The 1,153,433-nt window shown below is 40.4% G+C and overlaps 7 protein-coding genes, 1 long non-coding RNA gene, 1 other non-coding gene and 2 pseudogenes across 24 annotated transcripts in view; 7 read left to right on the top strand and 4 right to left on the bottom strand.

Moving 5' to 3' along the window:
* Positions 1–616, top strand: part of SLC25A28 (solute carrier family 25 member 28) — a 10,272-nt gene extending 9,656 nt beyond the window's left edge. For all 3 annotated transcript variants that reach the window (XM_015536682.2, XM_015536684.2, XM_015536683.2), the window contains one exon: positions 1–616. This exon is cut by the window's left edge and continues 244 nt beyond it. In XM_015536682.2, coding sequence (XP_015392168.2) covers positions 1–274 — 274 coding nt within the window. In that variant the 3' untranslated portion in view covers positions 275–616.
* Positions 617–64,215: 63,599 nt separating this feature from the next.
* On the bottom strand, positions 64,216–67,931 carry NKX2-3 (NK2 homeobox 3). The gene is made up of 2 exons (XM_015536640.2): positions 67,390–67,931; positions 64,216–65,912 (listed from the first exon to the last, which is right to left on the bottom strand). Exons 1-2 carry the CDS (start codon positions 67,748–67,750, stop codon positions 65,170–65,172), a joined length of 1,104 nt encoding a protein of 367 aa, XP_015392126.2. The 5' UTR covers positions 67,751–67,931; the 3' UTR covers positions 64,216–65,169.
* Positions 67,932–162,609: 94,678 nt separating this feature from the next.
* GOT1 (glutamic-oxaloacetic transaminase 1) lies at positions 162,610–187,433 on the top strand. Its single transcript, XM_007080160.3, is given in 10 exon segments — positions 162,610–162,846; positions 171,962–172,143; positions 178,740–178,755; positions 178,758–178,862; positions 179,562–179,674; positions 179,914–180,018; positions 181,791–181,941; positions 182,028–182,193; positions 182,945–183,087; positions 186,875–187,433. Coding segments are annotated over 10 exon segments (1,239 nt in total). The 5' UTR covers positions 162,610–162,728; the 3' UTR covers positions 187,015–187,433.
* A 3,599-nt stretch (positions 187,434–191,032) lies between these two features.
* CNNM1 (cyclin and CBS domain divalent metal cation transport mediator 1) lies at positions 191,033–249,576 on the bottom strand. 4 transcript variants are annotated; one of them, XM_042960183.1, is made up of 12 exons: positions 247,958–249,576; positions 224,543–224,686; positions 221,491–221,631; positions 218,968–219,137; positions 217,160–217,259; positions 216,706–216,753; positions 213,517–213,579; positions 205,168–205,331; positions 195,027–195,210; positions 194,726–194,875; positions 192,994–193,095; positions 191,033–192,009 (listed from the first exon to the last, which is right to left on the bottom strand). In XM_042960183.1, the coding sequence occupies exons 1-12, from the start codon at positions 249,519–249,521 to the stop codon at positions 191,930–191,932; spliced, it is 2,910 nt and encodes a 969-aa protein (XP_042816117.1). In that variant the 5' UTR covers positions 249,522–249,576; the 3' UTR covers positions 191,033–191,929. The 4 variants fall into 4 exon arrangements, with proteins under 4 accessions (XP_042816117.1, XP_042816118.1, XP_007099141.2 ...); XM_042960184.1 differs by lacking the exon at positions 194,726–194,875; XM_007099079.3 differs by lacking the exon at positions 213,517–213,579.
* A 71,214-nt stretch (positions 249,577–320,790) lies between these two features.
* HPSE2 (heparanase 2 (inactive)) lies at positions 320,791–987,581 on the top strand. 2 transcript variants are annotated; one of them, XM_042960186.1, is made up of 12 exons: positions 320,791–321,080; positions 323,992–324,149; positions 381,793–381,954; positions 744,464–744,637; positions 755,500–755,671; positions 774,982–775,029; positions 835,727–835,820; positions 854,798–854,904; positions 860,077–860,191; positions 959,368–959,513; positions 966,937–967,083; positions 986,739–987,581. In XM_042960186.1, the coding sequence occupies exons 1-12, from the start codon at positions 320,791–320,793 to the stop codon at positions 986,902–986,904; spliced, it is 1,779 nt and encodes a 592-aa protein (XP_042816120.1). In that variant the 3' UTR covers positions 986,905–987,581. The 2 variants fall into 2 exon arrangements, with proteins under 2 accessions (XP_042816120.1, XP_042816121.1); XM_042960187.1 differs by lacking the exon at positions 986,739–987,581 and adding an exon at positions 968,778–968,881.
* LOC102971685 lies at positions 412,888–434,607 on the top strand (annotated as a pseudogene).
* LOC122231772 lies at positions 499,201–528,141 on the bottom strand. Its single transcript, XR_006209008.1, has 3 exons — positions 527,999–528,141; positions 519,202–519,274; positions 499,201–499,521 (listed from the first exon to the last, which is right to left on the bottom strand). It is a non-coding gene; the product is annotated as an uncharacterized LOC122231772 (long non-coding RNA).
* On the top strand, positions 718,509–719,126 carry LOC102970317 (annotated as a pseudogene).
* LOC122232190 lies at positions 839,561–839,667 on the bottom strand. Its single transcript, XR_006209537.1, has one exon. It is a non-coding gene; the product is annotated as a U6 spliceosomal RNA (small nuclear RNA).
* Positions 987,582–998,446: 10,865 nt separating the features above from the next.
* On the top strand, positions 998,447–1,023,933 carry HPS1 (HPS1 biogenesis of lysosomal organelles complex 3 subunit 1). 9 transcript variants are annotated; one of them, XM_042959838.1, is made up of 20 exons: positions 998,447–998,498; positions 999,925–1,000,034; positions 1,001,750–1,001,924; positions 1,006,210–1,006,347; positions 1,006,564–1,006,706; positions 1,007,114–1,007,222; positions 1,009,429–1,009,589; positions 1,010,070–1,010,172; positions 1,010,741–1,010,839; positions 1,010,964–1,011,033; positions 1,012,982–1,013,037; positions 1,014,356–1,014,523; positions 1,014,619–1,014,798; positions 1,015,883–1,015,944; positions 1,016,483–1,016,617; positions 1,016,701–1,016,766; positions 1,017,860–1,018,004; positions 1,020,089–1,020,202; positions 1,021,700–1,021,782; positions 1,022,267–1,023,933. In XM_042959838.1, exons 3-20 carry the CDS (start codon positions 1,001,763–1,001,765, stop codon positions 1,022,427–1,022,429), a joined length of 2,157 nt encoding a protein of 718 aa, XP_042815772.1. In that variant the 5' UTR covers positions 998,447–998,498; positions 999,925–1,000,034; positions 1,001,750–1,001,762; the 3' UTR covers positions 1,022,430–1,023,933. The 9 variants fall into 9 exon arrangements, with proteins under 9 accessions (XP_042815772.1, XP_042815771.1, XP_042815774.1 ...); XM_042959837.1 differs by having other exon boundaries at positions 999,916–1,000,034; XM_042959839.1 differs by lacking the exon at positions 998,447–998,498 and adding an exon at positions 998,519–998,703 and having other exon boundaries at positions 999,916–1,000,034; positions 1,001,808–1,001,924.
* A 125-nt stretch (positions 1,023,934–1,024,058) lies between these two features.
* Positions 1,024,059–1,051,291, top strand: PYROXD2 (pyridine nucleotide-disulphide oxidoreductase domain 2). 2 transcript variants are annotated; one of them, XM_042959846.1, is made up of 17 exons: positions 1,024,059–1,024,381; positions 1,025,035–1,025,213; positions 1,029,524–1,029,543; positions 1,032,085–1,032,178; positions 1,032,263–1,032,336; positions 1,037,378–1,037,533; positions 1,039,689–1,039,842; positions 1,040,675–1,040,736; positions 1,040,833–1,040,930; positions 1,042,749–1,042,890; positions 1,043,295–1,043,429; positions 1,044,713–1,044,785; positions 1,045,048–1,045,204; positions 1,047,655–1,047,809; positions 1,048,523–1,048,629; positions 1,050,117–1,050,237; positions 1,051,009–1,051,291. In XM_042959846.1, the coding sequence occupies exons 2-17, from the start codon at positions 1,025,087–1,025,089 to the stop codon at positions 1,051,077–1,051,079; spliced, it is 1,746 nt and encodes a 581-aa protein (XP_042815780.1). In that variant the 5' UTR covers positions 1,024,059–1,024,381; positions 1,025,035–1,025,086; the 3' UTR covers positions 1,051,080–1,051,291. The 2 variants fall into 2 exon arrangements, with proteins under 2 accessions (XP_042815780.1, XP_042815779.1); XM_042959845.1 differs by lacking the exons at positions 1,024,059–1,024,381; positions 1,025,035–1,025,213; positions 1,029,524–1,029,543 and adding an exon at positions 1,028,939–1,029,460 and having other exon boundaries at positions 1,050,002–1,050,237.
* Positions 1,051,292–1,153,433: the final 102,142 nt, after the last annotated feature.

Raw genomic sequence — 1,153,433 nt, 5'->3', positions numbered from 1 at the left:
AGCTGCCGCTGCCACAACCCCACTGGACGTTTGCAAAACACTGCTCAACACCCAGGAATCCTTGGCTTTGAACTCAAACATCACAGGACATATCACAGGCATGGCTAGTGCCTTCAGGACGGTGTATCAAGTAGGTGGTGTGACCGCCTACTTCCGAGGGGTACAGGCCAGAGTAATTTACCAGATCCCCTCCACAGCCATCGCATGGTCTGTGTATGAGTTCTTCAAATACCTAATCACCAAACGGCAAGAAGAGTGGAGGGCAGGCAAGTGAAGTGAAGTAGCACACGATGCAGCCAGGGGTCCAGCACTGCTGCGTCCTGCCTGCTCCAGCCACGTTCTCGGTCTCCTGGCATGCTCCATCCGGCCTTGAGTGGAGGTGGAAGGAAGGTAGAGGGTTCTCCCCAGGCTACTGGTGTTTTGGCTAACACCAGTTCCTGCCAGCCTCCGTTGCCGCCACCTTTCCTTCCAGGCCCTAAGCAAGTGCAGCAAAGCACACCACAGTACCTTTGCTAATAACCTTTCTCCATCCTGGGCCTGATGACCTACTCTAGACTGTTACAGAGGGACAAGCAGCTCATTCCCCTGGTTCCTAATAAAAAGCCTTTAAATTAAATGGTTTCATTGGATTTGTTATGCCAAAGGGGAAGTGAAATGCTTTTAAGTATTCTGACTTGAAGCATCAGTCAAGGGGTCCAAGAGGAAGGTGTGTTGTATATGTCTGCAGTCTGGGTTCTTGCTCGTTTTCATAGTGACTCAAGACTTTGGAGCCCTACTCCCCCTCGTTTTAGTATTAAGCTCCAAGGAATCTCCCTGATGGCAGGAACAATGGCCTTTGACAGATCCTAGCTAAACAGGTGTTCTTGATCCCCACTCTTGCCTTTTCCAGGGGACAATGGCACAGCACAGAAGAGGCAGACCTCTCTGCTCTCTCAGCTCGGCCTGCCAGAGTAAAACTTGGCACACGGCACTTTGTTTTCTAATGTAGTTGCAGAACAAGAGTTATTTAGTGAAGCTTCAAGACCTAAGGATTATGTGGTAAATAATCAGACCTTTCATTGGGCCTTAAGGCTTTTACAAAGTACTTTATTTAACGTGTGTGACTATGCTTTGCTCTCACAAGGTCTGTGAAGTAGGCAGTGCAAGCATCACCTCTATTTCACAGGTAAAGACAGCTCAGAGAGGCTGCCTCTTGCCCCAGTTCTCACAGTAAATGCAGAGCTGATACCCCAACCCAGATCTTTGGCTCTCAGAAGTGAATCTAATTGGGTCTTCTGGCAGATGGGAAATGAGTGGAGCGCACGTACCCCAACCTGCCATCCCCTGAAGAAGCTCCCTCCCGAGGATCACATAGGCTGTGTCTGCAGACTTGCAGGGATAGGACTTTAACTGCTTTGTGGGTTGGTCTGTTCCCTTTTTTGGATATTACCAGTTATTAGCAAGTTCTTCAGTGCACAGAGTGGAAATCTACCTCCAAGAAGGTCCATCTGTCATCCTTGTTATGTCATCTGTCATTCATTCATTCATTCACTCATTCATTCATTCATTCATTCATTCAATAACTATTGAGTGTCTGTCAGACACTGGTGTTGGGGTTATGGTGATAAATAAAACCATCCCAGCCCTCAAGGAGCTTACTGTCTGGAGAGGAAGACAGATGTAAACAGGTACCTGTAAGATGGCAAGAAACATGCATAAGAATACCCAGCCTGGCCTTGGGTGACTGGGGGTAGCTTCTGGAGGAAGTGACATCTGAGGCGACGCCTGGAAGGCAAATAAACTAACAGGTGAAGAGAGGAGAAAGAGCTGGAGGTAAGGGAGAATAAGAAGTGTCCAGGGTCAGCACACAAGGGATTTGGTAGGACTGGCAGTCTGGGCAAGGCATGCACCTGGAGAGCTAAGCAGGAGCTGAGTCTTAAAAGCAATGCTAAGGAGTTTAGAGTTTATTCTGAAGGCAGCACAGAGGCATTACAGATTTTAAGCAGAGGTGTGGTGTGATCAGATTCACAATTTAAACAGATCACTTAGGCTCTCTGGGAAAGGATTAGAGGAGCAAGACCGGACGGGCAGGTAGACCTGATGGGAGACTGTCACAGTCATGCAGGCATGGCTGCACGGTGGTCTTGACCAGGACTGTGGCAAGGGAGACAGAGAAAGTGCCAGACTAGAGCAGTGTTAAGGCCGTAGAAGCAATAGAAATCCATTACAGAATAAATCTTGTCCTTCCTTCCACCTGACAGCCCTTCAGGTCTCTATGGAGAATCACGTCTGAATGCACTTGGAAAAAAAAAAAAAAAAAAAAAAAACCATCAAGAAAACAGCAGGGTCTCCTGTTCTAAGCCTTATTTAAGGAAGCCATGCTGCCCCTCTGGTTTAGTGATGGAAAAGAGAGATGTTAACAGTCCTAAATTGTGGTCACTGGAGTTTGAATCGCCTATGGAGTAAAAAGAGCATGCTGAAATCATTGCAAAGGTCATTTGAGAGGGTCTGCTAGTAAAAATGTAAGAGAGTAGCTGCCTCCCAGCACAGATGAGGCATAAGAACAAAGGGATGCCTCTCCAGACCTGTCCCTGCAGTCGGCTTTACAAAGCTCCTGTTCTAGCAGGGTATCCAGAGCACAGTGGGCACTGTGGCAATAAGGCCATTTCTCAAGAACAGGATACAGGTAATCTAAAAGAATGATAGTCACTAAAGATTCTCTCAGCTCTAATGTTGTTCACAAGCAACGAGAAAAGAATGCAAAAGTCACCTTCCAATCTCCACTTGTGCCCTGGCTGCTGGAGAACAACAGTTGGGTTAAAATTCGGACAGCCCCTCAGGTTCTTCAGGTCTCTCGATCCAATCACCAGAGGAGACAGAGGCGGAATAGTGTGATAGGGCTGAACATTCTTGGTTCCTGAATCCCGGGGTCAGGAACCAATCCCCATGAGAGCTATGGGAGTTGGGAGCATTCCCAAGTCTAGGTCCTCTCTGGAAAGCCAGTTAAGTCATGTGGTACCTTAAGGATCAAGGACCAAACCAGTTTAGCCAGAGAAACTTAATTGTAGAGACAAAACTAACATGAATGAAACAATCTTAGAATAACACAAAACAGATTACAACCATGTACCGGATTATACAAAACCAACAAAATATAGGGGCACCTGAGTGGCTCAATCGGTTAAGCGTCCGACTTCAGCTCAGGTCATGATCTCATGGTCCGTGAGTTCGAGCCCCATGTCGGGCTCTGTGCTGACAGCTCAGAACATGGAGCCTGCTTCAGATTCTGTCTCCCACTCCCTCTGCCCCTCCCCCACTCACACTCTGTGTCTCTCTCTCAAAAATAAACATAAAAAAAAAAAAAACCCAACAAGATTTAGAGTCAGAAAAGGTAAGTGTAGGTCAGAGTTACAGGGAAAGAGGTGGCTTTGATAAAAGGTAGAATTAAAAAATACTTTCATAAAAGCCGGTACCAGTCAAATCACGCTAATTTTATAAAATTTAGAAAAATAGCTCTAATCCCATTACCCAGAGAATATGACATTTTGATGTATACATCATCCAGTATTTTCTCTATGCATTTTTGGTTAATATTTAAAATTCAAGTCACACTGTAACCAGCTTCTTTCCCATAATAGTATATGGTGCCCATCTTTCCACGCTAAATCTTGCATCACCTGAATGGAAATAACTACACAACATTCCATTATATGAATGTACAAGAGCTTATTCTGTCAGTCGCTTGTTGCACATTTGTAATAATTTATTATCAAGAGCATTGCTGTGGGTATGAAGAATCCGAAGGACAAAAAGGAGAGCAGGGTAGGTGTGCCGAGAAGGTTCTGAGCGGGGAGACGGTTTGGCACCACCTCTCTGCAGACACTGCAGAGATCCAGGCTAGAGATCCGAGGCTGGGGCAGGGGAGGCTGGCCTGGGGACAATGTCAGAAGTTGGATTCTTAGAAGTCATCTTGCTCAGCATACCTCCTCGAGTCCAACTTCACTCTGCAGCATCCCTGACAGGGGGTTCCCCACCCCTACTCCTGTGTCTGGGAGCTCATCTCTGCTGGAGGCCATTCGTGACATTGCTGCCAAGTTCACTGCTGTTCGAAAGTTCATTCTTCATGGTCTCCTGCTTCCATTCTAGGATCATGTCACTGCCCTGCTTCAGTTGCCAAATTCCTCACCATGGCCGACAGGGCTTTACAGAATTTGGCTCCCACCTCTCTCTTTAACACAAACATTCCACACAAACATGAGGCATTCAAAACAAATACGTATTTTCTTGAGAATCTAAAATATTCCTCCTGTTGTCTCCATTCGTTGATTTAGGAGGCTTGGTAAACAATAGTCTGTTGAAACTATCAGAAATTTCACACGATTGATGTTGGGACTGGATGTGCAGTATTTTGTGACTTCCTGCCACCTGTGACCGGTACGTAGAGAACAAGTACTGTGGGTGCTGCACACAATAATATTCCCTACATCGTCAGAGGTCCAGAAACACAACCTTTACCCCACCACCCCCGCAACCCACATTCACACACTAAAAACAGAGGAGAAGAATTCTTTGTACTGAGGCACCAAGGTTTCCCTGTAGTTTCCACCTATGATCTCCGTCTGCCTGCTGGAGCAGCAAAGAATCAGACTAATCCTTCTTCTCTCTGACAGCCCTTCACCAATGTGAAGACAGCTGTCGTGTCACTCAGGGAGGGTCAGATTATGGGGAGCCCGAAAGCCAGGCAGAGGTGTCTAGACTTGACTTGGCTAATGAGGAGCTCTTGTGGTTCTTAAGCAGGGAGGGAGATGACTAAAGTCATGTCTGAGGACAACTCCACCAACAGCCCAGACATAGGACAACCTGGAGGGGAAGCAAGCTAGACAAAGGCACTCCAGCCAAGGGGCTGTCACAGCTAGAAAAGAGGAACCTGAGAAAGGTAGTTACAAGAAGATGAAAGGGACTTGGTGGTTTAGACATTCGAGTGGGAATGCACCTGTAAGTTGTCTTGCACTCATCTGGCTGTGTTTCGTCTCCCTTCACTAGGGGATCTGTAGAGCTGTGCCTTTTTGGAATCATTTCCTGCACTGTGCTTGATAACCACCTGCTGACAGTAGAATGGTTGTGATCAGACACTGAGGTTTGCCTGGGAAAATGGTGCTGGGGTTAGGAATGAGCCATTTCACTGCACAAACTTGTACTGAGCAGGTAGGGGCCCTGGGGTAGATGCTGGGATTATGGGATGGTCAGGTTTTTTGTGACAATGTGGCAAGGTTATAGTCTCCAGCTTTTCAGTCAAATACTAATCTAGACATTGCTGTGTAGGTATTTTGTGGATATGATTAAAGTCTATCATCAGTTTATCTTAAGTAAGGAAGATTATCCAAAATAGTCTGGGTGGGCCTCACTCAATTAGTTAAAAGGCCTTAGGAAAAGAACTGAAGTTTTCCTGAAGAAGAAATTCCAGCTGTGACCTGGAGCTTCAGCCTGTTCCCAAGAGTGTACGTGTATGAATATGTACGTACATATGTATGTAGATGTGTATATGTGTGTATGTAACATGGATTCAAAATTATTATCTGATTCACAGTTCATATGCAAATTTCGCCAACTGTTCCAATAATGTCCTATTTCATAGCTATTTTTTCCTCCCTGATCCAGTGTCCAACCCAAGATCACACGTTGCACTTACTATTTATTCACATCTCTTTAGTCTTCTTTAATCTAGATCAGGTCCTCAGCCTTTTAGGAATCTCATGAACTAGATTTTTTTTTCTTTAGATTACAAGTCAGTCATTCTGTAGAATGGGCTTCAATTTGATTTGCGTGATGGTTCCCCACAATTAGATTCAGGCTCTGCATTTTTGGCAGATGCACCACCAAAATGATACTGAGTCCTTCTCAGGGCACCACATCAGGGAGCACATGAAGTCAGTTTGTCTCCTTATTGGTATGGTTGTGTTCACCAGGTGAACCCACTGTAAAATTACTAATTTCCCTTTGTAACTAATAACTAATTTGGAGAGAGGTGCTTTCCATTTATGTAAATATCCTGTTCTTCATCAAACTTCCAAGTTTTAGCATCCACTGATGATTCTTGTCTCTGTCAATTATTACTATAATGGTTGCATAATGATTATATTCTAACTTCATCATTCTTCCTACATTTATCAGTTGATATTCTTCTGTAAGGGAGAGTTCTCCCTTCTTATTTATTTGTTTACATTAGTATGAGCTCATAGATTTTTTAAAGTTTTTGTTTTAATTCCAGTATATTAACATACAGCGTTATATCAGTTTCAAGAGTACAAAATAGTGGTTCGCCAATTCTGTACATTACTCAGTGCTCATCATGGTAAGTGTACTCTTAAGCCCCTTTACCTATTTCACCCATCACCCCACCATCTCCCCTCTGGTAACCAACAGTTTTTACTCTCTGGTTTAGAGTCTGTTTTTTGGTTTCTCTCTCTCTCTGTCTCTCTCTCTCTCACTTTTCCTTCGTTCATTTGTTTTGTTTCTTAAATTAGACATATGAGTGAAATCATATGGTATTTGTCTTTCTCTGACTGATTGGTTTTGCTTAGCATTATACTGTCTAGCTCCATCCACGTTGTTGCAAATGGCAAGATTTCATTCTTTTTATGGCTGAATAATATTCCATTGTATATATACGTTACATCTTCTTTATCCATTCATCTATCAGTGGATACTTGGGCTGCTTCCATAATTTGGCCATTGTAAATAATGCTGCTATAAACATATGGGTGCATGTATCCCCCTGAATTAGTGTTTTTACATTTTTTGGATAAATACCTAGTAGTGTGATTACTGGATTATAGAGTAGTTCTATCTTTAACTTTCTGAAGAACCTCCATACTGTCTTCCAGAACGGCTGCACCAGTTTGCATTCCCACCAACAGCGCACAAGGTTTCCTTTTTCTTCAAATCCTCACCAACACGTGTTATTTCTTGTGTTTTCTATTTTAGCCATTCAGACAGGTGTGCGGTGATATTTCATCGTGGTTTTGATTTGCATTTCCCTGATGATGAATGACATTGGGTGTCTTTTCATGTGTCTGTTGGCCTGTGGGTCTTCTTTGGAGAATGTCTGTTCATATATTCTGCCCATTTTAAAAATTAGATTGTGTTTTGGGTGTTGAGTTGTATAAGTTCTTTATATATTCTGGACACTATAAGTTCATAGGTTCTTATTTTATTCTATGAAAATTCTGTGGTAATATTACCATTGTTATTTATTTTAATGTTCAGATTGCCCCAGATTTGACCAGTGAAGCCCCTTCTGATTCCTCTGTCCTTTTGACATATTGCCACTATCTTTTTAGCACTCCCTTGATTTCTGGAACAACATGATATTCTAAGTTCATCTTGTACTTTGCCTCTCTGAGTCCTGAAACCAGCCATTTCTCCAAGGAGCCCTGTTTCCTTTTAGTGCATAATGGTATTTAGAAGGCAAGATCTGGATGCCAGGTGTGCTCAGTGCTACTGGGTGTCCACGTCTAAGCCTTTTAGCAGATGGAACTAAGAAATATAAATCAATATTTATATCTTAATTTATTTCTATATCTGTACACACACACGCAACCATGAACTCATACAGATACCTCCAGTTCTAATTCAACACCACAAGATTCATTTTAGTCTTCCTTCTCTTTACATCTGTAACTCTCTTCTCTAACAGCAAGAACTGGCTCCCATTACCCACAGTATATTTATTCATTTGCTCAATTCTCCAGCACACAAAAAGCATTTTAGGTTTGCTAACCCATGCTACCATAGGAAAAACTCCTTCAACTAGAATTTAATTAGTTTTTGTTTGTTTACTCTCCCTGCAGTGTGGTAATGTTATTTATTTGAAATAGAATTAGGTTCATTAGTTTCCATTTGTATTCTATTTTTAGGTTGTTTTGAGGTTTTTTTTTTCCCCCTTTCCTCATCTTTGTTAATTTTTTTTAAGAGGAAAAGTATTCTTTACCTAGGGCCTGTGGGTTTGTGGATGGGCTTCATGGGGTCTGTAAACCCTCTGGGTTTTATGCAAACTATTGGATATGCGTGCACCTTTCTGGGGACAGAATCCATACTTTTGAAATATTCTCAAAGTGGTCTTTAACCCAAAAAGTTTAGGGAAGTGAGAAAGGAGACCAGAAATCCAGAGGCCCTCTTTAGAAGCCTGTCACCACTGGGGAGAGGGGTGGGGGAAGTTCCACCAGATTGTAAGACTCTCCAGAGAAGACAAGTTCCTATTTATCTTATATCAGTGCCAAGTGCCAAGCACACACACAAATGCCAAGTGAACAGAAACCAAAGGAGAGAAGAGAAACTTGGGAGCTAATCTGCACATGGAGCTCAGGAGTGCTCTTTCCCGGGTAAGCCTAGAACCAAACCAGAGTACGGGGAGGTGGGTGGGAGAGGGGGAGACACAGCCTGGGCATCTGTCTATAGGTATACACAGAAAAATAAACTAGGAGGAAAATGTAAGCCTGCTGAAGAGACACTGACCCAGGGCTCTGACATACTCCTTGCATGGCTTTCTTTTGGCTTCAAGGTCCCTGCCAAATTAGAAAATAAGAGCAATTATACCTGAGTAAGATAGCTGTGAGTCATGCAGGGTTTACCCCTTGCAGGCATCAGGTGAAAGCTTTCCCTGGGTGTGGTGGGAGGTACGGACTCACCTCGGCATCAGACCTAAGATGTTTCATGGAAGGGTGGTGTCACTCCTCAAGGAATTTCTGCTGCTAAAAAGGGGCCTAGAATGTAGATGATGAATTGAAAGCCTCATGGTCAAGGACAGCCTCCTCGGATGTGTGCAGCACATCCTACTAAGTGCCAGCCAGGAATCCAAAAGAAACCAAAGACCTAGTCCCTGCCACGTGGCTCAAAGAACGTTTAGAAAGCTATGGGCAGGAAAAAGCAAAATTGTAGAATGAAAACTGAGCCCATATAAACTAAGTGGTCTGTGGGTTGGGTAAACCACAGGAAGCTTCCCAAAGGAATGAGCTGATGTGGACTGTGAAGGGTTGAGACTGAGGAAAGGTGAGAGAAAAGAAAAGGGTATTCTACACAGCGGTGAGAGCTCAAGGGATACGCAGAGGTATGGGGGAGAGATGGCTGATCCTGACAGCAGAAAAGGGGGGTTGCTTCAAAGACCAATATGGAGGATGCTGAGGTCATATGCCCATAAAGGACACTGTTTTTCAAGAGAAACAATGAGACGATTATGATGTTTGAGGAAGAGACTGGAGGTGAATTGGGGAGTGGCCAGATATAAGGAGGATGGCAGGGGGATTACTAAAGTCACCTGGAGGGGAGTTATCTGCCTGGGCTGGAACAGATGGCATGTCACCAGGATAATAAAAATGAAAATAAGAGGGGGGGGGCGCCTGGGTGGCTCAGTCAGTTAAGCGTCCGGCTTTGGCTCAGGTCATGATCTCGCAGTTCATGGGTTCGAGCCCTGTATCGCGCTCTGTGCTGACAGCTCAGAGCCTGGAGCCTGTTTCAGATAATGTGTCTCCCTCTCTCTCTGACCCTCCCCCATTCATGTGCTTTCTCTCTGTCTCAAAACTAAATAAATGTTTAAAAAAAAAATGAAAATAAGGGGCGCCTGGATGGCTAGGTCAGTTGAGCATCCAACTCTTGATTTCAGCTCAAGTCATGATCTCATGATTTGTGAGATGAAACCCCTTGTCAGGCTCTGACTGACAGCACGGCACCTACTTGGGATTCTCTCTCTCCCTCTCTCTGCCCTTCCCTGGCGTGCGCTCTCTCTCTCTCAAAATAAATAAATAAACATTTTTTAAAAATGAAAATAAAAAAATCACATTTTATATGGCTCTGTGGTGTAGGATCACATTTGCACATACAGAATCCTTATGAGCAACAATGAGAATTATTTATGATGCTTCATTGAACATCTATTATGTGCTAGTCATTGAGTTAACTGCGTGGGGGAGTCTCACAACCGCTGTGTGAGGGAAGCCATGTATTTCCTACCACTTGATACCATGTGTTGTAAATTTGCTTAAATGTGAATCTCATAAGTACCCCGTGTGTCGGGTGTGGCAGGAATTATCCCCATTTTATAGAAGAAAAAACAAATGCTAAAAAAGGTTAAGGCCCTTGCTTACGGCCACATAGCCAAGGGATGTCAGCCACTTCTTTGGACTTTTATTTTGGGGATCCTTATACCTTATTTTCTCCCTGGTTTCACATACGCGTTTTTGTTTGTTTGTTTTATTTATTTTTTGAGACAGAGAGAGACAGAGCATAAGCAGGGGAGGGGCAGAGAGAGAGGGAGACACAGAATCTGAAACAGGCTCCAGGCTCTGAGCTGTCAGCACAGAGCCCGACACCCGGCTCGAGCTCACGGACCGTGAGATCATGACCTGAGCTGAAGTCGGATGTTCAACCGACTAAGCCACCCTGGCGCCCCTCACATACCCGTTGTTAACAGAACCCTCCAGCGTAAAACACCACTTTGGCCGCGATCTGCAGCCCACTTCATTTAAACCACCAAATTCCTAGCACTGATATACCAAAGGTCAGTAATGCAGCTCATTCAAGGGTCACTCAGCTGAGTCCAGCCTGCCTGGAGAAAGAACCCAAGGAACAGAAGTAGAGGTGAGGGCAAGAGGCCCAGGCCTCCGGGTCACCTCCCCATCTTTCAGAAGACATAAACACTCTCCAGTTCCCCTACCCCTGACTCAGAGAAGTGGGGGGGAGACACATTCAATCTGCATTACATCAGGTTGCACAGGACAGAGTGAGGGCAAGTTCTCAAGGTCGCCATTATTTTTTCATGCTAGGGCTGGGTCTTAGGAAAGCAAACAAAATGCTGCCGGTTGCTTGGAATTAGAACAAGCAAGGTGGAAGTACCTGGGGAGACACTTTCCTAGGCTTGTACTGCACGTGCCCCTGCCAGCCACTCAGAATCTACTGCCACTCCCCAGTTGCCTCCTGCCATCATCCAATTATGGCCATGCAAGCACCGAGTTCTTCCACTTGAAGCGTTCTCCCCTTTTCCCTTCAAATCCCCTTTTCCAGCTACTTGTTTCAATGTTTCTAATCCACACGAATACATGGGCAATTATGAACCGAGACGGTTTTTGCTGGGCTCACCTTTGGAACATGTGAACTTAAGGTATATTTTACATCTGGCTAAATCCTGAGATTTCTGCTTTATCTTCTGTCTGTCTCTCCTGACTCTAAGGCTGCGTTGCACAAGTCACAGAGATGGTCACAACACAACACTGAGGGTGGGGGTGGGATGAGTCCAAGACCCACATGAGGCTCCAGAGAGGGCTGAGGGGAGACCCCACGTGCAGAAGCCGGAAGACAGCCAGTGCCTAGGTGGGAAGCAAGTAGGCTGTTTTTTAGCTTCAGGTGAATATCAGGCACTGTATCTGTTCTTATCAAGTTAATGGTTTGACATGTTTTCCATCTGATCACAAGACAGTAAAACAGGCCCCAGAGCAAGGGATTAGACTCGAGGGTTAACTCTGTTTGCCTGTCTCACAGGTGTTCCAAGATGATGGCTGTGTCCCTCCTGGGGACACTGCATATCCCATGGGTAATAGCAGCAGCTCTAAATACGAAATCCTTCATGCAGCATTTTCTTTGCTAAAGCTTTCATTCGACAAAATTTATTGAGCACTTCCTATATGCAGGCATCTGGAATGTGGGCATTGTCAATGAACAACTTATAATTCTGTACTTATTACATGCTAGGCCCTGTTCATTCTCACAGCAGTCCTGTGAGTTGGCTATAAAATGCCTCCACTTCACAGATAAGAAACCAAGGCTCAGGAAAGATAAGGAACATACCTGAACTCACACAGCAACTATGTGACAGAACCAGCATTGCAACCCAGGATTCCAAAGGCTGTGTAGCTCACCCCTAACCACCCCCACCCCCTGCCCACCACAGGACTCCTGACAGGTGAGAGGCAGTCCTGCCTCCAGAAACCACGTCCCAGCGGGGAGACTGAAATGTAGCCAAGCATGAAATTTAAGGTACTCCTGGCTCTGGCATGAAGAAAGTGTTTTCTTTTTCTTTCTGCCTATTCCTGAGGTGGTGCTCATGGGTAGGACCCCAGGGACCATTAGAAATGTCAAGTTTAATTCTTGTCTTTCTGTGACTGCTCACTTCTTTGTTACTCACGGGGTCAAGAGACCAGGGAGGAGGGTCCTTTTGTTCCCATTTGATAGGCCAGGACTGTTACATCCACTGCCATGCTTAAACCCACACTGCTGCACTTGGCCATTCCCTCTGCATTGAATGTGCTTCCCAGATGCCACCCGGCTCACTCTCTCCCTTCTTCCTGGCCTCTGCTCCAGGGTCACCTCCCTGGAGAGGTCCTCCTCTAACTCCTTATCTAAAATAGCTTCCTGGGGACACCTGGCTGGCTCAGAGCATGTGATTCTTGATCTTGGGGTTGTGAGTTTGAGTCCCACGTTGGGGGTAGTGATTACAATAAATAGCCTCCTCTACCCCTTTATGCCTTTTACTCAGCTGTATTTCTCTTATTGAACTCATCAGTCTGACGTTTTATTATACACTTACCTGCTTATTGTCTGTCTCCCCACATGAAGGCTGGACTGATTTCTGTTTTAGTCACTGCTCTACCCCCAGCACCTAGAACAGGATCTGGAACACAATAGATAATAAATAATTTGTTGAGCAAGTGAATCAACTTAAACCTTACACAATCCTGCAAGAAATGCATTGCCAATGTCATGAACCTCAACACCATTTTAACAATAAGGGAACAGGAGTATAAGTTACACGGCAAGTCAAGTCACACAGGACGTGCCTGTGAGTCTGGATGTATGCCCAGGCCCCACTCATTCCCACACCACCCTCCTGTCCCAACATTGGCTCTGTTCTCCTCCCTTGACTCAGTCCATTGTTCTGTGGTCCAGGGACTGTTACCTGATCACAGAAGGAAAGAAACCCAACACCACCCAGGAGAGCCATTTACAATCCCTGGGCAGGGAGAGTGGCAATCTCTGAGAAGCACAGCACAGCCTCACTGTCACCACCTCCCTTCTCTCTGCCACCTAGTGTCCATCCAGGGCAGTGTGGTGGCTCACGCTTGGGTCGGCCTCCAGACAGCAAGTGGCTCAACCTCCCTTATGCTGCAAGGGACACTCTCTCCCTCTTGGTCTTTCCCTGGGAGGCCTGCAGGAGGGCACCCACACTCCTGTCTCCACATGCCCCACGTTGAGTGAAAGACTCCATCTCACTGATGTGTGGACATGCACCCCTATCGTGGGCAGCAGGCTGCTCCCAGCACTGCAAAGGTGGAGACACAGGGAAAGACCCACCTTTGGGTTCCTTGTATTAAGGCAGAGGCCACCCGAGGGAGGGGAAGTGAGGGCAGGACCACAGGTTTGTGTGTGAGGCAGGGGTGCTGCTCCAGAACTTAAACGAACAAACCAACAAACAAACAAACGCAAGGTCTCAGAGAGGGAAGAAATGTAAAAAGCAGCTGGGAGGTCTGGGTTTGTGTCACCTCTCATAAGCTGTGTGATGTGACATTAGGGAAGTTACTTCCTTTTTCTAATGGGGATAATAAAAGAATACCAGCTCAGAGTACTTTTACGGAGTAAGAATAAATCCACTAATAAGTGAATGCATCTTAGAAACTCAAAGTATCTATAAACCCAGAGATGTGCTACATGTATATTTTCTTATTAAAAAGGGAAAATGACTCATTATAAAAAATATAACCAATACAATCAATATATAAAAAGTATCAAGAAGAAAATAAAATCATCTATAATTTCACTACTCATGATCGCTGTTAAAATTTCATATATCCCTTTCAATCTCTTATCCAAAGCCCATGTATGCAGATATATATTATATATGCCCATGCCCCCTCACCACAAGATAACACTGCAGAGACTACACCCCAGGGCTTCTTAGGATTTTCATCATTAATTTCATTAGAGTAGTAACCTCAGTCTACACAGGAACTTTATCATTGTTCCAACTAGGTAAGAAGATTTAGAAACCTATTGTTAGTAATTCCTCAGTCCTTTAGTTTAATAAACACACAGTTCTCTGCAACATGGTACACTGGGAAGACCATTACACCAGGAATCAGGAGATCTGAACTCTTGCCTGGGTGTGCCAGTAAAGAAGAGTGTCTACTCTGGCAATAAGCCTCTGTGTCTCAGTTTCCCCATCAGCGAAATGAAGGTGAAAATCTATGTCCTAAAGATCAGATGAGATCACAGAGGGGAAAGTGCTTAGAAAATGCATGGAGCACCCCCATATGGGAGGTCCTGTTTTTACCCATTTCCCCACATGTAAGTACAGCCAGGGAGCCAATATTCCTGCATTAATCCCAATCCCCTTTGACAAGTCCTGACAGCCAAAGGCAAAGGCTACCTTGAGAGAGTCTGCTAGTCTCTAAGATGCTAATGTACCATTCCCTTGGCCTCCAGCACCTATCAACAAGCCATTCCCATCTAGATCAGAGCTATGTGCCCCAAAGTGGTTGGCTGTTACCCCAAGAGGTGAGGAACACTGGTGTGCTTCCCAGTCCCAGAGTCTCATCCTTCAGGAGCCAGAGCATCCTATCTGAAGTCTTAGGGACTGGGCTCAGGAAGCTGCATTGTTAACAGTGCCCCTGCCCACCAAAGACTTGGACACCCCCACCACCGCGATTCAGATGCAATCATAAAGTCAGAACTGACTGCTCAACCTCGCAGTTGGGAAGACTGAGGATCAAGGTTACAAAGCCATGAGTTGCCAAGTTGGGGCCACAGGACCAGAACTCAAATTTCTTTCTCAATCTTTCTCTACTTCTTTCTCCTTCTTTCTGTCTTCCCTCCCTCCTTCCCATCCCCCTTTCTTCTTTTCTCTTTTTATTTTGAGAAAATAGACTTTTCTCACCACATACAGTTTGACACTGGGGTTCCCATTCACCGGGCAGTTCTGTTCCATATGGTTATAGAATTCAGATTTCTTGTTTACAAATAATGTTCTAGTTTTTTTTTTTTCTTTTAAAGTCATGACTCTTTTAAAAATCAGTAACAAGGAGGGGCACCTGGGTGGCTCAGTTGGCTGGGCGTCCAACTCTTGATTTCAGTTCAGATCATGATCCCAGGGTCATGAGATTGAGCCCCACACTGGGCTCTATGCTGAGTGTGGAGCTTGCTTAATATTCTCTCTCTCTTCCTCTCTCTCCTTCTCTGCCCCTCCCTCACTTGAGCATGCTCTCTCTCTAAAAAATATATATATTTATTTTATTAAAATTTTTTTTAACATTTATTTATTTTGAGAGAGAGAGACAAAGAGTGTGAGCAGGGGAGGGCAGAGAGAGAGGGGGACACAGAATCTGAAGCAGGCTCCAGGCTCTGAGCTGTCAGCACAGAGCCCGATGCGGGGCTCAAACCCATAAACCATGAGATCGTGACCTGAATCAAAGACGGACACTCAACTGAGATGTCCCAAAAAATATATATTTAAAAATCAATAACAAGGAAAGATGGTTTGACACATAGCAATGAATGACCATACTTTTCATCTGCCAGTGGGAACTAAGATATGGGAAGAGGAAAGCAGTGATGTGGGAATGAATGAAAAGAGTCATTCATTTATTCATGCATGCATGCATTCATTTATTCATCAACATCACTAAATGTCTAGTAGGTAACTGGTGCTGGGAATTCAACAGCTTTCATTCCAAGTCAGCTCATGTCACAGCACCACCGTCTAAAAAATGAAACAGACGACTCAGTGAGCAAGCCCTGGGGCAAAAGAGGCCAAAGCAGCTTCGAGGGAAAGAGAACATGTCCTAAGCCCAGCTTTGTTCTCTAATGTGACCAACCCTCTTGGCTTCCGTCTTCTTGGAGGAGCAGAATCTATGGTGCAAGAGTCACATACGGTGTTTTTATTCCCAGATGGGTCACATCCTTGGCTCAAGAACAGAATCCAGGGTGGGGAAGGAAGGGGACTTCCTCTCTCCCAGAGCATCAGTGCCTGGTATGCTGGGAACGCCAGGGAGTAGATACGTGGCATCCCCTGGACAGATCAGCAGGCTTAGCAGACCACGCAGAGCCAATAAACACCATCTCCCTGGATTTTAATAAGGTTTTGAATGGGTTCACACACTTAAGTAGTCCTTGAGAAACTTAGAAAAGATGACTGAGTCTAAAAGTTTTATTAAGCAGGATGTTGGGCAAACTAGGGGTTTAGTAACCCCCAAAATCATTTTTGCCATTAATTTGCTGTGCCCCACGTGGTCTCCTGGTCATTGTTGTCTTCTTCCTCCCCCGTCTCTCTCCTGATCTCAGTGACCCTTTAAAATTGTATGACGTCTTTCAAGAGGCATATGCAGCTTTGAGCAGGGCTTTGAACTGGGACTTACATAAAGCTGGGGTCAAGGGAGGTATTACTGAATGATCTCAGCGAACAGAGGCCACTTTATGTTCCACCCTTAATGTTGAAAACATAAAACCATTCTTAAATACATGATGCTGAGTGTATGGAGAATAGAACTTCCTTTTGAAAATAAACTTTGTTTTCTACATTATGCCCTGTCATGGAAGTGTGGTCCAGGCAGAGGGGAAAGCACTGCAAAGGGAGATGAGGGAGTCGAAATTGACCCCAGTGGGGTCAGAGTGGGGAAACGTCGGAGGCACCAGCCCACAGGCATGAGGGGACTGGGACTGAGGAAATTGCTCAGGGCTTGTCTCCCTCCTCAGTCAGCCCAGAAACTGACAACTATCCACCTGTAAGACACAGAAAACAATGGAGAACATGAGAGCTTTCAATCTTTACAGCCACCATTACTATGTGTCTCCTAAATGCAGAGCACTGTGCCAAGAGATTTCTCACTTTCTTCCTCTGTATTTTCTCTCCCTTGGTTTCCTCAATAATTAAGTGAGGAAGGCATGACTCCCTACTTTACAGATGATCCTTCAGCCATCGTTATGCAGCGAAGATGAGATTCAAACTCAGACACCAAGCCCCCCAACACTCAAAAGCCTATACCTTTTTTTAAAAACCATGTCATAGGGAAGATGAATGTAAGTATCTATGCCTGTGATGGCATGAGTATTTCTCATGGTTTCCCCACATGTATCTTTGTCTTTGAAAAATTACTTACTTTTTTAAAAAACCATACAAGTCGTACATAGTTAATACATTCTTATAAAGCCAAACAATTCAGAGTAGGATGAAAAGTAAGACTTCTCCTTGACATTCCCTATAATTAAAGAATAAATGTAACAAAAGCATATTGGGGAAAAAAAAAACTTTGAGAGAAGAAACAAAATCTAGAGTCCTACCACTTTAATGGAGTAACTGGGAGTAATCCAGAATATTACTTTTTTCTACATATGGGGTGTTTTGTTGTGTGAAATACACTCAATGTATTTTGCATCCTGCTTTCCTCCTGTTATGTCTTGGGCATTTCTATGTCATCTGTCTGGTCTTCTTATTCCTCAGAGTTAATGACTGAGTAACATGGAACTGAGAGCCAGAGTTTGCTTAACCATCCTCCTGCGGCTGAGCATTTATATTATTTCTAATTATTTGCTATCATCCAGTGTTCTGTGATTAAAATCTCCATGCATTTTTTTTTTCTTTCTCTAGTTTGGATTATTTCCCTAGCATTCCCAGAAAGTAGAATTACTGGGTCAAAGGGTGTGAACATTCTTAAGGCTCTTGATCCATAGCGCCAAATTGTTTTCCAAAAGGATTGAACCAATTTTCACTATTTGGAAGCTTGCTAGTTTCTCTGTGTGAGAAGTTCCGGGGAAAGACTTTGTTTAAGGCTTCTTATTCTGCTTAACTGAAATCACTACACTTTAATTTTGCTGTATCATACGGCCCCTTTCAAAGTCTGTTGACAGTGTTTGACCATCTGATTACTGGGTGGAAGATTTATACTGGTCTCCCTGTCTCCAGGCTCTTCCTGCCTTCAATCTGTTTTGCATACTTCAGCCAGATTCATTCTTTTGGAAACATCACTTGCCTTGTGCCGCTGCCCCCTCTCAGTAGCTCTTCAGGACTCTCTGTTTCCTGCGGGATCAAGTCCAAACTACTGGGCCTTGAAGACCCTCCATAATAGGGCCCCACCCCACCCCCTTCCCAGCTCAATCTGATCTCTTACCACCTTCAGCAGGAGCCTGCAGCCACTTCCCATCTAGTCCCCAGTTATGCTCCATCAGCTCTTCCCTCCCACCTGGAGTGCTTCCCCCCCTTTCTCCCGAGTCCAAATCCTCCTCTGCTTTCAGGGTACTTTAGTCCCACCCAGTCAGTTGAGAATTCTTCAAGAAGAGCCATGGAAAGTGGGGAAAGACCTAGAGTCAGGAATGCACAAAGAAGGGGAAGCAGAGGAGGGAGAGCAGTGGGGATACCATGCATGTGTGTCAACGGGGCCAGGATGACGCAGCAGCCCCCACATTAAAGGCATGAATGGATCTGGCAACAGAGATCAGAACCAAGGCAAAATTTGTCGTGCTATGGATAACTTTTAGACTGTTTCTAATGGCCTAAAAAACGAATCTGTGAGGGAGCAGGGTTGTGGGCTGGTGCTAATAAAATGGTGATGACAATAATAATTATAGTATATTAGTTAGGATTAGCTTCACTTAGAGAAACTAAGACCTAAAAAATAATGGTTTAAATATGAGAAAAATTAATTTCTACTTTATGAAAAGAAGTCCTCAGGAAGTCCAGAGCTGGAATGGCAGCTCCTTACTCATCAAGGACCCAAGCTCTTTAGCTCTCTGCAATCCCACCCTCAGAGTGCGACCCTCCTCTTCATGCTCCAAAATAGCAGTTGGGGCACAAGCCATCATGTCCAGAGTCTAGACCAGTAATAGGCAGAAGGATGATGAAGGGCATCTCCTCTATGTAGGGAGACTTCCTGGGAAGTCCCATGCAATGCTTCTGCTCAGAACTCATTGGTCTAGTCACATGGCTGCACCTACCTGCAAAGAAGTCTGTATGTTCAGATGAAAATCAAGGTTATGTTACTAAAAGAAAGAGAATAGGTATGGGGGCACACAGGTAGCAGTCTGTGCTACTATTTATTGAAGCGCTGTGGTAAAAAATTTATATCTATTATCTCTTTTAATTTTTACACCGATTCTATGAGCAAGTACATGGTGGAAAGGAGAATAAACCTGGACTGTGTCTGAGTCCACAACCTGGATGGGCTTTTTTTTTTTTTTTTTTTTCTTTTTGGGTTTCACGGAGACTTATTTTTCATGATATAAAATATAACAAAATAATTGGTAAATATCTTTTTTTTTTTTTTTTTGGCTTGGCCAAACACACACACACAGAGTTCACCTTTACAAAACTGAGTCTTATAACCTCCCCATATAGAACTCTGGAGTCCTTCCTCTAGTTATGTGTTAGTTATATTTTTTAGCATATTGTAGGTATTATTTGTGAAGGGTATATAAGATTTTCTCCATAGGCTGTAAAACACAGCAGTTCTCAATAAATAATATTGAAATGATGTACAAAAGGGAAACAATAGCAACATATTTCTGAGGACATTCAAGGTAAATAGTTCCCACGAATGAGAGGTTAACTACCAGTTGTGAATGTGAAGGAGGGTAAGAGAGATGAAATTCTTTCTCCTTCAGTTTGTATTGTTTTGGATTGTTACTCCAGTGTTCCTGTAAAACAAATGAATGGAAAGACTGCCAGATACAGAGGCTGGGCAGGTTTGCTAACGCTAATTTTGTGATTAATTGGTATCCATGACACTAGGAAGCATGAACCCTTGGAGTTGGACGAGTATCCTGGCTCTGGTTGGGAAGGCAAGGTGAGGGCAGGGCTGGATGGTGGGGGCGGGGAGCATATTTGATTACAAAAGGAAAGCTATTTGGCAAAAGAGTTTCATACTGATAGGGAATGCTGACAGAGAAGGAAGAGAGAGCCTAGGGCCGAGACTAGTTTAAAAAAATACAGTGGACATGGAAGCAGGGTGGGTGGAGGGGCCAGTTCAGGGTTTCAGTATTTGCAGGTAAGGCAGTTTCAGCCGTGTACCAGGGGCTACCCTTAGTTTCTCCCAAGGCCGAATTACACTCAACGAGCACAGCTGAAGAATGATCAGGCCCAGTAAGTGTCAACATCTTGTCTTTGTGCACTGCCTTCTGTGGCTTTGTGAGCCTGAGTTGTCTGCATGCTGCAGTAAAGGGGCTTTTGCATTCTGGACGAATGACTAAGCCTGGGTGTTGCCGAGGAGGAGAGCCAGAGAAAACCACAGGGAAAGGCTAGTTCCTAGAATTTAGGCAGCTGGAGGTCAAGGACAAGGTCAGTTTTGCTCTGTGCTATATCCCTGTACCAACCTCAGTGCCTGGTCCATGCTTCCCTCTACCTTTACCCAGGGAAGTTTTGGTGAATGAGTGAAAGAATGAATGAACGAATAAATGAATGACGGTGGCCCCAAAGTCACAAGCTAAGAAGGATCCATAAGCACCCTCCCTCTGGCCCTTTAAGATGACCAGTTGGGAATGTCAGGAAGCATTTTGTAGGAGGCCCTACTTCATTACACAGGCAGGCAACTGCCAGTCAACGCCAGGGGCTCGGTACAACAATGTGGTGGGTCTCCGGTGTAGGGTCTAGGGCCTCAAAAGGCAGAGACTGAGAAATCATTGAGATAGGATAAGGCAAAGACTTTGTACTTTGTGTCTCTTTTTGTCCTCTTCCTACCATATAGTAACCCCTTACTAAGCCTCAGGCATCATCCTAAATACTATACATGTATTATCTCATTTAATCTCTCTGTATTCCACAGAAGTCAACATTCACATCCTCATTTTCCAGATGAAAAAAGACTGGAACTTGAAGAGGGTTAAGTAACCTGTTCAAGGTATGACAGCTCTTAACATGGGAAAGCAACAAGCAACCCCCACTGTCCCTGACCCCAAAGCCCTCATCTTAACCACTTCACTTCCTGCCTCTATCTGCTCCACGCTGTTCCCCATGTTCTTGCTTACTTACCCAATCAGTTTGCAAAACATATTTTGTTTATCTATCTAAAAAACATTTTATTTTGAAATATTTTCAGATATCAACAGATATGTGGCAAAAACACTATGAAGAATCCCCATGTACTCCCCATCCACATGCCCCAAATGTTGGCCTTTTACTACTGGGAGTAAATATTAATTACATTTTCTGAGTGCCTTTTTATATTCCCTTGGGCTTAAATTTTCATTCCCTTTTTGAGGATGGCAGACACTTTCCAAGGGTGATGAGAAGGAGCAGAGTGGCAGCTGGCTGGTGGGCAGCAGGCTCCACCGACCATGTGTCAGCCCTGAGCCCCTGGAACAGATGTGCCGACTCCCAGCATTCCCCCAAAGGACAAGAGGGTCATCCAGTGACTTGCCTAATGGGGAGGCTTCTGAGGAATGTCCCAGACTGCAGGCTTGAAAGATTCCTCAGCTACAAAAGATGTCTAAACAAGGGAAACATTAGTGATGACAGCCCCACAGAATAATTCCGCCTCTTACTCCCTTGCACTGTCAATTCAGGGCAGAAAGACTTAATGTGAACCTACTACTCATCAGGACTGAATTTTAAGTACTGGGGCGAATGAGAAGACCGTCCATGATGCTGCCCTCTATCAACAGGCAAGCAAGACAGTTGACTAGAAAAGACAAGGGAGCCTTGGTAGGAATTTCCCTGCTAGTAGTCAACCAGGGACCCTCAGTTGGAGAAAAATCTCACAACTATTTTGGAAACAAAATTAGAGGCTGGGAGGTTGGGGGAGGGAGGCAGGAGAAGATGGGGCAAGTTCTTGCTTGAAAACAAGATGATCCAGCTCTGTTTCCTGCCTAATGCTGGTGGTCTTTGGAAGGGGAGGGGGGGGAGCTCAGGGGGAAGGGGGCCCTTTGGGTGTGGCCCCAGAAGCCAGGGGGCCAGAACACGGCAGTTCCAAAGGTGGAACTGACTAGCAATGCAGGTAGAGCCCCAGTTCAGCCCCCAAGCAAATCTACAAACTTTAAAAGGAAAAGGGGATTTGGCTAATGCTTCTGGGACAATATTCGCATGCAGAGTAGAGGCGAGAGCCAGTGGAGAGGGTGGAGGAGGCTCCACTAACCCCCCCACTCCCCAGTATCATTCATTGCCCCTCTAAGCCTTCTTGGCCTTTTTTTCTTGCATGTTTTCTGTGCCTCCCTCATGCCCAGTTTCATCCTGCTTTCACTGACCCCAAAAAACCCCAGTGGGGACCTGCTGAGGCTCTCAAAATCAGACAGATTTGAAGTCCCAGCTCTGCTACTACCCAGCAGAGTGGACACCCAACCTCTCCAAGCCTCAGTTCCTCAAGTGTAAATTTGATGTGACCATTGAAGGGGATTATGCATGCAAAGCCCAACACAGCCCCCTGAGAGCAATCTTCTTTCTGATTTCTCAAGCCACCTTTCCCTCACACCTCCCTGCCCCTGATCTCTGATAATACTGATGGCCAAGGTGCTACTTACTCTCTTATGGCCTGTTGTTTTTTTTTCCCCAGGTTATAGTGGAAACAGACCAAGGGGCCTGAATCTGGATTTTATTCTAGGTTCTCTCACTTAACAGCTGTATGATCCTGGACAAGTCACTTAACCTCTCTGAGCTCTAGCTTCCTCGCTGGCAAAATAGAAATTGTACCCGCCTCTAATGAGATCATGTAGAGAAGTGCTTTACAAGAGTTGAAGCACTATATGAGATGACTCCCCTTCCCATCTTCCCCTACACCACCCCCACATCAAGCCCAACTCGGGTGGAAGGAGCACTGGACAGAGACTTAGGATGCTATGAGCTTGGATCCCAGCCCCATCATCAATTTGGAGTCCTTCAGCAAATCATGATCCTCCCAGAGCCTCAGTTTCCTCACATGTAAACTAAAGCATTTGAATAGAATATCCTTTATGGTCTCTTTTCCTATGAGCTTCCACACATTTGTTGTTGAAGGGGTCAGGAGTTTATTTTCCAACAAGAGACAGTTGGGCTTTGAGGACGTCACTGCTTCTGTGCTCAAGTCTGCTCTCACTGAATTCTCCTATTCATGTGACTGGGACCAGGCACCTCTGGGTCATATGTGGCTCGAGAGTGTCTCCAATACACCGTTTAGGGTAATTAGTCTTTTTGACCCTTAGCAGGGGAAATGTCTCCAGTTAGGGGGAAATGAAGTTGTCAAACATGGTCCTTAAGGAGAGGGAGATTTATAGGGGGTCACATACAAAAGCACAGGAATTAAACAAACAAACAGGGAAAGAGCACTTAAAAGCTCAGACCAAACAATATATACTGCACGCTATGCTCAGGCAGGTCAACCAGTGGTCCGAAGTCTCCCCAAGCACCACCCAGGCGTAACAGCCTGGACAATTGTTCACCTTCCAAGAAGCCTTCCCAGAAACCATAGGGTTGCAGGAAGGTAAAGCCAATGACTTCATCGAGGGGAAGAAACAGTAGTGGTCAGTACAGTCCTTGGGTGACCATTGGTTTTTAAAACTCGCCTTTGTGGAGCCCAAGATTTGGGCCCTGCTATTTCTCCTACCCCCGCTCATGGCACCCTGCCCCCCCACCCCCCGACTGCCCCAGTCAGTTGTTCTTCCTTGTGTCCCTCCACCTCTGCTCCCAATTTGGTCCTCTGTCAGGTAAGGTCTCCATAAAACACAGGATGTTCAGTTATATTTGAATTTTAGGTAAACCACCTATACTTTCTTCAGTAGAAGTATGTACCATGCAGTATTTCAGACATAATTATACTAAAAATTATTCATGGTTTAGCAGAAGTTTAAGTGAGCATTTTGTATTTTCATTTGCTAAATCTGGCAACCCACTTTCAAGGCATTTGTACTTGCTGTTATCTCTGTCCAGAACACCCCACCCCCACATCTTCCCTTGGCCAGCTCTTTGCCACTCAGTCTCCACTCAAATGCCTCCTCCTTCCGAGGCGCTCTCTGACCCTCCCTCTCAATTGAAAGTAGCAGCCCCGCCCCCACAGTGCCTCTCTGGCACATTCTCCTGTATTACTTTTGTCACTCTGGAATGAGTGTGTCTATCGGTTTTCTTGTGCAATGACCATTTCCTCCAGCTGGAATGGCAGACATTGCTGTGTTTTTCCCTGATTGCTCTCCATCACCCGAAAGTACCTGGCACATGGCATGCATTTAATAAACATTGGTGGAGAGAATAAATTAGTGGAATGTATGGTTTAGAGCAGTGCTTCACAAACTTGAAGAAAACCCTAGAGATTTGGGGGCACCGGGGGGACTCAGTCCATTAAGTGTCCTACTTCAGCTCAGGTCATGATCTCACGGTTCATGAGTTCGAGCCCCATGTCAGGCTCTATGCTGACAGCTCAGAGCCTAGAGCCTGCTTCGGATTCTGTGTCTACCTCGCTCTCTGCCCCTCCCCCACTCACACTCTGTCTCTGTCTCTCTCTTAAACCAACCCTCAAGATTGTGTTCAATTCTGTTAAAATCCAGATTCTGATTCAGTAGGTTGGGCACTGGCCTGAGATTCTGCATTTCTAACAAGTTCCCAGAGACGCCGATGCTGCTAGTCCACAGGCTACACTTTCAGAGACAACAGAATTCTCTGTGATGACAGAAATATTCTATCTCTGCACCATCCAACATGGTAGCCAGCAGTACTGAGTACTTGAAATGTGGCTAGTGTGACTAAGGAATTGAATTTTAAATTTTACTTAATTCTAACTAATTTAAGTTTAAATAACCACATGTGGCCAGTGGCTACTCTATCAGATGACAGGGCTCTAGGGAAGTGGTTCTCAATCAATGGATACAGAGGCCCAGGGCCCACTCCAGACCAGTTAAGTCAGAATCTCTGGGTTTGGGTCTTTTTTTTTTTTTTTAAGTTTATTTTTGACAGAGACAGAGTGCGAGCATGAGCTGGGGAGGGGCAGAGAGAGAGAGAGGGAGACACAGAATCCGAAGAAGGCTCCAGGCTCCAAGCTATCAGCACAAAGTCTGACGCCGGGCTCAAACTCATGAACTGTGAGATCATGACCTGGGCCGAAGTCAGACACTTAACTGACTGAGCCACCCAGGCGCTCCTGGGTTTGGGTCTTACAGCATTGGTTTTGTTGTTGTTGTTTTAACCACCCTCCCCGCCCTCCGCCAGGTTATTCCAAAATGAATCCCGAGTTGAGAACCCTGCCTTAGAGCTTTCGGATCAGTCATGCTTTCCTTTGCTCATTTAATCCTTGCCACAGCCTGGATAGCAGATAAAACAAATGTGACTAAACATCATCAATCCTGTTCTACTGGAGTTACTGAGGTTCAGGAAGATGAGGGCATTTGCCCAAGGCTACACAGCTAGTAACTCATGGAGCTAGGACCCACACAGCCCTCAGGTTTTCACATCTACTCTATGCCTCCAATTCTCTGTGGAAAAGAGGCAAATGTTTATCCATCAATTACCTTTGATTATTTTATTTTATTTTATTTTTTTAACAGATGTTTTTATTTTTTTTTAATTTTTTTTAACGTTTTATTTATTTTTGAGACAGAGAGAGACGCATGAACGGGGGAGGGGCAGAGAGAGAGGGAGACACAGAATCGGAAGCAGGCTCCAGGCTCTGAGCCATCAAGCCCAGAGCCCGACTCGGGGCTCGAACTCACGGACCGCGAGATCGTGATCTGAGCCGAAGTCGGACGCTTAACCGACTGAGCCACCCAGGCACCCCTTAACAAATGTTTTTAATGTTTATTTTATTTTTGAGAGACAGAGAGACAGAGCATAAGTGGGGGAGGGGCAGAGAGAGAGGGAGACACAGAATCTGAAGCAGGCTCCAGGCTCTGAGCTGTCAGCACAGAGCCCAACGCGGGGCTCGAACTCATGAACTGAGAGATCATAACCTGAGCCGAAGTCGGCCATTTAACCAAGTGAGCCACCCAGGTGACCCCATCAATTACCTTTGTGAAAAGAGGCACATGTCTGTCCTTCAACTAGACAGTCAGGCAAGCCCATTCTCTTTCCATAGCTGCCACCAACTTCGATCTGCCTTTAATGCCCCCTTTTTTCAGACTTTGTCTGGTCATCATTCCTCAGGGTGGCAAACTGATTAAGAATCCTCACCCTGTTTTCATCAATGATCTATAAAAGAATGGGTCCTCTCTACCAGAGAGGAAGGAAATGCCACTTTGAGTGGAAGAGGGCACCTTGCCGTGGAACTCACCGCTCCCAGGGTGGGGCTTCAAGTGGAACAGACCTGCCTCTTCCTGCCACACCTGCCCACAGGTGCAGACTGAGTGGTTTTAGAGAAAGAAGCCTACAGTGACAACACGGATGACCCAGGAGTATCTCCTGAAGAGTTTACAGACTTGCCGGGGTTTCTTGTGACAGAGATTGGATACCACTGCGGGGGGGGGGGGGGGGGGTGGCATACGGGGAGAGTGGTTTTAGATGATCCATGGGAAAACTTTTAAAATGTTTAAAACTTGTGTATTTATTTTAATGTATATTGGGAAAAATGCAGCTCATTAAACCTGCAATTTCACAGATAGTTCCGACATAGTTCCTAACAAAATTAATTTAAGAGCAAGGGGAGCACATTGAAAGCAAAATATTAAGGAAATAATAGGACAAGCAGGACAACATGGTGACAACGGCCTGGGTATACCCCAAGGGTGCAGTGGGACCAGGTAGACAGTATCCTTTGTGTGGAAGGTCAGAGGTGGAAGGGAAGGCTTTCCTGAAACATTCTTGTCAACAGCATGTCTTTCCACACTAAAGAAATATTGTTGCTGACGAGAAGGTCATTGTCTCGGAATCATGGCCAGGAATGAAAACAGCACAGCCTCAAGCCCTCATGGGCCTATAGCAAGGTCCAGCTGAGAGAGGGAACTAGCAGCTTCTGCAGCCCTTTCAAGCCCCAACGAGCCTGCCAGAGACCGCACTCAGCCCAACACCTCAGTGCTGCTGCAGACTCTGCGCTCATTCAGGCCCAGTGTCTGAAGTCAGGTCCTAGTGCAGGCCAGAGAGCCTGATCCCAGCTGTCCAGGGACAAGATCTCCTCAGTGTCACCAGTCCCTGCCTGGAGCCTGGGTGGATTAAGCTCAGAGTGGTTACTGCCTAAAAGGCCACACCCATATCCACAGGGCCAAACTCAGGTTCAACTCAATTCACACCTTTGTCAGTGGGACTCAGTTCCCTGGGGTATGGAGGATCCTGGACCCTAGGATGGGGAAAGGATGTGTGTTCAGTTTAATGAACTGACAGTCACACTCTGACAATGAAAAGGAACTGGATCCAGTTTTTAGGAATGAGAGTTTCCATCTTTAAAATGTCCCAAGATGGGGGGAGGTGTGAATGGGTGAAGCACAGGTATTTTTAGGACAGTAAGAATAATCTGCCTGATACTATAATGGTAGCTATGTGTCATTATAGCTTGTCCCTAAACTATGGACCCTGGGTGAGTATGATGTGTCAATACGTATGCATCAACAGTAACAAGTGCCACTCTGGTGGGGGATGTCACTAAAAGGGCAGGCTATGCATGTGTAAGGGCACGAGGCATGTGGGAAATCTTTGCACTTTCCTCTTAATTTTGCTGTGAACCTAAAACAGCTCTAAAAACATAACTTCTTAAAAAACAAAAACGTCCCAGGAAAATCTGTGAACACCAAAATCCACTCAAAGTAACCTGGAAGCGAGGTGGGGAGGGCAACTTCCGGAAGACCCAACTTGATTGTGGGTATAACTGAGGCAAGCTTAAACTGTTTATATTTTCTGGGGCTTCCAGCCTCTAAGCTGAGGTCCAGGCCCAGGTGGCTCGGTGGGGGGTACTGCGGGCCTCACCAAGGCACCAGCCATCTGCTGTGAGAGCCACCTCTATAGGCTGCCACAGGACATACCTGGGATGCCCTGAAGCTGCTAATGTGCTTGTCCTTGAAGGATTTCCTTTCCTTTAAGAAAATTTGTGTTGACTAATATTAACATATAATCGCAAACTGTTAACACCAATGCTTGTTGGATGTGTGCCCTCCGAGGCATTTTCATATAGATATCTAAAAAAAAAAGTGGGATTCTGTTTTACGTACTACTTTTTCCCACTTAATATATGATAGAAATCTTGCCATGTCAGAATACATAGCTCTATATAATCTTTTAATTTTTTAAAGTTTATCTATTTACTTATTTTTGAGAGAGAAAGCGAGCGAGAATGACAGAGAGAGAAGTGAGAGAGAATCCCACGCAGGCTCCATACTGTCAGCACAGACCCTGATGCAGGGCTCAAATCCATGAACCGAACTGTGAGAACCGAACCTGAGCTGAAATCAAGAGTCAGATGCTTAACTGACTGAGCCATGCAGGTGCCCCATATCCTTTTTTTTAATGCTACATAGAATGCAACATGCTTTTTAAAAACTGGTTAAGGAAGATTGAACATTTTTTCTTTTTACTCATCTACATTTGATAATTTTTCAACCATGAAGATATATTACTTATGTAAAAAAGAAATCACACACTTTTTACAAATAGTATTGAAAGGATAATGTAACCATACTTTAAAAGTGAACACAGTGACTTTCATTTTTGGTAATTATTTTCTAGTTCTTGTCTGCTTACAAGAACCAGAGCAAGTATTTTTTCCTAGATATAGCCATGCTGAAATACTCCGTTAGCATGTTGTCTGAAACATTTGTCCATGTTTCTACAGAGCTTCCTTAAACACTTGTATCAAGGGGTGGAGGGCATGGGTGTGGTGGAAGGTGTTGGGCTATTCTACAGTGGACTATCTAGAACACAGCTCCAGGGACAGAGCCCTTAACAATCAGGTGAAGCCTCAGGACCCCTTCTCAGAATAATACTTTCCAATGTACAAAATAAAATATATAGGATTGCCAAAGAAACCAATTATACTGAAATACAATTAGCAAAATAAAAATGCATAATATATCAATAAAATACTTCTTTGTGTATTAAGGAAGTCTAATCGGTGAGTCTAATTTCTATCGTAATTTCAAAGTAACGATGGGCACAAACATTTCATGAGATCTACAACACAATAATGTGATTTGAAAACATCTGTGATTTCTATCAGTGACAAGTCTCGGCTTCACCAATATAGCTGGTCTGTTGTGTACATTCTGTAATTGAAGGAAATGCTGCATTTCATTTTATGTTGGCAAAAAATAAAGATGTCCTGAATTCTACAAGGAATAGTAGGTTCTACCTCAATGGATATCTGCTCCACAGAATTTCTACGTTTAGTAGCCTAGGAAAGGTGAAGGGAAGAAATTATTTCCAAATCTTTCCCTTTTCATTTTTTTTTTTTCTATCTGTTGTACCCATACCACCAGCTGCTCCTGCTCCCCTGACTATGCAATCATTCAGAATTAGTTTAGGGGTTTCTCTCATCTCTAGCCATCAGTCCAGCCCCCAGCCACTTCCCCTCCCTGGTCATCCTCTGCACATACACAGAAAGAAGCTCGTCTTCCAACTCAACACGCTTCATATTTGCACTAGATTTAACACGTACATCCCTCCCTCTTCCTTCCTGACAGTTAAGAAGTCGTCAAACAAGTCCAGTCACTTCTGAACGAAGGAAGCTGGATAATCTGCCTACTTATTGGAGGCTGCCTAATCCAAAGAGATGTTTTTCATCACCGAAGGTATGTTCCAGGACTCTGCAAATCCAGAGGATCAGTCTCCTTCCTTCACACAAGCATCAGCACTGGATTCATTTTTGAAATCACCGGCACCGGGTTTCAGAAATGATCTGCAATTGTACTTTCTTTTCCTTCCACTAATAATTATAACATATTGTAATTGTGCAGCAACTTATGGGTCTCAGAGTGATGTTCATGTACAGAGTACTGTTATCCCAGAGGCAGGATGTGGACCTAGAATTCCGGATTCCTAACCCAATGTTCATTCCATGATGCCACGATTCAGTGATTATTATTTCTGTTATGTAGCAATAAACTTGTGTTCTCCTTAGCTAAACATGAAAATCGTATGCTTTTCTTTAATATTATTTGAAGATTTAAAATACTTAAAATATTGTGGCTAAAACAAATCAAAGCAATGGGGATTTTTAAAATAAATACTCTATTTTATTTTTTTTAAATACCACTCTTATTTCTACTCATTATATTCTTATACTACTTGCTTTCATTGCCACACCTGTGCTGCTCCACAGAGATGTGGTCCCACCCCACCAGTGCTACACTAAATGGTCACATTTAGCCAGATAGAAAAATTTGATCAAATATTCATTTCTCTAAATGATTTTTATAATTAATTTAAATGCCAGAATGCTTGTCTTCATTGGTTGTAAGCATCAGAAACCAACTCTCTCCAACTTAAGTAAAAAGAAGAAGAAGAAGACAAAAAAATTTCTTTGAAAACTATGAAGTAGCTTATAGAATCCAAGAAAACCTGAAGAATAAGGGTTTGGAATGCACAGGAACCAGAATAGCCCATGGGATTTAGGTAGCAGGAATTAATGGGAAACAACTTTAGGGCAGAGATTAGCAAACGTTTTCTGCAAAGGTCTAAGTAGTGAATATTTTAGGCTTTGTGAGACAGTCTGTATCATAACTACTCAATCTTGTCACTGTAGCATGAAAGTCATAGACAACAAATAAATGATTTTGCCTGCGTCCCAATAAAACTTTATGAAACTTTCTAGAGAGCCAGTTTGGTCCATGGATATAGTTTGCCAACTCCTTCTTTAGGATATACCTTTGATGTGGATCTTCTCTATTTTCAATCTTTACATCACTTAGCTCAAGATTCAAATTCAAGGGAGAGAGCATCATCTGAGAGCAGAACTTGGGTCACTTGCTCATTCTTTGGCCAGGGGAGAGGGCGTGCCTTCACTGGCTAGACTTTGTTCAATTAGGAGGGGTGATTCCCCAATGCAAAATTAAGAACAGTCACCAGAAGAAGGGTGAATGGATGCAGGCAAAGCTGAAATAACAGATATCTATCTGTTAGTTTCTACCACTTTACTCTCTAGGGAGAGTCGAAGAAACCCAGAATACAGTGTTTTTTTCAATCAGCACTTACTGAATGAACTGTGTATGCCAGGATCCATTTTTTCCAGTGTGGTGCTTAGAAGCAAGTCACACCTGGGGAGCCTGTTCTGTGCTTCTTTATTCTAGAAGCAAAGTGTTCCCAGTCTCCAATGTCCTGGAGTCATCCTACCTTGTGTTTCTGTCTAGCTCTATTTTGACCACCACCCCCACTTCTCCTCTCCTTACACCTTCCCCTTCTTGGCAGTGGGAGGGGGGTTCTTTGATCTTGGATCAGGTGGAAACCAGAGGAAATCCTAGATTAGGCTCTGATGGACAAAGAATGTCTACAAGCCCTGGCAGGGGGGAAATCAACTGGAATGAGATAAGAGCATGGATTTTATGTATATGAAAAAAAATTGCATATTGTGATGTATCTATAAAAGTTGAGCTTATCAATGTAGGTACTGAGTAGTGTGGTTTTGATGGAGGAAAAAAAAAACACACACTGCACATGGCAATAGGTTAAGGGTGACCAAACATTGCAGTTTTCTCAGGACTAAGGGATCTTCCAAGACTTGGGACTTTCAGTGATAAAACCAGAGAAACAGTCACCCTATGGGTAAACAGTAACAACAATTTACTGTGTCAGGCACTGTTCTAAACATTTTACATTCATTTATGTCTCAACCAACTCAATGAGACAGCTACTATATTTATTTCTGTTTTACAAATGAGGAAATTGAGGATCAGCTAAGGCAAGTAACTCAGCTAAGGTCACACAGCTAAGTAAGTATGGAACTGGGATTGAAACCCTGGTCTATCTGACGCCCAGACCCATGCTCTTAACCATCATGATTGTGTTCCTTCAAATACGTATGAAAGTAAACATATATTAGCCTTTTAGGGATTATTATGTTGAATTAGGAGGCTCTGGACAAGCCACATCTCTCTATGACCATTCCTCAAACTAGGAAAAGGTTTATAAAAAAATTTTTTTAACACATTATACTGAACAATTCTTGTAAAAAGGGTGCCTGGGTGGCTCAGTCATTAAGCATCTGACTTTGGCTAAGGTCATGATCTCACAGTTGGTCCCACATCAAGTGAGCATGAGTCCCACTTCAGGTGAGCTCCAGCCCCCTTTGGAAGAGCACGAGTCCTGCTTCAGGTAAAAACACGAGCTCCAGGTGAGCCCCACTTTTCTCTCTCTCTCTCCCTCCCTCTCTCTCTCTAAAAAAAAACAAAAGACAAAAAACAAAAACAAAAAAAACCCCAATTCTTGTAAATGAAATAAAATGTTCAGAAATGGGACAATGAGGTAGCCATCTGGAAACAAAATAAAGCTGGATCCTTATTTCACACTTCATACTGAAGTAAATTTCAAATGGAGTAAACGTTTAAGTGAAGGAACGAAGAAATCAAAGGAATACTTGTAGGAAGTATGGGAGTAAAGGTGTTCTGAGTATGATACAAAATTCAGAAGCCATAACAGAAAAATTGACAAATTCAACTACATTTAAAAAATATTCTGCATGGCGGGGCGCCTGGGTGGCGCAGTCGGTTAAGCGTCCGACTTCAGCCAGGTCACGATCTCGCGGTCCATGTGTTCGAGCCCCGTGTCGGGCTCTGGGCTGATGGCTCGGAGCCTGGAGCCTGTTTCCGATTCTGTGTTTCCCTCTCTCTCTGCCCCTCCCCCGTTCATGCTCTGTCTCTCTCTGTCCCAAAAATAAATTAAAAACGTTAAAAAAAAAAAATATTCTGCATGGCAAAACAAAGTCAAAAAGATAAAACCAACCAAGGGAAATATTTTCAATGCATCACAAACCAAGAACGATTTTCTTGGACGGATAAAGCCATTTGAACAAATCATAAGAAAAAAAAATTAACGGGGGTACTTTGCGGGGTCAGTCAGTTAAGTGTCTGACTCTTGATTTCAGCTTAGCCATGATCTCACAGTTCATTGTCCGAGCTCCACGTTGGGCTCTGTGCTGACATTGCAGAGCCTGCTTGGGATTCTCTCTCCAACTCTCTCTGTCCCTCCCCCGCTTGCTCTCTCTTTCTCAAAATAAATAAATAAACTTTAAAAAAAAAGAAAAAAATTAATGAACAATAGAGAAATGAGAAGGACAAACAGTTCACAGAATAGATGGACTCCCAACCATTTGAAAATATATTCAGTTTCACTAATAGTAAGAGAAATGAAAATCAAGGCTACAATATACTGTGTCCCACCCATGGGACTGGCGAAGATCCAAAAATCTGGTAATTCTGTATTGCTGAGGGTATATCTTGGTACAATCTCTTTAAGGGGCAATTAGCAAGATCATCACAGTTGAAAATAAACCATACCATACCTTTGATTTGACAATTCCACAGAAACACTCACATTTGTAAAGAAATGACCTGCAAAGATTTTTGTTACAGCATTTTTGGTTACTGAGAGCAACTTCTACATCCACCGAAAGGAACTGGTTAAATAATTGTGTTACATATACAGGGTGGAACATTAGGCAACCATGGAAAAGAACTATGTGGTGATAAGGAATCATCTATAAGATGTATTATTAAGAAAACAAAAAATTCAGAAAATTGTGTAAAGAATGCTACTGTTTGTATGAATGTGTCTTGAAGGAGGGCAGATAATACATTGTGTATATGTATGTTTGCAAATGAATGAAATCACTGGAAAGACACACAAGAAATGACTAAGAGAGACTGGCCTTCCCTAAAGACTTACTTTTTTTATCTTTTAAATTTTATAATATTTATTTTTTTTAGTATTTATTTACTTATTCTGAGAGAGAGAGAGAGAGTGCACGCAAGTGGGGTGGGGGGGCGGCAGAGAGAGAGGGAGACAGAGAATCCCAAGCAGGCTCCCAGCTGTTAGCGCAGAGCCCAACGCGGGGCTCGATCTCATGAACCATAAGATCATGACTTGAGCCAAGATGGAGAGTTGGAGGCTTAACCGACTGAGCTACCCAGGTGCCCCTAAATCTTATATTTTAATGTCTTAGCTATAAATAAGTAAACACTTTTTAAATGTAAGACAGCTCCAGGCCTGTCTTCACAGAGGTACAACCTGTGCACTTGCAAAGGGCCCTGAACTTGGTTTAATGCTCTGATGTTGCCATCTTGAAATTTTTAATAATTTTTGAGCAAGGAGCTCTTCACTTTCATCTTAACTGGGCTGTGCAAATTATTTAGCCAGTCCTGGAGAGAGCCTTGGTTTACAAGTGCTATCTGAGGCAACTCAAAGACATTTTCATCTTTGTGCGGCCACTAATGCCCATCGTTAAGCAATCGGTGTCCAAATAAATCTTTGCAACTTCAGTGCCAACAACCAGAATCCTCAGTATTTTCCTGACCACTGAGAGCCACACGTTGTCAGCAGGAATACCTACTCTCAAAAGCTGAGGTTCGCTCTGCCCGAACCGAACCGGAAATGCTATCTGTAACTCTTCAAAGGCTACCTGACAATTCAGCATTTTGGGAAAGAAAGGTCTGCATGATAAAAACCTCATGTGGTTTCTGCCTGCCGAGCAGACCAAACAAGATGGTGGTTCTGTTAAAACACGGAGGAGCTAGGTATTTTGCTTCTAGGAATTCTGTTATGACAACCTCTGGGGCAAACACACACCACAGCCTTAGCTCCTACCTGGCCAGTGTTGCCATGTCTGCCCATCTCAAGTTGAAACAGTCTTTTCAATCTGGGCGATTGCAGTGAAGGATGTTATCCACAAGTGAATGGATTTCAAATATATTTTTGTGTAGGACTAGAATAAGTGCCAGAAGCACTAAAGCAAAGTGAAGCAAGGACAAAACTCAAAGGATAAGGAGGGAGGAAACTGGAGCTTGGGCAACTGAGAAGTGCATCTACCACGCATTTCGTGTCTCAGCTGTAAAATGGGTGCGATATTACCCACTTCACCAAACCATGCCACGGGTCCAATGAAAGAATGGATGTGAACATGCTTTGCAAATCGATAATTAGAAGGTATCATCATCCATATTATTATGTAAGCGTATTATGTTGAGTGGGTATTTGTGTTTTTACTGCCAGTCCTGTTTGGAATGGGCAAGGGCAGCCACACTTCACACCCACAACACTAACTAAAAATACCCTTTTTCTCGGGGCACCTGGGTGGCTCAGTCAGTTGAGCAACCCACTCTTGATTTTGGCTTAGGTCATGATCTCATGGTTCATGAGATTGAGCCCCATGTCGAGTTTCTCTCTCTCCCTCTCTTTCTGACCCTCCTCTGCTTGCTCTCTCTCTCTCTCTCTCAAAATAAATAAACATTTAAAAAAAAAACCCTTTTTCTCCCTAAGTACAAAAGTAATACAGGGCCCTACAGTATAAAATAAACACAACAACCCGGAAGGAAATTGGGTGACAAGTGAAAGTTCCCCTTCACCCTTCTGCCACAAATCTTACTCCTCTGTTAACACAGTATGAATGCTTCCAGGAGATTTTTTTAAGTTTATTTTATTACTTATTTTGAGAGAGAGAGAGAGCACAAGGCAGACAAGGGCAGAGAGAGAGAGAGAGAGAGAGAGAGAGAGAGAGAGAGAGAATCCCAAGCAGGCTCTGCACCATCACCACAATAGCCTGATGTGGGGCTTGAACCCACAAACTATGAGATCATGACCCGAGGTGAAGTTGGATTCTTAACCGACTGAACCACCCTGGTGTCCCCAGGAGATTTTTTTAATGCATGTGAATAATTTAAAATAAACCCACTAGCACTTTGTAAGATGTATCACAACCCCCTCCCTCACCTTACAGAATGTTCGTTGCTTCTCAGGGGATAAGATCCTTACCACTAAACCCTCCACAGAAGCATAGATGACTCTAACTCCTAACCCTGCTTCATTAATTAAACTCAATAATGAAGTTGCAACTGCTTCCTGGCCCTTGAGAATATTCACAGTCATGTAAAAAGTAGATCCTGCCATTAAGTGTTAGAACCATTTAAAAAATTACTTTGCATATATATCAACTCTTCCATTTTTTTTTTTTTACAAAGACCCTCTAAGGTAGGTAGGATTATTGGTCCCATTTTTAAGATGAAAAATCTGAAGCACAGAGAGATCCAGTGGCTTCTCACACACGAGTAAGTGGCAGTCTGTACTTTAAAGCCCAGTGGTGGATGATCCTCATGCTGGGCTTTGGGGAAGCATGAACACAGCCCGAGGTACAGAAGCCAATGTTTCTCCAAGGTCACCTGCATCAAAACCCCCAGGGACTTTAAAAAGGCAGATTCCTGGGCTTCAGTCCACACCCATGGAATCAGTAGTGTGAAATGCTGCGCTTTAAAACTTTTAAAAAAATTTTTAAATGTTTATTTTTGAGAGAGAGAGAGTCAGTGAGGAGGGGGTATGGCGCAGAGAGAGAGAGACAGAATCTGAAGCAGGCTCCGAACTCTGAGCTGTCAGCACAGAGCCCGACACAGGGCTCGAACTCACAGACTGCAAGATCATGACCTGAGCCAAAGTTGGACACTAAACCGACTGAGCTACCTAGGAGCTCCTAAAACTTTTTTAAAGACAGTTTTTCATTGTGCTAACATAAACATAACATAAAAACTTACCATTTTAGTCATTTCCAAGTGTACAGGTCAGTGGCATTAAGTACATTCACAATAATGCGAACTCACACTATTGTGAATGTACTTAACTATCACCACCATCCATCTCCAGAACCTTTTCGTCATCCCAAACTAAAACTCTGTACCCATTAAGCAGCTCCCCATTGCCCTCCCCCCCAGCCCCTTATAACCACCATTCTACTTTCTGTCTCTATGAATTTACCTATTCTAGATATCTCATGTGATTGGAATCAAACAATATTTGTCCTTTTGCATCTGCTTTATTATCATATGGCATAATGTCCTCAAGGTTCATCTATGTTGTAGCATGTGTCATAATTTCATTCCTTTTTAGGGTGGAATAATATTCCCCTGTATGGATATACCACAGTTTGCATATCCGTTCATCTAGTGATGGACACTTGGGCTGACTCCACCTTTTGGCTATTGTGAATGATGCTGTTATGAACATGGGTGTGCAAATATCTCTTCAAGATCCTGCTTTCAATTCTTTGGGATGTAAACCCAGAAGTGGACTTGCTGGACTAAATGGTAATTCTATGTTTAATTTTTTAAGGAATAATAACTCTTTTCATCAGCAGCTGCGCCATTTTACATTCCCAACAAGGCACAAGGGTTCTAATTTCTCCAAACCCTCCGTTTTTTAATTAAAAAAAATTTTTAATGTTTACTTATTTTTTTGAGAGACAGGGTGAAACAAATAGCATGAGCAGGGCAGGGGCAGAGAGAGAGAGGGAGACACAGAATCCAAATCAGGCTCTAGGCTCTGAGCTGCCAGCACAGAGCCCGAGGTGGGGCTCAAATTCATGAACTGTGAGATCGTGACCTGAGCTGAATTCAGACACTTAACTGACTGAGCCCCCCAGGTGCCCCAACACTTGCTATTTTCTGGTTTGTTCTGTTGTTATTGTTGGTTTTTTAATGTGATACTAGCCATCCTCAGGGGTGTGAAGTGGTGGAATCTGTACTTTTTAAAACATGATCGTCCACATGATCCCTAATCCTACCGAAATCTGAGAATTGCTAAACAGTCTTTAGAAATCTTAGCAGCAGAAAGGGAAGGGGCAGTGAGCCTTCTAAATCTGAGAAGCAAAGAAGGGATTTGGCTACAAATGTCATCATCAATAGTAGATTGATCAGGAAAGCTTGACCAATTCCCAAATGAAAAAAAAAAAATAACACCTTTTAAAGGAATGGTGTGAAACCACTGGCTAAGAAGTTGGAGGGTTGAAGAAAAACAGGGAGGTGGTTTCTGTGGTAGCCATGCTGAGCTGGCTGTTTTCAAAGCAAAGAAAAGAAGTCCTTCAAACCAAAGAGTGTTCCACAGCAGCCTCGAGCAGTGCTCGGAAATAACGTATTACATTCAGCCATCCAGTCCACGAAGGGGAAAAAAGTTCCTTTCTGGCAACACGTGGCTGAGTAAGTATAGTGAGACACCACAGACGAGGGAAACTGAGGCCATTTATGATAGGACGAAAGGAGGCAGGGGAGAAGAAATCCATAAAATGGTGGAACGATGAGCCTGTGACCTTGGCTTTTGCTCCACCTGAAAGCTTCCTTAATACTTAGGTTCATACTCAACCTAATTTTGGGATGAAAAATGCACAGGTTAACAAGTTGGACGAGGCTGTCCAGTGATTAAACTGTGCCCCCTAGTGGTTGTTCTCTAGGACACTCGAGTCATTCAGGGTTTGCAGGCGAAGGTGAGGAATGAAAGGTGGTGCAAGTAACAGTTTTAACTTAATTCATTATGGTTGGCTGGAATGGGGACGATTTTGAAAATACTCCCCTCAACCCTACTTCCAGTGGTAATCTGGATGCCGGCAGTGCTTTCTATGGTGGAGAGTGACTGACATCAGCTGCATTTTGAGTGCTTCCATATCCTACCGCGCTCCTCTGTACAGCAGCGAAAGGTAGGTCTTATGACTGTTTTTATTATTATTACTCTTCCCATGTAAAGGATAAGGGAACAGAGGCTCGGGGAGATTAAGTGACTCTTCCAAGGGCATGGGCTCCACTCTTGAGCCACAGCTCCTCTCAACATAGAAGCACACAAGAACATAATGGAAAAGAAACTGTAAGATCAGTAGAAGGAAAATCCATATCTCCTTATTTGAGTTCTCTACCATGGCAAAGGGGAAGCAGAGATACAGACTAGAAAACAATCTTATGTAATTTTTGTACCACACAAATAATAAAATAATTTGTAGAAAAATTCAAAGATACAAGTAAGAAAATAAAAGAAAAGGAAAATTATTCATAATCCCACCACGCAGAGCTATTCACTATTTGCATTTTGGTGATGACTACCTAAGACTTTTTACCATGCATATATATAGCAGTAGAGAAATAATAGTCTTTTGTTGTTGTTGTTGTTGTTGTTCATTAAGGCATTGTATTGGTATGGATGTATTACGTCCTTATAAAGGAATCCCAGGATTTTCTGTCCTGTGGGTTTTAGTGTTGCTTCCTCTTGGTCTATGATGCCATCTGAGGTCCTTAGCACAATGAAACCAAACTGATGGGATGAGAGCAGATTGTTCTGTCATTTTTCTACATCACTGAATTGCATACCAAATCTGGGGTTGATCACTCCACACTGGTTTAACCTAACTATAGATTCACGACAATCCCTCCAGCTCTGTGATCATTAATGGTTTCACACCGACCAATGTAAGCACACTTCAGCATCAGTTAGAAATGCCTTTGGAGTACAATCTAGTAAGAGCCTGGTGTTTGCCTCTCTTAGCAGCACTGATGTCTTTGAGAGCAGAGCATTGGCCAGGACGTTCATGCACATCATTATGGTAGCACGGAAAGACAGTAGAAAGAACATGACAGTTTTTTATACCCTACTATGCCCTTAACATATCACAACATTCTTTCTGAAGGCTGCCTTAAACTTTTTTGCAGTGGGTTTATTCATAATAGTCAAACACTGGAAAGAAGCCAAATACCCAAATGTCCACCAACCAGTTGAACGAATAATTTATGATATAAGATAAAATCTAGTGTTTACTAAGCCAGCCATTTTGAGTGTACAATTCAATGGCATGAAGTACATTCACACTGTTGTGCAACCATCACCATCTATACAACTTTTCATCATGCTAAACTTTAACTCTGTACCCATTAAACAATAAATGTCTATCTTCTCCTCCTCTCAGCTTTTGGTAACCATTATTTCTATTTTCTTTCTCTATGAACGTGACTATTCTTAGTATCACGTATAAGTTAGGTTATACAGCACTGCTCTTTCCGTGACTAACTTATTTCACTTAGCATAATGCCTTCAAGGTTCGCTTATGTTATAGTGTATATCAGCATTTCATTCCTTTTTAAGGTGGAATAATATTCCATCGTATGTATATACTACCCTTTTGTGTATCTATTCACCCACTGATGGACATTTGGGTTGTGCCTTTAACTTTTCAAGTTTCTTTTCTTGCCACTTATATAATTACAAAGCCATTAGAACATCAAGGAGTGATGTGCACCTCATTTGTAAACCTGCTATATGGTGGTGGAAAGACAACATTAAGTGAGTGCTTTGAGGAAGTTACCTCTTAAATCTTTACTGCAGGTTGAAAGAATCCTTCCTAACTTAGAAGGCGCCTGCTGGGCATTGTTGGAAAAACCATTAGAAGTAAACTGGAGAGTGTTCTGTTGATCTATAGCAGACTACGGTGCGTGTTGCATGAAGTTCTGACCTTGAGACCTCAGTGAAGCACAAATGAGTTGAAACAGTCCTGAGAAGGTGACTACTGGAAAAACCAAAGTTCCAGGAAGGCATGAGTATTAGGAGGAAGCCTGAAGGAACGTCTTTTCAAGTTAGAGCGATTATGACAAACAAAAGTATACAATGGGTAATAAAAATGTAGTGGTAGTTACCTTAAGAGGTAGCTGAGGTTAAACTTTAACTAGGTACTCGTTCATGTCTGTGGCACCAATAGATGAATGAGTTTAAATGTATCCAGGCCCATAATAAATCATCACCCACCACGTATTCTCCATTTTAAACAGTGTGTTCATCCTCAGTTCCTTATTTGGTTTGGTCCTGATAACAACCAAGTGAGTCAGGCAGGGAAGGGATCCCTCTCCTGACTGCACAGATCAGGAAACCAAGACCCAGGAAGGCGAAGTGATTTGTGGCATTGTGGAGGGAACAGAGTTGGACTCAGAGGCCAGAGTTCTCTGTCTGGGCTCTGCCACCTGCAGCCCTGTGACACCGTGGTATGGAGAATTGAGGGGCAGACCCTAACCGTTAGTGTCTGATGTAGTAGCACAGAGTAACTTCCTCCACTGGGTGTCCCTAGAGGCCATGTCAGAGAAGCTCAACAGATGGACCTCGGCCCAGTCCTGAAGGCCACTTCTGTGTCCACAACACTTCCCTCTGCAGCCTCAGCAGTAAGGGTTTGCCTCTGGCTGTTGTCAAAACTATGGAGCGACCCCTTCTTTTCCTCCTCTATAAAAATGCTAGGTTGGACTCTGCGGGTAACCTTTAAATTTAAGGCTATAATTCATCTCCCCAAGTCTGATAATCTCTCCTTAAAACAGTTTAATATTTTTAAATCAGGCGTTATCTTACAATCAATGTCAAAAGAAACTTCCCTGCCACCACTTCCCCTGCTGGTGGGATTCTGGCTGGGCTTTCCAGAACTTGGATCCCACCACCCGTCTTTGGTGAGATAGATTCCTGACTGCTCGCCTAAGTCCCAAGCCAGGCTGAAACCTTTGTATGTAAAAAGGGCTTGAAGAACTAGCTGTGCCACCACAATGCGGTACCACCTCACACCTGTCAGAATGGCTAAAATTAACAACTCAGGCAATAACAGATAGATGTTGGTGAGAATGTGGAGAAAGGGAACCCTCTTACACTGTTGGTGGGAATGCAAACTGGTGCAGCCATTCTGGAAAAACAGTATGGAGGTTTCTCAAAAAGTTAAAAATAGAACTACCCTACAGGGGGCACCTGGGTGGCTCAGTCGGTTAAGAGTCCGACTTCAGCTCAGGTCATGATCTCATAGCTCGTGAGTTCGAGCCCCATTGTCAGGCTCTGTGCTGATAGCTCAGAGCCTGGAGACTGCTTCAGATTCTGTGTCTCCCTCTCTCTGCCCCTCCCCATTCTCATACTCTATCTTTCTCTCAAAAATAAAATAAAAACATTAAAAAAAAAAAAAGAAAGAAAAGAACTACCCTACGACTCAGCAATTGTACTACTAGGTATTTATCCAAAGGATACAAAAATGCTGATTCGAAGGGGTACATGCAGCCCAATGTTCACAGCAGTGCTGTCAACAATGGCCAAATTACAGAAAGAGCCTAAATGTCCATTGATTCATGAGTGGATAAAGAAAATGTGGTATATGTACAATGGAATACCACCTGGTGATGAAAAAGAATGAAATCTTCCCATTCACAACAACATGGATGGAACTAGAGTCTATTATGCTAAGCAAAATAAATCAGTCAGAGAAAGACAAATATGATTTCACTCATATGTGGAATTTAAGATACAAAACAGATGCACATAGGGAAGCAAAAATAAAATAAAATAAAATAAAAATAAAAATAAAATAAAAACAGAGATGGGGCAACCAATAAGAAATTCTTAAATACAGACAACAAACTGAGGGTTGCTGGAGGGGGGTGGGGGGGTGGGCCAAATGGGTGATGGGAATTAAGGAGGGCACTTGTTGCGATGACCACTGGATATTATATGTAAGTGATGAATCACTAGGTTCTACTCCTGAAACCAACACTACACTGTATGCTAACCACCTTGAATTTATTTTTTTTATTTTTTTTAGTGTTTATTTACTTTTGAGAGAGAGAGAGAGAATGAGCGAGGGACAAGCAGAGAGAGAGGGAAGACACAGAATCCAAAGCAGGCTCCAGGCTCTGAGCTGTCAGCACAGAGCCTGACGCGGGGCTCGAACTCCTGAACCGTGAGATCACGACCTGAGCCAAAGTTGGACACTTAACGGACTGAGCCACTCAGGTGCCCCAAACCAACTTGAATTTAAATAAATTAATTTTAAAAAAGAGCTAGCTGTGCAAGGGCCATCCCACTCCCAGATACAGACATGAGAGACCTGAAAACATGTTCACACAAAAGTTTGTTCACAAATGTTCACAGCAACATTATTCATAACAGCCCCAAAGTGGAAACAGCCCAAATGTCTACCAACTGATGAATGGATAAACAAAATGTGGCATATCCATAGAATGGAATATCATTTGGCCATAAAAAAGGAAGTAAATTCTGATTCATGCTACAATATTAATGAACTTTGAAAACAATATACAAAGTAAAGGAAGTCAGTCACATAAGACGGCATATTGCATGATTCCGTAATAGGCAAATCCATAGAAACAGAAAGTAGATTAGTGTTTGCAGGAGCTGGGGGGACAGGGAATGGTAGTCACTGCAAATGGGTATGGGTTTCTTTTGGGGGGGTGTGATGAAAATGTTCTGGAATTAGACAGTAGCAACGGTTGCATACCTCTGGGAATACACTAAAAATTGTACATACTGAATTATGCATTTAAAATAGTGAATTTTATGGTAAATAAAACCTCAACAAAAATTTTTTAAAAGGCAAAAAAGAGTTCTGTAAATAACTGTATAGGTTATAGCTTAATTGAAAATAACAGTGGGGTGTCTGGGTGGCTCAGTTGGTTAAGCATCCAACTTTGGCTCAGGTCATGATCTCACGGTCTGTGAGTTTGAGCCCTGCACAGAGGCTGCTTGGGACTCTCTCTCTCCCTCTGTCTATGCCCCTTCCCCACTCTTAAAATAAATAAATAAACTTAAAAAAAATAATAGTAAAGGGGAGAGGGTCTTAGCAGCTTCCCCTTTTGACTCTGGAAAGTTGGTCAGGGAGTACCTCTTTGCCCAGAGGACAGAACAAATTCCAATAAAGCCAAAGTCTCTCAGGTTCCAAAGCTTCTAGTGGGGTGACCTGCAGTATCTGGAAAGATCCCACATTATATCTCAAGGTATCTGACATCCCTAGGTCCTTCCAAGAGAACACACTTAGTGACACATGAACGTACCCTAATGTAGCTTAAGGGTTCTCACGTGACACAGGGACTGGGCTTCTCAGTGACTCCAGTGGGCAGTCAGGACCAGTGGATGGAGTGACAAGAAGGCACAGTCTGGTCAACAAGAAGAAAGACTCCCGAGGGACTGGGGCCTTCTGAACGTGGCTCGACTGCCCGATGTCGGCTGCATTCAAGCAAGGCTGAACGAGCGCCGGGACCTGGTGTACTCATGCATTCTCCCAGCAGGGGACTCGACGATCCAATGCTGACATTGTAGGAGTGTATATGAAGGATGAGGGAGGAAAACCGGAAAAAAAGAAGCTGTGAAAGAGAGGGTCAGGAGGGGGCTGTTGCCAGAATTTATGACAGAGACATCACTGTGAGGCAGCTCCCTCTTAGTTGAAGGTGGCTGTTTCTTAGCAGGTGGGCACTGAGATGAGGAAAGCATAGCCGTTAGCAGAGCCAGACTACAGACTGACCCTGTTTGAGGAGAAAAGTGGTTCAAGCTCAAACCCTCAAATACTACTGGGAAGTCCCGTGCAGTGATTAAGTGCCAGGTGTCTGGGTTCAGCTGGTCCTAGATTCAAATCCTAATCCATTACTCATTAGTTATGTGACCTTGGGCAATACATTAAGATCCCTGGACTGGCTTTTTTTACTTTTTACCTCACGACTTTGCTCTGAGGCTTAAATAAGGTAAATAAAATCCTAAGCCCAAATATATATTAACAGGAACTGCTGCAAACTGACCTAAACACATTTAATTGTGAACAAATTATTAGGTTGTTTTTGGTAGACATTATGGGATCTTGACAGCTAGCTGCTCACCCCACAGCTTCACACAAGTTTTAGATCAAATTCCACCACATCTTGGGCATTTATTAGACACACTTTTATCAGCAAGTAGACACAAAATCTGTCCTGAGAGATAATCATAACTCTTTCCTTCCAGGAGCTCTAACCAGACCTCTCATGGTTTGTTCTAGGAAACCCCATGATCTAGAAGCAGAATTAAGTTAACGCTAAGGCTTCAGGCAAATTAAATTCTTTGACATCATAGCTGGACACAGGACCATGTCAGAATGTAGCCTCAGGTACCATCCAGAAAGCTGAAATGTACAGGGCTCAGAAAATTCTTTTTTCCTACCGTGCAAGGTGGGGAGTGACTGTAAACTATCTTTGTCAATGTGCATATGTTCCATACCACTGATTTTAATGATGAAAACTCATTTCTAACTGGGTTTATTAACAAGTCACATTTTCCTCCCTGTGGATACCTATCTAATACACTTATTGACCTAATTACAATGCTCTGGTACTAACTAATGGGAGATATTAATGGCTGATGTCCTTACAGTAGCAGTGAACATTTGATCAAAAACTAGCTAAGCACTCCTGTCCTGCATATTCTTGATTAAGGCACCAACCTTCCCTGGAGCACAGTTTAAATGAGCACATATATACTAATCACATTATAGACCACAGACATCCGGGAGCTGACTGCATTTCTCCAGTGCCCCGGTACCTCTAAAATAGAGACTTGTTTTAGTAGGAACTAACCACCTAGGTTATGGAATGCCTCCTATACGCTAGTCATCCCTTTCAATCCTTTAGCTCATTTAGATTCTCAAAACAACCCTTTGAGATGTTGGCCAGGACTCCCATTTCATCAAAGAGGAAACTGAGGTTCAAGTCAGGGGGCTATAGTATATTTGGCAGAAATAAAGTGAAGAAATAAGAAATAGGAATCTTTCTGCTATAAACATGGTCCTTACCTTAGATGAGGAGCAAGAAAGAGATTAAGTATGTCCACCAAGCCTGGCAGAGAGCCTTCCCATAGTAAAAAGAACCGCCCAACCTGTCACATAATCTAGCACATTTCCTTTATCTCCATTTGAGTGTTAATTTCATGCTTTCAATTGACTGCAGAAGATGCACTCTCTTCCTGCTGCCTGACTTGGGACCTCGATGGTCTGCTCTTGCTGCCCTGTCCACACCCAATCCCAGACCACCTCCATCTAAAATTACAGCAAGCCAACGGCTAGGGTTACTGCACTTAGCACTGAAAGGCTGCCTCATTCCAGCCTTTTAGAGCCAGGCAGCTAATCACTCATCACTTGCCAGTTGGCTGGTGTATTTTGGGCTTGCTTTGTTTCTATCAGGGCTGAAAACAAGCAAAGGGTGAGTGGCCATCAGGAATGGAACAGGCAGAGCAGGGCTGGAGGATCTGAGTGACATGGGAATTCAGAGATCCAACATCCCCAGGGTGTAAGGGCTTGTGGGCAGGTGTGAGTGTCTCCACAACTGACACTGTGCATGTGACTAAGGGCCTGTATGTATTGTGCCCAACTGGGATTACTGAGAGCCTACTATGTGCAAGGCATTTTTAAATGGGAACGTCGACACACTTTCGGTCTTTAAGGGAGCCCTACAATAAGGAGATTAAGTGTCCTCCTAATTTACTGCCCCCCCCCCACTCTCAATCAGCCTCTCCAGTCTTCATGAAACATACTCCCATTCACCTTCTCCCCTAGTCCATGAACCGGGAGTCACCCTGGAGTCTCCCCGCCTTCCTTCACCTCTTACATCCGATAAACTATCACATTGTACATGTGCAATCTCCTTTTCTGTCCCATTTCCATGATCCTAGCTCATCATTCCTCACTTGGACCACTGCAGTAGTCCCCTCCCCGCCTCCACTAGTTTCCCTGACTCCAGGGTCAGCCCCACAACCCACCCCCTCCTCACTGTAGCCAAAGTGATCTCTATAAAATGTGCATCTGACCATGTTGTTTCCCTGCTAGAAATCCTTTGGCAGCTTCCCATGCCTGCGGAATAAAGTCTAAGCTCCCCATGCATTCTGTCACTCTTTCAGTGGATGCTTGATGGGCACTCTCTGTGGCACTATGCTAGGAACGAGTATATAGGCATGAATAAAACAGAAATGGTCTTCGTCCTCAGGAAGCTTGCAAACGAGTAGCAGGGACAAACAAAAGAAACACACAAGAACACAATATAACATCAAATTGTGATAAAGAGCTACCCAGTGAAGGAACTGAGGGCTAGAAGACAGAATCACAGTGGGCACCTACTGGAGACCAGGCATGCAGGGAAGGCATCTCTGAAAACTGAAGGCTGAGTAGGAGGCAGTCAAGAGTGGGCAGAGTGTAAAAGAGCATACTGGGTTTTAGAAACTGAAGGAAGGTCGTGTGGCTGTACAGTGATGAGCTAGGGGCAGATGCACAGAGAATTTGGGGAGGTTGCAGGGGCAGATTGTGCCTTGTAGGCCATGGGGAAGGGTTTGGGTTTCACTCCAAGTACACTGGAAAGCCACTGAAGGCTTTTAAGCAGTACGTAACTCGGTCTGACTTACATTTTCGGAAGATGACTCTGGTGGCTGCTTGAAGAATGGCCAGAGGGACACAGGGATAGAAGTAGTGTTATGTGCTGATTTGCATCCCCCCCTCAAATTCATATGTTGAAGTGCTAATCTCCAATACCTCAGAATGTGACCTTATTTGGAGAGAGAGGTCTGAAAGAGCTTTATTTTTAAAAACATTTTTTTAACGTTTATTTATTTTTGAGACAGAGACAGAGCATGAACAGGGGAGGGTCAGAGAGAGAGGGAGACACAGAATCTGAAACAGGCTCCAGGCTCCGAGTGGTCAGCACAGAGCCCAACGAGGGGCTCGAACTCACGGACCATGACATCATGACCTGAGCCGAAGTCGGCCGCTCAACCAACTGAGCCACCCAGGCGCCCCTGAAAGAGCTTTATTAAGTTAAAGTCAGTTCCTCAGGGTGGGCTCTATGCCACTGTGACTGGTATCCTTATCAGAAGAGGCAATTAGGTCACAGATACACATGCATGGGAGGGAAGACCATGTGAAGACACGGGGAGAAGACGGTCTTCTACACAGGGAGGGAGGCCTCAGAAGAAGCCACTCCTGCCAATGCTATGATCTTAGACTTCCAGCCTCTGGAATTGTGAGAAAATACATTTTTATTGTTTAAGCCACAGATCTGTGGTACTTTCGTTAGGGCAGCTTGAGCAGACTGCAGGTGGGATGTGTCCTTAAGAGGCCACTGAAGAAGCCAGACTGGGAGAAAGAGGATGGTGGCTCGTTCCAGAGAAGAAGGACATGAGCAAGCGGGATGATTGCAGAGAGAGCTTACAGCACAATCTGAAGACCTTGGTGATGGCCTAGATGTGGGGTGAGGGAGACGGAGGGACAAAGGATGATCAAATCAGGTGGCCTGAGCAGGGGAGGGCGGTGCCCTTGGCAGAGGTGGGAAAGGACTAGGGAGAAACAGGGGTAGGAAAGAAGCAAGGCTCCTTGTCAGACCTCCATGGAACATGGAGTTCCATGTTTCTGGTGACGATGAAGGTAACACTGTCCAGCTGTCCTGGCCCTCCCAAACAAAGTAAGTAATCTAACATGGGGTTTGTAAAACATTAATAGACTTTAGGGGCACCTGGGTGGCTCAGTTGGTTAAGCGTCTGACGAGTGATTTCAGCTCAGGTCATGACCTCACGGCCTCATGGGATCGAACCCCATGTCGGGCTCCAGGTGGGGTGTGGAGCCTGCTTAGGATTTCTCTCTCACTCTCTCTGTCCCTCCCCTGTGCCCCCCCAAAAAAATTTAATAGACTTTAGTTTTTAGAACATTTTTAGATTTGCAGAAAAACTGAACAGACTGTACAGAGTTCCCCTGTACCCGTCTCCTCTGCAGTTTCCCTTACTATTCCAACGTAAGTTTTAAAGCTAAAGGAAAGTGTTCCTAGAGTCAAAACAAAACCTGTGCATGTCTACTTATGTCTCTGGAACACAGAGAGAGGGAAAACTTCATAGTGATACAAGTGAGCATCACTTGTCTCCAGCTCTCTTAACCCCCTCTCCTACCAACTTCCCACTTCTCCTTCCACAGAAATAGTTTTACTTCACTTACACTGACTAACTCCTATTCATGCCTCAAAACTTGGCTCATCTCCTCCTAGTCCTGATCCCTCCTGCTTGGGCTAACAGCATCCTGTGCAGCACACAGGTTATCACTTCCCACCTAGAGGGAGGGAAATGTCCTGTATGAATGCACTCCCCCCACCCTCCATGACACTATAACCCACTGGAGAGAAGGCACCTGCCTTATTATACCTGTATTCCTAGCGCCCAGCACAGCGCTTGGCTGCAGTAAATACTCCATAAAATTCGTTTTGACTGTACAGAAAGTGATTGGTGCCGTTGGAAAAAGAAAGAGAACTAAGTGCTCTGGAAATTCAGGACTTAATAAACTCAAAGCCAGTCAGCAATATAGCCTGCTAATTGCATGTCATAGCCTACCGGGGGGAGAGGAGGCACATGGCTTATTGCAGAAGGTACTTAGAGGAGGCAGAAGGGCGGACAGTAACAGGAGCTGTTGTCTAACATGTCAGCAAGGGAAGCGCTGGGTGTGTGCTGAGTGCTGAAAGGAAAACAGATCATTTTCTGTGTCCACAGCCCATATCTCTGATCCCTCCATTAGAGTGACATATTGTGTGTGAATGTGAATTTGACATGTAATCTATATAGACTTTGGGGTTGAATCTGATTTTGTCCACCTGGTAAGTGAGTGTTGGTTTAATGATCTCTCTTCTCCCTGGAGCTCATAATTCCCTTTAAGTGGTAACTGTGTCTTATTAAGCTCTTAGAATCCTTGGAGCTCCTATAGCATCCTCACATTATATTCCCTGTGTTATATACTTGTGTTCAACAAATAGGTTCTACTCAAGGTTTTCCCATGAACTGGCTAGTGTGACTTTGGAGAAATCGTGTAACTTCTCTGGCTCTCCATTTTCTGTCTGGGGGGCATTGACACGATCTATTCGCCTTCTCCAGAAAACTCGAGGTGGGGGAGGGAGAGCCTGGAAACAAAGCAAGGAGTGTGGAGTAGAGGATCCACCTTCAACACTCTACAATCCGAAACCTTCCCTGCTGCTGGTCTGAGGATTTCCCCTTGATGCTAATCAGATGAGTGCCTCCTTGCTGGCTTCCTTCCCACCCTCCCTCCCTGGTACTGTAGGAACTCTGTGTGTGTGTGTGTGTGTGTGTGTGTGTGTGTGTGTGTGTGTGTGTGTGTGTTAGGGGGAAGCTTTTCTTTTTTTTAATTTTTTTTAAATGTTTTTATTTATTTTTGAGACAGAGAGAGACAGAGCATGAGCAGGGGAAGAGCAGAGAGAGAGGGAGACACAGCATCTGAAGCAGGCTCCAGGCTCTGAGCTGTCAGCACAGAGCCCGATGCGGGACTTGAACTCACGGACTGTGAGATCATGACCTGAGTTGAAGTCAGACACTCAACCAACTGAGCCACCCAGGCACCCCGGGAAGGAGCTTTTCTTTACCAGAGATCACTGATGCACAGAAAAAGTACTATGGTTTATATACAATTTAACACAGTTGCTATTTCTATGAGAGAATTATGACTGGTTCAGGTTGTCTCATCTTTAAATACAAATAATAGAATACATAAGGCTATGGAGTACTCTTTAGTTCCATATTATAAGTCAGTTAGTGGATAAAAGGGGAAGTGAGGGAAGAAAGAGGAAGGGAAAGGGAGAGAGGGGAAGGCTGAACAACCTGCAGAGGTTTAGAGAGGAAGAGGCAGAGAGGGAGAGAGGCAGATGGGCAGAGGAAGAGGAGAGATGGGGAGAGGAGGGAAGAGGAAGGTGGAAGGAGAGAGAGAAGAATATATTCTAAAATGCCCATGATAGGCCTGCTGCTCACCAGGGCTGCCATGTCACCATGGGGTTACTTGTTCTTGCTTGCCCACAAGGGTAAGTCTCTAACTCATCACTGTCCGCAAGCCAAGTTTTCATCTAGTGATGAAGCTAGCTAGTTAAGCCTAGTTAGTTAAGCTAGCTAGTTAAGTCTAGCTTCTAGTAACTTAAGAATTAAATCCTTTATGGGAATTTCAGTCAGTTAAGGGACGAATTCTCCAGGCTATAGGGGCAGTGACAAGAACAACCTCTGTACCAGTGCCTGAGGATGTCAACAAACCCAGTAAGAGAGCTGGAGAGAGCTTGACAGAGGCCAAGTCACTTAGTTATTGCTTAATTTTTCCTGAAACAGTGTTGTCTGGATGTCCTGTAAAGGTGGCCAGCATGTCCATTCAGTGCCGTGTTACTCGGGGAGTACAGGGATTTGTAGATGTCTGTGGTACCTACAGGTTTGGTTGTGTGGGTTGTTCACTGAACAAGGGTGCTCAGTCTAAGAGACACCCACATCTACCAACCAGGCCAAGCACCTGGCAAAGCCATGTACACTTGGAGGAAGCAATGGCTTTTTCCAATTTGCCCAAAGGCTTCAATGGTCCCGTGTGACCCTGAATCCATTCAGAGAAAATCTGTTATTTATCTGAAAAAATTCTGAGAGACTGTGAGCCGCTCTGGAGGCTGGATATGCACATGGGCTCCAATACCACCAAGATGGCAGTGGGAGAGGAGGGTGGACTGCCTCAACCTTCACCCCCATTTTATGTTTGCTCTATGGCTTGATCCTCATCACATTCCTGTGGGGGAGATGAGGCAGATGTTTCCCACTGTCACATGGCCACTGTTGCTCAGAGAGACCGAGACCTACTCAACAGCACACAAGATAAGTACATCTGGGAACTTAGCACAATACCAGGCATAGGAGCATCAATGAACAAAGAACCGTGGACGCTAAGAACAGACATCAGTTTTATAGACTCTGAGTCAGATGCTCTTGCTGACTCTCTGAAAGGAATTTGGGGCTGATGCCAAGTCCCTCTCCTACTCTAATTTTGGTCACTGTCAAGCATGGGTGGGTCTTGCTTAAAGGACTAGAAGGGGTGGAGGACCCAGAGAATCCAGCTCTTTTCTCAGTCCAGGGAAGCCTGGGAGACTTATGCACCTCTGAAGCCTGATTCCACATGGCCTTGGGTCCCTAGCCAACACCAGATCCTGCAGACAGGTCCTTGGAGTGCCTGAAAGGGCTGTGCATTTCCCTGTGACCACTAGAGGGCGCAGGCAGTGCACTGCATCATGGGATCAAGCTGCTAAACAGACGGGAATCAGAGCGAGAGCCAGGGTAGGGAGGCAGTTCTTAGAGGAGAGACTTCACCAAGAGCAGTTGTGGAGGAGCCGGTGGGTATCCAAATGAAGCAGCCAACACTTACCCGGTGTGTCTCAAAGCCGGTGTTTCTGGAGAAGGCAAATAAATCCATTCAATCCCCTGCTCTGATACTAGCTGAGTAACCTTAAGCAAGTTAAACTGAACCTCAGTTTACTCATCTGTAAAATGGACCTACTAAGACTTGGGGTTGCAGAATTGCCATGAGCCTTCTAGACTGTCTAGTCTAGACACTGGCACTTGGGCAGCTGGACTATGGATCATTATAATAAAAATCCCACTATGTTTCTAGACTCCCAGGAATTCTGAAAAGATTTTTGAGCCCTAGAGAGAGCCCCTGAAGAGATTCCAAACTGTAACTTCCTGCAGGAGGTTGTGCTCCTCCCAAGCAGTCACACGTTATTAAAGTGTGTGTGCTCACAACCTCGGAGGTATTTTTTGTTTACATTCCCAAGAGACACTGTTGTACAGCATTAAACACAAATTGGGGGTATGCAGAGTGCAGAGCTGGGAGAGGGGATGTGGGGAAGGAAACCAGCCAGAGAGGAAAAAGGGCTGGGATGGCTGTGGGGACAGAACATTGAAAAAAGGGAGTCCGTGAAATACAGTGGGGGGAACGCTGGATTGGACACTGTCAGAAGGCCACAAAGAGGAGGGGTGACCTGGGACACTGTAAGACATTCTCCCCTCTGGGATCATTTTCTCATCCTTAAAATGGGGAGGTTGGGCTGATATCCTTCGAGCTCTGACATTTTCTCATTTCACATGGGAAGCAGGAAGAGAATCCCAAGGGAAGTGGAAATATGGGACAATGCCAGCATCTGCTCCTACTTATATCTCCAGTTCATTGTCAAATGTGTACCAAACATCCAGCATGTTCTGGGTGCTGCACTAAGGTGCTGAAAAAAAAAAAAAAACTGAACAGACAAGTGCTCCTTGTCCTTGAAGCCAATGATCTAATGAACAAAGTAGGTGTCTCTCCCTCTTTTTTTTTTTTTTTTTTAATTTAAACCCAGTTAGTTAACATACAGTGTAGTTTTGGTTTCAGGAGCAGAATTTAGTGATTCATCACTTATATGTAATACCCAGTGCTCATCCCAACAAGTGCCCTCCTTAATGCCCATCACCCTTTTAGCCCATCCCCCCACCAACCTCCCCTCCAGCAACCCTCAGTTTGCTCTCTGTATTTAAGTGTCTCTTATGCTTTGCCTCCCTCTCTGTTTTTATCTTATTTTTGCTTCCCTTCCCCTATGTTCATCTGTTTTGTTTCTTAAATTCCACGAATGAATGAAATCATAGGATATTTGTCTTTCTCTGACTGACTTGTTTCACTTAGCATGACACACTCTAGTCCATCCGTATTGTTGCAAATGGCAAATTTCATTCTTTTTGATGGCTGAGTAATACGCCATTGTATAGGTGCCTCTCCTCTTATACGTTCATGATGAGAGGGCAGGAAAGAGTTGTTAAAGATTAAGTAGGAGGAGGAAGAGAAGGTACTCTGGGTCTGGCTTTTATTTATTGAGTCCCTCAAGTTTATGCGGTTTGCTGAACATGCACCCAATATCAATCAGGTAATAAATTGTGCCAATGTCTGTGATGCTAGTATTGTAAAGAAGTATATACTTAACTTATATTACCCTTTAAAACTTTCTAAGCATTTTCTCCTAAATTTCATTTATATTTATTTATTTCATTTATATGTACTTCTGTAGGCAATACAAAAAAAAAAGCATAAGATATGATCCTTATCCTCAGGGAGCTTAGTTTATTTTTTTTTAAGTTTATTTATTTTGAGAGTGGGGTGGAAGGGTAGAGAAAAAGGGAGAGAGAGAATCCCAAGCAGGCTCCCTGCTGTCAGCACAGAGCCCCATGGAGGACTCCATCCCACAAACATGAGATCATGACCTGAGCTGAAACCAAGCATCTGACACTTAACCAACTGAGCCACCCAAGTGTCCTCAGAGAGCTTACTTTATCACTGAGGATGGAGATAATGAGACAATAAATAAAACTACTTGGATCATTAAAACTAAGTTTTGCAGCAGAAACCATTTAATCTATGTTAAGAGAATGTGATACGTAATTGCTATGAGACGTGGGAACTGGAAAAGACTTCATAGTCAGGAGACAGTGGACTTGGGATTAAGAAGGGTGAGAACTCAGAGGTTCCCCAAGAATGAGCACGGCAGATAAATGGGTTGGGAAGAGGGACAGTAAGAAGACTGTATACATCATCTAAAAATAATGAGACATTTGGTTGATTAGGCATGGTAATGAGGGTTCACCAGTCGTCTTGAGAGTACATTTGATCCTACATGCAATGAGGAGACACAGCATGATCGAGAAAACAAAGGGACCTTTAATTAAGAGGCATGTGAAGAAAAAGAATCTGATGCTAGTGTGAGGATGAGTTTTATCAGCAATCCGCCCACGCCATGTTGACAAATTAGGAGGCTGTTGTAGTATTTAGGCTTTAGAATCAGACTTTGATTTGAACCCTGGAGTCTGTCACTTAAGAACTGGGCAAGTCCTTGGGGCACCTGGGTGGCTCAGTTGTTAAGTGTCTGACTGGCTCAGGTCATGATATTATGATTCGTGAGTTGAAGCCCCATATTAGGCTGTCTGCTGTCAGCACACGGCCCACTTTGGATCTTCTGTCCCTCTCTCTCTCTGCTCCTCCCACCCCTCTCAAAAATAAATAAACTGTGTGTTGTTTTTTTTTTTTTTTTAAGAACTTGGAAAGTCCTTGAGCAAGGCATTTATACTCTCAACTTTTGATTTCTTAACCCATAAAATGGAGACCATGGTACTTACTTTGCATGCTGGTTACCATATTAAATGGGTCAGGATATGCAGAGCCCAGTGCCTGAAATGTATTAGGTTCTCCCGCTCCTTCTGCTCTACGTGAAGATGTTTAGGGAAATCACTCGTTGACTGATTCCAACCAAAGAGACGAGAAAAAGTAAAGGTGATGCCATTGGCAGAAGTTGAGATGTGAGTAGTCTGGGGACATGGTAATAAACTGGAGATGACAATGGCACAGGTACAAGTAGAATTATTCCCAAAGCATGTGAAAATAGAACATCAGAGGGAGACCAAGCTAAAGCTGTAAATTCGGGGCTCCTAAGTATAAAAGTGATCATTGACGCTGGATGTGCTGACAAGCTTTAGGACAGCAAGAGTGTAGAAGAGACTTGGAAGGTTCCATTAAGTGGAGCTAGAGAAGGAAGAAGAATGACTACTCAATGAGAAAAAAAAGCGATCAGGAAAGTACAGGGTGTCAAAACCACAATCAGACTTTCCAGAAAAAAAGTCACTATGCAAAACACTAAAGAGAGGTAATAAAGCACAAACCTGAGGAGAAGTCATTTGATCTCAAAGAATGAGTCTTAGATAGCTAAGGAGGAAATGACAGGACTTAACTCCTCGAGAGTACTAGAAAAGGTAATCAGGTATCAGGGAAAGAGTTGAACCAGTTGACCACAAAGGTAACTTCCAACTGAGCATCAGTACCCCCCACATGGGAGGTAAGCATCATGCAGGCTGAAGGAAAGGGAAGGAGATGGTGAAGACATGTATTCACAAATCTGACCCAAAATGGGGAGGAAAGATATTTGAGGAAGGGGTACCAGTGTCAAGAGAAGACAATATGGCAAGATTGCAACATGTTTCAGGGTGAAAGGAAAGAAGACGGAGAATACTGAATTGTAAGGTGGGGGAGGGGAGCCCTGAGAACGCAGAAGAAGAAGCATTGTTTCTAGAAGTAGGAAAGAAAATATATCAAAGCTTTAAGGGGTAATGTTACTTTATAAAGAATGGATGCTCATCAGGGAAATACAATTCAAAACCACCACGAGATACCCCCTTACACCTGTCAGAATGGCTCACATTAACAACTCAGGCAACAACAGATGTTGGCAAGGATGTGGAGAAAGAGGATCTCTTTTGCACTGTTGGTGGGAATGCAAGCTGGGGCAGCCACTCTGGAAAACAGGATGGAGGTTCCTCAAAGAACTAAAAATAGAACTACCCTATGACCCAGCAATTGCACTGCTAGGCATTTATCCAAGGGATACAGGTGTGCTGTTTCAAAGGGGCACACGCACCCCCATGTTTACGGCAGCACTATCAACAATAGCCAAAGTACGGAAAGAGCCCAAATGTCCACTGATGGGTGAATGGATAAAGAAGATGTGGTATACTGGGGCGCCTGGGTGGCACAGTCGGTTAAGCGTCCGACTTCAGCCAGGTCACGATCTCGCGGTCCGTGAGTTCGAGCCCTGCGTCGGGCTCTGGGCTGATGGCTCAGAGCCTGGAGCCTGCTTCCGATTCTGTGTCTCCCTCTCTCTCTGCCCCTCCCCCGTTCATGCTCTGTCTCTCTCTGTCTCAAAAATAAATAAACATAAAAAAAAAAAAAAGAAGATGTGGTATACACATACAATGGAGTATTAGTCGGCAATCAAAAAGAATGAAATCTTGCCATTTGCAACTACATGGATGGAACTGGACGGTATTTTGCTAAGAGAAAATAGTCAGAGAAAGACAAATATCATATGACTTCACTCATATGAGGACTTTAAGAGACAAACAGATGAACATAAGGGAAGGGAAACAAAAATAATACAAAAACAGGGAGGGGGACAAAGCATAAGACACTCATAAATATGGAGAACAAACTGAGGGTTACTGGAGGCGTTGTGGGAGGGGGGATGGGCTAAATGGGTAAGGGGCATTAAGGAATCTACTCCTGAAATCATTGTTGCACTATATGCTAAGTTGGATGTAAATTTAAAAAATAAAATAAAAAAAAAAGAACAGATGCTTATTCCTCTGAAGATGAATAAAAACATAAATTGAGGAGAGTGGCACCCATGCAGGACAGCCTCCCAGTGGGCCTCAGCCTTCTCAGAAGAGTAGGGGAAGGTGAAGATTTAAGTGTTCAAAGGCTTAGGAGGAGGGGACCACCTTGAGGAATACACCAGAATAGCCCAGCACAGAAGAAATGGGAGAGCTAGAGACCATCCACTGAAGAATGGCCAGGAGGCAGAGAATAGTCAAAGAAACTGAGGCTATTTCACCCGGAGAAAGAAGCAAAGTCAATGGCTGGCTTCACATATTTGAAGAACTGACACGCAGAAGGAGCGGACATCTGTGGGAATTGGAGGAACAGCTGAGGGAAGCTGCAGGAGGAGGATTTCACGGGAACAGAAGGCAGAACTCCCTCACACATAGGGAGTAGAGAGGCGAGTGGTTCCCCCATGGGTGCTGTCCAGGAGACATGGACAGTTACGTGCCCAGGATCACATCAGGATTCAGCATCAGAAAAGAGATGGACTCTGGCAATTTCTAAGGCCCTTCCTACCAGGACAGCAGAAATCTATGCTGGATCTATAGGTATGTAACAAATTTAAAGAATCTCATGGCTGAAAGAATCTCAAAGCTTAAAGGTCATCTAATCCAATAACCCATTTGACTCTTGAGCCCCTTTTTTAGAGGCTCACTGCATGATCAGGGACTGTAAATCCCACCCAAACTAAGCCTGAATCCACCAGTAGCCACTGGGGGTACTGGGTTTCTAGTTACTTCTCGCATCTGGATAGAGAACTAATCTGTAGACCTCTCAGAGAACTCGAGATGTCAAGATGGTCCAGGTGAAACTTTCATGAGAGCCCTTCTTAATAAGAAGTACATGCAAAATGTTGATGAATCTTACACATAATTTTGAGTGGCTCTTGCTTATTATGTGAAAACCCTGTGTTATTATTCATATTTCAAAAGGATCCTTCACTTTACAAAATAATTCATTTTGGGATACTTTTAGGCAACAAATTCCAGGAATAAACTTAAAAATGTATTCAATTTTTCTCCCTCCCCACAAGCAAAAGGCTCTTTGTACACAACTTTCCAAGAATTTGTGTGTCACACAAAGTGAATTCCACTGTTATTACAACATAACAAACACTTCCTCTGCTTAACTAGCAACAGACAAGTGGTTAATGATCAATTTGGTTCTGTCCAAAGGGAGTCTTCACAGAGAACATCTAATTTGATTCAGAATTTCAAGATCTGCACCAGCCAGGGCTCTGTTTACCCAGGGAAGGGAGATAAAAAAACATCAGAAATGGTCTCAGTGGCACAGGCAGAAAGTCCTATTGGGGTTACTGCTGCTTACCAGCCGAGTGGCCTAGAGAAGAGTGGTTCAATGTCTCTCAGCCTCAGTTTCTGCATGTGTAAACAAGGAATACCTAACTCACATGGTTATTCTGAGGATTAGAAAGTCATACACACACACACACACACTGACACATAGTAGGCAGTTTCTCGCTGGCTCCTCAGGACTTACTTTGCTTCTCAGCAAACCGGCGAGGTAGCACACCCAAAGGTTGTTAATGCCATTTTATACAAGGCAGAGCCAAGTTGCAAACTAAAACTGAGCCAGCATAAAACCTGGCTTCTCTGCCATGGCTGTAGCCTGCCTAACAATCTCATCATCTCTTCTGGTGGGATATTCCAATAAATAACAGTAAAGGAAGAGGGGCACTGATTTTAAGAAGGCATAACGTAACAAAGAATTATGGGAAATGGATCACCTCCAAACACATGGCCCCTTCGTAATGCCCTGCTAACCCTGGTCCAGTTTCTAGGGGAGAAGGCTGATTGTGTGGGAAGTCTGCTGGCAAGGGTGGGGTGGGGTAAAGGGTAAATTTAAGACCCTTATAACAACTCTCAGTCCACAAGAACCCCTCCAATCATCATCATCACCTTTACTATGGGGAAGTGGCAATTTTCATAATCTTACTTGAAAGTGAACAAAAGCCCCCTTTTAACTACATGCTCAGCACAATGGCTAAAATGAAAAAATTAAGAATTGAGGAGCATGTGGTGCTACTGCCCGTGGGAGAGAAAATTGATGCTGCCAACCTTAGAAAACTGCTTGGTACAATCTGAAAGCTGGTATTCTTTCCCTATGACAAAACGTTTGCACTCCTAGGTATATACTGAATAGAAACATTTACCACAGTCATCAAAAGACATACTAGAACCCCGTTGTCCAATACATATGGCTCTTTATATTTAAATTAATTACAATTTTAATGAAACTAAAAATCTAATTCCTCAGCCAACCACATTTGCTCAAGAGCCAAATGTGACTTGTGGCTATCCTACTGGACAGCACAGATTGAGAACATTTCCATGTTCACAAAGTTCTATTAGATGCTGTTGGAGAATGTCTGTGCAGACAGTTCTGCAGAAAGTTCTATTGGATCCTGTTCGAGAATGTCTGTAGTAGCGCTATTCACAACAAACACCAGAAACCACCCAAAGGCTTATCAGCAGCAGAAAGTATAAATTATTTCTGGTGTATTCATACAATGGGATACTCCAAGATCTACAAGTGCACTCAGCAAGATAGATACGTCTCACGAACGAAAGAAGCCAGGCACGTAAGACTACATGCTACAGGATTTCGTTTATAGAATGTTCCGTATCAGGCACAACTAATCTATACTGTTAGAAGCCACAACAGTGGTTGCCCTTGGCGGTGGGGATAGTGCCAAGAAAGGAGTCTGTGGGGACCCAGGCGGAAGGAGGAGGGGGTGGGGACCCGTAACGTTCTGTTGCTTCATCCCGGGAATGGTCTCTTGGCAATGTTCGCCTCGTGAAGAGTCAGGGAGCGGTAACACGTCTTTTCTGCATGCGTTTCATACTTGCATACATTTTTCTAAACGCCTTGTCAGAAAACTTTGCTGTTATTAATGTTACCGACAGTCTGGGTTAAAAAAAAAAAAAAAAAAAGCGCGTCCTGTCCGCAAAGCAAATGTGGCTTTGGGCTCAGTGCCCCCTCCCGCACAGACCTCCCCGGACTCCCTCCCGAGGCCTTCTGGATCCGCCGCACCCTCCCCGGGGTATCCTACCTGGGCGCCCAGGGCGCATGGTCGAGACGGCCGGCTGCGCAGGCTTGGGCGGTCACCGCGAGGGGCGGCCAGGCTCTCCCGGGTCTCGCGGGTGCGCTCCCGCGCCAGGCCGGTCCGGGAGGCGGCTCCCGGCCCCGCGGCACCTGCGCTGCCCGCCGCCGGTCGGAGGATCCTCCCCCTTCGCGCCCGGACCTGTCGCGGACGAGCGCTGAACTCCGGTGGCGGAGAATCCGCCGGCCTCCCAGCGCTCGGGCCCTCGAGTCGGGAGAAGGCGCCCGGGAAGTCCGCTGCGGGGCCCTGAGCCCTAAACGCCGGAGGCGGAGGCTGCGAGAGAGGCCCCGAACCAACCCGGGCCCCGCACGCGCCTTTCTCCCGGGAAGCGCCCGCCCACACTGCCCCACCCTTGCGGGGTGGCGCGGCCCCGCGTCCTGCTGGCGGCGCCCGGGAACAGCGGGGCGCGGGACCCCGGGGGATGCCCTGCCCTGCCGAGAGGAGCCGGGTTTCCCCTCCCGACTCTTCCTGCCACGCACTGAGGAGCTAGAGGGGGGTCGCCGCTCGGCCGCAACCTCCTTTCACCTTCCCCTTCAGCCAAATTCCCCAAACCCAGCCAAGGTCCAAGCCTCTTCGAAGCTCTCCGAGCCCTGCAGGCCCCGCCGGGCTCCGCCTGCCCGTGGTGACGCGCGCCTGCGGTGTTGGGGTGGCAAATCCTCCCGCCTGCCGCGCTCCCCCTGAGGACCTGCGAATGCCGCAAAGGCAGAACAGAGTCCTGGGCTTCTAAGCATGCATAACAGCTAGCGCCGGCCTGGCCTACGCCGTTGATGCATACCAGACACTGTGCTAAGTTGCTTTTACAAGGATCACTTCATTTAATTTTCAAAGCCAAGGTGATTGGCACATAAGCGTTTACATATATAAACATTCATTTGATTGCACACTTATTTGTGTGTTGTGCTTCGGTAAAAGAAAAACCTAGGAGAGAAGTGTTACAAGTGTACCCACTTTATGGGGGGGGGGGAATCTAAGGTTCAGAGTGCTCCTAACTTATTCAAGTCTCTACGACTGGTTGTGGTGGCACTGAGATTAGAATGGAGAAAACCTGGCTCCGGAGCCTAGCTCTTACACCCCTTCAAGATGAGGCTTTGCAGAAAAAAGTTGCTGGCCTTAACCTATTCCAACTCTCTCACCAATAGTACCTACCCGCTTCTTGAGCCCAGTGTGGTACCAGTCATGGGTAGGGAGGGATTATCGGTACATTCAGGGAAGTAAGGAGAGTTTGAGCCAGAAGCGACTTCTAAAATCATATGATTTATCCTTCTCTTCCTTAGAGCTCAGAAACCAGAACCCCAAGGGATGACTCACTTCACCTGCTCAGAGTCTCACAAAACAATTGAAAGAAGCAGCAATTTGGGCTGGGAGAGGATATGTCTTTTCCCTGCAGAGGGAGAGGGAGCTCAGAGGGAGCTAGCTGTGTTGGTCAAGGGTTGTCACCCTTTGACGGCCAGGGCCCTAGAACCCTAGCAACTAGCAGTAAGGAAATCCTTCAGCGAAGAGATGGGAGCTATTTATACGCGGGGACTTCAGGCTCTGGAGAAGAGTAGGGAGTAGGGAGGGAGGTGGTTCAGTCTGACTTAAGTATCTCGAGACACGCAATCTTTGTGGAAGCCAATCCATAGAACCAACTCTGTTTCCTCTACCACAGTCACACGCCTCTTTTCCAAACAGGGAGGATGCAGAGTGGAGGAAGATTAACTCGGGCCAGGAGGAAACCGGGCAAGGAAGGTGGGGATCTGGCGCTGGGAGCATCTAGAGGCCATGGCCTGCAGGATACAGACTAGGTGGGAGAAAAAGGAGCTGCTTACCTAGGAAACCCCCCGCGGAGTGAGGGCAACTGCTCCTGGAGCCTTGGGTTCCTAGAGCGCAGGCGACGAGATCCAGCCTCGGAAGTGAACACGCCTAGAGTGCAGGGCAGCATCTTGATCACCTACCATACCCTTTGCCTTGCAAATATTAGAGAAGCGGATTGGGTCCCAGATGCAGGTCCCAGATTCATCACACACATCTCGGCTTTCCACCCCTCTCTGCCTGAGTCCTCTCTCTCTTCCCTATCTCCATGTCCCTCCCATGCCCTAAACTTTGTGCCCTGGTGTGTCAGGTCATCACCAAGTTCTCAGCTTCCTTTCCTATGGTTTAAACTGTAGGGTGAGGGGTGAGAATCTCTTGCAGGAAGCTGGGTCCCCAGGCAGCATTGCAGGGTACAAAGGCAGGACATATCTCTGGGATCTGCATGGGTTGTGTGTCCTCTGCAGGCAATTTCAGGTGTCTTGGCCCTGCCCAGGTGGGTCAAGAGTCCAGCTCATCATTTCCCTTGCAGCCAGGACTCAAGGTCGCAGCTCCACATCACTGGGGCCACTGCATGTGCTGGGGAAGGTGGTGCTTAAGGACACTGGCCCCCTGATCCCCTACTTACTGTGTTATTTGTCCCGGAGGAAAAAGATGTCAACCTGGTCCCCCATGACCTCACTAGGACCTCATGAGGAAGGAGAGAAACAAATAACTCTTTGCAGGACACTATGTTGTGATATTGGAAAGTACCTAAGACTCTGGTGGCATATATGAGGGAGTGATTACCCCCACTTGGGTGGTTCAGGAAAGAAGCTTGGCCTTGAAGGAGGAGCAAGAGTTCACCAGAAAGACAGGGTGGAAGGTCATTCCATTCCTTACCACCAGGAGGGCGAGTGCAGAGAGGTGGAGGTTACAATGGCAAAGCACTACTAAGACTGGCTTCCCTTTTGTCATTCAGGTATTAACTTAAATGTAATCTCAACTTGGCTTGCTCTGATCATCTACTCCAAAAAAAACCCACTCCCTTCAGCATTTGGTTTTATTTCCTTTTTAAGAATTTATCTACTATTTTTCCATTTACTTGTTTGTTGTCTAACTCCATCCCCCCCATGCACACTCTTTAAAATAAACTCCACAAATATAAAATTAAATTAAATTAAATTAAATTAAATTAAATTAAAAACTCCACAGGCCTGCAGACATTGTATTTTTTTTTCACCATCCCCAGCATTCAGAACAGTGCAAGTGAACACATATTAACAGGTGCTCAGTAAATACTGTTGGATGGATGGATGGGTCAGTGGTTCCAGGCTACAGGTAGCGAGAAACGTGTTAGGAAGTGAGAATTCCCTCCCCAGCCTTTACCCTAAGCAACTCATGGGAATGTAACAGCTTCAGAAGAGAGGGCTCCCTAGGAAGGGGGTTGGGGGCGTCCCGGCGGCTACAGGGGTAGTGGGAGGAGTTGCCCTAGCTCCGGGGAGGCGTAGGAGAGGAGGGAACTGGCGGCAAGGAGGTGAGGGACCGCCAAACTGGTGCACTATAACTCACGCTCAACTCCAGGGTTTTTCTGCCTCGGAAGAGGTGAAGGGAGGGAGGGTCTTCGCCCCTAGGCGCCGCCTTTCCAGCCTCCCGCTAGGCCTCTTTGGACTTGTCCAAGCCTCATCCTGGGCGGTCAGCGAGTTTTGGAGGATTCCCTTGCCTGCCTCCCTCCTTTCCCTCCTTTCCTCCCCTCCTTTTTCTTCCTCCACCAGGTCTCTGCAGATTCCCCAACCCGGCGGCCCCGCAGCAGCCAAGCAGCCCCCGCCCCCTCCTGTAAGGGCGAAATTGCTAAACTTGTAGCAATAATGACCCTGCATTCAGGCCGCCGACTCCCGCTGAACGTCTCCGCGCCGCGGCCGGCCGGCCTAATCAGTGCGCCCCTCCCTGCTGCCCGCCCAGCCCCCGTCCCCCCTTGCCGCTCCCTCCCCCAGCGCACAAAAAGTGGGGAACAAAACCCCCGCGCATTTCTCCGTCCCTCTGTTGAGCAGACTGCTACACAAAGCCCCCGCTCTGAGAAGCAATGGGGAGCTCGGGGGGGACGTCAATCCCGACGCGCTGGGGTTTTTGTTCGCGCAGGGGACTTCGCCTTCCTACCACACCTTTTGTTCGGGACTCCAATAAAAAGCCATTCTTTCCGCACCTTCCCGGCCCGGAGCCGTCTTTCAGCGAGGCCCGGCCCCACAATGGCGCGGCGCTCTGAGGCCTCCCCATTCACCCGCCTTGGCACGCTCACAATCGGCCGTGTGGCAGCACAGACCTCGCACAGGCATTCTCCGCAAGTGACAAGGAGCCGCATAAAGCCGCGGCCGCCGGGGGAGAAGGGAGGGCGGCCGAGGGGGAGAACTCGGCCGCGGCGGGGCGCAGCGCCCCTGGGCGCGCTAGAGGCCCCGGCGGCGGCCGCTGAAGGAACCGCCTTCCCGCCGCCTACAGCTGGGCCAGGGGGCGAGGTTTCCTTTTCCCTGGCGACCTTCGAGGTGGGGCAGAGTCTAAGTCTTGGTCTAACGCAGGCCCAAACACTAGCCCAAGCATTTGGGTAAAACTTGTGGGGATTACAAAGCCGGGACCTCAAAAGGCCCTGAGTCTCCGACCTGTCCTCCCACAAGAGAAAAGAGAAATTAATGAATAAAACCAAGAGGACACAGACTTGCAGCCCAGGGGCTGGCCCAGGAGAGGCCAGGCCTGCGATCGCCCAGGAAAGATTGCTTTCCCTTATGCACCTTTTCATTGCCTATCCTTCTCCCCCCGTTTAAAGGATCCCTCTCCACTTTGGGGAGCGAAACAAAGTCTGCAACCAACGGTTTGGAAATATTGCACCTTGTTTATTGACTCCTGTAGTGTATGGCAGCGGGTGTGTACACGGCGTGTGGATATAGTTATAGATATATTATATGTGCTGAATACAGAATATGAAACAGAAAGGAAACCTGGTAACACCTCCGGTGGGGCACCAGCTCCCGGATTTGTTCAGACCCCCTAATGTTTGATCATGCCTCGCTTGTTTATCTCGCAGAGTTCTACCCCCTGACAATCCGGAGATCCAGGCCGAGGTATCTGCTGCGGAAGGCAGGCGGTTGGGAAAAGGAAAATTGACTGTGGTGTGGCGCTCCGGGCCGCAAAAGGGGCAGAGGGGTGGGTAAGGCTTGGGGATTTCTCAAGCCACGACACCCATTTTTCTCTCCTTCATGCCTTTTTTTTTTTTTTTTTTTTTTTGTCCTTGGGTTTTCTGCCGACATTTCGCGGAAGCCGCGGGAAGGCCAAGGGGAAAGAAGGCCTTATTGGTTTGGGAGAACCAAACGGAAGCCAGAGTCCCAGCCTCTCGCACTCACTTCGGGGCCAGAGTCGGGGCCATTGTCCTCCCCGGCACCCAGCCGGAGTTTCTGCCTCAGAGACAGTCTCCGCGACCGGTCTCGGGCATCCTCCTCGCCCCTCATCCCCCTTCCCCAGGCTTCGCTCGAGCTGTGCTCCGGGGCCCTGGAGATCGAGACGTGTCTTTTGTTGTTGTTGTTGTTTTGTGTGGCTTTTTTTTTTTTTTTTTTTTTAACGAGGGGACCTGGCCCTAAGGTCCAACCTTTCTCGCGCTTCAGTCCCGCGGTGCCAGGCTGCAGTGGGGCGACTGCCGCGTGACCAGTCGCGTGCCTACCAGGCCCGGATGCCCTGCAAGGTGCCCTGCGCGCAAGCAGCCCCGGTCGCCGCACCCTGGTGCAACGGCTGCGCGCCGCCACCGCCGCCAAAGCCGCCTAGGTTGCTCACGTTCACAAAGGGGCCGCCTCCGGCAGCGCTGCAGGCGGGCTGCATGGCCGCGGCCGCCGCGGAGGCCCCGCCGCCGCCGCCGCCGCCGCCGCCGCCTGCCGGGTACGCACAGCCGTAGCTGCCACTGTAGGCCGCCGCGGCGGCGGCGGCGGCAGCGGCGGCGGCGGCGGCGGCGGCCGAGTTCCCATAGCCATAGGCGGGGAAGCTGTTGTAGGAGTAGGCGCCCGCACCCACGCTGTAGGGCGCGCCGTAGGCTTGCGCGCCCGGCGTGACGCACGGCTTGCCGTCCCGCACCAGCACAGGCACTGCCACGCGGCGCGGTGGCGGCGGAGGTGCGTGCGCGCCCAGCTCCAGAGACTTGTCCTGCCGCTGTCTCTTGCACTTGTACCTGCGGTTCTGGAACCAGATCTTCACCTGCGTGGACGTGAGCTTCAAGCTGCTGGCGAGGTGCTCGCGCTCGGGCGCCGACAAGTACCTCTGCTGCTTGAACCTGCGTTCCAGCTCGAAGACCTGGGCTTGCGAGAAGAGGACCCGGGGCTTCCGGCGGCTGCGTGGCTTGGGTCTCTCGCTCTCCTCCGCCGCCTTACAATCCCCGGCCACCTCCAGAGGCTTCTTCAGCTGGCAGCTTTCTGCGGAAGAAGCAAAACAACAGCGTCCCTTAGCAGTTCCCAGCCTAACCGCGGTTCCTATCCCAGCGCACGGTGGCCCTTTGGGCGGCAGCGCGGTGCGTGCGGTAGTAAATGCCTGGACTTTCTGGAAAGTTTGTGGCTGCTGGCGCCATGGGACCCCGCGACATCCCAAGCACCCTCAGAACGCCCTTAGAGGGTGGAGGCACGTTCCATGGGGAGGGGTAGTTCGCCTTTATTTAGAACTTGAGCATCAGCGAGAAAGAGATTACTCTGTATTAAATGTGCGGCTCGGCGTGCTAATGACTGTTTTCAGGATGAAAGCTTGCAACTATATCATAACTATAGAGTATTTGCAAGCTTGTTAGCCTTCCACTATGTTAAGGATAGTCAAAGGTGTGAAGCATGTTGGTATTTGGGGGCTGGTGTGAGTTGCCTGAAAAATCTTTCTGTTAGAAAATGCTTGAGTGTAACGCTCTTATATTGCCTAGGAACTTTTCCTTTTAAAAGACAACATGCCTCCGACTAAATGTCTGCGTGACGATGAGTGTGTTACCTTTGAGAGAAAAAAAGAAATTTGATTAACTGATTTAGGCCGTATTATGTGGATTTTAGGCCCAGGGGAACTGTCAGGAGTATAGGCCTTGGCTGCTGCCACATCAGACCTCCTCTTGGGAAAGACGTTCTTTGATTCTCTCCCCTCAGAAGCAGACACTTCCTTGGAAGCTATATTCAGTTATCCTGTCTTCCCTACCCAATTCACCTCCCATCAGATGTGAGCAGCTGGGATCTAGGACTACGTTCGGCGCGTTTTTCACTCACCCTGCAGCCCCACAGCCTGGGACACAAAGCATAACCTTATGAATCTTCAAAAAACTCTCCCGTGTGAACATACTGCACACGGAAATGCACTGGGTTCCCACGCACTCGCCCGGACTGTCCCTTCCCTCTCTGCCCGGTGCCTTGGGGTCCAGGACACTGAACTCCAAGCAGAGAAGTGAGGAAATCACTTGGCTGGTCTCTACCAAAGTTCCTGCGCCCTGCCAACACAACCTGCTTGGATCATCTTTTTTGGAGAAGAGGGGACCTCTGTCCCGGCCTCAAAGAACTCGTCTCATGCTAGGGGGAAAAGAGGAAGAGGCTCAAGCTGTCTCTCTAGCTGCTGGATCCTGACTACTGAACCCGTGTTGCTTATCGGCCTCAGGGCAGCAATTACTTTCCCTTCCTTCCCTTGGGGGCTTGCCTCTCCTCTCCGGGAGGCGGGAGGCGTAGTTGTCGGGGTCACCTCGTCCTTCTCCCTCTGACCCGGCTCGCTCGCAGGCACCTGCGCTTTGCGGAGCTGTCGTTGACCAGGGCGAGGCATGACCCCAGCCAAAGGTTAAAGGGGCGGGAAGCACTGCTGACAAGGTTTGTGGGCTGTTTGCGGGCGCTCCGCCATTGCTCCAGATGTGCGGGGGCTTTTCTTTCCCCCTCTACTCACTTTGGCTCCGGTCCCTCACGACCTCGGGCTCCTCTTCATGTTCCTTAGGCCCGCTACACGAGTCTCGCAGGACTGTGTGGACGTAGCTCTGGGGACAGAGCCCCGAGCCCCCGTGGCCATCGGCTGTGGCTAGTGAGTTCAAATAGGACAGTTTGTCGCCCTCTTCTTCCTCGTCTTCTTCCCCTCCGTCAGAAAATTGAGTCCCCTCGGTGGCGGCCAGCATGCACGGTGCGGAGTGGAAGTGGTGCTCCAAGTCCGCCTGCAAGTGCGCGCCGTGGAAGTGCTGTTGCTGCTGCTGCTCCAGATTCAAAATGTCTTTGACTGAGAAAGGGGTGGAGGTGACCGGGCTTGGTAACATCATCAGGGCCACTTAATTGTCCAGTCCAAATACTCAATAAATCCCGGCGGGGGCGGGGAAGTAGTGCAGCGGCTCCAGCTCTCCTTCTGGACTCTGCCGCTGCTGCCGAGTCGGGTTTTTGACAGACGCGGTCCCGCTCCAGTCTAAATCGCCTCCATTGGCCCGGACCTGGGGGTCTGGGTTTTGTTACAGCCACTGCAGGGACTGGAGCCGGGGCTGCGAAGCCTGTGTCCGGGGGTCGTGCGTCACGTCGGGGGCGGGGCTCTCGCCTCGGCCTCCCTCCCCATTGGCTCCGGCTCACGTGGACCACGCCCCCCGCATCCACTGTGTGGGGTGCTGTGGCGCTACCAGAAATAAAGGACTAGTATAGAGTCGTGAAGTCCAAGTCGTTGTGGGTAAGGCTGCAATGCCCCGGGTGCCCGAACTACCGATTCCCGCCCCGCCTGGCTGTACCTTCCCGGCCGGGGCCAGTTCTGGGAGGCTTCCTGTCCATGAGCCAACTGCCAGGAAGAATGGCCCAGGAGCGTAGCTTTTCCCAGCTGCTATGGGGCAAGAAAACTTCCTGGCCCGTAAATGCCGGCCACAGGATTCCCAAGAAGACGGATTGTTTTGTATATCTATGGATGGGCAACGTGTCTGTTCCCGACTTGTTGACTTTGCTTAAGCTGTTCCCTCCACTTGGAACGTCTACCTTGCCCTTGTTTCCATGAATGGAAAGCTGTTCTCCAAGGCTCTGCTCAAATACTACCTCTCCGAGGAAGAGCTCCCTGATCGCCTAGCCGGAAGTCATCCCTCCCGCATCTGAACTCGCAGCGCGTGTTAGTAAAGGACGTTCGTGTCACTTATCACTTCTCACCCAGTAGTATATATTGCCTGCCTGGTGGCCCTGGGTAAACTATGAGCCCCCGAAGGAAAGGTCTCCGTTGTATTTGCCCTTGTAGCCCTTGCAGCTGCCGCGCGAAGCAGGTATGTGAGAGACAGGAGGATGGAGTTGTTAGTAAACTTGGTTGTCTGACCGCTCTTGGTTCCAATCCTGAAGTAGTCAGTGGCCTTGGGCGTTTCTAAGCCTCAGTGTCTTTGCCTACAAAGAGGAGGTAGTAATACTTATTCAGAGGTTGTTGCCAGGGATAAAAGACAAAACATGCCAGGAGTTTAGTGCAGGGCCCCACACATATTAAGTGCTCGGTACACCTCAACTACCACTATTCTGCATCAGAGATCAAGCAGTGTTTGTTGACTGCATTGGTGATGGCGTGGCTGGATTGCTGCACACACTGGGTGGCTTCTTACGATCTTGAGAGCAGTATCTGTGACCCAGCCATGGAGGCCTTCTTTTCTGCATATTCAAACCGGGAACTTGGATCTAGGCCCTTACCCTCGGAGGCGGCTTTCTAATTTCTCCAACCCATACGCCTTCTGGCGCCCTCGTGTGGCCCTGGTTGTTTTCTGGGCGAATCTGTGGGGTCCCCTGAAGGTCTGGAAACTCCGCGCCGGTGGGGATCATCTTCTGCACAATAGGCGCTCGCCAGCCACCACGCCTCGTCCAGTGAGGAGCAGCGGGAGCTACTGTGAGGCCCACAGAAAGACCTGGCTCAGCACTGGCCTTGGAAAAAACAGAGACCGGTTCCAGCCCAACCGAGGCGCCCCATATCCGGCCCTGGCCGCCCCAAGCATTTTTTTTTTTTCTCCGCCAAGATGGTGGGAGACCGGTCTTAGCTGGAAGGGGCGGGTGGAAGGTGCAGGGACTGTGGACAACGCCCCCGGGCGCGGCACACACGGCTAGAGTTGGGGCGAGCTGTGGAGAGCTGTCCTGCGGGTCCCGCTGCGTTGGGAGTTGTGGGTGCCCAAGGCCAAGAAGAGAAAGGCGGGAGGGGAGAGAGGCGGGGCTGTTCGGCAGCCAGCGGAAATGGTGCGGGGAGTCAGCCCCTGGGGCCGCCCGGAGAGCTGGGATGCGGCGCGGGCCACGTGCACCCGGGAGTACTTAGGGTGGCGGCGGCCCGCGGGTCGTGGGGGAGACCCTCTGTGGGAAGAGCCTTGCCGGTGCCTCTCTTCTCAGAATTGAGACTATTGACGTCCCAGGCGGGGCCGGCTTCTCCAAACCAGGCCAGGGGCTGCAGGGAGAAGAATGCACCTGGTATTGCTGCGGATCGCAACCGCTCGGGCGCAAAGATCAAGAGAGAGAGGTGGGGGTGAGTGCGCGGCACTGTGGGGTGGGGGTCCTTGAGGGTGTGCGTCGCGTTGGCAGTCAAGCCTAAAAGAAGGAAGCTGCGCTCCAGCCCCACTCCTCCACTCCCATTCCCCGGAGCTAGACCATCTCCGACAACATTTCTGGTTCCCAAATTTTTCCGCCTCTTTGAGCGTTGGTTTTGTTTTGTTTGAGTGATTTTGAGTCAGGAAAAGAAAGAAAGAAAAAAAGAGAGAAAGAAAGAAAGAAAAAGAAGAAAGCTACCCGTTGCATTTCTCCTTCCTACCTTCTCTTGCTTCTCTGCAGCACTTCGTTCTTAGGCCTTCCCTAAGTCCATTCCTAAGAACCCCCATCTTAGAACCCATGGCCGGGGGTGCTGGGAACAAGTCCATACGCCCGCTGCTGCTGCCCGGAGGCCACCCGGTTGCCCCCTCACTGAGCACGAAGAAGGCTGTCTCCTCCCCACTCGCAGGTCCACGCGGTCGGCTCTCCCCCAAAGCCACTGCCACCCCTCTCCGGCCAGGTGCCCTTGTGCTAGGCCTGAGTGGTTCTCTCCTGCAGCTTCTGACCGCTTTGTTCCTGTCCCGGCCGCCCAGGGACATAGTTCAGTTCTGCCCGGCTGGAGGCGGGTGAGGATCCAGAGCGTGGGCGGCCCAGGGGAAGGGGGCTAGCCAGTGGTTTCGGTGCCCTGTCCCCCCCTTTCTCTTCTCCTCTCTAATCGGCTCAGGGCTGATCTAGCTGGCGGGAGGAAGACTTCTACCCGCTACCTAGAGCTGGTTTTGGCCTTAAACCTCGGCTTGCGTTTAGGACGTTTCCAGCTCTGCTCTCCTGGTTGTTCAGGCTCCCTTTGGTCGGTCTGGTTCCCCTGCAGCAGAGCTACGTACCAGGGATCCCCACCAGGCCAATCCCGTCTAGGCAGCCTGCCTTTCCTGCGCCCGCAGCCTGGGCGACTGTGAGCGTGTGAGCCGCCCGCTTCGAGCTGGTGTCCTGGAAGAAAATGCCAGGCAGTAGTTACACTAAGTTACATTACCGCAGCGGTGGGTTCTTGGGAGTTACTTATCAGAATGTGGAATCTGGGTCCAACGCGGGTATTTAGTTACGATCGCATTCTGGGGCATTTGCGTTCTCTGGTCTGAAAAGAGGATCTTTGAAATCCTGGAGTTGTGCTCCAGTAATAATAGGTTTTCGTTCCAGTCAGTTTAGCTAATTACTGTCAGATAAAGTAAATATAGCTGCAACCAAGGACACATTTGATGTTGTTTTAATCGAGTGTGTCTGCCTACTTACCCTCGGCTTTTGTCACATTACACATTTTTTAATATCTCCCTCCTCCTCATAGTAAAATGATGGCAAAATCAATGAAGGGGAAGGGCTGTATAGACGCATAAGCGATGTATAATATTATTCGTTTTCTGGAGAAAAGCCATATGCTAGCCATCACAATAAATATATTATCAAATTAAAATGTGATGATTCTTTGAAACTGTAAAGTGTTCCCATAAGTTACTATTCTCTACACAAAAATTGCTTAATTAATATACATAGAAATAGAGGCAGATAACCAATCATTTTAATTATATATGCCACTGCTTATGTTATTTCCTTTCAGCTATTCAAATAACCATTTAATGTAACCACAGTCACAAAAAAGTTTAAAGTTATCACGGCTTCCTACTCTAAATGTAGCACCACAGTCAGAAGCTCTATTAAAGCATGAGAAACAATCCCATGATGTACACAGCTAGTCAAAACTATATAACATTTCAGGTAGGTTTTTTTAAATTTACTGTTTCATTTTTTACTGCTTTCCCAGAAATTTCATTTTCCTTGACTTATGAAAGAAAGAAGGAAAGAAAGAAAAAAAGAAAGAAAGAGAAAGAAGAAAGGCATTTCTTCTTTTCCTGTAGCACTAAATATATTCCTGTTATTTTGTTTTCGTTGTTGATGGTGGCATGTAAGTATGTGTTTTGGTTGAAGGATGTTAGAAAGCTATCCTTTTCGTTCTTTCTTTTTTTGAGCAATCTAGAGGCACTCGTGTTTTGTGAGAAGAGTAAATACTTTTTCCACTTTTAAAGAAATGCCACCTACATAGGTGAGTCCCAGAAAGCATTAAACTGATCTAATCCCTTGAGAGGAATTTTCCCCAAGTTTCTGTAATTTTGTAAGATTTTAAAATGGAGTTTTGAGCATTTTAGTTTTTTTTTTTTTTCTCATGTGTTTGTATAAATGCCAGATTTCCCCAGAATGTGTTTGGAATGGAGTTTTCTAAGCAACCCACCACTTCCCTTCCCTGGGAGAAAATCAGTCCAAGTTCAATAATCCAAGTAGTTCTTCGTAAATTGCAGGCCCTTACTGAGGATGTGAGTTTCGATTTCTCAGGGAGAGGACCTTCCACATCTATCTTATGTGTATCTGCCCCACTCCAAAAAGTTTTTAAATAATGTAAATACAATGTAAATACAGCTTTTGTCAACAAAAGCGGTTCTGTTCTGCTGATAAAACACAAGGAAAAAAGCCAACTTTGTTGAATGAAAATTCAATATTTTAAAAAACAAAATACCTACATAAAGGATGCCTATACAGACATTTATTTATGCTATTTGCATGTGCTATTTGGAAGTGCAGTGAGCAATTTAACTTGGGGATTAAATTGGAATTCTGGAGGCATTCCTTACGTTTTATTATTTGTGTGTGTGTGTGTGTGTGTGTGTGTGTGAGAGAGAGAGAGTGTGTGTGTGTGTGTGTGTGTGAGTTTAACTTCCTTTAGCGAAATTTCAATGTCTATAGACCTTTTAAAATATAATCTAACTTCAGAAGAGCGGCTGCAGTCTTTGGCAGATTAATTCTGTTAAACCAGAGCGCCTGCCTGCTCGTGCGGATCTCTGAGCACTGAGTGTGGAAGGGCGGGGGGGATGTGGTTATCACGTTCCAAGAAGCAGAGGTTCTTCCTAACCCTTTCTAGCGCGATCTTTCCAACCCTATCTGCTCTCAACCACAAGCCACGGGACTCCAGCTTCCTAGAACGTAGAAATCTTTTCCCAAGTCTCACTGGGGGTCACGTTGAAGCGAATAACTTCAAACCGTTTGAGAACGAAAAAGACGTTTTTCTTTTGGAAAGAAAAGTTTGCCACAGTCTTGTCGCTTCAGTAGCGTCTTATCCTGCCCTCGCTGCGTCCAGCCTGGCGTTCCTGGTCTTTGGTCCGCACCGGGAGAGCAATGGCCAAGATCCAGGGGGAACCTTTGCTCCGTCAGTGGGCATCCGGGTCTGCTGGCCTAGCCGCCCACCTGCCCTTGGTTTCCTGAAGCTCTGGGGGTACCCACCAATTCCCACTACTCTGGCGACAGTCTCAGCTTGTCTGACTCAGCAGGAATGTTGGGGGGTGGGCAGCTGGCCTTGCTCGGAACCGATCAAGGACCCGACCTGGAAAGGACCGAGGTGCGCGAGGGCGTACAGCCACATGGACGGAAGGCTTGACTCGCCTGAGGAGCCAGGCCCAGGTCCACATCTCTGGGTCTCTGGGTTTCGAAGTCTCGCCCTTAGAGACGCCGGTGTGTCAGGTCGGAGGTCAAGATTTGGGCGGCACCGAGGCTGCGGGGAATGTAAGGCTGCCAGGCCTGACTCCGCCCTGCCAGCGTGGGCGCCGCGTCGCCAAGTCGGCGCACTGTGTCCGCGCGGGACAGGGCCGGGAGTGCTGGGCTTTGTCCCTGGCGCGCTGCTCCCCAGCCGCCGGCCAAGAGCCCGGACCGAGCAGGTCCGCGGGAGACGTACGCTGGGCCTCCGTCCTTGAACTTGCCAAAGGTTCTGGAACTCCTCTCAAGGTCTCAGCACTCCCGCCAATGGGAGAGAATTACCTTCTTCCCTCTCTTGGCTCCCGGCATCCAGTCTTGGCAGAGCCTCCGAGTCTGGGACCCCAGAACTTCCCTGGCGGCCTCTTACCCCTTGCAGCCACCCCTTTCCCCCTTTCTGCTCCTTCCTCTTGCACTGGGACCATCTACATCTCCACCCCTTCCTTTCCTCACTCCCCCTTTCTTCCTCACCTCCTCCTGTCATGGGTCTCCTTTCTCACTGGGTCTCCACTCCTCCCTACCTGTTCCATTCTTCCTTATTTTTTCACTCTCTCTTCCTTTCCCCCTTATCTTATCTCACCACACCCTGGCCCCCCTCTCCACTCAGAAGCTCTCCTGCATTTTTGTCGTGGCCCCTGCAGGTGTTTGATGCTGCATAGGGCGGAGTTAAACCAGTGGATCACGGCCTCACTTCTGAGTCCCGGACCATCTCCCCCATTCTATCCTGTACTACTCTTATTTCAGGAGCTGCTCCTAATGATGCCCAAGCACTTTGGAGTTTGTGATAGGGACACTACTCTGCACCCTGCTTCAGCTTGTAGGACCTCTCCCACCCCCCAGCCCCCCAACCCCCAGCAATCTCTCCTGAGGGCCCTGGTGGGTGTGTGGGGCTCCAGGTGGCAGGCTTGGCCACCCTCCCTGTGGAAATCCCCGCTCCAGGCAGATCCTGCGGAGCCTCCGTTTCCTACTATTGTGGCAGTCTGGAGAGGATCACAGCAGAGCTGAAGGCGACCATAAGGCCTGGGCCCCAGGCATCCCTTGAGAGCACAGATGGGGGCTCCCAGATCAGGACTACCCCCTCCCCCACCCCACGTGAGCAAGATCCAGCTGAACTGATCTTTCTTTCTGTTTCTTTCCTGCCAGCCCCACTTTAGATTCGGGGCCTTGAGATCACCCCAGCTGGGAAGTGTTTCAGGGACTGCCTTAAAATGCAGGGGCCAAATCTGGGAGAAGAGAGTAGGATCCTGGCTCATCCTAGCCAGCAGTTGCAAGGACTGAGCATTCTGTAGCTGTTCTAGGCCCACCTATACTCTCTCACCCTCCCCCAGCTACTGGGTATGGGGCAAGCGGGGCCACTGAGTCACTGGCCTCCAGAGAGGAGACGGGGTCTGGGGCGCTCTCCCCTGTGAGTCAGGCTCCCATGCTGCATGGAAAGCAGCCAGCGACCTCTACCCTTTCCCATTCCATCTGCAACCACCATGTTTCTGAGGTTGATGACAGCTGTATCACTCTGATAAATATGGGTTTCCAACAGATGGACACAGGCCTGATATATACGTTTCTATGGACTTCTCTTTCTCCTTGAATGAAAAGGAAGGTGTTTTCCTGTGTGAACACATCAGTGCGTGCACATGTGCAAAGGCATGGGGAAGAAGGCTTTCAGGACTGTGCCCATAAGTGTAGACTCCACATTAGGGCTCTGCTCTTTCAGAGAGTGTGGTCAAAACGGGGGCTGGGCCAACACTCATTCTGAATCCCTCTCCCTCCTTTTTTCCTCACAATAATGTGATTGCTGGTAGTGACATGAGGTTTGGAGAGAAATGTTTATATGGTCCAAGAATAAAACCAGCTTCCATGACTATGAGATGCACTATTTCCATACAGGCAATTTATGGGATCATTACAATTAGTCTAGTACAAAGTGGTTCCACAGAGACCTATTTAAGCTGCAGTCAGAGAAGAGGGGATAGGTTTTATTACTAGGGTTGTAATCACTGTGTGTGTTCTTGAAAGTAATAAAACCACATTGAAATTATTCTGTAATTTAGACTTTTAAAAACTTTACATGCTCCTCCCCCATTAGGATAGTAGATGAGTGGTCTGGTGTATGTTTGTGCCCCCCACCCCTGCACTGAGTGAGCACAGATGTGGGCACAGATGAATGTTCACAGCACTCACAACCAGTAATCCAGTAAGTGTGAATGTGAATGGATGCACGCAAACGTCACAAGCATGCAAGTGTAAGAGGTAGCAGGTATGACACCTTCTTCCGCAGGGAGAGCCCACAGAGTGGAGGAGGCTGGGTTTGGGGCATGGGGGGAGATGTGGCTTTCTCTAAATCAGGATCACACCTCCTGTCTCTTGGGCCAAAGCAGTGACCCTAGAGTCCAGCAGAGGTTTGGAGCCCAGTTCGGCCACTTTTGTAGTCTTGTGTAACCTCGAGCTGTCCCTCAGCCTCGGTAGGTGGCAGCTTTCTCACCCACAAAAGTGGCTTGGACTTTATAAGCCTGCTGTAGGATTAAAGAAATGATGGAAGGAAAGTGCTTACAGACCTCTGAGCTTAGAGAGGGACGTAGTAAATGTTGTGAAGGTGGACTCAAGGGGTGATTGTTAAACTCAAGGAGGGAAGCTCTGAACCTCTCCTCCACTGAGCAGAGATCAGGGAGTTGGACTCCCAGGCACTCCTTTTCCTTACTTGGGGTGTGTGTGGGGGGGAGAGCATTATTAAACTATCAAAGTGTGTGTGTGTGTGTGTGTGTGTGTGTGCGTGTGTGTGTGTGTGTGTGTGTGTGTGTGGTTTTTTGTCCCCAAACAAGGAGACCAGTTCTCTCAATCATTGGAGTTTTAGGATATACTCTTGGAAGCACCAACAGCCTCTTCTTGGCTTCCCCCCTACCCACTCCCCACCCTCTGGAGCCACAGCAAACAAATCCCACACCCAGCCTGAGCTTCCCGCTCCCACAAATGCATCATTTTTTAGCAACAGTAAACAAATCCCCAAAGACTCATGTCATTGTTATCATGTTTAGATAAAGATCTGGCCAATTGGTGTCCACGCTGGAATGTAAATAAATCAGCTGCCCTGGACCTACCCCAGTGGGGGGTGGGTGTCCCTCTCCTACCCTGCCTCAGCCCACTGTCCTGCACGCCTCTCCTTTTCTCTTCTGGTGTGGGAGAACATCTGGTCTTCGAAATCGCATGGTTTCTAATCTCTTCGCTCTGTCGCAGATCTGCTGTGTGACTTCAGGCAAATCCCTTATCCTCTCTGAGCCTGTTTCCTTTTCTGTAAAGAGGAGTTAATGATTACTGCCTCTCAGGATTGGGAAGGAGCAGCGGTAATCATAGAAATAATACTGCTGATAACAGTCACAATAATCCTCCCATTGGGCATGTGGATAACACTGCCTACCATTCAGGGCTTTCCTACAAGCACACCATAAGGCTCAGTGACCAAGAGCCTCCCCACTCACCAACTCAAACAGAAACAGTCAGACTGTGGGCAAGCTGCCTTGGTGGGCTTGGGAGAGTCCTGGGTATGAAGATTGGAGAATGGTACCAGGCCTATTGTAAACTCTTCTAAGTGTCCACCGTTGTTATTGTTTCTGCTTCCTGCAACAGGTCTTATCTAGAGCCGTATTAGTGTAACCCCTATATAGAGGAGGTAACTGAGGCTTTGGAGAAGGTAAGGCGACTAACTCGCCCAAGGTTAAGTTCCTTGCCTTCCACACTGAGCTCTCTGTCTTTGTTCCTCTCCCTTCCCTGGCCAGCCCCAGTGTTACCAGGCTGAGCATTTTGTGAATTCCTGCTGGGTACTGGATAGCTCATCCCCACCACAAATTTTCCAAGGCCTAGGCAGTAGTCCACAGGCTCTGGGATTTCCTTGAAGCTGCCTTGAAGATAAACATGCTTTGGCGGTAGGGCTGAGCTTCGTGTAGCCCCCTCTCCTCTTCTCCCTATCAGCATGCCTTCATAGCTGCTTCCTTTCTCCCCATCTCTGTCCTTTTTCACTTTCTCTTCACAAAGAAGAGGGCCTGCCTGCCCTCTGTTCTGCCTTCTGGGCATATGCCATGAAGTTAATATTAATCTTGATAATAAACCTTCTGCCGGTGAACAACGCATTCCACATGCATCATCTCTTCCCTATTGTTACGAGATCCCCATGGTACAGACATTATTGCTTTCTCCCCCTCATTTTAGAGTCATGGATATCGAGGCCCACAAAAATAAAATGACTTGTCCAAGGTCACAGAGCAAGTAAGAGGTGGATGCGAGACTTCCAGGCCTGTGTGCTAGATGCCATGGCAAGACTCCAAGGCTTGGGTGGGCTGGAGAGAACGCCTTACTCCAGCCCAACTCCAGGAACCTGGACTCCATGGGCACCTGACCTCAAGGAGAACTTCCCTTGAGCAGATCTTCCCCCACAACGGGGGTCTGGGAGCAGCTCCTCCTGGCTTGGCCCCGGGCGTCCAGTGTCTGCAGCTCCGACGCCAGAGCAGGGCCGCTGAGGCCTCTGGGAGCGCTTTGAACCACCAGCTCCTGGGCTCCCAGAACAGGCCAAGGGCTTCTTTAGGCGTCTCCCCTCCTTCTTTGTCCCGACATCCCAGGCCACTCTGCCCACGCCCTCCACAGAAGTAGGAACTTCCCACTGGAAAATCACCACAGCCCGGCGGGGCCAGGGACTCGCTGGAGCCAGGCACGTCCTAATCTGAGCCAGTGCCTGCACTTCGGGTGTGCACCGTGCGCTTCCTGGCGGAGAGTGGTGGGTTCAAATCCTGTCTCCACTCTGTCCCTGGGTGAACTCATTAATGCTGAGCCCCGCTTTCCTGGTTTGTAGACCTGGGAGTACTAGAAGTACCTACCTCATAGAGGATTAGAGATCGCCTTTGTGAAGCACTTAGCGCGGTGCCCAGCTCACTAAATGTTAGTTTTTATTGACCCCGGGACTAGTGGAGGTTGATTTTTCCTGTTTCTAGGTGTGAGCTCTGCGCCCCTGAGCGCACCGAGGTCTCGATGGGGCAAGGTGGGGAGCCTGGTGGCACCCGGGGGCTGGACACTTAGGCGCGCGAAATTTTGGAGAAGAGCCGGGTTGACTCCCTTCGCGCTGTGTTTGGGGCCGGGCTCAGGCGGTGACGTTAACTCGAGCCCCTGGTGACATGGCGTTCTGGGCGTGAGCGTCTGTCCCGAGCCGTGTGCATGTCCAGGCCTGTGCGTGTCAGGAGCCGGGTGGCCCTTGACGCGCCTGCGGGGACCTCACCTGCGCTGGATTTAGATTTCAGCGGGGACAAGGACCTCCGGTTTACCTGACAGATGCGTGGTGTCCACGCTGTGTACACAAACCCGAGCGAGACTGGAGTCCCGGGTGTTCCGCCTCCTGCTCATCGAACAATTTTCGCTATTAATGGTTATTTTATTTATATCGTTAGAATTGTCCCCCCGGGTCTGTTTACACCAACGTCTGGCCGTCCCGGCCGCAGTGTTTGGACAGCGGATTACACTAATGGATGGCGAGCCGGGAGGGGGGTAAGAAGGCGAGGCTGGAAAGGCGCTCCGGGCCGCCGAGCGGGGTGGGCCTCGAGGGAAGAGGCACCAGGCCTCTCCGGGGCTCGACCTCTGACCTTAGGAGGGAAGGAAACGTGTCTGCTAGCGATAGGAAGCTTCGGCCTCCGGTGAGGTGGAGGCTGGAGGTGCCTGCTCCTGGGTTGTATGTGTGGGGGGAGGGGGGACCTCTCTTCTTTCAAGGCTACTCAAAACTCGAGGTCGTCCCGCTTGGGTGCGCACACGTCAACAAGTAAACAAGACTTGGAGCTACCAGGACGGCGGCCGCTTTGATTCCCTCCTGTCGGTGGCAGCCAGCTTAGTGCTCTGGCCTCCAAATCCGGATTATGGCTGAGCCCTGGGCGCCTGGCGGCCGGCAGGGTTAGAGCTGCCTTCAAAGGGGGCCGCCCAGCAAGCGCACAGCTCCCCAAACTGAGTCCTAGGTGCGCACCCCCATGTCTAATGAACACTCTGGGGGCAAACCGAGGCCTGCGCCCCCACCAAGCGCAGTGGAAAGGTCGCCATCGCAAAGCGGGCAAGGGGCATGCTTCGGGGCCAAGGGCCAGCGAAGGTTTGGGGGATCTGGCAACCTTCAGCTTGAAAAGACTAAGCCTGGAGTTCCTGGCTTTAGAGCCAAATGTCTTTGCTACAGGACTAGGGCTGACGTGTAAAAATATCTAGCATTTGGTTAGCATTTACTATGCGTCAGACACCATGCCAAAGATTTGTACCGTCCCCAACAATCCTGGGAATTATGATCTCATTTTACGAGGAGGAAACAGGCAGTTTAGGTAATTTGGGCAAGGCCTCACAGCTAGTGTGGGGGTTAGAACCCTAACATTCAATCCAGCCACAGAACTAGTGTGCCAGTTCTCAACATTTGGGGGTTGGAGCACCTGTTTGGGACCTGATGTAAGCCATGGACCCTCTCCTTGGGAGAATGCTCCTGGGCTCGTGCAGCCATTTCAGGGGCTTCTCAAAATCCCCCAGGCCCGCTCATGGCCATTTGATAATTTTGGCTTTACAGGTTTTACAAATTGCTTTTGATATAATTTCTTAACAGTGAACATAGACTACGAAGGTAGTACTTTTTATATACGTTTTATAACTGAGGATTCTTGGAGCTCAGGTCACACAGATCTGGGTAAATGACGAGTTGACCTCTCAGGTCTTTGGACTCCGTAGCGTCTTCCGGTGCGCTGCTTCTCCAGTTTCCCCAGACAGTCTCCCCAGACCCTGAGGTTCTCCTTTCCCTTCTCGCTTGGCTCTCACTTTTTCTCCTCCGCCCGGAGGATCTGGGTTTCTTGGGGGCCTCTGCAAGGTACTCCGCTGGTGGGGGCGCAGCGCCAGGACCCCGTTGCCCTGTGCTCTGTGGGCCGCGCTGCCAGGACGCGCGCTCCGGTAAACGGTTTATCTAAAGAGAACTTCTGTTTCTCGTTCGCTGTCGGGAGTTGCCCTGCAGCCAGCAATGAAAAATGCGCCTTTTCCCGAGACTCTGGCGCTGGTGATTTATGTGGGAACCGTCCTCACCCGCGAGGCCTGGGCTGCTCAGCCGGGCCTAGGGGTGGAGGGCGAGGGCCCGCCTGGAAAAGAAGCCGGTGCCTCTTCCCCTTCCAGCGCCCGCTTTTATGGCGCCCCCCTTCACCTTTACCTCCAGGACATTTTACAGCCGCTCCCCCAGGGAGCTGAGCGCTTTATCGCGGTAAAGTAAACACCATTATCCCAGGTCCATTAACACGGAGGTTTTGGCGTTGTAAATAGACTGTGAGAGGGAGAAGAGCAGCCCCCGCGAACTCCCTTGTAAAACGGTAAAGGTTCTCCAAGATTTATGGTCGCTGATTGGCACCCCAACCTCCTAAGAAATCCCAGTCTTGGACAAAGCCAGAAGGTAGGGCATTCCCCCAACCTAGGAATCCCTCCCTGGGTGTTAGGACTTCAAGGATAGGGAGTCCCCAGGTCGTGTCTAACCCAGTCATTAATTTCCTGTAAGTCACAAACCCAGGAATGCTGATTCCTTTCTGGCTGTGGATGCATGGATAAACTCCGCAGCTCCCCAGGAGCTCCTAGAGAGCAACCAGTGTGGATGGTGCCAGGGGCCAGGATGCTTGTGTTTCAGGCTCCTTTCTCATTTGTAAACCGGATAGTGCTTTCACCAGCTACTTAGGAGTCTATAAAGCACAGGAGAGTTATAACTGGTGGGCACTGCCCAAACACCCTGTCACCTGGCAGTCATTTTGCCAGTTTGTATGGTCTTGCTTTTGCTTCTCTTTCCAAAAGGGAATGCCCTCCTTATTCACTCTTGGGCCAGTCTGTATAGGAAATCAAGTAAGGATGATGGTGCTGGCACACAGCAGAGTAGACAGTCCTTGCTCTCTGCCTCAGTTTCTCTTTCTGATGACTGTCTAGTAACCTGTTCCAGGAAGTTTCTGTTCATCGAGCGTATGATTATGATTTTCTTACCCACTCAGGTCAATATTTATACTGACAAAACAGAGGACTTTGAACTAGGAGAGGTAGCTCTGGTTGATTGAGAAAACAAAGGGACAAATTCTCCAGGCCAAGGGAAGCTTCAGTAGAACCCAGACTCTCCTAATCTTTGCCAAGGTCATTTTCAGGACACAGTCCATGCCGGGAGGCAGCTCAGTAATTCTTGTGAGATCCTCCACCTGGCTAATGAGTTGGCTTTTGGGAAGAAAGGGCAATGAGGAAAAGCAGGGAGCAGAAGGTGCCAGAAATTGTTTTTGGTCTTTGGCATAACTAGCTCTATCTAAAGGAGCTTTTAACCATTTCTTTTTCTGTGCCAAGGACCTCTTTGACAACTTTGACAAAAGTTGGTCTGGTGAAGCCTATGAGACCCCCCCCCCGAATAATATTTTAAATGCATAAAATGAAATACACACAATAATATTAAAATACAGTTATCAGAATCTTTTTTTTTTTTTAAATGGTGGTACATTGGGCACCTGGATAGCTCAGTTGGTTAAGTGCCGGACTCTTGACTTCAGCTCAGGTCATGATCTCATGGTTTGTGACATTGAGCCCCATGTCGGGCTCTGCGCTGATAGTACAGAACCCACTTGGTATTCAATCTCTCCCTCTCTGTCTGCCCCTCCCCTGCTGGTGCTCTCTCTCTCTGTCTCTCTCAAAATAAATAAATTAATTAAAAAACTAGTGGTATAGTATTATATGTGCATTTTTTTTTTGAGAGAGAGAGAGAAAGAGAGCAAGCAGAGGAGGGGCAGAGAGAGAGAGAGAGAGAGAGGGAGAGAGAATTTCAGACAAGCTCCACTCCCAGTGCGGAACCTGATGTGGTGCTGGATCTCACAACCCTGAGATCATGACCTGAGCCAAAATCAATAGTCTGACGCTTAACTGCTTAACCAGTTAAGCCACCCAGTCACCCCTGTGCTTCTTTATTAATTGATTAAATAACAAAAGCTAGTGGCAGGTCTAAAACAACCATAATTTCAAAGTAGTGATAAATACAAATTGCCTTCAAGGTCTGCAGCAGCAGTAACGTGCGGACAATATTAAGGATTTCTATTGGTGACAAAGTCACAGGTGCTACTAATACTACTGAGTTTGTTGCCTACGTTCGAAAGTAAAGGAAATGCTAAATTACAGTTAGAGCTAATAAAACATAGGGGTGCCTGGGTGGCTCAGTCGGTTAAGTGTCTGACTTTGGCTCAGCTCATGATCTTGCAGTTTGTGAGTTCGAGCCCTGCATGGGACTCTGTGCTGACAGCTCAGAACCTGGAGCCTGCTTCAGATTCTGTGTCCCCCTCTCTCTCTGTCCCTCTCCTGCTCGCTCTCTGTCTCTATCTCTCTCTTTCAAAAATAAATTAACATTAAAAAAAGAACTAATAAAACATAAAGATGTATTTTTCCCCCTTCAAGTTCGTGGATCTCCTGAGTGCAATCCTCAGGTCCCTTGGGAATCAGTAAACTCCCAGGGTAAGAACCACTGGTCTAGGGTCAAAGTTTAGACCACTTAATCTCAAGAAGTGGTCTTTGGATCACCTGCAACAGAATCTTCTAGGGGTGTTAGAAAATTCTGGGGCCCCTCCTGAGATCTGGGTAGACCCAGAAAAGTGTGTTTTAAACTTAATAATCAGAGGACTGTTTTCATGCAAAGTATAAGAAGAGCTGCATCAGGGCCTCACTTTGGTTGGCTGCTCGGATGGTGAGAGGAAGGTCCCATGATGAGGGGTGGGACAGCAAAGTGGGGATTCTGGGTGGAAGCTCTTCCATGGAGACAACTTTGAGGTGGTGCTCATCAACTTAGGGGGTACAGCAAGCTGGGGCACAGGAGGACACCAGGGAAAGAAGCTGGAATAAGACATTTTGGTGAAGGGTTCCAACGTGATGGCAGAGGCTCTGGAAAAAATCCAGATATTAAACGGTCCCCCGTATTCCACATCAGAATAGAAACTTGCCAAAGGCCACATTGCTAGTAGCAGAAGTAGGTCTATTAGTCCACTCTACTGAAAGGCCAAGTTTAGTCCTCACAACTGCTGGTGTTGAGTTCAGGGCACAACACATGGTCAGCGGCAAACCACATCCCTGTGGCCCTATATAAACTTCTCCATCAGCTCTCTTCACTGGTTTCCTTTTTGCTTCCAGTGCTCCTGAGTTCTGAGCTCCTTTACAGTGTCTTACCACGTTAGCATATTTGGAGGTTTCATTCATTCACTCACTCAATGAATGCTACAGACCAGGCCTGGTCCCAGGTAACTATAAAAGATACATAAATGAGTAAATAGATGACTACTATCCTTAAGAGATTTTCACAGACACCTGCTTTTATCACCACCAATCTTAAGTAACCCTGATAAGCAGTAAACCTCTTTTGACCCAGGTCTGCAACCACCAGAGACAAAAGAGGTCTTACTGGAAGGGAGGAAAAGCTTGCAATATAGTGATTGGTTGGGGACCTGTCTTTTCTATTGTAAAAGGTGACTAGTTAGACCATGAGGTTTGATGAGCACCGGTATAATGTCAAAATGTTGAACCAAGTGGTTCTGAATGTAATAAATGTGCAAGATATACCCAAACATGACACTTGAGGATAGTTATGACATTGCTGGCCCCAGATCAAGCAAGTGATTATAACAGACAGTGCAAGAGTGAACACAACTCTACCTAACCAATTTTCACCTGGCGCGAGTTTCAACAGTAACAGTACTGTTTGCCTCGCTCTGTATTCTCACACATGTCTTCATCAGGGTCTCACATCACACTCTCAGAGATAGCAGGTGGGTCTGTGTGCAGAATTTAGAGTTTAATAAAAACAGGAAAGAGTGGAAAGGGAATAGGGTCTAGAGTCAGAAGATTTGGGTTCAGTTTTGTTCTGTCACTTAGAAAATTTCTGACTTGGGCAAATAAGTTGAATATGAGTTTTCTCTGCTAAAATGAGTAGAACAATGCCTATTTCAGAAACTTGTTGGAAGTAGTCAGATAATGTATGCTAAAGGTGCTTTGTAAACTGTAAGCCACTCTACAATGTGAATAGTTTATTATATGCTTTTGGAGCCAGACAGACCTGGATTCCAAGCCTGGCATGGACCACTTACTTGCCATTTGTAGAAGTTATCTAACTTTGCAGGCTGAGTTTCCTCATCCATTAAATGAGGCTCATAATACCCATTTCTCTGGATCATTCTTCTAAGAGTTAAATGAGATCATTGTGTGTGAAAGAGTATCCATCAGGGACGCCTGGCTGGCTCAGTTGGTGGAATGTGTGACCCTTGATTTCAGGGTTGTGAGTTTGAGCCCCATGTTGGGTGTAGAGATTACTTAAAAATAAAATCTAAAAAAAAAAAAAAAGAGTATCCATCATATTGTAAAGCAGTCAACAGCCATTCCCAGGTTGTTAGCACTGAGATGGCAGTGACTGTGTCCTATTTATCTTTGTGTCCTTAGAATGTAGCAGAGTACTGCAAACAGTAGACTCTTAACTTTGGTTGAATGAATGATTAAGGAAGCTTTGTATATCTGTCATCAGGCACAGCATCAGCTGTACTTACACAAAGTCCTCATTGACCAAGCAGAGCTACTTCTGGGTCAATTTCAACCTCAGTTTCACCCTAGTTGGCCCATTGCATTCACCCCTCTCCCTGGAGGAAGATGGGTCATGATGATACTCAGAGAGTCAGTAGTAGCAAATGGTTCCCGCACGTGGCTTGGGAAAAAGATACAAGTTTCTAAATTAAATTCATCAATCAAGCAGTCAAGCAAGAAATGTTTATTGAGTTACTCCTGTGTACTAATGCTGTTCTAAATGCTGGGCATTCAGCAATAAATAAGACAGACAAATTTTCTGTCATCAATCCTTTTATCCAGTACAAAGAGTAACACCTACAGTTGCTGTCTCTTTACTGACTTTCTTTTTGAGATGAGTGCACTTGAGAATCTGGAGGTTGAAGCGCAGGAAAGTTGCTGTAGTGACTGTGCCAGGAAGGGTGGTCTTTGAGGAATTCAAGGATATACAAAGGACTGGCGAATCAAGCATAATGCTGTCACACACACTAGTCAATTAGGACACAATTAACAGAGGGAAAAAGAGGAAGAGGGAGAGAGGGCAGAGGGAAAATTGAATTCATTTTCTATTGTTTCTGTAACAAATTACCACAAACTTAAGGATTTAAAACAACACAAATGTATTACCTTACAGTTCTATAGATTAGAAATTTGACATGGGTCTCCCCCAGGCTAACCTCAGTGTTAGCTCTTCTAGACGTTCTGGGGGAGAATCAATTTCCTTGTCTTTTCCAGATTCTAGAGGCTACCCCCATTTATTGGTTAATAGCCTCTTTCCTCCATCTTCAAAGCCAGCAATGACAGGTTATGTCCTCCTCAGCTGCCACCTCACCGGTTCTCTCCTGACCCTTCTTCCTTAGTCAAGTCTCACTCTGACCACACTTGGTAAGGTCTCACTCCTATTAAGGTTTCATGTGATTAGGCTGGGTTCACCTGGATAATCCAAGACAATCTCCCCATATCAAGGTATGTACCCTTAATCACAGTGCAAAGTTGCCATGTGAGGTACATATTCGCGGGCTCCAAGGATTAGGGTGTGGGCATCTTTAGAGACCATTAGTCTGCCTATCAGAGAGGGAGGGAGAGAGAGAGACAGAGAGAGCAGGTGCAGGGGGTGGGGGAGGGGAGAAAGAGGGGGGCAAGAAACATTTGCCTGGTGTCTTTTACAGAAAAATGGACTTTTTCTGTAACTGAAAGATGAAGAATTAAGAATGCATCAAAAAGACAAGACATAACAAGTGTTGGTGAGGCGAGGATGTGAAGAAAAAAAGAACCCTTGTGCACTTTTGGTCAAGAATGTAAACTGGTACAGCCATTGTGGAAAATAGTATGGAGGTTCCTCAAAAAATTAAAAATATAAATATTGTAGAATCCAATAATTCCACTACTGGGTATTTACTCCAAGAGAACAAAAACACTAATTCACACAGATATATGCACCCCTATGTTTATTACAGCATTATTTACAATAGCCAAGATATGGGAGCAACCTAAGTGTCTATCAGTAGACAAATGCACATAAAAAGATGTCACACACACACACACACACACACACACACACACACAGGAACATTATGCAGTCATATAAAAGGATGAGATCATTCCATTTGTGACAACATGAATGAATCTAGAGGGTATTATGCTAAGTGAAATAAGTCATACTAAGAAAGACAAATGCCATATGATTTCACTTATATGTGGAACATAAAAAAACAAAATAAACAAATAAACAAAAAGCAGAATCAAACCTATAAATACAGAGAACAAACTGATGATTGCTAGAGGGAAGGGGGGGTGAGGTATGGGCAAAACAAGTGAGGAGAGTGGGAGATACAGGCTTCCAGTTATGGAATGAATAAGTCATGGAAATAAAAGGTGTAGCAAAGGGAATATAGTCAATGCTATTGTAATAGTGTTGTATGGTGACGTGTGTCCTGAGCATAGCATAACATATACAGAAGTTGAATCACTGTGTTGTGATCTAATCACCTGAAATTAATATAACATTGTGTGTCAACCCTACTCAAAACAAATTTCTCAAAGAATTAAGAATGCATCTAACATTCAACATTTTCTAGTAGATCATAGTTTACTTTTGCTACACATTCAGCGGCTGTAGACATAACATATGATACTCAAAGCACAAGCCAGTGCTTCTACCCCTCTTCTCCTTCAGGAGTACTGTGCTACATGCGGGCTACCTTTGAGTGTGCAGGAAATCAACTCCTTGTTAATTACGCTTTATCTGTGTCATATTTCCAGGTTTCCATGTGATACAAGATGAACCCCAGGCAAAGCTGCAGGAGAGCTGATGTTTGTCTTTGGTGCCACTCTTGTCTTTACCATTAAACAGACTCCTCTGCTTAAAAGCCTATATGCAACTGTCTGAGGATTTCCCCCCCTTTTTAGAGGTACATATATGGAAAAAAGGCTGGAAAGAGTACTCCAAAATGATAGTATTTGTTAGGTGGTAAGATCGTGGATTTCCTTCTTATTTCTCTTTTAAACGTTGTCTACTGTTCTTTTTATCAATCAATATAAAGGTATGTTCACAAGTGTTAGCCATTTGATGGAGAGCTCACTTTGCAATATGGAATTGAGAGTTGGAGAGCAAGATTTAGATTTTATACTTTTATTTCTGAGGAGACAGCTGTGCCCAGAAGTGAGGAGTGTGAAGTCTGGGTTGGAGTCCTAATTCCTCCAATGTACAACCTAGTGGACCTTGTACAAGGGACTCAGTTTCTTCAGGTGTAAAATGAGGAAACTGAATAGCTTTTATCTCATGGTGTTGCTGTGAGAATTAAATTGCAAAACTGTATACAAACCACTTAGGCTGGTGTGCCTGGCACATACCAGGCTTTCAATAAACATGAATTGTTGCCTTTAGAGCTCGAACATTCCTTAATCCAGCCCTCAAAGCAAATAGCAAATTTAATATTAGAGACAGTGGGGCTGGTCATGTTCACAATTTCTGAATGTGGCAATTATGGGTAAACAGAATGTGTTTCCATTTGAGAACCTTCAATTTGGGTGAAAAGCCCATAAGTGACTTAATTATATAGACGAATCCTATTGGTAATGCAGGATATTAACGCAAAGAATAAAAAAATAGTATTTCAAATTTATTCACTTATTATTTATGGAGCCCTTAATATTTTACAGGCTCTCTGGAGGCATGCCTCTGTCCCAATAATTTATAGTGTACAAAGAGAGAGAAGAAATGAACACAGATAGCTACAGAAAGAGGTAGAATAGATAACAGGTAGCCTGGAAGGTTAAAGAAGGAGGTTTCCCTGGAGGGTGGAGAGATTTGAGCAGGGCCTTGAAGAAGGTGGGTTTTGACGAGGTGATTTGGTGGTAGGAGGACAGTCTGGGTTATCCTGCCAACCTTTTCAGGGTACAAGCTTTCAGGGTACAAGCTTTCACCAGCGCAAAGATTACGAGCATGTCATTCCCAAGAGCTATGGTTTTTGAAACAGGGCAGAGTTTCGATATACTATTATAATAGTTCCTAAAGTGATAAATACACAAAGAACTTAATAACATGAGATGCTTGTATTATACAGCCTCTCAAAAAAGGCGTGTATCAAAAATGTATTCACAAAATGATCTCAATGATGTAAAATGCACAGAAAAAAAGATGATGGGAAATACTTAAAAATGTTAATATTTATTGAATCTAGGTGTTGGAATTATGGATTTCCCCTCCCCTTCTATATAGTTATTAGTGTGTATGTGTACTAAGTACCCAGAAAGGAGTGTGCAAAACACACATGTATTAATAACAATAATATAAAAATTTATGAGCTCACCACCAAAAAAATTATAGGTGTCACAAAGTCTCCTGTGTGCTCATCCCCAAATGTATGCCTTCCTTTCCCCTTGGATAGTATTAACTATTTCCTTAGAGTTATTCAGCCTATGTGTGTATCCCGAAACACAATATTGCTTAATTTGGGGGAAAAACCAAGTGTCTAACAAATCTAGCTGTGTGAGAAAAGGACAACGTTGCCACTATTTATGAAGACTCCCAGGAGGGAAGGTGAACAGTCTCTGGGTCATAGTCCTCCTATGGCTTTCTTATTTTTGAGAGAGAGAGAGAGAGAGAGAGAGAGAGAGAATGAGCATGTAAACACAGTGCAGGACTCAATGTAGGGCTCAAACTCGTGAACCCTGAGATCATCACTTGAGCCAGAGTTGGATGCTTAACTGACTGAATCACCCATGTGCCCTCTCCTATAGCTCTCTTAAAAGTTTACCTGAACCACCTGGAAGAAGTCAGTGGGCAAGACCACAAAGGAGTCCTGAACTCTAAGGGCTCTGGAACCAGGGAATCTAAGGGCTGTAGTATGAGATAGGGAGAGGATGTCCAGTAGATAAACATGCTCTGTATGTTTTGCTTCTAAGCACCAACAGTTTCTTTCTAATGCTCTGGATCCCAGAAGACGTCCATGGGGTGAAACGAATGTCTTCTGTTGGCACGTTTGGCTAGCATGGAAGAGAGAACTAAGATTTGATCCACACATGACCAGTGCAGAATCTGGACCAGGCTTACCTGGGTGCTCTCTCCTCAGGTTAAAAAGATGATATAACGGCAGAGGAAATCCTGGCAATGCCTGTGCTAAGAATGTCTGGTCCTTGGATCTCATTGCTCAGCCTGAACTAGGATTCCTTCTTCATTGGGGGAAAACCGTTCTCTTGGGATCGCCAACAATTGGGGACCTCTTAGACATTCTATTCACCCCTGTCCTAGGTTGACTTACTGGTTTACTTTATCCCATGTTACTGCTTTATTTTGTAGGAGCCCTGTTTCAAAGAGCTTTTGAAAAAAGGGTACAAGGAAGGAAGTCAACAATTTAAGACATTGAATGTCTTAAAATGACTCTTACATTCATATTTGATTCATTGCTCAAACTGTTTCTATCTGCAACTAGTTTCTATCTGAAACTAGAATTCTTTTTGGAAAATATTTTTTCTTCAGAATTTGGAAAACAATGCTTCATTGTCTTCTAATTTCCTTGTTAGTGTTGAGAAGTTCTCATCTTAGTCACCTGTATTTTCTCTCTGGAACCTTGTAGAAACTTTTCTTTTCACCCAGTGTTGTGAAATTCCACAATAATGTGCCTAATGTGGGTCTGTCTTCATCTATTGTGTTAAGCAGTTGGTAGACCCTTTAAGTATATCAATTTGTGTCCTTTGGTTTGGGAAATTTTCTTGATTATTTTACTGATTATTATCTTCTCCATTTTTTCCTCGTATATTATTTGAATATTGAGACTTTCGGATTGATCCTCTATTTTATTTTTCTTTTCATTCCTCTTTTTAATCTCTGACTTTTTGCTCAACTTTCTGGGACTTTTTTTAATATATGTAATTTATTGTCAAGTTAGCTACCATAGAGTGTGCTCTTGGCTTCGGGAGTAGATTCCCATGATTCCTCACTTACATTCAACACCCAGTGCTCATCCCAACAAGTGCCATCCTCAATTCCCATCACCCATTTCCCCCCCACTCCCATCAATCCTCAGTTTTTTATCTGTATTTAAGAGTCTTTTATGGTTTGCCTCCCTCTCTGTAACTATTTTTTCCTTTCCTTTGCCCCATGGTCCTCTGTTAAGTTTCTCAAATTCCATATATGAGTGAAAACATATGATATCTGTCTTGCTATGACTGACTTATTTCACTTAGTATAAGACTCTCCAGTTCCATTCACATTGTTGCAAATGGCAAGATTTCATTCTTTTTCATTGCCAAGTAGTATTCCATCATATATATATATATATATATATATATATATATATATATATATATACCACATCTTTATCTTTTCATCAGTTGATGGACATTTGGGCTTTTTCCATGATTTGCCTATTGTTGATAGCACTGATATAGACATTGGGGTACGGGTGCCCCTATGATCAGCACTCCTGTACCCTTTGGATGAATTCCTAGTAGCACTATTGCTGGGTTGTAGGGTAATTCTATTTTTAATTTTTTGAGGAACTCCACACTGTTTTCCTGAGTGGCTGCACCAGTTTACATTTCTGTGAATTTTCTTGAAATAGCTTGGCTTTTCATCATTGCTTTTATTTATGCTTTTAATTCTCAAGAGTTCCTTTTAATTTTGTCCTCTGAATATTCTTTGTTGAAACACACATCCATTCTTATTTCATGATTGCAATCTATTTTCTTATTTCTCTGAAGGTAATATTGATAATCTTGTTTTGTTGTGTTTTCTTTTGTCTGCATAACTGCTGTTTCTACCAAGTTACATTTTTTTTTTCTGCTTTAGGTTTGTTTGTTTGGCTCTTTGGTTTATGTTTTGGTCTTTGCATTTCACAACAATGGCTTTCCTCAGGTGTCTGGTCATGCTTAAATGGTGGTGATTAGGAATGGGCACCTAAGATGCTGATCGGAGCTTCTGAGAGGAGTGGAGTTTTGGACAGTGAGCTTCACCATCGCAGTGATCTGGGTGAGCTGTCTGTTACAGAGGTCCCGTGTAAAAATCTTGAGGTATTTCCTCTTGGGCTGGTCAAATTCTCAGGGAAGAATCTTCCAGTGTCCTACCTAATGCTGCCCGTTCTGAGATTTTGAGGGATTCTGTGGTATAAACTGGATTGGTTCTCATCTTCCTCCACTGCTAGCTTGGGATTCAGTTTTCTTGATTCTGTTATCTGTCCCTACTCTTCCAATTGGGAGGTAAAAAAAAAACAAAAAACAAAAAACTAAAGCACAAACAAAGGTAGTACTATGGTGGGAGGTTAAATTCTGTATTTGACATCTAATTTTCATTTCAGAAAGGAGTCAGACATGAAAAAAGGATGCAAAAAATCAATTAAAATTAAAATTATCTACATCCTAAATGTTCAGCTAACTCTTTAATCACCTGGGTGTAATGAAGAGACTCCTAGATTACCATAACAGCAGAAGGTCAAAATTGGAAGTCACTTTAGAACTAATTCAAGCCTGACATGTGCTGAGCTAGTCACCCTGTATTTGATCCAGTAAACATTCTCTGAGCCATGTTTGCTTGACCTAATGCATGGATAGCTTGGATCCTTGAGCACACATCTCCCAGGGGAAGAGAGAACTCCCAGAAGTCTGGATCTTGAGGGATTTCAGAGGTGATCAGGGCATCAAAGCAAGCTGTACACAAGTTGCCTCATTAGGTTTTGCCTCTGCGGTAAAGTTCTGAACATTTGGGAAGGACTTGGTCCTGGAGGAGCAGATGATAGTGCGATTACAAGAAAAAATGGTGGAGGAACATCTTACCTCCTGTTGCCTCACCAGGGACAATTCAAAGCTAGAACCCCAATTTCCAAACCCATCATTAAAACCCATGCCATACAGTAAGTCAGTACAGAGTGTTGTTATTCCCAGTAGCCTCCATTGGTAAAATCATAGTAAAAAATAGGAATCAGAAGCTTCTAAAATTATTTTTGATGCTATTGTGGTTGTTCTTTCTTTAATAATTTCCCTTACCTGGTAATGTACTGACTTGGTGCCACATTCTCTCTCTCTCTCTCTCTCTCTCTCTCTCTCTCTCCCTCTCTCTCTGTTTCATTATATTATGAACGGGTATTAAATTCACATTTTTCAAATTTCAAGATGTATGAGTCTCTTCTTTTGCAGTGTGCCCCAGCTCCCAGTGTCCTTGTCTAGCAGCAACCAGTGCTACATGCTTTTAAAATGTACCTTTAAAAAAAAAAAAGTATCTTGGGGCGCCTGGGTGGCTTAGTCGGTTGGGCGGCCGACTTCGGCTCAGGTCATGATCTCGCGGTCTGTGAGTTCGAGCCCCGCGTCGGGCTCTGTACTGACAGCTCAGAGCCTGGAGCCTGTTTCAGATTCTGTGTCTCCCTCTCTCTGACCCTCCCCCGTTCATGCTCTGTCTCTCTCTGTCTGGAAAATAAATAAACATTTAAAAAAAAAAGTATCTTTCAGAAATATTTTGTGTACATACACATTCTTTTTTCTTCCTTTTTGCCTGTTGCACAGGTGGTAGCATTCTACAGTTTAACATAGTATTCCATTGTGTGAATAAACCATAGTGCTTTCTGTCAACTCATTATTTTTTTTTAAATTTTTTTTTTTAACGTTTATTTATTTTTGAGACAGAGAGAGACAGCATGAACAGGGGAGGGTCAGAGAGAGAGAGAGGGAGACACAGAATCTGAAACAGGCTCCAGGCTCTGAGCTGTCAGCACAGAGCCCGACGCGGGGCTTGAACTCACGGACCGTGAGATCATGACCTGAGCCGAAGTCAGACGCTTAACCGACTGAGCCACCCAGGCGCCCCTGTCAACTCATTATTGAGGCGGAATATTTCATCTCTACTTTTTCTTTTGAAGGTTTTATTTGCTGGTCTTTTCCTCACCTTCTTTTAAATTTCTGTTTTTTTTTTTATTTTTTAAAATAGGCTATAAACATTTAGAATTTTAATTGCCAAATTATACATTAAAAAGGTAAAAATAACTCTAACCAAATATATGAAAATGGCTACTTTGCTTTGTTCACAACAGCCAAAATATGGAAACATCCCAAATGTCTATCAGCAGTTACAAATGGATAAAGATAATATAGTATATACATACAATGGAATGTTATTCCACCTTAAAAAAAAAAAAAGAAGACCGGCTTTCTTTCTTTCTTTCTTTCTTTCTTTCTTTCTTTCTTTCTTTCTTTCTTTTTTTCTTTCATTATTTTTTTCTTTTTTAAAGTAAATGCTATGCCCAGCATGGGGCTCGAACTCACAATACTGAGATCAAGAGTCACATGCTCTACTATCTGAGCCAGCCAGGTTCCCCAATTATTTTTTATTTTTTAAAAATGTTTATTTATTTATTTTTGAGAGAGAGCACACTCGTGCGAGTGGGGGAAGGGCAGAGAGAGAGGGGGAGAGAGAATCTCAACCAGGGTCTGTGCTGTCAGTCCAGAGCTCCATGTGGGGCTTGATCCCATGAACTGGGAGATCATGACCTAAGCCTAAATCAAGAGGTGGACACAACTGACTGAGCCACCCAGGTGCCCCTTTATTTGTTTATTTTTAAATAATGTTTTCCACAGTATAATTATACAAAGAATAAATGATCGCTAAGTACAATTTGCAAAGTACGGAAAAACAAAATTAGACAATTAAAAGAAATAATCATAATCTCACCCAGCAACAACCAAGCTACAATCTTGGGGGAAATTTACTGCCAATGTTATAATTTATACTCCTTTATCTTCTTCTTTTTCTTTTTTTTTTGGAATAAATATGGTAACATACACTCTGTTTCTTAACTCACTTTTTATTTTTTTAAAAAAATTTTTTTTAACGTTTATTTATTTTTGAGACAGAGAGAGACAGAGCATGAACGGGGGAGGGTCACAGAGAGAGGGAGACACAGAATCTGAAACAGGCTCCAGGCTCTGAGCTGTCAGCACAGAGCCCGACGCGGGGCTCGAACCCACCGACCGCGAGATCGTGACCTGAGCCGAAGTCGGACGCTTAACCGACCAAGCCACCCAGGTGCCCCTTAACTCACTTTTTAAAGTTAGTATCATATGATGAACTCTTTCTGTATTATTACTTCCTTCTCTGTCTTTAATGCATTAACAATTAAAAAATTTTTAAATGTTTATTTTTGAGAGAGAGACAGAGACAGAGACAGAGTGTGAGTAGGGGAGGAGCAGAGAGACAGGGAGACACAGAATCTGAAGCAGGCTCCAGGCTCCATGCTGACAGCACAGAGCCCGATGTGGGGCTCGAACTCACTAACCATGAGATCATGACCTGAGCTGAAGTCGGACACTTAACCAACTGAGCCTCCTGGGTGCCCCAACACATTAACACTTTTTAATAAAAATTTGAAACATGTAAAAGTAGAATATCATAATGAACATACACATACACACTGCCTAGATTTACAAATTATTAACATTTTCCCATTTCACTCCATTTGTTTCTTTTTCTTTGCTAAGTATTTAAACATACTTCTTGGCCATTATGAAATTTTACCCTATATATGTTTTTCTGATTTTTAAAAAGTGTTTATTTACTTTGAGAGAGAGTGTGTGCGTGCAGGGGAGGGACAGATAGAGAGGGAAAGAGAGAATCCCAAACAGGCTCTGCGCTGTCAGTACAGAGCCTGACATGGGGCTTGATCCCATGAACCATGAGATCATGACCTGAGCCAAAATCAAGAGTCAATGGTTCAACCAACTGAGCCACCCAGGGACCCTCGTTTTTCTAGATTTTAGTAAAACCATTCTTCCTCAGTTCTCTCCTTAATCTGTTATTATTCTAGGTGGTTTTATATGTTTGTGTGTGTGTGTGTGTGTGTGTGTGTGTGTATACACACACACACACACACACACACACATACATACATATATATAAATAATTATGTGATGTTATATGTGTAATTACGTGATGTTACATTATTTATCTATAATCTACACAACAGAATTATAGGGCTTCCCTGAAGCAAAATGGTAGACACAAGCAAGCTCATTGTCCTGAGGTACACAGCACTTTTGTCCTTTTTCTAGGGATCCTACAAAACCATTCACACAAAGTGGCTGGGAACCTAAAAAGAAACAATAAATAATGAAAAGCATGTAAGATTTTTTCTCAAGGGAACATTCTCTGCAAAGTACTTAGGGAAAACCTTAATCTTCTTATTTCATAGACCATAAAACCAAGGTTCCATGAAGTTGAGAACTTGCTAGAGGCTACACACTAATGCACAGGAATTCAAACTCATCTTTTTACTTCAAAATCAAATGTTCTCCCCCCCAGGAGTTTTGTATCTTAAAAAAGGACCCTAAGAGGAGTGATGGCTTTACACACAGTGATGAGTCGGTAGTGTGGGATTCTGGGCTCTGGAGGAAGATATTTGGGGAAAGAACCACCTTTCCAAAGATCAGTTTCTCCCTGTTCCATCTGGAGTGGGTGGCAAACGCATGAGGTTCTTAGGGGAGGAAGCAGTTTGGGGAGATTATGCAAAGGGACAGCTAAATGGTTTTGGGGATTTACTGGATGCTGGGGAAGAGGAAGAGGCATCAGAGAAGATGCCAAGGCTTGAGCTTGATGAAAGGAAGAATTTGTGTTTGGAGTTGATTTTGGAGAAAGGATGACAGTACTGTTGACTTTGACATATTACCTTTGGAAAACATCTAGATAAAGGTGTCGAGTGGTCATTTGGAGATTCAGGGTTGCAGGTCAGGAAAGGAAACTATTAGCCTGTAAAGTTAGGAATCACTGAAGTAGAGATAATGGTAGGTAGAGGTCATGGCAGGAGATGGATAGAGACAGTGGAGAGTGAGAAGAGGAGAGTGCCAAGGATGAGGTCAAATATAGGGTCATCAGGAGAAGGAAGGAGAAAACCAACAACAAATGAAGGAGACAGAGAAGAAGCATCAAAGAAGAGGATGATAGCGAGATGGTGTAATGTCACCAAAGTCTGATGAAGAGTCCCACCAAGGAAGGCAGGGCTTATGAACAGATCAAAGGTTATAGGATGGTGGAGGAGGATGAGAACTGAGAAAGGTCATAGGATGTGTTGAGAGCTGAGCGTTCATTACTGAGTTGAGTAGTTTAGGGAAAGGAAGCATCAGGTTAAAGGGTTGTGAATGGGTTGAAGTATGGATAAAATAAACATGTATCACTCCATCACCTTATGCTCCTCTGGATACATAAGGGGTCACTGGCTCAAACCAGGACAAAGTAATGGGACACTCCTTTCTGTCTCCCTCCAGTGCCAAGTCTCAGCTTCTGTTCTCTTGCAAGTACATATTACATTCAAATCTGCTATCGTTGTTCATTTAAACTACCTTCCTCCTAAATAAAAGTACTGGCAAGAGGTTATAAAACAAAGTTCTTTGCCCCTCACCCCCTATGTCCTACATAGTTTGTATGCTTCAAAATATTTATACTACCATAGTCCTGGTAATAATGAAAGGGAGGGAATGAGAGAGGGAAATAGGGAGAGGGAGAAGAGAGGGAAAGAAGAGAAAGAGAAGAGATAGGAGAGAGAGGAGAGAAAGATAATGTGTGTGTGTGTGTGTGTTTAAATAAGGTATGACATTCACATAGGACAGTGCATACAAGTGTACAACTTAATGAATTTTTGTGCAGGATGTGCCTGGGTAGCCACTATCTACATCCTGATATAGAACATTTTCAGCACTCTAGGGGTGCCCTCAATGCCCTTGGCTGTGATTGCAGAGAGCTGGCCCAACTCCAGGGGTGAAATCATGGTAGGGAGAAGTCCTGACTTCAATGTTTAACTGCCCCTGAAGAGCAGGATGGCAAAATGTTGGAAAGTGTGGACACTGGGCTATACCAGCTTGAATCTCAGTTCCATGACTTACCAGCTCTGTGACCTTTGGCAACTTACTTAACATTTCTGAGCCCTGATTTCCCCTGTAAAATGAGGCAATAATGGTACCCACTTAAAGGGTGGTGGTGAAATGAAATGAGGCACTGAGAATACAGTCTGGCAGATAATAAGCACTTAATAAATGTAAGCACTTTTTAAGCCCTTGGTGGGAATTCCACACACACTGCCAGAGCCAATGGAGCATATATTTGGCAGGGGGGGTGGGCATGTTGACCCTTCAAATCCCACGCTTAGCCATTTCCACTTGACAAGGAGCCAGGGCTTTCCACTGTGTCTCCCCAGTCTCTCCATAAGGTTTCTGTTTTGTCCTATGCCTGGGCACTGCACACACAGCTGAGGGAGTAGAGACGCCAAGCCAGGCTCTGGTGGTGACCTTATCAAGAATTTTCCATCATACCCACTGTGTCATCGGAAAGGCTTGCTCACTGTGCCGGCTAGTCAGCTTCCAGGGAAGTCATCAACAGGCTGGAACTGGGGTGTGTGTGACCCTTAGCTGCTCCCAGGGCTTTCCCCTTCCTTCTCCCCACCCTGGGCTCACCTCTGGAATTAGACCAGTTCTCCACAATCGCGGCCAGGGTGACAGCAAAGTGTGATGGATGGACAAGGAGCTGTGGAGTGGCAGGGTGCTTGGTCAGGAACCCAAGGCTGTGTTTATGAGAAGGAAGAGGCTGTTTCCTGAAGCAAGCATAATGCAGCTCTAAAAAAGGCAGGGGAAATACATCATGCGAGGGAGCGTAACCCTGGGAGGGCCACTGGGAATCCGAGTACCACAGAAACCCTGGCAGGTCAAGGTGCCTCTGACAAGGCCTTTTTTATAGGCCATTTGCGTGAGGGTTTGCTGCTGTTCCCTGCAGAGCTGACAGCCACTCAAGGTCTCGGTGGGGAGGTTGGAAGCTAATCTTAGCTGTCATTTTCCAGACCTTCTCTACTGGCCCTGCTGATGCATTTAAAAAAGAAGTAACAAACTCTATTGTTTTTTTTTTTCTTAACTACAAAAATGATAATTTTGGCTGTTGACTCTCATACTGCTACAAATAGATTATTAGCTCCTTTCCCTCCTTCCAAACCCAGGGCAAAAGAAGGTTTAATGGGGGTACCCCCAGTGGTCAAGAGAGGTATGAGAATGAGTTTCCCTTAAAGAGTGCTAATATTTCTGTTTATCTCTATGGATTTGTATCCCTCTGACTTCCCTGAAGATCATGCTAGGCTATAGAAAAGACTCAGGATAAAATAAGCAGTCTGTATTAATTTCCTATAGCTACTTAACAAACTACAAAGTTAGTGGCTTTAAACAATAGAAATGTATTCTTTTAGATTTCTGGAAACCAGAAGTCTGAACTGAGTCTTATGGAGCTAAAACCAAAATTCCAGGAGGGCTGGTGCCTTCTGGAGGCCCCAGAGGATAACCCAGTCCTTGTGTCTTGCAGCTCTGGTGCTGGGTGGGAGGCCTTTCTTGGCTCGCAGCCCCTTTCTCCATCCTCAAAGCCAGCAGGTATGGCATCTTCTCTCTCTCTCCATCTGCTTGCCTTTGCCTTTGCTCCGTGGTCAAATCTCCCTCTGCCTCCTTCTTTTCCCTCATTTTTTTTATCGTGGTAAAATACACATAATATAGTTTGCCATCTTAATCATTTTAAGTGTAGAGTTCAGTGGGATTAAATACATTTATAATGCTGTGAAACCATCACCACCATCCATCTCTATATCTCTTTTCATCTCATAAAACTCCATACTCATTAAACACGAACTCTCCATTTCCTGCTTCTCCCAGCCCCTGGCAACCACCATTCTACTTTCTGTCTGTATGAATTCAACTACTCCAAGTAGCTTATGGAAGGAGAATCATACGGTATTTATCGTTCTGTGACTGGCTTATTTCACTCCGCGTAATGTCCTCAAGGTTCATCCGTGTTATAGTATGTGTCAAAATTTCCTTCCTTTAAAGGCTGAATAATATTCCATTGTATGTGTAAACCACATTTGGCTTATCCATTCATCTGTCAATGGACACTTGGGTTGCTTCCACGTTTTAGTTACTGTGAATGACGCTGCTGTGAACATGGGTGTGCAGGTATCTCTTTGACACTCTGCTTTCAGTTCTTTTGAGTATATATCTAGAAGTGGGCTTGGATCATATGGTGATGCTATTTTACTTTAATTAATTAATTAATTAATTTTTGAATGAGAGAGAGTACACACGCAAGCAGGGGACAGGCAGAGGGAGAGGGAGAGAATCGTAAGCAGGCTCCATGGCGAGCGCAGATCCCACGATTCCGAGATCATGACCTGAGCCGAAAGCAAGGGTCGATCACTTAACCAACTGAGCCACCCAGGCACCCCTCTGTTCTTATTTTTTTTTTTTTGAGGAACAATCAGACTGTTTTCCATAGCAGCTATACCATTTTACATTCTCACCAACAGTGTACAAGAGATTCCTTTTTCCCACATCCTTGCCAACACTTGTTTCTATTGTTTTGATGGGTGTGAGTGAGGTGGTATCTCACCGCCGCAGTTTTGATTTGCATTTCCATAAATGATCAATGCTATTGAGCAAGGTGCTTATGGGCCATTTAAATATCTTCTTTGGGAAAATGTCTATTCAAGTCCTTTCCTCATTTTTGAATTGGGTTCTTACAGGACACTTGTGATTACATTGAAGGCCCATCTGGGTAATCCAGAATAATCTCCCCATTTCAAGATCCTACAAAGTCTCTTTTGTCATATAAAGTAACATTCACAGGTTTCAGAGATTAGGCCCTGGATATTTTTGATGGCCATAATTCAGCCTATCACAACTTGTAACAACCATAGGAATTTATGGAGCATTTACTGTGTGCTAAGTATGATGTTACCTGTCTTAATGCAGGTTCCCTTCTAATTCTCCAAATCTATAAAGTATGTACTGCTCCCAATTTGCAGACAATAATAGCTAATGGTCATTGGATTCTTAATATGTACAAGCTTTCTTGGACTTTGGATGTATTAACTCTTTTAACTCTCACAGCAACCTATGAGGTAGGTGCTGTTATTATCGCCATCTTAGAGATGGGGAAACTGAGGCATAGATAGATTAAGTAATTTGCCCAAGATCTTCTAGTATTAGAAGCAAAACGGGAATGTGAACCTAAGCAAAGAGCTACTAAACCTTCTGCCAATTCAGCTTTGTTCTTCATACTTCCTCACAGAAGGTTTACTTGACTCTTCATGGTCTTTACTCCACTGTTGAGGTGAAAGTGGTAATGTGATCTGAGGGTCACCTGGAAGGTCAACTGGCCAAATATTAGGTTTTTTTTTTCTTTATTGCCTGGGAATATTCCTTTGCATTTGATATTGCCCCAATGCCCCCTTTGAAATTAAACATTCTTAGAGGAGTAAGATACTGAGTCATTAATATCTATGTGAATAGGTCTACTGGGTAGTTTTTCTAGTAGAAAGAGAAGCATGAACTTGGAATGTTACAGAAGAGAGAGATGGGATGCTGGGGTCAAGAATCATGGAAGCGATGAAGGAATGGAGAATAAAATGGCCCAGCTTCTGCCCTGCTGAGGAGGGAGGGAGGATGTGAGAGAGCATGGCAGATGAGAGCTGGAGGGGTTTGAACCCACTGAAGCCAGGTTTGCTTCAAGACAGCCAGGCTGAAAGTGTGGAAATGAATGAAGAGCCAACATTGGAACAGGCACTTTACTGGGAAGCAAGGTGGAGAGAAGAGATGATAAAAGGGACTCAGTCCATCATATTTTTCAGCCCAATAAAATCCTGGTCTATCACTACAGTTTAGTACTTCAAGAAGTGTTCATTCAACTCTATTATGAGTATAATCATGAGGTAACACCTGGACTGCAAATTGGCAACCCAGAGGCCTAATTGTGGAAGCAATATATTCTTTAAAGTCTTTTTTTAAATGTTTATTTATTTATTTTGAGGGGGACCTGGGTAGCTCAGTTGGTTGAGCATCTGACTCTTGGTTTCGGCTCAGGTCATGATCTCAGTTTCGTGGGTTCAAGCCCCACATCTGGCTCTGTGCTGGCAGCACAGATCCTGTTTGGGATTCTCTCTCTCCCTCTCTCTCTGTCCCTCCCTGCTGGCACTGTCTTTGTCTCTCTCAAAATAAATAAATACTTTTTAAAGTTTATTTATTTTGAGAGAGAGAGAGAGAGAGAGAGAGAGAGAGAGAGAGAGCTGGGGAGGAGCAGAGAGAGAGGAGAGAGAGAATCCCAAGCAGGCTCCTCACTATCACCATGGAGCTCAACATGGGGCTCGAACCCACAAACTGTGAAATCATGACCTGAACAGTGTCAAGAATCCAGTGCTTAACTGACTGAACCACCCAGGTGTCCACTGGAAGAAATATTTTTGCCAAACAACATATAAAAAATTGAATTGGAATTTTTTTTTTTTTTAAGTTTGAGCATGCCCTGTCCAGGTCACCACTCTTACTTCTCACATTCTGTATTGGCACAGTCCCAGGCCCCTTCAGCGAGTAATCATCCAGTCGCTGAAGGCACTTGAGTTTACAACCTTTGGGATAAGGCAGTTTGCCCTGTGACAGAGGCCACTGAACTTTTAGAATGAAAGCTGTTAAGCCAAAGAAAACTATGCTTACAATCATCTTAACTCTGGAAGGTCTCACACCTGACCTTTCAGCCTCATTTGTCCACTAAGTGTACTCCATTAGAAGACTCATAAGTCAAGAATTTTACTGCTAGAAATTATAGGGTCAGATCTTTCCTCATTTTGTCCTCTACCATTGGCTCTCCTGAGAGGCTGGAGGCCATTTTCCCCTTTGAGTAAATGGGAAGTGTTTGTCGCAATGGCTTTTAATGGATGGGCAGGATTAATCTTTAGGTTTTGCATGTACATGGGTTGTGTGGCAAAGAGGTAGTTTGGGCCAAGACTGGGACCCAGTTGCTATCAGGGGCTGGCAGGGGCTGAGGAACAAACACCGTATCAGGCGATTCTGCCCAAAGTGGCAGGATGTCAGAGCTAGAAAAGACCTGAGATTATTCATTCATTCAAAAAATATTTATCAAGTTCTAGTATTTTTCTAGGTGCTGGGGTCACCGCAGTAAAAGACAAAGTCCCTGCCTTCATGAAACTTACATCGAATAATGTAGCTACTCAGAAATCATGTCTGTAGTCTGATGCCTTTATTATACAGACAAGGACATCAGGATAATGGAGTGGGCACTTGGACTGCCTAAAGTCGTGTGGCTTCTTAGTGACAAAATCAGGACTGAAAATAAGGTCTGACACTGATTTCCAGGCATTTTCTACTTTACCTCCTTTCTTCCTCCACATCCTTCCAAATGTTTTTCATCTGCCTTCATCTTCCCCAAAGTCCATCCCAAACCATCCTTCTTCTGAAATTGGTCTTATTGAGGTCCCCTGAGTTTAATTATTAGATGATTCCATATCTTAAAGGATTCAGCCCATATTTATAGAGCAGATTCCCTCATTTATTTCCAGACTTTGTTCCTTTTCCCTTTAAGTTACATTCAAAGGCTTCACCACCTATAACAATTATTGTATTTCTTTTATTTTTTAATTTTAATCTAATGTGTTTATTTTTGAGAATGAGAGAGTGCGAGTGAGCAGGGGGGAGAGAGAGAGAGAGAGAGAGAGAGAGAGAGAGAATCCCCCAAAGTGCAGAGAGAGAGAAAGAGGATGAGAGAGAGGGAGAGAGAGTGTGGAGCCTAGAGCAGGGCCTGAGCTTACCTGATGCAGTGCCCAAGCTCACTTGATGTGTGAGATCATGATCTGAGCCAAAGTTGGATGCTCAACCAACTGAGCCACCCAGGAGTGCCCCAATTATTATATTTCTATGAAAGACTTAAACTCTTGTTTAAATGGGTCATTTTCAAGAAGAGTACATATTGTATGATTCCATTTATATGAAATTCTAGAAAATTGTAGAAAGGAGAAGTGTATCAATAGTTGCCTAGTGTCAGCGGTGGGGATTCACTACAAAGGGCATGACAGAGATTTCTGGGGTGATGGCAATGTTCTATCCTTTTAATATGGCAGTGGTCACATAAGTGTATACATTTGTCAAGTTCATCAAACTGTGTACTTAAGATGGATGTATTTTATTGTTTGTAGACTCTATGTCCATAATGTCAATTTGTTACAAAGGGATTTTTTGGAAACAGGCTTGCCTGTCTGCAAAGAGGCAGATAGGATCTGTCAGAGTAGAGGGCTGGGACTAAAAATGCAACAGCTAGCTGGTGTGGATGATTCTGCCCTGGAGGAAGTGAGGCCGGGGCGGTGAGTCTGCTCTTGGAGCCTGTGGTCTCATTTGCCAGGTGCCTGTCATAGGTGAGCACTGTGGTGCAGTGAGTGTGATCCTGGGGTTTAAAGATACCTCAACCGGTGAGGCCAACTATGTCTTTAGAGAAGCGTGTAAGTACGGGCACAGCTATTCTACCTGATGGCTGATTTAAGGACTTTTCAAGCATAGTTTTTTAATCATATGTGATTTTTTTTCACCATATGAGCTAAGTAGAAACCTTATCTGCTTTTTTTTTTTTTTTTTGGCCAGAACCACCATCTTCCAGTAATTTGCCACAATGACCAACACAAAGGGAAAGAGGATAGGAACCAATGATATGTTCTTAAGTCTTTTAAGGAAGCATGGAGTTGTTTCTTGGGTCACATACGTGGGAATCTACAAGAAAGGTGATATTGTCAACATCTAGGGAATGGGCACTCGTCCCACAAATGTTACCATGACAAAACTGGAAGAGCCTACAGTGTTACCCAGCTTGCTGTTGGCATCATCATAAACAAACAAATTAGGGGCATGATTCTTGCCAAGACAATTAATGTATGTGCTGAGCGTATTAAGCACTCCATGTGCTGAGATAGCTTCCTGAGGCATGTGAAGGAAAATGCTCAGAAAGAGAAGGAAGCCGAAGAGGAAGGTACCTGGATTCAGTGAAGTACCAATCTGCTCCACCGAGAGATGCTCACTTTTATGAGAACCAGCAGAAAGGACCTGAGTTGCTGGTATCCATTCCCTATGAATTTGTGGCATAAAGGTGTTAAACAAAACAAAATGAACAGACTGTAACTATCCCATGGAAAAATCAACTCCATTAATTTTTTCTCAGCATGCTTGGGAGTAAAGAACAGAAACTGAATTCTATGTCTATCGCAGTCTATTCCCCCAGCCCCTTGAGGTATTTGACAGAATATTTTCCTGAGGTCTTGAATCAGTTTTCAAACTGAAAATAAGCATGACCCTTTCTGTGTCTCTGACTATGGGTGTCTGTGTGCATGTGCGCTAATAACTGGTGGCCTTGTCTTTTATACCAACTTGGGATCACCTCCAAACTCCTGGAAGTGAGAGGTTATGTTCATTTTTATAATAATATGATTATTTACAATGGTGTCTGTGATTACTTGATAAATACTTGTGAACCATTTGATTCCCTCTGCTTTTTTAACTTCAAATTGTAACTGCAGGTTAATTTTACTTAAATTTTATTTAAAGGGATCTGTTAAACATCCTTGGTGTGCAAATCTCCCCCATGGAAGCACCACAGAGCTGATGAAATCATCCCAGAGTGTGTGTGCAATAATTAGTTCACCTAAGTAACTCAGTCTTCTCCAGCCTTACCTCAACCTCTGGGTGATGGACATAATATTTTAGGGAGTGATACAAATAGGGCTTAGTCCTAATACCTTAGATTTGCTGGGCACTTGATGCATTTCATGGTACTTTCACATGCACTATCCTCCTAACCAGCCTGGGGATATATTGGGCAGACATTATCCCCATTTTATTGCTCGGAGAGAACATGAGATTTGCCTAAGGTCATATGGTGAATCATCGGCAGAGTTGGAACAAGGACCAACAGTCATGGACAATTAACAAAGACAAAGACAGAAAAGAAAACCTGTAGAGCTATCATAAAAGCATTCATCAGACAAATATATGAGGAAGGCAGCCACAATTTGCTGAGTACCTACTATGTGCCAGGCATTGCGAGAGATGTTTTATGTATATTACCACATTCAAGGTCATAGAATATGGGAGGTTGTAGATTAGGTCGGGGGGAGGGGACAAAGTTTTTTTATCACAGGATGAGTGATATGCTCAATGCACTCAAGTACTAGAAGGAAATCCATTCACCATCCCTTTTATAAAAATATCCCAGAAGGTAGAGGTGACTACGCCCTAGTCATTCCTCAGTCTCAGCTTCTACTTCCTTCTTAGCCTCCACCCTCATTATTGATCTTCATTTTCACTTCAACTTCATTTCTTCTCAATTGCAAACTAATTTTCAGTCTTAACTTCTTCTTCCCAAGATCAGGGAGAATCAGTCTCAGTGATTAGTAGTTGATGATAAGGAATTTCATTTTCCTGAGTAGCCCCACCTAGTCTCCAACCTGCCAGCATAATTTCTGACATGCCATCTTTCTCACGCCAGTCTGTAGATAACTGTTTTCAAATATTTCTATTGAGTAAGCTCGTATATTGTTTTCTCCATTAATTTGTAAGCTCCCTCAGGACAGGAATTACGGCTATTCTTTGCTCTCTAGACTAAGAAGATAGCATAGTTATTTTTGCATGGTGGGAAGTTAATGTACACTTGCTCCTGATGATGATGTGATTATACTTACACTGGGTGCACAAGATTTCCTCACCGATCATTTTCATTTGCTTTTTGCATTGATTCCAAAAGTTCATCACTCTTTTTATTTTCATTAAACATTGTTACTATTACCATTAGATTTTATTAAATGTCCTCATTTATTCATTCAACAAACACTTATTTGCTAGGTAACAGGAATAAAAAAAAACAAAACACAGCAAGACGGTCTTAGACTTCAAGTCCCAAGGTATCCACTAATAAATAATATGGCTGAATTTACTCTTTCAAGCGGCATGCCCTGTATTTCTCTAGCATTCAATCAGGCTCCTCTATCTAATTATTTCCTCTATATGAGGAAAAAACTTAGGTTAAAGCTTAGGATAAAAGGGGATCCCCAAAAGTACTAAGCAGTAAGATTCCAAAGAAACATTAGGAACAACTGTACCAAGTGAGAGAGAGAGAGAATGAGAGAGAGATGTGGGGGGAGAGATCTCTTCATGATTCATGATATTTATTTACTACCTTAGGATACCTCCATCTATAAATAGTTGCAAGATGCCCCCACGGTCAGGGAATATGACAGACTGGAACTGTGGGATTCTAACCCCATAGAATCTTGGTGAAGGATGTGTAGTGACATGTGTTGCCTTTTCTTCTCAGTGTGCCAATTTAATACTGGAGTAGGTCAGTGTATGAAAGAAAAGAGAAGTACAGGTTTTCCTTTCCTAGAACTTTCTAATTAGGAAGCTGTATTGTTGCATCTTTTAGAAGACGTCCAACTAGATCAACGTCATTTTGATTTTGAGAGCTTAAAAAATAAATTTTGAAGTGTCTCTTCCCTACATATAGCATCCATCAATGTCACTGTTTGATTATATTATCATTATTGCCATAATTATCACTGTCCGACATAGTTCACTATGGAGGTTTTGCAGTATAGATCAGAGCAGTAAATATTTCAGAATACTGAAGTATTGGATATATTCTGTGGTACATGCAGGTAAGAAACTGGTGAGCATCCTTCACCTCATTTCTTTACCGTTTCTTATCTCTTTGTTTTTCTAGATTCTTCATAATCAGAGGCTCCCTTATCTCCTTTAACTTATTTTCCATATGGTTCCTCAATTAAAACCCCTCTCACAGGTTAAGTCAAGTTTCCTTACTTTCATCCCTCCCCCACAGGATACAAATCCCTCCCTCAGTTCCCCTAGGGAGGAATGCCTTTTCTGCTTCCCAATCCTTTCCTTCCTCCAAGGTCCACTTTAGACCAATGTCCTCCATCAAAGTCCTCCCTGACAGCTCCTGCCCAGTTCCCTCTTCCTTCTCTGACCTCCTAGTACACAATGGCATGGGATAATAATAGCCCTCACTGGCCCAGTGGTTGACAAAGCACTGCACTAACTTGTGATTTTCACCAGCCCCTGAGGTTGGTAAGGAGAACTTTCTTGACCCTTCAGAGAGAATGAAAAACCATCCCAAGACCATACTGCAAGTGGCAAAACTGGAATGTCAGCTCAGATCCTGGAAGTCCAAAGCTTTTCCACTACAATCTTTTGGCTCTCTCTCACACTTCTATACCCCAAAGTTACCTGGTTCAGAGTTGAGAAAAGTTAGACACTCTAGTAACTATTTGTAGATTATTCTATTGATCTTGTCAAATATAAATCTTTCTTCCTATAGTCCAATTGCTCCCAACCCAAAATGACTGCTTCCACTTTTCATGAGCCATGAGTCTACAAAGCACCAGAAGTGGAAGTTCTCTTTCCATATTTCATCTGTGATGGGATCTGTCTCTGGGGAGTGGGGCTGGGGTTTCTTCTTCAGAGATGCCATCTGTGAGGGGCGTGGTCTCCCTGAAGAGCTAGAGATGGGGGGATATCTCTAAAGCATAGCAGAATGAGGACATGATTTCACTTGTTTGTATAAGATTTTTTTTTTTGAACCAAAGAAAAGAGGTCTTTAAAAAACACTAGCAGAGAAAATCTCTCTCCTTTGGCTGAGTGACATTTCATGCCTGTTCATATCGTTATGTCAGTCTTTGAAAAATGAAGAGCTAAAGCAGTCTCTTTCCTCACTAGACAAAAGGAAGAACTGGGTGTTACCCTGGTAGGAGAGCCAAATGTGATGAGTGAGGCACTAGGATTGAGGCTGAGTCACTGGGAGGCATTGGGAGGGTGGGGGTGGTGGTCAGAGCCTTCTCCTGAGCTTTTAAAGCCAGCAAATGTACTTAGGGATGTAGTTACACACACCTGTTGGCTATAGCCAGTGCTAGTATTATCAGCATCTGGGACATGGCTCAGAGAAAACCTTCGGCTGTCTTTAGTTCTTTTGAAATTGACCTTTTCCAGATCATGTGGACTAGCGTTTTAGTTTTTAACGACTTAAAAAATAATACTTTAGGACTCAAAATTGCAAAATTGTGCAAAGAATTCCTGTGTACCCTTCACCCAGCTTCCCCCAATGATAATATCTCACTTAACCATAGTTGTTTTTGATGTAGCATCTAAGAACAAATAATTTATTATTATCAATGAGTTCCGTTGGTAGTTCTCATATGGATTCTTTTAGTTGCCATCAAATGGCAGCTGAGGCTAGAGCCATCTGAAGGTTTCTTCACTTATGTGAAGCTGGGTTTGTAAGGCATCTCTTTCTACACATGGTCACTCCAAGTGGGTAGCTCCAACTTTTTAGCACAAGGCAGTCTCAGGGTAATCAGATTTTTATATGATGTCTGGCTAGTTCCAGAGCAATTGTTCCAAGAGGTCTGGGTGGAAGTTGCAAGGCTTCTTTTAAAAAAAAATTTTTTTTATTTGAGAGAGAGAGAGATCTTGAGTAGGGGAGAGGGGCAGAGGGAGAGAGAATATCAGGAAGGCTTGATGCTCTGTGTGGAGTCCGATGCGGGGCTCAACCTCACCACCCTGGGATCATGCCTGAGCTGAAATCAAGAGTCAGATGCTTAACCGACTGAACCACCCAAATGCCCATGGGAGTTGCAAGGGTTCTTAAGATTTAATCTTGAAAGTCCCAGAATATCACTTCCATATCATTTTATTGGACAAGCAAGTCACTCAGGCCAGCCAGATTCGAGGAAATAGGAATCAGACTCTACATCACAACAGAAGTAACAAAAAAAAAAAAAAAAAAAAAAAAAAAAAAAAGGATAGCTATCTTTAATCTTTAACTGCAGGGCAGTTGTGGTGATCTCCAAGTGGACAATCATGCTAAGGAAGAGCTCATTAGAAATGTTATTTATGTCATTGGAAGGATAAGTCCTATGTATGAGAATTTTCATCCAGTCATAGTATCACAGCACCAGTAGGCAGTATATGCTCAATAAATGTTGTCTCACAGAGCAATTGAACCATCTTCTAAACCCATATATAGTAAGCAGAAATAAATTGAGAAGTAGTGAATATCTCTGTGGACTTTTGGGTAAATCCTGTGATTGGCCTTGTCCTGGTATAGCTTCCATTCTCCAAATAGACTGGAATTTATCAGACATTTTTTGCTATATCTGTGTCTGTTATAATCTGCCTGGATTAGTTAAGGCACTGTACTAGGTGCTATGTGGGACACCAACATGGCTTAGGCATGGCTCCTGATCTCAGGAATGTTGATAACAAGTCCTCCCTACCTTTCTATTGGGGTCTTACTTTCCAGCCTAGGTGTTAAGCATGACTGGAAAAATGGAGAGGACCTGGGTGGTGAGGGGAGATGGTTGGGGGTATAATTGCCACAATTGTTGTGATGGTTAAACAGGTTATCATGGTTATTCCATGAAGGAGTGAGCAGGTTGCATCTCAGCATCAGCCTTAGAGAGTAGGAATGGGGGCTGGCAAGTTGGATCTTGACTTTTTTCCTAAAAAATGTACCCTCTTTCATATCCGGATGTCAAATTACCCAGAGGACAATTCTTTGTGCACGCACTGGCTGGGTGGAAAGAAATCTTCACCAGGGGATGGGGAACACCCAACTCACGTAGGGGGAAGTCTTTTAGGTAGGAGCACAATGGACTTTAACGGAAGCTGGTGAAGCAAGGGGAGAGCTAAGAATGAACCCCTGAGTCGCCTGAATTAAGGGAAAGGCGCAAACTGAACAGCTCAACTTGGTTTGTGTATTGAGCACGCTTCCTGTGATCCTCTTCCTCAGATTAAAGATGATTACACTTCCAGTCCTGGGGTTGTGGGGAGGAAATTCAGTGAAGAGGAAATTAGTTGGGAATCTAAAATGGGTGTGTCTGACAATAGTAGAAGAATTGAATGTAAGGGCTCCACCTGGTGGTAGCAGAAAAGTGAAATCGGGTGTGTCTGGACAGTGGTCTTGGGTCTTGAAGAAGAGAGGAGGAGGGTTCTTCACCTGAAGAGCTCTTCCAACTCTCTGGTAAGGAGTGGCAGAATTGTGGAGTTCTGAGTTGACAGAACGGACTGGAAGAAAACTGTGCATGTCTTACTGAACAATGAAGAGTGTTATTAAGTGTAAGCGGGAAAGGCTGCCTTAAGCATGGAGGTGGAGGCCAGGGAGAAGCTGTTAGACAAATTCCATGGGTTGGGCTATGGGAAGCCCCTTGGCCTGGGATTGCCAGTTCTCTGAATGTGCCATGCTCCTTCATACCTCCATGCCTTTTCCCTGTGGCTTTTTCTGCCTTGAGTACTCTCCCTTCTTCTTGGGCCTGAATGATATAAGGTTTTTAAATGCAGTGGAAGCTTCAGGACCTTTGGGGGACCTTTTCTGATCATTCTCAATTTGGATTAGGGACCCCTTTTCTGTGTCCCTTGTGGTTTGGGGTTTTCATTGAACATGAATGTCATGAAGTTGGGATTGTGTCTGTCTTGCTTATTGTAACATTCCTGGTGCCTAAAACTTCTAAATTCTCAATAAATACCTATTTACTTAAAGGAATATCTCTGTTGTAGCAGTTATCCTATGTAATGAAAATGTATATAGGCTTCTCTGACTCTTCTGCTAGAATATGAGCTTCATGAGAACAGGGACCTGGCTTACTCATCTCTGTATCACCAGCACATTACCACAGAGTATGGGAAATAGAAGATGGCTTATCAATATTTGTTGAATGGATATTAGAGGGGGCAGGGGCCATCTGGGAGTACACATGAGGCTAGTCTGAGATTCTAAGCTCTGGTTCACAGAAAGATCACCAGAGAACTTTAAAAATACTGATACCTATACCCCACATCAGACTAATTAAAACAGAGTCTTTCAAGTGGGGCCCAAGCATCAGTATTTTTTTAAAGCTCCATAGAAGACTCTAATGTTGGAGACCCTGGGCTAGGCTCTAAAGGAGTGTAGGAATCTAGGCTACAAGAGAATAAGGGAACATTCCAGAAAAGAGTCTCTTTCTGCTGGAGAGGGAAGGGCTCTAGTTTCCTTGCAAAACTGTTTAAGTACTAGAGCAGAAGATTCCATCTTATCACTCGATGGATTTTCTCTGGGAGAACTGAGGTAACTAATTTGCTCTGCTTTTAAGAAGTTAGGATGTTTCTGGGGCACCTGAGTGGCTCAGTTGGTTGAGCATTTGACTTTGGCTTAGCATGATCTCACAGTTTGTCAGTTCGAGCCCCACATTGGGCTCACTGCTGTCAGGGTAGAGCCTGCTTTGGATCCTCTATCCCCATCTCTCTGCCCCTCCCCCACTCGTGCTCTCTCTTTCAAAAATGAATAAAAAATATAAGGATGTTTCCAAGAATGGTCTTCACCATAATTCCCAGAATCAGTACCACCCGGAAGCTTATTAGAAATGCACAATCTCAAGCCCCAACACTCCCAAACCTACTGAATGAGAATCTGTAGTTACGCAAGTTCCCCCAGTGAGCATACGCTCATTCAAGTTTGAGATTGTTTGGAAGTAGTTGTTCTCAAAGTGTGGTATACCAGCATCATCTGGGAAAGGGGTTGTGGTGGGACTTGTGTTTCTCACACTTTAGTTTGCATCAGAATTACCCAACTGCTTTCTAATCTCAGATTGTAGGGACAACTCACAGTCCAAAGGGAAACTGGTAAACCCATAAACCACTTCATTCGGTAGGTCTAGGGTAGGGTAGGAGAATTTTCATTTCTAACAAGTTCCTGGTGATGTTCATGCTGCTGGCTCAGAGACAACTTTTTGGCTGCTTACAAATAAGGTTGCTATGACCATTCATGTATAAATCTTTGTACAGATACATATTTTTTCTCTTCTTTTGGGTAAATACTTTGGAGTGGAATTGCTAGATCATGTGAATTATATGTGCAATTTTTAAGAAACTGCCAAACTATTTTCGGTAGTTGTTGGACCATTTTACACTTCTACCAACAGTGGATGAGAGTTCTCGTTCCTTCACATCTTCACCAGCCCTTGGTATGGTCTGTATTTTAACTTTAGCCATTCTGATAGGTGCATGGTGGTATTTTGTTGTGATTTTAATTTGCATTTCCTTAATGATTAATAAAGTTCACCATATTTCCATATACTTATTGCCATCCATATGTACTCTTTGGTGAAGTGTGTGTTCAAATCTTTTGCTCTTTCCTTATTGGGTGGGTTAATTGCTTATCAACGAGTACTTTTCTTATTAAGTTTTGAGAGTTCTTTATTCTGGATATAAGTCCTTTACCATATTTGTAATTTATAAGTATTTCCTTCCAGTCATCCATGGATTGTCTTTTCATTCTCTCAGCAATGTCTTTCAAAGAGTAGAAGTTTTCAATTTTGATGATGTCCAACTTATCAATGTATTTTTTAATGGAATGTGTTTTTGGGGTGTGTCTAAGACATCTTTACCTAACCCAGGGTCACAAAGATTTTCTCCTAGGTTTTCTTCTAGAAATGTTCTGGTTTTAGGTCTTACATTTAAATCTATAATTCATTTTTTATATGTAGATATTTTATTTTTTCATGATCCTATGTTGAAAAGACAATCTACTGAATTGCCTTCCCTTTGTTGAAAATCAGTTGTCTATAAATGTGTGGGTCTATGTCTGGACTGTATTCCGTTTCATTGATCTAATTGTTTTACTCTCATTGTCTTAATTACTGTAGCTTTACAATAAAATAATGTCAGTCCTCCCACTTCTTTTGTTCTTCTTCATTTCTTTGTATTTCCAAATGAATTTTAGAAGCAACTTTTTCAAACTAAGTTTTCATTTTCTTCCAGTTAAAAATATTTTTTAATACCCGTTTTGATTTCTCCTTTGATTCATGGGTTATTTACAAGTTGTCATTTAATTTCTAAATACTTGGGGATTTTCCAGAGATCTTTTGGTTTTTATTTATATCATAATTCATTGTGGTCAGAGAATATACTTTGTATAATTTGAGTTCTTTTGAATTTATTTAGACTGGTTTGTAACTAAGTGTATGATTTATTTTGGTGAATGCTCTATTTACACATGACAAGAATGTGGATTCTGCTGCTGTTGGGTGGAATGTTCTACAAATGTCAATTAGGTCAAGTTGATTGATAACATTGTTTAACTCTTCTCTATCCTGATTTTCTTTCTACTTTTGATAGAATTGATAAAATCAATGGTGAGAAAGGAGTACTTAAATGTCAAATTATAATTTAGGTTTGTCCATTTCTTCTTACAGTTCTATCAGTGTTTGCTTCGTATGTTTTGAAGCTCTGTTATTAGGTATATCAATATTTAGGCTTGTTATATTCTTTTGATGACTCAACACTTTTATCCAGTAATGTTCTTTGCTCTGAAATCTATCCTATCTTAAATTAACATAACCAGTCCAGATTTCTTTTGCCAAGTGTTAGTATGGTGTATCTTTTCCTATCTTTTTATTTTTAATCTATTTAGTTTAGTTTTGAACTGCATTTTTTATAGAACATATAATTGGGTCTTGCTTTAAAAATATCCAATCTAACAATCTGTGATTTTTAATTGAGCTATTTAGACTGTTGTTATTTACATGGTTAAGTTTAAGTCTACCATCTTGCTATGTGTTTTCCATTTGTTTCATCTGCTCTTTGTACCTCTTTCCTTTTTTTCCACCTTCTTTGGGATTAAGTAAATTTTTAAATGACTCTATTTTGTCTTTGTTGACTCATTACCTATAATTATGTTTTAGTTTAGCATTTGCTTTAGGGTTTACAATATACATCTCTAATACATCAAAGTGTACCTTAAAATGATATTATACCACTTCACAAATGGTATAAGATCCTTACAATAGTATACTTTCATTTCTCCCCACCTAACCTTTGTGCTATTGTTGCCATATATTTAATTTTATGTATGTTATAAACCTGTACTATATTATTATTTTTGTTTAGAAATTCAATTAATTAGCTTTCAAAAAGTCTTAAATAATAAAAAGAAAATTTATATAATTAGCCACGAGTTAACCATTTTCAGCTTTCTTTATTACATTGTATAGATCTGTACTTCCATCTGTTATCATTTTTCCTCTATCTGAAGGACTTTCTTTAATAATTCTCTTAGTATGGATCTGCTGGCGATTCTTTCAGCTTTTATTTTAGAAGGATATTTTCACCAGAGATGAAATTCTTGGTTGACAGTATTTTTTAATACTTTAATGATGTTGCTCCATTGTCTCTTTGTTTACATTATTTCCAAAGAGAAATCTACTGTTGACCTGTCTTTGTTCCTCTGTACAGCAGTGTCCTTTTTCTCTTTTTCTGGCTACTTATAATATATTCTCTTCATCATTGCTTTTCAGCAACTTGTTTATGATGTGCCTTGGTATAGTTTTTCATGTGTCTTGTGCTAAGAGTTCACTGAGCTTCTTGGATCCATAAGTTTTCCTAATGTTTGGAATTTTTTTTTGCCATTATTTATTAAACATATTTTCATCTCTCCCTCTCTCCTTTCCTTAGACAATTCTAATGACATGTATTTTAGACTCCTTGAAGTTGTTCCAGAGATCACTGCTACTTTTTAAAAAAAATGTTTTTTAATGTTTATTTGTTTTTGAGAGAGGCAGAGACAGAGTGCAAGTGGGGGAGGGGCAGAGAGCGAGAGAGAGAGAGAGAGGGAGACACAGAATCCGAAACAGGCTCCAGGCTCTGGGCTGTCAGCACAGAGCCCGATGCAGGGCTCCAACTCATGAACTGTGAGATCATGACCCGAAGGCAGATGCTTGACTGAGCCACCCAGGCACCCTGTTTTTTTTATATAAAAAAAATTTTTTAATGTTTATTTTTGAGAGAAAGAGAGAGAGAGAGAGAGTATGAGCAGGGGAGGGGCAGAGAGAGAGGGAGACACAGAATCTGAAGCAGGCTTCAGGCTCCGAGCTGTCAGCAGAGAGCTTGACCCAGGACTCAAACTCACGAACTGCAAAATCATGACCTGAACCAAAGTTGGACGCTTAACCGACTGAGCCACCCAGGTGCCCCTCTGTATTTTTTTTAATTACCATATTTCTTTCTGTTTTATTTTGTATAGTTCTATTGCTGTATCTTCAAGGTCCCTAATCTTTTTTCTCATGTCCAACATGCCATTAAGCTCATATAGTGTATTTTTTCATCTCACACATTGCTGTTTACATGTCTACAAATGTGATTTGGATCTTTTTCTTTTCAAAATATATGTTCCTCCTACAACTCAACAACAAAGAACTAAATAACCCAATCAAAGAGTAGTCAAAGGATTTAAATGAACATTTCTCCAGAGATGATATACAAATAGCCAATAAGCATATGAAAAATGCCCACCACCATTAATCATTGTGAATCAAAACCACAATGAAATATCACCTCATACCCATTGGGATACATATTATAAAAATGCAACAATAGAAAATAAGTGTTGGTAAAGATCTGGAGAAACTGAAACACTTAGGTGCTCTTGGTGGGAATGTAAAATGGTGCAACCACTATGGAAAATAGTAAGAAAGTTCTTCAAAAAATTAAAAATAGATTTAGCATGTGATATAGCAATTGCACTTTTGGGTATATATCCAAAAGAATTGAGAGCAGGACCTCAAAGAGATGTTTGCACACCCATGTTCATGGCAGCACTATTCATAATAGCCAAGAGGTGGAAGAAACCCACGTGTCTATCAATGGATGAATGGATAAACAAAATGTAGTAAGTACATAAGTGGAATATTATTCAACCTTAAAAAGGAAGGAAATTTTGACACATGCTACAACATGGATGAAACTTGTAGAACTTATGCTAAGTAAAATAAATCACAAAGAGACAAATACTATTTGGTTTCACTTATATGAGGTATCTTGAGTAGTCAGATTTAAAGAAACATAAAGTAGAATAGTGGTTGCCAGGAACAGGAGGGAGGGAGAAATGGGATTGTTGTTTAATCAGTATAGAGTTTTAGTTTTGCAAGATGAAAAAGTTCTGGATCTTGGTTCTAAAACAATGTGAATATATTTAACACTGCTGAACTGTACACTTAGAAATTGTTAACATGGTAAATTTTATGTTATGCATTTTTTACCACAATAAAAAATCCACAGCAAAACACAAAATAGATTATAAAGCAAAAAGATAATAAACAAGGAGTCTATTAACATAATGCCAAAATATTTTTGGAAAAAGTAAAATATTGTTCATCCCTGTAGTCTATTTTAAAAACATGTTCTGGGGCGCCTGGGTGGCTCAGTCAGTTAAGCATCTGACTTTGGCTCAGGTCATGATTTCACAGTTTGTGGGTTCGAGCTCCATGTCAGGCTCTGTGCTGACAGCTGGGAGCCTGGAGCTTGCTTCAGATTGTGTGTTTCCCCTCTCTCTCTGCCCTTCCCCCACCCACGCTCTGTATCTGTCTCTCAAAAATAAATAAACATCGAAAAAAATTAAAAACATGCTCTTTATAAGCATATAATTAAAAATACAACAAATGGTACTTGGTTTTTTTTAATAAATATATCTTTCATGTCTTTATTTAATTTTTGAAACATGGGTAACACAGTTATAACTGTTTTAATATCCTTCTCTGCTAAATCTAACATCTATATCTGTTTTGTATCGGTTTTAATTGATTGTTTCATCTTCTCACTGTGGATTGTACTTTCCTGCTTTTTTTGCATGGCTAGTAATTTTTATTGGATTCTAGGCATTTGAATTTTATTTTGTTGAGTGCTGAATATTTCTGTATTCCTATAAATATTCTGGATCTTTGTTCTAAGATTTGGTTAAATCACTTGGAAATAGTTTGATCCTTTGGGTCTTGTTTTAAAGATTTGTTAATCAGGACTGGAGCAGTGTTCAGTCTAGGACTAATTAATCCTTACTACTGAGGCAATACCCTTCTAGATACTCTATGCCTCTTCCACCCCTCCACCCCTACCCCCCCAGCCACCCCCACCCCCCAACCATACATGAATCTTGAGGTTTTCAAGTCCAACTGGTGAGGACAGATCCTATTCCCACACCTGTGTGAGTGCCAATCAGTTACCTGTAATCTTTTTGGATGGTTCTTTCTCTGGCCTCAGATATTTTCCTTACATGTATGTGCTGGTCAGTCCTCAGCTGAATCCTCAAGTGGGAACCCTCTGCAAACCTCCAGAACTTCCTCTCTGTCTGCCATTCTCTCCTTTCTTATACTCTGCTAGCAGCCCTGATCTCCTCAGACTCTTAGCTTTGTAATCTCAAGTGACTGAGTTTGCCTGGCTCTGCCTGGGTCCCCCTCTTTGCACTGGGACCTGGAAACTCCCTCAGTAAGCTGAGGCAACTGTGGTGCTTACTTCATTTGTTTCGCGTCTTTCAGGGATCACTATCCTCTCACTTAATATATGGTGCCTTTCAAACTGCATTTCAGTTATTCTGTCAACTTTTTTGGTTGTTTCAGATGGGGGAAACCAGTCCTCTATCTTGGGACTTCCGGAATGGGATGTCTGTATTTAAGTTTCAAAGAAAGCTTTTATTCTGAAAGTTCTTTATATGTTTAAAATAATTAAAAAGAATTGATATTTGTATTTCTCAACTAAAACTTTTGTTTTCTTCACCTGAAAATGATTCCTGACCAAGTGAATTGCCCTCCACTCTCATAGCAATCCCATTGCTCACTCCAAGATGTTAGAATAGAGCTGCCTCTGAATATAAACCAAGCTGCATTAAATCACTGTGTGTGTACTTCACAATGACTGGCAAAACACAACTGTAGTTCTAGGTACAGCCACTTGAAGTAGAGCAGCAGCATTAAATCTTTGCCTCACTCAAGTATGGCCATTCTGTGGTTTGCTTTACAGCTGACATGTCAAAGACATTATGAGGAAGAAGATGAAACTCAAAGGTAAGATTTATAAACATAGGCTCCCTGCTCTTAGATTAAGTGTCCCTTAAGACTTCAACCTAAAGTGGATCTCTGTAAGTCAAAGTCTTGATCATGCACATGCTGATGTCTTCTATTTGGATGCCAGTGGGAATTGCTAAGTAACTATGTAAATCTGACGATAGTGAAGCACAAGCACTCATCTGACAGTGTTGAATGGGGGGAGGTGCAAAACGCAAAGTAGTAACAAATGAAAACGTCTATGCCTGTAGACATAGAGGAATGACAAGGACATTTCAGGCATGTACTGAAGTGTTAAAGTGTCAGTGCTCTATAGCAATGATGCAGACTGTAGGGATTCAGATCCTATCTGAATCAATGATAGGTTTTTTAAGTGGGAAAAGTCACTTACCCATCCTGTCTCAGTTCCTACCGTACTATCTCATAGGGTTTTTGTAAGAATGAAATGAAATCATATGTGCAAAGCATTTACAATGGTGTCTGCACATAATAAGCTCAGTATAATGTTAGCTGTTGGTATCATCATCATTATTATTGTTGATTTCAGAATGATGTATGCAAGAGCAGGAAGGAATGTAGACTATGGAGCATTGAGAGGGAAGGTCTCCTTGAGAAGGTAGAATCTGAGCTGGGCTTTGAAGCATGGAAAGAACTTAAAACAATGGGAATGGGCAGTGATTCTGGGTGCAGGAAACAGAATGAGCTGAAGTCCAAAGGAAAAAATGTTTGAGATATGAGGAAGTCGAGCTGGCACGTATGGTGTTGCTGGGCAGTTGAAGAGTGGTAAGCCTAGAAGGGAAAAAATTTACAAGGTTTGGCAACCGTTTAGATATGACAAGTGGGGAGGAAGGGGGTGTCGTGTATAACCCAGGTACAAGCTGGACATCCACATGACCCAGTCTCAAAGCAACTATCATCTGAAAAAAGCCTACCAAACAAAATTTTTTTAAAACTAACCAAGAATTTTGCTTGCCATTCTCTGAGAACATTAAAAAGCATACCATTCATAAGCTTTAAGAACAATTCTTAAACATCACTTTTGTCTTCTCAGTAATTCTTACATTTCATTAGCTCTGGAGTGTCTCATTCTCTTAACCCTTCACTTTCCATTTCTCCTGTCCTGAAACACTCAACAGTGTCAGCTCATGAGACTCTGTCTTCTATTCTCCTCGTCCTTTCCTTCTGTCTTGTCTCTGTTTATCCACTCTCCCAATTTTGAGTCATGAGGCCTAGGGGCCATCCTGAGAAAGGCAGAACTCTCCTTACAGGGAAGGCTTAGCAAAGCCATCAAAGACAATATTCTCTTCATGAGTAGATGGCAGAGAGGTTTATGCGAGGGCAGAGAAGTTATGTATTAACATTCTTGTGTCAATACATTTAAAAAATCATCACACAAAGAGAACACTAAAGTTTCGAGCCTTGGTGGTAGGACAGTGAAAGGCATATCATCACAGAAATGGGGAAGCCAAGGGATGAAATAGCACTGGGGCAACATGTTGAGTTTAGAACTGGGCACGTACTGGAGCTTCAACATCGCTCCGGGTGGAGATAGAAAAAGAAAGAAAAGAAAGATCAGGGACTTAGATTTGGGCATCATCCCCCAAAATGTGATAGTTAAAGAAGTAAAAGTGAATGGGAAGGGATATATAGAGGAAATAAAGAGAAAGATGAGAACAAAAAACAGAACTTTAGGAAACACTTACATGTCAGTCAGGGTAGGAGTTGGCAAGAGGATTCAGAAAAGGAGAGAGAAACCCGGAGAAACCCTGGGCCTCACCCAGACCAATTCCATCAGACTCTCTGGAGGTGGGATTCATGCACTAACATTGTCGGCAGCTTCCCAAACAGTTCCTGGGCAGCCAACATGGAAAACCATTGTTCTAGAGGCTTATGTGATGCTTGATGCATTTTAAGGTTGGGCAGGAAAGCAGTTATACAGGAATAAAATCCTGTTTTATTGGATTTAAAAACCAGAAACTCTAATATTCCCATTTTTCTGAGGAACCTGAGGCTAAAAGAGATTAATTTTGTGACCTTAAACAAGAAACTTAATTTCCAACCTCGTGCTTTCCTCTTACTGTCATAGACACAAACTCATCTCCCTCATGTTCTCTCCTGTCTCCTCGTCACTTTCAGCTCCAGTTCTCTACTGCCCCTGTCCTGAGACTTTCTGTCCCTTGTTCCACAACTGTGCATTCCTTTGGAAGGCTCTCAGTTCAGACTGAGAACACCTATAGTTCTGTCAGGTAAAAGACTCACCTGAGGTACCTTCTGCAGACCAGACCACACAGGGCAGAGGAAAACCCTTTAAGGAGCTCTCTCATCGTTTTGTGAGCCTGGAGGGAAGATAAACCTCTAGAAGAAAATCTAAGTAGGGGACATGCTCTTTTCTGAGGTGCCGGAGGTGGAGCTGCCTGACTTCTAGTACAGCCCCCTCCTCAGAGCTCCCAGCAGCACCCTCTGTGCTGTTTATGAATTGGCGTCAAAGTCTGGGGCTGTGGTGGTGAGCCTGCCAGAGCTGATGAGGCCATAGCATTTGTGGGAATTCTGTGACTCCAGAAGGCAAAAGGTCAGTTTCTTTTCATTGACAGTGTTCTTGCTGCCCGAGGGTTTATCTCTGGGAATCTTGACTGGTTTCCAGGGTCAGGCTTCACCTCCATTGTTATCTGGAAACACAGGAACAGCCTTTTTGTCGGGCTAGACTGGGTTACACATTGGACCCTGTTCCTCACGGCTCTGTAATCACGCCCTTCCCCCACGAGTAAAGTTCTACCCTCTTCCAAAACAGCGGGAAGAGATTTTTAAAAAGACTCAAACCTGCTCATATTCCTCTCCTACACATATATTTGAGCTTGATTTATACTCCCCTCTCCTTTTCTCTCTGGGCGCTTCAGAAGTCCCCATGAATGTGATCCAACGTTGGAATGCACTCTGGAGTTTGAGGACACGCCAGAGATACCCTGCAAACACTTGTCTTTCACCCATCCTCATACACAGAAAGGATGTGCCCATATAACCCCTGAACTCACACATGACTCCACCAGTCCACAGCCACACTAAAAGTGGGTTCGAGTTACACATGTGCTTTCTTACACCTCAGCTCACACACTCCCACCTGGAGGCTTATGTACACAGGGCCTGTTCATTCCCAGTAGAGCCAACATCTGTGTTCACAGCCACATCAAAAACACATCTTTGGGTTTCTAGGAAACAAATGGCAATAGAGAAGGGAAACAGGGCATCTGAAAGAATGGCTCTGCTCCTTCCTCTTCTGTCCTAAAGCAAAGCAACCAGGATCTTTTGGGCTAATTTGGTGTGCTGGGCTGCAGTGTAGACTCTTACAATAGCTCTGATCTGACTCCAAGACTAAAAGCAGCAGTCTCCTTCCCTGCCATGTCTGCTGGGTGCCTCCAGCTGTCCTGGGCGATTCTCCCCAAACACAAACTATTAGCATTTCCTGTTAAAACATTTCTAATAAATAAATGAATACATCATCTTCCCAACCCGAAGCAGGTCTGAAAGCTACTAGGAGCTCCTCCGAGCTAAGAACGGACATGGACCACCCAGCACCAGCCCACTGGCTTAGGGCCAATGCTGCTTTTGTTTGAATTCCTGTATGAGTAACTGCTCAAGCTGACGCCAGCCAAACTCAGTGAAATATTATTTTTAATATTAAATAAATAGATGGTGGGATGTGTTGATCTTTTTTTTTCCCTGTAAGTTGCAGCATCACACAACATAGAAACCGGCTCTTGTATCCAGATTTCCTCAGAGAGCAGAAAGAAGGTTGACATTGTCTTTGACCTTCTTCATGGAGCCTTTCCCCCCACCCCAGGAGACAGAAAAGACCCAGTTGGTGTTGACAGGACCCTATTTGGAGTCAGCTGGGACTTTAAATTATAGCAAAGCTTGCATAGGATCACCAACTATTTTTGTTCATTTTTCTCACTTACTGTTTCCTTCCAATAAACAGAAAGCACATGTTCTTTATATAAAAATCAGAAGGCACAGATCAATAAGAGGCTGCTGAAATCCCACTATCCACGAAGAGATAATTACTGCTAAATTTTGGTGAATACTCATACATTTTTATATGTATATATCCCACTCATGAATGTTGATTTCACAAAAAATGGGCTCACATTGTGTGTATGTGTGTGTGTGTGTGTGTGTGTGTGTGTGTGTGTGTGTGTGTAATTTTTACACACAATTAATTTGGGGCTTCTATTTCATAGTCCCCTAAAACTCTACTTGTAAGGACTGCACAACGCCCCACCGTTTGCATATGCCACAGGATGCTCAACCAGACTCCCGCTGTTGTATATTAAGCTTGTTTCCAAGTTTTTGCAATACAAACAAACTCCAGTAAACAAATCCTTGCCTAAATCTTTGCTTACATCCTTAATTATTTTCTTAGGATAAAGTCCCCAAAGTAGCATTTTGAGACTTTGGGTACATACTGTCAAATTTCCCCTCTGGAATGATTATACCAACTTACAGTGCCAACTAGCAGGAACTCCAAACCTTCCCCTGCTTGTTGTCATGCTGCATATTCTTCTTCTTTTTTTTAATGTTTATTTATTTTTGAGAGACGGAGAGAGAGAGACAGAGTGCGAGCAGGGGAGAGGCAGAAAGAAAGGGAGACACAGAATCCAAAGCAGGTTCCATGCTCTGAGCTGTCAGCACAGAGCCCAACCTGGGGCTCGAGCTCACAAACCAAGAGATCATGACCTGAGCTGAAGTCAGATGCTTAACCGACTGGGCCACCCAGGTACCCCTGCATATTATTCTTTAAAAACAATCTTTGACAATTTGTTCGGCAAAGAAACCAAAAAACAAAAACTGATCAACCTTAAATATTTAACATGAGAGGTGAACTGTATGGAACTTTTTAAGTCTAGGAGGTGGGTCCTTGTGGGTGGCTGCAATGTTGGGCAGTGAAGGGGACAGACAGAAAAGGACTGGCTGTGATGGCCTTGAGGAAGGCTCAGACAGGTGAGAAGACTCTTTAACATCAAGCAGTACTGGATGAAGTCAGTTCTCTGAAGTTCCAGGGTGAGTCAAGACAAGAGGCTCTACCATGAGAGGATTCCCAAAATGCATTCTCAATGAATTTCATTTATTTGGAGGGAAAAGACACTGAGGTCAAGGAGGTTTGGGGAACGTTGGTATAAATCAGGCTAGACCTATTTTTTCATAACAGGATTTCGCCTGTAAAATGCTAATGAGGGATGCGGAAGCCCCAAGCGTGGAGGGGTGGTTGTATACAATGGTTCCTGGTTCCTGAGCTTATTTAAGCACAGATCCAGACCCACCTTGCATCTTTTTTATTTTCCACAGTACATCTCATGAATCTAGCACTTGGTGGAACATCCTTTAGGAACCACAGACTGATGCTGTAAGTGGAAAATAGTTTTCACACAAAGGGCAGAGAATGGGAGATGGGACAAGAAAGAGGGGATGGGGGAAGAGACAATGAAGAAAACGAGGAAGCAGGAGAATGGAAGGAAAATGAGAAAAAAGGGACAGAACAGAAACACAAAGGGGAAAGGAAAGGAGAACAGGATGTAGAGAGAGAAGGGGAAAATTTAAGAGAATGAGGAAAAGAAAGAGTGGAACAGGAAGTACCAGTAGAGAGGCCCCCTGGGACTAGAACCACATCCCCACTGCTTTTAGGAGAGACCCAGGTGCCTGTAATCTCCTCCATGCTCAGCTCCTGTTCAGGCCACCCCAGCCCCCAGCGTGTCACTCTCTATGGAGGGTTCTCTCTGGCATTGTTACCCATCTTGCAGCCCCTTGTTCAATGGTTGGTACTTAAAATGCAAGAATTCATTAGCAAGGGAAACTCAGAATATAGAAATAAATGGTGGCTCCTAAAAAAACCTAGAAAAAAAATAATACATAGAATAAGAAAATCCAAAAATTACTACTTCTCTTATTGATGTCGTGTAGCTTCTTGTAGCACAATAGGATGTGACCAAAACTAAACAAACATTCTCTACTCAGCCAGGAAGTCTAGTTGCCTAAAGAAACTGACAGCTTTTAAATGCCAGCTGAGCCTTTCACCCAAGAGAGCCTGCTTTCAAACAAACTGAAAGTACCAAAGTGGTAAAATAAATTCCTAAAAGCTTAAGTGCAGTGCATGTACACAGTGCTGAATCCTTTAGAATTCCCCAACAAAAAGATATTTACTTATTTAATGAAAGCTATTTGCTATTAAAAAAAAATCTCACGTAACACATGCTAAGATAGAAGTAGGCATTTTGAAATAAACTCATAGAGTCATCCAAATTGAAAGCCTCTAGAGTTCTCAGTAAATTTAACATCAGATTTCATTAGAACAGTGATTCCCAACCTCTTAATCACTGTGACTTTTTTTTTTTTTTTTAGGATTGTTCTTTGAAGCCAGTCATTTATCTTAGGTCTTTGCTCTATTCAATTCCACAGTTATTCATGAGTTCCATGCTGGACTGTCTGGTTGGCCAATGATATTCCAAAAATTTCTGTAATTTCAAAAATGTAAGTTACAGTGACTAGTGTGATACACCTAGGGTCAGTGAATACAGTTGATACTATTCTATCCAATAGAAAAGAAACTTGGCATTTAGTTAACCTAGTCAACCCCATCAGAGGCAAGGAGTTGGCCCTTCATACTATTAAAAATAAGACATAAGCCATTATTACTGATTTTATAAATACCCCACCAATCCAAGACCCCAAGGGTGAAAATCCTTGCATTTGAGATTTTTCTGGAAACCTTCCAGCTTTCAATATTTGGTGCATACTTAAGAGTTGACTCATCTTAGGCCTCTAAACCAGGGGTGGCCAGTGACAGCACATGTGTTCCTGTTCTCACTTTCTGTGCCTGTCGCAGGCGTCTCTAATCCATCTCTACAAACTTTCCCATTGAATGACTTTGTTGTTGTTGTTGTTGTTGTTGTTGTTGTTACTTCTTAATACAGTGTTTCAAGCAACCAGTGAATCAGAGCTGGTGCTGAAGATGAAACCAGCTTGTCTTTCCTGCTCTACCCCATGTCTTAGGTGATTTGTTCATAAGGCAAGTGCAGGGGATACAGGCTCAGAATTCCTCTGAACAGGGATACTTGAGATTCCATAATAAGGGTGGAAGATGTAGAAATGGGGGGAACTAAGGCATGCCAAGTCACAGAGAATAAGACGACTTTTATCTCCATTGGCAGCTGATTATAAATAGCCCTTTATCATTCTTTTTGCTTTCTGTACTCCTCTTCCTAACATAGGTGCAAGGATTGGATAAACAGGTATGGAAACAAACAGGAAAGGTTAGTTCAAGAATGGGTTAGTCTAGGCTGGGGAAACTTCCAAAATGGTCTTGGAATAATACTGGTACCACCCTGCAGGGCCATGGCAATCAGAGTTTCCTGGTCTCCCAAGTCCTTTCTCTCGCATTAATTCCTTGGAGCTTGCCAGCCCTGTGAGAAATGCAGAAAAGATGTCATGTTCTCTTTTTATCCATGAGGCAAGAGAAGATTAAAGAAGGTGAGTGGTTTTGCAAAGTCACATGGCTGGGAAAGGATGGAATTGGAAAAAGAACTCAGATTTGAACATTTCGAGGTCAACGCTCTTTCTGATGCATTTGTGTTACTCACATTGGGGTATAATGGGCCAGGATAGGCAGGGTAGGGCCAGGCGATTATTTCAAAGATTTGGGATGAAATGGCACTTCTCAAGATTTTCTCACATCTTGATATAAAAAGTGTAAAGGCACATTATGAAGTAGAACACAGAATCTGCAAACTTTTTATGATAAAAATACAAGATTTTGAAGCTATTGGCTCTATGTGGACCCATTGTGGCCCTTTCCCAGACTTCTGATGATGCTTTCACTGTTCCCTTCTGGTGGTAACAAGGGAAATGGATTATCCTTCACCACACTACCTCTCACCTCTTTTTCCCTCCTCCTCCTTGCTCTTCTTTGTCATTTTTATTTACGTAAGTGATGCTGCCATTCTCAGAGACCCCCAAAGGTAGCTTGCTTGTAATTCATCTCAGAGGCCTGGGGCTGCCATGGTCAGGCTCTGGTGAGGGTCTATCCCTGGATTACAGACAGCTGCCTTCCTGCTATGTCCTTACAGGGCAGAGAGAGAGAGAAAGGCTCTCTGCTGTATCTTCTTATAAGCACACTAATTTCATCGTGGAGGCTCTGCCCTCATGGCCTTGTCTGAACCTAATTTCCTTCCAAAGACCTCATCTTCAAATACCATCACATTGGGGTTAGGGATTCAATAAATGAATTTGGAGGGAACACAATTCAGTCTATAGTGATCAGTTAGGATGATTTCAATTGTAAATAATAGAAGATCCAACTCAAGAGGCTTAAACAATAAGAGGCATTTGTTGGCCCAGATAACTGGAGGGAAATTAGGGTGAGCCCCAGGATTAGGTGATACAGATCCAGAATTAGGTGAACCATATCATCAAGGACTTTGATGGCCATAGTGTTGCCTTCATACTAACACTGTTTATTCTCTCAATGTGGGATGTCTGAAACTTTGGGCTTCCTGGTTCACCTCTGTGAACATGTCTCATTAACCAGAATTATGGTATGGAGTGATTCCCAAACCAGTCACTGTGGCCAGTGTGATGGACTTTACTGATTCACTTAAACCAAAGTTCACTCCAAGAGCTGAAGGAAGATTCTGAATTCCACAGCTGCTTCATAATCTAGGAGAGAAAGGAGCCAATCTGGGAGGTGACTATGGTGTCCACTACAAGTTCCTCTTAACAACTCTCCACTTAAACTGTTGACTGTAGCTGGTACATGGCAAGTTCTAAGTAAGTATGATCTGTCTAACTGACTATCTGCCTGTTTATTATGAGCTAGAGTGAAGATCCTGGGAAGGGTAATAACGGGATGGACCCTACAGAAAACATGAAGGGAAAGGCTATGAATATTAAGGTCAACACCCCTCTGGACTCTTATCTTGTGGCAACACAAAAGAATTCAAGAAAGGGATGGAGATCTCTGGTCCTGAAGACTGCATTTGGGGTTTCACTGGGTTCACACTTCATTTGCATCCACTCCTTTCTCCAGGTCTGGGAAGAGCCATATTTATATTTCTTCCACACAGAAATTGGCATCATATCATGTCAGCTTTCTAGGATCTGAGTTTTTATTTAAATCACTTTGCAAATGATTTCAGAATATATATATGAAAATATAAATATGAATATAAATAGATATTTATATATCATTAATATAATAATAAAATAAATATATGTATGTTGGGAATTCATGATACTAAGTGTAATAAGCCAGTCACAAAAGGAAAAATACTGTGTGATTCCACCTATGAGGTATCTGGAGTGGTCACATTCATAGAGACAGAAAGTAGAACACTGGTTGTCAGAGGCTGGAGGAAGACAGATGGGGAGCTACTGTTTAGTGGGGACAGAGTTTCAGTTTTGCAAGATGGAAGAGGTTTGGAGATGTGTGGTGGTAACGGTTTCACAACAATAACTACTGCTGAACTGTATACTTAAAAATGGTTAAGGTGGCAAGTTTTATGTTATATGTATTTTGCCACAGTTAAAAAAAAAAGTCAGGAGTCATATGTGGGCTTCGCTTTCTTTTACCTTACTGTCACCATCATTCTTTTTTTTTTTTTAATGTTTATTTTTGAGAGAGACACACACATCGTATGAGCGGGGGAGGGGCAGAGAGAGGGAGACACAGAATCCAAAGCAGGTTGCAGGCTCTGAGCTGTCAACACAGAGCCCGACACAGGGCTTGAACCCATGAACCGTGAGATCATGACCTGAGGTGAAGTTGGGCGCTTAACTGACTGAGCCACCCAGGCGCCCGCCATCATTCTTTAATAGCCTCTTTTCTATTTCCATTATAAACATCTTACTTGAATGGCCAGCAAAATTTTTTCCCACCTCAGGCATCTGGACTTTTTTTTTTTTTTTTTTTAATGGTTAAATTTAGACTTTCTATTGAGGTACTCTATATTTCTTTCTAGATTTACAATGTGTTTTTTTTTTTTCTTCCCCTAAAATGTGCCTTTCCATTTTTACCCTCCGTGACAGTGGAGTTCTTTTGCAGCTTTTTTTCTTTTTTCTTTCCCAAATAAGCTAACTTTAGTTAATTTTAGCCTAACCACATTTTGGGTAGGATTTAGCAAAAGCCAAATTCTACCACTTATTGGGGCTGTAGCCTGAATGTTCCATGCCCCCCTCCCCGGGTGCTTTCTCAAGGATTACTTCCTCTGCCAGGCCCTTTATGAACATAATTTCATTGGGTCACCCAGCTTCCCTAAGAGGTCTGTATATCACCACCATTATACACGGGGACACTCAGAGGGAGTTAGGTAACTTATTCAAATCTCTCGGGTGGTGTCTTTGGCTCCAAAGCTTTGTAATGTCTTTCTTTCTGTACTACACTGCCTGCACCCTGTCTTTTCCTTCTACTCCAAAGCATTAGGATATCTCTATTTCCGACCCCTTGGAGCACCGAATCCCTTTGTGGGGATTGAAAAAGCCTGCTAGTGAGAGCTGGCAGTAGAGTCCTCTGCTGTAGAGATGGGTCATCAGAGCTTTCGGACTCACCCCTTCTGTCTCCCCTGTCCAGCTGCCCAGGTCTTGCTCTCACCCCAATTCTCCAGCAGCCATCACCACACCTAACCCAATGGACACTTCGATCCTCTCCTTGAGCCAGCCTGGGTGGAGACAAATTCCCATCTTCCCTGTTTTGAGCAGAAGCAAGGAGAGAACATATCAAAAGTAAAGGCACATTTACTGTGAATGTAAGATGAAACCAAATCAAATTGCAACCAGGAAAGACAAAAGGGGGATCTTTTTCATAATTGAACTGCAGTCCTTCCAGAGTGGCTGAGGATTGATCTGGCTGCAGCTCTATTCCCCATCTGCCCTCCAGATCTCCTCAAGGGGAAAGAAGCCAAATTTTGACTGCTTCATCCTTCCTGGGCCAACAGTGGGTCTGGGGGCCAAATGGACCATTGCTCCTAGAGCCAGAACCCTCACATCTCTCCAACATCAAAGTGACATGATACCTGGAACCTACTGCCCTCTCTTGGAGGGGAGCTGGTAAAGGAAACTAACATATTGAGCATTAGTGTGAGAAGAGCATGGGATGTGAAGACATGCCCACAAACAAGGCGTTGCAAGGAAGAGTTAAGAGTGTGTTCAGATTTCCAGCAGCATCCACCACTAGTGGTGAGATCTCAGGCTGGGCAAATCATCCCACCCCTCTGTGTCCCATTTCCCTCTTATGTTGGGTATCTGAGAGGATTGAAGAGGTAAATGCACACAGCACTCAACAACATCCCAAAGTGTTCACTTTTATCAATGACCCTATGCATTAGGTGTCAGTACTCCAACTGCACCAATGAGGCAGCCTTTGAACGCAGGTCTGCTGTGGTCAGGGCTCACATTCTTTCCATTTCCCTATTGCAGTGGCCCTAGTATGAGGACTTGTTCTCATACTGTCTTGCACCATTACCAAGCTGCGCATTTGTGGAGTCCTTAACAGCCCTAAGTAAATAGCTGTTTGAATTGAATGCATGAATGCCCATGTTAGTGAAAGGAGAGGAAATGATTTGAATTTGAGAGACAGAAAAAACATTTATATCAGAAGCAAATAGATTAATTCATTTAGACAGTCAGTTGGTTAATATTTACAGAGTATTCATAGGATACCTGGCCCTATTCATATAGGTTATACCATTGGGGATGCCTGGAGGAAGTGGGGCAGGTGGGGAGGGGGCAGAGGATTGGAGGCATGGGGAAAGTTGGTCTAAAAAAATAAAAGTCTGAATTATAATATTTAATATTAATATTACTTTATAGTCTTCAGGCAATTGTAATCCTCAAACTGAGCTAAAAAAAGTGTTAGAGAAAGTAAAAACTGATGATGTGACTTATAATAACTGTATTAATAGTTGTTATATAAAAATATTTATGTCCTCTTCTATCCCCAAATCCTGGTTACATGAATGCTTTGTATAATCTCTCAAAGCTAGTGATTTTAAATTCCAAATTAGCACAGACCCCAGGTGAAGGTTTTTATTGGATTGCTGCTATGGGCAGAAAGTACTTATAAAAAAGACACCATGCCTTGGATTGAAGGACAAGATTCTAGAGAGCAGGACTTTGTGTCTTTTAAATATTTTTCATTAACTTATTTTTAATTTTTTTAACTGTTTATTATTTTTGAGAGAGAAAGAGAGAGACAGAGTGTGAATGGAGAAGGGGCAGAGAGAGAGGGAGGCACAGAATCTGAAGCAGACTGCAGGCTCTGAGCTGTCAGCACAGATCCCAACATGGGGCTTGAACTCACAAACCATGAGATAATGACCTGAGCTGAAGTTGGCCACTTAACCAACTGAGCCACCCAGGTGCCCCAGAATCTCATGTCTTGAAGGAGGTTTATGTTCCTTGATTCAATCATTCATTAGATTTATGAAGAGGACAGGCAGCAAATAGGAACCTCAAAGGTCAGAGGCATGTGCAGTTAGTTGGGGGTAACACCACCATAGCTGGGAAGGCTTGATGTAGTTAGGGTTGTGGGTAGATTGGTGGAGAGGGGGGAAGAGAGAGAGGAACCTGGGCCACAGATCCCTCAGTGTGGGCATCTGCAGGTTCAGACAGGTGAGGGAACAGACAGGTTGAAGCAGGTTAGATCACAGGTGACACAGGAAGAAAGGGCTCTTGGGAGTGGCTCTCAAGCATGAATCCTTGAAATAAGTGTTGAAATAGAAGTGAGATGAATCTGGAGACCTCACTCCTCTTGCAGCCAATCTTGAGTCACTAAATGGATTCTGGTTGTTGCAGAAAGGGGACTCTCGGAGGAAGTCTAGTAAAGTGCCTCCAAGCATATTTGAATCCCAATCTGTCACAGGTTGAAGAATCTTGGTGAATCACTTAATCTTTAGGCTTCTACTTCCTCATCCATAAAGTGGGGATGACAACAGTATCTGCCTCACTGGGGTTACGAGGATTAAAGAACTTGATGAATGTCACAAGCTCAACATTGTCCCCAGCACCTTGGTGCTCCATACCAGGCAGTGATGATTATTATTGCACTGGAGAGACCTGGGGCTATCACTTTTGGTTTGTGAGCCCCGCAAGGGCAGGTTCTATGGTTTTATCTTTAAGTACTATTAAATTACTTAGTTGATCATTGTTATTGTTGCTAATAAAATAACATTTAGCTTTCCTGAAACATGGCTTCTGCCTCTAGTGGTGACTAATACCTGATAACAAGCAAGCTCTCTGGAATCAAGTCTTCCAGGGTTTTTTCAACCAGAAAAAATAGATGGCTGAGGAATAGCCATACAGTTAAGCTGTCATGTGAGTTTTCCCCACTCCCATTGCTTGTCTTCACTTTATTCCCTGAACCCCAGATCCCAATAAAGGAGATAGCATAGATAGAAAGAAGAAAGAAATATGAAAGCAAAAATAGTTTTTGACTCAGAGGGTTGGAAGGCATTGAAGGTTCTCCAGACCAACCACCTCACAGTCAACAAAGAGTGATAACAGTGATGTCAAGAAGGAAATGGAGAGAAGTGGAAGGAGGGAGGGAGCCCTCCAGAGAGAGGCAGGGGTAAAGGATATAAAGTGGCTGGACAGAAGCTTTGCTCCTAATTACAATGTTAACAACTGATTGGTGTCATGCTGGATAGGCTGAGATCCTCGGGGAGTAGACAGGAGGTCTCTTCTCCCTATCCTCTCCCACTTAAATTTCTTAGTACTTGATGCATCTTTCCATCTTTCTTTGCAATCTTTTTCCTTTTGAAATGTCTCTCTACATCTCTTTTATTCTGAGCATAAACTTTTTTTTTTTAGAAAAGTCCCTTCACTTCCCTATTTTCTCTCCCTCTGCCTCTCCAACTCTCTATCTCCTGCCCTTTTGCCCTTCTGTTCTGGTTGCTTATTTCCTTTTCTGTCTTACTTGCCATCCATCTTGCTCTAATGCCACATATGAGTTTTTATTCATCCTCAGCCCAAGATAACTCCATCCCTTCATGGAGAGGAAGATCTAGGAAAAATCCAGAGCTCTGGGTTCTGGCCCTTCTCTTATTGTGCAGCTCTGTTATTCCTTTAGTGTTTTTAATTCTCAGTCTCAGCATTGAAAAGAGAGAATGAGCTAGGATACTGCTCAGTACTGCTCTCCATGAATTACATTTCAACTAAAGGCTTAGAAGACACAGCTTCATTGTTTAAGATGCAAGATGTTCCAGCCAATGTTATGCCACTGATGTTATGCTTTTATGGGATGAGATATTCTGGTGGAAACCCAGCCTCAGCTACTCTGCAGCCTACAGGCATTGGGACACTTTGTAATATTTGGTACACTTTGCTTTGGAATTATGGAGACTTTGGCAGAAAGTTCTTTCAAAGTCAATGTAGTCTACCCTGTCCCCTGATGTCTGCATCCCTGAATCCAGGGAAGGGGACACTCACTATTTCCCAAGGCAGCCCAGTCCATTTCATGGCCAAGTAAGAAAGCTGAATTTTCAAAGAAAACATTCTCATGTTTGGTCATGGTGGTGGTTTGCTTAGCAAACTATCCGTCCATGAATGACAGTTATTCTCAATTCTCAGCAGCTACAGGTCATTCCCCTCCAATCAAGTTCTTTGCAAGAGAAAGGGCTCTAAAATTATCAGAATACTGGATTGTTTGTCTTCCTGAAATTTACAGATGTAGAGATAAAAATGTGTTTGTCGTGCAGGGATCCGTCCTCGTCAGCCTCATCATCAGGCATAATAATGTCTAACACTTCTGTAGACTTACTAGGCACAAGGCATTATTCTAGCCATTTGTATATGTTAAATCAAGAAAATATGATTTCTCTAAATAACTTTCCTATATCCTTCCCTAAAGGGGTTTGAATATAATGACACATCAACAAGAGAAGGAACCTAAATGTCATCTGGTCCAATCCCCAGCTTTGCTGATAAATCCCAGAGAGGTTATCTGCCTTACCTTAGGTCACCCAGCTATAGTGGTAGAATGGGACCTCAAGTGTTTTAATAACAAGCTCACTATTTAGAGCCAGGATCAAGGAAGGTATTTAGGGAACCTGAGATTCTTTTTCTGGAATACTCTGCCTCATTCTGCTTTACCTGTGGCTAGTACTCAGCCATAAAGGTGCCAAAATCACCCTTCTATTTTTCCTACCTTCTTATCTTTTAAAATAAGCCCTTCTTTGAATCTCCTTTCAGCACTTGTATCATCTGTCCTTTCATTTCCCAGTATACTTAAAAACTTTTCTAATGTAGCCAAGTGAGTTTCTCTCCAGGTTAAAGTGAGATTTCTGGTTTTGGAACAAAACAATCATTTCAACTTCATTGCCATTGACTCTTATCAGAACAATTGCCAAACACAGTTTGGTTGACTAATTCAAGATCTGTTGGATCTTTTTCCTTTGGTGGCCTGTAGTAAAGGATATAAGAAGCAGTAGGAGGGCAGGTGTCATGGAGAGGAGACCTTTGGGTAGAAAAGGAGATGGATAGTATCTTTTCTGGTTACATGTTGAACAGAACATCTCTCTGGAGGGAGAAAAGCAAGCTGCCTCCCTGTTTGCTTTGATGGAAATCCATCTAAATTTTGCTTCTGGTACAACCCAGGAGCACAGTATGAAACTCCTGCCCAACTCTGACTGTGAACATTTCTTCCCAAGAAGCTCTATCTGTTTCCAATCCACATTTGGAACTAGGTCTGGCAATATTCATAAAGAGGAAAGATTTTGTCCTCTCAGAACACAGGAATATTCTATGTCAGCAGCTGCCTTTTTCTCAATATGAGTTTGGTGCATCGGTTATTTTAAAATCATACTTGCCTTCAAATGTTGACAACTTTATAAACAGTATGGACATGGACAGATAAATCAAATTCAATTTATAACTAATGCTAAGGTAATTCCCAAACGATTTTATTGTACAGAATATTATTCAGAATGTTTGTTGGGTTTAAGTTTCTCTTGTTTTTTATTATTTACTTTTATTTATTATTATTATTATTATTATTATTATTATTATTATTATTTTTAGAGATAGAATGCAATTGGGGGAGAGGAACAGAGGAAAAGAGAATTTTAAGCAGGCTCCACATTCAGTGTGGAACCCGACCTGGGGTTTGATCCCACGACCCTGGGATCATGATCTGAGCTGAAGTCAAGAGTTGGACACTCAACCGAGTCATCTAGGCACCCCTTCTTTTATTTTTAATATAGATATAATTATAGTTGTATTTGTTGGGAAAAAGTACTTGAGAGATTGGTTGGTTTTTAGTTAGGTTTTGGGCAAAAGTGTGTTTTCCTCAGTTGTACGAACTTTTCTCCACTTCCTAGCTAGAAAGATGGGGTTTGTGTGCATTTTAGGGTCACACATACCTGGGGCTGAATCTTCATTCTACCACTTACAGTTGTGGAAGTGTGTGTGTGTGTGTGTGTGTGTGTGTGTGTGTGATTTAGTCCTTTGAACTTCGACTTCCTTCTGTGTAATAGCACTTCTCTCACAAGCCAACCTGAGTGTCAAACAAGATATTTGGAAAGCACATGGAATAAGTTTGCATAGTGCTAGGTATATAGACACTCAGTAAATGTTAGCTTCCCTGTTTGTGTGTGTGTGTGTTTGGAGTGAAGAGGGGAAACTAAGTTGACGAGTAAAAATTGGAGGACCATTCCAGAAATAAACAATCAAACTAACAAAAAAAAGTCAAACACAAAACAGAAAGGAACTGAGGGGTGAGAAATGGCAAAAACATTTAGAAAAATGCTATCAACAGGTATTTACTAAGCTATTTATATGTTTAGGTCCTTTACCAGGTGACCAACACGTGGGACTCAAGGATACACTCGTTTGAAGAGATAAGATTTATTCATTTGTAAAATAGATAATGAAAATGCAAAGAAGTTGTTCCTCCTGGAGTTGAGAGGAGAGAGCAATCTCTGTGCTTATGGCATCTTTGGAGACAAGAGAGAAGTTCAGTGGTGCTGAGGGTGGGAGGCAAGGGCAGATGAGAAAACCTTGACATGACCAGCCTTTTGAGTCTTATGACTAAGGCTTGGGAATGGCTGAACAAGGTGAGACAACTGAGTTGTTGTTGTTGTTTAAATAGCAGTGGTGAAAAATGATCTTGATATTTTTTTTGAACAACAGAAAATCCCAAACAAGCCTAAATGGGGCTGGATAGTCTCACTGCATTTATGCTAAGGGAGTGGTGGTGGGTGGACAAGCTGAAGCCATACAGTGCACACTCCTGGCTTCCTTATTGGGACTGAGAGATACCCATACCCTTTGTTGAGTTACTTATCCGGATCCTCCTTAAGCTCCCTTTCTTTTTTCCCAGCAGATCCCGGGAGAGATGTCCTTTCAACCCCGTGTCTCTGCTAAATGCCTTTTGGATCCAAGCAGTGGAGCCCATTGGATGACTGGACTAACTCAGAGACTATTACTGAGGCTTATTGGGCTGGCAAAAAGAATTCTAGTCAAATCTTCCAGGTTAGAAGAGAAATGACAGCTGCCCCCGAAGGGATTCCCAGGATGGAGCACAGCAACCATCCTACAAAGGGTTAATACTCCCCCTCCCCTGGCCCCCAACTTGCTGCCAGAGATCAGCTAATCTGATAATTACAGCAACAAACACAGTTTAGACAAACAAGACCTGACCCTGAGGGTTTGGAATGAAAACATTTACTCTCTCCCTCCCCAGAGAGACGGTGCCTGGAGCGTACACACAGAGACACTGGGAAAATACCCCTGTGCTGGAGCGAGGGGTGAAAACATCTGTGTTCCTGAGCTGCTTGGGAAGATAGCGTTAATGGGGAGGGGGTTCAGTGGGGGAGGCGGAGGAGTGGGCAGTGGTGCAGTGGGAGGGTGTGCAGGCTGGGAGCAGATGGAACATGTACCCATAACTGGAGCTATAAGCCAATTGTAATTGATTTTTACAGCAGAGGCAGAGTGCAGGGAGAGGTACATAGGAGACTCAGCGATTCAGAATTCTAGTGAAAAACCTGGAAAGTGGCTAAGTGGGGAGAAGCGTCCTACAACACCAAAATGGGGTCTATTTTTTTTTTATTAAAAAATGTTTTTAGTGTTTATTTATTTTTGAGAGAGAGAGAGGGAGAGAGAGCGCGCATGAGAGAGCGGGGGAGGCACAGAATCCAAAGCAGGGTCCAGGCTCTGAGCTGTCAGCACAGAGCCCGATTTGGGGTTCAAATCCATGAACCATGAGATCATGACCCCAGCTGAAATTGAGCCTTAACCCACTGAGCCACCCAGGCACCTGAGGATCTATTCCTGACAGCTAGAGGCGAGGAATATTCAAAACAGCCCGATTCTAAGTCAAGTTGACATCTGCCCACCAGGGAGTGAGGGGCTCATCCTTTTCTCACCCCCAAAATTTGGCTTCAAATTCTGCCGGCTTCAAAACATGTCAAACTATTTCCCCCCCTTTTACTTCTAAATGCTGGTTCCTAGAAGAAACCTTTCTGGGTTGCTTAAGCGGGAGGGGCTGGTGTGGCTTCAGTCTGGAATTCCAGCAGTTACTCCTTCCCAACTCCACCCTCATCATTTCTTTCTTACACTTGGCTGATGGTGTGTCAGCCGGTAAACGCTTCCTGGCCACTTTGAGCTCTCCAAATTGTGGTGAGGCATCCAAATGCTTGGGGGATTGCAGATCACTATATGGATTACACCCAGCTAAGAGGAATAACTGTGATTGATGATAGGATCAAGGTTTAAAGTGAATTCCATAAGGTGAAAGATGGTCTAAAATCAATAAGATAGGATGTGCCAAGAATGTGACGCACTGCATTAGGTCCAATAATCAACTGTACAAGTATGAGATGGAAAGACCTAGAAAACAATAGTTTATGTAAAAACAACAACAACAACAAAGCAAAACATGTTGTGGCCAATAACTGGTTCAATATGAGATGAACATATTTGCTTAAAAAGTAAGTACTAATAAAAGTATTGTGATCACATTAACATTTTACTGGGTTCTTAACAAAGACTGAATAAATCTTTTTTCTTTTTTCTTTTTATTTTTTTTTTCAACGTTTTTTAATTTATTTTTGGGACAGAGAGAGACAGAGCATGAACGGGGGAGGGGCAGAGAGAGAGGGAGACACAGAATCGGAAACAGGCTCCAGGCTCTGAGCCATCAGCCCAGAGCCTGACGCGGGGCTCGAACTCACGGACCGCGAGATCGTGACCTGGCTGAAGTCGGACGCTTAACCGACTGCGCCACCCAGGCGCCCCCTTTTTTCTTTTTTTAAAAAGGTTTATTTATTTATTTATTTTGAGAGAGAGAGAGCGAGCGAATGCATGTGTGAGTGGGAAGAGGGGCAGAGAGACAGGAGAGAGAATTCCAAGCATGCTCTGTGCTGTCAGCACAGAATCCAACATGGTGCTCAATCCCATGAAACGTGAGATCATGGCCAGAGCTGAAATCAAGAGTCGGATGCTTAACCAACTGAACCACCCAGGCGACCCTCCTTTTTCTTTTTTAAGTATAACTGTTGGCTGACCAAGCACAGTGGGGAACAATTTTATTTGTCTGTGCTTTAGTTTAATTTCAAATTCAAGTCCCCTATCGCAATCTCTACAGGGTCTACTTTGCAGTTGTCAGTGGCTTCCATACCTTGTTCAGCTAGGTTCACTCGCCACATGGTTTGAATCTCCTGCAGGCCCTTGTAGGTGCTCCTCTGCTCATCTGTTGGAGAGCCCCCCAGTCCTCAAGGAGACATCCTTCTTTCCAAATAGGCCAGTCTTCTTATGGCTCTGCACACACGCTATGGCCATTTGCTCTTTCATTCATTTTTTCCTGTACCCCTTGGCCAGCCACTATGTGCTAGGCACTGTTGCAGGAACTGGGTGTTCAGTAATGAACAAGGCACGGTCCCTGCCCTCATCAAGCTAATGTTCTCATGTGGGTAGGCAAATCCTAAACAAAAACTAAAAAAAAAAGATTAAAAAAAAAAGGTATGAAAAGTTACCAGGTACTTGAAAAGCCTTCCACTTGCCTAGACTTCTCTGAATGTCACCTCCTGCCTCCTTTCCCTTGAAAGCAGAAAACTGCCCCAGCTCTGTCTTCCCTGAACTTCTGGTGCCCAGGGGCTTGTAACACATAATTAACACTCAACTGGTCTCTAATTGTTTCCCCAGCTAATTTTGCCTCCCAATAGACTGTAGGAGACATAAGCTCTTTGAAGTTATAGGATATACCTTCAATTTAAATATATTCAGTTCATCTCTGTCTAGAGTGCTCTTTAAAGGGAAATGCAAAGCACAGTTAAAACACAAGGAGGTTTTAAAGCTGATTCCCAGATAACAAGAGAACTTCCAGTGTCTCTAAATTCCTCTAGAATAAGAATGTAAAGTTAGAACAATAGTTTGTTTATTTGCTGAACCTACCTCCTCCAAAGAGTCCTAGACTCTGTAAGGAGATCCTTAAGGCAACAAACATACCTTACATGGAGTAGTTGTCGGATTAGAGGGAACAGCAGGAGAGAAGCATCCACCAAGCTCAAAAAGGGAGGAAACATAAGGGCAAACAATGGCAAACTCAGAAAAATGCTCAATCCAAAGCTGAGGCCAAACAACATTCTTTGGGGCCCTCATGTTCTATAGAATAAAAGCGCCAAACTGCCCCCTACTGAAACAATACAAATGGCCATCAACGGAGGACCGCAAAGAAATAGTGGCACCTTCATATGGTGGGCCGGCATGTGGGAGGAGTAAAAGTAGGTGAAGCTACATACACTGACATGAAGAGATGGCCACTACCACTTGCTTTAAGAAGCAGATCTCAGAACAATGCAGATAATATGATCCTTTTCATTTAAGAACTATGTTTATATATGTGTAGAAAAATGCACATAGAAATATATACCAAACTGTTAACAACGGTATTTCTGGGGATGGGGTCATAGGCAATGGAGTGGAGGAGAGAGACAGGCAGGGGAATTTAAGAATTTTTATAACTTCTGGGGAGGGGCCAAGATGGCAGAACAGCATGGAAGTCTTTTTTGCATCTCATGTCCGTGAAATACAGCCAGATCAATACTAAACCATCCTGCACACCTAGAAAACTGATTTGAGGATTAACACAACAATCTGCACAACCTGAACCACAGAACTCAGCAGGTATGCGGCAAGGAGAGGTGAACTGACGAAGAGAGAAGCGGCGGAGGGCAGGAAGCTGTTTTTGCTTGCGGACAGAGGACGGAGACGGAGGGGAGAGTATGGGAAAAGCACCCCCCAAAAGCAGCTGGAGAGAAAGTGGAAAAGTGGAAACAGCCGCAGGGACTGAACAAAAAAGGGAGAAAAGAGAAAGCAGAGGGTTTAAGTTCCATGAAGACTCTATAAATAGGGGGAGTCCAGAGTCCAAAACACCACAGCTCAATACCTGGCAGTGCTCTGGTGAGAAGGGTGAATCCCCAGGAGCAGAGTGAAGTCCGGAGGTCTTTGGGCCACATGGGAGACAAGGTTCCCCTGCTGGAAGGACATTTGGTAGAAGCTGTGTGGCCACCCGGTCCCAGCAGACCCCAGAGAATGGCCGCATTCGCTGGTGCTGGAAGAAGGTCGTTAAGGGTGAAGACTGGTGCCAGATGTGTGTTGTGATTTTCCATAATCCCTGAAATGCTGCTGCTACACAATCGCATGAACTTTTTCTGGGGCGGGCTGGCACCCAGCCTTAGTCTCTGGGCGTCGGCAGCAGCATGGTCCCGTAAATGTTCCTGAGTGCAGCCTGCACCTGGCCTTTGCTCGGTGAGACCCTCCCCCAGAAGGTCTGAGTGTTTCAAAGCCGCGGTCCCTCAGAAGTAAGGGGTTGGGAAACACAGCCGCATCTGAGATAAAACTCAGGAGGGAGGTGCTGCCTGGCAACCTGATGGCTTGGTCGCGGAGAGTGTAAAAGTGGGGAGTGACTGGAAGCCGGAGACAAAAGACAGGTGTATGATCACCGATCGGGGAGGACAGAGGTACTAGAGACTGGGTAGCTGGGTGTCGCCATTTTCATCCCTCCGGCGCATGCGCATAGACACCTACAAGCGCGACAACAAAACCACCCCAGTAAGATAAGCAGCGCCATCTAGTGGAGAACGGAATCATCACACTAAGCCGCGCCCAGCTGGGTCAACCTCGCTCTTCATGAACACCACAACTCTCTCTGCCTGCTTAGTTTGTGGACTATAAAGTGCTTCACAGTTTGACTTCTCGGGGAAAACAATGTAATTTCAATCGTATTTCAGTCTGTGCGCTGGTCCATCTATTCAATTTTCTCTTTTTTTTCCATTTCATTTCTTTTTTTTTTGTAAGCACACAAAGAGAAAAAAATCATTTTTATTTTCAATTTTTATTAAAAATATTTTTCTTTTTTTTAATATATGAAATTTATTGTCAAATTGGTTTCCATACAACACCCAGTGCTTATCCCAAAAGATGCCCTCTTCAATACCCATCACCCACCCTCCCCTCCTTCCCACCCCCCATCAACCCTCGGTTTGTTCTCAGTTTTTAAGAGTCTCTTATGCTTTGGTTCTCTCCCAAAAATATTTTTCTTTAATTTTTTTCTACTATATTTTTTACTTTCTTGTAAATCTTTCAAACTCTATTTTACTTCCAACATTTCATATTATTCTATTTCATTGTATTCATTTTTTAAAATTTTCAAATGTTTTCCTTTTTTTTCTTTTTCTTTTTTCCTTTTTTCTCTAATCTATCAAGCTCCTTTCAACAACCAGACCAAAGCACACCTAGGATCTAACGTCATTTATTTGAATTTTGTGTGTGTGTGTGTTGTTTTTAATTTTTTAATTTAATTTTTTTTTACTTTATTCATTCCTTTTCTTCCTTCAAAATGGCAAAATGAAGGAATTCACCCCAAAAGAAAGAGCAGGAAGAAATGACAGCCACGGACTTAACCAACACAGATACGAGCAAGATGTCTGAACCAGAATTTAGAGTCACGATAATAGGAATACTAGTTGGGGTTGAAAATAGATTAGAATCCCTTTCTATGGAGATAAAAGAAGTAAAATCTAGTCAGGATGAAAAAAAAAATGCTATAACTGAGCTGCAATCTTGAAATGATGCCACGGCAGCAAGAATGGATGAGGCAGAGCAGTGATTCAGCAATATAGGGGAGAAACTTGTGGAGAATAATGAAGCAGAAAAGAAGAGGGAGACTAAGGCAAAAGATCACGATTTAAGAATTAGAGAAATCAGTGACTCATTAAAAAGGAACAATATCAGAATCATAGGGGTCCCAGAAGATGAAGACAGAGGGAAAGGGGTAGAAGTGTTATGTGAGCAAATCATAGGGGAAAACTTTCCTAACCTGGGGGAAGACACAGACATAAAAATACAGGAAGCACAGAGGACTCCCATTAGTTTCAACAAAAACCGACCATCAGTAAGGCATATCATTGTCAAATTCACAAAACACTCAGGCAAGGAAAGAATCATGAAAGCATCAAGGGAAAAAAGTCCTTAACCTACAAGGGAAGACAGGTCAGGTTTGCTGCAGACCTATCCACAGAAACTTGTCAGGCCAGAAAGGAGTGGCAGGATATATTCCATGTGCTGAATCAGAAAAAATATGCAGCCAGGAATTCTTTATCCAGCAAGGCTGTCACTCAAAATAGAAGGAGAGGTAAAAAGTTTCCTAGACAAACAAAAATTAAAGGCGTTCATGACTACTAAACCACCCTGCAAGAAATTTTAAGGGGGAGTCTCTGAGGGGAGAAAAGATGAAGAAAAAAAAAGCAACAAAGACAAGAAAGGACCAGAGAACACCACTAGAAACTCTAACTCTACAGGCAACATAGTAGTAATCAAAAATCTCCCCAAAAACAAGAGTCCAGGGCCAAATGGCTTTCCAGAGGAATTCTATCAAACATTTAAAGAAGAGTTAACACCTATTCTCTTGAAGCTGTTCCAAAAATAGAAATTGTCTTGAAGCTGTTCCAAACTCTTTCTATGAAGCCAGCATTACCTTGATTCCAAAACCTCACTAAAAAGGAGAACTATAGACCAATTTCCCTAATGAACATAGAAGCAAAAATCCTCAACAAGATATTAGCCAACTGGATCCAATAATGCATTAAAAAAATTATTCACCAGGACCAAGTGGGATTTATACCTGGGATGCAGGGCTGGTTCAGTATCTGCAAAATGTGATTCATCACATCAATAAAAGGACAAGAACCACATGATCCTCTCAATAGATGCAGAGAAAGCATCTATTGACAAAATACAGCACCCTTTCCTGATAAAAAACCCTCAAGAAAGCAGGGACAGAAGGATCATACCTCAAGATCATAAAAGCCATATATGAAAGACCCAACGCTAATATCATCCTCAATGGGGAAAAACTGAGAGCTTTCCCACTAAGGGGAAACAAGACAGGGATATTCACTCTCACCACTGTTATTCAACATAGTGTTGGAAATCTTAGCCTCAGCAATCAGACAACACAAATAAATAAAAGGCATCCAAATCAGCCAGGAGGAGGTCAAACTTTCACTCTTCACAGATGACGTGATAGTCTATATGGAAACCCCAAAAAATTCCACCAAAAAACTTCTAGAACTGGTCCATGAATTCAGCAAAGTCGCAGGATATAAAATCAATGCACAGAAATCGATTGCATTCCTATACACCAACAATGAAGTAACAGAAAGAGGAATCAAGGAATCGATCCCATTTACAATTGCACCAAAAACCATAAAATACCTAGGAATAAATCTAACCAAAGAGGTGAAAAATCTATACACTGAAAACTATAGAAAGCTTATGAAAGAAATTGAAGAAGACACACACACACACACAAAAAAAAAAAAAAAAATGGAAAAAGATTCCATGCTCCTGGATAGGAAAAATAAATATTGCTAAAATGTCAATACTACCCAAAGCAATTTACATATTCAATGCAATACCTATCAAAATAACACTAGCATTCTTCACAGAGAACAAACACTCCTAAAATTTGTATAGAACCAGAAAAGACCCCAAATACCCAAAACAATATTGAAAAAGAAAACCAAAGCTGGAGGCATCACAATCTCAGATTTTTTTTTTCTTTTTTTTTTTTTTAATTTATTTTTGAGACAGAGAGAGACAGAGCATGAACGGGGGAGGGGCAGAGAGAGAGAGACACACAGAATCAGAAGCAGGCTCCAGGCTCTGAGCCATCAGCCCAGAGCCTGACGCGGGGCTCGAACTCACGGACCGCAAGATCGTGACCTGAGCCGAAGTCGGACGCTTAACCGACTGAGCCACCCAGCCGCCCCACACAATCTCAGATTTTAAGCTGCATTACAAACTGTAATCATCATGACAGTATGGTACTAGCACAAAACCAGACACTCAGATCAATGGAACAGAATAGAGAACCCAGAAATGGACCCACAAACATATGGCCAACTAATCTTTGACAAAGCAGGAAAGAATATCCAATGGAATAAAGACAGTCTTTTCAGCAAGTGGTGCTGGGAGAACTGGACAGTGACATGCAGAAGAATGAACCTGGACCACTTTCTTACACCATACACAAAAAGAAACTCAAAATGGATGAAAGACCTAAATGTAAGACATGAAGCCATCAAAATGCTAGAGGAGAAAGCAGGCAAAAACCTCTTTTACCTCGGCCCCCGCAACTTCTTACTCAACACGTCTCCAGAGGCAATCGACACAAAAGCAAAAATGAACTATTGGGACCTCATCAAAATAAAAAGCTTTTGCACAGTGAAGGAAACAATCAGCAAAACTAAGAGGCAACCAATGGAATAGGAGAAGATATTTGCAAACGACATATCAGATAAAGGGTTAGTATCCAAAATCTATAAAGAACTTATTGAACTCAACAACCAAAACACAAAGAATCCAATGAAGAAATGGGCAAAAGACATGAATAGACACTTCTCCAAAGAAGAATCCAGATGGCCATGAAAAAATGCTCAACATCACTCATCATCAGGGAAACACAAATCAAAACCACAATAAGATACCACCTCACACCTGTCAGAATGGCTAACGTTAACAACTCAGGCAATGACAGATGTTGGTGAGGATGCAGAGAAAGAGGATCTCTTTTGCACTGCTTGTGGGACTGCAAACTGGTGCAGCCACTCTGGAAAACAGTATGGAGGTTCCTCCAAAAACTAAAAATAGAAAAACCCTATAACCCAGTAATTGCACTACTAGGTATTTATCCAAGGGATACAGGTATGCTGTTTTGAAGGGGCACATGTGTCCCAGTGTGTATAGCAGCACTATCAACAATAGCCAAAGTATGGAAAGAGCCCAAATGTCCATTGATGGATAAATGGATTAAGAAGATGTGGTATATATATACAACAGAGTATTAGTTGGCAATCAAAAAGAATGAAATCTTGCCATTTGCAACTATGTGGATGAAACTAGAGGGTAGGTATTATGCTAAGCGAAATTAGTCAGAGAAAGACAAATATCATATGACTCCACTCATATGAGGACTTTGAGACAAAACAGATGAACATAAGGGAAAGGAAGCAAAAATCATATAAAAACAGGGAGGGGGACAAAACATAAGAGACTCTTAAATATGGAGAACAAACAGAGGGTTACTGGAGGGGTTGTGGGAGGGGGGATGGGCTAAATGGGTAAGGGGCATTAAGGAATCTACTCCTGAATACTATATGATAACTAACTTTTATGTAAATTAAGAAAAAACAAATAAATAAAAAGAAAGGGGGAAAAATATTTCTGTAAAGGGCTTAATATCCAAAATTCATAAAAACCCCTGAAAATGCAACAGAACAGGACTGAACCAAAGACTTGAGCATGACCCCAGGACTGATCTAGGTGGAAGTGTGTGTGGGTGGGGGAAGGTACCAGCTCTCTTCTCTAGGATTGCTAATTATGAAGATGAAACAAACCTAGGGATGCCATGTGAGGAAAGACTGCCCCAGAGCAGAGCCAACAGAAAGAAAAGCAGTGTTAAGATGAAGAGAAAACTTAAGCCCTGAGACCATACTCCTTGAGCTGAAGCATGTCTAAAGCCAGCATTCCAATTAATTGTCCAGTTACATGAGCCAATAAAATTTTTTTGTTAAGCTAAAAATAAAAGATATTACACATGAATGACCCACAGATGAAGCTCTTCCTTCCACTGCCATATTGAATTGTGTTATTTAGCTTTCCTTGTGCCCCTGGCCTATCCCAGTGGTTAGTACCGTGTTTTGCATGTAATAGACACAGAAGAATGTTTGTTAAATTAAGTGACACCATTAAAATATCTTTCAAATTCTTTCCTTAAAAAAAGGATTTTTATAACTTCTGAGCTCTTGTACATTATATATATATATATATATATATATATATATATATATATATATAGTTTTCTTAGCATGAGCATCTATTGCTTTAGTAAAATAATAAACAGTTAAAAAAAGCAGCCAGAGTTTTCATTAATCTGTCTTTTGGAGAAGACACACATGTTGTAGAGAACTAGATTATTACTATGTTTGGTTTGCCCCCTGGAGAATTATAGATACTCAGAGTGGTTCCTGGATTTGTACCGGTGCCCTGATAGCACATGGAAGGACCTCTGAAGAGAAAACCTAAGCATTTGCCCACAGGCTGTACATGGCTATGCCCTAGAAGACATTCTTAAGCAGAACAAAAGCATATCCAAGCCAAAGATATGGCGGGGCACACAGCAGAGAGACGAGGGGGCAGCTAGAAGCCTGTTTCATGAGTTTGCTTCCTGAATGCAATTCAAGGATCCACTGAACTGATTCCTTGGCAAGTTTTTGTTTTGTTTTGTTTTGTTTTGTTTTGTTTTGTTTTGTTTTGTTTTTAAATGAATGAGCTACTGGAAAAATATGTACAAATAAAATTTTTTTAGGATTTTTTTTTTGAGAGAGAGAGAGCACGAGAGTGCAAGTGGGGGAGAGGCAGAGAGAGAGGGAGAGAGAGAATCGCAAGCAGGCTCTGCACCCAGAGGGGCTCCATCCCACTACTGTGAGATCATGACCTCAGCTGAAATCGAGTTGTACTCTCAACTGACTGAGCCACCCAGGTGCCCCTAAATAAAGTTTTTATATCAACCATAATTTTAGGTAGTAAGGGAAAACAATATTTAAGAGATGTAGGGGTCAAGAACATGGCTTTAGAAAGATAGAGATATTTTGAATTCTGAGTTTGCCACTTACTAGCTTTGTGATCTGGGGTAAATTGAGTCACTTCTCATTGTCTTCCTCTTACATCTCCTGAGTCTCTTCTGGGGGCTCTTCCTCCTCTTTCCAGCCCTGGAATGTTGGTGGTCCCAAAGCCCTGGTCTTCCCCCTTCCCTGGGTGATAGTATCTCCCTGTGACATGCACATCAACAAATCAGGCCACACCTCACCCTTCAGCTATGTGCTCTGACTGACACCTTTCAATGGATCTCCATTTCCCACACACTAACATCCTTTAACATGCAATACATGGCACCTCAAAATCTGGTTCTGGTTTCTCTCTCCAGTCTCACTGTTCACACATTGCCCTCTTCCCTCCCTGCTCCAATTGTACCAATCACTTTTCATTTCCTAGACTCACCATTGTATGTGTTCTCTTAACCCTGGGCCTTTATAACTACTGTCTCCTCAGCCCCAGCTCTCCTCTCTCCTCTTCTCTTGGCTAATTCATCATTCTTTAGATCTTCACTCATGCCTCACTTTTTTCGAGAAACCCTCCTTAATCCTCCTGGTCTAGGCTGTGTCTTATCACCCAACCCAGTGATTTCCTGGTACCGCACTCCTCATGCTTCACTGAATAACTTATTGACACATTCAGATTGTTCAACAGATCATGCACACAGTGAAAGCAAGGGCTGTGTTTGTCTTGTTTGTCACTGTATACTTAGAATATAATATATAACCCCCAATCCTGGCACTCAATAGCATTATGATAGATACTTGTTGAATAAAGCACTGTTACGATTGCTATGATAATATCAGCAAGGTGAAATAATGGTTGAGAATTGGTCTCTGGATTCAAACATAGCCCTACTGCTTAACAGTTGTGCAATGTTTGGCGAGTAAATTAGTTTGTATGTGTCTCAGTTTCCTCATCTGTCACTCCATCTAAAATGCTTAGGTGTGGGGCACCTGTGTGGCTTTGTCGGTTGAGCATCCAACTTTAGCTCAGGTCACTATCTCACAGTTCATGAGTTCGAGCCCCACATTGGGCTCTGTGCTAACAGCTCAGAGCCTGGACCTTGCTTCGGATTCTGTGTCTCCCTCTCTCTCTGCCCCTCCCCTGCTGATGCTCTGTCTCTGTCTCTCTCTCTCAAAAATAAACAAACATTAAAAAAATTTTTAAAAAACACTTAGGTGAAATGACAGACTAAATGAAATAATGTTTTTTGTTACAAAGCAAGTGTTCAATAAATACTGGTTATTTTAACACTTAGAAATACTTAGAGCAGTACGTGGCACATAATAAGAACTTAATAAAAGTTATTATTACTGTATTTTTTGTAATGATAAAAATAATCTCTAATTAGTTTTAAAAGTTTAGATTTTTGAGTATAGATTTTCTCAAACCGCAGCATATTGGCACTTAGCAAGTCAGAATGTCTAGCAGCTATTTTCCTCTAGGAAAGTATTTGACTTCTTGGATAGAAAATTATTAGGGACATTAAGAGAGTGAGGAAGGAAAACCAATTGTGTTCAGTGGTAATAACGTTTCGGATCTCAAGTTTTGCAGTACAATGGTTGGAGTTTTACGAGGCCTTTGTTCTAAATGATGGTTCTCAAACTCTGGTGAGTATCTGCATCTACTGGTAGCTCGTTAAACTACTGATCAATCAGCTCTATCCTGTAGGTGGTTCTGGGATGGGGCCTGGGTCCATGGACTTGAACCAAGCTGCCCTGGTAATTCTGATGCACGCTGAAGTTTAAGAACCTGTGATCTAATAAAAATCAACAGGTTAAAATCAACCCTTATGCCTTGTGGCATAAGAGCAGGGGGCTCTTTGTTTCAAGTCTTTGTTGGGAGTTGCCTTTTAGGGGCTCTGAATGGCTGGTCTCTGGGAGATGTCTCTCTGCAGGGAGTGGCCTCTGAGGACTACTGTTACCTGAAGAAGAATCCTGGAGCCAGCTGGCTCCACTTCCAATTGAAACGGCTGCTGAGAACCGGCTCTGGGCCTGTTGGCCAAGGGGGAGAGGAACTCCCCCCCAAAAGTGCTGGGAACACTGTTAGGAGCCCTTGCTGGAGGTGCTGGTGCAGGTAGCAACAGGGAGCAGCAGTGCTTCTCAAAGTGGGGCCCCAGGATCACCTGCATCCAGAATCACCTAGAGAGTTTGTTAAAATGCAGATTCCTTGGACCCACTCACTCCAGACCTACTGAATCAAGATCTGCATTTTAAATGAACGTCACAGATTTTTCCAAGGCATGTTAAAGTGGGAGAGCCACTGACAGATGGTTGAAGAGACCTTGAGATACCAGCGTGTTCAGTCTCTGAAGTCTGGAGCACAGTGGCGTTTCGTTTCCTTTTATCACACTCCCTTTCCCAGTAATTTGGCAAAGTTGGAGGCCCAGACGCTCTGCTCAGAATCTCAGACAGACTTCTCAGATCTTAACTGGTCACCAGCCCTCAAAGACCAAGAGGGTGTAACTCGGAAAAGGTTTTTGCTAATCAAAGCATAACTTCCTTGGAGTTATTAAGTGTTATGCACTTCTCTGAGGACTAGAGTGGGCATTCAGTTTCCAGGAGCTGTCTGGTTACAATGATTTTCTTTTGAGAGAAATCTCAGTTGTGGTCGGTGGGTCTTGTCTGGATCACTCTTGAGGGAGGGCCCTGCAAAGGGCGGCACGGCCGTCCTGGCTCACTTGGCTCAGGTGAGCAAAACATTTTGTAGATGACATCTACTCTCCTTATCTGTCAAACACAGATAGATGAGCAGGGACTTGGTTGCCACAGGGGATCTTACCGCCTTGCTTTTCCCATCAAAGTCTGTCAGGATTTGTAACTTGAAGAAATGAAAGGGGGTTCAGGAGAGAGACAGTTTCTAACGAGCTGTCAGCAGGGCCCCCCTGTGGGCTGGAAGCCTTGCTCTGTGTCAGTCTGCCTCTGCACTGACTTTATTCCAATGCTATTAGGGTAAGATCCTTGAGTCTTTCTCAGAGAAAGTGGCCTGGGGCTGAGAGGGACAGATTCATAAGTAATTTCTCTCATTATACACTTGCAGTGCTTACTCACCATTTCAAAGAGGAAGAGCTATCCCAGCCGACTCTTGAGAATTTTTCCCTAGACAGAATGCACATCCCTCCTACAAAGGCTTAATCGGCATGCTTTTTGCAATTACCTAAAGTGGAGGAGACCTGGCTCTCAGCAAGGCTCAGTTGTAGGGCCCTTCTGTCCTTAGTGACTTCTAGAGCTGGACAAGGGAGAATTTACATAGTGCTAATATAGAGACTCTTCTAGAAGTAGGATCTACTTACATGGGTGAGTTATCCAAGGAACTAGGGAGGTTGTTAGTGTCAATGCCAAGTATATCATTGGATTGGATGGTATCTAGAGAAGTCAGAACAACATAATTCCAGTAATCCCGGAGTCGAGAAGTGACAGGTTGAATAACAAAAATGCCAGGTGCCCTAGCAGTTTTTGTTTTGTGTAGGTATTATAGATATGTTTTATTTTTGTCAGCCACTATAATATTTATTATAAAATTATGCATTCAAGATTATAATATTAAAATAATAATTAGTTTAAATAGCCTATTATCCAGGATTACAAATGGTATGACAGCCAGCAGCCCTGGAATGTATTTTGAATACTTACACAAGTAGCGCATGGATACATTCTTGTAAAATATTTGGAAGCTTACACAGCGAAAAGCCCCTTACCCGCCCATTCTTCTTCCCAGAGGTAACCACTGTCAACAGTTTGGTAAGTATCCCTCAGTGATCTTTCTAAACATTTACATACCCATGGATGTATATATGCACACTTATCTTTTCAGATAAATGAGATCATACATCACATATTGTTAGGTAACTTTAAAGAATTTAACAATCCATACCTTGGAGATATTCTCATGGCAGTAGATATAAGTCTTCCTCATTTGCTTTATTCGTTGGCACAGTATTGCATTATATGGATGTGCCCTGCTTATGTGATCATTCACTAATTGGTGGACACTAAAATTGTTTCCAACATGTTTGCTCTTACAAATAATGCCGCAATGAGCCTTTGTGCACATACATCTTTGTATACATATTCTGGTAGAATGGATTCCTGAAAACAGAACTACAGCTATTTTTACATGTGTTTATTATACCCTATATCTAACTCTCCTCATCTCTTATTTATTTCCATCAATGATTCTTAACCCTACCAGTACATTAGATTTACCTAGGGAACTTTAAAAAGTTAGGGCACCTGGGTGGCTCATTTGGCTAAGCGTCTGACTTCGGCTCAGGTCATGATCTCACAGTTCGTGGGTTTGAGCCCCACATTGGGCTCTCTGCTGTCAGCTCAGAGCCTGCTTCGGGTCCTCCACCTCCCTCTCTCTCTGGCCCCCCCCCCCAAAATAAATAAACACTTAAAACAAATTACATAAGCCCAAGCGGCACTCTAGACCCACTGAATCAGAATCTTTGGGAGTAGGACTCGGGATTTGGATTTTCAGAAAAAAATCTGAAAATTCTCACGTGCAGTAAGGATGAAAGAATTGTTGACCTATACATTAAACAAAATAAAACAGAACTCTAGGGTATTTTAAGATAGAACAACCAATTATTACAGAAACAGAGTCAGTCAAATAGGAGTAATCTTTGTTTACCTCTGAAAACAGCTTTAGTAAATCAAGTTATCTAGGTGAAAATAAATAATATTAAATCTGATGTTTAATAGTTGTATTGCATTTTTATCTCCTGAAAATGTCTTTTGTTATTATTGTTTTAAATCTCAGAGCATCTTCAATTCAAAGCTGTGAGCAAGGTGGGCTGGGCAGGAATGACCTTGTCCATTTTACATTCCTGGAAGCTGATGGGGGTAAAATGATGCTCCTCAATTTTAATGTGCTCAGAAAAAAATCTGAGGATCTTCTCAATGTGCAAATGCTGACTTAGTAGGCCTGGGGGTGGGGAGCTGAGATTTTGCATTTCTAACAAAGCATCTAGCTAGGTGATGCTGATGCCATTGGTCCAGGACCACACTCTGATTAGTAAACACCTAGATAAAAGGTAATGAGCTGAATACAATGGGGAACCCAATCCAATAGCAGACATGGGGTGTCATCAAAACAATGAACACATGACACAACAAAGAAAAGAGTGTAAGGAGAAGGGATGCAGGGTGGGCAAGGATGGAGGGCAAAGGATCCCTTCTCCTACATCCTAGAATCCCAAGCCCTAAACAGGGGCACATTTGTAAATCATTTAATAAAACCAATTAGATCTTTAAATTAAAACATATATGTGTGTGTGTGTGTATGTGTACATATATATATATATATATATATATATATATATATATATTACTAATGGAAATTAGATTTTTCAATTGATGTTTTGGTGTTTTTGTCTTTTGGAAAAAAAGAACTAGAAGCAATAAGAAAATAATAAATTAAAGATATTATTTTTAATGGGCCATTTTTTCTTGAATACATTGGCTGCCTAAACGGATTCCAGAAATGTAAGCTTAATATGTGCAAGTTGTAGGATCTAAGAGGTGCTGCTGGGGCAGGAATTAGAAGATGGATTCTACCCATGCTGGAGGGAATGTTCTGAGAGGGGAAGAATCAGCCTCAACTACATTCATTCCCCCTATTATATACTTTCATGTCCCTTTTCCACTAAGCTACATAGCACTTACCAAGGCTGTGATGTTCATAATTTCATTTATGCAGTGTTATTATGTGTCTTCTCCATCAGATTAGAGAAGCCATGAGGACAAGGACTTAGCCTTTTTGTTCACCATGTTATCCTTAACACCTAGTGCAATGCCTGACGGATAGTAGATGGTCAATAATTATTAACTGAATGAATTAAATGCATGAATGAATAAATCATGAAAAAGAAAAGGTAGTATTATGTTATGATTTGAAGTTAAATTAGGGTTAAAACTAAAAAAAAACAAAACTCTCAAGAAGTCTATAGGTCCATTGCGTTAGCCACGTGGAAGATTAAAACTCACACAATCTTTCCCCTCTAAATAATTTTGATCTTGTTATGTAATTCTTCTCTGTAAGCCCTTATGCCTCTTCCATTTCTAGAGCAGATGTCTTTCTGTTTAGAACTTGGAACTGTTGTATGGAAAGTTTATGATGTCAGAAAACAAATATAGTGACTTCATTGAAGGAACAAGGACTGCCTGTGGTCTTTTAAAACACAATTCAAGAACTAATAATACATTTTTAAATTAAAGTAAATTAAATTAAATTTTATCTTAGTTTTATTTGTTTTGAGAGAGAGAGAGGGAGCACATGTGAGAGCTAGTGGGGGAGGGGCAGAGATAGAGAGGGAGAGAGAGAATCCCAAGTGGGTTCCATGCTGTCAGCGCAGAGCCCAATGCAGGGCTCAATCTCACCAACCATGAGATCATGACCTGAGTCAAAATCAAGAATCAGATGCCTAACCGAGTCACCCAGGTGCCCCACTAATACATTTTAAACATTTAAAAAATATGCTCTACCTCAAAGGGATACTGCAGGATTAATTTTCAGGTATGATTTAACATAACATATTCTCTAGAATAAAAGCACAATGTAATTTCTAATAAGCATAACATCTAATTAATTCTTTCATTGGATAAATTTTTATCACGTGACTGGCAACATGGCACAGTGGAGCAGGGGCCCTGAAGCTAGACTGTGTGTATTCACATCCCCACCATTGTCTAGCTGTGCTAGCTTGGGCAAATTGCTCAAATGCTTTTTGCTTCAATTGCCTCACCTGTTAAGTGGGATAATAAGACTAGCTACTTCAGCTGTTACTGCAATTTGTTAGTGTTTGTTAGTGTTAGTGTTTGTAAAGCACTTAGGACAGTACCTGGCATATAGTAAGCACTATATGCACGGTTTTAAATAAACAACCCCCTGTAATGTGCCAGGCAGGTATGAAGCTCAAACTGGCCTCCAGGAAAGTAGTGAACTAGTACCTACTAAATACTTGTTATGTATCAAGCACTGATCCTTAGGCAATCTTGCATCAAGTCTTATGACAACCCTCATGGAAGTATTGTTCTCATTCATTCATTCAGCCAATATTTATTGTCGGGAACTGTTTTATTTACATCCTGGGATATAGAGTCCGGGATTTACATTTTTAAAAATCACTATTTTATCAACAAGTGATTTTTAATAGTTCTCTTGATTTCCAGGTTAGCTCTAAACCACCACATTATTCTTTATTAAAAGTAGTTTCTCCTAACTTCTGAAGTTTTAACTGACTATATCTGTCGTGCTTTGGAGAACTATTTTTTTCCGGTTCTACTTATTTATTGTTAGAGACTATCTTTTTTAAAAAATAATTTATTTAGGGGCACCTGGGTGGCTCAGTTGGCTAAGCGTCCCACTTCAGCTCAGGTCATGGTCTCACAGCTCGTGAGCTTTATTTCTGAAGGAGAGAGAGAGACAGAGAGTGAGCTTTGGATTCTGTGTCCCTCTCTCGCTCTGCCCCTCCCCTGCTCATGCTCTGTCTGTTTCTCTCTCAAGAATAAATAAACATTAAAAAAATTCATTTATTTTTATACTTTAGCTAGATAACATACAGTGAAATGGTTTCAGAAGTAGAATTCAGTGTCTCATGACTTATATACAACACCCAGTGCTCGTCACAAGTACCCTCCTTAATACCCATCACCCATCTCCCACTTACCTCCCTCTGTCAACCCACAGTTTGTTCTCTTTGGTTAAGAGTCTCTTGTGATTTGTTTCTCGTTCTTCTCTTTTTCCTTCCTCTTCCCATATGTTCAGGTTTTGTTTCTCAAATTCCACATGACTGAAATCATATATTTGTCTCTGTGATTGACTTATTTCACTTAGCATAATACATTCTAACTCCATTAACGTCTCTGTATTCTTGTGAAATCTCTTTCAAATATGTTATTTTTTTCAATAAAAACTTGATTTTTTACATTATAAAATGATACATTTGTTGGAAAGTGTCACTGTTCACTATTTTTCTATTAAAGCAACACTGCAATGCACAGCTGTATACACCTCTGTACCTACCTATCTTGTCAAACTTGTATAAGTGTCTTTAGGATAGATCCCTAGAGAAGAAATTGCTTGGTAAAATGGTATGCCTATTTTAATTTTCACCAATATTGCCAAGAAAAACTTTCATGAATCAACATCCTTACCAATAGTGCATGAAAGTGCCTTCTCTCCTGTACTCTCAACAATGTCATTTATCAATATGTAAAAATTTTTGTCAGTCTGGTGGACAAAAATGGGTAAATTGGTATGGTTTCAATTTAATAATAAGGATGATTTGGGTTATGTTTGTTTGCCATTTGTATTTATTCTTTCTTGATTCATTTTTTATATCCTTAATTCATTTTTCTATTGGTACAATGAAGCTCTGAGCATATAATAGATATGACTGATAAGCATGCTCCAAATATTTTTTCCAAGTCATCATATTTCTGTTTATGGTGTCCATCACCATACAAAGTCAGTTTTGTTTTTCTTTATGGCTTCCGAGATTGTGTCATGATTGGGAAAGTCTCTTCTACTCTAATTCTGTTTTTAAAAATCTCCTTTATTTTCTGGGGCACTTGGGTGGCTCAATCAGTTAAGCGTCCAACTCTTGGTTTCATCTCAGGTCACGGTATCACAGTCGTGGGTTTGAGACCTGCGTTGGGCTCCTTGCTGTCAGCACAGAGCCTGCTTGGGATTCTCTCTCTCTCTGCTCCTACCCCACTCGCTCTGTCTCTCTCGCAAAAATAAACTTAAAAAAATAAAAATCTCCTTTAGTTTCCATATTTTGCTAGTAGTTTAAAATATTTAAATCTTTTTTAAAAAAATTTAATGTTTATTTTTAAGAGAGACAGAGACAGAGACAGAGTGTGAGCTCTGAATCTGAAACAGGCTCCAGGCTCTGAGCTGTCAGCACAGAGCATGATGCAGAACCCATGAACTGTGAGATCATGACCTGAGCCAAAGTTGGACGCTTAGCTGACTGATCCACCCAGGCATCCCTAAAATATTTAAATCTTAAATCCACCTAGAGTTTATTTTTGTTTTCACTTGGTACAAAAGAAAAAGCCAAATTTTTTTTTATCTTAAATGAATGTGACAAGATAATTAAGTTACTTTAGATGAAGCTCTGTGCTTGAAAAGATGCAGTTTCTAAAAGCACATGCTACCCTGAAAGAGTCCTAGAAGCACACATATCTATAGCCAAAGCAGGGTCTTTGGGGAGGACAGTTTCCCTCAATATGCCAGTCCTCACCCATACTAGCTAAATAAAAATGCTACTGTGGTACCATTAATGATTTAAAATAGTACTTTATTTTCAGTAATTAATAGAAGTCAAGATTCTGAAAATCAATTGGCAAGTGTTTATATTTTAATGTAACAGTTTCCTTCATATAAATGTTTAATTATATGTTAGATGCAAATGACTTGTGAATGTACTTTATAGAGGCACTGCCCTTTCTGGCATATGTTCCCAAGTTTATAGAAAATGACTCATCTGTGGGCTAGAGAGCCACTGGGACAGAACCTCTATGAGGGCAGGAAAGATTAAAAAGAGAGGACATCTTTTGCTTTCCTTGTTCCACACATCCCTAGCCACAGGGCCATAGTCCTATATCAGTTTCCTGTTTTTGTCCAGTCAATCGATAAAGAAGCACTTTGGACACCATGAGATGTGGAAGATCGTTTTGAAGAATTCTGGATGAAAAAGTTCGAGAAATCTGTTGCTCAACAATGTGCACACAGTTAACACCACTGTACTATACGTACATTTTAAAATGGTTGAGATAGTAAATGTTACGTGTTTTTTTTTTACCACAATTAAATAAAAAGTCAATTCTGCCTTTTAGTTTTTGTTTTTCATCAACCAACACTTATTTGAGTACCTATTATGTACTAAATATATTCTTATAGAGGATACCAGGAAGTATAGTTGATAGTTTCAGTTCTCAAGGAACTAACAAGCAATTGAGTTGGAGGAGAAAGTTAAGTACCCATGAAGATGAACCATCTCAGGTAATATAATGATACCACAGGAGGAGAAAAGACACACAGTCTTATTTTTAGAAAAGGCAGGAATCTCTTTGGGCTACAGTTATAGAAATATTCGTTAGGTACTTAAATGCCTTTCAAAGGGCTTTAATATGTAGTTTCTAAAGTGACCCTTTTACTGCTAGATCTAGAAGACATTATCTCTGTTTAACAGATGAGGAAACAAAGGCTCGGAGGTTGTAATTTTTCCAAGTTCACACAGGGAGCTGGGAACTAGACCCCGTCTTCCAGCTCTTACTCCTGGCAGAATTTATTTAAATAGGCACTGAAGATTTGCTGCCACAAACGTTTTGAGGGTTAGAGCAGAATCCAAGTGTGCTATGGACACTATGGTTATATATTTGCTGAAATTAAAGATTATTCTCTCCTCTGTCATCCTGCCAAGGAGCGTGAAGTAACTTTTAGTACAAAATAAGTTTTTTTTTTTTTTTCTTGCTACTTACAGGATAGAGAAACTCAAATCATAGTCCAATAGAATGAGGACCAGCATACAAGCTTTCAGTTTCCCCGCCAGATATACATAGTCCCTTAGACAGCTACAGTCTCATGAAAGACATTCCTTACCATCATGTCTGACATCATACTTTAAGGTCATAATACAAGTGGTATAACTGAGGTAGGTCTGATCTGATCCAAGTGTGACAGAGAGGAAAGCTAACTCAGACAGCAGAATAAAGTCAGTGAATTAGGATTCAAAAGCAGTTATCAGGGCTAAGCCCATATGAGTTACACACATTTTTAAAACCACATCCTGCTAGTTCAGTAGATTGATTTCTATCCAGAAAGTGCAGGAGAATTAGGTCTGTTCATACAATAACCCTATCTGATTGCACAGGGTCAAGCTACTGTTTATCTTTCCTAGGCAGAACCCATATCCTGAGCATACTCTATGTTTTTCACCAGTTACTTCAAGGCAATACAGGCTCTGACCTTCTTTCTACCTAACCACCTAAACAATAAGAAAAAGACTCTAATTTTTTTTTCCTCTAAAGTATTAGGTAAAAGTAAACACACAGACACTGTAGTCAAGAGTGTCTTTTATTTTCCTTCTTATGAGCACTCAGCCTTTTGCAAAAGAAGGGCAGTGCTGCCCTCTACTGCTGGATGTTGAAATGTCAGCAATACGCTTCTATATACCTCACTAGCTGCGTGGAATAGATTAGGACAGTACATTACACTGCTTTTGATCTCTTTAGGAATTGTTTAAAAAGAAATATGTTCTTGGAAAGCCCATTTAATGTTTCCTTCATTATCTCTTCATCTACCTTCATCTTGTATCAAGCATAGGACGTTTGAACATGACCCAACTTAAAAAAGAAAAGGAGGGGCTCCTGGGTGGCTCAGTTGGTTGGGCGTCCAACTTCAGCTCAGGTCATGATCTCTTGGTCTTGTGGGTTCAAGCCCTGCGTCGGGCTCTGTGCTGACAGCTCAGAGTCTGGAGCTTGCTTCGGATCCTGTGTCTCCCTCTCTCTTTGCCCCTCCCCTGCTCATGCTCTCTCTCTTTCAAAAATGAATAAATGCTAAAAAAACAAAAATTAAAAAAAAGGATATCCCAACCTGGGTGAAGGGTTAGGGAGAGGGAAGCTTAAGACCTTCTCTAGAAGTAAGAGGCTGTATTTGTCATGCATTTAGGGAGAAACAGGACAAGAAGAGGAAATTTTCTTATGACTTAAGGTCTACAGTCTTCCCACTCTTCTGTTATTTGAAGTGTCTTCATTTGCTTTTTGCTAAGTCTATCCATTTCCTTTTTGTTAAGTCTATCAATTTCCTTTGTGTTTTTTGACAGGAGACAATAGTCACCTTGAAATGTAGAGGGAATAGTGGAACAGTGTTTCTAAGACACTTTGTATTCTTCAGAAAGAGATAATATGGAAACACAAAGAGTTATTATTAACATTGTTATATTTTAATTAAATATTAAGTATGCTGTCTTGTTACCTTTAAGTTGCTTTGAGATTTTACAGATATCTACAGAGACTTTTTGGAGGACTCTAAATATTTAAAAACTTGTGTTCTCTGCTTTCTTTTCCATCTTTAAAAAATTTCAGAGTGTATGTCTGCAAGAGGCCAGGGCAGAGAAATTTCAGAATTAGCCTAACCATTACCCTAGAGCTACACAGGGACCAAAGTATAACTATATAACAACAACAACAACAACAACAACAACAACAACAACAACTTCTACAACTGTGTTAAAAGTGTGTGTGTGTCAGCACTAAGCAAAAATCTTTTTGTCCCAATTTACACTCAGCTATGTTAAGAGATTTACTCCCAAGTTTCAAAACTATTAAGAGGCAAAATTAGATTTTGATTGTGGGTGTGAAGCCTATGCATTGTTCTACTATGCAGCTCCTCATTCAAATCTCAAAGACAAGTGCTTGTAAACAACATCTGTGACGATGATGATGGTGAGAGCGAACATACTGAGTACTTACTGTCTTGCACGTCAGTGTTTTAAATTCATTTAATTACATTAAATCATCTAATCTTCACCTTGTGAGGTAGAACTATTATTATTTCCATGTTACAAATGAGGAAACTGAGGCATACAGAGGAAATCTAGTTCCAGAGGCCATGCTTTTAACCATACGCTATACTGCTTCTTAAGTACAAAAACTATATAGCACAACAATTTCTACATTGTGGCCTGGAACTTAATTATGTTCACCAAGTGGATAAAATCATCAATAGTTGTCACCCTATTGATGTCTCTGTTATACAAATCTCAGCAGCTTTAAAAAAAGTTCTGCTCATGGAGGTGCCTGGTTCAGATGCTAATATTAGACCCTCAGGCCTTACTGGACATACCCTTCTATGAATTAGGAAGCAACAACAGAACTTCACTTGGTCCAATCCTTGTATGCTGGTGGGGAGACGAGTCATACATATGGGAGGGAGGAGAGAAATGAGGGATGAGAAGCAAAAGTAGATGATAGTTCCACTAAGTCATGCCCAGGAAACAAGCCAGCTAATTTGAAGGAAGAGGTTGATAAGCAATCACTTTCCTTAACAACAGTGAACTCAATACAGTGAGAGAACAGCACAGCCTTAGGGTCTCTAAGCTTATCTTATTGCCCACTATTTAGCCACACAGTGGCTTTTTTTCAAGTTTATTTATTTTGAGAGAGAGAGAGACAGAGAGAGAGAGAGAGAGAGAGAGAGATAGAGAGAGAGAAAACGCAAGCGCACAAGATGGGGAGGGGCAAAGAGAGAAAGGGAAAGAGAATCCCAAGCAGACTCCACACTGCCAGTGCAGAGCCTGATGCTGCGATCGAACTCACAAACCGTGAGATCATGACCTGAGCCGAAGTTGGACGCTTAATGGAGAGCCACCCAGGTGTCCCTGCCACACAGCGATACTTGAACAGATCTCCTCTTGCAGCTTTGGTTCTTAAAGAAATGCTTGTTCAGCATACAAGTCAGCTTCTAAATAACATCCTACCCTTAGTAACAGCATACACCTAAATGTAACTATTCCAAAGCACTTTGCACTTGAAGTCCAAAGTGTGAAAAACTCCTCCCTTATCTGATTTGTTCCTAAGTTTAGACCTCCTGGGTATCAGGGGCAAGATTGAGTACAACAAGCAAGTGCGGACTTGCTTAGAGGTTCATGGAGTGGCCATGGCTGGCCCAGCCTGGCCTGTCTATTACGCTATGGGGCACGCTGCTCAGCCCTGAAGGCTTCAGATTTCCCAGAGAGTATATTCTAAAGAAATTTATTCCAGATGAATAATTGGAACCCAGATGTGTGGGTTCCAAGTTCCTCCCTCCCAATTCTTTTGAAGAAAAAAAGGAAGAGGAAAGCATCCAGGAGGAAGATGGTAGTGAGGATGCTTGAATAGACGTCATAGCAAACTCATAAGGCAGGAAGAATACTAGTCCTTCTTTCTTTTGACCCTATTGCCTTCTCCCTGGACACTCACTTTACCTGGCTGCCTGCTTGTCTGGGCAATGTTCGCCTCTAAAGAGTCTTTTGCTTGATCTATCCATTCAGCAGGGAGGCAGTGTTGCTCAATTCCAAGTCAAAGTGTTAAAATTAGCAATGGCCTGGAAAGCATTTTGTTTATTCCAAGATCGGCATTTTGTGTAGAGGGGTAGCCTGCAGGACTCAAGACAGAAGGATACTGAACATAATCTAAAAGAACCTAAGATTGCCAAGGAAAAAGTTTGAGACTTGGATCCCACATAATATGTAGTTCCCCTCCTTGCTACACCAGTTAACTGTTTGCTCCTTTCCAAAATTTGGAACAGATATTATGAAGACATGAAGAAAAACTGCATATGCCACTTTCTTTGCCCCTATAAGCGTTGACTTGGTTATGGAGCTGCTTAGATTGCCAATAAATATTTATTTGGACTTAGCTAAGTTGATGTTTAGGTGGCCATGGGTTGTTTTTTTCCTCCAGGGAATGACGTAAGAAATGACCATGATATTGTTGGCCAATGCTGTGAAACTCATGCTTTTCAAACTCTGCGGAGGTTGGGCTATAGGACACCAGTCTTGGCAGTTGCCCTTTGCCTCTGCTTTTGGCACCACTAAAAGTTCATTGTCATTTCACCTTTGGTGTTGAACTTGGAATCTTAGAGGGAAGCGTTGTTAATGAAACACTACGGGCAGTTTACCTTTAAAAGCAGAGGCAAAGCTTCTGGAAAAAAGCAGGCGATACAAAGGTTGGCTGGTGTTGCACAGAGATTTCTTGGCTTGTGTTCATTACTTTGAATGGAAAATTCATTTTGAGATTTGTCGTATTATCCAGTGAACAGAGGCTGAGGTATTGTTTTCTTCTGTAATACCAAGGGAATGGATTCTTCCTTCCACCATTTATTGAACACTTACTAAGTGCAAAAAACTGGGGGATACTATATAGAGTATGATCTCTAGCCCAAAGAAGCTTACCATCTACACGGGGTGTGGCAGATGTGCAATGACAACAATAGCTAACATTTAGGGAGTACTTCCTATATGCAGCCAAACACTTTATATGTATTAACTCATATAATTCCCACAACAACCCTGAGGACAATACTATTATCTCCACTTTACAGAGCAGGAACAGAGAGGTTAAGTAACTTGCCTAAACCTGCCCAAGTCAGTAAATGACAGTCAGAATCTAAACCTATGTGGTCTGGCTCTAGAGCTCGGTTCTTAACTAGGGCATTTTCTGAAATGGTGATATTGTCAACAAGGTACAGAAGCACAGGAAATGAGAGACGGATTTTGACCAGAATGAGGATTAAGGAAAGTCTTCATGAAGGAGGCATTTACTTTGGGTCTTGAAGATCACCAGGTGAAGACGGGAGGGGGGGAGGTACAGCCCGACTAAAAGAAGAGGCAGTTGGGGTATCAGCCAGCTGCTGACAGCGGGATCTGGTTGAGTGCGTGCGTGGGAGGAAAGCTGGAGAGGGACGCTGTGCCCAGATCCTGAAGGACCTTGAAGACCAGGCCTCCTCTGTAAGGAAAGGGGAGCAAAAACCTCAAAAAAGAGCTGCGAAGGGAATTCCTGGTCACTCCTCCACTTTTAGCAGGCTGTCCCTTGCTTGACACTCAGGCAGGAGGCCCACCCACATTTCCCTCAGGGGGAACAGCCGACCTGGAAGGTCAAGGTCGCCCGCGAGGGCTCCGGAGCTGCACGTCCTGGCCAAGGACTCTCGTTCCCGAGCGCAGACGCCGGGGATTTGGCTGCCAGCCGCGGTCAGGTACGTGAACGCTGTCGGGCCTGGCAGCGAGAACGCCTGCTTCATGGGGAAGGCCGGTCCTCCGGGACTCTCGCCGGCCTCCTAGCTCCTCTCTTGGCCCTCGAAGGTCATGGAGGCCACTTCCAGCGCACCCGAGGGGCTCGGCTCCTCCCCTCAGCACCTGAGACCCAAGGAATGTCGTCCTCAACCATAGGAGTCCGCTCTGCCAATCAATCCTAGCCCCCGCCCCCATCTTAGCTGGCGTGCAGTTCATTGGTTGCATCATCGCTGGCCTCAGATAAGATTCTTTTCTTGGATTGGCTAATAGCATACCCTCCCTCCCGTCCCTGCTGCGTAAGAAGCTCGCGATTGGTTCACCGCGTTGCCAAGTTCTGGACGCAGCTAGGCCATTGGAGGCCGCGGGCCCGCCCCTGCCGGCTGGGTGAAGGTGAAAGTCTCCAGTCGCCCGGGCTAGACCGGACCGGTGGCTCTGGACGTAGACTGGAAACTCTCTGTTGTCTCCAGTTCTTCTGCAATGGCGCCTCCTTCTGTGTTCGCCGAGGTTCCTCAGGCGCAGCCCGTCCTTGTCTTTAAGCTCACTGCCGATTTCCGGGAGGATCCGGACCCCCGCAAGGTCAACCTGGGAGTGGGAGGTAAAGATGCTGTGCTTAGGGAGTAGGAGCATCCTGGGGAGTGGAGCGGACCTAATCCGCGCCGCGGGGAGTGGGACAGGCTGAGGCCCAGCATGGCCTCAGAGGGGAGCCCCGGAGAGAAGGCAAGATCTGCGAAGCTTTTTCAACCTGCCCGTTTTACAGATGAGCATATGGAGTCTCTGGGAAAAGGAGATGTGCCCAAGGTCCACAGTACAGGTCTAGCAGCCAGGACACAAACCCAGTTTTTACGATTCCTCATTCTATGTTCTTTATACCGCATCCTTTCTCCTGTTAGTAAATGGGACGTCCAGAGATTGGAAGGAGAGGGAGGAAGCTAGGAAGCCTGATAGGCTCGAAGTTCTGGCTGCTGGGGAATGGATGAGGGAGAACTCTAAGCCTTAGGGAGCTCTGGTCTGGGTCAATAAATATTTGAGTGACTACCAGGTAACAATCAGTACTTTACCAAGCCTTGTGGGGGCGAGGAGAGGAGACTGAGGGTTGGTTTTGGCCTCAAGGATGTTAAAGTCAAGATGTGATATAATAGAAATTTAGAATACTTCTGAGACAGGTTAATGCTGCCTGGGAGGATCTGGGAAGAATATTCTGGCCTTCACAGATGTGGTAGGAATGGGTAGAGATGGTGGGAAGGAGTGGAAAGAGTGTGGAGGTAGGAGCTCGCTTTTCCCACATTCTTGTCCTCATTTCTTGTTTGTATTTCTTGGACCTTTGACAGCTCAGAACATGGGCCTCAGTTTTCCCTTCTGCAAGAAAAGGGTTTAGACCAGAGTGCCTTAGAATAACTCCAACCTTTGGTGAATTTGTTGTTTCTGTCACTGTCATTTGAACGTTTGAAGCCCCACAGACACTCGACCACATACAGAGGCCAGCCACGTTGAAGAAAATGAGTATGATGTTCTGTGCTAAGGAACACACTTAGAGGACTAGAAATTTTGGAAAGAGAAAATCAAGGGTGGCGAGAAGGAGGTTCAGAATCAGGCTTCCCACAGTGAGTGTACATAGGACCTGTTAAAAAAAAGTCTTTACCAAGGAGCATGGGAGAGGAGTGAGAAAAAAGCCATTAAAAAGTATGATTTGTTGAAGCTAGGTAATGGGTAAATGGAACATCCATCATATTATTCTTGCAACTTCTGTATATGTTTGAAATTTCCCGTAATAAAGCATTTTTTAAAAAGTAAATAGTATGTAGTTTAACTCATGGAGAGAAAGCGATGTTTTCAACAGGCAGCTGAGTGGAAGAAATATTGAAAGAATGCCTTGAATTGAATTGGAATCGGCCAGTATTCAAGCTCTTAATTTAAATCCAATTTAAAGCCTCCAAGTACTTATTTAGGGCCAGATATATACGTTGATGTTGATTTAAATACATCTTTTAAAATTTTTTGACTCAGTTACCTTTAAACTATCTTACAGAATTTTTGTGAGAGTTAAATACATTTAAAGTACTTAGAATAGTGGCTGGCAAATAAGTAGGAGTTATGTAAGTATTAGTCGTTTTGGCATTTCTGTTACTTTTGTTACTATTATTGTTTTGGCAGCTCTTAGGTTGCATAGAAGATGTTGAATAAATTTTTCAGCTTAAGAACTGCAAAATGAAATCATTTCTGACATCCCTTAAGAAATAAACTGCTCATGCAGAGAAAAAGTTCCCTGCCAGCCCAGGCCAGAAATGATTGGCTCAGAAGTATGGTTTGTAGTTCAGGTGGTCACTTCACCCGTGACAGTGCCTTTTTCGTGGTTTCCAGGAACCCAGGAACTTTACCTCCTTACCATGAACAAATGATTTATGCATTTAATCTTTTTTAAAAGTTTATTTATTTATTTTTGAGAGAGAGCGAGAGAGCGGGCTCAAGTTGGGGAGGGGCAGAGACACAGGGAGAGAGAGAGAATCCCAAGCAGGCTCTGCACTGTCAGAGCAGAGCCTGATGTGGGGCTCAAACTCTTGATCAAGAGTCGGAAGCTTAACCTACTGAGCCACCCAGGCGCCCCTGCATTTAATGCTTACAACGACTCTGAGGGTTGTTTCAGACATAAGGAAGTTGAAGCTGAGATGGATGAAGCAGTTTGCCCCAAGTCATATGGCCATTGGTAAGGGAACTGTCCTCTATTTTGGGTCCTTCAGATGGTCCAGAGGCTGCCAGTGCACTGTAGTGGCAGGTGCTTTGCATACAGGTCAGCCTTGCAGTTTAGTGACGTGACCTTGGGAGGGCTAGTTAAACATCCTAGGACTCAGTCTGTTAAATGAGGAGCAGGGATGGAATGACCTCTCTCTAAAATTGTACTCTAAGATTCACTAACATATTATATGTAAGATAATGATGTTACTGGCCTCATCAGTTGACTGAGGATGAAATGAATAATTATGTATGAAATGTGATATATAAGTGAAAAGTGTGGTATAAATATTATTTTTCTTTTTATGATCACCTTGACCAGTTTTTGTTGTTGTTGTTTTGTTTTTTTGTGTGGATGGCAGGGGCTCAGGTGAGGGTCTCCTTCATCTTTTGTATGTCCTGTCTGTAGTTATACACATCACCAAGTATATCTTTTGTGAAGGAAATGTAATTAATCACTGACTTTGGGGAAGCTGCTCCCCCCCCCCCCCCCGCCGCCATGTTAAGATAAAGCTCAGTGGGAATTAACCAGCTCAAGTTCTAGTGATGTTGGATGTGTTTAAAATAAACTACAACTATAATTTTACTACCTAGTTCCTACTTGCTGATAGTTTCTCCAGAGAGATTCTTCTTGCTGTTTCCATAATTTCCTTTTAGTTAAAGCAGAGCATCACATGTAAGTATGATATGCTCTGAGTTGATCATTTTAGTGCTTGTCAAAGTTTCAGACAAGTGGATTTAAGGGCACAAGAGACACAGGTCCATCCCGATGTAGCTGAAGCAAGACATTTCTTCATAGGCTTAATTCAGTCTGTTTATCACATAAACTTAGATTTCTTTTGTTCCAGATAAACTGCTCTTATTTTAAGGTCTGTTGCTGTTTTTAATGTGGATTTCTAGCATCTTCACATAAAACAGTTGGATAGATGTGCTGTATTAGGTGTTTCTGAGTACTCGCTGGCCCTCTTCCCAGGAGCCTAGATGGAGAAGGGCTTTAAGAGGTGTGCATATGTGCCCGGGCTCTTGGGTAGCGGTGGGTGAGGGAAGTGGGGATGTTCAGAGGAGAGGAGGGGGGCGGTCTGATCATTGCATTCTCCATGTTCTTCCTTTCTTCTGGAAAGCAGCACTGCTGCACTGCCCTGAAACTTGGGTGCCTCCTCTAAAAGAGGGGTGCCTGGGGCTGGGAAGCCTGCTGGCAGAGGCCCCTCACACAGTGCTCTGGGGCCTGCTTGCTTCGGGCTTTCCCTAGACATCTTTTGTCCTTAAAAAAAGTACATGGATCCATGAGCGTAATATAGTATGACAGCCTAGCTCTTACAATTCTTTGATCTTGGACAAATTATTCAACTTTTCTGGTCTCAGTTTCCAGATCATAATATCTATTTTGTGAGTTGTTTATAGGAATTAAACAGGGGTTAAAAAAAAAAAAAGGTGAAGCATTTAGGACAGTGCCTTGTGTGTACTAAGCATTCAGTAAGTCCTTGTTATTACTGTGGCTCAGGTACCGTCGATGTCTATTAATTGTGAAGTCTTTCTTTCTATCCAGAACCTCTTCCCTGAATGCCAGACCCATACTTAATACAGTTTGCCAGACACACCAAATTCAGCATGTTTGGAACACAACTGGTCATTTTTACCTTCCCTTCGATCTTTTCTTTTTTTTTTCTGCTTATGTTTTATATCTTGGTTGACCCTCCCTGCCCCCCATCACCACCAGTCTTTATCTGGACTAGAGAGACTTTTGAGTCATTTGCCATCCTTCCCTTGAACCCATGTCAGTTTATTTGGTCACTGGGTTCTGTATTATCTATCTATCTCATAAATCTTATGACTGTCTCCTCTTTTCTTTATCCTTGCCATCACTACCTTAATTCAAGATGTCATTTTTCCCTTTCTGGATTATTGCAGTAGCCTCCTGATTTAACTGCCTGTGTTCTCCTTTCCAGTTTATTTTCTACAGTGTCACTCAAAAGATCCTTGATGTACAGCTGTCAACATCACCCTGTTTAAATGCTTCCAGTGGTTTCCCCATTGAAACGACGTTCCTTAGGAGAGACTCAGAAGAGACTCCAAAGACTTTTTTAGCCCCTCCTTGCTATTCCTCCTTGGATCTTAATGTTCGAGCCATGAAAATGCATGTCCTCAGAAACCTCAGGTCTCCAGGCCTCTTGGACCCTGCACAGGTGTTCCCGCAGTCTGGTGAAGGGGAGCAAAATTTGCCACACTGAAGTATGGCTTAAGCTGGTTATTTTTAAGAAACTGCAGATAGAGGAGAAGCTCTGAAAACCATGTAGAAGTTGCCCTTTAGTAAGAGACATTTATAGGGGAAATATCCATTTGTAAGAGTGCCTCTCAGATGACTCTAAATATCTAGAAACTTACCAGTGGAGAGGGCTGGGCTTAAGTCTACGTAACAATCTTACTCTTGTTCACTGTGCTTTTACTGATCATCTCCCATAACTGACTCCCCACCCTTTTTGTCTCTAGCTGAAGGTGATATTTAATGTGATGGCTTTGGCCATTTTGGGGAGTTACTCAGTTGATATACAGGGAAAACTGAGTAACTCCCATGTATACAGGAGGTACAGGTTATTAAACTTTTTTCTCCTGTTAACCTGTCTTATGTCAATTTAATTATTAGACCAGCCAAAGAACCTAAAAGGGTAGAAGGGAAAACTTCTCTGCCTCTACACTGGAATGCCCTTTCCTTGTCTACCTTTTAAACTTGTATTCAACTTTCAGACTTCATTCTCTGTGAAATCTTTCCTGACTCCTTACAGGAGAATTAAGGGCTCCATGTTCTGTTTCCTCGAGGGCAAACAGTATCCTACCTATTTCTGTGTAGCTGCCTGTAGCCAGTGCCTTGTTCTTGGTAGATTCAGTAATGAGTAATGAATGAGTGAATGAAAGAATGAGTGAGAAACTCCTGGCTCCAACAAATAGGAATAAAAATCCCCTGGAAAACAGGAATCATAGTTGTTAATCATGTTTGACTTCATTGCTCTAATCACAAGAGCAGTCTGCTGTTCTGCTTCATTAGGACAGTTAGGCAAGGCATTGGAAATAAATCTGGAACTGAACCTGGGAGAAACTGGGTGGTGAAGAAGGGAGGGGAGGTATCAGTTGGCTAGTTTCTCTTTTGTCCCAATATAGATGCCTCCGTGCCTCCAGTCATGTACAGGATTTTTTAGAGTAGTACAGAATATGCAGTATGGGTAAGAACAGCAGTACCGCAACTTTTCATCTTCCTATTTTATTTATTTATTTATTTAACTGTTATTTTTTAAAGGATTTTATTTTTAAGTAATCTCTACACTCAACATGGGGCTTGAACTCACAACTCTGAGATCAAGAATCACATGCTCCACTGACTGAGCCAGCCAGGCAACGCCCCCCTATTTTATTTATAATATGTGGTTTATAAATAACATTATTATCATAAATGTAATATATATGGCCTAATTATGTAATAGATATATAGCATCCCAACACAGACGTGAAGCATAATAGAACTAGTTTTTCTATGAATACCCACACTCTTGTACATCTAAATAGCATCCCCTCTGTGTGCGTAGTCAAAGATGTGTTTGCTGTTGCTACAAGTATCATTTCCAGCAATCAGATTTGCTTTCAAAGGACAAAGATTTGGCACCAGTTGAGGATATTCAAAATAATGAGATTTCTCTAATTCCAAAAGAAGAATTCCAAGAATAAGATGGACAGTGATAGCATTGTGATTATAGATAGCGTGATTCCCTTCAGGGACAACTCTTAACTTAAAAGTGGTTATTTTGACATCTCTTTAAAAAACCAGGGGCACCTGGGTGGCTCAGTGGTTAAGCGTCTGACTTTGGTTCAGACCATAATCTCACTGTTCATGAGTTCGAGCCCCACATTGGGCTCTGTGCTGACAGCTCAGAGCCTGGAGCCTGCTTCGGATTCTGTGTCTCCCTCTCTCTCTGCCACTCCCCCATTCATGCTCTGTCTCTCTCTCTCTTCCAAAAATAAATAAACATTAAAAAAAAATTAAAAAACCAGACCACCTGGGTGCCTCAGTCAGTTAAGCATCAGACTCTTGATTTCGGCTCAGGTCATGATCTCACCATTTGTAAGATTGAGCCCATTGCTGGGCTTTGTGCTGACAGCATGGAGCTTGCTTGGGATTCTCTCTCCCTCTCTGTCTCTCTGCCCCTACCCCGCTCGTGCTCACTTGAACTCTTTCTCTCTCTCCCTCTCAAAATAAATAAACAAACATTTAAAAAAAGGAATTAAAAAAACCCCAGACCAAATCCCACCTGATAAAAAAATAGGCTTTTTAACTTTTTGGAGGGAATTTAGTGGGTCAGAGGATAGTATGTGAGCATTGTGACAGTGTTACAGCCTCCTATCCAGAGACTATTGGTTGGTTAGTGGCTGTGTCAGTCTGAGCTCTGTCTACGTTCTTATTGCCAGTTTGATGTGCTTATCAGATCTGCAAATGACACATTCCTAGAGGGTAGAGTTAGTTGATAGAAGACCAACCCCAAATCAAAATGATCTTATAAAGTCTTGACTGATTTGTTGTATAGCTTTTGACCTGTAATTTTACATCTAGAAACATTTTTCTAAGGGAACACTCATGAATATGTGTGAAGATACAAGAACATTTATCACAGTACTTATAATATCAAATAATCCAAAGCAACACAAATATTAAATAAATCAATCATGGAAAGGAATGTTGTCTAGCCATTGTGTTACAAATTGTGTTGTAAAGGGATCATAAATATGAAAAATGCCCAATTGCATTTATAATAAGAGAAATGCAAATTAAAGCTACTCTGAGGTACCATTTGCATCCTTACACTGGCAAAAATTTACTCTGGTGGAGGCTGTGTTAACTGATAAAAATCCCTGTGGAGGCTAGTTTGAGTATATCTGTCAAAACTACAGATACACATACTTCTTATCCACTTCTTCCATTTTCAACCTGCATCCTACAGATATATTTGCGTACATGTATGATGACATATGTATGAGGTTGTTCATTGAAGTACTGTTTTGTAATAGCCAAAGATTGGAAACAACTCAAATGTCCATCAGCAAGATGCTGGCAAAACAAATTATGGGACATTCATCAGTTATGCAGCTGTAAAAAAGAACAAAGACATTTTGTGTACAAACAGAAAAAGAAAAGATCTTTAAGTAGAAAAAGCAAGGAACAAAACAGTGTATAGTATGTTGTATGTTACCTTTTCTATAACAAGGGGGAACATAAGCTGTACTTGCTTGCAGTTGTATAGGGAAATTCTGGAAGGATACAAAGGAATGCAGCTGTTATTTATTGGGGGGTGAGGAGTTGGAACTAGGTAGATGGAGGATAAGGATGGGTTGGAGACATGTGAATATATTACCTATTATAAGAATAGTTAAGGACAGTGAAAATACTCATATTTGTTAAGTGGAAAAAAGCATGTTGAAAATTTTATATACAGTGTGATGCATGTTTTATAAAAGAATATACTAATGTAAAATAAAGCTTAAGAGGGTTGTACACCAAAATGTCCATACTCTATCTCTGAGTGCCAGGATTATATATTAATCATAATGTTTATCATTTGCTTTCTGGGTTTTTAGAAAATTTCTACAGTCAACATGTATTGTTCAGTAAATAATATCAATAACCTTTCTAAAAAGTGATTTAAAAAAAAAGTCAGGGATTAATGTTGGACAGAAATGAGCAAGATAAAACAATCAGAATTACTCTGAATATTTCAGTTTAAGGGTGCCTGGGTGGCTCCAGGCTAAACCAGCTGGTTTAGTGTCCAACTCTTGATTTTGGCTCAGGTCACGATCTCATGGTTGTGCGATCGAGCACCATGTAGGGGTCTGTGCTGAGCGTGGAGCCTGCTTGAGATTCTCTCTCTCTCTCTCTCTCTCTCTCTCTCTCTCTTTCTCTCTGTCTCTTTCTCTCTGCCCCTCCCCCCTCAAAATAAATAAAATAAACATTTAAAAAAATAAAATAAAATTTTCAGTTCCAAAATCACTTCCAAAGTGTGGGTCTGTTGGAGACATAAACATTCCAGCAAAGTCAAATGACCCCTGTCAGGAATCTGCGCAGATTGTTGGCTTGGGTGCAAGCCACAGCAGCTGCCCTCTAAAGCTATAATCCTAAGATAATCATACGTTAGTAGTGGGGAAAAAGTCAGCGATAGGATAACTGGACTAAAAATACTTTTAGTGTAGAGGTGCTTAGAAATTTGCTGTAGGCAAGACTGTAAATATTATGAAATAGATACATTTAGATCAATAAACGTGTGAAACATGAAGTAGGAGGGGCAGTGAAAATGGCCAGTGCTGGCGGAGAGAGGACAAAAACGTGTGCAAATATCAAATAGGTTGTTGAGTGATTGTGTAACCATTTGCTGGAATCTTCAGCCCCGGGGCATTTGCTTGCCACTTGTCCCGTTTCTGTTCTTACAGGACAAGAGGAGGAGGTGGGCCTTCTGCCATGCCCCTCTCCACATTTTATGTTAGAAGGTGCAGCATTCGTGTGAAGTGGCACCTTGCAGTTTCTGGAAATCTCTTGGGGAGATGCAGAAGGAGGGAGATTCGGGGCCCATGGCTATACAGACCTCAGCGCGCCAGTCGTATCGACACAGCATCTATAAGGTGTAGCTTAGTGTGCAGAGTGCTTTCACGTGCACTCTTTCTCTCAGTCAGGCTCTCTGGCGCCCCAGTTGTGTTTCAGCATTCTGTCTTTTAGAGGTCATGCGTTTAAGGGCTCTAACTTCCATAAGGGTAGGAACTATGTCTGTCCTGCCTGCCCAGCATATAGTCCAGTGGCTGGCCCAAAGCAGGCAGGCAGTCAGCGAATGACCTTTGATTTCCCTCACAGTTCTGTTTGGTTGAAAGATGGTGGAGTGCTCCCTGTTGGCAGGGCTAGCTCTTTCTTGGATGAAACCTGACTCCTCCTCTGTTACTAACTCTTCCCTGTCTTCCAGCTTATCGCACAGATGACTGCCAGCCCTGGGTTTTGCCAGTCGTGAGGAAGGTGGAGCAGAAGATTGCTAACGACAATAGCCTAAACCACGAGTACCTGCCGATCCTGGGCCTGGCGGAGTTCCGGACCTGTGCGTCCCGCCTTGCCCTTGGGGATAACAGCCCAGCTCTCCAGGAGAAGCGGGTGAGTTTTGGGTGAGGGTGTACAGTTGACCCTTGAACAGTGTCGGGGTTAAGAGTGCTGACTCCATGCCACACTGAGTCGACAATCCTTATATAACTTTTGACTCCCCAAAAATTAACAGTCTACTAGAAGCCTTATGGATAACATAAAGTCAATTCATGTATGTTGTGTGTATTCTATACTGTATTCTTACAACAAAGTAAGCTAGAGAAAAGAAAATGTTATTAAGAAAATCATAAGGGGGCACCTGGGTGGCTCAGTCAGTTAAGCCTCTGACTTCGGCTAAGATCACAATCTCACAGTTTGTGAGTTTGAGCCTGGAGTCTGGCTCTGTGCTGACAGTGCAGAGCCTGCTTGGGATTCTCTGTCTCTCTCTGCCCCTCCCCGACTTGCACATGCACTTGTGCTCTATCTTTCTCTCTCAAAATAAATAAGTAAACTTAAAAAAATCATAAGGAAGAGAAAATGCATTTACAACACGGTACTGTATTTATTTTAAAAAATCCAGGTATATGTGGACCCATGCATTTCAAACCTGTGTCATTAGGGGTAGACCGTATTTTCTTTAGATGCTACGCAGGGGAGAGGAGGTTGAAAACTCAGTTTGGTTAAAAGTGTCAGGTGTTATGTCTGTTGAACTGTCTCCTGACTGGTAGTGCAAACGGTGTGGCTGTATATCAAGCATGGCTTCTTTGATTGTTTTGTTTTATGCCATAGATGATCAGATTTTAGCTGCTGGGTTTGAAGCAGTCAGGGAATTTAATGAAATGATGAAGCGATCAGGGTCTGGACCCAGATCTGCCTCTTTGGCCATGGGCAAGTCATTTACCCCTCTGACCCCGGCATCTCATCTACATGTTATGAAAGACTAGTTTGTGGTTCATGATCCCATTAGGAGCACTTACATAGAGGGGATCATTTAAGAGGTCTCTGACCCCCTGAAATTTTATGCAGAATTCTGTGTGTACGTGTATTTCTGAGGAGAAGGTTTTAGCTTTTATTGGATTTTTTTTTAAGGTTTTTAAGGAATATCTATGCTATGCCCAATGTGGGGCTTGAACTCACAACCCCCAACATCAAGAGTGGCATGATGGTGGACCAGCTGGTGGACCAGCCGAGCCAGCCAGGCGCCCTTCTTTTATTGGACTTTCAAAAGGAGTCTGTGTCCCCAAAAGTTCAAGAGCCACTAGTCTAGATGCTTTCTGAAGTTCCTGCCAGTTCTAATGTTCTTTAATTCTTCTAGCCTTGACTTCATCTTCTCCCATTTAAGTGCTTCCTAGTAGGTATTCTGTGTATAGCTGGAGATATATGGAAGAACATATTTGGAAGCAGATATAGCGAAATAGGCTGTATGTGGCTGGAAGTGGTTTGGTAGAGATTCTCGGTGTTGTAGGGACTCAGAGGACAGGGATGGTGGTATGGATGGAATTGGGATGTGAGCTGAACTTTGGGGAATGAGGCCAGGACACTGGCTACACGTTAGCATCACCTAGGGAATTTTACATACATATAGGTGGGCGGACCCCAGTCCAGACCAGTTAAGTCAGAATCTTAGAGGGTACCACCCTTCCCTGCCCTTTCACTCCCTGCCCCACCCACCCCTAACTCCCTTCCCTGCTTGGGCATAGTTTTAAAAGCTCCCCAGCTGATTCCAAAGTACAACCAGGGTTGGGAACCTCAAAGTAGAGAGGAAGGAAAAAGGAAGGGTCCTTTTTTTTGGAGTAGAAGGAATGCAGGGACAGAGATAGGAGGTAAGTGGGTCTAGGTTGTAGAGACACCTACCTGATTGGAGCTGGGAACATGTCACATAGATCGGGCAGGCTGATTTCGCACGCTGGGCAGGGGAAATCATCTGAAGGTTTGAACAGAGAAGTTACCCAATCAGAGTGTTTGAAGAAGATAAACCTGGCTGCATGGGGAAGGGCTCAGGTTTTTGCAATAGTCCAGTTGGGTATTGTGCAGTTTAAACCAGCTGCCCTACTGCTCCCCTGGGCCGGTGTTGTAGTGCAGCCTTTGTGCACGGAATGGACCAATTCTTGGAATCATCTGATTTATTCTCCACCTGCAGTTACCCAGTTGCCTCCATATGCAGAATGGCAGGGTGAAAATTGAGGGCTGGACACAGGCACAGTCTTTTGTGTATCAGGTGGCGGGGAGGCTCTGAGTGAACGTCCTGGGACTCAGGTCAGTGATCAGGCAAGTCATGAGGGATTTTGGTGACTGACACTGGAACGTTGAGGAGAGTCCTGATGAAGTTTGAGAGTGGAGGACTTTGGCAGCTGGGGGTTATCTTGTGAGACGCTGTTGATAGATGGATGGAATTCTGTTTTTGACAAAGGGAAACCGAGTTTCTGTGTTGGGGACCTTCTTCCTCTGAGACTGTACATTTCTTGTACACTTAATAACTGTGTCGGGTGGATGCTTGTTTCTCTGCCCAGTGCTCCCGTTTTGATTTCATTCTGTAAGACGTGTGGAACATGGCCCTCCCTCTTTGTCTGGTTCATCCTGTGTTGTGTTTTGGATCAGAGAACAAATTTAGATGGCAGTCCATAAATATTTGAAGGCTTTTTTTTTTTTGAGTGGTGTGGAGGATGGTTTGGGATGCTCTCTTGGCATCTGCATCACCATAGGTACTGGCTGGTTCTGAGCTCTGAGTCTGTCCTTTCTCCCTGGACGTCTTCACCATCCCCAAGTTCAGCCCACTGTTCTCTCATTTGGATTCTTATAATAGCCTCTTGTCTCTAGTCCCTTCCCCATCCTATTACATTCTGCACAGTGCAGCTAGGATGATCTTCCTTAGCAAAAAAAGCTGATAATCATGTCACCTGCTCCCTGCCACACACACACACACACACACACACACACACACACACACACACCCTTCCGTTATCTACAGGGCAAATCCAGACTTTGAACTTGGCATGTGGCATATTTCATCCTGTTCTCCAGTGACTCACAGCCCCCCCACACCCCACCCCCCGCCCATTCCCCTTGGGGTCCCTGCCATTCCACAGACCTGTAAGTCCTGCAAGGCCTTGCCAAGGGTCACTTCCATGCTGAGTCCTTAGCTTTCTCGGGCAGAGCTGAGTTATCACAGGACTTTGTTCACAGCTCAGGAATAATTGTACTTATTATGCTTACTATAATGTATAATTTTATAAGTCTGTCTCCCACAAGACCATGACTTCCCTCAGGGCAGGGATGATGGCTTGCTAATTTATCTTGTAAATTTTCAGCATTTAGCTCCCAGTCTGACACATCAGTGATTCTCAGATGTTTGAATTCCCTCATTCATTCAGTCAACAGATGAGTGGTCACCATTAAGGGTAGGCACTGTTCTAGAAACTGGAGCACAGCGGTGACCAAAAGACCCAAAATATTCTGCCCTGGCTTACTGTTATGTGGGGAGAAGGAACTATAAACATAATAAATAAGAACATGATAGAGTATGTTAAAAGAAAATAAATGTTGTAAAAAGAAAGTAGGAGAGGCACATTAGGAGAGCTGAGGGTGGAGTAGGGGTAGAATTGGTTTTCACTGGGGTGGTCATGATAGAAATAGAAATGGCATTTCAGCCAGAACTTGAAGGAAATGAGCCGTGAATGAGTAAACCAGAAAACAAATAATAATCATGTCTTCCCCTAGATTTTTCTTCTCAAGATTCAATGTTACCAGGTCCATCAACCATTTTGAGGAGACCTATTTTCTACACTCGTCACTGCCTCTTACTGCTTTCTATTTTCAGACCTTGTACCATATGTCCAGTTTTCATCTCTAGCACTGTGATGTTTCAGCTTTGGGAATTCCCAAGCCACCATCGGTAGGAGGGCTCGTAGGCCATGTGATGCTATCCCAGTTTCTCGCTTTGACTGTCACCTCTAGGAGGCTTAGGCTTTCACTGTGGCTTATCTTGTCACCGTTGTCTTCTTCATCCAGTTTGCCCAGCCTTAGCACCCTGTGCCAGAGACCTGTGTGAACTGCTAGCAGTGCCCAGGTTCATGCATCATGGCTTTGGTTGCAAACAGCTTCTGCTCAGCTTTCCTGCTCCTCATTACATCAGCAAACTGTGATCTCAGGCAAATGTTGTCGAGTCTGGCAGGGATTTCTTCAGGCCATGTAGCTAAATCAAGATCACAGATTACCTACTGGCATCATTCACACCACATGTTACTGGATTTTTCTAGTTCTGGACACCCCAGTTTAGCCGCCAGGGTTGGTTGCCTGTTCGTTTTGAACTTCGCACTTGTTTCCTTCATCCCAAATGTAGGGTTTCCCTGGACTTTAGAACAGTTTGCCAAAATTCAGTTCACAGAATGACCAAATTGATACATTATTGATTTGCCCCCAATTTCTTTCTTTTAATTGCTGATACAGTTTGTGTTTCACTGAAGCCGTCCAGTATTCAGTGTGCTTTTAGGGAATGATAATTTCTTGAGAATTTGATGTCAAGTGTTACATAAAAGGATTAGGTCACGTTAGTGAAGTGGATGTATCTCTTCCGAACATGTTTTCAATCTAATCTACTGGCTTTTTGACTTCTTTTAGTTAATGAATTTGCATCTTGGAGTGGGAGAGAAAGGAAATAAAAAATTACACCTGAGAACATTTTCACTGATGTCCACGTACACCCGTCACATACCCATGATAACTTAAAACCAGGTTCAAGGGAAGCCTTGCTCATCTGTATAGAAAGTGTCAACATTCCAGAATTGCCTAGGTGTTTGAAATGTAAGGTAATGAATAAAGTTGACATTCAACTTAGCTCATGCCAAGTCCATGAAAAATAAATGCACATATGGCTTAACATCACTGACTAACTGTCTAACCGACTTAGCCACCCAGGCAGCCCGCAAAACCTTTATAAAGTAATGAGAGGGGTCTGGTGCTCAGTGGGGATCACTGTGGAGAACAGAGAAGTTGGTGTGCCCCATCTGACCGGCACTGACCGTTTTCACCCAGTCCACTGCCCTTGCTTTCCTACAGCGCACAACCATGCTCACTTCCTCGTTTGCTTGAACGTCCACTTGGCTTCTGTTTCACATTTCAGACCATATTCTTTCACAGATGCTCAGACCTCTGAATACAAATAGAACACTGGGGAATAATAACAAGTGGTGATAATTGGTATCACTGCCTCGTTCCTGGCTCAAAGAGGATTTCTGCTAATGACTCATTGTTCATCAAAAAGCTGACTTATTCATCATGGCTGAATGAATTTTTCCTGTTACTTTCGAGAAGTATCCATTATTTCCTGTTTTACTGAGCATCAAAATCAGGGATGTCTATGATTTTCTTATCTGTCATGAAGATCATTTGGGTTTTCTGTACCTTAGTGGCATGACACATTTTATATCTCTTAACAATCTTGCATTCATGGGATGACTGTCACTTGAGAAAGGGGGTATTTTTTAGTGTACTGTTGGGTTCATGCTGTTCATTAATGTTTATCTGGAAAGTGAGTATCAGTGTTCATGAATGAGTTTGGTCTCCCTTTTTTCTGTTTTTTTTTTCCTTTGTTATCTTTTAGCATCAAAGTTTTGTTATTGTTTTAAAAAAGATTTTAGGAGTTTTTCTGCTTTGTCTAGGGAGATTTTTTTAACCTTTCTATTGTGGAAAATTCCAAATATTTACATAAATAGATAATGCAGTGTGATGAAAAAACCCCATGTATCCATCACCGAGCTTCAACAATGGTCTGTATTTGGTCAATTTTGTATACCCTCCCACTGCCGTGCCAAAGGTAAGTTATTGTACAGCAAATCCCAGACATCTAAATATATTTTAAAAATTATTTTAAAATTTTGCAAATAATACATGAACATGTTTTCCTTTTTTTAGGAAATCACTTACAAATTAGGCCAAACAAAGTCCCCTTGATCACTATTCCCCCCGTCCCAGGCCCCTCCCCAGAGGTTGCCAGTGTTGTTAGATTGCTGTGCCCTTCCTTTTATTTAGATAGATTTTCTCAGGTGATCTTTTTCTTTCTCCTTAATCCTTTAGACACATTGAGCAATTTATGACATTTCTCTACTGAGTCATGCCAAAGCCTACTAAGAATTGTGAGAGGGCGGAACGGAAGGCATGTAGGCAGAACAGCAGAAGCAGGGCAGGTGACTAGATCTGAAGCAAGAAGGCCTGGAATCATTTCCAGCTCTGCCTCTCACAGCCGCACAGCCCTTTGGGAGACCCCTTCTCTGCATCGATTTCCTCATGTATGAGTTGGGGATCTATAGCTTACTTCATAGAGTTGTGCAAGGATTGAACAAGAATGTGTGTGAAGGTATTTTGTAAATGGGACAACATAGGACTCTATTATTGCCCATGTGGGGTCATTTTAAGATGCAAGGAAGTTAAGGAAAGTTGTCTTGAGAGGCTGGTAACCGAGCAAAGTGCTTCACTTCCCGTAGCCTCAGTTTCCTCATTTGTAAACATGGGCAAATGTAGTTGTGAGGTTTTGATAAGATAATACATTTAAAGGGCTTAGCACAGAGCAGGCACAAAGTAAGTGCTCCTTGGTACTAATAACAAGTGCTCGTTGTTTCCTAATAATCATCTGACTTCACTATTATCAACCAGTGACCTTGCTTCTCTTTCAGGTGGGAGGTGTCCAGTCTTTGGGGGGACAGGTGCACTTCGAATCGGAGCTGAGTTCCTAGCACGATGGTACAATGGAACAAACAACAAGGACACGCCCGTCTATGTGTCCTCACCAACCTGGGGTGAGTCCTTTAGCTGTAGCGAGAGGAGAAACAGAGGAGCCCGGGGGGATTACCCTCATGAATGTCACCACTTATGCAGAAGATGTAACCCAGCCTGGATCAACTGACATTTGTGGATGGCTCGAGCAGTGGATTATGGCAGTACATGAGTAACCTGATGCTCCAGTTCAGAATAGCAATACTCATTCTCAGGTTTCTTGGTAGACTTGTGTTTTGGCATATGTTGAAATTTCCCAGAGGAGGTATAAAATGTAGACATAGGAAGTCCCATTGTGGTGTAGGATATAAATTTAGCATGACTGACCAGTTGAACTTGTTCTTGGTTACAATCATTTTTCTAAGTCTTTTTTTTAATGTTTGTTTATTTTTGAGAGAGAGAGAAAAAGTACAAGCAGGTGAGGGGCAGAGAGAAAGGGAGACACAGAATCCAAAGCAGGCTCCAGGCTCTGAGCTGTCAGCACAGAGCCCGAGGCGGGGGGCTCGAACCCACGAACCGTGAGATGATGACCTGAGCTAAAGTGGGAGGCTTAAACTGACTGAGCCACCCAGGCGCCCCTCATTCTTCTAAGTCTTAACTCCTTACCTCGATGTTGCCCAGGGAATGTTGAACCTGTGAGGGCCCTGGAAGCTGACTTGTGTGCTTTCCAGTTAACCTTCTGTGTTTGTAAACCATTTAACTTTTTACCTCTTTGTTTACAGAGAATCATAATGGTGTATTTTCTGCCGCTGGATTTAAAGACATTCGGTCCTATCACTATTGGGATGCAGCGAAGAGAGGACTCGATCTCCAGGGTTTCCTGAATGATCTGGAGGTGGGCGATTAGATGAAAAGTAAACAGACCCCCATGGTGTCAGGAGGAGCAGGGAAAGGTCTTTGGATCAGTTGATAAGGGAGAGAGTCTGAAACATCCTACCCAAACCAGATGGTGGTTTCTGAGTTAGCACATAAGGAAGAAATATGCTGCCCCTTGCCCAGTGTGCCACTGACTCTGACAGCACCCCCACCATATTCCTGCTAGTGTGGCAGCTGACATAGCTTCCTTCCCCTCAGAATGCCCCCGAGTTCTCCATCTTTGTCCTCCATGCCTGTGCACACAACCCAACTGGGACTGACCCAACTCCGGAGCAGTGGAAGCAGATCGCCGCCGTTATGAAGGTAACTGCCTTTCCAGAGCATCTCTTGAAACATAGTATGTATAATTATTTTATGTATTCAAAAGCAATATCTGTTCACAGAAGAGTTTGGAAAATGGAGAAAAGCCCAAAGAAGAAGATAAATATTAACTGTAAATCCTATTGCCCAAAGAAAGCCATTGTTAATATGTTACACATGTAAATATATTTATTTCACAAAGATGGGGTCATTTTCTTTATGCTGTTTTGTAACATACTTTGTCTTTCATCTGGATTCCTTTATGTGCCATGGAATGTTTTATAGCGCCATTTTCCATGCATGGCTACGTGCCATTAGGGATTGATTAAATCAATTCATGGACATTTAGATCTCAGGTTTCTTGTTCTGAACAGTTGTGTATAAGACTCCTTGTTATTATTTCTTTGGGATGACTTTCTAGATTGGAATTTCTATCTCAAAGGGTATATATTCTTCATTAATGTGTTTAAAGAATACTCATTGAGAAACTGCTACGCAGCAGGCATCTGGAGGATATAATAGCACAGCAGAGACCATCTCTGCTCTCAAAGAGCATACAGCCTGTTTGGGCAGACAGCCAAATACTGTGGGACAGCAGTGTTGATGGGGTTATATAGAGGCACGTAGCCCAGACTTTGGGGTGTGTGTGTGTGTGTGTGTGGAGGGCAGTAGTGGCAGAAGAAGCCATGTTGAGACTTGAAGGATGAGGACAGGTGGGGGCTGGCAGGGAAGGAATGTTCCCTACAGAGGGAGGAGTGTGGTCAAAGCCCAAGGTAGAAGTCATGGCCCATTTAAGGAACTGAGAATAAGTCTCAGTACAGCAAGAGTTCTAAGGGGTTGCAAGTGAGTTAAAGGTAAATGGGGGCAAGATCCTGTGCTGAGCCATTGGACTTTATTTGGAGGGCAGTGGGGAGCCACTGGAGAACATTTATGTCATGCTGTGTTGTGAGCAGATTTGCGTTGTCTTCAGGCTACATAGCAGGGAGTGGATCCAAGGGAGGCAAGGTTAGTCAGGCTGAGAGAGCAGTTAGGAGGCTGTTGTCATGATCCAGATGGGAGCTGTTGGGGATCTGAATGAAGTCAGTGGCAGGGGCAGACCTGAAAGGATTCTCAAGCCCCCAGGAGATGGGGGTGATGGGAATCGGGATGTGATTGGATGTGAGGGATGAGCTGCTGGGGTAGGAGTGGAGGATGCACCCTGGCCTCTGGCGTGGACAGTTGGGGGCATAGAAGTGGTGTCCTCTCAGACAATAAGCGTAGTAGAAGGGGCAAATTCAGTTGTGGGGAGTTCTTTGAGGAGGTTGGAGGGGTGAGAGTAGGGACTACACGGTCTGCTTTGTCTTCAGTGCCCAGTAGATGAGGGCTGGGGTTGTCAGGGACCCCTGGGGAGACCAAGCTGACTAAGCTTATCACACCAGGAATTCTGAGGAAAGAATCCTCCACCAACATGGGACACTACGTCCACGCCTCACAAATAAGCCCTGTTTGGCAAAGCAGCATCATGATACTCTAGGAGAGTGTACTTTAAAAGAATAAGGTTTACTGAAATTGTTAGATTTATTGTTAGCTTGATAGTCTAGAATATCCAACTGCATACTGGTATTTAGCTGAACAGAGGAGCAGATGTAAGTGGCGGTTGAATGCAGAAAGGGGAGAGATAGGAGAAATGGGTAGTGTTAGAAATTTTGTGCAGGCACCAGCTGGGGAAGGAAGGCTGGTGTCTGAGGTTGTTTCCAGAAGGATCTCCTGGCCTGACTCACTTTCCTTCCTCACAGCGCCGGTTTCTGTTCCCCTTCTTTGACTCAGCCTATCAGGGCTTTGCATCTGGAGACCTTGAGAAAGACGCCTGGGCTGTTCGCTATTTTGTGTCTGAAGGATTTGAGCTCTTCTGTGCTCAGTCCTTTTCCAAGAACTTCGGGCTCTACAGTGAGTGCTCTCCTGAGTTACAGCCCTGTCCCGCCCCACCCCACCCCCATCACAGCTCCCAAGCTGACTCTCATCCCTCCCTTTAGATGAGCGAGTGGGCAATCTGACCGTGGTTGCAAAAGAACCTGACAGCATCCTGCGGGTCCTTTCCCAGATGGAGAAGATAGTGCGAATTACTTGGTCCAATCCCCCTGCTCAGGGAGCGCGAATCGTGGCCTGTACCCTCTCTAACCCTGAGCTCTTTAAAGAATGGTAAGGGGCGCAAAGCCTGATGGGTGAGTTGTGGGAACATAGGACAGTAATTGTCCCATCACATTTAACTGGCTCTTCCTTTTATTTTGGCAGAGGCAGGACAAAATTACTTTGAACTCTTTGAGTCGCAGATATTTCTGTAGAATAAGGCTGGCACCTGCTCACATGAGCGTAATACAACACACGTGAATAACACAGAACCAGGAACATAGGAGGAAGCACTCAGTGAATGGGGCGTTTTCTCCATTCTCCCACCACCCAGGCTTCCCCCCTAAAAGCTGGGAAACACAGGAAGGAATTCCTGATAGTCTAGAATATCCAACTGCAAGTTAGTGGGACAACTTGGGGACTCTTCATTCGTATCTAGTTTGCATATATTTTGCCTTATTTTGAAACAATTTTTATGTGGTAGCTATCTACAGTCTACTTAATTAGGCCTGATAAAATACATTAGCCTGTCTGGGTCAGTCCCTAGGTGAATTCTGGGTTAAAACATGAGTGGTATCACAGCCAGTATACCCACGACTAGTGCTAAACTCCCATCAGAAGCTCAGTTATTTCCTTCTGCCTGGTAAGTCTCTCTGTGGTCTTTATCTGTGGGTTTATCTACCCATCTAGGCCTCCACGTACTGTCATAGCCAGGTCGTGATCTCATCTGCAGTTTATAGATTAAATTATATTTTTTAAACTTATGTGTTTCTGTGTGCCATCTGTCTTGTCTGGACTGATATTTATACTGTTCTCCACTCAGGACAGGTAATGTGAAGACAATGGCTGACCGGATTCTGACCATGAGGTCTGAACTCAGGGCACGCTTAGAAGCCCTCAAGACTCCGGGAACCTGGAACCACATCACTGAGCAAATTGGAATGTTCAGCTTCACCGGCTTGAACCGTAAGTGTCCCCCCAGCTACCTGGAATGCTCCCTCCTCTCAGTGTTGGGTTTGGCCCCTTTACCTATTTGGTCAGCCATAAAACTGTGGGCCAGAACAAGTTAGGTTTTCTCAGTGTGTCCCACTCATCTGCAGAGCCATAACTAAGTTAGTTTCATTTTTGTGGACTGGGAAGTAACAGGATTTATAGCTTGGAGACTTGCTTTATGAAAGGTCTCTCATAAATGCTTGGGTACCTTCTGGTTTTTCTTTAATCCTAAGTATAAATATCATACATGATTATTCAGGGACCTGATTTCTTAACAAGGCTTTCCTAGTCTCCAAGCATTGCCCTCAAAAAAGAGGTTACAAAGTTCTCTCTCCATTTCACAAATAAGAACTTAGGTTGGTAGCTGGAGTTGAGAGCCGATTGGAAGTCTAGCGGGCAGCCGTGTGTGATCTTGGTCAGCGGTCAGTAGGGCCTATCAGCCATTGGCTGTCCCTTCTGATGATAGAGGATTCATTCATTTAATGTGTGATTACGGAACCCCTGCCAGCCAAGCCACGGGTCATATGGTACAGATGTGGCTGCCCACTGTGTGTGGAGCTTGTGTCTGAGTGGCTCTGGGGACAGTTGTATGCCTGACTTGGGTAGCGAGTGGAACATCAGAGGTGCTAGGAAGCACTGTAAACCAGGGCCTTCAGAGTGCCTGTGTGAAATGGGCTCAGAAAAAGCCAAAGGAAATATAAACAAGAAAGTTGGTACTGTATATGGTAGACCCCCGGAAATACTTTGGGGGAGAATGAGACTATGCAAAAAGTAAAAGGATGTCTTAGTTAGCCATAGGTGTCCTCCTGATTCTGGAATGGGGCATTAGTTCACTTAGTAAAATCATCCTTTGCAATTTTAAAAAATATTAGGTATAATGGAAGTGGTATTTAGTAGCAGTATTCTAAAGGCTCAGAAGGTGGGTGTGTCTCCCCATAAGATGTATATATTACCCCACTCTCCAGGGTAGGAAATTTGTTTTATTATGAATTAGAAAACAGTGAGAATAGACGGGTGCTCATAACACGTAAGTCATATTTTTAGCACTTGGCACTACTTACTGTGTTTAAAAACATTTTTTTTCCCTCCCAACATTTTATTAAGGAAAACTTTTAAAACAGAACAGTTGGAGGAATTGTGACAGTGAACCACATATACCACCACCTGGGTTCTATAGGGCTCATGCCACAGTGCCTCCTTTATGATATTCTGTCCATCAGAACAGGGGATTGCAGCCTGCCATTTGTGGTGTACTCTAGGAGATCTCTGAAGCCCCTGAAATGATATTTTAAACATTGTGTATGTGTGTATTGGCTTTTTTCTAGGGAAAGAGTTCATAACTTTACTTTCTCAGTTATGATGCTTCCTTTCCTGACAAAAGTGGAGAGGTTTCATCTTTATTTAAAAAAAAAAAACAAACAGGGTTGGGGTGCCTGGCTGGCTCAGTTGGTCGAGTGTACACCTCTTTTAAGTTTTGTTTTTTTTTTTTAATTTTTTTTTTTTAACGTTTATTTATTTTTGAGACAGAGAGAGACAGAACAGAGCATGAATGGGGGAGGGTCAGAGAGAGGGAGACACAGAATCCAAAACAGGCTCCAGGCTCTGAGCTGTCAGCACAGAGCCCGACGCGGGGTTTGAACTCACGGACCGTGAGATCATGACCTGGGCTGAAGTCAGCCGCTTAACCGACTGAGCCACCCAGGGGCCCCTAAGTTTTTTTTTTTTTTAATGTTTATTTATTTTTGAAGGAGAGAGAGAGACAGAGTGTGAGCAGGGGAGGGGCAGAGAGAGAGAGCGAGACACAGAATCTGAAGCAGGCTCCAGGCTCTGAGCTATCAGCAGAGAGCCTGATGTGGGGCTCGAACTCACGAACCGTGAGATCATGACTTGAACTGAAGTCAGATGCCCAACTGACTGAGCCACTCAGGTGCCCCAAGAGAGTGCAACTCTTGATCTTGGGGTTGTGAGTTTAAGCCCAACATTGAATGTAGAGATTACTCAAAAATAAAATCTTATAAATAGACAAACAAAAAACCCAAGGTTGGAGCCCTATAACTACATCTTTACAGGTGGTGGTGTGCCTGTGGCTCTGTGGGTGGTTGAGGTTAGTCTTTATCTCCTTGGGTGACTGTAATTCACACAGTTAAAGCTGGTCAAGGCTACTTCTTTTTTTTTTTAATGTTTATTCTTGAGAGAGACAGAGTGCGAGTGGGGAAGGGGCAGAGAACGGGAGACACTGAATCTGAACCAGTCTCCAGGCTCTGAGCTGTCAGCACAGAGCCCAACGCAGGGCTCGAACCCACAAACCGTGAGATCATGACCCGAGCTGAAATCAGACAGTTAACTGACCAGGCGCCCCTGGTCAAGGCTACTTCTGAAGGTCACTTTGTTTGCAGGGGTCCAGAGTAGCACTGACTACAGGGTCCAGATTTTCCATTTCCATACAGAGGCAACTCAGCGTCCTGGCTAAGAGCTCAGACTCGGGAGTTACATGGCTTGCCTTAACATCCCAGCTCTACCACTGACTAGCTATATGACCTTGGGAAAGTCTTTTAACTCTATACAATGGGAATGATAAGGTTATCAAGATTGACTGAGTTAATATAAGGTGCTTAGAATACTGCCTGGCACATAGTGTTTGCTCCTGTGATTATTATGATTTTATCACTATCTTCATTGGGGCTGCTATAACAGAATAGCATAGGCTATTTATTTATTTCTCACAGTGCTGGAGGCCAGGCAGCTTGAGATCGGGACACCAGCATGGTTAGTTATGGTGGGGGCTCTCTTCTAGTTTGCAGATGGCTGCCTTCTTGCTGTGTGGGGCTGAAGGGAAGAGAGAGAGTGTGCATGCATGCTTGCACCAGCTTGTCTCTTCTAAGGGCATACCTGCCAACACAGGGACTCTACCCTCATGGCATCATCCAAACCTCATTATCTGACAGAGGCCCCAGCTCCTAATTCTATCACATTAGGGGTTAGGGTTTCAACATATGAGTTTTGGAGGGACATGAATATTCAGTCCATAACAATTATCCCATTCCCTCAAATTAATGGTGCTAATTAAGGGTGCTATTTATTTAGGGAAAAATCAAATAAAATTGTCTCTTGGCTTTGCAATAAACCAGAAATCTCTAGAGATTGTGGCATAAGGGAAGAATAGGCCGTTCCTTCCTATTTCCTACACAAGCATTTCTACAAATACGGGAAAGCCCTCCTGTGTGTTTGAACAGGGGACCTGAGAAGTGCCAGATCACAAGCGTCTTACCAGTTTTTCAGCCTGTTGGTTCATGCACACAGCATTTGCCCAGTCCCTCTAGCACGGGGTCTGTACAATGTGCTGTGAAAAGGAAATGTTAAAGGGAGTTTGCTGCTGTGTGCTGGGGTACAGGTTAAGGAAGAAGAAGCACTTCATACCAGCGTTTCGTATCAATGGGATGTTCTTAAGTCTGAGGGTTGTTTTAATAGGTTGTTCTGGTGAATGTAACACGCAAGCTTTGGTCGGGAGGTAGTCCCAGGTGAAAATTCCTATCAGGAGGAGCTGTATTAAACTTCCTGGGGGTTAGAAAGTTAGCTAATAAGTGGTTTCCAGAATCAATTCAGCATACTTCCCTGTTTTAATTGGACAAAATAGCTCCTTTTATTTTGCTTCTCTGTGTTGGGGGAAAGAAGGAAACCTGAAACTGTTGTGGAATCTTTGACCCTCAATGGCTGAGAGGGTTCCTACTACTCTCATTATATCTCTTTTGGTTTTCAACAGCCAAGCAGGTTGAATATCTGGTTAACGAAAAGCACATCTATCTGCTGCCAAGTGGTCGGATCAACATGTGTGGCTTAACTACTAAAAATCTAGATTATGTGGCCACCTCCATTCATGAAGCAGTCACCAAAATCCAGTGAAGAAACACCTCCCCAACCAGCACCACCAAAGCAGTCCTGTCACGTGTGTTCCCTGCCTGTGCAAGCCTAGCTGTACGTGTCATGGATAGAGACTACGGAGGGCTGGAAGGCTGGTCTGGTGAGGCAGCCCCACGTGAAGAGAATGTCCCTTGTAAAGAAATGGGGGCCAGGGATTAGAGCCCCTTAGGAGGCCAGAGCATATTAAGGTTTTAATTTACGAAGAATAAAAAGGTACTTTGATCATGACACGTAGATATCTTGCCCCCTCACTAGAAGCCAGAATGTTGCCTCTGTTGCTCATGTGCTTCTGTGTATCACTTGACTCTGCACAAAGTCTTGTCCCAAAGATCAAGGTGTCTGAAGAGCCAGCTGTGATTGTGAGTGTTGGCTGTGTCATTAAAACTCGTCATCTCTACTCAGAGTGTCTGTCTCCTGCTCTTTCTGCATGGTTGTGTCCCTAGCCCTAAGCTCTAGTTCTCTAGGGTGATCAAGGTAAGAAATAGATTTACCTCTGTCTTACACACACACACACACACACACACACACACACACACACACACACAACTGACACAGAAGTTTAAGAAAACAGTATTTACCCTTGCTGGGAGCAGTGCGTTCTGATGTTTTCCATTCTATTGTGTTCTAACTAAAGAAATAAAAGTTGATTGAGACCCATGGAATTGATTTTGTGATCCACTAATGGGTTGTAACTCATAGTTTAAAATGAATGCTCTAGAGGGATTTGCTAGTTGCTAAAGAAAAAAACTAAACTGCATTCTTGAAGTATGCCTCCCCTTAGTGACCTCACCTACCACATCTCTGGTAGTTTGGTGGGCTTGTGGTGGGCCCCATTTTTCAGTGTTTCTGTACAGGATACGGTTTCCAGATCCTTCAGGATCCAGCTAGATCCCAGGCAGTCGTTCAGAGAACACTGTGTGATTGGGTCTGGTGGGTGTGGACAGATTTGAAGAGATGAACTCACACTCATTTCTTCATTACCTCCTGTCCTATTTTCCTTTCCATCAGTGTTTGTTCTTCCTATTTAAAGATGCTGGTCATTTGTAAGGGAAGACACAAAACCGGGATCAGTAATCCTACCTGCTGTCACTCTTCTGTCATCTTCTCTAAGCACAGCTTTAATCCAGGAATTCTCAACAGGGTACAGTACCTCAAGGGAGCAAAAGAAGTCTGAGAGTAAAATGGTGTGTGGCCCTCCAAAGCACAGTCCTACCCCACAAAGTCTTAGTTCTTAGTATTTCATTTCTCTTGTTAGGGAGAATTTAAATTCAATTTTTCTCTTGGGGGAAGACACTAGTGCAAAAACTGGTTAAAAACACTTCTTTAAACCAGAACGTCCCTACCAAAATGCTGAAATATTTTTTTGCATAAAAGAAAGCCCCAATCAATGGGAATTTGGCTCTCATTCTACCCTGGCATATAGGCTAGTGTTTCTCTCAGTGTGTTCCATTGTCCCCATGCTCACCCGAAAAAGGGTTTTGTGTTAAAGTTTGGCGAAAGCTGGGCTTAGTGAGTTCCATAGATTTTGCGGTAGGGCTTCTCAGGGCCTCTTCTGCAGGTGTGCCCTGCGAAGTTCAGAGGTAGGACTGTTTTTTTTTTTTTTTTTTCCGTTTCCTTTGCTCAGGAGGAGGACACTTACCTCCAGGGCCTGCCACTTCCTGGCTGCGTAACCTTGAGCAAGCCACTTGATGGCTCAGAGCCTGTTTCACAGACTAAAACCTTCACAGGGGGGTTTTGAGACAGAAATGAGTAAATGTATACCTAGCACAATACCTGGCACATAAAGACTTCACCAAAATAGCTGGTGTTTTCATTTATTATTGCTAGTAGGGTTAACAGACTGGAGAGTCTCAAATTGTCCATAGGCCACTAACTGACCTAAGTGTCAAATCCCAACCTTCCTTCCACAAAGATGTTAAATGCCCAAACACACCCTCTTACCTGTCTGGCTGCTCCCTCCTTGTGTTAGTTGGTTGAAAATTGATCAATATGCTTAGCTCTCCCCTGTTCCTTTTCTCAGCCTTTGGTTGGAAAACACTGGGTTTGTGCCACTTTGGTTCCTCTCCAGAGGGTCTGCAGAAGGGAGCCAGTGTGGACCAACACATTGTTTCAGGGGCTTTCCCAGGTCTGGCCCCCAAGACCTTGAAGTTGGAAGGTGCCCAGCCCAGTGCCTCACCCATCACGTGGGTTCAACAAATGCCAGCCCCTTCTCATTATCTGCTCTGTACGTCCTGTCCTCATTCACACTTGGGCTTCTCATTTGGGTTTTACTTTCCATTGCTGGCATTTGTTCCAGCAAAATCTTACCCATCTGGCCTCCAAAGTAGAGCACCCGCGCTTTCCTGTAACCTTAAGTACAGCTTTGCACCTTGCCTTGAGAGTCTTGCCTCTTGAGGCAGGTGGGCCTCAGGTGAGACCATTCCATGTGTGCTCCGACCCAACCAGCATCTCAAATGTGAAACCACTTGATAACTGAGCTATTTCAGGGGCAAGAAAAACATTCCAGGAAAAGCATTTTCATTTTATTTAAAAATTATTTACAATTAAGCCTTCATGAATGCTTTATTTTAAAATCCTTTTTTTTTTTTTTTTTAACTTTTTTAACCTGAAGGAAATCTTGGGGAATAGAGTGGGGAATAGGGAGGGGAGTGGTGACAGGCTCCTTTGGGAATTTGCAAAGGGATGGGTGTATGCAACAGCAGTGGCCTGAGCCCCATGGCCTAAGCAATAAATGACAGGAAGACTAGCCAGGCAGGCCCCCTTGGGCCAGTGGCCAGCTGGGCAGGAAAATTGCACAATGACAGTTCTTGTTGAAACTCAGTGTTCACCGGTTTGGGTTTGAGGTGCCCGGCACTGAGGGCTGACACTTTGCCAGTTCCTATTAGGCAAGAGTAGGTGTTGGGAGTAGGTGGCAGCTGTGGAATCACCTAGGAGTCATGCACTGCTGGGCCTCAGGCAGAACTGAGCAAGGGGTGAGAAGTCAGGCATACACTGCTGGAAAGAGCATCTCCAGTGGGAAAATCTTTACTTCCAAATGCTGTGGCCCTCTTGTCTGCAACATCTGCTCTAGTTTGGTGGGGAAGCGGGGACAAACGTGTGGGGGTGTGGTATAATACCCCAGGTTGTGCCAAGGATCTCTGAAGACTTCCACTTCTTGGCAGGTCCTAGCTTTCCCCATTGATTTGCTAGACACTAGAGAAGACCACTTGTATCTGTCTCGAACTGCCCACTGTTCACTTCACTCTGCATTGCAGAAACTTTGGGCTGAAAGTTCCACGGAGTTCAAATAGTGGTTTTTAACTCTGTGGGTCTGAGACATTTGAGAATCTCATGAAAGCTTTAGCCCTCTGGAAAACACACATAAGAACACATACACTAAATTCTGACAGTCTTACGGGCTTCATAGACCCTCTGAAGTCCAGTAATGGAACCCCTGGGGTGACTGACCCCTAAATTAAGAACCCCTGAGTTAAAGATTCCTATGGGTAAGCATTTTCTTTTGAGATGCAAATAACCCAGAGGAATGAATTATCAGTCTCCCTCCCTCTCCGTGTGATTACTGATTGAATGGGTATGGGGGTGTGGGAGTGACAGTTTGGGGGGAAAGAGGGGGTAAGCCTGGATAGTATACCCCAGGGGAAGGTTTGGAGATTGAGCAGGCACCACGGGATCACTGGATCCCTGGATCCCTGATTGAGGGAACTCAGGGAATGGGAGACAGAAAGGGAGACAGGTGTCCCAAAGACAACCTTCACTTATTTCTACATTTTCCCAAAGGTTGGTTGGCTGTGTGGTTAGTGATCTGTGTGATTAGTGATTTTATTCTTGAACTAGGTATGTGGAGTTATTTCGCCATCTAGTGGCCATACTTGGAATTGACTATGCCCCATCATCCGGGTGAAAAGAGATCTAGTAAATTCTTGGAGTGAAGTACACTTAGCTGACCTGCTGGGGAGGAGTAAGGGGTGGAGTGGGGGGAACAGATGAAAAAGGACAGCGATTCTTCAATGTTCCTGTTTAATGCACACTGAAGTCCCATGAGAGCTTGCATCCTTCTTGGCTGACCTGGGCACTCTTTGGTTTGTCATGGCTATACTTGCTTTAACAGCTTAGAATTTTTCTACATAAGTTTTTGTTTGTTTGCTTTGATTTGAACTTAAAACCTGAAATTCCATCTCTGGCTCCCAACTGGGTCTCTGTTCTCTGCTCCTTCTCTTCCAGAGCAGATTTATTGATGGATTGATAACTGCTGATAGGGAGCCAAAAAGATGTGTCCCTGGGCAAGACGGTGACTTGATGTTCCATCTCATTGTCTTTCCATTCCAGCTGAGACACACTTCCCAGGCTGCTAGAATCCTTATCTAACAGGAAACTGGTCACCGACAGTTTTCTGTTCTGTAACATCACATGCCACCGTTGCCGAGTCCCACAGCTCTAAAGTCCTGGAGAAACTCTTGGTGTATCTCCTGAACTGACCTTCATACCTGCTGCTCCAGCCGCCTATATGCCTGTCTGTCGGTGGCGCCTTCTGAGCTAAGCTAAGCATGAAATATGGCATGGGGGGATCCCAAAGAACAAAAAGGGAGTCGGGTCCCAGAGTGGCATTGTCAGCTTGGGGTCATTTCTTCTCCAGTCCCAGACTGTGCCGTGGAGAAGATCATTTCTAGCATGTTCCACCGGAGGCCCCTCCATCCATGATGGGCACAGCAAGGCTCTGAGTCAAACTGGAGGCAACAAGGGGAAATCTGCCAAACTGACTGTTAGGGGTGAAGAGGTGGTAAGGAAAGCAGAATGCTCTGTCACCTGTGGGAGGCCTCGGGAGACACAGAAGATGGGAGGGTGGGTTCTCCCTCAAAGCTCTTGAATCTCATACACCCAGCAAACACTGTCTGCCCTGTCATGTGATCAGAGGCATTAAATTGGAGTTCTCCTCAGAGGCTCTCTCTCCGTCAGGTGACCTCTTCCTTTTTCGACCACCTGAAAAACAATTTGTAAGGATCAATCTCTGGCTGGGAGGACATTCCTTGATATGGACTCTCTCCAAAACAGATGCGGAAATGGTGGCAAAGCCCTTGACAGTTTTGCAGAAAGTAATCTGCATTGCATCCTGGTGTCGATATCAGCATATTTACATCTACCTGGGATGACATCTCCAAAAAGCCAGGCTAGTGCCAGTGGAATGGAGATTTCCCGAGAGGATTGAGTAAAGCGCAGGTAATGCCTCAGAACCAGGTCTTTCCATCTCCTCAGAACCAGGCCCAACTGCCTGGCAGACACCTCCTGTGAGAAGGCTGGTCTCACAGCCTTTGGTGTTCCATGAGCCAGGGTTTTGGTGGGTGTAGCTGGGGGCCATTCCCACACACCTACGTTCTGTAGCTTGGAAACAACCTTCTTTCTGCATTGGGGCAGGTGGGGTAATCATACAATTGTCCTCAAGGATGGAAGGGCAATGTGTTCCCAGCTCTGTTGTTTTTAGGGAGGAGTATTTTTCTGCTATTGACTTCCTTCCATGAAAGATACTGCTTTCCTTTCTACTGAGTCTCCAGGACACAAATTCTTTCTTTAAAGGACCAGACAGTAAATCTTACAGGTTTTGCAGGCCATTTGGTCCCTGTTGCAACTGCCCAACTCTGCTATTGTGGCCATAGATAACAAATGGGTCTACGATCCAGTAAGTCTTTATTTACAAGTACAGGCAGGAGAGGGAGGCCAGGATTTGGCCATGGCCATGGCTTGCAGACTCCTGTCCTAGATGACAGCCAACTGAATGGGATGCATCCCCCCCCCTCCCCATTATCAAGGGCACAGTACTGGCCCAAGCCCTGTTACAGATTTCCATGATTATACCTCATTAGGTTCCCACAAGGAGTCAATGGTTCTTCCTCCAGGGGTAATATCCTAACATAATTTTTCTACTAACTAGCTGGTGGGAGGCTTTCATCTAGGTGAAGAGCTACTCACTCAAGGTTCTCAGCAGCTTCTTGCCCACGGTTTCCTCAAAGTCGCTACTGCAGGGGCTGGTCTCTGTGTCCAGGTTGATATTACAACATTCACTATCTGATGCTGAGAGAAAGGAAAGAAGAAAGAACTCAAGTCTTCCCAACCTACACACCCAGGGATGTAGGAAGGGTGATTGTGAGTGATGTTCCTCAGCAGGTGAAAGTTCAAAACCAGAGCCAAGGCAGCGGTGGCTGTAACAGGAGGGGATGTCCAGGAAGCTGTTGGCTCTCATTAGTTAGCAAAGGGCAGTTTAGTGCCACAAAAGGAACAAAGAGACCAGGAGCGAGAATCTAACAATATAAACGTTATTTGGCAGGAGAGAGATGAAGAGGACAAGATGTTCTCTGTTCAGTATCTTTGCCAGACAGAAAGCACATTTGAGGACCTTGAGGTGGGGATACTTACTCAGACCCTGGGAAATCACAGGACTCAGTAACAATTAAGCACACGTCTGTTATCTTTCCCACCGAACCCAGTGGGGATTTAGAGAGGCACAGAATCTCAAAGCCAGGAAGAGGCCCAGGCCCTTTATGCCAGTGAGGTAAGAACCTGACCTGGGAGGCAGAGTGGGGTGGTGGAAACAGCACTGCACGCAAAGCTATGAGGCTGATCCTGCTTTTAGTGCAGTATATAGACCAGACAAGTCTTTTCTCGGGGCCTCAGGGTCCGCATGCAAGGTCCCTGTGTCATACAAGGAGGATGGACTAGATGAACTCCAAAGACTATTTTCTCCATTCTTACTCCTTTGATACAATTTCTTGCTACATGATTTAGCTACTGAATTCAGTGTGTGAGGGAGAAAAAGAACACCAGTTCTAAATTCTGGTCCTTGCATGGTGTTTATGTATGTCCCAGATATTCTGAGTTAGCCACAAGTTCAAATATGTTATTGTACTGACTGCAAAAATTGATGAGCACTTGTTGGGTCATTGCTCTGGACTCAAGGGGTCTCAGACTATGGACTGGGGCAGGTCTGGGAGGGCAGGTGTGGGGGCACAGGCACTGCTGAAGGCCTGGGGAAGTAGATCTCAGTGGGGCAAGGACAGGAGGATCTCAGGACAGGTGGGACATTGGGAGCTCAGAGCAACACCACTGCCAAGACAGAAGCGTTGAGAGACTCAGTGATGATATGCTCTCAGAACTCAGGACAAGTTCTACAGATTACCTCCTCTGGCCCAAAAGAGGGGAAGAGTGCTGCCAGTAAGAGTGCTGGCTGACTTCAGGTTCCTCATCTGTAAGGCAGGTCTCTAAGAACTACCTAATACAGAGCATGGTACCACGCACTGCGATACACCCTCTGTATAAGCTATTTCATTTATGCCCCAAGCTACTTCATGACCTAGCCACCACGGTTTACGTCTATTAACACAAGGAAGAAACTTATCTGTTAAGATAAGGAAACAGCATCTTAGGTTAAAGTAACTTGCTGAAAATCCGCATAGCTCCTAAATGAAGGAGCCAAGATCTGAATCCAGATGGAAACCTAGCTCCTAACACCACCCTACACATGGTCTTCCTGGGGGAATGGATCGACAGGCCTGGTGAGGGGTTGGCACTTAGAAAAGTGTGTTTCCCTTCCTCGCTCACTGTGTGAGGAGGTGGTAATATTACATGGGGGCTGGGGTCCCTCCTTGATTTTCCCCCGGGGCCATCCCAGTGCCCGACGGTGATGACCCCAATTTCCCTGCCCGACCTGCTGTCGTAGGAATAGCTGCAGAAGACAGTGAGAGCTGCTGTGTGCTCTGTTCCTCGAGGTCCGTCATTTCTTCCTGGGTGAAGGCCATCTCCTCCATCCTCAGGTACACGACCTCGCCGGGGCTTCTCAGCCCATCTGAGCGGCTGCCTGGGGAGGATAGCAAGCGTGTGCCCATCTGCTCTGGAGAAGACCTGCGGCTCCAACTGCTACAGGATGGCAGCTCTGGGCAGGGTTGAAGGAGGAAGGTGGGGCTGCCCTCACCCCGCGGCAGCCCAGCCCATCCACCCAACGGACTTACACGGCAGGCTGTTTCTGTTGCTCAGGAGGGTGATGGCAGGGTCATCCTTGGGGGTCTGGGGTGTACCCTGGGTCGTAGGGGCTTTGGTGGAGTCTCCGTCAGCAAAGGCCTCCATGTCGGGGGACTGGGGTGAGCTGTCCATGTGGCAGGCAGTGAGTGCATTCTGGTACTGCTGCCGAGTGATCTAGAAAGAAGAGGCAGAGAGGGGAGGAAGCTCAAGAGGGGCTGGACAGAGCCCTCCTTGGATGTGGTCAGCCTCCCCGAGCTCAGAAGCAGCCCTACTAGGGTGCATTGGAACCCCTGACCTCTGTGGGCGAGGATCCATGAACCGGGTCCTTTCCCAAGCTGTACCAGCCTAGCAGTTGAGGGACAATGAGTCCCCACTGTCATTTTTATTGGCTCTGGACTTCCACGGTGCCCCTGGAGGAGGCAAGCCTTCTCCTGAGCCTCGGAGGAGGTTGGAGGGCACCTTCAGGTAGCAGAGTACTTGCCCACAGAGAAGTTTTAAATACGTGCTTCCACTATTGTCAAGGGACCTCTTCCTAAGGGTCCACAGGGAGTGTAGTGAGGGAAGCTTTGCTGCTCCACGTCCTGCTGTCAGGAAGCTGGATGCTGAGGCCTGAGAGCGCAAAGTCATTTCTCATTTGGACTTGGCCCGCCACCGGATGTGGGATCATGCTCCTATGTGGGAAAAGTCCACAGCAGAGTTCTCCAAGCTCCTTCATGAGATCATGGGAGTCTTCCTAGCGACTTTCCTGATGTGTCAAGCCTCACCCACAAGTAAAATCATCTGGAGAATCAGGCTTAGCCAGACCAGAAAGGAATTCCCATAATTCCAGGAAGGAAACAACATGGATCAAATGTCTTTTCTGGAATACAGAAAGGTTTATCTGTCATCTCTGTTCTCTGGGTGTATGTTGCAGACTCATGCCTCGCATCCTTGTGTCCAGTAAAAACTAGCTAGTTTTTGTGCCACCCAGGATAGAAATGTGCTACCATGAATCCATGAATGGCACGGGGTGAAAAGTGACAATGGCACATAGTGCCACACCATGTCTTCTCAAGCACTATGGTCACCTCAAATGTTTTCCTCCCTTCTTCACTGCATTTAGCTAGAGAACAGGCAAAACCACACACTGCTCATGTTCCTTCCCTTTCCTTTCGGGGCAGGATTGGTATTACATGTTGGAACAGTAAGGATGCGTGGCTGGTAATAGGAGAGGGAATGGTTAAGATTTCCACGTTGGAACGGAGGCGGCTTGAAGCTGGTTTGGTATCTGGCAAGGGCTCTTTTAACAGTGGCCCCTTGTCAACTGCCCACTCTCCAGCACCTGCCCTCTAGACCCTCCCTTCCCTGGTGGCTTGGATGCCTGGCCTCCCTGGGGGCTGTGGGTGATGCTCAAACTGAAGTCCTGGAGTCAATCCTAGACAGCTGAGTACTCACATTCTCAGGGGGGTGACTCTCCATCACTTCTGGCTCATCCCACTTCTGCTTTCCTCATACACCTACGTTTCTCCTTTCCTTTCTGTACAGGCTGTTGCTCTGGTCACTTTTATTGAGTATTTTATTCTGCTTTATTATCCTCTGATGTTCTTTCTACATTTTCTAGATCCTATGGTCCTCTACCCCAAAATGTTTAAAAATTTAGCACTCATCCTGAATGTTAGGTTATAATCTTCACCAAAATATCTAGCCTCGACAACCATTCAGGCAATGTTTTCTCATCATAAAGAGAAATCTTCTATTTCCCCTCAAGTTGGGAACTCATTACTTTGTTGGACATTATCAATCTTTTCTTCTCTAACAAACTTCAGGATGTCTCACATGAGGATCGAGCAAATTCCAAACACAACTAATCTAATCACAAAACACCAATTAAGAATGTATGTCTTTTTGCATTTTGTATGGGAGACCCACATGCAGAGATCCCAAGCTTCTAGCTATACTACTGCCCATTAGAGGGGACAAAGATAGTTCTCTTGATAGTTTAAAACCGTTATTCTCAAACTTCAGCATCGGAATTACCCAGAGGCCTCGTTAAAAACAAGATCGCTGGGCCCCATTCTCCGAGTTTCTAATTTGCTAGGTCTGGAGTAGGGCCTGAGAGTTTGCAGGTCTAACGAGTGCTCAGGTGATGCTGATGCAGCTGGTTTGGAGACTGCACTCTGAGCACCACTGACTTAAGACCTAGTTAAAATCAAACACAGTCCTCCTACTCAGGTTTTGAATCCTTTAAAGGATTCAGATGGATAAAGTGGCAAAGTGTTAACTGGCTTTGATATTTTTCAGGCCCAAATGGCATGTTCTCTGCTTTATGGCATGCAATGATGGGGGTCTCAACTTAGCATTTGCCTAAAGTCTTCAATAGATTCAATGTTACTGTAGACTTTTACAGCCCCCTTTGTTGGGAAGTGAGAAATCAGGTTCCAAAATTTCCCCAAGAGATGTCAACTCTGGAGCCTACCCTCAGACTAAAACCTTACCTTGAGTCAATCACAGAACATCAGGCGTGTATTAGAGATTTCACCATCAATTGACAGTGATGCTGCCCATACTGATGGTTCAGGGACTTGCAGTGTTTCAGAGAAAGGATCAAAGTGACACGCTAATTATTCATGCCTCCCGGGACAGTGGTTCTCAACCTTGGCAGCACACTTGAATCACTTGGGAAGCTTTAAGATATCCTGATACCCAGGCAACACCCTTAAGCAATTATATCCAAATCTCTGAGAGTGGGGCACAGACATCTGGATTATTTAAAGCTCCCCAGGTGATCCCAATTCACACCACGGGTGAGTCCAATGCTCTGGACTCTTGGAAATGCCCCTGTAACCAATTATTATCTACACTCCCCTTAATAGTTGCCTTCACTGATGTTTGATTTTCATAGTGGACCCCCAGCTTGCATACAGGGCTGAACTAAAAAAAAAAGCTCCATATGAAGAACATAAACTGGCAAAACTTGCAGATGAGGCCAATATGTACTATTTTTTTCTGATGTCTTCCATAGTCCTATAGTAATCCATTTGATAAATACTTCAAGAAATTACTGCCAGGAAAAAGTTCCTTTCTCTAGAAAAATGATATACTTGATGAGAACACAAATGTCCACTACGTTTGCCCTCTTTGCTTTTATGACCAGGAAGCTCACAGATAAATTTATTTACTTACAGTAACAAACTCATGCCTTATTGCTTTTTCACCGAATTGGTTTGCAATTTCTTTTTAATTTCTTATTTAAAATATTATATATCATTTTTGGAAATCATATATATTATTGGAAGTGCTATCAATTTCATAAAAGAGATGGAACTGATATTAGGTTTTAGAATGTGGGTGGGAGGTCTAGTGCTAGTGTTACTAACCCATAAGAGCTTGCTCTTGCAGGTAGAGGTTGGGATAGGAGGGTGGAACCTTCCATCCATAGGGTATATTATGGCTTACAGAGCACTTGGGTATGTGTTACCCCTTTGCTCTTCATAGTGACTGTGTTGGGCAGGCATGAGGGCTCTTTTGATCCCCATTTTACAAATAAGAAAATGAGGTCCAGAAATGTTGAGGGATTGCCTCAAGTTTGACAGTTAGCAAGCTTTCAGAGTCCTAGCCAGGGCACTGTCTCCACTGTATGGGTTTTTGCCTGGGAAAGTGCTATTCACTCATGGGAGCCAGGGAGGTGGCAGGGGAAATGAGACTATGAAGCTCCAAGTTTTCAGAGGGAGAAACTCCAGAGCCTAACAATGGTGCCCCTGTAGCCTGGATATTGTAGTTTAAAGGCCTTTAGTCTTGCTCTTCAGGGACAACGATCTCAGCCTGGGCTCTGCACTGTGAGTGGGTGTGCCTGGCTGCACTAGGCTGTCTTTCACAATCCTTTAGAGGAGGTGTCCCAATAACTGCTTTGTAGCTTGGGGTCTATAGGCATCTGATGACCGAAAACCAGCTGGCACACAACTGGAACCAGTGTCACCATCAAACCCAATTCTCTAATGTGTCCATGGGCTTCCCAAAGGTGGAGCTTTCTTTAGAGTCTTACAGGTTCTTCTGGCTTAAAGGACAGAAACATTTCCTAAACGACTCGATAAGCTCACCAGAGTACTTGATATTACTCTTTTTGGGTTAACTAGTTAGTTTAGATTTGGCTTCTAGTTTAGTCCCAGTGTTGCCACTTTCAAGCTGGCCTGTAACAGAGGCCCAGTGATAATGAGATAACGCCACTGAACCTGCCATCCAACTGTTAGAAATGACTGTTTAAAACACGTCCACATCGATCTCTCACAAGTTAACTCTATAATGGGCATACATTTCGAAGAAAGGCACCAAATCTATCATCATCTCATTTCATCTAAACTGTGCATGGCACATCATGAGGTGGGGAAGGGGCAGGAGCAATGGTCCCTCTGCCCCCAGAGTAGGAGTGAGTGGAGGTGTTGTCAAGGCAGGATGAGGTCTTAGGGAAGTAAATCCGTAACTAAGAAAATAAAGTGAAAGACAAAGTAGGGGAAGGAAGGAGATTCCAAGTAGGGACAATGACAAAAGGAAGATGGAGAGGCAGAGATGATGAGTGAAGGGAAGACGGGAGGAAGGGAGAAGGAAGGGGGTGTGTTCTTGTTTGACTGTGAGATGGATTTATGGGCTCAGTTGGGACATTAGCTGTTCTGCCCAAGCTAGAAGCCTCTCAGGAGTGTTGCAAAGTGCTGTATTTAGTTTATTTCTGGACAGGTTCTGTCCAGGCCACATGCACAGTGAGCTGTACCATTCTCTCTTTGTTCTTAAGAAAAAGTGATATGTCCCTTCAGGAACGTGGGAGCAAGGATCCGGGAACTCTAACCCTCTTTAAGCATTGTTCTGGAGCAAAAGAACGAGCTGGGAATAAAGCATTACATCTGGTAACAATCCTGAGTAAATGTACTCCTTCCTTATAAGGTACTGAGTTCCGTGTCGTGGAGGCATTCACACAGATGTTAAATAACCACTTGTCAATGATGTTAGAGGGAAGATTCAGACAGCTACGGCCAGGACCTAACATTAGAGGGAAGAAGCATGGTTCTGCGTAGGGGGAGCAGGGTGGTTGCCCAGTACAGGGGTAGGGGCAGAGGTTGGGGACGGGCCTATACTGTTCGTGGATGGTTGTATAGAAGGAAAGGCACTACCCACTAGTTACCTTCTCCCTAAGTCTCACAGCCTTGTTTTCACAATGCTTCCTCTTTTTAAATATATATATTAAAAAAACCCATAATCATAAACTACTGACATGTCAATCTGTCACCTTGAAAGAAATTGTTGATAAGGCACCACTCTAGAAAATGTGTTCAGGAAACAACCTCTCACCAGCTGCATTTTCTAGATTCAAGCATTACTATTTTTTTTTAATTCAGTTCTTTTATTGTTACTATTTTTTCACATTTTTGATTCAAGCATCACTTTTCATCACCTTGCTTCTCTTGTTCAACCATCTGAGAATTTCTTACTATCTAAAACAGTACTGTCCAATAGAAATATAATGAGTTGCATAAGTAATTGAAAACTCTCTTGTCACATTAAAAATAAGTAAAAACAAATAGAGGGAATTAATTTTAATAGTGTTTCGTTTAACCCAACATATCCAAAACAATTTCACTTCAACATGGAATCAATATAAAAGTATTAATGAGGAATTTTGCATTCTGTGTTTGTACTAAGTCCTTGGAATCCAACGTGTACTTTACATGCACGGCACATTAATTTGGACGAACCACATTCAGTGTGTTTGGCAGCCCCATGTGGCTACTGGCTACTGTGTTGGGCAGCAGAGGTCTACCAGATCAACCTGAATCTCTCTGCCCAGTTCTGATAATCCGGCCTTGTGCCCAATGGTGCTCCCACTGCTCGCGCACGCAGAACCACTGGGCCAGCCCAGCTTCTCTCTTCACACTCCCTTGAATGCACTGTGCTTACTCATCTTCCATACGCCTGTTTATTGGTATCCCTCCTCCTGTTCTTTCCTAATTCTTAAAGGTCTGGTCCATTTGCAGCAATACAGTGCTTAAAATAAGTGTCACACAAACTCTTAATCAATTAGATACTACCCTGCTTTGGTCACTATTGCTTAACCTACATTTCTTCTCTCTTACTAGATTTTAAACTCATTAGGCAGAGGATATGTTTTACATTTCTTAGTATAGCCACTGGTGTCTAGATCCCTCGTTAATGCTCAACCTACTGATTGGCTCATTGAGGAAGTCAAACCACTGCTCAAAAGCCAACATGTTTTTATTCTCTCTTTATTGCTGTAGATACAGGCATTTCTTAGTGCAGCTTGAGTTCAAATTGTCTTCTCTTACACGGTAGCCAGTTAGGAACTCAAGCATCGTCTAAATTACAAAGGAATGGAGACCTGTTTATCTTGAAACTAACCGAAGTAACTGTACACTTTTGGACATTTTGAGTTGGCAGCCAACGTGTCCAGAAGTTAACCTTCAACCAGTGTGATGACTCCTATCATTTAATGAAGTTCATCTCTCACAACACCATCTTGCAATTTAGGGATTCTGCCACCAGATGGTGATGGGGCATTTTGGTCACGGTTACACAATCTAGACTATAAGACATCTGCCAAATAGTCTTAGTTTAATGATGATATTTACCAAAAGCATTGTTAAAAAATTTATAAGGATTCTTTGGTACCTTCATTCATAATTTACTAACTATGACTAATAGTGGCTTTAATATCTCTCCCAGATAATTGTTAGATACAACTTTCTAATTTTGAAGCTTATCTTAAAGTCAAATTACTTCCGGACTTAATAACGTTCTGGAACTTTTTGTTGGACATGAAAACCCCTTGCAAGCTCTCCATGCAGCCAATCACAGGAGCCTGGGCCGTGAGGACACCTCTCTTCGACAGTCTTTAGCTTCCTCAAAAGCTCCCCCTCTGTTAAAAAGGTAGGGGGGCAGGTGGGTGAGGGGAATAAAAGGGCAGCCCTAACAAGTCTATTACATCAGCAGAAGGGAATTTTCAACTTTAAGGCATCAACTTAACTTATATATACATACATATATATATTTATATATATATTTTTTTAAAGAGAAAACCCATACCAAAATAAAACAAACAAGTGCACGTTCAAACAAGAGCTTGAACTCCCAAAGTTCCCTTCTATAGAACTGTTACAATTGAAGTTTTTAAGAGACTGCGGCAAGGATTTGAAGGAGGTTTCTGAATAATACTTTAATTGGTTTCTAACCTCCCCTCAACTTCTACTTTTGACATTTAGTCTTCTCAATGTCAACATGTCGAGGTGGGAAAAGGGACCATGTTCTGTGCCACTTAGCCGCCCTGGGTCACAGCAAAGTCCTCTGGCCTGACCAAAAGGATGACACCGGCACCTGAGAACTGACCTCGGGTTTGGGGTTCTCAACATCAGGAAAGACACTTCCCTTTTATGTTCCTCATTAGCTGTAGAATGTCCCCTTTCCTTATGTTCTAGGCATGGATATCCATGAGCTCGTCTGTAAGTTTCAAGAAAATCCTTACAAACTCCATTCCAGGTATTCATCTTAACACATTCCTCTTTGTGGAGCTGTCCAGTACATCCCCTGAAAGTGCTCCCCAATCCAGGCACACCTAGACATGTTCCAGAAAACTCTGGGCTCACCAGTTGTCATTAAATAGGATGCCTCAAATTCTCATTCATTCTCCTCCCCAAACCAGCAAGCAAAATCTTCATATTGATTTCCTAAACTTAGGATATATATAACATTAGGCACTGAAAGTCTATGTCGCTCCCCGCCCCAAATTCCTATGCTGAAATGTTAACCCCCAGCGAGATGACATGTGGAGGGGGCGCCTTTGGAAGAAGTTAGGTCCTGAGGGTGGAGCACACGCGAACGGAATTAGTGTCCTAATAGGAAGACAGCTTGCTTCCTGTCTCTGTCTCTTCCCCCATGTAAGGATACAAGGAGAAGATGGTTATCTGCAAACCAGAATATGGGCTCTCACCAGACACTGGATCTGCTGGTTCCTTGAACTTGGACTTCCAGCCTCCAGGACTGTGGGAAAGAAGTGTTTGTTGTTTAAGCCACCCAGTCTATGACTATTTGTTATGGCAGCCTGAACTAAGACAAATGGGAAGACCTAAGAAACAAACTTAATTGAAAATTCCCAGTGCACTTATAGAATGAAGTGCCTTCCTCTGGCTTAAAGATGCCAGACAACATTGCTGCTGACCGTCCACTGTCATTTCATGCCGGCCTCTGTCTTTGCACGCTGCGTACCAGCACTCAGATCCACGAACCACCGAGCTCTTTCCTGCCTCCGTGGTTTCTCTCTTGAACATTCTCCTCCCCTCCCCTTTCAGGTCCCAGAAAAAATGTTGTTTTGTCAGTCTGCTCTGATAACCATTCCTAAAGGAAACCCCTTGCCAGCTCTGCCCAATCACTGTTTATCCCGCTACCTTGTTTGTTACCTTCCTAGCCTTTATCACTACCTGAAATTAGGTTCTTCATGATGCGGTTACTTGTTTATTCTCTCTGTCCCCCTCCTAGCACAGAAACTCTAGGAAGGCAGGAGCTTATGGTCTTATTCACCATAGTATCTTGTCAATATCAAGCACAGAGTAGGTATTCAGTCAATATTTGTTGAACCGCTTACTCATATTGTGACTTTCAAGTTCTTTTTCCACAAACCATGTGAGCAGTACTACAAACCAGGAAGAGCTAGCCCAGAAGAGTTTCTCTGTTCTCATTTTTTTCCTACCTCCACTTCTGAGGAAGGCCTGCAATGAGAGGGCTTCAGGACAAGGAGGCAGGGAGGAGAATCATGGACTTCAGTTTTCTGAGGTTTAACTTTAGTGTCACATTAGATTTGTTAAGTGTCCCCAGTCACACACACCCATGAGTATTGCTGGGTTAGTTGCCACAAGTTATTTCTTCCTGGGGCTCCTTCAACTCTGATTTCCCACAACTCTTCCTAAAGACTGGGGTTTTGAGGGTTTGGACTCTGGAGACAGAGAGACTGAATTCCAAAGCTTGGCTCTGCCACTCACCAGCCATATGACCTTAGACTCCTCAAGCTCCAATGTCTTCATGTCTAAAATGGTTATGACAGTAGTACCTACCTGACAGGGTGGTGATCAGACCACCTGGATCATTCAGACAAAGGAGTCCGAGTCCCAAAGCGCATGCACAGAGCACCCCACAAACAGTTATTATCCCACCCCACCTTCCAGGCTCAGCCCCTCCCTTCGGTAACTTTCTATCTTTATGTTTCTATCTTCACCTCAGGGTATCTGCAGAGTTCTGGAACACAGAAAGCCAGGCAGTGCACACTGCTCTCAAATTATCAGAGCTTGTGTTCTGGACAGAAGGAGAGAACCTCCTCCCTCCTTTGTGATAAATATATCTCTCATAATCCAGCCTGCGACTGGACAAGATATACCAACTCAACTCATTGGGTGTTTTGTTGGACTTGGATAAATGGGGCTCACTCCAGGCATGTAACAGTTTGCAGAATGCTAGCAAATAAAACCTATCAAAGCACGAGAAGGAGGACATTTTAGAAGGGTTCTGTGCAATACCAATCTTACTGTGAGGTATGAAGCAATGGCCCCCCTACCCTTTAACTACAAGGCAATGAGCACTGTGGCCTCTCTCTCCTGCATGTGCAAAGTGATGGATGTTCCGAGCTCCACTGAGCTCAGTGATTGCTAAGGGTGTAATGGTTACACAAAGGGTTTTTGCTTAACATACCTGCCAAACTGCATTTTAGACTTCAAACAGAAAGACATAAAAATATACTATCTTATGGAAAATCACAGCATGGTTTCTTCCATATACTTGGTTTATTAATCACCTGCAAATTTATCTCGGAAAAACAAATCAACCTGGAGGCAATGGCAGGGGGTTCAAAAGAAACAGTTCACTGGCAACTTGTCTCAGGCAACCTAATTCCGCACTGGTTTATGCCTCAGTTTCCCCACACAAAAAATGGGGATCAGGAGATCTTAAAAGAGTGACAAATTAGTAATCAAGCTAACCGAAAACAGGGCCCTTGTAAAGCCAGGGAACAATTAGCACCCAGCGTTATCTTGGCGCATTGGATTGCACATCCTGTCCTGCTTCCCCAGCCGGCTGGCAAGCCGGGGATGGCCCTCCCGGGACAGTTACCTTCACAAATTGCACATCGCTGAGGATGTGCACTGAGTAGTCGGGAGTGTAGAGGTTGTTGCTGCTGCTGCACAGCTGGGTGTTGCTCCCCCCAAAGTCACTGCGCTCGCGGTTTGGAGACTCAGAGCGGTTCAACCCACTGCAGCGAGAAGGGGACCGGTTTACTGCAGACAGTAAGGGAGAGGTGAGGGAGAAAAGGCAAGGAGAGGCGGGTGGGGAGAAAAGACAGGAGAACAGAAAGAGCGATGGGGAGAGGGAGGGGGAGAGAGAGAGAGAGAAAGAGAGAGGGAGAGAGAGAGAGAGGTGTTGTTTACTAAGGGCCCACAGGACTTCTAGGCGGTGGTAGAACCAGGCCCTCACCCTTCCCGTCAGAGCCCAGATGCTCAGTTTGTTACAGGAACTCACGGCTCCACTCTGCGCAGGCTTCTCCTGCTCCCCACAACGTCCACCAGGGAGGGGCTGGGGCAGAGGGGTCCACAGCCTTTCTCAGTTCTGGTCTTTGGGTTAAGTGCTGGAGATGAGGACCGAGCTGTGAGCGTGGTTAGCTACTCCAAAGCATGAGATCCTCTATCAGGATATAATATCTGTTCACGAACCTTATTTTACAAAGGCAAAGGCCTTGGGTTTGACAGCACATAGAACCAACCCTTGCCACGGTGAGCCATTTTGGCAGGGATAACTCAGGTCTGCCCTAACACTGGCAGGACACTGGACAAACGGAGACCCACAGACCTATTCAATCACATGGGTACCTATTCAAATCACATGAATAAACTGTTAAAATCTGTTCTATCCTTGTCCTTGACAACTATACCTTCATAATATAACATAATGTAACGTAACGTAATGTAACGTAACATAACATAACATAACATAACATAACATAACATAACATAACATAACCTGGAAGGCCAACTCCAACTCCTTAGAGTTTTCTGCTAAAATATAAAACATAAAACAGGGTTGTATGGAGACAAATGGCCCCTACCCTAGGGGCTTCCCAGCCTCCTTATCCGCCCCCCCCCGCCCCCACCGGGAGGTTTAGGTGAGGAATTTCAGGATTCTGTATCTGAAATGTGGTCCCGAAGGAAGAACAAGGGCTCTCAGTGGGCACACCTCTTTGGTCCTATGAACTCCTCACCTACATGGAGGGCTGGGACTAAGAAGGACTAAACGGGGGTCCTCTAAAGTGTGTCTAGGGCAGGATTCCATCTAGGCCTAAGTGGGGGTGGGGGAACAGAATACTGGAATAACCCCCAGGACTTCTGTCAAAGGCATCTCAATGTTCAGAGTCAGTTTTGTTTTGTTTTGTTTTGCTTTTTTGTTTTTTTTAACCACTTTCAAGAAACATTCCTAGGGAAAGTTCAATTAAGACCACATCACTTGGTTTCAAAATGGATTGTGTGAACTATCTTCCCCAGATCAATGGAAGAGAGGGTCTTGTGGTGACCCTAGCAGAATCTCAACCGCAGAATAAACCTGAAGGAGAGACTGTCAAGCCCCCTCCACCCCTCTGCTTCCCAACAAATGCCACTCTGCATTTCTTCCCAGAAAGGGGAGGGTGTGCCGTCAGCCTCTCCTGACACAGATTTAGTTCAGGGGCTCAAATGCAGAGTCCACTTCCTCAGAGATTCCGCTCCTTGTTCTTCTAGGGCAGGACCTCGGGAATTTAATTCTGTCTCCTGAGATAATGGTGCCATCAATCAAGATAATTGATTAGCATGTATTTGGAGCTAAGTCCTTGAGGGTCGATGGTCTGTTTAGCTGCAAGCTGTTATTGTTGTCTGGCAAACTAGTGCAAAGGGTAAAATAACAATAGGCTGAATCATTTTTTCTCATTAGAGCTATAACAATCGCTGCCTTGATAGGATTATAGAATTGAGGATTTTATTTCCAGCCTCCCCTTCTCAGTAAGTGCCCTTTACATATATTCTGTCACTTATACCAGGAACCTGGGGGTGCCCTTGACTCCTGCCGCTCCCCAGTCCCACACCAGGCCCTCTCACCTCTACTACTTCTGACATAATAAGCCCTTGGGCATCTATGTCTGTCCCCACTCAAGTCCCATTTACCTGGACTGCAGTCCCATCTCTCCGCTTATAAGCTTATGATCACCTCAGCTGCCAGAAGCACATTAAATAAGCTTTCTTTTATTTAGTCTGAATAAAATCTGAATTCCTTGCTTCATCCCTAATGTCCCCCATGACCTGACTCCCGATTTCCTGTCTGGTCTCATCTTGGGAACTCTCTTCCCCTCCCCTGCTTGCTCTGCTCCTCTCAACCATGCAAGTGTTCCCCTTTCCTCACCACCTCAGAGGATGGCATTTCTACTGCCCACCCTGCCCCTTTCACCCCCACCCCCACTGCTTGGCTCTCAGTCATTAGGTCTCAGCTGAAAGCCAACTTCTCTGAAGACTTTGGCTGAACTGAGGTTTCCCGTTTTCTTCTATCACTGTCCCTTGTTCATTCCTTCAAAGTACTTTTCACACATTTTAATTCATTATGTGTTTGTACTTGTTACGTCTACTCAGTTCAGTGCTAAATTCCATAAAGGCAAAGACCTGGTCTTTTCTGGTCATTGTTGTACACCCAGTACCTAGCACTGTGCCTGGCCTAGAGTAGGTGCTCAATAAAAATGTACAGAATAAATGAATCAGCACCTAAGGGTCCACTGAAGAGGTTTTATTTAGAATCTAAATTTTGTTTAAAAAAAGATTTCAGAGCTCTCAAATCATCCTGGATTAGAAAGCCTTTCCTCTGCAACTTAAAGCCATTCTGGGGAAGTTGACTTCTCCAAGAAGCTAGGGGTGGATAGAAGGACACTCCAAAACTGTAGCTGGAGAGAGTCAGAGAGTGGGCAGTGAGAATCCAGGGTACCAAGAGGCCTCAGGCTTTGGCCCAGTAACTCGAGGAAGAGGTCACAGGGAAAATGAGGACTTGGTCTGTTTAATAAAAGCATGTAAAACCAGGAATCCTGGACTCAGGTCTCTAGGGCCCTACCTATCCACTGGCTGATGGCAGGCCAGACCCCCCTCCACAGTGACCAAGGACTGAGAAGGACAGTGGTGGTGCCACAAAGAACAGAGCAAAGCACCCAGGTGATTGGGCAGAAAAATATGCATTTCATTTCTCGTTCTGGCCTCTTGAAAACAAGCTGATGGGTTCTGGTGTGGCCAGACCCTCTGTGGCTTTTCTCGGGTGGTGGCTGCTAAGTAAGTCGATGGTGCTTCCTCAGGGGAGCTGCTGTGGAAAAGCAGGGCCAGCAGTCCTGCAGGAGGGGGGCTTCTTTGTCGTGTGCGTGGAGTGTGGAAAACCCTACCCTGACCTGGTGGTCAAGTACCCTACCCTACCTTACCTCAAGTCCATTTGGAACAAGGGGACAGAGTGTGAGCAGGGCTGTGCATGCAGCTTCCCTGAGAAATAACCATCTCTCCCCGATAACCATCCACTTTGCCTGGTGGGACACAGGCTTGACATACCCCACATTTGCTGTTCCACAGCCTCATCCCTTATATCACAATCCCAGGCACATTCCAGAGGATGGCAGAGAAACACAGGCCCATCTATGTACTAGACCACTTCCATCCATAGAAGGCTCTGCCTGAACCACATTCACACTGTTGGACCCAGGGGCCACCACTATATCCCCGTTCCCCCCAGGGCTCTTGTCCTCACTGCCACTCTGCTGTCACTCACAGGGACCACACGTCACATGCAAGCAAGATCGCAGTTGGGCTAGGAGGAGAAACATGTTTTGTTTTGTTTTTTAAAGTCAGAACAATGCTATTGAAGGTTTATTCAAAATCCCAAAGGATTCCCAACACCAAAAGATACAACTGTCTTACAAGGGTCAGGCCTATAAAAGCAATTTTTAAAAGGAAAAGAGCCCTCATTTCATGACAAAGAAAGTCCCAGCTCATCTGAGTGTTGTGCAAGATCAATGTTTTCGTGTCCCAGAGCCTGACATTCCTCAATAGGTAGGATGCTGATGACTCGGCATCTTGGTAATTGTGCACATACACTCAGAGGTTTCTGAGCAAGGGGAATGGAAATGCTTTTAATAAAAAAAAAGAGAAGAAATCAGTAACAGACGAGTGTCCCAGCAGCATGGCAAACTAGTTCAAGTTGTATAATTCCCCTTGGCATTTCCTAAGAGCAGGGGCCCAGTTGGGGGAGTAAAGAGGAAAATCCTAACTATAGTCAGAGAGGTCTAAGAGGGGACTGATCAAACAGTGATCATAAAACTGACCACAGAATCCCTCAACAGGAGGGAACAGCCAACATATCCCTTGTTCACTGTTGCTATTATATTACACCCTCGAGCTGGCCCTGGAGAGACTGGGCGGTGGGGAGCAGGGTTTTCTGCTCTAGACTCCTAAGTGCTGGGGAGAAGTGTGATAGACCTCATTCCTACAGCCCTTTCATGGTAAGTCTACAAGGGATATCTGTCCTAGATAGTAAGCTAGAGTTATTGAGGTTGGGTGGAGAAGGCCCTGGGGTAAAATTGGGTGTGGGGTTGGAGAGGGGGCAGAAGAGGACTTTACACTGTAACTGGGGCTGGATGGAATCTCCTCTGCACCGATAGATGGGGCCCCATGACTCTATACACAGCTCTGGGACACTTGCCTCACTCATGACACCTGTACCTGGAGCAGAACCCATGATACAGAAGAATACCCCACTTCCCTTTTCAGTCTGGGGATCCAAGGGGAAAGTAGGCTTCAGTGGCTTCCTGCTTCTATCTTTTGGAGCATCAGTGAGGGGCAAGGGGGAACAGCCCTCTTTGGTCATGGTCACTGTGCCATGGGCCATCTGTGTTCCCCAGACTGGATGGGGAGCTTAATTACATAGACCTAGAATAGTACAAACTAGGAATATTAAAATTCATCATTCTGGGGTAATATTCAACATCAGACAACCAAATGCCAAAAGCTCTCTGTCAGAGCTATAATGTGAACTCTGCAAATCAGCCCGAGTTAGGAGCCCAGATGAACTCGCTCACATTACATGGAGCTTTAATGGTTCCCAAATGTTTACTACACAAAAGCCAAACCAAAGGAATATTTCCACTTACCACATTTCACAAAGTAAAAGGATTATTTTTAGAGACTCCCTATATATTCTGGGAGGAAACTGTCCCCATCGATCTCAAAGCGCATTTCAGATGGTCAGTTGAACACTGAAAAAGACTCCTTGCTTCTGACCTCTCTCCTGCCTCTGTGCTTTTGTGGATTTGGAAGGATTGTCATGGGGAACTCAAAATCATCTCCCCTGGGGAAAGAAAAATTGGATGACTCTGGGGAGAGGGAATGGTAACTGCAATGGAGCCGTGTACTCTCAGTGGGTTGATCAGAAGTTTACTTTTTAAATGAAAGCACCTGCAAAGCTGGCTAACTACATCACGCACTAGAAGCAATGCACAAAACCACTCCGCTCTCCTTATTTCAAACCTAAAGTTCAAATAGAAAGAAACTGCTATGGACAATGGTGGCAATATTTGGCACAGGGACTGGTGGCCTCCATCCACTGTGAGCACCATAATTCATTAGCACAACTGCTTTCAAAATGCTAATAAGTCACAGCCCTCTAGGCGGCACAAAATGCCCATGTTCAGAGGGGCAGCCAGGTCCAGACAATAAGAGAGCGGGACCTAGAAGACTTGGATTCCATACATCACCGGGTGCTCATCAAGACAAGTGCATTCCTTGATCCCCATCACCTATTTCCCTCTTTCCTTCACCCCTTCCCCTCTGTTAACCATCAGCTGAACTGTTCTCTATAGTTAAGAGTCTGTTTCTTGATTTGTCTCTTTTCCCTTTGCTCATTTGTTGTTTCTTAAATGCCACGTGTCACCATATTGTACGCCTGAAACTAATATAGCACTGTGCATTAACTACACTGGGATTTAAAATAAGAAAGAATTTTGCAATACATACCCGTACATATCACATACATCTTAAACTTACACAATGTTGTATGTCAATTATGTCTCAATAAAACTGGAAACTTTTTTCTTTTTTTGAGTATAGCTGACACACGGTTATACTGGTTTCAGGTGTACAACTCAGTTTATATCTGATGACAAGTTTATATCCGATGCTGTGTTCACAAGGGTAGCCACCATCTGTCTCATTACATCACTATCACACTATCACTGACTGCATGCGAGTATGCTCTGCCTTTGATTCCTGTAACTTATTCTTTCCAATTGGAAACTTTGGTTAAGAATAAAAAACAATTGGAAAAATTTGAAAAAAAATAAACGTAAAATTAAAAAATAGAGAGAGATTTGGATTCCAGTCCTCACCCTTCCACCTCGTCACCACACCTGTGATACTGATCGATGGCTTAAAGTTTTCGGAGCCTGTTTCCTTATCTGTTGTTTTCCAACAATAATTCCTTCGCATCTCCTACGGTGGTTGTGGGGATCAAATAAAATGATAGAGTTCTTTTTAAACTTAAAGGCCCTATTGATTTCCACGATTTCTCAACTCCTCTGTGTAAGATGGGGGTAAGACGTAATATATGTAAATAACTGTATCTGGATCATAAATCAAGTATGGGGCCAGGCAAAAGGGGACTGGATGAAAGGAGGTGAGGAGGAAAGAATCAAAGGAGAAGCAAGGCACCCATGACTTTTCTTTCCTCTTCCTGCACTGTCACTGCTCCACTCTGCAGAGGTAAACCGAAGGTTGGAAGAAGCTGGCCATGCTGTGTGGCCTGCCAGTTTCCTTTGGGTTGAACAGCCAGTCATGGAAAATGAGGCGGGATGGTTAAAAGAGCTCTCAGGGGCAGATGGCGCGAACGAGGGTTGCATTAGAAGTAGCAACAGCTCCTGAGGGGGTGTGTGTCACACAGCAGGAACGAATCACCCTCATCTTGGTCTGACAACTGGGTTACCATCAAGTTTTTCATAATAAATATCAATGAACTAGAGTGAACCTTCCTTTAACCGGAAAGTTAAAATGAACTGGCTTGTCTGGTTAACTGAGGGTTATTTAAAAGGAGACTACAACGTTGCTTTGATCCTATTTGGTTGAAAAATGTGCATCTTCCATTTCAGCTGAAACTTCATAACACACTCTTCATTTGCTGAGACTCCCTGAGTGTGAAGGATCTTGAAGGTCCATGATGTGGTCATTTCTAATTGTGCCGGTGGCAGAAGCAGACCAGTTAGCTGGTGAAGGCACCAGCCCGGCATCCCACATCGACTGAGCTGGCCTACGGTCATCATGAAGGCATGAGCTCTCACAAAGTGAGAAAAATTTTATTTCTTGGTGGAAGATCACCATTAAGTGAGAAAGGAAACCTTGGTGAAATCTGAGAAGGTGACTGACTTGTCTTGTACAGATAAACATGGGAACCAGATGATTTTTGATGGGAAAAATGTGATTTGGGAGAAAGCAGGAGTCAACATAAATATTTCTGAAATTGCAAACTTGGGGGCTTGGGGTGTCAGGGCATAGCCTTTTTGAAAGTTGAGGGTATACTGTACAGATAGCAAAACATAACTGGATTCTTGATGACTGAGGTTATGATAAGGCCTCAGAATCATACTGTAGCATTGGGATAAGGGAGACAGATGTGGAGGATACAGGGAACTGGACTGTGTTTTCACATTCTAACTTTTAACAAGTAAATTCTTGGTTTCGTCATTACTTACTCCATGAGCCTAAGAGAGCAACCTCTCGAGATGAAAACAATACAAACACTTAATTGCTTATTTAGATGTATTACATTCTACTCAGTCCTTGAGTTACTATATAGTTCTGTGAGGAGCTGCTTGACCCAGTTAAAAAGAAACCCAGCATCTTTTATTTAATTAACAACAGAGGTTAAACCTAATGAAAAGTTGTTTTGAAAGTTTTACACATATTCTTTGTATGAGTAAGGCCAGAGAGAATATGGTCACTACTGGGTAACATTATGAGGAGGAGGAGGAGGATGGGTTAGCTAAAGGCAGAGACCACATAGAACAAAAGGTGGAGGAAAAACAGGTAGTAATAAAGAACAGTATTCCATTGTCTCTATTTCTCTCCTGCTGCACTCCTCATCTTCCATTTTGCAGTCAGACAAATGACAGGAAAGCTCACACCATCTCTCAGCCCATCATTTCTCCCTGTACACACACAAAGACATCCCGGGGAGCTGAACCCAAGTGTCACCATTGAACCAGCAATCCCTGGGCTGTATGTGCAAATGAGTGTTACCTGTGTGGCGTGCTATGCCTTAGTCATGGCCGTGCCTGCTGGGAGAGACTAGTTCTCTCACAGGATGGTGACAGAGACCAAAGGCCTCCTGCGAACCCTACAGGATCTACGGATACCCGAAACACCCATGCATGTTTACCTGGGGAGCCCGCCAGAGAGTCCCCTCTGCTGAAGGCGAAGGTACGAGACACAGAGACAGGCACTAAAGAGTCAAGGGCCAAGGATTTGTGAGATGCAAAAGGGAAGATAAACATAAAAGAAAGACAAAGAGCAAAGTGTGTAAGTCATGCTGTTCTTGAATCTTCACAACGTTACATTTCTCCGCTTCTGAAAACAGGGAAATTGCATCCTCTCACAAAGTCACTCTCCAGAAGGAGGAACATAAAACAGAGTTTGTTGAAAGTCTTCTGAAAAGATGTGCAGTAATCTTAGAGGGAATGAGACCTGTCAAGAACAGGCAGTGTCCTGGCAGGGACTGTGTGTATGCGGCATTCTCTCTGAGCCAGCAAATGCACTGGGAGTCCAGCACCGCATCAGCACCAGGCTCTCCCAACTGCCAGACCTGTGGGAAGGCTAAAAGCAAAGTGCACGTTCCTACAAGGGGCGGCCTTAAGGAAGCGGAATCCTCCTGCCTCAGGCTCCTAGGAGCTCCTCGGTGGTCACAGCACTGGGGAAGAATGGTGCATTGCTAGGTCGAGGGGTGTTTCTGTCTGGGAATCTGTCTTCCGTGTTCTTACACGATTATTCTGAGAGCCCCCTTCCTTGGGGACTAAATGAAATCAGTCTGCAGGTAACAGCACACCGAAACATGCAACTTCTGTAGCCTTATCTGCTGCACCAGATGATTTTACTGAAATTACCCATATACGCAGGGGAGTGGGAGAGCTTTATATCTACCTGATAATCATTTACTCTAACACCAGATGTCGAAGAATATTGGCTCCTAATGTAGTGAGACATACTGGAATAAAAAACTCCATAGTCTCAAGAAGCATCCTAGAGCTTCCTGGGCTGCAAATTAAATGTATACTCCACCAAACAGGTGGGAGACAGTCTATCCCTGCCTACCTCACCCTGTGGGCAGCCGTTCCCTCTACCCTGAGCTCAAGCCTGGTTTCTTCAGAGTTCTAGGCTCACTGTGGTCCTCCTGGGTTCTTGGCAATCAGACCCAAGATAGACGAGACAGTGCTGGCTGTGTTCCCTTTGCCCTACACAGGAAAACCAGGGGGACTTACTCATAACCTCAAGTTCAATTCCGAGGCATAGGTCCCAGGACCAGTGCTCTGGCAAATCTGTCATCCCATTTATCTCCTTCAAAGGCTAATAAAGCTACAGGCTGGCTTTGAGGACAGAGGTAGTTTTCTAGACCAAGACCCTATAAGAATTTACTGTCTTAAGTTCTCCTTTGATTTCAGGTTGACGTTCTTGGCCAGTGAAAGATGCCAGGTGGCTGGATCCCTGGGCTGAGGACGCATCTGGGACAACTGTGAGGTGTGGAGGCCCTGGCAGATATTTCACACTGGGGAGGGCTTGGAGGGGTGGACAACAGAAAATATTTCCATACCCATACTGCTAATTCGATTTCTTTTTCCTTCTGAAGATTTATAAAGATGCTCAGAAGTGAGGTGAGGGAAAGAGTTTAATGCTACTTTTTAGTTAACCAGTTTTGAAGGAGAGGTCAGTGTTGCAAGTTTACTCCTGTCTCACTTATAAAATGGAAGGATTTTGATAGAAAGAACTAGAGACAGGAAGAAAGGGAGGGAGGAAACCAGATAACATCTTTCTACTACTTCTAATATATACATGTGTGTGTGTGTATATATATATATATACACACACACACATATATTTTTTAAGAAAAGCCATTCAAATTAGGTGGGCTGGGAAGTCTCATGTAGCTCTTTGTTTCCACCTCTTTTGGTCTTCTGAAAGAGCCAGAACAAGGCCAACAGAGGTAAGTAACATTTAGAATCCTAGGAATTACTCCACTTTGAGCAATCCCTAATATGATGGATGGAAATCTTTAAAGAACCAAGATTTACCTGGTCCTCTAGCCCATCCCTCACCCATCCAGAGTTCTTGTTCTAAGATGATGAGCTTCCTTCATCAAACTTGAGATTTGTTGGCTTATATAAGTATATAATCTTACATTTTACAGATCTTCAGCTCATGTTGGGCTATGTCTTAGGTATGGGCAGGTACTTCAACTTCATTTCAGCCTCCTGCTGGGCTAGGTTGTGAATTACACTGTAAAGTGTTCCAATCTTTCCACACAGAAGTTGCATTCTGGAACATGATGGGTCTCAAATGTGTATTTCATTGTGCTATGTGAACTAGTTTGGACACTGGAATGTATCTGGGTGTCATCAACTCACTGGGTAATTTGGAGCAATTCTTCAGTATCTCTGTGTTAAAATGGTATCTACCTTTCATATCCCAGGGATTGTGATATCAAACTTTGGAACCCTCTGATAAATACTGATATAGTGCACTTTGTAAAGTATCTTTTGTAATAAGAGAAAACACCCCATTTGGCATTAAAATAGCCACATTTGTAAACACCAACAGCTGAAAGCAATGCAAAATTCAGACCAGTGAATTAATAGGCAATCTAGACAAATAATTCTTTCTGGATCACACTTACATTCCAATAAATGCCATGCCTTCTAAACGCAAGGGCAATAACTACACACATGAAACAGCAAGAAGGTAGAGCACAGAAGGGGCGGAACAGACCAGCCATCAGCCCTGGGCCAGCCCCCACCATTCACATGCACAGCCAGCTGGCAGCCAGCTCTCTACCAGCTAAGATGTGGTGACAAGGAAAGAGATGTAGATAAGCAACATATTGTACCAGCCTGGGACTTACATCCTAAGATCTTGCAGTCACTTCCTACTGACCCCACAGACACAGCAATGACTTACTAGGGTTTTCAAATAAAGGCCAGTGGGTGAATTATATCACAGCAGAGAAGGAAAGGCTGAACCTCCACCAGAGCACGCCAAACACCTGCCTTCATTCCCCAGCATGTGACAACACATGGTGTCCCGCCCCACCCCCTCCCCACCCCCATACTTTGCTCCCCGTCACTCATCACTTGCCCATGAGCAGAGAAGCAGCAGAAAACATTGCAAATGCAGAAACTAAGCACCTGTGGTCTGTGGGTACCTGGCAGGAGGCAGTGTTCTTGGCAGAGCATTACAAACAGGCTGCCAACATTTGTGTTAGCCCCAGCCCAGGCTCAAAGTGCTCAGTCCAGGTCCCCAGAGTGGGCTGAGGCAGGACTACGATGGGGGCAGATGAGGGAGGGGTTTGAGAGATACATACGAAAGACAGAGGATCCAGCCAGACTTCCAACCTTCCGCACATCGTTATCTAAGGACAGAAGGATGCAGTGTGTTTCAGAGGCAGTTCAGAAAACACACCTTCTTGTGGGAATGCCCCCTCTTCCACCCCACCCCCAGCACCAATTAACCCTGCAAAAACCAGGCGATCAGATGGAAGTGTAAAAAGCAAAAGAAACTTGTCTTTTCGGATGGAAAAATATCCACTATCCACTCCTAACACTTGATAATGTTACAGTCTACCATGTACTTCTACAAACAAACTCTCTTAATAAAAAATGACTCTTATACCCATTTTACAGAGGGGGCAACTAAAGCCTAGGAAGTTAAATGGCTTGTTCAGGGTCCCTAAGAGGAGTCCGGACTTGAACCCAGATGTTCTTTCCTATAATATTCCATTGCTTCCCCAATAACCTGAGACTTGGGAACAGGAATACCTGAGCAAGCAGTGGTCATGATGGCTGGGACACCATAGTAGGTGAAGGCTCCATTCTCGAAGCGAAGACCTTCCTTACCAACCTCCACTTCTACTTTACCCTGGAGAAAGAAGGAACTGTGCTAAGGGTGTACATGTACGAGCACCTCCACTCCTATTACTGACTATGACCCTAAGCACTTTTGTCTGGATAACAAGTGGACTTACGTTCTTATTCCAGGGAGATGTGAAGTCTGTCCAGACTCATTTCAAAAACAGTGCCTCCAACCTCAGTAGCCCTTTGCAGTAAATTAACTGCTTAGTCCATAAAGGAGCATCCAGTCCTGAATAACCAAGCTCTCTTTGCATGCTATGATGGCCCTTTCATGATGAATGGCCAGGCACCAGCTAGCCCTGGGCTCTGTAAACTGACCCATTGGTTTAGTGGGGTCTGAGTAGACCATGTCTAAGTCTGGTTGAGACAAAATCTGATTCTGTGTGGAGCTTGTTTGTTACCAGTGATAATGACAGCTAATGAGTAGCATGTAGTGTGTGTCTATGGGCCCAGTACAGTGTTATGCACACGCATAGATTCTTGTTCACTCAGTCCCACAACCTTATGAGGCCCATACTGCTTTTATCCCCAGTTTATGGAAGAATCAATTAGAGTCTCAGAGAGATTAAATGACTTGGTCAAGGTTAGTTAGGAAGTGGCAATACTGGAATCTTAAAGCCAGATCTTTCCAATTTCTGAAGCAATACTCTTGCCACTACATTTTACTCCCTCCAGCTTTTATTTGAAAATGGTTAAGTTTACATTAAGCATAAAATAGATTATATGAGTTCATTATGTTATATCAACAATTTAACAAGACCCTCCTTGATTTCCAGCAGTGAAAATCTCTACTTTTGGAGAAGGGAGGTCATGTTATTGAGGTTATTTGGAAGGATGCGTGTGAGGCCCATCACAGGGTCAGAGCAGACAGGCCGTAGGTGGACTGTAACAAAGAGAGGCCATGTCTAAGTCGATTGAGTTTAATTAAGATTTTAAGGCAATCACTATATTTAGGGTCCATAAGATTCTGTTGAGGAGAGATGGGAAACAGTGATAGCACTAAGGGTGGAGCCAGGCCAGAGAGCCAGCAGCGTCACAAGCTGGAACCACACATGACGTGTATTTATGCCAGGCCTATTCAGGCACTCAGGCAGAAGGCGATGATACCTATGTGAGCACCAGGAAGATGCCGCACCTCTTTCATCTGGTCTTCAGTTCCCTTCCTGGTCCTATTAAGGAGGAGAAGATCTGAGAGAGTGCAAAGACTGACATGTGGCAGAGAGAATGGATGTGTTCCACAATGCCTCCAGGGAGTGGAGCAAGGAGTGGGTGGGAGTCCGATATGGTGAGATTTCAGTGTGACAGAGGGAAGGGCTTTAAACAAGAATCATCTACAGTTTGGGGGGAGGGGGCAATGGACAGTTCCATTTCTGGGGATTTCTAAGCAGACAAGGAGGCATTTGGGATTCTGTAGGACAATGGTTTTGGAAGTTCAGCCACAGAACCCCTCTGCTGGAAAAGTACCCACCCCACCCTACCACCGACACTGCTGACTGGTTAGACTAAATGCCATCAAGATCCCACCACTCCCAGGACACCAGTCAATCATACTTGGCCCCTTCTGTGGGTCGTGAACAAACGTCCTCCCCAACTGGCCTTGCCCTGAAGCAGCAAGCTCAGTCTTCGAACCTGGCACTGGGGAGGCACAGCCATTCCTCTCCAGCCTGGAGATGCCCTTGTCCTGCCCTGAGAGGGTCTCCAAATTTCCCACTCACCTGGAGAAGCAGCACGAAGTAGTCCACGGGGCGGTTGCGCTGGTAGAGGTAGTGTTCTGGGGCCTTCTTGTTCTTCTCGTCAAACTTTAGCTCCTGGATCACATTGGGATGTTTCAGGAGCCGGAGCAGGATCTTCTCCGAAAGGTACAGAGATTTAAAGGGTTCCACCTCTAGGGGAGATAGGGAGGGAGGAAGAATCGCAGGTGGAGGAATCAGGATGGGCAAAACCAGGGCATGTATCTAGGGCCACCTCCATTCATGTTCCTGGGCACCAAGCTGGCAGGGCTCTTGTGATTCTCTCAGGTGGAAGGGGTGAGGGTGGTTCTTAAACCTGAGTGTGTGCCTCAGGTTTTCGCCATGCCCTCTGGGGAGTGTATCTCTGTGCTGGCACACTGGAGAACCAGGTCACCATTTTGGAAATGTCAGTTTTGCTACTTATTTTTTTCTTGATTTTATTTACAGTTGTATGTGGATTTAAAAAAGAAGGCAATTTCGCCATTTGCAACAACATGGTTGAACCTGGACGGCATTATGCTAAATGAAATAAGCCAGACACATAAGGGCAACTATGTATGATACCACTTACATGATGAATCTAAAATAGTCAAACTCATAGAAGCAGAGAGTAACAGCAGGGTTGCCCAGGCCTAGTGGGAGGGCGACTTGGGGGAAGTATTGGTCAAAGGGTGCAAAATTTTTTATGCAGGATGAATAAGTCCTAGAGATCTCCTGCATAGCTTAGTGCCTATAATTAGCAATACTATACTGTATACTTAAAATTGTGCTAAAAGCATAGGATCTGATGCTAACATATAAAAAATAATAATAAAGAGGGTGGGAGGAAACTTTTGGAGGTAGTGGATATGTTTATGGCATAGACTGTGGTAATAGTTTCACAGGTGTATACTTATCTCCAAACTCAAGTTGTTTGTGTTAAATATGAACCACTTTTTGTATGTCAATCATACCTCAATAAAGTGGTTTAAGAAGAAAGAGTAATGATAAAAAAGAGCACAGATAAGTAAGCCATGTGAACAACAAAGGCTTTAATGCTGTGATCAGGGGCGCCTGGGTGGCTCGGTCGGTTAAGCGTCCGACTTCGGCTCAGGTCATGATCTCACGGTCCGTGAGTTCGAGCCCCGCGTCGGGCTCTGTGCTGACAGCTCAGAGCCTGGAGCCTGTTTCGGATTCTGTTTCTCCCTCTCTCTCTGCCCCTCCCCTGTTTATGCTCTGTCTCTCTCTGTCTCAAAAATAAGTAAACGTTAAAAAAAATTAAAAAAATAAATAAATAAATAAAAAATTAAAAAAAATGCTGTGATCAAATGAAATATAGAAAATTCAATCTGGCTTATTTGTAGGACATGTATTTGTTGAGTGAAATGAAATTCCAGGGCGCCTGGGTGGCTCAGTCAGTTAAGTGTCCGACTTCTGCTCAGGTCACCATCTCACAGTTCCTGGGTTTGAGCCCCGTGTGGGGATCTGGGCTGACAGCTCAGAGCCTGGAGCCTGCTTTGGATTCTATGTCTCCCTCTCTCTCTCTCTCTCTTTCTCTCTCTGCCCCTCCCCAACCTGTGCTCTCTCTCTCTCTCTCTCTCTCTCTCTCTCTCAAAAATAAATAAATAAACAAAAAATTTAAAAACAAAGAAATGAAATTCCAAGTTAATAATACAGAGAGTTAATTACTGGATAAGTTATCAAAAATATGAAGCACTGTTGTACCCCAAATATTATATGGGATGTGATGTGATATGATGGAAAACAGGCAGGCAGTAGTGAAATCTGTATTCAGAACCAGAAAACATGTTGAAAACTACTTTAAAGAAGCTCCAATTTAAACTTTTCTACTTGTTGGCACCCGGAACAGTATTAGCACTCATTATATTCTCAATAAATCTATGTTGGATTAACTGACAACAGAACTTAGTCATGGGTGTGATCATTCTAAGTCAGCACCCTAATTAGGCCTGGATCAGAGACACATTTTAGCTGCTTTACAAGAAGGAGAAATTTGTATTTGGATCCTCTCGCTTTTTTTTTCTTTCTAGAGATTTCAAGATTCACAATTGACTTCTGTATTTTAAGAATTTGAAGGTCACAAGCCTATCTGGTCCTAGGAGGTTATGGGACCCCAGGCCTTGTGGCTAGGTGGCACAGGGCCTTTCCCTCTTCAACAGGAAGATCCTTGGGGGCACCCCAGCTTCAACAGGATGGAGCTCGGCTCCTGCCAGGAAGCAGGTGGAGGAAGGGAAAAGAGCAGCAGTCGTTCCTTTAGCTCTTTTCTAGAGTAAAGGAGAGAAAAGCAGAGTTGAGTTGTACTCACTTCCACCCAAGATCAGGCCTGGGGCTGAAAAAGAAAAGTATGTGGCATCCTGTGGCCCTACCTAAGGCACCCCATCCCCTGGGACAGTGGTTCTCAGTCTGTGCTGCACACTGGTTAGGTTAAGAATGATTGGTATGTGGGTTTCACCTTCTAGATTCTGCTTTACTTGCCTGGGGAGGAGACACAGGTGGGCAGAGTCATACCTGTGGCCATGAAGCGGTGCGTGGCCAGCAGAAGCTGTGGGGAGATCTTCACCCTCATCTCCGAGTCGGAAAGCTTAAACAAGGAGAAGTCATGCCGCTTCCTCTCCCGGTGTGGGACCCTCTGCTTTTTCCGATTGTCGGCTGTAGGATCACAGGAGACAGATGGCGACTATCTCAGAATCGCTGGTGATTTTTGGAAGTTTCCCCAGAGTCACATGGGACAAATAGATCCTTTGGGATCACATGAATTTCTGCAAAGTGTCAACTGTAGGTGACATCACAACTTCTTTCCCAGGAAGCAGAAGGATGTTGATTGAAGGTGGGAGACAGACGCTGCCATGTCTCAGTATTATTTACACTTAGGTGGTGTAGAGTGGAAAAGGGGACAGGCTGGCCTGGCACCCCCAAGGCTGGGGCTCTAGTGCCAGCTCCCTTCCTTACAAGCTGTGCAACATCTCTAAGCATCAGAGTGTGTGTGTTTTAATCAATACAATGAGGTTAATAATCAGCAATAACACTTCTATGCGTGCCATGCAGTTATTATGAGACTCCAATCAGAACCTACCTGTGAGATGATTACAAAATGGCATTCATACATGAGGGACTAGCATTCTCAGCATAAAGGGGATTGGCAGAGCCCAGGAGGTTTCTGCCTCTGCCCTTCTCTTGTCCCCAGAGCTGGGCTCACCAGGTCTCTTCCTGCTGATTTAAACCATGCCCTGAGCACCCGAGGCATGTCACCCAAAGGACATAGGTGGTCACCTCTTCCCACTGACAGTTCTCCTGCTCCAACCCTAGCCTCTCCCCTAGGAGAGACTTGAGAAAAAATCAAGGGAAGAAGAAAGGAGAAGGAATGGGGAGAGCCCTATAACTTACAAAGGGGGTTCTCTAGGCAGGGCTCTCAGATGACCTGGAGGGACCCTAAACAGTCTGTGATATTGATTGAGAATATCTGCTTTTTCCAATTTAATTTTTTCTCCCTTATTTTCTAAAACTTGTGTTAAAAGATATCTTTTTAGGGGTAGGGAGAATGTTTTCTTTGGTCATGTGTCTTTTGCTTTCCCTTAGGTTTTGGGTAAAATTTTGAACTGTCTCACCTATTTCATAGCGCTAAGGGGGGGCAGAGAAAGGGATTTTGGGTTTTCTCCAAACTTGGCCTGGAGACAAAAAGGGCTGCAGGGAACTTTCAGTGCAGGCTGAGTGGATGCAGTGTAAATTAAAGGGAATGAACCCCAAGGAAAAGAACCAGGGCCCCAGAATCTGGCTCCCTGGTATTGTCCTTCTCCTTTTGGAGCTCACTTCAGCCCCACTGTTTGGGTTTCCTTTTAGAAGTCAGAAAGTGCCCTCCTATCGTGCTGCTGTCTCGTGGGCCTATCTTGGACTCTGGGCTGCTGCTTGAATGCTCCTTTTGCTTGGGTAGCAACAGTGGCAAGAAGCAGACCCGGCTGTCCTGTGGGTCAGGGTCAAGTGAGTAGAAACACCGTATTCCCGGTTCCTTGGCCTTCTCACAGCTTTAAGGAATCATGCCAGAAGCTTATTTATAAGGGCAGGAAAACCCTCGCCTTCTCCTTTAGATAGAGGATTGCTTAGCAAGAGAGCAGCAAATACATGTATCGGATCAATTCTTTTGTTCTCACTGGTGAGCAACCTTCGGATTTATATGACATGCTTGCGTAACTATCCCCTCTCCCTTCTCCATCAGAATGCCACTTAACATTTCATCACTGGAGAATCATTCATCTGATCTTCCTCTTTGTTCCCATTATTTTAACAGTGAGTATTGGGAGCATTAAAGTTGTTAAATGCTGAGGTTGTTAAATGCTGGAGGAAGGAATGTACTCATTTAGACTACTATCATTACTATTAGCCACTAACACTTTAGTGTGAATGCCTTCTTCAATATATCTCCTGAGACACTTGGGAATTTTTAATCAAGAGTGGTGGGCAGAGGTGAAGGGAGAAGGGAATGGGGGTGGGGGGTGTAGAGGTTAATCCCTATTGGAAGAAGTTGGGCCTGGCCATGGTATCACAATAAAACCAGATACTGTGACACTCTTGCTATGTTTTGTCAAGGTCTGGTCCACCTTTTAACTTTGATCGCTTCTAAGTCTAAAGGGAAGGTAATGTTTCTGCACCACTCACTGCCTTACAGCATGAAAGCTTTTTCTACTGGGAGCTAGTTTCTGAATGGCTGCTTCTAGCAAATAAGGGCAGGGGTCTGGATGGAATGGGCTATCCAAGGCAAGGAAAAGGGACTGCTGTCCCATGAAGTGAAATTTGGAGGAGGAAATACTTCCTGGCCTAGGGATTCCCACAGATTTAGATAACACTCCCATCCCACAGACACACCAAGGCTTTGTAGTGTTTGCAACCAAAGCTTTGACAAGGCTCAGTAACCAAAAGCAGTGTCACTGTCTACATAGAGTCCATATTGTTCCTCAGGGCTCAGGGGGTGGGAGGGTGAGGAGAAAGGAGATAGGGTGGGTGCTGGGGATGGGAAGGGAGAATGAGAAACCAGGCTGTAGGGCTGAAAAAGCATGAGGGAGAAGAGCAGTATCGAAGAAGGGGTATTTAAGGTTTTGGCTTAGGTTGTGTGTGGGCAATCTCATGGCAGTCTCCACGCATGCTGACGCTGCGGTGTGAGCCGACTGTGGGAACAGTTCCAGGGAGTGCTAGGTTCTGCGTCTAGGTGGATGAAGAGACAAAACAAAACAACATCGGGGACAAAAACAAGGGCAGAGTGGCCACCTGAGGCACACTTGGTTTCCTCTAGTTCTTTTTCCATCCAAAGGCCAGGAGGTCCCCTTCTTAATCTTGGCTCGGTTCCTGAAGGTTCTCTCCTGATAAACATCTAGCTAGCATGTTCTCAGTGACTCAGGGTGATTCAAGCCAGGGTATCTTGCCATGCCAGCACCTGGCATTTGGGGGATGACACACAGCAATGATAGGCTTGTCCTGACACCCTCTCACAGCCTATATCAAACTAAGCCAGCTCTGACAGTCTCAGAAGAAATAGGATGACCTTAGACAACAGCCAAGGCCATGCACTTACTGTAGAGGTCAGTTTCATCCAGGATCTCCGACTTAATGATCTCCTCTATGATGTCCTCCAGAGTGACAATGCCCATCACCTCATAGAAGGGGTCCCCTTCTCCCTCATTATTCACCCGCTGGACAATGGCCAGGTGAGATTTTCCTAGAGAACAAATGAAGTCCCAGTTAAGCTCTGGTACATTTTTAGAAATCTTTCCTGATGAGAAATTACACAAAGTTGCTCTGTGACCAATCTTGGGACTGAACTCATCTTAGGACCTCCTTGAAATATGAAGTTTGTATACAAGCTCTTATAAATGCAAACCTTGTACTTTTGGATCTGTCTCTTTTTTAGGAAAGTTACCTAATACACATAAAGGCAGCTACCTTTTTTTTCTTTGAGCTTTCACAGATTAGTAAGTGTATCTAAGTTGAAGGAGGATGAATAATCTAATTGAAAGAATGAAAATTTGGAATCGAAAGAATTAGGTTTGAAGCCCTTCTCCTCCTCCAAACTTCCCCTATCCCTTCTCCCTAACTATTCTGGTTACTGTATGTGCAACTGACCCTAGGCAAATCATTTAACCTCTGCTGAGTCTCAATTTTCTCATCTAGAATTAGGGAATAATACCAGTACAGTGATTTTTAAAAAAATGTTTATTTATTTTTGACACAGAGAAAAAGCACAAACAGGGGAGGGGCAGAGAGAGAGAGGGAGACAGAAGATCCGAAGCAGGCTCCATACTGTCAGTGCAGAACGCAATGTGAGGCTCAATCCCACATGTGAGATCATGACCATGGCTGGAGTCAGACGCTTAACCAACTGGGCCACCCAGGCGCCCTACCAGTATGGTGATTTTAAAACATGATCCCAAATTCTTTGATACATCTCTTAACGAAAGGTGTGGTCTCTGTCTCCTTCCCTTGAATCTGGGTGGGCCTGTGACTGAGTCAACCAACAGAGGACAGGCACATGTCTGCAATGTGACCTCTGAGGCTAGGTCATAAAAGGCACATGGCTTCTGCTGCAGAAATGCTCTAAGAAGGCTGAGGCCACCATGGTGGAGAGGGCACATGTGGACGCTTAGGTGACTGTTCGAGCTGAGCCTGGTCTTCCAGCCATCCCACCAAAAGTGCCAGATAGGTGAGCGAAGCTGTGTCCAGTGGATCTGCCATCCCAGCTGATCCAGCCCCAGCTGCTGGGTTTCCCCACCCCCACCCCCACCCCCGCCAGCCATTTGAGAGTCTTCTCCAGCTGCAGGTACAGACACTGTGACGCCGAAGTGAGCAAGTCTTACTGTATCTTGTCCAAATTCCCAATTCAGAGAACCTGTGAGCTTAATAAAATGGTTGTCGTTTTACGTTTCTAAGTTTCAGGGTGGTTTGTTAGCAGTCATGGCAGCTAGGATAACCAGTAGCCATAAGGTGATCACTGAGCTCGGGTGACTTAGTGGGTGTGTGAAAGTGCTCTGGAAACTATAATGTGTCACAGGCAGTTAATTTTTATTGCCCAACAATGAATAATAAGAGTCAACACGTATGGAGCTCTAATTATGTGTCAGGCACTATTTGGAGCACTTTGTGTGTACTGATTCATCTGATCCTCCTAACAATCCCTGAGACAAGTACTATCACTATCTCCATTTTATAGATGAAAGAACTGAGGCACAGATTGGTTAAGTGACATGCCTAAAGTTACACAGCCTATAAGTGGCAGAGCTGGACTGCAAACCCAGGTAACTGGATTTAGTCCTAACCCAAGAACTGAGTCTTACCTAACAGTCCTGCAATACTGCCTCACCTTGGTTTGTTTTTATCTGCTGATAAACACATTTCCTGGTCCTGTTTTTAAAATGCAAACCTGGGTGGTTCTTTTCCTTGGCTAAGAGACATTTAAGGAGAAAATCTAGGGTACTGACTTAGAAGATATTCTTGCCAAAAAAAAAGGAAGTTCATGCTTTATCAGTGTTATCCTTTATAAGCTTGGCCAATGCTAAAAATATCAGATAAGAGGAGTAGTCAGTTCGCTGGAGGCATAATTAACCATTGAAATCTAAACACATGAACTTCTGTATCAGATACCTCAAATCACAAGATAGCTACCTTTTGGGGTTTTTAATTATGAGATGGGTTTTTTATCGCTCAAGAATGGTCTTTAATTTCTTCTCCACCTTCAACCTATCCTTCAACTATCCCCAAACTGGTCTGATCATGCCACTACCCTGCTCAAAAACCCTCCAAATCTCCTTAATATGCACAGAATCAAATCCAGACTCATTGGTTTGGTATTATCAAGACAGCAAAATGCCCTGCTACATTCCCTACTCATTCTATACTCCAGGTGCACCATGTTAACTTCACTCTCTCAACCCTGTCTATGTGTATTTTCAAAGTCTTCGTGCACATGGTCTCCTCCCATTCTGTCTCCACTGGCCCTTCAAGATCCAGCTCAGGGGCCAGCTCTTCAAGAAAGTCCTCAAGAAAGATCTGCCCCATTCTGAATCTGAACGCATCTCTCCTGGCCTGTTTTTGAAGCCCTTGATAACTCTGTTAGAGCATTTGTCAGTTTGCTGCTTCTCATAACTAGCAATGTATGTGTTCTCTACTGGACCATGTTTCTTCCTCAGGCCATAAGATCCTTCAGGATGTACACCAAGACAGGGTACCTTCCATATAACAGGCAGGCAAATAAATGCCTGATGAATGGAACTGAGACTGAATGAAAATCCATAGTTGATACAATAGATGATATTAAAACCAGACACTAAAACCTTTATTTTCTAAATAAAATACAATGTATTTAAATTAAAATTTAAACTCTACATCAGTGGTTCTAAAATTATCCTTCTTTGAAACAACTGCAACTGCATTTTATAGCTTAAATTAGCTTATGTTAATTGTTAGAATGTGATCAATTTAAAGGATTTTTTTCCTCAACACATTGTTCTTAAACTTATGGCACCTGTTCTCACTTTTCTGCTAACACGTGCTAACAGATGACAGAACAAATGGCTAGTATAATGAAGAACTCGGAAAAGTGATTTCTTAAAACTATTTTCTGTAAAACTGTATAATTTTTATACTGTGGAGCGCAGAATATATATAATGCAGCCATACAGCCATACTTCTGGCCGCTAAGAGATTAGTTCATATAATGGGATTAAATAAATTAACATTTTATGATGTTTCACAAAGAGTACCATAACTTCCATCTGAAAATCAGCCACTGGTCTACACTTTATAATGCTGATTTGAGGACACACCATGTGATTGCCAGGGAATAGAGATTTTAAGTCCTAATTATGTAATATTCAAGACAAAACTCTTATGTACTTGATTAGAAATACTTTGTAATTCACAATTGGCCTTTCTGATTCCCTCAAATACCTATAGAGATCTACACACAAATGAAGGAAGTCATTCTTTCTTGGGAAGAGACTGAAAAGGAATCAGAAATCACATAGCCTTGTTCACATAACCTCTATTCAAGACACCAGCTATGTCCATAACACACATACCTGAGGTCCACTCTCTCTCAAAAAGGTTGCCCTTTAAGAGACCTATCTCCCTGTACTCCTGTTTCCTGGGCCTCTGAAGGGTTGGGGGTGGCTACCAGTGAAGCCAATCTTGAAACATGGAAAATGTAGTCACTTCCTCCTGCCATAGTACTTTGTATAAATCTCTCTTTTGACATTTATACTAACAACAATAATAGCTATTATTATTATTATAGCAGCTACCATCTGCTATATCCACTCTAGGGGTGAGACATAATTTCACCATGCTGTTGTTCTCTACAAGTGATTCCCCCTACTATGATGATAAGCTTTCTGAAGGGCAACAGCTATGTTCTACTTAATCTCCATTTCCCCAGAATCGAAGAATAGCACCTGGCACAGCGTAAGAACTCCGTAACTAGCAGGTGACAAATGGATATCCATATGCAGAAGAATGAAGTTGGATGCCTACCTCACATTATGACTCAAAAGTTAACTCAAAATGGATCAAATGCCTAAATGTAACAGTGTAAACTACAAAACTCTCAGAAGAAAACATAGGAGTAAATCTTTGTGACCTTGGAATAGAACATGTTTTTTAGATAAGACACCATAAATACAAGAAAACAAGAAAAAAATAGATAAGCTGGACTTTAGAATACTTTTAGGATGTATTTAATGACTACCAGCAAATCATATATCTGATAGAGAGCTTGTATCCAGAATATATAAAGTGTACGACACATAAAAACACAACTCAATTAAAAAGGGGGCAAAGGATGTAATTAGATAGTTACCTGAGGAAGATATACAACTGGCCAATAAGCACATGAAAGGATGCTCAGCATCTTCATCATTAGGGAAATGCAAATCAAAACCCTAAAGAGACAAGACTTCACACCCACCAGAATGGTTAGAATAAAAAAGATAACAGCAAATGTGGATGCGGATAAACTGGAACCCTTAGACACTGCTGGTGGGATTGTAAAAGAATCACCTGCTTTGGAAAACAGCTTGGCAGTTTCTCAAAATATTAAACATAAATTATCATATGATTCAGCAATTCCAATCTTAAGCATACACCACCCAAGTAAACTGCAAACATATGTCCTCACAAAAATATGTACACAAAGGTTCCTATTATTCCTAATAGATAAGCGGTTGAAACAACCCAAACGTGCATCAACTGCTAAATGGATAAATAATGTGGTATATCCAGACAATAGAATATTATCTGGCCATAAAAAGGGAACGCAGTACTGATACATGCTACAACATGGACAAACTTTGAAAACATTATGCTGAATGAAAGAAGCTAGACCCCAGGGAGCCACACCTTGTATGATCCCATTTATATGAAATACCCTATGAATAGGTTAAATCTATAGAGAAAGGAAGTCGACTAGTAATGTCCAGGAGCTAGGGGAAGAAGGAGGTGGGGAGAAACTGTGGGGTTTCTTTTAGGGTGATGAAACGTTCTAGAAGTATACAGTGATGGTTGCACAACTGATGGTCCACTGAATTGTATACCTTAAAAGGGTGGATTTTATGGTATGTGAATTTTATCTCAATAAAGCTCTTAATTTTTTAATGTTTATTTATTTTGAGAGAGATAAGAGAGAGAGACCGAGTGGGGGAGGGGCAGAGAGAGAGTGGGACAGAGGATCCAAAGCGGGCTCTGTGCTGACAGCTCCAGAGAGCCCGATGCGTGGCTCAAACTCACGAACCGTGAGATCATGACTTGAGCCAAAGTCAGATGCTTAACCAACTGAGCCACCCAGGTGCCCCTCAATAAAGCTCTTATTAAAGCGAATTGGAAAAGAAAGAACCAGTGCTTGAATGAACAGGAAGTCAGTGGGTGAGTAAAAATAGGAACTGTTTCACAAAAAGAGAATAGGCTGAAATATAAGAGCAACACTGGTTTGGACACAGGTGGTGATGCTGCTGGTAAAATGCTAGTTTAGAGTACTTGCTGTCATTTTGTGCTCTAGGACATGGCAAAGACCAAAAGTGGGCACAGGCAAGGCCATCAGGGGAATAGGAATGGGGAAGAGGGCACCACCTTATAAATTTCGGTGGCTGTGGAAAAGCTGAGCAGGGATGAGGGCTTGTCACAGCTGAGAGGAAGGAAATCTAAGAACAAAGATATCATTAAGATATAATGAGGCAAAAGGTAAGGTAATGTTTTAAATGGAAAACTCATGAATGCTACTGCTTTATGAGGTATTATGAGGTCCGTGTCCCTGGACTGTATTATTGCAGCACTGAACACCAACAGATGGGAAATCTGTGAGCTGAGTTGAAAGATATAGACACAGTGGATTTTATGCAATGCACTTTTCTAAAACTTAAGGCTACATTTGCCTCTGTTGTAAAGAGTATATTTAAAAAGATAAATAATAAATATTTTTTAAAAAGAGTATATTTTATTCAGATTACTGGTGTTCTCCTGGACTGGTAACTATAGAGTCTCTGGCCTCTGGCTTGAATCCCTAACATGTTCCTAGTGTCCAGCCTCAGCAGAATCCCCAGCTCTGTCCTGATGGTTTGACTTGCCAACATACCTTTCCTAGCTTCTAGCAGCTGTGAGCTCCTTAAGCCTTGGTTTGTTTCCCTCCAGCCTGGCTACTTTCTCCCAGCTTTGGATTTACAGCCTCTAGTTTCAATGCTGTCCACATCCTGATGAAACACAAACTAGAGAATACATGTCTATGGCCTGAGCCTTGATTGGACCACAGCGTTAGGATGGTTTTGTTTGGAACTCTATCCTCAATGAAACATAAGGGGTCAGTCATAACTTTCTGGGATCTTAAACAGGGCTATCTGGAGAGACCCTCCAAGCCCAATGCTTTGGAGTACACGTCACTGGTTCAGTGCTTCCCAATGCTAGCTGTACATGAGAATCATCTGAGAAGAGACACCTGGGTGGCTCAGTTGGTTGAGTCTCTGACTCTTGACTTTGACTCAGGTATCGGGCTCCAGGCTTAGTGTGGAGGGGCTCCCTCTGCCTCTCTCCTCCACTTGCACTCTCTCTCCAAAATAAAAAAAAACCTAAATCATCTGAGAAGCTATAAATACATTCTAAAGACTGGATCTCACACTCTGAGATTCTGGTTTCAACAGTTTGGGGTGGGGCCATGCCATCAATAATTTAAAATGTTCCTTAGGTGATGTTAATGTTCAGTCAAGGCTGAGAACTAATAGTCGGTTCTCAAAGTGTGCTCCCTGGACCAGCAGGATCAGCATCACTTGAGAACCGAGTTAGAAATGCAAATTCTCGGGGCGCCTGGGTGGCTTGGTCGGTTAAGCGTCTGACTTCGGCTCAGGTCATGATCTCAGGGTCCGTGAGTTCGAGCCCCTCGTCAGGCTCCGTGCTGACAGCTCAGAGCCTGGAGCCTGTTTCAGATTCCGTGTCTCCCTCTCTCTCTGCCCCTCCCCTGTTCATGCTCTGTCTCTCTCTGTCTCAAAAATAAATAAACGTTAAAAAAAAAAAAAAGGAATGCAAATTCTCAACACCCACCCCACACCTAGTAAATCAGAGTCTCAGGGGTTGTGCCCAGTGATCTGTGATTTTAACAAACTTTACAGCTGATTCTGATGCAGGCTGAAGTTTGTAAACCACTGGTTTATGGTTAGGCTCCATGGCACTCTGGTTTTTTGCCTGATGACTTACTAATGAGGAAAAAAAATAAGCACTGAGATGTCTAGTAAAATCCTAGTCTCTTTGGTGTACCTGGTTTAAGTCACCAGATGCTAAGAACTTACTAAAAGACAGAAAAGAACTGCCTGGAACAAAGGGTAGTTGTAGTAGCCAGCTGATAAGTGCTCTCTCTCATACGATGTGGTGGTTATGGTATTTTGCTGACATTGGGCAGGGAGTATGTGTTGGCTGTTTAATGCTGAGTTTGAAAATGGGTTTCTCATAGTTTTTGTATCGATCACCTCTGAAACAAGCTTGAGGTGCTGCACTATCTATTAGGCTTCTGATGTATCCCGGGTCAATAAAATTTCCCACTACTGAAAATCAAATTAGTCATTTCTGTTGTCCCCCAAATCCAAAGGGTGAGTGCTAGTACAGGTTGCTGGTAGTAGTCTATCTCAACACCAACTGCATCAACATACCCAAACCACATGTCAGATTTCTTAGAAGGGCAACTAGGTTTTCAGGCATTGCTTTAAATTTTTTTTTAATGTTTATTTTTGAGAGAGAGAGAGAGAGAGAGACAGAGTGTGAGTGGGGGAGGGGCAGAGAGGGGCAGAGAGAGAGGGAGACACAGAATCTGAAGCAGGCTCCAGGCTCTAAGCTGTCAGCACAGAGCCCAATATGGGGCTCAAACCCACGAACTGTAAGATCATGTCCTGAATGGAAGCTGGATGCTTAACCGACTGAGCCACCCAGGTGCCTCTCAGGCATTGCTTTTAAAGTAGAGGGCAGGGATGCAGCTAAACATCCTGCAATGCCCAGGACAGCCCTACAATAAAGAATATCGATCGTGCTGAGGTTGGAAACCTTGCTTTAAAGAGACAGAAAGTTAGCAAGTGGCAGCAACATCACAACTATATTTCAGTATTTGAAGAAGCTGAAACATTCTCCAAGGGTCTTTAATAGATATAGTCTCTAGATGGTTTCGGCACATCACAGAGAAGAGCGCCTAAGGCCCCTGTTAGCATACGCCTTGAAAAAAAAAAGCGAAGAATTGATTTGCTTCCTCTCTCTTTTAAAAATAGCTACAACACTTTGGTAAGGTAACTGTTCCCAAGATAAAATATAGAAGCTAGGACAAAAGCATAATTGCTTCGAAATAGAGAACAAAGGAAAGCAGAAATCATTTTATGCTTTCATGGTTCCTGCCTCACTTATGACCTTCACCTTGTAAAACACACTGACATTTGCTACATTTTTATCCTCCCTGGTGTCACTGCAGCATCTTTCATTCATTTAGTAGACAGTACTGACTCTTTTTTCTTACCTTGGTCTTGGTATATCATTCTACCTTGGGGTTACATTGAACTTGAAGCGTGTTCCTTGAAGCAGCAGCACTGACCATCACCTGGGCACTTCTTCAAAATGCAGGTTCTCAGGTCCTACCACTGACTTACAGAATCAGGATTCAGGTGGTGAGGTGGCGTCCAGACAGCCATTTCAGTGATATCCCCGGTGAGGCTCATGCACACTGAAGGTTGAGAAGCTCTGCTTCTGACACTTGCCACTCAAAGTGTGGCCCTTGGACCAGCAGCACTGGCATTGCTGAGAAGCCCTTGGAGGCAGCCATTCAGCCTCCAGCTCAGCGGTCTGAGTCAGGGTCTGCATGTCCTCAGACCTCCAGATAATTCTTACGGGCTCTCATACATTGAAGTACGAGAAGAATTGGTTAAGACCCTGGTTGCTTCCCAACTTTATGGCTGACATTTTTCTGTTTCCACTGAGGATTCCTTTATCTTCATCTAAAGATAAATACATGTCAAAGTCTCTAGCTCAGTGAATCTCTACCCTGGCTGCATGTAGGAGCCACCTGAGGAGCTTTAAAACCTATTGATTACCTGGGTGCCACTCACAGAAGTCCTGATCTAACTGGCCTAGGGTACAGTGCAGGCATTGGGACGTTATGTTTCAAACTTCTTCAGGTGACTCTACTGGGCATTTGCAGTCAAGAGCCTTTGCTCTGGTCCTTGATCTTCTGTTCCTCTCTCTTCCTGATTACAGATCCCAGCAGAGCCCATCACCTTAAATATCACCACCACCTCTTTCCTGAGGACTAAATTTATATCTTAACATCAGTGTCTATTTTGAACTCCTATCCTGCTTTACACATTTGCCTGAGCTCTCTCCTTGTCTTGTCAAAATCGCTTATCTCAACAGGAACACGTGATCTTCAAGAGCCATTATCCCCGATCTTCCTGCCGCTTCACTATAGTAAATGGTACCATTAACCTTCTAGTTACCCAGGGTCATAACTGAGGAGTCATTTTTTACCTTCTTTTTCTTTGTTTCCTATTAGGAAAAAAAATCCCCACATTCTTGCAATTCACCTTTTCTTCCTTCATTTTACCAATAAGTATTGTTGATAAATGACTACTACTATGTACCAATCATTATTCTAGGCACTAGAAATGCAGCAATGAACACAACTAACAAAATCATTTTCCTTCTGTAGCTTACATTTTAGTAATTGGGGGTGAGAGATAATAAGCCAGATAAATAGTGTTACGTAAAGTCAGTATCACAGCACTAAGATGAAAAGCAAAGCAGGGAAGAGCAATGGGGAAGTGTATAGGTGTTACAATTTTAGGTAGCAGAGGGCAGGGATTAACTCCCCAAGAAGGTAGTACTTCAGTAAAGATCTGAAGGTGGTGAGGTGGGGAGCCCTGTGGATATCTGGGGGATACCTTTGCAGTAGAACAAAAAGCAAAGGCCTGTAGTAAATGGAAGTACAACTGATGTGCTTAAGGAATGGCAAAGATGTCAGTGGGGTGGCTGCTGAATGTGGGAAAGGACAGTAGTAGGAGCCAAGGTCAGGGAGGTAAGGGATAGGGTAGGTACACCTGTGATAAAGCCTGGACGGCCTTTGTAAGGACTTGGCTCTTCAAGTGACATAGTCATTGTAGAGTTCCGTGTTGGTGTGTTTTTGTTTTTTGACAAAAGAGTGATATGATCTGACTTATGTTGTTTTTTTTAGAGAGAGAGAGAGCGAGCATGCATCTATATGTGCATACATGCGCAGGAGAGGGGAGGGGGGCGGAGGTGGGAGGGGTAGAGACAGAATCTTAAACAGACTCCATGATCAGTGTGGAGCTTGACACAGGGCTCAATCCCATGACTCTGGGATCATGATCTGAGCCAAAATCAAGAGTCAGATGCACAACCGACTGAGCCACCCAGGAGCCCTGACTTATGTTTATAAGACTCTTTTTAGCTGTTGTGTTAAGAATGGACACAAAGTGGGTGGGGGTAGAAGCAGAGACACATCATAGGAAGTTCTGGCCGTCAACCAAGTGAGAGATGGGTGGTGGCTTGGCTGGGAGGCAGTAGGGGAGGTGGTGAGATGTAAGCAGATTCTCCAGATATGCTGAAAGCACAGCCTACATGAGGCACTGGATGTGGAGCAACAGTGAAAGAGAAGTTTGGGCCTGAATGACAAGAATGGAACTGCAATTTCCAGAGTTTGGGAATATTGTGCAAGGAGTCAGCTTGGAAGAGGCAGCAGGAGCTCAGTTTTGAACAGTTTAAGTTTGGGATGCCTTTCAGACCTCTAAGTGGAATGTCAAGTAGTAGCTGGAACCATAAATCTGGAACTTATGATATCTTTGGGAGAATGAATGAAATAGTCATGGAAGTGAGACTAGACAAAGATCCATTTCTGAGCTGAGGTGTTCTAACATTTAGAGGTCACAGATGCAACATTCATGCAACAAATATTTGAGTATCTGATATGAGAAGGCCCTGCTCAGTGAATGTGATGTAGGAGGAATCAGTAAAGGAGCCTGAGAAGGAGCATCCTGAAGGTAATGAAGTCTAAGAGATTTTCTCCATTACAATTGCAAGTGCACAGTCCTTAGTTTCCACCTCTGCATTGGATCCTGGACAACTGCATTAATTTCCTAACCGATCCTCCTTGTGGTTTCTCCAGTTCCAATCCATTCTATCCACCAAAACAAGATTGACTGCCCCCACAAAGCATTTATGAGCTTACTCCCCGCTTCAGTAACATGTACAAGTTACCAGGGAGGATTATTCCTGAAGTCTTCTTGCTGCCATTAATGGCCTCCATGTGTGAGGTTTTTTGTTTTTTTGGTTTTTTCGTTTTTGGTATATACCTTGCCTTCTTTCGCACTACTCTATCAAAATGGATTGTGTTTATTCCCCATTCAGAAAATAACTGGTCCAAGGATACTCAGCTAATAAGTGGTAGAGCCAATATTGAGCTCAGGGAAGTGAACAGGACTCACCTAGCTGGGGTTTGTGAAAAGCTTCAAGACAAGTAAATGAGACTGGATACTTGAACTTCAAGCCTCTCAGACCCAGAGCCTATCTTGGAGGCAGCCTATGGGGCCAGTTTGTCTCTCTCCAGGTTCAGGCTAAACATAACCAGAGTCCTTAGCTTAAAAATCACCATGATGACCCTAAGTGACCTGGCTAAGCTTTGACTAATGGTGACATTCTCAGGCCATGAACCAACCTCAGACATGAAGAAAGACACTGAAAGGCAAATAGGCCTGCCTAAGTTGCCTAGAGATCATACAGTGTTGGGCCAGCCCAGGGGCTATGACTCAACTAAGCTGGTCCTAGGGAGGAGAGAGATGTGGCTCTCAGGGGTTCTATTCGGAGTAAGCCAGACTCCAGAGGTAACCTTAAAACCCACCCTTTTGAAGGTTCTCATTCCAGGTAAAGACAGTCTACAGCTACTCCAACATTCTCCTCCACTGTTTCTGATCTAAATCAAGCTGACTCCCAAGAGCACACCCCATTTTCCAGTTTTTGCCCTAGTGGTAACTGCCATACCTATTAAACCCTAATCTTTACAGTATCTCTGCCAAATAGGGATTGTTACTACTACTATATGGATGAGAAAATGGAGACTTAGAGAAATAGTGACTTGTCTCTAAGCAGCTCTCACTTCTGTTCATTATGTACAGTCACATTTACATGGGTTGGATCAGAGAAAGCACTTGTTACACTAAATGACTAACTAGATACAATTCATGTAATTAGATCAGGGAGGTAGAAGGCAAATGGTGGAGTGTCTTGAATGTGGTACAGGCATTATCTTCAGCCTTTGCAGTAAACTTACAATATAGTATCATCATTCCCATTTTAAGAAGGGAGATAAGCCTCATTCAGAGTCGTAGAGTGACCTTCCCTAGTCACACAGCCAGGAAACATAGAAGCCAGGATCTAAGCCCAGGTGTTTAGGAATCTATGTCTGTGGCTCCGTGGTCTGAGGTAGTTAAGTCATAGATGTGGCTTCTGATTCTGCCTCAGTCACTAACACTGAGCAGGACACTCCTGTCTCCAGATCCCAGGTGCCTCATATACAAAAAGGGAAAAAATTCTATTGACTTCACCTGCATGGTGGGTACAAAATGAGTTACTGTTTTGGAAAGATCTTTGCAAATGTAAAGACTAACTATAAGGGATTATCATCACTATTTGTATTATTTGTCTTTTCTGGGCCTCAGTTTCCTCCACCTTAAAATTAAAGGATGAGAGCAGGTGACCTCCAAGGTGCCTTTTTTGGCTCTAAAATTCTCTACTTTTATTAGTCTAAACAGTCCTGGGGCTACAAAAACAGTTTGGTTTTACAGGATGCTTCTTTGTGATAATATATGATAACACGGGAATTCTAATAGTGCCAATAGTTACAGTGTCTTGTGTTTACAAAGCGTTGTGAACTCCTAATGTTTATCTAACGTTTATATCTTAATATTGAAGAATTCCATTGGAGTAAGATGAGAAAAAGATGCTTTGACACATGATAGATTTTTTAAAAAAATCTACAGAATCAAATCAAATCACTTTCTATCAAATCAGGAAGAGAAGCACAAAAATGTTACCTTACCTACCAGCCTTGTAGCAACCACCTTGATTTGGAAAAACAGAACAGTTCCTTTCCCTAGTTTATTAAAATAAAAAGGCTGTACTTTGTAGCAATTATCTTAGTCTACTTCATCTAAAATAGAATAATCAATACATTTATCACAAAAAATTTTCTCGAGCCACTAAAAGGCAATTATAAAAAAGCCAACAGTGTAGAACACCATGGTAACCAGCATCACCAGGGCATGAAAACATAGTCGTTAGTCACTAGGATCTAAGCTGGTTGGCAGTTTGGCTTGCTAAGCAACACTCAAAAATAGCAGTGTAACAACCCATTATCTGGAGATATGACTTTGCACAGCTTTGAACCTGCCCAGAAGGATCTACCCCAGGTCCATACACCAACCTCATGCACTACTAGGCTCCCAGTCAAGGCCTAATTAGTCATTTATTCAACAAATACTTATTGAAGCTTACTATATACCAGACACATAATTCACAACACGTGTATTTACTTGATTTCTCAGTTAAACAGAAGCTCTGAAATAGACACAGAAAGAGTGGTTTTGTGATGGGTGAGGTTGGGGGATGGATTTACTTGAGGCTGACTCAGAGAGAAATAGCAGCTGATAGCCAGAGCCAGAGGACAGAGAAAAAGAGAAAAAGTAGACAGTGGACTGCTTTATAATACAGCATAAAATAACTAGATTCTCATGACCATGATCCTGCGTCATCAAGAAAAGATTAAGTTATATTTAGGATCCTTTCCTAAGGAAGGCAGGAATGGGCATAAAACATTTTAGAAATATCACCACCAAAAATGGTTAAAATATACAGTTTTGGCCTTTGGAGAGAACAGAAATTATGTTTGATGAATATCCCATTCTGCCTAGTTCCCCACTTTGCTGGGAGAAAAGCAGCATTAAGATCATTGCTTTACCAGCATTCAAATACAGGGTTGGCTCCCTTTCTGCTTTTATTTTTCTAGTTCAAGCTCCTGCCTCAGCTGGAATGCCTTTTCCCTTCATAAATGCTTATCAGAATCCCTCTCCATTGACTTCCTCAGAGTTTTCCCAGATCCTCCCAGGGAATTTCTGCCTTCTCCCTTCCCCCACAGAGGTGTGGATGCCCTTGCCTGTCTGCCAGGCTGTTTGATATCATTTCCATCAAGGCTCTTCCTACTTTCACGCTCCTGGAGGCCAGGCTCTTTCCCATATTCATATCCATAGCCATCTCCCAGAGCCCTGGCAGCCAGGCACTCAGTGAATATTTGTGAACTCAACTGTCTACACAATCCCGAGGGGTAGAGGGAAGGTTGGCTGGGAAGGTAGCACTTTCCCTAATGGATATTAAATGGCTCAGGAACCCACATGGCACCCACACTGGCCCCCTTTCCTTGGATCCTTTGCACATCTGCTCCCTTCTCCTGGAAAGCTCTTCCTCTAGTGAACTTCTTCTTGCCACCCTTTTAGGATTCAGCTCAAATATCACTTGGGGACAGGGAGGAGTCTATCCTTAGCCACAAGACCAGGTCAGAGCCCCTATTATATGCTCTCATGGCTCTATTTGTTCTTCAAATTACTTGTTACCACTTGTAATCAGTTACTGGTTAGTGTATATTTTCCAACTGCATGGCAAGTGCCAGGAGGGCAGGAGGCCTGATATAGAATGATGTCATATGGAAGGAAGGAAGGAAGGAAGGAAAGAAGGAAAGAAGGAAAGAAGGAAGGGAGAAAGAGGGGGAGGAGGGAAGGGAGAAAGAGAGGAAAGAATGAATTGAGAAGAATCCCAATTTGGAAAGGAACAGACAGCAGAAAATAAAAAGGGAATTGAAGAGTTGTTATGGAAGGTCCAAGGGTCCCCAAATGTGGGCCTAGAGGCAAACCAGTTGAAGAAAGTACATTTACAGACCCCCCACCCCCCACCGTGATACCCAAATGCTTTAAGGGCTCCAGAAACACAACCAAATGTATTTGACTGTTAAAAAATGGAATTGAGGTGAGCTACTATACTCTTCAGATAAGAGAGGACTCAACAAGGATGATAAAACAAGGAAATGGAATTTAACTGCAGCCTGTGGGATTTAGATTAGATAAAAAGTCTGACAATGAAGGCTGTTATATTCTGGAAAAGATAATTAAATCTAAAAATGAATGCGTGAATTAGATTCTCTGTCAGGTTTTTCAGTGCCCCTTACAGCTAAATTCTACTGTTACCTGGTATTTCTTTTGCCAGGCTGAGAAAAAAAAAATTATTTCAGAACCATATTACAACAATCATAATAAAAATTTTTAAAGAAAGAAATATAAATCAACAATTTAACACTTTGTATATTTAATTATTCCTACTTTTTCTTGTTCCTTTTTGTTCTGCCTCCCTCTACATGATGGACTATGCTTTGTTTACTGCTTGCTCTAATTATTGTTTAGAAGGTAAACATTCTAAATTTCACTAATTACTATCTAGCAATGTCTAACACATTTTTAAACATATTACACTTAATTATATCAGCAAAATATAACTTTGAGTGAAAATAATTTTTTATTTTCTTTTATGAAAGACAAAAAATGTAGCGCTAATGTTTTAGCAGCTTTTTATAGAATAAAACAATGGGATAATTATTCTTTTTTAAAACTTTTTTAAAGTTTATTTATTTATTTTGAGAGAGAGAGACAGCACATGTATAACTGGGGGAGGGGCAGAGAGAGAGAAAGGGAGAGACAGAATCCCAAGCAAGCTCCACACTGTCAGCACAGAGCCCGATGCCGGCTTGATCCCAGGAACCATGAGATCATGACCTGAGCCAAAACCAAGAGTCAGGCCCTTAACCAACTGAACCACCGAGGTGCCCTGAAGGATTATTCTTTCTGCTAAAATATCACACCTGAATTGGGAGTGATAAAGCAAAACACTGACTTTCCAACCAGATTATTCCTCAGTGAAAATGTTACATGGCATATCTATGCCAGCAGCACTTACTAGCTGGCTGGATGTCTTTTGAACACCAGATCACATGCGGTAGAACCAAAGCTTGAAGAGGATACCTTTCAGCTCCACAGTGTCTGTCTTGTTCACCATTGTATTCCCAAGGCCTAGTACAGTGCCTGGTCCAAAGCAGTTCAATATTTACTGAATAAATGAAAGAATGAATCAACAAATGAACAAAGACTGAGTATGAAAACTGCAATAAGCCGCTTTACAGCCACATTAGTCCATAGATAGAATAACCCAACAGTATGCGTACTGTGCCATCTTTTGTTTAGGAAGATGGTGTTACTAACCCAGCAGAGCGAAATTGTCTAACTGTTAAATATTACAGCAATTGCACCTAGAGGCCTCTGACTTCAGAACAAAGCTTTATTCCTTCTCCCTGTTTTCTGCATAGGGTTGATTTTCTCCTAATAACAATCCAATAAGCAGAGTAGCGAACTTTAGAAATTAAGTTCAACAAATCTTTAAGGATCTATTTCATAAATTTGTCTTCCCAAATTATAGGACTTACTTCCAAGGAGGCTACAGTGAAAATAATATCATCATATAAAAAAATCACTTTTAGGATTAGAACAGGATATTTTATTAGTGGAAGAAGGCAAGATCATGGGTTTTCCTCTTCATTGTCTTTTTAAGAATTAAGGTTGTTAGTTTGGGTGCTACACTTAAAAAAAATTTTTTTTAATGTTATTCATTTTTGAAAGACAGAGAGAGACAGAGCACAAGCAGGGGTGGGGCAGAGAGGGGGACACAGAATCTGAAGCAGGCTCCAGGCTCTGAGCTGTCAGCACAGAGCCCGACGTGGGGCTCGAACTCAGGAACCACGAGGTCACGACCTGAGCTGAAGCTGGATGCTCAACAGACTGAGCCACCCAGGCGCCCGGGGTGCTACACTTTTAACATGACAAAATATTAGGAGTTATTATTTCAGGATAGTGGGATGATTACCTTCAGGTGATTTTCATGCTTTCTAAAATTTTCAGTTTTCTGTAACGAACATGCAGTATAGAAACTTATAAACTTAAGTAAAATTTTTATAAAAGTGAAATTTTATAAAAATTTTATAACTTAACCATAGTCATTCTCTTCTCCATGTTCTCATTGAATTTTTGTATTTCTATTCTATCACTTTTATTTTAATGATTTATACACAGGTCTGTCTTATCCATATAGGTCCATGACTTGTAAATTGTAATGTTGTTAAAGTTGGAGGAAAGGGGAGTCCAACCTGCCTCCTACCTTTCCACAGGAGAACACTATTCTTTCAGGCTGTCGGCTCTTTGGGAGCAGGGACTATATCTCATACATCCAACTCTGAGCATAGTGCTTTGAACATGAAAAAGGATAAATAATTATTACAATATAGATTTACCTAAAAATGTGGAGGAAACATACACGCAGCACATTTCTTCTAAGACTTAAAATTTGCCTTTGTCCTGCATCGTCCAAAATGATTGGCTGGAGATCATTAATGATTCATTTACTAGAGCTCTGCAGAGCCTTTCTATTATATTAAAGTTTAACTCCTTCAGTTATTCATTCATTCAACAAACATTTACTGAAAACTTAGCATGTTTCCTATCCATTGTTAGGTACTACAGCTACAAAGACAGATAAGATAGTCTTTGCTCATCTTGGGGGTGAGCAGCATTAATAAGCAAAAAACCAATAATACAACTTGTTAGTTCAATAAGAGAGATATGGGACAATTAACTTGGCTCAAACTGGGGTTTACAGGAGAAGCTTTCCAGAGGATGTGGACCCTGTGCTGAGTGTTAAAGGAGGAGCTGGAATAGGGATTAATCAGGCAATGCATATCGTGAGGAAAGAGACAAAGGCAAGCGACAGCAGTGGGGCCATGAAATTCAGTTGCTGGAGCACAAAGCTGTGGCAGGAGTGGTGAGGGATGGGCCTGGAGGGGAGGGCAGGAGGAGGTCAGGAGAGCACAGCTTAGACTTTATCCTGCAGGCAGTGGGGAATGCAGCAGGGTTTTAAGAAGGGGATGACGTCACCAGAGATTATTTTGGTGGCACTGCAGAGGACGGATTTGAGGGAGACAAAAATTGGAAGACACAAAATTTTTTAGGAGGCATTTGCACAGAGGAGTAACAGGTTTGTGTTTGTATTTAAGAATCTTAGCTAACATTTACAATGACAATTACTAAATATGCATTATAAAGCAATACTGTATTACTATTTCAAACAACTCTATGAGTAAATGCCATTATTATCCTCATTTGACAGCTAACAGAATAGGTAATTAAGTAACTGTCCCAAACCTCAGGCAGGCTGGCACCAAAACTTATGCTCTTCATCACTACCTCATGTGCTTAACTTCAGTCTCTCACTTTGGATGAAAGCTCTGTGCAGACAGGAACTGTATGTCCTCCACTGTGCCTAAACGGTACACAGTAACTATTTCTTGAATAAACTCAATGACTCACCTAAGCGAAAGAAATAGTGGACTATATTATATATAGACAAGAAATATTTTAGATGCAATCTTGGCCAATTTTTGGCAGACTTTGGTGATTGTTATGGACTGAATATGTCTCTCTCCCCACCACCCAAATTCATATGTTGAAGTACTAACACCCCCTACCCACTCGGATGGGGCCTCAGAGGAGATAATTAAGGTTAAATAAGATCATATGGGTGGGGCCCTAAACCAGCAGGATTGGTATCTTTATAAGAGGAAGAGAGACAAGAACTGGCTCTCTCTGTATATATGCACCAAGGAAAGGCAATGTAGAGATATAGAGAGAAGCTGGCCCTCTACAAGCCAGGAAATGAGCCCTCACCAGAAAAAAAAATCAGGTGGAACCTTGATCTTGGACTTCTGGTCTCCAAAACTCTGAGAAAATAAATTCCTGTTGTTTAAGCCAATTAGTCCATGGTATTTTGTTATGGCAGCTGAAGCAGAGTAAGACAGTGGTTAGTAGCATGAGGGTGAAGGGTAAAAGGGGGGTTTTTAGCCTGGGAGACTGGAGGAGCAGTGCCACTGACTGGGGTAGAGAATCTGGGAAGATGAAGAGGAAAGGTTGGTTGTGGTCAATGGAACAACACTAATTATTCTATACTTTGGGTTCACCTCACTCAAACATAAAAATATAGTAGAAATTAGCTACTTAAAACCATTCATTCAACAAATACCTACTCATCCCTTTGCCACGGTTGCCACTGTGTTTGTCCTGAGAATGTAAAGTAAGATTCATTCTCTGCCCTTAAGGAACTCACAGTCCAGTTGTGGAGAAATACTGTTACCTTTTGTAAAACTACCACGCTAGCTAGAAAGACCTTTCTCCTTTTCCCCACTTCTAAAGACCTGGAGCTCATAAGAAGTATAGAGGTGAAATCCCATATGGACAAGAGCTTTGAGTCACATGACCTGGATTTGAATCTGGGCCTTGGAATACTAGCTCAGTGAAGGTCCTAGGTAGGCCAAGTAACCTTTCTGGGTCTTATGGGCCTCACCTGTAACTGCAGAGTTATTTTAAGGATCAGTTAAGATGGGTAGAAATGTTTTGTAAAATGCAATATATATGTTAGCAAGTATTGTAATTATAAAAGCTCCATTTCTAACCTTTGAAAACTAGAGGTAAATCAGACATGGGCAGCAAGTCAGAGGTGAAAGGCCAGCTTTGAATCCTGCGGGTGGCAGGAGTTCTGGGATGGGGGATGGATTAAGACTGGTGTAGTGGGGAAAAGAACAGATTCTGGTGTCCACAGATCTAGTTCAAATCACAATTCAGTTATCAACTGTGGAAAGTTGAGTAAGTCATGTAAGGGGTCTGAGCTTTAGTTTCTTCACCTGTAAAATGGAGTTGATAATATCTACCCAGGAGGGTTGTTCTGAGTGTGTAAAGGGCTTGGCAGGGTGCCATGCAGAGCAAGTCGCTCAATTAATGGTAATTGTTGTTCCTATTTGTCATTTTCCTCCCCTACCTCCTAATGGGTTTGTTTAGGTAGTTAAGTTACTTGAGATGCAAAGAAGTGAGGGAAACAGAAGGGCTTTTATGACTTACTTTAAAAGTTGTTTTTAAAGGTAAGGAGAAGTCGTTCAACTCTTTTCCTTTACTAACCTATGGTGCAAACATAATGTTTTTGGAAAATGACCACTGTGTTACATGGCATGAAGCCAGAGAACACTCAGCTTGATGCTTATTTCTGGTATTTATTCTAAGTAAGTCTACCAATCACTGTTAATAAGGGTTCTCTGAAGGCAGTGCTTCTCAGACTTTAATGTACATGAGTCGCCTGGGGGATTGTTAAAATGCAGATTTTCATTCAGTGGATTTAGAATGATGTATGAAGTTCTGCATTTCTAACATGTTCCCAGGTAAGGCCCACGTTGCTAGTTTTTGGACCGCACTTTGAGGAAGGAGAAATGCTCTGAAGGGATGTGGAAATCTCTTTCTTGGCATGGTGTTTGATGTGGGAAACAAAGGCAAAAGAAAAAAATTAAATTTCCTTACTACCTACAACCCATTGACAAGTCCTTGAAACAGATAGAGTGACCTTCCTCTGGGAGTTCAGCTGCCTCGATGATGACACTTTGCTAAGGGCAAAAGGCAATCTTAGCTTAACATTATCCTGATCCCCCCAGGATGCTGTAAGTCTACTTTAACACATAAAAATTCCTTTGGAAACTTCCTTACTCTCTACCCACCAAGATATGTTAGCAAACATCCTCTAGGCAAATGGCCCACTGCTGTACACTGGAAGGGTCTCATGACTGAGGATTTACTAAACAGTAATAAATGACCTTTTCCTATTAACAGCTAGCCCCCCTCAGGGTCCTGGAAACCTTGTTTCCAAAAATACCTTGAGGCTTGTGTTATCCCAAACTCCCTCCCAACTTAAAAGTATATAATCGGCCATTTTTTATGACCCCAGTGCAGCTCTTTGGGCCCACAGTCCTGTCCCCGGCTTTAATAAAAGCACCTTTTTGCACCAAAGATGTCTCAAGAATTCTTTCCTGGCTGTCGGCTCTGAGCCCCAACATTTCCAAATCGTGTTCACCATAATTCCCTGCTTCTCTTTAGTGATCTGCCTAATTACAAACTAATGATACAACACTGACAAGCCTTTTTCAGACCAGATTTCAAAATTCTTCAGCAGGACTCATTTCAGATCAATATTGACTTTTTTGAGCAGCCTACCTTGTGCAAGGCACTGTGCAAGGTGCTAGGGATCCAAAGGTTAGTGAGACACAATTCCTGCTTCTGAAGACTGTCCTTACTCTGACACTACCCCTTTGTAGACTGTTAACTTTCTAAGGGCAGTGTTGTTGTCTCGCATTATTGCCTATAATGCAGAAGCTCAATAAATAGTGAATGAATGAATGAGTTTATAGTTTCCTGAAAAATGTCCTCCAATAGCACATGACAATGAGACACTATCTTAACTGCACTCTGTCCTAACTATCACATGTAAGGGATAGATAAGTTATAATCAGGCTGATAGGCTAGGCCTTAATCCAATCTGACTGGTGTCTTTATAAGAAGAAATTATTAGAACCATAGAGATTCTAAGAATGAGCTCACACACACTGAAGGAAGACCATGAAAGGACACCGAGAGAAGCCAGCCCTCTGCAAGCCAAAAAGAGAGTCCTCGGGAGAAACCAAACCTGCCAACACCTTGATCTTGGACTTCCAGCTTCCAAAACTATAAGGAAATAAATTTCCATAATTTAGGCCACTCAGTTTATGGTATTTTTTATGGCAGTCCTTACAAATTAATATACGGATTTTTACAGTTTTTATGCCCAGATCCAAGACTCCCTTCTGCAGGAGTCTTACAAAATGTAAGACTAATTCTAAGAGTGGATGGATGAACCTTAGGTTACAGTGGGAACAAGTCATACAGGGACTTAGGGGAGACAGAAGCGGGGAAAGAGTAGGCCAGATTGGGCTAAAACAGCTATAATGTATATACATTTTCCTTCCCTTCTCATGATACCAACACAAAGTTTACAGCTTGGATAGAAAGTCAGTTTTCAACTTTCCCCTGGTTTTCAGGCTACACTTGGATACTTAAGACAATTTTACTTCTCTAAAAAAATTGTGGCAGGAGGAAGATCCAAGATTTATCTCTGAATGAAAGTTCTAAAGAGTGCAAATGATAAAGTAATGAGATTGAATTTTTGATAAACAGAAAGATGTGTCAAGATGTGACAAATGGGATTCCTGCTAGCCATAAGGAAGCTACATTTGAAGCTTGATTCTAAAGTCAGGGGATTGATTTTTTTGTTTTGTTTTTAATAAACATGCTAATTCATATGTACAGATGAAAGCCTCCTTCAAAATGGTCATTCTAGAAGGTTCTACACTTATTCTAACCATGTCACTGTTCTCAACTCATTTCTGGAATTGTTTTCAGGGTCTGTGAGATAGTCTTCTGAACTCAATGGTGACTCTTGAAGGTAGATTTGATTTTCAAAAACAATCAAGTGTCTTTCTGGTTAACTAGGAGAACCAGTCAAACTGTGCAATTCCAAGAAAACCCTAAAGAATCCAAGCTGATTTTTCTTGAGTGAATCGTACTCAACTCCAGAAGACAGTTTCTAAAGACAAACCCCAGACATGCATGTTAAACACATGACACTGGCAGGGTGGTGACTGCTCTGAAGGAAACCCCATTCATTTACATATGCAAATTTTCTGGTGGTTCCCTTTACCAGAATATTTCCTTACACCTACATTTACCCTATCACATGGGACCCCAATTCCCAGAAGTACAAGGACCTCACCATCTTAGTCAACCTTTAATCTCCAACCTGGTTACCTGACATATATCAAATGAACAGCTGATGGAAAGTTAAATAAGACAAAAAAAAAAAAACAAAACTAAGCTGTCTGTGTGATTCAAAGGGCACAACTAGGACCCAGAGAGCGGTTCCTAAGACATAGCTTTCTGTTCCATGTAAGAAGGGCATTATCAGCAGCTGGAGCTGTCCAACAACAGAGTTAGTTTGCCCTGGAGATTGTGAGTTTCCAGCCCTGGGAAGAGTTTAAAAGGAAGGCTGCTAGCTATGGGAGGCTGTGAAGGTTCCTCCTGTATTGGGTGGGAGCTACCCAAAGACCTCCAAGGACTATCCCCAGAGTCCAATCTGCACAATAATACCTGCCAATTGTTAGATCCTGAAAAATACTGAGAGGGAATGAATGAGGAATATGGGGCATCTTAAGAGCCAAGTAAAATGTTAGAGGCTGGGGCTCAGTCAGCTGCAAGGAAGGTAGGGAGAAGTGAAACGAAAATAGCTGCCATGAGGTGGGTCAGGCCTTCCTTGGGTTTTTGCTACCATAGGAGAGTTGCTTTGCAACTCTACCTGAAACTTCACATGTTTATGAAAGGGTATTACTTTTGAAGGGGGAAGCAGTTGAGAGAGGAGATAGACCACTGCTCACCCTTCTTAAACTCCTCCAGCACGGTGTCCAGCCGAGTATCATTGAAGACGCAGTGAAGAGGCCGGTTGTAGAAGCGGGTGACGGTGAGGAGCGGCGTGCAGTCGTCGGGGTCCACGAAGGCCAAGTCCTTGACAAACAGAATGTCCACAATGTTGTGCCGCTGATCGCCCTCATACACGGGGATGCGAGTGTAGCCGCTGCGCAGGATCTCCGAGACCGTGGCAAAGTCTAGCACCGCGTCAGAGCGCAGCATGAAGCAGTCCCCGAGGGGGGTCAGCACCTCTTCTACCACCTTGGTGCGTAGCTCCAAGGCGCCCTGGATGATGTTGAGCTCCTCCTTCACCAGGTCGCTGTAGGGGTCCGCGGCCCGTAGCGTCTCCAGCAGCTTCTCCCGAGTGTAGAAGGTGCTGATCTCCTGACGCAGCGCCCAGTCCAGTAGACGGCCCAACGGGTAGCACACGGGGAAGGCGGCCGCCATCAGGAGCCGAGTCAGGCACACGCTGTGCGAGGCGATGGCCAGCCCGTGGCGCGAACACACCGAGTAGGGGCAGATCTCGGCGCCCAGAAACACGGCTCCGGTGCACACGAGCGCCGGCAGCCACGGGAAGTGGATCCCTGCCTCGCTGTAATCTTCCCCGGTGCCCCCGACGCCCGGCGGCAGCGAGGCGTACAGCCAGCCAGCCAGGGCAGCGTTGGCTCCGGCTTGGCCCAGGAGCAGGGTGCAGAGCAGATGGGTCCCCCTGCCGCGCACGGCCTGCACGCGGCGCGCCTGTTCCTGCTCTGCGGCGGAGCCGCTATTCCGCAGCACCCGTAACTCCACCGGGTCCAGCGAGAGCAGGCTCAGGCGAAGGCCGCTGAAGAGGGCAGACAGGGCGAGCAGCAGGAGCGCCCCGAGCGCTCGCAGCCACGCGGGGGGCAGCAGGTCCCCGCCGGGGCCGTACAGCCGAGGGCGGACGCGCAGCAGGAAGCCGCCGGCGGCGCCGTGGTGGTGCCAGGCGCGCCCATCCCAGGCGCACAGCGAGAAGAGCTTCCCGCCACCGCCTGCACCGCCCCGCTCTGCCTCGCCCTTACGCAGCTCCCGCACCCGCACCTGGACTAAAGCCGAGCCCGCCACGCCTCCGGGTCGCAGGGGCCCTAGGACCTCCACATCCGACGCCCAGTCGCTCTGCTCACGGCAGCGCTGCGGCCCCGGCGGGCGCGTGGGGACAGCGCTGGGCGCCACGCCGCTCGCTCCCGGGGGCTCCTCGATAAACACGAGCCGCGGAGCCCAGTCGCCGGTGCCGTTCTCTCCCGGGGAAAGGGTAGGTGCGGGCATCGGCGCCGCGGGCGCAGCGGGCCCGGGCTGGAAATAGACGCGCAGGAGGAAGCTGGTGCCTTCCGCCGCGCGCAGGGTGCCCCCCTCCAGGGACACGCGGCCTCCAGCGGTATCCTCGGGCCGCAGGCCCAGCAGCCAAGCGGCGGCAGCCGGGGGCTGAGGGGAGAGGGAGAAGAAGAGCAGGAGCACAGCGCCTCGGCTGCAGCAGTCCCGGAGCCTGACACCCACCGCTGTTGCCGCAGCCGCCATCCTGCACCCGGCGTGGTTGCACGTGATACTGCAGAGAACGGAGCGAGATCGGGAGGAGGAGCCGGAGCCGAAAACCCGGGCGCGGGCAGGTCACCACGTGTACGCCCCCTGCGTATGTGGGCTGGAGGTGGTCGGGGTTCAGACTATGCCCCCGCCCGGGGTCCCCGCGGGAGGCGAGAGATGGCCACGCATAACTGCACCATGCATAACTCCCGACGCACTTCGGTATATCTGAGCTACAGTCTAAGGAAAGCTCATCTTGGAGCACGGCCTCCTGCTCCAGCAGTAGGGCGCCCCTCCGCGAACTCCTACCCGGCAGTAATTCTCTGTCTGCCCCAGTGCTTCCCGATTGGCCAGGGATATTTCCTAGCGTTTCGCTTCTTCTCCTGCCTCTTGCGTTCCCCCTTCTGGTCAAAAGATATTAGGGAGATAAGTTTTGAATCTGTAAAAATTGTGCGTTTGGTTTCAACTCCGGCTGACCTTCTATGTTTAAAAAATTTCCAGATTACGTAAATTCAACTCCTTGTTAAGATCCAAATGTCCATCCATAAGAAGCTGTTGAAATAAATTGTGACACTACTATGTGATGGAATACTATGCAGCAGGAAAAAAGAATGACGTGGATCCATGTGTTTGTGATATGGAAGTATCCCCAAAGTAATCGTTGAAAAATAGCGAGATGCAAAACAATATGTATAACATGCTAGTTTGTATTACAAGTTAAATTTAGGGGCGCCTGGGTTGCTTAGTCGGTGGAGTGTCTCACACTTGATTTTGGCTCAGGTCATGATCCCGGGGTGGTGGGATTGATCCAGGTTTTGGGCTGAGTGCTGAACGTGGAGCCTGCTTGAGAGTCTCTCTCTCTCTCTCTCTCTCTCTCTCTCTCTCTCTCTCCGTCTCTCTTTCCCTCTCCCCAACTCATGCTCTCTCTCAAAAAATGTTAAATTTATATGTGCATATATACACATATAAAATATTATATGCAGAAAATACACAAGAAATTTCTAAGTGTTAACTTCTGGGGAGCAGGACTAAAGTGGAAGTTTGGTTGAGAGATAGTTCCAAACATATATAAACAGGAAGTTGCAAAGAAAATACAGAGATCCTAGTAATCTTCATCCTGTTTTCCCCAGTGGTTACACCTTAACTATAGTATAATACCAAAAGCGGGAAATTGCCATTGGTGTAATGTATATGTATAGTTCTATCTCATTTTATCACGTGTGTAGATTTACATAGCCATCACTGCAAATCAAAATGCAGAATTTTCTCTATCACCATAAAGCTCTGGGAGGGAGACTTCTTTTTTTAAACTGAATTCTTTGCATTGTTTGAATTTAGTAGGGCCTGTTACTTTATTTTTACTCTTATAAATTTATTTTTAAAATTTATATAGTAAAATTCACTTTTTGATGTGCTGTTCTGAGTTTTGACAAATACATATTCATGTATCATACTCAAGAATAGTGCCATCTTGGGGCCCCTGGGTGGCTCAGTCTGTTAAGCCTCTGACACTTGATTTTGGCTCAGGTCATGATCTCACAGTTGGTGAGTTGGAACCCTGTACTGGAATTTTCTGTCTCCCTCTCTCTCTGTCCCCTGCCTCTCAAAAATAAATAAGTAAACATTTAAGAAAGAATAGTGCCATCATCTTCCAGTATTCACTCTGAGCCTCTCTTTGTGGAACCCCTCCCTCAATCCCATCCTTTGGCAACCAATGATTTGTTCTCCCCCTGTAGTTTTCCTTTTCCAGAATGTCACATAAGTGGAATAATACAATTGAAGCCTTTTGGATCTGGCTTCCCTTATTTAGCATAGCACATTTGAGAATCATCCATGTTGTTGTGCTTATCAGTAGTTCATTTCTTTTTATGGTTGGGTAATACGCTATTACATGGATGCACCACAGTTTGTTTATCCATTTACCAGTTAAAGAACATTTGAGTTATTTATAGTTTTTGGCAATTATGAATAAAGCAACTATTAATGTTTGTGTACAGGGTTTTGTGTGAACATATGTTTTCATTTTTCTTGGGCAAATTTATCATAGATCTGTATTACTATTAATTAATTAATTTTAATTTGAGAGAGAGTACATGTGGGGGAGAGGGGCAGAAGGAGGGAGAGAGAAAGAGAGAGAGGGAGAGAGAATCTTAAGCAGGCTCCAAGCTCAGCACAGACCCTGACATGGGGCACAATCTCACGACTCTGGGATCATGAATTGAGCTGAAATCAAGTCACTCAAATGACTGAGCCACCCAGGTGCCCCTATATCACTTTTTAATATGTAAAAGTAACAGTAATTTGACATACTACTTTTGGTACCTTTGACTCATTTAAAAATCATTGCTGTATGTAAATTTTATTTTCCCTAGGATTTGTGAGACCCCAAAGATATTCAGAAAGATTTACAAAGGGTAAAGCTCAATACAAATGGTTCTGACTAAAAGTTACCTTGTTTTCATTACAAACTCTTATCCAGAGTGGACGTAGCCCCTTCCCAGTTTGGGACTGGACAGAGAATGTGAAATAGGATGTAGGGACTGGAAAACAAACCTGCCATTGCCTCAAAATGCACTAGATCCTGTATACCACAGGCTGCCTTTTGCATGGGCTGCTTAAGAGACAGAAGGAAGATTTAATCTGAAGAGAGAACATTGAAGCATGTATGGGAAGTATAAGGGAAAGGGAGAAGAGGGGTCAAGCATGTGATCGTTTCTCTTAAGTATTGGCAAGAACTGCTCTCATTTTTCTCCTGACACTTAGATCTCTCTCTTCTCCCAACCTAAGCTCCTCAGCACAGAGGTACCTGCTATCCTAAGGGTTCTCCTACCTCATTTAAGCCATAGGACTTTACCATCATTATAATACCACTTAACAGCTTTATCAAGTTTTAGTGCTACAAAGGAATTTCATATATATTATTTCATACACACACTCACACACACCAATAGTCCTGTGAAGTAGGTATAATTCCACCCATTTTACAGATCAGGTTAAATGACTGGGTAAAACTTCTTTGGACTCTAGATTGATGCTCCCTCACCTCTCAGTGTTTACCAGTACCAGAATAAAACCTTTCAAAAATTAGATCAGGAATCTAAAAACCTAAATTTCTGATTATAAAGTATGACATGCTCATTGAAAATAAAATTTTAATTCAGAAGAGCATTAATAAAAATAAACTATAACCTCACCATCCAAAGGTAGGCATTGTTAATATTTTGGCACATTTCCTTTTTTATTTTCTACATAGATAACAGAAATATACACGCACATACACACACACACGCCCTAGTATGTTTGTATATTTTATAATTGAATGCATATTATACATACAATTCTACTCTGCTTCTGTCACTTAATATAACAAGAGCATTTTCCTGAATACAATAAAAAATTCTTTCATAAACATAATTTTTAATGAATGATACTATTACTATATCTGTATCTATTATATTGGGAGAGAGAGAACTGTAAGAATGAAACTATTTCCAGTGGCATCAGCTCTATTACTCACAAGTGTTAGGTGTAGGAAGGTGAATCCACTCTTCTGGGCCCATTTCCTCATCTGTGAAATGAAAGACAGTTTTAAGGCCCCTACCCTTTCATGAGTCAGTGAGTAAGGGCTAATGCACACTGGGTGAAGATAATCTAGAAAGACTGAGTACTTTTCCTTTACTGAACAGGAGAGTCTGGAAAAGTACTGGGTTTCCAGAGCTCTACTATAACTAAAAGGACACCTGGAGACAGGTTTAGGCAGTATGATTCTGGTAAGGAAGATCTGTCAAAAATAGCTCCATGGAATCTGAATGTTGACTATCTTCCTAGCTTATAAAATGGGCACTTCATAGTTTATAAGAAATTCCTCACTTTCCAGAGAGATGGAGGAAATGATACTTGTTTTTAATCTCATGACTATGCTATTTCAGAATGTTCATGTTAAAATGCTTTTTGTTATTTCATTACTTGTTCATTCATTCAGTAAATTTTTGTTAGTCAACAAAGTACCAAGCCCTGTGTTAGATACTGTGCATAGACAGATATCATGATTGCCATCATGGAGCTAAGATTCTACTGAAGGTGACAGACATGAACCAGAAATTGCTTACCTCCCTAATTAATTAATTAATTACTCCTATGAAGGGGATGGTCAAAGTGCCATGTAAGTATATAATCTGGGAATTCATTTAAAGAGGAAGTTTTGTAAAGATTAAACCCCAAAATAGAATTTAATGAAAATGGAAGAATTTATACATGAGGAAGAAAAATATATTTTGTACCTTCTATCCCTTTTTGTACTACTTTAAAAATATTACAATGTATTAATACCATTCCTAATGATATTAACATTTATTGAGAGCCTAATATATGCTAAGTACATTATCCTTTTTAATCCTCAGAATAGATAAAAAAAAAAAAAAACTGAGGCTCTGAATGGGTAACTGTGAAAGTCATGTCATTAATGGGTAGTGGGGTCCAATTGGATACACAGTCTGAGTCTGGAGTCTACAGGTTAAAAAACCAGGAAAACAGTAATACCAGGGAACCCTTACATAAGGTTTATATATCAGGCATGAATAAACTCCTTTAATTCTCAAAAGAACCTTTGGAAGTAGGTATTATTATCATTTCCACTTTATGTGAGGAAATTAAGCTACAGACAGATTAAGTATTTTAGTAGCCAAGATTATACAACCAGTGGCATAAGCCCTATACTACACTATTTTACTCTGCACATAGTATTTCTACGTGTCACATTTTTGCCTGTTTACGTACATTGTTTTATACACCTTGCACTTATAGTGTTCCTATAATTATAATAGTCCTTTTCTTTTCATTTATTATTATAGCATATTTCCTTCAATAAAAGTATTTATAAGCATGTTTTTTCCTTTTTACTACCCTCTCCTCAACCTCTATTGTTATTGTGGTTGTTGTTGATTTGTTGGTTTTACCATAGGCCCAGAGGATTGAGTTAATCACTTGCCTCAGTTCATGGGCTGTAAAGAGTCCTTCTTTACTTCATCCTAATCCCCAATCCCAATACCTCCCCCTTTAGGTAGCTACTCCAATATTTTGATATGTCCTTAAACATATGTATCCTTGTGAAATATATTGTATTGGGGTTTTTTGGTGTTTTTTATTGAGATATGATTAACATATCATAAAATTCACCCTTTTAAACCAAACAAGTCAGTGTTTTTTAGCATGTTCATGAAGCTCTGCAACTACCATCACTATCTAATTCCAGAATGTTTTCATCACCCCCAAAAGATATCCTGTACCTGTTAGCAATCACTCTCCTTCTCTTGCCCCAGGGTCTAGCATCTGCTGATATACATTTGTCTGTGTATGTGCTTTTCATTTTCATTAAATGTGCTATGGAACTTGTGTTTCCTACATTTTCACTCAACACTATATTTGTAAAATCTGTCCATGTTGCTGAATGTATGCCTGGTTTAATGTTCCTAAATGCTGGGTGTCTTCCACAGTGGATAGCCATTCCCTTGGTGGTGGACACTTAGATTACTATCAACTTCCCACTACCATGCACAAAACCACATTGAAAACCATGGCCATTCACTACTGGACATATAGGAGATTCCTCTGGGATGTCACTGCTGTGGCACTGTTAGGTCACAGTGTATATATACACTTAATTTCACTCAGTATAGCTAGATTATCCTCCACCGATAGTGTCTGTAGTTTCCTGTTTTCCTACATCCTAGCTAAAACTTAGTATTATTCACTCTTCAAATGTGGCCAAGATGATGGGTGTGGAGTGCTACCTCATTTTAAAAATATGAATGTCTTTGCTTCCTAACAATTTTGAGCATCTCTTCATATATTTGTTAGCTTTTGGGTGTGAAATTGGGTGGAATGGGGCTAAAGTTTTGGGTTTGCATTTAAAGTATATCCGCTCTTTTGTAGGACATACATTCAACCTTGGTTTGTATCTGAAAACACTAACCCAGCTTTACTCTGCTTAAAGCTGTGGACCCTACTCAGACAGAAGCATAATATGTAGCTTCCCAGTATAGCAGGGGTAAGGCAGTCTGGATTTGTTAATGTCCAGACTTGTGTGCACAGCATTTCTGAGATACAGGCATTTCTATTGTTAATAAGAAAAGCTTTTGCCTAGGGAACGGAGGGCTCCCCCCCCCCAAAAAGGTCAAGGGTTTTTTTTTGGAAATGATTAATCTCCAGTATCTGGGCAGTCAGAAGGTCAACCCCACATGATCATCAGCTAATCAATTTATTTAACACTGAAATCAGGTAATTCAGTGTGGGGTACTAGAGTGGGTCACAAAGATCTGGAAACAGAGGGAAACTCTAGGTAAGCAGAAAAGAAGATTGAAGATGTTTTCTTTACTGAGAAGAAATGGGGAAGATGGAATGTTTCTCAGATGTGATCAGCCTGAGTATTGTTTTTCAGGATAATATGTTCTCAGATGGGTAGGGAAAAAATCAATCTCATTGAGACAGTCTTTAATGCGGGAACACATTTTTTTATTTTTTATTTAAAAATTTTTTTAACATTTATTCATTTTTGAGAGAGAGACATAGACAGAGCATGAGTGGGGAAGGGGCAGAGAGAGAGAGGGAGACATAGAATCAGAAGCAGGCTCCAGGCCCTGAGCTGTCAGCACAGAACCTGACGTGGAGCTCGAACTCACGGACTGCGAGATCATGACCTGAGCCCAAGTGGGATGCTTAACCGACTGAACCACCCAGGTGCCCCTGAAAACATAATTTTTTATAGAGCAATGTTTCTCTAATTTTATTTGGCATAATAATCGTAAAAATCACCTGGGAGGTTTGTTTTTGTTTAAACAGATTCTAGAAGAATACATAGGAAACTGGTAACAGTGGTTGCCTCTCTCAAGAGAAACTGGTTAGCTGGGAAATGGACAGGAGAGAGACTTTTTCCTTTTGATCTTTTAAATTTAGTACTATTAACATCCATTTTTGATTCAAAATTATTTATATTTAATAAAAATGCACATTCCTATTTCCATTTTGAATTTTTTATTTTTTTTACATTTATTTATTTTTGAGAGAGAGAGACAGAGCACGAGTGGGGGAGGGACAGAGAGAGAAAGAGGGAGATACAGAATCCGAAGCAGGCTCCAGGCTCTAAGCTGTCAGCACAGAGCCTGATGCGGGGCCTGAACCCACAAACTCGGAGATCATGACCTGAGCCAAAGTCAGATGCCCAACCAACTGAACCACCCACCCAGGCACCCCTCCTATTTCCATTTTGATTCTGTGGATCAAGAATCTGCATTTTAACAAGCATCTCATGTGATTCCAACACAGCTGATCTGTTGGCTCACTTCTGGAGAAAAAGTGATACAAAGAAGTGGTTCTTAATCTTTTTTGGATTTACGCATTCCTGTGAATTTTTAATTAACGCTATGGGCCTTTTCCCTAGAAAACTGCACATGTACTCAAAGACACAATAATGTGAATATGTTGTGATTACAGTTATAGAGGGTTCATGGGAACCTCAGCAGCATCATGTCCATGATCCTCATGTTAGGGACCCCAATACAGAGGTATTGTTCTATACCTTGGCAAAAAGTTATTTTTATAAGAAGTTTAGAGACTTGAGAACAATTTTAAGTGTGTGTATGTGCGTGTGTGTATGTCTGTGTGTACGCAGGTGACCTGTGTGTGTGTATAAGACAAGAACAGAAGTGATTTCTACTTTTGATGAAGGGGGTCCTTCTCCATTTCTAGAAGTAGTTCCTGACTAATAAAGGAACAGAAGATGGATCCCTCAACAATTCCTTCTAGCTACATCCTGTCCACAAACATGTTAATGAAATTTGCAGATGACCCTAAAAGAGGATATGCTGCAAACACCAGGAAAGCCAAAGAAATTATGTAAAACATTAGCAATATGGCAAAGAGAATGACACTCAACTTGGAAAAATTTCAGGTAGAGGCATCTGGGGAGAAGTAATTGGAAAGAAAATTTTTCATGGGGAGGGCAACACCTGGAAAGTAGTAATGGCTGTAATAGGCCCAAGGGTGATGCTAAATGGCAAATTAGATATATGTCTGTTGTATAATATTGCGAGAAAAATATGACACTGGCCTCTTGTTACAAAGCAGGGAGATAATGCTTCTTTCTGTTTGGCCCTGGTGAGATAGCACCTGGGATGCTGTTTTTAGTTTTGGACACTTCATTAGTGGAAAATTGTTGGTTAGCATTTGGGAATTTGGAGGCAAGAGACAGGAACAATTAAAAGCATTTATTTGACATGACACAACGTCACAGAGGGAAAGAGGAATAATGAAACTCTATACTTAAATTGTGTTGCTGAGAAATCAGAAGTTCTTTTCACTGTAATTTCAGCATAGAACCGTTGATCATTGGAGCAGGGAGGAAATTTGGAGATGACTTTCGGTGACATTTAAGTTCCTGGGCTGTGCTAAAATTTTGTTGGCTGGGCAGGTTGCTCTTGGGTTATGCATTTCACAGAGGTCTAGAAAGGGTCCTCTCAAAACATAGATCTGATTATTATTCTCTTGATGAAAACCCTCCAGTGGATTCCCATGGCATTTAGAATAAACCTAACTTTTTAACAGGGCCCACATTGTTCTGCTGAATATGACGTTTGCCTAAATCTTGGCTTCTACCACTCTCCCCTGAGCTTACCAATCTTCAGCCACACTGGCGTCCTTGCTGTTTCTAGAACTTTCCAAGATCATGTTCTTTGCATTTGCTGTTCATTCCTCCAGCTTCTTGCATTATTGATTCCTTCTCATCTTTCTTCCTTTCATAAACATGTTATCTAAAGTCCCCGTCCCCACACCACCATCCAGTTTATAGCACTATCTCAATCTGTAATTATATTTCTTTACTTACTCGTTTATCATCTTTCCCCCCTATTAGGACAACCTAGTAAACACTAAGAAGAGCAATTGTTGGGTCATATGATAAGGGGTAAGCTTTGTAAGAAACTACCAAAACTGTCTTCTGAGGTGGCAGTACCACTTTACCTCCCCACCCAGCAATGGATGAGATTTCCTGTTGCTACACATCCTTTCTAGCATTTGGTGCTGTCAGTGTTTTGGATTTTGGTCATTCTGATAGGTATGTGGTAGTGTCTCTTTGTAGCTTTAATCTGCATTTCCCTAAACATATATGATGTGGAGCATCTTTTCATATGCTTGTTTGTCAACTGTGTATTTTCTGTGGTGAGGGACCTATTTAAGTCTTTTTAAAATCTCGTTTTCTTACTGTTAAGATAAGACTGACAGATAAAATTGTATACATTTAAATGTACAATGTGATGGTTTGATATACATATACATTGTGGAATGATGACCAGGAACAGGTTAATTAGCATATCTGTCATCTCACACAGTTAACTCTTTTTGTGTGTGTGCAATGAGAACACTGAAAATTTATTCTCAGCAAATTTCAAGTATAACATACTGTATTATTAACTATAGAGACCATGTTGTACGTTAGATACTCAGAACTCATTCATTTTATAACTGAAAGTTTGATCTACGTCTCCCCATTCCTCCCTTTTCCCAATCCCTGGAAGCCACAATTCTATTCTGTTTCTATGAGATTGACTTTTTTTTTTTTTAATTTCACATATAAGTGAGATCATACAGTATTTGTCTTTCTCCATCTGGCTTATTTCACTTAGCATAATGTATTCCAGGTTCATCCATGCTGTTGCAAATGGAAGGGTTTCCTTCCTTGTTTTTTAAAGGTGGAATAATAAAAAAGGTGGAATCCATTGTGTGTGTGTATATCACATTTTCTTTATCCGTTTACCTGGACACTCAGGTTGTTTCCATAAATTGGCTATTATGAATAATGCTGCAATGAGCATAGCGGTGCATATATCTTTTCAAATAAATTTTTTTGTTCTCTTCAGATAAATATCTGAAAGTAGGATTGCTGGATCATACAGTCATTCTCTCTCTTGCTCTTTTTTTTTTTTTTATTTTGAGGAGTCTTCATACCATTTACTTTTTAAAAAAATTTTTATTTATTTATTTATTTATTTATTTATTTATTTATTTAATGTTTGTTTATTTTTGAGAGAGAGAGAACATGAGCAGTAGAAGGGCAGAGAGAGAGGGAGACACAGAATGTGAAGCAGGCTCCAGACTCTGAGCTGTCAGCACAGAGCTCAACACAGGGCTTAAACTCAGGAACCATGAGATCCTGTCATGAGCTGAAGTTGGAGGCTTAACTGACTGGTCCACCCAGGCGCCACCATACCACTTTCCATAATGACTATTCCACCAACAGTGCATAAGGGTTCCCTTTCTCTACATCTTCACTGACACTTGTTATCTCTTCTCTTTTTGATAATTGCCATCCTAACAGGTATGAGGTGATGTCTTGTGGTTTTGATTTTCATTTTCCTAATGATTAGTGATGCTGAGCAACTTCTCATGTATCTATTGTCCATTTGTACATCTTCTTTGGAAAAACGTTCATTCAGATTCTTTGCCCATTTAAAAATTGGATAGTTTTTCTGCTATTGAGTTGTATGAGTTCCTTATATATTTTGAATATTAACCCTTTATCAGATATATAGTTTATAAATATTTTCTCTCATTATGTAGGTTGCCTTTTAATTTTGTAATTTCCTTTGCTGTACAGAAACTTTTCAGTTTGAAATTGTTTCACTTGTTTATTTTAGCTTTTGTTGCATATGCTTTTGGTATCACATCCCAAAAAAATCATTGCTAATACCAGTATCAAGAAGCTGTCCCAATACATTTTCTTCTAGGAAATTTAAGGTTTCAGGTCTTACATTTAAGCCTTTAATCCACTTTGAGGTTTTTTTGTTTTGTTTTTTGTTTGCTTGTGTTTTGCTAAGTGGTGTAAGATAGGGGGTAAGTTTCATTCTTTTGCATGTGGCTGTGCAGTTTTCCCAACACCATTTATTGAAGACACTATCCTTTCCCCATTGTGTGTTCTTGTCAAAGAATAGTTGACTGTCGATGTGTAGGTTTATTTCTGGACTCTCCATCCTGTTCCATTTGTGCATGTGCCTTTGTTTATGCTAGTACCTTACTGTTTTAATTACTGTATCTTTGTAATATTCTTTGAAATCAGGGAGTGTGATGACTTCAGCTTTGTTTTTTTTCAAGATAGTTTGGTTATATGGGTATTTTGTGGTTCCATATGAATTTGTTGATTGTTTTTATATTTCCATGAAAAATATATTTGAAATATTATTAAATAAATAAATTCTATCTCAGATATAATTGACATACATCACTGTAAGTGTAGGGTATAACAGAATAATGGTTTGATTTACATATATTGTGAAATGATGACTGCAGTAAGCTTAGTTCACATCCATCATCTCATATAGACACAATAAAAAGAGAAATTTAAAAAAGTAGGGAGGAAGAGAAAAAAAAGAATTTTTTTCCTTGTGATGAGATCTCTTAGGATGTGCTCTCTTAATAACTTTTATATATGTCATATAACAGTATTGACTGTAGTCATCATGCTGTACATTACATCCCTAGTATTTATCTTGTAACTGGAAATTTATACCTTTTTATCACCTTACTTCAATTCCTCCATCCCCTCTCCAGCTTTTGTATAGCCGCCCCTTTTCTCTTTTAGTTTCTGTTTGCATGGCATATCTTTTTCTTTTTCTTTTTTTGATTTTTAAAAAATTATTTTCATTAGTTAATATACAGTGCAATATTCGTATCAGAAGTAGAATTCAGTGATTCATCAGTGACATACAACCCCAGAGCTCATCACAACAAGTGCCCTTCTAAATACCATGCCCCATCTAGCCCATCTCCCACCAACCTCCCTCCATCAACCCTCAGTTTGTTCTCTATCATTAAGAGTCTCTTGTAGTTTGTGTCTCTCTCTTCTATTACCCCCTTTCCCATATGTTCTTCTGTTTTCTTTCTTAAATTCCATGGCATATCTTTTTCCACTACTTCACCTTCAGCCTATGTTTGTCCTTAAAGTTAAAGTGAGTCTTTTGTAGGCAGCATATAGTTTGGTCTGTTTGTTTAATCCATTCAGCCTCTTTCTGTGTCTTTTGATTGGAGAATTTAATCCATTTACATTTGGAAAAATTACTGCTAGATAAAGATTTATTATTGCCATTTTGTCAGTTGCTTCCTGTTTGTTTTGTAGTCCACCTGTTCCTTTCTTCCTCCTTTGCTGTTTTCCTTTGTGATTGGTAATTTTTTTTTTTTGTAGTAGTATGCTTTGATTCTTTTCTCTTTATATCTAGTGCAGTTACTGTAGGTTTTGCTTTGTGCTTACTATGAGACTTTCATAATACATCTTATAATGGTCTATTTTAATCCATCATCTTAAGATAAATTGCATAAAAAAGCTCTACATATTTACTTGTCCTCCCACACACATATTGTATATTGTAAATGTCACAATACAACTTTTTATGTTGGATATCCACTACAAGAATATTCAGCTATAGTTATTTTTAACACTTTAGTCTTTTCGTCTTTACACTAGAATACAAAGCAATTTTTACACCATCATTCCAGCATTAGAGTATTGTAAATTTGACTATATATTTACCTTTACCATGAATTTCAAGCTTTCATATGTTTTCTGGTTACTAATTAGTATATTTTTGCTTCAGCTTGAAGAACTCCTTTCTTTTTATGGAGTTCTCCCCCCAGTTCTTGTAAGGAAAGTCTAGTAGTGATAAATTCTTTCAGCTTTTGTTTGGGAAGAGATGTATGTATGTATGTATAAAACAGAAATATGATTACATCAACCCCTGCCTCCAATGGTTCTCTATTGGTTTTAGGATAAAATACAGAACCTTTAACATGGCTTATCAAAGTCCTCTGTGGACAGCTTTCTCTTTGTTTCATCATTCTACTTCTCAGTAGTGCTAAGTGACAGAAGTGGAATTTGAACCCAGATAACTGACTTCCCAGGACCAATATTCTTAATTGTTTCCTTGCATTGTCCCAACAGTCAACCATAATGAACCTCTTTTATCATCTCCCATGAACTAATTTTCTTATCTTTATATTTTTCTACATTCTGTTGCCTCTGCTTGGAATTTTCTCTACTTTTCTTGACTTGGAAAACTCCTCCTTTATTTACCCTTCAGATCTCAGCTTAGAAGTTTCCCTATCTTACATACAGCTTTACATAATTCCCGAAGTCTGGGTCAGAAGTCCCTGCCTTACATTCCTTTAAATCCCCTTTCTTCCCTTGACATACAATTTGTTCATTATATTATAATGGCTAGTGTATTTACTTCCTTGACAAGAATTTAGTTTCTGTGATTTCAAGGACTGTGATTATCTTATGGGTCATTACATCCCCAAGGCCTACCACATAGTAGGCACTGGGAACATACTTGTATAATGAACAGAAGGTTTACAATTCCTGTAAAGGGTATTCTCTTATTGTGGACATTTTTATATGCTTAACACTGGGGGTCGGTAAGGTAATACTAGAGTTATTTTCCTGTTAGGCTCTCTTGTGGGGGTGAATCAAAGCACAACCTGGAAAGAACTCAAAGGCAGCAGAGATGCTCAGGTGAGACAGAGACAAACGGAGGCCTGGGGTGGGTGGAAGCGGCACCGCTTTGCTCCTAGTGCTTCCCCTCAACGGCCTTTTTTGCCGCTGTAAAGGTATTTTGGCTAGGTGCGGCCACACCTTCCCTAGGGGGCGTCTGTGAGCCCCGGGAGGACGGCTACTTCTCAGCCAGGACCCACCTCACGGCCCGGCCCGTAACATCGCGATACCTTGTCACCAACGAAGAAGCGCCCGCAATACCTCCTCCGCAGCCCAGAATGATCCTGTTGGCAGCTTCCCCGGGGTCATAGAAAGTTCGGGAACTTTTCTTAGGTCTTCGAATGTGCAGTGACCTCCCAACACGTGTTCACCTCTGCGCTTGTCTTTCGTGGGGCCGAGGACACCGGACTGGACCCGACAGAGCCTGCGGAAGAATGGTGGCCGCCTGACTGGAGTCCCTGACAGGAAAAATCCCTTCCAGGGAAGAAGAGCGGGTCTGCCCTCGGTGGAGGTCGTCGTGTGCCCCGCGAGGGCGGAGGGGCGGGCATTAAGCTGGAAATCAGGATTGGCAAGCGCGGGAAAGCTCTGCTTTCCAAACAAGAGGGACCCAGGAGGCCAACAGTGGAGAAGAGCCCCGGGGCCGGTGGACGCAAGAGGCTGACGGACCTGACCCCCGGACGCGGCCGAGGGACCCGAGGTCAGGGAGCGGCACGTGGTGACCAGTGGACAGGTGAGCACCGCCCGCTTTAGAGGACTCTAGAGGGACTAGGAGAGAAGCGTGTATCCCGACAACATATGGAGTCCCTGTTAATAAGGCGGGTGGGGACTGAAAGCACAAGATTTGGGGTGTGGCCTTAACCGGATCAGATTTATAGTCACCTTAAAGGAAGACCGCAGAAAATACTGGTTGTATTTGGACTTAAAGTTGCTGCATTTGGGTGACTGTGGAACTGAGGAAGAGGTGAGTAGGTAGGACTCCACTGAACAACCTAATTCTGTCTTACGATGTTGATATGAAATCACCAGAGAAATAACTATAGCACTGGGAGTGAATATCCAAGCTTATTTGCTTAGCCTGAGTCCAGAGATTTAGGTATATATTTTTCTTGCTTGCCCTCCTTCTCTTCCCCTCCTCACTTGTCACTCCTTCCCTTGCTTGGTTGCCTCATCGCTCCCACTTCCATCACTTAACATTTTCCCAGGCATTAGCCCTAGAATTTTGGTGATTCGTGAACTAGGATGAAAAGAAAATCACATCTTTATTTTGTTTAACATCTATCTAAATCAACTTTTGCATTTTCATCAATTATGAAATTGTAAACCACAGAAGTATTAGCAGTGCCTGTGACTATGTCATTAGTAGAAATCCCATGGTAGTAACGGTACTTGTACATTTGACCATAGAAATCACAGATGTTGTCCTTCACATTGTGGGTACTGAGAAATATTTTTGCTTATTACAGTGAAGTTATATGAGTTATTTGGCAACCTGACCTTTTATTCATTGCATTAACATTGAAACATTTAATACTATGCCACTAATTTAAAAAATGTTTTGATAAATATAATTCAACATAATTGGTTTCCTTTGCATATTTCTCATCCATTCCTAATCTTACTATAGTGCATAGAAGGAAAATTGGTGCTGATCTTTAGGAAATGAATGACCCAAACCATTGTACTTTTACAATTTAGGTGGTTTCCAGTTCTTTCTTTTTTTTTTTTTAATATATGAAATTTATTGTCAAAATGGTTTCCATACAACACCCAGTGCTCATCCCAAAAGGTGCCCTCCTCAATACCCATCACCCACCCTTCCCTCCCTCCCAACCCCATCAACCTTCAGTTTGTTCTCAGTTTTTAAGAGTCTCTTATGCTTTGGCTCTCTCCCACTCTAACCTCTTTTTTTTTTTTTTTTCCTTCCCCTCCCCCATGGGTTTCTGTTAAGTTTCTCAGGATCCACATAAAAGTGAAAACATAGGGTATCTGTCTTTCTCTGTATGGCTTATTTCACTTAGCATCACACTCTCCAGTTCCATCCACGTTGCTACAAAGGGCCATATTTCGTTCTTTCTCATTGCCCTGTAGTACTCCATTGTGTATATAAACCACAATTTCTTTATCCATTCATCAATTGATGGACATTTAGGTTCTTTCCATAATTTGGCTATTGTTGAGAGTGCTGCTATAAACATTGGGGTACAAGTGCCTCTATGCATCAATACTCCTGTATCCCTTGGGTAAATTCCTATCAGCGCTATTGCTGGGTCATAGGGTAGGTCTATTTTTAATTTTCTGAGGAACCTGCACACTGTTTTCCAGAGTGGCTGCACCAATTTGCATTCCCACCAACAGTGCAAGAGGGTTCCCGTTTCTCCACATCCTCTCCAGCATCTATAGTCTCCTGATTTGTTCATTTTGGCCACTCTGACTGGCGTGAGGTGATATCTGAGTGTGGTTTTGATTTGTATTTCCCTGATGAGGAGCGACGTTGAGCATCTTTTCATGTGCCTGTTGGCCATCCGGATGTCTTCTTTAGAGAAGTGTCTATTCATGTTTTCTGCCCATTTCTTCACTGGGTTATTTGTTTTTCAGGTGTGGAGTTTGGTGAGCTCTTTATAGATTTTGGATACTAGCCTTTTGTCTGATATGTCATTTGCAAATATCTTTTCCCATTCCGTTGGTTGCCTTTTAGTTTTGTTGGTTGTTTCCTTTGCTGTGCAGAAGCTTTTTATCTTCATAAGGTCCCAGTAATTCATTTTTGCTTTTAATTCCCTTGACTTTGGGGATGTGTGGAGTAAGAGATTGCTACGGCTGAGGTCAGAGAGGTCTTTTCCTGCTTTCTCCTCTAGGGTTTTGATGGTTTCCTGTCTCACATTCAGGTCCTTTATCCATTTTGAGTTTATTTTTGTGAATGGTGTGAGAAAGTGGTCTAGTTTCATTCTTCTGCATGTTGCTGCCCAGTTCTCCCAGCACCATTTGTTAAAGAGACTGTCTTTTTTCCATTGGATGTTCTTTCCTGCTTTGTCAAAGATTAGTTGGCCATACGTTTGTGGGTCTAGTTCTGGAGTTTCTATTCTATTCCATTGGTCTATGTATCTGTTTTTGTGCCATTCCAGTTCTTTCTTAAAACACAATTGAAGGAGCACCTTCTATACTTGTTAATTGATAGATAATTAAAAGTAATTTTTAATAAGAGATCACTGGGATTTGGCATATAACTCTAGAGGAGATCAAAGAGTTATGTGATGTTGTCATAAGAAAATGATTACTATTCCTATTATTTATGTGAACAAGCTTTCTCAGAGCTCATATTTAAAAATAAATTTAAAAAAGGAAGGTAATTGATTTTGTACATTGACTATCAGTAAGTGCTTAGATTTATAAAGCAAAAGCCACATTTCATCTAAGATATATCATGCCAGTAAAAATTTTCTTAAGCTTAATAGCTGTATAAATTTTGTTTATGCTGTTTTGCTCAATTGGGTACCACTAGTAATTGTAATGACAGTGTCATTAAAAATAAATTTTTTAATACTTTGAGTCTTAGGGTCACAGTAGGTGATACCTTGATTTTGGACTTCTGGCCTCCAGAACTGTGAGAGAATTAATTTCTGTTTTAAACAATCAAGGGTATGATAATTTGTAACAGCAGCAACAGAAAACGAATACATAGGGTATATAATATATGCAAATGTTTAATTTTAGTAGATAATGCCAAACAGTTTTCCAGAGTGATTGCACTGATTTACACTCCCAGTAGAAATGTAAGAGTGTTCTGGTTGCTCTGCATCAAGGTTTGGGGCCAGGTATGAAAGAGTCAGCTAGTAAATATTTTAGGGTTTATAGGCCATATGGACTTGTGACAAATACTCAGCTCTGTCATTGTAGCATGAAAAAAGCTGCAGGCAATAGATAAAAGAATAAGCATGGCTGCTTTCCAAAAAAACTTTATTTACAAAAATAGGTTACAAAATACTGATCCTTACTCTGTATCCTTACCAACACTGGGTATTTTCTGTTCTTTTCATTTTAGCCATTCCAGTCAATGTGTAGTAATATTTCATTGTGGTTTTAAATCACATATCCTTGATGGCTGAAGTTGAGCATCTTTTCAGGTGTTGCCCATTTAAATGTACTCTTTGGTGAAATGCCTTTTAAAGTACTTTGCTCATTTTAAAAATAACAATTTGAGATATAATCCATATACCATAAAATTCATCCTTTTAAAATAAGAATTCAGGGGCACCTGGGTGGCTCAGTTGGTTTGCTGACTTTGATTTTGGCTCAGGTTATGATCCCAGGGTTGTGAGATTTAGCCCATTGTCGGGCTTCACACTGGGCATGGAGTCTTTTTAAGATTCTCTTTCTGTCCCTCTCCCCTGCTTGCACTTTCTCTCTTGAAAATAAAATTTAAAAAAATTAAAGTAACAGTTCTGTGTCATTAGTGTATTCACAGAGTTGTGTAACCGTCACCACTACCTAATTTCATAACATTTTATCACCCCCCCCAACACCAAAAAAACAAACCATACCCATTAACAATTACTCTCCATTCCTTCTGCTCCTAGCCTCTGGCAACCACTAATCTACTTTCTGTCTCTACAGATCTGCCTTTTCTTAACATTTCATATAGGTGGAATCATAGAATATGCGTTCTTTTGTGTCTGGCTTCTTTCACTTAAGATAATGTTCTCAAAGTTCATCCATGTTGTAACATGTCACTTCTTCATTCCTTTTTATGGCCAGCTAATATTCCATTTTGTTTACCCATTTGTCAATGGATTGGGCATTTGGATTGATTCCAGTTTGGCTATTATGAATAATGCTGCTATTAACATTCATGTATAAGTTTTTGTGTGGATGTATGCTTTTAATTCTCTTGGGTATATATACCTAGGAGTAGAATTGCTGGATCATATGGTAGCTTTATGTTTAACATTTTGAGGGGACTGCCAGACTGTTTCCCAAAGCAGGTGAATCATTCCACAATCCTACCAGGAATATATAAGGGTTCCAATTTCTTCATATCCTCACTATCGTTTGTTATTGTCTGTCTTTTTTCATTATGGCCACCCTAGTGGGTGGGAAATGGTGTTTCACTGAGATTTTGATTTATGTTTCCTTAGTGACTAATGATGTTGGGCATTTTTTCTTTTTGGCTTATTAGCCAATTGTATATATTCCTTGGAGAAATGTCTGTTTAAATTCTCTGGCCACTTTTTATTTGAATTGTCCATCTTTAAAACAATTTTTTAAATGTTTATGTATTTTTGAGAGAGAGAGAGAGAGAGAGACAGACAGACAGAGTGTGTGAGCAGGGAAGGGGCAGAGAGAGAGGGAGACACAGAATCCCACCTGGATCTGAGCTGTCAGCACAGAGCCCGACACAGGACTCAAACTCACGAACAGTGAGATCATGACCTGAGCTGAAGTCGGCTGCTTAACTGACTGAGCCACCCGGGCACCCTTGTCCATCTTTTTATTGTCAGATTTCTTTATACATTCTAGATACAAGTCCTTATCTGATATGTGATTTGCAATATTTTCTCCCATACTCTTTTTTTTAATTTTTTTTTTTTTTTTAGTTTATTTTTGGGAGACAGAGTACAGCGGGGGAGGGGCAGACACACACACACACACACACACACACACACACACACACACACACACAGAATCCAATGCAGGCTCCAGGCTCTGAGCTGGAAGCACAGAGCCCGATGCAGAGCTGGAGCTTGTGAACTGTGGGATCATGATCTGAGCTGAAGTTGGACGCTTAACGGACTGAGCCACCCAGGAGCCCCTGTCTTGTCACTTTCTTGGTGGTGTTCTTTGAAGCACAGGTATTTTATTTTGATGAAAACTGATTTATCTAATTTTTCTTTTGTCACTTGGGCTTTTAGTGTCATGTCTAAGAAACCATTGCCTAATTCAAAGTTATGAAGGTTTCTACCAATGTTTTCTCCTATGACTTTTATAGTTTCAATTCTTACATTTAGGTATTTGATCCTTTTTGAGATAATTTTTGTATAGGGCATCAGGTAAGGGCCCAACTTCACTCTTTTGCATGTGGATATCCAGTTGTCCCAACATTTGTTTAAGAGACTTTTCCCCATTGAATGGTCTTGGCGCCATTGTTGAAAATCAGCTGACTATCTATGTAAGGGTTTATTTTTGGATTCTCAGTCTGTTTTGTTGGTCTGTATCTGTCCTTACACCAGTATTACACTTTATTATTGTAGCTTTGCATTAAATTTTGATGTCTGGAAGCATTAGTCTTCCAACTTTGTTCTTTTTCAAGGTTGTTTTGGTCAGTCTGGGTACTGAAAACAAGTTTTGAGAAAAAGACAGCTGGGATTTTGGTATAGGTTGTGTTGAATCTGTAGATCAATTTGGAGAGTATTGCCAGCTTAACAATATGAAGTTTTTCAATCCACAGATGGTGGAACAGGTGATGTTCTTCCATTTATTTAGGACTTCTACAGTTTCCTTCAATAATGTTTTATAGTTTTCGGTGTACAAATTTTGTACTTCTTTTGTTAATTTATTCCTAGGCATATTATTCTTGTTAATGCTACTGTAGATGGAATTGTTTTCTTAATTTCATTTTTAGGGGCTCATTGTAAGTGTATAGAAACACAATTTATTTTTATGTGTCGATCTTGTATCCTGCAACATTACTGAAATTGTTTATTAGTTCTAATTGTTTTTGGTGGATTTCTTAGGATTTCCTCTGTGTGTGTGTGTGTGTGTGTGTGTGTGTGTGTGTGTGTGTGTATGTGTGTGTGATAATGTCATCATGAATGGAGATCATTTTATTTCTTTTCCAATCTGGATGCTTTTAAATTCTTTTTCTTTTGTAATTGCTCTGTGTAGGTTAAAACCTCCAGTAAAATGTTGAATAGAAGTGATGAGAAGAGATATTTTTGTCTTGTTTCTGGTTTAGGGAGAAAACTTTCAGACTGTCTCCATTAAATATTATGTTAGCGGTGGGTTTTATGTAGATGCCCTTTATCATGTTGAGGAAATCCCCTTTTATTTCTAGTTTGTTGAGTGCTTTAATTATGCAAGAGTGTTGGAATTTGTTATATGTTTTCTCTGTATTTACTGAGATTGTCATGTGGTTACTCTCCTTTATTATGTGTATATGATTTATTACATTGATTTCCATGTGTTGATAGCCTTTTTTTATATGTTGCTTTTTGTTTATTTTAAAGTTGAGTTTTTGTTTTTTATTTGTAAGAGTTTGTTATATCTTCTTTTTGTGTCATTGCACTCTTTTTTTTATTTTTTATTTTTTAATATATGAAATTTACTGTCAAATTGGTTTCCATACAACACCCAGTGCTCATCCCAAAAGGTGCCCTCCTCAATACCCATCACCCACCCTGCCCTCCCTCCCACCCCCCATCAACCCTCAGTTTGTTCTCTGTTTTTAACAGTCTCTTATGCTTTGGCTCTCTCCCACTCTAACCTCTTTTTTTTTTTTTTTTTTTTTCCCCTCCCCCATGGGTTTCTGTTATGTTTCTCAGGATCCACATAAGAGTGAAACCATATGGTATCTGTCTTTCTCTGTACGGCTTATTTCACTTAGCATCACACTCTCCAGTTCCATCCATGTTGCTACAAAAGGCCATATTTCATTTTTTCTCATTGCCACGTAGCATTCCATTGTGTATATAAACCACAATTTCTTTATCCATTCATCAGTTGATGGACATTTAGGCTCTTTCCATAATTTGGCTATTGTTGAGAGTGCCGCTATAAACATTGGGGTACAGGTGCCCCTATGCATCAGTACTCCTGTATCCCTTGGATAAATTCCTAGCAGTGCTATTGCTGGGTCATAGGGTAGGTCTATTTTTAATTTTCTGAGGAACCTCCACACTGCTTTCCAGAGCGGCTGCACCAATTTGCATTCCCACCAACAGTGCAAGAGGGTTCCTGTTTCTCCACATCCTCTCCAGCATCTATAGTCTCCTGATTTCTTCATTTTGGCCACTCTGACTGGCGTGAGGTGGTATCTGAGTGTGGTTTTGATTTGTATTTCCCTGATAAGGAGCGACGTTGAACATCTTTTCATGTGCCTGTTGGCCATCCGGATGTCTTCTTTAGAGAAGTGTCTATTCATGTTTTCTGCCCATTTCTTCACTGGGTTATTTGTTTTTCGGGTGTGGAGTTTGATGAGCTCTTTATAGATTTTGGATACTAGCCCTTTGTCCGATATGTCATTTGCAAATATCTTTTCCCATTCCGTTGGTTGCCTTTTAGTTTTGTTGGTTGTTTCCTTTGCTGTGCAGAAGCTTTTTATCTTCATAAGGTCCCAGTAATTCACTTTTGCTTTTAATTCCCTTGCCTTTGGGGATGTGCCGAGTAAGAGATTGCTACGGCTGAGGTCAGAGAGGTCTTTTCCTGCTTTCTCCTCTAAGGTTTTGATGGTTTCCTGTCTCACATTCAGGTCCTTTATCCATTTTGAGTTTATTTTTGTGAATGGTGTGAGAAAGTGGTCTAGTTTCAACCTTCTGCATGTTGCTGTCCAGTTCTCCCAGCACCATTTGTTAAAGAGACTGTCTTTTTTCCATTGGATGTTCTTTCCTGCTTTGTCAAAGATGAGTTGGCCATACGTTTGTGGGTCTAGTTCTGGGGTTTCTATTCTATTCCATTGGTCTATGTGTCTGTTTTTATGCCAATACCATGCTGTCTTGATGATGACAGCTTTGTAGTAGAGGCTAAAGTCTGGGATTGTGATGCCTCCTGCTTTGGTCTTCTTCTTCAAAATTACTTTGGCTATTCGGGGCCTTTTGTGGTTCCATATGAATTTTAGGATTGCTTGTTCTAGTTTCGAGAAGAATGCTGGTGCAATTTTGATTGGGATTGCATTGAATGTGTAGATAGCTTTGGGTAGTATTGACATTTTGACAATATTTATTCTTCCAATCCATGAGCAGGGAATGTCTTTCCATTTCTTTATATCTTCTTCAATTACCTGCATAAGCTTTCTATAGTTTTCAGCATACAGATCTTTTACATCTTTGGTTAGATTTATTCCTAGGTATTTTATGCTTCTTGGTGCAATTGTGAATGGGATCAGTTTCTTCATTTGTCTTTCTGTTGCTTCATTGTTAGTGTATAAGAATGCAACTGATTTCTGCACATTGATTTTGTATCCTGCAACTTTGCTGAATTCATGTATCAGTTCTAGCAGACTTTTGGTGGAGTCTATCGGATTTTCCATGTATAATATCATGTCATCTGCAAAAAGCGAAAGCTTGATTTCATGTTTGCCAATTTTGATGCCTTTGATTTCCTTTTGTTGTCTGATTGCTGATGCTAGAACTTCCAACACTATGTTAAACAACAGCGGTGAGAGTGGGCATCCCTGTCGTGTTCCTGATCTCAGGGAAAAAGCTCTCAGTTTTTCCCCGTTGAGGATGATGTTAGCTGTGGGCTTTTCATAAATGGCCTTTATGATCTTTAAGTATGTTCCTTCTATCCCGACTTTCTCAAGGGTTTTTATTAAGAAAGGGTGCTGGATTTTGTCAAAGGCCTTTTCTGCATCGATTGACAGGATCATATGGTTCTTCTCTTTTTTTTTGTTAATGTGATGTATCACGTTGATCGATTTGCGAATGTTGAACCAGCCCTGCATCCCAGGAATGAATCCCACTTGATCATGGTGAATAATTCTTTTTATATGCTGTTGAATTCGATTTGCTGGTATCTTATTAAGAATTTTTGCATCCATATTCATCAGGGATATTGGCCTGTAGTTCTCTTTTTTTACTGAGTCTCTGTCTGGTTTAGGAATCAAAGTAATACTGGCTTCATAGAATGAGTCTGGAAGTTTTCCTTCCCTTTCTATTTCTTGGAATAGCTTGAGAAGGATAGGTATTATCTCTGCTTTAAATGTCTGGTAGAACTCCCCTGGGAAGCCATCTGGTCCTGGACTCTTATTTGTTGGGAGATTTTTGATAACCGATTCAATTTCTTCGCTGGTTATGGGTCTGTTCAAGCTTTCTATTTCCTCCTGATTGAGTTTTGGAAGAGTGTGGGTGTTTAGAAATTTGTCCATTTCTTCCAGGTTGTCCAATTTGCTGGCATATAATTTTTCATAGTATTCCCTGATAATTGTTTGTATCTCTGAGGGATTGGTTGTAATCATTCCATTTTCATTCATGATTTTATCTATTTGGGTCATCTCCCTTTTCTTTTTGAGAAGCCTGGCTAGAGGTTTGTCAATTTTGTTTATTTTTTCAAAAAACCAACTCTTGGTTTCGTTGATCTGCTCTACAGTTTTTTTAGATTCTATATTGTTTATTTCTGCTCTGATCTTTATTATTTCTCTTCTTCTGCTGGGTTTAGGCTGCCTTTGCTGTTCTGCTTCTATTTCCTTTAGGTGTGCTGTTAGATTTTGTATTTGGGATTTTTCTTGTTTCTTGAGATAGGCCTGGATTGCAGTGTATTTTCCTCTCAGGACTGCCTTCGCTGCATCCCAAAGCGTTTGGATTGTTGTATTTTCATTTTCGTTTGTTTCCATATATTTTTTAATTTCTTCTCTAATTGCCTGGTTGACCCACTCATTCGTTAGTAGGGTGTTCTTTAACCTCCATGCTTTTGGAGGTTTTCCAGACTTTTTCCTGTGGTTGATTTCAAGCTTCATAGCATTGTGGTCTGAAAGTATGCATGGTATAATTTCAATTCTTGTAAACTTATGAAGGGCTGTTTTGTGACCCAGTATATGATCTATCTTGGAGAATGTTCCATGTGCACTCGAGAAGAAAGTATATTCTGTTGCTTTGGGGTGCAGAGTTCTAAATATATCTGTCAAGTCCATCTGATCCAATGTATCATTCAGGGCCCTTGTTTCTTTATTGACTGTGTGTCTAGATGATCTATCCATTTCTGTAAGTGGGGTGTTAAAGTCCCCTGCAATGACCACATTCTTATCAATAAGGTTGCTTATGTTTATGAGTAATTGTTTTATATATCTGGGGGCTCGGGTATTTGGCGCATAGACATTTATAATAGTTAGCTCTTCCTGGTGGATAGACCCTGTGATTATTATATAATGCCCTTCTTCATCTCTTGTTACAGCCTTTAATTTAAAGTCTAGTTTGTCTGATATAAGTATGGCTACTCCAGCTTTCTTTTGGCTTCCAGGAGCATGATAAATAGTTCTCCATCCCCTCACTCTCAATCTAAAGGTGTCCTCAGATCTAAAATGAGTCTCTTGTAGGCAGCAAATAGATGGGTCTTGTTTTTTTATCCATTCTGATACCCTATGTCTTTTAGTTGGCGCATTTAATCCATTTACATTCAGTGTTATTATAGAAAGATATGGGTTTAGAGTCATTGTGATGTCTGTATGTTTTATGCTTGTAGTGATGTCTCTGGTACTTTGTCTCACAGGATCCCCCTTAGGATCTCTTGTAGGGCTGGTTTCGTGGTGACAAATTCCTTCAGTTTTTGTTTGTTTGGGAAGACCTTTATCTCTCCTTCTATTCTAAATGACAGACTTGCTGGATAAAGGATTCTCGGCTGCATATTTTTTCTGTTTAGCACACTGTAGATATCGTGCCAAGCCTTTCTGGCCTGCCAAGTTTCAAAGGAGAGATCAGTCACGAGTCTTATAGGTCTCCCTTTATATGTGAGGGCACGTTTATCCCTTGCTGCTTTCAGAATTCTCTCTTTATCCTTGTATTTTGCCAGTTTCACTATGATATGTTGTGCAGAAGATCGATTCAAGTTACGTCTGAAGGGAGTTCTCTGTGCCTCTTGGATTTCAATGCCTTTTTCCTTCCCCAGTTCAGGGAAGTTCTCAGCTATAATTTGTTCAAGTACCCCTTCAGCACCTTTCCCTCTCTCTTCCTCCTCTGGGATACCAATTATGCGTATATTATTTTTTTTTAGTGTATCACTTAGTTCTCTAATTTTCCCCTCATACTCCTGGATTTTTTTATCTCTCTTTCTTTCAGCTTCCTCTTTCTCCATAACTTTATCTTCTAGTTCACCTATTCTCTCCTCTGCCTCTTCAAGCCGAGCCATCGTGGTTTCCATTTTGTTTTGCATTTCGTTTAAAGCGTTTTTCAACTCCTCGTGACTGTTCCTTAGTCCCTCGATCTTTGTGGCAAGAGATTCTCTGCTGTCCTGTATACTGTTTTCAAGCCCAGCGATTAATTTTATGACTATTATTCTAAATTCACTTTCTGTTATATTATTTAAATCCTTTTTGATCAGTTCATTAGCTGTTGTTATTTCCTGGAGATTCTTCTGAGGGGAATTCTTCCGTTTGGTCATTTTGGAGAGTCCCTTGCGTGGTGAGGACCTGCAGTGCACTTCCCCTGTGCTGTGGTGTATAACTGGAGTTAGTGGGCGGGGCCGCAGTCCGACCCGATGTCTGCCCCCAGCCCACTGCTGGCGCCACAGTCAGACTGGTGTGTGCCTTCTCTTCCCCTCTCCTAGGGGCGGGATTCACTGTGGGGTGGCGTGTCCCGTCTGGGCTACTTGCACACTGCCAGGCTTGTGTTGCTGGGGATCTGGTGTATTAGCTGGGGTGGGTAGGCAAGGTGCACGGGGGGTGGAGGGGCAGGCTTAGCTCGCTTCTCCTTAGGTGATCGACTTCAGGAGGAGCCCTGTGGCAGCGGGAGGGAGTCAGATCCGCTGCCGGAGGTTTGGCTCTGCAGAAGCACAGAGTTGGGTGTTTGCGCGGAGCGAACAAGTTCCCTGGCAGGAACTGGCTCCCTTTGGGATTTTGGCTGGGGGATGGGCGGGGGAGATGGTGCTGGCGCCTTTGTTCCCCGCCAAGCTGAGCTCTGCCGTCCGGGGGCTCAGCAGCTCTCCCTCCCTTTGTCCTCCAGCCTTCCCGCTTTCCGCGCAGAGCTGTTAACTTATGACCTCCCAGACGCTAAGTCGCGCTTGCTGTCGGAACACAGTGTGTCCGGCCCCTCCGCTTTTGCCAGCCCGACTCGGGGGCTCTGCTTGGCCGGCGAGCTGCCCCTCCGCTCCGGCTCCCTCCCGCCAGTCCGTGGAGCGCGCACCGCCTCGCCGCCCTTCCTACCCTCTTCCGTGGGCCTCTAGTCTGCGCTTGACTCCGGAGACTCCCTTCTGCTAATCCTCTGGCAGTTTTCTGGGTTCTTTAGGCAGGTGTAGGTGGAATCTAAGTGATCGGCAGGACGCGCTGTGAGCCCCGCGTCCTCCTACGCCGCCATCTTCGTGTCATTGCACTCTTAATGATGTCTGTTAATAAGCACAAGTTCTTATTCCTAAAATAATCCAGTTTACCATTTTTTTCTTTATGGTTAACACTTTTGTGTCTTATTTAAGAAATCTTGGTCTACATGAAGATTATGAAGATGTTTTCCTGTGTTCTTTTTCTTGAAAGCTTTATTGTTTGACTTTTCACAATTAGGTCTATAATCCATCTGGAATTGATTTTTAGGTGTTAGAGGTCAAGGTTATTTTTATTTCTATATGGATATCCAATTCACTTTTCCTTTTTTTAAAATAAAGTTTAATTATTTATTTTGAGAGAGAAAAAGAGATAGAGAGAGAGAGAGATAGAGAGAATATCCCAAGCATGGGGCTCAATCCCATGAACCATGAGATCATGATCTGAGCTGAAATCAAGAGCTACCCAGGCGCCCCTAAATTGAATTATAGACTTACTTTTTGTGATTGGGTTCTTTCACTTAGCAAATGTTTTCTGCTTTTATCCACATTGTAGCATGTATTGTTATATTAGTTTTTGTTTATCCTTGCACCAATGTCTTAATTCTTAGAGTTTTTAAAAAAAAATTAAAAAAAAATTTTTTTTTTTTGAGAGAGAGAGAGAGAGAGAGAGAGAATGAACACAAGTGGGGGCAGGGCAGAGAGAGTGGGCGACACAGAATCTGAAGCAGACTCCAGGCTCTGAGCTGTCAGCACAGAGCCCAATGTGGGGCTCAGACTCACAAACCATGAGACCTGAGCTGAAGTTGGCCGCTTAACTGACTGAGCCACCCAGGAGCTTTTATAATGGGCCTTGTTTTCTGGTAATTCAATCATTTTATTTTATTTTTTTCAAGATTGCCTTGGCTGTTGTTGGTCCTTTGCATTTTCTTATACATTTTAGAATCAGTTTGTTTATTATATATTAAAAAAAAACTGGCTAGGATTTTAATTGGGATCTAGGAGGCTTTTTAGGGAAAGCAGGGCTAGGCTCCCAATAGGTCCAAAAATGACTTGTAAGAACCAGGAGAGGTGACTGGCTTTGGCTTTTATTGTGGTTAGGGGTTGAGCTAGAGTAAGGTTTTTTAATATGTGGGCCCGGGCTTGTGTATTTTAAATTTCCATCTGTACCAAAGGAAGGAGTTCATCTACATTGTTATCAGCTTTCTCAGATATGGGGTTTGAAAGCCATTAGTAGTCAAATGTCAAAAATTGGAGTCAGACTCTTTATTATAATTCAACTCTGATATTTGACAACTGAGATGTTCCATGTTTCATTTGATTGAATTTGAACTTGTTTAAGTTGTGTGGCATTTTTTTGAGCCCTGCAGCCTGTGGCTGGTAAGGGAGTTACAGTTCTTGAGTTCAAGAGCCCAGTATTGTGTATTTTGAGAATTGAATTGTGTGTCCTAGTCACTGTAAATAATGTTTGGAACACCAAAGGGAATAAAAAGTGTCTTAGTGAGACCTTGTATTGTGTCTTGCAGTGTGGCATTAGGATGTGAAGAGATATGAGCGATTTTGATACATATTTTGGGTATCAGTAAGGCATGAGATTCTGAGAGTTCTTTACCTCAAATGGGGCACTCTTGGATAAGAAATTGTTTTCTTGTACCATTTGCAGTGACCAAGAGTCTGTAAAAATGGGTAAAAGGGGCAAATTGTGACTAGGACATCCAGTGATAACATTGCCTGAAGTTTGGCCAAGTTTGCTGACCTTTGGGTTGTATCCTTTTTATTAGTGATGTGCTATTAAGGGATGAAAAGCAGTAGTTGTCCATTAAACTCCATCATGTGTGATGGTGGTCTGCTGTCTGTAAAGTATATGAACTCTCTTCGCTGTTCACTCGTTTGATCCCAAGGGGCTCCCCAGGCATCTGGGAGATAAGTGACCTTTTCCAGCAATGTGGCATTGTCAAAGGACTTAGAACAGGAGAGGCTACCAACTCCAGCAAATGGGGTATGCCACAGGGCTCAGATTTGTTTCTAACTTGTAGGTACTATTTCCATTTTAGCAAGGGGGCCTCACTGGTCATGCTGAATTTGTGGGTGCTACTTCCATGACCAATGGCATAATGAGCAGCTGGGTATGGGGAGTAACTAGGTTAGGGTCTGTGAGAGTCTCTGTTTCCAGAAGAGCCCAGCAATGAGCCAATAATTGCCTAATAGTGTGTAGTGTGGGGTTGAGGAGAGCAGTTTCTTGCATTGAAAACTCACGGACAGTTTATGGCTATCATGATTGGTCCTGGGCTCTAGGATCTATGAGAGGAGGTTGCTAAAGCATTTTTGTGGTAGGCAGAATAATGGCTCCAAAGATGTCCATGTTCTAATCTCTGGAATACTTTACATGGCAAAAGGGACTTTGCAGGTATAATTAAGTTAGAGACTTAATTGATATAGGGAGATTATCTTGGGTTATCTGGCAAGGTTCAGTCTAATCACAAGACTCCTTAAAAGTAGAGGACCTTTTTGACTGTCCTCTGTCTCAGGGGAGACTTGATTGTGGAAGAATGGTCAAAGAGGTGCAATATTGCTGATTTTGAATACAGAGAAAGGTTCCATGGGCTAAGGAATGTAGGCAGCTTCCAGAAGCTGCAAAAGAGAAGTAAATGAATACTTCTCAGTGCCTCCAGAAAGAAATGTAGCTATACTTACCACTTGTTTTAGCCTAGTGAGAGCTGTGTTGAGTTTCTGACTTACAGAATTCTAAGATAATAGATTTGTGTTATTTTAAGCCACCAAGTTTGTGGTAATTTATTACAGCAGCAGTAGAAAACTAATACACCACTACAGTACAGGCTCTGTTATACTGGAATTTGGACAGATTCTAGAGCCTTTTGTTGGAGGGAGCTCTATTTAAGTGAGCCAGTGTGTGATCAATAGCGTAAGTAGGCTTAAGTAAAATTTGTTAGTGAGAAATATGTTGCTTCTAGAACCTCCAAAGGCCTAAAAAATGTTAAGCTTTTTTAACACTGTAGGTGCTGAGAGGATTAATAGTTTTTGGCAGTATCAGGAAGGAAGGCATACTTGTTTGTCCTTTTGTCTTCTATTTTATTTTTCATAAGTCCCCTAGGAGTATCCCATTTAAATTTAGTGGGATTGGCAGGTTTAAGTGTAATTTGAGCCTCAGTGTCAATTATACCACACAGATTTGCCAATTGGTATATTTCAGCAAATGTTAATGTTAATTCAGAACCTGTGTTATAGAGGCACAAAAGCCAATTGGCACTCCTTTTTTTAAATGTTTATTTTTTTGAGAGAGAGAGAGAGACAGAGACAGAGAGACAGAGAGACAGAGCGTGAGTGGGGGAAGGGCAGAGAGAGAGAGAGAGAGAGAGAGAGAGAGAGAGGGAGGGAGACACAGAACTTGAAGCAGGTCTAGGCTTTGTGCTGTCAGCACAGAGCCTGACGCAGGGCTGGATTCATGAACTGTGAGATCATGACCTGAGCTGAAGTTGGAGGCTTAACTGACTGAGCCACCCAGACACTCCATCAATTGGCACTCTGTTTTTCTTTTTGTTGTTTTTAGCAAATTTTGAATTTTCACTTGGATTAAAGTGTGAACTTCTGTTCCAGAATTTTGTTTCTGCCCTCTGTAACCATGTATGTGTGGTTTGCCAGATATATTGCTGGTGTGGGAGTTATCTTTACTAAGCTTGTCTTTGTAACTTTATTTTTCAGGAGATTCTCAAATCCGTAACCATCAGGATTAGGGGCCTACCCCATGGCAATGGTAGTTTGGTTGGTTGAAGGATACTGGGCTTAACTCAAGTTAGAATTAACTCCTTGGCTGTGCCATGGGGGTCCTATGAGTGTTTTCTCCATAAACCTGAGGGTCAGGATTTTTTGGGGGGGTGGGAAACAGAGGCGCAGCTGGCACCAGCAGACTCAGAGATATTTAAGGCATAGGGTGCTGGTGCTCTTAGGAGAGTCGACCTTAGCATGCTACATGGTAATTATGACTTTTTCACACAAGTGATGATGTCAGCTATGTATTGCACAGTATATCGTTTTTTTTTTTTTTTCCTCTGAGTGTTCTATAGAGTAGTGACTAACAGTTGTTTGAGATACACAACCATTGGCAATAGGGTAAGAGTCATTTTCCTGAGTCTAGTATTCATGATGGCTTATGCTAGAATTGAGATACAATTCAGTGTGAGACACGGTGATAGGTCCTGGTCAAGACATATGATCCTGGGGTACTTTAAGGAGGGACCCACTCCCATATTCCTGTTTCTAGATGTCAATTATTGAAACTCTCAACTTAAGTCAGTTAAATATCAAATAGAAGCTTAGTAGGCATCAGAAAATGCAGTATAAAACAGCACAACGGAACTCTAAGTGCAAGTTCTCTAGCAGGCAGCAGCTTGAAGTTCATGTTCACTAGCAAACAGCAGAGCTAAAGCAAGAGAAGAAAGCTGCCCCAATCCCCCCCCCGCCCGGCCACCTCCAGCGTCAGTGGTCATCATCTTAACATCCTGCTCACAACACCAATTTTGTTATGAGTACCCTTTAGGGGTCAGGGTCAACCCTCTCCACCAAAAATTTCATTCAGAGGTTGAGACTGGTTTTATGTGCATGAATATGAGGATAGAAAACGATTTATTATTTTCATAATGAGGCTTTCTGGAAGAGAGCAGAGCAGGCAGGTCCCAGAATGGCGTGAGAGAATGAAGAGACACTGGCTTTAGCTTTTATTGTTGAAATAAGGCAGGGATGGGGTGAGAGTAGTTACACATGGGCCAGGGCTTGTGTGATTTGAACTTCCTGCCAGTGCCAAAGGAGAACTCTTACTGACTCGCCCATAAGACTTGTCACTCTTACTGACTAGCAAGAAGGTAAAAGGGAGGGGTAGCGCCTGAAAACAGCCCCAGAGTCAGACGTTTTATTCCAGTGGATCTTTGATCAATTTTAGAAAATCCTCCATCATTATCTCTTCAGATATTGCTTTTTCTCTCCTTCTTTTGGAACTCTACATGTATGTTAGATCTTTTGGCTGCGCCCCACATGTCCCTGCGCTCTGTTTGTTCTCTTTCTCTTCACATTCTCTCTCTCCTCTACCATCACCAGCAGTCTGTTTGTTTGTTTGTGCTCCAGTTTGGATATTTTCTATTGATTTCCCTTTGAGTTCATTTCCTGTCTTCTGATAGCTCAATCTATTTTTAAACACATCTGTTGAGTTCTTAATTTCATGTATCTTATTTTCAGATTTTTATTTTCCATTTTAGAATGTCCATTTGATTTTTATATAAATTCTACTTCTTTGTTGAAATTTTTTATCTCTTTCATCTCTTTTGTCCACAATTAACCTAATTTTCTTTAATATATCAATCATTTAAAGTCCTTGTGTGCTCTCATATCTGCTTTTATTGGTTATCAGTCAAGTGGTTCTGTTTTCATATTCTTAGTAATTTTTGTTTAAATGTCAGATGTTTTAATTAAAAAATACACCTACAGCTCACACACACACACACACACACACACACACACACACACACACACCAACACACCAACAACTTTAGAGGTTTCAGAGTAACAGTATCGTTCATTAGAGAGGTCAGATTCTAAGAAGATAGAATGGGTGTCTTATCAACTTAATCCAGTTGTGAACTTATTTAGGTCAAGACTGGTTTGCAGCCTTGGTCAGATCTAGCCTACATTTGTTTTCTTTGTTCCTAAGACATAGTCCTTCATAGCTTTTCATTGAGAGCATGGGTGGTCTAGGAAATTACACTGTGCTTTTTGAATGTTTTGGCTGAATTCAGAATTCAGAAAATACCTCGAAGAAGAAACTGGCCTTGTATTTGCATTTCTCAAATCTTCATTTTTATCACCTCAGCCCAAGAAGCTGTCAATAATTTTGCTCATTTCTTTGCCCTATATTCCTGTATTTGGCCCAATTTCAGATCTCAGCCATTAGTCTGTGCCCCAAAATGGGAAATGCCTCCCCAAACTTCATAGACCTTTAGATCACCTCTGAATGGTTCTTTGCTCTCTGGAATTTTGATCTTGATATTCCTTGTTGCCTTATCAGCTTTTTACTTTTAAATACTTTTAAATATGATACTTTTAAATATGTCATTTTAAAAAATTTATCCAAGTTTTAGTTGTTAAGTAGTAACATTTACATGCTTCAGACTACTCCATTCTACATGAAAACATAAGTGTTGAGACATCCATATTTTTATAAAGTCTTTTGGAGGGCTATGTGAGTAACCTTTGAAGTCCTGTAAACTAGAAAGTGATTAAACAGGCAGTGTGATAAGTGTTGTGACATGTTTAGGGGAGTAAGGGCTACCTGAGCCAGGGTTAAAGAAATTAGATTTGGGGAGTCAGAGAACACTTTCTAAGTAGTGTTGTCTAAGATGATAACCTAAAGATTAAGTAGCAGTTAATCAGGCAGGGTTGAGGGTAAATATTTTGGATATTTTCTTGTAATTTCCCACTTTAGCTAGCAGATGGTACCTGGCCTATACCTCAGACTTTCCAGGTAGTCATGAGCCCTTGGAAACTGTATACCATGCTTTGTGATGTCCTGCAGTTTGCATGTGCTCATACCACACTTCCTATCTGCTGTTCTCAATTGACCCACCTTTTTGAAAATCCTTATTACCCCATATAAATTTAGGTGTTAGCTTCTTGGAAGCAGAGTATTTTAAATCGGATCTGGATTAAGCTTTGGGTTTTAATTCCATCAGCCTAGGATAGCATTATTTTAAACAAACTTCTCAGTGGAGAAATGAACTTTGGTGGGACACCAGGATAAAGGAGAGCAAAGATTTGCTAAGGTTCTTTACTGTGCTCTGTCAGAGAGGATGTTGAGAAAGTGAAAAATGTTTTCACAGTCCTTGAAGTTATGAAGTAGAATGTGGTACCTGTGAAAGTTGAATTCTAAACTGGACTTTTCTGTGTCTTCAGACACCCATGTTTATCTTCTAATCCTTAAATATTATCCGGGATGGCCATAGGTAAAGCTATGAAATTATTAGGAACTTTGATGTTATAAACCTCCCCTCTATACTCCTTTTTTTTTCAGTTTTACTCTTTCACCTTGGAGATCAAAGAAAGGAACAATAGCAGTCTTTATAGTCAGATCACCAACACTTATAAAGCATTTTCATGTCATGTGCACTTTCTTTATACTCATCTTGTGAGGTCAGTCTGGCATTTTACCAGTGAAAAACAGCTCAGAGAAAGTAAGGGACTGTGTAAGGGACGATGATGGGCTTTTCTTTGTGTCTTTAGTGGGCTCAAATGGTCTGGTGGAGTCTGGAATATATTAGACCCTATTGTGAACAGATTTAATTTCATTACAGTTTTTCTTATTCTGCCATTCTGTGGTCCAGTGTTTTTAATGCATTTCTCACTACTTAATTTTTTTTTTAAGTAGGCTTCATGCCCAGTGCAGAGCCCAACATAGACTTGAACTCATGCCCCTGAGATCAAGATTTGAACTGAGATCAAGAGTCAGACACTTAAACGACTGAACCACCCAGGCACCCCTTGCACTCTTTTAGATCATGGTTTGATCTGCTGTCAGTTATTTATGAGTTTTATCTGCTGTCAGTCATTTATGAGTTTGAATAGACTGACTCAAGCAGGATTATTAGAGTTCTGTTCCCAGAAACTACTTGTTGAGAAGATCTTCCATAGATTTAAACTGTCTTATTTTATTATGTTTTCCCTTAAACATATGGTTTTTATTTTTTATTTTTTTCCCCAAGATTTCATTTAAATTCAAGTTAGTTAACATATGGCGTAGTATTGGTTTCAGGAATAGAATTTAGTGATTCATCACTTACGTATAACACCCAGCGCTCAACCCAACAAGTGCCTTAATGCCTATCACCCATTTAGCCCATCTCCACACTTATCTCCCTTCCAGCAACCCTCAGTTTGTTCTTTGTATTTAAGAGTCTCCATGGTTTGCCTCCCTCTCTGTTTTTATCTTATTTTTCCTTTGCTTCCCCTATGTTCATCTGTTGAGTTTCTCAAATTCCACATGTGAGTGAAATCATATGATACCTGTCTTTCTCTGACTGATTTATTTCACTTAGCATAATACCCTCCAGTTCCATCCATATTGTTGCAAATGGCAAAACGTCATTCTTTTTCATTGCCTAGTAGTATTCCATTGTATAAATATACCAAATCTTTATCCATTCATCAGTCAATGGAAATTTGGAGTCTTTCCATAGTTTGGCTATAGTTGATAGCACTGCTATAAACACTGGAGTGTATGTGCCCCTTCAAATCAGCATTTTTGGATCCTTTGGATAAATACCTAGTAGTATAATTGCTGGGTTGTAGGGTAGTTCTATTTTTAACTTTTTAAGGAACCTCCATACCATTTTCTAGAGTGGCTGCACCAGTTTGCATTCCCACAAACAGTGCATAAAGATTCCCCTTTCTCTGCATTCTTGCCAACATCTTTTGTTTCCTGGATTGTTAATTTTAGCCATTTTGACAGGTGTGAGGTGATATCTCATTGTGGTTTTGATTTGTATTTCCCTGATGGTGAGTGATGTTGAGCATCTTTTCATGTGTTTGTTAGCCATCTGGATGTCTTCTTTGGAGAAATGTCTCTTCGTGTCTTCTGCCCATTTCTTCACTGGATTATTTATTTTTTGGGTGTTGAGTTTGGTAAGTTCTTTATAAGATTTTGGATACTAGTCCTTTATCTGGTATGTCATTTGCAGATATCTTCTCCCATTTTGTTGGTTGCCTTTCAGTTTTGTTGATTGTCTCCTTTGCTGTTCAGAAGCTTTTTATCTTGATGAAGTCCCAATAGTTCATTTTTGCTTTTGTTTTCTTTACCTCTGGAGATGTGTCTAGTAAGAAGTTGCTATGGCTGAGGTCAAAGAGGTTGCTGCCTGTATTCTCCTCTAGGATTTAGATGGTTTCCTGTCTCACATTTAGGTCTTTCATCCATTTTTAATTTTTTTGTGTCTGGTGTAAGAAAGTGGCCCAGTTTCATTCTTCTGCATGTCTCTGTCCAGTTTTCCTAACACCGTTTGCTGAAGAGACTGTCCTTTTCCCATTAGATAACTCTTTCTTGCTTTGTTGAAGATTAGTTGGCCACATATTTTGGGTTGGATACATTTCTGGGTTCTCTATCTGTTCCATTGATCTGTGTGTCTGTTTTTGTGCCAGTACTATACTGTCTTGATAATTTCAGCTTTGTAATACAGTTTAAAGTCCGGAATTATGATGCCTCCAGCTTTGGTTTTCTTTTTCAACACTACTTTGGCTATTTTGGGTCTTTTCTCATTCCATACTAATTTTAGGATTGTTTGTTCTACCTCTGTGAAGGATGCTGATGCTGGTGTGAAGGATGATATTTTGATAGCGATTTCAAAAAATGTGTAGATTGCTTTGGGTAGTATAAACATTGTAACGATTTATTCTTCCAACACATGAGCATGGAATATTTTCCCATTTCTTTGCGTCTTCAATTTCTTGCATAAATGTTCTATAGTTTTCAGCATATAGGTCTTTTACCTCTTTGGTTAGGTTTATTCCTAGGTATCTTATGGTTCAGGTGCAATTGTAAATGGGATCAATTCCTTGATATCTCTTTCTGCTGCTTCATTGTTGGTGTATAGAAATGCAACCAATTTCTGTACATTGATTTTGTATCCTATGACTTTGCTGAATTCACGTTTGCTTTTTTTCCTATTTGCTTCGTATAATGACACTATTTTACATCTTTGTGCCCTTTAGATTTAATGGTGATTCTCAAATAGGCATGGTATGTGTGTGTGGTGGTGGGGTAGGGAGACCGGTAGCTGCATTTCAGGTAGCTGCTTATTATACTTTACAGATAGTGGGTCACATGTACCTTGGAAAAGCATGGAACTTCTGGCCCCCTGTGCTAGCTGGCAAAGCAGAGATTACCAAGTGAGTGGGGATAGAAAAGGAGAGGTGAAAATGGAGAAGGAATTTCTCCTTGAACAAGGGGTTAGAGTGAGGTGGGAGCAGACGGATATATATCAGAAACTTAAGAGGTGTGTGAGATATTTAGGTTTATCAAAGAAGTTTGAGAAGTATTGCTCTAGAGCCCTACTCTCCGATAAGGTAGCTACTAGCCACATGTTGCTTTTGAGCACTTGAAATATGCCTAGATTGAATCAAGATGTGCTGTAAGTGTAAAATAAACATTGGATTTCAGACTTAGTATAAAAATTATGAAACATAAAATATCTCATTAATTTTGTATTAATTATATGTTTAAGTGATATTTTAGATATATTGAGCTCTATGAAATATAGTAAAATTAATTTTACCTTTTTCTTTTTACCTTTTTTAGTAGGACTACTAGAGAATTTAAAATTACATATGTGACTCATATTTGTGGCCCTCGTTATACTTCTGTTGGGCAAAACTACTTTAGAATGCAAATTCTGAGTGTGGAAATGCCTCTTTCATCTCTGTAATGCCTAGCATCTAGCACTGCGCCAAGCGCATGATAACACTCCTTGAATGCTTGTTTAATCATGTCTTCCCTTCCAACTAGATTAAAACCTTCTGACGATTCACCACTGCATTTTAATGTTTTGAGTACCTCCCCATAGGCTTAGTAGAGTGTTACACGCATAGTAGGCATTTGGAACATGTTTATTAGATGAATGAACACAATAATGCTTTCTGATGGAAACGTCCCAGATGTTTACTTCCTCTGTTATTAGCCAGTTCCCAGCTGGTTTTCAAACATTTCCAGTGTGATGTGTCTGGCTATTCCCTTTCCTTTTCTCTCCTTTCTTCTCTCTTTCCTCTCTCCCTGTCTGTCTAAATTCTTGGGCATCTTTAAACCAACATGGTATGTGGTTCTGACAAGCTTTTATTTATTCCCTCAAAAGCCATTTAGTTGGTTCCCTCTTGTTTCTTGCTAGTTTTTCATCTTTGCAAATTTCAATTAAAGTTTACTGGAGGGGAATGGAGCCTGCCAATGGCTGGGAGGAAGATCTAGCTTTCCTCTCTCTCTGCCCAGACACCTGCACAGGCCTTTCTCAGTGGGGCTCACTACAGTGTGTTTTACTTGGCAGATTGGAACTCTCTACAGGCCATTATCTATTACAACAAAATAAGTGAATGGGAGTGAGAACAAGAGAGAAAAGAGAGAGAATGTGAGCACAAAGCCACGGAGAGTCTGAAGATCTGGATGATGGTGCCATTCCTAGTTCTTACTAAGAATGTAATTGGGGGGAAATCTCTTCTCAGAATCTCAGGTCTTCATTTGAAAAAACCAAGGAGATAGGATAATTTCTAGAGTTCCTTTTGGCACTAACATTTAGTAATTCTCTAACCATTAACAAGAGAGGGAAGAAATGAGAAACAAATGAAGATCACACCATTGTGAATTCAGGATGGGACCTTTATTTGTTCACTCACCCTTTGTGACTTTGTGTCTATTAGTCTAACATCAACATTGTAAAGTCTCTTACTCTTTAATCCTACTTGTTATTCTTTCTTCCTCTGGAAGCAGAATACTGATAAGAAAGGAGTTCCTCAGGGATTCGCTTTAGCTCTAATTATTTTTGGTTGTTCACCAATTGCTTTTCCTTTATTTTTTTATTGTGTTAAAATATACATAACATAAAATTTACCATCTTAACTATTTTTAAGTGTACAGTTCAGTGGTATTAAATACATTCACCCTATTGTATAGCCATCACCACCATCGTGCCCATAACTTTTTAATCTTGTAAATCTGAAACTCTATACCTATTAGACAATAACTCCCCATTATCCCCTCTCCCTGCACCTGGAAACCACCATTCAACTTTCTGTCTTGATGATTTTGACTTCTTTTAGTACTTTATACAATATTTGTCCTTTTGTGACTGACTTATTTCACTTAGCATAATGTCCTCAATATTCATCCATGTTGAAAGATATTATAGAATTTCCTCCTTTTTAAGGTTCAATAATATTCCATTGTGTATATAGACCACATTTTACTTAGCCATTCACCAATGGACACTAGGATTGCTCCCATATTTTAGCTATTGTGAATGATGCTGCTATGAACATGGGTGTACAAATATCTCTTTGAGATCCTGCTTTTGATTATTTTGTATGTATACCCAGAAGTGGAATTGTTGGGTCATATGACCATTCTATTTTTAAGTTTTTGACAAAACTCCATAACTGTTTTCCATAACTGTACCATTTTAAATTCCCTGTGCCATTTAAAATTCCCTCCAATAGTGCAAAAGAGTTCCAATTTCTCTACCTCTTCACCAACACTTGTTTCCTGGTTTTTGATATTAGTTCTTCTAATGGTTATGAGGCAATATCTATCTTACTATACTTTTGATTTGTATTTCTCTAATGACTAGTGATGCTGAGCATATTTTCATGTGCTTATTGGCCATATGTATATCTTCTTTGGAGAAATGTTTGTTCAACTCCTTTGCCCATTTTTGAATTGGGTTGTTTTTTTTGTTGTTGAGTTTTAGATATTGTCTATATATTCTAGATATTAATCCCTTATTAGATACAGATGATCCCCTACTTATGATTGTTTGACTTATGACTTTTGGACTTTATTATAGTGTGAAAATTGTACACTTTCAGGAGAACCCATATTTTAAATTTCGAATTTGGATCTTTTCCCAGGCTAGTGATATGTCGTGTGACACTCTGTCATGATGCTGGGCATTGACAGTGAGCTATAGCTCCCAGTCAGCCATGCAGTCATAAGGGTAAACAACTGATACACTTAAAACCATTCTGTACCCATATAACCATTCTGTTTTTCACTTTCAGTATATAGTATTCAATAAATTACATGAAATGGTTAACACTTCATTATAAAATAGATTTTGTATTAGATTATTTTTACCAGTTGTAGGCTAATGCAAGTGTTCTGAGCATGTTTAAGGAAGGGTGGCTAAGGTATGATGTGTGGCAGGTTGAGGTGTATTAAATGCATTTTTGAGTTATGACATTTTCAATTTATGATTGGTTTATCAGGACATAACCGCATTGTAAGTCAAGGAAGATCTGCATGTGATTTGTAAATATTTTCTCCCACTGTGTGAGTTGCCTTTTTACTCTGTGGATAATGTCTCTTGATGTACAAATTTTTAAAATTTTCATGAAGTTCAATTTGTCTGTTTTTCTTTGGTTGGCTATGCCTTGTCATAGACAAGAAATTATTGCCAAATCTAGTGTTGGGAAGCTTTCATCCTATATTTTCTTTTAAGAGTTTTGTTTTAGGTCTTGCATTTAGGTCCTTGATCCATTTTAAGTTAATTTTTGTATATGGTGTTAGGTAAATGTCCAACTTCATTCTTTTACATGTGGATGTTCAGCTTTCCCAGCACCATTAGACGAAAAGACCCTTTCACTATTAGACCCTTTCACTATTGAATGGTCTTGGCACCATTGTCAAAAATCATTTGACCTTACATGTGAGGGTTTATTTCTGGGCTGTCTATTCTATTCCCTTGGTTTATATATCTGTCTATGCCAGTACAACACTGTTATGATTACTGTAGTTTTATAGTAGGTTTTGGAATCGGGAAATGTGAATCCTCCAGATTTGTTCTTTTTCAATATTGTTTGGCTGTTTGGGGTCCTTTGAGATTCCAAAAAAATTTATGAATGAGGTTGTCTAGTTTTGCAAAAAACATCATTGGTATTTTTGATAGAGATTTCATTGAATCTGTTGATTGCTTTGGGGAACATTCACATTTTAACAATATTAAGTATTCCAATTCATGGGAAAATGGGATGTGTTTCTATCATGTCTTCCTTAATATCTCTTAGCAGTGTTTTGTAATTTTTGTTGTACAAGACTTTCACCTCCTTGGTTAAGTTAATTCCTAAGTATTTTATTCTTTTTGATGCTCTTGTAAATGTAATTGTTTTTGTAATTTCCTTTCCAGATCGTTCATTGTTTGTGTTTGGAGATGCAATTAATTTTTGTGTGTTGACTTTGTATCCTGCTAGTTTGCTGGATTAATTTACTAGTTCTAACATTTTTTTTGTGGAGTTTTTAGGATTTTCTACATATAAGATCATGTTATCTGTAAGCAGCGATAATTTTACTTCTTCTTTTCCAATTTGGATGCCTTTTATTTCTTTTTCTTGCCTAATAACTTTGGCCAGAACTTGTATTATTATGTTGAATAGAAGTGGTGAAGGTGAGCCTCCTTGACTTTTTCCTAATTTTAGAGGAAAAGCTTTCAGTCTTTCACTATTGAGTATTACGCTTGCTGTGGGTTTTTCATCTATGGCTTTTTATTATGTGAAGGTAGCTTCCTTCTATTTTTATTTTGTTGACTTTTTTTTTTATCATGAAAAGGTATTGAATTTTTCAAATGCTTTTTCTGCTTCAATTGGGATAATTCTTTGTTTTTTCGCCATCATTTCATTGATCATATTACATTGATTTTCATATGTTGAGCTATCCTTGCATTCCAGGAAAAAAAATACCACTTGGTAATGGTGTATAATCTTTTTGATATGCTGTTGAATTCTGTTTGCTAGTATTTTGTTGAGGATTTTGACATAACTATTCATATGGGATATTAGTCTGTAGTTTTCTTGTAATATCTTTGTCTGGCTTTGGTATCAGATCATGATAACTTCAAGTGAGTTAGAATGTGTTCCCTCTTTTTTAATTTTTTGGGAAAGCTTGAGAATGATTTTTATTAGTTCTTTTTTTAAATGTTTGGTGGAATCCAGTGAAACTATCAGTTCCAGGGCTTTTTATTTTTTTGAAGATTTTTTTTTCCTATTAGTTCAGTTAGTTATAGGTCTATTTAGATTGTCTTTTTCTTTGTAATTTAGTCTTGGTAGGTTTTGTGTTTCTAGGAATTTGGCCATTTCATCTAAGTTATTCAATTTTTTGGCACACAGTTGCTCATAGTACTCTTTTATAATCTTTATTATTTCTGTAGAATAATGTCCCCACTTTCATTCTTATCTCTTTTTTCTAATTAACTTTTTGTTGCATTCATATTTTCTATTGTTTTTCTGTTCTCTGTTTCATTTATATCTGCTCTAACCTTTATAATGTCTTTCTTTCTGGTAGCTTTGAGTTTAGTTTCTTCTTTTTCTATTTCCTTAAGTTGTAAAGTTAGGTTGTTGATTTGAGATCTTTCTTGTTTTTTGTATTTGTGTTTTAATTTTTTTAATTCTAGCATAATTAACATACAGTGTTATATTAGTTTCAGGTGTACAATATAGTGACTCAACAATTGAATAAATTACTCAGTGCTAATTGTGGTAACTTTACTCTAAATCCCCTTCACCTATTTCAGCCATTGCCCCACCCACCTCCCCTTTGATAACCATCAGTTTTTTCTCTGTAATAGTTGAGTCTCTTCCTTTCTTTCTTTCTTTCTTTCTTTCTTTCTTTCTTTCTTTCTTGTCTCTTTTCTTTGTTCATTTGCTTTGTTTTTTATATTCCATATGTAAAGCACATTCATTCATATGAATGAAATCATATGCTATTTGTATTTCTCTGATTGACTTATTTAACTTAGTATTATACTCCTAGATTCATTCACGTTGTTGCAAATGGCAAGATTTCATTCTTTTTTATGGCTGAATAATATTCCATTGCATGTGGGTGCGTGTGTGTGTGTGTGTGTGTGCGTGCCACATCTTCTTTATCCATTCATCTATTGATGGACTTGGGCTACTTCCATAATTTGAATATTATAAATGCTGCAATAAACATAGGTGTGCATATATCTTTTTGAATTAGTGTTTTCCTGTTCTTTGGGTAAATACCCTATAGTGGAATTACTGGATAATATGGCGGTTTCTATTTTTAATTTTTTGAGGAATCTCTATACTGTTTTCCACAGTGGCCACACCAGTTTACATTCCCACCAACAATGCACAGGAGTTCCTTTTTTGTCTGCCACAAGGGTTCCTTTTTCTCCATGTCCTTGCTAACATTTGTTGTTTCTTGTGTTTTTGATTCTAGTCATTCTGGAAGATGTGAGGTGATACGTCATTGTGGATCTGATTTGCATTCTCCTGATCAGTACTGATGTTGAGCGTGTTTTCATGTCTGTTGGCCATTTGTATGTCTTCTTTGGAGAACTATCTGTTCATGTCTTCTGCCCATTTTTAATTGGATTATTTGTTTTTTTGGTGTTGAGTTGTATAAATTCTTCATATATTTTGGATATTAATCATTTATCAGATATGTCATTTGCCAATATCTTCTCCCATTCAGTAGGTGGTCTTTTAGTTGTGCTGATGGATTCCTTTGCTATGCAGAAACTTTTTATTTTGATGTAGTCCTAATAGTTTATTTTTACTTTTGTTTCCCTTACCTTAGGAGACATATCTAAAAAAATGTTGCCATGGCCAATGTCAGACAAATTACTGCCTGTGCTTTCTTCTAAGATTTTATGGTTTCAGGCCTCACATTTAGGTCTCACATTAAGGTCTCACTTTAATGCATTTTGAGTTTATTTTTGTGTCTGGTGTAAGAAAGTGGTCCAGTTTCATTCTTTTGCATATAGCTGTCCAGTTTTCCCAACACCATTTGTTGAACAGACTGTCTTTTTCTCATTGCATATTCTTGCCTCCTTTGTCGAAGTTTAATTGACCATATAAGTGTGAGTTTATTTCTGGGATCTCTGTTCTGTATTTTTTATCTATGTGTCTATTTTTGTTCCAGTGCCACCTTTCTTGTTTTTAATGTTAACATTTGTAGCTATAAATTTCCATCCTTGCACTGCTTTTGCTGTATTCCCTAAGTTTTGGTAAAATGTGTTTTCATTTTCATTCATTTCTAAATATTTTCTATTTTCCCTTGCGATTTCTTCTTTGTTCCATCAGTTGTTTAATAGTTTGTTAATTTCCAACAATAAGTGATTTTTGCAGTTTTCTTTATGTTATTGATTTCTGATGTCATCCTTTTGTGGTTAGAGAAGAAACTTTGTATTACATTTATATTTTTTAATCTATTGAAATGTGGGCTAACAGATAGTTTATCCTAGAAATGTTCTATATGTACTTAGAAGAATGTGTATGCTGTTGTTTGGTGGAGTGTCATGTGTGTGTCTGTTGTTGTTGGTTTTGTATTATTTAAGTCCCCTGTTTCTTTACTTTTGTATGATTGTTCTATCCATTATTGTGAGTGGAGTATTAAAGTTTGCAACTGTTATTATAAAACTGTTTATTTCTCCCTTCAGTTCTATAGTTTTCACTTGATATATTTTGATGGTCTGTCATTAGGTGCATGTAAGTTTATAATTGTTATATCTTCTTGCTGTATTGAACCTTTTATTAATATACAGTGTATTTTTTTGTCTTTTGTAATATATTTTGGTTTAAAGTATATTTTTGTCTAATAGTGGTAGAGCTACTTCTGTTTCCTTTTGGTTACTATTTGCATGGAATATAGTTTTCCATCCTTTATTTCAATCATTTATATCTTTGTATCTAAAATGAGTCTGTTGGGGTGCCTGAGTGGCTCAGTCACTTGAGTGTCTGACTCTTCACTTGACCTTAGCCAAAAGGCCGAGAAGCGATTTGAGTGTCTGACTCTTGATTTCGGCTCAGGTCATGATCCTAGGGTGGGATCAAGCCCCATGTTGGGCTCCATGCTCAGTGTGCTTAAGATTCTCTGTCTCTGTCTCTGTCTCTGTCTGTCTGTCTGTCTCTCTCTCTGCTCCTCTTCCCCAACTCATGCACGCTCTCTTTCTCTAAATTAATAAAAAGGAAAAAAATAAAATAAAATTAGTCTGTAATGGACAATATTGAAATGGGTCATTTAAAAAAATCCATTCTGCCAGTTTCTGCCTCTTAATGGAAAAGTTTAGTCCATTCACATTTAAAGAAGGGCCTACTTCTGCCATTTAGCTATTTGTTTGCTGTGTATCATACATGCTTTTGATTCCTTAGTTCCTCCACAGGCTTCAAATTTTGGAGGAAATGAAATCATGGTTTTAATACTTAATAGTTAAATGTACTTTTTGAATGCATGCACATTATATGATTCGGTACCAAGATGAGAGAGCTAGGTTATCACATATTAAATAGTCTTCAAGGAAAGTAGATCATTCTTGAAAAAGGTGAAGTCATTTAAGTGTTCATTTAAAAAAAATTTTTTTTTAATATTTATTTATTTTGAGAGAGAGAGAGAGTGAGAGAGCAGGGGAGGGGCAGAGAGAGAGAGAGAGGGAGACACAGAATCCAAAGCAGGCTTTAGGCTCCAAGCTGTGAGCATAGAGCCTGACATGGGGCTCGAACCTGTGAACTGTGAGATCATGACCTGAGCTGAAGTCGGAAGCTTAACCAACTGAGCCACCCAGGCGCCCCATGTGTTCATTTTTTAAGCAACAATTTATTAGATACTTAATATTTACAAATTACAATGCTTGGCTCTGTAGAGATATAAAATAAAATAATAATAATGGCAGCCACTGTTTGTTGAGCAAAGATAAGCACAATGTTAAGCCATTTAAAATATTAATCCTTATAACAACCTTATGAGGTTAAGTAGTGTTATTCTCTTGTTTCCTCACTCCATCAACCAGTATTCTTGGCTCTACTTTCAAAATAGATCTCATTTCAGTTCACTTCTTGGCATCTTTACTGCTACTACTTTAGTCCAGGCCCAGTAATTTATCATGTGTCCCACTCATCTCCTTGCTTGCATTCTTATCTCACTACGATCCTCTCTCCACACCACAGCCATCATAAACTTATTAAAAATGTGTATAGGATTTTGTAATTCTGTTAAAAATCCTTCAATGACTTTCTGGTACATGGAGAATAAAGTCCATACTCTTTACCATGACCTACAGGGTCTTACACAATCTGTTTCTTGCTTATCAAGGAATTAAAAGGGACTTTGAAGAACTTCTGATCTAGAAAGCTGAAGAGACTTGTCAGGGTCATTCAACAATTAATGGCAAAACTAGTCAAGAATCCAATTCTCCTGGACTTGTAGTCACAGGCTCTGTGCATAACCCTAGTCTGCCTCATTTTTAGGTTGCTGGAAGCAGTCTCTAAAGGATATGCTGCTTAGAGGACCTCTGGGTCTCCTCTGACATCAATTTAAAAATATGTGGCAATGTGAATTTTCATATGTAGAGTATGGGATTTTTCAAGAAAGTCACGTATGTTGTATTTACTCAGTGGAGTTCCTGACAGCGATATGCAAATACAGAATTTATATAGTCTGCCTCCCCTGGTGACTTGCCAGTCTCTGAGGTGAGAGGAAGACATTTTATGTCTCCCATGGGTTTTGTTTGTCATAGCTTGATTTTCCATAATGAAAGGAGTCCTGGGAAGGCCCATATGGGACAAAGATGGAAGTTATTAAATGCTTCTGTCTTGTGTACATTGGGCATTCGTATTTACTTATGAAGTTCCTTCATGCATTGAATTTAGAACTTGCCAAAATCTATCACTCAAAAATTGGTTTATTGAGTATTCTGATGAACTATAGTATTTGACAAAGGAAAGTTAGTCTTTTAGTTACAGTATAGGACATTGGAACCTGGGTTTTATTTACAATTTAGGAATCTCTTTTACCTAAGTGGACTCCTCCTTCAGTAAAGAATAAAAGCCTCAATTTTTATTGAAAACTGTAATTCTTTCACCTCTGTTTTTCCAGTGCCAACATGTTCTTTATCAGAGAGGATGTTCTTGGTCTAAAAATCCAGCTTCATCCTGACTTTCTGTATGTAATTTGCTTGTAGCATTTCTCTGAGATAGCTCATTTACATGCCATCACTTTCTGTGGTATCAGTAAAGAACAATACAAACTTTTAATGAAAAAAGCCATTTTTTCCTTCTTCCTAATTGCTTCTGTCATCTATCGAAAAAGAACAACAGGGTTTTGGAAATGAGACTTCTTTTTTTCTGAAGATAAATGAAGATCCAGGGAGTTTGTGAGTTCAGTGACTAGGAGGGAAATAATGTTTTTTACAAATTGTGATTTTGATGATGTAATCAGTTACCTTTGGCATTTTGAAGTCTAGAATCAAAACAGGAATTTAAAAGAATATTTATTTTGAGAGAGAAATAGTGCATGAGAGAGTGCAAGTTGGGGATAGGCAGAGAGAAAGGGAGAGAGAGAATCTCAAGCAGGCTCTATGCCCAGCGCAGAGCTGGATGCTTGGCTTGATCTAATGATGGTAAGATCATGACCTGAGCTGAAATCAAGAGTTGGATGCTTAACTGTCTGAACCCCCCAGGTGTCCCAAAACAGGCATTTTTAAAAAGGGAAATATGTGTCTAGAATATAACTCCTTTTAAACATTTCACTACTACTCGTGTCCTCCACTGCAGAATATACACTTGGTACTTTCAGTAAAGAAATAATTTGAATCTTTCATTTATTTAACACTTCTGTGTAACAGCTACTTTTACTTACATACTTTAACTCATTTATTATTATTTTTATTTTTATTTTAGAGAGCGAGAGAGAACATGAACAGGGGAGAGGGGCGGGGGGGGGGAGAGAGAGAGAGAGAGAGAGAGAGAGAGAGAGAGAGAGAGAGAGAGAGAGAGAGAGAGAAGAAAAAAGAATCTTAAGCAGGCTCCATGCTCAGTGTGGAGCCTGATGTGGGGCTTGATCCCACTACCCTGGGATCATGACCTCAGCTGAAATCAAGAGTTGGACTCTCAACTGACTGAGCTACCCAGGCACCCCCATACTTTAACTCATTTAATCTCCTTACCAACTTTATGAAGTAGTTATTTTTATACTAATTTTTACTGATGAAGATATAGAAGGTCAGAAAGTGCAAGTAATTTGCCTAAGATCGCAGACTTAGTGTGGTAGATCTGGGATTTAAACCTGGATTTGTTGAATTCTCTGGTGGTGAATGCCAATTTGCCCACTCAATATTCATCCTCTCCTCTTTCATATAAACAGAATCCCAATTTTATTTGAGGCAGCAAAAGACTATTTATCAATCTTCTTTTCAGCTAGGAGTGGCCATGAGAAATAAATGGGAAATGGTTGGATGAGCCTTCCAGGAATGACTCAGCTGGGCTCCTCTTCTCATCTTCCTTGTTCCTGTCTAGAAATTAGATGTTATCACATGGATTCCAGCACCTATTCTGTGAACATGAAGGAGCCTTGAGAATGGAAGCTACATGCCAATGCTAAGGATAGTGGAGTAGAAAAGTAGGAGTCTGAGACCCTAATGATAATGTGGTGCTACTGTAACAGTCCTGGACTGCCTACCTTCAGACCTTATGTTTAATGAAAGAGAGAGAGAACACCCACATGTCAGAAGTAGCTGAATGCAGTTCCTAGTTAAAACAGACTTCAAGAACCATTCTACGTTTACTATACTAGATCAGTACTGCTGATCCGCCTGCTAACTTTTTAATAACTGGGGGAATAGCTTTGTAAGTTTAATATAATCCATTGTCTTACTATTTAAATTATAGTGGGTGGACCAGCACCATCAGCATCACTTGGTAATTTGTAAGAACTGCATCATCTTAGGCACTTATAGACCTATTGAATCAGAATCTGTAGTTTAACAAGATCCCCAGGTGATTTGTATGCCTATTAAAGTTTGAAAACCACTAGTTGTCTTATAGTCAGTTACAAGAGGTTCTCAACTGAAAATTAATTCTACAAAGTATCCTTAAAGTATACTTACAGGTATGTAACAGATGGATAATTGGAGCAATTGTTTTTTAACACTTTTTTGTGGCTGGGGTACCTGGGTGGTTCAGTTGGTTAAGCATCTGCCTTCAGCTCAGGTCATGATCTCACAGTTCATGAGTTCGACTCCTGCATCGGGCCCTCTGCTGTCAGTGTGAAGCCTGCTTTGGATCCTGTCTCTTTTTCTCTCTCTCTCAACAACAACAAAAAAATTGATATTTTTGTGGCTAACATCTACTATGTGCCAGTAATTTTGTTAAGCATTTTACTTGGATAGTTTCTTAAAACAGTCCCATGAAGATAGTTGTAACCCTCCTTCACTTTCTCGTCCTCCTTACCATTGTCATTTATAAGTGAAGTGAAGCCATTTATAAGTGAAGAAACTAGAGATCAGAGAGTTTAAGTAACGAGCACACTCTCAAACAGCTAGTTTATGGCAAAACTGGGATTTGAATTTAAATCTGTCAGATTCCAAAACCTTTAAATGCATTCTGAAGCATTTAAAATAATCTCATGGTGTAATCTTTGGTAATGTCTCTCTCTCTCTTTTTAAATAAAATGACCTCTAATCTTTTTTCCTCACAGATTTTGATATACTGAAAGTAGTAAGTATAAGAAATAATACAAAGTTATTTATTTATTTATTTATTTAATTTTATTTTAGAGGTGGATGAAAAGGAATGCATCAATTTTATTTTGTAATTGCCTTTTATTTTCTGTTGAGGGCTTTACCTCCCAAAGGGGTATAAGTGAGGGTTACTGACTTTCATAATTTTTACTAATGTAGTGGCGTTTTCAACTAACTTATACATTTGGAAACAACCATAATACTAAGTTACTTATTAAACATCAGTTGTTATTGGCATTGACAGCACTATTTCTGCTAGACTTTTTATTTGAACTTATATAAAGTAATAATGATAATGTTAATAAAATTTGCATTTTGGAAGTTCCTAATTACCCTTCTTTAACCTTGTAGTTTAAATTTTATTTCTTCAAGTAATGTTTTTTTCTGATTACATAAGTAACATGTGTTTATTATAGAATGTTTTGGAAATTTAGTAAAGTAAACCCAGAGGGGCGCCTGAGTGGCTCAGTTGGTAACTGTCCAACTTCTGGCTCAGGTCATGATCTCATGGTTCATGAGTTTGAGCCCCATTTCGGGCTCTGTGCTGACAGCTCAGAGCCTGGAGCCTGCTTCGGATCCTGTGTCTTCCTCTCTCTGCCCCTTCACCACTTGTACTCTCTCTCTTTCTCAAAAATAAAACATTGAAAAAAATAAAAGAAAAGTAAACCCAGAAGTAACCAAGTATACCTTTCAAACTTTTTTTTCTGAGATACATATTGCTTTACATATATTCATTGTCAAGGTGTTATGGTTTTACTGTCCCTAATAAGTTTTGAGTTTTACATATTAGTTTTTCATAAAGTGAGGTGTACACATATTAAATTGCATTATGTAATAGACATCTTGAAGTTTTCATCCCCTTATTAGGAATTCAAGAATTTATATTATCTTGTGCATATGGCATTTCTACTATTAAGAGTCAGCTAACTATTCCAAAAACTACCAGGGTGCACAAATGCTAAGGATTTCTATTAAATGCCTTCTTACAAACATGGAGGGCAGGGTGGTGTCTAGAGTACCCTCAGTGGTGGAAGGGCTTATAGAGATCTCACTTGATGAATAATCAACCCCCTTCCATTATTCTGTCTTTTCATGGTTTCATCCAGTGAGGCTTAACTTATTACCACATATGGCATCCATTCCATTTTTGTTGAACAGCTGTCCTTGGTAGATTTTTCTTAGATTGAGCCCAAATTGTATTTTCCTATGCTTTTTACCTTTTGGTCTTTGCTCTCTATAGCAAAACACAACAAAGTACTTCAGCTTCTTTTTGATTTTTCTCAAAGTGGGATGCAAGTGTCTCAAGGGAATGAATGAGATGATCTATGTTTTTGATTTATATTTGTGTGTATTTTTAGTGTGTCATAGTAAATATATATAATATATATAATTAATAAGTTAATAATATATGTTTGATCTATTAAAAGTCAAAAGTCAAAAAGTTTGGAGACCACTTTTCTATCCTTTCAATATCTGAAGCCTGTCTTTTGTAGTCCTTTTCCAGCAAAGAAGTCCCTTAGGGCCTTTCTTTGACTGACTTTTAAAGGTGTTGTATTTAGGTGTCTACCACCTGAATTCTCTCCTCAGAAGCTCTCTAACTTATCCTTGTCCCTCCAGATATGGCCTGCCTGGGCAGAACACTTTGTGAGGATAGACTCTAATATTACATTGCACCATGAGTTATTTAACTATACTTTTATTGTTAAACATTTATTTATTGTTTGCTTCTCATATTTAGGGTGAATGTTTATGGCCAAGGTTAGGGTTAGGATTTGGGCCAGGATGAGGGTATGTGCCTAGTAAGTTTAGAGAACTCTCCAGAGGCTTCAATTTAAGGTTAGGGGATAAGGTTAGGGCTTGGACTAGGGTTTATGATTAGGATGAGAGGTTAGAGATTAAGATTGGAGTTAAGGGTTAGTGTTAGGGGGCTAGGGTGTTAGCAGTTTTATATTAATGAGAGAAAATGTTACTTGAACAACAGTTTATACACAGTGTTAGACATTTAGGTTCTTACCAACTTTAATGCTCTGCACTAATATTTGTACACAGCTTCTTGTGTATCATTCTAATTATTTCCTTAGCATGACTTCCTAACTGGAAATATTACCTTAATAAATAACAATATTTTTAAGGCATTTGATATATATTGCCAAATTGTTCCCTAGAAAGGTTATATCATTTTATTATTCCACTAGAAATAGATGAAAGTATTCACTTGTCATAGATTTGGCAAAAATTAGTTATATCCTGGGTATTAATATTTTATTTTACTCTATTAGATGGACAAAATGAAATGGTTTGATTTTTAGTATCTTTGATTCTTAGTGTTCTAATTATTTTCTGTAATTAATTTATATGGTACTGAATGCTGTCTAGTATGCACATTATTTGTTCTGAATGTTTATTGTGCTATTTGCTAAGTACCCTTTTCCTTGATTTAGTTTTTTGGGTCAACAATCGGTAAATGGAAACATATTTATTAAGACATCCCATAGAGGTAGGTTTTGTCTCTGTAGGAATAAGAAAAACGAATCCTAATATTTGCAGGTTTGGATTAGTGCACCCATGATTTTAAAAGTAGACCAGCAGATTATCTGAAGAGAAGTATAGAAACATTTCACTGGTGTAAAGTTGGGTTTGCTTTCTTGCAGGATCCTAGTAAAATTGTTTTTCTCTTGGTCACAACATATTCTTCTTATTTTTTAATTCAAGTTACTTTCTAAGCCCTGAGTGTCTGTAATGTGTGTGTACTTTATAATTCCATAACATGGAATTATATACTATTTCTCTTTCCACTCCCTGGGGAATATCTTGGTTTGAATGGAGAATAAATTTAGTCCCAGCAGTTTTCTACCATGTTTGCTTTAAATATTTTCTGTGTAATTAGATAAAAATCCTACCAGATGACAGTCACTATCCATTTTCTACTCTTTGTCTCATGCTTTCAGAATTTGACTGGTAACTTAAAGGTTGTGACTTTGGGTAACTTAAAGGTTATTACTTGGGTGTTTTAGTATTTCTGTTCCTAACATGTAATCTGAAAATAATGCAGGTGGTTGCAGTCATTATTGTTTTGCTTTATTTTAAAGTTATAAATAACTTCCCACTGTTATAGTAGGACAATATTTTTATATTACAGTATTCTTTTTGGTACCCATGTCATTTGCTGGCATTTGATTTGTTGTACTAGGGCACTTCCCTTGAACTAAATGGTACCCCTGTGGGTTGAAAAGAATGAAGTTGCCTCTCTGTGTACATGTGTCACTGTCACTGATTTAATAACCCCTGCAGAGAATAGAACTCAATATTGTTTCTTGTCTGCTGTTACTAATAGTTATATTCCTTGCCGGTTATGGGATTTTCAAGACTCTAAGCACAGATTAAAAAGAAACACAGATTTTTAAAAAAAAACTCTAGAATACATAAAAGAGCATTAGATATAATTTGGATGAGACTATGAATGCCCAGGTGAGAGCACAGGAGAAGGGGCTAATACGCTCTTTGAGACTGATACATATTAAAGGGATTAATATGTAGTGAAAAACCCTGGGCTGGAAGCAAAATTCCTTTAAAAAGTATGACTGGATAATCATACTAAGCAAGTACCCAACTATGAAATTTTAATACTTTTCTGTAGGGTTTTATATGCTAATGAAATAAAGACATTTATTGATACATAGAACAGTTCTTGGGTTGTGGAGAAAGTAGGCATTAGTAGAGAAAATGTATATGAAGCACAGCATAGTGTCTGGCTCATTATAGGTATTAGTCAATGAAGCTACTATAATTATTATTATAAGTAGTAATATTCTTATATATATGTGATAAAATAGCACAAACTTAGTTTTATTCATTTTGCAACTAACATTTATTGGGCACTTATTGTAGGCAAAGTACTAAGTGTGATAATAAGATGAATTAGATGCTATTGTTTTGGAGATAAAAACTATCATCACAAAAGATTATAATAAAATCAAATTTTTAGTATCTCAGTTTGCTGTTTTTTTTCATATATATATATATATGTTCATGATACCATGCACTTTTAAAAAAATTTTCTTTTTACTGTTTATTTATTTTTGACAGAGAGAGAGAGAGAGAGAGAGAGAGAGAGCGAGCTGGTGGGGGGCAGAGAGAGAGGAAGAAACAGAGTCCGAAGCAGGCTCCAAGCTGTCAGCACAGAGCCTGATGCGGGGCTCGAACTCACAAACCGTGAGATCATGACCTGAACCAAAGTCAGATGCTTAACTGACTGAGCCACCCAGGCGCCCCAATGATACCATGCACTTTTAATCATTATTATCATTACCAGGATTTCACATCACACACATACACGTAAATACTCTCCTATAACAGACTCTTCCCTTCACTCCCATTAGAAGGGTTCTCTTATAGTCCCATGTCCTCGATATTCTGGCCTGAGGAACCTGGTTGGGCTAGTGCCTGGGATGATGTTGGCTGTCCAAGGGGCTATACTATAGTCATCTTTTTGGGGGGAAGAGGGGATGAAGAAGAGGATACTATAGCTGGAAAAAGGGATGATTCAAAGTGAATGGGCTTTATATATCCCCAGGATGGGGACTCCTAGGACTCCTAGGAATGGAGGTGGGGAAATGAAGGTGGGGAGGAAGGAGTATTCAGTAAGATGAGTCAGGATTAAATAAGGAAGGAAGGTAGAGGGCTGACTCTGGATCCTTTATGGCCTAGACAAGCAAAGCAGGTAACACTTCAGTAGGGTGACCATATGTTCCAGTTGTCCTGGGGAGTCCAGTTTATATCTTGGTCATTGTGTACTTATTAGTAATAACTCTGTAGGTCTCAGAAGTATCCCAGGTTGGATGATAAATTATATGGTCACCTACCCTTAGGGTACTAAGGCATAGGTATCCAGAAAGTTCCCCTTGGCTCATGGCATCTACATGACCATTTATAGAGAGAACAGGATACACTGAGGGGAAATGATAACAAAAAGAGTTCACTGCAAACAGTAAGATAAACTTTAAAGATTTCACCTTAGCTTGTCTTTATCCTGATAGGAAAAATTAGAAGTTGAACTCAAAAGTAGTCCAGTTCTCCAAGAGCCATAATACTGGGTTTTAGAAGAACTGGATTCTAGATCTAACTCAGTCACCGACTTGCTATATGACTTTTCCCCTCTGGCCCTGCAAGAGCCTAAGTTTCCACATCTGTGAAAATGAAGGACTGAATTAAATTATTTCTAAGGTCCCTGCAGTTCTAATGATTAAATGATTTATTTTTTGAATGAGAAGTAGACCAGAAGTGAGTACTCTTGCAGAATTTTGTTCTAGTTTAAAAAGTTATATCCATGTAAGTGAGATTCTATGAAGTCTGTTTCCCAGCTGAGGGTTGTGTGGTTTGACTTTATATTCCATAAGGACTTTCTCCAGTTTTCTCTCTGGAAATTGAGAAAAAAAAATGTTTTTCAAACAGCTGTCGTACCATCCCTGTTAGAGAATGTCATTAAACTGCATTTAGCCTCCTGAGAAGTGATCTCAGACAGAATGGGAAGCTCTGAAAACATTGAGCTGCCCCAGAGATGTTATCTCTTGCTAAGGCAATTCTGATGCAGGAGCTAAAAGGCCCCTTTTTGTCTCTGTGTCCATTGATTGATAGATTATAGTTTGGGAGCTCCAGGTTCTTAGTTTCTGTTCTGTCTCCTTGGACTTCTTGCCTCACACTGTTAACAGACATTTAGCTATTCCTTATTTATATGAATGGTATCAGAGAAGTTGTATACAAGACCCCAAATTGGTTAGTGATTTATTTGCCTTTCTTTTCTTTCTTTTCTTTCTTTCTTTCTTTCTTTCTTTCTTTCTTTCTTTCTTTCTTTTCTTTCTTTTAAATAATAGAAATTTATTCTCTCATGGTTCTGGAGGCCATAAATCCAAAATCAAGTGTCATGAGGTCTGTGCTTCTTCTTCTTCTTCTTCTTTTTTTTTTTTTTTTTTAATATTTATTTGTTATTGAGAGACAGAGAGACAGAATGTGAGCAGGAGAGGGGCAGAGAGAGAGGGAGACGCAGAATCTGAAGCAGGCTCCAGGCTCTGAGCTGTCAGCACAGAGCCCAAGGTGGGGCTCAAACTCACAAACTACGAGATCATGACCTGAGCCAAAGTCTGTCGCCCAACCGACTGAGCCACTCAGGCACCCCAGGTCTGTGCTTCTTCTGAAGTCTCTAGGGGAGAATCTTTCCTTTCTGAAGGTGGATCCAGGTATTTCTTGGTGTGTGGCTGCAGAACTCCAATCTCTGCCTGTGTTTTTGTATGGTCTTTTCCTCTGTGTCTCTGTCTTCTGTTTCTTATAAGGATACTTGTCCTTGGATTTAGGGTCCATCCAGATAATCCTGAATCACATCCTCATCTCAGGCCCTGTAATTTAAGTAACTTAATTATATCTGCAAAGATCTTTTTTTCAAATAAGGCAGCATTCAGTCTTTTACCATATAAGGTAATAGTTATAAATTCTGGGGATTAGGATGTGGATATATCTTTTTTTTGAGGTGTGAAAATGATATTTTAATCTAAATTTTCTTTTTTTTTTTAAATTTACATCCAACTTAGCATATAGTGCAACAATGATTTCAGGAGTGGATTCCTTAATGCCCCTTACCCATTTAGCCCATCCCCCCTCCCACAACCCTTCCAGTAACCCTCTGTTTGTTCTCCATATTTAAGAGCCTTTATTTTCTATATGGGCTTGCTTCAGATTGGATTTTAGAAATCATGTTCCTGGTATCAGAGATCGTGCACATATCCTCACTAGCCAGGGTGTCATGGCTTCCTTTTTTGTCACCATTGCTAATGACCACTCCCTTTCTCTGTACCATTCATTTTTTTAAGAGGGTCCATCAGTTACTGGATCCTTTATTTATCTATGAGTCCCCCTGTTTGTCCATCCATCCATCCATCCATCCATCCATCCATCCATCCATCCATTCATCCATCCATCCATCCCCCTATCTGTCCTATTGCCCATTTTATATGTGCCCTGCTAAAGATCTATATCATGTGACTTCAGGAGAGAAGACTTACATCCTTTGTTTCTCTTGGAAATCAGTCCTTTTCTTAGAGGTGGCTTTATGTCTTGCATCTGATTCTTCCAGATTTTAGTGCCTAGATTTAGAGCACTATTTTCTTAGGTTCTGTTTTCCTTGTCTATAATTTGTTAAACATATATCTTTAACTTGCTTTACAGTCATTACATTTGGGCTAAAGACAGAGGGAGAAGGAGCATTCTCAGGCCATATATATATATTTTTTAACTTAAAAAAAACCCCTTTATCGTGGAGAGTTCCCAAAAGACTATATATAAATAGGATTATATAATGAACCCCATGTATTATCATCTAGATACAATAATTACAACATTTTGAGAACTTTTTTTCAGCTATCTTCCCTCTCTCTGCTTTTTTATAGAGTATTTTAAAGCAAATCCCAACATGTAATTCCACTTATAAATACTTTAGGATGCATCATTAACTGAGGACTTTTTCTTGCTTTTTAAACATTACCATGACAACCTGAGTTCTGTTTCATCTTTGATGTTCTAGTTTTTGCTTAAAGGGAACTTTCATAATGGGAAGAGTTTAAGGAAAGAATGAAGGGCAAGTTGGGGTATGAATATGGGGGTATGGGAGCCTAGCAGTGAAGGTTAGAATTGATGTTAAAGGGAATTTTAATTATTCTTTTAAAACCAGATACAGGTGATCAGATGATTCAAACCCTAACTGATTACCCCTGATATCACCTTGTTATAGTTATTATTTAATCTTACTTGTAAGCATTTACTCTTCTAGGGCTTCTCCACCCAGGCTCAGGGCTTGAGGACATTTTCATAAATATTTCACCACGTATCTCTAAAAGAGAAGGTCATTTTTAAAAAACATAACTATTGGGGCACCTGGGTGGCTCAGTCGGTTGTGTCTGATTTTGGCTCAGGTCATGATCTCACGGCTCATGAGTTTGAGCCCTGCATGTGGGGGCTCTGTGCTGATAGCCCAGAGCCTGGAACCTGCTTTGGATTCTGTGTCTCCCTCTTTCTGCCCCTCCCCTGCTCATACTCTGTCTCTGTCTCTCTCTCTCAAAAATAAACTAAAAAAATTTTTTTAAAAAAACATAACTATAACTATGTAGTTATATCACTTATAGAATCATATCACATAAAAGAATTAACATCGAGTCCTTAATATCATTATATAACCAAATTTCCAATTGTCTGATAAATACTCTGAATTTTTTTCATTTTATTTGAATCATGTTGTCATTAGGTGCTATATTTTTTAAGTCTCTCTTAATCTAAAGAGGTCCTCTTACCCCTTGCAGTTTTTTTTTTTTTTTTGTTTTTTTTTTTTTTTTTGTGGAAGAAAATAGATCATTTGTCCTGAGAACTTCTCCATGTTTGGATTTTCCTGTTTGCATTTCCTTGATGTTTAATGTATTCCTTTGCTCTTTGTAATTTCCTGTAAACTGGTAGTTGCATTTGAGATCCAGGTTCTTTTTTCTCCCTTCAAGACTTCTTCATGGATGATGCTATGTTCTTCCATCAGGAGGCACATCACATATGATCGTTTCTCTTTTTGCAGTGTTCTTTTCCCAAGGGTCTGTGATTCTGCATATGGTAGAGAAATTTGTGCATTAAGGGTGCTCATTGCTGCTAGGTTGGTCATTGTTTCTAGGCTATGTTTCTACCCACTTCTAGTGGGTGGAACCAGGAAATATGATTTTTTTAAGGATAAAATACATTTTGAATTCTTAGTATACTTCCAATTCAAATTTGCTACTATAGGATTTTAACTTAAACTCATCTTATTTACCTGTTATTCCAGTTTTCTTTCCTTCAATGCTGAGAGCTCTGGTTGGTTCTCAAGAATGCTAGATATGATAGTATAAAATAGAATATTACATAAAAGTTAATTTGCTTTATTTCACATTACACACATAACCATCTAAGAATAATAATACCAACACTACCACCAAAAATTATTACTATTAGAGATGTATAAATTACCAGGCTTTGAAGTCACTTAAAATGGTTCCTCTGTGTATAATTATTCCCCCACATGGGTATACATTCAGGTTGATTTGTTTCCTTTTATATTCAATTTTTAAGGGCTGCTTTAGAAATGTTTTCGTTTATAATTAATTAACATATCTATATGGTTCCAAGTCAGATCAGTAAAACAAGCTAATTATAAGTTTAATATCTCCACATAATATCTTAGTCCACTTGTACTTTGATTTTTGTCTGTCAGCTTTCTGTGTGAATCAGTATTAAAATTAGCCAGATAACTTCTTCCCTTCCCCATTTCTTCTCCCCCAGCATCTGATTAGAAGTAATAACTTTTACTTCCAGTTAATCAGCAAAGTTATTCTACTTTTTTCATCATTTCCCATGTTTTGGATGGTTTTACTGAATCTACATTGTTAGACCGTATAGCCATTGCCTGCTATATTCTCTCCCTTATAGCTATCATTTAGTCTTAGTTCTATACATAAATATATTGTTAATATAGTTCTTAACGTAGATTTCTCTCCAGTTGTTTGAGTTATCTAAATAGATTTAGATAACTAAAATCTAAATCTTTAATAGATTTCTCTGGAAGGCCTCAGGAGAACAATATTCCTTGAGTTCTTATGTGTCCCTAACAGTTTTTCTGTGCATCACTTAAAAGTCAGTTTGGCTTGATATAGAATCTTTGGCTACTATTTTCTATCCTTGAAGATCTTACCTATACCGTTATTGTCTCCCAGCATAAAGAGTTGCTGTTGAAAATTGACAATAAAATTGATTTCCTTTCCCTTATTAGTAATTTGATCTTTTTACCTATGACCAAAGAGTATTATCTTTTTTTCTCCTAGCTTTATTGAGCCAAGATATTTTCTTTACTTTTTTATCAAGTATTTTACTAGAGTATGTCTAGGTATTGATCATTCTTGATGCACAGTGTCCTTTCAATATGTAGTTTTTTTTTTCCAGGCAAGTTTTATTGAATAATGGTTTTTCATGTTTATTTTGTTCTGCTTTGGTTTTCTTCTTCAGGATCTCCTATTATACATTTGTTAGATCTTTTCTCCCCGTATCTATTTCTGTGTTTGTCACTTTCTCTGAAATTCTTTTAAAAATTTTTTATCTTTTTCTCTTTTTTTATCTCATTATCTTTTAAAATTGAATGTTTCCTTGAACATTTTTTTACTGAAGTATAATTAACATAGAGTTGTATTAGTTTCAGGTGTACAGTGTAATCATTCAACAATTCTATACATTTCTCAGTGTTCATAAAGATAAGTGTACTTAAAATTTTTTTTAATGTTTATTTTGAGAGAGAAAGTGAGAGAGAAGGAGAGAGACGAACTGAGTGTGAGCAGAAGAGGAACAGAGAGAGGGAGACACAGAATTTGAAGCAGGCTCCAGGCTCTGAGCTGTCAGCAGAGAGCCCAATGTGGGGCTTGAACTCATGAAACATGAGATCGTGACCTGAGCCAGTCAGACACTTAACTGACTGAGCCACCCAGGCACCTCTATGATAAGTGTACTTTTAATCCCCTTTATCTGTTTCACCCATCTCCCAATCCACCTCCCTCCTTAAGGCAGTATCTTTTATATTTATATTTATTTATCCTTTCATTTCTCTTGTTCTTTATTTATAAAATGATGTTTTTCTTTTATTTTTGATTCTTTCCTGAGTTCTGTCATTCCATTTTATAGAGTTTTTCTATTTGTGATATATGCTTTTCTTCTATATCTTCTACCATTTTCTTAATTCTCTTTACTGTGATTTGAAATATTAGGTTGTAGTTTTTATGGGCATGTCTTTTCTGGAATAATTTTATTATTTCTAAAGAGGTTATTCAACCTTTGTTCTCTTTTTTCTTACAATATTTTTGCATGATGTTGATTGTGATTCTTTTTTTTTTTTTTCCTCATTTTTATGCATAATTAGTTTGCCTGAACTTTTAGAAAGGAGAGGTGGATTAGGAGAGCTTTTCTAGCTTCATAGCCATAGAGCTCCTGTGTGTGTGTGTGTGTGTGTGTGTAGGGTTAAAAAGTATGGCCTATTGCTTTTGGAGATATCCTGGTTTTGTTCCCCTTCCTCTAATTTTATCTGAGTTTTCTTTTTCCTTTACCTCAATTATCTATATACTGTACCACGTAGATTCTTTTCCCAAACGTTTCTCCTTATTATGGGGTTTGTTTATGGAAGGGAGTTTTGGGTAGTCGGTTTTTTGAGTTCACAGGGCCCAGAGTGCTTCAGGCCCTTCAGACTTCCCATGGATCCTTGAACCTACCCACAAGTTGGATTATACAAAATCTTCCTGGTTGTCTGTACTGTTTTTAAATATGCCTGCTACTCTTTGCCGTGTGTGTATGTGTGCTCATGTGTGTGTGTGTGTGTGTGTCCGCGCGTGCATGTGTGAGAGAGAAAGAGGGAGAATGAATGAACATAAATCAGAACGTGTGCATATGAATTAAGGGATTTCTGTGGCTTTGGGAGCCATATTCTGTATGCCTTACTCTCTATTCAGAATATGCTCAGTAAACATACACATAATTACGGGCATAGATTTAGTTTTTATACATTACTATACATTGTATAGCAAATTCAAACTCTGTAGAGAAAATCAAATGATCAATATTGCTGAAAAATAAAATATGTTTTCTTCAGACTGTATCCTCCGTGATACAGAAGGGGGGGTGCCATTTAGATTGAGGAGAGAAAGTTAAAAGATAAACTATATTGATTTAAGTGTTTATTAACTCTAAATATATGGTCCTACCGTACTTATATGTGACATAGACTGGTTTAGAATATCTGAGTAATTAACCAGGGTTGTGGGATCAAGCTCCACATTGGGCTCCATGCTGGGTGTGGAGCCTGCTTGAGATTCTCTCTCTCTCTCTCTCTCTCTCTCTCTCTCTCTCTCTCTGCCCCTCTTCCCCACTTGCTTGTGTGCTCTTTCTCTCTCTCTAGGAAAAAAAAAAGTTTAGCTTCTGGAATGACAGACCTAGATTTGAATCCCCCAGCTACGTCTTACTAGTTACTTCCAGCAGTTTACTCTCTCTAAACTTCAGTTTTTTCCCCTCTTAAAATAAGGCTAGGAGAACCTACCTATTAGTTTTATTGTAAAGATGAAATGAGATAATGCATTAAAACACTTTGCACAGTTCCTGGTACTTAATAAGTGCTCAAGAAAGTTACTTATTTTATATATTATTATTTATCTACATGGGTGGGTAGATGGATTTCAGACTTGAAATGATGAAGGGATTACATTGACATCAGCTTTATTTTCATATTGAGTCTTTCATATTAAATCTTCATCTGGCAAAAACAGTTTTTGCCTGTTTACCTCTGTGCATGCTACTGTGTGCCTATTCTTTCCCTTTGATAGTGTGACTTTGTTTTGATTCCATCATGCCTTGCACAGAGTGGATACTAAATAAATATTTGATAACTGCTTTGTCTTCACAGGACAGAGTAACACAGTACTTGTTTTTAAGAGAATCTGATTAAAAGCTCAGGTGGGCCATGCCCAATTTTGTATTCATGAAGTTAATGCTTTTCCATCACCTGAACTTCCAGACTTCCCAGCAACTGGGAGTTGTTTCCCTAGCTGGTGCTGGCTGTTGCTAGATTTGACATTGCTGCTTCATCTATCATTACTCTCACAAAGATGCATAGACACATCTGTGGACATTAATTTGCATGATGTTTCGGACTGATCTGTTCCATATTTTACAATTGCTTTTTCATCATCAGTAACAGAAACCCTGCAACTTCATTCCTTGTAGTATTTACCCTGTCAATTTCTATCTTCTTTGGCTTTGGAACATCATTTTAATGACACAGTAATATTGCATTTTCCTTTCTCCCTTCTTTCCATGGGTTGTGATGTTAAGTGCTATGTGTTATGCAAAGAGTAGTTTTAAGGAACTGAAAACATTTCAGTACTTAATTACTAAGACATAGATAAATTTAGCCAAGAGGAGCAGAGCAGCTAGTTCTGGAAACCTCTTCTGAAATAATGGAGCTCAGGTTCTATCTGCTGTCCCCTAAAGTAATGCTTCTCAGACTTTAAATCAGAATTGTAATCACTTGAAGAATTGTTAAAATGTAGATTGGGAGGGAGCCTGAGATTCTGCATTTGTTATGTTGACGCTGCTGGATCTGTGGACCACACTTTGAATAGAAAGGCCTTAGAGCAGAAGTATGATCTGACCAGATGTACAATGAACTATTAAAACACATTTTGCCTTCCGTTTACATTTTTATGGGAATTAATTGTATGGAATTTCTTAGAGCTGGCAAATTATTTATATTAAATATAAATATCAAATATAAATCAGAGGAAGAGCTAACATCATTGAGGATGGATTAAGAAAGCGTGTTTAAATTAGTATTAGAGGCTTATTTAGCCATTAAATATTTCTGTGACTTTGCTAGGCATTTTATTTTTACATGTACTCCCACAAATTATTATGGTAACTCTGTAAATTAGATCACTATTCCTATTTTACATATAAAGAGATTGAGATTCAGGGAAGTTAACGAACTTTCTTACAGCTTCTTAATAAATAGTAAAGCTAAGATCGCTTGTTTAGCACTGCAGTAAGCTGCCTTCTGAAGATTGTTCTCCTGGGAAATGAGCTCGTATGAATATCTAAACATGTCTATGGACCCCTCTTTTATATGTTTATCTGGGAAATTTTAGATAGTTTAGCTTCGTGAGTCTTTACTATAGAGTTCTGTGAAGCTGTTGCAGTGGTGACAGAAGAGGTTGTGTGAGAGTTTGTACATATGTATGCATTTCCCTTAAATTAGATGCGATCTTGTAAGGAGATATTTGCCCCTCTCTAAAGCCAGGCACCTGAGATAGATGATCTGTAAGTTTCCTTCAAGCCCAGATATCCTATGATATATGTGATAGTTTTGTTTTTTGAAAATGGATTGGGAGATAGATGGGGAATTTAAAACATTTCCACCAGCAGATGGCACTCCAACATTTCTACTACTGGCAACCCTTCGCCATTACCAAAGCAGAAATATAGGAGAAAACCTAGAAGACAGGTTAAAAATAAGAAAAAAAAAAAAAAAAAAAAAAGACCAACTCATTAAAGTATGATATATTTATCATCATTGTGACGAAAATTACGTATGTATCAAGTAACAGACATATATATATATATATATATATATATATATATATATATATATGGCAGTTTTCACCACAGCAGTTTTCACCAAATTCTACCGTAGCACTTATCAAATGGATTTTTGTTAACCTGTTGATTTTCCCAGCTAGACTGTGAGATTTCCAAGGGCAAGGATATTCTTTGGACCCCAAAGGTGGGGGAAAGACACACTACCTAGCCTATAGTCAGCACTCAATATTTCTCCCTTTCATTCCCCAGAAAATTGGTTAAGTATTACCTTGAATGCAGGAAAGTGTTTAACGTTGGTCCATGCAAAGCCTTTTGTTTTATTTTGTTCCTTTGAATGATTACCTTATAGGCATCAAATGTGTTTGATGTATGTCCTTTGATATTTTTGTATCCTTGTAACATATATTTGTGTGTGTGTTTAATTTGTACTAATGTTATTATGCTATTATATCCTGGGTGTTTTGTTCTTATCATTCTTTTTAAAGCCCATCCATGTTCTTGTGTGTACATTCAGTTCATTGTTTATAACTGCTGCCCTCATCATTTCACCTGTCCGTTTCCCTTGTGATGGACATCTAGGTGCCTCTAATTCCTCTGTATTAAAATCAGTGCTTTACTGACCACCCTCGTTCAAGTCCTTTGTGAGTCTTTTGTGAGGTGGTTGGGTAATTTATGCCCATCGTGGGATTGCTGGGTCTTAGGGAATATACATATGTAATTTCATTAAATATTGCCAGATCACTCTTTAGAATGGCCCAACCCATTTGAACTCTCATTGGGGTGCAGGAAGGTTGCATTCTCTTTGCAAAATCTCCCCACATCCACAATTAGTGTTATCCAGTATTTACATTTTGCCAATCTGATGGTGTAAAGGGAAAACATTTTTTTAAGGGAAAACATTTCTCGAATAAAGGAACAATTATTTGAGAATCTATTAAAGCTAATAGGATAAATGGTGTTTACTTGCATAATTTTCCTCCTTTGAGGATGGTCTCTCACTATCTGACTTTCATTGTCTGAACTTGGAACAGAGTAGGTTCTGATAATTTTTTTGAGATAACTCTTGCTCCTTATTACCTGAAACCTAAGAATCAAATAGATTGAAATAACATGATATCCCTTGCCATCTAAATTTGTTCTCTCGGGGCACCTGGGTGACTCAGTAGGTTAGGCGTCCAACTCTAGATTTCAGCTTAGGTCATGATCTCAGGGTCATGAGATTGAGACCCATATGCTTGTGGTGGGCATGGAGCCTGCTTGGGATCCTCTCTCTCCCTCTCCCTCTGCCCCTCTCTCCCTAAGATTAATTAATTAATTTGCTTGCTGAAACTAGAAACCAAATAGAGTTGTATAGCAATGGATCCAGGATATGCTGAGGCCCCACACCAAATCAGTTATCAGAATATCTGTGAGTGCACCCAGGCATGATTATTTTTAAAAAGCTCCTAGGTGATTTTAGTGTGCAGCCACAGATGAATGTCATTGACCCTAGACTATCAAATTATTTTTATTTCTTCCTCAAAAGGAAAAACATAAAAGTATTTAAACACAGTACTGTGTTGGTTAGGCTTCAGAAAATCAAGACAGAAATGTAACATTTAAATGTCTGATGGAAATGAAGCATACTTTCTAAAAGTTACAGCACATCATTGTCTCTAGGTGACCAAAAGAACTAGAAGAATCAGAAAATTTGGTGAGAGTTAATGTTGGTAAGGTTTAGCATAATTGATTTTGAACCAAGGAAGAACTTGGATTGCTTATATGGCAACAAAACTACTTCAAAGAGTTAGGGATCTAGATGTTAATATGGGCAGAGGTAAAATACTCAGTTGTATATATAAATAGTCTATCAACTGATTTTGATAATTGATGAGTAGACTGAACCTGTGGTAGGCTTTCTATTGCCAATATTTGTTTAACTCTCGTTATGAACTAAACACATTAGGGTATTTAAAAAGGTCAAAGTGTGCCATTAGCCTAGGGAACAGAAGAAAATGCAATCGCGGTTAGTTGCTCTTTGGGGGGTCAACAAGCACACCTGTGTTCCATGCAAATGTCTTATTACAGTTTCCACTTCTCAATGTAGATACTAAAATAGGAGATATATTGAGATAAATAAATAAGATTTATATATTTCAGCTTCTTAGAAATTATCTTTCGCATTAATTCTTAGAATTGTCTGACTAGGAAAGTGGTATAGTGGAAACTGCAGGCAAATTATAGTTGTTTGAAGGTATGTATAAACAACTTATAGTTAGTGAAGTCACAGAATATGTGAAAGGCAATCCGAATTTTTGTCCTGGGACATTATATGTAAAGTTCTCGGGTATTTTCAGTAACAAACATGCCAAAAGCATAGTCTAATTATCAGTCAGTAGAACTGGCTTTCACCTCAGATTCTTCAAGAAACAGCATTTTAAACCTTTTGACTCTGTATTTCCTTACCTGAGTTATGAGGATAAAGCTTGTCCTATTTGTGCTATAAGCATAAAATAGAAGGTATACCTATAAGTTATTAATTATTTCAAAACCTTTGGTTTCAGTATATAAATTTCTTCCCACCTTATATATGCAGATTATATTTATCTCTACCATGAAACCCAACCAGTGAAAATGACAGTTGAATAGTAACTATATGCCAACAACTAAAGACATTTACCTCATTTAATTCTCAGAGCACACGTGGAGGGAAGTATATTTTGTAGATGGGGAAATTGGGGCTCAGCAAGAGTAAATGACTTGTTCAACTTGTTTACAATAAATTGTGAAACCCAGTTCACAATTTACTCTCATGTGAGAGCAGAGAGTAAATTGTAAACTGGGTTTAATCAAAGTCTATTGAACTCCAAAGCCCATGCAATTTCCAGTAAAACATGATGCTTTTCAGGACTAATCTGAATGTACAAAAGGCAAAATGGCCTAGGATGGTTGTTTTACCATCATGTGAATGTGACTAAGGACATGAATAAACTTAATCTATTTTTCTGTTACTTGGTTTTCCACCTATAGCAGTTCCTCAAATAACTGTCATCCCTACCCCCAAACATGCTAAGGGATTTTGAACTGAACTCTTTAGAGTCATTTACATTTATGGTTATGAGTTTATGTATATAATGAGGTAGAGCAATCATAGTGTTGAAATTCCTTTTCAACTTTCCATGTGGAGAAAGTATTGTTATCCCTTGTTCCTCTAAGCATGACAGAGACAGCTTTTGTTATTCCCTAGCACTGTCCTTTGTCCACTCCTTTGCTTTCTTCTGTCCTGGTGAAAAAACGAAGAAGGCATGTAAAACTTCTTTTTTTTCCTTTTTCAGATGCTAGTCACAGGCAGAAGTGTCTGCGTGGTTAAACTGTGTGGTATGTACTTGTTTTATTTCTGCATTTATTGACATCATTATTAGAGTTGACCTTTTGTTTCAACTTTATCACTAAGTTCTTTATATATATCTTAATTCTTGCCTCAGTCATCAATTAAGGGGATGTATTTGTGGCAAGTATGGGGGAAAGGGAGTAAGAGATAACAAGAAACCGATATCACAATTGTATAATATTTTGGAATTCATAAAACATTTTCTCCATATATAACCTTATTTGCTTCTTACTCTAGGGTATTATATTAGTTTTACAGGGTAGGCAGCTGACACAACAGTTAAAAATTTTACTCAAGGTCACAAAGCTAGGGTCTGGCAAAGTCAGGACTTAAACTCAGGTCTTCCAACTCCTAGTCCAAGGTTTTTTCCACCGTACATTAACAAGTTGTTAAAGGGTATGCAACATTTTAGCCACTTACAGTAGAATGTGTTGGTTAGGAACACAGACATAGGCTTTGAAGTCAGGTAGCCCTAGGTTTCAATTCTTGCTGCCACTTACTGGCAGCGTCATGAGAAGTTGCTTAATATCTCTGAGTCAATTTTCTCATATGTAAACTATGTATAATAATGAATTATATCTGCCTCTCAGAGTTTTTTGAGAAGATTAAGATAGCATGTGTATAATTCTGGGTACCCTGGTGTGACCACAAGAGCTGAATAAATAAGTCATCATGAACAAGTCTACAGGCAATGATGAGACAGCAGATTGGCTGCTATAACTTCAGAGTGCTTCTCAGTCGCAGTTACTGTGGCAAGAATTTTTTCGTTATTTGAAATCTAGGTATAGTTCTTCCAGAAGGGGAAAATGAGTATAGACATAACTATAGCTCTGAATATTTAATAGAAAGGGAGGTGGCATTTAGAATCAGTGAGTTTGTGAGAGGCTGAAAAAAGCATAGGAAAAATGGGTGGAAATTACTGTAGTAAAGATGACCATCATTAAAAAGCATGCACATCTTGCAGCAATACTGTATACTATAAAGTAGAATTTGGCCATAAACACAGGGTATAGCATTAGTCCCAGTCATTAGTCCTGGTACCATATTGGTCACTGGCATATCTCTATTGGTCTGAGATGAAATGACAAAAATACTGTAGTGATTTTTCATGAAGCTAAATTTATTCAGTTTAAACACTTGCTTTTTATTTTTGAAATACCATTTCAACTTTTTTTTTGGCTGTTAAATGTTTTTTTTTTTTCTTTTGGGAAGTAATAATGATAAATAGTTGATAGATTTTTTAAGGTCCTTGCTAGACAAAATAAAAAGTTGGCAAATATATGTCTGTTCTTCTCCACTAATATTTATTTTGAAACAGTCTAGAAATCACTGAACAAATTAATCTTCAAGATTTTTTTAAAGGTTTGGGAACCTAGACTCCTAGATATCAAAGGAATTTATCTATGAGGACCATTCAGTAACATCAGGAAGAGCATTTCCAAGGAGATGCATCTAGTTCACAATAATTCATATTTTATACTGAGGCCCAATTCTTGTCCCCTAGGAAATTACAATTTAAGACAGAACAGAGGTACAGGTGGTTGCCACTCAGCACCTAGAAACTAAGGTAGAAACCAATCTAATATACAGATTAATGATGAGCTACTTACAGCATATAATTTAGGATTAGATGGGAAGTAAGACAAAAACCATGATATGGGGAAGGGAGGCTTTTTGGAAAGTGTAGCCCTGTGAAGATCTTTATCCACACTAGACCAAAGGACCAAACAATCAGGTCATCTTGGAGTCAACCAGGGCTATCTGGAACTCCTTAAATGTTATTGAATTGCTTTCTTTGCCTTGATGTCCTGAGGCTGTATATGACTAGAATTTCAATGGCTAAAGAAGACGGTTTTCATCAGGAATTTTTTTTTAAAAATCACGGTTTTGTTGGTTTTGATTTTTGTACTACATACAGGTTCTGATGAGAACGTTAAATAGTGGTTAAAGTAACTAGGACACCAAACAATTATAGAATAGTTGGGTAAGTAAGCAAAAATCATGGATAAAGTTAATAATTAAGCAGTTTCTCATTGATCCCAAGTTCATCCTGAGCCCCAAGAGTACATGTTTTTGAAAGGTACGTTAATTATACACATCTAGTAGGTGAGTGATCTGTTTCATTTATGTGGTTGTCCTCTGGTCCCAATGAATGTGGTTTCTAAAAGTACATTCACTTGTAAGCCAGGGTGTGTTTTGGCCCTTGGAAAATCTGACTCCTTGTTAAACATAAAGAATTGGTTTTAATTCTGAGTATAGCAAATAAACTAATGGCTTCTGAATTTGTGAGATAAGTATTTCCTAAAGGAGTTGACCAGAAAATACTAATAACTGGGAAAACAAATTACTGAACAGAAACCTAAAACAAAGGTACTGTGACAAGTAAAAGTCATATTATTTTCTTATTTATTTCTTCCTGAAAGCAGTACATGATTTTAGTGTGTTGAGCATGATTTGATTTACCATTAATTTATTTCATAGACATTTATTGAGTGCCTGCTAAATGTCTGGGTCTTGAGATACAAAGATAAATAAAAATCTGCTCCAGGCCGTCACCATCTTAAGGAGGTACTCAGTACACATCTTAAAATTACAATAATTTTTACTGGAACTTACACCATACCATACACCCACACACAAGAAACACATACATATCTTTAAAAAAATTTTTTTAATGTTTATTTTATTTTTGAGACAGAGAGAGACAGAGCACGATCAGGGGAGGGGCAGAGATAGAGAGACACAGAATCTGAAGCAGGCTCCAGGCTCTGAGCTGTCAGCATAGAGCCAGACATGGGACTTGAAGCCATCAACTGTGAGATCACGACCTGAGCCAAAGTCAGACACTCAACTGACTGAGCCACCAAGGCGCCCCAAAACCATACATATTTTAAAGGATTTAGTTGTGTTAGAAATTTTCAGGAACCAAAAGAAGCAGGCAGGCCTTAAGGGCCGAAGCCTACTTGTAATAGTTCGGTGTAACATCTTGGTTTTTAAAATCATCTTTAAATAATATGCCTTGGATTTTCTTTCTCCTTTGGCCTTATTTTATGCCGGTCTACTTCTATGAGGTCTTCATGGCACTTCCCAGTTTAACCCAACCTAACCTCTGTATTTCTTTGTTGCTTGGTTTGAAAGAATCTCCTCAGGGAACCTCAGCTGAAGGTCATATATTCCAGCCCTTTTCAGATTCCTGAATCCTGTCTGGGGGGAAAGAAGGGGAGACAGGTTGCCATTTCAGTTTTTGTGGTCTCTGAGACTGCCATTTGCACATCCACATTTGGGGAATCTGCATTTTAGAATTTTGCCTGTTTGATGTCTGGAGGCCCTGGGATGCTAATGAATACCCATTGTGGGTAGAATAGTGATCTTCATCTACCAAGTAGAAGGCCCATTTTGTTCCAGAAAGAAGTTGAAAGTGGGGCCCAACCATGTCACTACAGCCAACTGGGCCTTTTCACCCTGTGCTTGGGTATGGGACCCGTGGCTCTGCCTGAGAGGTGTGGGTCAGGGTCTGTGAGCTAGGGCCGGTGGTGTACCATGAGGCTCCTGGCTGTTCTGGAGCATCCAGGGACTATGTCTGGTCGGACACTGACTGTGACTCCTGGCCGAGTTTGAAAACCCTGCTGTGTTACTCTGTTCCTTTCCCGCACCGTAAAGGCGCACTTCCATGCAGGAGGGATGCCCATGGTCCAGGGACTGGAGGGACTGGAAGGGCAAGTCTAAATAGGCTTGTGCAGCGGAGTGGCCAAGCCTTGGCTCAGATAGGCGAAGCCCCGCCCATAATATCCAAGCACCGACCAAGTGGCTTTGACTTGAACTAAGTCAGCGTATATTGAAGTCCCCAAGACACTTTCTCCTTGGCTGCAGTCAGAACGGAGCCATGCGCAGCCTGGGCCCTTTGCCCCTACCGGCGGATAAGCCCTTTGACCTGGTCATTCTTTGTATTCCTTCTGGCCTCTGTTTTTCCTAACGAGGTCAGAGGATGCTTCTGTGTGGCTGCCCAGCACGTCGCAGAGGTCCATACTTGTGTCCATGAAGTGCACTCTATGCTCTGGCAGGAATCACCATCGCTACCGCAGGACCCCCTTTGCAACTTAACCACTCTAGCTGTGGCTGCCTCAACCAAAAGGAAAGGGCCCAGCGCGGATGAAATGCTGTCCGGAGAAACAGGCGCACGGCGAGTGCGCAATCTTTACTCCAGCGCGCCCAGGGCTGGCGCTGGGGCTTTCCTGTCGGGATGGAAGCTAGAACCGCCCTCCCCAGAGCCTCCCTGGGAGGGAAGTAAAACCAAGACGTCCCGCCCCGTACCCAAAACGTTACAACCACACAGTTTCGATCCATCTCTCCGCTTCCTGACCCTAGAGGGTTAAATCAGGAGGGTACAACGCCACCCCTTCCTCCTACTTCCCGCCTCCCCCCTCCACCCCCTTACCTTTAAAAAGTTAAAAAATGTCTGCAGTTGAAATCTCTTAAAGGGGCGGTGCTGGTGAACGAGTACTCTTGGCACGAGTCGCTGAGAAGGCTGGCTAGGGGCGTGAGTTCGCTCCACCAGCACCAAAACACTGAAAAAAAAAAAAGAGAGAGAGAGAGAGAAAGAGAGCAAGAGAGGGGGGAAAAAAGGAAAGGAAAAAAAACGGGGGGGGGGGAGGCAGACAGACACACACTTTAGATAAGGACAATTAGTCACCAGTGAGACCCTGTAGGAAGAGAGGTTTAAATCAGAGGGATTTAATGAGGGTGCTCTGTGCCTTCCCTGAAGCCATGCCCTCTAGCAACTCCCGCCCCCCCTCGTGCCTAGCCCCGGTGGCTCTCTTCTTGGCTCTGTTGCTCCATCTCTCCCTTTCCTCCCAAGCTGGAGACAGGAGACCCTTGCCTGTAGACAGAGCTCCAGGTTTGAAGGAAAAGACCCTGATTCTACTTGATGTGAGCACCAAGAACCCAGTCAGGACAGTCAATGAGAACTTCCTCTCTCTGCAGCTGGATCCGTCCATCATTCATGATGGCTGGCTCGATTTCTTAAGGTAAGGCAGGGGCTTCCATGGATCATTTTTTTTTTTTTTTAAGTAACACCCCCCATCCCCCATTCCAAAGGGGGAAGAAGAAGAAGAAAATAAGCCAAGCGCATCTCACAAAGAGAAGAAAAGAGGTTTTCCTTCTCCTGGAATATTTGCTGTGAGGCTTTAACTGGTGATTGAGAAAAGCAATGTTTTCTATTAAGATGCACATGTTTGCAATGCAGAAGGCATTTCAGAAACTTATCAGTTATGACTGAAAAAATGTTGTGCTTACATATACCCACAATTAGCCTCCCTGTCTCCTTCTGAAAAAGAAACAAGAGGTTCAGGGCAGTTACAAAAGTGAAGAAAAGGTCTCGAGCAACAAAGACCCGAGAGGAATGGGTGCGTGTGTGAGAGAGGGTGTGTGCCTGTGTCTGTGAGTGTTCAAGCGGGGGATAGCACGAAAGTGGAATTTTCCACGAAAAGATCGATTTGTCCGTTCTCTCCCACTCCCAGACAGAAAACGAATTTAGGCAGAGGCTTGAGCGGTGGGCAAGTTAGATCGGATATTTTAAGTTTTCTTTTATATACTCCGCTGTCCTCTCCAGACTTCAGGACTTTGTAAGAGGCTTTTTTATAGACCGAATGGCCCCCCAGTCCCTCCTCCTTAAATCTCCTGCGGTAACTGCATAGTTTGGTTTTTCTTTAAAGAAAAAAAAAATTCTCGCTCCAGTGATAGGGTATATAAGCAGAGCGGAAAGGGTCCTAGAAATACTCCGGGGATGTTTCAGAGGTCTGAACCTGGCACCAGCGGATAACCGAACCGCGTGGTTTGTACCATGGACTCCCCTCTTATTCAAGGGCTTGGAATCTAATTGGGCTCACTCTCTCCCTGGGTTGTTACTGTGTAGCAGTTAGGCAACTAATCAGGGACAGTTGCAGTGCAAAAAATAAATAAATCGTCTGCAATGTCGAATCCAAGTGTTGAGTTATTAAAAATTCCCTCCGAATGGGAGCCTCAGCTGTGGGCTCCCCCGAAGAGCCCTGAGCGCTCTCCCAGTCCCACTCTTCTGCCGGGAGGCCGCGTCCGCCGCGCGTCTTTCGTGAGTATCTTTCACTCCTTTCGAAATCCGCTTTGGTGCTGGCGCGCTCTCGCCCTTCGGTTGTGCGGGACCGCCGGGGCCTCGGCCGGGTCAGCGGACGCGGCAGGTAGCGGGAGGCGCCACGTGGAGCACTCCTTCCACGTGGAGCACTCCTTCCACGTGGAGCGAGCGTTGCAGGAGGACCAACGGCTGGTGTTGCTGCCGCTGCGGTCGTTTGTTTATGCCCGTGCCTCCGCTGGGAAGGCGGGAAGAGCTCCGCGCCGCCCGGCGTCCTCCTCGGGCCCTTGCAACGGAGCGCGTCTCTAAGCTCGTGTGTTGGTGGGGGGCGACGGGGTTTTCCGAAATACACGCCCCACCTGCACTGCACTACTCCAGCTGCGCGGACGCCCCCAGGCTTCTTTTTCCTACCTTCCTTTCTTTTTAAACCATCTTGTTAAATGCTTGCTGCAGAAAGGATTCTGGTAGGAAGCTTTTCGGGGAAGAAGCCGTGGCGGGGCGCATTTGCATTAGCTGTACAGGCTTCCGGACGGACGGTGGTTGGAAATGCCTTTTCCGCGGGGCCGCACTCGTGCCGAGGCCTCTGCCCGCCGCGGGCCCGCGCGACGCCCAGACGGCGCCTGCCCCAGAACGCAGTCTTGGAGTCCTCCGCCAGACGTTCCCGGCCACCGGGCTTCTCGGTGCGGCAGTGCGCGGCTTTCAGGAACTCTCCGAAATTGGAGTCCCCAGCTTTTTTCTCTCATACCCACCTCCGTTATGATTCTCTGTAATTTCTCCATTTGGATTTGGATTTTCAGGACCTGAGCCAGCAAAGCGTTAAAAATAACTTACAGATCCAGATTCAAATTCTTTGGTGCTAAGAGCACTTGCACCGCTCCTTCGTCACCCCTTCCTGAAGTAGCGGTTGGCTTTTAAAACTGCTTACTTATGGAAATCCTGAACCTAAATAAACGTAAATGCTGGTGTTCTGATGCTCCTCGAGTGCCCTCAGACGGGCAGGTCCACATTTCGGCAAACTTCACTTTTCCAAGAGTTGGCTTCCAAAGGGCGCCACGAAAAAGGTGGAGTTGAAGTAGAGTGGAGAGGAGGATGTTACCCCTCCTGAGAGCCGGCTGAATTATTTTAGGGCCCAAAGAGACTTTGCTTTTACCGTGCAAAGCCCGGATGGGGAAAGTTCTCAGAAAAGCAGGGATTTACCCCGGCAATCTCTCGCCCAGTGTTAGGGAGATGGATGCAGTTGTTACACGACAGTAGTATTAAAGGAAGATCAACTTTAGCATTAAAAAAAGAACCAACCTGACCTCAGGTACCTGCTCTGAAAGAAAGGAGGCCTGTTTCACCTTCTCCACTGAGGTTGCAGTGCCCCTGGGGCAGGGGATGCAGATTCCGGCTTCCAGCCTGTAAGTTTGGCAAAAGTCGGAGCTCTGCAGTCCACGCGCTGCGCGTCTCCGCCAGGAGCGCTTTCCCGGCAGTGGCAGAAGCTGGGCGACTGCGCCTAAGCCCCGTGTTCTCAGCAGCAGTGCCCCCCCCTCGGCCCCCCACACGCACTGCATTAACAAACAGACTAACCGACTGGGAAGAAGTACCTTTGGCGAGCGGCGTCGGGTTGTCTGAGGGAGGGGGCCGCGGCCGGCTGGGCGCAGGAGGCGTAGCCCGGGGAGCCAGGCGCACGCGAGACGCCGGGGCCCGCGCGGGTGGCGGGCTGGGGCTGACACGGCCCGTAGCCTCGGCCGGGTCGCTCTCGGAGAGTGGGGAGAGAGCCGTGGTCGGCGCTCCGCTCCGGGTCGCCTCTCCTCATCCCGGATCCTTTTCTCTCTCTTTCTGTACCCCTGCAGCTCCAAGCGCCTGGTGACCCTGGCTCGGGGACTTTCGCCCGCCTTTCTGCGCTTCGGGGGCAAAAGGACCGACTTCCTGCAGTTCCAGAACCTGAGGAACCCGGCGAAAAGCCGCGGGGGCCCCGGCCCGGATTACTATCTCAAAAACTATGAGGATGGTGAGAAACAACTTACTTCCAGTCTAGCGGGATGGGGGACGTTTGTGGAATAGGAGCGAACTCTTGCTGTGTGTGTGGGGGGGGGGGGGGGGGGGAAGGTGGGTGGGTAGCCGGCTTGGAGGAGAGCCTGGTAGCAGCTCCTCGGAAAAGCTGGTAGCTGCGGGCTAGGGGACACTGGAGTGTGGCGCTTCTGACGCGATTACGCAGAGGGGGTCACCAAGTTGTCCTGGTCCAGGCTGCCGGCCTTTCGCTGGGCGGCTGCGCTCCAGGGCCGAGACGTGGTGGCCAGAACAATTAGCAGGCTGGTCCTGTGGGGAGATTAGCGGGTTTTTTGAGAAAATTCAGACAAGTTCATAGGCTACTAAAGGATCAGGGTCACGTTTGATTCCTAAAACTCTAGAAAAAAGTGCCTTTCTGTTTTTTTCTTATTTCTTGCTTTCCTGAGATGAGGATATGGGTGATTCAGCCTCTTTTGAAACCCACTCTAAAGTTTTGTGGATAATACCTTTTAGATTGGACCTTTGTTAGGGGATGTTTGAAAATCTCCACAGTGGGTTCTCCTTTAGACTGCCTGATGTCAGAGTCGCATTTTTTTTTTTTTTCTGTTTTAAAATGAGATTGTGTAAATGCCAGCCTTCTTTCTTGCCAGGATCGAGTAGTTAAGTGTTGGAAGGGCTTTGAAAACTCCAAATCATATTACAGTGTGAGAGACCAATCTTTTTAGGTTTGAACAGTCTCATTTTTACCAGGAAGAAATGAAAATGGCATTTTAAAGTTTTGTTTAGAGGGTATAGTATTAATATATATGAACTTTCTTTGCGGAGAGGGGGACATAAGTCTTTCAAATAGTCAAGATGGGAACTGGTGGGTCCTCAGCTATGAGGCTGTTTAGATTGTATAAAAGAGGTATTGGTGTCCATTCTTGGAGGGTTATCTCTTCTCTGCTGTCCTTTCTCATAAGTGAGCCTCAGTTTTATTTTTAAAGGGCTCAAGGACAGGTTCTTAGAGCTCCCTGGATTTTGTTACATCTTGTCCTTGTAAATCAGCAAAACAAGGAAATGTCGTTGTATATTCTGGGGTTTCACTGAATGGGAATTCTGGAGAGATATATTTCAAGAGTGGCTGAGAAACTTTTTTTTTTTTTTTAAGTGTCAGAATGGAGAAGGAGCAAAGCTGAGACTTCTTGAGTTTAAAGCAAGAATAGGACTTACTCATAACATTTGCCAAAGTGTATAGGAGTTTAAGGTGACATCTTTTCAAAGGTAAATGTCATTACCATAAAAATGTGGATTGCAATAGATTTTGCTGTCACTTAGCATAAAATGCTGAAAGGTAAAAGCTAATCCTGAACAGCAGCTCTGATGGTAACTTGACCCAGGGCCTTATAGCTTCCAGGGTCACTGTCAACTCTGTGCTCAGACATGAGAAGGGAGAGTATTACTGGTTTTCCTGATGAAACAGCTCTGGTTTGAATCCGTGTGAACTACTTCTTTGGTTTGTGGAAAAATGTAGAAGAGCCCCAAGAACCACTGACCATTATAAATTATAGGAATTGGCCTTTTTCTCCCAAACATGTACCTAGGATTATATTACCAATTCATTGAGAACATGAGATCTGCTTAAAATGAAGGATACAATTTGTTTCCCTTTGTGAAAGGAGAAAGTGGGCATCATGGGGAGAAAGGAAATTGGCAGAAAGCCGTGCCCCATAAAACTTCATAGCATTTAGAAAAAATCAGAAATCGAAAAGATCTAAGAGGTCATCTTCAATCTTCCCACCATTTCAGGGGCCAGTACAGGATCATTCCATATGGAATCCTTTTCTTGTTTTGTCCAACCTGGTATTAAATATCTCTAGGAATGTAGTTTTTATCACACTTATGGGAAAGAGTTCTTCTGTCCTGTAGGTTTTTGCCAGCATATTTATCCTGAATTTTTTTTTTAAATACAGTATTCTCTAAATATTTATGACTATTTCTTTTTCTTTCTTTCTTCTTTTTTTTTCTTTTTTTTGCATTTTTAAGACCTGTGTCTTCAAACTAATTTGTCTTTGGTGTGAGTGTCAGCTTCAAAAAAAAAAAAAAAAAAAGGTTTCCTGATAGCTGTTTTTTATCTAGACTACCTGGATTTAATTCCTTTAAAACTTTCTTTAAAGTCAGTACTTCCAGACGCTAATCTGTTTTATTGCTCCTAGCTGAACTCATTTTGATTTATGTCTCTCCAGTAATAAGATGCTCTGAACTATGTCAGTATTTGAGACCTTAGCAGAGTTAAAGAGAGTAGGAGTGCCCTATTTCTGCCCTTTGATGCTCAGATATCCTTAAATCACCCATATCGTCTTTGTTGTTGCATGTTGCATTACAGAATTTAAGGCAAAAATGTTTTCGGTATAGCCTTAGTAATTTTGCAAACATTATACTTTAGTTGTCACTCTTTATCCAGTGATAATTATCTCATCATGAACATCTTAAAAATAATTAGGTCTTCTTAGCAAATGGCCCTGTAATAGGCACTTGGGCATAAGCACCTTATTAAAAAAAAGATGTATTGACTTAAACATGATACAGAGTAATGACATACATTTTGAGTAATAAGATACCCTACTGGCAAATTATGAAATTGAATGCTATAGTTAAGAGAATATGGAATTTGGATTTAGAAAGCCTATATTGCAGGCCTCACTCTATCACTTTTGATGGTGTGGCCCTGGGCTTGCTGCTTCTCTGTAGCATATGGATGATGATAATACCTGCTGTGCATTGCTTCTGTGAGGCTTTTAAGAAGTAATGTGTGTAAAATACTGTGTCAGTTACAAAGCACTATATAAAGACTAAGGATCTTACTTTTATTAAGGGCAATTTCAGAATATTTATAACATTTAATATTTTAAGGTGGGATTAAGGAGTGAATAAGATTTGATGAGACAGAAATTTATACAGAAGAAAGGAGATAGAATTGGGGAATTGGTAAAAAGGATTAAGTGAATATAGGGAGAATTGTTTTTAAGGGACCCAGGTAGAGAACAGGGTGGCTTACTTTTTTTATGGTAATGAGACAAGAGACTAATCTTTAGTTTTGTTATATGCTAAGAGTAAAATGAACCAATAGTACTTGGGTAAAATACACTTTTATAGTTAATGTATTCATATAACCACCTTGCTGTGATTTGTTGTTGTTTCCCTCTGAATTAATAGGGCAGTTAAGTCAAGTGGCTTCTATTTTCCAAATACTTTTAAGCACTTTAATGCCACTGCATTTTCTCTAACTTTCTAAAACTATTGTTTACGTATCACTTTGGGATGGTCTCTGGTTACTCTTTTAATACAGTTATCTACTCTATGCTTAGGCAGCTTGAATTTCATACAAACATGGTGATGATGGAAGAAATAAAAATAGGATTGTTTTTTTATACCTTGGAATCTTACCTTTTTCCTTACCTTTTGTACACACCATTTTTTTTTTTCAACGTTTTTTATTTATTTTTGGCACAGAGAGAGACAGAGCATGAACGGGGGAGGGGCACAGAGAGAGGGAGACACAGAATCGGAAACAGGCTCCAGGCTCTGAGCCATCAGCCCAGAGCCTGACGCGGGGCTCGAACTCACGAACCGCGAGATCGTGACCTGGCTGAAGTCGGACGCTTAGCCGACTGCGCCACCCAGGCGCCCCTGTACACACCATTTTTTATGCACATCAAAAGCCAGCTTAATATCTAAAATATCATACATATTATATCACTCTTCTCAGAATTTCTGATTATTTTTGGATTGCTTTCAGAAAATGTTCAAACTCCTCAACTTTACATTCAGAGCCTTTCACATTTCAACTTCAGCTTACATTTTGGATCCTGTGTTTTCATATACTTTTCATTACAGTCCTTGATTTTCATTGTCTCCTTAAAGCACCCTCATTATTTCAACCCTATACCTTTGTTCAGCCAGATATCTCTGCTTCGAATGCCTTTCTCTTGGCTCTGTTCAAGTCTCACCCCCTACCCAATTCCTGAAGGCCCATTGCAAATGCCCCTTATTTTCCCAAGGCCTTTCCTGAGCATGTCATTGTGTAGTGATCTCTTCTTTCTGTGGACCATTGTAGCTTTTACTCTTTATGTTGTTCTTTTTGGCTCCTTCTGCCTTGTTTTGCTCTTTAACTTTTCACATGTATATGAAAAGTTTTCCTTTCCATTAAATGCTTTACCTTTTCAATTAGAGTTCACATCTTTATAGGAAGGGACCATATCTAATTATTGTCTATTCTGAAATGTCTAGCATTATATAGAGCTTCGGCAAATATTTTTGGATATATATTGGGTTAAGAGCACTGTTAAAGCCCTAGGAAAATGGAGGTGATTAATGAAGAAATGAGTGAATCAGTATATGAAGATTCTATTCCTTTTTTTACTTTCAATGCACAATCTTATAAGTCCATTCTTAATACTTATTTTAATGACATTCTTCATTATTTTAACCATGTACTCTTAAGTAGTCTAAGTCATCTTGGTTTCATGCTATGCATTAAATCAACCTTACCACCTGGTTTAAAGCCTTGCACTGGACCTATACTGTTTTTATATTGTATCTGCTTCTTCTTTGCCTTGACTTTTGCTTTTCCTTGTTAGCGTCTTATATAGTTTTATGCCTGATTTTCCAATTCCTGATTTAATAGTTCTTTTTCACAAACTTTGAAAGTTGTTTTTTTTAATCTCCCTCATCTTGAAGATTTTCTCTTCAGAGACCTTCTCAAATTCTAAATGATGAATGTGAGTGCACTTTATACACTCTAAGGCACTATATGACTATTATTATTGTTCGTCTTTCTCCTGAAAGTTTTCCCAGTTTTATAGGTGAGGTCGTTAATTCTTTTTCTTTCTATTTCCTTTCCATCAATCAAGACATAAGACCTAAGAATAGCACAACTGCCAAAATACATATTTGCTTTGAACTTCCCTACCTTTTACCATCTCATTTTATTTCACAGAAAGGTTTCTTGAAATTCAATTACATTTAACAGGTATTTATTGATTATCTACTCTGTTAGTTTCATGCTGGGCAAAGAATGGCAGAATATTGAGATAGTGTCCCAAATCACCATTAGAACACGACAGTAATAATTGCTATAGGCAAGATCTACTAATCAGTGTTAAAATAAGTAGGTGAGACCTTAACATAAAACTGGATATTTGCATAACTTCAAAGCATGTCTCCCATAATATATATTAATGAGTTGTTGTGGTGGTTTTAGTTTGTGTCCACAAAATCTTCTTTGTCTAGGAGGTAGAACGTAACTTTTGTCCCTGTAAGTGTATGCTGGATTTGATGATTTGCTTCTGAAGAAGAGGGTCTGTAAAAAGGAAAAAACTAACTTGACAGTAGAGAAGTGGACAGACATCATTTCAACAAAGTGATCAAGCTTAATATAAACAGATAAGTCATGTTGATAATCATGTATTCCCTGATAAGATATGATGAGAAGGCACATCACCTTTATGATATTCTTTGCAAGAATTTCTAATAATCTGTAATTATGAAAAACACTAGTAAAACAAACTGAAAGACATTCTACAAAATAACTGACCTATACCCTTCAAAAGACACTGTCCCCACTGTCAATGAACTAATAACTTAATTAGTGAGATAATGTTTATACTGATAAAGCTTAAGAGTAACTCAGAGACAATATGGAAAGAAGTACTAAGTGAGACATAATAGTTTGCCAAGTGTAACAGGAAAAGTAGAGATGAATATGGGCCAGATTTCAATAGGAGTTAGGTTGGGCCTTGTGAAAGATAGGTTTAGGCAGGTAGAGACAAGAAGAGAGGACATTTAACTGAAGGGAAAGAGCATGAGGCAAAGTCTAAATATGTGTTTGCGTAGTAAGGAGACCATCCTGGCTGCACAGAAGGTACATGTTAGGAATTATCTTAGTTCATGTTGCTACAACTATGTCATTTTTCTTAAAAAATTTTTTTTTTTAATGTTTATTTCTTTTTGAGAGAGAGAGAGAGAGAGAGAGAGAGAGAGGGACAGAGCATGAGCAGGGAAGGGGCAGAGAGAAAGGGAGACACAGAATCTGAAGCAGGCTCCAGGCTCTGAGCTGTTAGCACAGAGCCCGACACAGGGCTCAAACTCACGAACCGTGAGATCATGACCTGAGCCGAAGTCGGACACTCAACTGACTGAGCCACCCGGGTGCCCCATATGTCATTTTTCTATAGAAGCCTATTTGCACATTTTTTTGTTAATTCAGAAATGTTTGTATTTAAAAAATATAAAAAATAAAGTACATCTTAGAAATGATTCTAAGAAAAGCTCATATTATTAGAATTATGTCTAAATTAAGTTTTAAGAAGTTCTAATGTATTTTTGTTAGCTCCAAAATATGTAATTGAAGAAGAAGAACAAGGAAGTACATGTTTGAGGGAAAAAGTTGGTTGGGTCAGTCTAGATTAGATTACAAGAATCTTGAGTTTTAGGCATAGCAAAATAGTATTGTTCCTATAGAAAAATAGAGGCTGTTATAAGTTCTCTTATTCCATTGAAGAGGAGAAGGACATGTTTTCAACATGGGCAGTGACCCTTGCCCTCTTTTTAAAATTACTACACATGTTCACATACTCTAGCTGAAGTGTTTTATAATTGTACTTGGTGAAGTTTGAGTTATGAATCATGATTGAATTTAAAATTGCACAACTTAAAATTTAAATTTAGGGTATATAAAAGGCTTTGGAACTTGCTTGATAAGTTTTACATTATCCTTCTTATAGAATAATAACAGGCTAATATTTTATAATATTCATTCATTCATGAATTTACTCATTGAGCAGGCATCTAGTTCCTCTTTGACACAGAGGCTGAGAAGATGAATGGGGCCGAGGCATTAATGTCAAATTACACACTACTGATCTCTTGTCACTTTAGCAGTCGCAGCCAAAAGCAGTTGCTGGAGATTTTTAGGCTGAAGAAAAACTTCCAACTTCTTCATTTGGTATTTCATGATTTGTCTGCCAGCAACTTTAGAAGGATTTGATTCAATTTAATATTTTATTAAAGGGTGTCAGAAATCACCTGAAGTTTTATATATGTTTTATTCTGCCTTTTAGAAACAAAATGGATGCATTTTCTGTAATGTTTAAAAATTTGGTACCCAAGTCCCGAGTGCTAGCTGAAGCTCACTGTGAATTTGAATATGGCATCTCACAAAGATGTAGTCATCCTCTCATTTAGGCACAACTTAATCATTGTGGCCATCTGTAGAGTGCTGAAAGTGGTAGAGATTAGGAAACTCTGGGATCTGTTACAAGTAAAGGTAGCTTGGTTAATTTCAGGGAATCAGTCCAGTAAATAAACCTTACAGTCACAACCACATTTGTATAATTTATCACCTGGTCATTGGGATCAAAGGTAATGCAGACAGTTATGTGTTCCTGAACAACACAATTGTGCTACTCTTGCCAATACGAAATATCATTTCTCTTGCCAAATGAGTTTAAATTGTCTCTCCTGTTTTCCCAAGCCCTCCTGATGGGATGAGTACTTCATAGAAGAAGAGACATTTCTTTCATGATTCCCTGGGTCTGATCAGGCTGCCAGTCACATGGTCTGGGTTCCTAGAATCAGGAGCCTCTTCTGTGAATCCTTCATCAAAATGGATTAACTTCGGTGCTTTGTAGTGCCCTAATCAAGTTTTCAGCTATCTCAGTCTATGAGGCAGTGGATTGGGAACACCGAAAGGTGTGTGTGTGTGTGTGTGTGTGAGAGAGAGAGAGAGAGAGGGAGGGGGGATACTAGCATGAGAGAATTTGATGTGTTTTATTTCTTGCACTCATCTGTGGATAGTGATGTAGTCAGGGTAAATACATATTTCTAGATTAGTGGCTGGTGTAAGAAGGTATAGGTACCTTGTTGAACTCCGCTGTCCTTTGGTTTCATGATTTGGTTGAGTGAGGTTCAGTTCTGTCAGTTTTCTTCAATTTAGTATAGTGAAAAACTGTAATTTTGCTTAATTTAATAACGTTTTAATATAATCAACTCTCTGCCAAGCTTAGTGCTAGATATTGGGGCTACCAAGAGGAATAAAGCATGAACTGCAGTCTCAGGTGGGCTTGCCTGGAAGGTGCTTACTGAATCGGTGGGCTGGGGTGGCCAATCGTCCCTCCCCCCGAACCTGGATGCTTCAAAGCCACATGCAGGGTTTGCACTCAGCCCCCTGCCAGGTCTGGAGGCTGGGCACGTTGCAGCCGGGCCGGGGAAGATTGGTCCGAGCCAGACTTTGCACAGCAGACCACGTCCTCGGCTCCTCCTCTCCCCCACCTCGGGCCAGCCCCTGACGGTTTCTACGAAGAAATACTCCCCCCAGTATTTTTACTATGTCTGTAATTTTCCTGTTTTATATTAGGAAAGAAAACTATGGTCTTGTATATTTGTAGAATTTCAGAGTGGTCTCAGTATTATCTCTCTACTTCAGTCAGATTAATCTTGGCTTAGTCCCTCCACTTTGCTTATATATCCTCCACCTTGAACATTCCTCTTCCCTCTTGAATTGAAAATTTTACTTGTCCTTCAAAGCTCTGCCTGTCTTTTCTCTTATTAAGCCTTCTGTTAAGCCAATCCCCATTCATCCCTCCTCATTTTCTGAATTTTTCTGAAATTCTTCTCTGAATCTCATTTAGTCCAAGTGCCCCAGAATTGACGTTTGATTAACTTAAGCAGACATCATTTTTGTCTCTAAGAATTTACAATCAAAACACACTGGTATTGACACACATAAAAATCCATATAGAGAGAACTATCAACCCACTGCATGGAACAGACACTTTAAGTCAAACAAAGTGTTTATATTATTTACAAACCTTAATACATGTGTTTTGCTTTTTATGGCAAAGAATAAAGAGTAAAAAATGTAAGCTGCATATAGGAAAGATGGAGTACATAGCTATATGTATATATTTGTATTGAGGATGTTTGTATTGTTGGGGATTAAACCAGTGTCTTATTCTCACTTGCCCTGGAAAGGCAAAAATGCCTTGAAGTATCGAAGGTGAGATTGGAAAGCTGAAAAAAGGTAAATTGCCCAGAGTTGTGGCATACTCTGAAATAAGAGTGGATATTTTTCTGTAGCTTAATGATAGTAATGATATATTAATAATATTACTTAATGTTATTGAGTGCATATTATGTGCCAAATATTATTTTAAGGAATTTACATGCATTAACAAATTTAATTCTCTTATCAATCCCATGAGGAAAGCACTGTTTTTTCCCACTTGACAGATGGGGAAACGAGGCACAGAGTGGGTAACTTGCCAAAGACCACCCAGTGAATGAGTTGGGTGACATCAGTTATTAAACCTGCAGGCTTAAATATCTTTTCAGACACATAAGACATACAAGAAATAATAACAACGAGAACTAGATAGGATACAGTCAAATGTTAAATGATGTAGGACAAGCTGTAAGGACTACAAGAGTTGAGAGGAGGTTAAGTGAGAGCTAGAGTAGTCAGGACAGGTGCCTTAGGAGGAGTGCTCTTGACCTGGCCTTGAGGATATATAATAATAATGCGAATAATAGCTACTGTTTGTTGCACTCTTAACTGTGCTTTACATATGTTACTTCGTTTAGTTCTTAAATCAATCTGATGAGAAGCCTTGTGTGTGGGTACGAAGAACCTGAGACTCAGAAAAGATGTGATTTGCTCAAGGTCATAAAGATGAGTAGTTGGTAGAGCCGTAATTAGAACCTAGTCCTGTCTTCTCTTTACCCTGCTTAGGTAGGAGAGGGGTCCCGTCTTTGACTCATTCATTGTGCTATTCATTCATCCATTCATCTGTCTGGCACTCAAAAGCCCTATGTTAAACATTGTCAGTCATTAAAAATATGTGTGCCATAGGCCTTCCCATGAGGATAATTGAAAGTCTTGTGGGTTAGAACACAAAATAGTTGTTAGGTAAAACAACAAAAGAATGTAATCATAGACATATGAACAATTGAAAGAGATGGTTGTCACACTTTATGACGTATTGAAGTAATAGAACAACAACTGAGCTAATGTGGAATAGAACTTACTAATTTCTCTGGGCAGGAGGTATTTTTTGAAATGGATGCATTGAAGAGAATAATAGAAATGGATAAATAGTGTTATTGACATAAGGGAAATGGCAGGATAAAAAGCAGAAAAATAAGTATATTTGAAAAAGTTGTTGGAAGGTTACAATCAAACTGTTGGGCAGTTTTAGAATTATTATTATTTATTTTTTTATTTATAAATGGAACTATACTCTGCTTTAAGTTCTAGGCCCAATGAAACCCTGTGAAGAGTAAGGGAATGGAGAAGGGTAAAGTTTCAAGAAAACCCTTTATACCTCCCTCTGTGTCTTTCTCTTTGAATTGAGATTGTGTTAAATTCAAGTGGAGAACACTTTTATAGTCACTTAAAATGAAGAAACCAAGGAACAAAGAGGTTTATAATTCTACAAAAAGTCTCAGGTGTGATTTAAGTAACTCTGCTGTTAAGTGGCAGAGCTGTTGTTGGACCCAGGACATTCTCAGTCTGAAGTTGGTCATTGTCACTCTCCTTATTATAGCCTAACAGCACCATGTTCCTTGTTCTTCTACCAAGAAAGCTTCCAAGGCCTTTCCTCGGGATTTATATTAGCTTGAGTCTGATTTGAAAGTTTGAGAATGGGGCTATATGAAAAGTATATTTCCTTTGTGGCAGTTTCCATCTGGTTTGGTCACTTGTCACCTCATTCTGTCACTTCTCTTTCAGTTCCCTGTCTCTGTCCTCTCTCTGTCCTGCTGCCTGATTAATCTTTCTGAAGCTCCACTGTCCCCCTTTAATTGCCCAGCTAGAAAACTTTAGAGACATCTCTTGTCTGCTCACTCAAGTTCTCACTCTCCTCTAGTTTTCCAAGGCCCTTGAGAGTCAGCCTCTCTCTCTGCCTTCATTTCTAACCCTTGGATTCCCCACTCTATCATCTGTTTGCCCACTTTCTACCACTTTCTGAATTCTTCCTACCTTGCAAATCTCTGCTCAAATTTGTCCTCCTCCTCTATGAATTCTTCAGTACTCAGCTCAAAGTGATTTGATTAATTTATTCCCTCATGAAACATTCATCAAGCCTGACTTTCTGAGGCTTTTATTATCTAAAAATCACTCCTTTGCCATGCTCTACCCTTAGATTTTTAGATCACTGCGAGAGTGGTCATTGTATCATTTCTTTTGTTTCTATAACATCTAGTGGAGTGCCTTTTACATAGTAGCTCTTCAGCAAATACTTGTTGACTTATTATCTGCCATTTATTTGGTAGCTTAATATACTAAAGGGAATAAGCTCTCTTATGTTCATTGTTTTTGTTTTATAAAAATATTATAGGATATTTCTGGTTAATGCTTAACTTCTTTATTCATATTTTTACTTTTAAAAGTTTATGCTTTTATTTATTTTATTACCAATCTAATATATACTCACTAATATCAATTTGATGGTACACATACTAAATGACCCCCAGTCCCACTCTAGAGATATAGTCACTTAAAAAATTTTTTTTAATGTTTATTTATTTTTGAAGGAGAGAGAGAGACAGAGCATGAGTGGGAGAAAAGCAGAGAAAGAGGGGGACACAGAATCCAAAGCAGGCTCCAGGCTCTGAGCTGTCAGCACAGAGCCTGACGTGGGGCTCAAACTCACAAACTGAGATCATGATCTGAGCTGAAGTTGGACACTTAACCAAATGAGCCACCCAGGCACCCTAGATATAATCACTTTTAATGGTCTGGCATGTATCTTTTCAGACCTTTTTCTATGTATACAGATGTATATAAACTTTTATATATATAATTGCGATCATATTGTATAACTTGCTTATATAGATAACCTTTTAGTCAGTAACCATGGTTTCTTTTTTAGTGAGTACATAATCCACGTGTGCATGAGCTGTAATTTAACCATTCTCTTTAATTCTTTCATTGGTACATTTTTGCAAGAGCTTCTGTTTGCTATTTGACTATAGTTTGTAACAGAGCAGTGCTGCAGTATCATATTTCTTTCTTCATATTTGAATTTGATTTAAATTATTTATTTTCCTCTAACATCTTTTTAAACACCCTTATCCATTTTAATCCTTTTAGCTATAATACATTCTTTGAGTAAATGTCAAGAAAACAGCCACAGCAAAACTAATTCTGTGCATCAAAGTATGGTTTCCTTTAGTGAAATAAGTGCTTTGTAAAGTTTTGGATACAGATGGAAAGTGACATGCAAAATATTTTGAGTTTTTGTTCAAATGTTATATCACTGTGTGATTTGAAAGAAATCCTAGGTGAGGATTTCTTGATTCTCTTTGAATGTCACTCATGTCATTAAAGCTGCTCTGTGGATTTGAATATCAGTCAGCCAAAGAAGTGAGACTTATGAAGACCTGGCATGATGTTTTGTTGGAAACAAACTAAAAAAGGCAGAAGGTAGCCATTTTTGAATAGCTCCCTACTCAGTTGTTTGCAGGAGAAAAATGATTACACTTTACATTTGTAATGTTCTTTAAGGATTATAAAAACATTCCTGATCCTTACAGGGACTGTGTATGGTAAGTTTATTTTAGATTTTGTCATTTTCATTTTATAAATGAGAAACAGACTCAAGGAAGTTGTTCAAAGTAACATGGTTTTTAAGTGGCAGGGCTGGGATTAGAATGCAGCACCTCTGCCTTCCAGCCGGATGCTGTTAAATGAGGCACCGTAGCTAATGACGGTCCCTTTACTCCACTACAGTGAACCAGGTGGGTGCTTGTATTCTGCAGTGGTTGGGACACTCTGAAACAAGTTGTATGGGAGGCTGGAATGGGTCTGTGGCTGTTGTGAGAGGGTGTGTTTGCTTGAAGGTGTGCTGGAGTCCAGTTTAGATTCTTGCAGTTTGGATTCTTGCATCTTTTTGAACTGGTTTTCATTAACCCCTGAACAGGCCACAGAATGCCATTCTCTGAGATGCCACCTGAATCTTAGACTCCCTTGAGACCGAGGTCCAAACCCAGGGTGAGGTTAGAACTAGCCCAGAGAATAGGACCAGGGGACTTTTGAGAGCACTCTGTGGGATGCCAGTATCTCTGAGGAGACTTCCAACAAAGAATTTAAAAGCCGACATTCATTAGCTATCACAGTGCACCCAGTGAAAGGGAGGAGGAGTCTGTTTCATTTACTATGAGCAGGCCCCCTGTGAGTAGGCAGAGAGCTGGAAATAGAGCATGAGCTTTTTGGTGATAATAGTCACTAAACCATGCACAGTTTAAAAAAATCTTTGTAATCGCCTTTGAGATAAATCTTTACGTGTCTCTCAGTGCCTTGATAGGTATTCTGTTTTCATCTGGGTGTTTATTTCCTTGCAATTGTTGAAAAACCAGATTGTGGAATTATTTGCCAGGCCATTATGAATCCCTTTGGAAGAGTAGACTCAGGTTAATTCCAGTGAGATATAAATTCAAAAGGAACTACAGGCCAGGCTTAGCCAAGTTAAAATCCATAGGTGAAACTAAACATGTAACCTAAAACTATTACAAAAATAAATGGTATTGTTTCATAGACCATTTGTAGAAGCAAATGAATGGCACCCCAGTCCAAAGGTCAGGAGTTTCAACAACTTGCAGCAGAAAACTTACACTTATTAAATGTCTTCACTAGGGGTTTTTGTGTTAGTAGATGACTGAGGTCTTTTGTTTCTTCTGTTTCCTCATGGCAGTAAAGTTGAAATTTAGCAAGCTTTCAAAATGAAATTTCTCGTAGAAGGTATAACCACAGGTTTTAAGTTTTCATCACCTAAATGTGGAACAGAATGATTGAAAACTTGGGGGGGGGAGGGGAAAGGAGTTGAGGACACATGTGGTGTGTATCAAGAATCAGTGTAAATCAGGAAGGTGTGGTAAGGGGGATTTCCTGTGTTACAGAACTGCTGAAATAGTCCTTCCCCCCCGCCCCATCGGTACATTCCAAGTAAGGGTGCTGGCCTTTTCTGACACCTTGCAGAGAAGGTTTATCCCTTACCTGACACACTGTAGTTTCCTTGAAGCTTCAATCAACAGTTTGCTGCTAAGGAAAAACTCATCCTGGGGATAATGCATTCTTTGATTGTGTCCTTTCTTTGGTGCCTCATGAGTTTGGCAGGTACCTGCCCATAGGGTGGGGCCAGACTAGTACATTTGAGCCTGTTTTTTTTTTTTTTTTTTTTGTTTTGTTTTAATTCATTCTCCAGGACAGCTATTTTTTCCAGTTTTCATGTATGATGATAATAACTACCAATTATTGAGTACTTACACATTCCAAGTACTGGGCCAAAAGCTTTTCAAAGGTGATCAGTATTTTTTCTTCACAACCCCATAAAGCAGGTACTCTTAACTGTCCCATTTGATAGAAGCCTAGAGATATTAGTCAGTGGTTCTCAATTCTGGCTGCACATTAGAATTTGCCAAGAAAGCTTCAAAAAAATATTGGGCCCTTGGGGTTGGGCTGAGGCATTGTGATTTTTAAAAATCTCTGCAGGTGCTTCTAAAGTGCACGCTGTAGTAAGAACCTTTGGGTGAAGTGATTTGCCTAAGGTACCCAAGCTGGTCTGTTGTGGAGTTCAAATCTGCACAGTCTGACTCTAAAGCCCAGGCATAACCAGCTCTATCGTAGTGATGCCTAAATTCTTATATGCATGTAAATCACCTGGATCTAGTTAAAAATGAGATTCTGCATTTCTAAGAAGCTCCTAGGTCTTTCCTATGCTGCTAGTTTGGGGACCATACTTGGAGTAGCAAAGCTTTGCTACTAGTTACTAATATTGGTACCTATGGTCGCCAGAAGGGGAAACTGTTCATTGAAAGGCAGCAGCCTAATGAGGAACTGGGAGGGGCTTCTCATCCATTTTACTTTAGTGATGGTGACAGAGATCATGGGCTGATTATATAAACTTTTCAATGTTTTCCCAGGGCTAAATAGCCTGTTTCAGATTATTTTCCTGTCCTTGAGGACTTTCCTATCCTTGGAACTTCATGTCTGTGGCAAAACTAGCTGTTGAGGCATTTTCATCTGTGAGGTAGGAATATGGGGTGTAATTGCTAAGTTGCTTAGCTTTTAAAACCCTTTCCTCTTTTTTAAGGAGGCTGAAACAGAGGTTTAGATAGATGAGAAATTACAAGAAATCCTTGAATTTTTGTTAAATGCTCATTCAAGGATATAGTCCTTGCTCTAATAGAACTTACACTTAGTAGGAAAAAGTGACATATACAATAGATAGTGATGTGTAGAAACATGAATAGACAAATTACAGAGGAATAGGCAGTAAGCTTTACCTGAAGTACTTGGGGACAGCTTCACAGGTGTCACCAGACAGATTTTCTGTTATTTCTGATTGTTGTAAATGTTTATAAGAGTGTAGGTTGTTAAGACCATTGCCAAGATTTCTTAAGTTTTTTTTCTGTATTACAGAGTGGTTTTATAATTTTGATGTTAAGGGTCCAGGTGATTCTCATCAATAGCCTACATGAAAAAAATGGAGGTTGAATGTATTTTCTTCTGGAAATAGTGTCAGTACATCAGCAATCTACATTTATTGAGCTCTTCCAAGGCGCTGTAAGCATTATCTCATTTAATCTTTTAAAAAAAGTTTCCTTGAGATATAATTTACATTCAGTATGGCTCACATTTAAAGTATATACTTTAATGGCTTGTAGTATATTCACAGGGTTGTGCAACCATCACTACAGTCAATTTTAGAACATTTTCATCACTCCAGAAGGAAACCTTGCACTGCTTAGTTATCTCCCCCTAGATTCTCCCCTCCCCTAATCAAGGCAACCCCTAATATACCTTCTGTCTCTATGGGTTTTGCCTATTCATGAACGGAATTGTACAATATGTGGTTCTTTGGGACTGATTTCTTTAACTTAGCATAATGTTTTCAAGGTTTATGCTTATTGTAGCTATATTGGTACCTCATTTGTTTTTATTGTCAAATACTATCCCACTGTATGGATATGTCACATTTTGTTTATTGCTAAAAGAATGTTTCTTTTAGTTCATGAGTATAACGAAGGCTTTTTGATGCAATGCTTTTGCCTTTGGTATTTCTCACTTTCCATTTGGTCTTACTGTTGGTCTTACTGTTCTAGGCCTTCTATGAAAATGGTAACCTCTTAATGAGGGTTAGTGCCCCAATTTCTTTGAAAGGAAGAGAATAAACAGTTCCTGAGCACCTACCCTCTGCAAGGCACTTTATTTTACATCTCATTGAATCATCACAGCAACCTGACTAGGCAGATTTTCCAGATACCACCGTTTAAATAGGAGGAAACTGAGTTCAGGGAGATTTAGTAACTTGTCCAAGTCTACAACTAGAATTTGACAGAGTCAGAAAATCTATGTTTTTCCGATACATGGTTGCTCCCAATCCATTTTAGAATCTCATAATATCCAGTTCAGTGATGAGTAAAGAGTGGATGGTCACAACACTTATTTATGTGTATTGAATTCTTGTTTTAACACACTTTTACAACATTTAAAAGATAGAGACTAATGATCCTCTGACTATAAAGTAATGATGCCTAAGGACTCACTCCACACTTCATCTTAGAGTAGATCTCTGTCTTTTGCATGTCTATTATTGAATGTATGGTGGTATTTTAAAAATCAGTGTATTTTAGTGAACCTGAACATAGTGTATGCTCAATAATATTTGTTGAAAAAATAATGAATGGGTTAGGTTGTGGTGGTCTGGAATCCATTAAAATGGAGAACAAGTCTTTAATTCATGTAACTTGAAGGTGTTGTCTTTCTAGGAGTTGTTTCTGGATCTGCATTTGCAATCCCCATTGACCAGAAGAGTCCTGGAGTCTAAAGAGAATCTACAAGTCTAATGTATTAAGATACTCACATGTAGAAAATAGAGGTCTTGTGAAACTGCAGCTTGCATGTGAAGAAGGAGCTCTTACATCTTGAGAGTCTTGCTGTCTTAGAGCTAGCTTGTTTACTCAAAAGGAAAAAAAATTACAAGGAACAACTAAAAATTTTACAGACAAAAGCTAAATGGACAACTTTTAGTAATTGGATATGAAGAGGACTAGAATTCCTGGATTCAGTTCCCAGCCTAGCAACTGACTTTCTACACTGCTTGCAGTTCCTGGCTTGCTCCCCCAGTGATCTCATTTGCTGTACTAGTACAGGAGGGGGCTGTGGTAAGGGCATGGAAGTGAGCATTGTGAAACCGTAATCACTTTGGTAGGCTGATGAGTTACCACCATGGAGAACAGTGTCATGCTCATCTTCTGACAGTCTTGGTTTATTGGAAGTTGGAAGGACTCTGGAAATAACTGTGAGCAGTTTTACTGAGAAGTAAAATTTTCTTGGGAATGAAAAAATATAGGGTAGGTTTTGTTTTATGAGTATTAACCCTTGATCCCTTTACTAGTGTTTTTAGTCATAGTATTTAGAAATGAAGGGATGCTCTTTATCTTTTGTTTATTTGTTCCAAAAATAATTAATGTTTGGGACACGATGAACTAAAGGTTAACGATCATGTGCCATTGGGCCAGTCCCATTTCCAAGGCCATTTAGGAACCAATTGTAAAAGGCTTTCCTTGAGAAGTGAAGTTGGATTGGAGTTTGGGATTAGATTGTGGAAGACAATTTTATAGTAAACTTGAGAGTTCAGGAGTTGGATTTTATCCTTTAGACAACAGAGAATCAAGGAAGGATTTCAACTAGGAAAATTATGTGTAATCTTTTAGGGAGATTTATCTCATAGTTCCTCACAGCACAGAATAAAAACAGTGATAGGTTGTTAGCTGCAGAGGGACCAATGAGAGGCTGGTAAAGATAACCAAGAGTGAGATGAGAACAGATTACATTAATGAAGCAGCAGTGGGAAAGAAACAAACAGGGAGTCATTACAAAGGAAAAATCGACAGGACAGGGAAATTGATTTGATACGGATAGTATCCTTTGCAATTAATTTGTGCCCCAGTTCTAACATGAAAGGGATAGTTTTTTGCTTTTTATTTTTGAGATTCACTGGGATCAAACTATGCTATACACTGCGGGATTAATAGCATTAGGATGAGTCAAACTTAATTTTTAAAAATTTAGTGAGTGCAGAGCAGGTTTTTGGCTCTGTGAGTTCAACTGGAAATAATCCCCTTTCCTACTATTTATTGATTGATTTACTTACTTACTTATTTATGTATTTACTTAGCCTGATTCTTATACCCAAAGGCAAATAAAGCCAAATTGGATAGTTGGGGAGAGGTTAAAAAATGTTTTCCACATATTAGTACATGGGCAGAAAACACTTTTGTATTTTAGCCTTTTTCAGTATTTGTGACATATTTATATGATAGATAAGTATGGATCTAGTTAACATATAGGGGAGAATTTTTTTTCCTGTAGGTAATCTGCACTGTTAAACCTGCCCTGTTTTGCTACAGTTATATGCTCTTGCTTGTAAATAGAGACTAGGTGAGTGAGTGAATGGGACATTTCTTCTACTTCATCATCATCATGATCATCACTGTTGTCATTGTTACCATCTGTGCTATTTATTACTAATGACTTTTGTTAAATACTTAGTATGAGTCAGATGTCGTACCCACGTGATGCCTCCTATTTTACTTAATTTTCATAACCATGTTATGAGGTGGAGGTAACATTTTTATTATTGCACAGATGAGGAAATTCAGGCTCAGAGATATTAAATAACTTGTTAAAGATTATACAGCTAGTAAGTGGCAGAACTAGGACAGGAATTCAGATCACTTTGACCTCAAAGCTCTATTATGTCTAGTAAAATATTTCCAAGTACCTCCAGCAGTTATGTAGGGAGCATCAGTATTAGAGTAAAAGTAAGCAGTGTAATACTTTTGTAACTCCTAAAGAAAATCTGATTCTAGAGGCAAGGAATTATTTACAGAATGTTGGATACAGTGTTCTAGGTGCCTATTACTTTGCTACACACTGAACACATTTTAATAAGTCAGTGACTAATAGTAATGAGTCATTATCTGCTCCGGTAGGATTGTTTTTTAATTGTGGTAAAAAACACATAACATAAAATTTACTATCTTACAACTAATATATGACTATATGAATGTAAAGTTTCAAGATACAAAATCAACATACAAAAACCAGTTGTGTTCCTGTACACTAACAATGAACAAGAAAACAATCCCATTTACAATAGCATCAAAGAGAATAAAATACTTAGGAACAAAGTTAACTAAAAAGGTGAAACACTGAAAGCTACTCAGCATTGATGAAATAAATTAAAGAAGACACAGGTAAATGGGAAGACATCCTGTGTTCATGGATTGAACGAGTTAATTTTATTAAAATTTCCATATTACCCCAAGTGATTTGAAGATTGAATGTAATCCCTATTAAATCCCAATGGTACTTTGACATCTATTTCTATACTGAAATAGATAAAACAGTCCTAAAGTTCATTTGGAACCACAAGGGACCCTGAATAGACAGAAAGAAAAACAAAACTGGAAGTATCACACTTCCTGACTTCAAAATATTACATTTCTCCTAGATTGTCTCATTTGTTGCGTATAGTTTTTCATGATAGCTCTTACAATTTGTATTTCTCTGGTGTTGGTTGTTATTTTTTCCTACAAAATCATTTGTGGTTTTGGGCACTCTATCTTTCTTTTTTTTAATGTGTCTGGCTACAGGCTTATCACCTTTGTTGATCTTTCAAAGAGCCAGCTTCTCGTTTCATTGATCTGTTCATTTTTTAGTTTCTGTATCATTTATTTCTGCTCTAATTTTTATTATTTCCTTCTTTCTTCTGGTTTCAGGTTTTACTTGTTCTTTTTCTAGCTCTTTTAGGTGTAAGGTTAGGTTGTTTGAGATTTTTCTTGCTTCTTGAGGTAGGCCCGTATTGCTATACAATTTCCTTTTAGAACTACTTGTGCTGTATGTCAAAGGTTTTGTACTGTTGTGTTTTCATTTTTGTTTGTTTCCATGTACTTTTTGAGTTTTTTGATTTCTTGGTTGACCCATTCATTGTTTAGTAGCATGTTATTTAACCTTCTTGTACTTGTGGTCTTTCCAGATTTTTTCTTGTGGTTGATTTCTAGTTTCATAGCATTGTGGTCAGAAATGATGGCTGGTAGGACTTCAGAGGAGGTAGGTGGGAGGACAGGTGAAACAGGGATGGGGATTAAGGAGGGCACTTGTGATGAGCACTGAGTAATAATATGGAAATGTTGAATCCCTGTATTGCACACACCTGAAACTAATGTCACACTGCATGTTAACTATACTGGAATTAAAATAAAAATATATTAAAAAGCTACAGTAATGAAAACAATGTGGTACTGCCATAAAGACAGACACATAGACCAGGGGAGCAGTATAGAGGATCTGGAAATAAATCCAAGCATATATAGTAAAGTGATCTTCAACAAGCATGCCAAGAATACAAGATGAGGTAAGGCCAGTCTCTTCAATAAATGGTGTTGGGAAAACTGGATATCCACTATCTAGATGCAAAAGGACAAAATTGGATCCTTATCTTACACCAAACACAAAAATCAACTCAAAGTGGGTTTGAGACTTAAATATAAGACCTGAGGGGCGCCTGGGTGGCTTGGTCGGTTAAGCGTCCGACTTCGGCTCAGGTCATGATCTCACGGTCCGTGAGTTCGAGCCCCGCGTCGGGCTCTGTGCTGACAGCTCAGAGCCTGGAGCCTGTTTCAGATTCTGTGTCTCCCTCTCTCTCTGACCCTCCCCTGTTCATGCTCTGTCTCTCTCTGTCTCAAAAATAAATAAATGTTAAAAAAATTAAAAAAAAAAAAAAAGACCTGAAACTGTAAAAACTCCTAGAAGAAAACATAGGGGGGATGCATCATAACATCGGTCTTGACAGTGATTTCTTGGCTGTGACACCAAAACATAGGCAACGAAAGAAAAAAAAAAAAAAGACAAGTGGGACCACATCAAACTTAAAGTTTCTGCATAGCAAAGGAAACAACAAAGTAAAGATGCATCTTACAGAATGGGAGAAAATATTTGCAAAATGTGTATCTGATGAGGGGTTACTATCCAAAATATATAAGGAACTACTTCAACTCAATAGTAAAAGCAAACACAAAACCAGAAATGGATACCTGGGTGGCTCAGTCGGTTAAGTGTCAACTCTTGATTTCAGCTCGGTCATGATCTCATAGTTTGTGGGGTTTAGCCCTGTATTAGGCTCTGTGCTGGCAGTGCAGAGCCTGCTTGGGATTCTCTCTCTCTCTGTCTCTGTGTGCCTCTCCCCTGCTCTCTCTCTCTCTCAAAATGAATAAATAAACTGGAAAAAAAACCTGATTAAAAACTGGGCAGATGACTTGAATAGATATTTTTCCACAGAAGACATACAAATGGCCAGAAGATATACAAATGACTAATCAAGTATATGAAAAGATGCTCGACGTTACTAATAATCAGGGAAATGCAAATCAAAACCACAATGAGGTATCACCTTATACCCTTTAAAATGGCTATTATCAGAGAAACAAAAGATAACAAATATTCGTAAGGATGTTGAGAAATTAGAACCCTTGTACACCGTTGGTGGGATGTAAAATGGTGTAGCTACTATGGAAAAACATATAGAAGTTCCTCAAAAAATTAAAAACAAATACCATATGATCCAGCAATATCATTTCTGGGTATTTATCCAAACAAATTGAAATCAAGTCTCAAAGATACTTCATTCCTATATGTTCATTGTAGCATTATTCACAATAACCAAGATATGAAAACAACCTAAATGTCCATTGATGGATGAATGGATAAAGAAAATGTGGTATGTACATAGAATGAAATACTATTCACCCTTAAAAAAAGAGAGAAATCCTGCTATATGTGATAACATGTTTGAATCTTGAGGACATTGTACTAAGTGAAATAAGCCAGTGACAGAGTAAGAGACACTGTATGATTCCACTTATATAAGGTATCTAAAATAGTCAAACACATAGAAGCAGAGAAGAATGTGGTTGCCAAGGACTAAGGGGAAGGAGGCTTAGGGAGTTGCCGTTCAGTGGGTCTAAAGTTATGCAAGATGACTAAGTTCTAGAGTTCTACTGTACAACATTGTGTAGCATCTATAACAATATTATATTGTACACTTAAAATTTTAAGAGGGTTGGTCTCATGTTCTTACCACAATAAAAAAAGATTTCTACATAACAATAGTATAAAATCCCAAAGTTTATTATATAAATATAGAGGGTTTTAAAGTGTACTCTGTGACTATTTTTGGCATCTTAACTTAATTGTAAGCTCTGGAGTCCATGTCTTTAATTTCTTTAATACCTTGTGCTTTTAAAATGGTGAAGAACCACATGATTAATGGATAGATTTACTCATTATGAGGAGACTAAGGAATTTAAACTGATGGAAACTGATTTTTAAAATAACATTATCATTTTTCTTTTAAGTTTTATTTAAGTAATCTCTATATCCAACGTGGGGCTCAAATTCACGACCTTGAGATCAAGAGTTGCATGCTCTTCTGACTGAGCTAGCCATGTGCCCTGGAGACTAATTTTTTTTTTTTAACTTTTACTCTGTGCCAGACACTATGCTAAATGTTTATTACAGTTTGTTTTATTTAAATAGTTACAGAACCCTGAAGGGAAGTTATTACTACTTACCTTTTAATGAGGAGGCATCTGAGATTCAGAAACAGAATTGTGAGATGATATGGTTAGTAAGATTTGAAACCAGGTCTTTGTTATAGTTTTGATTGTTTTTTCTTATTCCAGAAACATATCTCTATAGCTAGCAAAAGTTATTGTGACCTTGGGAGAAAATTACCATCTTAACCACTTTTTAAAACAATTTTTTTTGAGAGAGAGAGAGAGAGAGAGAGAGAGAGAGAGAGAGTAAGTGAAGGTGGGGAGGGGTGGAGGGAGAGGGAAGGAGAGAATCTTAAGCAGTCTCCATGCTCAGCATTGAGCCTAACGTGGGGGCTTGATCTCATGACCTTGAGATCATGACCTTAGCTGAAATCAAGAGTCAGACACTTAACCCACTGAGCCACCTGGGTGTCCCTCGATCTTAACCACTTTTAAGTGTACAGTTCAGTAGTGTTATGCCCAGGTAGTTTTGAGTTTATGAAAAGGATACATCCTCTTTATCTACTTCACCTTAGGCAGATTCATGTTTTACAGTAGTGATTCTATATTATATTTATCTGGTATATTATTGTTTACTAAGGACGTGGCATATAGATGTCATTTAATCCTCAGACAACCATGTTGAGGGGGCACTCTTACTGTTTTCCATAAAAAAGAAAAAATAGACTTATAAATTACATAACTTGTTCAAGTTCACACAGCTACTAAATGGGTCAGAGCTGGAACTTGAACTTAGTACTTTGAACTCTATATTTGGTACTTTTTCTATTGTAACCTATTAAAGTTAGTAGAGTGTTTTTCCAAGAGTTAGAGGAAAGGAAGTTTGCTAATGCCGATGATTCAGAGATGAATAACACTATGCTTGCTTTTAAGGAACTCTTCTTGTATGAAAGACGGATAGGCACCTAATGCATGTGAAATAGAATGTTAATGTTTACCTGGAGAGATGGACAAATTCTGGTGTTAACAAGGAACCATAAAAAACAAAGTCATCCTTAGCCAGACTATAATTTTCATCTCTCCTTATATGTGTATAGGACAGGATTTCTCTTAACTGGAATCTGAGGACTCTTGGAGAATTGTGTGTGCCTGTCAGTGTCCTCTCAGGTGTCCAGGAATTCTTTACTAGAATTTAAAATTTTTATGTCTCATCTTAATGGTAACTTAATAGATACATTGATCTGGCTACATTCTAATTCATCTGGATGAACACTTCTGCCATAGGATTTTACTATCTGTATTTATTGGTTTTTAGGATTGTGTTGGTGCCAAGACATACTACCTTAATTGTCTCAGATTTATTGGGAAAGAGCAGAGGCAAACTTAATACATAAGTGATGTGATTAGCTCAAAATCATGTCAGAGAGGGCTCTAGGAGCAAACATTTAAAATTAGATCCCATAGAAAAAAGTCATAGGGGAATTGAATGATCCATAGGGCCTACACCAGGTTTGAGATAATGATGATGATGATGATAATGACATGGATGATGATACTGATTATGATAACAGTTAATGTTTTGGGGTGCTTATTATGTCCCAGATAATGTGCACTTTACAGGTTTTAGCTCATTAACTTATCATAACTCTATAAGCTAAGCATTTTTATTCCCATATTTTCTATAAGAGGCATAACTTGTGCCATAAATCTTAGCTGTAATCAGGTCATGAATCTTGATTTGGCATCTCAATAAAGTGACACCATCCATCATGTTAAATTGCTGTGGCAATTTAAATTTTATGGATTTTTTTGGTGGTTTCTATTTGGTTTGTAAATTTGTTTTTTGTAGTTGCTTAAGAACTATAGGTAAAGGGTGATTTTTTAAATTACATATTTACATAACATGATGAAAATAATTTAATTTTGGGGGTAGTCCATGAGAATTTCTTTTTCCTCTCTTTGTCTTTAAAAGGAGAGTTATATCTGAAAGACACTGCCAGGGAATGTTGTCGATATTCTACTCTGTCTTCTCTCGTTCTGTCATAGCAGCATGTCATTTTTTGGGTGTAGAGATCGAAATAGTGGACTGCCAACTTTTTGACAGTGCATTTCTGTTAGTAAAAAGTTTTCAGCACACCCACAAATTTTGTTGGTGAATGTATTTATTTATAACTTATATGTTTATATTATTGTATTAGTTATAATACTAATATTGCATATCCCCAAAATGGAAATTATAACATATTAATAAGTTACACAGCTGTTACCTTATTTTCTCCTCATAGATCACTAGTATAGAAGACAGGGTGTTAGACTAAGATTCAGAAGACTGGGTTCTATTTCTGGCTCTGTTGTGTTGGACAAATAATTTATTATTTCTGGGCCTCTGTTCTTTTTTTTTTTTTTTTCTAAATACTGGTAATATTTGTTTAATCCCACTTTTTTTATTCTTCTTTTAAAAAAATCTTAGTTACCTTTATATATGTTAAGAATATAAAATATAGCCTGTAAAATTTAAATTCCAATAGAGTTAAAAAAAGATAAAATAAGTTGCTGAATTTATTTTAACAAAAGAAACATACTAATGACTATTATATTTTCTCCCCCATATTATTTGATTAGTCCTACTTTTAATTTTTACTGATTGCCACTGTTAATTGTTCCTATTGTTTCATTTAAATAGCACTCATGTTACATAAAAGTAGATAATACAGAATAATTTGTTCTTTCAAATAGGTACTGTATTGGTTTACTCAGGCTGCTATAACAGTACCACAGACTGAGTGGTTATCCAAGAGAAATTTATTTCTCATAGTTCTGGAGGCGAGAAGTCCAAGAGCAAGATGTCAGCAGCTTTAATTTCTTCTGAGTCCTCTCTCCTGTTGCTACCTCTTCGCATAATTGTAATTCTGTGCATACTCTAGGCCTCTGTTCTTAAAACTTGAACTTTATAGGTTGCTTTTTCTGTAAACAAGTTACACTTTTGCTCTTTCTTACAATACAGTTAGTCTACACTTGGTACATGCTAATTGTAGAAGTCAGGACATTTAAAATAATTCTTGCCAACATTACCCATATTTTATTTGTGATGGGTTAACTCCTTAAGTTTTTAGCAAAGGTTGTCCTGATGATCCTGAATGTCTATGAAATAAAATTTATCAAATATGTTTATGAAGCATTAGGTTAAAGCAAATTAATTTTTTAGGAGCTTTTAATATACTAACATGCTGTGTAAATCTCCAAAAGAGGGATAAAGTTTGTATTTCATGAGATCAGTGCTCCACAAAGCATGCTTTGAGAAACCCTGGGTCTGAGGTTTTTTTGGTTCTTGTTTTTGTTTTTTGGCATCAGTGTGATATAGCAGTTAAAGACATTGGCTTTAGAGTCAAGCAGACCTATATTTGAACTCTAGCTGTATGATCTTGGACAAGTCATTTAATTAAATTAATTAATTTAATTTTTAATTTTATTATTTTACTTTAAATATACACAATTTTATTTGTCAATTATACATCAATAAAGCTGAGAAAAAACATTTTCCAGGTGTACTACAGACACCACATCAAAAATAGGTCTTAGTTTTTATATCTGTCAAACAGAAATAATGAATGGCTAACATTTATTGAGGGCTTCACTTAATCTTCACAGAAATTATGTGAAATAGGCTCGTTCTCTCATTCTCTCTACAGATGTGGCAACTAAGGAACAAAAATGTTACGTAACTTCTCCAAGGTTATTTAGCTTATAGGTGGTGAAATTAAAAAAAAATCTAACTCAGGTGGTCTGATTCTAAAACCTGTACTTTTAGTTATCCCTCCATACTGCCACATTGTATTTCATGGAATGACGTAACAGTATATACATGTCATGATATGACATGTTAAATGACGTGATGCATAAAGTATTACAGTGCCCAGTGCATAGTAGATACTTAACAAATTGTACCTATTCTCTTCATTTAGATGAGTCATTAAATGATTGCCCCATAAAGTTGATATGAGGCAGGAAAGACTCTATACTGAATTGAGTTAGAAAAACTCCATAGGGAGGCAAGCAGTGAGGGAGATTCATGTAAGGTAACAGAAGCATCTGTCTAGGCTAGTTCTCAGAAGGTTGAAGGGACTCTGCTTCCTAAGCTGGCCAGATTCTCTCTTCGGTCCCCTGTGACTAACAGGACAGTAAGAACTCCCCATCAGGTGGTGTGGTCGATTAATTCAGAATAAGGCAAGACATTCTAGGATATTTCAGGGGTCTCCTTCTATCTCAAAAAGGACCCACATGAGATGCACTATTCCCTTCAGAGCCACAGTTAGAGCTCATTCAGAAGATTATGTGCTACATAAGCAAATATAAACAAACAGACAAAAGCAATAAAAAAAGCCATGCTTGACATGGAATTGTACGATGCAGTTAAGTTCTTTCAGTATACTAACTTTGATACTTCCCAATTTAGGGTTAAGCTGCAGTCTTCATGGGGGTCTGATGTCGTTTTGTATATAGTCCCCACTATGCAATCATCAAACTTTTGCAGCAGAGAGCACTTTATTAGAATTTCCACACAGTGACAAAACCACTTGAGTGAGTTCATGCTTTTTAATGAGGGCTTCTCCTCTCCTCCCAATCATGGGGTCCTTTTCTCCTCAGTTGTCTACTCTGACATGTAGAAAAGGTGCGAAAGGTAGGTGTCTCTGCCTTTTGGGAAAATGTGGGATCTTCCATTTCAACTTGCTCTCATGCGTGTTTTGCTTTCTTGACAAAGAAACAAAGAAACATTATATATGTTTATATAAATATAAGAAGCCAGAAGCCAGTGAAAATAAAACTCATGAAACTATCCATGAGACGTGGCAGAAATGGCCGTGTTGGATGATAAACAAGCTCAGCTTCAGGAAGATCTGTGGTCTGATACTCATTACTGAAAAACTCCCATTGGATGGACAGTTTGTCCAGATGAGTTAATTAATTTTAAGAGTTCTTTGTCCTCTTAGAAATATACCATTCCAGATTGGCTGAAAACATGTTTACTTTGAACATTCATCAGTAATTCTGGGTCAGCCACCCCACAGCTTGGTTTGCTTTGGTGCCAGCTGCATGTGGCAGCAAAGTTAATTAAATGTCTCTTGTTGTGTTACAAGGGGGGAAAGTCATGTGGGCGAATAGGACTCTTGCAGAGAGAAAGAAGTGTGGAATTTCCAGTTCTCAGGACTGGGAGACAGTGAGCACAGACTAGTCCATATGAATCCATAAGGAATTCAGGGGCTTTTTCCAAGGATAGCTTCTCATCTCTACAAATGAATTTCTATTTTGATGTTCTAAAAATATTTAAGCAAATTATTTCATTTGTCCAAGGACTCTTTTTCTTATCCTGGATTTACCCTGCCTTTCAAGTTCTGTTTGTGTGCTGCATTCCTTCACTCCCAGTCTTTCTCTTATTGCAGTGACTATATTAATACCTTTTTCTTACCTGAAGTTCCAAAGCACTAGGGAGGTAATATTTGTGCTGTTTTCCAATGTATCGTACTATTTGCTGGTATTTTAAGTGTGTTAATAGTTCTCTCAATTAAATTTAGGTGAGGAATTATCTTGTGAGTGGGTAGAACACTGAAATCATGCAGTAGATAGCCTTATATCATTGGGCTTCTTTCACTTAGTACAACACTTTGGAGATTTGTCCGTGTTGTTGCATGTATTGGTAGTTTCTTTGTACTGGTAAATAGTTTCCATTGAATGAATATACTATAATTTGCTTAACCACTTACCACCTGACGGAAATTGAGTTCTTTCTAGTTGTTGGATATTATGAATAAAACTGCTTTGAAAATTCCTATCTTTGCATGGACATATGTTTTTATTTCTTTCAGCTACATGCCTGAGAGTGGAATGGCTGGATTGTGTGGTTAGTGTATGCTTAACCACTTAAGGAATTGATAGTAAGCAACATTTATTGAGTGCTTACTACATGATAGTGTGCTATGCATAAAAGAAAGTTTTGAATTTTGATGAAGTCCAACTCATCTTTAAAAAAACATTTTGGAGGTGCCTGGGTGGCTCAGTCGGTTAAGCGTCCAACTTTGGCCATGATCTCATGAACTCATGATCTCAATGGTTCATGAGTTCAAGCCCTGCGTTGAGCTCTGTGCTTAGAGTTCAGAGCCTGGAACCTGCTTTGGATTCTGTGTCTCCCTCTCTCTCTGCCCCTCCCCCACTCACTTTGTTTCTCTCTTAGAATAAATATTAAAAATTATAAATATTAATATAATTATATTTATATTATATTTTATTATTTATTTATATATTAATATAATTATATTATAATTATAATTATAAAATTAATAAAATATTAAAAAAATAAAAACATTTTGTGCTTTTGTATTCTAGGGTTTTCAAAATACATTTTAAAGGATCAGAATCTGCTTTTAATTAATATTATTGTTTCGTGTGGAGTGTATCGTACTTCTCCTTCCCATTCCTCATGCCATCAAATCATAATTTAATTTTAGCATATGCTAAACACAAAATTCATTACTCCTGTATTTGCTTGAATAATTCAGCTATCTCTTAAAGAAAGTAAAAATAAGAAAAAGATTTTGTTTTGCCTTCACTTATTCCATTTCTGACTCTGTTCAGTGTGTTTTTTACATCCAAGTTTCTGACTTGTCTCATATTCTTTTTGCCTGAAGACTTTCTTTAACCTTTCTTAAGGAGTATGTATGCCAACAATGAATTTGTTTGTCTGAGAAAGTATTTCTCCTTTAGTTTTGAAGGATATTTTTGCATACTGTAGAATTCTGGGTTGACCTTTTTTTTTTTTTCCATTTACCACTTTAAGATGCTACTCTATTTTCTTCTATGCTTTCTGATGAGAAGCTTGCTGTAATTCTTATTCTTGTTCCTTTGTAGGCAGTGTATCTTTTTTTCTCTGACTGCTTTCAAGATTTTATCTTTGGTTTTCAGCATTTTGACTTTGATATGCCTAGGGGTGTGTGTGTGTGTGTGTGTGTGTGTGTGTGTGCGTGTGCGCATGTTCACCCTTCGTTGTTGTTGGTGTTTACCATGTAATTTATTTGAGTTTATTGGATCTGGTCATGGTTTGTTGTCTGTCACTAATTTTGGAAAATTCTTAGCCATTATTAGTTTATCTCTGTTGTCCCTTCCTTTGCCTTCCAGGATTCCAGTTATGCATAAATCATTTGATATTTCTCCTCTGCTCTTGGGTCCTCTGTTCTATTTTTTTTTTTCCCACTCTTTTTTCTTTCTGCATTTTCTTTAGGTAATCTCTATTTGGCCAGTCCTCTCTTGCTTGCTTGCATTGTTTCTGACAAAAAATGTGCTTTCATTTGGAGACTATAAATATACATACACACACACACACACACACACATATATACACACACATACACGTACATATATACATACACACACATTATACATATCTGTATAATGTATATATGTACATATGTATGTGCATATATATATTTACTATTTTTTTCTCTTCATCTTTGGTTTTCAGCAGATTGAATATGATGTGCTTTGGTGTAGTGTTCTTCCTATTTCCTCTTCTTGAGTTTGTCTAAGTTGTAGTTTTCGTCTAATTCAGAAGTGTTGACCATTATATTTTCAAGTATTTTTTTCTGTTCTTCTGCTCCTTTTTGGCAACAATTATTCATGTCTTAGGCTGCTTAGTATTGTCTGATGGCTCAGTGATGCTCTGTTTCTTTTCAGTCTTTTTTTTCTCTCTATATCTGTCATTTCGAATAGTTCCTACTGCTATGTATTTAATTCCATTAAAATTTTCTTCTGCAGTGTCCAAGTGATGTTAATTTGATCAAGTATAATTCTGTTTTCATTTATTACATTTTTTGTTTTTAGAAATTCAGTTTCTAAATTTTTAATTGGATGTCAGACATTTTGAGTTTTATATTTTTGGATGCTGGATATTCTGCGTTCCTTTAACTATTTTTTGTCTTTTTGGGTGGTGAATTTAAGTTCTCTGGAATCAGTGTGATTTTTTCCAGGCTTTATTTTAAGCTCAGAAACAGTCTTCAGTCTGTGGCTAATTTAGCCTCTCTGTTGAGACAGTACCTTTCTAAGGCAATACCTTTCTATATCCACACCCTTTTTACTTGATGTCTTGTTTGTTTTGAGGTCTTTTTAGTCTGGCTGGCCAGACATGAACATGAACTGTTCCTGGTTCTGTGTTCCACTTACTTTTTCCCAGAAGTTCGATTCCTTGCCTTGGTAGTTTTCTCACATATGGCTCGTCATTACCTAACACTGTCAGGTGACTCCACTGTAGGTCTCTGGAGCTTTTCGTGTAGCTCTGTCCTCTCTGTATTCTGTTCTGTAAAATCTAGTTGCCTTGACCTCTCTTAACTCTGAACTCTGTCTCTTCAAGTCAGCAAGACTGCTGAGTTCTGTTTGGGTCCCCCCTCCTGTACTACAGTCTGAAAGCCCTCTCTAGGTTGTAAGATGGTATGGCATCACAGGGCTCACTTTGTTTTCCCTGTTTCAAGGATCAGTGTCCTGAACTTTCTGTTTTCCTGTGTCTGAAGCCATTATTTTGCGTATCTCGGTCCTTTTTAAAATTATTTAATGAAGGAAGGTTAACCTGATTCCTATTATTCCATCATGGCTGGATGCTGAGATTTGTGATATGATTTTAAATTTCCCTGAATCCTGTCCCCAAATATCTTCCTTAATTGCTTTTCAGGGTGCTTATAATTTTACCATTAAATAATCACTGATTTGGATCTTTTGGTATTTGAATATCCTATTAAGATGCAAAACTGCCCCATGGGAAAGGAAGCGTAATAGCACAAATAGCTCGCCAGATACTTCTGGGGTATCCGAAAGCATAGACATGTTACAGAACTGGAACTCTTGGTACCTGGGTTTAGTCTGAGATCTACCACAAAGTACATGTGAATCCCTGGCTCAAGTTATTTAATTTGTCTGGGCCCCATTTTATCATTTGTAAAATATAAGGGAGGTGAAATGAGTGATTAGTTGAAATGTGATTAGTTGGCCTCTGGTTGAAAGCAGAAGTAGGGCTATGCCTCACTCCTCAAGGGACTTACATAGAGTTGGAGAAGCACAACTAAATCTCCTTAAAAATATAGCAAATCATAAGGTACAATATAGTAGAATATTATCCGTGGAAGTCCAGATATATTAACCTAATTGATATGTGTTCTGAAAGAATAAGATAAGGCTTTATGGTAAAGATGGAGCTAAAAGTATTCCTTGGAGGATGGGTATTTTTGGATAAGCCAAGGGGACAAAAATAAGGGGAATGAGATGTTCACCTTTGTTAAAAATTTTTTGCTGTATAATGAGAGTTTTCCACAGTTGGAGCAATTTCAGGATATTATTTATGAAAATGGAAGTAATTGTTCTTTTTCATACACCACTAAGAGGTAACAACAATATTTTAATAATGGTTATAACTCTTGTGGTTATTCTGAGATGGTTATAATATAATTTGTTCAGAGTTATGAGTTTTGCAGGTATTTTCTAGTGTTTCTCAAATAAATCCCAGATCTAATTTGTTCTCCAAATAAAATTTACTGAAGTCCCCCTGTATTACTCATCCTCTTGATTTTTCCTGTGTTCCCTACCTTGATTAATGGCATCACTGTCAAATTTGTCTCTTGAAGAACACTTTGGGCTATTTTTTATTTCTTTTATAAGCCTAGTTTCCCATATTCATTTGGCTATTAGGTATAATAGTTGTCCTTAACTCTGGAATTCTCTTTCTTGCTGCCGCTGTGCTGCCATCCCTTCTTATCCCTCTCCTGAACTATTATGATAGATTAATGAGTCTCTCTTCTCCCCAGCTCTCCTAATATAAATCTCCTATTGCCATCAGAGTTATTTCTGAATAATATTTAGTAGTCATATCTCTTATTCAGATGCTCTGACATCTCTTCAGAGCCTGGAAGATAAAGCTCAAACCATAAAGGCACCGATAAGTTTGCTTTTAGCCAGTTTTTTCAAGTTTCTTCCCACTCTACTGTACTCTAGTCTTAGTATTCTAAGTATAATGTGTGGAAAAGGGAATATTTCAGACAGGAAGCCAAATTAGCAAAGACATGAAAATTATGTTACTTGGATTCTCTATCAGATAGTCATACTTATCCTTTAATAAAGACTTGGCTGAGAAGTCATCCTCCTTTAGTACACACGCTCGACTTCATCTGCCCTCCCTATATAGGCAGATTATAAGTGTTCACTTCATTGTTTCAGAGTTATTTCTGTTCTTACTTGTTTGCATAATAGGTTGTGAGCTCCATGAGGGTAGGAACCAACATTTATTCATCTTTGCATTCCTAGTGTCCAGTACAGTGTATTGAGAACATTGTAGGAGCTGATGAGTTTGTTTGAATTGATCGGCAGCATACTAGCTAACACTGTCTCTTGAATGCCTGGTCCTTTCCAGAACTCTTAGTTCTGTAGGTCCCCTGAGGCTACCACTAGGAGGCTCCAAAGCCGTCCATATGAGGAAATTTGGTTTGCTTCCAAGTTAGGCAAAGAACTGATGATGCTTGACAAATTCTTATCACAAGTTCAGATGTCAAAATCTTTGTTTTAATTTCTTTAGAATTCCGTTTTGTTTTCTGGTTGACTTTGACATTTATCAACTTTGTATTACACATTGACCTTTGGAGAACTTATATCTAAATGGCTATAAGCCAAAGATAGTCTGTGCCAGTCTACCCATATCATGGGGAGAAGTCAACTCTCCAAGAAGCTAAATTAGTTTTTTTCAGGCACAGAATAAAGGCAAGTGCTACTGACCTCTAATCCATGCCTAAATATTTCTTCTCTTCTTCATTAAAAAGCATGTGTTAACTATAATTGTTGGCTCTTCTCTTTGCCTGGTCATTTATCTAGCTTCAAAAGATTTGAATATATCAAATTCCATCAGAAACTGCCATTTAGGATTATTGCTTCTCAGTGATCAAATATCCTAGGCCATTGGTTCTAATTGGCATTCATGACTGCTGCTTTGATGCAGTAAATTCTAAACCATTTCTTAGAAGGTTGTCTCTTTTAGGGGCTTCTTGAGCTTCAGTTTAGATGTGAAGAGGAAGAGAGTAGCCCAGTGGTGCAGAGGTACACTGATCTCTTCATGCACTTCTGTCTTCTCTTTTCACATCTAAATTCTGTTTGTTCTTCATGGTTGAGGTCGTCTTCTATGAGAGTTTCACCAGGATGTAATATTCTGTCTTCTTTTTGGATGCAGGCTAACTGAATGTTAGAGTTGAAAGAATTTCAGTTCATGTAGTCCCAGTATCCTACCCAATGTGTGAATTACACCAAGTGTGGGTAAAAATACTCAGGTGTACTGAGTAAACCAGCAAAAATTTTGGTTTTGGCTAAAGCTGGTTATGTAGCTGTCATTGTCTGTGTCCATTCCTCTTCTAAAAACTAATGCCTTATTTACTTCAAGCTGTGTGTATCACTGCTAACAGCTATTTATGATTACATAGTCCTTCTATAAGACTATTTAGCCCTTTTGTAAAGAACCAGTGAGGTCAGAAACTAATATAACACAGTATATTAACTAACTGGAATTAAAATAAAAGCTTAAAAAAAGAATCAGACCAAATAAAATATCTCTGTGGATGGAATCTCAGCAATTGCAGATGACAGAAAAGGAGATGTGATACATTTTGATACTTTGTATACATTAGTATTGGATCTAGTTCTGTAGGGACTCTCACTTGAAAATAGACTTCGCATTGATTGGGTGTGAGTCCTGGTTTGCAGATGAAACATCAGGGCTGTGGTCAATACTGTGAGGATGGCCTTAGAAATATTTAGTAGATGAATGATTTATGGTGAGTTGTTTTGGAAAGTCTCTGCTTATGAGTTCAGTGTACAACCCAGTTGCGTTGCATGTTTTCATGAGCATACTTGAGATGGAACAATGGTGTCTTCATCTGAGAATGATGCAAGACTAGAGATATACTGCAGACCACAGAGGAGGGCGCTGGAGCAGAGACTTGAATATTCATGGACATCCGCCAAGTATTCATATATATATTTACGTACATTTAGTAGAAATGGATAAAAATACTTACTGAGGCAAATTATGCCAGCGTGTCATTGATTCTGCTGGGTGATGTAGTGGGAAGAGCACCAATGGTTAGGAGGTCTAGGTTCTAATCTTCGCTCTGTACAAAATGCTGTGCAATCAAGATGCTGGCCAAATCGCTTCATCCTTCATATCAGTTTCCTTATCTGTGAAATTTGAAAATGTTTTACTCTCTACCCATCCCTCTAGACCAGGAGTCAGAAAAGTACAGCCTGCAGGCCAGATCTTGCTACCATGTGTTTTTTATTGGAACAGGGCCTTGCCCATTTATTTATGTATTGTCTCTGGCTGCTTTTGCATTTGACAGCAAAGTTTAGTTGCAACAGGAGGCAGGATGGCCCACAAAACCTAAAATATTTACTGTTTGGCTTTTTATAGAAAAAATCTGTCAACCCCTGCTCTGGAAGACGTTTGAAGAAATTGGAAGGTTTTCAGCCCTTGAGACTAGGGACGCGACTGTTTTATCTGGTTGGTAGGGGCCAAGAATGTCAGATGTCCTGCAGAGCAGGACATAATAAGAAACTGTCTTACCTGAAATTCCAGTAGCTCCCTCCTAAAAATTCCTTTCCTATTTTTAAATTCTAAGGAGAGCCACTTTTTGAAAGCTGTATCGACTCTTTTAGGCCACTAAGGCAACAGTTTCCCAAATTAATGGGTTAGGAATTTTTCTAACCACTCCCCGTAACTTAAAAAGGAGTATCCACTAAGAATCTAAATCCATTTTTATGCTTAATGGTGAAATGTTAGAAGCATTCCCTCTAAAATAAGGAAGAAGCCAACAATGCCCACAAGTCACCTTTGCACTGCAGGTTCTCGCTGGTGCAGTTATGTCAAGAACTGTGAGGGTCTGTGGTTTTACCCTACTTGCAAGCTAACAAGGTAGCCTTGCAGCAATAGCAGTGGACAGAATGTCAGTAAATTTTTTTGTACTGTTTTCTTGAATCTCAGTTCCCAAAAGATAATAATAAGAATGCTAGGTGAGGGGTGCCTGGGTGGCTCAGTTGGTTGGGCGATCTGACTTCAGCTCAGGTCATGATCTCACGGTCCGTGAATTCGAGCCCTGCATCAGGCTCTGTGCTGTCAGTTCAGAGCCTGGAGCCTGTTTCGGATTCTGGGTCTCCCTTTCTCTCTGCCCCTCCCCCAGTCACACTCTGTCTCTCTCTATCAAAAAATGAATAAACGTTAAAAGATGCTCAATGTCGCCTCTCATCAGGGAAATACAAATCAAAACCACACTCAGATATCACCTCATGCCAGTCAGTGGCCAAAATGAACAAATCTGGAGACTATAGATGCTGGAGAGGATGTGGAGAAACAGGAACCCTCTTGCACTGTTGGTGGGAATGCAAACTGGTGCGGCCACTCTGGAAAACAGTGTGGAGGTTCCTCAAAAAATTATAAATAGACCTACCCTATGACCCAGCAGTAGCACTGCTAGGAATTTACCCAAGGGATACAGGAGTACTGATACATAGGGGCACTTGTACCCCAATGTTTATAGAAGCACTCTTAACAATAGCCAAATTGTGGAAAGAGCCTAAATGTCCATCAACTGATGAATGGATAAAGAAATTGTGGTTTATATACACAATGGAGTACTACGTGGCAATGAGAAAGAATGAAATATGGCCCTTTGTAGCAACGTGGACGGAACTGGAGAGTGTTATGCTAAGTGAAATAAGCCATACAGAGAAAGACAGATACCCTATGTTTTCACTCTTATGTGGATCCTGAGAAACTTAACAGGAACCCATGGGGGAGGGGAAGGAAAAAAAAAAAAGAGGTTAGAGTGGGAGAGAGCCAAAGCATAAGAGACTCTTAAAAAATGAGGACAAACTGAGGGGTTGATAGGGGGTGGGAGGGAGGGGAGGGTGGGTGATGGGTATTGAAGAGGGCATCTTTTGGGATGAGCACTGGGTGTTGTATGGAAACCAATTTGACAATAAATTTCATATATTTAAAAAAATATTTAAAAAAAGAATGCTAGGTGATACATGTACACACAGTGGGTTGTATAATAGGAGAAACCCTGAGATTAGGGAAACTGAATCTTTTATGATGAGAAGTAAACAGGCCTGCCATTTATTCTGGAAAGAGATGCTATCTTTATTATATTGGACACTAAGCATGCCTGCCCTTTGCTCTGGAAGGAGGCACTATCTTTGTCTTCTAAGACTGTTGAGTATACAAACATCTTTGAAAAGATAATCTGGAACAAAGGCAGCTAGTGTCTCTGATTGTAAGAGAAGCAGAAATGCAAGAAGCCAATGTCTTCTAATACATGAGAAAAGTAAATTAAAGATTTGGTTACTTTGTGTGGTGACAGATGATGACTAGACTTACTGTGCTGATCATGTTGGCAGTGTACACAAATATTGAATCGTTATGTTGTACACCTGAAACTAATACAATGTTGAATGTCAATTATACTTCAACAAAACAGTAAATAAATAATATATATAAGAATTAAGGAAGAAAAAAATTTGTTTTTATTGGCAGATGTATGATTCTTTACAGAGTGGATTCATGAACATCTATTCACAAATGGTTAGAAAAAAGTAAGAGAGTTTGCCAGTTTGCTGAGACTGCTGGATTCAAGCTCTGTATAGCAAAACAGGTTACATTTTTATAAACTAGGGACAAAAATTTAGAACATATTATAAAATAGATATTTATAAAATTAGTAAAACCATAATATCTTTGAGTAAATCTAAGAAATGTTGCACCACTTTTTATTTTTGTTTATTTATTTTGCTTCATTATATCTTGTTTATTTACTTATTTATATATTTTTCTTCCTTTTTTTAAATTTAAATCTTAGTTAACATACAGTGCAATATTGGTTTCAGGAGTAGAATTCAGTGATTCATGACTTACATACAATACCCAGTGCTTGTCACAACAAGTACCCTCCTTAGTACCCATTATCCATCTAGCCCATCTCCTACTCACCTCCCTCTGTCAACCCATAGTTTGTTCTCTATCATTAAGAGTATCTTGTGGTTTGTTTCTCTCTTTTTTCTCTCCCTCCCTTGCTATATATTCATCTGTTTGGTTTATTAAATACCACATATGAGTGATATCATATGGTATTCATCTTTCTCTGATTGACTTATTTCACTTAGCATTATACATTCTAGCTCCACCCATGTCATTCCAAATGATAAGATTTCGTTCTTTTTAATGGTTAAGTAATATTCCGTTACCACATTTTCTTTATCCATTCATCAGTCAGTGGACATTTGGGCTCTCTCTGTAGTTTGGCTATTGTTGATAATGTTGTAAACGTTGGAGTGCATGTACCCTTTCGAATCTGTATTTTTGTAACCTTTGGGTAAATACCTAATAGTGCAATTGCTGGATCATAGGGTAGTTCTATTTTTAGTTTCTTGAGAAACTAAAGCCACTCATTAGTTCTCCAGAGTGGCTGCACCAGTTTGCATTCTTACCAACAGTGCAAGAGCATTCCCCTTTCTCTGCATCTTCACCAACACCCGTTCTTTCTTGTGTTGTTAATTTTAGCCATTCTGACAGGTATGAGGTAATATCTCATCATGGTTTTGATTTGTATTTCCCTGATAATGAGTGATGTTGAGCATATTTTCATGTGTCTTTTAGCCATCTGGATGTGTTTTTTTTGGGAAAAGTGTCTATTCATGTCTTCTTTCTGTTTTTTAGCTGGGTTATTTTTTTTGGGGGGGGAGGTGTTGAGTTTGATAAGTTCTTTATAGATTTTGGATACTAACCCTTTATAAGATATATTGTTTGAAAATATCTTCTCACATTCTGTAGGCTGCCTTTTAGTTTTGTTGATTGTTTCCTTAGCTGTGCAGAAGCTTTTCATCTTGATGAAATCCCAATAGTTTATGTATGCTTTGGTGTTGTGTCTAGTAAGAAGTTGCTCTGGCCGAGGTCAAAGAGGTTGCTGCCTGTGTTTTCCTCTAAGACTTTGATTGTTTCCTGTCCCATATTTAGGTCTTTCATCCATCTGAATTTATTTTTGTGTATGGTGTAAGAAAGCGGTCCAGCTTCATTTTTCTGCATGTTGCCATTCAGTTTTGCCAACACCATTTGTTGAAGAGACTGTCTTTTTTCCATTGGATGTTGAAGATTAGTTGATGATAGAGTTGTGGGTTGCACCACATTTTAATACAGAACATTGTAAAATTTTATTGAAAAATGTAAAAGAAGACCCCCTGGAAATGCATAATGTCATGGATAAGAAGAGCAGGGACGCCTGGGTGGCTCAGTCGGTTAAGCGTCCGACTTCAGCTCGGGTCATGATCTCGTGGTCCGTGAGTTTGAGCCCTGCATCAGGCTCTGTGCTGACAGCTCAGAGCCTGGAACCTGCTTCGGATTCTGTGTCTCCCTCTCTCTCTCTGCTCCTCCCCCGTTCATGCTCTGTCTCTCTCTGTCTCAAAAATAAATAAATATTAAAAAAAAAAGAAGACTAAATATCTTGAAATTGTCTCCAAATTAATAAATCAGTGCACTTAAAACTCTTAAAGACTCTGTGTGTGTGTGTGTGTGTGTGTGTGTGTGTGTGTGTGTGTGTGTTGTGTGTAACTTCAGGGTGATCATCTCCAAAGATGCAGAGAAAACATTTGATAAAATTTAACATCTATTCATGATAAAAGCTTTTGCCAAACTAGTAAGAGTAAGGAACTTCCCTAACCAGATAAAAAGAATCTGTAAAAATACTACTGTAACATTATTCTAAATGATAAAAAAACTAATACTATCTATCTAAGATTGAGAAGAAGGCAGGATATTCATTGTCACCACTGTTATTCCTCATTATACTTGAAATCCTAGCCAGCACGATAAGGCAAGACAAAGAAATGAAGGGCATACCGACTAGGAAGGTAGGCATAAAATGGTCTCTATTTGCTGATAACATGGTAATATACATTAAAAAGTTCCAAAGAATGTAGAAAAATCCTTAGAACTAATATTGAATTTACCAAGCCTGCAGGATACCATGTTAATATACAAAAGTGAATCATGTTTCTATATATGCACTTATAATGATCATTGGAATTGGAAATTTACCAAAAGTACCATTTATAATAGCATCAAACATTATAAATATAACAAAATATATGCAGAATATTTATGCTGATAACTATAGAACAGTGGTGAAAGAAGTCCAATAAATGAAGAGAGAGAGATATGTTTATAGATTAGAGGACTCAATATTGTTAAGACATCACTTCTCCCTAATATGTGAGGTATAGATTCAATTCAGTCCTACCTAATCAGAATCACAGAAAAACTTTTCTATAGATGTATCTCTATTAAAATATATGAATATGGGGTGCCTGGGTGGCTTATTCGGTTGAGTGTCTGACTTTGACTCAGGTCATGATCTCACAGTTTGTGAATTTGAGCCCCACATTGGGCTTGCTGCTGTCACCATGGAGCCCGCTTCGGATCCTTTGTCTTTCCCTACCTCTCTGTCCCTCCCCCACTCACACATTCTCTCAAAAATAAACAAACATTAAAAAAATTAAAAAAAAATGTAAATAATTAAATACACACACCACATATATATACATACATGCATACACAGGAACTAGAGTAGGCAAAACAATCTTGAAAAAGAACAAAGTTGGAAGACTCACATTGCCTGATTTCAATAATTACTATAAGCTACAGCAATCAAGAGAGTATGGTATTGGTAAAGGAAAAATACATAGGTCAGTGGAATAGAATAGAGAGCTTAGAAAAAGATGCACAACAGTATTGTCAACTGATTTTTGACAAAGGTGCAAGGGCAATTCAATGCAGAATAGAAGTTTTCAAACAAATGGTCCTGGAATGATTAGAAGTTCCTATGTGAAAAGATGAACCTTAATACATACCTCATATTCTACAAAAATTAACTAAAAATTGATCATATATACCTAAATATAAGACATGAAACTTATAAAACTTCTAGAAGAAAAGGTAGGAGAAATCTGTATGGCCTTATAATTGGCAAAATGTTTTTAGATATATCAAAAGTATGATTCATAAAAAGTTGGTAAATTTAACTTACCAAAATTAATATCTTTTGCTTGGTGGGTGAAAGACCCTACAAAGAGAATGAAAAAGTGAAGCCACAGACTGGGAGCAAAATTTTAAAATTACAAATATGATAAAGGATTTGTATTCAGAACTTACAAAGAAATCTTATAATTAAAAAAAAAATTAGAAATCGAATTTAAAAATGGGCAAAAAAGGGGCGCCTGGGTGGCTCAGTCAGCTAAGCGTCCGACTCTTGGTTTTGGCTCAGGTCACAATCTTGCAGTTCATAGGTTTGAGTCCCACATCAGGCTCCACATTGACAGTCTGGAGCCTGCTTGGGATTCTCTCTCTCTTCCTCTCTCTTTCTGCCTCTCCTATGCTCATGTGCTCTCTCTCTCTCTCTCTCTCAAAATAAATAAATGAACTTTAAAAAAATTTTAAAAATGGACAAAATATATGAACATACACTTTACCAAAGAAGATATTTGGATGGAAAATAAGTATATGAAAATATGTTCAGTATCATTGTAATTGGGAAATGAAATTAAAACCACGCCAATACAAATCAATTAGAATATCTAACAGACAAACAAAAGTGACAATACCAAGTGCTGTTGAGCATGTGGAGCAACCAGAAATCTCATACATTGCTGGTGAGAATGCAAATTTGTATAATCACTCTGGGAAAGAGTTTGGCTGTCTCTTACTATGCCAAACATATACTTACCATACGACTCTGCAGTCTCGCTGCTGGAAATTTACCCAAGCCAACTGAAAATATATGTTCACAGAAAAACATGAATGTGAATGTTTATAGAAGATTTATTCATTGACCAAAACTGGGAACGACCCAGATTTCCTTCAGTGGATGAATGGGGAACCTAATTGTGGTACATTCATCCACTATAATAATATTCAGCAATAAAAAGGAATGGACTATTGGATGAATCTTAAATGCATTTTGTTAAGTGAATGAAGTCATATTCTGAAGACTACATGGTGTATGACTCCGTTGATATGACATTTTGAAAAAGACAAAGTTATAGGGACAAAAACGAACCAAAAAACATCAGTATTTGCCAGGGTGAGAATCGAGGAAGATATTGATAAGGGTTAGCATGAGGGGATTTCTTTGGTGATCAACCTTTTGTATGGTAATATGGTCCTAGTGCATACTCAATTCTATGCAGTTGTCAAAACTCACAGAACCTGTCACACCATAGAGTGAATTTTATAGTCTTCAAATTTAAAAAAAAGTCAACCAGGATGTTGGGGAAACCACTGATGGAATGTAGATTTAGAAATGAATGTAACTGTATTACAGTGACTGACAGCACCACATTGAAGGCTCAGAGAAGAAAGGATATGACCTAAGTAGCTTTATTTTGACTGGGTTCTGTAAGGCTAATGGAAAAAGAATGGAAAAACAAAAAAACATTGTACTTGGTACATTTATTTCTCATAGACGTATAGATTAGCAATTCTGAAACTGCATGTATACTACTGTTAAACAAGGAAATAAATATATTTTAATTGAGGACAAGCAAGTTTCTCACTGTTAGAAAAAAGAAATTACAAATGAGGAAATGGGAATGCTAGAATGAACCCTTTGGTCCTGAATTGGAATTGGAGACATCAATATGAACTAATGTGGTTTTTTTCCCTTTCAATAGGTAGATAGATACAGTAAATATAGATATATCTGTATACAGCAGTTAGTATGTACATACACACTTCCTAGCAGTGAGCACATGATCTGCATTTTAAAATATCATTCTCAATCAAATGGAACCTGGGCTCCTTGGAGAAGTCTATGATTCCAGGATTGGGGCAAGGAAAATACAAGATGTTCATGGAACATTTGTGGTGTTAGAAAGTAAGGAAGAATTTAAAAAATTATGGGGGTATATCAAAGGACTCAAAAACTGACCTGAAAGAACTCCAAATAGCTAAAGCTGGAACAATTTTTGCAACAAAATAGACAAATATGATGACTTCATAAAATACTTGTAAGTCCATACTAATATAAACAATCAATCAATAAATAAATGGAGAAGGGACAGCTCTTCCTTACAGAATTAATAAATGTAGAAGGAATGAGAAAAATAGAAAATCACCATTGGAATATCAGATGAATAATTGACGTAAACAAGATCCACTAATGAATGCTAAACTTAGTGGGCAGAAGTTTACAGAAATGTGCAGTATTGCGTGGCCTCAAAGTTTCTCCTATAAAATATTCATTAATTACAAAGACAAAATAGTAACTTAACGGTGAAGAAACCTGTCAGACCACCTTAACCAAGTGATCAAGGTTAACCTCATCATCAACAAGACCTAAGAATACCTCTCTGGTATCCTTGTCCCAAATCCATAATTTATTCCAACATAAAATCTTTAGCCAACCCAAACTGAAGGACAGTTTATTTGAACCTGATGAGTAACTGTTGAAAGCGATAAAATCATGAAAGACAAGGAAAGACAGAGACTGTCACTCAGTTCAGAGGATATTAAGGAGACATGGAAACTAATGCAACATGTTCTTGGATCTTGGATCAGGTTCTGGAATCCAAAAGGGTACTAATAAACTGGTGAAATATAATAAAGTCTGTAGTTTAGTTAATCGTATTTGTGCCAGTGTTAGTTTCTTACTTTTGATAATTGTCCCTTGGTTGTAAAAAATGTAAACTAATAACTTTTTTATGTATATAAGGAAACCATACACACAAACATATATACATAAATACACATACATATACAGCTGCGTAAGTATATTACTTCTAGGATTTAGGTTGGTAGTTATCTTTCTGAAGGTGGCAAGAGGAAGGAGAATATTATTGCAGACGGATAAGCAGAGGATTTCATGTATTTCTGAACTGTTTTCTTTAAACAAGTCTGAAGAAAATACGGTAAAATGTTATGCAAAGATAGAGCTGAGTGAGGGTACATAGGTGTGAGGGAACATTGTACATTCCTCTGTTTAAAACATTTTACAATTAAAACAAAGTAACAATGAAGGATTTTTATTTTTCTGGAAGTGATATGCTGAATGGCTTGGAGATCTGTGGATGGATTTGTGGATGCTGGCTTGCACTGTTTGAGTTACCTCATATGAGGTACATAGTGCTAATTAGAATTGAAAAGAAGGGGACAACTCTAAGAGACATTTTAAAACTGAAGTGGATTAATTTGGTGCCTTGAAGGGACAGGGAGAAAGAAAGAGAAATAAAGATGAGATCAGAGACTAGAAGATTAGGCTGACTAAATCAAGGAAATGAAAGGACTAGCCATTTGGAAGGAAAAGAGTGTAGGCAATGAGTACTTTGACTTGGGGTTTATAAAGGCTCTCAGCACAGAGGCTCTTCTAGCATCTGTCAACCTCTTTCAAGGGTTTGCAGAATAGTCAGGATCTTTCTTTTCCTGCTGCTATTGTAGTGGCTACGTGGAAGCCAGGAGGGAAGGGAGTGGCTCTAGTCTCATGTTTGATCCATTAGTGTGAGAATAGCCAAAGCATTCTCTCAGGACTCACCTTTTACTTCTGGATCTGGCAATTCAATAGCAGCATACAAAATTATATCAAAGTTGTGCTGTCTGATCTCATGTAATCTACAGAGAAAACTGAATGTAGACTGTAACAATGGCATTGCAGTACCAAAGTTCTAAGGTGATTCTTGTTTTGATTTTTCAAAAGCCCTATATTTCTGTTCATTTTTATTACTTTAGAAAATGTCTAATTGTATTAAAATGCACATAATAAAATTTACCCTCTTAACCATATTTAAGTGTGTGATTAAATGGTTTTAAGAACATTCACATTGTTGTGCAACCATCACTATCATCCATCTTCAGAACTTTTTTCATTGTGTAAAACAAACTTTGTAGCCATTAAACAACAACTCCTTTTGTTCTCCCAGCCCTTGGCTATGTCTACTTTCTTGTGTCTGTAAATTTGACCACCCTAGATACCTCATACAAATGGAATTATTCAGTATTTCTTTTTTTGTGACTGGCTTATTTCACTTAGCATAATATCCTTAAGGTTCATCCATGTTGTAGCATGTATCAGGATTTCCTTCCTTTTAAGGCTGAACAATATTCCATTATATGTGTATACCACATTTCATTTATCTTTTTATCTGTGGAAGGACTCTTGGGCTGCTTTTACCTTTTGGCTATTGTGAATAATGCTGTGGACATGGGTATATTATTTTTGTAACTTTTTAACAGCTTTTTTTGAGCTATAATTTGCATATGATAAGGTTCACTCATATAAGTATATCATTATTTCTCTGAAATGTATATAGAGTTGTGCAACCATCATCACAATCTAGTATTAGAACATTCACATGCCCGTTTGCAGTCAATCTTTGCTTTCATACAAGCCTCAGGGAACCACTGATAGCTTTCTGTCTCTATCTGATTAGCTTTTTCTAGAAATTTTACAGAAATGGAATCATACAATACATAGTCTTTTTGTGTCTGGCTTTTTTCACTTAGTTTATGTTGTTGAGGCTTTCCAGGCCTAGCATTTATCAATAGTTTGTGTCTTTTTATTGCTGAATAGTATTTGATTGTATGGATCTACCACATTTTGTTTATCAGTTTACTGGTATATGGACATTTGGGTTGTCTCTAGTTTTGACTGTTGTGCACAATGCCACTATAAATATTCATGTGCAAGTCTTTGTGTGAACATACTCCTTTATTTGTTTTGGGTAGGTTTCTCGGGGTAGATTTGTTGGGACGTAAGTACGTTTATGTTTATCTTTTTAAGAAACTGCTAAAGTGTTTGCAGAAATGGCTGTACCATTTTACATTCCCACTAGCAATGTATAAGGGCTCCTATTTCTTTACACAATTGCTAACACTTGTTATGGCCAATCTTTTGGATTATAGTTCTGCTAGGGATTAGCACCTCATTGCAATTTTATTTTGCATTTTCCAAATGACTAATGATTTGAGCATCTTTTCATGTGCTTATTAGCCATTTGTGTATCTTCTTTGGTGAAATATATTTTCAGATGTTTTGCCCATTTTTAACTTGGGTTGTTAGTCTTTTTATTAAGTTGGAAACATTTTCTTTATATATTTTATCATATATATGATTATCAAATATTTTCTTTCAGTCTATGTCTTAGCTTTTTATTTTCTTAATGATGTTTTAAAAAGCAGAATCTTTTACTTTTGGTAAAGTTCAGTTCATTATTTTTTTCCATTGTGAATTGTACTTTTGGTGTTACAACTGAGAAATATTTACCTAACTTAAGGAAACAAAGACATTTTCCTATATAGTCTATAAAATTTATAGGTTTAGTTCTTATATTTAGGTCTGTGATCCATTTTGAGTTAATTTTGTGTGTGTGTATGATGTAAAGGTCTAAGTTCTTTTTAAACTTTATTTTGGCCGGCGGGCCGCCCCTCCGCCCCGGCTCCCTCCTGCCAGTCCGTGGAGCGCGCACCGCCTCACCGCCCTTCCTACCCTCTTCCGTGGGCCTCTCGTCTGCGCTTGGCTCCAGAGACTCTGTTCTGCTAGTCTTCTGGTGGTTTTCTGGGTTAGTTAGGCAGGTGTAGGTGGAATCTAAGTGATCAACAGGATGCGCGGTGAGCCCAGCGTCCTCCTACTCCGCCATCTTCCAGAAGATCCCCCGGGAATCTAAACTTTATTTTGAAATAATTTTAGATGCATAAAAACTTGTGAAAATAGTACAGGAAGTTAACTAAACTGTAGGCCTTATTCGTATTTTGCCAGTTTTTACATGTATTCATTTCTTCTCTGTGTGTATAATTCTATGAAATTTTACTACATATATGAATTTGTGTAACCAATATAACAATCAGAATACAAAACTGTTGTACCACCCGAAAGCAACAACCTCATGCTACTTGTTTGTGATCTATCCCTAACACTATAATTTTGTCATTTTGAAAATGTTATGTAAGTGGAATCATACAGTATATAACAATTGGGATTGCCTTTCCTCCCCTATTTTTGGTAATTTGTGTTTTCTTATTTTGCCATTCCATCTTAAAAATTCTCAATTTTGTTCATCTGTTCAATGAAGCACTATTTTGTTTCATTGATTTTTGCTGTTGTTCCCATTTTTTATTTCATGATTTCTGTATTTCTTTCCTTATTTTTTATTTTAGAGGAAGAGAGAGAGAACATGTGAGCAGGAAGGGGACAGAGACGGGGAGAGAGAGAATCTTAAGCAGGTTCCATGCTTAGCATGACGTGGGGCTTGATCCCACAACCCTGGGATCATGACCTGAACTGAAATCAAGAGCCAGATGCTCAACCAACTGAGCCACCCAGGCACTCCTATTTCATCGATTTCTATCAGAATAGAAATCAATAGAAGTCTTTACTTTGATCTTTCTGCTTGCTTGTGTTTAATTTTTTCTTATTTTTCTAGTTTCTAGGTGGGAACTTAGATTATTGATTTGAGATCTTTTTTCTTTTAATATCTATCTATCTATCTATCTATCTATCTATCTATCTATCTATCTAGAGAGAAAGCGAGTGCCGGAGAGGGGCAGAGAGAGAGAGGGAGAGAGAGAATCCTAAGCAGGTTCCATACTATCAACGCAGAGCCCAATGCTGGAGCTTAAACTCACAAACTGTGAGATTATGACCTGAGCCAAAATCAAGAGTCAGACACTTAACTAACTGAGCCACCCTAGTGCTCTTTTCTTTTCTAATACATTGTATATAAAACTATAGTTTTCTTTTCTAAGTACTATTTAGACTCTGTTCCATAAATTTTGATATCATGTGTTCCCATTTTCATTCAGTTCAAAATATTTTCTAATTTCCCTGTGATTTCTTTGATCCATAGGTTATTTAGAAACATATTGTTTAGTTTCTTAATATTTGGGTATTTTCTAGAGGTCTTTCTGTTATGGATTTCTAATTTGATTCCAGTGTTGTCAGAAAACATACTTTATATGACATAAATCCTTTCAAATTTATAAGATTTATTTTATGACCTAGCATAAGGTTATTCTGATTATGTTTCATGTGTGCTTAGAAAATATGTGTATCCTGCTTTTATTTGGTATGTCCTATAAATGTCAGTAAGGTATATTGAGCCTTGCTGATTTTCTATCTAGTTCCAGCAAATATAGAGTGAGGTATTGAAGTCTTGAACTGTAATCATTGAATTTCCCATTCAATTTAGTCAGATTGTATTTTATGTATTTTGAAACTTACTGGTTCGGTGCATATACATTTATAGTTGTTGTATCTTCCTGATATATTGACCCTTTTATCACTATGATCTGTCTCTATTTTATCACTCTGTCTGTCTCTCTGGTAATATTTACTATCTTAAAAGTAAAAAAATTTAATGTTTTTATATATTTTTGAGAGCGAGCGAGAGAGAGACAGAGCAAGCAGGGGAGGGGCCGAGAGAGAGAGGGAGACACAGAATCTGAGGCAGGCTCCAGGCTCTGAGCTGTCAGCACAGAGCGTGATGTGGGACTTGAACTCACAAGCTGTGAGATCATGACCTGAGCCAAAGTCAGACACTTAACCAACTAGGCCACCCAGGCACCCCAATATTTATTACATTTACTATTTACAAATTTGTCTTGCGCAGCAAAGGAAATCACCAACAAAATGAAAAGGCAACCTACTGAATGAGAGAAAATACTTGCAAATGTATCTGATAAGGGTTAATATCCAAGATATAGAAAGAATGTTTACAACTCAATAGCCAACAACAATCTGATTAAAAAATGGGCAAAAGATCTAGATGGTTTTCCAAAGAAAACATGACCAATTGGCACATGAAAAGATTCTCAGCATCACTAATCATCAGGGAAATGCAGACCCAAACCACAATGCAATATCTTTTTGTCACACCTGTTTGAATGGCTGTTATCAAAAAGATAAAAAATAACAAATGTCAATGAGGATGTGGAGAAAAGGGAACTGTCATACACTGTTGGTGAGAATGTAAATTGGTGCAGCTACTACAGAAAGTAGTATAGAAGTTCCTCAAAAAAATTAAAAATAGAACTACATATGATCTAGCAGGTTCCCCTTCTGGGTATTTATGTGAAGAAAATGAAAACTGTAACTTGAAAGAAAAAATATATGCACCCCCATGTTCATTACAGCATTATTTATAATAGCCACAATATGGAAACAACCTAAGTGTCCATCAGTGGATGAATGGATAAAGAAATTGTGAAACACACACATACATACATACACACAATATGGAATAGAAAACAATGAAATTTTGCCATTTGTGATAATATGCCTGGACCTTGAGGCCATCATGCTAAGTGAAATATGTCAGATAAAGACAAATACCATACGATCTCACTTATATGTGGAATTGGAAACAAAACACAATACACAAGCTCATAGATACATAGAGCAGATTGGTGGTTGCCAGAGGCAGCAAGTGGGGGTGTGGTAAAATGGGTGAAGGAAATCAAAAGGTACAGGCTTCCAATTATAAAAAAAATAGGTCATGGCAATGTAATGTATAGCATGGTGACCATAGTTAATAATACTGTATTGCATATTTGAAAGTTGTTAAAAGAGTAAATCTTAGGGATGCCTCGGTGGCTCATTCAGTTAAGCAGCCAACTTTGGCTCAGGTCATGATCTCACAGTTTGTGAGGTCAGGCCCCACGTCAGGCTCTGTGCTGGCAGCTTGGAGCCTGGAGCCTGCTTCGGATTCTGTGTATCCCTCTCTCTCTGATCCAACCCCACTCACAGTCTGTGTGTTTCTCTCTCTCAAAAATAAATAAACATTAAAAAAAAGAGTAAATCTTAAAAGCTCTCATTACAAGAAAAAAATTGTGACTATATATGGTAATGGATATTAATCAGACTTATTGTGGTGCTCTTTGACAACATATACAAGTGTTGAATCATTCTGTTGTACACCTGAAACTGATATGTTATATGTTAATTATATGTCAATTATACTTAAAAAAAAAGCAGATTACCGAGAGCTTAAGGAAAAAAAAAGTTCAGGGGCACCTGGGTGGCTCAGTTAGTTAAGTATCTGACTCTTGATTTTAGTTCAGGTCATGATCTCATGGTTCATGAGATGGAGCCCTGCATGGGACTCTGTGCTGACAGCATGGAGTCCGCTTGGGATTCTCTTTCTCCCTCTCTCTACCCCTTCCCTGCTTATGCTCTCTCTCTCTCTCTCTCAAAATGAATAAATAAAAATTAAAAGAAAAGAAAAATAAAGTTAAGTGGGTTGTCTTTTTTTCCCCATTCTTAGGGAGTGTTGTCTAGAAGTACTTATCCATTGTGTTAAGTAGTGTGAAAGAATGGGAAAAGCAGATTAGGGCAACCTGCAGTCAAAATCTGCATCTTTGTGAATCTGAGCCACAGATTCTTTGACTACAGGGAATGAGAAAGGAACCAAGTTTTTACCCTCCCAGTCCAGAAGGAGAGCAGTTATTGAAGAAAAAGGAAAATATTTTTCTTTCTTTCTCTCCACAGCAAAAACAAAACAAAACAAAACAAAAAAACCCAAACAACAACAACAACAAACATGATTAAATAACAACACAATGGGTGCCACAACCTATATTTGTCTTTAAATCTAAAATGTGTCTCTTCGGGGCGCCTGGGTGGCTCAGTCGGTTGGGCGGCCGACTTCGGCTCAGGTCATGATCTCGCGGTCCGTGAGTTTGAGCCCCGCGTCGGGCTCTGTGCTGACAGCTCAGAGCCTGGAGCCTGTTTCGGATTCTGTGTCTCCCTCTCTCTGCCCCTCCCCTGTTCATGCTCTGTCTCTCCCTGTCTCAAAAATAAATAAAACGTTAAAAAAAAATTTTTAATAAAATGTGTCTCTTCAACAGCATATATTTGGATCTTGCTTCTTTCTTTCTTTCTTTCTTTCTTTCTTTCTTTCTTTCTTTCTTTCTTTTTAATTTAATTTTTTATTTTTTAAAATTTACATCCAAATTAGGTAGCATATAGTGAAACAATGATTTCAGGAGTAGATTCCTTAATGTCCCTTACCCATTTATCCCATCCCCCCTCCTACAACCCCTCCAGTAACCCTCTGTTTGTTCTCCATATTTAAGAGTCTCTTATGTTTTGTTTCCCTCCCTGTTTTTATATTATTTTTGCTTCCCTTCCCTTATGTTCATCTGTTTTGTCTCTTAAAGTCCTCATATGAGTGAAGTCATATGATATTTGTTTTTCTCTAATTTCACTTAGCATAATACCTCTAGTTCCATCCACGTAGTTGCAAATGGCAAGATTTCATTCTTTTTGATTGTCGAGTATTACTACATTGTATATATATATACCACATCTTCTTTATCCATTCATCCATCAGTGGACCTTTGGGCTCTTTCCATACTTTGGCTATTATTGATAGTGCTGCTGTAAACATTGAGGTGCATGTGTCCCTTCGAAACAGCATCCCTGTATCCCATGTGTGAATACCTAGTAGTACAATTGTGGGTCGTAGGGTAGTTCTATTTTTAATTTTTTGAGGAACTTCCATACTGTTTTCCGGAGTGGCTGCACCAGTTTGCATTCCCACCAGCCGTGGATCTTGCTTCTTTAAACTCAATCTGAACATCTGTAGCTTTTGATTAGAGTGTTTAGTCCATTTACATTTAATACAGTTATTGGTATAGTTGGATCTATGTCTGCTATTTTGATATTTTCTATATTTCTTACCTTTACTGCCTTTTTTCTGTTAAACCAATTTTCTAGATTTTTAAAAATATCATTTTTAGATTACTTATTTAATTTCTCTGTTGATTTTTACACTGCATAATTTTCTGTTATTTTCTTAGTGGCTGCCCAGGAATTACATCTTAGCTTATCACAGTCCAATTCAACTTAATACTAACCTAATTTTGGCAAATTATAGCAACTTGCATCAATATGCCATATTTTCCTATTCCCTCTATAATGTCAATTTTTATATATTATAACCATATGTTATAACTATAACATTGTTTTCTGTATATAATCTTATGTATTTTAAAGAAATTAAGAGTATAAAAGTTCTATTATATTTACCAACATATATACCATTTCTTTTTAAAAAATCATTTTTTATGTTTATTTTGAGAGAGAAGAGAGAGAGAGAGAGACAGAGCACGAGTGGGGGAGGGGCAAGAGAAAGAGGGAGACACAGAATTCGAAGCAGACTTCAGGCTCTGAGCTGTCAGAACAGAGCCTGATACAGGGCTTGAACTTATGAACTGCGAGATCATTACCTGAGCCAAAGTCAGACACTTAACCACTGAGCCACCCAAGCACCCCTGTACCATTTGTTTTTTTTTAATTTTAATGTTTATTTATTCTTGAGAGAGAGAGAGCGGGATAGAGAGAGAGAATGAACAGGGGAGGGGCAGAGTGAGAGAGAGACACAGAATCCAAAGCAGGCTCTAGGCTCTGAGCTGTCAGCACAGAGCCTGATACAGGCTTGAACCCACAAGCTGTGAGATCATGATGTGAGCCAAAGTCAGATGCCTAACCAACTGAGCCACACAGGCGCCCCTCTCCTATACCATTTCTAATGTATTTTATTTCTTTGTGTGTATTTGAGTTAGCTGGTATCATTTCCTTTCAGTCTGAAAGACTTCCTTTAATATATCTTATATTGCAGATTTGCTAGTAAAGACCCAGTGTTGTTTTTTTTTTTTTTAATATGGAAGTGTCTATTTTGCTTTCATTTTTTGAATGATGGTTTTGCTGGATTTAGAATTCTTTGTTATAAGAATTTTTTTTTCTTTCAGCACTTAGAATATGGTCTTCCACTGCTTTCTGGCTTCCATTGTTTCAGATTAGGAGTCAACCATTAATTGTATTGCTAGTTCTTTTTTTGAGATGAGTTTTTTCCCTTTTGTTTTTAAGATTTTCTTTTATCTTGCAGTTTCAAGAGTTATACTATGATGTGTCTAGGTGTAGATTTCTTTGTAATGATTCTTTTTGTTGTACTTCTTGGATCTGTGGATAAATGATTTTCATCAAATTTGGGAATTTTTTGATCATTATTTTTTGAAATAATTTTCTTCCTTTCTCCTTTCTGTTGGATTGCTTCATTTTATTCCATAATACTCTGAGGCTTTGTTTATTTTTCCTTGGTCATCTTCTCTCTGTTTTTCTTGTTATTTCTATTTATCTGTTTTCACATTCTGATTCTTTCTCTTGCCCTTTCAGATCTGCTGTTAAAGCCCATCCTAGTGCATTTTTCATTTCAGTTTTTGTACTTTTCAACTCTAGAATATCCATTTATTCCTTTTTTTTTTAAATAAAAGTATCTGTTTCATCCTCCTATTCATTGAGTCTTTGTTAGGTTTTTCTAATTTAAACATGGTTTCTTTGAATTTTTAAAATGTATTTATAATCTGTTTTTTGAAGTCTTCATCTGCTGGGGCAGTATAGAGTTAGCTCTAATTGACTGCTTTTGTTTTTATTTTTAAGTACGAGTCACACTTTCCTGTTTTTTTCCATGACTCATAATTTTTTATTGGAAACTGAACATTTTAGATATAGCCAATCTGTAATTTTATTTTTTCCTATGAGAATTGTTGTTTTGCCTTTTTAAAATAAATTATTTTCACTTACGCTTTTAATCTTGTGCTGCCACTGAGATTTCTTCTGTCTTCAAGTAGCTCCTTTCCTTGTATGATAGCTTCTGTTGTTACAGTTCTCTCATGTGAAGCTAAAGTTTGTTTTTTGGTTGCTCCCATTATGTTTGGCTTTCTGGATTTATATAGAATAATTCAGTTTTCTCTTCTATATGAAGCAAGTCTTCTTTAATGTTTTCTTTGCTGGGCTCAATACTGTTTTTTCAGCTATTTTAAAAAAATGTTCTTTTTATTTTTGAGAGAGAGAGAGAGAGACAGACAGAGAGTGAGGGAGACATAGAATCTGAAGTAGGCTCCAGGCTTTGAGCTGTCAGTACAGAGCCAGATGCAGGGCTCAAACCCACAAACTGTGAGATCATGACCTGAGCTGAAGTCAGACACTTAACCGACTGAACCACCTAGGTGCCCCTTTTTTCAGTTATTTTTAAAAAATAAAATAATTTCCAATTTTGGCATTTTTCTTTGGGTGGACTCTAGATGATTAGTATCCTATGAAACTATTACAGGTGAAAAAAACATATAATGCTACAAGTAGAGTATTATAATAATAAAAATAGTAATAGCTACCCTTTATATAGTTCTTATTATGTGGCATGCATAGTGCTAAATCTTTAATGACTCTTTACAATAACAGTATGAAGAAATAGAGGCTTACAGAGGCATTGTTTTCTGTCACTTCTGCAGCTAATAAGTGATCACCAACCCAGAATTTGAACCAAGGTCTGCTTTAACTCCAACTCTTTACTTTGCTGCCCTTGGCTGGCATGGAATTCAGGGTGGCTATGTTACTCCTTGTATTCTGGATATGCTGGTTCTATTAATTTGATCTAAGAATTGCCTTAATCTTTTGGGCAGCAGTATTGTATATGGCAGCATATCACTGACTTACATAAAGCTTGTATTCAACTAAAATGTACAAAACTTAATAAGATCTTAAATATTTGAGCTTGTGTCTGGCCTGGACTTTCCCTCTTATGTAATTACTTTTCACTATAAATGCAGGACTTTGTGTTCTTGTCTGTGTCTTGGAGATTTCAGCCTAAGTTCTAGGTTGCCAAGATATTTTTGAAGTTTGAATCTGTCATCTATGATATTAGCTCTTCCTCCAGATATATGTGGCCACGTACATCTTTGATAAGTATTCTTTTTTGTGTATTTATTTAGTCTTTGATACAATTTCAAATAAATCAGGAGTGAATAAAGAATGTATACAGCATATCTATATTTTCCCCAAACATTGTTGTTGTGTACACTTCTGAAGTCTCAGACATGTTTGGCCATGCCCATGGGTTTCTCTTCTTACTGTTGTTAAGACAGTGTGATCACTGTATTTTAAGGTTCTGGTTGGAATGATATTGAGGCTATTAGTTATAATTATTGCTTTCTCTGCCTTCTGAGCAATACATTTATTCCATAGGAAATAGAGAGTTTGGTAGGTATTCTACTTTTGTATTAGACTCCTATTAGAAGATATCTGAATAACTGAAACTTCTCTTCACTCTATATAGTATGTTTTGGTACAAGTTTTGTAATGTTTTCTGGGAAAGTATCATACATATTTCTTTTCTGGATAGACCGCCTATGGTATGCTGCTGTTACAGTATAATTAGGTTTTTCTCTTCAGTTCCTCACTTTTATTATTTACTGTAATTTACTATTAAATTTATGAGTTTCTATATAAGAGTAACTTTTGGAAAGGTCACTGGACTTGACTTTGAAAATTCCTGGATTTGGGGACTGACCACGCAATGTGAACTTGAGCAAGTCACTTAAGCTTTGTGGATCTCAGGAATCTACATATACACAGTAGGGATAATAATATTACTCTTTATCATTTAGGATTTCAAAAACAGGTAAGGATTTTAAAAATAAGAAACTAATATTTCATATAACAAGAAATCAAAAGATGTGCAGTCTGGGACAAGTATGGTAGCTGTCGTAGCTCATTAAAATCTTCTGATCTTTCAGTTCACCATCCTTAGTGTGTAGTCCTTTGCTCTCTTACTTCTTGACTCATTGCCACAAAATAGCTACTTTAACTCTGGGCTTCATATCTATGTTTTAGACACACAGAATGTGAAAGGCTAATAGGTTGAAGGACAAAAATCCTGGTTTTCTCTTAGTGAGGTTTTGTCACTAAAGTTAAGTCCCTCTAAGGATGTCTGCCTGCAGCTCATTGGCCAGAACTATGTTACATGTCACCCCTTGCTTCAAGGAAAGCTGGGAAATTGTTTATTTTTGTGTTTTAGTCTTTGCAGTAGAAGGAAGCAAAGAAGGGATTGGGTTTACGGTTTGGGTCAGCTGGTCAACAATATCTACCACATACTTTCATAGGATTATTGGAAGGATTCAATGGTACAGTGTAATTAATATGTTTCCTCTTGCTTTCTATTGGTGGTCTCAAAAACTAGAGTATGTCTTGAATTAATTTATTCTAATTTTGTAATCAAGCCTCAGAAAATCTATGAGAGTAGTTACTTGAATGTTAAATGAGTTCAGTTTTTACCTATAGTCTAGAAAGTGTCATAAATATGTTTAGGAATAGATTGCATTGTTCCCAACCAGCTCTCCTGTTTTCATCCAAGGTTAAGTGAGAGCCATTCCCACATCTGGCTAATCTTTGTGTACTACACATCCTGACTCTCCTCATCATGGGCTTGTATTTATATCTGGGCTTCTCTATTATAGGGCTCTGTTGATGGGTTTGAAGATTATTTGTCTACAATGATGTCTCACCTTTGATGCCACATACTCTTATTTTCTCTTTGAGCATTGTTTAAAATCTTTTCTATTGCTACCATTAACATGGGCGTTAGTTTGCTACCATTAACATGGGCATTAGTTTTTTCTTTCCAAAGCCATTGGTGTTAACAGTGGCAGAACATTTTTTTTCTTAGCATTTTCCCCTAAAATCTTTCAATTTGCTATGTAAAACTTGGAAGTTTCTAGAGCTGTTATCCAGATTGCTGCTGATAATTATTTGTTTATATGATAATAAGCTGAATTATATTTTAATTTACAAAAATAAACAAATAACTTTAGGGTATCAAAGCTCCCTGCTAATTGGGAAACGTTCTAGGTGACTGTTTTTGAGGGTGACTATTTTCTGGAGAATACTTGGGCTTTGAGTAAAAATCATATTGAAGTATAAAAAGCAGCCTGTCACCAATGGGAAAATAATTGGGAAAGAAGCAGATCTACAAAGTGACTCTAGTCCTACTCTTGTTTCCTTCACTGACTTACAAAATACTTCTAGATTTAAAGAGTTATTGGGGCGCCTGGGTGGCTCAGTCAGTTAAGCATCTGACTTTAGCTCAGGAGAGTCATGATCTCACAGTTCATGAGTTTGAGCCCTGCATTGGGCTCTATGCTTAGAGCTCAGAACCTGGAGCCTGCTTCAGATTCTGTGTCTTCCATTCTCTCTGCCCCTCCCCTGCTCGTGTGCCGTCTCTCTCTCTCTCCCTCTCTCTTTCTCTCAAAAATGAAATAAAAACATTGAAAATTAAAAAAAGAGTTATTAATGAGTCAGAATGCAGCTAGAGGCACATGAAAAATAGCAGCAGAAATCCTGAGCAGCTAAGGAGAGAATGGTAGCCCTAATGTGAGCTGAATAGGCTGGCTGGTAAATTTGAAAGCAGGTCACATATCCTGAATATATATACAGGAGCTATCACCTGGTCCTACAGCATGAAGTAGAGGAAATAATCATAGTCACTAGTTTTCAGACAAAGTTGTATTATTTTTTTCCATGGAGAATGGTAAAAGATGTTAAGAAAAGGCCCCAGGAAGTAAATAAGTCCTGGAGGTGAGCTTAGAGGAGAATGGAGGAGTGAGCATCTTTTTTTTTTTTTTTTTTAAATTTTTTTTTTTCAACGTTTTTTATTTATTTTTGGGACAGAGAGAGACAGAGCATGAACGGGGGAGGGGCAGAGAGAGAGGGAGACACAGAATCGGAAACAGGCTCCAGGCTCCGAGCCATCAGCCCAGAGCCTGACGCGGGGCTCGAACTCACGGACCACGAGATCGTGACCTGGCTGAAGTCGGACGCTTAACCGACTGCGCCATCCAGGCGCCCCAGGAGTGAGCATCTTAAATGAGGTCAGAGTGAGATAAGAAAATGGAAATTGCAGAGGATTTGGAAACGACTAGAGAAACCTACAGGATGTATCATGAAGTTGGAGACTCTTCAGGTTTATTACTTCCGAATCTCTTCATTCTGATGAAATATGGTAGTTTATAAATTCTGTCATTTTGGGTGAAACAAGACGGTGATGTGTATATGGTTATTTGTTTTGTTTTGTTTTGTTTTGTTTTTGCTGCCTGCCTTTATTTCTTTTTGTAGACATTGTTCGAAGTGATGTTGCCTTGGATAAACAGAAAGGCTGCAAGATTGCTCAGCACCCTGATGTTATGCTGGAGCTCCAGCGGGAGAAGGCAGCTCAAATGCATCTTGTTCTTCTAAAGGAGCAATTCTCTAATACTTACAGTAATCTCATATTAACAGGTAAGGCTATTGGAGTCGTTTGGAATCTTAAGCATTATAGATTGATGGCCTCCATTAGTTAACAACTTGATGTTTGGTAGACACTAAAGTGGGATCTAGATGAGCCTGTATCTGTCTGTCTCCATCCACTATATCCCTTTTTAAATTGTGATTACTTTTGTCTTCCTATAAAAAATATTTCTTGTAGTTTGCAGATGTATTTTGGCTTGAAGTTATAGGCAACTCAGCATGTGTGTTCTCAAAAGACAGAACCAATGAAAACCTAATGAAGCCTTATAAAAATATGACTTTTTAGATGTGTGCCAGTGGATTTGAGAGAATTACTAAATTTGGTGTCTAAGAAGCAGCTATTTTCCTCTTTCTGTGTATGCCCTTTCTGTGAACCCAGTGAACATAAAGATGAAATGTAAAAGAGATAATGATCCACAGGCTGAGCTGAGAATGTTCTATTCCTGGTGGAGTTTGAAAGTATCTGGAGAATTTGATTTTCATTTTAAGAGCAAAGAGGCTATGAGACAGCCATACTCCCTTACATCCTTGGTTCAAGGAGGGAAGTGAATTTGTGTGAGAGCTCAAAGGAGAAAAAGCTTTTTGCAAGGCTGCCTGCAAGCTTTGCTGGTACAGAGCATGTGAGTTGCATGCTTTCGTCAAGTTTTGGAGAAGATTCTAATAGCAGACTCTAATGTGAGAATAATGGAGTACTTGAGATGGAGTAAGAAGAGCGGTCTAAGTTACTTCCATTTTCTTGAGGGCATGCAAGGCATTCCTGCATTATATTGCTCCAAATAAAGTTTAACAAATCACAAGTGTGTGTGTTTCCCGTGTTTATCAATATTTAATATTCAAAAGATGGAATGTCTGACAGGCTATGAATATCTCACACTTATTTTTGTAAACTCCAAGTTAGGACAATTTTAATTTTTTTTTATAGGCTTCCTGGCATTTCACCAGGAATTGCTGAGTGGCAACCAAATTGTTTAACTTCTGAAAAAGCACAAGTCTCTTCCAACTTTTCTTCTTGTACCTGGTGGAAAACCCAACAGCATGAGGTGAAAGCCAGATTTAAATGTGCTTTGGTGAGCAGAGAAGAGGATTATAGATTTCATAATTATAGGCCTCGTTTTTTGCTCTTTGATAAGTTATTAAGGAGGGAAAACTTAAAAGTGATTTATAGCCAATGTATTATTTCCCTAAGTTGGTTTCCCTAAGATGGTTGGTTTAAGTTTAGATATTTGGAAAGAACATAGATTTTTATCCAAATTTCTTCATTCTGTCTCAGGCATACAGATGTACATATATTAATATTTTCCAATTCAGGTATTAGAAATATTTTTATTCCACCCTTATGTTAATTTTAGATCTATATTAAAGAGGTCAGATCTTGTGTTCTTTAATGTGGCATAGAAAGGGCTTAAGGTAATTCTAACCCTAAACTGTGGATTCAGAGTGTGGCTTGAAGGCATATTATCTTTGAAAACACAAGTGTTCTATTGAGTTCAATGGAATCTTTTCTAATTCTCAGTAACATAATCCCTTTGAATGTTTATTCGCAGTTCAAACTGTTGGAATCAACATTGTCAACTTTTACCCTGACAACTTGCTTACTTTCCACTAAACAAACTTACCCTAGAGAAGAGCCTCTTTCCTGCTCTTACTTCTCCCAAGCTGCTTCAAAGAGTCCTCAGGCATTTTCCACATTTTTCACCCAAATGCTTGTACAGAGGTGGTACCTTGCTACAGACAGAGCATTTGGTGTGCCCCAGTTTGTTTACATGAAAGTTCAAAAGGTTTTGGTTCCAGGTGTTGGGAAGAGCTGTAGCCATTTCAATTTAGCACCAGTGGTAAAACTATTTTAATGTCCTTTAACTAAGTCTTTGATTTTACACAGTGTGGTTTCCTAATTGTTATGAAGTTTAATCCTTGATTTCTTGTATAAATTTTGAGAACATGGTCTCCAGACAGCTAAACATAATATTTAAACATAACTAAACTAACTTTTGTAAATATTTCCCTTTTCAGTGATGAATGTATATTGGTAAGGAGGGTGAGGTTGAAGGGGCAGAGACCTCTCAAATGAAGTGACTCTCTTTATCAACATGTTCAGAACACCTACTCTAGGATTTCTGCTTGGTGATGTTCCACTTATTTTGTGTAACTCTGGCATAATATTTGAAATGTCTGCAATGAAAGTATTTATGTGGAACAAGATGAGGAAACTAGGCCTCCAAATCTTAGAAAGAGATCATTTTCTTCATGACTCTGCCATCCCCTCAACCCTTCTCAATTATTTACAGAATTTCATGTATATGAGTAGCAGTGTATCATAATAGTTTTCTGGTCAGTTAGTGGTATATTCTTTATTTTAAAATTGGTTGACTAAGATCATAGTATAGGAAAAAAATAATAAAGCGATTGAAACATCAGATGCTTAAAAGCATGGTTAAAAATGATAGTTGTTGCCCTCCACCTCACAAGCAAGCCCCCATTCTTAGATGTTCCATCTTTAGCTGATGTGACTGTCAGCGTTGAGGTGAGAGGCATGCCTTCATTTTCTGCATTCCAGCTCATCTTCTCTCTTAAACAGCCACCCCTCAGATGAGAGCAGATTATATTCTAGCTTTGAAGGTCTTCTGACTGTTCAGTAAAAGGAAACAACCCTCCAGGACTTAGTGACAGCTCAGTTAACAGAAACTAGTAACAATTCTTTAATATGTATATCTTATTGAAGTGTTCCTCCTTATATCACATTTTTAGAAAAGTGGAGTGTATTTTTGCATGATATTAAATATGTCTTTATGTTTTCATGTGAATGATTTACATAGCAATGGAAATAATGTTAGCCTTCCCTAATATAGTGGGTTTTTGCAGTGAACTCCAAGGTTTTAGGAAGGTGATGGAGTAATACCAGTAGAACATCAGTGATAGAACTGTTTTAAATGGTGATGAGTTGCATCCTGCACTTTTCACACTGACTCAACAACACGTGGATGTATCTTATCTTGTCCTGTAGCATCCAGTTTGTCCGGGAGCATTTAAGAAAGAAAAGGGATTATTCTTCCATTTCTTTGTGTTCTCATGACTCTTAATGTAATAATGTTCTATAAGTTCGTTGAAAATGTCTTGCTGTTTATATGATAAATGAATTGACTTGGGATAATTTTGACATCTAATTAATAACTTTAATAGGTTCAGATTCAGTATTCATTTCCCCTCACCTTGCTCCACCCCCATACTTTTTGAGGTATAAATTGAAATTTTGTGGTGGATTCCTATAATCAAATGAAAAAGTCAGCTTTAAGGGGCAATGTATTTTCTAGGATTTTGTTTAGAACATAAGCTTCTGAAGGATAAGGAATATCATATTTTTACAGCATTCTGCACAATATATAGAACATAGTGAGTGATCTTGAAATGGGGTCAAATTAAAACAAAATTTATTTATGCTGTGAAGTCATAGTCAACCCTCTGTAACTAGGCAGCCTGAACCAAAGCCCTTATAAAAGGATGGCATTACCTAAGATGCTTTCCAGGATTCTTTTATGAGGACTCTTGTCATGTTAATTGCGGCTACTTTTTGTTTTATACACCCTCTCAGTCATTAGATTCCAAAGTGGATTGGGATCCTATGGTCAGCTTTACTGTGTTACTGTGGTAGATGAATTGAGCAAAAGAGGCTTGTACTTCCCTGTTGTGGCCCATTCTTCTAAATTTAGTTGAGCAAATCAGGGCTCAAATCAGTGGAACGAGAACTGTTTTTCAGTTCCCACAAATCATAATATTAGCTCATATTATTTCCGGTTCTTTTAAAATTATTTGCATTGGGGGCATCTGGGTGGCTTGGTTGGTTAAGTGTCTGGCTTTGGATCAGGTGTGATCTTGCGGTTCCTGAGTTTGAGCCCCAAATCGGGCTCTGTGCTGTCAGATTCTGTGTCTCTTCCTCTCTCTGCCCCTCCCCTGCTCACGCCGTATCTCTCTCTCTCAGAAATGAATAAATATTAAAAAAATTTAAAATTATTTGCATTGTATTCTATAGCATTGAATACAACACACTTTATTTAACCATTTCTCTATCAATGTACATTAATTTATATACATGTTGACACATTTATTTCTGTAGAATAGATTCCTCAAAGTGGGGTGTCTGGGTCAAAAGGTATGTATTTTAAAATTTTATAGAATCAAGTTTTTTGTGGTATAATTTATATGAAGAAAAAGTAAATTTTGACAGATGTATATATCATAGAGTCATATAGCCACCACCATCTCATGATAAGATTTCCCTCACTCTAGGGGTTCTCTTGTCTCCCTTTGCAGTTTCCTCCCACCCCCTACCCCCAGTCCTTAGCTGTATGTGATCTGGTATTTGTTCCTAAATGTCATATAAATGGAATAATAAAATGGTTGTGTGTCTTATTTCTTTCACCGAGCATATTTTTTTTGAGATTCATTCACTTCTTGCATATATCAGCATTCCATTCCTTTTATTGCTGAGTGATAGATATTTCATGTTGTGAATATGCTACAACTCATTTATCCACTCCTCTGTTGTTGGACATTTGGTTTGTTTCTAGCTTTTGGTGATTATGAATAAAGCCACTATAAACATTTGTTCTTAGCTCTTTGTGTTGACATATTTTTTTCTTTTCTTTTAGGTAGGTACCTAAGAGTGGGAATGCTTGATTTCATGGTGTCTATGTAACGTAAAAGAAGCTGTCAGATTGTTTTCCAAAGTGGCTGAAACTGTCTTGCATTCTAGTAGTATGTGAGACTTCTCGTTCACCCATATTTTTGCCATCAATTAGTATTGTATGTCTTTTAAATTTTAGCTACTCTAATGAGTACGTAGTAGCATCTCATGGTTTTAATTGCAGTTTACCTTATGGCTAATGGTATTGAGCATCTCTTATGTGTTTATTTGCCATCTATATATCTCCTTTGGTAAAGTGTCTGTTTAAGCCTTTTGCCCATTGAAAAAAATAGTGAGTTATTTTCTTACTATTGGGTTTTGAAAGTTCTATATATATTTTGGGCTGTAAATCCTTTTTCAGATATACAATTTGAAAATATTTTTTTTTCCGTGACTGTCTCTTTATTAGTAGTTTCTTTTAGAGAGCAGAGTCTTAATTTTGATGAAGTCCAATGTATGAATTTTTTATGGTTTGCATTTAAAATTGTGATGAACCTTGCCAGATAATTTTCAGAAGAGATTATAGCAGTTTCCATTCCCACTAGCAGTAAGAGAGCAGTTATTTCCTAGCATTCTCATGAGCACTGGCTATCAGTGCTCTTTTCCAGCTTTCTCAGCCTAACAGGTGAGAAATATTATCTCATTTTTGCAGTTTTCTGGTGATAGCCAGAGAGAGTATTATTTTCACATATTTATTGTTGACTTGCATTTTGTTTTGTGAGTTACATATTCATGTTCTTTGACCTTTTTTTTATTTTTGGTGTTGATCAGTTTGTAAGTACTCTTTGTGAATTAGGAACGTTAATCCTTTGTCAAATGTATTGCAAACCATTTTCCTCCTTGAATATCATTTTTTTACTCTGTTTTTAATTTAGAGCTTTAATCTCTTACTATAACTGGAATTTATGTTTATATTAGTGTGATGTAAGTATATCACATTATTTTCTTACAAGCTATGAATGCACTGTTTTAAAAATATTCTTTTGCCACTGACTGAAACATCCCATATGTTATATGTTATACTCCTACATATATGTGTATTTATTTGTGAACTCTCTTTTCTGTCACTTCTTCTGTTTATTTCTGTGCCAGTGCTGTACTGTTTTGATATCTGGTAAGGTTTGTTAACCACTCTTCCATTTTTCCCTTCAAGGTTTTCATAGCTATTCTCGTATAATTTTTGAAGGGAGTTTTTCATTTCTTCTAGTTCAAGATACTCATCACTGTATTCTGATTGGAATTGAATTCAGTTTATAACCTGATTTGGAGGGGATTGATACTTTTCCGATATTAAGTTTTCCACTTAAGATTATGGGATATATCTCTTTGCTTGTTCAGTTCTTGTTTTATGTCATTTGAAACATTTCATAATTTTTTTCCTGTGCTTTTTTTGTTTAACTTGTTCTTTAATACTTTATACTTTTGCTGATGTTGAGAGTGAACTTCTTTCTCTTTATAACTTATTTCCAGGGTAGAAATAAGCTGTTTATCAGAAACAAAGGTAGATTTTTGTCTCTTTTCTAGATTTTTTACTAAGTATTTTCCTTTAAATTTCTAAAAACCTCACAAGCAATATTAAAAAAATAGTGGTGATGGTTGCTTTTCACATGATTTCAATGAAATGACTTCATTATTTCATATATGTAAATATCTGAATATTTATCTACGAAATACTTTAAAGTCAAAGTATATTTTTCCAAATGAGAACTTTGTTCATATTTATTATTATAATATAGATAAAAATAATTTTTATCAATATTATTCCAGACATCCCTCTATCCACACACACATGTATACCTAAGTTATAAACGTTAGTAAACACACACATATCTTTTTATACAAATGAAGTAATATAATTATAATACATGCCTGTTATTTTGCTTTTTTTTTTTTTTTTTTAACGTTTATTTATTTTTGAGACAGAGACAGAGCATGAACAGGGGAGGGGCAGAGAGAGAGGGAGACACAGAATCTGAAACAGGCTCCAGGCTCTGAGCTGTCAGCACAGAGCCCGACGCGGGGCTCGAACTCACGGACCGTGAGATCATGACCTGAGCCGAAGTCGGACGCTTAACCGACCAAGCCACCCAGGCGCCCCTACATGCCTGTTATTTTGTAGCATTCTTTCTCTTAATGTTTTGTGAACATCTTTCTATATCAAAGAACATCTTTCTATATCAAAGAATATAGGCTCATATTCTTTTTAATGGCTACGTTAGAATTGCATTTTATGAGTATATTGTAATTATTTAACTGATCTTCTGTTGGTAGACATCATGGTTGTCTTTAATTTTTCATGATTTTAAACAATGTTGTGATGAACATCATTACATAGATTTCTTTTTATTTTTTTTAATGTTTATTTATTTTTGAGAGACAGAGAGAGAGAGACAGCATGAGCGGAGGAGGGGCAGAGAGAGGGAGGGAGACCCAGAATATGAAGCAGGCTCCAGGCTCTGAGCTGTCAGCACAGACCCCGATGCGGGGCTCAAACTCACAAGCCGTGAGATCATGACCTGAGCCGAAGTTGTACTCTCAACTGACTGAGCCCCTACATATATTTCTTTGTACAATTCCTACAAGTGTGAGTGCTATGTCAAAGGAATGCACATTTAAAATTTTGGTACTTTTAGTAAATGGACTTTTTAAGAATAGTAAATGGACTTTTAGGAAGGTCATGTCACTTTATACTTATACTAACAATGAATGAGAGAAAACTCATTCATACTGTCTTTTGCTAAGGATGATTATTTTCCATCTTTTTATATGTGTTAGTATAATAGATAATAATTGAGATGGTGTGGTTGTTTCTAATTATAGTTCACAATTACTAATGATGTTAACAGTTTTTTAATATTCTTTGTCATTTTTATTTCTTCTATGAATTTTTCATTTCTTTACCCTACATTTTTATTGGGTTATTGGTCAATTTCTTATTAAATCCTTTTTAAAGGATCCTTATTAGATCCTTTTTATATATTAGTGTTAGTAATCCTTTGTCATGTATATTGCAAAAAATGCATTAAAATTTATTTTTGTTGTGCATAGTCTTTAAATTTTGTTTTTCTTTTCTGTATTTCACTTCCTTTGTGCTCACCTCTGGCAGGCTAGCAGTTTGGATCTTGTCTCTATTGCCCTTGGTTTTCCTAGCTCAGAACCAGCTTTTATGGTAGTGTTTGGTTCTGCTTTTGGTGATATTTAGGGTGTTGTATATCCAGCCTCTGGGCCACATGGCCTGCCCGAATTCTAGGTGCCCTGTAGCCCCTCTTACCACCTCTCATCAATTCATGTCTCTGGGTGTCAGGTTAGCAGAGTTGTTTTTAATTTGTTTTTTTTTTCCACTTAACGAGTCTAGCTCTGGTCTTCCATATCTCCCAGGGCAATTTTTATCTGCATTATCTCTTAGCAGTCAAACTACTGGCTGCCACTGTGACAGTGATGAGGTTGGCAGGTTTGGAGCATAGACTACTTTAGATATGACAGTCAGGGAAGGCCTCTCTTAGCTGAGATTTTTCCAGCTGTGTTATCAACCATTAGTATGTTCTTTTTTTTTTAATTTTTAAAAAGTGTTTATTTATTTTTGAGAGAGAGAGAGACAGCAAGCATGAGGCGGGGAGGGGCGGAGAAAGAGAGACACACACAGAATCCAAAGCAGGCTCCAGGCTCTGAGCTGTCAGCACAGAGCCCAGTGCGGTGCTCACACTCATGAATTGTGAAATCATGACCTGAGCTGAAGTCAAACGTTCAACTGACTGAGCCACCCAGGCGTCCCTCTCTTTCTTTTTTTCTAAGTTTATTTATTTATTTTGAGAGGGGGAAGGGTAGGGAGGGGAGAAGAGAGAGAGAGGATCCCAAGCAGGTTCCATCCATCCTTCCAGTGTGGAGCTGCATATGGGGCTCCATACTTAGGAACCATGAGAGCATGACCTTAGCCAAAATCAAGAGTCAGATGCTTAATAGATTAGGCCTCCCAGGTGCCCTGACCATTAGTATGTTCTAAGCATAAATGTTCCCATCATTAATAGGTTGGTAGTAATATGTGCATTGCTTTTTTGCTTTTTTTTTTTTTTTTGAGTTACTTTTGGAAATCATTGTCTCAGAGTGTGTGAAAACTAGAGGAATAGTGTCCTTATCTTGTGTTTGAATAGTAATATGAGTGTGAAAATATTTCATAAATGAATCTGCTTCATCTTTTTATTAATGAAGGAGCTGTAGTGTCTCTTGGTGCAGAAATGTGCAAGTAATTGGGTAGCTTTTAAGTCCACTAGTCTGTTGGCTCAGCACGCAAACTTTGGAATCAGACAGTCTGAGTTTGACTCTAGAACAGCAGCTTACCAGCTTTCTTATCTTGGACAAGTTTTTATTCTGTCTTTAGCTTTGGTTTCCTCAAGCATAAAATGGTGTTTATATTTTACCTACCTCAGAGAATTATTTGAGGATTAAATGAGATTGTGTACATAATGCTTTAGTACAGTGCCTGGTGTATAATAAGTATCCAATATTTGTCAGATTTATTGTTATGATTAATTTACTATGCTTTCAAATGCATATATATCTCTTGGGTAGCTGAGTTTCTTTTCTGGTACTGAAATTTGTCTGTTTTTAAAATGTCCATTGACACAGTATGGTAAGATAAAACCAATCAGAAACAATTTTGAGCTCTGCTAACTTGTGGTAACTTCATGATAAATCTCCCTACTACTCTGAACCTTGAATTTTTCAGTTATCTAGGGTGTGTATAAGCATCAGTAAAATAAAGCACAAAGAGTCACTCAGTCTCCTAGAAAAGAAAGGCCTGAAAATTGTGGGAAGCGTTCATAATTTTTTGGTCAAGCATTTTGAGTTCCTTGAAGTATGACACTAACTAGATGAACATTACTTGGTATTAGAATTTCCTGATTACCCCAAAATGAAGCTCTGATGCTGAGCAGAACATAAATTAGAATGAGCCTAATGCTGTTATCAGCATAATGAAATGTCTGCATGAAAGTCAATGACCATACACAAGTGCATAGTCATGAGGTTAAATAAATAGCACATAACTAGAAGTTCCCCTTTTCTGCAGCTGCTTTATGGTTTTAAATACAAAGATATATTAAGTTGCTTGCAAGTCCTCTGTTGAACCATCACGTAAGTGAAAAAAAATTTTTTTATGAACTCAATTTCTTATTATTACATTTGACAGACATAAAATTACACTTCAATAAATATCAGAAAATATGTAACATAAGAAAAAAGGATATAATTATAAAAACTACATTTTACACATTAAAATCATTGTATTGACAATATAAATGCTAAAGGATATCTTTTATTTTTATTTATTTTTATTTAAAAAAAATTTTTAATGTTTATTTTTGAGAGAGACAGAGACAAAATGCAAGTGGGTTGGGGCAGAGAGAGAGGGAGGCACAGAATCTGAAGCAGGCTCCAGGCTCCAAGCTGTCAGCACAGAGCCCGACACAGGGCTTGAACTCACAAGCTGTGAGATCATGACCTGAGCGAAGTCGGACACTCAACCAGTCGACTGAGCCACCCAGGTACCCCTGGATATCTTTTAAAAAGTGCTCATGTTCTGCTTCTCTCAAAATTAGATTTGGGAGCATTGATTGTTTTCTCTCCCAAGTTGATGGAAGCTTTGTATGAATCACAGAATTAACCTCCTTGTTTTCAGGAGTATTTGTGTTAGGAGATTATTTCTGTCTTTTCATCCATAGTCTGTAAAAGATGATATGGGAAGGAATCCTTTGAATTCATTTTTTAAAAGAATTTTTTTTAGTTTATTTTTTGAGAGAGACAGAGACAGCGCTCATGGAGGGTAGAGAGAGAATCCCAAGCAGGATCCATGCTGTCAGCACAGAGCCTGATGTGGGGCATGAACCCTTGAAACTGTGAGATCATGACCTGAGCTGAAACCAAGAGTCACTCAACTGACTGAGCCACCCAGGTGCCCCATCCTTTGAATTCATTTTAACTTTAATTTTCTTGTTCTCTCACTATGAAAGCAGTTTCTCATAGGTTCCTTTATTTAGATTGATGGCATCACATCAAACATTTTATATCAATTTGATGTCATCACATCAAACAATTGAATAATAACAATTTTTTGGATTAGTGAATTAAATGCTGATAGCTCTGTGTAGGTCTGGTTGGACCCAATGGTGGATTTTAGAATGTTTAGGTCCATGATCTCCAAGGGTTTGGGAGAGGGTGTATAGGCACATGTGCACATAAAACCCCATTGAGAGGGGGAGTTTTGCTAATAATTAATTACACAGCCATCTTGTCAGACAATTATTAGTTTTGTACATATTTATTCTGAGAATGGAGTGAGAATTTTCATAATTGGGAAGAATTGATAATATACATCATCTGTTAGTTTATTTTCAGTGTATTTCAACATATTGCGGCTCACATGTGCCCAGTTAAGTGGATTTAAAGAGATTTTTGAGGGGCGCCTGGGTGGCTTGGTCGGTTAAGCGTCCGACTTCGGCTCAGGTCATGATCTCACGGTCCGTGAGTTCGAGCCTCGTGTCGGGCTCTGTGCTGACAGCTCAGAGCCTGGAGTCTGTTTCGGATTCTGTGTCTCCCTCTCTCTCTGCTCCTCCCCTGTTCATGCTCTGTCTCTTTCTGTCTCAAAAAAATAAATAAACGTTAAAAAAATTAAAAAAAAATAAAGAGATTTTGGAAAAGAAATTGGATTAAATATGGTTCTAGTAATGCCAGCACAAAGTAACAAAAAGAAAATTGCAAAGCTGATGATTTTTTTTAAAGTTTTTATTTATATTCCACTTAGTTAACATACTGTGTGATGTTAGTTTCAGGTGTACAATTTAGTGATTCAATGCTTACATACAATCTTTGTCAGCTAGATAATGTGGTAAAAATAATATGGCAAGAAATTGTCCAAAAATTTCTGAATTATCAAGAAGACTATTTGAAAATTAAATTTACATATTTTTTTCTTTTCTTTTTAAAAACTTATTTATTGTTTAATTTACATCTAAGTTAGTTAGCATATGGTACAATAACAATTTCAGGAGTAGATTCCTTAATGCCCCTTACCCATTTAGACCATCCCTCCTCCCACAAACCCTCCAGGAACTCTCTGTTTGTTCTCTGAATTTAAGAGTCCTTTATGTTTTGTTCCCCTCCCTGTATTTATATTATTTTTGCTTCCCTTCCCTTATGTTCATCTGTTTTGTATCTTAAATTGCTAATATGAGTGAAGTCATATGATATTTGTCTTTCTCTGACTAATTTTGCTTAGCATAGTACCCTCCAGTTCCATCTACGTAGTTGCAAATGGCAAGATTTCATTCTTTTTGATTGCTGAGTAATACTCCATTGTGTGTGTGTGTGTGTGTGTGTGTGTGTGTGTGTGTGTGTGTGTATCTTCTTTATCCGTTCATCTTTCAATGGACATTTGGGCTCTTTCCATACTTTGGCTATTGTTGATAGCGCTGCTATAAATATTGTGAATTTACACATTATTTTTAATAATGTGTCTTATTGAAAGTTTGATAGTATTCAGATATTATTATTAATACTATTTTAAAAATAGGAGTGAAAAGGTTTTTGAACCACCATGAAAATAAAGCAGAACTGTAAAATATTGCTTCTTTAATTTTTAGCTAATGATTAATGAAAAGTTTCTATTGTGACCTATGTTTTATACTGTAACTAAAATATAATTGTAGTAGGTGCATGTGTAATATATATATGTATTACATATATGTAATTATATAGTATATATTAGTATTTGTAATATATATGGATGATTATGTTAAAAATGTTTTACTGATGTGCAGTCAAATTTGAGACCACCAACCCATGAAGTTCTTTGTCCCTCAAAGCATCATAAGAGGGTAGATGTGAGCAGGAACTTTGGGGTTAAACAGACCCATGTTTTGATCCTGTGCCGACAATGTACTAGTTGTGTGGACCTTGTCCAAACTACTTAATGTCATTACCATTTTAATATCTTTTTTGAAAAACATTTATTTATTTATTTATTTATTTATTTATTTATTTATTTAGAGAGCCCCCGTGAGCAGGGGAGGGGCAGAGAGAGAGGAGGAGAGAATCCCAAACAGGGTACATGCTGTCACACGACACGGGGCTCAAACCCACGAACCGTGAGATCATGACTTGAGCTGAAATCAAGAGTTGGTTGCTTAACAGACTGAGCCACCCAGGTGCTCCAAGAGAAAATAGTACCTTAACATGGTCTGTGAGGTTTAGATTAACCAATATTATAAAGTGCTTAATACAAAGCCATATACTCGATGAATATTAGCTAAGTTGTTATTATAATTATTATGTTATTATCAACAGAGAGATTGTCCCTAGAGAGGGAATCTTTTATAAGTAAGCTCATGTCTCAGATACTATCACAATGGAAAGTGAAAAAGAGCTAAATAGATTTCAAAAGAAGCAAGTCCTTAAGTGTCATGATTGTTGTCAGGACTAAAGTTTTTCATGTATCTGGGGTGTGTGTGTGTGTGTGTGTGTGTGTGTGTGTGTGTGTGTGAGAGTGTGTGTGTGTAAGGGCCTAGGCTTTGGAGGAAGTAGAATTTATTTATAGAGATTATGAGGGCATGGCACATGAACACCTTGACACACTTTTTCCCTAGAGCAACTCTAGTCTCTGTTGGGGTTCTAAAGAGAAGTTCAACCATCCTACAATTTCTTTAGTCTTTGGCTTATATCCTTTGAATGTAATGACTTCAGCTGTTATAGATTACCTGTTTCTTTCCTTAGTATGAAGAAAATTTACAGATCTGCAGATAAAGCTTCACACATAATCTGGGTGAGTGAAGGTATGGTGAGAATATGAAGTGATAAATTGTACTATGCAGCAGGGAAAAATTACATTTTGTTCATTTGAAATAGCCAGGTGGTTTGTGATTCTCAGGTGGTTTATGTTGTAGAATATATTATTGTTACAGTGATTGATGGTTAATATATTAGGGAGGTTTTTATTTATTTAAATTAAAAAAAATTTTTTTAATGTTTACTTTTTGAGAGAGAGAGAGAGAGAAAGACAGGGCCCAATTGGGGGAGGGGCAGAGAGAGAGGGAGACACTGAATCTGAAGCAGGCTCCAGGCTCTGAGCTGTCATGACAGCACAGAGTCTGTTGCGGGGCTTGAACTCACAGACTACAAGATCTGAGCTGAAGTTGGTTGCTTAACCGACTGAGCCACTCAGGTGCCCCTTAAATTTTTTTTAATGTTTATTTATTTTTGAGAGACAGAGAGACAGAACAAGTCGGGGAGGGGCAGAGACAGAGGGAGACACAGAGTCCAAAGCAAGCTCCAGGTTCTGAGCTATCAGCACAGAGTCTGAAGCGGTGCCCAAAGTCACAAACTGTGAGATCATGACCTCAACCGAAATTGGACGCTCAACTGACTGACGCTCAACACCCAGTTGCCAATATATTAGGGAGGTTCTTAGAGTTAAGAGACCTGGATTTCAACTTTGCCATTTGCTTCACATGTATCCTGGGGCAAGCCTCAGCTTCCTCATTTATAAATTTGGAATCATAGTACCTGCCTTTTGTCAGTATTCATTCAACCCATATCTGAACATCTATCATATGCTAGTACTGTGGTGTCTGCTGGGATATGTAGATAAGACTTGATTTGATTCCTGCCCTCCCTGAAAGTACAGCCCAATAAGGAGACAAACATGAAAACAATTGTAGCTCAGTGTTATTAGGGCTGTATTAGAGGAATAGTCTGAGTTGGCCTAGGGGAATCAGAGAGGTCTTCATGAAGGAAGTGGTGGTAATGATCTCTAAGTTTTTACTCTTAACATAAAAATTCTCGTTAGCATTTGTTTCAGAAATTAAGGACTGTTTGACAAACTAAAAGGGAAAAGCACAGGAACGGTTTTCTTCAGATTTGTTGGCACACTTTGGTGCCTTCAAATAAAAAAATTAGTTTAAAGGTAAGTAACATAACCTTTTTGTACACTAGAATTAGAGATATTTTATGCATGTGCCTGTAGATGTGGTTTGGAATTAGAATTGTTGAGCAACTTGGAAGATCTCAGTCTTTCCTTCTTCTTGTTTTTTTCCCCTTACCTCTCTTTTGCTTCTCTGAGGATATACATCAGAGCCTCACTCTGCTTTCTTCTCCAGGTTTTAATTCACACTTGTGGCTTGAACTGTCACATGAAGGCGGGTTCTGGTTTTTTGGGATTTGTATCATACAGAATTTCATTTTCTGTCTTTAAGACAAAGGATACAAAATTATGAACTCAAAATTACACATAGAAGTTTATATGGAAAGACAAAGATTGAGAATAGCCAACACAATGCTGAGGAGGAACAAAGTCAGAGGACTGATACTACACAACTTCAAGACTTGCTGTAAAGCTACCATAATCAAGATAATGTGGTACTGGTGAAAGAATAGACAAATAGATTGTGGGATGGAATAGAGAGCTCAGAAATAGACCCATACGAATATCTGATTCGGTCTTTGACAGAAGAGGAAAGATAATTCAATGGAGAAAGGTTAGTTTTTTCAACACATGCTGCTGGAACAGCTAGACATCCACATTAAAAAAAAGAATCTAGAAACAGACCCTTTACCTTTCACAGAAATTAACTCAGAATGAATCATAGATACAAGTGTAAAACATTATAACACTTCTAGAAGATAACATAGAAGAAAATCTAGGTGACCTTAGCTTTGGTCAACAGCATGATTTATGAAATAAAAAGTGGAAAAGTTGCAATTCCTTAAAATTAAGAACTTTTATTCTTCAAAAGACAGAGAATGACTAAGTAGGTCTAGAAATCCTATGAATCTCAATTTTTAATTTGGAATAATATAATTTATGTTTGATTCATTGAAAAATTATCTTCTCTCTCTCTCTCCATATATGTTGTGGTATGCATTTCACAAGTGAACTTACTCGTATTTTAAAAACTTTTCAGAAATTTCTGGTTTATGAAAGGAAAAATGCCTAATAATGAAGATTTGAACGATGCTTTTATGAATCTTTTGGGTAATTTCAATAGAATTTTTGCGTTTCCTAATCCATTAATAAAAGATGGAATAAAAAGATCATTTTTCTTCTATCACAAGAACTTAAATAAAAATGTTCATTTGATCCATTAAAGCTTTATTTTTAATTGCCAATTTCTGTATATTCTGAAAATATTTGTGAAAATAGGATTCTATACATCTTCATATAGATGAGTCTTCCTCATAAATCTTACATTTCCAGTGTGTTGAAATCATACCTGTTAGAAGGGAGGAGGATACTCATTATCCTATGTTCCTAAGGCAAGGAGGACATGGTATACCTAAGGGTGGAGCTCTGCACACACAGTGAGGAGTGGTTTCCATATCTGTTCTGTGGCAGCTGCCCCTTTCTCTTCAGAGAGAGCTCTGGGCTGAAGAGCCAACAGGGAGCTCAAAATGCAATCTCCTTTTGAAGTGGGCCTGTTCAGAAGAAGACTATGTGCTAAAGCAGAAAACAGTACAGGAAACTAATGCTAAGGAGTATGCCTTTTTCTTCTAAAATAGCTTCATGATGATATTCTCTTAGGAGGAGAAACCCCCAAATTAACATTCTTGTGTCTATGAGTTAGATAATTCTACATACGATGTTTAAGAGATAAGAGATGTTTGCCTATGACTTATTTGCTAGCAAATGATTTTTTGGAGAATAAATTGGTCTTTTCCTTAAAGATTGTTTATTTATGTTCCTGTCTCCATCACATCACTCTCTCTAGGCCTTTATTTCTTGAATCTCCATATGAGTAGATTTACAGAATGTGATTTTTGTGAACCTCACACAGCCAGTCTTCTATTCAACAGTGAGGTTTAGTACTTTTATTTCTTCCAACTTAATTGTTGTATCTGTGATGAGTCCTTCTTCTTCTTTTTTTTTTTTCCACGTACTGGCAATATCCAGTCTAATGTATGGAAAATTTTTCTGCATGTCTTTTTCAATCTCTTTGTAGAAGAGGCTAATGGAAGAACAGTGTCCACATTTGTTATGCAGCCAAAACACATTCTGGAGTGTCTGGGGGGTATTGAATGCTGCCATTTTGTTCCATTTTTTTTTCTCATAAGAAGAGGTAGTAAAGAGCTATCCCCATATAACACAAGAGCTTCCTGTTTAGCATTATCATTCCATTCTTGGAGTCACCCCATTTTTGGCTGGGAAATAATCCATTCTACCCTGTACCAGTTGGGAATAACTCATTTGCCTGGCTGAAGTTGCCATTTCAGCATTTAGTACTCTAGGCAAGAATTCCCAGAAACTCATAAAAAGTTAACCAGATAAAAAATGTTCCAAATTAAAAATAAATTTATAGCAGGAGTGTCATTAGGAATCAAGTTCAACGCTGCCACATTACAGGTAAATAAACTGAGGCTGCTTGTTCAAGGACACACAGCTGCCTAGATGAGACTGAAATCTCAGCTTTGGATTCATGAGTTTATTGCCACGCCTTCTACCCTGCAAAATGCTTTCTCTCATGGAAATGTAATATCTTCTGTCCAACTGAAAAAGAATTCTATAGTTAATTAATTTATATATGTAGTCCAGAAATTTTATTGAGGGGCCACTTTGTCTTAATGCAGGGGTAGGCACTCACATTGTGGAGGTGAATGCATCAGTGTTTCAGCTCCCAGAACAACCTGCTGTCTGTGGGTGCGACTGACAGGCAGATCTATGATAATACAAGGAGAGAATAAGTGCTCTACTCTCAGATGTGGGGACCTGGAGTAACTTGGTCTGAGGAATAGGGAAGTAGAAAGAAGAATATGAATTGTAAAATGAATAAGATGCAGCTTAATTTTATTGAAAATGTGATATATCATTTAACTCTTTGAGGACTACTGAGACTTCCAAATTCCTTTAGTAAAACTGTCAGTTACAGGAGTATCCAGTTTAAGAAACCTTTCATGCTAAGAGCATTAAGGATACAGGATAAATCCCAATATTCATTTTTAGTGGCTTGGTGGTAGTTGCTAATATGGTCTCTTTTTAGGGTAACGATTAGATTTTAGGCATGGACAACAGAGAGAAACAATATTCCTCTGTTATATGCTTATATTTTTAATATAATTGTTTACCTAAGTGATAATATAAATTAGCCATGAAATGCTATGTAGAGAGAAATGAAAAGAAACAGATTTCTAAATAGGATGGGTATGCTGTGTGTTACTGTATTACTAAAATAAACTGATATTTTTTTCTGTAAACAATGTCTTCTCTTTTTCTTACTTGTGGGTTGCTGCAGATCATTTTCAGTGTTCCCTCTTTTCAGTTTATTCCATTAGTGTAAAGTTATGAAATACCTGCTTAGTACTTTCTTGGTAATCTCTCTGAACACAATAAACCTTTTAACAGACTCTTAAGATTCTCTCAGCACAAGTGTGTTCTCCAACTGCCTAGTTTTGTGTCTCTGTATTTCTTTGTTCTCAGCTGTTAAGATGACAGTATCTTCTTTTAACTCTTCAGTAGCTCTGAACTGTCTCTTAAAGAAGAAATAGGCAGTATCATTGTCTACTTCAGTTATTTATAATTTCTTCATTTAGAGAGGAATGTTATTTTACAGGAGTTGGATAAATTTTTTTTATGTCCTCTTTGAAAAAGCAAAACATTTAAGCTTCTAAAAGAAGGTCTCCTTACAGTCTAGTCTTATCTTGCTTCTCTGTGGAATATTAATATTTGCAAAAAGCTAGTGGGCACCCTCTTAGAAAGATGAGTCCAGGAGATACTTAGTGTTCACTTTGTTCCCCTTCTTCATTCCAAGAAAACCTAATATGTTCAGTGTGCAAGTCCCTGAGAGATACATGTTGAATGTTCATACACAAGTTTCATGAAAATTCCAATAATATACTCTTGGGATATTGAGTCGTCTTTTGTCAATCAATCCTTTATTAACTGAAAATCAAATGTATATAAGGCACAATGCTAGGTGCCATGAAGAAAAAGAAGTTGAATGGATGTTCTTGATTTCCAGTGTTAAAGTGTTAAATATCGATCTAAGAATAAATGCCAGTATAAAAATATTTAAAGCTGCAAAGTTAACAGCAAATGTGAAATTAAATTGTTAGTGTTGGTTAAGGTACAGGAGACATAGTTTTTTTGGGATAGGAGTCTGTGGAGAGAAAACTAACTCATTTTCTGAATTAGCTGAGAAGCGATAAAAGGCTGGAAAACCAATGACAGAAGTTAAAAAAAAATTACATCGTCATAGTAGATACTGATTAATTTATAATGGTATAGTTAGCCTTTCAGAACTAATGGATCTGTTTAAGGGAAAATTCAAAAGTGTGTTTCAAAAGATGCCTAGGGGCTGCTGGGTGGCTCAGTTAGTTGAGCGTCCGACTTCCGCCCAGGTCATGATCTCGCAGTTTGTGAGTTCCAGCCCCGCGTCGGGCTCTGTGCTGACAGCTCAGAGCCTGGAGCCTGCTTCAGGTTCTGTGTCTCCCTCTCTCTTTGCCCCTCCCCCCGCTTGTACTCTGTCTCTCTCTGAACAATAAGTAAACGTTAAAAAAAAAAAAAACACAAAAGATGCCTAGACTATTAGATTAATGTCAGAGGAAAGTATATGAAGCATGTTCAAAAAATTAGTGGAGAGTAGTAATTTCTTAAATTTAGGAGTCAGGCCAGCAAGACTAGAATTCGGACTTTAACGTCAATAGTAGGACTTTGGAAAATAACTTCTTTAAGCCTCAGCTATAAAGTGGGTATGATAATAGTATCTATTTCATAGGATTGTTGTGAGGATTGAGTAATATGTATGTTTAGAGTTTAGCACAGTGCCCAGTTTATTGTAAGTCCTCAAGTAAGTGGCAGCTATTGTAAGTATGATATAGCTAAAACTTGGAAAAAATAATAGGGGTTTAAACAATATAATAATAATTAATATTATAAATATTATTTATTTTATAATAACTATAATATATAATAACATATATTACAGTATATGAATATTATACATAATATTTTTATAATAATTATAATATAATGTACAATATATTTTGTAATAATATATAATATAATGAATATAATTATAATATAAGTATTATAAATAATATAAAATTAATATTTTAATTTTGATTTTAAAACATGTTTATTTACTTTTGAGAGAGAGAAAGAGAGAGCGACCACAAGTGGGGGAGGGGCAGAGAGAGACTGAGACACAGGATCGGAAGCAGGCTCCAGGCTCTGAGCTGTCAGCACAGAGCCCGCCCAACATGGGGCCTGAACTCACAAGCTGTGAGATCATGACCTGAGCTGAATTCAGACACTCAACCAACTGAGCTACCCAAGCGCTCCTATTTTTTAATTTTTTAATTTTTAAATTCACACTGTTTTCTCTTACATTAAAATCAGAATTGTTCTTAAAGCAGCAGTTCATGAGAACCCTAGCACCTTAGTCAGCTGATGCAGGTTTTAAAAAATGGTTTGTGAAATATTATTGATAAGATGTCATTAACCTGTATGTAAATTGCCCCTAAACCCTTTAAAAATCTGTATCAGTAAAGTGATAATCATAATTGAAGTGGATTCTAAGATTTTTTTAACAGAGATTTCAGAATAGGTTTCTAAATGTGGTAAGTGGAGTTGTTGGCTATTTTAAACTTTTTAAAACCTAAGGTTTTCTACAAACTTCAATAGCAGTGTGAGAGGTATGTTTTGCATTCTTTAATGATTCAGGCAATAAGGTGGAATTAAGAATAAAAGGGGCATGTAAGAAGCACTCATCTAGTATATATTTTGTTATGTTGTGTTAAGGAAATCATAAGAGATTCAAGCTCTGTGAAAGGAAAGATAAAAAGCACTGGAATTGAAATCCAGCATATTTGCTAAGTATAAAAGCTCTTTAAAAATATGAAGTGCGTATTTTTCACTCACTTGTATCTTGCATCAGTATTTAATGATGAAGGGATAAGATTGAATCAGATTCTGGGTGCCTGGGTGCCTCACTCGGTTAAGTGTCCGACTCTTGATATTGGCTCAGGTCATGATCTCATGGTTCATGAGATAGAGCCCCACATCTGGCTCTGTGCTGACAGTGCGGAGCCTGCTTGGGATTCTCTCTCCCTCTCCCTTGACCCCTCCCTGGCATGCCTGTGTGCTTTTTCTCTCAAAATAAATAAACGTTAAAAAAAAAAAAAGATTGGATAAGATTTGAAAATGGAAAAGATGGGAAAGAAAGACAGGCTCAGTGGGAGGAATAAAGTCACCAACAATAAGTTATAGCTGTAGAAGTCTCCCACCCCTACTTCAGAATCTTGACAACTCCATAAGGAGACAGTGACTTTTCCTATCTGCTGCATTTTTGGAAGACAGAAGACCTGGCACTAATTTCTAGTTCCTCTACTTATTCATGTTTTGATTTAGGACATGCCCCTTAATTCCTGTGAACCCATTTTGTTTTAAATCTGTAAAATGGGAATAATGATTTCTGTCTAGCTAGCTCATAGGGTTGTTTTTAGATTAAGTGAAATAATGTACATAGAAGTACTTTGCAAATTGCAAAATCCTATTGTGAGGGAGTACTATAATAAAGGGATATCCCTATGTGTTAGCTATATTGTGTTTAAGGAAATAGTTTATAAAGATTACTGATTCATAGAGGCACATGTACCCCAATGTTTATAGCAGTGCTTTAACAATAGCCAAATTATGGAAAGAGCCCAAATGTCCATCAACTGATGAATGGGTAAAGATGTGGTTTATATATACAGTGGAGTACTACTTGGCAGTGAGAAAGAGTGGAATCCTGCCATTTGCAACAACATGGATGGAACTGGAGGGTATTATGCTAAGTGAAATAAGTGAGTCAGAGAAACACAGCTATCATATGTTTTCACTCATATGTGGAACTTGAGAAACTTAACAGAAGACCATGGGGGAAGGAAAGGGGAAAAATAGTTTCAAACAGAGAGGGAGGCAAACCATAAGAGACTCTTAAATACAGAGAACAAACTGAGGATTGATGGGGGGAGGCAGGGAAGAGGAGAAAATCGGTGATGGGCATTGAGGAGGGCAGTTGTTGGAATGAGCACTGGGTATTGTATGTAAGTGATGAATCACGGGAATCAACCCCCAAAACCAAGAGCACAATATATACACTGTATGTTAGCTAACTTGACAATAAATTATTTAAGAAAATATTATTATTGCAACGGTACTTAACAACTATGTACTATGCAACTGTAAAAAGAAGTTTGTAACCTTGTAGCAAAATAAAAATGTTTGACCTTGTTTTGATTTTGTTAATGGAGATAATTAGATTGTGAGAAGAGAATGCAAGAGTGTATTGTGAAAAGAAAACTATAGAACTAATTGGGATGAGTCAGTTATTTCCAGATCTCTTAGAGAAGCCTAAAAACATATTAAAGATATGGAATTTTCTGGGGTGCCTGGGTGGCTCAGTCAGTTGAGCGTCCAACTCTTGGTTTCAGCTCAGGTCATGATCTCACGGTTTGTGAATTTGAGTCCTGTGTGGGCTCTCTGCTGACAGCGCGGAGCCTGCTTGGGATTCTCTCCCTCTCTGGCTGCTCCTCCCCTGCTCTCTCTCAAACTTAAAAAAGACATAGAATTTTCTAATATTACTGAAATAACCAGATGCCCCTTACAATGTAAAAGAGGCTTTGCTTATTATTAGCTTTATAGGGATTCAGGAGATGTAGATGTTCTTTAATCAAAAGGATGCTTTTTTTCCCTCTGTGGAGAAGAAAAAACATTTATTCCAATTTTTAGTTTTTATTTTTAAAAAATGTTTATTTATTTTTGAGAGATAAAAAGAGCATGTGTGCAAGTTGGGAGAGGGGCAGAGAGAGTGGGAAGGAGAGAGAGAATCCTCAGCAGGCTCCATGTTGTCAGCACAGAGCCACACATGGGGTTCAGTCCCATGAACTGTGAGATCATGACCTGAGCCGAAATCAAGAGTCAAACGTTTAACTGACTGAGCCACCCAGGAAACCCTATTCCAATTTTTACAGTTGTTCAGAGAGAACACAATTCCTGGAATATATTTCAGTGTCCCAAAGTATGGATTGTTCCCAGTTGTCCCAGTTGTAAATATTTCATCAGTCAACTCAGAAGAGATATACTAAGATGTGTGTAAAACCTATACCATATAGAAGGATGAATTAATACAGCAGAAGGAGACCACATATTAAGAACACTCGGCTCCGTAAATTGTAGCTCTAGTATTATTTTCATTGTTGACAAAATATAGTAGAATGCTGGACAAAAGAACACATTTTTAAATTATGTACTACTGTATGTTCAGTGGAATGTTATGCAGCTATTAAATTGGCTTTTTAATATTGAAATTAAGAAAAAACCTCACCATATTACAAAACCAACTGCTGGATGATTTCAATTTTGTTTCAAAAAGGGACATATACATAATTTTGTGAAGATCTGAAGAAAATCTATAAAAAATACTGTTTATATTTGAGTGACACACTATGGATGATTTTAATTTTCTTTATGTTTTTTGTATGGACTTTACTCACCCAGTTTAAAAAAAATCTTTAGGTTAATGCAAAACCATACTATGTGGTATACAAGAAAAGTACTTAAAAAATTTTTTTTAGTGTTTATTTCCTTTTGAGAGAGAAAGAGACAGAGGCATGAGTGGGATAGGGGCAGAGAGAGAGAGAGAGGGAGGGAGACACAGAATCAGAAGCAGGCTCCAGGATCTGAGCTGTTAGCACAGAGCCCGATGCAGGGCTCAAACTCACCAGGAGATCATGACCTGAGCCGAAGTCGGATGTTTAACTGACTGAACCACTCAAACCCCCCAAGAAAAGTACTTTAAAATGTGATTCCGAAAGATTGAAAATAAAAGCATGCAAAACATGTATTAGGGTGTCCACACAAAAACTAGTACACAAATATTCATAGCAGCATTAGTCATAATAGCCAAAAAGCAAAAAACAACTCAAATTTTCAAAAAGGACAAGTGAATAAAACAATTAGGTCAATGCTACAACATGGATCAATCTTGAAAACATTATGCTAACCTAGTCACAAATGCCACATTATTGTATGGTTCCATTTATATAAAAAGTTCCCATATAGTCAAATCAGTAGAGACAGAAAGAAATAGATTAATGGTCATTTAGGGCTGGAAGCTTGGGAAGCAATGGGGAATTACTGCTAATGAGTACAGAGTTTCTGTTTGAGGTGATGACAATGTCCTAAAATTGAACGTGGTGATGTTTGCATAATTCTGTGAATATTCTAAAGACATTGAATTATACAATTTAAATGGGTGAATTGTATGTGAATTAAAGCTGCTTAAAAAAGTATACTAGGAAAATATAAAAAAAAAGTAGGAGTCACAGTAGAAGAAATATCAGGCAAAGTGAATGTTAGGCTAAAAAGCATTAAGTAAGACAAAGCAAACTTTACCATGCTAATAGATACAAAATGCAATAACAGCTGTGAATATCTATGTACCAAATAACCCCAAACAGTTTTCCTAAAGGGGAAATTTTAGAGATAAAAGAACAAGAGATTTAAGAGATAAAAGGAAAATAATTAGAAACATTAGTATTCACTGCTTCACCTCAGTTCAACATAGATCAAGTAGACACCAAAAATATGTGTAAATATAGAAATGTATATGTATATAAATATGCAGATATACTTTTGCTTTGAAATAGGGAATATACCATCATTTTAAATGCCATATGGAACATTCTCTGAACTTGATTGTAAAAAAGTTCACAAAGAAAATCTCAATTCAGTCCCTGAAAAATAAATAGTATATAACCCAATAAAACTAGAAATTAGTAAAAGAATAACAATGAAACTCTGACCCAACCTGGAAATAAAAAATAAAACAACAAAAAAAACCCCAAAAACTCAAGAAATCTTTCTTAAACAATTCCTGAATCAAGTAGAAAATACAAACTATCTAAAGTAAAAAACTTGTTAAAAACAATGGTAATGAAAATACTAGATACCAGAAACTATGGGAAAGGCTAAAGAAAGTTTGGAGACTTAACTAATTATCTCAGTCAAGAAAGAATGAAAAAATGATAATGCACTGAACACTTAACTCAAAAAATTCAAAAAAGTAAAAAAAATATATCTATACACATTGATAATAGCATGTATTTGCATAAAGAAATTCAAGAGGAAAACAAACAAAAGCAATGATCTAGGGATAGACTCAGGCAGGGGCGTGGGATGAAAAGAGGTTGAGAGGGAAACTTTATATGCCTTTTTATGATGTTTTACTTCTTAAATTATGAGAATGTATAATTTATTAAAAAAGTAAAGAAATTTTAAAAGTTGTTACTAGTTTTTTTCAGGAAAATATGCAAAAGCTTTAACAATTATGATAGCTAGCTAGTTAACACAGCTGTGAGAGGAATTCTTGAAATGTGGAGTGGGCTACGCTTTTTAAGAAGTGTTTATTTTGGAGAATGAAGTGAGTTTGCTTGGCCAAACCTGTATTACATAATTTAAGCTTCTCAGAAGTCAACATGTCTAATTGGAACTACAAAAGCAGTGAATCTTTCTTCTTAGTGCCTGCTATGTCCTAGGTATGCTATTTCTAATTCTTACAACAACTTAGCAAAAATTGTTGGTGATATCCTCAGTTTACATCTTAAGAAACTATGCCACAAGCTAAAGGTCCAGGCTGGTTTTAAATGTTTGACTCCAAACTCAGTTGGACTCCTTCTCTCACACTACACTCTCCCCAAACTATTACTAATTATGTTTTCAGGTATCCTGAAGTTGTAGCATTTCAGAACTATTGTTGCTCAGGTTCCTGAGAATTTTCTGAATATTTTTCCTCTGAATTTTTTATTGAAAATAGTAAACTGATGTTATTTCCAAGGGTCAGTGGAGGTACTTTGGGCTGAACAAATTAGGACCACAGTCCTATCTTAAGAGTGATGGATTAGCTGAGTCATGACATTTATTGACCTGCTTATTAATGATTACAACAATAATAGCTACCACTTAAGGAGAACTTCTTATACAGTAGGCATTACATATTTATTGGGTCTTCTAATGTTTACCATATAGTAAATTCTGTGGGATGTGTAGTCGGGGGAAAAAGTTGCATGGTTAAGCCGGTTTGGGACATACTGAGTAAAACCATTTTTTCACTGAAAGCTTTTAATATCAGAGCTTTTAATATGCTGATATACATATGAATTTCAATGAGGTAGATATAGAACGTGGTTTTATTTGACCAGTAACCCTTCCTCTCCCACCTCCCACTTTCTATACATGTCTTGAGACTGGGATAATCTGAAGAATATACTTTCAAAAACTGTTTAAATGGGTTTGTTTGGAAACCTCAGGATTCTTAGCATTTGAGCTCATGCATGTAACAAGAACGAAAGCAGCTTTTGAATTAGATTGAAGAACATTTAAAAGGAAAGCTCAGAGAATTAAAAACCCACAGTGAATTTTGTTTTAAGTTAATGGACAAAGTAACATGTCCTTTATTGAAAGAGAATATGGTAAAGAGACCAGAAAAAAAAATGATATGGCAGAACTGCAGCATCAAGAACATTTGAATTAGGGACATAATAGTGACATTCGTGCCCCCATAAAAGGGTAAATTAAAAGCAGCTGGGGCAGATGAATGTGCTGGCAGAGCTGTCAAGAAACCCCACAGTAGGGAATGGAGCACAGAATACCAAAAGGAACGTGTGTAGGAAACTTCGTGTCCTTCATTTTTTTTTTTTTCTTAATCAGAACAACTCTACTTTTTAAGGAAACAGAGAATTAGGCCAAAATCACAGGAAGTAGTGGCTGTGACTTTAAAGAACTCATTTATAGATTGATGAAGCTGTGAATATTCTAGAAATAATCATGGACTTAGAGTCTGGAGTCATGGGTTCAGTTTTTGTTCTGCAAGTACCAGCTAAGTGGCTCTGGACAAATAACTATGTTATCTGCCCTCATTTCACAAGTTTCAGGTTAAATGAGGTGTAGTGAATGTGATTTTCTGTGCTACACAGTAGGTGCTTAATAAGTTTAGTTGTAGCTCTGTGCCTCTTGGAGTATATAAAAGAAGGTTAGGATACTTTAGAATTTCTATTTCATTTTCTGATTTTATGGGATATTATTATAAGAGGCTGCCAAGGTCTAATAATTTAAAGGTAATATTTTTATCACTGTTAATGATGTTCGTCTGTAAATAACATCTCTGAAGGCTTATTACCATCAAAAGAAGAAAAGTTTTTCTTGAATCCTTAGTTAAGGTAACATCCATGTGTTTAAATTGAAAGATTATCTGGACTCAGGGAGAGTCCTGTGGGAGGGAGGCTAAGACAGAGAGGGCTGCAGTGGGTTTTGCAGACTGAGGGCCTAAAGCATTAGTTCTCAAACATAAGTAAGAATAAAGATCCCCTGGGAACTTGTTAGAAAAATGCAGATTTATAGGCCACAGCCCCAGAGCTCTTAAGTGGAGGCAGGAAATTCCATTTTTACCAATAGGCACCTCAGATGTTTTTGATGCAGATAGATCTTTGATCACACTTTGAAAATATTGAACTACAACCTATATAAAACTATCATAATAATAATGGAATAAGATACAGTAATGATGTACAGATGAAAGAATGGTTTTTAGAAAATTTATTAATATTTTTACATATTAGATCACCACATTAAGTTCTTTGAAATATTTTTTCTCATCCTAGTCACATATTTATTGGTTTATGTATTTCTCATTTAAGCATATATACTGAAATTTTATTTAACATTTATAGATATTTAAATTTATGTGAAAGGAGACTATTCTGATAATGATTTACTGCTTTGGGGAAGTCTTGTTGCAGTAGAACTTCCCAAATGCTCCAGGTACTTCTTGAACAAGTTCTGTCATTCATTCAGAATATATTTACTCGGAATTTAGTAGGTATCAGGCACTGTTTTAATTGCTACATAATATAACAATGATCACTTCAGAAGGAAGAAAAAAATAAATGAATAAAATATGTACTTTGTTAAATGGTGATAAGTGCTGTGGAGAAAAAGAAAAGAAATGGGAGCTAGGAGTGTTAGGATAGGTATTCCGTTTTAAGTAGGCTTGTGAGGGAAGAACTCACTGGGAAAGTGACATTTGGGAAAGATTTAAAGTAGTTGGGGAACAAGTCATACAAGTAATAGAGGAGGAGTGTTTCAGGCTGATGGAGTATCATGGGCAATGACCCTGAGCCATGAGCTTGACTGCTGTGTTCAGGGACACCAGGAGCCCAGTGTGGCCGGAGAAGTATGAGCAAGGGGAGTGTAGTGTAGGTATGTTCAGAGAATTATTGAGAAGGGAGGTTTGGGAAGCAAGGGGTAGGAGGGGACAGATGATTTATGGTCTTGGGAATTTTTCAAGTTAGAATAATGATTCTAAAATAATCAGAAGGCATCACAGCATTCTGAGTTGGATTTTAATAATCTGGTTAAGAATTGCCATACAAGACCATTACTGTGATAAAATAATTTTGGAGGGCAGGGAAAATGTCATATCCCTCTTTGAAAATCCAGTGCCTGCGAAGTAAGTATTTAATAAATATTCTGTTGAGCTGCAGTTTTGAAACCAGTTGCCAGAAATGGGGTTTGGGATTTAGGGGCGAAGTGTCTGACTTTGGCTCTGGTCATGATCTCACAGCTTGTGAGTTTGAGACCCGTGTTGGCTCTGTGCTGACAGCTTGGAGCCTGGAGCCTGCTTCAGATTCTATGTCCCCCTTTCTCTCTGCCACTCCCCCACTCATGCTCTGTCTCTCTCTTTCTCTCTCCCTCAAAAATAAATAAAACATTAAAAAAAAAAAGAATGGGATTTGGGATTGAGGTGTCCACCTGAAGAATTTTTAGAAGAAATTATTTGCAAGTTGATTTTGATAATAAATGCCAAAGTTCAGTTAAACTTTGATAATCAGTTCTTGATGTGAACTCCTAGTTCTTAGATATAAGTTAATTCAAGGCCTATGCAATCACAAAAACATTCCTTTGGGATAAAAGATATGTTTTTCCTCAGTGATTTTTAAAAAAATGTTTATTTACTTTTGAGAGAGAGAGAGTGTGTACCTGCAGGCAGGGGAGAGGCACAGAGAGGAGGAGAGAGAGAATCCCATGTAGGCTCCATCTGTCAGCACAGAGCCTGACACGGGGCTCAAACCCACGAGCCTTGAGATCATGACCTGAGCTGAAATCAAGAGTTGGACACTTAACCGACTGAGCGACCCAGATGCTCCTCCCTTCATAATTTTTAAAACTGAAATCTGTTGTGTATATTTTCAGTTTTTTAATTATGCGTGGCACCCAATTCTACAAAATAGCATGTTTATTATCACTGAGGGTCTTAAAAAATTGTGAAGAATTCAGAGCTTAATTCTGAGTTTCTAAATCTTATTGAACTTGATGGATGGGTTGGTAGAAAGATCTAGATTGCTGAATTTGCAGTTTGTTGAGAGTTCAGATAATGGACTGTTAGGTATTGCCTGAACCTAATGGAAAGCCACGGGATTTTATTAATGAGAGTATCATTCTTATATTAGGCATTTGGAGGAATTATTCTACCACCCGTGTGGAAAATGGATAGTGTTCAAGATTAGGGGAACAGGAGACCAGAACAATGAGACTATTACAGTTGTCTGGGGAAAAAAATGATCAGGGCTAAGGATAGTGGAGCTGAAGAAGGGAGAGGCTCGAGTTATTAAGGAGATAGAATTGAAAGGTGTTGGTGACTAAGTGTGTAAGCGTGATTTTGTGTATGTGGACAAGATGGAGTGGAGATCAGATAAGAGTGATGAGTATGGGATGAGTCTCAGGTTTCCAGGTGGTTCCAGATTGCTACTTTACTAGTTTGTCTTTATTTGGATACAAGTTCAAAGATGTCCTGGAATTATTAGGTTTACAGTTTAATTCAGTGAAAAACAACAAGTAAAAGATACCATAATTTAGTGGCTAAAGACAGATTACTTTGGAATTGAGTGCAGCTTTCATTCTAATACTCTTAACAACTGTTTTAAAAATTATTAGCATTAATTAGAATCTAAGCCTTATTTTCTCTTTAACCAGGAGATGGATCTGGAAATGAAAAATCTTGCTCTGGGCTGATCATCAGGGCAATAACAGACCGTGAAACAAAGAGGACTTAAAATCTAGTTCTTTCCTTAGGTCAGAAGGCCACACAGGATCCAACCCGGCTCTGAAGTTCTTCATTTGTTCACAGCCTTCATGCATCACTTCTGGTATTGTGTGCACATTTAAGAGAAAGGGAGCCAAAAATCAGACCAATCTTAGCAAAGAGAATTTCAGCAGTCACGTTAGGAATATGCAGAGGACCATGGTCTGCCCTCAGATGCACACCCAGAATTTCCATTGACGTCAATACTTACAACTCACATGTATCCAAGGGCAGGATCTGGCCCTTAGAAATTAAATTAAATAATTCCCTGTGTGGGACGCCAGAAAGTATCATAGATCTGCTGAGAGGGACAGACTACTAACCATGAAAGGGAAGTTTTTCTGCGGTAATGTCAACACTGATGGATTAAGATGGCACAGGGATGCATATATGGCCCCTGTCCATTATTGTTTAAGTTTACAAACATTTATGATTTGCAAATGTGTTTTTAAGAGTACACACGATTTTTCAAATACCAGTGCATGGCTCTAGTTTTCATCCTTTGCCTGTTATATGCTTTTAAATGCAGTGAAAATAAAATTCTAGACCCTAACCTTCCAAAATCATTCTCATTCTGCAATTTTAGACTTGGAATAATACAGAGAAAACCAAACATTCTCCAAACTAGTGATACATACATTTCATCCATAGGTGGCTGTGTTTTTCTCAATGAAGATGTCTAGAGTTTGGGAATTGCTGGGAGTCTTTTGGATTCAACAAATGGGAAAATGATTCTTTGCATGATCTTATTTGGGAGTTGGATGGAGTTTGAACTCTTGTCAATCCTCAGAAGGAGAGAAATGGTTCTCTTTTTTTTGTGTAGTAGTAAACAGAAAGGAGTCTTCATTTTGTGACAAAGTCTCAAGATGTGGAAAACATTTGTTCTTTGAGTGAAAGATGAGATAAGGACAATTAATTTGCTGTAAGAAATCCAATTCAAATATATACAGAAGTCATCATTTAAACTCTTTCGATTAAAGTACTCTTGTGTATTACCATATGTAGATTATTTCATGCTGATTAATAATAATTCCTTCTTTCTAAATCTGCAGTTCAATGAAAGAAACATTGTGTGGCTTCTTTGGGCTAGTCTGAGGGCTGGCACTCTGGGCTGGAAACTGATTCCCAGCTATTCAGGTACTCAGCCTCTGCTGATAGAAGCAGACGTACTACACCGTGCACGGAAGACGGAGTGTGTAAGTTCTGAAATAGACAACATTCTGGGAAGGAATAAACTGGGAGAGAAAAAGTTCACATTTGTCTGCTGTTTTGGAAAGGCCTCAAGTAGCCCTGATCCTTTGTGGTGCACTTTGAGTGTGGTTTTGCCTGGTGACAGAGGTGTGGGTGGGACAATGACAGTATTCGAGACAGAGCAATAAGCCTAAAAAAGGAATTAGATGAGTGCTTGCTATGGATACTGAGGAGTGATGAGATGTCTGGTATGGTTAGAACATAGAATGCTGTGAGTAGTAGTAGCGGAGATAAAAAAAAAAGTTGGGAGCAACCTTTGGCCCTTGAATGCCAAACTGAGAAATTGGGATTTTGCTCTGAAAGCACTTCTCATTTCTTAGTGTTCTTGTCTAATCTCAGTCCGTATCAGGATAAAATTCCAGTCATTTCTCTTCATAAAAATAGCTTCACAGATATTATCTCTAAGCCTCTTATACTCATATCCAGTTTTTATTTTTCATTTCCTATCAATGTTTTTAATAAATATCGCTTCTTGCTCATTTAGGAAAGTTTTAATATTGAGTAAATAGATTTGTGTACCAGTATTACCGATATCTTAGAAGGAATTCAAGGTGGAAAAGGATAATGTGAAAATCGTTAGGTGAGAAAAAGAGACACATGAAGAAAAAACCAGTGTTCAGATCCTATCTTTTTATTGTAGTTTCCTGTTGCTTAGAAATGAGGTAGACAACTAGTCCTGGCCTGGCCAGCTGAGGTGCTGGGAAGTAATCTTGGGTCTCTGCATTAGCCCCAGCACACGGACTTGGACAAATTACTCCATATCACTGGACCTCACATTCCTTATTTTGAAAATAGGAGTTGATCTGTATAAACTCCAGGTTTCCTTCCTCTTTCATGATTTAATATTGAGCATTCATGGCTGAACTTAGCAAGAGAAACCTCCTCTTGGATTTTTCTTTGCTGCTGCTGGGCAGTGAGGCACACTAGCATACATTCTGGATATACTTACAGATTCTTGCATTTGGCTTGCTTTGCAGGCCAAGTGAGGGGGTGGTAGAGGAGAGGAGAATAAGCAGTGCTAGAGGTAGAATAGTTGGTGGTCAAGATATACTTTGAGCTGGAGGTGTGAAGGATATAGACCAGGAGAGGGAGAACTACAAAATAAGCAATGCTGATCTTTTTCACTGCTCAGTTTGTTACTTTTTATGTACCTTCTGTGTGTTGGGCAGCACTGACTAAGGGACCAATTGGTTCATTGACTTGTTTTTCAGCTCCTACTCTGTTAACTTCTTCAGATATAATCACACTGATTTTGCTAGCATAAATTTATAAGAGGTGCAATCTCTGGTCTTACCAGGTTTTCTTATTTTTGCTTTTGTTTCTGCTTTTTAGAATATTGTCCCTTAAGGAATACAATTCAAATCATTTGCCTCCTTCAAATCAATTTCTAACCAGTGGAGCCAACCTGCCCAGCAAAAATGGTTCCCCAGGGAGACTCAGAGTTGGCTTGTTTGCAGAAATATCTAACTTTAAAAATAACTCTCTGAGTATAAGGGGAAACCCATGCCCTGAGAAAATTTGGATCCTTCTGTGAGGGCTTTTGACCTACCTGGGAGCTAATGTGCACCAAGTGGTTTCTTAGTGAAAGGGGTCAATACATATTTGCTAGAAAAGAAACCATTTTACATCTTAATTTTCTCAAGCATTTTCTTTAGGAGGAAAAAAGCCTGAAATCATTGTCATTGCCCTTAGTTCTCTGGAATTGAAAATATGGACGTCAGTGCCCTTAAATGCACTGGTTACCAAGAAAAGCAAATGTTTCTCTGTGGCATTCTGTTGACATTCTGGGAACATTATTCTGACTAGCATTTATTTCAGGATGGGGAGGAATGGAGTTTTATGGTCCTCTCTGCAAAGGGCACAAGCCAAACAAACCTCGGACTTTCTGACCTGGCTGTGAACAGCAGACTTTTTCCAATAGCTGTACCTTCTGTTTCAGATTGAAAATGGGGTGACTAGGCCTGAAATGACTCTTGGGAGAAAATCTTGAGCAGTTACTTAAAAAAAAAAGCCTTTTGCACATTCCCATACAATTTTGCAGGCCTTTAATTTATTTAGACTTGCAAAAGAATGATGCCTTCTAGCTCACAGGCATTTTCAGCTTTTTGCAAAATTCTCATGTCTTTGCCATTTGTTCTTTTTCCTTAAAGACATTTTCTTATCCATTATTGACACCAAAAACGTATTTGTTGGAGGAAAAGGGTCCCTCCCAACAAACACCTCTTTCCACGCAGAAATGAATGCCCAGATGGTTGGAAAGGATGGAGAACTCTCCACTGCCCTCTGGAGTACCTACAGTGCACCCTAAATAGTGTTGTCTGGCCTGAGGAAGAAAAGACCTTGACTGCTGGTTAGTAGTCTCTGTGCCCTGGATCTGTCTTCGCAGTCTTGTCCTTCTGTTTGTCTTTTACTCTGTGAACCTACACTGTCCATCATATATGAGGCCTTTGTGAGTTTCTGTTCTAAGTTTATTTAAATCTAAGACTTCTGATCTGTTCTCATCCCCTTTAACCTTCAAGCTTAGGCAGGCGATCTGGGGTATCATGTCATAATAAAACTAGAGGTGAAAAACATGAAAGTCCACTGTAAATTGTGAAATACTATTTAAATGTAAGATATCTTAGAAAAAGTGAAATGGAGGATTAAAAAAGTTTTTTCCTAGACATGTTATTTACCTTAGGTACTTGGAAATGTCCTATTTTTCACAGTTGCTTCTGCTTCAAAAGTTTTTGGAAATAATGATCTTGAGGTTATCTCAAGGAAAGTTCACACTTTCCTTTTGAGCAGAAATCCACTTAAATAATCTTAGAAAGATGGATACTTTTTTTCATCAAAGTCTGTAGACTTGAAGAATTCATATCTCTTTTTGGCAGTCTTTGCCAGTGTTTCTTATCCCTTGAGATATGAATTTGGATTTTCAGTATAAAGATCTCCTATAACTGAAGGTGGTTCCTTTTGTTCTGTTACAATGGAAACAGAACAGCCATTCACCATTATTAATGTAGTATTCCTTTAAATTCTTGAAGGCTCAGCTTCTCTGGATGAAATGTACCTGGTTTCTTTTGATTTTCGATATAGTGACTATTTCCAAAACTTTATTTTTCTACACGTCTTCTCACTTTTCTAACTCTTGTTTTAGTTGTAGAGCTGTAAATTAGAGATCTCTAATTAAAGGCATGCTCAGTGCTGGAACATAAAATTGTCTCTCTGTTATTCTCTTCGTTTTATGTGTTTTTATAGATAGCAATTACATATTAGAGTTTTTTGTTTGTTTGTTTTGTTTGCTTTTTGCTACCAAATGACATAATGTAATTTTTGACATTCAGATATTTTTGTATCTTGCATGTTAAGGCCTTAGTTTAGGACCTGGGCAAATATGAACTTTGAGGTTCCTACAAAATAGGGTGGAAGTAATGACATACCTAATGGTGCTTATGCTCCCTGTGAATTTGTTTTTTCATTCATTCAACAAATAATGTGTATCTAGTTTGAACCCAGAAATTTAGCAGTAAACAAAGGTGACAAAATCTCTGCCCTCCTGGAACCAAAAGTCTGGTCAAGAATTTCTCACCCCCCAAAGCTTTCAGTTGAAGTTCATATGGCCTGAGAATGTGGCTGAGACTGGCTATGTAAGGTGGGTGATATCAAGTTACCTGCTTAGGTATAACACAGAGTATAATACAGAATACCTGTGAATTTCTGAGGGAGCAATATCAGCCAACTGTGCAATATTCAGGGGTTTAACTGGAGAGTTCAGCCTTAGCAAAGACATTGAATAGGCTGTGCAGCAACTCTTTAGTTCTCAAAATGACAGACCCTGTCATTGTCTTTCATCTAAAGAGCTGTGGAGGAAGGATTAACCATGGCCTGTAGAGCCTAGGACCTCATGGAATAGGACTGGTATAATTTGAAAAGAGACATGTTTTAGTTCACACAGTGAACTAAAGCTGTCTAAAAATGTCTAAAAATGAATTAGTTTTAGAAAAGTGTGTCATCGTCATCATTATTTTTCACAGTAGAATAGTACTCTAGTACTACTTACTGAATAACTAATATGTCCAGATAGTGTACTAAGTAAGGGCTTTAAAGACATTATTTTTAATCTTCCAACCATCCTGTGAAGTCTCAATATTCCTATTTTACAGATAAGGAACCTAAGACTTAGAGAGTTTGTGAGTTCCCCATTTTGGATCTAGGCTAAGTGATAGATGATGTTGTAAAGAGATTGAAGCAGTAGTGGGAGGAGGTGGACCATTATTCATCTTTACATTGTACAATGTGAATTTTAAATGCGAATGTAAGAGTATTTGACTTGTATGCAGAACCACAGAAATTTCATGATTTGTATTTTGTGGCTCACACATGCGTATGTATTTTGATCTTACCATGACAGTAGAAATGATGTGCAGTCCACTTCAACAGTTTTTACTTCACTCTTTGATAATGCACACATTCTATCAACATTCTCTACCTTTGGCTTACTGATGAATAAGGAAGAATCAAAAGGAAAAAGAACTATGGGTTGTTCTGTCTTTCCCTTTCTTTTCACGTCCTCATTTACATTGTAAGTAGTTGGATAATATGGGGAAGGAACGTGAGTAAGAGGGTATGATAGGTTTCCTTGGCTGTTCCAGTTTCTTAGGATGCCACTGCATTTTTCCTGCATTCAAAACAAGTTCTAGTTTGAATGAAAAGTGTGTCTTCTGAAGGCTGTTAGTGCCTCTGCTTACTCAATCATAGACGTAAAACATGCTTATTCTGGACTCACTTTGGTCTCCCTAAACTTACACATATTGTGGATCCGTCAGAATTCTGTGCTTGTAGAGATCACAAAGGCTGTCCATGAAAGAGGTGTCAGGGTGGGGTAGGGCAGGGATATGCATTTTGTGCATATTGCCTCTGTTCATGTGTGTATGCTGCATTGTCCCATGGACTTGACTTAATGAATACAAGTTAAAAGATACAATCATTTAGAATTTAAGATAGTGACATTTAAACTAAGCACAGAGGTCTTAGGAGCACAGGGCTTTGAATGTAAGGTAAGCGTGTTATAGAAGCTGTGTAGTGAGCATCATGAAAGCTATATGCTAATGGAACAACAAGGAACTGTGGCAGATACGCATATTGTGTGCATCTCCTCTGCTCACACTCCTGTTCCATTAGACTTCACTTATAGAACACAAGTTCAAAGATAAAATTATTAAGAATTGTAAGATGGCAACAATAGAGATTAAACCAAGGATAAGGCTCCTCTTCTGAGTGTGGGCCCTTTGTGATTGTATACATTGTGTGCCTACAAAGCTGGTCCTGGCTTCTTCACTTACATTTCTGATGCCTGGGATAGGATAACTTAAAAGTTGAACTCAACTGGGCCTGTTGAATAGAGCGCCTACATATGGCCTCTTGTGGTGGTTGGGTACCAAGCAGTAGAGTACTTAGAGGGACCTTTCAGAGTACAAATATTCCAAAAGAACCAGATGGAAGCTGTTTGGCCTTTAATGACCTAATCTTGGGTATCACATAGTATCACTTCTGCCATACTGTACTGGTAGAAGCAGCCAAAAGACTACTGTGATTTAAGGGGAGAGGACATAGAGCCAACTTATTGATGGGAAGAGTGTCAAAAATCTTTTTAAAACTGCTTTAGTGATAAAGGTACTCAGGTATTTCCATACTCTTCTTTTTCTTTCTTCTTCATTCTTATTTCTTCCCATCTAGTACTTTCTCATCTCCCTTTCTCCTCTTCCTTCTCCTCCTCCTCTTCCTTCTTTCTCTCTTTTTTAAACTCTCATTGCACCACACTTGTTCTTATTGTTGAATAGAACAAAACATTTAGAGAGTTGTAGAATCATGAAAGTGGGTGAGAAACTAAGAGAGAGGAAGAGAGAAAGTGGGATTAGCACCAGTCTCTCTATTTAGCTATGTGAATATATGGCAATATTTAAAAATTCCAGACACCTAGATTATCTCCATTCACTCCATCTCAGCACCACCTTCATTTTGAAGAAAGATCTGTGCTTATACACATTGTTATTTCTTTCTACTTAATTCTCATCTATTTGCCTTTGAATGTGAGCACTTCTACTAGCCCTGGTCTCATGTTCTCTGTACGTCATTTCCCTATCAGCTCTGCTACATTTCTTGACTCTTCTAGAATTCAAGCAACATGACTTCAAATATCCCATAATCAGCATTATATAAAAGAGATAGAAACTTATTCCAAATAAACTGAAGCAAGATGTGGCTGAAAGAGGAATTTTGGCCTATAAATGTGAAAAAAAAATCTCATTGCATATTCTAAGAGAATGCATTTGGCAAGAGCATAAACTTCAGTGGAAACTGATAGAGCTGGTTTGTATAAAGCATCTTTAACCCATCTGCCACTTGAATGATGGCTTCTGACTCAGTCTCCTTATTTCAAAGGATACCAGTTGGGTATTGCCTTAAATCTCAAACAGCATTCATAAAGCAGCACTTTGATTTGCTAAGTGGAACTAAATCAGAAACATGTAGACTTGGCATCACTCGGATTTACAAAATGATTGAGCAGTGTCAAGATAACGCCAAGCAAAACAATTTGATGAACTCTAAACATTACTTTCTCATATAACTAAGAGCACTTGGTTCCAGGCTGTCCATAGTCAATGCCAAAGATACCCTGACCCTGACAGAATCTGTGGCTTTAAGAAGGAAATGCATCATAGTATTTGTCCTCAAAGCCATTATTTCCCAAATGCTATAGACCTGGTTTATATTGTTTGCTAGAAAAGTAAGAAACAATGAAAGCATTTTATAAGTATTATTATTACTGTTTTTTGCCAATATAGTTCAAACTGGTGCATATTAAAGTAGTTTTCCACAAGGAACATTAGACTAAAAACTTAAAACCCAAATAAAATAATTTTATAATATGAAATTATCTTTTTCTTTTTAAAAGATAATTACAATGTCATGTCCATACCATAGATTAGAACAGTGTAAAGAACCACTTTTCCCGTAGATTAGAACAGTGTAAAGAATATGGGCTTTGAAGACAGACAGATCTGGGTTCAAATCTAGGTGAAATCATCACCACAATCAAAATAATGAATGCATCTGTATACCCCAAAAGTTTCCTCATGTCCCTTTGTAATACGTTCTTTCTGCTTCACTCTGGCTCGCCTGTCATTAGGCTACCACTGACCTATTTTCTGTCATTATACATCAGATTGCATTAAAAATTTTTTTATACAAATGGAATCATACAATATGTATTGTTTTTTGTTGGCTTCTTTTAATCAGCATAATTATTTTGACATTCATCCATGTTGTTGCACATGTCAATAATTTATTCCTTTTTATTGCTGAATAATTGTTGTATCACTATACCACAATTTGGTTATCCATTGACCTGTTGATGGACATCTTTTGTTTTTGTTTTTGTTTTTTTCAGTTTTTAACTATCACAAATACAACCACAATTTATATTCTTGTGCAAATCTTTGTATGGATATATCATTTAATTCTCTAGCAAGTGAATGTTTAACTTTTTAAGAAACTACCAAACTGGTTTTTTTATAGTGGTTGTAATCATTTTACTTTCCATTAGTATTGTATGGAAGTTTTAGTAGCTTTACATCTTTGTCAATACTTGGTATGATCAGTCTTTGTAATTTTAGCCATTTTAATAGAAAGACAGTGGTATCTAATTATGGTTTTAATTTTCATTTCCCTGATGAAAAATGATGTTAGCATCACTTCATGTGCTTATTTGTCAATAGTAAATGATCTTTGGAGAAGTAATATTTTGCCCATTTAAAAAATTGCTTTGTTCATTTGTAATTGAGCTTTGAGAGTTTTTCATATATTCTAGATAAAAGTGTTATCAGATATGTGATTTACAAATAGTTTCTCCTGGTCTGTGGCTTGTCTTTTCATTCTCCCAACAGTGTCTTTCAAAGAGCAGAAATTCTTAATTTTGATGAAATACAGTTTATCATTTTTTTTCTTTTATGGGTCATGCTTTTGGTGTTGTTACATTATTCACACACAGAAAAACTTAAAAAAAAAAGTCTTTAGGGGTGCCTGGGTGGCTCAGTTGGTTAAGCGTCCAACTCTTTTTTTTTTTTTAATGTTTTTATTTACTTTTGAGAGAGAGAGAGAGAGAGAGAGAGAGAGAGAGAGAGAGCGCATGAACGGGGAAGGGGCCTACAGAGGGAGACACAGAATCTGAAGCAAGTTCCAGGCTCTGTGCTGAGCTGTCAGCACACAGTCTGATGCAGGGCTTGAACTCACAAGCGGTGAGATCATTACCTGAGCCAAAGGTGGATGCTTAATCAACTGAGCCACCCAGTTGCCCCAAGCATTTGACTCTTGATTTCGGCTCAAGTCATGATCTCATGGCTCATGAGTTTGAGCCCTCTGCTGGGCTGTGTGCTGACAGCTTGCAATTCTCTCTCTCCCTCTCTCTCTCCGTTTCTCCCCAACTTGTGCCCTCTCTCAAAACAAATAAATAAACTTAAAAAAAGTCTTTAAACATCTCTCTCTAAATTGCTCTGGGCAACAGTCCTGAAAAACCTTGCTCTGTTCTTTCCCCCAAATCTCAATACCTAGATATGTAGACTCTGTTTCTCTACCTCTATCCCAGTTTTATTAATATCCCAATCTGATTTGTCTAAGTAGGCATAGTTTTTTTTCAGTTTATCAGATAAGAGGCTGTTACAGTTATAGTAGTTGCAGTAGCTATATAACCCTCTTTAGATGAGAATAAACATGGACAATGTAAACATTAGGTGAGATGATACATGACAGCACTGAGTACTAAGTAAAAATTCTATATGGCTATCATATACATCATTGCCATTTCATGCTGATTTAGCTAATCACTTTTCAGTGTCACTTGTAACTGTGAAGTTGAGTATTGGTACTATATGGATATAACTATGGTATGCATGTAATTAAGTACATAAGAAGGAAGAAGAGAGGGAATAAAAAGTGTTTTTTTGTTTTTGTTTTTGTTTTTTTGCAATATAGTCTTAAATATAAGTTTTTTTTAAACTGGAAAATCACTTGTTTTCCATAGATGTAGTAACTTCAAATATGAGATATCACCTAAACCAATAAGGATGTCCAAAAACTACAAAGTTATTTGAGAACTGAGACACCTAGCTCCCATGACTTGGTCCTAGTATTTCCCTGCAAGCCAGAATATTTGTTACTAACTTCTTTGGGCAGAAATAGGGGAAAAGGTCCTTTATGGCTTAAAAAAATGTTATCTATCTATCTATCTATCTATCTATCTATTTTTGAGAGAGAGAGGGAGAGTGAAAGAGAGAGAGAGAGAGAGAGAGAGCATGCAAGCTGGGGCTGGGCAGAGAGAGAGAGAGAGAGAGAGAGACAGAGAGACAGAGAGACAGAGAATCCCAAGCAGACTCTGCAATTTCAGCATAGAGCCCAATGTGGGGCTTGAACTCAGGAACCGTGAGATCATCACCTGAGCTGAAATCAAGAGTCAGACTCTTAACTAACTGAGCCACCAAGGTGCCCCGTTTATGGCTTTTTAAGGGAGCTATTCTCAATTTTTCCATGAGATAGTCTTAAATTTTTAAAGGACTTTTGAAGTCCAGGTTGGTTCTAGAGCTTTCTTAACATGTATTTGGACATTTCCAGCTTCCTATCTGGCCTTATGAATCCATATGGAACCTGAAGATATCAGCATTAACTGAGTTCTGTGATCCTAGGTTTTGTTCAGAGCAAGTTTAGAAAGCACTCTTGGAGGAACACTGACGTCCTATGAGTTGGGAAGTATTCCCTCCTCCATTTTCTGGAAGAGTTCATGAAGGATTGGTGTTATTTCTTCTTACATGCTTAACAGAATTCACCAGTAGAGTCATCTGGATCTGGTTTTGTCTTTGAGCAAAGATTTTAAATTACTAATTTAGTGTCTTTACTCATTATAGGTTCATTCAAATTTTCTATTTCTTTCTAAGGCAATTTTTGTCATTTGTGTCTTTCTAGGAATTTGTTCATTTCAACTACATTATTTAATTTATTGACATAAAATTGTTCATAATACTCCTTTATAATCTTTTAATTTCTGTAGATTCAGTGGTTATGTGCCCTTTTACATTCCTGATTTTGGTGCTCTGTCTTCTCATCTTTTTCCTTAGTGGGACTTGCTAAAAGTTTGGAAAAAAATTTTTTTAACCTTTTCTGAGAAGCATTTTTTGGTTTTATTTATTTTTTTCTACTGCGTTTTTATCTTCTACTTAATTGATTTACAGTGTAATATTTATTATTTCCTTTCCTCTCTTTGCTGTGAATTGAGTTTACTCTTCGCTTCCTAGGTTCTAAAGGTGGGAGCTCGGGTTATTGATTTGAGATTTTTTTTCTAGCAGAGACATTTGAGGTTATAAATTCCCTCTAAATATTGCTTAGCTGAAAATGGATAAATTTATTACTGGCTATTTTTTATTTCAGAAGTTTTTTTTAAAATTTTTTTAATGTTTATTTTTGAGAGAGAGAAAGAGAGAGAGAGAGAGAGAGAGAGAGAGAGAGAGAATGAACAGAGGAGGGTCAGAGTGAAAGGGAAACACAGAATCTGAAGCAGGCTCCAGGCTCTGAGCTGTCAGCACAGAGCCTGACATGGGGCTCGAACTCGTGTACCACGAGATCATGACCTGAGCTGAAGTCAGATGCTTACCCAACTGAGCCACCCGGGTGCCCCTTTATTTCAGAAGTTTTTAATCTTGGTTTGGCAGAGACTATCCAGATATTTGTTCTGTTTGGACATTGGGTTGAATATTTACTGCCCTGTCAAAACTACAGTCTTTAGGGGCATATACACCGTTGCTGGGAATTTTGTTTTGTCCTAAACATTTGTCCTTCAGAGAAAGTCTTACAAAACCATTTCCCCAGCTGCCTGCCTATACCTATTCTCTTTGTGCTCTGCATTTGTGATCTTCTGTGACTTCTCTTTTTACCAGTTCAGTTGTTTTCCATGACCACTTGAAGCTGAAGAGAGGAGAGGATGCGAGGGATAGAGTATTCCAAATGATGAAAGGAACTGGAAGTTAGAAGGTTTGAATTTTGTTCCCACTTTACTGCTCATCAGAGTCAGACATATATTTTGGATGAATTGGGGTGATGTGATTTCAGAAATGTCAGGAAGGCATTCTTCATGCCTTCATTCTTCTTCCCATGTACCTTTGTCTAGTTGATGTTCACTCTTTACTCCTTGGCTTAGATATTTCTTCTAGAATTCTCTGACCCTTTGCACTTGGTTAGACCTTCCCTCTTATAACACTGTGTCTTAACTCTATCATAGCAAACCACACTTTAGTCTAACTACTTGTTTATTTATCTGTTCTTCCGTGTTTTCTGAGGGTAGGGCCCATCAATTTGGTTCACATCATATATAGAACCTCGCAATATTGGGTACTCATGTGTAATTTTAAAAATCAATTTCTGAAATTTAACAGTTATAGCTTTATTTATTTGTATGTTTTTTACTCATGAATTTACTTTTCAGATCCTTTCCAGAAAGCAGGCTTTGTTGGGAGGGTGCTTGGGATAATTTGGGAGGCAGTACTAAAGGAGAACCAGGAACAGAAAAGGGCAAAAAAAAAAAAAAAAAAAAAAAGCTCTATTTGCCTCTGAACTTAACATGGTTTATTGGAATTCTTGTTTTTTGATGAACTTGTAACATTTTTATGTTACCTTGAATGATGAAATGGAAAGCAATTGTGTCTAATTTGCTTATCTCACAAAATTGAGCTGGTGATCTTGTTGTACCTGAGAGAAATATGTTCAAATTTAGAATGATTTAATAAACTGAGAAAAGGGGAAGATATAAAAAGAAGGAATTTTTAGTTTGGGGTAATTACTTCAGAGGACAAGTAGGTAGAGATGGTGTCATGTCTTAAGAATAGTATTAATGTCTATAATATGCTTTAAGCATGAGAATAACAGTTAAAAAGGGTCACTAGACTTGATAAAGTTTACAAGGAAATTTTCTAGAGCTATGATTTTATACCTTAAACCTAGAATTACTGTATTTTTATGTATATGGAAGACTTGACACAATTGTTTTTTTTTCTTGACTTAAAAATAATTTTAAGTAAGAAATTCTGGTAATAAAGAATAACACTTCACATCTGTATGTCATCCTAAATTTCTTTTGGTTGATAAGGTATATTTAAGAAAAATAATACCCTGGGACACCTGGGTGGCTCAGTTGGTTAAGTGTTTGACTTCAGCTCAAGTCATGATCTCATGGCTCGTGGGTTCGAGCCCCACGTTGGTCTCTGTGCTGAATGCTTGCTCAGAGCCTGGAGCCTGCTTTGGATTCTGTGGTCTCCTTCTCTCTCTGCCCCTCCCCTGCTTGCACTCTGTCTCACTCTGTCTCTCAAAAATAAATAAATGTAATTAAAAAAAATAAAAAAAAAAGAAAAATAACAACTGTGCTTTGCTTTATAATCTGCAAAACATTTTCTTTTTTTTCTTTAAAGATTATGAAAGAATTTCATTCTATTGGAGAAAATTCTATGCTATGTACATATTTAATACATTATAAATGTATATAAAATATAAGGCCCCTCCTCCCCATGTTCTCCAACCCCACTTCCCTGGAATTGATACCATTAACAGCTGTATAAGCTTCCAGACCTTTTCTCTTCACATATAAACATATTTATGTGTGTATATGTAACATTTATAGCAACATTATGTTAAAAAACAAAATTCAGGTGAGTAAATTTGAAGATCTAATTGGTTTTATTAAATGATTCAAGAATTGGCAGCATCCCATCTAGCAAGTAGAGGGGAGCTCCAAGAGTTGCACAAAATGAAAAATTTTTATAGAAATGAGGGTGGGGTAAGAAAGTTATTAGCAAATGAAAAGGATTGTTCCAGGCAAGGTCACTTTCCCTTAGAGGGGAAAGTAGGTGGTCAAATAACCTCATTGGCACTGATCAGAAAAATTCTGACTGACCTGTTAAGACTTACATTTCGGTTGGGGGTGGGGTGCCTGGGTGGCTCAGTCGGTTAAGTGTCTGACTTTGGCTCAGGTCATGATCTTAGAGTTCGTGGGTTCGAGCCCCACATTGGGCTCTGTACTGACAGCTCAGAGCCTGGAGCTTGCTTCGGATTCTGTGTCTCCCTCTCTCTCTGCCCTTCCCCTGCTCGTGCTCTGTTTCTGTCTCTCAAAAATAAATATTTTTAAAAAATTAAAAAAAGACAAATTTCTGGAGGATGTTGAAACTGCAACTAGATTAGGTATTAAGCTGTGGTTTTATGACAGCCTAACTGATGCCATTTTGGACCTGTGGTTTTCTTTTTGGCCAGTATAAATATAAAATATCTATATATAGGCACACATATATATATGCAACTTAGTTATTTTAATGCATATCCCGTACATATATTTTTATGAATTTATGATAGTATTTCTGATTGATAGTTTACTAGCAGTAGAATTGATGGAATAAAAAGTCACGTTTTAAATGTTACAGGCAAATTGCCTACCTAAAAGCTTTCTTTTTCCTCCAACTGTGTTATAGGAGTATCCTTTTGCCCATATCCTTGCCAACATGGGTATTATTAGTCCCTTTAATTCTTGCCAAGCTGAAAAGTGGTACCTCCCTCTTTAGTTTGCAGTGCCCTGATCCCCAGTGTGGTTGAGCAAATTGTATATTTTCTGTGAATTACCTTTTAATTCCTTGCCATTTTTTCTGTGTGTGTTATTTATATTTTTCATCCTGATTTGTAGAAGTTTTTGAATTACTAGGGATATTAACATTTATCTTTTTGTTTATAGTGTGTCTTACAAAAGCTTCACTTGTATTTTGTCAAATCTTCAAGATTTTCACATGTATTCTCATGCAATCTTTAAACCAAATCTATGAAGATAAAACTTACTATTATCGTTGTACAGATGAGCTAGCTGAGGTTCACAGAGCTTAAATTACTGGCCCAAGAAGGAAGAGATTCACATCTAAGCCTACATTGCTAGAAATAGCACACCATGATAAGGGAAACTAGAAAATAGGAGAATTGACAAAGGAGCCACAGAACTAAGATGTTCCCTTCCAAACTGACTGTTCCTTATGGCTCAGCCATTGGTCAGTGGTCTTTAAGGAGACTGTGCCTAAAGCAGCAGTAACAGTTTGCAATGGACTCTAGGTGGTTCTGGTAATATGAGGTGTTTGTAACTCCTTTGGCTTAGCTTTGACACCCATTTCCCTTCCTCGCCTCTCCCTGCCAACTTTGTTTTATGGGTCTTGGCTTAGGTCTTGGATATTAATTTTGCTTACTTCATGACTGCTGGCTCTGACCATTGGCTATGCCTATGGACAGATTACTGGCTGTAATCTCAGTGGATCTCCCAGTTCCAGATTTAGGATTTTGGCTTTAGTCGAAGGCCATCGTGCTGATACTGGGCTCCTAGGCCTTTGTACCTGTGGATAACAGAGACATGGAGAGTTGGGGAAAATGCAGCAGAAAAAACTTTATTTAAAAATTCCCTCAAGGGGCACCTGAGTGGCTCAGTTGGTTAAGTATCTGACGTCAGCTCAGGTCATGATCTCACGGTTCATGAATTTGAGCCCCGCATCAGACTCTTTGCTGACAGCTCAGAGCCTGAGCCTGCTTTGGATTCTGTGTGTGTGTGTCTCTCTCTCTTTGCCCTTCTCCCACTCACATTCTGTCTGTCTGTCTGTCTCTCTCTCTCTCTCTCAAAAATAAATAAACATAAAAAAGTAAAAATAAAAATGCCCTCAAAATGTTTAATGAGAAAATTCAGCTACTACATACCAAATATCTGTGAGAAAGTAGGGGTAGGTTGGAAGGGTGGTACATTTCATTCTTCTCTTTGACTGGAAAGAACAAGTTACAGGCAGTTTAATTATGCACAGAAAACATCCTGATAGGGATTTCGGTGGCCCATTCTCCTCTCCCCCTCCAAAACCACCACAAGCTTATTATAAGCATATATTGTCACTATCTCATACCTAACCATGGGGAAAAGCCAAAATTTTCTCTTGTACTTCTCAGCAGATGCAAGTTTCTATAGGTTAAAATTTTCAATTAACAAATGCTCCTATTAAAGCATTTCTATTTTTTAAGATATTGTTTGCATACAATATCCCACTTAATCCTTACAACAACCCTATTTAAAGATAGGGAATGTGAGACACAGAGAGTTTAAGTAATTTGCCCAAGCTCACACAGTTAGGAAGTGGTATAGCAGGGGCATCCAGAGTCTATGCTCTTTACTGTCCTAACCACTAGGCTGTGGTGCTTCTCATGGGCATAAATAAGAGAGAGAGAGAATATTTTCTTTAGCAGTAGCAAACATTTGTTTATTATATTGTGGGACATATACTACATGCTTTATATGTAAAATATTACTTAATCTTTACCATAGTCCTTTGTGTGAGGCACTATTATCTTCTAGATGTAAAACCTGAAGTTTAGAGGGTAAAGTAACTTGCTCAAGGCTATATAATCAGTAATGGAAAGGCTATAATGATAAAAAACAAACAACAATAAAACCCAGTTACTTTTATTCTCCTAAGCATTGAATTTACAGGCCTACAGTTGTAAGTTCAAATACTGAAAGCAACTTGCAAGAAAGTCCTGAGAGAGTAACAGAATGGACACCTCACTTGAGGACTTGGTATGGAGGCAGTGTAGTGCAATGGACAGCATATTGGACTATCTGGGAGTCCAGACTAAGTCTATACCTGTCACCAACTCATTATGTGACCTTGTGTAAGATAGTTCCCTTCTGGGTTGAAGATTTATCTATAAAACTAATGCATAGGATTAGATAATCTCAAAATAAATTTATGATTCAAATGCTCATTGATTATTGTCACAGGTAGATTATATAGAAGAGATGTTAGATTATCTTGAGGTTTGGTTTTCCCCTGCTGTCTGGGTCTGGCGTTATTTTGTTTGTTTGTTTTGCATTATTTTCCAATGGATTGACTCCTTTTGCTGTGGGGCAGGCAGCTTTCTTTCCTGCCCAAGTTCACTTCCATCATCACCGTCTGTGGTGTGCCACCCCTTCCTCTCAACATCTGGGTTTCTTTTCTGAAGGGCTCTCTGTGTAACTGTATTCTGTAAATCACTGCTCCAGTCCTCAGCCTTCTCTGAGTTCCTGGATTATTTGTCATGTGTACCTGTCACCAGATACTTAGTTTCCTTGAGTTCTTCGCTGTTGCCCATGTTGGCATTTTCTTTCTTTCTTTTTTTTCCCCCACTTTCAGAAACATCTTTATTTGCTTCTTTAAACAGTTCTCTACATATATTTCAACATGGTTTGTACATCCATTCATTTTATTTTATTTTATTTTATTTTATTTTATTTTATTTTATTTTATTTTATTTTATTTTATTCTATTTTATTTTTTTCATGATAAGGGTACTCTTTAATCCCCATCACCTATTTCACCCATCTCTCTCTCACTTCCTGTCTGGTAACCATCAGTTTGTTCTCTATAGTTAAGAGTCTTTTTCACACACAACCACCACAAGGAGGATTACAAATTTATAACCAAAGGATCTCACAAAATAAGTAGGTGTTTCAACGTCTATTAAATTAAGTGAGATCCACTATAAATACTTCTAACAAAATAAACAGTGAATATTGAAAAAAAAGAGTCTGTTTCTTGGTTTGTCTGTCCCTCTTTTTTCCCCTTTGCTCATTTGTTTTCTTTCTTAAATTCCATGTATGAGTGAAATCATATGGTATTTGTCTTTCTCTGACTGACTTATTTAGCTTAGCATGAAACTCTTTAATTTGTCCATGTTGTTGCAAATGGCAAGATTTCATTTTTTTAATAGCTGAGCAATATTCCACTATATATAATACCACATCTTCTTTATCCATTTATGTATCAGTGAACACTTGGGCTGTTTCCATAATTTGGCTATTGTAAATAATACTACTGTAAAAGTAGAAATGCATGTATCCCTTTGAATTAGTGTTTTTGTATTTTGGGGGTAAATACTCAATAGTGCAAGTACTGGATCGTCCGGTAGTTCTATTTTTAACTTTTTGAGAAACCTCCATACTGTTTTCCACAGCGGCTATACCAGTTTGCATTTCTACCACATGTTTGCATTTTCTGTAGAATTTTAACACTACTAGCTCAAACTTCTAAATTCACTGTTGACTTTAAACATAAGAATATATCTCCTAATATATGCCACAAGGACATTTATTTATGTCCATATTATCATTTTAGTATATCTTTTGTGCTCTATTTCTTATGCTTTACTGTAGTTGTAGTAAGTGTCTTCTTCTTCTCTTAAGATGATCCTTATTTATTATCCATAGGTTTTTTTGGGGGGGGAGTAGGTAAGGGACATACACTTTATTATTTTGGGGTATTTTTCTAATTTTGTTTTTGCTAGGCAGGAAAAATTTTTCCAACATGTTTTTGAGTTGGAATTTTTCTCATACAATTTCTCTAAGCTTTCATTTTTAGTATATCTGTGTGGGATTCTATATTGCTGTACATTTTAATATATATTAAACTATTTAAAGTGTTTGTGGTTATTATATTACTCTTCTTTGGGCCTCTTATGTCTCTACAACTAGACTGTAAGTTTTTTGAGGGCAGGACCATATCTGTAGCACCAGCTCCTGGCTTGGTACCTTTGTGTAGGAATGGTCCCTTTAGTGAAAACTCTTGTGAAAAGTTCCATGCCCAAACTTACAAGTTATAAGCTGGTCTTGCTTTTTTCACCCAGTTCTTTTTCATCTTTGAAAATGACATATGAGTTTGTTGTTCCCAGCAAATAGTCTGCTAACATAGAGATGCTGATTTGTTTGGTGGACATATTAGTGTTTTCATTTTAAAAAAAGGCAGGGGTAGAAAGAGAAAAGAAATGTACTGCTGTCTATATTAATTTATATCATCACCAAAGTAAAGTACTAGTAGATACTTGAAAATGTTTATGGTCATCAAGAGTCTACCCTTTCTTGCCAACAAGAGTGAAGAAGATCCATAAAAAGAATAGATAAAGTAGGACAATTTTGTAAGTTTAAAAGTGGGAAGGAATTTATTTTAACACACATGTATTTAGACCTCTAGACGTCTGTGATCCTGAGAATGAAAAGTTTGCCACAGTTCCTCATGGTATAATGGAATACTTCAAGTTTGAAAAACTCTACTCTGAGTTTTTCCTGAGTAAGGAATTATGTGAGACTCCTGCTGTGGTTATTGTATAGTTCTGGAACTGAACCTTTATTAGAGGTGTTGTTCATTGGTATTATACAGGGATTGGCAAACTGTGGCCCATGGGCCAAATATGGCCTGCTGTTTTTGAGCATGATTTTTGAGCAAAGAATGGTTTTTACATTTTAAATGGTTCTTAAAAACCACAATAATAATATTTCATGACATAGATGTATTTGAAATCTAAATTTCATTATCCAATAATTGGAACAAAGCCATGTTCGTTCATTTATATATTGTCTATGGTTGTTTTTTTTTTTTTGCTAGAATGACAGAGTTGAGTATTTGTGACCCAACCCGCATGGCCCATAAAGCCTAAAATAAAATAGTTGCCAAGTTGATATCTGGCCATTTGTAGAAAAAGTTTGCTTTATACTTTTGGTACAAGATAAGAGACCAAAAAAAAAAAAAAAAAAAAAGTCAACTGGAGACAGAAATGAGGATAGAGGATAGAGGCAGAATTCCTTTCCTGCTACTTTTTTATTCCTTCCCTGACCCCTCCTATTCCCCAGTAAGCTCTATCACTTTTTCTCTTGCATATACTCCCCCACTGTTCCCCACCTCCACATTCACAGGGACATATATATTGTGAGAAAAAGAAAATGAAGGTCTTTCATTTTTATGACAGTTTAGTTTGTGGTTGCTCTTAATTTTTAAAATTGCATTTTCCTTTATTTTAATTCTGAAGTTTAGACCATCTGGGGAAGAAAACTGGGGACCTCAGTATGTATGCTCTCCATTTGGCAACAGCTAAAAGTAGTGCTAAGACCAGTCAAGAGGAGTGAGACTGAAAATGAAGCTTTGTTGGCCTGTATTGAGAAATTTGGGCCAGATCTGACAGTTGGAGCACCATTTTTGCCCATTGTGCTGGGAATCCTGTTTTGTTCCACTGTACAGAAAACCTTTAGGGGTTAAACTCCTACCATTCAATTTTTTTTTTTTTTTTGAGGAAACAACAACACAAAACTAGAGGCTCAATTTGGAGGAGAAGCTGAAACTGATTCAAACAAGATTTCATTAACTAATTTGGGGAGCATTTGGAGCTGTTCTGAGCTATACAATTACTTCTTTTCTCATCTCCACTGGCACTCTGAGAATCAGATCACCTGGGGAAAGCAGATTTAAAAAATTCCAGATGGTGTGTGCGATGCTCCAGCTGTGGAGAATCTCTCCCAGTCAGGCAATCTGCCTTTCTGCCGGAACCCTCTAAAACTGTGCTGCCCATTTGTCATGCTTCTCCAATTGCAGCCTTCTGGATAGCTTCTCTTTGCCTTGTCTGACTCTTCCTTTCCAGTTTTTATCATCCCCCTCCATGAGCTAATGTAGTAACATCTCTTCATTGGCTATAAATCCATAGAAGAACCCGATATAAAATATGGTTTTGTGAAGGATAATTGGAAAACATCTGTTTTTTTACCCATAAGATTCAGTGTTCACTTGTCTCATATGACGACGTGACTGTTTGTGCATGTGTGAAAAAGAAAAGAAACAGGAAGAGGAGAGGGAAAGGCTAGCATGAGGGTGAGCAAGAAAGATTTCATGCATGTGTTTTTGTAGCCAGCTGGACAAAATAAGTTCATCTCCATGTCAGCTTGATTAGAATCCTGGGTTAATGTTGAGAAAGGTTAGTCTCACTGACTTGAATGACCTTGATAGGGCTACCAAAGAACTGATTGCTTTTGGGTTGGCCCTGGCTATTGTTTTGATGATAAGTTTTGTCTGGAGTTATTTCTAGCTTATGGTGGCAAGGCCTGAAAGCTTATAGGCATCTTTTGGTCTCCAGAGGGTTCAGGTGGATTTTCCTTAGAAGTTGAACACTATGGGGAGGTGAAGAAGCAGGTAACAGATGACACTCCATGCTGTTGCTACCTGCTGTTCTTGTTGTGTCTTTTTGTAGTGAGTATGCCTTTTCTAATCTGTAGAATATTAGGTGAGTAAACTTTGAAACCTTTCATTTTAGCTGTGTTAAGAGTCTATAATTGGATTCATGTAAGGTGTATGGGTCATTTGAGTTATATTTTACTTGGTACTTGGTGCCTTTTGAAATCTAGGTGCCTTTTGGTAGGAACTAAAATTCCTCCCCCCATATTGTTACTTTAAAATGTGAATAAAATTTATATGTCATAAAATTGCAAATATCTGAAGTGTACAGTTTGCTTTTGATAAAAGTATGCATCTATGTAACCATCACCTTAAACATGATCTAGAACATTTCCATCATCCAGAAAGTCCCTTACAATAGGTCCCTTTCTGGTCCATCACATCTTGCAGGGCAACTACTGTTCAGATTTCTATCACCATAGATTATTTTGCCTGTTCTTAAACTTCATATATATTGTTTTGTGTCTAGCTTTTTAAGTTTAGCATAATGATTCCAGTGCTCATCTTAGTTATGTGTTATCAGTAGTTCATTAAAAATTTTTTTTTATTCTTTCCCATCTTGCAAGATGGTGGATGAAAAAGCCAAGAAGCCTGATAGTAAGGAGAAGAAACTTGAAGCCAAGAAAGCTGATCCTGGTGCAAGGTTAAGAAGAGTAATCTCAGGGCTAAAATGCCCAAGAAGGGGAGGCCCCATTCTAGCTGAAACTCTGACGTAGTCAGAGGAATTGGTGAATACTCCCCATCAGCTATATATTCCAAAAAGGCCATGTACAAGAGGAAGTATTCAGCAGCTAAATCCAGGGTTGAAAAGAAACAGAAGGAGAAGGTTCTTGCTATAGTCAAAAAACTAGCTGGTGGTGACAAGAATGGTGATACTTGAGTGGTTAAACTTTGCAGAATGTCTAGGTATTTTCCTACTGAAGATGTGCCTCAAAAGCTGTTGAGCCAAGCAAAAGACCTTTCAGCATGTGAGAAAACTGAGATAGCATCATTTCTGGGACCATTTTGATCATCCTCACTGGGTGCCACAGAGGCAAGAGGGTGATTTTCCTGAAGCAACTGAACAGTGGCTTGCTATTTGTGACCAGATCTCTATGTCCCTTAGTTGAGTTCCTCTGCATAGAACACACCAATTTGTCATTGCCACCTACATGAAAATTGATATCAGTAGTGCAAAAATCCCAAAACATCTCACTGATGCTTACTTCAAGAATAAGAAGCTATGCAAACCCAGACACCAGGAAGGTGAGATCTTTGACACAGAGAAGGAGAAATATGAGATTACAGAGCAGTGCAAGGTTGACCAGAAAGCTGTGGATTCACAAATTCTGCCAAAAATCAAAGCTGTTTCTCAGCCTCAGAGCCACTTCCGCTCTGTGTTTTCTCTCACAAATGGAATTTATCCTCACAAATTGGTGTTCTGAATTTCTTACCAAGAACTTAATGAAATAACTGATCCATTTCAAAAAATAAATAATGAATAAAATTAAAAAATTCTGAGTTGTTTTTCATTGTATGACTATCCCACAACTGTTTACATTTTCTCCTGTTAGTGAACTTCTAACTTTTAGTCAGTTATACAGAGCAGAAAGTTTTAAATATGGTAAGTCCAGTTTATCAAAAAAAATTTTTATGGTCAGTGTTCTTGGTGTTCTATCTAAGAAATCTTTGTTAACTCTCAAGGACACAAAAATTTTCTTTCATGTTTTCTTCTAGACATTTTATGGTTTTGCTTTTACATTGAGGTCTGTGGTCCATTTCACATTAATTAATTGTGTCAAGGAAAAAAAATAATTGTGTCAAGGAATATTAATATTCATTTTTTTCATATGTTTATTCATTTATTCTGGCAACATTTGTTGAAAACACTGTCTTTTCCCCTTAATTAATACAGTTGAGTCTTTGGCATATTGGTCTGTAGGTTTCTTTTTTTGTAATGTCCTTGTCAGATTTTGGTGTCAGGGTTAAGCTGGGTTATAAAAATAAAGTGGAAACATTCTTTTCCCTTTTATTTTCCGAGTTTGTGTAACATTGATATTAAGTCTTCCTTAAAGGTTGATAGAAATTTCTAGTGAACCCAGGTGGACATGGAGTTTTATTTTTAAAATTTTTTTTAACGTTTATTTATTTTAACGTTTATTTATTTATTTATTTATTATTTATTTATTTTTATTATTTATTTATTTATTTATTTATTTATTTATAACGTTGATAGAAATTTCTAGTGAACCCAGGTGGACATGGAGTTTTATTTAAAAAAAATTTTTTTAACGTTTATTTATTTATAAAATTTTTGTTAATTTTCTCTATTTGCTGATATATACTCTGATCTTTATTATTCCTTTCTTATGACTTACTTTGGATTTAATTTGCTCCTCTTTTTCTAGATTCTTAAGGTAGGAACTTAGATAATTGATATTAAATCTTTCTATTTTTTCTAATGTGTGAATTTAAAACTACATTCCTCCTTTAAGCATTATTTGGTTTGTGTTCCACAAATTTTGCTAAGTAATTTTTTAATTTGAAGTATTTTTAATTTCTCTAGTGATTTTTCCTTGACCATTGGCTGTTTAGAAAAGATTTGATTTCCCAATAATAGGAGATTTTCTAGATATCTCACTTTTTATTTCTAATTTTAGTTTTCCCTTCAGAGAATTCACTATGTAAGTTTTCAACCTCCTGGTTTTTAGATTTACAGTTAATACTTTTCATCAAAATTGTCAAGTTTTGGGCTATTCTCTTCAAATATTTTATCTGCCCCAATCTCTAGGACTCAGTTATATGTTAGATCATTTCATACTGTCCTAAAGATCCTGAAGGCTCTATTAATTTTTTTCAGTAATTTCTTTCTTCTCTTCTTTAAACTGGATTTAAAAAACATGCCTTTAAGTTTATTTCTCTTTCTTTTCCAGTTTTCCCTTAAGCCCTTGTAGTGAATTTTTTATTTCCATTCTAAAATTTCTTCTTGGTATCTCTCTCTCTGTCTCTCTGTCTCTTCCTCTCTCCATTTCTCCACTAAGGTGCCTTATGTGTTATTAGTCATTAAAACTATATTGTCTTTTAATTCTCTATGTGTTTATAATAGGTGCTTTAAAGTCTTTGCTAATAGGTGCTAATAGGTGCATTAGAGTCTTTTGCTAAATCCAACATCTGGGCCATTTCTGATCTAGTTTCTATTAACTTATTTTAATTTTTGGTTGTTTATTTATTTTTGACTATGGTGATTTTTTAAATGAATATTGATATTGTGATTAAAAATAGTGTAGAGTGTCTGTATTTTGTTCTCTTTCTCTGAATGGTATTGATTTTTATTTTAATAGGCAGTTATTGGCTGGTCACCTTAAGCTTTTGTAGACTTTGTTTTCTGCTTTCTTCAGATCTGTGGAAAGTCCAGGATGTTTCTCAAGCTCCTCTAGCTTGTCAGGACTTAACTTTCAAACTCCATCTCCCTTGTGGATATTATTAAAACTCGATTTCATACTTTGTTAGGGTGGATATAGAGTAGGTCTTACACTAAAGCTCGGTCCTTACTCTTATGGTATGACCTTCTACTGTCTCAGCTGAATGCCTAGGATTTATCAAAGTATTAACAGGATCTCTCCACTCTGAAAGGGCCTAGAACTATGCTCTTTCCTCTAGCAGTGCTTATTCTCTAATATCTCTGTTTTCCTTTCAACTCTATCATAACTGCTACCTGGTAAACTTTCATGGTCTTAACTCTGAACATATATAGCCATATATAGTCCTCAGGTACTTATACAGGACCTCCCACAAGGACTCCTGTAGCCTTCTCTGTACAGCCACCTTTTCTCTGTTGTCTTGCCTCATAGATTACAGCTACTTCAGCCAAGCTGAACTCTGATTTCTGCCTTCTCAGATCAGTGGGATCACCTCAACCAACTCAGGCTCTAGCTCTCTTCTTTGTAGTTGGGAAATTGTATCATTAGGGAGCTGGGTGATCATGGGATTCACCTCATGAGTTTCCTTTTTCTCAAGGATTACAGTCATGTGCCTGAAAAAGTTGCCTCACATGGTTTGTTCAGATTTGTAGTTATTTATTTCAGGAGGGCTGATTTAGTACCAGTTACTTCAACATAGTTGGAAGTGGAAATCCAAGTCTACCATTTTGCTATTTGCTTTCTATTTGTCCTGCCTTTTTCCCTCTCCTTTTTTTCTCCTTTCATGTTTTCTTTTGGGTTAATAAAATTTTTTAATGTTTTGTCTTAATTATTTTAATGACTTTCTGGATATAACTTACATATTATTTTTAAGAAGTTGTACTAAAGATCACTAAAGATTGCAGTAAATATTGATCTTTAACTTGCCACATTCTACTTAGAGTTAAAATAGTACTATTTCCAATAAAAATTTTTATAACACTATAATTCTACTTAGACCCCCCATCCTTTGTGATATTGTTTTATATATTTTATATCTATGAATATTATAATCCACATGATACAATATCATATGTTTTTCATTAAATAGTGAGTCATTTTTTATTGTGGTAAAAACATACAAAATTTATCATCTTAGTTATTTTTAAGTTTATAGTTTAGTAGTGTTAACTATATACAATCAGGTTTTTTTCAAGAAATTAATATAATATGCAAAATATCATCTGTTAAGATTATCTACGTATTTACCATGTCCACTTCCCTTTATTTCTCTTTGTATGTATGAAGTTTCATCTAATGTCATTTCTCTTCAGCCAAAGAACTTTCCAAACTTGTGATTTTCTCAGGGAGAGAGGGAATGGCTTTAATCTTTTGCTAAGCCTATCTATTGAATTTTTTATTTCAGGTATTGCAGTGTTCATTTCTAGAGTTTTTGTTTGGTTCTTTTTCATAGTTTCTATTTTTCTGCTTAGATGTTCCATCTTATCATCCATTATGACCATCTTTTCCTCTAGACTTGATTATATTTATAATAGCAACTTTAAAGTATTTATTTGTAGGGTGCCTGGACGACTCAGTCAGTTGCGTGTCCAACTCTTAGTTTCAGCTCAAGTCATGATCCCACGGTCATGGGATTGAGCTCCATCCATATCAGGCTCCACGGTGAGTGAGCATAGAGCCTGTATGAGATTCTCTCTCTCTCTTTCTCTCTCTTTCTCTCTCTCTCTCTCTCTCTCCATCTACTCCTCTCCCCCACTTGCATGCATGCTTTCTCTCTAAAATAATTAAAATAAAAAAAAATAAAGTACTTGTCTGCAAACAGTATAGAGGTTCCTCAAAAAGTTAAAAATAGAATTATCATATGATCCAGTAATTCCACTACTGGGTCTTTACCCAAAGAGTATGAGAACACTAATGTAAAAACATACATGCACCTGTATGTTTATTGTAGCATTATTTGCTATAGCCAAGATATGGAAGCTACCCAAGTGTCCATTGATAGATGAATGGATAAAGATGATGTGGTGTGTGTGTGTGTGTATACATATATATGGAATATTTACATATATATGTGTGTGTATATATATATATATATATATGGAATATATATATATATATATATATATATATATGAACATTACACAGCCATAAAAAATGAAATCTTGTCATTTGCAATAGCAAGGATAGATCTAGAGGGTATAATGGTAAGTGGTATGTCAGCCAGAGAAAGACAAATACCATATAATTTCATTCATATGTGGAATTTAAGAAACAAAACAAGAAAAAGAGAGACAAATAAAATATAGGCTCTTAAACAGAGAGAACAAACAGGTGGTTGCCAGAGGGTAGGTGGGTGGGGAATGCATGAAATAGGTGAAGGGGATTAAGAGTACAATGAGTATTGTATAGAATTGTTAAATCACTATATTATACACCTGAAACAAATATAATACTGTATGTTGACTATACTGTAAATAAATAAATAAATAAATAAATAAATAAGTAAAGTAAGTAAGTAAAATTTTGAAAGTCTGCTAATTCCAACATCTGCATTATTTTGGAGTTTTTGTTGACTACTTTTTCTTTTAATTACGGGTCACATTTTTCTGTTTCCGTGTCTAGTAAGTTTCAATTGTGTCTGGACATTATGTTTGATACTGTAGAGAATCTGGACGTTGTTCTCTTTCTTTGAAAATGCTTTTTTAAAAAAAGTTCAGGGGCGCCTGGGTGGCACAGTCAGTTAAGCGTCCGACTTCAGCTCATGATCTCGTGGTTTGTGAGTTTGAGCCCCGCGTCGGGCTCTGTACTGACAGCTCAGAGCCTGGAGCCTGCTTTGGATTCTGTGTCTCCCTCTTTCTCTGCTCCTCTCCTGCTCATGCTTTGTCCCTCTCTCACCTTCAAAAATAAATAAAAACATTAAAAAAAATTCAAACAGTTCAGTTATTTTTTGGTCACCTGGAACTAATGTAGGCTTCATTTTACACTTTGATAGAGCAGGTTTGTTTTAGTTTTTCTTTTAGTCTTAGGGTGAGACATAGTCTTTACTCTTTGGCATTACTCTTTCCTGCAGTTTTACTGGAGAGTCCAGATGTTTATCAAGCTTCTCTAACTTAGCAGAATTCAAACTCAAAACACTTTCTCCCTGAACTGGGCAGAGGCTGATACCTTTGCTCAGCCTTTTCAGCTTTCCAGCTATTGCTTTTCCACAGACTTTTTGGAGTCTCACAGTTCAATGGTCAGTTTATACTTAGGTTTTACACCTAAATTATAATTTTAGTCTCAGAATTTATTCATAGTTTTGAGAGTTCCCTCTTCTGTGGCTTTTTACTCTCTTGGATTTCCTTTCTCAATTTCAAGACTCTTTGCCAGCCCTAACCTTGTGCCCTGAGGGTTTCTGCACCATTCTGCACAGACTAGGGAGTGCCCTGAATACATTATTGGGTAAATTATTCTATATGGCTCTTTCATTTTCTGTCTCTGGACTGAATCAATGTTGCATGAGTAATAAGAACAATGTTTCATTAAAAAAAACAGTTGTGCTAATAGACACTTTGTCATGGTGGCAAGCCTACATGGCTCTTCTGTGACTGGCCTGGGAAGTGATTGGCACACTGTATCTCACTAGTAGCCAAATGAGGATCTGTTAGTACAGATCACTGAGCAACCTGTATCACCAGGTGGTGGTGGTTGTTGTTTTAACAAGATTCCCGTGAAGAGTATGTTTGTTTACCCTTTGTTTGGTTGTAGTAAATGGGGAATGATAATTTTCCTGATGAGTTTCCCAGTTAAGTGGCTTTGTGAAACCTCACATAGAATTCGTATGTCTTTTTTTCTGATTTGTACAATTCATGTGAAAGGGTTTCTGGTATATTACCCAACATATTCTATTTTATTCTTTCTGATTATAGTATTTCTTTTACCATCCTACTTTTCCTTTGGGAAACTGTAAGGTCATTTACGTGGAACACTCAGTCTTCATACTTGTGTTCTTTGTCTGTCATTCTGATCCACACCTCATCTTTCTCACCTCAAGGGTGGAAATGTGGTAACAAGTTACCGCAGTGATTGGTTCAAGTGTAGGCCAAGATATAAATGAGACCATATATAAAATTTTCCTCAGGATATTGCTCTTTAGCTTAGACCATGAGCTTCTAAGGCAAGAACCATGTTTACCATTGCATCCTCTGTACCAAGCCCAGACCTGGAGAAATGTGAATGAATGTTGAATAGAATGAGTGGCCCTTAGCAGAGTCATGCAATGATTGTGACTTTGGCTTTCCAAGACTGGATTCTTCTTTTTTAACCTGGTAGCATCTCTCTACCAGGTATAAGTCAGATTTGTTTGTTGAAATTATAGAAAGAGCTCAAATGTCCATTGACTGATGAGTGGGTTACAAAGATGTGGTATACACACACACAGACACACACAGGAATGTTACATGGCAATAAAAAAGAACGAAATCTTGCCATTTGCAACAACATGGATGTAGCTAGAGTGTATTATGCTAAGTGAAATAAGTCAGTCAGAGAAAGACAAATTCATATGATTTCACTCCTATGTGGAATTTAAGAAACAAAACAGATGAACATAGGGGAAGTTAAGGAAAAATAAGATAAAAACAGAGAGGGAGGCAAACCATAAGAGACTCTTAAATACAGAGAACAAACAGGGTTGCTGGAGGGGATGGAGGTGGATGGGCTAAATGGGTGATGAACATTAAGGAGAGCACTTGGTGGGAAGAGCACTAGGTGTTATATTGTTAAGTGATGAATCACTGGATCACTGGATTCTACTCCTGAAACCATACTCCACTGTATGTAACTAACTTGAATTTAAATCATCATCATCATCATCATCATCATCATCATCATAATGATAAAGATATAAGTCAGAAGTTGGCAAATCTATTCATGAAATGGACCCCACCAATATATAGTTGAGGGCATGACTGAGAGAGAATGAATTCTCAGAGAAAGTACATTTTGAGATTAGACCCTCATTTCCCCTAGAGCAATGTAATTCTGATCGTTGAAACAGGTGTGTGCACGTGTTTCCTTCATGTCTTTGTACCCCACTCTGCTCCCAGGACATCAAAAGACTCAGGAAGCTCTTTCACTAGAAATACCTATTTCAAGTATATCAGTTCTCTATCTTGAACTTTGGAGAAGTACCATTAGTGTTATTGAAATAACATTTGCGAATTAGGAGACGTGGAGGATGTCACAAGCTTGTCAGGGGGAGAATGATTTAGGAAGTGGGAATGATGGCACATGGTTGAGATGTGTTGTTACTTTTACAACCATTTTCCTCCATTTTCTTCCTCCATTTTCTTGTTCTTCCTTCTGCTGTTCTCAGGTCCTCAGTGATCTCAGAATTATAACTCTCTTTGTAGGGGTTTTTGGTGAAATACTGTTACTATACTATGGGTTAAGTAAGAATAGACTTTTTGGAAAAAAAGTTCTAAACATTATTAAGTTCTAAACATTCAGCCTATATATGGATATTTATAAAACAACCTCCTTGTAATTTGGAGTGGTTCTCTGTCAACAAATTAAGACTCAACAAATGGTTAAGTCCCTGAAGTAGCCACCATGCTAGGGGCTTTCACATATGTTATCTGGCATAATTATAAAAACCTGTGTGCATGTAGGGAGTTATTATTCATCCCTATTTTATAGAGAGGAATTTTGCCAACAATTAGAATTAAAAATAAACATCATGACTTCTGATTTCTGGTCTGGCATGTAAGTAGCTTTAGACATCTCCACTGTAACAAGAAATAAAAAACTGAAGAAATGGAAAAATCAACTCTTTTTAGATTCGTCAGAGAAGTGAGGTCACAGGGCAAACCAAGATATACCTTGTGCTTTATTCCGTATGGATCATCTAATTTGGAACATACCCAAGTCTAACCCAAAGAAATCTGATATCCAAAAAATAGTAATAATGTGAAAGCTGCTGTCAGATGACACCTAAAACAAACCTTTTTTTTTTATTTATTTTTTTTTTTTAAATTTTTTTTTTTCAACGTTTTTTATTTATTTTTGGGACAGAGAGAGACAGAGCATGAACGGGGGAGGGGCAGAGAGAGAGGGAGACACAGAATCGGAAACAGGCTCCAGGCTCCGAGCCATCAGCCCAGAGCCTGACGCGGGGCTTGAACTCACGGACCGCGAGATCGTGACCTGGCTGAAGTCGGACGCTTAACCGACTGCGCCACCCAGGCGCCCCCTAAAACAAACCTTTTAACAAATATCAGAAAAATAAATAAATGAGCCTATTCACCATTAAAATTTCAATGATTCTAGGGGTGCCTGAGTCGCTCAGTCAGTTGGGTGTCCGACATCGCTTCAGGCAATGATCTCATGGTTCATGGGTTTGAGCACTGCATTGGGCTCTGTGCTGACAGCTCAGAGCCTGGAGCCTGCTTCAGATTCTGTGTCTCCCTCTCTCTGCTCACACCCTCTCTCTCTTTCAAAAATAAGTAAACATTAAAAAAATAAAAATAGAATCTCAATGATTCTAGGAAAATATAACTCAAAATCCATTAATGTTCTTGTCCCTGAGTAAGACTTGGAGCCCTCTCTCTTAGAAATGGTTTGCCAGCCTCCCAGTGGAATAAAAAGCTCTCATCTCCTGTTTTCCATCTTACTTTAAATCCTACTTCACAGATTTTGTTAAGGGTCAATTTGACATCCATTTCTCAAATCAGACTTCTCTAGTGCTCTCTATGTATCTTCAAAACACAATTCTGGAAGAAAGGCTACTAATTCAAGTTTGAAAAATGTACTCTTTGGATGATCTCAGAAGTGTTTGACAACAACTACATTATTAGAGAAAACTGAAATAATCATGAAGCTGAAAAAGCTTATTTTATATATTGGGTAGAAAGTTAAATAAAATAGTTCTACATATTCTAACATTGGTTGGTGTCCTGACCTTTCTAAATATTCAACCAGTAAAGACATTTGAGAAGCCTAAGACTTGCTCTCTTGCTGTCTTCAAAAATGATAGATTTCACTTGAATTTTACAATGGAGTCGCAACTACAACAAAGGAGCAGCTGTCTTACCAGGTACAGAACAGGAGAAGATGGTTTATCAAGAGCTCTGGAAATTTTTAAGGCTTCAAAGTTTGTGGAGAAATTGAAATTTCATTTGTTTTTGTTTTTATTTTTTATTTATTTTTTATTTTTTCTGTTTTTTAACTTTATTATTTTTTTTAATATATGAAATTTACTGTCAAATTGGTTTCCATACAACACCCAGTGCTCATCCCTAAAGGTGCCCTCCTCAATACCCATCACCCACCCTGCCCTCCCTCCCACCCCCCATCAACCCTCAGTTTGTTCTCTGTTTTTAACAGTCTCTTATGCTTTGGCTCTCTCCCACTCTAACCTCTTTTTTTTTTTTTTTTCCTTCTCCTCCCCCATGGGTTTCTGTTACGTTTCTCAGGATCCACATAAGAGTGAAACCATATGGTATCTGTCTTTCTCTGTATGGCTTATTTCACTTAGCATCACACTCTCCAGTTCCATCCACGTTGCTACAAAAGGCCATATTTCATTTTTTCTCATTGCCACGTAGTATTCCATTGTGTATATAAACCACAATTTCTTTATCCATTCATCAGTTGATGGACATTTAGGCTCTTTCCATAATTTGGCTATTGTTGAGAGTGCTGCTATAAACATTGGGGTACAAGTGCCCCTATGCATCAGTACTCCTGTATCCCTTGGATAAATTCCTAGCAGTGCTATTGCTGGGTCATAGGGTAGGTCTATTTTTAATTTTCTGAGGAACCTCCACACTGCTTTCCAGAGCGGCTGCACCAATTTGCATTCCCATCAACAGTGCAAGAGGGTTCCTGTTTCTCCACATCCTCTCCAGCGTCTATAGTCTCCTGATTTCTTCATTTTGGCCACTCTGACTGGCGTGAGGTGATATCTGAGTGTGGTTTTGATTTGTATTTCCCTGATAAGGAGCGACGTTGAACATCTTTTCATGTGCCTGTTGGCCATCCGGATGTCTTCTTTAGAGAAGTGTCTATTCATGTTTTCTGCCCATTTCTTCACTGGGTTATTTGTTTTTCGGGTGTGGAGTTTGATGAGCTCTTTATAGATTTTGGATACTAGCCCTTTGTCCGATATGTCATTTGCAAATATCTTTTCCCATTCCGTTGGTTGCCTTTTAGTTTTGTTGGTTGTTTCCTTTGCTGTGCAGAAGCTTTTTATCTTCATAAGGTCCCCGTAATTCACTTTTGCTTTTAATTCCCTTGCCTTTGGGGATGTGCCGAGTAAGAGATTGCTATGGCTGAGGTCAGAGAGGTCTTTTCCTGCTTTCTCCTCTAAGGTTTTGATGGTTTCCTGTCTCACATTCAGGTCCTTTATCCATTTTGAGTTTATTTTTGTGAATGGCGTGAGAAAGTGGTCTAGTTTCAACCTTCTGCATGTTGCTGTCCAGTTCTCCCAGCACCATTTGTTAAAGAGACTGTCTTTTTTCCATTGGATGTTCTTTCCTGCTTTGTCAAAGATGAGTTGGCCATACGTTTGTGGGTTTAGTTCTGGGGTTTCTATTCTATTCCATTGGTCTATGTGTCTGTTTTTATGCCAATACCATGCTGTCTTGATGATTACAGCTTTGTAGTAGAGGCTAAAGTCTGGGATTGTGATGCCTACTGCTTTGGTCTTCTTCTTCAAAATTACTTCGGCTATTCGGGGCCTTTTGTGGTTCCATATGAATTTTAGGATTGCTTGTTCTAGTTTCGAGAAGAATGCTGGTGCAATTTTGATTGGGATTGCATTGAATGTGTAGATAGCTTTGGGTAGTATTGACATTTTGACAATATTTATTCTTCCAATCCATGAGCAGGGAATGTCTTTCCATTTCTTTATATCTTCTTCAATTACCTGCATAAGCTTTCTATAGTTTTCAGCATACAGATCTTTTACATCTTTGGTTAGATTTATTCCTAGATATTTTATGCTTCTTGGTGCAATTGTGAATGGGATCAGTTTCTTTATTTGTCTTTCTGTTGCTTCATTGTTAGTGTATAAGAATGCAACTGATTTCTGTACATTGATTTTGTATCCTGCAACTTTGCTGAATTCATGTATCAGTTCTAGCAGACTTTTGGTGGAGTCTATCGGATTTTCCATGTATAATATCATGTCATCTGCAAAAAGCGAAAGCTTGACTTCATCTTTGCCAATTTTGATGCCTTTGATTTCCTTTTGTTGTCTGATTGCTGATGCTAGAACTTCCAGCACTATGTTAAACAACAGCGGTGAGAGTGGGCATCCCTGTCGTGTTCCTGATCTCAGGGAAAAAGCTCTCAGTTTTTCCCTGTTGAGGATGATGTTAGCTGTGGGCTTTTCATAAATGGCTTTTATGATCTTTAAGTATGTTCCTTCTATCCCGACTTTCTCAAGGGTTTTTATTAAGAAAGGGTGCTGGATTTTGTCAAAGGCCTTTTCTGCATCGATTGACAGGATCATATGGTTCTTCTCTTTTTTTTTGTTAATGTGATGTATCACGTTGATCGATTTGCGAATGTTGAACCAGCCCTGCAGCCCAGGAATGAATCCCACTTGATCATGGTGAATAATTCTTTTTATATGCTGTTGAATTCGATTTGCTAGTATCTTATTGAGAATTTTTGCATCCATATTCATCAGAGATATTGGCCTGTAGTTCTCTTTTTTTACTGGGTCTCTGTCTGGTTTAGGAATCAAAGTAATACTGGCTTCATAGAATGAGTCTGGAAGTTTTCCTTCCCTTTCTATTTCTTGGAATAGCTTGAGAAGGATAGGTATTATCTCTGCTTTAAATGCCTGGTAGAACTCCCCTGGGAAGCCATCTGGTCCTGGACTCTTATTTGTTGGGAGATTTTTGATAACCGATTCAATTTCTTCGCTGGTTATGGGTCTGTTCAAGCTTTCTATTTCCTCCTGATTGAGTTTTGGAAGAGTGTGGGTGTTTAGGAATTTGTCCATTTCTTCCAGGTTGTCCAATTTGTTGGCATATAATTTTTCATAGTATTCCCTGATAATTGTTTGTATCTCTGAGGGATTGGTTGTAATAATTCCATTTTCATTCATGATTTTATCTATTTGGGTCATCTCCCTTTTCTTTTTGAGAAGCCTGGCTAGAGATTTGTCAATTTTGTTTATTTTTTCAAAAAACCAGCTCTTGGTTTCGTTGATCTGCTCTACCGTTTTTTTAGATTCTATATTGTTTATTTCTGCTCTGATCTTTATTATTTCTCTTCTGCTGGGTTTAGGCTGCCTTTGCTGTTCTGCTTCTATTTCCTTTAGGTGTGCTGTTAGATTTTGTATTTGGGATTTTTCTTGTTTCTTGAGATAGGCCTGGATTGCAATGTATTTTCCTCTCAGGACTGCCTTCGCTGTGTCCCAAAGCGTTTGGATTGTTGTATTTTCATTTTCGTTTGTTTCCATATATTTTTTAATTTCTTCTCTAATTGCCTGGTTGACCCACTCATTCGTTAGTAGGGTGTTCTTTAACCTCCATGCTTTTGGAGGTTTTCCAGACTTTTTCCTGTGGTTGATTTCAAGCTTCATAGCATTGTGGTCTGAAAGTACGCATGGTATAATTTCAATTCTTGTAAACTTATGAAGGGCTGTTTTGTGACCCAGTATATGATCTATCTTGGAGAATGTTCCATGTGCACTCGAGAAGAAAGTATATTCTGTTGCTTTGGGATGCAGAGTTCTAAATATATCTGTCAAGTCCATCTGATCCAATGTATCATTCAGGGCCCTTGTTTCTTTATTGACTGTGTGTCTAGATGATCTATCCATTTCTGTAAGTGGGGTGTTAAAGTCCCCTGCAATGACCACATTCTTATCAATAAGGTTGCTTATGTTTGTGAGTAATTGTTTTATATATCTGGGGGCTCCGGTATTCGGCGCATAGACATTTATAATTGTTAGCTCTTCCTGATGGATAGACCCTGTAATTATTATATAATGCCCTTCTTCATCTCTTGTTACAGCCTTTAATTTAAAGTCTAGTTTGTCTGATATAAGTATGGCTACTCCAGCTTTCTTTTGGCTTCCAGGAGCATGATAAATAGTTCTCCATCCCCTCACTCTCAATCTAAAGGTGTACTCAGATCTAAAATGAGTCTCCTGTAGACAGCAAATAGATGGGTCTTGTTTTTTTATCCATTCTGATACCCTATGTCTTTTAGTTGGCGCATTTAATCCATTTACATTCAGTGTTATTATAGAAAGATACGGGTTTAGAGTCATTGTGATGTCTGTATGTTTTATGCTTGTAGCGATGTCTCTGGTAATTTGTCTCACAGGATCCCCCTTAGGATCTCTTGTAGGGCTGGTTTAGTGGTGACAAATTCCTTCAGTTTTTGTTTGTTTGGGAAGACCTTTATCTCTCCTTCTATTCTAAATGACAGACTTGCTGGATAAAGGATTCTCGGCTGCATATTTTTTCTGTTTAGCACACTGAAGATATCGTGCCAAGCCTTTCTGGCCTGCCAAGTTTCAAAGGAGAGATCAGTCACGAGTCTTATAGGTCTCCCTTTATATGTGAGGGCACGTTTATCCTTTGCTGCTTTCAGAATTTTCTCTTTATCCTTGTATTTTGCCAGTTTCACTATGATATGTTGTGCAGAAGATCGATTCAAGTTACGTCTGAAGGGAGTTCTCTGTGCCTCTTGGATTTCAATGCCTTTTTCCTTCCCCAGTTCAGGGAAGTTCTCAGCTATAATTTGTTCAAGTACCCCTTCAGCACCTTTCCCTCTCTCTTCCTCCTCTGGGATACCAATTATGCGTATATTATTTCTTTTTAGTGTATCACTTAGTTCTCTAATTTTTCCCTCATACTCCTGGATTTTTTTTATCTCTCTTTCTCTCAGCTTCCTCTTTTTCCATAACTTTATCTTCTAATTCACCTATTCTCTCCTCTGCCTCTTCAATCCGAGCTGTCGTCGTTTCCATTTTGTTTTGCCTTTCGTTTAAAGTGCTTTTCAGCTCCTCGTGACTGTTCCTTAGTCCCTTGATCTCTGTGGCAAGAGATTCTCTGCTGTCCTGTATACTGTTTTCAAGCCCAGCGATTAATTTTATGACTATTATTTTAAATTCACTTTCTGTTATATTATTTAAATCCTTTTTGATCAGTTCATTAGCTGTTGTTATTTCCTGGAGATTCTTCTGAGGGGAATTCTTCCGTTTGGTCATTTTGGATAGTCCCTGGAGTGGTGAGGACCTGCAGGGCACTTCCCCTGTGCTGTGGTGTATAACTGGAGTTGGTGGGCGGGGCCGCAGTCCGACCTGATGTCTGCCCCCAGCCCACCGCTGGGGCCACAATCAGACTGGTGTGTGCCTTCTCTTCCCCTCTCCTAGGGGTGGGATTCACTGTGGGGTGGCGTGTCCCGTCTGGGCTACTTGCACACTGCCAGGCTTGTGTTGCTGGGGATCTGGTGTATTAGCTGGGGTGGGTAGGCAAGGTGCACGGGGGCAGGAGGGGCAGGCTTAGCTCGCTTCTCCTTAGGTGATCCACTTCAGGAGGGGCCCTGTGGCAGCGGGAGGGAGTCAGATCCGCTGCCGGAGGTTTTGCTCCGCAGGAGCACAGAGTTGGGTGTTTGCGTGGAGCGAGCAAGTTCCCTGGCAGGAACTGGTTCTCTTTGGGATTTTGGCTGGGGGATGGGTGAGGGAGATGGCTCTGGCGAGCGCCTTTGTCCCCCGCCAAGCTGAGCTCTGCCGTCCGGGGGCTCAGCAGCTCTCCCTCCCTTTGTCCTCCAGCCTTCCCGCTTTCTGAGCAGAGCTGTTAACTTATGACCTCCCAGACGCTAAGTCGCGCTTTCTGTCAGAACACAGTCTGTCTGGCCCCTCTGCTTTTGCCAGCCAGACTCGGGGGCTCCGCTTGGCCGGCGAGCCGCCCCTCCGCCCCGGCTCCCTCCCGCCAGTCCGTGGAGCGCGCACTGCCTCGCCGCCCTTCCTACCCTCTTCCGTGGGCCTCTCGTTTGCACTTGGCTCTGGAGACTCCGCTCTGCTAATCCTCTGGCGGTTTTCTGGGTTCTTTAGGCAGGTGTAGGTGGAATCTAAGTGATCAGCATGACGCGCGGCGAGCATGCCACCATCTTCCCTCCAAATTTCATTTGTTTTTAAATGAAGAGTCTACATCATGATAATGGGTTGCTCTGTTTGGAAGCAGTCCTTCCCAATTTTCTCTCAGCATGCTGCTGCATGTATTTGCTTAATTCATCACAGAAATGTGTCATCAAATAAATTATAAAATTACCATTTAAAAATAAATAAGCAGTTGGAATTTTCAGGAGAATCATTTCCATGAGATTCCAAATTTTATGAACTAATGCCAAGCATTTTCAAACCAATTGTTTCAAGGATTTGAAGAAAATTTATTACTATTAAATCTTTGCCAGATGACCAGTGATAGAAAGTTAAATAGTTTCAAAATTTTTGTTTTGAATCATCAGAGATTAAGTACAATGGAATATGTTCTGGGAAATGAGAAGTAGGAATAGAACAAAGAGTTCTCAAAGAGCTTGGTGTTCTGGAAGGTTCTCATCAGAAATGGTAAGGACGGGTGCCTGGATGGCTCAGTCAGTTGAGTGTCTAACTCTCGATTTTGCCTCAGGTCATGATCCCAGGGGGTGGAATCGAGCCCTGCATCAGATTCCATGCTGAGTGTGGACCTTGCTTAAGATTCTCTCCCTCTCTCCCTCTCCCCCCCCACACCCCCCCGCCGCCGCTCTTGCACTCTCTGTCTCAAAAAAAAAAAAAAAAAAAGCAAGAAATGGTAAGGAGAATACAGAATGCTACCAACAAAGACTCAGGGCACATAACTTCCAAATGTCGACTGTAGGATTCTGCCTCATTTCTGACTAATTACCAAGTTATCTCTGGTCAGCTAGCATTTTGGAAATGAGTGAATATATTTAAAGAAAGAGACAAATATCCTGGGAACTAGAGTTCTCAGCCTCTTTCTTATAGTTGCTTCATAATCTGATTGTTGAGTAGAGGCCCTGGCCTGTGGACTCTTGGAATTATATGGAGATTGGGCTACACATTTTACATTTCAGAGTATGGAATTATAGCAACACATTAAATTAGAAGTTTCTACTAAGGCATCAATATACAATAGATGTTGCATACCAAAGCAAAGTATCAGTCCAAGGTGCAGAAGGATAAACCTGGAAACTGCTCACATAATCTTAAAGACTCCTCATCTATAAGGAGGGTATTAAATTATGTATTGTTAGATATTTGAGGAGGATTTTTTTTAATGTTTATTTTTGAGAGAGAGACAGACAGACAGTGAGCGGGAGAGGGGCAGAGAGAGAGGAAGGCACAGAATCTGAAGCTAGCTCCAGGCTCCAAGCTGTCAGCACAGAGCCCGATGCAGGGCTGGAACCCACAAACTGCGAGATCATGACCTGAGCTCAAGTGGGATGCTTAACTGACTGAACCACCCAGGCGCCTCTAAGGAGGATTTTTAAAGGAAGCTTTATTGGAGAAAGTGGTACTCTGAATCTTTTTCTTCCCACCTATCTCCCAAGAGTAGGGTGAAGAATGCTTCCCTCTTCCCCTAAGGTTAAGAGAGAGGGCTACCTGAAGCACTTGATATGGATTTCCTGTCACTGGTATGGAAGAATGAAGTGAGCTGACTTCTTTCCAGGAGATCTAGAGGATGAAAGAGAGATGGCTTTGTTGCTTTCATGGTGGGACAAAGGAGAATTGCTACTGTTTTGGAATGGGCTTGTACTTCTCAGAGTACTTGGGGGAAAGAATTCATGGATGTTTCTAGTGAGTCAGATGTGGGGTCATATATACAAAGACCAGTATAGGAGATGTCTTAGATCCAGTTCAATAGAAGTTGCTAGAAGGGCAAACAGACCTCAGCAAGGTGGACCCTATTGTATACTTGGACCCCAAGGAAGAAATAAATGACTGCCAAAATAAAATGCAGTCCTTCAAGTTGAGGGAAATGAATGTGATAGACTGCCAGCATTTGGGGGTGTGTGCGATGCTTTGAAATATCTGTAAAAGCACTCTCACCTTCAGAGAGCATGGGTAACTTACTTAACTTCTTTAGAATCAGTTTCCTTATCTGTAAAATGAGGATAATAGTAGTAACTACTACAAAAGGTTGTTAAGATTAGATGAGATTAATTTAAGTAGAATGGGCACTTTGGTGTCTAGCTCAAAATGTTAGCTTTATAACAAGTTTAGACTTAGAAGATGTTAAATGGCAGGAACTTCTTACAAGATATGCCTCCTGAGGAAAGGGAAATGAGCAAAATTAAACTATTGGGACTCCATCAAAATAAAAATCTTCTGCACAACAAAGGAAACCATCAACAAAACTAAGGCAACCTATGGAAAAAAGAAGACATTTACAAGTGATATGTCTATAAAATTCAACACCCCCAAAATAAATAGTCCAATTAAAAATGGGCAGAAGCGGGGTGCCTGGGTGGCTCAGTTGGTTAAGTGTCTGACTTTGGCTCAAGTCATGATCTCACGGTTTGTGAGTTCGAGCCCCCATCAGGTTCTGTGCTGACAACTCAGAGCCCGGAGCCTGCTTTGGATTCTGTGTCTCCCTCTCTCTCTCAGCCCCTACCCCACTTGCACTCTGTCTGTTTCTCTCTCTGAAAAATAAACATTAAGAAAATTCTTTTTAAATGGGCGGAAGACATTAATAGACATTTTTCCGAAGAAGACATACAGATGGCTAAAAGATATATGAAAAGATGCTCAATCAACATCATTCATCATCAGGGAAATGCAAATCAAAACTAGGGGATTATCACCTCATACCGGTCAGAATGGCTAAAATTAACAACACAAGAGACAACAGGTGTTGGCAAGGATGTGGGGAAAGGGGAATCCTCTTAACACTCTTGGTGGGAATGCAAACTGGTACAAACACTCTGGAAAACAGTATGAAGGTTCCTCAAAAAGTTAAAAAAAAGAACTACCTTACTATTTGAAAATTGCACACTAGGTATTTACCCAAAGAATACAAAAATACTTATTCGAAGGGATACATGCATCGCAATGTTTATAGCAGCATTATCTATAATAGCCGAATTATGGAAAGAGCATACATGTCCATTGACTGATAAGTGGATAAAGAAGATGTGGTGTAGGGGCACCTGGGTGGCTCAGCCAACTGAGTGTCCAACTCTTGATTTCAACTCAGGCTCAGGTCATGATCCCAGGGCTGTGGGATTGAGCCCCATGTCCAGGTTCATGCTGAGCATGGAGCATGCTTAAGATTCTCTCTCTCTCTCTCTCTCTCTCTCTCTCTCTCTCTCTACCTCCCTCCCTCCCTCCCTTTCTCTTTATCCCTCTTCCCCACCCTCTCTAAAATAAAAAAAAAGATTTGATGTATATATACAATGGAATATTACTCAGCCATAAAAAGAATGAAATATTGCCATTTACAGTGACGTGGATGGAGCTAGAGAGTATTATGCTAAGTGACATAAGTCAGAGAAAGACAGATACCATATAATTTTACTCATGTCGAATATAAGAAACAAACTCTCATAGGGGAAAAAGAGAGGCAAACCACGAAACAAACTGGTTTATAGAGAACAAACTGATGGTTATGAGAGGGGAGATGCATGGGGGGGATAGGTTAAATAGGTGATGAGGACTAAGGAGTGCCCTTGTGATGAGCATTGGATGTTGTATGTAAATGTTGAATCACTGAATTGTACACCTGAAACCAATATTACACTGTATATTAATTAACTGGAATTTAAGTAAAACTTTAAAAAATAGAATAGCAAAAATGTATATTTTTTTACAGTAAGGAAATTTAGTCATATAGATTTTAAAGTAATAGCTAATTGTGAGCTGGATTGGTTTTTAATGTTTGCTGTTGAAAATATTGTCTATATATATATATTTATGTTAATTTACTTTTGAGAGAAAGAGAGAGAGAGAGATAGAGAGAGACACAGAGTGGACACGGGGGAGGGGCAGAGAGAGAGAGAGAGAGAGAGAGACAGAATCCGAAGCAGGCTCCAGGCTCTGAGCTGTCAGCACAGAGCCCGACGTGGGGCCTGAACCCATGAACCGGAAGATCATGGCCTGAGCCAAAGTTGGATGCTTAACAGACTGAGCCACCCAGGCGACCCTGTCAAAATATTTGTAATAGAAATCATCAATAATTATTATTTGTATTATTTTAAAAAAATTCGACACTATAAACCATGCTAAAGACATGTGAATAGACTCATTTCTTAGAGTAGATTTATTTCTGTAGAGTAGACTTCTCATAGTGGGATGTCTAGGTCAAAGGTATATGTATTTTAAAATTTCATAAAGTCAAGTTTTTTAAGATATAACTTACATGCAGTAAAAAATGATTTTAACAAATGACTGTAGAATATAGTCATGGAACCACAACCACCATCAGGATAGAGATTTCTATCATTCTGAAAAGCTCTCTTATGCCCCTTTGCAGTCAGTCTCCCTACCCCAGTCTTTAGTTGCCTTTCATTTGATATCTGTTCCTTAAGTTTTCCCTTTTCTAGAATGTCATATGAATGCAGTAATAAAATGACTTCTTTCACTTAGCATAATGCTTTTTGAGATTCCTCTATCTTGTTGGATGTATCTGCATTTCGTTACTTTTTATTGCTGGGTTGTATTCTGTTACATGAATATTCTACAATTTGCTTATCCATTCATCTGTTGATGCACATTTGATTGGTTTCTAGTTTTTTGCAGTTATGAGTAAAATCACTATAAATGTTTGTTCTCAGACCTTTGTATGGGCATATGCTTTAATTTCTGTTGTGTGGATACCTGGGAGTAGAATTGCATAAGCATTTAATTGTATGTTTAACTTTTTAAGAAATTACCAAATTTTGCCAAAGTAACTACCATTTCACATTTTCATCAGCAATGTGTGAGACTTCTAGTTTCCCCACATCATTGCAAACACTTGGTATTGTCAGTCTCTAATTATTGACATTCTAATGGGTATAAAGTGGTATCTCATTGTGGTAGTTTACATTTCCCTAATGACTGATGATGCTGCACATTTTTTCATGTGCTTATTAACCATTTGTATATGGTGAAGTGTCTATGCAGATCCTCTACCTGTTTTTTAATTGAGTTTTTATCTTATTATTAAGTTGTGCAAATTTTTAAAAATATATTCTGAGTATAAGTCCTTTATCAGATAAGTGATTTGTAAAAACTGCTTCTTCTAAGCTGTAGCTAGGTAAAAACATTTTTTTAAAGACATCTTTTGAAGAGCCTAAGTTTTTATTTGATGAAACCCTTTTAATCCATTTTTTTTCTTTTGTGCTGGTTTATCAGAGTTTATCTTTATTTCACCTTCACATTTATAGTATAGTTTTGATGGATATAGAATCTTTGGTTGATAGTCTTTCTCTACAGCATTTTGAATATGTCATTCTACTGTGTTCTGTCTTCCACTGTTTCTAATTAGAAGTCAACTTTTAATGGTATTCTTATTCTTCTGTTTATGATGGATATTTTTTCCCTTGATAGTTTCAAAAATTTATTTTTGCTTTTGCCTTTTGAAGTTGGATTATGATGTGTCTGTGTTTGGATTTCTTTATGTTTATCCTACTTGGGGATTCTTGACCCTTTTTGACATTTATATTAATGTATTTCATCATCCTGAGGCCATTTTCAGCTCTTGTTTCTTCAAATACCTTTTCTGTCTTACAGGTATATGAAGTTTTCAAAAAATATTTACTTATTTATTTATTTATTTATTTATTTACTTATTTAGAGAAAGAGAGAGCAAGTGAGCACAAGCACACGAGCAGGGGAGGGGTAGAGAGAATGGGAGAGAGAACCCCAAGCAGGCTCCACTCTATTAACACAGAGCCCGACACAAGGCTCCATCTCACAAACCATGAGATTAGGCCTGAGCCAAAATCAAGAGTGAACACTTAACTGACTTAGATACTCAGGCAACCCCATGTCTCTGAAATTTTGCTCACTTTCCTTTGTTTTTGTCTGCCTTTCTCCTTCATATTGTATTGTTTCTAGTGATCTGTCTTCTAGTTCACTGATTCTTTTGCCATCTTCAGTTTCATATTGAGCCCACTTAATGAATTTTTCATTCTAGTTAAACTTTTCAACTTTAGTATTTCCATTTAATTTTTTAAAATTTCTGTTTCTTTCTCATGGTTATCTTCATATTTCTCTTGAACTTCCTGAAAGGCTATTTTTTAAAGTTTTTGAACATATTTACAAAAATGTTTTGATGTTTATTTTTGAGAGAAAGAGTACACACAAGTGGGGAGAGGCAGAGAGAGGGAGACATAGAATTCTAAGCAAGCTCCCCGACATGGGGCTCAAACTCATGGATTGCGAGATCATGACCTGAGCCTAAGTTGGATGCTTAACTGACTGAGCCACCCAGGCACCCATGAATATATTTGTAACAGTTGCTTTGAAGTCTTTGACTGCTAAGCCTCACGTCTAAACTCACCCAGTTAGTCTCTTTTATCTCCTTTCTTTTCCCTGGGTGTTTCTTTGCATACTCTATAGTTTATTGTTGTTGCCTTTGAAATCTGGGCTCTTTCTTTATTTATTGGTTTGAAAGTGAGACTTTTTTTTAATGCAATATAATTAACGTACAATGTTATATTAGTTTTAGGTGTACAATATAGTGATTCAACAATTATATTTATGACTCAGTGCTCATTCAGGTAAGTATATTCTTAATCTTCTTTATTCATTTCACCCATCACATCACCCACATCTCTGGCAACCACTGGTTTGTCCTCTGTGTTTAAGAGTTATTTTTTGTTTGTCTCTTTTTTCCTTTGTTCATTTTTTTTTATTTCTTATATACCATATATGAATGAAATCATATGGTATTTGTCTTTCTCTGAATGACTTATTTCACATAGCATTATACCCCCTAGGTCCATCCATATTGTTGCAAATGTGAAATTTCATTTTTTTATGGCTGAGTCATATTCCATTGTGTGTGTGTGTATGTATGTATATATATATATATATATATACACATCTATATACCACCTCTTCTTTATCCATTTATCTAGCAATGGATACTTGGGTTGCCTGTATCTTGGATATTGTAAATAATGCTACAGTAAACAAACACAGGGCTACGTATGTTTTTTGAATGAGTGTTTTTGTTTTCTTGGGGTAAATAGCTAGTAGTGAAATTACTGGATCATATGATATTTCTATTTTAATATTTTTTGAGGAAACTCCATAATGTTTTTCACAGTGGCTGCACTAATTTGCTTTCCTACCAGCAGTGCATGAGGGTTTCTTTTTCTCCATATCCTTACCAACAGTTGTTTTTTGTGTTTTTGATTTTAGCCATTCTGACAAGTATGAGGTGATATCTCATTGTTGTTTTGATTTGCATTTCCCTGATGATTACAGATGTTGAGCCTCTTTTCATGTGTCAGTAGGTCATCTGTATGTCTTCTTTGAAAACAGGTCTATTCATGTCCTTTGCCCGTTTTTAATTGGATTATTTGGGCTTTTTGGTGTTGAGTTTTATAAGTTCTTTATTTATTTTGGATATTAACCCCCTACTGTATATATCATTTGCAAATATATTCTCCCATTTGGTAGGTTGCCTGTTTGTTTTGTTGATGGCTTCCTTAGCTGTGCAAAAGCTTTTTATTTTGGTGTAGTTCCAATAATTTAATTTTGCTTTTGTTTTCCTTACCTAAGGAGACATGCCTAGAAAAATGTTGTGAAGGCTGATGTCAAAGAAATTACTGCCTGTGTTTCCTCTAGGAGTTTTATGGTTTAAGGACTAACATTTAGGTGTCTAATCAATTTGGAGTTCGGGTTTGTATATAAAACTGTAAGAAAGTGGTTTCATTTCATTCTTTGCGTGTAGCTGTCCAGTTTTCCCAATACCATTTGGTGAAGAGATGGTCTTTTCCCCATTGTTTTTCTTGCCTCCTTTGTCATAGATGAATTGATCATATAAGTGTGGGATTATTTTTGGGCTCTCTATTTTGCTCTGTTGATCCATGTATCTGTTTTTGTGCCAGCACCATACTGTTTTGATGTCTATAAAAGCTGAACATTTTAGATAATATATTGTAGCAGCTCTGGACTCTGAATGTTTCCCCCAATGAACAGGTTCTGTTTTTTCTTTTTTGCTTTTTTTTATTGTTTGTTTTTAGCAACTTGCTTGTACTTACACAGAAGAATGTGTCTTCTCTGTGGTGTTCAGCTATAGATATCCCGGCTTAGTTTTTTGTTCTTATTTTTATTATTTATTTATTTATAATTTTTTTTAAGTTTATATTTATTTATTTTGAGAGAGAGAGACAGCATGAGCTGGGGAGGGACAGAGAGAGAGGGAGAGAGAGAGAGAGAGAGGGAGAGAATCCCAAACAGGTTCTCCACTGTCAGCACAGAGCCCGATGTGGGGCTCGAGCTCATGAAACTGTGAGATCATGACCTGAGCTGAAACTGAGAGTTGGATGCTTTACCAACTGAGACACCCAGGTGCCCCTTATTTTTATTTTTAAAATTTTGGCTTCCAAGGGGTTGCCTTGTGCCTGAGTAAGTTAGTGGTCACTTGTAGATTCAGAAGATACTGTGCCCAAGTTCCGTCAAGCTCATAAGGTTTTTACCTTCTGTTGATGAATTAGTATGTGGAAGAGTATATTCAAAGTTTATCCAGTTCACAAGTCTGCCTTCACTCTCTGGTATCCTCTGTGCATGCCTGTTGCCAAGGTTGTATGATGAGCTTATGTCTTTCATTTCCAGACTTGTTCTGTTCAGTTTCTACCTAGTCAGTTACCTGCACCTGCTAAAACTGCTCTTTGGGGAGAGTATTTGCTGATGTTTTAACCCACTATTTGGGAAACTGCACTTGTCTTGATATTTTAAGATTCTTGACCCATATTACAAATTTGTTTCATTCTTCTGTCAGTCTGTAGGTATATGTCTACAACATATTTCTTAAAATTTTTTTAATGTTTTATTTATTCTTGATCGAGAGAGAGAGAGAGAGAGCATGAGCGATGGAGGGGCACAGTGAGAGAGAGACACAGAATCCGAAGCAGACTCCAGGCTCTGAGCTGTCAGCACAGAGCCCGACATAGGGCTCTAATTCACGAGCTGTGAGATCATGACCTGAGCTGAAGTTGGACGCTCAACTGACTTAGCCACCCAGGTGCCCCTCCATAAGATATTTCTAAAGGTGGACAATTGAGTCAATTATGGTGTGAGCCCATAAATATCTGAGAAAATCTTTTTGTTTTCTTTACATCTGAATGATAACTTGGCTTGGTATAAAAAGTTGTGGTCGCAATCATTTCCCCTTAATTAATTCTATAATACATGGTTGTTTTGCATTTGGTATAGAAGTGAAATAGAACTTTTGTTCCTTTACATACAATTTTTTTCTTGCTTGAATGATTTAAAGGATTTATCTTTATTGTTTCAATTTCAAACTGGAATATATCTAGGTATAAGCATTTAAAAATTAATTTGGTCTAAAATTGAAATAAATTTAATCAGAAAGACAAAATCTAAATTTGAAAAACAGTAAAGCTTTACTGAAGTTCATAAACTTGATCTGAATAAATAGCAAGGCATGCCATATTCCTGGAGAGGAGAACTGAATGTTATTTCTTCCCAAATGTTGTGTTGTTTTATCTTTCATAATAGTAAGAGACACATAATAAATATATGTTTGTCCCACATGAGTAATACAATTATAATCTGAATCTAAAAGGGTTGTGGGAGGATGAAATTTGACAACTTGAGGTTTTAAGTTCATTTATAATAGTAAATATGTGAGTATACAAGAAATTTTGGGAAATAAAAATATTGCTAATGTTTTTTGTTTTTTGGGTTTTTTTGCTAATGTTTTTATAAAATTGAGATAGATGAAAAGATCAATGCCAAAAAAGAATGAGTCTAGAAGAAAAAGTAAAATAGGGGCGCCTGGGTGGCTCAGTCAGTTAAATATCTAACTCTTGCTTTCAGCTCAGGTCGTGATCTCCTGGTTTGTGGGATTGAACCCCACATTGGGCTCTGTGCTGATGGTGTGGAACCTGCTTGGGATTCTCTCTGCCCCTCTCTTTCTTCCCCTCCCCTGTCAAAATAAATAAATAAACTTAAAAAAAGAAAAAAAAAGTAAATATATATATATGGAAATTTAGTATATAAAAAAGTGGCATTTCATTTTATTTTTAAAATTATGTTTATTTTTGAGAGGGAGGGACAGAACATGACTGGGGAAGGGACAGAGAGAGAGATAAGCAGAATCCAAAGCAGGCTCCAGGCTCCGCACTGTCAGCACAGAGCCTGACACAGAACTCAAACTCATAAACTGTGACATCATGGCATGAGTTGAAGTTGGACACTTAACCCACTGAGCCACCCAGGCGCCCCAAGGTTGTGACATTTCAGATCAATGAGGAAAAATAGATTTAATAAATTGTGCTGAATAGTTGGCTATGCAACTTTAAGAAAATATATTTAGATTTTTTCTATTCTATACCACATACAAAAATTAATTCCTGATGAATTAAAAGTCTAAATATAACTTTTTCCAACTATAGAAATGTTAAGGAAATGTGGAATAATATTGTTACAATTTTGGGTGTAAACACATTATTTAAAACTTCATGATAAAAGAAATGAGTGGTAGATTTGATTACATCAGGATACTCTTGTGTTTTACAAAATACTATATACATAGTTAAAAGATTAACAGCAGGGGTGCCTGGGTGGCTCAGTCAGTTGAGTGTACAGCTTCGGCTCAGGTCATGATCTCTCAGTTTGTGGGTTTGAGCCTCACGTTGGGCTCTTTGCTGACAGCTCAGAGCCTGGAGCCTGCTTCGGATTCTGTGTCTCCCTCTCTTTCTGCCCCTGTCCTGCTCATACTCCGTCTCTCTCTGTCTCTCAAAAACAAAACAAAACAAAACAAAACAAAACAAAAAGATTAACAACAGATGGAATAAAACGGACATAAAATAGAGAAGATAAAATGTTGGGGAAATATGTGAAATATCGATACTGCTGGTGGGAATATATATTGGTTTAAAAATTAAGAGGCCCATTCTAGCAACCTTAAATCTGGGACCATATCTTATGGAAATAATTCCATGAATATGTTAACGTATATTTTCTTTGTAGTGTATTAAAAAAGCAAAATCCTGAGTGTAACTATATATGCATTAGCAGGAGAATGATTAAATAGATTTGGTACATCTATTCAGTTAAAATACATACAGCTATTAAACGAAATGCAATAGAACTATGTGTACTGGTACAGAAAGATGCCTGTAACATATTTTTTAGTGAAAACATAAATTTGAAGAACATCTGTATAGCATGATTCAGTTTTTACAAAAAAATATGCATGGTAAGGTATATATGTGCATATGTGCCTGCATATAATCTATAATTTTCCTGTATAATCAGAAAATATCATGGAAAGATATGTATTTTATAGTTAACAGCAGTTATATCTAGTATGTGGGTTTTAACAGATGGAGGTATACACTTACACTTAAAAATCATTTTTGGAGAGTAATTAAGGATATGTAAATATATTCAAGATATAATTAAAAGCATAAAAAGTACAACCTTGACTCTCATTATTTTAGTTTAGCTAGGTCAGAAATAAGACTATTGGATCAAAGAGCCAACTTCCTTCCTTTCCTTTTCTTCCTTCCACTCTTAGCATTAACTCTTCTTTTCTGTTGTTTAATTCTAAGACTCCCAGAACTCACTTCCACTAACTTGTTCTTTTTCTCTCTGCTAATGTCCCTAGTTTGGATCTTTCATAACCCATTGTATTGCAATGTGATGATCTTGCTGAAGCTATACTTGGAAAGGCCAAACACAGTATCAAAGTGCAGAGTACCTACCTCCTGCTTCAGAGGGGAAATTACAAATATATATATTTAATGTCCTTCATTTGTGTAGATTTTACATGCATTATCATCTTGATTATTCCAATAATCCTGTGAATTGGAAAAGGCAAGTATTCCCATTACAACAGAGGTTCGATGTGATTGGTGTCTTATTAGAGACAGGCAAGAAAGGAAGTAAAACATAGATCTAGATATTTACTCTGTTAGAACAAGAGCATGATCAAATAGGAGTGAAATAACTCTAAAGAAGAGGTAAAGTGCTAGTGGGAATCAGAAGCCTGTGCTTTGAATATTTGATTTGCTACGTCAGACCCCTGCTTCAAGCTATTTTAAAAGATTAGTCAGAGTGGCAAACTCAAATGCCTTTAAGGATTAGACAGGAATTTAAATGAATGGAGCACAGAGTATAGGGTTATAAAGGAGTGGAAACTGCTGAACTAAAGCTCATAATATTCCTCCAAAGACTTTGAAATTAAAAAAAAAAATTAATGCTGTTAATACCAATTAAAGCAAGTCTGTTGGCCATATCCACTTTGTAACTTCTAGATTAGTTGATTTCTTTTCAAGTCTAACATCCTCTTATCCTTTTTGTAACATAGAAAAGTAATTGAATGAATGAGGGAAGCAGTTGGTAGAGGGTATTGAATTTATAATATGATTGGATTTTTAAAAACTTTTTATTTGAGAACATTTTAGTGATTAATGGTATGCAGGTAGTAACAAAGATAGTACAGAGAGGTCTGGGTATCCTTCATCTAGTTTCCCATATTAGCTACATCTTGCATGGTTATTTAACCATAGTACAACATCAAAACCAGGAAATCAACGTTGGTGTGAAGTGTGTGTAAAGTTCAATGTCATTTTATCACATGGGTAGATTTGTGTAACTGTCACCACAATCAAGTTATATAACTAATCACTCCCAAATCTCCTTGTGTTACCTCTTTATAGTCACACTTACTCCTTTGCCCTCCACCCCCAATGTGTATTATGTACCACAGTTTGGTTCATTATTCATCTATTAGAGCACACTTGGGTCATTTCCAGGTTGGGGCTGTTGCAACTAATGTATGAACGATTGTGTGCAGATTTTTCTGTGGATAGTTTTCTTTCTGGGACAAATACCCAGGAGTGTGATTACTGGGTGGTATGGTGAGTGTATATGTAATTTTTTAAGAAACTGCCAAACTACTTTTCAGAGTAATTGTACCATTTTATATTCTTACCAGTAATTTTTCATTGCATTCTTGCCAGCATATAGCATTGTCACTACTTTCATTTTAGTTGTTCTAACTGGTATGCAGTGATATCACCATGGTCTTCATTTGCATTTCTCTAATGACAAGTGATGTTGAACATCTTTTCCTGTGCTTATTTGCCATCCATATATCCTTTATGTCTTGTGTTCATTTTCTAATTGGATTGCTTATTTTATTGTTGAGTTACTTTGAACTGTGCATATATCACCTTATATGGCAAAGGGGAATTTAGGTTGTAGATGGAATTAAAGTTGCTAATCAGATAATTATTCTGAATTACCTGGGTGGACTCGATGTAATTACAGGGATCCATAAAAATGGAAGACCAAAGCAGAAGAGTAAGTCAGAGAGATTAGATGTGATATGAGAAGCAGTCAACCTGTTGTTTGATATAATGGTAGAGGAAAGGGGTAATGAGCCAAGGAATGTGAATAGTCTCCAGATATTGGAAAAGGCAAGGAAATAGATTCTTTTCTAGAGCCTTCTAGAAAGGATTGCAGCCCTGCCAACACCTTCATTTTAGCTCACTGAGACCTATTGCATACTTCTTAGTTCCAGTAATAAATTTGTATTGTTTAAGCCATTTAATTTGTGGTAATTTGTGACAGTAGCACTAGAAAAATTAAATTATATAATATTCTTCTACATCAAAAAATGTTTATCTATTATAAGAATTTTTAAAATTTTTAAAAAGCAGAGGCATAAATAAATATTAAAACAGATAAACATGAATTTAGAAGAGATGGGGAAGAGAGTATGTATGGATCCTGAGGTACTTAAATGGAATCCTTGGGGTTCCATGATATTCACTTTGAATATTATTTACTTTTTATTGAAGTATAGTTTACAAAGAGTATTATATTAGTTTCAGGTGTACAGCATAGTGATTCAACATTTGTATGTATGAAATAATCAGAATAAATCTAGCTACCACCTGTCATCATACAAAGTTGCTATTCATTATTAACTATATTCTCAATGCTGTATCTTGTATCCCCATGTCTTATTTATTTTATAACTGGAAGGTTTACACTTTTTATTCCCTTTCAACTAGAAGATTATTGATTTTAATGCTTGATTTTAAGCATTTAGTGGTGTGTTTTTCTGATTTTGTAGATCTTCAGTTTCTTATGTGCTGATGTTTTTTTTCTCTCCACCTCTTTTCTCAAGCAGTGGGTGAACAGAAGGGGGACCTCATGATCTCAAGAAGAGAACAGGTTGAAGACATTTTCTAAACATTGCCCTATGTGCAAATATGTGTCTGTTGAATCTAGATACAACAGCTGTTTCTCACTTTCTTATGATGTGCTCCAAACATTCAGCAGTATCTATAAAAAACACCTTTAAAATGTCTTATTTATGAAGTGACAAGTGGAGATTAAGATTATTGTGCTTATATTTGAGCCAGATATATGTGGTGTGACTGATGCAGACATTCAAACTAAGGCTAAAAGCCTAGGTTGATTCGTGCATATTTTGTGAATGTTGTGATTGCTCTCATACTTAATAAGGTAGTGGAAATCCCGGGAACAAAAATTACAGACTAATAGCTTGCCATATTTGAACTTCTGGCATTCTCCATAAGTCTAAAAAGTGCTGAGTCTATTCCCTTTTCATTGCTGATAGTCGCCTTTACCTTAGAGATGGACCTACTAACTTAACTGCAAACTCTTTATCCTTGTATTTGAGGGCTTGCACAGCCTTCCCTGTTTTACCTCCTATATATTAACCTATAAAAAACAAAGTATTATAAAAATTTGTTGTCTTCTGATTCCTCAACTAGCTGTATCTTTTCCATTCCATACCTCACTCTACTTAGAACTTTCTCCCATCCTTCCTCCATCCTAGCCTACAGAAAATTCACGCATTTTACAAACCCCAGCTCAAGTTCTGTCTCCTTCCATGAAGTCTCCTTTTATTTCCTCTGAATTGGAAGGAATTTGTCTGTCAGAGAGAGGTTAATTCACTTTGCTGTGTAGTATGAAATATATACTCCTTGAGATAAGGACTTTATGAATTATTTTTTTCATTTCTTTAGGACCTAGTATAGAAATTTAGATTCTCAGGAGATATTGCATGAAGTTATATGAAATAACTGTTAGAGTAGAAAAACTAGGACCATTGACATAGATCCACCCACACAGAAAATTCTTCACATTTTAAAACCAGCTTATGGCAACTTGGTATCAATGTTTATATGTGTGTCTTTTATTTTGTATTAATGTGTTTTTATTCCTAACACACAGGTTTCATGTATTTGATAATGGAAATTTCAAAGAAATAGACTACTTAAGAGTAAATAGTATATTAGTCTCCTTGGTAATCTGACTTTAGAACAAAGAAGGGGAAAATTTGACTATACTATTTCTGAGCTCATCTCTTAATTGAAGAACACTCAAGAAATTATTATTCTCTCTTAAGCCTTGGGAGGCCAAGAGGGGGAAGGATGAAGATTCTTCCAAGGTTTCTTGTTCTATTGTAGGCAAATTCTTTCTTGTTGAACACGTTCTTATTTCTCCCTTCAGCTGCTCAAATTAAGCAAAAACTAGCTTTCAAGTGAAACCAGATAGGTCTTCTGTACATAACTCTCATTCCCCCATTTTCATTTATTCAAGAGGAGAGAACAAAAGGTCAGCTTTGACTGTATTAATTCAGCAAATACTCATTCAACATAAATGTATATCATTTATAGATACCTAGAAGGGTGTCTGGCCCAGACATCAGTGACTAAGACAGAGTCCCTGCCCTCATAGTGCAATCATTGTAGTGGGGACATTTTCCAGGTCATTAATCTATATTTTATCATTGAAAGTCCATGCTTTCTTATCTTTCCATTTTTCCCAAATCTTTGCTGACCTCAGCTGCCATAATGGACTTACCTCTACCTTCCTTTGTGACTTCACCTTATTTTTGCTGTTATATAGCACTTAAGAACCCGTATTGTCCAGATTCTCAATTCACTGTCATTCTTGATCTTCATATACAAATCATTGCTCTGCATGGTCAGAACTTGGAGCTTGCCATCAAAAGAGACTGAGGACCCCTGCTTCTGACCAAGAAGGAGTAATAGGGACTAGATTTAACTTCCTACCTGAAAACATCTCCAATACTAGGCAAAATAAAAGTTTTGAAAACATAGCACAGGCAACTCAGGACAGTGATCTCTAAGAAAAGGAAACAAATGTGTTAAGTTCTACAGTTATGCCATTATACTGTTTTCAGAGAGTTTTGGACTTCACTGGAAGCAGCAGGAAACCAAGGCTAAGTCCACTGGTTTTCCTGAGATGAGATTGAGCGGGGAGTCCAGGAAAGCCAAGGTGGCCAGAGTTCACATCTGTGCATAGAGAGAGAGCCTCAGAGATATTCAGAGGGTCCCCAGTGAGTTTTTAGCTGACTACTGACCAGCATATGTGTGAATTGAAACTGTCAAAGGCCAGGGAATGTCTGCCTAAAAGAAGAAGGGGGAATAATCTATGGGGTTACCGAGGTCTGGTAATAGCTCATATTCTTACCAGCCATAGTGAAAAATCTCACATTTAATGGGGCATTGGATAAATTACTCCGGTATTGAGCAGTATTACCTCATTGGTGGGGTAAAATAAGTGTTAGGTCAAAGGTTTCTCTGGTCTTGCTTAACAAAACTAAAAAGCAGGCATCAAAAGAATAAAAATGATTCAAAGAGAGAGGAATTCAGGGGAGTGACTGAGTTTTTTATGTGTGTATCAAGGCTCATCCCTGAGATGGGCATGCATGAATCTGATCCTACATACCATATTAAAAACTTTGAGAACTGAACTAAGAGCTAGACCACTGATCCAGTTTTATACTGGCTACTGGGGAAAGCACAAATGTAGAATATATTGAAATAGCACTGTAAAGTCTTTAAGAACAGAATTTTCGTTGAAATCCTTACCCAAGGAAGACTGGTTTGGACTTGTGGCCTTAAACTCATTTGGGTTGATTGATTACTAAAACAAAAATATCGACATTTTCCATAGGACTGAACAAGACCCAGAGACTTTTTTTTTTTTAATATATGAAATTTATTGTCAACTTGGTTTCCATACAACACCCAGTGCTCATCCCAAAAGGTGCCCTCCTCAATACCCATCACCCACCCTCCCCTCCCTCCCACCCGCCATCAACCCTCAGTTTGTTCTCAGTTTTTAACAAGAGACCCAGAGACTTAACGTCATATAATTCAAAATGCCTAGGACATATCCAAAATTACATGGTGTAGAAATAACCAGGAAAATCTCAACTTGCACTGGAAAAAGTAATAGATGCAGATGACAAGACAACACGGAAGTTGGCATTATTTATCAAAGACACTAAAGTAATATTATGATAATGCTACAACAAGTAAAGGTGGACACACAACAAATGGAAGCAAAGGGAAACATAGACTGTCACAGTAAAGAAATAGAAAATATAAAGCAGAAACAAATGGAAATTTTAGAACTGACAAATATAATCAGTGAAATAAACTCATTTTAGTGGCTTAGTAGCAGAGTGAGATGGCAGATGAAAGTGTCGGTGAATATGTAGATAGATCAAGAGAAATTATCTAATCTGAACAAAAGAGAGACCAAAATTTGAAAAAAATGATTTAACAGATCCTCAGGGATCCGACAGTCAATACCAAAATATCTAACATTTGTTTCATCTGAATCTCAGAGGGAAAGGAAGAGAAGTACAGTTCCAAAAAATATTTAAAGAAATAATGTCTGAGATGTATCAGAATTTTTGAAAGACATAATCCTGCAGATTCAAGAAGCTTAGAGAATTTTAAATAGTATAAATTCAAGGAAGCTACATTGGATGCGTTATCTGCTGAAAACGAAAAGCAAAGAAAAAAACCTCAAAGCAGTCAGAGAAAAATTATGTATTCTTTACAGGAGATCTACAATTTAAATAATTGAAGATTTCTTATCAGAAACCATGGTGGCCAGAAAGAAGTGGGACAGCATTATAAAACAACTGCTAACTGCAAATTTTTTATCAGGTGAAAATATCCTTCAGAACTAAGGTGAAAGAATGGTGTTCTCAGAAAAAAACTAGAAGAATTCATTTCTAGGAAACCTCTTCTAAAGGAATTTCTAAAATAAGTTCTTCAGGCAGAAGAAAATTGGAAAGACCAGAAATGAAAGAAGAGCAGCAGAAATGGTAAATTTATGTTCTGTGTATTTTACCACAATAAAAAAATATAAAAGGATGAAGGTAGTTATATTGTAAAAACACTAATAAAAAGAAAGTTGGAGAAGTTACATTAGTATTAGACAAAATGGAGTTCAGAGAAGATTACCAAGGACAGAGAAAGATATTACTTAATGGTAAAAGGATCAGTTCATCAAGAGAACATAACAGTCCTAGATTTGTAGGCACCTAACAATAGAACTTCAAAATACATGGAGCAAAAAGTCAATAGGTACATTATTTAGGAAAGTTACATTTAAAATTATTGTATTTATGTAAAATTGTACAAAAGGTAGACCAATTTACAGCAATCAGATGAATGGTTGCCTGGGTACAAGAAAGTAGGTTTACCAAGGGACATAAGAAAACTTTCAGGGGTGATAGATATGCTCATTATCTTGATTGTAGTGGTCATTTCCTATGTATGTACATATTATAAAATTTATCAAATTGTGTATTTTAAATATATATATATATTGTTTATTATATATTAGGCTTCAATAAAGCTATATAGAAACTTAAAAGAGATAGACTCTAATGAGATTTAATCTTACACACTCATCTTAGTTTATAGACTCCAAATTTCTCCCTATTCCTACCATTCTTCCCTACCAAATCTTCTGTTTACCTTTTTTGGATCTCTGGAATCTTGATGCCTTGAAGCTCCTTCTTTGTTTTTGGATAGCCCCTTTCTGGCCATACATCAAGGAAAGTCAGAGTACTGAGGGAAGTTCTCAAATGTCTGACCTTACCATTACAGCTGAGAAACTACAATCTAATCTCAAGGGAGAGAGTGTGAGAGGGACAGATATTTAAAAAATTTGTTTAAGATCTTGAATCTTGAAATCACAAAACTACCAGTTATTTATAAACTTGGTCTACTGCAAGTAAGCCAATCCCCCCAACTCCCCCCCCCAAAAAAAACCCAAACATATGAAAAGATGCTCAATATCATTAGTCATTAGGAAAATTCAAATAAAACCCCAAAGAGATTCTACTTCATGCTCACTAGGATGGCCATAATAATAATTTTCAAAATGGAAAATAACAAGTGTTTGCAAGGATGTGGAGATTCTGGAATCCTTATATAATTCTAGGAAATTGTATGCTTATGGTCTGAATGTGTGATGTGATATCTTTGGGATGTGCTCTGTGGTTTGTTTTAGTTGATGTCATGTGTGCTTGTATTTGTGTTCATAAAATGATCATAGAAAGGCTTTGTAAGTAAGTGCTGCCTCTAGGACATTGTAAATTTGTGAGTAATGTAAAAGAGAGAGCCCAGGCAAGTGTTAGGACTCTAGAAGAATCCTAGAAAGAAAAAAGTATTCAGAAGATTGTAAGTTGATCCTTGTACAACATGGATTTGAGCTGTGTGAGTCCACTTATACATGGATTTTTCTGGATAAATACAATACAGGACTGTAAATATATTTTCCTTATGATTTTAATAACATTTTCTTTTCTCTAGCTTACTTTATTGTAAGAATGTAGTACATAATAAATAAAATATAAAATATGTGTTAATTGACTTTATATTATTGGTAAGGCTTCTGGATCAATAGTAAGTGATTAGTAGTTAAGTTTTTAAGAAGTCAGAAGTTATACACATAATTTTGACAGTGCAATGGTGGGAGGAAGGGTCAGTGCACTTAACCTGCATTGCTCATGGGTCAACTTTAATTAATTGGAAGAGTAAAGTTGTGTATTCATAGAATCTTACTAACTAATGAACACTTCTATGAATATTCTGAACCTTGAAAAAGATTTTACCATATGCAGTCTCATTGATTCTTATAACACCTCAGTGATGTAAGTGGCATTATCCTTTTTTTTTTTTTAAGTTGCAATATCCTTATTTCATGAGGGAAAAAAACTACTTACATTTCATTGCACGTAATGCTAACCTTCTGAATTTTTTGCTTGGCTAAAGATCACTTAATGCTACCAAAATCAGCAAGAGATGATCCTTTTCCAACTGAGTTTTCTCTACTTTTCCTTGAAGGCTAAGGTCATTCCTAAGTCTTCTAGAACTTTTGAAGTTCAAGGTAAACACTTGACCCTATCCCTAAAATGCTTCTGGGATTACAAAGCAATTGGAAAATAAATGTTGATTTGAAGACTACTACTGTTGCTGAGAGAAAACAATACAGAGCCAGACACCTTGGGGCTCATGGAGTGAGACCTTCAGGATAGGATGTGTAGAGGTAATGGGCAGGCCATTGTGTGTCCACTATGATATGTACTATGTCGGGTATAGATAGAGAGAAAAAGGCTGCTGTGGAATGTGAACTTATAGATATGGATGATTTGATAGTGATTTTCACTCTATGTAATCCTTGGCTGTGTTATTTTCAGTTGATGTTTTCTCATCTATAAAATAGAGATAATGATAGTGTCTTTCTCAAAAAACTTGTCTTGAGGATGAAAAAAGATCATGCATTACAAATCAGTTAATGTCAGACCTGATGTAGACTAAACAATTGGTACATATTAGCTATTAATATGAATAAATCATCATGATGAAGGCAAAGATTACATACTCTAGTAGTTTAAAATCTGTTAGAGAACACTTGAAAGTGGTGGGAAGACAGGCACAGAACGCTTTTAGGTAGACAGGAAAGATTTGGGGGAAAGAAAGACTCATATGGGAAAATTTCCATGAATGGACATTAGGAAGACCAGCTGTGTAGTCTGATCCGAATTAAAGGACAGGTCTTAGAAGAATAAGAGAGGAAATATCTCTACATCTAAGTAATCATGAAACAATGAGATAAAGTATTCTCTGGACTTAGGGGTGGGAGTGGAAGGAAAGAAGAGTGGCCCTAGGAAAGGAAGTAGGCACTCTTGGGTGGCTCAGCTGGTTAAGCATCCAACTCTTGATCTCAGCTCAGGTCGATCTCAGGGTTGTGAGTTCAACCTCCACCTTGGGCTCCATGCTGGGCATAAAGTCTACTTAAAAAAAGGAAAGAAAGTGATAGCCTATAGAAGTCTTATCTGTGCATTCATCTTATCAGGCTGCGTTAGGTAAGGAAATTTTGTTTTTGCAAAAAATTTATTCTAGATCATCAGACATTGTAATTAAATAGAATCAGAATTATTTAAAAATTTTTTAACATTTATTTGTTATTGAGAGACAGAGCATGAGCAGGGGAGGGGTAGAGAGAGGGGAAGACACAGAATGTGAAGCAGGCTTCAGGCTCTGAGCTGTCAGCACAGAGCCCAACACGGGGCTTGAACTCACAAACTGTGAGATCATGACCTGAGCTGAAGTCAGTCGCCTAACCAACTGAGCCACCCAGGCGCCCCATAAAAATAATCAGAATTTAATAAATAGATGTTTATTTAGCACCTCTTACATGTAAAACAATGTCTTATGTAATTTGTTAATCTTGATATATTCATGTAAGACAAAGCCCATATTCTTCAGGAGCTTGCTTGAATAAGCAAATGGATATGCAATGCAGATGACCAGTTTTGGATAAGAGGTACAAAAGGAATTGATGAGGAAGGAATACATTCTTTCAGAGTCATGATCTAAAGAAGAAAAATACCAGAAATCATTCCTGTTTCCTGAGTGTTGTTGGTAATAGAAAATGATTAGGATAAAATGTTAGGGGATCTTATTTTGGGAGACTTTCCAATTTGTTTATTCACATGCTCTCTCTGCTGGAGATGGTTACACTTTGAGCACTGTATTGGTTTGTTATTGTTATGTTACAAATGACTCCAAAATTCAGTGGCTTTAAATAGCAAATATTTATTATAGTTTTTAAGTCTGAGAGTCAGCTTCCTGTAGGTTAGCTGGTCTAGGTTGGGCTTGTCCTAGGCATCTCTGCTCTTTGGACTAGTGAGCTAAGCTGAACATGTTTTTAATGTGATAGCAAAATAGAAGATAGCAGGTGGAAACATGCAAGAGCTCTTAAGGCCTATGTTCAAGTCACTGTCATTTCAGTCTCATTCAGTTGGCCACAGAAAATCACATGGCCAACCAAACCTAGGGCCAAGAGGTAGGGAAGTACACTTGACCCATGGAGGTGAAGGAGAGTGAGTGAAAATTTCTGAACACTTATCTAATCTATTAGCCACAAGCTCTGAGAACACTGAAAAAGGTTTGTCACAAATCCAAATAGTTTGGGGCCCATTACACTGATTTCTACCATGTAAGTCATGCCCCTAGGGTAGAATCAGAATTTTGAGCAAACCTTTCTATTTACATAGCAAGTTCAAATTCATGAAAACATGTATGTTATTTCAGAACCACTTATTATTTTAAGAAGAGTTTATCATTCCTAAATGAAAGGCCGAATACATGATATGGCAATCCCAGGTTAACATTTTCTAGGAATGAATAGATGGGAATGATTTCCATTTGATTTAATACAGAAGAAATTCTGAAATATAGTTAATCCTCAGGAGCCATCTTGGGCCCTTGATGCATGACGTATTTCTTTGTCTTCTGTTAAAGGATGGGGATATCGGAAGAATGGCTTCTACATCCTTTTCTTTTTCTAAAATCTAGATTCTAAAAACTAAGAAGGAAACTAGTTTTTTTTTTTTTTTTGACATCAGATGGATGGAAAACTGATTATTTTGGTTGCTTCTATAATTTTCTCTCATTCCAAAAGCCTAGAAGATTGGAATTGATTACTACTTTGCCTTTAACATAACTAGATTTGAAAGCATTTGCCAGCTAGTGTTTGGCAGTGGTTAGAAAATGCCTCAGTTGATACAGCTTCTAGTTTCACTTATGATTTGGTTTGGGTATGTGACAGTTGCTATCAGTTTCCCACCTAAAAGCCATTCCTGCCCTTCTTCCTTTCTAAAAGGGCCTCACTTTTGTTCAGGGATAGGCAGCTATATGCCTCAGGGGAAACTGATTCCTTCCCAACCTTCTGTAGGTAGATCTGAATTACTTTTAATAAATCATGGTAATTCTAATCTCTTGACCAGCGATTGACTTGGTAATGGCCAATGCAATATAAATGGAAGGCTACTGGGGGGCTCTGGGAAAGGTTTCTGAGAAAAACAGTCCGTTTTCTGCCTTTAGACACAACTGTGTGAGGAAGCAATGCCTGCGGCTGCTGCAGTCATTTTGCCACCATTAAAGAACAGGCAGGTGTGAGGACAAAAGCCTATACTCTAAGGTCAGCAGAGCCGAAATTGGAAAGGATTTGCATCATTAAAGATAATCATTGAGCCACTGAATTAATAAAACCTAAAAACACCCCACTTCAAGACTTCTTATGTAAGATATTGTTTTTCTTTTGTTTGCTTCTGAAAATGCCCTGATTGATTGAAAGTAGGACTCTGTAGTGAGATGCCCTACATCTTGCCCTGCCTTGACCTTCAAGGAGGCAATAAATATGGTGATCAGGAACATGGGTTTTGAAATGCGCCAGACCTATGTTTAAATCCTGGCTCTTGCCCTTTGTTAGCTGAGTAACTTTAAGCTCTCTTTTTTTATCATCTGTGAAATGGGAATAATAATATTAGCTATCTTATAGGTTTATTCGGATTAAGTAAGATAATGCATTTGCAGCCTTAACACAGTATCTATCACAAACTAAGTACTCGCTAAATTCTTATTATTTATTAATGTTCGAAAATCCACTGTCTACACCATTTGTGCATTGAGCAAATATTGATTAGACACATAGTTTGTAAATTGAGTGTTGGGGACAGCTTGCTTTTCTCTTCTGGAGACAGAAATCTAAGCTGTGAGAGGAGTTATATTTATGGGAGAAAGTTTTATAGTTTACAAGAAATTGTAAAGCTCTTAATGGAGGGATCGGATAGCTAAGAGTTCTTTATTCTGTGTCCTTTTTTCCTTCTCTAGGGGAGGAGGAGTTGGACTACCCAGTCCTGCTACTCTGACTTTTGAGATAATGCTTCAGAGGACTTTGGCTGCGCTCTCCTAGCCAAGTAGCACACTCCTATGCCGTAGTTGGTTGTTCTAGTTTGCCATGTCATGTCCAGGCTATGTTCACTATTCCTTAAGCTGAACTGAGTCACCCTTTTCAGCCAGTATTTAAGACAGAAGTTGGTGGTTATTCTAGAAAATCACTTAGAATGTCACCTTTCACCTACCTCCTTTTCTTTGAGGGTAGATTATCCCTAAAGCTAAGCTATGTGGACACTGCCATCTTCTACTTTTACTGGTGTAGTCTTATGTGTTCTTTACAAAAGCTTAGGATACCTCCATCATGATGTCACCTGTAGGCACCCATCCTCACCTATGCCCCTTAAAGCATAAACATACACCTATCCTGCCCTTCCAGGTATGCCTCAGCAAAAAGCAAAACATTGTATGGTTGTGGTAGGAGGTAAAAGGCTTGGAATATCCTTCTCTAGAGAAGCTGGTATAAGACTGCCTTGGAAACAGAATGTCAGGTCATCTTTCAGTCCAGGGGAAGCACCCTGAAATGCACTGGGGTACAGAGTGAAAGAGAACTGTACTGGAAGCTAGGACACTGGCATTTTACAAAAGACTCCCTTCAGGACCTTAGGAAGTCACCTGTCCTTTCCATGTCTGTTTATTCTGCCCCAGTTAATAACTATACATTAACTTCATAATAACTTATTTAACAATAATGAATATTTAATTTATGAGTTATACATTTATTTGGATAATTATTTAATGTTTTATTATATAATTAAGTGCTTCCAAAAGATCAGGGACCATGTCTAGTTCTATTAGTTATTGTAACAATAGCACAATTCCTAAGTTACAGTAAGTGCTCAAAAATGATTATGTATTTAAAAATTTTTTTAATGTTTATTTTTGAGAGAGAGAGAGGCAGATTGCAAGCAGGGGAGGGGGGCTGGAGCAGAGAGAGACGAAGACACAGAGTCAGAAGCAGGCTCCAGGCTCTGAGTTGTCAGCACAGAACCCGACACAGGGCTCAAACCCACAAATGGTGAGATCATTACCTGAGCTGAAGTCAGTTGCTTAACCGACTGAGCCACCCAGGTGCCCCAAAAATGATTATTACTGAAGAAATGATTTTATAATATGAATACGCTCTGAGAGAGGATCCATAAAGGTCCCTTCCTGTCCTATAAATAAAGGGAAAATTCTATTTCCTCATGCCCTCCTTAATGTGAAACTGAATAATGGTTTCTTGAGGAGTACAGATGCCATTATATTTCAGTTCCTGAAGCATCAAGATACTGGAGGCACTGGAAAGAACTTTTGAGGAAAATATGGCTATTTAAACTTGAGAAGAGTGAATTTGGCAAAGCTTGAGACTGTATGTATGTCTGTTCTTAAAGACCAATGTAGGGACATATAAAGATAAGATTATTACCTTGGACTATTTGGTCTGAATCAGGAATAAGAGAAAGTCCACAATTTTTCATGTGTTGAAATAAATTTGGGAACTTCCATAAAGTAATTGGGAAACTGAAGAATTCTGTAGGAAAAATTGACTCCTATATGTGAGATGCCTCTGATACAGGGACATCTTGAAGTAATATGCAACTCTTGATGACACCTCTTCAACACTTAGTAAATCTGACCTTTCCTTTCATCTGTCATTATGCTGAATCACATGGCCCAGCAAGCAGCTAACACATTGCAACCAAACTTCCCAATTGCCGGCTGGGAACATGTGCTCTCTCAACTTGATTAGTGATATTACCAGTGTTTAAACCCATTTCCTGTCACCTTGGAGGGTGGAGGTTACTTGACAGGAAGTCATTCTGCTGTCATCCAGCAGGACTGCCAGTGCAATTCTTTAAACTTACCGGTGAGTAGAAAGAGGCAGCCAGCTTTACTCTGGTCTAAAGCTTTTGCACATGTTGAGTAAAGAAGGCATTTAGCATGTCATGGAAGTACCTAGTTTTGATACTAATGGAATCTGCATTTCCTTGAGATTTTTAAGTTCTCAAAGGTTTTGGCAAATGCTGACATGGAAACTGTTTCAGTTAAAAATGAGCTTATTTTGTGCTTAAAGGGTCATTTTGCATTAGCTGTGTCTTCAAGTAGATTTTGAAAAATCACCTCTTTGGGGAGTGGGCAAAAAAGAAGTCCCAAGAGGCAGCACATTTCCTCTAATAAATTTAAGCAACTTTTTCTTTGTATTGAAGATATTATTTGTCATACATTTTCCTTGTCATACTGAGCATTCCCAGACCATCATTTAAAACAGATTGGTAATTTGGCCCTTAATTTTGGCACCTGTACATCTTTTAAAGCTCTGGTCTGTGTTTGGAGACTTAACTACTCTGTAAGTTAATACCCTTTTAGGGCCTAAACACTACCATTAACAGCAAATTGGCCTCTCAGGATGCTGGATAGAACCATTTTTTATATTTATTTGTTTAATCTTTATTAGCCAAAGGTTGTCCAACAGCTCTAAGGGAGTGAATTGCCCATGAGGCTTGGAGGCATGTTAAATCTTTCCCTATAACTTCAGGGTTAGGACCATTGTAAGTACTTTGGGCTGCTTGTGATTGCAACCTCCGTTTCTAGGCAGCCTTGAAAACCCAGCCATAGGTTGCTCACATTCTCTCATCTGTTGGTCTAGTAGGTCTTAAATTTTCAGAGCCAGAGGAGACCTCAGAGATCATCTGGTCAAACCACTTATTTCACACATAGGGAAACTGAAGTTCAAAGAAGGGAAGTGATTATGTAGGCGCCTATTCCATCTACTTTTCCTCCTCACTAGAACTAACTCATCCTCTGCTAGGGAGGAAGACTGTACAGTTAAAGAGGCTTCATTCCACATAAAATCTGGGTATGCTTGTTTTAGGACAAGACCTAAGCACAGTACCTGGCATGAAGTAGGTACTTAAAAATGTGTACTAAAAGCATATATCAAAATGGCTTTAAAGATTCCAGTCTAATGAAAAGTAACATTCTATTGAAGGAAGAGCATTTTACATTAAGAGTCCAGATTTTAAACCCTAGTGGTAGCTCATCCAAACACAAGTGATGATTGTTGAGTTGTCAGTATTCTGAAATTGTGCAGTTAGCCATTCATCCTCATGGAAGTTTTCTGTTTATTTTGAAATATTGGACTAATTTTTTGCTGATTCTTGGCTGGTAGGGGTTGGGATGAGAAAAGAATCCTAGATTCCTAGAGTTGGATCGCTTCTTAGAGGTCTAGGCCTCATCTAGGCCAATCTATCAAAGCCTTGCTTAATTTCCCTTTGTAAAAGGGAACTTGCCAAATTGTTAACCAGGTTTTGCTTAAAGCACTTCCAGGATAGGGCAGCTCCTCATACCATGAGGTGGTCCAGCCATCTTTGAACAGACTTAGAAAGCTATGCCTTTGAAGAAAAGTTCCTATCTTTAGCAATATCTTGCATCCTTTAAAATTTCTGCCCATTGGTGGTAGGCCTGATCTATGGAATCAGAAAAGTCAAATCTAATTCTTTCACAAGTTGGCAATTCATAAGTTGGCTTTATTCCCCAAGCTTGGAGGGTATATTGTTAACATTATTCCTGCTTCTAAGGGAAGGTGAAGATTCCTAAACAGACTGATTCTGTAGTTACTTTTCTTCAAAAGTATGTTTTATATTTACTTTTTTTAATGTTTTGTGCTTACCGATTTTCAAAGTGGTAGTTAATGAACACATTTACTTTCCTTCCTAGTCTTTTGGCCTTCCAAAATGATGGTTGCTTTATGTTTTTGTTTGTTACTTTCAGTATTGACAAGTATCATTTGATGTCCTCTGTAAGCAGAGTAAAGAATTTCATTCCCTCCCAAATCTCACTCCGTTTTGAATTCTTTCTTTTAAAAAAAAAATTTTTTTTTTACATTTATTCATTTTTGAGAGACAGAGACAGAGCACAAGCAGGGGAGGGGCAGAGAGAGAGGGAGACATAGAATGAGAAGCAGGCTCCAGGCTCTGAGCTGTTAGCACAGAGCCCGATGTGGGGCTTGAACTCATGAGCTGTGAGGTCATGACCTGAGCCGAAGTTGGATGCCTAACCGACTGAGCCACTCAGGCGCTCTGAATTATTTCTTTATGGGAGATCAGCTGTGGTCACAAAAGAGAGGATTCTATTTTTTTTATTTGTATATTTTCTTTATTCCTTCAATGTTTTCTTCTAGACTTTTATATTTTTTTCTAAAATCACTATGAGCATGGATTAGTCTTTTGGAGATACAAACATTATTAATGTATATTTAGTACCTATTATTTTTTTAAATTAATTTGTTGTCAAATTGGCTAACATACATCTATGTGTGTAAAGTGTGCTCTTGGTTTTTGGAGTAGATTCCCGTGGTTCATTGCTTACATACAACACCCAGTGCTCATTCCAACAAGTGCCCTACTCAATCCCCATCACCCATTTTCCTCTCTCTCCCACCCCCCATCAGCCCTCAGTTTGTTTTCTGTATTTAAGAGTCTCTTATGGTTTGCCTCCCTTCTTCTCTGTTTGTAACTTTTTTTTCTCCCCTTCCCTTCTCCCATGGTCTTCTGTTAAGTTTCTCAAGATCCACATATGAGCGGAAACATATGATATCTGTCTTTCTCAACTGACTTATTTCACTTAGCATAATGCCTTCCAGTTCTATCCACATTGCTGCAAATGGCATGATTTCATTCTTTCTCATTGCCAAATAGTATTCCATTATATATATAAACTATATCTTTATCCATTCATCAGTTGATGGACATTTAGGCTCTTTCCATAATTTGGCTATTGTTGAAAGCACTGCTATAAACATTGGGCACATGTGTCCCTATATGTCCCTATGTGTCCCTATATGATTCAGCACTCAACAGAGAGGATCTAAAGGTCTGTCATTAAGAATTAATCTTTGGGTAATTTTTTTTTCTGTCCAAAATAAGTGAATGAATAGACAATAAGAGTGTATCACTCCACTGCTCAAAAAATTTCAATCGACCATGACTGTCTTCCACTTATGTCTAAATGTCACAGTGCTACTCACAGTGTGATCCACAGATAGGCAGCATCAACATTACCTAGGAGATTATTGGAAATGAATTCCTGGGCCCCACCCAGACCTTTGTGATCAGAATCTCTGGTCCCAAAACTATCTGTTCTAGTAACTTCTCAGGGGATTCCTATGCACACTAAAGTTGGAGATATAGTGGTATAAACTTCTTAGACTGACATTCAGTATCTACTGAAATGTCCAAACAATCTTTCTTTCTCTTGCCTATCTACTCTTAAGCTTTGTTCAAAATCAAATATTCAATATTCCATCACAGAACCTTAAGTTACTTTTCTACCAAGTTTTACTTACACCATTCACTTGACTATGAATATCTTTACTGCCTTTTAAAATTAAGGTCCAACTCAAATGTGTCCTTTTCTATAAAGATATCAGAAAGTCCTGAACTATAAGTGGCTGTTCCTATTTTTTTGAACTGTCATAGCAACTTGCATCTCCCTGCACATTGCATTCTTTTCTAAATTAGAGGTATTATTTATCATTTCTCCAAGCTTCTATCTACCTCCCTATTTCACACTGACTTAAGGAGAGGTCTCTTTTTTAACTTTCCATAAGCCTGTATCCAGAGATTAGAAAATGTTGAGTAAATGCAGTGATCTTCTATGAATGGAAAGGCAACATACTCAGAATTTAGACATCTGGGTCCATGTCTAAGTTTTGCCATCAGTCATTTTGATTTCTTTGAGCAAGTCTCTTTGTTTCTCAGAAAGTCACTGTTCTCATCAATAAAGTAAAAGGGCTGGTCTAAATGGTTGTTTCCCAAACAATGGTCTATAGATGAATGTCAGTCTTTGATGAAGTTTTTAGCAACTTAGGATGAAATGACAAAATAAGAAAAATGTGAGTTTTAATGAGGCTGCATCTATTTAATTTTTGAGTTCCAGCTTATGTCTTTCCCACATTTCTGTTATTTAAATGTCTATAACATTATGAAACAGTACTCATAATTGATGGTAGTTGCCATGTTAAATGTCTTCATTTTGCTAAAGCAAATGACTATGAGAAAATGAACAACACTGTTTTGGTGCCCTCATTAATTATTTTTTTGAAATGTTACTGGTCCATGAAATCCATACATATGTGAATCACTGGCTTAGATGCTCTCCAGATCTCCTCACAGGGTTAGCATTCTGTAGTCTGTGAATTGTAGTTGGATCAGGCTTGGACATGAAACCCCAGTGGAGTACCCAGGTGCTACAGAACTGAAGTTTGGAATCCTACAAGAGACTGACTGCATTGTCCCTGTGTTTCACTGTATAATCAGTACTTCAGGATGGTAGCAAGGATATGTGGCTGCTAGTAACCATGCTCTGGAGGGAGGCTGAAAGCTGGCCCTGGTGCTTGGAACTCTTTTAAGATCCTTCAGAACATCTCTAAAAGCATTTACACTGAAAAACTGCATAATTGAACCAAAGTGGAAATTTTCACAATTCCCCCAACCCTTGAAAAAAGTTTTTGATTCATATTTGACAGGGCTAGAGCTTCCAGGTATAAGTTAAGGAAGTGGTATCAGTAGCAATTCTTCTAAAATGATGCATGTTTTCAGATATAGGACTGAATTTTATTGCAATAATAAAGGGACCATTTAAGAAAAGCTTATCAAACTGCCTTCAAGATTGCTTCATTCTGTTTCCATTTCAGTTGCCATATCTGTTACAGTCCCCCAAGCACTGAGTCTTGCTGCTTTAGTATTCAAGCAGACTGACTCAAGAGGCTTTCTGTATCTAATTTTACAGTAGCATATCTCTCGATTATTAACACATTAAAGGCAATATACTTCTAGCATAGAAATCTGATACTAATTGGCTTTGGGATATTTTATTTAAAAAACATTTTCCAAATGGGGCTGTGAATTGTTAAGTTTCTTTATTCAGGACTAAAGAAAACATTAATTCTGCCAGGAAAAGTTTGTCTAGCAGGGCAGAAATATTAGAGTCTTGGAGTTTACCTGTCAATCTTATATTTTCATGTCCTTTGCCTAGAAACAAGCCTACAAGCTAATTGACTTCTGTTCCTTTCCTCTTGGCCTCTCATTTTTCTGAACATGGAGACTCAAATTAAAACAAAGATAAAATTCCAGGGGAAGCTGGCATTGATCAAGGTTTGGATTAAATTAAATTAAGTGCTTTTTATTGAACTCAGCAGTATTAGTTATTAAAACCAGAAGGCTTTCCCCTGGCTAGTGTAAAAAAAGAAAACAATGACTCATGCTGCGGCACAGATTTTACTGGGAAATTCAAGCGCTCGTTTTCTCTTATTCCATTAAAACTTTTGCAGACAAACACATGTAAACAAGATCAGGAGATGGAAAGCGGTGAGGAGTCAGTCTTTCTGGGTCCTGGTGCTTCATAAGCTCTAGCTTTCAGTTGCAGGAATTTAGGGGAAACATCTGGGAAGAAAACAGGAAGCATAGTAGGATTTTCTTCTTTGGAGGGCCTAAGTCAGATGAATTGCCAAAGTGCTTCTTTGTTTCTGTAGTGACCTGGAGTTGTGTATATAGGGAAAGGGAGAGGGGTAGGAGTTAGTGTAGCATAAAGAGCATCAGCCAGAAAATTAGACCCCCAAATCCCAGCTTTAGTTCTACCACACACTGGCTGGTTGGCCTTGTGTAAAATGCTTAACCTCTCTGCTCCTGTTTTCTCTGCTGTAAAATAAGGGGCTAGTCTGTGTAGTATCTAAAGACCCTGCTCTTATTTTGTCATCTATTTCTACGTTTTCTTTTGTGCTATGGGAGACCACCATGACCTATAGTGAACACAGCAATTAACCTAGGCTAGTCCTGGCCAAATCTGGCCTGCTATCTATTATTATTATAATTATAATAACTATAATGATTATTGTAAATTAACTAAAAAATTCCATACTCTATTTAAATTTCTTTAGTTTTTACATATGTTCTTTTTCTGTTCAAGATACCATCCAAGATACCATATTACTTTTAGTTGTCATGCCGTTTTTAGATTCCTCTTGGTTATGGCAGTTTCTCAGAGTTCCCTTTGTTTTTTATGACCTTGACAAGTTTTGAGGAGTGCTAATCAGGTACTTTATAGAATGTCTTTCTATTGGGAGTTGCCTGATGTTTTTCTCATCATTAGACCGGTGTTATAGGTTTTGGGAATAAAACCACAGAGGTAGAGGGCCATTCTCACTATATCATATCAACAGTATGTATTATTAACATGACCTATCACTGTTGATGTCAGCTTTGATCACCTGGCTGAGGTAGTGTTTGTCAGATTTCTCCACAATAAAGTTACTCTTTATTTCCCCCCTTTTCAAACTGTACTTTTGGAAGGAAGTCCTTAGGCACAGCCCATACTTAGATGATCCATCTTTTTGAGAATGGAGTATTCTTCTGCATGAGGGATTTGCCTCTTCTCTTCCATTTATTTATTTAGTCATTCAGTTATTCAGTCATTAATAACAGTATGGACTTAATATTTATTTTATTCTTTTGTTTCTAATCCAGTATTACTTTATCTGTTTCACTGCTCAAATTGTTCTTTCTAGCTTTGACCATTGGGAGTTCTTTCAGTTGGCTCCTATATGCCTCTGAATACTCCATCACTGAATTTTGTTGTTGTTGTTTTTGAGCACTTCCTTTTCCTACCTGTTGTTGTAAATAAAGTTTTATTGGAACATGGCCACACTCATTCTTTAACATATTCCCTATGGCTACTTTTACACTACAAAGGCAGAATTAAATCACTGCTGCAAAGACCACATGACCTGCAAAGCCTAAAATATTTATTGACTAGAAAAATGTTTGCTAACTCTTGATTTGGACCATTCTCTATGTTTTCCAGTAATGAATTATAGCTGAAACTTAATGGAATATAATTTCCAGGATTTTCAGATTTAACTTTATGTCATTTTTTTCATGATCTAGACCCTAGATTGTGACCTAGAATATGATCTTCATTCGGAAGTATAAATCACCAATTGTATCATCAACAAGCCTTTGCTAAATATTCAGAGATTTGGGTGGTTATGTTCCTTCAGCTATGACTGCTTCCTTGCCCAGGTACTTGACCAGCTGCAGAGTGCCTTTTCTGGTAGCAGTTTTTCCATTGAAAGGGAAGATGTAAAGATCTGGTCTATTGTGTCTTTATTACTTTTACTAACTTGGAATTCATATAACCAAGGTCTGAGTTGTTTAAATGTCTGTGTATTGATAAAATCCTTATTGATAGCACTAGATCTTCCCATGGAAGTAGAAAGGTGGAGACCTTGATGTGAAGAATGTCGACTAGAGTTTTGTATAAGGCCATCAAACGTACTTCATTGGTAAATTTACTCAAATTCGAACCAAAGGTTCCAGTAGTGAAATATGAGTGCATTAGCCCACTTCTCTTAAGTGTTCTCTAAGCCATATGCTCCGACCTATAGTGAGAGAAAATAAATCCTCCGTCTCCACAGTGGTTTAATATGTCTAAACATCTGGACTTAAACATAAATCTTATTTCAATATGGTTTTCACAGTCCAACATCATCATCTCACCAAATTAGTAAAGTTGTCAATAGAGGGTGATTAGAGAAATAGGGTGATTTATTTCAAATAATAAGAGTATTAAAGTCCCAATGAAGCAACATTAATGTTATAAATTCAAATTATAGTTCAACCTTGTAATAACACAGATAAGAGTAGAGTGGACAAGGATAATGCTCATATTCTTTCTCTGGTGTATTGAGACTGATATCCTATATAACACCATGCACACAGGGGACAGGATTTGACCTGTAGTATGGCCTGATTCATATTCTAGCATAGTGGTACTTCATAATATAATTTTATTATAAAAATAAAAATTAAAATAATGGACTGAGAAAGTTAAAGTTCTCTCAGGTACCTTAAGATTAGCACATAATATAAAGTCCTATTTCTTTCTTTGTTCACTGCCAATTTTTTCAAATGTGTTGTCTGTCTCATAGCCTCTACTTTTAGTCCATACTCTCATTAGTTGTCTGAAATCTATCCTTTTCTCTGATTTCTTGCCTGAACCAGAACTCTTGAAGATCACCATGACCTCCTAATTGCCAAATCCAGTTGTTTTTTTTCCAAGCCTTAGTTTCCTTGATCTGTGTGCAACATTTGATACTGTTTTGCACCTCTGAATGTGTGTATGTACACGTGTGTGTGTGTGTGTGTGTGTGTGTGTGTGTTTAAGTCTAGTTCTTAGTCTTTAGCTTTTGTCATTCTATGAAATTTTCCTTGGTGATTTTGTTTCCTACTTTGGTTCCACCTCAATGCAGAAGATGGTCAAATCTAAATCTGAAGCCTTTTCTCTCTCCACCAGACATTTTCCTGTGGTGTCTTGAAATCTCAAATTCAGTGTATTTTAACCTGTCATTTTTCTTTCTTAAATTTGGTTCCTATCTCCTAAATTTCTTATTTATACTAATAATACTACCATTGTTAGGGTTGTCTGGGCCTTATCTTAGAGTGACATTTAATACACCTTTTCTCTTGTTTTCCATAGCAGTGAGTTAACAAGTGTTCATGACTTTCTCCTTGCACTGCTTTTTTTTCCTGCTCTGTCTTTCTGTAAATATTTACCTATTCCTGTCCACCATGTGCTAAAAATTGTTTTCATATTTCTCTTCCTGTCCCTTCTATCTTAGTTTACCACTCCACATTTACACTGTTACAATGACTATCTCTGCTTTATTCTTTCTCTGCTAATCTATCTATTATACCCCATGCCAGATGACATTTCTTAAAAAAAAAAAGTGAATCCCATAATGTCATTCAATAAACTATAGTGGCTCCCCACTATAAAGAGGATAAGGCAAAACTCTTAAGATTAATGGTACAATCCTTCCATGATTTGGCCCAGGCTTGTCTTTGGAGTGTCAGTTCCCTCTTCTTTTCTATATAATCCTCTTTTTCCAAAGCAAGCTTCTTTTAACCCTCTAAAGTACCTTTTATTTGGGCTTTGCCTCTTGCAAATCATGGCAGTCAGAGTCTACTTACCTGAAATGCCCTCCCCATTCCATTCCTCGGTGAAATGTGCACATCTTTCAAATCCTAGCTCACATTTCATTTCCAATGATATTATATCAGTACAGAGTGGCAGCATGAAAAGGCAGCATGATATATAGATGGAGAACCAAGAGATTTGAACACAGAGGATTTACCTCTGCTAGTCATCATCTGGGTGACTTTGAACAAGTCACTTTGTCTGCCCAACCTTCTTTTCCTTATGTATAAAAGATAGAGTATACTGTTCTGTTTACAAGGATGTTAAGAAGATTAAAGAAAGATATGCAGACTCTCCAGGCATAGATGTGGCACCTAATCATTGTCTACAAATGTTTGTTGCATCTGAGTCTCCAAACCAAATTGCTATACCATTGTTTGCACAAGTCATTTTTCCCTCTGTGTATTTACTGCCCACTATGGTGAGCTGTATCTTTGTAATCTATCTCTTCTCTTTCTGTCTCTCTCCCTCTCCCTCTGTCCACTACTTGCAGAGTACTTTGGGCATAGCATGGGAACAGTGAATATTGACTTGTATATTGTTTCCACTGATGGTACAGAATTTAACTGTAACTATCTCTCTCCTTTTCCCCCAACCTCAGTCATCCCCCCCCACTATCCCACATATCCTCCACACTGTCCCTACCCCCACCTCCCACATACACCTGTGATACTCAGATTCAAGCAATAATAGATCTAATTCTAGCCTCAGTTACTTCTATCTCAGTTAATTCTATCTTTGACCTGCCTTGCTGTTTGGGTAGAATGGAAGCAGGAAAGTTCAAGGACAAGTTCTTTCCTTGTTCTTTGATAATGATGAATTAATTTACAAGTTGGAATCCCTTTTGTATCCTCTGGTATCCAGGAGTTGTTGCTATAGCCTTATATTGATTGTAAAAGGAAAGAATGTACTTTTTGCATGAGTGGACCTCTTATTGTAGGATGGAACTCTGGGCACTGGGTTATCTTCAACTGGACTTTCAAATAGTGAGTGCATGATTATCAAGCAGGAAGCATTGAAATTAAAAGCACAAATCCTTATACGTAATCCTGAGAAGTGATGGGGAGTTGCTGGAAGGCTGAGTGATTTGGTTCAGTTGTGTATGGAAAAAATGATTTGAGTCTAGAATCCAGAACTATTTGGAGTTAAATGAAGGAGGATCTGTGTTTCCAAGGAACTGAGGCCAAGGTGTGATGATTATTTACAGGCGTGTTCATACCCTTCTTACAAGAAGCATTCATAGGATAGTACTGGCCAAAAGCACGTGAAGAGATCTGTGGTCTTTCCTCTCTTCTGCATCTAGAATTCTCCTCTAGGCTAAACAAAAACTAACCGAGCTTTCCACTGGGTAGATACTTGAAGGCTATCACAGGGGGAAGAAAAACACTCAAAAATTTCTCCTTTGATTTGGCAAAACAAAAGTTTTCAAAAAGTTCCTAAAAGAAGAGAAGAGAGATGGCAATGTGTTTGTCTGTACTCCCATAACACACATCACAGCTTTCTCTGTTCTATTTGCTTGTGATGAAATACATCAAACTAAATGTTGGCCTTACCTTAGATACAAGATAAAGACTTTGTAAAATTTCTGCACAGCTAAGCTCATGTGCAACATTGTACCTGGAAAGGAGACCTCAGAATGGAATGGTTTGGGCATAGCTAGTGGAAACGTTTTTCCTGTTGTATTAGAAATAAACCAGTGCTCCTGATGGAAGGAAAAGAAAGGTACTGTGCTGTGGAACGTGCCCTCTGTGAGATGAGGCTCTGACCACTAATGACACTTGTGCTTTTCATTATGACAGAGGTGTTAACCACATCGTGCTGGCTGTGCTCCAGCCCAAGCCATTGCAGCCTCCTGCTTCTGCAGCCTTCTTCGTCTTCGCCTCAGTTGGCTGTAGAATTCTTTGCTTCCTGTCCTAAACTTTTGTGAGGTGTCATGGCTGTTAAACAGCTGCCATGTTGCAGGCCAGATGTCGCTGCACTTTAGTGTGCATGAAATGTTCCTCCTATAAAATATTAGATAGTTTAAAAATCTGTTTTGAAGGTTTGTAAAACACTTAGGATTCCTTCAGATAAGAAGGCTATTTGTATATTCTTAAATTGTGTGTGAAAAATGTGCCAAAGTATAAAATACAAAGGTTAGAAGTACTATACTTCCTCAGTCTTCTGATTGTGAAGGTAAGTTGCTGGCTATTTTGAGGGGAACTAGTAGATATGATCCAATTAGATTTTCAAAAATCTATAACAAGATTTCTAATCAAAAGCCTTGAAATGTAGTTGTTGCACTGATTTAGGAGTGGGAAGAGTCTGTTTTGAGTGAAGTGGGGACTTTATTTAAGAACAAGGAACAAAAAGAAGGAATAATGCATACTTAGGTTATTTTAAAAATTGTTTTATTGAGGTATAATTTACGTAGAATAAAGTACAGAGATCTTACAATAACAGTTTTATCAGTTTTCACAAATGCATACCCTTGTGTAACCCCATCTCTGTCAGTACCCAGTATATTTCCATCACCCCCAGAAAGCTTCCTTATGCCCCTCCAGGCTGTCCTTATCCTGCCTCACCCTCAAATAACCAGTGGTCTTATTTCTATCACTGCAGATTGAATCTGACTATTCTAGGATTTCATAGCAGTAGAATTATGCAGCATGTACTTTTTTGTGTCTGGCTTCTTTCACTTAGCGCAGCGTTTTTGAGATTTACTCGTGTTGTTTTTTATATCAGTAATTTGCCCTCTTTTTTGTTGCTGAGTACTATTCCATTATGTGAATATACCACAGCTTCTTTATCTATTATCCTGTTGATGGACATCTGGGTTGTTGCCAGTCTTTGGTTGTTATGAATAAAGTCAATATGAACGTTTGTGTGCAAGGCTTTTTTTAGACATACATTTTCCTTTTTCTCATATAAATATATAGGAGTGGAATTCCTGAGTCATAGGGTAGATAGATATATGTTTAATATTTTAACAAACTGCCACACTATTTTTCAAAGTGGTTCTATCTACCACCTTACACTCCCACCAATAATATATGAGAAATTGTCTCACATCTTCTCCAACTTTAATTCTTTTTCATTTTACCAATTCTAGTGGGTATGGAGAAACATCTAATTTTTCTCGACTTATTTTCAAATAATTTTGGATTTATAGAAGTTTTGAAATGTATGAAAGTTTGGATTTGAAGGTTCTTAGAAACCCTTCACCTAATTTCCTTAAATGTTAACATCTTATATACCCTGGTACATTGATCAAAATAAGAGATTGTCAATGTTACAATACTGTTAACTAATTCACAGTTTTTATAATTCACAGTTTTTACTTGGATTTCCTTAGTTTTCCACTAATGTCCCCCCCCCTTTTTTTTTTGGTTCCAGGATCCAGTCTGGGATACAGTATTGCAATTAATATTATTGTGGCTTTAATATGTACTTTCCTGGTGACCAGTGATAAGCATTTGTCATTGACCATTTGTAGGTTTTATTCTGTGCAGTGTCTGTCAAAGTGTTCTGCCTGGTTTTTCTTTGGGAGAGGGATTATTTGACTTTTTATCACTGATGTTTTTAGGAACTCCTTATTTGTTCTGGTTATGGGTCCATTGTTCAATACATGTGTTGCAAATATTTTTTTTTCAGTCTGTGGCTTGTCTGTTTTCTTTGTGGTGTCTTTTGATTAGTAGAAATGAATATTTATCTTAAAGGGAAGTATTAATATTAGAGTTTCCATGGATCCAAAAGAGGACTCAGATTTAATAATTTTAAAATTAATCTGAAAAGAAGAACATAATTTTATTTTATTTTTTAATTTCTTATTTCTGTTTAATGTTTATTTTTGAGAGAGAGAGAGAGAGAGAGAGAGAGAGAGAGAGAGAGAAAGAGAGAGAGCGCACAAGCAGGGGAGGGGCAGAGAGAGAGAGAGGGAGACACAGAATCTGAAGCAGGCTCCAGGCTCTGAGCTGTCAGTACGGAGCCTGATGTGGGGCTCGAACTCAAAAACTGCGAGATCATGACCTGAGCTGAAGTTGGATGCCCAACCAACTGAGCCAACCAGGTGCCCCAGAACATAATAATTTTAAAATTAATCTGAAAAGAAGAACATATAATGACTCTTCAAAGAGATAGGTTGAATTAAGTTTGTCCAGATATTGAAATATAAACCAGAAGGGGGATATATCAGAAATGAGCCTAACAATAATAATAGCAATAGTAATTGCTAATACTTGCTGGGTGCCAACTATGTAGTGGACTCTTTGTCTACTGCTTCGTAGGTGTTACCTTATTTTATTTTCACAACAATCTTACGAGGTAGGATTATTAATCTCCACATTTAACTGTGAGGAACCCAACGTTAAAGAAGTTAAAAATTTGTTCAAATTATGGCTAGAAACAGTGAATTCAGGGTTTTAATCCAAGTAGTCTGACCCCAGAGCTTGCAGGCTTAATTTCTGCAGCACTCTGACAGAAACAAAGAAAATCAGTAAATGTCAGTATATGTGGCTATAAGCATAGAAATTAAGAGCTATGAATACTGTTTCATGATGGGGTTGCTGTGGCAAAAGGTGCATATTGATAACTTTCTGGAAAACACTATTTTATTATTGAGCAAAACAGGTGCCCAGAGTGCCATGTGTAATTGTTTTGTTCACCAAACTTCGAAGTGATAGAATTAGAAAGGTCAACTAAAATAACAGAAGAGAGGGAGAGGTGGTGGTGATCAATATATTCAGGAATAAATATACAGGGTGTATCTTTGAAAAGTGAAGAAATCTTTCCCAGAATCCCCCCATTAGACTTCCATTTTTATTTCAATGGCTATTCCCAAACCAATCACTGGTGAAGAAATTGGAATTACTATGATTAAGTAGTCAAGATCTACTTACCTAACGTTGGGAAGGAATCACCTTCCCCTGATACATAGCTGTCAGGTCCCGAACAAAACTGAGACCCTTTTTATAAAGGAAGAACTGACATATGAAGCTGAGAGGGAGCATAACCAAAATGTCTAAGTACCCACAGTATAGGCAAAATGAGAATGGTTCTTAGTCACTGTATCCCAGGACTGTAGCATAAGGGGGCCATCATTAAAACTTCTTCCATTGATGGAAGCATGAATATAATAATAGGAAGAACTCTTTTATATAACTTATGGGACTTATTAACTGAAGAGGTAGTGAAGAATAAAAATAGAAATATATTCAGAAGAAAGGTTGCAAGGTTTAATGAATCGCAGTTATATGACTTTTTTAAGGGAGCTAGCCTGTGACAGACAGGGGACAGGGTCATTCCAAAGCTTTGATGTCCAAGAGGACAACTATGTTCAATTTTAACAAATCCCACTGTAAAATTATAGGACATTCTATATGTCTGAACAACTTGTCTTTTCCAGAATATGACTATTGTATTTTTATGTGATTGTATATGCAGCCCTCTCTGGCTCTCCTCATCCTTTAAGACTCATCTCAAAAGGTGGGTCTTTTGTGAAGCCTTACCCAGCATTTCCAAGCAGTTAGTCTCTGCTTTGTGTTCCTTGCAATTTCTTCTATTTTAGCACAAATTTCAGAGTTTAGGCAGTCTTATAGCCTAAATTTTTACTGCTGAATAACTGGATGGCAAATCTTGAGGCAAATCTTGAGGTCAGAGAGATCAAAGAGAGCACAAGAATGTCTAATCCTCCTGTATACCCAGAACTAGAAAACTGGATATTGGTTAACTATAGCAATTCCTAATTCAACTATTATCCCTGTTGTAAACTAAGGCTCCGAGAAGTTAAATAATTTGTCCAAAGTCAAACAGCTCTAAAGAAGGATAACCAGGATTTTAACCAAGATAGTATGAAGATTTTTTGACTCCTACATCACATTTTAATTTACTCCACACTTGGCTATCACCATTGAGAATACCTGTAAGGAAGAGGGATGTTATTCCTTCCCTTTAGCACTTTGGCTCTCCTTTACACATATTGTTCTACTCTTCCTTGTGAGTCCTTTCTTGTATAATAAGTTTTTCAACTGCAGGGCTTTTCTTATTCTTCATTATGTCCTCCACAGATCTAGCACAGTATTTTTCCATATTAGGTACTCAATGAAAATGAATTAATTGAATTATATCTTACTTTGCTTCAGTGATTCAACACAGAGCTGGGCTGCGGCTTGGAAATAAAACCATCATTGGGGCGCCTGGGTGGCTCGGTCGGTTAAGCGTCCGACTTCGGCTCAGGTCATGATCTCACGGTCCGTGAGTTCGAGCCCCGCGTCGGGCTCTGTGCTGACAGCTCAGAGCCTGGAGCCTGTTTCAGATTCTGTGTCTCCCTCTCTCTCTGCCCCTCCCCTGTTCATGCTCTGTCTCTCTCTGTCTCAAAAATAAATAAACGTTAAAAAAAAAAAATTAAAAAAAAAAAAAAAAAAAACCATCATTGCCTCAGCTTCCCCTTAGATCTCCTCAGTAAATGATTGGCAGCAACATAATCTCATGCCTGTGTTCTGGAATACATTAACATTTTATATTTTAAAATGTCTTATTTTGGCCCTTTTAGAGAGTTATTACTGAAGAAGTTGTATTTAAAAAAAAAGAAACCAGTTACTATGAAAAAACAACTATTTAAATTATAGAATAGTTCTAAGGAAGGTGGAAAGCTAAAGGGGAAAGGGACTATTCTAGTTCTCTAAAGCACAAGGGAACACTAAACAATTTTATGTAGTAAAATATATTTTTGTCATTTTTCACATTTATTTTTAAAAAGTAACCTTCCTTTACATATGAGTCTATCCTGTATTTAGGAATATGCACTAATATATTATCTCTGTCTTTAAGAAAGTTAAAATCTGGTTGGGGAGGCAAGATAAAGTTAAACGAAGCAATTGATAAAAGATGCAGTTGGTTTCTTTATACATGAGTGGAAAGAAGTCAGTGCTGTATGTCCTTAGAGAAATATTTGTAGAACCAATGAAATTAGAGGTTGAAACCTGAATGGTCAGGGAGAGTTTTGGAGAAAGTGGAGTTGTCTGGGTGCAGCTTTAGTTCTGAAGCAGTTCATGCCTGCTTCAGAACTGCTCTCAAGCAGTTTTATGTGGCTAGAGAAAAATATGCCACCTTCCTAACCAGGCTCACTTTAATTTCATGATTTCAGTCACTTGAAATAGGCCTTAGTCGTGGTCAGCAGTCTTACTGTTTTTCTTGTCTATTTATTCTCCTTTTCTCCCCACTTTCTCTTCTCTCAAAACGTACAATACTTCTGTCTCTCTCTTTTATCCTTTACTTTCATTGGCATAAAAACATGGATCCTTGTAAACCTAAGTCAGAGCCTGCAACTCCTCTGCTCAAAACTTGCCACTGGCTTCCTGTTTCTCAGAGCCACAGTTCTTATAGTGGCCTAGAAGGCCCTGTGGTCTGCCATCTGCCACCCAGCCCACCGTGGCTACTGCTTGCTCCCTCTCTCACCTTTCTCTTACCCTCCCATTTGTCACCCTCACTGACCTCCTTGCTCTTCCTCGAAAATGTAGAGTATGCTTTTATGTAAAGGTTTTTGCATTAGCTATTTTTCTGCTTATAAATTTCTTCCCTCAGATTACTGTGTGACTTGTCTCTCACTTCCTTCCAGTCTTTGTTCAAATGTCAGGGAGACATTTCCTGGCTATTTACGTAGAACACCAGTCCTCACTCTGACCTCAACACTCTCTAGCTCCCTTCTTCTGCCTTATTTCTCTCTATATTTTATATTTTTTTGTTTATCCCTTTAGTGTCTGCCATTTCCCATTTGAATATAAGGGACTGTGTTTTGCTCTGTGTTGTATTCTCAGAGCCTACGTGTTGTAGATGCTAAATTTTGAGTGAATGGGTGAATGAAATAGACATTTGAAAAATGGATATACATTTGATAGATAAAGGCTAGGAAAGTCATTCCGTGTTAGCAAATGGTATGAGAAAAAAGTAGAGGTGGGAATATGGATGATCAATTGTAGAGATAGTATGACTGGGGCATTGGATTTGAGTTGAGAAACGGTAGGAAAGAATTTAGAAAGTTATGTTGGGGTATATTGTGAAAAGTTCTGAAGAACAAGCTAAGGTGTTTTATATGTATGTGTAGATAATGTGAAGTGATTGCATGTTTTAGAAGAATAGAGTATCTTTCCCATCACCAGAACAGAATCTTTTAAGCATATCCATGGAAGCTTATAATCTCTTCAGTGTCCCTGTTGCTAGGGCCCCAGAACCTTGCTTTATTTTGGAATATAGATGAACAGATTTTAATTAAATTTTGAGCTGAAAGACACATTTGACATGTTTTCTAAACTACCATGTTCCTATAAGTGCTTTTATGACAAGAACCATTGTTTAACATATTATCTGGTACCCAGTAGGAGCCAGTAAATATTGGTTGTAGGAATACTATTTGTTGAGTGGAAACAAGTCTCAAAGAGTTTGAGTGACTTACCTCAAGGTTACCCAACAGAGTGGTTCCCAACTCAAGTTTTTTGGCAACTGTTCTTCATGGTTTCTTTACAGCAAGTAATTCAAGTAGTTAGCCACATAATCCAGACTCTAGACTTAGAGTTTTTTGCCCTTAAATAATTAACTATTAAAATATAACAGTATTGGTTGAATTAAAGGTAAAAAAAAGTGAAAGATATTTTGGATTAAAATGGAATGGAATAGAATTGTAACTACAAGTTACCTATTCCTAATTTATTTTTTATTAGGATTATAATATCACCTGGAATGCATAGTGAATTTCCTTTACCATGATTTTGTCTTGGCCTTTGACTGATTGGTTATTGGCAACTCTGACATTGGCCACATCTGTTTTTAGATGCTTAAACACTCTTTCTCCCTGATTCTTGACTTTCTTTTATTCCTTCTTTTTGGGAATTAATAAGATTTATTTCCTTTGCTTTTAAATATCAGGTGTTCAATGACTACCCTAAAAACCGAGCCAGGAATTTATTTGCCTGTATGTGTGTATTAAAAGTGCTGGGAATCTATTGAGTTCACTGAGAAAACTTTCTCCATAGGGCATCCCAGCTGCCCCACCCAGGTCTCAGCTCTTTCATCTGTTTTTATTGTTGTTTTCTGGTTAACTTAAATATCTTGTAACTTGGCAACTTTACATCCATCTCTCCTCACTGCCCCAGGTTCTTTACAAGAGAGCATTTTTGTGGGCGCATTCCATATCAGTTGAAAGAGAGCTTTAGATGACATTATTCAGATCAATGGGAATTTTCTTTTCTTTTTTTTTTTTTAATGACAGGTGACCTTTTATCTCATTACCTGAATTGCTAATGGGGGCCACACCTTTTTCTTGAAAAATATTTTGAAATGTATATTGATCAAGATGAAACAAAACCTAATTTTTGAGGGGAAAAACAGAAGAGGCATTTTCTCACAGTTATAATTTAGAAGCAGTGATTTCAGATAAGTACAAAATTAATGAGGCCAGTGAGGAAGATGTTATTTAATCTAGGACTCATGTATTAGTTAAGGAGACATTAGGGAAAATAGAAAAGAATGTATGAATGCAAGGATAGGATTGGCTTTTTAAAAAGAGCAGTAAGGAAGAAACAATAATAGTGGTAGACACACGATATTCAAGAAGACAAACTGGTTTTAGATATATTAGTTGGGAGGGGAGAAGGATATAGGGGTAGAAATAGCCACTATGCAGGTGACAGTAGTGGACAAGAAATTAAAAGAGATGTCAGGGGTGCTTGGGTGGCTCAGTCGGTTAAGTGTCCAACTTCAGCTCAGGTCATGATCTTGCAGTTTGTGAGTTTGAGCCCCATGATCTTGCCTCTCTGTCTCTTAAAATTTTTTTTAATGTTTATTTATTTTTGAGAGGGAGAGAGACAGAGCATGAGCAGGGGAGGGACAGAGAGAGGGGGAGATAGAGAATCTGGAGCAGGCTCCAGGCTCCAAGCTGTCAGCACAAAGCCCGACGCAGGGATCGAACTCACTAACCACGAGATCATGACCTGAGCTGAAGTAGGAAGCTCAACTGACTGAGCCACCCAGGCACCCTCAAAATAAATAAACATTAAAAAAAATTTTTTTTAAGGATGTCAGTATTGGAAATGGACTTTTAAACTTTCCGTAGTCGAGAGTTCTTTTACCTAAAGACTGTTTGTATCTCCTCATGGAACCAGAGGAATGAACATTTCTTGAACCCATCAGTAAATTGAATACTATGCTATCCTTCATATATGTTATTTCAATGACTCTCACACTAACCCTGTGAGGGTATAAGCCTCATTTTCTGGATGAGAATGTTAAGGGACTTGGTAGCATGTGGTAAAGCCAGAGTTAAACTCAGTATTTTGTTTCCCAAGTCCATGTTCTTCCCATTTACATCACACTGATTCAGACATCTAGGAAGAGGAACACTGGATAGGAACTTTGGGAATAGGGATTAAGAAATACACAAGGAGGGGCGCCTGGGTGGTGCAGTCGGTTAAGCGTCCGACTTCAGCCAGGTCACGATCTCGCGGTCCGTGAGTTCCAGCCCCGCTTCAGGCTCTGGGCTGATGGCTCGGAGCCTGGAGCCTGTTTCCGATTCTGTGTCTCCCTCTCTCTCTGCCCCTCCCCCGTTCATGCTCTGTCTCTCTCTGTCCCAAAAATAAATAAAAAAAAAAAACGTTGAAAAAAAAAAAAAAGAAATACACAAGGATAGTAATTTGGGGATGAGAGGGCAGATGGTGAGCATGAAAGAGTTAAGTTGTTGAGGAAAACAGGGAGTAGCTTAGGCAGTGTGAGAATCTGATTATTTGACAAGTAATATGTTATGCAAAACCAGGTTGTATAAATGTGGATTTGATTGCACACAAGATCTTTCAATTGTCTGATGGTTGGACAATTTCTCAATATTTCATATACTTAGTACATTGGAAAGTTGCCACCTAAAATAAACATATTACTATCTTGGCTAATGATTTCATGAGAGATAGCTACTGAAATTGTCAGAATTTGGAGAGGTTCTAATTATAATATCCTACTCCAAATTCGTAGTCAAACCACAGCAGAGATTAAACCATAGGGGAAAAACATTTTGACTTGTCAGCCAAAATATATAGTTACTAGACAAAAATATTGTCTTCACTGTTTATTTAATACTAGACATTGGGCTGTACAATAATGTTGGGTTCAGCTGTATGGAATTTCCAATATCCATCATTTTAACAGAGGAATAAAAAATAATAACAATGATCTACTGACATTACTAAATCTTTATGATGTGTTGACTGCTTACCATTGATTATCTCATTTAATTTTTCAAGCAAGCTATGTGATACTATTTCCTCTTTTTAGAGGTGAGGCTAAGAAGTGTTGAGTTGTCCATAGGCATATAGGTCAGAATATAACAGATATTTGAACCAAGATCTCTGATGGTAAATGCCCGACCTTTCAGTAGGCTGAGTTGGTTTTCGTATGGAGAACTATCAAAATGAAGACACTTGTAGTAATAATTACCTGTCTGTGGTATTCATCTGATATGGAATGTGTTACATTTTAATTAAGCCATGCAAAAATGAGTATCTTGCCTCTTTCTTCAAGTTTAGAATAACTTTCTTTATTCTGAGGGCAATCCAGTGTGGCTTTCCCTTTTTTTCTTTGCCTTGTAAATTCCTTCTGTAGACATTTCTCCTTTTGTTGCTTCAATATTCTTTTGGAAAATAGAGATGATGTTTGAAAAGTGTATCAATAAAAAAGGATTTCTTTCTTTATATTTGTTTCTCTTTTTAATAAACTACTGTAGTAGTTATGTTACTAGCTGAGAAGGATGTAACATCTTCCTGACCCTGGGTAATGTGACTGCAAATTTCTTTGGCTTTCAGCCTCACAATGATGCTGTCTTCTATGCTTTCTTTCCTTTCCTTTCCTTTCCTTTCCTTTCCTTTCCTTTCCTTTCCTTTCCTTTCCTTTCCTTTCCTTTTTTCTTTTCTTTTCTTTTCTTTTCTTTTCTTTTCTTTTCTTTTCTTTTTAACTGATCATATCATGAATCCACAAATTTAGCTGCTTTTCCATTTTTTCCATAGCTTTGCCACATACAATAGATATTATTTTAGCTCTATTTGGAGTGGGTCCCTTTTCTGGAGGTACTCTGTTATTGATTCACTATCACTGAACTCAAGGCCAGCAGCACCAGAACTCATGCCTGAAGGAAGCTCATCTACTACACCTATTTCCTCTGAAAGGCACATCACAGAGTTCTTGCACTTCGGAACACTAAAGAGCACTTAAGCACTATGCTTGGGAGCCATCTTAAATGGTAAAATCATCAATAAAAGGCACAATAATGTGAAAATGTAGCATCAAATAGGCTAGGAAAAGTACACTTGCTTACAGTTTAAAAGCTGAAACAAGAAGACATCATCTTGTTTGGCCTCCATTGGGAACATGGGAGTCGGACATCCATTTTTTTGTGGTTTTGCACTTGTTTGCCAATGACCACAAGAGCAACATGAGTATCGACTTTAGGGATACAAATACATTTTTTAGCAAGTGGACAAATTTGTACATACAGAATTGGCAAAAATAAGAGTCAGTTGTAATTGGATTTATTAAAAGTCACAGACATCTCTACATTCAATTTTTAGGACTTTTAAAATGTTTGAATGAATTAAGAAGAGCAGGTAACATCATAAAAGTTACCACATACTCTATTACTGTCTATTTCTCAGAGTAGACTTATAAAGGAAAACTTTGAATTTATTATCAGGTTACTATTAGAAGCCAAAGTAAATAAAATGATTATTTTCAAATCACAGAACAAGTCAGTGGTTAGTCAAAGTGCAACTTTGGTAAAATAGCACCGGATGCCAGGTTATTTTTGCCACTTTTGTTGGTACCACCCTACACCTCTTTTTTGTTTGTCTTTTGAGGGCCTGCTGATGGAAGATGACTTCTTTGAGACTGTATAGCGTCTCCTTTATCTTTTACACCTGCTCAGAGGTACATGTTTATGTAACAAATACTTACCGAATGCTTTATCTAGCAGTATTTTCAATTTTTAACATTCATGTAATAGGTATGATGTAGTGGTTACAACCTGAGGCTTTTAAGCCTGGTTCAAAGTCTGGCTCTACCTTTTACTAGCTGTGTAGATTGGAGCAGGATATTTATTGTCCCTAAATCTATTTCTCTTTTTTTAAATTTTTTTTAATGTTTATTTATTTTTGAAGGAGAGACAGAGTGTGGGGGCGGGGGGGGGGGTGGCAGAGAGGGAGGGAGACACAGAATCCTAAGCAGGCTCCAGGCTCTGAGCTGTCAGCACAGAGCCCGACGTGGGGCCTGAGCCCATGAACCAGAAGATCATGGCCTGAGCCGAAGTCGGTCGCTCAACCGACTGAGCCACCCAGGCGCCCCGTGTTTCTCTTTTTATAAAATTGGTGAAATAATAATATATTATTTCATATATGCTGTAAATATTTGAAATATATATTCACAAATATGAAAATTTAAGAAACCTGCATTTCACATATATTATAAATAATTAATACATCATTTATATAGATAAAATAATTATTGTGTTGTGAGAATTAAATGAGATAATTTGTATAAAATCATAGCACAACAGCATGAGGAATATGGTCAGTGATACTGTAATAGTGATGTATGGGGACAGATGGTAGCTTCACTTGTGAAAATAACATAATGTATAAACTTGTTGAATTACTTACATTGTACACCTGAAACTACTGTAACATTGTGTGTCAACTGTACTCAAAAATTTTTTTTAAATACCTACCACAATGCTAGGTACATATAAGCATTTTATGAAACATGCATTATTACAAAGAGACTATTTTAAATGAGAACACAACAGTTCTCTAAGGCATAAGGTATTTATCTCACCTCTGCTATTTATTTTATGTTTTATAATGAAGTCTCAGAGAGGTTAAGTGACTTCCTTACAGACTCTACCACCTTTAAGTTGGGTTAGCTTTCCCTCCTGTGAATTTACAATGAATCTTCTTCTTACACTGTTAATGTATTAATTATAAGATAATGTAATATGTCATTCAGAATGACATATGGGCAGAGATCATGTTTGTTAGCTTAATTTCATAGAAGACTTCTGGTTACCCAGCTCACTGCCTGGCACAATAGTAAGTCTCCAGTGTATGATTATTGAGTGAATAGATTAATTACCAAGGTCACAATTTTTATGTAGTAAATCAGCCCTCCTGTTTCCTATTTCCATTCTTATTTACAAATATTATTGGCGTTATAACCATGCTTCTTAGGCACTACACTAGATTGAAAGAGTGAAGACTGTAGAGATACATAAAACACACTTTCTGTTCCGGGAATGTGTGTCTATTACAGGTAGGAGATGGATAGTATAGTAGCTTCTTTTGGCTCCAATAACAAACTACTATAAATGTGGTGGCATAAACAATAGCAGTTTATTTCCTCATGGTTCTGGAGGCTAAAAGTTCAAAATCAAGTTGTTGTCAAGGGCCTGCTTCTTTGAAGGCTCTTGAGGAGTCTCTGTTCCTTGCCTCTTCGAGCTTCTGGTAGTTCCAGACATTGCTTGGCTTCTGGCTCCATGACTTCAATCTCTGCCTCTGGTCACATTGCCTCCTTCTTTTCTATCTGTTCTCTGTGTATCTCTTATAAGGACACTTGACATTGGTGTTAGGGCCCTCACAGATACTCCAAGAGGATCTCATCTTTGTTCTTTAATTCAATCTGCAAAGACCCTTTTAAAAAAATAAAGTGACATACATAAGTTCCATGGATTTGACATGATGGATATTTTGAGGGACCATTTTTTAGCCTACTACAGATAGTAATCACTGTCAACTCCATTTTTATGAAAGTACAAACAGTTGCTTACTTCAAGTGTGAGGAATGATTGTGTTGCCAACCATAAACGGAGGGATGGCAGTATCTACAAAACACAGCTTAGCCATGCTTAAGGATTGTCTTTTTAAAGTATATTAAGTTCTGAGTATCTTTCTAGCCACCCATGCTAAGTTCTTACTGAGAAATTTAATATGCATTCATCCCTCCCTGCCCCCCAACCCCCATCATAGAAAATAATGGAATACAGAGTCTATATTTTAAATTACTTGGCTACAACTCCCTCACCCTATCTCCATCATTTCCAGTCATGTGGCTTTGGGTAAGTCTTGCCTGTAAAATAAGAATTAAAATAGTACTACCACATTGGGTTATTTTAAGGATTAAATGAATTAATACACAAAAGGCATTTAGAACAGTGCCTTACACATAGTAAGTCTTTAATTAGTTGATGTATATTAACTACTCTTAACTATTGTTATACTTGGCTTTATTGGGGATACAGGAGAAATATAAGACATGGTTCCTTTCCTTGAGGGGAATATAGAAATTTCATTTAGGGAAAATCTGGAAAATATAGGACTAACATAGTTGAGTTCTGGGTGAGGGATGAGAGACCAAAATCGTGAAGTCTGTTTCAGAGGTTGTTATGGTAAATCATATGTGAAATAAGGGCGCCTGAAATGGAGCTGTAGAACAGAGTAGAAAGGTTGGGTAAGTAAAGAATTTTAAAGAACAGTGGACCAAGTCTTGGAAACTACTCTACTATGTTATGGGAGAAAAACAGTCTTTTTCTTAGTTCCACTGTCTTTCTAAAACCAGTATTGATTAGCCTTAATAAGATTCCTTCCAGAGCTCAAGTTTTCTGAATCTGAACTCTTCTGAATTTTGAGGAAATCCCATAGGTCCAATAATTTGTTCAGGTGAACTGAGTGCTAGAAGCCTAACCTAGTTCCAGCCTGTATGTTGTCTGAATTATTCTCTGCTGAATAATCTTTCCTTATCCTCACTCACTTCTGCTCTTATAGCTCTTGAAACACATGGACTTGGTCGCTCTATATGAGAGAAGACTTCCCAAATAAATTACATCTGCTTACATTTTTCTTTGAATACTTACTCTCCTTCTAGTTCATTCCTCTGATAGAAATACAGAGAAATAGCCAGGAAAAATAAGGGCAAAGGTCTTGAAAAAAGAGATGGCTGTTGTTTCTTTTCTTTGAATGATTAGTGTGATCTCACAGTAGATTTTTAGATTGTAAGTATGCAGCTGAGTATAACTGATTCAGCCAGATATAGCAACATTATAATCTCAGCAACTCTTGCAGTTTCTCTATTAAATTTAATAAAATTGCATGAAAGGCAGTCACCCAAACACAAGTGAAAATTTTAAATAATTATTTAATTATTTTAGAATTACTATAATTCAGCTTTAATGTAGCTGTTATTCATTCAAAGAAGATAAATCTAGCATGTCATCTGCTCTATTGAATACCAGAATAACAAAACTGATAATGTTAAGCTTTCCCACTACTAAAGGTTTGATGTTATCTTTATTTAGCATCAGTTCCCTGCTTCCAAAATAGTACATCTCTAGTCATCTTCAGTTAGTGCTTTTAGCTGGAGAGAGTAAAAGTTACCAAAGCAGTAAGGTTTTCAGTTACTTTATAATGAATATATTGGGCCCAGAGTTGAATTATCATGCCTAACATGTAACTCAGAATTTTCCATGATCTCTTTCTTTGATCACCAGGTAATTATTTTCTCTATAAAGTTGCAGTCTTTATTTTTTCTTTTCTTTTCTTTTAGAGAGAGAGTGGGGGAGAAGGGCAGAGAGAGAGAGAGAGAGAGAGAGAGAGAGAATGCCAAGCAGGCTCCATGCTCAGCTCAGAGCCTGATGCTGGGCTCCATCCCAAGACCCTGAGACTATGACCTGAGCAGAAACCAAGAGTCAGATGCTCAGCAGACTGAGCCACCCAGGCACCACCCCGCCCTCCCCACCCAATCCAATGCAGGCTTTTAAAATCCCACATTAAGATACAGGTTTCCCCTGCTGTCTGAAAATGTCTTTTAAGCCACTGTGCTTTTATGAAAGACCTACATTAATACCTGCTTTTGCAAACCTAAAAAAGGGGATTTTCCCTTTTGCAAAATGGTAATCATTTCTTCACTTTATGCCATTCTGACTTACAAAAGGTTTCACAGGAATGCCAGACTTTCAGCTAGCAGGAGAAACCTGTATTTTATTTAGCATTACAGATTATTCTCTTTACTCACTCAAGCTCCCCTATATTTTGAACTTCTCTTTTGTTACTGTGTATGTGTGTGGTGGGGTTGGTAGTGGGGATATCGTGCATGATAAGGATGAGTATAGTTTTTTTTTTTATTAAATGAATTATTTTGCTTTTGCCCATTTTGCTCATTATAGGCAATTTGCAGAATACAGACAGGTAGAAAAAAGGCAATTTGCAAAATACAGACAAATTTAAAACATTACCCAAATATACTTTTGGAAAATTCCAACGACAAAAATGAGCATATTAGCCAAGTGAAAAAATGCTATATTCTTGTTCTTATAAGTTGTTCATGTTTACTAAAGCAAATTTGGGATTTACCTTTTGATACCACTAAGATGTGATCATCAAAACCATCTAGTTCAGAAGTAATATATTTACATCGCAGGTGCTGTTTTATGTTTTGTGGACTTGGGTATTTTACTTCGGAGACAGCACTTTATTAGATGTGAGAAGTTACCTTCGGAGACAAAGATGTTTGTGGGCAGGAAATTCTTTGAGTATTCTTAGATAGCAATATATTGGAGGGATATTTTGAAATTAGTGTATCAGCTTAACACTTTTACTTGGGTAACAGCTTTTTATGAAAGATTTTTCTTTCTTTGTGGCAAAGTTGTGACTTGTAGTTCACCTAGACAGAAGATGGCTTATTTATTCAGGTAATTTTGACATACTGGCAATCATGCTTATACAGCTCAAACAGAAAATTACAAACACTGTCATTTTTTGTGTTACTACTTTGTTAAGAGTTTTCTTGGTAAGGGTTACCACAACCGCTGATTGATGGAAGATACAATTAACCCTAAATTTATAGTTCATTAGTGTAGTTTATTATTCCCACTTGATTTGTACATATCATTGCAAAATTATATTCTACAGTGGAAGCCTCTGCAGTTCTTGTAAGAAAAAAACATTCACAGAAGATTTTGGGTTGCTTAGTAAAATCTAGAAGAATACACACACAGTTCAACATGATGATGTTACTATTACATGACTCAGGAATCCAAATATATAATTTATCATCTTAACAAAAGATCATGTAGGGGTGCCTGGGTGGCTTAGTTGGCTAACTGTCTGACTTTGGCACAGGTCATGATCTCCCAGTTCATGAGTTCAAACTCCATGTTGGGCTCTGTGCTGACAGCTCAGAGCCTGGAGCGTGCTTCAGATTCTGTGTCTCCCTCTATCTCTGCTCCTGCCCCACTCACACTCTGTCTCTGTCTCTGTCTCTGTCTCCCTCTCTCTTTCTCTTCCTCTCTCAAAAAATAAGCATTAAAAAAATATATAAAAATCTTGGGTGCCTGGGTGGCTCAGTTGGCTGAGTGTCCAACTTCGGCTCAGGTCATGATCTTGTGGTTCACGAGTTTGAGCCTCGGGCTCTGTGCTGACAACTCAGAATCTGGAGCCTGCTAAGGACTCTATGTCTCCCTCTCTCTCTCTCTCTCGCTCTCTGCCGCCCCCCCCCCCATACTCTCTCTCTCTCAAAAATAAATAAATGTTAAAAAGTAAAAAAAAATCATCTTTATCAAAAGTGTTTTTGATCTGTAAATAAGGAACATGCCCACATGGAGTTGTCCCCCAAAATATATATCTTATAAATACATTGAGAGATAACTGCATCAAATGAAACTACATTTCTAGGAACTAAAATGCTTTCTGCTATGTTGATAGGGGTAGGACTTGATATAAAAATAACACTAGGATTATTGTCTTCCTTCTGGTGGCAATCTTAAGCTTTTTAGGATGGGAGTTGATAGGGAGTTGAGCTAAGTGAGAGGGGAGAGGAAGAAGGAAAGACAGTAGCAAAGTTGCTTTATTTATTGCATAAATGATGATGCAATGCCAAATAAACAGCCCAATGGGGCAGAATAGAGATCTCAAAGAACAATCCATTTGTGTGTGTTACTTATGTATGATAAGGTGGCACCATAAATCAGTGGACCTATATGTGAACGGTAAGTCCATGAAGTTAATAGAAGAAAATAGAAGTGAATATATGTGTGATCCAAGGGCTCAATAAGTGACTTCTTGACAAAATTTTAAGGCACAAACCATAAGGCAAACAGTGGTAAATTAAAATTAAGGGTTTTTAATGCAATGAAACCTCCAGGGCCAAAGTTAAAGGCAGATGACAGAATAAGAGAATATATAGGCAATGTGTATAACCAATAAGAGATTAATATCTTGGTTATATATGGAGCTCCTGGAATCAACAAGAAAAGACAAATAGGTGAAGGATAGGAACAGAAAATTTATTTTGGGGAAAACCCTAAAATCTAGGGAAACTGTGCTCAAAATCATTAATAATTTTGAAGACACACGTTGTAAAAGCAATGGGATACTACCTTCTACCTGTTAGACCAGCAAAGTTAGAAAGTTTGATAAAGCCAAGTGTTGACAACCACAAGGGATATGGGGACCTTCATGTACTACTGGTGAGATTATAGGCTAGTACAGACATTCTGCAGAACAAATAAAGAGTATCCTTACTCTCTGACTTTGAAATTCCACTCATGTTTTTTTACTCCAAGGAAATTCTCATGTGGGTTTATAAAGGGACATGTACAGGGTATTTGTTGAGTTTTACTTGTGGTGAGGGAGTTAGGGTAGTCTGGGTGTTCATTACTGGGAGAATGCATAGATAAAATGTGGTGATTACACAACAGGTATTATGCAACAATTAACAACCAGTTTGTTGTTATACATAGCAATATGGATGGATCATAAAAGCATTGCAAAAGAAAACAGCAATAAATAGTACAATACCATTTATATGAATTAAAAATACAAATGTTCACAAAATAATGTACATTTATAAAAGCACATGCAAAGAAAAATATGTTACACACATTTAAGTCATTGTCTGTCTTAAGGATAGGAAGACTTGAATGTGGTATGAGTATAAAGAGAAATAAAAAAATAAATGCAACAAGAGAAGGGCTTTGCAAAAATTGACAATGATGATATGTCAAGAACTGAGTATAATTATTTCTACTCTCTGCACCTGAGATCGCAAGCAAAACAACACAAAACAGTGTTAGGACAATAACAGAAATTAAATAATAACAGATATTAAAAATAAAAATTATCTATAATTCCTCTACAGATTCACATTGTTTGAAAGAATGAAATTTGTTGTTGATGTTATTGTTGTTGTTAGTCTTTGTAACTGGTGCCTGACATGGAGTGGTAAGTGCCAAGTACATTTATATTATATAATGACTGAAATAAATAGAAAAAATACAACTAATTATTTCTCAGTAACCCTGTGTTCCTTAGTTGTTATCTCCAAGGTTTAAACTGCTTTGAATCAGGGAAGTAAATATAGCTTCCGTTTTGGTGGCTCTGTGCACCATATCACAAATGATTGTAATTTAATTAGAGACATCTATATAAAATACAAATTTGATTACTCCCATGGTCAAATTCTTTATTGGCTTCATTTAAGCTTTTATGGGAGGGGAAAATGACTTTTAAAAATGTAACATACACATACTTTGGTTCCTGACTACATCTTTTTGCTTCATCTCTCTCTTCAAGCACCCTGAGCTCCATGCTATAAGAAGCTTCTTTTCTTTCACAAATGTGACATGTTGTTTGATCACCATTTGCCTTTATACCTTCTGATCCTGAAATAATCCTCTTTCACTCAAGAAATTTGCAAGGTGGTTTCAGATACTTGGGGCAATTAAAAAGTCTGTTTTAGGCCAGTTTTTTGTGTTAAGCACTGCCCTGGTTCAAGGGATGCAAAGATAAGAGAAAAGGATGCATTACTTAAGTTAATGTGCTTTTTAGTATCAACGCACTTGATTGAACAGAGTTGCCAAATCATTAATTTTCCACTAATTTAACTTTATCCTTGCCTTCATTGAGCTAGAGAAGTGTCTGTAATTATAAAATGTTAGAGTTGCAAGGGGCCTCTAAGGTCAGACTAGTGCAAATTCTTGGATCAATGGTTAGGAACTAAAGACAGTATGGAGATGTGAATGGCTTAATGCCATAATACATTTTGTCTTCAATCAAGGATAACTTCTAGAACCCTCATCATGCTGCTTTTTAGTTAACCTCAAGGAAGGACCAACATGAACACTTACCTACCTAGAAAGACAAAACCAGACACATAAAGAAGAGAAGGTTAAAGTACAGACTTGTTCATTTGCCACCTTGAGACTTCTTGTGGCATTTTTCTTTTCCTGTAGAATAAGGGGAGTCTGGGCAAAAATAGTTGTTATTGGGCCTCAGACAAGTGCAACTACTAACTATCTGAAGTAGGAATGAGCAGTGGGCATTTTCTTTCTAATGCTGAAGAGCAAATGGAAAAAGGAAAGGTTCATATAAAAAGCCTTGGTTTGTTAAGACTTGGCTTATGTAAACTTGGCTTTATGTAGTTTTCTGTCAGCCAAGATAAATTTTTCCTGGTGAATAAACATATACATTATGTTCAGCCTTGAGTAGTTAGTTTGTTATGTGACAAATGAGAAGACCCAATAGGAATCTCATTGGGAAGTCATATTACCCCCACCCCCTTTTTATTGTAGATAGCCACTTAATTATCTGGTAATATAAAGTGACTTTGATTTATGTAAACATGTACTTTCATAAGAGTCTCTATAATAGATGGTCCCTGACTTAAGATGGCTTGACTTATAATTTTTCAACTTTACCATGGTGTGAGAGTGATATACATTCAGTTGAAACTGTACTTTGTTTTTTAAATTTTGATGTCTTCCTGGGCTAGCAGTATATAGTATGATACTGTCTGCTGATGCTTGGCAGCAGCAGCAATGAGCCACAGCTCCTGGTCAGGCATGGGATCTGGGTGGGGTGGGGGGCAGGTGCAGGGGGTGGAGGCTAACAATCCATATACTTATAACCATTCTGCACCTATACAACCATGCTGTTTTTCACTTTGAGTATTCAATAAATTACATCAAGTATTCAATACTTTATTATAAAATAGGTTTCAGGTTAGATGATTTTGCCCAACTATAAAGTATTGTAAGTGTTCTGAACACATTTAAGGTCAGCTAGGCTAAGCTTGGGTATTTGGCAGGTTAGGTGTAAATGATTTTTTGACTTAGGATATTTTTGACTTACGATGGGTTTATTGGGACATAACACCATTGTAAGTCAAGGAAGATGTGTAGTAACTTTATAGAAGTCAGGGAATATTGATGATCAGAAACCCAAACAACATAGCTATGGGGATCCAGACAGTGCTGATTACCCAAAAGGAAAACTATGCATATGCTTAGGGTGCTAACAAAAAAAGGTTCACCAGAAAAATATCTTTTTAAAAAAGGCATAAAAGTGGCCACAAAGGAGAAAATTAGAAATTCGTTGGGCTTCCTTATACTTTTTTTCCTTTACAGGTTAATAATTGTTTTTATTTTTAATTACATGGTGAGAGATGTGTAGGACTAAGTTTTCAGTCCTATAAAGATTTTAGTGCTTGATCTAAAAAATTCATTATTTAATCCAGGAGTAAATGAGTCATGTGTATGATAGACTTGTTTCCAGTATTCTCTAAGGCCTAAGCATTTCAATCTTGAGTGGATCAGATACTCCCTCTCCTCTTGCTTCTAGCCCCTGGTCAGTTTGGAAAGACACCCACCATAATTGGGTCATTTCTGAACTCTCCCAAGTTAAAATCTTACAAGGCATCTATCCGTAACAAGTGGCAGTTTGGGGTCACTAGTGGTTACTCAACTGAATCATCATCCAAATATTTTACTTTACTTGCTTTACCAGTTCATTATTGAAATTATTTTTTTTCCAAACTTAGCTTAGAGTCTGTCTGAAGCTTGACCACATGTGAAGTTTGACATTTTAAAGGTCAGCTGGTTTGAGTTATTTGTATGTAAGTCAACAGATTTGTTTTTTCTTTTAAACAGGGAAATGTCTATTGTTTTTCCACTTGAAAAACTAAATAAAACACACAAATATCTCATGAGCTCTCCTCAGACTTTCCCAGAAAGAGCCTGTATTTGTGTTGAGACAAAACATAGGGAAGTTTCAAATTTAGATGGTTTGGAGACAGTTCACATTTCAGTAGCTCAAGGCTTAGATAAGGGAAAACCTGTAGAAGGAAGACTTCCACTAGCTTTAAGTGGAGAGAAGAAAATATGACCTCCTCATGTGTGTGTTGTATTCATATCATCTTTTGAGCTTATTGGAAACTGAAGCTTAAAACGCAGAAGAAAACATTTTGGAGTCTTTTACCTTCTCCTGACTGCTCTCTCCTCTAAAGCATGGCTCATATGGCAGAGATAATCTTAGAATGTAAACCAGATCATACACTCCCTTTCATAAAACCCTAACTTTTTTTTCATAGCCCAGAAGATGCATGATCTGCATGATCTGAACTCCAGCCTCGAAGGAGGTCTACACGTAACCCCAATAGAAAATTTAAGGTAGAAGATGATTTCAATTTGTAAAACGTTTATGGGTAACAGAGTAATGTCAAGATTAGGTTTAATGACTGTTCATAAAATAGGCACTATCAGAAAGTAAAATATACCAAGACCAGTGAGATAGAGAGAGGCAGTATAAAAATCTGTTGTTTGTCCACATGCAAACAAAGCCTCCTCTCTGCTCTTCTAAAGATTAGTCCCTTGTCATTAGTGACTGAGATCAAAACATTGCTCTACTTTAAGTGATTGAAATCAAACCTGTATCAGCAAGTTAGAAAGAAAAAAAAAGTCAACTGAGTTGGAGTGGGGAGGGTTAGGGAGGAAGTAGATTGAGGGAGCCTTACCATTGGTTGGTAGAATAACTGTAATTTAAAAAAGCACCACCATTTAACAGCCTCCTTTTTTTGTCACCTTGGTAGCTTTCATATTGCTACCTCTGAAGTCTTCATTGTAATATTAACAGCTATAATTCAGTGTATTACTGGCATCTTTAAAAAATGTGGCACTTTGGTAGAATATGCTCAGGGGAAGGAACTACTTCTTCTTCCACCTTACTTTAGTCTGATTCCTTTCTGTTTCTCTACCTCATTTCTTTTTTTCAGTTACATAAATTGCCAAGCTGTTTGTTACTGGCCCCAGGACCTCCACTCTAGCTATTCCTTCCATCTGGAAGCCCCTCTTCCCTCTATTTGCCTGGCCAACTTTTGCTAATCCTTTAGAACTCAGTGTAACTCAGTGCTCATCAACAAGGACTTTCCATGAATGATTGAATGAATGAGAGATATAAAGAGGAACAGTGCAGAAGAGTAGCCCTCAAGGACATGTAATACTGCTAGGATGATACATTCTGAATACATGAAAAGTTCATGATACAAGGCAAGGATAAGTTAAGAGAGTTGAGTGCTTAGAAGGAACAGTGTCTATTTTTAACTAAGGCTTTGTTATAGACTTTACACAGTAGGGTAGGTTTTGAAGAGAACTTGAAGGATGGTGATATCTGTGTAGATGTAGAGGAGGGGCACTAGAAAATGGAAGAATTTTCTTGTTTTTTTTTTTATTTTTTAGTGTTTATTTATTTTTGAGAGAGACAGAGACAGAGTGTGAGCGGCGGAGGGGCAGAGAGAAAGGGAGACAGAATCCAGAACAGGCTCCAGGCTCTGAGCAAGCTGTCAGCCCAGCAGAATTTCTTGTTTGGGAGAAGTAAATATGGGAGTTGGATTGGAGTGGAGAGACCGATTGGGGAAGGGAAACCTTGAATTTTATAGGTAGAAGAAACCTGATACTCATATTCAGCTGACTTCAACTGAATACCTACCATGTGTCAAGCATGTTAATTTTGCTGTTACTTAATTTTTATTTACCCCAACTATATGAAAAAAAAATATTACTTATCTTTATATTATAGGTAAGGAAACAGATTCATGGAGGTTAAATAACTTGCCCTGGATCACCTGATTAGCAAGCAGCCAAAACTGGTATTTTAGCCCCTTATCTCCTGACTCGGAGTCTAGTACTCGTTTCTACTTTCCTGTGCAATTTCTTACAAACAGTCCCAAAATAAGAATGTTTGGTGGAAATAGGTTTCAGAGGACCTGAATGTGAAATCTGAACTTCGTTTTTTAGCCAACAGTGCCTATTAAAGATAGCGTGATAAGGGGAATTACATGATGAAAATAGTATTTATGAATTATTTTTTTATATTTATATATAAATTTATGTATAATTATTTATATAAAATTTATATATAAATTTATAAAGATTATTCTGGTGGTCATGCGGAGGATAGGTGAGAAGTAGGAGAGTCTGTTGACAGAGAGACTAATCCACATCATTACCAAAACAATAATTGAGGGCTGTGTCCTTGGTTGGGCACTGGGGTGAGGAAAAACTTTTTGCGTGGATTGAGCTATGCAGGTGCTCCTCATTTGACAATAGATATGCTCTTCTTAGGTTGTGTGAACATTCACCTGTGTTTCCCATTGACTTACATTATAATGTAAAATATTTTATCTCCATCTGGCATTGAGGCTAGATAATAGAGCCTGCTGTTCCTAATGAGTGTTCTTTACTAGGTCATTAACTTTATTTTGACCTTTGGTTCCTAGTCTATAAAGGCATTTCTTAAGCCTTTTTCCAGCCTGCACAGTCCACGGTTCTGTGACTAATCCTTAATTGGAAACTGCCATCATTGCTGTTCTCCATCTAAAGAAACATTTTAACACATCTTTTTTGAAACTCCTTATGTTTCCTGTTAAGTTATGGAATGCCTCTACTCGGCAAAAGTCTAGAAGGGTCATTTATACCCATACTTCAGTATTTCTTGATGTTTCTACATATTTAGTCATTCGTGTTGCTGGTACATAGAAAACAAGTAAAACACAAACTGGCCCAAGAGTGAATATGCAGGTGAATAAGATGAAAGGCGGAGACACAATTTAATACACAAATGCATTCTCAGTGCTGAAAACAAACCAGCAAAGAGGCTGGAAGAAAACATTCTAAAATGTTAATAGTAGATATGTGCAGATGTGGGAATTGTGGTTTATTTATGTGTATTTATATACCTCTTTGTCTTTGCTTTTTGCATCATCTAAATTATCTACAGTTAGCATATGTAACTTTTATAATCATCAAAAAATTATAAAAGTATCTTGTTATTTATGCATATCCAAAAGGGCTTTAACATGATGGAAGTTTAGTAAGTCTGTCTTGATTGTTTATTGACTGATCTTTAATGCAAGTAGTGAAGATTGTGTGCTGTAGAGAAATCTTATGTTTTGTTGCTCCTGAGGATCCTTAAAGTGACTCCCAATACTCTACAGCTGGGACCAAGGTGAATTAGGTTCCCAACTCAACAAACATTCACAGAGAATGTACTCTGTGTAACAGAGAGGGGATCTATAAAAAATGGACAAGATTTCCAGGAGCTAACTCCATTAGGGATAATGAGAAATGTACATAGCTAACTATAATTCATAGAAGATGAATTCATGCTGTATTACAGGTACAAACAGAGCTGTGGGACCACAGATGAGGGAGAGATTAGTTTTCCCCTAGGGTAGTAGAGGGATACATTTTTAAATCTGTTTTCCAATTATATAGTAACTAGTATCTTCCACAGTTAATCATTTTCAACCCACCTACATAATTTTCCCCTTATCTGCATACCAGTTTTATAGTTGATTCATCTTTTAAATAATTCAAATAAATGAATTAAGAAAGTAAACTTTATCTTACTACTATAAATGGAAAACTAGTTCTCTTGCCATAAAAAGACAGTAACTAAAAATAAAGACAGTATAAACAAAATAGGGTTATTAAATTCTATGTAGGTAGTGTTGCCTGTTCCTTGGCACTGAAACCAAGTCCTTAAAAAAAAAAAAAAACTTAACAAGTGTTGGAGACATGCTAATGACACTATAGCATGGCACTGGGACTTCTTAATAAATCAGAAAATCAGAAAAAGAATTGAAAATGGAATGGCTTTCTCACCCTGTGATTCAATGCTATTTAATGACTTCTCTTAACCACTCATGATACCAGTCTCACTTCTTTGGAAATACTTTGCTGACTCAGCAGTCCAGATTTTAGGTCTGATAGATATGGTCTTAGTAGAAAAGAAGCAGATTTCATGGAAGAATTGGTGTCTGGGACTTTTGGCTGGTAGAATCTGAGGCAAGGATAGTCTCGTGGAAAAACTGTGCACAGAAACATACTGGTTTCTATGGTGACAGTAGTAAGAGAAGGAGGAAGACTGGCTTCTATTTTACAGTTCTGTTTTTCTGCCCCAGAACTCATTTAGGCTCTAGAGGTAAGGATGAGCTGGATGGTAGTTTTCCTGTGTTTCTAAGGACTTCTTAGTTGTCTCCATCTACAGGAGGGCCTCCACCCCCATCCTCTGTGAGTGGGCTTTAGGCTATGAATGCTTCTGCAGGATGTGAATAATGGGTGTTTTTTGAATGCAGATGGCATTTATATACTGAAAATGGTCTTCACTAGTAGGGTTTGGGGGAGTTTATCAGCTTCAGAAATACAGCCTTTCAAATGTAGATCATTGAACACATTAGTATCATTTAACAAAACATCTTGGGCACCAACAGTGCTTTGATACTTGAAATCCAAGATAAATGCTGTCAGTCAAGACAAAGTGATATTTCTTTATGGGCTAGACCTTTGAAGAGATATGGGCGTTGGACTTGGCAACATATCAGCAGCCACTGGGACTCCTTTCCCACTGACTGTTTTTTCAGAGATAATTTTGACAAGAGACTGGAGAGAGTCCCTCTTAGTTCTCTGGGGAGTGTGAAATTACTAGATTTAAAAGATTTATCTTGTTTGCCTCAGAAGAGCTCAACCTTAAACTTGGTATGAATTGTAATTTGTAGCAGAATGCAAAGCAGTTATGAAACCACTCCCTTAGAAAGTGTGAGTTCACATCTCATACTAATGTTCAGAAAGCATGATCAATACCCTAGTCGTCATCCTCTCAGAATAATAGTCATAAATATATTGGCTGCCATATTTTTAGTGCCTTTTCTGTTTGCTGTATGCCAGACACTGTATTTTTCCCTTCATACACATTATCTTCAGTCTTCACATCAACTCTGTAAAGTAGATATTTTTCTCACTTTGCCATGGAGAACTTGAGGTTCTCATAGGTCACATAGCTAGAAGTAGTGGGAGCCAGTACCTCCTAACTCTTCAAGTCTGTGTCTTTAAGTTTTGGTCCTAAATTTGACATGATACTTCAGGTGAGCTGTGATAGGAATATAATCCAGTAGAAATATTATAAAATTTTAATATTAATGTAGCTAAATTTTACATTTTCCTCCCTTCTTCCTAACCCCTATGGCATATGAGTATCACATAAGCATGAGAAGCCTAAGACTCAGACAGATCTGGTTTGAGTCCAGCCACATCACTTACTAGTTCTCAGACTTGGCAAAATATTTAATGTCTCTGCACTCAGTTTCCTTAACTATAAATATGTGTAATAACAGTACCTGTCTCTTGACATTATTATTTTAAATGAGATAAGGTAATTTAAGTGTTTAGCACATTGCCTAGACTATAGTAAATGTTCAATAGTAGAGCGTATGAATAATAATCATGTAATTTCATTCATTTAATTGAAGTTTGACTGTTCCTATTGCATCACCTTCTTTTTTGTTTCATGGTTCTCTGTGTGACCTCATTTTCCTTGTATGTTTTTTTTAAATTCTATTTGTTTGTTTGACTAATCCTTGACTTTAACTTCTTCTCTAGAATGCCCAGCTAGGTTCTACAAATGCATTAAAAATATGTCATATGCAAATTAATTGGCCTGGTTTAGTTATTGTATATGTATTTAAATGTATACAAGTATGTGTGTATGTGTGTGTGTATGTGTATTTGAGTGTGTGAGTGAGTGACATTTGTGGAGACAATGAAAGACCTCTAAGATACTCGCCTTATAGGGCATTATTTTGTTAACAACTCTACTGATCTTTTGGGAATCTAGATCCATCTTTAAACAGCTAAACTTTCTTAAAGTTCTGTGACTCCAATTGTCAAAGCTTATAGAGAACAAATGCTGGAAGATGAGACAGCCTCTCCAGCTGCTCCCTTTCTTCTCTCTGCAGATGTGAACACTTCCTACAAACCCCAATATGAAATGTGGGAGAAACAGAAGGGAAACTGTTGAGCTGTTTATTTTATTGCAAACAAAGGTTAAGAGAGTCTTTTCTGAGTATTTTTCTTGGATGCTGAGAGTGAAATCTTATCTTACTTGGCCGATTGTTTATTTTGAGGGAATTCAGGATTTAACTACCTTGAATTGTATTTCTGTTCATGACATGCTTCCTCAGTCTTCTTAAAGCCCAAGCCTTCCAATGCAACAACTGAGAAAAGTTGCTAAGGAAGTCGGGGGAGGAGAGTGGGACTCAAGAACCAGAAGCCACTTTACTGATGGAGTATGTAAAATGAGAACACTGCTCAGCAGGCCTGTAGGCACCACAATGGAGCGTAGATAAATCACATGTCTTGGGCTAATCACGTTTGATGGTCTCATTTTCATCCTTATCACAATGAGGATGACCCTTTTAAGGGGACTGAAAATACCCCAATTTGAATTCATCACTGTGACCATCATAAGGTCTAACATGCTAATCTCCTGACTTCATGTTGTAGCATCCTTTCCCTCAGTTTTTTCAGTGCCCTAGCTTTCTTTGATTCCAGAGATATGCAGAGTTCATTCTCACTTTGGGGATTTTGCTCTTGTCCTTTTCTCTGATTGAAATGTTCTACCTCCACATCTTTTCATGGCTGTCTCCTTCTCATCATTGAGGCTTCAGGCCACGTTAGCTCCTCAGAGAGGCCTTTCCAGACCACCTTCAGTAAGAAAGATCTTTGCTTTCCAATATCTTCTCTCCCTTTCTCCCCTTGTTAGGCACATTGCCACACAGCCAAAGGGCTCTATTACCCAGCCTCTCTTACAGCTCGATGCTGTCCTTTAAGTTCTGGCCAATGAAATGTAAGACAAAGTGCTATGTGGTGCTTTGAAAACGGTACCTAAAAGGAAAAAGATATGTCCTTCTTTCTCCCCCTTTCCATCTTGTTCCCTGGAATATCAAATACAGTGACTGGGCTCTAGCAGTCATTTTGGGTCCTGGGGAAAAAGGGCATTTACTAAGGATGGTACAGCAGAGATCTGGAAAGCCTGAGTCTCTGATGAATTTCTCAAATAACCCAGGGTTGTGTACTTACAGGCCTCTTTTAAGTGGGAGAAAAAGAAACTTCATCTCATTTAAGCCACTACTATCTTTTGTATATTCATCCAAACCTATACCAAACCAATTTAAATATCCCTCCCCTGCCTACACACACTATGCTTTATCATAACATTATTCTCTGGTTTGTCTTCTTAATGGAACTTTTTAACAATTGGAATTTCTCCTTTCTTTCTTTATTGTTTGTCCCTTCCATCTAGAATGTAAGGTCTGGGAGATGGGCTTTAGCTTCCCTGTTCACTATGGTGTCTTCAGATCCAAAATGATGTCTAGTAGGTACTCAAAAAAATTATTGAAAATTATTGAAATTGTTGAAATTGTTCTGTAGGCTAAAATTCCCCCTACTTATATCACTATTTCCTTCTGTGATTCTGCTCCTATAGCTAATCAATCTTCTTCTGATGACAACTTCTTTCTTTGGATATGGTTATGTATTTAAATAGGTCTTTCTAGTCTTAGAGTTTTATATATCATTGATATTTTGATCCATTGAGTTTTAATATTCAATTTAACCATCATTTCTAATTTTGTTTTGAGGGGGACATCTATTATCCTCTCTAAGTACCTAAAACAATCAAATTTGAATTATTTTTAGTTTACTACAATATAACCTAAAGTATACATACATTAGAAAGAAATAGGTAGGGGCACCTGGATGGCTCAGTTGGTTAAGCGTTGGACTCTGGATTTCAGCTCAGATCGTGATATCACAGTTCATGAGATTGAGCCCCACATCTCATGGGGGCAGAGCCCACATCTCATGGGGGCAGAGCCCCTCTAATAGTGCAGAGCCTCCTTGGGATTTTCTTTCTCCCTTCCTCTCTATGCCCCTCCCTCCCTCTCTCTTTCTCAAAATAAATAAATAAACTTTAAAAAAGAAAGAAAGAAGGGGCACCTGGGTAGCTCAGTTGGTTAAATCTCTGACTTCAGCTCAGGTCATTATCTCACAGTCCATGAGTTCAAGCCCCGGGTCGGGCTCTGTGCTGAGCTCAGAGCCTGGAGCCTGCTTCAGATTCTGTGTCTCCCTTTCTCTCTGCCCCTCCCATGCTCATGCTCTGTCTCTCTCTGTCTCAAAAATAAATAAAAACATTAAAAAAATAAAAAAGAAAGAAAGAAGGTAGACAATGCTTGGGTTTATGTAATACTTCAAACTTATACTGCTGCTTTAAATAGAATAAAATATTTTAATTTCATTTATTTCTCACTAATGTGCTAAATGGGACAAAGTTGATGCTTTGTAGAGCTGTGTTCCCAGTATTCCAGTGACTGAACATTGATAACTGGTGTTCAGCTTGTCATCTCTTTTGACTCCATTCAGAAAAGCACATGAGATTTCCCTAAAAGTGATTCAAAGACAACCACTCTTATTATGAGAAAATACTTAGCCTACTTTGCAAGTAGTGGAGAACCAAGGAATATTTGTTAACTCCAAAATATTTCTAATGTTTTAAGGGAGGAAAATGAGGAACAATCCAGAACCAAATGGTATTAATGTGTTTAGGGAATCTGTGAGAAGAAATGATAAAATATATTGTGCTCACAGACATGAGAATGAAATCTCCACACTTGAAAGGGTGAGGGTAGATTGTGAAGGGTAAGAGGTTTCAGGGTTTTGTTGGAGCAAATATTGGAGGAGGATTATGAGAGTAGAAGGAAATGTGGAGAGAATGCAAGAAGATATTATGTCAAGGACAGAGTTGGAGAGCACAGTTATCCCCTTAGGACTCCTTTAACTCAGTCTCCTCAGCATTCACACAAGGCTCACACTTAGAGATGCTTAGCAAATGGTATATTTAGTAGAAGTATAGTCTGTCACTTCTGTGTGGGCACCAACAATGCCGTACTTTATCTCACATTTCAAAATGAAAGAAGCAGTCTCTTTCATTACATTTCTTCAGAGACATCAGTAGGCTTTCTACACCAAAGTTATAAAGACCATAGGAAAATATCTACACTGAAATCAATCTGAAGATTTCCTTTCTTTTGTAGAAAAATAAAAGCATAGGAAATAAAGAACCTTCAGAAATGTCAGAAAGTAATTTCAACCAATTGGTGACTTTTAAAACTTAAAGCTCACTGTGTTCTACCTAATGCTATTAGTGTTGTCATTTTTGAAGAAGCTTTGGTATCTTACTAAAATGAATGTTTAATCAAGAAGAGTTTTAGTGATATATTTGGTGACACTAGGGCTCTCAGTGGAGATTCTTAGGCCTTCGCATTTTCCTGCACTTCTGCAAGCTCTTAGGGCTCTTTTCCTCTATCTTCATGATTCTTTTTAATAATAATGACTACTACTTAGTGAGTGCTTATTATACATTTGATGTTATAGTCACCACTTGGCTAATATTACATTTTTAATCCTGGCAAAAACCATGTGAATAAGTATCATGCAGATAAGTCTTATCTATCTCCCCCAATTTCTTAAATTACAAAATAGTCTATCCTTTCCACTACCTCACTGTGGACTGGTGTTCTTTTGCTCTAACCAAGTGGGCCCAGAAGTCTTAAGCAGAGCTGAGTGGTTAATATAGAATATCACAGTGCATTGACCTGGGTTGGGGGTGGGGAGAAGGGACCAGGCTCAGGCAGTGTGAACACTGAAATGGCTGTCTTCCCAGGTCCCTGCTGTGTTGGACAGAAGCATGGTAAGGTATAAGCCGGCACTTACAAGGCCAAAGGGTTGCTAGTCATGGTGGCAGAACTGGATTAGACATATCCATGTGGCTATGAGGCCAAGTCAGCAAGGTTCCAGTCACATAGAAAGACAACTATCCCATGGCCCCTCTCCCCCAAGGAGAGCATCAGATGAATTCTAATTCCTGCTGATATCTTACAAATGAAGACTTTTATTGGATATCTCAGAACTACCAGGTCAATCCTGCTACCAGAAGGAAGATTAGCTCTCTTGCATAAGAAGCAACCCCAATGCCCACCAGGCATCTTTTTGACCAGTACGTAAGTATACCTTTTGGGAGCATCTTTTTTCAACTATATAACAGTCCCTTGGACTTATTTGGAGCTCTGGCAGAAGAGGGAGAAGAGAAAGTGTGGGTTGGGTGTTATTAGTGAATCTTCTTTCTCAGAACTTATTACCACTACTGCTGTGGACAGAATTGTCTCCGCCAAATTTGTATGTGAAGTTCAACCACCAGTATGATTGTATTTGGTGATAGGGCTTTTAGGAGGTAATTAAGGTTAAATGAGATCATAAGGATGGGGTCCTAATCCTATAGAATAGGTAGCCTTATGAAAATGAAGAGCTAAGAGAGCTCGTTTACACACAAGCACTGAGGAAAGGCCATGTGAGGAACAGCAAGAAGGAGGCTGTATGCAAGCCAGGAAGAGAGCTCTCACCAGAACCTGACCATGCTGGCTTCCTCGTCTTGGAATTCCAGCCTCCAGCACTGTGAGAAAATAAATTTTTGTTGTGTAAGGTACCTACTCTATGGTATTTTGTTATAGCAGTCTGAGTTGGTAAATACAACTACTTTATCATCAGAGCCTTTGTCCTCAGTTACTAGTCATTTTCTTTGGCCAGAGCAGCAGGAATTCTTTTAGTTCTAAAACAAACTGATCAAAGTAATTCAAAGTTGTGAATAACTAATAACTTTAAGTTGGAGGAGGAAGGATTTATCATTTATTTTACTTTTTTAATGTTTATTTATTTATTTTGAGAGAGAGAGCACGTGAGTGAGCATGCGAGTAGGGGAGGAGCAGAGAGAGAGGGAAAGAGAGAATTCCAAGCAGGCTCAACATGTAGAGCCTGACACAGGGCTCACTCTCACAACCCTGAGGTCATGACCTGAGCTGGTAGCAAGAGTCAGGTGCTTAACCAACGGAGCCACCCACGTGCCTCAGGATTTACCATTTAAAGTAAGGTTTGTTGCAGCCAGTCTATCTCTCCTTCCCCACTCCCCCCATCCCCAGTCTTGTCACATTTTGCCAAACACACGCGCACACACACACACACACACACACACACACACACACACTGAGCCTTTTAAGCAAGGAATCTTTCCTCAGTGGCCCTCTGCTTTCTTGATCACCTTCTTTGTACACATATGGTATATGGTGGGAATGGGAACGAGAGGTGATCTGCTTAGTACCTCATTTGTGAAAGGCAGGCCACCTCTGACAGTAAGTTGTTCTTTATGTCCGTGACACATGAGAAACAAAATCCTGTAAAACAGAATCCAGAAGAGGTCACTCATCATCCCCCTCTATAATTAAGAACAATGATTCAGGTTAGCAACCATTAAATATAGAATTAAGAGTGGTTAAGGCTTTGGAATCAGCTCTCTGGGCTTGAGTCTTGGCTCCACAGATTATAGCTACATCAACTTGGGCAAGTCACTTTATTTCTCCAAGTCTTCATTGCCTCATCTGTAAGATGGGGTTATGATAATAGCTATTTAAAGTGTTGTGGAGATTTAGTTGGGTAAACTATATTAAACTTGGTTATCTGAGAGAATTTGGTTATCTAAGTCATCAATAAATGTTAACTTTGTTATTATTTATTTACTAATCACCTCCGGTATAGGACACTATACTTGGAAACACACAGAGGAATAATGCTCTGTTCTTGCCCGCGGGGAGCTTATAAGGATGAAAAACAGCATACAGGATTCCTATGAAATTAAGAGACCCTCATAGATAGCAAGTCTTTTAAAACATCTTCAAAATTCCTATTTTCTTAATAAAGCTACTGTCATGTTTTGCTGCACACTCAGTTTATCTGTCTTCTTAAGCCTTTTGAAGTCAGCTACACTACGCTTTTTTGCATCTTTCCTTCTAGCCCTGTGCACAATATGGCCAAATATTATACCTCATGTATTATTTTTTTTTGTCACTTCCCTGGTGCTTCTCCAAAGCAGACCCTTTGCTTGCATGCAAAGGAAAGAGACTTTCTTGGAAGAACATCTTGTCCAGAGGCTCCACGTATTACATATGGTGACTTTGTCATTTCTTTACAAAGACAGTATATTTTCTCAGAAAAAAAAAAAAAACCCAGCTCTGTAAGAATGATCAGCATATCTTCGTGGTACTGGGTAGGATAAAAACTCTGCTTCTCTGCTCTGTTAGAGCCAGCACTGCAGTGTTTCTGTAGTTATGCCGTTGTCCAGATAGAGTTATTGCAGCAATCAGTGTGTGTGTGAACAGCGATGCCAATAGTTAGATCAAGTAAAGGGGAAAAAGTCTTGCCACTTCTTAATGTGCTAAAAATTGCCATGCTGCTATGTGGTTTTAGCATATTGTTAGCTCATCATGTATCTCTTTTTTTTATTGAATTTCTCTTTTTTTAATATGAAATTTACTGTCAAATTTGTTTCCATACAACACCCAGTGCTCATCCCAACAGGTGCCGTCGTCAATGCCCATCTCCCACCCTCCCCTCCTTCCCACCCCCCATCAACCCTCAGTTTATTCTTAGTTTTTAAGAGTCTCTTATGGTTTGGCTTTCTCCCTATTTTTTTCCTTCACCTCCCCCACCACGTATCTTTTGAATTGCTCATCTTCTTGAATGAGTTGAGATGGAAATGTTGATTTGTTTATTGAGTGAGCACATCAGTGTTGCACTGACAAAACAAGAATGTCAATTTTAGGGAAGTTGGTACAACCACAGAGATGGTCAGAAGCATTTAGAAATGTTGATAACGTAGGAGGAAAATTATAATTGATTCTGTGAAAAAGGACAGTAACATTTTATCTTTTTCATTCATTTTAATTGTTCAACAAATATTTACTGTACTTCCTACTGTATTTTTTTTTAAATTTTTTAACATTTATTTATTTTTGAGAGACAGAGAGAGACAGAGCATGATCAAGGAGGTAGCAGAGAGAGAGGGAGGCACAGAATAGTAGGCTCCAGGCTCTGAGCTGTCAACACAGAGCCTGACACGGGGCTCGAACTCATGGACCACGAGATCATGACCTGAGCGGAAGTCGGATGCTTAACCGACTGAGCCACCCAGGCTCTCCCTTCCTACTGTTTTTCAATGAACCTAAGACTTTATCCATTATAAGAAACATCACCATTTGAGGTAGCAAGAATGGCCAGTTTTGAAATGTCTTACCATCTCCTAGTATTCATGCCCTTGGCTAATCACTCTGTGTGGGCAGGACCAAGTGACTTGTAAAGAATAGAATATGGGAAAACATGGTATGTCACTTCAGAGCTAGGTTGCAAAAGACCATGACTTTAATCTTGCTAAGACTTTCTTTTTGGCATTCTCATTTGCCTTCTTTCTTGCTTGTTTAGAAGCAAGCTGCCATGTTTTATATCTTCTATGGAAAGGCCCATATGAGAGACCTTGAGGCAGCAAGAGCCTTAAGCTTCTGGATACACTGTACATAAAAAAGAATAAAGGAAGCAAGCTCTAGGATGGAATCAGCTGTTCTCAAAAGTTTTGCGTCCTAACTTAGTATAGAAACACTTTATCTTTTCTTAGTTTCAACTAGACATAAATGATGTTACTATATATGTGTGTGTGTGTGTGTGTGTGTGTGTGTGTGTGTGTGTGTATGTATATGTATGTGTATATATATATATATGCACAGATATATTTAAATGTATATATATATATTTTTTTACTGGTATTTTTACACATTTTTTCCCATTTGCTATGCTTCTGCCTGTTTTGTGTTTTCCCTTTTTTATGCCTTTTTCATTTAGCTGCTTTTTTCTTTCCAGGGATGCAATTTGTTTTTATGGAAAAGATTTGTGGTTACTCATTTTGTGATACTATTTAATTTTTCTGAAACTTCGGTTTCCTATGTATAAATTGGGAATAATAACATCTGCTATATTAGAAATGACTTTTTTATTTCAAGTGACATAAACCCAACTCAGACAAATTTAGGCAGCCAAAGAAAGTAGAAATTCATCAATTCAGTTAACTTCAGAAAGGAGCACAGTTGAGGCAGAGATTGCAATGTTAGGAGAACTGTCTCTTTCCATGTATAAACTCTGTTAGTCTCTGGTCAGCTTCATTTTCTTAGACCAGCTTCTTTCACTTGGCTGGAAGCTTGCTCACCACCAGGTCCTATTTCTTACATCTCGAGACACCTTTGCCACCAGAAAGGAACTGGATTTCTTTCCCAAGTTCCATTTTAATAAATGCCAAGGAAAGACTGATTGATCCATCTTGGTTTATGTTGGTTGTGGGAAAAGGCAGAGGCCAAATTTGGCAATCCTCAAGAAAACTACCTGGTTACAATGTGTGTGTGGAGTGTTATACCAGGTTTTGGAGGATGATCTGAGAGTTAGAAACAAAAATCCTTCTAAAGTACCTGGTTTATGCTTTTGTTCTTGTTTTTCCCTATGAATGTAAAAGGCATAGTCTCATCTGTATATTTGTAAAATAGAGACTCTTGTCTCTACTCTAGCTTCATCGCCAGCCAGTTTGGAGAATTGGGCAAAATGAAATATTACAGTGTAGACTATAAATGCAAAACAAGAGACTAGTATTATCTAATTCTCTCCCTTTAGATATAATTAAGTTTCCTCTAAAAAAGGTTTGACATTAAAAAAATCAATATGAGATTAAAGAGAAACTTTGAGGAGGGAAAATAATTACCCACAATCCTATTTACTTCATGGATTTTTGTATATTCTCTTCCAGGCCTCTTCCACATCACCCAAACATCTACAGACTTACAGTTGTATTTACCTATGCTTTCTATCTTGCTTTTAATATTATGTAATAAATATTCCACATCTTTCGAGGTAGCAATCAGAATGATGACATAATGGCTACATACTATTCCATTATGTTGATGGATCATAGTTTATGCTGTACTTCCTATTTATTGGTTGGATTTCACAGTTGAATATAATTTATTTTTGACTCACGGATTTTGACATTGTAGATTCTTAGGAGTGTACTGGATTAAAGATAAGTTGTACTAACATAAAGTTGTTCACAAATAGGCAATAGTAATACTGTTTGGTAAGTGTTCAACAAATACTTGTTGCATGAGTGAATGTGTCAAAGAATGGGTTTTGTGAAATAAGCACACTTGAATATGGGAAGAGCATTTGGCTGAGGATAAAAGGAGAAGTGAAGTTATGTGCACTTGAAATTGTGTGTGTGTGAGAAAGAGAGATATTGTGTTGCAATATAAGATACCTTTGGTGTCAAGAACTTTGACTTTTTATCTGCCCAGTTCTGTGACCTTAAACAAACCCTTTACTTTCCTTAGCCTCAGTTTCTAGAGGATTCCTAAAGTTCTTTTCAAATAAAAATTATTTGATTATCCGATGACTGTGTACAGATTGTCTGACTGGAGAGAGGATATGGATAATACTTTCCTAATACAGATTACAGAGCTTAATAGAGCAAATTATAGTAATTGTGAGAACTTAACTATCTTGATGGCTGCTGGAAGCTAGTGTCTGCCAAAGACAGTAAGGAACTTGCTTGATTGATAGTTTTAGAGGATAAAGAGGGTAAAGAAAGAGGGAGACTAAAGAAAGCATAAAGAAAGAAAGAAAGCAATGAGAGAATCTTTCTGTGTCATCTACAAATGTGATAAGTAGGGAAAGCAATCAGAAGATCAAATGTGAGCCAAAGGTCATTTTTTAAAGAGAGTGATTTATATGTTCCCATATCTGTGAAAACAACGTAGTGAATTATTAAGCTTGTGCTTTGTAAACATTTAGAAGAAATAGTGATTAGTAAGAGCCACTAAGAAGAAGGCCTGCCAAAATAAATTTGTTTCCTTTTTGGGAGGAGTTAGTGGATTGATATATGAGAGAATTCCATATACAAAGAGTATATTGATTTCAGCTAATCAATTTACAAAGGCTTCCATGTCATACATCTTGTAACTAAAATGATGAATTTGCACCTAAGTGAATTTGCAGTTGATTGAGCAACCATTGTGGTGTGACAGCAAAACAATCTAAGCAATCTTAGGCTCCATTAATAGATGTGTAATGCCCATAAAAAGGAAAATAATGGTCTCCTGGTTATTAAAATTAATAGTGCACAGGAAGGTCCTTGGTTCTCCAGGTGCCCTTTCCTTTCCAAAGTCAGTACTGTGGAGAAGACAAAAGAATAGATGTACAAGCTTAAAAAGGTCAGGGATGAAGAAACTTGAAGCTAACTAGAGATTTTAGGGATAGATGAAGGAAAGAGGAAACTTTCTACTTAAGCCCAAAGGCAGGTATTGTGATAGTGTCAGGCCAGGCAAAATGAGTGTATTATGGGTTTCCTGAGGAATGGTATTATGTCTCACTGACCTTTTAAATCCATTCTTACCCTTAAAGCTGAGTGCACTATGCCTGGAACAGAGGAAATACTCAGTAAACAATTACTGAATAAGTGGTAAATGCAAATGCATGAATGGGTTGCCTTACAAGCAGAGAAGATGCCCTGCTCGTACTTCTGTCCCTCCAGACCACTGAAACAGAATAGATTGTACTTCACCCAGGGCAGTGCTATTGCCTGCAACATTGTGCAAAGAAGATACTCCAATGATAGAGTTTATAAACATCCTATCCAAATCTTTTTTTCAGATAAGGAAATGGGATCCCCAGAGACACCAAGAGACTTGTCGAAGATTCCATAGTTAATTAGGAACACAATTGGTTTAGGAAATGCTGGTCTCTTGGATCCTAGTCCAGCCAATCTTTTCCCCTGTCTCCTTTCTACTCTCTTGCTCCCTGCTTCACCTGTTTTATAGACAAATCCCTTAATACATTTTCCACCTGAGCACTTGTTATAAATGGACTTCTGTCATTCATTTCTGAGCATATTCCCTGCCTTCACTTTTTGCCTTCCAAACGGATCTGTATACTTGTTTTTGTACTGGTTTGGCCTCTTTGCATCTTCCCTGCACCCCTTACTTCTCCCAATCTGAGATTTTGGCCCTTAATGCTATCCCAGTTATTTCTTTTTCTCTTAAAAAGCCAAGGATAATGGTTTTATAAGTTATCTATTTCTGTGTAACAGACTATCCCAAAGCTAAGTGCCTTAAGCTACAAACAGTTATCATCTCAGTTTCTATGGGTAAGGAATGTGGGAGCTTTTTAGCTGGGTGGTTTTGATTTAAGGTCTCTCATGAAGTTTAAGTCAAGGTATTGTCTGAGACTGTAGTCTCATCTCAAGGCTCAACATGGTGAGAATCCATTCACAAACTCATTCACATGGTTTTGGGTCGGCCTCAGTTCCTCACTGGCTGTTAGTCAGAGGCTGGACCTTTCCACAGGTTGCCTGAGTGTCCTTATGATATAGCAGCTGATTTCACCCAGAGCTAGTGAGCTAAGAGACAGGGAGGAGAGAAAGAAAAAGAGGGAGAGGGAGAGAAAAGCCATTGCCTTTTATAACCCAATCTTGGAAATGACGTACCATCTGCCACATGTTATTTGTCACACAGATCTTCCTGGTACAGTAAAGGAAGGGACTATACAAGAGTGTGCATACCAAGAGGTGGGGACCACTAGGGTCTATCTTGGAGGCTGGCTGTACAAGAATACAAAGTACTTTTTGGCAAGGAGATCCAGAAACAATTAAATTTATTTAAAAGTTATCTTAAAGGGGGAACACATTTATGTAGTCCAAAAATAAAGTATAAAAATATATTGCCCTTATCTTTTCCCCTTCTCATAGGTAACCATTTTAAAAATTTCTTGTATATTAATTTAGAGCAGAAGTTGGAAAATTATCTTACAAAGGGTCACATAGTAAATATTTTAGGCTTTATAGACCATATAGTCTTAGTTGCAACTGCTTAATTCTGTTGTGGCATGAAGTGCTCATAGACAATAGTTAACAAGAGAGGATGGCTTGGTGTCAATAAAACTTTTAGAGGTTGAAATTTGAATTAAAAAATTTTGTGTTATGAATATTGTTATTCTTTTGATTATTTCAGCCATTAAAAAATGTCAAAATCATTCTTACTTGTGGGTTGTATTAAAGTAGGCTGATTTTGCCCACTGGCAGTAGCTTGCCAACCCGTTCTAGACTTTCTTTATGCAAATAAAAGCAAATATGAATATACAGTCTTATTTTTTCCCACTAAGAACATTAAACAATTCTGGGTCACTTCAGAGCAAGCCTCTTATCTGTAGTCTGTCAACTTTCAGTTCTTAGAAATTCTGCTGACAACTACCTGCGTCTTCAGGAACCATTCAACATGCATACTTCTTCACAAAGCTGGGCTTTTCCTCCCTTTTTCCGGAATGAGGAAACTTTTAGTATGTAGTATTTGGATCAGTAGGGCCAGAGGAGATCTTGGATATAATTTTGTTCACTTCCTCACTCCTTTTTCTATTTTATAGGCAAGGAATCTGAAAGTCTAGAATTTTTAAATTTTATTTTAGCCAAGATAGAGCTAGTACTACAACCCTGGTCAAAAGAAAGCCTTTCTTTGCTGTAGGTCATAAACAGCAGGAAAATGGAAGATTATAGGATCTGAGGTAGTCACTGTTATTGAAGCTTCCAATTTCTCTGTTCCTTTGCCTGGCATGATGACAATGGTGTATGTGTCTGGAACTTTGTGTCTGTTGTGTTTGTTTATGAGGGCACATTCAGTGTACCAGGGGTATTAATAGGAATGTGGCGGGATGTTGATGGCTGCATCAGGGTCCAGGGAGGACTAAAAGAAGGGGTGGGTTTGTGGAGGAAATGTGGGATTTGATGTTAGTAGATAAATAAAAGCTTTGTGCAGTTGGCTTTTTGTTTGGTTTGGTGGGTTTTTTGTTCTTGTTGTTGTTTGTTTATTTTTTGTTTTTGTTTTTAGAGTTTGGGGGCAGGGTTTCATTGTCCTGTAAAGAATAAAGATGCTTAAGGGAGGAGTTGTATTATAACTTTCATTTAATGTGTCCTAATAACTGCCTTTTTCATCCTTCACCTTGGTGAGCTTGGTGGAAGAAGCATATGTCAGATTTAAAGGTGCCTTAAAGACATGTGAATGTTTTGTTGTCAGTGCTGGGAAGTGGATGGTTAGGAGGGAAGGCATTAAGATTAGAAGGTATTTAGGGAAATAGGTTGATGACAATTAAACAGATCAAACTTTTCCCACTACCTAAAAAGCTAATGTGAAGTATGCCTCCTTTTTCTCATACTTCAGGCAGTGTTTGCTAATCATGAGGTTCACTAAATCAGAATCTGTTTCCATGAGTGGGTAATCTTACCTCTATTATACCATATTTTTTCTCTCAGTTCAGCCGTATGTGCTCTATATGTTTCAGTACTCTCTAGTCATATTATAATTTTGTTTTCTACATTTAATTCTTTTTTTCCTACCTTTAATTCTTATTTAGTCTTTTCTTCATTCCTCCTATTCACCTTTAAACCTCCTCCCACTGGCAGAAAACTAGTTTTAAAAATCACAGTTCTTCTATTATTTCTTTTCTGAGAGCACTCATTTTTTATAAATTTTATAAATTTTTATAAATTCATTCAACAAGCTACTACTTCCAGGAAAAAACCCTGATGTTTTGAGGTTTGCTTTCTAGCAGGGGAAGACAGATAATAAATAATAAACATTATCCCTGAATAAGTATAGTATTTTAAAACGGTAATGTAGCCTAATCCCACTTTCAGGAAGATGGAGTAGATGTATTTTCCTTTAGTATTCTTGTTAAATACAATTAAAACCCTTAATATATATAATAAATATAAAAAGAAAGGTAGGAGAAGAAGGCAGATCAGGACCCAAGCAATGACATAGTGATGAATTTCTGGGGTTTTCATTTGCTTCATATGTCCCAGACTTGACATTGAAGAAGCCAGCAACCTAAAAATGCTGATGCATGCACACAAAAAAGCCCCAACAAAACCAATTCTCTCTAGCCAAAAGATCAGTAAAGGAGCAACCTAGTAAGACAGAAAACTTTTAGACAATAACTACTCTACTCCAGCTAAACAGGACACAAAAAATTGTGTCCCTCCTTACCATGTTAACAAAGGCTGAGTGGAGATTCTCTACTCTTGTAAAGCTCTAATGCTGTTCTCCAGCACTCTTATCAAAGCAATGTCAGATAAGTTCAAGTAGTGAACCTGGGCTGTCATTCCTCGTGACTGTTAATGAGGTGCCCCTTTCCCTTTCCACTGTGATGTCAATAGAGACTAGAGAGCTGGAACTCACACCCCCACCCAGCGGTGACAAAGAGCTCCCCTTGGGTGTCAGTGGAGGCTGATTGGGTAACCTGTACTTTTACTTCCACCTGGTAGTAATAACGCAGTGCCCTCACTTCTATCAAAGTGGTGTCCAAAAAAACAAAAAAACTAGTTAAATAAAGGTTTAAAGAAGACTCAGAGTCTCATAACATAATATAAAACTGCCTAGGTTTCATTTGGAGATTATTTGTCATAGCAAGAACCATTTCTTAAATTGAATGAAAAAAGATAATACAGTGCTATCTTAGTCAATTTTTTTATGAAGACACTAATCCCATTCATGAGGTCTCTGCCCTCATAACCTAATTACCTTCTAAAAACCTCACCTCCTCATATCATCACATTGGGAGTTAACATTTCATGATACGAATTTTGAGGGACACAGACAATTCAGTCCTTTATAGATGCCAATACTGAGATAAAAAGAGATGTTAGAATTATCTGACAAAGATTTTAAAGTAACTATGAGAGAAATGCTTCAATGAGCAATTAAGAATATAGTTGAAATAAATGGAAAATAGAAAATCTCTGCAAAGAAATAGAAGGTATAAAGAAGAATCAATGGGAATTTTAGAACTTGAAAATACAGTAACCAGAATAAAAGAGCTCATTGGATAGAGCAGAGTGGAGAAAACAGAGGAAAGAATCAGTGAGCTGGAAAATAGAACAATAGGAAATATTCAATTTGAGCAAAAGGAAAGAAAAAACACTTAAAAAAAGAGCAGAGCCCCAGGGACTTGTGGTATTGTAACAAATGAGCTAATAATTTTGTCATTAGAGTCCTGGAAGGAGAGGAAAAGGGGGCTGATAAAGCACTTGAAGATATAATGGCTGAAAACTTGGCAAGAGATGTAAACCTACAAATTCAAGAAGATAAGTGAACCCCACATAAGACTAGCCCAAAGAAATACACATCAAGGCACATCATAATTAAACTTCTGAAAACTAAAAACAAAATTTGAAAGCCTCTAAAGAGACACCTATAGGGAAAAGCATTTCAAATGATAGCATATTTCTTACCTATAGGAAAAGCATTACAAATGATAGCATATTTCTCATCAGAAAACAAGGAGACCAGAAGGAAGTGGCACAGTATTTTTCAAGTTCTGAAAGAAAAGAAATGTCAATCCAGAAATCTATATCCAGTGAAAATATACTTCAGGATTAAGGGAGAAAACAAGACACACGCAGATCAAGAAAAATAAATAGAATTTGTCACCAGCAGACCTATCCTAAAAGAATGGCTTAAAAAAAGTTCTCTAAAGACAGATACCATATGTTTTCACTCTTATGTGGATCCTGAGAAACTTAACAGAAACCCATGGGGGAGGGGAAGGAAAAAAAAAAAAGAGGTTAGAGTGGGAGAGAGCCAAAGCATAAGAGACTCTTAAAAACTGAGAACAAACTGAGGGGTGATGGGGGGTGGGAGGGAGGGGAGGGTGGGTGATGGGTATTGAGGAGGGCACCTTTTGGGATGAGCATTGGGTGTTGTATGGAAACCAATTTGACAATAAATTTCATATATTGAAAAAAAAAGTTCTCTAATTAGAAAGGAAACAACAAAAGAAGGAACTTGGAATATTAGGAAATGAGAATATCATAAACAAAAATACATGTAAATACAATAGACTTTTCTTCTCTTGAGTTTCTAGATTGTTTGACAGTTGAAACAAAATTTATAGCACTTTCTGATGTGGTTCTAATGTTAGGTAGATGAAATATTTTTTAAAATTATAAATGGGGGGTGAGTACCTGGGTGGCTCAGTTGGTTAAGTGCCTGACTTCAGCTCAGGTCGTGATCTCACAGCTCACAAGTTCAAGCCCCGCATCAGGCTCTGTGCTGACAGTTCAGAGCCTGGAGCCTGCTTCAGATTCTGTGTCTCCCTCTATCTTTGCCCTTCCCCTACTCGTGCTCTGTCTCTCTCTTTCCCAAAAATAAATAAACATAAAATTATAAATGGGGGATGGTAAAGGAATGTAAAGTGAGGTAAGGTTTTTATTTTTCTCTTGACCTGGTAAAATGACAACACTAATACTTATGTATATATAAGGTAATACCTAGAGCAACCACTAAAAGAGCTATACAAAAAGTGCTATACAAAGAGACAAAGTCAAGGGGCACCTGGATGGCTCAGTCAGTTAAGCATCCAACTTCGCTCAGGTCATGATCTCATGGTTCGTGGGTTTGAGCCCTGCATTGGGTTCTGTGTTGACAGCTCCGACCCTTCAGATCCTGTCTTCCTCTCTCTCTGCCCCTCCCCCACTTGCACTCTGTCTCCCTCTCTCTCGAAAATAAATAAACATTTTAAAAAAGAGAGAGAGGGGTGCCTGGGTGGCTCAGTCGGTTGGGCGTCTGACTTCAGCTCAGGTCACGATCTCACGGTCCGTGAGTTCGAGCCCCGCGTCGGGCTCTGGGCTGATGGCTCAGAGCCTGGAGCCTGCTTCCGATTCTGTGTCTCCCTCTCTCTCTGCCCCTCCCACATTCATGCTCTGTCTCTCTCTGTCTCAAGAATAAATAAACGTTAAAAAAAAATAAAAAAACATATAAATAAATAAAAAAGAGAGAGAGTCAAAAACACTTAAGATCAAATGGAATTCTAAAAAAATCCTTAAGTAACTCCTAACAGGGTCAGAAGAAAATAGAGAAAGAAAAACAGAAAAATGGAAAACAAAAAATAAAATGGAAGACTTAAGCCCTAACATATCAATAAACATACTTATTAAAAGACAGAGATTGGATAAGTGGATTCAAAATTGTGACTTTTGGATGCTTGGGTGGCCCAGTAGATTAAGTGTCTGACTCTTGATTTCTGCTCAGGTCATGGTCTCACGGGTTTGTGAGATTGAGCCTTGCATCAGGCTTTGCGCTAATAGCACCATTGGGCCTGCTTAGGATTCATTCTCTCCCTGTCTCTCTGCCCAACCCCAACTCCCCCAGATAAAAATAAACTTAAAAAAATAAGTAAGAATTTTAAAACATTGTGACTTTTCTACGCTGTCCTCAGAAAACTTATTTCAAATATAATGACATAGGTAGATTGAAAGTAAAAGGATGGGGAAAAGTCTACTACGCAATCATTAATCAAAGGAAAGCAGGAGTAGCTAGACTAATATCAGATAATATGTCAGCTGATGGATGTGTTAATTAACTTAATGGGTGATCCCTTCACTGTTTATATATATATATCAGATCATCATATTGTGTACTTTAAATACTTACAATTTTGTCAATTCTACCTCAGTAAAGCTGAGAAAAATCAGATAAAATAGACTTCAAAGAAAGAAAATTACCAGAAGCACAGAGAGAGAGACATTGCATAGCGATAAAAGGGTCAAAACACCAAGAAAACAACAATCCTCAGTGTGTATGCACGAAATAATATATAATTGCAAATATATTAAGCACAAAAACCTGATAGAACTGAAAAGAGAAATAGATAACTCCACAGTTATAGTTGGAGACTTCAAAACCTTTCTCTCAACAATTGATGTATTGACTGTACAGAAAATTAGCAGGATGTAGAAAGAACTCAACAATGCCATTAATCAAGAGGATCTAATCCTTTATAGAACATTCCACCCAACAACAGCAGAATACACATTCTTTTCAAGTGCCCACAGAACATATGCTAAGATAGACTATATCCTGGGTCACAAGACAAACTCAACAAATTAAAAATAATTGAAACCTTATACAGTGTGTTATCCAACCACAAGAGAAACAAGATGAAGATCAATAACAAAAAGATAGCAGGAAATTCTCTAAACACTTGGAAACTAAACAATACACAAAACACTAACCAATTCATAGGCCAGAGAGGAAGTCTCAAGAGAAATTTGAAAAATCCATTGAACTGAATGAAAATACAACATTTCAAAATATATGGGACACAGTTAAAGCAGTGCTGAGAGGGAAACCTGTAGCACTAAATGCACACATTAGAAAAGAAGGAAAGTCTTCAGTCAATAATCTAAGCTCCCAATTAAGAACATAAAAGAAAAGCAAAATAAACCAAAAGTTGGGAGAAGTAAGTAAATAATAAAGAGCAGAAATCAATGAAATTGAAAACGGAAAAGGAATAGAAAAAAAATCAATGAAACAAAATGCTGATTCTTTGAAAAGAGCAATAAAATTGATAGGCTAGTAAAACAGAAAAAGAGAGAAACACAAATCACCAATATCAGGAATGAAATAGGCTATTACTGAGCCCATGCAGACATCAAAAGTATAATAAGGGAATACTACAAACAACTCTACATGCATTAATTTGGCAACTTAAAGTAATGGACTGTTTCCTCAAAAAACACAAGCTACCACAATTTACCCAATGTGAAATAGCATCTGCATAGTTGTGTACTATGAAAATTGAATTCATAATTTTAAAACTTTCAGGAAAGAAATTTCCAGACTCAGATGGTTTCACTGTAGAATTCTATTGAAGTAACAGCAATTTTTTGCAATTTCTTCAGAAAATAAAAGGGACCATTTCCCAATTCATTTTATTCATTTCAGTTCATTCAGTATTGCCTTGATATTGAAACTAGAAAAACAGTACATATAAAGAAGACTAAAGAATAACATTCTTCCTTAATGTAGATGCAAAAATCCTTAACAAACTAGCAAATTTAGCAATGAGAATTCAGCAATATGTAAGAAGAATTATACACCATGACCAAGTGGGTTTTATTCCAAGAATGTGAAAGCTGGGTCAATATTCAAAAAGCAATCAATGTAATCCACCATATTAACACACTAAAGAAGAAATATGATACATATCAACTGATGCATAAAAAGTATTTGACAAAATTCAACATCCATTTGTGTTAAAAACTCAAACTAATAGGAATAGAGGGGGACTTCCTGAAATTGGGAAAACATATATAAATCCTACAACGAACATTCTGCTTAATGGTGAAAAACTAAATACTTTCCCCTGAAGACTGGGAAGAAGACAAGGGTGTCTGTTCTCAAAACTCTTGTTGAAGATAATGCTGAAAGTTCTAGCTGCTGCAATAAAATAAGAGAATGAAATAAAGGCATACAGAACAGAAAGAACAAAACTGTCTCTGTTTGCAGATAATATGCTTGCCTATGTAGAATCTTCAGGAATTCACAAAAAATGAAAACCTATATTTCACATCTTATACAAATAGTAACTCAAAATGGATTCTAGACTTAAAAATAATGTAAAACTCTGAACTTTATTTATTTGTTTGTTATTTTTTAACTAGGCTTCACGCTCAGTGTGGAGCTCAACATGAGGCTTGAACTCATGACTTTGAGATCAAGACCTGAGCTGAGATCAAGAGTCAGATGTTTGACTGACCACCCAGGCACCCCAAAACTACAATCTTTTAAAAAATTTTTTTTGTCTTTTATTTTTTTAATTTTATATTTTTAAATTTAATTTAAATTTTAATTTAAAATTAATTAACTAATTAATTAATTAAAATTAATTTTAAATTTTTAAATTTACATCCAAATTAGTTAGCATATAGTGCAACAATGATTTCAGGAGTAGATTCCTTAATACTCCTTACCCATTTAGCCCATCCCCCCTCCCACAACCCCTCCAGTAGCCCTCTGTTTGTTCTCCATATTTATGAGTCTCTTATGTTTTATCCCCCTCTCTGTTTTTATATTATTTTTATTTCCCTGCCCTTATGTTCATCTGTTTGTCTCTTAAAGTCCTCATATGAGTGATGTCATATGATTTTTGTCTTTGACTAATTTCACTTAGCATAATACCCTCCAGTTCCATCCACATAGTTGCAAATGGCAAGATTTCATTCTTTTTGATTGCTGAGTAATACTCCATTGTACATATATACCACATCTTCTTTATCCATTCATCCACCGATGGACATTTGGGCTCTTTCCATACTTTGGCTATTGTTGATAGTGCTGCTATAAACATGGGGGTGCATGTGTCCCTTTGAAACAGCACACCTGTATCCCTTGGATAAATGGCTAGTAGTGCAATTGCTGTGTCCTAGGGTAGTTATATTTTTAGCTTTTTGAGGAACCTCCCTACTGTTTTCCAGAGTGGCTACACCAGCTTACATTCCCACCAACAATGCAAAAGAGATCCTCTTTCTCCGCATCCTTGCCAACATCTGTCGTTGTCCGAGTTGTTAATGTTAGCCATTCTGATAGGTGTGAGGTGGTATCTCACTCTGGTTTCGATTTGTATTTCCCTGATGATGAGTGATGGGGAGCATTTTTTCATGTGTCGGATGGCTATCTGGATGTCTTCTTTGGAGAAGTGTCTATTCATGTCTTTTGCCCATTTCTTCACTGGATTATTTGTTTTTGGGTGTTGAGTTTGGTAAGTTCTTTATAGATTTTGGATACTAACCCTTGATCTGATATGTCTTTGCACATATCTTCTCCCATTCTGTCGGTTGCCTTTTAGTTTGGCTGATTGTTTCCTTCGCTGTGCAGAAGCTTTTTATTTTGATGAAGTCACAGTAGTTCATTTTTGCTTTTATTTCCCTTGCCTCTGGAGACGTGTTGAGTAACAGGTTGCTGCGGCCAAGATCAAAGAGGTTTTTGTCTGCTTTCCCCTCGAGGATTTTGATGGCTTTCGGTCTTACATTTAGGTCTTTCATCCATTTTGAGTTTATTTTTGTGTATGGTGTAAGAAGGTGGTCCAGGTTCATTCTTCTGCGTGTTGCTGTTTAGTTTTCCCAGCACCACTTGCTGAAGAGACTGTCTTTATTCCATTGGATATTCTTTCCTGCTTTGTCAAAGATTGGTTGGCTATATGTTTGTGGATCCATTTCTGCATTCTCTCTTCTGTTCCATTGATCTGAGTGTCTGTTCTTGTGCCAGTACCATACTATCTTGATGGTTATAGCTTTGTAGTATAGCTTGAAGTCTGGGATTGTGATACCTCCTGCTTTGGTTTTCTTTTTCAAGATTGCTTTGGCTATTCGGGGTCTTTTGTGGTTCCATACAAATGTTAGGATTATTTGTTCTAGCCCTGTGAAGAATGCTGGTGTTATTTTGATAGGGATTGCATTGAATATGTAGATTCCTTTGGGTATTATTGACATTTTAACAATATTTTTTTCTTCCTATCCAGGAGCATGGAATCTTTTTCCATTTTTTGTGTCTTCTTCAATTTCTTTCATAAGCTTTCTATAGTTTTCATTGTATAGATTTTTCACCTCTTTGGTTAGATTTATTCCTAGGTATTTTATGGTTTTGGTGCAACTGTAAATGGGATCGATTACTTGATATTTCTTTCTGTCGCTTCCTTGTTGGTGTATAGGAATGCAACTGATTTCTGTGCATTGATTTTATATCCTGCAACTTTGCTGAATTCATGCATCAATTCTAGCAGTTTTTTGGTGGAATCTTTTGGGTTTTCCACATGGAGTATCATGTCATCTGCAAAGAGTGAAAGTTTGACCTCCTCCTGGCTGATTTGGATGCCTTTTATTTCTTTGTGTTGTCTGATTGCAGAGGCTAAGACTTCCAATACTGTGCTGAATAACAGTGGTGAGAGCGGACATCCCTGTCTTGTTCCTGACCTTAGGGGGAAAGCTGTCAGTTTTTCCCCATTGAAGATGATATTAGCGTTGGGTCGTTCATATATGGCTTTTATGATCTCAAGGTATAATCCTTCTGTCCCTACTTTCCTGAGGGTTTTTATCAAGAAAGGATGCTGTATTTTGTCAAATGCTTTCTCTGCGTCTATTGAGAGGATCATATGGTTCATCATGACATGATCATATGTTCATATGACAACATCAAAGGTTCCTTGTCCTTTCTTTTATTGATGTGATGAATCACGTTAATTGTTTTGCGGATATTGAACCAGCCCAGCACCCCAGGTATAAATCCCATTTGGTCATGGTGAATAATTTTTTTAATATATTGTTGGATCCAGTTGGCTAATATCTTGTTGAGGATTTTTGCATCCATGTTAATCAGGGAAATTCGTCTATAGTTCTTCTTTTTAGTGGGGTCTCTGTCTGGTTTTGATTCCAAAACCAGAGTTTGGAAGTTTTCCTTCCATTTCTATTTTTTGGAACAGCTTCAAGAGAATAGGTGTTAACTCTTCCTTAAATGTTTGGTAGAATTCCCATGGAAAGCCATCTGGCCCTGGACTCTTGTTTTTTGGCAGATTTTTGATTACTAATTCAATTTCCTTACTGGTTATAGGTCTGTTCAAATTTTCTGTTTCTTCCTGTTTCAGTTTTGGTAGTGTATATGTTTCTAGGTATTTGTCCATTTCTTCCAGATTGCCCATTTCTATTGGCATATAATTGCTCGTAATAGTCTCTTATTATTGTTTTTATTTCTGCTGTGTTGGTTGTGATCTCTCCTGTTTCATTCTTGATTTTATTTATTTGGGCCTTTCCTTTTTCTTTTTGATCAAACTGGCTAGTGGTTTATCAATTTTGTTAATTCTTTCAAAGAACCAGCTTCTGGTTTCATTGATCTGTTCTACTGGTTTTTTTTTTGGGGGGGGGGGTCTCGATAGCATTAATTTCTGTTCTAATCTTTATTATTTCCTGCCTTCTGCTGGTTTTGGGTTTTATTTGGTGTTCTTTTTCCAGCTCTTCAATGTGTAAGGTTAGGTTGTGTATCTGAGATCTTTCTTCCTTCTTTAGAAAGGCCTGGATTGCTATATACTTTCCTCTTATGACTGCCTTTGCTGCATCCCAGAGGTTTGGGGTTGTGGTATTATCATTTCATTGGCTTCCATATACCTTTTAATTTCCTCTTTAACTTCTTGTTTAGCCCATTCTTTCTTTAGTAGGATGTTCTTCAGTCTCCAAGTATTTGTTACCTTTCCAAATTTTTTCTTGTGGTTGATTTTGAGTTTCATAGCATTGTAGTCTGAAAATATGCACGGTATGATCTTGATCTTTTTGTACTTGCTGAGGGCTGATTTGTGTCCCAGTATATAGTCTATTCTGGAGAACGTTCCATGTGCACTGGAGAAGAATGTATATTCTGCTGCTTTAGGATGAAATGTTCTGAATATATCTGTTAAGTCCATCTGGCCCAATGTGTCATTCAAAGCCATTGTTTCCTTGTTGATTTTTCTTGATTAGATGATCTGTGCATTGCTGTGAGTGGGGTGTTGAAGTCTCCTACTATTATGGTATTACTATTGACGAGTTTCTTTATGTTTGTGATTAATTGATTTATATATTTGGGTGCTTTCACATTTGGTGCATAAATGTTTACAATTGTTAGGTCTTTGTGGATAGATCCCTTGATTATGATATAATGCCCTTCTGCATCTCTTGATACAGTCTTTATTTTAAAGTCTAGATTGTCTGACATAAGTATGGCTACTCTGGCTTTCTTTTGTTGACCATTAGCATGATAGATGGTTCTCCATCCCCTTGCTTTCAATCTGAAGGTGTCTTTAGGTCTAAAGTGGGTCTCTTGTAAACAGCATATAGATGGATCTTGTTTTCTTATCATTCTGTTACACTATGTCTTTTAATTGGAGCATTGAGTCCATTGACGTTTAGAGTACTGAAAGATATGAATTTATTGCCATTATGTTGCTTGTAGAGTTGGAGTTTCTGGTGGTGTTCTCTGGTCCTTTCTAATCTTTGTTGCTTTTGGTATGTATGTATGTATGTATGTACGTACGTATGTATGTATGTATTCATCTTTTTTCCCCTCAGAGAGTCCCCCTTAATATTTCTTGCAGGGCTGGTTTAGTGGTCACAAACTCCTTTAATTTTTGTTTGTCTGGGAAACTTTTTATCTCTACTTCTATTTTGAATGACAGCCTTGCTGGATAAAGAATTCTTGGCTGGATATTTTTTCTGATTCATCACATTGAATATATCCTGCCACTCCTTTCTGGCCTGCCAAATTTTTGTGGGTAGGTCTGCTGCAAACCTGATCTGTCTTCCCTTGTAGGTTAAGGACTTTTTTTTCCCTTCCTGCTTTCATGATTCTCTCCTTGCCTGAGTATTTTTGTGAAATTGACTATGATATGCCTTTTTGTTGAATCTAATGGGAGTCCTCTGTGCTTCCTGGATTTTGATGTCTGTGTCTTTCCCCAGGTTAGGAAAGTTTTCTGCTATGATTTGCTCACATAACACTTCTACCCCTATTTCTCTCTCTTCCTCTTTTGGGACCCCTATGATTCTGATGTTGTTCTTTTTTAATGAGTCACTGATTTCTCTAATTCTTAAATCATGCTCTTTTGCCTTAATCTCCCTCATTTTTCTGCTTTGTTATTCTCCATAAGTTTGTCCTCTATATTGCTGATTCTGTGCTCTGCCTCATCCATCCTTGCTACCGTGGCAGCCATTTGTGATTGCAGCTCAGTTACAGCATTTTTTATTTCATCCTGACTAGTTTTTACTTCTTTTATCTCCGCAGAAAGGGATTCTATTCTGTTTTCGACTCCAGCTAGTGTTCTTATTATCGTGATTCTAAATTCTGGTTCAGACATCTTGCTTGTATCTGTGTTGGTTCAGTCCCTGGCTGTCGTTTCTTCCTGCTTTTTTCTTTTGGGGGAATTCCTTCGTTTTGTCATTTTGAAGGGAGAAAAGGAATTAATGAGGTAGAAAAATTAAAGTTAAAAATATAAATTATAAAAAATTAAAATTAAAATTATAAAAAATTAAAAAAATTAAAAAAATTAAAATTATTAAAAAATATTAAAATTAAAAAATTAAAAACAAAACCACAAAAAATCGAATAAATGATGCTAGATCCTAGGTATGTTTTGGTCTGGGTGTTGAAAGTGGCTTGATAGATTATAGAAAAAAGGGGAAAGAAAAAAAATCATTTGAAAATTTGAAAAAATGAATACACTGAAGTAGACTAAAATGAAATGATGGATGTAAACTAGAATTTGAAAACAATTTACACAAAAGTAAAAAATATAGTAAAAAATTAAAGAAAAATATTTTTAATAAAAATTAAAAATAAAAATGAATTTTTCTCTTTCTGTATTCAAGAAAAAGAAAAGAAACAAAAAAGACAAAAGAGAAAAAAAGGAAACCATTTGAGAATTTGAAAAAATGAATATGCTTAAGTAGACTAAAATAAAATGATGGATGTAAAACAATTTGAAAAAAAATTACACACAAGTAAAAAATATAGTAAAGAAAATTAAAGAAAAAAATATTTTTTTTATTTAAAGATTTTTTTTAAAGTTTATTTATTTTTGACACAGAGAGACAGCAAGCGTGAGCTAGAGAAGGGCAGAGAGAGAGAGGGAGACACAGAATCCGAAGCAGGCTCCTGGTTCCGAGCTGTCAGCACAGAGCCTGATGCGGGGTTTGAACTCACAAACCGTGAGACCATGACCTGGGCTGAAGTCGAACACTTAACTGACTGAGCCACCCAGGCGCTCCAAGAAAAATATTTTTAATAAAAATTGAAAATAAAAATGAATTTTTTCTCTTTCTGTATTCAAGAAAAAGAAATGAAAAAGAGAAAAAAAAAAGAAAAAAAGAAAGAAAATTGAATATAGATGGACCTGCTAACAGACTGAAATACGTCTGAAATTACTTCATTTTCCCCTGGAAATCAGACTATGAAGCTCTTTATAGCCCATAAACCAAGTAGGAGGTGAGACTTCTGTTCTTCAAGAGCGAGTTTGGCCCAGTTGGGCAGAGCTTAGTGTAACAGCTCCGTTCTCCACTAGATGGCGCTGCTAGCCTACTGGGGTGGGCTGTTGTGTCGCTTGTAGGTGCTTATCCGCACACACAGAAGCGGTGAAAGTGGAGTCACTCAGCTACCCAGTCTCATAACGGAACTCTGTTCTCGCCTATCAGCAATCGCTCACCTGTCCTTTGTCTTCAGCTTTTGTCCAATCCCCGCTTTTACTGTCCGTGACCAACTCCCAGGTAGTACCTCTCTCCAAAGTTTTGTCTCAGATGTGGCTATTTTCCCTGGCCCCTTACTTCTGAGGGACTGCGGCTTTGACCCATTCCGCCCCTCTGCAGAGGGTTTCACAGAGCAATGGCTGGGTGCCGGCCGCATCCAGGAAAGTTCATGGGACCATGCTGCTGCTGATGCCCAGAGACTGGGGCCAGGTGCCAGCCCACTCCAGAAAAAGTTCACAAGATAGTGTAGCAGCAGCGTTTCAGGGATTATGGAAAATCACAACACACATCTGGCACCAGTCTTCACCCTTAATGACCTTGTTCCAGCACCAGCGAATATGGCCATTCTCTGGGGTCTGCTGGGCCCAGGTTGCCTCACAGCCTCTGCCAAATGTCCTTCCAACAGTGGAACCACTTCTCCCCATGTGGCCCGAGAACCTCCTGGACTAGACTCTGCTCCTGGGGATTCGCCCTTCCCACCAGAGCACCACCAGGTATTGAGCTGCAGAATTGCAGACTCTGCGCTCCCCCTATTTACAGTCTTCATGGAATTTAAACCCTCTCCTTTCTCCTTTCTCCCTCCTCCCTCTTTAGTTCAGTCACTGCGGCTGTTTCCAATTTCCACTTTCTCTCCAGCTGATTTTGGGGAGGGGTGCTTTTCCTGTGTTCTCCCCACCTTCTCCGTCCTCTCTCCGCCTGCAAAAGCACTACTTTGCCCTCCGCGGCTTCTCTGTCCTCAAGTTCACCTCTCCACGCCATGTACCTGCTGAATTCTGTGGTTCAGTTTGTGCAGATTGTTGTGTTAATCCTCAGATCAGTTTTCTAGGTGTGCAGGATGGTTTACTGTTGGTCTGGCTGTATTTCATGGATGCGAGACACACAAAAAACTTCCAAGCTGTTCTGTCATCTTGGCTCCCTCCCCCCAAAACTACAATCTTAAAAAAATAGGAGAAAATCTTCAGGATATGAGACTAGGCCAAGAATTCTTAGACTTGGCACCAAAAGCATGATCCATAAAAATAAAAAGTCATAAATTGGAGTTTGTAGAAATTACAATTTTGCTCTGTGAGAGCCCTAATAGAAGACAAAAAGACAAGCTATGGACTAGGGAAAATATTTAAAAATCACATATCTGACAAAGGACTAGTATCTAGAATATATAAAGAACTGTCAAAACTCAACAGTAAAAAACCGAATAGTCCAGTTAGAAAACTAACAAAAGATAGGAATGGATACTTCACTAAAGAAGGTACATAGGTGCAAATAACCACATGAAAAGCTGTTCAATACCATTAGCCAGTAGGGAAATGCAAATTAAAACCAGGAGATGTCACTACAGACCTATCAGACTGGCTAAAATTAAAAATAGTGATAGCACTGGTGGCAATTCTGGTGAGGATGCAAAGAAACTAATGTTACTGATGAGAATATAAAGTGGCACAGCCACTCTGGAAAACACTCTGGCAGTTTCTTAAAAAAAAAAACAAAACTAAACTAAACTAAACTAAACTAAACTAAATATGCTACCAACACTTGCCCTAGCAATTGTACTAGAAAAATGAAACATTATTCTAGAAAAATGAAAACATGTTCACACAAAAGCCTGTATATGATAATTCATGGAGGCTTATTTGTAATTACCCCAAACTTGAAGCAACCTAAATATCCTTCAGTGGGTTAATGGTTGAACAAACTGGTGCCTCCAAACCATAGAATGCTTCTCAGCAATGGAAATGAATGGACTATTAATACACACAAGTTGGATGAATATCCAGGGAATTATTCTGAATGAAAAAAACCTAATAACAAAGATTATTTATTATATATTTTATTTATGTAACATTTTTGAGGTTATAAAATTATAGCAATGGAGAACAGATTAGTGGTTGCCAGGGGTTAAGTTGCAAGATGAGGGGTTGGTGGAGAAGGGAGGTGGATATGGCTAAATAAAGGAGTAAATAAAGAATCCTTGTGATGATGGAAATGGTCTGTATCTTGACTCTATCAATGGCAATATTCTAGTTATGATAATGTACTATAATTTTGAAAGATATTGCTTTTGGAGGAAACTGGGTACAGGTACATGAGATGACTCTGTATTATTTCTTATAGCTGTATGCAAGTCAACAATTATCCTAATAAAGAGTTTAATTAAAATTAATTAATGCAATGGGAAAAAAAAGTAGGACAGGATAAGGGGAAATGGGAATTCTAGATTTGCATGGAGGGGGCATGATTTTAGAGTGGTCAGAGTATGCTTCATTGAGACAGTGAGAGTGACATGTGAACAGGTTGAGAAGTTAACTACATGCCTGTCTAGGAGAAAAACCATTCAGCTAGAAGGAGCAGCCAGTGTAATCAGTAGTGTGATTGAAGGACTTATAATTAACTGCTGGTATGTTGTCTGTGTCTAGGATATGAGACTCTTAAAGACTAAGTCTATGTCTTATTTGCATCTGCATATCTGGTACTTAACACATAAACATGGAATAAATTCCTTAATTCTGTTCTTAAAAACCTTGTTTTTTATTGTATAGATGGAACTCTCTCACTTTTCTTCCTAGAATTTTATTTGAAATATCACAAGTAGGACTACCCATATAACTTTGTGGTTGTGCAGGCATATTCATCACAGAAACATATTCTTGCTCTTTGTCAGTCATAGATACATGTACTGAGAGCCCTGAGGAGGGGGCAAATCACTTTTGTTCCCTTTATTTTTCTTTTCATTTCACAGAATATGATTTAGATAGGAACTTAGAATTCTTTTATTTGTACTTTCTCTTTCCATTTTTTTCTTTGCCACCTTCTCATAGTGTGTCAATTTCATGTTGCTGTCATGTTTGTACCCAATGATTGTGAGAATCTTCTCCCTTTGTTGCCATTTATCCCATATTTCAGATTGGAACACCTCCAAAGCAAAGGCAGACATACCTATTTTACTTAGACTGATGGCCTTTTGTAGCCTAACTTCAATATGCTAGGCTTTTAGACACCCTACCCTTCACTAAGGAGTGAAGACGGATTACAAAGAAGTAAACAGAATACCCTGTCTTGTCATTGTTGATAATCATAATAGTTGAGCACTTTATATCAGTATGTACTATGTACCAAGTGCAGTGAAAAGAACGTGACACACATTATCTCTATTAATTCTCAACTACCCTTACAAGGAAGATACTATTATTGTTCCTACATATACAGATGAGGAAATGGGGATTCAGAGAGACTGGGTGGCTTGTTCAGAGTAACAAGGCCAGTAAATAAATGGTAGAACTGGGACTTGAACCCTTGTCTGCATAATCTAAAAATCTGAATAGGACATCACTTTAATTTTTTCATCAGTTTGGATTCCTACTTGAAACTACAGAACTCACTATAGCTAGTTTAAGCATAAAAAGAATTTATTAAAAGATATTAGGTAGCTCACAGACTCTCTGGGCATGCCAGAGAGGTTGTAGGTTTAGCTCTTTCCTTACAGCTGATCACCTGAATCCACTACACAAGTCATTCCCCACAAGTTGTCACCTACTAATTAATAGTTACCAACCCTTTAAAAGAAGAGCATTAAGGTATATGGAGCATAAGGTATAAGGAGAATAATGGAAAATATTCCCTTAATAAGGTTCTCCTGCACAGATAGGAGGAGGTTTGTGTCTACCCTCATTTCAGGACACTGGCTCCAACTGCTGGGGAATGGGCTTTGAAAAGCAAAGGTCTGTGCTGATAAGTGATGTCACAGTTGGGCCAAGGAGTATGTGCTAATGAACCATGCAAAGCCCCAGTCACTAAAGTTGGGGTTTTACAGATGTGTTTTTATGGATCCTTATTTACCATGAATGTTTAGATGGTAATTGGAGCACAAATTGTCTGTTAAAATAGTTATTTCAGCTTTTCCTTGACCATCGTAATCTTCTGGTAATCCCTCTTTTGGCCCTCTCCAGCTGTCTGCCCCTTGTTCAGAGAGAGGCCAGCTTCCCCTTAGCTGCTGTGAGTGAAGGCTGAGACTCAATGTGTGGCCACATACATAGCCTCTCAGCTTTCTACTCAAAAAAGAGGCCAGATCACTTTATATGGTCACTGACTTCTCCAACATAGAGAGCAACTCTGTCCACAACCAGAGCAGATGTTCCCACTAACAGCAATGGCATAAATAATAGTGATTTCCAGATACTGAGGACTTGGTATGTGCCAGGAATTGTGGTAAACACTCTCTCTGCCTTGGCCCATTTATTCCTCACAAGAAATGTACAAGTCATACGTACTCTTATCATAATCAGTTTACAAATGATCCTAATCTTCTGGAGCTGAGGATTAGAGAGGGTAAAAAAAAACTTGCCTAAGGTCACCTGGTTTGAGCACCCATTGTAGCCAGGATTTTAGACCCAAGTGTGTAGGAGTACAGAGCCTGTGCACTTAACTATAATGCCAGACTGTGTGCCTTAACTAGAATTCTTGCGTGTTGACTTTGAGGAAATGTCATCCAAATATTCTCCTGGCAGCTGGCTGAAGCTGCTTGCAGCAGGAAAGGCAAATTCTCCTGAGAAGTGGATGAACATTGTACTCCAGAGAAGACTGTTGTCTGCCTGCATGGCTGGTGCCCCTGGGGCTCAAAGAGAAGATTATGATTATTTAGGTTGAGAATTCACTTGGTTCAAAACAAAATTCTTATGGATAGAGGTTTTACTATTTTTAGTTCAATGCAGTTTTTATGGGAAGTTTAATCTAATTTAACTCAATTATATGAAATGTTAGTAAAAGATGTTCTGGAAGTTAGAATGGAACATATGACCCAAGGGAGATGTGTATGTCATTAGGAATAAAACGTCTGACTATGAGGGCTGTTAAACACTGGGCCGTTGTATAATTTCTGAAAAATCCTGAGGACCAGCTACATCTCTGTCTCCCAGAGGTGGCTGAGGTGTGAGCTTCTCTGAGGAGGGCTTCACATTGCCTGGTAACTCTTACTCTTCATAAACTTACTTATAGTTCTGTGTCGGAAGGCCCCTGAGAAGTAGAGACCAAGAAAAGAATTAGGCATGCACGAATTTTATTTAGACAAACCCCATGAAGAATAAAAGGGAAAGGAGCAGGAGTAGACAGGAAGTGCCTTCAGATGGAGATGCAGGTCTGACACTTGTGAAGGCAGCAGGAGAGGGGAAGAGAATTGGGTAGGAAGAGCTTCAGACCACAATGCAGTTCTGAGAAAGTCTTGGCCAGGCTGATGGGGAGGAGTGTCCAGGCAAAAGTTGCCCATTAGAGAAATCCTGTGTTGGGGGAATAGCCCAGCTCCCCTGCACTTTCTGTGCTCAGTTACTGCCTGGGAGCAGCACAAGGCTCAGAGGGTGGGGGTGGGGAGGGTAGCATGGGCTCAGAGTGAATGTTGCAGTGGATCTAAAGGTACAGCAGCTGGAGGCTGTCAGACATCTATGCTTCTAACAGTGGGTTCTCTTGAAGGGAGAGCTGACTGGGGTATCTCCATGTCTGCCACAGTTACATATTCCCTTGCCAAACTGGAGTACTTTCCTAAAACTTAATGTGTCAAGTGAACCAAGAAGAAAACTTTACACATCAGTGGTATTTTCTCCTAAAAGTAAATCCCCTGGCATCAAAGTGCATTGTTTATAAAAATCTCTTTGTCCCTTCCCTCCTAGACACCATATACAGCTGTCTGGGCTTTTTTTTTTTCCTGGAATCTCTTAAAGATTTGCCATTTTGGTATCTAATAATTTTTCTAAATGTGTTAAATGTCTATTTTGATGTGAGTAGAAATAACACTCTGGTGTATATTCGCCACTTTCATTTTCCATAAATATTGATTAATCTGAAATGATTATTAATTTTTTCTCTTGAATGTATTTAAAATTTGTTCTTTGTCTCTATTCCCTGTTATTATTATAGTTCAATTCTTTCATCCTCACTTCCTTGAGTTATTTTAGTAGCTTTCTATCTATTCTCTCTGCCTCTGTCTTGTCACTGTTTAGGTCACCTTCTGTATAGGTACAAAACACAAATCTGACCTGTTTAGAAAGCTTCAATAGCTTCCAAGCATTACTAGAGAAAAAAAAGAGTCCAAGCTGCCTAGCAGGGCAAGTGAGGCAATTCAAAACTTATCCCTGCCCACCTTGCTAGCCCATCTCCTTCTGTTCTCCCCCATGTGCTTTCTATTCCAGTACTATGGAACCAATTATATGCCTGCCTTCTTTGTCTGCTGTACTCTTTTGGTCCACTTGACACACTGCTGCTACTCAAAATCTGGTCAGGTGTCACATTCTTTTTGATGTGTTTCCTGATTTCTGTTCAGAATTGATCACTTCATCTTTTGTATTTCTTTTGAGTCTCCTACCAGTCTGTAATTGCAAGCTGCATGTTTTGTGTTATAATTATTTGCACCTTTTCCTCAAGGGTCCAGGTTGTGTCTTATTTTTCTTTATATCACTTGCACCTAGCACAGTGGTTGGCCCATGAGAGGCGCTCAATAAATGTTGGTGAACTGAACCAAAATTGAGTTTCTTTATTAGTCAGAAAGACTAACAAAAAAGGAAATGAAAGTTCTTTGCTAGATGCCTACCAGAGACCCTCCTTTACAAGTATTGCTAGATGTTTATTTTCCTTCCTTTCTTCATTTCTTTATTCACTCATTCATTTATCTTTAAGTTTACAGTGGTAAGTAAAAACAATCCATGAGGAAAATGTTGCATATGCTTATGTCTGATGCTCATTCAGGTATCAAACTAGGGGACTTAATCCTCAAAACAGCTCTCTGAGGAAGCAAATATTATTTTCATTCTATTTATTTATTTGTTCATTCATTCATTCATTTAAATATTATTTTCATTTTAAAGATGAAGAATTGGATGCTCTGAGAAGTGGTGGAGGTAGGATTTGAAAGCAGGAAACTGTGCTTTACAATAGCCGAATTCCAGGATTGATTTCAGAATCATCTATTCCATTCCCATTCCCACCTACTCACCCGAAGATTGCCTATGTAATTTATATTGCTGAGTTTTTTACACTCAATCTAGGAATATGATGATATCAACTTCTAAATTAGATGATGACACACAAAATAAAATTCTGAATTATCATCATATTTATTGAACAGCTAATGTACATAGATCGAACATTTGTAGTTTAGTCCTTATTTTGCCTACAAGAATTGTTTCTATTAAAAATGCTAGTGAGGGGCTCCTGGGTGGCTCAGTTGGTTAAGCGACTGACTCTTGATTTCGGCTCAGGTCATGATCTCTCCCAGTTCATGAGATCAAGCCCTGCATCAGGCTTTCCACTGACAGCACAGAACCTGCTTGGGATTGTCTCTCTCCCTTTCTCTCTCCCCCTCCACTGCTATGCTCTCTCTCTCAAAATAAATAAATAAACATTTATACATACACACATACTAGTGATTCTTCTTCAAATTCCTCCAGTTTTCCAGCAACTAGTGGTGGTGGGGAGGGTGTCTGCATTTAAACTGACAATGATAAAATAGTCTTGGGTGGATCTGTACTTATGTGACATTTATAAATGGCTTCCTCCTTCCCTACTTCCCCCACCAAAAAAACAAGAATTGAAAAACCTGGCACAATCTGGAATAGTTGCCAAGTCCCTATGTAAGGCTTTTATTTTGCTTTTAATAAAGACAGACCACAATATAGCCCAAGGGGAACTCCAGTCAGGCCTATAGCAGCCTCATTTCCTCCCAGTAGGAGGCATGGCAAGGAACCTTTCTGAGGACAGACGCTCTAGAGCTCCTCCCAGCAGTGCTAATGTGGAAAGGGCTAACTAAGGAGAAGACCAGGGCTGAGCTCTGCGTAGACACAGAGGCCAGCCCTATTTATGTGTTAAGGCTGATCAGAATAGATGATCTGATTATCTCCCAGAATATAAATACCCCAAAACTTAATGGTTCTATTTATGTTGAAAGAAATCAAGAAACAAACTTTGTTATGTTATTTGGAATAAATCTGTGCAGATGGTAAGCAGAACCAGAAACTGTTTGAAGTTTTGTGACAAGCCAGGGGCATACATGAATATGATAACTTTTCCTTTTTTCGAAAGCATTTGATTTTATCAGCTTGTTTACCTATCTGTCACAACAGAGCATTAAACCAAGAAATGCTTGCATAGACTGATATCTGAGAAATATGTTCCTGGTAGCTGAGAAGCAACAAGAGAGTCATATATCAGTTTCCTGCTCTTTGTTAAATGCAGTAATAAACTAGTTCTTCAAAAATCACCTAACTGGATGTCAAATAGAGTGTGACAGTGGACAGATTTATAGCAAGGAGTAGACATTGTCTGTGTAACAAATTGCTCTCTTGCACCAGTATTTCATGCCCTGTGCAGATAAATCAAAAGCAATTTGTCACATTCTTAAAAATTCCCTCCCATTAAGTTGTTAAACAAAGCAAATAATTGTGGTACAGAGTTTTCTATTCTTTAATCCTCAACCAAAGGACACCATTTAGGCCTCTGACAAACCTGGGTGGTTATCACAGCCAGAGCAGAACTGGTTAAATCTTATTCTGCCTTCCAACAGGGAGCTAGAAGTAATTGCAAAGTATTTCGTCCCCCTTGGCTCTGCGTGTAGATTTAAAATTAAATTGGTTCTGGTTAGCAAGCTAGAACAGGGCAACTAAATTGAATTTTCTGAGGAATGTTGTGAATCCTATGTGGAAAAAAAAAAGCCCCACACATACAAAGTTAGTATATTTCCCGCCGTCGTTTCTTTTGTGCTCTGCTCTCTCCTGTCCATTGTCATCCTTCCATACTCTTCTCCCTGTTGGTCAGGGCAGCCTCAGTCGCATCTCATTTAGGGTTTTAAATGCATTTGGACCCGTGTATATTTATCTGAAAGTTTCAGTCACTCTTTCAAACACTTCTCCCAAGTGCAAATTGCTCTCTTTCTTTCTCTTCTCACACACTTTTCATGGAATAAGATTATTGTCAGCATTTTGTCGAGTTTGCACAGAGGAAAAAGCAAACACAGAAACAGTAAAGACAGGTGTGTGAAGTCTTAAGCTGTTGATTATGTTTTCGAAGCACAATCACAGACTTTTGATTATGCTAACTTCCAGAGTAGATGATGACATTCTAAAGAAGAATCTAGAATTATCTTCTAAGAACTTAAGTTTCTCTCTCTCATTTTTCTTCATCTTTTTTTTAAGTTTATGTATTTATTTTGAGAGAGACAGAGACAGCATGGACAAAGGAGGGGCAGAGAGAGGGAGAAAGAGAGAATCCCAAACAGGCTCCATACTGTCAGCACAGAGCCTGATGCAGGGCTCAAACCCACAAACCGTGAGATCATGACCTGAGCCGAAACCAAGAGTAGGGCGCTCAACTGACTGAGCCATCCAGGTGCCCCTCATTTTTCTGTTATTATTTTAACATCTATTTTCTTACTGTAAAACTAGTACTTCCTCATTGTAAAAAAATATGGAAAATTCAGAAAAATAAATAGAAAATGTAAAAATTATATCAGAGTTTATAAAGATAAATAGAAGTACATAGAAGAAAAATAATCTTACCATTAAAGACAAAAGCAATGAATAATTTAACATTAGCTTCAAATTTTTTAAGTGCATATTACTTTTTATATTGATGAGATTACACTGTGTATATGCTTTTGAACATTGCTTTAACCTTGGGAAATTGTGTTTTTTCCTTACACTGATCTTTGGTGTAGGGGCCAGGCCTTGGGGCAATGTCTACCTCATACTGCCTTCCAATGTTTAGCTAGCAGGATATCTGGAATGTGATTAAATTGGCTTCAGGTGGATGTCATGGCGACAGATGGATGTCCATTTTCTAAGCTCTTCTCCCTTCATTCTTGAGTGTAGAGGGCAGATATCTTAGTGCTGCCACATTTCAGATTTTTTAGTTTCTACCAGGGTGCTTTTCCATAGGACCTGAGCAGCTTTTCTTATTGAACATTATTTTGTATGTAAGAAGATACTGTGTCAGAAATACATCTGATGTTATACCAAGTTACTAAGTATGGCTGTCCTGGGTTTAAAATGTTTGCTATTTGGCCTTTAGTCAACATATTGGAGCTATCTTGATTTTTATTTTATAGCTCCTTGCAGGAAAATAAATGCCCCAACTGATACTAAATTGTATGGATTTGAGAAATTCATAGTGTTTTTTGTTCTGTTTGCCCTCTTATTTTTGTTGAAGAAATAGCAGCAGGTCTCACAATGCTGAAATCCTCCAAGTTCAGCTACTAAAATTTCATTTACCTCATTGATCTTATGAGAAAGGGGAAAATAATCTGTTTGCTTTATTCCTCCCCTCAATTGTTTGTTGATTGGATGCTCTGTATGTCATTTAATATGGTACTTGCTTGCTTTTATTAAGGAACCGTCCTATCCTTTTTACATTGTTAAATACTTCTCTTACAAGAAATCTATTAAAATTTTTTGAAGATCCATCTCAGATGCTTTCATTGAGAGCTTTAATTTCATTTAATTTGCTGTGAGTCAGGTATTTCCAAGCCATGGTGAGTACTCAGTGAGCCACATCCCTGGGCTCTATCAATGGTATTTGGGCTTTTTGTTTGGGAAACTATTTTAGACCATTTTTTCTCACAAATGAAGTGTCTTTAGGCTGGTGTTTTCTGATATTTCAGAAGGAAACCAAAAGCCAGGAATATTTCAGTCTTGTCTGTGGCAAGTTCTTTTTCCAAGTATTTTTTGGTCTGTACTTCACCTCTACTGTGCACAAACTGAAGATGCCAGAAGGGGTTGTAGAGATTTATACACAGTTTACTTTGCTACATGAAGATAGATTACAAATGATTTTGTCCTGCAGTTCATCTCAACAGTTTTCCCATTAGAGCGGATACATAATTTAAGTTGGTGATTGACTTCCAATGTGTATAGTACTGCAGTTTCAGGGACAGTGATGTTATGCCCAGAATTCGTGATCCCCAAAGACCGCCAGGGATCCGAGTACGATGTAAAAGCAAAAGAGCCTTTATTCGAGCTAGCTCGAGCTCAATCCCCTACCTGCACCGGCACAGCGGTGAGATACCAGGGAGAGAGAGCAAGTGTCAAAAGGACAAAGGTTTTATTGGGGCCTAGGGGCAGTTGGTGAGGTAATGGCTGTGGCCTCAGCGGGTTGGCTGGGGAAGGGTCCGAGTCCTGTTAGGCAGGTGAGCGGGAGGTTGCTCAAGGGGAGGAGGCGTGGTCAGGGTGAAGGACACAGAACAAGATGGAGTCGGCCGGCGTAGGCCTGCCCTTTCAGTGACTTTGGTAATTTCAGTTTGGTTGCAGGACTTCTCAAGGTTTCACTATACACAGAAGGGATGCTTTTAGCATTTCATAGCTGATATTGTTGCTAATTAGATTATAACTCTACCATGGATATAAGTTACTTAATATAATTCTCTAATATATTTCTTTGAAATGTCTGAAATCTTTGAATAATCTTAATGTTAGCCAATGAAGTAGAAAGCAATATAAGAAAAAAGAAATACCTAAACTCACACTAATGGCATTGCTGATGATTCTGTTCTACTAGACATGGTGTCTAGCTGATGTAGATGTTAGCAGTTCAGTGGGTTGGTATTAGACATGTTTATTACTGAGAACAAAGTAGCTGCTAAATACAGGACTTTTCTCTCTCCTTGCATCTTCCACAGATTTCGTGTCCAGTCAGTCCCCTAATCCTGTTGATGGTGATCTGTCTTCTTATCCTCAATACCACTGCACTATCACTGTATTTGTCACTATCATTTATTACATAATATGTAACCATATGCTATAGTAGACAGATTTTTGTATTTAATTCTTACAATAACAATTCTGCAAATGTAGGTATTGTTATCTGTATTTTACAGAACAGGAAACAGAAGTTTGGAGAGATTATGTAATTTCTCAAGGTCAAACAATCTGAACATGATAAAACCAGGTTTGAAGCCCAGATCCATCTGGCTCCAAAACTACTTCATCCACTGCCTTCTTTATTTGCAACAGCCTCCTAGTTTTCCTGCCTCTACCTCCCTCTCATGTCTATGTCCCACCCAAACTCTGGAGTTGGGATTGCCTTTCACAGCTGAGGCAAGAGAGTTAGAACTTTCAGACTCCCACATCAACTAGTCATTGAATGCAGGCTGCGTGACCTTGGAAGATGTGGCTCTTTATAGCCAAGGGCAATTCCTTTTTTGCAATACTACTATATTAATATTAAAGTATAGAAACATCAATGTGCCCTCAATTACCTAAACAATGAAATATAAACCTTTTAGTTTGTCTTAACCTGATCCCTGGGTCCCTACTTCATCTCTGACTATTCTTCCACTCACTCCCTGTCTCCCTCCCAGTTCCTTATGTTTCAGCTGCTTGTGCTTCAAACTAGTTGGCATTATCTGAATGTTGCTACTCTTTAACATTTCTGTGCTATTTCAATTGCCTAGAACACACTCTCTGCCTGTCACTTCTTAGTCTGTGAACTCCTATTCATCTTCCAAGGCCCTTCCCCAGTGTTATGTCCTTTGTGAGGTCTCTCCTAGCTTTTCCAGGCAGAATTAGTCATTCTGACCTCTGTACTTATATTGCACATGTAAAAATCCTTGTTTGTGCTCCTTTTTTTCCCTCCCAAGCCTGTGAACTCCTTAAGAGCAGAAGCCAAGTCTTTCTTTGTACTGTTTCCTGTAGCTCTTAGCAAACAGTCTGGCAAGGAGCACTAATTAACATGCTGCTCCTAGAAAGCTAGGAACCTTATCATGTCTTAAAGAAATACAATCCAGAGACTAGAGCAACATTTGTTATACACCTCTTTCCCCTCTAAACCAGTTCTTCTACTATTATCAATAGAATTTGGTCTACTGGAAAGATCATTGGGTATGATCAGCTGACCTGGGTTCAAGGTCTCTGTTGTGGGTCATTCTGATTCTTAAATGTGGTATGCTTTGTAGAAGCGCTTTGCGAGCTCCAAAGCAGTACACTGACATTGAGTGATAAATTGTTCTTTGGGCCTACATTGAACATTGTCCCTTCCTGCTTCTAAAGTCTTCCGTCTCGTCTAGGAAGATAATGCTGCTGGATTTTTAAAAATATACATATTTTGTTATTAAATATAGCATACAAACTAAAAAGTGCCTAAAACGTATATGTACAGTCTAACAAATAGTTTTGCATGAAACTTATAACTAGCAAAGGAGCAGAGAACATTATGGGCACTCCCTGAGTCCCTCCCCAATCAGCCCCCATAGGTTATTTTGCTGATTTTTCAAACTTTTAGCACTGGTCTCTTTATCCCTTTTAGTTGAAACTTTTTTTTTCTGGCCACTCAGAATCCTCCTTGGATATAATGCTATACTGAACACTATGTATCTATCTGTCCAGGGAAAGCTTAACCTAACAAAACAGCCCCATCTCACGGCCCCAGCTCCTATTTGGTCACCATGACTGCTATTTCCCTCCCACAACTGTCATCTTCTTTCCTTAATCCCTGGAAAGGTAAGCAGATGGTCTCCCTTGTAGTCCCATTGTATCAATATAGATGTTTGCTCATGTTATTAAAATTCTTCATTAAAATCATCTTAATGGTTGCCTAATATTCTGTCACATGGATATAATTTACTAAACTATTCCTTTATGAATGGCATTTAAATTGTTATTTTGTTGCTTTTAAAAAAATTTTATAAGTAACCTTTCAGTAAACACATTTGTGTGTAAATTTTTACATTTGCATTTTATATTTCAGTTCATTGACTTAGGCTAAATTCCCCAAAGTGAAATTATTGAGTTAAAAAGCATGCATTTCAAAATACAACTTTTCTTTTTTTTTTTTTTTTTTCTGATTGTGGCAGTATTCTATGCTCCTTACTGGAATATTGGAAAATATAGGCAAAGAATAAAAAGTATCACAAAAGTTACCTTTATCAGTTACTGATGTAACAAATTAACCCTGAAATGTCAATTGTTTAACACATTAGTAGTTAATTTCTGTCTCAGAGAAAATGAATTAGGCCTCTTCTACATGACTCTCCTCAAAGGATCAAGGACCCAGGAAGGTTCTTTGTGGCTACATCATTTTGTGGCTTCAAAGTCACCTTGGTGTCACAGATGATTGACAGGAGGGAAAAGAAAGTGTGTAAGATCACATATAGATTTAGGGCTGGAATTGACATTTATCCCTCCCACCCAGGTTTCATTGCCTGAACTCAGTTACATGGTTAAGGGAACCACATAGCTACAAGGGAGAGGGTGTTTAGGGCAGAAAATTTGTCTTTTTTGTGCCAGGAGGAAAATAAAATGGCTCAGAGGATAATAGCATTGTTTATGGCATATTACCCACAATCTTATCTCTTAGAAGTAATCCATGGTAATGTTTGCTGTGGTATGAATATGTCCTCCCCAAGATTCCTATGATGAAAACCGAATGCCAAATGTGATAGAATTAGGAGGTGGGGCCTTTGGGAAGTGATTGGATCATGAAGGCTCTGCCTCCATTAATGGGATTATTGCCCTTTTAAAAGAGACCCTGGAGGGATCTATTGCTCCTTCCACCATGTGAGGACACTAAAAGAAGCTGGTAGTCTGCAACACAGAAGAGGGCCTTCACAGAACTTGACCATGTTGGCATCCTGATCTTGGACTTCCAGCTTCCAAAACTGTGAGAACTAAATTGCTGTTGTATATAAGCCATCAAGTTCATAGGATTTTTGTTATAGTAGCCTAAATGGACTAAGATAGCATGCTTAGATACATTTCCTTTTAATCTCTTTATATAAATACACTGAATATTAAATAAAAAAGCAATTATTTTGCATATATGTCTTACATCTAGTATTTATTTCCTAGCATCTTAGGAACTTTTCAATGTCATTAAATATTGTAACTTTCAGTATTTGGGGAGCTCTTGATGTATAACAACATATTGTTTTTACAAAATGTGGCACTGGCACAGTATGAGAGTGACCTGCATGGTTCTTTATTGATTCATGTCTTGCCCAATCTCTTTGGGCTTTGGTTTCCTCATTTACCCACTTTATGTGATTGTTGTGAATGTTTAACAACTTAGTGCAAGCAAAGATCTTAAAAATAGTGCCTAGCACAGAATAACTTCTCAGTAAATATCATCTATTTTTATTATTATTGTGTGAAGAGACTTGAACTATCAGTCAACTATAAGTCTTAACGCTTTAACTTTGGTATCTTGAATACATTTTGCTTTCCTTTGTGTTTGGTATTGAGTTTCCTAAGCACTTTTTAAGTAATTAAAAAAAAAAAATGTTTATTTATTTATTTATTTTGGAAGAGAGAGTGAGGGAGGGACAGAGAGAGGGAGAGACAGAATCCCAAGCAGGCTTGGAGCTGTCAGGGAGATTGTGTGGGGCCTGATCTCATGAACCACGAAATCCTGACCTGAGCCGAAATCAAGAGTTGGATGCTTAACCAAGTAAGCCACCCAGGTGCCCCTTAAGTAATTTTTTTATTCACAAAACAGGGTGATCTCTGTCAAATTCACTACAGTGGTGAGATTTTCAATAAACACTGAATGGTCGTTAGGGATACAGGGAAGGAAAGGAAGTTATTATTTGTTGAACACCTACCATATGTCAGACACTATTTTTTTACTTCCAACTTTTTAAAATAATTTTTTAATGTTTATTTATTTTTGACAGAGAGAGAGACAGAGCATGAGTGGGGAGGGGCAGAGAGAGAGGGAGACACAGAATCCGAAGCAGGCTCCAGGCTCTGAGCTGTCTGCACAGAGCCCTACATGGGGCTCGAACTCACAGGCCGCGAGATCATGACCTGAGCCGAAGTCAGATGCTTAACCGACTAAGCCACCCAGGCACCCCAGACACTGTTTTTTACTCTCGTACTGAAGCTCATGTAATTCTCCCAGCAACTCTTTAAAGCAGGTATTATTATCTAGATTGATTAGATAAGGAAAGTGACTTTCATGTAACTATTCCAAGATCATAAGTGTTAGTAAATAGTAGGATCAGAATTTAAACTGAAGTCTGTCTCCCATCAAAGTCTCTCTACTATCCCATGGTGCCTCCTGTTTATACTGTTTTCCCTGTTGCACTTGTGGTATGTTAATATGGAATAATGTGCAGTTCTAGGCCAGGCAGTGTCAGAGCAATTACAGTGACTGTTGTGAAGCACCCAAAAAAGAAATCTGAAGCACCTTTGAAAATCCTTTAAGGTTGAGAGCTTGCTTCTTTACTTTTACATCTTTTTTTTCTTTTAATTTTTTCAGTTAAGAATCAGAAAGAATTCTTCATTTTAGTTTACAAACATTCAAACAATGTACCAGCATTAAAAACAAGGGAGAATGTTGTACCTTCTTTTTCTGAATGTATTGGCTACATTGCCCTGAGACCTCAGCCATGAATGTATATCAAAACACAAATCCAATTCTCCCTCAAAATTTTACATATTAATTATTTGCCTTGCTTGCCATTTAAAACTCAGGCTGGACTGGTGGAGAAACTTGGGAACGTTTGAACACAATTGCCATTTAACTTCTTTCCCATATCCAGTCTCATCAGCTCTGCTCTCAGTTTTACTCCTGCCACCCTGATTGGGGTCTCTATAAGCTGACTCCCGACTGTAGTAATAGCCTTCGAATAGGTCTCCTTACCTTTGGTCTTTTTTCCTTCTACTTTATCTAGATCAGTCTGTGGACCAAATCTGGCCTCTTGACCAGTTTCATTGTCCTGAGAGCTACAAACAGTTTTTACATTAAAAAATTGTTTTTTATTTATTTTGAGAGAGAAAGCACAAGCGGGGAAGGGGCAGAGAGGGAGGGAGGCACAGAATCCGAAGCAGGCTCCAGGCTCTGAGCTGTCAGCACAGAGCCCAACGTGGGACTCGAACTCATGAACCACGAGATCACCACCTGAGCCAAAGTTGGATGCTCAACTGACTGAGCCGCCCAGGTGCCCCAGTTTTTATATTTTTAAAGGGATGGGAAAAAGAAGAAGAATATGTGACAGATACAGATGGTCAAAAATATTTACTATCTGGCTTTTTACAGAAAAAAGTTTGCTGACCCTTGATCTAGATTATCTCTGGCAGATGAGTCTGTGGAAAAACCCCTCAAAGAGGCAATGAGGTATATGGCATAATGGGATGAATACTAGCTCTTGGCGGTAGAATCTTGGGTTCTAGTCCCAGACTAACCTTCCTCTATGTGTATCCTTACTTAGAAAGGGAAGTGAAATCATATGATCTTTAAGATCTTGTCTTGACATTCTAACATTTGGTTTAAATTTTTTTTTTAATTATATAAGTAGTTCATGTGTATGAGAAATGTTTAATGCACTATGGAATATATGTATGCATGTGTGTGTATCTTAAAAACTGCTAGATGAAACCAAACTTTTTATATACACACACATATACATACACATATAAATATGTATCTATAGTTTTCTCCAACTTAACAATACATTGTGGATATCCTAATTTGTCAGTGCATAAGATATTTCATTGTAAAAAATAGCAATACAGTGGCCTGTTAATCTTCCTGGTGTGTACCCTGGCAAATGGAAGATTTGCACTGGTGCCTTGAAAACGTTTGCAAAGAGCACTGATCTGTGCTATTCCCCAGCCATCATAAAAAGATGGTATCAAGTTATTACATATGGATGAAAGTTATTCTCTCATAACTCATAAGTCTCTTCAAAGACTTACCTTCCTCAGATAGGCCATACTTATTTTTGATCCCGATCATGTTATTCTGTCTTGCTTGAATGACCTGCCAGCTGTATTACCTCACATCTATCCTGATTCTACCAACCTTTCAATGTTCACCTTTATCTCAAGGTATCTTCCTTCCTGGGAACTTTCACATTCCGTTGCCCAAGCCTAATTTACTCTGTTTACAGAATTCCTACTCTCTTGATCTTTATTCTCCGGAAGCTTAAGACTTGTCTTTTACTGGGCTTGCTAACACCATTTCTGTCCTCAATTTTTTCTAAATCACTCACTTAGAGCAGTTCCTGTAAGTGAATAATACTGTTTAGTTTCTCAAAAGCTTGTAACATTCTGAAAATTTTTATTCTATTCAACCAAAAGTATAGAATCCTAGATTTTCTCGGTAAGAGGGGCGTCAGGCCATCATTTGTTTTTCTGAATGCCTTTAGGCAAAAAAGGCATCATTATGTCTGCTTAACACAGATAGCCACAGAGGCCCCCAAATATTCTATGATTGGTCAAAATCTACATCAAATAGTCATTCTTCCCTCTAGATTGATGAAAATTAAGCATCTTCTCAGATTCTAATACAGTACACAATATTTATAAACAAAGAGGCAGTAATTCAGAGCATGAATTTTAGAGTCAGAAAGACCTGGGTTTGACTCCTTCATTATTCTTAGCTGCGTAATTCTAGACAGGTTACTTTATTTTTGTAAGCCTTACTTTCTTTATCTTAAAATGGGAATAATAATAGTACTTCCTCATAGCATTGTTATGAGAATTAAAAACTTAAATATACTGTATAACATACTTGGCATAGCTCCTAATGTAGAATAAACTCAAATTATTAATGGTACTAAGTGAATAAATTACCTGCATTAGCAAGTTGTTCTAATATTCCAGCACTTTTAATTATTGGCAAAATGTCTTTATGTCTAACCTATATCCTTTATTCTAAAAATTTACTTTCTCTTCTTATACTGTTGGTTTTCTCTCTTTCACTTGTCTCTGAAAGAAATAATTCCAATTCCTTGCACTTTCCTCCAATGTTCCTTTCACATCTCTGACTCCTCTCCACATTTTATGTAGCCTGTTCAGTTGTTGAATATTGAACTGAACACCATAACTAAGAAAGAACCTGATCAACTGCTTAGTGTCCTGGGTTGCCTAGAGACAAATGGTACTGCTATTATCATAGTTTCTTGACAGTGAAACTTCACAGCAGTGGTTCAGTATCTCCTTGGCTTGCTGGTTGGCTTTCCCAGAGGCATATTCTGAGACAGAGATTAGCATGGAGGAATGCTTTCTGGGGAGTGGTCTCAGGATCTATACTTTCTGGGGTAAGGGAGGAGGCAGAATTGGAGGGAGTAGTTGGTCTGCGATGCATGCTAAAGAAGGGCTCAGCAAACCCCACCAAACTCTGGAGTTGGGATTGCCTTTCACAGTTGAGGCAAGAGGGTTAGAACTTTCAGACTCCCACATCAACTAGTCATTGAATGCAGGCTGCGTGACCTTGGAAGATGTGGCTCTTTATAGCCAAGGACAATTCCTGGAGAGGGCATTTGGCTGAGAGTTGTCAGCCAGCAGCAAGCACTGTCAGCAGCTGAGGAAGTAAGTCCTTCAGTCCTGAAGGAGCATTTGGTAGGTGCTACACAACATCCACAATAGCTTGTTTAATGGAGTTGTTTCCCATGAACCTGAAGGTCATTGTCTTGCATTGTCTCTGTTGAATATCGTTCTTTTAATTTCCAATTCTGTCCTTAGTTTGTGTCCTTCTGGTCTAGCCTATACAGTTATAGAGTGCATCTGATCATAGCAAAGGGCTGTTAAACCCAGGGCCAGTAACTCTCAACCTAGTCAACCAGTCTTTGTTGAATAGTGCATGTTAGTGCTATTTATAGCCAACTCTAAGAAACTCTTTATAACCAATTGTTCTTAATGCTGATCTTGGACGAAAGGCTACCAAAATGCCCTGGGTGATAGTTGCTGCTTCCATACGTATAGCCTGACCTGAACATTTAAGTGTTTCTCTAGGTTATTTAAATAAAATGTCTCCCTTTTCCTAAGTTTAGCTTAGTTTTGTTTGTTTGGTTGTTTGTTTGTTTGTTTGTTTTTCCCTTTTCTTTTCATTCTTACCTATCAGTTCTAGGCTCCCATCAGAAGTACTTGGAGGGGCACCTGGGTGGCTCAGTTGGTTGAGCATCTGATGTCAGCTCAGGTCATGATCTCACGGCTGGTGAGTTCAAGCCCCACATTGGGCTGTCTGCTGTCTGCTGTCAGCACATAGACCGCTTCTGATCCTCTGTTGCCTTCTCTCTCTGCCTCTCCCCCGCTTGTGCGCACGTGCTCTCTCTCTCTCTCTCTTTCTCTCTCTCTCTCTCAAATAAACATTAAAAAAAATAAGTACTTGGAGTAATGATAGTAGTATATTTTATGTTATTTGTGGTCTCTATTTCCCTCCTATCTCTTATCATGTCCAGATAAGTGAGAACTGCCAATAATGTATTAATGTTAAAAATTTTTTGAAAATATCTTACATTTATATGTCATTAAGATTGAAATATAGGTCTGTGAGAGTTGGGACATTGAAATATTAAATGTCAAGTAGTACTATTAACTCCATTTTATTACAGTATTATTTGAGATTATAATTTAAGTCATTTACCTAATATAATCTGGAGAGACAGTTTACTTTTACCATTTTTAAAAATTTCTTCACTTTATGTAGATTTATTGATTAACTTGTTTGTTATCTTATATTTTCCTTGGTGTTTTTTTAAAGATAAGGGAGGGGTAGAACATATGCAGAGAATCCACAGTTTTTACCAGAAGCCACCATTGTAAAGATAAACAAATATTAAATCAACCAGAAAACACATTGTTCTTATGTCTGTGTATGTAGCTGCTTTGGCCCTCATTTGTGAGAGATTTGAATTGCAGTAGAACTTTGTGTTTAAGTTATCCTAGGAGAGGATATCGTACTCACTGAGATAACTTCATTTTCACCTTTTTAAAAGAAAATGCATGTTATTAATATGGGTAATGCAAGCTCATAGTTCTCACTAAAATTCCTCTTTACTTTCAAAGCCCTGCCTTTAAAGCTGTGTTTTCTATCACACCTATGTTCTGTTCAAGCTTACTATCCAGTTGGCCTTTGTCTTTTCCAACCATGCTATAACCCTTCTTCCACATTACTCTCCATCTCCCCAGTCAGTCTTGAAATCATTATGTTTTAAGCTATTTCCTTTCTTCCAGAAACTATTAAAATTCCATCTGTTACTCTCAGTTATAGGGAAAATATTGTATTTATTATTTTTCTCAGATCCCAGAGTACATTATGTACTTTATCTCCAGTAATTTACAAAGAAAGTTAGATGATACAATGATTTCTAAAATATTGACATGTCACAGTGTAACATAATATATAGTTTACAAAACACATAATAGTTACAAAACACAATTCAATACAAAACATATACATATCATGTTTGTATTGAGTTATTATAGTAACCTTGTGAAGTGGGTGGCATTTTCTTCATTGCACAATTAAAAAATGGGACTCAGGGTAATTAAATGTCTTGTTAAAATCACAAACTTGTTAAACCTACTTCATTTAATTGAGGGTTTCTGACTCTAAGTCTAATGGCAAAAGTGTGTTCTTAGCACTTTTACATGGTTCACTTGTGGTATGTATTGATTTATATCTTAATTATGTATTTATGTATTTTTTTCCTTTACTAGAGTGTAAACTTTTTGAGGGCAGGCACCTGGTCCCTTTTTACTTTTTATCTTAGGTGCTTAACAGAATGTCTGACACAAAAGAATTACTCTATATATTTGTCAAGTGAATTTGTCAAGAAAAGCCTCACAAATTATTGTAGCCCAAGAACAAAGGTGAAATAAAACCCCAAAGGAAAATCTGAGGAGTTTTCCAGGAACATATAAGAAAATTTTAAGTGCCTTTAAAGCAAAAAACAAGAGAAAGAGTCAGTGAGGCCACTTCTCGATCATAATGTTAAAGAGGTATAGGGTAGAGGCAGACTAGATAAATTCTTTGACTTGATTTTTTATTTTTTAAACAGTTTATTGAAACAGTTTTATGCCATATAATTCACCCGTTTAAACTATACTGTTCAGTGACTTCGGGTATATTGATAAATGGTGCGTTTGCATCTATCCCCATAATCAATTTTAGAACATTTTCACTACTCCAAAAAGAAAATCTGCATTCATTAGCCATCATTCTCTAAACCCTCATTTCTTCTAGCCCTAGGGTACCGCTAACCTTTTCTGTCTCTATAGATTTATTTATTCTGGACATTTCATGTAAATGGAATCATACAATATATGGTTTTTTGCAACTGTTTTTGTTCACCAAGCATAAGGTATTCAAATTTTATCCATCCTGTAGCATGTATCAAAACATTCTTGGGGCACCTGGGTGACTCAGTTGGTTGGGCATCTGACCCTTGATTTTGGCTCAGGTCATGATCTCGCAGTTGTGAGATTGAGCCTCATGTCAGGCTCTGTGCTGGGCATGGAGCCTGCTTGGGGATTTTCTCGCTTCCTCTCTCTGTGCCTTTTCTCCCTCAAAATAAATAAATAAATGTTAAAAAAACTTCCTTATGATGGATGAATAATATTCTATTATATGAATTTATCACATTTGTTTATCCATTCATCAGTTGATGAATATTTATAGGTTGTTTTCACCTTTTGGCTATTATGAATAATGCTATTATGCACATTGTGTTCAAGTTTTTATAAGACATATTTGCATGTCTCCTAGGTAGATATGTAGGAGTAGAACTGTCAGATCAGTGGTTACTCTGTGTTTAACCATTTGAGGAACTACAAGACTGTTTTCCAAACATGCTTCACCATTTTACATTGCCACCAGCAGTGTGTGAGAGTTTCAGCTTCTTCATATCCTTGCTAACACATGTTATTATCATCTTTTATTAGCCTTGTTTTCTTATATAAGGGACTAAGAAACTAAGCAGAAAAGATTAGGAAAGAGAACCTTGCCATGTGCGAGGGGTTTATAGAGTATAAATATGTAAGAGGAATCAAGACTATAGAGTATTTTTCCTGATATTTAAAAAGTTACTTAACTGCTGTTTACTTTCAACATTTATTAGAAAATTTCATACATCACCATGTAGATTCTGTCATTAACATTGTTGTACATTTTATCATCTCTCTCTCTTCATCCCTCTCTTCTTCCCTTTCTCTATTCATCTTTGTAGTGCATTTTAACGTAAGTTGCAGAAATCTGTATACTTCAACCCTAAATGTTTTAGCATGAATATCATTAATGAAAGTTTATTATTTGTATATGGGATTTTTTCATTTCACACAAAATTTACATATAATTAAATGCAGAAATAATAAGTATATATTCAATGAGTTTTAACAAATGCATACACATGTATAACCGAGGTTACAGGTTTTAAGTTAGAAGGGACCTTTGGAAGTCATTAGACTAATCTTTCTGAGCTTACAAATAGAAAAATGGATGTCCAGAGAGGGGAAATAAGTTGTTCAAAATCAAAGAAAGAGTAGAATATCAACTTAGCATACTCTGACTCACATTGTCATCCCAACCTTAGGTATTGAGGTTGTTATGATCCACTGGCAGGCCCCTAACATGGCAATGATGTTAGGCTGCAATCTCATGCTTATTGTACTTAGGTTTAAAGGAGGCAGGACTTTATGTGTGAAGTAATAAAGTTCCTTTTCAGAGCACTTCATGGGACAAAATAAACACTGGAAAGTCTAGCAAAATCACAAGTTAATTTCTCACTTCAGTCAAATGCACCTTTATTCATATACTTTTTAGTTTGCAAAATCATATTCAAGTACTGCTTCCACTAAAACTTTATTCCAAATCTCTGTCTTTTCTAATCCTCTCACCCTATGGTATGTCTCACATAAGTAATACCTCTTAAGTCAGCATTTTGTGATTGTGGATTCAGATCCTGAGGCATCTTGAGTGCTGAAAGAAATAATTGTTGACTGTGTGGGTTGTGATTACATTAACAAATTATAGCATTTTTAAGCAACTTCGATGTTAAGTGCTGTGGAATTAAAGTCTTAGAGATTGAGGTACCTGGTGTTGATTAGCCTGGGTAAGAAAGATAAGGAAAGCTTGTAATAACTGAGGATATACCATACACCAGGTATTTTATGAAGTGCTTTACATGCATTATCTCCTTAATCCTCATAATCCTCATAGTGCTGTTATTACGAATATTTAACAGGAGGAAACAGCCTAGAGAGGTTAGTAACTTGCTCAAGATCACTCATAAATGATATATATGGCCAGAATTAAATTCCAGACCTGTCAGATCTCAGAGCCCATGTTACAATAATTCTGCTGTACAGTCTCCAAGATAGGTATTTTTGAATATTCAAGGGCTGTCAAGAAAGATTATATTAAGGCAACTGCAGAGGGCAAAACTTGGGCCAAATATGGTCATTAGAGGGAAATATATTTAGACTCAGCATGGGAAGTTTTTCTGACAAAACTGTCAAGAAGTGGACAAGGCAGACTTATGTAACTATAAACTCCAGACATGAGAAATATTCAGGCAAGAATAGGTGACTGTCGTAGAGAAGATATTTGCATACAGTTGGACATTAGATTTGTGCAGAGATTTCCCCAATACTGGAATCACTTGGAGGAAATCCACCCCCCCCCCAAGTAACTGTATTGAGGTAAAATTAACATACAATAAAATGTTCCTGTTATAATTGTAAATTTTTGACAAATTTATACAACCATGTAACCACCACGAAAATCAAGATATAAAACATTTCAATAAGCCTCCAAAGTACCCTTGTGCTCCTCCCTAGTTAATGCCCTCTATATCCCCATCTTCAAGCAGACACTAATCTAACGATCTCATCATAGACCAATGTGGTCTTTTTTAGAGTTTCATATAAATAAGATCATACTGTATGTTGGGTTTGACTTTTTTCACTCTGCATAGTGTTTCTGAGATTCATTCATGTTGTTACCTGTATCAGTAGCTCATTCCTTTTATTGCTAAAGTAGTGTTCTATTGTATGAATATACCACAATTTAATTATACACTTGTTGATGGACATTAGGGTTGTTTCTCATTTTTGGCTATAATGAGTAAAACTGCTGTGAATATTTATGTATACATTTTTGCATGGACTTTTTAATTTATTTTTTTATTGAGGTATAATTGACATATAACATTTTTTTGGACATGTGCTTTTATTTCTCTTCAGTGCATACCTAAGGGTGTATGGTAAATGTATGAAACTGCCACACTGTTTTCACCATTTTACATTCCCATAAGCAATGCATGAGAGTTCCAGATGTTCTGCATCTTCACTAGCATTTAGTATTATAAATTTTAAAATTTTATCCATTTTGATGAATATTTAGTAGTATCTCATTTTGTGTGTTTTTTATAATAGCTTTGTTGGGATAAATTGACATACAATAACTGTACCTAATTAAAGTATTCAAGTTGGTAAGTTTTGATATCCTTTGATACCTGTGAAACCGTCACCACAAACAAAATAAAGAACATATTGGGATATATCTAATATCCCCAAAATTTTCTTGTGCCTTTTTGAAGTTCTTCCCTCTTTCCTTCTTGACCTTCACTCTGTCCCTGGGCAAAATTGATCTGCTTTTAATTACTATAGATTAGTTTGAATTTTCTAGAATTGCATATAAATGGAATATTATAGTTTGTACTCTGTTTTTGTTTGGCATCTGTCACTCAGCGTAATTATTTTGATATGCATCCATGTGGTAATATACCTTTTTATTGCTAGTGGTATTTCATTGTATGGCTATACCACATCTTGTTTATCCACTAATCTATTGATGGACATTTTGATCATTTCTAATTTTTGACTATTATAAATAAAAGTGCTATGAATATTTTTAGACAAGTCTTTATTTGTTCATATGCTTTTATTTCTTTTGGGTGATACCTAGGAGTGGAATGGATGAATCACGTGGTTAGTATATGCTTAACTTCTTAAGAAACTACTAAAATGTTTGTAAATGATTATACCACTTTACATTCCCACCAGCTGTGTATGAGAGTTCCCCATTCCTTCACGTATTCTCCAAAATTTGGTATAAGCAGTCTTTTATTTTTAGCCATTCTAATAAGAGTACTTCATTATGGTTTTAATTTTATCTTCCTAATGACTAGTGATGTTGAGCATTTTTTCATGTGCTTATTTTCCATCCGTATATCTTCTTTGGTGGAGTGTTTATCCAATTTTTTAAAGCTTGAAGTTTAAAGTTTGGTTGTTTGTTTTCTTATTACTGAAATTTGAGAATTCTTTATGTAGTCTAGATAGAAGTCCTATATCAGTTAAATGGTTTGCAAATATTTTTCTCCCTTTGTGTCTCGTCATTTCATTATCTTGATGGTGTCTTTTAACAAGCAAAATTTAAAAATTTTGATGAAGTCTAATTTATCTTTTTTTTTTTTTTTTTTTTTTTTTTTTTATAGACTGTGCTTCTGGTCTCTCTAGGGCCCATGGGCCAAATCTGGCCTGTTGTCTGGTCCTACCAATGAAGTTTTTTTTCAAACACAGCTATGACTACTTGTTTACGTATTATCTATGACTGATTTCAGCTACAACAGCAGGGTTGAATAGTCAGAACAAAAACCACATGGTCCACAAAGTTTGCTTAACCCAAGACACGGTTTTTGTCCTGTGCTTTCTTGTACAAGTTTTATAGTTTTAGATTTTACATTTAGATGTATGATCCATGTTAAACTGATGTTTTTTTTATGGGTAGAGAATATGGATAGAAGTTTATTGGTTTGCACATGGACCTATGTTTAAGCAAAATTTGTTGAGACAATTTTCTTTTCTCCACTGAATTGCCTTTACACTTTTGTTGAAATCAGTTTTCCATATGTGTCTTATTTTATTTCTGGGCTCTGTATTATGTTCCATTTATCCATTTTTTTATTTTTACATCAATGCCATACCTTCTTGATTACATTTAGCTTTATAATAAGTCTTGAAATCAGGAGGTATTAGTCTTCTACTTTATTCTTTTGTTTTCTTTTTTTAATTTAATTTAATTTAGTTTTAATTTTAGTATAGTTAACATACAGTGTTATATATTAGTTTCAGGTGTACAACATAGTGATTCAATAATTTCATATATCATCTAGTACTCATCACAAGTGCACTCTTTATTTAATCCCCTTCGCCTATTTAACCCCCCCCCCCGCCCACCATCTCCCCTATGTTTTTTCAAAAAATTGTTTAGGAACACCTGAGTGGCTCAGTTGGTTAAGCCTCTGACTCTTGGTTTCAGCCTCAGGTCACCATTTCATGGTTGGTGAATTTGAGCCCCAAATTGGGCTCTGTGCTGACAGCACAGAGCCTACTTGGAATTCTCTCCCCCTCTCTCTCTGCCCCTTCCCAGCTTGCTCTTTCTGTGTTTCTCTCTCTCAAAATAAATAAATAAATAAATGTAAAAATATTGTTTAAGTATTCTAGGTCCTTTGTATTTCCTCATTTCTATTAAAAAAAAAAAAAACAACAACAGAAGCCTGTTGGTATTTTGATTGGAATTGCATTGAATTTATTGATAATTTTTTGGAGAATTTGTATCATAATAATATAATATTAAGTCTTCCAACCTATAAACATGGTATATTCTCTAGTTATTTAGGTCTTTAATAATTCTCAGTAAAGTTTTACAGTTTTCAGTGTACAAATCTTTCACTTCTTTTGTTAGTGTTTATTCTTAAATGGTTCAATATTTTGATAGTATTGTAAGTGGTATTTAAAAAAATTTAATTTCTGATTTTACATTGCTAGTATCTAGAAATGTATTTATTATTTTGTATTTACCTCATATCTTACAACCTAGTAGCTTTTGTGTAGATTTAATTGGTTTTTCTATGTAAACAATTTTGTCATCTGAGAAAAAAGTTTTGTTCCATCTTTTCCGATTTGAATGCCTTCTATTTCTTTTCTTTCTTGGTTTATTGCACTGGCTAGGATCTCCTGTCTAAGTTGAATAAAGTTGTGAGAATGGGCAGCCTTTTCTTGTTCTGAATCCTATAAGGAAAGCATTCACACTTTTACCATTAAGTATGATAATAGCTCTAGATTGCTTATCAACAACTTTTATCCAACTAAGAATTATCTTCTATTCCTATTTTGTTGAGAGTGTTTATCAGAAATGGGTGTTAAATTTTGTCATGTTTTTTCATATATTAAGTTTATTTTATAGTTTTTCTTTAAGGTCTGTTCATATGGTTAATTACATTAATTTTTCAAATGTTGTAATAACCTTGTACTCCTGGAACAAACCTCATTTGGTCATCATGTATTATTATTTTATATATTACTGGAATTTTCCTTTTGGAAAGTTTGAAGTTATAAATCAGTCTTTAATGGATATCAAGCTATGCAGGTTTTCAGTTTCTTCATTAGTCATTTTTGACAACTTGTTTTTCAAGGAATCTTTCATTTAACCTAAATTATCAAATTGATTGGCATATAATTGTTCATAATGTTCCCTTATTACCTTTTTTCATATTTCTAAGATCTTTAGGGATGATGCCTTTTTTGGTGCCTGATATTGATAACATGTTTTCTTTCTTTTTCAAGATAAGTCTAATTTGTTTTATTTATTCATATTTTCAATGAACCAGATTTTGGTTTACTTACTTTTTTCTATTTTTATAATTTTAAGGTTATTTATTTACTTTTAGAGTGACAGAGAGCACTTGTGCATGCGAGCACAAACCATGAGATCATGACCTGAGCCCAAATCGAGTTGGATGCATAATTGACTGAGACATCCAGACACCCTAGTTTTCTTTTTCTTTTTTTCCAATATATGAAATTTATTGTCAAATTGGTTTCCATACAACACCCAGTGCTCATCCCAAAAGGTGCCCTCCTCAATACCCATCACCCACCCTCCCCTCCCTCCCACCCCCCATCAACCCTCAGTTTGTTCTCAGTTTTTAAGAGTCTCTTATGCTTTGTCTCTCTCCCACTCTAACCTCTTTTTTTTTTTCCTTCTCCTCCCCCATGCGTTTCTGTTAAGTTTCTCAGGATCCACATAAGAGTGAAAACATATGGTATCTGTCTTTCTCTGTATGGCTTATTTCACTTAGCATCACACTCTCCAGTTCCATCCACGTTGCTACAAAGGGCCATATTTCATTCTTTCTCATTGCCACGTAGTACTCCATTGTGTATATAAAGCACAATTTCTTTATCCATTCATCAGTTGATGGACATTTAGGCTCTTTCCATAATTTGGCTATTGTTGAGAGTGCTGCTATAAACATTGGGGTACAAGTGCCCCTATGCATCAGTACTCCTGTATCCCTTGGGTAAATTCCTAGCAGTGCTATTGCTGGGTCATAGGGTAGGTCTATTTTTAATTTTCTGAGGAACCTCCACACTGTTTTCCAGAATGGCTGCACCAGTTTGCATTCCCACCAACAGTGCAAGAAGGTTCCCGTTTCTCCACATCCTCTCCAGCATCTATAGTCTCCTGATTTGTTCATTTTGTTTCTTGTTCTTTTTTTTTTTTTTTTTTAACATTTTATTTATTTTTGAGACAGAGAGAGACAGAGCATGAATGGGGGAGGGTCAGAGAGAGAGTGAGACACAGAATCTGAAACCGGCTCCAGGCTCTGAGCTGTCAGCATGGAGCCCGATGCGGGGCTCGAACTCACGGACCGTGAGATCATGACCTGAGCCGAAGTCGGCCGCTTAACCGACTGAGCCACCCAGGCGCCCCTGATTTGTTCATTTTGGCCACTCTGACTGGCGTGAGGTGATATCTGAGTGTGGTTTTGATTTGTATTTCCCTGATAAGGAGCGACGTTGAGCATCTTTTCATGTGCCTGTTGGCCATCCGGATGTCTTCTTTAGAGAAGTGTCTATTCATGTTTTCTGCCCATTTCTTCACTGGGTTATTTGTTTTTTGGGTGTGGAGTTTGGTGAGCTCTTTATAGATTTTGGATACTAGCCCTTTGTCCGATATGTCATTTGCAAATATCTTTTCCGATTCCGTTGGTTGCCTTTTAGTTTTGTTGGTTGTTTCCTTTGCTGTGCAGAAGCTTTTTATCTTCATAAGGTCCCAGTAATTCACTTTTGCTTTTAATTCCCTTGCCTTTGGGGATGTGTCGAGTAAGAGATTGCTACGGCTGAGGTCAGAGAGGTCTTTTCCTGCTTTCTCCTCTAGGGTTTTGATGGTTTCCTGTCTCACATTCAGGTCCTTTATCCATTTTGAGTTTATTTTTGTGAATGGTGTGAGAAAGTGGTCTAGTTTCAACCTTCTGCATGTTGCTGCCCAGTTCTCCCAGCACCATTTGTTAAAGAGACTGTCTTTTTTCCATTGGATGTTCTTTCCTGCTTTGTCAAAGATTAGTTGGCCATACGTTTGTGGGTCTAGTTCTGGGGTTTCTATTCTATTCCATTGGTCTATGTGTCTGTTTTTGTGCCAATACCATGCTGTCTTGATGATGACAGCTTTGTAGTAGAGGCTAAAGTCTGGGATTGTGATGCCTCCTGCTTTGGTCTTCTTCTTCAAAATTACTTTGGCTATTCGGGGCCTTTTGTGTTTCCATATGAATTTTAGAATTGCTTGTTTTAGTTTCGAGAAGAATGCTGGTGCAATTTTGATTGGGATTGCATTGAATGTCTAGATAGCTTTGGGTAGTATTGACATTTTGACAATATTTATTCTTCCAATCCATGAGCAGAGAATGTCTTTCCATTTCTTTATATCTTCTTCAATTTCCTTCATAAGCTTTCTGTAGTTTTCAGCATACAGATCTTTTACATCTTTGGTTAGATTTATTCCTAGGTATTTTATGCTTCTTGGTGCAATTGTGAATGGGATCAGTTTCTTTATTTGTCTTTCTGTTGCTTCATTGTTAGTATATAAGAATGCAACTGATTTCTGTACATGGATTTTGTATCCTGCAACTTTGCTGAATTCATGTGTCAGTTCTAGCAGACTTTTGGTGGATTCTATCGGATTTTCCATGTATAATATCATGTCATCTGTAAAAAGCGAAAGCTTGACTTCATCTTTGCCAATTTTGATGCCTTTGATTTCCTTTTGTTGTCTGATTGCTGATGCTAGCACTTCCAACACTATGTTAAACAACAGCGGTGAGAGTGGGCATCCCTGTCGTGTTCCTGATCTCAGGGAAAAAGCTCTCAGTTTTTCCCCGTTGAGGATGATGTTAGCTGTGGGCTTTTCATAAATGGCTTTTATGATGTTTAAGTATGTTCCTTCTATCCCGACTTTCTCAAGGGTTTTTATTAAGAAAGGGTGCTGGATTTTGTCAAAGGCCTTTTCTGCATCGATTGACAGGATCGTATGGTTCTTATCTTTTCTTTTATTAATGTGATGTATCACGTTGATTGATTTGCGAATGTTGAACCAGCCCTGCATCCCAGGAATGAATCCCACTTGATCATGGTGAATAATTCTTTTTATATGCTGTTGAATTCGATTTGCTAGTATCTTATTGAGAATTTTTGCATCCATATTCATCAGGGATATTGGCCTGTAGTTCTCTTTTTTTACTGGGTCTCTGTCTGGTTTAGGAATCAAAGTAATACTGGCTTCATAGAATGAGTCTGGAAGTTTTCCTTCCCTTTCTATTTCTTGGAATAGCTTGAGAAGGATAGGTATTATCTCTGCTTTAAATGCCTGGTAGAACTCCCCTGGGAAGCCATCTGGTCCTGGACTCTTATTTGTTGGGAGATTTTTGATAACCGATTCAATTTCTTCGCTGGTTATGGGTCTGTTCAAGCTTTCTATTTCCTCCTGATTGAGTTTTGGAAGAGTGTGGGTGTTTAGAAATTTGTCCATTTCTTCCAGGTTGTCCAATTTGTTGGCATATAATTTTTCATAGTATTCCCTGATAATTGTTTGTATCTCTGAGGGATTGGTTGTAATAATTCCATTTTCATTCATGATTTTATCTATTTGGGTCATCTCCCTTTTCTTTTTGAGAAGCCTGGCTAGAGGTTTGTCAATTTTGTTTATTTTTTCAAAAAACCAAGTCTTGGTTTCATTGATCTGCTCTACAGTTTTTTTTTAGATTCTATATTGTTTATTTCTGCTCTGATCTTTATTATTTCTCTTCTTCTGCTGGGTTTAGGCTGCCTTTGCTGTTCTGCTTCTATTTCCTTTAGGTGTGCTGTTAGATTTTGTATTTGGGATTTTTCTTGTTTCTTGAGATAGGCCTGGATTGCAATGTATTTTCCTCTCAGGACTGCCTTCGCTGCATCCCAAAGCGTTTGGATTGTTGTATTTTCATTTTCGTTTGTTTCCATATATTTTTTAATTTTTTCTCTAATTGCCTGGTTGACCCACTCATTCTTTAGTAGGGTGTTCTTTAACCTCCACGCTTTTGGAGGTTTTCCAGACTTTTTCCTGTGGTTGATTTCAAGCTTCATAGCATTGTGGTCTGAAAGTATGCATGATATAATTTCAATTCTTGTATACTTATGAAGGGCTGTTTTGTGACCCAGTATATGATCTATCTTGGAGAATGTTCCATGTGCACTCGAGAAGAAAGTATATTCTATTGCTTTGGGATGCAGAGTTCTAAATATATCTGTCAAGTCCATCTGATCCAATGTGTCATTCAGCGCCCTTGTTTCTTTATTGACCGTGTGTCTAGATGATCTATGCATTTCTGTAAGTGGAGTGTTAAAGTCCCCTGCAATGACCACATTCTTATCAATAAGGTTGCTTATGTTTGTAAGTAATTGTTTTATCTATTTGGGGGCTCCGGTATTCGGCGCATAGACATTTATAATTGTTAGCTCTTCCTGATGGATAGACCCTGTAATTATTATATAATGCCCTTCTTCATCTCTTGTTACAGCCTTTAATTTAAAGTCTAGTTTGTCTGATATAAGTATGGCTACTCCAGCTTTCTTTTGGCTTCCAGGAGCATGATAAATAGTTCTCCATCCCCTCACTCTCAATCTAAAGGTGTCCTCAGATCTAAAATGAGTCTCTTGTAGACAGCAAATAGATGGGTCTTGTTTTTTTATCCATTCTGATGCCCTATGTCTTTTGGTTGGCGCATTTAATCCATTTACATTCAGTGTTATTATAGAAAGATATGCGTTTAGAGTCATTGTGATGTCTGTATGTTTTATGCTTGTAGTGATGTCTCTGGTAATTTGTCTCACAGGATCCCCCTTAAGATCTCTTGTAGGGCTGGTTTAGTGTTGACAAATTCCTTCAGTTTTTGTTTGTTTGGGAAGACCTTTATCTCTCCTTCTATTCTAAATGACAGAGTTGTTGGATAAAGGATTCTCGGCTGCATATTTTTTTCTGTTCAATACATTGAAGATCTCGTGCCAATCCTTTCTGGCCTGCCAAGTTTCAAAAGAGAGATCGGTCACGAGTCTTATAGGTCTCCCTTTATAAGTTAGGGCACGTTTATCCCTTGCTGCTTTCAGAATTTTCTCTTTATCCTTGTATTTTGCCAGTTTCACTATGATATGTCGTGCAGAAGATCGATTCAAGTTACGTCTGAAGGGAGTTCTCTGTGCCTCTTGGATTTCAATGCCTTTTTCCTTCCCCAGTTCAGGGAAGTTCTCAGCTATTATTTCTTCAAGTACACCTTAGCACCTTTCCCTCTCTCTTCCTCCTCTAGGATACCAATTATGAGTATATTATTTCTTTTTAGTGTATCACTTAGTTCTCTAATTTTCCCCTCATACTCCTGGATTTTTTTTATCTCTCTTTCTCTCAGCTTCCTCTTTTTCCATAACTTTATCTTCTAGTTCACCTATTCTCTCCTCTGCCTCTTCAATCCGAGCCGTCGTTTCCATTTTATTTTGCATTTTGTTTAAAGCGTTTTTCAGCTCCTCCTGACTGTTCCTTAGTCCCTTGATCTCTGTAGCAAGAGATTCTCTGCTGTCCTCTATACTGTTTTCAAGCCCAGCGATTAATTTTATGACTATTATTCTAAATTCACTTTCTGTTATATTATTTAAATCCTTTTTGATCAGTTCATTGGCTGTTGTTATTTCCTGGAGATTCTTCTGAGGGGAATTCTTCCGTTTGGTCATTTTGGATAGTCCCTGGAGTGGTGAGGACCTGCAGGGCACTTCCCCTGTGCTGTGGTGTATAACTGGAGTTGGTGGGCGGGGCCGCAGTCAGACCTGATGTCTGCCCCCAGCCCACCGCTGGGGCCACAGTCAGACTGGTGTGTGCCTTCTCTTCCCCTCTCCTAGGGGTGGGATTCACTGTGGGGTGTTGTGGCCCATCTGGGCTACTTGCACACTGCCAGGTTTGTGGTGCTGGGGATCTGGCGTATTAGCTGGGGTGGGTAGGCAAGGTGCACAGGGGCAGCAGGGGCAGGCTTAGCTCGCTTCTCCTTAGGTGATCCACTTCAGGAGGGGCCCTGTGGCAGCGGGAGGGAGTCAGATCCGCTGCCGGAGGTTTGGCTCCGCAGCAGCACAGAGTTGGGTGTTTGCGCGGAGCGAGCAAGTTCCCTGGCAGGAACTGGTTCCCTTTGGGATTTTGGCTGGGGGATGGGTGAGGGAGATGGCTCTGGCGAGCGCCTTTGTTCCCCACCAAACTGAGCTCTGTCGTCCGGGGGCTCAGCAGCTCTCCCTCCCTTTGTCCTCCAGCCTTCCCGCTTTCCGAGCAGAGCTGTTAACTTATGACCTCCCAGATAATAAGTCGTGCTTGCTGTCGGAACACACTCCGTCTGGCCCCTCCGCTTTTGCCAGCCAGACTCCAGGGCTCTGCTTGGCCGGAGGGCCGCCCCTCCGCCCTGGCTCCCTCCCGCCAGTCCGTGGAGCGCGCACTGCCTCTCCACCCTTCCTACCCTCTTCCTTGGGCCTCTCGTCTGCGCTTGGCTCTAGAGACTCTGTTCTGCTAGTCTTCTGGTGGTTTTCTGGGTTAGTTAGGCAGGTGTAGGTGGAATCTAAGTGATCAGCAGGATGCGCGGTGAGCCCAGCGTCCTCCTACGCCGCCATCTTCCCCACTCCAGACACCCTAGTTTTCTATTTTTAAAATCTGTTTAAAAATTTCATTTATTTCTGCTCCTATTTTGATTTCTGCCTTTCTATCTACTTATAGTTTAATTTACTTTTTTCTTTTTGGCATTTTAAGATAGAACCTTATATCATTGAAACATTTCTTCTTTTTCTGATGAAAGCATTTAAAGCTATCAATTTCTCTTAAGAACTGCTTTACCTGTGTTCCACAGATTTTGGTATGTTCTGTTTTCTTTTTCATTCAGTAAAAAAAAAAGTTTTCTAATTTTTCTTGTCTTTTCTTCTTTTATCCATGAATTATTTAGAAATGTGTTGTTTAATTTTCATAATATTTTGGCAGTTTCCCAGATATTATGTTATTGTTCACACAAAGATTTAATACAATTGCTATAAAAATCTCAGCAAGATTTTTTTGTAGATATAGACAAGGTTATTTTCTAAAAGTTCTATGGAAAGGTAAAGGATCTAGAATGGCCAAAACAATTCTGAAAAGAAGAATAAAATGAGGGGAATAGCCTACACAAATTCAAGGTTTATTATATCACTATTAGTACTCAAGAATGTGTGTTATTGACAGAATGATAGACACATAAATAAATGGGACATAATAGATAACCCAGAAATAGACTCACATAAATATGCCCAACTGATTTTCCTTTTCCTTTTATTTTGATCAAATTTTAGACTTACAAATAATGCTGCAAAAATAATACAGAGAATTTTGAATAGCCCTCATCCAACAACTTACCCTAATGTTAGCATCTTGCATAACCATGGTACAATGATAACAACCAGGAAATGAACATTTGTAGAATTTAAATGTCACCAATATTTCCAGTAACTTTAGTTTTCTGTTCAAGGATCTTATCCAGGATCTAATATTATATGTAATTATTAATTTATCTTCATTTCCTCTACTATGTAAAATCTCAACCTTTCTTTGTCTTTCATGATCTGAACACTTAAAAATATTTTTTTAAATTTTAGTGCAGATTTAGAATTATAGAAAAATTGCAAAGTAGTATTGACAGTTCCCATTTGCACCTACTTTGTCTTATTAATAGTACAATTGTCATCATCATCATCATCATCATCATCCACAAGGATCATTCTAGCCTTCTCTCCATGTTTATTCCTTTCATTGCAGTATGGTACACCTGTTACAATTAATAAACCAATATTGATAAATCATTATTATATAAAGTTCATACTTTATTCAGATTTTCTTATTCTTACTTAATGTCCTGTTTCTGTTCCAGAATCTTGTCCAGGATAACATATTAACATTTAGTTGTCATGTTTGCTTTGGCTCTTGGCTATAAGTTTCTCAGATTTATCTTGTTTTGATGGACTTAACAGTGATCAGGTATTTTATAGAATGTCCCTCATTTGGATATGTTTGATATTTTTCTCATGATTAGACTGGGGTTATTTGTATTTGGCAAGAAGACCACAGAGGTAAAATGTCATTTTCATCAATAATATCAAAGGTATATATTATCAACATGACCTCCCACTGTGTTTGATCTTGATCACCTGGCTGAGGTGGTATTTGTCCAGCTTCTCCACTATAGAATTACTACATCTGCCCCCCTGACACCAAATTGTACTCTATGGAAGGAAGTTATTATTCACAACCTACATTTAAGGAATAACAAGTCAGTAATATAGATATTCCTGGAGGATAGACTATCTATGTAAATTATTTGGAATTCTGAATGGAAGATCTGTCTCTTCTCCCCATTCATTTATTTATCCAGTCATTTATTTATATCAGCATGGGATGGAATGTTGGATACTTATTTTATGCTTTGACTTATAATCCAATATTACTTTATTTCATTGCTCAAATTTTTCAGCTTTGGCTAATGGGAGCTCTTTTGGTTGGCTTTTGTATCCTTTGACCATCACTATCAGTGTGTGTGTGTGTGTGTGTGTGTGTGTGTGTGTGTGTGTGTGTATGTGTGTGCACGCGCGCGAGCTTGTGTGTATGTGTGCAGCACTTCCTTGTATTCTGGCACTACAAAATACTCCAGGCTCATCTTGCATATTTCCTTCTCCAGCCTGGAATCATTTATTTCTCTAAGAAGCTGTTATTCCTTTTATTGGAGAATGATTGTAGACACCAAGATCTGGGTGCCAGGTGCCATTTGTTCCTACTGGAGTGTGTTGCTTCTAGGACTTCTCACCAAGATATCAGGGAATATACGTATATGTATGCATATACACATGTCTATAAATATGTTTATATGATACACCTTTATTTACATTACGATAAACATAAGTTCATACCGATGTCTCTAACTCTGTTACCACATGGATTGTTCTAGTCTTTTCTCCTTGTTTATCTGTAAATTTCCATGCTGACAGTGAGAAGTCTGTGTCACACCATCCTCCATCCATTTACTTATAATGTTCAATCCCAGTATATGCGTATAGTGGTATTAGAATTGCTAGGCCATATCCCCATGGGAACAGCTTGATCAACTATGCTATAGTGTGTATGTATAGTCTCTTCTACCTTCAATCTTATAGACTCCACTCAGTTTTGAAGTTACTTAGATGAACATCTTTTCTCCTACTCCCTTCGGTGAAGTTATTTCAGACATTTGTAATACAGTTAGATTATATTCTCACATTCTGCATTCCATTCCTGGATCTTCTGACCTCATAAATAATTTTCTAAAATATGCATGAAATTTTCTAACATTTGTGCTAGGTTCTATGGGTTTTGTTAAATAGACAGTGTCATGCATCCACCATTTTAGTATCATACAGAGCAGTTTCATCACCCTAAAAAAACTACCTGTGCTGCACCTATTCAACTCTCCTTCCATTTTCCTGAGCCCTTAGCAACCACTGATCTTTTTACAATCTTGATAGGTTTTCCTTTTCCTAAATGTCATATATTTGGAATCGTATAGTACACAGCCTTTCAGACTGGCATCTTTCAGTTAGCAATATGCATTTTAGATGCATCTATGTTTGTTTTTTTGTGGCTTGATAACCTATTTCTTTTTTTCACTGAATAACATTCCATTGTATGAATGCACCACATTTGTTTATACTTTCACTTGTTGAAGGACATCTTGGTTGCTTCCAGTTTTTGGCAATTATGACAATTAATTATTAATTAACTAAGCTGCTATAAACATTCATATGCAGGGATTTTTGTGGACAGAAATGCTCAAATCAGTTGGGTAAATATCTATGAGTCTGATTGATGGATTGTATGGTAAGATTATGTTTAGCATTATAAGACAGCTGCCAAACTATCTTTCAAAGTGATACTGTCATTGTATATTCCATTTGCAATAACCTAATAACAAATGGATGTTGAGCATATTTTCATAAGCTTATTTACATTTGTATATTTTTTGATAAGGTATCTGTTTATTGATTGATTTATGAGGTGTCTGCTTATATATTTTGTTCATTTTTAAATCAGGTTGGTTTTTTTTTCTTATTGTTGAGTTTTAAGGGTTCTTTGTATATTTGGATGGAAGTCATTTATCAGGTACTTTATCAAGTATGTGTTTTGCAAATCTTCCACTCTGTGGCTTATCTTTTCATTCTCTTAATGATCTCTTGCTGAGCAGAAGTTTTAATTTTAATAAAGTCTGCTATCAATTTTTTCTTTCATGGATCATGCTTTTGGTGTTATATCTAAAACTCATTGCCAAACCCAAGGCCTCATACATTTTCTCTTATATTTTTCCTGAAGTTGTATATATGATCCACTTCTTTGTGAAAGGTGTAAGGTCTGTATCTAGGTTCACTTTTTTATGGCACATGGATGTGCAGTTGTTTCAGCATTATTTGTTGAAAAGACTATCCTTTCTTATTAAATTGCCCTTTTGCAACTTACTATACATCAGTTGACTATATTTGTGTGCGTCTTAGATCCATGCTGTCTAGTCTGTTTCATTGGTGTATTTGCCTATTCTTCTGCCACTCACATGCTGTCTTGATTATAGTAGCTTTATTGGTCTGGATTACTGTAGCTTTATGTAACTTTACTGTAGTATTTAAATCAGATAGTGTGAGACTTCCAGTATTCTTCTTCTTAAGTATTATGTTGGCTATTTTAGGTCTTTTGCCTTTCCAGATAAGCTTTGGAATCAGTTTGTTGACACCTACAAAATAGCTGGTGGAAATTTTATTGGGAATCTGTAGATGAAATTGGGAAGAATTTACATCTTAACAATGTAGAGTCTTCCAATTCATGAACACAGAATATCCCTGTATTTTTATCTGCTTTGATTTCTTTCTTCAGAGTTTCGTCTTTTTCATCATGAAGATACTGTACCTATGTTGTTAGATTTATACCTAAGCATTTAATTTGGGGGGCCTTATTATATATGAAATTTTAGGGGTGCGTTGGTGGCTCAGTCGGTTAAGCGTCAACTTCAGCTCAGGTCATGATCTCATGGTTCATGAGTTGGAGCCCCACACTGGGGACTTTGGATCCTTTGTCTTCCTCTCTCTCTGCCCCTCCCCTCTCATGCACTCTCTCTCTCTCTCTCTCTCTCTCTTTCAAAAATAAATAAACAAAATAAATAAATACATGAAAATGTTTAAAATTTAATTTTCAATTGTTCTTTGTTGGCATATTGGAAAACAATTGAGTTTGTATATTAACATTATATTTTGTCACCTTGCTATTTTCACCTGTTATTTCCAGGATTTTGTTGTTGATTGTTGATTCTTTGGGATTTTTTAAATACAGATAATTATCTCAACTACAAAGACAGTTTTAGTTTTTCATTTCCAATCTGAGTCACTTCTATTGCCTTTTCTTGTTCTGATACACTTGTTTAGACCTCCAGTATAAAGTTGAATGTGTGGTAAGAAAGGATATACTCGCCTTATTCTTGATCTTAGGAGGAAAGTATCCAGTTTCACACTATTAACTATAATACAAGCTCTAGGGTTTTTTTTAATGATCTTCTTTATCAAGTTGAGAAAGTTTCCCTCTTTTCCTACTTTGCTAAGAGATATTTTTATTGTGAATGAATGCTAGATTTTTTCCATATGATTTTGCTGCATAAATTAATATGATCAGGTTACTTTCTTTTTCTTTTTTAGCCTGTTGACTTGGTGGATTACATTGATTTTCAAATGTTGAACTAGCCCTGCTTACTTGGGATAAATATCACTTGGTCATGGTGTGTATTTCTTTTTATGCAATGTTGCATCCATTGGCTAATATTTTGTTGAGGAGTATTACATCTATATTTATGAGAGATATTGATCGGTAGTTTTTCTTTTTGGTAATGTCTTTATCTAGTTTTGATATTAAAGTACTGTGGCTACACAGAATGAGCTAAGAAGTCTTTTCTACTGTTTTCTGGGAGAGATTGGAGGATTGGTATCATTTCTTTCTAAATGTTTGGTAAATTTAGCAGTGAAACCATGTGATTCTGATGCTTTGTTTTTTAAAAAGTCATTGATCAATTCAAGTTCTTTAACATATATTGGCCTATTCAGATTGTCTATCTTTCTTTGTGTGAGTTTTGATAGTTTGTGTCTTTCAAGTAATTGGCCTATTTCATTTACATTATCAAATTTGTGGGTGTAGAGTTTTACCTGGTATTATTTTTCTGTTACTCTTTTAGTGTACATTGGATTACTAGTGATCCCTCCTTCTTGGATTTCTGCTATTGGTATTTTATATCTTCTCTTTTTTTCCCTAGTTAACATGGCTAAAGGTTTATTAATTTATTGGTCTTTTCAAAGAACCAGCTTTTAGTTTCACTGTTTTTCCCTTTTATTTTCCTAATTTCAATTTCATTGATTTTTGCTCTATTATTTTCTTTAACTTTTTTTAATGTTTATTTATTTTTGAGAGAGAGAGAGAGAGAGTGAGAGTGAGAGAGAGAGAGAGTAAGTGTTAGTGGGGGAGTGGCAGAGAGAAAGGGAGACACAGATTCCAAAGCAGGCTCCAGGCTCTGGGCTGTCAGCACAGAGCCTGATACGGGGCTTGAACTCATGAACCACGAGATCATGACCTGAGCTGAAGTTGGACACTTAACTGACTGAGCCACCCAGGTGCCCCAACTTTTTATCATTTTTTTATGTTGCTTAAGGTTTGAATTATTCTTCTTCCTATAATTTCTTAAGGTAGAAGCTTAGGTTATTGATTTTAGACCTTTTTCTCTTTCTAATACATGTAATTTAATGCTAGTCTCTTTGAGCCACTTAAAGCATCCAAACAGTGCTTTTCTTCCATCATCATTTTTCCTGAATTTAGACAACCAAACTTATGGTTAGAACTAGTCTAAGCTGCACAGCCTGTTACATTGAATACAGAATCTCTGATAAATTCACCTATAGCCACAAATTAGCTAATCTGAAAGTATCTTTCTTTCTTCCTGATCTATCACCGTCACAGTATTTTCCCCTATATAATTTTCACAAATATACAGTTAGCGATCATTTTTGGTGTTCAAGCCTTCGCTTGGGTTTGATGTTGCAGTTTGCCACCAGGAAATATGCTGGGATCTACTCCACAGAATAGCAAGCAACAAGAAATATTTAGATGGAGTCTGAGAAAAACTGTTATCCCCTTATAAGGGAACTACTTTAGAAGAGACACAACATGTGAGTCTTTAAGCATGTCAGGACTAACCATCTCAAACACGGAGGTGGAGATTCTGTTGACAATGTAGGCAGAGTGGGGTTTAGAATATCTGGATACTTAGAATTTTCTGAATTTTCCTAAACTTTTTCAATGTGTTAAATTTTACACAGAGGTCTGGTGAGGTAAGTTAATTTAAAAACACAGGATTGGATTCTGCATCCAGTTTTCAACTATGCGAACTCTGTGGTTACAAGAGTTTCTTACAGGGTGATCATAGAAACTGGTGAGATCATGACCTGAGCCAAAGTTGGACGCTTAACCCACTGAGCCACCCAGGTGCCCCCTTCACTTGTTATTTTTGAGAAGTCAAACATCAATTTCATTGTTGTTCCTATGTATACCATCTTTCTTTTCTCTCTGGCTAATTTTTAAAGATCATCTCTTTGTCTTTGATGTTTTGCTATGATGTGTCTTAGTGTAGATTTTGTTTATCTTGTTTGGTACTGTTGTTATTCTTCAATCTGAAAATTCAAGTTTTCATCATCCTGAAAATTTTACAGTCTTTTAAATATTGCTTGTCATCCTTGCTGTCCATTATTTCCTCTGGAGTCACTTTATACTCATGTTAGCCTTCTCATTTAAAGCTCGTTGTCTTTTAACTTCTTTTTTAGATTTTCTATACCTTTGACTTTCTATTCATCTTTCTAGGTAAATTTCTTTAGCTTTGTCTTTATATATTTCATTATTTTTTGCCTTATTCTTTTGCCTTATTATTGTTTTTTTTCCATTAATTTCTATTTAAATGGTAACATTTTTAATTTCTAGAAGTTCTACTTGATTCTTTTTCAAATTTGCCTCATTATTTCAGTTTTAAAAATATCCTGTATTATATCTTTAAAGATAGAAAACATAATTTTGTCATATTCCGTACCTGATAATTTTAATATCTGAAATCTTTTTGAGTCTGATTCCAGTGTCTTTTGTTCTTGCTTCTTATTGCCCATGCCTGGTTTTCCATTGTTATTATTAGGGGAGATTCTTTCAGTCCTGACCTGAAGACCTTTTCCTTCAAAGATTATTTAGATGTGGTTTTACCAGGTACCTTTGGGCACCAGCAATTCATGACCACTTTAAAATAAATTGTAAGACTGAGGTTTTTTTCAACCATACCACTAATGTGAGTTTACGTTATTACATATTTATGTGAAAGTTAATTTGTGGCATGTGTTTTCAGAAAATATTTTTTTCCTCTATCCATCTTGTCAAGATTAAGAAATGCAGTTTTCTCTGCTGTCACCTTTTATAAAATGTTTTTTTTTTGTTTTTGCTGTTTTATGTTTTAACTTTTTTTCTAGTTTATCTTTTTTTTTTTTTTTTCTGTGGTAGAGCCCTTGGAGACCCCAGTTTTATGGAGGGATCTTCTATCTGACTCCATGCATTGAGAAACTCTGGACTTTTTCTTTAAAAAAAAAATTTATTTATTTATTTATTTTGAGAGAGAGAGAGAGAAAGGGGGCAGTAAGGCAGAGAGAGAATCCCAAGCAGGCTCCACACTGTCAGTGCAGAACCTGACGCAGGGCTTGAACTCACAAACCACAAAATCATGTCCTGAGCTGAAACTAAGAGTCAAATGCTTAACCGACTGAGCCACCCAGATGCCCCTGGACTTTTTCTTTTGTCCTTGTACTCAATATTATCATAAAACTAGTACTCAAAGTCTCTAGGCATTGGTGGATGTTACCAGGGCTTCTGCCTTCAGTGCTTGTTTTTCTCTCTGGATTCTCTAATTTCCTCCTTTGATTTCTTTTATTTTCTTACCACATCAGTAAAGCATTTTTGAGATATTTTTATATTTTATTCAGAATTTAATTTTTTATGCATGTCAAGTAATGTTCAGGGTATCTGATTTGCTGTCTGACTAGAAATAGAGTTCAGGCATTTTCTTTTATTATTTGGTGTCCTAGCTTATGGCTTTCTTTTAGTTTGATTCTATAAATGCAGATGTTTGCCTGGAATGCATACTCTTTCATCTTTAGGAGAAAGGGCTATCTTTATTAGCTTTATGAATGTGTACCGGTTACTTATCCTTTTAAACCTCATTCTAAAAATGATAGTGATAATTATAGCTACTTCATAGTATTGTTTATATAAAGCACTTAGACTAGTGTATGGCATCTGTAAGTACACAAGTTAGCTATCCCCTTCCTCCCTGTTTCAGGAACGAGGACAGCTCTACAAAGGTTTAACACCAAAAATAAAACAGAGTTAATGGCTTTTTCAACAATGTACTTCTCACTTCTGTCACAGAAGTTAGTCACAATTCTTGGCTACAGGGATAATTAAAATCATTCAGGGGAAACAAGAGACTTGTCATAAGGCAATTTATTTTAGTTGTCAGGCAGAGTTAACTGGTTGATGAATTAGTTTGTGGTTTTGGAAGTTGGGGCTGAAACTCAATTCAGCAGAAAAGGCACTGGCCCAGTTGTGAATATCTTATTTGTTCCAAAAGAGATCTGTAAAGGACTGCTCAAGAAATGTCTGAGAGTTCACAAATTGGGAGCTCAGGAGAGAAAGGTTCGTATTTGCTCATTTCTGGTTGATTTCCTATACCTAGTTTCATGCTTTGTACATTATAAGCACTTAATAAATATTTGCTGAATTAGGAAGATGGACTTGGTGGTGTCAGTGTAATATTAAAGAATTTTTAGTCCAAATTTATTCCAAAGCCCATTTAGAATCTTTGGAATCATGATGGGGCCTTGTTTGTTATAACTAGGTCTTGACCTTTGGCAGTTGAAGATTTGGATAATGCCACAGATACCAGGCACCTAATCCCAAGGGCCCTTTTATTTTTGATAACATTTATTTTACTTAAGTTTTACTTTTTTGTTTTCCTTTCACTTAATTTTGACAAGAATATTTTTTCAACCGTTAGCTCATTTTTTTTTATGTTCCCCACACCTAGTTTTGTGTTTGAAAGATTCATGACCACATGCTAGAAGCATAAATAATTCCCCCACATTCTTGATTTAAGAATACAACTGTTAATTCCATTACTTAAATTTCATCAATCAGTTAGAAATAAATGTTCCACATGTATGGGCTTTCAGCTGCACTGATTCTATATGGTTTTAATAATTTATTTAGTTTATTTTTTTGTTTTTCCAAAAAGGTTTTTTTAATGTTTATTAGGAGCAGAGGGAGAAAGGGAGAGAGAGAATCCCAAGCAAGCTCTGCACTGTCAGTTTAGAGCCCAACGTGGGGCTCTATTTCATGAACTATGAGATCATGATCTGAGAACTGACTGAGTCACCCAGGTTCTGCTATTTAGTTTAAGTTTATTCTTTTTTTTTTTTTTTTTTTTGGAGATACCAAGTTTTATTTTTTTTTAATTTACATCCAAGTTTAGTTAGCATATAGTGCAACAATGATTTCAGGGGTAGATTCCTTAATGCCCCTTACCCATTTAGCCCATCCCCACTCCCACAACCCCTCCAGTAACCCTCTGTTTATTCTCCATATTTAAGAATCTCATATGTTTTGTCCTCCTCCCTGTTTTTATATGATTTTTGCTTCCCTTCCCTTGTGTTCATCTGTTCTGTGTCTTAAAGTCCTCATATGAGTGAAGTGATATGATATTTGTCTTTCTTTGACTGACTAATTTCACTTAGCATAATACCCTCTAGTTCCATCCACATAGTTGCAAATGGCAAGATTTCATTCTTTTTGATTGCCAAGTAATACTCCATTGTATATGTATATGTATATGTGTATGTGCATGTGTATGTGTATTTGTATCTTCTTTATCCATTCATCCATTGATGGACATTTGGGCTCTTTCCATACTTTGGCTGTTGCTGATAGTGCTGCTATAAACATTGGGGTGCATATGCCCCTTCGAAACAGCACATCTGTATCCTAACCCTTCCATGCTTATGGGATCATTTTGAAGTTTTGATGACCTATTGTTCAAATGGTATTTTGTTGACTCTTGCTGCTGATTTGGATATGGTTCTTTGTTGTTGTTATTTTCTGAGTTCAACTGATATTTGTAGTAAGTACTTTGATGTCAGAGTGACCAGAAGAGTTTAAAATTTAGTCCTGTCAGTAAAACAGCCATGTCAAAAGCATACCCTCTAATCACCCTATGCACACAGCTTAGAGATGTGTAAAGTTCTCCCTAGCTATTAGGATGCCCTGAGCTTGATATCCCTTTTACAACCCCAGTGAGCCAGAAGTGTCATTTGTTAATGTTATTCTTTACCTAGAAGGTTTTTCTTTTGTTTCATTTGTTTGTTTTTATCTACTGAGTTAATTTTTGAAATGCATTTTGTAACCATACCACACTAATATTGAAAGAAGTTTTTAAAAAGAAAAGTAACATAGTAACTCAACTTATCCAGATACATCAACTCATTTCATCTTTGTGTATTCTTTTCCAGCTTTTATATACACATATACATACATATTTTTATAGAGTTAAAATAATAAGGTATAAGAAATTTGAATCATGCTTTCTTCACTTAACATCATGCCATACATATTTTCTCATAATATTATCTACCCCTGATAATAATAATTTCAACAGCTTCTTAATTTTTTCTCGTTTTCTTACCACTTTTCAATTGTTGAACGTTCAGATTGTTTGCAATTTTTTTCCTACTATTGTCAGTGATACCACAAATACCTTGTTTCTTCTTTACGATTATTTCTTAAGGATAAATCCCCAGGAATTAAATTACTGGGTCAAAACATAATAAAAAAATAATAGCTTATATGTCTTTGGTACTTGCCGTGTGCCAGGTTGTGAGTGGAACCAGCCTTTACCTGAATTTAATTTAATCTTCAAAATAACTCCTTCAATAGCTACATTAGTATCTTTATTGTACAGACAAGATAACTGTGGTAAACAACTTAACTAAATGGGCACTGGAACCCTGCCACTCTAAAAATTAGAGGCTGCAACTTGGAACCACTGTGTGAATCTCACTTTGTGGAGTCTCAAGTTCTGGATGTATTTTACTAAATTGATTTTCTAAAGAGTTATGTTCATTTGTAGTAGTTCTCCACCTTGCCCTGTCCATCCAAGCTGTTAATGAGAGGACAGAATCTTAGAGGGTTATGCCTTCCTGTCTCCCCTGCACCACTCTCCACTCAGTTTTGTTAATTTAATAAAAGCAAAAGATTACCCCATAGTTATGGTTACAGAATTTTGGAGCTGGGAGGAAAGAAACTCCTGGAATATAATTTTACTGACTAATAAATTGAAGTTCAGAGGAGTGAAGTAATTGTCCAAGACCAACCTGGGATCACCGATTTCCTGGACCCGTGCCCTTTGTAGTATACTTTGCTGCCATCCAGCTGTTTGTGTCTTTTCTTCTCTGTTCTCTTTCTTGTTCTCACTTGGTCCTTGCCCCCAGATACCAAATACAAATTTTGCAGTGTAAGCCCCAAAATAAAAGTTTAAAACTAAAATAAATCCAGTCTGTAAGACTGAATCAACTTTATTTCCACTTAATTTGTATTGGGGAAGAGACAAGAGAAACAAAATCTAAAACAAAAATCCATGTTGTTTTGGAAGGGAAAGTGATTGATCTGACACTGGTATCACTGGTGAGAGTACTAATTCTGAGGGTATGGCTCCAAATTACTAGTTTTTACATATCTTTTAAGCAATTCCACATTGAGAGAAGTGTCAAATTTAATTGGCTTCCCACAATCCCTTGTTTTTGTTGGAGAAATGCCTTGTTGATAGTTAACAAAAGATTTACTAAGGCCTGCAGACTGTAGAGAATTTTTTTTTCTGTATATAAGTGAATTTTATGTGTCTTCATGTTTATGCCATCAAGTTTGAGGAGGAGGAGAAAAGGAGAGGGTAATTGAACACTTAATATGTGCCAGATTTGTGTTTAACATACCTTCACTTATGTAATCACCAAACCAAGGATATTATCATTCCCATTTTACAGATGAGAAAACTGAAGCTCAGAGAAGCTAACTGACTTTCTCAAGTTCACAACAGATAATTAAGAGGTGAGATAGTATCTATGTGATTCCACTATGGTTTTTTTTTTTTTTTCTCATTGAAGCTCATTGATATTTTTCCTTAATTTCCTAGTACCAAAATTGGAATAGTCAATTATAAGTATCATTTTTTAATACATAGAAAAAAAAATTATCCTTTTCTGACTTTAGCAAAGGTGATTTCTGAATAATGACCAAGGGTATTATGAGACAATTTCCATAAGTATGAGGATGTAAGTGATTAGACTCTACCAACATATTTCAAAGGAAAATAAAAGTAGAGATAACAGAAAGAAGACTATTTACTAAATTTCCTTCAGGGCCAATTACAGTGTCCTGCTGGGTTTTCATTAGAACTTATCCTGGTGTGTGGGTGTGTATTTAAAGGTTTATCTCTATTAATTTTTGCATCTTGTCTTTTCGTGTGTTCATATTTTCATCTCAGAATCGCTTTAATTATATTTTCCTATGTCATATTGCTTTCACCAAGACTCAAATTTCTGTTTTCTGAAGGGTGCATCTGCACCAGATTTGACAAATACTTATTTTTTGTTTCTCCTCCATGCAGCTTCTCTTACTTTCTTCTTGGTAGGTTCTCTCTTTATTTCTTCAAGATTGCATAATTTCTGCCCCTCCTCCATTTATACTTTTTCTGTTAGTTTCTTGTCTGCCAAATTGTTTTTCTTCAAAGCTCGTCCCCATGAATATTTCTTGGATTAATCCTGTTTTACTTTTAAACTCCTGCCACACCTTGGATGCTTTCTTTGCTGACCCCGTGACTTTCATAATGCCTCTCTGTCTGTTCTTGCATCTCATTAACTAGACTTGCTGATCCTGTGTTGTCCACATGGTTCACATTTTTCAAACCAGAAACATCTGCATGGGGAGGAGACACTAATAATAAATAATTAAACTTAGCACTTTCCATGTCTTAGACCTCTTTACAAATGTTATTTAGTTATTTCACACAACAACAGAGCTAGTAGATAGTATCAATTTTTTCCCCCACTGAAGAAATAAAGGGGGCTAATGACAAAGAAATTGAGGTAAACTGAGATTCATCCCTGGAATTTATGCAGTCATTAAGCTGATATTATGATTCCCAGATTTGACCTGAAAAAAAATAACTTATACTGTATATTTATATTCTAGAGGACATTAATTAGAGGTGATTTTGTAGATTTTGTGATACAGGAAAACTCATTGTTTGAATCTTAATCATTTCAAATTTGTGGCTGTTTTGACTGTCAGCACTGAAGCATTTCTTTGTGGTATCTGTATAAATTTATAGAGGAACCAAAACCATAAGACTCTGCTTTGCCTTCTTCAGAAAGCAGAAGATTGAAAAGGATCTGACCATATTGTCTTTATATGGATATGACTACTTGCAAATGAGGCCCATAATTTGGAAACTGTTTTTAAACAGTTAGTTATATTATTGTATCTTCCAAATTCATGATTAATCCTATCACTCCCCTGCTTAAACAAAACAAAACAAAACAAAACAAAACAAAAAAAAACATTCTGGGGTGCCTGGGTGGCCCAACTCTTGATTTTGGCTCAGGTTGAAATGGTTTATGATCTCATGGTTTGTGAGTTTGAGCCCCATTTTGGGCTCTGCACTGATAGTGTGGAGCCTGCTTGGTATTCTACCTCTCCCTCTCTGCCCCTCCCCTGCTTGTGCTCTCTCTCTCTCCCTCTCAAAATAAATAAATAAACATTAAAAAAAAAAACTTTCTGGTTTATTCTCATTCCCTGCTGAATTAAGAAAGTACTTCAGGAGCCATACCTGGCTGGCTCTACATAAATACATTCATCTTTTCTTATGCTTTTCTGATCCTTTCAACCCTTTTCTCTTTCCTAATCTCCATTTCTTACCCACTGATAAGTTTACTCATCAGGCCATTCCAGTATCTGGCACTAAGCCTCAACAGGTTAGGAACTCAAGTTCTTTAACTCTGTTGAACGGGTGAACCTCACTATCCCTTCTAAGGAATTCTTTTATCTTCCTTCGAATCTTCCTAATTCTGTAGGAGCTTTCCCTATAGTACTCTTAGTAAACTTTGTATTCAAGTGATTAGCATGCATCTCTTCTGTGCCCTGGTGGACCTTTAACTCCCTCTGCCAAAAATTGTGTTGCCATGGTGTTAAGGCATTATGTATAGTAAATCCTCTGTAAACTTATGTGGGGTTTGGCATATGTGAAATCAATAAATCTTTATCAAATAAATTCTACTATATTAGATTGGCATGACTTTAATCCAAGTAACTGTGGGTTTACCTTATGTGTTTTGAATGTATCTATGTATATAGTTCAAATATAGGATATACACAGAATATATGAATATTTACAATATTTATTCTCTAGTCTTATTTTTAAAAAACCATGTGCCAGGAGATTTATGAATGAGTAATATAAGAACTCATGGCAAAAATAGTCTTAGGAGGACTAAGAACTCTTCTATAAACATCTTTATAAAATTCTTTATTTTGTTTATCTTATATTGATGCCTGCCTCACAAGAAACTTCAGAATCTTTTCATCCTAAAGTTTTAGCAAGAAGCTCATAAACTGGTTATGCTTTTTTTTTTTTTTTTTTCAGATACTATGGGTATGAAGAGGATGTTTAGTTTTCTATAGCTATTCTTTCGTTTAAACTTTCAACACCTTTCAGGTTGTATGCTCTGTCTCCAGGTGTCACCATAGTCCCAGAGGTTAAAATAATTTGGATATTTTGAATGGAAACACAAAAACAAAAGCTACAGATAGCCTTAATTTAACATGCGCTGCAGAAATGATTTGACATTTCCCAATTCTCCTAGGCCTTAGCTCTGTCCATGCCAAAGTATGTTTTTTGAGCCCTGGTTCTACATATATAGCTTATTTTTTCCTAACAAATTAAGCGTACGGTTCTAAGCGCTGGATTTACTTTCTATAGGTTCCTTTATGTACTTCAAGACAGCCTGGCAACATTTCTCCTCCTGCTCTGCAAACATTTTTACTTTTTAAAATTCCCAACACCATCCCTTTTTTTTCCTGGAGTATCCCCAAATTAGCTATTCATCATTTGCTCTCTTTGAAGTTGTGGATGTAGATTTTAGCATCTATTAGAATCTCCTCACCACCTCCCCTTAATTTAGTTGCTCTAAAGTACCAGTAAACAATGTAGATTCTTATGAAGATTTTCTGAAGGAGCAGAGGAAAGAGTTTCTATCACTTATTTCATAACCAATTATCTTCAGAATCCCTATTAGATATCACTATTCTTTAAAACTTCTCCTTAGGTTTGCTACCATCAAGGGTTTTCTTCTCTTATTTTTTTTTCCATGAATACCTCAGCTTCCTTGGCTCCTTTCTTTACCAGAGTATCCTTGAGAATTCTTAGTTCCTTATCACTTTATTATGTAAAGTTTTTGAAGTCAATTCTATCTCCTAACTGCAAATTTATGTATCTAAATCCATCACAGGGCTCAAAAAAAGCAAAGGCCCTTAACAGGATCTTGGTTGCTTAGGAGGCGTGGTCTTCTTTTATTACTTGTGCAGTCTTACTCCAAACCCTAAATGTAAAATATTTATTTCAATTAAGTTCTGTGCTTTCCCCAAAAGAAGCTTTCTTATCATTTTCAACAGATAAAAGAATGAACATCTATATTGTTTATACATCTATATTGTTGTTACATCTAATTTTTTCATAGGAGTGGCTTAAAATTAACATATTTTGGAAAAAATTCACTGGAAAAAGAAAGATACACAGAAATAGGCTACAACAGAATTCTGTCCAAAGTACTAGGTGCTGTGGAGGAATTCCTGTTGGAAGTATTAAATGAGACAACATGTAGTAAGTGCAATGTCTGGTTATTCTTATTATTTATTATTCTTGTTCATTGCTTTATTATAAATTTTGTTAGATAACAAACTAAAATGATACATGCAAGACGTTTAAAAACAAACATACTAGAACACTAATGTCCAAATGAGTTTTAATCCCTTTAAAGTACTTCTTAGAGATCAGACACACACTACAATGATGCTGTTATCAAGCTAAACAGTTTTGTCCACGGAAATTAGCTTTCAGACAGTTATTTTAAGGTCTCATCAGAAGAAAATCAATTTCACTGTAATGTAATTAAGATTGGTTTTTCTACACCAAATGTAATTGGTAGTTTAGTCACACTTTTTTTTACTAACTTCACTCCAAATTGCTTTAGATTTACAACAGCAAGTGTTTGTTTAAAATAATGTGCCACAGGCTCAGAAGGCAGTGCCCAAGGAGAACCAGTGGTAGCAGATTTGGAATAAATATGCCATTTACTCAATACTTGTGTGATCTTGGGCAAATCATATCCTCTGGGCCTCAGTTTTCTTTAGTGTATTGAGGGGGTACTGTCTAACTCAGTCATTCAGTGATCACAGTAGAAAATCAATAGCATATAAAAGCAACAACCTGAGGCAACTTGAGTTGGCACTTCAAGACAGGGAGAAGAGAGAATGGATGTTTATCAGGAGTATGTTTTCATTTTTGTTTTTGTTTTTTGATGCTATAATTTAAATTTTAACTCGATTTGGAAAAAATAATTCTTGCAACTGACATTTTTTTAAAAGTTTATTTACTTTGAGAGAGAGAGAGAGTGAGCGAGAGAGCTGGGGAGGAGCAGAGAAAGAGAGCAAGAATCTCAAGTAGGCTCCATGCTGTGAGCATGGAGTCTGATGTGGGGCTCTATCTCATGAACTGTGAGATTATGACTTGCACCAAAATCTAGAGTCGGACGCTTAACTGACTGAGCCACCCAGGCATCTCGTCTTATAACTGACATTTTATTAGGAGGGGCATGTCTGAAGTGTAGAGCTAAGAATAGGTATTATATTATCTACAAGGCTATCAGAAATGAGTTATCTGGTGAATAAATGGTTAATTGTGAATTTTTTTATTTTTTAAAGTTTGTATTTTTATTTATTTTGAGAGAGAGATAAAGAGCAGGTGGGGAGGGGCAGAGAGAGAGGGAGACAGAATCCCAGGCAGGCTCCATGCGTCAGCACAGAGCCTGACTCAGGGCTCGAATTCATGAACGGTGAGATCATGACCTGAGCCCAAATCAGGAGTTGGATGCTTAACTGACTGAACCACCCACGTGCCCTTGGATATATAACTTAAATGGCAGCCAAAGTAGATAAGATACCCTCATTGTCAGAAGAATGCACAGCCATGAAAATTAGGAGCTGGCTTTCAGAATACCAGTTAAGCAGCAGCCAGGGCTAATGCTACAGTGTCCCAGAGAAACCCTCTTAGAAGGGTAGAGCAGTGGAAAACATACAGGCTTTAGAGTCCGATATGATCTAAGTATACATCCTGGCCCTGCCACTTGAGTTCGTGGCCTTAAGAAAGTGATCTCATTGCTTCCAACCTCAGTTTCCATATTCGTATGATGGGAGTAATTCCACCTACTCAGCAGTATTGTCATGAGAAAGTGTATGCAAAACATAAATGCTCAATTAATGAGATTTTGAGTATATACTTGGTATATTCTTTGTGACTCATGAAAATGTAATTCTAATCTGTATGTTCCCACTAGTGGTCAAGGGCAGGTGAGACAATTTTTTTGGCTACATCCCAGCATAGTTACATGGTAAGCAGTTAGGAACTACACCCAAATGAGGTTTTTACCCTCCCATATCAGGGCTATATAGAACCAGATACTTTTTCTCTTTGTGTTCACAGAAGTATTGGTATTACTAGGTCTTGGTCTTAAAATAAAAAGCCTATGTTCTTTTTAGTTAAAATAACTTCGATTCTTAGGCATGTTGGAATAATTTAATAATATATCATGTTATTCATAATTTAATGACATTTAATAGCAAATGTTTCAAAGTTATGATAATTCTGTTATATAATAGTCTTTAAATTTTTTCTAATTTTAACCATTTTTATTTTCTTTTTTAATTATAGTTGGCATGTTATATTATGTCATATATATTATATACATATATACACATATTATATCAGTTTCTGGTGTACTGAACATGGTGACTGAACAATTATATACATTACAAACTGCTTACCATGTAAGTGTAGTTAGCATCTGTCACTATACAGAGGTATTATAATATTATTGATTCTATTCCCTATGCTGTACTTTTCATCCCTGTGACTTATTTTAGAAAGGGACGTTGTGTCTTTTAATCCCCTTCACCTATTTCACCTGTCAACCCACCTCTTTCCCCTCTGGCAGCCACCACTTTGTTTTCTGTATTTATGAATCTGTTTCTGTTTTTTGTTTGTTTGTTCATTTGTTTTGTTTTTAGATTCCACATATAAGTGAAATCACATGCTATTTATCTTTCTCTGTTTGACTTATTTTTCTTAGCATAATACCCACTAGGTCCATCCATGCTGTTGCAAATGGCAAGATTTCATTATTTTTTATGGCTGAGTAATATTTTATTGTGTATGTATGCCACATCCTTTTATACATTTATCTATCAATGGAAATTTGTCTTGGCTATTGTAAATAATGTGTCAATAAATACAAGGGTGCATATATCTTTTCAGATTAGTGTTTTTGTTTTGTTTGGGTACATACCCAGAAGTGGAATTACTAGATCATATGGTATTTCCAGTTTTAATATTTTTTCATTTTAATTATAAAGAGGTGGTGTATTTTTGTATGTATGTATGTATTTATGTTTAGTTTCAAATTTTATTTAAATTCCATTTAGTTAACATACAGCGTAATATTAGTTTCAGGTGTAGAATTTAGTGATTCATCACTTACATACAACACCCAGTGCTCATCACAACCAGTGCCCTTCTTAATATCCATCACCCATTTAACCCATCCTCCTTCCCACCTCCTCTCTGGTAACCAGTTCATTCTCTATAGTTAAGAGTCTGTTTAGTTTGTCTCTCTAGCTCTTTTTCCTTGCCTGTTTGTTTTGTTTCATAAGTTTCACATAGGAGTTAAATCATATGGTATTTTTCTTTCTCTGACTGACTTATTTCACTTAGCCCTGTACTCTAGCTCTATTCATGTCCTTGCAAATGGCAAGATTTCATCCTTTTTAATGGTTGAATAATATTCAATTCTATATATACACCACATCTTCTTTATCCATCCGTCAATCAGTGGACACTTGGGCTGCTTCCATATCTTGGTTATTGTAAATAATGCTTCTATAAATACAGGGGTGCATCTATCCTAATTGTATTCTTTAGGTAAATACCCAGTAGTGAGATTGATGGATCATAGGGTAGTTCTGTTTTTAACTTTTTGAGGAACCTCCATATGGTTTTCCACAGTAGCTGCACCAGTGGCTACATTGTCACCAAAACTGCAACAAGGTTCCCTTTTCTCCACATCCTCGCCAACACTTGTTCTTGTGTTGTTAATTTTTGCCATTCTGATAGGTGTGAGGTGATATTTCTTTGTAGTTTTGATTTACGTTTCCCTGATAATAAGTGATATAAAGCATCTTTGCAGGTGTCTGTTGGTCATCTGTATGTCTTCTTTGGAGAAATGTCTGTTCATGTCTTCTTCCCATTATTTAATTGGATTATTTGTTTTTTTTGAGGTTTAAGCTGTATAAGTTCTTTATATATTTTGTATACTAACACTTTACCAGATACGTCACTTGCAAATGTCTTCTCTCATTCTGTAGGTTGCCTTTTAGTTTTGTTGATTGTTTCCTTTGCTGTGCAGAAACTTTTTATTTTGATGTACTCCCAATAGTTTATTTTTGCTTTTGTTTCCTTTACCTTAGGGGACATATATAGAAAAAAGTTGCTACAGCTGATGTCAGAGAAGTGACAACCTGTGTTCTCTTCTAGGATTTTTATGGTTTCAGGTCTCACATTTAGGTCTTTAATCCGTTTTCAATTTAGATTTGTGAATAGTATAACACAGTGGTCCAGTTTCATTCTTTAGCATGTTGTGTTCAGTTTTCCCAACACCATTTGTTGAACAAGCTGTCTTTTCCCGATTGGATATTCTTTCCTACTTTGTCAAAGGTCAGCCATATAATCGTGAGTTCATTTCTGAATTTCCTATTCAGTTCCGTTGATCTATGTGTCTATTTTTTTTTTTGCCAGTACCATACTGTTTCAATTACTGTAGCTTTGTAATATAACTTGAAGTCCAGAATTTGATACCTACAACTTTCCATTTCTTTTTCAAGATTTCTTTGCCTATTCAGTGTCTTTTGTGGTTTCATATAAATTTTAGGATTGTTTGTTGTAGTTCTGTGAAAAATGGTGTTGGTATTTTGATGAGATTGCATTAAATATGTAGATTGCTTTGTGTAGCACAGACATTTTAACAATATTTGTTCTTCCAATCTGTGAGCATGGAATGTCTTTCCACTTCTTTGTTTCACTTTCAAATTCTTTAATCAGTGTTTTATAGTTTTTAGAGTAAGATCTTTCACCTCTTTGGTTAGGTTTATTCCTAGGTATCTTGTTTTTGGAGCAGTTGTAAATGGAATTGATTCTTAATCTCTCTTTCTACTGCTTCATTATTGGTGTATAGAAATGCAACACATTTCTGTAGATTGATTTTGTATACTGTGACTTTAATGAATTTGTGTATCACTTCTAGAAGTTTTTGGTGGGGTCTTTAGAGTTTTCTCTATACAGTATCATGTCATCTGCAAATAGTGAAAGTTTCACTTCTTCCTTACTGATTTGGATGCCTCTTATTTTTGTTCTCTGATTACTTTGGCTATTGATTCCAGTATTATGTTGGATAAAAGTTGTGAGAGTAGATATCCCTGTCTTGTTCCTGACCTTAAGAAAAAGGCTCTCAGTTTTTCCTTATTTAGGATGATGTTAGCTGTGGGTTTTTTTATATATGCCCTTTATTATGTTGAGCCATGTTTCCTCTAAACCTACTTTGTTGAGGGTTTTTATCACAAATTGATGTTGTCCTTTGTCAACAAGTGCTTCCTCTACACCTGTTGAAATGATCATATGGTTCTTATCCTTTCTTTTAGTAATGAGATGTATCAAGTTGATTGATTTGTGAATATTGAACTACCTCTGCATCCCAGGAATAAATCCTACTTGATTGTGGTGAATGATTTTTGTAATGTATTGGATTTGGTTTGCTAGTATTTTGTTGAGGATTCTTGCATTTATGTTCATTAGAGATATTGGCCTTTAGTTCTCTTTTTTTGTGGTGTATTTATCTGGTTTTAGTATCTGGCTAATGCTGGCCTCATAGAATGAATTTGGAAGTTTTCCTTCCTTTTCTATATTTGGGAATAGTTTGAGAAGAATGGCTATTAATTCTTTAAACGTTTGGTAGAATTCACCTGTGAAGCCATCTGATCCTGGACTTTTGTTTGTTGGGAGTTTTTTGATTACTGATTCAGTTTCCTTGCTGGTAATCACTGTTCAAATTTTCTATTTCTTCATGCTTAAAATTTTTTTTAACATGACTTACCACCTTTAATGTTAACTTTAATTATACAGCTGAGATAGTCTGTCGAGTTTCTCTATTCTAGAGTTACTCTTTTTCCCCCTCTTCATATTGTTTTGAAAAGAAGTCACTATGTCCAGCTCACACTTAAAGGAGTGGGGAGTTATGCTTTGTTGTCCAAATCATCCTAAAATATCACAAATTTCCTAGGAAGCTGTAGCAGCATAATAGTAGCACCTCAGCACTAGCCATCACCTTTGACACAGAGGTAATCACACGTTAGCCAATGCTGTCATATTTGGGTACCGTCCCAGCTCCCAACCACGTGGCTTTTTTCTTTCTTTCTAGTTTTCTTTTTTAATATGAAATTTATTGTCAAATTGGTTTCCATACAACATCCAGTGCTTATCCCAACAGGTGCCCTTCTCAATACCCATCACCCACCCTCCCCTCCCTTCCACCTCCACCATCAACCCTCAGTTTGTTCTCAGTTTTTAAGAGTCTCTTAGGTTTTGGCTCCCTCCCTCTCTAACCTCTTTTTTTTTTTTCTTCCCCTCCCCCATGGTCTTCTGTTAAGTTTCTCAGGATCCACATAAGAGTGAAAACATGATATTTGTCTTTCTCTACATGACTTATTTCACTTAGCATAACACTCTCCAGCTCCATCCACGTTTCTACAAAAGGCCATATTTCATTCTTTCTCATTACCACATAGTACTCCATTGTGTATATAAACCACAATTTCTTTATCCATTCATCAGTTGATGGACATTTAGGTTCTTTCCATAATTTGGCTATTGTTGAGAGTGCTGCTATAAACATTGGGGTACAAGTGCCCCTATGCATCAGCACTCCTGTATCCCTTGGGTAAATCCTAGCAGTGCTATTGCTGAGTCATAGGGTAGATCTATTTTTAATTTTTTGAGGAACCTCCACACTGTTTTCCAGAGCAGCTACACCAGTTTGCATTTCCACCAATAGTGCAAAAGGGTTCCCATTTCTCCACATCCTCTCCAGCAAGTCTCATGATTTGTTCATTTTAGCCACTCTGGCTGGCGTGATGTGTTATCTGAGTGTGGTTTTGATTTGTATTTCCCTGATGAGGAGGGACGTTGAGCATCTTTTCATGTGCCTGTTGGCCATCTGGATGTCTTCTTTAGAGAAGTGTCTATTCATGTTTTCTGCCCATTTCTTCAGTGGATTATTTGTTTTTCGAGTGTGGAGTTTGGTGAGTTCTTTATAGATTTTGGATACTAGCCTTTTGTCTGATATGTCATTTGCAAATATCTTTTTCCTATTCCATTGGTTGCCTTTTAGTTTTGTTGACTGATTCCTTTGCAGTGCAGAAGCTTTTTATCTTCATGAGGTCCCAATATCTCATTTTTGCTTTTAATTCTCTTGCCTTTGGGGATGTGTTGAGTAAGAAATTGCTATGGCTGAGGTCAGAGAGTTTTTTTCCTGATTTCTGCTCTAGGGTTTTGATGGTTCACATACTGGGTCACAAAACAGCCCTTCATAAGTATAAAAGAATTGAGATCATACCATGCATACTTTCAGACCACAATGCTATGAAGCTTGAAATCAACCACAGGAAAAGTCTGGAAAACCTCCAAAAGCATGGAAGTTAAAGAACACCCTACTAAAGAATGAATGGGTCGACCAGGCAATTAGAGAAGAAATTTAAAAATATATGGAAACAAATGAAAATGAAAAAACAACAATCCAAACGCTTTGGGATGCAGCGAAGGCAGTCCTCAGAGGAAAATACATTGCAATCCAGTCCTATCTTAAGAAACAAGAAAAATCCCAAATACAAAATCTAACAGCACACCTAAAGGAAATAGAAGCAGAACAGCAAAGACACCCCAAACCCAGCAGAAGAAGAGAAATAATAAAGATCAGAGCAGAAATAAACAATATAGAATCTAAAAAAACAGTAGAGCAGATCAATGAAACCAAGAGTTGGTTTCTTGAAAAATAAACAAAATTGATAAACCTCTAGCCAGGCTTCTCAAAAAGAAAAGGGGAGATGACCCAAATAGATAAAGTCATGAATGAAAATGGAATTATTACAACCAATCCCTCAGAAATACAAACAATTATCAGGGAATACTATGAAAAATTATATGCCAACAAACTGGACAACCTGGAAGAAATGGACAAATTCCTAAGCACCCACACACTTCCAAAACTCAAACAGGAAGAAATAGAAAACTTGAACAGACTGATAACCAGTGAATAAATTGAATCAGTTATCAAAAATCTCGCAACAAATAAGAGTCCAGGACCAAATGGCATCCCTGGGGAATTCTACCAGGCATTTAAAGCAGAGATAATACCTATCCTTCTCAAGCTGTTCCAAAAATAGAAAGGGAGGGAAAACTTCCAGACCCATTCTATGAAGCCAGCATTACTTTGATTCCTAAACCAGACAGAGACCCAGCAAAAAAAGAGAACTACAGGCCAATATCCCTGATGAATATGGATGCAAAAATTCTCAATAAGATGCTAGCAAATCAAATTCAACAGCATATAAAAAGAATTATACACCATGGTCAAGTGGGATTCATTCCTGGGCTGCAGGGCTGGTTCAACATTTGCAAATCAATCAATGTGATACATCACATGAATAAAAGAAAAGATAACAACCATATGATCCTGTCAATCGATGCAGAAAAAGCATTTGACAAAATTCAGCATTCTTTCTTAATAAAAACCCTCGAGAAAGTTGGGATAGAAGGAACATACTTAAACATCGTAACAGCCATTTATGAAAAGCTCACAGCTAATATCATCCTCAATGGGGAAAAACTGAGAGCTTTCTCCCTGAGATCAGGAACACGACAGGGATGTCCACTCTCACTGCTGTTGTTTAACATAGTGTTGGAAGTGCTAGCATCAGCAATCAAACAATAAAAGGAAATCAAAGGCATCAAAATTGGCAATGATGAAGTCAAGCTTTCGCTTTTTGCAGATGACATGATACTATACATGGAAAACCCAATAGATTCCACCAAAAGTCTGCTAGAACTGATACATGAATTCAGCCAAGTCGCAGGATACAAAATCAATGCACAGAAATCAGTTGCATTCTTATACACAAATAATTGAAGCAACAGAAAGACAAATAAAGAAACTGATCCCATTCACAATTGCACCAAGAAGTATAAAATACCTAGGAATAAACCTAACCAAAGATGTAAAAGATCTGTATGCTGAGAACTATAGAAAACTTATGAAGGAAATTGAAGAAGATATAAAGAAATGGAAAAACATTCCCTGCTCATGGATTGGAAGAATAAATATTGTTAAAATGTCAATACTACCCAAAACTATCTAGACATTCAATGCAATCCCAATCAAAATTGCACCAGCATTCTTCTCGAAGCTAGAACAAGCAATCCTAAAATTTGTATGGAACCACAAAAGGCCCCGAATAGCCAAAGTAATTTTGAAGAAGAAGACCAAAGCAGGAGGCATCACAATCCCAGACTTCAGCCTCTACTACAAAGCTGTTATCATCAAGACAGCATGGTATTGGCACAAAAACAGACACATAGACCAATGGAATAGAATAGAAACCCAAGAATTAGACCCACAAAAGTATGGCCAACTAATCTTTGACAAAGCAGGAAAGAATATCCAATGGAGAAAAAGACAGTCTCTTTAACAAATGGTGCTGGGAGAACTGGACAGAAACATGCAGAAGGATGAAACTAGACCACTTTCCTACACCATTCACAAAAATAAACTCAAAATGGATAAAGGACCTGAATGTGAGACAGGAAACCTTCGTGCTTCAATTTTGGGAGGTTATATGTTTCTAGAAATTTATCTATTTCTTCTAGGTTGTCCAATTTGTTGGCATAATTTTTCATAATATTCTCGTGATTGTTTCTATTTCTGAGGTGTTTGTTGTTATTTCTCCTCTCTCATTTGTGATTTATTTGCTTGAATCCTTTCTCTTTTTTTCTTGGTAAGTCTGGCTAGAGGTATATCAGTTTTGTTGATCTTTACAAAGGACCAGCTCCAGGTTTCATTGATCTGTTCCACTGTTTTTGTTTGTTTGTTTGTTTTGTTTTGTTTTTCAGTCACTTCTGCTCTAATCTTTATTGTGTCCTTCCTTCTGCTGCCTTTAGGCTTTGTTGTTCTTTTTCTAGGTCCTTTTGAAGTGTGAGTTTACTTTGTTTATTTGAGATTTTTCTTCCTTCTGGAGTTAGGCCTGTATTGATACAAACTTCCCTCTTAGAGCTGCTTTTGCTGCATCCCAAAACTTTTGGACCATTTTTTTTTTTTTAATTTTCATTTGTTTGCATGTATTCTTTCATTTGTTTATTTCCTGGTTAACCCATTTATTGTGTACTAGCATGTTATTTAACCTCCATGTATTTGTGATTTTTCCAGATTTTTCCTTGTGGTTTACTTCTAGTTTCATAGCATTGTGGTCAGAAAAGATGCCTCATATGACTTCAATCTTCTTGAATTTGTTGAGTCTTCCTTTGTGGACTAATATGTGATCTGTTCTGGAGAATGTCCCATGTGCACTTGAAAAGAATGTGTATTCTGCTGTTTTAGGATGAAATGTTCTGAACATATCTGTTAAATCCATCTGATCCAATATGTCATTTAAAGCCACTGTTTCTTTGTTGATTTTGTTTGTATGATCTATCCATTGATATAAATGGGGTATTAAAGTCCTCTACTATTATTGTATTACTATTGATTACTTCCTTTATGTTTATTATTAACCATTTTAAGTATTTGGGTGCTTCATATTGGATTAATAAATATTTATAATTGTTATATCTTCTTGTTGGATTGTTTCCTTTATTATTATATAGGGTCCTTCTTTATCTTGTTACAGTCTATCTTTTTTTTTTTTTAATTTTTTTTTTTAACATTTATTTATCTTTGAGACAGAGAGAGACAGAGCATGAACGGGGGAGGGGCAGAGAGAGAGGGAGACACAGAATCGGAAGCAGGCTCCAGGCTCTGGGCCATCCCAGAGCCTGACGCGGGGCTCCAACTCACGGACCGCAAGATCGTGACCTGAGCTGAAGTCAGACGCTCAACCGACTGAGCCACCCAGGCGCCCCCGTTACAGTCTATCTTAAAGTCTAGTTTATCCAACATAAGTGTTGCTAGTCCAGTTTTCTTTCAACATCCGTTCATATGATAAATGTTTCTCTATCCCCTCACTCTCAATATGCATGTGTCTTTAAACTATTCTTTCATAGTCAGCATATAAGGTCTTGTTTTTTTATCCATTCTGATACCCTGTATCTTTTTATTGGAGCATTTAGATCATTTATATGCCAAGAAATTATTGATAGATGTGTACTCATTGGTATTTTATTACTTGTTTTGTGGTTATTTCTGGACATTTTCTCTGATTTTTTATTGTCTCTTTCATGGTTTGCTGGTTTTCCTTAGTTATATATTTGGATTTCTTTCTCTTCCTTCTTTGCATGTTTATTAGTGGTTTTTTTAAAAAGTTTATTCATTTATTTGTGGCGGGAGGAGGGGCAGAAAGAAAGGGAGAGAGAGAATCCCAAGCAGGCTCCATGCTCAGCATAGAGCCTGACATGGGGCTTGATCTCATGACCATGAAATCATGACCTGAGCCAAAATCAAGAGTTGGTTGCTTAACCACCTGAGCCACCCAGGTCCCCCTATTAGTGGTTTTTGATTTGTGGTTACCATTAAGTTTTTATAAAACTTCTTCTCCATATAGCAATCTATATTAAGTTGATGGTCAGTTAAATTTGAAACCATTCTTTTCTCCTCTCCTCCCCATGTTTTAGGTATATGTTTTTGTATTTTATATCCTGTTTCTGTGAGCTCCTTGACTGATTTTTTTACAGAATTATTCATTTTTACTTCTTTTGTGTTTCATACCTTCATACTATCACTTTCAGTCTCACCTTTCCATTCAAAGCGTTCCTTTCAATATTTCTTGCAGAGCTGGTTCAGGGGTCATGAACTCCTTTAGTTTTTGTTTGCATGGGAAACTCTTTATCTCTCTTCTATTCTGAATGATAGCCTTGCTGGATAGAGTATTCTTGGCTGCACATTTTTCCCATTCAGCATTTTGAATGTATAATGCCACTCCTTTCTGACTTGCAAAATTTCTGTTGAAGAAGTATGGGTTTTCTTTTGTAAGTGGCTAACTTCTTTTGTATTACTACTTTTAAGATTGTTTTATCACTATATTTTGCAAATTAATTATACTGTGTCTTGGTGTGGGGCTACTTTTGTTGATTTGATGGGATTTTGTTGATTTGATGTACCTCCTAGATCTGGATATCTGTTTCCTTCCCCAGATTATGGAAGTTTTCAGCTATTATTTCTTCAAATAAATTTTTTGCCTACTTTTGTCTCTCCTGGGACTCGTATAATATGATCTTTATTACATTTGGTGGAGTCACCAAATGAGTCTCTTCTCATTTTGCATAATTCTTCTTTCTCTCTTTTGTTAAGCTTCATTGCTTTCCATTACTTTGTTTTCTAGGTCATTAATTCATTCCTCTGCTTCTTCCAGCCAGCTGTTCATTGTATCAAGTTTGTTTCTAATCTCATTTATTGCACTCTTCATCTCTTTTTGATTCTTTTTCAACTCTTTTGTCTTTGCAGTAAAGGTATCACTGATATTTTCCATGCTTTTCTCAAGTCCAGTGAGTATCCTTATGATTGTTGTTTTAAATTGTCCATCAGACATGTTACTTCTATCTATTTGGCTTAGACTCTGATTGTGGCCTTATCTTCTTCTTTCATTTGTGAGAAATTCCTCTGTCTTCTCATTTTGTCTAAGCCTCTGCATGCTTCTCTGTGTTAGAAAATACAGTTATGTCTGCTGCTCCTGAAAGTAATGGCCATATGAAGAAGGGTCATGTAGTGCCCAGAGCCTTGTGGTTTAGGAAGTGTCTTTGGTGTGTGCAGTGTACACTCTGCTGGTGTGTTCTGGCTGGTCTACCCTTCAAGTCCGTCATCTGCAGAAGCTCTCCTTGCCTGCTGTGGGCAGTGTTTGGTCCCTGGCCTGAATATGGTGAGTTTTAACTAGGTGTGCTGTTGTCTTCTTGTGAAAGAAAACCTGTCACCACCTCCACCAAAACTGAGGCTCTGCAAAATCCTATGTTTGGGAGATATGGTATGAGCAGGGGTTTGTGCTTGTCTTCTGGTAGTGGGGCCCATCATGCTGGGACTGAGGTAGGCATGACTGAGAAGGGCGGTTCCACCAGAGTGCAGGGGGAGGGGCTTAATGTAAGCAAGTTAAGCAGCCAGTGTCTGTGCTGTGCTGCTTCCTACAGTTGTCTCTGTGTTTGTGCTGAGGAGCTTGGGAGCAAATGGTGCCAGCCAGCTTCTTTGTTCCTGGAGAGGTCTCTCTCTGAATGCTGTCTCTCAGGGGCATGCTCTGAGAAGAGCAAATGATCTCCCCACTGTGTACCCTAGGGACTCTTCAGATTATTCTTCCCTTGCTGGATGCCCCCATGCTGTTTTCTTGCCTTGTCTTCAAGAGCAGCGCAATGCCTTCCAGGCTCTGTCCCAGCCATGCCTGCTGACCTTTAAAACTCTAGACTATAAGCCCTGCTGGTTTTAAGAACTCATGATATTCAGCTCTTCTCATTTTCCATATGAGAAAACATATTTGTTGTGTGTCCCTCTTTGTTCCTCTCTCTCTCACACTTCTCCATGACCATGGCTCCCTTCCATCCTCAGCAGCCAGGATCTGTTTCTCCCAACCACATCTCCATACTTCCTACCTTCTTCAGTGTTGTCTCTTCTGTCCCTTTAGGTGTGGAGTTTGTTCTGTAAGTCTTCAGGTCAATTTCTGGGGTATTTAGGATGACTTGATAGTTACCTAGTTGTATTCATGGTATGAGGTGAGCCTAGGGTCCCCCTACTCCACTGCTATCTTCCTGTCTCTTTGCTATTATTTCTTCAAATAGAATTTCTGCCTCATTTTCTCTCTCTTCTCCTTGTGGGATCCCTATAATGTGAATGTTTGATTGGGTTGCTGAGATACCTGTGTCTCTTCTCAGTTTGCATATTTTTTTTTTTCTCTCACCCACTCAGCTTGATTACTTTCCATTACTCTTTCCCCAGGTTGCTGATTTATTCTTCTGCTTCCTCTGGTTTGCTATTTATTCCATCTAGTGTAGTTTTAATTTTGTTTATTGTGTTCTTCCTCTCTCATTAGTTTTTTTTATCTCTTTGTTAAGGGTCTCACTGATATCCTCATTTCTTTTCTCAAGTTCACTGAGTATCTTTATGAACGATTACTTTTATTGTCTACCAGCCATATTACTTATTTCTGTTTCGCTTAGATCTCTTCCTGTGATTTTCTCCTGTTCTTTAATTTGTGTCATATCCTTCTGTCTCCTCATTTTGTCTAACTCTCTGTCTATTTCTCTGTGTTAGGAAGTCAGCTGTGTCTCCTGCTCTTGAAAGTAGTGACCTTATGTAGAAGGGGTCCTATAGTGCCCTACAGTGCAATGTCTCCTGTTTACCAGAACCTGGTGCTTCAGTGGTGCCTCCTATGTGTGTTGTGTGCAGTCTGCTGTTGTGGCTAAGCCACTTTTGCCTTCAGCCTAGTCATCTGCTGTGGCTCTCTTGCTGTTGTTGGCAGTGTTTGGTCCCTGTGTGGTTAATGGACAGTCTGGGACTGCCTTGGGCTTGAGTTGAGTCATTGGAGGTGTTGTCCAGAGATGCTGTAGCACCAAATTGCAGGGTGCTTTCTGTGTTGTCCCCTGAGTAGCCTTTGTTGGTAGGTTGGGCCTGCAATCAGACCAACTGCCTGCAACCGCCTGCCTCCAACCTACTCCTGGGTTGCAGTCTGACTGGTGTATGTGGTTATCTTTCCCTCTTCTCAGAGCAGGACTCACTTTGGAGAAAAGTTAGCCCTTGTTTGGGCTGTTTGCATACTGTCAGCTTGTGGCCCAGGTTTGAATGGGCTCTGGCCAAGAGAGTATTTGGAGGGAGCAGATCTGCAGCGTGCATGGGGTAGGTAAGGCAGTGGTGTTAGCAGGGTTTGTGTGTATCAGGTCCTCTGGTAGGGACCCTGCAGTGCCAGGACTGAGGCAGGCCTGTCTGGAAGGGACAAATCCACAGAAGCCAGTGTGTGTGTGTGTGGGGGGGGGGGGGGGGGGGGTAGCAGTTGAGAATGCAGTGGGAGTGTTGGGGCACAGTGTAAGTTAGGTAGTAAATGTTGGCACTACACTGTTTCCTGCAGGTGGCCCTGTGTTTATACTGGGAGATGAGGAAGGAAAATTGTACCCACTATCTCCTGGTGATGGTGAAGGTGACCTCTGTTCCTCTGGGACACACTCTGAAATTAGTAGATAACTCTCCTTTCCATATGCCCCAGGCGTTTTTCAAACTGCTTTTTTTATGCTGTATCTCTGCAGGCTGTTTTTTGTGCTGTCTCTTTAAGGGTGGAGACTTAGTTTCCTCTCACCCTCCCATCTCTCCCAGAGCCAAATCTGCTTGAGTTTTAAAATTCTAGGCTTTAAGTCCCACTGGTTGCAAGAACTCTTGAAATTTTGCCCCTCTGGTTTTCAAAGCCAAATGTTATGAGAATTATTCTTTCCTATGTGGGCTTCCCAGTGTGACAGTGTGTTTCTCTCTCTTCTCAACACTTGCAGGTCCCTCCCACCCAGGGATAGTTGCACATTCTGTTTAGCTCCTCACTGCATTCCTGCCCTTCCTACACTTCCCTGTGGCCTCTTTTCTACATTTAGTTGTGGTGTTTGTTCTGCCAGGCTTTGGTCATTTTCTGGGTTATTTACATGGATGTGAGTGTTACCTAGTTGTATCCATGGGACAAGGTGAGCATAGGGTCCTCCTACTCTACCATTTTCCTAGCAATCACATAATTATATTTGAACAGCATTGTTTTGTTTTCTGTTTGTATCTGTGTTTCTAGAGCATTTTATTATACTAGTTAGTTATTATTGTAGTTACTTGGCCTGGTTTAAAAATACCAGGTCTGCTACCTACTGGCTGTGAGGTCTTGGGTGTGCTACTTAACTTCTCTGTGTCTGTTTGCTCTCAAATATATATATATATATATATATATATATATATATATATATGTATGTATATATAGTGAAGGTGCTTACTTCATGGGGTTCATGTGAAGATCAGAAGAGTGAATACATGTAAAGCACTTAAAATAATACCAAGCTCTAGCTAGAAAATACTCAATGAATGTTAGCTATTGTATTTAGTTTTTGCAAGTGATAATAGTTTTCCATTATAGTAGGAAATTAATTTTATGTTAAAACAAAATTTGAGAAGTAAAAAATTGATGAATATAGAGAAAATATTAAGTAAATACTAGAGTAAGTAGTAAGAGACTATAGCTAAAATCATGAAGGTGGATGAATAAACTTTGGAAAGTAGTATGCTAGGGTATTAGTTATAAGTGAGTTAACCAGTCTAGTAGAGCCACCAAGAGGCAGTTCCTCCCAAATAAAATGTTACATGGAACTACTTTGTGACCAGTGGATGTAACATACAGCCTGACACTTAACAAGAACTCCATAGGTATTTGTTGAGTATTGAATGATTATAGATAACTGGTACATAGACTAATAGAATTTCCTTGGCTAAAATTCATTTTTTCTTTTTTACTTTTTGAGGGAAATGTTGAGCCTGTTTTCAGCCACCTTGTAGCCCATCTCTAAACAGACTAGGGGTTGATTTTTCTGGTTGTTTTTATAGTAAGATGGCAACTTTACCAGCTGTACATTAATATTCAAAACATATGGAATTTTTTTGCAAGCAACAGCCATAGAATATCTTTACTGCAGGCTCTTAATAGAGAGCTTTGTCCTGAAACTGTTGCCACAATCTTAGCTGAGATCATTAAAATTTGAAGAAAATGGGCCAAAGAACATGCTCTTGCTCTCTCTCTCTCTGTCTCTCGGTCTCCCTGTCTCTCTCTCTCTCTCTCTCTCTCTCTTTCTATGAATTCCAAGTCTGTTCTCAGATCAGATAAAACCAACAGATGAATATTTATCTGAATCTCAATACTTATTATTCTGAATATATGCTTTCATTGAGGTTTTGTTGTTGTAGTTATACCTCTGGAGTTAATTGGACATGGCTTTATTATAGGGAATGCAATTGAATATTTTATAAAACCATTCCCCCAAACATTATTTCATTGTGAAATATCTATTACATAAGAATATACTATATAAAATCCCTTAGAAGATGAATTAGCATCCTTCCTTTTATTATAAAATAAAATTTATTTTGCATACTCATTGAGTTTCCTTTTTCTTTTTAGTGATGGGAGACTTGGAACTAAAATTGATGTTCTTTTACAGAAACATAGATTAGTCTAGATTTTAAGGAACTACATGCTTCCTATCACTATGACTTTTATTTAAAATTTTTATTTTAATAAAATATTTTGTAGTATCTTTTATTATAAACCATCTATAATTCTGCTTAGAAGTAGAAAGTACTAGGAGGCAGTTTAAGTAGTGATAAAATGTTCAAATTGTCTGTGTTCAGATTCTGGCTTCATTGTGTTCCAGCTGTGTTATCTTGACACTTCACTTAATCTTTTTGTGCCTCATTTTCTCATTGGTTAAATGGGAATAATAATAGACACCATCTCATAACTTTGATGACATGATTAAATCAATTGGTGTAGTGCCTGGCAAACCATAACTGAAAACAAATGCTAGTTGTTTTTCATAAGTAAGAAATGTGATAAATAAGTAGCATTTATCATTATGAAAAGTAAACTTGAGAAAGAATTGAAATAGTTAAAAATTAAATGCGCATTTTTTTCACTTTCAAAACCAATATACCAGTTATTGGTAGGATTGTGATTTGCCAAGGTGGATATGCAAAGAGTGAGGGTGTTTGGGGGAGTAATTTTCATTCAACTTTTAATTTATTCAGTGTTCCCCAATGTTCATGTTCCACATGTTGCTCTGGGCCCTGGTGGTTCAGAAGTAAAGTCCTAATCTAATGGAAATTAACATCTAGACTTAAGAAGGTATCAAGGGAAGAAAGCTAGTTTCAGAGGTGAAATAGAATCTAAACCACAGAGAATGATAATAATAATAATTGCAAAGCAAAGTGTTTGAGTTCTAAACTTTAAAATTGACCCAGAATCTCCACTTCTAGCCCAGATGAAATAATCAGGCACCAGAATTATGCTCTTGATTTAAACAACTAGAAGTCTGGACAAAATATAGATAGGTTTCAGATCTTAGACAATAGGCAGCACAGGAAAGAGTGATCACTGAGAAAAAGGAAGCAAATGTCTCCAACTTATTGCCTGGAAGTACTTTCTAGGTGACAGTCCATCATGCTACAGGATTGTTTAGTAAGGGGATCTTTTTTTTTTTTTTTTCCTCTGGGAAGAATAAAAGGTCTTCTTGAGGAAGTAATATTTATTCCAAGACCTAAAAAATTAATTTATTCATTCAACAAATATTTATTGAGCATCTACCATGTGTATGCATTGTTCTAGCTGTTAAGGTGGCAAGCTGAACAAGGTAGGTAACTTGCTCTCATGGACTTTATTTCCTGGTGGATGAATAAGAGATAAGCAAGTCAAGGTGGTTAGGGGTGATGAAATATTCCAGACTGAAAAGAGAGAAAGTTCAATGATTGAGAAGTGAGAGAGGTGCTAGTATGCCTAAGAGTTTAAACATTTAGTTTGATTATAATGGAAATAGAGGGAATTGACAGGTAAGAAGCTAGGATGATGCTGGAGAATGATGCAGGGATCAGAGAATGCAGAGGACTATGGACCATTTTAAGAATGATGCTTTATCCCAGCAATAGGGGGAAACCGCTGATGTTTTTTTAAGCAAAAAAGAAATGGGATCAGTTTTATATTATTAAAAGATTATCCTGCTTTAAGTCAAGAATGAATTAGAATAGGCCAGTGGCAGGAAGATCAATTAAGAGGCTAAAGCAGATGCCCCAGTGAATGGTTAAGGAGACTGATTACAGTATGACAGTGGGAAGGAAAGAAGTAGACAAGTGAGACAGCTGTCTGGGAGAGAGGAAAGGAGAGAGAGAAGTGAGGGATGACTTCCCCTGTTTCTGTCTTAGCAATTGGGAGAATGATGTCCTTTACTAAAGAGACAATTCTGAAGGGAAAGATAAGTTTATCTTTGGACATACTGCATCCGAGATGCCTATGGAATATCCATGTGGAATTGTCAAGGCAGTGAATACACAGATCTAGAGTTCAGGTGCTAGCAAGATTTGGGAAGCTTCTGCATGTAGATAGTAACAGAAGTCATGGATGTTGGTAAAAGTAGCCCATCCCCCATGATGTACCTGAGCACCTTCTGTTTGTTTTTGTTTTTGTTTTTGTTTACTTCTCTGTATGCTTAGTAGTTGCTTTAAGGTGTTCCACACATACCTGTGTTCTTTGTCTTTAATTTCCTTTGGAGTACTTCTACTTCTTCCTAGCTTCTGGTATGCACTTTTATACTTAGTACATGCACCCTGAACATTTTAAATAGAGAAATCATGAAGAATTTTTTCTGTTCCAACCTGTGACTGGTAAGGACCCACTTTTATCTCTGACAGGTATATCTTTCTACATTTGAGGCAATAGATTTCTTAGGAATTACAGGAATTTTGAAGGTTTTTTTTTTCTTCTACCATGATGTGTATCCTGGCAAAATAAATATGCATTCCCTTATTGATTCAGGCAGCCAGGAATGTAGAGCTCTGGGAAATCCCTGAAGTAATGAGCTCTGCAGTGTAAAGACCCATGTGAATCATTTTCAGGCACAAGTTGATTGAGCTTGTCCCCAAATTGGCAGTGGCTTTATGAAGCAAACATCTGTGGCCTTGGTAGACCTCAAGAAAATAGACTTACAGCTGACAATTTTTGAGTTAATAGTGGGGAACAATTGTAGCGCTGTGTGTGTGTGTGTGTGTGTGTGTGTGTGTGTGTGTAAGATGCATTTCTGCAGAATTCTATTATTCCATTCCAACAGGGAACATGAGTTTTACATTACGGTTGTTTGCCTTTCTGTGCATGATTTTGCCTTCAGTCTTTCTCTTGCTGAAGCTGCAGTGCTGGTCTACTCTGATGTTTCTTCAGTGCAGCTGGAGGCATGTCTTTTGGCAAAGGTTCTGTGTTTATTATAATCTCTGTGATGTGCAAAAGTAAATTTCTTCTTTAACTTTCTCTTTAAATACTTAGAATTATGAATGTGGTTTTAATTAAGGATTTCAAATAGAAACATTTCCTTTTTCTTAGGACAGTTTTCAGTTAGAATATTTTAGGGTTTTGAGAAATACCAGATCCCCAACTCACAAAGTGCAAAATATAAATAAATAAATAAATAAATAACCTCAATCTTCAGTTGCTTTGAGCTGTTATGGTGTGGCTAAGGTTGTAGGGCATGGATTTGGGTCACAGTCACAACTAAGTAACTCTTTTTCGCCCCTACACATGTCTACAGCCTACTGTCAGATTTGGAAAGTCTTCCCTATATAATGTGGTGAGTATTTTTCCTTTGTACAAACTCAATACCTTTTAGGCTCAGGTCTTATTCCAGGCCTGGCTTTTCAGATCTTACAGTCTTATGATCTTGGCAAGTCAGTTAACCTTTGTGAACCTCAGGAGCTTCATATGTATAACTCACATGTTCTGCTTTTACCAAATACAAAGTGAATATTCAAAATTAAATGACTCTATATGCTGTGCTTCCTGTTGATTATTAAATCAATCTATCTATCTATCTATCTATTTGTCTATTATCAATATACTTGTAATTCCATGGAAATAAGTCTGCAGAGCTTTTATAGAACTTGAGTAACATTTGGTGACTAAGAGTTGGCTGGAGGTAACAGGTAGACTTATTTTTTCACCATATATCCTTTTGTACCATTGAAATTTTTTTCACGTTCAAGTATCACTTTTTAAAAATAGCAAAGTAAAATCAATATGAATAAAAGCCCCTATCTTGTGAATTGTGAGAAGTATTTTCTATTCTTAGAGTTTGCCACTTCAGATATTCCTAAGATTGCCTTGCCAGTCCTAAGTGGTCAATCTTCTTTACTGTCATTAGAAAGTCTACAATGCCAGGAAAGGATTTGTACCCTGCTGTTGTTGCTACTCTATTCCATAGTGTTTCTCCTTTATTCGAGGACAGCTTGTAGGATCCATTAGTTCCTGCCCAGAAACATAGTTTTGTTTGCTTCCAGATTTGGGCCTCCACCCTTCTCTCCCCACAGTCTCATGGCCTCAGCACAGGCTGTGAGCAGCTGCTCAGGAAGAACACAGAAAGAATGATGAAGTCATAGAATTGCTAGTGTTTTCAGGAGGTCTACTCTCGCAAGAAGCTGTCAGCTCTGTTTTTATGGGTAGGGATTCCACAGCTTCCCTGGGTAGATACAATCCAGTTGAGTCAGTCTGTCTTGTGTTGTCAGTATAACATTTCTCTCGATGACTTGGATGAAAATAGAGAGTATATGTATGCCATGAAGGTGATAAAATGAGGAACCAAATATATCTGAATAGGCTTCAACTAAATTAGATATAGCAAGATGGACTTAAATATACATATAGCCAAATGATTTATCACTTAATGCGAAAAGATATTTGAGCATCAGTCTGAATAAAAGAGAAACAGGATTTAAGGTGAAAGTGATGGGCTACCAAAATGTTAATGATTAGGCTGGCATAAAATAAGAAAAGTACCTAGGATGAGAACTATGATAATCTCTTCTATAAGACCATATATAAGCTGTTGCTTTCTGCATCAACATCTTATTTTTGAGGGGGACAATAACAAATTGCATTTGTAGGATAGTAGCAAAAATGGAATCTGAATCATTGTGATAATGTTTAATTGTGATAACTAACATCTGTTTACCAGTTTCTATATATCCGACATTCTGTTAAGAGCTTATATTAGTTTTTGCTACATAACTGTGGTAGGTTAGATTATTGTTTCATAAATATTCATTCCTCCCTCTCCCCAAATCCATTAGAAGAATAAATTTGCTTCCCCTCCTCTTGACTTTGAACATGGGCACTTGATTTTCTATGACCAATGATTAGCTAGTAGATGTGACAGGCAAAAGCCCAGCTTTTTTGCATGTGTTCTCTTTGTTGGGTTTGCCTTCTTTACATTCCTGCTTCTTATCATGAGATGAACATGTCTTGGGTAGGTGCTGGTCTGAGGAAGATAGGATATATTTGGAAAAGACTCAGACTCAATCTGCAGATTTTGGAGTCACAGCCACGACCAGCATGAACTCCAGTCAACCTACAGACAACTGAGCTAAAATAAATGCTTATTATTGTACTCTATTGAGTTTTTATGTGACTTGTTATGCAGCATTATTGTGGCAATACTTGATCCATATTGTAACAGACAACCTCAAAGTCTCAATGGCTTACACTAAAAACTTTTTTCTCCCTTAAAAGTCTATGAACCAGCTGTGGCTCTACTGGACTTGGCTGAGATAGATGAGACTTAGGTTCAGATTGCAGGTTGGGTTCAAGTCTGTTGTGTATATTTTATTTTCTTAGGACCAGGGACTCCCTGGGCATATATTCTTCATATGGAAGATCATCACAGCACAAGAAACCAAGCAAAACATGCAATCATGTTTAAGGTTCTGATGGTATCACTTATGTTACATTGGCTAAAGCAAATCATTTGGCTAAACCCATTATCACTGGGACAAGGAAGTATGTTCCACCCAGAGTGGTAGTCTCTGCATACATGGAAAAGAGCATGAATGTATACTTCTAACACAGGGAGAAAGGGTATAAAATTTAGGAACAATGATTATCCAGTCTACCCTAGTTCTTGACACAGAATTTATTTTAATCTTTATGGCAGTACCATTCCTATTTATCTTTCACAGTTGAAGGAAACTGAGATACAGCAATGGTATTAAGTATCCAAATATCACATAGTCAACAGGTTGTGGCTGTGAGGTTTGAACATTTGGGGTATGACACCAAAGAATGTATTCCTTACCACTATGATTCACCTCCTCCTGAACATGTCATATAAGCAATGCCTAAAGAATTAGAGCTGCTTTGCCTGGAGAGGAGAAACCATGTATTCACCATCTTCCTAACTCTAAAGAGTTATTATATGGAATAGAGAGATAAGGTACATTTTATGTGTTTTCAAAATGTAGTACCCTTGGTAGGGATAGTGGGTAAAGAGATCAAAAGGATATAAGTTTTGGCACAATTAAAGAAATCCTTTTTAACAGTCAAAAGTTCTCAAAGACAGAATGTATCCAAGAAAATACCTAGGTTAAATTTTTATTAACTGAGAATGAGTATCTACTTTTAGAACAATTTACATTTTCATAGGATTATAGAATTTTTTGACTGAAAGGATCCTTAAAGTTTCAATCCTCTCTCAAGCTAACCTGATTCTCCATATGATACTGGAATCTTCTGTATAACTTCCATGCCTAGTGGCATTAATAAAGCAGAGATTTCTGATGTTTAAAGTGGCTAGACATTTTTTAGAGCTAGCTAGCTAATAAGAGCCATGCTCTGAATCAGCTATACTCCATTCCATAATATTCCAGATGTGGGCAACAGATAACTTAGACATGGGTTATTAATGACAGTGAGGTATAAATATAATTCATTGAATTTCAATTTGTTTAAGTCACTAACTTACCTCCTTCTCTCACTCTGGAGCTACGTTTCCTCCTACATTATGAGAAATGGGTAGTGTTAAGCTGGATAGTCTTTAAAGACTTTCAACTTGTCTCTGATAGTTTGTGATTCTGTATATGAAGTATGAAAAATTTAAGGATTATTATTTGCTTATTTTAAAAATAATAGTAATTTGGTGCATCCAGAATTTACACTGTTGTTCTTCTTTTTTTTTGTTTAACAGCCCTATCTATACCTGGGCATCTAAGAGAACAAGTATGCAAAACAAAGTATGATTATCTATCTTTCTAGGTGGTACACAAGAATCTATCTTTTCTGCTCATTTATCTTCTTCATTGGATTTTGTGACAGTTTTTATTTTAAAGTTGATAATTAAAATTAAAAACTCATAATAAAAATAGCATTTAAAGTTAAAAAAAATTTTTTAATGTTTATTTATTTTTGAGAGAGAGAGAGAGACAGACAGTGCGAGCGAGGGACAGAGAGAGAGAGGGAGACACAGAATCTGAAGCAGGCTCTAGGCTCCAAGCTGTTAGCACAGAGCCCAGCGCGGGGCTCAAACTCATGAACTGTGAGATTATGACCTGAGCTGAAGTTGAATCCTCAACCTACTGAGCCACCCAAGCACCCCCAAAATAGCTTTTAAAGTTTCTACTACCTGCTTCACTTTAAAAGAATACTTTGTTAACAATAAAATATGCTAAAATATGTCCATAGAAAGTTACAAATTCTCATGGAATTCTTGCCCAGCAAAATGTTCTTTGATGTGATGAACTGTAAAATTTGTTGACAGGGTCACATATTCATGTCCTCCTGGGTTGATTTCATATGACCTTAACACTATTGCAGTCTCTTATATATGTGTATAACAGAGGCTGTCAGCTGAAAGTCAGAGGATGTCAAAGACAAAAAAAAAATACTTGGTTGCAACAAAAGCGCCACCTTACACTTTATATTTCAGGAGAGAGGTCAAGGGACCAGCCAGTGTAATGATATTTAAACCTTTTGTTTCTGCTGAATACATTGGTTAGAGAAGAAATATCAATTTCTTTGAGAAGATGTGTCTTGCTATGCTTAAATGGCATGACCTATCACAAAAATGTACTTGTCATAACAAATTATGACAGGGATAGCTTCCTGAAGTTTTTGTATATTTAAAACTATATAATTAATGACATAGCTTCCCATAGAAATAAATATGAAGCCTTATAACCATTATAGAAAATTTTTGGCTTCAATGATGCTTTTCATTCTCCTAATCTTATCTCAATATAGTAGAAGTAACTCAGGAGAAACTGTATTTTCCTAAATTAGCAGTGTGACATACTGTGGTGGTTCTCAAGCATTCTGTATGCCGTTTTATAAGATCTAATTTTCTTAATTATACTGTTAAGCATGAGTTCCACTACTGAGTAAATTGACAGAATAGCATTGTTATAAATAAAAATTATTTTAAATTGCAGAGATTGTCACTATTAAAATAACTGCACAATAGTTACCAAAACATCTTGCCCAAAATTAATGTAAATGAACAGTATAGTTCTTACCTTACCTATATCAGTGACTGGTCTGTTTACCAGCTCACATGTCACCACTATGAGGCAAATTTTAAACTGTTTACAATTCATTTGCTCTGCTAATTTTGAAATTTCTTGACTTTTTTTTTTTCAAAATCTGCACATAAACTGAGGCTTTATTTCTATTTTTACATCAAACTTTTTTCAGATTTTAATAATTCAAAGTGCAATGGCACTGTACCTACATGCTGCTCATAAATGTATGTTTCCAGTAGTCATACTGGGATTCTTTGCTGGAATATCTTTTTGAGAGGTAAAAAAGGAATTTGAGGTTTCCCACCCTGTGTTTCACATGATGGGTTCTAGTCTCAGATAGAAGATCAGCACATATATACTTGCAGAGAGAATAACACAGGAATTACATTCTTATAACAAGCATGCGGATTCAGTTGATCAAACAGCCATATAAATGGGAGCCCATACAAATGTACATACTGGTTCCTTCTTGTTCAAATGCATTGAAACACTGATGAACCCCATCTTTCAAATAAAGGTGTGGAGGCAGTGATGTGGCACCTGTGTTGTAGAAAGCTAGAAGGAAAATCAATCCTATCCTAACAACAACAACAAGATAATATAAAATGTTGTAACTTTTATTGAACCTATCAGTGAGCTGAGGTTGCAAGGAAACCATCTAGCTTGAATCTGAGGAAAGGCAGGTGCCACTAAGAAAGCACGGCTTATATGTAGCAGAGCACAGGAAGAAGATGGGGCCATCATCAAATGGGTAAGGTGAATTCAGGTGAAATTTTTAACAAATAATTAAGTACTGAATATGGCTTAACATGAAAGTGAGAACCTGTGGGAACTTCAGACACATGGAGAGTTCAGACCCAATTGCCACCTCTTCTCCGTAGACCTCTTGAGTTCTCACAAGAAACACTGGCTGTAATGAAGAGACTGAAGGAGGGGAGTGGCTGCCACTGCAGGAAAGGTAAAAATTCCCATTTGGACCCTTTTCCCCTAAGGAACAGAAACCATAAGTCATTGAGAGAAGGGCAGCAACAGGCGTAGGATATTTATAGCTGGCAAAAGAGAAAAAGAAAAATAATTCTATTCCCTGGTGTAAAGAAAGAAAACTATGTTGGGCCCAAACCAACTGGGGAAGGAAGGATCACTAAGAAATCCCTGCTTTCAAGACCCAAGAACACAGGGCTTGCCTAAGAATGAGGACAACAGAGAATCCTACTCTCAGCCTCCTATCACCAGGGCTGCTGCTGCACTGAATAATAAGCAATATCAATATATTGTTGGAGGTGGGGATGGGGTAAGGGAAAGCTGACTTTAGAGAGTTAACAGAGACTCTCTGTAAGGCATAAGAGCACAAGGAAAAATTAAACTCATAGGTGGAGCAAGAACATTAAGAAAAATTCTCTAGCATATCAGCCCAACCCTAAGCACAAGGTAAAGCTGGAGTGATTTGAATCTGGTGTCACCTGGAGAGTAACCACCACCATCACAAAACCCTAACTCAACTGAGTTCCTTACTAGGTTGATTCACACACCCCTCCTCTCCCCCGCATTTCAATAACCTAGCAGAGAAAGATATGCACATTTTCAAGCATAAATACTGTATACTTTAGTCTCTAAAGTTCTATACATAGTGTCTGGAATTCAGTCACATACAAGACATACACACAAGCAAGGACCAAACAACTCTTTGTTAAGAGACAAATGAGTTAACAGAACCAGATTCAGAGATGACTCAGATGTTTGAACTATGAGACTGGGAATTTAAAGTAACTATAATAAAATGTTTAAGTCTTGATTGGAAATGGTGGGAAGTATGAAACAGATGGGGAATTTTAGAAGAGATAGAAATGAAAACAAAGAGTTAAATGGAAATACTAGAAATTTGAAAAAATAACATGGTAAGAGAGACAAAGAATGCCTTTGATGGGTTCCTCTCACAGGCAATAAATGAATTAGTGAACTTAAAGGTATATCATTAGAAACTACCCTAACTGAAAAGGATTTTTTTATTTTTATTTTTTAATTTTTTTTTTTACTATGAAATTTATTGTCAAATTGGTTTCCATACAATACCCAGTGCTCATCCCAACAGGTGCCCTCCTCAATATCCATCACCCACCCTCCCCTCCCTCCCACCCCCCATCAACCCTCAGTTTATTGAAAAGAGAATTTTTTAAAACTAAAAATAGAGCAGAGCAGGAAGATGGCAGAATAGGACACTAAGTCCATGTTATCCCATGGATGCACTAGAGAACAGCAACATCAGTGTCAATAACCCAGAAAATGACCTGAAGACTGGCAGAAAAAACTCTCCATAGCTAAATGTAGAGAAGGGCCCTACATGGAAGAGAGTAGGAAGGGTAGAGACATGGTCAAGAGCTAAATGGACCTGTGAAACTGTTGCAGGAGGAAAGGATGCTGTGAGGATCGAGAGGGAAGAGAAACAGACTTTCACACCAGGGAGCCCACATGGGGAAGATGAATCCCTATAACATTTGGTTTTGAAAACCAGAGGGGCCTATTTTGTGAGTTCTTAAAATCAGCAGGACTTAAGACCTGGAACTTTAAAAACCAGCAAGCTCATGAGAGAGCAGGGAGGCTGAGAGGAAACTGAGTCCCAACATCCCTACAGAGATACAGCATAGAAGCAGCAGTTTGAAAAACGCCATGGGTATACAGGAGGGAGATTTGTTTACTCATTTCAGAACTTACGGTAAAGAGGCAGGGATCATTGGGAAACTTCTCCAGAAACAAAGGAGCTGGTGGGCACCATTTCCCTCCCCCAACCCCAGCATAAACACACAGACACCTGAGGGAATCAACGCTGTGCCAACACTTGACACTGAACTTGCTAACAGTACCCCTCACCCATGTGTTCTCCTGTGGACAGTACCCCTCCAGCCAGGCCTCAGCTCCAGGTCCTTTCCCATAGTAGACCCATGAAAACCTTGCTACAGTAGCAACATGTTTCTGTGGATCCACCCACTTCAGTCTGGCGGCAGCAAGGTCTCTCCTGATGGCACTGCGCAGCCCACCCTTTGTTCTCCTACATATCAGTTCTGGTGCATCTCTGGCAAACACCAGATCTGACTCAACATAAGCTCAAGACAGCCCCAAACTAGCCCAATAACAACACATAGAACAAAACATTCCCACAACAGGCAGAGAGCCATAGCAGATGACTGAACTAAAGGCAAAACTGGCTCAGCCACAATAGCAGGGTGCATGTAGCACACATAGGAGACACCTCTGAAGAGCCAGGTTCCAGCAAACAGGGGACACTGCACTGCAAGGCACAACAGGACCTTTTCTTCATAAGGCCACTACTTTCAAGAGCAGGAGATGTAGCTTATTTTCCTGATGCATAGAAAGAGACACAGAGAATTAGACAAAATGAGGAGACAGAGGAATATATCCCACATAAAAGAAAAGGACAAAATCACAGCAAGAGCCTAAATGAAATTGCAGGTAATAATATGCCTGATAGAGAATTTAAAGTAAAGATCATTAAGATACTCAATGGCCTTTTCTCAAGAGTGGAGGACAACAGTGAGATCCTTAACAAAGAGATGGAAAACATAAAAAAGAACAAATCAGAGATGAAGAACTCAATAAATGAAATTAAAAATACACTAGATGGAATAAGTAGTAGATGAGAAGAAGCAGAAGAATGGTTAGGGGAACTGGAGGACAGAGTAATGGAAAACCATTAAGATGAACAGGAGAGAAAAATAAAAAATAAAATAAAAACTTAGGGAACTGAGTGACACCATCAAGGATAATAAGATTCAAATTCTAGGGTCCCAAAAGGAGGAGAAAAAGGGGGCAGAAAATTTATTTAAAGAAATAACAACTGAAAACTTCCCAAATCTGGAGAAATAAACAGAAATCCAGGTCCAGGATGTACAGAGAGCCCCCAACAAAATCAACCCAAGGAGGTCTGCACTAAGACACATGGTAATTAAAATGTCAAAAAGTAGTGATAAAGAGAAGTTTTAAAGCAGCAAGAGAAAAGAAAAAAGTTACACACAAGGGAAACCCCATAAGGCTATCACATGATTTTTCAGCAGAAACTTAACAGGCCAAAAGGGAGTGCCATAATACATTCAAAGTGTTGAAAGGAAAAACTGCTGCCAAGAATGCACTGTCAAGCAAGGCTAGCATTCAGAATAGAAGGAAAAATGAAAAGTTTATCGGGAAATAAAAGTTAAAGGAATTCATGGCCACTAAACCAGCCTTACAAGAAATGTTGAAGGGGAGTCTCTGAGTGGAAAGGAAAGACCATAAGTAGGAGTGAGGAAAGTAGGGAACACAAAAGCAGTAAAAATAATTATATTTATAAAAATCACTCAAGTGACTCAAAATTTAAAAATGTAAAGTATGATACCATATAACTAGAACATGGGAGGAGGGGAGTAAAAAATGGATTCAAACTTAAGCAACCATCAACTTGATATAGCCTGCTATACGTGTAAGATGTTATATTCAAACCCAATGGTAACCACAAATCAAAAACCAATAATAGATATACAAAACATAAAGGAATCCAAGTATATCACTAAAGAAAGCCAACTTATCATGAGAGAAGAGAGCAAGGGAAGAATAGAACAGAGCAGAACTACAAAAACAACCATAAAACAAGTAACAATGTGGCAATAAATACATACCTATCGATAATTAGTTACAATGTAAATGGACTAAATGCTCCAATTACAGGACATAGGATGATAGAGTGGATAAAAAAATAAGACTCATCTATATGCTGCCTACGAGAGACTCACTTAAGACCTAAAGACTTGTGCAGATTGAAAGTGAGGGGATGTTGTATGGAAGTGTTGAAACACTATATTGTACACCTGAAACTTCTATTGCACTGCATGTTAACTAACTGAAATGTAAATAAAAATGTAACAAAAAAAATAAAGGAAAGAAAGTGAGGAAATGGACAAACATTTATTATGTAACTGGAAGTGAAAGGAAAGCTAGGAGACCAATACTTATATCACACAAAATAGACTTTGAAATAATTGTAACAAGACAAAGAAGGACACTATATAATCATTAAGGGGACAATCCAAGAAGATATAATGATTGTAAATATTTATGCACCCAACATGATAGCACCCAAATATATAAAACAATTTATAACAAACATAAAGGAAGTAATTGATAGTAGCACAATAATAGTAGAGTACTCTAACACCCCACTTACACCAATGTATAGGTCATACAAACAGAAAATTAACAAGGAAATAGTAGCTTTGAATGACACATTAGATCAGATGGATTCAACAGATATATTCATTACATTTCACCCTAAAATAGCAGAATACACAATTTTCTCAAGTGCCTGTGGAACATTCTCTACAATAGGTCACATATTGGGCCACAAAAGAGGCCTCAACAAATTCCAGAAGATAGAAGTCATATCATGCATCTTTTTTTTTTTTTTTTTTTTTTTTTTTTTACCACAATGCTATGAAACTCGAAATTGACCACAAGAACAAATCTGGAAAACACACAAATACATTGCTAGTACATAATGGGTGGGTCAACCAAGAAATCAAAGAGGAAATTAAAAAAATACATGGAGACAAATGAAAATGAAAACACAAAGGTCCAAAACCTTTGGGATGCAGCAAAAGTGGTTCTAAGAGGGAGGTTTGTAACAATACAGGTCTACCTCAAGAAGGAAGATATATCTCAAGTAAACAATCTAAACTTTCATCTAAAGGAGCTAGGAAAAGAACAAAGAAGCGAAGTCTAAAGCCAGCAGAAGGAAGATAATACTAAAGATTAGAGCAGACATTAATATAGAAGCAAACATACAGAAAATAGAACTGATCAATAAAACTAGCATGTGGTTCCTTGAAAAGATAAAGAAAATTGAGAAACCTTTAGTCAGACTTATCAAAAAAAAGTAACAAAGTAACAAAAACAAAAGAGAGAGGCCTCACATAAACAAAATCAGAAATGAAAAAGGAGAAATAACTACAGACACCACAGAAATGCAAATGATTGTAAGAGGATATTATGAAAAGGTATAGTCAACAGATTGGACAACCTAGAAGAAATGGATAAATTCCAATAAACATATAACCTTCCAAAACTGAAGTAGGAAAATGGAAAATTTGAACAGACCAATCACCAGGAAGGAAATTGAATCAGTAAGCAAAAATCTCCCAAGAAACAAAAGTTCAGGACCAGATGGCTGGCTGACAGGTGAGTTCTACCAAACATTTAAAGAAGAGTTAACCTGTTATTCTCAAACTAACCCAAAAAATAGAATAGGGGAAAAAACGTTCCAAATTCATTCTATGAAGCTAGCATTACTCTGATACCAAAACCAGATAGACTACAAAAAGGAGAACTATAGGCCAATATCTCTGATGAACATAGAAACAAATCCTCAACAAAATATTAGCAAAACAAACACAGCAATATGTTACAAAAATCATTCACCACAATCAAGTGGGATTTATTCCTGGGATGCAGGGATGGTTTAATAATTGCAAATCAATCAATGTGATACATCTCATCAATAAGAGAAAGGATAAAAAGCATGCTATCATTTCAGTAGATGCTGAAATAGTATTTGACAAAGTATTACATCCATTCATGATAAAATTCCTCAACAAAGGAGGTTTAGAGGGAGCATACCTCAACATAATAAAGTCCATATATGAAAATCCCACAGCTAATATCATACTCCATGTGGAAAAACTGAGAGTTTTTCCCCCGATGTCAGGAACATGAGAAGGATGTTCACTCTTACCACTTTTCTTCAACATAGTACTGGAGTCCTAGCCACAGCAATCAGATAAGAAAAAGAAATAAACATCCAAATTAGTAAGGAAGTCAGACTTTCAATATTTGCAGATGACATGATAGTATATGGAGAAAATCCTAAAGACTCCACCAAAAAACTAGTAGAACTGATACATGAATTTAATAAGGTTGAAGAATACAAAATCAATTTATAGCTATCCCTTGCATTTTTATACACTAATAATGAAGTAGCAGAAAGAGAAATTAAAGAAACAATCCCATTTACAAATGCACCAAAAGAATAAAGTATCTAGTATAAATTTAATCAAGGAGGTGAAAGATCTATACTCTGACAACTATAAAACATTGATGAAATAAATTGAAGATGACACAAATAAATGGAATTATATTTTATGCTCAGGAATGGAAGAATAAATATTATGTAAATGGCAATGCTACCCCAAGCAACCTATAGATTTAATGCAATCCCTATCAAAATACCAATAATATTTTTCTCAGAACTAGAACAAATGATGCTAAAATTTGTGTGGAACCACAAAAGGCCCTGAATAGCCAAAGCAATCTTGAAAACAACAAAACTGAAGGTATCACAATCCCAGATTTCAAGATATACTACAACGTTGTAGTAATCAAAACAATGTGGTACTGGTACAAAAATAGACACATAGATCAGTGGAAGAGAATAGAGAGCCCAGAAATAAACTCAAGATTATATGGTCAATCATTCTTTGACAAAGGAGGCAAGAATATGCAACGGGAAAAAGTCTGTTAAATAAATGGTGTTGGGAAAAGTGGACAGGTATATGCAAAAAAGAAAAAAGAAACTAAACCACTTTCTTATACCATACACAAAAATAAACTAAAAATGGACAAAAGACCTAAATGTGAGACATGAAACCATAAAAATTCTAGAAGAGAGCAGACAGCAACTTCTCTGACATTGGCCATAGCAACATTTTTCTAGATGTGTCTCCTGAGGCAAAAGAAGCAAAATCCAAAATAAACTATTAGGACTACATCAAAATAAAAAGTATCTGCATAGCCAAGGAACCATCAACAAAACTAAAAGACAACTTATTGAATGGGAAAACATATTTGCCTTTGACATATCTGATAAAGGGTTTGAATCCAAATATATAAAGAACTTACACAACTCAACACCGAAAAACCAAATCAATTAAAGAATGGGCATAAGACACGAATAGACATTTCTCCAAAGAAGACCTACAGATTGTCAACAGACATCTGAAAAGATGCTCAACATCACTAATCATCAGGGAAATGCAAGTCAAAACCACAATGAGATATTAACTTACACCTGTCAGAACGGCTAACCTCAGAAATACAAGAAACAGCAGGTGTTGGCAAGGATGCAGAGAAAAAGTCACCCTTGTGCCCTGTTGGTGGGAATACAAGCTGGTACTGTCACTGTGAAAACAGTATGCAAGTTCCTCAAAAAATTAAAAATGGTCCAGTAATTTCACTACTGGGTATTTACCCAAAGAATACAAAACCACTAATTTGGAAAGATATATGCACCCCTAAGTTTATTGCAACATTATTTACAATAGCCAAGATATGGAAGCAGCCCAAGTGTCCATTGATTGATGAATGCATAAAGAAGAAGTGGTATATTATATATACACAATGAAATAGGACTGAGCCATTAAAAAGAATGAAATCTTAACATTTGCAGTAAAATTGACAGATCTATAGAGTATAATGTTAAGTGAAACAAGTCCATCAGAGAAAGATAGATTCCATATGATTTCACTCATATATGGAATTTAAGAAACAAAATAAATGAACAAAGTAAAGAAGAGAAAACCAAAAACTAGACTCTTAACTATAGAGAACAAAATGATGATTACCAAAGGGGAGGTTGGTGGGGGGATGAGTTTAATATGTGAAGAGGATTTAGAGTAACATTACCATGATGAGCACTGAAGAATGTATAGAATTGTTGAATCACTATATTGTACTCCTGAAACTAATATAACGTTGTATGTTAACTATATTGGGATTAAAGTTAAAACAAAGAAAAAAGGGAAAAAATATAGAGAAGAGCATTTGAGAGCTGTGAGATATGTTAAACAATCTAACATACCTATAATTAGAATTTGGACTGAGAAAAGGGGAAAACAGGGCAGAAGAAATATTTGTAGTGGCCAAGAATTTTCTGTACTTTTAAAGGAAACAAGTTCCATTACAAGGAGAACATTGCATTGAGAGATAAGGGCATCAATTGCTATAGCTATCTCACCCTTCTCTACTTTTTGTATATTTTATAGGGGATGTTTTTTAGGATGATTGCAGGTATGCAAGAGTGGTAAAGAGAGGAGAAATAGGTTGTGGGTAGGAGTTATTGCTTTGTCTAGGATGAATGCTATGGTTTAAGTTCCAAGCAGTTTTTTAGTTGTCCTGTTACATACTAATTTACCTCTTGGAGTTAGGGCACTTTTCTTTTAGATACTTTTTAAAAAATGGAATTGTTTCATTCAATAACTAAAGAAAATGGAACCCTTATTGTATACGTGGCACTATGCCATGACTGAAGGTGATTGAAAGATGAATGAACCCCGTCTGTTAGGAGGGATAACAAATACTTGTTTTTATCTCTTCTCTCTTTGAGTGTTAAAAGAGAAACAGTAATCTACTTCATTTTCTGAATGCACACTATATACCAGGCACTTGGTGAAGCATCTTATGTTATATTTTCTTTTTCAATCATTACAAAATTCCTTGGAGCAGATATACCCATCTTATAAAAGAGAAATTAATAAAAAGAGATGTTAAGTGCTTTGTCCAGGGTTACACAGCTGGTATAAAGCCAGAATTTGGATCTAGACAACTGAATTTCAGCTTCATCTTTTAGTTATTATGTGTACTGTCCCATCTTGAATAAAATGTCATGCAAGATTTGGAAAAGAGATACCAAATGATTAGTAGACATGTGAAAAACTCACATATGGGAGGTAATATTTGAGATGGAAACATTAAGAATGTGATATTTGAAGGAGGTGATATTTGGGATGATCTTTCACAAGTATGCCATTAGATTAGGACAGATGGGGGACTAGTTTCAAGGGAACACCATGAAAAAAGATGGCAGTGGTAAAGTACAGATCTTGTTCAGTGATCAAATGGTTGGCAAGGACTTGGGGCATCTTTTCCTAACAAGGACAATACCACTTAGAACATTATATATAGTTATTTGGTCCTATATTGTAGTTAATTTATCCTGCCATTTCCCAGATGAGGATGCTGAGATCCAAAAAGTATAAATTACGTGTTTGATATCTTCCACACATAACTCTCATTCATTCAAAAAAATATTTTCTTAATTAATTGTACTTAAGGTTTTAATTAAATTTTGGTAGTCCCGTCTTAGAGTACTTCATTAAGAGTAAGGTGTAACTGTACGTGAAGTTGATCACCCACCATAAGGCATGATTAACAACGCAACCTTGCCTTTTCCCCCCACAAGTGATTTTGTGAAAGCCCTTTTTCCCTTTAAGCTTGCTTAAATATTCCAAATTTATAAATCTTAAGGCAGCCTACAGAGAAAAAGAAAGAAAGAAAAAGGCCACAAAAGTTCCCTCTCTCTTTCAGTAAATAAAGTAACAGCAGCAAACAGAAATAATGAAATAAAATAAATGAGATAAATATTTTATTGTGAAGCATTTAAAAAAGCAAAATAAAGGGGCACCTGGATGGTTCAGTCCATACAACATGCAACTCTTGCTCTCAGGTTGTGAGTTTGAGCCCCACATTGGGTGTAGAGATCACTTAAAAAATAAAATCTTTAAAAATAAATAAATAAAAATTAAATGTGGGCAAAAAAGATTTTCTGAATACCTTTTATATACTGGGGAAATAGATGTCAACAAAATAGATAAAGTCTCCTCATGGAACTTAAACTCAGAGGTAGAGCTTAACTGACTTAATGTTTGTAAAGTACCCAGCAGAGTTCCTGACACATAGATATTAGTTTATTAGTTTATTTTGTGGCACTTGTGAATATTGTATATATGACCTTATTCTGTAATTTTCCTTCTTTCCCAGAAAGGCAATAATCACTTTTATTGATCTTACAAGATGTAGCAGGATTTTGAACTGATTCAATCCTACTTTCTCTTAATAAATAAATAAGTTCATTGTGATGGCCCTTTCCTTTTAATATCATTTACTAAGAACAATATAACATGGAGGCCTTTCTATCAGTTCTATGCTGTTTTTCCAAGTAAGTATGTCTGCGTTTATCTGCAAAGTATTTTTCATCTTATCTACAATTTGTTGATAGCCCTTTTACATTTTTAAGTATTTCTCTTTCCTTTTATGCACTACAGTAATTGTTTTTTTAAATATAATTTGTTGTCAACAAATGTTGTTAGCTAATGTTGTTAGCTAACGTATAGTGTATACAGAGTGCTCTTGGTTTCGGGGGTAGATTCCTGTGATTCATCACTTACATACAACACCCAGTGCTCATTCCAACAAGTGACTTCCTCAATGCCCATCACCCATTTTCTCCTATTCCCTGTCCACCCCATCAATCCCCAGTTTGTTCTCTGTATTTCAGAGTCTCTTATGGTTTGCCTCCCTCTCTGAAACGATTTTTTCCCCTTCCCTTCCCCCATGGTCTTCTGTTAAGTTTCTCAAGTTTCACATATGAGTGAAAAGATAATATCTGTCTTTCTCTGACTGACTTATTTCACTTAGCATAATAACCCTCCCCCACCCCCATTTCATCCATGTTGTTGCAAATGGCAGGATTTCATTCTTTCTCATTGCCAAGTAGTATTCCATTGTATGTATAAACCACACCTTCTTTATCCATCCATCAATTGATGGATATTTTGGGTCTTTCCATGATTTGGCTATTGTTAAAAGCACTGCTGTAAACATTTGGGTACATGTGTCCTTATGAATCAGCACTCCTATATCCTTTGGATAAATTCCTAGTAGTGCTATTGCTGGGTCATAGGGTAGTTCTATTTTTAATTTTTTGACGAACCTCCATACTGTTTTCCAGAGTGGTTGCACCAGTTTGCATTCCCACCAACAGTGTAAGAGGGTTCCAGTTTCTCCACATCCTTGTTAACATCTGTTGTTTCCTGAGTTGTTAATTTTAGCCACTCTGACTGGTGTGAGGTGGTATCTCAATGTGGTTTTGATTTGTATTTCCCTGATGATGAGTGATGTTGAACATTTTTTCATGTGTCTGTTGGCCATCTGGATGTCTTCTTTGGAAAAGTGTCTAATTCATGTCTTCTGCCCATTTCTTCACTGGATTATTCGTTTTTCGGGTGTTGAGTTTGGTAGGTTCTTTATAGATTTTGGATACTAACCCTTTATCTGATACGTCATTTGCAAATATCTTCTCCCATTCCATCAGTTGTCTTTTAGTTTTGTTGATTGTTTCTGTTGCAGTGTAGAAGCTTTTTATCTTGATGAGGTCCCAATAGTTCATTTTTGCTTCAGAGAAATGTCGAGCAAGAAATTGCCATGGCTGAGGTCAAAGAGGTTGTTCCCTGTTTTCTCCTCTAGTGTTTTGATGGTTTCCTGTCTCACATTTAGGCCATTCATCCATTTTGAGTTTATTTTTGTGTGTGGTGTAAGAAAGTGGTCCAGTTTCATTCTTCTGCATGTTGCTGTCCAGTTTTCCCAGCACCATTTGCTGAAGAGACTATCTCTTTTCCATTGGATACTCTTTTCTGCTTTGTCAAAGATTAGTTAGCCATACATTTTTGGGTCCAATTTTGGGTTCTCCATCCTATTCCATTGGTCTATGTGTTTGTTTTTGTGCCAATACCATACTGTCTTGATGATTACAGCTTTGTAGTAGAGGCTGAAGTCCGGCATTGTGATGCCTTCAGCTTTGATTTTCTTTTTCAATATTACTTTGGCTTTTTGGGGTCTTTTGTGGTTCCATACAAATTTTAGGATTGTTTGTTCTAGCTTTGAGAAGAATGCTGGTGCAATTTTGATTGCGATTGCATTGAATGTGTAGATTGCTTTGGGTAGTATTAATATTTTAACAATACTTGTTCTTCCAGTCCATGAGCATGGAACGTTTTTCCATTTCTTTGTGTCTTTTTCAATTTATTTCATAAGTTTTCTATAGTTTTCAGCATCCAGATCTTTTACATCTTTGGTTAGGTTTATTCCTAAGTATTTTATGGTCCTTGGTGCAATTCTAAATGGGATCAATTTCTTGATTTCTTTTTCTGTTGCTTCATTATTTGTGTATAAGAATGCAACTGATTTCTGCACATTGATTTTGTATTTCTCTTTCCCATGCTTCCATATTTCTCTTTCTTAGAATTCTATACAGAAGGACTAAGTGTTACAACAGTGACTCAATCCTGCCAGCCTAATATATTGTAATCATTGCTCATCAACCCTTAATATTCAACACCTCTTCCTAGATTTAATCCATTTCTTTTGTCAAGTGCATTCATTTGGTACCTGGTTTCTCTTATTCATTGTGGTTTTATTCATTTGCATCCTTAATCTTGTTTCCTAGGGACAGTGTATACTTTCACAGGGAATAAAGTATTTCATGTGTTATTAGTTGTGAGTTCCTACATTTGTATAGAGTTTTTCACTTTGCAAAGCTTCTCATACATTGCCTCACTGAAGTGTCTTGGAGCTCCTATGAAATGAATATCACAGATGTTATTTTTCCCAATATGCAGATGAGAAAACAGGGAGCCAACTGGGTTTATAGGACTGCAGCTAGTTAGTAATAGACTTGTGCCTCAAATTCAGTTTTTATTATTCCAAATCTAATGTTCTTTTAACTATATTTTCCTGCTATATTCTATGAAAAGAAATGAGCTTCCCTGAGTTTTGTTTTACCATACTGTAATGTCCTATTTCTGCTGATGCAAAAAATCACTATCTTTTATATTCATTTTAGTGACAAATTTCAACATACAAATTAATTCAGTAAACTTTCCCATCTCTGAATCTGGCCTTTAAGCACTAAGTTAGGACTGACTTTATTTTACAGGAGTTAGGGTTTTGGAGACAACACTTATACAAGACTATACCCTCTGAGAGAGGAGTGATGGAGACTTTTCAGTTTTCCAAATAAATGGTCAACTTCTAGTGACCCATGACTCAGGTTTACCAGAGGCAGTTGGGTGGATGGCAGGCTCCTTGCTTGGGATAATGGAATCAGAGGAAATTAGAACTCTAAGTGACTTTGCTAACTTGCCCTTTCATTTCATGGATGTGTAAACTTGGGTCCAAAGAGGTGACTTGCCCCAAAGTATGTACTGATTAGTAGTAGGATCAAGACTACCATACAAAGTGTACCTACTATTAAATCCTCCTCATTAGTAACTATGGACTCTTGGGGATTTAGGGTAATGTATTGAAGACAGGGACCAGTACGGTTTACATGATCTTAGAAACATTAGTAGAATTGACGTCTTAGGAGTAGTGAAGGTGACATCAGGGTATGTAGAGAATTTATATTGATTACTGATATATTTAGGTTTGAGTCTGCCATTTTATTTGTTTTCTATATCTCCCATTTTTGCTTTGCCATTTTTCACTAACTTCTTTTGCATTAATTGACTTTTTTATTATTCCATTTTGTTCTCTTTGTTGGCTTATTAGCTATAATTCTGTTTTTGTCATCTTAGTGATTACTTTTAAGGTTTAAAGCATACATCTTTAACTTCTCATAGAATACCTTCAAGTGATATTATACCACTTCTTGTGTAGTGTTAAGAAATACAATACTTTACATCCATTTGTCCCCTCTCAGCCTTTGTAACACTGTTGTCATGTATTTTACTTTTTTATGTCATAAACTCCACAATACAGTGCTATTATTTTTGCTTTAATAGCAAATTATCTTTCAAAGATATTTAAGTCATTAAAAATATGATATATGCTTCCAATATAGTACTCTATATTCTTTTGTATACATCCAGATTTTCATTTGATCTTTCATGTATCTGCAAAGGTCTTTATTTCAATTTTATCTTTTGAAATCTGTTTTTGCCAGCTATACAATTCTATATTGACAGAGTTTTGGGGTTTTCTAAATTATTTTTTTGAGCACTTTAAAGATGCTGCTCCTTTCTGTTCACTTGCATTGTTTCCAGTAAAAAACCTGAAGTCTTACTTATCTTTGCTCCTCTATGTGTAACATGTATTTTATTTCTTCTGGTTGCTTTTAACATTTTCTCTTTTTTTGATTTTTATTTTTTTAAGGGTTTTATTTAAATTACAGTTAGTTGGGGGCACCTGGGTAGCTCAGTCAGTTGAGCATCCAACTCTTGATATCAGCTCAGGTCATGATCCCTGACTCATGGGATCAAGCCCTGCATTGGGGCTGTACTGGGCATGGAGCCTGCTTAAGATTCTCTCTCTCTCCCCCTCCCTCTGCCCCTCTCCCCCACTCACACAGGGTCCCTCAAATACATACATACATACATTCATACATACATACATAAATTCTAGTTAGTTGGGGCACCTGGCTGACTCAGTTGGTGGAACGTGTGACTCTTGATCTCAGGGTTGTGAGTTCAAGCCTTACATTGGGTGTAGAGATTACTTAAAAATAAACTCTTAAAAAACCAAATTCCAGTTAAAATGCAGTGTAATATTAGTTTCAGGTGTGTAATATAGTGATTAAGCAAGCACCTCCACACAACACAAGTGCCCTCCTTAATCCCCATCACCTATATAACCCATCCCCTACCCACCTCCCCTTTGGTAACCATCAGTTTGTTCCCTATAGTTAAGAATCTGTTTCTTGGTTCATCCCTCCGCCCTGTCTTTTTTTCCCCTTTGCTCATTTGTTTTGTTTCTTAAATTTCACATGAGTGAAATCATATGGTATTTGTCTTATTATTAGTTTTGAGCAATTTGATTATGATGTGCTTTGATGTAGTTTTTTTTATGTTTCGTATGCTTGGGGTTCTTTGAGATTCTTGGATCTGTGCTTCTGTAGTTTTCATCAAATATGGAAAGTTTTCATCCACAGTGTTTTCACATGACTTTATACCTTCTCTCTGTTGCTTCTTTGATTGACATTATCTGTGTATTAGGCTTCTTAAAATTGTTCTGCATCTCACTGATTATCTTCCCACTTTTTTGGATCCTTTTTTTCTCTTTGTGTTTTATTTTGGATAGTTTTCAGTACTACTCCTTCAGTTCATTAATATTTTTTCCTGAATTGTCTAGTCAACTGTTAATACCATCCAGTGTACTTTTAATCTCACATGTTGTAGGTTTTATCTTTAGAAATTTGCTTTGGGTCTTTTTTGTATCTTCCATGTCCCTACTTAACTTTCTTTCTTTTTTTTTTTTAAATATATGAAATTTATTGTCAAATTGGTTTCCATACAACACCCAGTGCTCATCCCAACAGGTGCTCTCCTCCATACCCATCACCCACCCTCCCCTCCCTCCCACCCCCCATCAGCCCTCAGTTTGTTCTCTAAACATACAGACTACAATTAACAGTAATGGTTTTAAAGTTATTGCCAATTCTAATATACCTTTCAGTTTTGGTTTGATTTTGATTAACTGATTATTTTACTTGTTTTGGGTCATGTTTTCTTGCCTCTTTGCATACCAGGGTATCTTGAATTGAATACCAGATATTGTGAATCTTACCTTGTCAGGTTCTGTATATTTTTACATTCTCATACATTGTTTTGATCTTTGGTTCGGGATAGAGTTAAGTTACATGGAAATAGTTTGACCCTTTCATGGCTTGCTTTTATGATTTGGTTGGAGCAATGCTCAGTCTAGAGCTAATATTCTCCATAACTGAGGCACTTGACACTTATCTGCACACTCTATCCAATTTGCTATAAATTATGAATCTTTCCACTCTGGCTGGTAGAAATTAGCATTATTCTCAGTCTTAGTGAGCACCAGGCACTATTCCCTATAATTTTTGTGTGGTTTCTTCCATGGCCGCAGGTAGTTTTTTCATACCTATATGCTGCTCTGTACTTAGCTGAGTACTGGAGGAGGACTTTCTCCAGATGTCCGGGGTTAGGTCTTTCTGCATGTCTCTACTCTTTGATACTCTGAACTAGGTGCCTTGGCCTCCCCAAATTCTCATTTTCATCTCTTCAAATCAAGGAGTCTTCTTCCCTGTGGCATAGCCTATAAATCCTCTCAAGGCAGAAAAAGGGGAAATTATAGTGCCCACCTTATTTGTTTCTCATCTCTCAGGGTTCACTATCCTTTGTTGTCTGATATCCAGTGTCTTGAAAATCATCATTTCATGTATTAAGTCTGGTTCTTGTACTTCATCTTGGCTGGAACAGAAGTCTATCACATTTTTCTTAAAAATTAATGTAATTAATTTTAATTTATTTTAATTTCCAAATACATTTAGTGACTTACTAATCTAGAAATATCTTAGGAATTAGTCAACATACCATCTGTTTCTTAAATATTTAATTTTATTTTCTTTTTGTGGCCACCTAGATTAAATTAATTCTTCTAGTTGAGAAGAGAAAGCTCTCAGCTTTAATTCAAGTCTTAATTCCTCCCCAAATGATTGTTGGGATTCAGTTGAGATTTCCTTCTATGAACCTTTTTAACACCAGCATTTTATGCATCTCTTCTCATGTGACAATGGTCACAAACTGTTTTGGTAACAATTTATGAAATAATAATAATAAAAAAAATTAATTTGACCTAATTAAATATTGCTGCTTGTAAAATTACCTAGTGGTAAAGCCTGTTCTCACTTATCCTCTAAGTTGTTAAAGGAAGAAATGATCTGAGAACTGTATTTTTAAAAATTTATTGGATTATTAGGAAATGAAAATTTCAAAACACTTAAAGGTATTGTGAAATAATGTACACTTAATCAGTACTGCTCAAAAAATTACTCTAATACCAAGCCAACATTTTCCAGGCTTAGTCAAATAAGAATATCAGAGCAAGAAAACCTGGAAATTTATGTAGCAGCTTTTCTGGATGCAGAATACATGGCTTTGACACTGCTATTTTTTAAGAGGAACCTGTATTTGTGGGTATCCTATTGTCTGGCCTGGGAAATGTGCCATATATGGTGTTTTCACACAGTCCTCATGTAGGCTAAATGAGTCTGACAAATTGGATAAGTTTATTTAGCCTCTCATAAGCTCACTGTCTTTATCTGTAAAAATGGGAATAATAATAATACCCATCTCAGTATAAGGATTAAATAAGATAATTCCTTAGTCTGTACATTCTCAATATGGGGCAATTTAAACCTTAGTTTTTAGGGGAATGTGTACGAAAAAAACTTTAGACATTATAATGGTTTATGTCCCTCTAAAGGGCTACAGTAATAAAACATATACAGTATATGTGTGGTATTAAAATTTCATGGAGGAGGAGGGTGATTAAATAAACTAAATGTCTTAAAGGATTCCTGGGGGAGATGATAAGGAGAAAAAGTTGAGAATCACTGCTTCAGTCTAATATTTAACCATTATCATTAGTTTGGTTTGGTTGATTGATTACATCCCAGAATGCATTTTCTGTGTAAGGTTAATGTTATAAATCTAAAAACATGTGGAATACTGTTTTGGGAACCTCAGAATTAGAAGAGGTTTTTTAGTCCATTTACATACCAATTATTACCTGTAGGCCAAATAAATTTTATGTTTTTTATCATATATATAACTTCCCAATTATGTATATGTATTTATTAATTGTATATATCAAATATATATTTATTAAAAAAACAAATATATATTTATTATGATGAATAAAAACTGAAATTCATTTAAAAGCTTTGAGTTCATAGCATCTTTCTTCATTATGTATTTTCTCAACTAACTGATTCTTTTTTTTTAATGTTTATTTATTTTTGAGAGAGAGAGAGAGAGAGTGTGTGAGCAGGGGAGGGGCAGAGAGAGAGGGAGACACAGAATCAAAAGCAGGCTCCAGGCTCCAGCACAGAGCCTGACGTGGAGCTCTAACATTTGTGTGTGTGTGTGTGTGTGTGTGTGTGTGTGTGTCTGTGTGTGTCTGTGTGTGTCTGTGTGTGTTTAACCAGGTTTATTCCTGTTTCTTAGCCATTGCAATTACTGTCAAGATCTCTCAGAAATAATGTCAATGATTTGAGTATTGGAATTTCCTAGATCCTAACTACCATGTTATTTTTTTTCCCATATTTTTCCCCCAAGCTTGGGTCTCATTGCCTGTGTCTTTTTGTGGGAACCAGTAGTCAACAAAGATTCTTTCTTTTCCTTCTCTTTTCAATTGCTGTCACATGTTTCATTCCTGAGGGAATCAGGATTTTCCTTTCCACTTATAAACAATATTATTTCCACCTCTTGTCCCAAGAATTCTAATTAGGCTTCCTTGATAGTTGTCTATTGCTTGCTGTACCCTTTGGGGACTTCATGCACAATGTAAGTGTTTTGTTCAAAATTTTCTCTAGGGATTCTGCTCTATTTTGCAAACCCTAACATATCTTTCCATAATCATTATTCCAGAGGCATAGGCAAGAATAACTGTAAATTCTAAACTGATGATCTGATAATAGCATTAAATAGCAGTTAATAGCATTAAGTTGCATATTTTGAAATTTATCATCCACATTTTAATATGAGGTTAAGAAACACCATGAAATGGGACAAATATTATTAACCCAACCAGACAAATCTGAGGGGTAAATTAACAAGTCACACATCTAGTAAGTGGAAGTAACAGGACTTCAAAGCAGACTTTCTGAATCCCAAACTAGAGATTTTTTTAAATTTCCAAGAATTGAAATTTGGAATTATGAGACCTTCAGGTATTTAACAATTTGAAAATCATGGATAAAGCTCCTTGATTCCATTTCTCCCTATTTTTCTCTCTCTGGAGGTCAGCTTGCTGCCTCTTCTCATGGGCTTCTATGCTGTCAACCTGATCTCCAGTACCCTTGGGGCTCTGGTTCCAGAATGCTAAAGATCTCACCTAGCTCCACACAGTGTTATAGCTGTCTGAGCCTTGGTTCCAACCCAGCCATTACCCCTGTTATGGATTCATATGGAACACTTTCTTGATATGTCTACCAACCACTATTTAATTAGGAATACATAATTAATTTTTTTCATCGTAAGCATGGGTTTCTACCTTGATATCATATTGGACAACTCATTATTCTTTAGAACACTAGAAACTTATCTTTTAAATGTTCACCCCCTGCCCCATAGATGATATTTAAATCATGAGGCATCTTGGAGTCATAAGTAACAGTAGCCACATTCTTTACCAATGGTGGCTCTAGGGTCAACCTGCTGCAATCCTGAGATGTGGCCCTCTGAGTCCTTTTTTTCCGCATCCCTCTCTTAATAGTGCCAGGGTAATTATCTTTTGGTTGTCCAGTGATTCTCTGATATGGTTGACCTCTTATGCCTATCTTCTCCTGGATTCCTCATGACCTTTTCTTGACCTCATATCCATCAAAATTTATCTTCACATTATGTCAACAGGGCAGATATTGAATGATGATTGCTTTGAGGCCCTATTTTGTTCTAGGTATAATTGATGAGCTAGTAATATAAGTACAGTACCAATGTATGAAAATGCATGAATGAGTTAACATTTACTTCAATATGGTTTCTAAGCCAAATTGTGCTCTGTGTCCTGTATGCTCTGTGGTGGTACTCCAGGGGTCCCATTCCTTACCTCTCCAACTGCCACTGCTTCAATCACAAATTTTAGTTTTATCTGTTTTATAATTTGCATTTCTGTGTAGGATTTCAGTAAATAAAATATTGAGTGAATAAAAAAGATTGAAAAAGCACTGTCTTAGCCCCAAAGAAAGATGAATGTTGGGGCTTCTTTTTTTTCTGGTTAGATCTTACGATGAAAAGAACTTCTTCAAGCTCCCCCACACAATTCCCCCTATGCTGTATTTGGCTGTATTTAAGGCCTGCTTGAGATGGTTATGTGGGTCAGAGAAGAATTTCTTGATTATGACTCACTTTGAACAGCAAATTAAACCAAGCTTTCTATCTTTCGTAATGAAGATATTTTAATATATTTACCAACTGAGGAATTTTCTTCATCAGCATATTTTATTTAATATCAGAAGCCAACTGCTTCTACCTTAATCTACTCAATTAGAATGCATTTATAAAGTACATACTATGTATGATATAGAGAACTATAGTTCCCTGCCCTCAGTGAGCCTAAAATCTACATTTTGTTTTGTTTGTGCCTATGGGACGAAGGATGGGGACATATAAATTAGAAAACAGAGTAAGGAATACTTTTATAGATGTGCAGAGGGCTGATAAGATAATTAATGTAGTTATTTTGAACTTGTGGGCATAGGGAATCCGGGAGAAAGGCTTCATGAAGAAGCTGGCATTTGAATTAAGTCTTAAATGTTGAAAGTTGTAAAAGGGATATATCCCATGGTTTGTGGATAATAGCACAATATTCAAGATTGTAATAGATTGCCAGGGTTTATATCCTGGCTCTCACACTTGTTAGAACTATCACTTGGAGCCAGTATTTAACTTCTTGTGATCTCAATTTCCCCATTTGTAAATGGGCATATTAATAGTAATTATTTTATTGAGTTATTGTGAGGATTAAATAAAGCAGTGCATGTGCAGTACTTAAAACAACTAAAAAGTGCTCAATTTGCTAACTCATAAATGTTAGCTATTTTTATTTATTTATTTTTTTGTTGGGGGAAGGATATTACAAGTTGCCTGAATGGTATAAGCAAAGGTAGGAAAGTAGGACTTTGAAAAGTTTGCTCTGATATTCAGTGCCTACGTAGCTGGAATGTCACCAGACATAGACTTGGTTGTTAACACCATAGCACAATCATATTTTGAATAGTATCACTTTTTGTAAGACAGCTTGGGAATGTAATAATAATTTATCATGAGAACCAGCATATTTTTTCTGCAAAGGGACATATAGTGTGTGAATGCAGTGTTTTGGGTTTTGTGAGACAGAGGGTCTGTGTCGCAACTCTGCTGTTATATGTGAAAGCAGCCTTTGACAATGCATAAACATATGATTGAGTCATATTCTAATAAAACTTTATATATGGTCAGTGAAACTTGAATTACATGTAACATTTATGTGTCATGAAATACTACTCATCTTTTGATTTTTTTCAACCATTTAAGAATGCAAAAGCTTTTTTCAGCTTGTGGGCCCTACATAAATAGGTTGTGGTCTGTATTTGGCTTGCAGGCCATAATGCTGATTCGAGATTTGGAATATTGTTTCCTTGGTGAAAGGATTTCTGCATTCTTATACAATTAACTTTGAAACTAACTTTTGTAATACGGCCTATTGGTAAGGTCAGGGCTATGTAACTTCTATGTTCTTTTGGAGCCCCCGTGCTGGTTAATTTAATTCACAAACAACATTATGAACAAATTTCTCAGGAATTCATTCTTCTTACAAATAATTTGTAATACCACTTCACATATACTAGTAACATGGAGTTTGGCATCCTTCCACACAATTTCAAAGAGGCCTTTTCAACAACTCTCCATCTCCAGCTTTCAGTGTCTGGTATGGACCACTGTTCCTTCTCCATCTTACTTTTCTCTAACTTCCTAATAATGTATTAATGGAGGTTGTGGCTTTAAAACCATAGACGTCAACCTATCAAGTACAGAAATGAAATTCCTATGATAAAATTTGGTTTTCTATTAATTGACCTAAAAATGTCACAGATCTTTAAAGTTGGCAAGGAATCAAAACTTAATAATCACGCTTCAGGGTTTTGTTGTTGTTCTTCTTCTCATTGTCTGGTAATTGCCAGCACTTAGCTCTGTTCTAGACAGTTAAGGTCATGAGTGGAAGAATACAATTTTGGAGTCAATTCTTGACTTATATATGAAAAACCAAGTTTCAGTCTCCAGAGATAGTGATGCTAATGATTTAGACAGATTCATTCATGTAGACATTCAGCAACCACTGTTGTAGTGTTGGGCAAGCTACTTAAACTTTGTGAGCCTTAATTAGCTTGTCTGTAAAATAGGAATAATAGCTATTTTGAAGGATTATTAAAGATTAAATGAGAAAATATATGATACCTGATAACTATTGATATTTATGACTATTAATTTATAGTTATTATTATTTGCCTCTAACACCCATATTTTTCCTTTATAAAACTATTTAAAAATTCAGTCTCCACTTTTTTGCCTTCTCATAATGTTTTGTGAGGTCAAATTATATTTTCTCTTCATTTCTTTGATATATTAAAATCTCAAAAATTTTCTATACTCTGCAAGTGTAAGGTTTTCACTCTGCATTTCCTGTTTCCAGTAATGCTTAAAAATGGTAAATGATCCAAACTGTGTTAGATTAGATCTCATAGTAACTTCATTATTAATACTTCTTTATTAGGATGTGGAGAATGACATGATATAGATAAAATGTAGTAAGGAAGAGTAAAAATTTAGGGCTTTGAACCCATTCTAGGTTTCAAACTTAAGTGACCATCAACTTTAGACTGTTATATGCATATGATGTCATATATAAATCTAATGGTAACCACAAATCAAAAACCGATAATAGATATGCAGAAAATAAAGAGAAAGGAATCCAAGCATATCACTAAAGAAAGCCATCAAATCATAAGGAAATAGAGCAAGAGAATAAAAGGAACAGAGAAGAACTACAGAAATAACTATAAAGAAATGACAAAATGACAATAGTTACAAACCTATCAATAAATACTTTGAATATAAATGGACTAAATTCTCTAATAAAAATACAGAGGATGACTGAAAGGATAAAAAAGCAAGGTCCATCCCTATATGCTGTCTGTAAGAGACTCACTTCAGGCCTAAAGATACATGCAGATTGAAAGTGAAGGGATGGAAAAACATGTATCATGTAAATGGAAATAAAAAGAAAACTGAGGTAGCAATACTTAATCAGAAAAAAATGGCTTTAAAACAAAGACTATAACAAGAAACAAAGAAGGACATTACATAACAATAAAGGGAACAATCCACCAAGAAAATATAACAATTGTAAATATTTATGCACCCAGCATGGGAACGCCAAAATAATACATAAAGCAACTACTAACAGACATAAAGGAAGAAACTGATAATGCAGTAATAATAGGGTACTGTATTACCTTACAACATCAATGGATAGGTCATCTGGACAGAAAACCAGCAAGGAAACTCGCTTGGACCAGGTGGATCTAACAGATATACTCAGGGAACATTGCATCCTAAAACAGTGAAATGCACATTTTTTTCAAGTACACATTTAACATTCTCCATAATAGATCACATATTAGACCACAAAACAAGTCTCAACAAACTCAGACAGATTGAAATCATATCATGCATCTTTTTAGAGTACAACGGCATAAAGCTAGAAATCAATCACAAGAAAACATCTGGAAAGAACAGAAATACATGGAGGTTAAATAACATGCTACTAAACAGTGAATGGGTCAAGCAAGAAATCAAAGAGGAAATCAAAAAATACATGGAGACAAATAAAAATGGAAACAGAATGGTCCAAAATCTTGAGGATACAGCAAAAGCTGTTTTAAGAAGGAAGATTATAACAACACAGGTCTACCTAAAGAAGCAAGAAAAATCTGAAACAACCTAACCTTACACCTAAACAGCTCAAAAAAGAACAAATGAAGCCCAAAGCCAGTAGAAAGAAGGAAATAATAAAGATTAGAGAAGAAATAAATGAAATAGAGACTAAAAAACAAAACAAAACATAGAAAAGATCAATGAAACCAGAAACTGGTTTTTTGAAAAGATCATCAAAATTTAGCCAGATTCATAAGAAGAAAAAAGGACTCAAATAAATAAAAACAGAACTGAGAGAGGAGAAATAATTGACACCACAGAAATACAAAAGATTATAAGAGAATATTATGAAAAAGTATATGCCAACAAATTGGACAACCTAGAAGAAATGGATTAATTCCTAGAAACATATGACCTCCCAAAACTGAATCAGGAAGAAACAGAAAATTTGACGAGACCAATCATGAGCAATGAAATGGAATTAGTAATTTAAAAAATTCCCAACAAACAAAAGTCCAGGACCAAATATTTAAAGAAGGGTTATTAACTATTCTTCTCAAACTATCCAAAAAATAGAAGAAGGAAAGATTCCATATTCATTCTTTGAGACCAGCATTACCCTGAAACCAAAATCAGATAAAGATGCCACAATAAAAGAGAACTACAGGCCAATATCTCTGATGAACACAGATGTAAAAATCCTCAACAAAATATTAGCAAACCAAATCCAACAATACATTTAAAAAATCATTCACCACAATCAAGTGGGGTATATTCCATGGATGCAAGGTGGTTCAATATTTGCAAATCAATCAGCATGACACATTACATCAATAAAAGAAAGGATAAAAACCATGTGATCATATCAATAGATGCAGAAAAAGCTTTTGACAATAGACAACATCCATTCACAATATAAACTCTCAAGAAAGTAGGTTTAGAGAGAACATACCTCAACACAATAAAGGCCATATATGAAAAACCCACAGCTAACATCATACTCAATGGTGAAAAAATGAGAGCTTTCTTCCTAAGATCAGGAACAAGATAAGGATGTCCATTCTCACTACTTTTATCCAACATAGTGCCCGAAGTCCTAGCCATAGCAATGAGACAAAAAGAAGAAATAAACGGCATCCAAATTGGTAAGGAAGAAGTCAAACTTTCACATTTGCAGATGACATGATACTGTATGGAGAAAACCCAAAAGACTGCACCAAAAACACTACTAGAACTGATTTATCAATTCAGTAAGGACACAGGATACATAATCAATGTACAGAAATTCATTGCATTTCTATACACTACTCATGAACGAGCAGATCAAGAAATTTATTAAACTATCCCATTTGCAGCTGTAACAAAAAAGAATAAGATAACTAGAAATAAACAATTAAGGAAGCAAAAGACCTGTACTCTGAAAACTATAAAACACTGTTGAAAGAAATTGAAGACAACACAAACAAATGAAAAGATATTCCTTGCTTATGGATTGGAACAACAAATATTGTTAAATGGCCGTACTACTTAAGGCAACCTACAGACTTAATGCAATCCCTATCAAAATACCAACAGTATCTTTCATAGAACTAGGACAAATAATGCTAAAATTTCTATGGAACCACAAAAGACCCTGAATAGTCCAAGCAATCTTGAAAAAGAAGAACAAAAAGAGATATCACAATCCCAGATTTCAAGATACACTACAAAGCTTTAGGAATCAAAACGGTGTGGTGCGGGCACCAAAATAGACACATAGATCAATGGAAGAGAAGAGAGTCCAGAAATAAACCCATGGTTTTATGGCCAATTAATCTACAACAAAGGAGGCAAGAATATACAATGGGAAAAAGACAACTTTTTCAACAAATGGTGTTGGGAAAAGTGGAGAGCTACATGCAAAAGGATGAAAGTGAACCACTCTTTTACACCATACACAAATAAATTCAAAACAGATTAAAAACCTAAATGTGAGACTTGAGACCATAAAATTCCTATAAGAAAACATAGGCAGTAATCTCTTTGACATCAGCTGTAGAATAATTTTTGTAGATTGTCTCCTGAGGCAAGGGAAACAAATAAAAATGCAAAATGAAACTATTGGGACTACACCAAAATAAAAAGCTTTTGCACATTGAAGGAAATCATGAGCAAATAAGAAGACAACTACTGGATGGGAGAAGATATTTGCAATTGATATATCAAATAAGGGGTTAATATCCAAAATATATAAACCACTTATAAAACTCAACACAAAAAAATATGCAATTAAAAAACGGGCAGGTGACATGAATATAAATTTTTCCAAAAATGACCTACAGATGAGCAAGAGACAAAAAGATGCTCAACATCACTAATCATCAGGGAAATGCAAATCAAAACAATAGTGAGATATCAACATCTGTCATAATGGCTAAAATAAAAAGCATAAGAAATAACAAGTGTTGGCAAGGATGTGGAGATAAAGGAACACTTTTACACTGTTAATGGGAATGTAAGTTGTGCAGTGACTGGAAAACAGTTTGGAAGTAACTTAAAAAATTAAAAATAGAATTACCTACCATATGACCCAATAATTCTCCTACTAGGTATTTAGCCCCCCAAAATGAAAACACTAGTTCAAAAAGATACATGGGGGCACCTGGGTGGCTCAGCTGGTTGAGTATCCGATTTCAGCTCAGGTCATGATCTCACAGTTCAGGGATTTGAGCCCCACATCAGGCTCTGTGCTGACAGCTCAGAGCCTGGAACCTGCTTCGGATTCTGTGACTCCCTCTCTCTCAGGCCCTCCCCCACTTGTGCTCTGCCTCTCTCTCTCAAAAAATAAGTAAACATTAAAAAATTAAAAAAAAAATAGATGAACAAATAAAGAAGATGTGGTATATTTGTGTGTGTATACAAAATTAGCCATAAAATGAATGAAATCTAGCCATTCGCAACAACATGGATGGATCTAGATAGTATAATGCTAAGTGAAACAAGTCAGTCAGAGAAAAACAAATACCACTTAATTTCATTCATATGTGGAATTTAAGAGAGAAAACAAAGGAAAAAGGAAACAAAAACCAGACCCATGGGGTACCTAGGTGGCTCAGTCGGTTGAGTGTCCAATTCTTGATTTTGGCTCAGGTCATGATGCTGGGTTGTAGGATTGAGCCCCATGTTGGGCTCTGTGCTGAACATAGAGCCTACTTAAGATTCTCTCTCTCTGTCCCTTTGCCCCTCTCCCTAGCTCTCTCTCTCTATCTAAAAAAACAAACAAGACAAAACAAAAAACACACAAGAAAACCAGGCTCTTCAATATAGAGAACAAATTGGTGGTTGTCAGAGGAGAGGTGGGTAGGGGAATGAATGAAATATGCAAAGGGGATTAAGAGTATACTTATCATGATGAGCATTGAGTTATGTATAGAATTGTTGAATCATTATATTGTATACCTGAAACTAACATAACACTGTATGTTAATTATACTTGAATTAAAAAATACTTTTAAAATAAAATTTATATGCATTTAACTCTCATATTTGCTTCTGATCATTAATATAATTCTCTTTCTAGTGTAAGACCCAACTCCATTAAGGTTGATTGTTGTAAAATTTTTCGTGTCTTTGGAACTTGATTTAGGTGTGTGTGTGTGTGTGTGTGTGTGTGTGTGTGTGTGTGTTTAATATTCTGTATTTCAAAACCTCATCTTTATGGTTATAAATATTATACTTGTATTAATATACTTTGTGGAATGATTTAAAAATTTATGGTGTTCAGTGTTCTCAAACAATAAAGAGATATTTGTTGCTCCAAAAAGATAATACTGTTCCTACTCCAAGTAGCATTTGGAGGGCTGAATTGTCTCCACATTGTAGTGAGCTATTGTCTAGCTTATACAGAAATAAAAGTGTTTTATTTCTTTTATTACATATTTTTCTGGCTACAAACTACGGATGTGAACTCCTCTTTGTGCAAGTAAGGTACTCATAGGAGACTGTAAGTGAAATAGGCAATTGTGGGATAAATAAGAAGGGCTGACCAACATAGTTAGGTGGATGGAAGGTCCAAGAGTAAGAAGATGAATTAGTTCTAAGTCCCAGAAAGGGAGCTGACTGTACACATTTGGTCTGATATCTCCTGAGTGATGACATCTCTGAGTGACTCTACTAATTATATTTTGTAATCAAGACTTCACGGACATGGGCCTAAAGGTAAGAGTCAACTGAGGATAAGCTGAGTGTGAAGAAGTGATGGAAGGGAAGGGAACATTATCTGTATTATGGAAAAGCTAGACTACCCGCTGGGTTACTGCATCTCGGCCAGACTGCAGCTGATCACAGTCTTGCTTGAATAGCGAGTTGCCTTTGGGAATAACTAAAGTAGTACCTATTACAAATTTCTGATGCAGCTGGAGACAATGGATAGGTACATGTAGGATGACTATGTATTGCTGGCTTTTTGGGAAAGGCAAGGGGCAAGAGAATTATTCTATATTGTCCTGGTTTGGCCTTAGTCTTAGGCACTGTGTACCTGAGTCTTAGAAGTGGGGCTTTCTTATAAGTTATTCTCTCTGTCTGGGGCCCAGGACTGTTTCCTGCCTAGTGGTAGTGAGTTTTTTCCCTCTTCTGTTCCTCTCCCTCAATTGCAATGGGTTTTCAACTGTGCCCTGATAATGATAGGTTGTGCTTCCAGTCCCCTCGCAGCTTAGAGCTTTTGTACCTTAGAAGGAGAAAACCCAGGACAGGGCTCTGTGTCTTTCCTGGAATGACTGTTATTATCCTCTCCTACCCTCACCCCATCCCTTCCAGGCTTAAACCACGAAGGACAGCTCTCCTTGGTCTCCTGCCCTATCTTCTTCTCTACCATCCTGCCCAAGCAGTATAAATATACTCAATGAGATTCAGAAAGAAGAGGCTGAAAGTGGATACAAAAATCCTTGTGTATCTCAGACTCCCAGGGGTTCTATACTCTCATGCTAGTCTACACTCTGTGTTTTTCAATTTGTTGAACTTTTTTCTTTCTTTCTTTTTTTAATGTTATTTATTTTTGAAGGAGAGAGAGAATGAGAGAGAAAGAGAGAGAGAGGCAGAGTGTGAGCTGGAAAGGGATAGAGAGAGGGAGACACAGAATCCAAAGCAGGCTCCAGGCTCTGAGCTGTTAGCACAGAGCCAGATGTGGGGCTTGAACTCACGAGCCATGAGATCATGACCTGAGGTGAAGTCAATTGCCTAACAGACTGAGCAACCCAGGGGCCCCCAATTTGTTGAACTTTTTAATTGAGTTCTTACCAGCTTGTATGGTGCCTGGCATCTCCTACCCACGTTCTGCCCCAGGTAAGCAAGTGTAGGCATTCCATCTCTGTTAGGAAGTGCATGTCTTTGCTTAAAATTGAGATTAGTTGGTGGTCCTGATATTTCTGAAGTGTCTGTGATGAGTTCAAGAAATAATTTTATAGGTTATCTGCTTTTTTCTTGTCATTATGATGGGAGTGAAGCTTTCTGTATTCTAAGAAGACATCAAAAGTCCAGTGGGTTGACACCAGAACTTTTAAAGATGTTGAATAGATTATTTTCTCTTCTTTTGTTATTTTTTTTTAATTTTTTTTAACGTTTATTTATTTTTGAGACAGAGAGAGACAGAGCACGAACGGGGGAGGGTCAGAGAGAGAAGGAGACACAGAATCTGAAACAGGCTCCAGGCTCTGAGCAGTCAGCACAGAGCCCGACGCGGGGCTCGAACTCACATACCGCGAGATCGTGACCTGAGCCGAAGTCGGACGCTCAACCAACTGAGCCACCCAGGCGCCCCTTCTTTTGTTATTTTTATTGGTTATTATAGGTGAATATTATATATAAGGAGCTCAGTGGTTTAGAATAACTTCCTATAAAACAAATATAAAAAGTTTGTTTGTCTTATCCTTCACTAGTAGTGAATGGTCCCTCCTTCTTCAGTTCCCATCAGTCCTGGTTTTCATGTTTCTCAGTATACTCCATATATGTTATATGTCTTTCTCTTTTTCTCCTTACTAGAATTTTAGTTCCTTGAAAGCAGCAGTAATATCTATTACACATATTTGTTTTCCCCTATCATGCTGCCTATGCATAGCAGTAGGTTCATACATGTTTGCTAAATTCCAGTTAAAGGAATTTACCCTTAATTATAGATCACTAGACTATTGGGTCTTTAGAGTTATTTCATTCCCTGAATGGGAAGTTGAAATGTCATAAGTTGGCCTTGAAAAGCAAAGAAATCCTGACATTAATGACTAATAATACATTTTAAAAACAAAAAAACATATTTCAATCTTCTCTGTGTGAGTAGTACATTTAGGAATTCATAGTTGGATTTCTTGTAAGTGAACCTTGAGACAATTCTCTCTCTGCTTGATTACACAGTAAACCATTTCTCCTAAAAGAATCATCAACTCATAAAATAGTCATTATGATGTAAAGTGTGCATGAAATGTGCAATAGAAGGAAAGCAGTCTAGAGGAAATTAAGAGAAAGAGCAGAGGACACTCAGGAAAACATTACTTTCAAATTCTCATTTTTGCCTTTAATTTTTAATTCTCAAGGTAAAGGAAAGGGGGAAACTTTTTCTTATTATATTAGTCTGGATCGCTTTTCTTAATATATTTTTAAAAACTATTAAGATACACAAGTCATACTTATTGTCTGGATTCTTCTGATTAGCCAACCTAGAATTATAGAAAATACCAGAGGGAAAATGAAGAAGATAAAATTATTTCCTTTAACTTGTGTAGCACTTTACAGTTTACAAAATAATTGCATGTATCTCATGTGTGAGATAGGACCTTTGGTCCCATTTTACAGATAAAGTAACTGAAGCTCAGAGCAGATACTTGAGTGGCTCAGAGTCCTGCAGTTAGTAAGAAGTAGAGTTGGACCATGTCTTCTGGCTTAGCATCATAAACTGCCTCTTTCTAATTGCTCTGGATTCTGCTCTGGATTTTGTTTGGATTCTTTTATATATACATTCAAGTTCCAAATGTATGAAATAGTTTGTGTCGAGGAAGATTACTATGGGTAGGTGAGGTTCATGAGGGAGACCGCAGTTTTACTACTTCCTGGCCATTTTACTCTAAACCATGCCATCTCACCAAGCCAAAACATTTTTTCTAATGATATATGTGTAGAGGAGAGGAAGAAAGAAAAGTTAATAAGATGAGACAAAAGAGAGAGAGGGAGAGAGAGAGAGAGAGAGAGAGAGAGAGAGAGAGATCAGAAGTTCTGCTTTCTTTCTGTCTAATGTTAACACCAATGGCAGTAACATTGACTGGGAAAGCTTGAGTTAGAACTCAAACCTCAGGGAGTTTTGTTTGCTGAAGCACCTTGCTTCTCTGTAGAAGAATGGAACAACTTGCTCCAATGCATTACTTGGCTTTATGACAAATGAAAGAAGGAAAGCCCCTCTGCTTTGTCTATGTTTTCTTTAAAAGCCTTCCACAAATGCTCAGAACTTTTAGGGAAAGTTGCTATTCCTTCTCATTTAGCTATGAGAATAAAATGGCTCAGCCTTCCATAAATTGCCTATTGCATAAGAATTTTTTCAGAGAAGATTAATGACAAAGATATTTATGAAAATGTCTCTGTGACTTTCATTGTAATTATTCAGATACGTGGCTTTTGCCATTTGTATTTAATTTACATTTTAAAACTTCTTTTTTTGAGCTCAGCCAGACAACATATAACCCAGCAGAGGGTTTTGAAACTGTAAACAAGTAAATAAGTGATCCAGTGAATGTTATATGCATATAAGAAACTTCTCAGCTCTTGTTCAAGGAAGTCAGCAGCTCTCCAGTGGCAGGTGGGTAGAAAAGCTCATCTTACTTTCCCCAATTTCTTTTCTTTGGCTTCTTCTTTGAGTTTGTAGGTTGTTAGAAAAGATACAGGGTTATAAGGTTTGTGAAGTCTTCATCTAAAGAGGATTAGTTCTTTCAATGTAAATGAAAACGGGGGCTACTATAGCTGGACGCCAGTCTTGTTGACATGGTGGATTCAGGATAAACCCTAAATTTTTAGAGTCATTTTTAGTCTCCATTTCCTGGTTTACTTCCTAATCACAGCATCTATTTCTCACAGTTCTCTTAGAAGACAAGGAAAGAGAGAAGCCTCAACAAACTGGCTTTGACTAGGTCATTCTGATTACTTAGAACATTTGGTTGTAGAGAAGAAGACTCCAGAAATAATTGGTCTGATCCCATATAGAAACTCTCTTGGAAGTAGAAGTGAGCACAATTAAAATAAAAACTAGTTTAGGCTTTGTCTTAATGACCTCAAGAAGCCAATCTAGGGGCGCCTGGGTGGCTCAGTCGGTTGAGCGGCCGACTTCGGCTCAGGGCATGGTCTTGCGGTCCGTGAGTTCGAGCCCCGCGTCGGGCTCTGTGCTGACAGCTCAGAGCCTGGAGCCTGTTTCGGATTCTGTGTCTCCCTCTCTCTGACCCCCCCCCCATTCATGCTCTGTCTCTCTCTGTCTCAAAAATAGATAAACGTTAAAAAAAAATTAAAAAAAAAAAAAAGAAGCCAACATTCTAGCTAGGCTTTAAAGGAGACGAATGTAGGATTAGAGAACTTTTTAAAGAAAGAACCCTTCAAAATGTGAAGAAGAATCTGGGAAAGACCCAAGTGGTGAAAAGCCAAGGAGAAACTACAGAGAAAGTGTTGTTTCATATGAGAGATACTTGCTCTTTTCAGAAAGAAGAACAGAAGGATCTGGAAGGATGCTACAAGAGAGGCATGAGTTGGTTATGGGACATATTTTCTTGAGGAATACTTTTCTGGATTTGTGCTGACAAAAATGTAAAAACCTTTCCACTTTGTAAAAATCTCTGCAGCAGGAGTTTAAGGACAGGTGGAAGGAGGGGGTGGGCATTGAGACATTCCAGAGGAAAACAGTAGCAACTACAGCATCACTAAAATTCAAAGCTTGCTCTGTTCAGTAAGGCTCCCTAAGTCTTAGGTAATGCTCTGCCTCTGTCATCAAGACCTTTTGAGGTTTAGGGATGCCTGGGTGGTTCAGTTGGTTAACTGTCTGACAATTTTTTTTTTTTTTTTTTTTTTTTTGCTTTTCATATATTTACTTTTTTCCTCAAGCATGAACCTTTCAGTTGTCATTTTATTGTATTTTGCCCCTTTAAAAATTTTACTGAAGTATAGAATACAATGTTGTATTACTTTCAGTTGTACAACATACTGATTTGACAAGTCTATACATTACTCAGTGCTCACCATGGTAAGTGTAGTCACCATCTGTCACCATATGGTATTGCAATATTATTGACTGTATCCCCTACACTGTAATTTTTGCCTCCATAACTTATTTGTTTTATAATTGCACAAGTGTCTGACTCTTGATCTCAGCTCAGGTCTTGATCTGAGGGTAGTGAGTTCAAGCCCCGTGTTAGTCTCCGTGCTGGGTGTGGAGCCCACTTAAAAAAAAAAGACCTTTTAGGTTTCACTTCCAAAGATTATATAAGGTCCAGATCACATGGATATCTCTCCTGAGGTACCTTTTCCCTTCCAAATTTAGCTCTACTCATCATGCATAGTTGGCTGTTTAAGTCAGGTTACTAGTATGTAAAACAATCTCAAAATGTAGACTATACAACCTTCAGATATTTAGTTTTCATCACTTTGCCAACTCAGTTTGACATGGATTTATAACAAATCCTAAATTTTAGAGTCATTTCTAGTCTACCTTTCTGGTTCACCTGCTCTAAGTCAGTATCTACTTCTTTCAGCTCTCTTGGAAGACAAGATGAGGGAAAAGCAGTATCCACCTGGTTTTATTTCAGAAAGTTATTCAACCTTTCTGAGCTTTCTTACCTAAAAAAAAAAAAAAGACAATGATAATATCCATTTTTCAGGCTTACTAGAAGGATTAAGGTAATAATTCTAACTCATTTAACATAATACCTGGATTCCAGTAAATATTGGAGTCTACCAATTTATTTCAGGTAATTACTTCTTCTAAAGTTGCTAGGACTCTTTTTATTAATTCTGTCCTCATTACTTCTAAGCTGTATTTGTCATTTATGTAAGGGCTTGGGAAAACTATTGAACAATGTTGAATAGATGTAGAATGTGCACTCCATATGGGATGATTTGTGAAGTACAGAGAGGCCTTTTCTATCAGGAAACTTCTCTATCGTTAGATTCTATTAAACTAGCCCTTCTTACAAAAGGGATGTCATTGGTATATTTGAATTCACTTCTTCATATATCAAATAAGAACAAATATTTTTGAATTCAATTTTCTTATTACTTTTAAGCCAACTTATAGTGAATTATCATAGCTTTATATTTATCCGTATATTTAGAAAGAAGAATGAGTCTGCCCACTTTTCTAGTTCCCAATTTTTTTCTCCCTTTAGAAGATCCTATGGTTGTATTAAAGCCTTGACTTTCATTTCCAGAGCCTGTGGTAAATCTGTTCCTTAACTTCCTGGTGATGAATACAGTACTTTCCTACCTTGGAAGACCTAGTTCATTCATTCATTCATTCATTCACTCATTATTTTTTAGAACTGGTCAGCCCAGCTAGGTTTCCTGAACCTAGAAATGTATTGTATTTTGGAAACAGAAGAATGGTTGGCAGATATTTCAAATCTTAGCTTAATTTTTGCCTATTTACTCTGATTCTGTGTAATGATGGTGTCAATTTATACTTGCTTAGCCTTTTGCAAGATGCAGAATGCTTTCACATATATCTAGCATTATCCTTTACAAACATTTGTTTATATGTGTGTATGTATATGTATACACATATGTCAAAGTATATGCATATTAATTATGCAGCCTGTGGTGGAACTTAATTATCCGGAAGGGAAAGAGGATATCCTTCAATTTCTTTTCACTCATTCATTCCTTTTCTGCCTTTATCACCCATATTCTATACTAGAGGTTTGATATTGAACAATTCACTTAACCTGTTTGGACTTCACTTCTTCATTTGTAAAAGGGAGATAGTAATTCCTGCCATGTCTGAGAAAGTGCTTTGTAAAGTGCTGTGAAATTATAATGGGTTATTTTTCCTCTTCCCCATTGGACTTTGAGCCTTGGAATGGCAAAGAGTGAATTTGATCTGCTTGTATAAACCCAGGGTTCTTGGAATATAGCAGGACCTCAACAATGTCTTGTAAGAGGAAGGAGAAAGTAAAGAGGAGAGGGAAAGGCAGCAAAGGGAAGGACAGAAGGGAACATAGAGTTAAGAAGGGGAGACGATACAGGAAAAATTCTCAGTGCATTTGAACTTTCTCATCTAAGGTAAGACTGTGTTGCAGCTAAAGGAATCTAAAAGAATGTGTTGGAGGGAAAGGAATGCTAACAGCCTGACTTTCCTGCCATTGTCTCAGGACTTGAGCACTCTCACCCATTTCCATGGCCTGTGAAATGTACGTTCTATTCTTTGTGTCCACAAGACTAATTCTGACCCATCTGCTTTGGTACAATGATAAAAATTGCCAGAATATAAGCAGTGAGTAAGTAATCCTTTCTTTAGAGTAAGATATGGCTTTTATGAATTTCCAGCTTTGATCTGATTCTCTTTTTTTTTAACCTTACTACTCTTTTTTTCCCTTTCTTAGTTTTTAATCCCTCTGCTTACGTCTTGCTAAATCTATTTTCCTTTTTAGTTTCAAATCCTGAATTAACTCCTTTAGCTGTGGACAAGTCTGCTTCATCTTAGTCTTAATCTTTTTAGGACTATTTTTTTACCATAATTATTTTGTAAATGATATGCACAGAAAACATCTAGCTAGTGCATGAAGGTTTATTAACATTTAAAAAATTGATGTGCTGGTTCCTGTTGTTCTCATACCCTAGTTGAGCTGTCACATTTATATAGAGAAAGCAAGGCTGGTCCCTGTTTCCCTCAAATAATACAGTAATCATATAGCCTGGGTATTCTGATAAAATACTAATTAAGGAAATTCTGTTTAAGTTGACAAACCAAGTATTCTGATATTAGTGTGGCAAAATATGGTCACATAGACATGACATAAGCTGGTCTACAGAGTAGATCACATACCATATGTAGAGAGAGTAATACTTCATAGAGGAAGCATTACCTAGGCACCATTGGCACATACCTGATATGTATGTTACTGCTGCCACTTATCAGCCCCTACTCACAGCATATATCAATAAATGATCACAATTCTTTTTCTAGTTGAGGTCATACTTTGCCTAAGAATCCAAGAATGTATTCCCAGTCCAGGGAAATGGGCATATAAAGTGAAATCCAATAGCAGTAACTGGAGTATTAGTTAAAACCACAGGCTTTAGTGTGTAGGCAAATTTGGGTTTAATCTCAGCTCAACCATTTATTAGCTGTGTAGCCTCTCTTTGCTTTAATTCCCTTAGCTATAAAATGGGAATAATAAATGCATCCTAGGGTGTTGTAAGTATTTTATGAGATAGTATGAAGCACTCAGTGAGGACCTGACATATAACAAGTGTTCAATAAAAGGTAGCCGTTATTGTGATTTGAAGTAAAGGAGTTACCAGAGTGCCTGGGTGACTCAGTCAGTTAAGTGTCTGACTTTGGCTCAAGTCATGATCTCATGGTTCGGTTCCTGAGTTTGAGCCCTGCATAGGACTCACTGCTATCAGTGCAGAGCCTGCTTCAGATCCTCTGTCTCCCACTCTCTCTGACCCTCCCCTGCTCACTCTCTCTCCCTCTCAAAAGAAGAAGAAGAAGAAGAAGAAGAAGAAGAAGAAGAAGAAGAAGAAGAAGAAGAAGTTGTAGTAGTAGTAAAGGAGTTAACAAATGCATTTTGGGAGACAGTATGACCGATGTGTGACTGAAAGGCCAGGGAACATAGATTCCACTCTTAATTCCACATTCACATAGCTCTGGGAAACCGCTTAATAATTTAGAGTTTGTATTTCCTATCAAATGTTGTTATTGAATTTGAAGGGGGATGGTGAATTGAAGAGGTAACTGTGTCAAATTGTTAAGGATATGCCTGCACTACCTTCAGCCATCAGTATTCTTCCTTGTATTTTATACTTTCTTGAAACTTCTCTAGGTTGTTCTGTAGGTACACACTCTCTGACTTGCACAGGACATTATGGAATTCATCTCTTGCATTCATCACTGCAAACCCTGTCATTGAAAACAATGTGTCATTACAGCAGTTTGGAAGCTACCTTAGGGAAGTTCATTTTTATTTAAAAAAATTTTTTTAATGTTTATTTATTATTGAAAGTCAGAGAGAGTCAGAGCGAGAGCAAGGGAGGGGCAGAGGGAGAGGGGGACACAAAATCTGAAGCAGGCTCCAGGCTGTCAGCACAGAGCCCCACGCGGGGCTCGAACCCACAAACTGTGAGATCATGGCCTGAGCCGAAGTCGGACGCTTAACCGACTGAGCCACCCAGGCGCCCCGGAAGTTCATTTATAAAAAGCATTTGTTTATTTGCTTTTTAAAAATCTGTTTGTCAGCTTGGGTTTCAATAACTTATTGATTTTTTAGGTTTTGCCAGAAGTTTTTTCCTTCATGATGAAGATGTTTGAATTGTAGATCAGTTATTCCAGGGATATCTCTGACGGATGCTATCCCATTCCTGGGTGCCCTAGACAACAAGGAAAAAAATGTGTGTAAGCGATAAATAGCAAGAGAGGTCTCCATGCTCAGCATACTCACATACAGCCATGTGCTGACTTTCCAGGTTCCTTTTCATCTGAACTTCAAAACCCAGGTGATGATGAAAAAGAAATATATAACCAACTGTAGAAAGTAGCATAGCAGAGCTAAAAGATCCAGTAGACTTTGATCCTAGTCGTTTGACTTTTCTCGTTTAAATCATGTAACCACCCTGGGCTCTAATACCTTTGTCTCCTATATGAAAACATAGGTACACATTACTTATTCTTGGTGACTTGGGGGAGCCTATGGGACACTTTAGAACGTGAGTGTCATAAAAGTAGTCCAAAAAGGTATATTCAATATTGTAATGCTATATTTGAAAAACAAAAAAACCCCACATCATTCTCATAAATAAAATTACAGAAACTAAGACTCAAAGAACGCTTGGTTAGTAGGACATGTGTTTAAAAACGGAGAGGAAGTCAAACCATAAGAGACTCTTATATACAGAGAACACACTGGGGGTTGATGGGGGGGACTAGGGGAGAGGGGAAATGGGTGATGGTGGTTAAGGAGGGCACTTGTTAGGATGAGCACTGGGTATTGTATGTAAGTGATGAATCATGGGTATCTACTCCTGAAGCAAAGAACACATTGTATACACTGTATGTTAGCTAACGACAATAAATTATATTTTTAAAAAAATAATAAAAATAAATAAACAGTAAAAAAATTTAAATACATAAAATAAATAAATAGGTTAAGAACAAACTTTGCAGGTATTTCAGACCTCATCTACATTTATTTGCCATGTAAGAGATATAGGAGTTGGTTAGAATTGGCATGTTCAAATGTGAGTATAACACAATTTCTGGCCTGTAGGAGCTAGTTAACTGGACAGTAATACCCTTGCACCTTTATTTTCTAGTCTCTGTTCCTTGAATTCTTAAATTTTTAAAAATTATTTCCTATTAATTTTAAGCCATCATTTCTAGGTAATATAGCAACTGCCATATCAACTGCTTTATGTTTTCTATTTCAAAAATCCAAAACATGAAATCTGAAAATAAAATAGCAGTTATGCTTTTAAATTTCTAACTAATGCTAAAGAATGTTCTACTTGAAAGGGGTTGGAGGTTTTTGGTTTTTTTTTTTAATTTTTAAAAAATGTTTTTATTTATTTTTGAGAGAGAGAGACAGAGCATGAGCAGGGGAGGGGCAGAGAGAGAAGGAGACACAGAATCCAAAGCAGGTTTCAGCTCTGAGCTGTTAGCACAGAGCCTGACACAAGGCTTAAACCCGTGAACTGCAAGATCATGACCTGAGCTGAAGTTGGATGCTTAACCAACTGAGTCACCTAGGTGCCCCAAAAAGGGGTGGGAGTTTTAATTCAATATTTCTTAATATAACTATCCAAAGAGAACTTAAAAATAATTCATATGTGAACATGGTCAATAAAGTCATTAGGTTTAATTTTCTTCCTAGTCAAGAAATTATACGTTAGATCTAAACAGAACATTTTGTTTATAAAAGCATTTTTCAGATAAATATATCTGTATAGTGATCCTAGGAGGTAGGCAGGCAAGGCATTATATAGCTATCAAAAATTTCCACTGCTATTTGTCCCTTTTTAAAATTCTCAAAAGCTAGTATAAGCTTTTTACCCAGCTATTTTCTTCTTAAGCTGTATATAGACAAAATAAAATTTTTCTATCAGTGAATTTACGATAATATATTTCTCTGCAGAATCAGCCATGACAAAAACTCATCTGATGGTGAATAAATTCTAGCCTGATAGGAAACAAAAATCTCATACCACATGCCAGGCCCAAGGCCCCTTTTTCTACATCTGTTCAAAGGGGAAGTACTTGAAATGGAAAAGAATTCCACTTGATTGGGAAACCCAACTACTGGAAATTGCAAGCTGTGATTCCTTTGCTGAGCAATCCCAAGACAATCAGTAGGAGCTTGTACTCTAAAGACTCCAGCTGCCTTCAGCCTGCAAATGACCCAGTTCCCAGCCGTATGTTAGTCCATGACACACCTGTGCACTGGCCAGGACACTCTAGAGAGTAGACGGGAAGTCCCTTGTTCAGCCTGCTCACAGCCACATCAGAGACACACACCAGGTGTGACTGGAATATAATGAGGCTCACTCAGAAACAAAACAAGCAACTGGACCAAAAACAGGATTTATGCATCCAAGTGAGGATTGTTCCTCAAAGTGGTCACCATGGAAAACATAAAATGCTGCCATTGCTCATAACACTTTTAGAATGTCTCCTTCAGAGTGGCCTTTAGAGATTATGATCTTCTCAAGAAAATTTGTCCATTTCTTTATGCTCACATGTCAGTCCTTTAACCAAAAACTTTGTGATTTGGTAAATAAATGTGGTGGTACTCTGAAGAGAGACATTTACACAGGAGATAGACACTATCAGAGATGCCACCATTGCCACCAACCACCTGTTAGAAACAGTAAAAGGAGTTGAGAAACTGACACTGAAATTCATCTTAAGGTTACTCATCTAATCTCCAACACTGTAGCATTGGCTTGAGTGGACCAAGAGGAGTAAAGTAATAAGCTCTCCTCCCTTGATCCCATGCTCCTAACTTAGTTTGGCAGATTACCTTCTATTTCCCTTTCTCCAGTCTTCTTCATCCCCACCTAGCTCCAAAGCTGCTCCCTTATTCCTAGCCATCCCTTATCACCTCTTTCCTCCCAGGTACAACTTTAGGAGTTACCTCCATTTCGTTTGTGTCGCACTTGGCAATGTCTTCAGCCAGGAAATTAGAATCTTAATGACATTTAACAACTGCCTTACCTTCCATATAAAAGAAGTAAGTATTCTTTATTTGATATAATTTTCTCATGGAGAAATGCACTGGAAGAAAGTTGGGGTTTTCAGTCAGAAGGCCAGAATAAGAATTTTGGGGTTCTCAAGTAATGTCAACAATCTAAATTTCAGATTTCTCATCTGTACCACGGGAATAGCAATACCTACTTTTCAGGATTTGTTGTAAAGATTAAATATTAGAAATATATATGTAACATAAACCTATATAATGCCTCGTACATAGTATATATTTAATATGTGGTAGCTATTAATTAAAAGTAAATGCTGAAGTTCACAGAAGATAAGTGACGTTCCCAAGGTCACATGGCTGATTGATAATCCTGATATGAACTGGGTTCACGTGTGTTGAATCTATGATTACTGCTATTCCATAGTGCTTTTTCATTTCATTAATATATCTCTGTCTTTGTCTCTGAAGCTTTCTGTGCATAGGTCAAAACTTGCTAAAGATCTAAATTCTTCAATCTCCTATCTAGTTCTAAGGAAATTATTGTTGGATGTACTACTATCATTTAAATAACTATCAAAACCATATAAGAAAATGAAAGCTTCATATCATAAACTCAAGCATAGCCCCAAACCCCAAAACAAGGAGTTCTAAATGAAGATTCTTGCAGTCTATAGACTGACCACTCCATACACCCTCCATTGTTTTTAGTGGAGGTTTTAATCTTGCAAATGCCTTCTGAGGAAGCTCCTCTCCCCGTCTTTCATACTTATGAACCCAGAGAATATCAGAGCTGGAAGAAAACCTCAGAAATCCTATAGTCAACTTCCAGTTTACAGATGAGGAACCTTGGGCCCAGAGAGGTAAAGTGACTTGCCTAAGGTCACATAACTTAGAACCAGGTCAATTAATACCTAATTTAAATGAGCCCCTGCCTTGGTAATTCCTTTCAAGCACCAAGGAATTTCTGTCTTCCAATGAAACTACCATCCTAGGAATGAAAGAGAATTCATCTTTAACCGGAATTAGAACTGAGGTAATAATATTTTCTAAAAATAGAAGAAATATATGTATCTACAATTGAATCAGAAGACTCAGGATTTTTTTTTTTTTTTTTTACCTTTCCTCACCAGGCAGTAAAGTCATCATACAGAGGCTTTATAACCAAGACATTTGAATATCCTTTCTCCAACCTGGGGAAGGAATAGTATACGGATGGAGATGTTTGGAGAGAAAGGAAGTTTATTATTTGTAGGTTTCTTGTAGAACTCTAGTTTTTCATGAGAGATGATGTTATGTTTACTTTCAACAGAGTAGGGGTGGGAATATCTCTTAGCAGGAAGTTAAGTTAGTGAATTTGAAGAAATTTTCACTTCTTTTTCCATCAGTCTTTATGTTATGGTTTAATTTAATTATCAACATTTTATATGGTTTAAAAATGTCTCCATACTCAAACATAAGTGCCCAAATACTAAAGCCAGATACAAATAACTTTTGAATTGTTTCACTTCACTTCTGTCATACGGAGAATGTCTTGTGTTCTGTATTGTATTCTTCCCAGTATCAACCATTTCCTTTATATTCCAATATAAAATTTTATGTTAGAAAGGATATTAAATCTCAGTGACTCCAACTTCAAGTCATTTATATGACTATAAAATAATGAAGCAAATAGTTTGACAAATTCAACCAGAACCAGCTCATCCAACTGAATACTGTCCCTTATAAGAGTAAATTCATGGAGGCAGAGATGATAGCTATGGTGGACTTGGAGTGTGCACTGGGTTGTTGCTGCTGGGTAAGCACATAAAAAGAGAGAGTATCTTCTGATGACCTACTCTGTCCTATGCCACTGTTTCCATATACTACTTCCCATTACTTCAATGCACATGAGTACATTATTTACTCATTATTTATTTCTTAAGTGTCTATTATAAGCCAGGCAAGCAGATACAGCAGTGAATAAGGAAGACTAATCCCTGGCAAAGCTCATGAATTTTCGTTCTACTGGGGAAGAAATATACATTTTGCCATGTCCTTAACAACTCTCAGGTTAGCATATTACATGAGAATTATTTAAAAAGGAATCATTATGGAGAATATTCTCAGGAGGAGTGATTGCAGCACCCTTTTTACTCACAAATACAATTCTGGGGGCAAGACTGAATATGATTTCACAGATGCATTGTAGCTACACAAAAGTAAGGATTAACCTTAGCAACACTATGAGTGAAAAATGTAAGTTACAGGAGATTACTTAAAGCATGAGTGTAAAAAGTCATGATATCTTTTTTATGAAGCTAACTATAACTAAAAATAAGAAATATCCTTTTTAGGAATATATGTCTGATCAACTTATATTCTTAAAAAAAGCTAAGGGAATCATAAACAAAATCAAAAACAAACAAAAACATAAACAAAAGTAGTTACCTGAGAATAACTACTGTCAAAGAGGTGGAGGGAAGGGATAAAAAAGGAGCATATAGGCAAATAAATGTGTGTTACTATCAGTAAAATACTTCTTGTGTTGAGTGTTGAGTTATGTGTTCATTAGTTAACTAAATAATTTAAGTGTGCCATGAATTAATAATTATGATGAACCCAATGACGTGTACTGTAGATTATAAAAATCTTTTTTCTTAATGGTGACAGACCTTTAAGTAAACATGGATATCATGATTTCCTTTCATTTTCTTAGTTCTAGGCTAAACATGCTAATTTCTTTTACCATTCTTATTTACGGTCTCATCTCAGTATGACTAAAATATTAATTATTACCTTCTTTCCAAACATTTTTTTCTTCTTCATTTCATGTTTTAGTTGATGACACTATCTTCCTCTGAGTCACTCAGACCTGAAAATTTGGAATCATCTGTGAAGGTTACTTTTTCTTTTGTCTCTTTCCAAATCCAATGTTTTCAAGCCCTGTACTGTCTCTCTCTGTATCTCCTCTTCTCTGTTCCCAGTGTCATCACCCTAGCCCAACTCCTAATTATCTTTCTCCTACAATATTAAAATAGCTCCCAATTTCTCTCCCCTGCTTCTAGCCTGTCACCTCCCCCATCCATCTTCACTGTGCTGTCAGATTTATTCTCCCTCATACTTAATGGCTCACCTCTGCACATCTCAGGATACAGTGCAAGCTCAGTATCTCATTCTTCTAAATCTGCCATCTTTCTCTGCCTATTTTCAGTCATATTTCCTTCACTTCTCCTTTACCCATTGTATAATCCAGCCCAGCTGAGCATTTAATTCACTTTTCCTCAGAAATTACTTCCTACCCTATCCTAACAGTTAGGAGGTTTTCTTAATTAAAGGATAATTTGCTGACTGGAGTGAACAATGGACATGAAAATAAGACAACTTGAGTTTAAGTTCACCATCTGTACGATGTTGGACAAGTCACTGAATTTTTCCAAGCCCCAGTGTCTTTATTTGAAGAAAGAAAGAAAGAAAGAAAGAAAGAAAGAAAGAAAGAAAGAAAGAAAGAAAGAAAGAAAGAAAAAGAAATTGAACTGAAGATTGTTCTAAACTTTAAATACAAATATATATCGGGGTACCTGGGTGGCTCAGTTGGTTAAGTGACCAACTCTTGATGTCAGCTCAGGTCATGATCTCACAGTTCTTGAGATTAAGCCCTGTGTCAGGGCTCTGTGCTAACAGCATGTGGAGCCTGCTTGGCTCTCCCTTTCTCTCTGCCCCACTCCAACTTGTGAGTGCATACACATGCTCTCTCTTTCTCTCAAAACAAATAAAATTTTTTAAAAGTATGTATCTTGGAATGCCTAGGTGGCTCAGTTGGTTGAGCGCCCGACTCTTGATTTTGGCTCAGGTCGTGATCTCACGGTTCATGGGTTTAAGCCCAACTTTGGGCTCTGCACTGATAGTGCGGAGCGTGCGTCAGATTCTCTCTGTCTCTACACTTCCCCTGCTCTTGTTCTTGCTCTCTTTCTCTCTCAAAACAAATAAACTTAAGTAAATAAATAAAATTTTAAAAAAGAATATATATGTTTTTTCAAAATTTTTAATGTTTATTAATTTTTGAGAGAGAGGGAGAGAGAGAGCATGAGCTGGGGAGGGTAAGAGAGAGGGGGAGACACAGATCTGAAGCAGGCTCCAGGATCCATCCTGTCAGCACAAAGCCCAACACGGAGCTTGAACTCATGAACTGTAAGATCATGACCTGAGCCAAAGTCAGACACTTAACCGACTGAGCCAGTTGGGTGCCCCAATAATATATCTTTAAATGCAAGTGTATATTTTTAAAATGCTTTATAAAATATTTTTTCAGGGTGACTAATTTTTTATTGAAGTATAATTATATATAATGTTATATTAATTTCAGGTATACAACATATTGATTGAACAATTCTATACATTACTCAGTATTGACAGTGATAAGTGTGGTCACCATCTGTCACCATGCAATGCTATTACAATACTATTGACCATATTCTCTATGTTGTACTTCTCATCTCCATGGGTTATTTATTTTATAAGTGGAAGTTTATGCACTTTTTTTAATGTTTAATGTTCATTTACTTTTGAAAAAGGCAGATAGAGTGCAAGTGGGGGAGGAGCAGAGAGAGAGGGAGACACAATCTGAAGCAGGCTCCAGGTTCTGAGCTGTCAGCACAGAGCCTGATGCGGGGCTCAAACCCATGAACCGTGATATCATGACTTGAGCCAAAGTCGGACGCTTAATTGACTAAGCCATGTAGGTGCCACTTGTGCACTCTTATAGCAACATTACTTACAATAGCCAAGCTATGGAAACAACCCAAGTGTCCATTGATGGATGAATGGAATAAAGATGTAGCGTGTGTGTGTATGTGTATGTGTATTTGTGTGTATGTCGAAACGTTACTCAACCATAGAAAGGAATGAGATCTTGCCATTTGCAACAAGATGGATGGACCTAGAGGGTATGAAATAAGTCAGACAGAGAGAGACAAATGCCACATGATTTCACTTATATGTGGAATCTAAAAAGCAAAACAAATGAACAAACAGAGACAAACAAATCAAAAAACAGACTCTTAAATACAGAGAACAAATTGGTGGTTGCCAGAGGGTAGGTGAGTGGACGGATGGTGAAATAGATAAGAGGGGATTAAGAGGCTTTGTAAAATATTTTAAAATGTAATTCCTTTCATTTCTGCTTCTCAAAGATGATCTTAAATGTCACTCTTAGACATTTTTACTATCACCTCTTCCTACAACAGAAAGTGAATTCACCCTTTTTTGAACCCAAACTGTACTTTGATTAATACTTTGCTTGGGTCACTTAACTGTATACATTTTATCATTTTATTATAATCATTTATGTATATGTTAGCTCTCCTACTTAATTGTAAGGATCTGGAGGACTGAGTTCCAGATAACTTCATCTTTAAATCTACCTCCTAGAACTATGTATGGAGTATTAAACACTGTAGATGTTCTATTATACTTAATGGATGAGTGATGAATTTGAATTTGATTACAAAGTTATTATTTACCTTTTTATAATTCATTTGTTTTCTAATCTCCATCTTATCTTTCAAGAGCAGACTACTGGTGAGGTTTTGGAGGGATTTGAATCTGTAAGAGCCTTAAAGCTGATATCAAATGCAATAGCAGAACTATGTGAGTTGAGTCACCAGACATCAATAACATGAGAAAACTATCTCAACTTCTGCATTCAAATTATCTCTCTTAACTTCTGCATTTTCAGTCTTAATGTTGCGTGGTTTGGCCTTTAATTTATAAAGTTTCTGTCTTTTAATTATGCCTAGATGAATGCAGTGAGTGTTCTTTATATGGCTCATTACCTACATTAGTAAAGACATGCTATAGTAAAATATGAATCGCATATTTTTCACTGGCCTATTTCTAGAACTGATCTATTACAGTTTTATATTAACTCTCTGGATGGTTTATGAATTTTAAATTTAAAGTAGATCATAAATTTCTAAACTCCTCTACCCAGGTAGACTATATAGGGGATCCACAGATGTGCCTCTGTGTGTGTTGTCAGGAGAGCTCTGTGTCACAGGAGGTCAGCTGAGGGCTTAGGAAGCCAGTAGCATGGATAAACTAGGGGAATGGGCACTTCCCACATTCTTTTATATTCATTTGAATACCTTTCACTATGCTAGGTGCTGTGAGGACTATAAAAATGAATCAGGCCTGGATCCCTTTCTAAAAGAGATGATGAAAATGTAAAAAGATAATGATATTACAAGGTAGGCAGAAATAATACAATACATTAAGTTCTTATGTGTCAGGCTATATGTACGTTATTGTTATATTTTAATGTAGTTAATCTTTACAGTGAAAGGGTGTGAGATACAATTGTCTCTACTTTACAGATTAGAAGACTGAGGCTCAAGGAATAGTCATTTGTCTGTGGTCATCGAACTAGTAAGCTACAGAGCTGGGATTTAAAGCTAGGTGTGACGTGAAAGTCAATTACAGCAGGATTTGAACCAGAGGTTACAGGTACAAACTACTATGGGGCATGAGAGAGAAAAAATACTTCCAACTTACAGTTTTAGGGATAATTCAACTATTTTTGAGAGGAACTTGTCTGAAGTAGGTAATATATTTTCCTGATTCCTTTTTAAAAATTATGAAATAGTTCAAACATACAAAATAATGTAGAGAATTATACAATTAATATCCATGTATCTGCTACTCATATTTGTCATATATTAGTATTTTTTTCAAATTTTCTTCAGATCTTTTTTTTTTCTTTTTTAACAAAACCTTACCTACACTTTAAGCTTTCTTTGTACACCTCCTAGATCCAGTTTCTTCTCTCTCATGTCCTGATTTTGGTATTTGTTCTGAATTTTATCTTTTTTTATTCCTATGCATAGAAAAATAGGAAACAGTAGTGCCAAGGAAACAGTAGTAGTGTCCAGTAGGTAGGATTGAATAGCAGCCTTAGCATCTCCCATCATTTTCTGGTACCTGCCCCATTCACTGAAATAAATAGACAGTTGCATTTCTCTACCTTGTATAGGGTACAAATGCTCTCGAAGCTCCCATTCTAACCAGCTTACTGCCCCTAAGCCTCTCCCACACAAAAATTCTTGAGTCACCACTGATTGAAAATAAAGCATAAATTTCTTAATGTTGCTAAGTCTGAGTATTCATTAATACTATGATGACGTGTATTATGCCATGATTATGCACGAATATTATGCTGTGATGGTATTTTGATGTATTTGGCAAGGCTAATTAAGTCCCCAGCTATTCAATCAAATGCTAATGTAAGTATTGCTGTAAAGATACTTAGTAGATGTGATTAAGTTTATAGTCAGTTGACTTTATTTAAAGGAAATTATCCTAAGACTCTGGGTGGGCCTGATGCAATCAGTTAAAACGCCTTAAAAAGCAGGGTTGGGACTTCTGAGGGAAGAAGAAATTCTGCTTATGGACAGCAGCTTTAGTCTGTGCCCAGTGATTACTATGTCCTGTGGTATGCATTTCAGACATGCTGGCCAGACCCCACAGTTGCATAAACCTTGTAATAAACCTCTTTATCTTCTACTGGTTCTGCTTCTTCTGGTTGAACTCTGAATGATACATATACTATATTGAAAAAAAATTCTCATAGAGTGTCTGTTTTTTGTTTCTTTGCCACTTCCTCCCTTCCTTCCTTCCCTCCACCACCCCATCCCTTCCTCCTTTTCTTCTTCCCTCCCTCCCTTTTTAAATGTTAGGTATGTTTTTATTATCTAGTATTCAAAAATTATTATTTTGAGTTGTTTCTCTGTCTCCCCTCTTATTTACTTTTATCTTCCATTATTTAACAGAGTATTGCACATAATATACAATACACATTTGCCGAATTGACAGTTATAGTCATCCCTCTCCATTTCTATTTGTCAGTTCTAACATACTATAAGCTTATAAATCAGACAAGTATTTAAGAGAAGTGCATGAAGTAAGAATAGATAAGGTCTAAGTGAGTGTTGGAGGAACAGAATAAATGGCATGGATTTCTATGCATCTGGCTCATTAATCTGTGAGTTTTTATCAGAAACCTCTTTAAAATTTGTCAGATAATTATGTAACTGATTTCCTGAGAACCTCTTCTGTGCCAGCCTACTGCAAGATTAAAAGTGGATAAAGGTAGCAAAAAATTCCAGGTTCTGTGCTAGAGATTTGCATGGGATACTTGAAGGGTCTGAAGGAGGCAGAGATTGCTTTATAACTTAGGTTACTGACTAAACAGGTGAAATGTTACTTAATTTCCAAAAGTGGCTTTAGATTCCAAAGAAAGGGTGTGAGAACCCATGGTTAGAGTACAAGAACTGGAGAAGCAAATAGCTAGTATCCCATCTTCTTTCAAATATGGGCTTCAAGGTTGGTATTTTCAAGTTGTAACACATCTATTAGTAGCATAATGGTTAAGCAGACAGGCTCTGCACTCATTTCTGTCCGGGCAAGGATTGAGTAGCCCAGGAACTTGCCCTGTCTTATTGATTTTACGATGAACTCTTTAGGGCATGGGAACCCAGGGTGACTCAGTTGGTTAGGCATCTGACTTCATTTCAGGTCATAATCTCACAGGTTGTGAGTTGAAGCTGCATGTAGGTCTCTCTCCTGTCAACACAGAGCCCATTTCAGATCCTCCGTCTGTCTCTGTCTCTATCTTTCTCTCTCTGCCCCTCCCTGACTCTCTTGTTCTCTCTCTCTCTCTCTCTCTCTCTCTCTCTCCCTGTATGTGTGTGTGTCAAAAATAAATAAAAATTTAAAGAAAAAACTATGAACTCTTTAGGGCTTGATGAGTTATTATATGGTGGACACCTTTATAACAATGACCAAGGTCAAGAAGTAAAACATTTTTAGCCCCCTGAATCAGTGTGCCCCACCCCACTTGATTCCCTCCCTCCAAAGTAATTACTCTAAGAATCACTTCCTTATATTTCTTTATACTTTTATCACCCAAGTGTATATCCCTAAACACTATATAGTCTTGCCCATTTATAAAAATATTCATGTTTTGAAGTCTCTTTTAATAAGTTCTCCCTTTATCCTTTTCAGTTCCTTATATTTTGTCTGTGGAAGAATCCAGGGTATTTGACCTGTAGAGTTTCCCACAGCCTGAATTGTGCTGATGGCATAATTATGTTGCAGTGCAACATGTTTCTCTGTCCTCTGTATTTCCTGAAAATTTACAGCTGGATCCAGAGGCTTGATCAGACTCAGGTTCAATATCTTTGGCAAAATTAACAGTTCTCAACATTTTAATTTCAGGATCCTTTCATTAAAATTTTTTGGAGATCTCCACAAAAGATTTTTTTATGTAGATTCATATTTATCAATATTTTCCATATTCAAAATTAAAACTGAGATTTAAAATATTTATGTAACAATCCATTTAAAAAATAACAGTAATAAACCCATTTCATGTTAACATAAATAACATTTTTAAATCATAAATAACTATATTCTACAGAATGAAAATAATGTCTTGTGAGAAGAATGACATTGTTTTACATTTTTTTTGCAAATCCCTTTAATGTCTGGCTTAATAGAAGACAGCTGGATTATCAGATCTGCTTTTGCATGCAATCTGTTGCATTATGTTGTTTCATTTGAAGTGTATGAAGAAAACCTGGCCTCACAAAGATATGTAGTTGGAAGTGTAAGGACCTCACAAATCCCCTGAAAGGGTTCCAGGATCTTTAGACCACACTTCAAGTCTCTGGACAAGTCTATAGGTGGTTTTGAGTTTTTTCATTAAGAGGAACATGATGTATGGTTGCCCCTCCTTATGGTGACAGCAGCTATTGAGGTCAGGGACCAAATGGATTAAATCATTGGAGGTTGCAAAATGGTGATATTCTATCATTTATTTTTAATGTATCAGTTTGAATACTTTCATAAAAATTTGTTCCTCACATCTACTGGTTTCTCAGTGGAATAGTTAATGTAGGGAAAGTGGGATAAGTGATTCTTTTCCCTTATTTACCATTTTTCAAGATAACTATTGGTTCTCTGTCATCCTCCAAAGGTGACCGGTTGAATTTTAAAATATCACTATGGGTTAATGGACTTAAATATATTTTGTGTGGCGTGCCTGGGTGACTCAGTTGATTAAGCATCTGACTCTTGATTTTGACTCAGGTCATGATCTCACAGTTTGTGGGTTCGAGCCCCTCATCAGACTTCAAGCTGCCAGTGTGGAGCCTGCTTGGGATTCTCTCTCCCTGTCTCCCTCTGCCCCTCTTCCACTTGCTCTTTCTCTATCTCTCTCTCAAAATAAATAAATAACATTAAAATGTGTGTGTGTGTGTGTGTGTGTGTGTGTGTGTGTGTGTTCCAATCAATTGCAATTATTATCCTTTTTGAAGCTTATATTGCTCCCTCTTTAACTAGTTGGAACCTCTTGAAATTGCCACTTGAGTCCTGGTAGTGAGGAAGCTAAGTCTTGTCCTTTTCTCACAATCAACATCTGTGAAATAAGGGGGATATCTTATAATTTGGCAACATTATTTATTTGGCAACTTTTTTTTTTTTTACTTAGTGGTACTAAAATTATCAGTAAGATCTTAGATTTGTGGAAATACTTTCACACGATTAAATTTTATTTCTTGATTAAAGTTTGATTGAAGCATGTTAACAGCCCTCTTTCATCTTATTATATCATCCAGTATCATTGTATCATCACCTAAGCTTACTGTGGCAGGGTTATAAAAAATCTGAGGATTGTACCAGATGCTTTAAAACTCTAGGCCCAGGGGCTCCTGGGTGGTGCATTCGGTTAAGCTATGGACTCTTGATTTCTGCTCAAGTCATGATCTCATGTTGGGAGTTTGAGCCCTGTGTTGGGATCCGTGCTGACGGTGCGCAGCCTGTTTGGGATTCTCTCTATGCCCCTCTCTCTACCCTTCCCCTGCTCATGTGAGTGCTCTCTCAAATAAACAAATTAAAACACACACACACACACACACACACACACACACACACACACACAATTTAAAGTCTAGGCCCCAAAGTGGTATGTATCACTCTTACTCACATTTCTCATTGGCTGAATTTAATCATGTGATTGCAAATTAATTGCAAGGAATGCTGGGAAATGTAGTCTTAATGCCTCTGCAACATTAGGTAACTTGCTTAACATCTATGTCTTAGTTTCCTTATCTATAAAATGAGGATAATAACAAGACCTACTTTATAGGGTTATGTTAGGTATTAAGTAAGTTAGTGCATGTAAAATATTTCATACAGTACCTGATGTATAATAATTGCTCAAAAAATGTTACCTATTAATATTATTTCAATAGCAGTGTCTTAAAACAAATGCCTAATATGTTCCAGAATTCTGAAGCATGGTTATTCCTTAAAAGGTATTCTTTCAGAACATACTCAGATTCAAGAAGCACAGAAGGTTTTGGCAGATATATCCATGCTCAAAACCAGTTCCCTAATGAAGCCATCTTTTTAAAAATCACCTTGAATTGTCAAGTCAAGGAATAAAGATCCAGGAAGAAAACTAGTTGGTAGTCATGGCTTTATTTTTGCTTCTTCCCTAATGAATCATTTCCATTTTTGTCTCTAAGAGCCTCATGAGGTGTTTGGAGAGCTGTCTGCCCCTTGACTATTTGAGTATGCTTTTAAAAGTTTCCAGAAACTGCTGTTTGTTGATAAATCAGAATAATCAGAAAGAAGAGTATTAGTGAAACTGTAAAAGTAGGAACAAGATTTTATGCAGTGGTGCCAGCTGTCATCCCACTTAGAAACACACATCATAGATTTCAATCCTTTTCAGACATCTGCTCTCCTAGCCATATAAAACAGTCGTTCTGTCAGCAAAAGTCCTGGCAAAAGAGCTCCATTATTTCAAGAATCACATTCCCAGGCCTGGTGCCTGTATCTCCATAGTTATGGACATGGAGAAGTCCCATAATATTCTTTTGAAAAATTATCCCATGATCTGGTACTTGTATACACATTTTCTTACCCCATGGCTGGAATTCAAGCTTCTTGCTTCTTTAGCTAAATGTGTAGCCCTGGATCAATGGAATCTGGGCACCCTCTCTATCTCATAATTTGAAAAGAGTAGCCACTGTCTAAATCCTTTCCCACATGGATCATGACCACAAGTTGTCTTTAATCATCTGGTGCAGATTCTTAGCTACCTCACCTATACTTTAGAATCCTCCGAGCTGAACTCATTCCTCATGACAATTATCTAAACCCTTAACATTTCAAGATTGAACCCAGATCTTACAGTTTATTTCAAGCTGTTTGTCAGCTTTCACTTGAACCTAGAAACCATTGTTGTCATTTGAACTCTTTACCATCTGACGATTGAAACCAGACCCCAAGCTGGTCTTCCAAGCTTTTTAATGACAAGAGATTGAACCCAGACCTCATTCCTGACATCCAGAACTCTTAGCATTTGAGGATTAAATTCATTCCCAAATATTGTCCAAGATCCATGCCATTTGGGGACCAAACTTTAGGTCTTAGGACTTTTATCTAAGTACTTTACAGTTTCTGGATTTAACCCATGCTGCTCATATGTTATCAAAGCATTATATCAATTGGAGATTGACTACACACTACAAGGCTGACAGCCAAGCTCTTTAGCAGTTAGATATTGAACCCAGACCTCACTGAGGATTGTCTTCCAAGTTTTGTGCCAGCTGGATTTCCAGCTCAGTCTGTGGCCGCCATCCAATCCCCTTATTGGTGGGGGAGAAACAGAGGTCCCCAAACCACTTTAAGCATTCTATCCCGAGGGGTCAAACCTATCTCTGGTCATTATCCAACCTCTTTACCAGCTGTGGATTGGACTCGGTTGTCAGAAACCAAGTGGAAAGATTGGTTGAAAGCCTATTTATCTTTTTCAGCTGCTAAAGATCTTGAATGATGGTATTAGCAGCTCTGAGGAACAGTATTTCTCAAAATGTGGTTTCCCACCACCTGTATCAGAATCACCTGAGGCTGCTTATTAAAAAGGCAGATTTCTGGGCTATATCCCAGTTCTTCTGGCTCAGAATTCTTAGGCCTGTGACTATGGAATCTGCATTTTTAGCAAGCACTCTAGTGATTCCCATGCACACTAAAATTTGAGAACCACTGCCCTTGAGCAAGGTCTCCCTTATCTGTTGAAGAACAATCCCAGATCTCCAGCTGCCATCCAGCTGCTCACCAGCTGGGTCTAAAATGCAGGTTCTTATTAATATACTCTATCAGTACATTACTTTATTAGCTTAGATATATAAGCCAAGTTTTTCCTGTTATTCAGTTATGCTAGTTTATAGGAGGGGGACTCATTTCCCTGGTTCCCCTCCTTTAAGGGGAGGCGAGTAAGTTGAGTTGTGGTATAGCATAGCCAACTGCCACAGAGATGTTATTTCCCACTCAAAGAGGACCACCAATACAGTATTTGCCCTGGGGGAAGTACACCAGCAGTCCTGAATGTATGTTCCTTAGGATGACACCACCCTGCAATTATAGAAAGGCCAGTATGACTTCTGTGAGGGTAAAACTGGTCCTTCTGCAGCTTCTCACCAACAGACAAACTGGTCAAATTGGCATAGCAGGTGAGACCATAAACTTCCTACCCACCCTACTTCCTGCTTTCTTGCATTCACTCTCCCATATGAAAAATCAGAACATTTAAAAATGTACTGTTTTATAAGGAAATGCAGAGGGGTGGAGAATGAAAAACAAACAATCTAGATGTTAACATCTGGAGCAGACCAAATTAAGACATAAGAACTCATTACTGCCACAATTACTTACTAAGTCTGGGAAACTTAAACCTAAATCTGGGTTGAAATTTTTCAAGCATGCCTTAATATAAAAATAACTTGGGAAAAATCTGCATGGACTATTGTGAATCAAATTGAATTTCATGTCCACTATTGAAAATGCATGGCTCTGCTTTCCCATTGATTCTGAGGGGGAGAATCATGCTCTCTAGGGCTGAAATGTTTGTGATTGCTTTTAACCAAGGGATGTTAAGTTAAAGAATATTTTAAACCATCAAGTCTTTTTCCCACACACAAGCTGGATGTTCATTTTTTTTAACTTCTTGGTTAAAGTGAAGCAAAAATTCTCATTATGTTAGAAATTTTGTTAACAAAGGTTGCTTGTATCTACATGAGCATTTTTACTATAAGGTCAGATTCAGGACATGTCAAGTGTAATTCTTGTAAATTCTTTTTCTTCCCAGGAGGTGTAACGCCTGAGGCTTAGGGTTCTGCCGTGGAACCTACTGTTTTCAGACTGAAGCCTTTTGTTTCTGAATCATAGGTGTCTTTTGCCCATTAAGTAGAGGAAGGCATGAAGCTGAATGAAAGGGAGGGAAGGATGGAGGGAATTCCTACCGTTAAGGAGTATACAGACTACTAAGCAAGATAGAGATATCAGCAAACAAATTCAGTGCATACTTTAAGAGCTATAGGGTTAGATATTAAAAGGGTTTTAAGAGTAAAAATAGCAAAAGCTAATGCTGCCTCAAGGGTTTTCCTGAAAACAAAGCCCACTCATGAAGTGGTTTTGATATTCAAGGCAATTTCCATCGCTTAATTTGGTCTTCAAATATTTGAACTGAATAGCTTAAGGGAATAAAATAGTAGTATGAGAATGAGAATGTGACTAAATATTTCTCCCAGTTTATAGAATCATAAAAGATTAGAAAAGAGGTGGGCATCTGAAGTCATCTAAAGATTAACTCCTTCATTTTAAAGAAGGTAAATGAAATGACACTTTGTTAACCTAGTTGGCTGTCTGTGATGATAAGAGATGTTAGCACACATACAAAATCTTCAAGTACCACATGAAGGAAAAATGAAGGAAAAATGAGTATCCTGATTTATTTTAAATAAAATTTTTTTGCATAAAAACATACATGCAGAAAAGTGCACATGGCATTAGTGAATAGCAAGATGCATTTTTACAGTGAGCACAACTGTGTAATAGCCATCCAGATCAGGAAGCAGAGGCTTACTAGTATTCACAAGGTCTTGCCTTGACCACTCTGTCTTACTAACCTTAATCTTTTTGAAGATAACCACTGTTTTGACTTCAAACACTATAAATTAGTTTTGCATTGTTGGAACTTAATATATATGGAAATAGAGTATATATTTTTTTATGTTGGCTTCTTTCACTCAATAATATTTTTGTGAGATCTGTGTTCCATATAGCTATAGTTTGTTCATTATTATTGCTATATAGTATTCTAATATTTCAATATACCAAGTTTATTTAATGTCTATTGTTGATGAACATTTGGATTTTCCCAGTTTGGGGCTATTAATAATAGTACTTCTACACATTTTTAGATTTTAGTGAACATATGTTCACATTTCTATTGGATATATGCCTAGGAGTGAAATTGATAGGTCACAGAATATTAGGCTTTATACATTGTCCAACAGTTTCCCAAAATGGTTATCCAGTTTACAAACCCTTTAGCTGTTCCAGTGGTCTATATTCTCATCAACACTTAGTATCAACAGTCTTTTTCATTTTAGCCATTCTTGTGGGTACAGTGTTACCTCACTGCATTTTCCTCATGACTAATGAAATTAAGTACCTTTTGAAATGTTTATTAACTTTTGGTTATCTTCCTTTATGAAGTGTACTTGTTTCCTATTACCTGTCTTTTTCTTATTGAATAGGTATTTAGTCTTTATATATTCTGAATACAATCCTTTCTGTTCATTATATGTATTACAAACATCTTCACCTATTCTGTGTTCTGTTCACTGGCTTAGTGGTATCTTTTGATAAAAAGTTCTTAATTTTGTTGTAGTTCTATTTATCAATATTTTACCTTTCTGGTAGTGTTTTTCTATTCAGGAAATTATTGCCTACCCCATGTAAAGAATATATTCTTCTGTGTTACTGTGTTTGTTTTACCCTTTACATTTAGACCTGCAATTCCATTGAATTGATTATTTTGTATATGAGGTGAGAAAGGGGGGTAGGTTAATTTTTTTTCTATTTGCAAAACTGGCTGACGAACCACCATTTTTTTAAAAGATCATTCTTTCCCTGTTTGTCTGTAATGTAACCTTTATCAAAAAGCAAGTATCCAGATATATTTAGGTATGTTCCTGGGCTCTGTTCTGCCTATACTTATGCCACTATCACACACTCTTAATTATTATAGATTTATGAATCTTGATATCTACTAGAATAGATTCTACAACTTTTTTTTTATGGGTGCCTTGGCAATTCTTGGCCTTCACATAACCATATGAATTTTAGCAGTAGCTAATAAATTTCTACAAAAAGCCTGCTCCTGATTTGACTGAGAAAGCATTCAATCTATAAATCAGTTGGGGAGAATTAAGTTTTCCAGCAAATGAACATGATATATCCATTGATTAATTTATCTTTTATTTTTAGCAGTATTTTGTAGTTTTCTGTGTAGATGTCTTGTACATCTTTAAATTTATTCAAATTTATTCAAAGCAATCTGGTTTCATATGCTTATGCTATTTGAAATAGTCTCATGTTTTTCTAATTTTATTTTCTCATTATTTGTTGATGGAATGTAGAAATTTATTTTTATATGTTGACATATATATCTAGTGGCCCTGCTTAGTGCACTTATTCATTCTAAAACTTTATCTACAGATTTTTTGGATTTTTTTATGTCTATGCTAATAGAATCTATTAATAATGAAAGTTTTGTTACTTAAAGGGAGAAGGTTATCAACTATGTATTTAGTAAGTATTTAAAGAAAAAAAAAGAAAGGAGAGAAAATTTGAGGTGACTATCATAACCAAAGATGTTCAGAAACATTGCTTTAAATCTGTGCTGTTGCATACAGTAGCCACTAGCCATGTGTGGCTATTGAGTGCTTTAAATGTGGCCAATACCATATGTCAAAATGATATTTTGTACATATTAGACTAAAGAAAATGTATAATTAAAATGAACTTCATCTGTTCTTTCTTTTTTACTTTTTTTACTGGGTCTACCAAAAAATTTAAATTACATTTGTGCATTGTATGACATTTGTTTTTCTGGACAATCCTTCTTTAAAGAACACAGAATAGATTAGTATTTATCAATACAGTTCGTATGGAATACCTGCATCAAATTCACCTATGGGGTGACTTGTTAAAATAGCAGATTCCTCATTACTACCACCAGAATTTCTGAGGGTGAGCCTCAGAAATCTGTACTTCTTAAAAAAGATTTTTTTAATTCTTTAAAGTAATCTGTACACCAACACAGGACTTGAATCTCAACCCTGAGATCAAGAGTCACACGCTCTACCAACTGAGATAGCCAACCACCCCCAGAAGTCTCTATTTTTAACAGTTATTCATGGGTGATGCCTATGCATAGCAAAGTTTGATAATTCTGGAGAAGTCCTTTATTCCTGTCTTTCCCATTTTCCTATGAATAACTCTTGATCCATTCATAATCCTCCCTGAACAATATTCCTTGTGGACTGAAGATGGAGCAAGAGTTAACCATAAGAAGATTGTCCTGTGATTGAAACCTCTCTCATGTTAATTTAGCAATTTCCTTGGCTAGTGCTGGATGGATATATGAGAAAGAACCACACTAACAAAATGAAACCTGGAATATCTTTATTAAAATGAGACAAAGTTGGGGTGCCTGCAGTGGCTCAGTCAGTTAAGCACCTGACTATTGGTATGATCTCATGGTTTTGTGAATTTGAGCCCCTCATCAGGGTCCATGCTGACAGTGTGGAGCCTGTTTAGGGTTCTCTGTCTCCCTCTCTCTCTCCCCTCTCCCTCTTGTGCTGTCTCTGTCTCTCTCAAAATAAATAAATAAACTTAAAAAAAATGAGACATAGTAGATTTTGGATTAAGGAATATTGCCATAGGTAAAGAAAAATACTGTGTAATAATAAAGAGGTTGATTTATCAAAAAGACATAACAATCTAAATGTGTATGCAAAACAGAGATTCAAAATATGTGAAACAAAATGAGATATTGAAAGGAGAAATAGACAAATTGACATTTCTACTTAGTGACTTCAATACTCCTTTCACAATAATTGATACAGTAAATCATAACATAACAGAAAATCATAAGGGTATGGAAGACCTGAAAACACTGTCACCCAGCTTTATTTGATTAACACTTATAGAATATTCAATCCAACAAAATGCACTCTTTTCATGTGCACAGAAACATTCAGCGAGATAGACCATATTCTAGCCATAAATTCAGGCCAAATCTTAATAAATTTAAAAGGACTGAAATCAAACAAAATATGTCCTCTGACTAGAATGCTATAAACCTAGAAACTAATAACAAATATATCTGGAAAATTTCTCAAATATTTAGAATTTCCTCAAATATTTGCAAATTAAACCACACATATCTAAACAACCCACAGGTCAAAGAAGAAGTTCTAAAGGAAATTTTAAAATATTTTACATAGAATACATATGGTAATACATTATATTTAAATTTGTGGGATGCAGCTAAAGCAGTGCTTTGAGAGAAATTTCTGGCATTAAATGATCTAAGCTTCAACATTATGGGACTATAAAAAGAAGAAAAAATTAAAACCAAAGCAAGCAAAATGATAGAAGTAGTGAAGATAAGAACAGACATCAGTGAAATTGTACACAGAATAACTATAGAGAAAATTAATGAAACAAAACCAGGTTCTTTGAGATTAATAAAATTGACAAATCTCTAGCCAGAATGATCAAGGGGAAATAAAAAGAAATAAGTCACAAATTTTATGCCCCCAAATTCAAGAACTTAGATGAAATAGACCAAGTCTTTAAAAGACCTGAACTACCAATATTCAGTCAAGAAGAAATAATCTGAATAGCATTGCATTTATTAAGAAAGAAATTGAATTTTTAAAAAGCTTTCAACAAAGAAAAGTGTGGGCCCATATCGTTTCATTGGCAAATTTTACCAAACATATAAGTAAGAAATAATACCAATTATATACCAACTCTTCAGTAAAATAAAAGAGGAGGAACTATTTCTCAACTCATTTCATAAGGCTAGTGTTTCCCCAATACAAAAATCAAAGAACAGCCATTATAAGAAAATAAAAGTACAGACCAATATCCTTCGTAAACATAGAATCAGAAATCTTTAACAAAATATTGACAAATTGAAGCTAACAATATATAAAAAAGATCAAGTGGTATTTATCCTGATAATGCAAACTGGTTTTACATTCAAAAGTATTCCTCAGACTAAATAAGAAAGACCACTGGGGAAGACAACAGAATAGGAGGACCCTAAGTTCACCTTGTCCCGTACGTGTGACTAGATAATAACCACATCAGTGTGAATAACCCAGGTAACCACCTGGTACAAGACTGGTACAAGAAACTCTCCACAGCTAAATATAGACAACAAGACACATCAAATGGGGTAAGAAGGGCAGAGATGTGGTCAGGAGCTAAATGGACCTGTGGGATTATCCAAGGGAAGGAAGAAGCTATGGCCTTGAAGCAGGGAGAGAAAGAGACTTTCACACCAGGGAGCCCACATAGGGAAGACAAATCCCCATGACAAATGGCTTTGAAAACCAGGGGGGCTATTTTGTGAGGTTTTTTTTTAATGTTTATTTATTTAGTGTGTGTGTGTGTGTGTGTGTGTGTGAGAGAGAGAGAGAGAGAGAGAGAGAGAGAGAGAGAGAGAGAGAGAAGGTAGGGGAGTAGCATAGGGAGAGAGGGAAACACAGAATCTGAAGCAGGCTCTAGGCTCCAGAGCCTGACACGGGGTTCAAACCCACAAACTGCAAGATCATGACCTGAGCAAAAGATGGACGCTTAACTGACTGAGCCACCCAGGCACCCTTATTCTGTGAGTTCTTAAAAAAAGCAGGGTTTAAAGCCTGGAACTTTAAAAGTCAGCAGGATCATGAGAGAGCAGGGAGGCTGAGAGGAAACTGAGTCACTGCCCTTAAAGACATAGCACAACTAACAAGCCTACAAAGATACTTTAAAAATCAGCAGGATCATGAGAGAGCAGGGAGGCTGAGAGGAAACTGAGTCACTGCCCTTAAAGACATAGCACAACAAACAAGCCTACAAAGATACAGTATAGAAGCCACAGTTTGATAAATACCTGGGGTATACAGGAGGGAGATTTGTTTACTAATCCCAGAGCATGTGTTGGAGGAGCAGGGATCTTTGGGAGACTTCTCCAGGAACAAAGGAGCTGGTGGGCACCATTTCCCTCCCCCACCCCCTAACATAAACACACAGACACCTGAGGAAATTACACTGTGACAACACATGACACTGAACTTGCTAGCAGTGCATCCAACCCACATGTTCTCCTATGGACATTCCCACCCTCCAGTCAGGCTTCAGCTCCAGGTCCCTTCCCACAGCAGACCCATGCAAACTTTGCTAATACAGCAACATATTTCTGTAGATCCACCCCCTTCAACCCAGCAGCAGCAAGACCTCTCCTTATGGCACTGCACAGCCCACCGTTATGTTCTGCTGCAGGTCAGTTCTGCTGCATCTCTGGCAGACACCAGATCTGACTCAACATAAGCTCAAGACAGCCCCATATTGGCCCACTAACAACACATAGAACAAAACATTCCCACAACAGGCAGAGAGCCATAGAAGATTACTGAACTGAAGGCAAACGTGGCTCAACCACTATAGCAGGGTGCATGCAGCACACATAGGAGACATCCGTGAAGAGCCAGGTTCCAGTGAACAGGGGACACTGCACTGCAAGGCACTACAGGACCTTTTCTTCATAAGGCCACTACTTTCAAAAGCAGGAGATGTAGCTGATTTTCCTGATTCATAGAAAGAGACACAGAGAATTAGACAAAATGAGGAGGCAGAGGAATATATCCCACATAAAAGAAAAGGACAAAATCACAGCAAGAGACCCAAATGAAATTGGAGGTAATAATATGCCTGATAGAGAATTTAAAGTAAAGATCATTAAGATACTCAATGGCCTTTTCTCAACAGTGGAGGACATCAGTGAGATCCTTAACAAAGAGATGGAAAACGTAAAAAAGAACAAATCAGAGATGAAGATCTCAATAAATGAAATTAAAAATACACTAGATGGAATAAGTAGTAGACCAGAGGAAGCAGAAGAATGGGTTAGGGACCTGGAGGACAAAGTAATGGATAGTCATCAAGGTGAACAAGAGAGAAAAGTAAAAAATGAAAATAGACTTAGGGAACTGAGTGACACCATCAAGTGTAAGATTCACATTCTAGGGATCCCAGAAGGAGGAGAAAAGGGGGGCAGAAAATTTATTTGAAGAAATAACAGCTGAAGACTTCCCAAATCTAGAGAATGAAACAGAAATCCAGGTCCAGGATGTACAGAGAGCCCCCAACAAAATCAACCTAGGGAGGTCCACACTAAGACACATGGTAATTAAAATGGCAAATATTAGGAATAGAGGAAAAACGAAAAGTTTCCCAGACAAACAAAAGTTAAAGGAATTCATGACCACTACAACAGCCTACAAGGAATGTTAAAGGGAGTCTCTGAGAGGAAAGGGAAGACTATAAGTATTAGTAAGAAAAGTCAGAAACTCAAAAGCAGTAAAAATAAGTATAGGTATAAAAATCACTCACGAGCTTCACAAAATAAAAGGATGTAAAGTATGACACCATATACCTAGAACATAGGTGGAGAAGAGTGAAGAATGGGTTCAAAGTTAGGCAACTGTGAACTTAATATAGCCTGCTATATGCATAAGATGTTATATACAAACCTAATGGTAACCACAAATGAAAAACCAGCAATAGATACACAAAACATAAAGAGAAAGGGATCCAAATTTGTCACTAAAGAAAGCCAGTTTATCATGAGAGAAGAGAGCAAGGAAGAATAGAACAGAGCAGAGTTACAAAACATGGCCATAAAACAAGTAACAAAGTGGCAATATGTACATACCCATCAATAATTACTTTTAATGTAAATGGGCTAAATGCTCCAATTAAAAACATAGAGTGATGGAATAGATTAAAAAAACAAACAAACAAAAACCAATATGTATCTATATCCTGCTTAGAAGGTACTCACTTGAAACCTAAAGACACATGCAGTTGAAAGTCAGGGGAGGGAGAAACATTTATCATCGAAATGGAAGTGATAGGAAAGCAATACTTATATTGGACAAAACAGACTAAAACAATGACTTTAACAAGAGGCAAAGAAGGACACTATATAATCATTAAGGGGAAAATCCAACAAGAAAATATAACTATTGTAACTATTTATGCACTCAACATGGTAGCGCCCAAATACATAAAACAGTTAATAACCAACGTAAAGAAAGTATTCGATGATAATAAAATGATAGTAGTGAACTTCAACACTCCACTTATGATGGTTAGGTCATACAGACAGAAAATGAACAAGGAAGCAGTGGCTTTGAATGACATATTGGACCAAATGGATTTAACAGATATATTCAAAACATTCTGTCTCTGAACAGCACAATACGCATTCTTCTCAAGTACACACAGAACATTCTCCAGAACAGATCACATATAAGGCCACAAAACAAGTCTCAACAAATTCAAAAAGATCAAAGTCATACCATGCATCTTTTCTGACCACAATGCTAGGAAACTAGAAATTGATCACAAGAAAAAATCTAGAAAAAACACAAATACATGGAGGTTAAATAACATGCTAATACACAATGAGTGAGTCAACCAAGAAATCAAAGAGGAAATGAAGAAATACATGGAGACAAATGAAAATTAAAACACAGTGGCCCCAAATCTTTAGGATGCAGCAAAAGCAGTTCTAAAAGGGAAATTTACAGAAATACAGGCCTACCTCAAGAAGCAAGAAAAATTTCAAATAAAAAAAACCTTATACTTAAAGGAGCTAGAAAAAATACACACACACACACACACACACACACACACACACACACACACAAACCAGTAGAAGGAAGGAAATAATAAAGATTAGAGAAGAAATAAAGGAATTAGAAACATGTATATATACATATACATACACACACACATAAAACAGATCAGTGAAACCAGAATCTGGTTCATTGAAAAGATGAACAAAATTGATCAGCTTTTAGTCAGAGTCATAAAAAGAGAGAGAGAGGACTCATTAACAAATGAAATCAGAAATGAAAGAAGAGAAAAAACTACCAACACCAGAGAAATATAAAGGACTATAAGAGAATATTATGAAAAAATTATATGCTGCTAATTAGACAACCTAGAAAAAAATGGATAAATTCCTAGAAACATATAACTACCCAAAGTTTAATCAGGAAAGAATTGAAATTTTGAACAGACTGATTCAATGAAATTGAATGAAACCAATGAAATTGAATCAGTAATCAAAAAACTCCCAATAAATAAAAGCTCTAGAGCAGATGGCTTCACAGGTGAATACTGACAAACATTTAAAGAATTAATACTTATTATTCTCAAAGTATTTCAAAATATAAAAGAGGAAGAAAAGATTCCAAATGCATTCTATGAGACCAGCATTACCCTGTTACCAAAACCAGATAAAGACACTACAACAAAAGAGAACTACAGGCCAATATCTCTGATGAACATATGCCAAAATCCTCAACAAAATATTAACAAACTGGGGCACCTGAGTGGCTCCGTCAGTTAAGTGCCCAATTCTTGTTTTTGGCTCAGATCATCATTACATGGTTCTTGGGTTTGAGCCACATGTCTGGCTCTGCACTGTGTGGAGCCTGCTTGGGATTCTCTCTCTCCCTCTCCGTGCCCCTGCTTTTGCTTTCTCTCTCTATTTCTCTCAAAACAAACAAACAAACAAACAAATAAACAAATAAATAAACTTTATTTTAAAAATTAGCAAACCAAATCCAACAATACATTTAAAAAATCACTCACCACAATCAAGTGGGATTTATTCCTGGGATGGCAAGGGTGGTTCAATATTCACAAATCAATGTAATACATCACATCAATAAGAGAAAGGATGAATATCATATGATCATTTAAATAGATGCAGAAAAAGCATTTGGCAAAGTAAAACACCTATTCGTGATAAAAACCCTCAACAGAGTAGGTTTAGAGTGAACATGCCTCAGCATAATGAAGGCCATATATGAAAAACCCATACCTAACACCATACTCAATGGTAAAAAACTGAGAGCTTTTCTCCTAAGATCAGAAACAAGACAAGGATGTCCACTCTCACTATTTTTATTAAATAGGAATAAAAGATATCCAAATTGGTAAGGAAGAAGTCAAACTTTCACTATTTGCAGATGACTATATGGAGAAAACCCAAAAAACTCCACCAAAAAACTACTAGAACTGATATATGAATTTAGTAAGGTCACAGGATACATAGTCAATGTACAGAAATTCACTACGTTTCTATACACTACTCATGAAAAGGCAGATAGAGAAATTAATTAAATAATCCTATTTACAATTGTAACAAAAAGAATAAAATACCCAGAAATAAACTTAATTAAGGAAGTAAAAGGCCTCTACTCTGAAAACTATAAAACATTGATGAAAGAAACTGAAGACAACACATACAAATGGAAAGATATTTCCTTGCTCATGGATTGGACAACAAATATTGTTAAATGGCCACACTACTTAAAGCAACCTACAGATTTAATGCAATCCCTATCAAAATACCAATAGTATATTATACAGAACTAGGACAAATAATGCTAAAATTTATTTGGAACCACAGAAGACCCTGAATAGCCAAAGCAACCTTGAAAAAGAATGAAACTGGAGGTATCACAATTACAGATTTCAAGATATACTATAAAGTTGTAGTAATCAAAACAGTGTGGTCCTGGCACCAAAATAGACACACACATCATTGGAAGAGAAAAGAGAGTCCAGAAATAAACTCACAATTATATGCTCAGTTGTCTTTGACAAAGCAGGAAAGAATATCCAATGGGAAAAAGACAGTCTCTTCAACAAATGATGTTGGAAAAGGTGGACAGCTACTCGCAAAAGAATGAAACTAAACCACTCTCTTATACCATATACAAAAATATACTCAAAATGGATTAAGGACCTAAGTATGAAGCTTAATGGCATAAAAATCCTAGAAGGGAGCTTAGGCCATAACTTCTCTGACTTTAGCTGTAGCAACATTTTTGTAGATATGTCTCCTAAGGCAAAGAAAATAAAAACAAAAGTAAACTATTAAGACTACATCAAAATAAAAAGCTTCTTCACAGCAAGGGAAACAATCAACTAAACTATAATGCAACTTGTGGAATGCGATAAGATATTTGCAAATAACATATTTGATAAAGGGTTAATATCCAAAACATATAGAGAATTTATTCAACTCAACACCAAAAACAAAAACAAAAAACAAAAAATCCAATTAAAAAGTAGCACAAGACATGAACAGATATTTCTGCAGAGAAGACATACAGATGGTTAATAGAATATGAAAAGATGCTCAATGTCACTCATCATCAGGGAAATGCAAATCAAAACCACAATGACATATCACCTTACACCTGTCAGAATGGCTAAAATCAAAAACATGAGAAACAACAAGTGTTGGCAAGGATGCAGAGAAAAAGGCACATTTGTGCACTGTTGGTGGGAATGCAAGCTGGTGCAGCCACTGAGGAATACAGTGTGGAGGTTCCTTAAAAAATTATACATAGAATTACCACATGATTCAGTAATTTCCACTGCTGGGTATTTACCTCCCCCCAAAAGAAAACACTAATTCAGAAAGATATATGCACACGTATATTTATTACAGCATTCTTTACACTGTCCAAATTATGGAAGCAGCCCAAGTGTTCATCGACATAGGAATGGATAAAGAAGATATGGTGGATATACACAATGGAATATTATTCGTCCATAAAAAGAATGAAATCTTTTCATTTGCAAAAACTAGATGGAGCTAGAGAGTCTAGTGCTAATTGAAATACGTCATCTAGAGAAAGACAAATACCATATGATGTTACCCGTATGTGGAATTTAAGAAGCAAAACAAACGAACAAAGAACAAAAGAAGCAAACCAAGAAACAGACTCTTAACTAGAGAGAACAAACTGATGGTTACCAGAGGGGAGGTGGTTGGGGAGATGGGTGAAATAGGTGAAGGGGATTAAGAGTACATTCATTTATCATGATGAGCACTGAGTAATGTATAGAATTGTTGAATCACTATATTGTACCCCTGAAACTAACACAATACTGTTTGTTTACTAGAAATTCAAAATTAAAAAAAGAAAGGAAGACTATGAGATTATCTCAACAGATGCAGAAAAATCATTCAACAAAATTCAATATCATTAATGATGAAAACTTTGGCAAACTAGGGATACAAGAGAATTTCCATGGTTAGCCATGGAAGACTAAATGTTTTCCCCTTACATAAAGAACAAAGCAAATATGTTCATTTTAACTACTTCTATTCAATAGAACAGTAAATAAGGAACAGAAATAAAAGGCATCCAGATTGAAAAGGAATAAGTAAAATTGTCTGTGTTCACACAGAACATGATTGTACATAAAATTCCAAAGAATCCACAAAAATATCACTGGAAATGATAAGTGTGTTTAACAAGGTTACAGAATACAAGGTTAATTTAAAAAACTGTATTTCTATATCCCAACAATGAACAATTGGAAATTGAAATTTTAAAAAATAAAAATAGTATTATTTACAGCAGCGCCCCCAAACCATGTAACAATTAGGTATAACTCTAATATAATATATGTAAGATCTGCATGCTAAAAACTTCAAACCAGTGATAAAATAGATCAAAGAATACCTGAATAAATACCTGAATAAATTGAGATACTTGCTGTGTTCATGGTTTACAATATTCATTGTTGTTAAGATGTCAATCTGATGTCTAGAGTGATCTGTAGAATGAAGGGAATACCAATCAAAATCCAGCAGGATTTTGGTGGAAATTAATAAGCTGATTCTAGTATCTACTTGCTTGTAAGGTTGTTCTGACGATCAAATGAGACAACTACATTTAAAGAGTTTACTGCAAAACCTAGCATGCAGCAAACAATAATATTAGCTATTATTACAAAATGTTCCTTGTTCCCTTTGGCTAGTGGATATTTTTGAACTTAGACATTACATTTCCATATATATATATATGTATATATATTGGCCTTCAAAATATAGTTGTGACACATGAAAGCATATACATATATATGTATATATACATGTATATATATACATATACACACACACACACTAAGAATTGTATCCTCTTAGGCATTCATTCTCATTCTCATTCATTGCTTCATTAATTCTACAAATATTTTTTGAACACCTACTATGTACACAGCATTGTGGTAAACTGGGGGAAAAATGAATAAACAAACACTGTGACTTCTGTCTTCATAAAGTTTTCATTCCAGTAGCAAAATAGATATTAAAATGCTTTTTATACACCTATATAATTTTAAAAATGAAAAGTGTTTTATAAAAGTAGAGAATACCATGAATGAGATAACTGGGAGATTTAACCTAGGCTGGAAGTCTTCCTTAACAGAGTAGCGCTTGAACTGAGGTAGGAGATAAGATGAGTGGTTTAGACAGAGGGACCTAGCCATAGGCAGTGAGAGAAGGCTAATATAGCTGGGTTTATGAAGAAGAGAGGAGTGCAAGAGGCTATTGAAGAGGAAAGCAAGAGCTAGATTAGTAGTCTTTTTTAGGAGTAATGACAAGCCATTGAAGGGTTTGTATCAGGGATATGGTAAAAGGAGGATTAATCCATCCATCCCTGCTTTTCATGTGTCACAACTATATTTTGAAGGCCAGTATGTATAAGTCACTAGGCTGATTGCTGAGAATTCAGCAATGAGGAAGCCAGACATAGGTTTAAGGCAAAGCTAATGAAGTTTAGACTCTGAGATGCATCAGTTGCAAAGGCCCTTGTGAATACTTGTAATGGGACAGGAAATCAGGTTGCAACCAGATGTGTTTCTATGTAAGCTTTTCTAGCAAATTGTCTAAAGAAGTTTCATAAGAGAGAGAGATCTTAATCTCTAAAGTGTCAATAATTCAATAAATCTTAAATAATATTTTCATTCTAAATAAATATACATTTATGCATAATTTTGTATTTATAATTTATATTCTTGAAAGAAGCTCCCTGTGTTGTACTTGTTTCAGATCGTGCAAAATCTGGATCCACCCCTGATTGCAGCCTATAAGACTATCTTATAGGCTTACAGGGGAGGCAGATTAGTAACCAATTTCAGTATACTATGACAAGTGCTATGGTAGAGGAAGACACAGGACCCAGACATGTGCAGAGGTAGTGAAAGGCAGAGAAAATAGTACTTGAAGGTTATAAGAATTAGTGGGTATAAAATCAAGGAGAGGTACAGATCTCTTAGTAAAAATAAGGAAGTAGTAGGAGTATCTTTGGGCCAAGCTGAAAGTTAGTAGCTACTGGCTGCCATGGAAACACAAACTGACTTCGATCATGATTTTGAAGAAAATTATGAATTTGGACCCAACTAAAGGGAAAGAAAAATCTTTTATGGTTTTCCTCCATCTGTTCTGCCTATAACAAGGAAAGATCAAAGAATTAAGTAAAAGCTTGCCAGGAAGTAACAGAAGGCAGTCCCAGATAAGGCTGGTAGGAAAACCACTTAATTAAAGTCAATGCCTTGAGAGAGTAGGTCAGATAAATGGATTTTACCCTTAATATGTAGCATGCTTTGAAGTATAATCGTATACCTTTCTTAGTAGTCAATACCCCCAAGAATATAGGCTTCAAAGTCCCCTTAGCACTAAAGATTTTAGATATTAATATTATTAATATTATTATTTTCTTTATTTTTTACATTCACAGATGCTGGTAAAAATTCAAACCTTACTGCAATATATAGAGTAAGACATGATCGTCTACTTCTATCCCATCTAATTCCTAGGGTTAGCTGCCAGTATGATGGGTCTCTGGATATGTGAACATATATACTCATAAATGCACAGAGAGCTTTCAAAACCTCAAAATGGAGCCATATTGTACTTATTGTTTATTAACTTGCTCTTTTTCACTCAATATCAATATCACCATGATATTTTCCCAGATATCATATACATATTTCTGTGAGTACAAATCAATCAATGTTAATTGTTTCTAGTGTTGTATTATATTCATGGTAGATATGTAACTTAATTTTTAAAATTTATGGAAAAAATTTTAAACATATGCAAAAAAACCCATTGGTTTGTACCCAAGGATTGTACAATGAACCCATCATTCAGTTTTAGCAAGTAACAACTCATGGCAATTTTCTCTATACACTCACCCACTCTCCTATTCACTTATGAATAGACACTAAAGTTATGTCTAAGATTTTACTAAATAAGTGCAACCATAGTAGATACATTTGTAAATGTATCTGTGCATGCATATTATCAAAACTTGGAACCCTAGAGCAGCAGTGTGAGTGTCAATTGGGATATTCTCTGATAGAAGAGTCACCTGGGAAGGTAGATATCTGGATTATACTACATTGCAAAAGAAAAACTAAGCAGAAAACAAAAATCTGGAAGTTAGCTGTTTTGTAGAGCTGGAGGCTTGGAATGGAAATCAGTCATTAGAGATAAATGTTCTCAGTTAAGATAAACTCTATCTTTCAAGTTAAGCTGGTAAACTGGAACTTCAGAGCCATGTAGCTAGGACACTAATTGAAGGTTATCAAGACTGGAACTTTATGGCACCTTTGAAGGTCTCTCTAAATGTAATAATGGGAATATAGTTTTTTATCTAGGGACTGTAAAATTAGGGATATGTGAGCTGTATTTGAGAGGGCCCAGATTGCTCTCAGATTTTGTTGGTGTGATTTCTCTGAAGATTATCAGATGTTTGCATTATTCAGACCTAGTTATATATAACATGCTTTACTAATAAAGAGGACTTTGTGTTTTCTGGCTCAGAAAAAGGACTTATGTCTTTTTAAGCTTCCCCAAGTGTTAGTTGAAGGGTTTCTTGATTCTCACTTAATTTCTAGAACAGTTCAGAATTCTGATTTCTTGACTAAACATTATATGCTAGAAATTGTATTTGATTGACCACATGAGCTGTTGCATTAATTAGCTTGTGAAATTGCAATGTCCCCTATTAGTGGAGTTGGGAAGAGTGTGGAGCAAATAAAAGAGATACTTCTGAGGAAGAATCACTCTTCTTTGGAGTTGAATTGGGTATTGGGGATGAGGGATTTAAAAAATGAAGGATGAGGCTCTAGTTTTAGATAGGATGACCAAGAGGCTGATGGCCCCATCAATATAAACAGAGGATTTCTGTGAGGGGAAAAACAGTTTGGGGGTCTGATGTTGCGTTCATAAGATTCTTAGGGTCAGAGAACTGTTGACTAAAGATGTTGATTTTAGAACACCTCCTATAGAGATGTGGACTGAAGCCACACAAATGAATTATCTACTAGAGTTTGTAAAAGAAGTCAAAACTGAGGAATAGGTCTTAAAATATCTCTGCATTTGGTATACAGAAGGATAAAGTGAAGCTAAGAAGAATCTTCCAGAGTCCAAGGAGTCTAGTCAGAGCAGTAACCCTGGAGAGGAGAGTCAGCCCTTGTCTATGTCCTCCACACTAACTCATTCATTAAAGGGAAGTCAAGGGTGTTTTCGATTTGCCCATCAATATACTTGAATAAGTGGCTGTAATAAGTTGAGAAACTCCTCACTTAGGCTACTGGAGCTTGTTTTATTACTATTATAATTAAATACTATCACTAAGGTATAGAGAACTTCATTACTTTTCTACAAAGACCATTATCATATTAAAAACTTAACTAGGTTTATAGGTCCCACCTAAATAAGGTACAAGGAACAATGAAGAAATGTTAAGAAAATACAAATAAAATTGAGAGTCATCACAGCAGTGAAATGGAATCCATTGTGTTATCAGCACAGCTTCTTTGGGAACAGTCATATCATACGAATAGGTGGGTGAATGAACTAACAGTTACTAAGTGCCTCTTATGTGATGTTACAGTGCTTTCTTTAAACTTCACAGCAACTTTGACAGAGAGGTTATGACACTCATGATGAGGGCACTGAGGATTAGAGCAAAAAAGTCACATGTGAATTTGGATGGAAATTGACGTATTAGGTATCTGATTTAAAAAAATGAGATTCTCATAATCATGGAGTGGATAGGTGGGGAGTGGGTGGAGATTTAGCTAATATAAGAATGGCAGATACAAATGGGAATGTACTGAGTGCCACCGAACTGTACACCTAAAAATGGTTAAAATGGTAATTTTTATGCCGTATGTATTTTACTCCAATAAAGAAAAAAAATGGCAGGATTTTGAAAATATTAAAGCTAGGTTACAGGTACATGGGGATTCATTATATTCTATTTACCCTGTATACGTTTGAAATTTTTGATAAACAAAAGCTTTTTGAAATTAAGATTCTTTAAGGGCAAATCTAATTTGTTATGTTATGCAACATCTTTTCTGAGGCATGAGAGTTGGGGATACAAACTACATGTTACACCACAGTCACATGACAAGTCTACTTATTTGAAAAATCAGTGGTGTTGTATCCATAGTGATGTTTTAATGACTTCTTTACCAGCCTTCTGAGGCTCCCAACCTGAACTGTTTGCTCTGTAGTAGTGTCAATGTTGGGTAACTTTTGGAAAGTCAATGAACTTTAATCACTTAATTTTTTCCTCATTTGAAAACTAAGAGAACTGAACTGAATGACAGTCTTGTTTCTTCTTCATCTCTAAAATTCTACAGATTAGGTTCAATGGTAACTTTGGCACAAATAGAGGCATAAAAATAAAAAGGGAAGTAGCAGTCTTGTTGTATGTGCTAGGTCATATAGAGGGTTTGATTTCTGGATACCATATTTTAAGATATACATTGATGGAGAAAACTAAAACCGGAGAACGACCATACTCCGTGCCCTCATGATCCAGTGATCTCATTAAATTCATGTTATAGAACTTCTTGCTTAATCCCTACCCACTCTCATTCCTTCTGTTTTCTGTACAGGCTTTAGATTTGCTGGTCTTTTTCTTCTCCATCATTCCTAGTGACAAAATTTCAAGCCACACCTTTCTTGTTTGTCTGTTTTTAGCTAGTATTTATGGCAAAATAAATACACTACGCTACATGATGCTCGAAGGGAGGCTCCATTATAGTGGAGACCCTTGCAGTTGCCACTGAGTGTGCACTCATTTCAGTTTCATATGTGCTCAGCAACTCCTTTTCACATTGCTTATTATGTAAGAGCCACTTATTTATTTACCTAAATATTTAGTTTGTTTCATTTAAACTATATACATTTATATTTGTTGGAAGTTTTTATTTGTTGGAAGTTTGTTAATATATCTTTTTCCTTATTAATAATTCACATTCTGTTTCCCATCTTTCTTCTTTAATGTAGTGGCTTCTAAGGTTTTCCTAAAGCCCTATATTCAGGGTTTGAGCAAGGGGGAAAGCCTTCTTGCATTTGCATTTAAGTCAGAATTTGTCAACATTATACTTCTGTTTTTAGAATTGACATTGTATTTTTGCTTCCACCTAAAACATGAATATACATTGATCTTTCCCTAGCAAAAATACATTTTTTTCATCTTATCTCCATTGCATATTAGTAATGGAACAAACTGATGTTGTGTACCTCCTGATATACTACATTAAAAAGGATAAACTTCATCACCTGCATAACCTGAATCTAATCTCAAGGAAACATCAGACAAACCTAAATTTAAGGACATACTATGAAACAAGTGGCTGGTACTTTTTTAAAATATCAATGTCATGAAAGGCAAAGAAAGAATGAGGAACAGTTCCAGATTAAAGGAGACTAAAGAGGCATGAAAATTAAATGAAATATGTGATCCTGGGTTGGATGTATAAAGTTTCTATAAAGAACATTTTGGAGACCATTAGCAAAATTTAAGTAAAGTCTATAAATTAGATAATATTAAATCAATGTTATATTCTGATTTTGATAGTTATTGGATATGTTAGTGAAATTTTCTTCATTTTGATAATTGTACTTTCACAATTGTCATTGATCTTAGGAAAAACACACTAAAACATTTAGGAGTTTAAACAAAAAAAGCACTTCACAGTTTTTGAGGTCTTCCATGTATAACTTCATGATTTAGCAGTCCCAGTCTGCCTCTTGGATCTCTTATAACTCATGAGCTACCTCCCACTACCTTTCATTAGGGTTCAACGTCCTTGTCTCTCTTTTGTTCCTCAAAATTTTCAAGCTTGTTCTGCCTCAAAACTTTCATACTTGCCATTTTCTCTGCCTGTAACGTTCTTTTTCCAGATCTGTGTATGGTTGGCCCTGGCCCAAATGTGATACTGCCTGACCTCTCCTCAAGGCAGAGTCTCTGACTACTCACACAAAAGTCGTTATCCACCCAGTCTCAATTACATTAACCTGATTTATTGTCTTCATAGAACTTCCCACTATCTGAATTTATCTTGTTTACTACCTGTCATCTCCCTTACTCCCATTGTTCTTTTTCTACCTATTTAGAATATAAGTCCATGAAAGCAGGGAATTAGTCTATCTTAGCTTGCTATAAACCCATTGTCTATAATGATACCTGACACATAGCAGGTGCTCAGTAATATTTGTCAAATGGATGAATGCATTTTTATGTACAAAGACCAGAGATGAATAGCAGAAGAACCAGAAACCAATTGTAGGGAGTGATGTTTTGTATAACTACAAATTTATTTAACACCACTAGCCCAGTTGATTTTATACTAAAAAGTGTCCATGACTCCAAAAGAGTTAACACCTAAAGTGCTATCTGCTATAATGATAGTAGTGATTGGTTACTTTCTACCTATAGCAGAGGTCTGAGGAGCTAGGACATGATGTAAGGATTAGGGAGAATAGTTTCCAAACTTAATTGGTATGACAGGGGAGAATGTCTGAAATCCAGACTATCCTGGGGTATTCGTGAAGCCTGTTGATATGTCCCAGAGAGAGGAGGGGACTCCAGGCTGGTGGAAATAGGGCCTTCACATACTTTGAGAACACCCTGGGCCTGAGGGCCCATCCTAACGAAGGATTTTACATTCCAGTTATTTTTTTGTGTGAAGTGGGCATGTCATTATTACTTTGCCACATTTTGAGACGTGCTGGAGAAGAGCTAAGTCAAGCATTTGTTTAATAAAGGCACTAAGTAACAACATTCCTCATTTCATCTTCTTTTGACCTTTTCAAAGCCCTTCTTCAAAGCTCTTCTCTGTGAGGCTGTATTTACTCCATATTAAATGTCTCTCTGAGTAAATTCTTTGGGTAAGGGCCAGTCTTCATGGTGTTCTTGCTAATGTAAGACTTTCGAGTTATCTATAAATGACAGGTCTCCTTTGTACAGTTGGTTGGAACAGTAACCACCACTCTGACCCCCGGGTGGCAGGAACCATTTCCCATTCTTGATTTTTTGTCAGAATTTGAAAGGAGCTGGGCTTCATTAGACTCTTTTAAATACATAAAAATGCCAACCACACTTTGCAGACATGATATTTTCAGACACTTGTGAGTTCAAAAATACCCTTTATTCTTTGCAATTCAGTAAAAAGGCTGTTTCCCCCATGGAGGCCTAGCCATAAAACAAGTTTGAAGTTTTCTTTTGTTTGACTTATATGGAGTTATTGATGAATTAGCTATAGAAGCCCTTCTACGCTTTTCTCTGTTTGGGGTAGAGGAGGTAAATGGGAGAAACAAAGCTAAGACTGTCTTCATGTCATTCTTCTTTATGTTTAAAGGGATCAACACAGATTTTCACACAAATAGAGACACTGATCATGTTTTTTACCTTGATGATGAAAAAAAAGATAAAACAAATGGCTAATGATTGCACTTACTGGCTGAAAAGAAAACTGTTTTGATTTGTGTGGTTGAACTGTTTGTTCTTTTTTTTTTTAGCAGAAGTCCTTATACACCCAAAATAGGCACAGGGTTTTTATCTCTTCAATGGTACATTAATTTATAAGTTCTTCTCTTAGGTTCAGCTCAGTGTCATACTCAGCTTTGTAAAAAGCATAGATGATAATGAGCATATTTTTTCCCATACTATTCTGGAGGCAGGTAAGTTTTAACTATTACCTATCTAAGATGCATGGAAAATAGTCAAAACAGGGGAATTTCAAAGAGCCATTCTCATTTTATGCATTCCAGAAAAAATAAAATTAGATAAGTGGAAAACTTGAACTAGAAATCACATGAATGGGTATGGAATTAGGCATCAGAAAACTGGTCCATGGCTCTGTTTCTGTCTTTCTGTGACATGTGAGGCAAAGCTTGTGATCTGTCTAGGCCTCTATTCAAATATTCACTCTATGAGCAATATAAGATGAGAAATAGGTATGAAATTATTTTGAAAAGAAATAAGTGGTATAATATTGGGGGACTAATGGAATTGTTTAGTTAAGTAGAAGTATCTCTGCAACACAAATGCATTTGTGCTGTAGAGGTGTGGTATGAGGCCAACTGCCATTTAACAAGTGCTTTGGTAAAATAATTGAAACGTATGAATAAGGCAAACAAACCCATGTTTGAGAAGGAGTTTCTTATAAGGTAAAAAATCCCTGGTTTCCCTTCTGTCTTTCAAAGCAGATGTGCTCAACACATAGTCTGTCTACTCTCACAGCACACTGTCAGTCCTCAACACCAGGCAGTCTGGTTTCCATTTCTAAAAGTTTTAGTTTTCTTGAAGTTCAGTCGTTATCTGATTACCAAATCCAACAGCCTTCTGTTAAGGCTTTGTACTGAATATCTGTGATAGCATTACATTTGCTCCCTCCTCCAAGTTCTAATGCCTGCCCCCCCAACTCCCGCCAATGAATTCCGATACTCATTATGTCTTCATATTCTAAAGGGAAAACAATGACAAGCTGTGGGAAAATGGTAGAACATGAAACATAAGCTATATGTGAAGTTGTGAAGCATAAGATATTCTCTTTGTTCTATGACAATAAAAAATTTGCAGAATCTATGATAGAAACTCAGAAAAAAAGGAACTATGAGTGCCATCTTGTGGCAAGGCATGCCCTGCCACATACAATTTGACATACCTCACAGTCCACGGTACCACCCATCCCCCTGCCCCTCAGATATTTTAGCTGTGTTCTGCTTTTCTGTGTCATTTGACACTGCAGTGCATTCTTTTGTGAAGATTTATTATCCCTAGTCTCTAAGTCACTGAAGTAATTTTCAGTCTTTATCTTCCTTTATCTATATTCTCTACTTTTCAAGGTTCTCTATCATCATCCTATTATTTTAAAAATCACCCCCTTCCTTATATCTCATTACTATTACTTCATTTTGGCTCTTGAATCATTCTGTGACTTCCCCTTATCTCTTCATGACAATTCTACCTACTTCTCTCCTGACAATTTTGGCTTTACTCTAAGACTCAGTCTTTAGTATAGAGTTACCAGATAAAAACAGGACACCCTGTTAAAATTTGAATTTCAAATAGACAACAAATAATTTGTTAGCATAAGTATGCCCCAAATACTACACGGGACAGGTTTCTATTAATGAAATAGCATTATTTGTATTTGTATTTGATAAATCTGGCAATCCTATTAGCCTTCTCTTCTTTTCTCATTTGTGGTATTATATGGAGATATATTGCTCAGATTTCCCTTCAGAGAAGTACTTGTCACGTAGATTTGGGAAGTGATGCCAGCAGACAGCTTCTAGCTGTCAACTCCTTTAGGATTCTCCTTACTCAAGGTCAGCGCTTCTCAGGACAGCCTCACATTAGTGACTAAATGAAGTGGGGGTATAAGGCCCAACCATTTTGGTCTGATGCAGGACAACTCTGACAGCCAATATTTGCCTCAGAGCTCTCCATCAGGTTGGCTGAGGCATTTCCAGCTTGCACTGCAGTTTAACTTCTTCCTCTGTCCAATCCACTTACTTCCTTTTCTTTCAAAAGTATTGATCCTTAATAAACATCCAGACTTTGTCTCAGCTCCTGCTCTTGAAAAACCCCACCTGCAACATTTATCTCTGAAGGAACTCATTTCTGTGTCTTCTGCTATGAGCCCTCCAACTATGTTGATTTTTCCCAAGTATGTGTCTATGGATAGGTCTTTCATACTTGAATTCACAGCTGCATCTTATTACCTCTCTACTTGAAAGTCTGACTGTTTTCCAGACAGAACTAAACTTGACTTTCTATTCATCCATCCAACAAATATCTCTTGAGTGCCTACCATGTTCCAAGCACTGTATTGCTGGGGATACAACAATGAAGCAAACACACATATACATACCCAGCCCTCATGGAGGACGTTCTACTGGGGAAGAGAGATAATAAATAAGATAAATATATAAAATGCATTATAAATTATAGAGTGACAAGTTCTAAAAGAAAGAAAGAAGGATGGGAAGTGTGTATGTGTATGTTGGGTTTTTCTGTGGAGAGGGGGATAGGAAATTTTAGATATGGTAGCAAGGGGAGGTATACTAACCAAAATAGCCTATGCTGTACTGTAGTAATAAATCTAAATATCAGTGGGTTAGCCCAACAAAAGTTTAGTTTTTGTTCAGAGGAAGTCTGATAGGTGATTCATTACTCCATCCAACAATTCAGGATTCCAGGCTTCCTCCATATTTTGATGCTACCCCATTGACGTGTAGCTTATAGGGATAGAGACAGATAGAGGTAGATCAATAGACAATAGGTGCCTTGGCCTGAAAGTAACACATCACTCCTGCTCACATTGTCTTTTGCAAAACTAAGTCATGTGTTACTACCCTTAACTATAAGGGAAGTAGGAAATGCCTTCCTGTCTGCCTAGAAAAGGGAAATGATGTGGTGATCGTGCCATTTTTGTTTCCTGCTATAGAAGGCTTCATGAAAAAGTGACATTTGAATAGACTTGCAGGAATTTTTCCAGAATTTTTTCTCTATTTCAAGATCTGTTCCAAATGTATTTTTACTCACAATTCTTTTCCTGTTGAAAACATGCATTTATCTTGTGGTTTTTTCTTTCATTTTCTCTATCTAAACAATCAAAAGTCTAACTCTGCTCTGTAGTATTGCAACAATGTACTTACTATATTCTATTTTTATCCCTAGACCTAACCCACTCTCCAGTCCCCAATCCGTCTTCCATGTCACAGCTGGGTGAAAGTTCTAAAGCAAAAATTGTGTTGATGTATGCTTTATTTAAAAATATTTTTTATTTATATGAGAAACCCAATTGTAACCATATATCCATGATTTTCCCACCAGTTACTATTATTTGCACATCTCAAAAGTTATAACAAAATGCAAGATTGAAAAAAATTCAGTACAAATGAAATACTTTCCAATAAAAATTTAATCGTCAGCACTAATTGATAAACACCTATTTTTCTGTGAATTAGAGATTTTCTATGCTTTGTGCTTGACTATGGTTTCATTACCTATATTAGCATTTTGCAAGCTTCCTTCAGCTCTTAAATTATCTGCCTCTAATTTATAAGAAGGTATCACCTGTTTTCTGAGTACCTTGTAAATAGTTCTCAGAACCTCTTTTATAAATCTGCCTTTCGGCATTTACTATTTCTCTCTTTCCCTCTCCTTCTCTTCCTTATTTTTGTTCTTCTAAGGGAAACAATTTTAATTTTATGTAATTAAAAAAAATGCTCAGAGAGTTCCAACTTAAAGGAGGAAAAAAAATGCCTTATGGGAAGTCACCTATGCTTGCAGCTAATGTTTGGCTGTCTAGTAAGTCTCTTCCAAATCAAGCAACTCTTACCCTTTTATGTCAGCTTATTTTTTATTTTATTTTATTTTATTTTATTTTATTTTATTTTATTTAAATCCAAGTTAGTTAAAATATAGTGTAATAATGGTTTCAGGAGTAGAATTTAGTGATTCATCACTTACATATAACACCCAGTGCTCATCCCAACAAGTACCCTCCTTAATGGCCATCACCCATTTAGCCCATCCCCCCCACCCAGCACCCGTCCAGCAACTATCAGTTTGTTCTCTGTATTTAAGAGTCTCTTATGGTTTGCCTCCCCCTCTGTTTTTACCTTATTTTTCCTTCTCTTTCCCAGTGTTCATCTGTTTTGTTTCTTAAATTTCACATATGAATGAAATCATATGATATTTATCCTTCTCTGACTGACTTATTTCACTTGGCATAATACATTCTAGTTCCATCCACACTGTTGCAAATGGCAAGATTTCATTCTTTTTGATCGATGAGTAATATATTCCATTGTGTGTATATACATAAATATGTATATGTATATACACCACATCTTCTTTATCCATTCACCAGTTGATGGACATTTGGGCTCTTTCCATAATTTGGATATTGTTGATAGTGCTGCTATAAATATTGGGGTGCATGTTCCCCTTCAAATCAGCATTTAAATTTTTTTAATGTTTATTTATTTTTGAGAGAGAGACAGGCAGACAGACCATGAGCAGGGGAAGGGCAGAGAGAGAGGGAGACACAGAATCCAAAGCAGGCTTCAGGCTCTGAGCTGTCAGCACAGAGTCCAATGTGGGCCTCAAACCCATGAACCATGAGATCATGACCTGAGCCAAAGTCAGACGCTTAACCAACTGAGCCACCCAGGCACCTCCAAATCAGCATTTTTGTATCCTTTGGATAAATACCTAGTAGTGAAATTGCTAGGTTGAAGCGTAGCTCTATTTTTAATTTTTTGAACCTCCATACTGTTTTCCAGAGTGGCTGCACCAGTTTGCATTCCCACCAGCAGTGCAGAAGAGATCCTCTTTCTCCGCATCCTCACCAACATCTGTTGTTGCCTGAGTTGTTAATTTTAGCCATTCTGACAGGTGTGAGGTGGTATCTCATTGTGGTTTTGATTTGTATTTCCCTGATGATGAGTGATGTTGAGCATCTTTTCATGTGTCTGTTAGCAATCTGGATGTCTTCTTTGGAAAGGTGCCTGTTCATGTCTTTTGCCCAGTTCTTCACTGGATTATTTGTTTTTTGGGTGTTGAGTTTGATAGGCTCTTTATACATTTTGGATACTAACTAACCCTTTATCCAATATGTCGTTTGCAAATATCTTCTCCCACTCCATCAGTTGCTTTTTACTTTTATTGATTGTTTCCTTTGCTGTGCAGAAGACTTTTATCTTGATGAGGTCCCAATAGGGACTTTTGTTTTTGTTTTTGCTTTTGTTTCCCTTGTACGTCCAGTGACATGTCAAGTAAGAAGTTGATGAAGCCATGGTCAAAGAGGTTGTTGCCTCTTTTCTCCTCTAGTATTTTGATGGTTCCCTGTCTTACATTTAGGCCTTTCATCCAATTTGAATTTATTTTTATGTGTGGTGTAAGAAAGTGGTCCAGGTTCATTCTTCTGCATGTTGCTGTCTAGTTTTCCTGACATCATTTTCTGAAGAGACTATCTTTTTTCCATTGGATATTCTTTCCTGCTGGGTTAAAGATTAATTGACTATACATTTGTGGATCCATTTCTGGGTTTTCTGTTCTGTTCCATTGATCTATGTGTCTGTTTTTTTGCCAGTACCATACTATCTTGATGATTACAGCTTTGCAATACAACTTGAAGTCTAGAATTGTGATGCCTCCAGCTTTGGTTTTCTTTCTCAACATTACTCTGGCTGTTCGGGTCTTTTCTGTTTCTATACAAATTTTTAGAAAGAAATGCATTGATAATAATAACAAAATAGTAGGGGACTTTAACACTCTACTTACAATAATGGACAGATCATCTAAGCAGAAAATCAGGAAGGAAACAATGGCTTTGAATGACACACTGGGCGGGATGAATTTAACAGGTATGTTCAGAACATTTAATCCTAAAGCAACAGAATGCACATTCTTCTCGAGTGCACATGGAACATTCTCCAGAATAGATCACATACTGAGTCACAAATCAGCCCTCAACAAGTACAAAATTTCACATCATACCATGCATATTTTCAGACCACAACATTATGAAACTTGAAATCAATCACAAGAAAAAATTTGGAATACTTGGAGTTTAAAAAACATCCACTAAATAATGAATGGGTTAACCAATAAATTAAGGGGAACTTTTAAAGTACATGGAAGCCAATGAAAATGAAAACATGACAGTCCAAAACCTCTGGGATGCAGCAAAGGCAGCCATAAGAGGGAAGTATATAGCAATCCAGGCCTACCTAAAGAAGGAAGAAATGTCCCAAATATACAACCTAACCTTATACCTAAAGGATCTGGAAAAAGAACAGCAAAGAAAGCCCAAAACCAGCAGAAGAAGGGGAATAATAAAGATTAGAGTAGAAATTAATGATATCAAAACAAACAAACAAACAAACAGTAGAACAGATCAAGAAACCAGGAGCTGGTTCTTTGAAAGAATTAACAAAATTGATAAACCTCTAGTCAGATTTATCAAAAAGAAAAAAAGAAAGGACCCAAATAAATAAAATCACGAATGAAAGAGGAGAAATCAGGGGCGCCTGGGTGGCTCAGTCAGTTAAGCATCTGACTTTGGCTCAGGTCATGATCTCACAGCTTGTGAATTTGAGCCCTGCATCTGGCTCTGTGCTGACGGCTCAGAGCCTGGAGCCTGCTTTGGATTCTGTGTCTCCCTCTCTCTGCCCCTCCCCCACTCACATTCTGTCTCTCTTTCAAAAATAAATAATAAAACATTTAAAAAATTTTTTAAAAAGTGGAGAAATCACAACCAGCACTGCAGAAATGTAAACAATAATAAGAGAATATTATGAGCAATTATACGCGAATAAATGGGCAATCTGGAAGAAATGGACAAATTCCTAGAAATATAAACTACCAAAACTGAAACAGGAAGAAATAGAAAATTTAAACAGACCCATAACTAGTAAAGAAATTGAATTAGTAATCAAAAATCTCCCAACATGCAAGAGTCCAGGGCTGGATGACTTTCCAGGGAAGTCTACCAAACATTTAGAGAAGAGTTAACACCTTTTCTTTTTAAGATGTTCCAAAAAATGGAAATGGAAGGAAAACTTCTGAACTCATTCTGTGAGGCCAACATTACCTTGATTCCAAAAACCAGACAAAAAGACCCCACTAAAAAGAAGAACTACAGACCAATTTCCCTGATGAACATGGATGCAAAAATTCTCAACAAGATACTAACCAAATCCGACAATACATTAAAAGAATTATTCACATGACCAAATAGGATTTATTCCTGGGCTGTAGGGGTTGTTCAATATCTGCAAATCAATCAACGTGATACACCACATTAATAAAAGAAAGGATAAGAGCCACATGATCCTCTCAATAGATGCAGAGAAAGCATCTGACAAAATACAGCATCTTTTCTTGATAAAAAAAAACCCTCAAGAAAGTAGGAATAGAAGCATCATACGTCAAAATCGTAATGGCCATATACAAAAGACCCACAGCAAATATCATCCTTAATGGGGAAAAACTGAGAATTTTCCCACTAAGGTCAGGAACATGACAGGGATGTCTACTCTTACCACTGTTGTTCAACATAGTAAGTTCTAGCCTAGCAATCAGACAACAAAAAGAAACAAAAGTCATCCAAATTGGCAAGAAAGAAGTCAAACTTTCACTCTTCGCAGAGGACACGATACCCTATGTGGAAAACCAAAAAAACCCCACCAAAAAAACTTCTAGAACTGATACGTGAATTCAGCAAAAGTCGCAGGATATAAAATCAATGTACAAAATTTGGTGGCCTTTCTATACACCAAGAATGAAGCCGCAGAAAGAGAAATCAAGGAATAGATCCCTTTTACAACTGCACCCAAAACCATAAAATACCAAGGAATAAACCTAACCAAATAAGTGAAAGATCTGTACACTGGAAACTAGAGAAAGTTTATGAAAGAAATTGAAGAAGACACAAAGAAATGGAAAAAAATTCCATGCGTATAGATAGGAAGAACAAATACTGTTAAAATGTCGATACTAGCCAAAGCAGTCTACACATTCAATGCAATCTCTATCAAAATAACACCTGCATTCTTTACATAACAAACAATTCAGGTCTGCTTGTTAGTAAAACTTTCTAAGTTAACTCCAGTGGTTTGAACTTCAAGATAAATGTTTTTCTAGTATTACTACTAGAAGTACTACTAGTAGTGTTACTACTTTACTGAAGTTTTCCACTCAATAAAAGACTGGAACTGTGGAAAGCAGTACCCTTCCCGCATTTGTGTTCCCACTGCCCATATTGAATGAGCTGAATGATATGGGAGTGATCCTTCCTCTAGCTTTATTACAAATGATTCTAGCCCACCCAAGTGTCAGTTTCAATGTGTGGAAGGAACTCTGAGTCTTTTACAAGAGAGAAAGAGGGAGAGATTGAATAATTTTAAGATATTCCTGTGTTAGTGATTTCAGGCACTGATCTTCCTCAGAGCTTTTCATGATTTATCTCTGCATCTAATAGGTAAGGGAAAATGAGACACTAAGAAGTGAATTTTTCTCCCTCATGGGCTACATTCATATCTGTGCATTTAATCACTGCCCGCTGAATCCATTTTCTTCCCAGTAACCAAAATTGAGATACTGCAACTTAAAATTCATCTCTCACTTAACATCTGTTTCACCATATTATTTAGATTTTCATATGTAATTTGATATAAATCTCAAAGATGACACGTTTTGGATTTTTGTTATAACATCAGTGAAGTCCATTAAACTTGACTGTGACTTGGAACTTTATACTTTATTTGACTTTTAAAACTTCTTTGAGATGATTTCTCTTAAGAGAAAAACCTCTTCTATACCAGAATATATCACACAATTCTCTTGTGATTTCTGGAGGCAATTTCTTAGATTCATGGACAGGGAGGGCAGAGAGCAGATGGACATTGGACATCACCTGGTTTAACAAACTGCCTTTTATAGATGAGCAAACTGAGGATCAGTGAGGATAAGGGACTTTCCCTAGTAGTCATCCTGGAAACAGAATCCTGATGACCTGACTCCCTGTGTGTATAGATTTGGCCTTTGATGTTTTGTGTCTAATATTCTTGTATTAGGCATGCCTATGGCATAAAGGGCTACATCACATTTCTCTTGATTCAGACCACCTATCAAGAAATCCTGGTAGCACTGAGAGAACCTATGCCTCAAGAAGGTACAAGAAGTTAAATGTAGCTATAGCATAAGGAATAAAAAGGGGATATGACAAGGGAAGAGAAAGGATAGGGATCTTCATAAAGAATTTTCAGATTGTTTTCCTAATGCAGCAAGGATTTTATTGAGGCTTGACATAGAGTTTTTAAAAAATGTTTTATTTTATTGTGAGGCAGAGGAAAACTATAATATAGAGGACAAATAACAAATTAATGTTATTAGTACACAAAGCTTCAGCCATCCCATTTTTAAAAGGTTAGTAAGTTTACTCTTTGCAGACTTCCAGTATCACATAATAATGCACTTTATTGGTCTGACTGCTATAAAAACTCTGGGACATAATTCAGTTAGGTTTTCCCTTATTTTTTCTCATTGCTAAAATGAAGCCAAAGATGTCATTTGGTTATTATGAGGATTCAATGAAAATCTGCTTGTTATTGTTTTCATATTCTTTTGTGTGAAAGAAAATGGCTGGCTTAAATTTAATTTGTCTGTTGAACTACCTAGCCACTTCCATATATAGCTTTTAAGTCTTGTGTTAACTTGCAATATGGTGCTTAATTAGGAATTAAGCCTGCCAAGGTGCTTGGGATCAAAGTAATTGGCTTTGATAATTCAACCTTAATGACCTCTCTACCATTTTTTTTAATCTCTAAGAAATTCAAGTTGTTTTTGTAACATGGAATATATCTACTTGAAGAACTGTTTAGCAGTGGTGATTGGTTGCTTTCTGTCTCTTTTTTCCCCTTACAATTTTTATTTTGAAAATTTAAAACCAGAAGGAACGTTGAAATATTAGATCCATCAGTTGTTTACATTTACTACATTTGCTTTCTTTCTGTCACCTGTCCATCTACCTATGTAATTTTTGCTGAATCATTTTTGTAGTAAACTGCAGACATCATATTTCATCACTAAATACCTTAGCATGCATCTCCTAGGAATAAGAACTTTCTCCTGCATAAACACAATACCATTACAAAACCTATGAAACTCAACATTTATTGATTCAGTATCATCTAATACATAGCTAATATTCTAGTTTTCCCTAATTATCCTAATAATGTCCACAGTAATTATTCCCACCCTTCTCCATCAATCCTGGATGCAAAGAAGGATCATGTTTACATATAGTTTTCTTCTTTAGTCTTCCTTAATCTAGAACAGTTCCTTCAATTCTATTTTTGTCTTGTGACATTGACATTTTTGAAGAGTCTGAGCCAGTTTTCTTATAGAATGCACCTAAATCTGAATTTACCTGATTGTTTCCTTATGGTTAAATTCTGTTTAAATATGTTTGGCAAGACTGCTACACAGATGATGTGTAGATCTCCTTTGTAGAAAGCTTTCTGGGCGGTAGTATGGAGACAGGATTGAAGGGTGCTAAAGGGGAGTCTGTGTTCTCAGTTTTTTGGGTGAATGATATGGTGGCCTGAATTAGGGGAGAAGTGGGGACTAAGGAAGGGAAAATCTGAGAAAGGTTTAGAAGATGGACTTGATGACTAACTTTGGTTGTGGTAGGTGATAGAGAGGAAGGAACATGGGATAATTTTCACCATTACTAATAAATGACTATATCATTCATCAATTCAGAGAATATAAAAAAAATATTTATTGGGATGGGTGGTGAGTATATTTTTCACAAGTACCATTTGAAACACCTGTGGATCATTCAGATAGAGATAATTGATATGACCAGTCTGGCTGGAGTTCAGAAGATGAACCCTGCACCACAGATTTAAATTTGGGTCTAAAATATTAGCATATAGGTAGGGGTAAAGCCATAGGGATGGATCAGATTGCCTAGAGGGAGTATTAGGTGAATAGTCGGGGTGGGGGGGTGATGAAGCATTCTTAGTTAAGATTTGGCCAGAGCTCCTAGTCCAATGCTCTTTCCCTAGAGTTCTTGCTTAGTCTTCTCAGTATTTTTAAAATTTTTTTTTAAATGTGTATTTATTTTTGAGAGAGAGAGAAAGAGAGAGAGAGCCAGCATGAGTGGGGGAGGGATATAGAGAGTTAGGGAGACAGAATCCGAAACAGGTTCCAAGCTCTGAGCTGTCAGCACAGAGCCCGACATGGGTCTCGAATTCTGAACAGCAAGATCATGACCTGAGCCAAAGTTGGACGCCCAACCAACTGAGCCACCCAGGCGCCCCAGTATTTTAAGTTCTGAGGTTGTTTCATTGATTTGCTCTTTAGCCATCAAGTAAATTTAGAGTTGTTGGTCCTTATCACAGATTTCATTTGCCCCAACTGGAGTAGAGAATCACTGGCACTGACCCCATACTCCTAGCAATCCATATTTCATCAAGGTACCCTTGAGTAAGTGTGGGGCTATATCCCCTAGAGGAGCCACATTCTATTTAAGATGGCACTACCAGACCTTCCACACTGTTACTTGGTTCAATCCTAGAATGTACTGAGGTACATTATGCAAATCAACCAAACACAGTAAAGATGATCATACATCAGCTGTGCATGTGCACATGTGTGTTTATGCAATCTGGATTGTAATTCTGTGATGAAATGGTTCCAGGCTAACCTAGCAGAATTAAAAAGAAATGAAACCCAAAGAATATTCTCTTAGCTCCATTTAATGCTTTGACTTTATCAGACTTGTGTGCTGAGTTTCTGCCTGTAGTTCTCAGCACATGGAGAAAAGAGCCAGGACCCAATCATTCTTTCCCACTCTGCCAGGAAGTCTTTTATACTTCCTCCACAAGTAAGACTCTAGGTCACCAGCAACATTAGGGAGTGTTTTATTGACACTTGTGGTATTCTATCTTCAAAATCTTCTCAATCCCAACACACTTCAAATCATATCTGATGAAGATCTACAAAGTGGAAATTTTTATTTGATTATCTCTACAGAGGAGACCAAGGAGATCAAGACAATGTAAGAGGAAAAGGGAAAGCCTAAATACTTTTTGCAAGGAAAGGGAATGCTGAGCCTGGTGGGGAAGGCAGACTATCCAGCTGCCAATACCTGTTACTTAAGGACTGACACTTTCCAGATCTCACTTCAGGGAAGGCAACACCTGATTTCACTTAAAACTGTAGCATCTGCCCTGCTGTTTTCCCCTGACCAGACCCACACCTCACCAACCAGAGCCATGATGACTAAAGAAAGGAAGATGCAGTTAATGGGTGAGTGGAGGTTCTGATGAATGGGAACCTCTTGAGAGTTCTGATCTGATGGTACGGCTGACTGAGGAGGTTTCTCCCACACACTAACATGCATCAATAGTAAAGTCAAGTGCCAAGAAAGCAAGAGAGAGAGCTGACGCAATCATTTACAATTTTTTAAAATGTTTATTTATTTTTGAGAGACTGAAACAGAGCGGAGGAGGGGCAGAGAGAGAGGGAGACACAGAATCTGAAGCAGGCTCCAGGCTCTGAGCTGTTAGCACAGAGCTTTGACGCGGGTCTCGAACCCATGAACATGAGATCATGACCTGAGCCAAAGTTCAACGCTTAACAGACTGAGCCACCCAAACACCCCACACAATCATTTAGAACATGTAGCATTTTGTTTTGGTGGTTGTTGGTGTTGTTGGTTTAGTAGTTGTGACTCTCTAGCTTCTGCTTTCTTGAATCACTAACATTGCAGGGCAGATAGGAAAATATAGAGCAGATAGTAATTCCTCTCTTAAATATTACATTATCCTTGCCAAGGAGAACTGTACAAGTTGATCAGGACATTAATGTTCAATCATATTATTTTCTATTCTGGTTTTTAATGTCTTTATTAAAATACACTATAGTTTTATATGTGCACAAATACATATAGTGTGTACACACACACAGATGTAAAAAATATTAAAATATATGTGTGAGTGTGTGTGTGTGTGTGTATATATATATATATATGTTTACCCAAAAGATAATTAAAATTTCTTGATACTAATTTTAATCTAAAAGATCTCCATTAAAGCTAGAATAAGACAGAAAGTTCAGAATTACAGTAAAAGCAGAAAACTTCATTTTTTTTCTGTTCAAACACATTAATTTTTTAAAAAAGAAAATTCATTCAAACATCTTTTAAATTCAGTATGTTTGTTTATTAGGGTATTAGGGTAAATTACTAATATTGACTTTTTACTTATTTTTTTTTTAATTTACATCCAAGTTAGTTAGCATATAGTACAATAATGATTTCAGGAGTAGATTCCAGTGATTCATCCCCTATGTATAACACCCAATGCTCATCCCAACAACTATTTTCCTTACTGCCCCTGCCCATTAAGCCCATCCCCCACCCACAATGCCTCCAGCAACCCTCTGTTTGTTCTCTATATTTAAGAGTCTCTTATGTTTGTCCTCCTCCCTGTTTTTACATTATTTTTGCTTCCCTTCCCTTATGTCATCTGTTTTGTATCTTAAATTCCACATAAAAGTGAAATCATATGATATTTGCCTTTCTCTGACTGTCTCTAATTTCACTTAGCATAATACCCTCTAGGTCCATCCACCTTGTTGCAAATGGCAAGATTTCATTAATTTTGATTGCTGAGTAATACTCCATTGTATACATATATATCTTATTTATCCGTTCATCTATTAATGGACATTTGGGCTCTTTCCATACTTTGGCTATTGTCGATAGCGCTGCTATAAATATGGGGATGCATGTGCCCCTTTGAAACAGCACACCTGTATCCCTTGGATAAATGCCTACTAGTGCAATTGCTGAGTTGTAGGTAGTTCTATTTTTAATTTTTTGAGGAACACCCATACTGTTTTCTGGAGTGGCTGCAACAGTTTGCATTCCTACCAGCAGTGCAGAAGAGATCCTCTTTCTCCGCATCCTCACCAACATCTGTTGTTGCCTGAGTTGTTAATTTTAGCCATTCTGACAGGTGTGAAGTGGCATATCATTGTGGTTTGATTTGTATTTCCCTAATGATGAGTGATGTTAAGCATTTTTTTCATGTGTCTGTTAGCCATCCGGACGTCTTCTTTGGAAAAGTGTCTGTTCATGTCTTTTGTCCAGTTCTTCACTGGATTATTTGTTTTATGGGTGTTGAGTTTGATAAGTTCTTTAGATTTTGGATACTAACCCTTTATCTGATATGTCATTTGCAAATATTTTCTCCCATTCTGTCAGTTGCCTTTTAGTTTTGCTGCTTGTCTCGTTTGCTATGCAGAAGCTTTTTTATCTTGATGAAGTCCCAAATATTCAATTTTGCTTTTGTTTCCCTTGCCCCTGGAGACATGTTGAGTAAGAAGTTGCTGTGGCTGAGGTCAAAGCAGTTTTTGCCTGCTTACTCTTCTAGGATTTTGATGCCTTCTTGTCTTAAACTTAGGTCTTTCATCCATTTTGAGTTTCTTTTTGTGTATGGTGTAAGAACGTGGTCCAGGTTCATTTTTCTGCATGTTGCTGTCCAGGTTTCCCAACACCATTTGCTGAAGAGACTGTCTTTATTCCATTCCATTGGATATTCTTTCCTGCTTTGTCAAAGATTAGTTGGCCATACGTTTGTGGGTCCATTTCTGGGTTCTCTATTCTGTTCCATTGATCTATGTGTCTGTTTTTGTTCCAGTCCCATACTGTCTTGATGATTACAGCTTTGTAATACATCTTGAAGTCTGGGAGTGTGATGCCTGCAGCTTTGGTTTTCTTTTTCAGGATTGCTTTGGCTATTCAGGGTTTTTGTGGTTCCATACAAATTTTAGGATTGTGTGTTCTATCTGTGTGAAGAATGCTGGTGTTATTTTGATAGGGATTGCATTGAATATGTAGATTGCTCTAGGTAGTATTGACATTTTAACAATATTTGTTCTTCCAATCAGGAGCGTGGAATATTTTTCCAATTTTTTTGTGTCTTCTTCAATTTCTTTCATAAGCTTTCTATAGTGTCCAGTGTATAGATTTTTCACTTCTTTGGCTAGGTTTATTTCTCAAGATTTTAAGGTTTTGGGTGCAATTGTAAATGGAATCAATTACTTGATTTCTCTTTGTGTTGCTTCATTATTGGTGTATGGAAATGCAACCCATTTCTGTGCATTGATTTTTACATCCTGTGACTTTACTGAATTCATGTATCAGTTCTAGCAGTTTTTTGGTAGAATCTTTTGGGTTTTCCACATAGAGTATCATGTTGTCTGTGAAGAGTGAAAATTTGGCTTCCTCCTTGCTGATTTGGATGCCTTTTATTCCTTTGTGTTTTCTGATTGCCAAGGCTAGGACTTCCAGTACTATGTTGAACAACAGTGACATGAGTGGATAACCCTGTCGTGTTCCTGACCTTAGGGGAAAAGCTCTCAGTTTTTCCCCATTGAGGATGATATTAGCAGTGGGTTCTTCATATATGGCTTTTATGATCTTGAGGTATGATCCTTCTATCCTACCTTCTTGAGGGTTTTTATCAAGAAAGGATGCTGTATTTTGTCAAATGCTTTCTCTGCATCTATTGAGAGGGTCATGTGGTTCTTGTCCTTTCTTTTATTGATGTGATGTATCACATTGATTGTTTTGCAGATACTTAACTGGTCATGCATCCCAGATATAAATCCCATTTGATTGTGGTGAATAATTCTTTTAATGTATTGTCAGATTTGGTTTGCTAATATCTTGTTGAGAATTTTTGAATCCATGTTCATCAGGGAAATTGGTCTGTAGTTCTTCTTTTTAATGGGGTCTTTGGTTTTGGAATCAAGGTAATGCTGGCCTCATAGAATGAGTTCAGAAGTTTTCTTTCCATTTCTATTTTTTGGAACATCTTAAAAAGAAAAGGTGTTAACTCTTCTTTAAATGTTTGCTAGACTTCCCCTGGAAAGCCATCCAGCCCTGGACTCTTGTTTTTTGGGAGATTTTTGATTACTGATTCAATTTCTTTACTGGTTATGGATCTGTTCAAATTTTCTATTTCTTCTTATTTCAATTTTGGTAATTTATATGTTTCTAGGAATTTGTCCATTTCTTCCAGATTGCCCAATTTATTGGCATATAATTACTCATAATATTCTCTTACTATTTTTTGTATTTCTGCAGTGTTGTGATCTCTCCTTTTTCATTCTTGGTTTTATTTATTTGGGCCCTTTCACTTTTCTTTTTGATTAAACTGGCTAAGGGTTTATCGATTTTGTTAATTCTTTCAAAGAACCAACTCCTGGTTTCATTGATTTATTCTACCGTTTTGTTTATTTCAATAGCATTGATTTCTGCTCTAATATTTATTATTTTCCATCTTCCAGTGACTTTGGGTTTTATTTGCTATTCTTTTCCCAGCTCTTTAAGGTGTAAGGTTACCTGAGACCTTTTTTCCTTCTTTAGGAAGGCCTGGATTCCTTATGACCCTCTTGCTGTATGTCCCTCTTATGACCACCTTGCTGTATCCCAGAGATTTTGGGCTGTGGTGTTATCATTTTCATTGTCTTCCATGTACTTTTTAATTTCCTCTTTAACTTTGTGGTTAACTTAGTCATTCTTTAGTAGGCTGTTCTTTAATCTCCATGTATTTATTGTCCTTCCAAATTTTTCTTGTGGTTGATTTCAAGTTATAGATAGTGTTGTAGTCTGAAAATATGCATGGTATGATCTCAATCTTTTTGTACTTGTTGAGGGCTTACTTGTGTACCATTATGTGATCTATTCTGGAGAACATTCCATATGTACTGGAGAAGAATGTGTATTCTGCTGCTTCAGAATGCAATGTTTTGAATATATCTAAGTCCATCCTGTCCAGTGTGCCATTCAAAGCCAGTTTCCTTGATGATTTTCTGCCTTAGATGATCTGTCCATTGTTGTAAGTGGGGTGTTGAAGTCCCCTACTATTATGGTATTATTGTCAATGAGTTTCTTTATGTTTGTGATTAATCAATTTATATACCTGGGGCTCTCATGTAGGGGGCATAAATGTTGACAATTGTTAGGTCTTCTTAGTGGATAGACCCCTTAATTATGATATAATGCCCTACTTCATCTCTTGTTATAGTCTTTTTTTTTCAAATCTAGAGTGTCTCATAAGTATGGCTAGTCCAGCTTTCCTGTGGCAACTATTAGTAGGATAGATTTTTCTCCATCCCCTTACTTTCAATCTGAAGGTTTCTTTAGGTCTAAAATGGGTCTCTTGTAAACAGCATAGAGATGGATCCATATCCATTCTGTTTCCCTGTGTCTTTTGATTGGAGCATTTAGTCCACTGACATTTAGAGTGAGTACTGAAAGATATGAAATTACTGCTATTGTGTTGCCTGTAGAGTTGGAATTTCTGGTAGTGTTCTCTTGTCCTTACTTGTCTTTGTTGCTTTGGTGTTTTTTGTTTCATTTCATCTTTTCTCCCCTCAGAGAGTCCCTCTTAAAATTTCTTGCAGGGCTTGTTTAATGGTCACAAACTCCTTTAGTTTTTGTTTGTCTAGGAAACTCTTTGTCTTTCCTTCTATTTTGAATGTCAGTCTTGCGGGATAAAGAATTCTTGGCTGCGTATTTTTCTGACTCAGCACATTGAATATATCCTGCCACTCCTTTCTGTGCTGCCAAGTTTCTGAGAATAGGTCTGCTGCAAACCTGATCTTTCTTCACTTGTAGGTTAAGGACTTTTTTTCCCTTGCTGCTTTCATGACTCTTTCCTTATCTGTGTATTTTGTGAATTTAACTATGATATGCCTTGTTGATAATCAGTTTTTGTTGAATCTAATGGGTTCTATATGCTTCCTGGATTTTGATGTTTGTGTCTTTCCCCAGTTTATGAAAGTTTTCTGCTATGATTTGCTCCCATAAACCTTCTACCTCTTTTTCTCTTTCTTCATCTTCTGGGAGCCCTATGATTCAGATGTTGTTCCTTTTTAATGAGTCACTAAGTTCTCTAATCTTATGTCATGCTTTTTTGCCTTAGTTTCCCTCTTTTTTTCTGTTTCATTATTCTCCATAAAGTTGTCCTCTATATTGCTGATTCACTGCTCTGCTTCATCCATCTTTGCCGTTGTGGCATCCATTTGAGACTGCATCTCAATTATAGCATTTTTTAATTTTGTCCTGACTAGATTTTACTTCTTTTATCTCCACAGAAAGGGATTCTATGCTTTTTTCAATCCCAGCTAGTATTCTTATTATTGTGATTCTAAATTTTGTTTCAGTCATCTTGCTTGTGTCTGTGTTGATTACATCCCTGACTGTCATTTCTTCCTGTTCATTCCTTTGGGGTGAATTCCTTCATTTCATTACTTTGGAGGAAGAAAAAGAATTAATAAAATAAATTAAATTTAAAAAATTAAAAACAACACAAAGAAATCAAATAAAGGAAAATAAATCCTAGGTGTGTTTTGGTTTGGTTGTTGAAAGAAGCTTGGTAGAATAGAGAAAAAAGGGAAAGAAAAAAAAAAGGAAAAAAGTAGGAAAAACATTTGAAAATTAAAAAAATGAATACAGTAAAATAGAATAAAATGAAATGATGAAAATAAAATAGAATTTAAAAATTACAATAATAAAAAATATAGTAGAAAAAAATTTAAAATCTTTTTATAAAAATGGAAAATAAAAAATAAATTTTTTCTTTCTGTAGTCAAGAATAAGAAAAGAAACGAAAAAAAAAATTGAATAAATGGACCAGTGAGCACAATGAAATACAGTTGGAATTACATCCAGTTTCCCCTAGAAGTCAAACTGTGAAGCACTTTATAGTCTATAAACCAAGTAGGTGGAGAGGCTTGTGTTCCTCTAGAGCATGGTGGGTGTAGTTTTACGGGGCTTGGTGTAACACCTCCATTCTCCACTAGATGGTGCTGCTTAGTTTACTGGGGTGGATCATTGTGGCATATATACATGTATATGTGCATGTGCGGGAGAGGTGAAAATGGCGTCACTCAGCTACCCAGTCTCTAGTGTCAGAGCTCTGTGCTCTCCCCACCAGCAGTCAAGCACCCCTCCTTTGTCTTGGCTTCCATCCACTCCCTGTTTCTATGCTGTCCACAACCAAGCCATCAGCCTGCCAGGTGGCACCTCATTCTTGAATTTTATCTCAGATGGGGCTGTGTTTCCAAACCCCTTACTTCTGGGAGCCCTGTGGCTTTGACCCACTTCAACCCCCATCGGGGAGGGTCTCGTGGAGCAATGGCCAGTGCCTGCCTGCCCGCAGGAATATTCGAGGGACCATGCTGCTGCAGATGCCTAAAGACTGCAGCCAGGTGCCAGCCACCCCAGAAAAGGTTCCTATGATCCTGTAGCAGCAGCGTTTCAGGGATTATGGTAAATCACAACACACATCTGGCACCAGACTTCACTGCCCCCTAACGTCCTTGTTCCAACACCAGCAAATGTGGCTGTTCTCCAGGGTCTGCTGGGACCTTTGCCTGTGGGGAGGCTGCACAAAATCTACCAAATGTCCTCTTAGCAGTGGAATGCCTCTTCCCCTGTGATCTGAGGACCCCTCAGACATCACTGTCTGCTCCTGGGGATTTGTGCTTCCCACCAGAGCTCCATCAGGTGTCGAGCTGCAGAGTTTCTGACTCTGCACTCCCCTGTTTATAGAGTCCTAATGGCATTGAAATTCTCTCCTTTCTCCTTTCTCCCTTTCTCATTTAGTCTCTTATGGGTGTTTCCACTCTTTCTCTTTCTCTCCAGCTGCTTTTGGAGCTAGTGCTTTTCCTGTATTCTCCCCCATCTCTGTTCTCTCTCCACAAGCAAACACAGCTGTCTACCCTCTGTGGCTTCTCTCCCCCATCCCGATCACCTCTCCATGCTGTGTACCTGCTGAGTTCTGTGGGTCAAGTTATGTAGATTGTTGTGTTAGTCCTCAGATCAGTTTTCTAGGTGTGTAAGATGGTTTGATGTTGATCTAGCTGGATTTCAGGGATGAGAGAAACAGAAAACTTCCATGCTGTTCCACCATCTTGGCCCCTCCCACCCAAAGGCAGAAATCTTTAAAAGCACATAAATATTTATTTAGTGATTTTTTTAAACAAAGGTATTGTATTTATTCTTTTGCAACTTATTTTTTACTTAGAAATATGAATATTTTGCTATGTCAAAACACATTTTTCTATAGTGCATTTATTGAATTGGTGATAAGGATTTATTTACTCATTTCCCCTATTATGGAAATTTAGCCAATCTCACTCTCTCTTTCCCTCAGAGATTAAACAAAGCTGTGATGAACATTCTTATGCACTTGGAATTCAGTTCTGTAAATTCCTCAGAGAAAATATTTAGAAATAGAGTTTTTGAGTCAAAGGGTATATGCATTTTTAAAGCTTTCGATGCATGTTGCCAAAATAGCTTTTTCCAAAGGAGGTGTTTAAAGTCTTATGAGGATTATCTGATCTGAAATTTTCATAAACAGAGTAGAGTTTAGAGCAGGGAATTAGAAATTACAAAGGGAGGTCATTACTGTGTATCCTAAAAGTGTCAGGACCAGAATAATTGGGATAGTTGTTCTTAAACACTGTGCAAAAGTAAGTTCTCTCTACCCCTGTGGACTGGTTTAGAAAAAGAGCTAATCTAAAAATTGGGCCTCTTATTGTCTATTAATGGTGTACTCATTGATGCATTGGTAGTTTTGGTATCTCAATGAACCTACAGGTTCTGAGTTGCAAAGTATTAAAATTCTAGAGCCTCATTTTTTAAAAACCCAGAGAAAATATATGGAAATAATATTATAGTAGAAAAATAATTAAACTGTAAAGGAACAGATTCTTGCCGTGTCTACTGAATTTAATACTTCTTACATAAAGAATAGCCTTGACTTTGGGTGAAGGTTCTTATACTTCTGGCTAGGATCTCAAGAACAGGCCACCAAAAGTAAGCTTTTAAATAGAAAGCAGCAAAATGGAAGTTAAGGGCCTGAACAAGAAGCAGAAATAGATCTTCCTTAATCAGTCATAATTCTTTGCTGTTCTCATTAGCTTACTGCAGCCTAATGGAAGGGCTGTCCTTGCAATTTTCATTTTTCCTAGAAGCCTCTAGTGTCTAATAAATTTCTATTCAGAGTTCCAACCTCATACTCAGCACTTTTTGCTAATGATATTTTTGCTTCTAGAATTTACACATGGAAGATCACTTTCTGTAGCCATGTCCAAGGGCTAGAACCTTTCTCTTTATTTTCCATACTCCTTCCTGTAGTAAATCAAATCAATCAATCAATAATAGACATCTAATTTTAATTAGGCACAATTCTAGGACTCCATTTATTACCTGACCTTAATAATCTCCATTCTAATATGAGGGCCACGTTGACACCTTGAATCTCCAGGTATCACTGTCCACTCAGCCCTGTACTAAATATTCCTCAGAATGTGTGGGTGCTTTCTTTTCTTCAGTGTACAGTTATCTGAGTAAATGACTATAGGTACTTTTTTGTGGGGGGGCGGGAAGGAGAATCATTACCTGATGCTACAGTGTTACTCCTAAAGATCTGGCCATGTCTTCAGTCAGCAGATTCTGGATCTAAAAATTGGCTCAGAACCAACAACTAGCAAGAGGTTAGGAACTTTTCATTGGAGAAATCATCCTCAACTTCCTGCTTATCCATTTTTGTCTTTTTGTAGTTGTAGATATTTAAATAATACTCTTGTTGGCTGCCCATATTAGGGATGAGCATGTCATGCTTTATTAACCATCTTCACAATTCCCTGCTGGTTAGATCCTCTTGGCTGCCCCTCTAACCTTGCTGGCCATCATAATAATTGTAACTTTTTGGGTTTTTACAGTTGAAGTACCACCACTTGAGCTCTAATCCTTTGACCCCCATCATCCCAACTTCATGCCTATTGACAAACCCAAACCTGACCTGTGGCTAATAGTCACCACTGAACTTATTAGTGATGCTGTACCCCTCTCACCAGCACATTTCTTTCTTTCTTTTTTTCCACCACACATTTCAAATGGCCTTGGTGGAATGGTGTCATTTGGCTTCTTCTATGCACCCTACTCCTCTGGTGGGTGTTCCAGTCTTATTAATATATCCATTCTAGCATGACCTCTTCCCTCAGTCTCTTTTATTCTTCCTTCTACTATCTGCCAGGGCAACTCAGTCACTTCTACTCTGCTCAACATAGCCATTACTCTTTCTAGGCTTCTAAATGTTATCTCAGCAGTGAATTTGCACCATTCTCGAATCCTTGCTGGGGTGTTAAATTCCATGTTCCAAGCAAACATCCCTGAGTCAATGAATTCTTGATTATCCGGTCTTAAATTCTGGCCCTCTTGATCAGGCATCCTCAAAATTTAATCCCAGGAATATAGCCCTGGTTCCCGTTGATACATGCTAGCTAATTCTCTCAACTCCTGGACTGTGGAGTATCTTAATTTCCTTAACTGGGTAGTGCTGGGCTTCAGTCCAGGCATCAGCCTTTCAGCCAGGAGAGAAGATGGGGCATTTCTGAGGAGGAAAACTGCTGTCTTAAAGGGAAAGTCTTCTGCACTGTTCTGCAACACAGAGCAAGTGCAACCTCTTACTGGCGAAGAGGGGACCACCTTGTAAGCTCTGGGGCCTCAGGGGCATATTCAGCTCCAACATCTGGGCATCAATCCAGATATCCCTAACCCATATTTCAGGGTACTGTATTTTTCCATTCTGAGTCCTGATGTGATAACAGACCTATCTCAATTAAGCATTCAAATGTCTCTATGAAGCCCTGTGAGGATCTGACCTTCAGTTTTCTATTTAGCTTTGTCTGCTCTTCTACCACAGGATATAAGTGTGCCTTTATAAACAAAGGTGCCTCTTGTCTCATGTCATCACCAGTGAAATCTTTGACACCCACATACCACATTCAGGATGGTATTCTTCTTTCCTACAAGGTGGTGAGTGAGCCAGTCCCAATTCCCCATCTTACTTGGACCTTTCTCATTCTCATTTGCAGTAGTTTGAGTATGTCAAGAAGCAGACACAAAGATAGGATTATATATGCCAGGGATTGGAAGCATGGGTAGTTTTAAAAGGGGAAGAGAGCCTTGATGTCTGTGGAGAGAGGAAAGAAAGAATAGGGCATACAGAGTCTTAGACTATAGCACAGTTCCAAAAAAAATGATTCTGTCATGCTGATGGGAAATCCTCAAGCCAAATTTGTTTGTAGGACTGCTGCAACTTGCTGGAATGGGCACACTTTAGTACCTTTGATCACCATGTTTAGTCACTGTCTGGGAAAAACAGCTCATGGGAAATAGAGGCTCAGCATGAACACAGTTGTGAATGCAGAAGGGCAGCAGCTGGAGCAGATAATTGGTTATACTCCATGTAGAAGGATTTCTGAGTGGCATATTTCATGGCACACACATACACACTCACACAGAGTCATTGCTTAAGAAGAGTGAATCTTCATGTTCAATACTAGCAGATGAAATTGTCTGAGGGGCTGTATCCAGAGAAAGAGGATCCGGGCATCTCCAATTCAAATTCAAAATATACAAACACACACATATATTGTACACATAGGAATCAGACTCTACCATACCATTATTATTACAATTTTTTTAATTAAAATGGGTTCGTACAACCTTTCCTGGCCTGTCTAAAAAATGACCCCCATTTGTGGTTTTGTTTCTGTGTGAATATATATGCCAGATTTCCCACAGCTTACTGATAAATGAGTCTTTGGAACACAATAAAATTATAAACTGACAACTCCCTGTAGCAATGAGAGGCACATTTGGGCTTCCTCTAGGCACATGAGATATAGATCACCGAGTGTGCGCACTATCACTCTTTCAGTGGCCTTGGCAAAGCAATTTGTCTATCCATGCCATTTCTGGACAAAGATTCTTAGCAACAACGTTCCACCTTTACATCCAAGAGAAAACTAATGCAATATAAAAGTGTGGCTTTTGTATGTGACCAACATGACTAGTGCATATGTTTCTGTCTCATTATTCTATTCCATGTTGATAATCTGCTGGTTGTATCCAAGTCTATCCACAGCCTATAAATTCCTTGAAAGCAAGGACCATGTCTCATCATTGATTACACTCAATACCCAAGTGACTAAATCAGTGCCAACAAGTATTTAGTGACCTTTTCCATTAACCCTCTCCCTCCTTCTCTGGATCAGTTCTTTATTGTTCCCCATTAGAATCACAATATTTGGAGAGATGCCCCATATCTCTGTATAATCATTTCTTTTCCCTGAATTATTTAGCATCCCCACCCCTCCCTCATGGGAGAGCTGAGTCTGCCCTAGAGCCAAAATGGTTTTAAGTCAAGTAAGAAGTGTTGTACTTCTTACTGCCATATAGTAAGATTTACCACTGGCTCAATGGGACCTTTGCCCAAAAACTGGTTAGTGTGTCATCATGGCATCTTAAGAAATATCTTCCTAAGAAAATATTTTTTCATGACTAAAGAAGCCAATTTTCATAATGTCCCTAACCAGAATCATAACTGCCACCTCCACCTCCACCCCACCAGAACACGCCATATTTAGAGGCTTCAAGACACATATATGGAAGTAAGATTTTTTTTTTATGGTTACTGACATGTTATGGAAGTGGTTGGACTGTGGATATTAATGTGATGGTATGATTTCTTGGGAATTCTTCCCAGTCTTTCAGTGATATACATTTTTTTTCAATTCAAATATGCTTTATAATTTTCAAGAAAATGGATATCTGTTTTCTTGTTTAAAATTTAAAATAGGCTTGGGAAGTAGGCAAGACAGATATTATTATTTACACTTGAAAAATAAGGAATCTGAAGTACCACAGAGTTAAATGGTGTAACTAAGGAGTAAATTTGTTACCAGTGATTAGAAAACAGAGAGATAAAAATGGACTATAATCTTTAGGAAATAAAATACAGCAAACAATAAATATGTACTGACTACACTCTAGGTGCTGGGCACTGCAGCTAGACTCAAGAACACAAGGACAAGTAAGATCAAGGCCTCCAAGAGTTTAGAATCTATAAAGTGGTCTTAAACTCTTCCAGTAAAAGACCATCTTTCATTAAAACAAATAAAAATCTTTTTATTAGAGGCACCTGGGTGGCTCAGCCAGTTAAGCATCTGACTCTTGATTTTAGCTCAGGTCATGATCTCACGGCCATGGGATCAAGCTTCACTTTGGGTTCTGCAATGAAAATGGAGCCTGCTTGGACTTCTGTCTTCCCCTGTCTCTCTGCCCCTTTCTGGCTAGCATGTATTCTCTCTCTCCCTCTGTCTAAAATTAAAAAAAAATCTTTTTATTATAGTTGTAAATCAACAAGGTTACAAATCAAATAGTGCAGAGTTGCTTATGATGAAAAGCAATAGTCTCCTTCTCCTTACCTTTCTGCCGCCACTTATCTTAGCCCCTCTCCAGAGGCAACCTTTTTCATTAAAATAAGTATGTTAAACCTTTTTTTAGTAATTTTATTAGGAAAAAAACAAACTACACAAAAAGTGTATAGAGAATAATGAAATAAATACCACCTACTCACCAATAACTATCTTTGTTAAGATTGAGAAGTCTTTACATGTGGACATATTTGCTTCAGATCTTTATTTTTTCTAAGAGAAAACATCTCATATAGTTAAAGCCACCTGAGTGTTCCTTTCCAATCCCACTGTCCTACATCTCAACACATAGGTAACCACTAAGCACTGAATTTTTAACTTACATTTGTCCACATTTTTATTTTACTTATACTACATACATGATACACATAGATGTGTATATATATATATATATATATATATATATATACACACCTATATACATGTAGAGAGACATATGCACAGGTATATACATAGTATGTTATATAATGCTGCAATGTATTTCCATAGTGAATGTATGATGTTATTTTTATATTTTGACAATCTATATCATTCTGCAACTTGCCTTTTTTTATTCTGCTTATGTTTTTGAGATTTCTCTCTCCTAATACATGTATCTCTAGTTCGTTTTCTTTAAATTACTTATCAGTTCTTACTGATGGACATTTAAGTTGTTTCTTATTTATTGTTACTGCAAACAACATAGCATTCGGTCTTTCCCCATTAAATATGAAATTAGTAGGTGAATTTTATTAAGCCACTCTATTGAGGTTTTAATGACATATAAAAAGCTGTAGATATTTGATATATACAACTTTATGTGTTTAGAGATAAGTATATACCCATGAAACTATCATCACTATTAGCGCCATAATCTTATTTATTTCAAAAAGTTTTCTCCACCCCCTTGACTTTGGAAAGAGGTGTTGTTTGTTTGTCTTTTAGTGGTAAGAGCACTTAAAATAATATATCCCCTCTTAGCAAAATTTTAAGTATACAGTATTGTTAATCAGTGGATCAGTATTGTTAATCAGTCATACAGTGGATCTCCAGAACTTATTTATTTTGCATAACTGAAACTTTGTACTCTTTGATGAACACTTCCCCATTTATCTCCCCCAACCCCTCACAACCACCATTGTACTCTCTGTTTCTGTTTGACTATTTTATTTTTTATTTAAAAAATGTTTTTAATGTTTATCTATTTTTGAGAGAGAGAGAGAGAGACAGAGTGTGAGCAGGGGAGGGACAGAAAGAGGAAGACACAAAATCTGAAGCAGGCTCCAGGCTCTGAGCTGTTAGCACAGAGCCCAACACGAACCATGAGATCATGACTCGAGCCGAGGTCCAACGCTTAACTGACTGAGTCACCCAGGTGCCCTTGTTTGACTGTTTTAGATGGCACATATAAATGAGATCATATAGGCTTTTTCTTTCTATGTCTGGACTATTTCATTTAGCATAATGTCCACCAGATTAATCTATTCTAGCAACCTAAATATCCATTAACAGTTAAATGGGTAAAGAAAAGGTGGTACATGGATCTACAGCTGCCCAGAGAAAATGGCCACCCCAGCACTTTCTGGGCTCTCCCTGCAGGTGCCATACTTTAGTATAGTACATCTGTGGTCAGGCTATTTGCCAAACTTGTGAGGCAACCGTTTCAGATATATGGTATCGAAGGTCTGTATGCCACCGCTATTTATTCAGCATCTAAACAGAATAAAGTAGATAAGGAATTGTTGAGAGCACAATCTTGAAAGAACCCAAAATGACTGCTTCTGTTATGAATCCCTGCATAAAGTGTTCAGTGAAAGTGAAAAGCCTAAATGACATGAAAGCAAAAGAGAGGTTCTATCTCCTCACATCTAACCTGGTCAATTTGCTTGTTGAAAATGGTCACTTGAACACTATCCCTGGAGTCATTTCTGCCTTGTCAACCGTGATGAGCATCCACCCTGGAGAAGTCCCTTGCACAGTTACCACTGCACCTCCTTTAGATGAATCCACTCTATGAATTAAAAACAGTACTGAAGACCTTCCTAAGTAAAGGCCGAAATTGGAAGTTAAGGCTGAACTGTCAATCATGGGTGCACTGATTGTACTGGAGAGAAATATGCTGATACATCTGTGAAAACCAAGATTCAGAAGATAAGCAGGGCTTTATGGGAAATTTCCTGAAAGTGTTGATTCTCTGTCAGTGAAAATTCCTAACCTTGGAGCAACAATAAAATGCTTCCTGAATGACAGCAAAAAGAAAATGTGGTGCAAGCATACAATGGAGTATTTTTCAGCCTTACAATGGCAGAATTTCCTTCTTTTTAAAGGCTGAGTAATATTCCATTGTATCTATATGCCACATTTACTTTATCCATTTAACTATTGATGGATATTTAGGTTTGTTTCCATATCTTGGCTATTGTGCATAATGCTGTAATGAAGGTGAAAGTGCAGATGTCTCTTTGAGACCCAGATTTCAATTCCTTTGGATATGTATCCAAAAGTGAAATTTCTAGATCAAATGGTAATTCTATTTTTTAAAGTTTTTTTTTAAGTTTACTTGTTTATTTTTGAGTGAGAGAGAGCATGAACACACATGTGCGCACAAGTGGGGGAGAGACAGAGAGAGAGAATCCCAAGCAGGCTCTGCACTGTTAGTGTGGAGCCTGATGCAGGGCTTGAACCCATGAACTGTGAGTTTGTGACCTGAGCTGAAATCAAGACTTGAATGTTTAACCGACTGAGCCACCCAGGTGCCCTGGTAATTCTATTTTTAATTTTTAAGGGACCTCCATATTGTTTTCCATAGTGACTGCACTAATTTACATTCCCACCAAAAGTGTACAAGCATTCCCTTTTCTCCACATCCTCGCCAACACTTCTTCTCCTTTGTTTTTTTGACAATGGTATCCTAACAGGTGTGAGGTGACAGCTTATTGTCGTTTTGATTTGCATTTCCCTGATGACTAGTGATGTTGTACACATCTTCATATCCCTATTGGCCATTTGTATGTCTTCTTTGGAGAAATGTGTATTCAGGTCCTTCGCCCATTTTTAAATTGAGTTATTTGTGGTTTGTTTCTGTTGAGTTATAACATTGCCAAATATATTTTGGATATTAACTTCTTATATGATATATGGTCGGAAAATATTTTTCCCATTGTAGGTTGGTTTTTCATTTTGTTAATTGTGTTTTGTTTTTGTTTTTGTTTTTGTTTTTTTTTGCTGTGCAGAAGCTTTTTAGTTTGATCTACTCTAATTTGTCTAGTTTTGCTTTTGTTGCCTGTGCTTTTTTGATGCCATATCCAGGAAATCATTGCCCCATCCAATATCTAGAAACATTTTTCCTATGTTTTTTTTCTAAGAGTATTATGGTTTCAGGTTTTACATTTAAGTCTTCATTTTGAGTTTATTTTTATGTATAGTGTGAAACAAAGGTCCAGTTTTAGTCTCTTTTTTTAAATATGAAATTTATTGTCAAATTGGTTTCCATACAACACCCAGTGCTCATCCCAACAGGTGCCCTCCTCAATGCCCATCACCCACCTCCCCTCCCTCCCACCCCCCGTCAACCCTCAGTTTATTCTCAGTTTTTAAGAGTCTCTTATGGTTTTCCTCCTTCCCTCTCTGTAACTTTTTTCCCCTTCCCCTCCCCCATGGTCTTCTGTTAAGTTTCTCTGGATGCACATAAGAGTGAAAACATATGGTATCTGTCTTTCTCTGTATGGCTTATTTCACTTAGCATAACACTCTCCAGTTCCATCCACGTTGCTACAAAAGGCCATATTTCATTCTTTCTCATTGCCAAGTAGTATTCCATTGTATATATAAACCACAATTTCTTTACCCATTCATCAGTTGATGGACATTTAGGCTCTTTCCATAATTTGGCTATTGTTGAAGGTGCTGCTATAAACATTGGGGTAAAAGTGCCCCTATGCATCAGTACTCCTGTATCCCTTGGGTAAATTCCTAGCAGTGCTATTGCTGGGTCATAGGGTAGATCTATTTTTAATCTTTTGAGGAACCTCCACACTGTTTTCCCGAGCAGCTGTGCCATTTTGCATTCCCACCAACAGTGCAAGAGGGTTCCCATTTCTCCACATCCTTTCCAGCATCTATAGTTTCCTGATTTGTTCATTTTAGCCACTCTGACTGGCGTGAGGTGATATCTGAGTGTGGTTTTGATTTGTATTTCTCTGATGAGGAGTGATATTGAGCATCTTTTCATGTGCCTGTTGGCCATCTGGATATCTTCTTTAGAGAAGTGTCTATTCATGTCATCTGCCCATTTCTTCACTGGATTATTTGTTTTTTGGGTGTGGAGTTTGGTGAGATCTTTATAGATTTTGGATACTAGCTTTTTGTCCGATATGTCATTTGCAAATATCTTTTCCCATTCTGTCGGTTGCCTTTTAGTTTTGTTGATTGTTTCCTTTGCAGTGCAGAAGCTTTTTATCTTCATGAGGTCCCAATAGTTCACTTTTGCTTTTAATTCCCTTGCCTTTGGAGAGGTTTCAAGTAAGAAATTACTGCAGCTGAGGTCAAAGAAGTTTTTTCCTGCTTTCTCTTCTAGGATTTTCATGGTTTCCTGCCTCACATTCAGGTCCTTCATCCTTTTTGAGTTTATTTTTGTGAATGGTGTAAGAAAGTGGTCTAGTTTCATTCTTCTGCATGTTGCTGTCCAGTTCTCCCAGCACCATTTGTTAAAGAGACTGTCTTTTTTCCATTGGATATTCTTTCCTGCTTTGTCAAAGATGAGTTGGCCATACTTTTGTGGGTCCAGTTCTGGAGTCTGTATTCTATTCCATTGGTCTATGTGTCTGTTTTTGTGCCAATACCATGCTGTCTTGATGATTACAGCTTTGTAGTAGAGGCTAAAGTCTGGGATTGTGATGCCCCCCACTTTGGTCTTCTTCAGTATTACTTTGGCTCTTCGGGGTCTTTTGTGGTTCCATACAAATTTTAGGATTGCTTGTTCTAGCTTTGAGAAGAATGCTGATGCAATTTTGATTGGGATTGCATTGAATGTCTAGATTGTTTTGGGTAGTATTGAGATGTTACAATATTTGTTCTTCCAATCCATGAGCATGGAATGTTTTTCCATTTCTTTGTATCATCTTCAATTTCCTTCATAAGCTTTCTATAGTTTTCAGCATACAGATCTTGTACATCTTTGGTTAGATTTATTCCTAGGTATGTTATGCTTCTTGGTGCAATTGTGAATGGGATCAGTTTCTTTATCTGTCTTTCTGTTGCTTCATTATTTGTGTATAAGAATGCAACTGATTTCTGTGCATTGATTTTGTATCCTGCGACTTTGCTGAATTCATGTGTGAGTTCTAGCAGACTTTTGGTGGAGTCTATCGGGTTTTCCATGTATAGTATCATGTCATCTGAAAAAAGTAAAAGCTTGACTTCATCTTTGCCAATTTTGATGCCTTTGATTACCTTTTGTTGTCTGATTGCTGATGCTAGAACTTCCAACACTATGTTAAACAACAGTGGTGAGAGTGGACATCCCTGATCTCAGGGGGAAACTCAGTTTTTCCCCATTGAGAATGATATTAGCTGTGGGCTTTTCATAAATGGCTTTTATGATCTTTAAGTATGTTCCTTCTATCCTGGCTTTCTCGGGGGGTTTTATTAGAAAGAATGCTGAATTTTGTCAAATTCTTTTTCTGCATTGATTGACAGGATCACATGGTTGTTATCTTTTCTTTTATTCATGTGATGTATCATATTGATTGATTTGTGAATATTGAACCAACCCTGCAGCCCAGGAATGAATCCTGCTTGATCATGGTGAATAATTCTTTTTGTATGCTGTTGAATTTGACTTGCTAGTATCTTGTTGAGAATTTTGCGTCCATATTCATCAGGGACATTGGCCTGTAGTTCTCCTTTTTTGCTGGGTCTCTGTCTGGTTTGGGAATCAAAGTAATGCTGGCTTCACAGAATGAGTCTGGAAGTTTTCCTTCCCTTTCTATTTTTTGGAACAGCTTGAGAAGGATAGGTATTATCTCTGCTTTAAATGCCTGGTAGAATTCCCCAGGGATGCCATTTGGTCCTGGACTCTTATTTGTTGTGAGATTTTTGATAACTGATTAAATTTCTTCACTAGTTATGGGTCTGTTCAAATTTTCTATTTCTTCCTGTTTGAGTTTTGGAGTGTGTGGGTGCTTAGGAACTTTTCTATTTCTTCCAAGTTGTCCAGTTTGTTGGCATATAATTTTTCATAGTATTCCCTGATAGTTGCTTGTATTTCTGAGGGATTGGTTGTAATAATTCCATTTTCACTCATGATTTTATCTATTTGGGTCATCTCCCTTTTCTTTTTTTGAGAAGCCTGGCTAGAGGTTTATCAATTTTGTTTATTTTTTCAAAAAACCAACTCTTGGTTTCATTGATCTGCTCTACTATGTTTTTAGATTCTATATTGTTTATTTTTGCTCTGATCTTTATTATTTCTCTTCTTCTGCTGGGTTTGGGGTGTCTTTGCTGTTCTGCTTCTATTTCCTTTAGGTATGATGTTAGATTTTGTATTTGGGATTTTTCTTGTTTATTGAGATAGGCCTGGATTGCAATGTGTTTTCCTCTCAGGACTGCCTTTGCTGCATCCCAAAGCGTTTGGATTGTTGTATTTTCATTTTCATTTGTCTACATATATTTTTAAATTTCTTCTCTAATTGCCTGGTTGATCCATTCATTCTTTAGTAGGTGTTCTTTAACCTCCATGCTTTTGGAGGTTTTCCAGACTTTTTCCTGTGGTTGATCTCAAGTTTCATAGCATTGTGGTTTGAAAGTGTGCATGGTATGATCTCAGTTCTTTTATACTTATTAAGGGCTGTTTTGTGACCCAGTATGTGATCTGTCTTACAGGATGTTCCATGTGCACTTGAGAAGAAGGTATATTCTGTTGCTTTGGGATGCAGAGTTCTAAATATATCTGTCAAGTCCATCTGGTCAAATGTATTATTCAGGGCCTTTGTTTCTTTATTGATTCTGTGTCTGAATGATCTATCCATTGTTGTAAGTGGAGTATTAAAGTCCCCTGCAATTACCACATTCTTATCAATAAGGTTGTTTATGTCTGTGATTGTTTTATATATTTGGGGATCCCATATTCAGTGCATAGACATTTATAATTGTTAGCTCTTCCTGATGGATAGACCCTGTAATTATTATATAATGCCCTTCTTCATCTCTTGTTACAGGCTTTAATTTAAAGTCTAGTTTATCTGATATAAGTATGGCTACTCCAGCTTTCTTTTGACTTCCAGTAGCATGATAGATAGCTCTTCATCCCCTCACTTTCAATCTGAAGGTGTCCTCAGGTCTAAAATGAGTCTCTTGTAGACAGAAAATAGATGGGTCTTGGTTTTTTATCCATTCTGATACCCTCTGTCTTTTGGTTGGAGCATTTAGTCCATTTACATTCAGTGTTATTATTGAAAGATAAGGGTTTAGAGTCATTGTGATATCTGAAGGTTTCATGCTTGTAGTGATGTCTCTGGTACTTTGTGGTCCTTGTAACATTTCACCCACAGAGTCTTCCTTAGGATATCTGGTAGGGCTGGTTTAGTGGTGTAAATTCTTTCAGTTTTTGTTTGTTTGGGAAAACCTTTATCTCTCCTTCTATTCTGAATGACAGACTTGCTGGAAAAAGGATTCTTGGCCGCATATTTTTTCTGTTCATAAATTGAAGATTTCCTTCCATTCCTTTCTGGCCTGCCAAGTTTCAATAGATAGGTCTGCTACTACCCTTATGTGTCTTCCTTTGTATGTTAGGGCCTATTTATCCCTAGCTGCTTTCAGAATTCTCTCTTTATCCTTGTATTTTGCCAGTTTCACTATGTGACGTGCAGAAGATCAGTTCAAGTTACATCTGAAGGGAGTTCTCTGTACCTCTTGGATTTTAATGCCTGTTTCCTTCCCCAGATCAGGGAAGTTCTCAGCTATGATTTGTTCAAGTACACCTTCAGCCCCTTTCTCTCTCTCTTCTTCTTCTGGAATTCTTATGATACGGATATTGTTCCATTTGATTACATCACTTATTTCTCTAATTCTCCCCTCATACTCCTGGATTTTTTTATCTTTTTCTCAGCTTCCTCTTTTTCCATAATTTTATCTTCTAATTCACCTATTCTCTCCTCTGCCTCTTCAATCCATGCTATGGCCACCTCCATTTTATTTTGTACCTCATTTATAGCATTTTTAAATTCCTCATGACTATTTTTTAGTCCCTTGATCTCTGTAGCAATGGATTCTCTGCTGTCCTCTATGCTTTTTTCAAGCCCAGCGATTAATCTTATGACTATTACTCTAAATTCTTGTTCCCTTATATTGCTTAAATTGGTTTTGATCATTTGTTAGCCGTCACTACTTCCTGGAGTTTCTTTTGAGAAGAATTCTTCCGTTTTGTCATTTTAATTAGTCCCTGTGGTAGCTCCAACCTGCAGGGCACTTCCCCTGTGGTGTCTGGAGAAACTTGTGTTGGTGGGAGGGGCCGCAGTCAGACCAGATGTCTACCCTCAGCCCACCGCTGGGGCCACACCACAGTCAGACTGGTATGTACCTTATCTTCCCCTCTTCCGGGGGCAGGATTCACTGTGGAGTAGTGTGGACCCTGTCTGGGCTGCTTGAACACTGCCAGGCTTGTGGTGCTGCTTCGATGGGATCTGGCCAAGGGTCTATTAGACAGGGTGGATCCATAAGGTGCACAGGGGTGGGAGGGGTAGGCTTAGCTAGCTTTGCCAGTGGTGATCCCCTGCAGGAGGGGCCCTGCAGCATCGGGAGGGAGGCAGGCCCCTCCGAGGCATGGATCCACAGAAGCACAGCATTGGGCATTTGCCTTGTGCAAGCAAGTTCGGTGACAGGGACTGGTTCCCTTTGGGATTTTGGCTGGTGGATGGGAGAGGGAGATGGCGCTTGCCAGCGCCTTTGTTCCCTGCTGAGCTGAGCTCTGTCTTCCGGGGCTCAACACCTCTCCCTCCCGGTGTCCTCTCACCCTCCTGCTCTCTGAGCAGAGCTGTTGACTTATAACATTCCAGATGTTAAGTCCTGCTGGCTGTCAGAACTCATGGAGTCTGGCCCCTCCACTTTTGCAAGCCAGACTTCAGGGGATCTGCCTTGCCAGGCAGGCTGCCCCTCCACCGCCCGGCTCCCTCCCACCAGTCCGTGTAGCATGCACCGCCTCTCTGCCCTTCCTACCCTCTTCCATGGACCTCTTGTTTGCGCTTGGCTCCGGAGAGTCCATTCTGCTAGTCTTCCCGCAGTTTTCTGGGTTATTTAGGCTGATGTGGGTGGAGTCTAAGCGATCAGCAGGACAAGGTGAGCCCTGCGTCCTCCTACGCTGCCATCTTTGCCCTGTCCAGTTTTAATCTTTTGCATATGGACATCCAACTTTCCCCAATATAATTTATTGAATGGGCTGTCTTTTCCCCACTGCATATTCTTGGCACACTTGTTGAAGATCAGTTGAATATATGTTTATGGTCCTATTTCTGGGCAGTCTTTTCTGTTCTATTGGTCTCTATGTCTGCTTTTATGCCAGTATCATAGTGTTTTGATTACTGTCGCTTTGTAATATGTTTTGAAATATGGAATGTGGTACCTCCAGCTTTGTTCTTTCTCAAAATTGCTTTGGCTATTTGAAGTCTTTTGTGGTTTCAAATTAATTTTAGGATTGTTTTTGTATTTCTGTAAAAAGTTCCATTGGGATTGGAGTGGAGATTGCATTGTATCTATAGAACATTTGGTGAAGTATGGATATTTTAACAATATTAATCCTTCTGGTTCAAGAACATAGAATGTCCTTCCATTTATTTGTATCTTTTGACATTTATTTCATCATTGTTTTGTAGTTTTCAGTGCACAAGTCTTTCACCTGGTTAAATTTATTCCTAAGTATTTTATTGCTTTTTATGCTAGTCTAAATGGAATTGTTTTCTTAATTTATTTTTTTGGACAGATTGTTGTTATTGTATAGAGATGCAAATGAATTTTGTATGTTGATTTTGTATTCTGAGACTTTACTGAATTTGGTTATTAGTTATAAATTTTTTTTTGTAGAGCCCTTACTTAGGATTTCTATGTTTAAGGTCATGCCATTTGTAAACACAGAAAATTTTACTTCTTCCTTTCTAATTTAGATGGCTTTTTTTTTTCTTGCCTAATAAGGCCCACAGCTAATAATATACTAAGCAATGAAAAGCTGAATAATGAAAAGCTCCAACTTGCTCTAAGAGTTGGAAATTTTTTTGCAGATGCCCTTTATCAAGGAAGAACTCTTCTATTCATAGTTTTCTAAGAGTTTTTAATCATAAACGAAGGTTGAATTTGTTAAATGCTTTATCTTCATCTACTGAAATGAATGTAATTTTTCTTCTTTAGCCTGTTGATTTTGTGAATTACATTGATTGAATTTTGAACATTAAATCAGGCTTCCATTACTGGGATAAACTCCATTTGATCATGTTATTTTTTATATATATTTACATTTGGAATTTAATTTGTTAATATTTTCTTGGGGATTTTAAAAATGTTTTCATAAGAGATATTAGTACGTATTTTTTATTTCTTGTAATTTCTTTGGTTTTTTGGCATCAGGGTGATGCTGGTCTATTAAAATTAGTTGAAAACTGTTCTCTTCTGTTTTCTGGTAGACATTGTGTTGAGCTGGTATTTTTTCCTTAAGTGTTCACTGATGTAGAATTGGTTTCACCAGTGAAACCATCTGAGCCTGTGTTCTTTATTGGAAAGTCTTAAACTATGAATTCAGTTTCTTTAGAATGTAATGCTAGATGTATGACTATTCCTATAATATTCTTTTACTGAGTGAATTTTGGTAGTTTCTGTATTTCAAAGCATGGTTCCATTTTATGTAAATGCTTGAATTTACAAGTTGTTCATAATATCTTATTTTCCTTTTAATGTTTATATGGTTTATATTAAATTCTTGTCTTTAATTCTTGAAATTGGTAATTTGTGTCTTTCTCCATAGTGTTATTGGTCAGTTTTTGAGAGTTTTGTCAATTTTATTGATTTTTTCAAAGAACTAGTTTTTTATTTGATTTTATCTAGTTTTTTCAATTTATTCATTTCTATTCATTATTATCTTTCTCTTCCTATTAGCTTTGGATTCTATTTGCTTTTCTTTTTGTAGCTCATATTAATGATGTAAAACCTTTCTTCACTTTACATGAAGCAATTAAAGCTCACAGTTTTCTCTTTAAGCACTGTTTTGTTTGTATTCCACAAATTTTGATATATTCTAGTTCCATTTTTACTCTGTTCAGTGTATTCATTAATTTCCCTAAAAGTTTTTTATAGTGTGGTATAATTTCCAAGTATTTAGGAGAATTTTCCAGACATCTTTCTTTTATTAATTTTCTGGTTAATTCCCCTGTGTTTTCATGCAGTTCTGTGAGACTGGGGCCACCTTGCAGGCAAATTGGTGAGAAAGAAGAAGGTGAAAAAATACCAGGGAATTCCTCCACATTATTTGGGCAGTGGGAGCCCATTTTTACAATATTTCTATTCAGACAGATGAATCTTTTCTCAGGGTTTTAGGTGCCTGTGTCATCACCATCACAACCATAAAATTTTCCAACTAGTCAGACTACTGGTGGGACTTGGAGAGAAAAGGGAAATAAGGAAAAGGTTAAAGGAAGTGGGTATTTCTCTACAAATTGTCTTGCATGCAGGAACCTCTTTTCCTGGTTTCATGGCTAGAGGTAATGTTTTGTTTCTGATAATTTTTGCTTTCAACACCCATGGCACAGTTCTGCCACTTGGGACTTTTCTCAGTCAAAGCTTGAAGATAAAGAAGGAAAATAAGACCATGCAACTTGCCCTCATTACAGATCATTGTCCAGATTTTGAGTTCAGTTTACAGGCTTTTTGCTCATGTTTACTTTTCAGAGTACTTAGGTGGTTGTCTTTGTATTCTACTCAGAGATCGTAGTTATAATCAGTGTGAGAAATATGCTGTAGTTGGCATCTTGATTGACATGGATGGAAGCTTAGAAGTCTTGTTTTCATTTTTTGAGGATATTTTCTTCTGGGTAAATGACTCCATATTGAAAGTTTGCACTTTGTAAACTTTAAAGGTGCTGTTCATTGTCAATTGACTTACATAGTTTTGATTGAAAAGTGAGCTGTCAGTCTCATTGTTGATATCATGAAAGTAAGATGCCTTTCCTTCACTGTGATTGCTTTTAAGTTGTTCTCTTGGCTTTGAGTTTTAGCATTGTGGCCATGATATTTCTAGATATCTTTTGCATTTTTCCTATTCACAGTTTCCTGAGCTTCTTAAATCTTTGAATTGATTTCTTTTGTCAAGTTTGGAAAATTCATGGCTATTATTTCTTCAAATATTTATTGCCCCTTATTCTCTTTTTCCACTCATATAAGACTCAATTACTCATATGTTAGAACTTTTATTCTTCAGCTTAGTCCAGAATTGGCAAATGTCAGCAGAGAATAAAATGGATGCAATGATTAACTAACATCACCGGGCTCCCCATTCTATGAAATTCTTTGCTCTTTACTCTTAAATATTAACTTTAAGATTACTTTGTCAAATTATGTGATAATCTCTGGTGGAACTTTATTGTAATTACATTATACTCATATATTAATATAGGGAGAATTGGCATTTTAAAAAATACCAAGACTTCTTACCCCCAAATAAGGCATAATTTCTATTTATTCAAACCTTCTTTTACCAACAAGGTTTGTAATTTTCTCCATAAGGGTAATACACATTTTTGTTGGACATATGCCTTGTTATTTCATAGATACAGTAAAACCTTGGTTTGTAAGTTGTTCTGTGAGAATTCTGCAAGATGAACAAACATTTCTAATAAATTTTAGCTTGATAGATGAATGATGTCTTAAGATATGAGTAGTACATGATGCCAAGTATCACATGATTATAAATGAGCCAGTGCTTCTCTCTTTCTTTCTCTCTCTCACTGTGGGATTGTGGGTGATCATCTCCCATGCTGAGATAGTCAGGCCACCTTGTTTGGCAGAAATCAGTGATTTTCAGAACATTGGAAGGTAGCCACAATTGGCAGTAGTGTATTTTTTGTCACTTCAAAGCACCTATGAACAGTCCTTTGCTTTTCTATACAAGAATAAGCTTAGGAATGCTTTGCTTCATTCTAGGCCAGGCTGCCTGCAGATACAGACCCTTTCCTCTGCTGCCCTATTACCAGTTACCAGTTAAATACAGTATATGACAAGAGTTTATTAATACTGTACTTTAGTCAACATCTGTGTGAGCATATACAATGGTCCCCATGCAGAAAAAGGTGCAAAGAAAGGTGGTAAGGAAATAATTATGGTGGAAGTTAAGAAGGAAATCATCGAGAAGTTTGAATGGGGTATGAGAGTAGAAATTGCAAGATTTTATAAGAAGTCTATGTCTGCATCTTGTCTGCAGAGAAGGAGGAGAAAAGGGTGGAGGAATTCCTCACTTCATATGAGATTAAGGACATGTATAACATGTGGGAAGCAGTGCAAAATTTTGTAAAAAAGCACCACCCAAATAAGACTGTAGCAGTGCTAGCGATGAATCTGTTTAATGACAATGCAATGTCACATTTCCGTGAAATTATCAAAAGGAGGCAAAAGCAAATGTCATTGGATAGGTTTCTTGTTAAAGTTACACTAAAAGAAAAAAATTCCATTGAGCCAATATACAACAGTGGTTCTGTTAGTGATAGTGAAAGTTGTCCCATACAATAGCCCTCTTCTCTCTTATCTCCCTCACAGCAGTCGTGAAGGTTTTCAAAGGTAAAAGTTCAGGCTAATTTGTTTATTTTTATTTATATTTTGTATTTTCTTTATTATTTTGCATTATATTACAGTATTGTAATCAGTTTTATGTGAATATTTTTGGGTTGTGTAACAAATCATCTGAGTTTGCATTATTTCTTATAGGGAAATTTGCTTTGATATACAACTGCTTTGGATTACAAGCATGTTTCTGGAATGAATTATGCTTGCACATCAAGGTTTTACTGTATTTATATTTATATATTCTAATATATCCATAATATGTTATCATGAATGGTAATTTTTTTCTTTTGTATTTTTCAAATTGGTTATTGCTAACGTGTAAGATTACTGCATCTCAACTGCAGTCACATAATGCTATTTACATATATTACTATCATGTGAAAATACTTCAACAACAGTTATATTTCCTTTTTCTTTGCTAAAATTGTTGTTCTATGTCTTTTCTCCACTTTTTCTTTCTCTCTTTCTCATCAAACTTGATAGAGATTTTACTATTTTATTAGTCTTTCAAAGAATTAGCTTATGATATTATGGAATTTTCTACTGTTTTCCAATCTTTCCATATTTATCACTTTGTGATCAAATAAAATGCTCATACCTCCTTTTATTTATTTAATAACTTTGGCTCCATTGACTCTGCTGAGAAACATGAGGATTTGGCTAACTTAACAATGTTCTCTTCCCTCCTCTTTTCTTCCCAGCATTTGATAGCTTTGTGATAAAAATATATTTGATAAAGAATATATATTTTATTCATATTAATCAATTATATAAACCACTAAAATATTAATAAATATATTTAAATATATAAATATTTTAGAATATTTATTATCATTGTAACTTTATTTATTCATTTGTTTATTTATTTTTAAAAGTTTATTGTCAAGTTAGCTTACATAAAATGTAGTTTTGGTTTTAGGAGTAGATTCCCATGATTCATGACTTATATTACAACACCCAGTGCTTATCCCAGCAAGTGCCCTCCTCAATGCCCATCATCCATTTTCCCCTGCCCCCCCAACCCCCACCTCCATCAACTGTTAGTTTGTTCTCTGTACTTAAGAGTCTCTTATGGTTTGCCTTCTTCTCTGTTTATAACTTATTTTTCCTTCCCTTCCCCTATGGTCTTATGTTAAGTTTCTCAAGTTTCACATGTGAGTGAAAACATATAATATCTGTTTTTCTCTGGCTGACTTATTTCACTTAGCATAATACCCTTAAGTTCCATCCACATTGTTGCAAATGGAAAGATTTTATTCTTTTCCATCACTGAGTAGTATTCCATTGTGTGTGTGTATGTGTACATGTATGTGTATATACACACATACATACACACACAACTTTTTGTATATATGTATACACACATCTATATATGACATCTTCTTTATCCACTCATCAGTTGATGGACATTTGGGCTCTTTCCATAATTTGGCTATTGTTGTTAGTGCTGCTGTAAATATCAGGGAACATGTGCCTCTACAAATCAGCACTCCTGTATTCTTTGGATAAATTCCTAGTAGTGCTATTGCTGGGTCATAGGGTAATTCTATTTTTAATTTTTTGAGGAACATCCACACTGTTTTCCACAGTGGCTGCACTAGTTTGCATTCCCACCAACAGTGCAAGAGGGTTCCCCTTTCTCTGCATCCTCACCAACATCTGTTTCCTGAGTTGTTAATTTTGCCACTCTGACTGGTGTGAGGTGGTATCTCAATGTGATTTTGATTTGTATTGCCCTGATGATGAGCGATGTTGAGCATCTTTTCATGTGTCTCTTAGCCATCCGGATGTCTTCTTTTGAAAATTGTCTATTCATGTCTTCTTCCCATTTCTTCACTGGATTATTTGTTTTTCAGGTGTTGAGTTTGGTAAATTCTTTATAGATTTTGGGTACTAACCCTTTATCTGATACGTCATTTGCAAATATCTTCTCCCATTCCATTGGTTGCCTTTTAGTTTTGTTGATTGTTTCCTTTGCTGTGCAGAAACTTTTTATCTTGATGAGGTCCCAACGTTCATTTTTGCTTTTATTTCCCTTGCTTTCAGAGACATGTGAAGTAAGAAGTTGCTGTGGCTGAGATCAAAGAGGTTGTTGCCTTTTTTCTCCTCTAGGATTTTTGATGTTTTCCTGTCTCACATTTGGGTCTTTCATCCATTTTGAATTTATCTTTATGTGTGGTTTAAGAAAGTGGTCCAGTTTTATTCTTCTGCATGTTGCTGTCCAGTTCTGTAACTTTAAATGACATATTTTAACTTCTACTTTTTGTTCTGTCAACTTTTGTGTTTCTTGATACCCTGTTACGTAAGATAAACATATTAATACTGCAATTCTTTCATTTACTTCCCCTTAAAGGAATCTTCCATTTTCAGTAACACATTTACTTTTACTTTATCATTGGTGTTATTCCCATTTTGTTCTGCAATCCTTACCGATTCTCTACACTTTGCTATAGAAAGTATCCAAATATTGAAAAGCAATAAAGAGGAGCTACATAATTTTGACATAAAAGTCTTTTTTTGCTGGGACAAAACCTATGGTAGATTGGCATTTTCTATTTTATACTCTAATGTCACAACTCCTGGGCCACTCAAAGAATTTCCCTATCATCAAGGTCAAATAATCTTTTTTTTCCTTTATACTCCTTTAACTGCTTAAGACCATATCACATTTTAGATTATTTCATATTTGAACTTAAATTTCTTATTCAGATTTTTTTGTTCTCAGTTTTTAAATTGCCTTTTTTCCCTTACAAAATATATCTTTATCACATTTACACATTTTTTCTATTCTTTTCATTCACTGTAAAGTCGTTCCCCTCTAGGTATTCTGTATAAGTCTCATTCGTAGACTTTTCATTATTACTCCCTGAATTTGATCTACTCTTTCTGGATCTCATGGCTTCTTCTCTTGTTTGAATGAATTGCAGCCTTAAGTAATTCCCTTAAGGGAGTAGGTGGAAGTTACACTTTCTGAGTCTTTGTGTGAGAAGTCCTTTTTAATATTAAGACATTTAATGAACACTCCACATAAGACCAGTTACAATTTTGGTGTCCACTGATGATGAAAATTAATAGGGACAGGAGGTTTATATGAATTCAGTAATGCTTTTTAAAATAATTTGTTTTGTGTTAATCCTAAAAGTATCTATAGCTATTCAAGAAATACCATTAAATATACGTATGAACATATGTTATTTATCCAGTGTAGAGGTGGAATGCTGTCTGGAATTCTACAGTAAATTGTGCATGCCCCTCAGGTTCAGAACCCAGTATGAGCTAAGAATGACTTTTATATTTTTAAATTGCTATTTAGAAAAAAAAAGAATATGTGACAGAGATGATATGTGGCTCACAAATGTAAAATATTTACTATGTGGTCCTTCATAGAAAAAGTGATGTGATTCTTAGCTAAACTCTCATAAACCTAGATAAAAATAATCTACATGTTCTTTGTTTCACAACAACAAAATGCTAGGTTGTATTGTTTGCTAGCAGTGAGTGAGAAATCTTTTCATTCCAGAAAGCATGTGAACCAGACTCATGGAATACTGGGGATTATATGCAAAAGAATATAACTTATTTAGAAAATTTAAGCAATACCACTGAAGACTTAATTTTTTTCACAAAAGCAGATCCTTAAGTTATATGGTAAATAGTACAGATTAAATACTTTCAAATTTTCTTTTATTCCTTTATTTTAATATAGAGAGGTATAGAAAAGAAATTGAGAAAAGGGCCATAATTTCTTGCCTAGATAATCCTTGTTTGTATAGAAATGCAGACTTGTTGAAAACTGAAAAATAAAAGTCTCACTCCCCCTCTTACCTTCACTTCCTTTCCTCCCAAATTATGAGTTTTTAAGTTTTGTTTCCTTACAACAAAATGGTTATTTATATACCTAATTGTATATACATATAGGGTTGTGTATTTGTGTATATATGTACGTGAGTATATCACTTAGAAGAGATCATACTATACCATTCTGGTCATTGCCTTTTTTTCTTTTTCACTTTTTGTTTAAAAATTTTAACGTTTATTTACTTGTGTGTGAGAGAGAACAGGCAGGGGGCAGAGAGAGGGAGACACAGAATCTGAAGCAGACTCCAGGCTCTGTGCTGTCAACACAGAGCCTGACACAGGGCTCAAACTCACAAACCATGAGATCATGACCTGGGCCAGAGTCAGGTGCTTAACTGACTGAGCCACCCAGGCACCCCATCTTTTTAACTTTTTAAAACAAAAATACATTTTGATGTTTTTCATGTGAATGTATACAGATCTGCTTTGTTCTTTTTTAACATATATTGAATTATTTTTAGCCTTATGAAAAAGTTCATCAAATTTTATGAAATCACAATTCATATGTTTGTAGAATTTTAATATGCTCTTCATCCAGCTTCCCCTAACGTTAACATTTGACATAACTATAGTATTATTATAGAAATAAGGAAATTAACATTGATATAGTACTATTAATTAATCTATAGATCTTTTTCAAATTTGGCCAATTTTCCCACTATTATACTTTTTTCTGTTCTAGAATTCCATTTAGGACACTACATTGCATTTAGCTATCCTGTCTTTCAATTTGGGATGATTTTTCCTTAGTCTTTTTTTTTTCACTTTTGAAGAGTCGTGCCATATATTTTATAGAGTGTCCCTTAAATTGAGTTTGTCTGATGTTTTCTAATGATTAATCTCAGGTTTTACATTTTTTATCAAAATATCACTAAAGTGATACTCTACCCTTCCCAGGACTTCGTATCAGTGTACTTTGTGTCAATATATCTGCTAAGGTTAATTTTGATCACAAGGGTAAGATGGTGTCTGTCATGTTTCTCCTCTGTAAAGTTATTATTTTCATCTTTTATGTTAGGGAAGATACTTTGAGACAATCCAAGTCTTTTTTGTCATCATACTCTAACATACTAATTTTAGCATCCATCAATAGTCCTTGATTGCAATAGTTACTACTGAGGTGTTGCCTAATGGCAGTTTTCTATGTCCATTCTTTTACATTTATTAAGTGGTATTCTGTAAGGAAGAGCTGTTCCTTCTCTCCCTTTTATTTATTTAGTCATTTATTTATACAATATGACTTTGGGGTCTTGTTTTTATTCTGAAGGTTATAATCCAGTGCTATCATTATTCATTTTGTTGTTTAAATTTTCTCAACTTTGGCCACTGGGGACTCGTTCATATTGGCTCTTATGACCTTTTTACATGCCTCCATCACTTATTGAGCACTCCTTTAATTTCTGGTACCACAAAATACTCTAGGCTTATCTTTTTTAATGTTTATTTTTGAGAGAGAGAGAAAGGGAGCAAGCATGAGTGAGGGAGGGGCAGAGAGAGAGAGAGAGAGAGAAGGAAATAGAGGATCTGAAGGAGGCTCCACACTGACAGCAGAGAGCCTGATGTGGGGCTTGAACTCAAGAATTGTGAGATTATGACCAGAGCCGTAGCCAACTGAGCCACCCAGGCACCCCCCTAGGTTTATCTTATATCTTCTCTGATCTAGCTCTGGTATTAGCCATTTCTTTAAGGAACACTTGTTTCTTTTATGAGAGAATGGTATTTAGAAACCAAGATCTGGGTGCTAAGTGTGCTCATTGATACCAGAATGTTATTGCTTCCAGGCTTGCTCAGAGGACAGGAGAAGTGTGTGTGTGTGTGTGTGTGTGTGTGTGTGTGTGTGTGTGTGTGTGTATCTCACCCATATACACATTTATATATCTGTATCTATCCATATATACATATACTAAAAACTGTAAGTTATACTGATACCTATAGTCCAATTCAACACATGGTTTAGTCTAGCCCGCTCCTTTTCCTTATTTGGAATCTCTTTCTGTACAATAGATTCTTTATAAGTTATTGAACAGTCCCCATTTCATAGACATTTGGATTGTTTTCAGTTACTGGCTATTAAAAAGAAAATGCAGTGATAATCTCTGTATACCTTTGGGAAATTATTATATATGTTTATAATGCCTAGCAGTGGGATGGCTTGGTCTAAAGGAACGCACATTTAAATTTTGATAGATATTTCTAAATTGTCCTCTAGAGATATTATTTGCATCTTTTAAAATCATTTACTTAAGGGCATATTTCTTAAAAACAATCCTGGCCTCTTTACTAATGTCAGTGTCTCTTTTGTTCTTTTCCTGTCATACTTTAGATGGACTTCTGATGGGATCCAGAGATCCCATTATATTCGGTGGCATTTAGTTTTACTTTTAAATTTAGTTAAGTTGATTAATGCAATAATTAGTCTCTATCACAGTCTTTTGAGAGTGTTGTAATTTTTATTCACAGATATTTCCCAAATCTCATTGTTCTTCAACAGCTTCAGTCAAATTATAGATATATAGGCTGATTTCTTTATAACCTAGTTAAGGTTTCATTGCCCTGACTAAACTGGAGATATTTCTATTCATATTAAAATTAGCTCTTAGCTTAAAGATGTCTTCATTCTTTGTGAAATGGCTCTGTTTTTCTCCCAGGCAATTTTCAAACTGTTCTCTCTTAATAGCTACAATTAAAATGTTCCCCTTTTTATTGGTTGTACTCACTACTCAAATATTTCCCCATTAACTGATGGTTTCTCTCTGAATTACAAGAGACAGAGTTGGTAAAGAGTTCACCTCACTCTGATTTTTACTCTCATATTTCTTTCTGGCTTCCATTAGAAATTCCTCTGTTCTTCCAGCTTCTGGTGGATACTCTCCTATACCTCCCCCATATTATTCACTCCAAATTGAACTCTTAAAGCAATTGGTATATTATGTGAGTGCATTTAAACAGCATGGAGCAATAGACATAATCTAGAGGGAACTTGCTACAGTGAATAATGATAACTGAGATTGAGTATTTATGGTACAAGGCAGATCATAAGTGGCATTGAATGGGCCTAAATAACACCTGTATGAGTTAGATATTTATTAAGGCTTATCATATATCAGACATTTAAATGGATGCTAAAAGGGAAGACATGATACTTTCTCTTTGGAAAATGGTCCAGTATGCCTTAAGAGGGTGCGGGCAGAGTTGAACAGCGATGGCATAGTTGACTCTTGCTATAATAGGAGTTGATTGATTAACTTTTTCCTACCCCATCCTTCCTTCTCCCAATCTCCCACACTTTCTTTTTCAATGTCAAGTTTATCTATCTGTTTCTCAGGTCAAAAAGTTTGGAGTTTTCCTTAACTCCTTTTTTTCTTCATACCTTACATCTAACCCTTCAGCAAATGTTATCAGCTCTACCTTTAAAATATCCCAGGAACCCAGCCACTTTAACCACTCTGCTGCTACCACCCTGATCCAAGCCAGTGTTATCCCTTGCCTGAATTATTATTATAGATTTCTAACTACTTTCTTCGCTTTCACCTTTGCCCTCTCCTCCCCTCTAGTCTCTTTTTAGCTCAACAGCTATTTTGGTGCTTTTAAAATGTGATTTGGATCATATTCAAAACCATCAGGGGCACCTGGGTGTCTCAGTCAGTTAAGCCTCTGACATTTGAGTTCAGCTCAGGCCGTGATCTCAGGATGGTGAGATAGAGCCCCTTGTAAGGCTCTGTGCTGCGGTGGAGCCTGCTTAAGATTCTCTCTCTCTCTCTGCCCCTCCCCAGCTCTCTCTCTCTCTCTTCAAAAAAACCAAACCAAACCAAACCAAAACACCAAAAAAACCAAAAAACACAACCCATCATTGTTTTCTTGTCATTCAGGGTAAAAGGCAAAGTCTTTATTTACAATGGCCTTTAAGGCCCTGCATAATCTGGCCTTCTACTGCCATTCTTTCTGGGGAAACCACACTGGGCTCTTTGCTGTTCTTCACATTCATCAGTCTCATACCTGTCTTGGACCTTTTGCCTATATGTTCACTTGACTTACTCTCTTACTTCCATATGGCCTTTGCTTAAATGTTCCCTTATCAGTGAGGCTTATTTAAAATATACCACCTCCAAAAAATATATTATATATATATATATATATATATATATATATATATATATATGTGTGTGTATATATATATTTATATATGTATTTTATATTTATTATTTATATATTTTATATATATATTTTATTTATATGTATACACACACACACACACACACACACACACCCCACACCCCACCTCCATTGGTTCTACAATCCCCTACCCTGCTTTACCTACCCCATTGAACCCCATGGCAACCACACTAAACATAAACTCCATGGGGTTCAGACCCATGTTTTCTGTTTGGTTCATTACTATAACCTTCAAGTAGGTGCCTAAAGTAGGTGCTCAGTCAATATTTATTGAACAGATGAGTAAATCCTACTAGAAACTTCAGCCTCCAGCTTCTTAGATTGATGAAAATCTTATTTTTTTTGTCTGTTGGATTGTCTTCTGTCTACTTGGTTTTTAAAGTACCAAGTCCTGAGGAAACTAAGGAAAAGGACCATCATTCATATCTTAGTATAAATTCATTGAGCTTATCTGTTTATAATATAAAGCCGTGATTAGCCTTATTGAAGAAATGGCTTTTTGATAAAATGAGATCTTGAATCTTGGGTTTTTTTCCCTACATTTAACTTTGGTGCTTCTCTAGTAACTTTTTTGGTTTTCTTCCTCTCTATTATTGCCACAGAACCTCAAAAAATAAGTTGAATGTACCAGGATTGTTCCTTGTTCTTTACCACTCATTCTTTAAGTTTACACCCCAACCTAAATCTAGTTTCTAACCTCACTGTTTAACTGTAATGACTTTTTGTCTGAGTTTGTTTTCTTCTTAATTTCTCGTCATTATGTACTGTCACTAACTAACATCTCCTTGAAAATATCTTCTTTGGGGTTCCTTAAGATGACATTTCTGTGTTCTACTTCTCTGCCCTTTTTCCTGATCTTTATATGCAGACATTTCTTAAGGTTTCATCCTCAGCCTTTTTGTTCTTTAGAAGCCTCAAGAACTTTCACAGCATCAACTATCAGCACCATATAGATGACTCCCAAGCCTATTCTCCTTTTCAACCCAAGCCCCGGCTCCTTATTTTCAGTTGCCTGCCAGACAAGGCTGCTTAGAATTCTATTTATATAAGATGCCAGGGAGCCTGGCTAGAAGGCATAGAGGCATTGGCACCCTCTGGTGGAGAGAGTAGAAAGTCATACTTAAGTATCTGCTTGGATGGAACCTGACACCAGATATTCCAAGGAAGATTACATTGGCTGAGCATCTACTAAATGCTCTGTATTCAAATATATGTAATATTCTTTTTTAAAATATATGTAATCTTCTAATAAACTCTAGAGTACATATCCTGAGCTAACAATAATAATTATTAGATCTTTCTTTGGGCCCTTTCAATTTCTTTTTACTTTTTAAAAATTAATTAATTAACTTTTGAGAGAGAATGAACACGACTGGGGGAGTGGCGCAGAGAGAGAGAGAGAGAGAGAGAGAGAGAGAGAGGGAATCCCAAGCAGGCTCCACAGTGTTGGCACAGAGCTAGACGTGGGCCTTGAACTCACAAACCATAAGATCATGACCTGAGCCAATATCAAGAGTCAGATGCTTAACTGACTGAGCCAAACAGGTGCCCCTGGTCCTTTCAATTTCTTACTAGACCGCATATATGCACTTATATGCAACAGACAGATTTGGCTTGTAAGAATACTTCAGCATGATTTTAAGGCAGAAAATTGCTCTCAGATAGATGCTATGAAGGATACAATGAGATACAGAACTATACTTAAGGAATTTAATAGGTTATCTGGGAAAATAAGCCATTCACTCTGGAAAAGTGACTAAATCAAGTGGTAAATCCTAAGGTAAGATAATGCCATAGATGTCACAAGGCACTCAGATGCTAACAAATTGTGTAGCACCTGTTTAGAGAAGGTCAAGGTCAGTATAGGGAAATTGATGTGTTCAGGAATGGCTTCATGAGGAGGTGGGACTCAAACTTATCCTTAAGGAAATATTTCCCAAACTTCTGGCACTCTAATTCCCAATTTTTGCCATATTAACAAACCATCTATATTTTTATTTCTCCACACTTTTTCTATACTCACATCTTCTTTTGGGTAAATACCTTTGCCTTGTCTTAAACCATCAGATCAATGAAATCATAGGTTGGATGTGCTTTTGTGTTTGATATATATTTGTTTTTCTAATATACATGAAAACAACATAGGAAATCCTCATTATGTAAGATAATTAATTCCAGAAAAATGCCGCTTAAAGGGAATCAGTTTACCTAAAAAGAATATTAGCCATTTATATTCAATTTTGATGCAAAAGTTTGATTTATAAATGACACTAAAAATTATGAAAATAAATGTAATAAATTGTAAGGTGTTATTGTAACTATGAACAGTTTCAATGAACAGAACATTATTTAATTAAATATTGAGTATTTTTCTGAGAAAATAATTTCTTTCTGACATGAGAATAAATATTAAAGACTCCAAAATAGACCTCTCCATCTTTTAATATTCAAATTATTTTTGAGCAGTCTATTGTGTTATCCTTGTGAATTTTCTCTTGTTCAGTTCACTGACCTAATTCTTCTGAATCCTTATTTGTTGATGGATTTGCATGCGATTTGACCAGTAATCAGACATTATTTTCATTGATTTCATGAAATCCTGCCTCTTTTCTCAGACTTGTAACTTGGTTCTCCACTAGATTTATAATGGCTTTGCATTATATTGGAGAAATTAAAAACACTGATTTGATTAGATAGGATTTTGCCAAGTGGGAAGAATGTTTAAGTCAATTCTCAATTCAACAGTGAATATTTTGGTGTTCAGATGACTTGTTTTTCTATGCATTCTTTAATTCTAGAAGTGCTTTCTCAAACTTTTTATACCAGAGGAACACTTGAATAAATTCTCAAGTTTTAGGGTTCCTTTGGATAAAAATATCTAAATCTCATTGTATGTCAGTGAGATCATTTAGTTGTAGAAATTATTATCCAATAATAATTGCCAATGCTCATTTAAATAGATAGCGGTATTTTCCTGAGAATCTGTTTAGCCAACTTCTTAGCCTATTCTTTTGTAGGTTTCCCTTCCCCAAAAAGCATACCAACTCCAATGTAGGTCAGTGGTATAGATAGAAGATACTTCAGTTTTTCCTTTTTAAAATTTCTACTTGATTTTTTTTTTACCTTAGCCAAGTAGGGCTGGAAGTCTTACCACAAATTTCTATCCTACTATTGAGTATGCTATTCAATATGGGGGGGGGGGGGTATGGTATGTGGTACATGGTAAGTATAAGGATAGATTTGTACTAAAAATTACTTTTTAGAAAACCTTTCTTGAAGAGAAAAAGGAAAAACAAATAGTTAACTTTCTTTCCTGAAATTATCCTATCCCTTTCTTTCCTTGTCATGAATTTGCAAATTTATAAGGCAAACGTAATATGTTTTTGTTAAATAACTGGATTAAGCCAAAATGGGATAAAATTTTACTAAAGGTAGACTTGTTAGGCTTACTTAAATAAAGTTTATGAATTTAATTAATGTTCTTAATATGAAAATAAATTAGCAATGTTGAATAGTAAAGTTAATAAAACTATACGTCAAAGCAATATGAATAACATTATAGCCTAAGACACAATTTTATATAAGACTTTGAAAGAAGCCATTTTCTTAATGAGTGGCATAGTTACGGTCACATAAGATAATTGTAAAATTAGTAAACACATCTGTTGGTTTCATGATCACTCAAAATTTTTTTTAAATGTTTATTTTTGAGAGAGACAGAGCATAAGCGGGGGAAGAACAGAGAGGGAGACACAGAATCTGAAGCAGGCTCCAGGCTCTAAGCTGTCAGCATAGAGCGTGATATGGGGCTTGAACTCACGAAGTGGGAGACCATGACCTGAGCTGAAGTTGGATGCTTAACTGACTAAGCCACCCAGGCGCCCCTCATGATCACTTTAATAGGCTTATAAATGCATTTTAATTTTAATTGCTGTTTTGGAGCTAAAAAGAAATGATTTAGTTTATTAAGAAATAATTGTTTATTAAATTAAGTCTATTAAAGAAATAATTATTTCTTTAATGTGAACCTATACTTTTTGTTGTTGCAAACTACTAGACTCTGGGTTAAATGTGAGATAAATTCCCATGGATTTTATTTTTAACTAAAATGAGACAGTTTCTGTCCTTGTTCTTGGTGCTTCTTAAAAACTACTTTCCCATATATGTAAGAAAATAAAAATGACAACCCGCTCCCCCTTCCCCACTTCAAAAACTGATAATGGACTCAACCAAATGATCATGGTTCTGCTTTACAAGACTTAAGGTCTTATAACAATTGCTAATGGGCCGCTTTGGTCACTCTGCATCATCTTTTGTAGAAACCTCTAGTGTTCCACAGAACCCCATTTGAGAAACTCTGCTCTAGGGACTGGGATAGTGAATACTAGATAGAGTAAGGCGAATCCTTGTACATAATTATTAACCTAATTTTTTTTCAATCTGTTTATCACTTAAAGTCATATCATCCATACCTTGCAAAACACTGTCTAAAAGGACAAGTAAGATCTGGGTATGTTAGGAAGAGGAAAAAAGGTATGCTAAATGAGAATAATTAGAGCAAAGCCTAATGCAGCAGGGGATTCTGTGATAAACGGAACTGGCTGACACCAACAAAGAATCCATTGATGACAGTAGAGAGGCTTGAAGCGGGGAGAAAATTATGGTTGAGTCATAGAGTCCTTGAAGTAAAGAAGAAGAAAGTCTTAAAAATCAACTAAGGTTTTTGTTTTTTTTTTTAAAGTTTATTTATTTTGAGATAGAGAGCATGGGAAGGGTAGAGAGAGAGAGGATCCCAAGCAGACTCCACATTGTCAGCACAGAGCTCAGTGCAGGGCTTGATCCCATGAACCATGAGATCATGACCTGGACAAAATCAAGAGTTGGGTGTTTAACTGATTGAGCCACCCAGGAGCCCCTAAAAAAATCCACTAAGGTTTGAAGGGTGAGTGAAACTGATGAAAGAAATTGGAAGAAGGATGAATCTGGAAGTAGATAGGCAAATACAGATATTGTTGTGATAATTCATACAAGTGAAACTGAGAGCGAGAACCAAAATAGTGGCAATAGATATGAAGGAATGGGGTGGGTATGGGACATGTGAGTAGAACTGATGGTATCAGGGATCAAACCAACAATGAATATATTTACCCTAATGGTGTTTCCATTCTCAGAAATATTAGAAATGTGGAATTGAGTGGATTTTTTTGAAGTGCTGCTAGGCTGAGCAATTTTCCCAGACTTACCAGCCAGTCATCTTTCCTGGCCTTGCCTCCCAACACTATTCCTATCATTTCATAAAGGAATACAGACCCAGCAGTGTCAGATCCTCTGATTTTTCAAGAGAAGCTAGAAATCTAGCTACTTTGTAATACCATCCCATTTTTAAATGTTAGCAATCTATTTTTTGTTGTTGTTGTTAACAATAACATACTGTGGACTAGACTTGGTTGCTAATTTGCAACCTATGTCTAGAATTGTGTGTGCTGCTTTCTAAATCACTTCAAAATGTACTCTGAACCAAAAGGTAATATAATCCTTCTGAAGCCTCTCTGCATAATTCCTAGCAGGAATTAATTAGCAGGAAGCTCATAGAAAGCCTTTTTGTAGTAGCTAATAATTTCCTTTTGTTGGAATGTTGATTTTAAAGTTACAAGCCTTATTCTGCTTCTTCCCAGCCAGGTCTCTAGACAAACTTTATAACTTTGCTGATTGTTCTGGACTCCACCTGATATTTGCTCTAAATGCACTGCGTCGTAATCCAAATAACTCCTGGAACAGTTCTAGTGCCCTGAGTCTGTTGAAGTACAGTGCCAGCAAAAAGTACAACATATCTTGGGAACTGGGTAATGGTAAGTAAAGCTGTCATTTCCTCTGAATTGACAAGATAAAAAATAAGTTGGCCCGGGACATAGCCTCAGTTAGACCATCTCTAGCATACTGGCCCAGAAAACACTTGGGATGTTTCACTTCATATTAAGGACACCACAAGAATCTGGTAAAAGAATACTATTGGCCAAAGGATCTGAATAGACATCTCTCCAAAGAAAAAATATAAAAGTCTGAAAAACACATGAAAAGATACTCAAGCACATTAGCCATCAGGGAAAACCAAATCAAAACCACAATGATAGAGTACTTCACACCCACTAGGATGCCAATAATAATAATTAAAAAAAAGATTATAGTAACAACTATTGGCAAGAATGTGGTGAAATTGGAACCCTCATATACTGCTGCTGGGGATGTAAAATGGTATAGCCACTTTAGAAAACAGTCTGGCAATTCCTCAAAAAGTTAAACGTGGTGTTGCTATATGACTTAGCAGTTCTACTCCTGAGTATATATTTAAGAGAAATGAAAACATAAGCCCACAGAAAAACTTATACACAAGTATTTATAGTAGCATTATTCATAATAGCCAAAAAGTGGAAACAACCCAAATGTCTATCAACTGATGAATGGGTAAATAAAATCTGGTATAGCCATATGATGGAATATTATCTAGCCATTAAAAAGGAATGAAGTACTGACACCCACTACAACATAGATGAACTTTGAAAAGATTGTGCTAAATAAAAAAACCCAGTCACATATTTATATAAAATGCCCAAAATAGGTAAATGTAAAGAAACAGAAAGTAGATTAGTGGTTGCCAAGGGCTAGGGGAGTGAGATGATAAAAATGTTCTAGAATTTATTGTGATGATTACACAGCTGTGTAAACATACTTAAAACCATTGAGTTATGTACATTAATGTGATGATTGTATAGGTATAAATTATATCTCAACATTGCTGTTACCAAAAACAAGGGAAAAATACTGTTAGTCTTTTTTATTTTAAAGGGCATATGATGCATATTTTCTGCCACTGGTTAGTGACAAAAGCCTTAGAGTTACTTCCTTAGGGAGTTTACATTTGTAATTATCAACAATATTGTCATCTTATAGTTGATAGTATTTAGTTTACATAGCATATCCAAATACTCTTCTATTTGGACCTTAAAGTCCTAAATGAAGTGCCTAATAAAGGACATATCATGCAGGTGAGGAAATATGTTGAAAAAGGTAAAGAGAATTGCTAAAGATAGCAGGAAGTACTAAATCTATGTCAGGAACTTGGGACTTCTAACAGAAAGGGAGGTACTTTCTACTACCTTCTGGTTATTTTTCTTTAGTGGTATTAAAACTTCTTGGCTTTCTTCACTTCCTTCCACTTTCCTTCAACAAATAGTTATTGACTGCCTAGTATGTGCCAAAGGCATATTATACTACACTATACTAGTTTTGAGAGATATAATAGTAAATGCCAGATAAATATCCCTGCCTACATTCTAGTAGAGGAGATAGATAATAAAATGGATTTGAAAACAGTTCATCATTATCTTCTCTCACACAATATTTTTGTCCTATAGCAATTCAAACTGAAATGCTCAACTTGACCCTATTGTTTTTATAACAATTAATTAATGCACCCCTCTGTTCAGTCCCTCCTGTCTCCTCCTACCCTTTCTCCTTCCCCCACTCTCACTCTCCTTCTCCCCCTTCCTTCCTCTTCAATTTGCAATTCAATTAACAAATGTATATACTCCTACAACCACCTCTGAAACCAATTTTAGAACATTTCCATCACTCCAGAAAGATCCCTCATCCCCATTTGCCATCAATTCCTGTAACCATGCCCAGTCTCAGAAAACTCTAATCTGTTTCTCATCTATAGATTTGTCATTTATGGACATTTCATATAACTGGATCATATAATAGTCTTTTGCATCTGACTTCTTGCACATAGCATGTTTTTCAAATTTATCCATGCTGTAGCATGTAAAAGTAGTTCATTCCTTTTTATTGCTGAATAGTATTCCAGTGTGTGACTATATATCACATTTTGCTTTTCCATTTACCAGATGATGGACATCTGGATTGTTTCTACTTTGGGGCTTTGATAAATAATGCTGCCATAAACATTCACATACAAGCCTTTGTGTGGATATATGCTTTTACTTATCTTAGGAAGATACCTGGGAGGGGAATAGAGTTACTAATCATATGGTAAATTTGTTTATTTTTGTTTTTTAACAACTGCCAAATTATTTTTCTTCTCTAACAATGTATAAGGATTCTAGGTTTTCTACATCTTTGGAAACACTTGTTAATGTCTGTCTCTGATTATAACCTTTCTAGTGAGTTTGAAGTAGTATCTTAATATGGCCGTAATTAGCACTTCCTTAATGACAAATGATATTGAATGGCTTTTCATGTGCTTATCAGCTATTCTTACATCTTCTTTGGTGAAATGTCTACGCAAATCTTTTGCCCTTTTAACTGAGTTACCTTATTATTGAGTTGTAAAAGTTTTAAATATATTCTGGATATGAGTTCTTTGTCAAATATATGATTTGCAAATATTTTCCCCAGTCTATAGCTTATCTTTGCATTTTCTTTATGGCATCCTTTGAAGTGTAGAAGTTTTGAATTTTGATAAAGTTCAATTTATCAATTTTTAATTTTATGGGTCATACTTTTGGTGTCATTTCTTTGCTTAACCCAAAATCACAAAGTGTTTGTTTGTTTTCTTCTAAAAGTTCTATAGTTTTTGCTCTTACATTTGAGCTACAAGTTAATATAACAAATTAATTTTTGAGTATAGCATGAATTTAGAGTCTAAATTCATCTTTTTGCATGTGAATATCAAGTTGTCCAGCATTATTTAAAAGATTATCCTTTCCCTATTGAATTCTCATAACACTGTTGCCAAAAATCAACCAAAAATGGATTTATTTCTGGACTCCTAATTCTGTTCCACTGATAAGTATGTCTGTCCCTATACTAGGACTACATTGTCTTGATTACAATAGCATTGTAATGAGTTTTGAAATTGGGAAGTATAAATCATCCAACTTTGTTCTTTTTTAAAAATTGTTTTGGCCATCCTAGGTGTTTGCATTTCCACACGAATTTTAGGATCAGTTTTTTAATTTTCTCAATAAAGCCTGCTGGAATTTTAATAGAGATAACATTGAATCTATAGATCATTTGGGGGAGAATTGCCATCTTAGCAATACTGAGTCTTCCTGTCCATGAACATAAATTATCTCCCCATTTATTCAATTTTTAATTTCAGTAATGTTTTGTAGTTCTTAGTGTTCAAGTTTTGCACTCTTTTTGTTAAATTTAATCTTAGGTATTTTATTTTTTTCCCATGCAATTGTGAATGGAATTATATTCTTAATTTCATTTATGTATTGTACATGGCTAGTATTTAGAAATATGATTGATTTTATATATTGATCTTTTATCCTCCAGCTTTGCTGAATTTATTTCTTAGATCTTGTATTTTTTCCCCCACATGTGTGAGTCATTTAGGATTTTCTACGTGCAGCATATGTTGTCTCAGAATACAGACAGTTTTACTTCTTTCTACACAATTGCGATGCTTTTTATTTCTTTCCTTAGCTGACTGCACTGGCTAGAACCTCTAATACAAATGTTGAATATAAGTGGCAAGAGTACACATTCCTGCTTGTTCACAGTCTTAGGGGTAAAACGTTAAATATTTCAGCATTAAGCATGATGTTTTGCCATTAAGCTTTCAGTATTTCATCATACTATTTATAAGATTGCAGAATTCCCTTTCTACTCATAGTTGTTGATAATATATATCAGGAATGAGTGTTGGATTTTGTCAAATGCCTTTTTTTTTGCACCTATTGAGATGATAATGTGTTTTTGGTCTTCTATTAATATGATATTTTACATTAGTTGGTTTTTTTTAAGTTTTTTTTAATATATACATATATATATATTTTTTTTTTTTTTTTTTGAGGGCGAGAGAGAGAAAGAGAGAGGGAGAGAGAGCGCACACTAGTGGGATAGAGGCAGGGAGAGAGGGAGACACAGAATCCAAAGCAGGCTCCAGGCTTTGAGCTGTCAGCACAGAGCCTGATATGGGGCTTGAACCCACAAACTACTAGATCATGACCTGAGCTGGTTAGATGCTTAACTGACTGAGCCACCCAGGCACAACACAACAGGAATTTATTTTCTTACTGTTCTGGAAGCCCAAAGTCCAGAATCTAGGTATCAGCAGACCTGGTTTCTTTTGAGGCTTCTCTTCTTTGTTTGCAGATGGGCAACTTCTGTGTTCTCATATGGCCTTCTCTCTGTCTGTGCATCCCTAATATCTCATTGTGGCTCTCTCTTTTTTTTTAGAACACCTTTTTTTAGAGCAACTTTAGGTTCACAGCAAAATTGAAAAGAAAGTAGAGATTTCCCTTATATTCCCTGCTTCCACATATGCATAGCCTTCCCCACTATCCCCCACCAGAGTGGTTCACTTTTTACAATTGGTGAACCTACAGTGATACATCATAATCATCCTGAGTCTATAGTTTACATTATGATTTACTTTAGTATGAACATACTATGGATTTGGGCAAATGTTCAATGACATATCCAGCACTATTGTGTCATACAAAATATTTTTACTGCCCTAAAAATCCTCTATGGTCCATCTATATATCCCTTCCTCCTGTCCTCAACCTTTGTCAACCACTGATCTTTTTACTCTCTCCCTAATTTTGTTTCTCCTAGAATGTCATATAGTTGGAATTATACACTATGTAGCCTTTTCAGGTTGGCTTATTTCACTTAATGTTATGCATTTAAGGTTCTTCCATGGCTTGCTACCTCATTTCTAAATAATATTCCATTGTGTAGAGGTACCACATTTTATGTATCCATTCACCTATGGAAGAAAATCTTCAGTGCCTCCAAGTTGTGGCATGAATACAGCATGAATACAGCTGCCATAAATCCATGCATAGCCAAAAGTAAAAACATAAATTTTCAGCTCTTTTGGGCAAATAACAGGGAGCACAATTGCTGCATCATATAGTAAGAGTATGTTTTGTTTTATAAGAAACCACCAAACTCTTCCAAAATGACCATATCAATTATCATTTCTGCCAGCAATGACTGAGCATTCCTGTTGCTTCACATTCTACATAGTTTTTGGTGCTGTCAGTGTTAACAATTTTTGGTCATTCTAATAGTATAGAGTTGTATTTAATTGTTGTTTTAATTTGCATTTCACTGATGACATATGTGGAGCATCTTTTCATATTGTTTTTATCTTTTCACATTTTTTATTTGCCATTTGTATATCTCCTTTGGTGAGGTGTCTGTTGAAGTCTATGTCCCATTTTTAAATTGGGTCATTTGTTTCTTTTTTGCTAATTTTTAAGAGTTCTTTGTATATTTTAGATAACAGTCCTTTATCAGATGTGTCTTTTGCAAGTATTTTCTCCCAATTTGTGGCTTATCTTCTCATTCTCATAAAATTGTCTTTTGCAGAGCAAATACTTTTAATTTTAATCAAGTCTAATTAATCAATTATTTCTTTCATGGATTGTGCATTTGGTGTCATCCCATGTGCTTTTACATACTATATTTTTATTTTCATTTCATTAAAAATATTTTCTAATTCCACTTTCTTCTTTGACTCATGGATTATTTAACTTCCAAATATTTATAGATGTCTCAAATTTCTTTCTGTTGTTGAATTCTAGTTTAATTCTGTTGTGAGAAGGGCACATACATTAAATGATTTAATCCTTTTAAATATAAGACCTGTTTGATGGCTTACCATATGGTCTATCATGAAGGATGTTCTATATACACTAAAAAAAAGAATGGGTATCCTACTGTTGAGTGGAGTGTTCTAAGGATATCAATAAGGTCAAGTTGGCTGATAGTGTTATTTAAGTTTCCTATATCAATGCTAATTTTCTGCCGAGTTGTTCTACTGATAACTAAGAATACCATATTGAAGTCTCCTATTATTGTTGGATTTTCTATTTTTCTATTTAATTTTGTTTCATGTATTTTGGTGTTCTGTTTTTGGTATGTATATGTTTATAATTGTTATATATTCCTGACAAATTAACACTTTTATCATTATAAAATGCCCCACATTATGTCTAGTAACACTGTTGTCTTAAAGTCTATTTTGTCTGATATTAGTATTGTCATTCCAGCTCTCTTATGGTTACTGTTTGCATGGTATATCTTTTTTCATCCTTTTACTTTCAACCTATTTGTATCTTTTACTTTAAAGTATGTCTGTTTAGTTGGATCTTAGTTTTCTTATTCATCCTGACGGTTTCTGCTTTTAATTGGAGTGTTCAATTCATTTACATTTAATGTAATTGTTAATATTGTTGAATTTATATCTGCCATCTTGCTGTTTTCCATTTATTTCATTTTTTGTTCCTCTGTTTATCCTGTACTGCCTTTATTTTTTACCATTTTATTTAATTTATTATTTTTAATTTACATCCAATTTAGCATATAGTTCAACAATGATTTCAGGAGTAAGATTCCTTAATGCCCTTAACCATTTAGCATACCCCCCTCCCACAACCCCTCCAGTAGCCCTCTGTTTGTTCTCCATATTTAAGAGTCTGTTTTATCGCACTCCCTGGTTTTGCTTCCCTTCCTTCCCTTATTTTCATCTGTTTTGTATCTTAAAGTCCTCATATGAGTGAAGTCATATGATGTTTGTCTTTCTCTGACTAATTTTGCTCAGCATAATACCCTCTAGTTCCGTCCACATATTTGCAAATGGCAAGATTTCATTCTTTTTGATTGCCGAGTGATACTCCATTGTATATATATGCCACATATTCTTTATCCATTCATCCATTGATGGACATTTGGGCTCTTTCCATACTGTGGCTATTGTTGATAGTGTTGCTATCAACATTGAGGTGCATGTTTCCCTTCAAAAAAGCATACCTGTATCCCTTGAATAAATACCTAGTAGTGCAACTGATGGGTCATAGGGTAGTTCTACTTTTAACTTTTTGAGGAACCTCCATACTGTTTTCCAGAATGGCTGCACCAGTTTGCATTCCCACCAGCAGTGCAGAAGAGATCCTCTTTCTCCGCATCCTCGCCAACATCTGTTGTTGCCTGAGTTGTTAATGTTAGCCATTCTGACAGGTGTGAGGTGGTATTTCATTGTAGTTTTGATTTGTATTTCCCTGATGATGAGTGATGTTGAGCATTTTTTCATGTGTCAGTTGGCCATCTGGATGTCTTCTTTGGAGAAGCGTCTATTCATGTATTTTGCCCATTTCTTCCACTGGATTATTTGTTTTTTAGGTGTTGAGTTTGATAAGTTCTTTATTGATTTTGGATACTGACCCTTTATCTGATATGTCATTTGCAAATATCTTTTCCCATTCCGTCAGCTGCCTTTTAGTTTTCCTGATTGTTTCCTTCACTGTGCAGAAGCTTTTAATTTTGATGAGGTCCCAGTAGTTCATTTTTGCTTTTGTTTCCCTTACCTCAGGAGATGTGTTGAATAAAAAGTTGCTGCGGCCAGGGTCAAAGAGGTTTTTGCCTGCTTTCTCCTCGAGGATTTTGATGGTTTCCTTCTTACATTTAGGTCTTTCATCCATTTTGAGTTTATTTTTGTGTATGGTGTAAGAAAGTGATCCAGATTCATTTTTCTGCTTGTCACTGTTCAGTTTTCCCAGCACCATTTGCTGAAGAGACTGTCTTTATTCCATTCCACTGATTATTCCTTCCTGCTTTGTCAAAGATTAGTTGGCCATATGTTTGTGGATCCATTTCTGGGTTCTTTATTCTGTTCCATTGATCTGAGTGTCTGTTTTTGTGCCATCCTGTACTGCCTTTTTATGCAGAAGAGATATTGTATAATGTACCACTTTAATTTCTTTGTTTTTATTTTGTTTTACTTATTTTCCTAGTAATTTCTTATTGTAATATATCTGAATTCATTACAATCTATTTTAGAGTAATTCTAACTTAATTCCACTTAACTATAGAAAATTTACTCCAATAGAACTCCATTTCTCTGTTTTGTAGCCATTATTATTATAAACATTACATTTTCATATGTCATAAGCCCAACAACACAGTTTTATAATTTTTGTTTTTATGCAACTATTATTCAAATTCATTAAAAAAGAGTAATGGAGGGGTGCCTGGATGGCTCAGTTGGTTAAGTGTCTGACTTTGGCTCAGGTCATGATCTCCCAGTCCATGGATTTGAGCCCCATGGACTCTCTCTCTCTCTCTCTCTCTGTCAAAATTAAATAAACTTAAACAAAGGAGAGTAATGGATATTTTCAACTATCTTTTATATTTTCTATGTAATTGCCATTACTAATGTTCTATATTTCTTTGTGTGGTTTTGAGTCACCATCTGGTATCATTTCCTTTCAACCTAAAAGACTTCCTTTCTTATTTCTTGTAAGGCAGATTTTCTCACAAGTTCTGTTCTTTGTTTTTCTGGTTAAGGTCTAAATTTTGGGACACCTGATGGCTTAGTCGGTTAGGCATCTGACTCTTGATTTTTGCTCGGATCATGATCTCGTGGTTTGTGAGTTTAAGCACCCCATCAGGCTCTGCACTTCAAAATAAATAAACTTAAAAAAAAAATCTTTAAGATGTAAATTTTGTTTTCAGTTCTGAAGGATAGATTGCTACATATAGAATTCTTGGCCAATTTTTTTTCTTTCAGCATTTTGAATATGTCATTCTACAGTCTTCTGACCTCCATTATTTCTGGTAAAAATTCAGCTGATAATTTCATTGTGTTCCTCTGTATGTGAAGATTTATTTCAGGTCCCAGATTTTCATTTGATCATTTTTATAATGTCTCTCTTCATTTATATTTGATTAGTCGATACAATCATACTTTCCTTTAATTTTGTATTGTTCCTGTTAGTTCTATGAACATATTTATGATAGTAGTTTTGAAGTCCTTCTCCCTTAGGAGACAGTTTCCATTGACTACTTTTTTTTTCTTCTTTATGGATCCCTCTATCCTATCTCTTTGCATGCTGTAATTTTTGTTGTTGTTGAAAACTATACATTTTAAATAATATGTTGGAACAACTCTAGATTCCAAATCCTCCATCTCAGAGGTTGTTTCTGTTGTTTCTTTTTTATTTGTTTGTTTAGTAACTTACCTGGACTAATAGTGTAGCATCTGTCTCTTTTGCATTTTATAGCTGCTGATATATCTTGTTTTTCTATTTTTTAATCATTGTCTAGGCCAGCTTCCTAAAGATTGCCCCTGAGTCATCATAGCTTAATGGTGAGACAATGATTGATTAGAGGTTGTGCTTACCTTAAGCCAGTAAGACTTCTAACCTTTGCCAGTGGATCTGTGTGTGATTTGGGGAACACATTCCAAATTTAAACAGTTTACAATTCTCACTGACTTTTCCTTTTTGACATGCTTTGTTATGTCCCCTTTATGAATGTGCTATGTTTCACATTCATCTGTCAGTACATGGATAGTTAGTGCCCTCTCCAGTCTACTGAGCACACACAGCTTTCCAGACTACAAAGGGTATGTGTGGGCTTATCAAGGCCCACTGTGACTGTCCTATTCCCAAAATTTCCCTGTTAAATTTCTTGCAAGTCTGCTGGTCAATTTCTTGACCCTACCAGTATCAAAACTTGTAGGTAACCAAGGTGTTGGCCTTACCTGGGGCATGTGCTTCATTCCAAATCAAGTTAGCTCTTTCCAGCAGTGGAGCTGCTGGTTTTTAGGATTTTCCTTGCCCTTTTAGAACACCAAGTTAATAGAAACTGAGGGAGGATGTTGTACTCTAAATTGTTTAACCCAGTCACTTTGTTATTATTGAAAATTAAGATTTTTCTTTTGCTTTCTTTTTTTTTTTTTATTAACCATTTGTTTATTTTTGAGAGACAGAGAGAGACAGAGTGCAAGCAAGGGAGGGGCAGAGAGAGAAGGAGACACAGAATCTGAAGCAGACTCCAGGCTCTGAGCTGTCAGCACAGAGCCTGACATGGGGCTTAAATGCATGAACTGTGAGATCATGACCTGAGCCGAAGTCGGATGCTTAACTGACTGAGCCCCCCGGACACCCCAAGATTTTTCTTTTTGGTACAATGACCATCTTTATAAAGCCTTGCTTTCTTACCATTTATATCAGTTTCCTAAGCCTGTCATGACAAATTACCACAAACTCAGTGGTGTAAAACAGCAGAAATTTAGTCTCTCACAGTTCAAGGAACCAGAAGCCCAAAATCAGAGCATTGCCAGGGCTGATTCCTTCTGGAGGCTCTATGGGAGAATCTACTCTATGCCTTGCTCTTAGCTTCTGGTAGCTACCAGCGATCTTTGGCATAACATCATCCCTCCAGTCTTTGTCTCTGTCGACACATGGCCCTCTTCCCAGTATGTCTGTGTACCTGAACCTCCCTCTCCTTCCTTTTATAAAGACACCAGTCGCTTGATTTAGGGTACACCCTGATCCCATATGGCCTCATCTTAACTACATCTTCAAAGACCCTATTTCCAAATAAGGTCACGTTCTGAAGTTACAGGTGGACATGAACTTTGGGAGACAATATTCAACCCAGTATTATTCATTATAATTCATTATAAAGTATCACCCAAAATCAGTATGGTCTCTCTTTTGTGGAGTAGGAGATCTTTTGAAAGATTCATTTGAAAATGAGGAGAATGGTAAAATAGCACTTGACTTTTTGTTATGATGGTTCCTCGAGTTAAACTAGTTCACACCCTCTTTTTGGGTATTTTATTCACATTGTTAAGAAAAAAGCAGAGAGATATGTGGACAGGAAAGGGTTGGCAGAGCCTTACCCTTCTCAACTCTGACTTGCATGTCTGCTTTTAATCTAGAGCCAAATAACTATCGAACCATGCATGGCCGGGCAGTAAATGGCAGCCAGTTGGGAAAGGATTACATCCAGCTGAAGAGCCTGTTGCAGCCCATCCGGATTTACTCCAGAGCCAGCTTGTATGGCCCTAATATTGGGCGGCCCAGGAAGAACGTCATCGCCCTCCTAGATGGGTAGGTCATATTTTTTAGCAGTTCATATGACACTATTCATAAGTGTAATGGATTAATGTATTTGTATTTTTCCTGGTTACTTGTAGTCTTAAGAAAGATGGAGAGACTTTTTCCATAGTGACTTCCCCAACTCTAAATTAATGATTCTCCATCAAACAGCGGAAGAACTTGTCATCTCTCCAGGCCTTCCACAGTCAGCAGGAGGTGGTGGGACTGGGGAAGGGTATCACAATCTCTTGGGCAGGTTGGAAGGGATTACATTGTTTTAAAAAACACATTTAATATTAAAGCATTTGATTGCATTTTATATTTTTAAAAAGTCAAAATACTATTACTGTATTCTTGTGACCTCTTATAGAAAGTAAACCTTAACATAACCCTAGCCGTTGGAGCTGGATTAAAAATTTGAGAATCACTATTACTACTTGTAGATTCAAGCACTACTTAACTGATAGACTCATTAGTAGGTATTCTAGAGAATTGCTACCATGTGATTACTTTGACTGAATCTAATAATCATTTTAAGCATTGGTTATGGATGAGGCACTATGCCCAGTCTTGCTGGTGGGCCAGGCCCAATTGAACCCATGCAGGTTAGGTCCAGTTATATAGGGTCAAAGGGAATGTCTGAGAGAATGGTATGAGGAAGGCTGAAGAAGAGGAAGGCTGTATGTTGAATCCAAGACCCAAAGTGGAGATGTGACTTAAGCAGGAAGGGTGGGAACTATGAAGTGGGGAGAGTCAAAAGTTCCCCCAGAACACAGAGTATGCACCAAGACCCACCTGTTATGTGCCATCCTGTCATACTCTGGGATGAAGATGGTTACTCCTAAGAATTCAAAGATGAGTAAGACATTTTCCAGTGAAGTGCACGTTCTAAATGAGGTTAGATAAATGCCATATGAATACAAAGAGAGATTATCTGAGGAGAGAAACCTTTGGCTAACCTCCAGGATGGCCCTTGTGACTTAATGGCTCTTAGAACTCTCTCTCCTCCTTTTGTGGTGCCCTAGTCTTGATCTAAGGTAATTAACATAGCAGACATTATTGAAGGTTTGGGAAAGCATACAGATTTACAGTGTAACAACATTAATAACCTGAAATTTAATTTTAGGCACTTTCCTTCTTACAAAGAATCCCTAAGTCCTTACTTCAGCTCTCCTTTCCCCATCCTTCTCTTTTCTCCCCTTGTCTCTCAAGAGCAACTTCCCCTTTTTCTTACACAACAATTTCATGATTTTGGCTCCTACCCACAAATTCAGCTCTTGGTTTCCTTTTGCATACTTTCACTGAACTTTAAAATTACTCTGTGTGTGTGTGGGGGGGGGGGGGTTGTGATGGAAATAGGTTGATTTCATTTTATGTATTACAATTGAGGAATAAGAATCACATGTATAGAACTTTATTCATAGTTCATAATATATAATAAAGCAAGGTGTGTAACTATCATTTTAATCCATGTAGTTATTCTTTTGGATTGTCCTTTTTCCATAATGATTTCATCAATGTATTTCATGGTACTGAAATGCCTTTTCACTAACATGGCCTACAGGGTCAATTCACTCATCCTGCAAACGTTCCTTGAGTAACTGCTATGTTCTGGGTGTTATGTTCAGAATTAGGAATGTAATCATAAACAAAAACAGATAATTTCTCTGCCTTCATGGAGTATAGAGTATGGTAAGGGAGACATGGAGATTAATTAGCTGATCTTAAAATTAAGACAATAACAAGGAGAGGAACATGGTGCTATGAATGACTATAAAGGCTGGGATTTAACTGAGTTAGGAGGTCATGGAATATGGAGTCCACTTCCCCATACATCCAAAAACTAATAGGACTCCAGAGAATAGAGAAAGTCATTTAGGGAAAAGGAAAGGTACTGATAAGAACTTTTAAAAATTTTATATGCCAGAAAAAATGGAAATTTATCTTTATTAATGTGTATGTAATAAATATACAGTGAATTATAACTTGAAACACATAAACATTCCCAGCAACTCAACCAACAATAACAAAAATGTCAGCACTCTAAATTACCAGCTCTTTTCCAATCCTCCTGGTTATACCGATATAGTTTTACATAGTTATGATCATTCTACATGCATCATTTTGAGTTCTGCATTTTTTATTCATTGCTTTATGTTGCCCTTTTATTATTTCTACATAGTTTTCATATTTGTCATTCTTAATAGCAATGAAATATTCCATTGCATTAATGTACCAAAGTCTGCTTAAACATTCCCTCACTGCTGGGCATTTGGGTTGTTTCCAGTTTTTGTCTGTAATATATAGCACAGCTATAAACATCTTTATACAAATAGGTTTTTTATTTCTTTTGAATTATATCCTTGGGCTATATTCCAAAAAGTTGTGTTTCTGGGTCAAAGTATATGATAATTTTTATGGCTTTCATATTTGTTGCCAAATTTCTTTTCAGAATGACTTCACCAGGTTGTAGGGCAGCAGTGTATTAGTATATCTTTTCCCCCAATACCCCACAGCAATGACTATAGTCATTTTTATTCATTTACTCTAGTTTAATTAATGCAAGACTATGCCACATGGCTGTTTAAATTAGAATTCTGTTAACTATGAAAAGAACTGAACATTTTCCAAATCCTTAGGTTGTCTCCTTTCCCGCTATCCCATGTTTGGTTAATGACACCATAACCATTTGCCCGAGGTGCGGACCAGGAGGCCATTTTACATTCATTCCTCTATTTTGTTCACATACTCCATTAGTTAGTTATTAAGTTCTGTTATTTCTGACTTCTTAGTATCAGTCACATCCCAGCTTCTTCTCATTTTTATTTTAAACCTTATCATTCTTTCTCTTAAATAGTTTTTCTATATGTAGTCTCAGACTCTAATTATTTCTCCATGTATTTCTTCTGAGTAGTTTTCTCTTCTTTAATACAGCATGTGGTCAAATCACTCTTGCTTGAAATCCAAACACTTTCACATGCACCCCTGGCCTGTAGGGTCTAGTGCCTGCCTCACTTTGCAGCTAGGAATCAGCTATACCCCCTGTGCACAATCTGCCCTTAACTACATCAAAGTATACCTATGCCCCTTTTTAGTTTGTGTAATTTTCTTTGGAATATCACTCTCTACTCTCATGTTTCTTCTTTCCAATAGGTCTTCTCTGACATCCTCAGGCAGAATTTCTTACCACCGCCTCTGTCTTTATAATAGCATTTTTAATTTTTTTTCTCTAGCACTTATCAAATTGATGATAAATTATTTATTTATATATCTGCCTTCCCTAATAGACTGTGGACTAGGATCAGGACATGGTCTATATTTTACTCATTTAGCCTCAGAACCTATGAATACTGTAGGTGTCTTATAAATGCTTATTGAATGAATGTTGACTTATTCAACAGCTGGTTCTAAATTCATTGATCTAAAAGCAGTATGCATAAATGTGATTGTGAAGCATTGTAAATCATTGTATAGTAATTTAAATAAATTATGGTGATTTATATAAATCATAATCATTAGCTTTAGCTTTACAGAACCAGTTTTAAGCTTTTTTTCTTAGGTAGTTACAGGACTAAACAGGAATATCTTCTCAGGATATAACTTCACTAGGACAGCAATAGAAACATGAAGTCTCATGTTTCTTCAGGGACTAACATATTGCCTGGAATATGAGAAATAGTTCATAAAATGCTTGTTTTATTATTTCCATTTCCTCATTGGTGAACTGCCCTTTTTTTAGTCAGTGATTTGTATCTAAAGTGTAAGAATTGTTCTTTAGGGTTATATCAGTTTCCTGTTTCTCTTTTGTAAACTTGTATGCAACATCTATATAATGATAATTTTATCTGAATCTATTGCTTTTCTTGTTACTTTGAAACATGTTTTTGTTTTTTCAGAAGTTTATTTTTATTATAATTGTTCTTGTCTACTTTCTTGTTGATAGCCTTTGCTATTTATTCCCTTATTCATTTAGGATAAAGTTACTATCTAATTTTCATCTAGGCTTTCTAATGTTTTAATTTCCCAGCTCTTTTAACTTACAAAGTTTTAACAAAGTTGGAGTTTGTTGCCGTAACTGCTACAGAGTAAGGACCTAATCTATTTTTGTTTAATGTGGCAGTGTGAAGAAAAGCAGATATTCAGTGAAATAGTGTTTATTGAGGCTCTTTTTGAGGCTTTTAAATCCTAGTGAGATGACTACTAAATTTCCACCTCAACATATATTGAACACCTACTTTGTATTTGATCCTTGCTTAAGTGCTGAGTATATATTGAAGAAAAAAGTCAACGTGTTTCTTACCTTCTTGGAGCTTAGCAAGAGAGCCACAGTAAATAAGAAAATGAATTATTACAAAATATGTGTAATTCTGTGAAGGAAATAATCAAGATGACTGGGGTTGAGGGTCTATTTAGACAAGGTGATCAGAAAAGACTTATCTGAAGAATAATTTATTTAAACCAAGAACAAAAGAATGAATGGGAGCCAAATGTTCAGAGTAGAGGGAAGAAAGTTCTAAATAGAGTTTCTAGGTCATGTTTTTCAATGACCTGAATCAGAAATAAGGATAAGACATTTGAGGAATAGAAAGATGGACAGTATAGTGAGAAAAAGAATGGTAGATAGGCCAGGACCAGATCATTACTGGGCTGTGTATACCATGGAAAAGAAGTTGTATATTTTATTCTATGAGCAATGAAAAATCATTACAGAGGTTTTTAAAAAATTTTTTGACGTTTTTATTTATTTTTGAGAGACAGAGGGAGACAGAACATGAGCGGGGGAGGGGTAGAAAGAGAGGGAGACACAGAATCCAAAGCAGGCTCCAGGGTCTGAGCTGTCAGCACAGAGCCTGACATGGGGCACGAACCCACAAGCCACAAGATCATGACCTGTTCCAAAGTCAGATGCTTAACCAACTGAGCCATCCAGGTGCCCCATGACAGAGTTTTTGTAAGAGCAGTGACATCTACTGTATTCTTTGTGCCAAATAGATTTCAAGGTACAAAAGTAAGCGATCAGAAGAGCTCAGCATGAAGACTGTTTCACTACAAGACCATGGTAGATTGGGTTAAGGTAATGGCCGAAGAGATGGAGAGAAGTTAAGGTAGACATGATTTATTGATGGGTATCTCAGCAAGGTAGGGATGAGAGAATTGATAAAGGATGAATTCATCCTTTTGGAAGTTAACATCTCTTTCAAGGGCCATCACATGCAGAAAAGGGAGCCTTTCAAAAGGAAGTTATACCAAGAGGAGCACACATTCATATTCATGAAATACTATCTCTAGAGAAATAAAAGATAGCTTTAAAATTATTGGGTGTGCTTCACGTTCAGGATAGTGATCTGAGGACAAGCTGCATTTCCTTCTAGAACCACCATCCCAATTCCTATTAAAAATTGATTTAAAAAAAAAGTTCGTAATAACAAACACACAAAAAAGGGATCAGAAGCTGATGAGAGATTTTTGATAGATTTCTATAAGACAGTAAACAGATGGAAGCCTGTTGACAGATTAAGCAGAATGAGGAAGTGGCAACCCAGACAACATGGGCTCTGGGAAAAGATAGCCAATCCATCTTGCAGAAGGCTGAGAGTCAGGAGGGTTTGGAGTGAGAAAAGGGGACCAAGCCAAGGGGTTTATATTAAATTCTGTCTGCAGTGGAACTACACTTACAGTTCATCTCTCCCTTCCATTATTTTAAGTCCCCTAACCTGCCAATATAGAGCAAAGACAACTCAATCTATCATCTCCAAGCAAATCCCTTCACCAAAGAAATTGAAAGGATAACCTAGGGATGAGCTAGTATTGCTAAGATAGAGATATTCCTGCATAATAAAACACTAAGATAAAGCACTATGGGATACCCTAGCCCAAAAGCTGTCTATGCCCTACTGTACTCCCCCTCTAAAGTGAAATGTGTTGGTGAACAAGTTCTGCCCATAAAATAGAGATCCCAGTGAAAGGAGAGACTTACCTAAAAAGCCCAAATATTCAACAGCTGAGAAAAATCTGTTCATGCTACCAGAAGAATTTACTTAGTCCCCAACTTTTAAATATGAATAGATAGCCAAAGACCACAAGACATGAGAACAAAACCAGTAGAGGGGCGTCTGGGTGGCTCATTCAGTTAAGTGTCCAACTTTGGCTCAGGTCATGATCTCACAGCTTGTGAGTTCGAGCCCTGTGTCAGGCTCTGTGCTGACAGCCCAGAACCTGGAACCTGCTTCAGATTCTGTGTCACCCTCTCTCTCCTCTGCCCCTCCCCTGTTTGTGCTGTCTCTCTCTATGTCTCCCAAAACTAAATAAACATTAAAGAAATTTACAAGTGAAACCAGTAGCATGAAGGAGAAAACCCAATAAACAAACAAGCAAACAAACAAACCCAGGAAGAATCATAATTCAAGAGCAGAATTTAAAAAATAAAAACCTCTAATTAGTATCCTCATAAAGATATAGGAAGCTATTGTACTTAAAGAGTAAAAACACATTTCTGTGAAAAAAGTACCATCAGAACAAAAAGATATCTTTTGAAACTAAACATAATTGCTGAAATTAAGTCCAATAAAGGTTAGACAATGATTTCTTGGGTACAACACTAAAAAGATAAGTGATAAAAGAAAACATTGATTAACTGGACCTCATCAAAATTAAGTTTTGTGCATCAAATGACACTATCAAAAATGTAAACACACAGAATGGGAGAAAATATTTGCAACTCACATAACCGATAAGTGACCTGTATCCAAGATTTATATAAAGTACTCTTACAAATTAGCAATAAAAAGACAAATAGCCTATTTTAAAGATGAGCAAAAGGGACTTGGACAGACATTTCTCCAACGAAGATATACAGATGGCCAGTAAGCACATGAGTGGATGCTTAATATCATTAGTCATTTAGGGAAATACAAATCAAAATCACAATGAGATAACACTTCAAATCCCCTGGGATGGCCAAGATTAAAAAGACATACAAGAATAAATATTGGAGAAAAGAAAAAGAATACAAATTGGAGACGTGGAGAAACTGGAACCCTCATACACTGCTGGTAGGAATGTAATATGGTGTAACTGCTTCAGAAAACAGTCTGGCAATTACTCAAAAGTTTAAACACAGAGTTACCATTATGATTCAGCAATTCCACTCCTAGGTATATGCCCAAGAGAAACAAAATGTGTGTTCATAAAAACATGTAGACAAATATTCATAGTGGCATTATTCATAATAGCCAAAAGGCATAAAAAAACAAAATACCCATAGCTGATGAATGCATAAATGAAAAGTGGCATATCTCTACACTGGAATATTATTGGACAATAGAAAGAAATGAAATACCAATATATGTCACAACATGGATAAACCTTGAAGACATTGCTAACCGAAAGATGCCAGTCACAAAAGGCCCTACATTGTATGATTTCCTTTATATGGAATGACCAGAATAGGCAATCTATAGTTATAAAAATAGATTAGTGGTTGGGTAGGGCTGGTGGAGCTTGTGGGAAAATGGAGAGTGACCACTCATAAGTATGGAGTTTCTTTTTGGAATTAAATATTCTAGAATTAGATTATGTATAATTCTATAAATATAACTTATTGAGTTGTATACTTAAAGAGTACACTTAAATAAATTTCTATTGAATCATATCTTCAAAAAGCTTTTAAAAAGAATTCTTTTAAAGAAGTGGAGGATAAAATCAAGAAAATCTCCCATATGCAGAGCATTAGACAGAGATGGAAAATTTGAGATAAAATATTACTGTTTAGAGGATCATTTCAGGATACTCAAGCTGTCTTATAGAAGATCCAGATACAGAAACAAAGAAGAAAATTGTGGTTACAGAAAAGAAGGAAAATTTTATAACTTTTATAATGTAAAAGTAAAGGAACAAGTGACAGAAAATAGATGATGGAAGTGGAGAGAAGAAATAAATCATACAAGGGCTGATATCTCAGATAATATATGTGGAGTCAGAAAATATTGTGTAAACCACTGAAATAATAAACAAGGAGGTGGAGAAATGGGGTCTCAGTAAACCAAGAACAATGAGTTAACTCTTGGTTAGAAGGATTTAAGGTAGCATTTCCTTAAATATGTTCTGGTGAATATCACTTTTTGTAGGATATTAACATTATGTTGGGGGAGGGGGTAATAAAACATTCCATGCCCAAGTAAGTTTGAGAAATACTGGGATACACAAATATATTTTTGTGTATACACTTCCCAACACCTTTAATACATTAGTTTACATCCTGAATCTCCAAGAAGGGGATTTAGCATGCAAAATTTCTTTTTTTTTTTTTTTCTTTTCTTTTCTTTTTTTTTAGATTCAGGAAGAATTTTTGTCAATGGATGTAGAAATTTCAGAAATCTCCACTAACCACAATTGAATCTACAAATTCCATGAACTATCCAGAAGACATATACCCTAGGTTTTTTTTTTAATGATTTTTTTTTCAATATATGAAGTTTATTGTCAAATTGGTTTCCATACAACACCCAGTGCTCATCCCAAAAGGTGCCCTCCTCAATACCCATCACCCACCCTCCCCTTCCTCCCACCCCCCATCAACCCTCAGTTTGTTCTCAGTTTTTAAGAGTCTCTTATGCTTTGGCTCTCTTCCACTCTAACCTCTTTTTTTTTTCCTTCCCCTCCCCCATGGGTTTCTGTTAAGTTTCTCAGGATCCACATGAGAGTGAAACCATATGGTATCTGTCTTTGTATGGCTTATTTCACTTAGCATAACACTCTCCAGTTCCATCCATGTTGCTACAAAGGGCCATATTTCATTCTTTCTCATTGCCACATAGTACTCCATTGTGTATATAAACCACAATTTCTTTATCCATTCATCAGTTGATGGACATTTAGGCTCTTTCCATAATTTGGCTATTGTTGAGAGTGCTGCTATAAACATTGGGGTACAAGTGCCCCTATGCATCAGTACTCCTGTATCCCTTGGGTAAATTCCTAGCAGTAGTACACAAAATTTCTTAAACTTATTTGATCAGAGTCTTATTTTAAGAGACCATCTTGAGAGACTCGTGTACACTAACGTACTTGGACTACACTGACTGGGAAAGTGAACCCTGATTTAGGTGAGGGATGGCAGTAGAGCAGACAATAACAAAAGAATTACTATTTGGAGAATTCAGAACGTGGACCACTTTAATAGTCGAGTTATCAGTGTACTTGCTTCCATTTTTTTCCTCTCCAATCTATTCACCACTCAGTTGTCAGAAAATGTTTTACAAACATATAATTCACATAATGTAAGTCTCTTGCTAAAGACTCTTTAATGACTTGTCATTGCTCTTAGAATAAAATTTAACGTCCTTATCACATCTGACAAGGCTCTATAATGAACATTCTGGCTGCTTCCTAGCTCTTCATTCTTATTTTCTCCATTTTTCCCTTTTTCTTACTTCACTCAAGCCTCACTGGCTTTGTATGCACTAAGCTTCTCTTTATTTGAGGGCTTTCACAAGTGCTTTTCTTTCTAGGGTGTTCTCTCTGCTTGCCACATGGCTGGTTTCTCCTCATCTATCAAAGACCTTTCTTGTGTAATTTAGCTAAGTAATTCTCTATCAGCATACTCTGTTGGTTTTCTTTATGGCATTTATCATAGTTTAAAACTACATATTTATTTTATGTTTATTTGTTGGTAAAGATTACAAACTCCCATTATGAGGATGGGAAGTATGTCTGTTGTATTTACCAATGTGTATGTAGTGCTGGCAAAAAGCCTAATGCATAGCAGGTGCTCCAATTTGTTGAATAAATGAAAATGGCAGTTATCCTAACATCTACAGAGTAGCTAGTGGAATATTCTAACCTGAATCTATGCTAGAAAAGAAAGCTAGACAGGTCCTTTAGCTCCCATGGCAGCCCAAAGAGCTGTGGAAAGCATTCTAATGTGGGCAACAAGGATAAAAGCAGAAGAGAATTAGGCAGCAAATAATGGCCTTCTCCATCACAGCAGACCACATGATCTATGCTATATGCTCAGTGGTCTACAAACCAGAAACAGAAAAATTGCCTTTTTATGTCCAGAATTTCTATCTTGAGTTGTGTCAAATTCTTCTACTAAGTCTAATGCTGATTTATGGACTCCACTTAACACTTCAAGCATAGATAATAATGAAGGCTCTATAGGTAAAGATGAAAACCACTCTGTGTTCGTATTACTGGGGTCCCATTATGACTTTTGTGAGCTGTATGCATGTTTTTTACTTCATGGGTCCCTTTCTCCATAAAGACATTGAAACAACAGTCTGTTTTCTACTATGGTGAGTAGGATTAGGGAAAAAATAGCAGGATGGTGAAGAGCATGCACTTTGTAACTAGATGACACCCAGGTTAGTGACTCATTAGGTCATCTTGAGGAATTGTATAGAATTTTATAGAGGAGAAGATCTCAATCTTCTCCTCTATAAAATGGGACTAATTAAATTACCTACTCTTTATTTTGTTTTTGTTTTTGTTTTTGTTTTTAATTTATTTGAGAGAGAGAGAGAGAAAGTGGGGGAGAGGACAGAGGGAGAGAGAGAGGGGGGATCTTAAGCAGGCTCCATGCTCTGTGCAGAGCCCGATGTGGGACTTGATTCCATGACCCTGGAATCATGACCTGAGCCAAAACCAAGAGTCAGACGCTCAATCTACTGAGCCTATTTCTTAGGTTTATTGCAGAGTTAAATGAAATAATGAAGTTAAAGTTCTTGGCGCAATTGACACCAAAAGGAATATCAGCCATAATTGTTAAGAATAAGTATATTTCAAGGATGGAAAGGTGGGTTTTTTTCCTGTTTTATTTGCATATAACTTTATGTAGCTTTCCTAGAAGTTTAGAGAATTGAGTTGAGATGGAAACGAGAAAGATTAGTTACAAAAACATGTCAGGATAATGAGGGTGATCACAGCTCCACCTCCTGCATAGAAACCACCACATTCTCATATGGAGTGAGAAGATGCACAGCTGGGGACAATTTGGTGTACAGGGTAATTATTACAATGTTATTCCTAATAATTGTTCTGTTTTATTTCAACTGTGAAAGAGTTATATGACTTGACCAAACTACAAGAGGAGAGAACAATTTATTCCTCTTAGTTCCTAAGAAGAGAGTTTCCATCTCTGCCTCTAGAGAGGAAAGGCCCCCAGCAGCTGTTCAGTACTCATTAACAAGGAAGCATTGGCTACTGCAAGGGTCTGCTCCCTAGCTAAGCATTGTGTTAGCGACTACTACTACTAAACTTTCTTTCTTTTATTTTTTTTTCTGGAAAGGACTTCTTTCCTGATTAGAGAAACAACCCAATTCCTTCCCTAAGCCCAAGGCTATCAATTATTGCCATTATGATGGAGGATGTTTTTCTCTTCCTCCAGAGTCAGAGAAGTCAGATGGGGATTAGAAAAAACATTGAAGAAGGAGGCTAGAGTCCTGGGGCATAGACTTAGATTTGACACAGATGGTCTTGGAAAATATTCTTCTTCACTTCCTTTTTTTCCATTTCTTTTCTCATTTTTTTCTTCTTCTACTGTCCCTTAGAACTCTACTTTCTCTTCCAAGAATGGCCTACCCTAACAGGTGCTACTAAGATCAGAATTTGTCAAAGGTATGCACTATGGTCCTGCTGCATTAGAAGCACCTAGAGAGTTTCTTTAAAATGCTGCATGTTTCTTAAGGTCCAGTGCATACCTACCAAACCAGAATGTTGGGTGATGGGACCTAGATAGGATTTTGAACAGCAACTCCAAGGCATCCTTTGCACACCAAACCATGAGAATCACTACCTTTTAGTATAGGAGAATGAGTTTTAATATCTTTGTTTTACAGATAAAGGAATGGAGGTGCACAGATGTTAAATTATTTACCAAACTCACATTTATTGAGTGTCAACAGTATACCGGGCAGTACCCTTGTTCCTTCATATTATCTTGTTAATCTTCACAAGGCCTTTGAGAAATAGGTGCTGTTACCTTCCATTTGAAATGGTTTAGGGAGATTAAACAACATGCCCAAGGCCACATGGCTCATAAGCTATGCAGCCAAGTCTTAAATCAGATACCTGTCTGACTCCTTGGGCCTGTGGTCTTTCTACTCTATGGTACTTTTTTCTTGAATCTTCATTTTTTAATAGAGCCACATGATCTAGCATACTAGAAAAAATAGAATCCTTTCCCACCTTAGTTCAACACTGTTCACTCTTCTGGACTCAGCTTCATACCAAGGCTTGAGCTTTTGGAAAGTTTAGTTTTACATGTGAAATTTATCATGACATCTTGATGCATTTTTCCTTCTTCCCACCAGGCTCCACAGCCAGGGCAAATCATATCAGGCCTTCTTTGCTTGAATCCAAGCCTTTATGACTTCCTTAGCAACATTTTAGACAGTCAAGATGTGTCTGTAATAACACTCCCCTAACCAGCACCTTCCAGCTCCAACCATAGCCTTCCAGATCTGTTTCAGTATCTTCTCTCATCATCCCCCAGTCCACTGCCAGTTGCCTTCATTTTAATCAAGCAAACTTATTTTGCCCTTATATATTATTATCTCACATCTGCCTCCATTTTGTTCCAAACATGGTCCTATAGCCTCCCTCCTTTTAACTCCCCATTAGCAGCAAATAGGCTTCATCCTGGGGGCCAGTTCCAGGTAAGAGTGCCTGGCAACATGTCTTGAGAAGGATTCTTAGGTCAATTGTCAGATTAGTGAGACAGTATTGAGATCTATTACCAATATCTTCCATGGGCTCAGAAAAAGGGGGCAGCACTATACACATCACAAGTTTGCTATCTTTACATGGTTAAAACAAGGGCTTTAGACTCAGAACTAGGTTTGAATCTCAGCTCTGCAACTTATTACCTGGGTGATCTGGAGCACAGTTTCCTCATCTATAAAATGAAAGTGATAATACAGAACTTACAAGGCTGTACATTATGTAAACCACTTACCAAATGCCTGTTAATCAATAAATGATAGCCAACTTTTTTTTTTTCCTTTTTTTCATTCAAGTTTGCCCTTAAATTAAACCTCATGGATGTGACTTTTATTGGCAAGAAAGATTGGTTGAAGAATCTCATCCATCTCAAGTTCCTGTATATTAAAAGCTCTATAAATCTATCAAATTGAAGGAATTGTAAGCCAGAAGGGAAGCCTAAGTAGAGAGTTGCACTAGTTATTAAAGTCAATGAACATATAGCCATGCTATTTATCAGCTTACTGCCCATGTAATATTATATATAAATAGGAGTGGGGAGAAAAAGGGAAGTGAGGGAGAAAGAGGAAGAAGGAGGGAGGGAGGGAAAGAGAAAGAAACAGAAAGAGAAAGAGATGTATTAATATATCATTTGTTCTATGCAGTGTCTAGTATATATAGCTCAATATATAATTAGCCATGGAAAAGTAAGTGGCTTTGGACCAAATAGAAGATGCCTGGTTTGCTGTAACTCAAGATGAATAATTTTCTCACAGGTTTTTCCTAGGCTTTGTGCAGAATGGCTGTCATATCTTATTCATGCTAGTTACATAACCAAAGTTCTCTTTGTGGACAAGGGAAAAAAGATCATACTGCCACAGTCATATTGAAGTTTGTACCTATTTTAGACCTCCAGTTCCCTGTGAAGGATTTATCCTCCTTCCTGGGAGCAAAATTCAGAATCCAGTTTTTAGGGTTGCATTCTGTGGTCCAAAAGTAAAAATCAAACCCCAAAGACCATGAGTAAAGATGTGCCTTATTATAAGAGAGAGCTGTGATATGCCCTGGGAGAGAAGGCTCAACAATATTTCAGATACGTCATATGTGCAGGTGGATAACAAAGGAAAGAAATTCTCCCAGATTTGGGATCTCTTGGGGGAGGAAAGGAACTCTCACAATGAAAGGGGATATTTTGTTCTTTTCCATAGCAGCAGATTGGCTCCAATGGGAAAGATCCTCCCAATACTGAAAGGTCTGCCTGGCACTGGCCAATTTCCTTTGATATAAGTCTTTGCCCTTTCCCTCTCTTATCCTTTGCACAACTAGGTGTCAGCATGAGGGCAGACATCTCTTGTTCTCTGAGATAATCATCCAGGATTTCTGTCTTCATAATTCAGGTGTGGAGACATCCAACTTTGGAAAACCAAGATCTTCCCCTTTTGTTATTCACATCCTGGGTCATCTTTTACTTATACATTCATAGACCTAAATCTAGGGATTAGAATGGAAGTAGATGGCTGAAAATCCTTGGATAATACCAGACACTAAACGGAATTTCACTTTCCCAGTGGTATTTCACTCCTGACAGCACTAGTCTGTGTGCATGTTATTCCACCTCTAATATTACCATTGCTGAGCATTCTGCAGCTGTGTTGAAGTCACTCATTTATGTGGTTTGGGCTAGTTTCTGAGAAACACGCAGAACTAGAGAGCAGAAGAATCCATCAATGTTAAATTTGAACAAAGAAAATGATGATCTTTTTGGACTTGTTACCTTCCACAGTGCCAATATAGATATAAAAACAAAGTATAGAAATGATACAGATATAGGGTAGTTACAGAGAGCCCTAATTTTCAGGGAAGGAGCATGGGGGTGGGGGGAAGCCCCCAGACTCAGTAATATCTATTCCTTGGGGTTTTGTCTAATTAATTTCCTTTATGTGTTATTTCTGTGGTTGTTTTTTGTATTTTAGTTTTAAAAATATATATCAAAGACTTCTGAAAACAGAACATTTCCCTCATTTGAGATAAGTTTTTTATACTTCTCAAAAAATAAGGGTATGTTTGGTCATCTTAGTAGTATTGGGAAATGCATATTTTGTTTGACATTATTTGTGAATTAGATTTTTGCTCCTCAGAATAAGTGTAGAAATGCTTCCATATGTTTGAAGTTGGTTTCATCATTTGGCTAGGAGGGAAAAAGGAAGAACGTAGTTTATAGCAATTTTCATGTGAATACATATTTAATAATGGCATTTCCTCAAAGTTAGCTAAAACAGCTTTTCTATTGCTTCAATATACTACTAAAGATAATAATATCGTTTGTTTCTAAATATTACATTGTAATTGAAATATTCTTTAAATATAATGAAACTAAACCATATTTTACTATTTTGGTTTCTTATACAAAATATGATCTTAAGTGAGGATCTGACTTTAATTTTTTCCCCCAAATAGCCACAAATCACATAGCATCATTAAAAAAATGCTTCAGTTTTTCATATACTAAAATTCTTTTCCATGTAATAAATTCGTATGTATAACTTAAAAAAATTGTTCTGTGCCATAGGTCTCCTTACTAATTCCTAATCTCTTTATTAGTTCCTAAGATCTCCTTTCTAATTCCTAGGAATGTTTTAATAATTGTGGGGTTTATGGTATATTTTATTATATGGTAGATCAAATAAATGTCCCCTCATTATTCCATTTTTTAAGAATATTCTTGGCTTCCTCGAGATGAATGTTAGAATGATTTTTCAAAGTTTCAAAAATATCTGCTGGGTTTTTTTATTAGAATTTCATTAAACCCATAAATTAGTTTAGGAAGGATAATTGATTTTCCTATCCAGGATCATGGTAGGTCTTTTCCTTTATTCAATTTAAAAATATTTCTCTGTAAACTATAATATTCTATATAAGGGTCCAATATATTTTATATTTAATTATAGATTTTATAGATTTTCTTTGAGGAATATGGGGTAGGTTGTGGGGGGAGAATATTAGCCTTACTTTGAATGTTCCTAACTCTAGTTTTCCCACTCTTTTTATACTGCTACTTTTAATAATGGAAAGTTACTTAAGGACTTAATTATCAACCTATAGCAGAACAAACTATCCAATACATATGAGGATCCCCAGATTATAGTATCATGAAGAACAAGTTTCCAACTTTTAAGACACCAAATTAGATGAGTTCTTATTTTTTAATTTTTTAATTTTTTTTTTTTTTTTTTTTTTTTTTTTGAGAGAGAGAGAGAGAAACAGAGTGCAAGTGGGTGAGGGGCAGAGAGAGAGGGAGACACAGAATCTGAAGCAGGCTCCAGGCTCTGAGCTGTCAGCACAGAGCCCCATGTGGGCTGGAACTCCAGAGCCAGGAGATCAAGCCCTGAGGCAAAGTTGGACACTTAACCCACTGATCCACCCAGGCACCCCAGGTGTCTTCTTAATTGCCTACCCAGCCCAGACCCTTTTAGCCAAGCAGGGCATTGATGATTTTTTTTTTCCTCCTAATTTTCTTGTGAATGCATAGCTGTTATCATCAGTGACTATTTACTTCCAGTTCTTTGAGGCATTTTCAAGAGAATTGGAATATATTCACCAACATCAGCATCAAAAGTCTGTTCCTGGGTTGCCCATCAACTTCTTGAGTGCTCCATCAGTGTTACTCGGTGGGTCTTTTTTCATTCTTACATTCCAAGCCTCCCATCTCTCTGCAGTCATCTCCTTCCTGTTTGTCCACAGCAGTACCTTTCACATTTACCATAGCCAGAGTGATCTTCCTGAAACTCAAATCTGATCCTGATACTCCCTCATTTGTTTAGACACAGGATAAATCCAACAAATATATGTGAAGAAAGAGCCAGCTGTATTTTGCAATATTATGTTGGGTACTAGTCCTACAAAGATAAATGGGAGCTGAACTTGTACCTAGTTGTTAAGGGGGAGAGACCAGACTTGTTAGCATCATAGGCTAGCAGCTAGTGACCTGACCAGCCTGACTTCCTGTCATTCCCTTACCTGTCCTCTAACATCCAGTCATGTTGGACTTCTGAGAACACACCACCTTGCTTCTACCTTGCTTTGCTCAGGCTGTTCTTATGTCTGGCCTGCTCTTCATGGCAAAATCCTACCCTTCTTTCAATGCCATATTCAGTATCATGTGCAGTATAAAGCTTTTCTCAATGTTTATCTCTCTTATAACACCACAGAAGGTAGAGCTAACTGCTCCCTTGACTTGCTGTCCCACAGCAATTAGTTTGTACGAGTAGTACAGCAACAGAAACTCTGATAGCTGATGGTCTCTGGGTCTTTCTTCTTGGCTTTAGGGTGGTTGTAGTATGGCAGAGGCCCCTGGTCAGTCGCTTTTGATACCTGCTTCATCATATTCTCTTACAAATAGGCATGAAATGCTCAAGTCTGAGAGGAAGCCAACAAGCAAAGAAGGCAAATTGCTAGTATTTTCTCAAGGCAAGAATTCAACTTATTATTATTTATTTATTTATTTATTTTGCATCTTAGAGTTCTACTGTACTTCTTGGCCTCAGTGAAAACAGCTTGGAGGCAGCATAGAATCCTTGAAAGAGGGTAGGGCTTGGAGTCAGAGAACCTGGGTTTAGTCCACACTAGCTCTATGAATTTGAGCAAGTCACATAACCTCTACCAGATTCAGCCTTCTGCACCATAAATCAGAAATATTCACTACGTTCCAGGTGGTTTTGAGGCTATGTGAAATTATATCTACAAGAAGCTAAAAAACATCTTATAATGATAAATCACTATAAATGTTAGTGTTATTTTTATTATGGTTATTTTATATGTAAATTAAGACAATTTTACATAAAATATTTCTATTTTCAAAATTTTCCAGCTTGTATTTATTGCTTTGCTTCGTCATGCCCTGCTTCCCAAGAAGTGCTACTAAGAGGGGTGGCATAACTCCATAAAAATGGGCTGTTTGGGATGTCTGGAGACACTCTTTCTCCAGCCAGGAGAGAAGTTAGTAATTCGTATAATGGAATCAATAATAACCATCTTACCAAGCAAAAGAGTTTTGAGAATTATAAGAAATAACACATGTGAATGGCTGGTACTAAGTACGTACTCATTCCCTTCAATCTCCATTTACATTTTGGTCTTACCCATCAAACCAATTCCATTCCTTGATCACGCCTATGTTCCATTTCCCATATTCTTGCTCCTGGACTACTAAATGGTACTGGAGAAAACAGACAAAGCCGTACAGACAAGAACCAAGCTGCCACCTCCTCCCCTTCCCCTCCTCTCCCATACTCTTTCTCCTATCGACCCCATCTCCCTCTCCTTCTTTGTCATCTTTTATAAAGTTCACTGCAATGCTAAACAGCAGTACTGGCATCCTCTCTCTCTCTCTTTCAGTCCTGCAAAGATTAAGTACTCTTCCACCATCATGACAAAGCAGAGCCTCTGTTTGGGCAGCACATGGCAACCCCTTTGCCATGTGTCTCCCTGCCAGATTGTGCTGGGATAGGGTGGGATAGGACCTTCTTGACAAAACACTGTCTCCCTTCTTAGCGAAAGAGTTCTTTGGTTATGATGTATTGATGGAAGAGTGCTTCTGTCTGAAGAAGAGTTCCCCTCCAGGGTCTCAGGGTTGAAAGGAATATCTTGAAGAACTGAGAAACTCCTTTTGATTTCCTGTATCTGGGTGTAACTGTCTCAAATAGTAACAATGGCTTTGACAGCAGATGGCCTCAGAACATGTGGATGGAGATAACGGAGACAAGTAGGTAGTTGGGTCATTCACAGACTTGAAGTTTATGACACCTTGTGGCATCTGTGGGGCCTTGTATGCTTCTTCCCAGTTCTTTGGTTTTGGTAGAAGCATAGAAGGATGGGGGATTAATAAAGCAAGGCTTTGCTGTGTGTTTTGTGAGGAAACAGGTCTGGTTTCCCTTTTGAGCTGAGCAAATGTCAGATGACACTCAGTCCTCTACTTCACTGCTTCAGAAATAGTTAGATGTCTCTGTGTTATATGTAAGTGATGAATCACTAAATTCTACTCCTGAAACTAACATAACGCCGTATGTTAACTAACTAGAATTTAAATAAAAACTTGAAACACTAAAAAAAAAAAAAAGATTTCTCTGTGTGGTATTCAGTTTTCTACACTCAGATAGGCATGGCAGCCATCCCTGGGGTGTATTTGATAGTGCTTTATACTTACATAACTAAATTGGGTTTTGCCATGCTCTCTTCAGAAGGAGAGGACTAAGGTTTTTCAAAGGCATCTATCTATTGTGGTATCATTCTGGGAAATGTTACTGTTTATTTGTTTCCTAGCAGATTTCAGAGTCTTCAGAGAATAGAAAATGGGAGAGAGAAATTTTGTTCATCGGGAAAGTGATGTGGAAGCCATCAGGCAAGGGCTTGGGAAGACAGACATAGAGACCATGCTGTACTGGGGTCTTGATTTCTAGATGGTAAAGGACATGTGGAGAGCTGAAAGTACCCTTACCTTCACCTTCTGTATACTTTAACTTGTAGTAACTCCAGATAGGCCATAATTGTGGCTGTGGACTCTCAGCCCAAAGATTGGCCTGATCTATGTCTCAGCTTATTTTATTTGTTCTTTCTGTTCCTTATAGATTCATGAAGGTGGCAGGAAGCACAGTGGATGCAGTTACCTGGCAACAGTAGGTATTCACCATTTTTGCTCTTACTTATTATCAGCTACTGTGAAATGAGAGATAATAAGTTGTTACGAAGTTTATACCTGACATCTAATAAGCCACTCTCTATCCTCCAAGAGAAAAAGTTAAAACTAACTCCAAAGCTGTTCTTATGATGCATACTATCTCATGGGAATATAATTTTGTTTTGTTTTTGCAATTTTTTTTTTAAAAAACACTAAAAGCTCAGCTATTATGGACACTTTTAAATTAATATGTCATCAGTGAACAGGTAATGGGAATCTGAGCATGCCACCACTCATCTGAGCTTTTCCTTGAGAATAAATTTCCTTAAGAGAGGAAGTAGTGTTCAATAGTCAACATATCATGTGAAAAATAGCAACACTTCATTATGGTAATGGCAGTGGTGTTAAATAGTGCCTAGAGTGTTACTAACATGAAGCAATTTTAAAAAATGGAATATGAAGGGAATGAAATAGCCTCAAGAGAAGATAAACCCCAGTATTCCAGGAAGAAGCTTACAGTGGGAAAGACCTGTTACCTTAAGGGTATCTTGATTTGTAAAGATAATTATCAGATACATAAATTAATTTTAAGTTTCCTTATGGTATTTGTGCTGGCATGTCAGTATCTCACAATGTCTCACCAATTTTTTACTGGAATCTTGCCCTTCCTTTTTGTAAGAAATCTATCCCACAGCATCTTCCAGGTCATCTCTCATCTAATGTAGTCCCCACGGCTCAGACATGTGCTCCTATTCTGGGCCCTCATAGCTGTCAACTATGACCACCTTTCTCAGTGACTCTAAACCTACCTGCCTAACACATTTACTTCCTCTGTTTTAAGTGGTCACAGTATCCTTTGGGATGCATGACAGTTGTGAAAGCAAGAACAGTGGATGAAATCTTCATTAATTATCCCAAAAGGATTTTTGACTGTTAGCAATCAATAACTTCAATCATAATGGAAAATATTTTATTAGCATTTGTACTTAGTTTCTCTAAACATCAAGTTCTAAAGGTTTCCAGAAATTTTTATCCTCCTTCAGTTTGTTTTGTGAGTCATGGATTGAGTAGGTCTAAGGATCTTGTCTTCCCCATGTTTAAAACCCCTCAGTGGCTTCCCTTTGCACTTAGACAAAAGGCCAAACTCTCTACTCTGTCCTATAAGGAAGGTGCCTTGTGTTTGACCTCTGCTGCTTCTAGTAGTTTGACCTCTAGTACCACCCTAACCTTACTAATTCTGTCCCAACACCATAATGGTCTTTCATTTTTTAGAAGGTTCACATGCATGTCTTCCTCAGGATCTTTGTATGTGCTATTGTCTCTGCCTAGAATGCTGTTGTCCTATTTGTTTATGTGGCTAGCTCCTTCTCATCTCTAAATACTCAACTGACATGTTATCTTCTTTGAGAGGCCTTCCCTGATGATCCTATCTGAAACAGATTGTGTTTAATTTTCTTTCTTAGCTCTTTTTTTTCCATGGTACTTTATGCAACTTATATTTTTCTCTTAATTTATTATTGTAATTTGTGTGTTTTTCTGTTCCACCAGAATATCATTTAGTTCCAAAATGCTTATTTAGTCTATTGTTTATTGGGCCTTTACTGAGAGAAGATAACAATAGTGATGATCATAATGTGGCAGGAACTGTTGTAAACCTTTTATGCCTTACCATAACTGATCTTCACAGCAACCAAATGAGTTTGGGGATACTTTTATCTCTTACATAACTTAAAGGAAGTTGTAGAAAATCCAAACATTACACAGTAAATGGCAGATTGTGAACTTAAAGTTGAGTCTGTCTCACTCCAAGGGCTATTCTCTTAACTGTTACTACTTTGATTACACAACAATGCTTTTTTTACTGAAAACATTACATTCTACTGGGCAATTCAAATTCTCTTCACTGTCTTTAATCAAAGGCTATCTGGATAATGTAGTGTAAAGGCTGGAGCTTGAAGAATTTGCAGTGTTTATAAGGAGAAATTAAGAGATCAGTGTATGAAAACTATTGGGTAAGAATGTAAGGCTTACTCAGTTACTATGACTGACAAGGAGGATTGGAAAAAGTTTTTCTTCCATATTCAAACACTTTCCATAGCACAAATGGAATGAAGTGAGCACAGTATTTTGTTTATAGTGGAGAAATAAAATTTTTATAAATATATTTTGTTTATTAGCTATTTTTAAAATATTGGCCACTTCTCAAGATAAATGTCATGTGTTTGCAACTACTCTAAAAATACCCCCCAAAGCAGGCAAGGGGTTGTGTTTCTTTTGGCTCCAGGACTAGCACTCATCTGGGGACAACCAGTAGCACCTGGAATCCACCATTTATCCCTTCCAGCCATAGTTTTCAATCAAGACTTGGAGTAGTCATGGAACAATTCCAGGAAATCCTGGCCAGGAGAATTCAATGAAAATTAAAGCCAAATACCATGTTTCTCTAACCCTGAGAAATGTCGAGGTGAATTTCTTAATAATGTAAAGAAATCAAGAGTCATTATCAGAAAAAATTAAAAGAACATAGAATTTGCCAATATATATCGATATATAGGTAGCCAAAAGAATCAATTCAGTACTGGAATATTGAGCTTGGAGCTTGAACAAGAACCCTGATCCGAAGTAATAAATAAATAGGTCTATATAGTTAGCCTGTTTTGATTTGAAAGTTCATGCTTTTGGATTTTGAGTAGAAGATACATGACTTAATGATTGGTTCTGCCCAACCCAGCAAGAGTTACTGGGATGAAGCTCCAACTACAGAAGTAGTGCAGTAGTTTGTATCAGTTATCAGTGCTAAATCTGGACCAAATAAATAATAAATAAATAATACACACACACGCACGTGCACACACACACACACACACACACACACTGGAGAGCGACCAAAAGGCAGCAAAAACTGGAAAAAGTTATTCAATCCTTGAAAGAAGTGAATGATACTAGTGAGATCTGTGGTTACTTAAGAATCCATGCAGTATGTTGTGGCTAAAACTCAAACAAAATACATGATTATATTGGTTTGAGATCTCAGAAGGAATCAGAAGGTAGAAATCTCAGAAAGAAGGAGCTATGGGCAAAACACCAAATATGCACATAAACTTCCTTCAGATCTTTGCCTGATCCATGAAATGTGCATATTCAAGGGAGACTCCAAGGAGCCTGGTAGAAAATAACAACTGGAAACCTGAAAAAGTTGAAGAGTGATTTCAGCTGCAATCTGTCACATGAGGGACAGCTTGGAACTTGAATTTCACAGATTTAGAGAGACTTGATAAACACCTTGTGCTTTCCAGTGAAAATTAGGAGTTATGCCTCATGAGGAAAGTCTTGTCCTGGGACAAAGGATTTTCCCTAATTCTAATGTATAGCCAAAGCAGATTCACCCTAACAAAGCGTAAACTGAAGCTGCCACAAGTTGGATGATCAGCCGTTCATCCAACTTCCTGCTAGATCCAAAACAAACACTCTTCTGTTTCTATAAAATATCATCCACACTTCACAGTATACAATTAAACAATTACTAGATATGCAAAGAAACAGAAAAATGTGACCCATGGCCAAAGAATGAGCAATAAATAGAAACCCTGAGATAACTTAGGTAATGGAATTAGCCCCACACTGGGCCCTCTGCTGTCAGAGCAGAGCCCGCTTCAGATCCTCTATCTTCCTCTCTCTCTGCCCCCCCCCCACAGCTCTCCCTCTCTTTCTCTCTCTCTTTCTCTCACTCTCTCTCTCAAAATAAATAAATAAACATTAAAAAAATAAAGAATGTTCATAGCAGGCAAAAACTAGAAACAACCCAGGTGTCCATCAGCAACAGAATAGATTAAACAAGCTGTTGTGTATTCATACAAAGGAATGTGCCTCAGCAAGGTCAAAGAACAAACTAATGATATACTCCACAACATGGATGAATCTCAGAGTCATTATGCTAAGTGGAAAAAGCCTTATATTAAAAAGAACATTTCTATATTGCAATTATATGAAGTTTTAAAAATTAGAACATTGCTTTTATAGGTTGTAGAGGGTAGGGATATGGATTGAGAGGGAAGGGCACATGAGGAATTTTTTTGGGATGATTGTAATCTTGATAGGGGATTTGGGTACATAGGAATGTGCATTTGTTAAAATTCATCAAATGGCATTCTTAAGATTTGTGCATATCATTATATATGTAAAATTTACTTAAGAAAAAGAACTATAAACAGATGTTAACTCTAGTTAACAATATGCCTGATAAAGTGTTGTCTACAACTTACTTTGAAATGCTTAAAAACATAAAATGGATCAATGAATGGATAGAGTGATAGATTGATAAATGTGAGATAGAGAAAGTGTAGTAAAATGTTAATTGTAGAACCTAGGTGGTAGACCTACGGTTTTCACTATACATTTTATATATATATATATATATATATATATATATATATATATATACACACACACACACACACACTATATACACTATATATTTCTACCTGTCTCTGTTAGAAATTTTTTATAATAAAATATTGTGGAAAACCCTAAATTGTTAAACTAAATAATGGTATCTATTATATAATATAATAAATTGCTGTGAAAATATTTATGTGGAAAACATAAGAATTGGGAAAATGCTTTTGTTAAGTGAATAAAGTAAAATATAAAATATACAAATCATACTTCAATAATATATAAAAATTCACATAAACCCAAAAGGCACTAATAGGTTAATAGTGTTTATCTTGAGATGTAGGGAGTATTGAGACTCTTTTATTCCCATTTTTACTTTTCTATTTTTCTGTAATAAGCACATATTGCATTTTTGTTTATAATAGAAACCATCAGTACCCAGCTCCACCCTTCTCACCCCCATATTCACCTCTCCAGAAACAAATGTCACAATTTTAGCCACTTCTATTTGTTTCCATATTTCTAAACAACAGTCTGATGCTGCTATGTCTTGATTTTTTTTCCAGTTCAAATATTATCTATAAACTTCCTACTATGGAATATGAGAATTTAGCTCTCATACCTCTCTAGCTCTTCATACGCTGAAATACTTTACTTTCCCCATCTTCCAATATTTTATATCGAAGTATTGGTTAGATCAGAGTTCAGCATTCACATTTTTATTACTATGTAAATATGACTCACAGCAGAGAATGTAGTGTGCTATGGTTATTTTCTTTCTTTCTTTCACAACTTCCTGTTTTCCCTGGAGCTAATAACTGTCTCTTTTTCATTCACCTAGTTTCCTATTAATCTATCCCTAATTCATCCCTAAACTCTGTACCAGAGGGGTAAACCTCCTCTCTCTCTCTCTCTCTCTCTCTCTCTCTCTCTCTCTCTCTCTCTCTATCCAGACACCCCAGGTAGCCATCAGTTTCATCTTGTCCTTGTCCTGCTGTCCTGAAGCCATCCCTCCTCTGATCCCATCTGGACTGGGTTGATCTCAGTGCTTCCTGCACAGCTGTTGTCCTGGGATCTCCCTTCACCATCATCGTAGGGATTCCTTTTGACTCTCTTTATTTATTGGATCCATGCCTTTTTTTGAGGTTTACTCCCTCATTTTGGTGGAACATTTTTTTTTTCTAGGAACTTCCTGAGAAAAGATAAATGAGGGGTAAACATGTTGAGACCTTGTATTAGAGTTTGATTTATATTTTGGATGCATACAGATTTCCCTCAGATTTTGATGCTTTAATTCCATTTTATTCTAGTTTTTCCTGTAACTGTTGAGAAATCCAATGCCTTTTTAATCTCCAGTTCTTTTATTTGCCTTGTTTTGTTTTTTTTTTTTTCTCTCTCTTGGTGCATTTAAGATCTTTTCCTTGTCCCCAGTGATCCTTTTTGCAACTGTCTTTATATTCTGTTCACTAGATGTAGATCCTCTCAATCTGAAATTCATACCCTTCAGTTTGGGAAATTTTCTTGATCTTTTTTTCTTTGATAATTTTCTTCATTTTATTTTTTGTGTTTTCTCTTTCTGGAACTTCTGCTAGTCAGATATCAGGACTCCTCAAATAGTACTCTAATTGTTATATATTTTCTCTCCTTTCTTTTTCTTCTGTTTTCTGATAAATCTACTTAATCATCTAAATTTTCTGTTGACATTTTCATTTCTGTTATCATATATCTAATTTCCAAAAGCTCTTTTTGTTCCTCAAGCCTTCCTGTTAATGACCTCTCCTTTACTTATTTACTTATTTCTGGATGCAGTTATCTTCTGTTTTCTCTCTGAGGATATCAACTTTAGGTGTTTGTTTATTTTGCTCCTTTTCTTCTTTTCTATTCCTTCCCTCCCCACCTTCATCCCTCCCTCTTTTCCTTCCTTCTTTTGTTTCTTTCTTTCTCCAATATTTTTTTTTTATGATTTCTGTATTAAATTGTTTCCTCTATGTTCTTCTCTCCTTCTGCCATTTCTTTATTTTGGTTTTTGTCTTTCACATTAAAGATTTTCCTCAAATGTCAAATGATTCTTGGATCTCTACTCATATTTAAGAAAGAGGCATGTAAAGCTGATTGGACATTTTTGTTTATGGATATTTCTTCTTAATAATGGGGGTCTATGTAGGGTGATCTGGCTGGGTTGTTATATTAGGGTACTCTTAACTGTCTATATCTGTTGGTTTTTTCTCTTATGTAATTTAGTTTTTCCAGAGAAGAATTCTCCCTTCTCTCATCTCAGAAATATAAGTCAGCAGGTATTCTCACATTTGAGGAAGGGGACTAGATATCTTATTGTTTACTATGTAGGCTTTTTACTCCTCTTGTTTGCAGTATGGTTGACCCCACCTCAACTGTGCGTGGTGTCTCCGACTCTGGCTTAACGGCTGATGCGCTGCTTTATCGGAAATGCAACAGTTTCTTAACTGTGTAGGGGGCAGTGGTCCTCCAACATTTTTGTCTCAGAACCCTTTCACTCTTGAAAAATATTGAGTGCCCAAAATAATTTTTAGGAAAATCATATTTATAGATATTTACTATATTAGAATTGAAACAGAAATTTTTTAAATGTTTATTTTAAAATAATAAACCCATTACATTTTTACCATAAAAAATGTATTTTATAAAATAACTATATTTTCTCAAAAACAAAAAAAATTAAGTGAGGAGATTGGCATTATTTTATATTCATGCAGATCTCTTTAATACCTAGCTTAATTGAAGATGTGCAGACATGTCTTCTTATATGTTCTATGGCAATATGTTGTTTGAGTTTAAGAATATGAAGAAAATTTTAGTGTGCCTGGGTGGCTCAGTCAGTTAAGCATCGAACTTCAGCTCAGGTCATGATCTTGCAGTTAATGAGTTTGGGCCCCACATCAGGCTCTGTGCTGACAGCTCAGAGCCCGGAGTCTGCTTCAGATTGTGTGTTTCCTTCTGTCTCTGCCCCTCCCCACTCACTCTCTGTCTCTCTCTCAAAAATAAATAAACATTTCAAGAAAATTAAAAAAAAAAAGATTATGAAGAAAATTTTCCCTCCCAGAGATACGTATCTAGGAAAGGGAGGATTACTTGAATAACCTTTTTCAGATTATTATGGCTATTTTTCTAGATACTACACCAAAATTCAGTTAAGTGATAGTTTCCTAAAGGTTAGTTGTAGTGTGAAATATGAAGCCATATCAGTGAACTTTTCAGACTCCGATGTATAAAAGTATGTTGGTCTTATGTTTTGAATATATCTTTTACCCATGCATGATTCTGTAACATCATGCATTGATCATTTGGAAAAATATTGCTTTACTGAGTTATGTGTTATACAGATCTCCCAAATGCTAACACATTTCATTATGAAACCTAAAAAAAAAAAAAAAAAAAAAAAAAAAAAAAAAAGCACATTCATTAATATCACCACTAACCTAATCAGAAAAGCCTTGTTAAGGTTTGGGAAGCTGACAAGCTCATGATAGCAGGTACAAATATTCTAAAATTCTCATTTTCACCTAACAGCTCAAAATTTATAATCAGCAGCAAGTTCTGATTGTTTTCATTGAAGTGACATGCTTGTTTTGTTCATTTTTGAAAAAAAATATCTTCTAAATACCCAAGTCTGAACAACTAAAATTTGCCTGTCATTCTTTTAATAAAAAAATTGTCCTATGAAAAACATGACCAGTTCAGTTTGCAACTCAGTTGCTGTTGAGGTGAAGTCTTTTATGTTTATTTCTATTTATTCATATAGAATATTTTTTTAAATGTGTACTCAGGTTAAAATTTAATAAAGTTATTAGTTTTATTACTTGATCACAGAAATTATTAAGTGAAATTGCCATTTTTGTTTTATTGCAAGTATGTGACAGTAGTCCCCAGCAGTCTGCTGCTCCTGACTTGATTGTGTACTTTTGTCCACTGTTGCTTTTGTACCATCAGTTCAAATGTCAACATAGTTTTTCCAATACAAATGAGAACCAAATAAGTTATCTAACGCTTTCTATATTTCATCTATCTATATGTAGTGCCAATACACCAAGTATATTTTAGTGTCATTCCCATGAAAGAAGATCTTTATCAATGATTAGTTGGTGTTGACATTAGATGGATACAAGAAAAAAAGCTTCATCTTTAGGCTTATACAGACATTAATATTCTGAGATATTAACTTTGTCTTCACCTTTGCAGCTAGATCTTTAATTTAACAAATTCCTGAATTGTTGAGAAGTGGCACTAGGGTGATTTCTTTCACTAACTTACCGGCTTCATTCAGCAGGCATTCAGTAATGTCGATTGTACAGACTCTGTCAGTCCCTCAGCTATGTGGTGCACCACGTGCAGTATGATAACCTACTCTTTAAGATGCTTTTTATAAATTTAAAATTTAGAGAAGTCTTCAAAATAATTTTAAAATGTTATTGCAACACAAGACAACAAAGTGTTTTTATTTCCATAATCATAAGAAAAACATTAGAATTTATAAATAACTTATTGAATGATGATGGGGTTACACAGGTTACAGAAGGTATAATAGAAAATAGATTATAAAGAATACAGTAGAAGTGTTGAGACCAAACTGAGTTAACTTTTGAAAGCGTATGTACTTATACACCAAAAATATCCCTTAGAAAAGTCTAGAATAGAAAACAAGAAAATATGAGTTATATGTTTCATTAATCACCAAAGCGGTGACACTGTCACATCATATGAACTGTGGAAAACCCCACTATACACTTGTGGGAAAATGATAGTGAACATGGCAAATAATTGTGTAATTATGAAAATAGTTTTGATTTCATGGACCCCCCCCGAAAGGGCCCTGGGGCTTCCCAAGAGTCCCTGGACCACATTTGAACAACCACTGATGTAGCATAAGGGTAGGGATCTGACAATCTAGTTGTTTTTCAATTGCCTGTTTCAGTTCACCTATCCCTTCTATTCCTGATGACACCTTGTGCTTCCAGCTCTGGGGACTGATAGGGAATTCAGCCTCCTCTTCCTTCTGTTTTCTAATAACATCTTTACTGTGATCTTTTTCTGTCCTGTTCTTTGAGACCATGTAGGTGAATGTCCTTTTGGTTTTCTTTCTTCTTTTTTTTTTGGTCGCATTGCCATTGTCTTAGTGGGGTTTTGGGAGAGAATTCAGTAAATACCTGTTGTTGTTTTTAATTTTTTAACATTTATTCATTTATTCATTTTAGAGACACAGAATGTGAGCAAGTGAGGGGCAGAGAGAGAGGGAGACAGAGAATCTGAAGCAGGCTCCAGCCTCTGAGCTGCAGCACAGAGCCCGTCATGAGGCTTGAACTCACAAGCCACGAGATCATGGCCTGAGCTGAGTCAGACACTTAACTGACTGAGCCACCCAGGTGCCCCAGGAAATGCCTGTTTTTAAACCACCATATTTAACCTGAAATTCTGCTGTCTGCTCTATTGTTTCTCTCAGATTGTTTTTTAAGTGAACCTTTTATTGGCAGTCATGAAAAGTGTGCTGAACCATGAAGGGAAAACACTACTAAATAATGTTGTATGCCTGTAATGGTCCACACACTATTTTGGGATATTTTATATATTTTATCTTGTTTCATTCTCACAATCATCTTGGGAAAAAATAATATTCCCATTTTATAAGTAAGTAACCTTTCAGATTATTCTTAGATAAAATTTGAAAATTAATTTCTGAAAAGATATGAAATCCATTTTTAGTATTTGTCAAGTTAGGCAAGCCCAGGTGTTCTCATTGTGTGAGCGATAGCAGAGACCAACAGGATAAAATTCTATGGCTGCATTTCCCAGACATCAGTACTTTTAAGAAGCTCATCAGTTGGTTCTGACATTTAGTAAGGGTTAGGAACTACTGCCCTGGAGCTTTCTAATTGAGCATGAGTAGCCCCTGGGCACTTAAACTGCAGAGAGCACACAGTGTGTGCTTCTAGACCGGCAGCAGCAGCAGCACTTGGGAACTTGTTAGAAATGCAAATTCTCAAACGTTATCCCAGAGCCACTGGCCGGGACCCAGCATTGTGCCCTAATATGCCCTCCGGGTGATGCTGGTCACACTCTAAAGCTGGAAGCCACTGCCATCAAGATTGACTGCCTAGATCTGATCTCTAAGAATGCATTTATTACCAGGGTTTTTGGCATAAAACTTTCTTCAGAAGCTTCTTTTCTGACATGTGGATGGGAGAAAAGATGTAAGAAAAATTAACCTGGGAATTGGCCTTCAGAAAATCCCTGCCCCTTGTAGTCAGAGTTAAAACTTTAAGTCATCTAATTTTCAATAAGTTTTTCTCTTATAGAGAAGTCAGCACTTTTCTCTTGTTGGTCTTAGTCTGCACTTATATATATCATTCCTCACTTCTGCTATTGCAGAAAAACGAAATATGGTGAGTCTACTACAGCTGTAGGCTTAAAGAGATCAATTTTAAGAGATCAATTCTATAATTTAGATTTTTAGCTACATTTAAAAGCATAAAAATGAACATTAAAAAAAGTCATTGCAAGTGCAACTATAGATTTGCCTACAATATAAGTAAATGTGAGCAAAATGACTCTGAGAATAGCATCTATTGGAAATTCACGGGTAATGGGACATTAGAATGACTTAAGCAGAGATTCTGTTTAAAAGGAAAAATTGAAGGAATCCATCATATCAATACTCAATTTTAGAGAAAAGAGTGCTAATGAAATGTGGACCCTATTTAGAAAAAATATAGAAGCAAGATTTAACAATGTAAGTGAATCATAAGAGTGTTTTAAGAGTGTTAAAACTTATTTAAAACACTATTTTGGAAGCAAATAACCTATGGAGCTGTGCATTATGGTTTGTTAGAAAGAACAAGGGCTTTGAAGTCAAACAGTCCTGGACAAAATCCCTCTGACCCTTAGTAGATTTGTGGCCTTGAGGAAGAAGTAAATCCTTCAGAGGGATCCTTCAGTTTTCCCATCTATTAAGTGGAGCTAATGCCTACCTCACAGAACTATTGAGAAGGCTAGGTGAGGCATGCATGAAAAGCACTTTGCACAGTACACTCAATAGGTTGAGCTCTTACAAATGTGAGTTCCCTTCTTCCTTCCCCTTCTGTCTTTCTGTGATCCTTCTCCATCTCTCTGTGCTTTTGAAAGTGTCCACTATATACAGATGCTTAGCACATATTCTATTACTGAACATTTTTATAGCATTCTGCAGATGCTCCAAGGCTTTGGCTTATGGTCTTTTCAGCCAAAGGAGGAAACCGGGTGGTTCTGTGGAATAATCCTGTTGTGTTTTATTGATTAATCCATTCAAAACATATTTATTGAGCACCTACCAGGTTCAGGCACTGTGCTAGATACTATGGATACACTAGGGAGAAAGGAGAGACAAGATCCTGCCCCCTGGGGCGCTTAGTAGGAGTCTAGTTAGCAAAGAGTTTATCCTTCTAGTGATCACTTTGGAAACCATGCTTTTTCTCCTTCTTCCAGAAGAGGAGGGAGAATGGGAGAGGTGCTCCTGGTGGAGGAAGTAAGGATGACAATTGGAAGAAAATCCTTGTGGGCTCGAGAGAGCCGTGCTAGACAAATATCTGCTGTAGAGGATTTAAAAAGGAAAGGATAAGCAGGGAAGAAAGCCATAAATGACATATGGAACTGGGCTGCAAACAAAATTAGAGAAAAAGGAAGAGAGAGAAAGGGAACTTTCTAAAGTGAATTGAAAATTCAAAGAGCTCTTTGTGTTAGGAAGACTATATATACACAGCTGCATGTGTGTGGTGTGTTTGTGTGTGTGTGTGCGTGTGTGCATGTGTGTGTATTTAATTTTACTTGAGCATTTTCTGGGGGCAAACTTTATGTGAAGTTCTTTATGGAAGTGATCCGGAGCACAGATTTTGCTGCCTAGCAGACTGCATTCAAATCCTTAGTACCTACTGTTTGTGTGAACTTAAGCATGTTGGTCAGAACCTCATTAGCCTTAATGACTTCTTTTGTAAATTAGGCGTCATACCTATGACACAGGTAGTAGGTTCCTTATCATCAGCCAAAGGGATATTTGTAGCTTTTCTCTCAACCTAATTCTGGAAGGCTATGTAGCCACCATTAGTGGCTCTCTTTACCTCAGCCATTCCCGGGGTAACTGGCTTACATGGCTACTGTTGATTTGGACTACTCCTTTCTCATTTGGAGTGTACACACATATGCAAAACCCCAAAAAAGGCATGGCATTATCTCCAGGTTTCCACAGGTATCTCCTTTGCCTAAGGAGGAAAAGTTTGAAAAACACTGGTCCAGGGCCTTGTGCATAGCTAATAACATCTGTCATTCGTTAAAGCTGCCCAGGCACATTATGTGCATTACATCAAGGGCATCTGTTAAATGTATGGGCATTAAATGGGCTGCTTTTAGAGACTTACGAGGCTTGAAATCCCAGGATCACCCCTTCTATCTTTGTGCCAGGTCCCAATCGTCCTTGTCTCAATCACCCTGGAGCCCACCCTGGGGAAATGCTAGTTGGCAACTTCATGGGAAATGGAAAAGTGTGGATGCCAGCTTCCTCACGCTTACTTTCTTTATTCCTCTGTTAAACAAGTTTTTGGCTAGTCTGGAGTCAGACAGTCTGGTTTTAAATTCGGGCTCTAACACGTTTTTATCATGTCCAAGACCTTTAGCTGCACTGAGTCTTAAATAGGGTTTAAATGAATAAAGGAAGTGCTGGGGGGGGGGGCGGGTGGAGAGCAAACCACAGTATTAAATAGAGTGATCTTCAAGAATGTGACATTTGAGCAAAGATATGAAAGAAGTGAGGGAGTCAGCTAAGCAGACACCCTAAGGAAGTGTGTTCCAGGTGGAAGGGACAGCTAGATCAAGATCTCCAAGGTATGAGTGGGTCTTAGATGTTCTATAATTACCCACCATGGAAGATTGCTCTGAGGATAAATGCGATGACGCATGTAAAGCGTTTAGCATAATACTTACAATCAGGAGTGTTTAGTAACTTTTGATCATATGATTGCTCAATTTTTTTATGGAAGTCACATTTCTAAATGTTCAATATGTTGCAGAATCTTTCAAAATGATTCATCTACATAGCACATGAGTGGAATGGTACCTTTTTGAAACTGGTTTTCTTCCACACATACTCTTGACTTTTATACATACTACTTTGAGGTAAAAAAAATGTATATTTATTGTCTCTGAATAAGTTACTTCCTTGGCAACAGGCATGAAAAAGCTTTAAACTGTGTTATATGAAAATTTTTTGAAGCTAAATGGGAGATGTGACCACTGTTCCCATGTCTCCAGTTCTTTTATCTTTCCTTCATTGTTTATTATCAGAAAGGTTACTACAGTCAAAAGTACAGCCACCTTCTAAGGAGGACTTTCCAATATTTCCAGCCAGCCGAACCATTTTTCCTTTCCACGTCTCTTTTCATTTTAGAAAAAAAAGAATGAAAGATTTTATGTTATTAGAATCCCATTTTGGCTGTCTCAAACTGCAAATCCTTGGAGAAATTGAAGCTCTATATACATAGTGTTCTGTGTGATATATTGTGTGGGGTGAGCATGATGAAAATAAAAGGGAAGAGCACTAACTGAAAGCCTTCCATCTGCCAAACGTTGTTTTAGCTGTTTTATATAAAATTAAATCCCTGAAAGACCTGACTACCTTGCTACTCAAAGTGTGGTCCAGATCAGCAGCATTAGCATCTCCTGGGAGTTGTTAGAAATGCAGACTCTTGGGCCTCAACACAGGCCAGTTACTAAGTCAGAATCTGCATTCTAATAAGGTCCCCAGGTGTTTCATATGCACATTATGGTCTCAGAAGTATTGCCCTGACAAGGCAAAATGAGAGCAGGTATCTTTTCTAAGTACTCACAGCTAATAAGTGATGATCCAGGATTTAACTGAGGTCTGTTCACAGAGAAGAGTGCTTACTCTATCACTATACTATTTCCCTCACCAGTTCTTTTTAATAGGTGTATTTTGTAATCTACTTTATAGAGAAAAAAAGAAATAGATCAGCTTCCCCTTGAACGTACTTTGAAAGCATTTGCCCCGACAGGATGTGTATAAACACCTGGTCCAAAGCAGTGGGCCTAAAAGATGAGAACTGAGTTTGTGTGTGGCTGTGGGTGGATGAATCACATGTTCCTCTGCTCTTCTGAGGTAACCTGCCTTTCTGTTGAATTAGGGAACCCAAGTGTAATTGTTGGCAGGCTTCTCCCCAGATCCTACACTGATGAACAGAAGAATGGGGAAAGGCAGACCATGGCCTGAGGAGATGAACAATCTGGCGTAGAAGTCAGAGAATGTCTTTTTTTATGAGCAAGGAGGTATTTTTATGGTTTGCCTTGAGTGAATAGCCTCTGATGTTGGGAAAACAGACTGGGAACAGCTGGACCACACTTTGGATCAGTTGCCACAACAACTTGATACATTTGTCTCTGGTGTCATTTGATCCCTTTGAGAGCTGTATTACCTCAATGTGGATGTTTGACTTTCAGGCTTACTTTGTGCAGTAAGCACGTCTGTTTGATTGTATTCCTCAGATTACATGGAGTGTTGATTATACTCCTTTGGGAGTTTGGATTCTAGGATTACAGAACATGGTAACCTCACAAGTGACTGGATCCCAGAATCTCATAGAACCATTGTTATATTTACCACCATCAAAACTCTGATTCCCAAGGGCAAACCCTACCTGAATAGCATCTGGGAAAATTATAGAGATATTTGAAGACATCTCCAATTTTCAATTTCTGGTAATATATTCTACATTCTCATCTCAGATGATCTTTGTGAGCAATACTTTTGAAACTTGATATCCGTACAAAAGTTATTATGTTACTATCATTATTTAGTATTTAACCTTTTTCTTGGAAAAATTAAACAAGGAATACTCACCATTTGAAGGTTTGCAAAGTAGAATGGAATGCACGTATGTGATTCCAAGAGCATCTTAATCTTTTCTCTTAAGAGATTTAGAAATGACCAGTCCCTTGATGACAGATTGAGAGTGAGCCTAGCTACTGTCACACTGGAAAGGGCTGAGTGTTCTGTGTGAATCATTTACCCTGACAGACATTTGTTCTCCTTAAGAAAAGTGGCTGCTTTCTCCTCTCTTTGATAAGAAATGGTCAGGCACTTCTGTCCCAGCTCCCAATTAATGGCAGCTGAAACTAGAGGTCCTGATAAACTTCTATTACCATGTCTGTGTCCATCATCATCACCATCACCACCTTCTCTGAAAGCCATAGGCTCTTTTCTAAAACAAAATCTCCTCTGAGAGTTCAAGAAAGCAAAGAACAACAACAACAAAATTTATGTCATTAGAAGCTATGGAGGATGGTTTTGAGCATGTGCAGGATGTAATTTCATTATAGTCTAGAGTTACATGGCTGTTTCTGGGATCAGGGAGTTTCTTAAACAGAATATACTGTTAGATGGCAGCATAACTGTGGTTTTCTGCTGGTATTTTGGTGCGGAGGTGGATGGCTGTTTCCTGTCATTTTTCCTTTGTTCCCCTCTCTATTCCCACTTCATTTCATGTAAATAAAAGGAAACAAAGAATAACAAAAGCACCACCACCAACAAACACTTATGTTAAAGTTCCAAACTTGGCCTATAGAAGTCAAGGAATTCAAATTTTCTATAATTCTTAACAATTCACTTACATTGTAATTAGTATACTTTTTTCAATGCTTGTTCAACTTTTACATAAGATGCTTTAATGTGAATCACATGAAAAATATGGCCAAACGTTATGAACAGTTTAACATTTGCATTTCCTGTTCTGTGTGGGTAATTTTGTAAACCTTGGGGTTAGCCTAACAGACTAGGAGGGGGGTGAAGAGGAAGTTGGCCAGCTGGGTTTGGAAAATGCCCTTCTAGATATCTGGCATGCCCAGAGCGAAGAGATGGGTGATTTCCCAGTGGCACGGGGGACGTTTTTATTTCACGAAGAGCAGAGTTTTGCCATAAGGAGAGCATAAAGCCTCTACTCCAGACAGGGCAAAATCAGTGGTATCACCAGCAGCAGCAATCTTCCTTTGCTTAAGAAAACCAGCCTAGTGAGGGAGCAGTCTATGGGCTGGTGGAACTCAAAATCTCAGGAAGGACCTCTAAATCTAAAGAGATTTCCCAGATCCTTATCCACTTATCACAGGAGCCAAATCTCTAGTGCTGTTTCTTTGGGTATAGGGTACCTTTTAAGGTAATCAATCCTTTTATAATTCTGATGAAAACTATCGATTTTCTTAGAAAAATGCATGTGTATACGCCGAAATACACACACAGTTTTAGACAAGATTTCAAGGCTTTTATGGATTCCTTGAAGCCCATCCTTGGACCTCATAAGGAATCCAAAGACCCTATGTTAAGAACTAGGTTTGGACGTCTCTTCCTCCTGCCCTCACACCACACTACTAACTCATGCCCCCAAGTCCTCATTTAAAATGCTTTTGAAGTAGAACACATAAAGGCCCAAGGATCATAATGTAAATTAACTTATTCTTGTGTAACAAAAGACAGAAAAGGGTTGTGGTTCTTTCTTAGTCCCTCCTCCGTTACTTCACATAGTGTTTTGTATGCGATTAGTGTTCACTAAATCATGAGAGAGAAATGGAGAAGACACACGGAAGACACATATGACTATCTGAAGACATTTTATTTTATCTTATTTTATTTTTCCTGGACCAGAGTTTGGGTGTGAGAGAACAAAAGGCACCGAAATGTTTGTCAAAGATCACGATCCATACAGTTTTATGAATTTCTCCCTCAGATTCATGGGATATTTTTAGCTGGCACATTCTCCTTCCAACACTCCTGGGAATATCTGTAGGAACAAAGCATTTTTCCTGCAGTTGTACTAAGAATTTTAATTAACAGAAAACAATGCACAGCCCAAATATCAGATTTAGTGGACAGATTGCAAAAAGATGCTGATTAATCCGGCACAACCTCATTTTTCAGAATCTATTCAATTAACAGTTGCTTTTTGCTCACTTGCTTCTGTACTCAACTTCAGTTTTCCAAGAGCTACACTGTGAGTGAGTGTAGCAGACAGACAGGAAAATCCTCTTGACTCCCTCCCAGTCTCATCACTTCCTCTTCTCTCCCCTCAGTGCTGTCTCTACTTCCCTTTACTCAGGTTATAATCATTTACTGCCTCCTGGAACCCTCAAGTCATGTGGTAGCTGTTGCTTGTCTCCTGTGCTCTCTGCCCAAGGCACACACATTATTGAAGTTACAATTGCATTGTCTCCAGGAGAAAGGGAATTGATATATTTTTGTAGGAAATTGTTATTTTATTTCACTTCTTTACTTCTCAACTTCTTTGGAACTCTTAGAGCTTCTCAACCCACTCAGTCTTCCCAATGCCCTACCCAATTTTATTTCATTGTTGAATCACTGTCTTTTAAATTGTTGTATTGTTTTGTAGTACAGAAGAAATACCATCCTACTTGAAATCCAGAGATCTTAGGTTTCTACCTATAATCTGCTATTAACAAGTTGTAGAGCCTTAGGCAAATCAATTTAATTTTCTGAGCCTTCACTTCTTCATCTGTAAAATGAGGGTAACATCATATACCTTGTAGCATAATTGTAAGAGAAAAGGGAGATAACACGTTAAAGTATTAGGTTGAGCCATATAAAATTGCCAACGTTGACTGTTCTTGACCCACAAGAAGGGCAATTTCGTGTGGTTCAACCTAATATCAAATACAGACCATTGTAAATGGAGGACATTTGACAAATGTTGAATGTGAATCTGTCTCAACTGGGAGAAAAGTGTCACAATGATAATACAGGGTTGTTTTTCAGAGACCTTCCCCGATCACACTGTAAAACACATGCTTTACTCCTGAAGCACACCTTTAACAAAGTGGTATGGGGAGACAGTTCACGTCTGTTCTATATCACAATTCGCCCCTGAGGATAAAACACGAAATTTCAAGGCCACAGTGTTTTCAGGATCTCCAGAAAAGAATAACTTCAAATACAATACCTTTAAACTTTTCAACAGTCTTACCAAAGTTAGATTGTTATATAATTAATAAAAATTATGTATAGCACATGTATTAAGAGTATTGCTCCTGGAACTCTGCTTTTGGTCAAAACAATATTATTTTATTTTGTAGATGATGAAAAAGAGGTTGTAAAAGGTGAAAGCATTTAATCAGTTTATCTTTATCTATAATAAATGCTTTTATTATTTTCATATGTAATTATTTTATCTGTGTTATCTTTATTATAATTATAACTTTGCTTATAATTTATTATAATACATCTCTACTACTTTATAATTTATATTTATCATTAATTATATAACCATTTAGTATATTTAGTTACTAGCAGAGCATTTATTAGAACCTAGGTTTCTAGAATTTCATGTCTTCTTGTATTTCTTCACTCAGTTGGACACATACTTATTGAGTACCTGCTAGTTGACAGCTCTGTGCTCTTTCTGTTTAGTCCTGTGGTACAGTTTACTGGTTTGTATGCCAGTCGTGCTCTCCACCTGTGCCTGGGTTTACCCTGGAAAGGTCTATCTCTGAAGTTGTTTTTAGTCTGTGAAATTAGGTGCTTAAGCAGAGTCACCTCTAGGTTCCATTTTAGTTTTAGATACAATTCTAAGTAGAAGCAAGACAAGTAATTGCCAAATGTCACTATAATAATGATGCTGCTTTTTCATATTCCACCCAAAGAGGTGAAATAAGCATCTGTAAATGGATTGGAAACAAGATTGGTTCACTGTCTAATCAATTTTGTGGTGACACAATGAGGTACTTTGTAATCAGGTATTACATTTACATTGGATTGAAGTAAATAAGGAGGTGAAGTAGAAGATAAAAGAGCAGAAGAACAGGAACAGGAAAAAGATAGGAAAATGAAAACAGTGGGGAAATAACAATGCCCAAGTGTGCTTGCTGTCTTTATCTTTTGTCTCTGGTAGATTTAAACTGTTGAAACTATTTACGGTGCATTTTCTAAAAGGGCTTTTATTTTTGTTAGCATCCATTAGGAGGACAGTTAAAGGGAGATGAAAAGTGGGAATGCTAAAAACAAACTTACCCCTTAAAATGTGACCAGTTTTCCCATGGCTAAGCCTGCCTTTAGTATCTACATTAGGAGATGTTGGATTTGGGGAGAAATGCCACCTCCTTCATATTAGCTGGAAATGTACCCACCTCAGGTGGTCCAGAATGAAAGTTTTACGTGTCCTAGAATGGTTTTTTAAAGATTAAATCGCTGGCTTACTTTATGTCCTCAAGTGGTAACTTAATTAACTAAAATGTGAAAAATCAAGGAGGCAGGAAATGATTATATTTCATGCAGGTCCCAAAAGCAGTTAGTGCCAACTCTTCTAATGTCAGTTGGCCATCAACCAGCATTTCAGGGCCAGCTGGCACTGTGACTAGTGCCTCTATGCCATGTATCTCAAGACCCCAGAACCTTCACAGTTAATTGACACACTTCTTGAATATTCTCATTGCCAAGGGCCCCAGGCTTGTACTTTTAGAGCCTTAGACATAAACTTTACCACCTGACTACTTTTAGAGCCTTAGACATAAACTTTACCAGCATGGTTTATCCCTTGCAGGGCTGGCTTCATGGCTTTGTGACCTATGCAGTCACTGAGGGCTCTGTGCTCAGAACGGCCTTGCATTTGGTTTAATGCTCTGTGTCACCTTTGAAATTCTTAAACAAAGGATCTTGCATTTTCATTTTGCACTAGACTCCACAAGTTAGGTAGGCAGCCCTAATTTCTTATAACCATTTTTAGCCTTTTTTTGTTGTTGTTCTGTTTTAAAATTTTTATTAAAATGCTTGACTTTGTTGGGATTATTATCAAATATCTATCCAACCTGGTACAGCAAGGGGCATGAAGGAATAAGAAGTTAATAGCATGATTTAGTGTGATTCTGTTCTGCTTCCAAAATTTCAAGCACATTCCCCTTTCTGACTATTACTTCAGGTTAACCTTTCCTAAGTTGTTTTTACTTACAGAAACAGCCCTTTGCTTTCTTCCTGATGAAATTAATAGCAATATGTGTCACATACTTTATTATGTGCCTTGTACTTCGTGTTTATCATCTCACTTAATCCTCACAACCACCATAGAATGTTGGTACTGTTTTCCCCTTTTTAACAATGAGGAAGGCAAGGCTCAGGACTTAAAGCTACCTCGGTCTGATTGTTTGTTTGCATCCCCAGAATCCTGTTACTTGAATGTCCTTTTTTATGTAAGACCAATATTTAGTTCTACTTGAGTCCTCTCTGAATGTCTCTCAACCCTGACCTCTTTCACTTTCTTTGTCTTGTCTCCTATCTTTTCTCATATTCTTGTTAATTTTTATTCCTCAGCTCTTACTCTTCCTCAACCTGGACTCTCTTTCTTACTCGCTCTCTAGTCCCATTGAAAATTCTTTTTTATTTTAAGGATTTCCTCTACATTCTTAATATTTTCACAAATAATCCCTTTGCATTCTCACCTTTTGCAATTTTATGACTCTGATATCATGTCCTAAAGAATTTTGTAGGGGCACCTGGGTGGCTCAGTCGGTTAAGTATCCACTCTTGATTTTGGTTGGAGTTATGATCTCACAGTCCTGAGATCCATCGAGCCCCACCTCAAGCTCCAGGCTGGGCATGGAGCCTGCTTAGGATTCTCTCTCTCCTTCTCCCTCTGCCTCTCCCCTACTCACACTCTCTCTCTCAAAAAATAAAAAAAGAATTATGTAAACCAGGCATCACTGCAAGAAAGGATTAACTATTTTGCGTACATTGTAGAGAATATTATTCTCCAAAGTAAATGAATCAGTTACAGCAGTTTTAGTATCATAGTCATTGCATATTGATTGATCACTCAGTCAACAAAGCAGATTAGATGACGTAGAATTAATGGCTTTCCTACATTAAACTTATAAATATTTATCAAACACCCCTGCATACTAATATTTTTTAAGAAAATGTAGTTGTTATTAGCATTAAATTATTTAAATTCATTCAACAAAGTTCCTATTGATTATATTTAAGAACATTGTATACCTGGCCTACTGACTCTCACCTAGACTGTCAATAATCTACTAACTAGCTGCCTCTTTTCTCCCTGCCCCTTTTCTATCTCACTTCCCAGGCCCTTCCAATCAGTTGCCTGTTGTTTTGTTTGTTTGTTTGTTTGTTTTGAGAGAGAGAGAGAGAGAGAGAGAGGGCACAAGTGAGCAAAGGAACAGAGGTAGGGGTGGGGGTGGGGGTGGAGAGAATCCCATGAGGGGCAGAGAGAGAGAGAGAGAGAGAGAGAAAGAGGGAGAGAGAGAGAGATAGAGGCAAGGCTCACCAGAAGCAGGGCTTGAGCTCACCAGATGTGGGACTTGAACACCTGAACTGTGAGATCATGACCTGAGCCAATGTCAGATGCTTAACCGACGGTGCCTTCTGGGTGCCCACCAGTTATTTTTCTAAAATACTATCTGGTTATGTCATTCTTATGTTTAAAAACAGTGATTCACTTGGTGTCTATTTAATGAACACCTACTATGTGCCAGACATGTGATAGACACTAAGAATACAATAGAGAACAAAATAGGCAGAAGAACTTGCTGTCATGGTGATCACATTCTAAAGATAACTTCCCATTTTCTCCTTGGTAATGTTAACACTTTAGAACAACATACAGAGTTTATCATAATCTAAATGCCACTTAACTTTTCAGATCTGCCCCTCTCTGTTCTTCTACCTTACTTACCACCCTGGGGCATATTGTGCTCCATTTGGGGCAATGGTTCTTTTTCCACAGCATGCATGTTCATATAGTGCTATTTCTTCTCCCTGGGATGCCTTTCTTTCCCTTCTCTATCTTACAAATCTTAGCTCTCCTTTATTTATTTATTTTTATTGTTTTAATTTTATTTTTTATTTTTTTTAATTTACATCCAAATTAGTTAGCATATAGTGCAACAATGATTTCAGGAGTAGATTCCTTAGTTCCCCTTACCCATTTAGCCCATCCCACCTCCCACAACCCCTCCAGTAACCCTCAGTTTGTTCTCCATATTTATGAGTCTCTTCTGTTTTGTCCCCCTCCCTGTTTTTATATTATTTTTGTTTCCCTTCCCTTATGTTCATCTCTTTTGTCTCTTAAAGTCCTCATATGAGTGAAGTCTTATGATTTTTGTCTTTCTCTGACTGACTAATTTCACTTAGTATGGTAGCCTCCAGGTCCATTGCAACGTAGTTGCAAATGGCAAGATTTCATTCTTTTGGGTTGCCTAGTAATACTCCATTGTGTATATATATACCACATTTTCTTTATCCAGTCATCCATCGATAGATATTTGGGCTCTTTCTACACTTTGGCTATTGTTGATAGTGCTGCTATAAACATGGGGGTGCATGTGTCCCTTTGAAACAGCACACTTGTATCCCGTGGATAAATGCCTAGTAGTGCAATTGCTAAATCGTAGGGTAGTTCTATTTTTAGTTTTTTGAGGAACCTCCATACTGTTTTCCAGAGTGGCTGCACCAGCTTGCATTCCCATTAGCTCTCCTTTAAAGTTAAGTTCCCATGTCACACTTTCAACTTCTTTAGTAAGCCTTTCTTAACTAATCTACCTCCCTCAACGTAGTAACTATTGATTTGTAACTTCCTCTTTCCCTTTCCTTTCTTGCTTTTTGAAACTGGAGCTTGTTCTTAAGGACTAAATTTAAAGTTTCACAGAAAAATAAAAGAAGTAGTGGGCAGTACTATATTATTTGAAGATTGTTTATTCTCAATCAGTTGATTAACACTGGATGATATAGAGGGGTATTAGACAAGGTCCCATCTTCTAAGAAATTTACAATGTAGTAGGGAACATACAGTTCTTTACACGAAACTATAGCAAGAAATACAAAAGAGTAAATAATGGAGTGCTAATTTTGATGCCCCTAACTCCAGGCAAGAAATTAATGACCCCATTTTACAAGTGGGGTAAGTAAGGCCCAAAGAGGTTATGTGGGCTACTCAAAGTCATGGGACCAAATAGTAATAAGACAGACCAGAACCCAGGATTTTTCCCTCCTTATACAGAACACTTTGTCCTGCACTACCATCATTCAATCCATCACCAAATCCTCTTAGTTCTGCTTTCAAAATATATCTTGATTCCAAACCCTTCTAACCATTTCCACTACTACTACCAAAATTCAAAACAATTTTTATTTTTCCCCAGACTATTGCAAGATCTCCTTGTTCTTCCTATAGCTTATTTTCAATAAGCAGCTAGAGGTATCCTACCATTTCTCTGCTCAAAATCCTTCAGTGTCTCTTCATCTGACTTAGAACTAAAGCCCTTAAGTTGACCTATAGGCCCAAGTTAACTGGCTCTCCTACTACTACCCTCCTACCCCCTGTGCAGTCCTCCTCCCTTGCTTACTGTTCCTTGAATATGACAGTCACGTTCTCATCTTTGGTGTTTGCATTTGCTTTTCCCTTTGTGTACAATACTCTTCCCCCAGAAATCTGCACGACTCTCATTTCTTTCAAGACTCTGCTCCAATGTCTGCTGACCAAAGTGGCCTTCCCTGGCTACTTTGCAAAAGAGCAATTTTCCCCCAGGCCAATACTCCTTGTAACTCCTTTATCCTGCTTTATTTTTTTCTTCATAACATTTATCCCCACTCTGACACATTTATTTATTTTTCCCCCCTTCTAGAATGTAAGTTCCGTGAGAACAGAGGCATTAATTCGTCTTACTCACTGGTATATCCCCAGTACCTAGAATGGTCTCTGGTACATAGTAGATCCTCAATAACAAATTGAATGAGAGAATGAAAGGATTATTGGTGAAGACTGGTGGCCTAGTCAAACTGGTTTCCAATGTGCCCGGAACATGCCTTATGTTTTCTTGACTCTTAGAATGTCTAACATTCACACCTCTGCCATTGCATCTGCTCATCCTTTGTGACCAATATTAATTCTCACATCCTCTGTAAATTTCAAATGACCTTCATCTGTCTCTAACCTCCTGTAGTTAGCATGGGGCAATTTATTTGACAATTCATCATACCTTAGTCTCTTCAATCTTTTCTTTGGAGTTCTTTGAATCTTTTAAAATTTATTTTACAAGTTTATATTATCTTCCTAGAGAGATTAGTGTTTAAAACAAGCTGTTCAAGCATGTGCTAGATGCTGATGATGCAGATGAGGTCCAAAGCCATCTGCTGGACTTCCTCTTGTTCTCTCTTACTTGGGAAAACCTATCTTTTTTTCTACTCAGGCCTTCAACTGATGGGATGAGGCCCACCTACATTATAGAAGACACTCTATTCACTCAGAGTATACCAATTTAAACGTTAATCTCATCCAAAAATACTCAACAAGTTAACACATAAAATTAACCATCAATATCTGAAAAAAGTCACCCCATTATTAAACAAGTTTGTGAAAGCCTGGATTAATTACTTTTTGTTCATTATGGTCTTCTCAGAATCTAGTTTGGACTATCAAGTTGCAGGGTGTACACCCTTTGGGACTAGTGCTCCATGCATATACTTTGGGAAAATGCTAGACTGGGGTGCCTGAGTGGCTCAGTAGGTAACTGTCCTACTTCAGCTCATGTCATGATCTCCTGGTTCGTGAGTTCGAGCCCCGCATCAGGCTCTGTGCTGACAGCTCAGAGCCTGGAGCCTGCTTCAGATTCTGTGTCTCCCTCTCTCTCTGCTCCTCCCCTACTCACACTCTGTCTCTCTCTCAAAATAAATAAATAAATAAATAAATAAATAAATAAATAAATAAACATTAAAAAAAAGAAAATGCTAGACCAAATGGTCATTAAGATTTTTTCCATTTCTAAAAGGTCAAAATACTAACTGATTGCTCAAGGCCACATGGCTGCATAGTATTAGAGCTTAGAACAAAACTTAGTTCTCTTAGAAATCCATTGCACAAGGCTATTTATTGCAGCTTTGCTTGTAATAGCAAAAGATTGAAAAGAACTTAATGGTTTATTAGGAAGGAATTGGTTAAATGAAAATCATGGTATATGCATGGTATTATATACCATATAGCTTAAAAAAGAAAGAGGACGTTTTTTTGTATACTAATATGATACAATTCCCAAAATGTATTATTTAGGTGAGAAAAAGAAAGCTAACAACAATGTATCTAGAATACTATCTTTTGTGTAAAAATGTGTGCGTAGAGAAGAAGTAAATATATGTTTTACTTAACATTATTGATAACATTTTTTTTGCCTCCTAGGGAGAGATTTGGGTCACTAGGATATAGAGGTGGGAGGGAGGCTTTTCACCATACACCCTTTGTTCCTTTTGATTTCTGAACCCTGTGAATCTAGTACTTATTTAAACAAAACTTGAATAAATGAAAAACAACTTCAAGTGATTATAGTGAAGCAGGGATGTGAAAACCACTGGTCCATATGTTGTCCTCCTAGACCAGAACCCCTTGAGCCTTCCATTCAAGTTTTATCATGCTACCTCCAGTGACTTTCCTTATGCATCCTTTGAAAAAGCTAATTATGCTCCCCTCCCTTTCACACAGGCTTATGATTCCCAAGGCAGTACCAGTACTGGTTATTCTGTGTCTCCCAGACCCAATACAACCTGGGAGGAAGGCTGTATCAGGGCAAAGAGGACCCAGGGAATGGCTAGCAGCCAAAATTCAAGGTGGGCATGCCAACATGAGCCCTGGTCTCTGGTGCCAATTCAGTGCACTCCTTCCTTGCATTTCAACCTTCTCCTCTGGAAACTTGGGATGATAGGGCCTGACTTACTTGTATCATGAAAGTTTTGAGGTTCAAATGAGACTATAGATGAAATGTGCTTGGCAAACACAATGGGTTCCATATATATGGAAATGAGAGATTTGTTGTGGAGAGTAAACTACTACAGGTACATCTATTAACATGACAGTAAAGCACCACTGTTCCTGGTGACTGCATCACCATCCCTCATAAAGGAAGCAGAAAGTGGCCACGTCTTCTTCAAGCTCTGGAATCTGAGTGTATAAGAGATATTATGGGAAAGCTGAAGCCCAGAGACACTGCTGATGCCAGGAATTACCTCCCCTGTTCAAATGAGTTCACTTGCCACCCCATTGCCAAGGTCTTTCCTGTGGCCAAGAGAGGCTATGGTGTGTAAAGGGTGACTTTAAAAAGCTGCCTTTTTAATAGGGGTGGAATAATTTTAGAATTAGAACATGGAATTATTTTCAGAGGGGTTGGAAGGAAGCCCAGTAATGAGTTGTATGACCTTGGACCAATGAATTACCCTCTCTGGGTCTCAGTTTCCAAGTCTGTAAATGAGAAGGTTCTTAGGACCATGTAGTTCTTTCCAGTTCTAAAGTGAGAAAACTACCCAGCAAAACTGGAAAAAAGAAAACAGAAACCCTAGACATTTGTGCAGTTCTTCACTCAAATTGTCATCAAATTTAAAAAATAAATTTGCAGTGAGAAAATAGTGCTGAGAACCTCTGCAGGATCAGCTCTGTCTTGTTCATTAATACATGACCATTCTTTGCCCCTCATGTGTACTTCAATTCGATCTGCCCCACGAGCAGCACTTCCTCTTTTCATTGAGACAAACAAATAAATAACCAGTCTAGTAGCCAAGAATGAAATTAGTAACAGGCAGAAAAAATTAATTTTAAAGACTCTGTGACCAAATTTTAATTGAACTCATAACTTTCCTGTTCTTAGCCCATAATGCCTCACAAGTACTCAGTGGAGTTGGCCACATCTATCTCCCAGGGAGGAAAATGCTAACAGTTGGCATCTATTGTCAGCTCTCCATTCCACCCTTAGAAAAGAACCCATTTCCTTATAAAATTTCTATTTCACTTTGGCCTGGGTTTTGTTTGTTTGTTTTCTTTATCTTTAAAATTTTTGTGTAGAAGTTTGTTCCAAGGAGACTCTTTATTGACTCTTTTTCTAAGATGAGAGGGTGATTTATTATAAATTAAAGAGCCATTCATAGGGTCCTCTGACTGTCTTATTTTATAAGTCTGAAATAGCAGCAGAAATGATTATATGAAAAATTACTATATCCAGACTCATAATTAATAAGTATTAAAATGTTTTAAAGTTTCACTTATGATATTTTTATATAAAATGAAACATCACAGATATGAAATTGAAGTCAACCTGTTCTGCTAATTAGTCTCATGAATTCCCAGGGATAACCACTTATGTAACTTTAGATTGCATGCTGCCAGACTATATTTATTTTTATATTTTTACTAAAGCCAGGAGAATCTCTAAAGTATCTATTGTTTTGCTTTATGTGCTCTAAAGATGTACATAAATTATATCATTGAAAATTATATATAATTATATAAATATGAAGTAAAAAGCCTGCTTATTCTGCAAATTGCTTTCTTTGCTCAACATGTTTTTAAGAGTTATGTGTATTATTCCATATACATTTATTTCATTTATTTTCTCTTCTGTACAGTATAATGAAAACCATTTCCTATCATAAGATCATAACGATTTATTTTTTCCTTAGATTTTTAAAGTTTTTTTAATGCTTAGGTCTAATTCCATCTTGAATATATTTTTATTTATGAATATGAATTAAAAATCTGATTTCATAATTTTCTTCATCTAGTTTCTGTGCATTTGGATAGATTAATTACCAAAGATCTTACAGGTTTGCTAGTGTTGTGAATGTTATCTTTTTAATACATTTTCTAATTAGTTGTATTTAGTATTTGAGAACACTGTAGATTTCATATGTTCTTCTTTTAAGTAGCTACTGTGATAAATTTTATCACTAGTTACCAAAATTTTTCAATGATGTCTTTTAGATTTTCTATTGCAAATAATGATACATTTGTTTTTTTCTTTCCAATAGCCGTGTGCTTTTCTTTTTAATTTTTATTTTTTGAACTAGTTAATAGACCCTTCAATACAGTGTTAAATGGTAAGGACAGTAGAAGGCATCCTTGTCTGTTCTTCACTTGAATGGGAATGACTTAATTTTCATCGTAAAGTATGTTTTTTCTGGATTTTTGGTAGACGGTCTTTATCAGGCTCAGAAGATTTAACATCCGGGTCCATTATTAGAGTGGTTTTATTTATTTTTTTTTCAAGTAATGGAAATTGCAAATTTTCTTCCACTTTTTTTTTTGATCCCCAATTGAATTTTTAAGAAAATAGTTAATAGATTTTTTCAGTACATTTTTAGATTTACAGAGCAATTGCTCATAGTACATGGAATTCCCTATACCCTGCCCATTCCCACTTACTACTCCCCACACAGAGTTTCCTCTATTAACATCTTGCATTAGTGTGGCACTTTTTTTTTATGGTTAATGAATCAATATTGACACATTATTCTTAACTGCAGTCCATAATTTGAAATAAAACTCACTCTTTATAAAGTTCTATGGGTTTTGACAAATGCGTAAAGACACAGATCCACCATTACAGTTTCATATGGAACAGTTTTAATGCCGTAATAATCCTCCAGGTTCCACGTGTGCATTCCTCCACTCCCTCCCACTGAATCTCTGGCAGTTGTTGCTCTTTTAACTGCTTCTGTTTTTTGCCTTTTCCAGAAATGTCATGTACTTGGAGTCACACAGTATGTAGCCATTTCAGACTGGCTTCTTTCACTTGACAATATGCATTTAAGATTCTTCCATGCCTTTTCTTGGCTTGGTTGCTCATTTCTTTTTGTCACTGAATACTATTCCTATTCCACTATATGGATGTACCACAGTTTGGTTATCCATTCATTTATGGAAAGACATCTTGGTTGCTTCCAGTTTTTGGTGATTATGAATAGGCTGCTATAAACCTTTGTGTATAACTTTTGTTCTGTTTTGTTTTTATCTTTTATTTTCTTTTGTTTTAATTTTTCAAATGTTTGTTTATTTTTGAAGGAGAGAGAGACAGAATGTGAGCAGGGGAGGGGGCAGAGAGAGTGGGAGACACAGAATCCAAAGCAGTCTCCAGGCTCTGAGCTGTCAGCACAGAGCTCAACGCAGGGCTCGATCCCACCAGACTTGAGATCACAACCTGAGCTGAAGTCAGATTCTTAACTGACTAAGCCACCGAGATGCTCCTGTTTTAATTTTTTAATTATTATTTATTTTTATTTTTTAATTTACATCCAAGTTAGTTAGAATATAGTGCAATACTGATTTCAGGAGTACAGTCCAGCGATTCATCCCCAATGTATAACACCCAGTGCTCTTCCTAACATGTGTCTTCCTCAATGCCCCTTACCCACTTAGCCCATCCCATCACCCACAACCCCTCCAGCAACCCTGAGTTTGTTCTCTATATTTAAGAGTCTGTTATGTTTCATCCCCCTCCCTATTTTTATATTATTTTGTCTTCCCTTTCCCTACGTTCATCAGTTTTGTATCTTAAATTCCACATATGAGTGAAGTCATATATTGTCTTTCTCTGACAAATTTCGCTTAGCATAATACCCTCTACTTCTATCCACATCATTGCAAATGGCAATATTTCATTATTTTTGAATGCTGAGTAATACTCCATTGTACACACACACACACACACACACACACACACACACACATCCTCTTTATCCATTCATCTGTCAATGGACATTTGGGCTCTTTCCATACTTTGGCTATAGTTGATAGTGCTGCTATAAACATTGGGGTACATGTGTCCTTTTGAAACAGTACACCTATATACTTTGGCTAAATACATAGTAGTGTAGTTGTTGGGTTGTAGGGTAGCTCAATTTTAATCTTTTGAGGAACCTCCATATTGTTTTCCAGAGTGGCTGCACCAGTTTGCATTCCCACCAGTAGTGCAAAAGAGTTCCCCTTTCTTCACATCCTCACCAACATCTGTTGTTGCCTGAGTTATGAATGTTAGCCATTCTATTGTGAGGTGGTATCTCATTGTGGTTTTCATATCTATTTCCCTAATGATGAGTGGTGTTAAGCATTTTTTCATGTGTCTGTTAGCCATCTAGATGTCTTCTTTGGAGAAGTGTCTGTTCATGTCTTTTGCCCAATTCTTCACTGGATTATTTGTTTTATGGGTGTTGAGTTCGATAAGTTCTTTATATATCTAGGATACTAACCCTTTATCTGATTTGTCATCTGCAAATATCTTCTCCCATTCTGTTGGTTACCTTTCAGTTTTGTTGATTGTTTCCTTCCCTGTGCAGAAGGTTTTTATGTTTATGAGGTCCCAATAGTTCATTTTTGGTTTTGTTTCCCTTGCCTCTGGAGACATGTTGAGTAAGAAGTTGCTGCGGTCAAGGTCAAAGAGGTTTTTGCCTTCTTTCTTCTCTAGGATTTTGATGGCCTCCTGATTTACATTTAGGTCTTTTATCTATTTTGAGTTTATTTTTGTGTGTGGTGTAAGAAGGTGGTCCAGGTTCATTTTTCTGCATGTTGCTGTCCAGTTTTCCCAACACTATTTTCTGAAGAGACTGTCTTTATTCCACTGGATAGTCTTTCCTGCTTTCTCAAAGATTAGTTGGGCATATATTTGTGGGTCCATTTCTGGATTCTCTATTCTGTTCCATTGATCTGAGTGTCTGTTTTTGTGCCAGTACCATACTGTCTTGATGACTACAGCTTTGTAATACATCTTGAAGTCTGGGAGTGTGATGCCTCCAGCTTTGGTTTTCTTTTCATGATTGCTTTGGCTCTTTGGGGTCTTTTGTGGTTCCATACAAATTTTAGGGTTATGTGCTCTGTGTGAAGAATGATGGTGTTATTTTAATAGGGATTGCATTGAATATGTATATTGATTTGGGTATTAGACATTTTCACAATATTTGTTCTTCCAATCCATGAGCATGGAATATTTTTCCTTTTGTGTGTGTGTGTGTGTGTGTGTGTGTGTGTGTGTGTGTGTGTGTTTGTGTGTGTGTGTGTGCACGCGCGCTTTGATTTCTTTTATAAGCTTTCTATAGTTTCCACTGTATAGCTTTTTCACCTGGTTAGGTTTATTCCTAGGTATTTTATGGTTTTTGGTGCAATTGTAAGTGAGATCAATTCCTTGATTTCTCTTTCTGTTGCATCATTATTGGTGTATAGAAATGCAACCAGTTTCTATGCATTGATTTTAAATCCTGCAGTTGGATTTAAATGGATCAGTTCTAGCAGTTTTTTTGTGGAATCTTTTGGATTTTCCACATAGAGTATCATGTTGTCTGTGAAGAGTGAAAGTTTGACTTCCTCCTTGGAGACTTGGATGCCTTTTATTCCTTTGTGTTTTCTGATTGCCGAGGCTAGGACTTCCAGTACTATGTTGAACAACAGTGGCAAGAGTGGACATCCCTGTCGTGTTCCTGACCTTAGGGGGAAAGCTCTCAGTATTTCCCCATTGAGGATGATATTGGTGATGGGTCTCTCATATATGGCTTTTATGAACTTGAGGTATGATCCTTCTATCCCTACTTTCTTGAGGGTTTTTTATCAAGAAAGGATGCTGTATTTTGTCAAATGCTTTCTCTGCAACTATTGAGAGGATCATGTGGTTCTTGTCCTTTCTTTTATTAATGTAATGTATCACATTGATTGATTTGTGGATATTGAACCAGCCTGGATCCCAGGTATAAGTCCCATTTATAAATCTTTTTATTGTTGGATCCAGTTGGCTAATATCTTGTTGAGGATTTTTGCATCCATGTTCATCAGGGAAATTGGTCTATAGTTCTCCTTTTTATTGGGGCCTTTGGTTTTGGAATCAAGGTAATGTTGGCCTCATAGAATGAGTTCAGAAGTTTTTCTTCCATTTCTGTTTTTTGGAACAGCTTCAAAAGAATAGGTATTAACTATTCCTTAAATGTTTGATAGACTTCCCCTGGAAAGCCATCCAGCCCTGGACTCATGGTTTTTGGGAGATTTTTGATTACTAATTCAATTTCTTTACTGGTTATGGGTCTGTTCAAATTTTCTATTTGTTCCTGTTTAAGTTTTGGTAGTTTATATGTTTCTAGGAATTTGTCCATTTCTTGCAGATTGCCCAATTTATTGGCATATAATTGCTCATAATATTCTCTTATTATTGTTTGTATTTCTGCAGTGTTGGTTGTGATCTCTCCTCTTTCATTCTTGATTTTATTTATTTGGGTCTTTTTCTTTTTGGTCAAACTGGCTAGGGAGTTATCAATTTTGTTAATTATTTCAAAGAACAAGCTCCTGGTTTCATTGATTTGTTCTACTGCTTTTTTGTTCTGTTCTGTTTTGTTTTGTTTTGTTTCAATAGCATTGATTTCTGCCTTAATCTTTATTTTTTCCCATCTTCTGCTGGTTTGGGGTTTTTTGTTGTTCTTTTTCCAGCTCTTAAAGTGTAAGTTTAGGTTATCTGAGACCTTTCTTCCTTTTCTAGGAAGGCCTGGATTGCTATGTACTTCCCTCTTATGACCACCTTGCTGCATCCCAGAGGTTTCAGGCCATGGTGTTATCATTTTCATTGACTTCTATGTACTTTTTAATTTCCTCTTTAACTTCTTGGTTAACCCATTCATTCTTCAGTAGGATGTTCTTTAATCTCCAAGTATTTGTTGTCCTTCCAAAATTTTTTTGTGGTTGATTTCGAGTTACAGTGTTGTGGTCTGAAAATATGCACGGTATGATCTAGATCTTTTTGTATTTGTTGGGGGCTGATTTGTGTCCCTGTATGTGATATCTTCTGGAGAACATTCCATGTGCACTTGAGAAGAATGTGTATTCCTCTGCTTTAGGATAAAATGTTCTGAATATATCTGTTAAGTCCATCCCGTCCAGTGTGTCATTCAAAGCTGTTGTTTCCTTGTTCATTTTCTGCTTAGATGATCTGTCCATTGTTGTAAGCGGGGTGTTGAAGTCCCCTACTATTATGTTATTATTGTCAATGAGTTTCTTTGTTTGTGATTAATTGATTTATATATTTGGGTTCTTTTATGTTGGGGGCATAAATGTTGACAACTGTTATATCTTCTTGGTGGATAGACCCCTTAATTATGATATAAAGCCCTTTATCTCTTGTTACAGTCTTTATTTTAAAATCTGAATTGTCTCATATAAGTATGTCTACTCTGGCTTTCTTTTGTTGACCATCAGCATGATAGATTTTTCTCCATCCCTTTACTGTCAATCTGAAGGTATCTTTATGTCTAAAATGGGTCTCTTGTAAACAGCATATAGATAGATAAGATGTTTTATTATCCATTCTGTTTGCTTATGTCTTTTGATTGGAGCGTTTAGCCCACTGACATTTAGAGTGAGTACTGAAAGATATGAACTTACTACCATTGTGTTGACTGTAGAGTTGCAGTTTCTGGTGGTGTTCTCTGGTCCTTTCTAGTCTTTGTTGTTTTTGGTATTTTTTGCTTTGTTTCATCTTTTCTCCCTTCATAGAGTCCCCCTTACAATTTCTTGCAAGGCTGGTTTAGTGGTTACAAACTCCTTTAGTTTTTCTTTGTCTGAGAAACTCTATCTCTCCTTCTATTTTGAGTGACAGCCTTGCTGGATAAAGAATTCTTGGCTGCATATTTTTCCAATTCAGCATGTTGAATATATCCTGCCACTCCTTTCTGGCCTGCCAAGTCCTTGTGGATAGATCTGTTGTGAACCTGATCAGTCTTCCCTTATAGGTTAAGTACTTTTTTTCCCTTGCTGCTTTCATAATTTTTTCCTTGTCTATGTACTTTTTGAATTTGACTATCATATGTCCCATTGATGGTCGGTTTTTGTTGAATCTAATGGGAGTTATATGTGCTTCCTGGATTTTGGTGCCTGTGTCTTTCCCCAGGTTACAAAATTTCTACTATGATTTGCTCCCATAAACCTTCTACCCCCTTTTCTCTTTCTTCATATTCTGGGACCCCTTTGATTTGAATGTTGTTCCCTTTCAATGAGTTGAGTTCTCTAATTCTTATATCATGCTCTTTTGACTGAGTTTCTGTCTGTTTTTGTTTTTTTTTTTCTGTTTCATCATTCTCCGTAAGTTTGTCCTCTGTATCCCTAATTTGCTGCTCTGCTTCATCCATCCTTGCTGCCATGGTACCATTTGAGATTGCACCTCAGTTATAACATTTTTAATTTCATCCTGACCAGATTTTACTTTTTTTATCTACACAGAAAGAGATTCCATGCTTTTTTCAACCCCAGCTAGTATTCTTATTATTGTGATTCTAAATTCTGGTTCAAACATCTTGCTTATATCTGTGTTGATTAAGTCCCTAGCTGTCATTTCTTCCTGTTCTTTCTTTTGTGGTGAATTCCTTCATTTCATCACTTTGGGGGAAGTAAAAGAATTAATAAAGTAAAAAAATTATATTAAAAAAATTAAAAACAACACACAAAAAAACAAATGAAGCTAGATCCTAGGTGTGTTTTGGTCTGGTTGTTGAAAGAAGCTTGATAGAAGAGAGAAGAAAGGGAAAGAAAAGAAAAGAAAAAAGAAAAGAAAAGAAAAGAAAGGAAAAGATAAGATAAGGAAAACATTCGAATATTTTTAAATGTATACAATAAAATAGAATAAAATAAAATGAAGTATGTAAAATATACTAAAAACTTTACAAAAATATAGTAGACAAAAGTAAAAAAAATCTTTTTTATACAAACAGAAAATAAAAATAAATTTTTTAATCTTTCTGTATCCAAGAATAAGAAAAGAAAAAACATGAATAGATGAACCATCGAACAGAATGAAATCTGAACAAAATTACATCCAGTTTCCCCTAGAAGTCAAACTGTGAAGCACTTTATAGTCCATACACTAAGCAGTGGGAGAGACTTGTGGTGGTCCTCTAGGGCTTCGTTTGTGCCTTGGACAGGACTTGGTGTAATGACTCTGTTCTCCACTAGGTGGAGCTGCTTAGCTTACTGGGGTGGTTCAGCTACCATGTGGCATGCCTACCAGTGTAGGCACATCTGCAGGGGAGGTGAAAATGGCATCACATAGCTTCCTAGTCTCTAGCATCACAACACACCAGCAACCAAGCACCCCTCTTTATCTCCAGCTTCCATCCACTCCCAGCTTCTACACTGTCCACAACCAAGTCGTCAGTCTGCCATGTGGGCACCACCTTCCCAAATTTTATCTCAAATGGGGCTGTTTCCAAACCCCTCATTTCTGAGGGCCCTGTGGCTTAAACCCACTCTGACCCTCTGGGAGAGGGTCTCAGCAAGCAATGGCCAGGTGCCGGCCCGCCCCCCAGAACACTTATGCCACCATGCCACTGCAGAGACCAAAAGACTGCACTTGGGTGGTAGCCCACCTCTGAAAAATTTCCCATGATCATGTAGCAGCAGCATTTCAGGGATTATGGTAAGTCACAACACGCATCTGGAGCCAGGCTTCACCACCCCTGATGTCTTTGTTCCAACACCAGCAAAAGTGGCTGTAATTTGGGGTCCCCTGGGACCTTTGCCTATGGGTAGGCTGCATGGGCTCTAACACATGTCCTCCCGGTAGGGGAACCGCCTCTCCCCGTGTGGCCCAACGACCACTCAGACCTTCCTCTCTGCTCCTGGGGATTTGCCCTTCCCGCTTCCCATCAGAGCACCACAAGGTATTGAGCTGTGGAGTTTCTGACTCTGCACTCCTCTGTTTATAGAGTCCTAATGGTAATGAAACTTTCTCCTTTCTCCTTTCTCCCTTTCTTGTTCAGTTCCTTGCACATGTTTCTACTCTTTCTTTCTCTCCAGCTGCTTTCAGGGGGAGTGCTTTTCCTGTACACTCCCCACTGTCTCTGTCTTCTCTCTGCAAGCAAAAACAGCTCCCCACCCTCCATGGCTTCTCTCTCCCCCAGTTCACCTCTCTGATCTGCATACCTGCAGAGTTCTGTGGCTCAAGTGATGCATATTGTTGTGTTAGTCCTCAGATCAATTTTCTAGGTGTGCAAAATGGTTTGGTGCTGATCTAGCTGCATTTCAGGGATGAGAGAAGCAGAGAATTTCCATACTGCTCCACCATCTTGGCCCCTCCCTCATTTCTCTATATGTCCAATTTATTTTCTGTATCTATCAAGATGATCCTGTGGTTTTACTCCCTTAATATGTTAAGATAGTATATTGTATGGACAGTTTTTGATATTGAACTATGCTTTTATTTATAGGATGAACCCTATCTATACTGGAGTGTTTTTTTAATACATTGCTGTATTCTCTGTGTTTATATATTTTTTTAATGTTTATTAATTTATATTAAGAGAGAGAATGTGTGACCAGGGGAGGGACAGAGAGAGAGAGAGAGGGAGAGAGAATCCTAAGCAGGCTCCGATCTGTCAGCACAGAACCCGACATGGGGCTCTAACCCATGAACCATGAGATCATGACCTGAGCTGAAACCAAGAGTTGGACACTTAACCAACTGAGTTACCAAGGCATCCCCTCTGTGTGTTAATATTTTATTTAAAATTTTGTTTCCATATTCATAAGCTAAATGATCCTGTAATTTTGTTTTCTTTTACTGTTGTTTACTGCCTTCAGAATCAGGGTTCTAGCATTCTAAAATGGTTTGAGTAGTTTTCCTTTTTTGTCTATCCTTTGCAGAAATGTATTTAATATAGGGATTATTTTTTCTTTAAGTATTTTGTTAACTTGTTTATTGAGAGCTTCTAATCTGGCCATGATGAAGTAGTTTGTATTGGACTGACCCTCCTACTAAAAACAACTCTAAAAGTTGATCAAATAATAAAATAATCTTTTGAAGGCACTGGACTATAACCAACACAGGGAGACTTGATGGGCTGGTATCCTTAAAAGAAGGAAAATTCATGAAGTGAACCCCCTAGAATTTTTCCTAAAAATATTTCCATATTACAGCCTAGGGAAATAGAGTTTAAGCAGCAACAGCATTCTTATTAGGCTGGGAATTCAGAGTTAGAATTTGGGGCCATTGGAGTGGCTGGGTATTAAAGGGCAAAATTCCAGAGAAGAGCAAAACACAGAGAAGGAGCCAAAAAATGTGACAAAATTTCCACAAGTCATGGGCCACTTCTTCGGCTGCATGTACAAGTATACATGTACCCCTAGAAACCAAGCAAAAACCAACACCTGAGAGGCTAACATGCTGCACAAAGATTTCAGCAACCACAGGGTGATAAAGAAACCAATTGGAGCTCAAGTCCTGTCAATGTGTAGCGGCTTTAATAAAGTCCCCTCATTTTTAGCTGTGGCTCTACAAGGCTTATACCTTAGAAGTAATGACTATGCCGGGGTGCCTGGGTGGTTTAGTCGGTTAAGCGTCCAACTTCGGCTCAGGTCGTGATCTCATGCTCTGTGAGTTTGAGGCCTGCATCGGGCTCTGTGCTGACAGCTCAGAGCCTGGAGCCTGCTTCCAATTCTGTCTCTCTCTCTCTCTGCTCCTCCCCCACTCACACTCTGTCTCCCTTTCCTTCAAAAATAAATAAACATTTAAAAAATTTAAAAAAAAGAAGTAATGACTATGCCTTAGAAGTAAGGACAGTGTCATAGAGTAAGGCAAATGTGAAATAGACCAAACCTACTAAATAAAGCCTTAAACCAAGCTTCAACAGAATCAAGGTAATCTGCTGGTATTCTATATCCTTTCCAGAAGAAAACATAACTGTCTTTGGAGAATGGAAAATCATCCATACCCTTAAAATTTTTTCATTTGTAACATCCAAGATCCATTTGAAAATTATAGGCATGCTAAAAAATAGAACTAAATTGTATGTACACACTCAGGTGAGCTTGGAATTTAAGTTACCAGACAAGGAACTTTAAATAATTCTGATCAGTATGTTCAGGAAAATGTGAATGAAAGATGAAAAGTAGAGAATTTTAAAAGAGAACTGAAATCTGTTTTACAAAAATCAAATGCATGGTCTAGAAGTGCAAACATATCTGAAATTAAGAACCCTCTAGAGGTGTTTACCAGCAGACAGGTTATAGCAAAAACCAAAACCAAAACCAAAACCATACGATGAATGAACTTGTGGCCAGATTAATAGGAAATATAACCAAAATGAAGCACAGGGGGAAAAAAAGAATGGTGAAAAATGAGTGCATGGAACAGGAGGGATACAGTCAACTTTTACTATACCTAGAATTAGAGTATCAGAAAAAGAGGAGAGAATATAACAGAAGCAAGTTTTGAAGACAATGACCAAGAAAATATCACAAATTCAAGAAGCTCCCATCTTCAAAAAGTTAACCATAGAATTACCCTATGACTCAGCAGTTCCATTCCTAGTTATATACTGCAATGAATTTAAAACAGGTATTCTTCAAACTGTAGACAAGTGTTCTTAAAAACAAATACTTGTATGGAAATGTTTATAGCAACACTATTGACAATAGCCGTAAGGTGGAAGCAGTCCAAATGGGCATGAATGGATGAATTGTGTAAACAAAATGTGGTATACCTGTTTGATGGAATAAGTACCTGATACATGACACAACATGGATGAACTTTGAAAACATTATGCTGAGTAAAAGGAGCCAATCACAATGGATCACATATTGTATGGCTCCATTTATATGGAATGCCAAGAATAGGCAAACCCCTGGGGACAGAAAGATTAGTGGTTTCTAGGGGCTGGGGAGAGGGAGGAATGCGAAGTGACTGTTTAATGCATATGGGGTTTCCTATTGGGGTGAAAATGTTTTGGAACTAAATAGCAATGATGGTTGCACAACATTATGAATGTACTAAATGCCAACGAATTATAAACTGTAAAATGGCTAATTTTATGTTATGCAATTTTGCCTCAATTGAAAAACATTTAGAGAAGAAGCTTATTAAGTTACAATAAGGATTCATTCATACAAAGAAAATCACACCTGAATAAATAATAGTTATACTGCTAGAAAGTAAAATTAAGTTTTTACTTACATTTTTACATTACTTAACATAATGTTTTCAAAGTTCATCCATGTTGTGTCATGTATCAGAACTTATTCCATCAAACAGGTATACCACATTTTGTTTACACAATTCATCCATTCATGAATATTTGGACTGCTTCCAATTTATGTCTATTGTCAATAGTATTGTTATTGAAACAAAAGTCATTTTATTATCTTCTAGTTTCTATAGTTTTTATTGGTAAGTCAAATGTGGTAATATGATCACTTTTTTGGAGGTAAAGTCTATTTTTTATTTGGCTGCTTTTAATATTTTTGCTTGATCCATACCTCACACCATGAACAGAAAATATTAATTCAAGAGAGATCACAGGCCTACATGTGAAGGATAAAACAATAACACTTCAGAAGAAAATAGTATATGCTCATGACCTTGAAGTAGGCAAAGATGTCTTAAGTAGGACATAAAAATCATTAACCCAGGAAAAAAGATTGAATAACTGGACTTCGTATCAGTCAACAATGTTCATTAAATTAAAAAAAAGAAAGACACCATACAAGAGTGGAAAGACAAGTCACAAGCTGAGAGAAGTTATTGGCCATGTAAATATAACAAAAGGTTTGCATGGAGAATATATAAGACATTCCTCCTAGTCAATAAGAAAAGAGAGTGAATTTGATCTTTAAAAAAAGCAGAAGACATGAACAAGTGCTTCACAAAATTCCCTGTTTCAGGTATGGAGCAACCCTCTGAGATTTCTGGTATAAGATGTGGCCCCCAGTCCCTGCCCCTGTGGCCAATGCCTGATCCAGGTTCTCTTGATTCTATTCAATTACCATTCTGATTTTGAGTCCTTATTTACTGCTACTATTTGGGACTTTCCTTTCATTTCAAGTTTAGCTAATAGTCTTTGTTTTATTTGTACAGCATCTTTACATATTTAAGATCAGAGCAGGGATTCTTAGCATACACTCAGTCATGTGCAATTACTTAGAAGTCCAAATTACATTTTTATGAAGTCAGTTTAGATTACAGTGAGTGATATCGCCTTGAATTGTTTCTAGATTCAATACTTTATATTACTATAAATTATAGTGCACACAGTAGATTAGAAGAATTCACAGAAAAGAAAGCTATTTAGAGCAGGAAGAGTGAAATAAAGAAATATGGGGGGTTATACAGCTACTGGAAACGAGTGTCGGAAGGCCAAGTGTATTTTGAGCACCTTCTTTGCTGCTTGATCTTACTTTGAACACTTGCTGTTTGTCACTAGGGACCAGGTGGGCTTTTGTTTGTTTTATATAGGCAAAGTATCTAATAATTTATCATGCTCCACTGATTTGCAAAGTTTGGATCTACTCACAAATCATATTACCTGGGATGATGGTTAAAATGTAGATTCAGGGACTTTGCCCAAGGTCACAGAATCTACATTTAGCATACTTTGTGTGATGATGATTCATATACTTATGTATGAAAATCATTACAGATAGGTACCAGAGCTTGGTATGTTAACCCTACTAATGGTGATTGTAAATCAACTGTGGGAAACCTGGCTGATAATGTTTAGTCCAAGAGGATAACTGGTAGTTTTCTAGTGTTAGAGAATTTTAATTGTTTGGGGTGGCAGGGACTAGCAGCCTATGACCTGCAGGACAAATCCAGCCCATCATGGGTTTTTGTATAGCCAGTGAGCCTTACAAAGTGCTATTTGCATTTATAAATACTTTTAAAAAATCAGAAGAAGAAGAATACTTTGTGATGTGAACATTCTATGAAATTCAGATCCTAGTGTCCATCAGTAAAGTTTTATTGGAACACACTTATGCCTATCAAGTTATGAATTGTCTATAGCTGCTTTTGCATTACCAAATAAGAGTTGAGAAGTGGCAACAAAAATAGCCCCGAGGCCTAAAACACTTATTACCTACCTTTTTACAGAAAAAATTTGCAGGCCCCTTGGCAAAGCTATAGGCCTTCGTGTACTATGTAGGCCTGTCAATCTCCCCATAATCCTAAATCAGCCTCCACTTCTCTATCAACGTCTAACCCTCTCCCCTCCTGCAACACTCCACACACACCCTGACAGAATGTCCTGCAGTGAATCTCTGGACTGCCTTCTTCATTGTGAAAGGAGAAAACAAAACTGCCCTGTTCTCATTCAGAAAGATCCCTTAAGTTCACTTACCTGTGAAGTATTCTGTGATCTTTGGAGAAAAAATGTTCTGGAAGGATCTGATTATATTAATTCAATTCCTACCAACTCTTGGGACCACTTATGAGAGCCAGCTCTAGCCCCAGGAAAACATAAAAATGTCTAAAAATTCTTAGAAGGGGAAATCCATTTACAACAAACTAAAGGTTAATAGATTCATGATTCAACCTCAAACTATATTATATCAAATAAAACATTTGACCTGACAAAGAATAGAGTGCTTTTAAAGTTGCTAGGAGAATAGGACTTCCTGAATTATTTGATAAAATTAAAGATGGATTTTGGAGAAAAGAAATAAAGCAGAAAATAAGACTAAAGGGCTTTGCTTTGCTTTGTATATATAGAGGACTAAATACATAGTTTATAAATTATTGAGTGTCTTTTCTTTTCTCACAGCTTCCTTCAGTCTTCTGGTCACTTTTCTGTCTAAATAGAAAAATGAAAAAATAAATAATTGAGGAAATAAGAATAAATAGAAAATTTAGAAGAATAATAAATCAGTGGGAAAGATTAACATTCTAAAATATGTATCAGCTGGTTTTATTCTCTTGTTAGTGATAGGCTACAAATTTGGTTCTGTGCTTCTAAGTAGGTAACCAAAGCAAAGTAGAAAACAAAACATAGTAGTCATAAGTCAAAAACTAAACTAATTTTTCATGAGGAACATCATTTTCCTGTTACTAAGCCTTGAGATAAATTTTTCTGGTAGGTCCTTATAAAAAGTCTATCATGTGGTGATATGGATACTGTTTTACACACACACACTAGACACTTTTTGTCTATCCTATTCTTTCAAAGGCATGGATGCAAAACCCACATTAAGGAAAAACCATAGCATAGGGACTGAGGCAATGCAAAACAACAGTAATTTCTCAATCTCATCCATAAATGAGAGTGTGAAAAATCAAACCCAAATAGAAAACTTACATGAGACCTTTGGGCAAGTCATTTTCTTTTGATTTGCTCATATGTTGGATATATCCCTGTATACATTTTTTGGACAATATTGTATGAAAATACAATTGCATTAATATTAACTGAAATAGGATTCTCATATGTATTGAGGGGACCCCAGTGTTATTCCACTCTTTGTCAAAGAGGAGTCGTTGATCCTTGAATCTGGAAAGGGACTTAGAAATAATTTTGATCAAAATGGCAAATATGTGGCTTCATTCCCATGGCAGACATGACTAATTGATCACATTAATACACTGATTCACAATACAAGGTAGAGGGAAGGCTATTTCTCAACACCACCGTTAATGCTAGTACTGCCAAAAGATCAGTGCTGGCCTATAAAATAAGAATATTTTTAGTGGACTTCTGGTTTTAGCCCCAGCATGGAAAGAGCTTAGAAGTTTTTATTTTCATTCAACAAGAAAAAGCTGAACAATTCGAAAATGAATGACTTTTCTTGGACCCGTCAGAGAATTAAGATTGTAGGGCAAACCACCACCCTGAAAATCTGAAAAACTAGGTGAATCCAGGGAATCACCAAAATTTGCTTACCTGGAACAGAAAATGCTGAAGCCACAAACCTGTAGGAACACTTTAGTGGTAATTTTGATGAATTGTTAGAGACTTAGTGTAGACTAGCTTGAGAGTGGAGGCTATAGTCTCAGCACCTCCCCCCCTCCACACCCCCCCCCCCCCAACACACACACATACCTTTTGTGGAATCCAGAATTTTCTAGTAGTTCTGGTAGGGGGAGGGTAAGAGTAATCATTATGAAATAGGACCAGAACGTTCTCTCTATAACAAAAGCCAGCTCTCCAAGGGGAAAAACATAAACAGAACCTTATCCCAACTGGGGGAGGAATCCCTTTCACTGTAGCCCCTTTTAGCCTTTCTGTCTCCCCTAGAGGTAAAAAGCTATTCCACTGGAAAAAATTGTGAAGTTTATAGCCCAGAGATATAGACCCACTAAAAGACTAAGATTTACTTATAAAGTTAGAGAATACTTTCTTTCCTCTGTAGTCAACCACCTCACAAATAGGGTTCCAGTATAACAGTGAATTATAGCTGAAAAGGCTGCAAGATACAGACTCTCTGAGAAGTAATTAGGGAAGCCTGAAGTCAAGAGAGGACAATAAACAAGGACATTAGAGGAATTCAAAACCTCTGGTACCTACAGCTATAGCAAATATGAAACATAGTCCAACTTACAGTGCAAATCCTCACACTAAAGATCTGTTTATCTCAGTTCCTATTACCCATTTCAGCATGTTGACCTTTACCAGAAAATTACAAAGCATACCAAAGGGCAAGGAAAAAACATAGTCTTAACAAATAAAACAAGCATCATAACTAGACCCAGATATGAGCTGGAATTATTAGACAGGAATTTTAAAATAACTATGATTCATATGTTAAGGGTTCTAATACAAAAAAGTATGCAACATGCAAAATTGATGGATAATATAAGCAGAGAGATGGAAATTATACAAAAGAATCAAAAGTAAATATTGGAAATCAAAAGCACTGTAACAGAAATGAAGAATGTCTTTAAGGTGCTCATCAGTAGACTGGACATGGCTAAAGAATAAGTGAGTTTAAGGAAAGGCCAATAGAAATTTCCCAAACTGTAATGAAGAATGGAAAGAAAAAAAAAAAAACAGAACATATAAGAACTGTGGGACAGTATGACATACACATAATTGTAATACCTGAAGAAGGAGAAAAAGAAAGAGATAACAGAAGAATAATGAAATAATAACGGCTTGAGGTAATTGAAATACTGAAGTAATAATAGGTGAAAAATTTCCAAAATTAACAAAAGACAAAACCATAGATCCAGGAAGCTCAGAGAATATCAAATCCAATAAATACCAAGAAACCTACACCTAAGTATATCATATTCAAACTGCAGGAAGCCAAAGAAAAAGAGAAAACCTCAAAGAAAGCCAGGGGAAAACTACACTTTACCTATAGAGGACAAGGATATGAAGTACAGTGATATGAAGCAATATGAACAAAGATACGAAGTCTCAGTAGGAAACCATGCAAGCATGAAGAAAATTGTGTGAAATAATTAAAGTCAAAAGAAAAAAACTCACCCACATAGGGTTCTATATCCAGCAAAATCATCTTTGAAATGTGAAGGGGAAATAAAGGCTTTCTCAGACAAACAAAAACTGAGGGAATTAATCACCAGCAGATTTGCCCTACAAGAAAGAATGAAAGAAGTGTTTTAGGGAGAAGAAATATAGTATAGGTCAAGAATTCAAATCTACATAAAGAAAAATTGTCAAGGAAGGCATAAATGAAGGTAAAATAAATCTTGTATTTTTCTTAACTTTTAATTGATCTAAAAGATATCTGTTTAAAGTAATAATAGTAACAATGTATTAGATAATTTTAGTATATGGGTAAGTGAAATGAATGACAGTAGTACCAAAAGAGGCAAGAGGGAAAAATTGAGGATAATGTTTTAAGTTACTTACAGTACATGTAAAATGTTATATTTTTATTTTTAAGGTACATTTAGATTAAAACATATATTGGAAACTCTAGAGCAACTACTTAAATTTTTAGAAGTATATTGCATGCTAAGAGAGGAGATAAAATGTAATGATATACAATGTTACATTAAAACCAGGAAAAGAGGAGACCAAAAATAAAATAAAATAAAAAACAAAAAAAATATTCAAGGAATAGAAAATACTCATATAGTAAATCTTAATCCCAACTATAGCAATGATTACTTTAAGTATGAAGTAAAAGACACCAATTTAAAGACAGAGATGTCTGGAAAAGTGTTTTGGGGGCTAGTTGTTGAATGGTGAGGTTTGGTGGGCTGTGCAGAGATAAAGTACAGAGGCCAGGATGGCAATTTGAGTTTTGGGGAAACCAAAAGATCCCTGAAAGGGAGATGCCCCCCCCGTCCCATTTTCCTATTCTTCTCGTCTTTACATAGTTCCTTCTACTCTAATTGCCCAGCATGTAACCAGAATATTAAGTGAAGTTTTACTATTTTGCTCTTAATTTAGAAATCAAGCTATCATCTTCCCTCTCAAAGAAAAAAAGAAACAGAATTTCTTTGCTTTTTATTTCTGTCTTGATTAAATTTTGGTTAAGTCTTTAAAATAAAGAGAATTCATGGGGGAGGGGAAGGAAAAAAAAAAAAGAGGTTAGAGTGGGAGAGAGCCAAAGAGACTGTTAAAAACTGAGAACAAACTGAGGGTTGATGGGGGGTGGGAGGGAGGGTGGGGTGGGTGATGGGTATTGAGGAGGGCACCTTTTGGGATGAGCACTGGATGTTGTATGGAAACCAATTTGACAGTAAATTTCATATATTAAATAAATAAGTAAGTAAGTAAGTAAGTAAATAAATAAATAAAATAAAGAGAATTCTTTAAAGGGGGGCTGTTCTTCTACCTAAAAATCTTTGTAGTCAGTTTGTTTTTTCTTCATGTTCAAACAAAAGCTCCTTTAATCACAGAGATGACAACCTGCTAATGCTTTCCCTGATTCTCAGCCTGTTTTATGGTTTAATGATGACAGTGAATTTGTAAGATATTTGAAGGAAAAAAAAAACAGGACATTTTAGGGTATGATAAAAATTTCAATTTTTTGAAGGTTTTTGAAGGGAAGGATGGTAAGGAATCATTTCTTTGTTGAGAGGTATGTGACATTTTACCTTGAAATTATGACATTAAAATTCCTACTTGCTAAATAAATCTAATCAAATCATATGTCAGGTACAAATCATGTAATTATACATTCTGAGTACTAGCCCAAGGATTTGAATTTTATTTCATGGTACTGATGTGATTTATCATATTTATTCAGCTAGAAAGTAAGTATATGTTGTGATTAAACATGATACATATCTAACTTCAAATATTGGTCTGTGCCATTTACTAACAAGATATTCAACTTCTCTGAGACTCATTTTTCCATATGTAAAACATGAACACGAATAGATTCTACCTAGACTCCAGAATATAGCTAGCATATAGCATGAGTTCCACAAGTGTTTATTGAACAAATAATCTCATAATATTGTGTATTATAAATATATATGATGCATGACACATACTAAGCATTCGGTAACTATTAGTTTTATACTGTCATCAGCATCCTTATCATGAATTTCCCTATTTGATTGGAAGGGGACATTCAGCTAAAATGGAAGAGGGTGTATTATTGTTTCTAGGAGAGTAATGTCTAAGTATTTCTCCTAAACAATCAGAACTAGCTATCTTCTAGTTATAACCAATTGAAAATTTGATATTTAAGGTGTCTTATTTATTATGGAAGACTCATAACAGCCAATTATATACACCAAACTTACCTTTCATTATAGAGGCAGCAGAATGAAGTTTTCAAGCATATAGAAACTTAGGAAAAAGTTAGTTATGCACAAGACTTTGTTGAAAATCTTCTACTTGAAGATGAAGTAGCCAAACAAAAATGGAATCATGATGGGTAAATGGTGGTAAAAGGGATTGGTTGTAAATATAAAATAAATATAACTATTTTTATATTTAAGGATTAAGATTAAAAATTAAAATTTCTGGTATTATAGTTAAAAATAAATTATAGAAATTTTAGCTTCCAGAAAAGATGGAGTATACATACTTTTGCTTATTCCTCTATTTAGGTAATACTAAAGCTCTAGCTATTGTTTGTAGACATAAAAAATTCTGAAAGATGGAAAGAATAAGGTAGCCTAGGAATCAGGGAACAGCACAGTGGTGAACTCCTTGGTTTGGGGTTTTTTTGTGTGTGTGGTGTTTTTTTTTTTCCTGCATAGATCCCAGACGTGGTTCTAGAGGAGCTGGCAACCGAGAAGCACCAACAGATACAAACAAAACATGCTCCAACAAAGGCCAGCTCTCCCTATCCAGAGGTCCAGGAAAGGAACAGCCTAGCAAAATAGAAAAATTTTAGACAATAACCACTGTACTCTAGTCAAACCCCACAGAAAAACCATGGTACTGTCCCCACCCCAACCCCTGCCAGCAAAGGTCAAACAAAATGCTGAGACTTTCACCCTGACCAGACTATGAATAAGCATCTCAAAAACCCCACTGGGGTGCCATCAGTGAAGGCCTAATGAGGAGTGCTGGGATTTTCACTTCTGCTAGTTTATAATGAAGACCCTCTCTACCATCCCACTCAGTGTTAGTGGAAACAAAATGGGGAACCTGGACTCCTACCTCCACTTGTCAGGAATGACACATCTCTTCCCCTCCCCTCTGGGATTCTGTCAGAAGATACCTACTGGAGACTCAGGACTTTCACAACTATCCAGCAGTAGTGAGGTTACTCCACCATTTGTGTCAGTGGAGGCCATGTGAGGAGCAGTAATGAGGCACTCCTACCCCTTGAACTTAGGGTAGTATATCAGTAGTATATCAGATGTCTAGTGGGGAGTTGGAACTTCTACACCCAAGCACCAGTAATGAGTTCCCCTATCTCCTGAGTGTCAGTGAGGGTCAGGTAGGGAACCTGGACTTCCAACCATACATGACAGTGATGAGGCAGTGTTCCCTTCTTACCCTGCCAGAGTGGTGTCTGAGGAGGCCAACCAAAACAGAAGAGTTAAATAAGATGCAGAGTCTTATAACACAATTCCCAAAATGTCCAGATATCATGTAAAAAATCACTTGTCAGGGAACCTGGGTGTCTCACCCAGTTGAGCATCTGACTTCAACTCAGATCCTGATCTTGAGGTTTAAAAGTCCTGCATATATGATGTATACAAGTTAGCTCAGAGCCTGGAGCATGCTTTAGATTCTGTGTCTCCCTCTCTTTCTGTCCCTCCTCTGCTTGTGCTCTCTCTCTCTCTCTCTCTCTCAAAAATAAATAAACATTAAAAAAAATTTTTTTTAATCATTTCTCTACCAAAAACCAGAAAAATATCAACTTGAATGAGAAAAAATAATTAATAGATGCAAACATTGAGATAACAGAAATGTTCAAATTATCTAAGGATTTTAAATCAGCCATCATAGTGGTGCCTGGGTGGCTCAGTCAGTTAAGTGTATGACTTCAACTCAGATCATGATCTCAGGGTTTATGGGTTCTAGCCCTGTGTCAGGCTCTGTGCTAACAGCTCAGAGCCTGGAACCTACTTCAGATTCTGTGTCTCCCTCTCTCTCTGTCCCTCCCCCACTCATGCTCTGTCTCTCTCTCTCAAAAAAAACCTTAAAAAAATTTAATAATAAAAAAAATAAGCCATCATAAGACTATTTCAATGAACAATTATAAAGACTCTTGAAGCAAATGAAAAAATAGACTCAGAAAAGAAGTAGGAAGTCTCAACAAAGAAATAAAAAGTATGAAGAATAACCAAATGGATGTGAAAATACAGAAAATGAAATAAAAACTCAGTGGATGTGTTCAACAGCAGAAATAAAGAGATAGATTTTTAAAAACCAGTGAACTTGAAAAAAGAATAATAGAAATTACCCAATCTGAACAATAGAACAGAGACTAGAAAAAAATAAGATAAAATAATGAGCAGAGTCTCAAGGATCTGTAGGACCAAAACAAAAGATCTAACATTTGTGTCAAAACTTGTCTATCTAGCAATCTCTATCCAGCAAAAAGATCCTTCAGGAATAAAAGGGAAATCAAGACATTTTCAGATGAAGGAAAAAATAAGAGAGTTTGTTGACAGAAGACCTACCTAAAAGAATGGCTAAAGTAAATTTTCTAAAAAGAAAAGAATTAATAAAAGATGGAAACTTAGGGGTGCCTGGGTGGCTCAGTCAGTTAAGTGGCCGACTTCGGCTCAGGTCATGATCTCGTGGTCCGTGAGTTCGAGCCCCGCGTCGGGCTCTGTGCTGACAGCTCAGAGCCTGGAGCCTGTTTCAGATTCTGTGTCTCCCTCTCTCTGACCCTCCCCCATTCGTGCTGTGTCTCTCTCTGTCTCAAAAATAAATAAATGTTAAAAAAAATATATATAGAAACTTAGAGCATCAAGTAGGAAAATTGAAAACAGAAAGGTAAAAGTTGAATACATGCAGTAGACTTTATTTCTCCTCTTGAGTTTCCTAAATTATGTTTGATGTTAGAAGCAAAAATTTTAACACTGACTGATGTAGTTGTCAATAATTGTAACACTGGCTGATGTGGTTGTCAGTGTTGGAGAGACATAGGAGTAATACCCTTCTCTTTTTAAATTTTTCATAAAAACATTTGAAGGGACTAGTATCCAATATTCATTATTACTTATTATACTTTAACTTCTTTCTCTTCTATTACACTCAAATACCATTAAATTTTATCTATTTTGTTAAGAAAACAGAATATATAACATGATAACATTGCTCTAAAATTGTTGATATCAGTGTTTTATTATGAATATATATTATATATATATACATAATATATATATACACACACATACAAAGCTATCTGCAGTGATTTTCTCTGAATGTTGATAAAAGTGGTGCATTGGGGTATGGTATGATTATTAAACTTCTTTGTACTTTTTGTTATCATGTTAAAGTTTTAAAATGAGTATGTATTTTTATTACAGAATCATTGTTTTGTTTAAAAATTAGTAAACCATAAGAGACTCTTAACTACAGAGAACAAATTGAGCATTGCTGGAGGAGGGGAAGGTGGATGGGGGGATGGGCTAAATGGGTGATGGGCATTAAGGAGGAGGGCACTTGTTGGGATGAGCACTGGATGTTATATGTAAGTGATGAATCACTAAATCCTACTCCTGAAACCAATTTTACTGTATATATTAACTAACTAGAATTTATTTATGTATTTATTTATTTATTTATTTATTTATTTATTTAATTTTTTTAGAGAGAGAAAGCATAAGCAGGGGAGGGGGAGAGAGAGAGGGAGACACAAAATCTGAGACACAGAATCTGAATCTGAAGAGTCTAAGCTGTCGGCACAGAGCCTGATGTGAGGCTTGAACCCATGAACCTTGAGATCATGACCTGAACTGAAGTCGGATGCTGAACTGACTGAGCCACTCAGGCACCCCTTAACTAACTAGAATTTAAATAAAAACTTGAAATAAAGAAATTCAAAAAATAAATATTATGAATCAAAAGAATACAGCAATTGAAAATAAAGTATTTAAAGGAAAATTACAATTTTATTTTTAAATATTAGTGATACTGAAATTAAATCACACAATAATGCAATACTGAAATTTAAAATATCCTGCCAGAAATGGTTTCCTTGGGGGCTCAAGTAACATTTTCTATGCAACACAGAAACTGATTTTATGTTTACCACAGTCTTGAAATCTAAAAGATGAGTATGTCTCTCCATGTCAACCTCTTAGTCTCTCTTAACACATATATACACATATGCGTGTGTGTACACAGATGTATGTTCATGGTAAATAGTGTCTTCAAAGGTTTTATATGGTGAGAGCCAGCCTTTCTTTTTAAATGAATAAGTGGCAATTGTCATGAAAAGAGATATATTGATGTAAGATTTTCTCTAGGTGTAATATTCTACATGGTGAATATACTTCAAGGAGGTATAGCTCTATGACACTGAATTTGCTGGGAATAAAAGTTAAATGCAGGAACTAAAATATATAGGATGTTGGCAGGTGTAGTTAGAGAAGCAGTTTCTGTGTGTGTGTGTGTGTGTGTGTGTGTGTGTGTGTGTACATGTGTGGGTGCGTGTGTATGTGCATGTGCACATTTGTGAACATTGGGTGTCTGTACATAAGCAGCCTCATGAAAGGTAGAGGTGAACCTCTGGGTTTCTGCATATGTGATGTATGCAGATTAGAATATGTGATTTTCTTCAGAGTGAGAATGCCTAAATAAATCTACCTCAAACTATCATTGTCCCTCAGAGTGAAAACTCAGGTTTTCCACGGAAACCTACTAGAGAATACTGAATGTAGAGTTAAAAGACTGCCACCTACTGATATGTGACCTTTAGTAATTGGCCTGCCTTCCAAAGTGCAGATTCCATGTCCTCCTTGGTCAGCAGTAATTGCCTTGGTCACTGTTTTCATCCTGGACAGATATTCACCTTGCCTAGATGTAGAAGAAGAAAGATGATCTCTCCCCTCATCAACTACTAGTCGCATGGCATAAGAATTCAACCCCCTGTTGACAGTCACCCAGTTGATTCAAACTAAAATTAACTAGGATTCTCTAGGTTATTCTTTTTATTTTCATACCAGGGACCATTTCTTTCCAAAGGATGCCTCTTTATTATGAACTGCTGATCAAAAAGATTGGTGAAATGAAGTTTTGTTGTAACAAATACCTATGCACTAGTAAATAGAACACTAATTGCCTTAATAAATAAACCCCCAAATTTCAGTGGTCTAAACAGTTTGTTTTTCATTAATGTCATATCCAATCCTGATATACCTGATAGATGGCTTTATATGTGGTCATTCCAGGACCCATGCTTTTTCCATCTCATGACTTCTCCTTGGAGACTTTCCATTCCTCTGGCAGTGGGGAAAGAGGCTATATGGAAGACATGTTAATTTCTGCTCAGAAGTGATACACATTCTCCATCAAGTTCAGCCCAGAAGTGATATATTACTTCTGTTCACTTTGCTTTGGGCTGATTAGTCTTTTAAGCCCCTTTCCTTTGACAGTGGCAGAGAAATAATAGGTTCTGGCTGAGCAGCTGCTTCTTAGCAAACAGCTCTGCACTATAGAAGGAGAGCACCAAATTTTGGTGGTCAGTAAGCTTTCTCCACCCCATCCAGGGGCACAAGCTCTGGTGAATGTGGAGCTCACTTCATGTGCCTACCCCTCTGTCAAAGATCACAGCCTGAGTGGTTGCTCTCTAAGTCCTTCAAACGGTTGTTTTATATATTTTGTCTTGGATTTTGAGTTTCTGTGACAGAATGGTAATTCTTACACCAGTTATTCCATTATGGATTGAATAGGAAGTAGTTCTTGATTTTAACCCCAGGCTTTCTTTTTTTCTTTAATTTTTTAAAATGTTTATTTATTTTTGAGAGAGAGAGAGAGAGAGAGAGAGAGAGAGAGTGAGAGCAGGAGAGGGGCAGAGAGGGAGACACAGAATCTGAAGCAGGCTCCAGGCTCTGAGCTGTCAGCACAGACCTCACAAAGCTGTGAGATCATAATTTGAGTTGATGTTGGATGCTTAAACGACTGAGCCACCCAGGTGCCCCTAACCCAACATTTCTTAAACCTGTTTGACCATGGAACCACTTTTCTTCATATAACAGTTATTAAAAGACTTTGAAAAACATTTTTGCAGAGTAAGTCTATACCACCTCCATTCCTTTACTTATCTCCCCAGGTGTTTGCTTTTGTTGTTTTGGTTTTCTTTTTATTTTGTTGTAATGTTTTGTTTTCTAGAGAAATTTGAGTTTAGCTCAGTTTTGTTCATTTGGTCGGTATTGTTAAAGTAGGCAAGACTAAAGGCAGTTGGAAAGCAATTGTACTGGATTACAGGACAGATGAAGTAAACACAGTACTCTCTAGCTCCACATGGGCAGAACAGAGAAGGAGTGCTTGCTATCTTTTGCTTAGTACATACAAGATCTCGGGTTTCCTACTTTATCTCTGTGAGCCACAGTTTGTAACCTGCAAAACAAGGAGTGTTCATGACGTTAAATGAGACCCATTATGTAAAATATCTAGTAAATAAGAAGTAACTTAATACATATAAGGCTCCTTCCTTCCTCTTTCTTCTATGTTCTCCTAGTTAGTAAGGCACTAACTTAATTATAGTTAAGTTAGTTGTGCTATTCTGCTACAGATATTGACAATTATATGAAAAGGTGCCAGGGAAAGAATGAGGTAACCATATAGGCAGTTCCCAATAAATAAACACTGAGTTTCAAAAGTATTGCAAATAGATGGTTAGGTTCTAGTAACTTAGAACTTGACATTCTTACTATTGATGCCCCACAGTTAACTGGCCATGAAGCTAATGACTGAAGCTTTGAGCCCCTCACTTGTCTTGGCTCCCCAGAGTGCAGGAGATGCTGAAAGTTGTAGAATGTTCTAGGTGGAAAGGGGTAGAGCAGTTTGCTATCAGGAAGTAGTGCTATGTAAGCATTTCTGATAAATTGCTGAAAAAGCTCTCAGAAAAAAAAGAGTTTGATTCTCTAAGTTTCTGGGGGGTTGTTGTGATGTATTTTGTCACTCTAAATGAATATTTACTTTTGTACCTAATTTTGTACTTCTGATTTCTTTTTCTTAAAGATGGTCCCACAAATTGTTTAAGTTTCAGAACTCAAACACATGGATCTGCTCCTGCCCATACTTTTGGTACCATCATCTGCTACTATTCTGAAAAGTCCCAGAGGTACTCTCCTCAGAGCCCACTCTGATGGCTGGAGCTGCAGATAGCTTTCCTTCTCCTTCCTTGCCTCCCACACAGCTCACCTCAACATCGCTAGTATCAAAGGTCAGCTGTTTGAGCCTCTGCCAAGACATTGTGTCTCTCTACATACACCTGGTCCCCTGGGGAGAATGACCTGGGCTCAAGACTCAGGACCCAAAGTGTGCAAGGAATTAGGAGAAAGAAAAGGTCAAATAAATGGGGCCCTTGGCAGTAATTGTGCCTCAGGGCCACACTTTTGGCTCATTGTGGATTAGCTTATTCAGGCACTCATGCTTTTATTAAATATAGTTTTTGAGTACCCATTATGTGTCTGTGGGATTTTCTGCAACCTTGACCTTTACTTGTACCATTTTTCAATGATAACATTTTTCCAGAGTACAAAACTTTATAATTCCTGAAACTTTTCGTCAGCTTGGTGACTCCTGAATGGATTTATATGAACTAGTTTAAGAAAGCTAAAGAAACGAGGGGTTGTGGGAGGTGAGATGGGCTAAATGGGCAAGGGGCATTAAGGAATCTACTCCTGAAATCATTGTTGCACTATATGCTAACTAATTTGGATGTAAATTAAAAAATAAAATTTAAAAAAATAAAATAAAAATTAAAAAAAGAAAGCAAATTACAAATGGACACATGGAGAGTAATACAAAAACATATAAACTTTACAGAAAATTATTAGAATGCGGATTTATACTCTGCATAATGTTCGCTAAGGGTTTGGTTGTTTCATGAGTGGGACATTTGTATAACAAGTTTTATTTACTTATCTGTGTGTCTTAATAAACTTAATAAACTATTAAAGTTTGAAAAAAATTAATTAATTAAAAAAAAGAAAGCTAAAGAAATATCTATATTCTGTAGGCTCTTTTTTTCATTTGTAACAGTTTTCATTTCATCCAGGCTTTACCTGCCCAAAGTTGTTCAGAACACAAGATAAGAAGGTTGACCCAATTGCAAAGAAGATCAAGGATAAGGTAGCCTCAGAAAGAAAACCTAAAGGCAAGTGTGAAGAACAATGTGCTCAGCAGGAGCCCAGGATGAGGGCCTTTGGAGGAGGGGCAAATACAATTTATAAAGCCTTAGAGTGACTCAAGTCAGCCTCTCCAGTGTTTGGCTTCAAGGTGTCAGAATAGGTTTTATAGGTCAACAGCGTTGTTCTAATGATTATCCAGGTTTCTCCCCCTTCAGTGGGGAAGGCCCCAGTTTTATGGAATTACCTGCCCACTCAGCAGGCTGGGTGTTAGAATTCAGAGCAGACTGCCCCTCCTCCCTGAAAGCAGCAGGCAGCAAAATAGGTCCGGAAATTCCTGAGCATTGGGAAGCCAGCACTAATGCAATTACCTGAAATAAAAGAAGGGGTCAGATAATAAGGGGCAAAGGTTTTTCCTTTTAAAGTAAAGAGCCAGGTAAACAAAACCAGCTGCCCCTGGAGCCAACAAATTCTCCTCATTAAATGTTTTAAGAGGCTAATGGGCATAAGTAGCTAATTGCAGTACAATCCTAAAGACTAAATCTAGGGTCCTGGAGAAGGGGGAGAAGGGGGGATCAGGGTAAAAACCTGGCAGGCAGAGGTAGAAAGGAGATGAGACCTGCCCCTGGCAGAGGATCCCAGATGGCGAAAATGGAATTAAAATTAAAGTAAGAATAAGATGATTTGACCTGGAGTCACTAATGTTTCTGTCAGTATCCTTGTGGGATGGGCATGGCTGGGACAGTTTTAAATTTATACACTAGTAGAATAGGATCTGGAATAAGTTTTTTAAATAACTAATTATGGGAAATTTTATGTGCATTTACTATGAAAATCTCTGAAAGGCTATACAGCAAAATGTTAATGGGTTTCTCTAGGTGTTGGGCTTAATGGTGATTTTTCGTTTTCATATTTTAATTTTATTTATGTGCATCTTCTAATTTGCCGATAATGAACACTTATTTCTTTTATAATAAATAAAGGGCAAAGTTTTAAATAAGACGAAAGGTAGTAAACTAGACATAAACATTAAGGGGGGCATGAGAGTTGGTGAAGGAATTGGTAAGAGATTTTAGTTACTTTGTATATTCTGCCATGTTTCCCACCTCCCCAGATGTGTGCTTGATATGACCTGCCAATCTAGAGGCCAGCAGAGGGAGGAATAATGGTTGCTGGTATTGAGCCAGACAGGCTATTTGTCCACACACAAAGGTTTCAACCTCATTGCATTTGTAATAGTTCTCAGAAATGTTATTTCTACGCAGACTCTCTTGGCTTCAGCTTTTAGTTGAACAACTCAGCCACTTGTGGTTTGATCCTAAGAGATGCTGAAATTTCAAGAGCGCTTGGAGGAAGAATATGATTTACCTAAAAGTGTCCATCTAAGTGTTTGTAGAACCAACTATTCTGCCAGGGTTTATGTGGGAGATGCCAAAGCACCTCTAATTAATGAATTTGCTTTCTCTCAATCCTTACTTTCTTCTCTGATTTATTTGGTCTTCTGACACTTTTGTAACCATTACTAAATTAATTAACTCTTTGGAGAGACTGCTTAATAGCTAAGAATCATCTTTATCTTCCCAATGAGAAAGACAAAGGAAAGCAGAAAGAGTTGCCCTCAGGTCACTTGACAGTCAGGTGGAATCCAGTCCCATTTCCTTTTATCCAGTCTTGGTTAGAAATCACCATCTTCATCATTTTTAATGATTTAGTCTTACCAAATGGTTATGTCAGGCTACGCTACCTCCTTCATGTGATATAGCAGGCTCTTACCATAGGCAATCACTATCAGAGACAGAAGCTCTGTTAACAGGCAGGAATTTTTCAAATAACCACAGATTATTGACACTGAATGTTTTCTTAGAAGCATTGCATTTATGAAGGGTAAATGTAGCAAGCTAATTATCCAAGCATACCCAAGAAAAAGGCTTACGGTTTGTCAGACTCACATCAATGGTTAAATTGGCCCCTCTCTTAAAAGTGACACTAAATCATGGAGACCATAGTTCAAAGTACCATGGAAATAGTACAATATATATGTGTATTTAAGGCAGCACATGAATGTTGCTGGAACTCCAGTATTATATGGGGATTCCTTTGACATCCAAATGTAAATTTGACTCAGACTGAAGATATTAAAAAGACAATGTGGTGGTCAAAGTGGGAAAAGAAAGGACTCTTAGCTGAGTCAAATGTAGATAGAGGCAATGCCCAGGGCCATAAGCATTTTAGAGGGTCTCTGACCTCTCTGTTAACTTCTCTTATCTTCTTGGAGAACTCATCTGCAGCCATGACTTCCTCCATTACTCATAGTCAGAAGACCCAGGTCTTTTCCTATCTCAACTTTTATCTCTACCTCCTCCTCCTATCTCCACTGGCCTATTGTGTATTTCCTCTTTGATGTTCTCTGAATCCTTGATATCTCAAACAACATCATCCATCCCCTTGACAAACCTAAAACCTACATGTTTTTGGCATCAGTGTTCTCCAAAATATTCTCTCTCACAAGCTCCTGGTCATCACTGATTCCCTTCCTCTTTCTCTTACACTCTATAGAAGCCTTCTTTTATTAGTTTTTCCTTCACAGCCTCTCACTTTTACTTCTTTCTGTGACCCAGATTCTTGCCTGCAGTACTGAGATAAGATAACCTTGTCACACTGCTTTCCTGCCTGGAGCTCTCCCCTCTCCAGTCTAATTCATAGTCCACAGAAATAGCCTGAGACCAACTGAGAATGATTGAATCCAGCTTGTTAGGTTAAAAGTGGGGCCAAAATGGCTCTAAAAAGCTTAAGCCAAAGTTTTTACTGGAATTGCTTCCCCACATGTCACATGAAGGAGAAATTGGACTATTTCTTGGTCCAAGAAAACAGCCATTGAGTGGACAGTAAGAAGGAGCAAATTTTAAACTTATATTAGAAGAGCCTTTCATGGATTCAAGCTGTAGTACAGTGGAAAAGTAGTAGTAGTATATGAGAGTGGGTTCTCTGTCCTAGATAATCACTTCTCAGGGATACTGTAGCAAGTTTACATGCTTTAAGCCACATGGCCATTAAGGTCTTCTCAAACTCGAAATTGTTGCAATGGAAACACCGCTCTTACCATCCCTTCCTTTGCCTCCCACCTACCAGAAATCCAGAGTCTGTTTTTGCTGTTCGTACTTCCCTCATTCCAAATCATGCTCTCCTTCAGACAGATACTCCCCTGCTCACCTCATCTCATGGCTTTCCAGTCTAGGTTGCTGCCTCCAGTAACCTGGAGGGTACATTTGGTTATTGAATACCTTTTATGTGCCAGGATCTATGCCCAGCATTTTTCCTGATTCAATTGGTACAGTATACCCTGAAAACTGTGGGTTTGGGATTCTTTTTAACCAACTTCAAAGAAAGGGAAACCTGATATAGGTGGTAGGTGACAAAGCTGAAACTGAGCCAGAGTTTTCTAGGTTCCAAGTTCTGAGTACTTGAGAAAAGAGACAAAAAGAAGGAGTGGAGGAATGGGAGGCCCCTCAACTAATGACTAGGTTGGGTAAGGAGGGCATTCATGGGAATCCGACACATTGAAAAAGTGCATCTGATATTTTTATTTCATTAAGCATTAAACTATATGTGTTGCCAGCAAAACTTATAAATTATGATGTTTAAAATAGTTACTGAAGATTAACAGAGAGAAAAGAGGGGACAATAATATATTTGATTAAAACATAAAAGAACACTAATTACAGTGCATGTGTATCATGTGCCTAGTAATCATATAATATAGTAACAAGTATTCATGTCCTTCGGTGTGTATTAGATTAATATTGCATGAATTATTTTTAATTTTAATATTACTATGTTTTGGGGCACCTTGGTAGCTTAGTCAGTTAAGCATCTGAATCTTGATTTCTGCTCAGGTCACAATCTCACAGGTCAGGAGACGGAACCCTGTGTAGGGATCTGTGCTGACAGCGCAGAGCATGCTTGGGATTCTCTCCTTCTCTCTGCCCGTCCCCTGCTTATGCTACCTCTCAAAATAAATAAATAAATATTTAAAAAACATTACTATGTTTTAATATACCTAGTTTCCATGTGGCAAGCTATCTAATCACACTTTAAAAAAAAATCAGTAATGCTAATAGTTAAGTACTGATAGGAAGAGGTTGGGGTTATAGGTAATGAACATGGCCATACCCAGCACTGTGTGTTGTACACAATAAATATTTATTGGATCTGAGTCCAGTATCTATACCAAGAATGAAGTGAAAGGTCATATCATTGTTTTGTTTTATTCACTAATGAAAGTAACCACCAAGTTTTCAAAATCATGTACTTTGACATAGTAATTTTACTTTTAGGATTCTGTATTCATACATAATTTAACCATCAGTCCCCTGTTGTTTATGACACCATCTTTGCAGCTGGAAATGAAATTAAAAAAGAACTAAGAGTTGTTGAATGCCTACTATATGGCATACATTTTAGGTTTAACTGCTTAATCATTGATTAATACTGAGAAGTAAATATGTTACCTCTTTTTTTTTAATGTTTATTTATTTTGGAGAGTGAGAGAGAGAGACAGAGCATGGGCAGGGGAGGGGCAGAGAGAGAGGGAGAACAGAATCTGAAGCAAGCAGGCTCCAGGCTCTGAGCTGTCAGCACAAAGCCCAATGCAGGGCTCAAACCCACGAACCATGAGATCATGACCTGAGCCCAAGTCAGATGCCTAACCAACTGAGCCACTCAGGTGCCCTGATATGTTACCTCTTTTAAGAATAAGAAAACTGAGGCATGTAGAGGCCAATATCTTGCCCAAGTTCACACAGGTAGTAAATAGCTGATTTGGAATTTGAACTCAGATATTTCTGGGTCCAAAACCCATACTTTTTCCAACATACCAATGGTTTAAATGTTGGATTTCGTGGAAATGTCTGAGGTGGTAAAGGAGGCCAAGGGGAAGGCTGAGTAGGTGGAACTCACATCTCACCCTCACTTCAACTAAAGCACCTGCTTTACAATTAAACAAATTTTTTAAAACATTCTAATACATCATGCATTGGTATGGGAATTTAAAATTAAAAATAATTTTCACATAGTTCTATAATATATACTGATAGGTTGATGTCTTATTAAAAATGAGATGATCTATCATTAGCCATCAGCTGGGGAGACCTAAGTGGGATGGAAAAGGCACCCAGGAGTCATACGCATTTATTTTAATTCAGTTGATTTAATTTGGAATTTTGTAAAAATGGGGGTGGGGAAAGTTTAAGATAATAAAGGTCACCTAAACCTGGGCCAGTCTTAGCTTAGTCTTCAGAGTAAGGATTCACAAAGAGGGGCCTCACAAAGCTGGATCAATCTGTTTTGGTCAAATGTTCACAACATACTATCAGCACAACTAACACAACCTGATAAAACCCACAGTGAATGCCGAACTTGTTACTACTGTTTTAGGAGAGGGCTGGAAGACTAAGTCATCTGTCTGATTTATTTCTTCATTCATTCATCCATTCATTTATTCTGGAGCTGGTTGGTAGGAGAGGGTTGACTACAAAGTGAACTGAAGGTGAAACCTTTCAGACCCACTCACTACACTGTATCAGATTTTTGTGGTCAGTATTTGTTTTCTTACTTAAAGGTGTGGAAACCTATAAAAAATGTTTGAATATTCTTTCTAAACCTGTCACATACCTTTACTACTTTAAGGTGGGGACAGGGGGTGGTATGGGATGGATGTTAAATTACTCTTCCTGGGGGAAAAAAGAGTAAGCTTTTCCTCCATTACTTAATTTGTATTATGGATTCCTGTCCACTCCTACAGAGTAAGCAATGCAGGTTCATGTGACAGAGGTTGGAAAAAAATGACTCCACAAATGGAGGTAGAAATGAAGAAAATAAAAAGGAGATTACTTGTTTGAAAAACACCCAGGGTAAAAACTTTTCAGGATGTGAAAGCCCAAGTGAACTCTGGGCTGTTTCCTCAGGCAACAGAGACCTCTGGTTAGAGAAGTGTATTTGTAGTCTCCTGTTCAAGATTTTACCTGATTCTTATTTTATTTTTATTCCAGTTGCTACATTGATGGCCGGGTGGTCAAGGTGATGGACTTCCTGAAAACTCGCCTGTTAGACACACTCTCTGACCAGATTAGGAAAATTCAGAAAGTGAGTAAAAGTCTCCTGGGAAGAAGGAGTCAGTTTGGGAGTAAAGCAAGGAAAAGGTCCTGGGGTCCCAGCTAGATGTTAGCACTGTGGAAACCAGGGTAGAAAAACAGTATAGTCCAGATCTCCCTTTCACAGCTGATGATTGTTGTTTATTGTTTTTTAAATTGAGAACAGTTTGAATGTGCCATTTCAAGGTTTAAAAGCTTCTCTATTTTAATAACAACTATTTTGTAATAGCTTGCTTCTAAATTGTGAGTTTCTTAAGGGAAGGCTAGATTTGCTTTGTTATTTTCTTTTTGCAGGGGCCTATTTGGGCCTACTTTAAAGAGAGAATGATTATGTTCATTCAGTGAAATTCTTGTCTGGGGCATTGGCCATATTTATTGGTTCTAAATAGTGTTAAATATCTCAGCCATATATACATTATTCCTAGGTGTCTTAGAATAGCCAAGTAACACCTTACTTTTGTAGAAATGTGGGAGAAGCTGTATTATATTAAGTAATGGCATGTAGGTCCTAATAGTAAGGCACCTTTGGTCAACAGTTCTCACACTTGAGTGCAGTCAAAATCACCAGAGGTTGCTCAGAAGGTTTACAGTCTCACTCCTGATGTTCTGATTTAGTGTGTCTGGAGTGGATCTTAGATACTTCTTTCTTAGTAGTCATCTGTCAAGTAATTCTATGCAATGCAGATAACATTTTGAAATACACTGGATTAGTTAATTCTGAACTGTGAAGACGTTCTGTCTGCAATTTCCATCTGCCTCTACAAAATGATATCACATCTTTTGTTGCCTAGTCAGGTCATTTTTCCAGGTAATGAGGACCTTTTGAACATTCAACTACATCTTGAGTAAATTAAACAAATCTTTGCAGAAAAATAGCAGTGGGTAAACCCCCATTAATATGGGATGAATGAATAAATGAATGGACAAATGAATGAATGACTCATGTATAAAATTATCTGTGAAATAAAATTATACTTGGAGTAATCATAGAAAAGCACTTTTGATTGGTAGAGTGGTAGTCTATATGCTTTTTTTTTGGTATTCAAATCAATGTCCTGTTCAGATTACAAAAGCTTTTTCAGTCCTCTTGTTCTCAAAATGTTTTAGCAGCTAGGAAGCCTCAGGCCTTCTGGACTCCTATACCCCAGTCTATCCCTCTGGGGATCAGGTACACTAGCCAGTATATTTCTCTGTCACTGCCTCCTACCAAGCAAAGCCTAAGAGAACTAAATAATTTGAAATGTCTCTGCCAGTCTCTGTTTGACATTCGTTTAGGTTTTAATATTTAAATATTTAATATTTACTGAACACTTAGCTAGTACCAGGCAAAGTGCCAGGTGCTGGGGATACAAAATGGAATAAGACATGGTCTCTGCCTTCAAGGAACTCAGAGTTTTAAGGTTTAACAGCTGCTTTGAGCAGGTTGCAAAACATTACTTAAGGCAGTCAAATACCCTATTGAACACTGCAGTCTACTAAGCACTTTATGCTAATCTAATATTATATATTATTCTCTAAAAGGAGGGAGGAATGTCTTTCATTCATTCATTCATTCATTCATTCATTTGTTTATTCTTCCATCCAATAGATATTTATTGAGTGTGTACCATGTTCTAGGCATGATTCTAAATGTTTGTGTTACAATAGTATACATGATAGACAAGTCCCTAAATTTTTGGCTTTTCTGATATTAAATGTAATGACCTGATCAAGAGGCTGTCATTGGAAGTAAAATGATTCAGCGGTATCATGGCACTGAGAGTGAAGGTTCTAACTGTGCTCTTGTAATTATTTAAGTAGAACAGTTAACTCTAGGTCAGAACTAAGACAAAGGTGTTGGGAGTTAGGTTCTTCCCTTTCTCCCCACTACCCATTACTCTCCACCACTGCGTACTTCTTACCCACCAAAGAAGGTTCAAAGACTGAAATAAGTGGCTAAGCTCATCTTCTGATGTGTCCAGGCAGGGCCAAAGGAACTTAAAGAAAAGAGCTCAAACCCTGTGCACAACTGAGATTCAGACCTCTCATAGCATGTCTAATGGACTTGGCTGGGAGGGCCAGGTGCAGTTGCAAGGAGAAACAGTGGAGCCTCTAAGAGAAATGACCTGTATAAAGAAGGTGCCTGGCAGGGGTCAGCTAGAATTAGCAGTAGAACCTGATTTCACTTTTGGCTGTTGCAGATAGAACATGCCAGAGGTCCCCTCAGGACCTAGGTTAGGGTTCTGGTTATGATGTGCTGTGCAACAAATTACCCCAAAACTTAGTAGCATAAAACAACGATTTACTGTGACTATGGATTCTATGGGTCAAGAATCCCCACAGGGCACTATAAGGATGGCTTGTCTTTGGCTCATGATGTCTGAAGCTTCAGCTGAAAGACCTGAAGGCTAGGGTGACTCAAAGGCTGGTGACTGGAATAACAAGGCTTGTTCACTTGCATGTACTGCAGTTGATGCCAGCTGTTGGCTAGTACCTTTGTTGGGTTGATAACTGGAATACCTACATATGAACTGTTTATGTAGCCTGGGTTTCCTTCCAAGGTTCAAAAGTCAGATGCCCAAGAGAGAGAGCCAGGTGGAAGCTGTACTACCTTTTCTAACCTACCCCCAGAAGTCACAGGGCTTCACTTCAACCATAGTCTATTCATTGAGACAGTCATCAAGACCAATGGAGATTTGAGGAGAGAGGAAATAAACTCTTCTTGATGGGAGAATAGCAAGATTCTAGAAGAGCATTTAAAGCCAGAATTATTTTTCCAGTCATCTTTGGAAAATACTGTCTGCCACAGTTTCATCTGCCCTGTATCATTTAGTAACCCTTCCATCATTTCCCTGTCTAGTTTCTTTTTCCAACTTTTCTTTTACAAGCTCTCACCAGATATTTCCTTAAATGGGTATCTGCTGGAGGTGTTGCTGGATCACAGATTCCCCAAGATTTGATTTATGGGGTAGACATTCCCTTGGCTGCACAGCCTGGACCCAGTGGCTAGGGCCTCCAAGATGCGAGTCTCTCTCACCACAGCCCAGGATGTGCTAGGTACTGGTCTGCTCTGAGGAGATGGGGACTGGGAGACTAGAGAAGGGTCACCAAGTTTTGCCAGTTAAAAAGTTGCTTTAGCTGTTCCTGAAGTCCCCTGTGGGTGGGAGGGGGGTCTGGGGAATTAGAGTCCAAGATGCACACCGGCACAGACTGGCCAAACTTTTTTCTTCAAACTTCCAAAACCAGTTTATAGAGGGGCCAAGTAAGATTTTAATGCATATATACCTAGAACCCTCATCTAAAATCTAAAAGTATAATCTTTGTTTCTACTCTATTTTGAGAAGCTCACAGAAATTCTAATGATCCCCCTTAGGCCTACAGTGATGGGAAAAGGGCAGATTTCCTACCAAAATCAATTCATGAAGGAGTGGTTAGATAAATCAGTGATGAGACTGTTTGAATAAGAGACAGAATACAGGATTTGAAGTCTAATGCTTGATTTGGAGTTCAGGCTTAGCTGTGTAACCATGGGTTGGGTTATTCACTTAACTTTTCTAACTTTGTTTATACATCTGTAAAATGATGGTGCTAAGAATACTCTCATCTTTCCCTTTCATGGAGATTAGGAAAGTCACATTCGGCCCTATTTTGTTGATTGCTATTGAATGCTAATCTTATTGCTATTACTATTGTTGTTTCAGTTGTTGTAGTTTTTTATGTCTTTATTTTATTTTGTTTTTATTTTTATTCCATAAAAATATGGAACGCTTCACGAATTTGCGTGTCACCTTTGCGCAGGGGCCATGCTAATCTTCTTTGTATCGTTCCAATTTTAGTGTATGTGCTGCTGAAGCGAGCACTATTGTAGTTATTTTTAATAATAATTCATATGACTGGAGAAGCTTCCTGCTACCTTTATCCTCAACTTGTTCTTTGCTTTTTTTCTTCTTTCCTCTTTCTTTGAACCCTGGGGAGTATGGTAGGTGATATTTTTGGCATCTGAAAGGCAGTGACTCAATTGCTAAAAACAGCTGTGGTTTTCAAATTTGGACTGCCATTTACAGAAGAATTCTCTGTTTTCTGAGCAGTGGGCAAATTCTGGTTATATGAAAATCTACATTATGTATTTGAAAGCCAAAAGAGACAGTGTTTGGACAAGCCACTCCTTTGGATGATCTACACATTCTCTCCCTTCTATTAGAATAAGGATAATCATCTGTACTTTGGGAGATGAGTCAGGGGAAAGAGTTGAGAATCTAACAATGTAAGCAAGAGTCAGATGGGAAAGTAAGAGATGTTTCAGATACAGTGCAGATGGTATAGTGTGGATACCTGGGCTGACTCCAAAACAATGACATAAGAACCAAGAAGAACCACTTTGGCTTAAGTCACTTGGACCCTATGATTTGTGTCTTCATCTCCTGGAGGAATCAGAAGAGGAAATAACACTTTTTGATATTATTTTCAGCAATTCAATAAGCACAGGAAGGAGTTGGTGAAATCCCAGTCATAAGGGAAGTATTTCCAAAAGTACTGTCCATATGATTGCATTTTGAATACTAAATAAACTGGACAATTTGCTTCCCTAATATTTGAAAAATTCCTTCCTTCTTCCTTCCTTTCTTTCCTTTATTTATCAACTGTTTATAACATTCTTAGTATTTTCCAGGCCCCTGAGGATTAAATGGTGAGAAAGACTTACATGTGGTCTAGACCTTGTGGTCTAGTGGAAAAATAGTTAATGAAGCAAGCAATGATAATAAGATGTGATGACTCTTATAACAGAGATGTGTAGGGTACTATGGGCACCCATGGTGGGAAATACCTATCTTAGTGTATAAAAGAAGGGCAGTCCTTCTAGAGAAAGTGACATTTAGGCTAATATCTAAAGGACAGGCACCTTCTAATTTATTTAGTTCTGAGAGTCTGATCAGAGGACTACCAGTGTTAATATATATGGTGGAGAGAATGGTTTATATGGTTCATAGTATGACCATTATCGTTCTTTTGTTAATATCATCATTGCTTATGATTGCTTACAGTATTTAATGAAGATGAACTCTTTTGAAGTGTCTTTACTTTTTCCAATATATGTGAGTTGCAGGATCAAGGAAGTAGGTGAGGCAGAAGAATATTTAATCCTTTTGAAGTAATTAATACATAAAAAGGAAGCTTTTGCTCTTAGCCAACCTTCTGGCTTACCCACTTATTTGAGCCTCTTAGTATATGAAAGGGGAAGGGGATTAAAAAATAACAGTTATTCTTGAGTATGATACAATAACTAGAAGCACAACTAAAGGAAAAATGAGGACAACAGTAGTGTTAACCTTTTGTGAAGAGAAGTAGAAAATGGAAATGACATTACTAGGGTAAGAACAGTAGTATTACCACAAAAGTCAGTGTTTGATTCACTCATTTATTTGTTAAATGTTCATTTCAGTGTGCCATTGCCTGTTTACCATAATGCCTATCACGTGGCAGGTGCTTAATAAATGTTAGTGGAAGGGAAATAGGCAGGAAGGAGAAGGTAAGCGAGCAGAGTAAAACAGTGGAAGAAGTGTACAAGAAGTAAAGTAGTGTCTCTGTCTCATTCACATTTGGATCTGCTATCGCAGCTGTTCACATGCAGAAGAATCTAATCTGCTCCTAACTATGCAGCATAGTGTTGACTAGATAGAAATTGATTCAGACAGCAATAAATGGGCTGTGCTTACATGTAGGCATAGTAGGAGAGTTTCTTCTGGGTATGTGTTGAGAGGTGAAGGAAAAGTCTCTTTGTTGTTCAAAATAACATTTCAGTCTGATTACTAATGCCAGATATTTCATTTGAAAAAAATAACCTTTCAGGGGCACCTGGGTGGCTCAGTCAGTTGAGTGTCCAACTTCGGCTCAGGTCATGATCTCACAGTTCGCGAGTTCGAGCCCCACCATCAGGCTCATTGCTGTCAGCGCAGAGTCTGCTTTGGATCCTCTGTTTCCTTCTCTCTGCCCCTGCCCTGCTTGTGCCCTCCACCTCCCAAAAATAAATAAGCATTGTTAAAAATGTTTTAAAAAGAGAGAAGAAAAAAATAACCTCTCATTCTACACATTAGGAAGAGGATGCAAAATGTAAATAACCTGAGAAGAGGTAAACTACACTGGTTCAAAGTCACACTAAGGTGTTAATATCAAACAGAAGGTCCTTTCCCAAGAGCAGATTTGCATAGGCAGGGAGGAGAAACACAGGCCAAGGATATACTCAAGAGAGTCAGAGTACCCCAAATACAAATGGTGCCACATGAATATCTTGGAAGACATCCCTGAGTGTCTTAAGTTTTATGGGGGCTGAAATTCATACAACAGGAAACTCTTTAAGAAAAAGAAAACAAAACAAAATTGCATGTTTTAGAAATATATCTGACCACATGAACACAGTACTAGGGCCCCCTTCCCAGGATACCAGCAGAGGCCCGTGAGAGTGGGAAGCTGGAAGTTCGAGCTTCATGAACTTCCCAGTAAATTAGTTTCTGTGATGCCACTTGGCTGTGTATTTACAAATGGGACAGTATGACCCAAGGGAATCTTTGGCTCTTCTCTTTCATATAGAAGACACTAATAATAAATAGGGGAATCTAGCTGGAAAGGTATGTTTACCACAAAAGAGCTCCAAAGCTTTAGTTGTTGTCATCTTATGAACCATATCTCCTTGACTCTTAAACACAAATAATTATAAAATGTACCATAATTTAATATAGCCAGGGAGTAGAGGAGAGATAGGAGATAGGATAAACAGCTGGCAAATTTCAGCTCACAAGTTTCTTTTGAGATTGATTATAAAAAACGTTCTGATTTCAAAACCATTAAAATGTGAAAAATGCATCATTAACTTACAGAAATACAGTAACCATATTACTTTTGAGGATACAAATGCCATTTATTGAGTGCATCGTATATTACTAACCCATTGAAGAAACCAGTCACTTACTCAAAGCCATTAGTAGTAAAATTAGAATTCAAGGCCAGGCCCACCTAACTCCAGAGCCTACACCCTTATCCAATCCACTCTTCTTTTGTTGTTTTTGTTTTTTTTTTTTAATTTTTTTTTTAACATTTACTTATTTTTGAGACAGAGAGAGAGCATGAACAGGGGAGGGTCAGAGAAAGAGGGAGACACAGAATCTGAAACAGGCTCCAGGCTCTGAGCTGTCAGCACAGAGCCCAATGTGGGACAGGGACAAAGTGCAAGCAGGGGAGGGGCAGAGAGAGAGGGAGACACAGAATCCAAATAAGGCTCCAGGCTCCAAGCTGTCAGCACAGAGCCCAATGTGGGACTTGAACCTAGAAACTGCGAGGTCATGACCTGAGCCAAAGTCTGATGCCTAACTGACTGAGCTACCCAGGCGTCCCTGTGTCTTATTTTAAACAGCCTTCTCTAATGTGAAATTATTTCATTTTAGCTTATATTGTCTTCTAACATTTTTAGAATCACGTTTTTATTTACTCTGGAATCTACTTTGTAAAGGTGCAAGATAGAAATAATCCGCTTGTAAAGTCAAGTTAGAGAGCTCCCGACTGGGCATCTAGACTATGAATCTGATTTGCTATTATCAGTGCATGCAGCTAGTGTTTTCACAATTTGAAAGTGAGAGATTTTGTAAGCAATGGCAAGGATCTGGTGTGGTGAAGGAAGGGTGTGGGGGAAATGGATGTGACACGAGGGTCACATCCTCCTAGGGCTTAGTTGACTGAGATACAGACTTTGGTCTTGGTTCTCCCTTTCCCACCCTTCAGTATGAAAATGGCTCTAGGCAAAGGAATGGTAGGTGATCCCCACAGGGTCCTGAGAAGTCCATCTATGACCTGAGCTGAAGTTGGATGCTTAACTGACTGAGCCATCCAGGCGCCCCCAATCCACTCTTCTGCATCTACCATACTTGTTAGCCATTTATTTTGTAGCCAATATAATATTTGTATTCCTAACCACCCAGGATTAGGAAGACTTTTAAATAGCACTGAATGTCCTGATAAAAGAACATCAATTCAATGCCACAATCAGTTGATATAATCTGGCATAGGTGTCCCAGAAGTTAGAGTCCAATGAAAGTTATATACCCCAATGTTAGGTAATGTCTAATATTACCACAGTATTAGATAGTGGAAGAGGACTGGGCTTTTGAGGGAGTGATTTGCATTTATTCACTGGACTTCATTCTTACATCCCATGTGCACAGGCTTTTGGTCAATGCATAGTGAGTTCTGGTTATGTGCAAGGCAATCACAGTGCAGAGGTATATGCTGCCCATAGACACTTGGAGGAATGGCCCTGGGGACAAATTGTGGTTTGGGGTAAAAAGCTTCTTCAGGAGGAATAGGCACCTTGAGGTGACCTTCCAATTTTCCACATGGAAGGAGGGATTATATGGTTTGTCTTGAATGAGAGAAAATTACTTCTGAGGATGATAAAGCCTGACTCGTCAGTGGGTAGACTGTCCAGTAAGCCTAGGGATTGGTTACTCATGGAAAATAACTGGGGAAGGGAGGAAGAGTCATTCTTGTGTGAGCAGCTGCTGTCCAGTCTCTCCCTCTTCTAGCGCTTATCCTTGATCGTAGACTCTGCTTTGGGACTCTGAAATAGTCTTCCTTTTTTTCTTGCATATACTAATAATTTCCTTGGCTCCCCTGTGACTTTATCTTCATTGTGTATTCTCTTATTTTAATTTTATATTTTGTTGCAATTATATACATTTGCTTTTCTGTGGTTGGAGATAACAAGAACAGAGAATTCAATTTTAAATCCCAAAAATGACACATAAACAGAAGCCACAAATTAAAAATTGATCTGATACCAAAAGAAAATGGGTAAATATGGCACTCCGGAACAGGGAGACGATAGAAAGCAATTATACAGAAAAAAAATTAATGAAACTGACAGGAAGTACATTAGCCAAAAGAAATAAATCAGGAAGAATGTGATGAGATATTAGAATGGCTGAGCTCAGAATAGCCTAGCTTGTCTAACCTAAGAAGGACATATTAAATATGAAGGCATTTTAGTCACCCAGAAGCTTCCAGGTCTCCTCAAATAGGGAAATTCAATTAGAAAGTAGATAGAACCCTGAAGTGGAACTGTGAGGATTTGGTGTTTGCTCTTATGGTTTTGAGGTTATTAGTTATCTCCACTGAAACTTGGCCTTTTCAATAGTAAAATATTATCTCCCTCGTATATTAACAAATAAGTTATTTCATTATCTTATTATTTAATGTACTTAATAAGCAAAGTACCTGTCAAGCGACATGCCAGGTACTTAGATACTTCTATAAGGCGTACAGAAAAGGAAAAAATGTGGCTTTCTCAAGTATTTCCAGTATAGTTGAAAGACAGGCAAACAGAAGATTATAATTCAGTTTAAAAAGGTCAAGGTCAGAGATAGGTTTGAAGAACTTTGGAGCCCAAAGGAGAGATGAATTAATTTTCTAAAGGTTTGAGGAAAGTTTCACAGTGGAAGTAAGATTTGAAATAAGCCAGAAAAAAAAAAAAATTAGACAACATGGAGGAGGAGTGGGTAGGGGAGGAGGCAATTAGTAAAAACCTAAAAGAAGGTCCTATAGTTGGAAAATGTAAGTCCACTCTGTGGTGAACCATAGGTCTTGTGGGGAGGAAGGGGAGAACAGACAGCTAAGGGGTAGTTATGAAGGGTCTAAGATACCAAGGTAAATGAAGCAGTTGGCATGTATCCTGTGGGCCGGTGGTTCTCATAATCATTGTACCATGTCTAACGTACTCCAATAGACAAATAGATAAAACAGACTAGGGGTTGTGTGTAGTTACTGGCTCCTTAGCTTTTTTCCGAGTTGGAGAAACATTTCATACTTTTGGTGAATGAAAAGAATGTAATTGGGGCAACTTTGAAACCATTCTTTTTATTTTTAAGTAAATCATTCCCCAGATCGCTTTCAATATTATCATAGCACATATACCAGTTAACAACATAGACCTCTGTGAACACATGATTGAGTTCTTCTGCTGGTAACGGCCAAAATACACAAGAAGGATGGACAGAAATGCAGAATGTTACTGAACTCTCACCTGGACCTCTAGTAAATACAATAGGGAACAAAGAGGCAGGGGCACCCCAAGAAGTGCTTTGTGCATAGGTGAGGTTTAAGAAGCTTCCTGAAGCTATTTGGCTCCTTCTAACCAGTGATTAGGGACCAGTTCTGGTTACTCAAAGAGCTACTGCTCTTCCTGAAGTCCTGGGGAAGGTTGATTTCCAAGTAGATGAGATGCTGGAATTAATGGACTCCAGGTTCTTTTGGAGGTTGGGCCTCCTGCCAGGGCTGATTAGCCCAGCTGGCCTGTCCACTATTCCTGTTTTATTGCTTCCTTTCTCATTAAGGAAGGTGTTGGGTTTGGATAACCATAAACAACATGTCTGCTGCTACAGGGCCACCATCTCTTGCACAGCCAGTGGCTGAAACCAGGCTCTCAGGAGTCTTTTTTAAAGACTTAGATCACAGTTTTGGAGAAACAGGAAAAGGAAGCCCAAGTTTGAAAACATGCCACATAAATGATTATTTTCCTATTTTCCTCTTTTTTTTTTTTTAATTCAAAGTGGCAGGGAAAATAAAACTTTAAAAAGTAAAATAAAACCAGTACTGTTTTCCTCATTTTGTTTTCTCTCTCACCCCTGCTCTCTCAACATAGCCACATGGAACAGTCCTGATGTCCTCAACCCCTGAGATGGGAGGGAAGGGAGTTGGAGGCTTCCCTTCATATCAGCCTGCCCCCAGCAGGCCCAAGGAGTCTGAGCAGCCACTGACCACTTGCTGAACTGTTATGTGGGTGCCTCATGGCTCCCTTGTCTACTTGGGCCCAAGGGCTGAAGTCTATTTAGGACCACAGAACCCTTAAAAGAGAGCCAGCCACCCAACCCCTCTCTAACCTCACTCCAGTAATCTCAACACTTGTACTTCTTCCCCCTCCCCAGACAATGTGTTTCTTAAAATGACCTTCATTGGCACATCATTTCTCACCAGGAACTGTACCCTTGTTCTTTCCAGTCCTGCAATTTTCTCTCTTCCAGCACAGGGAGAATCATATTTACTCAGAAAACCACAGTGTTGAACTATAGCCCTCGGTTTCTTAGAGTTTCACTTTCTAAGGGAATTTTGCAGCTGGTTCCATCTGCTTGTCCTGATTTTTTTTCTCTCCTCTTTTCCCCATGCTGATTTCTTCCCCAGTCCTAACCAGCACCCAGCCTCAGTACCTTCCCCACATGTCACCATGATGGTCTTTTTTGCTCATGGTAGACACACAATTCATCAAACCTCTCACCATGTCCCAAACGGTAAATGCTCAGAAAATCCTTGTTGATTTGTACCAACTACTCCCAGAACTTTTAGTATTAATACTTTCTAGGAATCTCTCCCCTGCAGAACATTTCATAATGCTGGTTTAGGTTGTATATAAAAGTTCTAGCTCACTGTGTTTTTTGTTCATATGGCTTCTCTAGACAAGGACAGGAATTACCCCTATGCTAAGAGTTCATAAGTAAACTATGAATGCTAATTATGTTAATGTGAATAATCCATGTGCCTTTTAAATTTTAAGCAGACCTTTCCTTTCTAGTTAGCATACATCTGGTCTATTACCTACCTCCTAAAACATGTCCAAAAGAAAAGCAAACAACTCCAATGTTAGATTGATCCAAGCCCAACTCGTGAGCTTTACACAGGAGGGTGGTCTAGGTTAACAGGTTAACTTTAAGAGCTTACCAACAGGGGTGACTGGGTGGCTCAGTTGGTCAAGTGTCTGACCTCCACTCAGGTCATGATCTCAGGACTGCATTGGGCTTTCTGCTATCAGCACAGAGCCCGCTTTGGATCCTTTGTCTCCCTTTCTCTCTGCCCCTTCCCCCTCCTCTCTCAAAAATAAATAAACATTAAAAAGAAGAGCTTACCAATAAGACAGACACACCTTTCCAAGTGCTTTATAAATATTAGGTCATTTAAATATCGTAAAATGCTCTGAGATGGATCTTATTATTATTCTGGTTTTACATCTGAGGAAAGTAAAGCACAGAGAGATCACACCAGTCAGTAAACCACAGAATCAGGATTCAAACACAGGGAATCTGGGTGCAAAGTCCATGCACCTAACCATTACTTAGTGCTACCTCACCAACAATAGCAATTTTTAAATTGTTTCCTTCCAAATCTCCCTGCAAGTTAGAATTCAGATGAACTTCTATTTATACAGTGTCTGTATCCCTGCAGAGTCTTATGTACACAATATTTTATAAATCCAACCATTTTCCTGAATCAAGTCCTCATTTAAAAGAGCTAGACTTTGGGGGCATCTTGGTGGCTCAGTCAGTTATGTGTCCGACTCTCGTTTTCGGCTCAGGTCATGATCTCACGGTTGGTTTGTGAGTTCGAGCCCCACGTGCTTAGGATTCTCTCTCTCTCCCTCTCTCTCTGCCCCTCCCATGAGCTTGCTTGCTGTCTCTCAAAATAAATAAATAAACTTTAAAGATCTAGACTTTGAACTCCTTTTGGAATATAACTATTTTGTACAAATTTGCTGCTCTTTGTTGGGCATGCTACCTTCCAACTAAGTATTTATGACAGATGACCTCACAGAATAGGTGGTAGGAATATGATTGTCTCTTTACCTTCAATATCAGAACATTATGATAAACTTAATACATCATAAAATACTTCTGGTCTCCAAATATCATTGGATGGTGATTTGCCTTTACCATTTCTGGGGGTGTTGGATTCCATATATAAATTACCTGGTAAGCAAAGGCATAATTCCCTTTCCTTCTCTGAAATTTCCATCTTTCAGAATTCAAGGGGCAGACCTCAGGCCTCATATCCTGAGCTTTAGCAAATAGACATGTGTTGCTCTTATCTAGATCTTTAGTGCTATTGTAGGTTTTCATGGCATGCTTTTATTTTTCCTGATCTCTAAGGTGGTTTTTGCATTCAGGGTACTGCTTCCAATTCTTTGACCAGTTTAGTTGCCCTGTCTTAGGTCATATAACTTCTTTAAAGAGTGAGAGTCTCCTGTGAGCTTGTGCATGGGCAGGTTTGTAATTATATTGAGTTCTTCATGTGACTAGAGCACCACAGTCTCCAGTTAAGCACTTACTCTGTGCCAGGCACTCTCCTAGGAAGTAAATACAAAAGTAAACACTATAGGATCCCTGCCCTCACAGTGAGGGACCTTTAGTAAATATAATAAAGAACAAGAACTGATAGTTCAGGGTTCCTAAGAAGTAGTCCATAGATTCCTGGATTCCTTTGTTAGATCATAAATGATAGTTCAGAATCTTACCACCAAATTGTAACTCTCTTTAGCATGAGTTCATTTGAATTCATGCATCACCTTAGATGGGCACACATAAATGTTCATCTGCTACACCTGCTGTCACTTCCTGCTAATTCTCAGGATCTTCCTGTGATTGGCCTACTGTTATTTATCCTTTGACTAGTAATCAGGATCACTGACAACTCTGTCAAGTATTATTCCAGCTCATGGATGAGGAAATTGAAGCTAGAGTAGCCACAGAAATAACAGAACTTGGGGCGCCTGGGTGGCTCAGTTGGTTAAGTGGCCAACTTCAGCTCAGGTCTTGATCTTACATCTCATGCAAAGCCTGCCTGGGATTCTCACTCTCCCTCTCTCTCTGTCCCTCCCCCACTCTCATGCACACACATGCTCTCTCTCTAAATAAATAAACTTAAAAAAGAGAGAAATAATGGAACTTTAACATATTTATCTTTTCACAGTTTTCATTATAAATGTGTATATGATTTTGTCACAGCTACAGTGATCTTGGCATAAATCACTTCATATCCCTTTCTTGTTTAAATCCCTCAAATAGCTTTCCATCACACTCAGAATGAGAAACATCCATCCTTTCTTCTCTTTTTTTGTTTTATTTTATTTTATTTTATTTTATTTTATTTTATTTTATTTTATTTTATTTTATTTTATTTTCATCATGATAAGTGTACTCTTAAATTCCAAACCCTATTTCCCCTATTCCCCACCCCTGCCAGTAACCATCAGTTTGTTCTCTATAGTTAAGAGTCTGTTTTTTGCTTTGTCACTCTCTCTCTTTTTTATCCTTTGCTTGTTTTGTTTCTCAAATGCCACATATTCCACATTCCCCTACTCACTATACTCCAGATGGTCTTCTCTTGGTTCTACGAACAGCAGTCCTGTTTCCATATCTTGTCCTTTTCCTGTGCTGTTCCTACCAATCCATGAAGGGGCTGGTTCCCTTGTCACTCAGGTCTAAGCTCAGATACCATCTTTCCAGGGGGGTGACCTGAGTACTATCTAAAGTGTCCACCCACCCCCCACCCCCCGCTGCTGCCCCACACCTCCTGCCAAGTTACTTTCTATCAGATTACTCTCTTTAATTTTCTTTCTAGCTCTTATTATTTCTAAATTTCTTTTTTTTATTTACTCATTCATTGTTAGTCTTTTCCCCTTGACTAAAATGTAAGCCAAAGAGAACAGAGCTTTGTCCTGTTTCACTCATTGCTGTATTCCTGCCCCTAGAGTCTGTTTGGCATATAGAAGGTGCTCAATAAGTATTGGTTAGAGTGAATGAATAAATGTATTTGGTAATGCCTTAGTGTTTTGGGATGGAAACCCTTAGCCCTTTTCTAGTCCCACTTTTAGATATTTCCCTTAGGTAATTTCATCCACTCTGGTGGCTTTTTCTACCGCTCTGTCTCCCATATTTGTTGTTTATGTAATTTTCACTTACATAATCAAAGATATCGACTGTTGAGGGACAGGAGCCAAGGGAACTGGCAATAATATTATAAAATACTAATACATTTTAACATTTTTTATTTAGAAGGAACTTAGATTTCATCTACTCCGAATTCATGACTTACATGTCGATGAAGAAAGTTCAAGATAATAATAAGCCAAAAATCTCACAGCTAGTGGGTGATAGAACCCAGAACTTCCAGGGTACTTTACTGTTTCCACAGTAGTTATCTGCCTGTTAGACTCTATCTCTCCTTTTGCTGATGACACCAACACACACACACACACACACACACACACACACACACACACACAGAGTTTTATTTTATTGAGATAAAATTCACATGCCATGAAATTGTGCATACCCTTTAAAAGTGTGCAATTCTGTAGTTCTTAAGGTATTCACAGAATTGTGAAACCATCTATTTAATTTTAGAACATGTTCATCACCCCCTAAAGAAACCACATATCTATTTGTAGTCATTACCCCCTCTCCATTTCTCCCTCCATTCTCCAGCCCTAGGAAACAACTAATCTACTTTCTGTCTCTACAGACTTACCTATTTTGGACATTTCATGTAACAGAATCAGACACTATGTGGCCTTTTGTGTCTGGCTTCTTTCACTCAGCTTAATTATTTCAAGGTTCATTATGTTGGGACACCTGGGTGGCTCAGTCGGTTGAGCATCTGACTCTTCATTTCAGCTCAGGTCATGATCCCAGGATCATGAGATCGAGCCCCGAATCAGGCTCTGTGCTGAGCATGGAGGCTGCTTAAGATTCTCTCTCTCTCTCTCTCTCTCTCTCTCTCTCTCTGTCTCTGTCTCTGTCTCTCTGTCTCTCTCTCCCTCTCTCCCTTTCCTTTGTTCATGCTCTAGCTCTCTCTCTAAAAAAAAAAAATTAAGTTCATCATGTTGTAGTTTTACTTTTTTGTTTTGTTTAATCCCTTTTCTCTAACTGCCTTATTTTAATGTCTTTTTTTATATGTTTATTTTTTTAATGTTTATTTATTTGAGAGAGAGAGAGAGAGAGAGAGAGCAGGTAGGGGAGGGATAGAGGGAGAGGGAGAGAGAGATAGAATCCCAAACAGACTCCATGCTATCAGAGTACAGAGCCCAATGTGGGTCTCGATCTCATCAACCATGAGATCATGACCTGAGCCAAAATCACGAGTTGGATGATGCTTAACCACCTGAGCCACCCAGGTGCCCCTTAATATCTATCTTTGAACAAAAATTAAACTCTGAATATCTTGGAAGCCAAAGGCAACAAAGAAAAATACAAATATATTTGTTAGCTCTTGTTAGCCGTAAAGGAAACACAAAGTTTATCAAGAACACAGTTTTTGTAGCAATACATTTTGAGAGGAACCATCAATGCAGTCCAGTTTCACCATATGGCTCTGTCGTTTGATCATCTAAGGTATATTTCTTGTTTTCTTATTTATACTATTTCCAGTTCCCTTTGGGTTGGGCATGGTGAGCAGTATCGAGAAGGGAGAGAGAACTACCTTGTGGTGTCCTCAGTGACTCTCGTCTTTCTGGGTACAAGGGGGAATTCTTACTCAATTTTTAATAACCCTCCAATTTGACCTCCACTATTAATTCTCAGGATCTTTCTTTCATTTTTGATCACAATCCTTACTTCTTTTTTTAAAAAAAATTTAACACTTATTTATTTTTGAGAGACAGAGAGAGACAGAGCATAAGCCAGGGAGGGGGAGAGAGAGGGGGCGGAGACACAGAATCCGAAGCAAGCTCCAGGCTCTGAGCTGTCAGCACACAGCCTGATGCGGGGCTCAAACTCACAGACAGACCATGAGATCACTACCTGAGCTGAAGTCGGACGCTTAACCAACCCAGGCGCCCCATAATCTTTACTTCTACATCAAATTGGTGAAAAATTTTTACAACTTTATTCCTGAAAAGTTCAAGCACTTTGCCAACTCTTATTCTAAAGTAGGTCTCAAATAATGCAAACACTCTAGTAGATGAGGGGAGAGGACAAGCATTATGCCTAGGGAGAGATGACAGGAGGAATATGATTGTTTGCTGATGTCTGCCTATGGGTTTTGGAAAAGGAAAGTTCTGGCATTTATGCTATGTCTCATATTATTTTTTTTCTTTTTTGGGATCTGAGGTAAAGGGAATTAAATTAAAATCATGCTCCTCAACCACAGCAAACTATTATCATCAGTTCATGCAAAAGCCCTGCATTTGTTTTGATTTTCACCTCAATCTCTAATCTGTGCTCACATTCACCTCCCTCTTAAACATGCCTTCCTTCTGTGTTTGATACAGGTCCTTAAGAGACATGTATCTTTATAAACTATTTCATCTTATTGGATGTAACTGAGTACATAAGTAATATTGTGACCTGAATTTCATTCTGTTGGTATTCTGTTAACTCACCACTAAATCTTTAAAGCTAATTTACGTTGCTAGATTTACATTGACTCTATTGTTCTAACTGCTGCATAATGTCTTATGGTATGTATCTACCATCTTTTACTTTTCCATTCCTCCTGCAATGGAAACCTGTGTCAAACAATGACATAGTAAACATCCTCGTACTTGACTCCTTAGAGGCCTGAGGAAGAATTCCTTTGGTTTGCATGTCTAAAAGAAAAATTGGTGGCCCATTGGATCTAAATACACTGTTGTCTTTATCCAGCCCCCCTTGTGCATAAATGGCATCCCCATCCTACCTCCTATACTGACTATTGCTGCAGGGATTTGAGCTGGGCAGATCCACAGCTGTAACCAGCTTAGTGCTGTCGTGATACGGTACAACCTTGCTTCTTATTTCCTGCTCTGGGACTTCTCTAAGACAGAGATGCAGAACTCAGGGAACCTGCTCAACACTTATGCCTACACAATTAAATGGGGTAATGGGGAAGAGCAGAGGTTACAGTCCCAAGGCTACTCTTGACCTTTTGGAGGATAGGAGCCAAAGGATAAGTATGCTTCCTCTTGAATTCCCTTGGGAGAAAGTTCTGAGACATATAGTTCTTAAGACTCTTACCAAGTTCCCTGTGGAATTGAGTGTAAGTTGCCAACACCGGTTGCCAGTTTGGAAACCCATCCTGGTATTGGTTTTCCCTTTTCCCTAATTCAGCCCTGCAGTTCCTCATTCCTGTTCCCTGTTATGACTTCCCCCAATGAATTACCTATAGATAAGCCTTTGTCTCAGCCTCTGTTTTTAGGGGCACCCAAAGTACATGATCCCTAAATACTGCCAGATTGCTATCTAGGGGATCTGAGCCTTAATCTGGGTAGTATGGCCAGCTTCCAACTTGTGGACCAGAGACTGGGCCATTTTAAAACTTCAGAGGGCCACCTTTTAACAAGATGCTGTTCTTCTGCTTAGTAAGTTCCCTAGGTAGGATCTTTCACCCCTGGATCAGTGATTTTGTTTTACATTCACTGCAGTTATTCTCCAAAATATGGTTGTAATATATATACATGCCTTGGTGATTATAAAATACTTCTCACAAACATTGACCTCTGCCTTCATGATTCATGACTTCTAATGCATGGATAGTAGACTCATCCTGGCATGTGCCATACCAGAGTATTAAGAAAATTTCCTTCAAGGGGCACCTGGGTAGCTCAGTCGGTTAAGCGTCCAACTTCTGCTCAGGTCATGATCTCACGGTTTGTGGATTCAAGCCCTACATCTGACTCTCTGCTGACAGCTCAGAGCCTGGAACCTGCTTCAGATTCTGTGTCTCTCTCTCTCTGCCCCTCCCCCACTCATGCTCTGTCTGTCTCTCTCTCAAAAATGAATAAACATGAAAAAAAAAACTTAAAAAAAAGAAAATTTCCTTCTCAATACTTGTTAATAGAGAGATATCATATGATTTATACTTTCCAGCGACTGGTGTTGCATTCAACTTGTGTCCTAGAAAATGCACTTGTCCTACTGTCACATTTTCACTTGGGATTACTTAGGAAAAAAATGATCATTTCTTTGAGTGGACATGTGTCAGTGTTAATGTGTGTGTGTGTGTGTGTGTGTGTGTGCGCGCGCGCACGCGCATGCACGTGCGTCAGCTCATTGCATGGGGTGAGTCATCATGAAAAAAGCACAGATCATGACCATCTGGGAGCAAGGTATCAACAGAACTCCCTTAAGGGAATGTGTGTTCCTTCTCACTTGGGAGTAACTTTTAAAAATCTCATATCCCCTTCTGTTTCTGTTATGTGAACAGGTGGTTAATACATACACCCCAGGAAAGAAGATTTGGCTTGAAGGTGTGGTGACCACCTCAGCTGGAGGCACAAACAATCTATCAGATTCCTATGCTGCAGGATTCTTGTGAGTAACACATGCAATTTCATTCCCAGGGATTTTGAGGAAAGAAAGTGTGTTATTCTGCCTATTGGAGGGGGAGGTTCATTTCCTATTGAAAGTTCTGTATCTGTTCCTTTGTGAATGGGTTTAACCCATTCAACAAACAGTGATAAGTGACTTCCCTGGATCCTAAGACGTCAAGCACAGGCATCAGAGCAAAGATAGTAGTAACAGTAGCAGTAGTAGTGACCATAATAGTCATATGACCTTTATTTAATGTCTATAGTTCAAAACACAGTGCAGACAACATACAATTTCTCATCCATTTTTCACCATAGTCCTAGGAAATAGGTAAGAGTAAGATCGGAGGAACAGAAAGAGGAGCTAAGAAAAGGTGTGGGAGATTAGTGCCATAATAATAATAAATAATAATAATTTTAACTATATGTGTTACATGCTTTCTGAAGCGCTCTCTCTGTATCTAATAATTTAACAACCAGTGATACAGTTACTATTATTTTACAACAACCCAAAGAGATAGATGTGAGAGCTTTGACTCAAGCCCAGGCAATCTGCTTCAGAGTCAAGCCTCTTTGCCACTACCTTAGACCATCTTCCTTTCTGCTTCAAAAGCAGTGGTAGTCATGCAAAGGAACCGGTAGTTTCTGTCCCTGGGAGGATCAGGAAGGGCTTCATGGACAAAGTGGCATTTGAGTGGGACATAGAAAGATTACTCTAATTTCTATAGGTGGAGAATGGTGGTGATAGTGGAGGAGAGCATGCTAGGCAGAAGGAACATTTCCAGCAAAGGCACAGGGGAGGGGAAATGATTCGTGTGAAGAAAGCCTCAGTAGCTGCAGGGATGTAGTGAGGGTTGAGACAAGGGAGGAGTTTTCCATCAAGCATGGAAGGCCTTGAAAGCCAGGCAGAGGAAATGAAGCCTTGTTCTATACTCCGTGGCAAGCCATTGAAGATTTTGGAGGAAGGAAGAGATACCATCTGACCTGTGTTTTTAAATGTTGGCGCTGAGAATAGTATGCACAAGAGTTTGGAGAGGCAGGAGATGGGAAAGTGGATTTGAAGGCTACTGCAGTTATCTGAACGACTTAACACCAGAAGCATAAAGGGCTCTGACTGGCCTGCCAGCATCATGTTGCAGGGACAGACCCCTCAGGATCACAGACTAACCAAATGCCCTGTTCCTGTTCAATTCTAGTCCTGTGGCCCCGGTTTTTTTTTTTGTTTGTTTGTTTGTTTTTTTTTTTTTGTCTGAGCAAGGTCCTCCTAAGAAGTGAGCTCACAAAGCCCTGAGCTTTGTGTTTCACTACTAACAGCTGTTCCTAATTATACACTCGTAGTTTCCCTCCATTAAGGCTTATTTTAATACATTTATAAAAGACAAATCAAGCCAGTCAAGCAGATTGTCTTTGCAGATGGAATCCTGGCACATGCAGATGAAGATAATGAGTCAGTAAAATATATGATGATACCTTGTGTCTTCGATTCTTGTGTTCTCAGCACCTACCATTGAGTGGCACAGAGCAGTTGTTCAGTGAGCATGGTTCAAATGAATGAAATGGAATGAATCAGCATTTGATACAGTGGTTCTGAGAGTCTTCTTTCAATAATATGCTTCCCACCAGGTTTCACTGTGAGCCGTGGGGTAAGGATGAGAAGCCAGTGGCCGTTAGTACGGCAGGGAGGGGCCTCTGAGAATCAGCAGAGGAATGGCTTTTGCACAGCCATCATAGACAGACTTTGCTGCAGGGCCAGCAAGCAGCCCAGTTGTAACTGTTTTCCTGAGCATTCTTCCCTTTAGGGAATGATGTGAAATGAGAAACACCACAGCCCTTCGGAGGCGGGGGGAACTGGAAAGATATCTGAGCACCAGCCAAATATCCATAGATCTCTGTGGTCACTTTGCAATAAATCCAGATCAACAGAGTTGTTCAGGGTTAGGTTGTAGTTCAGGTATTCAGTATGTGGTTGACACAAATCAAATGAAAACTAGCTCACTTGGCTCCTGGTTCTCTCTTACCTCTTTATCACCCATTTGCTCTCACCTCTGCTGGCAGCACCCAGCCAAGTGTCCTTCGAGTCTAGTTCTCCAAGGGACATAAATTGCTTCCTGGAGGGGAGGGGGGAATTGAAGCATTCTAAGAAGCTCCAGAAGACTAGCAAGATTCCTTGGAAAAAGGCACCTTTCAGGCTTTTTTTCATATATGGCATAACTGAGAGCTTGCCAGGACACTTGAATGTTTATGCATGAAGCAGAATTCTCTGCTGCCAAGTATTCAAGGGTAGTTTTCCCAGTTAGGGCTTTATGATTCTCTGATGCACCACAGATATACCCTTGGCACACTACTGTGCCTCTAGCACCCAGTAGTGTCTGCCACCCAGTAGATATTCAATAAACTTTTGTGGAATGGAAAATAATGGCCGCAGTAGTATCCTTGGTGGGATATACCAGTCATCTTGCCACTTTTCTATACTTGTGCATGAAAGGGAGACTTGGAACACCATTTATTTCCCCTGTCAGAGTGCTTAGTATTTACAAGAGGAAGAGGAAGACAACTTAAGTACAAACCATTCCACTCTGAAGAGTACGGGGAAGGAGAGGTTCTGGCTATAGTCCTTTTGAACGCTCCAGACCAGAACGTGCATAGAGGATATGGGTTTGGAAAGGAGGATGTATATTCTTCTCTCTCACTTTAGAGTTCCTTCAAAAACTGCCCATACTAGGAAAACAACATCAACAACAAAGACAAGCCAGATTTACTAGTCAGCATTCATTTGTTGAGTATATATTTTTTGCGGATCACTGTTATAGGGTCTGCAGAGGTCACAAGTAGGAATTTATACATTTGTATAAATGAATACAGGTATTTACATACCCAGTGCTTTACAAATGACTTACATGGTCACACAAGCATTTTCGTATCTATCTTCAATGCTGAGAACAAGGTCTGGCATTTACAGCCGATTAATTAATGTTGTTGAATGAATAATGAATGAATGAACAAATGGAATATTTTAAATTCCAAAATACATTGATATCCAGCTGCGGCTAGATGTGATTATGTGTTTACTTATCATTTCATTTCTTCATTCAGCAAGCATAGGGATAGGAGGGTGAATTAGACATACTTGTTTTTATAGATAAATACTTGTTAGATATAAATCCTATTGTATTTGTGCTACATTAGTGGAAAGAGCACTGACTTAGGAGGCATCAGTCCAGAATTCACGTGATAGTTCTACCCCAGGACATTAATATGTGTCTCAGTGGCTAAAGGAAAAACCAAATGGGGTTGGTAAATTAATAAAAATAATAAAGGCAAATAGCTTAGCCATGTGATATTCCCAAAGTAATTTCAGTTCCCGGGTCACAGTGTCCCAGTCTGAACAACAACAACAACAACAACAAAAACAACAACAACAACAATAACAGTTCTATTATATAATTGTTGGATTTTCTTTTTGATTTAAAACTTTTGTTTTTGCATTTTTCTTTGTTTTGTTTTTGTAACTCTAATTATCAGTAAATATTTCTTAGTTTTTATGAGAATAAAATAATTGTCAATGTGAAACAGATTTTAAAATGCTAATAATATTCATTCATAACATAAAAATTAGCAATGTGCTTTATTCTAGTAAAGAAAAAGCTTAATTCTACAAGTCACTGGTTTGGCATTCCATATGGTTTCAAATTTGGGAAATCATAGCTATGCATAATTTGTCCCTAGTATGCTGAATGCTGATTCTCAAAGTTCCTCCAATCTAATTTTGTCCAGATCAATGTCAACTTAACAGAGTGTGAAGCACCCACATTACACTAGGAACTGAGATGAGTGTTTTGGGTACAAAGCTAAACCATTGTGTCTGTTCTCAGTTAGCTCATAACCAACTGGAAGACAGCAGAGAAGAAAGAAAGAAATTATCGTGGGCAGGCAGAGAGTATAAATAAGAGTTCTGGGAAGGTACAGAGGAAAAAGGTACTACTGTTCTGTACCAGCAGGGTTTGGAAGGAGATGGCACTTGACTTGGAGACATGTTAACAGATGGGAAGAAATTTGCCAGATAAGGTGGGTTAGAGGAGGAGAGGAAGGGAATTCTAAGCAGAAGTTAAAACATGTATGGAGACTCAGGTGAGTATGTCAAAGTATGCTCGTTTGGGGCAGCCAAGAATAGTTTTAGAGTCAGGGAATGGAATTTAGGGTGAGAGCAGAGGGGAGAAGAGGTACAGATTATAGGCTCATACACATGCTCAGGAAAGATTGTGAAATGCCTTATCTTTTATACTGGAAGACTGAAGCTCCCAGTCACATTTATCTTACATATATTCTTACAATTAGAAATTTCCATAAGTTTCAGAATTTGGAATACAGAAGAAAATTAAATGAATAAGTGAATGAGTGAACAAATTGAATGAATAAATAATAAAGGCAGAGTTAGCAGTGGGTGTTGGAAGAACCAAGAGGGAAGTACTTTTGAAGGATAGCATGCCCTGGAAAGTGGGTATTTGGCATAGTGGAATATGTGATAATGTGTGAACAATGCAGGTCCTTAATTGTGATATGTGTAATGGTAGCATACTTGAATCTCTGCATGGTTAATTATAGTGCCAAGGAAAATTATTATTTTATTGACTGTTGACAGTGATATATGAGGGATGCAAATGGCTGACCCCTTCTTGAACCAATAGGTCATAAGAGTATGTTAGAGTCCCAGGAAAGGTACATGTATGGTGATAGGGTGCAAGCAGAGGAGTTTGAGTGACAGAGAATATGGTGTGCATGCTCCTGTGATTGTGTCCCATGGCCGGGGGTAGAGGGATGATAATTAGGCTTACAAGTGGCTAGGGTATTCATTTTAGTTAGTTCATTTTTTTTTTTTAATTTTACTTCTTTATAGGAGTAAGTCATTAGCAACAAAATATTCTGTGGCCAAGGGCAATTTATTTTCCTCCTCTGGATCTCTGCTTCTTTTCCTATAAAATGAAGAGGCTGGATTTGAAAATCTCTAAGTGTCTTCCAGCTATGTACTCACTGCTTAAAATAATCTTCTCCTTTAAAGTACTAGGTAAATTTCATGGTGGGTGTTGGTGTATATGCATGTGTGTTAGCCAATCCCGACAAAGCTTGTTATATGGCACTTTTAAGATGTATTGATGTAGCATTTTTTCCTGATTTTTAGATGGTTGAACACTTTAGGAATGCTGGCCAATCAGGGTATTGACGTTGTGATACGACACTCATTTTTTGACCATGGATACAATCACCTTGTGGACCAGAATTTCAACCCATTACCAGTAAGTGTGAGATAAAGATTCCTAACTCCTTTTCCATGTGATTCAGTTGTTTTGATTATACCTTGTTCCACAATGGGAGAATTTTCCTCCTCCCTCTGTTACCTGTTAATTTCATAAATTGAACAAAAGCATTCATGTCGTTGTTCTCTTGACCCATTTCACAGACTTTTGGCTTCACTACACACATCTATATATACACACCTATGTAATATGCCTGTATGTATATACATATATACATTTATGTATGTATATGAATTTTTATATATTTATATATTTGTTTACTACCATTATTTAAACAAACCTTGTGCAGTTGAGATTCCACATCTACTTGTAGCCTGTTTGAACTCTGCTTGAGAGTGAATTTTTCCAGATTGTTTTCTTTTAATGCTAATAGGAGACATTAGTTAACGTCAGATGCAACATGTTGAAAGCAGATGGGAGCGCGTTGGCCATGATCAGATGCAGTATGAACCCATCTCTTGGGAGTGGCTTAAGTGCACTTACAGTTAGGTGTTGATCCCTATGTGATAACGAGGGGATTTGCCCAGAACACCAGCTTCTCTGGGAAAAGGAAGGCTAAAGAAGAATGGCAGGAGCAGAGAACTTAGTTTGGTTCATTCCTGTATTGAGCAATCACAGAGATCCCACTTAGTCCAGAAAGCTGCACTCATCAGAAATATTACATGGATTATCCTTTTCACAGACATCGTGGTCATGGAGAAAGGTCAGACTCCTCTCATTAGCTCACAGACTATGAGAGCTGGGGTTCCCCTTTGAGGAGATCTGGTCACATCTCCGGTAACAGAGGAACTGAGGGGCACTGGGTGGCTCAATCAGTTAAGCAGCCGACTTCGGCTCAGGTCATTATTTGAGTTCAAGCCCTATGTCAGGCTCAGTGCTGACAGCTCAGAGCCTGGAGCCTGCTTCGGATTCTGTGTCTCCCTCTCTCTTTGCCTCTCCCCGCTTTGTGCTCACGCTCTCTCTCAAGCTCTCTCAAAAATAAATAAATGAAAAACAAACGAAAAAAACAAAAACAGAGGAGCTGATAGTCCAGGTAGGAGGAGGGGAAGGGAGATGTAGAGCCAGCTCTAGAACCCATCCCTGCACCCTATCCAGTGCTCTTCCAACAGAATTAGTGCTGCCCTTGGGTTCACACTAAGCAAACCCAAGTGGAATCAGTGAGTGTCTGCCGTTTACTTCCTTCTGCCTATTTCTACCCTGTATTCCTCTCATTCTCACCCCTGCCCTGAGCCAGGAGGCCTCCAAACCCAGAACAGAGACCAGTGTGGCACCCAACAGTACCATTTTCATGTCTCCAAAGAGTCCCTCTAGATTAGAGTACTCGGTAATGATTATATCACTGATTGTACATAACTCCAGTCAAATCACAAGTATTAAAACTGATTAGCACAGTCGCTTTTGTTCGCAGGCCGGGATACCTCTCTGAAAGTGTGTGTGTTTGGGGGCAGGGTGGGGGGGCAAGCTAATGTACAGTGCAGAGGGAATTTTCAGTTTGTTTATTTGAGCTCATAAACTTGTAGAGATAAAACAAAATAATAACTAGAAAAGTCTCTATGAGGTGTCAGCATTAAACAAATATAATGTCATACAAAAATAAATATTTATTGACCCATCAGGCACTGGGGAGGAGATTAATAATAAATAAATGAATAAACAAATAATAGAGTACTAGAACAAGAAGACAGTATGGGCTCTTTTGGAATGCGTGTATAGGAAGGCTTCTCTGAGAAGGTGACATTTAAGGCAAGAGCCCAATGACAAGGAACCAGCCATGCGGATTTTGTAGAGGAACTTTCAGGTAGGGGAAGGGGCTAGCACAAAGGCTCCAAGGCAGGAATGGACTGGGCATGTTTGAGGAAACACAAGGACACCAGAGTGATGGGGGCCTGACAGAGAAGGGGGAGACTGGTTGGACATGAGGCCACATAGATCACATAGGGCTTTGTCAGTTAACAGGAGTTTGACTTTATTGTATGTAGTATGAAAAGCCACTGGAGGGTTTTATGCAGGGAAGCAATACAACCTAGCTTATATTTTTAAAAGATCTAGTACAATTAATGCATCAGCTGTTATTTGTAGTTGTAATAATAATGTACAGACCACTTTCATATATGGTACCTCAACAATGCTCCATATACGCTGTCCTCCCTCTTCTCTGTCCTCCCTTCTTGCCTTTATCCCCTCCCTTCCTCATTCAGATTTCATTCACTCCTCCTGATCATGTACTACATGCTGATAATTATTCCTGGCAGAGGGCCTCTTTGATGAACCAAACAGACAAGGTTCCTGAACCCTTGGAGCTTATAAGCTAATGAAGCATAGTGAAAAATGGAAAATAAATAAACATATAAACAAGGTAATTGCACTTGGTCGTAATTGCTCTGAAGAGAGGCTGGTGAGAGAAGTAGAACTATTTATATTTATTTTGCTGAAGAGAAACTAAGGCTCTGTGAAGATATTAAGTGGCTTGTCCAAGGTCAGACAAGTACAAGGAGCTGGAGCTCTCAGAGTTTTGTAGTTAGTTCTACATCTGATTGTCTTCTCTCTTCCTTGAGGTACTCTTTGGTGTCTGTCCTGTGGTCTGCAGCCAATACTTGCTTCATTTGGGTCTGGAGATGGAAATGGGCATCTTAAGGAACTGGAGAGAAGAAAACCTTAAGCTAAAAAAAGATGGTCTTCGGGTGACTAGACAGGCTTGATTTCCAGAGTTGGACAAACCTGGATTCCATATCAGTTCTCTGTGCACCTTTGCTGGCTGTGTGTAGGTTAAAGGTGCAAGTCCTCATGGCTTTGGTTCTCCCCAAATAAGTGTTGTTGCAGGGGACTTCCTTTACAAGCCCAGCACAAGAGACCTCACTTGATAGGTGGTGGCAGCAGAGCTCACATGAGTTCATGGCAAGCTAAAGTAAGTCCCACTGATTCAGCACAACCGCTCAAGTGAGCTGGGCAGCTGTATTCCTAGAAACACCACACTCTGATAAAGTGTAAAAGCACTTAAGGTAGCAGGCTTCAGGCTTTCTTTTTATCTTTCTTTGTGCTAATAAATTCTGCACCTTATAAGTTGAGAACTTGATAGCTGGGAGAACTTGACCCTGGAAAAAATTTCCTAGGCTAGACCAGGGCACCAGTCAAACAGACCTTGCCAGCAGGCTCTGGAATGGGTAATGGAGACAGACCTGGGAGTCATACTGGTTGCCACTTCAGAGAGTTGTGCAGTTGATGACCGAACATTGCCAGTAAAAACTTGTGGATTTTATGTTGTGATTAAATCTTCAAGAGAGTTTGTTGAAAGCTTAGGGGATTCGTGAGTTGTGTTTTGATTGTCTTCCAGAAAAACCAGTATTCTCCATTCCAGTTTCTTCAAACCCAGCTCAGTGCATTTAAGGAAAAGACCTTATTAGCAAATACTGTTTTGTTTTTGTTTCTGTTTTGTTGCTGCTCTTAGATAAACTTAGAAAAAAGTGAGGATCTTGGCCTAATGGCTGCTTAGCCCATATCCCATTTTACCCCTCCACCTGCCCAGTCAACTTTGATCCCAGCTTGTAGGATTCTAGCAGCTCTGACAAGGCCATTCCAATAGTGCTGCTCCAGTCTAAGGTAAGAGAGAAGATGAGGGTGGCCCTTTAAAAAAGAAACTTGTCTTCACAAAAGATCATTTCCAGCTACATCCCATGTTCTTTATGGTTGTTCCTCTAGAAAAGTGCCAACACTCCTACTGTTGGAGATTTTCCCTCTCCTGGGAAGAGGAGAACATTTAGTTCAGCAGTGCTTCATCACCAACTCCCACCCCTTTCCCCTGACCTGCCTGCCATTGGGAAAGAGGGAATGTGTGAGTCTCCACAGCCAGTCAGCCAGTCAGGGGCTCCCTTGGGAGTAAGTGATGTTTGTGCAGAAGAGATCTGCACATTTGGTGGACATAGTCCAGACCCCACCAGCCGTGGGCATTTCTCCTACGAGAGGGTTTTGGAATTTAGCTTGTGCTTTTTTTAAGAGCTTGATTTACAGAGCTTCCAGGGAAGGGAATGGTGAATTACTAGTCAACATCTTTTTAACTCCCACGCCAGCCGAGCAAATATAATTCAATTCAAAAAACATTGACACTTCAAATGTGTCTGGCTCTGTGCTAGGTATTCTGGGGACACAGAGATAAATAAGATATGGTTCCCTCATCTGCAGAGCTAACAGTCTGGCGTGTGTTTGTGTTTGGGGGATTACAGTTTAGTCTTCTAGAATAAAACAGAAAGCTAGTTCCCACTGGACTGTGTTTTCTCTACTGGGTGTAGTGCTGGTGATAATTATATTTGCTGTCACCTTCTTTTTGCTGATTGTCACTGCTGAATAATAATATTCAGTTCAACCCAATGCACATTTACTGAGCACTTACTGTATACAGCGTTCTGTATACTAGGATATAGTCAGTGGTCATAGACTGGAATATTACTCACTAGTTTATGGTGGGATTGAGCCTATGGCTCTGGTTCCCACAGCAACATGCTCCAAGCCAAGCCTTCAGGTGTCATTTGGTTACTGGAAGGAGATTCTGAATCTTAATGGTGCCTGCCTAACTCTGCTGGTTAGCCTGTCACAGGGATGAGGTCCTAAGTGCTCCATCCTTGTTTTCCTTGAACATGTAAGACAGTGCCCCTGATGCACTGCACAGCCACGACACAGATGCAGGATTAGCTTCAGTCTGTCTCTTTCCTGAGAATGTCCAGTTACAAACCCATGTTCCATCGATGCTGGATTAATGCACAATTTCTTCTTGTAAGAACAACACCACTTACATAGGAGGCCCCATGGGGAGCAGCAGGAGCCTGGGACTATGACAGGATTCATAGGTACTGTTCTTAACTCTGCCATTAATTAGCTGTGTATTTTTGGTACCAGTTTTTTCATCACTTAAATTGCAATAAAAAATGTCTTTTCTATCTAGCTCCAAAAGATACTGTTATGTTCCTTGAGAAAATTAGATAGGACAATAGGATTCTGATTATAGGATTCTGATTTCATATATATTTATACACATAGAAAATTACTGGAATCTCTTCATATATCTAAAAGTGGTTTTGTTTGGGTAGTGGGATTATAGACAGTTTTAATTTTCTTCTTTGTGGATTTCTTTTATATGTAAAATTGCTATAGTCAGCATTATTGCTTTTTTAATCTGAAAAAAAATAAAGGCTTTAAAATTTTTTTTTTAATTTTTATTTTAGAAATAGAAAGCACATGAAGGGGAGAGAGGGGCACAGAGAGAGAGAATCTTTTTTTAAATGTTTATTTCTTTTTGTGGGAGAGAGAGAATGCAAACAGGGGAGGGGCAGAAAGGGGGACAGAGGATCCGAAGCAGGCTCCACGCTAATAGCAGCAAGCCTGATGTAGGCTCAGACTCACGAACCACGAAATCATGACCTGAGCTAAAGTCAAACATTCAACCAATTGAGCCACCCAGGTGCCCCGAGAGAGAGAGAATCTTAAGCAGGCTCCACACTCAGTGTGGAGCCCAATGTGGGGCTCGATCCCATGACCCTGGGATCATGACCTGAACTGAAATTAAGAGTCAGATGCTCAACTGACTGAGCTACCCAGACATCCCTAAGGCGTTTTTTTTTTATTTTTAGTATTTAAAAAAATTTGTTTAATGTTTATTTATTTTTGGGAAAGAGAGAGAGACAGAGTGCAAGCAGGGGAGGGGCAGAGAGAGAGAGAGAGGGAGACACAGAATCCGAAGCAGGCTCCAGGCTCTGAGCTGTCAGCACAGAGCCTGACGCAGGGCTCAAACTCACCAACCATGAGATCATGACCTGAGCCAAAGTCGGCACTTAACTGACTGCACCACCCAGGCACCCCAAGGCTATTTTTTAAAGAAAAAAATCGTGTTTTGAAAGAATTAAGTCTTTAAGTAATTAAGCAAATATTATCCCAGCCTAATTCATTTATTATTCATGATTCATTTATTCATAAACACTCATTACACTTATGCTGTATGCTAGATGCAGTGATGGGCCCTGGGGACACTGTCCTGGCCATCAAGGAGCTTAGAGTGTGGATGGAGGACAGAGGAGTCAGCAGGAACTGTGGCAGATGTACTTTAGCAGGACAGAAGAGGAACAGAAGCCAGCCTGGGTGGAGGGCAGGAATGGGACATCAAGGAAGGCTTTCTGGAGGAGACAATGCCTGAGCTGGATCTTGAAGGAGAAGGACATGTTAGCCATAGGAAGAAGAGCTTGGGGTCTGGGGAGGATCTTCCAAACAGAGGCAATAGCATGTGCAAAGGGACAGGGCATCAATTTCCCAGAGTCGTGGCAGATGGATTATGAAAAATTTCTTAGGAAAGCTTTTCCCATTGCTGTCCAGTGGCCACACAGGGTGTGTGAAAATTAAAGAATTTCAAAGCTACAGCCCTGGAGGTGGTGGGGCGGGGGAGGTACAAACCCTAGCCAAACCAGCCTGTGACCTGTTTCTTGGTATAGCTGCCTTTCTTTTTCTTTTCTTTCCCGTGGGAGCCATCAGGAAGATGAAAGAAGCAGAATGTACCTGTTTAGGGGTAGCTGTGATGTGAAACCCAATCCTCTCATTAGAGGCCCTGACAAAGACTTCTCCATGAGCAGCCTTTCTTTGTGGGGCCCTGCAGCCGCTGAGAGAAGGGCTTCCACCGCTGCGCCATCAATCACTGAGATCCAGGCTGGCTCATGTCAGTGGCCATAGCTCCCGGGCTGCATGCCCAGCAGGTGTGACTTGCTTCTTTCCTCCTCTGTGCCTCTAAACCCTGGCCTCTCAGCTCAGAGCTTGTGGCTGCCCCATCAGACCGGGCTGGCAGCTCTTCTGCCTCAACCGCTTTAAATGGAAGCCCCTCTGATTTTGAACTACCAGTCCTCATCCTTTGCTTAGTTCTCAACCTGAGCGGTGCACATGGGATGTGAGCAACACACCTGAGCACTTACACCAGCTCAGCCTGATGCAGGCTGCCTCGGGCTGGAGAAAGAGCTCTGCGTGTGAAGTCAGAAGGCACGGGCGCGGTGTGCAGCACCGTGTTTCCGGCTCTAGAAAGGGGGCCTAACTATGCTGGGGTGGGGAGTGGGGAGTATTTGAAAGCAGTACTTAAAACTATTGGCTTTGGAATCAGGCTGACCTGAGTTTCAAACCCAGCCTCACCATTTACTAGCTTCGTAACCCTCAAAAAAACATCAATCTCCCCTTGTAAAATGGGGGCAACAGAAGTGTCTGTCTCATAGCATTGCTGGAGAGGATGGGACAAGCCAATGCCTGTGTGTCTTTGACCACATAGTAAGTACTCAATAAGTGTCAGCTGCTGTTATTGTTTATAAAGTCACTTTGTGAGTGTAAAATTCTGTAAGTCATAGTGATAATTATCATTAATGACGTGACTTAGCTGTAGTGAGATAGTATTCATTTGACTATTTGTACAGATAATCTGGAAATCAACTAAAGTAATGGTAACTATCGTATGAAAAGTAGATATTTTTGCAAAAATTAAATTACAGGAAAACTAGAGAAACAAAAAAGGAAGCGTGATTCTTGCCCTTGAGAGGGATTGACTGCAAATGGTTAAAGGCAAACTAAAAATTACAATTTATTTTCCTCCCGAGAAGACGCTGCCAGCCTTTCCCAGTGAAGGCAATGAAGGCAGTAACCACACTGCAGTACCAACTCTAACACCTTCATTTGGTATTTATAAATGGCCCAATAAGCCCTGGCAACCATGATATGTCACATCAAAGTGCTAATGACAGCACATTACGTGAATCACCGAGAAGCAACAATTGAAAATCTCTCACTGCCATCAACCATTTATATTGCTCCCAGATTGCAGTTCTGAGGGATTTCAGCTACGGGAAGGCGTGCGGCAACCTAAATAAATTAGGGAGAAGAAGCAATTATAGCCGCACGGCATTTGAGCTCAGGAGCGGGTGCCATCCTCAGAGCGGCCTTCACATGATGGAGGAGCAAGGCAAGCTCTGGAAATGAGAGAAGCCGCACCTCACCTAACCTCATCAGTTCACCTAAAACACTGAGAAGGACATTGTTTAAAAATAATCTGACAAGAAAGAGAGGAATGGAGGGAGGGGGGAAGAGAAAAGGGAGAAAAAATAGAATGCTCTTTGGTGGGTTGGAAAGATTGTTTGCGACCGCCACAGTTTGACAAACTTAAGGTTATTTCTTAAGCATTCTATTGAAAACCTACGGGCACAATGAGGTCTGGTTATGACATTTAGGAACCAACAGGACTCTGATAGAAGTGACCTGAAAGCCAAAGAGAATACATTACGTTCTTTCTAAACTCAATTGTGTTGTTGTTGTTGTGTAAATAAAAGCAGGAGTCTTTTAAAATAGAGATAGAATAAATACACAGGAATTTTGTTTTTAATACCTATTTAAATATACACTGTAAATTTTTAAAAATCTGTCATTAGCTACCTCACTTTCAACTATTATCTATCTCTGATTTGGTTTTAAGCATTGAAAGGACTAAATAGAACACATCATTTTGACTCACTTTAAACTTAACTTGAGCAGGCCTGTCTTCTCCAGAATTCACTGTTCTTGTCTTGACGTCAAAATCCTTATAGCCTCCCTTCATTAGAACGGTGAATCTCAAGCCTACGCACATTACAGTCGCCTAGGGGGCTTTTAAAAAATACCTGTGCTTAGGCACCACCACCAGGGATTCTGATTCACTTGGTCTGTAGAGGATACCAGGTGTTGGTATTTTTTAAAGCTCCCCAAGTGATTCTAACATGCAGCCAGATTTGAGAACCACTGGGTTAGAAGTTTCTATTTACCCTGATTAAATAGCAATTATCTTCCCCTTTTCTCTTTTGTACTTAACTTTTGCTTCACCTATCAAGATATTAACAAAATTTTAATACTGTCTATCACAAATTCATTTGATAAATATTCATTGACTATTATTTGCCAGACACTGTTCTAGTTTCTGAGGACATAGAGATGAAGGAGAAAGGCAAGACCCTGCCCTTGTTGGAGATTACAGTCTAGTAGTGGAGACTAAAACAAGTAAAATAGCAAATAATTAATTACAAAGTTCAGAATGGTGTGTAGGAAGCAAGCAGGCTGCTCATTTGAAGAATGGGGAGAGAGGATATAGAAAACCGGAGCAGGCAGCCGGCCATTGGGGGAGCAGGTAAAGAGCGCAGCACAGGCGGGGAGAGGCTCAGCGGCACGTCAGAGGTCATGAAGTGCCTCTAAGGCCACCCTGAATCCTGGTCCACCCGTAGCCAGGCGCAGAGACAGCCAGTGAACTGCCTGGTTCAGTTTATCTCGGGCTCCCCCTATACCTGGTTCCTACTCTACACTTGGCAAACCATTTTGCTTCCAGTCTCTGTGAGAATCATGGTGGTGCCCCTACATCTGGGATCCTCAATTGAGCCTCATGCCTACTGTATTTCTCTGCCACCGACCTGGCCATCTCCACATACAGCCCAAGTCACCTCTCAACAGGCTTTGAAATGAGAATGGTGGAATAATGATACTTGCAGAAGCTGGCAGTGAACATTTAGGATTTCATCAGACTATTCTATTTTGGTGTCTGTTTAAAAACTTCAGTGATAATTTTTTATGTCCTCATGCTTAGGGTGTTGTAACATACACTAAAGCAAAGCACTGTTTCAGTTGCTCTGGGACATAAAGAATAAAGACATGTTCTTTCTCTCCATGTTTGCAATCTGTTTGGAGAGATAACACATAGAACCTTGGAGAGGTAGCTGATAGGTGATGTATGTGAAGGTCTGTCTTGTTCACTCAGTATCTCCAGAGCCAGATCTCTGGGTAGGAGACATTAGTACCGGCTGGAGGGAAAAGACTAGAAGGGATAATTGGGGAAGGCCTGTGCAACATGTCAGGAGTGGACATTAGTTACCCAAAGAATACTTGCTCCTAAGAAAGCTCCTTGCCCTGTGGTGCTAGAAAGGAAGGAGTGTCTTAGGACAGAAGGAAAAGCAGGAGTCCTAGATCTGATATCAGGTTCTGCCACCAACTCATTCATCCTGGGGCACTGGGTGCTCTGGATCCATCTCAAAAGTGGTTGTTGAATGTGACCATCTGAGGTCCCCCTTTAGCTCTGATGTTTTCTGATTCGTCTTCGAGATTTCCATACCTGTATCTTCATACAGACCTCCCAGGTGAACTTATATTATTAAAACCTTTAAAATAAAAAAGCACTATTTCACTTTTAAATCATTCAGGAAGGGATCCCTCTTTTCTTAAGTCTTTTCTTAAGACTCTTGTAGCCCTGTTATAGCAGTTATCATTTTCTTTTGTTATTAGAGTTGTTTGGTTACATTGAATTTCCTCTGTGTCAGCTTCTTGAAAACAGAAGCCACCTCTCCTACTCTCCTGTATTTATATCCCCCATAATTCCCACTCATAGGCAGTCCTTACTGAACTCTCAAGATGCTTAGTGACTGGGATTCCAGGGGCTGCAGTGCAGTGCTCAGTGATGGAAATATGGGAGGCAGGCTTTTACTGTCAGGTGTTGTGTGCACACTGGGAGACAGTAGATCTTGGTGCTTAAGAGATGGGGCTCTGGAGTCAGACAGATCTGGATGTGAATGCCAACTTTTCTGTCTACTTTCTGCATCATGTTTTGCAGATTCTTCATCTTCCATCATCTGTATGATGGGGATACTAATGGTCTGTGCCTCATGGGCTTAACAATAGTGCCTGACACTTAGTAAGTACATAATAATGTGATCATTATTACCTATTCTAAACAGATATGAAACTTATTCCTTGCAACTGGATGAAATTCTTACATCTTCGGAAAGATGGGAACATGTGGGAAACAGCCATCCCCAAAAGTAGGTTTACAAATTATAAATTACTATTTACAAATTGTAAGTAACATGAAAAATTTTAGTTACAATTATGTTAGTTGGCACATGTAGATTGTTTTAGAATCTTCAAAACCCTTTAAAACATCATTTCATATTCCATAAACCTGTATAATAATAGTTTTCTTCTTTGGCTTCTTTGACTTTATTATTTAAGGCCCACTATAAGTTTCCACAGCTTATTTCCGTCTATTAATTCATGTGGCCTTCCCAACTCCCTGATAAGGCAGGTAGGATATACCCATCCTGCTTGGCAGAGAAGAAAAATGAGGCCCAGAGAGGTCCAGCAGCTTACCCAAGGGAACACAGCAAGGTAGAGCCAGTGGTTCTGAGTTCTGTGACTCTTCACTACTATTTCATTTTATCCCTGTGGTTCTGCCACAGCTTTGTTAAGTCAAGAATTCAGGTTAATTCTATCTGCTAGCAGGCAAGGCAGATAGAAATGGCAATGAGGAAGCAGAAAGGCTGGCTTCAAGGTAAAATAAAATGATCCAGGAGATAAAACCTGGGATTTAACAGTGGCTGACTCTTGTAGATTTCCATTTTTACTGAATAATGAAATTAAAAAAAGAAAGGAATAAAATTTCAATTTCATGCAGCAGCAAGTTGGTTTCACTGTCTATATTGAATGTATTAAAAGAGCAATATAGTGCACCTTGTGGCTCAGTTGGTTGAGCGTCCGACTTCGGTTCAGGTCATGATCTCATGGTTTGCAAGTTTGAGCCCTGTGTCAGGCTCTGTGCTGATAGCTCAGAGCCTGGAGTCTGCTTTGGATTCTGTGTGTGTCTCTGTCTGCCCCTCCCCTGTTCATGCTCTGTCTCTCTCTGTCTCTCTCTCTTTCTCAAAAATAAATAAACATTAAAAAAAGAAAGAGTAATATAGAGGGTCTACCTCTCTTAAGGCAGTTACCGTTTTGCCCCATTATTATATATGTATGTGTCTACCTCCTTGATAGTGGGACCACTTTAGAACCTTTAAAACCCTAGAACCATGAGTAGTGCAGGAGCTGGACCATCCTCTAATGTTTAGCCATTTGATGATGGATAGCAGATCCAGATCCAGGAGTCAAGTAAATTGTTTGGGAGAGCCACGTTGGGACATTTGTGTTCTTATTTTTTTTAATGTTTATTTATTTACTTAGAGCACGAGCAAGGGAGGGGCAGAGAGAGGGAAAGAGAGAATCTGAAGCAGGCTCTGTACCATCAGCACAGAGCCTGACATGGGGCTCGATCCCGTGAACTACGAGATCATGAGCTGAGCCAAAATCAAGAGTCAGATGCTTAACCAACCAGGCACCCTGCATTTGTGTTCTTGAGGAAGATTCCAAGATGGCTCTGAAGGACAAAAGATCATTAATGCCCCTTCGTTAATCTTACCTCCTGGGAATTACTGCAAACGTATTGGAGGCTTTGCCATGAATATGAATTGATCCAGACCCTTGCCTTCTGGCCAAATGGAATAGGAAAGAAGGTGTTGGTGGTATCCATGACAGCATACAAAGTGCCATCAGTCCCTGCAGTGGGATTCAGGTATGGTTACAATGTCTGGAACAGCTGGGGCTGTAGGGGTAACAACTGGACTCAGTTGGTGATTATCTGCCATAAATTTCCAGGTCCTATTCCTCTGTACACACAGGGCTATAGTATTGAGAGATATTACATCTCTAATTATCCATGCTACCTTTTAGATCTTCATCAAGTTTGGGATTTCCCTTTCACCTCCTGGGACCACTCAAAATGGAATTAGTAGGTGGGTTGGGGAATGATTTACATGTCCTACTATATGTGAATATTCCCACTAAATGTCCCACTACTTCTCCACATGTGACTCTCCTCAATCAGGACAATCCCCTGTGGACATTATGAGCATTCACGGCACAAGCATGCAAAACATCAATGCCAATATATATTCAGTAGGGAATGTATGTTGGAAGCCACAACAGGACATTGAATTGGTCCCATGAGCCTTACCCACAAGGTCACTTTAGATTTATTTTCCCTACTGGGAACCTTGCCCAAATCTTATTAGTTGAATTCGAGAGCCCTCCTCCCCAACAAAATGAATAGGATAGTGACTTGGGAACTTGTATCTAACAGAGTCATGAGAGTTTGAGTTCCTTCCTCCCTGAAGTTTCTCACATACTTGAATGTATACACATGCCTCTCAGTCCCCATGGAGACAGGGAAACCTCAGTCCCACCTCTAGTCATTTTTCTTCTTAAAACAGCTGGAGTTGGGATAGAAGGGAAGGGAAGGATTGGAGCACTAAGGGAGAGAATAGCTTCCCACCAGTAAGCAAATCTTTGCATTTACATTAATTTAGGGTTTTTTTTTAAACAACAGCTTTTTGAGATAAAATTCACTTACCATACAATTCTCTTTAAAAGTGTACAGTTCAATGGTTTTTAGTGTATTCATGGAGTAGTGCAACCATCACTACTGTCTGTTTTCAAATATTACCTGAAATGGAAACCCCATACCTATTAGCAGTCACCCCTCATTCTTTACCTCCAGCCCCTGGCAACCACGACTCTACTTTCTATCTCTGTGGATTTGCCTGTTCTAGATATTTCATGTAAATGGAATCACACAATATACGGTTTTTTTGTGACTGGCTTCTTTCACTTAGCATGATGTTTTTAAAGTTCATCCATATTATAATATGTATCAATACCTTATTCCCTTCAGTTGCTGAATAATATTTCACTGTGTGGATACACCACAATTTATTGTCTATTTATCAGTTGATAGACACTAGAGCTGTTTCTACTTTTGGCCGTTGTGAAAAATACCGCTATTAAACCTTAGTGCACGTGTTTTTATGTGGCATGTTTTCATTTCTCTTGGGCATATACCTTGGAGTGGAATTGCTGAGTCATGCATTAACTTTTTGAGGAATTGCCAAACTGTTTTCCAAAGTGACTTCACCATTTTTTATTCCCACCAGCAGTGTATGATGGTTCTAGTTTCTCCATATCCTCACCAACACTTATTATTGTCTGTCTTTTGATTAGACAACACTGACTTTGAAGAATCCTAGTGGATGTGAAGTGGTATATTATGGTTTTGATTTGCATTTCTTTAATGATTACTGATGTTGAGCATCTTTTCATGTGCTTAGTGGCCATTTATGACTTTTCTTTGGAGAAATGTCTATGCAAAAGAGGGGACTATTTGTCTGTGGTCACTTTGACCCATTTAGTTGGTGTGTGAGTAGCTTTATTAGCTGCTCTTTGTCAGAAGACATAAACTTGGCAATGTAGCACACTCACTGAGAGCATGCAGCAGTAATTGGGGCTGGTGGCCAACTGCGTCTCCCAATAATCCACTTCTTGGCTTTACATGTTCTTGGCTGAACTCAAATTTACACTTGAGGGTGCTACTTTATCAGCCACTCTGATTAATCTGATTGATAGAGACTGGGACCAAATTTGTTCCATTTGTCTCATACAGTATGATGATTGATATTGTATATCAAGTTGTCTAGGCCGTGGTATCCAAATATTTATCCAAACATTATTCTAGATATTTCAGTAGAGGTGCTTTTTAGATGAGATAACATTTAAATCAGTAGACTTTGAGTGAAGTGTATTATCTTCCATAATGTGGGTGGGCCTCATCCAATCAGTTGAAGGCTTTAATAGAAACACAAGTGAACTCCTCTGAGCAAGATATAATTCTTCAGACTCTAATTTCAACATAGCTCTTCCCTGGGTCTTCAGCCTACTGGCCTACCCTATAGATTTTGGACTTGCCATATTCCACAATCAGGTGAGCCAATTACCTAAAATCAAGCTTTTGATAGAAAGACAGACACACATATACATTCTATTGGTTATTGGTTCTGTTTCTCTAGAAAACCCTAATATATATGGCATTTAATTAAAGTTGATACCAGCAAGACCTTTATAAAATAATGACCAGGGGCACCTTGGTGGCTCAGTCAGTTAAGTGTTGAACTTCAGCTCAGGTCATGATCTCGCAGTTCATGAGTTTGAGGCCTACATTGAGCTCTGTGCTGACAGTTCAGAGCCTGGAACCTGCTTCAGATTCTGTGTCTCCCTCTCTCTCTGTCCCACCCAACCCCCACTGGTAGTCTCTCTCATTAAAAAAAAATTTTTTTAATAAATAAAATAATGAGCATATTGTATTGTAATTCACCTGTTCATCTCTTTCTTCTCCTCTCCCATGATGGGAGTTGAAAGAGACTGTGAAATGTTGGGTGCACAGACTTTATTTTAGTAATCTCTGTCTTCCTTAAATGTAGTTGGCACTCAGTAAAGGTTTGTTGAATGAGAGAGGGAATGCATGTGTGAGTGCATGATTAGAATTCTATCGCCCATAGTTGCCTTCCCCAACATCTCCATCCAGCAAAAAAGTACAGCTTTCTTTGAAGGTCCATCCCACTGATCAACTCTGGAAGCTTTTCTTTAATTCTTCTAAGTGAATGTTTTCTCTCCTGCTCCTAAATCTCATTTTATCCGTATCCCTTTATGCATTTAGTAGGCATGCTGTTATCTACAAATGCTTATAGTCTTTTACAAACTTGTCATATTTCCCTTCCGAAAATGTAAGTTCCTTGAGAGTATACTGATCCTTCTACCTCCAATAGCATCCAATACACCATCAGTACCTAATAAACACTCAAAAATTGTCTGCTGAATTGGGTTGTCTCAAACCAGAGTAGGGAATCACTGGTGCAAATGTGCTAATTACCCACAGCTGGTCTTAAAGGTGTTTCTGATTATTACTTAGCAGTTCAGCTTCCCTTTAGGAAACATGGCCTTTTTGCTAATGATCACTTTAACTACCACACATCTCAGTAATGACTGGTTGCCTTTAAAATGAGCCAATAACTAGATGTTTATAGACAGCATGTATGTTAAAGACCTGTGCATAGAATACACAAAAGGTTCAGAGACCCAGTAGCATGGGTGTTGAATTGTTCCAGAAATCCTAGTTCATACACTTCATTATCATTTTCATCTTCTGAGTTACCATGAAGTGAGAGCCTACTGTATGAGAGGAACGAGGTCGTTTCATAACATGTTTCTTAATCCTTAAAACAACTGGAAATACTATCTTTAAATTACTGTTGATGAAATAGGGGTCCATAGAGTTTTGGTTATTTACCTGGAGGTCACTCACAGCCCATCTAATTTTCATATTGTGTTCATCTCTAAGCCCTTTGTAATCTATCTCAGGAATGTGTCTCAAAGCTAAGCCATCCACTGTTGTTAGTCTCTGTCATCATTTGGCACCTCTTTAGCTCTTGTCTGGATCATCATGGTGGCCTCATCATGTTTCTCCTGCTTGTACCTTCTCCTACTTCCAGTATGTCTTCCACAGTGTTAGTCAGAGTCATGGTCATGTCATCCACCTTCTTCAAAAACCTTTGTTGAATCCTTATTGCCTACATAGTGCCCTGAATTCCTAAGCATGGCATTCAAGGCTCCCCATAATTTGGACTTGCCCTACTTTTATAGTCCTGTTTCCACCCACTTACTCCCAGATTACATGTCTGCTGCTAGAATCACCTATTCATTGTTGCCTTCAGCATACCCCGTACTCTGCTCCAAAGCCCATTTCCATTGCCGCCTTTTCTGATGTCCCCAATAGGAATGTCCCACTCCAGTTCTCTTGCAGCACTTTGATTATGTCACACTTGGTTCTCACTATACAATGCTATCTATCATAGTTATAAATATATAAGTCAGTCTCTTCTTTTAGACAGTGACCCAAACTGAAGGCAAAGAATATTACCAATTTTTGTGCCTGGCACATAATAGATACATAAGGAAAGATTATTAAATTGGCTGAATTACATTGAAAAGAGCTTGAATTTGGGGTGAATAAGTGATTAGAAGCCATGCCCCACTCTGAAGCACAGTTACAGCTGCTGCCTAAAGAGACACTGATTATAAATTCTTTAATCATTCTCTACACTGTAAGACACCAACCATTCAGGCAGCTGTGTATTAACTACAATATGAACAGAATGGCATCTCAGATATATTCTGGGCTCTTTCAACTCTGAGAAGCACCTGGAAGTGGTGGTTCCATACCAACTCAAGTAAGACTTGAGAGGGGATTCAAAGAGTGAAAGAGAGGTAGCTTGCCAAATGAAATGTCTTAGAAACACCAATTTAATGACTTACATATAAATTAATCATAAACATGTGGATTAAATTTCCCCAGAAAAGGCATGTTTTGGCTCTCCATGGACCAGAAATGATTGAAAAATGATTGGAGATATTTCCTGAGCCCAAAGACGAAGAAGGAGCAGGTCTATACTTCTTTAACTGCAAATATTAGCGCAATAGATAAATTATCCAGGGGGTCTGGGGAAGTTGGAAATATGGACAGGAAATAAGAAAATGAGATTCAGCTTGAAAGTATGCTCCAGGTACATCTGGGGCAAAATAATCAGAAACAGAGAGATTTTGTTTGAGTGAGAACCTAATAAAGTTATGGAGACTAGATATTCTAGGTGATTTCTAGTTGGCATGGCTCATGTGATACAAAGCAGGTCATTCTTATTCCTGAGGATGCAATAGTCCTGGACTGTGAAATATGAGATGGTACTCATTTCCCAGAGAATGTAGACAAAGCCTTTGCTTTTGATATCAAGATTTACTGGTGAAAAAGGTTTGGCTAAAATTAGACTATAACTTTTGCAGATAACTCAAGGAAATAAGTGACCACAGATAAGACTGTGGTCTTTGAGCATAGAGTCCAGAGGCAAGATGGAGTCTGAGATCCAAAGCAAAAGAAATTGAAGCTCAAGTTCCTTTCCTAGAAAAAGACATAATCTTTATGTGAAGTCATAAATGCATTTTGGACCATTCATCTACAGGAGACCTTCCTAGAAGCATTTATTCTTCCTTGCCATTTTATTTTATTTACTCTTTTATTAATGTTTATTTATTTTTGAGAGAGAGACCACACATTCAAGGGAGGGGTAGCTGGGGGAGAATCCAAAGCGGGCTCTAGACTGACAGCAGAGAGTCCATGATGCAGGGCTCAAACTGAGGAACTGTGAGATCATGACCTGGGCTGAAGTCAGACGCTTAGTTGAGTGAGCCACCAAGGTGCCCCTCTCTCTTGCCATTTTAAAACACTTCTTGGAGCGCCTGCGTGGCTCAGTCAGTTAAGCGTCCGACTTCAGCTCAGGTCAGGATCTCTTGGCTTGTCAGTTTAAGCCCCGCATGGGGCTCTGTGCTGACAGCTCAGAGCCTGGAGCCTGCTTAGGATTCTGTATCTCCCTCTCTCTCTCTCTGCCCCTCCCCCACTTGCACTCTGTCTTTCTCTCTCTCAAAAATAAATAAACATCAAAAAAAATTTTTTTTAAAAACCCACTTCTTGAAGAGATCAGACATTCGAACAGACAAAACTAAAGCACAGTCATTATAGGCAAGTTCTGACCGTGGCAGTTGGGCCATGCAGTGTTTTACATTGAAGTAAATACCAAATGCTCTAATGTCAAGGAAATGCAAACAGGTTTCCTTTGAGTCTAGAAAAGAGTTGAGGAAAGTAACCTATTGCTTTCTAGGAGGAGGATGTCTTATAGAAGTCTGTAGGTGTCCAATGAAATGTGAAACAAATAATAATGATTAATGATGATAACAATCTCTTACATTTATATAATGCTTTGCTATTTACATCATGCTCCATGTAAATTGTCCTATAATCTTCTCAGTAACTATCAGGTAATATTACTATCTCATGTTTACAGTTGAAGAAATGAAGAACAGAAATGACAAATAATTTGCTAGCCAGTGGCAATGTCAGGAAGTCAAGTCTGGTTCTTCTGATTCAGTATTCTTCTGTATCTAAATAACTTAGTAGCTTATTGGTCCAACTTTATAGGAAAGAAGATTACTATAGCTTGTCGAAAGTCTGTTTGCATCATTCAAATTCCTTTGTGATTGGATTGATGAGATGGTCTAAGCATTTTATTACTTCATTTAATGCTCACAACAATACTGAGGTGACTTTATTATTACCCTTTTTAATTTTTTTTAAGTTTATTTATTTTGAGAGAGAGAGAGCACACATGCATGAAAGAGTGGAGGAGGAGGGGCAAAGAGAGAGGGAGAGAGAGAATCCCAAGCAGCCTCCACACCATCAGCATGGAGCCCAGTGCGGGGTAGGGGGGCTCAAACTCATGAACCATGAGATCATGACCTGAGCCGAAACCAAGAGTCAGACACTTAACCGAATGAGCCACCCAGGTGCCCCTCATTGCCCTTTTCTAAAGATAGAAACAGGTACAGAGGGATTAAGTGACTTGCATCCTGGTTAGCAAGTGGAGGGCTGGAATTCACATCCAGGCATTCTAGCTCTAGGACTCACTCTCTAACATTGTACTAATTTTAGGAACTACTTTGTCGTAAGTATCATGTTCCCTGGTAAAGGAAAATTTATATCAGAATGAAGTTGGCATCTAGTTCTGGGAGTATCTAATCCTGGGGTACAGATTTTAACTAACTGCAAAGAGAGTTTCAAAAGTGAAAAAATAGGGAGCGATATTTAAACAGTATAGTATGTAAATGATGTGACCCCTGGAAGTATAACCAGAGATTCCCATTAGCAGCATGGTTGCTTCTTTCTTCTTAATGGGGAATGGATAGAATGGAAAGTTATCTTTTTTGATTAGAAGAAAGAGGAAAGTCTTTGGGGTTTGGTGTTAGGCATGCAGACAGCCCTGCCTTCTCTCTTATTTTTCTACTCTTGCTTTATAGAGAAGTAGTGATCAGGGGACTTGGACCCTACAGCTGACCTTCTAATTCAGCTCATCTCTTTGTTTAAATGGAGACAAGTCAGGGAAAATTGTGAACTTATGGGTAGTTGAGTCACAGCTGCCACAAGTCTTTTTCCTGACAGGCTAAATTCTGCAGTAATTCCATAAAGGGTTTGAGTCAAAGATGAGGATTCAAGAGGAATGGAAAGAACCATTACAATCAAAACCGAGGATAAAGGAGAAGTCATGTGAAGCAGTGATGTGCACCAGCATGGAATGAGTGTGGTGTGAAGGGAACATAGACAACTTGTGAATGCTTCTAGGGAGAGCAATCTGAACAGTGAGGGGACCGTGAATCAGATGGTATGACCATGGGGGAAACTCCTGGGGAAAGTAGGAGAAAGAAGGGCAGACTTGCAGGTGATGTGTGGTTGTCTTGTGACATCTGAAAGGCTGTCACACTCAAGAGAGTTTAGATTTCTTTTATCAAGCATTGATTTCTCGTAAGGCACAGAGATGTACCACTGTCTAGAAACCAAAAGGAAAAAAATTGCCTACTCCTGCTAAAAGTGATGAGTCAGGATTTGAAGCCCAAGCCTGACCCTGGGTCACTTTGTCTTAACCACTGTGCTATTTTAACAAGAGGGCTTGAATTTATACTCTACAACTCAGATAATTAAAAAAAAAAAAAACAAAAAAAACTTTCTTTCACTAATTGATCACTCCTGGCCCCTAACTGTACTTGGGAGTAACAAAACAACAGAAATCAACTTGCCAGTTAAAGGTAGCTCAGTCTTTTCTTCCTGGTAATTTCACAGACTTTTCAGAGTTTTAATCTCTTTCTCCTTCTTTTCTTCCTCTAAGATGCCATCTGAGTACAAAGGGGTGCTGACATTATATGCTGGTAATGGGGACGGGCTGCATGGTTCCTGTGCTGTCATTGGGTTACTCAGTGACCTTCAGTCATCACTCCCTAATTACTTGACACACTACCTGGTATTTACTGAGGTGTAGTGGGTGCTGCCAGGCCTCCTTGGCTTCATGCTGGCAGCAGCTGTTGAGCATTGGCATTCCTATTGCTGCATGCTCAGCTTCCCATACTCTGGGACTTCCTTGTACTGTCACCAAGATTATTCTAGAACACTGGTCCCCTCAGCAGTTCTGTGTGGTTCACAGAGCCCATGGGAACTTGCAGATCCCCTGTAGCCAAGTGGAGGCCATGGCAGATAGGAAGCACTGACTCAGGCCCTCCCTTTGCAGAATCACACCAAGCCACCATTTCTGTGCCACTGTAGCTGCCATCTGTGTTGATATGTAAGGTTACCCCCATCCTGGAACCCCGAGTTCCAAGTGGAACACATGTATGCTCTTCTGTCAGTCTCCCCTTCTTCCTGGCCTGAGAACTCAGGATGGACTAGGTCCCTTTTCTGTGATCCAGACAACTTCCTAAACCTGGTCTCATCCCCTCAAAACTTTCTCTAAGTCATAGCCTCGATCTTCTCCATAGTAAGGCCTCCAGTGAAACCTTATGTTCACATTGCTGAGCTTTGCTAGTTAAGAAAAGCTTTAAGAATTTGGTGGGGGCGGTGGGGGTCTACTTAACAAAATCTGTTTTCCAAGACTTTGCCTCACTGAGGTTTTTTTAGGCGAATTTGAAACTCAAAGCTGAGCACTGACCCTTCTGTTCTTAAGTGGTTTATGACCTTCTAAAGAAGCTTGCATGTCCTTGATTTAATATAAAAGGAGCTGAAGGGCAACAAGATTTACAGAGAATAAAGCTAAAAGTGGTTACAGAAAATAAAAACTAAATTGGTTATTTCATGTATTCTTCTGTTTCAGTGAAATACTTTATCATAAAAAATTTAAATACATTGGTTTAAGATTTTAAAATACCATTCTCATTATAGTTTACTGCCTTCTGTAGTAAAGAAAGTCAACCAGAGCACGTTAGCATAAGCCTTTATTCAAAAATGCCAGGCAAGAAAAGGTTCTGAAGGAGTGTTCTAACTTGGGAAAACAAGGCAGAAGTTTTTAATAGGGCTTTAGCAGAAGGGGTTAGCCGAAGTTCAGCTGGTTTCGGGAATAGTTGGATCAAGACAGTTCTCAGAAGAGGGAGGAATTGTATGTATGAGTTAGCAGCCATTGTTTGGGCAATTTGATTTTATTAAGAGTGGAGAACAGCTGTGGGAGACAAGGACATGCTAGGGCCATAGTGGAAAATTCTCTGGCCTTAAGTGTCTCTTAATTTACAAAGTGGAAGAATATACCAGTTGCTCTGTTCAGCATGTGCAAATCTGTTTTCTGAGCAACTGTTCTAATGATGTGGCCATAACCCACCTTGAGTATTCTGTCTGTCCATAACCAAATCTGCAAATTTTTTGTGACATAATGATATGGTTCAAAAAGCATTGAACGTAGTAGACTTTCACTCAATATCTGCTTGGCTGGGTTAAGAAGAGGCCCTGCCTTTGAAGAATTCACCAAACAATAAGTAAGACAGATATAAACAAATTATCCTATCAAAATGATAGCATGTTCAGAATGTTGTGAAATTTCAGGGAAGAAAGGCATTTCTGCAGAGGGAATAACATTTTATTTATACCTTGAAGGCTGATAATGATAATGGTTATAACAATAATATTAATATGAGCTACTGTTCACTTAGACCTATTGTGTGCTAGCCACTCTAGATACACTTTATTTCAAATCCTCAAAATATCCCACTGTCTTTATCCATCAGGCTGAATAAAAATACCATATAAAAAAAGACACCATAGACTGGCTAGTTTAAAACAATATTCATTAATTTCTCACAGATCTGGAGGCTGTGAAGTCCACGTTCAAGGTACTAGCAGATTTGGTATCTCATGAGGTCTGCTTCCTGGTTCATAGAAGGCTGCCTTTTCTGTGTGTCCTCACATAAAAGAAGGGAAGAGAGGTTTCTCTGAGGTCTCTTTTATAAGGGCACTGATCCCATTCATAAGGGCTCTACTTTCACGACCAAATTAACTCCCAAAGGCCCGACCTCCAAATACTATCACCTTTGGAGATTAGGATTCAACACACGAATTTTAACTAGGGACAGAAAACCAGTTTACATAAAACCCACTAAGATGAGGGAGAAGAATCTAGGTGTTCTGTGAACAAGATTAGGAAAAACTGGTATAACATTGAATCCCACAGTGGGGGAATTATTCTCATGTCATTGTTCTATTTAAGTCTAAGAGAAGGTTCCAGTTTGATGGAATATGTCCATACCCCTGTCTAATCTTACCAATCTCCCATTTTACAAAGAGCCTCAGGCTCAGAGCGTTTAGTATTTCTAGCTAGAATTTACTAATGCATTTTTTCATAGTACTTATTTTTATGATTACTTTCTAATTATAGAAAATGATGCTTTCTAAAAACTTACACAACTTTATATGAAGTTTCCAATGTATACAATTATTTAAGTTAAAAACTAAGACTTTTTTAGAGTGTCTGGGTGGGTCAGTCGACTAAGCAGCTGACTTCAGCTCAGGTCATGATCTCACAGTTCATGGGTTTGAGCCCCACGTCGGGCTCTGTGCTGTCAGCTCAGGGCCTGGAGCCTGCTTCAGATTCTGTGTCTCCCTCTCTCTCTGCCTCTCCTCTGCTTTCTCTCTCTCTCTCTCTCTCAAAAATAAACAAACATTAAAAAAATATTTTAAAAAGTCTTTTTTAGATATTGGGAACATACTAAGGAACATCCCCTTAGTATGTTCCCAATATGATGACCAAGTGATAGTGGCATGATATTTGGGCCTCAGGCTCTATACCTTACTGACCAGGATTTCTCTAGATAAATGGTGACGATGGGAAATAGCTACTGGATGTGAAGGGAAAAGAGCACTCCAAAGAGAGGAAGGGGCTCCTAAAATGAGAAGCATGTCAAAATATGATGCATTTGGAAACAATGAACAGTTTGGGGAGCTAAGGGATTTATGATGAATATTGAGGCATGGAACTGGCAATGTTATTATTCCACAGGAATCCTTTACCTCATGATTCCATAATAGAGATGTGGCTGATAGTAAATAGCATTCTTGTCTTTTTTGTTATTTATTGTGAACTCCCCTTTTTTGTAGGAAGCTGCCATAACCTTGATTAAAAATTAGAAAAGCTTTATTCTATGGAAGTAGGTAAGCGATGAGGATGAAGGGAATCAGAATATGCCACCCCAAAATATCCTACTTGTTGGGGGCGTAAGAAGCAATAAACAGGAAAGAACTATCTGCCCCTCCCCCCACTTCATTGGCCTAAAAGCAGGACATAAATTTCCCTTTATGAGGGTCTTCCCCTTCCCCTCTTCCATACCAGGAGGAAGAAAACCTATGGCTATCCCAAGTGACAGTAAGTCAGCACCAAGATGGGTTGGCACAAACAAACCTTACTAAGATAACCCTTATCTTCTATCAAGTATGTTGGTTCCCCTATATATTTACCTCCCCACGATTTACCACTCCTAGAAGCCCAATATCCTTTTCCTTTAGTCTTGCCACTTATCCACAAATGTATCACATATCACCCTTTGTTAAAATGGCAAATAACCCATAAGCCTCACTGCTTCTTTGGGTCTACACTTATATTCTATGAACACCTCTATGCAGTAAAAATTAAAATATTAACATCAAATAAAACGTGTGTGCCTTTTCTCCTGGTAATCTGTCTTTTGTCAGTCTAATTCACAGGCCTCAGACACAGAATCTAAGAGGGTAGAGGAAAATTGTTTTTCTTCCCTTACAAAGGCCTTTTAAGCAAATGAGCCCTAATCACAAGTTTCTCAGAAGGGAAGTGGGAGAATGAAACTATGTTTAGTTTGAAAAATATGCCCCCATTTGAGATATGTTGTCTCCTTTGAGAAATGTATTTTTAGGAAAATTTCTGACTTTTTCCAATCCTCTACCTCAAGTTATTTCAAGTAAAATAATAGTAAGAAAAATAGGTGAAAACTTATATGCAAAGTAAGTTATACTCATTTCCAACTATGTAAGTTAAATAGTATCTAAGAAGGATGAAACAAAAGGAGTTTGGTGACAGTTAAACCTTCTTAAGCAGCAAGCAAAGCCTAAGAGACCATTATGCTCCCTAGAGCACACTGCCCTCTTTTGCTTTATTTCTCTTTCACTTGTGATTTGTACAGAAAAGAGGGAGGATCTTTTAGACAGGGGAGGCAGGAAAAGAGAATTGAGGCCCTCTTATGATTTACCTGAAACACCTTGGGTGAGGTGTGGATAGTGGAATATACCAAAAGCCATAAATAATGATTGTCCTATGTGCTGTGTCACTGAGCGGCCTTAGGCTGAGGGAAGAAAAGGAGAAATAAAGCTTAAGGCAGAGGTATGTCTTTTTCCCAGGGTGGAGACAGCTTCTGCCCCTTCATTTAATCATTAACAAATCATCACTTTACAAGAATATACCTATAGTATAAAACATTCCGCATCAAATAAACATCAGGCAATCGTTCTCTCTCAAAGAAACTACTTTAGAACAATTTTTAAAACAAAAGAAGTTCTTGTGGTATAATTTGGCACCTTTCTTGCTGATGATAACTTTCCATGGAGCAACCCAAGATTCAGGGCAACCATGTGACTTAAGGCATTCTAGTCATGGCTTTGTCACACTATCACCATCTGGTAGCAACAGACCAAACTACAGGGGTTTTCTTGAGTGACTGAGTCATTAGAATATAAGAAAACTCTAAAAGAATTTGTATTCTTACAGAATATTTAAATTTTGTTTTCTGTCTTTGTGTTTCTCATTTTACTACCACAATATTCTGTGACTTTTTTTTTTTTTTTTCAATCTCCTTGGTAACACAGGAGCATTTTACTACTCATCCTTTTTCAGGTCTGAACTTTTAGGTAGGATGACAAGACACCTGTCTACTTAAGTACTTGGGGCTGCTGGCTTCCCTTTCACAAACATCCACTGTTAGATGCTAACTTTCCAGAGTATCTTCAAAGCAACTGTTGGTTGATAAGAAAAAAATGTTTGTTTTGCCAGTAAAGAAAACACTACTTAAACAGTCTTTGTATACATTGTGTGAGCTTGGCTAGGATTGGGTAAGAATCATGATAAAATAGATTACTTTTGGTGGACAGCCAGGTGAGGATTTTGAGGTGAGGGATTCAAAGGAGTCTTGGGTTCTAAACTGCTTTTTGCTGTTATCTATCAAAGGGTTGACGGGTCTTACGGGTTCCTGAAATATACCATTAAATTATTTCTATATCTATCACTCTTGGGCAAGGATTTCCTGAAGCAGTAAAGTTATATTGATGAAGACAGTGGAATAGTTAAGTCAGATTACCATGGACAATGAGCTATGTAGGTATAGATTTGGTTCATACCACCAACCACCTAGCTCCTTATTTCTGCCCTTACACAGCTGAAGATTCATTCATTCCAGTAAAGGCTTTTGGTCTTTAGGGTAGCACAGTGAAAATGTCCAAGTTTTGGAGTTAACAGATTTTGCATAGCCTCATGTTCAGCAAGGGTTCATTCTCTCCACACTCCCTTTCCTGTCTCTGCCTTCAAAGGCTTCTGTTAAAATGTGGAGAAATTGGAACCCTTATACATTGCTGGTGGGAATGTAAAATGGTGCAGCCACTTTAGAAAGCAGTTTTTGAAAATGTTAAACATAGAGTTACCATATGCCCCCAGCATTTCCCCTCCTGGATATACACCCAAGAGAATTAAAAACATATCTCCACACAAAAGCTGCACATGGATGTTGACAGCAGTATTATTCACCATAGCTAAAAAGGGGAAACAGCCCAAATGTCCACCAACTGATGAATGGGTAAATAAAATCTGATATATCCATGCAGTGGAATATTATCTGACAATAAAGGGAACAAATCATTGTACATGCTATGACATGGATGACACTTGAAAACATGAAGCTAAGTGGAAGAAACCGGTCACAAAAGACCACATGTCATATGATTTCATTTATATGAAATGTCCCAAATAGACAAATATAGAGAAACAGAAAGTAGATTAGTGATTGCCTGGGGCTGGCTGGTGGCAGGGAGGGGGTGAGTGGGAGGAATGAGGAGTAACTATTAATAGTTATGGGGGTTCCTTTTAGGGGTGCTGAAAATGTTCAAAAATTGATTGTGGTGATAGTTGCACAGCTCTATGAGCATACTAAAAACCATTCGGTTGTACACTTTAAATGGGTGACTTGTGTGGTATGTAAACTAGATTTCAATAAAGTTGTTTTTAAAAAAAGTTTCCCATAAAATGCAAATATTCTCTTTGCTAAGAGTTGTACTATAAAAGAATACATTGCTGATAAAATAGAACCGATTGCTGAGAGCAAAATTCCAGAAAAGGAAGTTTTGGTTGGTGAAGAATGAGATATGGGTGCTGGGAAGGCACATGGCCTTGAAAGAGGAGTGCCTGCCTGGGCATACCCTAACATAGGCCAAGTCCTGTGGGGGCGTGCACGCTCAGTGCATTTGGCACCCAGAAGGGGATCACTTTTTTTAACATTCCCATTCTTCAACATGACAGTTTTTTGTAGTCATAATCAGTAATAGCATCTTCTTTTGACTCCTTGTTTAGTATTAAAACAGTTGACAATTTCACAGTGAATACATTTCACTTTTAAAGATGTTTCTATTTAAAGAGAGTGTTCAAATTCAGTAAAAAAAAAAATTTAGTGTGAGCTGAAATTTGTGTTGTCGAACAAGAAGAGTACACCTCATAGCTGGTATTCTGTTTTAGTGTTTAAATTTTAAACACAAAATCTCCAAGTGGTCCCATAAAATGACAGAATTGAAATAACTCTAGTTCTATTTTATCATCTTTAAGGTCATGGAGCAATCACTGTCTATTTCGAGCCTGTGGTTTAAATGTAGGGATCTTCAGTACCACTGGGGTTGGAGATGTGAAGTGCGGGCTGGAAGGGAGCTCACACAGTTCTGAGCAGTTTGAATTGTTACAAACTTGTTCTCCAAAGGAACATGTGTAGCCAACTCCATGTGTGTAGGGGACCCACTGAATAACTGGGAGTTCTCAGAATTAACTTCCACATCCAAGATAGTGTTTCCTAAAAGATACATTATGAAAATGTGCTAATTTGAAGCTTACACATATATTATTAAAACTTACCAGTAACCACTGTGGTTGTTTCAAAGTCAGACCGACAAAAGACTTTTTAAGGGAGGAGTATTTTATCACTGGCAATGTTTAGAATTGTTGGCACATGGTGATAATAAAAAGCAGACTGACTTTTAGTTGGTTTTATTATTGTTTTTTAAATCTCTACATGTAATGCACCACCCCCCCCCCTTGATGCTTGCATGCAAGACAGCCTGCCCCTACCTCCCTACACGTGGAACACCACTGAGGCTAAGTCACAAAAGTCTGTGTAGGTTAAACTGCATCCATGGTAAATGATTATATATATATTCTAACAACTATAGTTACTGTGAATAAAATAGGTCAACTTAAGAGCAAAAAAAAATCTGTCATTTAAATCTAAATTTTCTATAAGTCTGTTATATAATCCTAGCACTGGAATTAAAAGGTTAATTTTTATTAAATCTCTGAGCTCATGGAGGCTCTAAAGTCCACACTAAGTTGTAATAAGTTAAAATGGATTTCTCAAGGTAAAAATTGGTTTTGTTTGTTGAGAAGAAAACACTAACTTTTATAAACTATTCAGCCAGATGTTGAGCTCTTGGGGCATCTAACACACATTTTGTTTTTAAGTGCTGAAAATCTTTTAATATAAAAAATAGGACATGAGGGGCGCCTGGGTGGCTCAGTTGGTTAAGCGTTCAACTTTGTCTCGGGTCGTGATCTCACAGTTTGTGGATTCAAGCCCCGCATCTGCACTGTCAGCACAGAACCTGCTTCAGATCCTCTGTCTCCCTCTCTCTCTGCCCCTCCCCTCCCCTCAAAACTAAACATTAAAAAAATAGGACACAAAAAGAGGAATAATAACAAGGAAATAATTATAACAATACTCTATGAAAGCATTTGAAACTACAACTCGTAATGGCATATTGTGTGAGTTCACTCTTTTTCAACAGAAAGGTGGTATGACATATAAGAGAAATATATACAAGGAAAACAAGACCAACTGGCCGTATAATCTGATTCATTAGGAATTCTAGAGATATCTTATACAATTTCCTCATATGTTAGAGATCTAAAGTTCATTTGAAAAAATGAAATATCCCATCACCCTGTCCATCCATATTCTTTCCTTCCTGCCTGCCTGCCTTTCTGCCCTCTTCACTCCCCTCCCCAGCCTCTGCCACCATTCTTCATTCAGTCGGTTTCTTTTATATTCCAGACACTGTGCTCAGTAGTAGATTACAAAGATAAGCAGGTTATCATTTCTGCCCTCAAAGATGTCTCAGTTTGGTGGCAAAGACAGACATATAAGCAACTGGCTATAATTGAGTGTGGTTAGTATGGTAAAAATGCACAGAGAGCTGCAGGGAAGGGGTAATTAGCTCTATCTGGGCAGAAAGAAACTCTCTACAGGAGGTGACATCAAACTGAGTTTGAAGGGCTTCAGGATTTCTCCAAGTAGTTATTCACACAGGTGGCATGGGAAGCAAGATGGAGCAGAGGAAAGACATTCTACGGTCAGAGTCCAAGACTTGATTTACTTTTTTCTTCTCATGTTCCTCAAGTTTAAACTGAAGTAATTTAAAACTCATTTATTCCCAACATTTTATTAAGCACTTCATATGTACAACATTCAATGAATGGGAAATTCCAGGATTATTGACAATTTAACAAATCATGAGTTGCTTTTTAGAACTGGTTGTCAAGTTCACTTAAGTAGGATCAGCACCCATTTGAATTCTAACTCTAAAAATCTCCTTTTTTTTTTCCTGCTTGGCTCTGCACAAGAGCAGATTTTGGACAAGCAGTACTTTATAACTTTTCCCCACTTCCATCTTTCAGGTTTGAGGGGTCTTGTTAATTCTGACAGTCCATAACTTGGTTTGTAAAACCTGCTTACCCTGGTTGATTCCCTTGAGAGCAGAGTTAGGGAAGCCAGTAGCCCCCCCCCCCCGCCTCCTCCCCCCACCCCCCACCCCCGGTACCTTTTTCTCCTCAGAAAGCCGTGTTAGGGTGAGGGGCATACTCAGTCTCATTGGTTGAAGCACCATTGGGCACATACAAGGCCTACCTTACCTAGCCCCTGAGATTCCCAACCATAACAAAGTTAGACAGTTGAGAAAAGGAGAGCTGCTCCCATATGTACTTAGAGCAATGAACATTCACTCAACCCGAAACCTGGAAGTATGCTCACACCTAATTGTTTTCCAAACTACCACAGCCATATCTCCCATCCCATGCATACTTCCTCCGTTATGACTTTGACATTCCCTCTTAGAGGGGAGGGGTCTGTGTTCACTCTTCTTGAATCTGGGCATGCTACTATGATGGCCTCCACAAATAGAGTACAATGGAGGGCACACTATATCATTTCTAAGACTAGTCATTAAAACAGATGTTCTCTCAGGACACTTACTCTTATATCCCCACCTCCATGCTGTGAAGAAGCCCAAACTAACCAACACAGAGACACAGAGAGGCCACATGTAAGTGCTCTAACCAATAGCCCATCTGAGGTCCCAACCAACAGCCAACATCAGCCACCAGATATGTGAGTAAAAGTGTTTCCAGATGATTCTAGTCCCCGGCCATTGAGTCCCTGTAATTATTATTAACATTTTATTTTCCAGATTAATCTGATACTTTTTAACCTATAAATCCCTATGACCTAGTATGCTAAAATAGCCTAGTATGTGGGTTCACCATGATGAATATTTTACTTCTAGGCTTGTATTGGGTTAATTTAAGTAGGATACACTATAATGGGAAATGTCACCTAATTTCCTTTCTTCAGGCCTTCCTCCACATCTAATGGAGGGGGAAAAAAAAAGTTTGTCTAGCTATTCTGCCCCCTCCTGAGATTATAATGCTTTCATCATGGCTGGGAGTCTGAGAGCTGTAAATGGAATCTAACGTGAATGATTTAAGGTAACCCTGCCTGTCAGACTATCAGTCAAGATTTGACTTGGACCCTCTTCTCTTCCTCCCACTTCCTGACTCTACTCAGCAGGACATATCGTCTCATTATCCACCTGGCTTCAACATACCCACACAGTCGCCTGTCTTTCTGTTTTTCCTGTTGGTCAGCCTAGAAGAATGGGCCCATACACAGAAGTTTCAGGAGCTTTGGAGAGAAAGAATGGGCATTTATGTGGTGCTGGGAATAATAACAACCTACCTCTGATTTGTCTATTTTTTACCGTTTCAAGTGCTTTATACGGCTCATGAGGATGCAGAGAAACTTGATCTGTCACACATTGCTGTGGAATGGTACAGCCACTCTGGAAAAGAGTTTTAGTTTCTTAAAAACTAAATACACAGTTACCATATAACCCAGCAATCATATTCCTGGGCACTTATCCCAGAGAAATGAAAACTTGTGTTCACATAAAATCATATACGCTATTGTTCATAGCAGCTTTATTAGTAATAGTTAACAGTCTGTTAACAACCAAAATGCCTCTCAGTAGGTGAATGGTTAAACTGTGGTACATCTAAACCATGGAATACTACTTAGCAATAAAAAGTGAACTGTGGACACATACAACAACTTGGATGGATTTCAAAGGCAGTATGCTTGGTGAAAAAAGCCAATATCAAAAGTTAAAATAATGTATGATTCATTTGTGTAATATTCTTGAATTAATGAAATTATAGAGATGGAGAACAGATTTGTTGCCAGGGGTTAGAGAATGGAGGAGGGAAGCGAAGGGGTGAGTATGACTATAAAGTGGTAGCATAAGGCAGACCTTTGTGGTGAAACAGCTTTATATCTTGACCGTGGTGGTGGTCACACAGACGTACACATGGGGTTGAATGGCATATAGCTATCCACTTATCATGCCTATGCCAGACTCCTTGTTCTTATATTACACTGTAGTTACGTTAAGATGGAATCTTTAGAGGAAACTGGGAAAGGGTACAGGAGATCTCTGTACTATCTTTGCAACTTCCTAAGAATCTCTAATATTTCAAAATTAAACCTTTTAAATAAGTTTTTTTCTCACTCTCAAAAATCCTTTCAGACATATAAGCATTTGATATTCGTCCCCATTTTTCACATGAAGAAACTAAGTTTCAGAAGGGTTTTGACTTTCCTAAAGCCACATGGCTAAAATGATTCTGGAATTGGTTCTTCTGACTTCAATTCCAGTTCTGTCTCATTCAGGTTGTAGCAGAGCCACCTCAGTTCCAGGAGTCAGAGGCGTAACCCTTCTGTTCTGGTTTCACTAATGCTTCACTGGCTTACTTTCACACAGTTTATTCAGCTTTTTTTTTTTTTTTTAACCACTTGAACTTAATAGATAGTGTATCATTTTATGGAATCATATTTCTACCTCTATAAATTAATTCTTTATTTATATGAGTGGAAATGTTATAGAACCAAAATAACATGAAGTATGTATTTGAGTACTAAGGCTGAACTCAAGATCTTTTTTTTTTTTTTTTTTTTTTTTTTTTTTTTTGAGAGAGAGGAGAGAGAGGGAGTGCAGGCTGGGGAGGAGGATAAAGGGAGAGAGAGAGAATCTTTTTTTTAAAGTTTATTTATTTTTGAGACAGAGACAGAATGTGAGCAGGGGAGGGGCAGAGAGAGAGGGAGACACAGAATCTGAAACAGGCTCCGAGCCCTCAGCACAGAGCCCAACATGGGTCTCAAACCCACAAACTGTGAGATCATGACCTGATCCAAAGTCGGACGCTTAACCAACTGAGCCACCCAGGCACCCAGGAAGAGAGAGAGAGAATCTTAAGTAGACTTCATGCTGTTAGCACGGAGCCCAATGCCCCACAACCCTGGGACCATGACCTGAGCCAAAATCAGGAGTCAGATACTCAACCAATTGACCCATCCAAGCACCCCAAACTCAAGATATTTTTAAAAGCCATATAGTACATATATTTGGAATTTTAAGGATTAAAAGTGTTTAAGTCTTAAAATATTTTGGGGTTTTCTTCTGCAAAATGGCAGGTCAAAGTTTGCCCCTCATTTTGTAGTCTTAGTATTTATATGACTGAAAAAAAGAATATGAAAGTTATTCATCCAAAATGTACATAACTCCTTCTGACTTTTTCTAATATCTTTTTTTAAAGCATATCTAGATATTAAAGATACTTGAGAAAAATCTGGGACTAGAATCTTTGTATATTTGTGTATATTTTCCCCTGTTTTTGTCTACACCTAAATTGGCAGCAATTTTCTTTTTGGTGGGCCTCTCCTATACCAAGTCTTTTCAAAACATTCAACTTAGCTTTCATAGAAATAACAACTCTCTTCATATTATTAGTTTACATCATAAATCGTATATATTTATGAGAATCAACCACCATTGGCATTAATAAATTGGGGGGGGGGGAACACAACTCTTCTTGATAGGTATTCAACTCCTCTGATGGAAGTAGGAATGTGGGCAAACCTGTGAGTGGCCTACTAGCCATGAGTATGCAGCGAGTTACTGTGCTTCTCAGAGGGATTGGAAAGCTTCCATTAATCCAGTAAATTGGTTGATGGAAGCCAGCTAAGAGGGCCTCTAGTGTGTTATACTCAAAAATTGGAAGAGCAGGTTATATTATATATTGAAAAGGGGAACAGTTAAAAAATAAAGATCTCTTGGAAGTTAAAAATATGATTTCCAAAATAACAACAACAACAACAACAATAGCAGCAATAATAGAAAGTGAAGTAGAGAAAAGTCCCTGTGTATGGAGCAGGAAGAACAAAGAGACAGCAAAAATGAGATAAGACTTATGATGTGGAGAGGACTAGAAGGCCCCAGTGTCACTAGTAGGGTTCCAGTAAGAGAGAACAAAGCAAATGGAGGGGAGAAGAGGAAGTGGTTAAGAAGTAATATAAGAAAATATCCAGACATGAATATGTCCCAGAATAGAAGGAAAGTAAAAGTCTTGATATTTTAAAGGCTTAGATAATTCTGAGCAGAATGAAAGAAAAATTATCTACATCTATACACATCACTGTAAAATTTCATAAAACCAAGAATAAGGAGAAAATACTAAAGCCTTCCAGAGAGAAAAGAGAACAAGGCTTAGATGGCATCAAATTTCTCATCAACAACATGTGAGGCCAAAATTCAACAGAGCAATGCCTTCAAATACTAAGAAAAGGTAGTTTTTAACTCAGAAATCTGTACTTCATCTAACTTTGACTCAAATATGAGGACTAAATAGAGAAATTTTCAGACACGAAAGTCTACAAAGGACCAGCTGGGTAGCAAATCTACAGAGCTGGAGTCCAGGAAGATGGAGGGCTCCCAGAGGAGGGTTTCTGGGAGACAATGGCAATTTGATGAAGCAGGCAGTATGCTGGAGATTCTAGGGGAAATTGAAACATGATAAAGCAACAGAGCTCAAGAATAACAGAAAGGCTTTTCAGATACTCCGAGGTGGAGAGGAAGAGTGGGGGGTGGGGGAGTGGAGAATTAAACAAGAAAGTCGTGATCCAAATATGAGCAAACTAAAAGTTCATATGACTTTCAGTGGTGGTTTTCAATATTTAGAATACACCTTTAGACAAATAATGTAAAATAATGACAGTTATAGAATAGACCATAAATATTATCAAAGCCTTGGAAAATTATAAAAGTAAAGGTACAGTTGATAGAAATTGGAAGGTGGAAGGTGAGAGAAGAGGGGGAGGGAAAGACAGGAAGATCAATGACCTTATTTTACAAAATGGAATAATAACCTGTTACTATGGAAGAAAAACAGAAAAATAATCTATTGATATGGCAAAACTGACTGTATTGCCTACCACAGTAATGGAGACCACTACTGTAGCAAATTTTATTCTATTTTAGTTCTGAGATTCTTTAAAAATGTACAATGAGGATAGATGGTCTGGTAATAAGACTCATTCCCATTTCAGATTTTGCTTGCATACTAAATCTGCTATTTCTGGTTAAAAGCCATTCACAAAAAGTGAGGAGAGAGGTGGAGTCACCTCTGCTTCAGGATCCACTCCTGAATGTTGTCTGAAATTGTTAAAGAGCTTATCTTTGAGGTCTCAGATGGACTCATCCTTTCTTTACTTATAAGACCGAATTGGAGCTCCCTGTACAATTCTGGGTCTTTTAAGTCATCTTCAGGGTCTTCCCATTCTGCTTTCTCCATCTGAGTTTTTGCCTCTGAGTTTTTTCCCACTAACATATGAACGCATGGTGTAGACCTGGAGCCCTGGATTATACACAACTAAAACTGTTTTAAATTCCTCTGCAAATTTCAGTCTATCTTTTGGAAAGCTTTTTTTCAATGACTTCTCTAAGCTCAGATCCAGACCAGAAATCAAAAGCCAGGGGTGTTCCCTGTTCTGAAAGGGGTTTTACTTTAAGGGGAACTTGAGCTTTGAGGGTGTCTGGCCAGCCAGGAGAGAAGGGGAGAGGGTGAAGAAGAGAGAGAAGCAGAGGGACATGGAAGATAATAGGATGGGAGAAGAGGAAAAATGAGATGAGGGCCATTTGTTTCAAGTTGTGAGCTGTGGGGTCATCTAAAGAAAGTTTTAAGTGTTTTACATGCTTCCTTTTCCTTGGCCAGGGAATCTCTTAAGGAAATGATTTTGGAATTTAAATTTCTTTTGGATGCTTCTTCATGGCAGTCAGAAAATTTGATATTTACAAGCTTTTCATTCTGAGACGTTTCTCAAATGAGCATTTTTTCCCCATAAAATTCTGTAATTCTAAATTATCCTTGGTGAAATTATGCCATATAGAAAGTAAATTCATGAATTTGGACTTTGTATGCATACATATAAGAATGGGCTTGATCTCACAACCACAAAATTGTGAACTGAGCTGATACCAAGAGTTGGTACTTTGGTCATTTTTTAAAAAGAGGAAGAAAGAAAGGAAGGCTGTTAGCAATGGAAAGTTCCAGAGGAAGGCCATAGAGAACAAGGGCTGCTTGAGAGAAAGGGTCATTGATAATCTTCTCCAAGTTTCCTCAGAGCGGTGTAGGGGGGCTGGGAATGGCGGGGGGGGGGGGGGGGGGGGGAGAAGAGGAGCAAGGGGGAGCAAAGGGAATGCCTGGGCAGTGTAGGCAGAAAGAAAACAAAGAAATAGGGTAGTCCTGAGGAGGGCACTCTGTGAGAGGGAGCAGCCTGACAGAGACACCCTGCTGAGTGTCTTCGTTTCTCTCCCCTTCACTCCCTCCCTCTCTGCTTCTCCTTTTCCTCTTTCACTGGCTGTGACATGGGTCTGGAGTAGTTTTTATTACAATTTTTGGTGTATTTATTGACTATAGTTTTATGTTTCCTGTTCATAATTGAAAAAGCAGATGAGTTAAACATTTCATGTTCCTCACGAAAAAAAATATTAAACCAAATTGAGTTGCTTTTTATATCTCTGTGGTCTTCAGTTGACTTGTTCTGTGGGTGAGTGGTCTTCAAAGACTCATACCTCCCCCTCCCCCTCCCCCCAGCCTACACTATTCCCTTTGGTAAATGTAATCCACCTTCTCAGATGCCAGAATTTTTATTGTTTCCCTGGTGATTTGAGCTCTTCTATGACTCCTTTGATTATTTTAACCTACTCTGTGATCGTAAGTTGGTCACTTTGTAGCTTAGTATATAATATTCAAATTATTTCTGAACTCATTATTGCCCTTTACATATATATCTTCCAGTAAAAACAAAGCAGGGTTTTTGCTCCACTTAGAAGCTCAGGAGTCAGTTTCAATTTTTAAACAGTGACAATAAACTCCTAGGTTATAAAATCATCATATGAAAATATTAACTGGTGGTTCACACCAGGATGAACAAATGTCTAGCAGATAATTATTTACTAAAATAATCTCTTGTCTTTATTAGATGAACTTAGCTCAAATATACTATTAATAATAACAAGAAAAGATTAAGAAGCCTGTCTTCAATTAGGAAGCTGTAGGGAATTAAAGATTTCAGTGGTTGTAGGAGGCCTAAGCCAAGAAAGTCAGGAATTGGCATCATGGCAATAATATTAGATTAGAGTCAGAAAACATGAGATGTAGTTCTAGTCTCTTACTAGCTGTATGACATTAAGCAAATTAATCTCTCTGAGCTACTGTTTCTTTATCTGTAAAATGGGGATGATGGTAGCATCTGCATCATAAAGCTGTTGTCAGGATTTATTGAAATAATATGAAATGCTTAGCATAATTCTTGACACATAATAAGCACTTAATAAATGTTAATTATTTTATCATCAATGTTTCTCTGACTCTTGCCACTACAAATTCACCATTGGGCTTCAGGCAAGTGACTTTGCCTATTTGGGCATCTGTTAAAATAGATGAGTTCTACTTTATCTCTGTTTTTGTGACAGTCCAGTTCTCTCTTTACCTAAGATCTACCATGAACCTCCACAGCTGTGTGGTGACCTGGCTTCTATCCCTGGATAGGTAGATAGCAGACATGCCTCCCAAGGTTATTACTATATATGCAAATTCAGTTATGCTTGGATCTTAAGCAACAACATAGTCTATTGAAAACGACTAAATTCTAAATTCTTCTCATAATCCATAATTAGCTGCTTAAACCCAGGACCCTATCTGATGCCTTTTCCTTTTCAAGGCTGTGCAAGTCTGTTCTCTTAGGGATCCTCCTCTACAATGGCCACAGAGGTAGCTGCCCAACTTCTCTTCCCTGTTCTCCCAGGAAATAGTAAAAAATTAAAAAGAAAGAGATAAGAAAAAAAGAGAAAGTTCCATTTTTCTCTTTTGTTTTAAGAGCTACTTCACTAATCTCCTTGTAGACCCTAATCTCCATGGAGACTACTGAGGTTAGGGTAGTTCCCAAGTTTCTAGAAATTGAATCTTGCTCTTTGCGTAACCATCCTGGATAATGTAGTTCCTGGCTCCCTTTTATTTCCTGGATCCTGACAGTCTCGCTCAGTGCTCACAGTCCCCAGTCTCCCACTTTCCTTTAAATTAGTAGGAAACTGAGCACAATTGGGGGTTATCCTATGGTTGAAGAAGACCTTGTTTCTGACACCAGTACACAGAGGGGATCATTCCCCCCTGGGCTTTGCTCTGGGCCTAAATTTTATCCAAGGAGTTACCTGCACATTGGGTCAATTGGATGGGTCTGTGATATCTGAACAGTTCCAAGTTCTCTGGGAGCTCTCAGGGTGCCTAGGACTTCCTGACCAGCTTCCCTCTTGGGGCTTTCCAAGGAAAGCCTGCTTCTCTCCCTCTCTCTCTCATTTCTGATGTTTTATTTTTCAGTCTTTGTTCTCTATGGTTTCTGTTTTTCAAGGATTCTTTGGGGTGACCTATCTGGTGGAGGTAAAAAAAATTCACCCAAGGCAGAACAAAGGAGATAGAAGTTTATTGAATACACTGCAAGGGAGCAGCAGTCAGGACAGCAAAGGGGAGACTGCCTGCCAGCAGGCAGGACAGCAAAGGGGAGACTGCCTGCCACCCCTATCAGCAAAGGGGTGGTGGGGGCTGTAGTTAGGGAAGGGGAAGTAAGGAGGTATGGGAACATGTGGAATTTTCCTTTTTTGGTACCTGTGCCCAGTTGTAAGTAGCCCATTGGTCAGCTAAGTCTTATGGGTATTTTGAGATGGGTGGCCTGATGGGCCTGTTTGCATTCAGCCCAGGGGACATGGTGGTCCCTTTTACCTTACTTAGGTTTCCATTTCTCAAGCCTGTTGCCTAAAAGTGGCCTCTACAGATTCTATTGATATGTCCTCTAGCTCAGAGGTTTGGTTTTGTTTTTTTCCTCAGCTGTGTTCAGTATACTAATAAGCCCAGCATAGATGTTCTTCATTTCTATTACAGTGGTTTTTATCTATAGCATTTCTTTTTGGTTCTTTCCTAAGATTTCCATTGCTCTGCTTATATGTCTATTTGTTCTTGAATGCTGGCTACTTTATCCGTTAGAGACTTCTGTATGTTAATCGTAGTTGTTTTAAATTTCCAGCTTGATAATTTCAATATCCCTGTCATGTGTGGTTCTGATGCTTGCTCTGTCTCTTCAAATTGTGCTTATTTTACTTTTGGTGTGCCTTGTAAGCTTTTCTTGCTAGCTGGCCATGATATACTGGGTAAAAAGAACTGCTATAAATAGATCTTTAGTAAGGTGGTGGCGAGGTGTGGGGGAGGGGCAACATTCATAGTCCTATGATTAGGTCTCTGTCTTTCTTTGAGCCTGTGCCTCCAGACTGTGAATCTAACAAATGTTTTTCTCTCTTTTTTTTAACTCCCTTACGTGAGACAGGATGGCTAGAGTGGGCTGGACTTGGGTATTTTCCTTCCCTGGGTCAGTTAGGCTCTGATAAAACCCCAGCAGGTTAGGCTGTAGTTAACTAGTTTTCTCTGAGGGCGGGTCTTATTAAGAACAGTGCTTGGGGGCACCCGGGTGGCTCAGTCCGTTGAGCCTTCAACTTTGGCTCAGGTCATGATCTCATGGTTCCCGAGTTCGAGCCCCACATTGTGCTCTCTGCTGTTAGTGAGGAGCCTGCTTCAGATCCTCTCTCTCCCTCTCTCAGCCCCTCCCTCGTTCATTCTCCCGCTCTCTCTCTCTCTCTCTCTCTCTCTCTCTCTCTCGCTCTCTCTCAAATAAATAAACATAAAAAAAAAAAAAGAACAGTGCTTTGTTGTATCTTAAAATGGTTCCTTCTCCCCTTCCCCTGCCAGAAGCCCAAGGATATTTTTCTCTATTTGCCTTGGGAACCTAATCGGGCTCCAGGAGGTAACTCTGACAGTATTGTGGGGCGCCTCTATGACTGTGTCCCCCTGGGGTTTTTAACTCTCAGAGTCAATTATAGTTCAGGTTTCCCAATAGGACACTTGTTCCCACAATGGAATCTGCTCCCAAATCTCTGCTCTTGTTAGCAGTGATGACCCATATTCACCCGCTACTAATCTTGGGGGCAGGTGTTTGCACTGGGTCCTCCCCTCCCTTATGGATCCAAGAAGAGTTGTTGATATTTCAGTCTGTTCAGTTCTTACTTACTGTTAGGACAGAGTGGCTACTTCCCAGTTCCTTACATGTGGAACCAGAAACCCTAAGTCTTATGTTCTCCTTTTAATTAATTTTTAATTTTAAATAATACATGAATAAATTATCCTTGAAAAAAATTAACATATTCCAAATAAGGAGAGTCTTCTTTGTATTCCATCCTCAGTCATATTCTTCTCTCCCCCTCCCTGAGGTCTGTACTTTTATCATTTTGATGTGCATTCTTCCAGACTTTATATTTGTATGTACATATTAGAGACCTTTATTAACATATGTAGACTTACCTAATTTTTTTTAAATGCCACAGTAGTCCACAGCATAGCTGCACTCTGCTTTATTTAGCAACTCCCCTTTTGACAAACATTAGGGATACCTCTGTCTTCAGGAATATAGTAGTGCTAAATGAAAGAAGCCAGTCACAAAGGACCACATATTGTATGATTCCATTTATATGAAATATCCCTAACAGGCAAATCTATAGAGACAGAAAGTAGATTAGTGGTTTCTCAGGCTGGGGACAGGGATGGGGGAGAGTGTTGAGGAGTGATGGCTGAGGGGCACAGGGTTTTTAAAAAATTCTAAAATTGGGACACCTGGTTGGCTCAGTTGGTTAAGCATCTGACTCTTGGTTTCAGCTCAGTCATGATCTCACTCTCTCTCCTTCTCTCTCTCTGCCTCTCCCCTGCTTGCACGCACTCTTTCTCTCTCTCAAAAATAAATAAATAAACATTTTTTAAAAAATATTCTAAAATTGATTGTGGTAATGGATGCACAACACTGTGAATATACTAAAAGCTGTTACATTTTACACATTAATTGATGCATTGTATGGTACATGAACTATATCTCAAAGCTGTATAAAAGAAAAATAAATATAGTAGTAATCGCATTAGATATGCTTCATCAGGACTAATTATATTAGAGGCAGCCACCAGGACTATCTAATAATGCTGGTGGTTTTTAACTTCAGTTCCTTATCTCCTTATACAGGAAGTATACTCTGTGACAAGCCTATTCTCTTCAGCAGTTAAGATATTTTTAGGTCTGGAGCACCTGGGTGGCTCAGTTGGTTAAGTGTCCAGTTTCAGTTCATGCTATGATCTCATGGTTTGTGACTTTGAGTCCCTCATCAGGCTCACTGCTGTCATCACAGAACCCACTTCAGATCCTCTGTCCCTCTCTCACTGCCCATGCTCCACTCTCTTGTGCTCTTTCTATCTCTCTCTCAAAACTAAACAAACATTAAAAAAAAATTTTTTTAAGTTTGAACCATGACCTTAAACTCAAGTAACTGCCCCAAGGTCATGCAGATCTGCTGCCCCAAAGTCATTGCCCTCTCTACTACATCATGCTATCTTCTATGTGCTTTAGCCTTGAATATCATACTAAGGACCTGAGGGCTCTTTGAGGTCAAAGCCCTTACTCAGTCTCTGTCTTGTTTGCCACTGTATGGAGGGTGCTTAGCACATGGTTGGCTCCTAGTGCATGTTGGTAGAAATGCATTCTTAGAATTCTCTGTTTTACTTTATCTGTGTAGGTCTTTCCTGAGTGTGGCCATGTACCACCTAAGGGGTCTGAGCTCCCTGGGGGGGGTTCACACAGGAGGCCTTGTAGAGCCTCTGACTAACTCCAAGAAGGGGATTTTTCTTTTTAAAGAGGATGTTAGGAAGAGTCTACAGGGAAATGTTAGGAAATTAAAATCTGTGGAATCAGCATGAAGGCTGCTTATGGATTACATTAGTCATGGAAGGTGAATTCATTCTTAAGAAAACAGAAATACGGGGGTGCCTGGGTGGCTCAGTCGGTTAAGCGTCCAACTTCGGCTCAGGTCATGATCTCACAGTCCATAAGTTCAAGCCCTGCGTCGGGCTCTGTGCTGATAGTGCAGAGCCTGGAGACTGTTTCAGATTCTGTGTCTCCCTCTCTCTGACGCTCCCCCACTCATGCTGTGTCTCTCTCTGTCTCAAAAATAAATAAACGTTAAAAAAAATTAAAAGAAAAAGAAAACAGAAATATGTAGATGGGGAGGATGCAGTTGGCAGGATGAAAATGACAGGTACAATAGTTAGCAAAGCACCTTCAGAAGGAAGAAACCCAACCCCAGTCATCCCTAATGCACATAAGTGTGTGTGGATCAGATTAAGAAGGAGGGCAAATTAGAGTAGTGGCTGAAGCAGAAAGAGGCACATTGAGATATAGTTATATGTTCATAGAAACAAATAAAATTGACCTCTGGAACATACAGATGCTCTCCCTTGATAAATAAATAAATAAATAAATAAATAAATAAATAAATAAACTATAGCATCTTGCCTCAGTGGAAGGGGATATATGGAAAGCAGTTTGTTTTGAAATTAGAAGTAAGGCCAGGTAAGAACAGAAAAGAAATAAAGGAATTCTCTTCTTCTGGGTTAGAACTCTAGGACTTGGAGTCCAGAGTAGACAGACCAAAGTCCTCATGAGATGGACAGCTGTGAAAATTAGCCTGGCCTAACTACCAGTGCCTGAAGTGAATACTTAAACAGGTACACCTGAACACCCTCCCTTGCCTAGTAATTATTTTGTGGGAGATTTTATGGAACTTAGTTTGGAGGCATCTTTGTGCTCAGTTCTGTTCTCAATCTCTTCATCTCGTGAAATAAGTCAGCAGTCCATGAATATTGTAACTTCAAAATTGGAATCCAATCTGGAGTAAGTAAATCTTGAATTCAGCCCTAGGTCTACTGTGGACATGTTAGGAGACACAAGTCAGTTATCTCATTTTTCTCTTCCTCCATTTCTCTCTTTGTAACAGAGATAATGTACTTTTACTAGTTACCTCAAGATAAATTTTTTTAAAAATATGAAATTATTTTACCCCTTGGAAACCTATTCAACGATCATTCATTAAATATTAGTCTCCTTTGTGCAAGGTACATGGCTTGAGTCTGTGCAACATGACCCCCATGCTTAATCCACAGGATTATTGTACCAGGCAGCAAATGAACCAAGCACAGACATGCATTAGGTCTTTTCTACTTTCTTTTCTAGAAATATCTCTCCTGGAATCTAACTCTGGAATTTCCTGACTTTTCCAAGTTTAGATAATAAATCTTCCATTGCATTAGTATAACTTAATGCCTTTATTTGCCTGAATTATATTTTAAAAAGAAAGTTGTACAGTCCCACTGTCTTCAGCAAGGCTACAACATATTCAAGCATATTTCATTAGATTTATACTCTTGATATTTTACACTGTACAGCACTAAGAACTTTAAACATACAATAATTAACACTATACAGTTGAAAACAGAATCTAGGAAGGAATAGTATTTTTAAAACTGGCCAGGATTTATTTCAAGCCTCAAACTTAGAGTCAGAAGATAAAAGGTGCAGTTTGAAAGAAGGGGCTCCAGTTGACCTATCCTGGTTAGTGGTCTACCCCGAACACCCCCCCCCCCCATCTGTGGTCACAAGGTCACATTGTGCAAAGGGCTGCTTCTATGGTAACCATCTGATGGCTCTACATTACATGAAAAGTTAAGAGAATTGGTAAATGCAGGCTGAGCAGACAAAACAAAACAATGAATCCAACTACCAGGTCACCACTAACTGCTGGTTTTCCTATTCTAATGACCAGGTCCAAAAAAAAGCGGGGGGGGGGGGGGGGGGAGGGGAGGAAAGAGTTCCCACAGTGCCTACCACAAAGACAACGAAGAGTTTATTAATTAGTTAAAGTTTATTATTAAAAACAAAACAAACTTCCTCATGGTTTAGAGGCAGGACTCTGAAGCAGCCAGGAGGTTCTTCTTAAAGAGGAAAATTCAAATTAGCAGACATTCATTTGAGTAGGTACTGGGTACAGTGAGTGTATCAAACTATGTGCTTAGGCCATAACAGCAGAAGTCATGCCATGTAGGTATTACCAGTAAGGGCAAAATCATGGACCATAAGCTGAACAAGGAAAGATCAGGTAAATGTGGAATAAAGCTGCTTAGAAGAAGACTTCCTTCAAGGATAAGGAATGTTCATCTCTGGCTTTGAGAGGAGGTCAGAGACAAGGAAAGAGTAGATTAGGGAGAGGATTCTTTTTGCCAGAGACAGCAAATGAACATGTTGAGAAGTGGCCAGTGAGATATAAAACAGCGGGTCCAGAGAAGGCCTCTCACTACTTAGGTGGACTCAGTAAGCAATTGGGATCATGCTGGGTTCTTAATTAGGAGAGGAAAGTGAACAGAAATGGTGTATCGGGAAGTTTCTCTTACACAGCTCTTTGGGGGTCAGTGGAGTAGGGGGATCCAGGAGGCAGGAAGGTCTTCTGGGCATCAGCCCTGGTCTGAGTCAGAGACTAGGAAGCTATCCTGGAAGAGATGAATGGGAAAGACTCCTAGGTGGATGAATCCCCCACGGTGGTCCTATTAGTATCTGCCTTCACCCCCTCATCTCCACACCTTAAAACCCGGTCCCATGCAAAACAGACAGGTATAATGAAACTCAGTTTTGATAAGTGGTTAGAGAGAGGAGACTTGCCAGTGGAGACCAGAAAAGTCTTCATGGGATAAATCTGGAAAGATAAATTGAATTTTGATTGATACAACGGTACTTGAGGAAGAAGAGAGAGACAGTGAGAAGGAACATAGATCTACAGAAATAGAGGTAGTATTTAATCTTGGTTCAAAATGCTATGTGCTATGTTATGGCTCTTTATAGTTGAATTAAATTTATATTTTGTAATTTGTGTAATTTAAATTTATAATTAAATTATAATTTACATTTCAATTAAAACCAGAGAAGGACAGAAGAATGTAAAGCTAACTATAGATATTCTGACTTATTTTGTTTATATTAGCTTTATTGAGATATAATTCACATACCATAAAATTCACCCTTTTAAAGTGTACCATTCAGTGGTTTTTAATGTATTCACAGAGTTGTGCAACCATCACCACTGTCTAATTTTGAAACATTTTTATTATCCCTAAAAGAAATCCCATCCATACCCATTAGCAATAGTCTGACCTATTTTTAATTTAAAACTCACAAACACAATGAGAATGGAGGCTCTGGTTGTCAGGAGTTGTCTGTCTTTTCCTAGCTGGTAGAAACCTGGAATGGCTCTCATTAATCTGAGTGCCATGTCCCTGCTGCTGTATGGAAAAACACCCTGCTGTGACTAGGCTGTGGGGATGGAGATGAGAGGAAAGGTCCTGGATCCCAGAAAGGAAGGATGCATGTGAGAACCTCAAGGGATAGAAAGGTGGGAGCTGGGCCCAAGGGAAGGAGAAGCCAACCAGAGTCAGTGTCGTAGAGCAGATAACAAGACAACGCTTCTCCCAGCAACCCCAGGAATGTGAGAACCTCACAGGACAATCATGCAACTGCTCTACCCCCACAGACCTTCTGGGGCATGACTGAACAAGAAATAGTTTCCCTTTTTCTCTCCATCCTCCTTGGAGCAGCTGGGAATGCTCATCCCCCTCTTTCTACCATGAGGCTGCTAAGTGCCAGATCCCAAGTTAGAGACTTTCTCTGTGTTGTCTCACAGAGATAACTTAATCCCCATACCAGCCCTAATGAGGTAGATATGACTATCCCTTCACATTTGGAGATAAACAAACGTAACCTCTCAAAAGTAACTTGCTCAGGATCATATGCCTGATAGCTACTAGAAATGATTCCAAACCTAGGACTCCAACTAGTACTCGTTTAGCTTCTAGATCTTTACTGCCACTGCCTCAGTGGGTTCAATATCCTTCTGAATCCCTCCTGACCCTCCAGGACAAAAAACCAAGATATAAGAAAATCTACTACTTAAGTCTGATAAAAGCACTGTGGTGACTAAGGTTATAAAAATTTTTGAAGCCTTCACTAATGTTTTTGAAAGCGATGTAGTCTTCCCAGCAGTGTCTTTTCTGTTTTAGCCCTTTGCACATCTGGCATGCTAGATCCCAGATGTGTGATTTTCATCCCATGCGGTGGGGCCACAGTACTGGGGATCCTGCCGGTTCAGCTATTCTCGAGAAGGCCTGTTTCTTTGACAGGGCCTGCAGGAGGTGGATAGTGGTGGTTTTGTAGCCCCTGATTTATTACTGTCTCCAACCAGAGACAAGTGCTACACAATTGGTATACACACATGCAAACGCACGCATGCACGCGTGCGCACACACACACACACACACACACACACACACACACACACCATCCACTTGGAGAGGAGCACGAAGAAGGAAACATTCACAAGGCATCACCATTGATTTCTCTTTTCTCCCAGATCAACTGGTCTGACTTCTCCCTGTTGCCTCCTTTGCCTGTGGTCTGTCAGCTGGAGGTGATGACAAGGAATATTTCAGACTCTTTCCCCATCTGCTCCAAACACCAGGAAGCTGCAGGCCTGCTTCCCTCCAGGCCAGCTTAGAAATCCTGGTGTCAGGATAGCACAGGCTTCCAAAAGCCAACCACAGAACATTTAATACCTGTGCAAACCCCACGTAGAATTCATATGCCATAGGGTCATGGCTTTATGAGTGTTTCCATGACATGGTATTATTACACCCCAGATCTCTCACCTCATATGTCACTCAAGCATTCTCTGTCAGGAAACCAAGGATAAACATCCAAAAAGAAGATTAATATTAGAGAGACTAAAAGAGTAAAGTTCACCCAAACCATATGGTTCAGCTCAGAAGGGATGTGTGTCAGCCCTTCTCTCTATCCCTTCGCCCCTGCCTTCTACCTCATCTTGCCGCGCACTCCAAACAGGAATCCGTTTACAGCAGTGGTATGTGGGATACCTGTGTCAGAGTCAGCAAGGAAATTGTTAAAAATGCAGATTCCTGGGAATCAACATTTTTTGGACATGACCTGAGAATCTACGTTTCACAAGCTCCCCAAGAGATGTCTGTAAATGGCAGATCCCCATGGGACCTCCCCAAGAAGCAAACCACCTACCCCTGTTTGAATCCATGTTGTCATGTAGAACTCCTACTTACTTGGGCAGCTAAGTCTAGTGTAAGATGATTGTAATGAGGGGAAAGATCTCTTTTACTGGGCTGAATTTGACCTTCTATAATTCTCACCCACATTTCTTTCCATTTTCCTCTTCCCTCTGGAGCCACAGGGCCTGCCACCCCTCTTCCACAGAAGAGCTTTCGGAGCTTTCTGTGTCCCAGCTCAGGAAGCAGAAAACTGAATCTACCCAGTGGACTGGCAGAGCCAGTCAGGGAAGGGCACTGAAGCAAAAGGTTGTGACCTGCCAGAGTCTTGCAGAAGGCCTGGAACTGAATGTCTTGGTTAAAAGTCCAGCCTCTGGACTCCTATGACGGGCAGGTCCAGCTATATACCCTTGGGCAAGGTACCCCTGTGACCCATTTCTTCATCAGCGAAAAAAGGATAGTGTTAAAAGTTTTTTGTGAAGATTAAATAAAATTATAAACATAGAGCACTCAAAAGAGTGCCTGTTATATATTAAGTACTCTATAAGTATTGAATGGAAAGAAGGCAAGGAAAAAACTTCAAGTTTTGCCTGCTTGGACTTCTGCTCCTTTTTTTATATTCCACACATTGACAAAAAAAGTAAAAGTTTAAGAATATAAGGTTGTTACATAAACCATGAGAACCAGTTCTCTTCCACTGAGTACTAAGTAAAACTCTGTGGGCAGCACTCATAACAGCACTCGTAACTAATTGCCATTTGTAGGGTAACTATACATCCCACCACTTTGCCCAGGCTTGCCCCACTTTGTTTCTGTGGTAACTATTACTATTCTTTTTTTTTGGTAATTATTAATATTCTTAAAGATATCTGTTTGGATAATAAACTATTGAGTTGCTCCAGACATTAGATTTTCAGAAGACTTTCAGTATGGGTTCAAAGCATTAAGACAGGTTACTAAGAGAGTTTGTGAAATCTCTTCTTTGGAAATATTTAAAGCATGCCCATTTGGCTGGGATTATTTAGAACAACTGCAAATAAGTACTCATTTATAAATCCCTAAAGTGCTTTGCTTGGTTCAGTTTAACTAAACTGCCTTGCCCTGACTCTAGGAGGTACGTAGATAGTAAAATTAATGGAAACAACATTCTTAACTACTCAATTTGCCAAATAAGAATTGCTTTGTGCTGTGGGCTAGTGGATGTGGTTGAGCAACCATTATGAGCTTAGAGCCAGTAACATTCTGCCTCAGATTGTAAAAAAGAGATACCATAGGTTTGCAAGCTAAATCCAGAACAACTAAAAGTCTAAAATAAGAATGTAGTCTACGACTTGGGTGAGAATATTGTAATAATGTTAACAATGTGACAGGTGCTGTATAAACACTAACACATTTTATCCTCAAAAAAGCCCCTATGAAAGTACTATTATACATATATACAGATGAGAAAACTGAGACACAGAGAGTTAAGGAACTTGCTCAAGTTAATGGCAGAATCGCAGTTTGTCCCGAGTGGTTTGGATCCAGAGCCCGTGTTCTCCACTCTGCTGCATGCTCCCTGGGAAGAGAGAACACGTTAGTGTAAATGGTGGGGATGATCACAGTAGCACTGGTTAGTTTTTTCTGAGCAGGCTACTGGTGAGAGCAGACTGCCTTGCGAGTGAGGGAAACAAACTGGTCCTCACTGAGGAAGGAGTGAAGAAAAAAATAGTACTTATAGAACTTTACATGTAATCCTCATGACATCCAGGGAAGGTACTTATCGTTTCACAGTTAAGGAAAGTGAGGGCTCGGAGAGGTTAAAGAGTTTTCCCAGAACTCACTGTAACAGCAAGATTCTGACTCTGGAATCCTGTCTGACTGGGAACCCCTGGTAGTATCTGCGGAAAATGCCTGCCATCACTCGTAGGCCAAACAGGCTACAAACTTAAATATAGAAAATGATCCTAGCTGTGTGTGTGTGTGTGTGTGTGTGTGTGTGTGTGTGTGTACACACAGAAATGTCAGCAAAAATGTCAGCAGTGGTTAGCTCTGGGTAGTAGAATAATGGGTAATTTGTTTCTTCTGGGTGTATTTAGTTTCTAAATGTTGCTTAATGAACATGTATCTTTTTATAAGAGTTTTATTGGGATTTAATTTACATGCCACACACTTCACCCAGTTAAAGTGCATAATCCAATGGTTTTCAGTACCTTCACAGAACTGTGCTACCATCATCACTAGAATTGCTTTTAGAACATTTTCATCACCCAAAAGAGAAACCCACAATCATTAGCAGTCACACCCTGTTTGTCCCAACCCCTCCAGCCCTAAATAACCATTGATCTTCTTTCTGTCTCAGTTGAATTACCTATTATGGGCATTTCATATAAATTTAATCATGTAACATACAGTCTTTTGTCACATGTATAAGTACTTTATTTCTTTTTATTGCCAAATAATATTCTATTATATGAATATATCACATTGTATTTATCCACTCATCAGTTGATCTGAGTTGTGTCCATTTTTTAGCCATCATGAATATTCATGCACAAGTTTTTGTGTGCATGTGTTTTCATTTCTCTTAGGTATATACCTAAGAGTGAAATTGCTGGGTCATATAGTAACTCTGTGTAAACTTTTGAGGAACACATGTATCTTTTTATTTACTTATTTATTTTTTAATGTTTATTTTTGAGAGAGAGAGAGAGAGAGAGAAAGAGAGAGAGAGAACGGGGGAAGGGGCAGAGAGAGAGGGAGACACAGAATCAGAAGCAGGTTCCAGGCTCCAAGCTGTCAGCACAGTGCCTGATGCAGGGCTCAAACTCACAAACTGTGAGATCATGACCTGAGCCAAAGTCGAACACTTAACCAACTGAGCCACCCAGGAGACCCACACATGTATTTTTTTTTTTAAGTAATTTGTTTTAAAGCTACAGCCCAAGGAACCACTTATATGAAAGTTGGAGCAGGAAAGACTATCTTCTTAAAGTTAGATGTTCCATATCAAGCCTCTTTTAAAATCAAATCATCCAAATAATGAAAAGAAATAAAGTAAAAAAAAATAAGAAATTTAATCCTCAAGAGAGATTGATATGTATATTGAATCATTTGTTCATACTACAAATATTTTTGAGTATTATATATAAAAAAGGACCAGTGGATTTGAAGTCAGAAGACCTAATTACTGCCTTTTCAGGCTCTCTCTCGAAGGGTATCTGTGAGGATCTGATGGAATCAAGTGTTTTGTACACTGTAAATGTCAGTTCAACTGTGAAGGAACTGCAGTAGGAAGGATCTCAGGGAAGCAAAGTCCTCCTGAGGTGGACCAAGAAAATGTACTCAGTGAAGAAGAAAAGGCCCAAGAGGCAAAGAAGAAGCTGGGGCCTGCATGGGGACAGGACCAGGCCTTGGTCTCAGGCTGCTCAGGGTTTATCAGGAGACCCCAAAGGGAGGGCAGGGCCCAGGACCATCTGTGAGGTGCATCTCAGGGGAAAGGCCAGTCCTGTGTGGCTCTGCTCCGTTCTCTAGCTGTTCTTTATCCCAACCAGATCTAGTCACACTTCAAGGGGACTGCAGGCTCACCAGCAAAGGAACAGGGAGAAAGAAGTAGGTTGTGGCAACACCCCCAGTACCTAGACTGCTGTGGTGGTTGAGGGAAGGAGATTTGGGGATGTCATTGACAGTAATCGTAAGTAGGGCTTGAGGTGGGGAGATTTGCTAAGGGATTGAGACAGAGTGTGTGAGGTGAGCACAGATGAAATGGGATGTTTCCAGCTCTGCACTCCATTCTTCAAAACCTTTCAATAGTCTGTACTACCTATAAAGTGAAGCCCTTTGTGAAGCATACTCAGGTAAGGGCCAGTGCGGCTAGGAGAGAAGGTTTCACGGAGAGATGACTGGAGATGTGCTGAGTGCGGTACAGACAGGAGCGGGGATTGGTGGTGGGGTGCAAGAGCAGGCAGAGAGGAAGGGAATATACAGGGCAAAGAGTAAGCTCTACCCTAGGGACTCAGACTTGAGATAAAGAACCAATAGAGCAGATTTTATTCCTAGGAATGAACTCAGATGCCTATAGGGGCTAGCCATAGGGCATCAATGAGTAAGGAATAATGCATGCCCTATCTGATGAGAGTGGATTCTTAGAGGTGAGGCACCATGGACAGGTCTCGAAACATTTTCAGAAGAAGCCAGAAAGATGCATTTTTTGGTGAAATTTCCCCTTTGTGAAATATTACAAACGAATTAGGGGTTTAAAAACTTTATTGAGGGGCGCCTGGGTGGCTCAGTCGGTTAAGCGGCCAACTTCGGCTCAGGTCATGATCTCGCGGTCCGTGAGTTCGAGCCCCGCGTCGGGCTCCGTGCTGACAGCTCAGAGCCTGGAGCCTGTTTCGGATTCTGTGTCTCCCGCTCTCTGACCCTCCCCCGTTCATGCTCTGTCTCTCTCTGTCTCAAAAAATGAATAAACGTTAAAAAAAACTAAAAAAAAAAAAACTTTATTGAAACGTAATATATATGCATAAATGTACACATATCCTATTGGATTTTCACAAACTGAACACATTCCTGTAACCAGTACTCTGCCCAAGTATCAGAATGTTACCAGCAATTCAGAGGCACCCCCATCTGCTCCCTTCCAGTCCTTACTGTCCTTAGTAACCACTCTTGACTTCTAATATCATAGAATAATTTTACCACTTTTATACTCTATATAAATGCAATCGTGTAGTACTAAATTTTTTGTACATCTAGGTTTTTTCAATCTACATTGTATTTGTGAAAAACATCCATATTGTTGGGTATAGTTATGGGATTGCTCATTCTCACTACTGTATAGTATCCCACTGTGTGAATATACACAATTTATGTGTTTATTCTACTGCTAGAGGACATTTAGTTTTCAGTGTTTTAACTATAACACACAATACTGCTAGTTGGTGTCTTTTGGTGAACATATGTGCCCATTATTACTACGTATACCTATGAACAAAGTAGCAGAGTCATAAAATATGTGTATGTTCAGCTTTGATAGATACTGCCAAAGTGTCTATACAGTTTTGCATTCCCACCAGCAGTATATGAAAATTTCCACAACCTTATCTACACTGATTTTTTTTTTCATTTTAGCCATTCTTGTGGGTGTGTAGTGGTATTGCATTGTTGTTTTGATTTATATTGTCCTGACAAATAACAAAACTGAGCACCTTTTCCTTTGTTCATTGGCTATTTAGATAGACTCTTTTATGAGGTGACTGTTCAAATTATTTGCTCATTTTTCTACTGAGTTGTCTATCCTTTTCTTTATATATTCTGGATATGAATCCTTTGACTTATACATTACTATGAATATCTTCTCCTACTCAGTCACCTGACTTTTCACTCCTTTAAATGGTGCCTTTTGGTAAACACAAGTCCTTAATTATCTAATTTATCAATTTTCTCTTTATAATCAGCATTCTTTGTGTTTTAATATTTGCATACCCCACTGTCACAAAGATGTTCTCCTGTGTTTTCTCTAAAAACTTTATTGTTTTCATCTTTCATATTTAGCTCTGCAGTCCATCTGGAATTGCTTTATTGTATGGGGTAAGGTATGGTCAATAAACATTTTTCTATGTGGATATCCAGTTGTCACAACACCATTTATTGAAAAAGATCATCCTTTCCCCAATGCTCTTCAATGTCATAAACCGGGTTTTCGTATATGTGAGGGTCTGTTTCTGGATACTGGATTGCATTTCATTTGTTAGTTTGTCTATTCTTGCACCAAAACCTCAGTGTCTTAATTATTACAGCTTTATAATAAATCATCATATCTTCCAGTTTTGTCTTTTTCTTCAAGATTACATTGGATTTGGGGGGTCTTTTGCATTTCCACATGAATTTTAGAACCAAATTGTTAATTTCTGCAAAAGAACTTCCTGAAATTTTTATAGAGTTTGCATTAAATCCATACTTTAACTAGAGAGAAATAACATCTTTACAACAGTGAATTTTCCATTCCATGAATATGCTAAGCCTCTTCATTTATTTAGATTTCTCAGTTAATGTTTCATAGTTTTCAAGGTAGAAGTTAGGTCTTACCCAGTTTTTATTAGATATATTCCTAGGCATTTGATATTTGTTGAAGTTATATCTTTTTTAAAGTTTTAGTTTCTATGTAGTTGTTGCCAGTATATAGCAATCAAAGTGATATTGTATGTTGACCTTATAACCAATGATCTTGCTAATAACAAATTCACTTAATTCTAATAGTTTGTAGACGCTTGTGGATTTTATACAAACACAACAATACTGTCAGCAAACAATTATAATTTTGTTTCTCCTATTCTGATTATTATTCATCTTTGATTAGGGCCATCTATTTGCTAAATAACTATGTTTATGGCTGTGATGTACTGTTTCTATTGGGATTTTTTTGTATATATTTCCTTCCACCAACTTCATATTCCTTTTGCTCTGGAAGCATATACACTCCTTCCTCTGTTCTCTGTGTTCCAAGGGTCAGTGTAGCTTACAGTAAATTTCCTTAGACTGTCTGTTACTATCTGGTGAGCTCACCCTTCCTTTTATCAACACCAGTGTGTGTTGCCAGAAGTGTATGTGATAAACAATAAAAGTGGGAAGTCCACCTGGCTTCTTGTTCAACTCAATCTTTTCTGTAGTGTGGAGCTAAGTTTCTACTAGGAACACTCTCCATTTCTCTGGTGGCCCCCCTATGCCCTTAGATTTCTTAGTGCCAACCAGGATATGCTTTTAAGACTGACTTTATTCTGCCTAAAACAAACAAGCCTAACATTTGGTAAGGATGCTAATTATGGTGTATGGTGCTAATTACGGTATATTTAGTTGTTTCCTTGTTTCATTGGTAATGGACCTTCTTCTTGATGCTGCTTTTCATTCTTTTTGTTTTTGTCAGTGGGTTTTGAAGGAGGAGAATAAAGTTAAAATTCCTTTATTACATCATCTGCAACCAGATGTCCCCTTTCACATTCCCCCCCTTCACATTTTAAAAAACTAAAATTTATAGTTCTTTATTATAAACATTATACATGGTCATTGTAGAAAGTATAGAAAATGAATGGAAATACACAGAAGAATTGTTAAGAATAGAGTAGTATGGACTTCGTTGCTTGAGGCAAGAGCAGCAGAGACTTTGGTATAACTGCAAGACAAGAGGTGTTAATGGACAAAAGAATCCCTTAGAGAGCCAGACTGTGCCAAAATATACAGCCCTCAAAGGGGAATTTAGTTAGACAAATCCACAGGACAAGCCGAGTATGCAAACATAAACAGCCCTCAGAGGGGAGATCTGGTCAGGCAAACCCAGACAAGGCCCTGCAGGAAAGCAGAGGCTACAGAAAAGGCAGAATGTGCAAACAGCACCACTCAGAAGGGAAGCATAAAGAGGGTGGAATCCCAGGCATTAGAGGTGCTAGAAGGCTTATTAAGTTACATTTCTTTCCCTGGGGCTAATGCTGGATCATTCCCAGTTAAAGATTCATTGAATGCATTTTGCTAAATGGCTCAGAAGGGGCATGGCTTCCCAAGAGAAGACAGCTATTTTGCTGGAAGGGATCTCAGGGAGAGTCTAGGCCAGCACCTCCCAAAACTTGGTCCATGGGCCACTACTGGCATAGGAAGTTATTTTAATGATACAGAGATTTTCTTTTTACTTTGATAGTTATTTTTATTTTAATTTATGTTAGAAAGAATTATAGCTAATGCAACGAAACCACAATTTCACAGATATCCTTATTTAGGATGAGGCTAAATTTGGTGGTCATGTTATGCCTGGGCTAATGTAAAGAAAATTATTAAGCAAATAAAGTATAGGGTTGGGCAGACATTGCAAAAATCAAGGTTTGGGAATTCTGTTCTAGGGAAACCCTCTCATCTCAACTCTGAGGAAACTAAGCCAGAGAAGAGACATGGCCCCCACAAGGCAGCACCGAGACAAAACCAAGTCTCTTCATTTCCAGACCAGTACACTTTCTTTCGCAACTGACAAGGTTTCCTAGTTAATTTGACAGATTTCAAAATTGGAAGAGTTTCTAGGTATTCAACTCAACATTGCCTTCTGGCTACTATTAATCGTTATGACACACGTATATTTGTAAATAAACTCTGTCTCTATGTAGTCATTCACTTAATAAGCATTACAAAGCATTGTAGGGAGTGATGTAAGGAATACTGAAGTAAGATGATGGGGTCCCAGACCACAGTGAACTTGTAATTTTATGAGGAATTAGATGTTTAAGTATAAATAAGTATTCAAGACACAATAAAGTAAGTGTAGATACAGTAATACAAGAAAAGAATGGTGGAAGAACAGAGAAACAAGCAATTATTTCCAGGTAGAGTCTGAGAGATTTCATGAAGTAGGATGAATGAGTAGGATTTCAATGTGCAAAACGAGGGAGAGGACCTCAAAGAGACACACCTGTTTGTACACCTATGTTTATAGCACTATTCCCAAAAGCTAAAATGTGGAGGCAACCCAAGTGTGCAACGACAAATGAATGGATAAACAAAATGTGATATATGCATTCCATGGACTATTATTCAGCCATAAAAGGGAAGGAAATTCTGACACATGCAGCAGCATGGATTTTGAGAACATTCTGCTAAGTGAAATAAGCCAGTTCTAAAAAGACAAATACTGTATGAATCCATTCATATGAAGTACTTCAAGAAGACAAAATCACAGAGACAGACAGTAGATAGTGGCTGCCAGGGACTGGGGGAGGAGTAAGTGGAGGGTCATTGTCTAATGGGTATAGAGTTTCCATTTTGCAAAATAAAAAGAGTTCCATTTCACAAATAGATAATGGTGATGATAGCACATCAATTTGAATGTACTTGGTATTACTGAACTCTACATTTAAAAAATGGTTAAGATAATAAGTTTTATGTTATATGTATTTTACCACAATAAAAAACACTGGAGAAAAAAGGAAGAAAATTCTAGGCTCAAATAAACAGCAGGAACAAGATTGAGAGCTGCCTGAATATGTGGTGAATTTGGATAATGGTAAATAGTCTGATCTGGCTGGAGGCCTAGGTGGAAGAGGCAGTGTGTAGGATGTTCTGAGAGGTAAGACTTTAAGGACAGATGAGTCTGAGTCTCGACAGGCATTGGAAGCAGTACCAAGAAAGTTGAACTTTACTCCCTAGGTGATGAAAAAAGGTAAATGGGACTGAGGAATCACATATTCCCATAGTGACCATGACATGCCTATATTGAACACCAAGAGTACTCAAATTTCCCTGAATCCTCAGTGAGTTCTAAGGAGAGAGACTAATGAAACAGATCATGGTACCAGATTAGACTGTAAAAAGAAACAAGGGCCAGAGGACCAGCAAGACAGACACAGTTGGCTGGCCGCATGCAATAAAGGAATCTCAAAGAGGATGAAAAGCAACTCCTCAACCAGCATAGGAAGAGCCATACAGAGAAAAGAGAGAAACAGAATAGCAATCATTGATAGGGACAATTAAATTCCTCTTTCTCATTGTGACATTGGAGAGGCTTCAGAAGCCTATAGCCTTGGAAAAGAAGGAAGGCTGATGACTTCATGTGATCTGAAGATCCAGAGATGAGAGGTGAAATCAGGGCTTGAGCAATGGGATGCCAAGGCCAGAAGTAGTGAAGAGAAGGGTGATAGAAACATTATCTGGGGAAAACCAAGAGAATTTACCTGGCCATTGCCAAGGCTTGGGTATGCTGTGTGCAAAGTATAGGCTTGGGCAAGAGATGAGCCATTTACTTTAATAAAGATCCATGTCCAAGCATATAGTTGGTCCCTGAGGATCCTGGGAGACTGAAAACACAGGTAAGGGCCACCCAAAGTCCCACATGTCAACAGGGAAAGGAATAAAGCTTCATTAACAGGTAGAAAGAACAGATAATACAAGTTGAGATCACTCAGAGAGAATAAGCATCTACTTCAATTGATTAATTAATGTGTGTGAACATCATTCTCTGTTCTCACAGAGAACTTTGTGAAAGATTTCTGGTACTGTCTTTTCAGTATTCTCTCCCAGAATGCCGGGAATATATTTTCTTGAAATAGTTCATATAATCAACTACCTGTGGAATTCATGTGACAGATGCCCTGAATCAGGTGTACTGAGAGTGATCTGAAAACAAGTGTGTGTATACATGTCAAGTTAACAATGGGGTGGGAACAATGATGAGGCTAATTGCAATAATGAGGCTAAATATCAGAAATTCTAAAAATAATTGACATCCTTCTTTGGAATCCAATTTAATTCAAGAAATTTTTACTGATGGTTTACTGCAGGCAGAACCATTTAGTGTGTCCTAGAGAAACAAAAAGGAGAATCAGGTCCTTTCTTGACCCCTTGGGGACCTTGCAATCTAGTAGTTAATAGACATCACTGTACAGGCAGGCTAAAATATGTATTATAAGGAAAGCTCATCTAGGGTGTCTTGGTGGTTCAAAGAAATGGTCCACACTTCTTATATCTCATTAAGTCTAAGATGCTGTCAATTGAATGACACACCATTATTTTATGAATCACTAAGAAAAAAAGAACTCTGAGAGTAAACTATGGTATGCCATTGATTGTAGGAGACATCCTTTTTCCAGAGATGTTAAAAATATGAAAAAAAGCCATCTTAGAACTGATGAAATGTGGTAATTGAAGAATTTTGACAGATTGAAATAAAAGAAGCCCACCACGCAGGGGTCCTCCTGGTTTTATACACTATGTACTTTCTTTGATTATTCACATGACTTCAATCACTGCCTCTAGGATAACTCATAAATCTTCATCTCCTGCCAGAATTTCTCCCTTAAATGCAGACCTTTATGTCCAACTTTATTTCATTCATTTATTTTACACTTATGTACTACCTTTCATGTGCTAGGAAGTGTTCTTAGTGTTTTGTATTAAGTTCATAAAAGCCCTATAATAATAATAACAATAATAATAATAATTATTATTATTATTTCCATTATACACAGAGATTAAGTAACTTGCCCAAGGTCATAGAGCTAGTAAGCAGCAGAACTAGAAAAGATGGTCATGAGAGACTGCAAATCACAGGACTTGAATCTATAGTATTTGTCAACTGAGTGGGGAGGGAAGGTGAGAGAGAAATAAGGTTTTAAAAGGGAGATGGCAGGAGGAATCACTGTCTTAGCTCAGGCTGCTGTAACAAAATACCACAGACTACACTAGTATGTAGAATTGGGCAGATATCAAGCCACGGTTACTGATTTGGGAGTCAGATGACGAGCTGAGCTGTGGGAATGGATGGTGTTCTGAGGAAGAGATCTGGTAGAAGCAAGCGAAGGACAACTGGAGAAAAATCCACATCTAAGAGAGAAAGAAAAGAAGGCTCAGTCGAGTAGGAAGAGTTCAAACCCTCGAGGGTCACAGAAGGCAAAGAAGAGAGTTTCAGGAAGGAGCAAGTTGTTGATGTTAAATTGCTACTTGTTAAATGCAGAGGTGGAGAAGAGTGACTTAAATAAAACCCTCATATTCACTAAGGAGAACTTCACTGGCGATGCGAAAGCACACTTGCATCTGATTAGATGGAAACTAGTGGATAGGTGACTTTAAAAGAAAGCAGGAGTTGCAGATATTTTTTAGGAAGTTTGTGCTGTGAGGGAAAGCTAGAGTCCTGTAGCAGGAATGAGGACATAGATTTTCAAAATGGAATTCTGAAGTAGTGAGGGAATTGACTTAATGGAAGGAAGTCAAGATGTAAGAGGCAGATCATTAGAGAGTCCTCCTTTGAAGGAGGCCGAAGGAAAGGGGTATCCTTAACAAGTAGGGAACTTCATTCTCTGCATTGAAGGGATAATAATAACAGTATCATTGCTTTGGACTTTTGTTAAGTTTCAGGAACTATTCTAAATAGTTTATATGTAATTGATCTTATCAAAAACTCTGTAAGGTAAAACTATTGTTTTCCTCATTTTACCAATGGAAAAAAAAAATGAGGCTCAGAGTTTTAAACAACTTGTCCGAGGTCTCAATGCCAGTAAGTGGTATAGAGCAAGATTTAACCCCAAGAATTAAATTATTGATTCCAGAATCTCCACTCTAAACCAGTATACTGTAAAATAATAAAGATGGTGAGATTGCTAAAATGAAAGTTTAGGATCCCTGTGTCAGATAGCCTAAAACTCTGTAGTAAAATAGAATTTGAGGTTTTCTGCTGTAAGTAGGCAAAAGATGGTGAGGTTGAGGGGCTCTATGGGAACAGAATCTACTGTAAGAAATTCAATAGAGATCTAGAAAGAGATGAATCAAAATATCCATATCCTTCTTACCTGCCACAGTGAGAGAAATATGAACATTATGGTAGGATTACTGTGCTTATTTTTCTTGACCCTTCCAACATGTATCCAGATGCTGAAGTACTTGACTATAGAATTAAGGGTGGGAGAATGGACCTAATGTCTCAGCTTCTCAGTGTACTAAATGGGATTCCTACAACGGAATGCCTATGCCAGTATTCAGAGGAGCTCTTGCTCTGAAGGTTAAAAATAGTAAGTATCCATCTCTGAATCTCTGAAATTATGCAGGAAGATATTGGGGAAGAGAATTTGTCCATTCATTGTCAACATTATATTTTTTGTTGACATGCATTCACTAAGAGATTCAAGATTACAGTCAGAGTTTTCTAAGAGCTATTAGATATTTACATCCTTCTTCTCTGTGGTCTTAATGTTTTATCTTCTTATGAAATCTATAACTTTCATTATATCACAGTTATTTGTGGGCATTTTTTTGTCCTCCTGTCAGGCCATCATCTTTGGATGGCAAGTACTATGTGTTGCACATGTCTCTATTTCCAGTGCCTGGATTCTCCTCAGTGCACAATACGTCTTTAAAGTGAATTATTGTAGTGGAGAAAGACCTCTTGCCCAACTTTTTGGAAATTATATCTAATTCAAATAATTCTGAATTTAAATGAATTCTTGTACATGGACAAGTCATGTTCAATATCCTCACTTCAGTTTTTATTTAAGTGATTTGTGGAGACAATGGCAGTGTTTCAGTAAATATAATGCTTCTGTGTGGTTCAGAATTTGACATGTGCATCACATTTCAGGGAAGTAGGGTTCAACTTTGAAAAATCAAACTTTAATAATTAAACCCTAATGTGGCAGTATAAAGACATCCTAATGTTAAAGCTTTTTAAATTATAATTGAAAAGTAAAAAACTAATTTTTCCAACTACAATGACTCTAAACATTTATTTCATATTAAATCATTACATTAAAACCCTGTTTTAAAAATTATAAAAAGGGAATTAATGAAAAATTCTCTATTGAGTCATCTGAATCCTAAGTAAGAATTATTTCTAAGAGAATGGCTATTCCTCTTCACATTGTTCTTGCTTCTCCTTTATAATTTGATACAGTTTATATTATAGTCCTCAAATCTATACAACCTTAAATTCAATTATCCTGATATTTCCTTTTTATATCTAATATCCAATTATATCATAGTGGATGCATTTGGAATGGCTATGCTTTCAAACTTGCTGTTTCTAACTGGATTATAAGTCTTAATGTGCTATGGTTTAGTTGTTTTTGTTTACTTAATTTTCTTGCTGTTTAACTTTCCCTCTGTCTTGCAAACTATATTTTCAGAGAGCAAACATTATCTATTTAAGTTATTTATGTGCTTTTGAAGGAGTTTATGTTTTATATCTTCGGTTTACTGCTCCAAGATCCTTTGGACTCTGTTCTCTATTCATATGGTCTATTTTTTTAAATGCTTCTTTTGCTCTCTTCATATGCTCTTGATTTGCTCAAAAATGTGTTTAAGACACACTTGTAAATTATTTTAGAGAGTGGCCAAGCCAACCATAATTGCATTTAGCCCATTACATCTCCATGGTCCAGTAATGGTCAAGGTCACAAGCTCTTTACCACATGGGCCAGTTTATGTCACACTGCTTTACAGATCACAGACCTTGCTCATGACCTTATTCAAAATTCACACAAATGTGTATTTTTAGACACAAGAAAAACTAGGAGACAATATATATGCATAAATCCAAATCCAACCCCACTACTAAAAAAATGGTTTAATGTATGTGCTCTACCTATATGCTCTACCATTGATGGCTTATTCAACTAACACGTGGTTTCATTATTTTAACAAAGATTATTTACTTGTTCCTATATTCCACATACTCTTTAATTTACTAGAGATACACAGTGAACAAAAGAGACTATCCCAGCTCTCATGGAATTTTCATTGTTATAGACCCCCACCCCTACCATAGATAATAAACATAATAACTAAGTAATATATATAATATGTTTCATAAAGATAAGACCAGAGATTTTTTAAAAATGAAATAAGATAGAAAGTATTAGAGAGAAAGGTAAAATTTTAGAGTGGCATCTCTGCAAATATCTATTTTGTACCTGCTCTGTTCCATGTATGTGGTAAAAAGGCAGACAAAGTTCTTATAGGTGAGACAGATACTGAACAAGCAATTACCAGTCTGATGAGTGATCTAAAAAGGGGAGAGTAGAGTACAACCAGGTATTATAAGGGGTGGCAATCTAAGGGTCAGGGAAAATCTCCTTGAAGAGGTGGCACTCTTTTTTTTTTTTTACTTTTTTTTTTTTTTTTGAGATTGAGAGAGAGACCAAGTGGGGGAGAGGGGTAGAGGCAGAGAGAGAGAGAGAGAGAGAGAGAGAGAGAGAGAGAGAGAGAGAAAGAGAGAGAGAATCTCAAGCAGGGTCCATGCTCAGCACAGAGCCTAGTGTGGGGCTCAATTCCACAAAAATCATGACCTGAACTGAAATCAGGAGTCTGACACTCAACTGACTGGGCCACCCAAGTGCCCCGAAGAAGTGGGACTTAAATGAGACCTATTGGATGAGGAAGGAATTAGGGGATGATGAGGAAGCCCAGTCAAAGTTGTAGATTTCAGGGAGCCCTTAGACATCACTCTTTTCCATATTCTCCATTTCATATATGGGAAACTAAGCCCTAAGAAGATACAAATATTTGCCTAAGTTACACAATGAATTAGGGACAAGGTTAGTACTAAAACCCAGAAACCCTAGAATGAAAGCTGCACAGGAAAGGGATTTCATCTGTTTTCTTCACTACTGTATTCTTAGTGCCTAGAACAGTGAACATTTATTGAATCAAAGAATGAATAAATTGCCTGATTGACTTGTCAGTGTTTTCCCCCCATTCCATCATAAAGTTCATACATAATACTGTATGAGGCCAAAAGGGCTGAATGTGATATGTGAAGTAAAACAGACACATTCCCTGTCCTCCCATATCTTGTCATATTAGACCAGCAGGTCTCAAACTTTTCGGCCTCAGATCCCCGGTACACTCTTAAAAATTATTGAAGAACACAAAGATGTTTGGGTTATATCTATAATATTTGCCTTATAGAAATTGAAACTGAGAAAAAATTTTAAATATGTATGTATTAATTCATTCAAAAATAACAATAAATCCTATTATATGTTAACATAAATAACACTTCTTATGAAAATAGTTTTATTTTCCAAGACAAAAAAGTAGTTAGTGAGAGGAGTGGCGTTGATTTTCCTATTTTTGTAAATCTTCTTGTGTCTGGTCAACAGAAGACAGATGAATTTTCATCTACTCCTGCATTCAATTTGTTGCAATATGTTGTTTTGGTTGAACTATATGAAGAATATCTGTACTTATACAGACATAGAGTTGGAAAAGAAAAGGGTATTTAATAGCCCTTTCAGATAATTCAGATATTCCTGTGATTACTATACCAAAACTCAATTAGTAGTAGTTAATTTGCAGTGTGGAATCCAAAACTCTACCAATGAACTTTTCATATTCTGTTACATTAAAATCTAGGATCTGTCTTACAGTTTGAATGGGTCTGTTACATATGCCATGATTTTGTAACATCATTCATTGATCTGGAAAATTCTGGTTCATTCAGCTATATGAATCTTCCAAATGTCATATAATTTCATTATACAATATTTAAAAATCACCTTGTTGATATCACTAGCAATCTCATGAGAAAAGTCATTTATTATTGAGAAGCTTTCAGGCTCACAGAGGTAGATACAAGTTTTCCAAAATTCTAATTTTTCACTCAAAAGTTTAAAATTTTATTATTGGCAACAAATGCTGTCATTTTCCTTGAAGTGATAGACTTACTCCATTTTGGAGAAAATGTCTGCCAAGTATCCAAGTCTGAATAATCATGGCTTGTCTGTTAGTTGTTCACTGAAACAACAGTTACATTCTATGAAAAAAGCCGTTAGTTTAGCTCATAACTCAATCACAACAGTGCTTCTTGAGATAATCGTTGCAATTCAATATACACTGGAAGTGTTTTATGCCTGCTTCCCATTTTGTCACATGGAATATTAAAAAGATATGTATTTGAGGGTGGGGTGCCTGGGTGGCTCAGTTGGTTAAGCATCTGACTTGGTTTTGGCTCAGGTCATGATCTCATGGTTTGTGAGTTCGAGCCCCTGTGTAAGACTTTGCACTGATGGCTCAAAGCCTGCTTGGGATTTCTCTCTCCTTCTCTCCACCCTTCCCCCGCTTGCGCTCTCTCTCTCTCTCTCTCAATACATAAACATTAAAATAAATCAATTAAAGGGGCACCTGGGTGGCTCAGTCAGTTGAGTGTCTGTGATCTCCCAGGTTTATGGGTTTGATCTCCACGTCAGGCTTTGCACTGACTGCATGGAACCTACTTCAGATTCTCTATTCCTCTCTCTCTGCCCTTCCCTCCCCTCAAAAATAAATAGAAATTTAAAAATATTTTAAATAAATTTTTAAAGGATATGTATTCAAGGTTCAAGAATTAACAAATAATTTCTTTTTACTTTTTCATCAAGAACACCTTGGGGCACCGCCGTGACTCAGTCGGTTAAACGTCTAACTCTTGATTACAGCTCAAGTCATGATCTCACGGTTCATGAGATCGAGCCCCATGTCTGGCTTTGAGCTAACAGCAAGAAGCCTGCTTAGGATTCTCTCTCTCTCTCTCTCTCTCTCTGCACCTCCCCTCATGCTGGCATGTTCTCTCTCTCAAATAAAAACATTAAAAAAAGCATCTTAAGGGGAACTGATTTAGTTGCTTTTATTTACTACAAGTGTGTTGTAGTGTAAAGAAACTGAAGGAGGCAGATGGGTGGGAGACAGAGAAGGAAAGAGAAGGAAGTGGAAGGAAAGAGTGAAGATGTGAGGTATGGGGGTGGAGAGAGCCATGAACAAAGAAAAGAGATACAGAGGTGACAAGAAAAAGGTGGGTGGAAAAGTTGCTGAAGTAGAATGCCGCTACACTCTTCTAATAACATGAGTAAGATGTTAAAAATAGGATCACACAAACAGCTTTCTTAACACGCCTTTTAAGGAAGGGTAGGCATCATGCCTTCACTTACCAGACTGTTAAATATTGTGCAGTTGATTTGCTGATAAAATAGTTTGACAAGAGAGGACCAGAAACAGATTTCAATCTCTCCACCACTTTCCTGAGCCTAATATTAAGCAGTCACCAATTTCTTTCTCCATAGAACGAGTCATTAATTCTGGACAACAGTATTCTGTTTCTCTATTTCGTGCTGCTACCACAGAGTCAGTCTATGTCACTGGTCAACTGTGGACAATGTAGACAATGTCAAAGTACAGTAATTGGCAGTGTGTAAGAAATCATCTGCTGTGGACCCATCAATGTTTTCACTATCCCCACAAATAGGCATGCTTATTCCATTTACTTGCATTCCTTAAGAGTCTGCTCAAGCTTTTCACTTCTTCTATTAAGCTAAACAAAGCAGTTCTCTAGAGATAAATATATGTCCCTTATTAGGAAACACTAATAATGCAAGATCAGAAGCCATCTTAATTAAGGTCAATTGTTCTCAATCTTGGCTACACATTTAAGATCACCTGGGGAGCTTTTAAATATTCCTATTCCCAGGCAACATTCTAGACCAATTAAATCAGAGTTTTGGAGGGTAAGACCCATTTATCAGTATATTTTAACGCTCCCCAGATGATTCCAGTGTTCAGCCAAAGTTCTCAACCATTGACCTGAGCCTTCTTAATGAGATATACTGGGGGACATTACAGAGACCCAGAGAATTAATAATCTGCCTTATTTGCTCTCAGCTGCTACAAGAAAGTAATGTAAAATAGTAAATACATCCCAAAATCTGCTGGCAATATTAGGCAAACCAAGCTTCAGAAAGGTTCATGACTGGCAGGATCCACAGAAAGATGTAGAAAGCCCAATGGGAGGAGGAAGCTCATAGGTGCTTGACATTGAGATACCATTCCTCCTGGCTCCCTGCCTACCTTTTTGGCTATACTTCATTTGTCTTTGCAAGCTCTTCTTCCTCTACCCATCCTATATCAGTATTCCCTAGGGTTCTTCTTTTCTTATTCTAAATATACCCTATGTAAGCTCATCTATCCATACAGCTTCAATTACCATCTATTCATTGGTCTTTCATAAATACATATATCTAGCCAATTTCTCTATCCTGACTTTGATCTGATTGAATGCTTCACAGGCATGTGTAAATGTAAACTCAACACTCCATTCTCCTACCCCTCTACTCTTGTGCCATAAATTTGAAAGTTCTCTTATGCCATATTTAAATGAATGGCACCACCATCCACCCAATTGCCTGATCTAGAAACCTTGACATCCTTTCACCTCACTCCCTAAGTCTCCTTAATTTGTCTCTGTCCTTCAGCTTCACCTCTCCTCAATGTATTTTCTATACTGCAGCCAAAGTGATTTTCTAAAACACAATGCCTGTTAACATCTGCTAAAACAAAACAACACAAAACAAACAGAAAACCTTTAATATATTGCCTCTGGAATAAAATTCAGAGTCATTAAAATGGTGCACAGAGTCCCACATGATTTGGTCTCTACCCACATCTCCAGCCCTATCTCCTGCCAAATTGAATTTCTTTTAGTTCTTTACATGTGGTTTATTTCTTTTTCATCTCTGGATAAACACTATTGTGTTCATTGCAATCCCAGTGCCTCCCACAGTACCTGGTACAGACTAAGCACCCAAGAAGCACTTGTGGCGTGTGTGTTTGCATGTAGGAAAGACTGAATATGTTTTTAGGTACTTAAAGCCTTAGATGGTCTCCTTTCTTATAATGGGCTAATTCACCGGCACTAATCTATTGATTCAGAATAATAATTCATCCCTTCCCTTACCTGACTCTGATCTCTATTTTTCTTGGCCTTGACTCAGCAGACCTGTCTCTGGCCTCTTATGCCATTGACCTCACTTCTTGATGTTTTACTGCTAACCCTGACCTGTCCCTTTCTTCCCAGTCTCTGATAACCAGTTCTGTCTCCACTTAATTCTGCCATAGTAATTCAGTAGGAAGGACAGTAGTATTTGCTATTCACATCAGAAACACTCTCTCTTTCCAGGATCACCTCACCGGTTTCTACTGGATTTGCTTCTTTAGCAGTTTTATTTGGGTTCTCTACTCACCCAAAATAAAGCCAAAGAAATAGTTATGTCTGAAATGATTTTTCTAGTGGTAAACTGAGACTGTCCTTTCAGCATTCCCTTGGCTTTGATTCTCATTGAGCCTTTGTTTTGTAACAAATGGAACTTTTCTGTTGTCCATTTCAACTGAGGCCCCCAAAGCTAAGGTCAATGGGTATAAAGTGCCACACATCTTAAAGAGAAGTTAGAGCTAGATCACTCATGCAAGATCTCCTACAGGGTAGCCCAAACCAGTTCTGGATGCAAACCAGATGGGATCTATTGCCCATGTCATGTTGAAATAGAAGAGGGACTGGAAGGCTGATGAGAGAAGATACTGTCTGTGTCTGGGAGTAGGGATGGGAAGAAGGTTCTTTCTCTCTACCCCAAGCCAAGTAAGTGAGGTCCTCAGACCTAGAAGTGTTCTAGAAAGAGTATAAGGAGAATTCTTAGGAGGACTTGACATGTGTCCCCTGTAGCTTGACAGGCGTGGAGTCTAGTGTCTGGTTCTTGCCTGGAAAGGTCTAATGAAGAGACTAGCTGCTGTTGTCCTTAACAATTGAATGAGGTGAGAGAGCTGGCCTAAAGTAGATACCACAAAAGATAACCAGTTGTCTTAAAAGAATCACACATAATAAAGAGACATATTATCAGGGTAGAAACTTAGAGGAGTTCTAAGTAGTCAACCATAAAGTCTATTGTCTGCATAAGAGAATAGCATAATATGGAGAGTCCCAGCAGGAAAATATTAGAAGAAGCCACAAAAATGTCTTACAGGAGAAGGGTCCATGATTTGGGCATCTCCCTCAGAGGGAGATTGCAATGACACTAGTCACCAGTCAATAAGGCATTTTTGCCTCCATCTTACCTTTCTTCTTCCCCTCTAGTCTTCAGGAATTGATAAAGAAGAGGATTAAACAAACAAAAAAAAACTATGTATCCCCTCCTTCCACTGCAGTTTTCTGATTTGTATCAAACCTAAACTGGTCATATATGAATCAAATTGGATGAAAGATGAAAATTTTGATATAATATTGGGCTGGACTTTTTAATACCTGAAAATCAAATTATTTACTAATATTCAAAAGCTAAGAAATAAACTTTGAGATGACATTCAGGAGTAAGAAAGTGGGTCTGAAAGGCAGTGATTAAAAACAATAGTGTAAAATTGTTTTCTGTGGGTACTTCACTGAATTGAGCCCTTTCAATAAACCATTACACTTGTACTCCTAACATCTAATGGGATGGGATGGGAGACAGGGAAGTACCTCACATATGAAGTAAGCAAGGGGATAACCTGCTAAATTTTTAACAAACATGCCAGAACTAATATATCCAAATGAAAGAAGGTCTCTTCAGAAAGAGCCATTTCAGAAGGCTCTACAGTTCTTTTACTGATACTGCCTTTGCTGAAAATATCTGTGAAACATCTCTTTAGGAGTTGCTTCCTGAGTTTGTGGCACATTCTTTGGTGCCTTATCCATGGCTAATCTTTATCCTGTAGTGGTGGGTTGGATTTTTTGATATAGCCAAATGTTACTTGGAGCCAAGACAAATTAATAGAGTGGATAATTTAACTGAGAAATTTAACTTGGGGTGAAAAAAGTCCCGATTATGACTGTGGAGTGGATTTCTTCCATGACTTTTACTGGCTCAAAAGGCAATTCCAATTTAAATATCCAAATGGTTGTGAGTCATGGCAGTGTTATATGAAGCACCAGGTGACCGAGTTGGTGTCCAGCTTTAAGGATCAAACTGTCCTCAGTCTCTCAGTAGGAAGAAACAGGTGGTACCTGTCAGATCTTCAGAGCAGATGCCACTCATGCCCCTCAGTATCATGATTTTTACCAGTTCTTCCAATTGTGATGTCCTAGCATTTAAAGCCTTATGTCTAACCCATATTTCTGTGATTTTTAAACTATGAATTTCTTCTTGTCCTGAAAAGCTAAGTCATCCCCCAGCCTCCTTTTCTTCAGACAAAACAACAATCACAGTTGTTGGACACCAACAAAGAGTCTGGTTAATTGCTCTCTGAGGACCAAGTAAAACTGTTTCACATCATTAGAAAAAAATGAAAATGGTCATTTTGAAATTCAGGATGACTATTAATGACCAACAAAATCAGTATGTTCTCCATCTGCATTTAAAGTCCTCACAAAAGGGTTCTATTGGCTTTCGTTTTTCTGTCCAATTTTGACATTTCCAGAGCCTACCAAAGTCTGCCGGACAGCTTCCTAACTCCCTCCATTCCCCAGAGTGAGGAATATTCACTGAGCTATCCCAGGCCTTCATGCTTTGCTTCAGGAAAGGCCTTTTCACTTCCTCTGCTGACCTGGTTGCTAGAGTGATCTAAGGATTTCTCCCCATCTTGAATACCAATCAGAGCCACCTCTGAAAAATCAGACCCTAATTTCATCAAAGAGTTAACTGTTGTTTGGAACCATACAGGTCTATTCAATATAAAAAACATATGTTTAAAATTGACATTTGGACCAATTTTTGCATCCATTAGGTCCCAGATTTAGAAGAATTGCATGTGATTAACATTATGAAACATAAACACTGTGTTCCAGTGACTCAAAAGAAAGCCAGGAAATTTTGTATTAAGGCATTATTATATCTTTAGAATGTCCAATTGTGATTCCCCTAAATAGCTCCCCAAACCTATCTTCTTCTATAAAATTCTACTTTGCGCTGTTTAAGCCTCAAATTACTGTGATACTTGATATCACAGCTGCCTTATTTGCAGTCTAGCCCATTGGCTGCAATCTCTGTTGCCCACACTGCCCATGAATGCATCCAGCTTTGTAACAGTCTCAGCCAAACACTCATTGGAAAAAGGTACCGGCTGAGATCTATAGACTCATAGAACATCGAAACTAGAAGGCACTTTAGAGATCATCCACTTTCTATAACTGAGAATATTGAGGCTCCAAGAAGGGGCTTACCTGGTCCTAGGTCCTCAGTGAATATCAAGATGCCAAGGGATCAGAGTAAGTCCAGAGCATCTTGCAGAAATGGAAATAGATGCAGACCCCTGGAAAAGAAAGAGCCAGGTCAGCCCTCCTCCATGAGAAGCAGTAACACCAACAGCAATAACCAGTCAAAAGAGACAAAGGGAAGCTTTTCCAGGGTCTGCAGTCTGTTCTCTAAATCCCAGAGAGTGAGAAGGCTATTGTTCCACCCTCTCAAAGGTAAGATGATCAAAGGTAAGCTAAAGTCAGCTGCCTAGACTTGGGAAGAATCTTTTGAGATCATCTTCTCCTGATTCTTTATTTTATTTTAAAAAAAAGTGTGGGAACTAAGGCCTCAAGACATTGTCTGATATAAAGATTATTAGTGGCACACCTCAACTAAAAATCTATTACTTCAACTTCCAATCTGATCTTTCCCTTATGCTACAAGACCTAATATTATTGAGTGCTTGTTATGTGCCAGGCACTATACTAACAATGCTTTACCCAAAATATATTATTTGATCGTCTTAACAACCTCTTGAAGTACGTATTCTTATCACCTCCATTTTTTCAGGTAAGTAAAGTGAGGCAAAGAGTGGTTAAGGTACATACATGCCCAGGAACATAAAGCAGAGGCAGGATCCAGACCCATGTAACCCAGGAGTCTGTGAACTTAACCATTACCTATTCCCTTTAGAGGCAGAGGTGGTTCAAGGCTTCTGTGTTGGTTATTTGCATTGTAAACTGTCCCCTAGGATCTGATGTGCCTTCTCTACTCTTTATAACTTTGTAGCTCATAAACAATTTCCAGGAAGTATTGAAGATATACTAGAAACTTTCAACATAGACAAAAGAAGAGAGTTTTCATCCCCTAAGCTCTCAAATATCTGAAGAACTGCTCAGCCATAAAATTTAATTAGGGACCTTCCATGTCGAAGGGGCAAACATTGCACATGGCCCTTATGAAATCCAGACAGAATTCTGAATTAAAGATATTTTTGAAAGTGGAAATGTGAGAGCCTTTTGGGTGTATTCACCTAAAAATATAGTTGCTTAGCTTAGTGTGTCACTAGAAAAAAAAAACAACAACTAGTAGTTATTGGGTGCTTACAAATATTAATTAATTCATTTTCACAACAACCCTATGAGTTTAGGTATTATGATTCCCTTTTATGAGTGAGGAAAATTGAGGCACAGAGATGAAGTAACCTGCTAAGGATTACATAATTAGGAGTCAGACAGTAGACTAGAATTTCAAAGTCAGTAGAAGGCTTTCAGTGTTGCATTTTCGATTAGGTATCCAGAAAAATCACTGCTCCATTTCCTATGTCACAGGCTATAGGTAAAAAAAAAAAAAAAAAAAAAAAGGGGGCCAACTTTCTGAAGTGTTGATACATATTTGAAAATGAGATGTATAAGATTGAATTTGTTGTCCTACATTTGAACAACTGGATATCTTTCCCTAAAAGGACCCTCTTTGGGGTTTTAAACTATTAATATTACTTAGTAATCAGTAATTAAATCAGTAATTCAGGCTGCATCTGCACTGAGGTTGTTAGGCCCAGAGTAAAACAGATCATGGCAGCAGCTGGAAACTCAGGAAGTTGACAAATACCCCAAGGGCAGGGCTGCACTTGGAAAACCCCCATGTTCTTGATGGCACTAAGTAAAAGCTTAGAAATACCCCGCTTCCCCATCTCTTCCTCACCCAACTCCCATCACACAGAAGGGCACTCAACTGTGGAGAGGTCCTAATAGTTTCTGTTCTGAAAGCATAGACTTCTTGCTCTTCCCATTCTCCTTCTGGGAGAGGGGAAGCTAGAATGGCACCCGCTGTTTGGAGTCTCTAATTTCTTCAGTCAGGAGTAACTGTTCTTATTTCTGGGCTCCCTGTACTTCCACACATTTGCATTTTAGCACTAAATGCTTTTGATCTTCTATCGTAACCACTAAGATGTCTGTCTCTTCCATGGGGTCTGGAGTGTTTTCTACATTTGTTGTCTCCAAAGTCCACAGTACAGTGCCTGGCACAGAGCGTACATTCAGTTAATGTTGGGGAAGAAAGGAAAGAAGAAAAGTGTTGAGTTGGGGGAAAATGACATAATAGAGAGGAATGGGTGACTAACCTATCAGGTCCTTCTCCACGGGGCCCAGAACCCTTCCTACGATGACATGCTCACTGAACAGTCTGTCTGCTCACTCCCCACTCTGCTCCAGGAGGCCACCTTCCCTGGGAGGCTGAGCGGCAGCACGATGCTGATGGTGGGTGAGAACACAGGGATGCATCCTCTCCCACACCCGACACTCCAAAGTCCTGCTAGAGGTTATGTATGGAATGCTGTGTACACACTGCAGGGTGGGCGGCTGGAACCCTGGAGGCAGGCAGAGGCAGAGTAGAGACATTCCAAAGGGCTATTTGCTGCCTGTCTAAAGCAGAAGTCATTGGAAACTGGTCAGATGGCGAAGGCAAGGCTTTGGATTGAGCACTAACAAAACGGATGTGTGCTCTCCTGTATGACCTCATGACACTTGCCTCAGAATCCCCATGCATGGGGAAAGGAGGATCAAGGTTACTCCACTAAAGTAGTGATTCTCAAAGTAGAGTCCCCAGACCATCTGCATCACCTGGGAACTTGTGAGAAATGCAAATCCTCCGGGCCCCTGGGTGGCTCAGTCAGGTGAGCTGTTGAGCATCTGATTCTTGGTTTCTGCTGGGGTCATGATCCCAGGGTCATGGGATCAAGCTTGAGCCTATTTGGGATTCTTTCTCTCTCTCCCTCTGCCCCTCTCCCCAACTTGTGCATGCGCGCTCTCTCTCTCTCTCTCTCTCTCTCTCTCTCTCTCTTTCTCTCTCTCAGGGAAAAAAAAAAAAGAAAATGCAAATTCTCAGGCCCACCCCAGTCTTGCTGAATCAGAATCTCTGGGGGGTGAGGCACAGGAATCTGGGTGATTCCTTCAGGTGGTTCTTTATGTACTTTATACACCCTCACTTCCCTCAGTTGGAGGGAACAGAAGTAAGTCTGACAGGACTTACCACCTTTGGGTGGGAAAGACCACCTACCCTACCCTCACCCTATCCCATCTGCACACACCCTCCATTATGTCTGTCTATAAATACAAATGAGGCAGCCAGAAGAAGCCAAAAGGAGCCAGTGGGCACCAATGTGGTCTGCAGGTTCTTTGCATTAGACAAAGCCCTGGCAATTGGTGAGGATCAAGGAGCTCTGTGTCAGAGGCATCAGGGATGATTCTAACCCTCTAAGCACTTCATAACTAAAGGCAACTCTCTGTTCCTCACTGTTAGCAGAGGAACAATAGGAGTGTTGCTTGATTTGTGGTTTTTAAGTTATAAAATGTTACAAAGGGATTAAATTTACTCTGGAAGACTAATCTTTCTAGCTGGCCAGATTGAACTTTTTAAAGCACGAAGTCTTCTGTGACCCTCTAGTTCTCTTCCAGTTAAATGCAGACTACTTTCTCTCCATACAAGGTCCTTCCTGATCTAGTTACAAATCTACCTTTTTAAACTGTCACATTCAATGCAGTTATTTGTAGCCACCTCAAGTTCATTTTTTTGTAAAAAGGCAGAGCAGGCCTCTGCCTTTTTAATCAATGAAAAGGGCTACTTACACATGTGTCCTTTACCCCAGTAGCTTCTAGCAAACAGGACCTAGTACCTCTTGGAGCAGAAACACAATACAAAGTTAAGATTTTGTTGTTAATTAATATATGTTTGTATTTTAATCTTAAGAAGTTTTTTGAATTATAAAAGTAACATAATTATGGTAAGAAGTTCAAGCTGTATGTGGGGACAGAAAGGATTCTCTCTAAACAGAAGTATCAGCTGTTCATAGTTTCTCATATTAATTTCAGGAACTTTTCATGCATATGCAATAAAATATTTATGTGTGGCATAAGCCTTATTATTGTTGCATTGAGAGGGAGAGTGAGAGAGAGAAAGCTTGTGTATGCACAAGTGGAAGAGGGGCAGAGGGAGAGGGAGGGAGAGAACCTTAAGCAGCCTCCAAGTTCAGCCTGGAGCCTGACTTGGGGCTCAATCTCACAATCATGAGATCATGACCTGAGCTGAAATCAAGAATTGGATGCTTAACTGACTAAGCCACCCAGGCACCCGAACATAAGCCTTTTTAAATACCGTGTTCTACAGTTTGCTTTTTTTAATTTTACTTAATATATCTTGGACAGTTTTCTGTCTCTGTGCAAATAGTTCTACTTCTCAGTATTTTAAGGACATGCCATCATTTATATAACCTTTCACTTATTAATAAACATTAACGTCTATGTTTTTTTGCTATTACAACAATGCCGTAACTGACATTCTTGTATTCATTTATTCATTTACTCAAATATTCATCAGTATTTATTGATTTCTATGTGTGACATACTGTCGGAAGGACTAGGCATACATATCTGAAATATTCCCTGCCTGGTGAAACTTACAATCTTAGTAGCTGAAATATATAGAATAAATGAAGAAGTAAATAGATAATCACAAACTGTGATAAGTGCTATGAGGAAAATGAAGTGTGCTGATGTAAAGTTAACTGGGAACACTTACCTGAAGGACTTTTTGAGAAATTGATATTTAAATTGGAACCCAGAGATGGTAGAGCATTTCAGGCATGTGGAACAGCATTTGGAAAGCCCTAGATAGAAAAGAACTTAGTATTTTCAAGGAATTGAAAAGAGGCTGTGGCTAAAAGGTGATGGATGAGAGAGTGGCATGAATCAACATTGGAGAGGTAGACAGAGACCAGTCATAAAATATCTTGTAAGCTATGGTAAGAAGTTTGGGTTTTATCTGAAATGTTATGGGAAACCACTGAAGAACTTTATTCAGAGGAGCAATGTGATTAGATATGGATATAGATATGGATAAATAGATACCAATATAGATATAAATGATAGAGATAGAGATAGAGATAGAGATAGAGATAGAGATAGAGATAGAGATAGAGATAGAGATAGATAAGCCCACTCAAATACTCTGGAGAATAGATTGTAATGAGATGGGGTCAGGCCAGGAAGGAAACTATTTCAGTAGTACAGGGAAGGTGATGATGGCGGTTTGGGCTAAGTAGTGGCTATTGAGATAGACAGATTCAACATATATTTAAATATAATGGTAAGTGAAATGATAGAACTGCCATGAACAACAGGAGTGGATGTTGGAATCAAAGAAGAGAGTCCTGGACAACTAATGAGTGGTGCTTTCTCACTGTGTGAGGAAGAGTAGGGGAAGAATAAGTTTGCAGGGAAGGATGAATCAAGGGTCCTCTTTGAACATGTTAAGTTTGAGATGCTTCGGAGACATCCAAGTGGAGTATCAAGTATGCAGATGAATCATAAGACTGGAGCTCAAAAGATGTTTGGACTGAAAATACAAATTTGTCATCATATTTAAAGGTGAGAGTATGAGGATTGACGACCCAGAAGAGAAGGTGGTTTTGAGATGATAGACAGAGGCTAACCTTCTTTAGGAGAAACAGCACTTCCGACTTTTTCAGGAAGGGAGTAAGATACACAGGCAACCCTGCATGGATTGGACGATGGGAAGAAAACGAGCTTGCAAATCATGTTTCCTTGTATTATTTGAAACATAAGGCAACATGATTATCTGAGAGGAAGGAAAGTGAGTGGAGAAGAGGATTTGAGCAGAAAAGAAATGTACAAATTAGTCATCTCAGAGAATAGAAAAGCAAGCTTGACGAAGACACTAGAGAAACGTCATAGGATTACTGGTAGCACTGAGAGCACATGTGAGACAAGGGATCATATTAAAAGAGAAACCGTCTGCCTGAGTGTGTGCTTTCCTACAGCTACATTCAGCCATTCAGCTGCTTGGGTGCAAAAATGGAGAAGATGGGTGTATAAGGATGTCTTTGTGTAGTGTAAGTCTGTAGTAAAAATACCTAGAAATAAAATTACTAAGTCAAAGGGTACGTGCATTTTATTTACTTTTAATTTTTTTTAATGTTTATTTTTGAGAGAGACAGAGCGCAGGCAGGGGAGGGGCAGAGAGACAGGTAGGCGCAGAATCCAAATCAGGCTCCAGGCTCCAGGCTCCAGGCTCCAGGCTCCAAACTGTCAGCCCAAAGGCCCACAGAGGGCTGGAACCCATGAGCGTGAGATAATGACCTGAGCCGAAGTTGGATGTTTAACCAAAGAAGCCACCCAGGTGCCCCAAGGGTATGTGTATTTTAAATGTTGACAGATATCACTACCAATCAATATATTAAAAACCACTCTTTTTAGCCTTGTTAGTCTATCTCAACAACACAAAAACGAAAGCACTAACTGGATAATAACTCAGAAGTTTCAAAACAGGCAGAAAAGTATAGTGCAATTTAAGGAGAAAAATGAAAAACTTACTTGCATAATTTATCTTGTATGTATGAGGTTGTTATTACATGTGTGTTGGTTGAGTAAATGGGGTGTGTGTGTGTGTGTGTGTGTGTGTGTGTGTGTCTTTGAAAATGGAAGGCGACCTACCCTGTCCTGAGTGGACCTAAAAACATCATGATTGAGCCCGGAGTGTACCATAAGCGGTTTGCGGTTGTTCCCACTGGTTTTTCATAATGTCTTCCCGCTGTGCAAGTCTCTATCAGGGAAACAGAGTGGTCTGGCTAGAGATGGTTGGGATTTGCTATTAGTGGGGTGGAGCTGTCAAATTTATATGGCTTTTTCTTCTAAAATTATATGGCCTTCCTTTTTCATTCACAGTAACTGTGAAGCTCATTTGGGGCTGTTGCATCCCAATCACTTGGCTCCCCAAATCCTAAAGAATGCACAACACATTGCTCAGAGGGACTAAACTTCCGGCTGACACGTCAGATGGGAAATTCCCAGTGGTTTGGTCCCAAAATTCTTTCTGGGTGTCCACATTTTCCATAGTTCTCTCCTTTCACTTACCAGTCAAAGGTTATTATAACTAATTGGGTGTCTGTCCTCCACTGACTCTCACAGGTTGATCGGCACACACTTAGCTCCACTGATGGAATCACCATGTGGCCTGGAGAACAAGTGTTGATCAGAGGACCGTCCATCCTCTTGCTCTCTGACTTTTTTTTTTTTTTTTTAATTCCAGCTCTGCCTCCGGAAATGTCCTCTAAAATTCACATCATATGCTTTTTTTGGTAAAATGACATGACTCAGAGAATGCATCTAGAATTCTATCTCATAAAGCTCAGCTTTCAAAACTTAAGTGTGTTGAATCAAAGCCAGTCAAATGAACTAAAAGCTGGCTGGGGGAAGACAAACACTGGAGAGTGATGAGTGGCTCTGGGCTGAACAGAGGAATGCCTGCTGTGAGGCTGTCAGGGAGGAGGAACCATTTTATTGTTACCCTTGCCTCTCATCATCATTGGGCCATCTAGAAGGCTGATGTTGAACCCACCTTAATGAGAATGTAGGTGATGCTAAATTTAGAGGCATTCCCCAAGGCATAGAAATGTAGGTGGAAAGCCCACAAAAGAAAAAAATGTTTTTGCCAAAGTTGCCATTGCTGCAATAGAGGGTTCAGAGATCACCTGACCAGGCACTATATCCACCTGTCCCACCCCTGAAGGGCCTCTGCTAAGCAGCTCGGGAGGTTGAAAATATGGTTTATTTTACTGTCCAGTTACGTTCATCAGCTGTGTAGCTGCAGATACCTTCCCCAGGAACGACCATAGGATTCAGAGGTCCTGTTTTAAAATATGCTGGGCACTGCAGTGGCCTTGTGGCAGGAGATGGGTTAGTTATTCACACATTCTTATTGAGTGCCAGCTTTGTGCTAACACTGTGCTAGGTTCTGGCAATATGGCTATCATGGAAACAGATATGGCTTCTTGCTCTCAAGAAGCTCAGAGTCTATCTTGGGGAGAGACAAATAACAAGTAACCAGATAAATAAAATAATTACTACAGATTGTGAGAAATGCAATAAAGGTTTGGAGAAATCTGGTGAAGGGACTATTTCAGATGAAGTGACAAAGATAGATCCCCGCAGAGGAACTTAAGCAGAGACCTGAAGGATGAGAATGAGGTGGCCTCAAGAAGAGTTGGGGGGAACACTTTCATGCAAGGGCCCTAGAAGGGAGCAGTCTGGAGGATTCATGGAGCGGAGAAGAAAGCTAAGTATGGTAGTGAGGTAGGAGAAGAGGGATGTAAAGGCAGCTGGAGAGCTAAGCAGAAGCCAGATCATGCAAAGCATGAGGACCACCATGAGGAGCTCGGGTTTTAGTCTAAGAGCAATGAGCAGCCACTGAAGGGAACTGCTATGACCCGACTTAAGTTTTAGGAGGGTGACTTGAACTATTCTGTGGAGAACAGATAGCAGGGAGTCCAGAGCTGGGGCAGAGAGCCTAGAGAGATGCTACTGTGGACCAATGAGAAACTGTGATGGCTCAGACAAGGGCATTGGCAGTGGCAGTGAAGAGCACAGATGGGGAGAGATGAGAAATACAGTAGGAGGTAGAAATGAAAGGCCATGTGAATGGATCAGATGGGAGGGAGGAAGGATAACAGAGGAACAATTTTTTTTAACCTTCTGCCTCCTTTTATACAAACTCCAAGATAGCAGGATCCTCAATCACATCAACACTGTACAAACCCCAGAATGGGTTTGAGCTCTCCTAAAAACATGTTTCCATCCCTCCCCAAGAAAGGGTGGACTGGCTGAACATCTTTGCAAGGGCCTTGAATTAATATTAGCACAGTTGGATACTGGGCCCTCTTCCAGAATGCTAGGCCACAGAAATTTGTACCACCTTCACCTCCCCCAACCCCAATGAGCCCTGATCCTAATCTAGACATGACCACATGAAGGCAGGCCTTCACCATCATTCAATTTTATGGTTAAGATTTTCTCTCCGGGCCTCTACCCTGCATTTATTCCTATTTGGAATTCCCAACCCACCCTTCTTCCCATTAGTGTCATCTGTAAACTTAATGATGACCATGTTCTGTATTTTAGCCCCCAGGTCCTTTAGAAACAATGTTCTCTGTATTTATTTTTGAAGTCATGAGCAGATGGCCATTCTGCATGAACACAGGCACTGAAATCTGAACCAAGGAAATGTGATTTTGGACTGAGACTGGTTCCCCATGACTAGTGCTAAACTTTATGCTATAGAGTTTAATTTAATATTGGAGTTAGTGTTGTAATCAAAATAAAATTTACAGCAGAGTTGATCTGATACATCTAATAATGTGATTGTTATTATGCTGTGAGAGAAAGAACATTTGTATAAATGACTTATACACATTACTATTTCACAGCCCCACCAAAGATATAGTTTTATTATAAGAATTTTCCTTGTCACCCATGTGAATACAAACTCATGAAAGATAAAGATTCTATCTAGACTTTAGTTCTAATCATTGTACTTACAGGGCTGAGATTTCCCTTGATATACCCAGTCCTCTGCTATACCTACACCTACACCCAGGCCCTTAAGTTTCCACATCTAACATACTAGAAGGCTAGAAAGAGCAGAAACTCTAGCTTCTGGGGATATGGACTTTTTGCCTGAGGTATGATGACAATCATCATATTCCTATTCTGTGGGGTGATTAAGGGATGTGTAATGTTGGAAATTACATCGTAGACAACGCATTCTTAGACAATTCTGCATGTAATTTTGCCTTGCACCCATGAAAGCATCCAATCTACAGAAGAGTTACATCAAAAATTTTATGTTGAAACATTATTTATGGTCAGTATTGAAAGATGCCAAACACCACTTCCCTTGTGCTGCCAAATTCGGAAATTCTTTTATGGAGGTAAAATGTTGAAGAATCTTTCTACCAGTCTTGTCCTTCTGAGTTTAAATGCTCCTCAGCCCAGCCCACCTCCATGTTTTCCCACAGGTAGCCCACCAGTCTCTCTCTGGTTCTTGGATTCCTACCCTGTTATTTGGGATATGCCTGTGAAATACATAAGAAGGGGATATTGCAGTGCTGCAGAGTTGTTAAGAAAAGTGAGGACTGATCATGCCACCTGCCTAATTTGCAGGAACCCACGCAAAAAGAAAATATGGAAACTCAACCGAAAAAGTGCCATTAAACATACTAAAATATAAAGCTTTTTTCCTTTCTGCCAGTCTCTCTTCTGAATTACAGTATCTTTTATTTGCTATTTAAGTTTTTCTAAGTAAAGAACAATTAAAATTTTAAATAATTAACATGAGTTTTGCCATTTATCTTTCTATTGTGTATGTGAGACTTAAGTGCCAATGTAAGAGCATTTAAATTGCAAGAAAACTATCAAAATTGTACAATTTGTATTTCATATCTTGTACATGCACATGTATTTTGTTCTTTCAGAACAATGGACACATTGCATAAAACACACACTCACCTTGCACTCATTTCCAGACTCAATGAGCTCCCACATATCATGATCTACCCAAATTCTGTGCTCATTGGGCATTGTAAACACTTTATGTCACTTAGGTAGCAAAGAACTACAGACACAAATATGGTGCATTTCTCCTCTGCTCATGTGCATGCTCCATTGCCTCATTAGGCTTTGCTCACAAAACACAATTTCAAAGACAAAACTAAGAATTTCAAGATGGCAACGGTAGAGCATGAAGCCAAACACAGGGCTGTTTTGAGCACAAGGCCCTTCTGAATATGGGGTCTTGTGCAGTTGCATAGATTGCATGCCCATGAAGCTGACCCTGGGACTGAGAAGGGGTAATAGGATTGGGTAGTTGGGAGAAGGCAGGTGGAACAGGACCTTGACTCTGCCAGAAGAAATCCCTATGTTATGAAAGGCCCCTAGCCTATTGGATTTCTGGTTCAGTAACACCCAGAATTTTTGTTTATGTCTTTGGCTAAGGGGGTAGAGAAGAGAGGAGGGAGTTCTGCCAATTTTTTCATTATAGTTGACACAGAAACTTCTCTGAGGTAGAAGGGAGAGACCAGATAGTGAACCTATATGACACAGGTTTTAATTCCTAATCATAAGGGAAACTTTTAAATGCATTTTCTGTGTCCCACTTATACTTTTAAAACAACTGCTGTCACTTAAAACTAAGGAATAGTAATCAGAGAAAAACAGAATAAAATTTTCCATCCAGCTTGTTCTGTGTGGAGAATTTGACTTTGTGCAATTCAAGACTTAAGTCAGTGTGCTTTTGCAAATGTCAGAATTATCAAATTATGTAATGAGATTTATAATAATGTCTTCATTCAGGGTTCAATAAGCTGTTTTCCAGCTGGCAATTTTCTGGAATTGGACTTGCCTTTGAACTTTGAAATTTTTGCACATTTCAGAAAGTCCATATTCTATTTCTTACTAGGTTTCTGTGCCAAGGTTGCTATTCTTTCCAGCTTCTCCGTCAACTAATATTTCTTTATTCAAAGTCTATAAAACCCCATAAATGAAGGTCTTCAGGTTTATAATGATTGATTTCCAATATGTGAGAGTTGTGTTTGAAAATATCAAATATCAAATATAAATATGAAAATATCAAATAGTTACTGAGTTGGTAGTGTGGTTTCCCATTTGCACTTGTTAAGAATAGTAATATATATTGGTAAAGTACCTGTTCCAAAGTGTTCCTGTCGCTAACCCTCAGTAACTCCCTGAATAGTAAGGATAAGGTAATAGATAGAGATAAAAATCTTTTCCAGTGGTTCTGTACTGTGCCCAACCAAGAGTACTGCTTGTTGACCCTGGTCATAGAAAAACATCCAGATAGGAAAAATTGAGCCAGACTGCTGTATGGATGACCACTTTAGTTGATTTTATTTCTAGTATATTTTCTGTTGAGAATGATCCAACTTGGCAACATGGGTTTGCCAGTTAATTATCAATCCTCCACTTTACTTGATGTCAACAAAAATGGTCACCATAATGAGAACTATACTCAAGGTACAGGATAGATGCAGGTCTCCTACCTTTTCTCTCTACTGCCTCTGTCTCCTCTTCTCTAGATTCCTCGATGGAGGTGGGTTTTATTCCATAAGATCTATTTTCTCACAACCTGGAACTGCCTCACACACTGCTTTTCACAAATAGCAAAGTACCTACCAGCTTCCATTATAAGATATGGAGTACAGAAAGATTCTCTGTCCCTCCCCAGCTTGACTCTATCTATTCATATTTCTACACATATGCCCTGACTTTGGGATGCAGTAAATGCACTTCGGTGACTGTAAAGTTAACTATACTTTTAAAATCACATGAAGTCTGATATCAATGGAAATATCCTAAAAACCATTAGATATACAGTTTCTTCTTAAAAGATGGATCTTACCCTGAACCTTGAATCTCACTTTATTGGGATGTTTGGATCCACTTGAGTGTGGGTCTTGTAGAGCAGGATCTGGAGTCCAGACAACCTTAATGGACCCCATAAAAGCACAGACAACATATTCATATTCTACACTTAAAAAAGTAAAATGTGAGGTTATTTGGGACAATTTCCTGAAAATCAGTTCTTAAATTTCTCCATAGATGTTCTGAGGGTCTAAAAGCTGTGGTCTGCCCAGCAATTTAACTGCTGCTCAGGAGCAAAGGGAGACATGGAGGGACCAACCTAGTTGTCTGCAGCCAGCACTTCTTTTCTCAGGAAAGACCCTGAACTCAGAAGTGCCTCAAGCATAGAAAACCCTTCTCCAGCATTCAGAAAAAGTAAGGAGAGCTAGCCCCTTCTCCTCACACCAGTGGAGTTCTGGGCATCTTTGTCCTGTAGACAGTGGATTGATAGACAGAACTGCTTCGGCCATGCTTTCCCACCAGTTACACATTGTAGCCATTTCAGCTGCAGCCATGCGTGCCAGATTGAATTAAATGCTTTTTAAAAAGTCTCCAAAGCAGGAAAACATCTTTCTCTGACTGGTATTTTTTTTACATATTTGTTAATGAGTGTCTGCACAATAAAGATGTGGTCTGTAGCTTGTTTTCCAAGGAGAAATCCAATTTGGCTCTCATGGATGTTGCTGCTACTCAGATATAGTTTAAGTCTTTAATTGAAGCAGCTGCAAAATAGCTTGTGGACAATGCACTGTTCCTGCACGGGCTTTCCTGGAGCTGTCTGGGTGGAGACCACCTTCACTTTTGTGTTCTGAATCCCCTGAGCTTGTCAGAGTGGCTGTCAAAAAAAATGTCTCCTCTGGGGCTGGTTGACCCTGCCGTTGGCCTGTGAAAGCTGTGGTTAAGTCTGTGGCTGACTTCACAGACTTGATTCTTCTCTTTGTAGTCAGAAAGGTGCTAGCATTATGCCACTCTGCACAAAGAAACAAACCAACTTTTCTCCAAATGCCCTTCCAGAAATCTCTCCACTGGCTCAGCTTCTGTAGCCTGCCTAGAAGGCAGTGTATTCTTATAAAGTCTCTTCTATAAGCACTAAAATGCACTTAACTTCTTGACCTGTACAAGTATGTTGGGTACAGAAAAGTGTTGGTGGTAAAAGAGGGCAAGTTTGGGGAGAGAGAGGATCTGCCCCAGGCCACAGGGGCTTGCATCCCTCTGCCTACCAACACCCAAAGGATGAGGCAATTAAGGAAGGAGAAGTGGGACCTCAGACTTAGCTCAAAAAGTTTATTTAGAGACCAGGTAAACTATGAGTTCTTCAAGGTGTGCAAGTGTGTCTTCATTGTTCCTGTTTGTCCAGTGTATCACAGGCGCTCGGTAAATATTGACTGATGGTGATGATGATGATATCTAAACAAAAGTCCTTCTATTACCTATTCGTTCATTTCTAGTGAAGGCAGGACCTTGTCTCTGGCCTGACTCTTTAAAACTTTGGTGCACACAGGTAACACACCCATAGCTTTTACATAAAAGTGCTGCTACTTTTAACCTTTGTCTTTTTTACCCATTTTTTCTTTCTATCTTGTTCCTGCATTTTCTCCCATATATACCTTATCCTCTACTTGTTCTCATTTGATCAGTTGCTTATTTGAGTTCTGTCTTATCCACTTTGGGCCTTGTTTTCCCCATCATTCATCCTTTCTAGAATATTTTTGATATAATAGATATAATAGGTATTTACAGAAGATGATTATTAATAGTAACATCAGCTAGTATTTTTCACTGTCCACCACTCACCAGGCACTGGGCTGATCCAAAAGACCAAAATTCTTTTCATGCATTAGTCTTATTAATCCTTACAACATCCTTATGAGGTAGGTGCAAGTATTATCCTATTTTATAGATGATGATCCTAAGGTTTGAAGAACAAGTAACTTGCCCAAGGTAGTAATCTCACCTAGGAAGTAGTAAAGTTGAACTAGAACCCCAATCTGACTTCAGTTACTGCCACCCACAGTATATCTTGCAAAATGAAGCCAGAGAAGCATCCTGAGTGAAATAAAACTTCTGTACCCACAGCCCTCTCACCCTGTGGGGACACTCTTCCTGATAAAGCCCACCCACTCAAGCCCAGTCTTCACTTACTGCCTCACAATTTGCTTCTGACCAATCCAGGACAAAGCTATAAGTACATTCAAGATCCTTCCCTGATTATCTCAGCATGACTTCACCACCTGCCCTCACTGTGCTTTGAGAAGAGCTGAGGGAATATTCTGGGGCACTAGACACTGAGACAGAAGCTTTCTCTTACTCCTATTTTCTGGGTCGTAATCCAAGACCAAGAGAAGAAAACATTTATGAGAAGAAACTGGTTCTGCCTGCCAGGACTGGGCCAGGCACTGCCCCAGGCTCATCTCCTCCTGAATTTTCACTGTGATCAAGCAAGGAATGTTTTCATGGTTGAGGAACCTGCAGCTTAGAGCAGTTGAGTGACTTACAGTGAACACAGATAGATGAGTTTTACCTGGAGTTCCAGTCCAGGGTGCCTGACTCCAAAGCCTAGGCTTTTCTGCCTCTGATAAGAGCATATCTGAGGGTCCAGGAATCCAAAAGTGGTTCAGGGAGCCAGCTCTTTTGCAAAGGCAAAGATTGTAGCACAAGTTTCCATGCTTGGAAACATCATTTGACTGGGGTGAATGGAAGGAAAGTTCTTAAATGATCATTAACAAGATATTAGACATTCTTACATACCACCATCATAGATAAAGTGCAAGGTTAATGGGATGCCTCTTGATTCCACACCACATACATAAACAAGAAGCATGAATGTGTCCACAATATATTTATGAGATAGCCTATGAAATCTGGGGCTGCACCAGTGTTTTCCACTGGCCGTAGTCTAGGTCAGTGGTTTGCCAAATGAGGGAAGGTGATTTGAACCCTGAAAGGAGACTGGGCAATATCTGGAGGCATTTTTGTTTGCCACAACTGGTTGAAGGGTGTGCTACTGGCATCCAGTAGTTGCAGGCTAGGGATGCTGCTGAATATCCTACACTACGTAGGACAGCCTGTCCCAAGAGAATTATCGGGCCCAAAATACCTGTAGTGCTCAGGCTGGAATCCTGCTCTGTTTTAGGGTCAGGGAAATGGTATGATTTCTCCAGGTCCCTGGGATCCTAGATAAGGGATTATTCCTAGTATATTCCACTGCATCATGGATAAAAAGTAACTTCCTAGGACCAGGAATCTGTCTTAAAAGACTCACTGTTTTTTCCTTTACTCTCATATTCTGCCACACTCACCACACTTCCAGATGTGGGAGAGGGGCGTTCCCCCATACCAACCAATTATCTAATACCAACTAGGTATCCTACAGCTCAATTTCATTCCGACACTGTCTACTTGGAATAGCATCAGGTCCCACCAAGGCTCCATTGCACAAGACTTCGCCACTTCAGATGCCAGTTTTAAATCCCAGGTTGTCCCTTGTACTTCTGACCAGCAGCCTGCTATAAGTCAGGGTTCCCGTGACTGTCTCCTCAGTTTGCTAAAACAGCTCACAGAACTCATGGAAACACTCTCTTAGGTTCACCGGTTTATTGTGTAATAAAGAATATGATAAAGGATAGAGATGAACAGCCAGGTGAAGAGATACATAGGGTGAGGTTCAGAAGAGTCCTGAGCATAGGAACTCTGTCCCTGTAGAACTGGGGTACACCACCCTCCTGGCACATGGATGTGTTCACCAACCCAGAAGCTCTCCAAACCCTGTACTTTGGTGATTTTTATGGAGGCTACATCATATAGGTATGATAAATTGTTAATTCAATTTCCAGCCCCTCTCCCCTCTCTAGAGAATGGAAAAGGGGATGCGGAAAGTGTCAAGTTTCTAATCAAGCTTTGTATTTCCAGTGACCAGCCCCCACCCAGGACCCCAATAAAAGTAGCTTCATTAGAACAAAAGATGCTCCTATCACCCAAGAAACTACAAGGGATTTAGAAGCTCTGTGTCAGGAACTGGGGTCAAAGACCAAATATTAGCGGGAACCAAAGGTAGAGTCAAATATATATATATATATATATTTCATAGAATCTCTCAGAAAATCAAGGAGAACCCAGTGAAATTTAACAAATCCTACTGAAAATCAGAGAGAGTTCTTATCAGTTTTCTGTTTGCTGGATCCCAACCTAAATTGAGATTTTTGACAGCCTGCTCCTTTCCTCTTCATGCAGTGCTCAATTGATTATAAAATTTGTCCCAGCTTAGTTCTTCATATTCCAGACCTTTTCTCACCGTGAGGAGGTCTGGAAAATGCCCTTCACATCTGGGTTCAAGCTCTGCTCTGAGCTTCTAAGTGCAGCAAGAGGAGCACAGGGCATCTTGGTGGGCACTTCACCCACGTGAGGAGGAACGTGTTTACTTCTTGCCTTGCCCTGCACCTAATTTAGCCAGTGAAGCGTGGCTGCTGTTCACTAATTCTCATCGAAGCTTTCAGAGGAGGAGAAAAGATGGGACTGATTTTTATCTCCATGCAGCAATGGCTCTGAATTTTTAAGGACGCTTCACCGTGAATTCACTAATCAGTAAGATAAGATGCTTTCCCCCTTTGGCTGCACACTGACAACTTACCCGTTTGATCAGGCTGGCACTTTTAATTATAATAACATTTTTAAATTATAGATTCAGAGAGCTGCAATAGTGAGTTCTACCCACATAATTTTAGTACATTCATTCCTTCATTCATTCAACAAATATTTATGAAGCACTTACTAAACACCCAGACACCGTGCTAGTGCTGAAGCTACCGCTCCAACCCTTAGGTGCACTGCTGTATATCTCTAAGCCTCAGACCCTCACCTGTGAAAAGGAAAAATAATAGTGCTTCCTCAGAGGATTCATTGGCAAATTCAGTGAGATACTACATGTGAGACACATAGTAAGCACTCAAGAAATCATGGACCTTGTGGTGAAAAACATGAACCCTGATCTCACCGAAGGGTCCAGTGGACAATACATACAAGTCATTAGGCAATTAGCATACATTGGGAAAACTGCTATAAAGAGGAACTGCAGCGTTCACAGGATCACATACAAGAGAGAACCTAACCTGGACTCGGGGCTTCAGAGAGGCTTCTAAGAGGAAATTTAGACAAAAACCCAAAGAATGTGAAAGGGTTAGCCAGACAGGGCCTAAGAGGAAGGAGTACTCCAGTGAACAGTGCTTCTAAAGGCCCAGAGGTATAGGAGAATGGGCCTTTCAAGGAATTGGATGAAAGAAGATAGCATTACTCAGAGATAGGTTTTGTTTTCATTTAGGTGTGTATCCTTCAAGTTTAACTCCACAGAGACAATTCCCCTCAAAAATGGGATTGCCCTATGTTAGTGTCTGCTCTTTTTTTTCAAGTTTTTATTTAAATTCCAGTTGGTTAACATACAGTATAATATTAGTTTCAGGTGTAGAGTTTAGTGATTCACCACTTACATACATCCAGATGGCCAACAGACACAGGAAAAGATGTTCAACATCACTCATCATCAGGAGAATACCAATGCCATCAAAACTACAGTGAGAGGGGTGCCTAGGTATCTCAGGCGGTTAAGCATCTGACCCTTGATTTTGGCTCAGGTCATGATGTCATGGTTTGTGGGATTGAGCCCTGCATTGGGCTCTGTGATGACAGCATAGATCCTGCTTGGGATTCTCTCTCTCCTCTCTCCTCCTCCCCCGCTTGCATGCTCTCTCTGTCTCTAAAACAAAAACAAAACAAACAAAAAAACTACAGTGAGATATATCACCACTCACACAAGTCAGAATGGCTCAAATTAACAACATAGGAAACAACAGGTGTTGACAGGGATGTGGAGAAAGGGGAACCTTCTTACACTGTTGATGGGAATACAAACTGGTGCAGTCGCTCTGGAAAACAGTATGAAGGTTCCTCAGAAAGTTAAAAATAGAACTACCCATGATCCAGCAATTACACTACTGGGTATTTACCCAAAGGATAGAAAAATACCAGTTTGAAGGGATACATTCACCCTGATGTTTATAACAGTATTATCAACATTAGCCAAATTATGGAAAGAGCCCAAATGTCCATCAACTGATGAATGGATAAAGAAAATGTAGAGTGTACACACACACACACACGCACACACGCACACACACACACACACACACACGAATATTATTCAGCCATAAAAAAGAATGAAATCTTGCCTTTTGCAATGGCATAGATGGAGCTAGACAGTATTATGCTAAGTGAAATAAGTCAATCAGAGAAAGACAAATACCATATAATTTCACTCATATGTGGAATTTAAGAAACAAAACAAACATGGAGGAGGGAAGAGATGAAAAACCAAGAAACAGACTCTCAACCATAGAGAACAAACTGATGGTTACCAGAGGTAGGGGGATGGGTTGAAAAGGTGATGGGGATTAAGGAGGGTACTTGTGATGAACATGGGATGTTGTGTGGAAGTGTTGAGACTGCTCTTTTTCTATACACTATAATGAACATCTTTTGACATCATTAATTATTCTTCTAAAATATAATTTTTAGGGACTGCAAAATATCCATAGTTTGATCTATTATAATTTTTTTCAGTAATTTATTTATTGAACTTTTAATTGTTTTCAGCTTTTTTTCCCCATTAAACATAATGCTGTGATGATCATTGAACCAGTTAAGAGTCTTTGGCCATAGGAAAAAGAGGGAAGGAAGAAATCTAGGGAACTTAAGCAGAGAAGAAATGGGGTAGATGAAAAGCTGAAGCACACAGCTTAGAAGGGATGGAATCCAGGACAACATGGAACCCAGGTGGCAGCACAAATGACACTCCATAGAATAAGTGGCATGTTTGGCCATACCATTCAGTTGCCAGACTTCCCTGGAGAGAAAGTCCAACTGGCGTAATAAGATCACAGTTTCCTCAAGGAGAAACAATTATGGCCGAATCATTTCCCAGTAGAAATCCAGATGCTGTAATAAGAAGGGGAGGAATTTAGGGCACAAAACCAACAATGGCTACTGCAACCATCTTACAGACAAATCTTTGCACATATTATGATTATTTCTTTGGGAAAAGTGGAATTGTTGGGTCAAAGGGTATGCAGCAATTTGAGACTCGGATGCACATTACCGCGTATTCTCAAGAAAGGTTATTTCTGGCAATTAATTTTTTTTTTCATTCTGGTAAAATATAGAGAACATAAAATTTGCTAATTTAACCATTTTTAAGTATGTAGTTCATTGTCAATTCACAATATTGTGCCACCATCTCTGCTATTTCCACAAAATTTTCATCACTCTGGATAGAAATCTGTACCCATTAAGCATTAACTCCCCATTCTCACCTCCTCCACCAGCCTCTGGTAACCTCTATTCTACTTTCTGTATCTCTGAATTTATTTACTCGAGATATTTCATGTAAGTGGGATCATACAATATTTGTCCTTTGTGTCTGGCTTGTTTCACTTAGCACAGTGTTCCCAGGTACATCCACATTGTGGCATGTGTCAGACCTTCATTCCTTTTTATGACTGAATAAGATTCCATTGTGTGGATATATCACATCTAATTCATCTGTGAATGGACGCTTGGGTTGTTTTCACCTTTTGGCTATTGTGAACAATGCTATAATGAACTTTCACTTACAAGTATCTATCCAAGTCCTTGATTTCAGTTCCTTGGGGGTGTATACCTAGGAATAAAATTGCTGTGTTGAGGTAATTCTATGTTTAACTTTTAAGCTTTTGAGGAACTGCCCAACTGCTTTCCACAGTGGCCACACCATTTGGCAATTCATGTTTAATATTAAACAGTAGGAAATGTTTCAATAACATGCTGGACTTTCATGATCTGACTATCAAAGTTGTTGAAATAAGAACAGTTTAAATGCATATTTTGCCAAAAATAACTCTCACTGAAAGCATATAATTTGGCTTCTTTTTACAGCAAACTTCTCAGTTCTTCCCCTGGCATTTTGAAGCCAGACAACATCACCTACTTATCTCAGTGAGCAGATTCAATACAGACCTTTATAATTCTTTGTGCAAGCTTATGATTGCTTGCACCTGAAGTATTCCTAGAATTCTGATTTCATACCCCAGTACTTCTGGTGCCCCTTGAGTGATGACCATCTGGGCTGCATTTCTGGTTTGAAGGTTTCCTGGGTCTCGATTCCACCCATTTCTCTGGTTTGGGCATCATACCCATTGTAATGGGCTAGAAGTTCCTCCCTGCTGCCACTGACTGCACCGCAGAGCCCCAGCTCAGCCAGTGCTTCCTCCCACCCTCGCTTAGGTCTAGGATTGATGGGGCTGAGTACAGACAAACTCTGTAATTTGTTTCAAAGTAGATTAAAGTCCGGCTGTAGATAAGACTGAGTAAGAGGAGCAAGGGGCAAGGAGCCAGACCCAGGGGAAGAGGGTTACTTCTAGGCCCTTCTAGTTCTACCTTTTCATTGAGCATTTTTATGTTCTAGGTGCTGTGTTAGGCTTGGGGACACAACTGTAAGAAAACACAGTCCCACCATCATGGAAGTCATAGTCTAGAAGAGAAGAGACATATGAATCAGAAAATCCCATCCATAAATGTGTAAATACAAACTGAATCAAGTGTCCTAAGAGAAACTATTTCTGTGGTTCTATGAGAACATATAACACAGAAATGTGGCTCAGCCTAGGCAGGGGATGGGGGTGGTCCAGGAAGTCTTCCCTGGGAAAGTGACCCTAAAGCTAACATCTGAGTTAAGAGTTAACAAAGTGTATGTGTGTGAGCTAGTGATCGCCCATGCTGGGGAGGGCTGTGTGGGATGGGGTTGGGAGGTAATTAGAGAAACCGGAAGGCCCTGTCTGAGGTGGGAGGTAGAAAAACATCAATGTCCTTGAGCACAAAGGGCCAGGTAGATAAAAGCAGGGTGGTAAGGGGCCAATTCAAGTTAAAATCACAGTTTTAGCCACTGGTCTCTAGCCATTTGATAGTTGTGAGTAAGGTGGTAAAAAAATTGATTGGAGGGGATTTCATTCCCTCTAGGGAGAGCAGCAGGGAAAATTGTAGCTTTTAGTATTTCCAAAGATGCTTTAGTCACATGGAAACTTTCTGGATCTTCCCTGCAGCTCCCTCTCTGTGGAGGAAGTTGGAGCAGCAGGGTTCTTTCCCTTACATGCGAGCTCTGGCATGCCGCCATGTCTAATGCAAACATCCACGGTGATGTTCCACTTCATTTCTTCATGGCTCTCTAAGGTCAGATATCTAGATGAAGGTGGCTATTGGTATAGCATTTGTGCCCACTAGGACTTAACTAGGTTTTTGTGACTTTGGAAGTCAGACAAGAGGCTCCATGAAGGAAAAATATTTGTCATTTTTTGTCACACTTCAGGGCATATATACCTCCCACAAGAAGAAAATACTGAGATTAAACAAGTTTAGGCAGCTGCAGCATGGCCTGTCAGTGCCCAGGAAATCCATGGCCTTTTGAACCTTGCAAAGTTATCATTTCATTCCCATTCTGCCTTGGAAGTCCCCCACATCAGCTTCAGGAAGTGAACTTTAATTTGATCATTCATTCAATCAAACATTTATTGAGTACCAATATCTATGTTCACTGGCACTGGGGATGCAAAGGTAAGCCTTGATCTGAATGAGGTTCCTTCCAACCTTCTTTAATCTCCCAACACACGCACACGTGCATACACACACATGCTCACACCCCCTCAAATACACACAGCCAACCCCTCCCCACACACACATACAAGTTATGTTTATGTTTTCTGGGCAACTTGCAATATAACTATGTACCTACTGGAATATAACTATTTTCATGAGGCTAGAAAAACAATCTTTCAAGGAATGAAGAGAAGAAAAAGCAACATGTATTAAATACTTCATTTACCAGGCACTATGACAGATGTTGCCAGATATATTATCTCATTAAACCCCTACAAGGAAATTGAGGTTTAGAGAGAATAAATTACTGTCCAGGATTTGAATATGTATCTTTCAACTCTAAGCAAATTATTTCACCACTTTTGTTTCTCTGTGAAGCTTTCCTTGAATCCCCTGGTTGTAAATAATTATTTCCTCTTCTGAACTACCAAAGTATTACAGTGGTTTCTGCTCATGTAAAGTTTACTTTAGTCAGCCTCATTTTACAAAGAATTGTTTATATGTATCTTGACCACAAAGTTCCTTGAGGATGGGAAGATGTCTTGTTCATCTTTGTATCACCCAGACTCAACAGAATACTTTGCATGCCACTAATATGTGCTCAGAAAATGCTTGTAGAAGTAAAGAATGTATTCTTAGCTCTCACTTGATTGGTCAGCACCTAGGGCCACAACCCAGCACCCCCTTCCGACCCCTAGTGTATCATCAAAGGTGTCATGGTCATGCAGTGTAAATAACCCAGTCTACAAGCCCAAGACCCAATCAGACCTCCATAACCAGCTGCCCCTTACCTCCTTTTCAGGCTAGGGTGCACGCTTCCCAACTACAGTCCACTCTTAGGAAGCCAGTCTCCTGGCTGAGGTCAATGCAAGTCCTGACTACAAGCTAGGGACTATCTGAACAGAGAATTCTAGGGTCACAGGGACTCAGAATGTGGTTTAGAAAGAGGCGTGGGCCCTTGGCTCTGTGGACTTCTTGCCCCATGGAGAAGGGTACTGCTGAAGGAGGACCAGACCTTGGCTTTCTAAAGCAAAGGTCCCCTTACCCAGCTTTAGGTTAGTGGAAATAGTAAATGTGAGAAATAGTGAGTAAAGTAAGTGAATAAAGACAGAACATTTCAAAAATGTGCATTGGACTTGTATGCATTAAAAGTGATAAAAAGAAACTTCAGAACTAAATTTTAGGGATGCGTTAGGAAATATTTAACCAGTGAACATTTGTTAGGTATCACTATCGCTCTGTTTGATTTTCTTTCAGGTATATGCTTTGTGTATCCCTGGCAGAACTCAATGTCACTAAGCTTTTGCGTGCTGGGTTTGGGTTAGGAGGAGGTGGGGTGAGGGTAGAAGGGATGTACTGCTCTTGTTGTCCTGCCATAGCCATCCCATCCTCTGGAATTAAGGATTTGAGCATTTAAAAAGCTCCAAATCCAGTTTCATGCTCATTCTCTGTATCCAATCAATCACCACACACAATCAATTTCATCTCTTAAATATTTCTCAAATGCCTCTTCTTCTTTCTAACTTCCTCACCTTAATCAAATGATCATTTTTCTTCTAAACTAACCTCCTAAATGGTTTTCTACAATCCATTTTCTGCACAGCTGTGAGGGTCAACTTGCTAAATGTAAATTGAATAATGTCACTTTTTCTGTTAAAATTCTACAATGGTTTCCCATTTATTTTAAGACAAAATCTAGAATCCTGAGATCTACAAGAACTGGCTCTGCCGTCCTCATCTTGTAGTCAATGCTGAGCTCCAAGCTGAATTGGTTTGCTTTCTGATTCTCAAACATTCCAAACCCCTCCCCATCTCAGAGACTTTGCATAACCTCTTTCTCTTGACCAAAACGCTCTCAAGCCCCTCCCCTCTTTCCCTCAAATCTTAAATGAAGTCTCTCACTCCATGAGAGACTTCTTTCCTCACCACCCCACCAGGGCATCACAAGTTCTATTATATTAGGCTCATAGATTCCTCCACTACCATTAGCACTATTGAAATTAATTAATTGCCTAACTCATTGGCTTAAGGACTTCTTCTTGCTAGATACAAGCTTCATAATAGCAAGAACTGTGTTTGTCTTATTCACTACTGTATATCTCCATGCCACTAATGCCTGGCATGGAGTCTTAAACATAGTGCACATTCCATAATTTAATTCTAGCACCTCCTGCAAGGAAAGGGTAAGTAGTCTTAGACCTCAGAGAACACACAGTTCAGTGATTAATCCAGTAAATTCTGCAAAATACTGTCAGTTTGTTTCTCTTTTCCCATTTGTTTTGGTTCAATTCACTCCATATACTGCACTGTCTGGCTTTCAGACAACAATTGACTTTTTGACAAATAGTAAAGAAAAAGAAAAGATTTAAAACCTCTGTCTTTTTAGTGTCACCTGTTATTAGTTTTCCCTCTCCAGCTAATAAATGGACACTATTTTTCTTCCACCTCTTCTTATGTCTGATACACTTAAAAAATGTCTGTCTGTGTCTCTCTTTGTATCATGAAAATTGCGATGCACTCCTTGCTTTGGATGTTTTTTTATTATTGACATAAAAAATTATATTAGTCTTTCTTCTTGATGACTTATTGTCTGAAAAGTTATGTTTATATTCCACCTTTCTTTCATATAATGTCTTTTTGTTGTTATTGTTGTTGTTAGATATGTATGTGTGTTCTTTATTTTTTCCTGTCTATGCATAAAGGTAATTTTTTCTGCCTTTTCATGTCATTTCCTTAAGAGATATTCAGGAATCATTTCATTTGGTTAGTTTTATTTGTGATTATGTAAACAGCACATATTCATAGTAAAATAAAAGAAAGAGGAGAAGGAGGGAGGGACTATTGAAGGGAGGCAGGTAGGAAATATAGTTTGATCCTGCTGAGACCTGGTGTACGTGAGGGAGACATAAACACAGAGACACAGGAAAGGTGGAGTTTTAAAAAGAGGTAGGATACACAGGGAAGTGAGAGAAGATCAAAGTGAGAGAGGAGTCTGAAAATGGCACATGGAACTAAGTAAAGGGGAAATTTTCACATTCATCTTGGCTTTTAACCTGCCATCAACTGGCACCAACGCAAACCTCCATTACCTTGAGGGAAGAGGTGGTGGACTAGGAACACTATCACCATGAAGCCATCTCTCTATGGGCAAGACAATTCAAAGAGATGCCAGCCTATGGGTGGATTAACAAGGTCACCTTCAGAAGGGAGCTCTGGTAAGCAAATGCATCCATAATGTTCCTGTATTATCTCTTTAATATCTTACTTGGCACTTTTAAAAGATGATCGGTCCTACGTTACTTTTAAAGCAAAACAATGTAATCAGCACCTTGATTCCACCACCCAGTCTCATGCTAAGACACTACTATCAGCCTCTGCATTCTCCCATTATGCCATTCCTCTGATTCCTCCTGCCCCACCCGACATGACCATTATCCTAAATTTCATGTTTATCAATCTATTGCTTATACACCTATATACACAATGTTATTACAAATGTGTGTGCGCTTAAAATATATGTATGAGCTAAATGTAAAGAGGTTTAAAAAAAAAAAAAAAGCAGGCATTTGCCTCCAGCATCTGAGAAACACACAGCTATTGCCTAGATCACATGCTTTACCCGAGCACACTATCCTTGAATTCTGGGGGCTGGGTGGGGTGGGATGGGAGGTGGGGAAATGAAGGCTTTTGTCTACCCATGTACAGTTTTGGAAATGGAAATGAAGAGATGATCGCAAATAGTTTTCACAGAATACCAAAAGCAGAGAAAAAAGGGAGAAAAGGAATATAGAAGCCCTTTGAAAGTGCTTTCTCTAGAAATGGAAAATCAGTGAATCTGCCAAAAGGGCAAGTTTGGGGCTTAACACCAGATTCTCCTTATTGCTATGCTTACTACAAAATGGTTAACAGAAAACTCCTAAAAATAAAATGTTTCCTGATTTCAGTCTCTGAACTGAAAACATTTCCATGTTTTCTTCTCCTTTCAAGATTTGTTTTCATTGTGGAAGATCTAAGACACTTTCTTAATAGAAAAAGAAATTACATGACTGTGAACTTTGAAAGAAAGAACAAAACAAAAAAGAAACAAAGAAAGAAAAAAAATTCCATAACTAGAAGGAGTTTATGTTTCGCTGCCTTTTGTATTTATGGATAAGAAGATTTAATATTATAAAAATGTAAACTCTTCTCATTTGAGCTGTAAATTCAATGAAATTCCAAAGTCCCAGCAGATTTTGTTTAGATATTTAACAATCTGATTCTGAAATGTCTGTGGCTGAGCAAAGGCCCAAGATTAGCAAAACCATTCCTGAAGAGTAAGATAGGAGGGGTTGCTCTACCAGATTTCAAGACATATATCAAACAATGGTAATTAAAACAGTGTGGCAGTGATACAGGACAGCAAAGAGGGATGGAATTGAAAGCCCCAAAACAAACCCATGAATATATGGAAGTTTGATATATAACACAGAGGACATTGCACATCATGAAAGAAAGAAGACACAATTTAATAAATGATGCTGATATAACTGACTACCCACATGGAAAAATATGAAATTAGATACCTACCTAACACACCATACCCATAGATCAATTCCAGATTGATTAAATATTTAATGATTAAGAAAAAAACCTTCAAAAGTTATAAAAGAAAATATAAAATATCTATGAACCAGACATGAGGAAGGACTTCTTAAACAACACACAAAAAGAACTAGATTTTTGTGCAAAAATTAAGTCAGAAAATAACAGGTGTTGGCAAGGATATGGGTCAAGGGGAACTCCTACAGACACTGCTGGATGAAGTGTAAGCTGGAATAATTGAAGTCATTTTGTAAAGCAGTTTGGCAATTAACCTGTAAAGTTGGATATTTGTGTACTTGTGTATGACACAGCAATTCCATTCTTAGGTCTGTACTCTAGAACAATGCTTCTCTCACTTTAATAAATGTCAGAATCACCTGCAGAGCCCCACAGTTTGGGGGCCCCACCCCTGGAGACTCCGATTCAATAGGTCTGGGGTAGAGCCTGTGAATGTGTATTTCTGAGAAGCACCTGGGTGCTGGGGCTGCTGCTGGTTTCCAATCACGATTGGAGCAATACTGCTCCAGATTTCTTCTCTTATGTCTTGGGAAACAGGAATAAGAATATTCAAAGCCACGATGTTCATAACAGCAAAAATCTGGACACAACCCAAATATCCATCAGGAGAAGAATGGATAAACTGTAGTATGATCACACAGTAAGGTATCATACAATATTGAAAATGAACAAATATTGAAAATGAACATATAACAACCTGGATAAATCTTAGAAGCATAATGTTAAGTGAAAAAGTATGTCACACAAAATTATATACAGCATGATACCACTTTTATAAAGCTAATAAATTAAATAATATATTGCTTTGGAGCAATTATATGGATAAAATTAAAATATGAAGCAAGAGAATGAAAAACACAAAAATGGAAAAGGGAAGAATCACATAACTAGATGCCATCATGTGGGTATTATGGTAGTTTTTCAGGTGGGTGGTGGGTTCTCATATGCTTCCGAACTCTCATGTAAGTTTTATGTACGTGAAAAATTGTTGGAAACGATTTGATGAATTGATGGAAAACACATACATAGCACACATCAAATGGGAAAAATTTTTTAAATGAGTGCCAGTCGGGTAAGCTAAATGAGACAAGATTACAAGGAAAGTAAAATTGTAATAACAATTAAAATACTCATTGCACTTGGCAGATGACAGAAATGATCCTGGGGAAAATGTAGAAGACAAACCTGAGATGTCCTCTTGCAGAGTGAAAGCAAAAATGAAAACCAGTGAGAAAGCAGATGATAGAAGTGCAGGACTGAGGATGGAAGGCTACCAGATTCCTAAACCAAAGATTGGAGCAAACAGAGGGAAAAAGAATTCGAAGCTATACTTAAAGAAAATTCTTACAGGTTAAAAAAAGGCCTTAGTCTTCCTGAACAAAAGTACTCCCCAAATATCAGCAAATTAAGGCGGAAATCCATATTGACATAGTCCTGGTAAAAGTTCAGATATCAAGAATAAAACATGACTTCTGTAAGCATCCTGGCAGAATATAAAAGAAAGAAAATAAACTGGCTGGATAAACATAGAATAAAATTGACACTAGCCTCAAATTTCTCTGTAACAACAAATGCTACAAAAAATGGTTTCAAAGTTTATTTGGAAAAATAAGTGGATATGACTAATTAAAAAAAGTTTGAATGAAGAAAGAAAAATTATGAATGAAATGAACTTGAAACTCTAGATACTGAAATGTAAACTATAATAATGAAAATGATGTAAAATGGATAATATATTATATTACAAATTATAATGCATATATTATATATCTATATATTTTTACATATATATAAAAGTTGGTATGTGAGAAAGATGGGTTTAGGAATAGGTTATCAACTTTATGATGCTACAACTAGTTGTAGACTAATTTAGAAAATAATTAGCACCATACAGCAAAATATTTTTCAATGAATTAAGAGGTTAAATTTTTAAATAATTATAAAAAGAACTAGAAGAAATATCAGTGAAGATTATTCTGATCCTTGTGTGAGGAAGGGCTTTCTAAAAGAAGTGAAAGAAATCAAAAGATTGATATATTTTCCTATAATTTTTTTTTAAATTGGCCATGTCAAAAAAAATCATAAAAAGTGATAAAAAGTAAACTACAAATTTGGGTGGAATATTCGTTCCATATACATTCCAAAGATTCTTACTAATAATATTAAAAGATATATTATAAATCAATGTGAAAAAAGTGGATATCCCATTGGAAATTGGGTGACTATCACTTCATGAAGTTTACTTCAAATCAAAAATACAGAAATTATAGTCAAATAGGAGCAAATTGAACCGCGATTTTTTTCATTTATATGATTGACAATGATAAAATACTTGGCATTTTAAATATTAAGATGCCATAATTAACAGCCATTCTGAGGACACTTAGTATGAATTAAGGTGGATGGTTGGACAAGGCTTAGAGCTCACTACTCAGGGCAGATTTAGAGCTATTCTGGTGGCAAAGGGGCTTTGAGACTTTATCCTTATTTATGCACTTCAACAGACATTTTTAGGCAGCTGACATTATAGATGACCACACTAGAGGGGGAAAAAAAGAGAAGATCATTAAAAGGTTTCTGCCTGGAAAGATGAAGGCTGAGAAAAGATGCGTGATGTCTTTTAGGCCTTGAGTAGCCTGAATGCACTGAATGGCATGATTATGGAATTCCAGAACTGGGAGGGGGAGAGAGGGGCGAGGAAGCCCCTAAACAAATTAGGAACCCCTTTTTTGCATGATGAGTTATGAACACTGAAGTCATTGCCCCATAATTGGATATAAGAGCAAATACAAAACAAGTACAAAATACAAAATATATCTTGTATCAAGAGTAAAAACAAAATATGATAATAGCAAATGCCATAGAAATTAAGGCATCAGTGAATAGGCATTTGTAAGTTCAAATATACGTGTGGGCCACAGATTGAGTATTTATTAATCAGTTACAAATGGATGCTGGAATGGTTAAAAGCATCACATTCTTTTATCTTAGAATTATTCTTTTTATTTTAGAACTATTGAGAATGACCAAGGATTAGCACCATGGTTTGCAAACATTCTTCTGTTGGTGTTTCTGACGCTGGAATCCAGAACCCTGGTCTTTTGCCTGGAGGACCTTCATCTCCCCTCACCACACTAATTGCCTTTAGTGACAATATTTGGAGGATGACATTTTGGATTCTCATATTGATGACAATTCTAAAGATTGGAAATCTTCTATTCTACAGTTAAATACAGGTCATAGACCATTATGAAAGTAAAGTCATAGGAAAAGAAAGTTAAAAATGGAAGGCCATACCAGGTTATTATTTCATATGTGAAAAACTTTGATTCATTTGTTTTGTAGGCTGGTCCGAGTCCACCCCACTTACCCCATTTGGTCATTTGAAAAGGCCACTTGAGACAATGCCCATTTCATTATCAACCCAAGGTGAGCACTTCATTGGGTTGACATGCTTACAGGATTAGGGTCTCATTAGTTGTGGTTCACTGTACCCCTGGTAAGAAGTGGTTTCTGGTATTGGTATGTTTACTCAGGACACTCAACTTGTATCTTTCTCTGACTCTCCATCTCTCTGTTCTTCTCAGGACTACTGGCTCTCTCTCCTTTACAAGCGCCTGATTGGCCCCAAGGTCTTGGCTGTGCATGTGGCTGGGCTCCAACGGAAGCCACGGCCAGGCCGAGTGATCCGGGACAAACTAAGGATTTATGCTCACTGCACAAACCACCACAAGTAAGTCTTCAGGAAGATGTCACAGAAAGCCACTCACAAGGGGCTTCAGGCTTTGGGCCCCTCTTAAAATTCCATAACATTTGGGGACCCCTGTAAGACTTACTGTAAACTGCTTCTGGAATCGTTATTCCTGCTTTTTGCAGGTTTCATATGATCTCTGATAAAGAGCTTTTTTCCAAGTAAAACCGTTTTCTCACTCTCAGAGGATTTATGCACAAAAAGTTCATAAAAATACATGCCATTTGTTCATTTACTTCTTCATCCAACAAATTTTTATTGAGCATTTTCTCTGTGTCAGTTGATGTAATGCCCATGAGGCGTTTTTTGTGTACCTATGCCTGAACCAAGGCTAGAGATATAAAATTTTTTTCCTCTGATCCACCGGCAGAGCTTGAGGAAATAAGTCTACATTTCTAAGGTGCATGCTGGAGAGCTATACCACTAGGAAGCTAGCCCTAGACCAGTGTGTCCCAAGCCGGCAGTGCCCAAAGGTAGTCATGCCAGCTTTAGAACCATTTTCAGAATTTCAGAAATCTTTCCAACTACTTTAAATGTTAAGAGGTTAATAAAATCTAGTCTTCCTTTTTTTACAGGGCTAGACTCAGAACAATCAGTGTGGTAATCCTTCTCTTTTTGATCTGAAGCACTGGTTGTCACTACAGTTGTCTGTAAACAAACAAAAAAAGAATTATCATTAGATAAATAAATTTTTGCAGCTAAAATATTTTAAAACATGAAGATCATAAGGTAAAAATTGAACACTGAGCCTAAGGCCAAACCCATCTGACCAAATATGGCTTTCTTACATCACTTCCTATGTAAGGAGCAGAGTAGGCAGCTTGGAAAAAGAGAACTCTTTCTCTTAATGCAGAGAAACCCTGGGGATGGGGGAGGAGGAGGAGGAAGCAAGCACCTCCAGCCAGACCTTCATTCCAGTGGGCCTATCAGGCGCTGATCATGGGCAGTGGATAGCACAAAGAGCTCCAGTGGTCAGATTACAATAGACGCTCCTTCCCCTTCCTTGATGAGAGAAGAGCCAAGCCAATTAATTTATCATGATAAGGTTTTTCAAAGAATCACTCTGAACATAGCAGGGCCAGGGGCCAGTTGTCTTGTCTATAGATACAAGTGCCTATTGTGGATGAGAGGAGGCTGGTTTGGGCAGAGGCCAGAGGCTTTCAACGTCCCTTTTGCTCAACAGGAAGCTCAATCCAATACCTGACAGAGAGTGACTACTTTATGGCTTTGGCTGGAGTTATCTGATCACCACACAAGGAAACATTGTATTCCGTGTCTCCACCCTGGCCCTGAGGAAATCACTCAAAAGGCGGACCCCAGCTTCAAGAGAGAAAAATTACCCTTGGCACCTTTTGTCTCTGTTGGGAAGAGCATCAGTTGTGCCCTGTTTACAATGGGTCTGAGGAACCAGGGGGAAAATGTCAGTAGTCATGGGCTTAGCAGAATTTGGGTGTCCTCACAGAGGGCTCCTCACGTAGTCCCATCTCAGTGCTTATCCTGACATTCTTTGACATTCTTGTGGGAAGTTATCACGAATATTCCAAATATACCGTGAACTCAGGGCCAGTGTCTCATTCATTGTTCTATTTATTCTTAGTGGCTAATATGGTGACTGGCATGAAGAAAATCTCAGTGAATGTTTGATGAATGAATGAATGAATGAATGCAGACATAGGGCATCAAGACATCACTGAGGATTTCCAGTTCTAGTCTCTCTTCCCCTTTGATATCAGCACAGCATCCTGAAGGAGGTGGTGTGGTAGAGTGGTTAATTATTCTACCATTCACTAGCATGAGACCTCAAACAAGTTACTCTAATCATATGGATTTAATACTCTCCCTACCTCACCAGTGCACCTCTACTTTCTATGGGAACTCACTTCGAACCTCGCTGGGGAAACAGTGCTGCTGTGCTCCTGTCAGTATCATCCCTCTTCTCCATTAAAAAAGAAAGACAAGACTTGACTAATCTATTGCACATATGGCCTTAACAATAATAATAGGGGTGAAGACCTTTTTGTTCCTATTAGAAAAGTAAGCCCACGATGGATGCACTGAGCTCACTGAAGTTGCAGGTCTCTTCCATGTCTGTGAATGTTCAATGCCCCAGACAGGTAAGCACAGGGATAGGACAAGTGTCTCTGCTCCTTCTCCCTGGGAAGCCATGTGCCCTGTATGTGCCCTCTTATCTTCCACAACAGTCATGAGGAAACACTACTGATTCACTTAGTTTATTCATACCCAATGAGGTCAAGGTCACAGAGTGGGCATGTTGGCTTCCCACTATTCAATCTTGACCAGTACTCTGAAAATATATATCCTTGGCCAAAACAGGGATTGGGTGAGAAAGTATAAACTTATCAGCAGAACGACCCAAAGAGAGTGTCTATTCAAACAACTCCTACACTCCAATGTATATTGAACACTTGCCACATGCCAGGCATCTTGCCAGATATTTGTACTATACACAACTAACAACACTAATAATACAAACAATTTTACATTTGGGAAGAACCCTTAGAGATCTTTTGGTCTGGTGTCCTATACAACAGAAATTCCTTTTACAGCCTCCTTGATGGACAGTTATGCAACCTCTAATTGAATACCTCCTTGCCCTTCCTGGCAGACTTTTGCATTGTGGTTTGGTTTTGACCTAGGAGAGTGTTGTGTTTTAGGCTGGATTTAGGATAAAAAGTTAGGTATGCATACCAACACGAGCAGGTGCTTTCCTGCCTTCTTTCCTAGAATTAACAGATGAGGAGCCTGGCAGCATGGCAGTTCTTGCCTTAGGTCTTCTTGTTCAGAGAACAAATAAGTTTTGACTGGGAAACCTTGTTTTTATAAACCATTCTGCTGAAACAATGTATGTTTCTGGGGAGGAGTTGAGGTCCTTAGCCAAGTTCAGAACCAATTGGAACCTGGTGGATATTGAAGCAAAATTCAGCCTTTTGGGGTTCAAGTTTGTTTATTATTGGCAAAACACGACTTCCTGTTTTTTAGAAGAATTTTTTTAAAGACTCATAAAAAAGGTTCCTGAGGCTTCTTGGACATCAAATAGCTCTTACAAAACAATATTTTGATGAGTTAAGTGTAAATGAATCAGAAACATGTGGATTAAATTTCCCTTAAAATACACAGGGGCTTTGAAATTAGGGGAAAAAATGTTTGGCAAAACATGGCCTGACTTTTACCGAACCCAAAAACTTTGAGTTAGATTTGGAGACAATGGACCAACCCAGTTTTCAAACACATGGACTTTCACTGGAAATGGACCATGGATTCCAAAACACCGTCTTCTCTTCCCTTTCCTCTGTCTCTCAGCTTCACTGGAGGCATTTCTAGAACGGTGACTGTTTTTTATCTGGACGTCAAGATGCACCTCTCCATATGATGTCCCCTACCTCTTATCTCCAGGATACTCCACTTTGAGCCTCCCTTCCCTGACTCACTTCCTCCTACCCCCATGGCATCACAGAGAAGATGTCAGGCAGCAAAAGAACAGCCAAAAAGATGCACTCCAGATGCATGGATTGTCTGCTGGTGAAAAAGTCTCACCACAATGAGACTTGGAGTAAGATAGATGTTCCACCAGAAAGAAAGGGACATTTGCTAAGAGAACCAAAAGTCACCTGGACTTGACATCAGAAGACGATCAACTGCCTGTCAGCCATGCTTTCTGTCAGACCCCATCTTCTTAGGGAACAGATACTCCTCCAAGCTTACTTTTCTGTGGGCAGAGAATACATATTCTTCAGGAATCTGTATTCTTGACACAGTACTCTCAGGTTGGTGCTGCAGTCTCCACCCAAGAATGTGGCTTCGCAGCCAGAAGACCTCTGCCTAATGCCTTTGCCCATCAGCCAGGCAGAAAAAGGGACAGCTGAGGTAGTCTTCAATGCCAGTTCCTACCTGAGGAGGCTCTGTGCATTCTGTGAGAGCCTCTGCACATTGGTCTGTGAGCTGGCTTTCAGTACAGGTTTGTCTCCCCCAGGGGAACTATGTAAATGGAAATCAGACCATTGCCAAGCAGCTTGAAAAGACAGCTTTCCCTGCAGCTATGCTGTGATTTCAGGTCTCCCTCCCACCCACCACTTCCCCACATCCCACCCTTCTCCTCTGCAGTCTCCCAGGGCTCATTCTGCCCCAGCTCTGCAGAGGAGAAACTTGTAAATGCAAGCACACAGCTTTCCCTCCTCCACTGCTAGCCTTTGAGAAAGTTATCTGCTGGTAGTTAGCAAAAGAGCTTACCACAGCCTGGCAAAATTGGTACCCATCCATGCCTACTTTTGCTCACACTCTGAAGCCCAGAGTACCTGTAATTAATGGTGCTTGCCTCAGTTTCCTCAGCTAAGCTAAACCTAAAGCCCACCCACCAATGGAATATAGTTGGTGTTCTTTTAACGATGGTAACGCTGACGCAGGCTAGCAGCATCTCTCTTCTGAGCTCTAGTGACACAAGTTTGCTCAGTAAATGGGCATTCTCTTCTGACCTACTCAGTTGGCTCTAAAAGTTACTTCACATGATTCAGAATATTGAGAAGAAGGACCAGAGGAGGAGGAGCCAGAAAGAAGTCATTTAACAATCTATCAGAATATCAGTGCAGGCATCCAGAAAGCCTTGAACACAATAATGTGCCCTCCTACAGACGCAAGAAGAACCATCTGACACACAGTCAGTGGAATATACTTTGGGAATTATTCTCATAAATAAACTTAATGGATTACTCTAAGCATGTGGTTTCCAAACCCAACTCATCTGCCAAATATCCTAAATATATATGTATATATCCTAGCCCCCATCACAAATGGATGGAATCAACATCTCCAGGATGAGCCCTGGTAACTGTATTATTAAAAAACAAAACAAAACAAAACAAAAGCAACCCAAGTTATCATGTTGACCTGCCCTTAGTCACTCAACTCTTCATTAGCACCTTTAGAAGCAGAGGTGAGTGACCCAGAGGGTAAGGGATGCTGTTTCTGCAAGAAATGATATTTTCCTCTGGGCAAAGTTGACTTAGAGTTTCTCTGAAATCCTCCTTTGAAGGCAGGACTGGGTCATTTCTTCTGTTTCCTCTCATTAACCCATCCAGATGGGGCCCTAGGGGACCCCTTAGAAACAAAGTCTTTTTTCCTACAAGAAAGAAGGAAATCATTATAGTTTTGTTGATACATGCTGGAAGGCTCTTGCATGTAGGCATACAGTTCTTCCAGGCTTCTGAACATCCTGTGCTGGTTTAAAAGGACTCCAAAATGTGAGTAGTTTCATAATCTTGGTCTAGGTAAACAGCAAAAGCAGAAATCAAAAAGATCGATAAATTTGACTACCTAACAGTTTTTAACTTTTTTTTTTTTTTTTTGAGAGCTAGCACATACAAGTGCGGGAGGGTGAGAGGGAGAGAGAGAGAGATGATCCTAAACAGGCTCCACGCTCAGTGTGGACCCTGACGCGGGGCTCCATCCCACGACCCTGGGATCATGACCTGAGCTGAAATCAAGAATAGGATACTTAACTGACTGAGCCACCCATGTGCCCCAAGTTTTTAACTTCTATACATCAAAATAAAATATAAACAAACTGAATTGGCCAAAGAAACCTGGGGAAAATTTTGCAACATACATGCAGACAAAGGATCACCATCTTTAGTAAATAGTTTTTATAAGTCAATAGAAAATGGGCAAAGAACATGAATAGTCCAGTTCACACGAGAGATGAAATGGCAAGCAGGCAAATGAAAATAATACTGCACCTCTGCACGAATGTTTTAAAAATACAAATTAATACAACATTGAAATCCCACTATCACCTCTCAGGTTGAGAAATGTGTTTTATTTTATTTTATTTTATTTTATTTTATTTTATTTTATTTTATTTTATTTTTAATGTTCATTCACTTTGGGGGGTAGGGGGAGCAGAGAGAGAGAGGGAGACAGAATCCAAAGCAGACTCCAGGCTCTGAGCTGTCAGCAGAGCCCAATGTAGGGCTCAAACTCACTCAAACTGTGAGATCATGACCTGAGCCAAAGTCAGACACTTAACCGATTGAGCCACCCAGGCGCCCGAGAAAGGTATTTTAAAATGTTAATATCCATTATTCTTAAGGGTATGAGGAAATGGGTGCACTTATAGATAGCTGCACAGAGCAAATTGGTATAAGCTTTCTAGAGAATTAACATCAATATTAGCAAAATGTGTGTATCAGTCAGGATGAGTGAGGTGATGCTATGATAATGGAGGACCCACAAATCTCCACGGCTTTCCATAAGGAAGTGTATTTCTCATTCATGCTACTTGTCTGCCTTGGCTCAGCTGTAGCTCTGCTCCACATCCTCCTCATTCCAGGATGCAGGTCAATAGAGTCACCTCTGTCATGAACATTGATGGTCTTGTGACACAGCAAAAACACATGGCAAAACACAGGCTGCCTCTTAAAGCTTATGCCCAAAGATTTTAACAGCACATTTTATTTGCCAAAGCCAATTGTGTAATCTCTAGGGTTCAACAGAGCAGGGACAAAAAATCTTCCCACAGGGAGGGGCATCACTGGAAATGAAGCAGAGATTTGGTTAAGAACCATACAATGTGCATTCCCCTTGACCTAACGTGCCCAACTTCCAGGATTGTATCCGAAATAATGGTGATATGCAAAAGTTTATATGATGGAATATGTAATTTGAAATGGCAAAAATTTGAAAACAATGTAAGTCCCCAAATGTAGGGGGTTAACTAAACAAATTATGTTACATTACTATGATTGAAGAATTTAGCATTCTTCTATAAGTATAGAAGGAAATACAATAACATAATAACATGGGAATATGTTTAAGATGTTCACAAAGTGAAGAAACAATATGGTCCCAATTAAATGAAAACTGAGAAATGTATATGTATGTGTGAAAGTACTCTGTAAATATTTGAATTAATATTGAATTAATAAAACAAAAAATACTGGAAGGATGTTTACCAAAATTTTATCATATCTCAAGATATTTGGATTATAGGATAATTTTCTTTTTCTTCTTTGTATGTCTTTGTATTTTTTCCTTTTTTTCTTCAATCGGCATGTTTTATTTTCATATTCAGAAAAAAGATATTTTGTTTTCTAAAATCATTTTAATACATTTAAACAAAAACAAAAAGAGTTTGGTGGGAAGCAGGTATCTTCTTTGCAGGAAGCCACAATAACAAGGCCTTCCTGTCTTTGAAGGTGTAGGTGACCAAGAACTATAAAATAAGTGGCCTTTCCTGAGGCAGTCCTGTTTGGTGCAGTCTATAAATTATTTAGCAGTAACTAACTGACAACTTTATTTCCATCTTTCCCTTCTCTCTCTCTCTCTCTCTCTCTCTCTCTCTCTCTCTCTCCCTCCCTCCCTCTCTCCCTCTCTCTCTCTCTCTCCTTCTCAGCCACAACTATGTTCGAGGGTCCATTACACTTTTTATCATCAACCTGCACCGATCAAGAAAGAAAATCAAACTGGCCGGGACCCTCAGGGACAAGCTCGTGCACCAGTATCTACTGCAGCCCTATGGACAGGAGGGCCTGAAGTCCAAGTAAGTGCAAACCTGGAAATAGCTTCAGAACAAGTGCAGCAGGAGCTGGGAGGGGAAGGAGCTAGAATTGCCCCTTTGGTGTTGCTAATTCATTTGGGGGCTCAGTGGAATGGAATCAGGGGACTGCTGACTCAAACCCCTCCCTGTCTCTAGGCTTAGATTCCTCAACCGTGGAGTCAAATGGTAAACACAATATTTCTTAACAAGGGCATTTTTGGTATCTGGGCAAGACAATTCATTATGAAAGGTAATCTCATTTCAAGCTACTTATTAGCATCCTTGGTCCCTGCCCACTAAATGCCAATAGCATCCCCTAGTCACGTGACAACCAAAAACTCTGATAGTTGAAAACCATGCCCCTTTCATCTGTAACATTCTGTCATGCTATAACTCCTTATTTGTCAGCATCTACAAACCTCATGGCATTAGAAGGAGGAGCACTGGACAAAGGGTTGAAAGTTCAGAGTTCAAGAGTCTGTTCTGCCCCTAAATGTATAACTTTAGATCCATCACCTCTTGGATCTCAGTTTCCTTATTTGAATGTTTGAAGAGAAATTATATTTTGAGGGCTCTGCGGTCCCTTCAAACTCTATAAATATATGATTCTGTGGGGCGCCTGGGTGGCGCAGTCGGTTAAGCGTCCGACTTCAGCCAGGTCACGATCTCGCGGTCCGTGAGTTCGAGCCCCGCGTCAGGCTCTGGGCTGATGGCTCGGAGCCTGGAGCCTGTTTCCGATTCTGTGTCTCCCTCTCTCTCTGCCCCTCCCCCGTTCATGCTCTGTCTCTCTCTCTGTCCCAAAAAAATAAAAAAAAAAAAAACGTTGGAAAAAAAAAAATATATGATTCTGTGATACTCCCTACCTCCCTCCATCTCTGCCAGAGACTATTGACAACACTGACCTCTGCCAAGAGAAAACAGCTCTAGGCCACAGTGAGAAGAGCCTGGTCACAGGCAAGGCCACTTCAGCTCCCCGAGTAAGGCCTCCCAGGCAGGGTATGGGATGCCGTACAGACTGGGAGCATTCCTATTGCATTTTTAATGTTTACCAAGTTTAACAAAGCTGTAAACTTGGAGCAGGTGGCTTGCACTCCCACAGCTGCCCACAACTATTTGCGCTGTAATTGTTCGCTGTTTCACTGCAACCTTGGTGGCTTGCATTTGGCTTCCAACTGTATGTGCAATGGGAACAAAACACAATCTGGGAAGTCACTTATTGAGTCTCTTCAGGCCACCCTAGATCTGTATTTTCAGTCTCGGTTCACATACTGGCTCTTTTCTTTGGCTACACGTACATTGCATCGACTTTTCTTTCCTCTCAATCCTACCTGTATTAGGAGATTCTCTTGAGTATTTTATCCACTCTCTTTCTATTTCCCAGTAGTTCATGACCAGTGTGCTGAATTCCTGGCCTTCATCTCAGGCAGGAGAACCAGTTCTGGTCCCAGCTTCACTAAATAATTATTGACCTGGGCAGATCCTCTAATCCTAATCCCTTGGCCTCAGTGTTCTAATCTGCAAAATTCAAGTGTTGCTGTATATTTGGTAGGGTCCCTTCCAGCTCACAAATTCTCACCCTGGGTCTGATTTTCTGAGGACCATGAATATGTTCAAGTCTCCCACTGCCACTCACTAATGACCTGCAAAGTTACTTCTGGCAGAAGGGCTGACACCTCAGCAGTGATTGTGATATTCAGGGTCCAGTGGAGCCAGTGAGACTAGGAACTGAGCCTGCCCAGCGTTGGAAAGTCATGTGTACTGCGTGGAAGGAACTGGCCAAATGCTTTAGTCCAACAGGCCATTTGCTGGCGGTGTGTCCTTGCACAAGTTACATAATCTGCAAGTCTCAGTTTCTTCATCTCATGTGGAGAGGAGTAAATAAGGTAATCTATGTAAAGTTTCTGACACATAATAAGTGTGCAGTAAATGCCCATTGTGTTCCTTTTCCTCAACTCAGGACTCTAGTTCGTTGGGGAGGAAGAGGGAAAAAAATTGCTCTCTTTCTGACATCTCTAAGATGCTCTTCCAAAGCAGAGTCTTCTCAGTTTTTTAAGATAATATGTTGCTAAAACACCTGTTAAGATTATGATAAGAATGGTACAGATGGAAATCCATGAAACAGGAGGAGATGGTAGTCAGAGGGTAGGATCAGTTTATGAGCTTGTTCCCCCACCAACCGAGGGCACAAGCCTCCAACCCTGTTTACCCCACCCTAAGTCCCTACCTCCAGGATTATGAACCTGGCCACACCTTGGCCCTTCTGCTTGTTTCCATCCTTAAGAGTGATTGAAGCAACTCCCACTGGCTACTGATATCACATACATTCCAATTATGCCGTCTTGTGCCCCACCTTGTCACCACCTTGATGAGTTGTGTTACGGCTTTGTTGAGAATGTAGGAGGAATAGAGAAAAAGAGAATTTCATTCCACAGGAGTCCTGAAGAGGGATTTGGTAATGCCCACTGAGATCAAATAACAATGCCATGCAATTGAAAGAAGAGGGAACTGGACTCAGAAGGCCTGGATATGAATCCAGTTGCTACCATTTAACTGGGCAAACCTCGGCTCCCTTACCTGTCAGATGGGGGTTATTGTGAGAATCAAATTAGAGCATGTGGGTGAAATGAAACCTTCTACAAATGAAAATTTCACACACCCACGCACATGCGTATGTATATAGGCATAAATACATGCACATACGATTTTACATATATCATATTAAACAGAGTTTTGGACTGGGAGTTAAGAGAACTGGATGCCAGACCTAATCCTGCCACTACTTCCCTGTGAAAATTTGAGCCCTTCACTTAATGCTCTAAGCCTGTTTCTCTCCTGTAAACTACTGCTAATTTGGCACCTCTCCCATTCTAGACCTCAGTGGCTCTGACCCTGTGCTGTGCCATCCTGAACTGTTAGCTGCCAGTAGGGGCTACCAGCTGCACACTCAGTGCCCCCAGTGCTCTGCTCCATAACTACAAATAAGTGCAAGAGCCTTCAGTGGTCCTGAGATAGGGGTCTCACAGGAAGGGTGTGGTTTTGGTGAAGCATACTCTGCAGGAGAGGATGAAAGGAAATGCAAGGAAGTGATTTCAGCCTTTGGTGTCTCCTTCTCTGTTTTATAAGCCTCTAGGGCCAGATTCTGTGTTCTGTGTCTGCTAATTCCTTGTTGCAGCCTGGAGCCATATTAGCTCAGAAGAGGATGGAAGGCTCTGGGAGCAGAGGAACCTGTGATTGCTCTTGTCTGGAGGAACCAGAAAGAGGATATGGAGCAAGTCAGTGTGCCATATAAGCCAGTTAGACTTTTTGGCCTGGGGTTTCAGGAGTAGAGAAATGCCAGCAAACTTTTATGATTGGTTGAAAACATGGGGTTATTCTCATTCTCTTGGAGCTGCCATCAGGACTGGGTATATTTGAAATCTCTGAAAAGATATTTCCACATGATCTTGGGGGTCAAGTACTGTCAGGTACTGGAAGCACCCTTAGGGCCACAATCAGGCATAGTCTAGGCTCCAAGTCCATAAATGAGGGTTCCTGTTTCTCATTTCAGTGAGTAAACCAATCATAGGACCTGCTACTCAAAGTCTTTAGGTGAGAGATAGTTAGTCTGAAGTCTTTAGGTGAGAGATAGTTCTCATTCTCAGAATCAGACAAAAGGTGGGTGCCCTCTACCCCATAGGATAGGAGAAGGGAAACTTAGAAAACTGAAGTGTGTACAAGAGAAGGGTATTCTGTGCCTGGAATACATATGCTTTAAAGATGGCTGAAGGAAATAGGGAGATTTAATTCAGAGAAGAAAAATAAGGTAAGTCATGAGGACTTTCTTCAGATATTTCTGGGATTAAGTGAAAGAAAACAGATTTAGCCTAGAATCCTCTAAAATGACAGCAAACCAGGAGTACAATTTAAAAGAGAAAGATTTCACCACAAAAAGAGCTCATTTTCCAAAGGCTTGCCTGGTCTGACTGAGGACAGGGTTTCTTAGGAGGTAGCCTGTTACTCAGAGAGTGAGCGGCCATGGCCATCTCAGAGGTGCTCCAAGATTCTCACTCAGTGGGAGGTTGAGCTAAAAGAGTTCTGCTTCCCATTGAACTCTAAAATTCAATTATTCTCTTCCATTCTCCTTCCCCCACTCCCACTTCACTTTTGGAGCCTGTTGTCTCCATGGTCACCAGCCAAGTAGCTTCCTCAGGCCACTAAAAGGCCACACAAAGAGCCTGTGCTATAAGAGGGAGTGGCAGTAATATTTTCTCCAGAAAATCTCCAGCTGCAAGTCCATCCTCTGTCCTGTTCCCTGGTTTCTCACCTTTCTGAGAGAAAGACTGACCATTTACACCCAAAACAATATTAGTTCCCATTCTGGATAAGTCAGAGAGCACCTTTGGGGCATCTCTGTCACCCACAAAGGAGAGAATCTGCCCAGTGCCCCATGTGCACACAAAGCAGTAAACATTGTCCTCTAGAGAATTATTTCTACCCAAGACATAAATATCGCTAATGTCTTTCAACAAACAGGGAAGCAACATGAAGTTGGGCCAAAGAAGTCAACTTATATCAAAAAGCAGGACTCATGTTTTTAGGGAAAAGTCAAACCAAGAACAGGTGTTTGGTCACATCCCAGTGCCCTGCCCTATGTATCTTGTTCAATTCCAATTTGAAGGGGAAACTATCCAAAAATTAGAAAAGAAAGAAGCAACTTTCATCACATTGAGTATTGTATTCCAACACAGAAACCTAAGGGAATCAGTAGATGTAAAGAATCTTGGGAAGAATGACATTTTGAAGTGATCTGGTTCATTCTCCATACCCTTAGATAGATAGTCTGTGGCAAAGCCAACTAGACTAGAGGATGCTCTAGGTTTGAAGACCTCTGGGGAAGGAGTGCCCACAATTTCAGTCCTGTCTGAACACTTAATTTTATAAGAACACTGTGGCCTACTGTAGCTTGGACTTTATAGATAAAAATAAATGGTTTTAATAGCCATTATGTCATTTGACATTCTGAAGAGCCCCATGAAGAAAATTGAACAATTCCTGCCTCCCTCGTACTTTAGAGTTGAAGAAAACAAGTCTTAGAGCATTAAGTGACTTATTCAAGAGTCACACAACTATTGGGGCACCTGGGTGGCTCAGTTAGTTAAGTGTCCAACATGGGCTCGGGTCATGATCTCATGGCTTGGCTACTGAGTTCGAGTCCTGCCTGCTTGCAGTCTCTCACAAAACTAAATAAACATTAAAGAAAAGAGAGAGAGAGAGAGTCACACAACTATTAAGTGATAGAGCTAGAAAGTATCTAGCACCCCATTTTCCTGGCCCCAAATCCAGTGCACCTTCCTCAATTCTGTGCTACCCCAAAAGTCCAGCAATATAAAATTGTAATGACATACTGACAAATACTCAGTACAGATAACCCTGTCACAATACTGTTTGGTTTCATTTCATCGTAGGCTCTTCACAGAATGGATGTGAAGAGTATCAGGTTACTCAACAATATTCTCTCTCCTAGGCTAATTCATCCCAGTTCTGTCAACTTTTCTTCACAAGTCCTAATTTCAGAGCCTTCTTGAAAATTTTTCTCTGAGCTGCTTCTAAGATACTTTTTCCTAGTCATAGAATATTTTTTAATTCAAATTTCATTGGATTTTCTTGAGAGAGAGAGGGAGAGAGGGCTGGGGAGAGGCAGAGAGAGAGAGGGAGAGAGAGAGAGGGATAGAATCCCAAGCAGGCTCTGTGCCATCAACACAGAACCCAATTTGGGGCTTAAACCCATGAATTGTGAGATCATGACCTGAACTGAAATCAGGAATTGAACTCTTAACCAACTGAGCTACCCAGGTGCCCCTCCCCCAGTCATAGAATTTTGATAAAGCTATTTTTTTTTCTCAGCCAAATTGGGGAATTCCCTTGCTTCTTCTATGCTCTTATCAAACAAAAGGATTATTAAATGCCAGCAGTAACTATAAATTGCCTTAATTTGGGGCCTATAAAAATTAGTCTTGACTTACTATATTCTGACCCCATACACATAGGCACCTCTAGCTAGCTCCACTTCACCTAATGGAACACAAGCCCAGAAGTACATCTCTGAGGGAAAGATGCCGACATGTGAGGCTTCACATATATCTTCGTCCATTCATCACCTTTTATTGAGATCCTACTTTGTTCCAGACATAACTTGTTCCCCTTCAGCAGTCTAACCTGCCTCAGGAATCCCAAGTAGACAAATCAGGGGGAAAAGTCTGAACATAAAGTTCAATGCAAATTCTCTCTCTCAGAATATCTCCTGATCTTCCTAATGCCAGCCTACATCATCAATAGCCTTCAAGAACTATTTAATATGGCGTGTTTGGGGGAGGGGGAAGGGGATTTTGAGGTCCCTGTCCTAAAGGAGTTCATCTCTCTTACTAGAAACAAACAACTAACAGGAAGCATGGGTGGCACATGAGAGAGGTGTAGAGTATTTCTGCTTTGGGGCTAGTAGGTTCCATATGAAATGTTTAAATTTCCTATCTGCATGAGCCTCTCCTTCAGCTGCCGTGATTTTAGCTGAAAGAAACTTAACACTCCTATGAACCCAGAATCTTATTGCCTATTCTGTAAAGAAATTAACATCTTTTTTTTTCTTTTTCTACATACTGCTTATTTTTTCCATCTCTTCGGGATATGACTTTTGCTTTGATTTCACCCTCATTAAATCCTATATCAAAGAAAAACATTGGCATCTAACTGCTTGCCTTTAGAAGGGTGTCATTTGATGTTAGCCAAACAGAATAGTTCTGAAAATACTCAAGTTGACTCCCAGGTGCTGAGACTTTTAAAAATATCTTCATGTCCCTGTTGGAACAGACCACATTACGATACTTCATCTCCAGATTCAGAGCTTGGCGAGTGTGAGGGTTGAACTAGCTACCACCTGACCTATCACAATCTCTCTCTAATGATGACTAGAAGTGCCACATCTATTTTTGGATACGGACAGATCTGGTAAAAGGAGCTTTGGGAAAAGTCTTAACCCTAAGAATTCTATACCAAGACTTCACCCACACACTCAGAAACAAAACCTGAAGACCTGCTTTCTGGGACCAAAGGGCCATTATTCCACTTACCTCAGTGGACTCGAGACATCTAAGTGTTGAATTTCTATACTGTTGCTGTTAGTTGGTACCTGGAGTTTTTGAACTCTGTTCAACCAGATGTACTCCCTGCAGGTTTCCATTATCTCCACTTGCCTGGGATCATTTAAATTAGTTTCTTCTTAAAATAAACCACTCTATGAAAGTTCTGCAGTTATTAAAAGATGACTTTATAGAGGAAAAATTTGGAAATACTCTTTGAGATCAAGAAGTTTCCTCTATAACGTCCCTGACAGAAAGCCCGTCAGCTTCTGTTTATTGAGACTGCTCATGTCATGAGTCAGCCCACTCTGGGACTAGACAGTTCTGATTGTAGGAAAGATCCTCCTTGTATGTGGCCAGAGGGTGTTTTCTTCCCATTTCTACCCTTGCTTTGGAAAAATTAAGCAGAGTAAATCTATACCTTCTTCATAACGGTTTTTCAAGGTCTCCCTGTAGAGTTCTAGCCTCCAAGCAAACACTCAACTCTTTCAACAATTCCTCAAATGACCTGGTTTCCAGACTGCTCACCTTAGAACCCACTGAGCTATAGAACCTTATCTCCTATAATTAGCTCTTCAATGTTCTTACCTCAGACAAGCTTAGTTGTGGAGGTCTGAGAAGGAGTAGGAAATGTGAGCATTTTGTTATTTCGGATATACCTCACCAACACAGAACAGTATTATTTTTAAATTGTTGCCAACTTCATAATGAAAAATATATTCTCATCTTCATTTGTATCTTTGAGTATTATTAGTAAGCTTGAAAGTTTTTCATGTCTCTTAGTTTTTCTTTTATTAATTTTCTATGTCTTTTGCTTATTTTTCATTTGGGTTATTATCTGTTTGTTAATTATTTGTAAGTTTTTTCTAACATAAGGCAGTTTTCCTTTTGCTAACTATCACATATGTTAAATATTTTCCCCAGTACTTTATTTGCTGTCTTTCCAACTATTTCAGTTTTAGGATATTATCATGACATACAGAAGTATTCCCTTTTTATATAGTTAAATCTATATATCTTTTGCTTTGTGGTTTCTTCCTTTCCATTTATATGTCTATGTATTTATGTTCCTAGAATCAGATGAATATGTATCTTTCTTCTAGTTTCTTTTTTGTTTCATTTTTTATATGTACTTTTTTAATGCCTTTGGAATTTGTTTTGATGTTCTATAAGAGGTAAGAACCATCAGTAGTGCTGTTCAAGCTGAAAGTGTGTGAGGAAAGCTATTAACCCACACAGGTGCTGGTTTTAAAAAGTCAGAAAAAAAGACGATCCCTTTTTTAAATGCAAGCATTAGAATGGAGCCCTCTTTTACCTGGAGGAAAAGGCCCGGCTCTGCAGACACAACCATATCATCTTTAGCCCTTTTAAAAGGGCACTCAGAGCCCCTTAGGAGGAGAGATAAGCAGCAGAGGCTGGAGCAAGAAAGGTGCCTGGGATTGGAGAGATTTAGGAGCTGGCCTTGAGCGAACAGGAAGGTGGTACCCAGTCTAACCAGCAATGTTCAAGTTAGTGTTTCAGTTCAGAAAGTCTGAAACGGACACTGTACAAGTAGAAATACAAATATATATATGAGTATGTATATTTATAAAAATATTACATGTAAGGCTCTGAGTCAGTCTGTAGAAAAAAATAAAGAGAAGTAACTATATAGAGAAATGAGCCTTACAAATATTTAGTTAATGTAAGCTTACTACTCATTGAAACTTAGAGAATTTGGATTCTTTTAACCCATGTGCTCATTTCAGGGTGTCCTGTGGTTCAAAAAGAGATAGTAGCCATAACCAAGGTATATAGCATTATCTAAGTAAATAATTATAGACATAATTTGGAAAATACGGTGAAAGAACTGAATAATATACTTAATCCCCCTTTCCTCTTGCCTGGAGAGAGCTTGAACCACCTTTTGTCTGTAGGGAACTCTCTGTGCCACAGCCCAGGACCTGAAAGAAACCTAAATGCCTTTGAGAACTTACCCTTCAAGAAAAGCACAATGTTTTTCTTTTTCAATGTTAAACGCAGAGTTCATTATCTGTGCAAATGCTTCATCTGATTCGGTTCTTAATTCCTCTCGTAAAGTGCGACGTGCACACTTCTGTGCTGTTTTGAGGAACATGTTCATCTCACTAGTGTGCACAATAGTTTCCCCTGTAGCACACACTAGAGGGAAACATGAAATGAAGCAGTTCTTTTGAAATAGCAAAAATGCTCACTTCAGACTGTTAAAAAAAAATTGCCTTTGAAAAGTTCACATCTGACTTTTAGGATAAAAAACCAGGGCCTGTTGACACGGTACTCCAAAACAGTGAGAAAAGCTCTTTTTATTCACAATAAACTCGGAATGTAATGGTTAGAAAGCTGTGTGATTCCCCTCCACCCCCAGCTGCAAACATATCCCCACTCTTCCTTCTACCCCTGGTGCTCAGCCGTGGCTGCACTTGGAATCACCTGAGAGCTTTAAAAACCCCAATGCCCAAGCCACACCCCAGACCAATTAAACCAAAATCTCTGGCCTGGGACCCAGGCACTAGTAGTTTTTAAAGCTCTCCATGTGATTCAAATATGTGGCCAAGGTCGAGAACCACTGTCCCTCTAGAAAAATACTGGAGCAAAATCCCAGCTGATTTGCATCTTTGATTTCACCCAGATTCTATTCTTCATTTAGGCACTAAGCCATTTTGCCAAAGGTGTGAACATGCCATGAGCCCCCGGGAGTTGTCTATGACTAAGTAGAAGGATGTGTACGGTTCCCCAAAGGTTTTATTGTTTGTTTTGTTTGAACTCCCAGATTAGTAATGTACAGATCACTGTGCAGATTAGAGGATTATAAAATGCTTTTATACTTTACAGTGACTTGACATCTTAAACCAAGATGTTTAGGAATTCAGGGTTTTCACTTTGCGCTCGGGGTTATTTTCTGAGAGTTTTTCATTTGCCCTCGGCTCCAGAATACATTTTCTTGCAGCCCACTCCCAGCAGCTGGGATCTCTGCACAGCTGCCCATCAAGGCTGTGGTCTCCCCTCCCCACCTTCGCTCACTTGGGGACTCTGGCTGCAGGCAGAGATTTCCATTCTGTTCCAGATAACCCAGATGAAACACTGGTAAATGAGCACCTTAGGCTAAAGCTCACGTTTCCAAGCAGTCGATTCTAAACTGAGGGGCAAGGAAGCAGAATATGAAGGCAGTTCCGCTGGACTGAGAAGAAATGGCCCTTGTCTTCTCCCTTCTCCCCACCCTCCAGAGGCTGTGGTTTGGGGGACAGACGAGACATAGGAAACTGAAAAGTCTTAATCTAGCTCATCCCTGTGGCAGGGCCTGGGCCCTGAATCAGGATTTCTTTGGCTGCCAAGCATCAGGAACATGTGGCTCATTCCAGAATAGGCGCATGGAGCACCGAACTATGGACCAGCTGCAGAAAACACCAATAGTCACTTGGCAGACTACCTCTTCTCTGCTCATCTTTGCAAGAATGATTCAGAGTCACCGCACACTTTGCATTTTGACATCTGTGGGCCCTGGAACAGAGCCTGTGACACCTGGAATGTCCCATTTTTCACTTTTGAGGGTGCACCAGTGCACCTGATATTACAGGGAACACTTTATCAAAATCCCATAAAACTGAGATATTTATCCCCTTGATTTAACATATTTGAATAGGTATCCAGGGAGCTGTGACTTTAGAATGATGGAACTAATTCAGGGTGTGGCTTATGGACTTGATCTCATACTTTTACATACGGAAAACCCATCTGTGCACATGTGCATGTGCGTGCACACACAACTACACATGCACACACCTGCCCTCCTGACTCTCTTCATCTCACCTGCAGACTGCCCGTAAAGGGTACACTTCTCACCCCCACACTGCCTCTTCCAGCTCTACACAGCTAGGGCTCGGGGAACCTGGTCTCTTGCCACAGAGGAGACTAAGACAAGAAGATAAGGCAGACTACAAGAGGGTAAATATAGCAGAGGGGAGTGTAAGGAAGGGAGAGATGAATTCTGACCTGGCAATCTGGGAAGTCCTCAAGGCTGAGGCCCATTAAGCAGGAGCTGGAAGGATGAGCCATACATCTAGGAAACACTAGACAGAAGGAGATTCCAGACAGTGGGATGAGCTTACTAAAGAGTCAGAAGTATAAAAGTTCAAGGCCCATTTTATTTGAAAGGGGTGGGTGGTAGCAAATCATCTTACATGACTGGAATACTTTGTAGGGTGAGGGGAAGGGCCACAAAAATATAATAGAGCCAGAACGCAGAAGACCTCAAAATCCAGGCCGAGAAGTGTGATTTTCCTCATCTCTCTCCTTGTATAATGTGTTAATTATGGTGTGTCTGACCATGCATTTGCATGTTTCTGGGCTTTCTGTCTTCACGGGTAAGGTTAGGACTACGCCTGCTACAATTGAATTTGTACATTGCAGAGAACAGTAGGGATATGAATAATGCCCCTTACACACCACTCATGAACGTCAGAGATCATGGCACTGATTCTTTACAACAGGAAGGGAACCAAGTTAACCACATATTAAAGTCTCCGCATAGTTTTTATAGCTGGTTCCTATTGTGTCCTGTGGTTTGAGTGTGATATGCCTATGACATGGAGCTTTGAGATGGTCACAGAGTCAGATTTTCTTCCCAAAGTGCCCCCAGATGATTTGCTCATCTGTTGGGAATTAACAATATCAGTATAAATCCAGGTTCCTTAGCTGGTCTCTCATCTTGTCTGCCAAATGTGCTAAGTTATTTTAAGCCATTAGAAGCACGTGGTAGAATCCCATTATGGCTTGGACCATTATTACACAGACTTGGATAGAACACAGATCAAATCATGACCCCCAAACCTGACTGCAAACAGGAAAAGCCTATATCTCTAACAACTCACCTATAAAATCCCCTAGCTCTGCTTGCGTAAAGAAATCCCAGTGTTTGCTCAGTGATACAGAAGCCAGATCAAAACTCCTCACTGTTTCAGTAGACCCCTCAAAGAACAGAATGAAGGGCAAATGATCATATCAACCTCAAAACGCCTCAGTGGCCAGGAACTTCATTATATGATGTGGGCTTTTGGGGGCATGAGGGAAACAGGAAGTTTTCGTCTCCATTTGCTCTCTCTCTTACAGTCTCCTGTAACTAACACTAGAGAAAGAGATTGGAGTGTCCAGTCAGGAGAACTCCTTAGAGAGGTTGACTGGGTGGAACTCAACAAACATTAATTAGAATGACTCTCAGAAGCAAGAAGGCACCAAACCACATGCTACTGAACAGTAGGATGAGAACAGTTGGGTCTAGCATGCAAAATGACTCCAGCACACAGATAAAACAAAGCTGAGAAGGACGCGTGCTAAAGAGGGAGCCGCAGATAACGGGCCTCTCTTCCAGCTGGGACTATCAAATAAGGCGCCGTGAAGGAGGCCACATCCAATGGCGGTTGGAGGGAAGAGTGGACTTTTTGACAGATTCTACCACATTCCAGGCAAGGCAAAAAGCAAGCAGGAGGAAAGCTTCAGGGCACACTTGAAAGTAATCCTCCCTAGAACCCCTGAGGCAGGAGCACCCCCCAGAGAGGGTAATGAGCATCCTTCAGCCTTTGCTCCAGCGGGCAAGTGAGATGGGGTGACACCAGCCTGCGGCACTCCTGAGCAGCCCTCATCAGCGGGGTAGCGATCACTCATGGCCATTTCAAAGGAACTTCCTTTCTAAGCTACCCCAGATGCACAGCCGCGCCTGGAGCAGGGGAGAGAGGAGCAAGGCCCCTCTGTCCTCGAACTTCCAGGCTCTAACCTGCCCCTGACCCGGAGAAGGGCAGGGCAGCTGCGCATACCAGCTTCCTAACTCAGCGAGGGGGCCGCGAGGGGGGCAGCTGGGCCTCGGGGGCCTGTAAAGCGCACACAGGTGCGCGGCAGGCGGGGAGGCCGGGGCGCCGGGAACCCGGCCGGGAGAGTGGGGCGCCGGGTCGCGCGGGCGCCGCCAGCCCCGCACCTGCGCGGACCCCCTCCCTGCACACTGGCGGAGAAGCCCGCACCCCGGCGGGAATCGAAGCCCGGATGCGCATGATTCCTTAATATTGGCCACATTCGGGTGGGCCCCTTGCCAAGTGGACCGCAACGAAGTTTTTGTTGGGATGTGATTGACCCTGTGGTTTCTTCCTCCGGGAGGCCAAACGCTCGGGGCCCTGCGGGGACGGAGTGCCGGCTGTCGCGGCTACGCTCAGGCTCTGGCTTCCCCGGAGCCACTGCAGAGTCGGCTCTCCGGCACTGTTGTGTGGAGCAAGAGTGCCCTCTAGTGGCGCCCAGGGGAGTACTCTGTAACGAGAGTCCGGCTTGGAGGTGGGAGGGTAGTAAGGAGCAAGCAGAGCTGGTGCCCACTCTCCAACACACACTCGGATTCTTACACATTCTCCTTCCTCTCCCTCCTTCCTCCTTCTCCCCTGGCCGCCACTCCTTCTTTCCCGCCTTCCCCTCTCTCATGGTTTAACGATCCAGAAACTGAGACCAGAAGGGACTGTTCACATGTTCAGGCCTGTGCCTTTCATTCCGCAAGTCTGCAAGTCTGCAAGACTCCGGCCTCTGGCCCTCCAGTCCAGTATCTTTTCTTTCTAGATTCGTCTGCTGGCATATTTATATCCAATCCTTCTATTGAGTACCTGCTATGTAAGTTGGTATAGGAAAAGTGCAGGGATGAACAGGACAGACACATGGTCTTCTGTCTAGTGGACTGATAAGCAGTCAGCAATGCCAGTACCCTGTGATGAGGGCAGAGACCCAAGAAGTATGGGGTAGCACTTTGGAGCAGCACCTGACCTGAGGGACAGATGGGAGGAGTTAGCCAGGAAAAGGAAGATGGAAGTGGGAGGGAGTAGAAGGCTCCAGGCAGCAGGAACAACATGTCCACAAATTCTGAGATCAGAGATTTGTTTGGAGAAATTGCAGCATGGAATGAGAGGAGGTGGTGGGAGTGGGGAGCTGGAATGGGCAGGGACTAGGGCGAGCCTCTCTAAGGGGCTGGAGAAGTGGGTAAAAGGCTTTGCTTACGGGGTCTTGTAAAGGCTTTGGACAGTGTTTTAAGATCAGCAGGGAGCTACTGAACCCTAGGTAGGTGAATGTCATGATCACAGTTCTATTTGTGCAGGATCATTCTGAGTTTGACATTAAACACTGCCTCAAGCTAGATGTTAGGCTCTGGACAACCACCTAAAAAAAAGACAGGAGGAACCTTAGGTTTCATCTAGTCTGTCTTACACATGGAGAGAAGAGAAGACAAATCACTCCCTCAAAGTAGCTGAGGCAGAACGATTATCTCTAAGTCCCTTCACCTCCCACTCAAGGTCCCAAGTATACCTGCCAGAAGCATACACAGCTCCCAAGCCTGCTCCCAATAATACACAGGCTCCCCCAGCCTCTGCCCCCACAAAAGGTCAGCCAGGGCCAGGCCAGAGTCTAGCAATCTTCATATATCTTCAAGACTGGCAAGGGGTATGCTCACTAGACCTGCTTCTCTGGGACCTCAGAATAGTTGAAAGCTTGCTTCTGTATCCAGGGCCAGCGAGAAACAGGGCAAGACATGATGACCAGAAACTGTAGACAGGTGGTGGGGGGAAGGAGGGTGACCTGGGCAAGGGGCTCCCATAGAGACCTGGAGAGCAGAGGGCTTGACTCCACACTGACACATTGAATCCCATTTCAAATAACATGCAAAATAAAGAAAACAAATTTAGGAATTGAAAAGTAACTCAGACTTTGTAAAAACAGATGGTGATAAAATGCAGTTGTCCTAATATTTGGATAATTTAAATGCCTTCAGCAGCTAGGGAATTAAGAAAAATAATTCAACATAGGCTAGATCATTTAGCATTTGGTTTGAAAAGTCATGAGCAGTAAAGGAGGTCCCAAAGTATGATGGAAATATGATAAGGAAAGGTTTTGAAATAAAGAAACATGATCTTGGTGAGTGCCATCTGGAATTGGAGCACCACACGAAATAGTAGAGAGAGGTGTCAGAGGACTGAATTTGAGACCTAGCTTAGCCACCTATTAGCTATGTGACCTTGCCCAGACCACTTAACCTTTCTGACCTCACCTCAATAATAAAGTTACAATAATAATAATAATAACTGCCCCATGTACTTCACAGGGCTCTTTAGCAATCTCGAGGGAGCATTGCAAATCTCACTCCTACCACTTACTGGCTGTGTAACTTAGTTGAGGCACCTCTAAGCGTTGATTTCCTCATGGATAATATAGGGATACTAACCCCCGCCTTAGTTAGTCATTGGAAGGACTAAATGCAATAGTCAAAGGAAATCATAACAAAATGCCTTTTACATAGACATTGTGTACTAATCAGTGACTTTCATCATCAATGTGATTGTTTTTAAACTTACAAATTTTTCACAAAAATGAAAGATTATTGTAATATTTAGCATAATGTGTCTTCATTGGGTAACAGGATAATTATTAAAAGAAAAATGTAAGCAGGAAAAATAGAATGGAGGTGGTAAAGCACATGGTCTCTCTTTATAATGGAGGGACTTTATAGATGAGGATGTATGGGGACTCAGGGTCTCAGGAAATTAACTCATGTTGGCTTAGCTAAGAGATGGTCATATAGATCTTTTTTAAGGATAAAAAATACTATCCATGATCAATGGCCTCATGTCAGGTTGGGATAAGTTATCTGGTGAATGACTGAGAATCAGCGATAATTCAGGTCTTATCTAACATCTCCAGAACCACTGAGAGTGAGAGTAATTGGTAGGTTAATGAAATCTGTGAAGACACTCCACGAACCTCCAGGGAGCCTCTCTCAAGCTGGAGAAACTCCACCCCAGAAGATCAGAAGTAATGCAAAAGAGCCTCAGAGCTCATTCACTTCTCCCAAAATATTTTGTCCCTCTATGCCAACCACCTTGTTAGGCACCAAGGATTTAGGGGTGAAAGACGTGATCCCTTTCCTAACCAAGCTCACAGCCCAGTGAAGGAGAGAGTAAGACACTACAGTTCAGTGAGATGGTTATTGAGAAGTTTGGGATACACAAAAGTCCAGAGTTGGGGCTTCTGCCCAGCCCAGGGGCCAGAGAAGGTTCCCCAGGGGGGACAGCACGTGAGGAGTTCTGCAAGGACCCAGTGTGGTTAGTCTAACAGGGGAGGAGGGTGGGCTGTGCTCCAGAAGGAAGGGGCACCGCATACGTGGGACTGCAGGGTGTTGAATTCAGTCACTCCAGGTGAGGACGTAGGCCTTGCAAAGGACTAGGGTTCCTCTGTGATGTCGGCACATGTCATGGCCCTGCCCCATTATAGTTAGCGTCCTTTTAAATCTCTTGCTTGAAAAAAGCACATCATGTCCCCCTCCTCCCAACAAAAAGTCTGTTAGGAATTTTATAACAATTTTAAATGAACTTGTGTCTTATTAATCCCAAATGTACTGATATTTACATTTGCAAAATATTTACTATACTTTCAAATGAAGTTGTGTACTTTATTCCCAATTGTAAGTGGGAACTTACACACCCAAATGTGTCTACTTACATTTTCATTTGAGAAATATGTATTTCGTTTATGTGCAAGACTTAACTATCTTTTCATTGTGAAACAATCTTTATTCATGATTATAACTGCCAACTCAGCCCATACCCACCCCCTGAGGTCAGTGAGCCACAGTTAACAGGGGAATAAGGGGTGCTGGCAGGATCTGAGACTGAAGAGCTAGCCAGAGCTAGGCCTCGTTGTCCATGTGAAAGCAGAAGGGATGGGGAGATGCCGGAGAGGTTAAAGCAGTGACAGCAATTGATTGCTCTGTCAGCACTGTGGCAGGCAGCAGGAGGAAGGCGAGGCAGGGGGCAAAGAGATGGGTTACGTGGCAAGTTCTGAACTAGAATAGTAGCAGTGCAGGGAGAGAAAGCAGATATGAAAAATATTAAAAGGTAGAATTGATTGGACTCAGTGCCCCTGACAGAGAATTGGGGGCGAAGTCCCAGATGCCCAGCTTTCTGGCTTAGGTAATTGGATAGATGGTGTTACCAATACAAAAAAGGCAGAGAAAAGGACAGAATTTGAGGAGAAGATTTTGAGTTTGGACGTAGAGACTTTGAAGTTCCTGTGGGACAGCCAAGTGGAGATACACTAGTTAGAAGGCTTTAGGTCCGGTTTGGAAGCATTGATGTGGGTAACAGTCAAAGTCCTGGGTGCAGGTAAGCGCACTCAGTGGGAGTGTGCAGTGTGGGAGAATAAGAGATCCAAGGACAAAGCACCAGCATCCGAGAGACAGGTGGAAGCCAGTAGTCCCCCCTCAAAAGGCGACCACATGCAGAAATGAAGGATCAAGAGAGTGCGTGAGGGAGAGAGAGAGAGAGAGAGGTGTCCCATGGGAGCTAAGGGAAAAGAGGGCTTTAAGAGGAGCCATGAACTTGTCACTCCCAAAAGCAGTCAAGTACAAGGACCAGTAAGTGTCCCGTAACCACAGCAAAAAGAATTAATAACAAAACACCATCTCCCACTTACGGGTTCGTTATGCTCTCAAAGCACCTTCATACTTTGTATTTCATGTCTCTGGCCCTGCAGCCTATAGCAGTTGCAGAAATGAGAAAACCGCAGGAAGGGAGGTGAAGAGATTTGCCAGACCGTCTAGCAAGTCAGTGATGGGGATCCTGGAATTAGAGATCAATCCAGAATCTCAACCATGCTCCCTGGTTCTACCCATACTCGGGTTAGCTTTTGAAATAACCAGTAAGGAATCAGAATGGGGCCTGTTCCAGGATAGCAATATAGAAATTCAAAGGCTGGCTTGCTTATCACACTGTGTTGCACTTTCCAGAACCCAGAGATACCAGTGCTCTGGGATCACACAAAGTTAAATTCCTTAGCGGGAGGGGCTGGCCCCCAACTCCATATGTAAGAGGGACCACTGAAGGTTTTCAAGTAGGGCAGGGATATCAATTGAGTATTCATTGGAAAGATTAATTACATTATTGAACTTTTATTTGATGGTGCATATGTCTGGTTGTTGGATATTCACACCACCTGAAATAAAATAATGAGAATATACTGTGAAGACCTGTTCTGGCTTTTTTTTTTTTTTTTTTTTTTTGTAACTGGGCCCCTTCTCCTCGTCCTGCATCCCACTCCAATGAGTAGATGAGTAGACAGGCTGTCTTCACCAGAGAGGGTCACTCATATTTGGATCAAAAGCTCCTTGCAGATTTGATGAGGTCAACACTTACCAGATCTCGGTTCTCCTACTTCTACACTTTTCCAGAGGCAGGCCTGGCTCTCCAGTCCCCTGCTCCCTCTTTCATTCCTCAGTCATACCGACAAGAGGAGGGTGGCTGTTCCTCTGTCAGATCTGGACCAGGCCCAAACTTACCCATGCGGGACAGATCTGGACCTACCTCCCTGCCTCGCTCTCTGCTGGGAGCAATTCACAACACACTCCTCTCTGGGAGTTCACTGCTCTGTTGGGGAGAGGTCTGCTTATCTCTCTCTAAACCTATCATTCATAGCACACAAGGAACATGAAACAAAGACCTTTATATCAGTTTCTAACATTTCATTCTCTTTACAGCTCAGATTATATCACTGCAATGTTATCACGTCGGAGATTGGGCAAGGCCCCAAAATAGCCATCACTATGCAATGTTGATTTTCTGAGGGTGACTCACAGCCTTATTTCCAGCTGGTGGCCTGGCTCTAGCCTTTTCTTCTGACCCAGAAAACTGAGCTTCCATCTGGGTACATAGCTGTACGAGTCATTCTGGGTCAGGAACAGCTGGGAAGTTCTCTGCATTCTGTACCACAGGCCAAGGGTGGGTGATGAGTTATTTCCTTTTCTCCTAAGTGTGCTCCGAATGTGGCCCTCTTTCCAGGATTGGAGATGGCTGGTGCACAGGAAGAATAAAAGCAAGCGGGATGGGTGAACTCAAATTTTAAAAAATGCGTACTTTATCACCTACTCCATTGTGCTGCTAAAACAGAAACATCCGTTAAATATTTGATAAGAAAACTCAGACTAGAAAAAGGAGTCTCTAAATGTCTCTGTCCTCCTTCAGAACAACCCTAGTCAAGTGACATGATGTTAATTCTCTAATCTCTCAAATAAATTAAAGATAGCAGTTAAATAGGAGATTTCTGAGACCATGATAAGCCTTCGGATCATTCCACAGGAAAAAATTCTTTAGGTATAAAGTCAAACAGATTTGCTATTATGATTTTAAAAATAGGCCTAAGACACTTTTCAGCTTCTGCATCATGGACTTCTCATTTGTCTAAATGCTGTGTCTCTGGAACTAGACTTCCTGTGTTCAAATCCTGGCTCCCAGCACTACATGCTGTGTGACCTTGGACAAGTCATTTAGCCACTCGAGGTAAAATGGGATAATGGCAATTTCTTTCTCAGAGCATTGCTGGAATTTTTTAATGAGTTTTTAGAAGTAAAACGCCCAGGTGAGCACTTGGGCACAGCAAGTGTCAGTAAGTGACGGCTGGGCAAGTATCAGACAGGCTCTGCTGGGATGATGAATGACAAGCCCGTGCTATTTTTCTTCACTGCAGGTCAGTGCAGCTGAACGGCCAGCCCTTAGTGATGGTGGATGATGGGACCCTCCCAGAACTGAAGCCCCGCCCCCTGCGGGCCGGCCGGACATTGGTCATCCCTCCAGTCACCATGGGCTTTTATGTGGTCAAGAATGTCAACGCTTTGGCCTGCCGCTACCGATAAACCACCCTCACAGTCACAAGCTACCAGCAGGCCTGCTGAACTGCTTTCCACTCTCCTGCCCTAATAGTGTCCTTATTTTTCAGACATCTTCTTAGCAACAAAACAGTCTCTGCTGCCCAATCCTGCTGGAATCAGCACAGACTTGCTCTGCAAAGAGACAAATGCCATAGCATGAGCTTAGCCTAGGTAGGCCACATCCGCCCCGAAGGAAAATGTAGACATCACCCGTACCTGTGTAAGGAGGAAGGTTTGTGTGTAGACCTGTATGTATCCACGTACACGTACCATGAAAACAAGCTGACAGCACGCTCCCAGGACCAAGGAAACAACTCTCCATGATCCTGGTCACATAGCAATAGAACTATGGCTCTGAGCCTTTGATGGCTGCCCTCCGCAGAAATGAGGAAAGAAATAACCAGGTGGGCCTGACAGAGCCCAGCCCTCTCCCAACTCCTTTCCTTGGCTGTTCCCTTCTGTTGCCCTGGGTTTCCTACCACCTCTCTTCCCACAGGGGAACAAGTGGGTGGGTCAGCGCCGGCCTGCTGGGCGAGCTGTTTATGTCATTTCCTGGCTGATGTATGAGTGTGCGCATCTGGGCTTCTGACAGTGGCATCCATCACTCGCTATTCCTCTGGGAAACGGGTGCTTCCAAAGTAAAATTGCAATCATGCTCCAGATTTTGTAAAAGGGTTCTACTCCTCTGTGAATCCAGATTCCCCTTGGGTCGGAATGGGAGTCAGGTAACAATATTCATGGAGTGGAGAGCAATGTATTAGGCACCACAAAAAGCAATCATCATCCGTCATGTGTCTGGGAGGGAGAGAGTTTTAGTACGAAGACAAAGCACGCTGAACCACCATAGACGCATGCACACATGCACGCACACCCCAACTGAACAAGCAAGTAATTAGACCTGCATCAAATCTGAGAGAATCTTAAGAGCTTGTAGAGCAAGCCATTCATGGTTTGTTTGACCAAAACCATAAAAAACTGTATAAATCAAAAGTCATTGGATCTAACCTTTCTGCCTCTTCCTAAGTAGCTGTGTGCCTCTCAATGGCATTTACTGGGCAGAAATCTAATCTGGTCATGAAAGATGACCAGGTCTGTGCTATCCCGGACCAGCCAGTGTGAGCACAGAACAAAGTTTTTGGCTCACCACCTGGGGCAAGGGGGAATCTGGAGGTGGAGGTCTGGTGGGGAACTGTGGGGTGGTGGGTGGGAAGCCCCTGGGTTGGGGAGGGGGAAGCAGACTGATTTAAAGTTCATGATAAAGACCTTCTGTATGATTCAAGGGGTAAGACTCAAATAAGCTGCCACTGAAATGACTGTCTTTTTGCGGGTTTGATTTTCTTTCTCAGGATAAAGGACATGAATGGCGCTTTTTCAAAGGAGGAGATATTTGACAATGTCAGAGGGTTCCAATTAAGAGAGCAGTCCAGTTTCTGCTGTTGAGAGAGGGTAGGAGAGGAGTGGAGGGTCAGGGTTGCTGAGGCCAGGGGCCAGGCGGATGCCTAAGATGCCCAAAGGGCCTAGGACAGGGCCAGGTCTGAGGTGAGACTTGGGAGGAAGATTACACAAGGGAGGAAGTCTAGGAGACTCAGCTGGGAGAAGCGGGCATTTGGGAGAGGGAAGCCCACGGGCGCATTCTATGCACGAGGCAGAGAGTGGACTCGGTTTTGAGGTGTTTGTCAGCAGGTGTGGAAGGACGACAACACAGGAGGTTGGTGCCACCGCCAGCACAAGGGGGGGCCAAGGACTGGGCTGGACCCGGTCAGTGGGTGTGCTCTGCCTGGAAGCGACGGAGGCCTCCTCTTCTCGGGAAGCAGGCACCTTCTGCCGAAGGCTCAGCTCTGCGAGGGGAGGAGAGAGAAGTGCCAAGACCCGGGATAGAAAGCAGGGAAAGCAGAGTCAGAGGACAGCCCAAGTGAGGAAGAGAGAGGAAAAGAGACAAATAAGTTGTTACTCCAAGCTTTAAAAAATGTGTGCAGATATCAAAACCTCTTCTATGTGCCGTACAGGCATAGCTGCAAGCCCTTGCTGATGACGCGAGTAAGTGGCTGTCTCTGCAGGCCTGGGCCTGGGCTTGGCTAGTTTGCTTTACGAACATAGTAGCCCCCTGAAGGAGTCACCAGTTTCACCCCCACCTTCCTGTGAGCACAGAGAGGTTCACAGCCTACCTGGGGCCACCCAGGGGAGTGGGTTGCTGAGCTCAGAATAATCCAGAGCCTGCTCATTTAACCAGCAGGCCCAGGGGTCGCCCGCCTCACAGCCTCACTCCCTTACCTTTCCACAGGTCCTGCTAATTCACTGCAGCAAACCTCCAGAGCTCTGTGCAAGCACACTCTGTGTAAATAGTGCTGGTTCTTCACTAAGCTTCTAAGCTTGCAGAATACAGGCAGTTTCTGCTTCTTTTATCTTTCTCTGTGTATTAAATGCTCCCAAGAGGTTTAAGTTTTGTTTGTTGGGTTTTTTTGGGTTTTTTGTTTTTTTTGTTTTTGTTTTTATTTTTTTTTAGTTAATAAAGGGATAAGGGAATCACTGAAATGTATCTTTGGGGTCCTGCAATTCTAACTTTGCAACTGTCTCATGGAAGAAGTATTTGCATTATTCAAAGGATACTGAGAAACTCACAATAACATCACATTCTGCAAGGATTTCGGTACAGGGCATCTGTCCTGGCTTTTTCATTTTGGAGTGGAAGATAATTACTAAATCAGTAGGGATCACTTCTTATAAGGGATTCCCCGATCACACTCCCCCCCCCAAAAAAAAAAAAAAACAGCCCGTGGCAAAACTCAGCATCACAGTGCACATTAGGGGAGCAGGCTTGCCAGGCTGGGCCCTGGAACAAGAGAGTTCAGCCACCAGCCTTCCAGATCAGACTTTTCCTCCTAAAACAAGACATGGCCGAGATCATCTAAGACTTTAGAACCACTTTACTTTAAACTGAAGAATGGCCTTGCAGAAATGCTTATTTGAAAGCATAATAAAAGTATAATGAGAAGTCTGTGCCTTTTGTTGAAACGATTTTCTGCTCTTCCTGCCTCTAGGAATGATTTTCTTTCTCCTTTCTTATCACAAAGGCTCAGAACAAATTCTCATTGTTATTTGAAGAAAGAGTCTCAATTCTTCTACTACCCTGAAAAAGCTGCAACTGTGGGATATTAGCTTATCTTTGGCCGGAGAAACGCTTGAAAATCCCAGAACTGGGCTACAATGAGACTAAGTAAGGCCCAGGACTCCCAGAACCGCAATTCCTAATGGTCCACTCGCCTTCGTAGCCCCAGCCCTTCCCCAGTAGTTGTCCAGTCCCCGGGGCAGATGGGTCCAAGCCATGTACCCTCCAGAATGGCAGAGGTCATTGGTGGATTCCATCTGAAAGGCCCCCGCTGGCCTTTAGCACTAGGAGTTGCTGAGGCTTCCTGAGGTGGGAGTGGGAAGGACCCCGCAGGGTTGTGACCTGCTGAGCTGCCCAGTGCTCCAGGCCATGCCCAGCCTCTGCAGGTGTGCTCTGCCCTTGCACTCCAGGCCCCTGTGTCTGAGAGGGATGCGGCTGCTGGATTCCCCTTGGAAATCCACTGAGAATGGTTTTATTTCAGAAAACAAGAGGGCAGTGTTTAAATCCAGCAGAAGCAAAGGTGAACCAGGTGGATACCGCTGGCAGTAAAAACACCAGGACAGAAGAGGACTTTAAAAATGTGAAGCATCAAGAGAGCAGCCAAAAATAATAGACATCTGGCTTGGAGAAGGCAAGGGAAGAATACATAAACATTTATGTAGCCAGGCTCCTCCACTATCCCTTCTCTCCAACCTCAGTGCCCCTGCCCCAGCCTGGACACTGCTCATTGCTTTTCCACTAACTTCTCTCCAGTTCCATGGCCTTCCCTCTGCCACGGACACCCAACCCGGAGCGCAGGGAAATCTGCTGTACTGAGAGGGAATTAAATCTTGATTGTAGAATTGTTTGCAATCATTTCTTGGGATGTGCCAGAATTGCAAATAAGACAGTAAGGGGCACTCACAGATAAACAGTTTTTATAAAGCCCAAACAACTGGAGTTCTATAATCACTGCTTCTGAGTTCCACTAACAGGGACAGATGCTTCTGTAACTACCTTCCCGGGCCCAGTCCCGGGTGGTGACTGGGGAAGACCAGAGAAGTGATTTGTCCAAGGCCATCTAGATAAGCAGAGTCAGAATCAGATATCGAACCCACATCTATTGAACTCCAAAGCCTGCTCTCACTGTATTGTGTTCTCTCTAATTGGAATGGTGGTGACCACCTTTTTCTCACTTCCAAATTGCCCACAGCAAGCTTTCTTACCGGCCTGTGTGTGTCTACAGAGAACCCAGTAAGTGCCTTCGCCCAGAACAGCTGGTGGCAAGTATGGGAAAGCCAACTCGCAGTTCTGATGAGTAGTGAGTAGGGCCGTGAGCAGCCTGTGCTGTAAATGGAATGTGTTTTTCTGTAGAATAAAGGACCAGTCTTACCACCACCACCCACCACAGGGGATGATTCCTGATATTTCTAAGTCCTGGAGGTGAGTGGCAGAGCCAGTCAGCACCCACACATGCACTGCCTCTGAGATCATTGCTCCTCCTGCCCCAACTACTGAGAGATTTGGAAGTTTCTTTTCTTCCCAGACTAGATAATAAACCCATTAACTATTGCCTTAAGGGTAGAACTTGCAAAGACCACTCTAAAACAAGAGAGCTAAAATACAAGAAACCAACTGCTTTCATACCCACTTCCTTCCAAACACCAGAGAGCCCCACCCCTGCCTGGGAGCCCTGGGGCATTTGCCAGGAGCTGACCAAGTTCCGAATGACTGGCTCATGAATAAATCCCGTGTCCTATGCTCCCAGCAGAGTAAAGGAGGCCCTTCTTTACAGCCCACATCATGAACTTTTCTAATTATTATTCATGAAAATATTCTAGGATTTTTTTCAAGTTGTAAATGTTATGTAATAAATTATATTTTTGGAAGAAGCAAAAAGAAACCTAAGTTTTATTCATCTAAAAGTTGGCAAAGAAAGTGCAGGAACATCTCCCAGGAAAAATTTCTTCTCTGCAGGGGATTTTAACAGGTGTTAATATTTGCTTCCAAAAAACAGATTATATTAAGGTTTATATGAGCTTGGCGATTGCAGAGAATTTGGGTCCATGAGGTAGTTTCTATTTTGAGGTAACACTCTGTAAGTAATAAAATGTGAATACTCTAACTTTCTGTTCTCAGGGTGTTCTGTGGGGAGAGGGGCCCACTGTTGTCCACACTACATTTTGACCCAATGAACTAACACATGATGGGTATCGTTGATTTCATGATGTGCTGCTCTCTCCCGCTTCCCTCTTCCCCACAAGCCCTGCTTCAAGTACTCTAAGTGGAAATTAAGTTTTATTTTTCAAGTTAGATGTCATTGATGATGTTTGAAGTAACTGTTAACTGCAGTAACAGATAAACCCCAGAATCTCAGTGGTTTAACATAAACGACGTTTATTTCTTGCTAACAGATCGTATAAAGGTCAATTGGTGGTAGTGGGGTAAGTAGTGGTTCCATGCACATGGTCCGTCAGGGATCCAGACTGGTAGGCTGTGTGCCATTTTAGCACTTGGCCTCCAACATTGCTATGGGCGTCAACATGCAGTGGGAAGACAAGAAGAGTGTGTAGAATCACATGGGAGTAGTTTGGGGGACCTAACCTAGAGTTAGCATAAATTCCTTCCACTCAATTCCATTAGCCATAAGTCAATTACACGATCCCATCTAGATGCTGGAGTTTCAGAAATAAAGTCCCTGACTGGACAGTCACTTCTCAACAACAATTATATTTTGTTGCTATAAATGGAATGTCTTTGATCCCCCCCAAGATTGCTATGTTGAAACCTTACCCTATGTGATAGATTCCCAATGTGATGGTATTTGGAGGTGTGGCCTTTGGGAGGAGATCAGGTTGTGAGGGATGAGCCTTCATGAGTGGGATTATAAGAGAAACCCCAGAGGGCTCTTTCGCCTCTTCCACGACTTGGGGACACATCGAAAGTGGGCTCTCAGCAGACGCTGAAGCAGCTGGAACCTTGATCTTGGACTTCCCAACCTCCAGAACTGTGAGGAATAAATTTCTGTTGTTTATAAGCCAAGCAGTCTATGGTATTTTTGTTATAACAGACTCAACAGAGTAAGACATTCATGAAAAAGGAGCACAAAACTTTGATGGACAGCTAGGAAACCAGAAAATTTATCAATGACGTTGGGTCCCTCTAATTGAGCGTCATCAAGTGAGTGTTACAGACCATGTGTGAGGATACCTAAATTCGAAGGATTTTTTTTAATACTTCAGAATGACCTAAAGAAGCTTTCTTTTGCCTCTTTCCATTCCCTTAAGTCTTGCTACTCCTAGTACTTGGCTGAATTTTAGCAGAAAACGATCTGTGTTGTTCCACCGCTATCCAGTTAGGATGCATCTAGTACTGGATGCTCTGCCCTCTACTAACAACATTAGTGGCAAATATGTGGGGAAAGCTAAATAAATATAAAATAATAATAATAATAATATTGTCTCATGAGATTTAAAATACAGAGAAAATTAAAAATGCATTACAATAGCATACATTTTAAAAGCAGGCAAAGGGAAAGTATTCTAGCATCCTTTCATTTTCAAGGAAGAGGTAATTTATATTAAACTTTCATAAGTTAAGGAAGCATGTTTTAATCTCTAGGGTAACCACTAAAAGAATATTAAAAGAGTGTATTATTTCTAAATGAATGAGGGAAGGAGGGAGAGTAGAATCAAAATAAAAAAAATAGTTGATTTATGGGCACCTGGGTGGCTCAGTCAGTTGAATGTCGGATTTTGGCTCAGGTCACAATCTCATGGTTTGTGAGTTCGAGCCCCATGTCGGGCTCTGTGCTGACAGCTGAGAGCCTGGAGTCTGCTTCAGATCCTGTGTCACCCCCTCTCTTTCTTCTCTTCCCCCGCTCATGTTCTCTTGTTCTCTTTCTCTCTCCCTCTCTCTCCTCTCTCAAAAATAAACAGTAAAAAAAACTTTAAAGATAGTTGATTTAAAAGAAAGCAAGAAATAAAAGAAAACAAAGAACAGGGGGACAAATAGAAAACAGTAAGATGATAGATTTGAACACAAATCTATTCTATTTGAGAGAGAGAGCACACACAGGGAGGGGCAGAGAAAGAGGGAGAGGGAGAATCCCAAGCAGGCTTCACACCAAGTCAGCACAGAGCCCGACACAGGGCTCCATCTCACAAATCACGGGATCATGACCTGAGCCAAAACCAAGAGTTGGACGCTTAACTGACTGACCCCCCAGATGCCCCTAGTTTTGACTTTTAAAACCACTAATTGAAACAGTATTAAATTGATTACCAAACCTTTTCCATCCCTTTAAATTCTGCACTCAAGGTGAGCATGTCGTTCTCCTCACCCCAGTCCTGGTCCTGAAGCCAATAAAGGAGAAAAAATGGAATCATAAAAGTACTTGATAAATGTTCTTAAAGGCATACAAGGAGGAAAAAAGGAACAAAGAAAAGATAGGACAAATACAAAACAAATAGCCAGATAATGACTGATAGACTTTAAACCATAGTAATAATCACATTATATGTGAGTTGTTCTTAACATACAAGCTGACAATTCAGCCTGGCACAGATTGTCATTCTGGGTAAAAAATAAGACCCAACTATATGCTGCCTGCAAAAAAATTGTGCTTTACATATGAAAACATGAGTAGGTTAAAAGTAAAGGATAGAAGATCACATATGCAGGGGAGGTAGAATGTCTGCTCTACCTCTCAGGGTTTCTGGCTGAGGCTGCCATAAAACAGAGAAATAGGAGACAAGCACAGAGATTTTATTTAGTGATTTTTAACATGAACGTGGGAGCCCCCACAAGAAAAATGAAGACCCAAAGAACTGGCTAGGCCTCAGTGTGTATATACCATGTTGAAGATTGGCAATTGTGGGAAAGTAAACTCTATGTGGAGACTAAAGAAAGGTAAGAGTTAGTTTAACCGGGTCTCTTTGCACAGATTTCTCTTTGCCTAGACTTTCCCTCTTTGGTGAGAAGAAAGCTCCTTTCCTCCTGGGATAGGGAGGGCCTCTTTCCCATGGGAGTTTCATCTCTTGCTTGCAGAAAGAAAAGGAAAGTCAGCGTGCTTTTAGCTCACAATCATCAATATACCAAAGCGGTGTATTTTGGGGGAGCATGTCCTGAACTCTGCCACAGGCCATGTGAGCACTAATCAGAATAAAGCTGAAGTGACCATACCATTCTGAAACAAAGTAGATTTAGTGCAGTGGATAGTGTCAAAGATTAAAAGGTAATTTCCTAATGATACAGGGGCTAATTCGTTAAGAGAACATAACAATCATAAATGTTTATGTATCAAATAACAGAGCTTCAACATATATGAGGCAAAAGCTGGCAAGACTGGGAGGGGAAAGAGACAAATCCATAATTACACTTAGAGAATTCAATACCATTATCTCAATATTTGATAGAGTAAGTACGCAGAAAATCATTAAGAAGACAGAAGACTTAAATGTTGCTCTCAACCAACTTGACCTGACATTTATAGATCACTCAACCCAACAAAAGAAAAATACCTACATATTCTTTTCTAGTACACCAGGAACATTCACCAAGATTTACCATATCCTAGGCCATAAATAAATTGAAAAGGAGTCAAGTCATACAAAGCATATTCTCTGACCAAATGGAATTGAAATAGAAACCAATAACAGAAAGATACCCAGAAAACCATCAAATAGTTGAAAATTAATAACACACTTCTAAATAATCCATGGGCCAAAAAAATAATCAAATGAAAAATTAGACAGCATTTTGAACTAATTGAAAATGAAAATAAAACATATCAAAAGTGGGAGCTGATAAAACAGTACCTTGGGGGAAATTTATAGCAGCAAACTCCTTTGTTAGAAAAAAAGACAAAAGGTCTCAAATCAATGGGTCAGGTTCTAAGAAACTAAAAAAAAAAAAAAAAAAAAAAAAAAAAAAAAAAAAAAAAAAAAAAAAAATTTAATTAAATCCAAAGTAAATAGAAGAAAGGATATAGTAAATAGCACGGAAATTGGTGAAATAAAAAACAGAAAAACCAATGAAAATTGCTGAAACCAAAAGCAGTTTCTTCGAGAAAATCAATAAAATCCTTAGTGTGACCTGAATCCTTCTAAATTTATTGAACAGAATAGAGAGCCCAGAAATAGATCCACACATTTATAGTCAATTTATTTGAGACAAACGTGTCAAAGTAATTTAATGGAGAGAGGATTTTTTTTTTCAACAAATGGTGCAAGAAAAATTGGATATCCATATGCAAAAAAATGAACCTGAACATTTCTCTCATACTTTCTATAAAAATCAACTTGAAATGGGTCATAGACTTAAATGCAAAATAAGCTGTGAAACTTCTGGAAGAAAACAGGAGGAAATCTTTGTGACTCTGGTTTAGGCAAAGATGTTTTAGCCAGTGCACAAAAAGCACAAAGATTTCTGTTCTTCAAAAGTCACTGTAAAGAAAATGAAAGACAAAGTCACAGACTGGCAAAAAAAAAAAAAAAAAAAAAAAAAAGCAAAACAGATAGCTGATAAAGAATTAACATCCAAATATATAAAGAAATCTTATAAGTAATAAGAAGAAACACAATCCAATTTTAAAATGGGCAAATCATTTGAACACTTTACACATGGCATATAAACACATGAAAAGAAATTCAACATCACTTGTTATTAGGAAAGTGGAAATTCAAACCCCAGTAGGATATCACAACACACCTACTACAATAACTAAAGTTATAAAGGACAATATCGAGTGCTAAGGAGACTACAGAGCAGCAAAAACTCTCAGCATTGCCAGGGGGATGTAAAATGGTGCCTGCACTTTACCATACAGTCCATACCATACAGATATTTACCATACAGCCCAGCCACCCTACTCCTAAATATTCACCCAAGTAAGATAAAAACTTATGTTGACACAGAAGCCCGGACATAATTACAAATGGGCATACAGGATTAAATCGGAATTGAAAACATCTGTGCCAGAAGTGATACCATTAAGAAAACAAAAACCAAACCACGTAACGGGGGAAAGTTTTTTGCAAATCACGTATCTACTAAAGGATTTGTATCCAGAATATATAAAGAACTCTTACAACTTGATAATAAAAAGACAATTAATTTTAAAATGGGAGAAGAAATTGAATTAGTGACTTTTCTTGAAAGAAGATATACAAATGGCCAAAGAGCACATGAACAGACGCTGAACATCGTTAGTCATTAGGAAAACGCAAATCAAAATCACGAGATGTCACTTCACCTCCCCCAGGATGGCTAAATAAAAACAGACAATAAGTGTTGGGGCAGATGGGGAGAATTGGTACCCTCATACATTGCTGGTGGGAAATGGAAACTACTAGCGGTTAGAGTGAATAATAACATATCCATTTGATGGAATTTATTCAACCACTGAAATTCCTGCTTAGGAAGAACCTGCCACAGGAGAGAATCAAGAGGAGTGTAGCAGGATGAAGAGCGCACAGCCAGAGGGATCTCAACCATGGACGGCGGAGAGCCATGCCTGTGGCGGGTAGGTGCTGCAGGCGGGCAGTTGGAAGGTTTGGGCCCTAAGGTGGGGGGTTGGGGGGCGGAAGTAGCGAGGCTCCCTTTGTCTGCAGGTGGTGGGAGCATTATTTCCTGGTCCCTGCCTTTCCCCAAGGTGTATGCAAATCTGCCAGACGGCCAGTCCGCACAACTCATCCCCTGCTGGGCTGCACCCACAGCCCCCTGGCAGCACCAGGGCACTGACGCGTGACTTCCGAAGTAATTTACTCCCTTCCATGATCTTCATCAGCAACCCCACACTTCAGCCCTTCTAATTACACAAATTTAAGAAAATCTTGAAAACACTAGTTCTAAACAAAGCCCCTATTGTACACCCCACCCCCAAACGGATTGAGAACCTTTATAAAGAAATTCAAGGGTTGGCACTGTGGGGACAACCAGGCCCTTCTGCAGGCCGTGTCTTCTCCTCAGGCCACGGAAAACAGTCACGGAAGGCAGCTAAAGCCAGAGGGTGGGAAGGAACCTTGCGGGAGCCAGGAGAACTGGGTTCTGATCCTAACTCAGCCCCTCTGCAAGTTAGTTCTTCTTCTTGGGCCAGGCTTTCGTCCTGTGTGAAACGGGGCTAAAATGCGCCTGTCCCTAATGCCTCGGTGGGGAATCCCTAGAGCTCAAGCCAGCGGAAGGGCAAGCCCAGGGTCCCTGACGGCTGTGGGCGACACCCCCCCAATTCCGCAGGCCTCTGCGCGCTCCTCGACCGCAAGAGGAACGTGGCCGCTGAACAGCAGGCGCCCGGGCCGAGGGAGCCCAGAAGCTAGGCGGAGCGAACTGGCCCACGGGCACAGGCGACGCCGGGCGGGGGCGGGCTCGAAGTCCGGGGAGCCCGCCCTCGAGTCCAGCCCCTCCCCGGGCGGGGGTGTCACGCGGGCGGTCACGTGGTCGCACCCGGAAGCGCGCCGGCGAGCCCGGCGATCTGGCGGTGAAGGGCGGCTAGCCGGTACGTGGTCCGAGCGCCGCCCTCCCGGTCCCTCCGCGGGCTGCGGGGCTCCCTCCGAGGCCCCCCGCGCGGCCCTCCCGGAAGTGGGGGCGGGCTCCACCCTGGCCGCACCGGCCCCGCCCCTCTGGCCTGGGCCCTCTGCTTCTCCTAAGTTTCTGCAGCCACGGAGTTGGGAGGGAACCCCAAGCCGGGCCTTCTTCCCAGGGTAGCTGTGAGCTTCGCGGGGTTTTGGGAGGTGCTGCATGAAGTGTGGAGTGCGGGGCAGACAGGAAGGCTGCCACGTCTCCTGGGCCCTCCAGCCAGGCAGGGGCAAGGAGGGGGGCCCAGACGGAGCGGAGCGGGTTCAGGCGCCGAGGCCTTAGGGGCGGTTTGATGGGGAAGGTGGCGAAAATGGGAGCTGAGGGTTTTCCCCAGGTTGGCCCGACGCCATCTGGGCCTTCAGTGAGTCCTGTGTTGCCTCTTTAGAGCAGGATAGAGAGAACGGGGAAATCATAAAATGACACCAGTAAGGTTCTCTTTCAACAGCTTTTTGGAATAAAAAAGGAGACCCTAATGTCCACTGAAAAGCATTTCCATTTTTTCTGGGAATATGTCATTTAGGCCAGTTATGCCGGTGATGTAGCAAGTCTCACTTACGTTGCAAAAGATGCTGAGCCCCTAAAAACCCTTTTGTGCTTCTTATTTGCTTACAACGTTTGGTTTCCTAATTCGGTTACACCTTTATATTGTTCCTGCCTCTTATCAAAATGTGAATGATTCTGGAACCAGTTTAGTTCACCCTGTTATTTGACAAAGGGAGGCCGGGAAATAAGAATAGTAAATAAGCCCACGTCCATGTAAGAGTTTGCTAAGGGATTCCTGCCTGGTTATTCTGTTTTTTCACTATAACCGTGTAGGGAGGCAGAGCAAGGGTTTCTGTTTCACAGCAGGAGTTTGAGGCTCAGAGAGGGTTAAGTGCCTTGATCAGGCCAAAACTAGAATCCTGTCTCTGGCGCCTTTTTTATTGGTTTATTTCATCCTCCTGGGATATCACTCCCCTTCTGGGACTGCTTCCCTGTGGGCCTGGGATGGCTGTGCTGTGTGTCTAGTGACTCATAGCAAGCCCCTTGGAGCTGCTCAGGGCAGGTTTGCAGATCACACCATGGCTCTGAGTGACCCACGTGAAATCAGAGTGCCTGGAAGGAAACAGTAGGTGGGAATTAATGTTTGTGGGCATCTGCTATATCCAAAGGACTGTGCTGGCCGGTTCCTGTTCCCCATTGTGGGAGGGCAGGGGTGAGCGGGATACAGGGCACCGGGCACCTCCTAAGCAGACTGCCAAAGGGCCAGAGAGAGACCTTCACCAGCCTGTCCTCCCAGAAATGGGCAGCAGTCGGATGAAAGGCTCTGCTTGCCCTCATGACCTCTCTGTTTTAAGCATTTACAGGACCTGAGATGCTGTGCTGCCGCTCTCCATAAGCTAGTCACCGAGTGTGCCTATTGCAGCCCTTTCTGAACCCCTGGCTGTCTGGAGGCTCTGCTGTGCTCCTTGCCAAGGTAGATGATCCTGCCTGACCTGGCAGGTGGCACCTACCCCAGGGCTGCTTTGGGGCCATGGGAGGTACACAGCATGAGGCGGGCAGTAGACTGAGCTTTCCCTGACTCCGCAGAGCCCTGCCCCAGCTCTTCCTCCTGATGTCACCTTAGCCTATCTTCTCCTTCCTCCCCTGCATCCGGGCCGTCAAGGCCTGTGACTCCCAGCTATACCTCTTGAGTCAGCCCCTTCCTGTCCTGGCCTCCGCCAAGGAGTGGACCTTCGTTACCCCACACTAGGACAGCCGGCCTCCGTCACCTTAACCTCACCCATCCGTGACCAGTGTGTGACTCCCCACACCCTTCCCAGCCTACAGGGGGCTCTCTGCTCCTGGCCACACATTCTGCAGCCCTCCATTGCCCAACACACACACTCCCTTCCCATCAGGCTGGCCCCTTGAGCCCCTGTCTTTGTCCCCCTCACCTGGGTGTCCCAGAACAGTCTCTTCCAGGCCCACCTGCCCTTAGCCAGCAACCTTTACTTCATATTCAGTTGCCCTCCGTGTCTCTGCCTTGTGTTTTGTGGTTCCATGGGAATAGGCTGCACTCTTTCACTGGGGTGGAACCACCTTGAGGCCAGGTGCTCTAAGTCAGAGTTGATAAAGCAGCCGGAGATGTGGGAGGAATTCAGTAAGTGCCGCTAAGCTGGGCGCATAGGGGATCCTGAAGAGTGTGACGGAGTCCCAGACCTCAGGATGCTATGATCCTGTGGAAATTGGACATCCACCCGTGGGGCAGTCAGAGCAGAGTCCCCTAGTCATTGTCACGTCTTAGCACACAGAGAGCGTGATCATGCCCGTGTGGCTCACTGAGGCACAGAAGATGTGAAGCCCCTGCCTGGGGTTTTCTCAGTTGTAGGCAGCTGGCCTGAGAGCTCTGGCCTCACCAGGCGTGGTCAGGCTGTCCCAAGGGTTGAGAGGTCAGTGTCTTGCTGTGCCCCAGGAATGAAAGGCATAGTGTGGGAAGCTCTGGGTTAAGAATCTCCCCACTGATGAATAATGAAACACATTTTATATAATCAGGCATTAAAATGTGCCCCACAGAGGCTGTGTGGGGGGTGGGGGTGGGGAAGGTGCTTTGGAAGAGCCAGAGACGCTGGGGGAGGAGGCTGAGAAAGCTGCAGCCAAGCATGTGTGAGAATGCACAGTGGACAAGGTTAGGCAGCCTCTGTTTCTACCCAGAGCACAAGCAGCTTGTTAATAAAATTATGTAATCCTGAATCCACTCCTCATGGGCTTTGAAGCTTGTCTTCTGGAGATGTGTTTGCCTTGGGGATATCTCTGAACTGCCTGAAGGGAGGTGCACTAGCCTCCCTGCATTCTAGGCCAGGGAGCCTAGATACTGCCGTGAGCCATGATACTGCCTGCCTCTTCTATGTCCAGATCAAGAGCTGGGTCCTTCCTTACGCTTGGTGCAGGTAGGCCCATGGTAAGTCTGACACTTTGATGAGAGGCTGGAAAACACAGAAGCAAGAGCCCCAGCCTTAGGCCTGGGTTTAAATCCCAGTGGCTCTGCCACACCAAGCTGTGCTAGGTCCTGCTCTAAAAAATGAGAATAACTAAAGATTCCTACCTCATCAGGTTGCGGTGAGGGTCTGACGAAATAACACCAGGAAGGCCCCTGTAGTTGTGCCGGCTCAGTAGGTATCTGCTGGGATTGTGATTGTTTTCATTACTCAGGCCGAGCTTGTGGATGAAGGGGCCAGGAGGTGACCTTGAGCTTGCTTCTCCCTGTCAGATGAAGTGTGTTTTGGTGGCCACAGAAGGTGCAGAGGTCCTCTTCTACTGGACGGATGAGGAATTTGAAGAGAGTCTGCGGCTGAAGTTTGGGCAGCCGGAGAATGAGGGAGAAGAGGTGAGTGCAGGGCAGGGGGAGGATGGGAGAGAACAGCACAGAACTACCAGGAGGCGGGTGAACCTGTCCACCCACTCCTGGCCCAGCCTGAGGAACTAACGGGGTGGTGCGTGTGGCCCAGCATCCTAAACACCCAGCTGCTCATCCTCAGAGGTTGGCCTCTTGATGCTCTCGAGAAAGTGACCTCACCCCTACTCCACCAGGGCCCCCTAGGCTACAGGAGAACAGGAGGAGGAGGTAGAATTTTAATCATACAACGGAGAAATTTGGTGCCCTCGTCTTCTCTACTTAAAAAGTTTAGCATAAGTTTAACACATTAATTTCTTAAATAACTATACTAAGGTATAATTGGCCTACTATACAAAGTGTACAGTTTGAGATACACACATACACTTGTGATTCTATCAGAATCAATAAAATAAACATACTCACCATCTCAAAAATGTGTGTCCCCTCCCTCACCTCCCCCAACCTGGGCAACCACCAACGTGCTTTCTGTCACAGTAGATGAGTTTGTATTTTATAGGCTTTTATAAAAATGTATTTTATAGGCATGCGGTATATTCTCAGGGTTGGTTTGGTTTTGGTCTGGCTTCTTTCAGCATAATTTTGAGATTCATCCATGTTGCAGTATCTATCAATAGTTTATTCCTTGTCGTTGCTGAGCGGGAGGTAGTCTATTGTATCAGCACACCACAGTTTGTATATCCGTGTACCTGGTGATGGTGACTGTGTCCAGTTTTTGACTCTTAAAAATAAAGCAGCTGTGAACATTCACGTTCAGGTCTTTGTATGGACATCGCCTTTCACTTTTCAGGGGTAAAATACCTAGGGCACAATGGCTAGATCGTGTAGGTATATGTTAACTTTTTAAGAAACTAGCAAACTTTTCCACAGGGGTTGTATCATTTCATAGTCCACTCCTCATGTATGAGAGAGCTCCACTTCCTCCGTATCCTTGCTAACCCTTGGCAATAGTCAGTCTTTTTCATTTTCACCATTCTACTAGGTATCGATTGAAATCTCATTGTCTGTTAATTTTCATGTCCTAACGATTGATGATTTTGACATCATTTCATGTGTTTATTTGCCATCTGTATCTTCTTAAATTGAAATCGGTCCAAATTTTGCCCATCTATTTCTTGGGTAGGTTATTTCTTCTTATTCTTAATGAGTTTTGAGAGTATTACATATTTTGGACGCAAGTCCTGTATTAGGTACAGGTTTTGCAAATATTTTCTTCCACTCTGTGTTGCCTTCGCATCCGCTAACCAGTATTTTGCAAAAAGCACAAGTTTTCATTTGACAACTCCAGCGTATCCATTTTTTTGCTTTTAGGGATCATGTTTTTGGTGTCATATATAAGAAATCTTTGCCCAACCCAAGATCTCAGAGTTTTCCCTGTATTTTCTTCCGGAAGTTTTATCATTTTAGGCTTTATGTTAGGTCTGATGATCCATTTTGAATTTTTGGATATGATGGCAAGTATGGATTAAAGTTTATTTTTTGCATATGAATATCCAGGGCAACACTGAAATATTACAGCTTGGAGATAGTTGTCATTTTCCACTAATAATTTCTACTCTATGTTTTAAAGGGGTAATTTATCTTGGACATTTTTTCCAGGTGAATTTCGTATTAAAAATCTTTGCAGGGGAAGCAGTAGAGAGCGTTCTTGCATTTCTGCAGCAGCACAGACTGGTGGCCTGCCAGCCCCCTCCTCGCTCTGCTGAGCTTAACTACCCGTTGAGCCAGTTACACCTCAGCGGGTGAATCCACTTCAACATCACCGATATTCTTGTCACAGTCTTTAGGAATAAAGATATCAGAGATCATGACATTTTAGTGGTTTCATTTAAGCTAAAAAGCAAGTCTATTTGTTAGGCTCTTTTATTTTTAGCAGTCAATACATATAGTTTTTTTTAAGAATTTTTATATATTTTAGTTCTTTACTATTTCAGTCAGGTAAATGTACGAAGCAAACCATCAGTAGACCTCTATATCTCTAGAACCTGCCATAATATTGACATAAAGGCACACAGTATAGAGATGAATGAATAAATAAAAGAAGCAAATTATCTGCTGGTGTTTATCTTCCTCTTTATCAAAAACCTTGGAAAGGAACAAAATCCTGGTTTTTCAGTTCCTAAATGACTAATGTAAAGAAAAAATTGTCTTTAAAGTTTTATTTTCTATGTATACGACACATTTTTTTTCTGATTCTATGAATAACATGAATTAATTGTAGGAAATTTGGAAATACAGAGAAATCGTTTTTAAATGACCCATAATTCTAGCACCAGACCTATTAGCTCTTCTATGTATTTCCTTTGGGTCTTTATCTTTTATATGTAGTTGGGATCATACCACATTTACAGTTTTATTTCCTGTTTTTTTCCATTTGCCATTATATCAAAAGCATTATTCTTTTGTGTTAAATAGTCTCAAAAGCATAAATCTTAATGGAAGCATTATATTCCAGTGTATAAATAAATGTATCATTTATTTAACCATTTTTCCCATCCTGGACATGTATATTGCTTCTAGTTTGCTAAAACTATTGCTGTAGGGAACATTTATGCTTGAATTTGATCCCACATCTTATTATTTTCTTAGGATAATTTCCTATAAATAGAAACGTTGATTCAGAAGCCATTCAAAGATAATGTACCACTTCATAATTCCAAGTAATAGTAATTCCTTTACACTCTGCCTACGCCAAATATTTTCATCTTCCCCAACCAAAAAAAAAAAAAAAAAATCTTGCTTTGCTACACCTGCAGAAAAAGCTGCTACTCCAAAAATGAGTTGCTGTACACACAATCTAGATTTTTAAGTGACTTTCTATTAACGTAATTTGTTGATGACAGTCCAAGAAAATTGTGGCATGTGAATAATTTAACAACCATTTGCCTATGTGGAGGGATATTCATTCAACAAATATTCATTGAGAACCTACTATGCTCCAGCCTCTGGGGGTGAAGCCTTGAACATAGCATGATCCTGCTCTCATGGAACTTCGGGCCAAAGAGGGAGGGCAGACAGTGAACCCAGTGGCAAATAAACTCATGAGTGCAGGTAATGATAAATGGGCTGAAGAAGTTAAACAGAGAGAGAGGTGGGGAGCAGTGGGGGCAGGGTGGCCTGAGATGGTCAGGAGCCATCTGAGCTGGGGCCTGAGTGATGGGCAGAAACCACTGCGAAATCCTGACTAACAGACTCCCGCAGCAGCTGGACACAGCTCGGTTCCCGAGCGCTGAGGAAGTTGGGAGAACATACCCGCCACGGTACTGCGTCTTGGCCCTGTTGTAAATGCTGTACTTTGCCCCTGGCCGGTTGCCTATTTTTCTTTTCAAGACAAGGTCTTACTCCTCTCCTTTCAGATTTCTCAGGCTCAGAGTTGGGACTTGGCTTTCTCCATGATTCAGGTCTCCAGAGATCACTGGAGGGAAGGTCATCTCTTCTTTCTTGTCATTCCAGTATGGAGGGTTTGAGTGGTGACCATTCTACTGGCTTTATGCCAGTTGTAGTTGCAGATTGTCACCAAATTTGTCCAGTTTCTCTTTGGTTTTGTTTATTTACTTTGTTCCTTCTTTGCGAGGCAGAGAGAATGGTTGAAGGAAGATCTTGTAGAAGTAAAGGTTGGCTTGTGATGGAAATAGGGAAAGTATGGAAGCATAAAAGGGGGCAAATCACTCATATTCTCTCTGCCAGGAGGAATAACTTTGATAGCGTTGCCTTTCTTAATATTTTCTCGATACTTTGTTTTTTCTATGCATTTTAAAATACAGACCATTTACTTTTTTGTTTTAACATGACATCATAGGAGAGGAATCTTCCATGTCATTGAAACACTCCAGTAGTTTACATAGCTGTATATTCTTCCACCATTAAATGGGCTGTTATCTCTCTGTTTCCCAGGCACTGGGCATTTACACTTTTTACAGTTCTTCGCTGCTGTAAATGATTCCATAGTGAACGTCTATATGCGTGTGTCTTTGCCCCATCCCAGATCACTTTCCTTAGGATATGTTCCCAAACGTAGACCTACTGCCAACAAAAAGCATGGACTTTGGGTTATGTAGAGAACTTCTTAGAGTCATTCAGTTCTCCCATTAAATGCCCCAGACATTCCACTGTGGAGATGTGGCCTAATTCCTTAGTGTTTCCTTCTAGATTCAGAGCCTGAACAGCAGAGGCCTTGCTACAAGGCTTGGGTCTTTTCCGTGCCTTTGTCCCCATGGTCTGGCACTCTGAGCAGTGTGACTTCCTTCCCCTCATGCAGCTTCCCGCCCTGGAGGACCAGCTCAGCACCCTGCTAGCCCCAGTGATCATCTCCTCCATGACCATGCTGGAGAAGCTCTCAGATACATACACCTGCTTCTCAACAGAAAATGGCAACTACCTATATGTCCTTCACCTGGTGAGCATGTAGCCCTGGGGCCCATGTTCCTCTTCCCTCAGTTCTGTGGGCTGTCCACATGCCTCTCCCTGATCTTGAACTTTAGACTCCTTCATAAGGCAGAAATTGCGCCCTCTCAAAGTCCCCTGGGACCTAAGCCTCCCCTCACTGTCCTCAGGGATCAGGACAGGGAGGGGTCCCCTGGGGCTGGCTGACATCAGTCCCCTCTGCCTGCAGTTTGGAGAATGCCTGTTCATTGCCATCAACGGAGACCACACGGAAGGTGAGGGCGACCTGCGGCAGAAGCTGTGTGTGCTCAAGTACCTGTTCGAAGTGCACTTTGGTCTGGTCACGGTGGATGGCCAGCTCATCCGGAAGGAGTGAGTCCTCGTGGCGGTCCCCTCTAGATCCTTTGCTAAGCACCCTTTCGAGGCTGTGCAGGGTGTGTCTGGCCTCTGTGAAACTGGCCAGTCACACACTCCCCCTGGCTCCTTCCTGGTACCTTCCCGGATCTCTCAGGCTGGCTTCGTGTCATATGTCCGTGTGTGAAGGAAACTGAGAAGTGAAGTGATTTGCTTGGGTGCCCGACTCCTGATTCCATGCCCATCCCACTCTATGGCCCCGGCCACAGCCTGGACTCGGCCCTTCTGTACCTAGAGGGCCCTCCCACTCATTTGTTCATGTTGCGTGAGCTCGCCTGGCCCTGACTGTCTTCTAGGACTATGCCCCTTTGGTTGAAGGTTGGGACAAGCAGCTTTCTCATGGGTCTTTCCTGCTCTGCCCCCAGGCTGCGGCCCCCAGACCTGGAGCGGCGCATGCAAGTGTGGGAGCATTTCCAGAGCCTGCTGCGGACCTATGGCCGCCTGCGGGAGCAGGAACAGTGCTTCGCCGTGGAGGTGACTACTGGGCATGGGAGTCCTCAGGCCAGAGGAGTGTCAGGTCAGAGGGCTGTGTAGCTTTCAGGCCACGTTTTGACACACACATCCCCCTCATGAGTGAGGTCATAGGCAGACCCTCAACCTCGTGCATTTACAAGGTTGCGCCTTGTTGTGGCCACGTGGTGGGTTGGACACCCTGATGGGGTTTCCTGAAATAAAACAGATCCTAGATACAACAGACTTTTTCATGTCATTCTGAGCTCACAGTAAATTGTGGAAATTTTAAAGGTCCCCTCAACTCTGACCATCCCCTCCCCCCAAAAAAGTTATACTGAGCTGAAACTAGAGTGGAAAGCAGTGATAAATAAGCAGCACTAAAGGCAAGATTGCCTGAGTGTAGATGGTTGTAACACCACCACCAGAAGACTAACTTAGGCCAGCAGCACTGGGGACTGAGCCCAAGACTCCCTGGTCAAGCCCGGACCTGAGGAGCTCAAGTGGTCACTGCCGGTAGACTCCCGGGCTCCCCGTAGAGACAAGCACAAACTCTCTCCAGAGTGGTGGTTCTCACACTCCAGTGTTCATCCGAATCATCTAGAGGGCTTGCAAGATAGGGGTTGTTGGGCCTCCCTTTTCTCATAGTGGAGTGGGGGGGGGTTCTAGAATTTGCATTCCTGACAAGTTCACCAGTGACGCCGATTATGCTGGTCCAGGAACTGCCCTTTGAAAGCCACTGCTTTAGAGGACAGGTTAAGAGCAAACGAATATGAGCTCACAATTAACAGTCAGATGCACAGGGAAATGAGCCACCACGAGTGAGAGGAAAATCAATCACCGGTAGATTTAGATCCCAAGGAGCTTGATATCCTGGAATTATTAGGTACAGAATATAAAATAACTGTGAAATATTTAAAGACATAAAAGCCGGAAGAGAACCCATATAGATATTTTAGAAATGAAAACATAATTATTAAAATAAAAATCTCAAGGGATGGGTTAAATAGTAGATGAGACATAACTAGGAAGAGAATTAGTGAACTGGAAAATAGATCTGAAGGATTCATTTTCACGCCCCGCTTACTCACTCTTCTGATAAATGTATAGTACCCACTGTATTCTAAGAGGTGTGCCAGGCCCTGGGAATAGAGATGAATAAAGACACAGTCCCTGCCCTTGAGAGGAGATGAGCCAGACATATATATATGAACATCCAACAAAGCATTCTGGTTGTGCCATATTGGGTTTCCTGTCAAAATCCAAGGTGGCACGAAGGATGACATGGTCACCTCTTTCGGAGACATCCAGAAGAGCTTCTTGTAGGAGCTGGCCTAATGCAGTTAAGATAAAATCCAAACTCCTTCCTGAACCTACCAGGCCCTGTGTGATCTGCCTCCGTGGATCTCACCCCAGCCTCATCTCGTGCCTCTCTGGCCTTGCTCACTGGGGACTGACCCCCTGGGACTTTTTTCCATTTCAAGAGTGCTTGACATTTAATTCTGTGTAGTAGTCATTAGCTATATTTGGTTATTGAACATTTGAAAGGTAGCTAGTCCAAATTGAGTTCTGCCGTACATGTAGAATACAGACTGGATTTTGATGACTTAGTACAAAAAAAGAGCATCAAATGCTCCATTAATAATGCTTTTATATGTTGAAATGGCACGATAAATTACTAATATTAATTTCACCGGTTTCTTTTTATTTTTTTAATGTAGATTACTAGGAAATATTAAATTATGCATAGGGCTTGCCTTATATATTGGTTGGACGGCACTGTTCCAAACTCTCTCCCCACCTCAGGGCCTTTGCATATGCTCTGTTCTCAGCTTGCAGCATTCTCCCCCTCCATTCTCTCTGATAGGATTTCTTGTTCTTTAGATAGCAATTTAAAGGTCCCTTCTGCAGGGACATTTTCCTTAAATACCCTACCCAAGTAGGTCTCTGCTGTTCATTACCATGTGTTTCCTACACAGCACTTATTAGAATTGGCTTTAATCTTGTCTGTTTCCTTGCATATTATCTGTCTCATCCACTGGAGTCTAGTGACCAGACCATAAACTGCAGGAAGGCAGGGACCGTGCTGGTCTGAGTCTCCCCGTTCCCAAGTGTCTGTCACAGAGCACGCACTCAGCATGGACTGAGCGAATGTACCCACCAGCCAGGACCTGGAGCAGGAGAGAGTGGTCGGTGACGTGGTTTCCTTTCCCTGCTCACCCATGGCCAGGCTGTGGAGCGGCTGATTCACCCTCAGCTCTGTGAGCTGTGCATAGAGGCCCTGGAGCGGCACGTCATCCACGCTGTCAACTCCAGCCCCGAGAGGGCCGGCGAGGAGGCCCTGCATGCCTTCCTGCTCGTGCACTCCAAGCTGCTGGCTTTCTACTCCAGGTGAGCCCTGGTCCCAGCAGGCAGTGACCCAGAGGCCCCCCAGCCCCTCCTCCTTGCCCCTTATTCCTCTACCTGAAAAGCACTGCCTCCCCAGCCAAGAAGACCGTCAAGACCCATCTCTTCCATGAAGCCTCCCCAGACTCTTCAGTTTGTGACCCCTCTCAGCTCATTCCCTTCTCCGAATTATGTCTTTCTGGAACACTGTCTCCAAATCTGAATTTTAGAACTTCCTGACATGCTGTTACTGGTCCCTGGTGATTTCTCGTTGGTAGTTTTTCTTCTTTAACACAACCAAGTTTTATTTTTAGAATTAATGAATTGGTTAGTTTTATCTGTGCCTTGCCTTTCTCCAAGAAGGATGCGGTCAGCTGACATGTTCCCAAACTCCTTGAGGTCAGGAACCGCGCTACGACGCCCTGCCCCATGCGCCACTGCCCTGTGCCCCAGGCACGTGCTGACAGCTGCCTGTTCTCTCTGCAGCCACAGTGCCAGCTCCCTGCGGCCAGCCGACCTCCTCGCCCTCGTTCTCCTGGTTCAGGACCTCTACCCCAGTGAGAGCACAGTGGAGGATGACGACCCTCAGGTCTTAGGCCAGCTCCCTGGGCAGCTCCAAACCCCCCCCTCTGGAGCACGCTGGGCAGGCAGTCTAGGGAGGCTGTAGTTCAGGGTCACAGTACTGGTCCTGGGGTTGGGCTCGACTTCTGCTGCTTTCAGATGTAACAGGAATTCTAGAATGCGGTTTAGTCGGTGAAAAGTGCGGATTTTTGGAGTGCTTGCCGCTCTAAGCCTCGTGTCCCTCATCTGTGCAGTGGGACAGGGTTTGGAGGAGTGAAGGGGACAGTTTGTTTACCTAGAGCCCAGCAGTGCCTGGGGTGTCTGGTAAGTGCTAGCCAGCACCTTCGCCTGTCGCCATCCCCATTATCCTCAATGGTGGTGGTGTGATTGTCAGTGTGTTGGAATTTCTGTAATTTCTGTAGGTCTGGAGACAGATCAGGCTACCTAGAGTTGAAACCTCTGTGGAAAGTGAGCTCGCCCGTGGCTGCCTTGTTGTGGGGGGCGCAGAGGCTTAGAGGCTGTGCTCTGAGGTGTTGGGCTCCGTGGGGAGGAGCTGGTCAGACACGCTCTAACTAGGTCTTCCTTGACTATGGCAGCCTTGTCCACGGAGGCCCCGGAGCAGCCAGAACATCCCCATGCAGCAGGCCTGCAGCCCTGGTTCTGCAGCCCCCACCAGGAGGAGTTCTGCAGCAACCGTGTGTGGTGGACCCACCCTGTGGAGGGGAGAGGGGCTGGGGTTGAGCCGCCTGGGGGAGGTTCTCCTGGCTGTCAGCCCAAGACACCCTCTTGCCTCCCCGCCCCCCCCCCCCCCCCACGCAGGACACAGACAGCTTCTCCCTCCCTGAGGAGTACTTCACACCAGCTCCTTCCCCTGGAGAACAGAGCTCAGGTGAGGCCCAGGGAGGAGGAGGAGGGGAGGGGGGAGGGGCCCATTGGCATCACCTTGTGAGGGCACAGGGGCAGGTGCAGAGATTCCTAGAGCCTGATGCTTCCTGTGGGTCCTGCTCTGTCCACCAACCCCTGCCCCCCCCTCCCCGGCTCTGGCATGAATTCAAGGATGGCCCTTCAAATGAGTCCTAAAGCTTTTTGTGACAAATTGATTTCATTTAAAAATTTATTTACCATAAGGTATATTTTCTGCCTTTATTTTCTTGTAATCAATTAATAAGTAACTAAAATTAATAATCATTTGATTTCAAGTGTAATGACTTAAATTATAAATAGAAACATTTCTGTACTTTGCTTTTTTTTCCAGAGTATTTGGGTGGGTAAACAATAAAAAATATATATATATTCAAAATGTTGCTAACAAAAAAAAATTGACAACATTGCTTAGAAAAAACAGATAAGCCAAAATCTGTACTGTTACAGTCCCTCTGAATGGGCTCACATTTATCTGTGAATTTCTTTGGGGAAAAGGAAGGATCATATGGTTCATTTCACCTGATAGAAAAAAGCCATGATTTCAGGAGAAGAAACTCCTCAGGGACTGAGTTTCGAACGGAATTTACTGTGTGGTACCCTTAAGCCACCAGTTTTCAACATTGGCTGCACATTAGAATCTATGCAGGCAGCTTCAGCCAGACCAGTTAAGCTATATAGTCCACAGACTGGGCCCCAGGTGTGAATACTTCTAGAAATTTCCCCCAAGAAGCCAGTGAGCATCAGAGTGGGAACCAGTACTATGCACAGATTTAAGTTAGAACAGTGGTTCTCAGCCCTGCTGCACAGGGGGCTCACCTAGGGATCTTTAAAAACTGCTGAAGCTGGGCCTGCCTGTGCCAGAGATTCTGACTTAATTGGTCTGGGATGTGGCCTGGGCATCAAGACTTTTAAAAGGTCTCATGTGCAGCCACAGTTGAAAACCAGTGGGTTAGATGTTCTTAACTTTAAGTCCTTGGATGGGCTCCAGGGAGCCTGGGACCCCTGAGGTCATGCACCACCTCCTATAGGCTTGCACATTTCTGAGGGTCCTTAGCTACCCTCAGCTCTCTGAGCTCTCCATGAGCCCAGAGCACATTGAGAAACACTGCTTTGGGGTGATCATGGAAGCTCCTTTCTTCTTGCTGCTCCCTTCCCTCATTCATCACAATCCTCCTCCTGGCCTCTTTCTCAGTGGTTAGTTTTTATGCCTCAGAGCTGTAAATAATGCCATTTCAAAGTGCTTGGAACTCACCGCTTACAAATGGCTTGAGTTGTACTCATTCATTTGTAAATCAGGTGTTTGAAAACATGCAAACAGGCTTCCCTAGAGAAACATGATTATAGATGACCGTTATTTGCAATGAAGTATAAGGGAGAAGGATGTTATTACAAACATGTAATATTTCAGATAGGTAGTGGATTCAGTAAGTTTCTGTAAGCTAGGCTGGCAAAGGAAATCCAGCTCATTTCCCTACACATAGTAGGTGCTCCGAGTTTGCCAACTGAGTAACTGGGGAAATGTGACTGCCGCCTCCTGGTGAAAAGGCGCTGTGATAGAGACCTGAAGGAGTCTGGAGGGTGGAGTGGAGGAGGGGATTAAGGGGCCCACGTTGGGAGGGGGGTTGCTGAGGAACACACCTGGCGCCATTGCCAGGTCCATCCTCAGGAGCTTGGACCCAGCAGCCGGCCCTGGGATGAGCTTTCTCTTCCCCAGGCTGCTTTAGCCCTGAGACTGCAGAATTCACCCTGTACTTCGGTTTGGGTCCCTTGAGCAGGGCCATGCTGCTCCGGCCCATACTAAGTGCTCTTGTCCCTGCCAGGTACTCCGCCCCATCCTCCCCTCCTGACATGCTGCTGGGCCATTATTCACATTTTCATGTTACTCATGTTATGTTATTACCTATGTCCTGTAGGCAGCACTGTCTGGCTGGATGGGGGCACCCCACCCACCGATGCTCCCCAGATCCAGGTGAGTTTTTCCTGGGGCAGGGGTGGGGGGGTTGGACAGAGCTCATCCCAGAGGCAGGGGCCAGGCAGGTGCTGGGCGAAGGGTGACCTCAGCTCCTGAGAAATTCCACCTTCCTCACACTGGTTGGGAGTGAAAGTCCAGCTTAAGTTTTAATACTTTTTTAAAATTAGATAGTAAATATACTTATTGTAGAAAAATTGGGAAATACAAAAGTATGCAAAAGGAGTAAAAAAGCACTCTGAATCCTCTCCCAGATGTTAAGTACTATTATGATTTTGGGGTGTTTCCCTTCTAATCTTCCCTATGATTTTATATATGTGCAATCGTGTATGTATGTGTACTTACGCACTGCATATATTCTTTTTTCATTTACCAAATCTGAGTCCTAATGTACTTCATTACACTTTTTTCCTTAAACGTTTTTCCATTTACTTAGCACTGGTTTTTAAGGATTGTTTAAGAGTCCATCATATGCCAGGGTGCCTGGGTGGCTCAGTCGGTTAAGCATCCGACTTCGGCTCAGGTCGTGATCTCACGGTTTGTGAGTTCGAGCCCCGTGTCAGGCTCTGCGCTGACAGTGCGGAGCCTACTTGGGATTCTCTTTCTCCCCCCTCTCTTTCTCTGCCCCTCCCCCATTCTCTCTCTCTCTCTCAAGATAAATAAACTTAAAAACAAGAAGTCGGCCACGTGCCCGTGCTCCTTATTTAGCAGAGCGGCGACGCAGCTGGTGTGCTGTCTCCAGTTATTTTGCTGTTCTAGCTAGGACTGCTGTGCCATCCTGATAGACAACGGCTTGTGGCATCTCTGCTGATCTCCTCAGTTTTCTGCTTTTTCCCCACCAGAGGCTTTCTTACTCATTTAGTAAGGCTGGAGTCCTGCTCATTTAGCCCATCTATGCCTCAGTTTTCCTCCGTGGTACTGGCCGACAGATGCTCTGAGGGTGGGTAGGATAACAGCGTTATTGAAATGCTTTTGTCCGAGTGAAGGCTTGGGAGGGAGCTCCCCCCACCCCCATTTTTCCTGCCTTTTCAGTGTCTCTTCTACCACCTTCCCCAGATCCTGTTGCCCATGGCCCCTGCCTGCCCTCCAGACCTGACTCTGGGCAGCAAGGCTCAGAAGAAACAGGAGACAAACAGTAGCAGCCCTGGAGCTGCTGGGGCCGCTGTGACAGAGCTCAGGGACTTTTAAGAACTGGATTTCTTGGAGCTGATCTATTTATCCCCATGGTTCACAGGGAGCACAGCGAATGGGCAACCATGGGTAGGTATGTTAGGCAGAGGCCAGGCGGCTCCCCCACCGACGGCTCTTTTCTCCACAGATCGCTGAAGACACCCTCCAGACCCTGGTCCCTCACTCCCCGGTCCCTTCCAGCCCCAGAAGGATTTTCCTGGATGCCAGCGTGAAAGAGAGCTATTGCCCTATGGTGCCCCACACCATGTACTGCCTGCCCCTGTGGCCCGGCATCAACATGGTGCTCCTGACCAAGGCATGAGCAACCCCCACCTCCTTCGGCAATGCCCCAGCCTGGGCGCCTTCCCCACAGGCTGCCCCGTTCATCCTGCCCTGTGCTCCTTCCCTTAGTGCCCCAACACCCCCCTGGCCCTGGTCCTGTACCAGCTGCTGGACGGGTTTTCCCTCCTGGAGAAGAAGCTGAAGGAGGGGCAGGAGGCCGGGAGCACCCTGCGGTCCCACCCCCTCATGGGGGACCTGCGCCAGAGGATGGACAAGTTTGTCAAGAGTCGTGGGGGGCAAGAGATTCAGGTGAGACCTGATTCCCAGACATGCCGGCCTCCAGGAGAGGAGGCAGGGCCTTCAGGAGCCTCTAGGCCTTGGCCCTGCCCCGCCGTAGGTGTGTAACCCTTGTTTCCCCCAGTACGAAATGATAACAGAAACTTACAGCAGCATTTTCAGAGCATTTTCACATGAGTTTGGCACAACACGAATTGTAATTCCCATGGTATAGAGGAGATGGGAGCTCACCTAGATGATGGTTTGGCCGAGGTTACTCAGCTGGTGGGACCAGAGCCTGGCCTTAGGACTCCGTGAGGGCTGGCCACCTGCCCGTGACACCCCTCCCATTGTATCAGGTCACACAGAAATGCAGGACACAGCCTACCACCCTGGGCGGGGCCGGGGAGGAGGCTTAGAGCCCAGGTCAGAGATGAGGTCTAGCGATGCTAAGTAAGCAGTAGCAACAGCACAGGCTATGCCGGGAGCCTAGAGGAAGTTCAGGAGGGATAGACCACCCAGGGGACACAGCTGGTGGTGCTTGGGTCCGTCTGAGGACCTGAGATGCGCTGTGGCTGCAGTGCACGTGGGTCTGAAATGAGAAGAAGGATCAGAGGAGGCCGAGCAAGTGAGCGGAGCCGAGACCCAGGCAGACCCAGGTACCTCTGAGGAGTCCGCCCAGCATCTCGCCATGCTGCGGGCCATCACAGCACTGGGTTAGAATGCAGAGTCCCCCTTTGAGGAGCTCACCCACCTCAGCACCCCGGCGCCTGCCCTGTGTCCACTCCTCTTTGGTGCACTCACCTGTCACTCTGAGAGTATTACTTTACATGTCTGTACCAGCTAGGCAGTGAGCCCAGTGCCTGCCACACAGATACTGCTCTTTAAAGAAGTGCCTGCTGAGTGAATAGAATGGTGTGTTAGGGGGTGCAGAGAGCTGGGGGGGACCTGCTGGAGAGCCAGCTTTGACTGTGTGAAGGCAGATGTGCTCTGAGCCTAAATACAGAGCAGTCAGGGAGCGTGGGTCCCTCTCAGAGCTCGACATCGCAAGAGTCTCCCCTGGACCGCACTGTGGGGACATTATCAGGAAGCTGATCTGTCTTCTGTCCTCCTACAGAGCACCTGGCTGGAGTTCAAGAGCAAGGCCTTCTCCAGGAGCGAACCCGGATCGTCCTGGGAGTGAGTGGGGGCCTCTGAGGATGGGGGGAGTCGTGTGGACAGAGGGACGGTTTCCTCCAGGCCAAGAGGCAGAGAATGCTCAGGAAGGTGCTTATGAGGGCCAATGGGGCTTCAGGACAGTGGAGTCCGGTCCTAGACGCTGGAGGGAGGCTGGGAAGCAGAGGAGTTACAGGTGGAGGCGAGAGCCTGGAGAACTTAACGTGGGACAGAGGCTCAGCATCGTGCCCAGCTCCAGCACTGAAGGGCGCACTTCCCTCATTTCTCGATAAAAAAAAAAAAAACCATAGAGGCGGGGGGCGGGGGGGAGATTCTAGAAGCTTCAACCCAAGTACACAGGCACCACATTGGCGGAAAACCGGGGAGCTGCCCTGTCCCTCTGAGGGCAAGGGTGTGCTTCAGCAGCTGTCTGTTGCCCGTCAGGAGCAGGGGCGACTCCTGGGATGAAGGGCGGTCCTAGGTGTGTGTCCTCGGCACACCTGTGGACGGCCCACCCTCCAGGGCCCCTCGTGCTGTCATGGTGTCCTCTCTCCGTGTCCAGGCTGCTTCAGGCGTGTGGGAAGGTGAAGCGGCAGCTTTGCGCCGTCTACCGTCTCAGCTTCCTGACCTCGGCCCCGGGCCGGGGAGGCCCGCATCTGCCCCAGCAGCTGCAGGACCAGGTGCAGACACTCATGCAGTAAGTGTGGGTGTGGCGCCTGGGTCACCAGAGTGGGAGCTGGGGCCCCGCACCATACCCTGCCTCCCCTGCTTCCTCGGCAGAGAAAAGCTGACGGACTGGAAGGACTTTTTGTTGGTGAAGAGCAGGAGGAACATCACCATGGTGTCATATCCTGATGCCTGAGCCCCAAGAAGCCCCTCACGTCTGCCTGTCCCCACCACCTGCCACTCTGAAGGACTGCTGGCTTTCTAGAAGGAGTGTATACGTTCCACCGCCTCAGCTTCTTCAAAGAAAAATGATAGGAGATGTTGTCATGGGTGTCTTGTCCGTAGGAACACTCCAAGGCTGAAACTTCACAAACCCCTGCTGTCCCACAGTTGCTTCATAGCTTCAGAGAGTGTTTATGTTGACGTCCAGCCAGCGGAGTGGTAACGGGTGTTGCAGGTGGGCAGGGGTCCTGGGGTCAGGGAGGTTTGAGAGGCCATGTCTTCCTTAGAAGTCACAGTACACAGTGGGACATGAAGGCTCTGAGGAGGCCTGCACCAAATGTGTTTATCCCTGTTTAAAAAACCATCTGCAAGACCTGTTTGACCCTTTTATTCTGGAACACTAGTTTTATCAAATACTAATTTTCCCTGGAACTTTATATAAGGAGTCTTTCCTGTATTAAGGTCTCTAAAGTGTCAGGCCTTCAATCTCCCAAGACTCTTGCCTGTGGTATGCGGGTGAAAGGGATGACAGAGGCCCTCGTTAGCCACCAGCCACCACCCTGCCATGTTGGCTGTTCCCCTCTCCGGTGGGAACCTTCCAGCTTCACAGGTGATGTGTGGAGAGATGAACAAAACCACACCGAGGTGTTTGGGTTGGGTAGTCAGCTAGGCTCATTCATTAGGTAACTCTGCTCTCACACCAGCCTCACCACATGTAAGATTTAAGCTCATCCCTCATGAAAATGATAAAATACAAACAATACCCTATTGCTCTTAGGTCCAGAATTCCCTGTGTTAAGTGTGCTAGTATCAAGGGATCCATTTTATTTGCATCATAGAATTTCTCAGCGCTGGGGAGTTCAGAGGTAAAGAGATCCAGGAAAACAGGGACACCAGGGGTTGACTGACAGGGCAACCTGTGGGGAGAGGAGGGCTTGGCGGGCCTGGTCTCCTGACTCCACTGCTTAGCCTTGCTAGAATCCTAGGTGGAGGACAGAGTAGCACCTTCCCTGGTCCCTGGCTTTATGAGCACCTTAACTCTGACCTCCACCTACCTAGAAGACTTCCCAGGCTTGGTGCATTTCATCTATGTGGACCGCACGACCGGCCAGATGGTGGCCCCTTCCCTCAGCAGTAGTAAAAGGACTTCATCAGAACTGGGCAGGGGACCGCTGGCCGCCTTCATCAGAACCAAGGTAAGCATTGCCCGGCCCGGGTACTCTTCACCCCTGTCGGACAAGATGTGCGGCCTGCCCCCTGCTCAGGAAGGACTGAAGCCCCACCCTTGGGGCTCCCGTGAGGCCCCAAGCGCACCCCGCCCCCCTTACCCCTACCGTACTCTTCTGTCAGCATCTGCCCCCAGCTGCCTGTGGTTTCCTAAGGCTAGCAGCCGGTCTTCGTCACTCTAGGGCCCTGGCACTCGGGGCCACGTGGGCACCTTCCTGGGTGTCTTCTAATATGCTGCATAAGCACATCTGGGCAGTGGGTTCAAAGGGGGAAATGACCAGGACTTAACATTGTGCTTGGCTTAAATAAATTCCAGTAAGTATTTGCTGAAATTAACTCACGTGGGAGGACGAGACACAAGGTCAGTCAGTTTGGATACAGGATTTAACAGGAGGTGGTTTGTACTGAAGAACCATTCCCTGGGGGGTCCGGTATTCATTCTCCTTAACTGACTGTTTCATAGCAAACTAGTATAGGTATATTTATATACTATATATATAGCATGTAGCATAGTATATAAACATATATTAGAGTTGTCTAAAGAAAGTATATGCCAATGGTTAAGGTAAAGAGGGCAACAGAAGGCCTGTGCCGGCTCTGCCTTTCCCTGGCTGTGGGGCTGAGGTATTACTTAGTCTGAGGTTCTGTGTCCTCATCTGTAAAAGGCTAGTGATACTATTGACGTCCCGGAGTTGCAGAGATTCCAGATGCGTGAGATGCTGCATGTTGACTGTTTAGCACAGTACGTGGCACAAATGATACAATTCATTGAGCATTTACTGGTACCATCCTCTTCACCCATCTTTCTGGAAGTTGTTGGAGTTCTCTCGCCGCATTTCTTTTCACTGTTTTTCTGTGCAGCTCGTTGTCCTTGGTTCTAATTGCATATTCTGTGTATGCGGTGTGTTTACCCACATTTTCACTTCACTTTCCATCTGATGCATTTCCTCATGTCATTAATTCTTTATAAACATGATTTTTAACAAGTCCACAGTAGTCCATCATGTGAACGTAACATAATTTCCTTAGCCATTTCCCCAACGTTGAGCATTTAGATTGTTTCCAGGCTTTCGTGGTCGTAAATAATTCTGCAGTGCACACCTTCGTGCGTCCATCTTTGTCCTCATCTCTGATTCTTTTCTCAATATGGATTCCCAGAAATGGAATTATTAAGGCAAATGGGAGGAATGTTTTTAAGGTTATTGATACCTGTTGTCAGATTGCTTTCCTGAAAAATATAGCAAATCCATGTATTCGTTTGCAGATGTAATTAGACATGACATTGTGGTCTGGCTTGCAGTGAATCATGTACACCTTCCGCTAAGCTTTTTGGTGAGAGAGCTCATCAGGCCTTTTGCAGCCCTGGGAAATGGGGGAGCCAGGCTGTCCAGGCTGCCCTCCCGTGGGCAGTTCACAGGCAACATTAGAAGTCCTTGGATGAGGCAAGAGAATATCGCCCGGGGGATGTAACCCATGTCAGCATCGGGTCACTGTGTTTCTGTCGAACTCCTTGGTGAACCCTAGTTGGGACGTCACCCCTGAAGCAGAGGACATGCCTGACTCAGGGTACTCAGTGTGTTCCAACAGTTCACCAGCACCTTCCTGGCACAGAACCTGTGCCAGAGTTTCGGGCCCTGGAGGGGATGGGGGGGAGGGGGTGGAATGGGTGGCCACACCTTCATTTCCTGTTCTACTAACAATGCCCTTGGGCGATTTTCAGGGTCTGGTGATCAGTTTACTAACGGCTTCGGTGTAAAGTTACCTCACGTGTTTTTATGTACATTTTATTGTCACAGTGTTTGGAGGGGTAATCTGTCCTAGTCCATCCATCCAATAATTTATTTCTGAGCTCCTGCTCTGACCCAGGTCACGCCCTGACACTAAGGAAAAGGGGGAGAAGGAGCAGCCGCTGGCCTACCGAGAGCTCCTTCTCTGAGTGCTTTTCTTCCAGAGGCAAGAGCCTGAGTGAGCCCTAGTCCCACTGTGGGGAGGGGGCTGGCCCCGCAGGCCATGGTGGGCAGGGCAGCTTCGAGCACTTTCCCTGTTTCCCCAGGTCTGGTCTCTGATCCGGCGGGCCCGCAGATACCTGCAGAAGGGCTACACCACGCTGCTCTTCCGAGAGGGGGACTTCTGCTGCTCCTACTTCCTGTGGTTTGAGAACGAGATGGTGGGTGTGGCCAGGCCTGGGGCCGGCCATCCTGAAAGGCTCTTCTCTCTGCTGACTCTGATACTCTTCTTTTGCTCTCTGTTCAGTCCCTCTGTCTCTTCATCAATTCTTGTCCCTAGTGGGACTGACAGGTAAGCACAGCCTTTGGGACCCGGGTCTCAGAGGTCCCACTCTCATGTGCGCCTTGTGACCCCTCCACCAGCCGTCTGAAAAGCTCAGGCCGTCAGGCAAGGCAGCGTCCAGGTAACACGTGGACAAATGGGTGTGTGCCCCTTGAGAAGGGCTGCTCAAGTGTGCTTCCATGCTGACAGCCGCTCTTAACGAAGCATGGCACACTGTCATTCCCAGGGTAAAGGCGGATAAACTGAGGTTCAAAGCAGTGAAGCAACCTGCCCGAGGTGAAGATGACAGTATGGCCTCCTATTCCCATATTTCTCTCTCTAGACTCACTGTTTCAACAGTGTAAGCACAGGTCATGGGAGCTTGGTGTCTCTCTCTTGCTCTCTCTTCTCTTTCCTGTTTCTCTTTGTTTTGTGTTCCAGCTCTGTAGGGGCCATTCCTTCTGGCCTGAGAGCGATGGCCAGTGCTTTCCGGAATGTAGGGTGCTTACTGGGTCCCTCACCACTCTTCTGGCAACCTCACATCCTCCCATGGGCCATGGTTGGGGGCGAGTATCACTGGCCCCATTTTTCAGATCGAGACACTGATGCCTGGAGATTAAACTCCGTGGCCAGAGCCACCAGGATCATAAATGATGAAGCCAGAGCCCAGACTCAGCTCTCCTGACCTGCAGGCTCCTCTTTGCACTCGGTGCCCAGGATGTGTGTACAACCTTTACCTGGGTTTCTGGGGGGAGACAGGGCTTCGTGTGTGTGGCTGGCATGACAGAGTGACAGACTGAAGCAGAAGTGTGGGGGACAGAGCTGGCTGTGGGGGCTGCCTGCATCTGTGCCGTCTTGGGCAGCCACTTAATACGCCAAGGGCACCTCACCCACACGATGGGCCCCACAGTGCCCACGTGGGCATTGGAAGGAACCCCGTGACCAGGAGCGGGACACAAGCTGCCCAGCAGGTCTTAATTGCCTTCTCCTCCTCATCCTACCCTGGAGATTTCTGTCCCTTCCAAAACAGGGAGTTGGGCCTTTTGATAATGTGTTGCCCTTCAAGACCCTGCATGACACCTCCTTGGGTCGCTTTCCTGACAGCCTTCCTACACCCATGCTGGCCACTGACGCAGGTGCACCCATTGATGGAAGTGAGGGCTACCACACGTGGGCCAGGCAGGACACTCGGAACTTTATATACGTCACCTCCAGTGTTCACTGGGCGGTTACTGTTATTCCTACTGCACAGATGAGAAAATGATGCAAAAAGAGGTCCAAACAGCAAGCACTCACCAAGCAGGGCTGAGCCAGTCCTTGAACATGGTGTCTGACTCGTGCCCATGTTCTTTCCACCGTACCTCCACCTCCCATTCAAGACGTTTCTCCTCCTCAGGGGTACAAACTCCAGATAATAGAAGTGCCCGTCCTCTCGGATGACTCAGCCTCCATCGGCGTGCTGGGAGGAGACTACTACAGGTGACCCCAGTTTACAAGACTGTTGGGAAGAGTGGGTGCCCAGATAATGCCACTCCCCCATAGAGGAGCAGCTCCTCCTTCAGGAATGCCCCCCTAGAAGCTCCTTCCTGCCCAGCCCCGTGTTCAGTGAGAGAGGGGTGGGCGCAGAGCACACCCAGGTTTCTGCCCGTCTCCTGGTTCCCACACTCTCGGCAGCATCTGCCGGCATCCGCGCTGGGGCCCTAGGGCTTCCCCGCTGGCTCTGTGGCATCCCTTAGCTTGGATACTGCCATCACCAGACCCACACGGGGAACCCCAGGGGGTGGACCGTGCAGCCTGGGGCTGATCCTCCTGTGGTTAGGTCAGCAAGGGGCGGGAAGGCCTTGCCAGCCAGGTGCTGGGGCCTCGCGAGGTGGCAGTGCCTGTGCCGTGCTGGGAGAGGCCCCTGGTTCTGGGAGGGCTGCCGCGGCCTCGTACCTGAATCCTGTCCCCCGTCTTCCTCCAGGAAGCTCCTGCGCTACTATAGCAAGGGCCATCCCGCTGAGGCTGTCAAGTGCCACGAGCTGTTGGCCCTCCACCTGTCGGTCATCCCCACAGACGTGCTGGTGCAGCAGGCTGGCGAGCTGGCCCGGCGCCTGTGGGAAACCTCCCGCGTCCCCTTGCTCTAGGCCAGGGCACAGTGCTCCGGCGCGGTCTGTGTGTATCCTGGTCCCCTCATATAGCACTCACCTAGGGATAGCACAGTCCCCAGGGTCTCTTAAACCCCTTACACTAGTCTCCCCTCCAAGTAACAAACCCCCAAATCCTTGTCTCTGGAGGAGGAGGGAGGCCAGAGAGGGTCCCTTGGTCTCCTTAAAACAGTAGTGGCTGCGAGGTTAGAACTGGGACGGCTGCTTTCAGAGCTGCCTCTCCACCTATCCCCAGGAGACAGGAAGTCCCCAGCGCCTGCAGGTGTCTGAAGATGCCTCCTCATGCTGTTGGAGTGGAGAAAGAGCTCCCTCAGGAAGCCATTTCCTTCTCCAGATGAAAGGTGCTGCCCTAGCTGGGCTGTGATTCACGCTGTGCCTCTTCCTCCCTACGACCCTGGGCAGGTTTCCTCCACCGATAGCCCCTACCTCTCAGGGTGGCCGTGAGGGCTGCCGGACACGTGGCAGGTGCTCAATAAATGCTGGTGGTGGTGGTTCAAGCCAAACGTGCCTGGGCTCCTGGGCTGTCCTTGGTGCCCAGCAGTCTGGCCCCTTTGCACCCTGCTCTGTCTCGACTCCTTCCCAGCCCCGGCTCAGAGGTTTGTGTCACTTGGGCATGTGGATCCCAGGTATAGGTTTTTGAAAACATGCCAGCCGACCCCTGTGTGCCCTGGGTTGAGAACCCCAGCCCCGGGGGGTGCAGTCCCTTTCCTCTAACCTAGAAGCTCCCACCCCAGGAGACACACAAGAACAAGAGACCACCAGAGCCCTGGGACTGGGGAGCGTCCGCCACAGGGATGAGAGAAGCGCCATGGCAGAAGTAGGCACCCAGGACCCCTGTATGACATGCTGACAGCAGCCAGGCCTTCGGGTCTCTAGTCTTGAGCCGAAATTCATGCAGAGAAGACTGTTCTTTTCTGTTAAGGGAATAGCTGGTGGAGGTGGAGGTGTGGGGGGGAGGACAGAGGTACTGAAAGAGCTAGGAGGACATCTCACACTAACGTCCTCAGAAGGTGGCAGTGAGGGACATTGTCAGCTGAGGTGACTGGGACTGCATTCCTTCATGATATCTTGACTTAATGAATGGAGATTTCAAACCTCAAGTGTGTAAGACCCAGAAGAGCACGAAGGGGAAAACTAAGTGTAGAAGCCCACTGCTGTGTAGGGTATCCACTTTTGTCCCCTGATAGTTTTCCTTAATTTTGAGCAGCTACATGATGTGACCCATCTGGTTTAACCAGTCCCCTGAATGTTTCGATATTGTAATGGGGTGGACATCCTGTGTCAGATTTCAGCAGAGATTCACACATGGTGTAAACCTGGAGTGTCAGGGTGTCTCAGTCACAAGTAGAAGGTTCCACAGAAAGCTCTCCCACTCAGATGCACCTTCTCCTCAAATTCTCCCAATTTTAAGATGCATTTCTTTCTTTTTTTTTTTAATTTTTTTAACCTTTATTTATTTTTGAGACAGAGAGAGACAGAGCATGAATGGGGGAGGAGCAGAGAGAGAGAGGGAGACACAGAATCGGAAGCAGGCTCCAGGCTCTGAGCCACCAGCCCAGAGCCCGACGCGGGGCTCGAACTCACGGACCGCGAGATCCTGACCTGAGCCGAAGTCGGACGCTTAACCGACTGAGCCACCCAGGCGCCCCTTAAGATGCATTTCTAATAGTGGGTTTCTAGAATACTGACAGATGTCATAGCAGTACATACACTCAACTCCTACAGTGCTTTTTTCCTACCGTAGAGAGGTGGCCTGCTAGCCAATGGGCAGAGAACAAAGGAGCACCTGATACAAGCCAGGCCAGAGGGTAGCAAGGAAGGGTGTTAGCTGAAGATCTTTGCAGATGTGATCTTTAATCCTTGAGGATTTGGGGAAATGGGAAAGGTGCCAAAAGACAGAAGACAGATGACCAGGCCTTCAAAAGAAAAAGGTGAACCCCCATCCCTTACAAGCTTCTGAGGCGGCCTGTTGAGCGCAGGGTGCTCAAGTGTCTGGGAGAGAACACGCAGCTCTCGGGGGGACCCCAGCGACAGATGTGGCCCTCATTGTACTGAGGCTCTGGTCACGGAGACCCTGTGGGGTTGCCTGGGCCTGCGGTGGGTGTCGAGCCCCTCACCATCCTGCAGGCGGAAGGCTGTGGCCCTAGAGCAGTCTCACAGCACGTCCTCTGGACTTGTTCCCCAGCAAATCCCAGACATTAAACCCCTTAATGAGAAGCAGGACAGTGCTGGGGAGGGGGCCCTGCCAGCACACTCTCTGCCTGCATGACCTCCCCGGTCCCTTCTCTGAGCCTCAGTGGCCCTGGTCCATAAAATGGGGGTTCTAGGGTTTCCGTGAGAGGCTGGGGACTGTGGTCGGCACAGCCCCCCGCACATGGGAGCCCTAGAGTTAACTGCACAGTGCCTGCTCTACGTTTTGGAGGTGGCACGACTTCTGCCCGGTGAACGGGTGACCTCCCGAGACTCTGCGCGGACTCTGCAGGCTGCATGTCCTCCAAGTAGTCCTGGCCCAGAGCCAAGTACGGCAGCTGGACTGCAGCTCCTCCTCTCTTCCTGTTCTCTCCCTGCCCCTCCCCCTGCCCAGGCAGCACAGAAAGCTGATTGTAAGCAAATTCCTGGCCTAGTACTGGGCAGAAATGGCTGCAAGTGGCCGAGGACTCAGCCGGGTCATAGGTGCCTCTTCTTGCCCTGCTTGGAGAGGAGCTCATTGGGAAGCCAGAGGACGCCTAAAGCCTGAGTACGATGCCGTGGTGATAGGAGCAGGTAACCAGGATGTGCTGGAGCTGAGGGGCAGGAAGGCGGCCCTGCTCAGAGCCCGGGGGGTGGGGGAATGGAGTTGGGGGGGGTGCACTCCCAAGCCCCACCCCTCCCTCTCCTCCGTCCACAGGATGACCAGGGTTTGGGCCAGAACAGAGTCGGGGGGCAGGGCGGGGGTGGAAAGCCCACTTAGTCTGCGAGCAGGCACCAAGGTTGTGGGGCTGGCTCTGCCATCAACTTGCTGTGTGGTCTGGGGCATATTCTTGCCCTCTCTGGGCTTTGGTGTTCCCTTCTAGAATGACCAGAGAAGAATAGGTGAGCGCAGGGGTTTCCATGTATCTCCTGCAAAATTAGCCCCTTGGCACCACATTCTTAGAAAGCGTATGGTACACAAGGATTGGAAAGAAAGAGCCTTGGGATAACAGACCCATGAAATCCAGTCATACCACGTGCCCTGACTTCTGGTCGCCACCACTTCACCAGTAAGACCATGTATCCCCCAAGGAAACTGGAAGGTTCTATAAAGGGGGGTTAGGGAAAAATAGAAATGAGTCGCATGTCTGCAGAGGCTAACAGCCCCTGCTGTCTTTCTTGCACATCTGCTGCACTTCGCTGACCCCCAGGCTACAGAGTGATTCTGACAGGGCGTGGGGCTGGGAGAAGGTTACCTTTGCTCAGATCCTTCCATTCACACTCCCTAGGGGCCTCTTCTGGCATTCTCTCCCACTGGGCTTAGACAGACAATGGCAGGATTGAAAGAAGACGTTCGTTACACAGTTTTAAAGCTGCATCCTGTTCTGACATCTCTTCATTTTTGTATGTTCTAAGAGCAGTCATGGCCAGTTAATGTTTTTAACGGTCGCCTCTCCAGGGAAAAATGTGTGCAAATATATATACGTAAGTTTAGTATAAATACTGAAATGAAAGAAGCATAGCACACGATTTTACAAATAAGATCCGCAATACTCTAAATTCCAGGTGGCCAACTGGCTCTCCCCAAATTTCTGGGATTTTTGCTACACTTAGCAACCTTCTGGTTCCTACTGACAAATAAGGCTAGTGCCCAAGGGAATGTTGGACCTTTTGATTGACTTCAAAGAGTAGAAGCGAAGCAAAGCAACAAAGGTACATCTGAACTTCACTTGTTCCATGACGGGAGAGACTTCGCTCAAACAGATCATGTTTTTCCCGTTCTGGGAGAATACTTTCTTAATTCTTTGTGCTTTTTCACGATGGAACAGCCAGGGACACAGCACATGGTTGGGTTTCATCTGCATTGTTAGCGTTTTCTCCATTGCTTTCATAACTCTAACCATCAACAAAGCAATACATGGAGCCACGACATGTAATGTTCACTGACTTTCATGGTGCAAATACTCCCACCATGGCCTTCTTCAAGTTACCACGGTGACGCGGTTGCATGTGAATTTGGAAAAGAGTCACAGCAGCCCACTGTGACACTGTGACACAGCGCAGCCTGCTGACGGCTGCTCAGAGGTAAAAAACCACAAGAGCATAGGTAATTGTGACACATAGTAATATGATGTAGGGAAGTTGACAAGTTTTGCGTATGTATTACCTTTGTTTATAATTTATTTCACCATAAGTTTATATAATTTAAATTGTAGCAATGGCTGTGTTTGACAACTGTCACAAACCTCCTGGCTGGGGGAAGCCAGCTGTAGACCTAACTGGGTGCAGTAAATGGCACTGCGCCCCCCCCCCCCCAACTCCCTTTCTGCCCTTGGTGACGGCACACCCCTCCTGCCTTCTGGCAGGGACAGTTGACTCCAGGTCACCAGATGCCAGAGTGAATTGCCCACATGTGTGTGAGTCTCAGTTGTGAGTTTTTGCTTGACATTGTTTAATTGCTACGCATAAAGGGAAGCCCCATTTAAGGGCTTTTGGGGACCAAGTAAGGAACAGAGTGGCCATCTTCCGAGAGAAGGGTTATCTCTGCTCCCTGAGGTCACACCACTACCCGGGAGCCACCTTGAAGATGAACCTGATTAGTCACTTAACTAAATATGCCTAAGAGTGACCCAAGGAGCTTGTTAAAATGCAGTTCCTGGCCTTGCCCCTGGTGATTAGGATTCAGTGGAAGTCAGCACATCTGACCAGAATTTGGAGTGGGCCTGACGCGGGCGGCTGCAGGCCACATTTGAAAGTCCGAGTCCAGAGCAGCTTCCCTCACAAGCCCCACGTGCCTGGCTATCTATGGATCCCTGGAGTCAGGCTGGAGGTTATCAGAGCCTGTAGCTTAAGACCCCCTCACAGGGGAAGGAGAGGTCACCAGAAGCCACAGGAGGGCCCAGGCAGGACTGGGGATGGACTAGTGGAGGAAAGAGGGTCCTGGGCTGATGGGATCTTGACCTTTGTCATTTGAGGTCTGTTTGTGCACCTATGGGCTAACGTGTGATGACTGAACTGGACCGAGTTGCCTGGAAGCTTTTATTCAGTTTCTGAGATTTATGATCAGCACTACTCAAGAGACAAATAGCTACCATTTATTGTGGGCCTGCCCAGGGTCAGGTGCTTTACATATATTATTGGTTTTTCTCCCTCCAACACTGCAAGAAGCCCAAAGCTCATGGCAGGTCAGAGTGACTCTCCGAGGGCCATGTTCTGTAAATAGCAGAAACCAGGTTGAGCCCAGGACAGTCTGCCTTTAATTTGATGTATATATTAGAAAGCAGGACTTTTCAAACTGCAGGTTGCAACCCATTCATGAATCCCATCCAGCATATTTTTTAAACCTTATTAAGAAACTTTTCAAAATATATAAAAACAGTATGTTAACTGGTCTTTCCAAATGAAATATAATCAAATGGATCTTCACATGCTTATCACGTGGATGAGTTGATATTGTTCATGAAGCTTTTGTCTGTTAAATACATTTCTAGGTGGGTTATGTACCAAGTCACAGTGTAAAACGTTCTTCCTCCTGTGGCTCATGGTCAAAGGGAGTTGAAAAGCTCTGTTTTAGAGGTTCCTTTAATGGAAGAGAAGTTGGCTCAATGACTTCTCAAATTCTGGGAGTCTCTGTGTGGAAAATGTAAAACAAAATCAGCTCAGCCATGAAGAAATCCATCATGTGGGTCATTGCTGCCTCCTATTTATGGATGTTTGTCAAATTAATGGCTGAACATTTTATTTGAGTGAACGCCGGGTTCAGGTTGGTGCTCAGAGAACATAGTCTTCTACTGACATCGCTGAAGACTCATAGTGACCTTCTGTCACCAAGGAGGAATGTGTGCCAAGTGTTCCAGACAAGGCCTGTCCCCACTACTTGAAAACAACCAGGGCCTGTTCTCTGCCCGACAAGGGATTCTTCATCAGCAGCTCTGCGTTATCCTAAAAGTGAGGGAAGAAGAGGCCCTCCCACCCCACCGGCTGTGCTTGGCTCTGATAGCCACATCAGAATGACCTGGGGGCTTATGAGAAATCCGTCCCAGGGCCCCGCCTTCGCCCTGCTGAGCTGACTCTGGGGAGGGGTTCTCAGGTGGTCCTGAAGCTTCTCGAAACAGGAGAAGCACTTGCTACCAGGGGGGCCTGGTGTGCAACATGGGATCCCAAGTCAAGTTTAGGGCTCCTAACCCAGGGGCAGCCCTCCTAAGATCTTTGGAAAGAAACTTAAACATGTAAAATAGCAAAGTTCACCCAATCGGCTGGCACTCCGTAAGCTATGTTCAGTTACTTCATTTTGAACTGTTCCCATCTTACCCCAGGAATGTTGGTGGTTGACAAAGACAAAGTCATGTGACTAAAGCCTTCTGGGGCACTACAGTGAACCACGCTTGGGGAGAACAAGCCATGTTGGACAGCAGCCATCCACATGCCCAGCACGCACCTGGATGGCCGGTGATTCCACACCAGGCAAGGAGGGCTTGTCTGCCTAGCAGCATACCAGCCACGCTCCACTTCTGTCCCTGCCACGGAAACCGTGACTCTCCCTCACCAGTCCCTTGCTCATCCCCAGGTGCTGGGAAGCCCAGCAATGCGAGGCTTTGTGAGATAGCTTTTGTCTGATGACTGTGGATTTCTCCTCACCCCTCACTCCAGCGTGGAGCCACTGGCCAGGCCAGGGTGACGGGACATTTTTCGAGCCAGGACAAGAACCAGGGTTTTCTGACTCCCCACAGACCAGGTGTTTTATGGCATCAAGCTAGATGCTGTTGCAACATCCAACTCTCTGCTACGTCCCCAGGATCTTCACGAGCATGGGGACAGGGATGGGTGACCACGTTCCTCAGGTATATGTCTGTCTGCTTGCTGACCACTGCTGCTCTCCTCCTCTTTCCCTTGTCTCATTGCAGGACACAATGGGCTGGTGGCTGTGAGTACCTCCCCCTCTGCCCCACTTCATGACCCCTGGACATGAGGTTGTCGCCGGAATGTGAGGAAGCAGGCAGGGTGTGGGCCACGGGAGACATGGGGAGGCCGGCTAGCCTCCTCTCCAGGGCACTGATCGGTGGCTGTCAAATGGATTTCTTTGGTAGTTAAGGAGAGTATCAGAGGCTCTCTTTCCTATCCTCTCCATAACATATGTGCATTTCCCCCATGACTTTGGGAGAGTCAGGGAGCTTTCAGAAACAAGATGATGAAGAGGTGGGAGCATATGTAACTGACATAGGCTGGGAGACATGTCAGAGCCTGGGGAGCTGAGGCCTGGTGGGTGGGGCCCTCTGACTACAGATGAGGGGGCGGTCCTTGTGTATATAGTCCCTGTGCTGCACAGCTGGGTCTCTGCCATGTGTCACCCTGAAGTGCCCAGCAGCCACACAGCCCCAGGTATACCCTGGAGACAGCGAGGAAGCCAGGCTAGCAGAGGAGGCAGGGCCCTGCCCCAACACCACTGGCTTCTAGGTCCAAAGCTGAGCCAGGTCAGGGCTATCCTGAGGCTGTGCTTCTCAAACTCTGGTCCCTGTACCCTAGAAAGCTAAAGTGTGTGCTAGAGGTGTTCACAAGACAAGCACGGTACATCCTCCTGAAGCAGAGGCTGCTCTAGAATATCCATACAGGAGGACTTCGCAATGCTGGGGAGAGGGGGCCGTGAGACTTGCGTGAAATCTTCATCCTTTTCCCTGACATATTAGTTTTACTTGAACGTTTTACAGGGAGTGCTATGTAACTCAACTGATCAATAATTTAAAACATTGATTTTATGTTAATATGAACACAGGCGCATCCCCCAGCTCTGCCACTTTCTATCTGTGAAGGTCAAGGCAAGTCATTTAGGCTATCTCAACCACCGTAAAAGAATAAAAATGCCCAGTCTCAGAGTTGCCATAAAGCCAGCAAGTGACGTGTGTTAAGGACCAGCCACACAAAGCCTCACAGATGGGGACTCTTTGTTATTGGAGGTTCCTAGCCCAAGGGAGGTTGGTGTCAGTGCCCTCTAGCCGAAGACCCACCCAGACGCAGCCCTGCCATTCAGGGAGTTGGGTGGTGACTGGCTTCGGGGTGGGGGTGGGGGCGGGAGGCAGCTCAGGAGGAGGGGGTTAAGAAGAGCCTATTCTAGGATATGAACTCTGGTTGGATGATCTGGGGGGCAAAAGAGGGGTTTGCTCTACACTGGATACTGTCAGAGCAGGAATGCCCCTGCGACTAGCATCTCGATAAATCTTATCTATGGGGAGAGGGACCAGTAGGAGGAGAGGATAACTGGTAAGGAAGCAGCAACCACTAATTTTGGCCAAGAGAGGGGGCGGTGTTGGGTATCTTGTGGGTGACCCAGAGCCCTTGTTTTATGTTTGTACTCAGACAAAATTGTGAGATGGGCTTGTTCTGTCCCATTTATCATGGTCTCAGTCTGAGGTTGTCATTCTGTGAGGCTGCTCAAGTGTGATGGGAGAGTATGGTTTACGGCCAAGGGCCAGGCGGCTTCCCAATGCCAGAGTGGCTTTTTTTCTTCCACACTGAGATGTGTCAGGAGTATAGATCCTGAGTCCAGACCATCTGGGTTCAATTCCCAACACCTCTACTCTGTGAGCCTGAGGCAAGCTACCTCCTTTGGGCTCAGTTTCCTCATCTGTGAAATGGGGAGAATCATAGCGCCCGCCCCTAGGGTTGTGAGGTGGATTAAATGGGGTGATGCACTCACAGGGTCTGGCACAGAGTCATTGCCAAGTAAACTTTTAAAAACAAGCTTTCTGAGTTACACCGTTTCTGTCGTTATCTTGGCAGGGATGGTAGTGGGAGGACCAGCAGTGCAGGTCTGTAGACTCAGGTCCAGTTCAGTTTAACAGATACTTATTGATTTCCCACTAAGTGCTAGGAAAAATTAATAAAATCCCTGCAATATTTGTCCCCTCGCCCCCCAAATAAAGCTGTGCTGTAACTGTAGCTTCCTCTCTTGGGCACGTGCTGTGTGTCAGGGATCAGTGCGTGAAGCAGGCCAAGGGGGTGTTACCATCATCAGGCCCGTGTTTGCACTGGAGGAAACAGGCCAGATGGATTAGGTGCTGAGGCCGCTCCAGCAAAAAGAGGAAGTAGAGTTTGGCGGTCTAGCTTGGTGCTCACTGGGCAAGCTCACGCGCCACCTCTGTGCTTCTGAGGAGGCATGAGGCTTGCCCTCACCTAGAGGAGATGGGCACCCTGAGCGGGCCTGGGCAGGGTGCAGTGTGACTTCCCAGAGCCACCCAGGCCATGCGGGAGGGAAGGTCACCTTCAGCTGGGACATGGAGGGGCAGGACCAGTCGTGTTGCATCTTGCAAGACATCTGGGAAAGTGCGAATTTACGGAGGAAGCAAGGGGAATGGCATCCCCAGAAGCGGGAACAGCATGAGCCTAGGGGTAGCACGCTGGCCCTGTAGCGAGGACCCTGAGCTGGCAGGTGGGCCCCAGCGATGAAGGGAAGACCCTGTGTACCCCCCAGGCGGCGTACCTGCAGAGACTGGGGGTGAACACGGCAGTCTTTGAGAGACGCCCAGTGATTGGAGGTGCAGCTGTCACTGAGGAGATCATCCCAGGTGAGCCCTGAGAGGTGGTGTGGGGGTGGCAGAGGGCGACCAGTGGTGACCACCGGTGACTGTCTTTATCGGATTCCATTTCAGGGTTTAAGTTCTCCCGAGCATCCTACCTCCTCAGCCTGCTGAGGCCACAGATTTACATCGACCTGGAGCTGAAGGTAGAACTGCCCCCCCCCGCGCCCCCCCCCCAGTTCTACCCATGGCCTGATGGTGGGGGAGGGGCGGTTCCAGCTTCCCCACCTGGGGTGAAGCCTCCCTATTTTGCACCCACGTGGTTCCCTGCACCTGGGGTCTCTCTTCTATCCAAGGGTTTGTCTACCCACATGCTCTCCTTGGTGCATTCCCGCAGATGGGTTTTGTCTAGCCTACCCAGTGCCTTAAAAATGGGAAATTTCACATAAAACTTGGACATCTTTTGAAGAACAAGCCTTGTGAACACCAGGCCCATGTTTCTGCATGCAACACTGGCTGGTGCCTTGCACGGGACTGGGGTTCCAGCTCTGCCCGGCCCCATCACCTCCTGGCATGTCACCTGGCCCTCGCTGGGTACCTGCCTGAACCCCTGGGCCTCTGACAAGAGCCCGATTTCTTCCCTCATTAATCTTTAGATCCTGTTACTATTCTCAGTCTCTTGAGCAGGAAGTTGGACCCCAGGGATTTTCAGCTCCTCTGGCTCCTGGGCTGCTTTGAGGGGTCCTGAGAACGCTGACTGGCCCCTAGATGACTCCTCTTAGTCAGCTTAACCTTGGGCCACAGGCTGACCCAGCTCTACCCCTGTCCTTGCAGATCACTGCCTCTTTTGTAAACTCGGTCCCCGCATTTCTGGAGCCCACTTAGCTTCTCCCTGCTTGTGCCTGGGTCACCACTACTCAGGGAAAAGGATCCTGTGTATCATCCATACAAGAAGCTGTGAGCACTTTAGCATCAACTTTGCTCTAAATTGAAAGTTTGAAATTTATAATAAGATCTTCAACCACTGTTGCCTACTTAGAGAGAGAAATCACGGCCAACCAGGCAGGACCGGATGAAATCTAGCCAAGGCCTGGGAAAGGGTCTCTGGTCCGCAGTCCACACCAGATTAGTGCTGAAGGCAACCTGCAAATGCACGCATTATACATAGTGGCAGATGTGGCTGCGGATGGGGGCTGGCTGTGGGTAGACCCTTCTTTTGAAAAATGTAACTTCTGAAAACTCAGGATGACAGAAAGGAAATTTCCACGAGTGTTCTCTTTATAGAAGTTACTCATTTGAAAATGTTTTCTGTCATAGGGTTCCTTTAACTAGAAACTCCGAAGTGAATTGAGTGTATGACTTGACCCCTAACCTTAGGCTGCATTAATAGGAGCGTGGTGCCCAAATCATGGGACAGAACAGTCCTGCTTCGTGATGCACAGAATTAATCCCGGACGGAGCCTGGAGCACCTTATTGACCAGGACACTGGCAACCTGGAAGGCGTCTACAACAGGGCAACTGAAGTCGTTCTAGGAATGTCCTCTTTCCAGACAACAATAAAGAACAGTTTAATTACCAGTGTCACAACCTGGGCTACAAGCTCTAATGCTCTATCAATTGGGCTGCACCTGTGAGACAAGAATTGTTTTAGTGTTCCCGTTTTATGACGAGGGAACCGAGGTGCTGGGAGGTTAAGTTCACACACTGGGAAATGACAGAATTTGCATCAGGTCTACCTGCCTCCTTCTCCCTGTTCTTGAGGTCCAATGTGCCGCCACAGGCATCCTGATAGCGATCCTGCACGTTACAGTTTGCAAAGGACAAGGTCACAGGCAGGAGCTCTCCAGGTGGGGTCTGGGCAGAAGACAGGGCTGAGCTCACACACCCTGGGACCTAACAGTTTTGAATCCCTGCTTGATGGTTTTATCAACTGCCTCCCAGCGCCCCGTCTTTCTCATCTGTAAGGTGGGGATGGTGATAGTACCTACATGGTGAGGCTATTGTGGTGGTTTTAATAGGTTCGCTCATCATTAGTGCAGTGCCTGGGGCATGGTTAGTGCTCAATAATTGTCAGCTAGCACTATAACTCCCATGTAGCAGCTGAGAAAACTGAGGCCGCAGAAAAGGCAGCCGACCCGGGGACCCGGGCCGGCCACTGCCTATCAGACCTGGCCACTACAGGCCTGTCCCCGGTTAGACTAAGCCCTCACCTAAAGTGTGAGGCTAGCCTTTCGTGCCACTGCGTCTCTTCCATCCTTGAGCCAGAGGATGGTTTACCCCACCCACTCGGGGCCTCAATGGGGCCTGCGTTCTGGATCTTAGTTTCCCCAGCTGTCAACAAGAACATCAGATTGGATCACCTCCCGGGTCTATCCACTATCCTGGTTTGCTTTGATAGCCACCCCACATTAAGCAGTGGAATCCAGGCTGGGAGGGCAGAGTTCTGCCCTGGGGGTCTTTTCTCCCGCATCAGCCAGGGGCTGCTCTTCCTGGGCCAGCCTTGACCTCATTCAAGTGGCAACCCCTTGTCCTCCCTCCCCTCTCTCTCTGTTCTTCCGGGTCTCAACCAGATCAGTGTGCTCCCACTTTGCTCCCTGGAAACCTGATGCAAGGCTCTCAAACTTTCAGGTCTGTCAGAACAATGTGGGAAACTGATGGGACCCTGGGGGACCTTGATTTGAGGGCTGATTCTGCAGGACTATGCTGGGGCCCGGGAACCACACCCTTTAGATCTCCCTTACCTCTGGTCCCTCATATACACCTTGTCCCTTCCTAGCGATTTCCACCCGGGGTGCTATGCATGCTGAGAACACTTGTGGGGAAATCAGAAGAAGGGCTTTGTTTTTATAAGAGAACTGCACGATCTGAACCAATCTAATGGTGATTCAACATCCCTCTTCTGATTCTGACACCACATAATTAAAGCCATCAAGAATGGCAAAGGTTCAACTGATGAGAAAGTCCTGAGTCAGACAAAAAAAAAAAAAATCATATTCAATTAGTTCTACTTGAAATAACTCTTGGGTCCCTTATCTGGGGTGGGTTATTGATTCATTCATTCAGTAAACGTTTCTGAGCCCCTTCCCTGTGTCCCGTACTGGGAGAAGCCCTTGGGGACACTGTGGTGAATGGGGGCAGCAAGGCTTCTGCCTTAGGAAGGGAACTTCAAGTAGAGGTAGGTGTTGCCTAAAGAAAGGAAAACAAGACAATATGGTAGTGAAGGACCAGAAGTCCAGCCTGGACTGGCAACCAGGAAAACTTCCCTGAGGAGGTGACATTTGAACTGACATGTGGATGCTAAGAAGTCACCAGCCTTGTGGTCACCTGAGCAGAGAATGTTCCAGTCAGAGGGAAGTAGAGGTGGACAGGCCCAAGGCAGAAGAAAGTAGACCGTGATGGCAGAGGGGCAGCTGAGGGTGTGGGAGAGGGGGTCCGGATCAGTTGACATAGGGCCTTGTAGGCTGTGAAGGAGGGACTGCATTTTATTCTGAGTGCCATGGGCAGAAGAAGTGGAGGGATGGAGTTTATGACTTCATGAAAGGTCAGTCCACCTGCTGGGTGGTGTGGAATGTGGTAGAAGCGGCTGTGGTCTCAAGGAGATGGGTGAGGCGGTGGCTGTGGTAGTTCACAAGATGGTGGCTTGGGCTGAGGGGCAGTGGAGATGGAGAGAAGTAGACAATGTCTGGAGACTCGGCCAGTGAGACTTGGTGACTGTTGGGATGAGGGGAAAGGAAAAGGAGAAACTAAGGATGCTTCCTGGGTGAGAAAGACTAACCTGAGAGAAACCAACCTGAAATTTTCTCCAGCTTGGATCAAACACATTTCCCCATGTTGGTGTTAGAAAGGACTCTGGAGGTCTTCCAACCCAAACCCCTACCAAACCTTTGGACTCCCCTCCACAGAATGCTCTCCCCATGGCGATCCCACCATCTGGAATATCTCTGGCTTAGGGAAATGTCAGCTGTAATTGTTGGAGAGGGCTTTTTTGGTTTCCTTGTGTTTTCCAGAACTTCTACTCAGATCTTGTTTCTGTCTCTGGACATGTACCTGGTCTGCAACATGGCATTCAATTTATTCAGTCAACAGAATACGTATTGATTGCACTATATCTAGGTGCTAAGGATATAGCACTGAGAAAAGAAACTATGCCCTTGAGCTCATAGAGCTGACATTACACTTGGGGGAGACTGAGTAACTAAGTATGCAGTTAGCCAGGGGGCAGTAAGTGCTTCAAAGACAAATAAAGCAAGACGAGGGGGCAGAAAGTGCTGGGCTGGTAAGGGACGCCTTGCTGCTCAGGTGACATGTGAACAGAGCAGTCAGAGAGGAGAGGGAGCTGGCCAAGGATCTGGGAAGAAGTCTCTAGGTGCCGAATTCATCAGGTTAAACACATTAAATACGTACAGCTTTTGGTATGTCACTCATACCTCAATAAAGTGGTTTCAGAAAAAAAGAAGTCTTTAGTTGGAATAGTAAGTCTTATTTGTGGGGCCAGCTCAGGCCCCTTGTGTTTTATCTGTACCTCCATTGAAGAAGTAGATGTGCTCTTGGAAAGTTCTGTTTGCCAGTCAAATATTTGTTAAGTCAAATCATATTTTAAATGCATCAAGGGAACTTCCATTTAAAGTGACCCTGGAGTAAATGAGTCTGCAAAGTAAATAAAATTTTTTGATGTGAATAATTTATCTACCTCGTAAGTATGGATTTTCACATAACCATTGCTTTATTGTGTCTTTCTAAATTTTAATTATTTATTTCTGAAGTGGGGGCAGTTATAGACTAGTGCTGAGAGTCAGAGCTTTGGAGTCACAGAGATGTGGTTTTGAAACCCAGATCCACCTCCCAAGGTGACCTTGGACAAGTTATGTCACTGCCCTGTGCCTCTGTTGTTGTATTCGTAAAGTGAGGACAATGTACTTAGAGTTGTTGTGAGGTGATCATTGTAAACCTTAGTACAGTCCTTGGCACAGGGTAGCTTGGTGTGGTGTGGTATAGTGTGGTGTGGGATTGTGTGATGTAGTGTGGCATGGTGTGGTATGACATGTTGTGGTATGGCGTGGCCTGCCAAAGAGTGCCTGGGCAAGCACGCTTTTTATGCACTTACATTAGAAAATGTAAGAACCAGTGCCACGTGCCTCGGGGAACTGTTTGCAGAGACCTAAATTGTTGCGAACCCAATCAGAGAAGGGTCAAGGGCAGAGGCCACAGATCCCTTAAAATGTTGCTTTGCTATGTGTGTTCTGCAGAAACACGGGCTGAGGCTTCATCTTCGGAACCCCTACTCCTTCACCCCAATGCTGGAAGAGGGCACAGGGAACAAGGTCCCCAGGTCCCTTCTTCTGGGCACAGACATGGCGGAAAACCAGAAGCAGATTGCCCAGTTCTCGCGGAGAGATGCGCAGGTAGGGAAAGGGACTGGCAACGGGTCTCCTCCTCCCTTGCCAGCCTGGAGGTGGCTCCTGAAAGGAATTGGGCCTCGTCGGAGTCATCCTAGAGCATGTCGTCCAAAGGCCACGAGGGCTGGGATAGGCCACCCCACCTGCCCTAGGAGGGCTCCGGTCTGTGGTAGCCTCTGATCCGAGCACTTCAGAGAGAAGGGAATGGAAGACAGTGATTAAGGCCGGTGGACACTGGAGACCCTCAAACCTATGAGGCCACTGTTCAGGTGGTCTCTGCTGGCTGAATTTCAAAAGGGAATCCACCGGTATGTACTTCTACTACGGTGCTTTCCATCTTTCCTGCTTACTAGAACTCCAGGTGGTTATCAATATTAAAGTCCATGAAAGCCAAAAAAGAGGAATGAAGGGAGGATCAGAGACAATTATGGATAGAATGAATTGGATCAGGAATTTAGGACAAGAGATTTGTAATATTCATTCGATCTGGCATTAATCCCCAGGCAGCCCAAGGCAAGAAATTGTCCAGGATGGCATGCCGGTCTGCTGGAAGGAGGGACATAGGTCTGATGGAGAATGCATAGCTTTCCCTTGGGATTGCATTATAAGGAATTTGTTGGGTACCTTCATGTATATGAGTCATTGAATAATCTTTTTTTTTTAATGTTTATTTATTGTTGAGAGAGAGAGGAGGGGAGGGGCAGAGAGAGAGGGAGAGACAGAATCCAAAGCAGGCTCCAGGCTCTGAGCTGTGAACACAGATCCCAATGCAGGGCTCGAACTCACAAACGGTGAGATCATGACCTGAGCTGAGGTCAGATGCTTAACTGAGTAAGCCACCCAGGTGCCCCTTGAGTCATTGAATAATCTTATGGGCCTGGTGTGACTGGTGTTGCAGATATAGATTCTTTAAATGGACATATTTTTATACCAAGCCTAGACACAAGCTGAGGCATAGTATTAACTCATGTCTCAGTGAGGACAGTAAGGAGAACCTAGGTTAATACAATCCATGTGTGTTGCTTTTTGTACTCTATTGTTGAGTAAAACCAAGAGAACTGCAGACACACAGAATCTCTCTTCAGCCAGTGGTTTCTAAGCCTGGCCGATGAGCAGAATCACCTGGGGAGCTTGCTTTTTCAAAGTGCTTCTCTTTTGTGCAGCGGGTTGGGGACGCCTGCCTCCACCCTCTCCTCTAAACCCTGACCATCTCAGATGCACCAGAGAGGATTCAGGACAAGGCCACGTCCCAGGCCTATAGGACAGTGGCTGAGGCCTTGCATGCTAGTGACCACAGGAACAGGAGGCAGAGGCCACATCCTGGGGTGGAAAGTAAGGAAACCGAATTCCGGTTTTATCTTTTCATGTTGTCACATTAAAGGCCTACTGTAGAGAAGGCTGCTAAGGTCATTTTTATCAAGACTTCTCAAATGTACTTCCACACAGAACTTTTCCTTCTGTAACCTTATTAAAATTCCATGGATATATTCATGAGTATAGATGAACCAAAAAATTAAAAGGTGAGGGCTGAGGATTGAGACAGGGCCCTGGTGGCAGAGGCCTCCATCCCAGCTCCTGTCATCCACCCAGTGAAGGAAGGGTGGGTGTCCTAACCACTCTGTTGAAATGGATTCTGAAAAAAAAGAGAAAGAGAGAAATGGACTCGGCTCGGGGGGGCTTGTGGGGCGATGGGGAGTAGGCTTCTGTTTCTGGATAGGACAAGAGGATGGAGGGGATTTGCAGGCCAGGAAACAATAGTCATCATGCTGGAATACAGGGGAAGGGATCTTTCTTTTACCAGTAATACACGGGAAGACAGGACTGAGAAGAGAAACTTTAAAGTGGTTTCACGGTTTATCACAGAAACCACATCCTAGGATACTTGCCAGTTTTCTGTGGCTGACAACTGGTCTTGGCCAGCATAACTCCTTGTCCCTGCCACCACCCTACTGGCTCATGTACTGCTCAGGATTTCTCCGACCTCCCCTAGCGCTGACATCAGCTCACAGACCCAGAACTGGGAGTAATTTGCCTGAGGAGTCACGGAGGCCTGGCTAGGAGCAGCAGGCCACATGGGGGCGGCATGGAGGGCAGAGCAGTGGGGCAATGTCCTTGTGGGATTCTAAGCAATGGGGCCTTGACTCAGGGCTCTCTGTTCCAGGCCTTCCCCAAATATGAGGCATTCATGAATCGGTTGGCATTAGCCATAGACCCTCTGCTGGATGCAGCGCCGGTGGACGCGGAGGCCTTCCAGAGGGGTTCCCTGCTGCAAAGGCTCAAGTCGCTCTCCACCCTCAAACCCCTGCTGCAGGCAGGTAAGTCCAAAGTGCAGGCATCTGGGTATGATGAGTGACCTTTGGGGACTCGAGCCCATTTTCCCGATGATTGGACCAAAGCCTGAACCTTCTTCAGCCTGCCACCTGCCACCAATTAATAGGGGCTGTCCGAGTACTCTGGGGAGAAGGTTTTTGCCCAGCCCGCCCTAGAAACAGAGCCTGAGAAAAGGCTTATATGCAAATAGTTCACTTTGAAGGGTGACCCCAAGGAAAGGAGGAGTGAAACTGGAAAGATTTCCAGCGGGAGACGCTGCAGAGTTGCATGGACAAAGTGTGTGGATTCAGGGAGGAGTGAAGGACCGATCAGAGCCAATAGAATCTATCACAAATGCCAGAAGTAGACACTGCCTCTAGGATGACCAGTCCAAGAAGCTTCATGCGACGAAATGTATTAAGCAAGTGCTGTGTGCCAGACACTAAGCTAGGCACTGGGGCTACAACAGCTAAAGATCACGATCCGTGTCCTCAGAGCCCTTCTGCCCCGTGAGCCTCCGGCGTAGTGTGAATCAGCCTGAGAGCAACGGCCTGGCCAAGCTGGCTGCCTCCCAGGGTATGGGCCTTACAGAGTTCGAAGTAAGGGAATAAGGTACAAGTTAACATTTTCCCAAAAATAATTCTAACAGCTAAAATGTATTAAGTGCCTATGAACTTGCAAATGCTTTACATATGTCACTCAGTCCTCACAGTAGCTCCTGGGATATGAAATATTACTCCCATTTTACAGATAAAGAGGTAGGAGCAGAGATATCACGGATTGGACTGACTCTTTCTTGCCTATCTCAGCCTATGCGTTATGGGTCTTCTCTTTTAGGTCGTGTGCTGGGAGCCCAGCTGCCCCAGTATTACCAGGTCCTCACAGCTCCAATTACAAAGGTGAGGGGCTTCCCAGCCTCAGGCTAGACCCCACATTGAGGGGGACTGTCCTCCCCAGGTCCCTATGCCCTTCTCCCTGACATTTTGCTGTCCTAGGTGCTGGATCAGTGGTTTGAGTCTGAGCCTCTAAAAGCCACTCTGGCAACGGATGCTGTGATTGGAGCCATGACAAGTCCCCACACTCCGGGGAGTGGGTGAGTGTGGGGCGTGGTGGTGAGGGGTGCAGCGAGAGCAGAGTGAATCCCCGACAAGTGCTAACAGCTGCTATTACCGCTCACCGAGCTCTCTGGGTGAGCCGGGCACGAAGCCAAGCTCCCATCTAACCCTCAGAGCAACATCTGAGAGCCGTGGCTCAGAGAAGGGGCAGGTCTTGCCTGAAGTCACACAGCTAGTGGTTGCAGAACTGATTTCCAGCCCACGTTGTCTGACCCTCCAAAATCCTCCTTCTTAGCCACTACTCCTTACTGTTTCAGCGAGAAAAACCTCTCTCCCACTGGTATATCTCAACATGAACAACTTCCCACTCTCCTCCTCCTCCCCCCTTCCTCCTTCTTTTGTCTCTCACTCCCTTTCACTCCTTCTCTGTCTCTCTTTTTATCTCTTCTCCTCCCACAAAGTCCCATTAGCCCTCCCCCACACACACAAAGTTCCTTTCCGTGGGTTCCAAGACACTCACACACACACACACACACACACACACACACACACACACACACACCTTGGTGAGGGTGGAACACTATAGGTGGGGGCTGTGTTGACAGCCTGATCCAAGAGGGGGCAGGCAGACACAGTGAAGTCTGTACCTATGGGATGAGTTAATGGCCACTTGTAGGAGCAGGAACAGAGGGTGTGTGGGGTGTGTGTGTGTGCGTTTGTATGTGTGCGTGTGCGTGTGTGTGTATGTGTCTTGGGATAGAGGATACTGCCAAGTGTTGGGCCATTTCTGGTGTATCACAAGATGCAGCTAGAAGCTGCATCAACGTGGCTTTTCTCTCAAAAGATGAGAACCACCCTTGGAAGTGGTTTTTCAACACACATTAAGCCAGCTCTGAATTCCCCAGGGCCATGGAAGAAGGGGGTTGGCAGCGGTTGCCATACTTTGGCCAACTCTGTGATCCACCAGCCAATTTGGATGTTCCAGCTGGTGCCTTCTGTCCTTTTCTCTGTAGGTCTCCAGGAGGCCTAGCTACTGCCCAGTTTATGAAGTGTGCCTTTAAGTAATTTGTTTCTTCATTAATTCTTTCAGTCAATATTGATGGAGCACTTCCCTGTGCCAGGACCTGGGGCCAGGTAGTGAATGGAGCTGAAATCCTAATAGGAGAGGTAGACACAGAGCAGATGATGATACCGGAGTTCTGTGAGGGTTAGGATGGGGGTAAAGCAGGGAAACAATGCTGTCCAGGGTCAGAGAAGGTCTCCAGGAGGAAGGCATGTTTAATCTGAGACTCTCAGGACAGGAGGAATTAGGTAAACAAACACGAGGGAGGAAGGGGCCTTGAAGCTGCCAGAACAGCATGTGCAGACACTGGGGGCTGAGCACAGATGATGCGGGGGTTTGCTTTGGCAGGAGTGCGGACCGCAACAGGGAGCATGGTGAGGGAGGAGGCTGGAGCCCCGGAGGTCATTTTCAGAGACTGGCAATGACCCTGAGAGCAACACCAAGCCAGTGAAGGCATCAAAGGAGAGAAGTGACAGGACTCAGCTAGGTTTTGAGATTGGGCTCCAAGCCTGCAGGAAAGAAAGGGTGGGAGAAAGTGGTCCAACTAGAAGAACATCAGTGCAGCAGTTTAGGGATGAGAGGAGAGGCCTGGATCAGGGAAAAGGCCTCAGGGAGCAAGAACTGGAAAGTTCTTTGGGAGGCAGGGTTGATGGCACCTGATGGCATGCAGGCAGTGCCCATTCAAAGGTTGTTGGGAAAGGCAGTACAGGGGGAGGGAGAGGCTAATGGCACCAGAAAGAAAGGTCTATTTGCACCTAAGCTCTGGGATTAAATCCCAGTGGTCTGTCCTCAGGTATGTGCTGCTACATCACGTGATGGGGGGCCTGGAGGGGATGCAAGGGGCCTGGGGCTATGTCCAGGGTGGCATGGGTGCCCTCTCTGATGCCATCACCAGCTCAGCCACTGCACATGGAGCAAGTGTCTTCACTGAAAAGGTGAATGTCCCCCTACCCCTTACCCTGATTATTTGCAAGGATCTCAGTATAGAACCAAATGTCAAATTCAGAAGGTCCTCCTTTAACTGAGGCACAACGTGGGGCTTGGAATCAAGGGGCTGAATTTATGTAGCCTGTTAATGGCTGGGCAACTGTCAACCAGGCCCCCGTTCTTCGGACCACCCCCTTTGAATTCTCTGGCCCCTAACCCCGTTTGGGCTGAGCCTTTCCATTAGAGTGAGTGGGCTAAGTCTTCACCACTTTGCTGCAGAGCCCAGCAGGGTGGCTTCAGGCTGCGGAAGCTGGCAGTGCCCCAGAGCAGCACAGACAATGGAAATCCTCCAAGATCCAACTGTATTTTTCTTCCTGGGGGGTTTCTGGGGCCTCACTCTGGTGGGCTCTAGGCAGTGGCCAAAGTGCAGGTGAGCAGCGAAGGGCGCGTCCAAGGAGTGGTGCTGCAAGACGGCTCGGAGGTGAGGAGTAAGGTGGTGCTGTCCAATGCATCTCCACAGGTCACCTTCCTGAAGCTGACACCACAGGTAAGGCCTGAGGGTGGAGGCAAGCTGTCCGCCAACATGGGGGGTGTTGGTCAAGGGAGCCAGGACTGCATGAGGATGGGAGATGTAAGTGCCAGGTATCTGCACTGGGGGAAGCCATCTCTTCCTTACCCAACAGGCAGGTAGCAAACAGGGAAGAAGCCTCACGGGTGGGAAGGAAGGTCCGAAGGAATGAGATGACCTAGGCCATGCAGCTGGCGATTGGCAGAGCCGGAGCTAGAACCCGGGTCTGACTTTTAATCCAGAGTTACCCTACTACCCTGATTCCCCCTCTAGCCAATGCTAATTCCAGCATCTGTGTCAATTATCTATGGCCATATGGATGCTCAGCTTGTGGGCATATATTAAGAATACTGATTTAGCACACAGAACTAGAGAATTCAGTTGAACTTGGCTGAGTTCAGCCGATCTGGGCTTGCTCATGCACCTTCCATCAGCTGTGGGTCAACTAGTGGGTCCTGTTCATCTTGGCTGGCTTCGCTCATGTGCCCAGGTTGGCTGGCTGGGGCTAATCCAGGATGATTTCTGCTGGAATGACCAGATTGACTAGCTCTGCTCCATGTGTCCTTCATCCTCCAATGTAAGTCCAGGCATGTTCTCAGGGCCTGGCAGAGGACAAAAGTGAGCAAACTCATTCATGCAGGTGCTTTTCAGGCTTCTGTTTGCATCCTACTTTCTTACATGAACTTGTCACAAGCGCAGAATCACAGTAGGAGGATGTTACAGAGGTGTGTGTATCTAGGGAGGGGTGAGGATTGGGGGAAATTTTTGCAATTGATCACACCTTCCCTGTCACCAGAAGATATGATAATATGTATATGAGTATGGAGGTCCCAACCATTCTTGGGACTACCTGGGGCGGGGGGGGGTGGGGACAAGATACCACTTTTTCTGAGTAATTCCACTAAGAAAATTCAACAAACATCTGTTCAAAAGCATCTTGTCAAGACAATTCTGAAATAACCAAGATTTACAAGAGCTTGGAGACCAGAGGAGAAAAGGGGCCTGTAGCCCACTGGCCATATCCAAAGCAGGAGCTGGTGTGGGCCATATACATTGCTCTGGCAGAGCTCAAAGGAAGAAGTGGTTAGTGTTAAGCTGGAGGGGATCCAGGCTGACTTCACAGAGGAGGTGCTTTGGCTGAGCTCTGAAGGATGGAGAGGATTTCTGGCAGTAGAGGTTGAGGGACCATCCTGAGCAAAGGAAGAAGGCAGCCCCTTGGGGCCTCAGCCATCCCCAGGCGTTTTCATGGAACCTTCTTCCAGGAATGGCTTCCTGAGGAGTTCGTGGACAGGATCTCCCGACTAGACACCCAGTCACCTGTTACCAAGATCAATGGTAAGAGGCACACCAGACTGCAGAGCTGTCTCTTCTGACATTACCTGAGTGAGAAATTTCCAAGTCTGGGAAGAACTGGCCTACATCATCACCTCTATTCTCTGCCCTCCAGCCTGCCCCCTAGTTTGAAGGTGAAACACTCTTTCATACTTTTTCTTTCCAGTCCATCACTTGGGTGAGCAGGGTGAAGGGTAGAAAAGGAGGATCCTGGGGTCTGAGGACATGGGCCTTTGGGCCCTCATCCTCCTCTTTGGTCCATCAGTGGCTGTCGACAGGCTGCCTGACTTCCTGGCGGCCCCCAATGCTCCCGGGGGCCAGCCACTGCCCCATCACCAGTGCTCCATCCACCTGAACTGTGAAGACACCCTCCTTCTCCACCGGGCCTTTGAAGATGCCATGGATGGCCTGCCTTCCCACAGGTGGGTGGCCGCTGGGCTTTGGTGTCCCCTGTTACAATCTTACACGCATGGGCCAGGTGAGGGGTGGGTGAGGGGTCTGTCTAGACATGGCAAGGATTGCCTCTTCCTCCTGGTGTTAAACATTCACAGTGTCTCAGAATCTGCCTAAACCCATACTTAAGTCCAAGGATAGGAAGTACATCTAGACAAGAAGCCTGTGGGCCAGGGCAGGTAAGGAGTAAAGAGTAGGACATGGTTCAGCCAAGTGTCACGTATTAGCAGGAGAGCAAAGGACTGCAGAGGAAACAGCACTGGCCTTGGAGAAGAATTGCAGAAAATGCTTTCTGGGAGAGAAGGGGTTTCTCTGATTTGGCAGCCCCATCAATGGGCACACACCCGATTCCCCTGCTCCATATTCTCTTGTCTCTGATAAGATGCTTTCATAGAAAACTTCTAAAAAGCATTTCCTACCTCCCATCCCAGCTGTCTCTCCATCCTTCTGGGAACAGGCAGGGACCTTACAAGAGCAAGTATCTCTCCATACTGTCAACTTCCACCAAAGCCTGTTGAAAACCTTTTCTGGGCGGGACTCTATTGAGTACAGGTTGGGGGAATTGGAGGTCAGGCAGGGGCATGAAACGGACACAGAGCTTATCGTAAGGCAGGCACATAAATATTTATGGCATGAGGTAAAGAGGACAAGTGCCCTGAGAGAAGGGTAAAAGGCAATGCCCATTTATTCATTCATAAATATTTTGGAGCCCCTACTCTGTAACAGGCTTAGTCCAGGAACCTGGGCACAGAGCAGCAAGCAGAGTCAACATGGCCTCTGCCCTCAGGTCACTGACCTTCTGTTGTGGAAGACAAGACAATCAACAAACATGCACTGATAATATGGAGAAAAATAGGTCAGAAGAAGGGAGGATTTGCTAGCCTTTATAAGAAGGTCAGGAAAGAAAGGCATCTCTGATAGCGTGGCACCAGAGACCCAAAAAATTGAGAATAAAAATCTTATCAATATCTGAGGGAAAACACCCAGGTAGAGGGCAAGTCAGGTGCTAAGGCCCTGGGGCAGGAATGGAGTGGTGTGTTGCAGGCACAGGGATGGGACCAGAGAGGCCAGAGGAAGAGAACCTGGGAGTGAAGGGAGGAGTGGGGGGGTGGTCCCAGAGCTACGGCTACTGTATCCTGCTGGGCCCTGGAAGCTACTCCTGGCTTTTACTCCAGGAAAGTTTGTGCAGAGCCTGACTTACATTTTAGAAAGACCCCTCTGGCCACTGTTTGGAGAAAAAAAGGCATCTGTTGCAATTGGTTATATTGCAGAATCCAAGAGACAGAGGACTGTGGCCCAGACCAGGGTAGGGGTGGTGGAAGTGACAAGAAGTAGCCAGATAGGGGTACCTGGGTGGCTCAGTCAGTTAAGTGTCCAACTTCGGCTCAGGTCATGATCTCACGGTTCGTGGGTTCGAGCCCCGCGTCGGGCTCTGTGCCGACCGCTCAGAGCCTGGAGCCTGGTTCGGATTCTGTGTCTCCCTCTTTCTCTGCCCCTCCCCCACTCATGCTCTGTCTCTCTCTCAAAAATTAATAAAACATTAAAAAAATTTTTAAAAACAACAACAGCAAAAGAAGTAGCCAGATACTGGGTATTTGAAGGTGAAGCTGGCAGCATCTGCTGTTGGACAAAAGTCAGGTGTGAGCAAGAAAGAGGAGCCGCTAAACGATGGTGTTTGTCTTTACGAAGAAGGGGGATCTGGTGTGTCTGGCTGGGGAGGAGCAGGCTTTAGGCATTCGGGTTTGGACAGGTTACTCTGGAGCTGCCTACTGGACATCCAGGTTCAGAAGACACGTTGTAAATGAGGGATGCAGGGAAAAGGCCATTTCACGTGGCCTGAAGGTGGTCAGATGTGGAGATTAGAGGGAAAACGTGCCCCAAGGAGACGGGGCATTGTTAGCAGGGGAGGGGGTGGGAAACCGCTCAGGGTTCTGTCTGCTGGCCACAGCCCCGGAAGCTCTGATTTCCCCAGCCTGCTCAGGGAAAGGTGACCGGGGATGAAGTCCGGCTACCTGAGCACCTGCTGCCCTAGGCCTGGCCCCTTCCCTCCTTTGTTTGTGCTGCCCGCTGGGCCCCGGAGACCTGAGAGGCCTGGCAGAGCCCAGGCTGTAGTGGAGGAAGGTGGGGACAGGCACCCATTAGGGAAGGAGGCTAAAGGGGACCAGAGGCCCTGGGGCGGGGGGTGGGGAGGCTGGTGAGGGACTGGGAGATCCTCTGGAGCATTCTGGACTGTCCTGGGGGACACGGAGCCGTTGCAGGCAAGCAACCACCACAGCCTCGAAGAGACAGCGACCTTGGCACCAGGTTACCCCGGGCCTTCCTTCGTTATGTCCCTGGCACCTCAGAGAAGCTCCCAGCCCTTCCTTCAGGGCCACTGCTGTTCTTTGCCCCTGACCCTCTCTCCTCCCCCATGTGGCAGGCCTATGATTGAGCTCTGCATCCCTTCCTCGCTGGACCCTACCCTGGCTCCCCCCGGCTGCCATGTTGTCTCGCTCTTCACACAGTACACTCCCTACACGCTGGCTGGAGGCAAGGTGTGGGATGAGCAGGAGAGAAACGCTTATGCAGACAAAGGTAAAGAGGGCCAGACCGTCCTGTCTCCAGAGTGACCGGTGGCCGTGCAGCCCCACTGGACCCCTCTCCTCCTATCTGCTCATTCAGGATTAACAATGCCAGGTCCTGCCCCCAAAGGGAGAGAAGAACCCAAGGGAACCCAAGTCAACACAAGGAGTGCCTGCTGGGGTCCGGCACTGGGCTAAGAAAGCCTGAAAGACACGATTCCTGTCCTTAACGTTACTCACAGTCCAGTCGGGATTTGGGGGGATGAATAGAGAAACCAGTCTTACAATACAACTTACTTTGTGAGTCGAAGAAGGAAGGTATGTGCCAGAGAGATAAGGAAGAGACATTTGAGCTGGGTTTTAAAGGAAGAATGGGAGTTGGCCAGGCAGCAATGGGCATTCCAAGCGAAGAAACAGCTTGAGCAGAGCAAGGAGGTGAAGAAAGCTTTGCATATACACGGGAGACAAGTAACTTTGTGTTTAGGGCTGGGATGAGCAGGTGGGAAAGTGGGGTGGACCCAGAGGCCTTTGTAATGAATTATTTACTTGCCCATGGACTGTTTGTGTATTTTTTGCTTATTGAGATATAATTTGCATATGATAAAAATAGACCCATTTTAAGTGTGTAGTTTAATGAATTTTCATACATTTGCCAAGTTGTACAATCATGGCGTCTCCTCTTCTTCCTGCTCACACCATCTCGTTTCTCTGCTGTTCTGCAATCAGTGTTTGACTGCATCGAGGCCTACGCCCCTGGCTTCAAGGGCTCCGTGGTGGGCAGGGACATCCTCACACCGCCTGATCTGGAGAGAATTTTTGGGCTTCCTGGAGGGGTGAGTATAAGGCATCCCTCATCACATTCTCCCTGCACCCCCACTCCCTGGCCTGCCCACTTGGTTTTATCTTGTCTCTCCACACCCAGCCCGTATCGAGAAGGGAGGACAGTGCAGAGACCACGGTGGAGAGGGGACAGAGAAGTGGTCAGACCTAGGGAGTGGGGAGGAGTAAGATCAGACAGGAGAGGCAGTGCCTGCTGAGAAAGTCACCAGGATGTCCCCTGTCTGGACATCCATGGCCACCTCTCCCATCTGGCTTTCTTCAGAGGGAGCTCCCCTCTTAAGGTAGCAGGTCCTTGGACTTTCCTCTCTGATTTATCAAAGCCTTGTTGAGACTGGAGGCAAAGGGACCAGTTAGGAGGCCAGGTCCATACTGCAGCCACCAGCTTCACGTGGCTCTTGGTGGTTTCAGTGGGTGAGGCCAAACTGAGGCGGGCTGTACACATAAAACACCCACCAGCCTGCAAAGGCTTAGGACAAAAAAAATGGAACACATCTCATTAATAATATTTGTATTGGTCACATGTTGAAGTGATAATGTTTTGGCTCTGTTAGGTCAAATAAAATATATTATTGACATTCATTTCACCATTTTCTTTTTAAACTTTAATGTGGCTCCTAGAAAATAAAAATTGCATATGTGGCTCATGTTATGTTTTTATTGGACAGCGCTGGTCCAGATCTAGAGTGCAGGAGGCCAGACGGTGGGAAGGGAACAGAGTGGATGGTTATGGGAGGCATAGGGCAGGCTGAACTGAGAAGTCTCAGTGTAATGTGGTCAGGGTGGAGGTGACGTGAAGGGTCCACCTGGAGGCCCAGGCGGGGAAGGTGAGGTCGCCCACCGAGGTGGGGAAGGTGGAAGAGAGCAGACTTGGGGGGTAGGGGAGGAGGAGCCCAGCTTGGGACATGCTGACGTGGTTAGCTGGAGGGACGTCCAGCAGGTGTGATCTTCTTGTCCAGACCCGCCCTGCAAGTTTGACCTTCCCCTTCCCCTTGCTCCCCCTGCCCCCACACCTTCCCAGCTGCTCGGAACCCAGCCAGGGGAGCAGGACCAAGCCTGAGTACCCTGTCCCTGTCTGCCATCCACTGTGACTCTGCTGGGGCTTGGACCCCTGGGACCCAGGCTCAGGTGGGTGTCTTGGCCAAGGAAACATGAGCCGGCTGCCAAAATAGGTCAAATCCTCCATTTTTCAAACAGACTGAGGAGGATTTGTAGTCCTCGGCAAACACTTAACATCTCCCTCTTCTTTCCCTCTCACACTCTGAAGGTGCTCCTCACCTTTCTTTCCTCCTGAAAAATGCCTCTGGAAAACTCCATCCCCAGCCCAAGGACATGCAACTGTCCTCTCTCTCCCCTCCCCTTTCCAAGAAAACATGCTGGAAGGAAAAGAACCTTCCTTGGAGAAGGGGAGGGGAAGAAACCTGCAAAGGCCGGAAAGACCATAACACTCCTATGTCAACGACTGTGGCCCTGCCTCCTGCAGAACATATTCCACTGTGCCATGACCCTGGACCAGCTCTACTTCGCCCGCCCCGTGCCCCTGCACTCCAGCTACCGCTGTCCTCTCCAGGGCCTGTATCTCTGTGGCAGCGGTGCCCACCCTGGTGAGTGACGTGGGCCCTCTTCCCTGTGCGGGCTGTGGGGGCTGGCTGGACGGCAGAAGCTTGCTGACGGGGGAGAAGGGGGGCAGGGAGAGATGGAGGGGAGCAAGGAACTCCCATGAGAACAGGCCATCCCCCATATTGGGGATTCTCAGTGCACAGGAAACAGGTGGGAGGAGGGGACTCTGCCAGCTGGCCACACCCTCGGGGTAGCTCCCACCTCCTCCAAACGAGGTTTAAAAATTTGCCCCAGAGGCGGCTCTCCAAATGCCAACTTTGGTTGTGAAAGACCCGTGTCCCTGAATTCCCCCTCCAGATGTCAGACCTGTGAGAATTGGTAACATTACGTTTCTTAATTTAAAAATTCTTGCCTGCGTCCATTCCAAGCCTCGCTGACCTTGCCAGGGCTGCCATCCCCTGTGGACATGCCCCAGAGAGGTCTGAGCTTCCACCCCTTGCCCCTTGAACCTTTAGTCTGACGCTTTAGTTTCACACCCAGAGGGTCTCCATCCAGTGCGTTGGCTTTCCAGACTGAGGGGGCAGGTGCTTGGACTGTGCACTGGGCCCCCTGCCCAGAGCTCTGAGCAGGAAGCCTGGAGGCGAGCCCAGAATCTGTCTTAATAGTCGTCCCAGTTCTGATGCTCACGTCCCCAGCACCGCCCTGCAGGTGCCCATGCTCTGCTTCCTTGCTGGCTTCCCCACGAGCTCTGGCCCCACCTGCTCCCTGGGGACGGTCGTGAGCACCGCTTAGGTTCACAGGAGACTCCCTTCCAGGAGGAGGCGTCATGGGAGCCGCGGGACGCAATGCAGCCCATGTCGTCTTCAGAGACCTCAAGAGCATGTGACCCTGAACCGACTCTGACCCAGGACAAAGAATCCACCCTTGAGATGTTAAGTCCCCCTTGGGTCAGTTTCCCAGGATACGGCAGACAAGCCCTCATGCTCAAGGCACTATTTTAGGAGAAACGTACAGGTTACATTTGATACTTGTTAACCTGGTACCCATGTCTTCATGAGTGAACCAGTTTTGTGTTATTAAAAACAATGTTTTAGGTAAGTGGTTTGCGTCTTTTCTATACATTACTATATATTTTGTATGTTTTAGTAGACGCAGAGGTATAGACACGAATATAGATAGATATAGCTATAACCACCTCATTACTTAATCTCGCTCAACTCAGATTTTTCATCTGTAAAGGATTGGCTCTAAAGATCAGGTAGGACAACAGGTCATACTTTAGTCCAGTATCTGGCACACACCATACACATTCAGGGCACGGTGATGGTCCAGCTGCTAATATTATCCATGAAGGTCCTATTGTCATCTTTGTGTTCTGAGGAAGGGCGTCTCTTCAGTGTTCTTTGTTTAACTTAGCACCTAGAACTGAAAACAGCCTGCTGGAAGCAGTGTCACCAGGACAGAGCAGAGTGATCTTCGGGTCCACTGGGCTTTTCGCACAAGAACGGCCGCCAAACTAAGTACGGCGCCCTGTTCGGCGTTGACAAACTGAACTTCTGAGCTTGTGGAAAATTTGATTCTGGTCTGGGTTCTGAGATTTCCGTTTCTTACTTGCCCTCAACCCCACGTGCTTCATCCCAGGGCCCAAAAAATGTTTTTCCCAGGGGAAAACATTTGGAGGAAAGGGAGGGAGGTAGAGAAGGAAGGAAGTGAGGAAGAAGGAACGTGTGGGGCTGAGGGCAAGTGCTGGCTGAAATCTCTGGTGAGACCACGTCTTCATTTTCTGCAAAGTCAGCTGCCTTGTTTACCTCTCACCTGGTCTCAGCACACTGGCCCCTTCCCAACTGCGGGCATAAGGAGAGCAGAACTGAATAACAAATAGGAACCTGCCAAATCCCCAGAGGCCTGGGGCACATCACATCCAGCTTGGTGTTTCAAAATACCAATGATTGGGGTATTGTTTTGTTTTTTATTTTTTGGTGAACAGAAGTCACAAAAGCTTGTAGGAATGTAGGAAATTTCAAAAATACAGTAAGAACATAAAACTCAAAAATAATCTTACCTGCAGAGAAAATCGCCGTTACCATTTACGGTATTTTCTTGGGGTGCCTGGGTGGCTCAGTCGGTTAAGTGTCAGACATGGGCTCAGGTCATGATCTCACGGTTTGTGAGTTCGGGCCCCGCATGGGGCTCTGCACTGACAGCTCAGGGTCTGGAACCTGCTTCAGATTCTGTGTCTCATTCTCTCTCTGCCCCTCTCCCACTTGTGCTCTGTCTCTCTCAGTCTCTCAAAAGTAAATAAATGTAAAAAGAAAAATTTACGGTATTTCCACATAGTCTTGTAGATAATAGGGATCATATTCTGTATTCAATATGTGGGTTTTACATCTTTATTTTCTTAAAATGTTTTTTGATGTTTATTTATTTTTGAGATAGAGAGATAGAGAGCAAGCAGGGGAGGGGCACAGAGAGGGAAACAGAATCCCAAGCAGGCTGCATGCTGTCAGTGCAGAGCCTGATGCGGGGCTCGAACCCACGAACCACGAGATCATGCCCTGAGCTGAAATCAAGAGTTAGACGCTTAACTGACTGAGCCACCCAGGTGCCCCACTTTTATTTCCTTTTAATTCACATCATGAGCACTTTTCAGCCATAAAAATTATCTGAAAACATTATTTTTAATAGCTGCCTAATATTCTCATTTAAAGATATACCATAATTTATTATGGAACATTGGGTTCAGCTCTGGCCTTGATTGCTAGCTAGCACATACTCTTTTTTTTTTTTTTAATTTGCATCCAAATTAGTTAGCATATAGTGCAATAATGATTTCAGGAGTAGATTCCTTAGTGCCCCTTACCCATTTAGCCCATCCCCCCTCCCGCAACCCCTCCAGTAAGCCTCTGTTTATTCTCCATATTTAAGAGTCTCTTATGTTTCATCCCCCTCCCTGCTTTTATATTCTTTTTGCTTCCCTTCTCTATGTTCATCTGTTTTGTCTCTTAAGGTCCTCATATGAGTGAAGTCATATGATATTTGTCTTTCTCTGACTAATTTCACTTAGCTTAATACCCTCCAGTTCCATCCACGTAGTTGCAAATGGCAAGATTTCATTCTTTTTGATTGCCGAGTAATACTCCATTGTATACACACACCACATCTTCTTTATCCATTCATCCATCGATGGACATTTGGGCTCTTTCCATACTTTGGCTATTGTTGATAGTGCTGCTATAAACATGGGGGTGCCTGTGTCCCTTCGAAACAGCACACCTGTATCCCTTGGATAAGTCCCTAGTAATGCAATCTCTGGGTCATAGGGTAGTTCTATTTTTAGTTTTCTGAGGAACCTGCATACTGTTTTCCAGAGTGGCTGCACCAGCTTGCATTCCCACCAGCAGTGCAAAAGGGTTCCTCTCTCTCCACATCCTCGCCGACATCTGTTGTTGCCTGAGTTGTTAATGTTAGCCATTCTGACAGGTGTAAGGGGGTATCTCATGGTGGTTTTGATTTGTATTTCCCTGATGATGGATGACGTTGAGCATCCTTTCATGTGTCAGTTGGCCATCTGGATGTCTTCTTTGGAGAGTGTCTATTCATGTCTTTTAGCACATACTCTTTTACCATGTCTACTTCTACTTGAATGAGTCACCATCACGTCTCTCAGGGTGCAGCTGCTGTCCAGGCAAACATTCCCTCAAGGAGAAGGAACTCAGGGGACAAATGGAAAGGAGAGAAAGAGCATCTTAGCACAAAGAGGGAAAGTTCCCCACCGTTTAGTGACTTCCCGTCTCTGCCTTGTGTCTGTGGAAGATAACATTTGGCCCAGACCGAGGTACAGGATCGATTGATCTGGCTCGGCACTACAGGTAACCTTGGCTCCTACAAGCCCCCAGCATGCCCTCCGGCTGAGCAAGGGGGATCAAGCTTCCCCTAAGTGATGACTGCAAATTGGCCGTGGATCTGGCGATGGGCCCCTTGTTGACTTCAGAATGTAAAACTCTTACAAGGATAAATAAGTCAGTGCCATATCGTTACCTGATTTACAGTTGCCCGTTTCCCCAGAGCAGTAGGGAGCACTTCCTCTGAGGCACAATCGTGTAAAAACCCGAAGTGCATGTGAACCTCACCTGGTTAAGTCATTAGGTAACATGCCAGCCCCTCCTGCTCTCATGGCCCCTGGGTGATGGTGTCCGGAGTCCGGGTGAGAAGTGAGGTTTATAGCTCTGGGAGGAATTCAGGCGTCCTCGTCGGAGAGATGACAGATGTGGCTGGCCAAGCCACCTGCGGGCCTAGTGAATGTGCATTTTTCTCACACATGTTCTGTCTGCAAAGCATTGGACAATGCTGGGTTTTCTGTGGGACGCAGATATTACTTACCTCCATGGTAAAAGCAGAGATGAGACTTGTCGGAGCATAGGGCAGCATTCTGTGGGCGGTGGGGTAATGTGAAATAAAAAGGAACATGAAATGCAAATGAGAAGAAACGCAAATGGACAGCAAATCTGAAAAATATTTAACCTCACCAGGAATCAATGAAATGCAATTAAAACTAAACTATCATGTTTTACCTATAAAATTGAGAAAAATTATTGTAATAGAAAATTACTAGTGTGGGCAGAGAAGACACTCTCATAAATTGTTGGCAGCAGCATAAATTTGTATTTGATAATTGGATTCAAAAACGAGCATCTGGAAGTCAACCCATTTGGTGGGTTATTCAACCTCTTGTCACCTACCTTAAGGAAGGTATCAGAGATGCCCATAAGGGTTTAGGCGTAAGCACATTCACGCAGTGTTACTTGCAATGGCAAAATATCAGAAACAGCTTATATGTCCCAAAATAGAGAATTAGTTAAAAGAGTCATAATAATTGCATGTGATGGTATCCCTAATACATATGTATGTGTATGTATACATCTACGTATATGTATAGGAGATGTATGTATAACATATATATCATACATATACCGACAGAGATACAAAGAGACTGGCAGATAGAAAGACAGAGATGGGGGTGGGGGGGCACCTGAATGGCTCAGTTGGTTTAGCGTCTGACTTCAGCGCAGGTCATGATCTCCCAGTTCGTGGGTTGGGGCCCCACGTCGGGCTCTGTGCTGACAGCTCAGAGCCTGGAACCTGCTTCAGATTCTGTGTCTCCCTCTCTCCCTGCCCCTCCCCCACTCACACTCTGACTCTCTCTCTCTCTCTCTCAAAGATAAACATTTAAAAAATTTTAAAAATAATTAAAAAGAAAAAAAGAAAGATGGAGAAGAACAGAAAACAGACAGATGAGAAAGAACCAAGTACACCCAAATGTTAGCAATAGCCTGAAGTCTTTCTGGCCACTTGGTGGCAGTTTGGAAAATGTTTCTTATTAGCTTCATCCAACCTATCTCAGCTTAAGAACAAGCCCAGAATAAATGGATGGGGCTTTGACATTTTGTTTAAAATGATGAACCAGGCTGGATCTCAATGACTTGTGAATTACTTGTACATTGATGTATATTTATTGATCATAAATCAGGATTTCAGACATGGTCAGGGTCTGAGATTTTCTTAGTGGGAGGGTGGGGATCTCCCTCCCCTAAAGTGCCATTAACATCACAAAGGGGAAGGGCAGCGTGTTGTCAGTGTTTCAATAGTCCAATAGAAACCCTGTGTTCTTGTAAGGAGACTAGAGGTGAACCCAAACCTGGACTATCTTTGGCCTTATCTGAAATTACATCAGCTCTGTTAGGCAGGTTGTCAGATCAGCAGCTCAGTAGCTGGTTAGATATGTCCTTGACTAATAAGAGAACTGGAAGATGAATTAAATGATACTGAGCCAACAACATTTGCTTAGTAGCTTGGTAGGCAGAAATCTTCCAAAACAATGGGTCTCTTAAGAAAAAGTAATAAAGAGCGTTGTCAATAGTGAAAAAGCGCCGGAGCCAGACCTCCACTTTCTCCACAGTGCCAGTTGGCCTTTCCTCCTCTTTGATCTTCCAGCACCTCTGCAGGAAGTGTAGGTCTGGTCACATGCTGCTGTGCATAAAGGGGTTAGAGATGCCTTCTTCGTAGAGGGGAGGGGAGGATTATATATATAAACATAGCTCACCAAAATATGTGTGCCCTCCAATCCAGCAATCCAGTCCCTGGTATATATCCAACAGAAGTGCTGCGTATGTGTGTTCGTTAAAGACCCACACTAAGCCACTCACAGTGGCACTATTTGTAACACCTCCAAACTGGAAACTACCTACATGCTCATCAACAGTAGATTGAATAAGTAAACTGTGCTATATCCACACAATGGGATCCTATTCAACAATGAGAAATGAACAACCTAGAACCACATGCCCCAATACTGTGTTGAGTCAAGAAAACCAGACACAAAATGATACAGGCTGTGGGATACCGTTTATTAAATGTATAAAAACAAGGAAAAAAGTAATCTGTGCTGTTAGAGATCCACCTTTGGGGATGTTAGGGACTGGAAGGGAGACTGAGGATGGCTCTGGGGTGCTGGTAATAGTCTGCTGTTTGGTTTGAGTGATGGTTACATGCATATGTTGTCTCCAAAAAATTCATGGAGCTCTACACTTAGGATGTTACAGTTTTCTATATGTATGTTATACTTGAATAGAAAGTTAAAAAGGAAACTAGCTTTTTTTTCCTGGAACAAAATGATATTACTTATTGGCATCATTACTGTAAAGCTCTTACTAACTGCCAAAGCCCTAGCTCTGAGTCTAGACTAGGATGAGAAGGTAAGAAAGGAAAAAAAGAGGGGAAAGAACAAGAAGGATGTGGTAGACAGACCCTCAAGTTGCCTCTACCCACGATCCCTACTTCCTGGTGTTCATGCCCTTGTGCGACCCCTCCAAGTGTGGGCAGGACCTGTGGCTTGCTTCTAACCAACAGAATATGACAAAGGTGGTGGAATGTATGTGATTGTGTCACAAAAGATAATGATGCCCATCTTGCAGGAAGCTCTCTCTCCCTTGGTGGCTGTGGGGAAGCAGGGACCACATTGGGAATCCCTACATGGCAAGTAACTGAGGTGGTCTCTAGGATCTGAGAGCAGCCTCCAGCCAACAGCTAACAACAACAACAACAACAAAATCCTTAAGCTCTCAGTCCTATAGTCTGAAGGAACTTAATGCTGCCAACAGCCATGTGAGCAGGGAAATGGATCCTTCCCCAGTTGAGTCTCCAGATGACAGTGCAGCCCTGGCCAATGCCTGGATGGCAGCCCTGTGAGACCATAAGCAGAGGATCCAACTAAACCTGCCTGGAGTTCTGACCTATAAAAATTGTGAGATAATAAATGGGTGTTGTTTTAAGTTTGTGGTAGTTCGTTACACAGCAGCATATAATATAAGAGAGGTCAAACAGCCAGATCTGGGTACAAAATGTAAGTGATGATACAAACTTAAGTTGTGGCCCTCAATTTCAAAATATTTCCATTTAAAATGATCCTGTGATATGGAAGTCTCTCAATGGGGCTAAGCCTGGACTCAGCCATCACTGAGGTCAACAGTCAGACACACCTGGGTTTGGATCCTGACTCTACTGACATTTGAACTTGGGAAAGTTTCTTTACTCTTCTGAGTCTCAGTTTCTTTTGATGAATGCGGATTGTGATATTTTGCATGGCACAGGCACACAACAATGACTAGTTTTCCTTCTTCCTTACAAAATGACATGTTGCCTCACTCAGAAGCAGAGTGTTCAGACAGGATGAGAGGCATTCTGGAGCATTCTGGGCCCACCTGAAGCAAAGGACTGAAATTAAAGCTACCACATGGAGAATTGCAACGAGATTTCCTTCGGTTTCAGGTTTGGAGATCCCTCAGAAAGAAGGCCCCCAAGTTAGGAGCTTCCATTCTGAGACAGCACACACACACACACACACACACACACACACACACACACCCCTCTACAATAAACTACACCAACTCACACACACAGATCAATATGTCAGGGCAAGAGAGAAGGAAGCAGGCAGGGCAGATTGCCAAAGACAGAATCGGTGTGTGGGCTGTTGAGCTGTATTTCTGGTCCAATAAATCAATCTGCCTTGAAAGAGTTCCTCCGATTCCATGACTGTAATTGGAACTACCTTCCTCAGGGGCTGTTTGTTACGTTCAAGGTCAGGTGACAAGTACAGGTTTTCAGAGTCAGGCACAGTCAATCTTCACCTGCCTCTGGGAAGAGCTCTGCTCTATCTGGAGTATCAGCTAAAAATGAGTCCATCTGTGAGCTGTTGAAAACTTGGTAGAAATAGAATTGAGTTAGCCTCTGATTTCTCTCCTTGTTTTATTTCTAAACTCACTTCAACATTCTCTCTAGGATGCCTCCGCTAAAACCAACATCTCCATTAATTTGCAATTTGTTGAATCTTGCTGTAGCAGAAGCATCTGGGCACCGGTCCCCCCAAAAACAGAAAATACTAACTGGTGCTGTTTATTGAGTCCTGAATGTGTCAGGCACTGCACCAACCATGCATTTCACATGCATTATTTCACTTAAAGCCACAACAAACCCAGGAGTCAGTTACACTAGCTGTCTGCGTTCATAACTGAGGACACAAGCCAATGACATTAACATGCTTACCTCAGGTCACAAAGCTGGGAGTTGACACAGTCAAGATTTGAACTGAGGTCTTTCTCACACCAAAAGTCATGTTCTAAGCAAGAAGCTACACTCTGGATCCAACTAGTAGACAACTGGTTATATTGTAATCAAGTCCCACTAATTGTTGACTGATTTATGTATAGGACTGTACATGAATGTGAAGCAATGATCCCTAGTCTCAAAGCATTTACACTCTAGTTGGGGGAGAAAAAGAACATGCATATAAAGGATCATGAACATCTCCAGAGTGATGTGATTCTGCACAGAGCACACCAATGAAATGTGACAGAGAGACAGCTGCCTGTGAACAGGTAGGCTCAGGGAGTGTTTCCTCCAGCAGAGGGGCTTGAGCTGAAGCGAGATTGCCCTACACTTGGTGGGCGAGGAGGCTTGTTAAGCCAAAAGGATGAGGAGGGCATTCTGCTTCCTCCAGGGTGCTGTGTGGCAAAGGCAGGGGGGTGAGAATGGGCAGATACAGTGGCTGTGTTTCCACTGGAGAAGGCACGTAAACAAGCTGGGGAACACACAGTTGGCTGGGAAGAGGATCTGTGAAGAGCAATGATGGAAAGTAGGCGGGGCTGAAGGCTCAAGATATTGGGAACCTTCACGTCTGGCTGAGGGCAGGCTTTGTTCTACAGACAACATGGAGTTTGTTTGAGAAGATGTTGGGGATTTTACACAAGTTGGAGAATGGCCAGTCCCTTAACTTAAGTGGCCACATTCACAGTGTTGGCAGAGACCATCCAAGGCAAGTTTTGGGCTTCCCTCACCCCTTCTCTTGGCTCTCTCCTGAAGCACTCACGTGACCTGTTCAGAGATGGAAGTGAACCAGGAATGGAACATTGATCCCAGGAGGCTAGAACCAGTTTTTCAGACCATCACACCAGGCTGTGTGCCCCAGCCAGGAGCTTGGCATAGGGGGTGTCAGCAGGAAGCCAGCAGGGATTCTTCTGGTCTCTGTAGAAAGCCCTGTCACCAGCAGCCTCAGTGCCAAAGCCTCCTTGTTCACCCCCTGCCACAAGAAATCTGTGAGATCCTGTCTATGCGACCCGGATTTGGGGAGCTTCAGTTGGCAGCCCCTGATTTTTTGTTAAAGGTGTTTGTAACATCTTGTAAGTAATGACCCCCAGCTGACCTGCATTTCATCAAGGTTCGGGGCAGGTGAAATCCCAACGGCTGGCTTTCCCCTGGAGCAGGGGAAGAGACTCATCTGCACCCTGCATGAACTGGAGCAGCCCATATTCAGAGTTGGGAAGAAGGTTAATAATAGTAAACAAACTTCCTTGAAGGGATGGCCTAAAGGGGAACTAGTTATTAAGAGGGAAAAAAAAAAAAAACCCCAACACCACTGCTTTTATAGTAACTCTTCTCAGTCTATAATGAGAAAACCTCCCTTCTGTATAAACGACCCCCTAATGTGAGTCACCCCAAGACCCAACTCTTCGTCCAGGAAGCAGGAGCATAATGGCGCAGTCAGGTGTAAATTATAGGAGCCCGCCAGGGCAGGAAGCAGGGTGAGTTATAATAGTAGAGTAAATTAATTTCACATAAGTGGGATTAGCAGTTAAATAAATAGCAGCCCCACCACTAACCCCGTCTGGAATGCTGAGCGTCTGTCCTCTGCCAGGGGGCAGAAACCTAATGGCTGAGTAGGAATTAGGTCACAACATGGTCGCTACCCACTTTTAAGGACAACTCCTCTAGGAATGTAAGGCAGAAAAATGTTTGTGTTAGAACAGCATTCCAAGTTAAAAAAAGATGAGATGTGACCTGCCTCCATTGATGGTTCAGCCACCGCTCATGGTGGCCCCGGTGCCCCATGAGTCATCAGAGACCTAAATGCAACCTGAGCAGTGGGGGAGGGATCACCCAGGATTTGGGGTAAATTGGGGGCAATGAGGTCTACGGATGGACCCATGAGGAGCTTCCGTTCTAGGCTGAGAACTTGTTGGTTTTATTTTTAAGTTGTCAACCTCCCGATTGCTTGCTTGGGCTTTTTAAAGCTTTGGCCCTCTCATAATTTGACAGTGACCTCTGTTCAGGTGAGTGGAGTGCCAGGGTTTGGGGGACCGCAGAGTCTGTGGGCTGTGGTGTGGACACCAGGGTTTGAGCTCATTCAGACGAAGGCAGGTGGGCTGGAATTTCAACACAGCCTCCTGATATACAAGGTAGGGTCAGTCATACTTCATGGAGCTGTTGTGAGGTCTAAATTACATTAAGTCAAAAGCAAAAGGCCTCTAATCCTAGTTCTGACATGCTGAAGAGGAACAGTAAATAAATGGCAGCTCTCCTTCCTCTTTTTCCCCATGATACAGTAGAGCCAAATAAGAAAGTCCATATTGGACACCATCCAAAGGAGACTGTATCAATGATGAAATCTTCCTAAGGTAGGGGAGCATTAACAATGCTTTAGGTAATTCTCAGTAAGGACCTCTAGGAATGTTTCATGAAGCTGTGATTCTTTCTCTGCATTTGTTTAGGACCTTGAACCAAGCCAAAGTGGACTCCCAGTGTTGGCTGCAGCAGGGAGGGGCATCATCATGAGTCCTTTACACAGCTTCGTAAACTTTTTTGACTATACCCACTTGGACGGAGCCAAAGATCACCAACACCCCACCTATTCCATGTCTCTTCTGAATTTGGTAAATTATGGGGATGGGGTTCAGGGGAAGGAGATGAGAATTGCAGAGGAACCAGATGAATCAGTGGTACTGAACTTGTTGAACATGCAACATTCGTTACTCATTTCCTACTTATGTGAGAAGAACCTGACATTTTCTACTTGATTATAAATGAATGCCCTCTGGCCTCAAAAATAACCCTACTAATTTTACTCTACTAACCTGGAGTGTAAGATAAAAATTGTTAGAATAGCATAAATCCACAGACAAGCTAGACACCAATGAAGTGTCCCTAAATGATAGGGGAACAATCATACCAGCCTGCCTAGATTTTCCTGGTTTTAGCACTGAAAGCTCTGCATCCCAGAAAAACCCTCTGTTCTGAGCAAATTGGGATGACTGGTCACTCTACCATACCAGCCAACTGTAAGGGATTATGTACATATCTCCTTTAGCAATACGGATATATGAGCCATGGCTTGCTGAGTTGCAATTCATTTATATACAATGTCTAGATAGTGGGCAATTTTATAGGCCAAAAATATCCACTCAGGACAAACAAAAACCTGTCATCTGACTAAAATGGATAATGAAGGCACAAAATCAATAGTAATTTATAAATAAAAAGTATGAATAATAGCAACTGAAAGCCACAACAGCTCATAACAACTGCTGAAAAACCAACCGAAAAGAATCCTTCCAAAAATTGGAGAAATTCCTATGCAAAGTAGAGGAGGAAAAACAAATTTGAGTCCTTAGTAAACTGTACAAACACTAATTTTAGTTTATGAATACCAAATTTTTGTGGGTTACTGGCAAATAGCCTTTAGTTCTATGTGAGGAGGAAAGTCCACGAAACATGTCTGTGAGTCACCTGTAGGAACCACAGAACAGATTTGCATTCTTGGATCAGTTCAAAGTTATCAGAATGACACGTAATTCCTACCAGGATATTTTGGCCAACACCTTGGAAGTCGCTGCTTCAGGTGCCTGGGTGGCTCAGCCAGTTAAGCATCTGACTTCGGCTCAGGTCATGATCTCACGGTTCGTGAGTTTGGGTGCCATATAGGGCTCTGTGCTGACAGCTCAGAGCCTGGAGCCTGCTTCGGATTCTGTGTCTCCCTCTCTCTCTCTGCCCCTCCCCTGCTTGTGCTCTCTCTCAAAAAAATGAATAAACATAAAGAAAAAAAATAAGAAAAAGAAAGTCACTGCTTTAGCTTGCTTAATAAATGAGAAAACCAAGGCCCAGACAAGTTAAATGACTTTTCCAAAGCTATAATTGTCATGAAGGCACACAAAAAAGATTTTCTGCATGTTATTGAGCTGTGTAAGGAAGGCAGAATTGTAGGATTTTTAGATACTTAGTCTGTCATATATGGTCATCTCTCCAGATGTATCTGAAATAGTGAAAAGATAAATTCGGTTGGCCTCCACAAGGATGTGTTGAAGCTCTAACTCCCAGTATCAGTAAATGCAACCTCCCTGGGATAGAGGGTCTTTGCAGACACATCAGGTGAAGATGAGGTCACTAGGTTGGGCCCTAATCCAATATGACTGGCGTCCTTATAAGAAGAGGGAAATTCACACACACATGCACACGCTCACGCGCACACGTACACGGGACCGTGCTATGAGAAGATGCGGACGCAAGAGGGAGGTGGAGCTCTGAGTCAGGCAGCCACAAACCGAGGAGCACCTGGGGCTACCAGACCCCAGAAGAGGCCTGGAAGGATCCTCCCCTAGCGGCCTCTGAGCACTCATGGCCCTGCTGGCACCTTGATTTCAGACTTTGAGCCTCCATTCCATGGGAGAATACATTTCTGTTGTTTTAAGCTGTCTAATTTGTGAAATTTTGTGACAGCAGCCCAGGAAACCATTACAGGACCCCGAAGTGGCTCCCAGCTCCCAGGGACTGGGTATCTCCCTTCTCGCACCTCTCCTGGCAGCTGGTTGGGAACAAAAGAGAAGAGGCCGTCCTCATCAGCCTCTTTATTGTGTCCTTCCTGCCTGCCACAGCAGCATCAGAGAGCTTGGGGCCTCCCTACCCACTGAGTGGGCACACATCTCAATCACGGAGAGGGTGGCATAATGTCAGTGCCTGTATCTGGGCACCAGGAGGGTGAGGAAACCCTGGTGGGCACCCCCTCCCTTCTCCATGAAGACACTGTTCTGGCCACGTGCTTCCAGCGTGACCACTTGACATTTTCCTGTTCACACGCCATTTGACAAGGGCAAGAAATTTGATGAGCCATCCTGCCCTTCGCTGTTTTTCCTAGGACAAAAGCAAAGAGCTCATCAGATTACGGGGGGAGGGCTGCCACCTCGGAAACTGAGAAGTTTGCACATTATCTCGCTTTTTTGCCTAACATCTTTTTTAGATGCAACACGCAGACTTGGTTGGTTTTCAAATTACTGTGCCCATAAACTTCCACCCAGAGAAGACAGTAAGCTTCCCCAGGGTGGGGGTGGCACCAGCCAGTGAGGCTGATAGCTATAGTCACCAGATGCAGAGTATGATCCTAATTTTATAAAATAAATGTACTTAAATGTCTATCTGCATATGAAAGTATCTGGAAAGAAAACACCAAAATGTTATCTATCCAGGATAGAATTATGAATGTTTTTATTTTATTTGACTTTTATTTCTTTTCTAATATTGCTACATTAAACAACAAGGAATGATGTAAGAAAACTAGCCAAAGAAAAATTCATCCGTGATTACAGCTCTTGAGCACAAATACCATGAATATTCTGGTGCCTGATAGAGGAAAACTCCAAGAGTTATAATAACATAGCTGCATATGATATATAACACGAATCTTTTCTTCCTCCAGCAAGGTATAAAGAGAGCTTTTTTTCCAGCGAAGCACTTTTTTCCCTAGTTGGGATCATCCTGTGTTTACAAAACTGTGGTTTCACTTAAAGTCATAACAACCATTTTCCCATGTTGTTCTAAACCCTTCCATCCACAATAATCATAATATCTAATAGGTGCATATAGTCGCATCAGATATACAAACATTCATTTACCTGGGGTTTCCTTGTGTATGTGTGAACCTTCATCCAGTCTGATTTGCCATCATGGAATGGCAACTTCCCTTCTGCTAAAGATGAGATAGTTTGCAGAAATCGGTTGAGAGCCAAGATTCTCCTAAATGTCTGGCCCATAATGCTGGCCCAAGGGAGGAGGGGTCTTGTTGTCCACTGCCTGCCTCCTGTGCTCCTGCCAACACTCGTGAGCTGGAGATCAGCCGAACTGGGTTGAGGTTTGGCCAATTTTTGGATTTAGGTCTGTTTTGCCCTGTGACCAGACACTCCTGCTATTTTTCACTTTGCTACTAACCTTGTGGGACTGAAAGCGATTTTTGATATCAGTTGATATTGAGTCACAAACATTATTTTTGCTACCAGGTCTCCACTTTCCTAATCTACCAGTGATATTTTCAGCTTGAATCCTTCCCTCCCCTCACTCACGTGGCATCCCTGTCTTTCTGCAAGGAGGCAAATATAGGGCATGTCACATCACTCCTCATTCCTCTCCTGTGGCCAAATCACCAAATGGTCACCACATTCTTTCCAGAAAAGCCTGGCCATGGCACTGATTGGCCTGGTGCCTGAGATACAAAACTATGTCGTGCCAGGACCCAATAATGTTTAGTGCCTCTTCTAGCGCTGATATTCTGTGAACCCGACCCAAATCTCTCCACTTTCACCTTTTTAATTTAAAATCTGAGGGGCTCCTGGGTGGATCAGTCGGTTAAGCGTCCGACTTCAGCTCAGGTCACGATCTCGCGGTCCGTGAGTTCGAGCCCCGCGTTGGGCTCTGAGCTGATGGCTCAGAGCCTGAAGCCTGTTTCAGATTCTGTGTCTCCCTCTCTCTCTGCCCCTCCCCTGTCCATGCTCTGTCTCTCTCTGTCCCAAAAATAAATAAACGTTAAAAAATAAATAAATAAATAAATAAATAAAATCTGAAATGTGTAGAATTGCAAACGGAAGGTACAGATCTTGACGCGAGGAATCTTGGTACAAGGAAGGGAGTCTCCCAGGACTGACCAGTGTGGGGCAGGAACAGCCTAGAAGCTTGAGTAAGAGGATCAGCAGTGCATAGATGATAAATCCAAACCAGGTGAAAATGGAAACACTTCCTTAACCGCGCTTGGCTGAGGATTTTCACCAATCCTTGGTGAGGAGTGACTGGAAATTAATATCAGAAGCCCGCTGTGTATCCGTAGTTCACAGTATATAATTATACTTAAGTTTACTTAACAGTAAGCTGTCTATAATACTCATTCCATAGTGTAGGTTCAGACAGTCACAAACAATTCTTTTGTTGTCTTTAGAAATTCTACAATAAAAACCTTAGTGGATATTATTATAATTATAAATCTGTACTGGAAGATGGCCTAAGTGACTCTGGCAAACAAGATTCCAAATCCCAAAGTGTTAGCAAACCCCTTTCCAGAATGCTGCTCTTCTTACTTATTGCTTGCTTGCTTGATTCATTTATTTATTTGAGAGAAGAGAGAGAGAGAGAGAGAGAGAGAGAGAGAGAGAGAGAGAGCTTGCATGCAGGTGCGCACAAGCAGGGGAGAGGCAGGGCGAGAGGGAGAGACAGAATCTTAAGCAGGTGCCCAGCGTGGAGCCTGATGCGGGGCTCGATCTCATGGCTGTGAGATCATGACCTGAGCCAAAATCAACAGTCAGACACTCAACTGACTGAACCACCCAGGTGCCCCCCTGAATGCTGCTTTTGATAAAGCTCAGTTCTGGCTGGGGGTGCTACATGGTGCAGCTTTGGAGGGCACATGCGTGTAGGCGTTCTTTCATTTCACAAGCAGTTACTGACTCTTGCAATGGGGCACGCGCTGTACTAGGTGCCGGCAATACAGCACAAAATAAAAGAGTCCATAATCTCAAGCCTCCTGGAAGTGAATAAGCAATAAAGAGATGAGAGGGAATAGGGTTTTAGGAAGAGAAGGTCTGGAATAATCACTAAGGGACAAGGATGAGGAAGACAGTGAGAAATTAGTAGAAGGCCTGATGTAAGACCAGGTCCATACTGGGACAGACTAGATCCCGGGAACCTGTATTAACACTTAGAATAAAGAGATGAGAGGGATTTCTTTTTGTTTCATGGTCCGGGAGCATAAATAGCATAAACAGTGAGGTTCCGGAGGATTTGGATGGTTTCGAACATCAAGACATCAGATGGCAAGCCCCTGTAGTGCGCGCAGATGGCTTGAAGTGGGCATGTGAGTGAAGACAGGAATTCGCATCCTCCCGGGCAGGGGAGGTGGAGCTATTAGCAGCCACGATTGAAGTGCCCATCTCAGAGCGCAACTGCAAGAAGGACAGCCAACAAGACGCAGGCAGGCAGGGAGCGCTCCATCGGGTCCCATCCTTGTGCCATCCCAACCTGCGAAGGCAAAGACGGGCTGCCCGGAGGGACCCCACCTTTGTTAATGCTCAGCCTCAGGATCCTAATTGCCAGAAAGGGTTTAGCAGTTGGGTTCTCAGTGAAGGAGACGGAGCTTAATCAGCTGCAAAATTGCTGGTGGAATCTAGAACCCCGCCCTTAGGCCATTTGGCCTTGGGGTGTGTGACAGAGACTAGCAGAGCCTCAGCTATTCCCAACGCTTGAGGTTGAGAGCGATCAGAAAGTCCAAAAGATTGCATCCTCCAGACTCCCATTCCCCACCCTCAAACCTCCACTCAGGTCCTATGGCTTGCAGCCGCTTTTCCGGGGGCTTATCCCAAGCAGCCTGGCCTCACTTGACAACAATGAAAATTGTAACAATGCCTCCTTGTATCTGGATATAGCTCACAGCTTACGAACTTCTGACAATTTTTGGCTCATTTGAGAGAACAACGCAGAGTACGCAATATTATTCCCCCATTTTAGAGCAGAACAAATAGAGGCTCAAAGAATAGGTGGGTATTTTCTCGGCACCTGACAGCTGGTGAATGGTGCTAAGACTTCCAGCCCAAGTCGCTTGACCATAAAGACCCCTGCAGTATAAGTGGTCTTTATGAGACAGTGTATCTACACAACCAATGAGAAGCTGTTGATTGGTCTTCAACCTTGTGGTTGAATCTTGTAAGTTTTTTTTTTTTTTTGGAGAGGAGATATGCTCCCTCCCAGCAGCCAGGTGTGGAGTATGTGGGGCCCAGCCCATCTCTGCTAGAGAGAAGGAGATAGTAGCCATCCCAATGGCATGACTTAGAGTCAACCTGCAGAGCCTGCCCTAGCCCCAACTCGGTTTGGGGTGGCTAGAATCTTAGCTCCCCATACCTGGAACATTCTAGTGTAGTGGTCATCTGCTGTTTGGGCACTCAACATCTTTCTTTTTCATTTGCTAATCGCATTTGGAGTTAGATGTCTCTCCCTCATGTGTGTCGTCTCAGGTCTCTTGTCTTCCTGGCTTACAGGTACACATGAGGTCCCAGGACAACCAGTCAGGCTCTCTCCTGGGATTGTGACAATTGCAGAGCAAAAGGGAAATCATTAGAGCAAATTTATTCCAGGGGCAAGGCCCCAAAGAAGCTATTAATTAGTTTCTCCTGCCCAGACCCTAGATCACTCTGGTTCTTGTCCTTTTTGAAGCCCTGCTCTCCTACATCCTACTGGATTCTGAGCCATCCGGTGGCCCTCCAAGAAAACCTTTCCCACCTAAGTCTCTGTGTCTTGTAACCAGAGAAGAATTGATGGCCTCCATCTTCCTTCTACTCCCCATGCCCTCTTTCTCCTCTATCTCCCTCTTGGGGGAAGTAGAATCATATAAAGGAAAGAACCTTAGGATCAAAGTCAAGAACTGAGTTCAAATCTAGTCTCTGCCAAGACTTTGACTTACCAGTAAGTTAAAAGGGAGTTACAGGACACTATCAATAGTGTTTTTGTCAATAGATCGTGAGACATCGGGTCCATTAAAAATAGCTCCTAAGATAAGGAAGAATTCATAAAAGAATAAGGAAGGAATTCATAAAATAAGGAAGAATAAGGAAGGAATTCATAAAAGCTGAGGGTAAACTGTTTATCCTGAGGGAAGAAGACGGAACTAGAGCAGGATCCACAGTCCTGCCTTGATCTGTAAGAGGATCTTTGTCCTAGACACTTTGCAAGAAAAAGAAGGCAGGTCCAGAAATAATTCTCTATGAAGAAGAGTAAACAAGCTGGCACCCTGGGCACCAACCAGACAACCACCCCTTTCCTCCCGGGGATAATAGAGGGCACTGAGTTTGTGAACATACTGAGGGTGGGTTCAGGTGAAGTCGGAAACTCCAGCTAGGTCGGGCTGGCTCCGAGTCGGGTGCTGTGTTTGGGACCGAACAACCCTTTCCTGTTGTGCATTTGTCTCCTGCCTCACACTGTGTGTAGAAAGAGGGGTCACTGGGGCTGTGTGCAGGCATCCTGTGTTACCTAGAGGGATGCATTGGTCCCTGGGTGGTAATTATCCTTCAGGGAGTCAGCAAGCTGCTGAAAGATCAGGGAAGACCTGACTCAGCCTTTTGAAATGTGCAGGCAAAGCCCCAGGACGTACTGGACTTGACCCTGCCTGTTTGGGTCACTGGCCACCATCATGCTCTGTGCTCTTCTCTGCCTTCTTCCATCTGAGTTCCTTTCCACTGAACTTGAAAGCGGCATTTAAAAGTTTTTTTTGGTCTTAGATGGTAATGAACTATTGACTTGGCCCCACACAGCTTCTGACAGCCTTCAAGGCTGGAGCTTCTTAGGTGGGAATGACAGAAGTTCCACTGGTTTGTCCTGACCTGCTGGTCTTTTGTCCTCTGATCTGTTACTGGTTAGATGCGTGTGCCTAGGTGAGCACTACAGATTGGCCTACATCGATAGGCTTTCTGAGATTTTAGATCAGATGAGAACTATCTGAATTTGGCCATGAGTGTGGCCCATCTCAAGTCGCGCCTTTACCCTAGCACTTTCAAAATTGTTAAAATTCTGTGTGTGAAAATGCGGAGGTTTTGGTGACTGACCAGTGAGTCCTCAGAGAGCAAAGCCTGATGTTGAAGAGGGCAAGAAAGAAGAGGTATTCTTCTGATGCCCCCATTGCTGAGGCCATCAGCTCTGAACACTGGTCCCAAAGAACACATTGCTTCCCTTATCCCTCCTTTTTCTCTTCATCTACCGTTGCGAGGGATAGAGAACCATGGGCACCAGTGGATGTCATTGCTAGTGACTAATGTCTGCCCAGAGACAGACTGTGCCCTCTTAGGTAAGGAGCAGGATCTACTTGGTAGCTCCATTGAGATGTTTGATTTGGGTGGACCTCAGTGTTGTCTCAAGCATGTTCTCACTGTGATTAACTTATGTTTCTCTCTGAGGGGTAGGTTCCACCTAGCTCCCCGGCTACACATGTTTACATCTCTGCTCCCACATTTGCTAACTGCATGGGCAAGTGATTCAGTGTCTCCGAGTGAGCTTGCTCCTCCCTAAATGAGGGAGCCAGTGCTTCAGAGAGTGACGATGATTAAATAAGACAACAGGTAAAGCATCTGGCACAGTCCATGACATATAGTAGGTGCTTAATAAATGTTAATCCTCTTCCTGTGGTTGGTTGATGGTAGAAATAGCTAGTTTGTTCCCTGACTTCAGTCCCCGTGGAAGTGCCCTCCCCTTCTCAGTCTGGGCTTGGCCACGTGACTGTCTTTAGCCAGTGCGACAGTAGCAGATGGAACACAGAAACTTGAAGGGTGCTTGCATAGGGGGGCTTGCCTTCTTGCTGCTTCTGGAAGCCCCCCGCCACAACTCTGTGCTGGCCCAGTGGAGGGGGAGAGACCACAGGGAGGGGGTTGAGGCCCCACCACTTGCTATCAGCTTTAGCTTGCACAGACAGAAGTCTTTAGATGATTTACTTCAAACTGCCATTGATCCTCCAAATGTGCAGTATTTTAGGGTCAGTCTCTTATTGGTCCCACAGCTTTAGCTCATGTTGGAATTCTTTGGACAAGATGATTGACTTAATATTTGGATTTTTGTTCAGCTGTCTTGCATCTTGTAATTTGCTTTTAATTAGGCATTTGCTTCTCAGATGCCTAAAAATCATGGCAAAAATTAAAGTTTTGGAAAAGAAACTTTCTGAAAATTAAGCTAAATTCACTATCCAGACAAATCCATAGAACATGGAGAGGAAAGTGCCCTGATGTCCATTTGGCCAGGCAAACTCAGTAAGGGTCTAACCCAGGAGAGTTAGACTGGGCCAACCAAGGTCATTGCCCAGGGCAGACAGGGCAGACAGGGCAGCCCTGGCCAGAGGTAGGTTCAGGGCACACATCCCAGTCACAGTGGTTCTGCTAGTGCTGATGGGGCAAGGAGGCCAGAAGCAGACAGTTGGGCCATAAGGTCACAGTCTGGGAAAATTCGAAATACCTGGGAAGTAAAGAGCCAAGAGGATCATATTAAATGGTTTTTAGGACAAGAACCATGTTTACTGTGAATGATTTGGAGGCTTCCCCAATTTCATCATCTTGGAGCAGTTGACTTTTGGTTTTTGAATTATCAGAGGCCCCCTCAAGGCTTGGCTGAATATGATTTTAGCAGATTAGTGAATGGGTGGGTACTAATGAAGCACCAACCATATCTCATGGTTGGGCTAGGCACTCTGAGGAATGTAAGAGCAGGCTAAGGCCCCTGCCCTCAAATGGCTTTACAAGGTCCCTTGGAAGCCATGCCAACCAGATCCAGAAAAGTATATTTAGAACAGTGAGTGCAGGAAAAAGTGGGAGTTGAATTGTTCTGTACTGATTTCTGAAGGAGAAAGGCTTAATTTAGACTGTAAGGAATGGCTATAATTTAACAACAAATAAACTTTTTGGCTTCCCATCAAGACAGGACAGTGTGAAAGAATGCCATGATTGATGAGTGAAGTCTGCACGAGCACAGGAATGGCATCTATTTACCATCTCTGACCTAGATGATATTTAAAGTCCCTTTGATCTTTGATGGTCCGTGACTAATGGCATGTGTTTTAAGATACAGCCATGGCACCGAGAATTCCTGATACTTAGGGTGGTCATGGGAGGGCAGAGACAGGGATTATACTTTTCTTGTCTAGATTTCTCACCCAGAAACCTGAGAAATTGGTTAGTCTAGTCTAGAATCTTCCCCATTGCAAACATGCTGGTCACTATAAACAGACAAACAAACAAACAGCCAGAAATCTCAGAAAAAAATGGATGGAAAGAAAAGTAAGGGAATGATTAACATAAAATTCAGAATTACTGTCAAGACGAGAGAGGGGAATTCCATTGGGGAATGCATACAAGAGTAATATTCTTCGTAACATTTTATTTTTAAAGCTGGCTGGTAAGTACTTGAGTGAATGGTATGTGAATATTTTTTGTATATTCACTGAGTTTGCAACTATCACCACAAACAATTTTAGGACATTTTCATCACCTCTGAAAGAAAGCCCATTTCTCCCTAAGCCCCCCAGCTCTAGACAACCAGTAATCTACTTTCTATCATGTGGATTTGCCTATTCTGGACATTTCACGTAAGTGCAATCATGCAGTATGTGTTCTTTTGTGATTGGCTTCTTTCACTTAGCATAACATTTCAGAGGTCATCCTTGTGGCAGCGCATCAGTACTTTGTTCCTTTTTATTGCTGAATAACATTTCATTGTATGGATATACCACATTTTATGTGTCCATTTATCAATTGGTAGACATTTGGGTTGTTTCCACTTTTTCACTATAATGAATAATGCTGCTATGAACATTCATGTACAAGTTTTTATGTCAACATATATTCACATTTCTCTTGGATATATGTCTAAGAGTGGAATTCCTTGGTCATATGGTAACTCTCTGTTTGCATTTTCCTCATGACTAGTGTTGAGCATCTCTTCATGAGTTTATTGACTGTATGTATATTTTCTTTGGAGAAATGTCTATTCATATCCTTTGTTTTTTTTAGTTGGGTTGTTTGACTTTTTATTATTGAATTGTTAAGAACTCTTTATATAGTCTAGGTACAAGATCCTTTTTTTTAAGTTTATTTATTTTGAGAGAGAGAGACAGACAGACAGAGCATGAGTGGGGGAGGGGCAGAGAGAGGTGGAGATACAGAATCAGAAGTAGGCTCCAGGCTCTGAGCTGTCAGCACAGAGCCCAACGTGGTGCTCGAACTCATGAACTGTGAGATTATGACCTGAGCTGAAGTTGGACGCTTAACCAATTGAGCCACCCAGGCACCCCTACAAGATCCTTTTCAAATATAATTTATAAAAACTTCTCCCATTCTGTGTGTTTTGTGTTCATTTTCTTAATCTCAACAGATCAGACTTTGATCTTGAAGCACAAAAAGTTTTCATTTTGATGGTATCCAATTTATCTATTTTTTCTTTTGTTCTTTGTGCTTTGGTGTCATATTTAAGAAACCATTGCCTGATCCAAGATCGGACAGATTTTCTGTATGTTTAACAGTTTTATAGTTCTAGCTCTTCCATTTGGTCTTTGATTCATTTTGAGTAAATTTTTGCATATGGTGTGAGGTAAGGATCCAACTTCATTCATTTGCATGTGGACACATTGTATTTTATGACAATGTCGGAAGCGACTTATCATTTTTTTCCCACCATATTCTGTTGGCCATAAAGGCCAGTTCTGGTTACAATGTAGAAAGAGGCTATATTTCCTCCTCTGGTCATGAAGACCAAGAGAATCATTGGGCACCGTCTTGGAAGCTAGTTACCACACTACAGACTTTTAATGTTTATAAATCAGAGAAATCCCTTATATTACCTTTACTGAATAACAGAACAAGATTACAAAATATTCCCTCAGCTACAATTGATAGCTATTTATTCCTCTGTTATTGATTTACTTTCTTGTATGTCCTGGTAATAAAATTTATCATTTCTTGAACAAATTACTTGGTCCCTTGCACACAGCCAATTTTCCTAGCCATTATTTCTAGTCCCCACTTATTGCTGGGTATTAGAAACAGGATTTTTTTTTTGCTGATTTTACATATTTATTGATTTAAAAAAACCTAAGGAGAGAGAAGTTAAGTGACATGTCCCAGGTCACCCAGGAAGTGGTAGTCGAGTTCTAAAACCTTGGTTCATCAGACCTCAGAGTCCTTCCTTTCCCCTCCTCAGCCATTGTCCAAAAAGCACCTGGGTATGCACATCAGGGCCGGGCCTCTCCTATTTCTCTGCTCCCTCCATGCACAACACGGTCATTCCACAATAACCTGTTCATTCTTAAAATCAGTCTCCTTGAAACACTCAGAAATGAACACTGAGGAGCCACCAACATTAGCTTGTACTAGATCGAGCTGCAGAATTTGGGGAGTGGGGGCTATGGGGGGCGATGGGCCCTGTGGGGTCTGCTCTGTTTAGCCGCAGTTCTTGTTGCAACAGCAGAACTCTAAGGTGTGGTGCCAAAATTCAAAATATAATCGAAGTACATTTTTATTTGCCTTTTATAATTTATTCTGAATAGCTGAACTCCTTAATAGTTATCTAAAGTGTATTTTCCTTTAAAAGCACACTTTAAAATGTTTCACAGCATCCAATATGATTTTATTGCATCTTGGAATCCAAATGTTTTCTAAAATTAATGTCTGGTTTTATGACTCAAGACTATCAGAAAATAAGCCTAGTTACATTCAAAAATTACATTACTGAATTCTTTTATGTGTTCCCGTTCCAAAAGGAGGTGGGACAAGATTCTCTCCCTCTCTCCCTCCCTCCCTCCTTTCCTCCCACCCCCCACCCCCACCTCCTGCCCCTGCATTTCAAAGAGAGTCTGAGAGTAACTGATGGGCATAGAGACAACAGAATATTTTTGGCCCCTGAAGAAATTTAAAACCACTCTCAAACATTAAGTTCCTTGTACCTTTTTGGGAAGATGAGATATTGCAATCCGGGGCTTTTTCACTGTTTAAGCATTTGCCATTAAAAAACAGCTGCTGTTTTTCTCCTTTAAAACACACACACCAAACCTCACAGGCAGGGGGTTCTCCCTGTGCTCCAGTCATTTCCATCCCACCTCCTAACCCCTGGGGATTTTATGTTTCTGAGACAGGCCACACATTGGAAATCTAATTCACCTAGCAAACTTCAGGCAGACATAGAGAAAGCAAACATCGCCATAAAAGTGGCTCATTTATTTTGCTGTATTTAGTTGCTTCGTAGCCCTCAGGTGGCTCTCAAGTCCCTCCAGGTCACAAAAACAAGTCTGTAGCTTTAGAGGGATGCCTGCAGCTCCAGCAGGCCTTATAAATGCGAACACAAAGGCCCCCTTGTTTGCAGGAGATAATCTGTGAGGCTGGAAGGCAGCAACTGGTTTAGGAGGCTCCTAACTGGCCTTCCTGCCTCCAATCTCCCTACCTCTGCCCAGGCTGCACTCCACAGAGAGACCTTTCTGAAATGCCTAGCTCTTCTCTTCCCGGTTTAAAATCTCACTGATGGCAGGAAGGGAGACAACCAGGCTTTCTGAACCTCCTGAAGTAGTCTTGGAAAAAAAACAAAGAATCAAACTTACATCTGATAACATCTCTAGCTCTAACTCCCAATTTACAGGAAGCATGCGGATAAAGGCACATGTTTCATGACACCATTGGCCTGCAGCCCACAAAATCCAGATTATGGAAGACTCTACAGGACAAATGACCAGGTTTCGTCAACAGAAAATTGCAAGGGGAAATAAAAAGAGATGAGAGGGGAACCTTTGAATTAAAGGGACTTTAAAAAGCTATCTACAAATTTTATATGAATTAAGTAAACTATTTTAAAAAGGGAAGGGGGGAGAAATGTGAACACCTGACTGGATATTTGACGATATTAAAGAAATATTGTTAAACATTTTAGATGACTTAAGAGTATTGTGGCTGTGTTTGTTTTCTTAAGAGTCTTGGGGTGTCTGGGTGGCTCAGTCAGTTAAGGATCTGACTCTTGACTTCAGCTCGGGTCATGAGCTCACGGTTTGTGGGGTTCAAGTCCCACATCAGCTCCATACTCACAGTGCAGAGCCTGCTTGGGATTCTCTCTCTCTCTCAAAATAAATAAACTTAAAAAAAAGAGAGTGTTTATCTTTTAGAGACACATACTAAATATTTATAATCAAAACAATGTGATGTCTGAAATTAGCATCAAATTAATTCAGGAGGGGGAAAAGGGAGGTACAGTGGAAACTAGACTGACCACGAGCTGGACCTTGTTGAAGGTAGGATATTGAGTCCTTTATATTGTTCCCTCTACTTTTGGTATGTTTGGAAAACCTCTGTAATAAATAATATTTTCATTTTTTAATTAAAAAAATTTAATGTTTATTTCTGAAGGAGAGAGAGACAGAGTGTGAGCAGGGGAGGAGCAGAGAGAAAGGGAGACACAGAATCCAAAGTAGTCTCCAGGCTCCGAGCTGTCAGCACAGAGCCCGACGCAGGGCTCGAACTCACAAACTGTGAGATCATGACCTGAGCCGAAGGCGAATGCTTAACCGACTGAGCCACCCAGGCGCCCCTGTAATAAATAATATTTTTAAATGGGAGCAATGTTCTGATGGGTTCCCAGGGTCTATATCAGCAGTGATGCATCTCATTGAGACTCTGATGAAATGTATAGTTTCCACTCAAAAAAATGCATGCACACTCAGATATGTCCATACAGTTCGGGAGACCACAGACCCCTGTGATGCCGCTTACACTTCTGGACTTCAGGATCAAGTATATTAACCAATGCCCTTTGTGGTCTGGCCCCAACTACCTCTCCAGCTTGGCCCCAACTGCCTTTCCAGCTTCTCTCCACCACCTGCCCCAGGCTTTGCCCACACTCGCTCCTCCAGGCCTCTACTCCTGAGGTCCCCCTCTGTCTGCAGAAGACCCTTTCCTAAGAAGGCCCACATCAAATCTCCCCTCCCCTGGAGTTCTCCTGGACCAGCAGCACACCCACTGCCCTGGCTCCTGCCCTCTCCAGCGGGCGGCTCACTCACCAGCCCCATGTCCAGCCCTGTACTAGAAGCCTGGACTTACAGGTTTGTTCCTGTTATACCGTGAGCTCCCCCGGGGCCAATTCACCGTTTTCTTTTCTATGCTGAAAGCCCAGAGCTTTGCACACAGCCAATAAATGTTGGTTAAAATGAATTCAATGGAAAATTTAAAGCTCCAGGGTCAGGGGAGAGCTAATGGGATCTCAGTAGCTCCAATACTACATGTCAAAGCAGGCGAATGAATAAAACGCTGAGCTCATTGCCGGCAGGTCTTGGTCACATTTGTCAGGTGAGAAGTCTGTGCCCCAGGGTGGCAGGGGTGGAAGGGGGACTTGGCCCAGTCCAGCACCCAGCAAGGCCTCAGCCCACAGGGAATCCACTCTTGATCTCAGCTAAAAGGTGAAGCCTGCCAAAGCCTGGGGGCCCATGTGAGTCCCATAGCTAGCACTTCATTCTATCCCTGGACAACCTGGAAAGAATGTGTCTGTGGGGTAAGGAAGGGGTCCTCCTGGACAAGGGGCAATCACGCTGCTACGGAAGGTGTGTGCTGGCCTAGAAGACTGGTGCCTGTGCATTCACACCACCTGCCACCCTCCAGGTCTCATCCCTCCTGTGCTTCTCGGCTGCAAATACATTCCCGAGTTAAGCCTCATTCACCCTTCCGTGTAAATAAGTGCAGTCTACTCGGCTGAAGTGAGATGGGGAACTTTGCACATTTGAGAGACGGTCTGAGACCCGAGGCTTCGGGAACTGCGAAAGCCAGACGCTACGGTAGAAAGAGCTCAGAAGGGGAAGGGCCCAACCAGGAGAGGTGGGCAAATGTTAAGTCTAAGGCAGAATCTAAGAAACTAGTGAAACTAGTTTCACTAGTTAAAAGTAGGAAAGAAGCCACCAGGCCCCAGAGGAGCAAACCAGGGGCTCGGTCAGGAGCAGACAGGGCCAATGACAAAGCCAAAAGGTAGACCCCAGGGGCTAAGCCCCCACTGCCCACCATTTGCCGGCTCTTGGTATTTCTTTTAAGAGGTTTAGCCTCTCCCACTTTCTAAAAGGCACCCCCGGGCTTGGAAAGATAGGAGAGGGCCAAAGCAGAATCGTGTGACTTTTCTGAGCCTGCATCGATGTCTGTGGGCAGCTGCGAACTAAGACTCTATCTGCCTTTCCAGGGACCTTGGTTGCCCTTCCTGCTCTGGAAAGGAAGGGCTTTCTTGAGTGAAGTACTGGGGAATAATCCCGGGCACGGCACCTGTTGTCTCAGGCGCTTTTCCCCGTCACCCTCTGAGGGAGGTAATGTCATTCCCAGTTGATAGTTGGGAAAACTGAGACTCGGCAAGGCAACGGAGGGGTCAATTCTATTTCTGAGGAAACGTGGTTAGCAGGGATCAGAAGCCAGGTCTGATGTGCTTACAAGCCCAGGATCTGTCACGACCATCCTCTTAGAGGCTCCAGTCTGCTTCAGGGAACATGCTTGCGCCTCAGTTTCCTCTATCAGCCGTCACCACTGATGGTAGTGCTGCTCGAACACCAGTCCTGGCATCGAATACAAACTCTTGAAGATGTGACATGGTATGGAGCAGGGAAGTGACTAGCAGGCTCACCCCAGGAGGTGAGTGTGGGCTTGGCCAGCCTTTGCTCTCTCTCCAGCTCCACTCCCCTCTGGATGCTGAGACACCAGTTGCCTGGAGAAAGTTCCAGAGTCCTTCCTCTGTGTCTGGGGCTCCTGTGTCCCTGGGCAAGGTTTCTGATATGAAAATCCCTTCTTTCCCCTTCTGTCAGTAGCATCTTAGAGGGGACCCCCAAATCGTGTTGCAGCCGCAGTCCTGCCCACATTCTCTGACAGATCTGGAAATTGCTCTTATTACCTTCTCATTATGTCATTAGGATGTGGTTGTGACTTGCCCCGTTTCTTCCTTCAAAGCTCCTCGCCTCATTCGCCTCCTCCCTCCGGGACCTGAGGCAGGAAGTACTGCAGGGAGAGCAGAGGCCTTTCCTCCCCCTCCTTTCTTGTCTGCAAGTCGTTAATTCTTACTATTTGTTCTCTCCTTTCTGCTTTAATCACAGACCTCCGTGGCCTGATGCACATACTTGCCATGTTTCCGCTTGGCTCTTTGAAGACTTTCCTGGGCTCTTCCGGAGCCTCCTGAAGCTGTTCTGTCCAGAGCTCATCCTGTGTGTGTTTCAGTTATTCCCTCTGTTGCGATTTTAACTCCTCTCCAGCAATTCCAGGCATCTGGAGCATCGCTCCTTTCTTCTCCCCCAGGAAAATGCCCCCAGGCTGCAGACCTCTGTTTCTCCATCTGTTGTGATAGCAATTTGAACTAAAATGGGGGAGGTGTCCAGCGTGCAAAGCCCGCTCCCTGCCCCAGGTGACCCTCCCAGCAACCCCAAGCCTATTTCACAGCCGGGAAACAGGTTCAGAGACTCTCCGATGTTGCTTGGCCCCCATGTGAGCCACTGTGGTGCCTGCATTTTGGAAGTGCCTGCTCCTTTTGCCTCATCAGTGGTGACCAGCAAGAGCCCAGGAATATAAGATACATTCTTATTCTGGAAAGACCTAGTTGTGGACATGTGTGGATTTCTCAGATTGAAGTCCAAAAGCATTGTTCCGTGCCCACCCAAGCACCGTGTGGGTGTTTCTGTATATGCTCAGCAACCATGAAAGGGGAGAATTGGGGTCACCTGCTTGTTACTCCTGCAAAGCCTGGGTGCTATCTGCCCTTCTTTGTCTTAAGTGTCTAGGCTTCAGTTCTCTTCTGCTTTGTGGGAGACAAATAAGAGGAAAAAATGGAGGTGAGAGCCCCTCCGTATGCTGGTCTGCCACCAACCTTCCCCCCCACCGCCAGTGGGGCCTCGTCCAGCAGCGCTCCCACATCCTTCCCACCTTCTCAAAATCTAGAGGTGTCTTCCCTGCAGAATGCATCAGCCCCTGCATTTTATGGTTACCACAGACAGAGTCTATATGTTCCTTTCTGAACATTTTAAAACACTTTATACCACATGTGACTTGCACCTGAACATCCTCCATACCCTTGCCCCTGCCTGTCTACCTCCCCTCCCCTCCTGAACCTCTACATCTTTCCTGATTGCCTGTAATTTCTGGACTTTAGCTCTAGCTCTTAACACCTGTAGAACTTACCAAAGTTTTAAGTTCTTCTTTTTTTTCTTTTTAATGTTTACTTATTGCTGAGAGAGCAGGAGAGGGGCAGAGAGAGAGGGAGACATAGAATCCGAAGCAGGCTCCAGGCTCTGAGCTGTCAGCACAAAGCCCGACACGGGGCTTGAACTCACGAACTGCGAGATCATGTCCTGAGCTGAAGTCGGACGCTTAACCGACTGAGCCACCCAGGTGCCCCAGGTTTTAGCTTCTTCTTAACTGATGCTTTCCTTCTTGACTGCAACAGACGCGGGACATTTTCTCATCCTCGCTGTAGCTGAACTCCATGGCTTGAGCTACCACATCTTTCAGAGACAGGATTTCCATCCGGGGTGAAGTCATGAGCTTGGCCCAACCCCACAATCCAGAGCCTGTGGCAGCCAACAACAGCACCTGTCTTAGTCGGCTCTGGCTGCTGTAAGAAATTACCATAGAGCAGGAGGCTTACACAAACATTTATCTCTCACGGTCTTGGAGCCTGGGAAGTTGAAGATCAAGATTTGGTGTCAGGTGAGGGCCCACTTCCTGGTTCATAAGAGGCCATCTTTTCACTGTATATCATCACATGATAGAAGGGGAGAGGGAGCTCTCTGGGGGTCTCTTTTATAAGGCCACGAATTCCAGTCATGAAGGCTCCCCCTGACCTAACCACCTCCCAAAGACTCCATGTCCAAATACCATCATGTTGGGGATTAGGTCTCAACATATGAATGTGGGGGGCACACAGACATTGAGTTTGGCAATACCTGCAATCTACGCTTGTTACCCTCTGGGGCCCTCTGTGCCACCCTCTGTGGGACTGGGGAGCGCCCAGCTCACACAGCGAGACAGTCCTTCCTGGCACAGGGTTCTCTCTGCATCACTTTCCCCCCAGTCCTGGGGCCGCCCTGAGAAGCCAGAACACATGGAGTGTCTGTCTCGTGGGCATGGGGCGGGGGTGGGGTCTGCCCGTGGATGCATTGCTCGGAGACAGCTCCTGCAGAGATAGGATGAGGGCAAAACTCTCTGGGAGACAGTCACGTGCCCTCCACCAAGGGTCATGGTGATGACCGCCAAAGGAGAAAAGGAAAGCAGGGTCAGAAGACAGAGCTATGGAATCACTGAGTAAGGTAGTTCAGGAAATTAAATTGCAAAACTGATGCGCCTCAGGAAAAAAAAAAAAAAAGGAAACTATGTGAGGTGATGGATGTGTTAATTAACTTCATGGGGGGATCTTTTCATAATGCATACATCTATCAAATCATCACTTCGTACACTTCAGTTACCTTACAATTGTATCTGCCAATTTTACCTCAATAAAGCTGGAAAAAAATAAAACAGACAAACAAATAACTAATAAAACTCCATTCATAGCTATTCCCACCCCACCTCTTCTTTACCTTTCTGGTTTGGCATTTTTTTTTTTATCTTGAAATAACTATAGATTGCCAGGGAAGTTGCAAAATAGTACAAGGATGTACAAAACTTCATTTTGCAGATCTTTATTTCAAAAGAAAGCACAAAACTTTACCTAGTTTCCCCAAATTCTTATGTAATTATTGCACAATCTCCAAACCAGGAAACTGACACGGGGCCAGTGTGTGTCTATGGTTTGATGCCATTTCTCATGTGTGGGTTTATGTAAACACCATCACAATCAAGACACAGAGCTATCCCATCTGTATGAAAAATAAAGCTTCCCTTCTAATGGGGTTCTAAACATGTTGCAGGTGCTACGCTAAGCAGAATCTCCTTTACTTCCTCTAACACCCTATACACCCAGAGAGAGCCTATAACTGTCTCCTGAATTATTAATTATGATAAAGAAAGCTGAAGCACAACGTGAACACGTTTCTTACTGAGGGTCTCACCGCTAGTAAGTAGCAGGGAGAACAGACTCAAGTCGGGGTCTTCACGTCTCCATTGCGCAGCTAACCATTCAGTACCATCTCAGGGCACGGGTCTGGAGCCCCTTTAGCCTACACCCGTTGAGTACCAGGCTAGCCTGGACACTTTGAACATAGGGACTGAGGAGAATATCATCCTTGCATCTGCCTTGTCTGATCTCATCTCCAGAGCTTGATACTCTTCTGGTTCACATCAGCAAACATTTAGTGTGGAAGATGGTTTGTGGCAGAAAATAGAAAGACAACATAATTTAAGGAGAAGTCTACCCTAAATGAAAGAATGGATTTGTAAGAGGACAGGATTAAGTAAGAAGAATGTCTTCTCTGGGTTAGCAAGGAAGGGCAAGCAGAGGTGGGAGCCGGAGCCTGAAGCAGAAGAAGGGTGAGCCATGTAGCATCGGGTTGGAAGGGCACGGCCAAAACTCCTTGGGAGAGGGGTAGGAGAGCTGAAGCATCTGGAAGGTGTGCTCAGGCAGGGGCTACAGATACACAGTCCTGCAAATCTCCCTCTTTCCCCCACCACCGCAGCTGTGATGCTGTTCAGAGCAGACTCCAGGGTACTTGCCTCAGTTCCTGCCTCATTCCTACTCCATCCTGTAAAAGAACTTTCCACCTGCAGCTTCATTTGCCATGGAGATATTGAAACTGGATGCTGTGTTTCACCCCCGCTGGTTCCAACCAGACAAAACCAAAAAAGGACTGTGAACTGTGAGCAATCCCAGTGTGCTGTGCCCAAAGAAAGACCCTCCTAAACTGTGAAAAGTGATTCCTTTTAACTCATCTTGCACAGACTAATGGATTCATCATCATATATTTGATAGTATGGATTCATGGATTCATCACATATGGACTTATGGATTCAGAGTATGGGTTTATCACATATGGACTTACGGGGTAGATTTACTCCACCCTATCCAGGCTGTAAGCTTTATTCTTCCATTAGCATATCTACAATGAAACTCCCTTTTCTAGGACATCAGCTCTCCGGACCATTCTCCACCCTGGAGCCACTCTGTGAATCTCTCCCCTTGTGTGAGTTCCCTCACAGAGCAAGCGGATTATCTCTCATTTAGTTGGTCACTGTTGTGGCCTCTGTTTCTCCTTTAACAATGTATTTCCCTCCTGCTCAGGCAATCACTTCAGAATATAAGGGGGATGATGATGTGTATTACAGAGAAATCTCAAATACGGTTTCTTTCTTTCTTCCCCCCAGCGTGGTTTCTTTACATCTGAAAGAAATGAGTTGTAACATATCATGCCTGATCATGACAACGTGGTTGAGAATGAATCAACCCCCACCATTTTTCCTGCAGGATGCGTCACATTTTTTAAAGTCAGATGCAAGGATGTCTGAGACTCTAGGAAGTTGACTGTGGTCAGATTCTCTGTGTAGTCAGTTAGTGTGGCTGCTGGCAGAATGTCACTAATTTTGAAATGCCTTAAGGCGGTTTCCACTTGGCAAGCCAGATCACTGCTGTTTAGTGAGATGGTGCTTTTGGAAGTGGCTTGTTGTGGCCATCCACGCAGCCATTACTTACACGTAACCTCTTTCCCTTCTTTTTTTATGGCTCCAACATTTTATAGTTACATGGTAATCGCATTTTCTACTCCCTTCTCCGCGAAGCTCAGCCCAGGCAGCGATATGTTTAAGAGCCTCCTCTCAGCACGAAGCAAGGATGCCTGAATTCTTAGCTGACAGCAGCTTGCAGACTTGGAAGCTTTCCCTCTGTTATCCTGGAGAATGTGGGCTTGTTTGAGGTCAGGATGCGGGAAGTATCTGTGTTGGCCAGACCCGCTGGGTCCCCGGGGAGCCATACTTCAACAGCAAGAAAAATGTATAGTTCTTGCTTAGTTGCGAGTCCAGATGTGCACACTCTGAAGAGACAGCACGCTGAGCAGTGTTCAAGGTGAACACTCAGGGCAGCTGCTGTTCAGAAGCAAGGCCTGTAATTCGGCACCACACACCCTCTCCTGCCGTTTGTCTGGAATTGATATTGTTGGTCAGGGTGTTTTGAGATAGGCTATAAATCTCTCCCTGCCTCTGATTGGATCTAGCAAACTACCCACCCTCATGGGACAAGCAGGTAGGTTGGCCCCTCCGTGGGGTACCCCCAGCCGTCCTTCAAGAGGGTGGCCTCAGGGAATGAATTACGGCCCCGGGGCCATGATCATTACTTGGAAATTCTGCACATGGAATTGTTACCTATGCGGGGCCCAGAAGGGCAGAAGAACTTGAATGTTCCAGCAGATGGGTGGATTCACTTAGCTGCGATCCAGAAATTCTATGGAGAAGAACATGCAAAGTTCTTGGACATGAATGTCAAGAGACCTAGGAGAGGCTGGTGTTGATGGGTGAGGACCACTCTTCCACCAATCCAAAAGGCAACTGATAAAACAGTGGGAACCTCAAGTTCAATGTCCAGAGGAGGCAGCCCTGGTGGGGACAGGTGGTTTCTGTTATGGCTGTTGTTTTTTGCTTCCCAGTGATCACACCATAGATGTTCTTGTCTCAAGATAAGAGCGTCTTCTTTTAAATCTAACATCATCTAGGATAAAGTTCTGCTGTGTCCCAGATACCCTACATAAGACTTCTCACTTAATCCTCATAATAGCCCTCTGTCACAGGTGTTGTGATCCATGTTTCCCAATGGCTACAGGGGCGTCTGGATGGCTCAGTCGGTTAAGCAGACAACTTTAGCTCAGGTCATGATCTCGTGGTTCGTGGGTTCGAGTCCCACATCAGGCTCTGTGCTGATAGCTCAGAGCCTGGAGCCTGCTTTGGATTCTGTGTCTCCCTCTCTCTCTCTGCCCCTCCCCTGCTCATGCTCTGTTTCTCTAGGTGTCTCAAAAATTGAATAACAATGTTAAAAAAAATAACCAATGGCTACAGTGAAGCTCATAGAAAACAAAAGATTATGCCCAAGACCCCTCAGCTGGTAAGTGGCAGAATAGAGTTTCAATTCATCCATCCTTCTTAAAGTTATTTTACCTCTAGGGGCGCCTGGGTGGCTTAGTCGGTTAAGCGTCCGACTTCGGCTCAGGTCGTGATCTCGCGGTCTGTGAGTTCGAGCCCCGCATTGGGCTCTGTGCTGACCGCTCAGAGCCTTGAGCCTGTTTCAGATTCTGAGTCTCCCTCTCTCTCTGACCCTCCCCTGTTCATGCTCTGTCTCTCTCTGTCTCAAAAATAAATAAACGTTAAAAAAAAAATTAAAAAAAAAAGTTACTTTACCTCTAAAAGGCTGCATTAATCTGCTTGGTCTGCTATAACAAAATATCATAGACTAGATGGCTTAAACAACAGAGATTTATTTCCTCATAGTTCTGGAAGATGGGTAGTGCAATATCAAGGTTCTAGCCAATGCATTTACTGGTGGAGCCCCTCTTGCTGGCAAAGAGGGCTCCTGCTGTGTCCTCCCTGCTGTGTCCTCACACCACAGAGACAGAGAGAGAGAAAGAGAAAGAGGGAGAGAGAGAGAGAAAGGGAGAGAGAAGGAGCAAGAGGGGAAGAGAGACAGAGAAAGAGAGAGTGTGCACACGCTCTGGTGTCTCTTCTTATAAGGACACTAATCCTGTTGGATCAAGGTCCCACCCCATGACCTCATTTAACATCAGTCACTTCCTTATAGGCCCCATCTCCAAATACAGCCACACTGTGGGTTAGGACTTCAACATATGAATTCATAACAGAGGACTATCAATCCCTGCTTGATGGGAGTATGTTGAGGTCATGCATGAAAAGCCCCCATATCCAGCTGTCTTGCTTACACCTGTTCTAAGGAGAACAGGTAGAGAACTGTACCTGGGAGGGTCTGCTGAGAGGGGTGGCTGAGAACTGGGTTTACTGGAGTAGAAGGCTAGACTCAGGCCACGCATCCCAGTGAGAAGGATAAGTCTGGCTGGAGAAGGAGCACGTGAGCCGTGGGTCCCTCTGAGATGGTGTGGGTGGTCTGAGGTTCCCCAGGGGGGACTTGGGATTGGACATGGAAGAGATTCTCAAAGAAGCAAAATGGCAGAGGTCCCTCTTTTTTTCCCTCCTTCCCCTTCCCCCTTTCCCTTTTCCCTATTATTTTATATGATTTATTTATTTTGGTCTTTGCCTCCAGAGTCTGACAGGTGGGATTAATTGGGGCCACGGGGACCATCTTCTACCTCGTCTAGTATCATAGCAGCTCATTCACCTATAACATTAATGCCATAAGTTCATTCAACCTCTTCTTGAATACCTCCCCTGACAAGAAACTCACCATCTCCTGAGCCAGCCCATTTTCAAATATTTGTAACTGAATCGAACTCCATCTCCCTGCAGGCCCAGGTTCTACCTGCTGGGGCAACACAAATGGTGTCAGCCCATTAGACGACATTCAGAACAAATCTCTCTACTCAACATTCATGGTTCCTCTACGTGTTCTTCATGCCCAGTGTTTCTACCCATATCTCCACCCCTAAGATGAACTGGCCAGTTTCTAAAATATATTTTATTTCTACACCAGCAGCAAGTTCTAATTAAACAAGCACACGTTCACCGGAATTAAGCCCATTTTAACTATTCCTTCCATCGCTTCCTTCTGGACCAGGGAGCTGCTGTTCGTACACTCGAAAACTACCTCATGAGCATCATCTATGTGCCCAGACTTCCCAAGACATCAGGACTACAGCTGAGTGACATGGTCAGAATTCCCGCTCTCCCAGAGCTTTGTGTCTAATAGAGGAGACAGATCAACAACTAAGAACGTGAGGTAGGAAATGCCACAAAATAATAACATTTTCCTTCATGGTCAAACTATAGTTTTCCAGTCTAGTGAACACGTATCTTGAGCAAGGCACTTTGCTGATTATGGAACAAGTAACCTTGTGTGCAAGTACAGGGCTTTTTTTTTTTTTTTTTTTTTTGTATAGGTTTCATACAGCTTTATGATTTTTCTTTTAAAATTTTTTAATGTTTGTTTATTTTTGAGAGAGAGAGAGAGACAGAGAGACAGAGCGTGAGCCAGGGAGGGGTAGAGAGAGGGGGAGACATAGAGACACAGAATCTGAAGCAGGCCCCAGCACAGAGCTCTTCGCAGGACTCGAGCTCTTGAACCGTGAGATCATGACCTGAGCTGAAGCGGGACACTTAACCAACTGAGCCACCCAGGCTCCCCTAGCTTTATGCTTTTAGAGCCTCACAAGAACCTGGTAAAGTAAACAAGGATGTGCACTATTTTGAGGATTAAGCCCATTTTGCAAAGGAGAAAACTGAGGCTTGTTTTAGCAGCAACCTGGCAGCTGGCAAGGGCTTCCCAAGCTAGCTCTTCTTAGGGCATTAGCAGCACTGGATGTCAGTTTTTGACAAATGCATGCATGCATATATTTATTTGATGCCTTTCGTGGTTTAGAAGATGTCTCTTGCATCGCACCATCATAATCAGCCTTTGTAGGAAGGACACTGATGTGGGGAGCCAGGAAGAGGCTTGCCTGGATCGGGGGACATCATCACAGAGCAGGGTCAGGAAGTGCAGGGTGAGACATCTGGGGAGGTCATGCGGCCACTGTTGGACAGCCAGGACTTTGGGGCCAGCGGGAGCCCGGGGGGGTGGGGCAGTGGTCAGGCTGAGCCACAGGGGCTGCGGGAGGAGCAAAATGAAACGTCTCCTAACAATTGAGGAGGCGGCTGCATTTGGCAGTCTGCTAAATGAGGTGACAAAAAGTGCTTCTGGCTCCCTTGGCTGAGTCTCTGCCTTCGCCTTAGCGGGTACTCTCAGCCCTTCCTTCCTCCTTGCACCCACTAACCACGGACAACTCCCAGCACAGTGCACCCATCTTTCTTCAGATTTCTCATTGTTAGTCTTTTAGGCTTAAAAACAAACAAACAAACAACAACAACAACAACAACAATCCTACACAGGACATGTTTTATTCATTCTCTGATTGTTTCTTTAATCATTCTGCTGTGTAACTTCTCTGAGATGCACACGAGTATGGATATATATCACCAACCCCTTGTGCTTGCGTGGAGTCGGCTAGACCAGGGCCCAGACAGGGAAGCTCTTGCCACAGAGACGGTGCACGGCTCCCTCAAAGACATCGGATAAAACAGGGGTGGCGGGGAGGGGGCTCTGCACAAGAAACCAGAGAAAATCGAAGGAAACCCTGACTTGCGCAGGAGGGAATGCAGGTGCTGGACTCCAGGGAGCAGAAGCCCCTCATCTTCTTCCCCACCCCCCCCCCAGGCTTGGCAGTGGGCTGCTGACTCTGTAGAAGGTCATCCTTTCTGAAACAGCTTGCCCCCCACCCCCCACCCCTGCCCGCCCCACGGCAGAGACTCAAAGGTAATTAGTACTCTTAGGAAGACAACAGCGTCTGCTCGCCCCTGAGTGAGCTCCTGAGCCACACTCTCCACGGTTAGACCTCTTTTTTCTATCGTGAGCAGCTTGATTTGTCCTTAAAATGACATGTGGGATGACAGTAAAATGTAAACCAGGGGGGTAAAGAACAAAGTAAAAATGTAAATCCGAGGAGTCCAATTCAGACAACCTTTGGTTTCATGGCATTTGATGTGTTCTTTAATTAGACACGCGTGACTGAATCCCTGTGAGGCCATTTCCTCCTCTGCAACATGACGGGAGGGGGTCAAATGATCCCTGAGATCTCCCCGAGCTCAGACATACCGGGTTCCCCTGATGAAGCTGCAAGAGAAATGAGAAAGCCTAGGAATGCTTGCAAAGAATTCTTCAAAAACGTTCGAGATTTTCAAGTCTTGCTAATTTTGCCTGCTTTCATAATCACACTTCCCAGTTTCTAGTGTTTTCACTTATATGAGCTCCCTCGTTAAGTCCTCATGGGGGCTGCGCGCAGGCTCCCTCCACCGACGATGATACAGCTCCGTGCATGGAATTAACTGAGTTGACCAAGGTGACGTGCATCCCAGAACCAGCACGGAAACCCAGGCTGTCTGACCTGGACGCCCTTGTTGTTCCTTGTCTGGGTTTGAACCTGCCACATCATCCCGCTTTGTTCATTTTATCTGTTCCTCATCTCGCACGCTCTCAACGTTCGACCTTGACCCTAGCATGTGGCTCATATTCATCCTCTGTCCACGTGGGACTGGGCTTGTTCTCTTTTTATCACTTCTGGGCTCCCTTCGTCACCACAATCCATAGTTAGCCTCGGATTGTGTTTGTTTTTGTTGATCCGGGCAATACTCAGCTCAGACCTGGCGTGCAATGGTGTGACTGGTATCCATGAGAAAGGAATTCAAAGATACCGCACAAAAGAATTATGCACACACAGCAAGAGGGTCTTTCTGCCACATCTCCGAACAGGAAAATCAATTCAACAAATATTTATTGAGCACTTACTCTGTGCAAGGCATGGTCTGTATATTAAAAAGAAAAATGGTACAGCCTTGAGGTGGTGGAGAAAATAAAAACATGGTTCAACCAATTTGTAAATGTCTGAGAGACTACAGGGAACAAGGTAGGCTCCGTAAAGTGCTTGTCCAATCAGACTATCTCTATTTATTCCAAAATAAGAATAATGACATCTCGAAGGATATGTCATCCCTCTGGACAGCGGTATGACTTCTGTTCCAGAAACCAAACAACGAGCTACATCAAAAAGTGGCACTGTGCCTGGGGGAACGAGCCAGGTGATCAGAAGGCAGCCCAGGGAGGTGGCCGCGGGCAGGCACATGGCTGAGGGCAGCTCCCAGTGAAGTGGCTTCCAGGGTTGAAGGCAAAGGTTAGTTGGGAACAGTTGCGCTGTTTGCTTCTCCTTGGCCAAGTTTCCAGGAGTCCCTTCCCCTTTCCACTTTTAGTACTCAATTTGGCTCCATGTGTATCTTACGTGTTTGTTTGTTTCCTTACGGAAGGACCATTGTCCAGATCTTGGCACTGAGAACTCAGAGATTAATTCAAAGCTCCTAGGGTAGTACTTGACTGACTGAAATTGGAGACAAAGATGAAAGAAAGCAGATGGTGACTAGGCCCCTGAAGAATACCCCCCTTAGCAGTCAGGCTACAAAAATGTGCCTTCAGGGCATCACACGAAGTCATAGGACTGCAGGGCCATGGGACACTGAAGTCCCTGACACCATTTCCAGAAGACGGCACTGAGCTCAAAACTCAGCACTGGTCATCGTTCCCCATGCTGGCCGACCAGCAGGTGGTTGGGCTACTGCACCCATTAGCACACTGTCTCTCAATGCTCATTTCCAAACTGACTTCCACTCTGTGATCATAGTGTCTGGCCCTCGGGGCCATAACGAACAAGCATAGCGCCTCCATTTTTCAGGGTCTGGGAATCTAACGTAAGATTAAGAGCTCCTAGACTGTAGGGACCAAACTAAACATTTGAGATCCTCTTACGATTATGAAAGAAAGACAGCTCCCTCTATAAAATTCGAACCACAGACTCTCCCTTCACCCCTTCCCTTAGGATAGCTGCTATGAATAGTTTGGTAGGTATGCTTCCAGACCTCTTGTTATGCATTTCCATTGATCAAGGGTGTGCATTCCACTTTTAAAAAGCTCTCTCTGGCTGCAGGGTGGAGAATGGACTCCTGGAGGAGCCAGGAGCAAAAACAGGAAGTCCACTAAGACGAGGTGGAAAATAATGGCTGTCTCGGCAAATAGGGCAGCAAGGGGGGTGGAGCCAAGTGGGCAGATGCAGTGTATTTTGGGGAGGTAGAACCAGTAAATAATTGTTCAGTGACTCACTGAACCAATGTTTGAGGTGACCTTCCTTTTGCGGTGCTCCACTTTTGTCCACCTTCTCCCTGGCAACGGTCAGAAAACCAGAGAGCATTAAAAATACATCCAAGCTTCCCCTCACCTGCCATCTAAACACTGTCCCTGGACAGCAGAGCAAACGATAGCGCGGGGAACGGCCACTGCTCATCGCAGAGGAAACTTTTCCTTTCAAATCCCTATTTTTAAACACTGAGCTCTTACTAGAAAGTGACCTTCCAGCGTGTACGTATATTTAGTTCTTGATGGTTTCCAACCCAAGGCCAGAATTTGAAGAGGCCGGATATTTGGGAAAATCACCAACTCCTACCACCTTTTGAATTGCCCCAGATTTATCCGTGGGGTGTGAGCCTATTTGCAGATTTCTTTTCTCTTCCCACTTGTTTTTAAGTTGCTGAGTTGTCCCTATACATAGTCAGGGAAGAGGCTGGCTTTGCCACAAAAATAACTGCTTAGAGAAACAGAGCAATTTGGAATGAGCAAAAATAGATCTTTGCGGTAAACTTGAGTGTCTCATTTTCGGTATTGATTTCAGTGCCCTCTCGAGTGTGGTTTTCTGGACTCGGAGGTGGAGGCAGGTCCTGGCACCACCCTTGTTTATTTCCTGGTCCACACAACACACGGTGGCCCTCTGGTCACTTACATTTAGGATGTTGAAATAAACCCAGGGACCAGATTTATTTTCACGCGTGGTCAGAAAACCTGTAGGTGCCACGTTCATCATGGCCCCATGGATGCCTCACACTGTATTTCAGACACCACAGAACATCCCATTTTCTTTTACAAACATGATTCTTACCACTAGGTGCTACCTGAATTCCTTTCGCTTTCGTGTTCACTGTGCAAGTGACTTTTGGAAATTGGCGGCATTGCTTTCAGAACAGTAGTTTTCAACCACACCACACCTCAGACCTAGGAATCCCTGGGGATGGGGTCTGGGCAAGTGTAATGCGAAAAGGTGGCCTGGTTTGAGCCTTTTCAGTCCTAATGCTTTGGAACCATCTGCACTCGCATGCTACTGGGACACCGGGAACATCTGAGTAATCCAAATGCAAGTGGTAGAAACCCCAGGCCACTGCAAGTCTGTGCCTAGAAACCCTAACAGAGACCTTAAAGAAGCACTCCATGGACCTGCGTCTCTCCCTGGGAAATACTTTGTCCACTATGTGTGGAAGAAAAGGACATCCCCCCAAAACAAATCAGTAACAGATAAGATGGATGAATCTCAAAATGATTATGCTGAGTAAGAGAAGCCAGACCAAAAAATAAATGAATAAATAAATAAATAAATAAGTGTATATAGTAGGATTCCATTTACAAAAATCCTAGAAAGTGAAAACTAATCTATTGTTACAGAAAGCAGATCTTCATTTGTTGGGGGACAAGGAGGGAGGAGGGTAGAGATTAGAAAAGGGCACAAGGAAACTTCTTGGGGTGATGGATATTTTCATTATCTTCATTGTGGTGATGATTTCATGAGTAGATACATATGTCAGAGTTCATCAGATTGTACCCTTGAAGTATGTGCAGTTTATTGTACATTAGTCATACTTCAAAAAAGATGGAAAAAAGTAAGACTTCTCCAAAAGAATTAGATAGATTCTTTACTCTTGAGCCTTAGGAAGAACATCAGACTACAGGAATAGCTCATCTTCAGCACCATGCATAGCCAGTGCCAAGCCTTTACATGCATTATCTCATTTAATCCTCATAACAGCCTTAGGAGGAAAAGCAGATGTAGAGACAATGAGTAGTTTGCTCAAATTCCTTCAGTGCATAAGCGATAGATCTGGAGTTGGGTTCATGTCAAAATGACTCCACAGCCTAATCTCTTAAGTCCAAAGAAGTATTTAGTCCTGGCTTTGCCACTAAACAGCCAAATAACTGAGTTGGGAAGGTCCCCAAGCAAATATCCTTTTGAGGGCCTGAACACCCCTTAAGCGTATCTCTTTATAATCTCTTTATAATAAGAGATATTTCCCTTTGAGGGGTAGGATTCACTAAATTCCAAAATTAGTTAAAGCCTGCCTGTAAGTCTTAAATAAAAAGCTAGCTGATGCCATTTAACTATAAGTGGCAATGTGAATGTAAGAGTCACTATTTTGAAATGTAAAAATGCATTTGACTTTCCACTTCATACTTTTAAAAAAATGGGTGGGTTACTGGGGCCCCTGAGTGACAGTCTCTCACAGCCACCTGTCAGGGCAGCTGAGGTAACGGGCCACCCACATGGTCAGTGCTGCTGATGCTAAACACAGGGAAGAGCTGCTCCTTGTCCATACCAGAGGAGAAAGTACAGAATCTTAGAGCTCTCATCTCTTCTCCATATCCCGGTGCTCCATCCTGCCTGGAGGAGGTAAGAAGCTTTTCCTTCTCTTCACTGGGTCTTGGGCTTGTTGTGCCCACACCTCATAAGCCTGCAAATATCCAAGTCTCAGCTTTTGCCTGTTAGTAGGAAAAGAACCCGCTGCTAACTTCCCCCTAAAACTAAAATAGTAGCACTTCATCAGACAATGCCATGACCTTGAGAAAGTCACTTCATTCTTCCCTGCACCAGTTCCTTCAGCTACAAGAAAAATAACAATTCATGAGTCAAAGACATTGGGCAAATCATCTAACCTCTCTGTGCCTCATTTTTCTCATCTGTGAAATGGGACTACATATAGTTGTCTCGTGTCATAGAGTCATTTGACTTACACAAGCGTTAAATGAAATACTGTAAGTAAAGTGCTCAGAACAGAACCCGATACATAATACACACCTGTTAAGCTGTGACTGAATTGTAGTAATGACATTCATTACTCTGCCAATTACAAAGAGCTTTAGGTGTTAATTTTGTACCCATGTTTACAGAGGAGGGACCCAGTATCCAAGAAAGTTAAGTACCTTGCTTAGTTAGTGAATGAAAACTAGAACTTGAGCCTGGAATTGGCCACCACCACCCCCACCCCCCACCCCACCCCCCGCCGACTCTAGCATTAGGTGATTCTTCTTCTTTTTGACACCAACAATGTTAATTCTGTGATATCCTTCCTACAGGTCTCCCAAATCCCACTTACAACTCTTGGATTGTCATGGGGGGTGAAGAGAGAGTGGGCAAAAGGATCCCCACTGTAGGACATCACCTCCTGTTGGCCAGGAAGTGGAGGTGAGAGTGGCAGGAGGGACCCCCAATGCCCCTGTTGGCAAGTCAGCTAAACCTCAGGAGCTTCCCTAGTTAACACTTTCCTTCTGCTCACGTGCAGTCCACCGCCTCCAGCAAAAGAGGTTAATTTTCCACTTGCAAAAGTATCTTCAGTGAGTGAGTCTGAAAACTTTCTTCTGATTTGAACTCTGAAGCTATTTGGAACCGGATGTAAAGCATCCCCAGTAATCTTGAATCAACAGCAATCCTGAAGGACACTCAGACACTTGATTTAGAAGCATCTTTGTGAACCAGACTAAAAATCTGGGATAGCAATGCCAAAGCTATAACTTCTGAATCTTCTTTATTTACTACTGCAAAATCCCAAACCTTATCTGTCAGTTCAGTGGTCTGGTTAAGAGGAACATTTCTCAGGGACAAAAATGTTGAACTGAGTTTGCCTTCAAAATTGAAAGAGGGAAAAACAGCTAGTGTGTGCTCATTGTCAGTGCCTTACTACTCAGAGTGTTGGCTTCCTGGTAAAAAAAAAAAACAAAAAAAAACCCCAAAAAAACAAAAAAAAAACCAAACAAAAAAAAAAACAAACAACCAGAAAGCCACTTGGGCTAATTTAAATAAAATAGTTATGGAAAGAGTGAGGGGAATCTAAAGGTCACAGGGTTATATACTAATATCCATATTCTTTTTCTTAAAGAATATATTCTTGGGGCGCCTGGGTGGCTCAGTCGGTTAAGCGTCCGACTTCGGCTCAGGTCATGATCTCATGGTCCGTGAGTTCGAGCCCCGCGTCGGGCTCTGGGCTGATGGCTCAGAGCCTGGAGCCTGCTTCCGATTCTGTGTCTCCCTCTCTCTCTGCCCCTTCCCCGTTCATGCTCTGTCTCTCTCTGTCTCAAAAATAAAATAAACGTTAAAAAAAAAAATTAAAAAAAAAAAAAAAAAGAATATATTCTTAGAGTTGCATACGCTTCGGGCCCCACAAAAGCCGGACTGTTCCTGTGCTCCATGCTTTGGTTCTCTGCCTACCTACCTGTGTGCGGTGTCTGAGGTGGCTGCCTGGGACCAGACTCTGTGTGCCATTCAGTACAAGGCCTGGGTACCTCTTCTGGAGTTACTGCTACCTTTAGCTCAAGTCCTGGGTGGAAAGGATCTCACCAGTTATTGGCCAACCAATGCCTTGACTCTCCCCCATCCAATCACTTGGAAGAGTGTAGGGGAGGGGATTCCACTGGTATAAAAATCCAACTGTTCTTTTAGCATAGCCTTTGAGTGAGGCGGATTCCCAGAGAAGATAGCCCCAGATTGTGTTAACCACAGTGGGAAGCAACCTATAGCGAAAGACCCTGAAAAAAATAATCAAAGTTTCAAATTCTTCTTCTTCCTCTTCTTTCTCTTTCTTTCCTTTGTCTTCCCTTGGAGGTGGCAGTATAGCAGGGGCTGTGAGGCAGCAGGACCAGGGAGGTGGAGCATGGCCGAAGGGCAAGGAGGCTGCTATGGGCTGTGATGGTGGAGGCAAGGCTGGAAACTCAGAGGCTGCTGGCCTCGTTGGGAGATGGGAGACATAAGGGGGAGTGAGTGGAAAAGTAAATATATTGAGGCTGATTGGAGCTAAGATTTTCACTGTTGGAGAAGGGATTTACAAATAGGGAACAGAGAAAGAAAGAATCCTGGGCTGTGGTTGGAAGTGTCGGTGTAAACTTTTGGTGGGAGAAAGAGAGAGACAGAGACAGAGAGAAAGAGATGAGGGACAGAGATAGGTAAGCAAGCAAGTAAATCAGAAGAGGTGGCTCTTCTTTACCTTAAGATGTCAAACAAAAATAGAGGGGACAATGGCAATTATCACTGTTTGGCAGTGATTGTAGGGGTTGCTGGCAAAGTCATGAACAAATGCTAAGGCTGGGTAGAGGTTTCCTGAGGAATAAGATATAGGCATAACCTTAGACTATTTCCCCAACCATATTTTGTGATTGAAAACTACTTGTCAACCGCAGAGGGGGAAGTGGTGAGTTGACAGTAGAGAAATCTGGCAGGCACCACCTTGACCAGATAGAGGACTGAGGATTCATCCCAGTGATGTGAAGAATTGACCACAAGCCCCCTGATGAGATGCGCCCCCACCTTCATTTCTGTGCTTTCCCTGTTAAAACACATGGCTTGAGTCTGGGCACGAGGAAACATTGGAAAACCCCAATGAGAAATCCAAACTCTTTATAAACAGTCAAGGTCAAGAACGAGAGGAAAAGACTGAAGAACTGTTCCATATTGAAAGGAAATAAATGTGATAACCAGAAGCAGCGTGTGATCTTGGATTGGTCTTAAGCCAGACAAGAAAAGGAACCATTGCTGGAATAGTGGCAAATTCGGGATGAGATCTATGAGTCCGATGGTCCTGTGGCAGCAGTCAGCTCCTGATTTGGAGGATTTGTGGCTGTTACTGAGGAGAGTGTCCTTGATTTAGGGAAGTACACGCTGAAGTACTCAGGGGTATGAGGGATCATGTCTGCAACTTGTCCACAAATAGTTCAGGAAAAGAATGATGATAATGAGTAGATACATGGAGACAGAGAAGGTAGTGGAGTAATGGGGTAACATGTTAACAGATGGGGAATCTGGGTAAAGGCGTAATAAAGGAAGTATGTATTTACAGGTATAAAAAGTATACGGAGAAGGTATCTAAAGGAAATTCCTGGTACTCTTCTTGCAATGTTCCTAGAAGTTCGAAAGTACTGCAAATTATAAAAATGTGTTTAAAAAGCAACCGCGGCCTCAAATTTCTATCCATGCCCCCAGACCCTTCACAAAAGGAAGGGAATGTTCTTCACTGAGCTGAGCAGAGTCTCTTAAAAAGTGCTAGCCATTATCCACGTCAGTGAAGCGACTACATCCCCCTCTTCTGCTGACCACTGCAAAAAATGACAACAATAACAACAACAAAAGGCAAACTAAAATAAATTTTTAAATCTCTCCTGAGAATAAGTGAGAAACTGGTCCTGCTTTGGTAAGACAGTATGAAGTAACCCTTTATTTACATACTCAAAAGCAAACAACTGATTCATGCCAAAAATAGAAAGCATTTAAAATTTTACAAGTGCCTCTTGTGGTGTGCCTAGGTGACTCAGTTGGTTAAGTGTCCGACTTTGGCTCAGGTTATGATCTCCCAGGTTCGTGAGTTCGAGCCCCGTGTCGGGCTCTGGAGCCTGCTTCGGATTCTGTGTCTCCCTTTCTCTCTCTGTCCCTCTGCTGCTTGTGCTCTGTCTCTTTCTCTCTCTCTCAAATATAGATCAACATTAAAAACAAAAGTGCCTCCCTTTTGGGATGAGCACTGGGTGTTGTATGGAAACCAATTTGACAATAGATTTCATATTAAAAAAAATTAAAATGTAAAAATTAAAAAAAAAAAGTGCCTCTTGCAACAGTTGGAGCTGCTCAGTGCCGAGCAAAGTCATTGTCCTTAATATTTTCATCTACCTCCGTCCTGTTACAAATATTGACACCAAAGGAGACAGCGTGGCAGAGCATAAGGACCTCACGCTTGGGAGTCAGACGTGGCTGGGCTCGAATTCAGACTCCACTTCTCAGCTGTATGTCTTCAGGCAGGTTGCTCAACCCTTCTGTACCTTGGTCTCTTCAACTGACTGTAGCGTGTGGATAAAAATAGCAGCTTCCTACGGTCACGGTGAGGCTTGAGGAGACATCATATTCCAAGCATTCTGCATTTGAAAGACCCTCACTAAATCCCTGTCTCCTCACTTTCTGTGAAACACAGAAAAACTTCAAGGCCCACCTGCATCCCTCGGCCATGCTTTGAGAACCACGTCCACAGAGAGGAGGCACTCTGTCAGCTTCATTTGCGTCTCACACAGCCAGGACTCCTGCAGGCTGTGATCTCTTGCCTTCACCCGAATGACATTTTTTTCTGCCTGTCTTTATTTCAACCAGACATCCCTTCATCTCACAGCACAAAGTCCAGGCAACACTTCTGACATGCCCAAATTTATTCTTTTCCCTTGAAGACATTTCCCTTCACTCCTCATGGCTTATAAGCTACGGAGACCAAGAGGAAAAATGTTTGTCCATCGCAGCCTGTCTGCAGAGAGGAGCAGCACCATAAGAAATTGGACTGAGATGAATCTTCAAAGGGCTGAACTTAATAGCAAAAAGCCAAATAAATCTCAAGGAGTGGATACACAAGACCCAGAGCAGTGCTTTGGGTCCTTGTCTCTTAGAGGCTGGTTTATCTGGGAAAGAATGTGTCATCTTTTAAAAGCCAGCCTGATGTCAGGCCCAGCAATTGCTCTTGGTCTGTCCTCTCATCGTTTTTCACGCACCGTAGGGGGATGGCTCAGAAGCTGCTGGGTGGGGACAGGGCCTCATAACCATCTTGTGGTTGATCCCTTACCATCACATCGGTTGGGGTGAGAGGGAGGAGAGAAGGATGGACCCTCTGGGGTTTCAGGCTCTCACACGAATTGCTTCAAACCGAGTGGGGGACAGAAAGGAAAGGACCATGTAGACAAATGGCCTAGAGATGCTCTGATTCTGTTCAGAGCCCACTTACTCTCCTGAAGTGGCGAAATTCTTCCAAATATGCTTCTTAAAGAGCATCCCGACACTAAGGAGATTCTTCTAGTTTTCCTCCAGAATATAGAACTATGAAACAGTACTGCTCTTTAAAAGTGCTTCTCAGGGCACCTGGGTGGCTCAGTCGGTTGAGCGGCCGACTTCAGCTCAGGTCACGATCTCGTGGCCCGTGAGTTCGAGCCCCGCGTCGGGCTCTGTGCTGACAGCTCAGAGCCTGGAGCCTGTTTCGGATTCTGTGTCTCCCTCTCTCTGACCCTCCCCCGTTCATGCTCTGTCTCTCTGTCTCAAAAATAAATAAAAAAAAACATTAAAAAAAATTTTTTTTAAAAAAAGTGCTTCTCCCCCTTTTTTCTCATTACCAAAGACATACATGAAATTTTAGTAAATATAGATAAGCCCAAAATAGGGGGAGGGAAAAGAAAGCAAAATAATCCATAATCTTACTGATATCAACATTTTTCTTTTTTCCCCCCAAAATGAATGGTCCTGTGCCTGATCTTTTACAACCTCCATTTTTCATTGAACAAGAACCTGCAAAGCATTATCCCTTGCCATTAAAAGCCTTTCCAAGCTGTTCTTTGTGGTAGTTGTTCTACGTTCCTTAGGAACGCAGTGTATTTAACTAAATCTCTAATGGTGAATATTTAGGTTGTTTCCACATTTTACTATATAGATAATGCTGTGAGCAATACTTTTACAGCTCAGTCTTCACGTGCAGCCATGATTATTTCACTAGAATAAGTTCCCACAGACAAAATTAGCATAGCAATAGTAAGCACATTTTATTTTTTAAATGTCTATTTATTTTGAGAGAGAGAGAGAGAGAGAGCAAGTGGGGGAGGGGCAGAGAGAATCCCAAGCAGACTCTGCACCCACAGCCCAACACAGGGCTCAATCTCATGAACCATGAGATCATGACCTGAACCAAAATCCAGAGTCAGACGCTTAACCAACTGAGCCACCCGGGCGCCCCTAGTATGCACGTTTTAAAAACTTTTGCGACGTACTGCCAGTTTTCCTGCCCGAAAAGTTGTACCAGTGAAATAACACATTCTTACTTGCAGAAGATTGAAGCTCCCAGTGTCTTCCATCACTTTCTTTACCTCATTGCAGAATTACTGCATGTGATTTGTTTACACAAGTTGGAAAAGCGGGGTTAGGTTTAGTAGCTCGTGAGAGAAGTAGAAGCAGGAATGGAGAGCATGCTTTTCCTAAAAGTGCGGACGCCCACCTGCTTGAAAGAGCACTGTTGAAGCAAACGTGGGCTGTGGCTGGTGGTTCCCATCCACCACTAGGACCTCCAGAATCAGGATTTACAAAGCAAGCTTTCTCCTTCTCCCCCGCCCCCCCCCCCCCGCCCTTTTCTGTTTATAAAAGTTACACAAGCTCAATCCTAAAGATTTGGGGAGTAAAGCGAATTATTCACAAAAGAATCCTCCAAGTTTCCACCACCCAAAGGTTAGCACCAAGAACATTCCAGCAGATTTCCTTTCAGTCATTTGCCTTTGCGTGCATGTTTTACCCGCGTAAATGAAATAATACTGCTTTTATTCCGTGTTGTGGTCTGTTGTCATATTTTGTCCTTTACCAAGGGCTTTCCCTACCTCCCGCCACTCAGGACACGGCCTTGCTTGTCTCTCACGCTTTCGGGGTACAAGGGCAAGAGAGCGTCAGTGGGGGAGCACTTTCTTAGCCCACTCCCAGGGGGAAAGCCACACATCTCCCTCAAGCCCTTGACCTCTGGCCTTGACCCTGGCCTTCTGGGCCTACCTCTATACCAATCTGTAAGCCATTAGCAGGGGCTACATGAAATCTAGAAGGGCTCATCACTAAGACCTCAGCTTTTATCCAGGGTCAGTATAATAAACCACCATCTGAAGAGTGTTTCTGCATTTCCTGCAGAGGTCTTTGAAGAGAGTGTGTATTTTGTGCCTCCCTGTCCTTATATTGAGATTCTCGTGATAAATTTGTGCTCACATTGAGTGTCAGGGAAAAGTTTGCCTCTCCTGACAAATGGCTCTACTTCCTTTCATCCAATAACTCATCATATCTCCCCTTTCGCTTTAGCTCAATTTAATGCACAATTGCAGTAACTATCTTCTGCTAGGTTTCTGGTTTAATCATTTCCTCCCTTCATCCATATGACTTTGGATATTTCATCTCTAATCCCACTGTCCAGGGCCTATATTTTTAATTTCCAGTCATCTCAAATTTCTTTGGAAGTTGGTAGGAGCACTGGTCATAAATAAACAAATAAGAATCTTGACCTGTAGGTCATCTCTTTAAGGTCACGTCTGCCTTAGTAATTAATAATTCCCTTCATTAACTCCAAGTTCCTTCCTGGTATTTCCAGGCAGCTGCACTCAGAGATATTATAAGATACAGTTGGGTACATTAGGCTCGAATGAGAGGAATTGGATTATGTTAGGAATAAATTATAATATATTGGTGTCACTTAGTCATTTTCCTGTATGAAGTCCTGGGAAGCCTCTCTGGTCAAATGCACTTCTTACTGTTGTGACAGTACATTATTTCCTTGCAAGGACGGTAGCCGGGACACTGCCGTGCCCTCCCACTTGGCGACTGTTGAAGTAAAATGCAAAGGGCCTTATTGGTGTGTGTCTCTCACTTCGGTGTATGTCACCGTGGTGCTTTCTCTGTCTCCTAAATTCCCCCCATCAGGGCCCACCCTTTAGGTGGTAGACTAGAGACCACAGTGCTTTGCCCCTTCCCTGCAAATCCACCCTTACTCTGGCCTCCACGTGGGCGAACGCCCTTCCCCATCGTTTGACGTCACGCTTGTCCCTTCCCGTCATGCGGCTCACTTTGGCCAATAGAATAGGGGCAGGAGTGACAGAGTACCACTTGCGAGCCAAGGCCTTAAGAGGCCTGGCAGTCTTCCACTTGCTCCCTGTGCTTCTGCCGTGGCTGTGAGAAGAGCTTTGGGAAACTGCTGCCCCTTCAGCCTGGGGTCCATACGAAGCAGAGCTTCCCCAGGTAACTTGTAGACCCACGAGCAAAGTAAGTACTTATTGCTGTGTGCCACTGAGATGCTATCGTTGTTTGTTATGCACAGAAGCTGACTGATGCACTCTGTGACAGATCCTTCTGGGAAGATCTGGTTCTTTTCTTGCCCTTCTCCTTTGGCCTTGATTCTGGAGACCATTCGGTTGATCCCCAGGTGCCCCGGAAATTCGACTTCACTCTCACGTGCTGTCCCAACCTGTCTCAAGCACCCCAGCTGAGGCCCGAGTCTCGAGCCCCCTGCTCATCCCATGGCTAGAATCTCTAGGACAGGCAGCTGTAGAACGTGTGCATCTCTGTCCCTGGAATTTGGGTCCTCGACACTAAAGATAGTTAACTGTTACCGAGTGTGTGCTAACAACACCAGAGGCCCTGCACTAAGTGCCTTCAGGTGTCAGGTCAGATACTCCTCGGATTTCTGTGTCAGGCATTAGCTTCCTGTCTGCGGTACACATGAGGAGGCAGACGCACTCAAAGGCAAGGAACTTGCTCAAATCTCCTGGGAGATGGAGGGGGCACTCAGACCCACCTCTGTGCTGCTGCAGAGCCCACATCACGCCGTCACCCTTTCAGCTGCCTAAATTGTGTGAATCACTCTGTGCCATCCCAGCCAGGCCGGCAGACAGGGCAATCTCGGTCCTGCCGGGCTCTCCCCATCTCCACGCTCGGGACCTGAAGGCTGGCTGAGGGGCCGTGTCCTGGGACGGGTAGCTGCCATTCTCAGCATTGCTCCCTCCCCCAACTCCAACCGCCCCCCACCCCCAAGTGGCCTCCTACATGGAAATCGTGACAGGAACCTGTGTGGGCCCTGCACAGGACCCTCTTGCTGTGTGCTGCTGAGCAGGAGCAAGGCCTTAGGGAGTGGAGGCTAGAGAAGCCAGAGGCAAGGGAAAGATGGATCATCAGGGAGGCTATCCAGAAGCTTCAAGGAGGTGTTCCACGTGGTTGTGTGAAGGATCACACTTGCCCTTCCAAGTCAGTGCCTAAGCCCCCACTACGGCCCCTAAGCATCGAACCCCAGCGAGGTAGAGCTGGATAGGGCCCTGAAGAACTTTGGTTACAGAGGGGCAAACTGAGGCCCATTTCTTTACACTGCAGGATCTCACTCCTCACTTCCCAGCAGCATCGGCAAGAATTACACTGCCAAGGTAGCATGGTGGTCCCCTTATTAAGACTTATGAGGGGTGCCTGGGTGGCTTGGTCGGTTAAGCGTCCGACTTCGGCTCAGGTCATGATCTCACGGTCCGTGAGTCCCGCGTCGGGCTCTGTGCTGACAGCTCAGAGCCTGGAGCCTGTTTCAGATTCTGTGTCTCCCTCTCTCTCTGCCCCTCCCCTGTTCATGCTCTGTCTCTCTCTGTCTCAAAAATAAATAAACGTTTAAAAAAAATTTAAAAAAAAAGACTTATGATAAGCCTTTGTCTTTAACTTAATTTGAGATCATATCCCTTAATCCGAATTCTGCATCATGCGCATTACTGTTAGTGTGATAATTCATTCAGCTGACACAGGAATGTGCCCGACTTCCACCAACCAGACCCTCTCTGGGCCCTACACGATCCAAGGTGCACATCTTGCTTCAGACACGCTTACAGATCTTTTGCTTAGGTGTATACATTTATATCATGAAAACCTGTCCCTCCCCCACTGCACAGGCCCCAGGGACAGTTGAATTTGCCCCTCCCCAACGAAGTCTCTTGGGATGGGAATGTGTTTCTGAGCAGACATGTGCCAATGTCATCCTGAAGAGAAGGGGCTCCTGTCCCTTTCGCTTGTTTTCCAGTTCCCACAAGTCCGCTTCCCACCTTGCAATGAGGTGTCTCCCCTGAGAGATGACGTTTTCTTCCTAAGAGACTAACTCCTTGGGATGGAGACCAAAGGAGGGCACTACTTGTGGTTGAGTGCTTCATCTATCTTTTATCAACCCCTGGGAGAAAAGAGGGTCAGTCACTGCATTCATATCTTTACCTCGCACCTGACATCTGTGCCTCCACAGTGATCTTAAGCACCCGAAATTCCTCTCAGGGAGGGAGGCCTGAGACCCACTCAGTAACGTCCCCAGAGGCCACCACTCAGCTGTCTCTCAGCTGGGAACACGTGTCCCCACTGTCCTTCGACAGGTCTGCCAGAGGTGACGGGCTTGCGGTCCTCCGGCTTTCGGAGCTGCCCAGTGCCTCTCTCACCCCTCCCCTGACAGGTGTAAATTGGCTCACAAATCCTGCAATTCGTTTAGCCCATGCTCCGCCGAGTTTCCTCGGCGATTTTCTGGTTTATTGCCCGTTGCCTGGTTGCTAAGATTCCTTGTAAATTGCATCGCCCTCTGCTCTGCTCTACCATTTGTCCAGGCTCCACATGGAAGCTGTTGTCCCGGCATGTGCCCTGTGCTGGCTGTGAATCGCTCTAAAGTCGAAACTCTGCTGCAGGCAGGCCGCCACCTGAATGGCAAGGAGGCGGCGCGGTGAGACAAAACCCCAAGGGCGCAGAGCTAATTTATGCCACCAGGCAGAACTCATCTTTCTTGCCTGTCTCATTCCGGAGGAGGAATCAATATATTGAGGTGGTGGGATAGCTCACTGTTCTTGAAATGTTTCTTGACGCCATCCCATCACACTCTAGGGACTGCAGATGACTGAAAGACAGACAGATGGCCCTCCACTAGCACTACAGAGACTGACAAGATGTGACTGGGAAGAGGCTGAAAGTACAGGCTCTCCTTAGATATTCTAGGTTCAGAGGCAAGCTCTTTCACTTCCTGGCTGTGTGACCTTCAATAAGTTACTTAAGCTCTCTGTACTTTAATTGCTCTTCTGTAAAATAGAAGTAACAAGAACAACTACTACATTGGATTGTTGTGAGGTTTAAATGAGATAATATTTATAACTCCTACTCCCTGGCATGTAGTAAGTGCTCAATACATGTTAACCTATTATTGCTAATATCATCGACAACATCATCATCCCGAAGCAGCACGTTGGAAGCCAGTGAACATTGCACCCTTCACGTCCCTTCACCCAACTGATTTGTTCCAAGCTGCAACACCGTTATTCTGACCACTCCGTTGGCTCCATGTGTCTTGTTAGTTCTGTCCCTTGTCTGCCTTCCTTTCCAGCTTCCTCTGGTTGACACGGTGGCTTCATATTTTCTTGCACCCTTTAATTGGAAGAAGCCAGCCACTCATCATAATGAAAAGAGGGGCTTTTGCCCCCACCTCTTCGGAGAAGAACTATAAATCACATGTCACATTTCTGTAGATGCCATAGAGCTATATAAATTACAGGCAATGTTTTTCCAACATGTACATATGAGCCTTTATATAGATAAAATATTTATGTAGGTTCCTATAGAAAGGCTACTGTGCATTCTCCTGACACAGACCATTTCTCAGGTGTTCTCAGCGGCCACCAGAGTCCAATGCTGGGGGCTTAGAAGCCACTTTTGGGGAGTTGTCACAGGAACTCAGAGGTGGAAGAACCCTCAGGAGTTACTGGACCCAAACTCTCGTCATGTCCGGGAGTCCCGTTTCCAACAAACACTAGTCAAAGGATACTGTGGATCTCCACAGAGAGAACTTGTTTGTCGATGGGCAGCTCAAGATATTGGACAGTTTTTTTTTTTAATTTTTTAAATGTGTATTTATTTTTGAGAGAGAGAGACAGTGAGTCGGGGAGAGGCAGAAAGAGAGAGAGAGACACACAGAATCCAAAACAGGCTCCAGGCTCCAGGCTCCGAGCTGACTGTCAGCACAGAGCCTGACATGCGGCTCAGACTCACTAGCCATGAGATCATGACCTGAGCCAAAGTCGGACGTTCAACCAACTGAGCCACCCAGGTGCCCCTAGACAGTTATTTCTTAAGTTGAACTGACATTTGTCCTCTCACAACTCCTCACCTCACACCCTCTTGGACAACATTGAAAAAGAACAGACCTTTTCAACACAACAGGCTTTTTAAATATTTGAGTCTCCCCTCCCATCTTTCCCTCGCCCTGTCTTCTCCAGGCTAAAGAAACTAAATTCTCTCAAGTATTCCAGGTCCAGCTTCTGGACTCTTCTCCGTCCTAGTCACTCCCCTCAACCACACACCGGGTGTGTGCACTAGCATTAATCTGCTCCTTAGAGTGAAGAGCCCAGCCTGGAATGCCGCCATCTAGATGTGGCCTGACCAGCCCAGTGGCTCTCACGTCCCTTACTATGATACCATAAGGAATTCAGATTTGTTCTGTAAGTTAAGATTTGAATTGGCTTTTCAGCTGTAGCTTTGACAGCCTAAACCTCATCCAGTCTTTGTTCACCAAGACTGATACTCAGCCATGGCTCCCCTAACCTGCATTTGCAAAATTGATTTTTTTAACATAGAAGTGGAACTTTATGCATTTGTTCCTTGCAGTCTTTGGCTTTGTGTCTCTGTTTCCTCAACCAAGAAGGGATGCATGCATAATGGGGATCGCCTCAACCACTCCAGCACTTAGAGAAGTAGGAATCTTTTTTTTTTTTCAATTTTTTTTAATGTTTACTTATTTTTGAGAGAGAGAGAGCACACATGCAGGGGAGGGGCAGAGAGAGATGGAGACACAGAATCTGAAGCTGGCTCCAGGCTCCGAGCTGTCAGCACAGAGCCTGATGCAGGGCTCAAACCCACAAACCGTGAGATCATGACCTGAGCCAAAGTCAGACACTGAACTGAGCCAGCCAGGTGCCCTGTGAAGCAGGAATCTTAACAGTGACCCTGCGTCACTTATTTCTCCTTCCCCATCCTCTATCCTGGTGCTGTGTATGCAGTAGGTGCTCGGTAAGAGCTAATTCTGCATCTAACCTGTCATGTCACCCCCAAATCGCAAGCTCAGATATGTGACATGTGTGAAAGATTTGGAATATTGCCAGGTACTGTAAAGATATCAGCTATTGTTAATGTTGCTCTTATTGAATGTCTATGGAAGTCAAGAGCCAAGGTTGTTTTCTCTGTCTCCATAGTGGCTGGAATGATGTCTTTCACACAGCAGGTCCTCCATAAAATTTGTCAGTTGAATTGAACTGCAGCAGCTTGCCCAGCATCTTAGATGTAGACTTAAAAGAAGAGAGTCTAAACCTGGAACAGAAGGTTCTAGCCAGGTTGTGACAGGAGTGATGAGGGTATAGGATTAAAAGGGGAAGAAACAAGAGAAATGGGGACCATACTGAACTTGAAGGGGCTCATTTCCCAGGTTTCTGCATTGGGTCAGCTATCCCTGCACAAGCAGTCCGTGGCTAAATGGCTTCAAAGCAACAAGCATTTATTATTGCTCATGAGACCGTGGGTCAGGTGGGCAGGTCAAAGCCAGGCTCGGCTGGCCTTGACTGAGCTCCATCATGCACCTGCAATCAGCTAGCGGGTCAGCTGGAGTCCCCTCATGCACATGTCTGGCGGTTGGCTGACTGTAGGCTGGGGTGATGGGGTGACAGGGTTGTGTGTGTCTCAGCATCCAACAAGCTAGCTCCCACTTATTCACTTGGCCCCTCAACAGAGTTCTTTTTTTTTTTTTATGTTTATTTATTTTTGAGAGAGAGTGTGTGTGTGAGCAGGGGAGGGGCAGAGAGAGAGGGAGACACAGAATCTGAAGCCAGCTCCAGGCTCTGAGCTGTCAGCACAGAGCCTGACATGGGGCTGGAACTCACAGACTGTGAGATCGTGTCCTGAGCTGAAGTCGGACGCTTAATCAACTGAGCCACCCAAGCGCCCCATAGAGTTCTAAAGAAAAGGCAGAAATGCCCAAGATGTCTTGAGGCCTTGGTGCAGAACTGGCCACTGTCACTTCCACTGGCTAAAGTAAGTCACAAGGCTACCCCAAATTACAGAGTAAGGGTGGGGGAACCTCCACCTCTGCATGTGAGGAGCCGAGAAATTACATTGCAAAAGGTGCATATATAGGGAGGTATGAAGAATTTGGGACATTTTAATAATCAATTTACCCCTTCCTTGCTTCCTTCCTTCAATCCTCTCTTGCATCCTCCCTTCCTTCCTTCCTTCCCTCCTTCCTTCCTTCCTTTCTTCCTTCCATCTATACACACTGCCAGGATATTGACTATAGGACAGAACCATGCTAAGCATTGGAGACATGGCTGGGAACGTACATGTTAGTGCCATGAGCCCTAGACCTCAGAAAGGGCTTCCAATCTGAAGAAAGCCACCACTGAGGCAGATTAGGAGGAGGGCTGCCGATAGCCACAGAGTTGCTTCCACGGGCGTGAGCAGCCTCTGTCTTGCTATGGACACAGGAAGATGGTCCCCGTGCAGACGCTCCACTCACAGTCATTTGCTCTTGTGACCAGGCTGAACCCTGATGCCCAGTCAGCATTGCTGCAGCTGCTGCCAGCATCCTGAACAATTTATGAATTCAGTCAGTCACCGTGAGTGTTGCCACACCGCATGTCAATCTAGCCCTGGCAAGGACATAAACAACCTGATGGGCCTCTTGAGGATTCGAGGAGCCTGGCTGCTAAGTTAGCTGCAGAGCTCTCCCAGGGTGACTCGGGACAAGGCGAGGACCGCCAGGCCGGGCGCAGCCTAGGATAGAAAGCCCTGTGCAGAGCTCTTGGCAGGGCACTATTATAGCTCAGTTTTATGAGCTCTTAAATCTCCACATTTACTAAAATGAGGGAGCCCGGCAGGAAGATTAAGCACTGTTGGGCTCTTTAAATCATCGGCACCAGCCATCCTGGGGGCTAGATTTGTTTTAGGCCCTGGCATGATCTCTGTGTCAAAGACCCAGGGAAATGAGCGGTAGTTAAGGGCTTGGACTCCTTGCCAAGTTCTGCCACTTACCAGCTGTATGACCTTGAGCAGGTGACAGAACATCTCTGCGCCTCAGTTTCCTCTTCTGTAGGTGGGGCTGTAAGCACTTGAAAGAGAATGCCTAGGAAGTTCAAGGGTGCTATTATGTGATGCAGTGACCCTGGGGACTTTTGGTAGCTTCCAGCCCCGGGAAGAACCCCTCTCTGCCCACCTCACTCCACCGTGACCTGGAATTCGGGAGGCCCAGGACTCACGCTTCTGTAGAAGCCCTCAACTCTTAGCCAGTCAGAAAGAGATACCCTGACTCAACCTTGGATGGCCCTGGCCCTGGAATGCTCCCTAATCACTCAGAGTTGCCCTGGGGCCGAGGGTAGAGATAGCCATGCTGCTTCAAGCTCCAAACTTGCTGAGTGACTCTGGACAAGTCACTTAACCTCTCTGAGCCTTATAATGCTCCCAGGGACTTTGGCAGAATAAATAGTGCATCAGGCTGAAAGTCCTTTAGAAACTGTAAATCTCTGTGTAATTCATTCATTCATTCAACAAAGAGTCACTGAACACCATGAACCAAGCTCTCTGCCAAGCTTTGGGTATGGAAAGAAGAGCGAGCCTCCCTCCTCACCAGGTGCTCAGGGCTGTGTGAACAAGCAGGCAGTTGGCAAACTCCTGTCATCAGGACAGGGTCTGGGGGAGCCTGGGGGACAGTAGCCGGTGTGCCTGGGTGTCAGGGAGCTTTCCCGGAGGAGGCGAGAACAGCTAAAGCATGACCACCCAAAGGGTTAAGCCAGGCCAAAGAAGCTGAGGGAGAGCAGCAGGGGAAGGACAGGAAGGATGAGGCTACCACGTGGAAGCTGACCGTGATGGGCAACTGCACGCTGACTGGTTGGGGCCTGGGGGAGCGGATAAGTGAGTTTACAGAGGGCCTTAAGGGGCGGGCTCAGGGGGCTGGATCCAACCTGAGGTCACGGGGTGTCCATCGGCAGTGGCAGCAGCAGCAGCAGCAGCAGCAGCAGCAGGGGCTCTTGGAGGCGCTAACTGTGCCCACACATGTCCTGAGCCAGCCTGTCCTGAGCGCTTACTACGCGCAGAGCACTGCACTAGCACACGTCCCCTCCCGCGCAATCACCCTAAAGGTAGAGCCTTCATCTGCACTTTGCAGGTGAGGCAACTGTGATCCAGCCTGAGGCCACCCAGCGAATCAGAAGCAGAGCTGGCTCCAGACCCCGGCAGTGATGCGTGACTGCCTCTGGGGGGACCACAGGTGGAGGCCATCCCCCGCTCTCCCCAGGACCCTTAGAATGAGCGTCTCCTGGGGCAGCCCCTAACAGGGGCTTGCTCATCTACGCCTGCTGCGCTTCTCACTCCCGCTCACGCATCTCCAGCTCTGAGAACAGGCACCACCTGATCCCAACTTAACCTCCCCCCGGGACCTAGCATGGAACCTGCCAGTAAACTCTGTCCCCAGAGAGGGCACTTTGAAATCCTCTTCATTAGACTCCTAATGTGGGAAATTAAAACTATGAGCTTGAAGCTTTTCAGGACAGCAAATAATATTTACGGTAATACTGTTTCAGAAGATCAAATATTTATAATAGGGTAGACTCCATCATGCTACCCGTCGTCTGAGCTTCTGGGGCTACAGCAGCTGCATTATGGATGGGACCAGTCATTAAAACGCTTTCAAAACCATTTGTGCTCCCGAGTGCTCCTCTCCAAGGGGCAGGGCTTGGCCCAGTGCGAGGCCCAGGGCTCAGTGAGCCAGGGTTCCTTCCACAGTTACCAGTGACTGCAGCGGTGTCCGCCCTGTCCCCTCCTTCTCCGTCTAGGGGAATGCCTCTTGCTCAGGTTCTAGGTATCCCATGGTGACCTTTCCCACCATTACAGCCGATCCCGTAATTACCACCTTTCTTTCTGGATTCCCACCTAAGGATTCGTTCCTCAAAGAGCAGACAGCGTGTATTTTCAGCATGCTGTTTCCTTGGGGTCTAGCACAGAGCCTGACACATGGCAGGGGCTGAATTAATTATTACTAAAGGAACACCATGCCCCCAATCTCATAATTGTCTTTAAGAGCCTGTAGTGGATCCATGAAAGAGGGATTTTGCTGAATCTTTTTTTCTCTAGCTATGTTTTCTGCATAAGTTTTCTTGTAAGATACTCCATTTTACAAGGCAGTATTTTTTTTTTTTTTTGTCTGATTTAAAGTCATTTCTTCCAGGTCCAGAGTGTATCCCTTGCCTACCAGTTCCCTTTTAACCAGTTTCTTCTTTCTCATCCTCATCTTATGATAATATTATTAAAAGAATTTTATTATTTTTAAAAAATGTTTGTTCATTTATTTATTTTGAGAGAGAGAGAGAGAGAGCAAGAGAGTACGAGCAGGGGAGAGGCAGATAAAGAGGGAGAGAGAGAATCCCAAGTAGGCTCCATATTGTCAGTGCAGAGCCCAATGCAGGGCCGGGCTCAATCTCACGGACGGTGAGATCGTGACCTGAGCTGAAATCAAGAGTCAGGTACTTAACCGACTGAGTCACCCAGGCGCCCCAAAAGAATTTTATTATTTGTACAGTCTAATCATTCTTTTTCTTTCTCTGTCTTCTCATCCCAAATCATCACCCTCTTGGTCTTCTGGAAACTTTTCCAGCTGTCTCTGATTTGGGGATATCCAGTGACCAAGACGCAGGCCACACTCCACTATGGCTAGTTCACTGCTGAGTTCACGGGTAGAACAATGTTTTCTGGCAGGAGGCCAAGCAACGTCCAGGCCTTTGCAGAATGTCTCCCTGTAAATAACTGCAGAGACTCCGCAGGGACCCCGGGTCCCTTTTCTGGGTGTTATTTGACAGCTCAGTAGGATGTAATTTAGGTCAGGGAGACAATGGTCCCGATCCCAGGAGAGTCCCTTCCCCAGAGGGTACTTCCCAAGGCAACTGACCAAGAAGTGGGGTGTATGGACTCTGGAGCCTAAGGCCAACCTCTGTGATATGTCCCTTTGCATGGACAGGCGGAGACAGATGAATCAAAGTGCAGCCAGGGAGTAATGGGGCTATGTTTGGCTAATGAAATGAAGCTGATTTTCTGGTTTTGCTCTGAAGGCCAAAAGAGGTCTTCAGGAGTGTCTCATATTAACCCTATTGGACATGAAGTCTAATGAGATACTTTTTGAAAATTTTAAATACCTTACATTTATCAGTTTGCCCGGACCTGCGATAGTTTCCACCTCCCCAAATACTGATGAATTAGTGACAAATGGCTTCTTTCAAACATCCTGCTTACTTATGTGTTCGATGATTTTACCCTTTATTATAGATCAGTGGTTCTCAAACTTGTCCATGTGGCTGAGCACCTGGAAGTTAAGGGCTTTTTGCGGAACACCATGAAATACTGATATATTTAATCCCATTATATGAGCCAGGAACAATTTTACTAGCAGAAAATATGACTATATTAATGTGTGCAATATAATATCACAACCACAAACACACGTGTCCCCAAAGGAAAAAAAAAAAAAGCTGCCAGGCTGAGATTGGCTGTGTGCACAATTTCTCTTTAGTATTTGCTCAGTATTGTTCATTCATGCTGTTATCTTCGGAGGCTGGCCCAGCAGGCCAAGAGCAGCAAGTACCAAAGCCTTAAGAAGGGACTTGAGGATGGGGGTGAGAAGACCGAGCAGGTGTGAGCAGGAATCCAGTCCATGAGGGTCAGAAGGCCCCTTCCCGCCACCTTGACAGGGGGCTATGGTGTCCGCAGTGCCCCAGAGACTCCAGCAGTCCCTAGCCCTGAGGCTACTGAGATCTCTGGCTGAAGCCCTAGGTTCCAGGGTGAGTTGCCAGAGGCGGAGGCCGAACCCTTGCTATCTCGTGTACTTATACAACCTTAAGTTGCCTGGGCAAATCCCTCCCTTGTGACCAGGACAAGCCAGATAAACGTAACTGGAAGGATGGAGAGGCAGGAAGTCACCACCTGACAACCCACGTCGTGCCGAAGAGGCTCCACCCAGATAGTCTAGGATGATCTCACCCCTGGCCTGAGCACATACCACCTGAGGAAGGTGAGAGGCTCTTGATTTTTATTCCCTTCTTCCCCACAACAGCCCCAGCCTGTGCTCTGAGAGCCCCAATCTTTATGGATTCCGGTCTTCCACCAATGTCTTCACCACCTAGTTCTGAACCCCTCCTATCAGTTTCCTAGGGCTTCTGTAACAAATGAACACAAACTTGGGGTCCTAAAACAGAAATTTATTTTCTCGTAGTTCTGAAGGCCAGACATCCAAAATCAGTATCACTGGGTCAAAATCAAGCAGGGCTGGACTCCCTCCAAAGGCTGTAGGAGAGACTCCTTGCCTCTTCCAGCTTCAGCTGGCTCCACGTGTTCTTGTGGTTGCATGATTCCGATCCCTGCTTCTGTCTTCTTCTTCTCCTCTTCTGTCTCTTACAGGGTTTGGGGTCCACCCAGATAATCCAGGATGATCTCATCTCAAGATCCTTAATGTGATCACAACTACAAAGACCCTTTTCCAAATAATGTCACATTCGTAAGTTCTGGCAATTAAGACATGAACATGTCTTTGAGAGTAGGGGCTCAATTCAGCTCCCTACACCCAAGACAAGATCACCCAAGATTATCAGCAGGGATGATGCTAGCTCACCCATACAGCCCTCCTCTGTGGATTCCCTTTCTCCCATTCTGCTTCCCCATCCCACTCTTATCCTCAGTCTTAGCTTAGATTACTGTAGGATCTAGATCGTGCCTGGAGCCGATAGCAGCCATCCCAGGGAAGGAACAGTCCCACCAACAGGTAGACCTAAGAATTGCGTTTGGCTTCTCTCGCATCTCATTCTGAGACCAGCATACTTGACCTTCTAGAAGGAAGTAGATTTTCCATACCGATTGCGATTTACCCCAAAATGAAAAATAAATTATTTGTTTAGTTTATCTTCTGAAAGCTAGCTCCTGAGATTTCCAGGGCCACTGGAAAGTCTCAGCCCCTCTGCCCCTGGGGAAATATTGTCCTTAAGACTGTGAAAATAATAAAGCAGGTGATGCTTGAGAACTGAGTTCCACCTCTGGGTGATTCTTCCAGGTGCAACACAATGGAAAGATGAAGCCTCTGCCAAGTCTAGACAGAACCCCGCCCAGAGGAATTCCACTAGGGTGGCGAGTGACGGTCCCCAACTTCACCCCTCCAATCCTGTTCTGCTTTGTTGCTTCTGAAATGCTTATCATCTGCCAGAGGATTATCATTTCATGTGCTGCTTGTCATCAGGCTGTTAAACTTCTTGCTCTTATATATCCATTTTGGCCATTTGGATTTTCCATCTCATTGTCTCTTATCTGCAATGCGGAATTGTGAAGAAGCCTCAGAAGCTCTTTCCAATCCCAACACAGTTTTTCTTCTCCTTTCAAAAGGTGAAACTGAAACAAGGTGGCGAGAGCCCCGGTCCTGGACCCCTCATACCCTCAGGGCTCAGGACAGAGGGATCGCTTGTGGAGGGACCCACCTCCGGCACGAAGCAAACAGCATGACCTCAGTGCATCTCAGAGAGAGCAGGGAGCAGGAAATTCTGACACCACTCCTAGGTGAACCTCAGCATCACTTCCTGGCCGAGTCGTTAGGAAATTATCTGGTGTGTGTGTGTGTGTGTGTATGTGTGTGTGTGGTTTTTTTTTTTTTTTTTTTTATGTCTTGTGTCTCACCAGACTGTGAACTCCCAAGGACAGAGATAATAATAGCACTAATAGCTACCATTTATTCAGCTCTTACTATGTGCCACGCACTGTTCTAAGCATTTAATGCACATGACCTCGTCTAATCCTCATTACAGCTCGGTGAGCTGGGTACTGCTGCTGTCTTCATTTTGGACATGAGGATGCTGATTTGCAAGGAGGTTAAGTGGCCCAGGGATGGAGCTGGAGTTGGAATCCAGTCGGACCGACTCAAAACCTCTGTTTTTAACTCCCAGCACCAACCGCAGTGCCTGTCACACAGTAGGCACTTAAGAATAAGTGATGAAAGGAGCAAGTGGAGACACGGATGCCTTCTCCCTGCTTCCCCACTCTGCCCGGGCTCAGCACCTCCACCCCGTCAGCTCTTCTCAGCACAGAGCCTGCAGCCTGGCCTTTCCAGCCAGGCCTCAGATCTGTGCCTGGTTCCTGCTGAAGAACCCGGCCCCGTGCCTTCTGTGTTGCTGCCATGTGATTCCAGGGGGTGGGGAAGAGCTAGTCACAGCTCTGCACGGTGAAAATCCAGAAGACAAGAGGAGAGAGAAACCAAGCTTCTCTGCTGAAACTATTGTGGGTGCGGCCATCACAGGTGTAAGACAGGTGATTGGGGTCACCTCATCAACACATTTCCCCTTTCATGGTCACCCCCCACCTTTCCCTTTGTAGATCACCTGCCCCTGGCCTTGGCTGCTGAGGAAAGAGGCATAAAGTAGATGTGAGAGGCCTGGTCCCCAGGGTGCCCCCTGAGACCTGGTGTACCTGGATCTTTCCAGGAATCAGAGCCTCAGAGATCAGAGGGCTCCTAAGGATGACCAAGATGTAGAGGGACAAGAGGGCCTTTGGAGCAGGCAGACTTGACGCTCCTTCCCAGCTGGGTGGCCCCAGAGAAGTCTCAGCATTCAAAGCTCGCATTTCTTCATCTGTAAACACAGGACAGTAAGACCTTAATTATGAGGATTGATAAAATACAAACACGTAAAGGGCCTAGCTGGTTCTCTCCAGGCCTGGCCTAGGGACTGACCTGAGTCTTTCCCCTCTGGCCTCCGGTGGGTCTGAAACACAGCATTATATGGAATGGTGCTTCTGTGCACAGGCCCTAGGGCCAGATGTCATGCCTTAGGGCCTCTGCTCTGAAGCTTGCTGGCTGCATGACTTCACAATTTTTCTCTATGCCTCAGTTTCTCCTGCTGTAAAATGAGGTGTTCACTTTTCCCTCCTTCACAGTTGTGAGGGTAAAATGAAGCAAAGGGCTGGATAAATGTTCCTGTGACTACTAATGTCACAATGGTAGGGGTGGCATTTTCAGGATGACCCCAACCTCATCACCAGAAATAGTGCACTGTCTTCTGCAAGGACTAGAGTAACAAGGGCCCTCCTCATTCTCTACTCCTCAGTCTGGAGCACCGGACATCAAAGACCCTAGGAAGGAATCTGGAGCCCCTAGAATCCTGTGCCCTCCTTCAGAATATTCAGAGCCCCCGACACCCTCCACAGAACACTTCTGCACTCGCAGAGATTCAGGGACTCAAGTTCAGGGCTCTGTAGAGAGACAACAGGGCAAGAACCCCAGTTCCATGACATGTAACCATAAACTAGTTACTTAACCTCTCTGGGTCTCAGTTTCCTCATCTGTAAAGTGTGGGGAATCATAGTATCCAACCTCCTAGGGTTGAGGCTTAAATGAGATAATGCACGTAACCCATTTAGAACAGACCCTGACAAATCACGAGCCTTCGGTAGAGTCTTGCTCTAACCCTTTCTATTTGTACCGTGCTTTACGCTGGTTATAAAACGTTTTCACATACAGTCTGTCCTTTTGACAATCTAATCGTAATGGCAGACCCCCGGAGCCTTCAAATTCAAGTGCTAGACGTTCCAAAGTAGGAATTATCCCTGTTGGACGAAGAACTCAAGGCTCAGAGAGAACACATGACAGGCCCAAGGCAGGGCCAAGCCTTATGACACCAGAGAGCATCTTCTTAATCGTGGTGCCAGGCTATTTCCCAACCAAGGGAAAAAATGTCACCACACCCATGAGACCATTTAATATTGTTACAGCCCTGGGGATCTAAGTCACCTCTTTGCCCTGGATCTGCTGGGTAAACAGCTCGGCTACATGTCGCCTCTGAGAAGAGGCCACTGTTATAAGGCCAAAGCTTGGATGTTGACATGCTGCAAACAGCTGCCCACCCATTTTCATCCTGCAAATAAATGCCTGGAGTCTGGCCAGGGCCAGGGTGACCTCAGTATCGATGAAAGCAGAACCCTGTTGACAACCCGCACCCCAAGCTGGAGGCAAACGGCCCCTCCTCTGTTGTTTTCCAGTATCTTCTCCCTATTAAAATGCAGGCTGCGTCAATCCCCTGTTGGAAATTGTGCTTTTGCATATATAATGAAAGCCGTGACCGTTCTCATGTTCCCCAAACACCCGTCTGCTGACCCAAAGGATCCCGTTAGCTAAAGTCTCAAAGGCCTGAGTAATCCCTCAATTTCAAGAGAGACCCCTTTAAGAAAGCAACCAAAGCTAAAGCCAGGCATTTGCAGACACGTCTTCTGGAGGAGAGCAAAGAGTGACAGATACCAATAGCCCCAAACAGAGATCCTTCTAGTTTGTTCTAAAAGAAGAGAATGTGTTCATTAGCCTCCCAGCCCCACCATGGAGTTGCCCCAGGCCACCGTGTCCCAACGTGAGCTCCGTGGAATATTCCAAGGATGTGAATAAATAACCCACGGGGGGCAATAAGGCATTGAAAGAGGGGGTGCCATTGTCAAATAAGTTTGAGACACTGTGGACTAAAGAAAGTTAAACTGGTGTCCTTCCTTCTCAAGCCTTTGAAAACGCTAATGGGGGTGAGCTGTAAGAGAAGGATCCAGAACGCAATGCTTCCCAAACATGTTTGACAAGCATCACCATCTCCCAGCCCTGTGGCATGGAGCCACACAATGCGGTGGTTCCAGAAATGCCCGGGGCCCCATCCCGAGACTCCATAAAGGCAAAGCCCGCCTTCTTCATCGTTGCTTCCCTAAAGCACCTGGCACCACACCTGTCCTGCAGCGATAGCAATAAAAGTTGGTTGAATTTAATTGAATTCTAAAGCCCCTTTAATTCTAAAGCTGTTTGTCAGCGGCTTTGCAAGGTCTTTGTCCTTGGAATTCTAGCAACGGATTTGAATGCTCCCAAGTGTCCCTGAACACTCGGAGCAGTGTCTACTTTAGCCCCAATTAAATGCAGCTTAAATTCCTGCCCAGAATGTTACTGGCTTCCGAGAACTCTTCCCTGGTATACCCGGAGAAAAGCAATCGGCCACACGAGTTCCCAAGCCAGCTCCTCCTTTTCCTCGCGTGTAGCCTCGAGCAGGGCACACATTCCGCTTCTCATCTGAAAATGTAAACGTGATCACTTCCTAGGCTCACCTTGAGGATTTACCGAGAGAATGGAAGGGACGTACCCGGCACACGGTGGGCCCTCCTGTCTCTATATGAGGGCTTCCCAAAGTCTGAGTAAGTTACAGAGACAGGGGCAGCCTAAGAGGTTGGGCAAGATCCTTGCAGAGGGAAACACAGACCTTTAACTGACAATTAGTACGAAAGCCAAGAAAGGGCTTGACAATGTGGGCTCCACAAATGGTGAAGGTGGGCATACCCCAGGGCCCCAGCCGTGAGTTCCCGGCTGAGGTAGCCCGGCTCACAGAGGTCCTTTGCTGGAAGGAAGGCATTTACACTGACTCAAAACCGCAGAATGCCTGGTACTTGGCCTGAGGTTTTAGCAAATAATTCATAACCCTCATCACCAAACCGGCTTCCCGCTCAGAGCACTTAAACGTACGCTGTGCAGTCATCAGCTTGGGGAGGGCAAAGAGGGACAGACACATCTGCCCCAGGGTCCCCACTTGGCCGCTTAGTAGCTGTGTGATCTGGGGCACGCTAAGGTCTTTGAGCCTCATTTTCCTTGCCTATGAAGTGGGAATCATGAATGCCATCTCCTAAGAATGTTATTATACAGATAAAATGAGCTAGAGCAAAATGAAAAGACTTTATAAACCGCGTAGTGTCCTGCCTTTCAAAGAGAAGCTGTTTTGATGCTATTTCTTGGGAAAAGTCCCATGACATGCCCAGGGCATCCCATGTGTCACAGGGGCTGCCCCAGGCGAGGAGGCTCTTCTCTCTGCATCCTGCAGCAAAGCCAGTGCTACCCTTCGGGGACAGGTCGCCGGTGACCTCATCCCTGGAGATTTTGCTGACTTTCAGCCCAGCACTCCTACAACCTGGATGTGTTCCCTTCTTTCTTTAAATAAAAGTGACCTTTACTGAGCACATACTACAAGCTGAAGGTGGCACCGGATGCTGTACATCATCGGGTCTTCGCACAGCCCAGTGATTTGTGAAAGAGTATCTTCACATCACAATTAGGGAGACAAAGACTCGGAGACCACACTGGGGAGAGGGAAAGAGGCAAAGAAAGAGAAATGATCTGTTTTCAAGGCGGGTGTCAGTTACTACCTGGTCAATGAATGGAAATGATGAATCATCAGCCACTAAATAACTATTATATGCATTAGGTAGCAACAAAAGAAAGTGATTGTGTAAAGATTAAAAAAAAAAAAAAAACCAAGAGCAAAATCCCAGGTACACCATGGCTCCAGCTGAGGAATTATACTCCTAGGTATGAGTAGTGGGCTTTTAGGTTGATTTCAACACGAATTAATCGCGTCTTGTAAGTAGGGAGCAGAGGGCACAGGTGTCCACGTCTGGGGAGCACAGTGAAGGTTAAGATTTCCCAGGTGGGACTGGAGGTGCTGGTGGCAGGAACCAGCATTTCCAGGTGAAGGGACTGACTGAGCAGAGATCTGGGGTTGGCCGGGTCCCGAGGGTTAAATAGAGCACAGAGCACGAGGAAGGAAATTGGGAGGATTGAGCAGAGACACCGGAGCATAGATGTGCTTCCCCATCCCTGGGTGTTTGCTTTGCTTTCCAGGCAGCAGAGAGCCGTGTTTCTGAGCATAGTATGACACACGGAGCTCTGTTCCCCGGTGTAAAGAGGGTCCAAGGGTTACCCCCGGGGGGGGTCTCTTGAAGAAAGAACTCTGCCAGCTCCCCTCTCTGAGGGTGGATTTGAGCCCTCTGTCTCTCTCTAGGAGTCAAGACCCGGGATATCCTTATCAGGGTCACTGGCAAGCTCCGCGGAGGTTAGCTACCCAAAGCCCAGCTTTTCTATGCTGGACTCCGAGGCCTGAGGGAGCCTGGTAGCAGAAGCTGGTTCAGGGGCGGCCATAAGAGGGCAGGAGAGTGCTGGTAATGGGCCGTGTGCCGTGCAGCAGCCTCTGTGGCGTGCAGGCCTGACTTACAGTAGGAGGCCCTAGGAGCCCTGCAGGCTGGCAAAGAGTCAGGGGTGGAGTGGGGTGGGGAATGGGAAAGAGGGGGAGAAAGGAGGGGGGCAGGGCTAACACTGCTCCAGGAGGCAAACGCCATGATGAAGACTGGACTACGTCAGAGAGACTTCGGTCGGATTCCCAGCTGAACCACTTCCTGGCCGTATGAGCCTGGATGTGTTAATTGACCTCTCTGTGCCTCATTTCCTCTTTGGCAAATTAGGAAACGTTAATAGGGAAGTCAGGGAGGAAGAAGGTGTGGGGAAAGGGCGGCATCAGGGTGGCCCAGTTGGTTAACCATCCAATTCCTGATCTTGGCTCAGGTCATGATCTCAAGGTTTGAGAGATCGAGCCCCACTTTAGGCTCTGACAGCATGGAGCCTGCTTGGGATTCTCTCTCTCCCTCTCTCTCTGCCCCTTCCCCGCTTGCACTCTCTCTGTCTCCCTCAAAATAAATAAACATTTAAAAAAAGAAGAAGCATGGGGGTGGGGAGACAGTCCTGCATTGATCCTAAGGCACTGGCCAATGCCTGTCTTACATACAGGTGCATAGACGGAGGTTTGAATGTGGTCCGGGGTGGGGGCTTCTCTCACCTTTACTGGAAGAAAGTCCACTGGGGTCACTTGCCTGCAGGCCCCACCCCCCGCCACCACAAGGGCCTCTCTCTGCTGCTGGACCACACTCCTTACCCTCTTCCCTTCCCTCACCCCTGTTACTTTCCCAAGCAACCCAAGCGAACTTGCCCCCACCCCAACCCCTGACTGCTGGGACCTGCCAGAATGTGCCTCCAAGTGTGAGGGTCCCTTCCAGGAATTCCTTCCAGCTTTAGGGCCCCACATGTGACCTAAGAACCCTGCGTGGGCCACTTCCCCAGAGTAGACTGAGTCCAGAGTCTATGAGACACATGCACACATAGAGTCTCAGAGCACAGACCCCAGAAAAAGGCTTCTTGGGGAGCTGCCTGGATCAGTCAGGGCTCTAATCTCATTCCTTTTCTGTCTCCTACATGTCCCCACTTTTGTCCCTTTAGGATTTTGCTCCCCAAGCTGCAAGTCTAGGGAGGAGGGTGCCAGGTCCCCTGTCACTGACTGTCCCGAGGGAGGCACACAGAGCGACATTGGGGAATGGAGGCAAAGGTCACTCTCCTTTGGGTTCCCAGCCTCCGACAGGGGCCTGCCAGTTTACCTTAATACATATTTGCGGACCACGGGTCATCAGATTATGTTCCTACTACCTGGTGACAACTGGGGACTGCTAGCTTCCTTGCCCTGACCCCAGATCATGCAAACAGAAGCAGCTGGTCCCAGGTTGCCTCCCCAGTAATCTCTAGGTCTTTGCAATTAGGGGGTCATGGGCCCCTTTGAGAATCAGTTAAAAGCAAAAGACCCTTCACCCAAAACTAACATAACATTGAACATGAACGATACTAAAAAAAAAAAAAAAAAAAAGCCATAGACCCTTTTCCCCAGAAAAAGCCACTGCCCATTCTTTTCTGCACACGTTTTTTAGAGAACTTATGGATCCCCCAACCAAGGACCACTCATGGGCCCTTCTGGGCAAGACCTCCTGCCCCAGCTCCCGGGAGAGCTGCTCACCCTGAGAATCAGCAGATCAGGACTGGAAAGGACTCTGAGGACCGGAACAGACTGCGAACTTAAGCAAATGAGCTTGCTTCTGTGGGCCTCTGTTTTCCCATCTGTAAAATGATGGCAATGATAATAGCTCTGCCCACCTTATCAAGTTGTTTAAGGCCCACATGTGCTAGGGTGCAGGTCAGAAGCACAGTGGCTAATTCTTTTGGGGACAGCCTCCCTTCTAGGCCCTGAGGGGGTGCGTAACCTCAACCCTTCCAGAGCTAATACTAGAGGCCCAGGCATCTTATCTAGGGCATAAAAGGAAGGACTGTATCCTCCACCCCAATTCTCTCATCCCTCAAGCTCTGTCTCCAAGAATGCCATGGGCGCCCCAGGCTAGAACCTTGGGCTTCTCCCTCTCCCCACCCCCCTGCAGCCACTCCATCACCCCTTAGACATCTCTCAATTCTGTCCTGCTCTCGCTCACTCTTTCATCTGGATGATTCCAACAGCCCCCTGTCCACAGCCTTGCCCCTCCAATCCCTTCTCAAAAAAGTATCAGGTTCTTCCTAAAACACCAAAATGATCATGTCAGTCCCCTGCTTAACCTCCTCCGTGGCTCCCATGGCCTCCAGGATAAAAACCGCACAGCTTAACATGACCCACAAGGTCTAGCCCACCCCTCTGCTTACCTCTCATACTCTCCAAGGGCGTGGGGCTCCTGCATGTGTACTGCTCTTCCTAGATCTCACCCCCAGCCCTGCCTTCTCTTCCCCATCTCCTCCCTGCCCTTCTCCAGCTCCCAGGTGTCCATCACCTCTCCACTTGAACCTCACATGTTCTGTTGAGACTTCCTGTCCCCTCTCGCCAGGGCCAGGTCAGGAGCCCCTGCCCGGTGCCCCTCTGCTTCCTCCGTCCCCCTGTCAAAGCACAGACCACTTTGGGTTTTAGTCACTCATTGCCCCACTCAGTCACCAGCTCCACAAGGACAGGGACCAAGCCAGAGCCACGGGAGCCCCAACCCTTAGCAGTACCTGGCCTGTGGTAGATAGATGCTCCAGAAAAGTGTGTTGAATGGGCACATGGATGGTTTATACAGGAATAGAAGCCACGGCCCACCCTGGAATGCTCAAAACTGCACTGTTTTTGCCCTCTTCTCTGCTCTCCTCTGCATGACCCATTCCTTTTCCTATAGAAAACCCTGATCTCAGCACTGAGCTGCGAAAAACCTTGGAAGCCAAGTGATTGACAAAATAAAAATAAGCAGAGCTAACATTTGAATGCCCCAGGCACTCTGCTAAGCTCTTTACATGGGGACACTTGATGGAATCCTCAACAGCAGGCATATGAACTACTGTCCCAATTCACAGACTAAGATGCCAAGGCATGGAGAAGTTCAGGGGTTTTCCCAGGCCCTCCCAGCTGGCCCCCACATCCTGGCTGTCTGACCTGACAGCCCATGACTTATCCCTCCCCTCCACTGGTCTTACCCAACCACCCCTAGGTCATGCAGCAGATTCGTAGGGCTCTGGGATTGCAGCTCAGACCTCCCCTCTGGGCCCAGCTCCTCACCCCTGTCATTCTGCCTTCTCTGGGCATCCCTAAGCCCAGAGGATGCCACCCTTTGCCTCACCCCTAACTCCCTACTGCCTGTATACCCTGAGGTTCTCCCTGATAGCTGAGCTCCTGTACCAAGCCTGCGAGGCCCCACAGGCATGCACACGAGGCCCCCGTTCCCTCCAGCTCTTGCCCCTGAGGCTGCAGCTGTCAGCAAGGAAGGCTCACCATGGAATGAACCCAGTTCTCCAGGGACTTGACTGGGACTGTTTCAGCTGCTGGGATCTCATCTCAAACCTCCCCCCATCACCCTGCCACAGGCCCTGTTTCGAGTTGCATCCCATCCCCCCTTCTTCGTGTGCCCTTTCCCTGAGCTAGAAGGCTTCGGAATACCCAGCATAGAGGTTTCCCAACCAAGCCCTGGGGGTGGGGATGTGGGGTTCCTGGGGAGGTGCCTCCAGGATGGGGGACAGAGAGGGGCTCTGGGCCCCCTTCTCCACTGCTACTCGAGAGGTCCAGCTGTCAATCTGTTTCATGTTACAGAATTCCATGTATGCTTTCGTTTGAACAAAGGATTCTTTCTGAGCGAGAGAAAGCCTTCAAGTCCAAAGTGGGATCAAACCGTCAGCAGGCTCCGCACTCCCTCCAAGCTTCGGTCTTCACATTAGTGCCGGCGAGACAGACTCCATCCTGTCTCCTGTTGTCACCTTGCAGATATTTATAGCATCACCGTGTCCACCAGAGAGCGTAATGGGCTTTTTAGGCTAAACCAATTAAACTCTCCTCCCGTAAGTCATGTCTCCTGGATGGCTTCTGCCGCCCTTCTCTGAACTTGTTCTATCTTCATTATCTCGGCTCTTTATGGCGGGGGGACGGCATGGCCCGGGAGTTCACACATGGGTTACTGGGGGATGTCTGCCTCTCTTTCCAGCCCCAGCTGCGTCCTTCTGCCCAGCAGCCCTTCTCGGTCCCTGGCCACGTGGATGTGCTGCAGACCTGGGCAATGCTGTCCACCCCTTTGTAAAATGGGAAGCAGGAGATATGCAGAAGATACTTAAGAAGAGAACACTGACCTTTTCCTCCTTTCTCTCTTTGCTCCTTCTGATCTACAAATATCAAGCGTCTATGCTGTGGGCAATACACCAGGCTGGCCCCTCAAGACTGCTGCATGCAAAGCTGATTGAGTTCCGGGATGGGCCCCCAAGCCCTATGGTCTGGTGGAAGCTGGAGCGAAGCATTTCCCAAGGGTTGATTGTAAGCCCAAGGACTCATGAAGATAGTGTAAGGGAACTAGGAGCTTAAAGGCAATGATATTATGTTCCCATTTCTTGACCAAGTCAAAAATAAAATATTTGCTTTTTTAAATGGGATGGCATGAGTGCTCTGAAGGCATGCCAGGAGAGTGCACCCCTGAGTCAGCTGAGATCAGGGAAGCTTGCCCATGACTCAATCCCCAGCTCGTTGGCTCATCACATAGTTGACCACCGAGAACCATCCTGGTGGCTTTCACCATCATGCAGTATTAAATTCTTTCTATGTTTAGTCATAATCAGCTTAATTTACACCCAGTATGGACCATTGGTTTAAGACAAGAAGCATAAGGAACATTGAGATGGAAATATGATATCAAGTTAATGAGGAACATAAAAAACAGAATAATTCTCAAAAATTTCCCAGTACTCCATAAACCATTGTTAAAAAGGGCAAACACACCGTGGCAATTATAGCCAATTTGGCTTTTTTTATTTATTAAGAATAATGATGATCCACGCCTGTAATGTGTTTTTGAAAAGCGCTTACAGACAACAGTTTCGAGCTTTCTCTTTAGTCTCAATATGCAATGGAAGTGAACCCTTTACATTTAAAAACAGCAAGTTGATTTTTCAAAACACAAAAATTTCAGTAACAAAAGCTTACAGCTTTTTATGCTGCAACTTATAATTACAACTTGCATTTTAAAATATATTTGGTCTCTAAATGAAACATGAAATTACAGTTTTGTCAACAAATCACCTTTTTGCATAATTAACTTAAAGCAAATTAAACATTAGTTATCACTTACTCAATGGGAAAATGCACAAATTCATTTTTAAACATTATGGATATAATTAAAGAGTGATTAAAATAAACTTTATAATACAACCTTTAATAATACCCCAATCTAAAATTATATTATTACATTTTTAAAAAATCACTCTTTTACATACCACAGAAAAATTACAGATTTTTTTTTATTTTTTTTAACGTTTATTTATTTTTGAGACAGAGAGAGACAGAGCATGAATGGGGGAGGGGCAGAGAGAGAGGGAGACACAGAATCGGAAGCAGGCTCCAGGCTCTGAGCCATTAGCCCAGAGCCTGACACGGGGCTTGAACCCACGGACTGCGAGATCGTGACCTGAGCTGAAGTCGGACGCTTAACTGACTGAGCCACCCAGGCGCCCCAGAATTATTTTTAAAAATTCATTAATGTTGTCCTCTAAATCTTTCCAGCTTTTTTCTTTCTGGGTTCCGTGATAGATTTCCATTTGCAGGGCCCCTGTAGTTAGATAAGGTTGTATGCCTCCTTCTGGCCAATGAGTTAGGAGTAGAAGTTCCTAGACCCTCCAAAGTTCCTTTTCCCTCTGGCACAGTGACTGGCAACATTTGAGATGGTGGGTATTCCATCATTTGGGCTCCCCAGGCCACGATGATGAGCACAGCACTCTTATTGTCCCATAATGGACACGTTGACTGAGTAAGAAATAGAACTGTTTTAAACCACTGAGATTTGGAGCCTGTTTGTTATTGTATCTTACCCAAGCCTATCTTGACTGATATAATTCACACGTGGGAATATGTGAGATCATCTATCACTTCATTCCTAGATAATATCACTAGGAATAATAGTACCATGAGTCAAGCTTGGGCCTTGGGGAAAAACATACCTATGTCTGAATCCTGTGGCTTGGGCAAGTTACTTTACTTCTCTGAACTTAGTTTCCTCATCTTTAAATTTCTGCATAATACCTACCTCAACTGGCTATTAAAAAGATTAGAAATAACATATAGAAAAGGTCTTGCACCAAGTCTAATATATAGACACTTCAGAAATAGAAGCCTTTATATATACGTCATTAACCTCCTTTAATTTCCCAGCATCTCTTGTCTGTGCCCCTTTCCTGTAGCAAACTACTTCTCTCCCTCTCTAATCATGTGATTCCAATGAGACCACCAATCACAGTGGCTTGTGTCCTGGCTGAGAGGACAAGCATGCAACCAAGTCCTCATCAATCTTCTTCTCCATTCACAGTGATGGGTCAAAGGGCCACCCATTTGCCTGGGCATGTGACCCAAGCAGGGCCAATCAGGACTCTTCCATGGGATTTGCAATAAGGACGGTGAGAGAAAGGTTTCATCCTCCATAGAGAGTGACCAATGATATCATAAGCCTGGAGTTGACAGCAATATTATTTCCTACTGCAAGGATAAAATTCTTCAATGAAAGAGAGTGAGGTCCCTGTGTAGAGAGAAGAGCCAAGAGAAGCAGTGATTGGGGGGAGGGGGGAGGAGGGAGAAAAAAAGAGAGATAGGAAAGGAGGGAAGGATGGAGAAGGGGGGGTGGAGAGAGAGACAGAGAGAGATGAGTTCTCATCATAGTTGTGCCCTGGATCCATCAGCCTTGTCTGATGCTAGCAAATACCTCTTTATTCCTGGTTATATGAGTCAATAAATTCCTCATGGGTTAAGCTAGTTTGTGTTGAGTTTCTGCTGTTTGCAATCCAAAGCATCTTGATGAGTTGAGACATGCACTCATAACACGTAAGATGTACACACACAATCATAGCACAATCCAAGCAGAATGTAATAAGCAACACAGAAAACATACCAGAGGTGAGCAAAAACACAGGGAAGAGAGCAGTGGAGTCTAACTGGCTGAAGCAGGTGATGATCAGGAAGGGCTTCCTGAGGGAGGTAGCATTTCAAGCAAAACCTCCAAGAAGGGTAACCTGTCAATGGGTGTTGTATTTATTTATTTTACCTTTTTAAACACCGAGAACATACATCCTCTCCCCCACCTCATCTCTTTCATACCTGGACAATAAATCTAGAAGATGATGTGACTTCTCCCTACTTTCCTGTGATCAAAGATGAAATTAATGTTAAGGAAAACATGTAGAAAGTTTCCAGAGAGATTTTTCTTAAGCTCTACAGTTTCTCCACATCTCCCACTACCCCGAATACTAATCAGGTATCAGCAAAGAAACAGGTACTGAGGATATACAGGTAAACAAGGTTGACACACCTCCCAACCTCATACAGCTGATAGTCCACTGGGAGAGGGTGAGGGACAAGAGGCAAGACATCACAAATGTTGGTGAGAGCCATGAGACAGCTCAGCAAGGGGGGATGAGAAATAATGGGGGTAGAGGGTGCGGCATCCATATTACATAAGATATCCAAAGCCTTTCTAAGGAAAGTCCCTCATTTTCCTTCAGAAAAGGAGACAGTAGGGGCACCTGAGTGGCTCAGTCGGTTAAGTGTCCGACTTCGGCTCGGGTCATGATCTCACGGTCCATGAGTTCGAGCCCCATGTGGGGCTCTGTGCTGACAGCTCGGAGCCTGGAGCCTGCTTCAGATTCTGTGTCTCCCTCTCTCTCTGCCCTTCCCCCCACTCATGTTGTGTGTGTGTCTCTCTTTCAAATATAAATAATAAAACACTTAAAAAAAAAAGAAAAAAGAAAAGGAGACAGTCACAAATGAAAGGAAGCTCATCCAGCAAAGGGACCAGTGTGTTCAGAGGCTCAGAGGTGGAAGGAGTAGAATGTTAGGAGAACTGGAAGAAGAGCAATGTGGATATGGTGTGATAAGGACAAGGAGGCTGGAGGGGATGAAGCCAGTGAGACAGCCAAGGACTCAGTCTCATGGTCTTGACAGCCATGGAAGGAATTGGGGCTTATTTTATAGGTGTAGAAAATGCCTACAAAGTTTCAAGCTGAGGGATGACAAGATCTCTCCCATCCCCGTCACTTCAAGCCCAAATCCTAACTTTTGCCCCATCAGCCCCACGTGGAAGGATCTGAGGACCTCACTCACCTATTTCCTCCAAGCTCCTCCTGGAAGCCCCGTGTCTATCCTGGTGACCGGCCCCCATTGTCCTGGTGTGTAAGCTCCAGACTTGATTACTTGCCCTGCAGACCATTTTCTCTGAGACAGGGGCCTGTCTGTTTGCATCACTTCTCCTGAGCTAGAGTATCTCAAAGTATCATCCTAGAGCATCTGAATCAGAATCACCCAAGGAACTTGTGCAAAACCAACTCCCAAGAGAGGCTGATTGAGCAGACCTGGTTTGTAGAAGCTTCTGAAAGCTTCAGAAGAATATCCTAGTATGTGGTGGGGTCTCTTTCTCCTGGCATGCCTCCCCAGGACTGACTCTGCTTGCTGGTTCTCCTGCTTTGCCTTCTTTCTGGGCACCCAAACATAGACCACCTGCCCAAGGTTCCCCCAGCTTCCCAGACTCTGGGTAGCCAAGGCCCATCTGCCAGGCCCATACCCCAAGTTATTTCTTGTGGGACGTCGTCCTGAATGCTAGACATCTGTCTGAACCACCAACACCTATCACTGAGTCCTCCTCCCCAGGGCCCCTGGTCGGTCAACTTTTCATCCCTTGCTGCTTGGGATCCGCAAGCCCCATAGGCAGATCTACCTCCCACACTGGCTCATGGCGAAACACATGGGTTTTATGGTTGGACAGGCCCGAGTTTGAATGCTGGCATTGCTAAGGACCAGCTGGGTGGCTTTAGGCGAGTTTCTCTCTTTCAGTTTCAGTCTCTCGACTGGGAAATGAAGCTAACAGTGACTATCTTATCCTTTTGCTATGAAAAGTAAATGAAATAATACATTTAGCAGTCCCCAGGATATAGCCAGCACTCAATAAATGTTAGCTACTGTTGCTATTATTACCATGCTTACTATTATTATTCCTGGCTAGGTGTGATTTGCTTAACAACCAAGTTACCATTCTTTTAAATGATGATAGAAGTCTCCCTCCTGAGCTTCTTCTCCCTGCTGTCCCTCCCTGAGTGAGGACACTGGCCCGGGTGGTGTCACACGGTGTTTCAGGAGATAGGAAATGGCAGGAAGTGATTCCCTCCCAGGAACCAGTTGCCCCTTCCCCCAGGGGGGAGCACATGGCCTGTGCTGAATTTTTGGGATGAAGACGGTTTGGGCCTTTGTCCCCTCTTCCCATTTCTGCTGCCCTGGCTAAAATCTATTTTTATCAGCTTTGTACTCCCCTGAGCTGAGATATTTGGCTGCAGGGAACAGCTTCTCCAGGGGAAAAAAAAAAAAAAAACTCACATAACCTCTAAGCCTCTCTCTAAAATCAATTGCAAGAGTGGTTCTGCTGCTCTGGCACCTTTGTGTGCTCCAGCTGGGAGACCAGCTGTCTGGATGCTGGGGCTGAGGAGCTGGGCTGAGGCATGCAGCCCCCAGATGGGACGGGAATGCGTTTTCTTCCAACAGAACTGTCTGGGGTGGCCTGAGAGCTCCAGGCTCCAGGGACCAGGCCAAGGTGGACACAAACCCACATGTGGACCATCTCCTTTCCTGGCACCTATGGGCCATGTCAGGAAGTGAGCTGCCCAGAACCGCACCTATTAGAGTTGGCAAGGGCCACAGAAATCCTCTCTTGTGGCCTCTCCATTGAACAGCTGGGGAGCTAAGGCCGGAGAAGGAAGGTGCTCTCTGAGCCCTCCGTGAGGCGAAGCCACGGCTCCTGGCCTCACAGTGACCTCCCTGGGGGACCCACTGACGAGGTTGCTCAGCCAGGTCATCTGTTGCCTAGAGTAACAGCCACATCTGGCTGCACCAGCGCCCCTCTCCAGCCATCTGGTTGGCCCCTGGTCCACTCTGTTTACTGCCAGCATCGCCTTCCTGTTTGTTTTCTTGAGGGAAGAGCCAGAGGGGCCAGGCAGGGCCACAGCTATTAAACAGCCTTTCTGAAGAGCAGACTGTTATTCCAGCAGCTCTGGAATGTCTAGAAGGATGAAATGGAACTAACTGCTATTTGCAAAGATGGGGAGTGAATTGGACCTGGCTTCAGCCCTGTGTATATTATGAGGTCAGAGTTCTTAATACCACATCCAAGATTCCAAAGCACGTGTGCGTCATTTTCACACCCTCCCAATGCCCCTGAGAGGTTAAGATCAATGGGCTTTACAGCCACCACAGTCTATAATGATCAGTTTGAGAATCAACCAGTTAACGGAGCAGCCTGGTCTCTGGCTCTCACTCTTCCCATCTTGAATGGAAGGTTTGGAAACCACTTTAGTCTCATGTTTCCAGGCCAGGCACAACCGACAGAATGAGATTTACTCTATGTGAGATGCAGAAAGTACCTCAAAATCTGTGGGGTTTCCAAAGAGAGGGCCACTCCAGTCTACACAGCATCTTTGTGCAAAGCAGACAAAAGTTCTCTTGTACAACTCATTTTGCTTCCAGTTGTTAAAAAAAAAAAAAAAACTGTTGTGATATATTGATTTTGTTATCACAAGATACCTGATTGCCAGGAAAAGGTCATAATTCATTTACAAACCTGCAATGTACATGTCATGAAGGGAGCCACTACAGTTGCGTGATGCATCACCTGCATGGCGGTGTGCAGTGGCCTGGGGCAATGGCTCAGCACTGCCTCTTACCTCGGACCCTTCCAAAATGGCCCCTCTGAGGCCTTTGATTCTCTTTTTCCATTCCTTAAACAGCTGGCTCAGCCTGGGATGGACAGCTTGTGGTGACCCGTAAACTCAGTGAACAGATTGAGGGGGTCCTATGCTAGACCCTAAGTGCCTCCTCCACCCTCCCCACACAAGGAAATGGCCAGAGGCCCCAAGGCAGAGATAGGAGCTCAGGCCAACATCTGCTTGGAACAGGAAGAGTGGGTCAGGAGGCCAGGAGCTGTTCTGGTGTTGAAGGGGTGGTAGGGTATAGAGTGCCAGGCCAACACAGGGGAATGTAAGGAGAGCAATAAATGGGGTCCAAAGCTAAATGCGTCCAACAGCATTGAGACTCTACCCCCAGGGCCTTTCTCTAAGTAGGGAAAGGAATATCCTAATTTTTCCAGATGGAGAACATGAGAGGGGAGAGTAGATTCCTGGGTATGATTCTCCTGCACACACTGAGGGCAGAACTATCATACTCCGAAATACTCCCCACCAAAATTTCTCCAATCAGGAGGAGAAGAGATAAGTCAGACCCTGGGGGCGTGGGGGGGGGGTGTTAAATTTATCTCTACCTTCCTTTCAAAACCAGAAAGAAGGCTTGGCTCCCACTTCCCCTCACTCACCCCACCCCACCCTCCATCTGAGCCTTCACCCTTGTCACTGCCTCTGGGCTCATTATCTGCCCACTGATATTCAGAACGATTTCATTAACGTCATCACAAATGCAGTCATGAAGAACGTATTAAGGAAGTTGGAACCAGCCAATGCTTCCCACAAAAAACCAACTTAAAAACCAAGCAAAAGATCCATTTACAGTGTCAAAGAAAACCCCAAATGCATATGGTTGAAGAAATATTGTTGCTTTGGTCGATGCAAAGGGTGCTGCCAGAGAAGCTGCAAGAAAATTATTAATATCTATTTTTGGGAAACGTGGATTAAAAATAAACAGCCGTAGTTGAGGGCAGACATGTGACGATGGAGTGAATGTGAAAGGCAAGTGCAAGGATGTTCAGTCACAAATTTCGAGCCTGAATGATCAAGCTTTATTTGTTCTCTGTATGGCTCATAATTTTAACCTTTTATTATGCAAAGCAGCCAGTTTGGTCTTACGTTGCCAAAGGAAGCTTGGCATGATTAACAGATCACATTTGTCAATCACTTCATCTATGAAAAGGTGGGCTGGCTTGAAAGAGATGTTTTAAGTTATTTTCAACTCTTTGGACATGGAGACTTGGGCGCCCTAAGTCAGCATTCTTGCCCAAAAGCTGATGCAGAGAAAAATTTGTGGTGGGGAAGGAGGGTACAGAGGATGGTCGAAGATAATCCCTGGGATCCCAGGGAGGAAACCCTCCCTGCATGCCAGTGAACAGCCTTCAGCATCCAGAGGTTCAGGGTAGGGGTTGGGCTGCCAAGCAGGAGGGTTTAGTTTTCCTTGCTCCTTAGGAGCTCTCCAGGGTCCTGGACAACCTCTGCCTGAAACTGTCTGACCCACTGGACCCTCAGGCCATGAGTTGGGCTGTAGCCTCTGCCTTCCTGGCTTTTGCCCTCCAGATACCAGCTACACCTAATATGAACAGCTGGCCAGTGTCCGCATTCTCGTCAGTCTTACATGACATGAAAAAGCAGGATGGTGAGTTGAATGAAGCTCGATTTTCTAGTCAGACATGGTTTTGAATCTCAGTTCTACCACTCATTATGTGAGTTGAAAAAGTTAACTCTTCTCCTTGAGCTTCAACTCTCCTTTCTGTAAAATTAGATAATAACACTTGCCTTCTAGGGTTGTAAAATTTTTAAAAGTTGGTGAGTAGAAAATACTTATCTTGTGTCTGACATAAAGCAGGTCTCAATAACAAATGCATTCCATTACTATGCATATTACCTCCAACGGTGTTCATATGCTGCTTTAGCAACCTATCAATCCCTGGATTGGTGACCCTATTACCTGTTCATGAGTTAGGACCCAGTGGTGCAAGCAACAGAAAATAGGCATGGGCTTATGTACAAAAAAAGAAAGGGGGGGCGTGCATTACAAGAACATGGTAGTATCTAATGGCAGCCAAGAGCCTGAGTGCACCACACCTCCATAGGGTTGTAAACTGGGAGTGGTTGTAAACTGGGAGGTCACTAGGGCCCTCACCATCTCCCATCTCTGCTCCCCTCTGGCATCTCCTTATTTCTTCTATAGGCAATTGTCTCTGTTCTCCCATCCACTTGGCAGAAAATGCACTAGTGTTCATGAGTATTCACTTCATACACTGGTTCCATTTTCTCAGTTCTGATTCCTGTTTGTGGGAATAGAAAATAAGATTGGGCCTATTTGGAATGACCCTTGATTCAAACAAGTCAGACTAGGGGGAGGTCACCCAGCAGGAGCATGGCTACTGGTCTGGGAGGGCCCTTCCCAGGAGAGACAGAGTGAACGCACATCCAACGTTGCCACTTGGGTTTCCAATGCAAACCACCTTCAGTTATTGGTTGGTTTATAAAGCTGCTAAATTGTTTTATGATAGATGATAGATTAGATACAGATAGATGATATAGATGATATAGATATAGATATAGATATAGATATAGATATAGATATAGATATAGATACAGACACAGATATAGGTATAGGTATAGATATAGATAGATAGGGTTTTGGAAATGATAGAGGCAAAGGGATGTCAGTCACATGTTTTTAAAATGTGTTTTTCTTTTCATCAGACTCACAAAGAATAAAAACCTAAAGGTTTTTCCAGAGTGACATTTACCAATGCTATTCAATAACTTTCACTATGTGGGGCCATGGTGGGAAATATTGAAGATATAAGCTTTGCCTAGAAGCCCCCAAAGGCATGCCATCCTGGTCCCTGGCAGGGGAAGATGTCAGAGTGACCAGGCCTCTTGATTTCTCTGTCTGTGTACCAGAGGCCACATGACCCCGAAAGAGATACTCCTGACCAAGAAGAACTGCCATACATAAAACTGAACCTAGAATCTGTGTCCATACCCTGTTCTAGGATAAATGTTCAGCCTCAAAACTCTGAACTGCATAACCTCATTCTCCATGCTCTTCAGACCCTTCTCTGCACCCTTTTTTCCTACCAGTATCTATTAACAACCTTGCAGCAGCCTCTGTTCTATCTAGGCAGTGCTTCTCAATTTAGCTGACTATTAGAATCATGTAGAGAGTGTTTAAAATGTGGAGATCCTTAGACCACCCCCTCCCTTCCCAGGGACTGTTTTGAAAGCTGGGATTAGGGTTGTTGGGGGGGGGGGGATGAGGAGGAACTTATTTTTAAACAGCTTCCACCGTGATTTGGATTTAAATCAGACTTGAGAGCCCTGAACTAGGATAAACAGTCTCCTAGCACAAACATAAGTTGAGGCTCTATTATGCTATGCCCGGGGGGTAAAGGCTCTAGATATGATTTCTAAGAACTTCGTTTGCTTCAATCCTCAAAGGGAAATGATGGTTTTCCTTCGTGCTACACTAGCAAGCTCGCCAGAGTGCAATGCCTTGGGGAGCACCCCAGGTTGATCAACAGAACGATTGCTTCTCTATCGTGAAAGGTGATGCCTCCAAGTCCCAAAAACCCTGCAATTGGAGAACAGTGCTTTAGTGAAAAACAGCTACATGAATGCCTGTGGGGCAGGGACTGGCCTGTGATGACAGGGACATACTCCACACTGAGCCACTGCTTACATAATCCAACAGCCAGGAGTAATAACTAAGGGTCAGTTGGTAATGGGAAAGTGAGAGCCCCCAGCCCAGCTAAGAAGGACTGAAAGGCTTTGAGATTGGATAAGAGAGGGCAGTTAGGATCAGCAGAGAATCAGAGCAGCTAGACCACAAGTAGAGAATATGGAAGGGCTTATGGGGACAGGGAAGCTTGGAGAAAACTCAGGGCTAAATCAGAGGAAACAGAGAACTAGACGGAAAACACTAACTTCTTGGGAAGTCTAAGAGAGAAGGGTATTGGACAGAAACAAGCTGACCACAGCTGCCTACAGAGACTTGTAGACTGAGTAATTTGGGGGGAAATTTCAGAAGAGCTGGGAGCTCTCCAGAGGCAGAGAACTTGGCCTTAGCCAAAATTTGCCTCTAATAAGCTGTGAGACCTAGGACAAGCTGCTGAGCCTCTCCAGGTCTTGGTTTTTCCATCAGTAAAATGGCAGAGTGGGAGTAGTGGAACGCCAGGTCCTATTCTAGCTCCGAGACTGGGTGACGTTGTCACTGAGTGGGGGAAGACTCAACCCAAGCTGTGCTGTGAGCTGGCATGTCCCCCTCACCCCAGGCTGGGCCCTGTGGGGATGCCACCACACTGAGGGTACCGCCCCTAATGACCAACAGTGGGCACCAAGGGAGGGTGGCATCCTGTGAGGGAGCCATGGACGTCGGGAGCCCCAAGGGGTGTCACAGACATTTGGGGAGCAGAGGAGTCTCAAGCATAAGGAGACCTGAGGCCAGACCAACATTCCCATCATGGGCTTCTCCCCATAGCCCCACCTCGAGGATCTCAAGGAACCCTGCAAAGAGGGCTCACTACTTCTAACGACAGAAGGGAAACCGTAGGGGCATCTGGGTGGCTCAGTCAGTTGAGTGTCTGACTTCGGCTCAGGACATGATCTCACAGTTTGTGGGTTCAAGCCCCGCATTGGGTTCTGTGCTGACAGCTTGGAGCCTGGACCCTGCTTCAGATTCTGTGTCTTCCTCGTTCTCTCTGCCCCTCCCCCACTCTCTCTCTCTCTGTCTCTCTCAGAAATAAATAAACATTAAAAGAAGAAGAAGAAGAAGAAGAAGAAGAAGAAGAAGAGGAAGAAGAAGAAGGGAAACCCTAACTCTGCTCAGGATCAGGTTATGCAGGCCAACCCAGGCATCAGGGTTTTTGCTTTGGGCTGGAACAGCCCCATCACAGTGTGGTAACTGGCTACACTGGCAACCACCCACGCCTTTAGTGGATAAAAAACAGATATAGAATTACAAGTTCCTCGTGCAGTCTGTTTGGCAGCTGTGGGGTCTGCATCAGTCAGTGCCTGGTGGGGAAAACAGAAACCACAGAAGTTATTTTAGCAGAGAGGATTGAATCTAGAGAATTGGTTAAAGCCGTATTGGATGAGGAAACAGAGTGAGAGTGATTAACTACAGATGCAGGCATCGCCCCCAGGGCAGGAGCGAAGGGACAGCCAGGGTCACCAGAATGTGGGAGCCTGGAAAGGGGGCTGGGTCAGGACGAGCTGGGGGCCAGATATCTGTTGCCCGACTGATGTGTCTGAGCAGGCACAGGGAGGTTCATTCTAGAAGTGTGCCAGGAAGTCTAGAAACTGGAACTAACTTCTGCTGCCAGGATGCAGAACTTTCATTTGGGAGAGGTTCACAGGAACCAGAAGCAAATCCGGAAGGAGCAAGTCCCAGTTCCCTCCTCCTCTTGCCTTCTTGTCTCGTAGAACCTACCGGTGACCGGCTGGCAAAGGGACCATGTGGTTTGCAGAGGCACAGCTGGGGCACCACAAAGCTGAATGTCCAAGAATGGGACTGGGCTGAGCAACCACGTGGGGCCGTCTTTGTGGCAGCCGTGGGTCCACGGCACGAGGGGCAGAATTCAGGAGGCCAGGGGGGCAGTGTGAAAACTCAGCTAAGGCTTGCTTTGATGTGATGCTTAGGGGTCCAGGGAACTGCTGGGGCCCTGGTGGCTGGGTTTGGGGCGAGACCCAAGCCTCGGATGGCAGTGGTGCCTCAGTAACTCAGGGCTGGACAACCCCATCCTAGAGATAGGAACCGGAAAGGGCTGGCTTGCGGCCTCATCCCCTTCAGTCTCCACACTTGTTCCTCTGGGGGAAGCGGGAACAGACCCGGAGGAACTAACTCCTCCCTGCAGATGTGGGTGAGAAAGGAGCATCCCTCACCCCCAGGGAAAATCCTGTCCTGGGAAACGCCCCCGGGGCAGGGGGCGGGGGCAGGGAGGGGGGCAAGGCTTCCGCCTCCACCAGATACTGCCCTTGCCGAGTCAAACCCACTCATCTCTGGAAGGCGAGGTCCTAGAGAGGTGGCAGTGTGTGGGAGGCACGGGTAAAACTTTGCGTTGGCCCTTTTTGACCGTAGGAGTGCCGAGTCTGGGAAGACCTGCCTGTGTAGAGCAGGTGCAGAAATGTAGCCCAGAGGAGCGGCCACACTGTGTCCCTCAGCCTTTACCACTCACTCTGGTGTGGTGGCCGGACCTCCCACCGCCAGCACCACAGCCTGCTCCCCCCCAAGTACCAGCAGGGAAGGAATCGGTGGCCCTTGCAATGCCTGCTGGGGTGTGAGCTCCCAGTTCCCTTGCTCCCAGGTGCGCTGACGCTGAGGTGCCTGCCCCCACTGTGTCCGGCAGAATTAGACCCCCCTCCTGCCTCCCGTGCCTCCCTGTCCCACCCCGACAGCAGTGTTGCCTGTGGTCACCTCCTGGGCCTCATCATCCACATCTGGGGGACTAAGACACCCAGCAAAAGGTGAAAAGGAGACGGCCTCGTGCTCAGAGAGGAGCTGGCCCCACTAGAGGACCAGCCAGGGGCGATGCATGGGCTCCGGCCTTCCCTCTGCAGGTGGCCCCAGAAGCCCCCGCAGGAAGTGCCCACAGCCAGGCCGCCCTTTGGAGTCTGGCCTGACACTCAGGCTTGAGGTTTCTCTGAGTGAGGCTGTGGCTGGGCTTCGGTTGGTCTGTTTTCCCCGAGACTCCGTCACACCCATATCTACAAGACACCCTGGGCTTTGAGCTCCGAGCATACTTTTGAAAAGGGAACATCTGGGTCAGACAGTCACCATCCGAGCGAGGTTTCAAAGGACTTTCCATTCCCCAAGCCCTTCCCTTTGAACCTGGCCAAAACTTTCCTCCTGGGCTGATATTCCTTCCTCAGAATGATAGCCCGAAGGTGAAAAATGCAGGGCAGCGCTCACCGCAAGCGGGTGGAGTTGTTTTTGAGTCTGATGAGTAAGCGAGGAAAAGTACTGGCAGCTGAGGCTGGCAGCCCAGTCCTGCCTGAGATGGCCCGGCTCAGTGCCAAGGGCTTGCCAGCTGCTCATGCCACGAGCTGCTGCTCAGAGAACTCCCCTCTGGGAACCACAACTGGTTAAAGTCACCACCCTGGCCCTTTCTTCATGTGCCTCCCGATATGACCCTCTGGTGCTCGGACCATCCACAGAACTCCAGCTCAGAATCGCGACCTGGCCCAGACAGGGCCGGAGGGCAGTGCCAACATTTGCACCACCGCCCTGGGTCTCTTCCCTGCATCCATGCCCATGTGCCCTGGGCTCCTGGCTCAGTTGGCCAATTCAGGCTAATTCCATTTGGGGGGGACTTTTCCCAGTGGCAGGTGGAGTGACTGTACGTTGTTCTGAGTATGTGTGTGATTTGGGGGGGAGCCGAGGGTGGCCTTTCTTTCTCTGGGACCCTAGGGAGGGAGCATAACTCAAAGGAATAACCACATGGAGGTCACATCTCTGTCCCCCACAGCCATCCGCTGCTCCCAACATCCAGAGGGAAAAGGGCTTTGGAGCCTCTTGGCCAGTCCCAAAGGAGCCCAGAGAGAGCCCTGGAGCCTGCCAGTCCCACCAGCCCAACCCCATGGGGGAAGGAGGCGGACAGTTGGTGTGGACACTCCTTAGAGAGTCGAGGGAAGTGCCACCAATAGACAGACCCGCTGACAGACCGGGGTCTGGAGCAGGGCTGTCCTGCTGGTTTGGAGAGCTAAAGGTGGGGTCCCACAGAATGGACCCCAGAACCCCCTTCTTCCCCGTGAAGTCCCTCTTTCTGGTACAGTCAGAGCTAGATGTGTTCCAGCACAGAAGGATCCTTTGATTTTCCATTTTGATTTTATTTTGGGTGCACAGTAACACGTGGATAGATTCACATCCACCACAGTCAGGACGCAGGACGGTTCCATCGCCCCCAAAACTCATGCTGCCCCTTTGTAGATTTACTCTCCCCCCACCATAACCCCCGGCAACCACTGACCTCCTGCCAAGGTAGAGAGGGAAACCCAATGAGCCGAAACAGAAACGAAGTCCTGCGATGAATTCTATGGTGGGTCATTCCCCAAAACACCAGGTGTGCATAAGGTCAAGAGCACCTCAGGCGGGGGCTTCAGGTGGACGCAGGGGAACAAGAGCATCAGCAAGGAAAGACTGGCCTTCATCACAGGAGAACTGAGTCTTAGCCTGGACTTAGCTGTGTGCCTGTCGGCAGGCTTCTTAACTTCTCTGAACCTCAATTTACTGGGATTGATGCTTGCAGGTTTGACAAGGGTGTTTCAATTGTGAGGTGGTCAGGTCTAAATAAAGGCTTAGGCCCCGAGTATGCCTACCTCCCAGCCATGCTGGAAGAGAGAACCTCTCTTGAAATATGGTAGAAAAGTTACTTTGTAGCCGTGCAAAATCTGTGCTGCCCAGCTAAGCAGGGTCTGGTGGCGGGTGATGGCGGGAGAACAGTTCTTGGACATAAGGGCCAGGGAACAGATCTGATCCACAGGAGAGAACTCCCCTCTGGCGAAAGTGGTGAGTAAATTTGAACTTTCTCTCTGGACCGCCCCTGTACCTCTGTTCTTCCTCACTTCCCTAAATTTGGACCTCCAGAATCGAACCCTCTACCCCCCAGCTCCATGGCAGGGAGATCTCCAGAGCAGATGGTCGGGAGATTAGGCTTTGAACCAGGAGGCCTACTTCAAGGCTGAGCCACTTTTTGGCTGGCTGGCCACGGACAAGCCCCTCAACTTTGCTGGCCTCACTTTCCTCATCTGTAAGTGGGGGTGATAACAGCGCCTCCGTTGTGGGACTGTCCTGAGTGTCCAATGAGGCGACACCTGTACAACCCTTAGTGAGGGCCTGGCACACGGCATGTTTTCGGAAAGTCAGTTTTTTGTTGCTCGGTTGTTGTTATAGTTTTTTTAAACTTCGAGGAAGGATGCTGGACCCCAGTTCCCTAAACTCTCTCCCAGCTCTGGTGTTGATTAAAACAGAGTGAGCCCTGCTTCATCTTTCTGGAAATCTAAAGTTATGCAGAACTGATTTCTGGGATGTGAGGCCTACCCTGGAAGAAGGGCCAGGTCTAGCCTAGTTTTCACCACTGAATCCAGACTGACTTCAGCATCCATATTATTGATTGTGGACCAGAAATTCTCGAACTCCTCATCACTGGTGGAAGGAGTCAGGTCAAGGGTTCTTGGAGGCTGACCAACGAGCCAGAGGAAGCCTAGGGTCTCGATCTCACCTGCAGACATCTGTCACTCACGCCCCCTTGGGCTCACAATCTCCAAACTCGTGTTTTAAGTCATGGAGGTTTTTTTCTGGGCTTGGCCACATGCAGGGAGGGGACATTCAACCCTCCCTCAACTCGTAAATGTACAAACAGACTCCATTTTGCCTCACAGGTACCTGAAAACTGCATAATAAAATGTATCGTTGTAAAGCAGCCCACATTTTCCCAGAGGCCCAGGGTTGTAATTGGTGGCTACTGGTCTGATCAGTGGTGACTTAACAGCAAATTTATACCCCCAACAATGTCATAAAAGCAAATACTGTATGTCTCCATAATCACTTATGATATTCCAGCTATGCTCCAAGTCCTATAAAATGGGCATAAATGTACTGAACACTTTATTACATGAAGGGAACCAATGGCCTATATGCAATATATGTGCAGCTATAAAAAATACAACCATGTCATAAATTTGAACTAAAACCAATATTCCAGACTTAATGGACATCAATTACATATTTAATTAATTCCAGTTTTCCCTACTTGCTTTGAATTCCAAATGAATTGGAGAAGGATGATTTGGGCAGCTCAGATCACTTTTGAAAACTGCCCAGGGAAGTCTGAGTCTCTCGACATGTGAAGGTCCTAGAGGAAGCAGCGGCATTAAGTGTGAGTGAGTGAGTGCGTGAGACAGAGAGGTGGTTGTTAAGAAGGGCGTTGGGGCACCTGGGTGGCTCAGTTGGTTAAGCGTCCCACTCTTGGTTTCGGCTCAGGTCATGATCTCATGGTTCACGAGATCAAGCCCTGCATAGGGCTCTGCGCTGATAGCTCTGAGCCTGCTTGGGATTCTCTCTCCCTCTCTCTCTGTCCCTCCCTGCCCCCTGCAAAATAAATAAAGAAGTTAATTAATTAATTAAAATAAAAAATAAATAAATAAAGTAAAAGAATGGTGTTAATCCCACAGGAGAGCCAAAGGGCTACCCCACACTACATGCCTGCAGCCTCACCCCGCCCCCCGAAAGAGAAGCTGCCCTGCCCGGTCACCCTGCAAGGCTGGTGGCCAAGCTGCTTGAACCAGCTGGGAGTCTCTGCTAAGTGCCACGCAGGAGGCTGTTGGAGACGCCTTCCCGCCCAGTTTGCATCCCTCTGGATAACTACCTGCTCCTCAAACCCCACCACAGCTTGCTCCTCCGTGAGACCCCCTCAGATGACGCCTGCTGCAAGCCTCCCCTCCGGCCTTCATGCTCCCCAAACACTCGTACATCCCCCTCCTGTCGGGTCCCTTGCTCCAGGCAGTGCTACAGCCAGCAGCCTGCACATGTCCTAATCCGGGGCCACTTCGGTACCGCTACTGTGACCAGCAAGGGGATTCTGAAGGACTCGGGTGCCTTCTCCCCTCTTTTCTTCACAAGTTCCCTGTGTGATGTAAAGCTTGCTGCGTCTTCTCCACAAGTCAAGAGGACACCTCGTAGCTGATGGCTAGAACTAGCTGTGCAGAGGCCTCCGAATGTCTGAAACAGGACATAAAACCTGTCCCGGTCCCAGCCTCCGTGTTCTCTAATTCAGCAAATGGCAGCCTAGCCCTTCCTCTGACCCAGCTACAGGCCCCTGAAGCCTTCCACCTTTCAGCAGCTGCTGAGGGTGCTCAGCTGTGGGTTCTGACGGCTTTCACCCTGCCGGGTCAGCCTCACCCAGGCGCTGGGCTAACCCACAACACATCCATCATCAAATGACCAGGCACTCACTCCCTGATGGCAGTATTCTCGCCTTCGGGTGCATGGGAGTCATTCAGCAGGGCGTTTGTTGAGACTGAATGGTGGGCCAGCCGGAATTCCTGATTCAGAAGGTCTGGGGTGGAGCCTGATAACTGACATTTCTAGTAAGTTCCCAGGTGATGTTGAAGCTGCTGGTCTGGGGAACACACTTTGAGAACTGCTGCCTTACAGGGTTTGGAACTGGTTCCTGCTGCCCTAGTTTTGGGTGAGATGAGCTTGAGGGAAGTCCCTAGTTACTTCACGTCCACTGCCAAGTCTTACTCCTTTCTTTTTGCAGCTGATTTTATGCAGCTGACAGGGAAGGTTCCCAGCAGGGCTGGTGGCTGGTCACCTGGCTGCTGAGCCAAGGGTGGGAGGGAAGCTTTGCAGAGTTGTGACTGGATTTGCTTCAAGGGGCCACCGGCATCGGAGTCACCATAGCTTGAATCCCCTCTCGTCCCTGGCACAGGCTACCTATCCCCTTTATTTCAGTGCTTTGTGTCCTTTGGAGGGTCACCGTCCACTTTGCAAATCTGATGGAAGCAATGGGCTCCTGTCCCTAGAAAAACATATATACAGACAATTTTGCATGCAAGTTGGGGGAACATCACAGATGCCCCCAAAGCCCACCAAGGATCTCAGATTGAGGGCCCTGCTCTAACTCAGTGATCCTCAACCTTCACCGTGCAAGGTCACCTGGGAATCTAAAAATACAGATGCCCAGAAATACGCATAACCACCACCACCTCAGAGATTTTGATGCAATAGGTCTGGAGTAGTATGGAGGCTTGAGTCTTTTTTAATGTGCGGCCAAGTTGAAACCACTGCAACCTGTCTCCTTCCTTTTGACCAGCCCCTCTTCCCTTTTCCACACTGCCTAGACCCTTCTCAAGGCCCTTCTGCTTAGTGAGGCCCCAGGCCAGTCCTTAGCCCTATTGCTTGCCATGATGAATATGGGTGGATGGGATGGCTTGGTGTCTGTCCAGGGTCATCTCTCTTCAATTATCATCCTCACAAGGGTTCACGGTCAATCTCTAGGCTGTAGCTGTGTCTTCTCTGAGAGGGCATCTGGCGCAGTCAACCCCATCCTTCCCACCTGGGAATAGCTGCATGCCCCATTAACTGGGCATCTCCTTCCCACTTAGATTCAGATCAGCGATAGAAGGAGCTGCTATTCTGTCCTGTCTTCAGAAACAATTAAGATGAAAAAGTGTCTCAAGCAACCACATGGAAAGGTCGACTTGAGCACAGGGTGTTCACACGCCTATGAGAATCACAATGTCAGGGGTAACATCCCAGGAGGGAACTTTAAGACTTCCAAGACGCAGGACTCCATAATCAATACCTGGAGACAGCATAGGCGATTGTAAATTGATTAAATGAAGTGCTTAAAAAGAACAATCACAGTCTAATTATCACTCATGGCTGACTCGAGGTATACTCTAAAGTTGTAAAGCACCATCTGTGGTTTCTCCCTACTCCTTCTGAGGAACTAAGCAGGAAGAGGTAGAGGTTGGGGGTGGGGAATCGGGAGAGAGGAGGAACAGTGAACCAGCTCTTGTCCCTTGCCTAGGCAGCTGGGGTTTCTGTTTACCCAGCGTCATTTCCCCTTTGTGGTACCAGCACCTCATGTTCCCTTAGAGGACCTAGGCCCCCACATTCCTTGATATCTTGGTTGCACTGCCAAACTTCCCCCTTTCCACCTCCACCCTTTTGCCCCTTAGCATTATCTGCTCCAGTCAGACCTTCTCTGTTTGAATTTCTACTGGAGCGACATGAGCTGAGACCATTTCACTGGCAGCAATTGTAATCAACTGCCCTTTAGTTCTGGCTAATAACCAGGTCCCCTGCACTATTAGCCTGTTACCAGCCTGGATTGTTCAGCTTTTCCTGTATCCTTGCAATAAATTCCGTTATTTTTTTAAATTAGCCAAAGTTTGTGTCTATTGTTTCTAAGCGACACAAGCTAACCATGTGACCCAAAAGGGTCCTACTAGGAAAGGTCCAAGGGGTGAGAGATAAAAGGCTGTATCCTGTGTCTTCTACCGGGGCAGGGTGGGGGCAAGCAAGCCAACCCAGAGCTAGCCTGAGTGTAGGCACCATGCAGGTCAAGGCCATAGTGAGTGGGTACAAATCCTGTAGGTATGGCCAAGTTCAGCCATTGACTCAGCAATGGGGCAGCTGCTCCATCTTTGCAGTGTTTGGTCCTCTTACAGCAAAAGTTTCCACCTGTGGTTGGTGTTATGGTTTCCTGAAGTTGCCATAACAAATTGCTACAAACTATGTGACTTAAAACAACAGAAATACATTCTCTCAAAAGAGGTCTGACATCAAGGTGTTGGTAAGGCCATGATCCCTCTGAAGGCTCCAGGGGAGAGTCTTTCCTTGCTTCTTCCAGATTCTGTTAGTTCCAGAAGTTTCCTGACTTGTAGCCATATAATTTAAGTCTCCAATTTCATTTTTACCTGGACTTCTTTCCTGTGTTCATGTGTCTCAAATCTCCCTCTCCTTTCTCTTATAAAGATATTAGTCATTGGACTCGGGGCTACCCTAAATCTAAGATGCTCTCATTTCTATGTCCTTAATTGCATCTGCAAAGACCCTTTTTCCAAATAAGTTCACCCTCATAGATTCTGGGAGTTAGGACTTGGACATATTGCATTTGGGGCCACTATTCAACCTGCCACAGCTGGTATCTGGGAATGGAATCCAGTCCATGCCTACCCCCACCTTGCATCAAAAAACAGGTTGTATGCCATGGGAGAGTCAACACTAGAAGAAGTCTGGTTGACTAAGAGGCCAGTAAAGTTAGAATCAGGTTAGGAGCAACTCTGGCACAATATTCAGGGGTGTGTCACAGAGTAAAATATACTATAGATCAAAGATTCCATACTCGCTGCAAGAGAATATAGCAGATGCGTTTTCTGCACCATTCCACATCCCCATAGGCAACCTCCACAATATAGAAATCAGAGAAAGGGTGGTAAATAAATGCCCTACGCATAAAAAGACTGTGAAAGGTGGAGAGAAGAAGCAAACTAGCTAAGGACCTTGGGACCCAAGGAACAACATGATGGTGAGTTCCCTGAGGTTTTTTGTTGTTGTTGTTGTTATTGTTTTGTTTTGTTTTGTTCTGTGTTTTGCCTCAAACATCCCAGGCTTGTTACTGAAGAAGCCTGCAAAATGGCAGCACCAACAGACACAGACCACAAAGGCCCCAGCAAAAGCCTACTCTCTCTAGCCGAAGGATCAGGAAGCCTATCTAGACAGAAAACTTTTAGACAATGACTGCTCTACTGCAGCAAGTACCATAGGAAAAAAAAGCACTGTGGCATCATTCCCCCACAACCTGAGAAACACACACACACACTAGCAAAAGCCAAGTAGAGAGTCTAGATGTCCACCCTTACCTGGTGGTAACAAGACATCTAATCCCCACCCGCATGTAGGGTGGAATAATAGAAGGTTGAATAGGGACCTGGGACTTGCATCTATACTGAGTATGTGCATGTTTAAAAAGTTTCAGAAAAAAGAAAAGAAGAAAGAAAGAAAATATAAAGAAAGCCAAAAGAAAATTTTAGAACAGAAAAATACAATAAACAAAATTTAAAATCTCAATGGGTTAACTCAAGAGCAAAATGGAGAGGACAGAGGAAAGAATCAGTGTATTCAAGGATAGAAAAATAGAAATGACCTAATCTGAAAAACAATAAAGAAAATAGAATTAAAGAAAGAAGAGGAGTGAACAAAGCCTCAGGGAACTGCAGGACTATAACATAAGATCTAATATACATCATTCATGTCACTGGAATCTTAGAAGAGGAGGAAAATGAGGGCAGGACTGAAAAAGTACTTGAAGAAGTAATGTTCCAAACTTAGCAGAATGCGTAAACCTATAAATTCAAGAAAATGAACAAACTCCAAATGGGATAAACCCAAACAAACTCATGCTGAGGCACATCGTAGTCAAACTTCTGAAAACTAAAACAGAAAAATCTTGAAAGCAGTGAAAGAAAAATGACTTTACTTATAAGGGAAAAATAGTTTGAATGACAGTAGATTTATCATCAGAAACTAAGGAGGCCAGAAATAAATGGCATATTTTCAAGAAAGAAAAGAAATGAAAGAAAAGAACTGTCAAGATAGAATTTTATATCCAGCAAGAAAAATCCTTCATGAATTAAGGGGTTAGTCAAGGCCTTCTCAGATGAAGAAAAACTAAGAATCTGTTGTCAGGAGGTCTATCCTAAAAGAACAGCTAACAATTTTCTAAACAGGGAAATGATAAAAAAGAAAGCATTTGAAACATCAGGAGGGAAGAAGGAAAAACAAAAATAAAAAGATGGCTAAATACCTATTTTCTTCTGTTCTTGAGTTTCCTAAATTATGTTTGACAGTTGAAGCAAAAGTTATAACACTGTCTGCTATGGTTGTAAATTTATATAAAGGAAATATTTAAGACAACTGTATTGTAAGTGGAAAAGGGGAAAGAGACATAAAGGGAGATAAGGTTTCTACAGTTCACTCTAACTGGGAAAATGGCAATACCAGTAGACTTAAAAATTAGATATGTTTAATGTAATATCTCAAGCAACACTAAAAAATGCTACACAAAGAGATACTTTCAAAAACTCTACAGATTAATCAAAATGGAGTTCTAAAAAAATGTTCAGGTAGCAACAGGAAAGCAGGGAACAGAAAAGGGAAAAACAAACAAAAAACCCCAGATCAAACATAAAACAAAACAAAAACAAAAACAAAACCCCCAAAAAACAGAACAGAACAACAGACTTATGCACTGATAAATCAATAATTGCATTAAATGTAAATGGTATAAATACACCAATTAAAAGGCAGAGATTGACAGAATGGCTTTAAAAATATGACTCAACTTATTTTGTCTACAAGAAACTCATTTCAAATATAATGATATAGGTAGTTGGAAGGAAAGGGTAGGAAAAAAAGATATCACTCAAGAATTAATCAAAAGAAAGCAGGGGTAGCTATATTAATAACAGATAAGGTACAGTGTAGAGCAAAGATAATGACCAGAAACAGAGAGGGACATTATATAATAATAAAAGGGCCAATTCACCAAAAAGACCAATCCTAAGTATGTATGTACAAACAACAGAGCTACATATATGTTAAGGAAAACCTAAAAGAAAAAAACAGATAAATCTACAATTATAGTTGGTGACTTCCACATTCCTTTTTTGACAATTGATAGAACAACCAGACAGAAAATCAGTAGGATATAGAATTCAACACCACCATCAGCCAACAGAATCTAATTGACATTTATAGAACACTCTACCTAATAACAGCAGGACACACATTCTTTTCAAGTGTCCTCGGAACACATACCAAGATATACCATATCCTGGGCCACAAAACAGACCTCAACAAATTTTTAAAAAATTAAATCATACAGAGTGTTATCTGACCATAATAGAAACAAATAGAAATCAATAACAGAAATATAACTGGAAAATCACCAAATACTTGGAAATCAAACAACACACTTCTAAAAAATTCATGGATTCATGGGTCACTTTCTCAAGTGAAAAAAATACCTTGAACTAAATAAAAATGAAAATATAACAAAACTCATGAGACAGAAATAAAGCAGTGCTAAGAGGAAAATTTGTAGCACCAATGCTTACATTAGAAAAGAGGAAAAGTCTCAAATCAATAATATACCTCAAGAACCTAGGAAAAGAACAAAATAAACACAAATCAGAGGAAGGAAATAATATGGATAAGAGCAGAAAATGAAAACAGAAAAACTATAAAGAAAATCAATGAAACAAAAAATTGATTCTTTCAAAAGATCAATAAAATTGACAATCTTCTAGCAAGAAAAAGACAAAGAAAAAGAGAGGGAATACACAAATTACCAATAGCAGGAATAAAGCAGGATTATAACACCCTGCAGACATCAAAGGATAAGAGAATACTGTGAACAACACTACACACGTAACTCTGACAACACAGATGAATTGGACCTACAGGTAACATCATATTTAATGGTGAAAGGGTAAAAAACTGAATGCTTTTCCCGTAAGATTGGAAATAAGACAAAAATATTCATACTTACCCTTCTCTTCATCTTTATACTGGAGTTCCAACAAAATGCAATAGGACCAGAAAAAGAAAGAAAAGGCATACAGATTGTAAAGGATGAAATAAAACTGTCTCTATTCACAGATGACGTATTTTTCTATGTAGAAAATGCCAAGGAATAGATAAGGTATTAGAATTGAGTTTAGCAATTTCACAGGATACAAGGTCAATGTGTTAAAAATGGTTTAATTTTAAAATGATATTAATTTTTATATAGTAGTGATGATCAGTTGAAAATTTAAAATCTTTATGTGCCATTTGTAATATCAGCAAAATGTGGAATACTTAGGCATAAATCCAACAACCATATGTCATATGCGAGATCTGTAGGCCAAAAACTACAAATTGTTAATTAAAGAAATCAAAGAAAAGCAGAGAACTATATTGTGGTCATGTATTAGAAGGCAATCTTAAAATATCACTTCTCAAACTGATGTATAAATTCAGTGCAATTTCAATTAAAATTCTGGCAGGCTTTTTTGCAGAAATTGGCAAGCTGATTCTAAAATGTACATAGAAAGGCAAAGGAACTAGAATAAACCAAAGCAATTTTGAAAAAGAACAAAGTTGGAGGACTCATACTCTCTGATATAAGACTTACTATAAAGCTATAATAATCAGCACAGTGTGTTACTGGTGAAAAGGTAGGCCATAGGCCAGTGAAACATACCAGAGTTCAGGTGACACAGCACAGAAACATGGGAGAGGGGTGGTGGGGAGTGGGGGGGGGGGGAAGGCATTCTCCTCACTCTTGAGGGAAGGTAGCCCCATTCTGGGCCTTGAAAGGTGTCAACTTTAGAAGCATCAAGGGCTAGCCCCTCTGGCTTGGAGCTCAGCATTTTTCCCAGTGAGAACTAGCCACAAATACCTGAAAAGTTTTCAAAGAAGTTCTCAGGTAATGGACATCAATGGCGGGGTGGGGAGAGTGCAAAGCTGGAGTGGAAGATTAAGGAAGATGCTGCAGTCTAACCCTAGTTTATAGCCTGGTTTATTATGAGCACATGTTGACCACCTGCTGGAAATTTCTAGTTGCAGACTGGGTGAGAATGTGTTTGGGGGCAGGGACAAGAACTGCCTGTAAATAAGAACAAATGCTGGAAGTGCTACCTAAATAATAAGAGACAAGAATCTAGAAAATGTGACTTTTACCGTTGGAATGACCCCAGTAGCATGCAGAGCCTGGGAAATTTGGGTTATGTTTACTTTTCTAGGTTTCCCAAAGTGGCTACATAAATAATAGGTGCTCAATAAACACTTGTGGAGCAAACAAATAAATGAATGATCTTGTCTATACAAACAGATTCCACTGGCTGTTGTAATTCATATGATATAAATATAATTCATAACTTATGTGACTTACATTGAGGGTAGGAACTGGGTTTTTAACTCTCTGCGTCCTCAACAAGCCTAGCAAAGTGTTCTCTGTACAAATATGATGGACCCGTGCCCGATATTTAGTACAAGATAACACCCCAACTTGAATGAGACACATTCACGTATTAGCTCTGGTTCACTAATCCCTGCCAAAGGCACGAGGCGTTACACCAAGTTCCCATCACACCACCTCACCACAGCGACAGTAATTCAGAGTGCTGGTGGGCAGAAGCTTATGCTCATTAATTGGTAATTAGGAGAGGAAATTATTTCCCCTAAGAAGTTAAGTTTCTGCTGATATCTTGGTGGAATATTACTGCTCTCCCACTTTGTTTACTGGCACTCAATGCTAAAAGGAGACATAGCTTATCTACATTTTTTCCTGGGTAGTTCAGTCACACTTTAGAGGTCAAGCTGTCCTAAGAAAAGTGATTTTCAGTTAATGGTTAGGAAGTGAAGCTTTTCTTGTCCTTTCTGGGCAGTTTCCCTTGTGAACAAATTAACAACCTTGCAGCTTCTTAACTTTTTTTTAGCCACTGGCATGTCCAGACTGGTCTAGGAGGAAGAATTGTTCCTAACTCAAGATATACTATGAATTATGAAAGCCAGGACCAGCTCCGGGAGGAAGGAGGGGGCCTCTGGCACAAGCTCTAGGTCCCTTCCGCCTGCCCGGAGCTGATGGGCATCAATGACACCTGTTGGCCAACTGGTCTCCCGGAAGATCTCAGATTTCAGGCTGATGGTCACAATGGCATAGATGTTTGTGGTATGGAAATGACAGTGAAATTCCTGTCATCCAGGAAGATCCTACCAGAATCTAGATGTTGGCCTCACCACCTATTCCTGGCCCACATGGGTAGGGCCCCTGAGGACAATAATGAGGAAACCCTCCACCACCACCCCAGTGATGTTCTCCTTGGGGATGCAGAGGTCCTTGTAGAACTCTGCATAGGACAGAAGATATGGCCCTCCCACCCTACTGTGAAAGGATGTAGAAGACTGTGACCCCCCAGGGCTCAGCCCATCATATGTGGAGGAGTGTCCTCATAATACGAGAGGACCCCAAGAGGGCTGAGCCCACCAGGCACATCAGTGACTCTAAGGAAAAAGGCATCCACCACAGGGCTCTAGACTCTGTCAATGCAAACATTTTCCAAGCATATAGTCTAGAGAGGCGGTTCTTGAATATTAACAGGCATTAGAATTATCTGGAAGACAGGTTGAAACACAGATGCTGGGGCCTCATCCCCAGAGTTTCCGGTCTGAGGTGGGGCCTGAAAACTGGCATTTCTAACAGGTTCCCAGGAGATGCTGGTGCTGCTGGTCTAGGACCACAAAGAACTGCTGGGCTAAAGTGTGAGATTGCCAGACCAGCCTCTTGCTCTGTCTACTGTTGTCTGAATAGGCCCATCAATAAGCCCTGTCTTGGGGCGCCTGGGTGGCGCAGTCAGTTAAGCGTCCGACTTCAGCCAGGTCACGATCTCGCGGTCCGTGAGTTCGAGCCCCGCGTCAGGCTCTGGGCTGATGGCTCAGAGCCTGGAGCCTGTTTCCGATTCTGTGTCTCCCTCTCTCTCTGACCCTCCCCCGTTCATGCTCTGTCTCTCTCTGTCCCAAAAATAAAATAAAAAAATAAAAAATAAATAAAAAAAAAAGTTATAAAATAAGCCCTGTCTTCCAGTGGGGCTTGTCCTTCTCCCCTGCAGCCCCAATCCTCACTTCTGGTGTGGTCTTTGATGCCAATGTCTCCCCATCTCACCTCCAGGCCTCTGGCCCTGGTCTCGGCTCAGCTCCTGCTTCATCCAGGGATTTCCCTTGACCTCTATCCTGGCAGGTTCCCACCGTCACCTCCCCTGGCAGGCCAGGTCAAGGGAATTCTCCACCCAGACAGCTCCTTGCTGCCTCCCCTCATTCCTGGAAGATGAACATCGGTTACATGAAAATTAATCCTTTGGAGTCTGTCAGTCCCAGCCTTGAAGGATCTTACATTCTAGCCAGAGGGAGAGGACCATTCCTCACAAAAAACCTTGAAAATATTTGTAAAGTTCTAAATCAACAAACCGGATGCAAGAGAATACAAAACTGTTCAGGTCACGTGTACCTCTCTTTAATCAATAGCTCTGTTCCTGAACTCATATTTCCCACTGACTGCCTCAGTTAATTCCAAAGTAATTCACGAGTGGTTGATCTGGGGCTAGAAGTGGCTCCTAGCCTTCGTTTTGGCTCTGCCCCCAAATGGTCAATGATCTTCCTAAAGAAGCTAAGGAGAGGCGAGACCCTGGGCTAGCAGAGATGCTGTGCAGGCCTCGAGGTTTCCAGGCCACCCCACTGAGGCCCTGTTGCCCTCATCTGCCACAAGACACTGGGGGAAGTAATGCAGTGACTGTATTCATTGTTTCTAAAGATCCAGGAAAACGGCGTAGAATAAGAAATGTTTTTTAATTTAACTCGTCTGGTGTTGCCTGAGGAAAAAAAGGGGTTCAATTACAGGCGGGTGAGAAGGGCAGCCCAGCTTCTGTGAGATTCTGAAGGGGCCTGGGAGGCTTCAGGGCCGCAGCTCTGAGTCCTCATTCCGTCTCATTTCCCCCAGAACTTATGACTTTAATTTACCTGAACAGAAACACGTCCAGGCGCTGTGCCCGTGTTAGCTGCTGGAACAGGCCAAGTGAGGGTATGCAGGGAAGAGGGGCAATGAGAGGGGACCGGGGAAGGGCTGGTGGGGGGTGGGGGGGGTGGGGGTAGTTTGGACAGGCACACGTGGCTGAGAGCGGGAGGTGGGGAGAGAAAGGGAGAAGGGTGAACAGGGTGCAGGAGGTCCTGGAGAGGGGAGGGACCTGATGATGGGGAGAACACTGGTGGTGACCCTTCTCAGGTGAGGGCTTCACTATGAGAAGAGGGCTAATATAGTGAGAGACAGAGGCAGGAGTCGAAACAGGCTAGGGGGCAGAGGGGAGTGGTAAACTCTTGGCAGCAAATTTGAGCTGGGGATCCCAGAGACAAAGGCAGAAAGTGGAGAGTCTAAGTCGGGTTCTCTTTCTTTCCACAGCTTACAGATTATTTAAGATCCTCCCTGTCCTCCCCCAGAATACCCCTTCCCAGACCCTCCACCACCACCCCCGCCCCCAGCAAAGGTATGAATCTGTGAAGTGTTAAATACCAGCTCGAGAGGGCACCAGCAAAGATCAAGATACCTACAACCTGGCTCTAATCAGTGCCCCCCACCCCTGCCCCTGCTCAGAAGGCCTCAGTGGCCCCCACCTGCCGAGGTGAGGCCCCACCTGGCTCTGGGGCTGCATAACCCACAGCTCTGTAAACACCACAAGAGTGACTAGACATCCCACGTCCACCCTGAGGCCCACCTCTAAGCCACATTCCCATTTCCATGTGGCACCTCCTGGTCCCCACCCATACACACAGCTGTCCTCAGACCTGGGCAAGCACTCCCTGCTCTGGTCCTCCACGTATCAGAGGGCATCCATGTGGCTCTTGTCGAATCACACACCTCCAGACAGGACACAGAGTTTCCAGGGCCAAGGGGATGTGCCCACTGGAGCCCCCACCCCATTTCCAAACCCATGCTCCAGAAATTCGCTGTCCAAGGCTGCTTCCAGCAGCCCTTCCTCCAGAGTGCAGACCAAACCTCTAGGCTGTGCACCGTGGCTCAGGGCGGCCAAAGGGCAATGGCTGTGGAGGTCTGGACAGAGCCTGGTGTGTGCGTGTTCCCGTCACAGCAGAGGGTCCCTTGCTGTGTGGGATGGAGCAGAGGTGGGAGAGGAAGGGGGTGGGCCACATCGGGGCTCAGGGACAGGGGTAGATGCTTCCCATAATAATATGTTCCACACCAAACTCTAGGGGGTAGAAAGATCTGGATTCAAGATCTTTCCAAAAGTGTTATTTGTCAAAGCAGGAAGATAGATCATGTTTTATTTAATGAGGAGTCAGTTTGATTTTTAACTCTGAGACATGTGATAGGAGGCCCCCTTTGACTCATGCCCAGGCCCTGCAAATGCTGAGGTGGGCCTGCCCAACTCCAAATGTTATCAAGTAGTAACAATTTTTCTGAAGCTTTCAGAGGAACAGTGTGGGGGAAGGTGACATTGCATATCACAAAGAAAAACTTCATAAAATATCTCTTTAATCAGCTCTGTCTTCCTCCAAATTTCCTCTCCCCATAGCAGCCAGCTCATCACTCTCTCTCCCCAGGAACCATCTCCCAGGCCAGCCTCTCTCTTGGCAGCCCACCCCTGCTAGATCCACCTCCTCACTTCCCCACCCCCAAGCTTCTCAAAATCTCAGCTCTCACCTCTTCCCTTGGAACAAAAGCCCTGCACCTGGTTAAACAGCCCTCAGCAAAGGAAAAGTCTGTCCTGTGTCAAAATGGTCAGTGCCCTTCCATGTGTCCTGCCTTCTGCATCCCAGTCTACTGTCCATCATCACCATGTCTGTGAGTCAGCTCCCACCAGGTTAGTGCACAACCGAGGGCACAGACTGTATCTGCTTCAGCTCTAAGACTCTCCCAGCACCTGATACTTGGAGAGCGTTCATGTAAACTTTCATAGGCAAATTAGTAGAGGAGCTGGGATACAGCGAGGCCTAAAGACAGGTAGAATATAAAAAATGAAGTCAAAAGGGGAAAGGAGGAGAGGGAAAAGGAGGAAGAAAAGTGGATTCTCCATATCCTGTGGGCAACAGTGAGCCACTGAGGATTCTTGAGCTAAGGCACGACAAGATCAGTCTGCTCAGGAGTCACTGAAGTCAGGGACAGCCAAGATGCAGGAAGAGAGGAGAGCAGTTTGGCCCTTGGATGTCAGAGGGCCAGGGTACAAAGGCAGCACAAATGGATGCAGAAGGCTGTACCCTGGACTGGGCGAAAGGACTTGCCTGAGGCCACACAGTTCAGACAGTCAGAACAAGAATTCAGGTCCCGCAATTCCCAAACTGTACAGTTTCTGCCATACTGAGTGTCAAAGGAGGTGGGGCCAGACCGAGTCTCGAGGGCCACCGAGGAGGAAAGCTTGTCCAGCAGCCATGGCCCTGGGTACCCTCGTCAGGTTCCCCCCGGGCTGCTGGGAACATCCCAGGTCACAGCTCTCTGCAGGAGATTTTGGCCTTCCCATTTGGCAGGAAAGCACAGGCCCTTATTTGGGTGGGTTTGAGGAATACCCCGTGGGGAAGAGACTCCTCTTAGCTACTGTTCAGCCTCTCAGCTCCTCACCCTGGGAGGGGCGGGCAGATGGTGATGCTTATGCCCTGGGCCCTGGGGGCCTGGGGGAGGGCAGATGGGGTAACTTCTGACATCCAGTGCTCCATGGCTTCCAAAGCTTTACTCATGACTATCCCACTTTCCTACCTCTCTACTTAGTGAATTTGCAGAGTGATAGAG

Source organism: Panthera tigris, chromosome D2 (genome assembly GCF_018350195.1).
Source record: "Panthera tigris isolate Pti1 chromosome D2, P.tigris_Pti1_mat1.1, whole genome shotgun sequence".
NCBI lineage: Eukaryota > Metazoa > Chordata > Mammalia > Carnivora > Felidae > Panthera > Panthera tigris.
This window is presented reverse-complemented; position numbering and strand designations above follow the sequence as displayed.

Excerpts from the sequence above, each read along its gene's own strand:
- CNNM1 (XM_042960183.1), bottom strand. The coding sequence starts at position 249,521 with ATGGCGGCTGCGGCAACAGCGGTGGGTGTCAGGCTCCGGGACTGCTGC. Across the intron at positions 224,687-247,957 it reads GCTGGAGGAGTTTAAGAAGG|GAAAATCTCACCTGGCCATT; the intron begins GTGAGCAGTGGT and ends TTTGTTCTCTAG. Across the intron at positions 194,876-195,026 it reads CAACAGAAACAGCCTGCCGT|GCAGCCGCTCAGATGGGCTG; the intron begins GTAAGTCCGTTG and ends TATCCTCCCCAG.
- HPS1 (XM_042959838.1), top strand. The coding sequence starts at position 1,001,763 with ATGAAGGGGCCAGGAGGTGACCTTGAGCTTGCTTCTCCCTGTCAGATG. Across the intron at positions 1,010,840-1,010,963 it reads GGAGGAGTTCTGCAGCAACC|GACACAGACAGCTTCTCCCT; the intron begins GTGTGTGGTGGA and ends CCCCCCACGCAG. Across the intron at positions 1,014,524-1,014,618 it reads ACATGGTGCTCCTGACCAAG|TGCCCCAACACCCCCCTGGC; the intron begins GCATGAGCAACC and ends TCCTTCCCTTAG.
- PYROXD2 (XM_042959845.1), top strand. The coding sequence starts at position 1,029,377 with ATGCTGTTGCAACATCCAACTCTCTGCTACGTCCCCAGGATCTTCACG. Across the intron at positions 1,039,843-1,040,674 it reads CAAACCCCTGCTGCAGGCAG|GTCGTGTGCTGGGAGCCCAG; the intron begins GTAAGTCCAAAG and ends CTTCTCTTTTAG. Across the intron at positions 1,050,238-1,051,008 it reads TGGCAGCGGTGCCCACCCTG|GAGGAGGCGTCATGGGAGCC; the intron begins GTGAGTGACGTG and ends ACTCCCTTCCAG.
- HPSE2 (XM_042960186.1), top strand. The coding sequence starts at position 320,791 with ATGAGGGTGCTCTGTGCCTTCCCTGAAGCCATGCCCTCTAGCAACTCC. Across the intron at positions 854,905-860,076 it reads TCCTATGCTGCAGGATTCTT|ATGGTTGAACACTTTAGGAA; the intron begins GTGAGTAACACA and ends CCTGATTTTTAG. Across the intron at positions 959,514-966,936 it reads CACTGCACAAACCACCACAA|CCACAACTATGTTCGAGGGT; the intron begins GTAAGTCTTCAG and ends TCTCCTTCTCAG.
- NKX2-3 (XM_015536640.2), bottom strand. The coding sequence starts at position 67,750 with ATGATGTTACCAAGCCCGGTCACCTCCACCCCTTTCTCAGTCAAAGAC. Across the intron at positions 65,913-67,389 it reads CGTGAGGGACCGGAGCCAAA|AAAGCTGCCAGCTGAAGAAG; the intron begins GTGAGTAGAGGG and ends CTTCTTCCGCAG.